A 1,153,433-nucleotide genomic window follows, 5' to 3' on the forward strand; every position below is an offset into this window, starting at 1 on the left:
TAGATAGAACTGGGTTGTAATTGAAAGGATGCCCATAATTTATGGACATTTAAAACAAATATGCGTGCACATAAATGCAGGAGAGTAATTACAATGTAATTTGAATATGGGAGGGAGTTTAAAACACTGGAAAAAGAATTCAGCGCAAACTCTAGTTGTTGTTTTTGCTCCTAATCTTTTCTGTAAAGACAGAAGTTGGGAGAAACTTTTACTCAATTAAAGCCAATTAATGGTTGGGTAAATACTTCATATTTTTAATTTGAGTACACATATTTCATTTCCATAAGTTGTTGAATTCATCATCCAAAAAGTATTTATTGAGGACCTGGGTATTTCCGGCATTGTTCTGGAGATGATGTGGAGATATAGACAAATTCTCTTTCCACAGAGATTTCATTATGGGACAAAACAACAAAGAAGTACCATTATGGAACAGACTCAAAGGGTCATCAACAGAGAATAGAGCACAAAAATTGCCTTGCTGATAGACTGCCAAACTACCAACACTTCTGTGGGTGGCAGGTTGATTGCCTAGGCAGGTATAAATCAAGCATTCTCTTCAGTACATGCTTTGCCTTTTTACTGATAAAAAGTGCTTGGGGGTGGGGGGACACAAGTTGGTACTGGTTGGAACCCCTCAAACACCACGGTCTTTTTGCTGAAAAGCACAGGCAGGTTTGAAAACAGAAGGCGACCATTCTTTAACCTCCCCCCACCCCCACCCCCACCCCCTACTTTTTTTTTTTTTTTTTTTAAAGAACTCATTATGGGTAAAGCATTGTTAGACCCTAAAGTGAATGCAACAAAGACATAAGGTGGGAGGAACCTTCCCTTCCAGTCTAGTACAATTTAACGGGAAAAGATGATAGAACCACAAGAAATAATCACACGTTAGTATGGAGTTTTCTTTAGGGCTTATGACAAAATTTCGTTTATATGATTCACATAAATTTTGTTCTGAAAACTACCCTGTGAGGTAAGGCAGGAAAATGGTATTATTATGGCTAGCTTATGATGGAAGAAACTGAGCTCAGCAAAATTGAATGACTTTTTCAAAAATCAAAGAGCCAGGGGTGGAGCAAGACTTAACTTGTTTGTTCTTTTTTTATGACCATTTATATTTTAAACGACATCTTGCTCTTTCCCATAAGAATGTTAATGATACATAGACCCTCATTCATTCATTTGTTCATATATTTATTGAACATATTCTATTTGCCGGCCACTGTAAAAAGTCTTGGGGATATAAAAATGAACTATTGTCCGCTCTCAAGGTGTTCACCCACATTTGAATAGAACTTTATCTCTTCCAAGACTCTTCATAAAAAGGATACAATCATCACCACATCCTCTGTAATATGTCATTATTTGTTTTATTTTGCACATAGAGGAATTTAGTAACTCACCTAAAGTCAAAAAGTTGGTAAGGGCCCAGGAACTTTCAGTCATTGCTTGAGCACTAAAATAAGTACAGAGCTATAGAACATTGGCTCTAAATTTTGTTGGACCTGTATTTCCATCACTAAAAAATTTTGAGAGTGTACTAGCAATAGACATTAAAAAAAAGCGTTTTAGGTAGTATACATTTGCTGTTACACTAATGTTAATACAAAATTCTTTTTTAAAAGATGAAAATTAAACAAATACAAATAGAAGCTTTAATATATACTTTCTGTACCCTAATGGATGATCTTGTACACCTTTAAGGGTCCACATACCTTTCTTTGGAGTACACTATTATAGATGATTATACACAAGTGGCAAAGGGGGCGGTCAATGTGGGTTCGTGGTCCAGTGAAAGTGGTATTGTATTGAGTTCTGCGTGTCTTTTAAGCTATGAGTGAATAATCCACATTCTAAAAAAATCTGATCTTCACACTCCAGTCATGAAGGTCTCTGTCAAACGGTAGAGAGTTGCAAGTTTTTCACGTTCACTTTTCTTACTTTGTTTCTAGGTTGTGCTTTTCAGTTTTTGACAACGTGACAACAAAACAAGTTTGAGTGCTAATGATTATAAGCAAGGAAATTTTGGGGGCACCTGGGTGGTCAGTCGGTCAAGTGTTGGAGTCTCGATTTCAGCTCAGGTCATGACTCAAGGATCATGGGATCAAGCCCCATACTGAGCATGGAGCCTGCTTAAGATTCTCTCTCTCTCTCCTTCTGCCCCTCACCCCCGATCGCTCACTAAAATAAATAAACAGATAAAGAAATAAATTAAAAAAATTTTTGAACAAAGGGATGTCTTCCCCACAAGCACAAAAAGGAGAAATAGATTTTATTCCATTCATGTGACAATCACATAAAACTTAATTACAAGGGGAAACTTTGAAACAGTAACATTTTATTTCAATCCCCAAACAGCTATTAATATAATTTGTGCTGTTGCAATAACTATACCACTTTGTGAAAACATTTAGCTACTATTCATGAAGAGGAGATCACTTTCTCTCCCACAACAAACTCCTTAGTAGAGCTCCATTTTAATTACTTTTTAATAATTTGAGCAAATTCTTCCTTCACAGAAAGCAATTTTCCACTTCAAACTTATGGTAAGACTAAAATTCAATTTTTTTAGATATTAGCTCAATGAATAGGTTGTACCAGGAAAAAAATAAGCAAATTTTAATTGATCCTTTGAGGGATCTAAAACATGCCAGTTAGGCATATAAAATCATTTTTGTAAAATCCCAAACCTAATATACACACACAAAAACCCTCACAGTCTTCTAAAATTAGTTAACAACAAGCGATGGAATAATAAATGAAAGTTTTTGTCTGTATCATTGCATTACCCAAATTTAGGAGGCAAAGTTTGCAGTATATTTTCTAGGCTTGGTGTCTCCTGGAGTTCAGTAACAGTGGCCTTGTTCCATTGGTATTATGCTGGGGCAAGTGATTAATCTAAGTCAAGCCATATATATATATATATATATATATATATATATATATATATATGTATGTGTATATATATATATATATATACACATACATATATATATATACATACATATATATACATACATATATATATATATATGGGTATTTTTTTGTTTTTGTTTTTTTGTTTTTTTTTGCAAGGGGTAATGATGTCTTTGTGTTTATACCAGGGATCTCTGAAAAAACAAACATGTTTAATTTTTTTTTTACATTTATTTATTGTTGAGAGACAGAGAGAGACAGAGCATGAGCAGTGGAAGGGCAGAGAGAGAGGGAGACAAAGAATCTGAAGCAGGCCCCAGGCTCTTAGCTGTCAGCACAGAGCCCAACATGGGGCTTGAACCCACGAAACGTGAGATCATGACCCGAGCTAAGTCGGACGCTTAACTGACTGTGCCACCGAGGTGCCCCCAAACATGTTAAACACTTTTAAAAAACTTGTTCAAATTTCGACAACAAAGACCATTAAAAATGGAGTCCCGGTGAAATTTGGTGGAATAGTTCATCATATGAGGGAGCTCACTTTCAATTTGTTTATATTACACCTCTGTTCAAGGAGAGTTGTGGTGGCTTAGGTCAGAAAATGTTTGACATGAAAATTAAGAAATAATAGAAAATGTTGGAGTCTGGTATCAAAATGAGGAAGTGGTAATATTTGGGGAAAAAAATGTAATTTGTGCTCTAGAATGACAATGTAAGAGCCATCATTCGTGACGAAAAGAAATCTTGATTTCTAAGGCATATTGTAGTTTTCAATGCCTTCTTTGCTTAGCTCATCTCATTGTATCCAGGAGTGTTTGCTGTGGGAGATACTGCTCACCGTTCACTGAAGTGAATGTTTATCGTAGCCTTTTGTCAAGATTGGCAGTAAGGAACTGAACCGCACTATGAAGAATACTGAACACAAATTGAAAACTTTGGCCTCTCCTTCAGAGGTCAGCAGAGTTTAGACAGACCTGGCCTTATAGCCCACCACTTCTTTTTTTTATTTATTTTTTGTTTTTTTATAGCCTACCACTTCTCTTGTCAAGTCACTAATTTTAGGTTCCGCATCAGTAAAAAGGCAGCACAGCAGTGATAAGCTTTGTTTCATAAAAGCAGCTGTGATGTCTGAAAGCATTATTGATATAAGTGCATAATACTGTGTCTTGCATGTAATCCATATAATTAACTATAATTATTCATCAAGTCTATAGAACCACAGAGGAAAGGTGCACCTATCCCTTGATTCAGTGCTCAATCCATTATGCAAACCAGGCCAGATTTTCGAAAAATTATATACAATTTTCGTTGTATATAGTCGAGTATAGCGACTGCCTACAGAGGGGCTCTTGAGAATAAGAACTTCCAAGCTCTCACCTCAGTATCTGATTCAGCATTTGCACCAGTAAAAACCCTACAGACGATTTTGATGGGTAGCCTGTCTGAGAGCTACTAATCTATATTATGTTCCAAGAAGGCCCTGGACCTGCTTTTAACCTCTCAAGTTTCCAGCTTATCAGCTGCCTTTGCCTTAGTTGCTGTTATTACTATGGGGGTCTCTGCTTCCACTTGCCATGGGATCAGAAGTTCAAATACATAGGCAGAAAAAGTTACCTGCCTCTCCCACACCATCTGATTTCCCTATCTGTTGATACTTCCTTCCACTGTTTTCTGGCTGACACATTTACGTATAAACGTGTCACTTACTCTTTGCAAAATTTGGAACTGGAGAGAATACTCCCAAAACTGCTTAATCATGGCATACATGATTTCAAAAGAGAGGCCTGATTCAGACAAACAGGGTAGTTGAAACAGGACCCCATGTCCATATGAAAGAAATTAGGCAACTGCATTATTTTTCTCCAAGTGTTACCTCCAAGGTGTTATTTATAAAAAAAAAGAAAATGGGAACCAGAATGTTTCATTCTGTTGAAACAAGTTTGTATCTCTGTAATGGATATTGGACGCTTTGGCTCCCTTTCCAAGATCATGTACGTTTAGCATTCAGAAATCCCTGGTTGGCTGAGTCTATAACTTGTAGGTGAAGAAAATAAAAGTCCATATAATTTTTGTAGAAATGGTTCTTTTGTAGAATAAATGACCAGCACAAATTGTAACAGAGCTTACAATTTTCAATTTTGGAGTAAGAAAAGTCACTTTTCAAATCGTTTATAGACTTTCAAAGAATTGTGTTTTTCATTGCTGTTATTGCAATTACGTCCTCATAGTTTTAGTTTTATTGAATTCTGAATTAGGAACATCATTTGAAATAGTTTTAAATGATTAAAGTTGAATTTAACACTTGTGATTGAAATTCAAAAATTGAAAGAAAACATAAACAATGAAGAACTGGGACCACTACCATTTTTCCCTGTAATAAAATGCTAGCGCACACAGTATAGTTCTGAGGAAACCTTCACTTATAAGAGAGACTCAAAGGTTGTCACATCTTGGAAATCAGTTTTTGGACGATCACTTGGTATATGTAACAATAGGACCTTTCGTAGCAGAGACAATTTCTTAGACATATACACACTTTGCTAATATCAGCCCTAGTTTTGGCTTTTATGAGGGCAAAGAACAGGGTTGTGGACAGTTATTGATAGCTTATAGTATAATCTGTAGAAACAAATTCCAGAGAGAAGATAGGGCCATACATATCACTGTGCATTTCTTTGACCACTTTCTCTTTTAGAAATTACTCTTTGAATCCTCTGCCCTGGTGTGGCCAGGAATCTATGGGGTCTGTAAATCTGAGTAGATGTTGCTCTAATCTAAAGACATGTGAATCCCTCAAATGGGTGATTGCTGCCTATAGAAGATTGTCTGCAAAGATGGTCATTACTAATTCCCCCATTCCCTGTGTGTGCTATTCTTTGCCTCAAGGTATAGAGCCATTTCCCCTCTTCTTGAATTTGGGCTGGTTTTGTGACTTCTTCTGACCAATAGAATGAGACAGAAGTAATGCCATGCCAGTTCTGGACATAGAGTCAAGAGGCCTAGTGGAGGGGCGCCTGGGTGGCTCAGTCAGTTAAGTGTTTGACTCTTGATTTTAGGTGGCTTAGTCAGTTAAGTGACTGACACTTTTTTTTTTAACGTTTATTTTAGAGAGAGATAGAGAGTAAGAGAGAGTGACAGAGCATGAGTGAGGAGGGACACAGAGAGAAAGACACAGGATCCGAAGCAGGCTTCAGGCTCCGAGCTGTCAGCATAGAGCTGGATTCAGGGCTTGAACTCATGAATTACAAGATCAAGGCCTGAGCCCTGTGTTGCCTCTGTGCTTACAGCAAGGAGCCTGCTTTGGATACTCTCTCTCCCTTTGTCTTTGCCCCTCCCCTGCTCTCTCTCTCTCTCTCTCTCTCTCACACACACACACACACACACACACACACATACACGCACACGTGCTCTCTCTTTCTCTCAAAATAAATAAATATTAAAAAAAAAAAAGAGGCCCAGTGGAATCTACTTTTGATTTTTTAGAACCCATCTGGTATAGAAAGAAGGCCAGGGTATCTTGTTGGAGAAAGGTCACGCGAAGAGAAATGAGATGCCCAGCCAACAGCCAGCTCCAAGGCCCTAAACATACGAATGAGTCCATCTTGGATCCCTCTCCAGCCTCAGTTGAACTTCCCCAGTCAACCCGAAAGGAAGAGAGGTGAGCTGCTTTCATTCAGCCCAACCCAAATTCCTGGCCCACAGAACTGAGAGAAATAAAATGGTGTTATTTTAAGACACTAAGTTTTGGAACGGTTTGTTGTAAATCAGTAGACACCTAGAAAAAAAAGTTAAGAAAGTTATAAAACATAATTCTTGTTCTTCAGACTTCAATATGATTTAGCAATAACATAGCACACTTATGTTTGACCATCCATTCAAAATAAGGACTAGAAAGTGTACCATTTTTAAGATTAGACTCTCACTGGCTTCATGTGTATGGTTTATTTCTTGACTTGCTATTATTTCCAGGCCTTGGGAATTTCCAGAGATACAATATCATGTTTTTAGATTATGATTCTGATATTTACTGAAATGGAAATATCTCAGCTTTTATTAGTTGCTATTCCCCAGGATAAAAGAGTTGGTTGGATTTTCATCACTTTGAGATACAGGTGTAGTTGGCTAGAAGGGCCTTAGTGTCATAACTCGTATAATCCCAGATGTTAGCAGCAGCCAGTGGAAATGGGAAATAAATTAAGGCCAGGTTACAGAATATTCCAGGGAGATCCAGGCATCAGAATTCACAGGCCTAGCACTGTGATTACATCTGTTTTTATGTGATTAATTTTTTCAGAGAAGTTATCCATCCATTAAATGGAGATCAACCTTCTGGTTACTAAAGCTCTTCCAGTTAAACTGGGGTTCTCTTCCACCTTATGTCAAAGAGATGTGGAATTCTAAGCAGAGGTCACTCCTAGGACCTAGGTCAATGGGTGTGGAGTTCAAGAAGAAGGTTTCCAGAAGGTAGGTACACCCTGTGAACACTAAGGCAGTTCTAGGCACTGAGACAAGTTCAAAAATGGAACCCTCTAACACGATGGAGCTACTTGTTCTGCTCTGGACTAGTAGAGTTAACTCCACAGGTGAAAGCCACAGATGAACTGCTGGTCAGCAGAGCTGACCAATTCAGGAGATGGGAGAAAAAGGGAAAAGAGTCAGGAAGGCAAGATGCCAGGAGGGCCAAAGACAAACAGAAATGTGAACATTTGCCCAGGACCAGTGCTGGTTAGTTTGTGCATATTTTTATTATTGTACCATAGCAGCTAATAATAATCATATATATTTTTGAAGTTAGGATAGAATAATTGCTAAAGAAAGATTTGACAAAAAGGGGAAGGGTTTTTCTTTTTAATCTTTTGTCAAAGTCCTGAGTTCTTTTAAGGAGCAGGATAAGAGAGGTAGAAGAAATATGAAGTTGGGGTGAGGAGGGTTAGTGCAAACTTAAAATTGAAACTTTTTCATTTGGGAGTAGTTTTAAGCATTCAGATGTTTCTGAAGACTAAGTGAAAATTGGTCTTCATGCATTTAAGTTTATAGCCATTGGCACATTTAACCTTTTTTCATTTATCCATTCTTTCACTTACGTCTTAAACCAATTAGTGGTAGCCATGGTCACAAATGGAAATATTTAATTTTTCTGTTTAAGTTATTTCTATTCACATACAGCATAAACAACAGTGACCTAATTTCCACCTCTTTGCGATCTGCCACAGGTTACTTCTACATGAAACATTGTCTTTCTGTTACCACTAAGCACTTCTTGTCCAAGCCTGTCTATTGTTCTCTTAACTAGAATTTCCAGCACTGTCCAAATTCTGTGTTCTTCTTGTCCTCGTCCTCTTTTCCCTCCTCCTCTTCATGTTTCCTTCTCCTCCTTCTTGTCTTTCCTCTTCCTTTTCTTCTTCCTTTTCTCCTTCTTCCCCTTCTCCTTCTCTTCCTCCTCCTCCCTGTCCTCCTTCTTCGCTAGCCCAGTGAATACCCATGCTAGAGAGCAATGAAGCACTTTTTGATTTAATTTTATTTTTTATGAAAATTAGAAACTTTTTTATATCCTCACATCTGTTGGATGTCACTGAAGAGACTGTATTACCTCTCAGTCTTCTCTCTCTCTTCATGCCAGCTATCCCATTGGCCTCTCTGTACCTCTACCCCACCATAGTCCCTTTTGATCCACTAAGGTCAAGATTTGCTATCATCATGGTTAAAGTATTATTAGGCAACGATGTCCCACATTCAGACTCTATTGGACAGCTCACTTCTTATATTGATTCTGTGCTTTGCATGGTGATGGTGGTTGTGGTCATAATGTCACATTCAAATATCCACATTCTTCCTTTCTTACTGTGCAGAAGACAGTAATGACTGCACTTTCTGGAAGCATTTCTTTTCTTCTTTAAATCTTGTTTTAGTACTGAGTTGTAGTGAAAATGTATAGGGATAGCTGCTGCCAATATCTGACCTTGCACAAAAGCAAATCTTCCTTTTCAAACTGTTCTCTTCTTTGATGATTCTGATTATTCTTCCCTTCAACAGATTATGAAAACTAGCCACCACCAATTCTAGACTAGTCATTTGTTTTCTAAACAAACTTTCAAAGACATCACCCCTCCCACATTCCTTCTGCATAGAAGTCATTCCCCTCTTTTAGTTTCTGAAGTTGTGTGGCATCTGACAGTAGAACCGTGCCCTTTAGTTCTATGCACAGAAGCAGAATTCCAGGGAACAATGTCAATTCTGCTTAAGTTGTGGTCCAAGATATGGCTTTTGGGGGCTCTCAGAGGTGATTTGTTTTTAAGTGACAGTTCTGTAGAAATACAAGGGGATGATTCATTTCTCTATTTCTCTAAAACGTCTCTTTTTCCCCGGTACTTAAATATTTTTTCCTTGTGTTTTCCTCCTTTTAAATTAACAAGGAAATAAGACATAACTGTTTTAATGGATTTCTTATGCAATTTTTATGTGGCATGTTTAATATACTACATGCCTTTGGCTTTAGGTCTTGAAATTAAATGCACTGAATATAAAGTGAATTGGGTGTCATTCTTTTTTTAATTCAATGTTTATTTAAGTCTGCTTCACGCTTAACATTGGAATCATCTAAGGAAGCATATTAAAAAAGGCAGATTTCTGGACATGCTGCAGGTCTACTGAATCTAATTTTCTGTCATAAGGTGCCAATAATATGTTTTCTAAGATTATTATATAATATATAATATGCAAATGACATTATATAAAATACATAAGAAACACGATATATGTTCACAATTGTCCCCAACTGATTCTTATGACAAATTAAACTTTAGTAATATTAATGATGTCAACTTTATCATTCAGTCCTAAGGCTATTCATCATTGTTTCCTTTTTTAGCTGTAATAGGAAAAACAAAGTAGACAGTTGTGACAGTTGATAATTAACTTTGTAAGATATATTGAGAAAATGAAAGATGATAATCTTGTTGTCATGTGGTGTTTAGTTTGAATTACCCACAGAAAGACCTCATTGTGGAGCATCATTTTTCTTACATATAAAAATGAGGTAAAGGTCAGGGGTTAATAGACTGTAGCATTTTCATAAGACACAATGGCAAAACAGAATTCATAGGCTGACAGAAATGTTGGGGCTGGCCCTTGGTAGAACAATTATATATTTTGTTTGGCTCCTATTCCAACAGAATTAAAGGGTAAACCATTAAGCTGTTCATTAGCATTTGTGAGCAACATCCCAAGTAACCTCTAGAATAGCTATTAAATAGTAAGTGTGTTTCGGGAGGAGGGGAATGACTGGCAGTGACAATTATACTTGAGTTAACAGTAAAAAAATAAACTTCAGCTTGATCTAAAATTCAGTAATAATAATAATATCCCCAAGATAATCTTCCAGGGTACACTGACATGTAGAAACAAACAACAAAAGGTAGTTTTGGGTCTTTCAGATATACAGATGAGAGCCACTTCCATTTAATGGGCACTTCTATAAGCATTAAAAAAAGACATGTCAAAGTGAGTTTATAAAATTGTGACATACATTTAACAAAGCTATGCTTTGAACAGTCACAGTACAATGAAACACATTTCATTATTCACAGGATAAAGGGTATTTTAAAAATCATAGTGCACTGTGGGTGTAGTTATGGGACATAAGTGAAGTCAAATGAACAGTCTTTTCTTTCGTTAGTCACATGAATATATTTCTAATTATGTGTAACTTCATTTGGAAATTACGGTTAACATGTAAATTTGAAGGTTTTCCTGTGTATGAAATTGTTTTAGTTTCCTATGGTTGTTATAACAAATCACAAATTTAGTGGCCTAAAACAATACAATTTATTTATTTTTTAAAGCTTGTCTATTTATTTTGAGAGAGAGAGAGAGATTGAGAGAGAGAAACATGCAGGGAAGGGGCAGAGAGGAGAGACAGAATCCCAAGCAGGCTTCGTCGAGCTGTCAGCACAGAGTCCTATGTGTCCTTGAACTCACAACTTGTGAGATCAAGACCAGAGTGGAGATCAAAAGTCGGACGCTTAACCGACTAAGCCACCTGGTGCCCAACGATACAAGTTTATTATCTTAGTGTTGTAGATGTGAGAAATTTCAAAATGGATTGGCTGGGCTATATTCTTCTGGAATCTCTAGTTGAAGACTTTGGTTCCTTCCTTTATCCAGTTTCTAGAAATTCCTGGAATCCTTGACTTATAGCTCTGTATTACTCTCACCTACAATTTCATCTTCGTACTTTTTAAATTCTGATCACTCTCTGATAAGGGCACTTGTGATTACGTTGGGCACACCTGCATGATCCCGGCTCCGCTCCCCATCTCAAGATTTTTAAGTTAATCACAGCTGAAATGTTCCTTTTATATAAGGTCAGGTAACATATTCACAGGTTTCAGGGATTAGAACATGGGCAGCTTTGGGAAGCCAGTATTACGTACCACAGAAACCCAGATCAAAAACCACTCCAGAACTTTCCCCTTTGCGTGCCCTGCATTGTAATGCAGTTGAGATTTGTTTTTTCTAAACTTTTCAATTGTTATCACAGACTGGTTATTACCAACGAACGGGTCACAGAGTATCTTACTTTCCAAGGTATGCACTTTTAGCTACTCATTTCAGAGAAAGTATTTTCGTAATGTGGCTGTTACAACTTGGTATAAAATTACATGGAAACTATATCTTTTACCCAAAGTACGCATAATAAGAAACTAATTATACCTATATAAAAAGATACAGAAAAATGTTTCCCATACTGTGATAGACAAATGAACAGTCTGTCCTTTTCTTTCAATACAAGTCTTAAATATTGTTAACATAAAGTATAAAAGATCTAAGGATTCATAGCAAACAGCAAAATTAATATATTTGCTCTAAAACAATCAAATCAATAAAACAAGATTATTGTTAAAATTTATTAAGATTTATGTATAATTATATAGCAATTAAGACTTATTACTACGCTTTTTTTTGCTGAAGATTAACAAAATGAAAACTAGCTTTAACTCCACTGTTAGATTAAAAAGGGAAGTTTAACATCAATATTAATTGGAACAATTATTTGATTTGTTTTCCTGCCTCTGTATAGATTCCTTTATTCATTTATCCATCCAGTCAACAGGTATTAATTGAATTCCTAGTACAGGCCAGACACAGGTGTGGTGGTGATGGTACAAAGTCAGGTGTATTATGGTGCTTATTTTTCAGCTAAGAGTCAATGATCTGACAAACTGAAACTGTAACGGAGTTAAACATTAATTATAATAACAGTAATTTTTTGTTACTTTTGTATTGAAAGTACTTCTGCATTGAAACTTGAGTATTGAAAATACAAGTACATTGAATATATTAAAAACATGCTCAATCACTGATAAAAACAGATGGGAAAATCATATTTTAATTGTGTATGCTTTAATCTCAATTTGGAAAAATTAGTAAAAATACTGAGTTGGATGGGATATTATAAACTGATAATATTTTCAGCGCTTAAAAGATTCAATTTTTATGAATCTTGTATTAACTATTGTTGGTTGAAGATTGATAAATATGAATTAGAAAATATTTATTAGTATATACTTCAATTATCATTAACTTATGTATTGAATTAACTACTGATTGAATATTTTTTAAGCTTCTATTATATTCCAGGTGCTGGACATAGAACCCACACCAAAAAAGTAAAAACCGGACTCTCCTAGAACTTACATTCCAGGGACCTAATAAGATGGGCTCTGACATTCCAAATACTTAGATACATTTTTATGGTAAACATTGCCAGCAAGAATAGTACTAAGGGCAGTATACCTCCAGGCCTGGAATTCTTCAACTCTGGCTGTGCTTCAGTGCAAGGGCCTTACGGCAGTTCTGCCGTTAGAGGTGTAATTTTACACAGGTTACTTAAACATTACAACCTTTTTTCTTTCTCTGTGTCAAAACAAAAAACCAAAACCAACAAAACCCCAGTAATAGCTGGGTTCTCCTGTAGATTAAATGAGCTAATGTGTGTCGCTTGTTCAGCAATTATTAGTGTTACTGCTTTGGCTCTGTGGGTCCAAAACGTGCCTGCTCATTAGAATTACCTGGGGGTCTTTAAAAACATTCCCAAACTCGGGCCACACACCAGACTAATTAAATCCCAGTCTCTGAGCGTGGGACATAGGTGTCAGCAATTTCTGAGCTCCCCAGGTAGTTCCAATTTGCAGACAAATTTGGGATCCGTGGCAGTTTGGGTTAATATTTCATAACACTGCTCGGCCACCTGTCTTTTTCGAGGTGGAACCAGGAAATCTTACGAGCTTAATCAAAGTCAGAAATCGAGGTCTTTCTGTCCCCTCCTGTGACCTGGATCCAAATATCCTTAAGGGGAGAGGGACTGGGGGCGGGGGGGGGGGGGGGGGGGAGTCCTGACCTCTACAGCCTACGCAAAAACTGTTAAGTTTAATGGGACCCGTAGGTTCCTACGGAGGGCTGACACTTCCACCCGAGGCGACCGCTGGGCCCGCCAGAGAAGCGAGGAGGCGCGAAAACGCAGCCCGGCCGGGGGCGCTGGGCTCGTCGCTGAGGCCGCGGACGCCAAAGGAGGAAGCTCGGCAGCTGGAGCGTCCCCTGGGGACACGCAGCGGCCCGGACTCCGCGGCTCCGGTGGGCGCCGTCAGGCCTCTTCTGCCCTACCCCCCGATCTTCCCGGTGACCCCAGCCGAGCGCCCGAGCGCAGCGGGGCGCTGTGGCCCGGGGCGAACCAGGCCGGCCGGCCGGCCGCGCCGCCCGCCGCCATGGAGCCCGGGCCCGCCGCGCCGCGGCCTCGCTTGTGCGACTCTCTCGGCGCGGACCAGACACCCTCGGCCTCTACGCTGAACGCGGACCGGGCCGAGGCTCGGCCAGCTGGGCGCCTTGCTCCCGCAGTGGCTGCGGTGTTGCCGGCGGGGGGTAGTGGGGAGCGCATGGGCGTCCCCACCCCGAAGCAGTTCTGCCCCGTCCTGGAGAGGCCGCTCATCAGCTACACGCTGCAGGCCCTGGAGAGGTAATGCGGCGCAAGGCGCACCCCCGGTCCCCGGCCCGGCCTTCCGCTCCTGGTGCGGCCCGCCTAGGGCGGCCCGCGGCACCTGCCCCTCGTGCTGCTTTCGCGCTGGCGCCTTTTCTCGGGGGACTGCGGGGCCGACTCCGCCCGCTCAATCCCTGGCTTGGGCTGCGTCCTCCCCTGCAATTCAGGGACCGGTGGTTCTGATCCTCTAACAGACCTGCATGCAACAGGGGGCTGCCCCACAGACCCCTTTCGGTGCCCGGGACGTCGACGTGGTGGTGGGGAGCCCGGCTCCTGGAGCTGGACTAAGGAGAGCATGGGTTGGAACTAAAAGGCATTTAGTTTTGACAGTGGCCCCACTGGGGCCTAATGACAAGCTCTTTCAGGAGTCTTCCTGCCCGTCTGCCTCTTTCTCAATCTCTGTTAATGTTTTGTGCTTTCTGTGCATGCGTGGATTGGAGTTTTACTCACACATCTCATTTCACGGGCCTTTGTTCACTTTATCCATTCATGTACATTAACTGAATATCTCTTAAGATCCTATGTTAATTACGAAGTGCTGAAGGTGGACGGAGGGACAAAACTTAATCCGAGGCTTTCACCGGTGGATATAGATTTAAGGGTGCGAAATTGTTAAGGCCAATACGTGTGGAATTGGGGCGAGGACTAGAGGCGCAGTAGTGAGATAGAGAGGGGGTTTGTTAATTGTTTTAGCGCATAGTAGTATGATTGAGCGTGGGGTGAGTCTGGAGGGGTAGGAAGCAGGACAGTTGCACAGGTCCCTAGATGAGTTGCTATGGGTTGAAGCCAGTGTGGTGCTGTGATGGGATGTTAAACCTTGAAGTGAGTCCTTTGTGTCTCAAGAAGGATAACGTTATTTTAGTATATCCTTTGCAGGTGGCTTTCATGAAGACCAAGCTAATGAGTTGCTGCTAATTCAAGGCTGTTAGCCTATTACCCAGCAAAGCTCTTGTTCCTGTCCCATCATGCCTGCACACAGAAGCCAAAGGGCCCACGTTGTGTTGGATATGGTATGGAAGTGTGAAGAGTCATAACCACCCTTGATTAGGGTAATCAGGCCAGTGGTCACATCTGAAACTCAAATAAACATGGAAACAGTTCAGGTGCTTTCCATACTCTTGTAACCCACCTTTTCTCTGTGTATGAATCATGTAACTACAGTACTACAGTATGTTAGACCCCGTGACAACATAACTCCTTTATGTAGGTTATATTAAGGGACATAATGGATTTTTGCCAGCAGAACCTAATTGCTTAATAACTGGGTATAAGGGAATATAGTCTCTTGTACGTTCATTTTCTTTCCTATGAAGCAAATTAACATCATCAGCACGTTTGCATCTTCTGGGGTAGACTGAGATAGGTGGTTACTGGAAAAATCTTTTGAAGTAAAAATGTTCTGGGAATGCCTTTTTTAATAGAAGATGAGGAACATGTGTTTTGTATTGCTAACAGCAGTGATAAAATTCTAATAGTAACTAAAGAAACCTCCATTTTGAAATCCATCGGAGATCATTTTTGTCACTATTAAAATGCCTGAAGAACTTAAGGGATGATTGCATTTGGGGTATGTTTCAGGAAATCCTTGGAAATCTTGCATTACAGGGGTTTGGGTATGGGTGCTTCTTAGCCATTTGCTAAAGGAAGGGCATTCTTTTGACTGCTAATAGACTTCCTAGAGCATGGTGTTAAAAAGCCTAGGTTATTTCATCCTCTTGAATTATGCAAGTTCAATTAAGGAAAGGAGATGGAAGCATAAAATGTATGAAATTCTTACGTTTTGCTCTTTGGTGAAATGATGCATGCTTACCACATATTAAAGGGGAAGCATCACTCTCAATGCGTCAGATCAGAAAAGATGTAATTGGGTGTCACCACTGTCAATCATCTAGATTATTTTAGGATAGTGTCAGCTCTCCTTGCCCTCTAATTTGATTTCAAAGTTCATTTGTCTCGCAGAAGTTAAGACTTTCTTTTCTCAAGCTTTTTCCATCTCACTAATAGAGAGGTTGTTGTGAATAATCTTTATTAGTTGATCTTGACTATGAAATTAAAGATACTCACTGACTGAAAAATGACCCTCATAGTTTGATCTGTCCTTTGGTATTTTGAACTGATAAAAAACTATGGCATACGAGAGACTTCACCTCTGAAGTTTGGTCCACAGCTCTTAAATTGGGATAGGGAAATGTAAAGAAATGTGGCTCGTCTTTGTTTTAGTTAAATACAGGTTTAAATGGCATTATTTTCACTGTTGTATTTATCCACCCAAAGAGACTAAAAACAGTATAGTCACACAAGGGAAAATGAATGTAAGAAGAGCTGGAGTAGATAAAAGATGACAACAAAACATTGGAAGAACAGGATGGTAATCAATCAGACTTAACAGTCCCCAAGAAAATGGGAACAGCTGTGGAGAAGCAAGTTGGTTGAAGTCCCCAGATCTTGGAATGTTTCAGGAATCAGAGGTACAGGATGCTTCGGAAGGTGGGGTAGACAGCTCAAAACAAAATAAAAACAACTGGTTGCAACCTTAAAAAGAAACAGTTAAACTCCTAGCTCACTATCAAAATACTTGAAGCTTATTCTCTGACTCAGCACAGCCAATGGCTGAGTGAAGGTTCCATGGCCGTAGAGGAGTTGAGAGGAAGACTGCACTTTGTGGTGATGAGATCCTTAGCTTCTAAGGTCAACTCACGGGAGTTCCCCCCCCCCCCATTTTTTTTTTAATGTTTTAATTTTTATTTTTGAGAGAGCAAACAGGGGAGGGGCAGAGAGAGAGAGAGAGAGTGGGAGACACAGAATCCAAAGCAAGTTCCAGGCTCTGCGCTGTCAGCATGGAGCCTGACACCAGCTCAAACTCACTGAGTGGTGAGGTTATGAGCTGAGCTGCAGTCAGATGCTTAACTGACTGAGCCACCTAGGCACCCTGAGTTTTTTTTGTTTGTTTGTTTTTGTTTTTGTTTTTTTTTTTGTTTTACTTTTTAAACAACATGGTACATATTAAAGCACCTGTTCTGAAATGACTGAAAAGTTAGAGGGGACCTTCAGAGAGTCTGTATTGTGAGTTGACTGAGACTTAGGATTGTTTTCAATTCAGGTGACATTGGGAAAATATTTTTTTCTAGTTTAGTCAAGTTCTGGTAGGCCATTGAAATATCTTTGTGTGTGTGTGTGTGTGTGTGTGTGTTGGGAGGTGGAGAGTGCCAGCAGTGGAGGGGGAAGAGAGAACCTTAAGCAGGCTCCGTGCTCAGTGCAGAGCCTAGCACAGACCCCGGGATCATGACCTGAGCTAAAAACAGGAGTCAGATGCTCAACTGACTGGGCCACCCAGGCACCCTGACATTTCTTAATTATTAAATGACATTCAAAAGACTCTCTGAACCTTCCCAAATCTGGGAGACGTTGGCTATGGCTCTATCTAGACAAAGTCTATCAGTCAGTTGTATGTGCATATATTTCCATTAAACATTGCATGTGTATGTATAAACGTATGTATATACATGTTTATATGCCACCTCTATTAAGATGATACAGCTGGTCGTTTGGATCTGTGCATTTGGGTTTAAAACAATCAAAACTACTACTTGGTAGGTTGTATTAGGAACAAGAGTCTTTCAGAAGTTGATTAAAAATGTTTCTAGGATTTTGAAACTTTGCTTTTGGCCTTGTAGAGGGAATAGAAGTTTATTAAACCAAAGATTTATAATTTGAAGAGAGCTTTTTTTTTTGCCCCTCAGCATACTAACAAGGAACTGAGATCAAGGGTACTAGCGCCTTATGTAACTATTGATTTATGTATGACCAGAGTTTTTAAAAGAAATATTGCTCTAAGAAAACTTAGGTGGCCATGGTAGTGGTGGAGGCATAAAGCCCTGGCAGTTAAGTTGTAAAATACACTTTACAGATCAACTCTGCTCTTTTGCTGTCTAAAAAAATGTGTTCCCAGGTCTTATGTACGAAGTAAAAACTCCTGCCGTTAAGCTTACTTCGGGTTCCAAATATCTAAGGAAAGAAACTCATTAAGAATGGTTAATCTGGCTTAGCTGAATAACTAAAATGACAAATACAAGAAAAGTAAGACAAACACTGTCAAATACAAGGCAAACACTGGCCATGCTTCTTCAGATTCATGGTGATGGTGGGCTAGGAGTGGGAGTTCCTCTGCTGATACATTTGAACAAAGTCTGGCACAGCCTTCTGCATAGTTGGAGAAGTTTCTCAAGTTTTCTGCGGTAGAGGACACTGCCTAAAATGACTTGTTCCTCGATAGGGTTCACTGCCCATTGAAACTGTATTATAAACTGGCAGCCAGTATAAATCTCCTCTAGGAAGGAAATGTGTTGTCCCACTAATAAAAAGCATTGCAGAGTTTGGATACTAATATATATCCTTATTAATGTGTTGGCGTTCTAATTCAGGTTTCACTCTTAGTTTGGCTAATGTAAGTTAGTCAACATAAATGTGATAATGTCAGATGAATTTCAAAGAAAGCTGTTTTGTGGATTTGTATGTGTTGATCTTAAGGAGAGTAGATTTTTGTGGTTAAGTTGGGTTGCTTTCTTGCCACTTGGAAAATTAATGGAAGTCCAGTTTTAGAAACTGAGACTCCATGGTGTGTGTGTGTGTTGTCTGCTTTTTTTAAATTGAGGTATAATCGACATATTAGTTTCAGGTATACAACGTAGTGATTTGGTATTTGTATATATGTTTTTGTGTTCTATTTACTTTTTAAATCCTCCTTTTTCATCATGATGAATCCCCTTCACCTATTTCAGCCATTCTTCCCTCCCAACTCCTCTCAGGTAATAATCAGTTGGTTTTGTAGAATTAAGAGTTGTTTTTTGGTTTGTCTTTTTTCCCTTGTTTTGTTAAATTCCACATATGACTAAAGTCATGTGGTGTTTGCCCTTCTCTGACTAACTTATTTATACTCTCTTGATTTATCCATGTTTTTGCAAATGGAAAGATTACATTCTTCTTTATAGCTAATATTCCACTGCATGTATGTACCACTTCTTTATCCATTTGTCAGTTGATGGACGCTTGGACTGCTTCCATAGTTTGGCTGCTGTAAATAATGCTGCAATAAACATAGGGGTCCGTGCATACCTTTGAATTAGTGTTTTTGTATTTTTAGGGTAGATACCCAGCTGTGTGATTACTGGATCATAGGGTGGTTCTTTTTTAAATTTGAGGAACTTCCATACTGTTTTCTAGAGTGACTGCATCAGTTTGCTTTTCTACCAACAGTGCATGAGGCTTCTTTTTTTCCTGCGTCCTTGTCAACACTTGATGTTTTTTGTGTTTTTGATTTTAGCCATTCTGACAAGTTTGAGGTGATACCTTATTGTAGTTTTGACTTACATTTCCCTGATGATAAGTGGTGTTGAGCATCTTTACATGTGTCTCTTGGCCATCTGTATGTTTTCCTTGGAGAAATGTGTGTTCATGTCTTGCCATTTTTAAATGCATTATTTATTTTTCGGTTGTTGAGTTTTCTAAGTTCTTTTTATATTTTGGATACTCTTTAACAGATGTCATTTGCAAACACTTTGTCCCATTCTGTAGGTTGACTTGTAGTTTTGTTGTTTGTTTCCTTCACTGTGCAGAAACTTTTTATTTGGATGTTGTCCAAGTAGTTTATTTTTTGCTCTTCCCTTGCCTCAGAAGATATATCTAGAAAACTGTTGTTATGGTCAGTGTCAGAGAGATTACTGCCTGCCCTCTCTTGAAGTGTTTTTTAGGGTTTCGGGACTCACATTTAGGTCTTTAAACATTTGAATTTACTTTTGTATATTGTGAAAGAAAGTGGTCCGTTTTCATTCTTTTGCATATCTCTGTCCAGTTTTCCCAATACCATTTATCGAAGAGACTGTCTTTTCCCCCTTGTATGTATATTCATTCCTCTTTTGTCAAAGATTAATTGGCCATGTAATTGTGCATTTAATTCTGGGTTTTCTGTTTTATTGAGCTATGTGTATTTTTATTCCAGTACTATACTGTGTTATTTTTAAGATTTTATTTTTTAAAGTCATCTCTATACCCAATATGGGGCTTGAATTTAGAACCCTGTTATCAAGAGTCAGATGCTTTACTGACTGAGCCAGCCAGGTGCCCCTGCATTCTTAATTACTACCACTGTGTAATATAATTTGAACTCTGGAATTTTGATAACTCCAGTTTTGTTTTTCATTTTCAAGATTGCTTTGGCTATTGGAGGTTTTGTGTGATTGTGTGTGTGTATGTGGTTCTATACTATTTTTAGGATTGTTTATTCAAGTTCTGTGAAAAATGCTGTTGGTATGTTGATAGCAATTGAATTAAATTTGTAGATGGCATTGGTAATATAGATGTTTTAACGATTTTTTTTTCTTGGAAACTGTGAGCAAGGAATGTCTTTGCCTTTTTCTGTGTTGTCTTGAATTTCTTTCATCAGTGTTTTATAGTTTTCCAAGTACAGGTCTTTCACATTGAAATTTATTCCTAGGTACCTTATTGTTATGGTATGATTGTGAATGGGATTTTTGTCTTAATCTCACCTTCTGCTTCGATATTAGTGTATAGTAATGCAGTAGATTTCTATACATAGATTTTGTGTCCTTGGACTTTACTGAATTCATTGACCAATTTTAGTAGATTTTTGGTGGGATAGTTAGGGTTTTCTATGTGTAGTATGTTGTCATCTGCAAATAGTTTTACTCCTTCCTTCCAATTTGAATGCCTCTTATTTCTTTTTGTCTAAAGGCTGTAGCTAGGACTTCTAGTACTACATTGAATAAAAGTGGTGAGTGTGGACATCCCTGTTGCTGATGTTAGGGGGAAAGCTCTTAGTTTTGCCTCATTGAGTATGATGTTTGCTCATACAAGACCTTTATTATGTTGAGATGTGTTCCCTCTAGGCCTATTTTGCAGAGATTTTGTTTTTGTTTTTAAATCATGAAGGGATGCTATACTTTGTCAAATGCTTTTTCTATATCTATTGAAATGGTCATACAGTTTTTATACTTTGTCCTACAGATGTGCCATATCATTTTGATTATTTTGTGGATATTGAACCACTCTTGCATTCCAGGAATAAATCCCACTTGATCATGGTGTATGATCTTTTAAATATATTGTTGGATATGGTTTGCTAATATTATGAGGATTTTGCATCTATATTCATGAGAGATACTGGCCTATACTCTTTTTTTTGTGGCGTCTGTATCTGGCTTTGGTATCAGAGTGATAATGGCCTCACAGAATGGATTTGGATGTTTTCCTTCCTCTTGTATTTTTTGAAATAGCTTGAGAAGAATAGATATTAACTCCCCTTTAAATGTTTGGTAGAATTCACCTGTGAAGGCATCTGGTCCTGGAGTTTTATTTTTGGGAAGTTTTTTGATTACTGATTGAATTTCATTGCTGGTGATTGGTCTGTTCAAATTTTCTACTTGATATTAATATTTGATATTGATGAATATTTTCATAATATTCTGTTAAAATTGTATTTCTGTGGTGTTATTTCTCCTTTTCCATAAATTTTTGTTACTTGGGTCATCTGTTAATTTTTAAAAATTTTCTTATTTGAGTCTTGCTAGAGGTTTATCTATTTCGTTGAGTTTTTTCAAAGAATCAGCTCCTGGTTTCATTGATCTGTTCTATTGCTTTTTTAGTTTTTATATTATTTATTTAAAACAATTTTTAAACATTTATTTATTTTTGAGACAGAGACCGAGCATGAACGGGGGAGGGTCAGAGGGAGGGAGACACAGAATCCGAAACAGGCTCCAGGCTCTGAGCTGTCAGCACAGAGCTCTACGCGGGGCTCGAACTCACGGACCACGAAATCATGACCTGAGCGGAAGTCGGTCGCTTAACCAACTGAGCCACCCAGGCACCCCTATATTATTTATTTTTATTCAGCATATAGTTGGGTCTTGATTGTTTATTTGTTTGTTTATTTATTTATTGTGCCACCCTGTGTCTTTTCATTGGGGCCCTTAGTCTATTCACATTCAAAGTAAGTACTGATAGATACGTGTTTATTGCCATTTTGTCACTTGTTTAGTGGTTGTTTCTGTATATTTTCTCTGATGCTTCCCTGATTGTATTTCATGATTTTTTGGCTTTCTTTGGTGATCTATTTCAAACCTTTTCTCATTATTCTTTGCATATCTATTACCTGTTTTTGATTGGTAGTTACCATTAGGTTTGTATATAACATCTTCTAGTAAAGCAGTCTATATGACATTGATGGTCACTTTAAGTTCATTCTTCTTCCCATTTTTTAGGTGTATAGCATCATAATTTACATCCTTTTCTTTAATGAATCCCTTGACTGGTTTTTACAGAAAAGGTTATTTTTACTGCTTGTTTATTTTCATGTTCTCACTTATGATCTTCCTTTCCACCCAGAGGATTCCCTTTAATATTTCTTATAGGACTGCTTTAGTAGTCATGAGCTCTGTTTTTGTTTGAGAAACTCTTTTATCTCCTTCTATTCTGAGTGATAGCCTTCCTGGATAGGGTATTCTTGGTTGCAGATTTTTTCCCTTGAGCACCTTGAATATATCCTGCCATTCCCTTTGGCCTGCAAAGTTTTGGTAAAAAAATCCTTTGTTAGTATTATGGAGTTCCTTTGAATGTAACTGTCATCTTTTATTGCTTTACTTTTTTTTTTCCTTTTACTACTTTTTGCCATTTTAATTACTATATGTCTTGGTGTGGACCTCCTTGGGTAGAGATTTTTTTTTTGGGGGGGGAGGGAAGGATATCTGTGTCTCCTCAATCTGGATATGTTTCCTTTCTCATATTAGAGAAGTTTCAACTATTATTTCTCCAAATAAGTTTCCTGCCCCTCATCTGGGACCCTATAGTACAGATATTATGCTTGGAGTCACTGAGTTCTCTAAGAATATTCTCAATTTGCATAATTATCTTTACTTTACTTTGCTAAGATTGGTTATGTTCCATTAGTCTGTGTTCCAGGTCATTAAATAATTTGTCTGCTTTATGTAGCCTGCTATTTGTTCCATCAAGTATATTTTTAATTTCACTTACTGTGTTCTTGATCTCTGGTTGTTTTTTGTTTGTTTGTTTGTTTTTTACTCTCTGTTAAGTGTCTCACTGATGTCCTCCACTCTTAAGTCCAGTGAGTATCTTTATGATACTTATTTTAAATTCTCTATCAGCCATAATACTTACATCTGTTTTGCTTTGGTCAGATGGTGTGATTTCATCCTGTTCTTTCATTTGGTAAATGTATTTCTGTCTTCTCATTTTGTTTGACTTAGTGTATCTATTTCTTTCTGTTAAGAGCAAGAGAAATAGCTGACTTTCCTATGATAATAGCTTTATGAAGAAGAGGTCCTTCAGGGCTCTGTAGTTACCCAGGGCCAGGAGCTTCAGGGAATGTCTTCTATGTGTGTTGTGTCTGCTCTGCTGTTGAGTCTTGCCCTATTGTTCGTTCAGTTCAGCTGTCGGCAGAGTCTCTGCCTGTTGTGGTCAGCAAGGTGTGCAGTGGTCTGCTTGAGAACTGAGAACTGAGACTAGCCCCCACCACTATGTAAACTGAAGACCTACAAAATGCTCAGGTCAGATGTGGCGTTGGCTGTGTTTGTGCTGGTCTTCTGGGGAGGGCCCAGAGCAGGGGGATGGAGGCAAGAGTGATTGGAAAGGGGTGGATCCATTGAAGCATTTGGGAGTGGCATGGCCTAGTGGAGCTTTGTGAAAGCAAGTTAAGCTATGAGTGTCAGTACTGTGCTGCTTCCCACAGGTAACCATTGTTTATGCTATGGGGCTGGGGAGGGAAATAGCATTTGCCAGCTTCTTTGTTCCTGGAGGTGTCTCCTAGTGGCATCTGTTTGTCCAGGTGGTGTTCGGAGATGAGCAAACTGCTTATCTGGGGGGGGGGGGGGGAGGGGGCAGTCTACCCCAGGCATTTTTCAAACTGCTGGTTCTACACTGTATCTGCATGGGCTGTTTATCCTTATCTCTTTAAGGATGGGGATTCTGCTTCCTAAAGCTTTCTGGGCTCTCCTAGAGCCAAGCCTGGGATTTTTAAAATTCCAGGCTTTAAGTCCTGCTTGTTTTAGGAACTCATGAAATTTGGCCTTCACTCAACTCACTCAAAAGAAAATACTAGAGATTCATTCTCCCAGTTCATGGGCTCCTGGTGTGAAAATGTGTTTTCTGCCCTTTACTGTGCTGCCAGCTTGAATGGCATGGTCTGTTTTGCTCTCAGACTACATCTCAGCCCTTTGTACCTTTGATGTGACCTTTTCCCTGCCCTTAGTTGTGGAGTTTGTACTACCAGTGTATTGGTCGTTTCCTGGGTTATTTACACTGATATGGTCGTTTAGTTGTAACCATGGGGTGAGGTGAGCTTAAGGTCCTCTACTCCACCATCTTCCCAGCTGATAGGTGTATGTGTTGAAGTGTGTGTATGCACTGAGGGCTTATTAGATTTTCTGAGTTAATAGATTGTCTCTAATTTTTGCTTTCTTGTGTACTTGTTCTACCTTACTCTTTCTGAAAACCCTGGAAATTGTATTGAAACAAGATAGAAATATATATGTACACATATAAATGTTAATTTAAATGAGCAATGTTGATTGCTTGAATTGAACTAAAAGTTGGAGTAGGGAAGACAGGAGCAATATTTAGACAGGAATTGACTGGTTTTAGTGACTAAATGAATTAAGGATTCAGAAAGAAAAAGATATTTAAGTTACTTTCAGTTGAACATGTTCAAATACAGGAATTGAATTTTAAATAATTAATGCATCATTAAGGGTCAAATCTGAGTTAAGGGAAACAATAAGCCTACATTATGTATTAAAAATACAATAAGACTGTGTTTGTATGACTAGATGTTTGTGTCAAATTGCCAGTGGGAAGGCCCCCATGGGACTCTTTCAAGGAGAGATTAGGACTGGTAGGTTGGACTTCAAGTAGGAAGTCTGGGGTCATGAGACCTGATAAGGAGACCTGACATTGTGGGGGCAATTGGGAGCCATCCCCTTCACACCAGCTCAACAATGGTTTGCTGCTAAAATAGCAGGGTAGGTATGGGGAGATGTAAATCTACCAAATATGGCCACAGTACAATCCACAAGCCTAATCTCTATGAAGACTGTCATGGCAGTCAGCCCTAGCTGCCACTGTCCCTTGGGGCCAAACTGGGGAGGGGCAGAGAGCAAGGGAGAGAAAATCCCAAGGAGACTCTGCGTGGTCAGCACAGAGCCTGACGTGGGGCTCAAACTCACCAACCATGAGATCATGACCTGGGTCGAAATCAAGAGTTGGACACTTAACTGAGTCACCCAGGCACTCCATGTGTCTGTTTGCTTATTATTTATAAAGTTTATTTATTTGGAGAGCCAGCATGAGTGGTGGGGGTGGGGGGCAGAAAGAGGGACCAAGAGAGAATCCCAAGCAGACTCTGCACTGTTAGCACAGAGTCCAATGTGGGGCTGAAACTCACAAACTGAGATCATGATCTGAACCAAAACCAGGAGTCAATGCTTAACCAACTGAGCCTCCCAGGCATCTCCCTCCCTGTCTGTTTATTTAAAAAGCATGTGTTTAAATCTGTCATTTTTAACTGATCATATTAAGCTGCCCAAGCAGAATACTGTAAGTGATTTTTTAGCATTGTGGGAGAAAATATGAGAAATGATAATTTTTCCTCGAAATGTCTATAGGTGATAGCCTTGTAATTTGCCTATGGAATGTGCTAGAAAGGAATTAGTCAAGAGAACTTGATGAAATCTGGGTATAGCAATTCAGTGTGGACATGCTTTCCACTAAGGAGGTCAGCCAGATTCATTTATTCAGCAAATACTTGTTCAGTAGGCACTGTGTGAGGTAGTTAAGGTTTTTCTCAGTCCCATGATTCTGCATTATTTAACTTTAATAATGTAAAAGTCTCTTAATTCTACAAGTAGAAAAGAATGTGAATAAATCCTTTGAAATATAAATAGTATTTAAAAAGGATTGCAAGTGCTTGGTTGCTGAACAAAATACCATAATTCCGTTATCTCTTAAGAGTGGTCTAAGACCATGTCTCCTAAATTTTTTTATTGTAACTTGTTTAAAAAAAATATTTTGCATTATGACTCCATCAAACACATAAATACACAATATGTACGTATTTGAATTTCAAGAAAACCTGTCCTATTTGCTATGGATTCTAACTTTACCCTTCTATTAATTTCTATATCATTTATCCAAAAATGTTAACCTAAACTCCCTAAATTGATACACTAATAGGCCTTAATCTATAGTTTGAGAAAGAATAAAAGACTTAAAAGACTTTGCTGCTTAGAGTCTCTTATGACTTTCGGAAATAATCAAAGGACTTGGGTATATCTAATTATTTACATCTATTTTGACTGACTTTCTTTGAAACAATTATAGCTCTTTGAAGGCATTCTAGTAACTATCTTGGGGAGTTCATTAATTCATTGACTCATTGTGCAGGTATTTGAATGACTATTAAGTCTAGCAATGCCTTGTATTTCTCCCTCTTAATTGTTCAGTATTAACATTTAATTGGAAGTAATTTTTATGAAAAAATAGCAACTTAAGATCTTTAAAAGTTGCTTTTAAGTGACTTTTTTTCTGATAAAATACACTATGAAGAGATAAATAGCTTAGAGTACAAGTTAAATTCTTGATTATAGAGTAGTTTTGCCTACTGATTTAGTTGAGCATGTACTTAAAATGTTTTTAAAAAATAAAACAAAAACCTTAGTGTGATGTTTTATTAATAAACTGAAATATATTGGATCACTGTTAATAATTCTTTCCTATAAACTTGAGCAAATCACAGACCATTATGTGAAAAGTGTTAACTGAATCCATGGACAGAGAAAAGGCTTAAACAATTACAAAAGTAATAATTTATTCCTTTCTAGTTATTTAAATCTTTCCTATTCATGGATTCATTTAACAGATACTGACATATGGTCTATGAGGTCAGGAATTCTGCCAGTCTTGGTTCATTATTATATAACAAGTGTCTAGCATACTGCCTGGCAAATGTTAGGTGTTTATTTTTGCTTGAATTATGAGAAATAAAGGAAACTTGTCATTTTGATCACAAATGTAGCAGTATTACATGGCTCATCACTAAGAATATAAATGATGTGCTGGAGACACAGTGGATACTGACATAATTTTACCACCTCTTTCTCACAGACTGTCAGTGCATTTGTAGAAGTTAACAGTGTGCTCCCAAATCAGACTTGGTTCCACCCAGGTCCCTGCATTTCTTAAGTGTGAGATCATGGGCAGGTCACTGCTTCCATGTCCTCTGTAAAGTGATAATAGTGATTTCCTGTAATCTGATATATTGGATGAGATATTGCAGGCAAGTGCTGTACATAGCACATGTTACTGAGTGAGCCATCAATCTTAGTTGCTGTTAATATTACTAATACTCCTTGGTTTAGAATGTGCCAAGCTCTGAAGTGTAGACTTTGCTTTCTGTGAGTTCGCAGCCTAGTGAAGGAGATAGAAAAGGAAACCGTAGAGTATGATGGTAAATCTCTCTAGCAGTAAGAGTACTCTGGAAGTGGAGAACAGGGATGCTGCTCCCAAAATGCCTGGGAAAGCTTCCTGGGGGAAGCCATATCTGAACTGACAGCTGAACAGGTGGAACTGAGCTTCCCATCTTGCCCCACCCCAAGATGGGGTAGGTGTGCTGGGTAGCAAAGGGAGTAACATAAGCAAAGACATGGTTGTGAGAGAAAATGTCCTCCTAAATAAGAGGGGAATGGGACAGATGAAGTGGCATAGGGACAAGTAGGCTGACCTTGAAGGGTCCTGCTCAAGAAGCAGCAGGGGGTAACTTTAGGTTTACACTTGAGAAAAATCCTCTAGAGGTGGTGAGAATGTGTTATGTTGGGATAAAAAGTAGAAGGAGACCAGCTAAGAGGCTGGTGCAATAAATAATGGAGGAGATGAGTGCTTTGGTCACAGCTTGTGTCAGTGAAGACAGAACCTTGGGAAGCTTCACATTTAGAGACCACGGACTGTCACTTGTCAGTTGCGGGGGGGGGGGGGGGAGGAAGGGGGTGGGACGTGTGGAGTGGGCGCTTTAAGTACAGTATAAATTCTAAACTGTGTGAGTGTGAGTACACTGTAATCAATTAAGTTTGTAATGAAAGGGATGGGGGATGGATGGGCTACAAAGCAGAGCAACCAACACTGGAGACTTACTCCCTAATACTTTCTATTGACTGCACATCATAATACATATCTTACTGTTAGGTGCTTTGTGAATATTTCTGCATTGTTTCAGCTTGCTTGTGATTAGAATTCCCCCCAGTGTCTGACAAAACATAAGTAATTCTGGCTTTCTAGGAGCCTAAAGTTATTGAAATGAAGGTAAGGAGTCAAATGCTTGAAACAAAACCACATCACATGGGGAAGGTTATACTGTTTTTTGTTTTTTTTTTTTTTTTTTGAGTTTTTGTAGCTGATAAGCTTAATGAAGAGCTTCTTTTGTTTTTATAACCTTTGAGATGATGCTGTGTTGAGAGATACTACACCGTTGCTGGTACGTGAGATTGACCAAGGTCATTTATTCAACAAATAAATGAGGGTATACCAGATATGTGAAAAGCAATGGGCAAAACAGATGTTGTCCTTTCTGTCATGGAAGTTACCTTCTAGAAGATGGAATATGGTATTGTATTTTGGTAAAACGATTTCAAGAACTTTTTGGTACAAGATGGTAGTTTGGGAAAGCTAAGTAGAATGTATATGTCACCTCTTAATTGTTTCCCACTTAAGAGAGACCGTAGAGAATGAGGATTACAGGAGTTAGAACATGACTAAGGCTTAAGCCATAGTAAATACTTAATGTTAGTTATTTTATGTCATAATGAAACTTTTTTGCCAATTTTGCAAAGGTTACGCTCTCTAATTTATCTCTTAAACCCCATCTACAAGCTCCATCTGGTAGCAAGGCTACAGTCATCGTCTTTCCCAGAATGAAGCAGCAGTCATCTCCTACTTGGTCTGTCTGCTTTCCCTCTTTCTCTACCAGATGTCTTCTCTACCTTGTAGCAAGAGTAAAACTGAGTGTACTAAATTAGCTGCTGTTAAAACAAAACAAAACAAAAACAAACAATAAAACCATGAAGTGAGTGACTTAAAGCACCATGTTACTACCTTCAACTTCTGGAAGTTAGAAGTTTACAGTAGGTATCACTGGGCTAAAATATAAAGGTGTTGGCAATGCTATGTTTGTTCTGGACACTCAAGGGACAGTCCATTTCCTGGCCACTTTCTAGTTTCTAGAGGTTGCTTATATTCCTAGACTTGTGGTCCTGTATCACACTGGCCACTGTTTCTATTAACTCATCTGCTGCGTTGACTTTTCTGCCTCTTGTTCACGTTTAAGGATTCCTGGGATTATATTAGACATACCTAGATGGTCTAGGAAAATCATTCCATTTCAAGATCCTTAACCACATCTGTAAAGTTCTTTTGGCATGTAGGGTTGTCCCTTCACAGGTTTGGGAAATTAGGAAGTAGTCTTCTCTTAGGGGCTTTTCTGACTACTAGAGTTTTCTAGGCACTGTTTTATGACATGATACACATTTGGGTAAGTGAGCACTCTTTAAATTTTTTTTATTTTTTTATAGAAATGTCCTCTCCTGCATAAAGCTTTGTTTATGGCTTTGTATTATAACATTAAAACTCATCACATGGTCTGTGAGGCTCAGCCTATTCTGGGTCTTGCCTTGACCTCCAGCTTCTTCATAGGCTCTCATCCCATTCCATTGCTGAAACGATTTGACTCCATTTGCTTCCTGGCCCTCAGGACCTTGTAATGGCTTTTACTTACAGCAGACCTTCATATTCCCTTGCCTATTTTTCCCTGCCACTCACCATTTGGATCCTATAGCAAATTCTGGTTCCTTAGGGAATATCACCTTGGCCTTCTCTGTGCTAGTCAGATGATCTGCTTGCATGTGAGCCTGGATTTCTTCATAACACTTGATCACAGATTGCCGTTGTTCCTTTATAGGCAGTGTGCCTATAAAGTAGCTCTTTGTGTTGCTCATCTGTATATTACTGTTGTAGCGACAGGAAGAATGGGATTGGAAAGGGTTGGTTCAATTACAGAAGGTTGGAGGTTAATAATTAAGTAAATCAACCAAATGTTCACATAAATAAAACTCATTTCACTCAGTAATTTTCAGAACTTTCCATCTTTGTAAAAATGTGTATAAGATTTTCACTGTCTAGCATGAATATAGAGTGTCTCAGAGGCTGAGAGTTCTTTGTATGGAATGAGAAAAGACCCTGAATAGCCAAAGCAATCCTGAAAAAGAAAATGAAAGCTGGGGGTATAACAGTCTGGAGTGCAAGATGTATTACAAAGCTGTAATTATCAAGATGGTATGGTAATGCCACAAAAACAGACACTCAGATCAATGGAACAGAATAGAGAACCCAGAAATGGACCCACAAAAGTATGGCAGACTAATCTTTGACAAAGTAGGAAAGAATATCTGGTGGAATAAAGACAGTCTCTTCAGCAAACCGTGCTGGGAAAACTGGACAGTGACATGTAGAAAAATCAACCTGGACCACTTTCTTACACCATACACAAAAATAAACTCAAAATGAATGAAAGACCTAAATGTAAGATGGGAAGCCATCAAAATCCTCGAGGAGAAAGCAGGCAAAAACCTCTTTGAACTTGGCCGCAGCAACTTCTTACTCAATATGTCTCCAGAGGCAAGGGAAACCAAAGCAAAAATAAACTATTGGGACCTCATCAAAATAAAAACTTGTGCACAGTGAAGGAAACAATCAGCAAAACTAAAAGGCAAGTGACAGAATGGGAGAAGATATTTGCAAATGACATATCAGATAAAGGGTTAGTATCCAAAATCTACAAAGAACTTATCCAACTCAACACCCAAAAAACAAATGATCCAGTGAAGAAATGGGCAAAAGACATGAATGGACACTTCTCCAAAGAAGACATCCAGATGGCCAACCTACACATGAAAAAATGCTCAACGTCACTCATCATCAGGGAAATACAAATCAAAACCACAATGAGATACTACCTTACGCCTGTCAGAATGGCTAACATTAACAACTGAGGCAACAACAGATGCTGGCGAGGATGTGGAGAAAGAGGATCTCTTTTGCATTGTTGGTGGCAATGCAAGCTGGTGTAGCCACTCTGGAAAACAGTATGGAGGTTCTTCAAAAAACTAAAAATACAACTACCCTACGGCCCAGCAATTGCACTACTAGGCACTTATTCATGGGATACAGGTGTGCTGTTTCGAAGGGACACATGCACCCCCGTGTTTATAGCAGCACTATCAACTATGGCCAAAGTATGGAAAGAGCCCAAAAGTCCATCAAGGGATGAATGGATAAAGAAGATGTGGTGTATATATACACAATGGAGTATTACTCAGCAATCAAAAAGAATGAAATCTTGACATTTGCAACTACATGGATGGAACTAGAGGGTGTTATGCTAAGCTAAATTAGTGAAAGACAGGTATCATATGACTTCACTCATATGAGGGCTTTAAGACACAGAACAGATGAACACAAGAGAGGGGAAGCGAAAGCAATACAAAAACAGGGAGGGGGACAAAAAATAAGAGACTCTTGAATATGGAGAACAAGCAGGGCATTACTGGAGGGGTGTGGGAGGGGCAATGGGCTAAATGGGTAAGGGGCATTAAGGAAGATGCTTGTTGGGATGAGCACTGGGTGTTATGCATAGGGAATGAATCACTGGAATCTACTCCTGAAATCATTATTGCACTATATACTAACTAACTTGGATGTAAATTAAAAAAAAAAATTAATTTTAAAGTGACCTTTATTCAGAGTTGGTATCGTGGGTCAGAGGCAGTTTGCCTGGTCTGAGCCTGTTGGCTCTATGTGGAACATAGAGTCTATAATGACCTCAAGCTCTGTTAGTGCTGGTGTTCAAGAAGTCTGCCAAAATCTAATGCAGTTGCCACTCAATGCTATGGAGTATGCAGTGCAAAATGTCAGTGTTTAAAACAATATTTTACAACAGAAAAATTGTTTAATACTTTGTGTGACTCAATAGGTCAATTCTTTAATTAAATATTTTATTACAAAGTTTATCATTTTGAACTTGATATAATCTTAGTATCCCATTTAAGACATGATGTTTCACTTGCATGTAGGCAAAGTTATGCAGCTGTGTTAGTGATTTGATGGATTTCTTGAGAGAGACAGAAATTCTGGTATTCAAAACTGCTTTGACTTGTTCCTATTTTATTGAACAAATGATTTGTAAAAAAATCAATTTAAAGGACTATTACTGCATTCTTTTATCTCAATGTACTGATAATAGAATCCAAACTTTGGAATCCATATCTATTGTATAGTATTTATATAGATAAAATTTGACTATGGAGTATAAAACATTAACTACATCTGTTACTATGTATAGTGTGAAATATTCACTGATTAACAATCTTTTTACTAGACACAATAAAATGCATAAAACTGATTTAACTTTCAGTTTTTGATAGCCCTATGAAGTTACAGTAGTGCTTACTAATTCAGTTTTGTTACTAGCTTAACTTGTATAAGGCTCTATTTATATTAAATGTATGTACTCTTTCCTTTTAGAGTATGTTGGATAAAGGACATTGTTGTTGCAGTAACTGGAGAGAACATGGAAGCAATGAAGGGTATCATTCAGAAGTACCAGCATCAACGCATCTCACTGGTTGAAGCTGGAGTGACCCGTCACAGGTCAATTTTCAATGGACTCAAAGCACTGGCAGAGGACCAGCCTGACTCTAAACTGTCTAAGCCAGAAGTTGTGATAATCCATGATGCTGTGAGACCATTTGTTGAAGAAGATGTCCTTCTTAAGGTTGTCACAGCTGCTAAGGAATATGGGGTAAGTGTTTATACTTCTGAAGGTGAATAAAAGATGCAAATACAATAGCAAATGTTGAATTGCTGGATTTTGATGAAATCCTATTTAAATGTCTATATGAAACAGACATGATGACTAAAAAGCATCATGCTAAATTTTTTTTCAGGAAGCTTGAAGTGTTGTAGGTCATGAGACTGTACTGGAATTTATTTTTTCTTACAGTCCAGTGCCTCATCATAACATGAGCTTTTTGGAGAAAAATGTAATAATGTCTTCAGAGTATGGCTATGAATGTACCTTGAATAAATGAGAAGCAATGTACGCTTACCTGAAAATACCTAAGAAAATTCTCAAGTCTAAGACACACATGATTATCAAAAATTTGGCTGATCACATGCACATTGTGTTTTGACTTTCCGGAACTGGTTTACTTTCCAGCATGAATAACTAGGCAAGATTTTCACACCCTTTAAAATGAAACATTTTAAGATGACACAGAATTCTGTGTGATATTTCACCAAAGAAGACAGGATAGCAAAAGACCTTTGGTAATGTCTAGAACATCTTTGTTTTGTTCTTATATTAGTAGATAAAAATCCTAAAAATAAGGTAATAGCTTTCTAGTCTAAATTTGAGACAGTGCAACGTGTTGTACACAGTTGGTATAGCATAATAGCAATAAGCTATGGAGCTGGACATGCTTAGGCCCCTCTTAAACATTTTTTAATTAATGGTGTATGTGCAACTTTCTCAACCTCGTTGAGCCCATTTTCTTTACTTTCCTTACTTGTAAAAATACAGACGATGGAGTGCCTGGGTGGCTCAGTTGGTTGAATGGCTGACTTTTGATTTTGGCTCAGGTTATGCATGACCTCACAGTGATGAGTTTGAGCCCTGAGTCAGGCTCTGTGCTGAGTGTGGAGCCTGTATGGGATGCTCTCTCTCCCTGTCTCTCTGTGCCTCCTCTAGTTGTCTCTTTGTTTCTCTCTCTCTTTAAATAAACATTTAAAACAATGCAGGTGCTAATACCTGTGGGGTTTTTTATTATTGGAAATTAGGTGTTAAGTTTTTAAAAATAAAAAAGGTATTAAGAGGAATTACAACATGTAGGATTGTAGACCAATGGAAGGAGTCCTCTAAGCCTTCTTAGCCACATGGATGGTGAGTTAAAAAATACCAATCTGGAAAAGATAGTATTTGATTTGTCTTCAGTGATCTATATGTAACTGCAATTTTGTCAGGACATTGGTGGTAATTTTATCTCATCTCCCTGCAGCATGAATTCCTTTTAAACCTGTATAAGAATTCCATCAATCAAATAAAACATTTTTCTTCAGTGTAACTTAAAAATGGTAGCTTGATGTAGTGTTAATGGAGTGAAAATGATCATAGAGGTACGTTAGTTGACCTCAAAACTTTGTCAGGGCCCTCCTATTTCTTCTGTGACTCCTTCCTTTTCTCCAGGCTCCTTTACTGTAGTAGATGCAAGATGATCAGTTAGAAGTGAAATGAAGAGGAAGAAAAGGGCACAGGATTTATAACACTGAGGAATTAGAGTGAAACTTGACAAATTTGAGCAAGTTCCTAGGGAGCACTGTATAGGTGGGGCAGATAATGAAAAATTTATACTATAAGGCAAATAAAATTAGAGATCTTTGGCTATGTTACCTTTTGGAAAAATATCATTCAAGCTCACAATACAAATTACACATTTGGAATTTTTTGCTGATTATTTTTTTTTGAGATCTTATTTCTAAGATTGTCCATAAAGTGATACTTGTGGTAATAGGTCTGAAAGTTAAGAGGACTCTCCTGCTGCAGTTAATAATAAGCTAAGATATCCTGGTTTAACTGGTGACTTAATAAAACATAAACATGTATAGCATTTACTGTTTTTTTTTGTTGCAGATGTGTTGGAATTCTTTGACTCTTTATAATGAATGTTAATGGAATAACTTTTATGTATTATGCACATGATTACATCATACATGCTATTTTAATGAAATCTGTGAAACTTTGATTGAATTAAGAAGCTAGTTTTAAGCAAAATCTTCACTATTTATTTTGAAGCTTCAGGAACTTGATGTCTTCTAGGAATAATGTCTTGTGGGGCACTTGAGTGACTCATTAGGTTAAGCGTCTGACTTTGGCTCAATTCACGATATCACGGTTTGTGAGTTTGAGTCCCACATGGGGCTCTCGACTGTAAGCACAGAGCCTGCTTGGGATCTTCTGTCCCCCTCTCTGCTCCTCTCTGGCTCATGCTTGTGTTCTCTCTGTCTCTCTCAAAAATAAACATTTAAAACAATGGAAGTGATGTCTTGTTTGGATGGTGTTAAGGAATAATTTTCAAGAAAGTAGGAAATGAGTTTAATACAGATAGGTGAAATACTTTTTTTTTTTTTTTGATATTTATTTATGTTGATAGAGCAACCACAGGGGAGGGGCAGAGAGAGAAGGAGAGAGAGAGAATCTTAGGCTCTGTGCTCATTGTAGAGTCCAACATGGGGCTGGATCCCAAGACTCTGGGATCATGACCTGAGCCAAAATTAAGAGTTGGGTGTTCAGTTGACTGAGCCATGTAGGCACCCCATGAATGATTATTTCAACATCCTGTAGATTCAGTTTGCATATATTTATTTATATATATATATATATATATGTATATATATATATATAAAATATAATATAATATAATATATTTGAGAATTCTTGCATCCATGTTCATCAGGGATATTGGCCTCTAGTTCTCTTTCTTAGTGGAATCTTTGTCTGGTTTTGGAATCAGGGTAATGCTGCCTCTAAAATGAGTTAGGAAGTTTTCTTTCAATTTCTATTTTTTGGAAAAGTTTGAGTAGAATAGGTATTAACTCTTCTTTAAATGTTAGGTAGAATTCCCCTGGGAAGCCATCTGGCCCTGGATTTGGTTTGTTGGGGATTTTTGATTACTGATTCAGTTTCTTTGCTGGATATCGGTCTATTCGAATTTGGTATTTTTTCCTGCTGCAGTTTTGATATTTTATGTTTTTAGAAATTTATCTATTTGTTCCACGTAGTCTGATTTGTTAGAATATAATTCTTCATACTATAATCTTATAATTGTATGTATTTCTATTGTGTTGGACGTTATTTCTCCTCTTATTATTTGTTTATTGGAGTTCTTTCTCTTTTAGGGGGCATATCGGTATTATTTTTTCAAGTAAACAGCTGGTTTCATTGATCTAAATATTTTTTTCACTTTCTATATCATTTATTTCTGTTCTAATCTTTATTACTTCCCTTCTTCTACTGGCTTCAGACTTCATTTGTTCTTTTTATAGCTCCTCCAGGTGTAAGGTTAGGTTTTTTGAGATTTTTCTTGTTTCTTGAGGTAGGCTTGTATTGCTGTATACTTCCCTCTTATGACTGCCTTTGCTGCATCCCAGAAGTTTTGGACCATTGTGTTTTCATTTTCATTTGTTGCCGTGTTTATTTTTTTAAATTTTTTTTTAATTTCTTCATTCATTTCTTGGTTGACCCATTCATTTTTAGTAGCATTCTTTAGTTGTTTAATCTCCATGTTTTTTTGGTCTTTGCAATTTTTTTCTTGAGATTGACTTCAAGTTTCACAGTGCCATGGCCAGAAAAGATGCATGGTACAATCTTATTTTTTTTTGTATGTGATGAAGCCTGATTTGTGACCTAGTATGTGATCTTTGCTGGAGAATGTCCCATGTGTATTTGGAAAGAAGGTGTATTTTGCTGCTTTAGAATGAAATGTTCTGATATATTTGTTCTGTGCATCTGGTCCAGTGTGTCATTCAAAGCCACTGTTTGCTTGTTGATTTTTTGCTTAGATGATGTGTCCATTGATGTAAATGAGGTGTTAAAGTCCCCTGCTATTACTGTATTATTATCAGTGAGTTTCTTTATGTTTGTCATTAACTGTTTTATATATTTTGGTATTCCATGTTGGAATTCAATTTACAGTTGGCAGTAGTTCTGCTTGTTATGATGTAGTGCCCTTCTTCATCTCTGGTTATAGTCTTTGGTTTAAATGTAGTTTGTTTGGGGGCACCTGGTGGCTCAGTTGGTTAGATATCCAACTTTGGCTCAGATCTTTATCTTGTGAGTTAGAGCCCCAAGTCGCCCTCTGTGCTGACAACTCAGAGCCTGGAGCCTGCTTCAGATTCTGTGTCTCCCTCTTTCTCTGCCCCTCCCCTGGTTGTGCTTTGTCTCTGTCTCTCTGTCTCTCTCAAAAATTAAAAAAAAAATGTTTACTTGTATATATATGGCTAGTCTGGGTTTCTTTTGATGTCCATTTGCATGGTAAATGTTTCTTCAGCCCCTCTCTTGAAATCTTCAGGTGTCTTGAGGTCTAAAATGAGTCTCTCATAGGCAGCATATAGATGGGTTCTGTTTTTTTTTTTTTAATCCATTCTGACACACTGTGTCTTTCGACTGGAGTCCCTTTACATTCAGAGTAATTATTGATAGATATGTATTTAGTATCATTTTATAACTTGTTTTGTCATTTCTGAAGTATCTTTGTTACTTTTGGTCTTTACTTTCGACTCAGTATTTCTTACAGGGCTGGTTTAGTGGTCACAAACACCTTTAGTTTTTGTTTGTCTGGGAAACTCTTTATCTTTCCTTCTATTCTGAATGATAGCCTGCTGTGTTGAGTATTCTTGGCTGCAGATTTTTCTCAGCCAGCGCAATGAATATTTTATGCCACTCCCTCCTGGCTTGCCAAGTTTCTGTGCAGAGATCTGCAGCTAGCGCTATGACTTCTTTTGTCTTGATGCGTCTAGGATGTTTTCTTTTTCTCTATATTTAGCAAATTTAACTACAATATGTCTTGGTATTGACCTGCTTTTGTTGATTTTAATGGGAGTTCTCTATGCCTTCTGGATTAGGATATCTATGTGTTTCCTTCCCCAGAATAGGAAAATTTTTACTTCTTACTCCTGAAATAAACCTGCTGCCCCCTCTTCTCTCTCGTCCTCTGGGACTCCTTTTATACAAATATTACTGTATGTGATGGAGTCACTGAGTTCCCTAAGTCTACTTGCGTGTTGCATAATTCATTCTCCCTTTTGTTCAACTTCATTATTTTTCATAATTTTCTCCTCTGTATGACTTACTCATTCCTCTGCTTCTTTCATCCTTGTCATTCTAACCAGTCTGTTTCAAATCTCCATTGTTGGAGTTTTCATTTTTGCCTGATTGGTTTTGAGCTCTTTTATCTCTGTGGTAAGGGTCTTCCTGATGTCCTCCTGTTCTTCTCAGTCTCAGTGAGTGTCCTTGTGGTTGTTACTTTAAATTCTCCATCAGGCACATTACTTGTATCAGCTAGATCTCTGCCTGGATCTTTCCTTGTTCTTTCTTAGGGGATGAGTTCCCCTCCATCTTGGCATTTTGTCGAAGTCTCTGTCGTCCTCTCTGTGTTGGAAAATCCTATTAGGTTTCCTGTTCCTGAGAATAATGGCTTTATGAAGGAGAGGTCATAAAGTGTTCAGGGCCTGGCGCTTCAGGCCCTGTCTGTGGTGTATGCTGCATGTAGTCTGCTGCTGTGCTTTGGCTGCTCTATTGCTCAGGCCAGTCATTTGCAAAGGGTTTCCTTGTCTGTAGCATGCAATGTTTGGATCTTGGCCAGAGTGTAGTGAGTTTTAACTAGGTTTGGTCTGGTCTGCTTGTTAAATGAGATTCGATGCTCCTTCCTCTTGACTTGAAGCCTTGCAGAACTCTCTGGTTGGAAGACATGGTGTGAGGCGCAGGTTTCTGCTGATCTTCTGGTGAAGGGGTCTGCTGTGCTAGGCCTTAGGCATGCTTGTCTGAGAAAAGGAGGACCAGCAGAGTCCTGGCGTGTCAGGACTTGGTTTAAGCTGGTGAGGCTGCCAGTGGTATACTGTTGAGTGAATCTGGCTGGCCCTGTGCTCTTTAGTGAAGCTGGTTTATGCTGAGGGGTCATGGAGGGAGATGGCACCAGCCAGTTCCTGTGTCCATGGAGAGGAGTCTCTGTGCTTGCTGCTGTCAGGGAACTACTCCCCCCCCCCCCCCCCCCCCAGAATATCAAGTAACTTCCCCATAAGCGTCCCAGGCATCTTTCAGATTGGTGATGTCACACAGTCTGTCTCCAGGTTGCTTGCCCACTGGAACAGTACATTGTCCTTTGGGCTCTATCCCAGTCAAGCCTGATGCCTTTTTTTTTTTTTTTAAATATTTGTTTTTAATGATGACTTTTAAACTGCAAATTTTAAGGATGTGCTGTATTAGGGGGCCTGCACTAGTCTTCTGGGGAGGGTCTGGCCACTCTGGGACAGAGGTAGGTTTGACTGAGAAGGGCAGGTAAGCTGGAGCACAGGGGCATGGGGTTTGTAGCGAGGCAGGCTAAGCAGCCAGTGTCTGGGTTAGCTGCCCTCAGCAGGTGTCTCTGCGCCTATACTGAGGGGCAGGGGAGGGAAGTGCTGCCTGCCTGCTCTTCTGTCCCCAGACAGGCGTTTCTGTGAACACCACCTCTAAGAGACAGTGGAAGAGTGAACCGTCTCTTCCCAAGCACTTTAGGCAACCCTCAGATCATGTAGTCTTTCCCGGATGGTTCGCCTGCCTTCTTTCCAGGAGCAGGGCAGTGTTCTCAGGCCTCTTTCCCAGCCAAGCCCGCCAACCACTAAAACTCCTGGCTTTGAGACCTGCTGGTGAAACTCAAGAAAATCAGCCTCTCTCGTTTTCCCAGCCAATGGCTTTGGAGAAGAGTTCTCCTGAGTGTACCCACGTGCACTCCGAACTCTTTCTTTCTCTTAGCTTTCTTTGTGGCCAGGACTCCTTTCCCTCTGCAGCACCCACGATAGGTTTCTTCCCCAAACCATGTCTCCATACTTCATACCTTCCTCTGTGTGGCCTCTTCTGTCCCTCTAGTTGTACAGTCTGTTCTGTCAGTACTCAAGTCACTTTCTGGGGTATGATTTGACAATAATGTAGCTGTGTTCAAGGGATAAGTCAAGTCTAGGGTCCTCCTGCTAAGTTGGCATCTTAGTTACATAGTGTCTGCCAGGTTGATTTTAAAGTCACTTATTTTTCAAAGGTATTGTGCATTGTCTCTATGGTGTGACTAGATAAGAATATCTTTTTTCCTCCCTTGCTTAGGATTTATTCATGCAGTTTGATTAATATCTTATCAATTCTAGAGCCTTCCATATCATTAACTTTTAAATATTGACTTTGCCCCATTTCTGACCCTACAGCTTTTTCTCCCTTCTACTTATGCATCACTGTATGTGTGGTAAACCTTCCCCTGTCCTCATAATATCATTTTTTTTTTTCTGGCACGCGCGCGTGTGTGTGTATGTGGGGGGGTGGTGTTTTCTGAGTAGCCTTCGTTTTCATTTATATTAGTCCTAATATAATCTCTTGTTGAAGTATTTTCACAATCAAAATTTGACTTCCTAGGAGTTTGATTTGGTCCTTTTCAGCTGTCAGTGCCCTCCCCCTTTTTTTCCCACGATTTTATATTCTTTCAGTACTTAAATATAAATATTTAATTTATTGCAGCTAATGTAATTCTTCGTAGTTCTTAACTTCTTCATTTCTCCACTTTGATTCAAGATTTGTTTCTTCCTCTGTTGAGCAGTTTGTATTGTAGTCCCATGTTTGGCAGGACTTTATCAGTAGGAATCCTTTGGGCATGGGATGAAGATGTGTTTTTGAAGCAGATTTGTGTTCTGCCAGGGATCCTGAGGGCTTTACCATTTTGGATTCACATTATGTTAATTTTTGGCTTGAGGTTTTATCCACCTTATGGTCATGTTAAACCAAACTCTGAACTCGCATTAAGTCTAGAAGACAGGGCCTCTCAGGGAAGGTTCCCCTCCCCATCAGAATACAAGCCAGGATAGACAGACAATTTTGTATAATCTTAACGCAGTGGTTATTGTGCTTTATCTGGCTTACCTTTTAAATGGTTACCTGGATCTTAATGTGAGGACCACATTTCTTGCGGACTAGGTAGCATAGTGTCAGGACAGAATTCCTCATTCTGTCTCATTTGTTTATACTAAATCCTCTTAATAACCCAACGCATCTCCACTGTCTTCCTTGGATTCTGTATGTGATGTTAGTCCTAGGTAGTTATCTCATGAGTCACGGTTCTAAAATAATGATTTTTTAAAGTTTATTTATTTATTTTGAGAGAGAGGGAGAGAGAAGGGGAGGAGCCTAGAGAGAAGAGGAGATGGAATTTCAAGGCAGGCTCCATGCTCAGTATGGAGCCAGATGTGGGGCCCGATCTCATGACTGTGAGTTCATGAACTGAGCTGAAACCAAGAGTTGGCTACTTTGCTGCTTAACCAACTGAACCACCCAGGCACCCCTAAAAAATTACTAAAAACAAATAACCTTAAGAGTCACACTGGGGAAAACTATTAATAACATTTTCTCCTGAACTTTTTTACATTGCAAGAGGTTTTGCAAGACAGTTTGTCAGCCATAGTCCTGAAATTAGAAGTTTTTTACTGGGGCACCTGGGGGGCTCAGTCGGTTGAGCGTCTGACTTCAGCTCAGGTCATGATCTCAGGGTCCGTGAGTTCGAGCCCCGCGTCAGGCTCTGTGCTGACAGCTCGGCGTCTGGAGCCTGCTTTGGATTCTGTGTCTCCTTCTCTCTCTGTCCCTCCCCTGCTTGTGCTCTGTCTCTCAGTAATAAATAAACATTAAACATTAAAAAAAAAAAGGTTTTTTACTAAGTATAAATTATTTTTATATTTCTGCATAATTGAAAGTCCAGAGATGGAAAAGTAGTAACGAGGACATTGTTATAAGGGAGATGTTGGACAGGGTAAAATAAGTTGGAACATAGAAATGTGAGAGAGTCATTTTAGGACTAATAAGCTACCTGTTATATACACAAAACTGCCAGTAATAACATGAATTTGAAAATGATAGTGCATCAGAAAGGCAACCTCCTCAAAATGTGTTCCTGAGAGAAGACATTTCCATAGTTACTTGCACATATTAAAGCCCTGTGTTCTTGGATCTCTAATCATGTTTTATCTTCTCCTCCCTTGTCAAGTTCTGACAGTAACAGGTCACATTTATTGCTCCTTCTTTTGCACCTCCTCAGTGCAAAAGTTGACTCCTCAGTGCACAGCGATCTGGCTTCTTCTCCTCTGACTACTCTGTCCAAAATCACCTGTAATTTTTCAGCTCCCAAACTATATGTACAGTTTTAGTCTGTTATAAAATAAGTAAGATGACTGGCTTTTATACCTGGTTCCTTGAAGGAAGAGTTGAAATATTTAGAATTTCTGAAGTAATAGAGGAGGGTTTTTGTTTTTCATGATCCCCTTCCATCTCCCCTGAGATGATGCTAATGAGATCACTCAGGATCTGGGCTGGTTCTCAGAAATACTAATGGTGTCTCATTACCAATGGCAGTTGGAGGTTTGAGACTTTGAAGCAGCCCAACCTCTGGGGGAGAGTAATTGGGCTGGAGACTGAGTTGAACCACATGGTCAATGATTCAGTGACTCACACTGACAAAATGATATCCCAATGAAGACCCTGGATGCTGAAGCTCAGGGGAGCGACCTGGTTGAGCAGCGATGTGCTGATTGCATGGGGAGAGGGCACCGCAGAGGCTGTGTTCTGAACTCGCAAGCCCTCACCCCATGTTTCTCTACGTTTATCTGGTCTGATACATATCCCTGGTCATACACATGTGATTATAAATAATCATTGTCAAAATGTAGTTCTAATCATTTTCCTGAGTTCTAGGAGTTTTGGGTAAACTTCATTGGAGGTTGTGAGAACCTTCTGGGTTTGCAGCCAGTAGGTCAGCAGAGCTGGTGATGTGGGGATCCCACTTGGGTCTGGTGTCTAAAATAAGGGCATTCTGGTTGTGAGCTGTGGGGGTTGTGCTAAGTCCAGGTGGCTGACATTAGAAAGAATCATATTATACCAAAGCAGCCTATACAGAATGTCTTAGCTAAATTGACAACGTTAACCAGACCTTCCTTCTGCAGCTCTCTCTACTTTGTCTTCTGTGACTGCAATCTTTGCTGTTTTTTTTTTTTTTTGGCCACTCTTTCCAGATACATCTTCTCATACTTGAAATGTTTCCTTTAACTTCTTTTATAACTGAACAAAGTACTTCTGAGCAATCAAAATCATGCTCACATTACTTAATTGAAAACCTGTTACACAGTAAAATTCACTTTTGGGAGGGTATACAGTCTGAGTGTTTATACCTGTATAGATGATTACAATCACAACAGAACTTTGTAACACGCCAAAGAATTCCCTCCTGCTGCTGCCTGGTACTCAGACCCTTGCTCTCTTCCTAATCCAGGTCAATTCTTCATAGGTGCTCTGTCCCTTTGTTTTTGTCTCTTCCAGAGTACTGTATAAAAAGAATCCTACAACATGCAAGTTTGTGAGATGATTATTTGACGTGGTACAAAGCATTTGCATGTACCCGTTTTAACTCCAAATTGACATATTTACTCTGAAATCTCTCATGCTATAGCTTATCTGCTATGTTCTTGTATGTTAAGCTTCCAACTGAACAGAACCATTTAAATTTGCCTTTTTTAGCATCTCTGGAATAATCTGTAGGTTTGAACTCATTAATCTTCCTTGATTTCTTTCCTTGAATTAGCTTTTGGAGACCAGGGGGGAACCATTAAATCTCCCCCTCCCTCCATCTAAGGGAAATAACCTAAGACTTGAAGTTTAGAAAGATGGCTGTCTCCCTGGTTTGATAGATGGAGTACAGGAGATTGAGGGGACTGAAATTAGTTTGGGATCTATGTAATGATCTAGCGAAGTGGTCAAAGTCTATTTAAGCATACTGAAATAGAGAAAGAAGTAGAGGTTGGGGGCCAGGGGAAGACTTTAAGGAACTGGATTGGTTGGACCTGATTGGATGATGTGAGCCAAGGGGTAATATGACACATGTACTTGTGCATGCTTTAATTTTTCTTTGCCATTCCCTGACAGTAGACCTCATTGTCTTTTCTAAAATGCTCCTGCCCTCACAGACCTCAGCATCCTTTTCAGACACTGAATTGCTTTCCAGAATTTGGCAGACCTACCCATGTTAATATTAGTTACCTAAAGAATTTTAACTGCTTGTGATCTTATCAACTCCTGACCCTTAGGTACATCTTACTGCTTACCTAATAAAAAATACCCTACACTTACTATATTGGGTTGTTTCTCCAGTATTTAAGGTAACAGGTATTTTTGTATCAGAGAGTAGACTTCCAGACCTGAGTTTCTTTGTGTATCTGAATACTGAAGTGGCACAGCATTTCTCAAACTTGGCACAATCTTACATGTTTTCGTAAGGTACTTTCTGTTGGTGGGGCTATCCCATGCCCTGTAGGATGGTTAGCATCATTAGTTAGAAAATTTGTTGAGTCCCTTTCTGAAGAGAAATAGTGTAACCTAATAAACAGAAATTCTGACGGGGTCGGGGTAGGGGGGGCCGTGTGTGTGTGTTTGTGGGGGGGCAATCTTTGTATTTTACAGCAGGACTGTACTCAGTAACGATTAAGGAAAACTTGAGAAGTAAAAGCTAATATGTTTGTATCAGGAAAAATAAACTGTTTGACTATCCAGTATTGGATATTTATGCAAAGTATTTTGGGCTTGTTATTAAAGAGCTAAATGACTCGACAGATGTTATTTTCCAAACAAAGAATCTTAGGTAGAATTGACCATGGCTAACAGCAAATTGTACTGGATCTCTATTGGTTAGTTTTGATCATGATCAAGTGCATTGAAGGTCAGAGTTCATTGAGTGTTGGGTGGGGGGTCAGGTAATAAGTGCTCCCGGGCCATTGGATTCTGTATCTTACTGGAGGGAAATATTGGTATTAAGACCTGGGTCTGAAAGAAGCAGTTTGATGTGTGAGAAAGCCTGATTTCTGAGTATTTAGTGGCAAAGTTGAGGCTTATTTTAACAAAGTTGAAGTGCCCAGGGCAGGTAGTGAATTATTCCCTGACTATGGAATGAGGTAAAACTTGATGTGTTACTGATGGTGAACAGGCTACTGTGTGAAAAGCTTTTGTTTTCTTTAGCTAAAACTGTGACTCCTGTATATTTTATGTATTACCTCTAAATCAAGTTGGAGAAGGAGGCAGATCAAGGGGTGGTGGTATACCTAGGGATTAAAATGTAGTAAGGCTTATTAAACACCCAGGACATCCAAGCAGAATACTTTTGATCAAATTAGATGTAAATTAAATGGTACTGCTTTAATTTTCAGGAATTAAAGTTGAGTATATCAAATGGGGGCTTTATTTCTTCATGCTACATATCCTTTTTTTAGGGGTACATGGAGTGATAGAGCAATTTGGATAAGTTTTTCTAAAATACTGGTATTTCTGTATTGAATAAATTATTTTTATGAAAGGATATTGGAGTTATTGTATTATCAAAATATGAAATACTCACAATCTCATAATGCCCAATGATTAGCTTTGAAGATGTGATTGTGTAAACATTCATTAAGTAGTCTCAGAATAGAGACAACTCAGCTAAATGAAATTGTAATTATATAGTCAGGATTTCTATAGTATGTTGTCATAATTAGCCTGAATGAAGATAGGCGAGTAGGAATGCATGTCAGCACCTGCTCTGTGTATGGACAAGTATTGTTGAATTTTGCTTCTAAAAGTAAACAGAAGAGGTGGGGTTCATTTTTCCACATTGTGTGATTTGTATCTGTGATTTCCATGCATTGACTTGTGGAAATACTTGGATAGATTAGCGTGAGAGGCAAGTAATCACTGTGGTGCTGAGCTGTTAAGCTTCCATTCAGGGCTTATTAGGCTAATTCCCAATGAGGCAGTGTATTTGATAACTTGGGAATTATGCTTCATGTAACAAACTACCCAAATAGCTCTATTTTAGAGGCACCTAACTGACTTTGTTCATACTTGTGTCTTAATTTTGATACTTTAAATTTCGGAAAAGATTCACGTAAATGAGGAGTTAGGTTTCTGAACAAACATCCCTTTCTATGGAAACAGCTATGGAGTGCATGCCTGTCAGGATTAGCATCTTTGTTTAAACCAGATAGTTGAGTGAGTGGTAGTTTTTTTCCACATGTTATCCTTTTTATGGGTATTTTTTTCAGTAAACCAGTAGTCACTTTGTGCTTTAAATGGTCTTCCTATTGTGCTACTATACAGCTGATCTCTAGGCTTCCAGTTAAACCTTACTGAGTCTTGGAGTATACCGGTCCTACCATAATTACATCCCAGATATGGATGTTATTTTTTCTTTTCAGAAGTTTTTAGTAGTCAGAATGAGAGTCCACAAATGTACTGTTAGAAATTAAAAAGGGAGAATTTGAAAAGCACTTTGGACACTTAGGTATCTACCACCCTGAACATTACTGGTCACTTTTAAACCATATCCCTGCCCTGATCTTAGTTATTTCCCCCACATGGATAAACATTATCCTGAAATTTGTTTTTATTTTCTTGTTTTGTTTTTTGTTTTCATTTTTGTTGGATGTATTCCTAAAGGGCATTGTAGGTTTGTATGAGTTTTCATATCCCTGTAAAAAAATAATTATTTGTATGATTTAACTTTTGCTTATTTTGACAGCACTTCCCCCCCCCCCCCCAAATACATTTAGGGAATTGTATTTATGTGAATCTGTGCAGCTATCACATGTTCATGATCACTGTTTTATATCACAGTTCATCTATTTGTAGTTGATGAACCTATGTTTTCTTTAATTTTTGCCAATGCAAGCATTGCTAGCATGAACATTACTATTGTCTTAAGCACATGACCCAAGGATTTCATTACAGTCAAGATATATGCATGTCACCAGCTTTACCAGATGATGCTCAATTACTTACCGACCTTGGATAAATTCTACTCACTAGGGTATAAAAAGAGTTTGAGCTAGAGCCATATCCTTACCATTTAATATTGTTGATGGTCTTTTTTTCTAATCCAGTTAGTGGCAAATGCTTTCTCTTCGTAGTTTAATTTGGTATTTTGTTAATAGGTTTGGCATTTTTTCCCCAGTATTTACAGGATTTATGTGTTCTCATTGAATTGCCCATGAAAGTCTTTTGTCCCTACTTTTATTTTTTAAGTAAAAAGCAATTTCTAGAAATTACTTATATATTAGGCACACAAATATTCTGCCAATTATATGCCTTGTAATCATTTTCTCCCAGTTTGTTTAATGTAGTTAAAAATACTAATGTCTTCTGTTATGATCTTTGTTTTCTGTATGAGATCTGAGGGAGGGAGAATGGGTGCTGGGTTCAGATTGTGGTGGTGCAGAAAGTGAAAACTGTGCTGAAATGGTATATTTTGAAGGTGATGGGCTTGCTCATGGATTCAATTCAAATGGAGTATGAGAAGAGATAAATTAATGATGATCAAGGTTTTTGACAATAACTAGAAGAATAAAGTTGACTTTTATGAAGATGGGAAGTGTATGGAAAAGCAGACATGGACTGTGTGGTATATGTGAAACCAAAACTGATCTCAGTATGTTAAAGTTGAGGGGTAGCTCTTGATCTGAGAAGTTAAATAGGGTATTCAGATATTGAAAGTCTGGAATTGAAGAGATTGTTTGAGGATGGAGGTATAGTTTTGGAAGTTCTCAGGTAGATAGTATGTGAAATGTTGTGACTTGATGAAGTCACTTACAGAATGAGGGTAGCTAGAGAACTTTGAGGTCTCTGCTTGTGAGATGATTGAGAAGGTTTTCTGAAAGCCAGGTGAACAGATGCCCTTGAAGACAGAGATACCCATTGGATTTGGCCACGTGGGGGTCATGGGTGATATTTATAAATGTATTTTTGTGGATTGGGGGAGATAAAATCCTCATTGAAGTCGATTGCAGAGAACAGGAGAAGAGACAGACATTGGAGATTCTAAGGAATACAGATAATTACTTTAATGGAGTTTTGTTTGAACCTCACTAGGAGTAATTTGGTTATAGCTGGAAGATAGGTGTGATCAAAGAAAGACTTATTGACGGGAGATGTCAAAGATTGCTTGGATGCTACTGAGGATAGTTGACAGTGAAGGAATAAAAATTGATGAAGCAGGATAGAAGGCACACTGTTGGTGAAAGACTTGAGAAAGGGATGGGTGCCAGTGGATAGGTTCACACACTGGCTTTTACATAGGAGCTTGGGAAATTTTTTTGTAATTCTCAGAAAATAAATTTTAACTTCCTTTGTTAAACATTAAGTATTTGTTTTTGATGGTTTATTGCTAGTATAGATAGAGATAGAAGTGATTATTTAATGTTGATCTTGTCCTCTGCTTTCTTGTCAAATATGTCTATTCCTAGTTTTATAGGGAATTCATCCAGATTTTCTGTAGAATACTGTCTGCAAATAGAGATAGTTTCAGTCTTTCTGGATGCTTTTTATTGGATTTTCTTGTCTAATTTTCCTGACGAGAACTTTTAGTACAACGTTTAACAGAAGTGGTGACAGTGGATATATTTTTGTTCCTGATGCTAAAGAGAAAATCCAGAGTTTTTATCAAATACGATGTTACCTATTGGTTTTTCACAGTTGCTGGTTTTTGGCTAGAGGAAGTTCTGTTCCTAATTTGTTGCATGGTTTTTTCACAAAGGAGTGTTGCATTTTGTCAGATACTATTTCTGCATATGTTGACATGTTGTTGTTTATTATTTTTTTTGCCCTTAATTAATATGATATATGACATTGATATTTTGGTATATTGAATCAATTTTTCATTCTTGGGATAAATCCCATTTGGTTGCCAAATTTGGTTGTTAGTATTTGGTTGAAGATTTAGGCATCTGAATTCATCAGGGGTTTTGGTCTGTCGTTCTTTTTTGTGATGTCTTTTGTTTAGTTTTGGCAATACTCATCTTACAGAGTGAGTTAGGAAGCATTCTCTCCTATGTCACTTTTTGGAATAATGTGAGGAATGGGTATTCAAGATTTTTTGTATAGCCAGTGAAGCCTCCTGGGCTTTTCTTTGTGAGAAATTAAAATTCTAATTCAGCTTTCTTAATTGTACAGGTCTATTTAAATTGTTTGTTATTAACTGAGGGTTGATGGGGGGTGGGAGGGAGGGGAGGGTGGGTGATGGGTATTGAGGGGCACCTTTTGGGATGAGCACTGGGTGTTGTATGGAAACAAGTTTGACAATAAATTTCATATATTGAAAAAAAATTGTTATTGAATCTGTTTTTGTAGTTGATGTCTTTCTAGAAAACTGAAATTTCATCTGTTTTGCTGAAATATACTTGTTCATAGTTTTTTTATTTCTTCTGTGAGGTTGGTAGAATGTCATTGTTTGATTCCTGATTACACTAATTAGAATCTTCCCTCTCCCTTGGTTTGTCTAGCAAAAGATGTGTCAATCCTCTTTATCCTTTCAAAGAACTAACTTTGGATATTGATTTTTTTTTTCTATTTTACTACTTTCTATTTCATTTATTTCTGCCCTAGTCTCTATTTACTACTTATACTTGATTTAGTTTAAGTTTTTTTTCTCGAAAAAACTTTAGAAGTGTTAAGTCTTCAGGTAGAACATTTTTGACTTGAGAATATCTCTTTATGTATAGACATACACTATAAATTTCCCTCTTTGGATTGCTTCTCCTGCATGCTCTGTTTCATACTGTATCTTTTCATCTCATTGTGTCTTCTGTTTTCCTAATTTCTTCTTGCATTCATTCTTAGTATATTCACCTTCCACATTTTTGAAATTCTCACATTTAAAATTTATTGACAGATTTTTTTTTTGAGGTATAATTGATGTACAACATAAGTTTCAGGGGTAAAAGATAATGTTTCAAATTTGTTAACTTTATTTTGGTGATCATTTCGCAATGTAAACATCTGTCAGCACACATGGTTACAGAATCCTTAGGATTTTTAAGATTTCTAAGCAACTTGATGATGTAGTCCATGCTGTACATTACACCTCTAGTTCTTATTTTGTTCACTGGATATACCTTTTGACTGCCTTCACCTGTTTTGCCCTTCTGTACCCCCACTTCTGGCCACCACTAATCTTATGTGTCTTTGAGGCTTTTTTTTTAGGTTATATGTGTAGGTGAGATGGGTCTTTTCGTATGTATTGGTCTTTTTCTGACTTGCTTCGCTTAGCATATTGCTCTTGAGGGTCCATCCATGTTGTTAGAAATAGAAATTTCCTTTCCTTAAGGCTGAAAAATATTTTCTTGTGGATGTGTATACCACATTTCCTTTATCCAGTCATTGGTTGGTGGACCTTGAGATAATTTATCAGTTCTCAGTGGTGATGGTCTCCCTCCCATTTCCTCAGGGCTTATTGTTGCTGTTGTATGTGACTTTGCTGGCCTATTTCAGTGATGTTCCCCTCCCCCTCCCCCCATACCAGGTGAAGTCTCTGAAATCACTTCACAGAGGGTGCAATCTTGGGCATGGATATAGTCACCCTGGAATGACAGTGGTTTTAGTAGGATTCTTTTTGTCTTTGTTTTGTAATCTCTTACTGTCTGTCTCTGATATCACACCCAACTGATAAAGTCTATTCATTGCCTGCAAATTGCTTTCTTTTTTCTTTACTTCCTTATTTCTTCCTCTATTTCTTTGTCTTTCCTTCCCTCGCTTGACAATGCCTGAGTTATAAAATGTTCTACAGTGTGATTCAGTTACTCTTTGCCTCCTCTGCAATGGTAGTTTTTGAGGCCAATGTTGGAAGTTTGCTGTGATTTCATGCCAGCTGCTGTTAGCTGGCTCTTTCCAAGGTGTCCCTGGTAAACTAGCTTGCCAACAGTTTAGCTTTTTGCTCTCTTGTAGCTACCACCCCAGTCTAAATAGCTTAGTGTGATGATAGTCTTTGTTTTTTTTTGTTTTTTTTTTTTGAGACTGCACTAAGGTTTAAATTTGCTCACAGTCAGTTCCATATAAGGTGAGTTCCCTTTTGGGAGAGATTGATAGCTCTGTTCTTAAAGCCTGTCTGTCCCATGAAAAATCCCTGTACTGCTACTTGAGTAGGGGGTGGGGGGCATGATGACTTGTTTCTCTAAGTGAATCTTCTATTTCACAAGTAGGGTGGTGCATGGAGACATTCAAAGACTCTTGTTATTCTTCTGGTGTGAAAACTCTGCCCTAAGTGAGATTGGGGGTTAAGGGTATTCAGGGCCCAATATTTATTGTCTACCTACTGTGCCCGGGGTAGATAATCCATTCACAAGTTGTGGCTATGTGGTTGGAAGGGAGTCGGCAATCTCTTGTCAGCAGTTTCCTTAATTTAGCCTCTATGACCTGGGGCTGAATGGGATGGGAAGTTCTAACACTCTGCCTTCCTTCTGGGAGGTAGTGGGAGAGGGAGCCCCATCTTTTCATCCATACCACGCCGAGTGGAACTTCAGTCACACTAAGCTGGGTGGATTACTAAGGAAGAAATAGATCTTGCCTTGAGTACCAAAAGCTCTCCCTTTTTAGCAAGATTTAGTTGATTTTCTTAAAAAAATGTTTCATTTGCTGCATGCCCTTCAAAGACTTTAAATGGTTGCAGTAAAATACTTTCACTACTTTGGCTGGAGAGAGAATCTGGTGAGGTCCTCTTGCTCACGCTTTGTGTTTCATGTTGTATATTAAATAGAATTTTTGCTTCATGGCCTGGTATAGAAGATTATTTGTCCATAGTTGGAACGTAAATAGAACTTTTCCTGTAAAAAGTTGTGTGTGTGCTCACACACGTGTATGTGTTTCTCTTGCCTTCTAACCTTTACTGACAGGTGTTGGGCTTGAGGACTTGGGTTTGCTCCTTACTGAACTTGCACCTACTTGGACATTACTGCCTTCCTGTCAGCCCTGGCAATGTGCTCATTTTTGCTTTTATTCCAAGGTTCCAAATTTCTACTTAAGTCTCTGGGAATTGTGACAGTTTATAAACTGTCTACTTGGCTCACACATTAGCTTTTATTTTCAGCCAGTCTCTTGGATTTTATAAGCCAGTTTATGGACTATTTATCTTGCACAAATACTAGTCTTCTCAAGTCCAAATTTGTTGGTGTATCAATTTGATGGCCTGCAGTATCTGTGTATTAGTCACGTGGAAGATAGGAACTTGCGGAGGAGGTTTGGTTAATGGCCTACCACAGGAACTATATTTTAAAGCAACTCCTCCAAAGCAGTTGTCTGGGAATGACTTTCACGACTACGATGAAACACTTTTAAAGATAAAGGGGACAAATTGTCAGATATGAAGGTGTCTTTTTGTAATGTTTAAATGCATCTATAAATGAGTTTACAGTTGAATTAGAGCTATTGAAATCAATGGCTACTTTACATGAGGGCGCATTGCACTGGGATAGTTTGAAGGGAATTTTTTTTTTTTTTTTTTACAGGAATTAGAGTATGGCATAAATTCATTGTTACTCAGGTTGAGTCTCATTTTGTCCTTCTTAGGAGATAGGTCTCTTTCCTTAATTATCTGTGTTTAAGGTAAATCTTTTGAAAGCCCGCTGAGAAATAATGATGTGTCATCCTTCTCTAGTTTTTCCCCATTAATTCTTCTCCCTCTCTCGTTCATGGAACAGCCACTTGTATCTTACCATTCTAATCTAGTATGAGACTTACACGGCTAGTGATAAAAAACAAATACGAACTTACAATGGAAAAGAGTATCTGTACCTCTTACTTGGAACTGTAATATTAAGAAATAGATTTTTTGATGTGAAATACTGTTTTATTAACCAATTTAACACTTGTTCAAATATTTTCTTGAGGTTGCTTGTTAAAATTAGAAATAGAACCTCTCAAAAATAAGAGAGAAAAGTTGAGAGTTTGATTGTGAAATATGCTCTAGGTGAAACAAATGTTAATTGGATCTCTGTTTGTTTTTCAGGCAGCAGGAGCAATTCGACCTCTTGTATCTACTGTAATCAGTCCATCTGCTGATGGTTGCTTAGACCATTCACTGGAACGTGCCAGACACAGAGCAAGTGAAATGCCACAGGCTTTTCTATTTGATGTGATCTATGAAGCATATCAGCAGGTAAGAATCAGGGTTTCTGAAAACCGCTGTGTTGGGGGTCTGTAAGAATGCTCGTCTATTTGGAGATTTGCTGGAAGAACTTGGGTGATTCCGTGTATAGCTGGGCTCATGGTTAAAATGGACAACAGTGAAGTACAGACGATTCACAGCTGGGTCATATGAGAAACACATGCAGAGTCTGGAAGTATACATGTGTACTCTGAAGTTCTCACCTTCCCCTGAAGGGTCACACAGAGCACTCCCTTCCTTGCACCAGCAATGAAAATTTAGCAACATGTGTGTGATGGTTCTTCTCAGGGAAGACCATCAGAGACTTAGTGTCCAAGGTATTTATTGGGGTTGGTCATATAGGGATCTTCTGCCTTAGCATGTATAAAAATTCCAGATTCCCAGAAAGAAGGTAGCTGTCCAACCTCAACCATATTGTTTATGCAGATAGTCTGAGCACAGTGAGCCATACTTAGTGGTTAACTGTTCAGTGAGAATACTGCAAGAGCCAATTTCCCATATTGAGGTGGAAAAGTAAGGACAGCCGTTTTAGGCCTGTGTGATAAATTTCCTGCACAGCTATACTGATACCTTGAAAATTTCAATTAACAAAATAACTTGTTTTAGAATCTCACATAATTCATTCATGTTTAGATGATCCAGATTACCTTTTTGTTTTTCATGTTCTAAAAATGTTTTGGGACCCATATAAGTTTTACTGGCTTTTATTGCATATTGATGGATTAAATACTTACTGAATATTAGGTATTATGCTTGTCAGAAAATACCCCATGAAATAAGTTATAACTACAGTAACTCATTGCTTGACTGATGTTAAATAATCTATGAAGAGTAGTTTGAATAGATGGACTTTGAGGAATATGAGGTACTGGTAATAGGGTTATTGACACTTAAAACAGAAGAATGCCTCCTATTTCGGATAGAAGGTGATCACAAACACAATAAATTATGGCTCAATCTCCGTTGGTTAGTTTTAAAATGAGAGGATGTAAATGAGAATCCATTTTAGTGATACCAACAGTACGCCATGGTTTGTATTATTTCCCTAAAATGAATTTGGAGTACAGGAATTTACCTATATTTGGCTGTTAGTTATTCCAAGGGTAAGCTATTATAAATATTTATTCAAATACTCTTTTACATCCTAAATGTTGCAAAGCTAGACCACATCTGCCTTACCACCTGAAATTGTTGGTCCTTAAACACGTAGAGCTATCACATGTCATTCTTCCTAGTATATTTTAGAAGATAAAATGAATATAATTTCATTTCCTTACATTAGAGAAGCATTTTTTTCCCCCAGTTTTTGCTGGAGAATTAAGTGCTAATGCACTGAGGTATTGGTTCTCATAGTGTGGTTCCCAGACAGAATCGGTATGCTTTGGAACTTGTCAGAATGCAAATTCAGGGGCTCCACCTCAGATCCACTTAATTACAAACTGTGGGAATGGGGACCAGCAATTTGTGTCTCAACAAACAACTCTGCCATGTGATCCTAATACACTGAATTTTGGGAACCACCACCCTAAGGCATTCACACCATGTAATGAATCAGACGCTCTTCTGCGTTCTTGAGAGAATTCAGAAAATAGTAACATGACCATAATTACGTGTGTTCTGTGGTTCAGGTGAGGAATTTTGAATTACAGAATCAGTTTGAAGGTTTTGCTATAAGCTTTTGGTTTTTCCTCAATTTTTTTGGTTTAATTATTTAATTAATTTTTTATAAGTACTTTTTATTTTTTATTTTATTATTTATTTTTTTAATATGAAATTTATTGTCCAATTGGTTTCCAGACAACACCCAGTGCTCCTCCCAACAGGTGCCCTCCTCAGTGCCCATCACCAACTTGCCCCTCCCTCCCACCCCCCTTTGTCAAGTTTTGATTAAAATCCAGCTAGTTAACATACAGTGTAATACTTGTTTGAGGAGTAGAATTTAGCGACTCATCATTAGCACAACACCTGGTACTCATCACAAGTGCCCTCCTTTATACCCATCACTTATTTAAGACATCCTGTCCAAGTACCTTCCCTGTAGTAACCCTCAGTTTGTTCTGTTTCTTGGTTGGCCTCTTCCACCCCACCCCCTTGTTCATTTGTTTCATTTCTTAAATTTTGTATATGAGTGAAATTGTGGGATATTTGTCTTCTTCTGGCTGACTAAATTTCCTTAGCCTAATAATCTCTAGCTCCTTTCTTGTCATTGCAAAGGACACTGGCAAGATTTCATTATTTTTCTGTGGCTGGGTAATACTCCATTGCATGTATGTATGTGTACGTATATGTACGTCTATCTACACGTACATACCACATGTTCTTTACCTGTTTGTCAGTCCATGGACATTTGGGCTCTTACCATAACTTGGCTATTGTTGATAATGTTGGGATAAACATCAGGGTAGGTGTATCCTTTCAAATTAGTATTTTGTGTATAATTTGGGTAAACGTGTAGCGGTGCAATTGCTGGATTGTAGGATAGTTGTGTTTTTAACTTTTTTCAGGAACCTTCATACTTTTCTTCAGAATGGCTGCACCAGTTTGCATTCCCACCAGCACTGTAAGAGAATTGCCCTTCCTCCACATCCTTGCCAACATCTGTTGTTTTCTGTGTTGTTAATTGTAGCCATTCTGACTTGTGTGAGGTGATTTCTCATCGTAGTTTTGATTCATGTTTCCTTGACGATGTCTAGCATCTTTTCATGTATCTGTTAGCCATTGGGATTTCTTCTTTGGAGAAGTGTTTGTTCATGTTTTCTGCCCAGTTTTTAATTGGATTATTTGTTTTTTGGGTGTTGAGTTTGATAAGTTCTTAACAGATTTTGGATACTAACCCTTTATCAGATACGTGATTTGAACATACCTTCTCCCATTCATAGGTTACCTTTTAGTTTTGTTGATTCCTTCACTATGGGGAAGCTTTTTATTATGTTGTAGTCCCAACGTCCCTGTTGCATGTTTAGGTCTTTCATCCATTTTGGGTTTATTTTTTTTTTGTGTCTGTGGTGTAAGAAAGTGGTCCAGTTTCATTCTTCTGTGTGTTGCTGTCCAGTTTTCCTAGTACCATTTGTTGAAGAGACTGTTTTTTCCACTGGGTATTCTTACCTGCTTTGCCAAAGATGAGTTGACCATATAGTTAGGGGTCCATTTCTGGGTTTTCTATTCTGTTCCAGTGATCTCTGTGTCTGTTTTTTGACAGTACCATACTGTCTTGATCGCTTCTGCTTTGTAATCCAGTTTGAAGTTAGGAATTGTGATGCCTCCAACTTTGCTTTTCTCTTTCAAGATTACTTTGGCTATTTGGGGTCTTATGTGCTTCCATACGAATTTTAAGGTAGACTGTAGCTCTGTGAATAATGCTGGTGGTATTAAGATAGGAATATGTAGATTGCTTTGAGTAATGAAAACATTTTAACAATATTCTTTGAATGCATGGGCATGAACTGTTTTTCCATTTCTTTGTGTCCTCTTAAATTTATTTAATCAGTGTTTTATAGTTTTCAGAGTACAGATATTTTATCTCATTGGTTAGGTTTGTTCCTACATATCTTATGGTATTAGGTGCATTTGTAAATGGGATCAGTTCCTTAATTTCTCCTTCTGCTTCATTATTGCTGTATGCAGCTGATTTCTGTAAATGGATTTTTGCATTCTGTGAGTCTACTGAATTCGTGTTTCACTTCTAGCATTCTTTTAGTGGTGTCCTTTAGGTTTTCTGTATAGAGTATCCTGTCATCTGCAGAGTGAATAACTTCTTCCTTTCTGATTTGGATGCATTGTCTGATGGCTGTGGCTATCACTTAGAGTACCATGTTAAATCATAATGGTAAGAGTGGACGTCCTTCTCTTGTTCCTGCCAGTAGAGGAAAAGCTCCCAGTTTTCCCCCATTGAGGATAATATTAGTTGTGGATCTTTCATACATGGCCTTTATGATGTTGAGGTATACTTCCTTTAACCCTACTTTGTTGAGGGTTTTTATCATGAATGGACATTGGACTTTGTCAAATGCTTTTTCTGCATCTACTGAGAGGATCATATGGTTGCTATCCTTTCTTTTACTAACGTAGTGTATTATGTTGATTGATTTGTGAATATTGAACCATGCTTGCAGCTGAGGCATAAATCCCACTTGTCTGTGGAGAATGTTTCTTTGAACGTACTATTGGATTCAATTTGCTAGTATTTTATTGAGAATTTTTACATCCATGTTCATCAGGGATATTGGCCTCTAGTTCTCTTTCTTAGTGTATTATTTGTCTGGTTTTGAAATCAGGGTAATGTTAGCCTCATAGAATGAGTTTGGAAGTTTTCCTTCCATTTCTATTTTTTGGAATAGTTTGGGAAGAATAGGTATAAACTCTTACTTAAATGTTGGGTAGAATTCGCCTAGGAAGCCATCGGGCCCTACACTTGTGCGTGTTGGGAGGTTTTTGATTACTGATTCAATTTCTTTGCTGGTTATCAGTCTGCAGAAGTTTTCTACTTCTTCTTGTTTCTGTTTTGGTATGTTATGTTTCTAGGAATATATGTCTTTCTTCTAGATTGTTCAATTTGTTGGCACATGATTTTTCAGACTATTTTCTCATAATGGATTATATTTCTGTTGTATTGGTTATTTCTCATGTCTCATTTGTGGTTTTATTTATTGGGGTCCTTTCTCTTTTTGGTAAGTCTGTCTAGGGGGTTATCAATTTTATTAATGTTTTCAAGTAGCTTCTGGTTTCATTGATATGTTCTTTTTTAAGTTTTTTTTTTTTTAAGTTTCTATATCATTTATTTCTGCTCTAATCTTTATTATTTCCCTTCTTCAGCAGCCTCTATTGCTGTATACTACCCTCTTAGGACTGCTTTTGCTGCATCCCAAAGGTTTTGGATTGTCATGTTTCCATTTTCATTTGTTTCTATATACTTTTTAAATTTCTTCTTTGATATCCTGATTGACCCATTAATTCTTCAGTAGCATGTTGTTTAACCTCCGTGTATTTGAGGTCTTCCCCAATTTTTTCTGGACTTTGATTTCAAGTTTCATAGCGTTATGGTCAGAATATATGCATGGTACAATCTCATTCTTGTACTTGATGAGGCTTGGTTTTTGACCTAGCATGTGATCTGTTCTGGAGAATATTTCATGTGTATTTGACAAGAATGTGTATTCTTCTTTAGGACGAAATAATTCTGAATATATTTGTTAAGTGCATCCAGTCCAGTGTGTCATTCAAAGCCATTGTTTCCTTGTTGATTTTCTGTCCATTGATGTAAATGGGATGTTAAGTCCTCTATTATTATTATAAGTGAGTTCCTTTATGTTTGTTATCAATTGTTATATACATTTTGATGTTCTAAGTTGAGGGTACAGATATTTATAGCTGTTAAATCTTATTGTTGGATAGTCTTCTTTATTGTGTTGTAATGCCCTTTTTCATTGTGGTTACAGTCTTTGGTTTAAAATCTAGTTTGTCTGACATAAGTATTGGTACTCTGGCATTCTTGATGTCCATGTGCATGGTAAATGTCCATCCTAACAGTTTGAATTTGCTCATGTCTTTAGTTCTAAAATGAGTCCCTTGTAGAAAGCATCTAGATGGGTCTTATTTTTTTATCCATTCTGATACCCTATGTCTTTTGATTGGAGATATTAGTCCATTAACATTCAGAGTTATTGATATGTTTTTAGTGCCATTTCATTACCTGTTTTGTCATTGTTTGTAGAGATTTTCTCTGTTACTTTCTAGTCTTTCTCACTTTTGGTGTTTTCCACTCAGAGTCCCTTTTACCATTTCTTACAGGGCTGGTTTAGTGCTCATGAACTCCTTTAGTTTCTGTTTGGGAAAGTCTTTACCTTTGCTTCTATTCTGAATGATAGCCTGCTGGATAGAGTATTTTTGGCTGCAGTTTTTCCCATTCAGCATGTTGGATATATCATGCCACTCCCTTCTGGCTTGCCAAGTTTCCGTGGAGAGATCTGCAGCTAGTCTTACATGTCTCCCTTGTAAGTTAGGGACTTCTTTTGTTTTGATCCCTTTTAGGATTTTTTCTTTACCACTATATTTTGCAAATTTAACTACAATATGTGTTGCTGGTTGGCCTGCTTTTTAAAATTTTAATGGGAGTCCGCTATGCTTCCTGGATTTGGATGTCTGTTTCCTTCCCCAGATTATGGAAATTTTTGGCTCTTATTTCCTCAAAGGTTCTGTCCCCTCTTCTCGCTCTTTTTCTTCTTGGATTTTTGTAATACAAATGTTACCCAATGAGTTACTAAGTCTATTGTGTTCCATAATTTTTTTCTCTATTTGATTCAGCTTCATTATTTATCCTTCTATATCACTTATACATTCTTTTGCTTCTTCCATCCTTGTGGTCATTACATTCAGTCTTTTTTGAATCTTAGTTACTGCATTTCTTTTTTAAAATTTTTAAAAAAATTTTAACTTTTTTAATTAAAAAATTTTTTTTAATGTTTATGTTTATTTTTGAGACAGAGAGAGAGACAGAGCATGAGTAGGGGAGGGGCAGAGAAAGAAGGAGACACAGAATCCAAAGCAGGCTCCAGGCTCTGAGCTGTCAGCACAGAGCCGGTTGTGGGGCTGGAACTCGTCAACAGCGAAACCATGACCTGAGCTGAAGTTGGATGCTAAACTGACCCAGCCAACTCAGTTACTACATTTCTTATTTCTGGGTGGTTGCTTTGTAGTTCTTTGATTTCTCTTGTAAAGGCCTTCCTGAAGTCATCCATTCTTTTTTTTTTTTTTTTTTTTTTTTTAGTGTTTATGTATTTTGAGAATGAGAGAGCACACAGGAGTGGGGAGGGGCAGTGAGGGAGGTGAGAGAATCCCAAGCAGGTTATGCACTCTCAGCACAGTATGTGGGGCTCAATCTCTCAAACTATGAGATCATGACCTGAGCTAAAATCAAGAGCTAGATATGTACCTGACTGAACGACCCAGGCACCCCTAAAGTCTTCATTCTTAAGCCTGGTGAGTATCCCTTTGATTGTTACTTTAAATTCTCCATCAGGCATATTATTTATATCTGTTTTGATTAAATCCGTGGCCGTTACTGTATCTTGTTTTTTTGGGAATGGGTTCTTCTGTCATGGCATTTTGTCTAAGCCTCTGTCTTGTTCTTTGTGTTAGAAAAGGCTGTTAACTTTCCTGCTCCTTAGAGTAATTGCTTTATGATTAAGCAGGAATATAGTGTCCAGAACCTAGCACTTGTGGGAGTATCTCTGGTGTGTGTTGCATGCCCTGTGCTCTTCTGCTTTGGCTATTCTATTCTTCAGGCCAGTCATCTGCAGTGGCTCTCCTCGCCTGCTGTGAGCATTGTTTGGTCCTTGGCCTGAATGTGGTGAGTTTTAACTAGGGGTGCTCTGGACTGCTTGTTAAATGAGACCTGATGCTACTTCCACTAGAGCTGAAGCCTTGCTGAACTCTGGTCAGGAGGCATGGTTTGTGCCAGGGGTTTCTGCTGGTCTTCTCAGGAAGGGGCCTGCCATGCTGAGACTTAGGTACACTTGCCTGAGAGAAGCAGCATTGGCAGAGCAGTTTAGCTATAAGTTTTTAAGAAAATTGATCCTAATGACCCACAAATAAACTTAAATACATGAAATAATTTGCTCTTGACTTGATGTAATTTATTTACATGGTTTGATTTTCAAAAGCCAATAAAACAATACTAAACACTAGGGAAGAAAGTGAAAGTAAAAAAAAAAAAAAAGGCTTGAAGTTATAAAATAAACAAAAGCAACCCCTTATGCCCCCACCAAAAAAGTGACCTTGTCTTTTTGATGAAAATGAATAGGTTTTAACATGAAAAAACTACTTTGAATGCATAAACTCACCCAGTTATGATTTCTATACAAGTTAGCTTACTAAGGATAAACAATTTGAACTGTTTTTCAACTAAGAACGTGTTTCATGGAAAAGTTTTAGTGAATATTGAATATATATTTGGTACTGGGATACAATAGTGACTAAATAGACTATCTTTTGTGAAGGTTTTTATTTCAAACATACCTTATTAAAGCTGAAATAAAAATAAATTGTCCAATCATTGCTCAGGACCACTATTTTGAAGAGATTCATTCCCCATCGCATATTTTTGGCTCTATATATATACCTGGGTTTATTTATAGACTCTCTGTTGATATGTGTCTGCTTTTATGCCAGTAGCATATCATTTTGATGACTATAGCTATGTAATGCAGTGGTAAATCAGGAAATGAATGAACCTGTGGTTTTATTCTTGCTCAAGATTGCTTTGGCTATTTGGGGTCTTTTGTGGTTACATATAAATGTCAGCATTGCTATTTTTCTGTTAAAAATGCCATTGGAATTCTGAAGGATTACCTTGAATCTTTTGATCAGCTTAGGTCATATAGACATTTTTAATAATCATATTAACCGATGACCTCAGAATATCTTAACATTTGTGTTCAGATTCTTTCATCAATGTCTTAAGGTTTTCAGTGTACAAATCTTTTACCTTTGGTTAAATATATTTCAGAGCATTTTATATTTGATGCTATTGTAATTTTTTTTTATCGAGATACTTTCTAACAGTATATAGAAAAAACTGATTAGTGTGTGCTTTTTGTATCTTAAAGCTTCACCAAATTTATTTACTCACATAGGTGTTTTTTGCTTTCTGTATATAATATGTGCAAATGATAACCGTTTGATTTCTCCAGTTTGGATGCCCTATTTCTCTTGCCTGATAACTGGCTAAGACTTCCAAAACTACTATGTTGAGTAAAAGTGCCAAGATTGTGGACACCCTTGTTTTATTCCTCAATTTTGGAGGAAAAACTTTTGAACTGTCACCACTGAGTATGTTGCTAACTGTGCACTGGTCTTACATGGCTTATATTATGTTGAGGTATGTTTCCTCTATACCCACTGTGAGAATTGTTACCATGAAAGGATGTTGAATTTGGTCAAATGCTTTTTCTGTATCTATTTAATCCTTAATTTTATTAATGTGTTATACAACATTGTTCCCCCCCACCCCCCTCCACACACACACACACACACACACACGCACACACACATACTGAACCATTCTTGCTTTTCTGGGATAAATTACACCAGTTGATCATGGTGTATGATCCTTCAATGTATTGTTGAATTGGTTTGCTAATACTTGGAGGAATTTTGCATTTGTGTTCATCATGGATATTGGTGTGTAATTTTATGCTAGTGTCCTGTTTAGTTTTGGTGGAGGGTAATACTGGCCTTAGAAAGTAAGATTGGGGGTGCCTGAGTGGCTCAGTCAGTTGAGCATCAGACTTTGGCTTAGATCATGCATGATCTCACAGTTTGTGAGATCAAACCCTGAGTCAGGCTCTGTGCTGGCAGCTCAGAGCCTGGAACCTACTTCGGATTCTGTGTCTCCCTCTCTCTCTGACCCTCCTGCGCTTGCACTCTGTCTCTGTCTCTCTTAGAAATAAACAAACATTAAAAAAATTAAGATTGTAAGTATTAAATACTGTTTTTTATAGTTAGAGGAGGACCTTGTTGATTACTGACTGATTCTCCTTACTAGGAGTCTGTTAAGATTGTCTTTTTCTGATTCAGTCATGGTAGGTTATATATTTCTAGAAACTTAACCATTTCTTTTAGGTTGCTCCACTTATTGGTATATGATTTTTCAAGGCAGTGATTCTTGGTAGTTGTGTGTTACCATTTATAGTGTTAGATACTTCATTTAAAATTGAGACTTTTTTCTTAATAAGTCTAACAAAAGGTCTGTCTATTGTATTTTTTTTATAAACCATCTCTTTCATTGATCTTAACTATTGTCTCTGTACTCTATTTCCCTTAATTCTACTCTGATCTTTGTTACTTGTTTGTAACTTTAAGCTTATTCTGCTTCTCTATTTCTTTGTGGTATAAAGTTAAATAGTTCTTTATTCTTTATTCCTTTTTTAAATTTTTTAAATTTTGACTTAGGCTCTTGTTTTGTAATATAGGAACTTGTCACTTCCCTCTTAGAACTGTGTTTTGCTACATCCCATAAGTTTTGCTGTGTTTAATAATTACTGGATTTGCTATAGTCCTGTGGGACTCAAGAATGCCCTGTTGGGTATCAGAGCTCTTAGGTGATTTGGGGTCTCGTCTCAAATAGCAGCTACAAAAGTTCGGGCACCCAAATAGGTGTACAGGCTGCCTCCAAGGAGATACTGGTGACTTGATTTTACTGTTAGAACAGTCCAGAGGAGGGACAAAAGGAAATGTGTCTTGGCTTCCCCAGTCCGCAGAGAAGAGCAGCCACTCTGTAGAGGTGTGCTAAATTAGAAGCCAGATCCTTAGTCCTTAGGCATAGCTTATAAAGTTTGCAGTGAATTTTTGTCTTCCATTGTCCTTGAAATGACTTGTTTTCTTCCCTCCTCCACACACTGCCCCCACCCCCCCAACCGCCTCCTGCCCTGCTTTGATTCCTAAAGGGATAGCTGCAGTTCATGTCCACATGTCCACGCCTATGTGAAGAAACTGCTGTTTAGTTTGCTGCAGCCCTCTGGGTCTTGTGACCACAAGCCTAATGGACTTGCAGAGTTAGGTGTCTCAGGATCCTACCTGTAATATGGGAATCTTAAAGTCGGAGTATAGATACGTGGTAAAAACCCTTGCTTATTGGGGAGAAGCTGTTGAGTTGGGAGTTTCCTCCTGATTGTATGAGGCTGTTTTGGGTTGGGGATGTTTAGGATGAGTTTTCACCTTTACTTTTTCGATGTAGGCATTTTTCTTGTTTGCCTAGTGTGTAGAAATCACTCAGCTGGGTTCTAGATAGATTTCAAAGGAAAGTGCTTCTGGTGTGGCAGTACATCTGTGAGAAGAGGGAAATTGAGGAGTCTCCCATGTTGCTTTCCTATTGGACTTCCTCTGTGAAGATTGCATCCTAATAGGGGAGACAGATGTCGACTAAAGGACACTTTTAAAAAGACAAAATTGCAACATTCAAATACAAAATGAGCACATGAAAATTTTTTTCAACACATGGAGGAGCCAGTATGATGTCAGTATTCACTCAGAGGACGTTCGAAAAGTTAAATATGTGTAGGCAGCTTAACAAGGTCTGTTAGCATAAGATTACAGGTTGGATGACAAATCGGTTTATGTCTCATCAGGTCACATACTTTTCGTTTTTTTTTCCATTGTACTTATTTATATCACTAATAGGAGAAAAATATTGATGTTAACACTAACCTAAGACTGTCTTTTAAAAAAGTGAAATAAGTTCTTGAAAAATAGTCCTTGGGTGGCTTTTGCTGTACTTCCACATTCTGGATTTTTTTTTTTTTTCATAATGAGAGAATAATCAACTACATGATAAATCAAATAGTGATAAATGTTTAAAGAGAAAAGTAGGATAGAGCTCCAAGGGTTGGAAGTTGCTGTTTCCTATTAAGTAATCAGACTGGTACTCTGGGAGAATGCGAAATTCAAGGCAAGATCTGACGGGAATGAGTCATGCAGATAAATGAGAGTACAATATTTCAGATACAGGACACAGTGTAAGAAAGTCTGGCTATGCAATAGTGATGCTGGTAGGGAGGATTGGGAAAGGATGTGGTTGGAGAGTATTTGGGTCAAATAGCATGTAGACCCCTAAAGGTTATGGCACAGGCTTCAGATTTTACACTGAAAGAGAATAGGACTTACCCTGTCAGTTGAGGCAGAATAGACTGTATAAGGGAAAGAAGGGAGGAGCTTTTGTGATACTGAAGGCAAAAGGTGGTGATGACTAATTGGACAACTGAGATGGTAGACAATGTGATATGAAGTGCTTATGCTCTGAATGCTTGAAGGTAAAATGAAGAGTATTAGCCAATGGATTGTATGCGGGGTTTCAGAATAAGAGGGGTCTTAGATAAAGGCGTGATCTCAATAACTAGAAGGATACAATTGCCTTTATTGAGATGGAGAATGTTAAAGGAAGAGAAGGTTTTGTGGGAGCTGAGGAAGAGTTTAGTTTTGATACACTAAGTCTGCAATTTCCTTTAAGCACCTTAAAAATGTCAAGGAGATAATTGGATACAAATCTAGAATTCAGTGGAGAGGTCCAGATAAACAGTTGTCATCATCCAAGGTATTGACTACCTTGGAGTTGATTTGAGATTATAGAATGAGGGGGTATAGACTTCAGTCTGAACCTGGGGGCAGTCCAAGATCATCAGGTTGAGGAAGTATGTAAGTTTTCTATTGCTGCTGTAATAAACTACCACCAACTTAGTGAATTACAAAACCATAAATTTATTCTTTTATTTAGGAGACCAGAAGTCTAAAATAAAAGTATTGTCAGAACTGTTAGAGGTTGTAGAGAAGATGGCTTCCTTCACTTGTCCAGTTTCTAGAGTCCACCTGCATTCTCTGTCTCTTAGTCCTTAAATCTTTCCAAATTCCTGTTTTTACTGTTACATTACTCCCAACTCTTATTCTCCTGCTTTCCTCTTAAAAGAATCATAGTTACTACATCAGGCCCATCATGATCATTAATTGGATCATACCTGAAAAGTCTATTTGTCATATAAGTTAATGTACTCAGATTTGGAGAAAGAGAACACAGACATCTTGGAGGGGCCTCAATTAGCTAAGGGGATAGAAGAAGGGTTGGCCACAGGGTAATGTCATGGAAGCCTAGGGAAGAATGTGTTTCAGAATTGGGCAATTGTAGGAAACGCTACATATTGGTTTAAAAAAATAAAACTGATCAGGGGCGCCTGGGTGGCTCAGTCAGGTAAGCATCCAACTTCAGCTCAGGTCATGATCCCTTTGGTCGTGAGTTCAAGCTCCATTTTGGGCTCTGTGCTGGTGCCTCAGAGCCTGGAGCCTGCTTTGGATTCTGTGTCTCCTTCTCTCTCTGCCCCTCCTCTTCTCATGTTCTGTCTCTCTCAAAAATAAATGTTAAAAAAAATTTTAAAAAACCTTAATTATTAGCCTTGGCAGTGAGAGTCTACTGCTGTTAGAAGAGAGTGGTGAATATGAAAACCCGTATAGAATTTATTTACTAGAGAAAAGGAGGGCTTCCCCTTGGGGAAGTTTCCATGAATATTGAGCAGAAAAATGGAGGCGGTGGCTGAAGGACGTTATGGATTAAGAAATTTAGATGGATGGTACAATAGCATATTGGTATCTAATATGATTTAGTAAAGGGAGACAAAAAGTGATGCCATATTGAAAGGAGATTGGGATATAATGTATTCATGGTTTTGGAGTTGACCTTGACAAGGAGGATGGATAGGTCACCCCTGGGGACAGGAAAAAATACAGAGTGTGTGTGTGCACAGGTATAAGTAAATGTGGTAGGAGGATATAAAGTTTGTTTATTCTTGGTTTTTTATTGTCTTACTGTTACAGGAAGCAAATAATCAGCTGACAGGCAGGTGGGTGAGGTGTGAAGTCTTAAAGAAAGTTGGGAATACTAAATACTTAGTTTTATTCTCTTCTATGTAGCCTAAAATACAAAAAATTGTCCTGAAAAAAAAAAGTTATATTTTTCCAGTGCTATTTCTGGGCATTCCTGGAAAAGTGATTAAAAACTTAAAAAAAAAATAGTAATAAAAGAGGAGATCAGGTGCATTCACGGTGGAATGGCCATATGCAATGGAATATTACTCAGCCATAAAAAAGAATGAAATCTTGCTATGTGCAGTGATATGGAGGAGCTAGAGTATATTATGCTAAGTGAAATAAGTTAGAGAAATATAAATACCATATGATTTCACTGATAGGTGGAATTTAAGATGAACATAGAAGAAGGAAAAAAAAGAGAGGAAGCAAACCACAAGGGACTTTCAACTATAGAGAACAAACAGGATTGCTGGTGGGGAGGTTGATGAGGGGATGGGCTAAATGGGTGATGTGTATTAAGGGGAGGGCACTTGTGATGAATACTGGGTGTTATAGGTAAGTGATGAATCACTAAATTCTGAAAAAAAGTAAAAGACCTTGAATGGCTTAATCATTCATGTGGTTTTGAGATAGGGACTTTTACATTATTATTTTTTTTTTTCTCTATCAAGGGTTTAACTTATGTCTTTGGAACTTGTGCAGAAAATAGATACTCTTCCCTATATCTGGAGAGTTGAACAAAAATTGGGATGTTGGTAGTAAGGTCATGTGGGAGAAACACATCTTAATATGACACACACAAAAAAGTAGGAGATGTGAAGGTTGAGGTTATAGATGACATGGCTTATGAAATGGTACTGAGAGATCATAGATGTCAAGATGGCATTATGTATATTGACCTTGCTGGCCTGTTACTTCCCCTATCCTTTCTGCTGTCTGCTCTCCTTCATACTTAACGTTCTTTATATTGTAGCTAATTCTGACCTTATTTCCTCACAAAGATTTCTCCTTTCAGGAACTTGACTTTCTTCCTATCTTGCTATGTACCCTTTAGATAATGCCTAAATTATCACTTAGGGAAGTCTTTCCTATCTCCCTCATTCCCCTACCCTCAACCAGATTAGGCCAACTCCCTACAAGTTTCCTAGTGCCCTGTTTTGTTTTGTTTTTCTTGCCCAGAATTAATATCAAAATGGAATAATTGGTAAGTTGTGCATAACATGTCTAACTCCCCTGTTAGACTGAGTTCTGTGTAGGCAGGATGGTATCTGAGTTCATAGCCACCTGACTGATACATTAGTCCCAAGTAAGTATTTGTTGAATGGAAAGAGTATCTAAGAGTGTATGTGCATGTAAGTACATGAAAAAAGGCCTATGTACTGTTTTTTCCAGGCCACTTTGTCTAGTTATGAACGTTGTTTCCACTGTTGATTACCTCCCTGTATAGATGTCACCTCCTAGGAATCCTTCACTGATAATGCCAGGTATAATAACCTCCTCTATCATATTTCTTGATTCTGTTTTAGTTTTCCTTATTATATTTCACTAGTTTACATAATTGTATTTCTGGTAAGTATTCGTGGCTCCCTGATGATGCCATGTCTGTTCCATGAGTGCATGGACTTTTTCTTTTAGCACCTGGAAGACTTGATGGTTTACCCTTGATTCTTAATACTGTCAAATGAGTGAATTTCATGCACATAGCTATTTATATGTAGATACTATGTTGACACTAATGTAAATTATGAGTTGAGCATGGGGAAAATATATATGTACATATTTGTATATTTAAAAATATTTCTGGAAAACTTTAAGAAATTAATATGAAAATATTAGAAATATTGGCAAATATTTGTGTCTAAAGTTGGTGACTGGCACCATTTTTATAAGTGTGTGATTCTCAGTCTATATATCTAGACATCAGATAGTGACATCTTTTAGTAACTTGAAAAGATCACCGAAAGTTATGTTTTTGAAAACTTCATTGGTGCATGAAAATGCTCATGATTGGATATTAATGGAACAGGATATAAAGGTATATTGGCTACATATGGTACATATTTATGCTTATGTGTAAATGTATGAGTGCATAGAATTAAAAAAAAAAGCTAGTTTTACCTGTGAATACTGAAATGTGTGTATGGGTTAGTATTAATTTAAAACTTAATAAAAACTTACAGGTATGAGATAGTTAAATACTTGGGACGCCTGTGTGGCTCAGTTGGTTCAGCACCTGACTTTGGCTCAGGTCATGATATCATGGTTCATGAGTTCTAGCCCTGTGTCAGCTGTGCTGACAGCTCAGATCCTGGAGCCTATTTCAAATTCTGTGTCTCCCTCTTCTCTGGCTCTCCCCCACTTGCTCTCCCTCTCCCTCTCAAAGATAAATAAACATTAAAAAAAAAAAAAGATAAATACTTAAGTATTTCATTATTACTTTTCCATGTAATTAGGTGTTTTCTCTTTGATTCTTATGGTCTAAAATCTATTTCTTAGGAGTATTTAATGATAAATTACGTTGATAAAGGAAAAAAGAAAACCTGGTAACTTGAACAAAGAAATTCAGTAGTAAGTTATGCTAACTTTAGGTATATGATGAAAATCTCAGATTGGTCCAGAGAATTTTTATTGCACTGACAGCTGTGGAGCCCGCTCTGGATTCTCTGTCTCTCTCTGCCCCTCCCCTGCTCTCTGTCTCTCTCTCAAAATAAATAAACACTTTTTAAAAAGGGCTTATTTATCTTGAAAAGGTGAAAACACCTTTAAGAAGGTTCAATTTTAAAAATAATTCTTTTGTAGTAGAGGCTAAAGTCTGGGATTGTGATGTCAACAATAGCCAAATTATGGAAAGAGCCTAAATGTCCATCAACTGATGAATGGATAAAGAAATTGTGGTTTATATACACAATGGAGTACTACGTGGCAATGAGAAAAAATGAAATATGGCCTTTTGTAGCAACGTGGATGGAACTGGAGAGTGTGATGCGAAGTGAAATAAGCCATACAGAGAAAGACAGATACCATATGGTTTCACTCTTATGTGGATCCTGAGAAACTTAACAGGAACCCATGGGGGAGGGGAAGGAAAAAAAAAAAAAAGAGGTTAGAGTGGGAGACAGCCAAAGCATAAGAGACTGTTAAAAACTGAGGGTTGATGGGGGGTGGGAGGGAGGAGAGGGTGGGTGATGGGTATTGAGGAGGGCACCTTTTGGGATGAGCACTGGGTGTTGTATGGAAACCAATTTGACAATAAATTTCATATAAAAAAATAAAAAATAAAAATAATTCTTTTAAGGCTCTAAGTACAGGAATATAATGACCATAAAATTAGAGAATATAGCAGGAGTTACCTTTTTTTTTTAATACATATCTTGTGCATATACCCCATATGCATTAGAGAAAATAAGACCTGTATCTTGTATTAGTTGCTAATAAGTGTGGGCTTTAAATGCTAAATTGACAAGTAGCTTGTCAAGAAGACTGAATTTTACTAAGATTGTCTTTTCTTCGTGTCTACAAGCATTGCAGTTCTAAGAAGTTTGACTGCTATTTTCAGAGTAGAGTTTCCCATTCATTCTCCCTCACTTCTAGTGTGCTGAAGGAGGGGGACTTTGGTAGTTGTTGACTTAGGCCTGGATTGAATTAAGAGATGGTCAGGAAGAGCCTCAGAATGAAGAGTCTGAGAAGAAACCTCATATTACATGGGGTTTTGAAAAGGAAAAACCTTTTCCAAAAGGAAAGGGATAAGAAAAGGACATAAATTGTTTAACAAATGGAAAACTGAGGAAGGGATAGAAATTAAAAGATCCTCAAGAGGAGGAGTGTGTGAAAGGTGGAAGAAAATGGAAAGAAAAGGGAGTGAGAGGGAAAGGATCTAAAGATGAAGCGTTCGGAATTGGAAGGAACTGACTTCCCTGAAAATTACTGCCATCCATCAGTTTGCCTCATGACTGCTCACTATAAACCACAGTAGCAAGTTGCACATCTCAGTTACTAGTAAAACCACAATCTGTGTGGTATAGTACTCAAGATAATGTAAATCTACAATCCTGGTGTATTTGGACAGTTAGCAAACATTGCCAGAGTTCTTCTCTTTGTCCTGTTTCTCCTGATTTTTATCTTTGATTGTCTCTTTCTCTTGTCTTTTTTTCTTCTACCAATTCTTCTAGATAGGCTCATGTAAGCCTTGTCATTTTACTGGTCCCATTTGGGTAATCTTCGAAAGTGTTGGAAAAATTACTCTGTGACCTTCTCTGGGACCTCCTTTGAGAAGATTAACCTCTTTACCCCCAGAAATTAATTTCTTAGGCATTAGCCTGAAACTAATTTGTCTTCCTTCCTTTATATGTGTGGAGACCAATTTATAAATGCTACATAAACTTGGTCTTTCCTGTATCTTCCTTTTATTTAGAACTGTTGAATGAAATTTTAATTGTTAAATATCTTGACTTAGCTCTTATCATCTTACATGTGGACTTGGGAGGTAGGGGAGAAATTCTTGATGGTTTTCCTCCTGCCTTCTGTGTCCATGTTCATGAACATTTAACATCAGCAAGCACCCCAAGGATCTTTATAATGTGCAACTCTGTCCATGTTGGTCCACAGCCCTCGATGGCCCACAGCATAAAGTACCTGCTTCTTCACATGGCCTGCAATTATCTTTGATGGTTCAGAACTGCCTTCTATGGGTATCATGAGTTGTAGTTTCTCCACTGTATATGTACCTTTTATCTCACCATGTCTATTTTTGGTATATTCTTTCCAGTTTTCATTAAACAGAGAAAAGACTTCTAACTGGGGCTTCTGCTCAAACATCCTCTGCTCCTCCTTATTTATTGAACCTCCTGAATTCCTGATAGTTTCTGCACGTATTAAAACCATTGAAATTTGTCCCCATGCACCCCAACACATTTGAACATTTAAAGTAGTATTTAACAGGTATTTAGAGGCACATTAAAGTGCAAGCTTCTTTGTTCCATTTTTTTGTTTGGTTTTGAACCTTGATACATAGAATTGAATTGATGATCCTTCTTGGTTTATAGTTTGCTGCTGCTGTTTACCTTTGCTAGCCACTGTTTTTTATTGTAAACTACTTTTTCTTTCCGTTTCCAATGTAAAATCTTATTTGAGACTCCAGAAGAAATTCTGTTGAATGATTTTCGTTTTAATAACTATATATATTCTTAAAATGTATCCTGTTATGCTTTTAAAATTGACACAGAAGATGGTGACTTTTTATCAGCATTATTTAGGAAACCATCTATGCTGAAGCATGCAAAACTTTTGTTTGATTATTTGATAACTTTCAGTCATGCACCAACCACATTTTATTTATTGGTGTCTTAGGGTGGACACCTACGTTGCCTTCTACCAAACAACAGAAATGAATGTTGGCATATGTCACTTTGTGGGCTTGGGTGCAAGAGTTTCTTTGAGGTATGTGTCGAGAAGTACAATTAATTACCAGGTCATAAGGTAAATGCATCCTTGGCTTCAGTAACCTATTACCAGATTGATTTCCAGAACAGCTGTGTGTGTTTGAGAACCTCCTAATAGAAGTGTGAGGACGTGTTTCTAGTTTTAGCTGCATCTTCTGCAGTTTTAACCTTTTGTAACTTTCTAATTACTCTTGATTTGATAGGTATTCATCTCTGTTGCAACTTGATTTTATTTGATTTCTAGTGAGGGTAAACTTTTCTGCATAGTACATTTCTGTGCTTGTTATCTGAATGTTTATTACTACTTGTCAATCTTCATTTGGGTTTCTTAATTCTTAGTTTCTTGTATAGCCTAGCTACTATTCCTTTCCTAGTTGTACACATTACAAACATATTTTGCTAGTCTGTAATCTCTCAGTGTTCTTCATTGCGATGCAGCCAAATCTTGTGCATTTAAAGTTTTAAGAAATTTGTCCCTATGTTGTGGTTCTATTTCATTTTAGTTTGCTGTTTCATACTGAAGTCTTTTTTTTTCTTATTTCTCAAAATAGAAGTCTCTGAGTAGGGTTACAGAGAAACCCTACTCAGAAAAAAAAATATATATATATTTATTTTAATTTATTTATTATTTATTTACATCCAAGTTAGCATATAGTGCAACAATGATTTCAGGAGTAGATTCCTTAATGCCCCTTACCCATTTAGCCCATCCCCCCTCCCACAACCCCTCCAGCAACCCTCTGTTCTCCATATTTAAGAATCTCTTATGTTTTCTCCACCTCTCTGTTTTTATATTATTTTTGCTTCCCTTCCCCTATGTTCATCTGTTTTGTGTCTTAAAGTCCTGATATGAGTGAAGTCCTATATTTGTCTTTCTCGGACTAATTTTGCTTAGCATAATATCTTCTAGTTCCATCCATGTAGTTGCAAATGGCCAGATTTCATTCCTTTGGATCACCAACTAATACTTCATTGTGTACACATGCCACATTTTTTTTTATCCATTCATCCATCAAAGGACTTTTGGGCTCTTTCCATACTTTCGCTATTATTGATAGTGCTGCTATAAACATTCAGGTGCATGTGCCCCTTCGTAACAGCATACCTCTGTCCCTTGGATAAATACCTAGTAGTGCAATTGCTGGGTCATAGGGTAGTTCTATTTTAAATTTTTTGAGGATCCTTCACACTCTTTTCAGGAGTGGCTGCCCCAGTTTGCATTCCCACCAGCAGTGCAAAAGAGATCCTCTTTCTCTGCATCCTCACCAACATCTGTTGTTGCCTCAGTTGTTAACGTTAGCCATTCTGACAGGTGTGAGGTGGTATCTCATTGTAGTGTTCATTTGTATTTCCCTGATGATGAGTGATGTGGAGCATTTTTTCATGTGTCGGTTGGCCATCTGGATGTCATCTTTGCAGAAGTGTCTATTCATGTCTTTTGCCCATTTCTTCACTGGATTCTTTGTTTTTTGACTGTTGATTTTGATAAGTTCTTTATAGATTTTGGATTTTAACCCTTTATCTGATACGTTATTTGCAAATATCTTCTCCCATTCCTTCAGTTGCCTTTTAGTTTTGCTGATTGTTTCCTTCACTGTGCAGAAGTTTTTATTTTGATGAGGTCCCAATAGTTCACTTTTGCTTTGGTTTCCCTTGCCTCTGGAGATGTGTTGACTAAGAAGTTGGTGTGGCCAAGATCAAAGAGGTTTTTGCCTGCTTTCTCCTTGAGGATTTTGATGGCTTCCTGTCTTACATTTAGGTCTTTCATCCATTTTGAGTTTATTTTTGTGTATGGTGTAAGAAAGTGGTCCAGGTTCATTTTTATGCATGTCACTGTCCAGTTTCCCCAGCACAGTTTGCACACTCTTTATTCCATTGGATATTCTTTCCTGCTTGGTCAAAGATTAGTTTGCCATACATTTGTGGGTCCATTTCTGGGTTCTCTATTCTGTTCCATTGATCTGAGTGTCTGTTTTTGTGCCACATACTTAAGTCTTTGATCTCTTGTGAGGTCATTTAAAAATACTCTGTGATAATGGACTACAGCTTTTGTCATCCTTATAAAGTGAGCTAGTTTGTCCAACCTCACTTAGTAAATAACTTATTTTTCTTTTTTGAACTTGAGAAACTGCCTCTTTTATATTGGAAATTATCTATCTCTATATAGATATATTTAGATAGATAGGTAGATATACACACACATATATATATATATATATATATACACACACTCATATATATGTGTGTGTGTATTTCTGAGCTCTTTATGTACTAATAAATGCTTTCTTGTGAACTACCATATTGTTTTAAATATTACTTTTAAACTGGTCTTTTCCTGCATAGGATCTCTAACAGAGCCTTAGACAAGGCTTAACTGCTGTGTAAGGGGATGCATTACTAACCTGGCTGCTGCTTCACAAACATAGCTGGCCACGTTATCACATGGGACATGACCTGACATGCTTATACAAAACTGTCGGTGTTCTTCCTGACAGTGAACTATCTAGGAGGCAATTTATCTCTCCAGCTTCTTCTGGGTTACAGTTAATCCTACAGGGATTGAACTCCTGGTTGTACCACCTAGTTCATTCATTCAGTTCCAAGGGAAGGCAGATCCCATGACTCATACCATAATACCATAACTCTGTCCAGAGGTAGCTATAGGGACAAATCAGAGATTCTGGTTTGTGGCCTCTGATAGAGGACCATGTGGCTCCCTATGTAGTTAGTTACTTTGGTGACCTAGGACTGTGAGACTAAGAGAATCTGAGGCAAGGTGTAGGATGGGACTGATGAATTATCTGTTGACGTTTATTACTTTTATATAACTTTGAAACTTAAAGTTTCCACCAGTTATATGTTTTTATTGGAATTCTTGGAAGTTGTGCATCAGTTTACAGACCAAATTGATGGCTTTAAACAATAGCCTGTTGCACTCGTGAACATAATGTAGCTCATTCAGATCTTTTATGTTGTTTGAAGGCTTTTTACTTTGCTATATATCATGTATTCCTTGTAAGTAATTTCATAGTTTATTACAGCTAATGTATATATAATCCATCTTCTTTTTTACTTTCTAATTTTTATTTGCTATTGGTCATTAAGTTTCCCCATACTCCCTTTTGGTAGATTGAGCTTATAATAGACAGTTTTATTGACCTCTGGTTTTAAATTTGTAAAGTCTTCTAATGTGTTTTACATAAATGATATTATTTGCAAGTGATGACAAATAGGTCTTTCTCCTTTGAATCCTTAATTTTGTTGTCCGTTTTGCCAGGATCACTGGTGTTATGTTGTAGGACAGCAAAGAAAATGGAGTTAAGTTTTTCTGGATTTTATCATTAAATGGACTCTTAAATAAAATCTTTGCTCTACGTTTTTTGTTTGAAAGGCCTTAACAAATTAATTCTTTTCCAAGATGGTTTATTTCTTTAAAAATTTCAGAAAAAGGTTATTTTGCTTTTTGAGAAAATTTTTCTCTATGTAGTGAGATCATCTTGTGACTTCTCTCAGTCTTGCTAATATGGTGAATTTACATAATAGACGTACTGATTTTGAGTTGTCTTTATGATTTGGGGATGAACAATACTTAATAGTATTTTTTATACTATTGGACTTAGCTACTTGGTATTTTATGTGGAATTGTTTTTCTTTTTATAAGTGAAATTGTTGTATGCTTCTTGTGCTGTCATTATTTGATTTTTCAAAGTTTATTTATTTATTTTGAGAGGGGTGGGAGAGGGAGAGAATTCCAGCCTCATGAACCATGAGATCATGACCTGAGCTGAAACCAAGATCGGGCCACTTAACCAACTGAGCCACCCAGCCTGCCCTGTCTTTTATTTTTATTTTATTTTATTTTATTTATTAATTTTTAAATATGAAATTTATTGTCACATTGGTTTCCGTATAACACCCAGTGCTCATCCCAACAGGTGCCCTCCTCAATGCCCATCACACACTTTCCCCTCCCTCCCAACTGCATCAACCCTCAGTTTAGTCTCAGTTTTTAAGAGTCTCTTATGGTTTGCCTCCCTCCCTCTCTAACATTTTTTCCCCCTTCCCCTCCCCTTGGGTTTCTCTTAAGTTTCTCAGGATCCACATAAGAGTGAAAACATATGGTATCTGTCTTTCTCTGTATGACTTATTTCACTTAGCATAATACTCTCCAGTTCCATCCACGTTGCTACAAAAGGGCATATTTCATTCTTTCTCATCGCCAAGTAGTATTCCATTGTATATATAAACCACAATTTCTTTATCCATTCATCAGTTGATGGACATTTAGGCTCTTTCCATATTTGGCTATTGTTGAAAATGCTGCTATAAACATTGGGGTACAAGTGCCCCTATGCATCAGCACTCCTTTATCCCTTGGGTAAATTCCTAGCAGTGCTATTGCTGGGTCATAGGGTAGATCTATTTTTAATTTTTTGAGGAACCGCCACACGGTTTTCCAGAGCGGCTGTACCAGTTTGCATTCCCACCAACAATGCAAGAGGGTTCCCATTTCTCCACATCCTCTCTAGCATCTATAGTCTCCTGATTTGTTTATTTAAGCCACTCTGACTGGCATGAGGTGATGTCCCAGTGTGGTTTTGATTTGTATTTCCCTGATGATGAGTGACGTTGAACATCTTTTCATGTGCCTGTTGGCCATCTGGATGTCTTCTTTAGAGAAGTGTCTATTCATGTCTTCTGCCCATTTCTTCATTGGATTATTTGTTTTTCAGGTGTGGAGTTTGGTGAGTTCTTTATAGATATTGGTTTTAACCCTTTATCTGATATGCCCTTTGCAAATGTCTTTTCCCATTCCGTTGGTTGCCTTTTAGTTTTGTTGATTGTTTCCTTTGCTGTGCAGAAGCTTTGTATCTTCATGAGGTCCCAATAGTTCATTTTTGCTTTTAATTCCCTTGCCTTTGGGGATGTGTCAAGTAAGAAATAGCTGCGGCTGAGGTCAGAAATGTCTTTTCCTGCTTTCTCCTCTAGGGTTTTGATGGTTTCCTGTCTCACATTCAGGTCCTTCATCCATTTTGAGTTTATTTTTGTGAGTGGTGTAAGAAAGTGGTCTAGTTTCATTCTTCTGCATGTTCTTGTCCAGTTCTCCCAGCACCATTTGTTAAAGAGACTGTCTTTTTTCCATTGGATATTCTTTCCTGCTTTGTCAAAGATGAGTTGGCCATACTTTTGTGGGTCTAGTTCTGGGGTTTCTATTCTATTCCATTAGTCTATGTGTCTGTTTTTGTGCCAATACCATGCTGTCTTGATGATTACAGCTTTGTAGTAGAGGCTAAAGTCTGGGACTGTGATGCCTCCCTCTTTGATCGTCTTCTTTAATATTACTTTGGCTATTCAGGGTCTTGTGTGGTTCCATACAAATTTTAGGATTGCTTGTTCTAGCTTTGAGAAGAATGTTGGTGCAATTTTGATTGGGATTGCATTGAATGTGTAGATTGCTTTGGGTAGTATTGACATTTTAACAATATTCCTTCCAATCCAGGAGCACGGAATGTTTTTCCATTTCTTTGTATCTTCTTCAATTTCCTTCATAAGCTTTCTATAGTTTTAAGCATATAGATCTTTTACATTTTTGGTTAGGTTTATCCTAGGTATTTTACGCTTCTTGGTGCAATTGTGAATGGGATCAGTTTCTTTATTTGTCTTTCTGTTGCTTCATTATTAGTGTATGAGAATGTAACTATCTCAAGAAACAAGAAAAGTCCCAAATATAAAATCTAACAGCACATCTAAAGGATAAACAAGCAGAACAGCAAGGACACCCCAAACCCAGCAGAAAAAGAGAAATAATAAAGATCAGAGGAGAAATAAACTATATAGAATCTAAAAACAAACAAACAAACAAAAAAACCAGTAGAGCAGATCAATGAAACCAAGAGTTGGTTTTTTGAAAAAATAAACAAAATTGATAAACCTCTAGCCAGGCTTCTCAAAAAAGAAAAGGGAGATGACCCAAATGATCAAATCATGAATGAAAATGGAATTATTACAACCAATCCATCAGAAATACAAACAATTATGAGGAATACTATGAAAAATTATATGCCAACAAACTGGACAACCTGGAAGAAATGGAAAAATTCCTAAGCACCCACACACTTCCAGAACTCAAACAGGAAGAAATAGAAGAAATGAATCAGTGAAGAAATTGAATCAGTTATAAAAAATCTCCCAACAAATAAGAGTCCAGGACCAGATGGCTTCCCTGGGGGAATTCTACCAGACATTTGAAGCAGAGATAATACCTATCCTTCTCAAGCTGTTCCAAAAAAATAGAAAGGGGAGGAAAACTTCCAGACTCATTCTATGAAGCCAGCATTACTTGGATTCCTAAACCAGACAGAGACCCAGCAAAAAAAAAGAGAACTACAGCCAATATCCCTGATGAGTATGGATGCAGAAATTCCCAATAAGATACTAGCAAATCGAATTCAACAGCATATAAAAAGAATTCTTCACTATGATCAAGTGGGATTCATTTCTGGGCTGCAGGGCTGGTTCAGTATTCGAAAATCAATCATTGTGATACATGACGTTAATAAAAGAAAAGATGAGAGTCATATGATCCTGTCAATTGATGCAGAAAAAGCATTTGACAAAATTCAGCATCCTTTCTTAATAAAAACCCTCGAGAAAGTCGGGATAGAAGGAACATACTTAAACATCATAAAAGACATTTATGAAAAGCCCACTGCTAATATCATCCTCAATGATGATAGCATTAGCTATCTATTAGCTAATCAATTAGCAACTGAGAGCTTTCTCCCTGAGATCAGGAACACGACAGGGATGTCCACTTTCACTGCTGTTGTTTAACATAGTGTTGGAAGTTCTGGCATCAGCAATCAGACAACAAAAGGAAATCAAAGGCATCAAAATTGGCAAAGATGAAGTCAAGCTTTCACTTTTTGCAGATTGACATGATATTATACATGGAAAACCTGATAGACTCCACCAAAAGTCTGCTAGAACTGATACATAAATTCAGCAAAGTCACAGGATACAAAATTAATGTCCTTATTTGATTTTAATAGCAGCACTATATTTCATGAGGTAGGTCATTTTTCCTCATTTAATCTCTGGAACAGTGTTTATAAGAAGCATGTTGAATCTTCAAATTCTGTTGGAACTTCCTAGTAAAACTGCCTAAGCCTGGATATTTTCTTAGGGGGCAATAATGGTAGGAAAATAGCTTTTTGGTGGCTGTTGAGTTACCATTATAATTTCTGTAATGATGATTGAATTACCTAAGTTTTTTCCTTTGAGCTATTTTTGACAAATTTTTAGAAATTAACCAACTTCCTTGGTATGATCACTTGTTGGCATATGAATTAAAAATCTATAGGAGGCCATTTGTTTACAAAGTATATATTTTCTTTGAAGATGTGTTGCTATTCAAGTCCTATGCCCATTAACAAAAATAGGTTGGTTTTTCATTATTAAGTTTTCAGAGTTCTTAATATACCCTGGATATGAACCCCTTATCAGATAAATAACTTGCAAATTCTTTCTTTTATCTCAGGGATTGCCTTTTCACTCTGATATTGTCCTCTCATATATGAAAGTTTAATTTTGATATGGCCTCATTTATTTCTAATTTTGTTGCCTGTCCTTTTGGTGTTACATTCAGTAAATCATGGCCAAAGTGAACACCATAAAGCTTTCCTCTACATTTTCTTTTTAAAAAAAATTTTTGTAAAATATTTATTTATTCTTGAGAGAGAGACAGAGACAGAGTGTGAGTGGGGAGGGTCAGAGAGAGAGAGGGAGGGACAGACTCTGAAGCAGGCTCCAGGCTCTGAGCTGCCAGCACAGAGCCCGACACGGGGCTCAAACTCACAAACTTTGAGATCATGACCTGAGCTGAAGTTGGATGCTCAACTGACTGAGCCACCCAGGTGCCCCTCTTCTACATTTTCTTTAGAGTTTTATAATTTTTATTCTTAGAGGTAGGTGTTTGTTTCATTTTGAGGTTTTGTCTATGATGTTAAATAAAACCCAACTTGATTATTTTGCATTTGGATATTGAGTTTTCTCAGTGTCATTTGTTGAAAGATTGTCCTTTGCCACTGAATGTTTTTTGCATCCTTGTAAAAAACGAACTATGTAAGCAGGGGTTTATTTCTGGGCACTCTAGTATATTCCACTGGTCTTTATGCCAGGACTGTATGAGTTGGTCACTGTAGTTTCCCAGTAAGCTTTGAAATCAAGAAGTGTGAGATGTCCAACTTTTTTTAGTTAAAGATTGTTTTGGCTATTCAGAGTGAGAAAGTGCTCTCTAACATTATAGACATTAACAATTTCTCTTTATTCTTCTGTCTTCATTATCTAGCATGGTGCCTCAAACCCAGTAGATGTTTAATACGTATTAATGTGAGAATTGAAAAAAATTGGGAGAGTTTTTTATAGTATAAGATTCGGAATGTTCTTACAGAATAGTGAATTTCTTTTCCTTCAATATTATGGAGTAGAAAATTGGACTTACTGTAGAAACTTGAAAGAATGATACTAACAAATTTTTTCTTACTCTTCATTAGTTCACAGTTGTTCTTTAAGAAGTGTGTCTGCAGATAAGAACATCTGTTTTTACCTGTGTTGTGGAGTTTTTGAAAAAGTAGCATAGATGGAGTCCACTTGCAAGTGTCAGTAAGAATAACAACAACAAAAAAAGAGGCAGAGGACTCAGGTCAGAGGACATCAGAGGATGGCAGAGGACATCCGATAAAAGGATGATTGGTGCATTGTTCCTGTTCAACTAGGTATGGGTTCATCTAGAGTTACATAATGGAAAACATTTCAATCACATTTAGTCCTTCAACCTATTATGTTAACTTGTGTAGTATGAGCATTAACATCCGGATGGTAGCGTAGCAGTTGGTAGCCAAAACAAAACCGACTTCTTAAACAGATCTAAGAACTTTGAGTCCTATTTGAGGCTCTTAAGTAAAAACTTAAGAAAAATTAGGCTTAATAAATTCTTTTTTGTGTATATCTGAATTACATAATATTCATCCATGGCAGGTATCCATATGCTGGTTTTGTTAAGTTGGGAATTCTCCTCCTCCTCTTCCTTTTTAAATTTTTTTTTAATTTTGGTTAAATTTATCAAAGGAGCAAGAGTGAGACTTTGAACGCTGAAGTGAAACAGAAGCCATTTTTCTCCTAAGGTCTTTGTGCTTTCAGACCAGGTGACGGACAGACAGATGGTGCCTTGCGGGTTCCAACCTGTCCTTCCCATCATGTTCCGCCATCTAACTGATCCTAATGATGGCTAGTCATCATTACTGTTTTACCATAACCAGCCTTGGTTCATCACTGGGCTGGGGACCCACTGAGGCAGGAACTATACGAGGGCAACTATTGTTCACAGATCTCAGCATAACTTTGTCCTCAAAGTCCCCCTTAGGTGTCTGGGTAGGTTTGGCTTGTCAGACTGATGAATCAATGATGACTCTTCTGATCCTTCAACGCATCCTTTATTCTGCTCCTTCCCTAGTAATTCTGACAATTGTGTGAGGTCTGATTCCTGTGTGACAAGTGATTAGATCACTTACAGTAGCCCTGCTCCCCAGACCGATAAATCCTGTATAGTCAGCTCTTACTGAGTTGTGAGCACTGCTAAATTTTCTTACTTTGTTTACAAAAGAATACATTTTGGAAGACACACAATTCTTGCATAAAAATATTCTGTGGTGTTTGGTGCCAATGTTACTTGATTTTGTAATACAGCTTTCTTATTGTTTCACAAAGTATTACCACAAGAACTAGAAGGAAAGTTTTGCTTTTAAGTGGTTCCCACAGGATTGTGGTTTATTGGTCTGCTGCCTAGAACTTTAAAGTCCTATATAATGACATAAAAAAAATTGCTAACTATATAATATTAAAGCTGGCATGTTTAGGAACAACCTTTGTTGTAGAGAATACCCCGATCCGAGTTAGTTTTGTGTAATCTATCCCTCCAAACTACATGTCTCTTAACATGTATTTAAATATTATGCATTTTAACACATAAAAATATTGACATGTCATTTCCAAGTTTGCTGCATTTTGTGGACAGGATTTTTTTTGAGCCTTGACATCTTGAAAATGTTTCAAAGTGTGAGCTATAAATGTGATTTTGGCATTTATCTGGTCCATTTGAGGATACCATTTCATATGCTTTAGAGTAAATTCAATTTTGTTGGAAGTCTAGTGGAAATCTGTTTTTTCCCCTGAGAACATCTTGGATAAGGGTTTGTCAGTGACACTTAGGTGTACCGTTGAATGCCAACATGGCCATGTTTGATAAAACCTCACAGTAAGTAGCCTGAAACATTAAATGAGTGGAAGTTCTCTGCTGAAAGTATTCTCTAGATTCTAAATCAAATCATCATCCACAGCTTTTGACTTCTACTGATGACACAATAGCTCGAATGGCCGACTTTGAAGTAGATAAAAAATAATATGCTACCTATATTTATTGAGACAGAAACAAATACAGAGATGATCTATTTATGTTATATATATCTGTATAATAGATCTATGGTGAAGGCAGCAAAGACCAACTAAAAGTAGGCAGAAAATGAAAGAGATTCAATCCCTGATGGGAATCAACAGTGGATAAAACCCACATTTACATGAGATGCCACCTAATTTGTCTCTCATGTCTAAATCTACTTGTCACTGCTGTCTTGCTAGGTCCTGTGGACATCTCTCCGTTGCCAAGAAAATTTTAGTTTGCTCAGTGGAGGGTGCTGAAGGGGTAGTGCGGGAGGAAGGGGTTTTTCCTCCTGGTTGTGGTATGCTTGCATTCCTGCCGGGTCCACAGCTGCTATTATCATGGGTGTGCAGCGCAGAGTGTTGTTTATTCTCTAGCAAGTTTTTGATGGCAGTTCTGGCCCCCCATTCCCTGCCAGGCAGCTTTTGTTTGCTGACACCCTAGTGAAGGTTTTCATGTTGGCCAGCCCCAGCCTGCGGTTCTGTGCCTGCTAGCCTTAGTTCCCTGGCACAGTAGAAGGCTCCAGCTTGTTGGTCCCTGTGTGCAGTACCCTGTTCAGCCGCCTTGAGTTCTTGGCCATGTATCGTAGCCCATGGTTTCTGACATCCCAGCCTTGGCCTGCTGATGGTGCACCATCTCTGGCCCAGGTCAGGTTGCTAAACTTCTTGACCATCCAATGGGCTACAGCCAGGCCTTTGCATTTATTATTATTTTTAAAAATTTTTTTTAAATGTTTATTTTGAGACAGTGAGTGAGTACATGCAGCCACGGGAGGGGCAGAGAGATGGGGAGAGAGAATCCCAAGCAGGTTCAGCACTGTCAGCTCAGAGCATGTTGCAGGACTCCATCTCACCACCAGAGCCCAAATCAGGAGCTCAGATGCTTAGCCAACTGAGCCATCCAGGCACTGAAGCCAGACCTTTTTAAAGGTCTAAGCTCTCAATTTCAGCTGTGGAGAGGGGGGCCTCTTTTTTCTAAGTTTGTTCCTTTCTTGGGTATATTTCCTCAGACTTTTTAGAGTTTTACTCATTGTCAGATAGGCAGTAATGGCATTGTCAGAGCCTGTGGGGCCTGGGTAGTCAGCTGGCCAGAGGAGCTGAGAGAAGATGCTGGGACAGTGGCAGCAGGTGTATTGGATATCAAGAAAATTGGAGATGAGTACTTTACATTCATCACTGAGTGTAAAGACCCCAAGGCCTGTACCATTCTTCTCCATGGGGCCAGCAAAGAGAACCTCTCAGAAGTGAAATGCAACCTCCAGAATGCCATGCAAGTATGTCCCCATGTCCTTCTGGGGATGATTCCCAGATGATTCCAGGAGGTGGGGCCTCTGAAATAGCTGTGGCCCATGTTTTGACAGAAAAGTCCAAGACTGTGACTGGTGTGCAACAATGGCCATACAGGCCATAAGGCTGTTGTCCAGGCCTTAGAGGTCGTTCTTCGTACCCTTATCCAGAACTATGAGGCCAGTGCTATCTGTCTGCTTACTTTCCTTTGGGCCAAGTACACCCAGAAAGCTTTGAAACCAGTACCTTGGTGGACATGAAAGAGGTGGACATCTGGGCGCCCCTGGCTGTCAAGCTGCAAACATAAAGGACAGCAGTTCTGCTACTGGGGACTGAGGACTTCATCTCCAACCACCAAAAAAAAAAAAGGGGGGGCGATGACCATAGCAAGGCGGGCTTCCACTGCTGGCCAGGAGTGAGTGGTAGGCAAGGCGACCTCAGTGTACGGAGCCAGCAGAGGCTCCCTCTTCCTTGAGCTAGACTCTCAGGGACACTGTGGATGTCTTTGTTTGGAAGGGATCAGATTGAGGGGTGGCCCCAGCTCCTTTCTGTCTGAGCTCAGTTTGCAAAAGGCAAACAGGTCTTGAAAGAAAATATATAGTTTGTAAACCAATGGCTTCCTATAGATTTTTAATTAATATGCCAACAAGTGATGATACCAAGGAAATTGGTCAATTTCTAAAAAAAATGTGTCAAAAATAGCTCAAAGGAGAAAACCTAGATAATTCAATAACCATTACAGAAATTATGTTAATTCAACAGCTACCAAAAAGCTATCTTCCTAACCTATTGCCCCCTAAAAAAAATCTCCAGGCTTAGGCAGTTTTAGTAGGAAGTTCTAACAGAATTTGAAGATTCAACATGCTTCTTATACACACTGTTCCAGAGAATAAGTGAGGAAAAATGACCTACCTCATGAAATATAGTGTTGGTATTAAAATCAAATAAGGACAGGGGTGCCTGGGTGGCGTCACATGAGAGTTTTCTCTATTGTAAGCTTGCTACTTAGTTTGCTTCTGATGATTAAATCCAAGTCATTAAAAAAAAAAAAAAAAGACCTTTAAAGAGAGGTTTAAACCTTTCTTGTTCAAATTATGTGTAGTGTACAAGTCCTTACTGAAGAGTGAACAATATCATTTTCCTTGTTTATCTTGAGGCCACCTCTCCATTCCTGTAGTGGCAAGGAAGAAAGCTACGATTTTTGTCCTGAGAAGCCACAGTCTAGAACACGGGACTCCCAGGGCAGTTGGGATGGCTACAGAACAGTTGGGGCATATGTGATTATAACATCTTGAAGGCTTTGCTAACTCCTGAACTGTACAGTATGGGGCAGTACTCCAAGGCAGTGTGAAGACATCAGCTGGAAGGCTGAAAGATGACCAGAGACTGAAGCAGGTACTCACCCCCAAGGAAACAGAGTTGAGGGTTGGAATCCTGTCATGTTAAAAGTAGTGAGTAAACACCTTGGGATTTTCATTAATAATCCAGAAGGACCACATTTTAAGAGTAGAGACCACTTACAGGCAACAGTCACCTCTCTTCAGAGAAAGAAGAAAGACTCGTCTGTAACACGTATCTACAGTGTCCACTCAGTTGAAAGTTATTATATGTTCAAAAAAAAAAAAAAAGTAAAGGTGATTTATATTAAGAAAATGAGTCAATAGAAAAAAAACCCCAGATGTTGGAAACAGTAGTGTTTCAAAATAAGAATATTGAAAAGTTGAATATACAAGAAAACATTGACTTAATAGATGAGACCTGATGAATTTCAAGACAAATACAGAAAATATAAAAAAAAAAAATACAATGAAAACTGAGAACTGAAAAAACATCCAGGATAAAAAAAAAATATTGAAATCTGTTGGCTGTGATCAACAGTGAATTGAAGAATGTGGTGAACTTGAAAATAGACTATGTTCTATGAGTCTAAGGGGGAAGTGGCCAGTCTTGTTAGGTTCCAGGTGTGTGCCTAGGCCCTATCTCTTTTCTTTTACTATGTAGGTCGGAGTAGTTAGAAGACAGCCAGTAGAAAACAGATTGCCTTCCTCAAAGAATTTGAGGGTGCTTATCTCTCACAATCATTCTGTTTTAAGAGTAACACATGGAGAAGATAGCTGAATTTCTGCTAGTTTCAGCAACTTACTCTTAGACTTCTTGGAGTCTTTGTTTTCTTGTCCATGAAAGGGGATAATACAGTGTTGGCTGGATTGAGAAAGAAATGTCTCTAAATAGTATACAATTAAAGTTACGTATTATGAACAATTCTATTGTTCTTCATTTCAATCACTTCAGTCCCTGGTAACATTTATATGTAAATGTGGTTAATTACATGAACTTTTTTCTTTGTTTCATCATTTTGAGATAGATTTGTAAGTAATGTAGAATTGTGTGAAACTTTTTCCTATTTCCAATAATGTTTTATTTTTGAGCATAAATAGTGTATATAAGTTGAACCAGCTACATATTATAACTTAAATCAGGAATTTTGATCTAAGGCTATATGTTATGTAATAAAAAAATAATAGAGGCAGTCGTAGGGTACTATACTTGATACTGTAGTAATAAATGAACTTCCACTTTGAGCAGGTACTGACATAAAGCCACTGTTCTGGTCAGTATTCCCTTTGAGGGGCTTGCCTGTCTTGACAGAAAGGCCTCCTAATATATACTACCTTTCTTAAGCCTGTTCGCCTTCCCAGTGATGGAAGAAGTTAAGAATAGTGATTACATTGGGACCCCAAAATACCCTACTTTTATTTCTAGTTCTGTGAACTTGAACAGTAATGAGCATGATCTTAAATATTTCTGGGCCTATATTCACCCCTGTACCCGGAAGTCTAAAATTTTTTTGCCCTTCATTTTATGGTTCAGAAACAGGTAAAGAGTTAGGTATGGCAATGATTACCTCTGAGTAGCGGTTGACAGGATACTGAGTGGTCATTTGGTTGGTGATATAAGCCTAAGTAAGCATGAGATATTAATGCAGCTGAGACTGAGCTGATGGAATGATGCCCTCAAAGCATATAAGAGGTTGCAGTAGTGAAGACATTGGCCAGGTGAATCACGACAAGGGCATTTCAAGTTGGGTTAGAAAATAAACAGTTGGCTCAAAAGAGATTTCATACTTCATTTCAAACTGTTAACTTCAAAAGATTAATTTCAGTCATAGAAATACTGGCCTCAGTTTGCAGCGTTCCAGTAATGACTGATCTTTTAGCTTACACAATTAAAACCGATTTGGCCACATATTTCTATTCATTGTTAGATTTCTTACTTTAAAATACATGGTACTTAAATAATAAAATGCAGTATTTATTGAACAAAAGTAAATGCCTATCACTTAATATAGAACCACTTGCCCTTTTGATTTCAGTTGTCTTTTTGGTGTCTGTTGTGCCTAAGTGTCTATTTTAAGCAGCAGGTATTTTCAGCTGCTGTTCACTGCTCGGTTGGTTGGGAGTTTATATAGAGGAGGATTGACCAAGGAGGAGTGTACATGTTTTTTTTAAGATTATTATAGATCGTCAGTTGAAACTGATTGAAAATGTCTTCTTCTGCCTCATCTTAGAATACACTTAATTTGTTAAATTAACATGGAACTACCCATTCATGCAAAGGGAAAGGCAGACTACTAGTTCAGATTATCCACTCTATGGAAGACAGAATAAATAGTATGTGATAGATTCCTATTTTATAATTAAGAGGCTAAGGTACTTGGACAGTATCTATCTGTTAAATGACAAAAACAAGATCAAAATTGTGGTATCATTACAATACCTGTTAGGTTTCCTGAAATTGATTGTTACAACAATGGCATGCTTTATTCTAGTACATCTTGATGATACTCACTTGTAAAAAGTATAATTACTTATACAAATATTTTTTTCAATAAGATTTGGCAACACAGAATGAAAAGACTGGAGTATTTCCTTACCTACTTCATTGGAAGTATATTCAGTACAGTTTTTATTAGCATATTGTCTGTCTTTTTATCTCTGGTTTTCATCTTTTTGGTTTAACTTTGTGGGTTAGTCTTGATGTTGAATATGTTTTTTTATATATATGCCCGAGGGGAATAAGTGTATTTGAAATGGAATAAAATAGGATGACTAACTCCATTATTTTCTGATCGAGTTCAGTGAAGGAGGTTCAGGAAACATCCTACTTAATTGTGTTTAATGATTCTAAATTCCTTTCTTGGAAACACACCTTTTTCTTAGCCATAGTAGTCTGTAGGGTAATGAGAAAACTGCCAGGAAAAATGTTTTATCCTGTAATTCTAAAAATAACTAAAACTTGTAAAATGCTTTGGTCAGGCTTTTTTTTTTTTTCTTTTTCTTCTTAAGGTAATCGGAAGTTTCTTTATAAGTTAAATGTCCAAAGCCTTCCTTAATCTGATGAAGATAGGTTGCAACATGGGTGCAGTCTGTGTGTTCCCTACCACAAAATACTAAATGGAATTAAGAGTATCAGGAAGTTACACTTTTCCCCTTTCATTAGAAGTAGGTTAGCATACTTACTGCAAACTTGATTTTGATGTATTTTGGAATGCATAAATGCCCTTTGTTTTCAACCCTATTCTAAATCATGTTAGATCCTGTCCTAGTGGGATATAAAGCAGTGTAATATGTGGGGGGGGAACCCTTAAAATGCAGCACTGAACATACAGTTAAATAAACTTTTTTTTTAATTTTTACCATGGTTTTATTCATTAAGATGAAGGAATTTATTAATTTATTAAATTAAATTTTAATTCTAAAAGGAACATCTTTAATAAGTTCTTTTTGAAGAGGGGTTACCACTGTCAAATTGTGTACTTAATATGTCTTCTTGTTTTCATGAACACATTGTGGTAAAAGTTTAATTTAATTAAAAAAAATTATTCTATGGGAGGGGGGTTGGGCTAAATGGGTAAGGGGCACTAACGAATCTACTCCTGAAATCATTGTTGCACTATATGCTAACTAATTTGGATGTAAATTTTAAAAAAATAAAAAATAAATTATTCTAACCAAATGACAATGATCAATAGTATAATTATATATACTTTCTCCCCCTGGTGTAGCTTGCTTCTTGACTCTATTTTTTGGAAGATAAAATAGTGATATTATTTAAAGTGGTATTAAGATTTGGTAGGACTCTGTTTAGTTTGCACCCAGGTAAAGTGAATCCTGAGATTCACTCAACAACAAAAACAAATCAGGAAACCCCAATTAGAGTTCTTAATTTATGTTTTGTAATTCACATCTGAAAATCCTAGACTAGTCACAGGCCAAGAATCTATGTGTTGATTGATACTGTTGTTAGTAGACTGAAGCTAATGATGAGAAAGGTGTCTATCACAGTAATAAAAAGCCACAGAACTTTGAAATTGCATTTGTTGGGTTTGAACATTGGTTCTTAACCTGTCCGTCTGTTTCATGACCTCATTTTCTTAATGGTTACATAGGTATGTCTTTAAGCCCTATCTCAAAGGGTCAGTGAGAACTTTGGATGAAATATGAAATTTTCTAGTTCAGTGCTTGGTATTAGAAGTGTTCGTCAGCTGTTACAGATATCCCCCAAACTCACAGGATGAAACAGTTGTTTACTCTTGTTTGTGGATTGCCTGGGAGTTGGTTGATCCAGGTTGGGCTTGACTGGCTTGTTGTATGTGGTTCCTTGCTTGAGGGCTATGCTCAGGTTTGCTCTCTGTGTGTTTCTTGAGCCCACACTGAAGGGCCAGCAGCTATCTTGGAGAACTTCTTACCGTAATGGCAGAAATTAGAAGACAAGTGGAAAACTCTGATTCTTCATAAGTAATATGCGTGCGCCTACCACATTGACACATTCGCTCTCATTCCATTGGACAAATCAAGCCATGTGACCGATCCTAACATCACTTTAGTGAGCAGGTACACTTCACATTTGTGATGGTGGCAAGAAAATGCATATATCATTCTACTATAGGGTAATGAAAAAATTATGACCAGTACTCAAATCATCAGTAGTAAACAAATAGTAGATGTTTCTGTTTTGCCTTTAAAAAATATTGACTTTTTTTTCCTTCTTACCATGTACTTTCTGACATGAACAAAGCAGGTATTGAACCTGTAACATTATTGAGGTATTAACAGCTTTACAAACCTGACTGGTCATATATCATTTTCTCTGCTGACACAAGTGCTTTTTCTCATGCTCTGGCTTAATTTCATCCTGTAGATCACAGCTTAAATATCAACTCCCCATGAAGCCTTCCTGTCTATTTTTCTCCTTCTTTCTAATTCCTGTTTTAATTTCCTTTGTAGTACTTAGTTGGATCTGTAATTATTTGGTTTATTTATGTTTATCCCCTGCAAATATGCAGTCCATGAAGGCAGGGATTTCATCTTCATTGTGTTTGCCTCAGAGATGTTAGCTGATTTTGATAACTGACCATTAGGACCACTTTTCACTTCCTGTGCCTTAAATTCTTCCCTGTACATTTTAAATTCACCAATAAAGACTGAGCCTCCCAAACCGTAGGTCCCCATGCTTGACCCCAGGACAGCAGAACCCTTGACCTGTGCATGTGTGTTCTCTACCTGGGAGCTCATTGTGTATCCCTGGTTATGCTGTGTCATTTCCAAGTTTTGTAAGTGATAAACCTTTATTTTGTTTTGATGGTTGTTGTTCAAGGGTATCTGGGAATCACAGTAAGAACAACCAGGGTTAGTTCATTCAAAACATTGTTTTGGAGACAGGAGATGCCTGTTGGGAGGCTGACTGGGGCCCACGTGAGTGCCCCTGGACATTTGCAGCTGATAGCATTCCTATCAGTAGGCTGAGACTGGTACAAAACCGTAAGAATAAAATAAGTGGAAGAAAAGCTAGAACACGTTTATGTTTTTAGGTGAAATCAGCTATCTTTACTGTATCTCATTTTGGTATGACAGTTTACTACAAGCATTTATTAAACAACACATTAGAACACTGATCTGATGGGTTTTGAGTCGGCATTTTTATAGGTACTGAATTTAGCAACACCTAAACAAAATCTTTATATCTTGATGCAGAGTATTCAAGGAAGTTGTTTGGATTCTGGAAGGTAATAACCTAAGTTAATGTAGCTCCAGCAGCAGGTTGCTCATACTGTTATAAAGTACATTTCCAATATATAAAGTGGACTAATTCTATGCATTTTATACTTCTTATAGGGCTGAGAGTGACACTAAAGTTCCCAAACTGGTGATTTGAAAATTGAGTACTGCCTGCAAAGGTGTGGGTCTCTCCTGCATTTTATTTTAATTATATATATTTTTAGCATTAAAAGCAAAACAAAACAAAAACAAACCTTACCTTTGTCAACAGCATAAGATTCAGCAGTGCTGGGTTCTCCATATAGTCTTTTGTGCTAAATTGTCAAACAAATGACATCTTCATACACTGTATACTCTTCAGGACTCATTTATAATTATTCTTTTCAATTGCCTTTTAAATCAGATAATGAGGTACAAGATATTTATACTGCCTTTTGTGTTAACTTATGTATGTAGTTACTTTTATTGGCTGTGTCTATTTATGTAGATTCAGGTTGCTGTCTAATGTTACTTCACTTTAGCTTCAAGGCCTCACTTTGGTGTTTCTAGTAGCGCATGCTGCCTGGCAAAGTATTCTATCACTCTTTGCTTACTTGAGAATGTCATCCTTCATTTATGAAGGATTATTTTGCTGGATATAAAATTCTTTGTTCATGGTCTTTTTCCTATCAGCGCTTAGAATATGTTCTCCCACTGCCTTCAGGAGTTCATCAGATATGGTTTCCTTTGGTTCATTAAATATATTTAAAATAACTTGTCTTTATCTAGTAAGTCCAAAGTCTAGTCTTCCTCAGACAGTTGTATGATTTTCTTGACATATGCTCTTGTTTCTTGGCATATATGCTAATTTTTGTTGAAAACTAACTTTTTTAGTAATAGAGCAACTTTGGAAATAAGAACCCACACCTCTATGGTTTGCTGTTGAAAACATTTGTTTCTAGTTTCTAAATTTTTTTTAAAATGTTTGTTTATTTTTGAGAGAGAGAGACAGAGCATGAACGGAGGAGAGGCAGAGAGAGAGAAGTCACAGAATCCAAAACAGGCCCTAGGCTCTGAACCGTCAGCACAGAGCCCAACGTGGGGCTTGAACTCATGAACCATGAGATCATGACCCGAGTCGAAGTCAGATGCTTAACCAACTGAGCCACCCAGTTGCCCCCACTTGTTGGTACTTTTGATTTGTTAAATGACTTACCTGAATTCTATAGTATGTGTATTCTTGTCTATTATGTCCTATGTAGCCATTGAGGTCTCTATTAGGATAGTTTAGTGGTCAGTTAATGGTAAGAGATTTCCTTAAGTATCTGGAACAAACCATGTTCCCAGTTTTGCCTGTTGTCTCTGTGTGTAGAGACACACTTGGCTATGCTCAGGAAAGCAGTTTACAACTCTGGCTTCCTTCTCACTTCCTGTTTGTGAAGCACAAGATTAGTCAGAAGTAAGAGCATGGGACCTTGTCAGGTCTTTCCTGGACATGTGGACAGCTCTATGTATGTTCATGGTCTTTACTGGATACCCAGGAATAGCATTTGGGCTTTTCAAAGCGTTGTTTGGACATCTTACTCTTCAGCTTTTCCTTTTAATGGTTTAGCTTAGGTTATTGTTTCCCTAACATGTACATTTGTGCCTGCCTCTGCTTTTTAATTACCATAAAGTAGATATGATTTACCTGATTTGAGAGGGTGGGATTGTGAGTATATTCTGCAGAAAGAGAGTGAGTGAAAAAGCTGAACTCAGAAATGTTAAATCATAATTTTCTAAACTGGGTATCATGGAATATTCTTGAAGATAGTAAGTGTTGGGAAAAGGCCTCATGGTAAAATATATTTGGGAAATTCTAGGCATAATATTCCTTATTTGAATATTTAAAGTGGTTATTAGTAACCAAGGCCTGATGCAAAGTTGCTAAACTTTAAGCTAGCATTTCCCAAACTTATTTGCATGAGGAGCATATTCTGTGGATCATAGCTAGTAATATCGTGAGAAACAAGTACATTTTTGCAGAAGAAACCAGTGGACCTCTAGATAATTTTATCGATTTACTTTAACTTTTTATTTCAGCTAGTTACAGACAAGATACGCAGAGGTGAGTAGTGGGGACAAGTAACGACGAAGGCAATCTTGCATGCTTAGCTGGAGAATAGAAATGTACTTAAGTTTTACTAAGCTGTATCATTAGCCATACCTTTTATATATAATGAGGAATTAATAAGTTGACAAAATTAAATGTTTATTTGTGCTATAGAACTTTAAGAATGCAGTCAATTTGTTCTTAATGCTTTGCACAGTTCTACACATACAGCAGCTGTTAATGTGTGTGTGTAACGGATTAATGCATTTTATAAACTTTCATAGAGCTTATCACTGGGAAGAAAGAAAGCTATAGGAAACTGAAATAGAATTTTGAGCTCCTGTGTTTGGTTATGCAACCATTTCTAGGTTGGTAAATTCAGGAAAAGGTATTGAACTCTTTTGAACACTTGAGAAATAAACACGTAGGTATATGGTTACTTTATAACAAATCAAGAACAGATGGGAAAAGGACAGTCTTTCCAATAAGTTGTGTTGGTGAAGCTAGACAGCCATGTGTTTATGGAGGAAACTGGACCAGTATCTTACACCATACACAAAAAATAACTTAAAAATGGAATAAATACTTGAACATAAGAACTGAAACCATAAAACTTCAACCATACATAGGTGGTAGGCTCCTTGACATTGATCGGGGCAATGATGGTTTTTTTGGTTTTGTTTTGTTTTTTTTGCATCTGACACCAAAAATAAGGACAACAGATAAGTGAGACTACATCAAACTGAAATCTGTATCTACATTCTGAAGGAAAGAAATCAAAATACAAGTTACCGAATGGGAGGACATACTTAAAAATCTTCTTTCTGATAAGGGGTTTATGTCAAAAATACACAAAGAACTCCTACAAGTCAATAGAGAAATAGCTAAAAAACAGGCACATAATCTGAACACATTTTTTCAAGAACACCTGCAGCTGACCAACAGGTACATAAAAACCTGCTCACCTTCACTAGTCAGGGAAATGTATATCAGAACCACAATGAGATCTCCTCAACACCTGTCAGAAGGCAGAGTATAAAAAAGCCAAGAAATAACAAGTGTTGGTGAGAATGTGGAATAGAGGGAACCATCCTGCAGTGTTGATGGAGTCTAACTTGGTGCGGCCATCCTGGAAAATCGTGTGGAGGTTTCTCAAAGAACTGCCATGATTCAGCACTTCCACTTCTGGATATCTATTAAAAGAAAAGGAAAACTCTCAAAAAGATATCTGTGCACCTACATTCATTGCAGCATTATTTGCAATAGCCAACATAGGGAAACAACCAAAGTGCCAATAGATGGTGAATAAAGAAAATATCTCTTATGTGGAGTCTTAACAACAAAACTCAAGCTCATGGGTACAGAGAAGAGATTAGTGGTTGCCAGAGGTAGGAAGTGAGGGGTGGGTGGGAGAAATGAGTAAAGGGAGTCAAAAGGTAAAAAGAAAAAAATTAAAAAACCCCAGTCAACCAAAATAGACATCACCAAATCCATGTACAAGAAGTCCTTAATTTGATTCCATATATCTTTCTAATGTTTCATTAGCTGATTTCCTAAGCCATGATAAATTACAATTTTTTAAAAAAAATTACTGCAGAAAAACTGTTGTCAGATAATCCAAAGGGTAAAAATTTTGCATTTCAAAGGCATATGATTTATACTAAATTTTAGTAAGAATATGTTTGATGTTTTTGAAATACACTTTGAAAATAGATTACTTCTTGAAGGTGTTTAGTATGCAAAATTTCTTGCCCCCTTTTTTCAAATTCATAGTAACATAAGGAAGGAAGTAATCTGTAAAAGACTAAAATCATGATCTTACAAGTGTCTAATCACTTCCAGTGCTAAATTCATTATAGCCTGGACCTTGAATAAACCTGACTTGTCTCTTAGATATTAATTGCTGATTAAAATGGTGTGTGTGTATAGATGTATCTATAGATCTATACAGATCTATAGATATATCTATATCTAGATATATATAGGTACCCATATATCTAGATATAGATATATCTATACACACTAGTGTGTGTATATACACACATACACACTAAATTTTTTACGGTTTTTGGACAAATGATCATTTTCTATTCTGCCAAGTCCACCATATATTACCAATGTATTTTAAAAAGAGTAAGTATTGGGCACCTGGGTGGTTCAGTTGGTTAAGCATCTGTCTTTGTCTCAGATGCTTGAACCCTGCTTGTGAACTTCAGCCCTGCTTCAGGTGAACCCTGTTTCTTTCTCTCTCCCTCTGACTCTCGTGGGATGTTCTTTCTCTCTCTGTCTGCCCCTGGCTCACTTGTGCCCCCCTCCCCCCAAAAAAGTAGGTACCATTCCTTTGGATGTTGGTTGAATAGTAGATGTATTGTACACATTTATTTACAGTTAAAAATGGACTCTTTTGAACCTCAGATTATATATATTTATATAAAATATAAATATAAAAATACAAAAATACATAAAAAATATAAAAACCTGTGTTGTAAAGTTGAACCTTAAGTGATTTTGTGAATGATAATGTTTCTGGCTAGAATTCTAGTTTTTTGAAGTTTGCCATAGTGGGGTTATAGTGTGTCTTAATTATTTTAATGATTGAAGTGCAGGTATTTTATACAAGCTGTCTAGAAAGCTAGTAGGAAAGGATCCACTTGGCCTTCTGTGGCCTGCAGTGTGTACTGTGTTATTGGAGGGTTGGCAGGCTATCATGTTAAAAAGGACCCCAGATTACTGTTTTCTCCTTCAAAACACAGTAGTGAGGATTTCATCAACAAAATTATAGGTGGAGAGTTACACATGTGTGATTCTTATAAAGAAAGCAAGAATTTTTTAATTTGTTTCCAAATTATTATGACATAATCTAGGTGCAGTACTCTATAGTACTTCTAACAGGATTTGAAACAAGATTGGTGGTATTTTGAATGTAGTCTATTTAGATATTTCTGCATTTGACCAGAGTATTTGCACAATGAAATGTCCAGGATATATAAACTTTCAGTTAGAAATTAAGGCAGGATTCTAGAATCGTTCAGGAGACTCAGTAAAGTAAAAAAAAAAAAAAACCCAAAACAAAACACCCAAACAACAAAAAACAAAACAAAACAAAAAACCCTCAAGGTATCCTGGACAAATTGGCAGACATTTTCTCCCACTAAGCGTGCAGTGAGTGTGGTTAAAATTACTGTCCTAAGGTACAACATGTATGTAGTTTTTGAAAATAGATGAGAGAAGTTGTATCCTTAATTGATAAATTATACGTAGATAAGGGTATACACACATTGATATAAATATACTGACATAAAAATTTCAAGACGAATACACCGTTTACCTTAGGAAGTGTTTGAATGAAATGAATGTATGAAAGAAAGAGTATTTTACCCTGTGGAGAGCAATGCTGGTCTCCAGAAGCTATTTCCTTTGAGTTACTTTTTTTTTTTTTTCTCTGCACAACATGTGCTCTAAGCCACAGTGTTCAAGGTTACTTGACACCTTTTATGTTAGCCACCTTCCCTTATTTTTCTCCAAGGCTGTGATCCTTTTGAAGATGGCCAATTTCATGTGGAGTGAATTGGAGCCCTCCCTTGGTAGGGTCCCTTCCCTAAGACAAGAAAATACACACACACACACACACACACACACACACACACACACACACACACACAGAAACTTCAAAGTAACCAGGCTATTCGTGTATGTGACAACATCCCTCACGATTTGTAACATGAGATCACTTAATCAGACTGCATGTTTGTGTGTGTTACCATATATGGGAGAGAAAGAACTAGGAAATATATTAAAAACTCTGCCATATGGCGTTCGGGGCTCAGTTTAGGGCTCAGCCCGACTGAGCCGTGCTGGCACGAATAAAATTGCTTCCTGGAAAAAGGAAAACCTCGATGTCACAACTCTGTGTGAGAATCTTGCTACATCCCCACTATTGGAAATGAGGAAGGAAGACTATTTCTCTCAGGGAGGTGATTTAAAGGGTGCATAGACATATTTCTACTTTTTGAGGAAAAAAGGGACAAAGTTAAAAACATGAAAATGAATTGGAATGCCCTACTCCTGGCACTTACTTTGACTTTATTTCAACCTAGAAAGACAAAAAGATTCTAACTCTTATTTTTCTCTTGCATTGTGACAAGGAAATCAGAAATGGCACTGGCTGGGGGAAATATAGGGGCTTTTTCATGATTTGATAGTTTTCAGGCACTAGACAAAATTAGTCCCCAGTTGGTCCAACTTAAAGTTTCATCAGGAAGAAAGTTTTATATCTTTTTGCTGTGCATTTGCATGATCAAGTAAGATAGTTTCTAGTTTTCAGGGAAATCACTCAAATCTTTCACAAGCACACTTTATGGAAAAAGATCACACAACATAAACTGCTCAAGATTGGGGTAAGAACTCTTCTGGTATATTTTGAATTTGTTTCTCTCTCTCTCCTAACCTCAAAACATAACACATAAAACAGTTAATATGTAATGAATGAAATGTATAAAAATATATAAATGACATATATTAAGATTGGTAAGTTTATTCTGAGAATATTTTTTCATCTTTTCTGTGATCCCAATGCCTAAAAATTAAGATAATTTTAGCTCATACAGGACTTGATTGGTCTTAAATCTTCCCATGTGAGAATTCCGTAGAGAAATAGTACCTCTGTGATGAGTGATGAGTAGGGCAGATGATTTTTCTTGATTCCATGACATCTACATTTTAAGAGAGATTTCTTTCTTTAGTATCTACATGTATTTCCTCCTCTTGATATTTTCACAATGAAAACTAATTAGTTGTTTTTTTGTTTGTTTTTTTACTTTTTTGTATTTAATTTAGGCCTGTGTCTGTTAGATGTCTGTTTAATATGAAAATCCTTTTGGGGGAGAGAGTGTGTTTTTGCTCACATTGGATATCAGAGAATAACTGTCAACACTCGGGAAATAATGATTATTAATCAAGGAGGGAATGCATTTCCTTCAGAAGACTGAGACCTGGCAGTGGGTAGGAGTCCTCTGTTTTGTTCTCAGTTTTCTCTCAGCTTTTTTTTTCCCTTTAGTTTTTCTTAGTTAAAATATATTCCACATCTTTTTTATGAAAGACTACTCTTAGACCATGTTTTTTTTTTTTAGCATAAAGACTAAATTTCGAACAGTTTTTGGACAGATGATCATTTTCCATTATGTTTCCTATGCACCATATATTACCAACATAGTGTTCTAAAAAGAGTAAGTACCATTCCTTTTGGTGTTGGTTGTATAGTAGATGTATTGTACACACGTATTTATAGTTACAAATGAAATCCTTGAACCTGAGACTATAAGGCACTCTAAACCACTTAGCGTGGTGGAAGATTCTAGAAGTTCATGCCGAAGTTAAGCTGATATGGCGGATTTCACATGTATTGTGAAAGAGTTGCCAGAGTTCACTCTTGGAGGGTTTCAGTGTGATATTTGAAATATTGTTGTGGGAAAGGTTTTTGGATCGTGACCATATTTACAAACAGCAGTGATGTTGTTACAATTATACAGTCACCAGTTTTGTAGGAGAATTTTGAGGTGAATTGCCTCTATTAACAATTCTTCCTGTTCTTTTAACTTTCCAGTGTTCAGGGTATCTCCTTGACTATCTCTTGGTTTTGCAAAGAAAGGAGACTTCAGGTTTTCAAAGACAGACTCTAAGTTTCTGGAAAAATGGAATTGGTAACTGGCAAGTTGTTGACACATTTGTTAGAACTAGGGTTTTTGTTGCTTTATGATTAATCCATTTTTTTCTATTCCTCTGCTTAATTTATGATTTCTGTTTCCTGTAACTTGAGTTTTACTTGCCATATCTCTTCCGCTGTGAGAACAATGTGTGCCATTGTAGGTTTGGCTTCCTTTCACAGCTTGCAGATTGTTTTGTTATGTCATAGTTCAAATTTCTTGCAGATGGAATGTGATTTACTCCCCTTTATTTATTCATCCAGACCATAAGCCACAGATCATCTGGTAGATTGGCTACTCTTTTGATAGGTCCTGATGCAATAGACCAAATACCAGAATGGGGTTGGAGAGGGAAGAAATGACAGGAAATAAAACATGGTTGATGCCTCTTTACCATGGACTTTAGATTAGGCATTTTCCTTAAAAAAAAAAAAAAAAAAAAGCGGGGAGGGGGGTAGGCAGGGTAAGCATCTAATACATGTACTATAAACTTAAAACAATTTCAAGTAGAGGCACCTGTGTAGCTCATGTGGTTGAATGTCCATCTCTGGGTTTCAGCTGGGGTCATGATCTCAAGGTCATGGGGTAGAGCCCTGCATCAGGCTCTGTGCTGAGTGTGGAGCCTGCTTAAGATACTCTCTTTCTCCACACGGTCACTCTAAGTTAGTACCTGCGCCTGGAATGGGGCCACAACCTTAGCTGCGTCGGCCACCCACCACCGCCTCTGGACCATGGACCCCTGCAAAGTGAACGAGCTTCAGGCCTTCATGAAAATGTGTAAGCAGGATCTGAGTGTTCTGCACACCAAGGAAATGCGCTTCCTGCGGGAGTGGGTAGAGAGCATGGAGGGTAAAATACCACCTGTTACTCATAAAACTAAATCAGAAGACAATATCAAGGGAGAAAAAACAGATAGTAAGAAGGCGGAGGAAAACATAAAGACAGATGAACCATCAAGTGAGGAAAGTGATCTAGAAATTGACAATGAAGGTGTGATTGAACCAGATACTGATTCCCATCAAGAAATGGGAGATGAAAATGTAGAGATAACTGAGGAAATGATGGATCAGGCAAATGATAAAAAAGTGGCTGCCATTGATGCCCTAAATGATGGTGAACTACGGGATGCCATTGACTTGTTCATGGATGCCATCAAACTGAATCCTCTCTTGGCCATTCTCTATGCCAAGAGAGCCAGTGTCTTCATCAAATTACAGAAGCCAAATGCTGCCATCTGAGACTGTGACAGAACTATTGAAATAAATCCTGATTCAGCTCAGCCTTACAAGGGGCGAGGGAAAGCACACTGACTTCTGGGCCATTGGGAAGAAGCAGCGCATGATATTGCCCTTGCTTGTAAACTGGATTATGATGAAGATGCTCGTGCAATGTTGGAAGAAGTTCAACCAAGGGCCCAGAAAATTGCTGAACGTTGGAGAAGGTGTGAGCAAAAACGTGAAGAGCGAGAGATCAAAGAAAGAATAGAAAGGGTTAAGAAGACTCGGAAGAACATGAGAGAGCCCAGAGGGAGGAAAAAGGCAGACAAATCAGGAGCTCAGTATGACTGTTTCCCAGGTGGCTTTCCTGGGGGAATGCCTGGTAATTTTCCTGGAGGCATGCCTGGAATGGGGGTGGGGGAGGGAGGAATGCCTGGAATGGCAGGAATGCCTGGGCTGAATGAAATTCTTAGTGACCCAGAGGTTCTTGCAGCCATGCAGGATCCAGAAGTTATGGTGGCCTTCCAGGATGTGGCCCAGAACCCAGCAAATACGTCAAAATATCAGAGTAGCCCAAAGGTTATGAATCTCATCGTAAATTGTCAGCCAAATTTGGAGGTCAACATAATGCCTTTCTGACAAACAAAGCCCTTGCTGAAGGAAAAGCAACTTCGATCACCTATTGGATGTCACAGTAATACAAACCAGTGTATCTCTGACGTTCTCATGGAGAAAGCTGGGGTGCTGTGAAGATAATCCCTACCCCTCTGCCCCACATGCAACTGAAACATTTTACAGTGATTTACCATTAGGGTTTTCATTCAGATGATGTTTTCCTACTAGGAATTACAAACTTTAAACACTTTTTAATCCTGAAAAATATTTAAAAACATATTAAAAGGGTGTGTTAATTCCTACATTTTTCTTTATTAATCATTGTGGTTTTTTTCTTCCTTTGGATTAATTGGGCAAGGAAGATACGTCAGTATGGAAGATTTATTGCTCAGTTTGAGTGAAATAAAAGCTTATTAGCAAGAGGCAAATATAACATTTAAATAGATGAAGTTTGAGATGGGTATATGGTTACTGAGACATTTTGACTTGTCTTTTTAAATGCTTTATTTTTTAAACATGATTTATTTCAATAAAACCATTGGGACCACCAGTATTGGAGTAGGACCTGGATAGGGGCCGTAAGTTCTTGGCAGGACAGCAGCAACCTTTCTCCTTTAATATAGCATGCATACTTGTGCAGATGCATTTAAATCTTACCCTGTGGTGAAGGGATGATTTTTATAATGCTGCAGTAGAGTTGGATTACTTAGCTGTGTTCTTGTGTGATACCGAAAATAAACGTTTCGTATTATTTCCACACACACACGCACAAAAGATACTCTTTCTCTGTCTCTCTTTTCCCTCCCCCCCCCCCCCCCAGCTGCTGCCCGGCTCCCCTGCTCGTGTGCTCTTTTTCTCCCTAAAATTAAGAATGAAATAAAAATCTTAAAACAATTTCAAGTATACAGTATTTCACTTGATGATGTCCTCAGAAAAATTCAGGCAAAAACTGAAAATCTTCTATTGTTGTAGGTATTTTCACTACTAAGATAAAAATGAGTATGACATTAAAATTGTTGTTTGACAACTCAGTTGTTGTATCATGGACAGTTTACTCAAGGAAAATGAGGTTAGAGATTGTGTATTAGTGTACTTTGAGGCTTTGTTACTAGTGGTACAAATTTTATTTGCTCCATCTATGCTAGAGACAAGGGCTAGTGTAGTATATGAAATGCAAGGGTCTCAGTACATCAAAGCCTGGTGGCCAAAGTTAGGTGTAATGGTCTGGAGCAGTTGTTGTTTGCCAGGGGCATACTCTGCTCATCCAGGATGAAGTTCATACAACATACAGAGGACGTGCAGAAAGTGACCTATCTATTGGGCTGTGTTCTCACTCACTTGCTTTATACTTTTTGATTAAAAAACAAAACAAAACACAGACACAAAAAAAACCCTCCTTGTAGCTAATGGGATTTATTAAGTTCCTCAGAATAGCTTGTTACCTATTACAGAAGAAATACTGAAATCCAGGTGTTCCTAGATAACTTTCCAGTGTATCCAGATCATCTTGCTATAATGGATCCTCACCAGTCTGTAACTGCACTATGAAGTTCATCCTGTCCAGGGACCACAGTTTTAGCTCTCTGTGGATGAGGGACAGGTGTGCAGGTCTTAATTCTTTCTCTACATGGCAAGGCTTTTGTGTACATGTGTGTTAATATGCATGTTTGATAAAATATATTCCTTAGCATGTATTACATATATTTTGATAGACTGTTTTAAAAGAAAATAGGTATTTAATCTTGTCTTTATCATCCAGCTTAAGAAATAAAACATTGCTGGTATTTTACTTGATGTCTTCAGTATTCTCCTTTTTGTTTTCATCCTTGTCCTGTGTTCCCTTTGCTCCTATTTTAATTTTGTGCTAATAATTTTCTTGTCTACCTCTACAGTCTTAACAAATAACTAGAGTTTCCTAAAATTACTTGGTTATGAATATATGTATGAAGAGAGTCTTACTGGTAATATTTCTCCATGACTTTTGGTAGACATTGAGACTCCTTCTGCATATATTTGTAGTTTATTACTTAGAGTTGCTTGCTGTATTATAGAATAGTCATTAAAGTCTTCCTAGTTGTCGGTAAATTTCAGAAAACTTTTCCAACAACTTAGTTTGCCATAGCTATATCCATGGTGTGTAATAAACCATCCAAGAACATGGTAGTTCAACATTAATTTATGCTCATGTGCCTGTGGGTTAGCTGAGATTCTGATATGGATTTGGCTAGATAGCTTTGTTTTGGGGTAGCTCTGCTCACACTGCAGGTGTATATATGCTGGACAGTTTTCCATGCTTTGCCTTTCTTTGATCAGCAGTTTATTCCAGGTATGTTCTTTTATGGAAGTGACACAGGTATAAGAGAGTGGTAAGCTGCAAGGTTTTTTAAAGGTTAGATTTACAACCTTTGCAACTACGACACTGTCACTTCTCCTATTGGATAGTACAAATCACGTGGCCAAATGTGTAGTGAATTCATTTTCCCCATTCTCAGGCTTAGCCATCATGGATCTGTTTTCTGCCTGTATAGTTTTTCACCTTGTAGCAGTCTTATAAATGGAATCCTAGAGGTGTAGTCTTCTGTGTGTGGCTTATTAGTTTAAAACATAATGATTTTGAAATTCATTCACATTGTCGAACAGATCATTTTTTTGTTCCATCTCTGTGGCCTACTGTTGAGGCAGATTTCATTCCTACTCTTAGTTATGACTTGTTTCATGATCGAAGGATGCAGATTAGAAAGAACAGAGTTCATGAAAAATGCCACAGGTAGTTTCCTAGATCATGTGTCAGTTGACAGTTAGTGCTGAGGAAACTAAATTGCAAAGTGAGACTGTAAAGGGGTGAAACTATCATGGGAGATAAGAGCGAACTAGAGAGAAGACTAAAGATAATAAATTACAAGGAGTGTATTTTTTTTTTTTTTTAATGTTTATTCTTGAGAGAGAGGCAGAGTGCGAGTGGGGAAGGAACAGAGAGAGAGGGAGACCCAGAATCCGGAGCAGGGTCCAGGTTCTGAGCTGTCCGTGCAGAGCCTGATGTGGGGCTCAAACTTGTAAACTGTGAGATCATCACCTGAGCTTGTTGGACGCTTAATAGACCGAGACACCCAGGCGCCCCAACGAATGTGTTTTAGAAGGAGGCTACTGGGCAAGTTGTGTAGAAGATGGGTTAATATTAAAACTATACTTCTGGTCAATGAAGGACTTCAGATAATGTCTAATTTAGGTTTAAGGCAGATAGTTAAAGTTTGAATTGCCCTGAACTCAGGTTAAATTTTGTAGAACTTACATAATGTGTCAATTAAAAAAATAATAATAACTAATCTTGTGAAAGGATTGGTGCTTCTCTTATTTCCCTCAGCCTGTGAACATACCTCCGATATACCCGTGATCTCCTTGTGTTAAATTTGCCTATATGATTTTCCCCAGGCTTACTCATCCTTCTGAGTGCCTGTAATTTTTATTTTTTATTTTTTAATGTTTATTTATATTTTAAAGAGACAGAACATGAATGAGGGAGGGGCAGAGAGAGAGGGAGACACAGAATCTGAAGTAGGCTCCATGCTCTGAGCTGTCAGCCTCATGCAGGGATCGAACCCACAAACCGCGAGATCGTGACCTGAGCTGAAGTTGGATGCTTAACCAATGGAGCTACCCAGGTTCCCCATGAGTATCTATAGTTTTTAATGGTTGGTAAATTATCCTTAAATATTTGCTTAGTAAATACATATGTTCCTCAACTTTCCTGATAATTCTTTTCTGTGTTTTCCCTATGAATGTTTGGTATTTATTTACAATTTCCTAAGAGTAATTTTACTAGATGTCCTACAGGTGACTTAAATCTAAATGATGCCTTGAGCTTAACCAATAGACCTACTCACTTTTCTACATCTTTCAGCCTAGATAATAATGTCACCAGTCCTGTAGCTACTGAAATAACTTGTGACTTTTGATCCTCCTTTCTCAATATTTCCTGGACTTATTTCAGATACTTATCATCTCTTGACATTCTGGCAACAGCCTTTTAACAGATCTCTGTAAGTAAATTTGAAGCTGCCTTGTCTCTGGGGTTGGATGGTGATAAAGGGTTTCCATTTCCCCTTAGTTTATATTAGGGCTAGATAATGCATATGTAATATGTCCATTCAATATATTTCTCGGCAATATTTTACTCTTAATTTTATTGTTAACCTTTGATCAGTTTACTTTTCCAATGATGGCCCAGGAGAGTGTGGAGTAAGATATTCCAGTGAAAGTCTTACTTTTTAATAGTGCTTGACAATATTTGATTGTGAAAGTCAACAGAAGGTCTAAAAACACAGTTTTAGAATTACTGGTAAATTCATTTTCCCATGATAACTTTTCTCCCCAATTACCTGGAGACCCAAAAGGACCCTACATTTTCTAGGTAATGGTGAACTGATACACATGGATGGTGTTTTTCTCTAGGTTCATAACAAATTTTGGTTGGGTAAGGTTGGCAAAAATGTGATAAACTGACAGTTTTGTTTTCTGTTGATAGGCACTTGAAAACCTTTTCTGAGTACAACTTTATGTAAACACATTAAAAAAACTTATATACAAAGAAATCCTGTCCTTAGCCAGGTCATTTGCGCTTTGTTTCCTGAAGCATGAGAGATGCTTCTGAATTATCAGCCTCCTATGGACTTAGTCTGAAATTGTTTATTCATAAAATGATCTGATAAATTTTAAGAACCAAGCTTCTTGGATAACTGTCTCCCGTGCAATTCTAGAATATGTTGCATAATTCAGACAATGTAAATGTATGCAAACTGCTTAAAGTTTGATTTTCAGATGATAAATTGAATGCAGGTGTTCATTGTTTACCTAATTGTAAGATAGTCTATTTTGTTTCTACTTGAAACATTCTGAGCACGGATCTGTAACTACAGAGTGAGAAACCTGTGCATGCATGCCTTTGATTTAGTTTTTCTCTAATGTATATATTGTTCTTTGTTGGGCAAACTTCCCAGGCTGCCTTGCAGAAATAATACTGTGAATGATGTTAAAGCTGAAAGGATAGATAGGTAACTGGATTATCTGTAGCCGTGGACCGTGACACAATTACCATAAAACAATGGATCCTAACTTCGATGTGTGTTATAAAAGTTCAAACTGGTAAAATCCTTTCCCAGAAAAAAAACCACATCATACACAAAACGTGTGAGTGGAAGAAGACAACTTGTCCATGTTGAAAAACCTCAGAAGACTCCAAGAATGATTACTTCAGGAATATAAAAGTGGTGAAGTGCCTGTGTGTGAACGTCTTGACAGTAGATCTAAACAAATAGCTAAGTGTTAGCTGTTGAATGAGTCATTAAGTATATAGAAAACTGTACACTTGGAAGATAGGTTTTAATTCCAGGGAAGACAAAGGCTTGTGCAAGAAAGGAATTATAATAAATGACTTAGCTCGGAGGAATGTTTACGTAGTCAGTGATGTAAACACTCAATACTGATTTAACCAAAATTATGACATTGAAGGAGTGGGGAATTGGTAAGTATTAGTGTATATCATGGTGAGGTTAGAAGGAAAGGGACAGAATTCTTCAGTAGATAGACAGTTCAGAAGGTAAAGAGGTAGTATCACAGTATGTTCAGAGATCACAATGTGATAAGTTAGTTGACCCCAGATTTTCAGTCCTCTTACACTGTTTTACTTCTGCACTCCTGCCATGGCCTCTTGGTGAGGGAAGGGTTTTCCCTGGTTATCGATTGTGGATTGGACCTCCTAACTTGCTTTGGGATTTTAGCAGATGTGATAGAGATGGAGGCTTAAGTGTGCTTGTACTGTTGGGCTTGCCCTCTTGTGGTTCTAGTATTGCTGCTAGGAAGGCATATACTGGTTGGTTGTAGCCCCTCCGGTTTGTCTTGCAGAGTGTGACCAATGGGTCCTAGCTGCCACAGCCAACTCAAAGCCCCGCAGCTTGCTGCACAACCATGTAAGCCGTCACACAGCTCTGCAAGTGAAAAATAAGCTTATTACTACTGAGCCTGTGTATTTGTTTTCCAGCAATAGTTGACTGCTAAACATGGAAGTGAATAATAGAAGAGATAGTTGAATGAAGGAAAAATAATTGTGTATGGGGAAGACAAATTAGAGTGAAGGGGGTTAGGTAAAATTTTTTGTGACAAATCTTGTAGGGATATTTGGTTCTTCAAAGTATGTACACTTAAAACTGATAAAACATATGAATAGAAAATTAAGGGAATAAAACAACATGATTGATTTGTAGTTGGAGTTCATAATGGAGATTTAGTGGATAGTCAATAGATCAAGGCAGTAATAAAGCTCGAATGCCTTCAACTATAGTCTTCTGATTTTTTAAGTGTTAATATAGTGTTGGATGCCTCATTGAGCTAAAATGGCAAGATTAATGTAAGGAGAGAGTAAGAGAAATGTTGGATTGGAAGTTTTAGTCAGAGACTTGAGTTGTGGAAATTAAAAATGTCTTACGAGGAACAGATAGAGGTAAAATCAAGTTTGAAGGTGATTGCCAAAGGGGAAAGGTTGAGGGACGGGCAGAATGGGTGAAGGGGTAGTGGGAGACAGAGCCTTCCAGTTATGGAATGTATGTCACCAGGATGAAAGAGCATAGGGAAGATAGTCAAAGATATTATAATAGTACCATATGGTGACAAATAGTAACTACACTTAGGATGAACACAGCCTAACTTATGGACTTGTGGAGTCACTGTTGGGTACCTGAAAATAATGTAACCTAGTGTGGTAGCTATACTTGAATTAAAACAAAACAAAACAAAACAAAACAAAAGCTCAAAAAACAACTGAAATTATGAAAGGATCCAGAAGGAAAAAGAAAAAAAAAAAATCACGTTTCTAGAGTTGGAATGGTGGCAAGAGTGGACAGCAGACCCCAGTCTAGTTACTATCACCCACCCCCCTGGGAGAAGCCACAGCTTTCTGACCATCCCAGTCACCATGACCGCAATCCGGAGCAGTGAGGCCGAGACCCGGCAGCCACTGAAGACACCAAGCGTGGCCCCATGGGCAGTGGCACACAGAGTGGTGGCATCTGCCTGTGGGGACAAGAAGGTCATCCTGATGAAGGTTTTGGGAACAATAAAATGACTGAGTATAGGAAACTGATATGGTTTCATCAACTGGAATGCCCCAGACTGCTGTAAAGAAGAATAATCCCAGGAAGTACCTTCGCAGTATATGAGTTAAAAGAACTGTGGAGTCAGACGTTGAAAGAGAAAAGGGCGTGCAGGCAGCAAATGTGACAGGCTCTGAGTGGAATTTCAGTGACAGGCAGTAGGTAAGCAGCAGATCATAACCATTATCCATGCTATCCCCTTGGCCAGTGTCGTCCCCGCGGCTCCCAGCAAATACCCAGTATAGTGAGAGTGGGAGAAAGAGTGGGAACTGAGCTTGCTCCTAAAGGCCTGGCCTCATGCAGGCTATGATTTCCATCTTATTACAGGTGGTTACCAGTGGCTGTTGGCCACAGTCTTCTGAGGTAGACTTCAGGGTAGACCCGTGAGATAAAATATGCATCGGGCTTATAGATCACCATTGCACAGGGGTCCTCCTCTCCAAAGACAGCCTAGTTTTTGGAGGATAGCACTGAAGAAGATAGGGAAGATCAAGGAGATGAGACCCAAAGTCAGCAGCCATCTCATTGTCAGTACTGCCACAATTTCACTTATGCATGCAGGTTCCCAGAAAACCCTAAATCATAAGATGGGCAAGAGACAAAAGCAGCCGAACCAGAAGCTGAGAATTCGTTAGCTCCAGAGGTTGAGAAGGGTGGGTCTGAGTACATGTGGGCTTACCATCTCCACCATCATCCAGTTGAGTCATCCAACAGGAAGAAATGAAGATGAAATTCCAGCAATAAGAAATGTAAAAAAAAGATCGGAGCTGAAATTTTTAAGTGCTTGGACCAGATAAATAGAATGATCTGCATTATCTATGTAGCATGGGGTTTTAATTTTATTATTATTATTATTATTATTATTATTATTATTATTATATATATTTTTACCTAAAGACATCTCATTTCAGTAGTGACAAACATGTTTTTAAAAACCTGTTTTTTCTCAACACCCCTTTAATTTTTATTGTTGGTTTTCATAATGTTTATTTTGAGACAGAGATAGGCAGAGTGTGAGTGGGGGAGGGGAAGAGAGAGAAGGAGACACACAATCTGAAGCAGGCTCCAGGCCCTGAGCTGTCAGCACAGAGCCAGATGTGGGCTCGAACCACAAACCGTGAGATCATGACCTGAGCTGAAGTCTGACACTCAACCACCTGAGCCACCCAGGCGCCCCCCTCAACACCCTTTTAAAGGTTTTTAAATTGTTTCATACCTGGTCAAGTTGAGATTTTTAAGAACCTCATTTTTAATTTGTAATCAAAGTTTACGGCTTGACTTTTTTCAAAAAAGTCAAATGACAAGCATCTGTTAATAAAGATCTTAAATAATTGTAAAAAAAAAAGTTTCTAGGAGGATTACAGAAAAGTAGTTGCTCAGGGGAAGACAAAAGGTGAAACAAAGTTGTAGAGGATTTGAAAGTTTTGTATATGGGCTTGGAATTCAGCCAAGGTAGTGTCAGTAGTTCGAGTAACAAGGAAGACTGATCATGTGCATAAAACTGCAGAGCCTGTGAAGGAGTGAGACATGACGGTACTATGAAGATGGGAAGATTTTACCAGATGACATGAATTATGGAAGGATAGGATTCCAAAAAAATTCCTTGTTATGGAAGAACAGTGGGGATCTGGAATATAAACTCTGACTTCAAGCCTTTTTAGTAACTGATGGTTGGGAAAGGCAATAGATACCACATGAGAAAGATGTCAAGCAGTTGGTGTACCTTCAGCTGTAGGTGGTGAAGAACCTGTTTATGTAATGAGATTGAGTGTACCACAGCATAACAGAATGGTACAGTAGAAAGGGTAGGGAAGGAGGTTAACTATGGAGTGAAGATCCATGAAGAAGGACCCAAAAGTATGGGAGGGATATTACTTTGATGTTAGTCATATAACTTTACTCCTGCATATGGAAAAAACAGTAAAGCAAGATATACATAACAAAAAGCTTCAACTATGTGTGATTTACAGAGTACTTTAAAATGGGAAGAGAATGGGGCTCCAGTCAGTTAGGCATCCTACTCTTGGTTTTGGCTGGGGTCATGCTCTCATGGCTCATGGGTCTGAGCCCCGCATCAGTCTCTGCACTGACAGAGTGGAGCCTGCTGAGGATTCTTTACCTCTCTCTCTCTTTCTACCCCTCCCTCAATCGTGCTTCTTTTTGTCTCTTAAAAATAGATAAACATTAAAAAAAAAATCTAATTATAGAATGGGAAGAGAAAATCCAATACTCTAATGGTAACAGTTGAGAATTCGTAATAGTTACATACACCTTTCTTTTCATTTTCTATTTTTATTCTTCCAACTGCAACACTAATTTTTCTCATTTTTTTTCCTGAAGGAAACTGGCTGTCAGGGAAAGCAGAAGGAAAAGATTCATAAACATGGTCAGAGCTATTCCAATATGGGTACAGAGGAAACAGAAATTTACACAAACATTAGATGTTATCATACAGTTTCTGGCTACTTACCAAACCCCAATTTGTATAGTTAACTATCTAAATGCATAACCAATATCCAGACTTTATTAAGGAATAGCCATAAACTACTCACTACACCAGACACCTCCAGTGTCTGTTTACTTTTTTTTTTTTTTAAATAACTCTCATTCTCCATTTCTCAAATGGAAGAAACTGAGGAACAGACTACATAAATATTTTCTGTCCAACTTGTCACGTGGAAAAATTATTTGACTTCAGTGTCCATGCTCTTAAACACTTGGTAACAGGGTCTCAAATTCATGAGAGTATATATATACTGCTATCAGGTGAGCAAACCACATTTAAGGACTTGTGATAAATTTTAACAGATAATTTATAAATTTCTGTAAGTTGTTAAAGAACAAGAACAAATTGAAAATCAATACCTTAAATTTATCACAATGACTAGATTTCATATTTTGTAATAGAGTAACTCACATGGACTGTTATTTCAAATTCATTGTTTAGACTTTTAAATGTTCTTGACCTTAATTATCATCAGAATATCAGATTCATTTGTTTAAAGTATTAAATACATGTGTTTTGAAACAAAATCCTTAATCCAGAAGCATCTATTTCTTGGGGATATAATATTGACATTGCTTCTTACATTACACTATATAAATGTTACATGAATTTTTTTCCACTAGGTAATAGAAGGACAATGTACATGTAGCAAGGGTTAACAAGAGCCTTCATGTCAACTCTGTCCCTTGTTCTTCCTTCTTAGAGGCAGTTTCTCTTGAGACTTTGCAAAGAGATTCTATTCATTCTTAACTTAGGTCTGTGGATCTCTTCCCATTTATATGCACCCCGTCCTAAGGAGGCACAACGCCTTCTTTCACTTAGTTTCTCATTCTGTCTGCGCAACGGTCACCTGGAGACTCTACTTCACTACTCTGCTAGCAGTTGCCTTTATTTTTCTACTGTGTGGGGATATCTCGCTTTCCATATCCTTTGTCTGCAGTTTACGCAGTATAGTCCTCCATTGTGTGGAGCACCATGTCCTGAGAAAAGAGGGCATGGGGGATTCTCTGCTTTCCTATGCACGTAAAGAGCATAGAAGGTATCACTCTATTCCAAGAACAGCAAAAATTTGAGCAAAGTGAAAAATTAAGTCTTTTTAGATCCATCAGCGGTGAAGTCACAGGGCAAACTACTGTCCTCAATATTGCAGACACAGGTGAAATTTAAAGTATTTTGAACTAAATACAAATGAAAACATTGACCTTTGAATATAGCAGAAGTAGTGCTTAAAGGGAAATATATAGTGTTCAATATACATACTAGAAAAGAAGAACCTGTGATTGATAATCTAAAATTCTATATTAGGGAATTAGAAAAAGAGCAAATAAATTCCAAAATAGGTAGACGAGAAATAATGAAAACTAGAGCAGAAACAAATGAAATGGGAAACAGTAAGATCAAAAGCAAACCCAAAACTTGCTTCTTTGAAAAGATTAATAAAGTAACTGTGCCACACAAAGAGGAAGGAGGATTCAAATTACTAACCCAGCAAGGAAATAGGGGACATCTTTACAGAACCACCAGAAAGTAAAAGGATAATAAATGAATAGTGTGAACACCTCTACGTCCTCAAAGGGGATGATAACCTGGATGAAACGGACCAATTAGTTGAGAGAGACTATCTGCCAAAACTCACATAAGACAGTCTGAGTAGTCTAATATCTATTAAAGAAATGAAATCAGTAATTTTCCAAAATAGCACCAATTCTGGGTGCATTCACTTGTAAAGTCTAGTACATGTTGAAAGGAGAAATTATACCAATTCTCCTCTAGAAGACAGAAGCTGAGGGGATGATTTGCTAACTCATTCTGATGCCAGCCTAACACTAAAAACAGACAAAGGTATTACAAGAAAACAACAGACCACTAAGTCATGAACATAAGTGAAAAAAAAATAGCAAGTAGAATCCGACAATGTATGTGAGGAATTAAAGACTTGAGCTCAGTGGGAATTATCCTAGGTATCCAAAGCTAGCTCCTCTTAAAAAGAAATCAATAACAATGTATCAACAGGCTGAAGAAAAAATCAAATAATTCATTACTTACAGGAAAAGAATTTGGCAGAATCCAGCACCCATTAATGATAAAAGTTTAACAAACTGGGAATAGAGGTAGCACTTCCTCAATATGGTAAACGATATGTACAAAAAACCTACAGCTAACATCACACTTAATGATAAACTAGAAACTTTCCCACTAAGATCAGCAACAAGGGAAAAATGTACCCTCTCACCATTCCTTTTCAACATTGTACTGGAACTCTTAGTAAGAAAAGGAAGTAAGTACTTTGGGAAAGGTAAAAAAAAACTCTTGGCAGGTGACAAAATTGTCTTGTAGAAAATCTGGAAGAATGAACCAACTCTTGGAGGGAAGTGGTTGTAGAAAAGTTGCATAATTCAAAGTTAATATACAACAGTCCATCGCTCTCTTATATAATAAATCAACAGGTGAAATTTGTAATTAAACACATCATCTGTGATGGATTTTGGGGGTGATGGTGGGGTTTAGAGCCAATGGCCAAGAAAGAATTCTTGAAGATGTCTTTGGTGCAAAAAGATGATGTTATTAAGCACAGGGACAGAGCCCATGGGCAGAAAAAGCTGCAATAGGCTTGTGACGGGTAACTGATTATATACCCTCAGGTTGGGATGGGATTAGGGTTAGAGGAAGTCTCTCAGTTAGTTTGGAAGCAAGGTTCCCAGGACCTTGAGGAGCTAGGTGGTGTTAGGAAAATGCCATTTATAACCGTTTAGTAAAATCTCAGCCATGAGACCCTTCAGATATCTATCAGGGGGCCATAAACCTGGAGTATGGTTGCCAGCATATATCTTGGGGGAATTGAGATAAAGGACATTTCCAAGAGAATTTTTTTTTTAAGTTTATTTATTTTTGAGACAGAGGGAGACAGAGCATGAATGGGGGAGGGGCAGAGAGAGAGGGAGACACAGAATCTGAAACAGGCTCCAGGCTCTGAGCCATCAGCCCAGAGCCCAATGCGGGGCTTGAACTCACGGACCGCGAGATTGTGACCTGAGCTGAAGTCGGACGCTTAACTGACTGAGCCACCCAGGCGCCCCTCCAAGAGAATTTTTATTTGTTAAAGGAGACTTGCAGGATCCTGGGGGGGGGGTGGTGTCAGGATAATGTTAAGCCAAGATTCCCTTTTGCTCCTAGAAAAGTGTCATCGTCAAGGCAGCTGAGCTCCTACAGGGAGGTCACTCTGCTGGTTTCAAGGACTTGTTTAATGGGCTGTACACAGTAAGGGAATTGAATTTTTCATTTGCCTTAGTTTCCTGCATCACCATGGCAAGCACTTAAACCCCTTTGCTTTGTTCTTTGGTAGCCTGGAGTGTCCAAGGAATATTACACATACTTCACTTGCAGGGAAGGGCGCTAGCCTGTACTTTGCCCTCAGCTTGCATTATGCTCCCTCATCAATTTGTAGGTAGTGCCCCCCAAATAAAATACTTGAAAATCTGTCCAAATATGTATTAGATCCATAGGAGGAAAGCTACAAAACTCTAAGCAAAATTAAAGCGCTGAATAAACGAGATCTATCCCATGTTCATGAATAGGAAGACAGTATTACCAAGATGTTAGTTCTTCCTATGTGGTCTGTAGACTCAAAGCAATCCAGTTAAAAAGAAAAACAGCATTTTTTTTTTTGTATGCGTAAACTGATTTTAGAGATTATATACAGAGGCAAAAGATTCAGAACAGCCAGTGCACTATTGAAGAGGGATAAAATTAGAGAACTGACACTACTGAACTTCATGACTTACTCTAAAGCTATAGTAATCAAGACAGTCTGGAACTGGTGGAAGAACAGACAAATCGGTCAGTGGACAGAGTACAGAGCTCTGGAATAGACCATGTAAATGGCTGATTTTCATCAAAAGAGGAGAGGAAATACAATGAAACAAAGGTAATCTTTTCAATAAATGGTGTAACAGCTAAACATACACATGGAAAAATGAATCTAGCTGTAATTTACACTTTTCACAAAAATTCAGAAGGGATCATAGACCTGTGTGTAAAACACAAAACCATAAAACTCCTGGGAGAGAGAAGAAAACTTAGCTGACCTTGGGTTTGGTGGTACCTTTTTAGATACAGCATCAAAGACATAATGTACAAAAGAAAAAATTGGTAAATTGGACTTTATTAAAATTAAGGGAGAATATACCTATAAAAGACACATGTGATAAAGGACTCCTATCCAGAACATTAAAAAAAAAAACTATTAAAACTCAACAAGAAGAAAAAGAACAATTCAAAAAATGGTAAGAGACCTCAATAGTCATCTCACCAAGAAAATATACAAATGGCAAATAAGCATATGAAAAGGTGCTCCACGTTCTAAGTTATTAGGTAAATGCAAACTAAAGCATTGAGATATCACTGTACATCTATGAGAGTGGCTAAAATTTAGAATGCCAACACCTAATGCTGGTGAGGATACAGAGCCACAGGAATTCATTCATTCCTGGCGAGAATGAATGTAGGACAGCACATACACTTGGAAAGACCATTTGACAGTTTTCTTATAAAACTAAACATACTCCTACCATATGGTCCAGGCATTGCACTTCTTGTTTACTCACACGAGTACAAAACTTATGTCCCACACAAAAACCTACACGTGAATGTTTATACCAGCTTTTTTTCATAATTGCCAAAACTTGGAAGCAAGCCAGAAAGGTGAATGCATACATAAACTGGTATATCCAGAAAATGGGATATTACCCAGGGCTAAAAAATGATCGAAGAAGACATGAAAGACATACAAGAAACCTAAATGCATGCTTTTATGTGAAAACAAAACAAAACGATCTGAACAGGCCACGTACTGTGAGTGCAAGTATATGATTTGTGGAAAAGGCAAAACTATGGAGGCAGGAAAAATTCAGTGGTTACCAGGGGTTGGAGGCAAGGAGGAGGATGAATAGAAGGAGTGCAGAGAATTTTTAAGGCAAGGACAATACACTTTATGGTACCAAAATGATGAAATACATTACACATTTGTGCCAACTCATAAAATGTAAAAACGCTGGGTGAATCCTAGTGTTAACTGTGGACTTGAAGTGATAATGATGTGTTGGTGTAGGCTCACCAATGTTAGCAAATGTTTCACTCTGGTGTAGAATTTTGATAATGGGGGAAGCTGTGAGTATGTGGAGGTAGAGGGTATATAGGAAGTACATATACCTTCTATTAACTTTTGCTGCAAACCTAAAATTGCTCTAAAAAGACAAAGCCTATGAAACTCAAAATGAAAGAGAATGCAGAGGAACTAAAATTCTGTTGAGACCCTCAGTGTTTGTAGAAATCCATATCCTTTCCTCACACGTGATTAAAAAGTGTTTTTGAAGTACAGTTTTATGTTGACAATCATTACCTTCAAAATTATGGAGAAACTATCCCTTTGTTTTTCTAATTTTCATTCTTGCTATTATGTCTCAACCAATTTGGGCTCCTGCTTTATAGGAGACCTTTTGCTGCTGCTGTTAATTGAGTTTGGTGTATTTTCATTCATGAGCTTCTACATTCCTTGAAACTTTTTAATTTGGAAACTCATGTTCTTCATTACTGTAATTTTTTTTTGAAACACTTGATCTTTCTCCTACTCTTTTGTGTTCTTCCCTTCTGACTTTTCTTTTCTTTCTTTTTTAACATATTGGACTTTGTGGTCACTGTTTTTTTCTCTGTTTTCTGCTTTTTGAATATTACCCTATTTTATAGTTATAAACACTTTCTCCCTTATCATGCTTTAGTCCTTTTGTTTTTACTGTATAATTTCTGTAAACATTTTAATTTTTGCCTTTTTGACTTTAGATTTCATGTTAGTCTTGGTTTTCAGTTAAATCTGTTTTTTCTGGTCATATTTATCTGTTGGGTGACTGTACTTGTTGGCTTTTGTAGGTGGAGCTTGTTGACTTTGAGTTTCATTATAACCATGACTGAGATGGACCATATTTGGGGATCTCTGACTGTGTCCTCAGGGCTTCTGCCTAGGAAGAATATTGTTTGACATTCTTTTGGGCTGCAGGTTGATGGAGGCAGAGGGTTCTTAGCGTCAGTGTGTGTATGCGTATTTTTTGTGACCAGTGATATCACTATGATTCCCATGCTGAATCATAAAGATCTAAATTTTCAGCAATTACACACTGATTAACTTTCATAATGTAAAAATCTACCACTGTGGTAGTTGTTTTCTGTTCCATCTGTTGTGTTTCTTTTTCTGCCTGCCTTTATATGAATTGTTTTATTTTAAAGATTCTATCTTATCACTGTTGATTTCTTATTTTTAACTTAAAAATACTTAGTGCATGTCTTGACTTCAGAATGTATGTGTAGTCACGGTCGCCTTCAAATAATAATATAGTATTCATGAGCCCAAAGTAGTAGGTTGCACAAGGGGAGCCTGCAGGGGTGTAAAAGTTCCTGTTGAGTATGTGGCTCCCAGAAGTTCTATATCCTCCTACTCACCTCCACTCAGTACTTAGCAATGTGTTGAAATTTTCTACTTATTTCTTCTTAGCTGCTTGTATGACACCTGATGTCTCTTGTTCTTCTGTTGTACTGTCTGTAAGCTGGTGATGGCATTCTCTCTGTCCTTGGGGGAGGCCTGCCTTTTCTTAGATTTAAGGATGCTTGGTCCTCTTGTGACCTTGGCTCTGGTGGATTCAAGAAAAGTTCTGCTTTGGTAACTTACCTGTTTTTTCTTCAGAAAAGAACATGACTTCTTCCAGCTTTCTATATGTTACACAAAAATAGAAATCCTTATCAGTGTTAGCGAGAAATGTAGAAATTCAAAATTTAATTGGTCATTAAGCATGTGTTGTTTTGAATTTACCCCCACAGTAAATTTTATTGCAAAGATTACCAAAAGTCTCATAAATAGTTGTAATATTAGTCTATAACAATGAATGACAAATTCAGGCTGTTCTTTTTGTCAAGATGGCTCAGCCTCTGTTTCTAGTATATATTTCCTATATACCTGACCCAGAATTTTCTGTGTTTCTCATTGGCCCTAGTGGCTGGAATCTTAAAGACTTCATACACTTTGTAGGCTGTTGCCATCTTTCATGGTACAATATGTGGCCAGCAAGAGTCTAGCATCCAGTAATTCCCTTTGTACCACCTAAGACAGGAGGGAACACCTGTTCCTATGGTCTCCTCTCAGTATGCACTTTGTGAGCACTTTGAAGTCTTCCCACAAATGTGGTAAATATCTTGTTTCTGAAAAGAGTCAAGAAAAGGGCTAATACTGGTCATCTTTCAGATTTAACCATGTGTTAAAGAGAACATTCTGTTGACTGTACATACATCTCACGTACTGCTAAATGAGACTAGATGCTGGAATTACAAAGAGGTTTAACAAATTCATTTATTTGCATATAACTAATGTTGGTAATAGTTTTCAAAGATTATAATGTCTAAGAAATCTGTCATGTTAAAGTGTATCAAAAAGGAAGATAGAAGCTGAGACCATCCTAGTCAACTTGGGACTATGTATATTTGATGCTTCTATTTTCTTCGCCGTTACCTTCCCAAACCACTGTAGCTAGGATTTTGGAATCGCCAGTATAACAGTACAGCATTGGCAACAAGTGCTGCATTTCATACTGATATTTGTGGCCTTTGTTTGGTCTTCTTTACATGGGTATGTTCATTCTAAAATCCAAACCTATCAGATGTCTGAAACTTTGGTATGTTTTTATGCCACCTTTTCTCTTAAAGGTATCCCTCTCTCCTCCAATTGTATTCAGTCTTTAGAGTGAGATCAGAGACCATTTCCTTTGAAAGGCCTTCTCTGATGCCTTTACACAGAATTAGGTATTTTATTTCCTGGTCTACTTATAGATATACTTCTAGTGTTGCATTTATCACATTCTGTTGCAAAATATTTGTTATAGATCAGCCTCCTTTTTAAGAGGTGAGTTCCTTGAGGACATAATACATGTCTCATTTATCTTTATGTGCTGGTATGTAATACAGAGCTTGGACATGATCGGCACTCAGTATTATTCACCTGAATTGTTAGTCATTTTAATAGTTTTGCCTGAAATGCTTAAAAATGTTGCTTGTATTTTGCTAAGTTTATGAGAGGCTTTTCCATTCCTGTTTAATAATGGAATACTGAAATGTTTTCAAGTTAAAATAAAAATACACATTTTTAAAAATGATATGTTGACAAGTAAAATATTAAAATGAACAAGAGCTGTGACCTGCAAATATGTTGATATAAATATCAGAGTTGAAGTTTGATGGATACGTGTATTTGTTAAATAAAATTCTGATACAGGGATCTTCAGCCATACTCTGAGACATTTTAGAAACATGCTTGGAAAGGTAGCTTATAATCAAAGGAAGCAAAGCATTATGTTTATTTGACCCCTAAAACTATTGAGGAAGTTTAAAACTTAGGATTACAACTTTCCTACACTGTATATATTTTTTGACTTTTAGGGCACAGGTAAAATTATTGTGTATTGTGTATTGTGATTAATAAGTAGCGAATCAATTAATAAGTAGCTAATCAAAGAGTTAATGAGTTCTCTAGGCCCTATCTTTTCTGTATTGATTATGTAATTTAAAAAAAATGTTGTACTTAAAATATGTTGAAACAACTTCTTCTCCTTTATTTATTTATTTTTCTATCCAGTGTAGTGACTATGACTTGGAATTTGGAACTGAATGTTTACAGTTGGCTCTAAAATATGGTCACATTAAAGCCAAACTTGTGGAAGGATCACCTGACCTCTGGAAGGTAAGGGAGTTGGTGTTTTGCTCTGGGTCTTGGCTATGCTTGTATATCATTCCTAAAACCCATTCTGTAAGTGTAAACACTTTCTGGCTGCTTCAGGAAATGGAGAAGTGGTATAAAAATATGTGGTTTCATACTGAAAGAATATTTTGAGGAAAAAACATATGTATGTATGTGTGTGTGTGTATGTATGTATACATTAAAGGCATTCAGAGTTTCACTGGGTTTTCTGAGCCATCAAAGTATGGTATCATTTCTATTTCCTTGTTTTAAGAACATTCACTTGGAGATAATTTATTCAAATAAATTCCATTTTAGCTGATAAGATGGTTTTACTCATTGTTTTTCCTTCTCTCTCCCTATATCCTTCTATTCTGTTGCCTTATACTGCTTTGGGTTAAGGATGCAACTCTGCTTCCCACAGTGGCAACATTTCCTTCTGGTCCCTGGGGTGGTGGCTCCAACTTAACTGGGTTAAAGACATATCTGCCATAGTCTGACTCTGTGGACTGGATGACTGGATCCACTTGATAGCCCCAGTGAGCAGTTGGACTCTTGAATGTAATAAGGTTTGACTCATAATGACAAATTCTTTGTTTTGGAGGGAATGAAGTGATAACACTCTCATACTAAAGCTTCCTGTGGAGGATGGAGTGTTTCACAGTGTGGCTTTCGTTTGTATAAAGGTGGAAATGTGTCGAACTGAACGATCTATTCTGGAATAGGGTAGGGTTATTTTCTTTTTTCAAGTATTGCTGCTTTTGAAATATGGGATGAAAATTTATAAATGTCATACTGATATTTGTATCTAAATCTGGTTAGGAAAGATTCATTTTAACTCTAAGATTTTATGAATCCAAAGGCATATTTCCCCATTGACTTGAAAACAAACCAGAAAGCAAACCTACTAAGTTCATTAGGTATTATGTACATTAAACTGAAGGGCCTTGCTGCATTCTAAGATTGTCTCATACACACTTGAAATGTTCTGAAATTACAAAATATTGGCATGTCTGGATTATTGGCTGGTGGAGAAAATCCATGCAATATTATTGTTTTTTAAGGGTATCCAAATGTCATCAATCCAGCAGGCAAATATTTTATTCATTCTGTGTATTCTTTTCTATATGTGGCTCTGATGGTGATGAACATATTGTGAGGACTGTGGTGTTTACCAAGTAGATGTTTTGTTCAAGATGCTGACTCCTATCTCTGTAAGGCCCCTTTTGACTGTGTGCTAAATTAATTTGTAGGCAGAGGGAGAAGGGAGTGAAAACTCGCAGACAACATGTTAACATAACACTCCCTGACCTCATTTTTGATGTCTTAGGGGGTGTGGTGATCTATCTCTGTGGGTGTTCAGAGCCTTTTTGAAACTTGTCAAATGCCCTGAGATTTTCAGATGAAAGTAAAGTAACACATTGCTCTTGAAATTTTCCACTTGTTCCTCACCAATTTATTTCAATTAAAAAAAATAATTGTGAAATCTCATATTTCACTGCTTTCTCCAGCAACACAGTTTTAGCGCTCACTTCTTGGTGCTTGGCTTCCCTTTCATGGGCACCAATGTCTGTGCCCAGAGTCAGGGATTGGCCTTGCCAAGTGCTTCTCATCATTCCCCTTGTGAGTCATTTCATGATGCTGTTACTGGTTAAATTGTGTCCCCCACAAACTTATGTCCAAGTTTAACTTAACTCCTGCACTTGAGAAAGAGACCTTATTTGAAAAGTATCTTTACAGGGGACATAGGTGGCTCAGTCACTCGAGCATCCAACTCTTGATTTCAGCTCAGGTCATGATCTCATGGTTGTGAGTTCGATTCCTGCTCTGGGCTCTGCGCTGACCACACAAAGCCTGCTTTTGGGATCCTCTCCCCGCCCCTCCCCCCCCCACTCTGCCCCTCCCCTGATCTTGCTGTCTCTCTTTCTCTCTAAAAATAAACAAACATTAAAACAAAAAAACATCTTTACAGATCTAATGAAGTTAAGATGAGGTCTTACTGTCATCAAGTAGGCCCTGAATTCAACAGAGAAGAATAGCCGAAGGGGGAGAGAGATAAAGGGAGGATGCCAGTGACTAATGATGGAGGCAGAGACTGGAGTGCTGCCTCTACAGGCAAAGGAAAGCCAAGTTGGAAGAGGCCTGGAAGCATTCTTTGACACATCAAGCTTTCAGAGGGGGACATGGCCCTGCTGACACCTTGATTTGGGACTTCCCGCCTCCAGTACTGTGAGAGAATAGTCTCAAAGCCACCCAGTTTGTGGTTGGTTATGGTAACCCTGGGAAACTAATAAACATTCCACAAGCTTAGGCCCAGAGGGATCAGCCTTATAGTATCAGTTTACAAACCTAAAGGGATAGGGGGAAGCCCGTTTCTTTACAATGTTTGAATAATGGGATCTTGGATTCTAAAAGGGTCCTTAACACAATGGATTGGGCAGAAAGTCTTTTAATGGCAGTGAGGATGTCTTTTATAGATACCACATTTCTTCTGTTGAGGTGAAATTATTTTGAGTACAAATACTGTAGTTGTTGCAGCTTCTATGTTTCCTCTTCCTACTGTCTCTCATTGTCTTCCTCCGCAACCCCCACCCGCAGCTTTTTTCTTGTTGCTGATATTTTCCTAGCTGTTGGTATCACCTTGTTGAGCATCTGGATGACATTGTGTGAACTGTCTTCAGTATAAAGGCTTCTCATTTAATTTTGAGGTCCTGGCATTTTGTCTGCGTAAAAGTTTTTCAGTTTCTCTTTAAACCAAAGCAATGGAATCTACACTTAGAACTTAGTGTTCTAATTCTGTACTAGCACTAAAGATGCTACCATTTTTTAAAAATTTAGATCTGAAAGAATATTTAGTACAAGGAGGCTAAAACTGATACTGGAATCAGATGGCTGAGCCAAGTACCAGTCACGTGATTCACAAATCTTGACAGGCTGAAAAATGCATTTCAGGAGGCATTTTATAACCATAAAAAAGTAAGGCAAGGGAGGATTCTGAAACATGGATCCAGGATACATTTCCCTACCCCTCAGAAGTCAGGGAGTTGTCTCCCACCGTGATGTGAGGAGTGACTAGGCATGTCTCATGCCTGCATGTAGAACTCTTTGAACTGCCACCAGAAATCCCAAGAGGGACGTTTTGTATTTTACATACTTTTTTGTAAAAGTAAATGCAAGAAGTAAATGCTCAGAGTTAGGCCACCTCTCTTGGAGTAGCTCCTCTGTGGCCTGGAGGAAGCATTTAAATCACCGTGCAGTGTAGAGGATGTCCCCCACTCCCTGGGACAAAGAAGAGAGCACGACTGATTTCTGGAATAGGAATTGGCTCTCTTCCTTTCCCTTGAGGGGTTGTGCCTTGTGAGGCCTTAGTGAACACATTATTACTTTTACAAAGTTTCATCTAGTAGACATAAGAACTTCTACTCCTTTAGTTTATAATTGTACCATATTTTTGTCCCAATATATTTAAATACATGCTCACTACACTATACAGACTAATTGAATAGGTTTTTTGTTTTTAAATGTTTGAACTATCCTTAAGGCATAAAAGATTTATAACCAGGTATTAAAGAAATTCAACTGTGTTCCATTGTCTGAAAATACTTGTTTAGGAGGAGCTTCTGAATTGTTTGAGTCATCACATATTACTGGAATAACTGACTTTTCAGGAATCCTTTTGATGAGAACTACCCTTTTTTTTTTTTTTTTTTAAGATCCAAGTGTTCTGCCATCTTTGTTTAAAACAGAAGAAACAAAATAGTCTCACTTCTTAATTTCAAAAATGCAATGTGGTGACCTTGTTTATTTTCAGAGGTTTTCATCTAGTCATCCAGTGTAGACGAAAGAATATCTTCAGATAGATCCAATTGATGAAATAAATAAAATCAATATATCTCCAAATCCAAATTTGTGTCTAATAACACACCATACTCTATTTTTAAAATTTATTGTTTTCAGGCTTCTAATCATTGCAGTGACATATTCATTTTCTTACAAGGTAAAAGATGGGAAAGATAGGGATTACGTGTTCTCTAATTTACCGAAGATGGTGGCCAACTGAACTGGGCATTGAGAAATCTAAATTCCTACATCGAGTGCTGACACCGAGCAACACAAGAAGATGTGATGGTGGTGGTCTTGGGGACCCACCCTGAGGCAGCTGAGGGAGCCCTGGCCACGGAGCCAGAAGACCACTGCTCTGGCTCTGAGTTTCAAGCTTCTTTTCCATGGAGTAGTTTTTCTCCTGCAGTTACACGCTTAGCTCAGATGAAATACTGCACAGAAGCACAAAGAAAAGAGACAGAATGGATAGCTGTGGGGCACATGCGGGGCCCTGAGCCTCAGGTGCACAGAGAACCTGCCCTGGTCTTCAGGCGGCTCCTGAGCCTCTACTGAGTGGTGTGAAAATGAGTGATGGAAGAGAGCCTCAATCCTCTGATTCACTTAAGGGTTGATGTTTTAAAGTAACGAATTTTCATAACACATTGTGCAAGGTCAAAGGAAAACTACAGATCATGCTGACAGAAGGAAATCAACTTCAAAACTGATCTAATAAACTTCAGAAAATTAAAAAAATAAGGCAAGGGCAACCCACATTACGGTAAAAGTTTGACAGAAAAAGTATAACTCATCAGTTCAGAATTACAGCATTTTCCAGTACTGTTTGTTCCCTTTGAAGTACGTTAACTTTCAATTAGGAAAAAAAGAAAGCTATTTTTAAATGCAGTATTTTACGAGTTTGTGAGAAACATTTTGTACTTTATTTTCATTAAATCTGTGTTTGGTGAGAAGTGGAGTTCAAGTAGTAGATGTAAGGCATTATGTAGAAGATATTAGTAAAAAATAAAAGCTTTAATCTGTGTATAGTCAGTATCCACAGCCTACAAGAAAGAGTAGACAAAAGGAAATGGAGGAGTCTTTGTTGTTTATACGGTTAATGATTTAATAATAGTGGAGAAAGGACCTTTAGGTGATAAAAATGTGTGTCTTACTAAGATTGATTGCAATGCAAAACTTTTAAGTGTTTCAAGAATGCTAGAAAAGGGATTTTAGGATTTGAGACCAATTTTTCTGTAAGTTAAAAAATGTGTCAAAATCTCCTTGAAAAAAAACCAGTATAAGGTACTTTCATAGTTCCTCTATTTTAATTTTGAATGCAGTTTTATTCCTTATAGCAGGAAAGAATACAAAATGAATAATGATAATTAGGCCGTTTCCTAGTTCAGGTCTAAGTTTGCCCTACACAGCAGAAAATTATTACAGAAAAACACTAGTGTCTCATTTGAATTACAAATATTGAAGCCTGATTTTAGATACCTAGTTGACTTTGGGTTTTCAAGAACACAGAAGAACTTACTTGATGCATTTCTTCTAAGAAAATTTCTCCACCAAAATGTTGTTTTCATAGGTTAAGGCATTTTGCTCATTCTTTTCATTGCTCTATTCCCAAAACAGAATAGGACCTAGAACATAGTAGTTATTTGATAAACATTTGTTGAATGAATGAATGAGATCAATATAGTGTTTAATTTGGTGAATACATCTGTTTTGTATCCAGATAATGGAATTATATTGTGGATCAGGAACTATCATACTAGTTTTGGTTGGTATATGCTTGTTTTGGCAATAATGTAGCAATGCCATATTTGACTTTAATAGTTTAGGTGAAGGCTCAAGCAGCTTTCTATCTTAGGTTAGTTACTACTTTTTTTTTTTTTTTTAAGTGTATTTATTTTGAGAGAGAGCAGGCAAGCCAGTGGGGGAGGGGAAGAGAGAGAGGGGGAGAGAGGGAGAGAGAAGTAGGCTGCTCGCTGTCAGTGCAGAGCCTGATTCCTGGCTGAAACCCACAAACCATGAAATCATGACCTGAGGCAAAGTTTGTCACTCAACTGACTGAGCCACCCAGGCACCCCTGTTAGCTACTACTTTAATTTTGAATTTTAGGGTATAGTTTTGCATCAGGATTTACCTACCAGGATAAAGGCATAGCAGGGCAGTCTATTTTGAGTAGAAGTGCCCTGAGCAACTTGGGCTGAACACAGTTTCTATAGAAGTCTAGTTATGAGGTAATCTGAAGGAAAAAAAGTATGAGTAACAGATACAGAAATGCGCTAATTTGTTAAGGATTTTTCAAAGTGTGTTTTTAGGCCCTTTTCATCAAAATCTTCTGGGTACTTTAATGGTAAACTAACTCCTAAGCTTATAGTACTTATCAATGTAGTACATTATCTTCTAGGTTTTTCAATTCTGATGTGAGAACTAATTCTGCAGACCCATACACCTGACAGGCTCTATTTGAACTCATGGCTGTGTTCTGGGAAGTATGTGCCATTGGACTAAAGCAGGTTACAGTTGGAAGGAGGATGTATATATGTTCTTAAGGAAAGATAATGATTGTTCTTATGTACATGATGGTACCATCTAGTCTCTATCAGATGCATATGTCAATAAAAAGCTTGAAACGTGAACCTTGTCTACATAAAGATCTCCATTCAGAATGAAGTCTCTCTTAATGTGAATTAATCTTTTTTTAAAATTTATTTTTGAGAGAGTGTACAAGTGGGGGAGGGGCAGAGAGATAGAGACATGCAGAAGCAGGCTTCAGGCTCTGAGCTGTCAGCACAGAACCGCATGCAGGTCTCGAGCTTGTGAACCGTGAGATCATGACTCGAGCTGAGTCAGACGTGTAACTGACTGAGCCACCCGGGCACCCCTTAATGTGAATGAATCTTTGAGAATCATCTCATTTGAACTAAAAATGCAATTTTGTGAATTTTTGGTACACATACTTTTCTTCCTTCCTTACACCATAAAACTTTACTATGAAACAGTAATAACCTCCAGTGCTGGTGCTTTTATTTAAACACTACCACGTTGTCTTGGAAATAGTGTTTGAATTATAGTAATAAGATTTTGGTAACCACTGGCACATAATATCTCAATTTAAAGATCTAAAATCCAATATTAAGCAGTTTGCAGAAATAGAAGATATTTTTCTGAACTTGGTAATGTTGTTATAATTTATAAATTGTCCGTAGTATGTGTTCATAGTTTCTCCATAATAATTTCCTTTGGGGCATAATTTTATTGCTCTCACATTCCTTCCTGGTCTGTTAAGTCTAATGACTTTTTTTTTTTTTTTTTGGTCCTTTAGGTGACCTACAAACGAGATCTGTATGCAGCTGAATCGATTATTAAGGGTATGTTTGGCCTTGTGACTGTCAGTTCCTGTGTTTCAAAAATGTAAGCCAGTTTAGAATTTCTCATGACATTTTAAATCCCAGAATTCTCAGAAGTATAAATGCCTGTAGGCCACAGAGGTCCGTGATTTGATGTTTTTGGAAAACAATTACATTTTGTGTTTCCTGCTTGTGAAATATCACTTATTATTTATGTCACATTAGTTTTAATTTTTATAGAGGAAATACTTAGAAAAGGATGGGACCCTGGGGCGCTTGGGTGGCTCAGTAGGTTAAGCGTCCAACTTCGGCTCAGGTCATGATCTTGCGGTTTGGGAGTTTGGGCCCCGCGTCGGGCTCTGTGCTGACACCTCGGAGCCTGCAGCCTGCTTCAGATTCTCTGTCTCCCTCTCTCTCTGCCCCTCCCCTGCTCATATTCTGTCTGTCTCTGTCTCTCAAAAATAAATAAACGTTAAAAAAAATTAAAAAAAAGAAAAGGATGGGATCTTTATACTATTAGAAGTAAAAACTGACTTTAATTAACTTAGGATACTTACTTTTACGAAGAGGCCAGCTTCCACTGCACCCTTATAACACTGCCACACTAGTACACTGTATATCATGTTCGTATGAAGCTATTTTTCCCCCAACTAGAGAAGTAAAGCTAGATGATTTCTTAAATTTCTTTTCAGTTTTGACAATAACTGTGATTTTGTTTTGGAATTTAGATACTACACGTGTAATAACCCCTTTATCATTGTTTTTCATCTCCCATCTACACCAAGGTAGTTTATTTGATTATCAACAAATATTTATTGTTGTGCTGAACACCGTGCTAGGAATGCAATGATGATGCACCAAGGACATTGAGTGTGTATCTTGGCAGCCTCTGTCACTTAAATCAGTGTTTCTTAACCCTAGCACCCTTGGTATTTGAGGTCAGGTAATTCTTTGTGGTGGAGACTGTTTGATCCATGGTAGGTTGTTGAACAGCATGCCTGGCCTGTATTCACTAGGCACCTGAGGTACTCTTCCCCTGGATGCAACATCTAAGATGTATCTTGAGAGAATCACTGTTAGAAAACCGTTGTCCTAAGGGGCGCCTGAGTGGCTGGGTTCGTTAGGTGTCCAACCTCAGCTTAGGTTATGATCTCATAGTTCAAGTCCTCCATTGGGCTCTGTACTCACAGCTCAGAGCCTGGAGCCTGCTTCAGATTCTGTGTCTGCCTCTCTGTCTCTGTCTCTCTCTCTGCCCCTCCCACCCACACGCTCTATCTCTCAAAAGTGAATAAATATTAAAACAAATTAAAAAATCTGTGGTCCTAGCAAAAATTACAGTGCTAATCCTGAAGCAGGTGTGGTGCTTTACAGTCTGTTACTGACTCCTTTGAAATAAAGGATTGACCTGTGTGCTTAGGTTTTGACTGAGAGCTGAACATCTGTATTCAAGCTTGGAAGTTGAAAAAAAAATGCCGAATCTGAATTCTCAATGCATCCGTTTGTTAAGTAGGTTTTCCCCAAATTTTGAATTATCAATTGGCTTCCCATTCAGAAAACTGAAATCTTTTCTCTGATCATGACATTGTATGTTTGTAATTTACCCTTAAGGTTTTTGTTCTTCAAGAATATTGTGTTTCAAACCATTAATGTACCATTATTTATACATCTGTGTATCTGTGTATGCAAACAGATCATCTATAGCTGTAAATCAAAATGTCGACATGTATTTACACAATAGGCAGGCATTATGTAAATATTACTGTGGACAAGTTGGCTAAACCATGATGTGGTTACTTATGCTCTCAGCACACGGAAATAGAAAACTAGTCTGGTTTCCTTACACAATCATACCTTTGTTACCTAGGTAAAATGGACATGACTTACTTTGTGAGTAGTTGGTAAGTGGTCCTACTGAGGATTCTACAAATTATATTTGCCTAGTGTTTATCAGATCAGGATTCTAATAAAAGTCTACATTTGAAGTATAATTGTAGGGATTATATTTTTGGAAATTGTATAGAGATAAATTGCTTTTCTTATTTACACAACATGTTTTAGTGTGCTATTTTTATTTTTATTTTCATTAAAAAATTTAATGTTTATTTTTGAGAGGGACACAGCACGAATGGGGGAGGGGCAGAAAGAGAGGGAGACACAGAATCCAAAGCTGTCAGCACAGAGCTTGATATGGGGCTCGAACCCATGAACTGTGAGATCATGACCTGGGCTGAAGTTGGACACTTAACTGTTGGAGCCACCCAGGTGCCCTTATTTTTATTTGTAAAGTATTTTTTAAAAAAGTAGTCTTTTATTCTCAGAGTAACTAATATGACTGGATGGAAAGAGCTCATCAATGATCTCCAAGGTTTTCCTTATGCTCTAGGGTTTGCATTTCTATCTTCCCAGGAGATTGTGATGTTGTGGCTATACTGGGAGGGCCACTGCTCTGGGGCCTCCTCTACTCTCAGTGTGGGCTTCTAGATCAACAGAGTTGAGGTTACCTGAAAACTTGAATGCAGAATGTGTGACCCCACCACATTAAATCAGAATATGAATTTTAACAAAAACTCTGGATCATTAGTTTGTATGTTAAATTCTGGAAACATTCCTCTAGGCTGCTCTTGAGTCTTTCATAGATCATTTCTTTTCAGATAATATTATTACTGCATTAAGAGCTTGAAGTCTTACTGTACTTTATCAGCTCCAAATGCTTGTTTGCATACCTGAAATGGCTACGTACCTTTGTGACTTGCACTAATTCTAGTTCTGAGGCCTGATAGGAGAAACAAACATGTGTGACATAGGCCAACAGATACCCATGGATTTTTTAAACTAAAATTGCAAAATAAAATATATATAGTAGAGTGAGGTACATACTCATCTATTTGCCTTTTCCTAGTAAATGTTCAAAATATTTTTCTAGACACTACTATAACATGGCATTTATTGGGTACTAACTTTGTGTCAGACAATGTTTAAAGCATTTCATGGGTATCATCTCTTGGTTCTCCAAGAACTTAATGATGTAAGTTGTGTCACTGTGTCCATATTGGAATAAATAATCAAGGGTTCTAAGCAAGTACTGCTTTAAGACAGAAAATAAATTCTTAAACTACAAGTTTCTATCTTCAATAGTTTATCTCCTAATGCAGCTGTTGCCTCTTTTTTTTGCTTATGCAGAGATTGTTCAAACTGTCTTCTCTGAAATTCTTGGACTGCATGTGTTTTGAAATTTGGAATACTGATTTTTTTTCGGAAGTTCATGCAGCACCCAACAAGTCACATTAGTAGTGGAGATTAAGGACCTTGCCACATAATGGAAATTAGAATGCAAGAATGTTTATATCTAGTACAGGAGTGAAGAGTATGAAGCGTCTAGTCCAAATTCAGGTCTTATTTTACCACCAAATTTATATAGGAAAACCGTGATTAAATTTGTTATTTTAAGGCAATCTTGGATTTCACCATTGACCATTACTTGGTGTCATACGCTTTTAGATTGACTCTGTGAAGATGAGAGGATGTCTCTTCTTTTTTCTTATGTAGCCTGTAACACTGAGTTTAAATGAATGGATTTGTATGTTGTAGGCTATGGCAAGGTTTTGTTCCTTCGAGTCAAAAAAATTTAAATGATGGGGACAAGTGGCCTTTTTCTCCAACCATACCACTTTACCTGCTTCTGACAGGTACATATTGAGACCCCCATGTATCAGTCCCTATATAATATATATATTTTCTCAAAGATGATATAAAAGATGATATAAAATCACATGTATGACTTTTATGTCAAAGTTGAAAACCAGGGTTTGGAATAGATGGCACTTATAACATTTAAATACATTACCTCTTTTTTTTTTTTTTTAAACTATAATGCTATAATAGAGATAATATTCCTCCCCTTTTGGAGATGAGTTAAACAGAGGTTTAGATTTAGTACTTTTCTCTTGGTCACACAGTAAGAACAAGATGCACAATTTAAACCCAGTTCTCTTTTTGTCTTTAAGTCTGACTTTGCTCTGGGGCGTGGCCACTTGGCACCTCTGATTCATGAGTTACTCATGCTGAGTACTGTAGTGGATATTAGCTTCATTAGTGCTCTTTTAGCCAGGATAGCCTAGGGTTTATAAAATTCAGCCTACCCGAATCTAATTGTGGCCTGATGAAGAGTGTCCAACCACACAGTCGAAGGTGGACATGTTCTCTTATAGTGCTGCGCTAACCACACAGTGTATTCTTCTAGAGAGTGTGGGAAAAACATAAAACATAATACTAAAATAGTAGATTTCTAGACATGCCCGAAGGATAAGTAAAAATAAAAACTCAAAGCAATAGTTTCAAAATGATTGGTTGGTTACTGTTTAGTTTTGTTCTTTGTTAATTCTGGTAGTTGAATGTTCATCTAGCCATACCAGTTGTCCATTTCCAAGATGAAGGTTGGAAGTTTTCATTCTGTAAATCGTCCTTCCCCAGCTGCTTTTTAACTTGAATTCCAATCATTGCTGCTCAACAAATTACCTTCTGATGAAAGCATTTTCTTGTATAGGTATTTTAAGACTCTATAAAACATTTCTTATTTAATGGCATGTCTCACAAGTGCATTTTGTACTCCCCAATTTATTTCTCACTAGAATAGCATCCATGTTTTGGTCCATCTGAATGTTTTAAAGTCCATTTTTTGTTGCTGTTGTTGTTGTTGTTCAGTGTGGGAATTTTGATGTAACTAACCTTAACCAAGCTTTTGACTAAAATTGTGGCCTGTAGCATCTAGAAATTTGGCTTCTATTTTTGTATTTTTAGATAAGTCGTATTTTGAGGTTTATTTTAGCATCAGTATATTTATATAGATTTGCATCTATAGTGAAGTATTTGATAATAGTAAATGTGTATATAAAGTGTTCTCTTTGTTCACACAGTTGTGTGTGTTGAAAATCATATAGTTAATCACAAATTTACTGTGAGGTAAAACAAAGCATCGTTTTTTGTATTTTGTTTTTTATAGTTAAAACGATTTTTTTTAAATGTGTATTTAAAGAGAGACAGAGAGCGAGAAAGGGAAGAGCAGAGAGAGCGAGGGAGACACAGAATCTGAAGCAGGCTCCAGGCTGTGAGCTGTCAGCACAGAGCCTGATGTGGAACTTAAACTCAGTGACCATGAGATTATGACCTGAGCCGACGTTGGACGCTTCACTGACTGAGCCACTCAGGCGTCCCTTAACGTTTTTATTTAGGTAGGGGGCATCTGGGTGGCTTACTTGCTTAGGTGTCTGACTTGATTTTAGCTCAGGCCATGATCTCATGGTTCCTGAGATCGAGCCCCACGTCATACTTCACACTGACAGCACAGACCCTGCTCGGGATTCTCTATCTCTGCACCTCCCCTGCTCGCACATGCACTGTGTCTCTCAAAACAAATAAACATTTAAAAAAAGGTACTTAAATTCCATTTAAACAGACAGTGACCATTAGTTTCACGTGTACAATATAGTGATTCAACCGTTCCATACAACACCCGGTGCTCATCACAGCAAGTGCCATCCTTAATCCCCATCACCTATTTAACCTATCCCCCACCCAACTACCTCACCTCTCCTCTCATAACCATCAGTTCTTTATAATAATTAAGGGATTGTTTTTGGTTTGTCTCTCTCTTGTTTTTCCTTTGCTCATGTGTTAGGGTTTTTAAATTCTACATAAGTGAAATCACGTGGTATTTGTCCTTCTGTGACTTATTTCACTTAGCATAATGGTCTCTAGCTACAACCATGTTGTTGCAAATGGCAAGGTTACATTCATTTTTATGGTTGAATAATATTCTCTTGTATATATACCACATTTTTATCCATCAATTGATGGGTACTTGGACTATTTCATAGTTTGACACTTGTAAATAATGCTGCTATAAACAGAGAGGTGCATGTATCCCTTTGGATTATTGTTTTTGTATTCTTTGGATGAATACCCAGTGGTGCGATTGCTGGACCGTAGGATAATTTTATTTTTAACTTTTTGAGGAACCTCCATACTGTTTTCCAGAGTGGCTGCACCAGTTTGCATTCCCACAAACAGTGCAAGAGGGTTCCCCTTTCTCCACACCCTCGGCAACACCTGTTGTTTCTTGTATTGTTGATTTTAGCCTTTCTGACAGGTGTGACATAATATCTCATTGTAGTTTTGATTTGCATTTCCCTGAATATAAGTGATATTGAGCATCTTTTCATGTGTCTATTGGCCATGTGAATGTCTTCTTTGGAGAAGTGTGTGTTCATGTCTTCTGCCCATTTTTAAATTGGATTATTTGTTTTTTGGGTGTTGAGTTTTATATGTTCTTTCTGTGTTTTACATACTAGCCCGTCATCTGACATGTCATTTGCAAATACCCTCTCCCATTCCATAGGTTGCCTTTTAGTTCTGTTGATTGTTTCCTTAACTGTGCAGTAACTTTTCATTTTGATGTACTTCCATGTTTATTTTTGCTTTTGTTTCCTTTGTCTCAAGAGACCTATCTAGAAAAAAGTTGCTAGAGCCAGTGTCAAAGAGGTTACTGCCTTTGTTCACTTCTAAGATTTTTATGGTTTCAGGTCTCACATTTAGGTCTTTAATTCATTTTGATTTTACTTTTGTGTGTGGTGTGAGAAAATGGTCCAGTTTCATTCTTTTGCTTGTGTCTTTCCAGTTTTCCCAGCACGATTTGTTGAAGAGACTGTCTTTCCCCCTTGGATATCCTTCTTTTGTCAAACATTAATGACCATATAGTTGTAGGTTTATTTCTGGGTTTTCTTTTCTTTTGTATTGATGTATGTGTCTCTTTTTGTGCCAGGACCATACTGTTTGGATGGCTACAACTTTGTAATATAACTTGAATTTTAGAATTGTTGTACCTCCAGCTTTGCTTTCCTTTTTCAAGACTGATTTGGCTATTAGGGGTCTTTTGTAGTTCCATACATATTTTAGGATTGTTTGTTCCAGTTTTGTGAAAAATACTGTTGGTATTTTGATAGGGATCGCATTAATTGTGTAGATTACTTTGGTAGTAGAGACATTTTAACAACTTTTGCTCTTTGAATCCATAAGCATGGAACATATTTCCATTTGTTTGTGTTTTCTTGAATTTCTTTTATCAGTGATTTATAGCTTTCACACTATGGGTCTTTCACCTCTTTGAGTTTATTCTTAGGTATCTTATTATTTTTTGGTGATGTTATAAATGGGATTTAAAAACAATTCTCTTTCTGCTGCTTCATTGTTAGTGTATAGAAATACAACAAATTTCTGTATACTGATTTTGTATCCTGTACCTTTACTAAATTTATCAGTTGTAGCAGTTTTTTGGTGGAGTCTTAAGGGTTTTCTATATATATTATGATGTCATGTGCAAAGTTTGGTTTCTTCTTTACCAAAATGGATTCATTTTATTTCTTTTTGTTGTCTGATTGCTGAGGCTAGGACTTGAAGTACTATGTTGAATAAAAGTGTTGAGAGTGGATGTCCTTGTCTTGTTCCTGGTGTTAAGGGAAAAGCTGTCAGTTTTTTGCCACTAGGGATGATATTAGCTCAGTTTGTTTCATAGATGTCCTTTATTATATGGAGGTATGGTCCTTCTCAACCTATTCTTTAAATTTTTATTTATTTATTTTTGAGAGAGTGCAAGCGAGGGAGAGGTCGAGAGAGAGACACAGAATCCAAAGCAAGCTCCAGGCTCTGAACTGTCAGCATAGAGCCCAACACAGGGCTGGAACCCATGAACCGTGAGATCATGACCTGAGCCAAAGTTGGACACTTAACCAACTGAGCCACCCAGGTGCTCGTCTCTAAACCTCTTTTTGAGGGTTTTTTGTCATAAAAAGATGTTGTTCTCTGTCAAGTGTGTTTTTCTGCATCAATTACAATGATCTTATGGCTCTTATCCTTTCTACTATTGATGTAATATATCACATTGATTGATTTGTGAATATTAAACCACCCTTGCAACCCGGGAATAAATACCACTTGATCTTGGTGAATGATTTTTTAAAATCATTGCTAGCATTTTGTTGAGGATTTTTGTTTCTATGTCCATTTTTGTTTCTATGTTTCTATGTCCGTCAGAGATATTAGCATTAGTTCTCTTTTCTTTGGTTTCTTTATCTGGCTTGGATATCAGGATAATGCTGACTTTGTAGAATTAATTAGGAAGTTGTCCTTCTTTTTCTATTTATTTGAATAGTTTGAGAAGAGTAAGTATTAATTCTTCTTTAAATGTTTGCTAGGTTTCTCCTGTGAAACCATCTGGTCTTGGAATTTTGTTTTTTGGCAGTATTTTCATTACTGATTGAACTTATTTGCTGGTTATCAGCCTGTTCAATTTTTTTCAGTTTTTGTAGTTTATGTGTTTCTAGAAATTTATCAATTTCTTCTAGGTCAACCTATTTGTTGGCATATAGTTTTTCATAATATTTTCTTAAACTTGTTTGTATTTCTGTAGTGTTGGTTATTTGTCTGCTTTTTTGTGATAGTATTTTAGGATTTTTTTTTTTTATCTTGAAGACTACTATAGATTTTATTTTTTTTTCTTCCACAAACAGCTCCTGGTTCTATTCATCTCTTTTATTATTGTTTTAGTTTCTGTATCATTTATTTCTTCTCTAAACTTTATTATATCCTTCCTTCTGCAGGTTTTAGGTTTTTTGTTTTTTTGTTTTCCTAGCTCCTTTAGATGTAAGGTTAGGTTTTTTGAGACTTTTCTTGCTCCTTGAAGTAGGCCTGTATTGCTAAAAACTTCTCTCATAGAACCACTTTGTCTGCGTCCCTAAGGTTTTGGACCATTGAGTTTTTATTTTCGGTTGTTGCCATGTACTTTTAAATTTATTATTTTATTTCTTCGTTGACCCATTCATTGTTTAGTAGCATGCTGTTTAACCTCCATGTATTTGTAGTCTTTCCATATATATATATATATATATATATATATATATATATATATATATATATATTTATGTGTGTGTGTGTGTGGTTAACTTCTAATGTCCTAACATTGTGGTCAGAAAAGATGCATGGTATAACTTCAATCTTCTTGAATTTGTTGAGGCTTGATTTGTGGACTAATATGTGATGTATTCTGGAAAATGTTCCATGTGTACTTGGAAATATTTTGTATTCTACTGTTTTAGAATGCAGTATTCTGAGTATATCTGTTAAATCCATCTATTCGAGTATGTCATTCAAAGCCATTGTTGTTGATTTTCTGTTCGGATGATATGTCCATTGATATCAGTGAGGTGTGAAAGTCCTCTACTATTATTGTATTATTATTGATTAATTCCTTTATTTTTGTTATTAACTATTTTATTATTTGGGTGCTTCTATGTTGGGTGCATAAATATTTACAGTTGTTATATCCTTGTGTTGGATTTTTCCCTTTATTATAGAAGGTGTCCTTATTTGTCTCTTGTTACAGTTATTGTTTTAAAGTCTATTTTGTCTGATACAGCGTTGTTACCCTGGTTTTCTTTTGACACCTATTTGCATAATAGATGTTTTTCTACCCCCTCACTTTCAATCTGCAAGTGTCTTTAGCTCTAAAATGAGACTCTGCCAGACAGCATATAGATGAATGTTTGTTTTGTTTTGTTTTGTTTTTAAAAACTCCATTCTCTCACCCTGTATCTTTTTGGTTGGAGCATTTAGTCCAGTTACATTCAAAGTAATTATTGATAGACATGTATTTATTTCCATTTTATTATTTGTGTTTGTGGTTGTTTCTGAAGATTTTCTCTGATCCTTTCTTTCATGGTTTGTTGATTTTCTTTAATGATCCATTGGTATTTCTTTGTCTATATTCTTTACATATTTATTAGTGGTTTTTTAAATATGGTTACCATTAGATTTGTGTATGACTTCTCCTGCATTTGGTGGTCTGTGTTAAGTTGGTGGTCGCTTAAGGTTGAACCTATTTTTACTTTTGTCCTCCCCATATTTTGGGTACATGTTGTCATATTTTACTTTATTTTGTGAGTTTCTTGACTGAATTTTTTAAACAAATATACTCATTTTTACTTCTTTTGTTTCCTACCATCATACTGTCACTTTGGTCTCCTTTCTACTCAAAGAGTCCCCTTCAGTATTTCTCGCAGTACTAATTTAATGGTCATGACCTCGTTTAGTTTTTGATTGTCTGGGAAACTTTGTGTCTCCTATTCTGAATGATAGCCCTTCTGGATAGAGTATTCTTGACTGCAGATTTTTCCCATTTAGCACTTTGAATATATCATGCATCTCCCTTCTGGCTTGCAAAGTTTCTGCTCAGAAAGTCCCTGTTAGCCTTATTGGTTTTCCGTTCTATGTTACTGTCTTCTTTTGTTTTGATGTTTTTAATTTTTTGTCTTTATCATTATATTTTGTGAATTTAATGACAGTGTTTCTTGCTGTGGATCTGCTTTTGTTGATTTTGTTGAGGGTTCTCTGTGCATCCTAGATCCAGATAATCTGTTTTCTTCCCCAGAGTATGGAAGTTTTCAACTACTATTTCTTCAAATAATTTTTCTGCCTCCTTTTCTCTCCCTACTTCTTGGACTCTTGTAATATTAATGTCATTACATTTGATTGAATCACTGAGTTCCCTAAGTCTATTCTCATGTGGTATAAGTCTTTTTTGTCTATTTTTTAAAATTTTATTACTTTGCATTACTCTGTTGTCTTTGTCATTCATTTGTTCCTCTGCTTCTTCCATCCTGCTGTTCATTCTATCAATTGTATTTCTCATTTCTTGTATTGAGCCCTTTATATCTCTTTTCTTATTCCTTTGTGTTAAGGGTCTTATTGATATTTTCCACTGTTTTCCTCAAGTCTAGTGAGAATCCTTAGGATCCTTTACACAATCCTTCAGGCATGTTATTTATATCTATTTTGCTTAACTGTAAGTCATGGTCTTGTCCTGTTCTTTCACTGGGGATGCATTTCCCTGTCTTCTCATTTTGTCTAAGTCTCTGTGCCTGTTTCTCTGCGTTAGGAAAGTCAGCTCCATCTCTTGTTCTTGAAGATAATGGCCTTATGAAGAAGAGGTCCAGGAGTGCCCTTTAGTGCAGTCCCCCTGTTCCCTAGGACCTAGTGTTTCCGGGAGTGTCTCCACTGTATGCTCTGTGCACTCTGCTATTTTGTCCTGGCCACTTTATCCTTCAGGCCGGTCATCTGTGGAGGCTTTCTTTGCCTGATGTGGGCAAGATTTGGTCCCTTTCCAGAATGTGGTGCTTTAAGTAGCTGTGTTCTGGTCTGCTTGTGATGAGACCTGTTGCCACCACTGCCAGAAGTGAGGCTCTGCACAACCCTCGAATCAGGAGGTGTGATCTGAGCAGGGATTTGAGCTGGTCTTCTGGGGGATGAGGCCTGCTGTGCTGGGACTCAGGCAAGTGAGACTGGGAAGTATAGTTGGATGGGAGTATGGGGAAGGTAGAGCTTGGTGTAAGCTAGTTCGGTGGAGGTGTTGCGTTAGTTCCTGCAAGTGGCTCTGTGGTTATGCTGAGTGATGCGGTAGGAAGGTGATGCCTCCAAGTTCCTTTGTTCCTGGAGGAGTCTGTCACTGAATGCTGCCTCTCTAGGTAGTGCTCTGAGATGAGCAATTAACCTCCCCACTGTGTGCCCCAGGCACTCTTCTGGTCCCTCTTTTCAAGATGCCTATCCATGTATTGTTTGCTAATCTTCTCTCTAAAAGCAGAGCAAAGCCGTCAGCCACACCCTCTGACCTTTAAAACTCCAGGCTTTAAACTGGTTTAAGCTGGTTTGCAGAGGTCAGGAAATTGGACCCTCTTGCTTTCCAGGCCAAATGCTATAGGGATTCCCATCACCATTTTACTGCTCCTTTTTCTGACGTAAAGAGTGAAATTTAAAACAAACTTTGCTAGAGTAGGGTCATTAAACTCAACAAGACATTGAACTTACGCGATAAGTTTGTAAACATCTTAATGAAGAGGTATTATACTTTACACAAGTTGGTTAAGCCCACCCAAGCCTGCTTCGCTTGCTCAGATGTCCCCAAACTATTAGTGTTAACAGATGCCAGCAGTAACATACTTAATCTAGATTTACATGACATACAGACAATCCCAACCAACACTTAATTTAATAGGCTGAGTGACCTTATCTTGGCAAAAGGAGCAATGTTCTAAGATTTTCGCAGAAAATAACCCATAGAATATTTATTTATTTATTTATTTATTTATTTATTTATTTATTTATTTATTTTTAACTTTTTTTTTTAATGTTTACTTATTTTTGAGAGAGAGAGAGACAGAGCATGAATAGGGGAGGGGTGGATAGAGACAGAGGGAGACACAGAATCTGAAGCAGGCTCCTGGCTCCTCACTGTCAGCACAGAGCCTGACGTGGGACTCCAATCCATGAACTGCAAAATCATGAACTGAGCTGAAGTCGGAGGCTTAACCGATTGAGTGACCCAGGCACCTCTCCTATAGAACTTTTAAATAAGAGATTGCATTTATTTTGTACCATAATCTTTCTGATCTATCATAACCTATCTAATCTTTGAATATATTTAATTTTGTGGTTAACAACTGTTGAAAAATAGTATTTTATTCTTTCTTGGTTATAACTGTACAAACCTAAGTAAGTTTGTGTTATTAAAAAAAGCCTCATGGTGCCTCTTGTCATAAGATGGTTTATGTAAACATGGAAAAACAAAATAATAAAAAAGGAAAATTTAATTTTTACATGGCTTCAGTTAATATGAATTCAAAATAGCTAATGTTTACCTAAATTTTCATGTCTTACCAATCATTATCTAGTGTTTTCCATTTGTTAAAGTAAATTGACTTTGACTGCTCGAAAACATCTATTCAGAAACAGACTTTATTCTGAAAATACATTTTTTCCAACGTCACTGATAAAGGCAATTTTTTACTGTTGTGCTTTTTTAACACGTAAGCTATAAAACCCATAAGACTGCTTTTTTATGTTTCATACAGTGTTTTAGAAAATTATCCCAGTAGGCAAGCAGTTGAATCATCTTGTGCTTACACATTGAAATAGCTTATACATTAAAACTGGATTTGACTGCATGGAACAAGGTAAAATTACATGTGAATAAAATTCAGTGTTACTGAGAATTAGGGAGACTCATTGTGATAATATGTATTTTATGCATATGCAGAAACTCATGTCAATATATTTTTGATTTTTTTAATATTTACCCTAAAGTCATGGCATCTTAAGTGTAATGTATTTTTAGGTTTTTAAATCAAATTGAAAGAATGAGAAACTTTAAATCAGGTTTTCTACATCTGTAAGAGCACAATGCTCTGCATCTGTAGTATGTCTTCAGCAGGTTTTTCTTGTTAAATACCCAGCGATGGCACCATTTATGTCATTAACCGTGCTTTTGTACAATGCAAAGTGACAGCTAAGATTTACATACAAACTGTAATTTTTGATGTATCTGGCTTTTCACTGTGATTATTCATTTTCCACATTTTCACATTAATACTGTAACTCCTTTATACATAATAGTTTTTGTTCTTCACTGTCTTGTAAGTAGTACTGTGACTGTATCTTATGAGAATCTGTAAGAACATTTGCGTCAAACTTTAATTAGTTAGAACAGGAGGGTTGCAAATGATTTAATAGCAGTTTGGTGTCCTTGGAATCTTACTGTAAAAGAATGTAAATTGGAAAGTTAAATATTTGGGTGAAGATTAGAGAAAGTAGAGTTGACTGTAATTTTATAATTTATTTGTCATTAGTGAGATGCTCACTAAAGCATAGGGAAGTAAATCTGTCATATTCAAAACCTTCTAAGGTCACAGTGAGTTATCAAGCAATTAGCTAAATAAGACTTGATAAGACAAAAGACAGTTATACTTGACTCTGATGTAGGTAGGATATAAAACAACAAAAACTCTGAGCGTTTATGCTTAAAGCAATAATACATTTTGTAAATATCTTGGTGAGTCATTAGATTTTAAAAAATGTATTTCTTTCACATTTCTGTTAAGTCAGAATATATATACTTTGAAAAGCAATATATATAAATATATGGCATCATTTACTTGGAAAACAGTAATATCTTACATGTAAAAACATGTCATGGGACAAGATATCACATGTCTGCTCCTTACTTTTAGTTGTAAGTAGGAAAGGCAGGAAACTTCATCCTGTATTCAATGACTAATTCAAAAATGTGGTTAAGATCAGACATAACAAATCTTGGGAAAAAAGTATCTGCCTGTGTACTATTGCCCTTCAGTTGAAACAGGTACAGTCAACAATAGAACTAACTTCTCTGAAGATCAGTTTGACCTATTAAAGTGGGTATGTGTGGTTTTCTTGCAAGACTCTATGTACCATCCCTATTTTCTGCTTGTCCTGGAGACATGACTTGTTGGCTTTTTTTCCTTTATCGATTGTATGCTGCCCTTTTCCTGTTCTAATAGCTTCCTCTATGAAGGTGTTTAGAGAAACCTGAAGCCTCTTCCTGTAGTTTAAATGAAAACAGGGATATCAGGGCTCAGCAGTGATGGTTCTGTTTAATACTATTTTAAAATCCTTGCTGTACTACAGAAAATATGATTTGCTGTTGATTCAAGGAACTCAACAGGAGAATGGAAGAGGACTGCCTTCATTTTGAATGGATTAGGGCTAGATATATCTTTTGGAGGTGAGTAGTATTGGATTTGATAGTTTCTTATATACCTAAGAACACTAACATTTTGGCTGAAGAGGTCAGCAAAGTGAATGATGAGGCTTGATGAAGTCACGGTATTGGATGTTTCTAAGAAAATTGAAGGCTGGCCTGGATTTTTTTGCTCACTTGTGGAACTTACTAATAACTTAGTGTTTAGGTTTGTCTCTACTGAAAGATGTTTTGTAAACATCTTGTAAAAATTAATACAATCCTGAGCACTCTTGAGTTCTTACTGGTTATTAGTTGCAGGCACATGTCTAGATACTCCTTGTTCCTCTTTTTTTCTTTTTAATGTTTATTGTTTACTTTGAGAGAGAGAGCCGGGGTGGGGGAGGGGCAGAGAGAGATAGAGAGGGAGAGAGAGAGAGAGAGAGTGAGTGGGGGGAGAGGGATAGAATTGCAAGCAGGCTCTGTGCTGTCACCAATGCAGGGCTTAACCTTATGAACTGTGAGATCATGACCTGAGCTTAAATCAAGAGCTGGCTGCTTACCTGACTGAGTCAGCCAGGTCCCCCCCCCAAACTTTTTTTCCCGTGCTCCTCTTAATGTGTCATTGGGTTTTCATGTGGTAAAGAGAAGGTTGTGCATGTTAGAAATTTTTCATTTTACTGTTTTCTGAAGTTGAATGCAAAAACCCCAAATTATATGTGTTTTCTAACCCTTGAAGGAAGACCCTATATTTCAGGTCTACCAAGAAGTCCAGTGTTCAAGGATAATAAGATGAACTTTTAAAAGATGAGTATAGTACAAATTAGTGTTTGGCCTCATTCATAAACTTAAGAATGTCTACATAATATTTCCTACGTCCTATGAAGGACTTCAGAATAACATTGGAATAAAACATTTTTTTAAAGTTAATTTACTTATTTTGAGACAGAGAAAGAAAGCATGCCCAAGTTGGAGAGGGGCAGAGAGAGAGAAAGAGAATCACAAGTAGGCTGTACACTGTCAGCACAAAGCCTGATGTGGGGCTCCAAATCAGGAACCATGAGATCATGACCTAAACTGCAATCAAGAGTCAGATGCTTAACTCAATGAACCACCCAGGTGCCCCTGGAATTAAACATTTTGGACAACATGTTGTACAAGAATGTATTTTGCTAAACCACATACCCTAACCAAAGGTGGCTAAGTTTTAGATGGCAAAGCATGTTACACAAGGGGATCAAAAGCCCTGAAGAGTGAGTGGTTCAGTCAGTTAAGTAAGTGCCTGACTCTTGGTTTCAGCTCAGATCATGATAACACGGGTTCGTGAGATGGAGCCCTATCTTGGACTCGTATCACAGAGGATGCCTGTAGTAAGAAACTTCAGAGGGGGTGAGAACAAAGAGATGATATGAGAGATTGACCTGCTTTGTATCCTGATGTTGTGGTTACACAAACTTATAATGTATTAAAATTAGGGAGATGACATAAAGGTAATTTTAGTGCATACCAATGCAGAGAAAGCTAGAGATCAGTATATCTTCATATGGCCCGGAAGATGCTCTTTCTCTTTTAGGAGTGTTACATAGAGGTAGCATTGGAGTTTTAATTTATTAAATAAAGTGTTGGAAGTTTGCTAGTTATGTAATTAAAAACAATGAAAGAAGACTTCCTGTTTTCCCTAGTCATTTTCTATTGCAATTTTCTAATTGTTAATGTCATTTTCTATTACAAAGGTTTGTTGGAAACTGCAGAGAATCTTATTTACTCCATGAATCTGTGAGACTACCATTTGACATGTGTGGCTTCAATTAGAAAAAAAAAAAGTGTGTGTGTGTGGGGGATTCCTGAATTAGGAAATTACCTATCTTCCTTATATGTTTTATCAGCATGTGCAATGGTTGAGGGCTTCAATTCTAGACTAATTTACCTGGTTTGAATCTTGGCTCCTCAGGTCACTAGCCAAATTAAGCCTAGGAAAATCATTTAAATCTTTACCTGTAAGAACGACATAATGGTTTTGCCTGCATCACACGACTTTGGTTAGAATATACATTTATTATATTATACATAATATGATTTGTAAATTACCGAGTGAGAAATCATCCAGTGATTTGGCTGAGTTACTCTGTGCGTCAATTGTTTTTACTGAAAGTGTGTTAATATCTTTTATTTATTAGTAACATTGCTTTCATGAATTAGAATTTAAAGGGCTCTCTGTGGTAACTTGAATTTTTAATGCCTAGTGCCTTGTGAATAAAAATAATGCTCCTGGGTCTGGATGTTTTTAGCTTTTCTCTTAAACGTTTCAAAGTTCACACATTGTTTTAACAGTTGGTTAGATTTCCTTACGTGATACACTCCAGACCTTTATCCTGTCCTCTGATCATATATAAAGATACTTTCTGAATGAAAGAAGGATGGATGAAAACAGTAGTATACTTGCATATGTTTTTTAAAACGTTTTGTTACCAAACCATAGATACAGAAATCCAAACCAAATTTGTACCTTAAAGAATAATGTGCATATCTGTGTAATAGCACCCAGATCAAGAATAGAACTTTCCCACCCACAGCAGAGACTTTTTCTTGTATTCTTAGGCAATTACAACTTGTTCTATCTCTATCCAGATTTTACAGCAATTTCCCCATATTTCTTCTGAGCTTTATCACTCAAATGTACATTTCTAGACACTTTGTTTTAGTTGTGTGTGTGTGTTTTTAATGACCTGTTTAATCTCACTTACCCTACCAGTTCCCCATCCTTTTATTTTGCTTAAACTTTGTTGCCTGATGAACCCAGTTTATGCGATGTGTAGATTTTTTCCTATTTTGAATTTTGATGAGTGTATATTCTTGCATGGTTCAATTATGCATATTTCTGTATGTGTTTCTGTCTTCTACAAAGTGTTAGCTGGCTCTAGAAACTTAATAAGATTTAGTTTCATCTCTTTGGTAAGATGAGAGGTGGTGTGAGTTTTTTATTACACACCAAATGTTGGTTATCTCTTATTTTCTCGTCTTTTTTTTTTTTAATGTTTTATTTATTTTTAAGACAGAGACGGAGCATGAGTGGGGATGGGGCAGAGAGAGAGAGGGAGACACAGAACCCAAAGCAGGCTCCAGGCTCTGACCACAGAGCCTGACGCTGGGCTCAAACTCACGAGCTGTGAGATCACAACCTGAACCGAAGTCGGATGCTCAACCGACTGAGCCACCCAGGCGCCCCTCTTATTTTCTGATGATAGCAGCCATTGATATTCAGTGACTAGATTTCCTAATATGTGGAGGTGGTGTTAAAAATCATGACATTTTAATTTCTTTAATTCGTTTTCATCTGTTAGTTGAGGTACTTTCATAAACACGTCTCATCTATACTTTATTTACCCAGTGTACAGTTTACATAGAAAGGTAAATGGTTATTTTCTTTTATTAGTATTCAACTGAATAAATTCATTCTCTTCATTCTCTAAACTTACCAATTATTTTGTGTGTGTGTTTACATAAAGATGAAATACTTCATAAATTTATATGATACTTCCAGTTCATTATTCTATTTTAATTCCACCCCAATAAGAACCTTGGTTTTCAAAGATACAGGAATTAACAGAATATTGTACAATCATTCAGATACTTTATTCAACAGTGTACCCTCCAGGTCTCAAAGTGTAGGTACTATCAACCAAGACTATTTCTGAAAAAAGTTACATATTTTTTTATATGTTCCATTCATTCTCCTGTTGCATTTTCTTGTTGATAATATATATTTTCAGATTATATTGCCATTATTACTGTATTCAGTTAATTTTAGACATTATTTAGTCACAGTTCTGCAAGTAACTGTTTTATGCTGTTCCTCAGTCATTGTATATATGTGTCTCTAGACTTTGGTTGTCTGAAACTTGAGCTCTAGTACATTCTCTAGGAAATATTCACAGGAAAATCATTTTCTTAATTTAAGTTGAAAATTGTGTGCTTTATACTTGAAAGTCATTTTTGCTGAATATAAAATGTTGGCTCACAATTTTTTCCTTGAATAACTTAAATATGTTCCTTTGTTTTTATTGAATACATTCTGATGATTGTTTCATTACCTTTATTATTTCTATTCTTTTGTCTAGGTGACCAAAGGAATGATGTTGTTGTTTTTTTTTTAAGTCAAGTAATTTTACTAGAAAATGTCTTGGTAATGTTTTTTCTTGGTAAATTTTTGAGGATATTTATATGTGATCTGAGTGTGTGTGTGTAAATAAAAATGTCAGTATTCTTCATGGATTCCTATTACATTTATGTTGGATCATCTTTATCCAACTTCAATATATGTAACTTTGCTGGATCCTTATCTCTTCATTTTTTAATTTAAAACTATTTTTCATTTTTAACTTTTTATCTTAAATTATCTGTTAATTTAGTACCTATGTCATGTTTGTATAGTCTTTGTTTCTGAAATAGTCTTTTACTTTACATTCTTTACTGAGGACTACCACCTAATTTCTGTGTTTGTAAATTCTAAATTATATAGTTCTCTAATGTTTGGTTTCATTACCTGTATGTTTTTTTAGCTTGTTGTAAAATAGTAGATTGCAATTTTGATTGGCTTCATAGGCACATATTTCTGGCACACCTTCATTATTTTTAGAAGTGTTCTCTTATAAAAAAAATTATATGGTGCTTGACTTTGATAATTTTTCCATTAATTTGTATTTGTCTTTTTATAAAGAAAACAGTCATGTTGGATTAGGGCTCACTCTAATTGTCCTCATTTTAACCTGATGACCTTTTACAGTCTCTTGTCTCCAAATATGGTCACATTCTGAGGATGCTTAGGGTTAGAGCTCCCACTGTGGAAGCATCCCCTCCCTAAGGAAAACAAAAAAACAAAAACAAGGCAACCTAATAATACCCGTACATAACAACATCCCTCACAACCTTGTAACATGGGACCACTTAATCAGACTACATGTTTGTATCTTACCATATATGAGGGACAAAGAAGTAAAAAAAAAAATACAAAAAACTATGCCATGTGGAGTTCAGGGCTCAGTTCTTGGGGTACCAACCCAAGTGAGCAGTGCCGGCAGGAATAAAGTTTGTTCCTGGAAGGAAAAGGCTCACTGTCATGGCTCTGTGCAAGAATCCTGCTACACCACAATGAATTTGACAGGGGACAAAATTCATTCAGCCCATCAAAATCTGTCTTAGTCATGATCCTAGCACACAGCCTCAAAACAAATGACTGTCAATACCTTCTTGTTGGTGCCCTGTGCTAAAACTTTGGAGTGTTGGGAAATCAGAATTTTCAAATAAATTAGAGTTTACTGAGTTTAGGAGTCGGTGATTTTATGGTAGAGAAAAACAAAGGATAAAATTCAATGTAAAATTTGTAATAAAAGCAAAATAAAAATGCAGACCAATGTGAAAGAAAAAAATACCCTTTAGGATACTAACTTCACATAGATTTGAGTTAGAGAACAGAAATTTATAATTTCATGGCTCTGTGACTTTAGGCAACTTACTGGCTGTATAGACTCAATCTATAAAATGGGGAGAATAATTTCTGCTTGTTATGATTGAGAGAAATGATGTTTAAAACTGTCTACCTTGGTAAAAAGTAAAGACAATATTAAAGCCACTTAGTATGGCATGCATATGGATTAATTAGAATAAATGCACTGACTACCAGAATGATTGCTGACCATAAGGACTCCCATGACTCTGTTGCTGGGTACTGCCTGAACATCAGCTTTGTGAGTGGCTTATTACAGCCAAAGTGTGTGTAAATTTCTGTTTCTGAAACTTTACACTGCAGGGCCTTGCCTTAGGACCACTCAGATTAGTAACACAGTAATTCATACCTGGGTATAAGGAAAATCCTGGCTGCGTGCTTACACATGTTTGAGAGAGATAGCTTTATGTATCTCAAGTGGGAATTTGGAGATGTGGGTTTATTGTAGTTTCAAAAAAGTCTCTTTGGTGAAGGTTACCTCCCTATTCCTTTTTTTTTTCCTCTCCTCCTGTTCCCACCCCTGACCAAAATGCATCTAAAACACCGAACTGTGGTTATTAAAGCAAATGGTTTGAGGTGGACCTTTCTGGAGAATTAGACAAGGACATGAATGGCATTTGCAGGTAGGGAGAACACATATATTAGTCCAAAGATCAAGATATGTCCAGGGAATTATAGGTGGTATGATTTGGCTGAGGAGTAAGGAGTGTTGCTCAAGGCATGCGTGATTCTATGTTGCCTTTTATAGAATTGCAGGAGGTGGGAATTTTGTGATGAAGACTGGGAAATTACTAGTTATCTGTTGAAGAATTAGGCTTATTTGCTAGCATATTTGTCAGGGTTCGCCAAAGAAATAGAACAAACAGGATACACACATGAATTGGCTCATGTGATTACAGATTATGGAGGTTGGCAGGTCCAAAATCTCCATAGCAAGTGTCACAGTTTAAGTCCTAAGGCCAGCAGGCTGCTGTAGAACCAGGAAAAGCCAGTATTTCATATCCAAGGCCATTAAGCGGCAGGTTCCTCTCTTACTCCTGGGAGGTCAAACTTCTGTTATATTCAGGTCTTCTACTGTTTAGATGGGGGCCCATCCACTTTCGGGAGGGCAATCAGCTTTATTTAGTTTACCAGTTTAAATGTAAACCACATCTAAAAATACCCTCACACAAACACGCAGATTATGTTTGGCTAAGTATCTGGACACCCCATTGCTCAGTCAAGTTGACATAAAATTATCCATCACAGCCAGGAAAGTAAAATCAAATTGTACATTATTTTTAGCATAATACTTTTGGCAATTGTGCACATACTTTGACCATTTAAAAGTTCTAGCACACAAGGATGAGGTATTAATTGAAAAATTGGTTCTTATTTATTAATGCTTACAGCTTGTAACTAGCGTATAGACTACACGTAATGTTCCTTTACAATTTTTTCTGTTTTTAGTCGTGTTGAGCTCTGTGATACCTAGATGCTGTACGTAAATAAAGAGTTTTTCAGTGTAGATCAGAGAATATGTGTTAAAAACGATGTTTGGTGGAGAGCATACCCTACAGGTTTAGATATTAAAATACTTCATGTGTCATAATTGTCCTTTTAGGAAGATTTAAAAAATATTTTATAAAAAAGGTAGCGTGACAACTAAAACTAACAAGTTAATATTAGTTGGGGGTGGGTATGTGTTTCATTCACTTGAACAGCCGACTCTTGATTTCGGCTCAGGTGATGATCTCGCGGTGTGTGGGTTCAAGCCCTACATGGGGCTCTGAGCTAACAGTGCGGACCCTGCTTCAGATTCTCTCTTTCCCTCTCTGTCTGCCCCTTTTCCACTTGCACACATGCGTGCGCACTGTCTTACAGTAAATGAGTAAACTCAAAAAAATAATATTCGTAATAAAGTTGACAGGTCAGGTATGAGCTAAATTTAACTGCATTATTTTTCTAATTTATCTTTAGGCCTGTTTAAGGGAGAGAGCAAAGACTACATTCTTGTGGTATATTTTTCATGATTCTGGGAAACAAAATGATTTTATGGTTTTCCCTCATTCTATTGTTGTGTTTATTTTAATGTCTAAAATTTCTAAGAATCGCTTTATTAATAGTTAGAACAACAGATTAACAACTCTTAAAGGCCCCTGTTTTTGTTGATTTCATTATTAACCTCAGAGAAGTTGTTAAATTGTTTGCTTTGAGAAATAGTAAGTATTAATTATATTATGTTTGGAAAGAATTTTCTCCTTCATGAAAAAATGAATTTTAAATGTACATTTTTTTCTGAGTTGGGGGTACTGGAGTAACTGGCATTGAGGAGGTTCAATCTATTGGAGCCCTGCTTCCATAGCTGCATTCTTCACCATTTTGAGCCTCCAGCTGCATGGTCCGAGTGCAGTCATTGCTATTGTCTTTTGTTGGTAAAGATCTTACATACATTAGTGTTCCCAGTTAGGATTGTCAGTGTGTGTGGGATTATCAGTAGAAACCACATGAGATGCTTCAACCTAGATCTAACGGATAAACCAAGATAAGAATGATCAGAATGTATCCACTTTAGTTATAAAGAAGTTCAGGGAGGGACACCTGTGTGGCTCACTCTGTTAAGTGTTGCACTCTTGATCTCTGCCCAGGTCACTATCTCACAGTTTCATGAGTTTGAGCCCTGTATCAGGCTCTGTTCTGACAGTGTGGAATCTTGTGATTTTTTTCTCTCCCTCTCTGCCCCTGCCCCACTAGCACTGTCTCTGTCTCAAAAAACAAACAGACAAACAAAAAAAAAAACTTACAAAGTGCAGGGTTGAAAACACAGGACTGTTACTTAAGATGTGGTTTTTATTATTATACATAATTACTGCTTTTTTGGGTGTAACTTTGAAATTTGAAAAGGATTAGTGGGACAAAATTGAAATGGATTTTTTTAACCAAACTGAAATAATTAAGACCATAGAGACCAGGGGCCATTTGTAGTTACAGATGGGTCGTATCTTGAGTAGACAAAACTAATTTTAATTTATATTTTTGTTGGATCCATGTAACCTTGGAAGTGACAATTATTATGTGAACAATTATTAGGGATTTACTTGGACCAGACACTCTATGTAACTTTAGGTATATTAAATCCTCATTTAATCCTCATTAAAATGTCATAATGTTAGATCTTTTATCCCATGTTTCCTTCATTTCTCGTATATTTAAAAATTCTGTGTAGAAAGTTTGTCATTTCTACATTGCTCATTAACTTAACAAACATTATTAAATGCCCAAGAAGTGCCTTATATCTATAATTTATTAACATTGTGTGGTTTTTTTTCTTAGATTGCCTTTATAATACTGGCCAAGAAACGGCTAAACTGTAAACTCTAGTGAGCCATGAAGATCAGAGTAGGTGGATGGATTTGGGTTTTTTTAAACAGTTTGACGCTAGCAATCTCAAAGGGAATTGGATAACAATTCTCAGCATGCTCCAATTGCTACAATATGGAGTAGATTAGAGAAAACTGCAGAATTATCCCAAAAGGATTATATTCAAAAAGAGTTATACCATTTGGGGGGAATTAATCAGCTATCATAGACAATTAGCTTTTTGTTTTTTGTTTTTGTCCAAAGTGAAAACTTATATAAACTCCACATTATAGAAAATCAAGGCAATGAACAAGCAGAGGTTTTCAACGTGACTAAACATCTGAATCAGTTTTGGAGCTTCAAAAAAAATACAGGCAAGAATCTTGTTGGGTGGGTTTTAAAAGTATGTATTTGAAAACTGCAAAAGCCAAACAAAACCTACTCAGAATTGATTCTGATGTGCAACCAAAGTTGAGAACCATTGAATTGGGGGAACTGATGAAGATTTAACCTGGTCTAGACTGTGAATGCCACTGGACAGGTAGAGAATTTTATATGACTAGGAAAAGGACATATTGGTATGGACAATTGACAGTATAAAGAAAATGGTCAATCTGGCACAGATTACTCTGGAGTATAAATCCCTGGGAATTACAAGGCGTAAACAGACAGTATAGAAATCGACATGATAGAAGATTCACCTTATTTATTGTTATATTCCCTTGAATCTAGGTTCTCGTATTTTTTTTTTGCTGATCTTCGGTAAATAGGTGATTTTTTTAATTTTTTAATTAAAATTTTATTTTAATTTTAATAGCTTTATTGAGGTATAAAAGACATATAACATCATGCAAGTTTTGGGTGTGCAATGTAATGATTTGATGTATGTATATATTGTGCAGTGATTACCACAATAAGGTTAATATATTTGTTACATCCAATAGTTAAATTATTTTTAAAAGATGAATTTTAACATCTCCTACTATATACATACATATGCAACACACACATATTCATGTATTTTTTTTATTGTATCTTAATGTGTTTTTGGGGGGCAGAATATTTTTTATTTCAAACAAAAGATGAAAGAATAGTACATATAACTTCCATTCTGTCTTTTGCCTAGGTATACCATTTGCCCATTTTTTTTACATTATCTCCCCTTTGTAAAGCCTCAGCAAGAGTGATCATGAAAAAGTTAGTTCACTTCTGTGAATTCAGGTTTCTGGTATCTATTATATAGATTCATAATAATATTGTTTGCAGGGCCATCATGAACATTGGTAATAATAGAACATAGAGCTCTTGCACCATACAATATTCTTGATAGATGTGAGGTAGTTAGTAAAGGGAGTACTATTAATTGGTGCTTTTCTTAATATTTTAAATGTCTGTTGTCCCCAGCTGTGCTTGGAAAAATGATTAACTATTACTAGATTAACGTTTATATATATCATGTTATATAAAGTTGTTCCTTGAAGAAGCAGCTGGGTTAAATGTTAAACTAATTTGATTTAGAATTCTTATTTAAAATTAAGCCTTTGTAAAAGTTTTTGACATAATACCATGCATTGTCTTCTTAATTGGCAGCGATATAGCTATTTCTTAGTATTATAGACCTAGCTAGTGTAGAGTAGGATTATGTATCTTTTGAGAGAGTGCATCCAAGGTTTACAAAGGTGAGCGTGATTATGTCATATGAATTGTGTTTTTAAAATGGATCATGTCGAAGACACTTAACAAATTTGAAGAAAATTAGTGTGGCTATTATAATCACTTGTAACAGTTAAACAGGCAAGAACTTAATTGTATTGAATTGACTGAATTAAGACGAATGCCAAGGACACTTCTGTGCTCATCCAGGACACTAGGTGGCACAGTGAGTTGCACACAGAAGGTACTTTCTAGCCTGAAGTGGGGGATCTGCATGAGATGGGATTTTATCAGATTTTAGGGGACTCTTTATAAATAGAGAAGGAATGAACTGTCAGGCAAATAGCTGTCACCTTCAGTTAGTCCTTTTTAGATATATCCTATGATGTCTTATTTCTGTTGATTATACAGTGTCCTGGTTAGCCACTTACACAGCAATGAATCCCTATCTTTATTGACTTGGGTGGTAAAGAGTGGAGGATTTATCAGTGTGGATTCCAAGTGATTTCACCGGCCTGCAGGTAAAAGCTTTGTAGTTTGACAGTTACAAACAACAGGTTAATCTAGGTTTTAGCATACTAGGGCTTTGTTCCATTTTCTCTTAGAAACTTACTTTTTTTTTTTCTTTTTCTTTTTTTTTTTTTTTATCTCAGAAAGAATTTCACAGCACATATGCCTGGTTATGGACACAAAAGATGAGAATCATGTAGGTCATCGTCTTGAAGAAGTACTAAAAGACGAATTAAATGTAAGTATTCAAAGATTGAGTTTCATGATCTCAAAGAGTTGAGTTCATTTTATACCTCTTTTTTTGAGCTGATGAACTTGCTAGTTAAATTCATATCTAATTGGGCTAAGGAAATGAAAGTAGTAATTAAATGTGAGGTCCATAGAAATTATTTGTAAGTTTTACCACTAATAACTTCAATTATTTATTTCTATGACAACTTTGTGTCTTGAAATGTTTTGACAGAATGATTTTATTTAACTGTAAGTAACTTCCCTGTTTCTGTTAAAACGTATACCACCTATCAAAGTTTATGGTGAACATGTGATAACTTGTTAACAATATACATGATCAAGTTCTATTTAAAAGCTGAAGGAAAAAGTTGATTTTAGGTAGCTAATTTTATTACAATAGCATAGTTAGAGGAATGAGCTCTGTTAGGACTGTCTGTACTCAGATGGCAGCTTTATTGCTTAATTTCCTTATCTTAAATTGAAAATGTCAATAATACCCACTTTGTGAAATTATTAAGAGGGTTGAATAAAATAACTTAAAAGTTTGAATTTAAAGTTTAAATAAATTTAAAGTACTTACAAAAGCATCTGGCTTGTAATAAGTTTTTGGTGAAAATGAGCTATAATAATTAAACTTTCAATGATGAGACAGATACCTATTAAGTAGTAAATACTACTGGTTTCCCAAAATTTAGTCCTGAATTAGGTACACGAACTGTTAAGAACACAGATCCCTGGAATATGTAAAAACTGAGTGAACCGTACACTGGGATTAGTTCTGGAATCCAAATTTTTAATAAGCTCCCCCAGGTGGTATTAATGACAATCAGTGACAAATTCTACCAGTAGTGTTTGCAGCAATGACGCAAAGCTGGAAAAAAAAAAAAAAAAAAAAAAAAGATTACCATTTCCACTGTTTCTTAGGTGGAAAGGTCATACTCTAATCCAGTCTTCTGTATTGCTTCTATCCATTGACTTTCTGGGGATTTTACCCCCATCTTTGAAAATTTTAGCACTTTGCTCTCTGCTTTCTGTCTCAAGTTCACTTGTTAAGAATCTGTTCCTGGAGAGCCTCGGTGGTTCAGTGAGTTGAGTCTGACTCTTGATTTCAGCACAGGTCATGATCTCACTGTCCTTGGATGGAGCTCCAAGTTGGGCTCTCCATTGGTGTGGAGCCTGCTTGAGATTCTCTCTCTCCCTCTTCCTTAGCCCCTCCCCAGCTTGAGTGTGAGCACGTGCTCAACTCTCTCACGCTCTTTCTCTTAAAAAAAAAAAAAAAATCCTAAACTATAGATAACTTTCCACTGTCTAACCCACTGAAGCGCCCTTTTGCCTCAAAAATAGTCTTTTACTCTTGGGTAACCTCATTTATTCTTTTTCCAATCAATGCAGAAGCCACTGAGGTGGGACCTTGAGAGAATTTTTTTTTCAACATAATACTTAATTTTTTTAAATTTATGTCCAAATTAGCACATAGTGCAACAATGATTTCAGGGATAGATTCCTTAATGCCCCTTACCCATTTAGCCCATCCCCCCACAACCCCTCCAGTAACCCTCTGTTTGTTCTCCATATTTATGAGTCTTTTATGCTTTGTCCCCCTCCCTGTTTTTATATTATTTTTGTTTCCCTTCCCTTATGTTCATCTGTTTTGTCTCTTAAAGTCCTCATATGAGTGAAGTCATATGATATTTGTCTTTTTCTGACTAATTTCACTTAGCATGATACCCTCCTGTTCCATCCATGTAGTTGCAAATGGCAAGATTTATTCTTTTTTGATTGCTGAGTAATACTCCATTGTATATATATACCACATCTTCTTTATCCATTCATCTGTCGATGAACATACGGACTCTTTCCATACTTTGGCTATTGTAGATAGCGCTGCTATAAACATTCGGGTGCATGTGTCCCTTCAAAACAGCATACCTGTAAATACCTAGCAGTGCAATTGCTGGGTCATAGGGTAGTTCTATTTTTATTTTTTGAGGAGCCTCCACACTGTTTTCCAGAGTGGCTACACCAGCTTGCATTCCCACCAGCGGTGCAAAAGAGATCCTCTTTCTCTGCATCCTCACCAACATCTGTTGTTGCCTGAGTTGTTCAAGTCAGCCATTCTGATAGGTGTCAGGTGGCATCTCATGGTGGTTTTGATTTGTATTTCCCTGATGATGAGTGATGTTGAGCATTTTGTCATGTGTTGGTTGGCCATCTGGATGTCTTCTTTGCAGAAGTGTCTATTCATGTCTTTTGCCCATTTCTTCACTGGATTATTGTTTTTTTGGTGTTGAGTTTGATAAGTTCCTCATAGATTTTGGATACTAACCCTTTATCTGATATGTCATTTGCAAATATCTTCTCCCATTCCTTCAGTTGCCTTTTAGTTTTGCTGATTGTTTCCTTTGCTGTGCAGAAGCTTTTTATTTTGATGAGGTCCCAGTAGTTCATTTTTGGTTTTGTTTCCCTGGCCTCTCTGTCTCTGCCTTTCTGTCTCTGTTGCTTCATTGTTGGTGTGACCCTGAGAGAATATTGTTGGAACGCTGGCTATTCTTCAAGTCTGAGTTGACAGAGCTGGGTTTTTATACTCTTGTTGAGTACCCAGCTGTTATATTCTGTGTCCCTACAGCTGGGTACTCAACAAGAGTATAAAAACCCAGCTCTCTCATACCAACAATGAAGCAGCAGAGAGAGAAATCAAAGAATTGGTCCCATTTATTTATTTATTACAGTTTATTTATTACAGTTGCACCAAAAACCATAAAACACCTAGGAATATATCTAAGCAAGTCACAGTTAATGCAGTATTCTGTTAATAGAGTATTTTTTTGTTGCTTCTTTTTCTGTTCATGTTTAGTGATAAAACGGCATGAGATGTGGGGATACACACAGTGGTTCATTACTGGTCTTGTGTGATTGATTCATCACTGTGACCTCTCAAGACCTTACCCCTCTCATTTTCAGTGACCTTGATTTACCTATCTGTTGGACCCTGTCTGGATATTGCCGTCATCTTCACTGGGCTGAAAAATAAGTACTAAGGCTATTTCTTAACCTCTGATCACAGATTTTGTCATTCCATAACTTTTACAAAATGCATTCCTGTGCATTTTTGAATTTTATAGGGAGCTCTAGGTCCCCTATATTGTCCCTTTTGGCTACATTTTATCTTATACCCTTCTTTGCCTCGTTCACATACAGTGTTCTATCATTTCAGTGGATCATGGATCTTCTACTGAAGCCTCAATTCCCTGTTCTTTGGAATTCGCCCCCTTGGTTAAAGCTGTATCCATGTATTAGTCTAACTTTCACCTTTCTTAGCCTTGACTCTCACAATACTGCTGGAGGAAATTATACAGTAGTTCAGATTGTTGCCATTAAAAAAAAATACTGGTCTCCATCTGCAGTGGACACAGAATGTTTTAGAGCAAACATACCACGATTGCATAGTGAGCTCCCATCCTCCTCAGTGAATATTTTAGACCTCCAGCACTTCTCTCAAATGCCAAACCCAGGGTTTCTTAACCTCAGCACTGTTGGCATTTTGAGCTGGATAATTCTTCATTAGAGCTGTCTTGTGAATTGTACACTGTTTAGAAGCATCCTTGGTCTGTACCACTGGATGTCCCTAGTTATCTCCAGATATTACTATCATTCCCAGCTCCTGATTGTAGCAACCAAAATATCTGCATTTATATAGTAAATGGTGCCTGGATGGGGACAAAATCCCCCTTTAGTTGAGAAATGTTGGTCTAATTCTACTATATTGACCCCTATTCTTAGTTATAGGCCTTGAAATTGCCTCCAGCTTCAGAGCATAATTTTATACTCTCACATGGGAACTCCTTATCGTCCTGGCACCAAACTTCCGCAGAGTCTTCAATCTGTAGTCATGCTCTTACTAAGACTGTATTCTATTCTGAGCTCTGGTTCCCCTCCCTCCACTCTCCCCACTGCCATCAACATTCCACCATATTCAAGTTCCTTCCATTAATGGAAACAAAGCAAAAAAAAAAAAAATCCTCTCAACTCAGGTTACCTGAAGCTGTCCTTATTTAGAGTAATGTAACTTCTCATTCCTTCATATATTATAGCCTCATTTCCAGTCCCACCTTCTGAAGGAACTACTCTCAGTGAGGTCCTCGATGACCCTTTGAGCAATCCACAATACCTCATCAGTCCTTACCCTGATTTACTGCAGCATTTGACCCTCTTGTCTAATACTTTCTTCTACAAGGAATCTCATCCCATTTTGTAAAATCTTGTTTTTTTGAACATCCTTTTTTTTGTTTTGTTTTGTTTTCTTTGTGGCTTCCTCTTAATTTTGTTTATAGGATACTGTTTATAATTTCTGGTTCCTGTACATAGGTGAGTGGTTTTCTCTGGAAAAACTATGCCAATGCTTCATATATCCTCTAATTGTTAGGGACAAAATCAGTCTCTGACCCTGTGTTTAATTGATCACTATCCTGTGTTTTAGAGATATAAATTCAATTAGAAGTCTCCCAGACTCTCAAGTTTGAATATTAGTAATATTTCACATTTCACAAATTGTTCCAATTTTCCTTCATCTGACCTGTGTATATTTTTCCTAGATCCCTAAACCTGGTATAATTTTTCACCCATTCTCTATCTCATCCCTGAAGCAAATAAAGTTCTGAAACACTTTCATTTTACCTCATTATCTCTCAACTGTGTTGTATTCATCAACCCTGTCGCCATCCTATGTACCCCAGCTCTTGTCTGGATTATCACACAGTCTACTAACTGGTATCCTGCCTCCAGTCTTGATTCTGTCACATCTATTCTTGGTATGGCTGTTAGATGCATTTTTAGAACTCCTACGCCTTACCATGTTACTCTCCACTCAGAACTGTTGCTTGATTTGCCACTGCTCTTAAATTAATGTAAAAATTCCTTGCCAATCTTATAAGATCTCTCATGTTACTGATGATGCTATTAAAGACGACAGACACAGCAACAATAATAATAAATATTTTTCAGCACACCTATTTTATGTTAGGTACCATAGCATATGTTGTTAATAACCTTCTGAAATAGGTAGTATTATTTTTATTTCCCAGATGAGAAAATTGAGGCACAGGGACATGCCTAAATTGTCCTTATTAACATTGCCATGAAGTAGCAAAGCAGGAACATGGAGATAAATATGGATTTATGTGATACCAAAGTCTATCCTCTTAAAGTGGTACCCTTGCTTCTCCATATTGCTCACTATTCAGGCTAGCTCTACTTCTTTGAGTTTCTCAAATTGGATAGCACTTTCCTACCTCTTCACTCTTTGTCCCCAATAGTGTTTCCCCAGGGAGCTTTTCCTGCTCACTATTTTTTTACAGTTTGGTTTACATACTCTTTTGTTGTATTCTCCAGGTTGCTATCTGAACTAATTTGAAGTCTTCCCGGAGCTTAGTGCAGTCTTGATTCTAGGAGGAGATTTATTGAATGTTAAATAAACAAATGGATAAATGATCATGACTTGTTATCACTAAGCTGAACATTGTATTACGTATTGTACTGTGCTTTCTGCATAACTGATTACCCCCAATTTAGTGACTTAAAATAATGAGCATTCATTATCTCACAGTTTCTGTGAGACCTGAGTGTAGGCACAGCACAGCCAGTAGGCTTTGGTTCAGGGTTTCAATTTGGTTGTAGTCAAGCTGTTTTCTGTAGGCTGAGGCCCTGGAAATGGATCTGCTCCCAAGCTTACTCAAGTAGTTGCTGGTGGGCCTTAATCCTTTGCCATGTGGACTTCTCCACAGAGCTGCCTCACAACATGCTATTCAGAATTGAAGGCACAGTCTTTTTGTAAATTGATCTTACAAGAATATCCCCTCACTTCTGTCCTCTTGCCTTCTTTTGAAGGAAGTAAGTATATCCAACCCACACTCCAGAGGAGGTGAATATACAAGATGGTGAATATTGAGAGGTAGGGTGATTGTTAGTGGGCCTCTCTTATTTTTTTAAGATGTTTGTTTTGAGAAAGAGTGAGTATGCAAGTAGATACACGCTTGAGTGGGGGATGGGCACAGAGAGGGCGAGAACGAATCCCAAGCAGGCTTTTTTGCTGTCACTGTGGAGCCTGTCATGAGGCTCAATCTCATGACTGAGATCATGACTTGATCCAAAATCGAGTCAGATGCTCAACCAACTGAGCTACCCAGATGCCCCAGTGGACCTCTCTTAGAAGTTGCTTGCTACAAACATATATTCATCATGAAGTTGAAAAAAAAAATACCCAGTAACGTGTCCCATCTAGCTTCTTGTGGTATGTGAAGCAGTACTGTATATAAGTCTGAGTCTTCTCTATTAGAAATTTGCCTTATGTTACCTAAAATTTCCTCATTGAAATCATTATCCAGCTAAACTATAATTCCTTGGTTAAATAAATGGAGGCACAATCTATTTGACATGAAAACTTGGTATTAGTACTTGAGTTCATCAGATATTCTACATGACTCACACCAGAGTTAATTAGAAACATCTGAATAGTTGTCAAATCAAAGACAGACAAAAGGAGCTAACTAGCCTAAACCAAAAGCCTCAGGATGTACTCTGAGCAGGAATGACTGTAATCTCCTGAATTAAATGCAGTTCTTTCCATATAAACCAGTCTAACAAATTTTCAAACTCCAACAGAGAAAAGAGTCCATGACTAATTTGTTGAGAATTTTATGTTGATTAGTCCATAGTATAACCCTAGGTAACCTATTGTATAATCTGATAAAACATACTAAATATTGAATTAATCTTAGAAGAAATGAGCCTTCAAAAGAGAGACATAATGGTCTTAACATATTGTTCACAGCTTCAGAAATAGTTCCCGAGCTTCCACTCATCTTCTTTTCTATATATTTTTTTCTTTTCCCGTGCTCCTCCCTCTCTCTGTCACTTTTGATGATAGAAATTTTCAATCACATACCTAAAAAGAGACAATACTATTAAGAATTCTCACGTACCTATTACCTAGCTTCACAATGACCAACTCATGGCCAGTATTGTTTTCTCTATACTCATTTATCCCCAGATTATTTTAAAGAAGATCTCAGCTATCCTGTCATTTCATCTGTAAATATCTCAGTATGTACCTGTATAAAAAAAGTTTATTTTTTAAGCTATTATTATAATACAATAACCACACTCCAAAATATCCTTAATTGTGCCATAATATCATCAAATGTCCATCAGTTATTAACTTTCTCCAATTCTCTTATGTATTTTATTCTTTTGTTTTCCATTTATTTGAATCATTGTCTCTTTTAGTGAGCCTTCCATTCTCTTTCAAGAATGTCCACAAACAACCATCAGTTAACATGTTTCTGAAATTTATTTTTATCTACAGTTTTTATCTTCATATTTTTTTAGAGTAAATTGTCCTTTAGAAATGCCCATAGTGTGGCTTTTATTGTTTGTGACTCTGTGGTGTCAGTTAACAAGTCTCTCTGTCCCCTGTATATCCTAGAAATTGTTAATAAGATCTAGAGGTTTGTTCAGATTTTGACTAAAGTTTTTCTTTGGCAAAAATAAATTGCTTTTTTCATGGCGATGTATACTTCTCCCAAGAAGTACATAAGTCTAGTCTTGTGTATTTTTGTGGTATAGACAGACACTACTGTCTAGAACCATTATTATGTGAAGGTTGCAAAATGATACAAAGTCCATTGCAAGAAAGGTGGAAATTGTGGCTCTCCTCTGGAGAGTATCAATGGGTTTTTTTTCCCTTAAAGATTATAGATAGAGTCATGATTTTAAAATATATTTATGGGATTCAATCCATGGCAGTTATTTTTTACTGATGTTCAATTGGTCCAGGTTTGGCCATGAGAAGCATTTTCAAGTTAGCTTGAATCCTTTTTGCATTAGTCTAATAGTCTTTGATAACTCCTGCTTTCTGGTGTGACAAGATGTTCTAGATTCATCTTGTGCATTTCCTGACCAAAACTGGAATCAACTAGTTCTCTAGCTGACTGCTGCTAGACTGGGTCATTGTTTTCACTTTTTATTTTGTTAACAGAGGTAGAAAACACTATTTCCCTTATTTGTTAAACATAAAACACATCTTGAATTCTCAATGATATTTCCAAATGAAATTAGAATTGGAGTTGCAGAATTTTTTTTTAATGTATTTTAGCTCTACTTTCGCCAATAGTGAAACTTACTGTTTTACATTATTCCAACATAACAAACACATTTACTTTCTCTCATGATACACATACCACAAGGTGGTCTTGACCTTTCAATTTCACCGTGTCATCAGTCCATTCCTGTGAACAATGTAAGGTATTTTCTAAAATAGGTAAGGTATTTTCTAAATAGGCTATATCCTATTTAGGATGGACAATCAAATTAATTTTTCTCCAGCCATTTGGAATTGTAATTGATTATGACACTATCTGGATACACAAAATCATTCGGCTTATCTTATTTTTAGACGTTGATTTTTTTTTTTCAACGTTTTATTTATTTTTGGGACAGAGAGAGACAGAGCATGAACGGGGGAGGGGCAGAGAGAGAGGGAGACACAGAATCGGAAACAGGCTCCAGGCTCTGAGCCATCAGCCCAGAGCCCGACGCGGGGCTCGAACTCCCGGACCGCGAGATCGTGACCTGGCTGAAGTCGGACGCTTAACCGACTGCGCCACCCAGGCGCCCCTAGACGTTGATTTTTTAAAAGAAACATGTTTTATAAATTTGTATGAAACTCTACTGTACCAAAATAAAATCTACAAAGCAAATTACACTCAAAGAAGTCCAACTTTTGTCTCTGCTTTCTGTGCCTATTGCCTTCCTCTTCTACGAGTAACCAGTTTTTTGAAGTTTTATGGTTTATTCCTTATCCTCCTTATCAGTTTCTGTATAGTAAGTATTGTTTTGCATTTATAAAGTTTTCCTCTTGTCCCCCTTTGATGACTACCTTTCTATTAAAATTCTTAGGAAATACCTTTGTCTTTTACTAATATTAAATTCTTTTGGCTGTTGTCTAATGGATCTCTTTTCTGAGCAACATTGAAATTAACTAGTGCCTTCTTCCTCCTACCTAATCTGAATTAATGTCTTTAACACCTTTTTTATATTCTCTCCCATTAATATGTGATTACATATTATATTGTCTCCCTCAAAACCATTATTTATACTTAGTTCTATAATAAATGCTGGTCTTATTTTAAGAAGACTTACATTGATATTTTGCAGATATTTTGGTTCTCTGAAAATAATGCTCCCGTAGATTCACTAGGGAGGGTTCCTCGACAGACACAGTATTCCATGTTCTTGCATATGAATAAAATTAGTCTTTGGCTAAAAATCTGCAAGTTGATTTTGGCTCAAAAAAATGTTGGTTCAAAACTTTCTCTTTGGACACCTTAAATGTGGCTTGGTATTTTCTTCTATCATAGAGTTTTTGGATCAAGTGTGGTTAAAATCTGATTGTCTTATAAATGACTTGGCATATTTGCTTGGATGCCCACTGAATTTTTTTTTATTTATTTAAAGTCCATTTGTACTAGAATTTTCTCAGTGTTGGTCCTTTTAGGTTAATATTGCTCTGTACACAATGTGTCTATTATTGTGTAATTTCACATCTTTTTATTTCCTGAAACTTTTATAGCATTGTTGTTTTTAGTATATTTGCATTCCATCACTCTAGTTTTCTCTTGCTATTGGATTACTATTGCATAAAAGCTACATATTGTTTACCCATCTTCGTAGCTATTAATTTCTTTTGGATTTTTTTTTAATTTAAACAATTCATGCTTTCAATTTTATATTTCTCTTCAGGAGTTGTCTGTCATATTTATTTTCTTTGGTGTCCTTCATAATTTACCCTTCATTTCTGAAACAAATTATTTTCTCAAATTAATTTTCCCAATTTCTTGTTCTAGTCACCTTGTTTCTGATTTATTCCAGTTCTCACTTTTGTAGTTTTTCATTTTGTTTTAGCTTATTATTAAATGCTGGATTGCAGCTTTCACCTGCTTTGTGAATATCTTTGTGATGTATGTGTATTGTCTGTAGGGACATTGTTTTGCTCTTTATTCTTTTATTTCTTATATGAGATTTGAGGTCCTTTCTTGTTGCTACTGTTTAAGTAAGAGGGTTTTTTTTTAATCTATTTTTAGGAGGAAAGGGTGGGTCATAATAAGTTTTATAGATAGGTGGCATATGCTACTTATTCACTTGTTCAGGAAAAGATGGAAGAGATCGCCCTGCTCTTTCTCAGCTTCTGTCTCTGTTACCTTTCTCCTTTGCCTGGATGTTCCCTGTCACTCCCAGCACACCTCTGACAATTTAGATTTCTCTGCCTGATGCTTTGACTTTGAAGGTGCTTTCTTAATTTGGGTCCCGACTCCTAATAATCCCCAGCAGAGTGAGACCCTTTATGTAGCTTCTTTGTTTTCAACTCAGAGACTACAAAAACCTCTTTTAGTTTTTGCTGCTCTTTCCAGAATGGCTTGCTAAGCTATCCAGAGAGTACCCGATGATGGTTTTGAGTTACTTTCTTCGGGCTCTTCCCCCCCCACTCTGCTTTCTTCTGCACAGTGTCTTAAATGGTGGGTGTCTTTATAGATCCTGGCAGTTTGTCTCTACCCACTGACAATTGGTTTTGTGGTAGATATTACCTACAGATTTTTGGTTTTGAAGTCTTTCTTGTACTGTCTGTTTTTATGGAGAGATCAACAGACACTTGAAGACTAAAAGAACTATCTTTCCAGAATCCTCTTCCCCTTTATTTATGTGTACTCGCCTAGTATTTGTAATTTTAAGCACTTGAATTTCTCTCTGATTTTCAAGTATCTAATTGATCTATAAATATACGTGGCATTTTTGGAACGTTAAAAAATTAGTCTTGACTTGAAGTTAAGGATTTCATAAGGATTTTATTAAAGCCAAGAAGTACATGGATGTTCAAAAGAAAGAAGAACCACTGTTTATCAAACATCTCTTAACTTTAATATACTCCTTTGAGAACAATATGTTGGATTTTTTAACACTAGGTGTTAATATAGAACTTAGAAAAATGAACTTTGTGTGTGCTGTGAACTTAGAGAATCCTGTTTTATCTTGGAAGGAGATGTCATTCATAGCTGCAAAATCTGTCCTGGTTTCTAAATTTACCTAAAAACTCTTAAACCAAAGAAGGAATTAACAAAATGTTTTCTCTCAAACAGCAACAACACTAACAATTAGCGTGTTTTCTATGTGCCAGAGGGACTATGCTATATACCTTAATCCTCTAAAATAATCCTACAACTTCCCCCTCAGTTTACAAATAGAAATAGGAAAACTATGGTTTAATGATTTGCCTGTGATTACATAAGTAATGAGTGTAGGCACTAATTGATTCATGGTGACTTTACTAAATATTCCTTTAAGAAAAGGTAAAGTAAAAGAAAATTAAAAAACAACAACAACAGATGTTTAATAGGGTTTATACCTAAAGTCAGGATGAAGGTCCCCTTGGGAAAAGAATTACAGTAAAACTTTGGTTTGTGAGCATAATTTGTTCTGGAAACATGCTAGTAACCCACAGTACTTGTATATCAAAGCAAAATTTCCCCCTAAAAATAATGGAAACCCAGATAATTCGTTCCAAAACCCAAAAATATTCATATAAAAATGATTACTGTAATATAGCACAAAATAATAAAATACAAAATATAAAGAAAGCTAAATTAACTTGCACTTTCCTTTGAAAACCCTCGTGGCTGTTGTGAGGGAGACGAGAGAGGAGAGTTAGTGTGGTGTAGGATGACTTTCACTATCACTAACTGAATCACGGCTATTAGCTCAGTGGAATCTTTTAATTTTTTTGCAAGTTTAATAACAAGGAACCTATCTAATAATATAGAATGAAGCAAAGCATTCCTAAGCTTACTGTTAAATGGAAAAGCAGGGGCGCCTGGGTGGCGCAGTCGGTTAAGCGTCCGACTTCAGCCAGGTTACGATCTCGCGGTCCGTGAGTTCGAGCCCCGCGTCGGGCTCTGGGCTGATGGCTCAGAGCCTGGAGCCTGTTTCCGATTCTGTGTCTCCCTCTCTCTCTGCCCCTCCCCCATTCATGCTCTGTCTCTCTCTGTCCCAAAAATAAATAAACGTTGAAAAAAAAATAACAAATGGAAAAGCAAAGGACTGTAGATGCTTTGAAGTGACAAAAAATACACTAGTGCCAGTGGTGGGCACCTTCCAACATTCTGAAAAAAACACTGATTTCTGCCAAACATTGTGGCCTGAGACCCAGCATCCTAGCATGGGAGACAATCACCCACAATTGTGCAGTGAGAGAGAGACATAGAGCTAGAGAGAGAAGAAACATTGGCTCACTTGTAGTCATTTGACATTTGGCATCATGTACTAATATGGCAAGACATTGCTTGTTTATCATGTTAAAATTTATTAGAGGGGCGCCTGGGTGGCTCAGTTGGTTAAGCGCCTGACTTCGGCTCAGGTCATGATCTCACGGTCCATGAGTTCGAGCCCCGCATCGGGCTCTGTGCTGACAGCTCAGAGCCTGGAGCCTGCTTCAGATTCTGTGTCTCCCTCTCTCTGACCCTCCCCTGTTCATGCTCTGTCTCTCTCTGTCTCAAAAATAAATAAACATTAAAACAATTTAAAAAAAATAAAAATAAAATAAAATTTATTAGAAATGTCTCCTTGTGTTGCAGAACACTCATAGCACAAGTTACTCATAATCCAAGGTTTTACTGTACTTAGTTTTGTAATGTCTTTCTCCATCATATGGGCAAATTTACCTTGTGTCATTTTTCAGCTCATAACCTAAGACAAACACAAAATGTTACACTTTCTGACATTTTTACCTCTCAGAGCTTGTTTCTTACTTTGAAAAGAACATCTAAAAACACTGAAGTCACCACGGTTGAAATCCAGGCACCTGCTGGGCAGATAGGTGTGGGTGTGGAGCTGCTCAGTACACAATGGGAGGATTGTCTTGTTGGCATGAAAAGAAAAAGTGTTTCTCATTGAAACTCAAGGAAGAGATTGGGTATTCTTGTTGTCATTATCCGTGCTAGATTTTGAAACATACCTTAGGGTGTGAACTGAATATCTAAACTCCAGTGATGAACACACCATATCCATGAAGGAAGTTGGTTAAAAAAATAAATAAATAAATAAGGGGCGCCTGGGTGGCGCAGTCGGTTAAGCGTCCGACTTCAGCCAGGTCACGATCTCGCGGTGTGGGAGTTCGAGCCCCGCGTAGGGCCTTGGGCTGATGGATCAGAGCCTGGAGCCTGTTTCCGATTCTGTGTTTCCCTCTCTCTCTGCCCCTCCCCCGTTCATGCTCTGTCTCTCTCTGTCCCAAAAATAAATAAACGTTGAAAAAAAAAAATAAGAAACTAAGTAAGGGACACCCTTCCCACTTTTCATACACATGAACATTTCGCTCAGACTTGAATTTCAAGGCTTTATTATTAGGCTTGTTACATTCCTTCCTTGATTTCTTAAGGAGTTTGAGGTATTTCATGCGCCACAATTACTTTGGAGATAGAGCTCTCTCAAGGTACAGGAGACAGTGATGGAAGAGTCTGCTCTCATTTCTTGCTAACTTAATAGCTTATGCTATATGCTGGGCTGAGTAGTTAGGGATTTGTAAGGAGGAAGATGTGATCATTCTTCATTAGTTCCTTAATTTCCTAATTTACTTGCCAAATAATACTTGCCTATCAAGATTTAGTCACTGGATATATGGAGTTGAACTAAACAAGTATGGTTCCTTCAGGGGTTATCTGGAACATACTCCCAGTTGGGGATGACACAGTAAATGAACACAAAAACATGTTGAGTTACAAATGGCGATGACTATTCTAAGCCAAAAGTAAAGTATGCTAATGTAAGAGAGCCCTGGAAAATGATTTAAATTGCAGAAGGAAGGCACATAGGACATTTAATTACACCGAAACGAGTAATCAGGAATTAGCTATTTAAGGAGAAATCCAGGAGAAAAGAGCACATGCAAGGCATTCAAAGAGCTTTGTTGAGTGGACTGAAATAAGACGTGTGGTGGAAGGTGCAGGTGTGGGGACACTGTGTGAAGGTGACTAACACCACCACCGCTGCTGCTGCCACTGTTACTAATAATTTGTCCTAAGAGGAAAACGAACTGATAGAAAAGTTGAGCTGGAAATGGCATAAACCAGTTATATCTATAAAGAGATTATGTTGTCTATTGGTTCTTAAAGTAAAATTCTATGGAAGACGCATAGTATTTAATGTTTTCTTATGTCACGTGTACTTCTAAAAGCACAGGTCTTTTCAATCCATTTTTCACTCATATAATAGAAGAAACAAAGTTCTTAAATAATACTTATTTTGTATTTTGAACAAACAGGGACTCTAGGAGATTTTCACGTATTTGCTTATCAACACCTTCCTGTTTCCTGGAGCCTTTAATTTAATTATCATTTTGTGTAACCACCATTTTGTGATGGGCAGGATATAACTGAAGCATGTTTGTTTTCTTGGGTGTATAGCAAGCTTTGGTTTTGTGGAGGCTGTCTGAGATACCTAGTTCATTTTGCCTGCTGCCCTCAAGTTTGTTTCCAGTGAGTGTATGGATCTGTTCCTTTTCTTACAGACCTAACTAGATCCAGTGTATGACATACTAGTTAAACAAAACATCACAAATAGCAAATGAAATAAGAGCAGATAGGAAAGAGAACAAATTAAGCCATTGCAGCACTGTTAGGCCCATGCAAAGTGGGGTTATTTTATGCTTATTTTGACACATAGCATAATATTTTAGCTTAAAGATAAAAGATTGGTTCATTTTTTGAAGCTGACTGCAGTGAAGTACAGTGAAATAACACTGTAAACACTACAATGGGACCTCTGAACAATACCAGCATAAATGCTTCACTTAGAGTATGTGGTTTTAGTGTGTATATAGGACTACAGAAACTAGCTGAAGACCATCCAATTAGATTATTTTAGTTTGTTTGGGATGTTGGCCAGATTTCCTGATCAGTTTTCCAGAGGTAAAAAGGAAAAAAAAATCAAAATTATTGGACCACCTAGTTGCTTGGGATGGTATTAATTATATTCATGCTGTATTTAAAATTAACAGTTTACAATTATAACTACTTGTCATAGTTTTAGGATGATTATTAATGAGGGGTTAAGTACAATCCTCCTCACATACCACTTTGTTTACTTTATATACATATCTTCATTTTTTGTATCCGTTTATGCTTTTGAGTTGCAGGGACATAATGAAATATTACTCTTTCTCAAGGAACCAGATGGTTAATTTGGAACAATGCTTTCTGCATCCTTGCCCGCTTAGGAATGAGGTCATTCTTCACAAATTCTAGACAACTGTTATGCTGAGTTCAAAACAAACCAAAAGAATACCCAACATTTAGCTTTGGGCATATATTTGTAAAGATCAGGACTTCTAATTCAGGAAATTAATTAATTTTACACACATACCTGGTGAGTATGTTTAGGAGGGGAGTCTTCATAAAAAGCTGAAAAAAATGCTGTATGGAATGTATGTTAGTTTCCATCCTTCATCAGTTGATTTTGATGAATTCACTAGTTATCTTAATGCTATTTAAAGTGTGGTATCATTTTAGAGCTTATTTATTGTGATTTCATTTCATTTTATTGACTTTCTTTGGTTCCAAATAGAGCATACCTGTTCTAAAAATACAATTGTATATTTTTAATTATTGTGTTTCCCCTAATGATTTGAGAGATGCATTCCATTTCAGTTATTTGCATGCATTATAATTCTATTTTGTAACACCATAAAGGCATTTATATATTGTTCTCATGACTTTTGCTACATAATGGCTCTAGGGTTTTTGTTTTTCCAGGGAAACTGAGCAAAATATATCCATTTGAGTTTGTGGTCATAATCAATTATCCATGGCATCTTGTTTCCAAAGCCTAGAAGTACTTGCCTGCTTAAATTAAAGTCTCTTTTTCTCTTGCATTGATATCACATACTTTGAATGACTGTTCATTGTGTGTGAGTCCAAGTCTCTACAGCTTGACCAGTTATTTGATCTCTTTTGCAGTCTTTATTGAACTTTTCACTTACCTCTGTGGTAGTCCAAAATGTTGTCTTGCTCATGCCTTGAAATTATATAGTTTTCTCTCTTTTTTACTCAGCATTGTGTTTAATTATATGCCATCCCTGCTTGTCACTTGCAGATTTCATTTGGGGCTCAGTTTAATATTACTCGTTTCATGAAGTTGTCCTCATTTTTCCAGTTCTTGGACTTCCTAAACTACTTAACAGCAGTGGTGTTATTATGCATGATCTGCTTTATATTGTTATTTGTTCTTACATCTATCTCTTTGACCATATCTTTTATCACTGATCCTTGCACAAGACTTGCACACAGTGAGAGCTAGATATATAGTTGCGATTAATGGTGATAGGATGATGAACAAGCAAGCTTATGGAAAACCTCTCCATCTGGACATCAGCCAAATATATTTTTGGAGATAAAGAGGTGGCCGCCAGGCATCCATCAGTCACAGGAATCACTGAGAGGAGTTTAGAACACAAAGTACGCCCAAAAAGCTCTAATTGATTTCCCAGCCAGAAGACAACTATTTTCACAAAATGAGGGAAAGGAAGGGCAAAGAGCAGATGTTGCAAAGATGAGATGAACTGGAGTCAGCTAGAGTGATGAGGTTGAAGTTGGTGTCCAGCAGCCTCTGTCAGGAAAGGAGAAGGAGGGAGTGATGAAGAAATGAGCTTTGCAGAGGGGGAATTGAAGTGGGGTGAAGAAATAGGTCCATAAGCAACACTTTTAAGGTTTGTTCTTGAGAATGTGTAATATGATTCTGATGCTACATCAAGATATGAATCTATCTTTCTTCATTATCTGGACATATACAGCTTAAAAAATATCCTGAAGTAAACACATGTTCACACACTTTTGAAATAAGTCACATGAGCATGTTTTAGTTAATTTTGCTTAAAATGTAAATTATCTTTAGTATTAAAATTTTCAACGTAGCTCTGCTTTTGCCTTCCGTGTGTGTGTGTGTGTGTGCGTGTGTGTGTGTATTTTTTTTTTTTTTTTAATTCTGGAGGTTGACCTGTGTGTGCATCATAGAATATTTGACAGCATTCCTGTCCTCTGTCCACTAGGTGCCAGTAGTAGTTTCCTATCCCACATTTGACAACTGAAAATGTCTCCTGACATTGCTGACTTTCCTCTGAGGACAAGGTTGCCTAAAGTTAAGAACTGCTAATACAACCTGTTATGTTTCATGGATGCTCAGATTTTACAGTGGGTTGGGAGTAAAGCCATATATGTATTTGTAATTTCCAGGGAATGCATAGCTAAACGTAATAAACTATAGTCTTCAGTATACTATTTAAATCATCTCTAAAACTGATTAGGAACTTTTTGTTCATGTTGATTCTAATTAAATCAATGACATTTTGACTAGAATATAAGTTGTATGTACTTTATTAGTGTATACTTATATAGAAAATGGGCTCTAATTATACTTCTGTAACACTTCTGGCAATGTCTCTGTACTTAGAAAAAGTTAAAATTTTGTAAAAGTAATTAGATGATGCTATAAATCTGGTAAGAAATTGGATAAAACAGTTGAAATAATTCTTCAATTTTACTCATGTATATTTGCTATAGTGTGATAGATTTAATCAAGATACAGGTAATGTTTTTAAGTTTATTTATTTTGAAAGAGAGAACACACACACACACACACACACACACACACACACACACACACACATGGGGGAGGGGCACATAGAGAGGGAGAGACAGAATTCCAAGTAGGCTCTGTGCTGACAGAACCCATGGGGGCTCCAATTCACAAACCATGAGATCTTGATCTGAGTCGAAATCAAGAATCAGACCCTTAACCGACTGAGCCATCAGGTGCCCCAAGATATGGGTAATTTATTTTAGATGACACAGAAAGGCAGTGTCTTCAGTAGAGTCAAAGCTAAGTGATCTTCTGATTGCTAGATGGGGGCACACTCTTAAGTAAAAATGAGAGTAGGCTTTTAGATTAAATGGTATTCAAATTAACCTCTTTTTGCCTCAGAGTATGATCCATGAACCAGTTAAGGCCACATCAGCTGGAAGCTTGTTAGAAATGGAGATTCTTAAACCCCACTATGCATATAATGGAATAAAAATCTGTATTTTTAATAAATTGGAGAAATACAAGTCTAAACTTGATTTCATCTTCCCAATATGATTTAAGCTCCATAAGGACAGAAACTTTGTGTAGTTCATTTCTATGATCTTAATGTACAATCTAGGGTCTGGCTCAGAGCCCTCAATAAATACTCGTTGAGTGAATGAAATGCAAATCCATCAGTGGATAGGCTACTCTATTCTTGTTTGTTAAATATTTTATTAAGCAGAAGATTTGTTGATGTCAGCATTCCAGTTCTCACCTTCCAAATATTTTATGCATTACTAGGAAGAAGAAAGAGGTCAAATGACTGTACATACTTGAAAAATTTTTTTTTAAATGTTTATTTTTGAGAGAGAGACTGCACTCAAGCAGAGGAGGGGCAGAGAGAGAGAGGGAGACACAGAATCCAAAGCAGGCTCCAGGCTCTGAGCTGTCAGCATAGAGACTGACGTGGGGCCCGAACTCACAGCCCCCAAATTCATGACCTGAGCTGAAGTCAGACATTCAACTGACTGAGCTCCCTAGGTGCCCCCACTGTTTTTAGTAGGTGCCCCACATACTTTTTAACATATTTTTTTATCATTTATAAAATGACAAAATGGGTAATATTTACATGATATACCTGCCAAAAAATAGGAGCTAAAGCCAATAATTTCTCATTTACTACAAAGTTGTCTATTAGTTACACATAGTATAAATTTTTTTTAAGTTTGTTTATTTTAAGAGAGACAGAGACAGTGTGAGTGGGTGAGAGGGAGAGGGAGAGAGAGAATCTCAAGCAGGCTCCCAGCTGCCAGTGCAGAGCCGAATGTGGGGCTTGAGCTCATGAAACCCTGAGATCATGACCTGACCTGAAACCAAGAGTCAGACATTTAACCGACTGAGCCACCCAGGCACCCCTAGTTGTATGTAGTATAACATTATGTAGTAAAACTCAATGGGAAGATAAACTTGAGCAGATGTGTATTTGATAGCTTTCTCTTCTTTATAGACACAGTATCCAGCATTGGATATATAATTTGATAAAATGGGGAGCCTTTCTCTTTCACAAATGGTGCTGGGAAAACTGGACAGCAACTTGCAGAAGAATGAAACTAGATTACTTTCTCACACCATTCACAAAAATAAACTCAAAATGGATAAAGGACCTGAATGTGAGACAGGAAACTATCAAAACCCTAGAGGAGAAAGTAGGAAAAGACCTCTCTGACCTCAGCCGCAGCAATTTCGCACTTGACACATCCCCAAAGGCAAGGGAATTAAAAACAAAAATGAACTATTGGGACCTAATGAAGATAAAAAGCTTCTGCACTGCAAAGGAAACAACCAACAAAACTAAAAGGCAACCAACGGAATGGGAAAAGATATTTGCAAATGACATATCGGACAAAGGGCGAGTATCCAAAATCTATAAAGAGCTCACCAAACTCCACACCCAAAAAACAAATAACCCAGTGAGGAAATGGGCAGAAAACATGAATAGACACTTCTCTAAAGAAGATATCCGGATGGCCAACAGGCACATGAAAAGATGCTCAATATTGCTCCTCATCAGGGAAATACAAATCAAAACCACACTGAGATATCACTTCACGCTAGTCAGAGTGGCCAAAATGAACAAATCAGGAGACTATAGATGCTGGTGAGGATGTGGAGAAACGGGAACCCTCTTGCACTGTTGGTGGGAATGCAAACTGGTGCAGCCACTCTGGAAAACAGTGTGGAGATTCCTCAAAAAATTAAAAATAGACCTACCCTATGACCCAGCAGTGGCACTGCTAGGAATTTACCCAAGGGATACAGGAGTACTGATGCATAGGGGCACTTGTACCCCAATGTTTATAGCAACACTCTCAACAGTAGCCAAATTGTGGGAAAAGCCTAAATATACATCAACTGATGAATGGATAAAGAAATTGCAGTTTATATACACAATGGAGTACCACGTGGCAATGAGAAAGAATGAAATGTGGCCCTTTGTAGCAAGGTGGATGGAACTGGAGAATGTGATGCTAAGTGAAATAAGCCATACAAAGAAAGACAGATACCTTATGTTTTCACTCTTACGTGGATCCTGAGAAACTTAACAGAAGACCATGGGGGAGGGGAAGGAAAAAAAAAAAAAGAGGTTAGAGTGGGAGAGAGCCAAAGCATAAGAGACTGTTAAAAAGTGAGAACAAACTGAGGGTTGATGGGGGGTGGGAGGGACGGGAGGGTAGGTGATGGGTATTGAAGAGGGTATCTTTTGGGATGAGCACTGGGTGTTGTATGGAAACCAATTGGACAATAAATTTCATAAAAAAAATGGGAGCCTTGAATTTGTTGTGATAGTGCTCAGGTTTGTTGAGATGAGGGTCTGTATATTCTGTCCTTCAATCTTTGTAGTTTTGAATCAGAACAGTAATGGCCTTTGAAGAGTATTTTAATAGAGGGGATGTATAATGGTAGACTTTTATTAAGGGAGTGTTACCACAATAATTCCTTCTGCTACCATCACCAACTACTCCGCACGTGTTGAATGCAGTGGTCCAGAATTACTTGACTCTTTTCCAGGATAAAATCTAAGAACCTGCATTGGAGGACCTTTCTTAGATACTTAGTTCGCTGTGCAGGACCCAGAAAAATGATCTAAGTTAGGAAATTGTGTGTGGCAACAAATAAACTTCTTAGTACTCAGATTATTTTCTCCAGATGAAGCATTTCTTTTGGTTTGACTTTGGAATCTATAGTATCATTTTCTCTGAAGAAAGGCCTTGTGACTTTCATGATAACGTAATAGTCACTTGGAGTAAACTGATACCCAATGTATTGTGGATGTTAAGTAAATGGGCCTGGAAATCCAGTAAATCTTAGTCTGAGTACTACTGTGTACTGGTTTTATGATCTCAGGTTATTTAAATAGACTTCTGTACCTCAGTTTTCTTAACGTAAGGATCATGATAATATAGGCACAGGTGTACTTGGTGACTTCAATAAGATAGTTTCTCAAAGTATTTAGTGTAGATTCTTAGAAATGGTAACACTTTAAATGTAAAGCATAAAATGTCAAGTGGTAATGGAGGTGTGGTGATGTGTTAAAGTGCTCTTTAAATATGTAAGTTAAATCTGGAGTGGAATCATCATAGCAAACATTTAATAAAGCCCTAGGTGCAGGGATAGTTATTAATGCTTTAAATATATACCAGCGAACAAAGATGAATGACGTGACAACACTCATGCTAGACTTGAGATTTTCTAGAACAGTGATTAGTGGGGAAAGTCCATGGACTCAGGAACAGAGGCACTGTCCATTGTATTATGTAGCATTGCAAATGGATCTTAAGGCTCATGTTAGACTCCAGTCTTCACATAGTGTGGCTTTTAAGCTGCATAATTAAGGGAGTACCAGCCCTTCCCCTGGTGTGATAAAGTACTGGGGTCCAACACCATTGTGGCATTGTAGAACCATGGTTCTAGTGCTATCCTGCCTGCCCAGCACTTAAGGCTAACAGAAGGTCAAGACTCTCTTTGATACATCTAACAGGCTAGAGTTTGAGGCTTATGGTCGCAGCTTGTGAAGTACAAGGAGTCTAGTATGATGTACCAGCTCACTGTTCATGTTGGGAGGTCCATAGCATATGTAACATGGGAGAACGGTAACCTGGATCATTTATCACCTCAAAGGTGCGTTAAGATTTATTGGTTTAAAGCTCTGGCCAATAGCTTTTTTTCTCTGAAGCTTTCCAGGAACCCCAACCATAGGGGAGAAGTTCTGGAAAAGTTAAACCTTAACTCTCATATACTAATTTAATCAACTTTCTTATCAATTCAGTGAACGAAGTGTTTATTTTACTGATGATTCATCTGAGCCATGAAGCTTAAGTAATTTACCCAAAGTCATACGGAAAGCCAGTGACACAGCTAGATTTACAGGCAGGGATCTTGGCTCCAGAGGCCATGCTGTTAACTACAAAAACGGGCTTTAAAGCTGATTCTTAAAAAATTAAAAAATAGTAAATGCTCAGTGGACAAAAGAATAAAATAACCATGAAGTAAAGTTGAATTGGCAATTGAAAATTAGAAAATAATAAATCCTTAATAAAGCAGTTACTGAGGTGAAGATTACTAAATATGAAGGAGAGGCTCTGGGCTGTTAACCTCTGACTGAAGGTCCAGACACAGCACTCACAGACCAGAGGCGACTCCACTGATAAACCCAGTGACGGATGAACTGAGGGACCAGTCACAGCCTTCATTTGGCAGGAGTCATAGTTACAGAAGATGCCTTTCAAAAATGAGGATTTGCAGTATACAAAGATACTTTTTCCTAAGCTTTATTGAGGTATAATTGATGAATAAAAATTATTTTTACATATATAAAATTATATCTATTGATGATAAGATGCACATATACACCATGGTCACCATGTTTAATTAACATATCCATTATTTTACATAATTACCACTTTGTTGTATGTTTTTTTGTTTGTTTTTTTCTAAAGGTCTACCCTCTTAGTAAATTATTTCAAGTATATAATACGATATTGTTAATTACGGTCACTGTGCTGTACGTTAGATCTCTGACTTATTCATCTTGTAGACCTGAAACTTTGTACCCTTACAGCAGTATCTCCCCACTCCCCCCACCCCCGCCATAGCCCTTGGCAAACACAAGACTTTTAATTGTAAGTATTGTCTACAGAGTGAAAAAGTGCATCTTGCTCTGATTTCTTGTTTATGACCACATGAGTACCATGTTTGAACGGGAGGGAGGTGAGAATTTAATGGAATCAGATTCAGACATGATCCAGCCAACATGTTCTGTAAAAAGAAGGTTGGCTTTTCAGAAACACATTTTTGAACCTCTGACTCATGGGACTTGAACCAAAGTCTTTGAGCCTTAGTTAATCCTTAACTCTTTCTGAGATGGAAAACATTTTTTGACAAAGCATCTCCCTTCCTAATAGCCATGCTTTAAATAGTATTTTTAGTATCCAGATGGTTGCATTTAGTTAATGGTAAATCTTTACTAAATTCTTATTTGTCATGATGTAAGGAAAGTACTTCATGGTTTTTTTGTTTTGTTTTTTTGGTATACCTCTTTAATTTTACTGAACATAATGGAAGGTTGTTTTAAATTTTGTTTAAATGTTCTTTGAACCAAAATATTTATAGAACAAGGAGTTCTTCTAGCCAGGAGATTGTTGCGTTTGTTGTGTTTGAGTGTGGAAACATTAGGAATGACAGCATAAGATGATACTGTAGAGCATTTTCATAAACAACTTAATAGCATTGTCTAATGTGGTCTTTGTTTATTAAAGGTGTCCAAGACTCCTTTGCTATATTTAGGTAAATCTAAGGTTTTTTGTTTTTTTGTTTTTTTTTTACTCAAGCATGGAAAATACTTTCTGGTTGGGAAAAGGAGTGTGACAAAAAAAAAAAAAAAAAAAAAAAAGAAAAGAGAAGAAAAGGAAAGGAAAAAAGACACTTAACTAGAAACAGTTCTTAAGAATGTCACTTTCAGGAAGGAATAAGTGGCAGTGTTGTTTTGCTTTGTTTTAAAAGTATTTAAAAAATGCTACTATTTAATACTTTATGTAAGAATATTGTGTGTCCATTTCTTAGTTTGTAGGCCCTAGTTAATGAATGACTATCTTTTAATTGGAATTTTAATTCACTAAGTAATAGTAGAACAAATATATTTTAATAATAACAACAATAATTAACATTGGCGGGGTACTATGCTTCCCATATATCTATATCCTGTATTTGAGCAGCTTTTGTTGTATTTATTAACTGTTAATAATTAAGAAATAAAAGCTTTAATAAGGAAACAAGTATATATTGAAATCATTATCAGCTAAAACCCTCACAGGCAAGAATGAACCCAGTATTTGTGGCAATAGTAGAAAATGGCCTTGGAGTTTAAGAATACCTGTGTTGATGAGAAGAGTTGATAAGTCGAGTTGGATGGTTAATAACATTTGAGTAGTGGGGTGCCTGGGTGACTCGGTTAAGCATCAGACTTAGGTTCAGGTCATGATCTCAGGGCTTCTGAGGTTGAACCCCACGTTGGGTTCTGTGCCGACAGCTCAGAGCCTGGTGCCTGCTTCAGATGCTGTGTCTCCCTCGCTCTCTCTGCCCCACCTCCACTCTCTCTCTCTCTCTCTCACACACACTGTCTGTCTCTCTCAGTCTCTCTCTCTCAAAAATTAACATTACAAAAGACAATAGTTGAATATAATTAGAGTATGGAGTACTTTAAAGACAATTTCACAAGTGGAGATTCAATCTAAACACATACATGTTGGGGCGCCTGGGTGGCTCAGTCGGTTAAGCGGCCAACTTCGGGGCAGGTCATGATCTCGTGGTCCGTGAGTTCGAGCCCCGTGTCGGACTCTGTGCTGACAGCTCAGAGCCTGGAGCCCGTTTCAGATTCTGTGTCTCCCTCTCTTTGACCCTCCCCCGTTCATGCTCTGGCTCTCTCTGTCTCAAAAATAAATAAACGTTAAAAAAAAAAATACATACATGTTCTATATATAACTATATGTTCTTAAATATTCTGAATCGAAAAAATGAAACTCAGTTTTAGGAATATTAATCTTCAAATACTCTTGACACTTAGTGAATACTTTTTTTTTTAAAGAATGTATGATGCATAAGTGCTATAGACTGAATGTGTTCTCTCTCAGAATTTATATTTTGAAATCCTAACCTCAGTGTGGTGGTATTAAGAGGTGAGGCTTGTGGGAGATGATTAGGTCATGAGGATGGGGACTTCATGAAGGGGTCAGTTGTCTTACAAAAGAGACTCCTGAGAGCTCCCTTGCTTTTGCCATCATGTGATGATGCAGTAGAAAGACTGTTGTTTTTGAACCACAAAGGGGACTCTTATCAGTCAGTGAATCTACCTACACCTTCATCTGGTTTGTCATGTCTTCTAAACCCCACCCATGGATCTGTAAGACACTGTGAAAGGGCAAATGGTGATTATCCAGAAAATTCTTAAATTAAAAAAACATTTTTTTTAACGTTTATTTATTTTTGAGACAGAGAGACAGAGCATGAACGGGGGAGGGGCAGAGAGAGAGGGAGACACAGAATCTGAAACAGGCTCCAGGCTCTGAGCTGTCAGCACAGAACCCGATGCGGGTCTCGAACTCACGGACCACGAGATCATGACCTGCGCCAAAGTCGGACATTTAACCGACCAAGCCACCCAGGTGCCCCGAAAATTCTTAAATTTTAATTGAGGGAGAAACCGATGGATGTGCTGAAATGAAGGTCAAGGGAAAGTCAGAGAAAACCTTTTAAATCTTTGTAGTACAGCAGCAGAGGCAGGGAAATTTTTCAGTGCCTCCTGATTCTTAACTCTACAACTTGTGAGAAAAAATAATTAGGGAACTCTGCATTTCATACCAAAAGATCATACTCCATGCAAATCAGATTTTAAAAATATGAAAGAAACCCTACAGCTCACCCCTTAAAATGTTATCATACCTTTTCTTTGGTACAATTCAGTAAAAATTTGTATTCAAGGGGCACTTGGATGGCTCCGTAGGTTACACATCTGACTCTTGATTTCAGCTCAGGTCATGATCTCACAATTCCTGAGTTTGGGCCCCACATTGGTCTCTGCACTAACAGTGTGGAACCTGGTCAGCATTCTCTCTTTCCCCTCTCTCTCTGCCCCTATGCCACTTGAATTCTGTCTCAAAATAAATAAACATAAAAAGATTTAAAAAAATGAATTCACAAAGGTTAAAGACAAACTTCAAAGATGGCATGCCAAAAGATGAATACAGTTATTAACTATGAGAGGAAACAAAATTCAGACTAAAGCAGCACTGTTTTAGAACTGCTTAACAGATCAGAGCGGCACCTGAGTGGCTCAGTTGGTTGGCAGTCCAACTTTGCCTCAGGTCATGATCTTGGGGTCCGTGGGGTTGAGCCCTGTGTGGGGCTCTGTACTAACACGTCAGAGACTAGACCCTGCTTCAGTTTCTGTGTCTCCCTCTCTTTTTGCCTCTTCCCTGCTCATGCTCTGTCTCTGTCTCTCTGTCTCTCTGTCTCTCTCTCTCTCTCTCTCAAAGAATCAATATTAAAACAAAAATAATGGATTAAAAATAGACTACAGCTGATGTCAGGTTATTATAATAGTGGGAAACTTGAGATAATTAGAGTGTGTTCTAAGTAAAAGATAACTAAAAGAGAATAGATGTGAATGATGATAAAGGCATTCAGCATAGGATAATGCTTCTTGGGGAAGCTTGAAGAGAATTTTCTTGAAATGACTAACTGATGCTGTAAGACCTAACAGGCATACTTGGGAAAAACTGAGGTATAAAAATTGACAATTAAACACATGTTGATTCTGATTAGGATTTTGAATTTCCTCATAAAGAATTCTTCACATAGGGACCTAGGTGTAAGAAAATAAAATCAAAAGTTAAAGGAAAAAAGGATACTCTGCCTGACCTCTTGCGTCTCCACAATATTCACTATCCAAATAAAAAGAAACAGTGTCTGTGAACTTCAGAGGGAATGCATATAGAATCCAAGAATGGGACCACCAGCCAAATGTTCAGTCAAAATTGAGGAGGAAAACCAAATATAATGTCTACTGTATTTCGTATTAGAACTGATGTTGAATCTACCCGGTGACCTAATGAATGGAAAGTAGGTGACTGACAGATGGATTATCAGCTTTAGGATAAGTATATAATTCTTGGAGATGGTGGAACAGTGACTACAAATCTGTGAGAGAAGAGCGAACCCAACTTTGATTCCCGGGTAATAGGTTCTTTGAATGTAAAAGCAAAACTCAAGGAACATAAAGATGTTGAGGCTTTTGTAAAAAAAAAAAAAAAAAAAAAAAAAAAAAAAAGGAAAACCAACTAAAGAAACTTCTTGCAGATAAAGTTTATCAAATAAAGAAGGGAATTAAAATGAAGAGCTTAAAAATGGAGAAATTTTGTTTAAAAGGTCAATGATTTTGGGGGCACCTGAGTGGCTCACTCAATTGGGCCTCTGACTTCGGCTCAGGTCATGATCTCACAGTTTGTGGGTTCGAGCCCCACTGTTGGGCTCTGTGGTGCCAGCCCGGAGCCTGCTTCAGATTCTGTGTCTCCCTCTCTGCCCCTCCCCCACTTGCACTCTGTGTCTCAAAAATAAGTAAATATTAAAATTTAAAAAGTCAATGCTTTTGAGTGTAGATAAGTCTAGATTGTGGGTTTTATGGTGTTAGAATAGGATGTGAATTTAATCTTATTAAATGGGTAAAAATCACATGATTACCAGAACTAGGCTCTAGGTGGAAGCTAAAATGTGCTATTTCTTTCATAGAAGGAGGACAGCTAATGCTGACAAATAAAATGCATTGCCATTAAAAATCCAGTATTTTAATCCTATCCATACTACCTCTTCCTAACGTTTAGAAGTTTAGGGCTCTGAAAGTGAAAAATTACCTGAGATTTAGCAGCATTTGCTTCAGTTTCACTCTACTGAATTTTCTTTCCTCACTAGCTAAAAAAGACCTTCGTGTTATCTGATTTGAATGCCATATTGCTTTTGTTTCTTCATCCTTTTGTCCTACAATCTTACTGCATATATTAATAGAATTAATAGAGTATTGTTGGAATGATGTTTAGCTAATGTTCAGGGTAATTGTTACTAGGTAGTGGTATTTTTGGATCTTTTTTTTTTACCTTTTTCAAGTAGTTGGTTTTAAGAACAATACACCATTTTTCTTGAAACAAGACTTTTTTTAAACTATTTTTTTTTTAATTTATATCAGAGTTAGCATATAGTGCCACAATGATTTCAGGGGTAGATTTCCTTAATGCCACTTACCCATTTAGCCCATCCCCCCCTCCCACAACCCTTTCAGTAATCCTCTGTTTGTTCTCCATATTTAAGAGTCTCTTATGTTTTGTCCCCCTCCCTGTCTTGAAACTGTTTTAAATTTAAAATACCTATATATCAAGTATTTGCTAGTGGGAAGAACATTCGTGTTTCTGTGCACAAGGACCCCATATCCTTTCCTTAAGAATTTTATCCCTTTCAGTACTTCAGAAGTTAAATCAGTCTCTCATGTTCTCATCCTAGACCTCATTTATGTATATGCAAAATAAAATTTTAAATGAAATCATTTTGTAAGATTCACATTTCACATTTGTTGAAGTTACTATCTCATGATGTGATTGTTTTATTTCATATCTGTTAAGTCAAACTTGGCAGGATCTAAGGAATTTTATAGTACTTGTATGCAGACATTCACACTAATATCTTTTCTTTAATTTTTTTTAACATTTATTTATTTTTGAGACAGAGGCAGAGCATGAACAGGGGAGGGTCAGAGAGAGAGGGAGACACAGAATCTGAAACAGGCTCCAGGCTCTGAGCTGTCAGCACAGAGCCCAATGCGGGTCTCAAACTCACGGACCGTGACATCATGACTTGAGCCGAAGTCGGATGCTTAACCGACTGAGCCACCCAGGTGCCCCTGTTCACACTAATATCTTAAATACTGGCATAAGACCTTAACTCTGTGGTCAGAGGAAAGAGTATTTGTTAACAGCAGTAGCATTAAGGAGAATATAGTGTTGCACTGATGGTCTACATTGCAATTCCTACAGGGGGATGCTGTTACCACTAGGTGTTGTTCTAGTTGAGGTAAATTAAAGATGTTGATGTTGGGAAGCACTTCTTAATTTGTTTAGGGACCATGGGCAAAAAAAAGAGACGTTGTCTTTATTCCTCTGGAATGTCAAGCGGATCTGCCCAGGGAGAGAGAGGAGGCTACCTTTATTTTTTGGAATATGCACAAATATACTCCAGGAAGAGACATCCCTATCTTTGCAAATCTGCCTATTATGCAGACATCTTTGAAAAGTCCATCTGGAGTGCGTTAGCTATTAATGTCTTTGAAAATGTTTGGGTATATAAGACATCCCTGGAAACTTATCTCCTTGTAATATCTAGAAGATGTGATTCCTTGAACAAACTTAATGTTGCACAGTGAAAGCCAATAATTTCTTCTCTGTTTAACTATTAGTATATGGCTGGTGCAAATGGAACTATTTTGTTAATTTTTTTAATGTTGTCTCGAACTTGGTACTCAATAAGAATTTTGAAATGAAAAAAGTCTTGAAATTTGCAAGCCAATGAATTCGTAGCAGTGCTAAGACTTCAAAACATTTACTTCCCTTTCTCTAATATTCTGTCAAAATTACATAGAACTAAGATGAATCCTACTTACTATGTAATGTTCTTGGAAGTACACAGTTTAATGTTTTACTAAGGGACTGGCCTACTGTTTTAGAATCGTAAATTGTAAAGCATTGTAAATGTAATGCCAGTATTAACCATTGAAATGTGGCTTTCTGGGGAATTAAAATAACATACATAAAAGACCTCTTGTTTAATAATTAAGTTTTTGTTCTTATTGCTATTAGATGGAAACAATGGAAGTTAATTAGCATATTGAGTTTATGGAATAAAAGTCTCATTAGGAGAATTTTTGTATTATATGTGCTATTCTAAATCTAGTCTGGGACCACCTCTAGTAATAATCTCTTCATCTCTTGTTTTATTATCATTGTCCTAGTTCAAGTCTTATTTCTCTCTCAGATTATTATAATAATTTTTTAAATATAATTTATTGTCAAGTTACCTAACATACAGTGTATACAGGGTACTCTTGGCTTCAGGATAGATTGCCATGATTCATTGCTTACATACAACACCCAGTGCTCATCCCAACGAGTGTCCTCCTCAGTGCCTGTCACCCATTTTCCCTCTCCCCCACCCCATCAACCCTCAGTTTGTTCTCTGTATTTAAGAGTCTTTTATGGTTTGTTTTGTTAAAACTATTTTTCCCCCATGGTCTTCTGTTAAGTTTCACAAATTCTTATCAGTGAAAACATACAATATCTGTCTTTCTCTGACTGACTTACTTCATTTAGCGTAATACCATCCAATTCCATCCATGTTGCTGCAAATGGCAAGATTTCATTCTTTCTCATTGCGAAGTAGTATTGCATTGTGTATACGTATATATGTGTTTCAGCTTTTTTATCCATTTATCGATTGATGGACATTTGGGCTCTTTCCATACTTTGGCTGTTGATAGTGCTGTGTCCACCATGTTGACTCCTCCCTCACTAATAATTTCTTAATGCTTTTCCTGCTTTAGTCATTCCAGGTTTGGCAGAATCTATCTAACTGTAGAATTTAACATGTTTGCAGAATCATCCAACATCTCCCATCTAACCAACCATTTGATTATAATCCAGAATTTTCTGAAATACATCCTTTGTATAAGAAAAAAACAGGTACTGCCTGTCCCTACATATATTCTGTACCTTTACTTATTTGAAACTATTTCCTTTATCTGTATCTCTGTTCACCAAAATGATATTCATCAGTCATGGAGTAGTTCAGATGTCTTTTTCTTGGAAGCTTCATAAACTTTAGCCTGAATTATTTTGACTTTTTATGGTCTTTGGCTTTTTGTGTCTGTTGAAGTTTTATGCTCATTTGTAACATTAGTTTAGGTTCTGATTTGGTCTTTCTATCTAGTTTATAAACTGCTCTTTCTTAATAATTTATTCTCCTAGCATGTAAAAGTCATGTCTCGACTTCCATGTCACGCTGGCAGAGGTCTTGATCAAATCATGTCAGAGCAGTGCTACAGTTACGTTTGCGTGAATGTAAGTAGTGACCTTAAATGGTTCAAAGCCTTTGACGATCTGTGTAAATGTAATGTGCAAGATAATTATTTCTTGATTTTTAATTGTTTGAATTTAAGTTTTTGTGATGAGCTGTGTTATTCAGTATGTATTTGGAAGTTGTATTTTTTAATTTTTGAAATAAAAAAAATATTTTCTCACAAGTTAATTCCCATAATGAGAAGAAGGTGGTATTTCTGTAGATGCCATTTTCAGTTATTTGGTATGAAGCAGATAAGATGACGCATGTTTGAATTAATGAAGAATTCAAATTTTAATAGATATGACCATATGGGTATCCTTGAAAGTTCAAAAAATTTTCAAATTTTCAAAAAGTGAAAATTAAGCTTGATAAATATTTTGGATGTGTATGTAAAAGCTCCATATTTTTTCCTTCATTAACTTTTAATTCTTGAATTAACTTTTAAATCATTTAAGAACTTCTTTTCACTTCCTTTTATTTTCTGGTCTTTCAGGTTATGAGCTCTGATTTTGAGGAAATCCGGAAGTTAGTGAATATGCTGGAAGAGAGTAATCTTTCCACTTTATATCCTGTTGTTGTTATTTCAGTAAGTGATTTAATTCAGATTTAACTCCTCATCCTTAGGCTTCCTTCCTTGGGATTCAGTTTTTCTTTTTAACAAAATTTCATCCAACTGAGGAAATCTACCCAAGCCCAGAAGAAACTCCTTTTACAGATTCCTGAGCTTTCTCTCTTGTTATGACTTCTATGACTTTGTTCCCTTATTACTGTAGTTATTTGTTTGAATTGACAAGTTTAGGGAAAAAATTAATCTAGCAACCAGTTTTATTTCTTTTTCTTCATTAAAATTGCAAAGTATACTGCTGAATTCACTAGCTGTTTGGAGGATATGAAAGAGCTTATTAGCATGTTAGCAAAACACCACTGGAGAAAAAATACCGAGGTTAAAAAAAAAAGGGAAAATAGCATGTGGAAGTAAATTGTCTCTTAGGTTGTATCATCTTCTCTGTCACTTGGACAGCAAAGTAGAAGGAGAAACAGATGAAAGAGAATTCCTTGGAGATGGCCCATGAAAATTTTGGGAAGGTCTTTCCTGTGAAAGACTAAAAGTATATGTTTAATACAGCGTTTTTTTGATTGGTCTATTAAACTGTACAAAAGAGGGAGATCTCAGCACAACCAGGAAGGAATAAAATCAGAGACTAGCTGAGTAGAGTGTAGTCTGTGATATTTTACTGTGGGAAGGGGTTCTAAATGTGACATTCTCCAATCATTTGCTTAACAGTTGCCAAGTTTCTAATCTTGGGCCCATCCCAATAGTGTGGGAATTTAGAATTACTTCATGGTAGGTAATATCATTAATACAAAAAGAAAATTTGTAATACAAATGAATTTAACTCTAGCATGGCAAATACATCCAAATTAGCAACTGGGGAAGATTGGTTTTACTGTCCTATTGTATGTGGGCATATATTCTAATGGTAAGTTCCATGGATCCTGCTGATTATGGAAAATCAAGTTCCACAAGTGACTGATTTTAACAGAAGTATCAGTGCCTTTCATTGGGGGGTGTTGTGGGAAACATGAAATTTACTTAATGCTGGAAGGCTCTAAGGCTCTGTAGGGTACAGTTAGGTTAAAAGTCCTATGTATAGCCCTCTATTCCTCCCTTTGTGTTAAGTTACTTAGAAATCTCCTTCTCTCCATGTCCCCAGATAATACTCTAAAGTGTATACAGCATCATGAAGGGAGCAACGGCTTTAAACTTGGAATTTCTCAGTTGCTTGGTCACCTTGGTTAAGTTTCCTGACATTTGCTTTCCTCATTTTAGAAATGAGGCTAATAGCGCTACTTCTTAAATCATTGTAAGGATTAAGAAGAATGAATGAATACATAAATGCAAACTGAAGTTGGTATCTCTTTGGGAGGCGTGTAGTGTTTCATTTAATAAATAAATTTTTAAAAAAAGCTTTAATAGCTTAGCTCCTCTTCTTTCCCATTTAGATTAGATGACTCAAAGTTCACTTCCACTGCTCTCTAATCTGAATGCTGAGTTTGAACCATACATTTTTCAACATTCTTTTAGGTACTTCAGTTTGAGTACTTCGTTATCATCTTATGTGTGCTGTATCAGATCTATCACAAAAACATGTTTCCTACAAGCTGATTTCTTTTAGCAGCAGTAGTTGTGGCTGGGACTCAGGCGGGAATCTGCCTTAGCTCTGAGTTTTCTTTCTACCTTTTTCCTCTGCCTCTCACCATCAAACACACGTGTGTGCATGGACATACACACACAGTTTTTAACTGTTCTCTTTCATTGCACGTCAACCTGGTTTTTTTGTATTTTTCCATAAATATTTGAATTTAGTTTTCTGTTTATTTCTGTTGAGTTCTATTTTATGTAACCCAGTAAGTGCTAGAATTTTATTTATTTATTTATTTTTGATTCCCTGGTGTTCTGTATCAAACCAACGAAAAAGATGGATAGTCCTCTAATTAGAGAGTAAATGCCTCCTAGAACTAGTTTGAGGATAGTATTATTATAAATCTGTATACCATAAACATTGGAAAATGTTTAAATTGGAGAGTTGTTATCACTGCATGATTAATGTTTGTTCACCCATTATTTTCTCAGTGAATAGGTAGACTCAGTGTAGGGATATGAAAGTTATTATTAAACTTAATAGTAAAATGTCAATAGAACATATCTAGAGTCTGTATCCTTAGGATGGACCAAATCACTGGAAAGGTAAAATAAAGAATGCTGTGTTCTTGGATTGAGAGGCTAATGAATTTTTCTGGATTTTTGAATTGTCCTGTAAATGATTCAATAAAGGCTTCCTCCCATTTCTTTCTGATAGTACTTTTCCCCAAATGGCCAAAAGGCCATTTCAGTTTTCCTATGACTTAATCTTTGGCAGATTCATTCAAATATTCCCCAAATGAGTAGTTGTGTAGAAAATATCATTCTAGTTGCAAAATGAATAAGATAAAAACTTAAATTTGAGTCTAAATATCTGGGGACATAAGTTATACATGAGTAAGTAGAAAAAAAAACAATGCATGCAGTGTCTGGAGATAGAAGTATGAGTACACATGAAGATATAGATCCATATGTATGTAACTGGAAAGATGTTACTATAGGCAGGTCATACCAGTCTAGAATGGTATGTGTATTTTACTTTTATCTGAATTACTTTGCTAGAAGATTAAATTATATCTTTTTTTTTTTTAATAAGGCTTTTAAACATCTCTAAAATCTCAGAAGAGTTGCCAAAGAATTTGCTTATTTCCTTCCCTGAACAGGCAGGTTTTATTCACCAGAAAATAAATCTAAAATGACTTCAAGGTCATAGAAAAATAAATCCATTATTGTTTTGGAATTATGTGATTCGGTAGTTATTGAATGCATGTATTGTAAATGTTTAAAACCCTATTTTGTCTAGGCTGAGATGTAGTACAGTGGTCCTTTTTTTCCTATGTGAGGGTTTATCAACTTCCAGTTTCAGTCCATCTGAAGAGAGGAAGACTTGGGAATCACCCAGTGGCAAAGTAAAATTGTGGTTGATGAGGTGTTAGGATTTTTTTCAACTGAGAGACTAGTTAAGGTGGTCATTTGCAATGTTACCATGATTCACTCTACAAGGACAAACTTTCAGAGGAAGTGGGGCTGAAGTTAAGCTGGGGCATTTTGTTTGGCAAAAGTAATACTTGGTCAGTTTTTGTTTTTTGTGTTTTAATTTTTTTTTATTTATTTTTGAGAGAGATCGAGAGGATGGGGAAGGGCGCAGAGGGAGAGAGAGAGAATCCCAGCAGGCTCAGACTGTCAACACAGAGCCCCATGTGGGGCTTCAATTCAGAAACCATGAGATCATGACCTGAGCTGAAAATAAGATGAGATGCTTAATTGTCTGAGCCACCCAGGTGCCCCAACACTTGATCAGGTTTTAAGTGTTGGAAATTGGTGTCTGGTCTGCCATGCTGGTGAAACTCACATTGTCTTAAATTTTCAAGGAGATGTAGAAAAATATTTTGGAATTTGCTATTAAATGTCATTTGGTAGTCATTTAAGTGGTACATCGGACCTTCAACCTCATCTGAAACTTTAATCCCTTGGAGGGAGCTAAGCACTGAAGGAATGACTGGTTAATGGTGTTAGATTCTTGGTACACAGGTGTTGTAGACTCTGGGTCTGGAGTTTTTTCTTGTCCAGCAAGAAAGTGGGACACAGGATTAAAATGCGAGAGATGGCTAATGTTCTGGAGAAGACAAGAGCCCCTATTAGAGGTCGTTGCACCATTTTAATTAGGATCAGAAGGCTTATAAACATGGTGATGGGTGGGCACAAAGAGACAATGAAACTGTGAACATGAACTCATGGATGTGAGGGAAAGGGGTTTTTGAAGATATGCAGTGTTAGGGGTTTGGGTTAAAACAAAATCCTGGCGGTGGGTGGAAGGTTGTTTACAGCAGACATGAGGCACCAACTGTGTTTACCTAAACTGGTCTAGGGGACAAGAAAGACAGAGCAAGACACCTCAGGGTCAACATGGCACCTTTCTTTTGCTAATCAACTCTGCTCTGGGCAACTTCCCCCTGCACTGGGCTACTTTGCCCTGCAGCTGTCTATAGCCCTATTTACCTGTTTACCTAACTTGGTCCTTCCTTCCTTTTTTTGAAAGCAGCTTTCTGTTGTTGTACTAAGTTGGGGGGTGTTTCTGCCCTGAATACCTAATATTGTTTACCTCATATACCTTTATCCTATACTGGGGACTTTCCCTGCCTTATCTATACCTATTTCCCTAATCTTTACCCAAACTTGGGTGTGAGCATCCTATGGCTTTCTAATTCTTTATGCCTTGTTGTTAACCCATCATTGCAAGCTCAGGGAATTCCTGAGCTTATTCACCACACACAGGTATTTAGCTAAAGTAAATTTTATTTCAGGGTGTTGATTGTCTGAAGATCAACCTCTCTCTGCCTTTATGAAGCTGAAATGGGTTAGGAAATACTGACTGTAGGAGGTTTTTGTGATCTCAGGTACACTGACAGGAACGATGCTACTGCCTTAAGATCTGCTTAGAAGAAGAAATAAAATTTCACCATGAAAAGTAGAAAAAATAATTAGGACTTTATCTTAAAATAACTAAGATAATGATCAAAATAATTTTATCTGTTTAAAAAATTAGAGTGTTTGGAAGAGGCATCTTTGCTTAGTCTTGTGAACATTGCATGATAATATGCTATGACATGCTTCATTTCAAGTGGTCATTTTTATAAAAATATTTTTGGACATTTTTTAATTTCGTAAAAATATCTTAATACCTTGTTCAAAATTCTCTTTGGGGTCATAATGCTTATTTTATTTCTTTTTAAGGGTTTAATTTAGCCAAGTTCTCATTTGTCAATGGTGTTGAGTAGGATTTATGGAGTTTACCAATGTTAATTTGTTCAACTTAATAAAATCCCAAATTTTGATAGTTGTAACTTAATTTTGTTGTAATCATATTAAACCATTAGAATTTTTAAAATTGGTTTGACCAGATGGAGACTGATACTATTGACTGTTGGGCCTACATAGATGCAGCATTAAAGTAGGCAGAGGTAGTTGAGTGGGCTCAATTTATAAGCGTTTTGTTTTTCATTGAGTCTGCATCTATGTTAGGATGACATTTATTAGTCTATGTAGCCTTTTAACTGTGAGCCTTTAGAAACAGGTAATCAGATAAGAAGCATGTCTTGTACTAGGAAAATTCTCCTAACTGAAAGAAAAAAATACGTATTTAAAGAAATTTTAATGTTTGTTTATTTTTTGAGACAGAGGGATAAAGTGCAAGTGGGGGAGGTGCAGAGAGAGAGGGAGACACAGAATCTGAAACAGGCTCCAGGCTCTGAGCTGTCAGCACAGAGCCGGATGTGGGGCTAGAACTCAAGAACTGCGAGATCATGACCTGAGCTGAAGTCTGACGCTTAACCAACTGAGCCACCCAGATGCCACCATATATACATATATATATATATATGTATATATACATATATATATACATATATATATATGTATATATATATGTATATATATATATATATATTTTAGAGACTGATTGGCACAAAGGAATTTTTAAAATGTAGGTTTTTTCGTATGTCTTTTATCAAGAAAAACCTTATAAGCATAAAAGCCCATGTTTTCTTTTGTTAAATTGTGTAGGAGTTATGTTTTGAGAGCCCTTTTCAGATGAGATTTCTGATGCTGTTTAATGTATCATAAATTATCCAGGAACCAAGTTTTTATCTTGAGTTGACTAAAATTACTGTTAGCCTTCTCTTCTTTGTAGTTACCAGTGTGGGTGGGGGTGGGGGGTACACAGCTAGCAAATTTTTCAGATTGTAACTCTCAAAAGGATTAACTGAAAACTTTCTTTGGAATCACCTGATATTATAGCTAGCAACATGGGGCATGTTCATTTCTTTACTTTCTACTTTGACTGTGTTTTTTTTCCACTATTTAAATTATGAAAAAATAGAGAAATAAAGTAATATATTAAATATATTCAAATAGTAAAAGGTGAACTCATAAAATTTGTTATGAAAATCATTCCCCCACCCCCCCAAAAATAGGCTTTTACTTAAATAAAATGCAAAAGTGCTAAGAATCTCAATTACAGGCTGAGTTCTTTGCTTGGTAATTAGTGATCAGGGAGCTGTTTTTTTCCAACAATGGAGAATAAGAGTTTTGGGAAGCAAAACTAAGTATAGTTGTTTTCCAGCCAAGATTATGTAAAACTAATTGTAAAACTTTAAACAAATTCCTTCCCAGGTGCAAAAAGTAAAAGAGAGGTTCTCATTTATTTGGATCTGGCAAGTTTTGTGCAAAACATCCGTTCCTACTATTATCAGATGATATAATGAACAGTTTATTCTTGTTTAAAGCTTACTTTTTCAATGAGTAAAGCTGTTTCATATAATAGACACCAATGAAATGTTTAATTTTTTAAAAGCAGAATAAAATTGGCAAAAAACGTAAGTTCAAAACTGAGAAATGAAGCAAACTCTTTTACTTGAGAAAATTTTTATCACTTCCCCACTACAAAATAAATTCACAGTATTCATCTGGATAAGAGCACAAAAACTCTAATTTTTGACTATGTAGACTATAATTTTATTGGTGCTTTATGACTGTTAGGAATCTTTTCCTGAATTTAGCAAAAAACATAAATTACCATATGGAATTTTAATGCTTTGAAAAATAAAAATAAACCTTCAAAAGTACCTAATTTAGTTCTAGTTACCTGGAAGTAGTTTATTGACATAACAGATCAGAATATATGGTCTGTAAAATACTTCAAAATGCTTAATGTTTGAACATGTTAGCAAATAAAAAAAAAATAGAAAACCACCATCCATTGACACTTGATACTGTGACATCTGGGGAAACTCAGCAATGTAAATTGTTTCCAGAAGGTTCCACAGCTCACCAATGGCAGAGCTAGGAACAGAATCAATCCACTGTGTACTGTATCATATAAACTTGTTACTTTTATGCATTCGTGGATGTGTTAAATAATATTGAAAAAGGTTAAAAGTATACATACACACATATATGTATTTAATATTCTTTCCTAATAAAGAACAAATGACAATTGGAAGAACATACTGATGCCTTCTTTTAAGTGCTAATGGTTTCTTTCTTTGCTTCACAAGGTATTGACTTGAGGCCTTATTGAATTTAAGTTATAAAAATCTGTGGTCCTGTTAAGTTTCTTACCAGATTCTAAACATGTATCTTTGTCATCTTTTACTGAACTACTTATTCTATACATTTCCTTCTGTTAACCCTATTACTAATAGACTGACAAAATATGTGTTTAGGTCACAAGTTCTTAAAAAACAAAAGAGAGCTGGCTGTTGTAATTCTCACTGCCATCATACTGGGTTTACTTTTTACAATGTGTATATTTCACGCCCTTTGTCTTTATTTTTGAATGGATATTCTCTATGTGCGCATGTGTGTGTATGTGGTTAATAGTCAAAGAAGGACCAATGGGGTTAGCACAAATCCTTCTTCTATTCCAATCTCAACCACGTTGCTTCTGTAGCCTTTTGTTTTTCCTTCAAAAAATTATGATCTTATTGTATACTGAATGTTTTCATGTTTTACTTTAGGTACACTAACGTGTTCTCTTTCATGGCTGTATATGGCCATTGTAGAAATGTGGCAGAAATGTAATCATTTCTATAAATTCTACAAATGTTTTCATTTGTTTTCTGGTAATAAACTAAGTCTGAAGTATTTCCTGCCTAAAATAATAATAAAATCTCAATCCTGGTTTTAAATTCCTTGAGAACCTTTTGAAATTTTAGTCATGAAGGGATTCATATCTAACACAAAAGTGAGGAATGATGAAGTCACTCTTGTAGGAGGTGGTGAATAGAAAGAATTGTCTGTTATTTTAAGTTTTAGAAGATCTTTGCTTATGGCTAAATAGTTACTGGAAGGTTTTTGTTGTGGGATATTAAAATTCCCTAGGATTAATTGTGATGGGCACATAACTGACGCTGTGGAGAGAAATTATTCTTATAGGACATACCTTTCTAGTTTTAATTCATTCTGGTAATGAATTATGGTTATTTTCAGATAGAGTGATGTTATTATGGAATATGTAAATATAACAAATTCCAGAATACTTTTTATAAGTTTAATGAATGAATTTTTCTTGATTAAGCACAGGGTTTGAAATTGCTATTTATTTTCCTAATTTAAGCAGTTCACTGAATTTGGTCAGATGCACAGATTTGTTTATGATTTTATTTGCTAGTGCTTTCCATGTAAATCAGTTTATAAAATTTAACATGAAATGCACAGGAGGCAAATAATGAAGCTAGCCTTTTTTGTTAGGCAGCTTACATTAATTTTAGGCTTAGAAAAGGCGTTGAGCAATGGATTTGATCATTTACTGTCATATCAGAAAATGTGCCTGAGGATTTCTTTTACTAGTTTTTTTTTTTTTTGAATACAGGACTCTATTTTAAATAATGGCCTTTAGCTCAATTGTGTTGTGCTATTTCTTTACAAAGATGGAACCAAATATATTTTCAGTATCATTTATTTGACAAATACATGCTATATGTGTTATATACATTGATTAAAGTTGATTTCTTATATAGATTAAAGTCAGGCTTGGTATATTTTTATTTTACTATTCAGAAGGTTTTACTCCTTGGAGAAAATAAATTACGTTGTCATAAGGGTGGTGTTAAATAGAAGAATTGACTGTTCTTTTAAGTTTTAGGAACTCTTTGGTATGGTGAGGATGATATCCCAAGACTGAGGTTCAAGGTACAAGGGATAGATAGGTGTACAAATAACAAGTGTTTACTAACTTTTATGTCTCTCAGTTGTATTTCAGAGTCTTTTTTTTTTTAAGTTTATTTATTTATTTTGAGAGAGAAAGAGCAGAGGAGGGGCAGAGAAGGGGGGAGAGAGAGAATGCCACACTGTCAGTTTGGAGCCTGATGTGGGGCTTGAACTCAGAAAACATGAGGTCATGATCTGGGCCCAAGTGAAGAGTTGGATTAACATCAGACTAACATCAGATTAACATCAGACTGAGCCACCCTGGTGCCTCTACTTCAGTCTTTATCTGGCCACAGAGTGGGATGCTCGTGAAGGAATTTAAGTGACGTCTCTTTCTAAAGATATTTTTCATACCAGATACATACTGTCAAGGCATTTTGCTGTTGCATGACCCACTGTGAATGTGCTTTATGTACAGGTATAATAGAGCAATTCAGATTATAACAATCATGTTAATTTTGAATCAGGTGGTATAGTATTCCTGTTAGGAACCATTTTTGAGAATTGTGTATACTTTAATCCTCATTCAAGATTTCTGCGTTATTGTTTGATTCTTCCTCTTGCATGTATCCATTATCTTTCTCTTTTTGTGGTAGAATTTTCATTAGGTTAAGTCTAAATCTTTTTTCAATCATTCCTTTTTTTTTTTTTTGGTCTCTTTAAAACCATTGTAATATTGCATGATGAGTCTCCTTCCTATCCCACCCCTTCAAAGAATCTATCCATTCATGTCTATCCGAGGCCCTACCTTCTGAGAATGATTAAAGTACCAGTGCGTCTTTTTACCTACTCATTTTATTGAAGTTTATTTTCAGAAAGAAAGCAGCATGTCCACGCTCAAACAAGCAGGGGAGGGGCAGAGAGAGAGAGAATTCCAAGCAGGCCCTGAGCTGTCAGAGCAGAGTTGGATAGGGGGCTCGATCCCACGAACCATGAGATCATGACCAGAGCTGAAATAAAGGGCTGAATGCTTAACTAACTGAGCTACCCAGGCACCCCTACCTATTCATTTTAAACTCATTTTAGGCGCCATGTACTTTGCTCTTCACAGTGAACTATCCTATTTTCTTTATTACCTAACTGATGACTTAATGTCAATAAATAGAACATATGTTGAACATCTGCGTGACAAGCATTTTGACATACACATATGCTACTTAATAATTTAGTTTTTTTTTAAACTGCATCTTTAGAAGAGTATTTCAGATGATTTTATCTTGTTAAGTAAGGAAATAATTTTATTTATATATTTTCTTTTGAAGATGAAGATTTTTTAGTAACATATGCTTAAGTGAGTGGCCAGAGTTAGCTTGGGAAGTGATCCAGTGGCTGGGAGTTCATAGCGTTTTGGTTACTCTTCTATTTACCATTCCAAGGTTAAGTCGTAACTAGTTCTCTTTGAAAAAGGGGTAAATAAGCCTGGAATAGAAGATCAGGAGAGATCTTAAGAATATGAGAGGAACCTGAAATTTGGAAGACTGAACAGGTCCACATCTTTGAGGAGCAGGGAGAATAGCATTTCTTCATGGCCACTAGAAAGAGCCAGTGGATCTGAGACTGACTGAACCACACACTGGGGAATGTTGAGGATTAGGCAGGAAAAGGTCAAGGTGGGCCTTTTTTCTTAGTTTGAACTCTATGAAGCAGCACTGCTCAGTAGAAATGGATGGGATGATCAGATTTGCATTTTTACATTATAATTCTGGATACAGTATGGAGAACAGATTAAAATGATCAGAGAGTTTCCTTGATGCATTTCTTGTAGTTAGGAGGCTATCACAGTTGTCTCAGAAATAATGGTGGTGGCTGCTACTAGGGTCATTTTGGAGTGAATGGGCAGAAATTGCTGGAGTCAAGGCATATTTAAGAAGTAGAAGCACTAAGAATTTGTGCTCATTTTAATTTTTTTAAATGTTTGTTTTGTTTTTGAGAGAGAGACTCCAGCAGAGTGCATGTGGGGAAGGTTCAGAGAGAGGGAGACACAGAATCTGAAGCAGGCTCTAGGCTCTGAGCTGTCAGCACAAAGCCCATCGTGGGCCTTGAACCCATGAACTGTGAGATCATGACCTGAGCTGAAGTCAGATGCTTAACTGACCGAACCACCCAGGTGCCCCAGATTTGTGCTTCTTTAATGAGAGAGAAGAGGTAAAATCTCAACTTTTGTATCTTGTGAAACTGAGTGAATAATATTAAGATAGGGGACATTAGAGAACAGTCTTTTTGGTTCATGAAGTTTGAGTCAGCAGATGATTACCACACATTTGTTCTCAGAGATACTTACAGAGATTTCACCCATAGTCGAAAGCCTTCTATTCATTTTTGTGTGTGTGTTTATGTGCAGAATCTCTTATCCTAAAAACAACTTGGAGAGAGAAATTCCATTCCTCCACAGCTTCCTTAGTATTTGAGGTTTGTTTATTATTATTTTTTTAATGTTTATTTTTGAGAGAGTGCACAAGCAGCAGAGGGGCAGACAGAGGGAGACACAGAATCTGAAGCAGGCTCCAGGCTCTGAGCTGTCAGCACAGAGCCTGATGTGGGGCTTGAACCCACGGACTGCGAGATCATGACCCAAGCTGAAATTAGACACTTAACTCACTGAGCCACCCAGGTGTCCCAGACTCTTACATAGAGTTTGTCTGATGAATCGTGTTGTTTCACGAAATATTTTCTGTAGCAACATTTCATATTCAAAGAAAAATGCAACTGAAAACAAAAAAAATCAAAATCTTGTTCATGGGTTGAATCATTAACAGGCAGCAAGATGGTAAGAATATTATCATGCCTAAGTAGTGTTCCTTTAGGATAAAAATTTTTTGCCACCTAAAAATAGATTACTTCTGCAGTTTCCTGGAGAGCCTGAACTGTTGTTTTATTGAAAGTGTAGAAGGGTGATGGAATCAGTGCAAAAAACTTCTTTATCCAAACATGCTTTGGCTTGAACCCTATTTGCAATAGGTTTGTATGTGATACTTTTGTAAAGTGTGATTAAATTTTCAGGCAACAGAGGTTTTGTTTTACGGGATTTTAAACTTTATACTTAGATGCTGGAAAATTGTTATTTGGGAATGACTGGACTAGTTAAAGTTACCTGCATGTTTCTTCTAAGTATTTGGAGTATTGTACCCGAGTATTACATCTTTGGAGAGATAACTGCAGATTTAAGTTTTTTAATTTAATATGTTCAGGGTAATGACTGATGTCTAGTTTTTTGCTAGACCAGTGATAACTATGATCTTGTGTTTTTTGCTTTTCACATTTCTAAGAAATGGAGCTCCCTCTACATATATAATCCTCAGGCCCCCTTCTCCCCCTGCAAATGTGGCCTACTAACACTTATTATTAGTATAATTATGTTACTGGTAGTAATAACAGACACGGTTTTGAAATAATGAATCACCATTCATTTCTTTTAATATAAATGATCCCATTTAATCCTCACAGGGGTCCCAAGAGTTGAAGATCATAGATGCCATTATGCTCATTTCAAGAATAACACTTGTGGTTCAAATGATGTTCTTTTTTTTTTTTTTTTAGGGGTGTCAATACTTGGCCTTCTTTGAGTAAGAGAGAAATAGATTGTTGAAGGAGAAATGGATCTTAAAAACCACTCAATAGGATGCTCTTAATTTATAATAGATAATTCAGGTCATTTTCTGTGCCTGGACTGAGATAGATTTTTTATATTAGGGGTTGACCAATTTTTCTTGTAACGATCGTAAATACTTTAGGCTTTGTGGGCCAATACGGTCTTTGTTACAACTGTTTGGCTGTGCTGTTCTGGTGCAAAAGTACCCATAGACCAGTGTAAAAGAATGGGTGTGGCCATGTTTCAGTAAAATTTCACTTACAGAAACAGGCATGTGTCTGGATTAGACACATAGACTATAGTCTCCTGGATTTTGGCTCAGATTTTAAAACCTGTATAACCTTTCTGCCACCATTACTTGGTACCTTTACCTAAAATACCTCTTAGACATTTCTGTAATAGGCATACACTCTCTGGGTCATCAAGTCTCACTATTCAAAGTGTCATTCATGTGCCAGTTCCTACATTTTTATCTCTAGTCTTTATCATTCTTCTCAGTTTTGGCAGGAATGTTCAAGCTCATGAAGTTAGGGAAAAAAAAAAAAAAAGAATTTATCATCTTGTCTCCAAGAGCTGTTCCAACAGTCTCTTATTTCAGTTTGACCTCACCATTGCTTCTGTGACAGATTTTGCTAATTGCTAATAAGGAGCTAGTCTCTTTATTAAAACCTTCTAGAGGCTCTTCATCCCCTACTGGACAAAGCTTAGTCATATGATAAAGCCTTGGCCTGGTCTGGTTCTTGCTAAATTTTATTGTCCTGACTCTTATTTCCTCACCAAACAATTTGCCCTCTGGTAATACTGAACTTTTTAGCCCGTTGACCCTATTGCTTGGTATATATGTGTCTCCTCTGAGTTTTTTGACCTTGGACACCGTTTTTCTTGCCTGATTCTTACTGTTATTTGTGAGTGATAATATTTCTTCTTGGAGTCGTTCTTCAATCCCTCCATGCTCCGAGTTTTTCCCCCTTTCCCACCAAAGCATGTGTAGGCATTCAGAAATGTTTATTGACTTATTGACTTGAACTTGCCTTGGGATTCCTAGTCATGATGTCTCTTATTCCATCCTGTTTCAGTGTTGCCTAACACAAATGGATGCTTTGTAGTGATTTGCAGAAATTAAGGTGGCTAGGTACGAGGAAATACATAGAAATTGCACCTCTAGTAATAGCTATGTTCGACTGAGAATAATATTACTTCTACCTGAGGGTATTATTTACTATATAAATTTAAACTTAAGAAATTATACTATTTTGACTGATGTTATCCTTCTTAGTACAGTTAAATTTTTTCCATTATTCCTTTTAGAAGAAGAAATTTTGTTTCCCTTCAACTATAATTGTCTAATTAACATATTTATCTTTTCAGATTTTGTGAATCATATCCTTATGCTTCATGTTAGGAAGAATACCTTATTGTGCCTATAAATGACCACTTATGTCTTAAATTACTTTATGTATTTACCCTAAATAATAGCATTAACCTTTGAAGTGTTTCTCATTCCTAAGAGGAAATCTATTTTTCTCTTACAAATTGAATTTAGGGGTAATATTCCAACATTTTTGGAGGAGGCTTACTTTTTTTGTTTCAAAATAAATTCTATTTGTGAACATTCTATTCTATATTTGTGAACATTCATTTTGTCTTTTAATTCACATGTACAGCATTTACTTATATATTTAATAAGAAATATTAGGTTATTTGATGAAGACTAAAGTTTGAAAGCAATGATTATGGATTATATTTGGAGGTTTCATTTCCTAGTCTATTTCTGCATTTTATTTGGATTGTGTAACACACTGATTGATCTACTAGAGAATTATAATATTAACAATTGAAGAAGGATTTTTTTCTTAAAAAAGTCTTCCTAAATTAAATGAATCCAGAAGCCTGAAAGTGAATAGCTTGTGTCCTTTTCACAAATATAAAATTGAACAAAAGTTACCTTCACACCTGTAATACACGTTAAGATGACAACATATGAGCAGAATGTGATATTTCACTCATTAATGTGTGTTGCTCAGTTGGTTCTTACACCACGATGAGAGCATGTGCCACGCAGATGTTTCTTACCTCTGGTCGGCCGTTCTGTTGAACTGAGCACACATATGCTGTGAGAATGTACCTCATTGCACCATTCTATGTATGTAGACTTACAGAGGCCTGAATTTTTAAAAAATACAGTGTGTCTTTCATCTTAGGCCCTGCTGTTTTCATTTCTGCAAATTTGGTGTGTGTCCTTTTTATCTCTTCTACTTTTCTACTTTTGAATATATGAGAAACAGTTATGGTAACTTTTAATATCCTAGTCTGCTACTTGGTACTTTGATATTAGTTTGATTCCATTTCAAGTGATGTATTTATTTCCTTCTTAAGGGTATTTTCCTGCTGCTTTTTATGCCTGGAAAGTTGTGTGTGTGTGTGTGTGTGTGTGTGTGTGTGTATTTAAAGTGTGCTATGTGGATTTTTAATTTTCATCTAACTTGGAAAATTTTCAGCCATAATTTTTTCTGTTCATTACCATACTTCTCTGGGAATACCCAATATCTGTATAGCAGATTATTTGAAATTGATCCATTATCTCACTACTGCTCTGTTTTTCCTTTTTTTTTCCCTTTGAGTCTTTTTTTCTGTTTGATTTTAAGTAGTTGCTATTGCTATAATTTTAAATTCACGAATCTTTTTGCAGTGTCTAATCTGCTGTTAATATTTCCCAGTGTATATTTTTTAAATCTCAGATGATGATATTTTCATCTTTATAATTTAGGTTCAGGTCTCTTTTACATCTTTTTTCTACTTAACCCATGCATTCTCTTCTAGAGCTTTGTGAACAAATGGAACATAATCGTAAAATTGTTTTAATGTCCTTTTTTATTCTAATAAATGTGTCACTTCTGAGTTGGTTTTGATTGATTTTTCACCTTATGGACCACGTTTTTCTGCTTTTTTGGACATTTGATACATTTTGATTGGCTGTTAGATTTTGTGCATTTTACCTTGCTCTGGTTACTGAATTTTTTTTTTTTAATTGCTAGAATATTTTTGAACTTTTTTTTCCTGGGATATAGTTAGAAACAGTTTGATCCTTTTAAGCGTTGCTTTTATGATTTTTAGGTCAAGCTAGTATGTTTAATGTAGGTCTAAACATTGTTTGTAACTGAGGCAAGACTCTTTTTCAGTACTCTACCTAATGCCCTATATTATGAAGTTTTCTACTCTGGCTAATGGTTACCACCATTATTCCTGACCTTGGAGGTTCATCAGGCAATGTTCTTATCTTCTCCAATAGGTTTTTGCCCAGCATCACCTTTTTTTATTTTATTTTATTTTTTTAATTCTCAAATGCGTGCAGGGATCAATACTCTGCTGTATGTGTGAGTTAGTCTGATAGTCACCAGCCTCCTTGTACCTCTTTGCTCTTCAGTACTTTGCCCTGTGAACTCTACCCACATTTGTCTCCCCATGCTGTGAAACCCAAATATCTGCCTCTCCCTTCAGTGTGCCAGATCCTGGAAGCTGTTTTAAGGAAGAGTAGGTTGGTGCAAATCTAAGGCTCATTTCATTTTTTCTCATTTCTAAGAGGTGTCCCTTGTTGTAGGTGCCTCATGTCTTCTATTTCTTTGTTTGGTTTGCATACTTTTGTCTGTTTCAACTGGTAAGGTAAATTTGACCCATATTATTCTTTTGTAGGCAGAAACAGAAGCTGGAATTTTCTCAATTTAAGAATTTTATTCATATTCATCGACATTTTCAGAAATATATTTTATATGTAAATAAGAAAATCTCAGGCTGTTTTATGTCAGACTCTATTGTTTTGCATATTCCAGATGCAATTTGTTCAGAGGAGGATTTTAACTAGTAACATAACATTTAGTCAGGAAAGAAAATTCTTTTTATAACTCAAACACATAAATTAATGACCCCCCAAAATTAATAGGATTTATGATGAACAAATAAAATGTATTTATATCACACAGGCTTCTTTTGTCCTAGGCATATGTACAGCCCATTAGTACATTGTACAAAGGTGAAATGTTTGCTATACTCTAGTATATGTATGTAATGCTTCAGGAAGTTGTGCCATAATGCAACAGTGGCCGAGTCTGTTCTCTAGGAGAATACCGTGTGAAATCTGAAAAGAAAAAAAATATATATTTTCAAGATACATTAGGTTTTCCCATTGATTGTTTAATGTGAAGTTCCTGTGCACCTGGCTGTCTCACTTTCTCATTTGGTTAAGCGTTCAGCTCTTGATTTTGGCTCAAGTCATGGTCTCACGGTTCGTGAGTTCAAACCCTGCATCAGTCTCTGCAGTGGCAATGCAGAGCCTCCTTGGCATTCTCTGTCTCCCTCTTCCTCTGCCCCTCCCCTGATCACACTCTCTCTCACAAATAAATCATTTAAAAAGTGAAGTTCTGTTTTCATTACTTCCTTGATTGTTTACATAAGGATCTAAACAAAATGGGTATACAAGTATAACATTTGTCTTGACATTATAAAACTCCTTTATTTTTTACTTCTTTGAATCAATAGAAAAATTTAAACCTTTTGTATGGCTAATATTTTAACGCAAAATGCTGTTTACTACTTTGGTTACATGGCATAATTTCTCAACCTAATAGTTTAGCTGGTATTTTAAGATTTATAGATGAGTTGTTAAACATTTGCTCTGAATTTTTATGATAGCTTATAACTTTTAATTAGCTTCTATTCATCATAATTATCCATTGAATTTCTTGGTAGCATTGATTTAAACTTGTTCCAGAATGAACTGGTTCAACAGTAAAAGCTTGTTCCTTTTTCTTTTTAGAAGTATAGTTAAAAAAAATAAGGTATAGTTTATTCATTTTCATTAATAGAATCCATGTAGTTCATAAATAGTTGACGTGAGATGAAACTTTCCCTAACTTTTTTTTTAATCCTTAAGATAAACTCTTACTCTGATCTGCTTAGTATTAGTTAGTTTCATCTGTTATTAGATCTCCCCATGATTATTTTGAAAGTAATGTTGTCTAGATACTGGGCCTAATTCCCACAATTTACTTTTCTGTACCTATAGGTAGATAATTGCACAATATCTGTTGTGTGGTTTCAGAGAGCCTCTGGTCCACCTACCAGTTCTTTGTAACTTGATTGATAATTACCAGAATTTTGATTTTGATTGACCTTCCTTCTACTTAGGTGGGCATTAAGAAGTGTATATTTAGATATATACTTGAACTTCAAAAATTGACTTCCTAATCAAATAAACAAAGACCCTATTTCTCTTCGTACCACAATTCCTGACTCCCTTCTCAGGCCTTCCTGTTAACATGGGGTCTGGAATGAGACAGAAGTGTTAAATGTGGGGTTATGGAACATTCCTGATGTTGTAAAGAATATTATACTTGATATTAATTATTGTCCTTTGATTAATGTACCTGTCCTCAGAGACAAATGAAAAATTACACATTAAAATATAAAAAAAAAAAAGATTGGAATTCATCTGGGGCCAGGGATATATTAAATGGTTACCAGACAAATATAAAGCATGTGTAGAACTGAATGTAGAAGACATGAGGCACAGAGGAGCATTTTCCAAACTCTGCCAGAAACCTTGCCCACCCACAAAGCCATGAAGCTACCCATATGTTAAATATTTAAGCAGTTTACTAGTTTATTGGAGTGAATTTGCTGTGTCAAAAGAAAATGAAATGAGATGTTCCTTTGCATGTGGGAGTGGAGGGTAGGAAGATATCCTTATCTTTTTTTTATATATGCATGAAGAACAGTTGTTAGAAATGGCATCCTAAAGGAGAAATACTGTTACTATAATTTATATGTAGCAAATGAGTCAATAGTTCAAAAAGAGATCAAAGAATATCTACCTAATGTAGCTTATAAGCAAATCTGCAGAACTCAACCTAAATGAAATGTTTTGCTACATTTCCATGGATGCAAGACTGTCCACCCTGTAAGTTTGTTTTATTAAGGCAAAAACATTTACATTTCTCTTGAGCTATCATGATCATTTTGTAGCCCTCGCTGTATTTGTATAAACCTGCTCTGTCTTTAAAATTAAACTTGATTGCATTATTGTACCAACTGAATTTTTTCCTGGAACTCAGAGTAACTGGTGGATTTTAGAAGTTCAAAATTAGTAGCACAATGTAAAGTATATGCTTAGGTTTCACGGTATTCATATTAGGAAATCCATATGCTAGAGATTTTCTTCTGTTTCTCATGATGTCATCAGGCCTTCCCATCTGGTCAAGGAGAATTTTGAGATGCATTGTACTTCTTTACATTTCATAAGTCCATATCCATATCTGTTTCTTTAAAAGCTGATTATGTCAACTATTACAAAATTAAGCACATTCACGAAAATGACCTTTATTATGCTCTTAGGTTTTACTACATTTTTGAGTTTACCTATAGTTTAAATAACTGGTTACTTAATGGGTAGTATAATTTGGTGGTTTGATGTGATAACATAGGCAATTTGTAGATGTATCAATAGCTTGCCTGGAATTCATTTCTATGAATGGTTTTGTTAACTCATGGAATGTTTGGTGAATAGCATTGGCTGACTGGTTTCTTGGCGTTCTGTTTCTTTTTTCTTTCCAAGGAACTAGGGTGTCTTGTGTCTAATAGATCTTTAGCTGGAGTGAAAATCCTCCAGTCCTTGACTGACATTTCATGTCTTGGTGAGAACTGAAACTATTGTGCTTTGTTTTTTAGTTCACTATGTAGTTTTGCTATAATACATGTTTCTGTAAAAAAAAAATAGCTTCTGTGTAAGTGGTAGATAAGGGAGTTAGGTCCATATAATTTGGAAGTGGCATCAACTCATATACAACTTTTTCTAGATAAGAACAGCCAGAAAGACGGGAATAAAATAATAAGGAGAGGAAGGAGAGGAAAAACCTCTTAATTTAGCTGCTGCACTGGAAGTAGAAGGTATTACAACTTTGTTTTGCTTTTTGATATGCTTCACTGATACACTAGTTTCTAAGAGAAGTGCAGTAAAACATATACATTTGTGGATTTGGAAACTGTGTTCTCATAATTGGGTCAGGAATTTTTTTTTCCTTTGTGTATTCAAATAATTGTTCTTAGTAATAAGGTTATGATTATAATTTTCTTTCTTTCTTTTTTTTTTTTTTTTTACTATACTCTATTCCTCTGAATTAAGGTTTTTGTCTTAAGCTAAAATGAATCATATTGCTACATCCTTCTTTTTTGGTAGTATTTGCATGGCATATCTTGTTCATACTTTAACATGTGCTTGTCAGGATAGTTTGCCTTAGATATTTGTCTTACAACTAGCATATTGTTAGATTTTCCTTAAAAAATTCAATCTGATACTATGAAAGAGTTAAATGTTTTTAATTTATGTGTATTACCTTTATATTTGAGTTCTTTTGACAAGCTTGTTTTGTTACTGCTGTTGGCCAATTGTTTTATTTTTATTTTTGCTACTTTTAATTTACTCCTATAATCTACTCCTATAATTGGTACACATTATCCTTTTCTCCCTCTTCTTAGTTCTAAAACCTATAAAATGTAGTTGTATATAGCTTTAATTAAATACCATTACTTTTTTTAAATATACGTAATTAAGTGTAAGTTAACTCAGTGTAAGGTCTCTAATTTCTGTCCTTGGTTTAAAACAAAACACACATTCAGCACACTTTACCTATTGAACCTTTTCATTTCAGTATAATTTATTCTTGTCTACAGTTTAGTTCTACAGCTTTTAAGCTCCCAAAGTTATTACCCTTAGGCTCTCTTTTAGGATACTCTTTTAGGAAAATTGAAAAATGAACACCCACTCCCGGCTCTGACTTCACATGGAGGTTCCACGGGCAGGTGCACTTCCTCCTGGGCCAAGTTCAATGACAGCTTTGCAGTGCAGAGCTCCTTTCCCAGTTGTATCTATCATTCCTTCTCCAATTAGTGCATTCCCAGCATTTCCGCTCTTTAATTTCTATGCATTTTAAAATCTCTATGGAGGCTGTAATTATGAAGTAGAATGGTCTTGTCTTTTCTGCTCCTTGTGCTATTTTTTCCAGAAACCCTTTCTGTACTTCCCCCGCCCCCGGCCCCCTTAGTTAATTTAAGATTTTTCAGAACTGAAAATTTGTTAGGAAGACTTATATTAAATGAGAAGTGTCTGTCTGCCTCATTCACTATCTAGGCTAACAGTAAGGTTTCCTGGTTGTGCATTGCATAACTCAAGGACATTTCATTGACATAAAGTTTGTTGGGTAAGGTGGTTGCTAGTATTTCATGGTATCTGAATAGTAAGAATAATTACACAGTTAAAAGAGTTAAATAGTACTATGAGGCTTGTGACCCCAAACAGCAGCATTGTTCGTCATTCCAGATGGTATGGGGCTATGTAATGATCTGGCAGTATGGGCCCAGGAGAGAGTCTTAGCCTTGGCCTTGGCCAGTCTCCTAGCTTTAGATTCATAATATGACTGCAATTTCATAAATGCCTTTTGAGTTTGGGGAATTACCCTGCATTTTTTTTTTTGGCAAGTCCACAACCAGTAATTTTAGCTTCAGATAGATATCATAAACTCAGAAGACTAGAAGATGCCTGTGGCACTAGCTTGTGCAACATTGTAAAAGACTACAGGACAGGAAAAAAGACGGTGATGGTCATGTCTCTTCCGCTTTAGCTCTTGAGCTCACAATGTCATATTAGTTATAAGGACTGCCTTCCCCCCCCCCCCCTTTTTCTCCCCTACCTTGGCTTCTAAAGGGTGAGGGAAGGAGGTCAGAGAAGGTGGTGGGTGAGCTATCCTTCTAAAAGTCTCAAACTATAAATAGGAACTAGTATCTTTAGTAACAACTGATGTTAGCTTCCTAGGTTTCAGCTAGGGCAACACCTAGTTTCAAGTTAAATTTCACTGAAGGAAAGGTCTAGCGTTTATAGTTCATTAACAGTTATTCCAGCCTGGCTGTAGTTCACCAGTCTCAAATTATATTTGCTATAAGCAATGTTGCCTGGTAAAAAAAAAAATCTGAAATTTCATCTTTATAAGTTTTCAGGGAATCACTGCTAGGGGAGGGTAAGCTCAAGATCACAGGGTAACATTGTCTTTTCTTCAGCTATTCAGCGTATAGTAAGGCCTGAGACCCTTTTCTTCCTGCTTTTCATCTTCATTGTTTTTTGTTTTGTTTTGTTTTTGCTTTTTCTTCTTTTTCTCTTATTTTTGTTTCTTTTCTTTTTTTTTTTTTGATTTTTTTTCAACGTTTATTTATTTTTGAGACACAGAGAGACAGAGCATGAACAGGGGAGGGGCCAAGAGAGAGAGAGACACAGAATCTGAAACAGGCTGCAGGCTCTGAGCGGTCAGCACAGAGCCCGACGCGGGGCTCGAACTCACCGGCCGTGAGATCATGATCTGAGCCGAAGTCGGACGCTCAACCGACCAAGCCACCCAGGCGCCCCTCTTTTTGTTTCTTAATAGTAGAGCATTTTTAAGGAAAAAAGCCTTTATTGTCACTTTAGATTTTAGGAAGAAGCAATGACATATGTATGTCTTTTTTTTTTAAATATATGAAATTTATTGTCAAATTGGTTTCCATACAACACTCAGTGCTCATCCCAACAGGTGCCTTCCTCAATACCCATCACCCACCCTCCCCTCCCTCCCACCCCCCATCAGCCCTCAGTTTGTTCTCAGTTTTATTTAAGAATCTCTTATGCTTTGGCTCTCTCCCACTCTAACCTCTTTTTGTTTCTTCCCCTCCCCCATGGGTTCCTGTTAAGTTTCTCAGGATCCACATAAGAGTGGACACATATGGTATCTGTCTTTCTCTGTATGGCTTATTTCACTTACCTTACCTACTGAATTAATATACATAAATGTCCTAACATAATTCTCTTTTAAAATTGATATTTTAAAAGTACTTTTCCCTGGACAAGCAAAATGCAATCTGTTGGGTGAAAACTCACTCCCTTGTGTTACTTAAAGAACATAATAAAATTTTATTGCGTATTTTCTATAGAGTGTATTTCTATATCGAAGAACGAGGAAGGGAAGAGATTAGTATAAGAGTTTTTAAGTGGGGTAGATTTTAAAATGCTTCTAGATAATAAATATGTGTAATTGAACAAATTGTAAATTTTAAGAGTTACAATTCTTGATACTGTGAAAAAAATACAAATATTTCTTAATGTTTATTCTGTGTTTGCATTTGCATTTTATTTTGATATTATTGTGATTTAGATAGTTTATGTCCCACAAAAGACAAACATTACCCTAAAACTTCAAATTTGAAGAAAGGAGGAAATCTTATCCTGAGCTCCTTAAAATTTAAATGAAAAATAATGCTTAAAAAATAGTCATTGGAATAATTTCATGAAAAATATTATTTAACACTGCAAAAAATATAATTCTGGATTTACTCTAAGACATAGATGATTTACTAGAATTTGAATTATCAGTTTGAAAGGGATTCTAAAAAACTATGAATGTAATAGAGCACTTCCTTTAATTTTATTAATATTAGTAATTGCTTAATTTATCATATTTCTACCTAGCCTAGTTGCAATTTATAAATTAAGCTAGGTGAATGGTGGAAATCATGTTTTTTTATACATTTGACTCTGACACAAGTGGAAATAGAATATTGGCATTTTATATTTTTCAACATCGTGTTTTCAGTGACTGTTTATTGTCTTTGTATTTGTAAAGGATACAGTAATCTTACTGAGCATTTATGGCTTGATATGCTTATCTAGAAATTAACACAAACTTTTAAATATTATAATATTATATTTGTATTTTGAGCTTTTTTAATATTATATTTTTCAAAGCAAAGAGAAAGGATTATATTCTAATGTGACCTTTTGTATTATTTTGCAGGTGTATTTTCTTGATTATAAATCAGTACCTTTTGATCAGAAAATGGAAAACCTAATACAGATTAGGGAATATGCAAAGGAAGTGAAAAAAAGAAATATTTTATTATGTGGTCTTCTTATATATTATCCACAGGTAGGTAAAATTTTTGTCTCAGATTTATGTTCTGTACACTACAGTTGTAAGGGTGAGAACGTGAGTTGTTAAAAGCAAAGATACAATAATGATGAGAAGAATTGTGGCTGGAAAGTTACCCATCTATTCATGTTCTGTAGTAGGTGGAACCTCTCTTGACTCTAACGGAAAAATTTATTTATTTATTTATTTATTTATTTATTTAAAAAAAATTTTTTTTAACGTTTATTTATTTTTGAGACAGAGAGAGACAGAGCGTGAACAGGGGAGGGGCAGAGAGAGAGAGGGAGACACAGAATCCGAAACAGGCTCCAGGCTCTGAGCAGTCAGCACAGAGCCCGAAGCGGGGCTCAAACTCACGAACCGTGAGATCGTGACCTGAGCCGAAGTCGGCCGCTTAACCAACCGAGCCACCCAGGCGCCCCAAAATTAAAAAAAAATGTTTTGATTAACAAAAAAAGTGAAATTGGTGAATATCTTATACAAGGTGGACCTCATGGATTGTCCAAATTTAGCAAATAAAAAATACAGAATATCTGAATACATTTGAATTTCAAATAAACAATAAATTATTTTTTTTAATTAAAAAATTGTTTTTCAGTTTATTTACTTTTGACAGAGACAGAGTGCAAGCATGAGCTGGGGAGGGCAGAGAGAGAAAGGCAGACACAGAATCTGAAGCAGGCTCCAGGCTCCAGGCTGTCAGCACAGAGCCTGATGCGGGGCTCAAACTTACGAACTGTGAGATGGTGACCTGGGCCGAAGTGAGACGCTTAACCAACTGAGCCACCCAGGCACCCCTAAACAATAAATTAAGTATGCCCCAAATTTGGAATTCAAAATTTGAAATTCAAATTGAAATAGACTTTTGTATTTAACTGAGTTCACAACTCAGCCCTTTGTATAGTTTGAAATGGCTTGTTTCTTTTATGTTGTGCTAAAAATGTTGGTGATCAGGTTTTTAATTACTTGAAAGCAGCGCCTGGCATTCATATTATAAGAGGGCATGGTGTTTAATCAGGGAAAAATTCTTGCTGTCCCTGTATTCAAAACAGAAAGTTAGGTAAGCTGAAGGCAAAATGAATTAGCATTATAGATTCTGAGTGCAGAGAAATGCTATTTAAATCAGACTATTTGGAGAATCTGTTAGGGAAGATGGATTTGCCCTTTGTGCATAGATTGCTTTCTCTGAAACGGCAGAATGCTTTGTAGTTTGTTACAGGTACCCCACAGGAATCAAGAAAGTGAAATAGTCCATGGAGTTTTTAATGGTGTAGAATAAAAGTGATTTGGTATTGACTATGTAAGGAATTACAGACATTTAAAGTTATATAGTTGATGAATAACAGTTATTGTTTGTGAGATTTTTAATGTACCTTGTTAGCCTGAAGGTAACAATATTTATTTTGAAACAATGGATTTTAATTAAATATAAGGACCATCGTTTAGCCAGTTCCTTGGTTTCCTTTGAGATGGTTTTCTCTGCTTCTAAAATATGTAAGCATTACTTCCAGTTGGTCATCAACTACGAGGCAAAGCTGAATTTACTTAGGATCATGTAATATGTTAGTGTTATAAGGGCTGTTCAAGTCAGAACAGCCAAGGACTAAAGATACACACTTGCGGGACAGCGCATAACTGGCAGAATAAGAATAAAAACTTGGGTCTGTATCTTTGTTCAAGAATATTTCCTCTTCACTAGAGTGTCTTTGGTTGTACTCCAGATTATTGTGGTAGGAATGATCAGTTCTTTCTCTTGGGCCATGCAGAAGAGTCATGGATACACAGTAGTAATGCTATAGTATCCAGATATAAAATATAGTTCTTTGAAAAAAATCTCAAAAGCTGAGAACTGGTAGAGCACACACACTCTCTGGGACTCTGTTTTTCCTATGATTTAGGCTAAGCACAAAGAGTCTGTATGCATTGTAGTTGACATGCCAGTGGACAGTATGGTCTGAATGAAATATAGCCTGCCTAGTGAAATTTGAATTTCAGATAAACACTAATTTTTCGTACGTCAAAATATTGCATGAAGCGTACTTAACACTAAAATTCTTTGTTATCCCTCCTGAAATTCAAATGTAACTAGGCATCTTGTGTTGTTGTTTACGAAACCTGGTAACCCTTGTAGAGTTGATATTCACAATAAAATGCTTCATTTCCTCCCAACTGGCATGCTCTACACATTAGTGGAATGCAGTTGCATATCTATGTGACTCTGTACCTGGGAAGGCTTCCTGGTCGGAAAAGTGGCCTTGTTGAAAAGGAGCCACCTTTCCGGCCTACAACTTTGTATCTGACCAGTATTATTTTGAGCAAATTTGGAACTGTCAATCGAGCTATCTACTTAGCTATCAGGAGTGGGGAAAAGATGACCTTGCAAAGCCTTCAAGATATGTCTCTCATCTTTTTAGGAAGCAAAGATAGCTTAAGTAGATGTTGCTTTTGTTTTCCTAAAAATAGAATAGTAAAGATATTTCAAATATGTGAGGACATTTAAAATACAGTGTTTAATTTTGTCCTTAAAGACACAGGTGCCAGTTGGCTGTTAGCTCAACACATGTCCAGTGCATAATTCTACCTTAAAGAGCATTTACCAAAGGACCCTGGAATGTTCATCAGATACCCCATTAAAAAGGGCTATGGTTAAAAAATTGGGGAGACATCAGTGAATAGAGTTAAACAGATGTCTTCTATGAAAGGCTTTTCACAAATGCTTGATATACTAATGAACATTTTATATCTCCAAATTGGGGACATACTGGATGCTGTTTTCCATTTTCTACTATACCTGATTAAACATAGACAACTCATGAGGCTGTTCTCTAAATGAAACTTCGGGGAATAGTGCTCATAAATAGTCCACGTGTAAAGAAAGCAGTACCTCTGGACAGTCTTTTTACTTTTTTTTTTTTAAACTTTGACTTTTTAATTCAGCACTAATTTTTCCACTTAGTTAAATCAGTATCTTTAATTTTGAGTGCCTACTTGACAAGTATTATATCAACACTATGAATACCAAGTTTCGTAAGGTGGAACTTCTGTCATTGTTTAGTGAGAAGAGTGTTGGTTTATACTTTCCGTGGTGCCGGGAGACATAGCTTTTTGTAGTGTTCATACGTTGAACTTTGTTCCCTAAACAAATCCATCTCTATGATAAGCATTAGGGTGTTTTCATAGATTGTTATTATGTGTCCTTTTCAGTCTCTGATCTGTGAAACCTAGATCAGTGAAATATAGAAAGATTTTTAACCATTTTTCATAAGACATAGCATTAAGAGTTTGTTTGGGTAGGCTTTCAGTTTACTGGTAATTCCTCCTTGGAAGATAAAATGGATTGGCTTCAGTATCTGTGCTTGTACGTGTGGTCTTTCTAGCTTTAAGAAGACCTGCATTGTTATGTATATAGTACCTCTGGTTATGTGCATGGTCTGGACTGCTTGGCTGCTCCTTCACAGTGTTGACATACATGATAATTATAATTAAATAGAATTATGCAAGCTTTTTTTTTTCTTTTTAAACATACGATGCTGTAAAGCCTCTATTTGTGTTTGTATAGAGTTTCCCATAAATATATAGGGCTTTCTGTGTTTGGTGAATTTAAACTTGTTAATTGTATTTCAATCGTTTATCTTTTTGGATCTGTAATATAACCTATGATCAATTAGCCATAGTTTCTTCATAATTAGACATTTGCAGTCTCTGTGCATCTTTAGGGAAGAAACTGATTTGGAAAAGGTTAAGGATTGATTCCTTCTTGAGTATAAATGTTCTACAATGTTATCCATGATCAGTTACTGATAATTCCTTGATAATTCACTCACTCACAAGTGCCATCTAATTATATAATGTTTCAACTCAACTCAATTTATCCATATTTTTATTGATATAAGAAATGTTAACAAATGCTTTGCTTAGCTCTAGATATACTTCGTAACTTTGCATATTTTTCTGATCATAGAGATAACATTTGGTAAATTACTGAATATGTTCCTTAGCTATATCAATGTAGTAAAGAATAAATTAACTTTTTCCAAAATTGACTTTAAAATATTCTGCTAGCTTCGAAAAATTAGTCCTTTAAAATAAATACCTTATGATTTCATTCATATGTGGAATTTAGAAATAAAACAGGTGAACATAGGGGAAGGGAAGGAAAAATAAGATAAACAGAGAGGCAAACCATAAGAGACTCTTTTTTTAATTTATTTAAAGTTTTTTTCAAGTTTTTTTTTTAATGTTTATTTTTGATAGGGAGAGATTGAGACTGAGTCTGAGTGGGGGAGAGGCAGAGAAAGAGGGAGACACAGAATCTGAAGCAGGCTCCAGGCTCGGAGCTGTTAGCACAGAGCCCAACGCTGGGTTTGAACTCAGGAACCACGAGTTTGTGACCTGAGCCAAAGTTGGACACTTAACTGGCTGAGCCATCCAGGTGCCCCAAGAGACTCTTAAATACAGAAAACAAACTAAGGGTTTCTGGAGAGGAGGTTGGTGGGGGAATGAGCTAAATGGGTGATGGTCATTAAAGAGGGTACCTCTTAGGATGAACACTGAGTGTTGTATGTAAGTGATGAAGCCCTAAATTCTACTCCTGAAACCGTGTTTACACCATATGTTAACTAACTTGGATTTAATTAAAATTTTAAAAAAAGGAAAAAAGAAAATAGATTCTTTGTAGGTACCTTCAACTTAGACTTATGGATCAAGTGGCTGGCTTGACCATTTATGTATTAAGTTTTCTGACTTTATCATCGAGTGCTCAGTTCCTCAAGTTGTAAATAAATAAGGAAAGATTTGAAATTTATGTTCTAGGCTAGAAACGTAGCATAAAGTTAGCCCTTAAAATTTGTTGGATGAATTTAAATCAAGTCCTATTCCTCTTTCTAAAATAACCTTACAAGCATAACTGTGAATAATTAAAACCAGGTTTTATAGCTTAATCTACATAAAGGATCTTAATCCCCCTTTTAAGTATTCTTTTAAATTTATATGTAAAATATTACTCTTCATCTTATTATTCTAAGTTTATGATGCAAGTTGTCATGAGATCCATGATATAAATTATGTATTTTGGGAACCTGTGCTAATTATTTCAAATCTGTATGTGATGATAAAATAGTGAAGTTATAGACACTTAGTATTTCTGGCCTGAACTGTTCAAGACCATAGTTCAGAGCTTTCAGTCTTTGTTGAAGTCTAAAATATTTTTTTCATGTCACAACTCTGATTTTCAAGGCAAACATTTGCAAGTATATTTTTAAAAAATGTTTCTTGTAATTAACTGGTGATAATATGTAAACTGTTTTCCTGAGTTCTGTGAGCCAATTCTAGCAAATTATCAAACACAAGGGTTGGGGGGGGTTTGTTATGGGAACCCCTGATCTATATATAGCCTGTTGGTAAGGAGTACAGATGACCCTGACTTGGATTGCCATCTGAACCAGAAGGTAGTCTTGTGGGATTGAACCATTAACCTTTATGGTCTGTGCTCATTCTGGGTAGTTAGTGTCAGAATTGTTTAGTGTGGGAAAAATAAAATAATGAACATTTGGTATCAGAAGTGTTGAGAATAGAAAAACAGTTATCCATTTGTTGAATATAAAACTTGATATATGTTTTATGTACCCAGTACCACTAGAAATGTTCCAAACTGTGGGCATTCTTTCGGTAATGAAAATGCTGTGACTTAGAGCCTCCAGCAAGTTGACAGTAGAGTTGTAGCATGAAAAAGAAACTTTGTTGTTACTGTAATACAACTTAAACCATACTCACCATTTCACAGATGGGGCTTCTAGGTTCAAAAGATATTATTCCAATGATAAGTATCTTTTTTGATGTCATTGTATAGACAGTGCACCATTGAATAATGTGCCCACTGCTTTTTGCATTCAGCTTTATCCCTCTTCTTCACAAAGATAGCATGAAAAATCTTAGTAGGTATTTTTCTCAAGTCCAGACCTAACATTTGTACACTTTTCTCTTGTTTGAGTGTTCTCCTGGTATTCTGGGAGGAAGAAATAAGTTTAAGTTGTTTTGATGAAGTTACATTAGGCCCAGCTGATGAATGATTTTCTGTGCCAGTGGCTTCTAAATACTGGTTCTTGTAAAAGTCCTTAGCTGGCAGTATTATATTCACCTGACGAATTTAATAAATATATATTTCTAGCCTGTACCTTAGGGAATCTATTTCAATCGATCAGGCATATACCTGGGGCTCTATATATTTCACAAGCTCAAGCCCTGATGAAAGTGTAATGTGAACCAGATTTGGATGATTGACTTAGGTGAGTGGTTCTTCAGTATATTGACATACTGGAATGAACTGTTGACCCTCTTTAGGTTATTTATGACTGTCACCTCTGTGGAGGTTCTGGGATACCAGATGACATGTGGAATGTGGAGATGAACTTGAGTAAGGGAATGAAGAATGACCATTTGAAAAAGTTTCTCCGCTAACTCTGAGATCATCTCTTCTTGTTCATTAAGAGCAAACATTCTAAACACTCATAAACTATCTGGTTAAGGTTCTTAGTTGTAAACAAAATGTATCAGTGGTTGTGTAAAAGAAAGTTTTATTTTAGTACATTTTGTATCTTAAAGAATTTCTGAAGAGTCATGAAGCCAAGATTGGATACCACCTAGTCAAGAACAGTGCAGGGGGCAGAAATGCTCAGCTCCTCTGTGACTGTGCTAGTAAAAGTGCCTTCCATCACTGACTCTGGGTACATACGATGCTAGGAAACTACAGGTAGAAACTGTACCACAGATCATACAGAAAATTCAAAGTCTTTGCCTTAGACCTACTTTCCCTGTTTCTGGAACCAAGCCAACCTGCTCACTCAACCTTCTAAGTCTCCTGTATGTGCATAGCAGAATCCATAGAATTTTGATAAAACAGAATCTGAAGAAATGTAGTTTTTTTTTTCCTCTGTAGTCTCTCTAGCATATTAACGAAAACTGGGGTATGGTTGGAGAAGGTATTGGTTGAACCACTTGGCAGTGTTAGCCCCATCAACCTAGGTGAAAGAATTTTGTCCTAGGTTGAAATCACAGTACCTTTAACATGTTATATTGACTGTCAAGGGCTTGTCATTTACCTGAATCCAGGCCTCCATGTGGTATTTTAATGTCACAATTTACACATTTTTTTAAATAAAATTTTACACCTGAATTTTTATGACAATAGAATCTGTAAACTCTGTAAAATTTATAAAGTCCTGTACCAGTTTTTTTATTTAATCTATACATTTTACATGCTCAAGGATTTAGAAATAGAAGCACACAAGCTTATGGCTAAAGATTTTTCCAAAACTATTATTTAACTGATTATTTCTTGGTCTGAATTAGCATCATCCCATCTAATTGAAACAACTAGCTATATGAGCTTGAGCAAGTGATATAATTTGTGTAGGTCTATTCATTTGTAAAATGCAGAATCAGAAATTCTTGAAGCCTCCACTGGATGAGAAGATGGAGACACAGGAGGTGGGCACATGACAGTATGACATGACCCCAATGTCACATGACCCCATCAACCGTTATTCACTCTGACAGGGAAATTCTGAACCTGAGCCTAGATATTCTTCCCTCTTCTTATGTGACCATAAACTTTACCCATAATATTATTTCATTTATTTTCTTGAGAAATTATTTGTTGTAGTTGATATATTTCATTATAATTGAGAGAGGGAACTGGTTTTTTTTTTTTGTTTGTTTTTTGTGGTTTTTTTTTTTTTTTTTTTTTTTTTTTTACATCAATAAAGTAAAAGTCAATGAGGAGAATGTCCGAGTCTATTCTGCTAAAACAATACCGTTGATTGGGTAACTTATAAACAACAGAAATTTATTTCTCATATTTCTGGAGGTTGAAATTCTAAGATCCCAGTGCTTGCTTGGTCAAGTTCTGGTGAAGACCCTGTTCCCTGTTGCAGGCCACCATTTTCTCATAGCGTCCTCACATGTCAGGGAGAGGGGGAGGCCTCTCTGGGGTCTGTTTTAATGATAGCACTAATCTGTTCATGAGGATTTCACTCTCATGACTTAATCACCAACCAAAGCCTTCACTTTTTAATACTAACACATTCTGGGGGTTAGAATTTCAACAGGAATTTTGACAGGAGACACACACATCCAGTCTGTGACAGGAAACAAATTAGCATCCATCAGTGAAATGTTAAAATAGTAAACAAGTTAGCATGGCAGGGACTGTGTACCATTTTAGTCTATGCATTTTCCTCTGTCTCCTTTCTTCTCAGAGCTGTCATTCCACTGGGTTTGATGAAGTGGGAAATAGGTCTTTGGAAACAAAGTTTGGCTTTTTGAGTATTTTTCACAAGGTGAGGCCATTGGGAAGGACTGCACCAATTGGCAGAAATAGAAAATCCAAGTCTTGGAGAGGTCAGAAGGTAACGTGATGAGCTTAGTTACTTTCTCACTGCTCGTCAGTGTCACTCTTTCTTCAACTACAGCTCTGGAAAGCATTTAAAAAATGAAGAAATTTACCAAAGCAGGTTTCTAATTCTGTGGTTTTTTTTAAAAAAAATTATTTGTAAAAGATTAGAGATTTTTCTATAAACCTCCACAATAAGATATGGAATGGTGAAATGAAGTGTTTTAACAACAACATTAACTTAAATAAAGCTGTGTAAATTGATTTTCTGTCACAAAGTGTAAGCCAGATCTCTCTACTCGATGAGTTAAATACTGTTGTCCTTTTGTACTGCCTGGGTTTTCAAAGTCTTGTATGTACGGTAAAGGACATTCAGTAATCATTCTTGTTGATGGATCTCTTTGTCATTTACTCTGGGTAAATTCATAATGAAACACTGAGAACTGTATGAACAGGTCAAACTGCTGTAGCATACTTTTGTGCCAAAAGACCTGAATTTGTAAGCTAGAGTTGATACCAGTCTTTCCCTCTTAACTGCATCCCATTTGCTCTCTGTCCTCTAACATGAGTCATCCTTTAAGTATGATCATTTAGAGAATAGGTATATGCTATCAAATAGCAGAACACTGATTTTTAATGATAATCTTGGAGGAGGTTAGACTTAAAACTCCACTTCCCGCAGAAAGCAATTACTTGTAGTTTAACTGGGAATTATTTACTTAGCACACAATTCTTTCCATGGCACTGAATCATGTGGCATGCACACCAAACATGCTGTACCAAATCTGTTTACAGAAACCCATAATACCCTGTTCAGAGTAATCAGACTGTTTTGATGTGGGAATGTTTATGAGACTAAATATTTTTCACTTCCAATATTGTTTTGGCTTTTAATGTTTAAACTTAGTCATTCTTTGGGAAAATAGGAAGATCATAAAATATAATGTATCTTCCAAATTGTGTGAGATTAAAAAACAAAACACTTTTTAGGGAGTTTGGATAGCTTACTTAGCCTCATTGGAGTGGCAATAAGCTATTACATTTAGATATACGTAAATGAAATGGTGTATTAGGTACAAACTTCTACAGATCTCGACTTAATTTTTTGGAATAAATGAAGCAACATTATGAATGAAAATGGCCTTGGAAAACTAATGCACTTATGTTTTCGAATAATGTATTAGTTAGCTATTACTGCATAACAAATTACTCTCAAACTTAGTGGCTTAAAAAAATGTTTATAATCTCACAGTCTCTGTGGGTTCAGCTGTTCTGGGCCTTTCTCAAGACTCAAGTCATCTCAAGGCTCCACTGGTAGTGATCTGCTTCCTAGCTCACTTATCTGGCTATTGGAAGGATTTGGTTCTTCTGGGCCCTTTTGCACTGAGGCCTCAGATCTTTACAAGCTTGTGGTTGGGGCCTGTTCATAGAGTATCTCACGGTGTTAGACCATGCAAGAGAGAGGACCAAGAAAAAAGTCTTCTAGAACATAATCACCAAGTGACATCCCATCATCTTTCTTGTGTTCTGTCCATCAGAAGTAAATTACTAGGCTCTATGCACCCTCTGGGGAGATGATTACACAAGGGCATATGTAGTTGGAGGTGGTGATGATTAGGAGTCATATCAGACACTGTCTTCCACAATAATACCTGAGTGCAAATATTAAGGTTAAATATTTCTTGATACCTGCCCCATGCAGAGTAAGGGGTTGGTAACCTTAAATAGGGCTAGAAATGTTTTAATGAAAAACCTAGGTTGTATATATATAATAAGTAATATATATGCATGTACATATCATACACATTTTTTTTGATATGTGAATAGAATAATAACAGCTGAAGATGTTGTAGCAGAGAGATGAAGAGCAAAGAAATAGCAACTTACCTTGATGTAATCTATATAATTTTTTTTTTCAAGAGCTTGATTTAGGTCAAATTCATATCAAGTCCGTATCAAATATCCATACATCAAAAAGATAAACATATGTTTGTAGATAGGCTATCTTATTTGAGTTCTAGTGAGTGAACCTTGAATTACAAAATAATAGCTATAAAGTGGTAGTATTCAATAAGTTGGGACCTATTACATTAAGAGTATATAACCCAGAAGTGTTTTGTCGTAGAGGCTTGGAGAAGAGTTTCCGGAAAAGATAGGTATTGTAGGAAGTCTAAATGACTAGGAATAAAAGGAATCCAATGAATCTGACATTGTATTGGTAATTTTCAGGGAAGACAGCTTTGTAGACTTACAGAAAATATTGAGAAACTTTATCGGGAGTCATGATTTTCTATAAACCTTCCCCGCAGCAAAACTGCTATAATACTAATATCAAAGGAAAGTCAAAAATAGGATTTAATTTTAGTTGCCATGAGTCTGATATTTTGACTCATGAAATAGAAAAAAAAAATAGACATGGCAAATAGGGTGAAAGAGTAAACTAAATAATTAGTTCTTGGAAAATTGAGAGTTTTCTAATGTATATGGCATTATGTCAGCCCTTTGAAATAAAGTGTGTTGTATATATACTCTGAGTTTAATGTGGATTTTCCTTAAATAACATTGGAAGGAGATACCTTTCTCTGTTTATTTTCATTCTATGGAAGACTAATCATCCAAACTTCAGAAGCAGCTGTACAAAGAACTCTAAAATTGCAACATTTAACTAAATCAAGTGGAGAACTTCACGTGCATGCTAGAGGACTTGAAGACATTAAGTAGAGTGGGAAATGAAATTAAGAGAAATGTGAAGTCAAGATAATTATTTTAAGATTTGACATTCTAAGCCAATGACGGCATCTCTGAATACTTTGAAATATTTGGGTCCTATTGACTATTAGATATTTCATGTCCTTGAGATTAAGAGTAATATTTGTAAGACCAGAGACTATGTGAGGACTCTTTTCCAGAAATGAGATATCTAACCAGGTATGAATCCCTTACTTTCTATCCCAGTCACTATTTAGGAAGAAGGGTAGTTTGTAAAATTAGAATATGTCTTTATTGTCTCTGAAAATTCTATCAGCATTTCTGATTATGATCGTAATGGAAATACAGAGGTACCGTTTCCACTGAGAATCAGGGAGATATGAGTAATGTTTGGCAAATAGATTTGTGTATAGAAAATGGTAGGTTTATTAGTTTTCCTTCTATCTCATTACTCACCTTTGACAACTGCTAAGGAAATGTATTTTAATTAACCTTCAACTTCCTCTAATTGAATGCATAATGGCATTTATATACTAATGCTATTATGAAATGAGTTGGTAGCAAACATATCTACAGTTAACTTGTAGAATCCGAATTTTAATGGAAAGAAAAACATATTTTACAAACACTATGCATGATGAGTATTACACTTCTGTCATTATTTATGTTTTATGTTTCTCATCACAATATCATGCTGAAAACCTGTATTAGGAAAATATGTAAGGAAATAGTGTTCAAAGAATACCACAGATAATTTACCACCTTTCCAACTAAAGTTACATAGTTTAATTGCATTTTTACCATATTATCTTTTTAAAAATGATTCTCATTGTGTATTTATGGCCTTTAAAAGGTCTAAATCAAAATACATTTTTTAACTAGGCCACGGATCTGCTACATGAGCAATTTTTTTTTTTTTTTTGCAAAGATCATTCAGGAGAAAAGGAAGTTAATTATTATTAGTAGGACACGTTTTACTTTTGTTTACCACAAAAACATTTTCCGTTAAAATTATTCAAAGAAAATGTAGGATTTTTTTGTTTTTGTTTTTGTTTTTACATACCTTGCAAGCTGAAATTGGAGCAATGTGAAGTGTATTACAATAAGGACCATGAAACAAATCTGTGCCACCTACTGGTGTGGTCTTCTTATATCAGGCTTGCAAGTGGGAGCCGACTTTGTGCTCTCTTCTTACTATAAAGATAGAAAACAAAACAAAACAAAAAAACATTTTGATGCTCGAGTGAAGATCTGTGTTTGTGAAAAGATATATACTATTAAATAACAAGCTACATATAATAGGAATGTATGCATTTATGTTTTTTTAATGCTTCTGCATTATAGTATGTGTTTCTAGTTCCTTTGCAGTGAGAAGCCAGGTCATTTCTTGTTTGCCTACTGGACATAGGTCTGATTGTGACGTGTTGTGTTTAGTTTTGAATTTTAAAAAGGATTAATAACACACTGAAACGGGTATCAAATGTGCCATCTTCATCACCATCTTAATCACCATCTTATTCCTCTTATCTCTTGATTACATTTCTGTCCTGATATTTTTAAATGTTTTGTTGCAATTAAAGGATTTATGCTCTTCAGGGAGGGTGGTCGGTTTCTTTTTCTCTTATATTAAGAAAGTCAAGGGGCTCTTGGTTGCCCACCTGGTTAAGGAACTGGACTCATGGTTTTGTCTCAGGTTATGATCTCATAATTCATGAATTCGAGCCCCAAATTGGGCTCCACAGCGTGGATTCTCTCTCTCCCTCTCTCTCAGCCCCTGCCCTGGTTATGTGCGTTTTCTCTCTCTCTCTCAAAATAATGTAAACTCAGCATTGATGTAGACCTAGTATTTTTCTGATCTTTTTGAGAATAGTATAAAAACATACATTAGAAATTATGAAAAATCTAGCTAGTGAATTACCAGTTCTGGTTCATGGAGAATGAGCATGTTCCCTACGTTTAATTTTTTTGGTTTGGATGTTAAATATAATTTTCCCAAAATGTGCTGATCAAGAAGCACAAGCATTCAAGAAAAAACACAACTGGGAAGAGTCTTAATGATATTCAACAAAGATATGGCCAATATAAGTTTTAAGAAGCCTCTACTCGTATTTTATAAAGTTGGGCCTCCTGTTTTGTGTTTTCTTTACTCGTAAAGATTACCAGTCTTTGCCAGCAACCTAACAAGAACGTGGATTTTCTTCATAAATACACTCTCCTAAGTCAAGTAAATCACAACTGAATGCTTCTTACCATTCCTCAAATTTTTGCAGATTTTTAAAAAAAATATTTATTTATTTTTGAGAGAGAGAAACAGAGTGTGAACAGGGGAGGGGCAGAGAGAGAGGGAGACACAGAATCAGAAGCAGGCTCCAGGCTTTAAGTGTCAGCACAGAGCCCAACATGGGGCTCAAACTCACAAACTGTGAGATCCTGACCTGAGCTGAGCTGAAGTTTGATGCTTAACCACCTGAGCCACCCAGGCGCCCCATGCAGATTGTTTTAAGACCTTGAAAAGAAGGACAAGTTGTGTTTTTAAATATGTGTAAGTCCCTTTGTAGGGGACACTGAGAAAGTCAAACCTTGGCTGAGACCCTTGCCCTCAGGGAGTGGTTTCAATGAAGGAACTATAGCAGGTTAACTGGGTGTTAAAAATGCATAACATTTGCTTTTCAGAGCTTAATTATTTCCAAAGGTAGCTACTTCCAAGAGACTAGTTAAGCAAGAGCCTTATGACCCTTGTGATGAATTCATGAAAATCAGTGATGGGGAAATAGCTATTTTGCCTTTTGTCAGCCAGGCTAGCTCTCTGGAAACCTCTACCTTCTAAAACCCTGTATATTGCACTTGGAATTACACATCTTTTCAGCTCTCATATTTTTGGGGCTTTATTTAGTAAGAAAGCATATGTGCTAAGACAAAATAGTAGACCGTGATATCATCTAGGCATTGGAGAATAGTAAATTTCCTGACTAAAATGTACAATAAAGGAAAATAATGAGTAAAAATCCCAAAAGGTTAACAAGTTATGCTTTTTGTAAAGTCTTAGAAAAGTTTAAGAACTAAATTTGCTTATTCTGTAGTTTCCTTACTTTAACAAGGATTATAAAGGAAGGGGAATTTTTCTTACCATGACATTTAAGTGCTAAATTTAAATGAAATTTTAGAATAATTCTATAATTATCTCCTCAAGCATCCAAAGTTGGGCTTAGATATGCTGGCTAAATTACTGCTAACTTAAAGCCTTCTCAATCAGAATTTTAATTGGTGTTTGTATCATTTGGATATTTATTCAGGCTCACCTTTGACTCATTTCAAATGTCATGAATTTTTCAGATGCTTAAGATGTTTTAGATGGGAAACAAGGGTTTTTAGTTAAAATACCAAGTTCCTTAAAATTTTTATTTGAAAACACAAGTGTAGACTGTTAGCAATTTGCAGAATTATCACTTCGGTAAACAGGCTGATAATTTTTAATGAGCTATAAAATAAACGTACACTTGCCACAGTTTGTTATACAATAGAAATGTGAATTTAAATTTCATCTTTAAATGTTCCACCAGTTACCTTGAAATTTTGACAAATGATACATATTTTTTTATATCTGGAACATTATCTTAATAAATGGATGTGAAGCTGCTAGCTTTGTTAATGTACAGATTTCAGTATTATACGTCCTGAACAAAATTTTATGATTATTTCAAAACTTAAAGAAAATGTAGCATGTATGTCAGTTTCAAGGAAATTGACCTGGGGAAAATCACAGCAGAAAGGAGTTTTAAGCCTGTTGAATTAATTGACGAACTACTTGGTTTATCATTTGGAAAATTTTAATTGTGAATATCAGAAACAAAATATATACTGATTTAATGTAACTGGCCAATCCAAGATTCATAACTTTAGGGTTTATTAGACCCAGATACTCAAAGGGAGATGACCGCTTTTTCTCTGTTGTCTCTCTCCACCCCTGCCTACACCCAATAACTTCATTCTTTATTCTCATGTAATTAAAAAAATAATTCTAGCATACTTAACATAGTGTTACATGAATTTCATGTTTATAATAAGTGACTCAACAATTAAATCTATTATCTAGTGCTCATCATGGTAAGTGTACTCTTTAATCTCCATCACGTATTTCACCTATCTCTGCTCCTCTGCTCCCCCAACCTCCCTTCAATTTGTTCTTTACAGTTAAAAGTCTGTAGGGTGCATGGTTGCCTCAGTCAGTTAATTGACCAACTCTTGGTTTCCGCTCAGGTTGTGATCTAATGGTTTTGTGGGTTCAAGCCCTGCATCAGGTTCTGCCCTGGCAGTGCAGAGACTGTTTGGGATTCTTTCTCTCCCTCTGTCTCTGTCCCTCCCCTACTAGCACTGTCTCTGTCTCTCTCAAAATAGATAAACTTAAAAAAAATTTTTTTTAAAGTATCTTTCTTGGTTTCTTTCTCTTTTTCTTTTGGTCATTTGTTTCTTCCACATATTAGTGAAATCTTACAGTATTTGTCTTTATCTGACTGACTTATTTCACTTAACATTATACTCTCTAGCTCTATCCATGTTGTTGCAGATGGCAAGATTTCATTCTTTTTATGGCTCATGTAATATTCCTGTGTGTGAGTGTGTGTGTGTGTGTGTGTGTGTGTCTATGCACGCGCCCACGCTCACCACATCTTCTTTATCCATTCATCTATCAATAGATATTGGGCTGCTTCCATAATTTCGCTATTGTAAATAATGCTGCAATAAACAGGGGTACATACATCCCTCTGAATTAGTGTTTTTTTTTTTTATTTTTTGAGTGAATACTACTTGTGCAATTGCGGGGTTGTGGGATATTTCTATTTTTAACCTTTTGGTGAACCTCCATACTGCTTTCCACAGTGGCTGCACCAGTTTGCATTCCCACCAGCAGTGCAAGAGTGTTCCTTTTTCTCTACATCCTTGACGACATGTCATTTCTTGTGTTTTTGATTTTAGCCTGACAGGTGTCTCATGTAATTTTTAAGTAATATCAACCATAACCATCAACTGTTATAAGTTTATCTATTTTTTTAGTGTAGTAAATTCCATGGAAAAGATTGTCTTTATCCCAATATTTTTGCCACAACTTTTGGTTCTTGCTTTCAGTAAGCTTGTTTATTTTCTGATTGAATTACTGTAGCCCATGTGGATGTTCATTCTCTTAACAGGCTTAGTTAATATGCCCATCTCTGAAGCCAGGTCAGCTTATCCAAAGAACATGGATGACTGTAAGGACTGGATACATTCACAAAAAAATTCTGGAGCCATTGTCAACAGCATGGGGAATAGTTGCTGGACAGACCCAAATTACATAGCTGTTAATGTTATGGACTGAGTGTGTTTCCCCCACATTCCTATGTTGAAATACAACCCCCCATGTGATGGTATTAGGCATTGAGGTCTTTGGGAGACAATTACATTATCAGGGTAGATCCCTCCTAAATTGGGTTAGTGCCCTTCTCCTCTGCCATATGAGGACACAAGAAACCAGCAATGTGCAACATAGGACATGGTGCTCAACAGATACTGGTCTGCATGCATCTCAGTCTTAGACTTGCCAGCCTCCAGAGCTATGATAAATAGGTAGTTGTTTAACCCACCCAGCATATGATAATTTATTATAGCAGCCTGAACTAAGCTGTTTTATTATTTGGGGTGTTTTGTATCTTAGTAATTCTGTAAGAAAAAGACATTGCTAAAAATAGTTTCACAGTTTGGAAAATAGTGACTCAAATTAATAAAAACAATTAGCCACTAGAATAGTAACACCCATTCATCTTATCTTCATTCCAGCTTGTTCCTGGAAGAAGGTGGGAGGAGGGAGGAGAGTCTCCCTCCTAGAAAAGGGAGAGGGCAAGCAGGTCACACTCTGAGCATGATTCTTTATTTTTGTTACAGTAGAAGGAAATGGGTTGGAAATTACTCTTCTATTTATCTATCAATCTTGCCATACTTGGCTTTTTTTCCAGAAAGAAATAGTTTTCATAGATTTGTACTGTTTATTGTAATACTTAATTTTGACTGCCTTTCTCCTAGTGGTTTCTTTCCAGATGGGATTTGTAGTAAAAATGTATTGACCTTGTCCTTCCACCACTCAAGTACTGTGCATCACCCATCATACTTTTTCTTCAGAGCAATGTAACACAATCTGGTGCACAGTGTTCTTTACTTACATATATTTATTATCCTTTTCCCTTACCTGAAATGGGAACCCTTTTCAGGCAGGGTATGTGTGTGTATTTTTTTTCTGGCTTACTGATTTATTTCTGCCATCCGGAATGGAGCCTCTTACAAAGTAGGCCCTCGATGCCCATATGCTGATTTACTAACATGTAGTGTGCAGAATTGTACATATACTTGTAAGTATTATCAGAACATAACAAATTTGAGTAGTATCCTTACCTTTCTTGTTTACTAGATTTCTCTGGTTTTTGTTCATGTCACACTGTGTTCCTGAAAGTATACAAAATATTAACAGAAAGGTGGTTAAACCGTGTATTTATGCTATCAGTTAAATTTATAGAAAGGTGAAAGTGAATAAATGCTGAAATGTAGGTCACTATCATTCATAAATGAGTGCCAGTTGGCTTATCCCAGAAACTTAGAAATAGTTTATTAATAAGCCCACTGCAACAATTTGCCATTTATTCACACTACAGAAGAAAAATATCTCAAGGTGGAGCAAAAAGCTGATAAAATTCATCACCCAGTACAGTCATGATTAGCTGTTAACTAACTAGAAACAGAAATAGTTTCTTGATAAAGTGATTTCCTAAAAAATTAAACATGCAACTGGTGGTGTGTTAGGTCTGCTGCCTCTTAATAAAGAAAAGGAAACAATGACCATAATCACCATTCTGGTCAACTTTGCTCTGGATGTTCTACTGGAGCAGTAAGGCAAAAGAGAGAAAAAAGGTCAACGGATTGGAAAGTGAGAAAGAAATGTATTAATATTTGTAAATAACATGATTATCTTGGTAGAAATGTCAAGAATCTGTACATTTTCAAATTTGAGAACTCAAGAATATATGCTGTATAATCAACATACCAGTACATTTTTACTTCAACACAAAAGCAACAAATTGTTACTAATTTTAAATGCTGTCTTTTATAAAATAGAATTATGCCAAGTGCAGGGTATGTGTGTTCTCTTGATCTTTCTTACAGGATCTGTAATTACTATTTTATTTACAGTGAGTGAATTTGATTTTTTAGTGTATTTATATTTCCGTTCAAATGACTGTCATTCTTAGCTCAAAAATAACAAGAGAAAGATAATTAGAAAAATATAAAAGCAGTAATTAAAAACAGAACATAACTTTTTGATTGGGAAGTGTTCAGTATTACCCTTTTCCTGGTAAACTGTTAAGCAAGAACAATTTTTGATATCTAGGTAGTAGATGTTTCTGTTTCAGGTTTCTGCATGCTTTCTTAACACATTACCATGTGAACATTCATTGTCAGGTAGCTGTTTTGTCTCTTAAGGGAATTGGTCATGTGCCAATTTATTAATCTTTGACAGTATTAGGAATTTGAATGTACACACTACTTACATTTTGGAAAAAGCCTTGTGATACCATTTTTTTCAAAAATTTTTGTAAGAAAAATTTTAATTGACTTATAAAACATCTTAGGATACCATAAGGTAAATCACTGGATTAATTATATGGTGTTTAGAAATCAAGTTCGGTAGTAGCTTCACTTTTTTAGTTGAAACTTTATACCTTGAATCATTCTAGCACTTCATAGGCTATTTCAATTTGTAGGAATGTGAATGCCATACAGAAAATATTTAAGGTAGGTCTTGTTTATAGTATTTCCAGATGCTCATTGTAATGTAGCTAATATTGAGATTAAATATGACTCTTGGTGTAAAAAATGTTTTTAAATAATGCGTAGATTTGAGGTTTGTAGATGAACATTACCAATTTCTACTATGAGACAGTACTTTTCAACATCTATGAGATTGAACAATTTATAGTCACACTGAGGCATGAGTTTAAATTACTGCAAATCACTGTAAGGATGAAGAATGTGTTCTTAGTATTTAAGCATAACCATGATGCATTTTGCACAAGAACTCATGTGAAGTAATAGAAATTCATTTATTTATAGAAAAAATATTCATGTCCATCGAATAAAATCAATTTCTTTTGGACATTTATACATCTTAAGATGATGGTTTTGGAATAAATTACAGTTATAATAGAATGTCTATTTGATTTGGGTCCATGAAAATAACAAAATCTGGAAACTAGAAACACCATTCATTAATGAATCTGTTGTAATGAATTCTCTAGTCAGTACAATAATGCAAGTGAAAGAAAGATCTTTACTGAAACTTTAAAAAAAAATTTATGCTTTGAACATTCACTCAGAAAACATACAAGTTCTACATGGAATTATGATTAAGGAGAACTTTATTTTGATGGTAACATGAAAATAATTTTATTTTGTGTTTAAATAATTTTTCTTTTCCTTTTTCTGGACTCATTCTACAGAATTAGGATCCTACTAAATGGCCTGTGTGTGTTAATAGAATTGTTAGATTTATGGCCATCAATTAAATATGTTAGTTTTTTGATTAGTTCTAATCTATTTTATTAGGAAATTTTGTCTTGGGATGCTGAATTTTAAAAATTAGGGTCTTTGGACATAATCTTTACACATACCAAAGTCATTACTGTCAAAGATAAGCAAAGCCAGATGTTAGTGAAAGTCATGAAGCCAGATTTATTCAGTAACTCATGATAGCAGGGGAAACAGCTGAGCTCCATTCTGATTTGTGAAGAAGTGACAATGAAAGAGTAGGGAGGAGCAGAGTGAGTTTCAAGTAAAAAGTTACAAAGGGATGTCAACATAAACGTGATAAGGCCAGATGTGTCTGCTAGCTGGCTCTTGCTGAAGTTGGGATGCTGTCCTCTCACAGAGTCAGGGAGACCAAGGTTCTATCCTTCCTGATGATTACATAAAGGAAGGAACTTGAGAAATACACTTTTGACTTGTAGGAGATAAACGTACATCCCAAACGTACAGAGAAAGGATTTATTTTTGTAAGCCCTTTTTAGTAAATGTTCTTAAGGAAACTCAAGGGGCCTATCCTCTTGTATTGGTTAAAACAAACAGTAAATTGGACTGGCCATGTTGTTTCCTTAAGCATTTTAATAGGGGACTGGTGTCATTCTAGGGACCTGGTCTTGTTGCTAGAAGGCATGCCAGGGTTTTGTCATCTCAGTACAGAGTTGTGGGCAGAGTCTTTATGTGCAGTTCTTGTTACTTTATATTACATAAAATTGAAGTGAAAAAATATTTCAAATTTTCCAATAGAAAATAGAGAATTTTCAAATTTTCCAATGGAAAATAGAATTAATTTAATTTAGATCTCAAGTTACTTTATAACCTAAAGGAATGAAGGAAATAAGTTTTCCTGAATTGAAACTTCATTTTTTTTCAAATGAGGCAATGCTAAGGGTTACAGATGTTCCCCCCCCCCCTTTTTTTTTGAGAGAAAGTGAATTCACATGTTTTTAAACTTAAACCATGTACAATTTTACCATGCACACAGCGGAAAGTAGACCCTAGTCTCCTCCCCTAACAGGAGCATCTGTCTTTCACAGGTGTGTGATTAGATTTCATAACTAGGTTTTCCTTTCTGTGCCCTCAAGCCTGCTTCGTATTCACAATGGTATATTCATGATGTAGGTGTGTCACATTTATCATGTTTTCCTTACTCTGTTCCACCTGGGTTTGGGTAGGTGTTTGTCTTTTTATTAAAGGGTTTTCCCAGCTATGTTGTCAGACCACTAGACTGGCTTTTGTATTGCAATGAAACATGATTGCCAGCATTTGAGTAATCAACAGGGTTGGCCTACTTTGCATACTAAAATAATTTATATCATTAGGTCACAGGGAGACATTATTATGGAAACAGCAAAATTGTGAGAGTAATTTAGTGTTTGCTGTCTTTGCTGTTCAAGGAAAATGTACCCTAGCGTGATAGCTAATTTTATGTGACCAGTCGGATGTAAAGGGAACAGACCTCACCCTGATCAGAGAAGGTGGCTCTTGACCTTGACTTCTGGAATTCTGGAGTCTCACACCTGAGTGTTTGCAAAGACACTCTACATCTTTGAAGTTTAATGAGCCACATTATTTGGAAAACACCACTGCATTTCTCTTGAATGAACTTGATCATGGTATCTATAGTGTTAGTTCTCTTAACTTAAGATAACTCCATTAATTTTGATTGTTTATTTTATGTTCTACTTGTGCCCATGTCTAGTTGAGTGACCTGCTAAGTGAAGGGCATTCATAGAGGGTAGGAAGAAGACTAACACTTTGTTTTTAAGTGCAGTTTTATTAAAGCAGAGACAGGACCGTGGGCTGAAAGAGCCGCCAGAAGACTAACATTTTGGAGCACTGGGTGCACTAGGTACTTTGTATACACTTCATTGAAATTTCAGAATAGTCCTATGATGGGTTAATACCTCAAATATGTATTGGTGAGGAATCTCTAATTCAGAAACTTTAGTAACTCTTCACACCATAAGCTCGTAAGTAGTTGAATTGGGTTTGGACCTAAAATGTACCACAATGTGTAGCTGCTCAGTGAGGCTTGAGTAGAAGAGCTTCTTTAAAAAATTACTCTAAAATGGAAGCCATGTTATATTATTAACATTTAGCAGACTTCTGATTTATCCTAAAAATAAAACTTAATTTCTCTTTAGATTGTTATATGATCCATTGTTTTCTTCTTGGCTGTTGAGCATGTGATGCTGCTGGGTATGGAGTTTGGCAGGATCTTTCCTTGATGATTGAGTGTGGAACTTAGAGGAACAAAAGGAATCCTGGCCTTGATGGACTTGTAATCCCAGAACCAGTCTTTGTCATCAGTTTTTACAGAGGAGTGAACAGCAAGAAATGGATCTGAAGCAAATTGTCTGTTCCCATGGAGTGGCAAGACTGGGTGTGCAGCGTGGGAGGAGTCTTGGAGAACAGAGCCCAAAGATGGCCCCTGAGAACAAGTCCTTTCAAGGGGAGGAGCCTTTTATGTTGAAGTACCCATAACCAAGCCCCGATATTGAGGAGGAAGATAGTAGAGTTGCCTGACCATCTCAGGTATCCCTGAACTTTGTCAGTCTCTCACTCTTGGCCACAGTGAAGCTGAGGGCTCCATAGGAATTGTTCTGGTTCATTCCAGAGGTGGGAGGCTGAGGCCCTTCTCTGCTCTTGTAGCAAATGCCTATTTCAGTGCATTTGGATCTGACAGTTGTTGTGGTATCATCAAGACCCAGATAGATTGTTTCCTGGTCTATACTACCTTGATGTGTGCAGGTGAGGCTGTATTGGGGGGTGACGGGGAAGTTTTGATTTTTCAAAGAACTAGAGTAAACGTTTAAATTGTAAAAAGCAACCCCGTTAAAGAGACAAAACCTCTGTGACATATTTGGTTCCAGGAAGAATAGTTCTTAGGTAGTTGATTAGTTTCACTGCCAGAATTGGCTTGGTGGGATACATTCCAGAGAGTACTAGGGAGCCATAACACTGTTTTTCTAATATTGCTCACCTTAATTATCTGCTTATCTTAATTATCTTTGCTTCCAGGGATCATTGTGTAGCTTACTTTGTTTTGGGTTGGGCTCCTAATTGTATATTACAAAGAACATTGTAAACAGTGTTTTTCATGCTTTTTTTTTTTTTTTTTTTGCTTCTATGGTTCTTGGTGGGGTAGGGCAATAATTGGTGGTGGTGTTGGAACCTATCAGAATGACCTGGGGAAATTTCAAACTGCAAAAATCTCTACTCTTTAGGTCAGATGCTATATTATTTAGTTAAGACTGCCCCCCACCCCTTAAAAAAAAAAGGAAAACAAAAAGAAAGGAAAACCAAGTGTTTAAACTCACATAATTTTCAAAACTGTACAAGTTTTACAGTGCTAAGATAGATCAGACTACTCTTCAATCTGGTCATGTTTGCCTTTGGTACTCTTTATCTTCACCATTAAGAGAATGTATAAATATACCTTATATTCATAAAACTTGAGTAGAAAAATAAAAGAGAAAAAAATCTCATGAAACAGTTTAGCAAAATAAAACAGGATATAAGAAGTGAATGCAAAATTAGGTTTTTTTGTTACCTAGAATAGGGGAGAGGAATACTTTCAATAGATCTTTGCTTTTTCTGATAGATTTTTTTTAGGTTTGTGTTGACAGAAATTTCAGCTCCATGATGTACTGCCATGTTAAAAGTCTTGTAATCAAATTGAGAAAAAGGTTAAAAGGCAAAGGAATGTGGACAGACATGGTAAGGGACTTGAGACTGAAAAATAAGTACTACAAAAAATGTGTGTGGATATATAACATGTCCTTGAGGGGAAGAGTAGGAATGGTCTGTAAAGGGAAGCCCTCCAAGGAGCCCTCTGTAAGGTCTTCTACTTCAACAGAGTAGGCACCATATTGTAGAAGGAGCGAAGATAAAAGTGCCCTGTCTTACTCACTTGTAGAAGGCTTCGACAGTGTGTATCTCAGGATAGTGGTGGTGTATGTGGGAATAAAGGCCCATGTTCATAGTCCTTTCTGCTTACAACATAGCTTTAAAGGCCTAACTTAGGTTTCCTCAAAGGCCAACAAAAGAATCCTCATGTGATTTCGAGTCCTCTTTGTTCCCTTCTGTCATTCTGGCTCTCTTCTTGCTTGTGAAAATTTTTGTCACAGGTCAACAGGTATTTAATTCTATCATTAAGGCTTAAACTTTCTGCTCCTGGTCAGTTTTTTTGTTTTTTTGTTTTCCATTGAGTATTTTAGTTTTAATGAAATCAACCAATTAGCCACAACATGTAAAAAGTCAAATTCACTCCTATTTGGTTGGAACAGACTGGTCAAGAGAGTTCTAAATTCTTGAAGAGTTGGGGGAGAGAATCTTACACAAGTGAAGACAGTGCAAAGTGAATTGTCCCTGTTCATACATAAGAGGATAAGCACAGAGGACATGTGCCTTGAGATACTTTTGTCCTAGCTCTGCAAAAGCAGTGCTACTTTACTGATTTCTGAAGATTTTTTAAAACAAGATTTATATTTAACCCCTTTTACATTTATGGTATTAATGCTGGAGTGTTGATTCAGTTCCTTCCTAAGGTTATATGAGCAGCAATTTAAATATAGTGGAATTATTATCTTAAAGTTTATATCTTTTAATTAACAGGCAGCTCTGTGGTTGAGAACATTAAGTATATCACAAATTACAAATACAGAGTTGTTTATTGAAGCAAATTTACATTAGAAGTAAAACAAATTATTCTATATTGTGCTGTATAAACTACTCCGCAAGTTTTTAGTAAGTATTTCATGAAAAAGTGCCATAGTTAACTAACTTTAGAGGAATATTAAATTTCCTTAACTATAAGATCAAAACAGAAAACTCTATTTTCATATTCTAGCAACAAACAATTAGAAACTAAAGTTAAAAAAGTAATTAAACAGTAGCATGATAAGATATGAAAAATTTAGAAATAGAAAAATGTTGGGGCGCTTGGGTTGCTTGGTTAAGTGTCCAACTCTTCATCTCAGCTCAGATGTTGATCTCAAGGTCATGAGTTCAAGCCCCACGTTGGACTCCACACTGGGCATGGAGCCTACTTAATAAATAAATAAATAGGAAAATGTTGAAGATTTCTATACTTAAAATTACAAAATATTGAGAGAAATTCATGCCTAAATAAGTGGAGATATATATTATGTTCATGGTTTGTCAAGATAATGATTTTATACCAAATTCAGTGCATTTCCACTCACAATACCAAGAGTATTGAAAATAACAACCTGATTCTCAAATTTATATAGAAATGCAAACAGCTTGGAATAGCTGTAATTAATTTTTTTATGAGAACAAAGTGGGATGACTGACTCTAACTGATGTAAAGACTTGTGAGTCTACAGAAGAAGCAAAACTGTGTGGAATTGGTGTAAGAAATAGGAACTGGACAGAACAGTCTAGAAATAGATTGCCTCATATTTAATAAATTGTGTTTTTACAAAGGCATCAAGGTGATTTGATAGGGAAAGGAAAATCTTTTCAGCAACTGTTTCTAAAATAGTTGTAAAGAGTTATCAGAGAACATTGAACTTCAACCTCTATCTTTAGCTTGGTACAAAAGGAAAATCAAGATGACCAGAAACCTAAATATAAAGTTTAAAACTGAATCTATAGGTATACACACAAAATAATGCATAGTTTAACCTCAAAAACAACATGTGGAGTTTATGAAAGAGTACATTTATGGGGATGGTGGATAGACAGTTGTATTTGTCAGAGCTCATTAAACTTTACACTTAACATTTGTGCATTTTGGATTGCCTGAATTATGTCTCAAAAGTAGACTTCTTAAGCAATAATTTATCAAATTGTGCATGTTGTCTTTGCCTCTCTAAGCAGGCCTGTTACTACCATTGTTCCTAAAATGTGAGTTGCATCAATTCTATTATATTAATGAAGGTTTTCCAGAGAAACAGAAAATATATGGGGAGAGAGAGAGATTGTCACTTGATTGCGGGATTTCAGCAAGTCTGAAATCTGTAGGGGAGGCTGGCAACCTGGAAAATTAGGCAAGATTTCTTTGTCTCAGTTTTGAGGCAGAACTTTGATCCTCTGTGAAATCTCAGTCATGGCTCTTAAAGCTTTGGTTGAGTTGAAGAGTCCCACCCTCATTATGGAGGATAATCTGCTTTGCTTAATGTCAACTGATTATAAATGTTAAGCCTATCTAACAAAATGTCTTCGCAGCTAATCTAGTGTTTGTCCAAACAACTGGGCAGATAAGAGAGTTTTAATTCCTTCTTCATAGATGAAGGGTTAGGATCTATAAGATGCCATCATTTGTCAAAGATTTGATCATTAAAAAAACTGCACTATGCCAGGTTTTTGTAGAAGCTTGGAATGCACCAAGGAATAGATGACAGGAAAATCTCTGAACTTGTGGACCTGTATTGTAGTGGACATGAAATAGTAAAAGTACTAGAAAATTTCATAGTAATTTAGGGAATAGTAGTAATAAGTGCTTGGGGGAAAAAATAGGTAGAATACGTTAGGGGGCACTGAGAATTTCATATGAGGTTTGCCTCATTAAGAAGGTGGCATGTTTCACCAGGGACTTGAAGGATCCCTGTGGATATCTTGGGAGAGCCTATCCACTAGAGGAAGCCAGTAGTGTGAAACCTCAAAGCCTGGGAACTAAGGCTAGAACCTTGGTCTTAAGTTGTTCACTGTTTAAGTCTAGATATTGAGTACATTCTTGCTGTAAGCATAGTGCTAGGCTTTGGAGCTATGATAGTAAAAACACATAACGTGCCAAGAGAATTTCTAATTCTTTGTTTTCGTTATAGGAGTGGTTCCTCACCCATAAGCAGGAAAGTCATTACAAAGGTCTTCAAATATATTTTGCCCTGAAAATTTTCTGTAGATAATAATAATAATTATACATATTACATATATGTGTTTGTGTATGTGTGTATATATATGTATATGTATTCTATTTTTTTTTAAGTTTATTTTGAAAGAGAGTGAGAGCACACAAGCATGGGGAAGGGCAGAGAGAGGGGGGGGAGAAAGAATCCCAAACAGGCTCCACGCCTTCAGCACAAAGCCCTTTGTGGGGTACGGACCCACGAATCATCAGATCATGACATGAGTTGAAATCAAGAGTCATATGCTAAACCAACTGAGTCATCGAGGTGCTCCATATGTGTTCTTGATAAAAGAACTTAGACATTACTCAACTCATAATTATGCATTTTTTATTCAACTGATAAATACCAAAAGTTCCATTATGGTCATGCTGGGTGGTACATTATCTTTGAGCAATTGTGAAGTTGAAAAGAGTCCTCCTTCTTGAAAATGTTTGAAAACCTTTGCTCTATGCTATGAGTTTGCCAGATTGAATTGGCTCTGAAAGCCACACCAAAGATTTGCTATTTCTAAAGACAAGGAAGGCCTTTGAAATTTTCAACTGGAGGAAGAACGTGATTAGACCTGTGTTTTTTGGAAAATATCTTTTCATTTGAGTTATCCAGAGGAAGTCAAATGGAATAAATCTATTGAGGAATGCTTACAGTTTAATTATAGTTTCTTGATGCATAACATAGTGACGCAGACTTCACTGTACTTAAATCTCTGTTCCTCATGCTTAAAAGGACTTCAAATCCTAATTTCTCTGCAGTATCCATTATTTGAGGCAGTATTCCCAAGGCACAGGTATCCTCTATTAAAAGTTAGCAATTAAAAATAGCTTTCTAGCTTAGCCCTGCGTGGGATACTTGAAGGGAAACATTAGCAACAGTTAAAACAGACCCTTTTGAGGGTGTATGTACATGCTAGCAGATACATGTCTAGTTTATGTGTCTGCAGGATAATTTGACATTTTGATGTTTGGATGAACTTTCATTTCGGCCTCCTGTTTGAAAGTCTAGCTTTCAGAGTTTGAACTTTAATTTGATCTTAGTGGTGAGCCAAATAATTATTGTATGAGATATTTGGAAATATATATTGATAATCAGTAAAATTCCCTCCACTGAGACTTAACATTGAAGGTTTTAAAGTAGCAATAAATACTTCTTAAGAGAATTGAGAAAGCTGGAAATCAACATATTCAGATTTGACCAGCTCAAGCAATATCTCTGTAAAGGATTTCCAAAGATTGCAGTTTACCTTGCTTACTTTTTCTTGGGATTTTCCATGTGTTCTGTATTTTATTCCTCTCCAGTATGCCTTCCCACTCAGAAGGGCCATTCCTTTGTGATTACTACTCTGATTCATTTCTTCACACTGACTGCATATCCACTCTTGATGAATTACCCTATATTATTCTATATTTTGGTCTTTGATGTTGCTGTCAGGCAGAATATCGATATGAAATTGTAACACTTGTTTGCATTTGTGTTTAATTCAACCTGTGTGGTACTGGCAACACTATGGATATTCATTCTTTGGCAGGATGTATGCTTCTGGCTTTGCTGCTGATTCAGATTTTCCATGCATGTGGGTATGTGGTGGTTCTTACTTATACATCTAGATGCTCGACTGCTAATGCTTCCCACTTGCCAGATGGTAAATAATGCAGCCACAGTTTTCCAGACAGTTGTTGTCTGGGTACAAATCATTGTACATTCTGAGCTTTCTTGTGTACTTTTTTTTTTTTTAATCACTGTGAATATTCAATGATCCACAACAAAAATGGATCTCCTATGCCTGATGCAGTTCTGTGAGTCCTCAGGTTTCTACATTTACAGCGGTTTTATTCACCATTAGGAAATCTCTTGCATTGTTAATACACCAGTTATTAGTGAGACTAGTGAGATAGGCTCAGCAATGCACTGCTGGGATGGGCTTTTGTACTGATGCCTACGTTAGGCAAAGAGAAGAAATCGCCATAAGTGAAATCTACATGAGATTATTGATGTGTGGCTATCCATCAAGGGCCAGGAGATAGTGAATGATATTACAACTTGCTAAATGTATGCCTGGGAATCAGTCATTTAGTCTGCATTTCAATTGTCTTTTTTTTTTCTTTTTTCATTCTGATTAGAGAAGGTGAAATAATGGTCTTTTGTATATTGGACCTTGTTAAGGGACTTGTAAAGGAGCTAAAAGATGTGCTGTATATTGGTTGCTTATTTATAAATCATTAAGATTGGGAAAATGGTAGAGTTACAATCTTCAGGTTATCTTTTTTTTTAATTTTTTTTAAACATTTATTTATTTTTGAGAGACATAGCGTGAGCAGGGGAGGGTCAGAGAGAGAGAGGGAGACACAGAGTCCAAAGCAGGCTCTAGGCTCTGAGCAGTTAGCACAGTTACCGATACGGGGCTTGAGCTCATGACATCATGACCTGAGCCGAAATCGGGTGCCCCTACAATCTTCAGATTATCTTTGATTTTGGAAGAAATGTGTGTAAAAGTAAAGATTATACTGTTGTTGAGAAACTGGGTAGATGATAATAAAGAATTGTATTGTATTATTTACTGAGGGACTACTATGGTCTGACACTGAATTTAGCTTGTAAATTCATTATCTAATGTTATGCTTACAATGACCCTACTAGGGGAATTATCCCATAGATATGCAAACTCCCTGAAGCTCAGGAAGGTTCTGTATCTTGCCCAAGGTTATGCAACTAATAGTGGCAGATGGAATAGAATTACAACTTAGTCTGGTATCTAAGTCTGTAATATTAATAGCTACAATACTGTATGTTCCATTTGGGCATATATGTGTATACATATGTGTGCCTGTACATATGCAAAATAATGTTTCAGTCTGTGAATATGGCTTTGAAATCTTACTGGTATTTCTATCACTGAATATGCCCTTTAATAGATGAGCATTTATAGTACACCACTCCCTCTTATTGTCCTCTCTTTACGTCACCACATCATCGTTTGTTCTCGTTGTCCTGGTTGTGAAATAGTACAAAACAAAATTACTGAGGGATTGAAATAATGACTTCATCTCATTCCTTCCATCTTGTCCCAGCTTTGAGGTAGATCCTCATTTATCTAAGACCATGAACTAGATAACAGTGCAGCCCGAAATGCTCAACCTGTGCATTTGCATTTGCCAACTTCTAAAAATTGTTTGTTAGTGTCCAATATAACTGTTTCACCTATATGACCCCCAGGCTGTCTCTATCCCTACCTGTGCTTCTACGAAGCTTCTTCTCTCCATCCCCTTACCCAGTTCATGTATGTTAATCATCACCTCCCCACTCTAAAAACAATTTTTTTTAAATATTTATTCATTTTTGAGAGACAGGGAACGACAGAGCATGAGTCGGGGAGGAGCAGAGAGAGAGGGAGACCCAGAATCCAAAGCAGGCTCCAGGCTCTGAGCTGTCAGCACAGAGCCTGACACAGGGCTTGAACCCGTGGACCGCAAGATCATGACCTGAGCTGAAGTCGGATGCTTAATCAACTAAGTCACCCAGGCACCCCTGCCACCTCCCCATTTCTAAAGAATTAATTCCTATTCATCCCATATGTCCCCTCCAGACTGCTGAATTGTGTCTATTAAGTTGTAGTCCTATTTCTCTTTATATGGAGGCTTTAGTGTTTTTCTGATGTTTTAGGTATCTGTTTTTGTTGGTGGTATCTATAATTGTATTGAAAACTGAAGAATCTTGCTTATTGTTGAATGAGTTTCTCTGGATCTTATAAGGTTCACAGAAAAATGAAGCAGAATATTTTTTAAAAATGATAAGCAGAAGCTAGAATTGAAAAGAATTCAGGATAATGCCTCATTTTATATGTGTGGGGCTTTTTTTGTTACATTCCTTGTGCAGGCTTGGACTATTAAAATGCTAATAAAATGTCTTTCTGTCTTAATGAAACAAAAAGTTACATATGGGCTTATTGGGCTATAATCCAGAAATATTAACATGAGGTTCAAGTTTTAGGAACAGAAAATCCCCTAAAAATTTGTGTAGAGGCAGGGTGTGTGTTTTTACTCTATCGTGACTAATTAGACACATGTGAATGGAACACAAAGGAAACTACATGGTACGTACACTTGATGGGCCTAAAGTAATGAGCTAGGCACCAAGAAGGTAATACCTAGGGAAAGAAAATCTTATTTTCATGGTTTAGTCTGTAAATCTGAATATTATTCGATAATATATGCTATGATTATTTGATATTTTGTTTTTAACTTCGGCATTATAAAATTGAAAGGGGAAAGATTCTCTTTCTATTGATTGATTATAGCATCCCCTCTAAATTACATCTCACAAACCTTTTCTGCAAAGTGGAAATTACAAAAAGAGGAGCTTTCTTGCGCTTAAATATTTGCAACTTTTTGGACATGAAAAACAGTTATAAAATTTTAGACTAAGATTAGAATATTAAAAATCTTTCGTCGGTCTTTTCTGATGAGTACTCTCAGCATACTTACCATCTAAGTTAACTAATATTGCTGAATACATTGCATCCCTTGGTAATGGCACCGTATCTTTGGTATTGCCCTTCTTTGAGTCTGTTACTTGAGTGACAGTTCCTCTGTGTCCAAAATTGTCCTCCAAGTGTGTATAGGAACCTCAGGAGCACATTTTGTTCTTGTTTTTATTATTATCAGAAAACCAGGCCTCAAAATGTTTGAGGAAACATCGATTGTATTGAATGATATCCTAAGGCTAAGACTTTTTTGATAGTCATTACCACTTTTATTTGACTTAGTAAGCTATCATTTTTAACATATTTGCCGAAAAATAATAAACACATCATACATCAACCAATAAATTCATTTTAATCCCACCACTCCCATTCCAAAGAAAACGGCAGATAACATTTTAGCGGGTGTGTACCGGGATAAATTCCTTTGCATTATCGAGTCTGTCTATATTTATGTATGTGTACATGTGGAGTTTTACATCCTGCAGGACTTCCCATGCTAATGTATTTGAGTCTATCATTTGTGTTCACTGCTATAAGCTATTTCATGGCCTATTGATTCTGTAGAGAGGATTAAGGCATATGAGCATGTGCTATCATGCTCATGTGTGTTTATTTTTGTGAAAGAGAAATAGTGTATTCTTAGGAGTGGAATTCTTAAAGTAAATAATATGTGCATTCTTTCACAGACACCTTCTTACTGCTTGCACAGCTAGCTCATTCTTGTGACTGCCCTTTCTTGTGCTTGTGCACTTTTCCAATGCCTTGGAGCTGTGCCAGTAGCCATTAATGGTATTTCGTATATAACTTGTCACCTGAGGATTTATTTTTGTCTGAGTTTTCAACCCCCAGTGGAATATAAAATAAGTGTTTTGAATCATTCTCATATCACAATTAGTGTTACTCTCCTAATCGTCAACTGACCTTGAGACCAAACTAAATAAATTATCATTTAGAGTGTAAGCTTTACATATTCCTATCAGGAGGGGCCACACACAAAAGCACTGAGCTTTATATTTCTACTGACACTTCCTTTGTTATGCCACAATTAGGCAACTCTAAGAGAGAATGTGTGAGGTAGTAAAATGAGCTTTGGAATTATGTATCAGTCTCAAACTGACTATGTAATCGATACGCAGTTACTTTCCTTTTGACAGTCTATCCTATTTTAGTTATCACAAGTGTAGGAAATTATATGCACAAAAATGTCCCAAATGTTAGAAATCATGTGAAAGACTCCACAGAAATGGTTCAGTAAAATGATATATAACCTCACTGGTAGATGATGGATTTATTAAACATTGCTAGTTAGAAATATGAGACACATGGGAAGTATTTGTTATGTAAAGTAGTCAACAATCAGAGTTGTATGGAAAGATAAGATTCTAGCTACAAACTCAGCCATCTCGAATAAAGAAATAGGTAATTTTTTTTAAGTTAAAAAAAACAAAACACTTAACCCACCTAAGCATTGAGGAAAAGGTAAATAAAATTACTACTAGTTACTGTAGTATGATCTTTGTGTTTAGTTAATGTTACTTGAAACTATATTTGTTTTACTGAAAATCTATAATAACTAGCATGCATATTTTAATTTTATCTGCCAGAGTATCTCTGCCATTGAGAAGCCATCAAAAAATTATTTTCTAGACAAAATCTTCTGACTTTCTACTAAAACCAATATGGTGGCTGTATTCATATTATGTTTTTAGTTCTTAATTTTTTGTCAAATTTGATACTTATTAAGTAGGTGGGATATCAAGAAAATGTTAAGAGAAAAGAAAAATTGTTCTACAAATTAAATATGAGATGAATATGAGATGAAACTACAAGAGTGTAGATTTGATGTGTTACCTGCTAAGTTGCAATACTGTACATTGCTTTCATGAGCCATATATAATATTTCACTGGAAAAACAGGTAATGTTTGGTACTGGGTGGCAAACCACTATTAAGCATTTAGGAAAACTTGAGTTTATTTTTTTTCTGTTGCTTGAGTTGCTTTAATAATCAAGTGTTGATATTATGTAATGTGGATTTGTGCATTAGTCACTACTAATTTTTGCAAAACTGGGGAACTACATAATAGGGTTTTTATAATATTTTTTACTGACTACATTGATAATTTTAGATTTTTTTTTTGGCTTTCTACCATTTGGCTTACTATACTGATAGAAAAATTGTGCATATTTTTAGCTACATATATATATCTTTATATAATAGTACTTTTTTGATGAAGTACACTTCAGTAAGACAGTAAGATGCTGTAAACAACAATATTAGTAATGAATTTCTAAATAATTCAGTAATGATTGGGACCTACCCTCCTAATGGAATAACCTAGTATCTTATTGAATAACTTAATATATGTGGGTAATTATGCTGGGTGAAAGGGATTGATTTAAAATGAAGGAATTCATGAGAATAAGTCATGTTTAGGAAAGGAAAACAAGTAAAAGTACATTATCTTGTACGTACAAGGTACTGTGCAGATGCTTTATGCACATTATTTTGCTTGAGACTCTAAATAGACCTGTGACATGAGTTAGTGTTAGTATCCTTATTTAACTGGTGAGGAAACTGAGCCTCAGGGAATTGCAGCAGCGTGTCCTAGATCAAGCAGTAAGTAACTGCAAGAATTGAAATTTAGGCTGAAGTCTATTTGTTGTCAAGTCCCATGTGTTCTTGGAGCCTCCCATGGCTTTGTACTACAAGAAGAGGAATATCCAGTACTAAGTAACAGCAGTAAACCATCACTGTAATTGTTTATTATATTACTCCAATTCATACTTCTTAGGGATGCTTGGGAGATTCTATTGAAAAGACTACTGATCGAGGCAAATCATGTTTATTTTGCAGATAAGCCCTGCTATTTAAGGACTTTTGCTTCACAGTTGTTCTCCTAATGTTCATTAGGTCTAAAATTGAATAGTGAGCAAAGTATTTGTTATGGTCATGATGGTTTGCTCTTTACATCAAATATATTCTAAGTTGTTAGTCTAATCTAATCATGGCAATCCTGTTTTCCGTGCTGATAATTAGCCTACCAATGGACATTGAAACTAATCCTAGGCATTGAGACATAAAGAGAATTCTACTACAGACTTATGGGAAAGTTTTCCTTGATCACAAGAAAGAATGACATAGAATGAAGGTCTTCCTTCTTGCTCTATACACCATTGTGTCAAGATGTGGTTTCTAAAACCATTATAGTCATCTTGCAGTCTGTCAATAGAGCCAACATTAAAGGTCTCAAAGCAGAGAGAGAGAACATTGGACCTTGATGACATAGTCACATGAAACAAATGAACCAGCAACCACCCATGGTTGCAATATGAACCAACTCTTCAGAATGTTTTACATTTAATTTCTTTTAGGTGACCTAATAGCTTTCTTGTATAATCTGATTTGGATAAAGAATATTTGTTCTTTGCAGCAAATAATTTTTGTGGCACATGGGGGGGGGTGGTGTTACAGTATTTGGTTTATGGAGCTGGGCACTGCCAGTCAAAAATTCTAAAATGTACTTGAACAAATGGAGGATCGAGGGAGTAGAACGTTGACTGTGTGCCTAAAGATGCTGCAAAATTCGAGGAAATGGTAGGAAAAATTAAAAATACTAGATCACATTGGCTATTTTTGTAATCCAAAATAAAGAAATAAATATAGGGTAAAGGTAGCCTATCTGAAAATAGAAAGAAAAAAACATGACTTGAGTCAGGCAATACTTTTCTGCATGTGACTTTAAAATTAATTTGAAGGAGAAGGGCGCATGGGTGCCTCAGCTGGTTGGGAGTCTGACTTTAGCTCAGGTCATGATCTCGCGGTTTGTGGGTTTGAGCCCCATGTCCGGCTCTGTGCTGACAGCGCAGAGCCTGGAGCCTGCTTCAGATTCTTTGTCTCTCTCTCTGCCTCTCCCCTGCTTGTGTTCTTTCTCTGTCTCTCTCAAAAATAATAAATAAACATTAAAAAATTAAGTTGAAAGAGAATTTTTAAATTTGAATCTTTTGGGATTAGAACATTTGAATTCTGTGCCTTAGGCTAAAGTGCTGGCAGTAGTTATGATGTTGGAGACTTAGCACGAGAGAAGTTTGGAATAAAGGCAAACCTATTTCTCTTGCTTGTTACAAGAGATTTTTCTTGTTCCACCACATTATTTTCTGTTCCACCACAGACAGGATTATACATGACAAACAATATGAGACCATTTTTTTTTTAGTTAAGAATGTCATGGTAGAGACTCTTAAATAGGACTGTCAAATAGAGCCCAGTGCCAGTGGAAGAACAGAGTTTCCAGACTTCTGGATTAGGGCTAAAGAAACTCATTGATTGTAGTTAGAAATCCACAGGTTTAATCAGATGCAGGTACACTAGGAGCTTCATTTTTAAATGAGAAATCTGTAACCAGAGAAATGCCAGGCCTGATAAGAGCTTGGTGCTGTTCAACCATAAAGCAAGTTCATACCTAGGCTCCCCAGTCCTCCGAGGAGATGTGCTAGTAAGTAAGTATACAGCCCCCTGCAAAGACATTCTTCATAAGACTTTGCTCATTGTGGCCATGGAGGAAAATGGATGAGGGTAAGCTTTTCAGAAAGCAGAAACATAGGCTATCCAGGAGCATATTCCCTTCTCAGACCTGGAAATAGGGACTTTCTCTGTCGGAGAATGTAGGCTATGAGGATGCTATAGAGCAATGATTACTCGGAGTTGTTTTTTATTGGCCCCCTTTCTGACATTTTAGGGTTGCCACTGTTTTTTCTTTCTTTTTTTTTTTTTTTAATTCCACTGTTGATTGGTGTGTAAGAGTGAGAGAGTAGATACTTCATCCTAAATGATGAGTTCACTAAGCAGTTTGGACCTACTGAAGATAATGGCTCTTACCTGGAAATCTTGGACTTGGAGCTTGATGCAGTGATTGGTTGAGACTTTGGTTCTAGTCCTTTAGGGAAGGTATAGAAATAGGTAGGGCTGGGAACCTTTGAAAATAAACTAGTGAGGGGTGTGTGGATATTTTATAGCTAAAAGAGTAGTTAACACTGATGGCTGAATACTCCGCAACCATGATTCTCTTCTTTTTCCACAGAACCTAAATTTTGTTCAGTATCTATTCTGGTTGCATTATGTCATGTGTCTGAGAGAAAACCAACTCATTTTTTGTCTCAGAGATATCCTGGTTAGTCTAAAGATAATCTCATATGCTTTGCTGATTATTGCTTCAGGACATAAGTGAACTCTGGCCATTGAGATGCAAACAAATTTTCTGGAGGCTGCTGGGAAATTTTTTTTCACACTCTTAAGAGAAGTCTTTGGGAAACCATTCTCTCCTCCATTAGGTATAAATAGAGAAATCTCCATTTTTTACATTAATAGCAAAAAAGTAAACTCAAGATGAAATGGATACTGTTGACCACAGAACAAAATGGTGGAGATCATTCTTTAGACATACAACTGGTGCTCTGAATGTAAAGTTCTTGAAGCTTGATTTAATAACGTCCTCATTCTGTGAAAGTTGAGCCAGCTCCTGTGGTTTAGGATTTTCTGTTACTTGAAATACAAATGGTAAAGCCTGCCTTTGGACATTTCTGAAGACAGCATAAATGAACCTAAAGGCAGTTTTTTATACCCTGTTGACTGCAATGTCATGAGGGCAGTCACTGAGCATAGACTTAATGAAGGTAAAGGTGGATTTGTTGACTTGAGGTTGAGCAACATGTTGAAAATGGAGGGACAGAGTGTAGGTAGGAGAAACCCAACAGGGTAAGAGCAATAAAAGCTTGGCACAAGTCACAATTAAACTTTGGGTGAGTTCAAAGTGATTATAAACTTTGAGGCTCCGCATGGTCTTGAAGTGGAAATTGGGGAGCAAGGATTGATGCTTCGCTAATAACGACCTAGCTTTGAAAGCAATAATTTTTTGAGCGTCTGCTTTCTCTTAAAATGGGAGGATTGGAGTTGATGCTCTCTAAAGTCCAATCCCCCCAAATTATTTTGGTCAAGTTAACACTGGCGTTTTCCCTGGGATAATTTATGACATACTTAATTTATTTAGCAGTTTGTTACAGAGGGCTTTGTTCTCAATATTGATGTTCTCAATATCTTTATTATGATATAGTTGAAATGATGTTTACAAACCATAATGACAATCTATACTTTTGTAATTCTTAAATCATTTCTGTCTGAACAAGGAATTGTACTGTGGCTCGTTTACCAACAACCCCACTCTACCCTCCCCACCTCAAAAATTTTTAATGAACCTCTCTGTATTTCATAATATTTTTAAAGTTGTAAACTTAAAAAAATGATGCTAATTAAAATGTCAAGTATACAATAGTTGATAAAATTTTACCGAGAAAAAATATTTTTCCTGTTACCCCTTTTATGATTGCCTAACAGCAAGTAGTTGGCCAATTATAGAATTTGAAATAATGTATTTCAGCCAGATGCCAAGAGACATTTTATGAAACAAATTCAGAGTATAAATTATGTATGTTTTTACTCACTGTTAACTGGCAAATGTTTACTATTCTTTATAGCAATTGAACATTAGGTTTATAGATTGAGAAATAAATATTGATAATCAAAATTACACTAGTTCTGTTGTTCATTAGGTATTTATTGCATTGCGTATGTATATGAATTGTATATGGAAGAGTTAAAAAATCTGCATGAATTATTTACTGTAAATATAATTATTTGAGAAACAATTTATATTGTTAAAATATATAGTCAGTGCTTTTTTTTCTTTGCCAATATTTAACATTTGTATTTCTAAGTATTTTGAAGTATAAAAGTGTTTTAAAAGCTGTTGTATATCTGGAGAAATATAATTAACACACAGGTTGTGGAATACCAAGTTGCACATCTTTGCATTCACTTAATAATTTATACTTTAATTCTGAAAAGGGTTCCTTTGTTTTCAAAGGGAATGTCATTTTGAAAAACAAAATACACTCTGACAGTAAAATTTGGATTTTAGCAGTGAAAATTGTCATTAAGTTTGTGTTTTTTATTATTTTGGTGCTTTGGTACCACATGTGTTTTGTTTATATCTTAAATCTAGAGATTTGGTACATAAGCCACATAGAGAGTAATAAAATTCAATAATTCGAATTGTTTAGAATCATATGTATATTCTTCCACTCTAAAAGTGATGGTAACTAATGAATGATAGGACAGATTCTAATATTTTACTAGAGCATCTCAATGGATATTCACACATTTTAAATTCATTTGGAAAGTATGTTGTTAAAGGTCTGTAATTAGGATTTGCTATTTTTTCTCTTCTAAGAAAAAGTTAGTATTAAGTTTAAATGTAGTGTTCTCTTAAAAATAGTTCCCATATACCTCAACCAATAAAACTTGTTCAATAATCTCATTTGTTTTTTTTCAACTTTCCATAGTATTAGAATTAATTAGAATTTCTGTATCTTGACTTTAGTGAAGATCAAAACACTGCAGAAAAATTATCAGAGACTTTAAGTTAATATCATTAATTTTCTACACAATGGAAATAAGACAGTATGGCAGTTTGTAGACATAAGTACAGCCTTCTAAGTCACTTAGAGCTTTTTAAATTTTTAAATGCTCATTTATTTTGAGATAGAGCATGCATATACAGGAGGGGCAAATAGAGAGAGGGAGAGAGAGAATCCCTAGCAGGCTCTAAGCTGTTAGAGCCCAATGCAGGGCTTGATCCCATGAACTGTGAGATCATGATCTGAGCCGAAGTCAACAGTTGGATGTTCAACCGACTGAAACACCCTGGCATTCCTAAGTCACATAGAGTTTTTATATTTTCCAGGAAATTATACTTTAGAAATAATCTGTTTTTTTATTTTTATGAGATATCATGTGTAGGCATAATTCCCATAAGCTACATCACCAGTTTAGGAAGGAGAGCTTTTCTTAAATACTTACTATAGAATTTGCAGCTATCAGTTTTTCTTGAGAAAAAAAAGTTGACTGTAACAATTATAGAATTGCCATTGTGCAGTAAAACTTCAGTCAGTTTAAGAATAAGTTACAGAAAATATTGTTAGAAAAATATATACAAGTATATGGTTTTGAAATAGATGCATATCATAATGGTTGGCACATAAATACCCAATGGGGTTAGAGAAATTAGGCAACCTTGTATGGCTTGATCAATACACCTGCCATTATCATCATCTTTGAAGGAAGGATGGCACCGTCATATGTAGTGTATTTGTTGCCTTCTAATATTGTTAAATGCCTGTGAACATTCTACTTCCCTAATTTGTTACTAATTAAAGGTTATAGAATATAGTATTTTAGGAAGGAAAAAGATATCTGTATTGCTGGTTCCCAGCTCTGGTTGTGTATTAGAATCACCTGAAGGGCTGTTAACAAATATTAATATTTGGGTCCTACTCCAAACATATGAAATCAGAATCAGGTTAGGATCATGCAGTGGAATCCCCCAGTTGATTCTAATGTGTAATGTGTAGTGTGGTTTGAAGACATGTCAATACAGTGTAAGATACTCCTCAAACTATTATCATAACATTTCATTTGACCTATTCAAACATTTCATAGGTTTGATTTGATGTGATTTAAACTATGAGTTATATATTTCTTAAAAAACCAAAAAAAAATAAAAAACTTTTGACTTGTTATGGTTTCATTGCTGATGTTCAGCAAGCGTAGCCTTTGTCATATAAATATATGCTAAAATGAATATAATCTAACAAAATGTAAGGGGTATCACTACTATTGCTGCTCAATCTTTGGAAGTGTTTCTGTTGATATAAATTAATATCAAGAATGGTTTGTGGCTAAAAAAAAAAAAAAAGACATGGACAAATAGCCATAGATGCTATTTACTGCCCAAATGTAAGCTACACTGTATTAGTTTCCTATTGCTGCTATTAACAAATAACCACAAACCTAGTGTAGTGGCTTTAAAACAACAGACTTATTTTCTTACTGTTCTGAATGTCATAAGTCCTAAATCATTGTGTCATCAAGGTTTTATTCTTTTTCAAGGCTCAAGGAGAAGATCCCTTTCCTTTCCTTTCTTCCTTCTAGAGGCTGTTTGCTTTCCTTGACTTGTGGCCCCTTTGTCCATCTTCAGAGAGCATTACTACAATTTTTGCTTCCATGGTCACATCTGTTTCAATTTCTCATCTTCCTACTTCCCTCTTGAATTATGTTTATGATGTTTTTGGCTTCACCCATATAAAGATAACCCAGAATAATCTTCCCATTTTGAGATCCTTAATTTAATGACACTTGAAAAGCTCCTTTGGCCATATAAAGTAACACATTCATGGGTTCTGGAATTTGGACAAAGATATTTTTAGGGAGACATTATTTTGTCTACCACAAACAACTTTGGCCTAGTATATTTTTTTCTAAAATGTGGAATTTTTTGTTTGTTGTTTTTTGCCTTGAATAAAGTGTCTGCAAAGACATTAATAAAAAGAAAGTAGAGTTTCAAAAGCAAGCAGGACAGTGAAAAGAATAACAAATGAAAAGTTGTTTAAGGAACTCTTGAACATGAGTTTTAAGACTTTGAATCAAATAGAAATATTTTAATTAATCCATATCACTTCTCTCATTGATTTATTATGTAACTAGAGTTTGAGTTTCCAAGAATGTATAAATTGAGATAAGATTTGTGTGTACATAAGACATTTTCAAGATACACACTGTGGTTATATTTCCTTATCTCTTCATGTCTTCATATTCATCGATAAATGGATACTGAACAAACTTTATGGAGGTGTTGATGCCTAAGAGGTGCAATTAATGTTCTTCACATAGCAAGAGCAACATAGTAAGTGAACAATAAATTAGTTACTAGTAGTAGTATTGCTTATCAGTAAAAAAAATGGCTATGTATACATTCTGCCAACATTTAATTATTGTTATCTTGGTAGATTTGTGTATCTATTTGGCAAGGAACGTATGTTCGTTGGATGCTTTTATGTGTCATGTGCTCTTATTAATGTCCTGAGGTAGATAGATGATACAAACATAAATCATTGACATTCTGCCCTCAACTGAATATATAATATCCTGTTTAGGAAAGAAATTTAAAAGCACTCTAAGAGAGGTACAGAAAAATGATTTTAGTGTGGAGGATAAAAGGTTTTTGATAAGAGGTATGTATGCTCCATTTGTTTCTTAAAGCTAACATAAAATTATTTACCCTGCTACTTCCCAGTAATTCACGAAAGAATGTGTGTGGATGCATGAAGGTTTTTTTAGTCTTCATATTCCACCAATTACGTCTTTATTTAAAATTCTAAAGCATTACAGACATCAGTATGAATCTTTAGAAGCTCTGCTCGACAACTGTACTTCATATGGTTTGGGAATCATTAGTAAACCATTTTGGGTTCCTCCCTAAATATCCTTGGCTATTCCCAGATGCCAGCAGACAAAAATCATTTACAAGTGTCATACTATTCTTTGTGTATGTCACTTCCGTCTTTTAGTGTCCTGAAATACATCCCACTTTCTTTCCTAGGTGCCAAAATCTTCCAAATAAACATTCTCTCCCTAAAGTTAGCAGCCAGACATCTTTAAGAGCAGCCAAGGGAAAGGCCTTAAAGCTGTCTTCAAAAACATTCAGATGTCTTAAACAAGTTCCAGTCGGGCCTGCCATTTGTCCCTTTTCCCCCCTATCCAAGGCAATAGCCAGAAACCTCACTTAATCTCTTTACGTACTATTTACACTTTAGTGAAATTATCTTCTGGCTCTTGATTTGATGGAAAAAGTTGGTATAGCGGGTTTACAGAAAGATAAAAAAAAAATGTACTTAGTAGTTAAAGTGCTTCGACAGACTGCAATTGCTATGGGTAAGCCTGCAAAAATTCCAAAGGGAAAGTAGCCCTTCAGTTGATGGCCCATCTAAAATGATGCCCAGCTTTAAAAAACTGTCATGTACTACTGCTATTTAAGCTCCTGTATTTCTATTTGAACAGAAAAGATAAGTTATGTGAAGAATACATTTAAAGTGGGAGAATGTGTTTTCAAAATGAAGTGCTCTGGATTTGTTAATTACCTGCCTTGAAACTTGTTAGTGTTGAAGAGTAGTGGGTAGAAATATATACATTTATTATCTTCTCTGAGTTAGCACCTTGATACCTTTCATTCACCTGAAGATGACCTCCAACTGATTATTTCCAGATCTCACTAATCATCTGACCTCTGCAATTTTAGTTCTAACTGCCTCATAGAATTACGATTCTGTATGTTGCACAGAGGCTGTTGAACAGAAAATTCTCCGTGACTGCTTTAAAAAAAAAAGTGAATTATTACCACTTTCTTTAAAAAGTAAGTTAATGAATGAAGTTGACCCCAACAGAACATAATACATACTTCATCTTGTTTTGGATATTTAACTTTGTTTTAAAACTTAAGTTCAATAGCTTCATGTTTGTCTGTAGTATACAGTTCCATTCGTTTTAACAAATGTATCCAGTAACCAGCAGCACAATTAGGATAGCAAAACACTTCCCTTACTTAAAAGAAATTCCTCACCCTGTCCCTTTTTAGTGATGCACCTCTTCACCCCTTGGCAACAACAGATTTGTGTGCCTAAAGTTTCAGCTTTTTAACAATGTCATGTAAATGGGATCAAACAATATGTAACATTTTGAGTCTCTCTTCTTTCACTTCGCATAATGCATTTGAGAATAATTTGTTTTGCTGATTATATTAAGTTTTCATTGCTGAGTAATACTGTTTTGGTGGATGTACGATGTTTGCATGAACCTGTAGGAGTATATTTGGTTTGTTTAAAGATTTTGCTGATAACAAGTAATGCTGTCACAAATGTTCCTATGCAGGTTCCTTTTTTTTTTTTTAGAAGCTTTTTCTTTTTATGTTTATTTATTTATTTTTGACAGAGAAAAGTAGAGAGCAAGCAGGGTGGGGGCAGAGAGAGAGGCAGTCTCCAAGCCATCAGTGCAGAGCCCAATGCGGGGCTTGATCCCATGAACCATGAGATCATGACCTGAACCAAAACCAAGAGTTGGATGCTTAACTGACTAAGCCACCCGGGCACCCGTCCTGTAAAGGTTCTTATGTGGTGAGATGTTTTAATGTTTTTAGAGTAAATACTTGGGAGTGTGATTGCTGGGTCATATGCAAAGATGACATTTAACTTTATAAGACTTTATAAGGGGAGGGGCAGAGAGAGGGAAAGAGACTCCCAAGCAGGCTCTGCACTGTCCCTGCAGAGCCTGATGCAGGGCTTGAACTCATGAACTGTGAGGTCATGACCTGAGTTGAAATCGAGAGTGAGATGCTTAACCAGGCACCCCGACTTTTTTTAAAACTGTTTTTCAGAGTAGGTCTACCACTTTGCGTTACTACCAGAAGTGTGTGATTTCCAGTTGCTTCACTTACATACTAGCACTGGCTATTTGCTTTATTTTTATTCCAAACTTTGCAATAGATGTGTAAAGGCATCTCATGTGGGTTTAGTTGATGTTTCCCCAGTGGCTAATGATACTGAACATCTTTTTATGTCCTTATTTCCTATCCATATATCTTCTTTGCTGAATGGTGTGTTCAAATCTTTTGCCCACCTTTAGTGGTCTTGGTATTTGTGTCTTGAGTGTTCTTTATATGTTCTTCATTAAAGTCCTTTGTCTCATATGTGATTTACAGTTGTTTGTATCCCAGTCTGTATGTGTCTTTTTATTCTTATAGTGACATCTTTTATAGAACAAATATACTGATTTTTATGAAATCTGAATGTATTATTTTTTTTCGTTTATGGAGTGTTTTAAATAAGAAATCCTTGTTTAATCCAAGCTCACAAAGATTTTCTTTTATATTTTCTTCTAAAAATTACATGGTTTGGGGTTTTACATTTAGATATATGAACCATTTTGAATAATTTTTATTTAAGACATGAAGTATCAGTTTGTTTTTAACAGGTAAAAAATTCTACCATTATTCGTTGAAAAGATTATCCTTTTGTGGTGGCGCTGCCTCTGTGCTATTTTCACATATAAACTGACAATAGTCATGTAGGTATTTCTGAACTAATAATATGCTGTCTTGATTACTGTGGTAAGTCTTAAAATCTTGTTCATACAGGATTCCCAGCTTTATCCCTCATTTTCAAAGTTATTCTGAATGCTCTATTTCCTTTCATTTGTTGTATAAATTTAAAATGAGCTTGTCAGTATCTATAAAAATTCATGCTTGAGTTTTGCTTTCTGTAGATCAATTTGAGGAGATTTGATATCTTAACAACATTTATTCCAATCCATGAACATAGTTTATCTATACATATACTTAGGACTTAAAAACCACTTTTTTGTTTTTATTAGTGGCTTGTAGTTTTCAGCATACAGATCATTTGAAGTTATTCCTAAGAATTTCATTTCTCTTGGTGGGAGAGGAGTGGTTAGGAGAGCTATAGCGAGTAGTACTTTTTTTAAAAAATGTTTTCTCCAGTCATTCTCTGTTATTACATAGAAATATCATTGATATTTTATATATTCACTTTGTGTCTTGTGATATTACTAAACTCACTTATTAATTTTATCTCTTTTATACATTCTTTGAGATTTTACACAAAGACAAAGCATGTTTTATGCAAATAAAATGTTATTTTTTTTTCTGTCATCTTTCCATATTTTATTGCTTTTTCTTTCCTTGCTGCATTGACTAGGACTTTCAGTACACTGTTAGAAAAAAAGTTGTCAGTGGGGCGCCTGGGTGGCTCAGTGAGTTAAGCTTCTGACTTGGGTTTAGGTCATGATCTCACAGTTTGTGCTTTGAGCCCCGCATCCAGCTTTGTGCTGACAGCTCAGAGCCTGGAACTTGCTTCAGATGCTGTGTCTCCCTCGATCTCTCTGCCCCTCACCCACTCATGCTCTGTCTGTCTTCAAGAATGAATAAACATTAAGAAAAATTAGAAAAAGAAAAAAGTTGTCAGCAATGATATCCTTTGACTTATGGTCTTAGGTGAAGGGACTCATAAATTGATATTAAGTATGATGTTAGCTGTAGGGTTTTCATAGAAGATTTTATCAAGTTGAGGAAGTTGAGAATTATCAATTTATTCTTTTCAAGGAACCAGTTTTGAGTTTCATTGATTATTTTTCTACTCATTTCTTCCTCTTAATTTTATTGTTTCAGTTTTTTACTATTTACTTTCTCTTTCCTTTCGGTTAGTTCACTTCTTTTTTTTGAAGTGGAAGCTTAGATGGTTAACTTAAGACCATTCTTCTTTTCTAATAAAAGCATTACTGCTATAGATTTAACTCTTGTCAGCCTTAGCTGTGTTTCAAAAATTTTGATGTGTTATATTTTCATTTTTTTTAGTTCAAAATACTTTCTGATCCTTGTAAGACTTCTTTTTTGATTCATTCCATATTTGTAAATATGTTGTTTCATTCCATATTTATAAATATGGGGGATTTTCAGGGTATATGTCAGTAGTTCCTTTCTTACATAATTCTTTTAGGGTCATTGAATATACTTTGTATGATTTCGACTTTTTTAAATAGTTAAGGTTTGTTTGGGGACACAGGATATGGTCCATTTATGTGCACTTAAAAGAATGCCTATTCTGCTCTTGTTAGGCAGAGTGTTCGGGTTGGTTGAATTTGTCTTTTCAGGGCTTCTATGTATTTACAGATTCTGTGTTTTCTTGTTCTGTCAATCTCTTAGTAATTTTAACATTCTCAGGTGTAATTGTGCATTTGTTTAAGTCTGAATTCAATTCTATCAATTTCTGCTTCATGGGTTGTGAAGTGCTCATATGTATAGTTTTGTCTTCTTGGTGAATTGAGTTTTACCACTAGGTAATGCTGTTTTTATCCCTGAAAATTTTCCTTAACCTGAAATCTTCGTTAACTTGAAATTAAAATATTCATTGCAGCTTTCTTTTGATTGGTCTTTTTTGTTTTTTTTCTCTATTACTAGGATATTACTTTTATCCTAGGAATATCATTGTGTTTAAAATTGGTTTCTTGTGTATATTTTAGTTCTTTAATCCAATTTGATTTTTTTTCTTTTATTTTTTTGTTCAGATCATTTGCATTTAATGTTGTAACTGACATGGGCAAATTTAGGTCTCCCACTTATAATAGTTTTATGTTTGTTCCCTGTCTTTTCAATCTTCTAGCTTCCCTTTCCTTATTTCGATTGTTTGAATATTTGTTAGTACCCCTATTTAATTTTTTATTGGTTTTTAGCTGTCTCTTTAAATATTTTTGACTGGTTGGTTTATCATAACACACGTACTCCTAGTCTACTTAGAGTTAATATTTTATCACTTAAAGTGAAATTTAGAAACCTACAACCATGTTGTTTCCGTAAGCCTGTATGTTACAGTTGTCACATGCATTGCATCCACACAAGGAAACCCTTCCAACAATGTTATAATTCTTACTTTATATAGTCTTTCGTACTTGACAAGCTTAAGAAGAGAAAAAATAGTTTGTTATATATACCCAGATATTTACTGATTCTTTTGATCTTCCTTTGGTCCGGAGTTCCAAATTTGCTTCTAGTTTCATTTTTGTTTTGCCTGAAGAACTTACATTAGCATTTCCTTTACAGCAGAAATGCTGGTAATGAATTCTCCTACTTTCACTCATTTGAGAATGTGTTTTCTCTTGCCTTGAATTTTGAATAGTAAAAATACTATTCTGTGTTGTTAGTTATTTTCTTGGAACACTTATAAATAATGTTGCACTGTCATCTGGCTTCTAAGTTTTCTATAGTAATTCTGAAAGCATTAAGTTCATTGTTCTCCTACATATAATGTGCCATTTTTTTCTCTGCATGCTTCCAAGACATGTTCTTTGCTTTTTTAATTGTATTTTTTAATTTACATCCAAGTTAGTTAGCATATAGTGCAACAGTGATTTCAGGAGTAGATTCCTTAATGCCCCTTACCCATTTAGCCCATCCCCCCTCCCACACCCCTCCAGTAACCCTCTGTTTGTTCTCCATATTTAAGAGTCTCTTATGTTTTGTCCCCCTTCCTGTTTTTATATCACTTTTGCTTCCCTTCCCTTATGTTAACCTGTTCTGTGTCTTAAATCCCTCATATGAGTGAAGTCATATAGTATTTGTCTTTCTCTGACTGACTAATTTCGCTTAGCATACTACCCTCCAGTTCCATCCACATAGTTGCAAATGGCAAGATTTCATTCTTTTTGATTGCCAAGTAATACTCCATTGGGTGTATGTATGTATGTATGTATGTATGTATATATACTATGTATATATAGTATATATATATATATATATATATATATATATATATATATATATATATATATAGCAATTGCTGGGTTGTAGGGTAGTTCTATTTTGAATTTTTTTAAGGCACCTTCATACTGTTTTCCAGAGTGGCTACAACAGTTTGTGTTCCCACCAGCAGTGCAAAAGAGATCCTCTTTCTCCGCATCCTTGCTAACATCTCTTGTTACCTGAGTTGTTAATGTTAGCCATTCTGACGGGTGTAAGGTGTGGTATCTCAGGGTGATTTTGATTTGTATTTCCCTGATGATGAGTGATGTTGAGCATTTTGTCATATGTTGGTTGGCTATCTGGATGTCTTCTTTGCAGAAGTGTCTATTCATGTCTTTTGCCCATTTCTTCACTTGGTTATTTGTTTTTTGGATGTTGAGTTTGATAAATTCCTCATAGATTTTGGATACTAACCTTTTATCTGATATGTCGTTTGCAAATATCTTCTCCCATTCAGTCGGTTGCCTTTTAGTTTTGCTGATTGTTTCCTTCACTGTGCAGAAGTTTTTATTTTGATGAGGCCCCAATAGTTCATTTTTGCTTTGGTTTCCCTTGCCTCTGGAGACCTGTTGAGTAAGAAGTTGCTGCGGCCAAGTTCAAAGAGGTTTTTGCCTGCTTTCTCCTTGAGGATTTTGATGGCGCTCTGTGTTATGTTTAGGTCTTTTCATCCATTTTGAGTTTATTTTTGTGTATGGTATAAGAAAGTAGTCCAGGTTCATTCTTTTGCATGTCGCTGTCCAGTTTTCCCAGCACCACTTGCTGAAGAGACTGTCTTTATTCCATTGGATATTCTTTCCTGCTTTGTCAAAGATGAGTTGGCCATATGTTTGTGGGTCCATTTCTGGGTTCCCTGTTAAGTTCCATTGAGCTGAGTGTCTTTTTTTTATGCCACCAAAACATTTTCTTAATCTTTAGTTTTCATCTGTGAGATTGATATGCATCTGCCTCTGGTCTTTTTTTTTTTATCCTTTTTTGGGGTTGGCACTTTTTTTTAATCTGTAAATATATAAATATTTATGTGTATTTTGGGGATATTTATTTATTGAAGTATAATTAACATATAATGTTATATTAGTTTCAGGTGTACAATATTATGATTCATCAAATTTATATATTACTTGCTGCTCATCAAGATAATTGTACTTTTAATGCCTTCATCTATATCACCCATCCTCTACCCACCTTCCCTCTGGCAACAAATAGTTTTCTATATTTAAGAGTCTATTTCTTGCTTGCTTGTTTGTCTATTCTTTTTTCCCTTAGTTCATTTGTTTCTTTAATTCCATGTATAAGTATGGTATTTGTTTTTCTTTGATTTATTTTCCTTAGCATTATACTCTCTAGCTCCATCCCTATCGTTGCATGTGGCAAGATCTCATTCCTTTTAATGGCTAAGTAGTATTCTATTACACACACATACACGCGCACACACACACACACACACACCCCCACACAAATGCCACTTGTTTATCCATTCATTTATGGATGGACACTTGAATTGCTTCCATCAGTTGGCTATTGTAGATAATGTTGCAGTAAATATCAGAGTGAACAGATCTTTTCAAATTAGTGTTTATGTTCTTATTTGATAAATACCCCATAGTGACATTACTAGATCATATGGTAATTCTATTTTTAATATTTTGAGGAACCTCCCTAGTGTTTTTTACAGTGGCTGTGCCAATTTGCATTCCAACTGACAGTGCAGAAGGGTTCCTTTCTCCCCATGCCCTTGGCAACACTTCTTCTCTCTTGTGTTTTTGATTTTAGCTATTCTGACAGATGTGAGGTGATATTTCATTGTGGTTTTGATTTGCATTTCATGATTAGTCGTGTTGAGTGTATTACCATGTATCTGTTGGCTATTTGTATGTCTTTGGTGGAATATGTCTATTTAGGTACTCTGCCGATTTTTAATTGGATCATTTGTGGAGTTTTTTGGTGGTATTTAAGTTTTTTATATATTTTGGATATTAACCCTTTATTTGATAAATTATTTGCAAATATTTTCTCTAATTTGGTAGATTGCCTTGTTGATAGTTTCCTTCACTGTGGAAAACGCTTTTTTTTTTTTTTTTTTTTTTGGTGCAGTCCAATAGTTTAATTTTGCTTTTGTTTCCCTTGGCTGAGGAGTTGTCATATCTAGAAAAGTGTTTATTTGGGTTATATCAAAGAAATGACTGCCTGTGTTTTCTTCTACGAGTTTTATAGTTTCAGGTCTCACATTTGGGTCTCACATTAGTCAATATTTCCTAATTTTTTTTTTCTGCCTTAATCTTTCCTCCTGAAACTTTAAGGATACTCATGTCAGATCTCATACTTATATTGTTTTAGTGATTTCTGAGTTTCTGATGAACTGTTTTAAACAATTTACTCTTTTTCAGATTTGACAGTTTTTAATGGTCTGTTTTGACAGTAACTCTTTCTTCTCTACAATCTGTAATTGAGCTCTTCCAGCCCAAATTTCAGTATTTTGTTTTTAAATTACAAAATTTCATTTTATTTATTTTTTATAATTTTTAAAGTATGTTTTAAAATTGGTAAATATAATACAAAATTTACCATTTAAATCATTTTTTAAAATTTCTTTTAAGTTTATTTATTTTTGAGAGACAGAGAGACAGAGAGACAGAGAGAGCGAGCGAGCATGGGCTAAGGAGGGGCACAGAGAGAGGGAGACACAGAATCTGATGCAGGCTCCAGGCTATGAGCTGTCAACACAGAGCCCGACGTGGGGCTTGAACCCACAAACTGTGAGATCATGACCTAAGCCAAAGTCGGACACTTAACAGACTGAGCCACCCAGGTGCCCCCATTTAAATCCTTTTTAATGTGCAGTTTGGTGACGTAATTACATTCACATTGTTGTCCAACCATACCTGCCATTCATCCAGAGCACATTTTTCATCTTGCAAGACTGAATCTCTGCACCCATTAAACAATAACTCCATGCTCTTCTTGTCCCCAATCCTTGGAAACTACCATTCTGCTTTCCATTTCTATGAATTTGATTATTCTAAATACCTCAGTTTAGTGGGATCATACAGTATCTTTTTTATGACTGACTTATTTCTGTTAGCATAATGTCTCAAGGTTCACCCATGTTGGAATTCTTTATTTTATTTTTTCATTATATGTAATTTATTGTCAAATTGGTTTCCATTCAACACCCAGTGCTCATCCCAAAAGGTGCCCTCCTTAATACCCATCACCCACCCTCCCTCCCCTCCCTCCCACCCCCCATCAACCCTCAGTTTGTTCTCACTTTTTAAGAGTCTCTTATGCTTTGGCTCTCTCCCACTCTAACCTCTTTTTTTTTTTTTTTTCCTTCCCCTCCTCCATGGGTTTCTGTTAAGTTTCTCAAGGATCCACATAAGAGTGGACACATATGGTATCTGTCTTTTCCTGTATGGCTTATTTCACTTAGCATCACACTCTCCAGTTCCATCCACGTTGATACAAAGGGCCATATTTTGTTCTTTCTCATTGCCATGTAGTACTCCATTGTGTATATAAACCACAATTTCTTTATACATTCATCAGTTGATGGACATTTAGGCTCTTTCCATAATTTGGCTATTGTTGAGAGTGCTGCTATGAACATTGGGGTACAAATGCCCCTATGCATCAGTACTCCTGTATCCCTTGGGTAAATTCCTAGCAGTGCTATTGCTGGGTCATAGGGGAGGTCTATTTTTAATTTTCTGAGGAACCTCCACTCTGTTTTCCAGAGTGGCTGCACCAGTTTGCATTCCCACCAACAGTGCAAGAGGGTTCCCGTTTCTCCACATCCTCTCCAGCATCTATACTCTCCTGATTTGTTCATTTTGGCCACTCTGACTGGCGTGAGGTGATACCTGAGTGTGGTTTTGATTTGTATTTCCCTGATAAGGAGCGATGTTGAGCATCTTTTCATGTGCCTGTTGGCCATCCGGATGTCTTCTTTAGAGAAGTATCTATTCATGTTTTCTGCCCATTTCTTCACTGGGTTGTTTGTTTTTTGGGTGTGGAGTTTGGTGAGCTCTTTATAGATTTTGGATACTAGCCCTTTGTCCGATATGTCATTTGCAAATATCTTTTCCCATTCCGTTGGTTGCCTTTTAGTTTTGTTGGTTGTTTCCTTTGCTGTGCAGAAGCTTTTTATCTTCATAAGGTCCCAGTAATTCACTTTTGCTTTTAATTCCCTTCCCTTTGGGGGATGTGTCGAGTAAGAGATTGCTACGGCTGAGGTCAGAGAGGTCTTTTCCTGCTTTCTCCTCTAAGGTTTTGATGGTTTCCTGTCTCACATTCAGGTCCTTTTTCCATTTTGAGTTTATTTTTGTGAATGGTGTGAGAAAGTGGTCTAGTTTCAACCTTCTGCATGTTGCTGTCCAGTTCTCCCAGCACCATTTGTTAAAGAGACTGTCTTTTTTCCATTGGATGTTCTTTCCTGCTTTGTCAAAGCTGAGTTGGCCATACGTTTGTGGGTCTAGTTCTGGGGTTTCTATTCTATTCCATTGGTCTATGTGTCTGTTTTTGTGCCAATACCATGTTGTCTTGATGATGACAGCTTTGTAGTAGAGGCTAAAGTCTGGGATTGTGATGCCTCCTGCTTTGGTCTTCTTCAAAATTACTTTGGCTATTCGGGGCCTTTTGTGGTTCCATATGAATTTTAGGATTGCTTGTTCTAGTTTCGAGAAGAATGCTGGTACAATTTTGATTGGGATTGCATTGAATGTGTAGATAGCTTTGGGTAGTATTGACATTTTGACAATATTTATTCTTCCAATCCATGAGCAGGGAATGTCTTTCCATTTCTTTATATCTTCTTCAATTACCTTCAAAAGCTTTCTATAGTTTTTAGCATATAGATCTTTTACATCTTTGGTTAGATTTATTCCTAGGTATTTTATGCTTCTTGGTGCAATTGTGAATGGGATCAGTTTCTTTATTTGTCTTTCTGTTGCTTCATTGTTAGTGTATAAGAATGCAACTGATTTCTGTATCTTGATTTTGTACCCTGCAACTTTGCTGAATTCATGTATCAGTTCTAGCAGACTTTTGGTGGAGTCTGTTGGATTTTCCATATATAGTATCATGTCATCTGTAAAAAGTGAAAGCTTGACTTCATCTTTGCCAATTTGGATGCCTTTGATTTCCTTTTGTTGTCTGATTGCTGATGCTAGAACTTCCAACACTGTGTTAAACAACAGCGGTGAGAGTGGGCATCCCTGTCGTGTTCCTGATCTCAGGGAAAAAGCTCTCAGTTTTTCCCCATTGAGGGTGATGTTAGATGTGGCTTTTCATAAATGGCTTTTATGATGTTTAAGTATGTTCCTTCTATCCCGACTTTCTCAAGGGTTTTTATTAAGAAAGGGTGCTGGATTTTGTCAAAGGCCTTTTCTGCATCGATTGACAGGATCATATGGTTCTTATCTTTTCTTTTATTAATGTGATGTATCACGTTGATTGATTTGCAAATGTTGAACCAGCCCTGCATCCCAGGAATGAATCCCACTTGATCATGGTGAATAATTCTTTTTATATGCCGTTGAATTCGATTTGCTAGTATCTTATTGAGAATTTTTGCATCCATATTCATCAGGGATATTGGCCTGTAGTTCTCTTTTTTTACTGGGTCTCTGTCTGGTTTAGGAATCAAAGTAATACTGGCTTCATAGAATGAGTCTGGAAGTTTTCCTTCCCTTTCAATTTCTTGGAACAGCTTGAGAAGGATAGGCATTATCTCTGCTTTAAACGTCTGGTAGAACTCCCCTGGGAAGCCATCTGGTCCTGGACTCTTATTTGTTGGGAGATTTTTGATAACCGATTCAATTTTTTCGCTGGTTATGGGTCTGTTCAAGCTTTCTATTTCCTCCTGATTGAGTTTTGGAAGAGTGTGGGTGTTTAGGAATTTGTCCATTTCTTCCAGGTTGTCCAGCTTGTTGGCATATAATTTTTCATAGTATTCCATGCTAATTGTTTGTATCTCTGAGGGATTGCTTGTAATAATTCCATTTTCATTCATGATTTTATCTATTTGGGTCATCTCCCTTTTCTTTTTGAGAAGCCTGGCTAGAGGTTTGTCAATTTTGTTTATTTTTTCAAAAAGCCAACTCTTGGTTTCGTTGATCTGCTCTACAGTTTTTTTAGATTCTATATTGTTTATTTCTGCTCTAATCTTTATTATTTCTCTTCTTCTGCTGGGTTTAGGCTGCCTTTGCTGTTCTGCTTCTATTTCCTTTAGGTGTGCTGTTAGATTTTGTATTTGGGATTTTTCTTGTTTCTTGAGATAGGCCTGGATTGCAATGTATTTTCCTCTCAGGACTGCCTTCGCTGCATCCCAAAGCGTTTGGATTGTTGTATTTTCATTTTCGTTTGTTTCCATATATTTTTTAATTTCTTCTCTAATTGCCTGGTTGACCCACTCATTCTTTAGTAGGGAGTTCTTTAACTTCCATGCTTTTGGAGGTTTTCCAGACTTTTTCCTGTGGTTGATTTCAAGCTTCATAGTATTGTGGTCTGAAAGTATGCATGGTATAATTTCAATTCTTGTATACTTATGAAGGGCTGTTTTGTGACCCAGTATATCATCTATCTTGGAGAATGTTCCATGTGCACTCGAGAAGAAAGTATATTCTGTTGCTTTGGGATGCAGAGTTCTAAATATATCTGTCAAGTCCATCTGATCCAGTGTCTCATTCAGGGCCCTTGTTTCTTTATTGACCATGTGTCTAGATGATTTATCCATTTCTGTAAGTGGAGTGTTAAAGTCCCCTGCAATTACCACATTCTTCTCAATAAGGTTGCTTATGTTTATGAGTAATTGCTTTATATATTTGGGGACTCCGGTATTCGGCGCATAGACATTTACAATTGTTAGCTCTTCCTGATGGCTAGACCCTGTAATTATTATATAATGCCCTTCTTCATCTCTTGTTACAGCCTTTAAAGTCTAGTTTGTCTGATATAAGTATGGCTACTCCAGCTTTCTTTTGACTTCCAGTGACATGATAAATAGTTCTCCATCCCCTCACTCTCAATCTAAAGGTGTCCTCGGGTCTAAAATGAGTCTCTTGTAGACAGCAAATAGGTGGGTCTTGTTTTTTTATCCATTCTGATACCCTATGTCTTTTGGTTGGCGCATTTAATCCATTTACATTCAGTGTTATTATAGAAAGATACGGGTTTAGAGTCATTGTGATGTCTGTATGTTTTATGCTTGTAGCGATGTCTCTGGTACTTTGTCTCACAGGATCCCCCTTAGGATCTCTTGTAGGGTTGGTTTAGTGGTGACGAATTCCTTCAGTTTTTGTTTGTTTGGGAAGACCTTTATCTCTCCTTCTATTCTAAATGACAGACTTGCTGGATAAAGGATTCTCGGCTGCATATTTTTTCTGTTCAACACATTGAAGATCTTGTGCCAATCCTTTCTGGCCTGCCAAGTTTCAAAAGAGAGATCAGTCACGAGTCTTATAGGTCTCCCTTTATATGTGAGGGCACGTTTATCCCTTGCTGCTTTCAGAATTTTCTCTTTATCCTTGTATTTTGCCAGTTTAACTATGATATGTCCTGCAGAAGATCGATTCAAGTTACGTCTGAAGGGAGTTCTCTGTGCCTCTTGGATTTCAGTGCCTTTTTCGTTCCCCAGTTCAGGGAAGTTCTCAGCTATTATTTCTTCAAGTACCCCTTCAGCACCTTTCCCTCTCTCTTCCTCCTCTGGGATACCAATTATGCGTATATTATTTCTTTTTAGTGTATCACTTAGTTCTCTACTTTTCCCCTCATACTCCTGGATTTTTTTATCTGTCTTTTTCTCAGCTTCCTCTTTTTCCATAATTTTATCTTCTAGTTCACCTATTCTCTCCTCTGCCTCTTCAATCTGAGCCGTGTTCATTTCCATTTTTTTTTTGCATCTCGTTTAAAGCGTTTTTCAGCTCCTCCTGACTGTTCCTTAGTCCCTTGATCTCTGTAGCAAGAGATTCTCTGCTGTCCTCTACACTGTTTTCAAGCCCAGCGATTAATTTTATGACTGTTATTCTAAATTCACTTTCTGTTATATTATTTAAATCCTTTTTGATCAGTTCATTAACTGTTGTTATTTCCTGGAGATTCTTTTGAGGGAAATTCTTTTGTTTGGTCATTTTGGATAGTCCCTGGAGTGGTGGGGACCTGTAGGGCACTTCCCCTGTGCTGTGGTGTATAACTGGAGTTGGTGGGCGGGGCCGCAGTCAGACCTGATGTCTGCCCCCAGCCCACCGCTGGGGCCACAGTCAGACTGGTGTGTGCCTTCTCTTCCCCTCTCCTAGGGGCGGGATTCACTGTGGGGTGGCGTAGCCCATCTGGGCTACTTGTGGTGCTGGGGATCTGGCCTATTAGCTGAGGTGGGTAGGCAAGGTGCACGGGGGCAGGAGGGGGAGGCTTAGCTCGCTTCTCCTTCAGTGATCTCCTTCAGGAAGGGCCCTGTGGCAGCGGGAGGGAGTCAGATCCGCTGCCGGAGGGGTGGCTCAGCAGAAGCACAGTGTTGGGTGTTTGGGGGGAGCGAGCAAGTTCCCAGGCAGGAACTGGTTCCCTTTGGGATTTTGGCTGGGGGATGGGCGAGGGAGATGGCGCTGGCAAGGGCCTTTGTTCCCCGCTAAACTGAGCTCTGTCATCCCGGGGCTCAGCAACTCTCCCTCCCTTTGTCCTCAAGCCTTCCCGCTTTCCAAGCAGAGCTGTTAACTTATGACCTCCCAGATGCTAAGTCCTGCTTGCTGTGGGAACACACTCCGTCTGGCCCCTCCGCTTTTGCAAGCCAGAGTCGGGGGCTCTGCTTGGCCGGCAGGCTGCCCCTCCACCCCGGCTCCCTCCCGCCAGTCCGTGCAGCGCGCACCGCCTCTCTGCCTTTCCTACCCTCTTCCGTGGGCCTCTCGTCTGGGCTTGGCTCTGGAGCCTCCGTTCTCCTAGTCTTCTGGCGGTTGTCTGGGTTATTTAGGCAGGTGTAGGTGGAATCTAAGTGATCAGCAGGCGTGAGGTGAGCCCAGCGTCCTACGCCGCCATCTTCCGAGAACTCTGGAATTCTTTATTTTTAAAGGCTGTTTAAAAATCCACTGTGTGAAAAAAATAAAAAATAAATAAATAAATAAAAATCCACTGTGTGTATATGTGATGTTTTATCTATCCATTCATTCATTGATGGACATTGGCTTGCTTCTACCTTTTGGCTGTTGTGAATAATGCTGCTGTGAACATTGTCACATAAGTACCTCTTTAAGACTTTGCTTTCATTTTTTGGGCATATACCCAGAATTAACATTGGTGGATCATATGTTTAATTATATGTTTAATTTTTTGGCAAACTGCCACACCATTTTTCCCTAACGGCTGCAGCACTTTATAGTTCTACCAACAGTGCACAGGTGTTCCAATTTCTCTACATTTTTGCCTACACTTGTTTTTTTTGTTGTTGTTGTTATTTATTTATGTTTTTTTTTAATTAGATTGGTTGCAATTTATATATATTTTTGCCAAGACTACCCTAAGAGCTTTTGTTTTCATTTCATGGGGCATGGTTATTACATCCATTTAAAAGTCTGATAATTTCCCCCCCGGGTGATTTTGAGGATGATGTCTTTTGGTTATCTTTTTACCTTGAGAACTTAGATTTTTCCAGTTCTTTGTGCCCTGAGTAAAATTTTTATTCTGTACATTTTGAATATTGCATTATGAAATTAGATATTCTGTTGAAATCCCATCAATAATGTTGATTTATTTTGTTTTAATATTCAACTCATCTAATTATTTTCAGATTACACATTCTCTTCTGCCTCTTGAGTGCTGTGGTTTCAATTTTCAGTTTAATTTTTCAAACCTAATGTTATCAGGTCATCCCACATGTTCCCAACCATGGCCAAGTCTGGGAGTTGGGTAATGTTCTGTGTGATAAATAGTTCAGTTTTTGAATACTTTGCAATATTGCTCTGATTCAGTCCAAACACATGCAGTTCAGAATTTACTAGGAATTCATGCATTGATTTAGGGGGCCTTGTTTTTGCACCCCATCATATCCTTTCTTCCTCTGTACTCCTTTGGGTAAAAGAAAGTCATTATGAAAAACATGAGATTTGTATATATTATGAAACAAATTCCTGATGATACATCTGTTAAATAAAGCCTACATAAGAATTTTGTCTCAGAATTTTAAGGTAAAAAATATTCTTCCCCACAAATTGGTGAGTTCATGTTTCCAGTAATTAAAGTAATGGAAAAATTTTAAACTGCCTGTATTAAAGAAGAATCTGGTTTTGTACTAAATTTTAGATTTGAGACAGAGTGTTGATTTGGACGGTGTTAGGTTCAGAGGCGTTGTGATTGATAAGAAAAAATCAACAACTTTAAGTCCAGAATGACTTATAGTTACAGGAAAAACAATTTCTTCTAGTAGTTCAACTGGCATTCCATCTTTTCTATCTGATATTTTATTATTTTAATTGTTACTTTTGCATTTTCCCATTGTTTGAGGTTATTGTATAACTCAGTTGCATCAGGATGGTGTTTTCAGGCTACCACTTAAATTTACTAGAAGCATATTTTCAGTGTTCCAGTCAGTGAACCTGCACTTAAGTATTTAAGCCATTGTCAAGGTTGTTGTTGCTATTTCAGAGGTGTATGTTCAGTTCATCTGAGTTTTCATTTTCACCATTAAAAAACTTTCTACCTCAGATGTATGTGGATTAGAATACCTGTGTAACACATAGACTTCCTGAGTCACAGTATCTCCATTCAATGAAACCCCATTAATTTTGTCTTTTCTTATGTACAAAAAGCAAAAAATAAAATAAAAATTATTTTATATAACCTAAACCTCATGAAGCTAAGAATAGAGGTGGGTTAAATATGTAATTGAATAAATGAATATTCAAGCTGGCTGTTAGGACAAAGTCAATGGAGTCAACAAAGATAATAAGACAGTCCTCAGTCTACCCTTTGTTGGGTGTAACTGTTGGGTGTAACTGATGTTTTGCTTCACCTTTTTTTTTTTTAAGTTTATTTATTTATTTTGAGAGAGAGAGCTTGAGCAGAGGAGGGGCAGAGAGGGAAAGAGAGAGAGAATCCCAAGCAGGCTCTGCCCTGACAGAGCAGAGCCTGTTGAGGCACTCGGACCCACGAGCTGTGAAATCATGGTCTGAGCTGAAACCAAGAGTGTGACACTTAACTAACTGAGTCCCTCAGGCACCCCTTTCTTCACTTTTTATATATTTTTCCATGTTCCACTAATGAGCAACTGTTTTCAAATCCTTATTATCATTACAGAGTTCCATTTTATGATTGATCTGATTTTATCCTTGGTCATAATTTTATTGAGGTGTCTGTTGTCTTCTTTATTTGCAGAGATTGCTTATGTATTTGTTCTTTGTTGTTTTTTGGACATTGCAAGTCTCTTTTCTCCAAATGTTTCTATGCTACCCTTCCTTGAATATAAATCTTAATATTTATGTAGTAAGTTAATCAGTTTTCAACTTTGTAATTTATGGTTTAAAGGGAATTTTGTTAGGATTTTTGAGGTATAATTTGCATTCAATATTATACATTTTAAAATTTACAGTTTATTGAGTTTCAACAAATGTATATAATTGTGCAATTGCCATCCAAATTAGGATATCAAATGTTTCTATCACCCCAGAAACTTTTCTTGTATTTCTTTGCATTCCTTATGCCCCCTCACCTCTAATCCATGGCAACTACTGATCTATTACCTTCTGACCCAGTATTTTTGCCTTTTCTAGACTGTTTTGTAAATAGACACATAAAGTATATAGGTTTTTGTTTTTTGGGAGTTTTATTTTTTACTTTTTTAATGGTTTTTAATTTTATTTTTGAGAAAGAGACAGCACATAAGCAGGGGAGAGGCAGAGAGAGAGGGAGAGAGAGGGAGGAAGGCAGGTTCCGAAGCAGGCTCGAAGCTCTGAGCTGTCAACACGGAGCCCAAAGTGGGGCGCGAACCCATGAACTGTGAGATCTTGACCTGAGTGGAAGTCGGATGCTCAACTGACTGAGCCACTCAGGCACCCCTACTTTTTTGGAGTTTTAAAGAAGTCTTTCCTCACCCTTATGTAGTAAATGTTATATATTCTCCTACATTATTTTTATTAACTTACTGATTTACTTTCCATCCTTAGAAGTTTAATCTGTCAGGACTCTTTCATGTTAAGACTTGAATTTTTTTCTCAATATAAAGATCAACTTGTTTCAGTGTCAGCTACCATTGAGTATTCCTAAAGAAATGCAGCTGGAATTTTTATTGAGACTGCACTGAATATATAGTTTAACTTGGAATGCATGGCTATATTAAATCATCTCCTCCAATAACAGGAAATAGCTCTTCATTCAGTCCTTTATGCCTTTTAAAAGGCCTTTAATGTTTGTTTGTTTGTTTCCCTATAGGGATCTTTATTTTATTTTATTTTTATTTGTTTTTCTATAGGAATCTTTAGTTTGTTTACAAATTCCTTCATACTGAGTAGTTTTTCTTAGTATTGTGACTGGCTTCCTGTATTCAATACGTATCAGAGGGAAATTAGAGGAGTGCTCTTGATTCTTATAAATCAGTCTTATATCTGGTCTTAGTGCTAAACTTTCTGATTACTTTTAAGAGTTTATATGTTGATTTTATTAGTTTTTGTAAGCAGATCATGTAGTCTTCAAATATTACCATTCTCATTCTTCCTTTAAGGCTATTACATATGTTATTTCTTCTTTCCAGAAAGTATTAATCACAACTTGCTCAATTACATTAACTGTAGTTATGAGAATAGAAATACCTTATTTTCTATCATTAAAAGAATGCTTCAGACATCCATTAAATATAATGATTATCCTTGGTTACTTCACAAATATTTGACAGTGGGAAAGTTTTTCTTAGAACACCAATTTATGTTTTCCACAGAAGATTTAGATGCAAGGGCAGAACAATGATTTTTCTCCCAGCCTGCCTTGAAATCATCTGAGGAAGCCTAGTTACTTATTTCTGTTTAGGTTATACTCCCTGAGCTTTTCACTGAATTAGTCTGGGATAGGAATTAGGCCTCTGTAAGCTTCCCAGGTGATTCCTTTTTTTTTTTTTTTTTTTTTTTTTTTTGAGACAGAGAGAGAGCACAGGGCAAAGAGAGGAAACACAGAATCCCAAGCAGGCTCCTTACTACCACCTCAGAGCCCAAAGTGGGGCTTGAACCCAAGAATGGCAACATCATGACCTGAGTGGAAGTCAAGTGTCACATACTTAACCAACTGAGCTACCCAGGAGACTTCCATGTGATACTGTCTTTGCAACTTGTTTGAGAATCATTGGAGTGGCCCATTGAACTAACAAATCTCTAAAAAATATTTATCTAAACTAGTTGAAAATTCTAAATATTGACTCCATAATTTAAAACATATTGAGAAAACTCTAGAATATTATGGATTTCTTTGGTTAAGAACAAAAATACATCAGTGTTTTATTCATGGATATCATGAATTTTAGTATGTTAGAAGGTAGTTTTAGTTGTGGAGAAAAGTGTTCCTATTCTGTGTTGTAACTGCTGACTTTCTGATACTTAAATTATTTTTGATCAAAAGGTCTTCTACCCGCCCCAGGATCCCTCATGTCTTACTTAAAAGTTTGCAAAATGAATATGGATTAAGATTAACATGGTAAGTATCTTTTATCCAATACCTGCACACCTATTCTAGACCTGTATGATGGTCATGTAGGATAGATAATATGCTCCACAGTTTTAAATATTTATAATCACATGTATAATTCATAAAAGAAAAGCTATTTAGTAGTCTTCATTTTTCTGCATTATCAGAATGTGAGTTGACTGACCATTTACATACTAGCAACCTCCTCTTTAAAAAACCCTTACCTGGAAATGATTCATATAACCACGTGTCATTTTAAAGCTCAAGTTTTTGGACAGCAGGGCTATCTCTAGAGGAAGAGATATCCTTCCATTTGCCTGTGTTATGGGACAAACCTGTCTTCAACTGTCTTCCCCTTTTTGTTCCTGACTACCCATTTCTCATGTTGTGTGCCACATTTCTTCTGTTTCCACTGTGTGAGGAAGGAGCTCACCTCGGCAGCTGCCCGGTGACCATTCTTTACCTCTAGCTGCAGCTGCATTTCCAGAACAATGAGTGCCAAGCTCTTTAGGGTCTATTCTGCCTCCTTCTCTTTATATGGTTGCAGAGAAGAGGTTCTTCAATGTCTCTGCTGCCTTACTTATGGTGGAAGAGGAATTGGGTAAGAATCCCTTCTAATTAACAAATTAAAAGTTTGTAACAGGTGGAATAGCAGCCATACTCTGCCAGTTTGGGAGGAAGTTGAAGAAAGCATATGAGACTAAAATGGCAATTTCAGTAGGTAAGGAAAAAAATTATAGTAGTATTTGTAACATAGTTTATTTATTTATATTTATATTTATATTTATATTTATATTTATATTTATATTTATATTTATATTTATATTTATATTTATATTTATATTTATAATCTACTTAAATATTGTTATTTATATTTATATTTATAATCTATTTAAATAAACTCCTTGAAAAAATTTTACTGTGATTATCAGCAAGGTTGATGCAAGGAAGAGGCCAATGAGTTAGTATACCTGCTAAGAATAGATAATATATCTTATTTGTTTTGGCAAGAGGGAAATACAGAGAACCAAAGCAATTATCTATAAGGGAAAATTCATCCTTTGTTCAAAACAGCTTGACATCAAGTGTTCTTTTTGATTACACTCAAATAGTTGAGGCTGAAGCTTTGAGTTTAAAAATCAGCCAGATACATTTTAAACAAAAATTATATGAAAGAAACAGGTAATATAAAAATACACACAACATATTTCACTGTTTAAGTTTCAGTGTAAATTAGTGTTTTTAATTATAAAAGGCTGTGCAATCAGTTCTGAGTTACAGAAAAAGTAGAAGGAACATTTTAAATGTTTGCTGATACTGTACAGGTGCCTTTTGATATTCAATAATGAGAGATTTTAAGATAATGTCTTTGAGCTAAAAATCTGTTCTGTAAAAATTTTCTAAAGATCTTGGGTTGCAAGATATGTTTTCTGGTTTTCTGTTTCTTAGCTGTTTGCTAATTAAATATATACAATTTTAATTGCTTTCTGTTACTGCAAAGGAAATAGGAGAATATGGGTGAATAGCTCTCTCAAAGAAATTATATAAAGAATCAGTTCTATAAATTCACAGAAATAATCATATTCTACTTTATGCTTGTGAATTGTACTTCCATATTTTATTTGGTTATGACAGTTGATATAAATTTATTTAGGGCCTAAACATTCTCTTTAATATATGGACTAATTAGAAATGTTGGCCACTGGTCACAGAAATTTAGAACTTCCTAAAACTAGTATATTATCATGTCTACCAAGAAAACCTAAATTATTTTTTTATAATTTAATTATTAGCATTTGTCCTTATTTTATCTTAGTACAGGAGTTTCATTTTTCTGGATCTAAGGAGGGTTTTTTTTTTCCTATTATCTAAATAGTCAAAAGGACTGTTGGAAATTGGCTCATTTTGCCAATCATTCAGAAGAAGCATTTGAATTTTATAACTTCCTTTCCTGATCTAATCCTTCAGACACACACTAGTGAAATGGTGATGCACCATGAGGCGGAAAGATCTCTGGTTCAGGAGTGGTAATTCCTAGGCAACTGTTTCACATTGTGAGTTAGCTGGACGTTAAACATCATTGAATTTGTTTTTCTTTCTTGAATTTTAAAGCCTTACTATTTCTTCCTTAAACTGCCCACATTCTTGTTGTCTAAGTAAGCATGCTCCTCTTTGAATGCTTAGTACACTGTAAAAGGCAGTCATTCTCTCCCTTTATGAGAAATAGTTTACTTAGGTAAATTCACTTTCCTGGCCCTCAATTTTAGATTATGATTAGCAATGTTTAGTTACATAAATATATTAGACAAAAGTAGGATTAGAAGTGTACAGTTAAAGCTTGTTTTCTTTCAAAAAACTTTTATTTCTTGGAGAATAGATTGAAGTATTTCTGCTTTATGAGTTCCTGTCCTTCATTTCTTTATTGTTAATGTAATGCAGGTGCTTTTCAATGTGCCCCAGCAGTATTTTTATCCATTTGAATGATATCTTGCCTTTTATAAGTTAGGGAATATATAAACCAGGTATTAAAGTGGAAATAAGATAACATTTCCATGGTCTTTTTTTATCTGTGTAAGACAGGCATGATGGTACTGTTCTGCCAGCTAAGAAGTAGTACAAAATGTTTCTGGAGTTGGATTTCAATTTTTTAAATCTTAGGTGCCTTAAATTTCCCTAACAAAATTTGGCATTGATTACAAGTCTTCAGCTGTGTGTGGTTGTGATTTTTATTTGAGAAGCCCCCTCAGGGACCATTGGTTTGCCAAGTAATGTCAGCCTAGTCTTACTGTAACTGCTTGGGTAGTCATCATTACCTGTTTGTCAAGAAAGTTGATTTTCATTAACAGTTTTGTAAATAAAGTCACATAGGATATATTCCTTTTTTCCCCTTTAGAATGTACTGATTAACCTTAACCTTCAGTCTTACTAAATTGACCTGGTGAATTTATTTGTATAGACTGAGATTTTTTTTTTTTAGACTTTTAATAAACTATTTCTGAGTCATTGAAGTTTGAACTCTCTTGTGTTAATAATAAGTGTCATCTCTTTTCATTGATAATGTCAGTGTCACTTCTGATTTTGGTGCTGTCAGTCATGTGTGTTTGTGTGTGTTTCATGTCAGTCTTAATAACTTGTAACAGTCTGGATTCCTATTTATGCAGGTTGAATGAGAGTGAAAAAACTGACGTTATGTACGAAAATACTAATGCCTGTCAATTTACAATTTTCATGTTGTTGGTCATGGGAATTTATTCCAGTATAGTACCTGTTAATAATGGTTTGTGTCCAAGGAAGCATCTCTGATTTACATTTCATTTCCCATCATAGAATGTGTTTTCTCTGTTCACTTAATTCTAAATAGCTTCACAGTAAGTCATTAAAACTAAGCCATATTGTCTATCATGATTCAGGTTGTAAGAAGTATTTATGGCTATCAAAATGAGCAGCTAACTTAGCATTGACTGCAAATCCTCTGTTTTTGCAGTTCACTCAAAGAGGATGTGGACTCATGTTTGAACTGTTTGGCCTGATCTTATTTTACCTATATAAATAACATAATTTTATATTTTACCACTTCAAATTATTGCATGGTGCTTGGTGACTATCATCCAATGCCAAGAAACACATCAAGGAATAAGAAAAATAACTATGATATTTTAAGTACAAATCAAAACAAGATAAAAACAAGATCAAAGAAGAAAAAAGCAAATATTCAATAACGAATATTCACATATTTACACAGTGCACTGAATACACAGTGTGGAATAACACTATGCAATCCATGCTTTCTAGCAGGATACAGTTTACCAGGGAGGATGGTCATTGAATAAATAAAGTGATAGGAGGAAGGGGTAAGAAGGAAAGCTTCTGTAAGAATGTTATATTTAAGGATAGAGAGGAAGTAACTAGATAAACAGATGGAAAAGAAATATTGAGGCACAATGAAGAGCCCGAGGCAAGATATGCATAGTATATTCAAAGAAATCAAAGAAGTCAGTGAAAACTGAGTATTCTTATACTTATTTTAAACAAAGGTGTCAATGGCTCAGAGATGAACTTGCTTATCCCAGTAAGGTAGCTAATAAGTAGAAATCTTTCTTACTTCTTGGAAAATCTGGGGCAGAAAATATTTTAATCTCTTAATATATTTGGGATATTGATCACCCTCCATATAGGTAGTATCTGTTAATAGATGTCCAAAATAAATTACAAGATTTATTTCCTGTGCTTACAGAGTGTATCAATTAGATGATGAAATTGAACTGAGTCAATGCGATCACCTAGGAGCAACAAATAGATATCAGTTTGTCTTATGACCTAATGAATTTTCCACGAATTCATAGAAATTGGTGATGACAGTGGTTGGAAAAGACGGAGAAAGCTTTCTTGAAGAGATTATGAACACTATTAGGGTTGTATTGTTATGTTGAAAAGAAAAGCAAATAGAAAGGAATCGACAAAGATGAAGAGATGGGAAGGAGCGGGACTTAACAGCATAGAGTGTTGGGTTCATGCCAGTGGAGAGCAGAGACCGAATTAGGCCATGCTCTGAGTCTTGTGAAATAGTCCAAAGAATTTAAAGTTAGCACTGTAGATAGTAAGGAGATACTGGAGGCACTAGAGGCCAGTGCATTTCTAACTAACTGATAACTAACAAACATTGTGGAAATTCCCTACCTTCTGGTCTATTAAAAATAATTTAGGCAATAACAACAGTATTGGAAACATTCATTAAAAAGAACCATTTAAACAGAGAAATATGTATCACTTACATCTCCTTTCTTTTAAGGGTCTGCAAATGAAAACAGGCAAAACTGATATAATTACCAAAGCCTCTTGAACAGAAACATAGGTTTCATTTTGGATATTTGGATAAATAAGTATAACATTTAAAAAACAGTGAAAGAAGGGGGAGCCATAAAATGTTCTTGTTTAGATAGAATGTGATCAAGGGAGTTTTGCAGTTTCTTTTAACTGGGAAAAATTTAATGTGGGATTTTGGAGATTTTAAATGAAGGAGGAATGATAACCATGTAGATACAACCTCCTGGCCTTGTTCAATCTGAAGATTTTACAATATGAAGATAGACTGGCATCTATATCTCTCAGTCTCCACAAGGCTCTGCCAGTACACCTGGCAGAACCACTACAGAAGTGTTTCTGACCAAGCTCACCCACATGAGCTGTGCATTTTTGTGTTTGGGTTCTGTTGATCTTTATAGCAGTCAGACTGGAGTGGGTGGGGAGGAATGAGAGAGAGAGGTGGAAGAAAGCAATTTTGGCATTTTCAAAACCTCATCCTAAGTATTTTCTAGGGAAAGGGCTATTTTTGATTTTACATTTACATGTGGGTTCCATCTGACGAAACGAACATAGGAAGTTAGTTAATTGTTGACTTCTCATGTGTGGTGCTTATATATGTGGATTGATGCTATAGCACATGCAGTCTGATGTTGCTGTTCGATCACTGGAATATGTTGATGGCATTGATCTGGTTCCTGGAACTGATGATGACTGAACATGTTTTAGAAATATGGCTCTTTTTCCCATATGTCGTAAATAAAGTATCTGGCTTTAATTTATATAACGAATTTAAACACACTGTGCTCCTTGTACTATTGCTAGTTCATTTGTATAACTCAGATCATTTAATCTCTGAGTGTTTCTCTTTTGTCATGTGTAATCATAAATAAAACTTGCAGGCTTCATTAATTAAAAATATACAGATGGTTGCATTTTTCTGGGAGAGAGGGTTGGGGAAGATGGCTAGAGAAGAATCATGAATCTTAGTTTTAGGTAAGAAAAAAAATGGTGAGAAAATAGACTTACGAAATCGTTCTACAGAAAAGTAGCTTTCAGAGTCTTCTCTATGTTTTTGTTCTATTCTGTTTTCTATAAGTAAACTCTGTCACTGTTACAGAAAATCGTTTTTAATACTGACACATTGGAAATGCATTATACATTTCTTAATCACTAAAATATAAGCTCTGTTTAACAGACTGTGCAAAAGTGAGAATGTTTTTTGAGAAAAAGGCTTAAAGTAAAAGTGTTTTTATAAAGCTTTTAGTGCCAAATTAAGGTGAATGTCCCATCAATAGGATATCCGGTCAGGTGAATGCTTGCCTACTAGGAAAATAGATTGGATTTAGATCTTAGATCCCTACTCAGTAATTCACTAAGAGCAGGAATAATTAAGTGGAGATTTTAAGGCTGACGTATTCAAATCCTCAAATGATGGGCTCAATCTCTCCATGTACTTATTTGAGAAAAAAGGACTGAAAGCACATAAATGTTTTAATGATTCAGTAAGATAGTGTGCATGAATATATTAACTAAATGAACCACCAGAAAATAAGCATCATGACTATTCTGTGCCTTTGGGCAGAGCACCTAAACTCTGAACATAATAAATATCATCATTTATAAGATAAAGATAATACACCCTCACAGGACTGCTACAATCAGAATATAGAGATTATAGTACAAAAGCATTTTGGAAATTGTCAAGAGGGAGGAAGCAAAGATGATACCCATGTTTCTGGCTGGACTTCTAGTTTATGATGGGGTCTTTAACTACAAACCTGACATGAGGCAGGAAGCAGATTCGAGGGAACAGGTGATGAGTTCCATTCTGGCCATGATGGTTTGGATGCTGAAACAACTTTAGTGCAGCAATGCTCAACTTAAAGTCACACACAAGGCATAAACTGTCACTGGTTTTGCTGTCAAATGTTCTACCCCTGAGCTATGCCCCCTTGTCACTGGTTTTGTTAAAAATAAAATAAGAATTTTGCCTTTATCACGTGCATACCTGTTATGGGTAAAATGTCATTTTGTCGGCTACTTTGACTAAATCACTTTTTCATATTTTATATATATATATATATATATATATATATACACATACATATACATATATACATATATATGGTACCTAAAATAGACATTTTTTTAAAAAAAGTTTATATATTTTGAGAAAGAGAGAGAGAGAGAGAGTGCAAGGGTGGGAGGGGCAGAGAGAGAGGGGAGAGAGAGAATTCCAAGCAGGCTCTGTACCATCACTGTAGAGCCTGATGCTGGGCTCCATCTAATGAACCGTGAGATCAGGACTTGAGCCAAAACTACAAGTCAGACATCTATCTGAGCCACCCACATGCCCCAAGGACATTTTTATCACTACTCTTTCTTCCTGAGTTAGAGCAAATACATATATTCCTTCGTGGATGATCTTTGGGCATTTCTGTGCTGTGATTGGTTAATTGGTGTGTGGACTTAATGATACAGCTCTGAGTGAATCACATTCTTAAAAGTGAATATATTTAATCTGCATTTTCATGAAATTTATTTCTTCTAAATAAGTGAGCTGATGTCTAGCATCATAAATTTATAAAATTTTCCAAAGCATTATTTTCACCTTGGAAGAGCCAGAATTAAATTTATATTTACATTGTGTATTTAAACCATATTTATGTGGATGAAGTCGGAACATATTTCCTGGTAACTTAATCAGCTTTAATCTTAATTATGTTTAGGCATGAGCTTGTTGAGTTGATTTCACTTGAGGCTCTCTGTTGACCAAAGGCTTTACATAGGCAGATCCAACCATAATGCAGGAAAGAAGAAACCTTGACAAGAGATGTCACTTTGTAATTAAGGGGAAGTCCAATGGCAATCAATTTAAGTCTGATTTTGGGAAATTTGAAGACAATAGTAATACCTATGAAGAGGCAGGGAGGAAAGTATGGGCTTGAGAGAGAGTGGTGGGTTTATGATATTTTCATTTTTCTAAGATGGGAAAACATGCTGGTGTTAAGGCCAACATAAGTAGGTGGCAATATGATGAGAGGAGATATTCCATAGCATAAGGATGTCGAAGTAGCAGGATAAAGAGCACGCTTAAGCAGCGGGGCTTCAAGGGGTAAGGATGACTGTAATGGAATCCAGGGAGAAAGGATGTTTCCTCTGCAGCTACATTGCAACTTGATCTCAGGTTCATGAAACTCCTGTCTGATAGCTAGCAGTTTCTCTTTGAAAAAGAGAGGCAAATTTTAAGAAGAATGACATGAACAGTAATATCCACCTGGGAAACATCGTACCCCTCAGTACTTGAGTAAATTGTGAGAGTAATAGAGCCAGTACTACTCCATTTAATGGGGGCTACTTATTTAAGAAACTACTAGAATTCATAGTTTAGCCCTCAAACAGAATTCTGTGGGTCCCAGGGCACAGCAGGCAAGCCTCAGAGAGGTGGTGTTGATGAGCATCCACAGGAGGCAAGGTCGGCTTTACAATAGGTGGCCAAATTACTTAAAGCCATGAAAACACCGCCAGAAATGAGGTCTGTTTTTAAAAAAATGTTTACTTATTATGGAAACAGAGCACGAGTGGGGGAGGGCAGAGAGAGAGAGAGGAAGACAGAATCCGAAGCAGGCTCCAGGCTCTGAGCTGTCAGCACAGAGCCCGATGCGGAGCTCGAACCCACAAACCGTGAGATCATGAGCTGAGCCAAAGTCGGACACTTAATTGACTGAGCCATGCAGGTGCACCTGTTATGTCTTTCTCACTGAATTTAAAATGCTAGGAAAAAAGCATTCAAAAATTGCTTATCTATCCACCTGTTTATTTGTAATACTAAAAATTCCCTTTTTGAGTACTTATCTACAGAAAATCAATTTATCTTGTAGCCCCCCCCCCCCCACCTTTTTTTAATGAGCAACCTTTGGCCATAAAAATAGAAGAGAAACTTTACCACAGAGTTCATTTCTAAAGTGAATTATAAAATATGTATGATTGGTGCAAAACAGAAGTTTTTATTCTGAATGGAGTCGACTTGAAAACTAGCAGAAACTAGACTGTAAAGCTTCTTTGGAGTTGTGTCTACCACGAAGCTGGGATCCCATTAATAATATTTCATGTATAACAAAAGAAACTGGCAGTCTTCTTAGTTTTGTTAATGATTGAGAAGTCATACTCAAACTACAAAAATTTGAAATGTGACCTAACCATTTTTGGAAAACATATGGTTCTTTTTTTGTATCTTTGCATTTCTCTTTTTATAGGGTTTGACACAGGAAACATTGTCACATCCATTCTACATAAAAGTTTGCTTACCTTTGTCAGCAAATTATTTTTCTATGTAGATACAAAGATAACTTTTTTAATATCAAGTTTTATAAAATTTGCTATCCAAAGGCTTTACACTTCAGAAAATGAGTTTGTCATTATAAGTATTAATATTGCTAGTTTTAAAAGTTCTATTTTGAGGATTATTTAAATTGGATTAAAATATGTATAGGAATAAAGGAATACTGGTAGTTTTTTTTTTTTTAATGTTTATTTATTTTTGACGGAGAGAGAGAGACCGAGCATGAGCAGGGGAGGGGCAGAGAGAGAGAGGGAGACACAGAATCCAAAGCAGGCTCTAGGCTCTGAGCTGTCAGCACAGATCCTGACACGGGGCTTGAACTCACAGACTGAGAGATCCTGACCTGAGCCGAAGTCGGACGCTCAACCAAATGAGTCACCCAGGCACCCCAAGATTGGTAGTGTTCTAATTTCTGATACAGTATCTATCTGAGTAAAGGACTAAGCTGCTCTAACAAAGACATCCCAAAGCAGTGGCTCAAATAAGATAGATATTTATTTATGTTTTGGCTAACAATCCAGATATATCATCTAGGTTTTTCAGCAGCTCTGTCTCATGCACATGGCACCCCTGCTACTTTTAATGCGTGACTTCCGAAGTCATTGTTTGCCATTGCTGTCAATAGAAATGGAAAGAAAAGAACATAAGCTTTGGGCCAAAGATTTCCTCTGAAGCAAGTCAAATAAAAGTTGCTCACATCATTCTTGATTGCCCTCCGTTAGCAATGAGGCATCAATCACATGGTCACATACGTAGCTAAACGAAGCTAGGAAATATACCTATCCAGCAGCCGTGTCTCAGCCACATTTGACTATTCTGGGCAAGGGAGGAGAAAGTCTTTAGTGGACAGCTAACAAGATCTAACACAGGTACAAGTACAGTAAAGGAGAAATGCACAGTTTTAGGAGCATCATTGCACTCCTAGAAATATTTGGAAAGTGAGGTTTGGGGTTGTCTCATTAATATTACTCCAGATGACTGTGCTATTGTAGATTCAGTTGTAATGCATGAAGTTCATGTAACCGATTTTCTGTAAAACCAACAAACCTTCTTAAAGGAGAGGATAACAATATAGAAGGAGATAAAAAGCCATGTTGTAGTTAGATTTTCACGTATACTTGTTTGACCTATACCTGTTTTCCAATTGCTTGAATTATTTTCCTGAATTAACTGTTTATTTCTAAATGTATTAATAAATATGCATTTCCACGTACTATGTTTGGTATTGGGTTTCTTCCTGCCTAGAACTTTAGAGTTCAGAAGGGGGAAGTGTATCTGGTGACAATCGTGTGTAATACATGAAATAGAGAGGTGGCAAAGAGGAGGTGTTTCAGAGAAGGACTCCGGGAATAGATGATCCTAATGTGCGGTATGAAGAATGGAATAGACTGTCAACATTTACAAAAAGGAAAATAACAAAGCAGTGACATCAAAGGAAGAAAAAAAAATGTATGTTCAAGTACATGGGGTCTGGGGAACGTCAAATTAGGCGATAAAAGTAGAGTGAAGGGCCCAGAAATGGGGCAGAGTATTCAAAAGGACCGTGGATGCCACACTGATATGTCAGTGAGACCCATGTGGTGATTCAAAACCCCTGGTGTGTGTGAATGCATTTCTGGGATTCATGTCACTGTGGAGAAGTTCTTTCAAATGGTATTCTAGAATATTTTCTCTTTTTTCTTAGCTTTTAATCATAAAACATATCACCATAAAAAATAAACCAGCTGATTTATTAAGCTCTAAATATGAAATTCAAATTTCAGGGTATAATAGTATTTTTGAAATCTGTTTTTTGTTATGTAACAGAATAAAAGTTCAGTCTACATTTTAATATGCAATAAGGTTTAAATCTTTTTTCTTAAATAGTAAGTATACAATACAATTGTATCCATCATTTTTCAATGAGAAGAGCACTTTCTTTTTTTACATATAAAATGAGTTTAAAGACTGAGACAACTTTTGTTATACAGTCTCTGCTAATATAATGATCTAAAATGAGCATTCTTTTTTGTCTTCAACCTTACTAAATGATGAAGCATTTCTCATAAACATGTTGAGAAGATTTCAAAACTTCATAAAGCTTTCCAAGGAAGGTTATGGGTAACGGGTAGCTACTGAAGGTATTCTAGCCAGAGAGTAATGTATTACATTACTTCATGGTAAGATTCCTTTCAAAGCAGCTTACAGGATGAATTGAAATAAACACAGGTAGAAAGAGAAGTGACTACAGAAAAGTAAGGTCAGGTGAGAGGTGAGCCCAGGAAGGGTGGGGAGGAGCTCAGAAGGTGCAGTCAAGAGACTCATTAGGGGCAGAATGGAGACATCTGAGAGAATGAGAAGGCAAGGTGGGTTGGGGACCCAGAATGGTGCATGGTTCAATGGTTCAGGCTTGCAGCCAGTGCAGATGGAAGCCAAGCAGAGGAAGAGGGAACATTTTAAAGGGGAGCTAACACATGTGTTCAGTTTTAGAAATTTAATTAATGTTATCTTATTAGTATAATGACAAAGATGTTCATATGACTCAGTTTTATGCTAATGCCGACTTGTAAGCAGAACATATTGTTTCCATGTGAGAACCTTCTCCCAACTCTTAGATGTCCTTCCAAGTACTTCCTCCAATTCTAGTTGCTTATCTTCCTCATGTCTGTGTCTCCCAATCAGAATGACAAGAACACGCTTATGAATTTCACTTCTTGGCTCTCTAGGGAAAACACATGCACGTGCGCGCGCGCGCGCGCGCGCACACACACACACACACACACACACACACACACACACACACCACATTTGTGCTCTGAAAGATTTCCCTGTGCCTCACAAAGCACTAGAAGTATTTCTTCTCTTTCTGTTCCTGTGACTTGCTTCCTGTGACTTGCTTTGAAGTCTTTGTTGTCAGGAGAATTAATTTGAGTCTCTCAGAGCATTGGAGCTAGAGTGAAAAAACTTGTCTTTGCTGTTAACTTGTGTTAGGCAGAAGATGTCACTCTTTTGGAGCCTTATTTCGCTATTTATAAAATTAAAGGATTGGATTAGATAAGAGTTTCTTAACTCTTTTGGCTCTTGACCTCATTTAGGGGATCCCTAATATTACATGGAAAATTGTATGTCTATTTATTGAAGCACTTGTCTCCAACAAGATCCACAGCTCTCATCAGATTCTTAGGGTTCTGGGCCCCCCGAAATAAAAACAAAAAACACTAGTATGATCATTGACATAGCCACTGGATTTGTTGCCATAAAGCTGCTATTTTTTGATGGTAGCAAAAATATTCGGCATGGCATAATAGTTTTCTTAGATGTAGCCCTATTCTAGGAATTCATTCTTAAGTTATTCTGTTCCTTTTAGTGCCTCTATGACCATCTAAGATGCCACCTTAATCACAGCATCAGGTCTCTGAGGGGGAGGATGAAGTGGGGAAAATCACAGAGGTCAGTGGGGGGAGGATTCTGTGTGGTCAAAACCTCTGCCACCTGATTCTTGAGACTAGGGGCATGTTTAGATTTTCTTCCCTTCACTTATGCAAGCAGCAAGAAAGGATGTGAAACCCTTGGCACTGTTAAAAGAGTTGCCGATGTCTGTCCTGGACAGAAATTGGCTGCAAAGTACAAGCATGAACAAAACTGGCCAAAAGCTTGTCTAACTCAGAGCAGTGACAGTTACAGAGATAAAGTGAGTGAGATAAAGCGAGAATGAGTGTTGACCTTAGAGCTATTTTTAAGTCTGAATGTTGGCCAGTGCTCTAATAAACCAACCCAAACTGACTTTGTAAGTTCCAGATAGCATAATTATATACTGATGACTTTTTGTTTCTCCATAACTCCATAAGAATATACAGAGTTTAGCTTCATTTCTGTTTGCTTAATTTATAAACAATGGTTTAGTCTTCTAAGAAATTTTCACAGGATCTATATTGACCTTAATCATATTTATCTCTGCTGCCCCTTGTCCTTGATTTCCCTTTTTGTCTCTCCCATATCCTAGAGACTATGGATTCTCAAAGTAACTGAGGTTAAATGATCCAGTTTTGTTCATTTGTTTGTTTATTAAATTGTGATTTTACCCAATCTATGTGTTTTTACCACACATACTTATTTATTAAATTGTAATTTTCCTCAACCTGTCATTTTGTTTTTACTGTATATGCCCACTGAGCAACTTGTCACGATGACTCACTGGATTAAATCCAACAATATTTGAACTGGTCTGTAGCCTGTTGAGTGAGTCCAGTGACAACTTGCTTGGAAATTGCAGGAATGCTATTTGCAGGAATTTCTGCAGCCCTAAAATGACAGGGCACTTGATAAATGTAGAATATGTATGATCATGATAGCTGGCCTCTGGTTTGGTATGAGACATCCATAGGCAAGTAGACACAGTGCAGCAATGCATTAGTATTCAAATGCAATAACAGTTTACACATTTTTAAAGAATCACTGATAAAATATTAATATAGAAAAGCAGTGATCAAAAACAACTACATTAAAAAACTTTTTTTTTTGCTCTAAAGTCTTCAGAACAAGAAAATCTCAAATGTTGTCTCCAGTTGTAATCTGGTTGACAAGTCTAAGAAATTAATTTATCAGTGATTATGTAATTAATACTCAGGCACACTTTTTTACTCTTGTGTGGCAAAAGTTTAATCTTGTTACTGTATTTAGACATGATATACATAAGCATTCCTTCCCATTCAACATGTAATTTTGGAAACATATAATTCCTAATGGGGAATCAAGTCTCTAAAACTTAACCAGAGCTCGGCAAATGTATTTACATTTGATTCCTGGAAATGAAAACCTTGAGTTCTGTTTTTGTTTGATTCTGGCTCACTGTGTTAAAATTAGGAGGAGGCAGGCCATGACCCCAGTTAGCATCAAGTCATAGTATTTAATGTGAGATGGAAAGAGCAATTTCAAAGCAACTTAAAATTTTAAAACTTTCAAGGTGTGACAGGGGTTCAGTCCTAACATTTAGTATCTTCAACATGGTGATTTGTCAGTAGAATCCCTTCTGTGTATTCCCATGAATAGCCATTCTATGAATCTTTATATAGCCTCCTTAAGAAGACAGGTGTTGCTCTTAATAGTTAAAATGAGTTGTAAAGATTCTAAAGTAAAAAGGAAGTTGCTGATTATTTCCAAACGAGGGGAAATTATTAAGTAGATTCCCATTCCCTAAATATTCTGTGGAGATTGTACAGCACAAGGTTTTGATAAACCTGTCATTAAAAAGTCATTTGCTCATTTGAAGTCTTAATTTGAGTGTATGAGTAAAAGGTTTTAAGTAATTATGGCTCAAAAGCACTGTGACTATATGAAATAGCACCAGTTTTTATTGTATGTAGAATGTCCCAATAAGATGAAATGAGCTTCTATTAATACTTGATGTTTCTATTTAAAAAGCTAAATGATTATATGGATGTAGTTAGAACTTTAACTTTTATGAATCCGTTTGGTGGTATCTTCAAGAACTATTTCAGTGAATAGGATACCACATACTACTTTTTAATAAAAATGTTAAGCTTGAATCCTAAATTATGAAGAAACCGAGAATACTAGATAAAGGCCTTAATGTTCTCCACACTAAACGCACTGCCTTTACATGACCAGTCATGTCATATTTATTACCACGTAATTAGAAATCACTGGCACTGGCCTGTAAAAGATACCTGCATGTTTCCTGGACATCCCATATAGAATGCTCTTCTACATAGGGCATTCAATAACACCACCATAAACTTGGTCTGTCTTTCCATGCCGTGGTAAGATAAAATGCCGATGTTCTAACTTCACTACCTAATAGCTTCTCTGGAAAGCATTTAAAAGTAGAGATTTTTTTAAAGTATTTTTTTAACGTTTATTTATTTTTGAGACAGAGAGAGACAGAGCATGAACAGGGGAGGGGCAGAGAGAGAGGGAGAAACAATCTGAAACAGGCTCCAGGCTCTGAGGGGTCAGCACAGAGCCCGACGTGGGGCTTGAACTCACGGACCGTGAGATCATGACCTGAGCCGAAGTCGGACGCTCAACTGACCAAGCCACCCAGGTGCCCCTAAAAGTAGAGATTTTTAGCGGTAGATGACAGAGGCTCAAGTGAATGTTAAAAGGTCTAATTGGCTTTATTAATTGATGCATGAATCAACAGCATCCAGTCTAGGAAAAGGTAGCTCCTAGGAATTGTGGAAATGGAAGGATTTTATGGGCAGAATTGGATGGGACAGTTAGCAAAACAACGATTGTTTCAGGCAAGGTCACCTTCCCTGAGAGGAAGAGAAAAGGGTCTTACTAGGTGGATTGCCTCATCATCCTTTAGGGAACGGAGAGGGCCCCTGTGACAGATTACCTCATCGGTACTGACCAGAAAAATCCTGACTGACCAGGACTAGTTTCTCAGGGAGGCTGAGATTACAAATAGGTTAGGTATTAAGCCCTGGTTTGGGGACTTGACCTAGCACAGGTGATGCCATTTGAGGCCTGTGTGTTTTTTTTTAACCCTGGAATTCATCCCAGGTGAATCTGAGTCAACTCAGTTACTTCCACATCACCAATGGCTTTGTTCGTGGCTACGTGGTGAAACAAACCATATGTAGACCTGACTTTTTTTAAATCCCATGTTTGTTCTAAAATCCAATTTTGTTGTACATAGATGAAATTCTGGTTTGTGTTTGCTATGGATTTCTCTTTACTTAATATCACACTTATAATGATGATTACAAAATACTGTTTATGATAATAGGCTGCTTAGAGGTTACTTTTCTTTCTTTCTGAAGATAAAGTAAAAAACAAAACAGAAGATATTTTCAAACTTGGAAATAGTTAACTTTAAAATTAAACTTGAGGCTTTACTGATCCTTAACACGCAATATTCATTTTTCTGGATATAAATTGTTTCAAGCCCAAATGGTGCATTGAGATGTTTCAGAAACTTTACCGAAACACCTTATTTTTGTTTACCACTTAAAATTGTTTTCTCCTGCATGAACTGAAACCTTGTGGTTATAGTCGTTGCTTATCCACTTGTTTCACTGTAGCATATCAGGTAGGTTTTTATTGTATTTGGCAGACTTGTTTATTTAAGAAAGCCTTAACAAACATTTTTGAAATACTAGTTGGCAAGAAAATTGAGAAAAACAAAACAAAACAAAACAACTTGTTCATACACACAGGTTTGCATGATTGCCCTCTCCTGAGGCAACAGTGTCATTACTTTTTACAAAGGGTTAGAAATGAGAGCTGACAGTCATTTGCAGATCAAATCCTACTTTGTTTGGCAAGTAGCCACATTCTCTGGGACACAGTCTACTTAATCTGGGCCACACGTCTATTGTCTTCTAATTTAAGTTTTTTTAGATTCAAACACTCTCGAAGAAAGGCCACCCCCTACTATCACGTACATACCAAATTTTTATGCTGTTTTTATATTAATACCATAGAATATTCCAGAATACGCCTTCATAAGCTTTACAGAAAGACTTAGAGATTTGCATATGAGATGCATATCTTGCAGTTGATTTTGAATTCTATTTACAACTATTTTCTGCCTTTGCTCTTTTCCCTTATGATGGAAAGTGTGATGAGATTAAATTATTGTTAATACAGTTCACCCTTGAACAGCATGGGTTTGAACTGTGTGGATCCACTTATATGCAGATTTTTTCAATAGATACAGTACCATACTGTAAATGTATTTCTTTCTAAAGTTTTCTTAATATTTTTTCTACCTTACTTTATTGTACGAATATAGTATATAATATGACCTACAAAGTATGTGTTAATCGACTGTTAATGTTATAGGTCAGCCTTCTGGTCAACAGTAGGCTATTGAAGTTTTGGGGGAGTCCAAAGTTATGCACAGATTTTCAAGTACATGAGAGTTAAGCGCTCATAACCCCCATATTGTCCAAGGATCAACTGTATAATGATTGCTGCATTCCTAATATCATTAGGAAAAACATTATAATAATGCCCCTTGTAGGGGAACTTTTTGTTTTATAATTTTTGTTAGTATACAGAGATAATTGAAATGAATATTATTTATTTGCAGAATAATAATTTCTGTATATTTATCCTTTGTGCCCTGGTTTTACTTTGTAATCACACTCTAAATATTTTGTATTAGCCAGGAATTCATAAATATTTCATTGTTGATAAAGAGAAAAGAATTACTTTTAATGAAAATGAGAATTACAGTTTCAGAGTGGAAAACATATCCTTCCCAAGTTTTCTGGAGAATATATTTTGAAGAGAAAAAAGCATGTATGTCCAACTCTGCTGAAAGTGTTGTGTATGTGTAAAGATAACTTCAAAGGAGTTATATAAGAAATTGCACTGGGGGAGATGCAATGTGTGTATAAATAAGTGCCACATGAGATAGTGCAAATAGCAGGTGGAATAAATAGTTTAAGGGCTAGAAGAGACAGATCATTCTGCTCAAGGGGATTGAGAAATGCTTTATGGAATAGATGTCAATATCAAATGCCTAACATTGAAAATCTAAGGGGTGCCTGGATAGCTCAGTCGCTTGAGATTTGGTCTTTGGCTCGGGTCTTGATCTTGTGGTTCACAAGTTCGAGCCCCACGTTGGGCTCTGTGCTGACAGCTCAGAGGCTGGAGCCTACTTCAGATTCTGTGCCTCTATCTCTCTCTGCCCCTTCCCTGCTCATGCTCTCTCTTTCTCTCTCAAATAAAATAAAAACATTAAAAAAAAATCTGAAAGACCACAGTTACAAGAATGAGGGCAGGAGCTAAATAATCATTGTGTTAATTAAGGGTATGACAAGCCTTGCAGATAATTGGCAAGCCTTGCAGATAATTAAGGGTATGGCAAGCCTTGCAGATAATACATAATTGTAGCACAGATTTTACTGTTGGATTTTTAACTAAAGCAAAACTTATACTGAGAGTAATAGATTTTGTTAGACAAGTAATGACAAAAAAAATGGTAGAAAGCTTGAGATACTTGTACTGTGCCTTCATTTATTCTTTGAACAATACTTTTTGGAACTGTACTATGTGCTGGGATAGGTAAAAGGCACTAAAATAAGGCAGATGTGTTCCAACCATCAAAGAGCTTAGAGTATAACTGGGTTTAGGTAGGGAAATTCATGTTTTACTGTTTTTGGGTGGCAAGTTCTGTTGTTTAATTCTTGAACATAGATAAGTAAGCAACTACTACGTAAATAGCATCAGTCATATGAAAGCCATGCTTGGCAGAAGACACGCATGCACAGAAGAATGGAAGCATGTGTGGTTACAAAGTTAGGGCATGTTGTAGTCGCACATACTTACATCATGCTACTGATGGAAGGTTGGATTTAAAAGATAACTCCTTGGAGGTTGATAAGGAGGTGGATGAGAGGCATGTGGCATGCGTCAGGTGAGTGCTTTTCCAAAAGCTAGGGGCTTGCCTCTTGATGTGAGAGGGTGAGGCTGTCACTTGTGACATCATCCCAGTTTTATGATTTCAAAAGTGATGAATGTAAAGTTGATTAGGTTCTATTAAAAATTCAAAAATGATAAGTTATGTAAGAGATACTCTGTTGCTTAAGGCTTTTGTCCTCATTTTTTTAGTATAAAGTATGTGCTATTTTACTTGTTATTTGAGGCGTTTATCTACTAAATATTCTTTAGAGAGGAATGCATTTGATGATAAGCATAGATACTGATCGACAGCATATAAAATATAAGCTTTAGCCAACTTAGTAAGAATAGTGGCACCCCCCCAAAATGCCCATGCCCTAACTCCTGGAACCTGCAAATATGTTACCTTACATGGCAAAAGAAAAGTAAGGTTGCAGATGCAAATAAGGTTGCTAATCAGTTGACTTTAAATAGGCAGATGATCCTGCATCATCTGAGTTGGCCCAATGTATTCATAAGGGTACTTAAAAGTGGAAGACGAAGGCAAAAGGCTCAGTGATGTGAAGCGAGAAAGATGTGACCAGCTATTGCTGGCTTTGAAGATGGAAGGAGGCTACAAGCCAAAGAATATGGGTAATTTCTAGAAGATACCTAAGATAATAAATTTATATTGTTCTAAGGTACTGAATTTGTGGTAATTTATTACGGCAACAAACAGAAAACTAATACATAAATATTTAATAGTGGTAAGGAACATTTACAGGTTACTGTTAGAAAATGCTTGTAACAAAATATATATTAGTGACAACAAGAAGTTGGAGAATAAAATGTCAAAATTAATAGAATTTAAGAGGTTCCTGGGTGGCTCATTTGGTTAAGTGTTCGACTTTTGATTTTGGCTCAGGTCATGATCTCAAGCTCCAAGTTGAACTCTGTGCTGACAGCATGGAGCCTGCTTGGGATTCTTTCTCTTCCTCTCTCTACCCTTTCCCTGCTTGTGTGCTCATGCTCGTTCTCTCTTTCTCTCTCTCTCTCTCTCTAAATAAATAAATAAATAAAAATTAATTAAAATATATTAGAATTTAATATCATAGTTTAAAATCATGATTTGTTGTTTAGAATAAGTGTGAGCCTTAGAGTATTTTTTTTTTTTAATATTTGCTGGTGAAGCAACAATTTGAATCTAACCACATGAAGCTCATTGGCATGATTTAGGGATTTTTACAAGGGGATGTACATATTTTTAAATATAATGCAGAATTATAAAAATATGCTGGCACCCATATTATTTGGATATTGACAGTATAATAAAGTACCTCAAATCTGAGGAATCATGTTTTCTATGTCATGATATTGGTGAAAAGATTTCCTTAATCCTTATTTTCTTAAAGTTTCTAATATTCATAATGAAGTATGTGTATCTTTGTGTACATGTCTGTGTGTGGGGATGTGTGCTTTAACAAAATAAGAATCATTTTCTCTGGGTTACAAATGGTACCATAATGAGCTTTCCCAGGAAAAGTTTTGGTATTGGGGCCAGGTCTCCTGTATAAGGGATTGAATAGAGGACTATATATGTTTCTGCAACTTAAAATGAACCACGTGCAAAATACATTTGGACTCTTAAAGCAAATGTGCAGTTAGTAATTTCTCAAGAATTTTAAAGAGCCCCTCATGAAGGTTGTCAGTGAAGAGCTAGCAGCTGATTGTCCTTTCAGAAATATTACTTATCTTTGAAAAACTTCTTTTTGCCTTGGTTTTCCAGCCATTAGTCTCTCCCAAGAGAACTTTGAACTTAGGTATCACAGAAAGTTCCAGGGATATCAAACACTTCACTTGGTACGTGCTTCCATAACACCGAGGGCCTTCCCATTTAGGTTTAAGTTATAAAGTGTGTTTCCAAAAGCTTAAATCTTTCAAAGTTAGCCAGTAAACTGCACTGTGGCTGTTGTATACAGTGGAATAGAATATCTTATTTGGAAGAGACATTAGTTTCTCCCACTTCCAGGTTGATACTCTTCCTGAGATCAGAAATTTTGTCTCTGTTAATAAAACAATATTGCTGGACTGAGATTTAGTACAGGTAAAGATAAATCTCACTACTTGCTGCTTGCTTTATCTCTTTGAATTTAAATTTCCTTTTCTCTGTCTTTGGAACCTTTTGTGGCCTACTTTCTGGTTGTGAGGCTCAAATGACATAATATATTAGAGACTCATGTGAAATAATCTAAGGCATGGGTTTTCAGTATTTTCTCCTCTGCACCACCCCCCCCCCCCCGCCTGCCAAAGTTAATGTCTGCATGGTGAAATTTATTGGCAAAATTATGTTACTGTATAATACTCATGGAAACTGATGATTTATATTGACTTATAAGATACTCTCAGTAGTCAGGCAGCAAAGAAGCCAGTTTAACCCAGCAGTTCCCACACTTAGCAGACTATGATGCCCTTTTATCACAGAACATACAGTACGTGTTGTTTAACGTTGTTTGGAAACTGCCTTCATGCAGAAACTTACATGTAAGGAAACTAAGGCCTCAGGAGTTTATGGTTGGAACACGGCAGTGGAGGGAGGTACTGCACCTTTACAATCAATTGAAATTCCTTTATTTTCTTCTTTCATTTTGCAGGTAGAGAACCACAGAGGTTTATAAAGGTTTCTATGGGACTAGGGATTTCAGAAATAATTCTTAGTATCTTTAATTGCATAACTTTAAAAAATTTACTTATTGTTAGTACTATCATCGTCGTTATTATATCCCGTTTGATCTTAACTCGCCTCTTTTCAAAGTGTTTGTGGTGACTCTAGTAAAAATTGTGCGTGACATCATTTATTTTATGAATGCATGCTAATAATTATATTTAGGTCTAAAATCATGTCATAGTTTTGTGGAAGACTTAGATAAGAAATTGTAAAGTTTCCTGTGACCATAAATCAGCTGCATGAATCAGCTTCCCCTTGGTTGCAAACTTTATCATAGTTGTGTTTTCCAAGGTCCATCAGTTCTATTTAGACAATAGAGGCCAACGTGTTGAAGGCCTGATATTGTGTGCTCCAGTGGTTAGCAGTCAGGCTTTATCTCTTTAATTGCCAAGGCATGTCCCTGAGGTAGTATTTATTCCAATTTTATAGGTAAGGAATCCGAAATATATTTTCTTGACTCCCCTGTTTGTTAGGAGAGCCATTGTTCTTCTTGTTACTTGAATGCCACCAAGAATCCTAATTATTCCTCCATGTTCTAGAGTCAGTAGCTAAGTGCTCTGAATTCTAGTTCTATATTTCTGGCATTTCCCACTTCCGTTTTTTATTCCTAATGTGACCACTATAATTTAGGTATTCATTGCCTCTTAGGAGTTGCTGGGATAGTTTCATAGGTGGTTCATCCAGTAATGTCTTTTCTGAAAACTGTCCTACATCCCACAGCTAAAATACCTAACTACATCTGTAGATTCCATTGTTCATACCATTGTTACTGTGTTGGGCTGCTATTAAGAGACAATGATGAGGGGTACCTGGGTGGCTCAGTCGGTTAAGCATCCGACTTCAGCTCAGGTCATAATCTCATGGTCCGTGAGTTCGAGCCCCGCGTCAGGCTCTGTGCTGACAGCTCAGAGCCTGGAGCCCGTTTTAGATTCTGTGTCTCCCTCTCTCTCTCTGCCCCTTCCCTGTTCATGCTCTGTTTCTCTCTGTCTCAAAAATAAATAAACATTAAAAAAAATTTTTAAAAAAGAGACAATGATGATAGGTACATTAGTGCTTTGCGCATGACTAAGGAAACCATAGTTTTTCAGTCATTCTTCTGTCAGAGAGAAATAGACTTTATGTAAATATGACTTCAACCAGAATTAAATGTTCATCATTCAAGGATTTCTTTTGGAGGTAAGTTGCACATCCAGTGACCTTATTTGTACTTTTCTCTTCAGTTAGGAACTTGCTTCTGTGAACACTTAACCCCTAGCTTAAATGGATTTCATGCATGTTCATAGCTTTCTGTGCTACACTTTTCTGGGACTTGTGTTTTTATTGACTTGTGTCTCAAAATTGTTACATAAGAGAAGTCTTTAATTCTCTAGATATCTTTGATAAAATCTTTCCTGAATAATGGAAAGTTTTACCCTCTAAATACCCTGAAACATGAATTTCAAATCACTTTGTCCTTCAAGTACTTTACTCCCAGAGAAGATTACATGTGGGTTAATTTTTTTTGTTTGTGTTTTCATTTCTACGATGGAAATGCAATCATGGTTCTGATGGTCGTGGTGTGGAGTTTGTAAACTGCTTGACATAGATGGCACATGCTGTTCTCGGTGCTTTGTATTCAGTAACTCAGCCAATTAGAACATAAAGAATATCTGATATTCTTCCCAACTTAATTTTTTAACCATGAGGTTCAAGTAGATTATAAAACTGCCAAGCCTACCTGATGACAAATACTTACTATAGTTTTTCTTGGTCTATTTCAAGCAATTGTTACTCATTTTTAAATCATCTTGGTGGAACCTTACGACAATTCTTGTCTGAGGAGGAAGAAACTAAGTTATAGGTGAACTAGGGTTGAGATTGATTACTCTTTGCTCTGGTGATTTTATAATGCATTAATGTGCTAAAATCGAAAAGTACTTAAAACCTCATTAGAATTTAACACAGGACAGGGTTTTGAATTATGCATTATTCTCAAGAGATTTATTACAGACCTATACTTATAATGTAGGTGGTAAATTTTGAGTAGGTTAAGAAGATAGCCAAAGAAATTTAAAATATAGTGTATGAATATAAACGTGGAAAACTCTTATCACAGAGTACTTTCCTTAAGATATGGGGACTATTTTCGAACAATTGTTTTTCCATGCCTACCTCAAAATCAATAGTTTTATTATAATTTATATTTAAATTACCAGCATATCAATGAATAAAGTCTTTTTTGTACTATATAATTTCTTTAATGCAATATAGAACTTTATTCTTGAAATTAGAAACCTTTTCATAATAAGCATGGTCCTGTATTTAAATTGAGTATGTGCATATTTTGTACTCAGCGGAAGATCCAGGCTTGTCTAAAATTATGCATACAAATGCTTTGGGGTTTTTCTCATCAAGGAATTTGAAATGTAGTTAAATAAATAATCTTTCTAGCACTCTGATAATTACTAGCCTGGGAAAGATAAGAATTATAGTGAATGGTTGAATATATGATGCCTTTTTGCTATGCCCTTTAAAATGAAATATTTTAATATTCATATTTACATAGCTCACTTAAATCTCTTATGTTTAATATTTTAGATTTGTTAGTCTTTGTAAGAAAATAAATCAAAATTTCTGTACAGCTTTTTGCTCATTTAGGGTCCATTTTTTTTTACTCATTTACATAAATTAGAGAAGAAAAATATATAAAAGCTGGTTCTTGGTGTTTTGAATAAATTCAAGTGTTGAGTATTGGTTAAATATTTAAGAAATTGTATAATTAAAGCCTCGGTGTCAAAATATTTTATTTTATAAATTGTTATACAATATTTTTCTTAAAAAAGAAAAAAGAAGATATGGGGGTTTGTGGATGCTCATCTCCACCATTCTAACCAAAGTAGCCATGTAAATGAATGATTGGCCATGTACCAGTGACACATAGTAAAGACTGAAGGAACCTTGATTTGTTGTGAGGGCCATAGTTTGCTGACCCCTGACATGGAAGGAGGAAAGTGAAGCAAAGTGTTTGTTTGTTTGTTTAAGTTTATTTATTTTGAGGGAGGGAAAGGGGCAGAGAGCAAGAGAGAGAGGGAGAGAGAATCCTAAGCAGGCTCCGTGATGTCAATGCAGAACCCTAGGTGGGTCTCAAACTTACTGATCATTAGATCATGACCTGAGCCTAAGTCTGGTGCTTAACTGACTGAGCCACCCAGGCACACCAACCAAGAGAAGGTTCTTAATATTTGGTCCATTGATCACTTTTAGACATTAGCATGCAGAATGTTGTACACTGGTTTCTTTTTCTTGTGAAATGTTTCATGCCTGTCTTCACTGCCTGAGTGATTATGCCCCCCAAATATTAAAAAGCATTCTATTTATTAAAAATGGCAGGGGCGCCTGGGTGGCACAGTCGGTTAAGCGTCCGACTTCAGCCAGGTCATGATCTCGCGGTCTGGGAGTTTGAGCCCCGCGTCAGGCTCTGGGCTGATGGCTCAGAGCCTGGAGCCTGTTTCCGATTCTGTGTCTCCCTCTCTCTCTGCCCCTCCCCCGTTCATGCTCTGTCTCTCTCTGTCCCAAAAATAAATAAACGTTGGAAAAAAAAAATTAAAAAAAAATAAATAAAAATGGCAAAAGTTTATAAATAAATGTGTCCTGGATTATTCAAACAGATCTCTAGGAGATGCTGAGAAATAGTTAAACCTCATCAAAGTTGCCCATCAATTAGAAAGCCAGTTCCTACAAGACTGAGTAAAAAGGATTGTAAAAGGCGATGGTTTTGAAACTATGCTCTACAGAAAAATCCAACAGATTGCTCACGGGCTTCTGTGGGTGATGAGGGAGTCAGAAAGGAAAGTGTCACTGCTGCTCCTGATTCTTCAATGGAGGCAATTCACCTTTGTATTTTATTTCTTTAAGTCTCTGCATATTAATTAATATAAATATAAGAAATGAGATCATACTTCTTGAAAACTAGTTGTGTAATAGTAAGTTAATGAACAATTTACTGTTGTTGTTTTCTCCCTAGCCTGTGCAGTATTTCTTTGGATATACTTTATCATGGGCAATAGTTCTACTTGACACTTTTTTTTTTAACAGAGAATTTAATAATGGCAAAGTAATATCAGTCTTAAATTTAGTCATGTCTGTGGGAAATATGGCTGACCAGACTATGAGTCTGTTAGCCATAATGGTACTTTTTTGTATTTTGGAGCAGGTTTTCTTTCCCTGGAAAAACACTACACCTATTGAAGGTTAGAATTGTAATTCCAATGTAGAAAATTCTTCCAAGTATCTACTTTGGGAATATTTAAGTAATATTATTAATTCTTAAGCTGTATAGCAGATTTTAGTCTAGGTAACACAAGAGATGCATTTGTACATTCCTTCATTTATTGATTTTTTTTTTTTAAGTGCCTACTATATCCTAAGCACCTGGGGCCTGTAGTAAATATAGTCTAGTTGCAAGAGAAAGAAAAAAAGCATTTGATTTTGGTATCACATTTCTCTTTTGAATTAGTATTAATACTATTTACTTGGGGGAAAAGCTCATGATAAATAAAGCAATTTAATTTCTTAAAATGTTATATTTGATGAGGACATTTTTGGATCTGCCATTTAAACCTTAGAAAATTTCTGGTGTGGATAGGGTGGGTTCAGGGGTGGACACATCAGGTTTTATTATCTCTGTTTTGGTGATGTAAAAGAAAATGAGAATGAAGAAGCTTAATGATACCCAAGGGCACTGTTCTTACATCAGAGATCTGTTAGACTGCCTGTTTCCTTCTCTCTCTCTTCTTTACCATGCTGCACTCTGCCTCTTCCTCACTTACTACCCCTTAGGGCTTTCTCATGTAAAGTGAGCTACTCACACAGAGAATAAATAGATCCTTTAAAATGTTTAGTTAATATTTTAACTCATGATTCTTACCGTCTACCATTCACCAAAGTACAGCATAATTTTAAAACAGAAAATAGATTTTTAAATATTTTCATAATATGTAGACAATTTTATAGAACTAAAAAGTATATTAGGGTCATCAAGTTCCTTTTTTTTCCTTGTGCTTATGTTTTGGTGCTCAAGTTATAATTAGCTCATACCCCTCATTGCTAAAGCCTGAAACACAGGTTAATACCGGTAAATACACACTGAAGGCATAATTTGGATACCCTCTGATCTCTTAAAAGCTCTTAAATGATTCTAAAATATTCTTGGTTAATTGTTTTTGCCAGTACTTCAAATTTAGTTTTTGTATTTCTCAGGGTATACTCAAGAATGGCTTAACTTTTTCCTTTCACCCCAATATACCATACCATTGCCAATTGTACCCTCGCATAGCCAAATCCTTTTCCTGAGAAATTAGAGATATTTAAGCCGACAGTGATTTGTTCTATCTGGAAAATTATTGTAGGTGGTAAGTAAGCAGCAGACGTCTAGAAATGATGATCTTGTTTTCACATAAATATCTTCAGCTGTAAAGAGTTCAGTTAGAGAAATATATCAGATATATATGTGAATAGTTGACATAGTTTATGTTCTGTTAACCTTGTTTATTTTTACAGCATGTTGGTTTTATTGTTGTCTTAATATTTACGTTATATCTATTTTTGGTCACTTCAAAAATGAATAAAGCTTATGTTGTAAAATATTTTTCCTACATGGTATTTTCCTGAAGTTTTAATAAAACATCACTAGTTTAATCAGCACTCAGTGCTCATATTTTGTGCAAGATTATAATTGCAAGCATGTATCTTTGATTCTTCATGGTTGTTTGTATATATCATATCATACAGTATGATAATGAGAAAGCAAAATTCATAACTATCTGTACATCTGGCTCAGAATTTTCATTATTAGGTTTATTCTTATTATTTTTGTGTACAAAATGCTTATGAAAAAAAAAAAGAACCACTACAGCAGTGGATATTCTATTGAAAAACTGAAGAATAGTGTCAGTGGAAGTTGAAGGAAAAAATGAACCTCTTTTTTGAAATAAGATGATTAAAAATTAAATTTTATGTAGTGTTCTTTTTTTTTTTTTCCATATCAGACAGGTAAAGTGCCAAGGTCATAATAAGGTTTGAGGGAGGCACATATCACACAAAGGTGTGAACACGCAGTCATGCTTAGGACTACAAAAGGATCTAATATTCATAATCATATGCTAATAAAAGGAGATTTTCTGTAGCTATCTGTAAACCTCAGTCCTCCTTTGAATAATTTTGAATACCATGTGTCTTCAGTATTGTTACCATTAAAAAGTATAAAGTTAATACCCATACTTTTTATAAAATAATTCTTAAAGTATAAAAGTATAATTAAGAGCAAAAGTCTTTTCCTCTACCTATACCCCTCCCCTCCCATATTTAATCACATCAAAAAGGTTAAAGTACAGATCATTAGAGTTGAGTATTTCAGTTTTCCTTTCTGAAGTAGTATCTCAATCTTGTTTTCTATAATACAGTGCTTCAAGAAATTATCTTAAAGAATTCAAATGGTGCAAATTAGCGATCTCAGAGCTCTCAGATGTAGGGAATACTTTTAGAGAGATTAATCTAGACAGAAGTCTTAAGATGTATACATACATATATTAATATATAGGTGGGGCACCTGGGTAGCTCACTTGGTTAAGCAACCAACTCTTAATTTTGGCTCAGGTCATGATGTCACAGAAGGGAGATTGAGCCCACTGTCAGGCTCATGCTGAGTGTGGAGCCTGTTTGAGATTCTCTCTGTCCCTCTTTCTCTCTCACCCACTCTTGTGCATGCGTGCTCTCTCTCTTTCAAAAAGAAATAGATATAAGTAATGTGCAGATACACACACACACACACACAAACACACACGTGTGTATATGTGTGTCAGAGATACATGGTACATCACTTCACAGAGTAATTTTATGGAAGAAAGTAGATATCCTTTGTTTATTGAGGTGGAATGAGAGGAGGGTAGTGGAAAGACATACCTGATATATATGTATTGGGTATTATATATATGTGTGTGTGTGTATGTATATGTGTGTATATGTGTATATAATGTAAACATGTATAATTAATACTTTACTATATGTTTTTGTCTATATACATTAATACAATCCTATAACTTTATATGATATACAGCATTAATAAAATGTATGTTTAATATCTTCCCATTACCCTCATTCTCATTCCATTACAATAGACAATGGATACCTACTTTCTTGTATGAAATCTCTGTGAGGTGCTGATGTTTTATGCATTTGATGCAGTGAAGACACCCTGGAAATACAATGTTAGTGTCCAATACTAAACTATGAGTTCCTTAGGAATAAAGACCATGTGGGTGTCCGAGAGGGGAGGGAAGAAGATGGCGGCGTAGGAGGACGCTGGGCTCACCTCCCGTCCTGCTGATCACTTAGATTCCACCTACACCTGCCTAAATAACCCAGAAAACCGCCCGAGGATTAGCAGAACGGAGTCGCCGGAGCCAAGCGCAGACGAGAGGCCCACGGAAGAGGGTACGAAGGGCGGCGAGGCGGTGCGTCCTCCACGGACTGGCGGGAGGGAGCCGGGGTGGAGGGGCGGCCCGCCGGCCAAGCAGAAGCCCAAGTCTGGCTGGCAAAAGCGGAGGGGCCGTGCGGAGTGTGTTCCAACACTGAGTGGGGACTTGACATCTGGAAGGTTATAAGCTAACAGCTCTGCCTGGAGAACGGGAGGGCTGGAGGACAACTGGAGGGAGAGTTGTTGAGCCCCGGACGACAGAGTGCAGCTTGGCAGGAAACAAAGGCGCTCGCCAAGCCATCTCCCTCGCCCATCCCCCAGCCAAAATCCCAAATGGAACCGGTTCCTCCCAGGGAACTTGCTTGCTCCGCGCAAACACCCGACGCTGTGCTTCTGCGGAGCCACCCCTCTGGCAGCGGGTCTGACTCCCTCCCGCTGCCACAGGGCCCCTCCTGAAGTGGATCACCTAAGGAGAAGCGAGCTAAGCCTGCCCCTCCTGCCCCTGTGCACCTTGCCGATCCACCCCAGCTAATATGCCAGATCCCCAGCACCACAAGCCTGGCAGTGTGCAAGTAGCCCAGACAGGCCACGCCACCCCACAGTGAATCCCGCCCCTAGGAGAGGGGAAGAGAAGGCACACACCAGTCTGACTGTGGCCCCAGCGGTGGGCTGGGGGCAGACATCAGGTCGGACTGCGGCCCCGCCCACCAACTCCAGTTATACACCACAGCACAGGGGAAGTGCCATGCAGGTCCTCACCACGCCAGGGACTATCCAAAATGACCAAACGGAAGAATTCCCTTCAGAAGAATCTCCAGGATATTACAACAGCTAATGAACTAATCAAAAAGGATTTAAATAATATAACAGAAAGTGAATTTAGAATAATAGTCATAAAATTAATCGCTGGGCTTGAAAACAGTATAGAGGACAGCAGAGAATCTCTTGCTACAGAGATCAAGGGACTAAGGAACAGTCACGAGGAGCTGAAAAGCACTTTAAATGAAATGCAAAACAAAATGGAAACGACGACAGCTCGGATTGAAGAGGCAGAGGAGAGAATAGGTGAACTAGAAGATAAAGTTATGGAAAACGAGGAAGCTGAGAGAAAGAGAGAGAAAAAAATCCAGGAGTATGAGGGGAAAATTAGAGAACTAAGTGATACACTAAAAAGAAATAATATACGCATAATTGGTATCCCAGAGGAGGAAGAGAGAGGGAAAGGTGCTGAAGGGGTACTTGAAGAAATAATAGCTGAGAACTTCCCTGAACTGGGGAAGGAAAAAGGCATTGAAATCCAAGAGGCACAGAGAACTCCCTTCAGACGTAACTTGAATCGATCTTCTGCAGGACATATCATAGTGAAACTGGCAAAATACAAGGATAAAGAGAAAATTCTGAAAGCAGCAAGGGATAAACGTGCCCTCACATATAAAGGGAGACCTATAAGACTCGTAACTGATCTCTCTTTTGAAACTTGGCAGGCCAGAAAGAATTGGCATGATATTTTCAGTGTGCTAAACAGGAAAAATATGCAGCCGAGAATCCTTTATCCAGCAAGTCTGTCATTTAGAATAGAAGGAGAGATAAAGGTCTTCCCAAACAAACAAAAACTGAAGGAATTCGTCACCACTAAACCAACCCTACAAGAGATCCTAAGGGGGATCCTGTGAGACAAAGTACCAGAGACATCGCTACAAGCATAAAACATACAGACATCACAATGACTCTAAACCCGTATCTTTCTATAATAACACTGAATGTAAATGGATTAAATGCGCCAACCAAAAGACATAGGGTATCAGAATGGATAAAAAAACAAGACCCACCTATTTGCTGTCTACAAGAGACTCATTTTAGACCCGAGGACACCTTTAGATTGAGAGTGAGGGGATGGAGAACTATTTATCATGTCACTGGAAGCCAAAAGAAAGCTGGAGTAGCCATACTTATATCAGACAAACTAGACTTTAAATTAAAGGCTGTAACAAGAGATGAAGAAGGGCATTATATAATAATTACAGGGTCTAGCCATCAGGAAGAGCTAACAATTATAAATGTCTATGCGCCGAATACCGGAGCCCCCAAATATATAAAACAATTACTCATAAACATAAGCAACCTTATTGAGAAGAATGTGGTAATTGCAGGGGACTTTAACACTCCACTTACAGAAATGGATAAATCATCTAGACACATGGTCAATAAAGAAACAAGGGCCCTGAATGAGACACTGGATCAGATGGACTTGACAGATATATTTAGAACTCTGCATCCCAAAGCAACAGAATATACTTTCTTCTCGAGTGCACATGGAACATTCTCCAAGATAGATGATATACTGGGTCACAAAACAGCCCTTCATAAGTATACAAGAATTGAAATTATACCATGCATACTTTCAGACCACAATACTATGAAGCTTGAAATCAACCACAGGAAAAAGTCTGGAAAACCTCCAAAAGCATGGAAGTTAAAGAACTCCCTACTAAAGAATGAGTGGGTCAACCAGGCAATTAGAGAAGAAATTAAAAAATATATGGAAACAAACGAAAATGAAAATACAACAATCCAAACGCTTTGGGATGCAGCGAAGGCAGTCCTGAGAGGAAAATACATTGCAATCCAGGCCTATCTCAAGAAACAAGAAAAATCCCAAATACAAAATCTAACAGCACACCTAAAGGAAATAGAAGCAGAACAGCAAAGGCAGCCTAAACCCAGCAGAAGAAGAGAAATAATAAAGATTAGAGCAGAAATAAACAATATAGAATCTAAAAAAACTGTAGAGCAGATCAACGAAACCAAGAGTTGGTTTTTTTGAAAAAATAAACAAAATTGACAAACCTCTAGCCAGACTTCTCAAAAAGAAAAGGGAGATGATCCAAATAGATAAAATCATGAAAGAAAATGGAATTATTACAAGCAATCCCTCAGAGATACAAACAATTAGCACGGAATACTATGAAAAATTATATGCCAACAAACTGGACAACCTGGAAGAAATGGACAAATTCCTAAACACCCACACTCTTCCAAAACTCAATCAGGAGGAAATAGAAAGCTTGAACAGACCCATAACCAGCGAAGAAATTGAATCAGTTATCAAAAATCTCCCAAAAAATAAGAGTCCAGGACCAGATGGCTTCCCAGGGGAGTTCTACCAGACGTTTAAGGCAGAGATAATACCTATCCTTCTCAAGCTATTCCAAGAAATAGAAAGGGAAGGGAAACTTCCAGACTCATTCTATGAAGCCAGTATTACTTTGATTCCTAAACCAGACAGAGACCCAGTAAAAAAAAGAGAACTACAGGCCAATATCCCTGATGAATATGGATGCAAAAATTCTCAATAAGATACTAGCAAATCGAATTCAATGGCATATAAAAAGAATTATTCACCATGATCAAGTGGGATTCATTCCTGGGGTGCAGGGCTGGTTCAACATTCGCAAATCAATCAAAGTGATACATCACATTAATAAAAGAAAAGTTAAGAACCATATGATCCTGTCAATCGATGCAGAAAAGGCCTTTGACAAAATCCAGCACCTTTCTTAATAAAAACCCTTGAGAAAGTCGGGATAGAAGGAACATACTTAAAGATCATAAAAGCCATTTATGAAAAGCCCACAGCTCACATCATCCTCAATGGGGAAAAACTGAGAGCTTTTTCCCTGAGATCAGGAACACGACAGGGATGCCCACTCTCACCGCTGTTGTTTAACATAGTGCTGGAAGTTCTAGCATCAGCAATCAGACAACAAAAGGAAATCAAAGGCATCCAAATTGGCAAACATGAAGTCAAGCTATCACTTTTTGCAGAAGACATGATATTATACATGGAAAACCCGACAGACTCCACCAAAAGTCTGCTAGAACTGATACATGAATTTAGCAAAGTTGCAGGGTACAAAATCAATGTACGGCAATCAGTTGCATTCTTATACACTAACAATGAAGCAACAGAAAGACAAATAAAGAAACTGATCCCATTCATAATTGCACCAAGAAGCATAAAATACCTAGGAATAAATCTAACCAAAGATGTAAAAGATCTGTATGCTGAAAACTATAGAAAGCTTATGAAGGTAATTGAAGAAGATATAAAGAAATGGAAAGACCTTCCCTGCTCATGGATTGGAAGAATAAATATTGTCAAAATGTCAATACTACCCAAAGCTATCTACACATTCAATGCAATCCCGATCAAAATTGCACCAGCATTCTTCTCGAAACTAGAACAAGCAATCCTGAAATTCATATGGAACCATAAAAGGCCCCGAATAGCCATAGTAATTTTGAAGAAGAAGACCAAAGCAGGAGGCATCACAATCCCAGAATTTAGCCTCTACTACAAAGCTGTCATCATCAAGACAACATGGTATTGGCACAAAAACAGACACATAGACCAATGGAATAGAATAGAAACCCCAGAACTAGACCCACAAACGTGTGGCCAACTCAGCTTTGACAAAGCAGGAAAGAACATCCAATGGAAAAAAGACAGTCTCTTTAACAAATGGTGCTGGGAGAACTGGACAGCAACATGAAGAAGGTTGAAACTAGACCACTTTCTCACACCATTCACAAAAATAAACTCAAAATGGATAAAGGACCTGAATGTGAGACAGGAAACCATCAAAACCTTAGAGGAGAAAGCAGGAAAGGACCTCTCTGACCTCAGCTGTAGCAATCTCTTACTCGACACATCCCCAAAGGCAAGGGAATTAAAAGCAAAAGTGAATTACTGGGACCTTATGAAGATAAAAAGCTTCTGCACAGCAAAGGAAACAACCAACAAAACTAAAAGGCAACCAACGGAATGGGAAAAGATATTTGCAAATGACATATCGGACAAAGGGCTAGTATCCAAAATCTATAAAGAGCTCACCAAACTCCACACCCGAAAAACAAATAACCCAGTGAAGACATGGGCAGAAAACATGAATAGACACTTCTCTAAAGAAGACATCCGGATGGCCAACAGGCACATGAAAAGATGTTCAACGTCGCTCCTCATCAGGGAAATACAAATCAAAACCACACTCAGGTATCACCTCACGCCAGTCAGAGTGGCCAAAATGAACAAATCAGGAGACTATAGATGCTGGAGAGGATGTGGAAAAATGGGAACCCTCTTGCACTGTTGGTGGGAATGCAAATTGGTGCAGCCGCTCTGGAAAGCAGTGTGGAGTTTCCTCAGAAAATTAAAAATAGACCTACCCTATGACCCAGCAATAGCACCGCTAGGAATTTATCCAAGGGATCCAGGAGTGCTGATGCATAGGGGCACTTGTACCCCAATGTTTATAGCAGCACTCTCAACAATAGCCAAATTATGGAAAGAACCTAAATTTCCATCAACTGATGAATGGATAAAGAAATTGTGGTTTATATACACAATGGAATACTACGTGGCAATGAGAAAGAATGAAATATGGCCTTTTGTAGCAACGTGGATGGAACTGGAGAGTGTGATGCTAAGTAAAATAAGCCATACAGAGAAAGACAGATACCATATGGTTTCACTCTTATGTTGATCCTAAGAAACTTAACAGAAACCCATGGGGGAAGGGAAGGAAAAAAAAAAAAAGGTTAGAGTGGGAGAGAGCCAAAACATAAGAGACTGTTAAAAACTGAGAACAAACTGAGCGTTGATGGGGGATGGGAGGGAGGGGAGGGTGGGTGATGGGTATTGAGGAGGGCCCCTTTTGGGATGAGCACTGGGTGTTGTATGGAAACCAATTTGACAATAAATTTCATATAAAAAAAAAAAAGAATAAAGACCATGTGTTGGTTACCAATTGTTAGCATTAATTTGTAACCCTGTTTAAGGTTTTACGTATTTGAAGTCAGTCTAGTTGGTAATTGGGTCCTTTTTGAACTTCAGAAAGGATGGAGCATACATAGAATCAAAGAAATAAAGTTATTTTGGAAATTCAGATGTAACTGGACTTAATACTCAGGACCCTCACTTATATTCTGTCTAAACTTGGATGAGATACTTAATTTTTTTTTTAGATTAATTTTCCTCCTCTATAAAGATAAAAGAATATTCATATCATATGGTTATTCAGTGTATTAAATGAGTTTAAAACAGTTGGTAAAAGGCGTGTAAGATATTTTAGTTCAGATCTCTATAGTTAAATATCTTGAAATGATTCCTTTGCTTTTTAAATAAACTTTCCAATTTATAGTCGAATATTTAATACTTAAATTTTATATGTACGTGGTCAAGGTAAATTATGAATTTTATTTGCCATTTAATGGATTTTTCCATATTAATTGGCTTTAGGTATCACACGGTTGCATTTTTTTTTTTTTTATCTAAGAAAATAAAATTGAAAGGTTATTGAGAAGTAGGCCCAAAAATGTGCGAGTTCAGGACACACAAAAGGAGCCAATTGAAAAGAAAGCAGTGTGTTTCTCAGCTTTTGTTCCTGGAAGGAAGATAGGAATACTTCCATCTGCCAAGGACATGGCAGGAATAACGGTCCACAAATGCATTAAAAAGGGTACTGTAAGAGTTTTCATGCTTCAGAGATAAACATATAATTATTACCATATACAGGTTAAAAATAGTATGGAAATAGTTTTTCATGGAAGATTAACAACTGAAGCCAGAAATGTTTCTGTTGCTCGTATGGAAATTGCTTTGTTAGATGATTGTACTCACTGGGTAAGAAGTAGTTAGTAATTTGTGTGACTTGTTACTGTCAAAATCCTGCATGGAGTGACTTTGATTTTAGATAAAGTTGTATATGGGTAGAATTATGATTTCGCTTTTGGCTTTTGAATCACAAGCAGATTTTTAGTAGCAAAGAAAAACCTTCCCTCTGGCCTTGTTGTCAGAGTGTAATGTTCATGCACGCTTGCATAAGTGTTCATAACAAGCTTGTAGATCCCAAAAGGAGCTGAAGAATAATTTCTGGTGGTCTTTGTGTAATTGCTGCCAGCTGAGGAAGCAAAATTCCAAATCAGTTTAAGTAACTTTCACAAATAACACTTACCATAATTATAAGGTAAAGCTCAATATATAGTTTATATAATAGAGTCTTACCTCACCACAAAGTAGTCAAAGAACAGTCAAGCAGAGGTCTTCACAGAGGTATATTTTAACCTTTTGCTTGACACTCTACTTCTTTAGGTTTATTAAAACCTTCTGGCTGTGCATTTGAAATTGTGCCTGTTTAAAACATCCTTGTATGAATTTTCTGTTTTGCTGTGAGCATTTCCAAGAGCACCTCACAATAACGCTAAGAAGGTGATCCTCAAAAGGCAGAAAATGCTACATCTTTGCTTAGGTATATTGGAATAAAGTGGTTTTGAGATCTTGGCCAAGGACAGTTAGTGTTATTTATTTACTTTTCAAATAGTGTGTTCAACTTTGGGGGAAATAAAACTTAAAAACCAGACCCTAAGATGGGATATTAGTAAGTAATCATACCATAAAATTGTTAATTTTCAGAAAAGTTTAGCATAGTATTCACTTAAATATGGAACTTCTCATGATACCTTTGTTTTATGGTTAGATTTAATTTTGGGCAGCTTCTTTTTATTGTTTTCAACATTTATTTATTTTTGAGACAGAAGAAGTGGGAGAGGGGCCGAGAGAGAGGGAGACACAGAATCCAAAGCAGGCTCCAGGCTCTGAGCTGTCAGCACAGAGCCTGACACGGGGTTCAGACTCACAAAATGTGAGCTCATGACGTGAGCCAAAGTCAGACGCTTAACCAACGAGCCACCCAGGCACCCCAATTTTGTGCAACTTCTTAGAAACATTTCTAGTATTTGCAAAGGGTAAATTTGTATGTTTGTGGCTAAAATTCAATCATAATTTTTAAAAGCAAGTTGAGAAACGTCAGTATTATGCATATCCTGCCATATACATTTCTGTATCATTTAATCCTATGTTCATTTTTACTTATCTGTTAAAATTATAGAAAGTGTTCTTTAAGATGTTATGCTATACAGACAGGTTTCATATATAAGAAATTATTTAACTTGATATCCCTATTTCCACACCTTCCTTTCCCTCATTAAAACATGCTTTCTTCTCTACTTTCCCTTTTTTTGAGTGCTACTTTCCCATTAAAATGTCTAGAAACTTAGGGGCTCCTGGGTGACTCAGTTAGTTAAGCAACCCACTTTGTCTCAGGTCATGATCTCATGGTTTGTGAGTCCTAGCCCTGCGTTGGGCTCTTTGCTGACAGCTCAGAACCTGGAGCCTGCTTCAGATTCTGTGTCTGCCTTTCTCTTTGCCCCTCCCCACTCACACTGTCTGTCTGTCTCTCTCTCTCAGAAACAAATATTAAAAAACTTTTTTTAAGAAGTCTACAAAGTTGAATCATTGAGGGAATTCTGAATATGCTTTCTTTGCTATGTATGTAAGACCTGTACAGGTCATGTGCTCATCCTTGTAGTCAAGGTCCCCCTTCATATCTAAAAATAATTACTTTCCTTACCTTTCATCCTGTGGCACATTAGCAATAATATCTGGAGACATTTTGAGTTGTCATAAACGAGGGTGTGGTGCTACGGGCAGATAATGAGCCGAGGTTGTGGATGATGATAAACATCATACAAAGCACAGGACAGTCTCCAGTGATCATTACTCAAGCCTAGAGTGACCATCATGTTCAGGTTGAAAACCCCTGCTCTAATTTCTGTTTGATCATTTGTTCTCCAGATGATTCTTTTTAAAATACTACTTATGCTGTGTAAATCACCTGATGAAGCATCTTCAAGGGTGTTGTTATGAGTACATGATCTAAGTTCTGTACCCTGGTTTCAAACTTAATTAATACATCCCATCCCTGCTGCTGTGAGATCTTCTGTTGCCTTTGTTAGTGAGGGAGTTGACTTAACAGTCCTACTCTGGCATGTATTTGGGCCCCATATCTTCACAACAGCCGCCTGCCCTTACCCTGGTGGTGCTGGGGAATTCTTCTACCTGTACTTCTGAACTAGTCAAGTCCCGGAAGATATAGTTAACCATTGTACAAAATCATTTCAGTGAGTTTATGTCATTATCTGTATACTACTTATTCACCATGTATTTTCTCATTTCTGTGATTATCTTCAGTTTAAAACATTATTTCTATCAATGAAATCCATTGTGCAAAAATAATATGGAGCTGGGAATGCAAGCTGGTGCAGCCACTGGAAACCAGTATGGAGGTTCCTCAAAAAACTAAAAATAGAACTACTCTACGACCCAGTAATTGCACAACTAGGTATTTATCCAAGGGATACAGGTGTGCTGTTTCAAAGGGACACATGCACCCAAATGTTTATAGTAGCATTTTCAACAATAGCCAATGTATGAAAAGAGCCTAAATATCCATTGAGGAATGAATGGATAAAGAAGATGTGGTATACATATACAATGGAGTATTACTCAGCAATCAAAAAGAATGAAATCTTGCCATTTGCAACTATGTGGATAGAACTGGAGGGTATTATGCTAAGTGAAATTATTCAGAGAAAGACAAATACCATATGACTTCACTCACATGAGGACTTTAAGAGACAAAACATATGAACATAAGGGAAGGGAAACAAAAATAATATAAAAACAGGGAGAGGGACAAAACAGAAGAGACTCATAAATATGGAGAACAAACAGGATTACTGGAGGCGTTGTGGGAGGGGGGATGGGCTAAATGGGTAAGGGGCATTAAGGAATCTACTCCTGAAATCATTGTTGTACTTTATGCAAACTTATTTGGATGTAAATTTAAGAAAATAATAATATTGAGCATATTCCCTTTGGAAACCAGAAATCTTATCTATTTGAGCAGAATGAGAAGTTTCAGTCTCCTTGATTTCTTGTTAGATTCTTAAGCAGCCTTTGAGGCATTATCAGATAATATTAAGATACAAACCCTTGTATTACTCTTCAACTTTTTGGTATATGTTTCACTATAAAATTCCTTATAGATTATAAATCTTTTTATGACAGAACCTACCTGATAATACATTGCTATGTAACTCACAGTTGGATATATAGCACTATGTATATACATAATAGATAGTTATTAACTGTGTGAACAGAGTAACATGGTCAAGTCATCAAAAGTCATACTGGAAACAAAGTAAACAGAAAGCAGAATCTTAGCCTGGGCAGATTTATAGATTATAAGGACTAAATAGATACATTCATCTTTTTTGCTGAAATTTTCCTAAAAATGAACTAAAACAACAAAAAACAGGACATATATTCCATTCTGAAAATAGGGAACAACCTCATCCTTAAATCCTAAACTTCTAGGAATATCTTCCAGATGTTATTCAATTTGGACCTAATTTTTAAAACAGGATACAGAGATTCATTACTTATGTCCGATAAATAAAAGTGTTCCTTGGCAGTATACAAAGGAAGAAACTTAGTTCAAGGGAGTTTCCCAATTAATGCAATTTGGCAGAATGAGGCTGGGTCAGTGTTAGGGAGTTGATATCTGCCCTTTGCAAATCCGTTTTCCAATTTAGGAATGGGCAGTAGAGGATAGAAGGACTTGCAGTCATGGTGTTTTTTGTTTTGTTTTTGTTTTTAATTTGTTTATTTAATTCTGTTTTAAGGATTAAATAAAACATGTAAGACAGATTCTGCTAGGTGCCCATCTTCTCACTTCAGAACTCAATTTTTGCTGACACAGCAGCATCATTTCTCAACCATGCAGCTTCAGATGGTCTCTGACATAACCAATGATTTCCTAGAGTCTGTATTTAAAAAGACCCCTTTCTCTCTTGCTTCCTTCTATCTGGAAAATATCTAATATGCATCATTAAAGGAACATAAGTATTTCTTCTGATTTCAAAAAAAGAATATTCTCTCTTTCCAATAATCAAAATATTATAGCACATCTATTATTTTAACCTTCATTATTATAATTTTTTTAGTGCACATAAGTCCTTTCAAGAGTTTTATCAGGGCAACTGATCTGGGGGGAGTATGATTGTCATGCGGTGGGTGCAGTCTCAGATGATCTTGGGTAGAATGTGGACCAGCCTTTTTTTTTTTTTTTTTTTTTTTAAGTTCAATAGTTACTTGTTCGATTACATTCCCATTCTTGTCTCAGGTCTTGTGTGAAAGTAGGGCCTCAATAGGGAAACAATGAGTCCTGTGAGTTGGAATGGCAATCTGTCAGAAATGGTGAAACACTGAAAGAGAAATATACTTTCTGGTCCCTGAGATTACATATCAAAGAGGAATGAGAGACACTGGGAGGGAGATGAAATGGACATGTAGAATAGGAAAAGAGACTAAGTTACATCTGGCTTGCAGAGATTTATCAACAAATAAAGCCAGAAACCTAAATTTCATTTCTTAGACATTTTTTTTTTCATTCAAAATATGTGCTTCCCTGTACAAATATGTACTAGCACTCACTCTGGGGTAGGCATCATAAGGAAACTGGGAGTGCAGTGCTGAGCCTGGACAGACAAGATTACATGTATCTGGTATCAGCCTAGAGCTTCAGGCCAGGAAAGAATCACATTAATAAATACAAAATTGGAACAGAGACAAGAGCTAAAAAGGAGAGGTCCCATGAGAGCCACGATGGATGAATTTGACCTAAGCAGGCATGTCCAGAAGGACTTTTTTGAGGAAGAGGAACAAAAATGAAAAGGAACTTTTTCACCCACTCTGAGATCTGAAGGAAAGTAATGATGGAAGAGAAAGAATTCTGAAGAAAGGATAAGAATGCCTTATGACCGAAGAGAACTTCAACTCAAAAGGCTTAAGAATAGGCTAATGAGGTTAGACTGGAGAGATAAAGGAGGAGCATAATTATAGAGGAGCACCATGTGTGATGTGGTGAGAGGGCTCAAATCATTTTTTCCTAAAAAAAATAATGGGTTTGATTGTACTGATTAAAATTGGATGTATTGCTCAAACTTTGAATCTTTTTCTTTTATGCTTCTATTCTCATGGTTAAGCTACAGTAATTAAAGCAATATATACCAATGTTTATTTATAACCATCCTGTAAGACTGAAAATAATTTGTATATTATGCATTTAGTCATGAAGTAAAACTAATTATTTTCGGATGTCTATGGATTGCTCATTACTATACTTTCTCTTTTTTTTTTTTTATTCATCTTATCCCTAGTCATAGTGACTTTATTTCTATGACTATCATAATGTTTTGTAAATATACCCTGTGTGGCATATTCTTAATTCTGTCCCTTATGGGCTCCTACTAACGTGGTGTGTTATTTGGGTCTAATTTGTCTTTCTGCCTTATGACTTTGAATTGGTGTGGATTCTTCTTGATTTTCACTGACTTTTTTTTTTTTTTAGTTTTCCATTCTATCATTAAGAATTTCCATGTCCTTGATCTTGTGTTCAGGGAATCGAGCCCCATGTTGGGCTCTGCATTGACAGCATGGAGCCTGCTTGGGTATCTCTCTCTCTCTCTTTCTCTCTCTCTCTTTCTCTCTTTCTTTCTCTCTCTCTCTCTCTCCCAAAATAAATAAATAAACTTAAAAAAGTATTTCCATGTCTTATGTTCTAGCCTAAATCTAGCTTTCTTACCAAGTTACTCTCTTGGCTTTGTTATTTGTCATCTGGTTTTTCTTCTTTATGTTAGAAACCCTTTCTCCCTGATTTATAACTCTTGTGAAAAAGTCACAGATTAGCTCTAACCCAAATAAGGGGACTTCTCATTTAAACAATTTAATTTCCCCTAGCCATAGGTTTGCTTCCTTAAAGTTCTCTATATCACTTTGGGAAAAGAACAGAAAATGGCTTTCCTGGTCACTGGTACTGTTTGGGGAGGTTGAGATGAATTTTAGCAAATTTATAAGAATATGTCTGTGTTCTTTTTCCACGTAACACCTGAAAGAAAAACTGATTTCCTTTGTAGCTATGGTTGGAAGAGTTAGGGCAGCCTCAAAAATTGCATAAATTATTTCTGTAACCTAAATCTTGACCAAAATTAACATGGTATTTATTGTTTATCAGTGTAAAAAATGAATCCATTTGCTATAAAATGGCGTAAGTAAAATTTAAATTAGTTTTTTTGTGATTTATTCTTTTTGAACATCCTACAAATGTAGACTGAAGTTACTTGGTGTGAGTTGCAGTTACTAAAAGTTATTGTTGATAATTCTGTTTTAATTTAGAAATGTCGGTACTCCATCTGACACTTTTCAAGACTTAATTATGACCATTTTATGGGTTTTAATTTATTTTGCTTTGTTTTTGCCAATGTGATAATTATCTTTTTTATTACATTTCATAATTGGTTATTGCCAATGTTTTGAGAGCTACCAAATTTTGTGGTTAGGGTCTTTGAAAGTATTAAATTATTTTAAAGTTTTTAAAGGTGGTTATTATTATTATTACTATTATTATTATTAATTTTGAGAGACAGAGAGAGGAATAGAGGATGTAAAGCTGGCTTTGTGCTGACAGCAGTGAGCCCGATGTGGGGCTTGAACTCACAAACTGTGAGATCATGACCTGAGCTGAAGTCGGTTGCTAACCCAAGTGAGCCACCTGGGCACCCTTGAAAATATTAAATTTTATAACTTTTTTTTTTTTTACTATTTTACAAGAAAGTGCATATTATTCTGTGGATTGTTCTTAAACCTAACCACTTACTGAACTCTGTTCACAGTTCTTTTATATTTTCAAATGATTACTTTTTTATGTTTAAAAGAAGGATAGATTGTATTTTACTTTCCAGTATTTAACCCTTATATTTCTTATTTTCCCTGTTACATTAGCTAAGAAATCCAGTGCAATGAGGTATATTAGAAGTGATGTCACTTATCCTTGTGTCTCTTTTAAGGGAAATTCGTATGAAAGAGATTCTTCTCCCCACTTGACTTCTTTTTGTTTTCTTTCTCAGGAATAGATGTTGAACAGTACAAATACTAAATGTAATTAAAAGTTCTTCCTGTGTTATTCCCTTCATTTTATAATGTGTTAACTAACAGATTTTTATATGTTGAAACCAAACTAGAAATCTTAGTGTAAACTCTTCTTTTTCACAGTGTATTGTGGTGAGAGAACATTGTATGCATATTATCACAACTTTTAGTTAACACAATGTATTCACATTATTATTACCGTATAAATGTCATTTACTTCTAATAGCTTGCTTCCCTTATAGAAGATTATTTTTCTTTCGAAATTCCCTGACAACTTAAGACATTGTCACTTTTTTCCAGATTAAGTGCTCGTATGATCTGCTTTAGGCTGTGAGTAAACATCTGTATTGCCGATTCTTTAATGCAGGTATGGAGTGATAGATCTGTCAGCCTAATGACTCCTTAGAATATAGTTAATGAATACTTACCTTTAAGATTGGGCCAGGATCTTTTTCTGCTCCGTGAATTTGTTCAATCCCAAATTGAATCAACACAGAATTGTCTTCTCTAGAGCTCTACCTTGGGTCTGTAGTTTTTGTTTCTGGCCTAGTCCTCTCTCTTTCTCTTTCTCAAGAGTTCTCCAAAATTTCTAGTCACATTATAGCATGACCTGTTATTTTCCAGTATTATCATATGTGTATCTGTGTGTGCATGTATGAGGTTCCAAGTGCATTTAACCCCACCATAACCACCAGTACACATTTGCAGGGATTTAAAATGAGGAAGACATGTGCCCTTAGGCTACCACCTTGATCAAGCTTCTCAATGATTTATTAAAAAGGAACCCTTTCACAAATTAGAGTTTTGTTCTTCTGATACATTATTAAGTTATCCATTAGGCAATCTACTTCATAAAATTAAAAAGTAATTGAATTCTTCTTGAAAGGTACACTTAGAATTTATAACACTTTCTTTGAGGGGGGGGTCCCCAAAGACGTCCACCATTATAATTCTTACTGCTTATAACGAGTAAGCGTAATTACAAGTAATTACTTAAAATGAATAATAAGTAACTCTCATTACTTATAATCCCCTCATTGAAAGGTCATCCTGTCTTGGCTGTTATCTTTCTCATATTATCTTCAAATTTGTGGTGATTACTCTCTAGTTGATTCATTGAATTTATTCTTAATGAACGTAAAAATGATTCTATGGGGCTGCATAAGAGAAAGGAGCTATTTTTAAATGAATTGTATGTTATAGAGATGGCCCCAGAGTAAATGGAAGATAGCCTTGTCTGTTTTGTAACTGGAAGCAAGAAACTGAATAATTACTATGTAACAAAACTGTTTTATGTAACAAAACTGTTAGAAAGTTTATGTAACAAAACTGTTTTATGTTTATTCACAGTTTTAAAAGATCAAGTTTTAGTTATAGTTTGGAAGAAAGAAACCACTCTTTTGTGGCTTCCTTCCTTTCCCTTTAGTGAAATAAATTGTATTTTTCATGCCACGTGATATATTCAATGTTTCAATGGCTCTTGAAAAGAGGTGATTAGCAATTTAATATCATGATAACGGTTAAGTCAAATTAAATTTACAATTTTTATTTTGTTTGTATTAATTAAAATACTTTGTTAATTTTTGGGTGCTGAAGAAAACCTTTACATATTTGTCCTTCATTTACCAGCTATTTTTTTTTTAAGTTTGTTTATTTATTTTAAGTGAGAGAGAGAACATGAAGAGGGAAGGGGCAGAGACAGAAAAGGAGGGAGAGAATCCCAAGCAGGTTCTGCTCTGTGGGGACTGATGCCAGGCTTGATCCCATGAAGCGTGAGATCATGACCTGCGCTGAAGTCAAGTGTTGGACCCTAAACTGACTGAGGCACCCAGGTGCCCCTCAAGCTCTTTTTATAAAATATAGAGAATTGTAGGTAAAGCAGTTAAAAGCCCCACAAATTCAGTATCCCTTTTAAATCCCTGACCCATGGATTTCTGTAGTTTAGTGTGGTATGGTGACTACTTCTTGTCATGCCTCTTAAGCACCATACAGTTTGGCATACAGTGCACATTTTAGAGTTCGTTATCACCATCACATGATATTTATTGGGTGGCCCGGTAAGTTGGATGAGCTTCTGCTATGCGCGTTAAAACAGTTATTTTTTAAAAATATCTTCGGCTCCTGGTGATTGATATGCAGGTGGATGTTGCTGGACAGAGCTCTGAGTTACTAGGGCTTTTGAATCTTGTTTCCTGACAAACGAGATAGATCTGCATGAATCTAACAGAGTTTGCCTTTGGACTTCCCTAAAATTTGACTCCCTTGTGGATTATCTATAGTCACTATTCCTCTTCCGTAACTTAACTTGTTGTTTTGTTGCTTTATACACCCTAGCAATAAGCTATACATCAGGCTGCAGGAAATGGCATCTGATTCTTTTCTTTTGAAGGGAAGAAGAATAAGTACTTAGAATCTTAGGATGTTTAAATCTCAAGCATATTAAAATATAGCACTTATTGGGTCACTTGCATGGCTAAACTTGTTAAGCGTACGACTTTGGCGCAGGTCATGATCTCACTGTATATGAGGTTGAACCCCATGTTGGGCTTTTCTGCACTGACAGCTCAGAGCCTGGAGCCTGCTTCTGATTCTGTGTCTCCCTCTATCTGCTCCTCCCCTGCTCATACTCTGTCTCTCAAAAAAAAAAAAATTAATAATATCTAGCATTTATCAATTATATTTGTATTCTTCTTATAACTTCTTGTTTTGGATTCATAAGCCTACTGTAAATAACCAAACTAATGTTATAAGATACTAAAGACTCTTTGCACTCTGTTGTATTCCATTAGATTCTTATGTGTAAAATGTTCCTGGTTGAAAACAAGGAATGTTTTACTGTTCAATTTAATCTATCTTGTTTCCCTCTTAAAACATTCACTTTATTCCTTCTATTCAGCATATATAATTAGTTTGAAGGCAGAAAGTTAACATGCTATAAAGGGATGTACAAGAAATGGTTACCTCAGACTGAAAATGATTGTTATAAATCAGGCTGTTACTCTAGCCTTTATTATTGAGAATATAAAGAACAATGCCAAAGGCATCTCCAATAATAATGAGACCAACTTCCCCTACCCTTCTTTTCCTAAACTTCACAATACTTATTATTTAAAAAAATCAGTGATATAATATATGGAAGAATGCCATTGAAAGCTACAGTTTTCATAGGGGAGCTGTGCGAGTGTGTGTTTTTGTTTTTGTTCCGCAATGCTGAGAGCTTATTTCCAAGTAAATAAAGTGCTCAGATCTAAAACAAAACAAATCTAAGCAGGCTAGAAATCCTCATGCGAGCTTTTGTTTCATTTTTTAAGTCAGGAGATATTTCATTCTGTGAGAGGATTATATTTTTATAAGAACGTATATAATAAGAACTTCCTATCATTGAACTTGACACTTACTTTTTAAATGCCTTTTAATATATCCCTATAAAGATTATCAATCATTTTTGCTTTCATGATTTAGTGCTCACTGTTCAGTAGTGTCTCTCACTCCTTTAGTCGACGTGTGTATAATCCAGACAGACATTTTCTTTCTTGTAATTATTACTCCTCTTTACTGGTATTTTAATTATTTATAGCCGCAAGCATTTATTTGTCTTTTAAAGGCCTTCCAATCCCAATCAGAATGAATAAACAGTTAAAAGGAAGAAAGGTTTTGTAGCTTTTCTTTTCCTTTTGATTGTGTGTGTTCTATATAACACTTAAATTATTCTTTATGAAATTAGTATATCCAGGAAACTGGAGAATTAGGCTTTAGGCTGAGGGAATGGAAAACATGTTAGCATTTCCTTTGTGAGGTTTCCAGGGCGTCACAGGAGATTTCTAATGTGCTGCTTGTTTCTGCTGTCCCCAGATCTTTTTCAGTTTATTAAAATACTGGAGCAGTAATTAAAATGTTGCTTAGCCTTTCCTATGTTCTACACCTCACTGAAAACATGTCGGCAGAGAAAGCAAATGTTCATCATTTCTCTACACAAAACAGATCCCGCCAGGGATCATGCCAAACCCAACCAACCATGACAGTCAAATCAATGTATGTTTTGTTTTAGATTTTATTTTTGCCTTTGCTTTAGCAACTTGACTCTGTTATTTGTTGTTTCCATTGGCTTATCATTTTATGGCATGACAGGTCCTGAAATTGAAAGGCTTCCTGCGTATCTTTCCAATGTGTATGTGTGACGCTATAAACTATAAGAGAAAATGGCATTTTGACTCAGTAAATATTTGCTTTATGTCCCCTACATCTGTTTTACAGAACTTTTTTTTTTATTCCTCCATCAATATTCTTTGAAAAGTACTTGGTTCTACCTTTTGTCTGGATGTTAAAAATTCTGGAATCAGTGTCCCAATTTACAAGTTAGAGTATTTATTATTATTAACCAAAGAGATGTAATTCTCTCATCAGTTTGTATTCATGACATAAAACATGAATTATCCTGGTGATTTTTTTGCAGTGGTGAAACCAGGATATGCATCCCATGGGGGTGTGAATATGTGTTGGACCACACAGCAAACTTATTGCTGCTGAGTCATTTAAAAATCTCAAGATGGATTGTATTTTTTAATTTGGTATTAAATTAGGCCACCTAAAAATAATGGATCTGAACTTGTAATAGTCATGTAGGAGCAAGTTTTCTTGGATAATAATGTCCCTAAGGTTAAATGCTTTAGACTCTATAGATTCTGATTCGGGTTTCAAATGTGGGTTTTTCAATTATTATCTTTGTGACTCTAGACATGTTATTCAACCTTTGTTGTTATAAGTTTTCTAAATAATGGAATTTGCTTCACGAGGTTTCTTCCATTTTCTTTAATTTTGTCTCTAGTGATTCTGTAAGATATCTGGGTTCATACTACGTTTTGAGTTTTATGTACATCAATGATGATTTAATATATATTGTCTTGACCTTGTGTAAAATGAGGAATTCAATGTAATTTTCAACCTTGTTAATTACCTTTTCACATTCCATTGTTTTATGATGCACTTTAACCTATTTTTTGAACATTATCTTTGCAGAATAATAATTATTAAAGCAGTGCTTTGATTCATAACCTATTAAAAACAATATCCTTATCCTTATCCTTATCTCTGTATAACTGACTCTTTTTTTCCTGTAACAATCTGTAAATACAGATGGATAACTAGGTACCATTTTCTTCTTCATGGCTTCTTTTTTTTTTTTTTAGTGTTTATTTTTGACACAGAGAGAGAGAGAGAGAGAGAGAGAGAGAGACAAAGTACAAATGGGGCATGGGGGTGCAGAGAGAAAGACACACACACAGAATCTGAAGCGGGCTCCAGGCTCTGAGCTGTCAGCACAGAGCCTGATGAGGGGCTTGAACTAATGAACCACGAGATCATGACCTCATCTGAAGTTGGACTCAATCTACTGAGCCACCCAGGCACCCCATCTTTGTGGATTTTTTAAATTTCAAGTTCTATAATCTTACACTCCTCTGATTTCTTTCTATAAAGTATTTCTGCTCCTTCTCAGACTCCTTGCCATCCTCTTTGTTTTTGTTCTGTCCCTAACTGATGGAGATTCTTAGGGCACTGTCTGGTGAGATTCTGAAGAATTCTCATTTACTCTGTGATGTTAAATACCCTTCTTGTGCAGGTGAGTCATTTCCAAGCTCCAGATTCACGTGCACAACTGCATATTTGATGTTTTGTCTTGGATGTCTCCCTAGCATTTCATATTTTTCCAAAATGGACTTCATAACTCACAGTATGGAAAACCTGCCTCCGGTGAATTTAACATTTTATAACTTTTGTAGTGACTCTCTATAATAATTGCTTTTTGTCTTATAGGCAGTGTTTGTTTTTGTTTTGTTTTTTGTTTTTTAGTGCATATACTGAACATCGTGAACAAAACTTCCCTTTGATTAGTGCCCATCTGGTAGACCTTTTTCAGTTACTTGATTTTCAGCTTTTTATGTCCTTGTGTTTTAGGTATGACTGTATAGCTGTGTTTTGTTTGTAATTCAATCTGAGAATTTTTGTGTTTCTATCTATGAGTTTCGTCATTTACATTTGTTGAAATTAGAAAAATACTGGGAACAGTTTCTCCCACCTTATTTTTTGACTTCTGTCTCTTCTGCATTTCTTGTGTTTTTTTTTTCTAACTCTCTAATTGAGATTTTTTTTGTTGCTTTTAATTTTTTCTATTCTTTTTAACTTTCATCCTGAATTAATTTCAGACTTAAAATTTTTTCAAATAGAGTACAAAGCATTCCTATGCACCTTTGACTCCAATATCAACATTTTATATCACTCCATTTTCAAAATCAAGAAGTTAAAATTGATGTAACACTGTAAGCTACAAATTTTACTAAAATTTGTTATTGTTGCCAAGGCTATCCTTTTTCTGGTCCAGCATCCAATTTTTATATATTCTTGTCACCTCTTACTGGTCTCATGTAATCTGGGATACATCATCAGTCGTTGTGTTTCATGACCTTGCCTTTTTGATAAATACTGGCCTGTTAATGTCCTACAGTGTCTCTCAGTAGAAGTTTGTCTGATGGCCTTTCATGATTAAAGTCAGGCTTTGCATTTTTGGCAAGACTACCAAGAGAAGTAGTGTATTCTTTTCAGTACATCGTATCAGGGGTCACCTGATGTCTCAGAGTCTGTTAACTGTTGATGTTAATCGTGATCGTTTGGTTCAGGGAGTGCCTGCTAGATCTCTCCACTGAAAATTATTTTCCTGTTTATAATTGGCAGGTATCTTGTGGAAAAATACCTTAAGACTTGGTAAATATCACAGTTTCTATGATAGCTGTGCAGACTTATTTTAGTATACATGCATGATTTTTTCTGGCAATAAATGATAGTGCTCATCAAATGGAGGTTTTCTATTTCTGTCGTTCTTTCCAAATTAATCAGTTTGTATTCTATCATAAAGAAGAGCTTTCTCTTGTAAACTGTTCATCTATCTTTCCATCTGTCTATCTGTCTATCAGAACTCATGAATATTAGTTTTACATTATGGGTTCTGTTTCATTATATTATTATTCTAGTAGTGCCAGATTTGGTTTTTAGAAACCTCTTCATGTTACCTTCTATTGTGTTTCAAAATATCTTTTTCGGATTTTGAGCATCCTCTTCCGCTTTTGCGCCAAGAGATGTTGTAGGCTCATCTTGTTCTCTTCCTCTTGCAGTTTTGGAATCAACAGTTTCACCAAGTAATTCTTATTTCTTTTAGTAGGTGATGGTATTTAGAAACCAGAATCTGGGCACTAAGGGTGTTCATTGCTCCAGAGTGTCATTATTTGTATTCTCTTACAGTGGACTTTGCTAGGAAATATATATATTTTCACACACCTATTTCTATAACTATGTGTGTGTTTGTATATAATCTATAACCTATCTCAAATCAACTGAGTTCATACTGACATCTGTTTCCAGTCTAACATTAGAGGGTGTTTCTAACCTCTTCCTTTTGTTTTTTAAGTTTTTTTTTTTTAGTGTTTATTCATTTTTGAGAGAGAGAGAGAAAGAGACAGAGAGTGAGCAGGGGAGGGTCAGAGAGCGAGGGAGACACAGAATCCAAAGCAGGCTTCAGGCTCTGAGCTGTCAGAACAGAGCCCAACATGGGGTCAAACCCATGAACCATGAGATCATGACCTGAGCCGAAGTCAGACGCTTAACAGACTGAGCCACCCAGGTGCCCATAGCCTCTCCCTTTTCTTATATGTAAATACTTTCTCCAACAGTGAGGAATCTTTCATTATCAGCAGTATGTTTACTTCTTTGTTGAATCCTGGAATACACCCTAGTATAATTTCAGAAATGCCACTCTGGGAAAATAAGTTTACTAATTAGGATATGATAGTCATATACAGTTCTTTATCTTAAAGTATAGAATCAAAATAATATTGTTCAAAATTACTGAGGTTAGTTCTTTTCCTAGCCATCCTTTTAATGCTCTTTATTTATTTATAATATGTTGGAGTTCATTTGATGTTGTTAACAATCCACTTTGGATAGCTCCCTGCTGACCTTGTTGATTCTAATTGGGTTTTTTTGGGTTGTTTTTTTTTTGTTTGTTTTTTTGTTTTTTGGTTTTTTTGAGTATGTGAAACATTAGTGTGATTCTTAGTTTCCCAATTCTGAAAAAATTCTATTCCGTTTGGAGTGTTACTTTACTGTCTTCTGCTTAACTCTTTCTTGTTATGGAGGGTGGTTCATTAATTAGGGTGGTTAAATCTTTCTGTTGTGTAATAACTCTGTATGGCTGTATTAAGTTCTCTCCTGTGCATCTATTGGGGATTTGACTAGTTTACCTAGTACCTAATTCAGTGCCACCCTCTCTTGTCAATATAGCAAAATACAGTTTAGTTAATTTATCTCATTTAATGGTGGAAAGAGGAATTGTGTGTCCTTTAATTTTTTTTTCTCTTTTGTATTTCAGGACCCTAAAATTTTTCCTTTTTGTTTCTTTTCCCCTTTACCACTCAGTTGACAAAGATCGCTTCTCTCTTCCTTTTGTGGTTTTCACCACCAGAATAAGGCTCCCACTTCAAATCCAGCATAATTTTAAGTCTTTTAAAAATGGTCATGCTGGTCACATGTACACTCTTTTTACTGTTTTATCAAACTTAAGGCAGGCTTACTCTTTGTGGCGATTATTTTAGATCAGCTTTTTACTCATCAGTAGGTCCCTTCTTCCTTCTTTCTAAGTTTTTCCCAGATTGCCTTTCATTGCTATAAGGCTTGTGTTAGGGCAGAAGAATATGAGAAATTGCTTATTTTAATTTGGTGATTTTCTCTTTTTTTTCTTTTGACTTAAAGTTATTTTGGAAGTTCTCTCTCTTCAAATTATACTCAAGTTGTTGTTGTGTGTAAATTTTCTTTGATCTTTTCATTGTTAAGTTTTGTTTATGTTTTTTGTTTTGTTTTTCCTTTTCTTTTTCTTGTTTTTCCTTTTTCTTGTTTTTTTTTTCTTAAAATATTGTGAGAACCATCTTTGGTTTTAGGTACCTGGAAGCCCCAATGGTTTTTCACTCTGTTTTCTCTTAACTAATAAATGGGTTTCACATTCTGTTTTGTTTTTTTAAGTTCATTTATTTATTTTGAGAGAGAGAGAGCGCGCGAGAGCAAGGGAGAGGCAGACAGAGAGAGGGAGAAAGAATCCAAAGCAGACTCCTACTGTTAGGGTGGAGCCCAATGCAGGGCTTGAACTCATGAACCATGAGCTCATGACCTGAGCCAAAATCAAGAGTCTGATGCTTAACTGACTGAGCCACCCAGGCACCCCCACATTCTATTATTAGACATTTAGGAGGCCTTCTGAAATTTACTTTGCGTATTTATGTGAAAGTCTAGTTAGAATTTTAATCACTCTCCCTACAATTTCATTGATCTTAGAACATTTTGTTTGATTGCCCACCTTCTACTTTTTATGCTGCTGTTCTTAGCCAGTATTTTTTTTTTTTTGTTCTTTTAAATACCGTCTGTATTTAAATGTTACTTTTTTGAAAAATGTTTATTTATTTTTGAGAGAGAGCATGAGTGGGGAGGTGCAGAAAGAAATGTGGACAGAGGATCCAAAGCAGGCTCTGCACTGACAGCAGCAATCCCATCGTGGGACTCAAACTCCTGAACTGTGAGATCATGACCTGAGCTGAAGTCATCTGCTCAACCACCAGAGCCACCCATGCACCCCTTAAATGCTATTTTTTAATTAATTTTTAATGTTTTTTTTTTTTTTTTGAAAGAGAGCTGGGAGGAGGGGCAGAGATAGAGGAGACAGAGGATCATACGCAGGTTCTGTGCTGCGAGCAGAGAGTCCCATGTGGGCTTGAACTCATGAACCATGAGCTCATGATCTTAGCCAAAGTTGGACACTTACTCACCTGAGCCACCCAGGCACCCCTTAAACGTTATTTTCATTAATTTTCTGGAGACATTGTTTTCAGATTTATTTACTTATTTTATTGTTAATTTATTTTTAAAAGTTTATTTATTTATTTTGAGAGAGAGAGAGAGCATGAGTGAGGGAGAGGCAGAGAGGGAGAGCCTCCTTGGGATTCTCTCTCTCCCTCTCTGCCTCTCCCCCACTCATGTTCTCTCTCTCTCAAAATAAATAAGTAAACTTTTAAAAATAAATAAATTAACAATAAAATAAGTAAATAAAGAAAAGAAAAAGAAAAAATAAATAAAATGAATAAACTTAGGTTTTGTTTAAGTGAGTGAGCCCATATTCTATCTTCATTGTTGATACATAGTGTTTGTGATAGGAAGTAATAAGTGTTCTAGGTTAACAGTTTTTTGTTTTGTTCTGTTTTGTTTTGGAGGGAGTTAGTGTTTGCTTTTTGTCTTTAGCACTCTTTACAAATACATTATCATGTTCTTGCTTCCTTGTTGCTGTGAGGAAGACTGTTGTAAGTCTATTGTTAATCCTCTCTTGGTCTGTTCTCTCTAGTGGCTTTTTGATTGTCTCTTTATATTTGGTGTTTCACAGTTCCCTTGTTATTGGTCTGTGTTCCTTTTTATCAACCTTGGAATTTAGTGGGTTTCCCTTATGAATGAATTCATGTAGTCCATAACTTCTGGAAGTTTTTTTAGCAATAATTATTTTTTATTTCCCCCCATTGTTCTCCCTTTCTGGGGTTCTGATTAAATATATATTGGACATTTTTGTCCTATTTGCCAAATTCCGTAAACTTCTATTATATTTTCTATTCTTTATCATCTCTGATATGAGTTTTGAGTAATTTCTTCAACTCTGTGTTCAGTTTCAGTAATACTCTTTTCAGTTAGGTCTAATCTCTATTCTGACCCATACTCTGAAATTGTTTTGTTGTTTAAATTCAGCAATTTTTTCATTTGTATGAGTTCTGTTTTTTTTTTTTTATTTTTCAAATCTACATATTTGAGAATGTTGTTTTGCTTGCGCATTTTTGTGTTCCTGTGTTGATTTATTTGGATTTTTTAATATGGTTTTACAAATGTTTTGTGCCTGACAATTCTAATGCTGATTTTATTTTGCTAATAAATGGGTCTGTTGTTTCCTTCATAAATTGTTATTAGAATATGTTTATGTGTTTGTTTGACTTAACTGACCACATATTCCATAGAGGTAAAGAACTATGTGTCTGTTACTTCTTGATATATAGCTTACTGTCTGGTATTAGTTAAATTCCTTAAATAGTTGTTAAAAGGAGTCCCTATTCTTTTTTTCTCATTTAATCATTGAATAAGTTAAGTTTTTAAATAGTTCTTTTTAAAGAAACATTCCACTAACTGGCCTTTTAGAGCCCTTGCATATTGCACAATGCCTCCTTTTTTGTTCTTCTAACACAGTCAGGATTCTATGGTAACAATGTTTTCCTTAAACCCCATTTTCTTTTAATACTTAGCATTTCACAAAAGTTACACATGAACCATTCTTGCTTATTGGAAATAATCTGTATTGTCTGCTGAAGGCTGTTGAATTTTTATATTTAAATTTGAAGGTAACATCTGAATATGGCTTCTTTGACGGTTGTCACTAATTTTTCAAGGCACTAAATGATACCTTTCTGCAATTCCTTATCTTATTTAATTAAGGGATATTTTTTCCTGCATCATGATAACTTCTGCATAATCTGTTGTGTTTTCTCCCCCAATTTTCTTATATAATTTAGTTTTTAATATAATGCCTTGACTTTTTACTATTTTTTGTCCTTTATTCTTCTGAGTTGTAAACATTTTCAAATTTGACTTCCACTTATTGAATTCAGTTTTATATAGAAAAAGTAGGTTATCTGTCACCTCCAATGAGATTTTTAATTCAAAATACATTTATTTAATACCTACATGAAATCCCTTATGACATAAAATTATTCCTTCTTTGTTCCCAATCCTATGATTGAATCATCTTCTTTAATCTTACTGTTGTCTTCACTTAGTAGTGTCATTTCAGAAAGCGATTGAATTCTGATAATTCCAGTAAGTTATTTCCACCTAGAATGCTGCTTTGCATATCTGGTTTTTTGTTTCTCCTCCCTGGGAAGAAGCTTTAGAGGCACAATTCTACTATCTGTGAGCTTCTTCCTGAGAAATAATTCTGCTCTGATTCTTGGAGGGAGCTTGGCCAATCTACTTTTTGCTGGTTAATACTGACAAAAATTAGCACCAGTCTGGTCTGGATGCAACTCTTTTTGTAAGTTGTAATTGAAAGCATGCTTCTTGGAAGAAAATAGAGTTTTTAATGCAATGTTAAACACTTTTCTGTGGAGCCTGGGGATTAAGATTTTGGATACTATTTACCCATTTAACCAATAGTCAAGAATCTAATGATCATTAACTATGCATCCTTTTCTTTTTAACTGCTGAAAACTATTCCAACAATAATTCCCCCCCTTTCCCTCTCTCTCTCTGTCTCTCTCTCTCTTTCTCACACACACACACGCACACACACAGCTACCAACAAAATATGTTTGCATTGATCCATTTAAGTTTTTCCCTTGTATTAAGTTTGTAATTAAAAATTTGAATCTAAAATTTACAGGAAAAACTTAAAGTTTTTCTGCTCTGAGAGAATCATCAACATTTTCCCACTAATTGTGTTTCTACCTAGACCTCCACTCAAGATGAAACTCTTGTGCATAATCTTTCTGTCCGCCTTGTCATTTCTCATGCGTTCTGGAAACAGTACCCATTGCCCTCCAATGTCTAGTATATATTGCTTTTCTGCTTATGTACCTACCCTATCTGAGAATGTTTGCCTCATCATCTGGCTTTATCCCCTTGACTTAGGTATATTAATGTCAATTTATCAATGTCCCTTAGATTTAACTCCCAACTAGGCACTCTTTCATAGTAGGAGGAATCATGTAACACAAAATTCTAGCCTTTGACATCTTTCCAATTTTCAAGTACAGAAAGCAGGGTTTTTTTTTTCTTACTTTATTGTTAATAGGTTATTTCTATAAAGATGTATCCTTTATCTAAATACTTTGATGTTTCAGAGATGTCTTAATAGTCATATATAGGACCAGATCTTTATAGAATTAGCAAATTGATCTAGTAAGTATTTATTGAGTATCTACTATGAATATAGTACTTTATTTGATGTTATAGCTTAATTTAGGAGACTTTTCTTTTACTATCTACAATTTAGCTAAGAAAATAAGACTTATATGTGTGAAACCTAATAAAAATACTAATAAGAGAATGATAATGTAAATTACTGATGTTCACTAAAATAGATAATTTCATTAGAGCATGTCATCACAGCCAGGTTTTTGAAAATTGATGTGAAGTAGAAAAACAATTATGAGGAAACCATTTTACTAAAGAAGGAATAGCTGATTATACCAGTATGGCCACAGAAGTGGATTCTGTATAGTAAAGAAGTGAGAACCACGGTTAGAAGGGTTAATTAGGTTGTTTGTGGAGAGTCTTAGATTGTAATGTCAAGTACGTGCTGAAAGTAAGGTGGGTTTGATAATGAAAATGGTGTCCTAGTGAGATGAGAGCTGTAGCCAAAAGCAAAGAAGAGTAGCTAGCTGGGACGTCCTAGACCACTCCAGTTAAGACATCCTAGGTAGCATCCAGCATCCCTGTAGCATCCAGCCAAAGGATGGTGCGGATGCAGACTTTGAGCAGTTGGAGTGTGACTGGCGAGGGATGTCACAGTAGAAAGCTAGCAGGGCTGCTGGGCAAGTTGTGTAGGATCAAAACATTCTGCTAATTAAAAAGGACATTGTGTATGAGAACACTTTATTTCAACTTTATTAAGTTGTGGAATTGATAGTAAGAATGATGTTAAAAGAAAATAAAGGATGACAGTGTGACAAATCCCAGATCTAGAAATAATTGACATAACAATGAACTGCTTGTTTCTCAGAGTAGACATCTGCTTTTTGGTTGCCCATGTTTTACCCCCCCTGCGCTATGGCGCTAAACACTGCAAAGTTTGGGTCTTTCCTATCTTTATCTGTTAAGCAAAGTAACAGTGGTGGACCCCAGAGTTTTGTTAACTGATTATTTTTCTTAGTTAACTCTTTGTACGGATACTTATTGAATACCTACAGTATGGGTAAGGCATTAAGAAAAAAGGAGACTGAAACTGCTATGTGATGATTATGTTAATAAGTAAATCCAAGTGCATATCATACTGTTTTATTACCGAGGTTTTCAGGAGACAGCTGTTTAACTCAAATTATCAAGAGACAAATGCTTTTCATTTGGATAGGACTGTTTTGTTTTTCTCAAACTCTCATCAATTAGTGACTGCTTTTTCCTGAAGTTTTGGAAAAGTATACACAGCAAACTTTTATCTTCATATCCACTAGGGGGCAGTGTGTTACCGTTAGATTTTTTTTTTTCCTTCCATATCAGGACAATAGATACAATTTTTTTATTTGATATTATCTTATAAATGTAACAAAAGTGTTAAAAGATTTTTAAGTCAACAGTGTAGCATTTTATATATTGTTTATGATATATTTTTGTATATTGTATACGCTCTCTGTAAATGTATGTTATAGTGAGCTTTTAATTGGAGTGCTTGACAGTTTTGACATTTTGATATTATTTTGCATAAATTCACCAAAACAAGGATAGCTGGAAGAAGGATATTAATATCAAAATAAGAGCAACCTGAATTTCAGGATGGTTTTGTAACTCATAGAAATTGAATTAGGGTTTAGGTATGGAATTTGCTGAGGCAACATAATGCTTACGCTTCAAAAAGAGCTGTGTAATCTAGTGACATATCTAAAGCCTAAATTAATATATACATATATTTTAACTTTATAGTCTTCCTTTTAACACAGTACATTGTTTTCTTTAGGAGTGATGTGTAGGGAGGATGAGTATCTCTAAAAGATTTCCTTTCAGGTTGTCTATAAAGATTTGGACAACAATGATGTCATAGTTTTTCCTGCTATTCTTTGACAACATATTCTGCAAAATAGACATAAATTTGGTTCTAACAGCATACTATAAATTTGTTTATGCCTCTTTAATTCAAAGACTCAGAGCAGTGTAGTACAGTGATAGAATTTAATGTTTAAAAAAATCTTTTAAAAAGTTTTTAGAGTTCATGTACACTGGGAATATTTCTGCCATAAGTTGTCCTTGAGAAAATGGAAGGGAACATTCGGAGAGTAAGGAATTTCGAAGACATAGGCTTTATATGAAAATGGCACTACTGGTAGCTGATACGGAGGAGGGAAAAGAGGAGCTGCTATAAATTATGAAACCATTCCTGTCATTCCCAGTCTTCTATGAAAATAACACCTCCTACTTTCCCCGAGTTCCCAAATTTTGCCAACTGCTTCAAAGTCCCGTGAGAATTTTTGCATCAAAACTTTACTCCTTTATGGAAGTTGATAGATACACACAACCATCATATGGACACCTATGTATCAACTGGAAAAGAAACCAACTACATACAGACAGACTAAAGACCAGGATTCCATTGACATTCCATTGATTTAATTGCTGTGGAGTAAATTTAGAATTACCTTCTGTGTTTAAGACAATAATTGCAACTTCTGTGCATCTTTCATCTCAACATAGGGCATTTCATCTTAATCTTGAAATGACAAAGGATAAAGAAATAGCTAAATGTGATGTTTCTAGATGAAGTCCATATGAAATCCATATGAATTTTAATCACAAATAATTCAGTTTGAGAGTATATGAAATTAAAAATAGCTATTATATGTTGATATTTCATCTAATGTTCTTCCTAATATGAAAAAGCATGGTAAACTATCCAGGATCTCAATGAACAATTGTTAATGTATTGAATAAAATTAAGGACAAAATTTTTGTTGTTTCCTTTCGTGTGATGTCCAAGATATTTTTCTTAAGCTCTAAGTCAGTGGAAAGCTAAGGCCTTGTGATTTATTAACATAATTCTTTCTTGGACTGTCTAATGAAGACAAAAATATTCAAACAAAAAGTGTTCATATAGATTTTTAAGATTTTTTATGAAGATAAATATTTCCTGGAAATTTGGACAGTGTTCTATATTATTTACTTTATGTGATAACAAATCAAATTTAGTTACCAGGATTTAAACAGTCTTGAAACTAAATATTAGAACAACTTACTCTACTTACTAGAAGAGTAAGTTGTGTTCTGTTTGGAAATTTTGAAAATAAAACACACTGAAGAAATAAGAATAGCCATAAATCCATCATCCAAAAAGAACTCTTGTTAATTTTTTGCTATTTTCCCCTCTAGTATTTCAAGAAATCAGACCACTGTATTCTTTATTTCCTTTCTTGCTGGCTTCCAATTTTTTGTTTAAATACACTTGTAACCAAAGAAAGTAAATGCTGTATTTTTGAGCTAAAAGTTATGTTTTTATTGTTTTATGACAGGTTAGAATTGGCAATTTTTATGATTTTTCTCAAAAATTTTACATTGCTATGAAATGAGCAAGATAAAAGAAGTAATTACGATTATGACAATAATTTAGATTTAACACAAACTTTAACACATTTTGTATCATTAAATACTCTCCTGTTTTTCTTTAAACTCACGAAATGTATGCTTTTGATTTTTATGTGTGAGAATGTAAAAATTGGTGTGCCATGTTTACAGTTTATGCTCTTTATGACTTGTGAGTAGAAATTAAGGTAAACCTAAAGCCTGGAAATTACTAGAATTACAGATAGTATATGAACTGTTGATAAATGTAATTTTGGTAATTTTATTTATGTGTGTGTGTGTGTAGGGGGGAGTTTGGGTACTCACTTTTCTTGCAATATCTTTGCAAGGTCTAGCCTCTCACAGTGATACGCCACCATGAAAATTAGTCATGATTTCTTGTTCCCTCAGTATTTCTTGTCCATCCTGGGCTCTGCAGTTTTTGCCTTTTTCTCATCCTTTGCTTGTACCTCCTTCAGGCATTTTTCCAGCCTTATGTGGTCTTACCACACTCTGAATTCTCTCATCCCTTTAGGGCCAGCTGTAACAATACTACCTTCAGCCTCATCTTTTGCACATTTAGGTACATGACATTGCACTGCTTGTCTAGAAATGGGGTTGACTGTTTTTTTGCTTGTTAGTTTCATGTAGTGAATATTCCCAGGTGACATGGCTGCTGAGATAACCCGTAGGTGATTTTCTAAATGTCCCAAACAAATTTTCTGGTGGTGCGCTGGGGTGTAAGAGTAGATAAGGAAGCGGTAAGGAAGTGAAATAGTAGTTGGTCACAGGTATTAAGATGATTATAGCAACAATTCACCATTTCTCTCTCTGTGCTTTGGTTTGGATATGTATGTATTTATTTTAATCTGCCCTCAGGATCATCAGCCCTGCCCATCTCATATTAAACCACTACAATTAGTTATTAATTTCAAGTGTCACATCTTATAGTTGTAAAACATTCTTTATTATAGGTCCCATTCTCTGTTGAAAATGTCCATTTTTCATCAATGTTGCCATCTCTTCCCTATCTTTTTTTAACATATTAATTATAGTTATTTTGAAATTCTTTCAGGCCAATTCTAACATATGGACTATGTCTGAAAATGGTGCGATATATGGATCCAATATATGGATCATTTTCTCTCCTTTATGGTTTTTTTTCCTGCTTTTTTTGCTTTCTGCCTCTTTACTCATCTAGTAAGATTTTATTATATGCCATACTTGAGTTATAAAACGTTTTAAACGCTCTAGCTTATTTTATCTTCCTCCAAAGAATATTAAAATTTGGTCTGGAAAGCATTTGTATTATTGGGAGATCAACCTGATCTTCTGGAGACTGTTTAACCTTTGTTAGGGCCGGTCCAATTCAATTTTGTCTTTATTCCCAGGCTTCGCGCATAGCCTTTTAGAGCTCTGAACTGCAAGCCATGGGTATTCACCAAGGTCTCTTCATTCTAGCCGAACTCAGATCTAACCTTCTTGTCCTCAGTATGGTGTAGCCTCTGAAACTTTTGCTCAGCTCCCCAGCTTTCCAGCAGTTATTCTCTGCTAGACCCCATTGAGTTTCTTCCTGTGTAAGCCCAGTTTAAAAGCTGGCCAAGGAATCAAGGAATTTTTAGCAGATTTTTAGAACTTCTCTCAAGTCCCCACTCCCAGGGACTTTGCCTGCAGAAGTCCAATGACCTTAACAACTCTAAATTGCAATCTGTGTCTTTTCTGCCTGAGAAATTATCATTCTTCTCTTCTTGGGCTCTGTATCACTTTATACTTTGGAAAAAATCTCTCAACACGATAGCAGGGGTGAATGTTAGCTAATAGGCTTGTCTTTCAAGGGTTGTAGACATAGAGAGGTGACTGTCCAAGACCTGCAACAGTATTTTTACATATGGTAGATCATCAGATTAAACTGTCACATATGATCAGAGGGTGATATCAGCCCCTCTGTCATGTGTGAAATTAGCGCACACCATAAAATAATTCTAATAGTTATTATGAATGGATATTTACCTAAGTCTGTGGTTTACGGGTGTCTGATGTAGTCCCCACAGACAAGCTGTGATGTAGCTAATATTGTTATTTCTGTTTTAGATGAAAAAAAAAGAACTATGAAACTACATAATTTGCTAAAAATCACTTGAATATTGTCAAAGCCTGTATTTTAGTACCAGCGGACTCATGATAGAGTTGGTGCCCTTATCAGTTGCATAATTTATTAAAAGAATAGTGTATTTTATTTAAGGAACATACAAATGGGCTGGTGTGCACAAGTTACCTTTGTAATTCAAGTTTTGTAATTCTGGCACATAAATCGAGAAATATTTTTAAATTGAACATACATGCCCTGCACCCAGGTTCCCCTATTTTTAACTACTAAAATCCATAGTTGATTCACATATCCTTAGTTTTACTTAGTGTATTTTCTTATTACAGGATATTTTATTACTTTTTGTTGTCATGTCTCTTTAGGCTCCTCTTGGCGATGACAGTTTCTCAGACTTGTTTTTTGATAAACTTCACAATTTTGAGGAGGACTGGTCAGATATATTGTAGGATGCCCTCTTTTGTTTGTATGTAATGTTTTCCTCATGATTAGACTGGGCTTATGGGTTTTGGGGAGGAAGACCACAGCAGTAAATGCCATTTCGTTATATCATACCAAGAATGTGCACTGTCAACAGGAGTTTTCAGTATTTACGTTGAATTTGCTTAGTTTTAACATTAAACATTTTTATTATATAATACCTGGTATACACAAGGGAATGCACATATGTATACATATACGTGTGTGCGTGTGTGTGTGTGTGTGTGTGTGAGAGAGAGAGAGAGAGAGAGAGAGAGAATGATAATAAAATGACCACCTGTAAGGCCCCTGTGTTCCCCCCCCCTCAAGGGTTAAAAACACTGGTTTGCATATCCCCTGGCAGCAAGAAATGCTTTTTTAAAGATCTCAGCCAGGGCACCTGGGTGACTCAGGCATTAATCATCTGACTTCAGCTCGGGTCATGATGTCATAGTTTATGGGTTCAAGGAGCTCGAGCCCCACTTTGGATAAAACACAAACCCCCGGTGAGTGCCACTTTCCTCTCTCCCCCTCTGCCCCTCACTATTTACACCCTCTCTCTCTCTCACTCTCAAAAAAAATATCTATGTGAATTTGCATTTTTTCAAAACTACATTAGCAATACTTTTATAGAGGTAAGAAATTTTGAGATGAGTTTGAAATCCACACATTATTTGAATATCTGCTTTTGTACATACTAGAATTTTCTGATTGTAGGTGTGTCTCAGCATCTTGTTTAATCACTTTTTAAATTTCTCTATTTTTCAGGAATAAAGTAAGCTCAGGAGGGAAAACAGTAGAATAATATAGTTTCTTCTCACTGAATTAAAATCGTTCTAAATGATGCCTGTAAAGATTGCACAAATAAATTAACCTTTAAAAGAGCATTCTTACTTAAATTCATTGTTTAAAAATGTGTAAGTTATGGGACTATAAAATGAGGATAGAAGCCTTATTCTAAGATAAAGAAATGTGATTTTTGTAGCCCTAGGATCTTAAATAGATTTCTTCCCCTTGTTCATTTGTTACTTGGTGGCTTTCATTATCACAAGTATAAACTGGTTTCATAGAAGCTATTCAGATAGTCTTCTTCTGTTTATTTTTAGAGGAGGAAACTTAATTTTCATCATCTTTTGTATGTCTCAATAAATGAGACAGGTGTGGGTGTGTATTATAAACTGTGCAGTATTGTAATTAATTAATCATAAGGAGTGACAAATATGTATTTATAGTTAATTTGTATTTTGTTCAGTTTTAGAGTATTTTGTGTATTTATGAATGAATAACATTTTAAGCATAAACATATATGGCTTTAGAATGATTTCTTAATATGTGATTTTCAGGAAACCTGTACAGCATTTGAAATCCAATATTGAAATGTCATTAAACTCACTTGAGGGGCGCCTGGGTGGCTCAGTCGGTTAAGCATCCGACTTCAGCTCAGGTCAGGATCTCGCGGTCTGTAAGTTCGAGCCCTGTGTCGGGCTCTGGGCTGACAGCTCAGAGCCTGGAGCCTGTTTCAGATTCTGTGTCTTCCTCTCTCTCTGCCCCTCCCCCATTCATGCTCTCTCTCTGTCTCAAAAATAAACGTTAAAAAAAAAAATTAAAAAAAAAACTCACTTGAGGGTCACCTGGGTGACTCACTGGGTTAAACGTCTGACTTCAGCTCAGGTTGTGATCTAACTGTTCACGAGTTCAAGCACCACATCAGGCTCTGTGCTGACAGTGCAGAGCCTGCCTGAGGTTCTCCCTTTCTCACTCTGTCTCTGTCTCTCTGCCCCTACCCCACTTGTGTGCTCCCTCTCTAAGAAATAATAATTAATTTTAAAAATCTTTAAAAAAAAACCTCACTTGCAAGATGCAAAGTACTGACCATTTAGCCCCTTTGTGGGTTTTCCCCAGCTCCCCCCTTTCCAACACAATCAGGCAAACTGATGGAAAAGAGGAGCTTATGCAGAGGTGGTCTCTCACCAACATCCTCATAAGTGAGGAACCTTGGATCTCTGAGCTGGTGAAGGTGTGATAGTAGAAAGGTTTTGATTATATTCTTTGTGTCATTGCCAGGCTTCCTGCTAAATGTGAAAATAGAAGTCAACAAAGTAACCCAAAAGTGGTCACTGTTATTAACAAATGAGTTAAACTGAGAGGGTGATGGTTTCTCTATCATATAGCCTCCTGTGATTTGAATTCATTATAATTTGTGGAGTGCTACCATGTGTTAGGCATTGAACTAAGTGTTCCGTATTCAGAAAGAAAATGAAAAATTCTTTATATCAAGAAACTCATCATCTGGTGGAAGAGATAGATGGTTAACTCAAAAGGCAATTGCAAACTCAGTGTACCAGAGGAATTCATAGCTGTGGAAACAGATTCACCTCACCCAACTGGGCTGGAGGGCAGGAGTTAGGGTAGATTGTAACCATTGAAAACTGGGTCGAACTATAAAGAGTAACCACGGTCAGCCAAACTTGAAAGGGAGTGGGATAGCTTTTCTGGCAAAGAAAGGCATTAACTGGTGCAAAGGGGGGAAAGGCTAGAAAAAGAGCTTGTTTGGGCAATCGTAAGCAGTTCTGTGTGGCTGGGAGAATTTAGTGATCATAAGGGAAAGGCAGGAAGAGGATGGAAGGGTAAAGAGGTAAAGGGTTCTGACTTGATCCTGAAGTTCAAAAGGTGGCCTTGAAAGGATTTTAGGCAGTGTAGTGAGGTGAGCAGATCTGTACTTTACATTAAGTGTTTTGATTCCTGTGTGGGAAACAGGGTAGAAGAGGACAAGACTTGAAAGAGACTGTTGGTGAAATTGCTGCAGTAATTCAGGACAGAGATGTTTTGCTGGCAGCAGGGCTTTGAATGGCTTGTATGGATTGAAAAAAACACCAAGGAGGTAGAAGCAGGAGGTACTTTGCTACACTGAACATTAGGAAAAGGCATTAAAGGGATGCCTGGGTGGCTCAGTTGGTTAAGTGTTGGACTCTTGGTTTCGGCTCAGGTCATGATCTTACGGTTCCTGAGTTTGAGCCCACGTTGGGCTCTGTGCTGACAGCATGGAGTGTGCTTGGGATTCTTTCTCCCTCTCTCTCTTCCCCTCCTCTGCTCACTCCTCTCTCTCAAAAACAAATAAATAAACATGGGGGGGGGAAAAAAAGGAAAAGGCATTAAGGATGATGCCCACATTTAGAGGTTGGTTACCAGGTCCTTCTTTTTGAACCTAGTGCAATTAATAACACAAAAATCTTTTTAAAGATATTATCTCTCTTTTGACTTTCTTTTCCCCTTCATACTATCATCCCTTCATCCCCTCAAGAAGAGTAAATCAATAGAGTAAACATATATTCATAGGCAGTATGATTTCAAAGGCAAAACCACATTTTAGCAACTTGTGAGAAACTCATTTCACTAATTTGCCTGATCCTTAATTCACAAACAACAAGCCGTTTTTATTTTTCCTCCCAACCAGTATTCACAGTTGATAACAAAGTCTGTTGTTGGAGAACACTCAGAAACAAGATGAAGGAAAGGTTTGCATCATTGATGAACTATTCACACTTGAGTGATGAGCCAAAGTTGGTCAGATATTGGATTAAGGGAAAATCTTTTGTTTCATACTGTTAACATTTGAAACTGTGTCAGAGTTTTCTTGGTATCTTCAGCGGATACTTTTTGCATATAATGAAAAGTGCTTGCAAAAGCATTTCTCCTTGGGGGCACCGGATGGCTCAGTCAGTTAACCCTCTGATTTGGGCTCAGAACATGATTTCATGGTTCATGGGTTCAAGCCCTGTGTCAGGCTCTGACACTGACATCTCAGATCCTGGAGCCTGCTTCAGATTCTGGGTCTCCTTCTCTCTCTGCCCCTCCTGGCTTATGCTTTGTCTCTCTCTCTCAAAAATATATATACCTTAAATTTTTTTTTAATTTCTTCTTTATTTGAGGGACCAAGTATATACCAGTGGCTGTGGCCTGAGTTCCATAAATGCCTACTCTAGAGAGCAGCATACCTTGAAGAGTGGCTCATAAAAACAGTAGAATAGTGGTTATCAGCAGCTGAGTGGGGAGGAGATGGGGAGATGTTGATCAAACAGTACAAACTTTACTTATACGTAAATAGGTTCTGGGGATTTAATGTATAACATGGTGCCTATAGGTAACAATATTTTATGCTTGAAAGTTGCTAAGAGAATAGATCTTGAATGTTTCACTACCCTTGTAGTTAGTGGTAGCTGTATGAGGTGATGGATTAAGTTTCTTGTAGTAATCATTTCATAATTTATATGTATATTATATCATTACATTGTACACCTTAAACTTATACAATGTTATCTGTCAGTTATGTCTCTATAAAGCTGATGGAAAAAGTAAAAATGAAGAAATATTAAAAAAAAACTTGAAGTAAGTATTAAATTTAATGTGTGACATCTTTTTAAAAATTATTATTATCTTCTTTTTTATTTTTTTTAATTTTTTTAGGACGAGCAGAAGCTACAGGAAAGTTTAAGGCAAGGTGCTACGATTATTGCCACCTTAATCAAAGAAAGAAATTCTGGACTTGTTGGTCAGCTCCTGGTAGCATGAAGAACACAGAGATAATTACTTATTGGGTTTTAGAAACATTTATCTAGGTATCTCTGCTGTGCTCCCTCCCTATTATATGTAGTGGCATGTTTATATTGTCTTTTATGTCTCATAATTGATGGGATGTGATGTTTGGGTTAAAAAAGTGGATCATTGTTTATATCTGTGAAATAAAAATATACTTTTGTGCATGTCAAATATAAATCGAATCAGAAAATAGATAAATGGAAAGTAATTTCTTTCACATAATCTTTGCACAAAAGCATAAAAGATTGAATAGAAATAATGATGGCTGAGCTAATCATCCTCGAAACGAGAATTCAGAAAACAACCATGATCTTATCTCTGTGTTAATTAGCAAATCACATTGTCTTGATACTAAAAGATATGACTTAGAATTATTCTTAATACTAAAATTGTCCTCTTTCCATGTGATATTTTAACCTGTATTCTAATTTTCCACACCTTAAAAAATAAATAAAAGAGGAGATAACAGGGAACTCTGGTTGAGATATTTTCACCGTTGGGCCCACATTACTCTAGGTCCATAAAGAAGATGTAATCCTCTCCTACTTTCTGTTTTAAAATCATATGTTTTCCTTGGTTTATGAAAAATAATTTTGACTTACTTTGAATGGTCTCTGATTTTTCTGGATACACTTAAAAGAAGACTGGAAATCCCCATGAAAGTGAAATTATTTTGGTCAATCCCAAATTAGTCTTTTTTGAAAAGGAGGGAGTCATTGCATCTTCAAGAATTAAATTATTTTTTGATACAGATACTGCTGTTGTTTAAAATCAAGTTTTCAATCTTTCAAATTTCCCCTGGTATATACACCTTAAATGTGTAAATGATTTTCCCTAAAACTAAATTTTACAATTATGTACATCCAATCATTAGAGATAACTTTTATTCTATATTTACATTTACTTTATAAAACACATTAGATCAGATTCCAAGACTTAGGTTACATGTGGAAACTATAAAAGCTGCAGGAGATGTTATCTTATCAGTTGAAGATCGACTGTGAAATACCTACCTTAAGGAATTTCTTCTTAACAAGTTGGATGATTTTCTCTATTTTTCTCAAGGATCTATTTTGGTGGGAGAGTTGATGTTTTACATTTCAGTAATAGTAGAATATAATGGACCTGGAGTTATTACTATAATTCATTCTCTTAAATGAAATGTATTGTTTCAGTGTAGCTTGGATGTAAATTTCTGGGCTTGCCACTTTTTTCCTCTCTCTCTAGGGATGTTAAGAAATATAAAATAAATGATATAATTCAAATTCTTGAGGATGAAAATATATGGATAATGTGTAGATTTTTGGTTAGAATGCCTATGTCATTGTTAAGGTGGTGGGTTGGCTGTGTTGCGAAAGGTTCACACCTGCACCTTTTTAAGTCTTCAGGTGAAAATGTTTTAAGAATTTGGAAGTGCTTATAAAGGCAAATAGGGAAATGTTATCAGGGTTTTAAAGAGAAAGTGCCTTTGAGTAAAAGGCAAGAATCGGCCTATCTATGACACAGCAAAACTATTCTATCGATTGAGTGCTAGTTAAGTTACCTTAGATTCCAACTTATTTATGGACTGTTATGCAAGATGAAAATTTATCTAGGAGCAATGACTGTGAGTTTACCCTAGGCAATTGGAATAGTGTAATGAAGTTTTAGTTAATATTAAATTGTGCATGAAATAATTACCATCATCATCATCACCTTATCATAGCATTCAATCTTTTTCTTTACAGTTTATAAAGTGATTCACAGCTTTGAAAATAATTTAAAGAAGTCTTCTCACATCCTTGACTGCTTAGATGGAACTGGAGGTTCAGGGATCTTTAACTGCCTTGTCCACAGCCATGGGGCTGCGTAGTGACAAAAAGTAGGGATTAAACTCAGGACCACTCATAGTAAGTTTCAAGCTCATCTCCCTGTTTAATCATATTGCTGGCAAAGGACATCCAGCCGAAAAGCTATGGGAAGTAAGCCAGAGGCTCCAAATGTGCATTGGAGGAATGGATAAGGAGGGACAGATCATCCCAATGACCAGAGGAAAGTCCTGAACTTTTGGCTTTCTAGCCATCTTTCCAACATAGACTAATTGGTAATTATACCTAGAGGTGAAGGGAATGGAGAGAAGTATTAGCCAAGAGAGAAAGATAAACTGATTGTTTTTATTGTTTAAGAGATCCAGAGGCAAACTTTATAGTTACATTTTCATCACTGCTTCTGTAAACTTAATTACTTTCATGGGAACTGTCTTTTTTTCACTTCATTTTCCCAAATATCGTTAAAAATAATAGTAATTTATGCTTCAGGGGTGTGCATTGTCTTCTACCTGTGGAAAGTTCTGTGGAAAGACTCTTTTTTCTAAATGTTTGCTAATTGAGTGCAATTTAATTAGCCTTTTAAAGAATTTAACAGTGTGTTCAATGGTTTGGTTAATGACATACTGGTAAGAGGTATAAATTTTTTAAAACCGCTCAGTTTGAGAGATAACTTGTTGCAAGTATATGAATTTACAGGTAAGAATTAGACTTCTGTATTCCACTCAGAGCCATTCTTTCTGTGGTCACTTTAAGCGATTTGCATTGGCTCAACAGGTAAACTTTCACTTTCATACTGGATCTTTAGCACTATAAAACTTTACTATGTATAAATACAATGATCATTTTATAAAAATTACAATGCAGTAAAACATTTTCTTATATTAAATCTTCACATTTTATTTCCTTTTAATATTGAAACTACTTAGGCCAAGGAAAAATAAGTAATAGTTTAAGTGTTAAAGCCATTTTGATGAAGAAAGATTGAATTTTAAAAGTTTAATTCAAAAATAAACAGAATAAATGAAAAATACTTATCATGTTGGGTTTTATTAGTATGGTTTAAAATAAGTCAGAACTGGCTGTGTGAGGTGCCTGGGGTACTGTACCATTTTATATGTTCTTGTACATTTTTAGTTTCAAAATTGTGAAAAATGTACATATTTTTTTAAATGACAGCAACACTATTCAAGATTTTCAATATATTCTCTTTATAAAGCAAAATATGTGTTTGATAAATAACTAAGTGGTTGGTATTTTAATATCCAATGGCAGTTATCATTGATATTTAGTGTATATATACATATTTTTAAAACTAACTCAATTACAATTGAATAAATATAACATTTACTCCCAGAAAATAACAGTGATGTTTTATTTTATAGAATTTGAGATCCAGATTTATTATTCTGTAAAATATATTAAAAATGTGCAAAATCTGAAGTCTCAGGTTTTTTTTTCTTCTTTCCCTCATATTTAGCAGGTTTCCTAGCAATTAAAATGGCTGCTGAGAATATAAAAGCTATATTCAGTCACAGTGGAATGGAGTACTGTGATTACTTAACAGTGTCTGCATGGGGGTAGTGAATTGAATTTGGTTCAGAAATATTCTTTCTTTCCACTTAGCTTCCATAGGAGGAATATATGTGCACACCTTGACTTTGGGATTCACCGTGTAAGCTGCTCTGACCAGCAGAGTGAGGCACAAGTGGCTTGTGTATGCTTGAGACTAGACTTAAGAGACTTTGCATGTTGCCACTTGCTCAGTTCCGCTCTTGCTCCCACCATGAGATGAACATGTCCTACCTGGCCTGGTGTCTCCAAAGGAAAACAAAAGCCCAGATCAGCTGATGTCCAGATAATCAACAAATGGATGAAGAGGCCCGGCTGAGAGCAGCAGGGTTCCCCAGGCCAGTTCAGGTGACCTCCACCAGACAGGTGAGCTAAAGCAACGCTCAGTGTTGTTTGCTAATACTATGTTTTGAAACTTTTTATTGCACACCAAGTGGTAACCAAGGAAAGAACATCTGTGGCAGTGCATCAGTATGTTTGTCCTCACAAATCTAGGATGTATCTACAGACACACATTTTGCTAAATAGAATGCTTGTGAGGAGAAATGTTGGTCCCAAAGTACTAGAAGGTCCTGAGGGTTTCTTCCTCCCTATTTAATAGTTACTAAAAGAAAAACAGACCTGAAAGTTTTAGAAAAGTTTACAAAGGAAGTTAAACTTTTTTGGGCCTAAAATGATATTGAATTGAAATATAGGCATTTAAAATAATAATAAAAATAACTAACATTTATTGAATGAGTGCTATGTTCTAGAAATTGTTCTTAGTGCTTTGCATGTATCTTTTTTTTTCTTCATAATAACTTTATGTGCCAGGTTGTGTACCAATCTCTGTTTTAAAAAATGAAGAAACCAAGGCATATACATTTCAAATAACTTCTTGAGAGTTAAGAGTCACCCAAGCAGCATGTGGGAGAAATGAGGTTCACAAAGGGCTTTCTCACTTTAAAGCTCATATTCCTAAACACAATGGCATGCAATATTACAAAAACATAATACTTTAAGATCTGTTAAAGAATGACTCTCAAAAGAGTCTTCTTTAATAAGAGGTGAAAAAGCTAAGTCCCATTGTCTTTCGGTATTTCTATACTCTTCCTTTCCTTTGCCCATCATCACCCCCAACACATGAACATGCTTTGGAACATCACTGTGTCTGCCTGTGCCATTAAAATTTACAAAGACTAATACTGATGTACAATTACTATCAATGCCATCTCTGAGGGCTCTAAAGTTGTAGGAATTTCCTAGTGGATGTCAGATACACTTGAATAACGAAAAAGCAGAAGTACTTTCCTGATGACCCAGAGGTGAATATAGCCATTTGTGCCTCAGCAACATGAGAAGACATAAAAAGAGAAGTAGAAATCCATTCATCATGTTTATAGGAGAAAGGAAAGTCTAGAGAAATGCCAAGGCATGACGAAGTATGAAGTCTTCCCTGGCCATTAGACAGTCCTAAGCACATATGTCAGTATTTGCTTGATGGACAGTTTTTGGGGTGAATGGTGCTCCGTATAATGAGGTAGACCTGAGCAGAGCCAGATTGTTTTCTCTTACCATCTGAAATACTGGAATCTTTGATTTTTAAAAATGGCTTCACAGATGAAATGCATTATGTAAATATATTCTCTGCTTAGTTGAAGATACTACCAAATACTCTGAGCAGTTCTTAAAAACATATGGGTCTATTTAGCAGCATGGATAAAGCTTGACTTGTCAAATGCATTATTATTATTATTTTTTTTTTTTGCCAGTTTAACATTAATTAATCTTTGCAGGGTCTCTTTGAGGTAGGTCAGTATCAGCCTTGTGTTGTGACAGTTGCAAAAAGGCATATGCAGAGATTAAGGCCTCCTGATCACTCCACACACTGAAAGCCAAACTGAGTTTGGGAATCCAGAATTTCTGAGTCTACTTCGGACAGTTTTTCGGGGAATTAGATTACAACTAGGAGGGGGCTGTTCTGTACTTAAGGTTTTAACAAAATCTAAACCTGCATCCAGAATTTTACCTGGAGGCATTCCCTCATTTTTCATTTTGCAAAATTGCAGTTGAGCCCAGGGGCAAAAACTTCAACAAGGCACTCTTAGTGATCTTTCTGACCCGAGTGGAGACATGATTTGAGATTCCAGAAGGAAGCCAATTTTGTAAGAATTTCCACTAGTCTGTAGACTATAATAATTGGGTTATTTGGATAAGGTTTGGCAAAGCATCTAGAAGATTAACTGAATGAGGTTTCTGGAGGTTTGCCATTCTGGAGCTATCCATTTTGTTCTTTGTTCTACCTCATTATAAAATGCGCTATTGAAATTGGTTGGTTTGTTGGTATGTGAGGTTTTGCTTTCTCCCCCCCCCTTCTTATTCTTTGCATCTGAGCCCTTAATTTGGTTGAAAGCAAGCTCTTCAGTCTAAGTGGATAACAAAACATCCCTTTGAGGAGAAGGAAATAGATGATAAAATCTGCATGTTACTAACTTTTTCAATAGTTTGAAGGAATTTCTCTTCCATCCTGTGTGTGTTTTTAAGACCCTGTTAAGTTCATAGTTCCTTTTTTCTTTTCTTGTTTGAATGGAAGATCATTCTCTTGAGTTTTAAAAATGTATTATTGAACTGCCCAGTTCAGGAATTTCGTTGCCTGTTTTACTGAATGGAGGTATGTGTGACCTGATAGTAAAAGAATGCTATTCAAAGACATTTCCGCCTGTTTGTTTCTTGGATCAGTGACTGTTCACATAAAATCTGGAAAGAAGCCAAAATGTGTAAACAAATTAAGAATTTTGAGTATCCCAGTGGGAATATCCATAAATTTTACCATGAATCAGGAATTTAAGATAAGTGTAATATGCTTTAATAAGATAGCAGGGCGAAACAACTATAGACCAAATATCCTTGGCTTTAGTTCGAGAATCTTACTGGATATTAAAAGATCTGGTTTAATTGTGCAGTTATACATAACACTATTTTTCCCCAAACTTATATATGTTGCCTAAATTGAATTTCATTTTTATTTAACTAACTGTTAGTTGTTTACTATCAGACAAACTTTCGACTCTGAAGCCATTGCTTTAAATTATTTTGGCCCACCAAATATATAGGATATGTAAATTATTTATCTTTACCCTTGATAATGAATCACCCTCTACCCATCTGCATAAATCTGTGACTGCAGTAAATGACACTTTGGTAGACTGGGGGTTTTTCCACTAGTATTTTTTTGATATATATACTCTTCTTCCAACTGTCTCTGTAGCATATGAATTGAAAATTGTGGTCTCTCTAGTTCCTTTCACTTAGAATTAAAACCTAAATGTGAAACTTCCCCTTAAGAAAGATTACCCTAAGTTTAATTCCTCTTAAACTTTGAAAAGGTTTATCACCATTAGGATATCTCTATTAATTTCATCTTGAAATTTCATCTCTCTCTCTCTCTCTCTCTCTCTCTCTCTCTCTGTGTGTGTGTGTGTGTGTGTGTGTGTATGTGTGTGTGCGCGCGCGCGCGTGCGCATGTGCATGTAGGGAGAGAAGGTAGACAGAAAAAAATGGATATATTTTTTCATGTCAACATTTTTTTGAAAGAATTATTCTCAAACAATTGCAGCATGAGCTTGGCCTCTGCACATATAAGAAGAACTTCTAGAGATTAGCATATTAGCTCTCACTGATTTAGCAAAGTTTATCTTAAATAAATTGGGAAAATAGAGAAAATATATTGTACCTACTCATATATAACAAATACAAATTTGTATATAGTAATTATGCATAATTAACAATACTGATTGGCAAAGCAGCTACACAATTTTTAAGTAATTGTATAGCTTTAGTAATAGAGACCTCACTAGCCCCTGATGTAAAATGATTTTACATTATTGTTTTTTAAACCCATGTTATTAAAACATGAACTCATATGGTTTCTGCCAGTGGCTACACTGACTCAAAGTCATACTCCCTACAATTTCATGAATGCTCTAGAACAAGTCCCTCAGTTTCTCTTACTCTTTTCATTGCGTTGCCATGTTGTAACTTCTCCTAATGATGGTCATGAGAAAACCACTCTGGGTCCTGCTGGTTCTAGTCTTAACTGTTCCTGTGTGTCCTCCTGTAGCCCCAGAGGAGGGACTGTCCTTGTATCCAGGGTATCAGTCTTGATGCTCTTCCAGCTCACTCAGAGAGCTTAACCAAGGAGCAATTCTAGGAGGTAGAGGCTGGATGCTCCCTAACATTGCATCATCTCTCTGTTGCTGCAGGGATATGTGCTGCTACCAGCGAGAAGCCAAGGTAGGTTTTGCCAGTCACATCGGGCCTGTCTCCACTGGCTCACTATCAGAAACACTCGATTCCTGGGTGTCTGGTCCCAGTTATTCCTAGACCAGAGAGCAAGCCGTGCCTACCCTCAGCTACATCTTCATTTGAAGGACTGATTTATGTCTTATCTCCTGATGAGACCCTCTTCAGAGTGGGTGATAGCACTATCATTCCTTCTCTTCAAGAGAAATGCTCAATGTGTCCAACAAGTTCAACATAAAGGAGTGTGAATGTCAGATTTCCTAAAGTCTGGATTTTTTAGTGTTAGCCATGGTTAACTTGCAACACTAAGAAAATGGTCTTTTCTTCCCCCAATCTTCCCGTATCTAACTGGGAGAAATATTTTACGAGACTTGAATAAATTAGACAGTTTTACAAAGTAACACAAATGAAGGGTAAAGTATGTAAAATAAAGACTCTGCTTTTTTTTTCTTTTTAAAATTGCTGTGATCTTTATTATAGTAGAAGAGGATCTTAGAGACAGTTATTCAGTTATAATTACCATTGAGTCGCATTTTAGTCTTCTAATAATTTTTACATATCTGATATAACTTTTATGAGAACTCAGTTATCCATACTTTATAGAAAAGCCTGAGGCTCACAGAGAACACGTGATGTTCCTAAGATCACACAACTCATAAGTGGCACTGCCAGTTCCCAAATCCTGTATTTTTTTTAATTCCCCCTATGCTTCTTGTCATCAATAGGGTCTAAAAGTTATCAGTAAGAAATGTTATAAGTTAGAATAAGAAATGACAAAGGATAAATGTGGTTATCAGTGCAGCTTTTGAGAGTCTACTTGATCAGTCGGGTTTAAGTTTTTGTTTCTATCCTCATTACTTTGTGGGCTTCAGGCCAGCTGTCAGAGGTAGTCGTTAACAACAGAGGTGTATTTCCTGGTCAGTAAAATGAGAACGCCAGAGCAGACCAAATGCTGGTCCCTTAATTATTGAGTGTCTCTTATGTTCAAGACCTCTAGGTGCTGTGGAAATTGTATAAAGAGATGAAAGGCAGGATTCCTATTCTCCTTGAAATGTTTTTTTTTTTTCCTGGAAAAGTGAGAAAAACAAATGAAAATTATGACTATGGAAAGTGATACAGTAAAAGTGAAATAAGTGGTATCATTAGGTATTGACGGGTTCAGAGGAGAGAAATTCGAGCATTTGAGGTAGAGGCTTCTCTGTCTTATTGTGGCCCTAGTCTTGATGATTTCACTTAGGCTCTTACTAAATTCTTTCCCTGGGCTTTCACATAAGGCAGCACATCCTCCTTTGCCAGTATTCATGTAGCACCGGTGGATACCTTCACTTTCTGATTACATATTTTATTGAAATGTTCTTTTTGTACATCTCTGTCCACTTTGAAGATGTAATCTCCTTGAGGCTAAGCATGAAAGTTTTACCTATCTGGCTAATTTCAGTTTTCATTAAATGTAACAGTAACCTGTAAAGTAAGGTCCCTTTCAGGCATGAAATTTAATTTCAGACTCTCAACATTATCAACACCCTTTAATTAAGCCTTTATCTGCTGGGATATAAACCCTTGAGAAATGTACAGTCTTGTTTAGCAAGAGAGATGGAATACGTAGATGAAGTGATATCTAGGAATCCATCGGAGCCTATGTAACGTGTTGGAATCTTCAATTCATAAATTCATGTGTCTACAAAACCTATTTTAAAAAAATCAGTTTCTCTGTGATTTCAAGCCCCAGTCCTCGGGGGTTAGGCTAGAAGTCAACCTCAGGCATCGTTCAGGCTCTTCTCTCATAGATGTTGGAAGACCCTGGGTGTCAAGCATCAGAGCATCATAACTGTCCCTCTCATCCTCAGCGGTTAGTCCTCACTGTTCTCACAGGGTCATCACCCCCTTCTCCATCTCCAGATCTCTCTTTTTCTCTTCTGGCCTCGAAGGTCCTTCCTCTCTTCCCCTTACCCAAGGATCATTAGTAATTCTAATGGAGTTTGACTTTTACACCAGAACCAGCTGCACCAGTAATTTTAGGTTCTTCCTGCTTTCCCCCTTTCCGAAATCCCCGCAGTAAGGAACCATAAAGCCAGGCTACTATCTGTAAGTGTAAGTATGAGGAAAAAGTACACAGAGCAAAAGACACACGAATTACTCAAGTAATCCTGGCTACCGTATATTAAGCATTAAATGAGGGATGCAGATGACGAATGCCACGCTTTGCAGCGCATTTTTCTGATGTCTCGCAAACCCCTCCCACACCCAACGGATATCACGTGAACCGCCAACTGCTTACTGAAAAACACTTTTATCCTTGGACTTATTATTATTTAGTTAAACTTGAAACACAAACAAAAACCTGAAGTTCTCTTGTCCTCCTCAGGAACATTACTCTTTGGGAGGTTTGGGTCCTTTGGTATCACCTTATCCCACAGTTGTTCCTTATGCAACTTGCATATCTTTCTTTGAATTATCCATCAAATCTAGGCTCTCTCTTTTATTTCTGTTGTCCTTTTGGCTTGTGTCCTCATCGCTATAAGCTACTCGTGCCTTATATGCCACACATGGCAGGAAACTACTTACCATTTCCTGATCACACTGTTCTTTTGCCTTGCACCTTTGAGCGCACTCTTACTGCCTGGCATGCTCTATTCTTAGATCTTTTTATACACATTTGAATCACTCTTCTGCATCTATACTTATGTAGTACTGACCCACCATTACAAAACTTACAGTATTTTAACACTAGACAACTTAAAAATAGAGGACACGTTTTATACGTCTCTCTTTTCTTTGAAATTAGACTAGTAAATGTTGGTTGCAGGTATAAAGAAGTTCGGCAGGCAGACATACTTAATACTGAGTAAGCCTCCCAGATTTTCTTTCCCTTCAATAAGCCACATAGATGATGCTGTCCTCATTCTGAATTACTGACCCACCATCCTCAGTAACGCTCTACCTACTTTTTCTAGCAAGTAAATCCATTTGTCTTTCACTAGGACCCATCATCTTAGTCCACCTGTCTATTTCCTGTCTGGTTCTATCCTTTAGGCCAAAATGTACCTGCAGTGGAATTAGACATCTTGCCTTCCTGAGCGCACGCCGGCTGTGCACTTCGACTCTTGCTCTTATCAGAAACATGTCACCTGTCCACTGTTGATTCGATCCCCATTCTTGCTACCAGATTAATTCCTGTTTCTGTTCTGTTAGCATACCTTCCCTGACCTCTCCATTGTTATGGTACTTACAAGTGCAAATTCATGACGATTCACATGCCGAGTCAGGTATGCTTATTTGTATAGCATTTTTTTTTCTCCTCAGTTTGAGGACAAACACCATATCTCAATTTATAATTGGCTGCTCTACAGACCCTAGATATCATTGCTTTGAATATGCAATGAGCATTTCATAGACATGTAGAACACTGACTTGCTAGGGATTAATCATGGAATGGTCATTTCATTTGCAACTGTGGCAGAAGTAACTTTTATTACCAGCTATTTCAGGTACCGCATTAGATACTCTATGTGCTGAAATTTAATTTCACCTAATGGAGAATACATGTTCTGGTGTGTAAAATAAACAGTCCAGCTTTTGCGTAATATAAGCTATTTCTTTTTATAATTTTACTTCTTAGGTCCTATTATGGTGGTGTCTATGATTTTTAAAAGAGAGTGCTTCAATGTTGAGGAATTTAACAACATTCTCATACAAGGAAAAGGAAAAGAGCAGGAAGGAAGTCAGTTGTCAAAATCATTTATGAGTGGCCCCTGAACACCTGATCAGTTGTGCACTGTCATGAAAAATGCTTAAAGTCCTCGATACCTGGCATTTGTAACAGGCTTTTAAAGCCCAGTCTCCTTTGAAGTTTACTTTTTACTTCACTCTTTTCTGAAGGTATACGAATAATTCAAACAAGCTCTTGAAATCCTTTTATATACGTGCTGCTTTAATGGAAGCTAAGCTCCACCTGGTGGTAGAATTTGCTATTGTTTTGAACTCAATGTACACCGATCATTTCATTAGTAATAACAAATTCAATATACATCTTTCTATCTCTATATATGCATGCATGCATACATACAGTAGTGTGTGCATGTGTGTGTGTTTTGCAGTCTTTCCTCTGTCACAAAAGTTGTGAAATGCTCTTGTTACTTATTTTCCTGACACTGACATTTAAAACAGGGCATTTAGCACTGTATGATTTTAAATGTTTTATGATGCTCGGGCTCTCGGAATTGACCATAGTGATTTTATTGTGAAAGTCACAGACCAAATCTTTTCTCCCAACCATGTCTCATATTGTTCTTTCAAAGGACTTGATTTATGCTTTGATATAAAGACTCTTATAGTTCATATGATATCATACAAAGAACATGGAGAAGTGTTTGAAGATATTAAGTCTTATTTTCATGCTGGAATAGCTCAACCCTTTACTCAGTACACAACTGTGTTCTCTCTCACAAGCATGAGAGAGCATTATTATGTATACCTCATATATTGAGTGACATTGGGTAGTATTTAGCTTTATAAGGACTAGAAAATTCTCCAGAGTTTATGAACTGGAAGCCCTCTGGCTGGATTTAACCCATGGGTATGGGTTTTTTTTTTTTCATATTTGTATTAAAATTTAAAAGAGTTACCCATGTTTGAAAGTTGGAAAATGTCATTATAAAAATGTAGCTATCTAACAATAAGGGACTTTTTAATTAATTAATTTATTTATTTTTTGCAAGGCAAGTAAACTCAATGTGAGCAACAGTTACTCCTTTTTAGTTGGGGTACATGTTCTAATTTTCCATAAGCCCACTACTCCTTCATGCTCATACTCTGTATCCTCATCATTATTGGCTGGCTTCTATAGGTATTAGTATTTGTGACCATTGTTGTTCTTCTGTGATGCTTCTCTGAGAAATTTATAGTCTAGTCAAAGGAGAAAATAAAGAAAGAAAGGTGGGTCAGTAAATATCAAAACCATGAAGGACGCAATTCATATGAAAGTAAAGAATTGCTTTCTCTCAGATTTAACACATAGCCTCAGCAGTGGAATAGGTGTGCTTCATATGTACAAGATTTGAAAAAAAGAAGTACTTTGCCTAGTGACTAGCTGACACAAATTTTAAAGGTTTCATTTTCTTTAAAGCACAAACTCCTGGGCTGGGAAGTATCCAAAGCTATATTATTTATTTTCATATTGAGATTATTTTAGTTGTTTTAGGCCCCCTCAGATCCAAATGTTTATTTCACAAAGGGAACTGGACTCCAGACAGAGTGGCTTTGACAAAGGCACACGAGTCCTCTGTTGAAGATTTAAGGCTAAAATCTAAGGTCCCACATAAATATATGTACCTTTTCCACCCAATCAAATCATGTCCTGAACAGTTATTTTTATTACTAAGCCAGTTGCCCAGCCTTCCAAACCTGGTCCCCCTCTGAGGATGTTAAATACTTGATGCCCCACCACTTTTTTGATTTTCATTTTGCATCTCCCTTTAAAGGGAGCACCTCTTCTGTGTTTAATAATTACCATGTTACAACCATCCTCACTAGTTGTGGCCAGAAAACCAATGGTCACCAAAGATGTTTACATTGTAAACCATATAACTCGTGTATGCATTATGTCACATGGCAGAAGAAAATTAGGATTGAAGATGAAATTAAGGTTTTTAAAGGTTTTTATTTAAAGCTGACTTTAAATATGTTACACTACATGAAATGGATGGCCCCAATAATCATGATGCGACACTGCTGGCTACTGAAGTGTTCTTCTTAGGGAAGGAGGAGCCACAGAACAAGGCAGGCAGATGTCCTTTAGAAGCTAGATTAAGGCAAGGAAACAGATTGGCCCCTTGAGCCTCGAGAAACATAGCCCTCTAACACCTTCATTTAAGCTCTTGGAGATTCATGTTGGAATTCAGGCCTACAGGACTGGAGGGTAATAAATTTGTGTCATTTTAATGCACCAAGTTCGTGGTAATTTATGACAGCAACAATGAGAAACTAATATACTAGCAAAGAAATTTTGGCTGAAGTTTGCTCTCTGAAATTTTTGTTATGAAAAGAAAATATTTTCAAAGGTAGTCATGACTTTTATTTTTATTTTATTAGTTTTTTAACTCATAATTTTTAGAACAACGCAAAATTCTAACCATCTCTTGTTCTCCTCTTCCCTACCTTGTCTCGAGAATCACTGTTCTAAGCCATTCCTACCCCTATGTAGCAGAGAGAGAAGGTTTGATTAAAGACTTATGTTACTCCAGTGTGGCAGGGTAATGGGACTTTGCAGGTAGGAGACATATGGTAAAAAAGAACTAGCAATAGGTAGAAGGTATCAAAAGATAAACTTTCTTTTTATTTTCCCCAAGAGTCCCATCGTCTGTTCATAGATTACTTCAATTTAAAAATGACATATGGACAAATTCTCAAAATAATACTGGTGATTTGGCCACGGTTTAGTTTATCTAATGTTGGAAAGGCCACAGCCAAGTAGTGCTATAGACACGAGGGACTCTTTGATTCAAGTTCATGGCACACAGATTTTGGGAAAAGTAAATGGAAAGGGTTGAGAGGGAAGTGTAGTTGCTCTTGCGTGCAGAATTAGGAATTCAATGTGAAAGCTTAGACATCAGAATACTGAGAGTCTGTCAATAGAAATGGATTTAAGCACACATGAAGTATTTCTATGTAAATCAATTGCAGAATGTTCTCTCTCATTTGAAAATGTACTTAGAGCAAAAAGGAAATTTGTATCAATACTCTTTGGGGTTTATGATTGAAATAGTGCTTAGAAAATAAAAACATAAATTCGTGTAGCTCTCTGAATGCTCCTGCAGCTGACTTCCTTGAGAATAGAGAATGTGTTTTTAATTATGATCACTCTGGCCACTCTGTCACTGTTTCTCCTGAGATGCATGATGTTTGTTAGGAACTTTTTTTTATTTTTTCTATTGCCTTTAAACCAGAGAACTGCTGACATTTTGCAGTGCACTAACACAGTGATGGTTTATATTTTTTTCCACGGTAGTATGGCACAGTAAGAACATTTTGTGGCTTATATTATTGATGGATACATTGGCTGCCAAGTATATTTTGGGCAATGATGCATTTACATGTAATCAAGGAACATAGAAGACAGTCAAGCCCCCAGACCCAATATTCATGCAAGTAGTCCTCGTAGTAGAACACTTCTTAGAATCATATGCCAGATTTACAAGAAAGTGGGTGATAACTATAAAACATTTAAATAACTAATAACATCAACTAAATAGGCCAGAAAGCCTATTAGGCTTCTTAGAATCATATGCCAGATTTACAAGAAAGTGGGTGATAACTATAAAACATTTAAATAACTAATAACATCAACTAAATAGGCCAGAAAGCCATGACACCTTAAAATAAATAAATCACTTCTATAGAACAATAGGCTTACTTCCTTCTTTATCACCTGTGAATGATGAAAACTCCTCTCTATCTCCACTTAGTTGTCCCTATGGTTTTCTTTCACGTAATTAGAATTCTTAATACGTATTACAGTATCAATTCACAGATAAAATATTTCTTAAGAGGTTTCTCACCTTAGCTTTATAACTTTTCATAGTGTATTTTCTGGAAGTACAACAAACTTGCATTACTTAGGATCACACTAATTTCACTCACGATCTTGATATTCCTGTCATTAAGCATAACACCGAATATAGAGTTGCTGCCCAATATGAGTAAATGAACTAATCAATAAATCTGTCTTTTCATTTTATTGGCACTTTCTCTGATTTATCCAATATATCCCAGCTAGTCTCTGTTTTGCTCAGGGATTCCGGGTTCAATTTCTGCAAGCCCAAGGTAGTTCTAGATTTTAAAGATAAATGTTTTCAGTATGGTATTCAAATGTTAGACAATTTTGTAATCTAGTGCTTGGTCAAAAAAATAAATTCTCTTGCCACATAGCAGGGAAATCTCATTGAGAGAGCATGTTTGTCTCCAAATGGCAATTTCTAAGGGATTTGTAAAGGTTTATGTATGATTTTCCCCATAGTAGTTGATATTTGAGAGCCTACTTGTCCCCATTCCCATTCCTTGCATATTCATCCTTATGTAAGGACCTGTGTAGAGGTTTTTAAAATCCCTGGTGCTAAGATTCTTACCTTTGAGTATCTGTACAGAAATCAGCAGTGATCTTGTTAAATATATTGTTTATCAGGCAACATTCCTAGAGTTCATACTGAATAGGTCTTGGATTTCATCTTGGAAATTGTGTGGATATCCCAGGCCATACTTGGAGAAACTGTTATGCCCAGAATTCGTGATCCCCAAAGACCGCCAGGGAGCCGAATCCGATGTAAAAGCAAAAGAGCCTTTATTCGAGCTAGCTCGAGCTCAGTCCCCTACCTGTACCGACGCAGCGGTGAGATGCTGGGGAGAGAGAGCAAGTTTCAAAAGGACAAAGGTTTTATTGGGGCCTAGGGGCAGTTGGTGAGGTAATGGCTGTGGCCTCAGCCGATTGGCTGGGGAAGGGTCCGAGTCCTGTTAGGCAGGTGAGGGTGGGGTGGGGGGGTGGTTACTCAAGGGGAGGAGGTGTGGTCAAGGTGAAGGACACAGAACTAGATGGAGTCGGCCTGCGTAGGCCCGCCCTTTCAAAACATTGCCTTAGATTACTCGGTGCCCTTGTGTGGTTGTACAAACATCAGTGTGTGCCCACAATATCCAGTCTACCAAGTCGTTCCCTACCATCTAGTTGTCCATATCCCAGCACCTCTCCTCTGCCTCACCTGCTCCCTCACCCTTGCAATTATGTAAGTCATGTAACAACCTGCCTGCGAAGGTTTTCCCCACCATGACACACCCTAAGACCTGTCCTAATTCTCATTGTTCTCCCTAGTTGTCATAGACTCTGAGTCTGGAGTTCTCTCTTGTCCAGCAAGAGAGAACGCAGGATTAAAATGCAAAAGAGGCTAATGTCCGGGAGGAGACAACAGCCTCAAGTAAGGATCCTTTTTATTATGGAGCAGAAGGCTTGCAGGCCTGAGGGCAGGCACAAAGAGACAATGAAATGGTGAACGTTAACTCCTGTCAGTGGGGAAAAGGGTGTTTTGAAGATATGCGGTGTTAGGGGTTTGGGTCAGTACAAAACAAAATCCTGGCCCTGGGCAGAAGGTTCTTTACAACAGACATGAGCCCCACCTCTGTTAACCTAAACTGGCCTAGGGAATAAGAAAGACAGAGCAGGCTACCTCAGGGTCAACAAGGCACCTTTCTTTTGCTAATTTGCTCTGGGCACCTTCTCCCTGCTTCCTTTACACCTCTGTTTACCTATTTTGGTCCTTGCTTCCTGTAAAAGCAGCTTTCTGCTATTGTACTAAGTTGGCGGGGGAGCGTTTCTGCTCTGAGTACCTAATCCTGTTAACCCCATTTTTGATGCTTTCATCCTGAGGCTTTTGTATTCCCATATCTTTGACCTTTGCACTGATTACCTAATCTTGGATGCATACATTCTGTGGCTTTCTATTTTGTATGCCTTGTTAACCCATAGGTGCAAACTCAGGGAATTCCTGACACCTAGTTTCCTAAACAGTTCCATGAGCAGCAGATTCCCTGAAAAGCAGGTTAATCTATAATGTGGTATAAATGGGAATTAGAACCTATTGGTGACCCCAAGCATTGAACCTGGGGATACATTTTCATCAACAGAAAGCCTGACGTAAGCATTTATTCAGTTGTAGGTTCTGTGTCAGCTCAGAGGGGCAAAGGGGCAGGGGGATTTTCCTGCTCAAGGGGTGTACAACATAATGGTGGCAATTTCCATGTGAAATCTTTGAAACTGGGGAATTGAATTTGAGTAAATGTAGGATAGGTATGGCTTAAATTCCTTTACTGTGTGACTAAGTCCTGTTATTTCCCACAGACATTTTTACTCTCCCTTTGGACTATAAGTCCCTCGAGGTCTTTTAGGTTCTACACACACCCCCTCTACTACTGTGGATTAATAAAAATAATAAGGCACATTAGCTTTTCCATCTAATAGAAATTAATCTTGTAGTTTCATATGAAGTGAAAGGAATATTTTTTAAAAACTTAAAAATTTATTGGACATATTTGTCCTCATAAACTATTTGGTCTTGGGTATAATACTCAGTTTGGAGTATTACGGGCAACAGTATTATATAGTGGCAAGTAAAATAACCCTGTTAAGGTTGTGATTTTACAGATTATTAATAGGGCATTCTTACTTTGTTACTCCTGCCTGAGACGATGTATTTTTTAAATGACTTCTTAACACTACTGTTTTGCACTTGTTTAGTATCTGCTGTGACAGTGAGCCACTTTCTAAATATACTTGAAGATGGGAAAAATGGAAAAGAGGGTATACTTTTCCCAGTTTCTTCAAGAGGTCCAAAAAGACCTCTTGTTAACCCCTTGTTACAAAGACTGGAATTTGGACTCAAACATAAATTTCTGACAGTAGTTCCTCTAAAATAGAAACAGTAGCTTTCTTGAGGGGGTGAAACAGAACCAACACGAAGCAGTTCCTGCTTCCCAGGAGCTGTTGACTAGACAATCTGCAAAGACCCTCCCCATTCAGGATCATGAGAATCCTGGAGCTCACAGTGTATTGCAGTGTGCAGGGAGGGCGCTGAGCTTTCTATTTAAAAAATGCCCACTAGAGGGAGTATAACATCATAAATACTTCCTTTCAGTTGCCTTGTTTCTGGTAAGCAGTAGAAAAGCAAGATTGAAGTTCAAATTCCTAGAATTTACTTCATAGTCTCTTAATATTTTTCTCATTGAAATCTTAAGGAATATTCTGATAAGCAAAGACGTTTTGTCCTAAGAAAATTTAGTGTAGTATACACTAATAGAACATTAGTATTTTCACTATATACATGAAAAGTTCAGAATTTAAAATCATTGTGTGGACAGAGAATCCACACAATTACATTGCCTATCACCATAAAACATCTTGGTTCTATACTGAGTATGTATCACCAAATTTTGCTACGTTTGTTGTTGCCTTTTTTATTTGCCATGGATATGATTCCAGTGTTTACCTGTAAGCCTGCTACCGCTTTCTATGAGCTCTTTCCTAGACATTTAAGATAAACTTTTCCACTGGAGAACTGGTTTGATTATACAGTTAAAAAATCAAATGTTGAATTCTTAAAAAACATCTTCCTGTCTTAGGAAAATTAAAAATGGAAATTGCTCAAGGATAGAAAGTACTACTCATTCCCATATGGATGATTCTACATTTACCTCTTATTTTCTCATATTTCTGTTAAAATTTCTTACATTTTTCCAAGTTCTTGTAAGTAATTTGAAATACAGTTTAAATTTTGACATAAGTTGCCAAGTTCTGTTTTGAACTTTTAATTTTTGAATATTTGGAGAAAAAATCAAAATAATTTATAATCTGTTTTGAAGCACTGAACATTAAAACATGATTTTAAAAGTTAAAGGTAAATTATTTCTCAAAAACTAAGATGATATTAGCTTTTTATTGCTTAAATATATTTTAAACTGGAATTTACATCATTCTTATCAAAGGAAAAAAAGCACATGTATATTATTTCAAATATCTTTTAATGCAAGACGTTAATTTCTTAGGATGTTAACTATTTGAAAAACATGTTCAACTGATTTTCTTTATCAGTTACCTTCCTGTCAGCATCAGTAGTCAAAAAAGAATTTTCCCCTAACCTCTCAGTTCACTGAAAATTATTACTTTATTTAGACCGAATTAAAAAATGTTTCTTTTCCATTGCAATAAAAAAAAATACCACCACTTTGCAAATGATGCGTCAGTGTGGAAATAGCTAAGTTATTTTGACTTTATATTGCCTTTTAATAAGTTATTTGGGGCAAGGGTGACTTCTTAATCTCTTGATCTGCTCTTTTGTTCCTTTCTTAAATTTGCTTCTGCCTGCCTCAGTGATTCTGTCTCTGGGTGGACTTCTTCATTACTTCATTTGTAAATAAAATCAGTCTCCAACCTTCTTCACAAGTCACTTTTATTTACTTTTATTTATGTTTAGAAAAGGCTAGTATGGAATTAATATATGTCGTAAACAATCAAACATACGTAAATGGTACTGAAGGACAAAAGTTAAAAGGTAATTTTTTTCTCTGTCTCTAAGGTTTTGCTATCTTTCTGTAGAGTTTGTATCTTCCCAGATACGTTCTAGCACATGCTCTTCTGCATATGTACACATTATTATACATGTATGTTCCCTTTTCTTACAAAAAAGGAGTCATATTAAAAAAAAAACCTTTTCTGTGACCCTTTTTTTCACTAACAATGTATTTTTAAGATGTTTCTGTGTCAGTGCTTACAGAATTACTTCATTTTTTACAGTTCCATAGAATTCCATATTTTATTTAGACTCCAGTTTCCTGATAGACATTTAAATTGTTTCTAGTATCACATTATAGCAAAGTCCTGCAATGTAGGAATTTGAACGTTTTTGAAATCTTGTGCATTTCCTATCTTTTTATAATTTAAATGCTATAGATGGCTCAAAAATGGCTGCCTTATTAATTACGTTTTATTCATGGCCTTTTCCCACAAAGTTTGTCTATGTTTTATATCGTTCTGTGTCTCTGAACAGTATTTACTTTTATCAACAAAGCATGTTGGGTCCCAATAGTTAGATTTCAAAATAAAAAATGCTTTTTCTTTAAGTGTATCTTTACTAGAAAGTGAAAGAATCATTTGTCTTACTAATTCAGGTGGAAACTCTTATGTAAAAGATTGGAGGAAAAATTCCCTGTGAATTACCAGAATCACTGTGACTTTAGATCAGGTTGATTAAATATGAGATTAACAACATGATATTAATTTTTTTTTAATTAAATGGCAGGCATCAGGTGGTTAGTAAAATTCTTATAACGACACACCCTGGAGTACTCTATAGTAATTAAAAGCAACAAATTATTGTATATAAAACAACACGAATATATTGTAAGAACACTAATGAATGCTTCATGTAATAGAATGAATCAAAATCTTTTTAAATCAATAACCTTTCCTTTAATGATTACGAGGTCCTAAATGAATGCACTTTACATTAAAATATACACAAAACATTGTGTATTAAACCAGAAGCCCTAGGAATTCAAGGATATCCAATATGTTAACATGGTTCTAGAAAGAAGAGAGAAATGGGACTGGAGAATAAACCAAATACAATCAGAAACTAAAACAGAATAAGCATTTTTAACAATGTCTTCATGCTTTTTTGGGATACTGATGTGTCTTATTATAGAAATCAGTGGTTTATTCCCCATGAACTTCTAAGTTGATCTTTGAATTTTGTTTTTCTTTTAAGTGAACAGTTACAGAAATCAACAGGAAAAATGCAATACTCACATTCCTCAGATGCAGTGACGGTAATTCTTACCTAACTCCCCTCTGTGGCTGTGAATGATGGTATATTTTGGAGATGACTACAGTTGAGGGTTATCTGTATTTTCGGTCTATCTGGGATTGTTCAAGGTGGTTAAATTGGTATAAAGATGAGAGATAGATGATCGTTTTAAAGCTTTGTTATAATCCCAAAGTCAAGATACAAAAATAGCCCAGGTAGCTAGCTGTTTGAACTCTTCTTCCAGGCTAAATGATGAGATGTTCCAAGAGCTGGGAACTGGGCCTGAGGCAGATAGAACTGTCCAACAGTTGAGGTTCAGAGCCAAAGGGAACTAAAGACTATATCCTGAGTGAATGCTAAAAACAAACAGCTAAAATTCTCATAGCAGTTCCAATGTGCCACACCTGGTTCTAACCACTCAACACAGAACTGTTCAATCTTCACAACAAAGCCATGAGGTTATAGATGAGAAAACTGAGCAATGGAGAAATAATTTGCTCAAGATTATTCTACTAGTAAATGGTAGAGCTGACAGTGAAATCCGGGACAATTGCTGAAGGGTCTATATTCTTACCAAATATTGCCTCTTTGTAAAGGGTGAAATAATCAACCCGACCTATTTCATATGGAACGTTCCCTTGGACTTGAAGGAGCAGTGGGGGAGATGGAATGCAAAGATCTGTAGGGAAGTCCTGGTAGGAGTGTCAGGAAGAAGTGGGAGGAATCCCAAGGCCATTCCGTGGGGGCAAGAAGGGTTACATTGCGTGCCCTGGTTCTGCTGAACAAGGCGGGAGCTCTGAGGGCTGTTCAGCCCATTTGTGTAATATGAACATTTCATTTCCCTTCATCTCTCTGGAGCCTCAGAGCAGATTTCCAAATAAGTTCGGCGGTGTGGAGGCAGCCAAATCAGGATCCTGGAAACGTGATAGTCTTTGTTTTGGTGAAGTTGGCAGCCCTCTCGGTGTCTTCTTTCTGGATGAATAAAAACTCCAAACATCATGAGCCGGATGTTTGAATGTTTTTAAACCTTGTAATTTTGTGGATTGTTCCTGGCCCCCTTCCCCACACTCCCACCCCAGTGATGTCACGAAGATTTGCACTCAGTTTCTTCATTTCTATTGACTTTCCAATGGAGAAAGTGTGATTTGAATTTGTTTTCTCAGCAAGGTGAAGGCACAAGGGTATTTATAGTGTTGAATAATTTTTATATTCTCTCCGACAGCTAGGATGAGTAGTATATTGTAAATCCTACTCTCCAGGATATCTCCCTTCTGCTGAGATAATAAAATTGATCAGATGTTTTGAGGTTAAATAAACTGTTGTAATAATCTGGCAGCTGCCTGCTGGTTGTGGTTTTCAAAAGCAATTACTCACTCTGGAGTCAACTTTGAACTCTACATTTTAATTGAAAAAAGCTAATTGTAGGCTGTTGCTCCTGACTTACCATTTGACTTGGCAGATTAGGAAGTAAAAGGATGTTGAGAAGGGAGGAGAGTGGAAGAGAAAGTAAGAAGTGTTGTCGGGCTCAAATTCCTGTTTATGTATGATTGTTTTCACATACAACACATCGTGTGCAACTGGAGAAATGGCAGTTGGACTCTAGTCTCTGAGGCATCCATCTGAGAAGGGTCTGCAAAAATCCTTATTTTTCGTTTATTTGCTTATTTCTCAATCTCTCCTCTGTGTGTGTGTATGTGTGTGTGCGTGTGCGCACATGCTTGTGGTGAGAGAGCTGCTGTGTTAATTTCTTAAATTTAATTCAAATGTGAAATTTCAGGGAGAATTTTCAAGATTATTATCGGACCATGCTCATATGCCTAATCAGGAGCCTTTTTCTTATTTTGCAGATGCTAATGGGGAGAGACTGCTATTTGCTTTCACCAAAACATACCTAACAGTTGTACTTAAATTCAGTAAGAGGTGGGGATTAATGACATGAGGGTCCAGCAGGACAAATCAAGCTTCTGTGGAATCTTAAGAATCTACATTAGTACAAGAAAGACACAAAACATCCCAAAAGAAATACAGCGACTCTGAAATTTGCATCCATGACAATTAGTAGCATTATTAAAACGGCTAGAAAATAGCTGTTACAATAAAGCTAAAAAATGTGAGATTTTGTATTTCTGCAGTCTTGTCCCTATCTAAAGGCAAATTTGGTACTTTTAGGTTTATTTAGCACATATGATCTGTGCATTTCATAGATATACACCCTGTAAATTAAAAAGGAAATACATATATACAATAAATAAAAAAGAAATACATATAAAAATCATATACATAAAAGTCATATATATATATATATATATATATATATATATATATATATGTTTGGACTTTATGTTCTAATATCATTTGGCAAACTTGTGCTGGTAATTTCCTGTGAATCTAATAAAATATAGATAGCCTAAATTAAAGCTGAAATGAAAGGCATGACTATAAGAATACTTTATACAATGTTTTAAAATGCTAGTTACATATCACTTAGAAATATAATTTATTTTTAGACTTTTTGTGGAATGCAGATTTGGCTCATCACAGTTCTGTTGATATTTTCATTGACCTCATAAATATAATTTAATCTCTATGCATCAGCTTTCTGATCTGTAAAAATAAGATAAATATTCTTCCCACACACTTTGTGCTCAGAATTCCTCTGTTGAAACAATAAACAGGGTTGTAATATATGAATTTGAGTACCGCCTCAGAATCCAATGTTCTCTTTATCAACAACAAAGAGGAGCTGACATTTATTTGGTGTTTCAGTATCAAATTTGAAGATATTATGGTTAATGAAAAAGAGAAACATCTGTGTTGATATTATGAGGATTATTCTGAATTATGGATATGACTGGAAATGTCAGTTGCTTGCTACATGATTTCCAAGAGCCATTTTTGTGATCTCGATATTCATAGAGATCCTCAAGTAAAAATCACCCAACAAGGCAAGCCCTTACAGAGATGAAGACTTCAATCAAACACACTTAGTTCTCTCAAAATATTTTAAAACAAAATCTATGTATGTATTTGTACTCCTAGACCTCTACTTTTAGCAAAATACTTTCTTGGTTTAGAAATTTGTGGAAAAAAGATAATTCTGATAACAGTAGGGGAAATTGTCTCCTTATGAAGAAAAAATTGAAGAGAAAGTTAAACTTTTTATATAATCATATTAGAGGCAGAATTTAAAGACAGTAGATTATTACTTCCGTGATGGGAAAGATTGATATTTGAAGAAGTAAAAATATTGAGTTACACATGTTTTTTTTTTTTTTTAAACAATTATGAATGTATTGCGGTAAATAGAATTTTCTCCTTTGATGGTCCTAAAATGTAGAGAAGACATGTTTGAAATGACAATTCTAGAGTCTGGATTTCAAAAACCATACAAAACCAAACACTCTTCCAGCATGATGGTGTAATAGACATTTTAGAATTCTGGCTCTGGAAACAGAAAATGGGATTACACTTCAACTCTACCACCTACGTTTGGCCTAGGGCATGTTTCAGAATTCCGCTAAATCTTAATTTCCACATCTGTATAATACAGGGATAATGCCTACGGTACTAGATTATGGTTAAGATTAAATGAGTTACTACAACCTAAGATAAAACTGCTTAAAATGTCCTAGCTACTATTATCCTGTTACACACTGTGCTTTGTAAATAATACCATAGTTTCCTCAAACTAATCACAAAGAAATTGTAGAAATCAAAAACAAAGTTACATTTGATAGGAAAAATAAAACTTAAATTTTCAGAAAAGTCCCAAGGAAGTCTATAAAGCCAGTACTTAAATTTGGGTATATGGATGGACTTTAGTTGTCAAAACTTCTAGAAAAAGAATAGTGAGAATTAAGAAGTTACTTTCACGAATTCTTTTACCCCATTAATAGATATACACCATTATGATCAAATTATTAGAATAGAAAAAGTGTTTAAAAAAGGAATAGGAAAAATTCAAACAGGAATAGCTTCATGTGTTTAGGAAATTTCTTATATTATTTCTATAAGTATATTTGATTATGAACCAAATTAGTGGAATATGTGTTCCTTTTCAAGAAAAATGAAAGAACAGACCAGAATTGAGCTGTTGACATAAATGGAAATTTTTAAGGCACCAATGGCTATTGAAGTTTTATTGTAGCTAAGTCCCATTCTCTTAATTTCTATAAGCAGTACCTTACTGCTCTAGGGGACAAAATATGCTATTCTTTTCTATTTCTTCTCATACAGACTTTACAGCATCTCGCCCCCAATGTTACCTCAGTTTCTCATCACCAGAAAAGACTGTGGTGTGTGTGTGTCCCTCAAGAGACTTCTGAGGATGGTGTGCAGGTCACTAGCTACTACCTGCGGCAGGATCAGGTTCACTGAGAGTGCTAGCCAAAGCAGAGGCACGCTGCAGCGTCTCCGGTTACTTGGTCCATCTGCTCTCAGCTCTGGTGGAGGTTTGATTATGAAGACTGCATTTTGTTTTGCAGACATACACTTGAGTCTTATTGAGATAATTTGCTGCAAAGAAACTCTGGCTACTGCTCAGGTGAAACAGCTTTCTTTCCATACGGTTTCACTTTACTGGAGGTGAGATCCAAGAACGGCTTTTTAATGGGAGAAGAAGGATTTCTCCAAGATGACTGCTAGGATTTCTTTGTTTAATCTACTTTCTTTTCGTTTCGAGTTGATTGGGGAGACATCAGATAGGATTCTTGTTTTACTCGACATGCTTCTTGTCAACTATCTTGCCTTTCACAGTCTGACTACACAGGGACATTTACAGCCTTCCAGTGGAGTCTGCCAGACTTAGGTGTTATGCGCCATACCTCCAGGGATCATTACCATATGGTATTTTAGGAGAGGACACAGTTCATTTCAATGCAATTCAAATGAGCAGATTTCTTTTCTTTATTGCACCACTGCATTTGGAGGCAATCCACCAGAGGCAGAGTCTAACTCTCAAAGGAATGCTCTGCCCACTCTGTCCATTTAACAGGACATTTGGCTCAAAAATCTAGTCGGTTGATCACACATGTGCAACAGATGTGTGAGCATGCGTAGCGAAAATAAAAAATAAAAAATCCCAGCAGTGTACTGTGGGAAATGTAGCAGAACTACTGGAAAACAGGACACAAAGAAGTCTGGTACTAAAACTTTGATTTTTGCTGTTGGAAGGGCAATGTTTCTTATTAATCTTTCCCTCCTTTCCTAGGAGGAAAAGGTGTAGGTTTCCACTATTATTTTGCAGTGATTATTCATGTAACACTGGTGAGGAAACTTTGTTCATTTTCACAGACCTCATCTTATAAAGATATAATTCTAAATATTTTGACCAGACTTTCTTGGGCCTCTGCTTCTCAGGAACTGAGTGTTGGCACACTTCCACCAAAAAAACCACCCATTTACAAGAGAGGATATCAGAAATATACATCCTTTCATCCATGCCCCACAGGCTTACATGGAAAGAGAGAGCACCAGCTGTTTTTCTCATGGTGAATAAGGGTTACTTGGGGAAATCTCTCTTCCTGTTTTTATATGGACAACTAAATTGTTGCATAGCCAGTTAATTTTGGTTAGGTCAACAGCACAAGGTTAATTATTGGAACCTTCCTCTTTTGCCTGTGTGAGAGTAAAAGATTAATAGGAACCAAAAGAAGAAAATGAAATATAGTGATTTATTCTAGAAGAGATGTTTATTTGGGAAATACTTGTTTTGTTTTTATTACATTTGAAAAGACTGTACTTATTCATCTTGGTCTTCTAGGAAATAGTAGAAATTGGAAAACCTGAGAGATAAAAAATTAATCAAGTCCATACAAGATTTAGTAATATGTTAAACTACATCACTTTTATAATAGCAACATAAAAAAAAAACTAGAACAATTGGCTAACTTATGACATAAGTTAACTAACTTTGAAATAGTGTTTTCCTGCTGTCTGTTACACCTCAATTTGACTTAGATAATTCTATACTTTTTTTTAAAGCTCTGTTAGGATTTTACATTCTCTTTTTTATTATTGGATTTAATTAATGCATCAAAGGACACATAGACTGATTTCTTTCACTATAATATATTTTGATCTAGCTGCATGTTATTATATAACCCCAGAATAAAGCATCCATATCACTGTTGATATATTCTTCTTACATCCTTTGGATTTGGTCAGCATTACATATGGAAGCAGAAACCCACCCTGTATTGTTATAAGGATGGTTTTTCATTCATATCCTTGTTACTCTTAATAAACGTCCCAAAGAAAAATATTCTCCAGCAGCTACTCATAAAGAAGCAGAAAATGGCAAAACCACAGCATAGAAGGAAACCTATGTGAAAACACTGGTTGTGTCTTCCTGGATACAGAAAACAAATAGAGCTTTTGAAAGAGCTTGCCAATATATGCCTGCCAAATAAAATATTGTTTTATGAAGTCAGGAAAAAACTAATTTTAAAGGTTATTGTAGGTTATTTGTGGTCACTTCTGGTGTGCATACAACATGATGTCATCCTGAACTCTTCTCTATTTTTATTTCAGTCTTAGAGGTCTTTTGTCTAAGACTCGATCTCAGCTACTAGAGACATCTAAAATACTCTTATTATTCAATACTCATAAAAATCTAGACTGAAAAAAAATTAGAATAGATGGAAAAAAAGTCCCAGCCAAGTCTAGGCAAGAAATCATTCAGGCAGATCTATCTTCTGAAATCATACCTACACTGTAGACATCTTCTCAGGACACGTTTTCTGGAGAGCTTTTCAAATGACTGGAAAGTAGCCATATGTCTAAAGGGTTCTGCTGGAAAATTATTGCCCTTTGAGGGGGTAAATGGGACCCTTGCCAGAGACCTCTCATCTGAGGAAGGGGAGCAAGGGATTCCTTGGATAGTCCAATTTCTTTCTCTTTCTGAGTGGAGCAATGCCTATAATTCCCATGTTTACATGATCTCCCACAACAGATTGTCTTCTTCCCTGCATCAAAGTTGATTTCTTTGTGGGAATTTTTTTGCTTGGAAAACCCCTCTTTGTTGAGGTGGTCCTTGGTGAACTAGGAAATGTCAAATAAACACCGGGTGAAGACAGAGTGGAAGGCCAGAGAGATGTTACCAATTGAAAATGCTAACCTGAGATGTCTCTTGGGGAAAAAAAAATAAAACAACATTTGTGTATTAAAAGGGGATATAATTTTACTAAAATGTAAAGGAAAATGCATGTTTCCAGTAGAAAACTGACACCGTAAAAAAATTATCAGAAAACCAAGCTGACATCATTTGCATTGTCTTTGTAAATTCATTTATTTGTTCAAAAAGTTATTTTAGAACATCTTGATGTTCCAGGCATATTGTGTTAGAGAACAAATGTAATAAAGCACTTATAGTAGGAGATAAATAATACTATGGAGAAAAATGAAAAAGAAAAGAAATATGTGGAGTGCTGGGGTGGAGGAATTATAATTTTAAGTCGGTGATCAGAAGACACCTCCCTAAGACAGTGACATCTGAGCAAAGCATCAAGTTGTGGAAGGGGTAAACCATTTGTCTGTCTTCCTTCAGAAAGCGTGGTAGACAGGAAGAGTATGTAAAAAGCCCCAAGACAAGGGGACAGGATGTATTGGAAGAATGGCACGAAGGCCAATATTTATGGCATGTATGTCTGTGGTTATACTAACTTCATCTGCACCCATGTGCAAGTGCACCCCTGACCTCTGTACATGCAGGCATTTTATTTTATTTATTTTTTAATTTTTTTTAATGTTTATTTATTTTTGAGAGAGAGAGAGAGAGAGAACGTGAGCATGAGCAGGGGAGGGGCAGAGAGAGAAGGGAGACATAGAATTTGAAGCAGGCTCCAGGCTCTGAGCTGTCGGCACAGAGCCTGACACGGGGCTTGAACTCAGAAACCATGAGATCATGACCTGAGCTAAAGTCAGATGCTTAAACTACTGAGCCATCCAGGTGCCCCCTCCCCCCCCCTTTTTTTTTTAAATACATGCAGGCATTTTTAAATGGCTGAGGGGTGCTTGGGTGACTTGGTTAGTTGAACGTCCCACTCTTGACTTTGGCCCAGGTCATTTGGTGGAATTGAGCCCTGCGTTAGACTCTGTGTTGAATGTGGAGCCTGATTAAGATTCTCTCTCTCCCTCTACTCCTTCCCCAATTGCACCCACACACATGTGAGTGCTCTCTCTCTCAATTAAAATAAAATAAAATAAAATAAAATAAAATAAAATAAAATAAAATAATAAAATACCTGAGACAGTTGGAGCAAATACACATTTCATTAACATAATTTTGTCATTGAATGTTAAGGTATACTACTCACAATTCAGGTTTAGGTAAACGGCTCTTTGAAAAATCTGCTTTTTACATGGAAATGGGAAACAGCAAATACAGGGAGGTGAAAGATGATTCTGATGTGTTTGTGATTTTATAATCACAATGATTATATTGTGCTAATATTATACAGTATATTAAGTGCATCAAACCTATAAATAAATTTCATCATAAGATTAACAATGATTTCTTACTGATCCTTTCTTTTTGGGAGACCTAGTCTGTGAAATGATTTTCTCGTCTCTCTGCATAGTTTTAAAGGTGATATGAAACACAAGACTCATTCAGTTGATAAAGTTTTAGAGAACATATAGTAAAGAATATAAAGTAAATATATAGTATAATATAGGGATATGTGATGAGTTAGTAAACAAGATTTTTAGAAGTCAAAATTGGGACATTAATCATTCCTTTAATGTAAGTCCCTACTTTATGCTTGTTCACTAAATGAGGACAGTTTTAGAAAAGTGTGATTTGGGGTTTCCATATTCCTGGTTTGGGATATATTGGGAGTAGTTTCATGGAATGAAAATTGGAGGGAACACTGAATTAAAACTCGCAGTAGTAAGACAAGATTGGAACTTTCTTTTTTTTTTTTCTCTTTCTCTCTCAGTAGTAGAAGAAAGAGAATATATTTGGCCCCTTTATGAGATTATATGCTTTCTTTAACGATGTTTAGAGAGCTGTGTCCTTTTGATGGTATAGTGGCAAACCACCCAGTCAGGCATCAGCTATTTCACTGGGGGACAGGTTTGCAACTTGTCATTCCTGTTTCTACATGGAGATGAGAAAAACAAGGTTCTATCCTGTAATATTTTCTTCAATTATGAAGCCTGAAAAATAAAATAAAAAGACCAAGAGAACTTCGTATCGGGTTAACTAGGGACATAATGGGACTGACTCAGAGGTGAGTCACATTGTCCACTAGCTGGTCCTGGGTCACTTCAGGATTCACTGAGTGAACCTCAGACCTAGAGCATCATTGTCTGTCTTTGGGCGTGTTCCAATTAAGGGGCGGGGCTGTTTAGATGGCTGAGCTGTCAACTCTATATCCTTGAGGATCTCTAAATTCCAATTGTATTCTGGCTATAAATTAGCTGAAATGATTCCAGGAACTCTCACTTGCATCTTTCTCTTCCTCTTCTATGATTGATAAGGCAACTCAACTCCCTTACGATGATGTCTATAAAATATTTTATAAGCTACTGAAAACATGTCCTGCATTTCGCCCTGGGGTTTATTCAGGTTCTCTTCTTGCAAAGAAAAGTAGATATCATTATATCTCATGATATGGGATAGTATATCTTAACAAAGAAGTAAAAGTAGTATCAAGTGGAAAATGTCAGGCTGGGGCAACCATTAGTTATATGAATAAGTATTCTGAACAAGAATCATTGTATTTTGTTTTTTGTGTTATTTATCATTCATTATTTAGATGGAAGTGGTTCGTTTTTTTAATGTTTATTTTTGAGAGAGAGAGAGAGAGAGAGAAAGAGAGGTCGCACATGTGCAGGGGGAGGGGCAGAGAGAGAGAGGGAGACACAGAATTCAAAAGGGGCTTCAGGCTCCAAGCTGTCAGCACAGAGCCTGATGTAGGACTCAAACGCATGAATCGCAAGATCATGACCTGAGCTGAAGTCAGATGCTCAACCGACTGAGCCACCCAGGTGCTCTGGAAGCAGTTCATTTTAATAGGAAAAAGATCACCTAGTACAGGACAGCTTTTAATGAGAAATAGGAATTCTCTATAACCCACAGTCCTGTTCCAAAGAGGTAGCTGCTTGTAATTTTTGATTTTGTGTTCTGCTACGTTTATTTTTTTTAATTGAAAACATTCATTTTCTTCAGCCTTATCATAGTATCTATTTCATAGAATATATTCAGTACCCTAAAAGTCCTTTGTGTTCTATTCACCCTTTCCCCTCCCTCAACCATGGCAACCACTGATCTTTTCTCTGTCTCCAAAATTTTGTCTTTTTCAGAATGCCGTATAATGGAATCATACAGTATGTAACCTTTTCAGATTGGCTTCTTTGAATTAGTAATATGAGTTTAAGGTTTCTCCAAGTCTTTATGTGACTTGATAGCTCATTTCTCTTTAGTGCTGAATAATATGCATTGTTTGGATGTACCACAGTTTAGGTATCCATTGACCTACTGAAGTACATCTTGGTTGCTTCCAAGTTTTGAAAAACAGTTATGACAGGCTCCAGGCTGTCAGCACAGAGCCTGACACGGGGCTTGAACTCACGAACCGAGATCATGACCTGAGCCGAAGTCGGACGCTCAACCGACTGAGCCACCCAGGCGCCCCTGTCTCCACTTTTTTAGACTATTCTCAACTTTACTTAGATGACTTCTTACTCATTCTTTTAACACCAGATTCCAGTGTGTAATAGATTTGATATCTGAGTAAGTTCAGAGACAGGTGGTAGGAAAAGTCTCCAGATGAAAAGGAAATATTATTACATATTTACTCAGGTTGCATGTAATATATTCTCCTGATATTAAATAAAACAGATTGAAGAAAACAAAAAAGAAAAAAAAGAAAGAAAAACAGTTATGAATATGCTGCTGTGCAATGTGTGTGCAGGTTGTTGTGTAGATAAAAGTTTTCAGCTCCTTTTGGGTAAATATCAGGGAGAGTGATGGCTTGATTATATGGTAAAAATATGTTTAGTTTCATAAGAAACTGTCAGATGGTCTTCCAAAGTAGCTGAACCATTTTACATTCCCAACAACAATATGTGAGAGTTCCTGTTGTTCCACATCCCTACATTCATTTGGTGTTGTGGGAATTCTGACCATTCTAATAGGTGTGCAGCAGTATCTCTATATTGTTTTAATTTATATTTCCCTGATGACACATGATATGGAGCATCTCTTCATATGCTTATTGGACATCTGTGCATCTTTTTTGGTGAGGTGTCTCTAAGGTTCTGCCTACTTTTTAATTGGGTTTTTTATTTCTTATTGAGTTTTAGAAGTTCTTTGAATTTTTTTTTTTTCTTTAGAGAGCATGCAAGTCAGGGAGAGGGGCAGAGGGAGACAAAGAGAAAATCTTAAGCAAGCTCCTCCCTCAGGACGGAGCCCAGTGTGAGGCTCAGTCCCATGATGTTGAGATCATGACCTGAGCGGAAATCGCGAGTTGGGCACTCAACCAACTGAGCCACTCAGGTGCCCCAAAAGTTCCTTGTATTTTTTAGATAACATTTGCTTATCATATTTGTCTTTTAGAAATATTTTTTCCAAGTCTTTGGCTTGTCTTTTCATTCTCTTGACATAGCAGATGTGTTTTGTTTTGTTTTTGTTTTTGATTTTTTGTTTTTTTTTTTTAGTTTAGTTTAGTTTTTTAGTTTAGTTTTAGTTTAGTTTTTAGTTAGTTTTTAGTTTTATTTTTAGTTATTTCCTTTTAATGAAGGAATCAATTCTTTCTTTCATGGATTGTGCCTTTGGTGTTGTATCTTTTCTTGCCAACCCAAAGTCATCTAGGTTTTCTTCTGTTACCTTCTGGGAGTCTGATAGTTTTGGGTTTTGCAATTAGATAAGTGATCCATTTTTAGTTACTTTTTGTGAAAGGTGTAAGGTCTGTGTTTAGATTCAATTTTTTTTTCGGTGTGGATATCAAGTAATTCCAGTACCATTTGTTGAAGAGACCATCTTTTTTTCTTATACTGCCTTTACTCTTTTGTCAAAGACAAGTTATGTATATTCGTGTGGGTCTGTTTCTGAGCCCTATAGTCTATTCCATTGATCTATTTGTCTATTCTTTAGGCACAGTGTCTTGAAAACTGTGGCTTTATAATAAGTCTTATATTGAGTAGTGTCAGTCCTTCAACTTTGTTCTCCTTCAGTATTTTGTTGGTTATTATGGGTCTTTTACCTTTTTATATAACCTTTAGAATCAGTTTGTTGATAATTCACAAAATAACTCCCTGAATTTTGGGTGGGATTGCATTGAATCTATGGTTTAAGTTGGGAAGAACTGATATCATAATAATATTGAGTCTTTCTATCCATCATGAGTATAGGATCTCTCTTTATGTGATTTTTTATTTCATTCATCTGAGCTTTTATTTTCTTTCCTTCCTTCCTTCCTTCCTTCCTTCCTTCCTTCCTTCCTTCCTTCCTTCCTTCCTTCCTTCCTTTCTTTTTTGAGTTGGCTCCATGCCCAATGTGGGGCTTGAACTCACAATCCTGAGATTAAGAGTCACATCCTCTACTGACTGAGCCAGCCAGGTGCCCCTCATTCATTAGAGCTTTATAGTTTTCCTCATGTAGGTGTTGTACATTTCTTCTTAGATTTGTACCTAAGGATTTCAATTTTGTGGTGCTAATGTGACTGGTACTGTGTTTTTAAGTTTAGATTCCACTTATTCATTTTTAGTGTATATGAAAGTGATTAACTCTTGTATATTAACCTCATATCCTGCAACCTTGCTGTAATTGCTTATTATTCCCAGTTTTTTGTTGTTTCTTTGAGATTTTATACATACCTGATTATGTTATCCACAAAGTTTTATTTCTTATTTTCTAATCTCTTTACTTTTATTTCTATACCTTTTTTTTTTTTATCTTATACATTAGCTAGAACTCCCAGTGTGATGTTGACAAGGAGTGGTGAGAGGGGATATCATCGCCTTGTATCTGATCTTAATGGGGAAGCTTTGAGTTTCTCATCATTAAGTTTATTAGCTGTAGGTTTTTGTGGGTATTTATCAACTTGAGGATCCTCCTCTTTTATTGTTAGTTTACTAAGAGTTTTCATCATGAATTGGTGTTGGATTTTATGAAGTGCTTTTTATATATCTATTGATGTGATTTATGTATCTATTTATGTGATTTATTGTTGTGGTTTTTCCTCTTTCATTTGTTGATGAGTGATGCATTATATTTTTTTTCATATTGAACAAGACTTGCTACCTGGAATAAATTCTACCTGGTTGTGGTATATAATTCATTCTATACATTCTTGGATTTTATTTGCTGATATTTTGTTCAGGATTTTTGCATGTATATTCATGAGAAAAATTGGTCTGTAGTTTTCTTTTAATGTCTTTGTCTGCTTTTGGTATTAGGGTAATTCTGCCCTCATAAAATGAGTAAGGAAATAGTCTCTCTCCTTTTATCTTCGAAAGAGATAGTGGTGAATTGGTATAGTTTCTTCCTTAAAGTTTTGATAGAATTCACCAGTGAACACATTAGGGCCTTCTGTTTTTGAAGGTTAATTACTGGTTCAATTTTTTTTAAAATATAATTTGGCTTATTCAGGTTGTCTGTTTATTCTTGTGTTAATTTTGGCAAATTGTGTCTTTCAAGGCACTGGTCCATTTTATCCAGGTTTTCAAATTTGTTGGCATAGAATTGACCATAATATTAATTTATCCTTTTAATGTCCGTGGAATCTGTGATGATATGCTTCCTTTTTCATTTCTGACAATAGTAATTTGTGTCTTCTCTCTTTTATTCCTAGTCTGGCTAGAGGCTTAGCAATTTTATTGAGATTTTCAAAGAATCAGCTTTTGCTTTCATTGATTTTTTTCTATTGACTTCTTATTTACAATTTCATTGATTTCTGCTCTAATTCTTACTATTTATTTTCTTCTGCATATTTTGGACTTCGTTTGCTCTTTCTTTTCTAGTTTGTTAAGTTGGAAACTTAGATGATTAATTTTAGATCTTCTTTCTAATGTATGCATTCATTGTTATACATTTTTATCTAAGCATTATTTTTGTTGTATCCCACACATTTTGATAAGTTGAGTCTTCATTTTTATTTTTTCAAAATATTTTTATGATTCCTCTCGAGGTTTCTTCTTTAATCCAAGTATTACAGGTGTATTATTTAAGCTTTTATTTCTAGTTTAATTCCATTGTGGTCTAAGAGAATCATGGTATGATTTCTATCCTTCTAAATTTGCTAACGTGTGCCTCATGGCCCAGAACATGGTCTTTTTTGGTGAATGTCTTTTATGAGCTTGAGAAGAATGTGGATTCAGGTTTTGGATGAAGTAGCCTATAGATGTCAATTATGTCCAGTTGAATGATGGTACTATTGAGTTCAACTATGTCTTTACTGATTTTCTTCCTGCTGGATCTGTCCATTTCTGTTAGAGAAATGTTGCAGTCTCTATTAGTGACTTTATCTGTTTCTCTTTGGATTTCTATTAGTTTTTACCTTACATAGTTTAATGCTCTGTTGTTAGGTACATATATGTTAATGATTGTCATGTCTTCCTGAAGAATCATTATATAGTGTCATTCTTTACTCCTGAGAACTTTCTTTCCTTTGAAGTCTCCTGTCTGAAAAATATCTACTTTTACTTTCTTTTAATTAGTGTTACAGTGGTTTATTTTTGTCTATCCATTTACTTTAATCCATATTCATCGTTATCTTAAAAGTAGTTTTCTTGTACATAGCATATAGTTGGGTCTTGGTGGTGTGTGTTTGTTTGTTTGTTTGTTTTGATCCACTCTGACAGTCCCTGTCTTTTAATTGGTGCATTTAGACCTTTGACATTCAAGGTGATTATTGATGTGGTTGGATTAATATCTACTGTGTCCATTACTGTTTTCTTTTTATTGCCCTTGATATTTGTTTCTATTTTTGTCTGATTCTGCTATTTCTTAATTCTGCTGGTTCTTCTTCATGGTGTTGTATTTCCTACATATTTGGTGACTTTTGACTATGACTTCATATTTCTTAGAAGTTTATCTGTCATTTCCTTAAGTCCTTGGTCTAAGTTTGGTATCCCTCAGGAAATAAATGAAATTGTTTCTGCCAGTGTCTATAATTACTACTAAGTAAGTAAGAACCTATTTATATTTATGAAATCTTAAGAAAGTTAACTTTTTTCCTCTTCCAGTACCAGGTTTCAAGGCACATTTTTTCCCCCTTTTACCATTAGCAGAAAAGGTGTGGTTGGTGGTAAGAAATGGAGAGTTGGGGTGAGGGTAGGAATGTAAGAGATTGTAGGAAACAGAGTACACCTGTATATTAACCAAGAATATGACACTATGTCCTTTCCAGTTCATGTAGGAAAATCATATAAAGGTTTCCATGTTGGCTTGGCTCTAGGGTTTATTCATGTTTCTCATGATCTATGAAACTTTGAAAATGGAAGCTCCAGATTACCTAGGTTTGTCAGATATCTTCCAGGTAAAAGCATTTTTCTTTTGCTTAGTTTCTTTCACTTTATTTTTAGCCTCGAATAGTCCTTACCTTTTTTTATAGCACACCCACAAATTTAACTGATGCTATGTACATTGCATTTTTAGTTACTTTTAGGGCAGGTTATGTTAAGGTATCTAGGCTTCCCAGCTGCCAGAAAAAGAATTTGCCTCATCTACTTTTTGTTATTTTTGGCAAATTCTCTAGTATACTACTCATTCTCCTTCCATTTCTTTAACTGTTATGAATGTATTCTTTATTTTTGTTGTTGTTATTGTTACTGTCATTTTAAGTCATTGCAACAGGAAAGGAAAGCAAATATGTGTAGTCAAATTCCTTAAGTTACAAATTAGAAAAAGCCAAATTTAGTTACTTTGAAAATGTAAATTTTCAAAATAAAAGGCAGCAAGTAATTTTTAAAAATTCCTATGAATATTTATTTTTCATTATTTTTAAAGTGAATTTTTAAAGTGGATTAGTGAAAAAGTGTTGTATATTGGACTGAATATAAGAAAGTTTAGTATATCACAGTTCTTATGGTAATGTGGTTAGAGATTTTTTTTAAATTACGTACTTAATTTGTTCTATAAGTAAATTTAATAATCTTTTTTGAGCATGAACTAATTGCCAAATCCCAGATAAAAATATTCACAAAAAGTACATTACTTAATTCTAGAAAGAGAATGTTTTCTTTTGAAATGTATTTAAAATAATAATAATATTCTTCTATTTTTTAATATTATGCATATTTTGGATATTATTTGAAGCTACTTATATAACTAAATTTTTAAAATGCATTAAATCATAATATCTGGATATAATATGGAACTTTTTATTTTGCTTTTCTTTTAAAAACACTCGCATGGCAGAAATTTCCGGTCTCTGATCAGGACACATATATTAACATTTCATGAAGGAAGGGAAATTTGGATCATATTTAGGATATGCCAAATAGTAAAATAAATATACACTAGATAAGAATATTTCCCTGTGGTTTGGCCCACAAAGACACATTCCCTGGCCAGTTGACAACTACTCTCTTGGGAATTGTAAACATGAAAAAAATTGTATATGTATATATTTGGTATTATCTGCTCTAGAGCAGGCTTGGCTATAGCTGTAGTAATAGCAGCTGTCAGAATTGGTAGTCTTCTAGGAGATAAGACTAGATGGAGAAATTAGGAAGTATTTATTTGGGACTGATATAAACCTGAGTTTGGCAAACATTTGCATGGATTCTATGGTTTTGGGGTACCGTAATCCCTGTCAGTTTCATGGATCTCTATAGTTAAATTTGCAGTATTTGTCAAGTAGATGTGTATTATATTAGAGAGACAAGGAAGAAATAAGTATTCAACAAAGTATTCCTCTATTAAATTAGTACTACAATAACTCTTGTCTGACCCCAGACTAAAATTCAGTAGACATGACTCTAACTATTAAAATGTATAGGCATTTCAAATTCTAAAAAACCTTGAAAATCCAGCTGGCTAATCTTTGAACATCTATTGTCATCTGTTTCAGTTGTTGGCTATCTTAATGATGAGAATGAAGTTCCTGTGGAAAATTTTTCTAAACTAGCTGATAGCAGTAAAGATCCCTGAACAGAAATAAATGTTCCTGTTCGTTCATTTTGATTGTTGTTGTTTTTCAAGATATGAACTCAAAGTTAGGATTTTTGTAGTTGGAGGTTTAAGGATCCTATCACAGGTTTTTTCTCTGGAAGGACATTATAAGATCAGTGTGGAATCATGAGAAGGGTTTCTTAGTTATTTCTCATAGAAACACTCAGTATATTTAGTGAGTTATAGAAAGTAATTTGTAACATACTCTGCTTCATTATTACTTTTTGAGTATTAACATCAGTTGTGGGCCATCACAATTAGCTTCTTAACAATAAATTTAGTTGAGCAATTTGAAAATGTGGTATCTTTTCAGTGCTACAGCACTGACAATATTATAGAATAATAAAATTTATTTATTACACTTAATATAGATGAACATTAGCTGTTGCTGTCTCCTACCATTAAATTTTGGTTGGCTTTATTTGGTTGGTAGGGTATTTGAAATTATACGCTAAGTGCATTCAATTTAACACATGGAACAATGAAGGTAAAGTTGTACTGCTATAAACATTTATTAGCATGAAAGATGATGTCTTTTGATTTTAGTCTAAGCTAATGTTTAAAATCTCTTTATATGTTAGGATGACATCAGAAGCATAGTATTACAACACACAAAACTGTAATTAATAAAATTTTAAAAAGTAATGTATTTAAGAATAGTCTAAATTTTTCTCTACACTTTAACAAGCTCAAGGTTATCCTTATAATATTATCAGTCTTATTTTTTTTCCTACATCCTTTAAGAGCAAAAGAAAGTTAGAGTTGTGTTAAACCTGTTGTACAGTGAGTCATATTTAATCTTAGTCATGCCCACGGGAATGTTTTGGGTCAAATTATCTTAGAGAGTCTCATATGTCTGCTGTTGTAGCAGTTATGTTTAATTTTATTTTTACTTTGTACATTTCCATCAGACTGTAAGCTTCATGATGGCAAGACCATACTCATCTCGTTCACATTATATCACAGGAATTCCATACTTTCTCTCAGAATAAACTTTGAATAGATATTCACTGAACCAGTAATTGATGTAACAAATTACTTCTTTGTTTAAGAAAAGGTTTAATATTTTTTTCTTTAATGTATAAACTCAGAATACTTCTTTCCCATAAAGATGGCTAAGAAAAACAGAAAAGTAATCAAGAGAAATCACTAGTATACCTTATTCTTAAGCTAGTAGCCACTTACACCCTCACATACAAAGTTTGTATTTCTTTGGGCTCTGGGTGTGCTTACTCAACCTTATTTTTGTAGTTATAGTAGGCTGATTCTCATGGCTATAGATGGAGCTAAAATTAAGTAGCAATTGGAAGAACAGAGAGAAGAACTGGATTTTTGCCACCAATCTTCATTCTTCGCTAACCCTGTAGATCATTTTCCAAGACTGTGGCAATATAGGTCTCCTTAGAAATAACTGATGAGACAGAGGAACAAAGAATACAAGCCAAATGTCCTGTAAATCTAGAAGCAAAAGCCCTCTGATCCAAGCAAACGTTATGACATCCTGTACCTGGCTTCATAAAATTCCCTAAGGTAAACACATAATTCAGGCAAAAGATACCTCTGAAAACATTTGCCATTTGGTCAGCTTTTAAGAATGGCCTTTGTGTTCCATTTGCAATGAATGGCATTGAATATTGTAGTTTTGTAAATGACCTAATTGTAGAGGGTAATATAATACAAATTGCTTATTTCAAACAGACATTTTTCTTTACCTTATTTAGGACCTTCACAAACTTTTGCCAACAATAATAATTAAATTTGGAGACATGTCTAACTGGGAGAGAATTCTATCTCTCATGAGTCACTTCAATCACTGTCCTGTTGATGGGGCAAAAATACCCATTTCACAAGTGAGAGTAGAAGTGAAGTACACTACAGTGAATGAAGTAGAAAGCTGAAGAATGGATTCTAGTCTTGGCTCCATCACTTAGTGTATATGTGATCCTAGCTGAGTGATAAATACTTATACTGGCCCTCACTGTCCAACTTTGTATTTATGAGTCCCCCTACCTGCCCTACCTCATCAGAAATAAGATAATGCATACGAAATCTCATTTTGCTCAAAGGTGCCATAAACATTTGAAATATTACACTTATATATCAAGGTTAAGCTTCAAAGAGCTCAAGAATGTTGTCATTTCAGAACAGGTTTTGGAAGGATAACAGTGATGGAAATAAAAAGAAAGGAATGGTTGGAAGTGGGGGAAAGTACTTAGAATAATAGCAGAATCAAAAGTCTTAAAATGAAAATCTTTAGATGGAGGAAGAGATGGAAGAGAATGGTAGAAACACTTAAGACTTTTGTTTCTTTGGCCAAGAATTATAGTTCTTAAATGAAGTCTGGTGTAGTTTAAGATTGTCATTCACTGACTGACAGTCCTGGAATGTTCTATCCCAAAAAGTTTTGGTGGCTAACTTTTCTAGAATGGTAATAAATTGAAAATATTTTTTTTCTTATGCCCCTGACACAGTTTTGCTAAGTTTGGTTGTAGCCAAAAAGAAAAACCAAACCATTTGGAGCATGTCATATACTTGCTCATCATCGGCAACTTGTTTTTTCATGTGGAAAATGATACCCACGAAGAAACAATACCAAGTAATTGAACTAATTGAATTGGACTGACTTCTTAAGTGAAATAATACAATTTGTAGGGAAACTGCTGAAAAAACTACAGGTTTTTAATAAGGCCTTTTAACTAGGAAAGCATGGGGAAATTACTTAAAATATCACCTTGTTTTTTTTTAAGAGACATTTTGACCATGCACTTCTAATTTTATGATATTAAAGATGATATATACTTAATCTTAGGCAATGTTTTAGCCTCAGTTTATAAGAAATTTTGAGGATAGTCTCCTTTTTCCCCGTCTATTTCCTTCCATTTTTCTTTGAATGGAGGAAGGAAACAGAAATTATTAAAAGCAAAGAGTAGCTTGTATTTATTCTCTTGTCTATAAAACTATGGGGGAACAATTTTTCCTGGTAGATCCCCAGTTAAGTGGTTCTGTGGTATATCTTAAAGTGTTTTCCATATGTATATTTTTAAGGAGAGCGTGTGCACACGTGCATGTGAGCCAGGGTGGGGCAGAGAGAGAGGAAGAGAGAGAATTCCAAGCAGGCTTCACACCATCAGCACAGAGTCCAATGTGGGGCTTGAACTCACAAAACCATGAGATTATAACCTGAGCTGAAAGCAAGAGTTGGATGCTTAAAAAACTGAGCCACCTAGGCACCCCAGTTAAAGTGTTTTCCATAGTAAAACTACCTAACCTCTCAGAATTTTGCCCTAGACATTCATTGTATTTCGAAGGAGTAGCTAATATATCCATGGAGTAAAGGGTCTCTCAAGTGCTTCCTTTTTAAGTTTCCACTTTCTCCACTCCTGGACTAGTGAAAATATTTGGAGAAGTCTTAATGAATCAGTGCTTAACCATTGTCAGCCTTCATCTGTTTTAGCAACCTATAAAATTTAAAACTCTCAAGCTCATAATAAACAAAGGAACAAACTCTCAAGCTCGCATCACATAATTAGGTCTTATCCATTTTGTAGCTGTTGAAAAATGATTACTTTCCTGGCTAATGAAAAACTGAAAGTGAGTCAAATGGTTTTGTTTTGGTTTTGTTTTTAATTTCTGAACTAGTTGCCTGATAAAATAAGAATAGACCACAAAATAAAACCATGTTTATTGTGGCTTTCTTAGAACTATATTTCTTAAAATGTACATTAATGCCCTCACAGTCAAATATTTATTTCAATTTCAAAAATGAGGAATGTTAGTGTGTTGATCTGCATTGTAAAATATGACAAAGTTGGATTAAGCTACATAGAGAATTTTAAACCAAAGGTGTGTCTGCTGAATGGATGGGTGTTTACATCAGTTAAGAATTGTATTTGGCTACCAATGAGAGACTGCTAAATAATTTAAATATATATGGTTTTATTTTTGTCAGTCAATAAAAAAGTATGTAGACAGGCAGTTACTGATATCTGTTCAATAGCATGGGAATGTCAGGGAAACTTGGACGAATTTGTAAGCCATCCACTCATGGTCCCCAAATAGCTGCTGGATCTCAATTTACAACTAGGTTTTGGGAAAGAAAAGAAAGAAGGGGGAAATGTAAAGTAAAGTAGCACCTACCTGTCAGCTTAATAAAACTTTTCCAGACATCTCATCCAGTGCTTTATTACAACTATGTAATAATATAAAGGAAGGAATAGAAACATGGAGGTCTTACTGCTACATACGTTGAATTTCAGTACCCACTTAGACTCCTCTTCTGAGTTAATCATGCAAAGCCAAAGTTAGAAAACTTCATCAACTGACTACCTTTGTTATAGAAACCTGAGTTTCCATCTCCCATTATTGATGGACTAATAATTAGACTAAACTCTCCTGGGGGCTGGGGGGCAGTATGGACAGGATTGTACCCAGAAGCTCTACCCCTTGGCATTCAACATATGAAAGAAATTTTCATTGTCGAAGAGCAACCTTGAAGTTTCATCACATATATTCTGTCCTATCTATTTTAGCCTTCTTCACATAGGAGTTGTAAAATTTTCTTATACCAAAAGGTATTTTAGTTTTCTAGGCCTGCCATGGCAAAATACCACAGATGAGGTAGCTTAAACAATAGAAATTTATTGTCTCACATATCTGGAGGCTAGAATTCCAAGATCAGGGCAGGTCTCTCACAACCAAACTGTGAGAGAAAATGTGTTCCATGTCTTTCTTCTAGTTTCTAGTGGTTTTCTGGCAGTCTTTGGTTTTCTTGGATTGTAGAAGCATCATCCTGATCTCAGCCCTTATCTCTACATGGTGTTCTGTCGTCATCTTCATGCAGTATTTGTATCTATCCAAATTTCCTCTTTTTATGAGGACACTCATACAGGATTAGTGCTCTAATGACATCACCTTAACTTGACTACATCTTCAAAGACCCTATTTCCAAATAAGATTGCATTCTGAGGTACTAGGGGTTAGAACATGAACATATCTTTTTGAGAGAACATAACTCATAATACAGATTATATGCAAATTAATTATCAAATGATCCTGTGGCATCCACATTATGACATTTTTTTTTCTCTTCCTCCATTTTATGGGGAAATTTTAGGCTGTAGGGGTATTAAGATTTTTAAAAATTTTATAGTACTTTTTAAAATCTTGAATTTATTATTTGTTTTTTTTAACTTAATTTGATTTTAATTCCAGTATAGTTAACATGCAGTGTTAAATTAGTTTTTAGGTGTGCAATATAGTGATTCAACAATTCTATGTATTACTCAGTGCTGTTCAATATACGTATACTTGTAATAGGGATATTTAAGACTTCTTAAGGGCCTCCTCAATAGCATACATTGGAAATAGTGCTAGTACATTATCGTGAAAATATATAATGTATCTAGGTCACAGGTGGATTGTTCTTGAATCTGAAATATAGATACTTCACATTATGTCTCTGTAACCATTATGTCTGTGTCTTCTCACCACAACAGTTCATCTTTCTCAACACTTTTTTGGGGAATAAAACAACTTTTTTTTTATCTTAAATTTCTGAGAACAATACATTAAATCAGTATAGCTTCAGGAAAAGACACACCACTTACTTAACACAGTAGTTTCTTTATTTTGTCACAGTCTTAAGGAAAAGGAAGTGCATATCCAGGGGGTTGCATTGTGTCCACCAAAAAGATAGGTTCAAGTTCTAAACCCTGGTATCTGTAAATAGGAGCTGATTTGGAATTAGAGTCTTTGCCGGTATAATCAAGTTATGAGGGGAATCATAATGGAGAGTAAATGCTTATCCAATGATTAATATCCTCATAAGAAGAGGGAAATTTGGATACAGAGACACAGAGAGAGACCATGTGAAGACAAATAGAGACTGGAATGAAGCATCTATGAGCCAAAGAATGCCAAACCTTGCCAGTAATCACCAGAAACTATGAGAGAGGCATGGAACAGACTCTCCCTCAGAGACTGCAGACAGCTTGCCAAGCCTTTTGGACTTGATTTTGGACTTTGAGCTTTCAGAGCTATGAGAGAATAAATTTGTGTCAAGCCACCCAGCTTGTGATAATTTGTTATGGCAGCCCTAGGAAATTAATATATCCTGCATATCCCATTTTGATAGCAAATGCCTGTCTAAAGATAAGCACCAACTGCCACCCCTTATCCAATTTTTTCCTTTCTTGGTGAGTAAAATAAACTTCATTACGATTTATATTCAAACCTTACATTCACACTATTGTTTATTATCTCTATAAACTTGTTTTTATTGTTTTATATATATGGACATATACATAGATTTTCATAGATTGGAGTGTATGTTTATACATATATATAAACATACACTCCAATCTATGAAAGTTATTTTGGTTTGAGATAATATACTTCATAATTACCATTTAAAATTAATTTTGTTTTCAGTTGATGGCTTTTTACTTGAGGGCAAAATTTTCAGGAGCAAAATGAAAATTATTAAATGAGACGTAGACTTTGCTTTGATTTTCATGGTCACAACATGAGCAAAGAGTTTCCAGCAAGAATAAAGTAAGTGGATATATTGGTTTCCTGGGAAATAATACAGTATACTCCCCTTATTCATGGTTTTGTTTTCTGCGCTTTCAGTTACCCAAGGTCAACTGCAGTCCAAAACACACGATCCTCCTTCTGAGGATACATAGCCTGACAAACGTCACTTAGCACTATATCACAGTGTGCACATCATTGACCTCATTTGTCTCATCACATAGGCATTTTATTATCTCACATAATCACAAGAAGAAGGGTGAGAACAGCACAAGATATTCTGAGAGGAAGCACATTTGCATAACTTTTATTACAGTATATTATAATTATTTTCATGTATTACTGTTAATCTCTTACTGTGCCTAGTTTATAAATTAAATTTTATCATATGTATGTATGTATAGAAAAAGACAGTATGGGGAGCCTGGGTGGCTCAGTCAGTTGAGCGTATGATTTCAATTCAGGTCATGATCTCACGGTTTGTGGGTTTGAGCCCTGCGTTGAGCTGTGTGCTGACATCTCAGAGCCTTGGTGCCTGCTGCGGATTCTGTGCCTCCTTCTCTCTCTGCCCCTCCCTCACTCATCCTCGCTCGCTCTCTCTCTCTCTCTCTCTCAAAAGTAAATGAAACATTTAAAGATTAAAAAGAAAAATACAGTATATGTGGGGTTCAGTATTATCCATGGTTTCAGGTATCCTTGGGGGTCTTGGAATGTATCCCCCATGGATAAGGGGGGACAAGTATTGTATTATTGGAAAAAATATATAGTTATTCATATAGTTTTTAATAATACATATAAAGAGGGAGAAGAAGTACATGAATTATTGAGGGGAAGAAAAGGGGAGCAAAGCAGGAAATGAGGGAAAAGGGAGTTAGGCAAAACTGGTGGGAAGATCAAAGTGAGAAGTACCTGAGTAGAGTGTTTTTTTTCCATCACTCTTACTTTTTGATACTGTACTACTAGTCTTCAGCTCTATTTATCAGATTTGTGTGCAGTTTTTCAGATTAATTCTTTAGACTTCCATTTTTATTAATTTATCATTAAAATATAATTTCTTTTCCCCAACTATCCTTCAGCTGTTTGTTCACATATTGCTTTGTCAGACAGTATCCTGACTAGCCAAATTCTGTCACCTGATAGTCACTGTATTTTGGAGCTTCCTTATACTGCTCCACCTGTTCATCTTTTTACTGAACTTTTCACCTTTTACCAAAATTTGTAACTTACTTATTTATTAATCTTTGTTTTAGTCTGCTTTTGCCACCCCCCCCCCCCCATCCCCAGTAACAGAAGCTTCTTGAAGTCAGGCACCTTAGTCATTGACAAATCCCATGAATCTAAGGCAGTCCTTGACATACCATAGGTGCTCAATGGTTATTCATTTAAAAAAAAATGAGTATATTTTCTTCAAAATAATGATCTGTTGTGACATTTTCAGGACTTTTTTGGTAATCACTCACCCTTTATTATGTGTACATTTGTGAAAGTTGGATATTGGACAAGGCTCGTGTGTTCTCATTTTATCATTGGACGTGGAATTATATATGTATGAAGGGGAGTTGTTGCTTGACTAATTGTTTGCCTCCTAAAATATGTCTATAACATAGTGTAGTAAGATGTTAACAAATCTCAATGAAACACATCTGCTCTACTGTTGTCTCCAACTCCTGGTCTCTTCAAACTTTTAAAACTGTCATAGATTACTGGAAACAAGACTGCATTTGAAATTAGTTCAATAAAACAGTAGTTGCAGATGCTCCATTAAGAGTTTAAAAACAAAATTGTCAGCCAAAGAAAATGGCTTGTAAATGTCTGGCCATCACTTCAGTGCTGCAGGAGTAAGTTGTCTGGCAAAGAGGGAAGTGGGGCTCCCTGCTTGCTGACACATAAATGACTAAATTGGAGAGGTTTCTTAGTCTGTCTGCTAACCAGTGGTGTGGATATGTAACTGGATGCTGGCATTACAGTGCAGTTGTAGGTAAAAACCCAGAAGGTGATGAAAGACAATCTACGGTAATAGAATTGGAAGAACTCAGGGGATTGGACTAACCAGGTACAGTCTTGCTGCTCCTTCTTTCTCAGTTGTATGAGCATTTTTCTACGATCTAGAAAGTACAGGGAGATGCTTTCCAATTTAATTGATGGCTTAGTCTGGCATAAGTGATTCCACATGGTGGTTGATGAATGGCTCTTGGGTTAACCCCTCCTCTTTTTTAAGAAATAGACAAATCCAGCAGAACTTTTCCTTTTCTCGCTAGAACTATCACCCACATATCAATTTATCTATTTTAGATGAATTTTAAAATATTTCAAAAGCTGATGAAACCTCTTGTTCTTGGCTTTGCGAGAAATTGGAACGTCATAAACAGAATTTTCTTATATTCTCAGCCATTGGGTTGATGAATGGTTGAAGGAAAGGCAGCATCCTGAGTTTTTCAAAGGCATGTCTATGCTTAGGTCAGATTATATGGTGACTTGTAGTGTTACTATACTAGTATCCCTTTACACAAGAAAAATTTCTTTTAAATAACAATATCAATTTGGGCTTGCTCAGGGATTTAACAGAAAGGTTTGGAATATGGCAATGGTAATATATACTCAAAAGGTCAAAAATTCTCAGCTAGAGACTAGTTCAATATGCTCATTCATCACATTCCATTTTTGCTCATGTGAAACAAAGACATAGAACTAATGTAAGTTAAACCATGGAACTGCATAATCAGGCTTTAAAATAAAAGTACCAAATCTCAACCTACTAGTGTCATTTCACAGGATTAACCTTGATATAGTCTTTGTTTAATAGATATTTTGGATTGTGTTGTTTCCAAAATTCACAGCTAGAAATAAACTGAATGACAGACTATGTCAATAGCCTTCATGTATATGACACATTTCATCTAAAAAATGCAAGGTACTACATATTTAACGTGTTAATAATTTTATATAAAATCTTGATTAAAATATTCTGAATTTACCAAGAATAAAACAAAGACAATTGAGCAGTAACAAAGGTTGAGGTTTCTTTAATCTTTTGAGTAAGCTATATTGGAGAGATGGCTTTTACCATAATTTTGGGATAATGCAGTTTAGAATTTACACGTTGTGATCTTCAGATGAAGACAGCTGATGCTTATACACATCACTGAAGCCAAGTGGTGGCTTAATACACTGCATCCAAGCTGCTTCCATGAATAAGTGGGCTCTAGACTTTCTCTCTTGTTTACTCAGTATTGGAGGAGACATTGCAACAAGGGTGGAAGTTGGTTTCAAACCAGAACTGCACAAGATATCCTGTTCTGCCTCTGTGTGGTCCTTTGGTGACCTCGTTTCGCTTGTAGAAACTCTGGGAATTAGATGTGGCTATTAGATACTAATAATAGCCATAGATACTAATAATAGATATGGCTAATAGATACTTCTGGGTGGTCCTTAGCAGTTAATAGAGATGAATTCTGGGGCCATCATAAGAGATTCACAAAAGTCCAAGAAACTAGGCCTGAACAAGACCCAGTCTATTAAGATTGGTGATTACTCCTAAGTATCTCAGTATATAAATTGAAAGGACTAGGGTATAAATTGAAAGGACTAGAGATCCCATCAAACGCACATCACCAACTCTGCTGCCAACCTTGGTTGGCATTTTTTAAGGCCAAACTCAAGGCACCATGTTTTCAGATTGAGCAATAACTGGTTGTACCACAGTAGGTGGTCAGAACTTTCTAGGAATTTCCCTATGGACAGGAATATACAAGGAAATTTGCTTTAATATACTTAAGTCCAATTACTTCTCTAAATAACATCAATATTAATTGTGTATGCATAAATAGGGGAGCTGAGGTATGGTTAATATAAAAATACACTGTAGTACAGTGGAAGGAGCATGTGCTCTGGAGACCGCCAGTTCTGGGTTTTAGTACCCACTCTGCCATTTCAATCTCTGACACTTGAGTGGCTGAGGGACTTGAAACATTATCATCCCAAGAGATAGTATATACAGAAACTATCAAGAAATATTCAAAAAGTATTCAGACATGTTTGCATATATTGATCTTTTCAGAAAAGTTAACAATAGTTCAAAGGTAAAAAGAGTTCAGTAGCAAAATCATGGGGTTTGGGTCAGAAAGTTTTGGATTGACACTGAGTGACTATGAGCAATTTCTTACCTGAACCTGAAATAGAGGTCTTCATATATAAACGTGGTCAATATTATCTACTTTGTAGAATAGTTACAAGTACTAGATGTTAAGTACCTAGCAGGGTGTGTGACACATTTTAGGTACTAAATCAGTGCTAGCTTATATTTCCTCCATTTTCCACTTTATAGCCTCCCATAGCTACTTGGGGCTTCTATTGGCAATAAAATATTGAGCATATAAAGTGTGGGTCTGGACAATTTTGACAATTTTTTTCCATTTTATTTAACTCTAATTTAGTTGACATGCAGCGTAATAATGGTTTCAGGAGTAGAATTTAATGATTTGTCACAAATAACATGCAGTGTTCATCCCAACAAGTTCCCTTAATGCTCTTTACCCATTTAGCCCGTCCTCCACCCAACACCCCCCGGCAACCCTCACTTTTTCTCTGAATTTAAGAGTCTCTTATGGTTTGCCTCTCTCTCTGTTTTTATCTTACTTTTCCTTCCCTTCCCCTTTGTTCATTTGATTTGTTTTTTAAATCCCACATATGAGTGACATAATAGATTTGCCTTTCTCTGACTGACTTATTTCACTTAGCATTATTAATACATTCAAGTTCCACCCACGTTATTGCAAATGGCAAGATTTCATTCTTTTTGATCGCCAAGTAATGTGGTATACACATACCACATCTTCTTTTCCATTCATCAGTCAATGGGCATTTGGGCTCTTTTCATAATTTGGCTATTATCATATGGTCATATGGTATTTCTATTTTTGATTTTTTGAGAAACCTCCATACTGGGTTCTCTATTCTGTTCCATTGATCTATGTGCCTGTTTTTGTGCCAGTCCCTTACTGTCTTCATGATTACAGCTCTGTAATACAAATTGCAGTCTGGAATTGTGATGCCTCCAGCTTTAGTTTTCTTTTTCAACATTACTTTGGTGTTTGTATTTACAAAAGGACATTAGGACGTGTGGTGATGGAATTGTTCTTTTTTAAAAATTTTATTTAAATCCAAGTGATTTCACATATAGTGTAATAATGGTTTCAGGAATAGAATTTAGTGATTCATCACTTACATATAACACCCAGTGCTCATCCCAACAGGTGCCCTCCTTAATGCCATCACCCATTTAGTTCATTCCCCCACCCAACACCCCTCCAGCAACCCTCAGTTTGTTCTCTGTGTTTGTCTCTTATGGTTTGTCTCCCTCTCTGTTTTTATCTTATATTTCCTTCCCTTCCCTTTGTTCATCTGTTTTCTTTCTTAAATTCTGCGTAAGAATAAAATCGTATGATATTTATCTTTCTCTGACTGACTTATTTCACTTAGCATAATAAATTCTAGTACCATCCATGTTGCTGCAAAAGGCAAGATTTTATTCTTTTTGATCACTGAGTAATATTCCATTGTATATGTATACCATGTCTTCTTTATTCATCAGTCGATGGACATTTGGGCTCTTTCTATAGTTTGACTATTGTTGACAGTGCTGCTGTAAACGCTGGGGTGCCTGTGTCCCTTCAAATCAACATTCCTGTATCCTTTTGATAAGTACCTAGTAGTGCAATTGCTGAGCCCTAGGGTAGTTCTATGTTTAATTTCTTGAGAAACCTCCATACTGTTTTCCAGGGTGAGTGCTGCACCAGTTTGCATTCCCACCAGCAGTACAAAAGTATTTCCCTTTCTCAGCATCCTCACCAACATCTGTTGTTTTCTGCGCTGTTAATTTTAGTTTTATAAGTTCTTTATAGATTTTGGATACTAACCCTTTATCCAATATGTCCTTTGCAAATATCTTCTCCCATTCCATCATTGCCTTTTAGTTTTGTTGATTGTTTCCTTCACTCTGCAGAAGCTTTTTCTCTTGATGAGATCCCAATAGTTCATTTTTGCTTTTGTTTCTCTTGCCTCTGGAGACATGCCTAGTAAGAAGTTGCTGCAGCTGAAGTCAAAGAGTTTGCTGTGTGTTTTCTCCTCCAGGATTTTGATGATTTCCTGTCTTACATTTAGGTCTTTCATCCATTTTGAGCTTATTTTTATGTATGGTGTAAGAACGTGGTCCAGGTTCATTCTTCTGCATGTCACTGTCCAGTTTTCCCAGCACCATATGCTAAAGAGACTATCTTCTTTCCATTGGATATTTTTTCTGCTTTGTTGAAGATTAGTTGGTCATACATTGGGTCCATTTCTGAGTTCTCTATTCTGTTCCATTGATCTATGTGCCTGTTTTTATGCCAGTACCATACTGTCTTGATGATTACAGTTTTGTAATACAGCTTGAAGTCTGGAATTGTGATGCCTCCAGCTTTGATTTTCTTTTTCAGGATTGCTTTGGCTATGCAGGATATTTTCTGGTTCCATACAAATTTCAGAATTGTTTTTTCTATCTCTGTAAACAATGCTGGTGTTATTTTGATAGGGGTTGCCTTAAATGCATAGATTGATTTAGGTAGTATAGACATTTAACAACATTTGTTCTTCCAATCCATGAGCATGGAACATTTTTAATTTTCTTTGCGTATTCTTGAGGTTCTTTCATAAGCTCTCTTTAGTTTTCAGCTTACAGATCTTTTACTTCTTTGGTTCTGTTTATTCCTAGGTATCTTATGGTGTTTGGTGCCGTTGTGAATGGAATTAATTCCTTGATTTCTTTTTCTACTGCCTCATTTTTGGTGTATGAAAGTGTAATCAATTTCTGTACATTGATTTTATATCCTGCAACTTTGCTGAATTCATGTATCAGTTCTAGCAGTTTTTTTGTGTGGAGTTTTTTGGGTTTTCCATGTAAAATATCATGTCATCTGCAAGGAGTGAAAGTTTGACTTCTTCCTTGTTGATTTGTATGACTTTTATTTCTTTTGTTATCTGATTGCTAAGGCTAGGACTTCCAACACTGTTAAACAACAGTGGTGAGAGGGGACATCCCTGTCTTGTTCCTGATATTAGGGGGAACGCTCTTAGGTTTTCTCCATTAATGATGATCTTAGTGGTGGGTCTTTCATATATGACCTTTATGGTATTGAGGTATGTTCCTTCTATTCCTACTTTCTTGAAGGTTTTTTTTTTAACAAAAAAAAGATGCTGTATTTTGTCACATGGTTTTTCTGCATCTTTTGAGAGGATCATGTGGGTCTTACTCTCTTATTATGTGATGTATCACATCAATAGATTTTAGGCTGTTGAGCCACCCCTGCAGCCCAGGAATAAATCCCACTTCATTGTGGTGAATAATCCTTTTACTGTATTGCTGGATTCAATTTGCTAGTATCTTGTTGAGAATTTTTGCATCCATGTTCATCATGGAAATTGGTCTGTAATTTTTCTTTTTAGTGGGGTCTTTGTGTGGTTTTGGAATTAAGGTAATGCTCATTCATAGAATGAGTTTGGAAGTTTTCCTTCCATTTCTAGTTTTTGGAACACATTCAAAAGAATAGGTATTAACTCTTACATATAAACTACCAAAACTGAAACATGTTTCAAATAGAAAATTTGGACAAAGCTGTAACTAGTAAAGAAATTGAATCAGTAATGAAAAATCTCCCAACAAACAAGAGTCCAGGGTGGTTTTCCAGGGGAATTCTCCTGACATTTTTTTTTTTACATCAAAAAAGAGCAAATGGAAACTTTATGCTCTTGGTATGGCATCCAGAATATAGAAGTCCAAGACAGGAATCAGGAAACAGAGGATTCCAAGAAGATACTGCATTTCTTGTGACACTGGCAATATAGGCTCCAGTGAAGGTGCTTGGTTTTTACAACCCCCATGGACTGAGTCCTCAGAATAGGTCTGGGAGCAGACACTCTTTTTTCTGGTACCTTTATAATAATGTCTTCCAGAGGCCTCTTTCCTGGTCCCAGAGCCCAAACCACTTGAGCTTTTCCCTATTCAGGAGTATGACACGATAGGAAGTATATCCCAAGGTGGTACTCGAGCTTCAGTTAGTACGAGGAACAATATGACTTCTTTAGAAGGGTAAAGAGTAGAGATCCTGTAGGAGAAGGGACCATTTAAATTAACACAGTAAGAATAATAAGAACATATTGGGCATTCATGATACAGTGTCTGTGTGCATATATATACACCTTTTTCTTGAATTACAGACATGATTTTAAATTAAAGATCAATTGAAACAAGGTCGAGGATAAGCCTTACTAAGATATGAAGATCAAGTGGAAGAAATACCTGAAAGCTTAGAGCAAACATAGGTGAAAATATGAAAGAAAAAAAGACTTCAAGGAAAGTGTAGGAAATGATTGAAGGGACAAAAGGTTTTCGTAGGAAAACTAGGTGGCATCTTGTTTCCACATCTCAGCAGAAAAATCTGTGTTTGGGCTGTCCATAAAATTCCAGACTCATATTTTTGTTTGACACTCAACTTGAATGGGTAGCAATCATTTCAAATTTAACAGGTCCAAAACTGAACTTCTGATCTGCCCCCACCAAATTTTACTTTCATAGCCTTCTACATCTTTGTTAATGGAAACTCCATCCTTGAAGTTGCTCATAAAAAATCTTGGGTTACCTTTGACTCCCCACTTTGTTTCACACCAAGTATCTGATTGATCAACACATTTTGTTATCTGTACCTGTGCTGAATTTGCTCCTGTCTAACACATCCACTGATGGCATCATGATGGGAATCATCATTGTCTCTCACTCAGCTGACTTCAGTAGTCTTCCAACAAGCCTCCCTTTCCCTTTTCTCAACCCAGGGGAATCCTCTTAAAAATAGGTTAGATCATGTCATTCCAACAATAAACCATTCAATAGCTCTCCACCTCACTGAGTAAGAACCAAAATCCTGGTCACGACCCATAGGACCTTATGTACACTGCCCCTTATGCCTATCCCCAACTTCTCATCTTACCTATAACCTTGTGGTCACAACATATTATGATTCAACTCTTTGCTCACTCAGTTTTAACCCCATTTGTCTCCTTGGTCCTTAAAAATGCCAGCTATTCTCCCTCCTGGAACTTTTTTCCATCAGTTACCAACATGCCTTCCTCCCTCCCCTCATTAACCTATTTAAAATTTCAGACCTCCTTTGCTTTGTGTGTCTCCATACCAATTATCAGCATCTAACATAATATCTATTTTACATATTTACCTTGCTTGCTTTCCTATCTTGCCTCTCTCATCCCTACCTTGCCCCCAGAAGGGAGACTTTATTACTGCAGGAATTTATTGTCTGATTTGTTCACTGTTATATCCTCAGGAACTATAGTACAGCCTGTTACATAGTGTTGGTTGAAGTTTACTGGTTGTGATAGGAGGAGTCAGTGCTGACAGATCTTTTCTTCAGTGGTGTTCTGGAAGTCAGTCATGCAGGCCCACTTGAAGGCTGCACTACTGTGTTGCCAAAATTTGGTAAGCACTAACAGTTGTCCTTACCCACTTTGCTATTTTCTTTGCCTTCTTTCCTCTCTTACCCATAGTAGGCCCTAAATAGGGCATTGAGTTTTGATTACTGAATGGGATCTTCTGATTGAGCTCTATTTCGAGACTCAAGCTATTAGAAGAATTTCTTATTCATAAGTGTCAATTGTTTTATAATAACAAACTAGAAATATCATGTAAAAATTTGACCTAAAACTGTACCCATTTGGTCTTTAGAGATTACACTTTTGATAATTATTGAACCATACTGAAAGTCAAGTGAGATTTGAGAAGCTAGACAAATAAGCCTGTTTAAGACAAAAGAAAGGAGCAAAATACACAAGAATGGGCATGAGATATGAGACATTACTGGAGGTGTGATTAAATTAGTAATAAAAAAATAAAGTATCTCTACAGACAATTTTGTGGCAACAAACCTAAAAACCTTAGAGATAACAGACATGCCTCTGCAACATAATTTAAGTTTCTAAAATTATCTCAAGAGAAAGTAAAAAACTTAATTCAATAATAACAAAAGTGATGGAGAAGTTTAAAAATCTTCCATTAATAAAATCCACCGAGACCACAGATTTTCACAACTGAATTCTGTCAAACCTTTGGAAAACAAAACAGATAATCTCCACGTTATTTAAAATAGTAAAATCCACTATAAAAATCCTTAATATAAAACTTCATGAATTTAGCATAAAAAACAAAACTGTAGCCTAATCTCATATACAAATGCAGATGTAAAAATCTTCCCTTACCCCCTAGTCTTCTGTTAAGTTTCTCAAATAGTTACAGAGAGGGAGGCAAACCATAAGAGACTCTTAAATACAGAAAACAAACTGAGTGTTGATGGGGTGGGGGGGTCGGTGGGTGATGGACATTGAGGAGGGCACTTGTTGGGATGAGTACTGGGTGTTGTATGTAAGTGATGAATCATGGGAATCTACTCCCTAAGCCAAGAGTACACTGTATACACTGTTAGCTAACTTGACAATAAATTATATATATATATATATATATATATATATATATATATATATATATATACACACACATATATATGTGTGTATATATATATAACTTTCATATACAACTAAAAAAACTTTATAAAATATTTTTATTTTTAATATCTACAAACCAACTAGTATAATTATTTATGTCAGTCTATAAAAGATCACAATCTTATGGTAATATCAATACATCCTAAAAAATATTTATGTTAAATAGGAATAAAAGTAAACTACACAATATGACAAAATAACTTCCCTCAAACCAAAACTAATTATAGTTCTAAATTATAAAATTCTCATTGTGATTAATATAAAAAATGAGAGGGGTGCCTGGGTGGCTCAGGCCCCCCAGCCTGAGCATCTGACTCTTGATTTCCACTCAGGTCATGATCTCACAGTTTGTGAGTTTGAGCCCTGCATCAGGTTCTGCACTGACAGTGCAGAGCCTGCTTGGGATTCTCTCTCTCCCCTCTCTCTACCCCCACCCTGCTCTCATACACTCTCTTTCTCAAAATAAATAAACTTAAATATTAAAAATGAGATGGAAATTTCTACTGCTATCATTGTTGTGGGGTAGCGAGTTAAAAAAAATTGAAGTCAGTATAAACACTGGAAAATAAGATTTTTTTTCTAATGACAATATTGTATGCCTAGAAATCTCAAGATTCTAATTAAAATCAAAATCCAGGAAAAAATTGAATAAGAATTTGTTAAGGTAGAAATAAGGTAATATGTAAGGTAAATAAGGTAAATATGTAAAGATCAACAGCTTTGTCCATGTTATCTGTAAGCAAATGTCAATAAAAATTGAATATCTATTTACAATAAACAATAATACTACAGATAATTTTAAGATGAAAATATCAGATCTATGTAAAAATATCTATAAATCTTACTGAAGGACATAAACTAATATTTATGGAAAATATGCACTTACATGGAAAGAATTAATACAGTAAAAATGTCAATTCTTTGAAATATTCTATAAATTTGAGCCACTTCTAAATAGAACTTCATCAAGGTTGATTTTAGAATGGATACAGTGACCTAAAAGTCTGCTTGAAAGAATATATGTCTGAGAACAGCCAAGAAAAGTTTCATATAGAAGAATGAAAAGCTGGGAAATTTGCTTTACACATTATTCATCAGACTATAAAGTCACTATAATCACATCAATATGGTATTAGCCATATGGAGCCATAAAAAAATAGAGAATCTATAAAATAGATGTCTGTGTGTGAAAATTTCATATATGGTATATTCAGGGGGAAAATAATTATTTAGCAAATGGGGCTACCAATTAGCTATTTATGCAGAAGGAAGCTGTTGTGCCCATTTTCACTACATTTGCTGATCAATACTGTAGCCACAAGCTACAAGTGCCATTTAAATATAAATTAATTAAAAATAAATATTGAAATTGTGTTCTTCAGCTGCATTAATCATGTTTTAAAGCGTGGCCCATGTTCACTTTATTGGCAAGTGTGGATTATTGGAAGATTTCCATCTTTGTAAAATGTTATATTGGACAGTACTGATCTTCCCTTCCTCCGTTTCCTTATACATATAAGGAAACTTACATATGAAACACTTAGAAGAAAATCATCAAGGCTACGTATGCAATGTAGGATTTCAGGGGAAACGATAACGTTACCAGAAACCCAGAAAAAAATAAAAAGAGATATATTTGACATAAGAAATTATAACTTTTATACATGCCTAGAAACCAATATCCATTGGAGTTCTTGACTGAAAGCAACAGCATCTATTTTAGATATATGTTGCGGAAAACAGTTAGGCAGGCAGCTGTGCTCACTGGTATACCAACAATACTGCATAGCCAGAAAAACAATTTGGAAGAGAAAACAGCTAAGTGTCACTGAGAGACTACTTTGGGAATATACCACTGCTACCTCTGTAGGGCATCAGTACTATAGCTACTGTCCTGCCTTGATCATTTCCTAGCTGAAGTTACGTGCAGGAGAATCTGATAGGAAGAGACTGGGGCATATTCTTGTGTCTTAGCTGCAAGATAGCATGTGAAATCACATTTCTAGTTTAGAGGGACAGGACTCATAAGTGGTAACTTCTCACATATAGAAAAGATGTTCATTATTTCCTCTAGCAACCACAAGTATGACAAATGTCCACTACATTAACATAAAGTCAGCAAATGATAGAATGGCCGGGGGAGTATTGCAACCCAGATGAAGATGAATGTTTAATGTTTCTCTGATAGAGAACATGTCCTTACAAATTGTAAAGAAAAAGACAAACTACCTAATAGAAAAATAGATCAAGGATATGAAGAGGGAGTTCACAGAAGAGTAAATTCAAATTTCTTATACTTAAAATCACAAGGAGATAGCACTGACTGAACAGACTGACAAAATTTAAAAGTTTTAATAAATTTGCCAGCAGGCTGTGAAGGAAATGGTATAGAAACTATCCCCACCTTTTGTTACAGGAACAGAAACTATCCCCACCTTTTTAGAAAGCAATTTAATAATGTCTGTATAATTTAAAATAACCATAGTCTTGGAAGCAACCCCATTCCTTTGAAGTAAAAGAACCACTATATAAAAATATATATACAAGGATGCTTATGTTCTTTTTTATTTTTTGTAGTGGCAAAGACTGAAAGTGTGAATGGACTTCAGTTGAAAAAAAATATACACTCACATTATGAGGTATTAAAAAAGCAATTGTAAGGAATGAGTAAGATCTATGTTGTTTGTCTTGGATTTATTTTGACAATGAGCTTTGAATGAGAAAAGCAAGATGCAGAGAAGCAAATAGAATAGCATACAAAACACACTGTGAGAAAGGAAAGACGCTGAGTTGTTAAAAAGAATCACATTGGGTTGTGAACATGAAAGAGGTAAGGTGATGCAGGTGGAGAAGAACAGAGACGTTGGGAAACAGAAAAACAAAACAAGAGTTGAAAGTTAAAAACATATTCAAAACTCTCATTAATATAAAACTATTCACATGAGTTATATGTATACCTATTTCAAGAGAAATTATAAAAGCATTTAGGGTTCTACACTTTAGACATGTCTAAACCATTAGGTGAAATTTTTTTTAATATTCCAAAATAATATGTAAATAATTCCCTTAAAAAGCAAGTAAACAAGTGTGTGTGTGTGTGTGTGTGTGTGTGTGTGTGTGTGTGTGTGTTTGTACCAGCAAGATGACAGGATACACATCGATTGATATTCTGGTTTCCTCAGGATAGAATTGGAGAGCAAAGGGTAATTTTACTTAATATAGTAATACTAACAAATCTTAAAATTCACAAATATATATTTGAATTAAAAATATATGTTACTACACAAGAATGTATTATAAAGGGAATAAACTATATGAGTCACGGAATAATTGGAGAACATCATGTCAGAGAGAGTGGTTTGAGATAGCCTCTCTGAGGAGAGTAAGCTGAGACTTGAAGGATAACAATAAGTTTTATTGATGGGAGCTGGACAAAGAATCTTTTCAGCTGAGTCCATGGACCTGATATCTCATTTGAAGGGCAGAAAGGAAGCCAGGGCACCTGCTGTGTTGGGAGAAACTGGCTGGATTGTGTGGGTTAAGGTCAGAGAGCCAGAGCCTTGTAGACCACTGCTAATAAACGTGTGGGTTTATAGACTGCTTGTGGTCAGTAAACAAGGTCAGCACTTAAACTTCAAAATCTTTGGAGCAGCTTCACATTGCTGAGACTCCAGCACGCGATCACTGGATCATCTCAGTTCACATATTTTCAGACTTTCATCATGCATCTCATGTTGCAGATTGCTTCTGGTCATGTGCAGTAGGACCATGTGTCAGTCCATACTGGATTAGAAAAAAGCAAAAGCAAAAATGAAAACAAACTCATCCTCTCCACAGGTTGGTAGAGAAGCACTGTTGTAAACCCTGGAGAAATGTTTTGTTGCTATTCTTAGAGTAGTGGGCAACCACTGAAATGTTTTTAAAAGAAATGAGTGTATATGTTTTATGAAAAAGAAGTTCCCTAGTTTAGAAATAGAGTTATCCCAGCTTTCATTGTGCAGAACATATTGGAAAGGATCGAGGATTAAAAGAAGGAGAGTACTTAGGAGAAAATTATGGTGGTGCAGGTGGGGGATGATGCTGCCTGGACCCAGTAGTGGCAGCTGTACATGGGAATGGAAAAGGAAAAGTCATGAGGAATCTTAAATGATTTGATTTCTTCTGCCTTAGGAACTGGTATGTTATGATAACATGTATGGAGATAAGGGATAATTAGAGAAGAAGAATGTGAAGGTAAAACTCTATAGTTCCATTTCATATAGATTTAAGTTTGAAGCGTATTTTACAAGCCAAGTGAAAATACAGCTTATCAGAGAGATCTGGACTTACATGGCTTGAGGCGTTATAACATATACAGAGTGAACAACCATCTTGGTTTGCCCAAGACTGTCCCCATTATATTACTGAAAATCCCAAGAGCTGGGAATCCTCTTAGTCCTTGGCAGACAGGGGCAGTGGCTTACCCTATGCAGATGATATTTACACCATGGGATCAGATAAAAGCAACCAAGGAGATCACATTCAAGGATTGAATCAGGTAAATATTAAGAGAGAAAGTAAATTTAGAAGGTTATAACCAGTGAGATGGATAAGAGGAAGACAGAAAAGTGTCAGATATTTGGTACCAAGGGAAAAGAGGATGTCAACCAAAGAATGCTGGTGAATGTCAAGAATAGGATAGAAGAGTAGACTTGGCAAGATGGTGGTGACAAGTGACCTTAACAAGAAAATATTTTTGAGAATGATGGGGGAAAAAAACTACAGTGTTGTAAGTTGAAGACTGAATGGCAGCAAATATGATTAGCAAGTGCTAGAAAATCACCCCAGCAGCTTTGCATTGAAGGGGAACAGAGAAACAGGTAGTTCTTAGAAGAGGCTGGAGAGACTATAAAGTGTCATTTATGATTCACTTTTAGGAAGTTAAACTGCTACAGGAGTGCAGGAAGTCTGGTAGTCAGTGTTGGGTATCCATAAAAAAATGTTAGCCTTAATTTGAAGTGGTTTTCTTCTTCTTCATTCGTGATCTTTTACAATTATAGTCAGCAAATATGTCAGAAGTTGGCATGAGAAAGTTTTAAAATGGATTCAACTAGTGTATGCATTTTTCCACTGGAGGAGGCTAGAGAACGGGGAAAGCAAGTTAAAATAATTAAAACGGGAATAATTTCAAGTAGAAAACATAGACTCAAGGCCAGGTGAAAGAGGGAACAGGACACAGAAGTAGATAGAAAGAGGGCAAAAAAGTGGAGTCATTGTCATAGATATTTCCCTGAAGTTGAAGAGTGAAAGCTGAAAGAGCAGCAGGTGGCAAGCAGAGGAAAGAGTGATTGATATTAAAATTTCAGGTTTAATGAGTTGCTGCTGGTGCAAGGTCAGTATCACTGGCTGGGAAGGGGTGGGAAAACAGGTGATTAGAGGTGAAGAAGGGAAGGATCTGACAGCTAGGCAAAATGGTTCATCTGCATGAATTCTGAAGCCACCAAATATGATGGAATGAATAGGAATGGAGAAGAAGAGGAAGAGAATGAGTTCAGAGTAAATTTGAAGGAGTAACTGAGTCAGTACATGAGTCTAAGAAGATATAGTAGGTGATTATAGTCTGATAGTGCAAGCTTCAAACAGGAGGGAGTGATACACACTAACTCCTTACCTTCTAGTGCTATTGGGTATATGGTGCATGATAGAAAAAAATCCTTTGCTTCAGACCGTTGCAAGGAAAATGATGTCCTCAGGACTTAAGAAGTTGAAGATAATACTCATAGGAGAGTTTGAAGTGTTAAGGGAATCTCAGGATGACATATTGACTGCATAATTTGCAGGATCCAGTACAATGTAGACATGTAGGAAATCATGTCCCCAAATCAGTAAGAATGTCAACATGGCAACACTACACTTCTAAATGTGGAGCCCTTTATGACTGTACCCGTTGCACGTCTATGAAGCCTCCCCTACCTATTCTGGGTTTTCACAGGGCTAGGAAAAAGATTTGAGAGGGAGGGCAGCATTTGGTTAGATTAGGGGATATACTGTATTTGTTAGTTTGGAACTGCTATGTGCCTAAATGCTCAAACACTATTGTCATTTAATCTTTCTAAAAGATGAGATAAGTAGCATTTCCTCATTTTACAGATAAAGAATATGAAGCACTGGAAATTTAAGTGATTTGCCCAAGGTCCCAGTACATATTGAAATATGAATTGATTAATGTTCTCTGTCTAAACTTTGCTTTTGTTTTAACCGACCAATTATACATACAAGTTTTGGTTAGTTTGATATAATCCAAGGTAGCAAACAAAGAACAACTAAAGAGTAGGCCTCCTGTTGTTTTTAAGGCATTTCCTGAAGTCTACCATTTCCTTTCAAATCTGCATTTGAGACGAATGTACCTTTTTAGTACAGGTATATATGTGACACCTTGTAATGGCACAGCTAGGTTAAAAATGAAGGGATGGCATTCAGCCTTTTCCATTTTCAGCATTAGTGAAAGAAGGAATTTTCAATTAATTATGTTTCTTAGTTAATAAAGTTATGGATAAGTTTAATTTTATTTTAACGTACAAAGTATGTTTTAATGGATGTTTGGACTCATTTGTGCTCCCTTAAAAATTCATATGTTGAAGCCCTAACCCCAGTGTGACCATATTTGTAGATAGGGCCTTTGAAGAGGTAATTAAGGTTAAGAGGTCACAAGGGTGAGGTCCTAATGCAATAGGACTGGTGTGCTTACAAGGTGAGGAAGGGTCACCAGGGCTGTCTGTGCACAGAGGAAAGGCCGTGTGAGAACACAGTGAGAAAACCAAGCAGCTCTACCAGCACCTTGACCATGAACTTTGAGTCTTCAGAACGATGAGAAAATTAATTTGTGTTTTGTCTCCAAGTCTGGTATTTTTTATGGCCACCCTAGCAAACTAATACAGTTGGAAATGGTTTTATTTTTTAGAATTTAGTATAAAAAATAATTCATATTCATCTTTTTTTAGAACTGGAATGCATGATTTTGCATAAATGTCAATTGGAGACTTAAAAAAATTCTGTTAGGATGAAATTAGATATGATTTCCTTACTCTGAACTTAACATATTACTTCACATGAAAGCAGGAAAGATTTTCACCTTTAAAAATAATTTAATTTTATTCTTATCACAAATGTTTATTACAAAATATTTAGAAAACATGGAAGGATAAGAACAAAAGTAAAACATAATTTTTATCCTACTAAGTAAGGATAATTACTAAAAATATTCTGATTGTGGTATAACAATATATCCATTTAAAAAAAGTGTAGGGATTAATGATACACTCTAATTTGTTTCTTGAATTTAAAACTTAATACATCTATGTATAATATAATATCTATATTTCTGTGTTATTAAATATACTTCATATGTACACACACTTTTTTTTAAACCGTGGCATCAAATTTCACTGCATGAATTTAACATAATTTAATCAATCTATTGTTTTTGGATATTCAGATTTTTAAGTGTTTATGATAAATGACAAGTATGATAATTATGACAGATATTTTCAAAAATTAACATAATTCTCAGCTGGCTCTTTTTCTAAAGCGTCTCTTCTACCTTTTAAAGAGGAAGAAAACCTTATTGCTTAGACAGTTTCAGGCATTGGTTTTTGCTGTGTTGGTCCAGGAAATTGATGAATTAGAGCGCTGTATGTATCTAAGAGGCTATATTAACTCATGTGAGGACGCATTTGAGAGAAGGAAAAAGATTGAGCTGAAAAGATGGAGAAAAGAGGTTAGAGAGAAGGAATGGCCAGCGCTCAGTTGTAGAAGAAAGTTTTGGAGGGGCGCCTGGGTGGCTCAGTCGGTTAAGCGTCCGACTTTAGCTCAGGTCACGATCTCGCGGTCCGTGAGTTCGAGCCCCGCGTGGGGCTCTGGGCTGATGGCTCAGAGCCTGGAGCCTGTTTCAGATTCTGTGTCTCCCTCTCTCTGCCCCTCCCCCATTCATGCTCTGTCTCTCTCTGTCTCAAAAATAAATAAACGTTAAAAAAAAAATTAAAAAAAAAAAAGTTTTGGAGAGTTTTAATAGAGAATCAGAGATATTGGGGGACGCCTGGGTGGCGCAGTGGGTTAAGCGTCCGACTTCAGCCAGGTCACGATCTTGCGGTCCGTGAGTTCGAACCCCGCGTCAGGCTCTGGGCTGATGGCTCAGAGCCTGGAGCCTGTTTCCCATTCTCTGTCTCCCTCTCTCTCTGACCCTCCCCCGTTCACGCTCTGTCTCTCCCTGTCCCAAAAATAAATAAACGTTGAAAAAAAAGTTAAAAAAAAAAAGAGAATCAGAGATATTGGGACCAGCTGCCGAATTGTGATGAGTACGATTTTAGGAAAGATAAATGGGAGAAGAGGATTTTTGGAACTTCTGCAATGTAGTATGCCTAGAATTAGTCAGAAGTCCCTTTGAGAAATACTAAAAATTACTATGTACTACATTGTACACCTGAAACTAATATAACTTTGTATGTCAAATGATACTTCAAAAATAAATATTTTTAAAAGTCCTTTTGAGAAATAGTAAAAATTTGATTTTAAATAGTTTTTGATTACTTGTATATTTTGAATATGACTTCTTCTTTAAAATGAAAACCAATGGTAAAAACGACTTAATTTGCAATACATAAATAATAGAGATGAATATATTTGCAGCCCAATTCTTGAATACATCATAAGTTATTATAACATGCTTGATAAAAAGAATGAGAAAAATTTTAAGGTTTTAATCTATATTTTCAAATTCCAACTAAGAAACTATCTTTTTATCTCTACAAGCACTATTTAAAATATTTCTTCAACTTTGCCAATCTGATAGTGATATCAAATTATTTTAATTTGTATTTTTATTAAATGTATATGGATATTTTCTCATTTTATCTCTCACAGTATTGTGAATGGTGGGCCTATAAATATCTTTTTTTATTAAAGATTGGATAATATCTTATAAATTGTATATTTTCCATGATTTACTTCATAAGATCTAGAGAACAATATTTTCACTTTAAAGTGAAATGCAAAGCTTATATGTTAAATAAAAAATGTATTTCAGATAATGGTGCACATCTAACACTTTCTAAAACTACAAAAATTTATAGTTAGACCTCCTATGGAATATTTTTCTTCTTACATTTTTTCTGTGAATATGGATAATTTCTTCAGGAGGACTGACTTTCAGATTCATTCTTAAATTTTTTTCTTAACATTTATTCATTTTTGAGAGTGAGAGAGACAGCATGAGCAGGGGAGGGGCAGAAAGAGAGGGAGACACAGAGTCGGAAGCAGGCTCCAGGCTCTGAGCTGTCTGCACAGAACCCAACGTGGGGCTGGAACTCACAGAGTGTGAGATCATGACGTGAGCTGAAGTCCGACGCTCAACAAACTGAGCCACCCAGATGCCCCTAGATTCATTCTTATTAGGTGCAATCTTTGTAAGAAAAAAATCTTTCTTTTAGATAGATTTTGCCAGCCAGATTCTAAAATTCTATCTAGTTTAAGAGAAAATTGATGAATACAAATTCATTGGTATTTTACTTTTTCTTACCTACTCTGTAATTTCAGATATACAATTTCCTACCTTCAATTTAAGCCTTGATCTAATTACTTTTTCTGTGCTGCTTATTACAGGTAATAAAATCTATCAACCAATAACTCACTCAAGATAGGAACTTCAGCCTCATATCTGACACAAGGTTTTCTCTGTCTTTCCCACATGAAGTCCTATTGACTTTATTTCTGAATATTTTCAGTATATTTATTTTTCCTGTTCATGACAAATAGTACTTAGCATAAGTCCTCATTATCTCATCATGAGATACTTTTTCACAAAATTTTTAAATGTATCTTCATTATCTCATAACTTCCAAACTCTGTAATCTGGTATATAAAGCCCTCCTTCCCAGACTACTCTTCCACCTTTTCTTTCATCTCTCTTTCCCTTGAATTTTGTTTTTGTTCTTTAAATTTCTAAATGTTTATTTATTTTTGAGAGAGGAAGAAGGAGAGCATGAGTTGGAGAGGGGCAGAGAGAGAGCGGGAGACACAGAATACAAGGCAGGCTCCAGTCTCTGAGCTGTCAGCACAGAGCTTGACATGGGACTTGAACCCACAAACGTTAAGATCATGCCCTGAACCGAAGTCGAACACTCAACCAACCGAGCCACCCAGGTGCCCCTATCCATTGAATTTTGCATTTTTCCCTAAAATTTAACATATTTTATATCTCTGTTCCTTTTAGAAGGTGTTTCCTTGGAAGTAAAGTCTGTTTCATTCCTGTTTCTTCGATTTCCTTAACTTTGGTTTTAAGAATTAGTATGCCTTCTGTTTGAGATCTTACCTGTTATGTGTCAGGTATTCAACCTGTATATTTTTTATGATGTTTTTGATTCTTACAATCTAGCTATATCATGATTAAGGTCTTGGCTTGTTTTATACTTTGCCAGTGATGAGAGGTAACTTGACATATAAGGCTGTCTTATTTTGTTTTCATAATATCTCATTTAAAGGACATAGATAGATGATAGAAGATAGATACATATGCTCAGTAACGGATTTTTGAACTGAATTGAATATCAACATCTCTATTTCTCATCTGTTATAAGATATCTAAGACCTGGGCTGCTCTAATTAAAAAACAAAAACAAAAACCAAAAAAAACAAAAAAACAAAAAAAAAACCAAAAACAACTTTAAACTACAATTTCAAGAAATTTTTATTATTTTTTAAAAATTAGAATAAAGAACAGGAAATATTTAATTCTTAGCTCCAGGTATGTATGTATGTATGTATGTATGTGTGTATGTATATATATATATATATATATACACTCCACCTCTGGATTCCACACAGTCCTTTCAATGCTTTATCTTGTGGATAGAGAGGACCCTTCTCAAAAAACCATAAAGTAGAACCATATCATGTGAGATGAGGAGGATCTAAACTAATTAAACGTTCCTTGACAGTTCTAAACTAAGAGCTCTCTTATATCTAAAACTCATCATTCTTATTTTTTATGTCAATTGTGTAAATGTATATACACATACATACTGCAATTCATTGCATTCTGGTTTTTTTAATTGTCATAATATTGTCTCCCTGACTTAGTTGTAAATTCCTGGAAGATAATATGTATAATTTATACTATGTTTTTGTTTTTTTTTTTTTAATTTCACGCATGTAGTACATTGGTAATACTCTGGATATCTACCTGATAACTTGTAATTAATTTTTTTCTCACTGAACATTAGGAAGAAGTTAGTAAGTCACCAGCATACTGGTAATATACATATCTCAGGAGTTTGCACTTATCTCACCCAGTTGGTAAAACAGTTAGAAAGAACTAATGGCACTTTTTCTCTCACTTGTTTGATTCATGACACCACAGGACTGGAGGATGAATGGAAGGAAAAGAAAAAAAAAAGAAGCTTTCCTCTTACATTTGGCAGATTCTGTGCCTTTGAAACCTAACTTCCTTGCATGCAGGGACTGCAACTCGTTAATATCTTATCCCTTGTGCCTTGCACATAGTAGGTGCTTAAGATATATTTGAATGAGTTAATGAAGTAGAAAAATCTAGGTCACTGTAAGGAACATCTGAACAATATAATAAAACAAGCAGAATCTGGGGTAGGTATTCAAATCAGTCAACACAGGCAGCGACAAACCAAATTTTAGATTAGTTAGAAATAGAAACAATTCCCCATGGGTGGGGTCAAGTTTGGTTAGATCTAAGGAGGTTTCAGATCACATCTGCCTCTTGATTTTGGATTTTGACAAAGTGACAAAGAAGTGACATTCACTGATATAATACAGAAAAGGATTTCTTCACTATTTATTTTTGGTATAGTTGTTTATTTCCTCATCTTCTTCCTGTTTATAAATAGTTCCAGGTAGCAAGAAGGAGCATAATCAGCATAATGTCTCATTGTCATAACTGGACATAGGGTTGATCATTATAATACCAACCAAAATACTTTTAGGGCATTTTCAAAGCCCTCTGTGAGATGAACTCGACCTGGCAGCTTTGGCTGTTGCAAACAGTTGTGGTATGATGTATTTGCACATACATAACCACTGAGTTAAGCCTCTTGGCTGGGAGAAATTCAGACAATGGTACGGTGTTTAAGTTCAGGCACATTGTGAATAAATACCTAATGCTGACATTAATGCTATGCCAAAATCAGGAATTTGTTTGAATTATTGAACATGACTCGTATTCTCTTACTGCTGAGTGAAAGAAGTTGTGAAGAAATACTTTCCTGAGCTGGACCTATTATTTTGAAATTTAGCCCCACTCATCCCATGCAGGAAAAGGAGAATGCTGGAATCTTACAAAGACTATTCCCTAAAATAAAGGAAATGTAGTTTATAATGTTCAGAAGCCAGAGAATTCAGTGAGGCCCCTCATTTGTTTTTCAAGTTTTGCTTAAATTGGCTTACAGATTTATCTACAATGCATTGCACATGGATATTTTTGTCACCGCATATTTTACAACAGCTGTGATCCTGATGGGGATTTAGTTAACCAAACGCCCCTCTGCATGCAAGCGGTCACCAGGCAGCTAATGGATTGAGGGCTGAAACGACAATAAAGTGAGCAGAACCATGCAGCTGTGGACCAAATGTAGGATAATAACTAGCAGTTGGCCATTACGGGGTTAACTGCTGGGGTTCTGTTAAGTGTAAAAAAGGGTTGATGCCCTGCTTAAAAACACAGCCCAAATCTGAACATTTCCATTGGGTCAAAGTAAAAAATGCTTCTGCTTCCTTTTAAACTGGTGATTATTTTTAGGACACCAATCTTGTTGGAGTGTCTAACGTATATATTATTATAATTATATATTTTTGATAATTGTGTTGTACTTTTCCAATATGCTTTTAATCTAAATAAGGATCCTTGCAGAATATCAGCTTCTTCGTCTCTGGGGCTTCAGCCACTAGTGCCTGTGACTTTATAATTTCCAGACTTGTTCAATTTACTCTGGGAAGAATTTTTACCTACATTTGTTGAATTAAAGAGCCATCCATTCTGTTGTTTTAAACAAATGAAATTGTATCACTGCAGTGTCAGTCCAAACATGTGTAATTAACATGGAAAATATGTCTAAGCCATATTGGTCAAGATAGATGACTTCCTTACATGACTTATAAACAGTCAGAGGCATAAAGCCAGGATGTCAAAACCAAGTTGTATATCGCAAAGGTTTATCTGGGAGGACTTTGAGATTACAAAGGAAAAAGAAAGAATCAGCCTGCCATACTTTCTTAACAAGGAGAGCAGCTTTCTGTTATCTGTATAAAAATAAGCCTCCTGTCCTTCTTTTCGACATATGTTACTCACACTGCAAAGGTCAAAACAGACATTTCATTCTTCTGCAAATGCTCATCAAACAATCTAATGGTACATGTCAGAGCTTTCAAATTATTCTGGCTGGAAGTGGGTCTCTAATCTCCTTTTAAATTTTAACAGCGACAGTGCATAGAATTCTCTTTGGAATTCTTTGATTAGTGACATAGGCTCTAAAAGAAAGAGTTTCTGCTGTGTCTCCTATGTGTTTTTCTGAGTATGAAGAAAGCCACCAACTCTGACCCTTTTTCCTATTATGTTTTATCAGGTAATGATTCAGTGACACTACCAGCTAGGAGTAGACGTATAGCCCATAGGAACTTATCTGTTTCTTTCCTGTATAATAGTGTACCTGAGCATACCTGAAGATGCTTTGTATCTTCAAGTACATCCCATTCCTGGTTTTATGTCAGCAGAGGCATCAGTTAAAAAGTTAAAATTAGGGGCACCTGGGTGGCTCATTTGGTTAAGCATCTGACTTTGGCTCAGGTCATGATCTCGTGGTTTGGGAGTTCAAGCCCCACATCAGGTTCACTGCTGTCGGTGCAGAGCCTGCTTCAGATCCTCTGTCCTGCATCTTTGCCCCTTCCCCACTTGCACTATCTCTCTCTCAAAAATAAATAAACATTTTTGAAAAAGTTAAAATTAGGTGTGCCAAGAACCTCTGAGAAAATCTATCTGTGACTGAATCATATCCAAGGAGGTTTAGTTACTGAGGCACAGTAAGTAGCTCAGGACAAGGAAAAGCCAGTTAGCTATAGCCCTACAGCAAGACCTCTTATTCCGGAAAGTATAATGAATTGCCAGTGTAGAGGTTAGTGGACTTATTAAAAATAATGTCATTAGAAGTTTTTCCTTTGAGAAAAATCCCCTGGTTCCATTCTGACACTACCCTGAGAAAGCTCTTGACCACTTGGTTCATGAAAGCTTGCAGTTAATGAATTAAACCCATCTCTCTTCTAATTGTGAAGGTCTGAAGATATGTAATTCATTCCTTAGTTATCAAACAGCCTGGGCTCATGTGGTGTTTGCACCCATGAGAGGGAAGGAGAGGGAGATGGAAAGAGATATCTAGGAATGTGTTGCACTGTTATAAAGGAAAACTAACTGTCCAGTCTCCTGAGGGTACTCACAAAACTGCTGTAGAGGTCAATTTCACTGTGGATTGCAGGAGAGTTTGGATGGAATTTTATTTGTCAAGGAATAGGAGTTAAAGTTGTGCCACCTTGATCAACTCATGGATAGGAAAGATAGACATACTGATATGTGCATGGGCTTGACAGGAATTCACCAACACCAGGAAGGCTTCACGTGTCCTTGGGAATGTAGTAAAACAATGAAAGCAGAAACATATCTCCATTGCTCTTTCTTCACTTTAGTCACATGTCAGCCTTCTAGAAAACCTTAACTGTACTTCTTACCTTCCATTCTACACTTCCGATGAGATCTGACAAGATTGGTAGGATAGAGTTGAAAAAAATCATTGAAAAGGGATATATTCTTTTCTGCCATTATCTTTCTGGTTACCTCAGTAGGATTCAAGGAAAGACAGTATTATGCTAAGCCCCATTTCTCAATTACATCCAAGGGAAAGCCTATCTTTAGGATGCTGATTGTTGTGCCTTACATGAAAACTGTCTAGTGTCCCTTGAGTCTTAGAGTCAACTGGCCGAACCCCAGCAGCTGGGTAGTTTCACCCTATTTTTCTAAGCTTAGCTCAACTCTGAATACCATAGCTTACCAATACTTACTTTCATCTGGATTGAAGACCTAACAGAAGAGTGGGAAATGCAACAGGAATCCTTAGGGAAAGTAAAGAAGTTAACAAAGCAAGAAGGATCCTATCTTACAGCCATAAACCCTATTTTGTTTTGTTTTTGTTTTTGTTTTTTCGGCACAGCCTGATGCCATCTTTCATGTAAGCAGTGCCAACAAATCAATAAGTGTCAAGAGGTTTATTATTGACTTTTAAAAGTTGAGGATGTAAGGTAGTAAATTACTGAAAGATATATTCTCAGCCAACACCAACTCCAGGGATGTGGTATATAAACAGGGTGTATACTCAGGGGCATATGGTCTCATATGCATATATCAAGGGATGAATCTGTCATCCCGACTGTATTCAATCTCTTATGAAATACCAGGCATTGGAAGTTGGTAGCTGCAGCAACTGCAGCATATGCTATAAGCATTTCAACTATTAAAGTATTTGCCTCTTGGCAGGTGTATGCAAGAATGACATCCCTTGGCAAGTTCATCTTATCCTTGCACACAAAAAATAAAGAGAAAGGAATACTTTCAATCTGGCAGAAATAAGCAACAGGTGCTGAAGGCCCTGTGATGTAGTTTAACAGGACGGAGTATATTAAACAGTGTGAAATAAGCAAACATAATTATAACATACTTATAATGAAAATGATGGCTCCTAGTTAATTCTGGTCTAGACTGGTTCAAAGACCCCAGGGCCAACACACCTTAGGAGGGATTACACCCTTTAAAAATAACAGAATGCATAAAATATTTAATAGTGTACCCTTCAATAGTAAAAATCCTTTAGGGATTCTAAAGTTTAAGGGCTATTTTTTTCAGACGTGGAGATTTAAGGGTTATCCCATATGTTGAGGACTATAGAGCCTCCAGTCCCTATCTAGAATCTGTTCTTTCTTTAATCTAAAGAACTCAATCCAGTAAGAATTTTAGTCCCATCCTTTATTTATTCTGACTCTTGAAAGTGATTATATTTGGTGTATCTAAACTGCTAGTCACCATTCATTTAAGATTTCTAATGTCAGGAGCAGTTATTCTTGAATAAATCCTGTTCTAGAAGCTAATGATGATACACCCCAAAATTTATACAAAATTGTATCCCTATCCTTTGTAACATTACCAATAATGCAATAGAACAGTCTTGATCATTGCAGTAACATTGGTGAAAATATTTAGGCTCTGGAGTCAGGGCTACCGTATTCAGAATTCTGTTTCTGAATCCTGCTTGTATGGGCTTGACTTGATTAATTAAATTCCCCAAGCCTGTTTCTTTTTAGTGTAAAGTGAAGATAACAAAAGTATTTGCCTCATAGACTCTTTTGAGGGTTAAATTAAATAATTCATTTATTTACCTTAATATAAAAATGTCACATTGTGATTAAAAGCATTAGCCACTTGTATTTCTATTTCCTGGAATGGATTCCATTGAAAATAAGAGTGGTGGCACGAGTTGGTGAGACAGATAAGTTGATATTCAGACTTCTCTAGGTGCAATTTCTAAGATAAGTCCTAAACTTTCTTTGTCATGATCAGGGCTTTGCTACTCAGAGTATGATCCTTAGACTAACAGCCTCAGCATGGCCTGGGGGCTTGCAAGAAATGCAGAATCTTGGGTCCCATCCCAAATCTACTGATTCACAAATCTGTTTTTTATACTCTAAAATTTGACGAGCCTTGGTCTATACCTCAAAGTCCCTTACATATGCTTTCATGTATTCCTGATCTATTAATTTAATAATGTCTGTCATCATATCTGTGTATTTTTGTTAGCCCAAATACTTGCTTTTTTAATTCTGGGGTCACTACATAAGTCCTTCAAAGTAAGTGATACTTCACTAATGCACATTATTTTAATATTTTTGATACACACTAGGACCCAAGTAGCCAATATTAATACCACATCCTCCTTCTCCTACCCTGAAACACCTTACTATTCTCACCATCTGATCCCTAGATTTTGATTTGCATGTTTCTAGAGAAACTACCAAGATAGATTTCTCATCTCCTGTTTCTGATGTTGAGGCTGAAATAATATCGACGTCAGTTTTTATTAGAGACATGTAAAAGAGGTATGGATCGCTGCATGCTTCTATAAATTATTTTCTTTTATCTTTCTTAATCATTGATAAATTTAATTGTACCTTGAATAGAATGTTTAGTTAAAAAAACCTTCAAGACAAAGATTGATCATGCTCAGTAGGAAACAAATACATTCAAATAAGTTGGAATTAATTCAAGTTAATAATTTAAAAGATTCGTTAGGAAAATATTTGTGAAAAACAAGATGATGGCAAGTTTCTCCCAAATTTGCACTTTTTTCTATTAAATATACTTTAGATTTACATATTGTCCTTTTTTTCATACTTAAAGACTATCCTGATTTCAAATGATAGTGGTATTGTCCATACTGATTTTTTTCACTTGTGGTATAAACGCTATCTCAGACAAAGACAGCTTGAGAGTGCGTGTTAACAAATTCAAACGCTACAAATGAGTGTTACAGTACTCTGCACTGTTCATTCTCACCTCATGAATCCGGAAGTGTCTGTGAATTTGAAAGATTGCTGTTGGTGGATGATCTCATCTTCCACACTCACATAGTCTCTGGTTACGTTTTTTTCTCCTGTAAAGAGCTCCCTATACTTGAAGCTACGGTGCCAAACTTCCTAGACAGGCGTAAATTATTGCAACCTCTTGCTTACTTTTCTTTCTTTACTTTTTATACTGGATGACAAACTAAAATGCAGAGTGATAGATAGTGCTAAGGGACAGTGACTATTGTGTTTCTTCATCCTTGGGGTATTTTATATGTCTCAATAACAATTTGGATGATATTAGAAATCAAACATAAGGGCTTTGAAATTTTCATTTGTAGGAGAGAAGTGTTGGTTTTGTAAAAGCAGCTGCAAATTTGACTTTAATTGCTAACCGAAAGGAATGGTTGCAATATGTAGCCAGACAAAATATGAAAAATATAGAAAGGTCAAAGTAGTAAAGTATCCATTTCCTTTTACATAGAGCATAGACTCATTCACTGAGCTGACATTCCTGCAATAAATTCTCACTTTCATGAAAAATAAATTTTCCGTTTTGAAAGAAAGGAAGATGACTGTGTTATGCCAGCCATAGTACCTAACCCATCTTAATCAGGAGGGCAACACAGCAAATACCTCTCTCCTACTTGGTTTATTTTTAATTTATAGACTCTAAAACTGTGTATCAACTAAATTCTTTCCGCCTTTCTTTCTTTCTAGTTTTCCCCTCAATATTCTTGAAACTTCTCTCAAGGGGAGCATTTTTTTTTTCTTCACCGTTTATGTGGTACATGCTCTCTGTAAGTTCTTTATTTTTACCCTAAAGATAGAAGTTGTCTTTTAACTCTGAGATAGACCGGATGCCAATTTAAAAAAAAAATGTTTAAAAATAGCCGATAGTGGTAAAACTCTATAATTACTTTCCTAAACTTTTTTTTTCTAGAATTAAGTCTTAACATTATATTGGAACTGAATTGCTCAAGTAAAAAGCAGGAAGGAAATGAACATTCATTGAGTGTCTACTATATGCCAGAAATTTTCTGTACATGACTTCTTTTTATCTTTGTGGCAACATTGTGTGAGCCCTGTTATTCTAATTTGCTGTTTAACAACTGAAATTCAGACATTCAGTAACTTGCCTAATATCATATAGCTTCTAAGTCTGTATGACTCCAAAGTGTTCTTTCCCACTTTACACCACTGTCCTCTCTCTTAATTTTGCAAATGAGACGCATGAGATGTAAAGACACAGAGGGGATCAACTGGTGTCTCAGTTTAGATTGGGAAATAGGTCCTCTGACTCAGTTCATCCCACTATGTCATTGAGAATACAAAGGTGGGAAAAATACCTGTGAAGAATTGGCCCTAAAATTAAAACTCACGTTAACAAATTTTTAAGGAAATTTACCACGTTCCTCTTTGGGGAATGGAGTATAGTAAGTTTTTCTGTTACTAAAAATAAAGTCTTGTGTGATTCCTTGTGATTCTCTTTTCCTTTATTCAATGCCATGAGTTGTTCTGACCCGAGAAGTGATGACTGTTATCCTTAAAGAATTTTGTATGTGATTATAGGCAAAATAGCTTTCTCGTCTCCATGGAACTGGAGCATAGGTCAGATTATGCTGGGCCAAACTCCAAATCTATGGCATGGATTTTCTATTTTCCAACTGTTAAGGCAGACTATCCTAATAAATTTATACAACTGTTCAGAGAATGAGTCTTATCGTATTCATATTTCTCTACTTTCTCCCTCCTCATTCCACAAGGCCCAATTCCGTGCATTGCAATGAATATTTTTGCATGTTTATGTTAGTCCTTTGTTCCTTCCACCAGAGTTTACATGGAGCAGGCACTCCATAGATGTTAAACAGATAGAGATAGATGTTTTACTTAGCTATTAGTATATTTACAGATAAAAAGACAAAATCTGATAGCTGAGAGATTGGCGGGGGTTGGGGATGGGATGGCAAGTAAAGTAAGTTTCATTATTATGTTCTCAGACCCATTGTTTCTGGAGATTTGATACACACACACACACACACACACACACACACGTGCACATACAGCAAAATCTGAATATCTTTTGGCACAGGAAACCTGCCTCAGACATTTATAAAAAACATCTTGTACTCCCAGCTACCTTGGACTACTCACTATTCCTCAAATATACATTGTGCTCCCTTCTCAGGACTCCTTTTTAAGAGTTTCCCTCTAATATAAATGTCTTCTCTTCCTCTTTCTGTGAGTCAGGTTTCTATCCATCTCTCAACATTGGGTTTAAAATCTTTTGCAGCATTTACCACTTTGTATGCTAAATTTTGAATATTTTTATATCCTTTTATCTTCATTATAAGCTAGAAAATTATTTGTATTTATCACAAGGTAAATGTTATTTGTTTACTTTTTTTTTTCAGTAGGTTTCTAGGACATCATGCTTTCTCAATTTTCTCCCTCCCTCAATGGCCATTTATTTTTACTGTTTTGTTTTGTTTTGTTTTGTTTTGTTTTGAGTCACTGGTCTGGACTCTTAACAGAACACAAGCAGTTAACCTTGTAATGGCTAACTGCTAGTAATTATCCTACATTTGGTTCACAGCTGCATGCCTCTGCTCACTTCATTGTCATTTCAGCCTTGAATCCCTTAGTTGCTGATGGTCCTGTATATATGTATGAATCATCTGATGACTCACAAATATATACACATATATCCATCTACCCTCAACTCCAGATGGTTATCTCCACCTTCATGTGGAATCATCTTCACTTGTATCTTTACCTGGTATCTCAAATGTAATGTGTCACAGACAGAAATCCCCATTTGCTGCCCCTCAAATCTGCTTTACCTCCCATCTTAGCAAATGACAACCACTATCTTAGAATCATCATTGATTCATCTTTCTCACTTCATTCATGCAGCCTTTCTTTTTTTTTTATGTTTATTTATTTTTGAGAGAGACAGAGAGAACGTGAGTGGGGCAGAGAGAGAGGGAGACAGAATCTGAAACAGGTTCCAGGCTCTGAGCTGTCAGCACAGAGCCCAATGCAGGGCTTGAACTCACAGACTGTGAGATCATGACCTGAGCTGAAGTCGAACGCTTGACCGACTGAGCCACCCAGGTGCCCCTCATGCAACCTTTCAATGAATTCTGCTCATTTTATCTGCCAAATATATGGAGAATTTGACCACTTCTCACCATTCCATATCTATGACCTTGATCAAAGCTATAATCATCTCTTGTCTGAGGTACCCAGTGGCTTGCTAACTGGCTTCTCTTCTTCTGCACTTGCATCGTGTAGTGTACACATATTCAATAGAACAGCCATATTGATTAAGGTATTATATAAAATCGGATATTGTGTCCCTTCACTCAACTCTTCTAAAATATCCCATCCCACCATGGTAAAACCCCAAGTCTTACAAGACCCTGAATAATTTGGTGCCCTGTCCTTCCAGGCTCTAATCTCTTACTGCCTCCCACCTCAGGTGTTTACTTGTGATGTCATTGGCCTCCTTTCTTTTTTTAGAGTGTTCGGTATTCTACCTCGAGGCCCTTGGTGCTCCCTCTGTTGGGGAAGGTCCTCCCCCCAAAACCAACATTGCTTAAACCTTTGCTTCCTTCAATCTTCAGATTTCCCCATTATAATATTATTTTCCCCCATAAAGAGGACCCTGGTCATCCTATTTAAAAGTCCTCCTATCCCCAGAACTCTCTACTCACTTTCTTCCTGCTTATTGTTGTTTTTGTTTCTGTTTTTGTTTGTTTTCATAGCCCACCTTTTAGATTGTGCGAGACAGCATGACCCAGATTTGGTGCCCAATAACATTTTCAGATTTGTTGAATTCTATGGCAGCCTCCTTGCACACAGTAGGTGTTTGCTATTTTTTTCTTTTAATCGACAATGTGAAGCTCCAAATTTATATTTTACACCAGCAAGGAGAACACAGATTTTTTCCATTTCATGAATTTTTCACAGCTAACAAGAATTGAAAGTGGTTGTATATCAGAAACAGGTGTGTTTCATCTGTGTATAGTAAAAACACTAGGTTTCAAAGAATGGAAAATTTTGGTCGTCCATAGCAAAAGAAACTATTGAACCAACAACAGGGACATTGAGCCAGTGGCCATGTTTAAAGAATATGGACAGTGCCACATAACTAGGAAAGTGCTCGTTCAAATATTTTAAAGGCACCTTTGATCATGTTTAATTAAAGAAATTATAAAATACACTTTTTACTTAAAGTCTTGCCACACTATTATTAGGCATTTTTTTTCTTTTCAAGAATAGGAGCCAGGAAAAGATAAGGCATGGTGGCTTTCTGCTCTAAGCCCCATAAACAATTTTATACCCCCAAAATGAAACAGTTAACAATAAAACTTTTTTTTTTTTTTTTTTTTAGTGAAAGGAAAAGAGTTTTAAGAGCCATTCATACCATAAAAGGTGTTCTGTCTTGCATTGGCTTTATTCTTTATTTTTTTTTCCTGTAATCTTTCCTCTCATTGAGAACCCTATGGCATGAAATTTCATTTCACAGATTTAAAATAGGACATAGAATCCTAAGCAGACTTAAGAGCAATTGCACAGAACAATCTATCATGGATTCTGTGACTGTTACACACCATGCATAATTTCCCTGGGACCAGGATATTTTTGCTCTCAAGCTGGCCCAATGCTCCTGCACAAGATCATTCTCCTTGCCTGGGGAGTAATGGTATAATTGAAATGGATACCGCTCAAATCAGAAGAGTCCGTCAATTCTAATCCAGTAAAAACCATTAGCAATTCTCAGAGGTTGTTGACTACAGGATCTAGAGGTAGAAATTTTCAACTTCACTTGTCAGAACACTGATCTGCCAAAAGCTCCAGATACAATTTTGAACTATCCAAGCAATTTTCAGCACCACCAGTATAAGCACATGGAGGATTTATTGACAAAAGCATGCTGTGCATGTATTTTTTTAAGTAGATTGGCAAAAATACCCAGGATATTTGAGCATAGACTTCTTTGTCTCTTTCCCTTAACCCTGCCAGACCTCCCTAAGATATGTGCCAAAGAGAAGCTCCCATCCTTCCCTGTCCCTGATGAATGATTTGGGAATAGTCCAAGCAGTAAGGGAGGGATTTAGCCCAGTTTCCTTGACTCTAGCCCCATTTATTTATGAGAAGGTTGTGAGAAGATTTGCAGGGAAAGTAAAATATTCCATAGTGTGGCTTTTCATTCAAATATGTACTTAGGAATAATCATTGCTGTCACCGCTTCAGTGTTCAAAGAGGAAAAAAAAAAACAAAAAACAAAAAAACCCAAAAATCTCCAAACCACACAGTGAAAAAAAAAAAAGCAAGGAAGGAAAAACTAGGAATTGTGTAGTTCAATACTTTCTAGCTCCTTATTTTATCATTAGATCCTTTGTTCAAAAACTTTTCTTTAAATTCCATCAAAGTTAATTTCTTTTCCATTCTCTCTTCTCCATGTGTGAGTGTGTGTGTGATAATAATTGTTAGTACCCATAGTACTTTATTATTCCTTAGAATGACCCTCAATGGTACATGCCCCTGAAATTTTATTTCAGGAGCAATAAAAATGAAGAAAGAAAGGAAAAATGATCTACCTTATTTTTTTCTAGTATTATGATGATTTCTAAACATAAAGGAAGCTGAAGTTTTACATGGGGAATACCATTATCACATTCTATAATTTTGCCATCTTCAGTTTTCACCTATCTATCCATCAATATCTCTGTCCATCCATTCTTCTAATTTTTTTACGCATTTTAAAATTGATTGAAGATAATCAGTATTCTTCACCTCAAAACACTTAATACACATCTCATCAGCTAGAGTTCATTATTCATTAACTATTTTGATGAGGTACATTTTATATGAGGTAAAATGCACAGATCGTGTGTATTGTTTGATGATTTTTTAAAACTGAAATATAGAGTTCATTATTCATTAACTCTTTTGATGAGGCAAATTTTATATGAGGTAAAATGCACAAATCGTGTGTATTGTTTGATGATTTTTTAAAACTGAAATATAGTTGACATGTAATATTAAAGGTATAAAACATAGTGATATAAGAATTAGAAAAATTATGAAATGCTCATCATGATAAGAGTATTACAATATTATTGGCTATATTCTCTATACTGTACTTTTCATCCCTGTGGCTTATTTATTTTATAACTGGAAGGAAGTTTGCACCTCTTAATCTCCTTCACTCATTTTGTGCCCCTGTCTCCTTTGGAGCCCAGTCCTCTATATTTATGAGCCTGTTTCTTTGTTATTGTTTTTTATTTGTTCATTTGTTTTATTTTTTTATATTTCACATATAAGTGAAATCATGTGGTATTTGTCTTTGGCTAAATTTACTTGGCAAAATACCTTATAGGTCCATCCATGTTGTCTTGAATTGAAAGATTTCATTCTTTTCACGGCTGAGTGTTATTCCATTGTGTATATCTAGCATATCTTCTTTATCCATTCATCTATCAATAGACACATAGGTAACTGCCACATCTTGGTTATTATAAATAATACTGTGTTAATATAGAGGTGCATATATCTTTTTGAATTAGTGGTTTTTTCTGATAATATGCAGAAGTGGAATTATTGTATGATACGGTACTTCTTTTTCTCTATTTTTTTCAGATTGTCTATTTATCTATCTATCTATCTATCTATCTATCTTGAGAGAGACAGAGACAGTGTGAGCAGGGCAGCATCAGAGAGAGAGGAAGACAGAGGATTTCAAGCAGGCTCCATGCTGCCAGCACAGAGCCTGACAATGAGATCATGACCTGAACCAAAAACAAGAGTCTGATGTTTAAGTGACTGAGCCACTTGGGAACCCCTATCATATGGTACTTCTATTTTCAGTTTTTTGAGGAACCTCTATCCTGTTTTCAACAGTGGCTGTATCATTTTACATCCCCACCAACAGTGCACAGTCATTATGATACTAGCCATTCTAATTCTTGTAAAGTGATAACTCATTGTTGTCTTGATTTGCATTTCCCTGATGGTAAGTGATGATGAACATGTTTTCATGTGTCTGTCTGTTGGCCATCTGTATGTCTTCTTTAAAAAAACAAAACAAAACAAAACAAAACAAAACCTGTGTAGGTCTTCTCATTTTTTATTTTTTTATGTTTCAAGTTTGTATTTAAATTCTAGTTAATTGGGGCGCCTGGGTGGCTCAGTCGGTTAAGGGTCCGACTTCGGCTCAGGTCATGATCTCCTGGTCCGTGAGTTTGAGCCCCGCGTCGGGCTCTGTGCTGACAGCTCAGAGCCTGGAGCCTGCTTCCGATTCTGTGTCTCCCTCTCTCTCTGACCCTCCCCTGTTCATGCTCTGTCTCTCTCTGTCTCAAAAATAAATAAACATTAAAAAAAATAAAAAAAATAATTCTAGTTAATTAACATATAGGGTAATATTAGTTTCAGGTTAAATTTAGTGATTCATCACTTACATACAACACTCAATGCTCATCACAACAAGTGCCCTCCTTAAACCCATCACCCATTTAGCCCAACCCCCTGCCTACCTCCCCTCCAGTAACCCTCAGTTTGTTCTGTGTAGTTAAGAGTCTTATTTTTAATTGGGTTATTTGCATGTGTGTGTGGGGGGGGGAGTTGTTTGTTTTGCTGTTTAGTTGTATGGGTTCTTTACATGTTTTGGATATTAACTCTTCATCAGATTTATCATTTGCAAATATTTTCTCCTATTCACTAGGTTGCCTTTTCATCTTACTGATGGGTTGTTGCTGTGCAATTATTTTGGTGTAGTCCCAATTGTTTTTTTGTTTTTGTTTCTCTTGCCTGAGGAGACAGATTAAGAAAAAAATATTACTAAGGTTGCTGTATAAGTGATTACCGTCTATCTTTTCTTTTAGTTTTAAGGTTTCAGGTCTTAGATTTAGGTGTTTAATCCCCTTTGAGTTTATTTTTGTATATGATGTAACAAAATGGTCTGGTTTCATTCTTTAGCATGTACCTGCCCAATTTTTTCAGCATCATTTATTGAAGAGTTTCCCATTATATCTTCTTGCCTTCTTTGTCATAGATTAATTGACCATGTATGGGTTTATTTCTGGGCTCTCAATTTTTTCCATGGATCTGTGTATCTGTTTTTGTGTCAGTACTATAGTGGGACTGTGACACTTCCAGCTTTATTATTCTTTTTCAAGATTGCTTTGGCTCTTTGGGGACTTTTGTGCTTACATATGAATTTTAGAATTTTTTGTTGGATCTCTGTGAAACTCAACTCAAAAACTGGGTATTTTTTGAGAGACTGCATTAAATCTGTAGATAGCTTTGGGTAGTATGGACATTTTAACATTAATTTAGTCTGTGAGCATTGTGTATTTTTGCATCTTTCAATTTATTTGTGTCATCTTTGTTTTTTGGGTTTTGTTTTGTTTTTCATTGGTGTTTTTAGAGTCCAGTTTTTTTTACCTCTTTGGTTAAATTTATTCCAGGTACTTTATTCTCTTTCAGACAATTGTAAATGAGATTGTTTATTTTCCTTTCTGCTATTTTATTATTAGTGTATAGAAATGCAACAGATTTCTATATATTCATTTCGTGTCTCCCAACTTTACTGAATTCATTTATTAGATCTATTAGGTTTGATTTTCATGTGGTCTTTAGGGTTTTCTATATATAGTATAAGTCATCTGCAAATATTGACAGTTTTACATCTTCCTTACTAATTTGGATGCCTTTTATTTCTTTCTGTTGTCTAATAGCTAGCTAGGACTTCCAGTACCATGTTAAATAAAAAGATGAGAATGGATATCCTTGCCTTGTTCCTGATGTTAGGGGAAAAGCTTTCAGTTTTTCACTATTAAGTATGATGCTAGCTATGTGTTTGTCATGTATGTTTGTCTTTATTAAGTTGACATGTGTTTCCTCTAAACCTACTTTATTGGGAGTTTCTAATTATGAATGCATATTGAAAATTGTCAGATGTTTTTTCTGTACCAGTTGAGATGATCGTATGGTTTTGATCCTTTATCTTGTTAACGTGATGTACCACACATTTATTGATTTGTATGTACTGAACCATCCTTGAATCCATGGAATAAATCTGATTCGATTGTGGTGAACAATCATTTTAGAGTATTTTTGAATTCAGTTTGATAATATTTTGTTGAGAATTTTTCCATCTGTGTTCAGGAGAAATTTTGGTCTATTAATTTTGTTTTTGTGGTGTCTTTGTCTGGTTTTAGTATCCGAGTAATGCTCACCTCATAGAATATATTTAGAAGCATTCTTTCTGTTTTTTGGAAGCCATCTGATACTTGACTTTTGTTTGTTGGAAGTTTTCTGATAAACAATTCAATTTTGTTACTAGTTATTGATCTATTCAGATTCTCTATTTCTTCCTGATTCAGTCTAGGAAAATTGTATGTTTCTAAGAATGTACCCATTTCTTATAGATTGTCGTTTGTTAGCATATAATTTTTTAATGAATTTTTAAAAATCCTTTGTATTTCTTTTTTAAAGTTTATTTGCATCAGAGAAAGGGATCTTTTTTTTTTTTGATTGATCTGGCTAAAGGTTTACCAATTTTGTTTATCGTTTTAAAGAACCAACTCTTAGTCTCATTGATCTTTTCTATTGTTTTTGTTTGTTTCTGTTTCATTTCATTCTGTGTCTTTTTTATTATTTTGTTCTTTCTACTGACTTTGGGCTTTGCTTGTTCTTTTTCTAGTTTTTTGGGGGGTTTAGGTGAAATTGTTGGATATTTTTCTTATTTCTTCAAGTGGACCTGTGTTGCTATGAAGTTCCCTCTTAGAACTTCTTTTGCTGGATCCCAAAGATTTTGGACCATTGTGTTTTCATTTCCATTTGTCTTCAGGTATTTCTTGATTTTTCTCTTTGATTTTTTTGTTGACCCATGTGTTGTTTAGTAATATATTGTCTCCATATTTTGTGTTTCGGGTTTTTTTTTTGTTTTTAACCCCTTATAATTAAATCCTAATTTCACTCTGTTGCAGTAGAAAAAGATAAATAATATAATTTCATTCTTTTTAAATTTATTGAGACTTGCTTTGTGTCCTATCATGTGATCTACCCTGGAGAATATTTTGTGTGCACTTAAAAAAAATGTGTATTCTGCTGTTTTAGAAGGAAATGTTATATATACATCTGTTAGGTCTATCTAGTCTAATGTGACATTCAGACCACTGTTTCCCTATTAATTTTCTGTCTGGATGATCTGTCCATTAATGTAGTGGGGTGTTAAAGCCTCCTACTCTTATTGTATTGCTGTCAGTTTCTCCTTTTATGTGTGTTGATATAAGCGTTATATATTTAAGTGCCCCTACATTGGGTTCATAGATATTTACAATTATTATACCCTCTTATTTGATTGATCCCTTTATTATATAATGACCTTCCTTTTTTTGTCTCTTGTTCATGTCTTTGTTTTAATGTCTATTTTGTCTGATATGATTATTGCTACCCCTGCTTTTTTATTCTTCCATTTGTATGGATTATTTTTTTTTTCCATACCTTCCCTATTAGTCTATATGTGTCTTTATGTTTGAAGTGAGTCTCTTGTAGACAGCATATAGATAGGTCTTACTTTTTCATCCATTAAGTCATCCTATATCTTTTGACTGGAGCATTTAGTCCTTTTACATTTAAAGTAATTACTGATAAGTATGTACTTATTTCCATTTTGCTAATTATTTTCTGGTTGTTTTATAGTTCTTCTCTGTTCCTTATTTTTCCTCATAGCTCTCTTCCCTGTGGTTAAAAGGTCTTCTTTAGTGCTAAGATTGGATTTCTTTCTCTTCATATTTTGTTTTTCTATTATAGATTTTTGGTTTGTGGTTACCATGGGGTTCATATACAACATCATACGCATATAACACTCTAATTTAAGTTGATGGTCACTTAAGTTCAAGCACACTATAAAAGCCTTAAATTTTTACTCCTTCCTCTCTCCACATTTTATATATATATCATATTTTGCATCTTTTCATTTTTATATCACCTGACTAATTTTTGTAGATATTTTGATTTTACTACTTCTGAGTTTTAACTTCATACGGGCTTTCTTAGTGATCACTCTACTACCTTTACCATATGTTTGTTGTTTCTTGTGAAATTCTTGTATTTCATAATTTTCTTCTAGTTGTGACCTTTTCTTTCTACTTGAAGATGTCCTTGTAACATTTCTTGTAAACCTGGTTTGCTAGTGATGAGTTCTTTTAGCTTTTGATTGTCTGGGAAATTTTTTATTTCTCCTTAAATTCTGAATGACAACCTTGTTGGGTAGAATATTCTTGGTTGTAGGTTTTTCCCTTTCAGCATTTTGAATACATCATGTTAGTTCCTTCTGACTTGAAATGTTTCTGCTGAAAAATCAACCGATAGTCTTCTGGGGTTTCCCTTTTGTGTAACTTTATTTGCTCTTGGTGGTTTTAAGACTCTCTATGTTTAATCTTTGTTATTTAACTTATTATCTTGGTGAGAACCTCCTTGGGTTAATCTTGTTTGGGGCTCTGTGTGATTCCTGGACATGAATGTCTGTTTCCTTCTCCAGATTAGTGAAATTTTCAGCTATTATTTCTTCCAATAAGTTTCCGGCCCCTTTGTTTCTGTCTTCTGTTTCTGGGGTCCCCATAATATAAATGTTATTATGCTTATGTTATAGAGCTCTCTTAACCTGTCCTGATTTTTTAATACATTTTTTTTTCTTTTTGTTGCTTAGATTAGTTGCTTTCCATGACCCTGTCTACCAGGTTGCTGATCTATTCTTCTGCATCCTCTAATCTGCTGTTTATTCCCTGTAGTGTATTTTTCATTTCAGTTATTGTTCTTCAGTTCTGTTTTTTAATACTTTCTCTTTGTTGAAATTCTCACTGAGTTCATTCACTCTTTTATCAAGTCCAGTGAGTGTCTTTATGCAATTACTTTGAACTCTTTATCCATATCCACCCTATTGCTTATCTACATTCCTTTTAGCTCTTTTTCTCTGGCTTTTTCTTGTTCTTTCATTTGAGACATATTCCTCTGCCTCCTCATGTTTTCTAACTCTCTGTTTCTTAGTATTAGGTAGGTCACCTTCATCTGCTGATCTTAAACGAGGTGGCCTTGTGTAGAAGGTGTCGTGTGGTGCCCTGTACCACAATCCTCACTGGTAAGCAGGACCAGGCTTCCAAGAGTGTCCTCTGTGTGGGATGCATGCACTTGATCCCTTTTTTGCCACCTAAGAAGCTCAACTCCAGCACCTGTGGGCACAGTGGTATGTGGAGTTAATTTTCTCCCTCCTCAGGGTAGGGTTGATTTGGAGGATATGGGTCCCAGCTGGGGCTGCCTCCCAGGTATAGAGGGGGTGGGAGTTGCTTTGGAGTAGTGTCTGCCAGTGTGAGCAGGTCAGGTGTGGCACGTCTACAGAAGATGCTGGGATGGATCACACAGTGCTAGCCCCACGGATGGAGAATGTTAGCACAGACTCCCACAAGTGTCTGGCTATTTAGGCTGGGGAAAGGCAAGAAAAATGGTGCTTACCTGCTCCTTCATTGCCAGAGAAAATTTCTGTAGATATCTGTTACACTGGTACATGTCTTAAAATTAGTCAATAAATCTCCTTTATGTATGCCCCAGGTACTTTCAAACTGCTGCTTCTGTGCTGGGTCTTGGGCTCAGTTATTTGGTATTTTGGCTCTTTAAGTGTGGGGACTTAGTTTTACATTGCCCTTCAGTTCTCCTGGAGTAAAGCACACTGGTTTTTAAAGACTCTGGAATGAAGCCCCACTGATTTTCAAAGACTGACACTATGGGTACCCATCTTCCTAGTGTGAGTCCCCAGGGCCAAGGGTGCCTAGTAAGGAGTCAGATGTCCTTGCTCCTCCATGCTTATTATACCTCTTCCATTTGTGGTTAGTCACACTGGAGGCTTGGGTCCTAATCACATCTCCATCCCACCTATTATTTCCAAAGTGGTCTTCTCTCTATGACTAGCTCTGGAAGATTTATTTTGCCAGTCTTTAGACTGTTTTCAGGGAGAGTTGTAATGCATGTACTTGTTGTCTCAGTGTGTCCATGGGAGGAGGTGAGCTCAGGATCTTCCTTCTCCACAATATTCCTTCCTAGCAACCATTCATTTCTGATTTTTAATGAGTATGTACAACTATGGAACTAAAATCTCTTTAAAGGTGTAGACTATTACTATGTCAAATCCAACATACTCCTCACCTTTTAGCCCTTGGCTAAGAGAGTCATTGTTCCAGTTTTTATAGCATAGATTAATCTACTGATATTAGACTTCATGGTCATTCCAATGAATTGTATAATAGCTACTCATTTGTGCAATGGTTCTTTTATTCAGCATAATGATTTTGAGATTTATCCATGTTGTTGTAATGAATGGTTTATTCCTCTCTGTTTCTGGGTAATATCCCAGTGCATGAACATACTATATTTTATTTATTCATTCATTCTTCCCTTGATGGAAGCTTGGAGTAGTTTTCACTTCAAGCTTTTAGTGATATAGCTGCTGTGAATATTCTCGTGCAAGTCTTTTTGGTATACACATGTTTTCATTTTTCTTAGGTAAATACTTAAGAGTAGCATTGCTGGATTATAGGATAGACATTTGTTTTGTTTTATAAAGGAATATTTTCCCAAAGTGGTTGTACCATTTTACATTCTCATTGACAATGTATGAATATTCTGGTGACTCTATAAGCTCGCCAACATCTGGTATTTTAAGTCTTTTAAATTTTAGATTTTCTTTAGAGGTATCTCATTGTGGTTTTAAATTACATTTTCCTGATGATTCATGATATTGAACACTTTTTCATGTGTTTTTCAATCATTTGACTATCTTCCTGTATAAACTATTCATTATTTTTTCCCATTAAAAAAATTGATTGTTTTTCTTTCTCCTTGCCCCATTTTGAAAACTGAGAGTATTGAATCCAAGTGAAATCACTGTGTTATTTAATCAGATTTTTTTAAACCTCAGTTATATAAAACTATCCAAATTGTAAAGCAAATGTAGATAAATCAAGTAAAGGAATATTAGGCACAGTCTCCAATTTTAAAGAAGAAAATAATTTATGTTTTCAATGTAGTTATCCCAGTGCTGATAATGGCTTATCTTATCTGGAGCAGAATATGACAGCACAAACTAGCCTAAGATCTCTCAAGCTATCTTTAATTTTCATTTTAACTCTCAGAAGTTGTAAGATAACCATCTGATTTAGTTAATACTTTTCTGAACTTGTCCCTCAAACTTGGAAATCTCTCTCCACCATTTATTATTTCCTTGTGAAACTCAAGTGGCCATCTCACTCATTACCCTCCATATTATTTAATAATTCTATATTATCGATAGCCAACTGCTAAACTTAACAGTGGGGGATCAACTTGAGAAGGAGCAGAGGGGTGATAAATGCATTCCCCTTATTATCATAAAGTTGGAAAATTATGACCATATGCATGGACTGAGCCAGAAGGGCAGAAAATTCCCTTTGACTCCTTATTATTCACCCATTGTGCTGTTCTAAGTTCCTTTAGTGGTCAAAGGGTGACAGAAGCAATACATCAGGCTTTTGCTGTAAAATGTTATCTAAAGGCAAAAAGTGGACCTGTAGGACAGATAGAATTCTACACTGAGCCATGGGATTTATGACAAAATTCTATAACCATATAAAAAATATCTGTGACTACATTTATGTGAAGCAATGGTGCCATTCTTTGGCTGGTTTAGGTAATCACAGGTGCACATTCTTAGTCATACTAGAGATATATCCCAGTAGACATTTTGGGATCTGTTTTGAATTTAAAGTGGAAGTTCCAAGACAGATTTGGCAATTCTTTTCAAATTCTCTTTTTCAGAGGAAAATACACGTTATAGGAAAACACTGGAAAAATTTAGAATGTGGTTAAAAAATAGTATGCTACATGTATATATGAAAAAACACACTCTTTTGGTTTGATATATTATTTTTTTGTGACACCTCTGGATGTGCTTTTGGTCATGTGAAAGGAAACATGTAAATAAATAAATTTCCATGAATATGAGAGAGGAAGCTTAGCAATGAGCACAAACAGCAAGCAAAGCAAGGACTGAAGGCCAGAGGGATCCAAATTCTAATTCGATATCGGATCAGTTACTCTATGATAAAATGTTTGCAATATTATTTTTAAATATGCAAGGTGATCATCTGGGGAACATCAGCTATTATGTTTCAAATAGAAGTATTAAGGTTTTTTGAGAAAAATTGAGAAATACTAATTTTTCTTTCTGTATCACTTCAGTTAATAAACTTGCTTCTCTGTCATTATAAATTAAATATTATTACCTAAGGCAAACAATGAACCTGTGCTGCCTTATTTTTTCCACGTCTAAAAGGTAGAGAAGAAATAAATAATCTGGAGCATTTTTTTTTTCAGAAAGAGGCCAGCATATGCTATGTTGTAAATATTAGCCAGAAATATATATTAATGAGAAAATGCAACAGTCCTCTTGGAAAACCAGTCATTTATTCTTTGTCCTTCATTCCACTTCTCCCCCCTTTCCCTTTGGCTTATTGGGATGAGTGTATCAAAGAGAAATTTCAGTTTATGCCTCTTTTGGGGCATGACTGGGCCTATTTGTTCTACAGGCTGGTGTGTATGTAGTGAGGTAGCTTCCTGGTCCAGTGACTGTTTTGTAAAGTATAACTTTCCAGCACATAGCCTAAACAATGAATTGCAGATGTATAGCAAGTTATTCTCTCAGGCCTAGAAAGTCCAGATAGGGCCAGAGGTGGCTGACATCCTTGTTTAGTAGCCTCCAACTATGAGCAACATTGAAATGAACCCTGGCTAATAGCTACAAGACAGTATGTTTGAAGGAAAGTCCAATAATATCTGCAGCGATCTGACAATCTGAATAGTCTTCACTCATGCTAATAATTGTTCTATCCATGGGTATCTATCTATTCAGGACTCGGGTTCAGGTTGTACTAGCTGTGGGATCCTACCAGTTTATAGCTGAGTTCAGGTCTCACATACCTAAAGACCATGATATACAGCCTGTAGTGGCAGCACAGTTTTACAAGGATTCTTAATAGGCTTAATTGTGAGTGGCAGTCTCAATCCCTGTATACACATATATGGGATACTTATATAATTTTTTCACATTTGTGTTCTCTTAGTGACATTTGAGCTTGTCCATGCTCTGACAATGCATACACTTTCTGAGTCTTAGTTTGAGATAACTTATGTGAAAAAGTTTAATTGGATTAACAATCACTTTGCCCTCAGAAATGCCAACTTCAATTACATTTGTCAGTGAAAGACCTGATTGAGTTTTCCAAATGCAAGTAGTTTAAAGATGAAAGGGGTAGCTGGCTGGCTCAGTTGGAAAAGCATGTTCCTTTTAATCTGGGGTTTGTGAGTTCGAGCCTCATGTTGGGGATAGGGTTTACTTAAAAAATAAAATAATAAACATGAAAGTTAACCAGTTTTTCAAAGAAAATTTGAAAAGATTTTATTTGTAAGTATGGTGCAAATTCAACATTTAATATTTTCCATAATGCTTTGTGTCTTTGTAATTATTTAATGTCAAGAAAATGTAATGCTTTTTTTCATCTCCAAAAAGATATTTATAGACACTCTTAAATCCCTTCTAGTTTCCTCAAGTGAACTATACAAATATCATCCTTTTTTTCTGTATGCCATGGCAAGAAAGGACTGAGGAATCCCCGCTGCAAGACATACTGATTATTGGTCTTCCTTTTAGTGGTATCAGCTATTGATAACTTATGGACCATTGTTGCTTATACTAATGAATTAAGTCTGGTTATAAAACACACAAGAGTTCATAAACACTGATCTGTACTCTATGGTAAACTATATGTGGTTCACAAAACAATTGTATATCACCAGCAATTATAAATGAAATACAGGCATGACTATCTAGTAGTATCTACCAACTGCTCCTCTCACGACCCTGGCCCTGGGCTTGACTAGGAGAGCAGACTTTTGAATTTCTGTTACAGATAGTCCCTTAAACAGCCTCTGATCTTTTTGGTCTGCTCTTTTCCTTGCTCATACCTTCCGTCTTTGATCTGATACTAATTGCAGAAAGTCTCCAGACACTGTTTCCAAATGTTTTAAACTAAGGGGCGCCTGGGTGGCTTTGTCAGTTAAGTGTCCGACTTCGGCTCAGGTCAGGATCTCATGGTTCATGGGATCGAGCCCCACATTGGGCTCTGTGCTGAATGCTTGCTCAGAGCCTGGTGTCTGCTTCAGATTCTTTGTCTCCTTCTCTCTCTGCCCCTCCTCCCCTTGAGCTCTGTCTCACTCTGTCTCTCAAAAATAAATAAATGTAAAAAAAAGTTTTAAACTAATTTTAAAATAAAGTTTTTTCAAGGTGTCTGGGTGGCTCAGTCGGTTAAGCGACTGACTTCAGCTCAGGTCATGATCTCACAGTTTGTGAGTTTGAGCCCCGAATTGGGCTCTGTGCTGTTAGCCTGTTTCGGATTCTGTGTCTCCCTCTCTCTCTCTGCCCTACCACCCTTGCTCACTCTTTGTTTGTCTCTCTCCAAAAATAAATAAACGTTAAAAATTTTTTTTAAATAAGCTTTTTTCATTTATGCAAAATAGCCATTGATGCATGCTATTTTTTAAAAATAATACACAAAAATGTGTAGAAGAGAACTGAGTCATTTTTTTCTAAACCCCTCCCCAATCTCACACCCATTTCTCTAATAATCAGCCAACTTCCCATTCTTCCTACCTCCCCCACAAAAATAAGAACTTCACCTCAGTGACTCAGATTTAATCAGCTGCAATTTATTGACCAATGGGTATATAACCCTACCTCATGCCACAGAGATTTGAAACCACTTTTAAAACAGACATTGCAGAAGTGATTTGTATGTGTCACTGAGTTCTGTAGTTTGCTCATTAAACAGGTAGAAACACACACACACACACACACAATACTTCACCAATTTATGTACTTTTCCCACCAAGGAAATGTTAGGGGGAGAACCAAAATTTCTGATTGAGGGTAGAGAGTCGTTCATTGAAACACTGGAACCAGAAGGTTTGGCTGCTATATCACATGGACTGGAAGGCTGAGAGCCTTTCAGGATTTCTCTGGGGACTTGATGGGTATGAGTCATGTTTCTTTCATTTCTGTTCACTTCCACTGCCACCATTCTAACCTGAACCACTATCATCCTTCACTTGGGCAACTCTGTGCTGACCTAGTTGGTCTTCTTGATTCAGTTCTTTCTCACAGATCCGGTGTTCTCCCCAGAATAGCCAGTTCCAATGTGTTGCTTCTTACTCTGACTCACAGCCTTACATTATCTGATCTCGTCATTTTCTGTTTTCTTCCCTGCTTACTATGGTTCAGCCACATTGTGTTTCTTGCTCTTTATCAACACTTTTGGCCCTTCACATACTTTGGGTCTTTATGCTTGTTTCTCTTTCCATGTGTCGTATCTTGTCCATCTAGCCAATTCTTCACTAGCCTAGCTTTTTCATATTAATCATATCCCAACTTTTAGATTACTTCATCAGAGAGTCTTTCCTGATCATTCTACCTCAAATAGCAGTCTTATTCAAAAGCCCTCTCAGGCTTATGCCTTTATAGAATATAAAGAATGTTATATAGAATATAGAATATAAAGAATGTTATAATCTGTACTTTCTTTATTCATGTGAATGTCTCTATATATTTCCATTTCCCGTAAAGATAGGCATGGTATCTCTCTTATCTCTATTTTCAACATGAGAGGAAGTAACACTAATTGATGGTTAATTGTTACAAAAGCAAACTAAACTCTTCTTAAAAAGAATCACAGTGGTTTATGTAAGAACCCTCATCTAGCACACACAGTTGAAATGATTTTCAATTTCAAGCATATCGGCCATTATCAAATATAAAGGATCCAAGTTTTTTGCAACTATCTCTCTCTTCCAACTGTCAACCTTGTCTGCCTCTATCCCTTTACCCACCCAGGCACCAGAGGTATTTTTGCATCATTGCAAAATCTAGCTTGGCAATACTTCAGCCAAATCTGTATTATAAAATGTCTCATCATCCAAAGTTCCTCCACCCCCAGGCTATTTACCTAGAATTAAACAGTCCATTTATTTGGTACATACTATCTCCTGCAAGGAGGCAAGCGGAAAGTCTGATTAAAGTGACCAGGAGACTTCACCCTTCCTGAGCATTACATATCTTTTTGAAAGAAACTTATTGATACAGATATTTTCCCTAATAGGAACAATATTTGGCGGTGCAATATTTGGAGGGACTTCCATATGCCTGAGTCTTGAGCTAGAAGAAAAGGATTTAGGAACTTGACCTCTTGCATCTGAAAGATTGCCAAGATCTTGCTTAAAGCATACCAACCTACATTAATCCCTGCTGAAAGTATCATGCAAGATTTCATCTTCCTTTTAAATTAAGCATATCTTACCAGTCATCTCTTTCTGTAAGTATGATATTAGTGGGTTTGGTTTGTAAAATGCATATACTATATTAAATAATGGACTAGATGCAATATTGGATGCATATTAACATTTTATTCATATGCATTATACTTGTACAACCTTGGTGTATTTGTATCAAAATTCCACTGGCAGTGTTTTGCTTTTGATCTGTGAGCTATTAGAAAGCCTGTTACTACAGATGAAAGGAGTTAGAAAGTTCTATATCATAATGCAGTGCGATCAGTAATTCACAGAGCAGGTAATTTGCAATGACTTGCCAAGCCTTTGATTGCACCGGGTTTATGGCTATTAGCAGTTTCCCCTTTCAAATTTGTATGGTTCCATACTTCCTTTTTGACCTCTTTTTCATCATTTATGGTCCAATTTGGTAGTGAAAAAACATAACTGCTTGCTTAGTGCATGGCTGTCATTCAAACCCCAGTGACTTACCGAGCACTTTGACATTTGTGATGATGAAAAAAACATTAAGCAGGTGTACAGAACACTAACCAGGTTCCTGCAACAATGCTTTATGGGATTCACAATGTACCTCTGGGCTGTAAACTGATTCAGACTTGATTTTCTCTATCAATTTAATCTCAGTGTTCAAACTCCCATTCAAAGAAGGAGGCATAGTTTTCACTAAAATTGAAGTTAAATAAAATCTCCAATAATGACGTTAATATAGGACCTCATAGGAACAATTGGAAGGGCAATGACTGCTTGCCACTAAAATAATATGAAAGTAGGGCTCACATGTCTACTTTGAAGTCATACAATTAGGAGTACTACTTGATACTGGACTATATAAAATTTAAGCCCTATAAAATGTCTTTAGCAATGAAAACTTACAGCTAAATGGCATGCTTTAGCCCCTTAGCTGTCTGAATTGTATGTACACCACGTGAAGGAAACATCGTATTATTTTGTGGAGGTTTTTCTTTGCACATTTCAAATTGGTCATCTGTTGTACAGGTGTGCCGCCCATCTTGGTGAGGGTTAGTCTGCCCTCATGTGCAGTGTGTCTGGGGGACATGGAAACCTGCAAGACTCAAAATAGTCCAGGTCTCCAATTAGTGTATTTGGGGAAGCATTCAAAGTCAGGACCACTGAGCACACGGGACAAGTGGTCAGTGATTTCCCAACTGAGGACTGGTTAGGCATCGCAGAATCTCTCATTCAGGCCCAGAATAATTTTCAGTTTAAAGCTGCTAAAATGTCACACACAGACTCGAACACACCTGACAACAAAAGAAAGACTGTTGTCAAGATCATGCATTTCCTGTCATCATTCTGACATGAAAAGAAATTATTTTTTTCAGTAATATGGAACAGACGGGCATTGCACTTTGACTTTCTGGGTGTTTAACTTATTCGGAAAAATCATTTGAAAAAATTTAAATCTAGAATAGGAAGTTTTCAATTGTTTTCTATTTGTGACTGGTGTTTTCTAGTAGAAAACATAAAAGTTGCGTCCATTTATATACAATGCAGAAATACCTTATTGCCGCGGAAGCCCCGGGAACAGTAATTATAAGTAAATTGGGAAGATACGACTGCAGATTCATGCTTACTTGTGGATTCTGAAAATTTTTCACATAGAATATATGCAACTGAAGCTCGAAAGTCTATGCAAGCAGTCAGTGCATGGAAGTGACTCATAATCCTCCAAGAATTTTGTATAGAAAGTTATGTGTTTCTTTTAGCCACAATCAAGCACATGGAAGGCAGCAACATTAGTTGCTTCTTTGAATGTTAAATAGCCATAGCCATGATATTGTAGTAAAATACAACGATATGATATCGACAGCTTCATTTGCCCTTACCATCTTGATATTATATTGCAACATTTTTATCTTGTTTCTGTACCTAACTTCTTCATAGGCCATGCAATGACTATGTACTCCTATTTGAGACCTTCCTCCTGACTGAATGTGTGAGTTAGATAGCAATGATATGAATGGGCCTAAGACGGGAAGTTCAATTAAAACACAAGGTGGTGGTGATGCTTTATGAGTTTTACAGAGATGGCAAGAAATTTTATATCTGCTGTGTCCTTCAAGTTGGCTGTATTTTCAGTGTAGAGTGGAAATGTTCCTGCGAAATTATTGATCTTGACTTTTACCAGGCCTGCAGTAAAGTAAAAGTAACAAATAATGTCATGCTTGAAGTTGGTGAAAAAATATTTGCAGTCATGGTTGTAAGTTGGGGGTCAAACTCAGGAGCACTGAACCCAAATCCAAGAGCACCATGACTTTTTCCAGCCTCACATAATATTTTTATTTGTTTAGTTTTACTGAAGAGATTTTTAGGTTAGTTAACTAGTACTTCCTGCTAACCTGTCTTGATGTTTTACCAGGTCTAATCTAAAAACACATGCTTGTTTTGAGTACATGTGCTGACAACTGCTTAAATGCATCAGCCCTTATTTATTGCAAGCTTTGCCTGTGCTTTCATCTTTTCAAAGATTTTGCATGATCCTTTGGTGTAGTTTACTTAAAAAAAAAATGAATAAATTGATGAGGTATAACCTTCCAGGGAAAAAAAGTATAAGGATCCCATTTAAAAAGTGCAAAATATAAACCAAACCTAGAATAGGCAGCAACAGTTTACTCACGTATAGAAAACTAGTACAGTTTATTTCCTTAAGAGTGCATTCAACTCTGGCTACAGTTATGTATGTGCATTATAATGTTAAATCTTAATGAATTCCTTCCTAAATTGGAAATACCAAGGAAAATTGTCTCAGTTTATGAAATTACACTTAGCAGGTTTATTTGTTCTCTCTCAACTTGAAACCCACAAGTTTTTATTAAGGCTATGGTTCATATTTCAAATAGCAAGAAATCTTCAGGTGTCTCCCTTTTCTTTCCCCTCAAAATAAATCTACAAAGCACCTGGATTTAGAAGAACAACATAGATATATTGCCCATTAACTCTGAAAACTAGCAAGCACTTCCATGATAAAAATAAACAGTGCGTACCATAATCGATGAGGAGGCAACATCCCACATTGTTTATTGATTCATAAGGTTAAGATTAAAGTGGGATTCTTGCCTGTGTTTATCAACAGATTTTTTTTAAGCAGTGAGTGAACCTGGAATCCCACAAACCAATCAATAAAGTTTAAAAGCTTCAGTGAATCTAACCCATAACAGGTCCTTGTTTGGAGAACACGCTCAAGAAACACATGTGTCTTTAAGAGGTCTTGAAAGACTTTACACCCATGGACCATTACCATTTCCAAACACCCTGCAGCATTACCAGCCCAACATATGCTGACTGTATATCACCGTGACCCTCTCACTAAAGCTCTTTTGACTGGAGTGCTTTTAATACCCACTTTCTCAGCTGAGCTCAGGAGTGATTTGTTTTACATGCCACATTAATCCTTTCCACATTTTCTGGATGAGGCAACCACAATTCCACTTGTGAGGTGTTTCTAAAACACAGTTATAGGAATAAAGCAGCAGGGTCCCAGACTTGACAACGTCCCTCTAGGCAGCTGACAAAGTGGGCTATCGTGCCTCGGTTTAACTCTTCAAATGAGCATTTGTGCCCAGCCACTAGGGTGGGCCAGTTTTCTAGGCCAGTAGGAGGCCCCATTTATTGAAGGCAATTTACTCTCAATTAAAACGCTGTAGGAATCTTTGTAGACGTGATGCCTGATTGTTACTAATGCATATTAGTAAAATTAAAATTAAGAATAAATGGAAAAGAGCCGTAGAACTGAAAATATATAAAACACACCTCAGTAAAACCAAAGAAAGTTTATACATCACACCATAATTATAGGAAAAGAGATTTAAAAAAATAAGTAAATGGGCAATTAGTGTTCAAAGCACAGCCTTTTATTATGTGGTAATTTTATAGTTTTAACTTTAAAGGCAAGTTCCCCACCCCCCAAATGTATTCCAAGACCAATGAACTTCTGTTGCATACATCCATGAACTTTTCTACATTTTTAATGTTCATCGAATATAAGTAACGTAGGTTTTCAAAATTTCAAGTTGTCAACAAGGCTAACTGATTGGACCAACCAATTGTTAAAAAAAATTGTTTTTACATGTCAGCACTTGGCTGATTTTATTAACTTGTTAGTATTATGCTCCCAATTTTATGTGCTAAAATCTAACTGTACAAGCAACTTGAGGCCTAAAATTGTGCCTTTATCCAATCCTAATTTATTGTTCTTCCCTCATAAATTTTATTTGTAGCTTCAATGGTCTGAAAAAGCAATAAATCAGAGTGAGGTGAGTTTTACATAGTTTAGATTGAGTTCCTTATTTTCACTTGAAATTAATCCAGTCCGTTCCTTCTGGTCTCATTGTCATGTCGCTCATAGTGTGCCTCCAAGCAGCAGATGACTGGCGTCAAAGGCATCCCTTCTAAGTTGGTGGATATCAGTTACACATGCATAGATGATAAATCATTTACATAAATCATCAGATTGGGGCACTCTCCATAAAACAGAGTTCTGTGAATAAAAAAAAAATACTCTCCTACTTTTTTCTAATCTCAAATTGTTTTCCTTAGATGATCAGGAATGTGCTTCTAAGTTTTCGTAAGAAGCATTCTAGAGGAAGGTTTTACTGAAATTTCATTGCCACTGTTGAAATCTTGGTTGCCACAATGTGGCTGGCATAATATAGGAGCTCATTAAATATTTGAAAAATGGATGATGGATTCAAACACACCTCTTCACATTCTAAACAGCAACCCGGTTATTAACAATAACAATCTTATCCAACATTTACTTTAACACTAGAATGCCTACCAAAAAAAGTTAGATATTCCCCATTGACTTTTAAAACAAAATATGATCAAGTAGAAGAAAAAGACACTGATTATAATCTCACTGTCTTTTTCTCTCTACACATACTCACACAGACATGCACATATACCACACTTACCACAGACTCTATTTAAAAAAAAGTAATGTATATTCAGATGTAAAAAGCAGAATTAATACTTAACAGAGTATTAATGCTCTGTATTAAGTACTCTGCTGCAGACAGTTAAGTACTCTACATTTAGAATATGTGTATTTCTTTAAATTTTAAAATAATATATATTTTTAGAACTTTGAAAAGTTGAGTTTAAATTAATTGACCAACAATTGAAAAAGAACTGTGAATTTCCTCTATCTGTGTTTTAAAATTGATTGTTAAAAATGACATTTAGCTTTTGGGCCTCTTGTCTCAATGTCTAGAATAAAATCAAACTGAGAGACTTTCAAAGGAAAAAAATGCCTGAGTAAAAAATGAACTTGCTTACACTTTATTGCACAGGCTCTGCTTCCAGTATTTTTAAAGGAAACCTTCTAGATTGCGTTCTTTCTCTAAATTTATGTTTAACAGGATCTAGAAATCCTTGGCCAGCTTAGAAACATAAAAACATTGTTTTTTACTCTGCTTGGACATTTGCTCATTTGAATTTGGGTTCATATTTAGTTATATCCACTGGAATTGCCCATTCCTCTTTTGCCATTGGGCATTTTTTCAATCTTAACAAAACCAAGTCCATATTATAGGCCTGCTGGCCAACATTCCAGGTAAATGAATGGTTTTAAAGAAAAATGGTGCTATTTTTCAAAAGCCTGACATTTAAAAAATACAAGTCCAGAATTGAAGCCTTCAATAATTTTTCCATGCCTATATGCTACAAGAAGCAAATGGTTACACAAATGAATACATCTGGGATTATTTTCAAGCTGTTATTCCCCACCAGGGAAAATATTTAGAAATAAGTCTCAGTCTTTGTGCTGGAACTACAAAGAGGCCAGCCATCTTGATGCTTTTCCAGATCGTTTAATGATTTTCCTCATATTGTGTGGTGGCTTTACTGCCCTGTTTCGTATGCCTTCCCATTCACTGTTGGTAACCATTTATGTTGGGTGTGTTCCAATTTCCAAATCTGTTTTGTGGCATTTATAGCTTGCAGCTAATAAGGCCATTCAGTATTTTTTATATGAAATATTAAAAAATATACTTTACCATGGAAAGCTAGAGGAAATGATTCAAAATTAAAAAACAGCCCTATAGTATGGAGTAGCCATGCCTTTAAACTGCTCAGTGAGCATGGGTGTGGTTGAGAGGTGGCATTCTGCTTCTAGAGTCCAGGAGATGCAGTGTTAGGTGTGTGTGTTGTGTATATGTATTATATACGTATGTGTGTGTCTGCATATGTATGTGTAGTTCAGTAAATGTGTGTACATAAGATATGTGCAGAAGGAAGAGTATCTGTTTATCTTACCCTGCAACCTCTGACTTTATAACTTAGAGCCTACAACAGATATCTACATGTATGTGTTTATCTATCTGTCTACCTATCTTTCCACCTATTTGTTTATTTCTTGGTGTTATTTCCATTATCAGCTTGAATTTTAGAGGTTTTTTATTTTTTTGAGTTTTGCCCTCCTGTGACTTTACGTAAAATGAAAATTATTTAGAGTTTCTAAGATGCATAAATACTATATGTGTAGGAAACTAAAATCTACATACTTAACTCCAAATTGAATGGTAAGGAATTATTATTATTAAAATAGTCTTTTGGTCAATATATGTTTAAGAAAATCATGTTACTCATGCTTTTATTGCCTCTTTCAATCCAATCTAAATGAGATATTTAACATAGACTTCCTTACTTGTATATATTAGATTCAGTTCATAAGTTACTTTGAGTTCCTATACCATGCCAAATTTTATACTTAATTTTTTCTTCAACTCACAAAGTAAAAGTGATTAAAGGTTTTAATTATGACCAAAGTCTGAAAGAAGATAAAATCTTCTGAAAACGTAATTAACTCTTTTAATATTATCTCTGTGAATTTCAGCTTCAATGTCATTATATCATATGGGAATAAGTTTTCCATAAGACAATACAAGCTCTCAATGTTTAAGAGTGCACAAATAATGCATAAGGTGGAAGTGGGTTGCTTAGTGATGATGTGGCTCATCTATTTCTATAGTTCTACAAAAGAAAAAAATTCTCAACTGTAACCACAGAGATGAGGATGAAAAATCTTGTCCTTAAGAACTATTTTTAGGTTATTGAATGAGGGAAAACCGCCACTTACAGGATATGGGCCCTGATGAAAGTGTTTGTATTTCTTAGGCCTACAGAGAGATAAGCTAATTTCTGTAAAAATCATGTGGAGTGTTCCTACCCTTTAATATCACCTGTATGAGTGGTGTCATTTGTGCAAAAAGGCAATATTTGAACTCTTGGGTATTTATATTTTTACAAGAATGACATTGAATTAATATATTTACATATAGATTAAGTTTCATTTGCCTTTTGCGAAGAAGACAGTATATTTAATTTCACCAAGACATGCTTCATATTAACAATTCATGTAGACATCTAAAAACTTAGGTAGTTTTGAATTATCAATAATATATTCTTATTTTGTAATTTTAAGAGTACTAAGTGATTGTTTGAAAGCATTTATCAATAGGAGAGCAGAAATTTAGAGAACTTCCTTAATCTTACCCTTAAAATATATCCAAGTTTATATCAATATTTTTATATGCAGCATATATGTGTTAACAGATTCATGTTATTTCTGATTTTTTACATGTGTACACCAATAGGCTATACACTAATAGTTCGTATTATTGTTATGTAAATGGTATTATTAATTTACAAAAACTGATGGAATTTTAGGTCCTGTCCTACAACCTCTTCGTTTTGCTTAATAATTCATGGATCACTTTCTCTGCCAGTACACAGAGATATGCACCAATATTTTTAATATTGCACTGTACTCTCTTAAATTATAAATCATAATTCATTTAACTAATTCATTACTGATAAAATATTTAGATTGTTTCCAGATTTTAACTGTTAGGGACAGTTCTTCAATAGGCATCCCCTCATAAACAGTTAAGCGTAATTGGGCTTATATATAATATAATACTGTGTGCATGTATATGTATACACACACACACATACAGAAAGAGATTGTATGTATGTAATTAAACTTATGATGGTTCCAAAAAATTCTCATAATTTACATTGCCAAAAAATTGTCCAGAGGATGCACGTTTTAACCCTTCTATACGAACATGAATATTAGCACGATTTCTTTCTTCTTTCTTTTCCCTAAAAAAAATAATAAAAATAGTATGTGCTAATGTACAAATCTCTTAGCCATACGGGACTATATATAATATTAAAAAGCAATTTTTACTGTCTTCTTCACTGGTCTTTACGTACTCTCTCCTCCTGGTCACACACCAATCTCACTCCCCTATCTATTGCTATAGTCTCTCCGTATTTCTAAAAAATCTCAGTGTGGGCATGTGTTCTTAACATAAATACTACTTGTTGGTCACAAGTAGGATCTTACTTTATATTTGACTCTACAATACCCTTTTCTGCACCTGCAAATATATCATGCGTGTCTATTTTTTTAATGACTTCATATTATGTAGTTTGTATGCTAATTTATTCTTCCCCTTTTGAAAATATTTATGCTGTTTTCAGGTTTTCCCTACTACAAAAAGTACTCATATCAACCTCACACAGAAATCTTTGCCACTTGTGTATTTGTGAAGAATTGATATGTAGAATTGAAATTATGGAATCAAAAATAGGCAAAACTAAAATTTTGATAAATACTGCCAATTGCCTTATTCATCATTTAAAAATATTTGTCAGCCATATGGTAATAATATTTCACTGTTTCTAGTCATAATTTTCTTGTATTATTGAGGTGAAGAAACTGATTGTATGTTTTTAGGGCATTGGATACCTTTGACTCTAAAATGTCAGTTGGGGAAATTTGCTAAATTTTCTTTTGTGTTGATCTTTGCTTACTTTATGATTCATAGGACTTTATTTTATATATTGGAATTATCACTCATTTGACTCTCATATTTTTGTCTTTCTGTTCTGTTAAGGGTTTTTCTTTTTTTCCTTACAGTTTTTGATTTTATGTTTTAAAACTTACTAAATTTTTCCTTTTGTGACTTTTGAATTTTGCAACATACTTAGAAAAGCTTCCCTACCTCAAAATGAAAGATATTTATAAATGATTTCTTACAATATGTTGGTTGTTTTTTACATGCATAACACTTTGAAGTCCATTTGGAATTTATTTTAGTGCAAGTAAAGTAGCTGTCCAGGTTTATTTTCCACGTGTTTTTTTTTTCCAAATTATAAGCTATTTGGCCCAATACTACTTGATGAATGATCTAGACTATGTAGATATGCCAACTTTTACATATATTATTTTCCCATGCACATTCGCATCTATTTTTAGATTCTCTCTTTTGTGCCATTGATATGTTTGTTTCCACATCAATATCAAATGTTTCTAATCACTTTAACTTTGTAATAAAATTTAATGCTGTGTAGGACTAGGTCACTCGCATTATTTGTATTTCAAAGAATTTTCTTAGCTTTATTCATGTTTGATTTGAGACCAAAGAAAAAGAAATTTTGCTTTCATTGGTAATGTGCTGAATTTTCACATTAATTTAGGAAGTGTTACTATTTTAAAATAGTTTGAAAATTACTATCCAGTAATATGATATATACTCCATTAATTTTTTTTAAGTTTTTTTTCTTTTAAGTTTAGAGAGAGCAAAAGTGTTAGTAATGAAGGGACAGAGACAGAGAGAATCCCAAGGAGGCCCTGAGCTGTCAGCACAGAGCTCCATGCGGGGCTTGATCCCATAAGCCCCAAGATCAGGACGTGAGCTGAAATCAAGAGTTGGAGGCTTAACCGACTGAGCCACTTAGGCACCCTAATGCCCCTTAGTAAGTTTTATAATCATATTCATCTTGATATTAACCATTACTTTTAAAGTTTTCTTACAGACATGTTATGTTCCTATTGATTTGTAAGTGGGATATACATTTTATATGTGATACTTTTGGTAAAGAAAAATAATTTATCTGCAAAGAAATATGTTAAAATTTCTAATAATTTATGCAGTAGTTATTTTGCTTTTCTGAAGAAATGTCATATAATCTACAAAAAAATAAAATTTTGTTTCTTATATATGTATATGTATGTGTGTGTGTGTATATATATATATATATATATATATATATATTTACTAATGTGTTGACTACTTATGGAATAATTAAATAATAGTGGTGATAACTGATACCCTTATCTTAATTCTAACTATGATGTTTACTTTTGTGTGTCAGTTTAACTATGATAATGGATACCCAGATAGCTGGCAAAACATTATTTCTTGGAGGGTCTCTGACAGTATTTCTGGAAAAAAAGTAGCATTTGAATTGTAGACTTAGTAAAGAAGATCTGCCCTCAACAATATAGGCAGCAGCATCCAATGCATTGAAGGCTTGAATAGAACAAAAAGTCAGAGGAAAGGTGAATTCTCTTTCTCTTATTGACCTGGGATGTTCATCTTCTTGTGCTGTTGGGCATTTTAGTTCCTGGTTCTTAGGCTTTTGGACTCTGGGACTTATACTGTTTGTTTATACCCGATTTTCAGACCTTCAGCCTTGGCCTGAATTATATCTCTGGCTTTCCTGGTTCTCCAGTTTGCAGACAGCAGATTGTGAGACTTGACCTCCACAACCTCGTGAGTTAATTCTTATAATAAATCTTCTCTTATATACCTATATATATTCTATTGGTTCTGTTTATCTAGAGAACCCTATGAAAACACTAATTTTAATACAAATTAAATAATGTTTTATTCTAAAGTATATTCTTCTTATCGGTTTATCATAGAAAAAAATTTAATATTATTACAGAACTATCCATATATTGCTGACATATTCATGAATATTGAATTTTATTAGGTGATTACCCATTTATATTGAGATAGATGTGCCATTTTCATCATTTAATCTATTAATTGGTGAGTTTAATTTCCTAATACTAGATATAATTGTTCAGATTAGATTTCCTAATACTAAATATAATTGTTTTTCATTAAAGAAAAGTAAGTATAAATTAAAAGTTTTAAGTTGTTGGATTTTTATATGCATTACTTTATTGTCCTCATATTGCAAATTAGATTGGAATGTGATATTTTTGTCATACACTGTTAGCTTGAATAGCCTAAGTTAGATTAGAATGAAATTTTCTTTTTTTATGCTATTTTTTAAAATGACAATATATACTTATTTTGTGTTTTGATATGTTTTCTTGGCAAAGTATTTTGTTTTATTGTTTTTCCTGAGAATTTCTACAAATTTACCAATGATATAGTACCTGGCCTCCTTGTGAAATAATTCTTGACATGGGATCAAGAGCAAGAAGATTCAACTCAAAGAGGTATTACTGAGAAGTGAAAGAAAGAAAGAAAGAAAGAAAGAAAGAAAGAAAGAAAGAAAGAAAAAATGATGTTGGATTATACACAGTATTGCTTGAATAGCAGATAGAGAGCAAATTATGGAAATTTATGCCACACTAATAGTTTTGAACATCTTACAGATAGCGTAGAGTCATTTAAAAGTTTTAACATTAGCAGGGTGCTTGGGTGGCTCAGTTGATTGAGAAACCAACTTCAGCTCAGGTCATGATCTTGCAGTTTGTGAGTTCAAGCCCAACGTCGGGCTCTCTGCTGACAGCTCAGAGCCTGGAGCCTACTTCAGATTCTGTGTCTTCCCCTCTCTCTACCCCTCCCCTGCTCACTCTCTGTGTTTCTCTGTCTCTCAATAATAAATGTTATAAAAAATAAAAAAAAAAATTAACATTAGCATTTAACAATTAAAGCATTCATTGAGATTGATAATGGACTATATAGAAAGTGACTTGACAGAGAAACAGTGGACAGTATCTCAGGACATTGGGTGGCTTCATGAGGGCACATAGTAGTGGCATGAAGGATAGAGGTGAGAAGATGGATTCAAAAGGCATGATTGATAGGTACAGAGGTTAAAGAGAAAGATGAGAGGGAGAATAAAGGAACTCAGCTTAAGTGACAGACACAATAGAGAACACAAAGCCAGGCACTGTGTTGGGTTATAGGAAAATGACATGCCTCCCTCACTTATGGAGCTCCTCATCTAGTAGTGAGAGAAACACTAGAAGGTACATTTCTGTAATTTAATATGGTTAGGATTTCAGCAATAATTTTCAGCCATAAGTGTCCCAGATGGTATTTATGAATCCTGCTTTGTTACTGTCCAGGGCCAGAGGTGTGGAACAGTAAGATGCATGCAGGAACCTGGTCAGACATGGTCAAACACTGGATGTCCTTAGGGAGATGAGTGGCAATGTGACTGGCATATAGGAGAGGAAGGAAATTGTGTTGAGTTTGGGGGATGTTCAGAAGACAGTTGAATCCTTCTCTAAATATGGGCTAGCAATATGAATATCATCTCTTGATCTCTTTTCATTTTCACAGTTTTTCAGACTTTAAAAGTAAAAGACAGGTTACAGAATGGGAGAAGATATTTATAACAACATATTTGATAAAGGGTTGGTATCCAAAATCTCTTAAGAACTTATTAAATGCAACACCCAAAAAACAAATAACCCAGTGAAGAAATGGGCAAAAGACATGAATAGACACTTTTACAAAGAAGATATCCAGATGGCTAACAGATGCATGAAAAGATGCTCAACTTCACTTATCATCAGGGAAATACAAATCAAAACCACAGTGAGATACACCTGTCAGAATGGCTAAAATTAACAACTCAGGAAACAACAGGTATTAGCAAGGATGTGGAGAAAGGCAAATCCTCTTGTACTATTGGTGAGAATGTAAACTAGTGTAGCCCCTCTGGAGAACAGTATGGAAGTTCCTCAAAAACTAAAAATAGAACTGCCCTACCTTACAGCAATTGCATTATTAGATATTTACCCAAAGATTACAAAAATACAGATTTGAAGGGGTACATGCACCCCAGTGTTTATAGAAGCATTATCAACAATAGCCAAACTGTGGGGAGAGCCCAAATTGTCCATCAACTGGTAAATGGATAAATAAAGTTTGGTGTATACACACACACACACACACACACACATGCACACATATATATACACATACATACATACATGCATACAAACAATGAATATTACTCAGCCATCCAAAAGAATGAAATCTTGCTGTTTGCAATGACATGGATACAGTTAGAATGTATTATGCTAAGCAAAATAAGTCAATCAGAGAAAGACAAATACCATGTGATCTCACTCATTTGTGGAATTTAAGAAACAAAACAGATGAATATATGGAAAGTTGGGTGGGGGGAAGAGAAAAAAGGAAACATACCACCAGAGACCCTTATTTTTTTTTTTAATTTTTGTAATGTTTATTTATTTTTGAGAGAGACAGACAGAGCGTGAGTGGGAAAGGGACAGAGAGAGGGGGAGACACAGAATCCGAAACAGACTCCAGACTCTGAGCTGTCAGCACAGAGCCCTATGTGGGGCCCAAACTCACGGACAGAGAGATCATGACCTGAGCCAAAGTCAGACGCTCAACCGACTGAGGCACCCAGGTGCCCCGAGAGACTCTTAATGATAGAGAACAAACTCTGATTTGACATAGGGAGGTAGGTGAGAGATGGACGAGGTGAACGATGGGTCCTAAGGAGGGCACTTGTGGTTGAATATATGGAAAGTTGGGTGGGGGGAAGAGAAAAAAGGAAACATACCACCAGAGACCCTTATTTTTTTTTTTAATGTTTGTAATGTTTATTTATTTTTGAGAGAGACAGACAGAGCGTGAGTGGGAAAGGGACAGAGAGAGGGGGAGACACAGAATCCGAAACACACTCCAGACTCTGAGCTGTCAGCACAGAGCCCTACGTGGGGCCCAAACTCACGGACAGAGAGATCATGACCTGAGCCAAAGTCAGACGCTCAACCGACTGAGGCACCCAGGTGCCCCGAGAGACTCTTAATGATAGAGAACAAACTCTGATTTGACATAGGGAGGTAGGTGAGAGATGGACGAGGTGAACGATGGGTCCTAAGGAGGGCACTTGTGGTTGAGCACTGGGTGTTGTATGTGAGTGATGAATCACTGAATTTTACTCTTAAAACCAAAATTGCCCTGTATGTTAACTCAATTTTTTTTCAATTTTTTAAAGTTTATTTCTTTTTGAGAGAGAGAGAGAGAGAGAGTATGTGTGTGAATGAGTGGGAGAAGGGCAGAGAAAGAGAGAGAGAGAATCTCAAGCAGGCTCCATGCTGTTAGCACAGAACCCATTCAAGGCTTGATCTCAGGGACTGTGAGATCACGATCTGATCAGAAACCAAGAGTTGGACGTTTAAATGACTGAGACACCCAAGCACCCCAACTAACTATAATTTAAATGAAAAAAGGTAATAGTTTACTCCCATCCTTTGAAAGGTAGTATTCTTAGCAGGATCCTGGCTGCACCATGTAATAAACCATAGTACAAATTCTATTGGTGAAATGTATGAATATTCATACGACATGAGGTAAGTATAGGCTATTTTGTAATTTCAGGTAATGTTTTGCTACCAGTGACTTTTGTAGAGAAAAAGGAGGTTTAGGGATTTCAGGATGACACATAAGGGATTATGGATTTGTATATCCCCTTGGGAATAATACATTTTAATGATGTTTGGACTAGTGTCAATGGATGAAGTTATCCACATAGGAAAATGAATTAGAGAATAAAGAAGTGTTAGTGGACAAAAACTAAGGAAAATTATCTTTCAAAGGAAGTTTATCCATTGAAGAAAGTCTAGAGGGATAAGCCTGACATGTTAAAGTGGGACATTTTAAGAAGGAAATGTCAACCAGATCAAGTGTGAGCCAACAACTGCCAGCCATATGAACGAGGAAATATAGGCATTTATAAACATGGTGATGAAAAGAAATCTAAAAAACAGGATGTTGTAAAAAGCACCCAGGAGGCTGCTTTAGGGTGGATGACCTGAATGTCATAGAGGCGTACTCACCAGAGAGAGAGGCTTGTTCTAGGTAGGGGTTCTAGATGTTTTTATGTTATAAACTGGACTTCTGTGGCATTCTGTAGAAGTTTACAGAGTAAAAATATTTGTAAATAAATGAAAAAATTTATAGAATTGTAAGTTAAATCTATTATATTGAAATATTATGTCAAATATGTTGAACATGCATTTTTAATGTAATATATACATTAATTAAATTATTAAATATTAAGAGATAGAGGCAGGTCTAATACCTCAAAATATTAAAATCATGTATAAAAATACTAGTTCAAGATATATATAATAACTATAACATAACATGAAAATATCTATGATTTCTATTCATGACACAGTAATAGGTATTGCCTAATACAACTGTGGAACATAATTGATGGAAATGGTAAATAGAGAGGTAAAAATGTTCCTATCCAAGTTCATATACTACCAGTCCAAAGAAAAATTTGGTGATTGTGGAGATTTAAATAAGTTTTCTAGAAAGAAGCACAAAACTCGCTATTCTGTAACAAAACTCTGAATTCTCTAGCTAGCATCTTCAGCACTTAAGACTGATGTTCTAATACATCTTCTAGGTGACATGGAAGGCTATCATGATTTTTAGTGGGGCTCAAAGCAGGAAAGGGAATAATATGGTGTAATCACAGTGTCTCTTGAGCCATATTCTACTGTGATACCAGGATTATGTGCATTGGGAGAATGAAAACATAGCCCCTGTGGTAATATGAGACCAGAGGCATCACTGGTGGAAATATTAAAACATAGACCCCCAGGTTTCTGGAACAAGGCCACATTATTTATTGTAATGAACTGCATACCTACTGAAAGCCAGCTCCTGGTATGCAGCTGGGCCCTGGCAGGAATTGAGCTTCTGACCTGGTGACATTCAGTGATTAAATAGCCAGAGATGGCCACCATGTACTGAGTCCTCTAAGATTATTTAAGTAATATGGTCAGATGGAACCCAACAGTTGTAAGATGGAAATGATACATCCAGGGTCAGGAGTAAGCAGAGATAATAAATTGCATAAGCTAGTAGCCCAGACAATCCCTTCCACCACACCATGTTATCTACCACTCCTGTAGCAGCACATCTCCCCCAAGTCACACCTACTGCAGTGTTGAAGTTTGCTTATAAACAGGTGTTGGAAGAGAATGCCCCTCAGTCATGAGTTCACTAAAGGGTTGGTATGTTATCATGATGTTAGGTGAAAACATGGATGAATCACAACTCCAAGCAGAGGTTTCCCTGGAAGGCAGTGGTGTAGGAAAACTCTTCAATAAGTAAAGCTGGAAGTATTGTATTTGGCATTCACTTTGTGTGGAAAGAGAAATACCTCATGGTCACATGAACTCATCAATAGTGGCAATAGCTGGTTAGTCAGGGACATAGAAAAGGAAGAATGTAAAATTGGGGACCAAGAGGTCTGGAGAAGTGACCTGTATTTGGACCTATGAAACAAACACAAAATGTGAAGATCTTTGATTGGTATGTCAATATCTCTGAGAGAAAACACACATTGTCCACAGAAGGGAGCAACCAAATTGATACAGTGACTTGGCCAGTAGACATCACCCAACCTCCATGATAATCCACCCTAGTGCTGGCACTATGGACAATGAAGAATGTAGTCATGGGGGCTCTGCATGGGCACTGACTTACCAGTGCTAATCTAGTGACTTTCCCTGTTGAATATGCAAATTGTCAGCAAAGAAATCAATCCTGGACCCTAGTACATGGCTGTTCCTTGAAGAGAACAGTCAGCTTCTTGGTGGACTACATTGGACCCTTTCACTCTGAAAGAATCGCAATTCATATTCTCTGTAATTGACACTTATTCTTGCTATGGGATTGACTTTCATGCCAACAGAGCTTTCTCTAGACCCACTATCTGAGGGCTTGCAGAGTGTTTTTATTCACAAATAAAACTAATACTGGTAAGTATATCAAAGGAAATGTGGCAGTGGAAAAATGACCAAGAGATCCCACGGTTCTTTTCCAGTCACTAGCCTCAGAACACAGTATCTTGACCTCTTAAAGATGTGGCTGAGGCACAAGTTTGAAATTATGTCCTGCAAGTATCCTCCTCCAGGACTACATTATTCTCAGGGTTGAGTGTATACTGTAAATGAAACACGATTATCTGAGGTTTTGTCTTCAAAGAGAATACATGAACCTGGGAACCAAGTAGTTGAAGTACAAATATTCCCACTTACCATCACTCCCAGTGACAGACTTGGGGTCCTTGTACTTCTCATTGCCACAAATTTAGGGTCTGTGAATTGAGAGGTTATGGTTCTCAAAGGAGAATTCTTCCATCAGTGTACACAGTAATAGTCCCTCGGAATTCTATGATATAACTATCAGTCACTTACTTCAGGCTCCTTATGCCAAAGACCATGAAGAAAGCAAATGAGTCACAGTACTGGTAGGAATAATTGACATCAATCTTTAAGAAAAGATAGAACATCTGCTACATGAAGATTCAGAAAATGTTTGCTTTATTCTGGGTTTATTTAGTGAGTCATCTTTTGGAGAGTAATTAATACTCTTGTCCCCTCCTCTACCACCTGTTTTAGACACCCTCATGATCAACTAGTAGTTGTCACACTCTAGGTTACTTTCCTCATGGAATGATCCAGAACTTTATCCCTGTGGGATTTGAGGGGAGGAAATTTTGCCCTGTGATTTCCAAAGATAGATCTTTTGCAGAACGTAAATCATATAGGTATGAGAAGAACATAACAATCTCTGGGTAAAATAAGAATCACTATGAGAATAGCTCCAGCCAGTATCATGTTTGTAATGGCATTTATTAATAGAATTAAGCCATTTTATTTTTTTCTGGTAATCGCTGGTAGCCAGGAAAAATAACAAAGTAACTAGTTAGAATGAATCAGAGATAGAAATTGACATTCTAAAGAGTACAACACAAAGATAGTCAAGGGGCAAGGAATTTGAGGGTAGTATTAGGACAAATCATGGAACCCATTTTAAGTAGGGAAGAAATTAAGTATGGATTGGAAAAGAAAGTTAAGAGAAAGAGATCAAGGAACTGAAAATCTAAGAAATGGGTTGAGTTATGTAAGAGACTGGGACTGAGAAGCGAATTAAAAGTTGTCACTGGAAAATATAAAGAGAGGCAAAATAGAATACTTGCACAGCAAATAATGGACAAAATTGATGACAGAAAAACATTCTTAGGCATCTTAATAAATATGTAATGTGACTTATCTATGTTCGTCTTCAGTGGTAAGATAAAGAAGGTAAATTGCCTTGTGTTATTGATATTAGAAGTAATTTTGGTTTAAACTACTTTTACATATGTAAGTCTAAGTTAGATAAATGCATTGTGGAAAAATAATGTATTTTTGGTCTTTAACTTTTTTTTTTAAATTCAAGACAAGATGGGAAGCTCTTAAAAATAAATCATGTCTTAGAGTTTTACTGAAAACACCAAAATTCGTTTATGACATCAGGTTCCCTCATACTAGAGTAGGTCAGGTTTGGTTTCCTTAATTTAAAATAGATTCTCAGCATTAATCAAAGGAGATCAGGTACTTTCCCTAGAGTTTGTTTCTACATATAATGGATACACTTACTGAAATTACATCATGTAATATTCTCCAAAACTGTCAAATGACAGCTTAAAAAACTAGTTGTTCGTGGGGTGCCTGGGTTGTTCAGTTGGTTAAGTGTCTGACTTTGGCTCAGATCATGATCTCACAGTTCGTAAGTTTGAGTCCTGAGTCCAGTCTGAGTTCACAGCTTGGATCTTAGAACCTGCTTTAGATTCTGTCTCCCTCTCTCTCTTCCTTCCCTGCTTTCCTGCTCTCTCTCTCCCAAAAATAGATAAGTAAACATTAAAAGAAATAGTTGTTTATTATGTTCCCAACTAAACATGAGATAAATTGATACAATCTTTATTTCATGTCATCAATTAAATGGAGGTTATTATGGGGAGTATCCTAAAGAAGTGTTTTTTTTTTCCAGGTCATAAGTAAACATCATAGTTTTATATGCTGATTTATGTTTTTTTTATAGCAAAGTCTCGATCTTTTTAAAATTCAAATATAATTGATGTACATTATATTAGTTTCAGGTGTATATAATGATTTCATATTTGTATATCTTTTTAAATGATGACAATAAGTTTAGTTCACATCCATCACCACGTATATTTACAAAAAGCACTTTTTCTTGTGATGAGAACTTTTAAGGTTTACTCTCTTACAAGCTTTCAAACATGCACTACAGTGTTATTAACTTTAGTTCCAATGCTGTACATCACATCGCCATGATTTACTTATTTTATAATTGGAATTTTGTACCTTTTGACTCCCTTCATCCATTTTATCCACCCCCAGCCCACCTCTGGCAACCACCAGTCTGTTTTCAGTATCTAGGGCAAAGTCTCTACTTTCATAGATTTTTAACTAGCAGTACCTATCCATTTGTGATGACTTTTATTTTAAATATTTTATTTATTTTTAAATGTTTACTTATTTTTGAAAGAGAGAGAGAGAGAGAGAGAGAGAGAGAGAGAGAGAGAGACAGACAGAACATGAGCCGGGGAGGGGCAGAGAGAGAGAGGGAGACAGAATCTGAATCGGGCTCCAGGCTCTGAGCTGTAGGCACAGAGACTGAGGGGGGCTCTAACTCACCAAGCACTAGATCATGACCTGAACTGACACTTAAGTGACTGAGCTACCCAGGAGCCCCAAATATTTTATTTTTAAGTAATCTAAACACCTAAGGTGGGGCTTGAATTTACAATCCTGAGATCAAGAGTGTCATGTTCTACTTAACTAAGCCAGACTTTTTATCTGATGACCTTATCTCTTAACTGTGTCAATCTAAGCACATCCTTACCACCAGGGAAATTTAATAGGCCAGTCTACACATCCCCTTGGTATATAATCCCAAGAATCTATTATAGGCTTTGAGGTTTGTGCTTCCTATCCTTAAATATGTTGGCACTCAAAGCTGCTTAAACAAGCATCAACAAAGGTGCCTGTCTTCTTTGAAGTTATTTTCTGCGGAAATCACAGTCACTGACCAAATGATTTGGGAAGATTAAATTGTGCTTATTTTATGGCATTCTAAAACAGCAGGGTTAAATACTGGGCCAGCTGCCAGCCACTCAACACCCACACTTTCATGTTTGGCTGCCAGATATAGCCACACGAATTATTCTGGAGCAGAAATGTGCAATGGCGCCATTCTGGAGAGCAGAAATTCGTTTTTAAGTTTAGTGCTTTGATGAATGGATAATTCAAATAGTATTCATTTTTACATTCATAAAAAGGACCTTTTAAAATTAGATTGGGTCTTGGTTGCTGGAGGAAGTTTTCCACTTTCTTTTGGAGGAAAGATACCTCCTGCACTAGTTGAATTTCCTCTTTCTCTATTCCAGAAAATGTGGGGTTCCTTTCTCCAACTCTCTCAAAAATCAGGATGTATACTAAGCCATTTTATTGATAAGAAAAGTGTATATATAAATAGATAAGTACACATATATGTATATGGAACACATTTAAAATATTAATGTAATGTGTGAGAAATATAAAGGCATCAAATGCCTTTGCTTACCTAATTTATTCTATGTTAATTTACACTGGAAACATGTTTTTCTCTAAATTCTGCCAGAATCACCAGGCTGAGGTATGGCTGTACATTCCTCTCAGACATCTTGCAGGCAGGATACAACAGTTTCACAGGGGGCCTCTCACTGGGGGCCTATGGAGATCTCTGTATGGAGAACTTATGGAGAAGAATCATAGCCTCACACTCAAAGCTCATGGTCTAGAGACACATAGGCAAAGTCTTATAAATAATATAAATGATTTAAAAATATCATAAGTGCAAAAAAGTAAATAAAAATCTAAGTACAACCATAAGATGCCTAAGACAAGTATATACTCCAGGAAATAGTGAAATGTTGCAGAGAAGCAAATCTGAGAGTTTTCAGACAAAAGGAACGACTGTTTCCAAGAAGAAAAAAAAAAAAGAGGTTGAGGAGCACTTTTTTTGGAGAACGTAGGTCTTGACCTGGACTTAGAGAATCCTTAGAGCAACTTAGGTTGCTCCAGATGTAGAAGAGACATACCTTATCATAGAGAAGTACTTTCTGTAAAAACAGAGAGATGGGTGTCCATAGCTTGTGTAGGAGCTACCATAACGGATTGCCTAAATGGGTTGAGTTATTTTGGTTTCTTACTTCTTTTCTTTAAGAGATATCACAGGACTTACCTTGGCAGTGCAATCACCAACACAGACAAGAGAAAAGAAATCAGTGGATTGGGGAGAGTTTGGAGAGGAGAGTCAAATGAGTGATGAAGTCAATTTTAGTTTGAATTCAAAGAAACCGAACAAAAATGAATGGGAAAAAAAATTACATCATGTGCTTCGTGACCTCTTAAAATGGGTTGCATTGAAAAGGTAAGATACAATACCTTGCACATTTTGGTTCAGTTAGTATTAAAGTTAAAACGTTCTGACAAACTTTTTATCATTTTTAAGTCATTCTGGTGGCAATATTTGGTTTCAAGATTAAATAGCATTTGTGCTCCGTACAATTTTTCTCTTCCCTTCATTCTAGGCAGACAGCTGATCTTTGTTATTCTTCTCCTTGGAGGTCTTTGCAGGGCAGCAAATAGAAACTTCATGATGTAGACTTCTCCTAGGATCAGTGAAAGTACATTGTTGGGGTCTTGTGGAGGCAGAAGAGAGGGGTGTGCTTTTGAGAAGCAGAAAAATATGGGGGTATTAGTATGACTCAAGAGAGAGGTTAAAGATCCATTGGTCACACAAGTCCCTGGAGCTTCCCTGAGAAGAATATTTTCAGCTTTTTCAAACATGCCTAAAAAGGGGCATCACGGCTCCTGAAGGCAGAGGACATCAGTCCTCTGGAGGGCAGCAATGTCAACAATGTCAACTGTGACATGTGACTCAGAACGATTTCCCATTTTGTTAACATTGGGACTTTTGTACTACTCTGGGTAGGGAGACCCCCAGGAAAACTGAAATGGAGTCTTCCTCAACGTCCTTATAGGATGGGAACTCAGTTGTGAGATTAGTTTGATTACATAAAAAACAGAAACCTAATATTGTTGCATTAGGATTTTTTTAAGGTTTGTCAATGAAAATTGGTAAGTTGGAGAATGAAAGATCCAAGGTTCTAGATTTATTTCCAGTTCTTTCTTCCACCTATCCACAGACATAGTATAACCTCTCCAAATTTCTTTGGGTTTTGGAATTTGTGTTCTAATACTCTGCTATATCAAGAATTGAGTGGTGGCATAGTTCAAAGTCTTACCTATTGGCCTATAGTTTTTAAATCCTGATTTGCTTTGAGAGAGAAAGAGAGTGTGGTTGACTGGGGTAGGGTCAGAGGGAGAGGGAAAGAGAGAATCCCAAGCAGGCTTTCCGCTGTCAGTGCAGAGCCTGTTGCCTGGGCTTGATCTTATAAACTGTGAGATCATGACCCGAGCCGAAATCAAGAGTTAGATACTCAACCTACTGATTCACCCAGGTGCTACAGGTGGGCAATTTCTGATGTTATGTTAGTTCCCAGCATTTTTCCACATTGTCAATGAGGTAGATGCACAACAATTTACCAGAGGAGGGGCACCTGGCTGGCTCAGTTGGAGGAGCGTGTGGCTCTTGATCTAGGGGTCTTGGGTTAGAGCCCCACATGAGGTGTAGAGATTAGTTAAAATAAATTTTAAAAAACTTAAAAAAAAAAAAGAACACCTTCCCAGAGGAAATTCAATTCTTGCTCAAGTTCTGAGTAGCATCATCTTGCAGAATGGTTGAACATTTCTCATATTGGATCTGATGTCACATGAGATGCTGGCAACAACAAATTCTCTTTCTGAGCAGAAAACACTTGGTGAGATACCACTTTTACCCTTTGGCCAAAGTACTCAGATTCTCCTTTCCCAAATGACTCCTATCATTCACATTTAAAAATATTTTTAATTGGGGTGCCTTGGTGGCTCAGGCAGCTAAGCCTCAGATTTCACTCAGGTCATGATCACACGACTCACGACTATGAGCCCCACTTCAGGCTCTGTGCTGACAGCTCACAGCCTGGAGCCTGCTTCGTATTCTGTGTCTCCCTCTCTCTCTGCCCCTCCCCTGCTCATGTTCTGTCTCTCTCTTTCTCAAAAGTAAATAAATATTTAAAATATATATATTTTTAAAGTAACATGGGTTGCATTATGTTTATGCTAGGCCATCTCAAATCATTTTTAAAGACAACTGAAATATGAGCTATAATTTCAACAATAATAAAGCCATGGAAGATGGTGTTTTCCTTCTATAAAAAAAGTTGTATTATTTTCTTGCTTAAATTGAAGAAAGTCTCTTGGAATCACTGTTCTCATTTTATAAATCATTCACTGCGTTTTTCAATTATTCTACAGTATTACTAAATGACTAATAAAATATGTATTACATTAATAATTGAAATCTTAACTGCATTGGGAAAATGTAAATGTGTCATATTATGTGAAGAAATGTTGAAATCTTGCCATAAATAGTTCCAGTCAAGCCTGAAGAACTGTTATTAGTATTTCATTTATTAATGTCTAAGTAATCTGCATTTTTGATAATTTGAGTAAGCCTTAAGCCTGTCAAAATTTGCCATTTACTTTTCATTTCCCCTCAATTACTTTTGACATTTTGTTTTCCATTTAGCAAGTAAGCAAGCTTCCATTCTTGGGGATGTTACTTAATAGATACCACATGTACAAGGCCATAAGTAAACACCATTTACTGCAAAACAGGTTAATAACAGTGCAAATATTGTTGCTATAGTTCTATATAATGCAAATAAGAACAAACTGTTGTAGCAATTATTTCAATTCACCAAAAAAAGATGAGACATCTTGCCTCAGGTGGGGAGTAACACAAACTTAAATTTGTACTTCTCTCCCTTTGAGGAAGGAAGCATTAACAATTGTGGGAGCTGCTCATTTTACTATACAGCCAAATGCCACCAACAGGAGGGAATACTTAGGAGACCAGTTTGAATTAACACGTTTGCAAAGTTAGGGAAAGTATAAACACATATGATGTTAGAGAAGAAAAAAGAAAAGAGAAGAGAGAAAAAGAGAAAGGAAGAAAGGAAGGAAAGGAAAGGAGACAAAAGAAGACAAAAGAAAGGAGAAAGAAAAACCTGTATATACAGTGCTCGCTTGCAACCACTCTTTTAAAAATTTCCTCGATAGCTCCATTTGTAGAAATAGCATCCAGGTCCACACTCTAGATGTGGTTCTCTACAATGATAGCTTATTTATATATCAATAAAAAAAATCTGAGCGTTGTCTGATGCAGGTTAATAAACAAAATGTGATCATTTTTCCTGAAAAAGTTGCAGTATGTGTCTTGGGGCTGACAGAAAATAAAAATGATAATAGTTTCTTAGGTACTATTAGTTCAAAAGAAGACAAATAAGGAAGCTATCACATGCCCCTATTTAGTATGAAAGGATCCAACTTTGGACCAGAAAAGGAAGGCTAGGGAAGGGAAATTGAAAAGAGTTATAAAGACAGCAGGGAAAGTCAGAGTTGCTAATTTGTATAAAGAAGATATTAGAAGATTGTTTTTATCAGACCAAGAGGTCCATGTTACTTATAGTAACTTTAAAAGTTAAGAAACATGTTACATAATAATAAGCCGCTCAAAGAAATATTTAGTTGTTATTGATGTAGCTTTATGTCTTTATGGAATTTCAGAAAACATTGGTTGTAAAGTTTGTTTCTTTTGGTAGTTTTAGAAGTTGTTTAACTTATGTACTCTTTATATACAACAGACATTAAACACTGGTATATGGCAAGTATTGCACTAGGCACTGGGGATATTCATATAATTCCTGCCTTCAAGGATTTTACAATACCTGCTATTTGTGTAGTAATTTAAATTTGAAGAATGCCTTCACTTGCTTTTAATTGAAGAATGCCTTCACTTATTTTTAATTGTTGCTGCATTCCGTGTTTCCATGCATTCTTTGGGCAACATGACCTTGCTATTTATGGTGATGAAATTTTTTTTAAAGGGGGGTCATTTTTTAAATGTGAGGAGTTATAATACAAATAGCATAATGATGACTCTCTCAGCTTGTGGGCCCATAGCAAAATACCATGAATTGGGTGGATTCAACAACAGAAGTTTATTTTCTCACAGTATGGGAGGCTCAAAGTCTGAGATGAGGGTGCCAGTGGGTAGGGTTCTGGTGAGAGCTCTCTTCCTGGTCTCCAGATGGCTGCCTCCTGGGTGTATTCACACATAGTGGAGAGACAGGGAGCAAGTTTTCTGAAGCCTCTTCTTATGAGGGCACTAAGCCCACTATGAGGGTCCCACCCTCAAGACCTCATCTGGACCTAATTGCCACCTAACAGCCCATCTCCAAATATCATCGTAATGAGTTTAGGACTTCAAAATATGAATTTTAGGAGGACACAGTTCAGTCCATACCATTGACTCACATGCCCCATTTGAAAAATTCAGTGTTTTTTTTTTTTTTGGCCATATTTGCTTCAGAAAAAAAAATTTTTAATAACAAGTTCATAATTGAAGTTCTCTTTATACGTCTCTCCAATCATGCCACTTTGCTTATACAAATGTTACCCTGTCCTTATATTTTGTGTGTTTTTTCTGTCTAAGTTTTAATACTTTATATATCTGTCGATAATATTTAATACTGTGATGTATGCTTTCATACATTATATAAAAAGTATGACTTATAACTCATCCTCTATATATTAGAATATATAGTATGTATATACAGATATAAATAATATAATATGATATAATATATAATTAATATATAAGGGAATCTTGAGAATCAGTGCTCAACATATGCTATTTATTTCATACCCAGGACTCATGGGTCCAAGAAGCTAGGGATGAGAATGGAAGTGGCTCCACTCACTATTACCCTTAGTGGTCCACCAGCAAAAATTTTCCTTCCTGTCCTCACCATTTTCTGTCTTGCTGGTCTAGAGATCTTAGTTTCAAAGGAAGAAAGGCTTCCACCAGGGGACACTGAATGATTCCATTGAACTGGAAGTTAAGACTGACTCTAAATCAATAGTCAAAGTAGGGAGTTATACTGGTGGGGGAATGGTTCCAATTTCCAGGAGGAAATTGAGCTGGTACTATAAAATGAACGTAAGGAAGAGAATGTCTGAAATACAGAAGCTCTGTTAGGCATCTCCTACTACTACCATGCTCTGTGGTTAGAGTCAGTGGAAAATTACAACAACCCAATTCAGGCAGGACTACTAATAGCCTAGACTCTTCGTGAATGACTATTTGGGTCTCTGTAGCAGGTAAAGAGCCATGTTCTGCTGACATGCTTCCTGAGGGCTAAGACAATATGGAATGGATAGAGGTGGTTATTAATACCGTCCACAACCAGGTGATCAGTTTCAGAAACTAGAACTATAATCGTTATGACTATTTCTTCCTGATTCTACTATGAATATATTTGTGTGTGTCTCTGTACATGTAGACATACTGTTTTTCTTCTTATATAAGATGTATTAACTTTGCATCATGGTATTTAAGTTTTGTTAACTTTACATCATAGTATTTAAGTTACAGGATATGAGGGAAAAGGGATTATCACCCAAGGAGTTTGCATCATCTTCTGGTAAAAGAATTAGTGGATTTTGGGTTGCACACGGGATAGTTGTATCATATTAGGCAGAAGTATATTTGGATTGTGTCATTAGAGATTAAATATGGTTTAAGGAGACGTGTAGGGGTGCCAAGTTCACAACAAGTGCTAGACTGTGATGGGTAATTTTATGTGTGAACTTGACTAGGCTATGTTGCCCATTTATTTATTTAATACCAATCAAGATGTTATGAAGCTATTTTTAAAATGTGATTAATATTTAACTCATTAGACTTTGAGTAAAGCAGAGTATTTCCCATAACGTGGGAGAATCACATTCAATAAGTTGAATGCCTTTGGACCAAAGACTGAAGTTTCCTCAAAAAGAAACAATTGTCTCAGAATTGCAGTATAAAAACTCTGCCTGCTGGGGGCGCCTGAGTGGTTCAGTCAGTTAAGCATCAGCCTCCGGGTTTCAGCTCAGGTCGGTATCTCAAGATACTTGGGATCAAGACTTGCATCAGGCTCTGTGGTGACAGCTCAGGACCTGCTTGAGATTCTTTCTTTCTCTGCCCCTCCCTTTCTTGTGCATGCTAACTGTCTCTGTCAAAATAAAGAAGGAAGAAAGAAGAAGGAGGAAGGAAGAAAAAGGAATAAGGGGGAAGGGGAAAAGGGGGAGGGGAAGTAGGGAGAAGAGGGAGAAGAAGGAGGAGGAGGAGGAGGAGGAGGGGAAGAAGGAGGAGGGAAAGAAGGAGGAGGGGAAAGGGGTGGAGGAGGAGGGGAAGGAGAGGAGGAGGAGGAGGAGGAGGAGGAGGAGGAGGAGGAGGAGGAGGAGAAACAACTCTGCCTGTTGGCTTGCCCTGAAGATTTCAACCTCAAGAATGCAATATCAATTCCAGCCTGAATTTCCAGCCTGTCACTCTACAGATTTCATACTTGCCTGTCCTTACAATTGCATAAGCCATTTTCTGAAAATACATCTGTCTATCCTATTCATTCTTTTTTTTCCTCAGGAGCACTCTTACAACCTTATATTCAGTAGCCCTGATGTACTTACTTGTTTTAATAATTTACATGTAGAATTTTTTGGATTTTCTCACTGTGAAGAGCAAAACAGTTTTGTTTCTTTCAATGCCGTAGACATTTTATTTTCTTTTCTGTCTTGCTGTGATTGCTTGGGAATCCAATAAAATGTTGGACATATTGTTGATAATAGAATATTTATTAGTGAGAAAGATTTTAAAATTTATAATTTTATATTTTGCTATGCATTTTTGTAGATATGTTTAGTATAGAAGAAAGTTTTTTGGGTTTTTTTGCTTTAAAATGTTTTTAAATTCAGTTTTATGAAAACTTTGCTAAAAAAATAAAAGTTTTTCTAAGTAATGAATATTAAAGTTTGGCTAATTCTTTTTCTGAATAATAGCATTTCTAATTTATTTGTTGATGTGATTAAATACACTGATTGGTTTTCAAAGGTTGACTCATTCTAGAATTACTGGGATAACACCTTCCTCATTGGAATATTATTTTTATTTTTTTCTAGATTTGGTTTTGGCATCTTTAACCACATTGTGGTTAATATTATTTTTAGTCATTGCTTTATAGCTCAGTGTTTAATCATAATTTTTAGAATATTCTGTATTTATTTTGTATTTTTCCTTGAATTTCTGTTAATTTTTGTCTCATAAAATTGAAGCTATAAAACTAGGTATTTAGAATTGTTATATCTTTCTGGCCAATTGAACCTCTTATTACCCATGAATATTTTCTTTTCATCTCTTTAGTAATGCTTTATGCCTTGTAATATACTTTGTGATAAATCACTATAGTTGCTTTGTTTGCTGTTTCTGCTTTTCATATTTTTCTATTTGTTACTTTCAATTATTTTCTTAACTTTGTTTTTAGATATATTTCTTCCAACACACATAGAGTTGTTGCTGTTGATAAATACAGTATGAAAATCTTTGACTTTAATAAGGAATTTAATTTAACATATTAACATTTACTGTAATTACTGACATATTTGCGTTTAAATCTACATTTTACTATTTTCTTATATTTTCCATATTTTATATAAACATATTTCCTCAACTTTATACCTTCTTCTGGTGTGACTTTTTATTATTTAATCTCAGTCCATGAGCTTAAAATTATGACTGATCACATGGAAGTCAGAATTAACCCTATGCATAACTTTTTACCACTACTCAAGACTTGAGCATCAAACTCTCCTTGACTCGAAACTCAATAAATAGCTGTCTTTTCAGAAAGACCCAAATGACAAATGCCAGTGAATAAAGAATGCCAGTACATGAGGGTATAATTGAAATAATCAACCATAAAAATAATATTTTCTGGGGCAGCTGGATGGCTCAGTCAGTAAAGCATCTAACTCTTGATTGCGGCTCAGGTCATGATCTCATGGTTCATGAGTTCAAGCCCCGCTCCAGACTCTGCACTGACAGCATGGAGCTTGCTTGGAATTCTCTCTCTTCCTCTCTTTCCTCCTCCCCTGCTCATGCTCTCTCTCTCTCTCAAATCAAATAAATAAAATTTTCAAATAATTAAAAAAAATATTTTCCAGAAACTTGAAATTTTACCTTAAAAATACATATGAATGTCCTCACAGTATACCTGTTTGCTTTAACATTTAAAAGTATGTTAGATAACCGTTAAGAAAAAAATAATTTAAAAAATAAATGCAAACAACTCCTCTTTGTTATTTAGAGTAATCCTGTATCATCCACTCCTTTGAGTCCCCCAAATTAAGATGGATGGAAAGATTGATCTGACATTTTGAGATCATCACTTTCAATGTTCTACTTTTCATACTCAATATCACAGTACTTAAAAAAGCTAAGTTTGTAGAAGTGGAAGTTTACCAATGTGTACTTTTTGTTCACTGTTTTTTAGGCTCTCAGACTAATCATGAAACACTAACAGAAATATGCTGGCTTTGGCAGAGATAAAAGTTGTATAATTCTGGAGTTGGACAGGCTTCTATCTCAGTCACTTCCTATCTAAGTGGCCAACCACATTGTTTGGCACAGCCTTGGCACTCAGGAAATGGACATTGTTGTGATGGTGTTTTTTATATGATTTTCTTTAGTTTTGAATTTTGCGTATCTTAATGATACCTAATATCTTAGTCCCAGAAAGAATGTGATGCAATTTTGAGGACAGCTCCTTCCTTTAGAAAAACTAATATCTAACTTTCAGTGTCATTTGCCTAATATTTTTCATTTCTTTCATTTACTCTTCCAAAAATACAGTTAAGAAAATGCAAAGCAAATGACAGCCTGGTAGAAACTATCCAAAACACATCTGTCAGACAAAAGATTTGAATCAAGAACATGTAGAGTTCCTACAAATCAATTCCAAAAAAAAAAAAAAAGAAAGAAAGAAAGAAAAAGAGAAAAAAAGCAGACAATCCAATCAAAGAAGAAACAAAAGACATCAACAGATACCTCAAAAAATAGTTTAAATGGTGAATAAAAACGTACTCATTGTTAGAAAAATTCAAATTAAATCCACAACGAGATATTACTGCACACCTGTTAGAATGCCTAAAATTAAAAAGGCTGGCTATACCAAGTGTTTGAGAAAATGGAACATTTGGAACTCTCATACAATGCTCAAGGGAAAGGAAAATTGAATAATCACTTTGGAACAGAGTTTGGCAATTTCTTAAAAAGTTAAAATCACACTTTTCTATGGCTAGTCATTCTATTCCTAGGTACATGCTCTATAGAAATGCATGCTTATGTCTATACAAAGACTTGCACCTAAATGTCCAAAGCACCTTTATTTGTAATACCAAAGACTGGAAATGACTCAAATGTTCCTCAACAGATGAATTGATACACAATTGCAGTGTGTCATACAATAAAAAGTACTTAACTGTTAAGGGACTGTTGAGTGATCTAGCACCGATGGGTAGCTTCATGGTTAGAGAGAGTGGCTATAAAAAATGTAATTAGTTATGAAAATATTGTCATCTAAGTATGAAGCAGACAAATTGAAATGTGGCTGCCACTTGTAGTTCTCAAAAGAAAACTGATTTCCTGGCAAGTAGTTATTCATTTTAGTGAATCCTGAGGAGACTTACAATAAACTCTCTCTCTCTCTCTCTCTCTCTCAAAGTAAATAAATAAAAGACATTTAAAAAACCTTAGCATATGTCCATATCATGTTTTGGTTATTTTCTTTCAATGCTAATTTGAAGCAAATAATGAATGACCTGGCTTTGTTATTTGTAGTATTACACAAATATAAGTGTGTTTAACATTTTTGTGATAATCTTGTCAAATAGTATATATATTTTTAATTTTTTTAACGTTTATTCATTTTGAGAGACAGATCGTGAGTGGGGAGGGGCAGAGAGAGAGGATGACACAGAATTGGAAGCAGGCTCCGGGCTTTGAGCTGTCAGCACAGAGCCCAATGCGGGACTTGAACTCAGCGGACTGCGAGATCATGACCTGAGCCAAAGTCAGACGCTTAACTGACTGAGCCACCCAGGTGCTCCTCACATATAATATTACTTTGTGTGATTTTTAAAGTATAAATGCTATACTTACATTTTTAAAAATTTGACACTAATTACAATGTAGTTTTAAGCACAACCGATATGAACAAAGTTGCATAATAAATTGATCTGCCTCTTATTTTTGTTTAACATCTGTTTTGTTTGTTTGTTTGTTTGTTTGTTTCCAAACAAACAGGTTCCTCTCCCTTGGGCTTATGTCCCGAGAAGCCTCTGAACCCAATTAGCCTTGCTTTCCTTCATCTCTGCTTCTTCAGGACTTTTCAGAATTTCTCAAGCATTAAGGTAAAGGCTGTTTCCAAATTCAGAATTCCTTAAAGAAGGAGTCATTTAGTGCTCCTACTAAATGCTTTCCCACTGCTTCAGGTGCATATTGGATGTACTTGCTGACCCGTTTGTGGTTGTAGAGACCATGTTACAAGTGCTGGCTGGTGAGTTGTGAGTAGAACTGATCAGTAGCAGGGTGGGGATCTGGGCACCTCCTTGTGACTTTCAGACCCATTTAGGATTTTTTTTTTTCTTTAGGAATGATGATAAGAGAAGTCTCTGAATGACTGATGAACAGAAGCCCTCTGCCCCACTGATAGACCTGTCACATAAGTAAGAAAATAATGAAAACTTTTATGATTTTAAATCACTATGACTTGGAGGTCATTTGCTACCACAGCATGAAGAGCCTGTCTTGAATTGATGATATGGCATCATAATATTACATTGTTACAGTGGCATTGCTTTAATATTCTTAGGAATGACTCTAATGACTCTAATGGTAGAATTTTTGCCATCGGAAAGGGAGCAAGAGATCCCATGCTGGGGAGTAATACACCTGAAAGCATGTTATATAAACAGCTACATTTTCAGCCTATCTGCAGGGTTGGTGGCTGATGATGGATATTCTGTGTTTTCATTTTTTGCCTGAGACCAAAAATGCAGGGTGTCAACTGAAGACTATATCTGCTTCAAATATTTTTCTTTTCACGGCAATTTCTTAACATTCTGATTCTCAGACATTAAAAACAAAGGCAGCTGGTGGAAGCCATTGGACTGCAGGACCTGCTACTTGAAGCACAACACCACAGGAGGCTTTTTTTCTGTCTCTGACAATTGGGATTCGTGCAAAAAGAGGTAAGTGGAAGCTACTTCACAATTATCACAAGGCTTAGAAATAAAATGCCCAAGTATACATTGATAACATTGCCCAAGCTTCTCTGAAAAGAATTTCTGAAGGTTAAGTAGGAAGACTAAATCGTTAGAGTGATGACAGCACCTCACCAATAATTTTGTAAAATATGACTAAAAGTATTGGAACAAGAATAAAGATTTTAGATTTTTTGGTGGGAAGGGAACACACACAAACACAATGACTAGTCTTCGGTTATAGGCAAATCAGATCTAAGTGCTTAATATGAAAATCAGTTACCTGCCAGAGACTCAAAAACTTTTTACGAATAATTTTTCAAAGGCACTGTCAAATCTTTCCGTAAATAAAGCGAGATGTCAAATCAGCAAAGAATTAAAATGTATTTATTAAAAAAAAAAAGCTCAAGCAGAAGGGCATCTGATGTTTTACAGACATTCCAACACCTTCAGGAAATTTGAACTCACACCAAAGGGTCTGATAGTCATTTGAGTCTCCATCTGTAACTGGAACATGTGTGCACACAATGTACATTGAATCACTCCAGTGGAAAAAAAAAACACCCTGGTTTTAAATTATAGAAGGCTTCAACCATTCTTCTTAACCACAAAGTCTTTGGCAGCTTGACACAGAGTGACTTAGAGTGATCTGGTCAGAAAGCTTCCTTTGGTGCTAGAAGCCACAGTGCTGAGCTACAAGCAACTGCTCCTCCAGGGACAGTGACTGCAAAGTAACCCAGAAGAAGTCTGAGACTGAGGGACAGTTTTGGAAGCAAACGAAGAGAGGCATTACTTGTTCTGATGTGTGGCACATAGTCACTTCTCAGTCTAATAATTTGCTTCATGTTGTCAGCTAGATGCCCGGATTTGGATGTGCTGAAGTTAATTTTCACATTTGTTTTTTTGTAGCCAAAAGTATCCGTGCCATATCCAAGTTCTTGAAATACATAAAACAGTCCTCTAATTTATATTGTGGGCGTAAAATAATTGGAAAGCTTAGATTTCACTGGAGTAAATTCACTATCAGATTGTTTATGAGAAATCTATGTTAAAGGCATTAAGTTTTTGGCTACAGTTTATTATAATTTTCTTGTACCGGATAGGTGCTACCTAACATGCATTATCTCATTTACCCTTTATGGCAAACCTGCTATTATTATCCCCATCCTATGGGTGAGAAACTGAGTTTTAACAACATTGCCCTTTGCTCAGTGTCACGTAGCTTGGAAACAGGCAAAAGGCAGCCTCCAAACTCAGTCCTAATTCTTAACTCCTGTTCTTTGTTGCTGTCTTAGATACTTCCTCCTTTTGTACTTTTATAAAGTACTAGTTTCTCTTAAAAGGAGCACCTGGGCATCTTTGAACATGATAATTAGTACTCATATCAGGGTTTTCCTTGAATGGAAATGCAAATGGTTGAGTGCTCCAAAGCACAGACTCTGAAGCAAGGACCACCATTTCCTCACTGTGAGATGGTGAGTCGATGGCGTACATCCCTGTAATTCCATTTCTGTGCCATATGGCCTTCTTGGGGAGATTCATTTACTTTATATTTATAAAGCCCTAACGCTGTTCAGCAGATAGTATGCAAATGTAGGTGTTACTACTAGCATTAATGTGTCTGTGAATATCATAGTCACATATCTGAATAAATCATAACTCACAGACGAGTTATCCCAGCTCAGCCACCCAAATGACACCAAAAGCCTTTTTCAGGTTAAGTAGAAAGCCTCACTGCAGCTGTGACTCCAAGAAGTCCCAGCCCTGAGCAGGACACAATGAAAAAGTGATAGTGTCCCACACACTGACTCCTAAGCTTTTAACTCAAACTCTGCTCCCTGCCCCCCTCAAAAAGAAACATGACATAGTAATCCCTTTCTGAACTTTATCTTACATTTCAACAACTCTTTGGGCCATCTCAGTTGCTACAGTTCAAATTTCCTGCTGGTCAGGTAGCACCAATATCTGCATTTCCCTTTTATTCCCGGCACATCATCTCAGGGCTTTCTTCACTGAGGACGCACTTCCAGATTTGGGGTGAAAATTGAAACTGTAGAGCAGCAGAGGGACAGCAGAGCGGGGAACATGGAAGGGCTCATTAATCAGGATCCAGAACTGCCACTGATTACAACTCTGGGAAGTGGGGCACATTCTTCCCTGAGGGTGAATGTGCTAGTGCTGGCCTTCTTTCTTCTTTTCTCTTTTCCTGTGGTGCCTCAAAAAATGTGCACGCTCTGGCTCCTAGCCAGTGGGGTGATTTCTTTGTTTAAGAGAAAGTGTAAAGTATTTTCACATTAAATGAAGAACTTCAGACATCTCCAGGAATCTTTCCTTCAAGGGCTTGTTAAAATCCAACAAAGACCCATTTGTACTTTAAGAGAAGCTCTTCTCCCTTCTCTGGGTTGCCTTGGGGATTTTCATTTCTTTCTGCAACATTACTCCATTTTGTTCCTCTTCTCAGAAGAATTATGGTCAAATGCATTTAAAAAAATTTTTCTTCAACCCTTGTATCTCTGTTTATTCTTATTTAATCTGTGTTATTAGTATTCATGTTAAAAAACAAAACCCAAAGACATCTGAGTTGATTTTAACTGCCTCCACCCTCACTGGGGGTGACAGAAATGTTTATTCTTGATTTTTAAAGTCACAAAAATCATGAGAGATTTACTAAGAATACTAGTTTTTTCTGAGTTTGTGGTTCCTCATTCCAAATTTTGTAAGACTCCTAGGTATCTCGAGTCTTCACAAGAGGTATCAGGAAATAAATTTAGGAGTAAATATCTAAATGAAAGGTAATTGCTGTAATTATAATTATCAGGGCATACACATATACCTTGCCTTTTTGAGTGGTGAGTAAAAAATATTCTTCACAAGCATGAAGAAGATTGTAAATTGTGCAAATATCTTCTCCCATTCTGTGGGCTGCCCTTTACTTTTGTTGATTATTTCCTTCACTGTGCAGAAGCCACATTATAAACTTTGGGAAGTTAAGAGTTCGTTTGTTGCTGTGTCCTCTTTAGCCAGCAGAGTGCCTCCCATATATTAGACCCTCAAAACATGCTGTCTGGAGGAATAAATGAATAAACTTAAAAATGATAAAATATCCAGTCTTAAAAATCGATTTGACTTGGTTATTTTCTCTCTTATTATTAAGCACTTGAACTTGTTCCCACCACCATTTGTATGTTAATTCACCATAGACTGTACACCATGACACCTTTAGTAAGGAAATGAATGCGGCATTTCCCCCTAATGTGGTGGACTCACATTGTATTTCCCAGTCTTCTTGAGTATCATGTCCGAAGGATCGATGCTGCATAGACATTTAGGTCTACATGGCTGCATGGCCTATCTGTAGTTGTTGTCAGTAGCCTTCTCAGAATTGTACCCCGTGACAAATTCAATCCTATCCCTTTAGTGTAACATGAAGAAGTAGACTTTATTATTGTTGGAAAATTCCCTCTTGACACTAAAAAAAAAAAAATGTTCAAATGAGGTCATTTCCTGCTTAAATACATTTCAGTAATTCCTCTGAGGTAATATCAGCTAATTAAGGTGCAAGACGGTGGTTTGTTTTCTCACTGCATAAAGAAGATGAAAATAATGCCATTCATATGATTTAAGTAACTGAAAAATTACTTGTTTTGAACATGTTGTAGACCGTCTGTTCGAACTTGGGGGGCACATTTAAACAGGGAAACTGGAAACTATTTATCTTAAATAAATCTATCATCTGTCAGTCAATTGATCCTCTGTCTAAACTATTTATGAGATGAGCAGCCAAGGTTGAGAACCACTCCCATTACAAACTGGTTCTTCCTTAAGGAGGCTCTTTTTCAAAAGTCCTCTCAATGAGTGGCTTTTTCTCTTGCACATTCTAATACCACAGGGCCTGGAGATGGGGAAAATGCACTTTGCCACTTCCAGGCAATCTTTCCTCCTTCTTTCATCAATCCTTCCAGTTTTAAAGTTCATGCTGTGAGCTCATATTACCCTTCCTTATTGCACTCCTTTATGTATCTCCAGGTCATTCTCTCTTTTCCTTTCAAGAGATAAAAATCACTGTGTTCTGGGGCGCCTGGGTGGCGCAGTCGGTTAAGCTAAGGGTCCGACTTCAGCCAGGTCACGATCTCGTGGTCCGTGAGTTCGAGCCCCGAGTCAGGCTCTGGGCTGATGGCTCGGAGCCTGGAGCCTGTTTCCGATTCTGTGTCTCCCTCTCTCTCTGCCCCTCCCCCGTTCATGCTCTGTCTCTCTCTGTCCCAAAAATAAATAAACGTTAAAAAAAAAAATCACTGTGTCCTAAACTACTCCCGTTTTATCCTTGGTCATATAATGCTTCCGTCTAGCTTCTCAGTGCCTTGACCTTACGTCCCCTAAAAGGGTCATCTTCTATCAACACAGGACAATCAATACTCAGGTTTTAGCATATAATTTCTTTGTACTAACAACTCTTAATTTCCAAAGCTTTCCATTTCAGGAATCTGTCTCCGTGACCATTACCTTTTGTCTTTCTAATTCACACATATTTGTATTCTACTGGGACCAAAGTCAATTGCTCACACCACTTTTTCACTGTCACCCAGTTGTCATTGTCCCTTTCTTATTCACCCAATTTACATCTTGTGACCCATCCTTATAATTACTCCCTCTTCCCTTGCATTGTATCTGTCTTACAGAATTTCATCCATGGCTAATCCATGGTTAAATCCATCTCTCTGCCTACTCCACATCTGCTCCCATACAGCTGAATACGGCTGCAGAAAATCACAACCATAATGACTGTCTTCCTTTAAATTTATGATCTCTAATCTCAAGTGGGCTCTTAATGCTGCCTGGCAATCATATTATATTTCCCTAGTACATTCATTCTCCCACTCTCCCTGAAAAATACTTCCTACTTTTTCTTCTCTCCTCAAACTTCTAATACTTCCTTTTAAATCCTAAGTCCCAGCTGATGACTGCTTCCCGAGAAAATAGAAACAAGCAGAAAAGAGCTTCCACAGCCCCTCCTTTCATCTGTTGCTTTGACAGTGTTTGACTTAAGCGTGTTCCTATCTAAAGACAATTCCTCCACTTGGCTTTCTCTTCTATTTATAGACGTTGTTCTCCTTCCTGTGTCATTTCCCTCCACTTTCTACTACTTCATTTATATCAGTGTACAAACATGCTCTTATTTCTCCCATCTTAAAAAATGACTTTATTGACCCTGTCCCCAATTAGCTTCCACTGAATTTCTTATTTATTTTTGTACAAAAACTTTCAAAATGTTGTCTGAATTAACAGTCCCCAATTCTTCTCCTACCTTTGTCTTTTAAACCCTTTCCAGTCAAGTTTTGAAGTCACCACTCTAATGAAATAGCTTTTATTAAATCACCAGGGCCCTCCATAGTGCTAAATCCTAATCAGGTTTTGTGTACTATCTCACTTGACCCAACATCAAAATTTGATATAGTGGATCACTCCCTTTTCCTTGAAAGTTTCCCTGTGTGGATTCCAGGATATTACACTCTTCAGGTTTTCCTTTTTTACTCTCTCTCTCTCTCTTTATCCTCCCTCTACGGCTCTTTGTAGATTGCTCTTAATTTTCCTGACCACGAATTATTGGAGTACACCAGAGCTAAGACTTCAAATTCTTCCCTTCTATCCTTATACTGACTATCTTTACAGTTTTATCTTTTTCATGATTTCAGAAATAATTTTTCTACTGACAACTCTTCAGTGGATATCTCCATCCTGGACTTCTCTCAGCTTAAGTTCTCTCCACTTAGATACCTAATAGGCTCCTGAAACTTAGCAATTCCTAAATCACACTCTTACCCTTCCCACCGACCTGCTCCTCACAGAACCTTCTCCGTATCAGGAGTTGTAACTCCACACTTCCATTTGCTCAAGGCCCAAATCTCTGGAGTCAATTTCTCTCTCTTTCTTTTATAAGCTGCTTTCAGTCCATCACAAACTACTGCTCACTCTATCTCTAAAATACATCTACAGTGCAAACATTTTGCATTCCCTTTACTTCTAACAATTTAGTCTAAGTCATTGTTTCTTGAATGAATAATTACAATATCCTTCTAGCTCGTATTCTCTGTGTTACCCTAATAGTTTATTATCAATATAGCTGACTTACACAGCATATATTCAAACATGTCACTCTTCCACATAAATAGTCCAATGGCTTCTCATCTCACCTGGAGTAAAATCCACAGTGTTTACATTGATCTGCATAATCTGGTCCTGTCTCTATCTCTTTGGTCATCTTTGCTGGTTGCTCCATTCTGGTGATACTGGCTACTCTGCTCTTCTTCTCACACTCTGATGCATAATCTGCCTTCAAAACTCTTGCGCTCATTTCCTCTCCAGAATCCTCTCCAGTTTCTAGCGTAAATATACAGGACTAGCTTCCTTTCTTGATTGTAGTGCAAATAGCCTCAGTGAAGCATTTCCTGGCCACTATAATTAAAATTCCATTCTCTTTTTATTTTTGTCTGTAATACCTTTCAATATCTAGCTTACTATATATTTTACTTTTTTATTTCATCTATTACCTATTTCCTTTTTATAGAGGATAGACTTCATTCTCTTGTGTTATCTACTATAGTTCTGGGCATTCAGTAAATATTTGTTGAATGCATATGAACGAATAAATGCATATAATGATGTTTCTGATTACCAACCATGCCAAAGGCAGTATTGAGATATTTGTGTGTGGGGCGAGGTGGGGTAGTGGGGGGTGGGGGAAGGGAAGAATGACAACAAGATACAAAAAGAAAAAAACTGATTTTATTTTATTTTATTTTTTTTTATTTTATGAAATTTATTGTCAAATTAGTTTCCATACAACACCCAGTGCTCATCCCAAAAGATGCCCTCTTCAATACCCATCACCTCCCCTCCCCTCCCTCCCACCCCCCATCAACCCTAAGGTTGTTCTCAGTTTTTAAGAGTCTCTTATGCTTTGGCTCTCTCTCCCACTCTAACCTCTTTTTTGGAAAAAAATGATTTTAAATGTTTCAAAAAGATTGCAGTGAAATAGAAGACTCTACCTGAGAATTCTGTTAGTATATTCAAGGAGCTAAAACACGAGTACTAATTGTGAAGGAGTCTTTCCTATATTTAAGCTATACAGCTTACATGATACTAATTTTTAAGAATATTCATTCTTTATAAATGTTTAATGAAATGTTAAGGTGAAATTCAATGCATTCTCAAATACTCAATAGCTAAACACCCAGTTTAAATAAAATAGAAAACTAACAGGGCTCTACTAGCAAAGACAGAAATAGAATAATGATTTGGAACTTCTTGCTTAGTGATATTTATTAATTTTATGGTGTTATTCCTTTATGGACTAAAATGGATAATGTAACATTTAGGGCCACAATTAAGTACTACTGTATGAAGTGAAGAAACCTGTCATACATGATGTAAATTCTGCACTTGGAATTTATGTAGAATACTGTACAATTCCATTAGCCCTTACAAGTTCCTTTTTACTCTAATCAGTTATTGGTACTTTATATGCTTGCAGGATTTTTGTACCACATTGTTAATCAGTCTCTGCTGTCTCTCCTGCCAGTAAGTATAGAGTTACTTCTGAAGACTAGATCTTCTTTCTTCAGTGAGTGAAAAGCAACCAGAGACAGCTTGAAGAATTCCAAATGCTGTCAGCACAAAAAAAAAAAAAAAAAAAACAACAAAAAAAAACCCAGATGGAATTAACCCAGGGAGGAGAAAGGAAGTGGAAAAGAGCAGTCACATGAGTTCGTGGGCCTGGCTTTTTATCATGCCTACTCTTGGGGCCACATCAGTGGCCTTGTTTTTGTGCCAGAAGCAGTGCAAGTCATAATTAGAATATGGAATATTGCAAAGAGAGGGGAAAAGGCCCCATCTGTGCAGCCACTTTAACTACAAGCCCAGAACCTGTTTTACAGCTGAGGCACAAAGACTGTATTAATACGTGTGGTTAGTTCTTCTCCATACATACTGTAGATTCATTGTGTCTGCTTTTCCTTGGTGGAGCCAACACAGACGTAAAACATTGTGTTCTCTTTTTGCTGTTACACTTCCTTTCTCACCAGATGCAGCAAACTCCTTCCTAAGCCTTTCTGTCTGTACTGCTCAGCATGTTGACACCAATCAGCTTGCAAGTGAGTGGGCTGTCAGCGCTGGATATTTTCTCCTCCATTGTCACTGGTCTAATGACATCCTCTGGTTTATGCACTTTTCTCTCCAACACCACCATAAGCTAGAATAACTCACTCAGTCTGGGTGTTAGGCACCTCTCCTATAATTCATGCCAAGGAAAGGAAATCCCTAGACTTAAGGACAAATAGTGTAGCATATGTACAGGGTACTGTGCAGTCTCCATGTGTAAACTTTCCATTTTAATATAATGAAATAAAGCATTTCAATGTGTACGGTGATTTTTTTTTTTTTTTGCAGATAAGTAATTAGAGATGAGAGATCCAAGTACAATAGGACCATTATTTCTGAAATCACCATGAGAGTGAGAGTCTTATATATTTAGGTGGATTTTGGAGTCTAGAATGCTATGAGAGTTGAACAAATGATTGTTAATTATTAGTTAAACACAAATGTTTATTGAGTCATAAATCTAACGGATATCTGTGGGAATATTCTTAAGATAACAATAATTTATTGGTACCAGATTTATGAAGATAATTGAGATCCCAGAAGTAAGTCCATGAATATACTCTAAACTATTCTTTGGTAAAGGCAGCTAGAACAGACAATAAGAAAAGGATAGTCTCTTCAAGAAATGGTGTTTGAAAAATTCAATATGCATATGCACAAGGAGGATATTGGACCTTTATCTTACGTAATACACAAAACTATAAACTCACAATGTGTTACAAAAGGTAAATGTAAGAACTGAAATTGTAGAACACCTGCAAGAAAATATAGAGGACAAGCTCTTGACATTGGTACTGGCAATGATTTTTTTGGATATTTTACCAAAACACAGGGAACAAATGCAAAAATAAATGAGACTACATCAATAAAAAACTCTGTTCAGCCTAGGAAATGATAAACAAAATGAAAAGACAACCTATGGAGTGGGAGAAAATATCTTCATTCCACATATCTAACAAGGGGTTAGTATCTAAAATATATAAGAAGCTCATAAAACTCAATAGCAAAAACACAAATAACAGGATTAAAAATTGGGCGAAGGACCTGAATAGATATTTTTCCCAAAGAAGTCATACATATATATGAAAAAGTGCTCAATACCACTACTCATTCAGGAATTGCAAACCAAAACTACAATGAGATATCACTTCACACCTGTTAGGATGTCTTTTATCAAAAAGTGAGAAGATATTAAGTTTTGGTGAGAGTGTGGAGAAAAGAGAACTCTTTTACCTTGTTGGTGGAATGTAAATCTGCATAGCTATTGTGAAGGTTCTTCAACAGTATGAAGGTTCTGAAAAAGCAATCCCACTTCTGAGTATATATCTAAAAGGAATGAAATGAGTATGTTGAAAATATGTCTGCCCACTAATGTTTATTGGATCATTATTTGCAGTAGCCAAGGTATGGCATTAATCTGTGTATCCATTAAGAGATGAAAGTGTGGTGTATATATACAGTGGAATATTATTCACCCATAAAAGAGAAACATATTCTGCCATTTGTGACAACATGGATGAAGCTGGAAAACATTATGCTAAGTGAAATAAGGCAGACACAGGAATATAAATACTACATAATCTCACTTACATGTGGAGCCTAAAAAGTTGAACTCATAAAGCCAGAAAGTGGAAAGGTCGTTGCCAGGAGTTAAGAGTAGGGGAAATGGAGAGGGTTGGTGAAAGGGTACAAATGTTCAGTTGTAAATTGAGTAAGTTTTGGGAACCTAATATTTAGTGTGATGACTGGAGTTAATAATACTCTATACTTGAAATTTGTTAGGAGAGTAGATATTCACATACATGAAGGTGAGTATGTGAGGTTATAGATGTACTAATGTACTTGATAGTGGTAATCATTTCACAATGTATGTGTAATTAAATCATCACATTGTACACCTTAAGTATCCGTTTATTCTTGGGTCGATAATCATCAATCTCAGTGGCTAGAAAGATAATAAGAGCCAACCGTCCATTGTCAGGCTCATTGCAACCAAGTTATCATAGGATTCCTCTCTGTTTATATGACACATCTTAAATATTATGACAAAATCCATGCATGTGTTTACCATGAAATTTCCTCTTCATTGGTACACAGGAATACAATATTTTCTGGCTTTCCTTGAGTTTTGTTGCAACCTGAAGTAGACACTGTTTTTGCCCTGCTCATTCCCTCGGCTCTCTTTAACTAGTCTGTGTGTGCATGCTGCAGCTTTGACATACCTTGCTGCTAACGGCTGACACTTTGAACTTCAGACATTTGCTTTGGGCACTAGTGCTGCCTCACCTGCAAGATGTGGAATGCCCATGACTTTCACATCTCTTTTTACGTTACCACATCCAGTGGCACAGCCCGTCATAAGTGACTCAAGTGCACTCATACTTGGCTTTCTTCTTCCTCTCATCCATTACTGATTTGGGGCGAGATCGAATCCTAAATAAATAACTTGGATTTAAATTGTTGGCTTAAGATCTGCTTCTCAGAGAAACCAACCTAAAAATAGTTACTGAGTTTTGATGAATGAAACTGTAAAAGGCAATACATCACTTCTAATCTGAGATACCTAAAAGTGAATGTGCCTCTTCTATTTTTCTCCTTTGACAAGTTTGGAGGCCATGTTTTGAAAGCATCCTGTATTCTTGAGTCATGGTTTGGTGGAGCTTTGTTTCTGAGAACTTCTTTCTCTCTTAGACTTTTATGACTAATAAATAAACCTTGATTATGCAGCTACTGAACCATCAAGGTGGTTCTTTTAAGTTAATGCAACATAGCCTATCCTATCCTGACTAATAAAGCCCTTTTATTGCTTTTATATATTAATATCTTCCTCCTTCCACTAGATTTGGAGAAGAATGCGTGACTTATATATCTTTATATAGTATTTAATGCCTAGGCATAATAAATATATATAGAATGTATACATTTATATATTTAGATATTATTTATATATATATATTATATATATATATATAATATATATATATAAAATCTGTATATATAGAACAGTGGCTGAATAGTTGGATGGGTTAATGCTCAAATGAATTAATGAAAAGTAAGTAGCAGGAATATTCCCACAATCCAGGTAGATTGACTCCGGTGTCAGAAGTAATAGCTCATATACCTTAGCAAAGTCTGTTACCATGTAAAAATAACCTCATAAAGTCTCATAGTTTTAGGATAAAATCAATACTTAGATCTTTAGAAATATACTGCCAATTCAAAATAGTTGAGTTAGAAAGTCTTATGAGAAGCTGACCAGATTTGTTTTTCAGATATTATACTATTTTCTTGGCCTCTGATCTTGGGGAAGTGTTGGCACATGGCTCCAGTTCCTGCTTCTTAGATTTGCTTCCTGAATGGAGAAACCCTGGGCACTGTTTTCCTTTGTTCGGGTGGTTAATTATGTTTCAGGGTGGTACTCACAGGGCAGAACACTTTTATAGCTACTTGCTTCAATCTGGCCTCTCTGCCAATCCTTGTTCCACTTGTGGTCAGTGAACCCAAACTCTGGAGAGGTTACTTTCCCACCCAAACTGCCCACCCAGGCTGGGAGCTTGCATTTAGCATTCACTTTCCCTGTCAATTTCATCTTTTTCCATTTGCTTTTACTCTCCTCTGGTTCTCATCGAGTTGAACCCAGCATGGTTTTCCCTTAGTTAACTGCTGTGTTGTTCTAGGCATTAATATCATTGTCAGCACAGTTGTGTGAACAAGTTTTATTGGTTATTTTGGGCTTTTTCTGCCAGTAGGAAGACTAAGTCTATAATAGTAATCAAATGCCTCAGAGAACTATTTATTCCATATTTGTCACTTGCCAATTCCATGGAAGAGGATTTCAACTTCCTATTTGGAATAGTACTATTTCTGATTTTACAAATTAGTAGAATATGAATGAAAAGTATAGAAGAGAAAATAAATTCCACCTATAATCCCATAACTCAAAAATAAACACAACTCAAATTTTGATATAATTTTCAGTCTGTTTTATTCCTTAGCATTTATGAATTATTAATATATATATAAACAGATGTACACATACCCATACTTTTTTCTTCAAAATTGAGATTGTAGCACATAGGCAATTTTAATTTAACATCATTGCATAAATTTCCAAAGTCTTTAATTTATTGTTACATGATATGATTTCTAATGACTACAGGAATTTCTTATATGAATGATTTACCTTATATGTAAACCGTTCACTTTCTCATGCACATACAGAATGTTTCTCATTTTTTGCTCTTATGGATATTTTCAGATTAACTGTTTATATATATATGTCAACATGTGCATGTAAAATTATTTACTTAAGATCATTTTCTAGAATTGTGTTCTCTGGGCAAACATGTACAAAAGCTTTTAGGTCTCTTTACTAAAGCAGATTTCTTTCCTACAATGTTTTGACAATATATTTCATACCTTAAATAGCAGGAATCGTTATTGTTCATAACCTTCATAAAACATATTAAAATTAGATGTCTTTGTGGATGTAATTTGCATTTCTTTGAATAATATATGATTTGTATACTCAGGTCTCAGATTCAGTATCTCCTGTAGATTACTCATATGTTCTTTTTCTTTCTCTTTTCTTCCAAATTTTTGTTGTTTTCTCTTTGTTTGATCTCTGATTTTTCAGATTAGAGGCTTTCCTAAAATGCTTGAGAATTATGGTTTCTTTACTGTTTTTAAGAGTGAAGAGCCTGCAAATCTTGTTATAAGCTCTGTGTGCGTATGATGCCTATTGATCCCAAGATTCATAGAAAAATTGCTAGACCAGGCCATTTGCTGGGACTCCCTTTGTGTCAGTCTCTTTACTCTTCTCTTGGTGTGATTAGATTTCCCATGAAAGTTCTCACTGGGCAGGTTGCAGGTGTTCCTCTGGTCTCCCTGGGTTGTTGTTGCTGTTGTTGTTGTTGTTGTTGTTGTTATAGCACACCTGCCCTAAATTTTCTTGATGTCCCTCAGTCCAGAGATCCTCTCTTTCAAGTTTCCAGAGAGTGGGCCCTTAGACATCCCATAGGGCAAGGGACAGGCGGACACAGGGCAGAGTGGGAGAGGGAATCTAGACAGACGTCTGTTCTCATCCAACCTTCAATTTCCCAACCACCTCCCTCTCTCCAAAAGCTACCTGTGGACATTAATTCCTGAGTCTTTTGAGGATTCTATACTGAACTCTAGGACAAAGCACTCACTTATATGCTTTCCAGGCCGTAAAGTCCTGTTTCTATTATTTCTATTCCTATTTTCTCCATCCTTTGCACTTACGTCTACTAAAATTGTGTCTTTTTTTAAATGTTTTTTATTTATTTTTGAAGGAGAGAGAGAGCAAGCAAGCAAGTGAGGGGCAGAGAGAGAGGGAGACACTGAGTCCAAAGCAGGCCCTAGGCTCTAAGTTGTCAGCACTGAGCCCCATGCAGGGTTCGAACTCATGAACCACAGGCATGACCTGAGCTGAAATTGGATGCTCAACCAACTGAGCCACCCAGGTGCCCCTAAAATACTGTCTTTATGATGCAACAGCAGGGTTTCAGGAGACAGAAGTATTGGATGTTCAAAGCCATCTTTGTAGTTAGGCATCTGTCTTATCTATAACACATATGATAAATTATTTTTTAAAATGCAAATGGGAAATTTCATAATTTAAGTGGTTGAACTTATTAACATTAATCATCATAAGCAATATGACTAGACCTACTTTAGTAATTGTTTTATACATTCTCTTTATACTACCTTCCTATGTCTCTTATTTTGTCCTTTGCTTTCTTTTTCTTTCATTTAAAAAATCTATGACAATCTCTAGACACTTTATTCTACATATTATTATAAAATCAAACACATTAACAACTCAATTTAACCTTTTTTAGGTAAATTTAACAGAGGAGAATGTTTTAATCTTTATTCCCTATCTTTGAATATGCAATTTGTAAGTACATTAAAAACTGGGATTGTGAGTAACTTATTCTGTGAGTTTTCTGCAAGACAAGCAAATGTTTCTAATAAATTTTAATTTGATAAATGAGTGATGTCTTGCAGTACAAGTAGTACATGATGCCGAATGTCACATGATCACAACTCAGTCAATAGTTCTTAAAATCCTCTTTGATCTACAAGTGCTTTGGATTGCAAATGTGATTCCAGAAAGAATTACGCTTGCAAACCAAGGTTTTACTGTATAGACATAAATGATGAAGATTGTTTGAAGTATAAATATTACTGAAGCATAGTTGACTTACAGTGTTACATTAGTTTCAAGTGTACTATATGGTGATTGGACAATTCTCTATATTATGCTCTGCTCATCACAAATGTAGCTACTATTTGTCACCAACAACACTATTACAATACCATTGACTTCATTCTGTGTGCTGTACCTTTTATCCCCATGAATTATTCATTCCATAATTGGGATCCCATATTTCCCACTCGTCTTCACCCATTTTTCCCATTCTCCTACCACCCCCGCCCCTCTCCTCAGCAACCATTAGTTGTCTGTATTTAGGAGTCTGTGTTTTTGTTAGTTGGTTGCTTTTTGTTTTGTTTTTAAGATTACACATATAAGTAAAATCATATGGCATTTGTCTCTCCCTGTCTGATTTATTTCACTTAGCATAATACTTGCTAGGTCCATCCATATTGTCACATATAGCAAGATCCTGTTCTTTTTATGACTAATATTACTGTGTGTGTGTGTGTGTGTGTGTGTGTGTGTGTGTGTGAGACTTTTAACAATTAACTGTACTAATATTTTTACAAACATTGTTTAGATTTAATTTTAATTGTTTTTTTGGGCTTACATGTGATTTCTTATTATACAGTTTTCTACTTCTTGAGTTCTCCCTTTGATTCACCTCTAGATCAACTAATAATCCTCTAAGCACCTCTTTCAAGAATGCTGTTGTGTTTTCTGAATTTTGCAAAAGTGAAACTGTTTGGTGGTTGTGCCCAGTGATTTAGCTCAGTGTAGGATTTGAGGCTACTAATTTTTACCTGGAAAATTCTGTTGATGTTCTTTAGTTTTATGATGGTATTCAAATATTATAGATGTCCCTTTATTTCATAAGCTTTGATGTAAAAATAAAACTTTATTTTCTATATCTCTTTTTGAATTCTCTCAATTCCCATTCCTTAGAACAAGTGGAAAGTTTAGTTCTTCTTGAAATACCCATTTTATACTTGTTCCATATACTTACACATTGTGTGTAGCAGGGAGGGAGGCTTAGGGAATTACACATGTCTTGGTTTGCCAAGAACTGAGAGTTTTCCTAGACAGAACTTTATGTGCTAAAACTGCAGAAGTCCTAGGTAACCTGGGACATGTTGGTCATTCTAGACATAGACCATGGTCTTTGATTCCTGTGGTTTACTTTTCTGATGACTATTGTAGAAAGTTGATAGGCTCTTCAAGTTCACTTGTTCTCTTTTGCTTACCATATATGATTGGCAGACTCTTCTGCAAACCTCCCAGGTGTGTGTGCTTAAATGAATAACACAGCTCTTCATTCATTCATTCATCCATTCATCCATGTATTTTTTTTAAGATTTGGTCAGCTCCACAGAGGAACTGCTCAAGAACAAATTGTGGTTCCCTCTATCTCTTATTCATACTCTTGGGGCATATCTTCCCAGTGTAGGGATAATCCTTTTCCCTTTGTGGTTAGAAATTTATGTCCATGAAACTCAGGAAATTTTGGTTTTATCAAGAAATCCTCTAGGTTCTCCTAAGAGCTTAAAAATTGGGGGAAAATGCCCACAAAGACTTCTGGTTCCTTCCTCTTTTCCACCCTTTCTCATGTCTTTCCTGTAAGGACTCCATGTAGAGCTGTTTACCTGTTTGACAGGGAAAGAAGAAAAGAAATTAGAATCTTGAAATGGCATCCAGCCCTGTAGCTTCGGAAACACCAGTTCTCTACCAAATTTTATCCTCCACGAGAAACCTGTTCTATTTATCTTCAAAACATTGGGATTTTTTTTCTTTAGATTTTAAAAATATTTTTAATCAGAATATTAGAAGCCCTTTTGAGTTGCAATTTTAGACTTTTTTGTCAACCCAGCAAAAAAATTACCAATTAATCAGCTGACCAAGCTATGATTTAGCATATGTTCCAAAGCACAAGGGGCCCATGTAAGTGTCATCCCTGATCTTTACGATCCTTTGGTCATAATAGATTATTTTTTTGGAACTTATTGGAACACCATGTGATTGATTTTGGTATTTTCAAACACTGTATACAATGAATAGAGAAATAACATGGAATTTATTTTTCTGTAATCACTAGTTGGATACCCTTCTCTGCCTTATGGTATGCCCTTACTGTACACAGAACTTCAGACTACTCTGTATCTCTAGAAAAAGTCAAGCAGCTTGACTTTCTCAGGAATAGTTAAACTGAAGTTAATGATAGAGACTTTTCTTTCTTTCTTTTTTTCAAATTTTCTTTAACAATAGAAAATCAGCCCCCTCTAAGTAGTCCTAGAAAGTTTCCCTCAACTGCTCTTCCTCACCAATCTGCCTGTATGCCTGTTCTAGTGCCCACCAGGGGAAACAGTCCTGTTAAGGAAGAATAACAAATGTTCCTTGGCAGAGTTGAAGATGCTGGTCACATAATGTTGCCTTTCCTCCTTTATACTTCATCTGGGAAGATTGATGGGTACTGTTTAGGTGAGGAATAAATGCTAAAAGTTTGTGTAGAAGACCTATCTATCTAAGTTGCTTCTGAGTCTAATTGAATAACCCACAGTCTTCACCATTCTCACAGAATTTATTGATCTCTACTCCAAAGCACCAGGCATATTGTGACCAATAAGAGTGTTAATGTTTTGGTGATAGATTTTGACTGCATCTGTCAGCCCATCCAGTTTCCTGAGTGACAATATCTAATATAACCATGCCAATATTGTGACTTTAGCTCTATTATTTTCAGTTTTGCAACTACATTCAATGTACATTTGTATCTAAGTTTATATTCATCAATACCTGCTAAGTGGGGTTTTTTTTGTTGTTGTTTCTCATCATCCCTGTGGTTTCATGTTGAGTATTAAAGTATTTTGCTAATCACAATGTGAGATATGTATCTAGGAATTAATTTGTATGCCTTCCCTTTTGCAAATGATGTGTTATTTGCTTTTCATTCACTTTTTTTTTTTTTGGCTTTGACTGGTTCCATTAGATTTTATTTACATTTATCTTAACAGACTTCTGCAGTTAATCAAATAAATTCGCCAATAAACCCTGGATGACTGTTAAAACGATTAAATAAGCTTTTTCAGCCACGTTGCAGCTCTCCAGTCATTATACTCTTTGCCTGAATGTATTTATAAATAAATGCCTGCATCACAGCTAGCCAATTGTCAGTGGGTATTCAGGGAGAAAATGATTAAAGGAGAAATGTTTCATGTCATGTGTTTTTACTGGAAATTGTTTAGCATGGCTTCTGTTTGGTAGCTCCTTTTTGAATCCAGAATTATAGTATTAAGACTAAAGGAATCATTAAAAATTCACATAGATACAACTCCTATCACCAACCTTCTACAGTATACAATTCTTCATTTTTCTCTTTGTTTATAACGGATTGATAATAGGGACATTATCACCCTTTTTACTTTTGGGAAAATAGATCCAATGGGGCTACTTAAATTGTCTAAAGTACTTTAAGAGTAAATTATTGTGACTCAAGTTTCAGTGTTCTTTCACTTTACTATAAGCTCCCAAACTATTTTGATGATAATACATTCAGGTGTTCAAAGTCCTCTTAAGCCTCCCGTTTACACTTTCCATATTGGTGGGGGAAAGAGGAACATTTGTGATAAAAACAAAATTTCAGTGTCTAAACAAAATTTTTTCAGGGTAGTTTAAAAACAGAATTTATTGAAAAGCAAGAAAAGCAACTGTAAAATATATCCAACCCAAGATTAACACAGATAAGATGCTCTGCTTTCTTAAAAACTGCAAAATTTCCAATGATGTATGTGAGTACTGCTCAATAGCAGCTCAGTGATACTGCTAAATATTGTCTGGGATCCAGACTTCAGAGCAGAAAAAAAAAAAAACAACACTGTAAGTACCCGGGATGCATCAATTTTTGTTTATAAATATTACATTTAGTTAAGTGCAATAACTTACTTAAAAAGTGATCCTCAGTTATACATAGATATATACTTGTTTGGAATTGACTACCACTGAGTCATAATAACAGAAGAAGAAACTTGCATTTTGGACCATTTCCATCCATCGAGGTTAGTTCTTTCTGCCCAACAGGAAGTCACAGCTGATACCATGAAAGATCACTACAAGATAGTTTTCACACAATTTTAAAACTATGAATTTCCTTTGAAGGAAGGTATCTAACCAAACTTATGCCACTTGGCCTAATTCCAATTTATATATTGGGATTTAATGAAGGATTTAAAAAAAATAAAATGATTTAAAAAGAGCATTGAATCTAGTACCTCTAATATATTTTAACATCATGAAACATGTAGAAAATCATTATCTTTAATCAGCACACATTATCTGGAAGTGATGTTGGGGTCTTCGTGAAGCTTGATGACAAACACTATGATATTTTCTGTATTTTATTGAATAGTAATAAAAACATGGAGGCGCAATGTCTAAATTAATGTTTTCAAAAGTTGTAATGAGTAACTTAAACTTAACAAGTGAATGTAACTTTTTTGTATCAGTTTTAATGCTTGAAATGGCCACATGCAATAATTTCAACTGATCGGCTTTCTAAGTGTCTGTGAAACTGATTTAAACTGACAAATGCAGTCATAGCCCATGAATACGCCATGGCACGTTGGTTGTACCATGGTACACTACTTCATGTTTCTTGGCTTCTGATTGGTATACTTTTAGAGCATTGTCTACCCTGTAATACTTTGCCCTTGAATAAAGATAATAGGGAGAGCAGACCATAGAGAGTCTTAAAGGGAACTTGCAGGTCTGTTACAACCCTCAGTGCAGTTTTTCGGTCCTGTGTATGTTTGGGGTTTTTTTTTTGTTTTGTTCTTTTCCCCATTTGCACCATATTTTTCCTCGGTTCTGGCATTTCAAAAGTATTTACAAACATTTGTTGAACATTTAGTTTGTGCTACAAATTCATCTCAGTGTTTCGTGTATAAAGTAATTATCATAAACCTATGTAAGATACATGGTATTATTATTCCATTGACACTGAAAGGAAACTAAAGAACAGTGGGTCCAAGATTGCAAACTCAGGCACAGTGGCTCAGCATGTACTCTCAACCACAGTCTCTCAGACTGCTGCTCTCCTGCTTGAAGCTTTCCAAGGGACGAGAAACTAGTTCACTTGGAGTGCTACCCCATCTTTTTTTTTTTTACCCACTTCTTATGTTTAAACCTAATTTTCCTCATGTTGAGCTGCTACCTGATTCCTAATAATCACCAAAATGTGGTTCTCCCTATTACACAATGCAAAGTGATGCCTCACTAAGATTGCTGAATGTAGTGCTGCACTTGAGATATTTGGAGATAACTCTTCAAATGCCAGTGTTCTCTTATCCAGCGTTAGTATGCCCCCTTGTTATTTCTCTTGGAATGTCATGGAGACCCTTCACCTCTCCAGCAGTTCTCAAGGCAGAAATAGTCCTCTTAAGGTATGATACCAAGACTTTAGGCTAGAGTTTCTGGGATGCTTTTACTATTGTAGAACAAAGACATACATGAGTTCTATTCATAAACCTAAACTTCCACTGGTGAAAAATCAGATTCGTGTTTTGGCAGCCTTGTTACAGGGTGACACAAATTTTATATGGATAGGAAGGAAGGACCACAATACTTACTTAGGGTCTTGTGATGTGCAGGGGTTTTATGTTATCACTCCACATTAAGGGAGTCAGTAATGGAATGTCAGGGTTGCGGAGTTACTCCTTGTGAGTTCTGTCCTTTAGCCCTGCTCCCTTACAAATGAACCTACCCTTTCAAGTATTCCCTTGCAAACAGCAGTGACATATGGCATCAACTGTGCAAGTGAGAGAAATTGTGTGGTCACAGCGGGAGGCGATCAGCCAAAACAAATTGGAGGAGAGATGAGAGATTGTGAGACTGAAGGCTCTTGTTTGAACTTGGAGTTGAATGAGACCTGCCTGGGACAAAACTAGCACATGAGACAAATTAAGGAAATAAAATATTTGGAAATGTACTCTTGGAATAATAGGAGACTTCGAGGTCTGGATTTTACCCAGGGCCTGGAATTGGTGGTTCTTTGGTCTAAATGAAACATTCAGTCATTAAAAACTGAACAAATATAGTTAAGTCATGTTTAGAAGGAGAGTTTGACTCACTCTTCAACTCCTAATTCTCTGAAAACAGTATACAATTTTCTAACAATGTGATTTTAATGGTATTGAAGTGAGATTTTATTTTCCAAGTTTTAAGCCATTCTTGACAATTAAACTGAGGGTAGCCATAAACAATCTATGAAGAAAATGCCCATGTTGGGTCAGAAAATCTTAAATTGTGCCCTTGCACTGACATTAGATATTTTATCTCTCTGTTTTAATTTCTTACTGTGTAAATTGGAATTAATCTACTTATTTCACAGAATTAAATGTGATGTTTAACGGGAAAATCTTTTGTGAAGCACAACCTACTATTTAAATGTCATTTATTATCATCAATATTTATAACACTATCCATATTTCTTAAATATTCTTTCTGATGTATGAAGTTCTTCAATTTTGTAAAGCAGCCGTTAAATTGGGAATCTCTTAAAAACACTCATTATTCTTATGCTAAAGATTGGTGGCCAACCACCAAGTCCTTGCTTCTCTTCTTCCACAGCAATAGAATCCGTAGTTGGTAAAGCTCCCAGACTTCCTTAGGGTTAGATGTGGCCAGATGTCTTAGTTTATGTGAGTGAAAGTGACATGTGCCACCTCAGGACAATTTCTTAATACTAGGCAGTGCTTCCTGAGTTTTTCTTTTTTACTGCTAACAAGTTCTAACCTGGACATACTGACATATCACACATGAAATAGACACCTTAGAGGATGGTGGGAAAAATATACATATGAAACCTGGCTTTCTGGGTCACCCTTTGGACCATACCTGCCTGATACCCTGGAAGTCCCACCTTTAACTATTTTGGTTAGAGAAATAAACTATAGTTTTTAAGCTACTGAATTTTTGATGTCTGTTTGATACAAGAGTTTACTGCCAGTGAAAGAACTATTAAAAATTATATCCATGGTGTTTAGAGATATTTTCATGTTTTCTTTATGATCCCAAGGCTGCCAAATGCTAGGGGGGAAATGAGGAAATGTTCTAAATAATAAAGACTCTCAAATGGGCAGCATGGAATGAATAGCATTGATAACCTACCACTGAATAAATGATAAGTTTGATTTTTTTAATATTGAGATAATTTTATACTTGTAAAATAATTGCAGACGCAGTGCATAGGGTTCCATTTACTTTCACCCAGCTTCCTCTTATATTAACATTTTATGTGACTACAAAACATTTATCAAAAACTAAGACATGAACGTTGGTAAAATATTATTAACCAAAGTGCAAGTCTGATTCACATTTTACCAGTTCTTTCATCACTGTTCTTTCTCTGTTCCACATCTAATCCAGAATTCCATGTTGCACTGACATGCCAATGTAGTCTCCTCTCATCTCTGAGTCCTCTGTCTTTTCTTGTCTTTTATGACCTTGACACATTTGAGGTGTGCTGTTCAACTATTTTGTACAAGGTCCTTCAACTTGGGTTTGTCCACTGTTTTCTCATGATTAGATTGAAGTCATAAATTAATGAAAAGAATATCACAGAAGTGATGTGTTCTTCTCAGTACATAGTATCAGGGGGTCCATGGAGTCAATATATATGACTGGTAATGTTAACCATAATTCCTTGACTGTGGTAGTGTCTGCTAAAGTTTTTCATTCTAAATTTACTTTTTTTTCCCTATTGTAATTACTAAATTCTGTGGAGGCATAATATCCAAATATCCTCTTTCAGCTAAAACCTTCACCCACCCATTTTAGTATCCATCTGTGGATTTTGTCTGTGGCAAGTTTTACTATAGCATTCTAATGGTAGTTTTCTATTTTCTCTTAGTACTTTCAAATTGGTTCATTAACATTCTCTATTTATTTTAGGCAGATATCTAGGACTGGGATTGCTTGGCCGTAGCGGTATATGCTGAATTTCAAAGAAACTGTCAAACTCTTTTCCTGTTTGGAAATGGCTGAGGCATTTTGTGATCTTGACAGCAGTGTCTGAGAGTTTAGCAGCATGCTGACCAATTTTTGGTATTGCTAATTGTTTGAATGTTAGACATTCTCATAGATGTGTAATGGTGTCTTTCTGTGGCTTTAATTTGTGTGTCCCTGATGACTAATGATCTTGAACATTTTTTTTTCCTTTTATTAGAGAGAGAGGTGGGGGTGCTGGGGTGCGGCAGAGAGAGGGAGAGCACTCTGTAAGGGGCTGGAACTTGTGAATCCTGGGATCATGACCTGAGCTAAAGTAAGAGTCTGAGGCTTAACTGACTGAGCCATCCAGGTGCTCTGAACATCTTTTCATGTGCTTATTCCTACTCTAGCTTCAAAATCTGTTCCTTAAAAATAAGTTAGTAAAGGGGCGCCTGGGTAGCTCAGTCAGCTAAGCAACTGACTCTTGATTTTAGCTCAGGTTCATGAGTTTGAGCCCTGCTTTGGGCTCTGAGCTGATATTGTGGAGCCTGCTTGGAATTCTCTCTCTCTCCTCTTTTTCTGTCTCTCCCCCCACTCACACACTTTCTCTCTCTCTTAAAATAAATAAATAAAATTTTAAAAATTAAACTTAAAAAAATGAGTTAGAGACTTAAAAAAAAATCATACCCTGCAGAAACTGAACTAATGGAGAATTCACAAAGACATTGTTAAACTAAACTTGAAATAAGTATTACTTACTCAAGAGAAAGAAATGTCAAAATCAGAACTAAGGAAGATGGTAGGACCCTTCAGTTTTTACATTCCTCAGTGACCTGAGAGAGTTCCTAACAAATCCCATCTAGGCTTGCTTACTATTAGTACAAGAACAATGTATGAATATAAGTATATAAGTAAACTTAGTGTGTGTTGTGGACACAATGGTCATATAATGATAGAATATGGAATCTGAAAGAGATCTAGATACTTGGACCATCTTTTTCTGTTTAACCAGATGCTAGTGATAATCTGGACCATAATAAAACGTCTCTTGCCTAGTTCTTAGTGTTGTGTGTTTTTTGTTTCCCTCCTAATTTTTACATAGCTTTTATCTCCATATTTGGTGTTTCCCCCATACCTATCTAGGCAATTCTTTTTTTTTTTTTAGTGTTTATTTAGTTTTGAGAGACAGAGACAGAGAGCGAGGGGCAGAAAGAATGGGAGACAGAGAATCCCAAGCAGGTTCCACACCACCAGCTCTGAGCCGATGTGAGGTTCAAACTAAAGAACTGTGAGATCATGACCTGAGCCAAAACCAAGAGTTAAGATGCTAAGCCAACTGGCTGTCCCTTTCTAGGCAATTCTTAAGCCTTATCACCTGGAAGAGTAACTGATCCTGAAATGTCCTTGGGGCCTTTATTAACTATGGGGAGGATGCAATAATCCAGGAGAGAGCACAGGGTCCTTTGACTTACTCAGAGAGTGCCAGTCAGCATCTGAGATCATAAACAGCTTTCATTCATTCATCTAGTAAATATCTACCAAGCATCTGTGTCAGGCCCTAAACTAGGCACTCAGATGACCATAGTAAATAAAATAAAGGTCTTTTCCTGCTCCTAGTGACCTTTACATTTAATTTATTAATGTGTGTGTGTGTGTGTGTGTGTGTGTGTGTGTGTGTATGGAGGTGTATATATATATGTATATGTATATGTATATGTATATGTATATGTATACATATATATGTATATATATATGTATATATATATATATATATATATATATATATACATACATACATACAGAGAGAGAGAGAGGGAAAAAGATATTTCTTTTTTTAAGAATGTGTTAGTGTTTCTCAGCCCCGGTACATACCCGTGGCAAAGGTGCATGTTGGATGACACAACTATGACAGGTTTCTTTAAGGAAAAAGAGGTAATAATCATTTTAGATGCTTACTTCCTGAGTGAACAGATGCGCATATTTTCAGCAAATTGTTGAGATACTTCCTGTTGTAAAGCAGTTCTTAAAGACTTGGAAGAGTTATTTGCTTACATCAGATTTTAGGAAGTAATTCATAGAAGAACAATTCAAATACAAGGCTTAATATTGTTCCTCAAGCTACACCCTCTCTCCCTTCTTGCAGAAAAACACTGCCCAGACTTCCTATTAAATACAATCTTTTCCTAAAAGAAGGTGAGTGATATCAATTTTGAAACAATGGAATGCCATCTGGGATGGTCGTTTATAGAAGAGAAGCTAAAAATGAAAATTATCATTAGGGAAACTGAACATACAGAAAATGAAGAGTATTTCATTAGATTTTAACAAACTACTTATAATCTTATTCAAAACATAAAATCTTATTCAAAACTTTTGAAATGAAAATCCAAGCAGAACAGAGTAATACACAGATAAATATTCTCTAAAGTATATATGCATATATACCTATACATGTATATATGTATATTATACATATTTATCACACATATCATTATATAACATATAAATGAAGTATATGTATTTTTATATATACATACCATATATATATTTATATCATATATATAAACAGGATATATTTATGGAATGTTTCTGAATCTTCAAACATGATTTTGTATAAGGGACATAGAAATCTACAAATAAAGAAGAAAATAATTTTAAACACTTTAAAATAATTCAACATTAATTTTGAAAAGGTTATTCAACTGCTATCTTTTTGTGAACTTTTAATAAAATATAGTTTTCAACTTGCTGAAATTTCTGGTCACTATTGTGAATGCTTATGACTTACATTTTTTTGTATTTCCTTCAAAGTTCTATGCTTAAATCATAAAAATATTTTTAAATTACTCATGGAAAATAATTTACTGGAAATATGTTAGCTGAAAGACATGGAAGTCTGGATGAATCTCACATACACTACAAACAACTGTGTGGCCATGTGTATTCAAACTCTGGCAGTCATCTTTGTATGCACTGAAATATGAATATTCATCCTTTGTGTTTCACTGTGATGTGTGTGACAGTATTATATGCCACCTTGACCTCTGACCATCACCAGAGATTAGAAGGATGTTATGTTGAGTGGCAATAGATTGAATTTCATAGCACACCTTCTTGTGACAAGAAACCATGACCCCCCCTGAGATGTAATGAGTGAGAGAGTTTTGTGTTTGGTAGTGTCAGGAAATAGGGAGAACTACCTCAGGACATGCAGGTCAAAGTTTGAGGGAAAAAATGTCTAAAAAATAAGAAGAGTAGAAGTATGGGTAAAATAAATATGAAAAAAGAAATCATGTGAATAACACCCATTTTAGAAGTTGCTTCACACATACACTCTGATGTAGCCACTTTTTAATCTCTATGGAAACTTCAAATAAAATGATTCAGTGAAAAGTTGGAGATTTTAGGCGAAGTTAAAAGTATAGGTACAACTGAGATTCCATGAAAACATGTTGCTAAGAAATTTACTGCTATTAACCACTTTCTGCTGTATTCTGGAGGAATGCTTTCCATTCTATATTAGTTATTTACATACCTTTTCTAAAATATTCTTTTTTTCTAGTTTTATAATCGCTCTAATTACTGGCTTGTACTTTTAATAGTCTTACAAAAATCCAATAAGTAATCATTGAGTTCCAAGAATATTTCTTCAAGAAAAGTAAATATAATGCTGAGCTCTCTAAGGTATAAGAATTTTTTTTACATCATCATAAAAATTATCACTTAGAAATGATTTTATGGATCTTCTATGTATTAATTTATCAGATTTTGGTATATCCCCCAAATAATTCATGTTGCATCTGCTACAGGATCATTGTATTTGGTTGCTGGGAGGACATACTTTCCATTATCAAAGTGGACTAAATGCAGTCTCTAAAAAAGTACAGAAAGCTTTCTCTTGCCTAATTATTTTCTTCTGTATTACTTCAGTGACTTGTTCTCATGGATAATTCACATTTTTTGTTCAAATTTTACTTGTTTAGCAGGATAGAGATTAACCTTTATATTTGGTTAATATTCATTCCATATTTTATTTCATAATGTTTATTAATAATGCTTAATTTTTGCTTAGACATTTGCTACAGAGAAGAGTGGATGTGCCACATTTGTCAATTTTTGTAAGCTTATAAATGTTTAAATTTTACTTTAAGCAGAAATTACAGAAAGATCAAGGTAATCTGAATTATGTTGTCCTCACTTCTCTGCTTCCTTGACTATGGGGGAGAAAAATTCTCCATTCGATGGACATGGGTATGACCAGGCAACATCAGCCATGGAAACATCAACTGCCATGGGAACAGATGTGGAGAAAATCTGTAATTTAAGATATTAAGTAAACTTGGAGAGGATAATTCAAGTCATACATGTTTTCCCTAAAATATCAGTTTTTTAAACTATTCTTTATCAGCTGTGATTCTTTGAGCTATCACTAAGTCACCTTGATTTATTTCCTGTACATAATACCTTTGAAGGTAGTAAGAGTCATGCCTTGTTTCTTCTCCCTTTCCATCAATCTCCTTATTAATTGTTTTCTCTTTTCTGGCACCAATTTTTGCAACTGCTAATCTCATTTAAACTTTTCTTCTTTAAGTGCTTCTAAGGCTCTAAAAAGAAGCTCTCAGATGCTAGAATGAAGTTCAGGAAAGGACTAGAATTCAGCAACTAGATTTGCCTGTTCAAGGTAGGCCAAAGACATCTAGGCCAAGTCCCAGTTTGATTGCAGGGGATACAAAATGAAAAGGGCTCTCTGGCTTTGAGAATTTTACACACACTCAGAAAAAAATAATAAATTATATTTCCATATTACCTTAATAATTCCAAAAATTAGTAATTTTCAACTTTTTTGGAAGTGGGATGTAGAATAGATGATGTTAAAATGCATCACACTGCTATGGGAATATACAGAGTCACAAGTATTTCTATTCCACTAGTTACTAGTTGTAATTCCAAGGCGTTGGTTGTTACCAAAGAGGCTCTAACAGATTGGTGACTAGATACTGTGGAAGTCAACAATTCTTGCTGATACATTTCAAGTATTAGGACTAGACTCTGGTCTGTGAAGAAACACGGTTAATGTAGATAGGACCAAACATTCTTGGCGGAACTGAAGTATCAGGCCAGTATTGAGAAAGGAGGAGGACTGAAACACAGCCAAATAAACCATGCACCCACCTACCAAAAAGTGCTATAGAGGTCAAGGACTTGGTCTTAAACCTAAGACAGGAATTTTGAATTTAGAACTATAATTTATGGTCAGAAAGGATCTAGTAAACCCCAGTGATATGAAAACAAGTCATGGTTTAGACTTCCTCTTAACTAAAGGCTGGACTTGCTGAGGACTTCAGGGACAATCGACACTGTGTATGTGTGTGTGTGTGTGTGTGTGTGTGTGTGTATACACACACACACTGTATTCTTAAATGCCATCCAGGAAATGCTCAGATCATCCAAAAAAAATTCCAGGATAGCCCTGTAAAGGAGTGATTAATATTATTCTGTCCTAAATCATGGGTAATTTAACGTAGAGAAGAAAAAATGCATTATTTGTCATGCTTTATCCTGTGTTTGAGCAACACTGAGCAACTACATCAACCCCCTCTCAAATTAATTGATTTCTTGTTTACTGACATATTGATGGAGAAATTAAAAGAAGTATTATTTACATGTTATTAAGCTAACAAATATGGCCAAATTAATTGTGGGTAACACTTGAGAAATTCTCTCCATCCCATTCCTGCTATAGAAATATAAGCTATAGGGGCACCTGGTGGTTTAGTGAGTTAAACATCCTACTGTTGATTTCAGCTCAAGTTATGATGTTACAGTTCATGAGTTCAAGCCCCACATTGGACTCCAAGCTGGGAGTGGGGAGCCTGCTTGTAATTCAATCTCTCTCTCTCTCTCCCTCTCTCCCTCTCCCTCTCTCCCTCTCTCCCTCTCTCCCTCTACCCCTCCCCTGCCCCTCTCTCTCTCAAATAAATAAATAAACTTCACAAAAAGAACTATAAGCTATGAGGAATAAGGAAAGGAAGGATATTTTCAACTTGACGCCTACAGGGAAGCCAGCATATCATGAAACTGAATCATGGCGCAAGGAGACAATCTGCACATCGCTTTTCTCTACTTAATTTCAAATGTTTGTCAGAAAACAACGCCCAGCCAGCACCATATAACTCCCTGTTAACTGTCAGTAAGATAAGGCTAAAAGGTTTCTACCTCTGATTTCTCCCCCAGAAAGAGTACCATTCTAATTTCATGACTCCTGGTTTACATTCAGTATATAAGCATTTGAATATCATTCTTGTTTTATGTGTATATTTGAATAACTCTTTATATTGACATACTTTCAAGAAAAATCTTCTTTAGAAATCTGAACAAGATGTTCAAAAATGCAAAACTGGTTTTTAGTAAACCAAGTTTAACTTAAAAGTGATGCTGTGTGGAAAAGAGCAACAAAATGTTTCCTAGCGGTTATGTACGATTGTTTTATTAGGTTTGATAAGACTAAACAGTCCAAAGATTTGACAGTCCTGACACCTGGCATATGAAAGATGGAATTCCTGAATGGAAATTATTCTTATTGAACTTCTCTGAAGAGTTTGGCTGGAAAGAAGTATCTTTTCCAACGCCAGTACATTCTCGGCGCTCCTTCAACTGGCTGAAAAATGAGGTACTGAATTCTTTGCTTAATAGGAAATCTACTGTTGTTTTAATACATTTTTTTGGAAACCTTTTTTTTTTTAAATTTCTGTCATCACATTTCCTTTGTGGAAATAAATATGACACCATATGGGAAAAAATGTTATAGCTCCATATGTATAGAATAATATTCTGAATTTAAAGATGAACTAGCTCTAACCTCCATTTAATGATCAGAAAAATGTTGAAAATAAATACCCATACAGTTTATATGCTTCATGATTGCTATGCAAAACACCAAGCTAATATGGCTACTCTGTACTTGGCTGTGTTTAGGTAAAATCGGAAGTGTTTATAACATGAATAATAAGGTATTTTTATGCGGCTACATTATTTATCTTACTGGTTCTACTGTGTGATGCACAACAGACTCGTACAGACTTGTACTGTAGTTCAGATAGTCATATACAATATAGCTCAAAGAAGTGATTCCTATTCTTTCACCTATGACTTAAAAAAATGTAAGACAGAAAACCAAATAAAAAGAGGTTCATAAATCACAACAGTATAGATGTTGAAAAGGAAAAGTGGGTGTTTTTTGTTTTTGGCCTGTCAGTTTATCACATAAATTTTTAAGTTATGAAACATATAAAGAATAGCTTCATAATTGAAAACAAAAAAAGGAGAATATGGATTAATTGGACAAAAAAAATAAAGGATTCTGCAGAATTTAGAGCTCATTAGAGGAAACTATCCATTTTGGAAGGTCTAAGATACAAAAGTATTTTGTCATTCTGGAATACTTTCTCTTTTCGGCCCAAGGCTCAATCATAGGAGGCACTATAGAACCAATACTTGGGGTAGAGAGCTAACAGGTATATTGAAACAGTTGCCTCTTTAACCCATGAAGTATGTTCCATGAGTCCAATATGGTAGTAGGTGATGGACCAGAATTCATGAGTCCCCAAAACAATGAGCTGAGGGAAATTCTAACCTAGAGGTGACTAACATGTCATATCAAAACAACTCTACTGGCAGAGAATGCTCTTCCTCCTGAAATACCCATTTTATCTTTTATCCAAACATGATCTTCCTTTATGTTTTGCTCATTTTTCTCTGATCATAGAGAAGCATTTATCTCCTATTTGTCTCATGTCTCCTGTTTCATATGGTAGTTTCAAATAGGTGAAGATAGTCAAGTTCCTCAGCCTATGAGTCCAATGGAACCCTGTATTCTCCAGAGAAAACATTCTCAGCTCTTGACTTCATTTTTTAAATGTGAATTCTTGTCATGTTTGTTCCCCATCTTATTCCACATCTTTAAATGAGTTCATAAGTTGTCCGCACCAATACATTTTAAAATGTGTCAATCAAGATACTCCAAATGCACTCCAATTTCTATAGAGGATCAGAACACTATCACTATCTCACTTATATTAGCTGTTATTGGAAACTAACATTTGTCCTCCAAATTTACAGTGAAACACTTTCCTCCCATATTGCCAGTCTCATCAACAGAATTACCTTCTTGCCATTAATGAACTCTCTCTGTATATATATATAGGGGCAAATTCTATGACAACCTAAACCAATAAAACATGAGAAAAATAATTTTGAATTGGACTAGATGAATGTTCCTCATGTTTGAGGGAGGTTAGTGCCATGATTAGTTATCCATTTGGCAGTTGAAATATTTCTTTCCTTTTCCTTGCCATGATTTATGTATAAGATAGCAAAAATAATACTGTCATCTATGATAGAGTTCTTTCTCCACATGAGCTTTTCTGCTTGCCAGCTTTCAACTTTACATTTTATCTGAAGTCTCAAGTAACTGACAGCATAGTCATTTTTTATATGCTTTTCCATGCCAATACTTGTTTCAATTCCACACTTCTGTTAAGAGGCAGGTATCACGCTTCAGTTCTGAGCCCCCAGGCAAGTGTTTCAGAATTGTCCTTACCTTCCTCTTTTGTGAATTGAGAAATAAATGGCTCACCAGTGGTAAAGAAGTTCTTCTTTTGTGATTCTTCATTGCATTATTTATACTTTGGCGCATAAATAAGGCTCAGATATAATCACTTGATATCAGATATTAGAGAAAGAAGAGGAAAAGAAAGGCGAAAAAACCCCAAAACCTTAAGGATGATGATGTCAGAGTATCTCTGGGAATAGCCACAGATTGGTAATTGTGATTATTGGTTTTGTTATATTCATCCTCAATAAGTTTTTAAATTTCCTTTTGAATGAACACAGTATGTCCAAGGAATGTCACTGTAGTGCCAAAGATTTACCATTCTTTGAAGATGCTGTCAGAGCTTTCAGATACGTTAAATATTAGGATAAGGATGTTTTTAAACTCTCAGTCTCCTGGCTCCTTTTGTAGGCTCCAGACTACAGCTGATCTAGGCTAGAGATTCATGTTTAAGCAAGTGAAGAGTTCTAATTAAAATCTTGTTCTGGACGTGTTAATAACTGAAATAAGACAGTGTTTGTGATAAAATGATCAATTACATACAGATGAGCAGAAAATCAAGGGGCCTGTTGAAGTTTTGTCCAAAAATGGGGAAGAGGTGTTCTATTGAATAACATTTGAAGGGGCTGTAGGAAACAAAAGTAAAGTTGCATTTTGCTGAGTTACTAATTCATGATTCTTGCTACTTTGGAGGGTTGGCAAGACCTCAAAAGGTAATAGTTTTAAGGCACTCCTAAGAAGACTAGATTGTGGGCAAATTTGGGCAAAATGCCCTCTAGCAAGCCTGGTGAGGTCTTACCCTCAGGAGACCGTTCCCACATGATCAATGTGTATTGACCAATGGAAAACAAAATCCAAAAACTCAGGAGGCCCTCTTCAAATGTTCTTGATTATAAACAGTCCTTGGGACTTGGGGAGCTATAATATGAGAGATCAAATTACTCACCAGAGGCTCCAAGTCAGATGTATTTTGATTTAGAAATATGTTTTGATACCTAAAGTTTATGATTTTATTAAAAAGAAATTATACTTGCTTCATTCTAAAAGGTTTGTGGAGGGATTCCGGGGTGTCTCAGTCTGTTAAATCTCCAACTCTTGATTTCAGCCCAGGTCATGATCTCACAGTTCGTGAGTTCGAGCCCTGCATCAGGTTCTGTGCTGACCATGTAGAGCCGTGCAGAGCCTCCTCTGTACCTCTGGCTCTGTTCCTCCCCCACTTATGTGCGTTCTCTCTCTCTCTCTCTCTCTCTGTCTCTCTCTCTCTCTCTCTCCAAATAAATAAACTCTAAAAAAAAAACTTGTGGAATAGAAGGAAATGCATGGCAGTAGTTGAGTCAGGACACACTGGGTCAAAAGGTCTTTGGATGGGCATGTGTCAGCTGTGGGGAAGTTCTGTCGGTGATGTCTAAAGACAAGTCATAAACAAGCCCAGGCTGTGCATTGCTCTATCTCCATGGCTGCTAGGATGCATGGCCCTGTCTGCTGTGTAGTTATACAGAGCACAAATGCTGCACGGGCATTTTAGATTTCTGATCTTGATTCACTTTCCTCTCTGGCCAATTCTCTGTGAGTGGTTATTTTTTTATCCTTAATAGTCAGAGTTTTGTGCCTCTAGAAATATACTACAATTTTATGGCTCTTTCCGATGAGTGAATTTTTCAGCAACCATATGGTGTGGCTGGCTCTGACTCTGTCCAACTCTAATGACCTTCAGAATCTGTGCAGCAGCTTGTTCATTCTGATCTTTCTTAAGCCTTGCTGTATGGATTGCAGTCTTTGATAAGTCAAGTTGTTGAGTTATCATTCTCTTCCAGAAGGTTTAAATAAGAGAGTTTGAAAGTCATCCTTGGGTTGAGCTTTATTTTTGCACAGTTTGCTCTCTCCTTTGCCATAGGCATAATAAATCTAAGGCATGCCTTGTCATTTTCTTTTTGAATATTTTAGAAAATACTTATTTCTCAAGCCCTTTCATGAGAAGTGCCTAAGATAGTATTACTGTCCTTCTTACTTGTATGTATTAGAATATTTTCTACCATGATCTCGGTTTATACTTATTGAACCTCATTGAAATGCACTTTTTTCCTTTTTTTCTTTATTTTTAACATAATTTATTGTCAAATTGGCTTACCTACAACACCCAGTGTTCATCCGGGCATGTGCCTCCTCAATGTCCATCACCCACTTTCCTCTCTTCCTCATGCCCCCATCACTTCTTGCTTACTCTTGCAATTATTTCAGAGTTTAAAACAGTAAAATATTAGGTAGTGTCATCAGTTTCTTTTCTAAAGTAAAACTCTTTTTTATCCATGTAATAATCACTTTAATTAATATTTACTGTATGATTAACATAGCATATAGTATGAAGAAATTTAATGTGTAGAATGAAACACTACTGTTAGTAATAATAATATTAAATATATTTAAAAAAGGTAAAATTTGTTGAGTGGGTCCTACTTGCAAGGCACCATGGAAGAATTTTACATGTCAGATATCAATTAATTCTCATGCATATATGAATGGATTATAGAAAAATGAGATGTGGGAAAATTTGTTCTCTTCACACGGGGCAATAATAAATGTCATGTGGACAATACACAACAAATTCAAAGTTAGGCAGCTTGATTTCTTGAAATTACCCTGACTTTCTGGACAAGATAGAGAAAGATGATTAAAATAAAATATTTCTGGGATACTTGGCTGGCTCAATTGGTACAGCATGTGACTCTTGATCTTGGGGTTGTAAGTTCAAGCCTCATGTTGGGTTTAGAGATTACTTAAAAACAAAATCTTTAAAAAAAAGAATAAAATAAATATTTTTGATGAGAATAGAGTTTAGCTCATGAAAGGCCTAGTGAGTCTGTCAAATAAAACGGGACTTTATCTTAGGGTAATGTAGATCAGGAAGGGCAGTTAAGTAAGGGGTGACATAATTGGCTGCAGTTTGAGAAAGCTCTATCTGGTAATTGGTGAACTGGAGGCAGGAAAGGTGAGAAATAGTTAAACCTCATTCCCAAGTTTCTGACTTGTGTTGCTTGAGTGAATGGGATATTTATATGACAGTGCAGGAGGAGTGAGGAAGATAATGTACTCAGGTTTGAAAACGTGGAGTGGCACTGAGGGGAATAGGGGATAGAGTAGAGTTTGACCCTCAGATAGAGATTTGTGCTAGTTCTGGATGGAGTAGAACTGAATGGGGTTCTCCTTTGAGCATTATAAAGCACTGAAATGAGAGAGGCAGGGACTCAGGAGAATTCCAACACAGGCATCCCAGAAGACAGGGAGTTGATAGAGTTGCCTGACAACCATTTTGAACAGTGATGGGAGGAATACCAAAACAAGCAGGTGTTGTGAAAGCCAAGAAAGGCATTTCAGGAGATAGGACGACTGTCGTACATTTTTGAAAAAAGCTTTGTAATCTGATGATTGAAAAGATTCTGTTGGTTTTATTACCAATGAGATTGTTGGCAGTGTTGGCATGAGTAACTTCAGTGGAATGATGGATTCCACAAAGCAAGCTGAGTTTGACTGGGGAAACAACTGGGGGGTGAAGAAGCAGAAATAGTAATGTAACAAGTCTTTAAGAAGGTTGTCTGTGAAGCGCAGGAGCAAGGATACGTGCTGGCCTAAAGAGACATGTAAAAACAGTCCCAATAAACTTAGACAACAAGTACTCATAGTTGATTTGGCACCAAGAGAGAAGGCATAGAAAGAGGCATGCAAATGCATGTAGTGCAAAGAAGCTTAAGTCCTCTGTAATCATACAGCAGATTAGAGAGGGGGGAGGTGCTTAAGGAGTTTAGAGAATTCTCAATTAGCTGTTTGGGGAAAAAGGAAAGCAGTGGATTAGGGTGATGTGAAAGGTAAGCTATGTTGAGGAACAAGTTGGGGCTACAGATCGTGGCAGGGATCTACAAGTTGCTGCCGTTTTCTTCAGAAGAATTTCGCATCCTGGAGAAGGCAAATAACTGCATTTCTTCATGCTTGAGGTTTTTCTATATGGCTGACTGCAGAACTCATATGAGTGGAGAGTGTATTACTAAGAAAGGAGTTGAAAAAACAGATCTTGTTATCTGGTTTGAGTAGCAATAAAAAGCAAGAACTATTTAATAAGCATGAGTTATGTGCCACATGTAAAGGGATAAAGCAATCAGCAAAACAGCTATGGGTCCTGTTCTCCGTCATGTTAGTAGTCATACAAATGTATAATTACTAGTGATATTAATTGCTCTGAAAGAAAATTAAAATATGTGGTGAGAGGCTGAAGGACACATGGTCAAATATTTTAGATCAGATATACTGGAAACAACATCTGAGAATGGGAGCATCACAAAGAAGTCTTACTGCTGAATGTTCTCAGGAGATTTGAGAAGACCTAGGGAAGCAGTAAGGGGTTCTGAGAATAGCATGGGAAGCGAGGATCCTTCTCAGTAATACTGAGAAGGTGGGCTGCCATGTGGTTGCACCTGACGTCTTCGCTGATCCTGTGGGAAGTCTCGCTGCTGTCATTGCCACTCAAATCTGTCCCAAATTGAGGCCAGGGGACAACGATTTGCATCTTCACATTACACACTCATTGGCTGAAGGTTGTCCCACCGAAAAAGTTTGTAATCATGAACAAATCACTCGCTGCTACAGCTGAGGGAAATTCATAGTGAGGGTCATAGCAGAGAGCTTCTTAGCAGCCCATATTTCCAACAGTTGAGGGTGTTGTGTTAGCCCTAAATATGGTATTGAAGTGGAGTGCCATTTAATTCTTTATAGTCTACTGCTAAGTGATACAGATCCAGTAGCATCTTCTAGGAAGTGTTCTGTATCTGGGAACAGCTCCTCCAGGATCCCTGTTGACTTAGTTTCCTGGGAAACTTCTAAGGAAAGGGTTATCGGATCAGTTGTAATCCCTGTTGCTGCATGTGATCTCTTAGCAGTAGCTGATATTCATCACCCTCCTGCATGACATCTCCCAGATTTTGTTTTCTTATTTTTAACTGTTTTGCTTGCTAGGTAGATTTCCTGGTGGAGTGACTGAGATTGTTATCCCCGGAGGATCCCTGGTTACCATGCTATTCTCAGACATTGGCTGCTGTACTTGTTCATTATTTTAAAAACCAGTTATGGAAGCAAGGGAATACCCCATTGCAGATTCTGAGCACAAAATGTATTCATCCTCATTTTGCAGCTTTAAGGTCAGGGTGGGTCTCTTGGAAAGATGCCTGCTGAAATGGTGATTACTTATTTTTCCTGATGTTTTCTTGGCACACGGAACAACTTTGAAAACCAACTGATGAATATAATTAGGTGTATATTGAAGAGACCCATTCTGCCATTCAGCAGGTAAGTAATTTCTGGGTGGTTTTATACATGTCCTATGGTCATGAGCCCATTGCCACGGTTCATTCGCTATAAAGTTGGGCCTTTTGAGTCATAGTCATGTGGAATTCTGTGTCAATAGATAATACATTTTACTATATGTTTTTAGATATACAGGAAAGCCAAGCGTAGGAAAGACATTTATAATCAGTATATGGATCTTACATGCTGATCTTTCCATGTGGGAGGAGTCCAATGCATAATCAGCTTTCTACCAAGTGGTTGAGTGGTCTTCAGGAGGCTGGAATCACATCAGAAGCTCATCATTTGTATCTGTTGTTGGCTAGTTAGACATTCAGCAGGAATAGTGTCCAGAACAGTCTTGGTAATAACCTCCATCCCTGCCATCATGGAAGCTACAGTTATTATCCCTTTGACCCAGCACTGGTTGACCAGTGACAGTGACTGACTGACTTTATATCTTAGTCATTCTCTCTACTTTGTTACTTAAGTTTCTCTCTGGGGTTTATGCTCACTAGTGGCATTAGCATGCAATACAAAATCTTCACGCTCTATGCCCTCTCCCAGAAGTCCATCCACATGTTTCTTCCCTCAGTTTTCATTGTATTGTTAAGAAATATACCTCTTGACTGCCTATCTCTTTTATCTACAATAATAATGTGTTTTATTAATCCTCTCCACAACTTCGTTCGTGGAGTTGTCCTCTTCTACAACGTCATTGTGTTGCTCATTGTGAAAACTGCACCTGTTTTGTTTCTAACAGTTAAGAGTTGCTACCTGGATTCCTATTCTATCATCCCATCATCCCCATCACTTTCATGAGTCCTAGCTTTCCCCCCACCTCCATCAGCCACCGTCTACAGAGGACATGTTGTACTGAACTTAATGATGACGGTGCTCCTCCCACTAGGCATTCCTTATTCATTTAGTAAATGAAATTTTCCCCAGGCCATCCCATGGAACATATTAAACTGGTAGGTTTTCCAGCCTTAGCTAGTACATACATTCTAGAATGTTTACATCTCTGAGTCTTTGGAACCCTTCCTCCCTTACCTGTTGCAGCAATTCTGGCATTTGTACTTCATTAAGGCAGACTATCAATTTTCATAAGTTTCCAAGAGTCATCTTAGCCATGTATTAGTAATGCCTCCTGGGGTCCTTGCCAGAATTTGAAATATAGTACAGATAAGTATTTCATATAAGTAAACTTTTCTTTATCAGATTTATGTCTGCTTCCCTCAGTGCATCTGAGAATATAGTTCCATGCATTTTTTCCTTGCTCCTGCTGGTATATATCAGCCAGCAGGAACTTCTTCAGTCAAGAGTCCCTCTTTTTCCTTGGCAGACTACTCTCATTCCCCTTCAGGCTATGATAGGATTTGACATATTTTTAGTGGTAGGGTTTTAAAATGGTTGCCAGGATGGTAGAAGGGAGTAGATCGTTGAAGAGGTAAGCATTGTCTTGTAAGGCACCTGCCTTACTTGAGGCCTCTGCATAAACTTCTTGCAAGGAGAGCTATTAAGTTCTAATAAAGAGGGTATAGGGTCAATTTTACAGGCCCAACAGGTTCAGGGAGTTTGAGAATTCAAAGTTCTCAACCTAGAAATCCTTGTTCCATATCTTAGGGTCTTTCTCTTTTCCACTTTGGGCTGTGACCTTGGCACAGAAGACCTCAACTACCAATGCAGCCTTGTCAGAAGCTCTGTTATTCTTAAGATAAAATCATGTATCTGATCCTCTGTTCTGACTTCCCCCTACTGCATGAGATTAGGATTTCTTTAAATGCAGCCAATGAAGACCTGTAGTTTTGTGTTTTGCATTAAATTGGGAATCAGTGACTGAGCCTGACATTGTCTTTCTTCAGTGAATCAATGGAACTAATCAAGAGCCACCTATTTCCATAGGCATTATAGCTACCAATTTGCTCATTCTGCCCATGTGCTGGAAATATTGTTGTCAATATTGTTCCCTCCTACTGGTATCCCATTTTAGTGCATCAACAGTGAATGTTTAAATTAGAGCATGCCAGAGGCTCTCCACACCCCTCCTAACCTCAGTGATGGTGTCATTATTGTCACTCAGACACTGGGAAATCCAGCTCTAATGTTTCACTTTACACTTGCTTCCTAGTACCATCCTTGATACTATCATAGGCTGGATTCCCTGGAAGTAGACTCTGAGAAAAAAATGTATTCTAAAAGTTCATTGGAAAGATGTTAAGGAGATATTCCTGTAAATAAGTAGGGAAGACAGGAATGGAAAGAAAGAGATGTTCATCCATCATAACTGGTAATCAATAACTGTAATCAATAACTGGTAATCAACTGTAATCAACTGTAATCAATAACTGGTGAACATTTGTAATTCAGTTGAAGCAAAGGGACAGACATTTAGACATGGTATAGCCTTCATTGGATGGTCATTTCCAGTGTAATCTGCAATGGTGAGCAGTTGATAGCTGATATCAATTGATAGTCAATAGCAGTTTATCTCACTGCTGAAAAACAGATCTGGATAAAGCATGCAGTATTTACTATGGGAGGATTCAAGGTAGGCTTTGTGCTTTGTGAAGAAATATATAGATTAAGATCATTAACAGGCAATGTAAAGGCAAATGGTGGGAGAAGAACATTGCAGACAAAAGGAAGACCATGTGTGAAAATTCCAGAGTTAGGAAAGAAGCTGTCCTTCCAAAGGTCTTGAAGACATCAATTGTGAAGAGGAGTAAGCAAGAGAGATTGGCTCAAGACATGTATAGAGAGATAAACAACAGATCATGTAGGATCCTTTAGAGCATATTAAAGATTTTGAATTTTAATATGATGGGAGCCATTGAAGAATCAAAAGTCAGAAAGTTTAAGAAATCGAAGTAACATTATCAGCTCTGACTGAAAAAAAGATCTCTTTGGATGGCAGTATGGAGAATTGTTTGGAAAGTCATCAGAATCCAACCAGAAAACCCACATAGTGATTGTGGACATGAAGAACAATGGGAAAATATACAAAAATTTCAAGAGAATCAATATCCATAGGACTAATCCAGTGGATTAGATGTGAATATTGAAGGACAGCGAAGTGTTGAGAAACAGAAACAAAAACAGCATTCTGCCTTGAACACCAGATGTATAGGTAAATAGCATTGTGATCTAGAGACACTGGAGGTTGAAACTGAAAATCTGAATGGACCTCAGTTGAGTCAGCACTTATAAGATGGTTGATGGTGACATCAAGGCAGTTGGATATATGTATGAAACACCAGTGAGAATACTAGGCCAGGAAAATAAATTTAGGAGCTATAGACTATACTTAAACCCAAGGAAAAGAATGAGCTTAAATATGAATGCGGTGTAAAGTGGGAACATAAAAGCTAAGACATGAAAAATATTGTCAAGTTGGATAGAGATCCCAGTTTTTAGATATTCAAAGGTTCACTCCCTTTCTATTTTTTAATTTCCCTCATTCTCTTTCCACCCCAACTCCCTGCACCTCTACTTGGTGAGCTCCAGACATTATCAGTATACAGAATGTGGCTGCAGACTATTGCAAGGATTTCACCGGAAACCCTTGTCATTCAACTTGAGTGGATTCTAGAAGGCCCTGTGCTTAAATCCAAATATTTGCTCTCAATCTGAAGTATTTCAGAAGGTTCCTTTTCTTTCCAAAGTTGTATATATTACAGTTTTATTTTTTCAGTCATGTTTATGTCAGAGAAAGATGTCATTACTACCATTTTTCTGGTCTTTAACATCACTGTCTTCTTTTTGAACAAGGATGTGCCTCAGGATATATGTGAGCTACTTGAATGTGGTGACTATGTCTTATTCATATTATGGCTCCGATGTTTTTCCTAGAATATGACAAATAAGCAGTGATCAACAAATGCTGATTGAACAAATAAGTGAAAGAAACCTGAATAAATGACTAGGAAGGTACTAAGGGAGAGGGAGAAAATTATTAGAGCGGAAAGGAAAGGGAAGGAAAGGAAAGGAAAGGAAAGGAAAGGAAAGGAAAGGAAAGGAAAGGAAAGGAAAGGAAAGGAAAGGAAAAGAAAAGGAAAGAAAAGAGAATAAAAGAAAGAAAAAGAAGTGGGGGAAACAGTGACTACTTACAATCCAAGTCATTAGAAAATCATTGTAGCAAGACACATCTTTCATGTAGCCTGGTCTAATTTCTGGGACAGGCAATAGATTCAGAGATGTTTTTATGTATTCTACATACCTTAAAGTATTAATTAAATGTTTTTAAATAGATATGTTTCATCACACTGTAAAAAGTGCACGTGCTAAGTTTCTGGTGGGGACTTTTTTTTTTTTTCTTAACAGCTGCGTGATATATTTAGAGGCACCATGAAGAATGCCTGAGGTTACAAAAAAAGGGGGGGGCAGAGAAGAAATGAATCACTTGACATAATATGACTAAGAAAAGAAGCAAAAAATTTTTCTATTAGTCAAATGTCAAAATATGTAGCAAAAATCAAAGAAGCTTAAAAACAAGCAAATCCAAAACAACATTGCTGCAGGCAGAAAAGAAATATTAACCAAATGATAAAAGGCCATTCCTAAACACAGACTTCAGCTTTTTTCTATGTTTACCAGCAAGCTGGTGGCAACTCAGATTTCAACAATTTACTTAACCACAGAAGATAAAGTTGCTAGAAATTTTTATCATAAGCAGTGGTGGAAGAAAAGAATGGAAAGACAGAGGACCACTGTTAGAGGGTGTCAGGAGGGGGCTGGCTGGCACTGAATGAGCAGCAAAGAGTCTATGTTTCAGCAGTCTGTGTTTTCTGAAAAGCAAAGGCTGGGATTTTTCCTTTTGCACTTTTCCTAATTAAGTTTTCTTATGTAACAAAAATGGATTTATTAATAAATGAATTTAAGTAATATTAGCTTGATCACAGCTAGCTTATGTTGTAAGATTTCATATACTGCCATCTGAAATTATAAACAAAATATTAGGGTGTTTTCCTGTCCAATATTTTTGGGGCATTTTGAAGTGGACTTTTTCGTTATTCAAAAAGGAAATGATTATTCTGCTTCTGTTTATTGCCAGATGGTAATATAAATTTGTAGTTTATTTAAGAATAGGCTTAAATGTGGGCCTTTGTATTTGGAATGTATCTATAATTTGATTGAATCCTTCTTATTTGTGATGTATCAATAATTTGATTGAATATGAGTTATGTACTATGAAGTTGCATGTTAGATTAATTTCCTTTTTCTTCCCTGAAGACACCACAAATAAACTGCACCCAAAATCATGTGCTGACAATTTTGTGAGGCTATTCAAATATGTTTCCTTGAAACTTTTTTTTAATAATAAAGGAATTTTTTATATTTGGCTTTTTAGACCTTAAATGGCATCCAAAATACTTTTATTTGACTATGTACTATCTGTTGCTAATACATAAGTAATTCATTTTATGGAAAATATTTCTTCTAGCATTATTTGCTAGCATTTTAATAAATATAATTTAAACATTTATTTGGAAAAGAGTCAGAATTTTGGAATATATGATTCTCTAAAAATACATTCAATTATAGATGATTCAGCACACACTCCCTCCATATATATCTGGATTCAGATCCTTTAGTTGTTTAAATAATAAAAAATTATAAGTCTCTTAAAATTTTTAGGCACATAAAAATTCTTCTTTGAAATGAATAAGAAAGTACCTTTAATTCACATTTCTAATATAGTTATCTTAAAATATGTTGAAATTCTTTTTATCATTAACTATTTTAACTATAGGAAAATCCAAATGCATACAGATTTTGAGACAACAATAAAACAAAGCCCCATATCTTCATTAAATTTTAGTAACTATTATCTCAGGACCAATCTTCCTTCACATGTGCCTCTCCTCACAAGACTTCTCAAAGCTACTGAAAGGTACTCTTTTCTAAAATAAAAAAGGATGGGGCGCCTGGGTGGCTCAGTCTGTTGGGTGTCTGACTTCAGCTCAGGTCATGATCTTGTGGTTCACGGGTTCGAGCCCTGCGTGACAGCTCAGAGCCTGGAGTCTGCTTTGTGGATTCTTTCTCCCTCTCTCTCTGCCCCTGCCCAGCTCTTACTCTGTCTCTCTCTCTCTCTCTCTTAAAAATAAATAAAACATTAAAAAAAATTAAAATAAAAGAGGAGCAAACTAAAGGATAATTGTTTCAAATATCTCTGATCCCAGCCATTCAGCTGTGGGGCTCAGCGAGGGCAATATTCAACCTGAAATCTGGCCCTGGCGGAGATTCTTAAATGTTACTTAATTACCTGTTAACCATTTTTAAAATCAGTGACCAAAGTTACCAGTAATGCAAGTCAAAGTGTATTCCACCTATGCATATAAATCATATGCCTTTTGGTGGTTTAGGCTGCTTTTTGAAAAACGTTTATTTATTTATTTTGAGAGAGAGAACACACATGTGAGCGGGGAAGGAGCAGAGAGAAAATGCCAAGCAGGTTCTGCTCTGTCAGCGCAAAACCTGAAGCAGGGCTCAAACTCATGAACTGTGAAATCGTGACATGAGCCCAACCTGACTGAGCCACCCAGGTGCCTGCAGGCTAATTTTTCTCCTGTAACAAGGAGCTGTTTAGGTGTCCTATCATCATCAATTTGTGTTTAGTCCTTTGGTTTGGGATATAACACAAATTACTTCAGTGCAAGGCAAAACCCAGAACCCATGAATAACAGCCGTTGGGTGCTTTCACTGGCGTCAAGAAAATAACACAACCACTTCGTTCATTGTGTAGAGTTTAAAGCTTTCATTTTATAAAATCGGTAAATCATCAAAACTCAATTAGTATTCATTCAACAGTTCCATCTATTATGTACCTACTCATTGTAGCTACTCATTCAATGAACATATGTTGTGTGTCATACACTGGACTAGGCACTAAGGCTACAAAGGTCAAGTAAAATTCTATGATCTCTTACCTCCAGATAATGAAGTATTAGCAATAAGAAGAAATGATCTGTCACGCCACATAAGGACATGAAGACGTACTGCTGAGTGACAGGAGCCAATCTGACAAGGCTAGACACTGTATGATTCCAAGTATACGGCAATTGGGAAAAGGCAGATGGAGGCAGCAAAAAACATTAGTGGTTACCAGAATTTGGGAGGAGTGAAGGATGGGTAGGTGGAGCATCAGAGCCTTTTGGAGCAGTGAAACCATTCTGCATGACACGGTAGTGGCAGACACAGGTTATTATACATTTATCAAAACTTATAGATCGTAAGTTACAAAGAGTCAACCCTCAGGTAAACTCTGAACTTTAGTCAATAAGTACATGTCTTTGCTGGCTCATTCATTGTAACAAACGTGTCACTGATGCATCACCTTAATACCTAATAGGCGTAACTAGAGGAGAGGGGTATGTGAGAACACTCTGTCCTTGCTGCTCAACTTCTCTGTAAACCTAAAACTCCTCAAAATATAAAGTCTATTCATTAAAATCAAATTTGTGATCTTTTTCCTCTTAGATTTCAAGATCTAGTTTGTGGCAGATGTATAAATAACTATCCTTCTTAGTTTCCTAGGTTTACATTAACAAATTATCACACGCTTAGTGGCTATCAACAACAAAAATTTATTCTCTCACAGTTGTGAAGGCCAGAAGTTCAAAATTAAGGTGTGGATGGTGTCATGCTCCCTCCGAAGGCTCTAGGGGAAAGTCTTCCAGCCGCTGGTGGCTCCACAAATTCTTTGGCTTGTGGTCAATCCAATCTCCCCACCTTCACATAGTCTCCTTTTTTTTCCCTGTGTGTCTTCCCTCTGAGTCTTAAGAGGACACTTACATTGGATTTAAAGCCCACCCATACAATCCAGGATGATCTCATCTCCAGAACCTTAATTTAATTTATATCTGCAATGAGCCTTTTTCCAAACAAAGGCATAGTCAATGGTTTAGGGTCTTAGCGTGTGGATGTACCTTTCGGGAGGCCACCATGCAACTCATTGCACTACCCATAACAATATTTGCACTATCGAATATAGAATATAGTACAAATACAGTGCTCTGAGAGGGAGGTCTGAGAGAATCATAGGAAATGAGACGTGAGATGGATATTGAAGGTCGAACTGGATTGGCACATCGGGGCAGTGGTATAGTGATATGAGAGGTAGGAGACTGCTGTCCCCAGGGACATATTGCAGGACACAAGACATATTTAGAGAGTGGTAATAAGGTCTGTGTCTCTAGAAAGGAGGGTGGATGAGGGCTAAAGGAAACAATAGCATATGAGTCTGAGATGTCAGACTATGCCAGGTTATAAAGGAACTGACAATCCTAAGAGAAAAGTACTTATTCTACTTCCTATTCACAAAGTTTCTAAAGATCAGATTTGTACTTTAGAAATAAGTAACTGCTTGGAACAGTGAGAACTTTAGGAAGCAGAGGTTAGTGGCAGGGAGATTAAGAGGCTATGCTCAAATGAGATACTACTCTGAGGTCTCGCAGTGGGGAGAGAGCCAAGAGATGAGAAATAGATATTTCGGAGGTAGATTAGACAGCATGTGGTGAATAACTGGATTTGATGAGCAGGGAAGGATGTGAGGATGAATCCTCAGTTTATGGCTTCAAGACTCTGTTTGATGCCATTTTCCAAAGTAAGGACTTTGGAGGAAGGGAGTGGTTTTATGTGGGGTGTAGAAAGTTATGAGCTAACTTTTGGATATATTTAATTTTCTTTCATCTTGTACCCAAGTTCTAAAATTGGTGTATCGAAATGTTTTGTTTTGGAGCAGTAAAGGGCTCTGAAAAAAGAAGCTTAAGCTTTTGGGGAAATCTTCAAAATTATCTTTAGAATTGCCCACATAGGCCCTTCCAGTCAGTTTCTGTCACACATGACAAGCTCAAACAAACCACATGGCCCTGAAAACAAAAAGAATGAATCACCAAATATTGAGAGGCTTTACTAGTTCATGAAGGTAAGAGAATGTTTTCCCTTTTTGAGGGGCTAAAAGAGGTCTGAAATGACCACGACAAATAGCAGCCCAGTCTTATTATAAAGAGATTGTAAAAAGAATTAGAGCCTAAGCTCTCGCCAGGGAGGAGATCTTAAAATTTGATGAATGCTGCTTTATTACCTTTTATTTTTATCTTTTCAGAGCTGGTGCAATGAAAGAAGAAATCTCTGTTCCAACATAAAAAATAAACATACTATCACTATGACAGGGACTGATTCAGTATGGAAACATTGACTGTAGAGGCATTCTGGCTTACTTCAAAAGACTTTCAATAACTGCCAAAAGAGTTTATTTGGATAGTTTCAGTTTCATGTGTTTAATCAACTAAAAACTCAATCCAGAGTTGAGAGCGTGACACAGCATGTGTGCAGAAGAGGGTGTGCATGTGTTCATATTTGTGGGGCCATGAGCGTGTTTGCATGTGTGGATGTTGGAGCATGAGCAAAGGTGTGTGTGTGCATGCATGTGTGTTATAACATCTTATGCTCTTTTATATCATTCATTTTTTTTTTTATAAATAGGGCCTGTGCTCATCTTCACAGCTGTGATTGTATTGGACCTAAATTTCTCGGATTTCTCTAACACTTCATCATGCTCTAGATCTTACAATAGTATGTCACAAAGGGATTCCATAACTATAGATAAGACAGGAAAGTAGAAGAGCAAAACTGCTTTCCCTCTGGTTAAGAGAGGTCCTGCAGCTTGAGGTGATAAGCCTTTCTTTTAAGGACTCCTGTGTTCTTTCTGTTGGGATCCACGGACTAGTATGTACTAGTGCATGTATATTGTGCCATTCAGTTTTGTGGTAAAAACAATGTGTCCTAAAGGAATTGATCTCTTAGATTTTTCTGTTATTATAATAGGTAAATTCATTTTAGCCATTCACACCTGAGCTTGTTAATAACAACATGATGACTACCATCTCCTCTACCACTGACTTTTTGAGGTTAGCGGTGGGGAGGTCAGCACCTCGTCGGGTGTTTCTCCAGTTCTTCTTGTCCTATGTTGTTTGGAGAGTTTGATAAAATCATGGATTCACAGGCTCTATCCCTGCTGAGTAGCAGTGTTCATGAATGAAGAACTGTGATTTTAGCTAGCTCATTGTGAGCTCATTAAGATTCCGTAAGTTGAAGAAACAACAACTAGTCCAATCCTTTGTTTTTTCAGATTTTCAGAAGATTGAGACCAGGGAAAATTATTAGCCCATTTAGACCATGTCTCTTTTTCCTAAACCATTGTGCTGGCCCACCAACCTCTAAGGTGCACGATACACATAGAAATTCTGACTTGGGTTTTTCAAGATAAATGAGTTGAAAATGATTTTAGTGTGCCACAGTGAATTTGGTCCCAGGTCAAATGCATGTGTCAGCATGCAGCTTAATGGTTGTATACAATACACTGTTAATGAGGCTGGAGTTGTGATATTTATCTCTTTAGTATCATATATAAAATAAAAACAGTAATTTTCTGCCCATCCAGCATCTCACTGTGATTCCATTCAGTTGTCTTGCAAGTATTCCCTGCTGGTCAAAAAAGGGATCAGATGATGGAGTGTGGGTGACTTGTGACTGCTACCCATGCTGGAGGGATATAACTCTGAGGGTATGTGTTGATGACAATGCCTCAGCAGTAACTGTTCTGCAGATGAAGAACAATTTCTTTTTAAAACCAGTGTCATTTGTCATTAACTTTTTTTGGCAGAAGGATGAGACGTGGCTCCTGTACCTAATGAACTTACAATGCGGGTGGAAAAACAAAGATTGGCACAGAAACAGGAGATTACAGGTCAGGTGGTGAGTGTAGACCTGCCGTTTCAAACCAAGGACATAACGCATTGTTTCCTCTCACTCTTCATTCCACATACATATATAATAAGGTATTATGTCAATTGTTTGAGAAAGTATTGGGATAATTTTTTGACATTGACAGTCACTTACTTTACACTGGGCTCACCCATCTGAATTCTATATATTATTTCCTGAAGAAAACAATTCAGTAAATATAAATGTAGTTAATTATCCTTCTTTTGCAGTTCCTCTACAATCATGAGCAAAAGATTATAGATACTGTGTTTTATTTTTATAGAAAACATAGGCAAGCCTTGCACCTTCTTAGAAATTTTGTGACTTCCCATAAACTACTACATTCTCCACATTCCAATTTTTTCAGTCGTTAATTGTGACCAAGAGTGAATGGCTTGACAGGATTTCGCTTGGGGCACTCTAAGCCACATGTTCATCTGCCCATTCATTAAACTTCTTAGTATTAAGAGTGAAGGAAGACACTGGGCTAGCACTTGTCACCATTCCCTAGCTTGCCACGGTCTTTGGTCAGCTCATATTGCCTCTTCACTTCTGAGTTTGTTAGAGTTGCCAACTGAGGCAACTGACTTGCTAAGAGAGATGGGGAGATCAGGATGAATGCATATTAAATTTCATCAAACTCTTCTGGTGTCATAAAGTTAGCAAATGGCATTATTTATGGCATTAATCAGTGCATTTGTCCCTGCTCCCTCCTTTCATACTCATCTCCTGGAAAATGATTGAACAAATCTTACCATGTATAAGGGTCAAAGATGAATAGTTTATTTGCATCCACCTCATTGGTCCTCCCAATTATCCCATGATGTAGGGTGAAGTTCATTCAAGTTTTCCAGGCTCAGAGACAAATAATTCCCCCAAATGCATGTGACCATCAAGTGTCAAACCTGGGTATTTGAGCACTTCGAGTATGATTCTGGAGCCATAGCTTTTGCCACTTGACTATTCTTTCTTCCAAGGAAGAGCTATGGGATTAGAGACAGTTGGGAACACTGACCCAAATGAGGCAATATGGCCTGTCTCAGAGACGTGTAGCACATACTCACACTCAGCATTTGGTAGCCCCTCTTTTTTTCCTCCTCATTCTCTAGGTCTGGACTTTTCCTAAGTTGTTATTTGGAAGACCAACACAGGCAAATTATAAAGGAAGGTGTAACTTTAAGTAATTTATGGAAAATGGCCACTACTCAGGGAAGGAAAGGTAAATGGCATCCATTGAATGCTGGCATCCGTTGTTACCACATGTACCTACTGCTACAGGCATTGGCCCACTTTACAGATGAGGCATTAGAGTTCTTTAGGTTTACCCCCTTGCATTGTTTCTGATGCTTAAATACAGATATTGTCCCTCCTTTCCAGATGCCCTCTGCCTAGTGAGAATTCAGAAATGAACATATGAATTACCATAGACGGAATGAAAGTGATGAAAGAAATATATACTGAAAAATCTATTTACTGAAACTTTTGGTTCATTCATTCAAAAGCTTCCAGTAAAAATAATAGAAATAGTTTCATGAGATTCTTCTGAGTTCTAGAATTTTCCTTTGGAGAATAGGCCAGTTATGTTTTTGTTTGGAATTTAATTTATGGTAAGGTATTCAAAAGTCATTATTAATTTGAAGCTTATTCAAACAGTCGAAGAATGCCATAAAAATGATACTTTCTGTGGTCCTGGATAACTTCCTCCATAAAACCTCCATGGATGGCGCTGAACGCCTGACCATTTGCAGGATTAAGCAGGTATATCTTGAACAATTGTCTGTAGTCAGAGGCAGTAAAATCAAAGCTATGACGTTTTTATCCCATCAGGCTGTTCCAGATACTAGTTCCACCTTTTGACAGGATGCCAAGCAGTTGACCATTAAAACAACGTATCTGGCACCACGATATCTGGTTTTTGAAAAACTCATTCCAATAAAACAAAATAACATTGCACTTCAGTTTTCAATTGCTTTTCTTTTTTGATTGTCTTTGAACAGACACGTATTTGATTCACAGGATGCACTTAAGTTTAATGTTCCCATAACCACAGACAAAATTTTGTGCTATTTTAAATAAGTTTTAATAGAAAGCATGGATGATAGTAAGAAACATAGTAAAACCTAGTGACTTCCTGATACATCTATAAACTGTGAGCTATTTTGGGAAAATGTAAAAACAATGCACAAAGAGACCCCACCCCCAAATCAAGTCCCAAATAATCTTGAATCAAATATAATTAGAAGGAGGAGTTGAAACAAACAAACAAACAACAAAAAAAGCAAATTCTGTGACCAAAGAAATATTGATACTATTCTCAAATGTTAATGAAATGCAAATCTGTGAAGATGAACAATGTCACCTTGAAATGACACTATCAATTTTAGCAGACAGTGCAAGTAGTAATCTAATTGATGACCATAAGGAAGATTTCACAGTATTATGAAACTAAATGTATGCATTTTACAAGGAAGAAAATGAGTACAAGAGAAGCTAATTCTACTCATAAATAATATTACAAAGTTCCTTTTTAAATAAAGAAATGTTTTGTTATATCTGCTATGTCTTAGAAAGACATGTTATAATGCTTTTTTCCTCAGTTTCCACAGAGTAGAAACTCATGCTTTCCCTTGCTCCCAAAGCAAGAAAACAAGCCCATTCTTTCCATTGGCATTCCAATTCACTATTCCCCCCCACAACATATCACCTCTTTTACTATATCCAGATTGAGGGTTTTGAAAATGTAAACCAGTCCTCCTGTCTTAGAAACATACATAAGAAGTCTTTCTTCAAAAAAAAATAATAAAAAAAAATAAGTAAACTTTTTTCATATTGGGATCTAGGGCACTATAAGAAAGGTATTCCAATTGATGGCAGAAAGCCATTATGAGGAAACAAACTGTATATAAGCATGGGGACACAGCCTTTGTAGCTCTGAAATAACTTACACAAAGAACTCATATATAAATTTGGCTCACCTCAGCAGTGCTTTTTCTTTAAATTACACAGAAATCTGAAATGCATTGGGTGTATGTAAGGGCAAACTGTGGCCCTGAGTAAAAATGTGTATTTAAAAGGGGAAATGTGGAAGTAATTATTACCTTGATGTATTTACCAGAATGCACAGAATGTATTCAACATGTCTCGCTTGGGCATTGAGGGTTTCGCAGAACACCTATGACTCTAAAACTCCAGCATTTGGCATCATGTGATCCGGGAGTTAGTGATAAACTACCTTTACCCAGGCACTGTTGTCTTGGAAAGCCTCAAGGAGCCAGGCTGCTGAGAAGAACTGAAATCATTATTTGAAATGAATGAGTCAGTCTTCTCTGGTTCAAAATGAACAGTGTTGCAGGCAGGCACTTTCGAGAAATAAACAGGAACTTTTGTTTCCTTCCACATGGAGACTAAAAAAGCCAGGCGAAGCAAAGTGTGCTAAGTAATGGCAAAAAAATTCTAGTTGGATTTCATGATTACTGTTGGGTCTTTAAATTGTACCTCTAAACCAAACATTCATATTTCCTGCAAACCAGACTTAAAAGGAGGCTCTGGCCAGTATTAAGAAGTGTCCATATGCCCAAGAGTGGGGAGTATGTGTATGTACCCATGGGTTCCAATGCGCTGGCTACGGTAGATATGCTGTGCAGAGTAACCTGAAGTGGGGAAAGTGTACAGTGGGAATCCAAGCCAAAGACCTTAAGGAAATGTCCAAAGTAGAAAGCTGATGAAAACATAGGAAAGTCCCTAATTTAGAGATGCAGAGGCAGAGCTACAAGTGGGGCCCTGGGAAAGAAGCCACACTGAAGTAGACAGACCATAAACAACATGGAGTGCCCCCTCTGATTTCAGCACAAACCAGTGAGCATTTAGGGTTTGTTTTAATGGGACTACAAGTGCCTGATCCATGAATATATAGAGCCAGCCAAATAGAACATGATCATGAGATCTAAATGTTTGCATTTGTCTTGGCTTCTGGAATGGTAGATAATAACAATTGCCTTTTTACAGCAAAGTTCCAGGACACATTGCTACTCCTCCTGTTCCTCTGTGATCACACCTCACAGACTCTGTAAGTGAATTTGAGATTAACGGATACAAATAAAATGCTGAGCTTCTGAAGTGAGGGAGTTTTCAGGTTATATAGAACCTTCAAATACCATACCTAGTAGAAGGGAGCAAGACTTAGTTCAGTCTAGGAAAGTACATAGCCGTTTTCTGCTGAGGACAAATGTTGGAAAGGCCATCCTAGGTAAAGAAGAAACACCATGTGTAAACAAACCAGTGTACCTAAGGAACTAGAGTGATTTATTATGGATGGACCACAGATTATTGGCAGGGAGTGGCAAAAGGCATGGTTAGAAATGTTCAGGCTAAGGCCAGATTCTAAAGGAACTAGCTAACCCATGTTATGGAATTTTAGCTTTATCTTGTAGGCCATGATGAGTGATTAATACTACTAATGGGATGATGGGGACGGGGTCAGGGATCACATGTTTCAGTGTATACTCCAGAAATCTACCTCTGGCAACAAGATGAATAGTTTGGAATGAGTAAACCTAGTGGTAGGGGAAATCAGTTAGAAAGTGTTGCAATCGTTCAGTGAACAAAATAATGGATATTATGGAGTAAGCAGCAACAGAACAACTGAGATAGTGGACTCAAGAATATTCAGGAGAAAATGTGGCAGTACTTATAGAAATGGACCATCAGGGCCAGTGGGGTTGTTTGGTAGTATGGAATACAGGAGAAAAAGCAGATGTGTCATGGAGGAGGGAACAAAAGAGACAAGTTTCATTTTGAAAATGACGTGTCTGTGTGGCACATCTGGGTGCATTTGCTTGGGATCAGACAGAATTACTGCTTTTAGAATTAAATTCTATTATTCAGTTCACTTTTTGTTGCAAGTGACACAAGCCCAACTCTAACTAGTTTAAACCAAATGAACGGATTTATTAGCTTTTTCAAGGGGACACAGCTGGATTCAGAGATCTAAACATTATTCTTAGGACTTTGTCTCTTATTTCTCCTTGCTTCTGTTTGGCTTCAATTTCGGTGGCTCCTTTCAGGAGGCAGTAAGATGAATACGGACAGCTCTACCCTTACGCACTCTCGATTCCTGAGGAAAAGAACATGCTCTTCCTATTGTCTATGTCAGAATTTCTGGATTCTGATTAGCCTGATTTGTCTTGCACCAATCCCGTTCCCAGGGCATGAAATACTTGGATTGTCCAAGCCAGGGTCATGTTCCCAACCTGGAGGCCAGGTTCCAGGTAAGGCACCCTGTCTGACCATCCCCAAAGAACCGCATGCAATTGAGAGAGGTGCATCTGAGTGGCAAATAATACACCTCTAGTAGAATGGCAATGAGACAACTAGACGTTTCTCCTGCAGTTGACTGTCAAGACTCTGGCAAGCAGTGAAGGTGACTTTAAAACATGTGAACAAGATAAATCTCTTCCGAGTTAGCCCTGCCTTCAAAGGCTCCAGAGCTTGGCCCGCACTATAAGGAGAACCAAAACAGATCTCTAACACTAAAATTCAAGGACTTTTTAAGTTTCTTTTTGACCTTCCTAAGAAGGTTTTTAAAAGTTTGGTAACCAATTGGACAAACAAACAGAATTCCTTGGGAAGAATGTTTGGAACCAAACCACACCCCACACCCACTAAAACCCCCTCCCTCTGTCACCACACACACACACGCACACACACACACGATGCAAGGCTGAGAGAAACCAGTGTAAGTGTTTGGGGAGTGGGGGTGGACACAGGAGAGAAGAAGATCACAGTTCCTGGCCTGGAAGCCTGGGAAAGGAGCTGCTTTTGTTTAAGGCAGCTGCCTCCAATCACCCCAAAAGGTGTTTAGTCAGATTGGATTCTCCAAATAACTGAATTCCATCCCTCCCCCTGCTGGGGCTGTGTAGCTTTTGGAAGTGATTAGAACTGCCTGGAAACCCTGAGTTGGAAAGGTAAGCAGAATGGGGAGCTTGACTCAGTTAGTCCCATTCTGGGCTTGGGCAGATCCAGTGACTGCCCTGGCATCCTGGGTGCCAGACAGTCCTCTGCCTTGCTCTGTGCCAGCAGATCCAGGTGGTTGCTTGGGTTCACAGGGAGCTTTGCAGCCTGGGGAGAGCAATACCCCTTGAATCTCAGCTGCAGCGTGAGTGCAGGACTAGGCTTCAAACACTATAGTGCATGGCCATGACTATAGCCTGAAGGACAATTTTAAAATATTCAGACCTGTAGGATGTGGGCCTTGGACCCTGCAAATTTTAGGGGCAAACGTGTCTCTAGCACTATCAATTCAAGGCCTTTTATAGTGTAAGAAACACATACTTAAAATAAATCTAATTTCGATCATGGTGCAAAGAGAAATGTCTCTTTCCCAAAAGATGGTTTACTATTACTGAAGAAACATACTTTCAATTTCACTGGATTTGCCTTTTAATTAAGTAGGTTTGCCATTAAGAGTCATATAGGATAGGGGCACCTGGATGGCTCATTCAGTTAAGTGTCTGACTCTTGGTTTCAGCTCAGGTAATGAGATTGAGCCCTGCATCAGGCTCCACACTGGGCATCAGGTCTGCTTAAGATTCTCTCTCTCTCTCTCTCTCTCTCTCTCTCTCTCTCTCTCAGAAAGAAAGAAAGAGAAAAGACAAAAGAAAAGAAAAGAAAAGAAAAGAAAAGAAAAGAAAAAAGAAAAGAAAAGAAAGAATCACATAGGATAATCCACCATGAGGAATACTTACAAATTGACTTATATTCTATTTGGTTTGACTTAAAAAGTATTTTATTAATTAATTATTTAATTTTACTCACTAGATTACTGGGTTATTAAAAAAGGATAAAAAAAACCCAGTGAAGAATTATACAGGGCCAGGTCCCCAACAAAGGAGCTTCTGTCCACACGGAGTTTGGGGCCTGGCCAGTGGCACATGGCAGCGTTCTGGTTCGCCAACCTGGAAACTCCCAAATCCCATACTACTGGGATTTTTACGGAGGCCTTCTCAGGTAGGAATGATCAAGTTTTAACTCTGTTTTCAACTCCCGTCTCCTCTCTGGAGAATGGAAGGTGGAGGGCTGAGAATTCCAAGCTTCAAATTATGGCTTGTCTTTCTGGTGACCGGCTCCCATCCAGGAGGCATCCAGAAGCCCACACGGGGTCACCTCAAGAGAACAACAGATACTCCTTGTGCTCTTATTGCTGAGGACCTTAATGAGTATGTTAAAGGTATATATTTGTGTTTTATTTTTATAATTTCTTTTGATATTTTTATGGGTTGAAATGGAGTTTTCAAGAATTTGTGTGAGATTTGGAATATTTCATTTATAGGGAAATTTGTCAGATTTCACCTATAGGTCAATCCTATGAACGATGATCGAGTAGGAACAAATTACATTCTTGCTGGGGTCACCTTCCAGTCACTTTTGAGAGTCACCTGTCAGAGTGCTTTTTGTAAGTGGTCACCTGCCTGCTCTGCCCATTAGCCAATTTGTGGCCCAGCGCAGAGCAGCCAGGAACTTTGCTACCGCACGAAGCTGATTTCCTGACGCATTCCCCTCTGTTGCAGGATTCTGGACCATCTTCAAAGGCCTTTGCCTGGTTTTTGTCAAAGCTTGAAAATGTGAAGGGACAATAAATATGCAATCTGCTTTAACTTATAATGTTATTTTAATTCTAAAAAGTGTCCCCAGATACAGTAAATACAGTTGGTGCTAGACTGATGGATAATAGAATAATTCTGCAAATAAAATACAGAAGAATAGGTTCCTTTAAGATAATGTATTTTGACTGGTGTTAGCTTCTAATATGGCAGATTGTGTTGGAGTTTTCAAAGCTGTTTGAAGTCTGTAGATGTTTTCAGTTTTAGTAACCTCAAAAACAGATGTTTAAAAAGTCTTATTGTGCATTTGTACAAATGGTGTATAGGAAGAGTGTTTGCAGAACACAGATTACCTCAGCCCTGTCCTGTGAGTCTCTGTCTTCGGTTGTGTTTTTTATGGTCTGTGCTACATAAACTTTTTAGACAGTGGGAGGAGACAGTAGCTGAAATAAAATTAAATTTCTTACCATGGGAGAACTTTTATTACAACTTCCTCTGTGACTGAGCAGAACCCAGAAAGAATAGACAGTCTTTAGCCACAGAATGCTCTTGAGGCATTTCTGAGAAATATATTTAATTTGTATAATCACTGGGTAAAAAAAAACTATTTCTGGTAAGTAGTCCACACATCTAAGTGCTGTCAAAACCACATAAAATTTGGGTTCAGATCAAACTATATTCTTACTAACTATGTATGCTCAAAGGAATTAGAACACCATCTATGAATTAGGGAATAATTACTGACCCAATAAGGATATTCTGAGGAAGAAGTAAAGTAAACGAGTCACGAAATCCACATATAATAGGTGATCAGCACTAATATGAACGTATGTCTGGCCATGACTTTTCACACTATTCCAGCTAATAGTACTTGACATCTGACACATGTACCCACTTCAAAAAAGCAACAGTTCATCTGAAGCTTTGCAGAGATGAAACATAATAAATACAGTACAAATTTAATGCCATATAAATGTATTTTAACTCGTGTAAGCACTGGAAGAAATGACTATAAATACAGTATTTTCCCATTTTATTAAAATTTTTGTCTTTACCTCATGTTAATAAAATGTACATATTCATATATTAAAATCTGAATAGCTTTATTTCACTTGTTTGGAATTAAGATGCGGTTTTTCATTACTTTACCCCAATTACTTTATGATGTATTATTAATCTTTCACAACTTGTTTTTTGAATGTTTGTTTATTTTTGAGAGAGAGAGAGAGAGAGAGAGAGAGAGAGAAAGAGTGTCCATCTGGGGGGAAGGGGCAGAGAGAGGGAGACAGAGAATCCCAAGCAGGTGCCGCATTGTCAGTGCAGAGCCTGACAAAGGGCTCAATCCCACGAAACATGAGATCATGACCTGAGATGAAATCAAGAGTCAGAGGCTTAACTTGACTGAGCGCCCAGGCACACGGCACTTCTGACCACCTAAACATTTTCTTCCTTGGCTCTCCTTTAGCATCAAATCTAAAATGTTCCAAGATGAACCTCAAGTTTATTATCCTTCTTCAACTTCTACCCCCAAACAGCCATTCCTTTTGCTATTTCTGTTAATGGTGCATTTTGTCCACGTCACCTAAACTTGAAATTTCCTCCCTTTCTTTTAACTTCTTATCCAAACTGCTAAATTATTAAAATATTAACTTGAAATCATTTTGCCATGTAATTTATATATATTATATATATGTACATATATATAATAGCACATATATGTGTCTACATGTTAGAGCTTACGTATATGTGTGTATACACACACACTAGCTCTCTGTGTCCTATCATTTATATGTATGTACATATATACCTAACTAAATATATATATATATACACATATATACCTGTATATGTAAAGAGCAAGTATTTTGTTGTTACTATATGAGATACAGAGAACCTTACATTACAGAAGTAATGTTTCATTTATTCTACTCTTCCAGTCATGAAGTTGATATTATGATTAGTTCCATTTTTCAGATAAGGAAAGAGTTTCTGGAACTTACTTAAGCTCAAACAAATAAGAAAGAAAAGAGTTGGGGTTTCAAATCCAGATCAGTATGACCCCAAAGCTTACATGATCTTCTATATATTCCATCCCTCTGAATCACAATGTCACTTCTGTTCTTGAACCCGTATTAACCTCTATTACATTCTCTCCTTTCTGTACCGTGTGTTTTGCCCTCAATGCAATTTACAATTCATCACACGATTCATTCTCTTAAAACACAGTTCTATCTTGTCTTTCTTCTACTAAAAAATTGTGAATGGCTTCTTACTGCAAATTGCCTCTGTTACCTTTATGCCATCCCTCTATTAAGGTTCTCCAGAGAAACTGAACTAATAGGTGTGTATATCTAGAAACAAACTTATTTTAGGAAAGTGGCTCACGTAATTGTAGAGTTTGACAGATTCAATATCTGCCAAGTAGGCTGGCAGACTAGACACCCAGGGCTTAGCCAGTTTTACAGTTTAAGTGCAAAGGCTGTCAAGGTTGAAGACACATGAAAGAAGAATTGTTGCAGATGAAGTCCAAAGGCAGTCTGTTGCAGAATTCCCTTTTGCTGAGGGAGGTCAGCCTTTTGTTTAATTCATACCTTCAACTGACTGGATGAGGCCCACCCACATTATGGAGGACAGTCTACTTTACTCAAAATCAATCAATTTAAATGTAAATCTCTTTCAGAGTAATGTTTGACCAAATATCCAGGCACCTTGGCCCAGTCAAGTTGATACATAAGAGTAACCAATATGGAAACTATTCAACAGGTTCCTTATAATTTAGCAAAACTGGGCACTTATGGGTATCTCAAACCACCCTATTATATCCTATCTTCTCCCTTTAATGGCACTATTACCTTCGCTTGAACAGCTCACTCCTCTTGCAACTTACCATTCAATAAAAAAACAGGCTTAATGAATGAAGAGATAAATATAAGAAGAAAATGAAAAATGGCACTCGATATATTAAAGCTAGTATTTCCTGAAGTCATAAAAATAAGGCTTTCCACAAATGCTAACCCAGCCACCAGAGTTATTTGTTATACAAACAGTAACTCTGGAATTTTACCTTTTCATCTGAAATGTAAAGTGATGAGGAACACAGCATCACTGGTCAGTAAAACTTTCTGTGATGATAAAGATACTGTGGCCTGTACTATCCAACATGGTAGCCACTAGCCACATGTGGCTATTAAGCACTTGAAATGTAGTTAATTAAAATAGTTAATTAAATAGTTAATTAGTTTTACTAATGAATGCAATTTTCTCATTTCATTTAATTTTTGTTAATTCAAATTAATGTGGCTATATGTGGCCAGTGACTACTGTGAGCAGTGCATGACTCAACAATCTAGAGAGTCTCCTAATTTAATTCTTTTTAAAAATTCTGTCATAGTATTTAATTCTAACTGTGTAATCAGATAGGTTGGAAACTTAAATCTCCATAGAAATACTGTTAAATAGAGATTATGAAACTGACAATGGAATTTTCTGGAAAATAGCTCAATCTGTATTTGGTGTAAGATATTCCTATGTGACAAAACTATTTAATAATAATGAGGAAAAATGCACACAATTCACTTTACAGTGTAAAGTGCTTCATACCTTAATTTCTATATTAGCAAAACAGAGCTAAAAATAAATATTTTATTGGTGTAATCATGAGCACCAAATGGAATAATACATGTTTTAATAGTTTTTAAGCATGTAGCAGATCCTCAATGTAGTGTTTTTCTCCCCGATAAATTTTTTAAGTTAATTTCAAAAATGTTTCCTATATAACCGTATGATAGTCTGAAGGGTAATCTTTGTTTTTATTTCTTGTTGACTTTGGTTTTGTTTCTTAAAAAAAAAAAATTAAGCCACAAAGAACAACAATAAAAAAACCACAGTGCCATATAAATCACAAGTCAAAGCAGGGCAGAGTTCAAACACTAAACAAAAGAAAAACATTCTTCACCTTGAAGGCCCTTTTTTTCCCAAGCCAGCAAGCTAAAGGATTTCTCCATCCCTGTTGGTGCTGGCAAGGACGTCACAGCCTATTTGTTTTCCTTCTCATCTCCCTTTGCTTCATTTCTAAGTGCTCATTTCTAAGCCTTGCCACCGGAGATCCTGGCCCCCATCCTTTGAAAGAGACCCTATCATTTAGGAAAGGACTTGGGGCGGCCAGGTTGCCTAGCGGCTCCATGCCCCCTCAGGACTGCCAAATATGTGGGAGTAACTTCCTGCTCCTTAGGGGCTGTGCCCTGGCACCCTCATTGCCAACAGCTGTGTGGGGTCTATTCTCGCCAGGGGCCTCCCATGCATTGCTGAAACATTCTTGGAAAGCCGAGTTCCAAAGCTAAACAAACAGCACAGATAAAGTGTGCAACAATATGCGTTGGCATTTTACAGCATGGTTATGAGGACCATTTAGGGAAAGTATAACACACCTACTAACATTCACGCTCTACAACAATATCGTCCCCAAGGATAGGAAACCTACATGTGTACTGGTACAGAATTCTCATTTGAAGTGGTCCTCCACAGAGATCCTTCTTTTAAAGGAGTCATCGAGTTTCCTGTTATTGTCTTTGCTTTTCTTTTTCGAATCTCCAGACTCAGAATATTACTGATGCCCCCCATTGGTGGAAGGACTCTCTCTTCACACCTCCTAGTATTCACAAGGCTTGTGAAAAATGAATTTTAGTGTAAAACTTGAAAAACATAATTTAACCAGAATAATTAGTCAATAAATATTGCTTCAAGTAAGACTCATTGTCATAAAAGTGGTGCATTGAGGAGCAAGGTCATAAGCTGTTGGATAGGTCTCAGTTTACGCTTACATGTGCAAATAGCTCTCTGTCAAGGGATAGAAAGTACGCCGCTTCCTTTAAGAATCTTTTCTAGTTTTCTAAGCCCTCTTACATTCAAGAAGCACATGCTCAATTCAGTGGCAACTTGAAAACGTGTGACAGATGTATAATAAAATACCGCACCTATGCTCACACTAAGGGCTCAGAAGGAAAATTAAATCTTTCTAAGTAGGAGAGTTCAGGCAGTCATTTTTTCCACACTTTCCTGTATGTGCTCCAAGCTCTGGAATGTACCGAGGAATGCATATTGAATGATTTGGTACAGATATTTTTCTTCAGTTTTTCTTCAGATTTTATTGCGTTCACAGGGAAATATGAAATCACTAGGTTATCTTATCCATAGGTTTATATAGAAATGAAATAATGTGTTTAATACTTAATGGATGTGTAAGAAGGAAAATGTTTTTCTCCCTGAAAAAAAATCAAATACAGTTAATACCAGTTATAATACACCTTCCAAAACCTTACGTTTGGTTTAGGCTGCAGAGCTGAAAATCAAATCAAATCACATCTTCCTTCCCTATGGCAAGATACAGCAAGGTTCATTTATCAGGCATTGTTAAAAGATGAAGTGCTCCATGTAAAAGAAGTGCCCAGACATGAATTTTATTCCTTTATGTGTAAATTGAAAAGGAAACACACAAAAAAACACACTAAATATATATATTATATGTTGCCCTCCTATGCCATATGCCCAGAAAATAATTTAATCAATTTTGAAACTAAGCTCAGGCACTTATTAAATAACTTTGGTAAATTAGTAAAACCCAGTTCAGCCATTTACTAGTTTTATAATTTTGGCAAATTAGTTAGCCTCTATTTTCTCATCTGTCAAGCAGAGATCATTATACCTATGTCACAGTTTGAATTAGCTAATCTATATAAAACACCTCATAAAATGTCCAACACATAGACCTACCCAGCGTAACCTCTTGGCCAACCCTGTGGATTCTACACAGACTATCTGGATTTGAATCTGTGTTTGTTACTGCCTAGCGAGCAAACTGGAGCCATGCTTTTAACTTACCCTCACTGTACCTCAGTTTCCACATCTATAAAATGGAGATGATAATAATACATAAGGATATATAAGTGATACACATAAAGCCTTTAGAGCAGTGACTTACATATATAAGCAGGGTTCAATCACATTAACTATGATTAATGTTTTCTGAAGCATTTCTAAATGATCCAACTGTATATAATTTTGGCAGATGTGTGTGCGTGTGCATGTGTGCGGTGGGTGGTGTATTATTTTTCTCTGTTTACTTACTTTGATTCTCTCACTAATCTCTCCCTAAATATCAGCCATAAAATGTCCTCGGAAGTAGATCCATATCCATTTCCAAGCTTTGGCATTTTCTGTGTTTGTCAATTTGTTTTGTTTTTCCTTCCTGTTTTCATTGGAAAACATCATACTCAGTCAAATACTGGGGGAAGACTAGGGTGGCTGAGGAAATGATAGGTCCCTTCAGAATCTGCCAACAGAATCTGTAGCAAAAGTGGTGACTTAGTAAGAAGTTGTTGTCACTCAAGCAAATAGTAAAAAGAAACTGTAGTAGCAAATAAAATGGGTGTTGTCAGTATATTAAATTCAGATTTTTACAAGAAGGGTCTCTGCCTCTGTGTACTCTTCTCCAAAAGCAAGGCTTTGAGGGGGAGAAGGGTCAGAGGATATGCCCACCTAATGTCCACATTCTCCCTTTCTGACTCATTCTCCTGGTGCCTGCCCATCGTTCCTCAGCCTACTTGCAGATTACTGTACTGAGATATACTTCTCTAGACCCAAGGGGTGGCGGTGGGGAAGCTCTGTGTTGAAATAAGAATAAAACTAGGATGCCTGTCCTGTCCACATTTATGTGCTTGGGGAAACCTCATGGTGGGTGGGAGACAACCAGGCCTGAGATACATTGGAGGCCAGAGGGCAGCAGACTGGCTTCCCTACATTTCCACCTTTAAGTGTGAACTTTGAATCTCCATCCCTGCGTCATTGTAGAGTAGGTATATCAAGGTAGGAAGATATAACATGTTTAAATAATAGCTTACGTGTTTGATTTAGAAGTTTAAAATATTAGACTATGGTATGTTGATCTCCATTTATACTCCTGTTTCAGTCTTCATAAATAAGAGGAGGCCTGTCTAAATTTTCCAACTGGGATGCTTCTTAATATTTGAAGATTTGAAACTTGGAGACACAGGGCATAGTTTCACTATGGCTTATAGTTGAAATTAAAAATATGGAAAGACACAGATGTGTGAGACAAGATAGACCTCAAACCATAATGAAATCCTACTAAATACTTAACAGAATGGTTAATACTAAAAGGACTGACGACATCAAATGTTGATGGAGATGTGGATAAACTCATTTTTAGTGAGAATGCGAAACAGTATGAGCCCTTTCTATAAAGGTCTAATGGTTTCTTGTAACACTAAACATGTATCTACCTATGACCTAGCAATTCTACTCCAATATATTTAGCCAAGAAAAAATTTTTAAATATGTTCACAACACGCTTTTTGTAGTAGTTAAGAACTGGAGATGATCCAAATGTTCGTAAATAGAAGACTGAATGAAACTCTGATATATCCATATAATGAAATATTACTACACCAGAATAGAATACAAAATAATGAATTTCTGATTAAAAAATATGGAAGAATTATAAAAAAAAACATGCTGCTAAGTGAAAGAAGCTTTAGACACACCCAAAAAAGAATATATATTGTATAATTCAATTTATACAAATTTGAGAGCAGATAAAACTAATCTGTGTTTAAAAGGATCTGAAAATTAACTGCCTCTGGGGGGATGGTGGTGGAGAACAAGAGGGAAGGAAATGATAAAACGTTGTCGATGAAGGTAAAGGGTATGCACAGGCTTGTGTAGAAGGATAGACTTCTTGGAGAACAGGGAGCAGAAATTCCTGGAGCTAGGGATGTTTCTCATAGTGAGAAGCTGGCCAAGATTTGGAATTCTATCAGTAGCAAGAATTTCCAAGATACTTTTTTTCCAGGGAAGTGGCAGAATATCAAGAGTAGAATTGTTTGGTGCAACTAGAAAGGTCCTACCTTAAGCACCAGGTCTGGGGACCATGGCAAGTATCCTAGGGTCCCCACCTTGCACAGGAGCAGCCTTCTTCAAGCAATCAGTTGGCCTTAAATAATGAGTAAATCAGAAGGGACACATATGGATTAAAGACCAGAAAGGACTCCCCGAATGGGCTAACTTTTGTGAGGTCCTGGGGTTTTCACGTGATTCGGAAAGGGTAAACAAATTGGCTGTGACTGAATTTTATACGGTACTGGAAAGTGAGGTCTCAGTCAGAATAGAAAAATTAAGTCATGTTCTGGGTCTTCTACTTCAAGTTTATGTTTAAAAGTTTAGCTCTCTTTCAGAGGGATTAGGCTTATGTGTGTGGCCCGGAAGGCGAAAACCATGATAAATGCATGGAAGTTTTACAGAAGTCAGTGTCAGCTCAATATAAAGAATATTTCCTTTGGGAGCTATAAAACCAGAAGGGGTAATGTGTTCATCAGCTAATAATACATGTTCTGGTTCACTTAAAATTTGATATTCTCTTTGCAAATTAATAAATGCTATTCTAAGACATTAACACAAAAATAAAAAACAGAGTAGGCTGCTGTTGTAAACTTATCTAAACTGATTTAGTCTTTCAGAATTATTGGGTTCCTCTATTGTGAAAATAATTTAGCAATATATACACGTGTCAAATCATCACATTGTGTACCTTAAACTTACACAATTTTATATGTCAATTATATCCCAATAAAGCTGGAAAAAAATAATTATTGGATTCCTTTTGTGTCTGTAGCCTCCAGTACCTTGCCACTATTTGCTGTTTTATGACACAAGCAAGTCTCAGGCTAAATGCCACCAACATATATTTATTAGCAAGTATATACAGGTCAGGAATTCCACTTGCAAACTGGATAGAGTTTCTTTGTTCTTTTGGGCACTCCTACAATTAAACAAAAGAGTCCTGTGAGGCAAATGTGACAATATTCCAGTAGCAAAATTGTGTTTGTCTGCTAATCAAAATGAGGGGTGTAACCCTAGGCACAGGACACAATTTTGAGAAGTTGAACTAACCAAGATTTTTATACCTCAGTCAACCCAAAGCAGAAGTGATCAGTCCATATTATCTTTTTTTAATTTATTTTTTTAATATGAAATTTATTGTCAAATTGGTTTCCATACAACACCCAGTGCTCATCCCAACAGGTGCCCTCCTCAATACCCATCACCCACCCTCCTCTCCCTCCCACCCTCCATCAACCCTCAGTTTGTTCTCAGTTTTTAAGGATCTCTGATGGTTTGGCTCCCTCCCTCTCTAACTTTTTTTTTTTTCTCCTTCCCCTCCCTCATGGTCTTCAGTTAAGTTTCTCAGGATCCACATAGGAGTGAAAACATATGGTATCTGTCTTTCTTTCTATGACTTATTTCACTTAGCATAACACTCTCCAGTTCCATCCACGTTGCTGCAAAAGGCCATATTTCATTCTTTCTCATTGCCAAGTAGTATTCCATTGTGTATATAAACACAATTTCTTTATCCATTCATCAGTTGATGGACATTTAGGCTCTTGCCATAATTTGGCTATTGTTGAGGGTGCTGCTATAAACATTGGGGTACAAGTGTCCCTATGCATCAGTATTCCTGTATCCCTTGGGTAAATTCCTAGCAGTGCTATTGCTGGGTCATAGGATAGGTCTATTTTTAATTTTCTGAGGAACCTCCACACTGTTTTCCAGAGATGCTGCACCCATTTGCATTCCCACCAACAGTGCAAGAGGGTTCCTGTTTCTCCACATCCTCTCCAGCATCTATAGTCTCCTGATTTGTTCATTTTAGCCACTCTGACTGGCGTGAGGTGGTTGGTATCTGAGTGTGGTTTTGATTTGTATTTCCCTGATGAGGAGCGACGGAGATCATATTATCTTATACAGTGCTCATTTTGTCCCAGAAAAATATTCTAATTTTCTTAATGATAATTACAATACTATCCGATACTAAGCAGGGATCAAGACTCAGGATGATTGAATTGATTATGATCATCATTCTGCAATGGAGAATTCTGATGAGGACTTTCCAAGCAGTAGTTAACCATCCTTGGGGTGTGTAATTTTCAGTAAAATTCTTTACCTTAACTCATCATCCCTTGGGCACAGATTAAAACTAATATGCACATTTATATCACTGTATTTAAACTGAAGTATTCTCAGATAATTTATAGAAAATGTAACATCTCTTTCATAAAGCCATGAGTTCTCATTAATATAAGTGATCAGATGGAGGCTGTAAGATCAATTGTTAGGGTCTTTACTGTCGGAGAAAATTCCTTCAGTGATCCTTTGGATCCTCCTCTCATTCTAAAATTATCATTATTATTTTTTTTTTACCTCAGATATCTAATTAGTGATGAAACTTGGAATGGAAACTGTTTCTCCTTTTGATCACCATCTCCTTTAGTCTGGCTGCTAGATTTAACAGGTTATTCAATATATTCGTATTTCTAATCATTTCGATTAAGTCTTGTAATTCCCACACCCACTGATTTTCTTACTGAATATTATTTAAATCTTTCTTTATTATCATTTTCATTTTTGTTATTTTTATGATAAAATTTAGAGTTTAAGTGTTTTACTCTGCAGACTAATTGCAAACCACATTTTAGATGAAAAATGAATAATAAATATGGTATTAACCTCCTCTAACATGTTAAATAAAAATTACTCTCGACATTCATTAAACTTACAAGTGAAGCTTTCAGTTACTCCACAGCTCACTATTTATACAGTAATTTGGTATATTTGTAATCTGTCAGAAAGGCCATATAAAATATCAACATTTTCTTTTTCTACAGATTAAAAGCTATGAATTTTAATATGTTGAAATAAGTTAAAAGGTTACAGTAGGTATATTCTCTTCTGTGAAGTTCAAAATGCAAACTTAAGCATAATTCTAAATATTAGGACATAATATAAAATAAACGTTAGGACTGAATGATATCTTTGGTGAAGTCACTATTTAAAAGCAATTAAGATTGCTCTAATTTTCACAGTGAAATTGAACCTATTTTATTAGATAAAAATATTATGCAGGAGAATCAGGCTTCTGATTATTCTAAGATAACTTTCCTGTTTCTTTACTGATAAACCTTTCTTCTTCCTGTCATCACTTCCAAGTTTCAAGGAATGTGAAAACCAACAAAAGGAACATACTGTTCTGTCGTGTCAGGCTTGGTGGTTTTATGGAAACTTGACAGGATCCCTCCTTCTCCTAGCTGTCCGTATACTCTCAACAAGGACAGCTTAAAAAAAGGCCAAAACAAATGTTTCCTTTCTGGGGTTTTGAGGCCATTACTTCCAGTTGAGAAATAAAGGCACAATTTAGTGGCTTGGTCTGTTGCAATAAATACTATTCAATATTGGAAAATTTGAACAAGTGATGAATTACAAGTCTAAAAGTGTGGTGTTTTTTTTTTAATGAACATGCTGGTAGATTATTGATCAAGATGTCACCTTTAATTTTAGCATACCAAGTACTATGGACAATGCATCCACATCACAATGTCATAAAGGGTTTCCAAAACAGTTGGCCTCCTACATTGTACTGCAGCAGTGAGTATAAACTAAAATTTCCTGGAGGACAGAGGCCTTGTGTTATTGATCATTATAACCTAGCCTCCCAGTGGCTGATTACTGAATGGGGAAAACCAACAGTGCCTTAAGATGGCAACTGTTTTGTATAGATATAATGAAATAAGAACGGGAATGATTAGTGGTCAGAAACCTGAGACTCTCCTTCTAATCCTATGTCCGTGAGCAAGCCTCATTCTCCTCATTTTTTCATAATTTAATTTTTTTAAATTTATTTTGAGAAAGAGAGAGAGAGAGCGAGAGAGAGAGAGCACAAGCAGAGGAGGGTCAGAGAGAAGTAGAGGCAGAATCCCAAGCAGGTTCTGCAACATCAGTACAGAGCCCCATGTGGGGCTTAAACTTATGAACTGTGATCTCATGACCTGAGCTGAGATCAAGAGTCAGATGCTTAACTGACCGTGCCACCCAGGTGCCCCCTCATTCTCCTCATTTATGATATGAATAATAACATCTGTCTACCTACCTCAAAGCTATATTTTAAGGCAAAAAAAGGAGGTTGTTTGTTTTAAAATCCTATATACTGCATTGCTATAAAGGGTTGTTGTCTCTACATCCTATGGGTAGAGTTATCTTTAAAATACCTCAGTCACAGGAGATACTGTGTTGCTTAATATCTCTGAATCTAGTAGGTGAACCTCTGCAGCTAGAGCTCCATAATATCACATTTTAAATGTTCATTTATTTGTTTTGAGACACAGGGAAAGAGAGAGAGAGAGAGAGAGAGAGAGAGCAGGGGAGTGGCAGAGAGAGAGGAAGAGAGAGAATCCCAAGCAGACTCCACGCCGTTGTGCAGAGCTTGGCACAGGGCTCCATGTCAGTAACTGTGAGATCATGACCTGAGCCTAAAGCAGGAGGTGGATGCTTAACTGACTGGGCCACCCAGGCACCCCAATAATATTACATTTTAAAAACTGAAGTATAACTTAAATACAGTTAAGATTGCACATATTTCATGTTTACAATTTGATGATTCTTACAAATGTATACACCCGTATAACCAGTAGATTAATCAAGACACAAAACATTTCCACTGATCTCAAAAGTTCCCTCCTGTTCCTTTACCAGGCTATTTCTACCCCTGCACCACCAGGCAGCTGCTATTCTTATCTCCATTCTTATAGTTTAGTTTTGATATTCCGTAATTTTATATAAATGGAAAATGCAGTATGCACACTTTTGTGGTTACTTTGCGCAATGTAAAATCTTGGAGATTCATCTTGTATCAGTTTTCTTTTTTCACTGATGAATAAATATATCATTACTTATTTACCCATTCACCTGTTGATAGACATTGATTGTTTCTAGTTTTAGGCTATTATAAATAAAGTTTCTGTAGATATTCTTGTACAAATCCTTTTGTAGAAACATGCTTTAATTTCTCTTGGGTATATATGCAGAAGAGAAATCACTGGGCCATTAGGTTGGCTTCTTTTGATAAGAAAATGACAATTTCTTAGCAGTTGTAGTATTTTAAATACTCACCAGCAATGAATGTATGAGAATTCCAATTAGTCTGTATCTTGTCCAACATTTGGAATTAGTGTGTGTGTGTGTGTGTGTGTGTGTTTGCGTGTGTGTGTGTGTGTGTATGTAGCTTAGCAATTTCAGTGGTGTTTGTAATGTAGCACCTCATTGTGGTATTAATTTGCATCTCCTGATGCTAAAAGTATATACGGGGTTTTTGAAGTTTCTTACCCACTTTTAATTGTTCTTTTGTCTTTATATTATTATTTTTAGGAGTTCTTTCTATATTGTTGATACAAATTCTTTGTGAGATACTGTGAATATTTTTTTCATTCTATGGCTTGACTTTCATGTTGTGATACCTTTTTGTAACAGAATTTTAAGAATTTTGATTTAGTCTAGCTTATCAATTATTTGTTTTAAAGTTAATTTATTTTATTTCTAAAAATTCTTTGTCTACCTACATTTGCAAATATATTTCTCTTATTTCTGTTACTTCTGGGCACTTGGTCATTTCAATTTTTACATTATACTAGTAGTTTCACTTCATGTGTATATGCTTTGAGGTTTGGGTCACATTTTATTTTTATTTTTTATACGTTTATCCAGTTTTCCTTTTACACATTTTGAAAAGATTTTCTTTTCTTCCAGTAAGTAGCTTCAGCATATTTTCAAAAATATGCTGACTGTATACATTTAGTCCACTTATGGGTCCATTTCTGGGTCTATTTCTGGACTCTGTTCTGATCCATTGCACTTAAGCCAATACCAAATCAGATAGCCTCTTATAAACTGTATCTTTATAACATGCCTTAAAGTCAGATAGTTAAGTACTCTAACTTTGTTATACTTTATCAACATGAGCAGTGTATAGTTTGATATTTTTGAAAATTTTCTCTAAAAATCTCTGCCTTCAAATAGGGGGGTTTAGTCCATTTACACTTAATATAATTGTTGCCACTGTTAAATTTAAGTCTATCATCTTTCTACTTTATTTGTTCTATTTTTTTTCTTCTTTGTTCTTTCCTTCCTGCGCTCCTTTTGAACAATGAAATTTATTCACATATTTCATATTATCCCTTTTAATGATTTTTTATCTATTAATCCAATGCTTTATATTTGTAGACACTATTTTATAGACTAGAATGTACATTTCATATGATTGCTTTTCAAATTTGAACTTTTCCTCTACAGAAGAAAGGTAAAAATGATATATAGTTATTTGCCACTAATATTTTTCTGTGCTCAGATAATGGGAATATCAGAGCACAGGTTATTTTCAGAGTGACTACAAGAGAAGAGGAAAAGGTAGTTGTTACGAGAGGAAACAAGAAGTACAAGAGTAAGACTGAAGCTCCATTTGTATTATTTGGACTGAAGAGTAAACATAAAAATATTTTCTTTGAATTTGTCCTATATTAGTTTTTATACAGGTGATACAGCACAGTGATACTTGATCTAAATGTAGTAGCACATGTCTGTAGCTTTGAAAAGAAGTGATCTTGCATGAAAGACAAATATGTTTGACTGCAAGCCTTTACATTTACAAGAAAGCCTTTATATTGTGTTAAGATAAATAACTGTCTTCCTTTGATTTCATCTCTTCATTCATTCATTCATTCATTCATTCACAAAGTAACTCTGTTGGCTATGAACATCACTGTGACCACTGAGGAAATCTTGAGTCAATTCCTAAGGCCAGGAACAGTTAATGTTTCTTTTTTGTTCCTTCAAAGCAAAAGGAGGCCTGGCCTAAATTAAGCTGGGAGTGCTTTTTGCAAAGCATACCAGGCTTTATGGGACTTCAAGCTCAGCATTTTAGGCACAGTATTTCAAACTAAATCACAAGAAAAAAATTCACCACTATATTACTTCTTTTAAACAATTCAGCATGATGTATTTTTTTTTCCTCCTTTGGAAATGGGATACAGCTGCTTCCTGGGTTGTGATTATGTTTGAGAATTTTTTGGTAAACTGAGGCATTCCTGAAGTATCACTATGAAAATGTATAAAATATAAGTCTTATATCTTAAACACTTACTGAGCTATGGGAAAAATAAAGAAGAATGAATTTGTAAGGAAAAAGAATAAAATTACAACTTTCTAATGCATATTCTTATGAGTTTTTTAAATGCGGCATCTTTTTAGACCATTAAGAGCAATTGAAATCAGATTTTTATTTTTAAGTAAAAGAACACTCTTTACTAAATAATAATTAACTGTGTAAGAATAAAGAGTTCTATGAACTTACTTTAAGTGTTTAAATACAAATGTATTTTACAACCAAACATTTTCCAAAAAATTTCCTTGTTTAAAAGGAAGCAAAAATCATTTTAGCTCATTCTTTATCTTATAGATATTTTTAACATAATGCAGATTATCTTATTATTTCAGAGTGCATTTTATTTTTAGGAAATTGCTTAGGCTTTTTCCACCCCCTTGACTGCAAGAGTAATAGATACTTACTAGAAAAAAAAAGCTACAGAGAAAACAGAATAAAGAATTTAATATATCACTTGATGAAGAATAGTCCTTTTAAATCTTTGTGGATTTTATTTTATACTTTTCCTGTATATGCATTTTAATACCACACATACAACATATGTTTACACACACACACACACACACACACATATAAATATGTGTGTGTGTGTGTATATATATATATACATATATATATATATATATATATGTTTAAGGAGTTTATACTATACTTTTCACATATGTACTGTTTTAAACCCCAGTTTTCCCTTAAATGGGCTTTAAAAATGTTACATATCAATAAATATAGATTCAGTTAGATTTTTATATCCATTCTATTATAACTGTTCTATGACAAGATCACTACTAACTTCTAATTCAGTGTGCAGTCCTTATTCCTCATTTTACTTGACCTTTACTTGACATTGTAGATCCTTATTTCTCTCGAGCCTCTGTCTTCATTTGGCTTCCAGAGCTACTTCTGGTTTTATTTTTCTCCCTGCTCCTTCTTGCTCTCCTTTATTAATTTCTCTTCAATCCCACAGTCTCTAAACCTCAGAGTTTTATTGGGCTCAGTCCTTATACCTCTTCTCCTGTCTCTCTATAACCATTCCCTTGGTGCTCATATATAGTCCAATGACTTTAAATACCATTTACAAGATAGCATCTCCCAAATGTAACTCTCCAGGCTGGCCTCTACCTCTGATTTCCTGAGTAATACATACAACTGACTACTTGACATCTCTATTTGGAGATTTTATAGGCATCTCAAACCTAAGATTCAAAACTTCAAAGTGGACGTTCGAATCTGATTGATATTATCTGGCAGACCTACTCATCTTCCCTTTCTCAGTAAGTGGTAACTCTATCTTTCCTCTTATTCCAGAAATAAATTTTCAAGTCATCTTTGAATTCTTTTACTGATATCCTACATCTGATTTGATAAAAATGCTATTGCTTTTTCAAATAAGCCCTGAATCTTACCACTTACCACCTCCCAGGCTATATCCAGGCCCAAGCATCTTTATCTCTTGCTTAGATTATCACATAATATTTATAATTGTTCTCCTTCCTTCTAACTTTAGCTCATTCTAATTTATTTTTAACACAGCAGAGTAATCTTATAACATTTAGAGAGAGCCCATTACTTCTCTGTTTTATCTTCTCCAATGGCTAAACTTCTTCACTAGCACCTCTTTTCCTGTCTGAGCTCATCTCCTAAGGAGTCACCTTTTGCTAACACCTCTGTGCCCATACTGACCCCTTGTTGTTCTTTAGGGACATCAGTTTTAGCTGTTCCCTCTGTGTAATAGCATATTCTTTCAGATATCCTTGTAATTTTTTCTCTGACCTACATCTTGATGCAAATTGCACTCTCTTTATGGGTCCTTCAGCCACCCTATAATGAATCCCACCATCCCATTTCCCTGCTTTATTTTTCTTTTTAGTACTAATATACTATGTATATTATGTATGTGTGTGTGTGTGTGTGTGTGTATACATACATATATATATATATATAATATACTATGTATATGCTATGTATATTTACTTAACTGTTGTGTTTTTCTTCTGTCTCTTCAGCTGGAATGTAAGCTCCAGAAAGGCAGGGTTTTTTTTTTCTGTTTTATTATTTATGTATGCCCAGTTTATAGAACAGTGTCTAGAATATTATAAGCACTTAAATGTTTGTTTGGTGAATGGAGAAATAAATGAAATTTCATCATTATTTGTACCTACTAACAGTATTTCATTACATGGATGATCTATTACTTTTTTCAACCATTTCTGAATTAATGCATGCTTAGTTTGTTTAACTTAATTTGTTTAATTAACACACTATATTAACACCCTTTGACAACATCTGAATGTTTCTGTAAGATACGTTTCTGGAAATGGACTTACTGTATTAAAGGTCCAGCACAGGGGCGCTTGGGTGGCTCAGTCACTTAAGTGTCTGACTCTTGATTTTGGCTCAGTTAATGGTCTCATGGTTGGTCAAGAGATTGAGCCCAACTATCAGCATGGAGCCTGCTTGGGATTCTCTCTCTCTCTCTCTCTCTCTCTCTCTCTCTCTGCCTCTCCCCCACTAGCTCTAAACAAACAAACAAACATTTAAAAACAAAAGGTCTAGCACAGCTTTAAGGCTTTAATTATGTGGCTGGGAAGTCCTCCACAAAAGAGGTGAGGTCACACTCCTGAACAAGGTGTGTGATTTTCTCTAGTATGGTGCATTGGCTATAGTGAATATAACCATTCTCTCTAATACTTCTTAATATGATATTGAAAATTTGGTATCTCAGTGTTTTACATTCATGTAACTTAAATAAATAACTATCAATACTAAAAAAACTATACTTGCAGTTTCTCATAAACCTAGACAGTAGAATCTCTCTCAGCCAATCAGCACATGAACAGCTTTTGTTAGTAGTAGTGTGGCACCTCCTCAGACTGAACAGGACAGTTCCTATAAAATCCTCAAGTGGAAATGACTTTTCACATCCATATGTACTCTCTTCCCCTTCACCAGGCTGATTATATTCTGCTGTTTTGCCACTGTTTCCTACTAAGATCCAATAACAGCGCTGATATTAGTGTTTTTGCAGAGAAAGCCAAAAACAAAACGCATCCTAGCTGAATTAATCTTCTTTACAAAGAAAATCACTTGGAGCTCCTCTCTGTCATTAGATCTTCTGTGAACTTCTAGGTAGGTGCGAGTTTCCCCCATCCCTTTAGGGAGGTGTAAGATGGTGGGGAGTGTGTAGTTATTCAGTCAGTCTACCACCAGCCTAACTAAAGCTTATTTGTTTTGGCTGTTATTCTGACAGGCCTCCTTCCTGTGCTCTTGTTAGATTTTTCTGGCTATATTCATAAAATAGGGAGCCTGTTTCTTGGTGAATATTGAATTCCTGTATGTGATAACTAGCAATTTTAATGAAATTTTGTTAATCTCTGAAGCATGGACTCCTTTGTGTCCAGTCCCCCTAATCTTCCTGAGCTATTTTTTGTTGTTGTTACCTAGATGTTAGTATTTTGTCTGTGAGTATAGTTCAGACTTCTGTTCATCCTATTAAAAATTGCCTATATTAAAATTGCATTTTAAGAAATGCATTTCTTTGCATGACTTTAGAAGTAGAAGTTGGTTACTCTGGTTAAAAGTTGTAATTAATATGGTGGTTAAGACTATACAGCGAAAAATAGTGACAGAGAAATAACAACTCTGCATGTGCTTTTGCTTTTTAAGGAAAAGGAGTCAATTTTTCCTAAATCAGCTTTTCCCAAACCTTTTGGTTCGGCATACCTTTAAACTATTAGAAATTGTTTTTGAGGCCAAAGACCATTATTTTGTGGGCTATAATATCAATATTTGTCACATTAAAACTTAAAACTGTGACATTTTAAAACACTGGTTGATTGGTTTTTTTTAAGATAGAAGTGGTAAACCAATTTCATGTTAGTAGAAATAGTTATTTAAGAAAATAACTTTTTGTAAAGTTGTAGTTAGGAGGGTAACATTGTTTTACATTTCTGTAAATGTCTTTCATATATGAATTAATGGATGGCAGCTGGATTCTCAGCCTGCTTCTGCATCCAATCTGTTGCAGTATCACACATCATGCAGCTTCTGGAAAATTCCAGTGCACACTTGTGAGAGAATGAAAATGAAAAAGACAACATCTTAATATTATGATGAAAATAGTTTTGACCTTATTGACCTCCTAAGTGTTCCCCAGGGGTCCTCAGATCAGATGTTGTCTTACAGTTAAGGGTCAGTGTGATCCAGAATATGAAAGGGCCTAGTACAGGACAAAACTTGGAGTTGGAATGTATTAGTTTTGGTTGATATTACTTACATATGAAAAGAAGCTATGAAGTATGTTAAATTTTTGTGAATATTTGGTCACTTTTGATGGGCTTACTCCTTTGGTTCACTGATCCATGCCTTCATCTACATGATGAAAGAATTTTCTTCACTTCCTCGGTAACCTGCTTAGATAGCGCAAACTGTGTCTCACCAGAACAATTTTCTGTGCTTTCTGTTGACTTTATGATGTCCTTGATTATTTAATAAAAAATTAAAACAACAAAGAAAGAACATAGCCTCCTCATTATGAAAGAGCTAAAGTTCTTACAATGATAATATCTTGTAGATTTTTTTTAAACCTTTTATTGCCAATTTGATTAAATAGATAACTAGGAATTGTTTCTCAGATACCCATTATTCGATTTCATTAAAGTGCCCAAATTGTCTCTAACAACTTAGTTTTGCCTTCCTGAAATTTGTCCCTCAATTTAGAAAAGAATGAGAACATCTTCAGGATATATATGTTATACCTAAAACTATTTTTTGAGAGGTCCCAGAGGTCGCCTGAGAAATCACAAAGATTTGTTCTATCACCTTATAAATAAAGAGAAGTGAGACAACTTTATGTTCATTTGATCTGTTATTATTGCAGGAGCTTCATGGGGAAAGTTGTCCATTCAGAAAAGACAGCCTTTCCTAGATAATGCATGTTTAGGTAAAATGTTGTCAATTTTATGAAATATGGCCAGTCCCCAGAAATTTGCCAATGCCTTCTCTGTCTGTAATATATTTTTACTCCCAGGAGGAAAATTAATCAAAATTTCTATAAAATAGTTACCTGCTATACTCCAATAGAGAATTTTACTTTCCTTTGTTTTGATATTATGATGGCACTATTATTGATTATGGTAATAAGTTGACAACAACCATTAAGTCTGTAGATAGTTTTGTTTTACTCTGATGCTCACCTGAAGTCTCTGCCATAAGCCAAAGGCCTGAGCTATATCATTGACAAAGGTCTCTGACAGTTTGAATGACAGACATTTCAAAGAATAGACCCTTGAGTGCAGGCTTCAGAGCTGACATCACACAGACAGCTTTGAAAACCATCCTTTGTGAACTTAGACCACTAACCCAAGAAATAAAAATTCATTTCCTAGAACTGAATAAGAAAACATAGGAAGAAAATTTATTGTGACTCTTTGCTTGGTATAGTTTTAAGTTTCTACTTTCTAGAGATATGAGGAAGTCCTTGCTTTTTCTTCTTAAACTATCTATAATGCATCAGTTTAGTAAAATCTGGTGTTTTAAGCTGAAATACAGCATTTTAAAATCATATTTTGTTCTTACCAACCACCTGTATTAGTTTCCTAAGTTTTCCATAACAAATTATCACAAACTTGGTGGGTTAAAATGACTGAAGTTTGTTCTCTCACAGTTCTTGGGTCCAGAAGTCCAAAAGGCAAACTGCCTGCAAGATTGATTCTTTCTGAATGCTCTGAGGGGAGAATCTGTCCCATATCTGTCCTAGTTTATGATGGTGGCTGGCAATCTTTGGCATTTCTTGGCTTGTAGACATATCACTTCAGTTTCTGTCTCTGTCTTCACGTGGCCAATGTGTCCCTAAATCCAGGATGATTCTCATCCAAATTCTTACCTTAATTACATCTACAGAGAACTTATTTCCAAGGAAGGGCGCATTCACAGATGTTAAGACTTGGAGCTATCTCTTGGGAGGGTACAATTCAATGCACTCTACCACCTGTCCAGAATTCAGAAACTTAGTATGTTTTCTTACTTGTCATGGAACTATTTGCAAAAGCATAATAAGAATCTATGCTACAAAGTCTTGCCTGAGGTGTTATATTTGAAACTGAAACTTCTAAATCAGGTGTGACAAGCTGCCTTTAAGGAAAAACAAAACCAAACAAAACCTTTACTTATGTAGCTAATGCTTCCACACTTCTCCCAAGAAAATTGGCCTGATACCTGGCTTACAGGGTCCTGATCTTACCCTTGAAGGTAGTAAAGAAAATTCTTGGAAGACTAGGAATCCTTAAAAATTTGGGGAACTTCCAAGAGATAGGAATTCACTTGGATATATAGTACTGCCAGTAACAAATGCCTGGCCTTGTGATACAAAAAATAGAGGCTTTAAAAAGTAAAATCTGAGATTCCTTATGAAAATATCCAGGCAGAGGTTAATTTATGGACTTTTTAGCTATTCAGTATGGTATGTATGACTTGGGAATTGCAAAGCAAACTCAAGGAGCCTATGTGATAAATTAACACTGTTGCTGTGTTCGGGTAAATAATCAGATCAACCTTAATGGCCCATTTTTAGGGTCAAGAATAATCTCTGAGATAATTATGATCACAGGAGGGATAGACTGTCAGGAAAAAATATGAGAGACCTTGAACAGGCCAAAGATTACTTGGTTTCCTTTTTAGCACTCCCTTTCAGGTTATCTGTGCATTTTGTTATCTTTGGGTTATTTTATAACTCCGTAATTTGTAGAAACCAGTAGCAACAAAAATGATTGTTGTCCATAAAAAGTGAATTTGTGTACAGCACCTCCAAGAAGTCAGTTTTGTATCTATTAACCAGCCACTTTATCACCTCCAACTTCCCACATCTGTGTTCTCTGGATTCTCTTTTGAGCATGTTCTAATATCTTACAGGTTTCCTCATTTATTAATAAGTTAAATAATATGTGTCTTTATTTAAAAAGTGAGCAATATATAAAATTGTGTTTGTTATATCTGTTCGCAATTCTGGAAAAATACACTTTCCAGAAACTTTAGGCTGTCCATGTGGGAAATTGCATATGTTGATTGGCTCATTTCTCTCCTTCTCTAGAATGGAAGCTCCTTAAAGGCAATGGCTTGGTCTTATTCAATATTATTATCTCCAGAAATGAGAATAATTCCTGGTATCTCTGAGGTGCTCAATAAATGCTTTCTGAATGAAGAAATGATTAAATGAACACATTTAGAAAAAGGGATTATAATTTTCCTTACCTGATTATATTGAGCAAACATTTCAAGTGATATTTGTAGAAGGAATTAAGAAATTAATCAGTACTGTAGGTTTAGCAATTACTTAATGAAATTAATAATTTGAATAAGTATATAATAAAATTTGAACCTGGATTATTATAATTTACACATATGTGTTATAAAATTAAATATAAGCTAAAAAATATATACTATTTTTATGCCCAAAATACTAATCAAATTAAAACAAAATAGTGTGTAAAAACCAATCACCTCGTTATCAGCATTGTACAACCTAAAATAGTAAAATAGTACATGGTAAATTTAAATTGTTTATTTTATTCCATTTGCCTCATTTCTCTTTTCAATATCCTTTTTGTCTGTCTTTTGTCTCTGTCTCTCTGTCTCTCTTTTTCCCTACCACATAGCGTCATCAGGCTCGTTGACATCCAGGGTCAACTTCTCAAGCATCCCTGCCTCTTCCCTAGGGGAGTACCAGAGGTACCAAAGAGTTTACAAGGGGTTCTCATCACAGGTGGTATTCAGGGTACAGCTAGTTCTACGGAAATTCACTGCAATATCCTTGTATTCTATATGTACTCTTTCCTAAAGCTGATCTGCCTGGGAATATGTCTGTGGTCAAGAGACAAGTTAAATCTTCTTTTCCACCTTCTTTATGCCAATCATCATACTTTCACTTTTGAAATAAGAGGTATGGCTCTTTCCCATTCCAAATCTTACTATATTATCTCAAAGTAAAACCTTAGACCATGAAATGAATAAACTTTAATATCCACTTCATTAAGAGATGTATTTAGAGAATAATTTTTATGTTTTTATGACTAATTATCAAAATTTTAAATATAATAATTTTGTCATTTATATATTAATAATTATAATAATAAAGTTAAATCCAGAATAAAATTTTTAACTTTTAAGAACATATATCAAAAATTTTTTTAATTTCAATTTCAATGTACAGATATAAATGTATAAATATGTATACAATGTACAAATATATGCATTATTGTCACAGTTAAGGATACAAAGAAAAGATGGTTAACTAAAGACTTTTAAGGGATGCCTTGGTGTCTCAGTCAGTTAAGTGTCTGACTTCAGCTCAGGTCATGATCTCACGGCTTGTGCGTTCAAACCCTGCATTGGGCTCTGTGCTGACAGTTCAGAGACTAGAGCCTGCTTCTGATTCTGTGTCTCCTTTTCTCTCTCTGTCCCTCCCCTGCTCCTGGTCTGTGTGTCTCACACTCCACAGACAATCTTTCAGTAATTTCCAGAATGTATTCAGAATCTGGCGACTTTTCACTACTTCATGTTGCCTTCCAAAATAAGCCATTATTTTCTTTCACTGGGACTATTGGATTTGTCTCCTAACACATTCCCTGTCTAACCGTGCCTCCCTGTAGTCTATGTTCTCACCTCAGCAAGAATGTCATAACTCTGCCCAAAGCTTGTGAAAAGAGGAAAGTGCAAAGTTGTTATTATGGCCTGTGAAGCCTTAGATAGACTGTGTCTCTGAGTCTGCCTGCAAGGCATGCATCCCCTCTCTCTATTTTCATCATCTGCCACTTCTCTTACTCCGTCTGTTGCAGCATGCTGGTCTGGTGGTTTTCTTCTCACACGCCAGACATGGTCCCACTTCTGAGGCCTTTGCACTTGCTGTTCCAGATGCTGAAGACTTTTCCTCCAGATAACTTCAGGACTGCTTCTCTCCGTTCTTTTGGACTTCTGTTTATATGTTCTTTCTTTGAAAGACATTCTCTTATCACTTTCAATAAAATCGCACCCCCACTGCCATTGTCTATGCCTTGATTCCTTTTTACTCCTGTTCTTCCTCACCACTTTTTAATATTTACTTAAAATACTCTTCTGCCCTTGCATGAAAACATTCATGCCACCTGACATTATGTACTTATGTGTTTACCTGTTAATTGCTCTTCTCCTCCTTTTTAAACAGTTGACCACTTGTTATTGGAGATTTCATTTTGCTTTCCTGTTGTACCTTCGTGACCCAGAGAGTGACTGGCATGGTGTAGATGCTCAACTAACTTCCTGTTGTGTGATTCCACTCCTGGGACAGGTTCACAGAAAGTGCCTTCCTTTGTGCTCTTTCACTTCAATATACCACCTTCTGGAAGGCAAAAGTAGAATAGTGGGGCTTCTACCCAGTGTTCCTGGATAAATGCCAGAGCCACCATAGGGGCAAGGGTCCTCTAGAGCCTTTTCTTCTCTAAAGCTTCTGTAGCAGGTAGCAAACTTTTGGAGCTGTGTGTGCAATAGAAATTCAACTCAACCTGTTTTAAACAGTGAGAGGACACCCCGAGGGACAATCGTTGAACCCCCAGCCCCACAATGCCTTTAGTTTCTAAGTTCTATCTGCTCTTTCCTGTGGTCTGCTAGCTTCATCCTGAGAATGATTCCCCTTAGGCTTATGGATGGGTGCCCAAGGCCTTAAGGTCACATGTGTTTTAGTTCACATCCAATATGAGAGAGAGAAGCCCCATGAATCCTTCTCAGCAAAACTATGAAGAGCTTCTCTGGATCTCTACAGAAGTTTTTACATCATTTTGGCCAAAATAGAGTCACATGTTCATACTTGACTCAGTTACTAATAAAGGACAGTCAGTTACCACTACCCAATTCAGGCTCACTCATGAACAGAGGATAATGTGATCACCTTTCTCTTGAGTTGTTTGGGCTATACCAAGGAAGTCAGAACAAACCAGAACAAACTCTGACACTCTGAGAGATAGTAGGGAAAATGTGTACTAATCAGGTAGTCCAGAATATTGATATATTTTCAAACCAAATTCCTGAAGGTATAATGACTTGAAGACTAAGAGACAGCAATAACCATGGCATGTGAGACAGGCAGTCCAGTGTGTTGTAATATGCTTTTCATTTTCTATGTACTGTGTTTGACATCTTAGAAAACCTTTCTACCTGGAGAGAGTTTGCCCCTTTAGGGGCCAGCCAATTCTTAGACATAGCAAAGGGTCCAGCCTGAGGCATGCCTTTGAAATGCAAACTAACCAAACCAAAGTCATGCCTCCCCTATCTGACATACACTCCAGGAGAAAATATTCCTCTCCTTTAACCATCCCAGGACCAGACTCCAGGCTACCAGGGACCACCCCTACAGGTATTTAAAGCCCACCAAAATTGTCAAACCAGCCAGTTCTAAACTGTGCCCTCTGCCCTACTTGTCTTTCCCATGAAAACCCCAGAAAAGGCTCTGCCCTAATGCTTTCGCCTCCTGTCTTATACCTCTTGACCACACTGGTGTCTTTCCCATGGGACCCTGCCTGGCCTGCCCTGCCTCCTGTCTTGGACCTGTGAGTATAATAATCTTTGTTCTCATGAGTTCCTCCCATGTCTCCTTTTGTGGTTGCACCTGACTGGCCATCACTTTAAAAAAATATAAAACACTGGGCTTTTCCAGAGAGTGAGAAGACATGGAGAAGGCTACAGGTACTTTTATTGTTTATTTTCTTGGGCCTTGGTTAGTTCACTGCTCCAAACTAGTCTTAATGAATGAATGAAGTGTGAATGAAGCAGACTTTTTTTTTATTCCTGTGGTGCTAAGGCTAAAAGTACAGATTTTTATTTTATCTTTATTTTTTAAAAGCTTATTTATTTATTTTGAGAGAGAGAGAGCGTGAGTAGGGGAGGCGCAAGAAAGAAGGAGACACAGAATCCCAAGCAAGCTCCGTACATGTCAGCATGGAGCCTGTTGCAGGGCTCGAACTCACAAAACCTTTGAAACCTTGAGATCACGACTTGAGCAAAAACCAGAGTTGGATGTTTAACTGACTGAGCCACCCAAGTGTCCCAAAGTACAGGTTTTTAAAAATCTGATTTGGGGTGCCTGGGTGGCTCAGTTGGTTAAGTGTCCAACTCTTGATCTTTGCTGAGGTGACATTGAGCCCCACCTTGGCTCTGCACTGGCAGTACAGAGCCTGCTTGGGATTCTCTCTCTCCTTTTCTCTCTGTCTGCCTCTCCCCCACCATTCTCTCTCTCTCTCTCTCTCTCTCTCTCTTCTCCCTCCCACCCCCCCAAAATAAATAAATAAACTTAAAAAATATGTTTATTTGTTTTCTACTTCTAGCTTATTGGTGAAGTAAATCAAATACGGATTTGTGCTTCAGAATTATTTAGTTTAAAATCCAGACTTCACTTCTTATTAACAATATGCCATTGGTGGCGTTATTTTTTCCCTTTGAGGTTCATGTTTTTATCCACTAAAAAAGATTGCCATAAGGCTTTCCTCACTGACATTTAATCTAGATTGTGTGAGATAGTTTGTGTAAAACACCTGACCTAAAGTAGACAATGTGTAAACGCTGCTGTCTCCTCCCTGTACAGCAAGGCACACAGCTGCAAGGACATGTCCAGTGTTTTTAAAAGTCTACAGATTTCCACAGAGAATGGTAAAGGCATAGATAGATAACCTTTCTTTGTTATTAGATTATAAACCATAGGACTTGTTTAACTCCTAAATTTCTATCAATAAAGTATTACTCAGTAAATAATTGTTTTCAGTTGACTGGTTTTATTCCTCTCCTTGACTCTATTGAAAATAAGATAACCCACTCAGTATATGGTAACAATTCAGCCTTTAATTATAAGTTCCTAATATACTAATAGCCTTCTTGTTAGTATAAAGATATTTGAATACTTGAAATAATATGATAAATATGTTAATTTTCATAGTTTACTTTCATATTCTCATTCTTTGTTTAAGGGCCGGACTACCTTGTAACTATATTGATTGGAAAAAGTTAGGGCGTGGGGTGCCTTGTGACATTTAAAATCGCCCTTTAACAGAATATCTTTTCTTTTTAACATATTATCTGCATCTATTGCCTCTTCCCAGATTCTTGCTGCTCATTCAGTGTGGACCCAGTCTCCTGATGACGATGATGGCCCACGGATGTAAACTCACCTGTCAGCAGTATTCTCATGACCATGTTGTAAAATTAGAGCACTGTCCAGAATAATAAATGAAATTCAGGGAAATGGGAAAACCAAAACTTGACATGATCCATCCAGGTAAGAGCTAAGTTTCCTATGCCTTTCCACATCATTCATTTTCCTTCCTGTTAGGAAAGCAAAAGCCAATAATGCCAGGAATCCCACACTCCCCTGTGGTAGTGCCTAATTGCTTTCGTTGTCAAGACGAGAAGGGATATGTTCCCACTTGTTTTTAGGCACTCAAACTCTGGTACTAGCTTTGACCTTCTGCCAGTATAAATGATTTGCTTTAAGATAGTAGCTATTTCACAAAAATAATTAATTGGAATTCCCAGGCCAGATGACATTAGTGCCAGAGATTCCAAATAACTTGAACCTAATTGTAGGTCAACCACTGACCATGACAGGGAGGAGGAAAAGGAAAAGGAACACAAACAAAAAAGCAGGTCCAAAGACTAAAGACAACACTTTTTATTAGTTCCTCATCTTTCAGAATCCCGTATAATGTCGGATGATTTCACTTTCCGTGTCTTCATCTGTCTTAGCAGCACCAATGATGCTTTTCTTGGCATCCTTTTCAAACTATTCTAATCTCAGCAAAAATTTCCTAGTGGAATTCTGTCTAGCACCCAGTTGTACTTAGTGGAGCCAAAGTTCTCAATCACTTGCACCAGCCAGGGACTCCTCTGACGGGCACACATGTTTTTCCCACCAGAACCACGATTCTCTACTGATTTGTGCTGATTCTACACACGCTGCTGGTTGCAAATTTATATTTGGATCCCACCAGTGAGATCTGTTCAGACTCCAGGGCCCATTAAACTTCATCATCTTGAAGTTCACTGGCATGGCTATTATTTTTAAGAACACTTAAAGTATGAAGCACACATTCCACATTTACTAAGTATAACTTTCATCACCAAGAGAATTTCCATATTCAAAATATGAGCTTAGATTTGATCTATGCTTTCTGAAAGGAATTCTTCTAAAGAAAGTCTCCAATTCAGTGAGCAAATGCTTTTCAATTTTTATTTTCTCAAAAGATTAATTATTTCCAAAAAGGAGAAACATTAAAAAATGGGAAATTGGAAGGTACATTTACAGAAGTAAGTTTAGAAAGAAATGCCATCTTTTGTTATCCTGGCCTCATACCAATTCCTGCTCATGCTCTGGAGAAGTGAGGTCACCGTAAAAATGCTTTTCATAAGGGCTCTTGTTATCATTTTTGTTTTTTAACACATCAAGAGGAATCAAGTGAATAAAGGCAACTAGCAGTGTTTACATTTGAGGCATTACCTCCTTGGGGATTTGTGATTTTGAGAACTCTAATATTGCTTTCATTACAGATATGAATCTTATGTTTACACCTTCAGAGTTGACCAATTCAAAGAAAAAGAAAACTTTCTATCTATCCTTTTTTTATATGCAATTCACTGAAGAATGCTGAAGTGATCAAACAACAAGTAGGATGACCAATTTTGCAAAGTAATTTCTTAAATATGATTTATTTCAATTATAACGAGTTTTTTTTTTCTTTTGGAGATTGGTCCATGACACAGCTCCACTGTCAAATCTATATTCAGAGTTCTGACAAATGTCCTAAGTAGAGTGTAATGGGAGAAAGGGAAAGAATGGTTGTAACAACTGCAACAGCAGCAACAAGGTATGGTAATAAATAAGGGTCGAAATATGTCTTGGGTGGTAGCAACACAAAGGCCTTTGGTTAGAATAGTTAGATGGATAGACAGATGATAGGTAGATAGATAGGCATAGAAACATTTACCATTAGACCACACTAGTCTATTTTTAAATTTCTCAGCTAGTTCATATTATTATTATTTATTTGAGTCCTCTAGAAGTATATATAAGAAAGACCCAAGAAACAATGGCTTAATTCAGGCCAAGCACATATCACGGCTCTGAGGTGCTGATCTATGTTTGTCAAAAAGCCTTTCTTAATATCCTAATGCATTCTTTATTCTTAAAAGGATATTTGGTGTATTTCAGGTAAACTTCAGATAAATCTGATATTATGAAGATAGGTATATAGGTAGGTATATTGATACATAGATATAGTATGAGAGAATCTCCTTATCTTCTCCCTGTATTCTTGGCAGTATTTCCAAAGGATTGTAAATAAAAGCATGTACACAAGTCATGGCCATTTTATCATAATCCACAAAGTCAAAGGACTCTGCTGCATGCTCTCCTCACCCTCTTTTTCTCCCTCCCCCCCACCCCGAAACCACTAGAGATGACATCTACACTATTTCAATGTATTTTATAGGCAGTTACAAAGGACAAAGGGTCCTGATGTTTTGCTGAATTTCTCTGGGGTCTTTTATATAGTCTTCCAATAGATTCCAAAGGAAGAAATATCTGGGGCATATGGTTTAAGGTCCTTTTTCACACCAATTTTGAGAAGTGACTGTTTTGCACGACTACTGAAATCAAAAACTATCTAGGGAACGCCAGGTGAATGTTAGTTTTAAATGTACTGAGAAAAAAGGAAAAAGAAAGAAAACCTTGCCATGACTGTCAGACCATGCCACAAAGCTGTTTCTACATAGGCAAAGAGATTCTTATTCTTATTCTCCACCAAGATGAATAATTTTATGCCAGAGCTACTGCTGTTTTTTCAATCTGAAAATCTTTAGTATCAACTCAGATATTCTATTTTGAGCTAAAAATCACTTTACCAGCTAGTATGGTTCTGTGTCATCCAATAATATATTCACAGTGAGGAGATATTTTAGATATAGACATTACAAATGCATTTGTAATTGTTATACTACCTTTATATGATCTAGTGGTTTTTTTTTTTGTAGATCCTAATCTGATTAAAACAAAATAAATTATATGTTAGTATTATAAGGGTCAACATGTTAAATATTAACTCCCTTTAATGTCTTAAGATATGTTTGCAAGTGTTAAGCCAATTTGGAACACTTATATTTTACTCAAAATTATTAGAATTTTTGATGAGTAGTAATCTAACTGAAAAAATAAATTTTTAGTGAGTTCCTTGTTTTGTTGGTTTCAAAATTAATCCTGGGTATAATCAGAGAAAAGTCACACATCCCAAACTGTAGTACACCCTGTCTGGGACAGTGGGGAGCAACAAACACTCTGGCTACGGACAGTAACAAAATAGGGGCACCTGGGAGGCTCAGTCAGTTGAGCATCTGACTCTTGGTTTTGGTTCAGGTCATGATCCCGGGGTCGTGGGACCAAGCCCTGCTTCGGTTTCTGTGCTGATAGTGCGGAGCCTGCTTGTGAGTCTCTCTCTGTTCCTCCCTCACATGCATGCTCTTTCTCCCTCTTTCTCTCTCAAAATAAATAAACTTACAAAAAAAACAGTAACGGAATAAATGCACATTCTGATTGGTAAATCATATAAATAGTCCAAAGGAATCCTTTTATCCTAGGAAAAGAGAGGGGTTGGCTCTGAATGGAAACACCTGCATTGTTAAAGATAAAATTTAGAAACGTATGTCCAAGAATTCATTGCATAAAGTGTGGCTGGAGACTATCCCTTTTATTAAAACTAGGAGGCCAGTGACTTTTGTGACTTCCAGTTCTTTTATCATCTTACATCTTCCTACCGATCGCCCGTTTAAATGCTTCTCCCCTGCCCCTTATTTTTGGTTTTCCCCCCAGAGAAGGCAACTTCATTTCTCTTGGAAAAAGTTCCATTTCCTGTTCTGTGGTAGGGGTCCTGAAGCACAGACCTTCTTAGGCTTCCATCATTCCATCAAAAGATGTCATTAATTCTAGGGTACTTGACAACCGTGTTCTCTTTCAAAGACACTGAGAAAGCAGAGGGAGATTACTGGTCTCCTCCCTGGTGGTGCAAGATTTTTCTATGTCATCTCTGGATAAAAGCTTCTGCAGCATAAATTTATTATGCACCTTTTCAGTCTAGAGTTTATGACAACTTTTCCTTTAAAAAAGTGGCACAGTTAGGTGCAAACAAGCGTGGGTATCAGAAACAGACATAGCTGAATCAAATTCCAGCTCTATCTCAATGAGCTGTGTGACTTTGTGCAGTCTCCTTAACTTCTCTAGGCCTTACTTCCTTTTTTTAAACTTTTTGTAAAATTTTTTTAATTTATTCTTGAGACAGAAAGAGCACGAGTGGGGGAGGGGCAGAAAGAGAGGGAGACACAGAATTCGAAACGGGCTCTAGGCTCTGAGCTGTCAGCACAGAGCCCAACTCGGGGCTCAAGCCCACGAACCATGAGATCATGACCTGAGCCGAAGTCCAAGGTTTAACCACCTGAGCCACCCAGTGCCTCTCTAGGCCTTATTTTCAATAAAATGTGGAAAACAATTTGTTTCCTTTGAGATTATTGGAATAATTATAGGAGGTAATGTTTTAAGTACCTAGCTTATTGAACAGCACTTATTAGGAACTTAGTATAAATATTGCATCCCTTCCCCCTTTCTGTTCGCATGGTCTAAGTGCTAATATTATTTCTCCTAGAAAGTAAATCCTAATTTTAAGGAGATCAATAGTTAGGAGAATAGAATGGCTTCTGCTTCCATAAAGACCTGGACATTCTTACCACTTAGGTGACTTTGGGCACATTGATTTAATTCTCTGAAACTATTTCTTCATTTGCTAATGCAAGTAGCATCTACTAAGCCTGGTAGTTATTAAATTAAATGCTATGGTGCACAGTGTTTCCTGCAGTGTCTGTAGTAATGCCAGAAAGTATGCATTTAAGAAATGGGTTTTTTTTCCTACTGTATCCTGCTCTTCATATAACTACTTACATAGCAGTAAATTGCCAATCAGAATGATTACACAATTTAGTGTTATGGCCAGTGTGACAATATGTTTTAAAAGTTCTTCTTCCATCTTTCATTCCTTTTGCATGCTAGAAAGTAGAATAAAAGCAATAGCATAAGTAATGGAAGACACAATGTAGTAGGAAAGTTCAAGGGGTGAAAAAGATGCCAAAGAGGGGTGTCGGGCTGGCTCAGTTAGTAGAACATGTGACTCTTGATCTTGAGGTAGTGAGTTTGAGCCCATGTTGGGTGTAAAGATTTCTTAATAAAAAAAATGTTAAAAAGAATACCCTAAAAATTATTGTGGATGAGACCAGAAAGCCTGAAATAGGGGTTGTAGACCAGTGGAAAGTGTAGGATCAGACAGATGGAGATGGACGGAAAATGTGGTGTAAATCAGATCATACTCTTCTTCTCCATAGAGCATCCCAACGGCTTCCTTACATTGGACATAAAGTCAAAGTTTATTTCATGCAAGATCAGATCTCACCTGCTTGTCTAACCTTTTTTCATGTCATTCTTACCTGCTTTTTCAACTAAGCCAGCTATACAGACTGGTTTTCAGTCCCCCATACCTGCCAGCCTCCATCCCACCTCAGAAATGGTGCAGTATATGCACTCGGGGTTGGGGGAGTGAACTATTATTCTGTATCTTGATTGAATGGATCACTACATGGATATGTATACTTGGAAAAACCGATCACACTTAATTTAAGTGCATTCTGTTGTATATAGAATATGCCTCAACAAAGTTGATTAAAGAAAAAACAACCTGTATTCAGGTACAGAAGCCAACAATAAAGTAGAATTGATCTCAAAATATTTGTTTTAAGAAGAATTTTGCAGGCATTTGAGAGTTCTTTAAGGTAAATTGGTAAAATTCAAATTTTTTTGTATTTAGAAGCTGATTTTCCCAGACTTCAAACATAAATAAATGAATGTGGGTTATAGTCTAAAGGAAGTGGAATTTGGCGAAGAGCAGATAGCATGAACTAAAACTGGGTGGTGGCCTGAAAATTCAATAGGGAGCTATCACAGACCTCATCTACGATTTCCATCCAGGAACAGATCCAGACAGCTGGAGACTGTGTAGGGGGCCTTTAAAATACAGTTACCAAACTCTATTTTTTTTTTAAACCTGATTTGAGTTAAATTTCTTAGGTTAGATCCAGTTCATCACAGGAAAACAAAACAAAAGAAAAAACCCTGGCTTTGCTTGTCTGATTTGGGGAGGTACACTTTAGACTGTTTCCAGGATACTAGCGAAGGAAATCTCTGACAACCCACCTTGTGTACAACTAAAAGATATCCTCAAGGAAATAAGCTAAGATGTGACAAGAAAAATCTATACTTCTGAGAAGATACCAAAGTGTAAGAAAATCAAAATTACCAGTGATGTTTTTTTTTTCTTTTGTTGTGGCCTTGATGAAAAGGAAAGGGAAGAATTTGTGCAGTTTGTTCACTCCCCCTCAGATTTTTAGAATTATGTAAGGATAAGAGTATTTCCCCACCCGTCCCCTGAGGAGCTTTTAAGACTAGCATCTGTGAGGTGCATTTCCTAGATAAATGCAAACTGCCCTTTGACTCTTTTCAAGATAAGAAAACAGTGACCCTTTCAACCAAGTTATTTATGACATTCACATAATGTGAAACAGTGTTTAGACCTGATGGGAACGCCCAGAAGTACATGTACTGGAGGCAGTTAAGATTCCCCTCTGCTACTAGCCAGGAGAGACTGCCACACAAGTCGAACAATGCCCAAGGCTCATTAAGAAGTTTGATGAATTTAATACAATTCAAATTAAAGAAAATCTCAGGGGAACATGTTTCGAAAAGAAAACCAGATGGGGCTCCAGTGTAGAGCATCCAGGGAGCAAGTGTGGGATGCCCTATAATCCTGGGGATTCTGGAAACATGAGAAAATGTGATTTATCTTCTTGGCGAATTAACATGCAAAATGTGTTGGTGGCATAATATTGAGTTTCAGGTTTCATGATGAAATTTTCCAGATTGTGGAAGAAAAAATCCACTGGATACTGGAAGAAGTCATCTCCCCTTCCTACAAGACTTGCCACAGTAAAGGGGAATCAAATAAAAGGAAAGAAAAATGAACATAATATATCATCACTAGTTATCAAGTACAAAATGTCAGGATGTGTACCACCAAGAAAATAAGAACAGATCTGAATGTCATCTTGCCCAGTCACTGTCCTTTCCTTTTCTAAGTATGGAGTAATAATATTAAATGGTGCTCTTGTACACTGGACTGGAAAGTGGGGAGCTGGGATTCTTTTAACAAAGAATGTAGTGACAGAAAACAATAACAACCCAGTTTATGATTTTAAAAAAAGACTTATATTTTTTTTAAATATGAAATTTATTGTCAAATTGTTTTCCATACAACACCCAGTGCTCATCCCAAAAGGTGCCCTCCTCAATACCCATCACCCACCCATCCCTCCCTCCCACCCCCATCAACCCTCAGTTTGTTCTCAGTTTTTAAGAGAAAAAGACATAAGGTTTAACTGCAAACTCAGAAATAGTAAATCTGGAGTTGTCAGTTGATTTAGTCATTTTGGTGTAACCATTTGCACAATGAACCCCAACTGGACTTCAGTACAGGTGAGGACCAGTGTTTCTCTCTCGTCAGACAATGGCTGCTAACTCAGAGAAAATGATTGAAGGTTTTTGGTTTATTTTGTTTGGTTTTTCAACACCATATGAAAATATTTTTTTTAAATATAGCGTTGATCATTCACCTTACTAATAGCTGATTCTGAAAATTTTAGCAAAATTCAAAACCAGGAGAGCTATTACCAAATAAAAAGAGAAGTGTTCTGAATGTTCAATGTGCTCCCTTTGCCAGAAAATAAAAAATAGTGGAAAATTAAAGTCATCTGAAATTCTGTCACTCAAACTCATATAAAGAGAAAGCTATCACAAAGTGAGGTCATACTCCACATCTAATTGTGCATTGTTTTTTCCCTATTATGTATAATGAATAGGTTTTCATGTCAAAATATGCAGACTAAAATAATAATTTTCAACAGCTGCTTAGTACTTTATCTAAATACACTATAACGGAATCACTATAAATGCCATCTTAGTACATTTATGTTTCCAATTTTTTTTCTGTGCTTAAAAACAATACTAGGATGAATATATGGAATGACTGGAACAATTAGTATGCACTTGAATTATAATTCTAGAATTCAAGGAAAATAAAACAAAATTAATGAATTAAGGGTAGATCCAACAGTTTTAATTTCACAGTATGTAATATGTAATGTATCAGAATTCCATTCTGTCTCATATTTCTTTGTCCTCCCTTATTGGTGTGAGCCAGTAACAGAAATAGGAATCGTTTAGAGAGAAATTAGAACACAGGGAGCCTGGAGTCACCTGTAACAACCTTATTAAAAACCTAAGGAAAAATGTGCATCACATAAAAAAAGAGTAACTCAACTATAGCTCAAGGGTGAGCTAAATAGAAGTTAGGGAAGAGCAGAGATTGTTGAGGAGAAGATAAATTTTAAAGGAAAGCAAAGGATAGACAAACTACAGCAGGTTAATATCTAAAAACAAAGTTGTACCAAGTAAGTAAAGATTATGTTCTATATTTAATTGAAAGACTAGATATAAATAAGTCCTCAGGGACCCTGGTGAAACTTTTGACTACGATGTGCAAACTGTCATGCTAAGCTGACTTGTGGTAGCAAAGACTAATGGTTTCCAGGACATAGTGTCCATTGGGAGGAAATTGGAAGCAAACCTGGGAACCTCGGAGTGGTGATTCGTATCCCCATTCTTGTCAGGATGGCAGCACCTGGAAAGAATGATAGAATCTCAGATTCCTAGAAAAATGTAACTTTGGGAGAGATATGAAACATGGCTTCTATAAGGGGAAAATAATGTTCTACTAATTAACTCAACCACAAGTCTATATTCCTATTGATTAAACTCCCAAAGCAGTATATCCCGTCCTGTCCTTTCCTTATTGTTGCTGCTTTAACAGCTTAGAGCATCGAACTAGATTTTTCAAATAACCTGCACACCTTACCTTCCATAGGGTATTGTTTATTCCGTCATCAGAGTAATGTCTTTAGGATATGTCATATTAGTCCTTTTGTCTGCTTCCAAATGTTTAATTGCTTAGACTATCATATAAAATAGTTTGAAGGCCTCTGCACTAGGGCCTCTTCTGTTCGTATCTTACTCCATGGCTCCTTTCCAAAAATGCCACACAGCCTGCACGTAGTTCACCACCCTGGGGAAGCTGGTGCATGCCTCCATGCCTTCTCACTTGCTATTCCTTCATTTTTTTTTTCCAGAATGTACTTCCTGCCTTTTGAACACCAAGTAAATTTTCTTTGGAGACTCTTCTTAAGTGTCCATCTCAATTAAACCTTCATGGCCCTCCTTCAAGACAGAGTTAGAGATGCGTCCCTCTGTACTCTCATTTGAGCACTGAGCCAATTACAAAGGTAAAGGTTCTTGAGCGCCAAATGGGCTCTTCTTCTCCGACCCTTATAGTTTCTTACAGTGCCTAGCTCTTAGTAGCTTTCCCATAAAGATTTGTTGACTAAATGAATCTCTTAGATTTCTCCAAGGTGATATTGACAAAATAGAATGTAATTTTATTTCTCCTTTCAGAAAGACTTTAAAAGTGCTGCATCCTATAGGTGGTCAAATAATTTAAAAAAATGGTTTCCTTGTTATTATGGAAAATGTTTTGTCTTAAGTACGGAAATGGTTTAATGACAGGAAGCAATGTGTAGGAATAAATGATCATTTCTCTACTTAGAAAAGTGTTAGTGTCAAGATTCCCTAGAGACCTGATGCTGGAACACAATCTCAACCACCATGTTAAATATATTACCTAGAAAAAAATACAGAGAGAATCCTTGAAGTTTTCTTTTTCATAATTGCCAGGGTCTCTGTCTAGTGAAATACTGAGCTGACAGGTATAACATACAAGAATATCATGAAAACAGTAAAAATAACAGAATAATAATACTTGACTTTGATGTAGGAAAATAAAGATAATAGAATTAAGGAAAAATCCATTCATCCAATTTATTTCGAGTACCTATTATATACAAAGTTCAACAGAGTTGCAGAGGCTGCAAAACTGAACAATACTGAGTCATGGTATCTACTTTGATACATGAATACAAATAGTAATCAAAGTGAAATGTATTGAGCTTTAAATTAATAAGGTTATATAGGTATTTAGAAGAGTAAGAGATAGTTTTTAGTTGGAAGAATTGGGAACTTCATGAGAAACATGTTATTTGAGCAGCTCATGATGTCTAGATGTGATTTTTAAAAGTAGAGATTAACAAAGAAGGTGATTTAAAATGAATAATTGAAGGATCAAATATGACTTCATAAATGCAGTTGGAGGTGACTGAAAGGAGGTACTTGACAACAAAAAGAAGATGTGCAGAAAGTTGATTTGAAGACAGAAAAAGGCTAAGATGAGTTAGGTGGCAGGGAAAATAAATGTATAAGGTACTATAATGTAAATTATAAATTACAACCTAAGGAAAAATCAGAGTCTGGAGAACATTTCAGAATATTGCTGCAGTATCAGCAGCAACATACAATTATGTGTTCTAAATTTTATTGGAAATAAAAAAAAATTATTGGCAGTAAAGCATTTTATTAGAAATAAAGCATTCGGTGGGATTTAACTGTCATATAAAGTGATGGTGTTACTATACTCAGGTAAGTCGTACATTTTCAGCACTTTATAGTTTACAGATTCTTTCATGTGCATGGCCTCACATCAGGTGAAAAGAATCAGGTGCTGTCATTCTCATTTTAAGGGTGGAAGAGATCTAAGTAGTTGAGATCACTCCATTCAAGTTTGCATAGCCAGTAAGAGGTAGACAAATCCAGAGATAGAAACTAGATTTCCTATGTGCAAATCCAATATTCTCTCACCTGTTCTACTTAGCACTCAAGGGAGATGGAGATAGAAAAGGTCCTAATGGGCATTACTAAAATAATCAAGGGAATAAAGGGGATTGTTGAGAAGGAAAAACTTTAAAACTATGTTTTCTACAAATATAGTTTGGAAAGCACCAAGTTTTGTTAGTAATTTTGTAAGCGTTATAAATAAAGTGAAGATGGCTTAGATCATAAAATTTAGATAACTAGAATGGTAAGATTCTCTAGTCCAGAAGTTACAAACACCTGGCCTGTTGGCCACCTCCGTCCTCTACAGATGTTTTGCACTACCTTCACAGTCTATTTTAATGCAATATTTTTAATTTCACAATTTTGAAATTAGAAAATTGTATAGAAAGATACCTATTTATAGCTTCTTTTGAAAATCAGAAGCTTTAAGAAAAGTGGGCATTGGCCCAATAGAACATCAGCAAGACTGAATAAGGGGTTCATTCACCCTTTACAAATGGAATTTGTTCATTGCTTCAGCACGCTAATCCCTACTATACACTACTAGGGTAGACTACGCCACAGTGAATCATACCCAGTCTGCTTCACACCTTTGTATCACTTGGTAAGTGTTTGAGTGTTGGCCACTGTTCCCACATCTAAGCAGAAATGTTTGAGGTGCCATTTGGTGCTAATGGCAGGCAAGTCAGTTACACCCTCTTTCAAACAAATACTTTTGAGTATGTTGACAAAGAATGAACTTTGAGACTTCAGAAAACAAATTCTACCCATAAAAATGGACTTCCATGTCAATGGAAGAGCTCCAGGGGAAAACTCTAAATAATCCTAAGGAACCTGACCTTGGCTCTTTCTGAAGCCAAGTTTTTTTTTCTTCCTCAGATTCCATGAGATTCAGATTCATTCATTTATTCACTAAACAGTTACTGAGTTCCAACTGTATGCCAGATTCTATGTTAGTTGCTAAGGCAAAAATCAATGAATAAAATGGTCTAGAATCCTTGCCCTAATGAACCTTACATATTGTAAGAGTAAGTAGAAAAATCAATAATATAAATAATATAAATATAAATATAAATATAATATAAATATAAATATGTGTGTGTATAAATATATATATATGGGTGTGTGTATATATATATATATATATATATATATATATATATATATATATAGTTCAGAGAGGGAATTGGGAATAGGGGATTGTAAGTGTCCTAAGGGAGATCATAGAAGGCCTCACTGAGAAAGTGACATTTAAATTGCAATTTGTGGGAAAAAAGGGATAAACTTCAAGTATTAGAGGGAAGAGTATTTAAAGAAAAGATGCTTCCCAAATCGTTCCTATAAAGTGCCCTTTGTGCTTATTAGTTCAAATTGTTTCCTGCTACTGGCAACCACGAGACTTAACCATATCAACTCATAAGTAAGGCATGTCTGACCATTCCAATGTTATTAAACATTTTAAAATATATTTTAATGTGTCAGGGCAAGGGCCTCATGGAGTACTATAGGATTTAATAGGCTTAATATCTAAAGTCCTTTTAATTGTTTTTGTTAACTCTACACTGGATGCAAGATTTTCTTAAAAAAAAAAGACAAGAATCTCTGCAAGCAGGAACAAACTGTTATTACCAAAATAATGTAAAATTAATTTGGGCTTTTTCTTAAATTGAGGCAAGAGGAGAATATTTTTACATTTATTTTTTTATTTTTGGGATTCTTCCAAAGCTCCTAGACTAATTACAATTAATAAGGGGGACAGTGAAGAAACTATTATTTATTTTGTTTTGAACCTGGGCCAGACATTTTAATATTTATTTTGCCTTATGAAAAATCACAAATGAGTAGATTGGAAGGCTAACTCATGTATGCAAATTTATACAGCTAGGGAAGAAAGCAAGCCAGGATTCCACCACACCTGATTTTATTAATAATAATAATAATTATTATTATTATTATTATTTAAAGTTTATTTATTTATTTTGAGAGAGAGACAGCACACAGGAAGGGCAGAGATGGCAAGAGAGAGAGAGAGAATGCCAAACAGGCTCTGCACTGTGAGTGAAGAGCCCAATGCAGGGCTCGAACTCACAAACCGTGAGATCATGACCTGATCTGAAACCAAGAGTCAGACGCTCAACCGAGTGCGCTACCCAGGCATTCTGCCACACCTGATTTAAAAAAAAAATCAGAAGATTGTTCTAAAAGAATAAAAATAGGGTTGTTCTAGACCACAATGTGATCATAATAATCTAACCACAGTGACACCTACCTAAAGTAGCTCTCTAATATAATTACTAAGAATGAAATTCAAGCTATTTGTTGGCAGCATTGTGTGATGCTGATATAAATATAAGAAGGGGAGATTCATAAATGAATTGCTAGTGGAAGAGGTGTCTGTTACTGAACTGACATCCTCCTGCAGACTTACCTATGTACCATTGGACATCACTCCTCTCTTCCAGGAGAGTTCTGGAAGAATCCCCCAAATAGCAGTTTCTCTATGTAGAAAACTAGAGCAACAAGAAAGAAATTCGGGGGGGGGGGGAGAAAAAAACCTGAGTTCCCAATGGGTTCTATTGTGCTCAGGACACAGCAACCAAACACTACTCTCTGCAAAAGAAATGTCAGCCCATGGTGCTTAGAGGACCATACAACACTCTCACATAGCCGTGCTGATGAGGTGTCACCTACTTCCATCCAAAAGTTGTTGTAATATGATAACACCTTTGGGATAAGGCACTTTTCTGTCTATGAAATTATTGAATACAGGCCTTATTCACCTCTCCACATTAGGCTTGGATGCTCAAAATCTGACTTTAGGCCCTGCAGAAATGAGAGGAGGCATCCAGCATATGAAAATCTTCCATCTGGAAAACTCCTTAATGGGAAATAGATGAACTAGATGATCCAATGAGGTCCTCCACATCTTTAATTTCCATGATTCTGCCTAGGAAGTATTTTGGAAATTTTCTAACCCAAGGCAGATTCCACTGATTTCTGAAAATGAGGGTTGGGGAGGCGATTGGCATTGAAACAGGGAAAGGAACTGTCCTTGACTGCTAGAAAAAGATGGAAAGCCCAGGGTACAGACAGACAGTGGGGATAATTGATCCCCCACCACCTTATCTTGCTGAAATACCAGAAAAGGGGAATGGAAGGGCCAGACTGCCAATTTGTGGACTCTTCTGGCAATGGAATGGTCACTGAAACCATCCTCCCAGTAATTATCTGTTAGGAAACAGACTCACTTTCCTCTTTAGGGCCCAAGGCTCTTTTCACATAAAATAAGAGATTAAGTAAATCCTTTTTGGTTCTCAGTCACTTCTGTAACTTCAGCTTCTACTCTGCTGCTTGTTAATTTTCCATGCCCTTAAGAGATAGAAATAACAACTAGCTCTGGAAGATCTCAACGTGGGGAAACCAGAAAAGCATTTGTAGTATTTGGTGAATAATGTATCTTACTGGAATGAAGGAAATATAGGAAGTGATCTGTATCATTTCTGAAATGCTGCTTAAAATATTAAATGAAAATTTTGCCTTTTCAACTGTGTTCGAATTTAGGAATATAAAGCATAAGCTTTCACTACTTCATCTTCATAGTTGCCAGCGTTATTGAATCTTATTGGAATGACTCTGAAAAAACCAGTATTTCAAACCAGATCTGTCTTCCCCAGGGTCAACCACCACGCTGTGCCATTTAGAATTAGAAATTAGAGCCTCTTCATTTTCTTTGCTTAGTGAAATGGTTGTAGAATGAGTGAAGCAGTTTTCTATTTGAAAGTAATCATATTTTCTATTAGCTTTTATCTCTAGGATTGTTGAATACTTCCTGAGATTTGTTAAAATCTCTGAGTGCTTTACTACATTTTAGTGAGTGTTTATAACCTGAATGTACAATGACTTTCTAGGCACTGTCCCTGCCTTCTAGGAATTTATTTTTGATTTTTACTTTTTATGTAATCGTTACAGACGTGTATTCATTCATACATGTTTCTATTTCTTTAAAAAAACCATTTAGTGATATAAAAATATGATGTATTTCCTGAGATAGAATTTTTAGCTGAAAGTAACACTGACTTTTATCTAGCCTAGCATTCTTTTTTTGTAAAGTTTATGTATTTATTTTGAGAGAGGGAGAGAAAGAGACAGTACATGAGCAGAAGAGGGGCAGAGAGAGAAAATCCCAAGCTCCACAGTGAACATGGAGCCCAACTTGGGGCTCGATCCCACCACCATGAGATATGACTTGAGCTGAAATTAAGAGTCATCATCCAACTGAGCCACCCAGGTGTCCATAGCCTGGCATTCTTAAAGAAGTGTCAGTTAATACTTTGTTCTCATTCTCTTTTTTCTTTTCTTCTTCTTCTTCTTCTTTTTTTTTTTTTAGCTCTTTGAGAATATCTACCTAAAAGAACCCTCCAATCTATTGACCTGTGACCCAGAGCTTAAAAGAATTAAAAACAAAAACAAAAACAACCTACCAGGAATAGTTTTAGACAGTAGGAAACCTGAGAAAGACTGCATTCAAGAATCAGTGAAGTATGTGAATCAGGGTCCTGGCTCTATTTTTGCTACTCAAGTGTTGTCTTTCATGACAACAGAAAGTGGCAACTGTGACTGATTTTGAAAATATTAATGGGGCATCTGGGTGGCTCGGTCGGTTAAGCATCCGACTTCGGCTCAGGTCATGATCTCACGGTTTGTGAGTTCGAGCCCCGCATCGGGCTCTGTGCTGACAGCTCAGAGCCTGGAGCCTGCTTTGGATTCTGTGTCTCCCTCTCTCTCTGCCCCTCCCCCACTCATGCTCTGTCTCCGTCTGTCTCAAAAATAAACATTACGAAATATTTAAAAAAAAGAAAATATTAATGTACAATTCTTTGAATGTTCTTACTCCATGTAGCAGGAGCTGTTATCTCGATCCACTCACTACTCATGTCCTATGAAGAGTTCTCATTGGCCTTTGCTTGTTAAGAACCAACTCATTCTGATAGGTGCCTATGGAAACAGGGAGCTGCTGTTGCCTGTTGGGACCTCGTTTGATAATGTTCAGCTGTGAACGCTCAACATTTAACCTGCTGGAAGTCTCAATAAATGTATATTAACTGTTGACTGACTATACTAAATGAATAAATGAAGTTTGTTCGTGTATCAACAGTGCTGTGTTTTCTTCCGTGTCACAGCCACCAGCAGTTTGGAGAACGGGGAAGGCTGAACTGTATTAATATCAACAAACGTGGTTTGCCCCTGATTATACTTGTGACCTTGTGCAGGGGACTTCCCTCTCTAGACCCTGCTTTTCTCCTCTGTAGAGTGAGGGAATTAAACCAGGTAATCTCCAGAGTCTCTTGCTACTATTCCATCCAGTGATTTGTGTGTGATGTAGCACGTGTTCTGATATTCCTTACAATATTCGGGGCCAGCCGACTAACCACTCACTCCTCAAAGACTACACGAGCTGAGAGTTTAATAGGTAAGTGGAAAAGAATGCAAAAGTAAGGGTTTTCTCCTATTCGCAGCCTGAGCAGCTTTTTAGTTTATATTTCCCGTGGCTAAGAGAGTAAAGAGTGGAACTAAGAGCATCAGAAAATATTTTTTGTGAGCACAGGACAATATTTTATTTAGATCGGTTAATGGGATAATGGTTGGTTTTATTCACAGGAAGGAATATGCTTTTCATATTCATAAGGTATTAGTGACTCCAGACCCATTTAATTTCTACACATCTGTTAAGTACAGAAAAAGGAAACCTAATGATCTAACAGAAAAACACACTTAAGGCTAACATTTGGTTCCCAGACCTATCATTCTCTTTGCCAAAATGAAGTTACTGAAGCTTTCATAGTAATTGTTGTGACTGAGCAGAGCAAAGGGACTCATGTACATGCATGCTGGTATGTATACACATGTATTTGCACCTCACAAGCCCATATTAGAACTTGCTATTTATTTCCTGAATGAAGCCTAAATTAGATAGTGATACTCGGCATTGTTGCTGAGAAATGGATTCACAATGTGTTCTTGTTTAAAACAGAGACAATGAGTAGACAGCGACACAAGCGCATTAAATTACTCTGCCCCAATTTATTTTTTAGAGCAGTTCTTGCTGAAAGGTCTTTCAGGAAGACAAGGACATTCAGGAAGTAACCCTTAGTCTCTGTGGACGAATGTGTTTATTGAGAGCATGCTTGGTGAGAGGTGTACAGACTCTGGTCTTAAAGCCTCTGTTCCAGCTTTATTTCCTTCTTGGTGAAGCTTCCTCAGTTTCCTCATCTGGAACATAGGGTTTATATAGTATGGCTGTGAGGATCAGATGGGAAAACAATGTGGCTGCAGAAAGAAACAGTGGAAAAGAGCACAGAGAGGTCACTGTTAAGTCGAAACCAAAAACAGTTACTCCCTTACTGTTTTTATTTTTCACAAATTGCATAATCGCCTTGGCTGTCAGTAGCAAATGTGAAAATTACCTTGTCATAGAGGCTGACAGTGTTCCTTTCTCCACACTATAACATAATTGTCATTATAATTTTACCACCACCAACAGCCAGGGTAGCTGTCCCTATCCTCACCTCTGTGACACCTCCGTGTGACAGCATACACCTGTGTGGCTTATGCATGAAATTAGCTACACAAATTGTGGAATACATGTACAGCTTAACTTGTTTTGCAATAATCTAAACATTGCAAATGTTAAGTGAAAATCAAACCAAAGATGAAACATGGGTGCCATTTTTTGGTGACATGTAACACATTTCTGATTAGTCTTCCAATTTTAACATCTCTACTTCTGACTTAGTAAAAACTTGGTAACGTGTGCATTGTAGGAGAAAGTGGTCATTCACTCCCATCCACCTTTGTACTACTGCTCCACGATGATGCTACCTAGCCAGGATAAACCCACTGTGGGATGACAAAAGCAATATGGACCACCAAGAAAGGAAATCACCATATTCCAGGTAAGTCCCTTTCTTCTCTATGTTCCCCATCAATACACGATTTGTTTTTCTGCAAAGCTCTTTCCAGAACTGGCAGTTAGGAAATAAAAATTGCTTATCTGTTCTTGAAAGCTTTTTTTTTTTTTTAACGTTTATTTATTTTTGAGACAGAGAGAGACAGAGCATGAACGGGGGTGGGGCAGAGAGAGAGGGAGACACAGAATTGGAAACAGGCTCCAGGCTCTGAGCCATCAGCCCAGAGCCTGACGCGGGGCTCGAACTCCCGGACCGCGAGATCGTGACCTGGCTGAAGTCGGACGCTTAACCGACTGCGCCACCCAGGCGCCCCTGTTCTTGAAAGCTTTTAATGACTGCTTTCATTAATAACTCGTCACAGCTGAGAAACTACCCATGTATACTTCCCAGTGCCGATCCATCTCTTTTTTCTCCACAGACTCTTTGCTGGTACCCTTTACCAGACATACACCATCAGCAGCCAGTTCTGTGAATCTCGCGGTTGGTGAATCCTGCTGGTGAGGCTCCCCGCCTCCTCTGCCTATGCTTCCTTGGTATCAAAAGTGCCTTCTGCGGCTTTACCTGTTGAACTTCTCTGAAGAAAAAAGTTCTTCCTCATGCCATTAACACGTTTGTGGTTCCAGAGAAACGAAATCTAAGCATACAGCAATGTAAGAATGCAAATTGGTAGAAGATAAATACCAGGTAAAATGTACAGATGGAAGTTGTCTTCGGTGAATGTCCCCAGCCTGGCTAGTTTGGGGACGGAGGGAGAGGAAAAAAGGGCTCACTCTGGCTGAAACTCACATTTGGAAGGTTTCACCTTCACATGAATGTGGACAAAAACTTACCTCATCCTTCAAAAAAAAACTACCTGGTTGTTTCTAGGAGTTTCTGGAGGCTACCTGATTTGTGTGTGAAATTATAGCTGTTCAGGTTCTGTCAGCTCATTTTTCTCTTTGAAAGTCAAATGTCCTCGTGACACCTAAGGAAGGCTGCTGACTTTGCCACCAGGACTCACCTGAACAATCAAGGCAATGTACCACACAGCCTTCTTTTGAATAACTGCCTTAATAACATGTAAAAATGTATCCCATGGCTAAGAGCATGTGTAATCCCTACAATGCGTAATATCGAGAGTCCCTTCTGTGTATCTCTACCTCCTTACTGGCCCCTTTTATTAAAATCTTAAATATGGAAGCTTATATAATTAGAATAGATACAATTTGAAGTAAGAAAAATTTACTTGACCTCACGAAATGGTTTAAAACAAAAATCATGAAAGATCTTTTGAGCCATAAATGTGTGATTTTGACCGCTGCCACTGCTAAACTCTGATAGAAGAATACAACATTTAACATTTTGGCAGTCAGTTTTAAAAGAAAAATCACGTACATGCGTACGCAATAACTTTAGATTTAAGAAGTGTTACTTTATAAAAATATGTATTGTTTGTCATACTTGTGTGCTTCCTACTTACTCGGTGATATGATAGTCTATGATCAATAATATTTACTAATTAAATTTTAAAAAATAGATATTTTAATCATCTCCTGGCTAAATAAGCTATCATATGGCCCCTGGAAACTTCATTGCTTAGAGGCTAGTATTCCAAAATCAGTTTCTAGAATCCATATAATGTGAGACAAGAGACAAAGCTCATTAACTGCTGTTGTCTCTTTATGCCCAGGCCTTAGTCAATAATTTAAATCTTGGTGCTAATAAATAATTGATACTACAGTGGTATTTCTTTAAAGACCTGAATTTTCTTATAGCTTAGTTTTCTTAACACGCCTCAGTGATATTTTCCTGTGAATATCTAAGCATTGGCTTCTTAGGAGTCCCAGGGAACAAAAGAGATTATTTTAGTGTGAAAGATGCCAGATTTGCTTAAATAATTAACCAAGGTCCACATATGTTCACCTCCTCCCTCTTAGTAAAAATACAATTAAATAATGAGACTCAGCTGCATTAAAGTAATAAGCCAAATAATGGGGAAGGGCTAATGCTCAATAAAGCCCAAACTGACTTGTGTATTTGGACCAATGTCTTTCTCTGATTATAGGTTTTTCCAGAATTTTTATTTTGGTAATATCCACATAGCATAAAATTTACTATCTTAATCAACTGTATGTATAAGTTCAGCAGTACAACACAGTCATCATCGCCAACCATCTTCGAAACTCTTTCCATCTTGCAAAACTGAAACTCTATACCATTAAATAATAGCTCCACATTCCTCCTTACTCTAGCCCCTGGAAACTACCATTCCACTTTCTGTCATTAGAACTTTGATTATCCTGCGTGTGTTTCATGTAAGTGGAATCAGATAGTGTTCGTCTTTTGGTGACTGGCTTATTTCATTTAGCAGAATGCCCTTAAGGTTCATGTCTGTTGTTGCATGTGTCGGAATTTCCTTCCTGTTTAAGGCTAAATAATACTCCATTGTATGTATCTACCCACCTTTTGCTTACCCATTTATCTATCAGTAGACACTAGGGTTGCTAACATGTTTGATCTATTATGAATAACGTTGCAATGAACATTGGTGTACACATATCTTCTCAAGGCCCTGCTTTCAATCCTTAAGTATATACCCAGATTTAGGATTGCTGCCTCATATGGTAACTTTATTTTTAACTTTTGACAAACCATCATATGTTTTCCATAGCTGCTATGCCATTTTATATTCCCTACAATAGTGTATAAGGGCTCCAGTTTCTCCACACACTTGCCAACACTTGTTATTTTCCTCTTTCTTTTTTTTTAAAGTAACCATCCTAATGCACGTGAGGTGGTATCTCACTGTAGTTTTGATTTGCATTTTCTTAATTATTTGTGATGTTGAGCTATGACTATACTTTTAAATTGTGTGGATATGAAACTCTTTTTCCTTCCATTTGATAATTCTAAGAAACACAGCTAGATAAAAAGGAAATTCCAAAACTGTGGGAATAATTTTAGCACTATTCTTATCCTTAAAGGATTATTATATATTTGAAGGAAACAGCTTACTAAAATACAAATCGCTTTATCTTATATTCAGTCTACAGCTTTCCACACTGGCAATTCAACCCTACTGAGTTCACCCTATTCATTCATTCATTGATTCATTGATTCATTCAGCAAATGATTCATTCATTGATTGATTCAGCAAATACTAAGAAAGGCTCTCAGTTGCTTTTACTGTACTGGTTTCTGGGAATGTATAAATCAAACCTTACTTTTCCTGTCCTCTAGTAACCTATCTCTAGTTGATGGGGCATTGTCTCCCTTTAGCTAAGTATAGGTCAAAATAGAGGAGGTCTATGTCATCCTACTAAGATGTCAGAGAGATCTAATTCAAAAACTTTTGCTGCCTTTACCAGAGGAGTGACTAGAAAATGTTATTTAAAGTGAATTTCCTCATTTGAAAGGGAGGAGTAATTATTCTTACTTAGGGGTTTTGTTGGTAACCCCATGGGCATCGTAAAGTGGTTAACCGGGTGTAGACATCCCCATAATGACTTTCAGTCTTTTATTGGCACATACATAGCTAAGAGTTCACGAGTATCTTACTCTAGCCCAGAAACATCGAGGCTTCCATGAGTTTAGGGATCTGTCACAATAACCATTTCTCTTGAGTGGTCCTTGAAAAAAAAATCAGTAAATGTAAGTGATCTCTGCTGTCAGTGCTTAGAAGTTATATAAAACAAAAACTGTCTGGAAAAATATAGGCATGAGGGAGATAAAATCATTTGCTGAGACTTGTACTTTAGAATTGCACCTCATCCAGCATTTACTTTTCCTTAAAGAGACAAAATGGATCCCAGGACCTCCTATCTGGACTGTAGCATTATTTTGTGTATTCATTTATTTGAAGAAGGGAAATCTGCCTTCATGAAGAAAATGTACTGGTCGCAAGGAGTTGGACTGTTTTGATCTTGCACGGCAAAGTTCTCACTACAAATTAATTAACTGAGTGGATTCCTAAGTGGCTTGAGTACAGGTAAGTAGCACTAATCGTGTGGATCAAAGCAGTATCCTTTTTACAATAATTATTTCTCATTGTGAAATTTTAAACTAATAGTCTGTTTTTCTGGTATTATATGGCAGTCTCATGATCCCGGTGATAGTATTGGCCCTTTGCTTTGCAATATTAAATAGAAATTAAGTTTGCCTTGTTAAAACTCAGAGCTCCATCCTGGACATTGACAGCAAGATGATTGGACACAGGGAGGGAATTAATGCAACCTGAGGAAGTGCCTCCCCTGCTCCCCATCAAGGGTACTCTAACTCTATAACCACTAGCCCCACGCACCTGGAAGCAATCCACTTATTTTCAAAAGCTTTAAAATTTTCTACAAACCCCATCTTGCAGTTTTGTTATTCTGTTGATACATTTTTTGCCCCAAATACAGATTTTGAATTTTTTTTCTCATCTGGACACTGGGTAATTCTGGGAAAAAAGAAACTATTATATTTGATTCATTGTGTTTTCCAATTTTGATGCAGTGCCTTTATAAATTAGCCTATACTGATATAAAATTATGATTCAGGGTCAAAACTAAAAACTTAGACCAGATGGGAATATTTACCAATGCTTACTTTAAGATATAAAAATGTGAAAAAATTGAAGTAGAAAACCGTGCTGAAATGTAGCCACTGTTCTTTTGTTAATACAGTAGTATATATTCATTATAATTTATTTTCCCTTGAACCGTATTTTGTCTTTAAGTAATTTTGGTGTGTAAGAACAGAGTACTTTCACATTTGTACATTTTTTCCTCAATAAAACCACGACTGCATTATTTGTCTTAGTATTTATCTCTGCCCTGGAATGTTTCTTGAAGTTTTCTTTCTGATTTTTAGGTTTCATTTCTACAGTATAATTTGCTTGTTTCTTTAGTCTGCTGCCAGGAAGTTAAATATAATAGTAAAGCTTTACCAAAAAGTGGAAAGTAAGAAAATGTGAAAATTGGAATCCCTACGCCTTTCTTCTTTGCTGAGAAAATTTTTTGTACCTATGTGCTTTGGGGATTTGATATTAGTCATTTGATTGACTCTACAAAAAGATGTGAACTGAGTCTTCTTAAATAAGATCATTCTCATTGTTCAATTTTTATTGTATAAAAAGTGATTTTAAAAATTCTGTCTAGGTTGTTTTTACCTCTATAAGGAAGGATATATATAGATATATTTTTAACTTTATCAATCCCTGTACCTATTTGTTAACATTTCCTTAAATGTGTTTTCTCCAGATGTTAAAAGTAAAAAGCCCTTGTTATTTTTTCCATTGTCACTCTTTACTACTTTCCATAGGCGGTATATTATGCACGCCAAGGACTGGAGGAAATAACAGACGTGTGAGCCCCAAATTATAGGCACAAAAATAACTTTCATAAAATAAGTTTTAAATGACACCACTTTCCAAAAAAGCTGACTCTAATTGACTCAAGCCTAGAAAGCAGTAACGTTAGGGAACATCAGACACACGTCCACTGATCCCAGAAAGTGTTCCACAGTGTGACATTAGCTGAAATGATGACATTCCCAGCTTGCTGCCAGCACATTCCAGGAGGCAGGCTGGGTATTTTGGTACTGGTCAAGCCGGTGTCCCCAACAGTATTGCTCTGACATCGTTGAGATACTATTTTATTTAATCAAGCAACTCCTGAGAACCCAGCTCCATTGCTCACCTGCAACAGATAAAAGAAAATATTCCAGGCAGAGAGATTGCAAGAAATAAGAGGGGAAACTCCTTTTTGAATGCAGACAGAATCCTCACCCGGGCTTACTGACTGGAGCAGTCCAGGTTCCTGCTGTTTGCAGAATGTTACAGATGGCTGCCTGGGCAGGAAGCCCTCCCCCTTCCCTAACGGTGCTCTGGGGAGTGCTGGGGGCCTGGAACCAGCCCTCTCCTTCCCTTCCAAACCTCTTCTCCAAACCCCTACTGAGAAAAAAAAAAAAGAGAGAGAGAGAGAGAGAAAGAGAGAGAGAGAGAGGATGAAGAAAAAAAAGTACGCCCTGGAAACATTTCTGCCAGTCTGTTTTTTAGTGGAATCTTGAATTAACCTCTTCACTCCCGATTAGAATAGCAATTTATAACTTCGCCGGCATCTCTTTAATGTCCAGAATCAATTCCACCAGCTCATTGAAGTACCCTACCATTTGGGTTGAATTATAATGGCACTTTTGAGTTATGCAACAATTTCAAGTAAGCGAAAGCAGGTTTGAATTCAGAAATAATTAAAAGTATTTTAGCACATCAAATATTGTATTAATAGTGTCCTCTGGTTAGATTCGTTCTTAAATCCCGTTGGAAAGTTTTGTTTTTCCCAGCTTTTTCCTTTGGTGCAGTTACTTATTTTAAAGTACAAATTTGTTTTGGACCTCTTAAAGAGAGGTTAATTTCATAATCAGTCTTTTGTTTATAATTTGAAGGCAATTTCATTATCATAACCCTATTTGTGTCCTATTTAGTCTGTATTTTAAGGCTTACTGTATTTGTGTTTCTTAAAGATGGCTTTTATTTTGTACTTTTTAAAGTTAGGAAATTTAGCTAATATATGTCTGTATCCAAAGAGCAAGCAGAAACTTTATGCTAAACTGTAAAATTCAATTTTATTTCTAACTTCATCATTGCCATCATAGTAGAAACAAAATATGCCTGGGAAGAATATACTTATTTTGAAACATATTACATTTATTTGAGTCAAAAATAAAGTGTAGGGAAGGAAAAAATAATTTTTCCCTCTACCCTTCTAGGTTCTTGGCTGAGACACCCACTGTAATAAAAGATTAACAGGAGAAAAACAACTAAGTTTATTAACTGTATGCCTCCTGTATACATGGGAAATACCCAGGAAAACTGAGTCACTTCCTGAGATGGCCTTAGCTATCATCTCCAGCTAAGGACAAAAGATGTTGGGGGTGGGGGGTGAGAGGGAGAGTGAGCCACTTAAGGGAGGCTATCAGGAAAAGCACAGAAAACAAGGGTGTGATTGTTATGCAGATTTTGGTTGTGACCTTCTCTATTGATAAAAGCTTTGAGAGCCATCCTTCTCTTCCTAATGCTGAGAGAAAGGTACTTTTACAAATGGAGATTTCCCTTATAAATTTGTCTCTTACAAAAAGGAGACTTCTACTCAGTTTGCAGAGCAATTCCTATATATGTTGTTTCTTAAAAATACTTCGCCTAGGTGCGCTGGGTGGCTCAGTTGGTTACGCATGCAACTCTGGCTCAGGTCATGATCTCATGATTCCTGAATGTGAGCCCTGCGTCATGCTCTGCACTGGCAGAGCCACTCTCTCTCTCTCTCCCAAAAATAAAAAAATAAAAAAAAAGAACTTAAAAAAACTCAGACTAAAATAATTCTTATGCCAAAGAAAAATATTTTACAGTATCAAATTCTGCTTCCTGAAAGTTACAAACTAAACTTGATATTCCTGATGATAAGCTGGTTAGATATATCATCATCTCTATGATAAAATATTGTAACCATCTATAGTTTTACTCCATGAAAAGACAAGTAAAAGCTTAAAAATGGGAAACTGTTGAAAATGTAGTTAAAGAATGTAACAGATGTAAGTTAAAAAGGAAAAGAACTTCTTTATTTCATATGGAGCAAATCCAGATATTCTGTGATTGACTACATTTATCTATTGATTAATTCACCAAATATTGAGTACCCTCTGAGTTTCAGGCCCCATGCTGGATATTAGGGATGCAATCATCAGTGAAACACACTATTTGCCCCAAATAAACTATAGCCTGGTGGAGTGATGATGTTTTTGGGTCCAGAAAGAATTCTTGACATGTCTTTGGTGCAAAAAGGTGATTTTATTACAGCATGGGGACAGGACCTATTGGCAGAAAGAACTGCACTGGGGTTGTGATGGGTGACAGATTACATACCTTCAGGTTGAGAGGGAGTTAGGGATAGTGTAAATCTCCAAGGAATTTTGAAAGCGACGAATTTTGGGACCTTGAAGAGGCTAGTTATTTTTAGGAAAAGCTTATTTACTACTATTTAGTAAAAACTCAGTCATGAGGCCCTTCAGTTGTATATAAGTGGGCCATAAGCTTGGAATATGATTGCCAACATGTATCTTAGGGGGTTAGAGATAAAGGAAGTCTCCAAAGGAATTTTTGTATGTTAAAGTAGACTTACAGGATCCTGGGGAGTCAGGCTAAGAGTGCCTTTTGCCCTTAGCAAAGTGTTATCAGTGAGACATCTGAGTTCCTAGAGGAAGGTTACTCTGCCTGTTTTAAGGATTTGTCAATGGGATGTAGACAGTAAGGAAATTTAATTTTTCATTTACTTTTTTAAAAAAATTTTTTAATGTCTATTTTTAAGAGAGAGAGAGACGAGCACCAACAGGTGAGGGGCAGAGAGAGAAGGAGACAGAATATGAAGCAGGCTCAGGCTGAGTTGTCATCACCGAGCCCAAAGCAGGGCTTGAACCCATGAACCGTGGGGTCATGACCTGAACCAAAGTCCAACACTTAACTGACTGAGTCACCCAGGAGCCCCTCATTTTTCATTTACTTTTGTTTCCTACATCAGAGGACAAGACAATCTGGGGTTCCATCACCTGCTATCTTAAGCCCTTGTTTATGAGGGGATTTATTTAATGTTTATTTATTTTTGAGAGAGATAGAATGTGTGCGTGGGGGAGGAGCAGAGAGAGAGGGAGAGAGAGGATCCGAAGCAGGCTCTGTGCTGACAGCAGCTAGCCCCATGCAGGACTTGAACTCACAAACTGTGAGATCATGACCTGAGTTGAAGTTGGAGTCTCAACTGAATGAGCCACCCAGGCACCTCATGAGCCTATCTTAAGACCTTTTATCTAAACACTTAGAAAGGCTAACTAAAGACAAGTCAGTTTGGCCGGCTCTCAACTGAACAAGCTCCAGTCATGATACCTGGCATCTATTCTGATTGGTCACTGCACCTGTTCCCATTAACCCCATGCTGTACGCTATTTTTAATAGCATGCTTGTTTGGACACATTAGACATTCATCATTCAAGATTCTTTCCAACAATTTTTTAAAATTGTATTTACCTATCTGTGTTTCATTTCTAGCTAAAAACAGATACATAAATTTAAAAAAGGGTGAAATTAATGAGTTTTTGAGCAATGTTTTTTCTCTGAGAAAAAGAACGATAAATGTAAACAGAAAGTCTCAACTCTTTTTGCCCTTGCCTTGCTTGTTGTGTGAGGGAGTGATGTTTGGAGCTGCCACAGTCCCATACCTATGAGGGAAAGCTGATGGCATAGGTGCTGGCCTTGGCCCAGCAAACTTGAGCTACTCAGTGTCCCACTTGGGATGGGCTACCTCTGGATTTCTTATGTGAGTTATGTTGATAGCTTTCCTTCTTTAATCCACTTTGGTTTTGGAAATGTTACTGGCAGTCAAAAACACCTGAGCTGAAATAATATGTTTAGAGGAAGTAGAACTATTTTTGTTTCCTAGGAATGAAAACTGAATGGGTATACTTACATTCCAAATAAAGGATTTTGTAATATGTCTTTAATGAGTGCAGTTTTCCAAATCATAAAACTTCTTGGGAGGCATATTAAACTCTATAAACTCCATAAAATCTAGGTTCTAGAATTAAATATTATTTGCTGGATAAATAGTCTTCTCCCATGCATTCTTGGATTCCAAAAGTTTATCTGACTTTGATAGCTAACTTCAGGTGACTCTCAGCTTGCTGGTTTCAGAGTCAGTAGTGTGGTTTACGGTCATACCTTACAATTTGATCAACCACATCATAAAACACTCGATAGAGATATAGGCCAACACTTTCGAGTGAGAACCCAAGCCAAAAGCCAAATTTTCCTTCTCTGTGTGTAATTGTCATTGACTCTAAAGATCTATTTGAGAGAAATGAAAGATTATTGGGCAAATTAGAGTCTGTCAGCATCAGCCTACTAGCTGCATCATATCTTTTGTACGTTACATATTTCAAACTCTGTCAAATGGAAGTGCCCACGCAAAGGACACATTCTATTTTCATGGCACCTTTTGTCATCTAGCCTCCAGGCTTCCTTTCTTATAGTACAGTTGTCACTCATTCACATTAACACAATGATATACAAGAATATATATATATATATATACACACATACACGTGTGTGTGTATATATACACTATGTGTGTGTGTGTGTGTGTGTGTGTGTGTGTGTGTGTGTATGCACACATATGTATTTGGACATTCTAAACTACTGATGTCATGTAGTTTATTGCAAAATTACTGGGGCTTAGGGTTTTTTAAAAGATGCATTGATTCCCTAAGCATAGAAGAAAATCCTGCAGATAGATATCCTCAATAAAAAATACAAAGCAAACAAAACTGTGTGTGTGTGTGCATGTGTGCAGGAATGATCTCATTTATTATAGTTTTACTGGATAGTCAAGTAGAAAGAATCATAATAAAGATACATGAAAGTGGGAGGAAAAATCTATGTTGCTTTAGCATAAGATAAAACATGAAGTGTGCTTCAAGGAAAACATCAAGTCACACTGGAAATGCCTTAAATGTCTACATGTGTAATGATTCAGCAAGGCCCAACGCGCTAATGACAAGCCCTTGCTGCATGCCGCAGTGCTGCAAAGCAAAGCCATTCTTTTACGTTGCCCTTATCCAAGTCCATTAAGAAATAATGGTTCTAAGATGAAAGTCTTGTTAGGGTTTCAATGAAAATGTTTGGCACACCATGATGAAAAGTCAACAATCTGCTTTTAACAAGAGACACTGGAAAAACGTTGGTTAACATACCACTGAAAATATTAATTCTCCCTAATGGCAGGATGCAACATAGCTTTTTATAGTTTTTGATCCATGTCATAAATTTGGCTATGACAAAGGGGATACTCCAGCTTTAACTCACTGGCAAGAACATTAGTTATTTTCCAGCCCTAAACGGTTTGGCCCTTAGTATTCTCTGTAATGTACCAAAGGACCAGATTATTCTCAGAAGGATAGATAGCCTGTTTCTCTGTGTGTGTGTGTGTGTGTGTGTGCACATGAGTGTGCAAGCACACACATATTTGCACGTGGATACATAAGTGTAGTCAATGTATGTGTGTCACTAGCACGAGTAGTTTTCTTTAAGCTTTTGGAGAGAGAGAATAAGGAAAAATGCTACAAGTCTCAAGTACTGGCCATAATTGCACAATTTGCAAAGTTGAATCAATGAGGAAGATAACAGCCTTGTGGACCATAATAACTTGATCACTATATGCCTGGATATGCTGCCCACTTCAACTGAATGTGGTTAGAAAAAGTATTATTTTTTCCTATCCTTTTTCCCTCAGCATAAATATAAATTTTCAGGTTTTAAAGATGTAGGAATAACAGGGGGGAAAGGACTCCTCTCATTTGCTCAAGACAATGAGTCTTGGCTTCAGAACTTACATTTCAGAACAGAGTTATTCTTGTCCAAATCCTAGTATTCTGTCTTAGTAAAATAGATATACATATGTGATAAATATAACTTCAGTGCCAGACCTTAACATTTTATCCCCACTGGCTTCTTTCTGCTTTGTCAGTGAGTGGACTGTTCGTTCCTTTTTTTTTTTTTTTTTTTTTTTTTCAGAAGCATTGACAGAGGATTTTTTTTTCATTGTATAAGTAAAGGAATATTTGCTAATGCAATAATTCTTTTTGCTATGATTGAGGGACATAATTGTAATAACGTTTTAAATTTATTCCTGATGGTTGGATTTGTTTTTCAAACAACAAAAACCCATACATTTAAAATATGCTAATAGGTTTTTTCCTCTATTTTAAATTTAATTGTGAATCCAATGTCTTAGAACAATAAATGAGAAAAAGATGAAGTGTGAACTTCATCTGTAGGAAAAATATAAAATAGCTTACCAACAGAACATCTTAAATGTTTTTTTAATGAATAGGAACATGCATAGAATGAATTATACTTTAATGTTGTTTCCTTATACAAGTAGTTCTTAAACTTTCATAAGGATAGGAATCACTAAGCCGATATGGGGGTGAAGACTTGTTAAAAATCAAAAGTTCTAGACTCAGAGCTTCGAATTCACTAGATCTGGAGTAGAGTCCAGGAATCTGCATTTTATTTTATTATTATTTTTTTTTTGAGAGAGAGAAAGAGAGAGAGACTGCATGCGTGCATGCATAGTGAGGGAGGGGAAGAGAGAAAAGGAGTCACAGAATGCAAAGCAGGCTCCAGGTTCTGAGCTGTCAGCACAGAGCCTGACCTGCAGGGCTGGAACTCAGGAATTGCAAGATCATGACCTGAGTCAAAGTGGGCCACTTAACTGACTGAGCCACTCAGGCACCCCCAGGAATCTGCATTTTAAACACTTTCCCTCTACCATTTGGTATTAATGGTACTAATCTTCCTATGAAGAATTAAATCTGGGACAAAGGATTTGTTCTCATTCATATTCCTACAGGTTTTGCTCTTAAAGGATTAACTTTGTACACTCCAAAAAAAGTGTGCTCCTTCAAAAGGCACAGAGCCTTACCCAGTGCAAGTTTTCTGTTTCTTTTCTTTGTATTCCTTTTTTTTTTAAGTTTATTTATTTATTTTGAGAGACAGAGATGGTGGGAGGGACAGCAGGGGAGGGTCAGAGAGGGGGGAGAGAGAAAGAATCCCGCAGTCTCCATACTGTCAGTGCAGAGCCGATGTAGTGAGGTGGGGCTCCAACTCAGGGACTATGAGATCATGACCTGAGCCAAGATAAAAATCACAGTCTTAACCCACTGAGCCACATAGGCGCCCTCTTTGTATTTCTTAAACAACATATGGTAGAGAGCTAACATCATACTTTTATATGTATGTATGTATGTATGTATGTATGTATTTAGTGGCCTGTGATTGCACAGGATTGAAATAATCTTACTTTTCAGTCAATGTATTTTTATTGGTTTATATATACTTACCCTTGCAAAATATGTATTATTTTTTTAAGGTGCACATATGCTTAGTTTACATACATAGTACTGTGTTATAGATCACATTCTTTTCTATACTTTTCATTGACCTCTCTGTCTTTAAAGTCAATTTATGTTGTGTAATCTAACCCATATCTCAAACTGCCCCACTGTTCTCTAGCTTATGTACCATCCATGTTTTACCCTTCCATTCTGCCAGGATGGAGTCCCACATTGCCTCCAAATCCCTACCCTTAAAAAATGCTATAATAGATATCCTCTTACATATACATTGATGAGCCTGCACATATCAATTTCAAGGTGAGTATAATCAATTTATGTTTTAAAACAAACTTTAGCCAAGGGGAATAGGGGCTTCAAAATTTCTGTCATTTGTTTGGTGACCTTAGGAACACAGAAGAAATCTATTTATGATACCCTTATGAAATACATAGTTTATTCTATGGAATATTTGTTATAATTCATCTGTTCCTCACTTAGTGCTTTCTAGAGTGATGAGCTTATTTAAGAAGAAGAAAAAAATGCAGAGAAATAAAAATTATTCTCTCATGATTGCTTTTAATGGAAGAGAAATAAATCATATTTTTCCCCAAAACTACTTAGATTAACTTGACTAAAAACATATTCTTTTTTACCTGTGATTATCAATCCAAATATAAAATCAGTCCAAATATGTATACTGGTCTGAATCAAATTTACTGAATAATTGAATTATTTTGAAAAATCTTTTGTGGCATTAGCAGTTTTTGAATTTTATATGTAAGTAGTGGTATTTGAGATTCATATCTTTAATAAGGCACATGCTTAATAAATCAGTCTGTTGATTTCATATTTATTGGATGACCTTTCACATCCTTGCATTTAATGAAGTGTTACTGTAATTTGATTTGTTTATGTGGTGCCTCTCTCTTTATACTTGGAATTATCTTGCCAGAGAATATACAAAAGCTGCTATGCAAAGATCAGCAAATATCTTTAAAACCTTAACAGCAGTTTAAAGGCAACTTCAGAGCACATATTAGAGACCCTTTGCACAGCCCCTGAAAACATAGCCATGTGGCCATTTCTGTTCTTGATTTGATTTCTGTACACTTTTAACTGTTGAACGTCCAGAATGATGGCTTGAGTAGCATGTTCCAATTCAATGAGATTTCATATAATATATTTTAACCAAATTAGCAAGGGCAGTTGTATTGGTTAAGCATTTCAATGAGATAAGAGGGGGGAAAAACACTTTTTGGTGGAATAAAGATCTGAAAGCACATTAAGTCAGTGTGGAAATGAAATTTAACACACAAGTTGCTACTTAACAACACACCATTTCAAAGAAATATTAATGGAGTTGATAGGAAAATAGGAGGTCATGTCTTCATTTATTACTTTGTTGATTGGGGAACGAGATAGGTTCAAGTTGTAGGCAGTGCTCCGTCTCCTGAAATTCCCCTGTAGCGTGAGGTGATCACATTTATTTCAGCTGAAATAAGCTTTCCCTCCTAGAAGTCTTATTGGACAGAAGGCATTATAAGCAAGTAGAAGTAAAGATGGGAAGAGGAAGCACCTGTCTGAGACCATGCTCGTTCCTCCTCCATCCAGGTCCAGTACTTCTGCAGAAGTGTTCAGGCTCCGTAAGAACAAGTTTAGGAAGCACCAACTGTAAAAAGCAAAGGCCAAAAAGGAGCTGTAAATGCCACCACCGTTTGGGCCTGTTTATAATGATTAAAAGCAAAATGAATCACAGTGGGTTTGAGAGTACAGGAAGCTGAAAGGGTATCCCTGCCTGTGAATTTGACTGCAGAAGTGCCCTGGGTTAACCCTAAATGCACGGACACATACTTTTTTCACTCTACTATAATCTCCACCGCTGGGTCATGCATAAACTCCATGTAGGACAGCACAGACCTAATTTGAGTTTTTGTGCTCCAGGCAGCTAACCATTAACAGAAGAAAGCTTTACAACTTATTGAATACAGTGCATATTTTCTCACTTAACCCTCATTATCCTCTAAAGTAGGAATAATTTAGTAGTAGGAAGAGGGGGGAAATGCTTCATGGTAATATCATGATACCCCTTAATATTCATTGATACTGAGTATGCCTTTTCGTGTTTGCACTCTCATTCATGGGCAAAGCACTAAATGTTTTTCAAATCTTGGGAACCTTCAAAAGTAGGTTTTAATGGTGGACTGTGTATAAAAACCATGTCAGGAATCACAAAGAAAAACAATATTTTATTGGCTTATTCAAAAAACACAATAGTTATTTTCAAAGGGAAATAACAGATAAACATTGTTTATATAAGGGTAATTCAGAATTACTTGGCCGCACTCATGTTTGTTGATAAAACTGAAATGAACTTTCACTTAGATATACTTTGAAGCCCAGCTTCTGGCTTGGTTCCAAGGGTGGAGTGAAGGAGAAATGTGTCAGCAGTCTGTCCTGATTGTATTCAGAGTCCTATGCTGAGTACGGGACACCACTTCTCTTCCCTTGCACAGACCCAAGGAAAAGCAAGGTCTGGCCCTACTATTTGTAACACTTTTAAAATTTTCTCTTCCTTTCTGATAGGCAGGTGGGAGGCTGAGAGCTGCGATAGTACCATTTAAACACTGTATCATTAATGTGTTATACGTCAGTACTAGCTTGATACCCATATCCTTTAATTAGACCAGAGAGATTCTGTCACCCATGTTATTCTCAGTGTTGTTTCGAGACCGGTTGGTTATTGATAGGACGAGTTTTAAACACACCAGATAGATATGCCAAGCCTACACAAATGTCTGCCCAAAGTCCATTTTCCATCAGCCACATAGTTCAAGTATTCCGTGCATATTCAACAAAAATTCTGATGATCTACATAGCTTTCATATATGCATAGTGAATCTGTAACAAAGGGATAAGAGATACACAGCATTTTTAAACATTTTATTTCAGAATCCTAGAGGCTAGTGGCTACTTACTTTGTTTTGCTTCAGAATTTAGCACCACTTGGGTGATGTGAGAAAGCTAACCAACAAATAAGTTTGAGTGGAAAGACATTAATTAAGGTGATGTCACTTCCATAGTGGTTCTCAATCTCGATTGCATGATGGAGCCATCTGACAAGCTTTCAAAAAATACTAATTCTCAGGCCTGCACCAGACCAACCAAATAAAAATTTCTGCAGATTATACAGGGGCAATTTGTGAATGTTCCTCTGATACTGCCGTGGTTCAGAATTATTGAGCTCAGCAATAATTTCTATCAAAAAAGAAGCGATGGCACGTACGTTCTTTTGAGTTTCGCTAGTTTATTTTCTTGGTGATAGACACACTGCTGGTCCCTAATTGAGTTCAAACTTCATGTGCAGACATCTAAGTTTAACCATTCATAACTTTACTCGCCAAAATCCAGTTCAAAGGTCTAAAAGCTTATTAGAAATGCAGATCTCAGATTCTAAGATTCATCTGAGAATCACTGAATTATAATGTCTTTTGACAAGGCCTCCTGGGAGGTTTGCATACACATCCAAGATTGGGAAACACTGATACAATTTCAGTGATAGGAAAATCTTTTCAAGTTAAGTGTTCCCTGTTTTTGAGATTTAATTTTGCATGAGAAAATAAAACGAGCACTATGTTAAAAAGGGAACAGGGGGATTTTGTGCCTCAAGTTTTTAATGTGCCGGAAGTCAACCAAGTGGTGAGTTTTCTCAAGATGATTCACAGATACTCACTCTGGTCATGAATTCCTTTCATCTGACACCTACTTTCATTTACTAATGGAAGTGCTATCTTTTCACATATGCTTTCTTTCTTTGGCTCTACAGTGAATTTTTCATCCTATGTACAAAAAAAAAAGAAAAAAAAATTGCAACAGAAGGCAATACAGCCAAGTATTGAGGAATGAGGGAATTTGGTGATTGGCCACTAGTGACTGGCAAACTGGGACAGCAGGATCTTGAGTTTCTAACAGTGAGTCTCATAGTTCAGACATTCAGAGCCACACTAAACCTTCAGGTAAATAACCTTAACTTGAATGTGGAATTAACTGCTTCTCTTCAGTGCTTCATTGAATTCCTCTTCTTGTGCTTTCTCTTAGTCTCACCCTGAACTTGTAACAGGGAACAAGTTGGAGAAAAGCAGGCAAGTAAACTCATCTCAGAAAATCTAGGGATACTTGCCGATTTTAGAAATCATATCCCTGATAAGACCTTTGTGAAACAAATTCTTGGTGCACAGGAAGGCAGGAACCCTGCCTTGAATGTGATTACTGGTTCTTTGCATACTTTGAGTAGATTTCCAATAGTAAAAGTTTCCTTCTCTGCCCAAACCTCTCCCTTTCCTAAGAATGCCCACAATAGCTGACATTTATTTACATATTGATATTTACCAGGAGCTAAGTACTGTATATGTATTAATTCATCAAATTTTCCTAAGAAAATCATGAGGACGGTAAAGCACAGTATTTTTTTTTTAATGTTTATTTATTTTTGAGAGAGAGCGAGTGTGAGTGGGGGAGGGCAGACAGAGAGGGACAGAGGATCTGAAGTGGGCTATATGCTCACAGGAAGCCCGGTGAAGCACAGTATTTTTTAAGTAATCTCTGTACCCAACATGGGGCTCAGACTTACAACCCTAAGATCCACAGCCACTTGCTCTACCAACTGAACTAGGCAGGTGACGCAAGCACAGTATTTTTTTTTAATGTTTTATTTATTTTTGAGACAGAGAGGGACAGAGCATGAGCAGGGGAGGGGCAGAGAGAGAAGGAGACACAGAATCAGAAGTAGGCTCCGGGCTCTGAGCTGTCAGCACAGAGCCCGACGTGGGGCTTGAACCCACAAACTGTGAGATCATGACCTGAGCCAAAGTCGGATGCTTAACCAACTGAGCCACCCAGGTGCCCCACAAGCACAGTATTTTTTAACAAAACTTAATTTTTAGAAGAGTTTTAACTTTACATAAAAATTGGAAAGATAGTACAGAGAGTTCCTATATATCCCACACCCAGAGGTATTAACATTATAATTAACATCTTACATTAATATAATTAAGGAACCAATCTCAGTACATTATGTTTAACTGAAGTCCACACTTTATTCAGGTCTTCTTAGTTCTGAGTGTCCTTTTACTGTTCTGAGCACAAGATTGTTAAAGAAACTTCCAAGATTACACAATAGTAGTTGACAGCTTGTCTTTAAATCCAGATTTACTCCAGGAGTCCAAACTTTCAAACACTCATTATAATGCATCGTGAGAGTAAGGTATGTCTATTAAATCATACATCTTGAGAAGAAACTACACCAAATATACAGGAAAAAAGCATCTTTTCTATAGTTGCGGCAAAGCCAGTACAATCTGAGGAATATCTGATTCCATGGAAAGCTTACATGTGACATTTGTGGTCAAACAACCAAGTCCCTCTCCATCAGTTATAAGTAAGTAGTTAGGCTTCAGTTTCCTTTGTGGAAAATGGTCATAATACCATATGCAAGGGCTATTGAGAGGATTTTTGTAAAGACTAAGGGATATCTGCCTGATTCCAACCTACTTAAGCAATACATATTTTTTCACTTCTTTCCTCTTTTTTATGTCCCATACCCATATGTGTCTATGCTCAGTATTTGTAAAGAAAAATGTCATTACTGAAAGGTGATAAAATGTAGGAATGACCTCACAGGTGAAAATTCTGATATTTCTCTTTGTGTTGAAGAAGTTGACTGGCCACCATCCTGCATGATTTTCTTATCATTGGCTCTATGACAAAATCACAAAGCTTGATCCAAATGACGAGTTAAGGCCACTGCAGTTGTATTTTTACAATGTCCTATCTCCTTACCTCAGTTTCTTTATATTTAAATAACTGGTATACAAATCTCATAAGAATGATTTTCCGCACAAGTATCAACTCAATGTTTTGAGGCTTCTTTTCAACAATTGGTCTGGTTTTCCAAAAGAAAGTTGGATTCCAGCGTGTTCCTACTGCTTCCTGGTGCCTGTAACAGCACCAGGAACAGGGAGTTCATCTTTCATACACACAACATGGCTTTGGCAACAGGGCGAAAGTGTCTGTCCAGCCAGGAAAAAACATTCACACACCCCCACATGTTCACACCACCCACATCCAAAAGGCTGAGTCTGGGAGCTGCCTTTAGAATTGTCATCATGTTCCGATACGGATTCTGAGGCTGAGCTATATCCATATTCTGCAGTGTCTCAAACCTACTCAGCGACTCTTCCATTGCTATCCTCTCACTTCCCTCTTGTTTCCTTCCCTGCTCCTGCTTCTGTGTCTCTCAATACATCTATGCTATTAATGTTGTAAGAATGTCATTTAATTACTTTAACTAAAATGTGCAGAATGTGTTAAAGCCACAAAAAAGGCTTTGAAAATTAGATGTTTTAAACTTTGTGGACTATATTTCCCTCATTAACTATAAAAAAAAGTATGGTCTCATTTAAATTTACATGTAATAAAAATTTTTTAATTTTTGAAAAAATATAAGTACAAACAGAAACCTAGTTTAGAAATGCCAACTCTTACCAACTTAGGATGCTAGTTAATTTGTTTCTACATGAAGGGAAACATCTTTATCATACATCAATAGATCTAGGAAATCGAATTATATGAATAATGGGCTCAAAGGAGACTGTGAAATGTTGTAAGTTTCCTCCAGAAATTCCTTAACCGTTCCAAATAATATTATTGAAAATCTCCAGAAGAGATATTTGATGACTTTCTGTAGTAATATGATATTTTTAAAATCTCTCCTCTCCTATATTCATATTTCATGAGAAATGGAGGATTATCATTTCCCATTAATATCCCAACAAGCTTATACTAGATCTGCAAAGAGGGCATGTATCTTACATGAGATCTGACTGGCATTGTGAATCAATGAATAAGGATAGAGATGAACACTCTCTGTGCATCTGGGTGGCAGCGTAGCCTAGTAGTCAAGAGTGTGGGCTCTGGACATACACAACATAAATTGTCTGGTGCCGCCACATTTTCTGTTTTTTGTTTTGTTCTGTTGTTTGTTTTGTTTTGTTTTGTTTTGTTTTTAGCTAAATGATCTTGGAAAATTAATTATCTATTTCCTTATCTGTAATTGAGGTAATAATACTACTCAACTCATCAAGTTATGGTTAATGAATTAATGTATTTTGAGGAGATACAAACACATTCGATAAATAGGATTTTTTATTTCCTGTGTAATAGACACTGTACCTCTAGAGATATTTTAAATATTTAGTCTCCATTTAATATCCTCATATTAATGATATAATTGGACATTATTATTTCCATTTTGTGAATGAAGAAAGGGTAAAGGGGAATTAGAAACCTATTCAAGAGGAGTCCATTAGACAGTGGCAGAATAGAGAGTTGAATTCAGAATTATTTTACTTCAAAGCCCATCATGAGGAGGCAATTATCTCTCCCTAAAAATGATACCATAGAATGTGCTCTAATTTTATTTTACAATAATTTTAACTTTATTAAAAACTATTGATTAAAATCACTTTAGTTCACTTTAACTTTCCAATGAGACTTTAGACTTTTCTCCAAGAATGTGTAATGTACCTTACAGTGAAAGCAAATTGCTAGGTCTTTTTGTTTTGTTTTATCCCTTTGCTCATATATTTAAACAGCAACCATTTGTTGGCTACTTCAGTATAAATAATGTTGAAGCAAAATGAAGATCAAAAGTATTAATGCCAAGTGCCGCTTATCTAGGTATTATCAAAGTGGAAGAAATGAGACAACTCTTCACTCAACGTACGATAAAATATTCAACATCATCTAATTACTAACATGAGTCACACAGGAAAGGAAATGCTATATAAGCTGTGAAGGGTTTTAGATAGCTCAATAAAAGAAGTAATTCTTGAGCTAGGAATAAAATAGTGGGGAGAATTTACCTACAACATGCAAGGCATTCCAGACCAATGATATAGTGTGAGGGAAAGTGTGCAGGTAGAATTGAGTATGGCTTATTTGGAAAAAATGAGGAAATAATCTCATTGGAGCAAAAACTGAGTTGAGGAGATATATGAGCTGAGACTGGAAAAACTATTTAAAAAGCATACTATGACCAACCTTGGATGAGAATTTGCAATGTTTCCATTTTATCCCATAGGCATTTGGGGTCCACTGACAGTTTTTGAGCCAGGATAGTTATGTGATGAAATCAATATTTAGAGAGATTTCAAAATAATTTTGCATTTAATACTGAATTATTTTAATTCCTTTTCTTCCATCTAAACTTGGTGGAGGAGGGAAAATGGGGATAGGATTATGCAACTACCACCAGTCTCAGTGAAATAAGACCATCTCCATGTCCAGTCTGAAATTTCTGTACATTATGGTTTAGAGGAAGAGGTAATGGAGACCACTAAAATATTCCTGGTGACAAGTGATGGAAGACTAATGCATTGTGGGGGGATGGATAAAGATATCCTGAAGGAATAGCAAGAACTTTGGAAGAAAATGTCAAAAACAGTCATACAAATGTCACGAAAAGTTTACCTTCCCTATGGATGAGATTATTAGAATACTACAGCTAGCTCATAGAAGGAGGATTGAAAAGAAGCATGAAAACAGAGAAACACCTTTGCCTGTGCTAAAAACTGGAGAATGGCAAGGCCCTCCTAAAAGAAACTGAAGAAATCCTTCTAAATTGTTCAAACTATGACAAGCCGGTTTCAGGAGCACCTGAGTGGCTGAGTCAGTTAAGCATCTGACTTCGTCTCAGGTCATGATCTCAGGTTTGGTGGATTCAAGTCCTACATCGGGCTCTCTGCTGTCAGTGCAGACACTGCTTTGGATCCTCTGTCCCCCTGCTCTCTGCCCATCCCCTGCTTCTACACAGTCACTCTCCCCAAAAAAATATATGAAAGAAAATCTAATGTCAGAGAAAGATGTGTGGAAGTGAAAAACATGTTTGCTGAATTTGACACTGTAAACATGATGGCAGAAAACATCTGACCTTAGAATATAGAATATATGAAACAGAAACCAAGCTCCAAAAAGACTCTTACACAAAGAAGAAAATGAGTAAAATGAGGAAAATTAAGATAGATGTATGACAGACTAAAGGATTTGGTCTGTTTTATATATTTCCATATATAAAATAGAAATTAAGAAAAGGTAACAGAATGGATAAATCAGAAGCAAGTGTTAAAGAGACAATTAAAAAGAACGTTTTTTGAGTTGTAAAAAAATATACTCAGAGTATAAGAGATTGTCAAGTTTCAGGGAAAGTAGAACAAGTAAGTTGTTATCTATACTTAACCTCATGCGTTTTGAATTATAAGATAAACTTTAAAAAATACTATAAGCATCCAGATGCAAAAATAGTTTAACTTCCAGAAAGTGATGAAGTCATGTTTTCAATGTTTGGCAAAATTCTATGGTCAGCCAAATTCATTTATGTGAAAGACAAGCTGGTGGACATTATCAGACATGCAAAAGCTTAGGAAGGATGCTACCCTCATACTTTTCTGGTAAAGAAGACTCAAATACATGCTGTGATAGATTGGAGAATAATACAAAAGAGAATGGAGAATAATAGAATGAAAGAAAATTGTGGGAAAAAAAACCCAGAAAACATAGAATAAGTCTAAATCATTGCTTTTGCAGATTAACAATAATGTATGTGTCCAAATATTCTTACTTTTTTGTATGTAAATATAAAAATTAGTCATTTAACATTGATATGTGCGTATCAACAAAAACTTGGAAAAATAAGAGGGAGATTAGAAAGTGAAAATTATGATTTTTACAGATGATATTACATGGGTTAGTTTTCATTATTGACACTTAGAAAAACATTGGTTTAAATATTTTTAAGTGAAAAAGGATAGATTCAAGTAGTCTTACTTGAATCTGGATGATGTGTATATGGAGCTTCACTGAGTTCTTTTAATTTTGGTTCTGTTTCAATATTGTCATTCTAACCTAATATAAAAATGATCACCAAAAACCCACCCAAAGAGTTTTTTCCTTATGGAATGCAACAACTGAATTGGTAATGCAACAGAGAAAGAATTCAAATGTTATTACTGTAAGAAACAGATGCAAAGTAGATTATTTTTGCTGTGATTAAAACGTATTTTACTAACTAAAGAATAACCACTGCTTCCATAAGTAGATCTAAAGTATCCAATTTATAAAACCACAAAAGACCTCAAATAATCAAAACAATCTCCAGAAAGAAGAACCAAGCTGGAAGAATTACAGCTTCCTGATTTCAAACTGTATTACAAAATTATAGTAATAAAAACAGTATGGTATTAGCATAAAAACAGACACCTACAGCAATGGAACAGAATAATGGGTCCAGAAGTAAGTCCATATATGTATGTTCAATTATTTTTGACAAAGGAATCAAGAATATACAATGAAAAAAGGATAATCTTTTCATTAAATGGTAATGGGAAAGCTTGACAGCCACAATCAAAAGAATGAAACCAGACCCCTATCTTCCACCATACACAAAAATCAACTCAAAATACATTAAAGACTTTAAGTCCTGAAACCATAAAACTTCTGGAGGAAAAAAGGAGTAAAATCCTTGACATTGGTCTTGGCATAGGTTTTTTTTTTTTTTTGATTTGTCACCAAAAGCAAAATCAACAAAAGCAAAAACAAACAATTAGGAACACAGCAAATCAAAAGTTTTCTGCAACAGCAAAGGGAACCATCAATAAAATGAAAAAGCAACCTATGAAATGGGAGAAAATATTTGGAAACCATATATCTGATAAGGAGTTAATACCCAAAATATACAAATGACACGTACAACCCAATAGCACAAAAAATCCAAATAACCCAATTAAAAATTGGGCAAACGATAAGGAGGACCCTCATTCTAATGAGCACCTGGTGTTGTATGTAAGTGATGAATCACCAACTTCTACACCTGGAACTAATATTACACTGTATGTTAACTAACTGTAATTTACATAAAAACTTGAGAAAAATATTGGGCAAAGGACCTGAATAGACATTTTTCCAATGATGACATGCAGATGGCCAACAGGTACATGAAAAAAATGTTCAATATCACTAATCGTCAGGGAAATTCAAATCAAAACTACCATGATATGTTACCTCATGCTCATTAAGGTAGCTATTTTCAAAAAGACAAGAGATAACAAACACTGGAGAGGATGTTGCGAAAAAGAAACCCCTGTACACTTTTGGTGTGAATGTAAATTGGTAGAATCACTGTGGAAAACGGTATGGAGGTTCCTCAAGAAATTAAAAATAAAGCTGCCACATGATCCAGCAATCCCATGATATAGCAATCCCAAAGGAAACAAAATCATGAGCTCAAAAAGATATCTGTAGCACCATGTTCATTGCAGCATTGTTCACAATAGCCAATTTATGGAATTCATCTAAGTATACAACAGTGGATGAATGGATCAAGAAAACGAGGTGAATATATACAATGGAATATTATTCAGTCTTTAAAAAGAAGGAAATTCTGTCATTTGAGACAACAAAGATGAACCCCAGAGGGCTTTTATGTGAAGTGAAATAAGCCAAAGAAAGATAATACTGTATTAAATCACTTGTATTTGGAATCGTACCAAAAAAATAAAATAAAATAAAATAAAATAAAATAAAAATAAAAAGATAAAAGCCTAACTTATAGACACAGAATAGAAAAGTGGGTGCCCAGAGCTGGGGGCTGGAGGAGATAGGGAGATGCCTACTGAAAGGGCACAAGTTTCAGTTATGAAATGAATAAGTTCTAACAATCTAATGTAGAACGTAGCGACTACAGTTGATACCCACTGTATTGTATAATTGAAATTCGTTAAGAGTAGAATGTAACTCAGAAAAAGAAAAGGTAAATAAGTGAGGTGATGGATTCGTTAGTTAACTCAATGGGAGAAATCCTTTCACAGTGTGTGTACATAGATCAGGTCATTAGATGGTACACTTTAATAGCTTTCAATTCTATTTGTCAATTAAACCTCAATACCGCGGAGAAAAATAAAGTATCCATAATACTAAAGAAAAGTGCAAAGAAAACATGGTCTAAACAGCAAAAGACAGGAAGGGGGATAGCTTATTAAGATAAATTAAAAGCAGAAAGCAAAGAGGATACTTGTGAAGAAAAAAAAAGCAACAACTAGATACTAGTTGTAAAAATATGTGAATAAGTTAAATTTCTCTATTGAAATTTGACAAAATATAAAAATCTGGCATCTGCTGTTTTAAAAAGACAGTCATAAAAGAATCATAAAGTTTAAAAATATAATGATGGACAATTAAATGCAACCAAAAGAAAGAACAGGTAGGCATTATTAACATCACCAAGTTATAGTACAAATAATTAAAACAATAACAAAAAGCCTAAGATGCAAATAATAAAATGGGCAGTAAATGTATATAGGATATTTACAAAACATATCTAAATGACCATTTCACACATGAAATAATATTCACTCCTACAGTTCTTGGCAGAATGTAAATTTGCACAATAGCCTAGGGAATAATTTTGGGGAAAAAATCCCAAGACTTCAAAAATATAGTCTTTAAGTCAAGAATTCCCTTATAAGTAATTTGTCCTAAGGAAATAATCATGAATGAATACAAATATTTGGGTGAACAGGTGAAAAGATGTTCACTTATTGTTTATAACAACAATAAATTGGACACTTAAGTGTTTAACAACAGACTTCTTAAATCAATTATAATATGTCCTCAGGATGAAATGTGATAAAATGTATTCAAAGTTTAAATATTATAATTTAGAGGAATATTTTGATGACATGAGAACATGTCTCTAGTATATTAAGTTTATAAAACAGATGTAAGGAAACAAGTAGATGGGAAGTATATACATAAAACAATGTGGTGATGATAATATTTCAAAATTCTAATGCATATGCTTTTCATCTCTCTTTTCCTGTCGTATTATGGTTTCCCAGCAACCACCATGCACCTTTAAGGGAAGCTCAAGTCCCAGCTATGCAGAACATCAGATGACACAGTACTGCATATGTGGTACAGGAAGTGGCCTAGGCCTGAGGTCAAGGTTGAGAAGTTAATAAGAAGTGGCCTAGGCCCCTGAGAATTGCATTAGTTGCACAGCCCAGCTCCACTCTCTTTTTGCCAAATTTAGATGCGAAGAAAGGGATTGAAATAATGTATATTGGAGCTATAATCATAAAGAAATCCTTGAATTTAAATGAGATTATCAAGAATATAATTTTTTTTTCATCAGGCAAATACTTTACTTGGATTCAGAAAATGAGTTTAGTTAAAATTTGTAAAGTGACACTCACATTTTTCATGGAGGAATTTATACTTGCTACATCAAAACATACTTACTGGCAGTTATTCTGAAAACTAACCATATATTCAAAAATTTGGTGACAAGGGTGTCACTGTTTTACTCTTGGAAATCTTTTTGATGTCTTAATTGAAGACACTTGAATTCTTACATTTTTCTTCTGGCAATCTGTAGCATTATTTTGTTGTTGTTGTTGAAGTGCATAAAGAAAATCTGTTTTCCAACAGATACGTAATTGGAAAGAGAAGGAGAATTTTCAGATAATTGTAAATATTTTTTGATCCTACACCAAAACGTGTGAAAAAGTAGTTACAGTTAGTTGAAATGTAAGATCTGAAATCATATTAATCAACTTTCTTTATCCTGTTTTGTTAAAATCTGCTAGTTTTTCTTACACTTTAAATGGGTGTTTTACTCATATGTAATTTTGTAACTTCATACAGTCATCGTTTGGAAAACAGATCACTGATTTATGTAACTCTTCCAAACATTGACATATTTCATTATACATTATCAAAGTCACAATCATTAATGTCCTCACCAATTTCATCAGAAAAGTGTTTAAAGTATCATGAAACTACAAAACCCATGGTAGATAAAAATTTTTCCAAAATTCTCATTTTCTTTTGACAGCTCAGATTTTGTCACAATTACTGTCAGTTGCTTTTCCCAAAGTGCCAAGCTCATTTTATTCCTTTTTGAAGAAATGTCTGCCCAATACCCAAGTCCGAAGAATCATGGTTCATCTGTTGATTTTTATTTCAAGTTAAAGTAATATTCCATGGTGGCATATGAGGTCATTCTAAAAGGAATAATAGGATGCTAATCAGTCTTAAAGAATGAAAAGAGCATTCTAAGTAGCAGGCTGAGAAAAAACACAAATGCATTGAAGTGTATGTCATCCTGGAGACCTTGTAATTATATTTTAATCAGAGCATAAAACAGATAATAAGAGCAAATCTAGTAGGAACAGAAGCCAGAGGAGATTTTGTGAACTATTGTAGAATCTTGAAATGTTAAAAATTTGATCTGCAAATTAATTTAGTTATTGCATCACATATACTCTACTAAGATCTCAGTAGTGTATTTCACTAGATCTTTATTTAGGATTACAACTTATTTTCTTGAAAAAGTTTGCACAGAAACATAAAACAAAGCACTATAACAGTATGTGTGATCTGTAAGCCTAAAAGTCTTTTCAGTAATTAGAAACATTTTTTTTTCATTTTTGACTAAGTTGTTAGATTCTCTAGAGATAAGTAAATCAGCACACATTTCGCCCAAAGTCTGAAAAGGCAGTTCTTGGAAATAGCTAGAATCAACTTCTTTTAGTTACTTAAATGGAGCCCTGAGTTTGAGACTTTTCTACCGATGCGTTGTTCTGGAAATCAATGCCTATGTTTTCACTTAGATTCTATGGAGCTTATTCAACATTAATGCTCAGCCCTGACATTGTCTTAACAAGATGAGTTAAAGATAAAGAAAATATCAAAGTTTGCAAAAAATTCTTTGCTGTTTAAAGTATTTCTAACTCAATTTAACCTTCACCAATAGCTTAAATGTTTTCTTTTTGTGATTGTTGGATCAGATAGAAGTTTTATCCAAACTATTTATCCTAATCAGCAGTTGGAGGAGAAGAATGTTAAATAAACGATCTTATTTTGATTCTTTCTTTGGATGTTTACCAGGCTGTTGACAAAACCCAGAGAATGTTTAATGACTTGGTGGGGAAACTTGAAACAGAAGTGGGAACTGCTCTCAAGGAGACTCATTTGCTATCTTTTTTTTCAGCTCAACAAAAGGAAAATGATGACAGGCCACCTCTTGGTACCCAGTTTGAATTAGAAAATTCATCATGCTCCTTGTCCAGAGTTCAATTCTCTCACATTGAATTAAATAAACATTCTCAATGAAAGCCAGAAAGACACAGATAAAGTTCAGATGTCTTTAAAAAGAGATTTTACACAGGGGATTGAAGGGGATAGGCTCTCCAAAGTCTCACACATAGACTTATGCAAGGTTGCTTGTGTTGTGCCAAGAAATAAGGCGTGTGGCCTCAGCGCCTCATGATGACTGAAAGCTTGTGGTTACAAACTTAAGAGAGTTATCTCTTAGGAATGTGGTGATAAATAAGCCATTATAATATTAACCAAGGAAACAGTTTGTATGCACATCCATTAACGGAATTACTGGAGTTATTCAATTTTAAATCCTTATTAGTCTTTTTATATCTTGGGTAATACCAATTCCCTAAAGTATGCTATTTAAAGCTAAGGGAAAAATGCATCCTCAAGGACCTATTGCCAGCAAAGAAGCTGTTTTCAACATCTGGGAATAAAAATCACCACCAAATATAGATCATTGGGTCAACTCGCTTTGGGAAATGGTGAAATTCAAAAACGTGAGTTACAACATTTGCATGAACTTGCTAGCTTCATGGTAACTAATTTAGAGTCTATTCCCAGATCTGTATGCTGACTGAGAAAGTACAGATGTGATTGGAGCATCGTTATCCTAACTGCCAGCAGAATTCTGGTAAGGTATTGCTAGGCCAATCATTCGCCTCCCTGTCTTCTTGATTTAATTCATTATTCTTTGATCGATAGCAAAATACAGCGAAAGAAACTTATTTATTATTTCCTATCTAATAACCTCACCCATTTCTACAAAGAACTGGAAATTTGTATTAAATTACTGCTCTCTGTTTAGAACAATTAAAGCCAACATAAAATTTCTCAGGACCTAGAATGGGGTGTCATCATTTTGATGCAGGTGTTTCTCCAAAATTCTTAGTCAATCATTTGATAATGACACTTCAGTCTTATTTTTTTTATCAGCTGTCATTTAATAATTTTCTAATCTATATTTTGTTCTCACTATTACTGAATGTTTCCTTTTACTTTCCATCCAAACTTCTCTGAAGAATGGTCAACTATCCTCATTTACCATTCACTCTTAACTTTCTGTAGATTTTTCTTCACCTAGCAGATCAGCTGACATTGTTCCCATTTACAGTAACATCTTCCTCATTGTCTGTCCCAGTGGTAATCTGTTGCACTGAGCATATTATAGTATTCACTCCTTCTTCAAATGACATTTCTTGGAATGACTCTTGGATATCTATATTCCTCACTCCCTTTTTCTTACCTTTCTCCTTTGGATACCTGTTTTCTTCCACCAACCTTAAATTTTGAAGTTCCCCAGGATTTTACTATCTTTTCACTAATTTCTCTACTATGTCCTTTCTCTGGTTGATAATTTTCATTCACACACACACACACACACACACACACAGACACATCAGCCAGAATTCCTCTGGTAAGGAACAGCAACAATCTTTTTATCCAGCTGCATCCTGCACATATCCATTTGGCTTTCACATAAATAACTCAAGCTCAACATGTGCAAAGTTGAACTTTCCCACTGACATTTCTACTCTCAGTGTTCACTAACTCTTATGGTTGTACCACCAGTTTTAGAAACAAGAGTTTCTAGTACTTGCACATTCTCTCCCCATCATCCTACTTCCAATCAATCTTATAGTCTTGACATTTTTATATCTGAAGTATTTATTCAATGTCTTCATTTCTCCCCCATCCCAACCACAACTTTCCTAGATTGACTTAAATCATATTTTTCTTAGATGGCTAAAACTACCTCCAATATGGTTTTCTGCCTCCAATATATTTTTTTTAATTCATCCCCTCTATTGTAGTCAGCATAATCTAAAACTAAAAAAACCTGATCCTAATATACCCTATTTAATAGCCATTAATGTATCTGTGGAGCTTATGGTCAAACAAGGTACAAGCACCTACATATACAGCATATTTAAGTACTTAAAATTTGGAGCCTGGTTTAATTTCTGTGTAAGAGAAAAACTAAAAATGATATTAAAGTGGCTTCTATAAGGGAGAGTTGTATTTCTATCTCACATAAAAGAAGTCTTAAGGTAGGACAGATCCAGGCTGATACAGAAGTTTCACAATGTCCTCAAGGACCAAGGATCCTTTTTTTCTTGCCCTGCCATGTTTAACACAAAATTGCCATTCTCAAGATCACTTTATGATTCACGATGATTGCTGGAACCATACTACCTGTTCTAGGCAGCAGAAAGAGAAGATAGAAAGTGGAGAACAAAAAGCATCTCAAACAACTTCTAAGGATTTTTTTCTTCAAAGTGACACACAATAGTAATAGGGGAAAAAATGAGTATTTTATAAGATGGGCTCCAAATAGAGAGTTATTCTTATTTTCTTATTTATTATTTTATATTATTTATATTCTATTATCTTATTATGTTTTATATTCTAGTCTCATATTCTAATCCCTAAATTCTTATTTATATTCTAGTCATGGAGTTTTGAATAGCAATCTTTTATTGATTATTGATTACATTGCTCCTTAGAGGATGATTTTAAAGATTAAATTACATTTTGTATAAAATAACAGAGCAGTGCATGGTACATAGAAGGTACTAAATTAACCTTTTTTTTTTTTTTTTTTTTTTTTTTTTTTTTTACTGTTAATGATACTTAGAGAGGAGAAAAGAACTGGAAGAACTTAGCATGAAAGTTATTCTAAAAATGGTTTACCCTGGGCTATTTCAAAGATCTAATAATTTTGTAGCTGTTTGACCCTCTGTTGTTCTTTCTTCTCCTATGGATTCTAGACCCAAAGTCCTCCACAGGCCTTCCCGACTAGGAAAAGAAAAAGGACAGAAGAGAGGAGTGAAAAGGAACAGTGGGCCATCAGGAGAGAAGTGAACAAGTAGTCAACTCTAAGGTTCATGAATAATGAACTACTATGCTACCCCCTGAAGAAGTATAGGATAAAGTAAAGGTAATATAAAATCAAAGCAACCCAAATTCCCTGCTCACAGTTTACATTTTCAACAAGAGCTTTAAGGTCTCTTTTGTATAGTCTTCTAGAATTGGTGCATATTCTTAGCACTTGATATTTTGTCTTAATAGGATATAACATTCATCCTTTCTGCTATAAAGGGATATACTTTAATAATTAATTAAATATTAACTAATAAAATGTCTGGATATCCTTAGTGAGCTAATATTTTGTGGCCATTTTGAACAAATAGAGCCTCCATTATAAATTTACTGTGAAGAATAGCATTGTGTAAAAGTTATGATGAAAAAAATGAACTATATATAAAATGACTAATACTTTGCTAAGTGTATTTTGAAATCCTAGTAAGTAGTTGTCATTATATAATGATGATGAATCTGTGTCCTATTAGTATTTATCAGTTTGCTTTCTAGGAAAATATGTTTCAAAGAATATTTTTATAATAGGATATTGAGTGGAACTTTTTTAGTTGCTCTGGATTTTGTCACTAGCATGGAAAATTAGGGACAAATTGCTTGTCCTGGCATACTCTAAAATGAACCAGATGTCTCAGAAAAAGCCTACTGCAGTATTTATGGGTAAAGGAATTCACTGTCTCCAGCTTTCAGATGACAGGGTAGAGATAGATAGATAGATAGATAGATAGATAACATAGAATGATAAAATAAAATGTAAAGTTTAATAGTGAATATAAACAGATGGGAGTTTTCTTTTGATAGTCTTTAAAATTTTCAGGACGTTTGAAATTAAATCTAAATCAAAAGTCACCAAAAAAACTTAAAAAAAGAAAAGCATTACAATTTTAGGGGATCATATCTCTTTACACTCTCCTTAGGGGGATAATCAAATTAGCTCCACTACCAAATTAGCTCTGCTACCCCCAAACATTTTTCATCGCTGCCTCCCCCACAAGTCTTTATAAACAGAAAGAGGAAAGAACCAATGAAATAATGATTCGTTGGGTCAGTGGGGAATTTTCAACAGTTCCTTCCTCTAGCTAGGGTGTAGGAGGTGAATAACATAGCCCCTGCCTCCACTTTTGTGAGGAGACTACTATCCCATTTACCAGTTAGATATCTGTTTTTGGAGGAGTTCAGCCAATATGAAGGCTGTGCTTTTTAGTTGGGGGAAAAGGAACTTGAGAATGAAAATAAATGAGAGAGACAGAGAGAGACAGAAGGAGAGGGAGAGGGAGAGGGAGAGAGAGAATGAGGGACAGAAGGGGGCAGAGAAAGGGGGAGAGAAGGAAAAGGAAAGCAGCTCACACACTTAGCATGACTTTTCTAAATTAAATGGACATCAAAGAAGACAGCCAGTCTTACGCAGTCTTGCCAGGACCTCCATTCCTTCAAATTCTGATTCCCTCATGAGACTTACAGATAAATTCTTTCCAAATCCTGCTGAACTCTTGTACTTTCCATGACCTCAGAGATATACTTCAAATTATCTTCCAATACTCCTTTTTTTTTACATATTGTATGATTTTATTAATATAAAGCTAAAAAATGGACTACTTATTTATGGTTGAAGGTTTTTTAAAATGATTTATTGTCAAATTGGTTTTCATGCAACACCCAGTGCTCATCCCAACAGGTGCCCTCCTCAGTGCCCATCACCCACTTTCCCTTCTCCCCCCAACCCCTATCAACCCTCAGTTTTTCTCAATATTTAAGAGTGTCTTATGGTTTGCCTCCTTCCCTCTCTGTAACTCTTTTTTCCCCCCTTCTCCAGGGGGGACCCTGGTCTTCTGTTAAGTTTCTCAGGATCCACATAGGAGTGAAAACATATGGTATCTGTCTTTCTCTGCGTGACTTATTTCACTTAGCATAACACTCTCCAGTTCCATCCACATCGCTACAAATGGCCAGATTTCATTCTTTCTTATTGCCAAATAGTAATCCATTGTATGTATAAACCACATCTTCTTTATCCATTTGTCAGTTGATGGACATTTAGGGTCTTTCCATAATTTGGCTATTGTTGAAACTGCTGCTATAAACATTGGGGTATAAGTGCCCCTATGCATCAGCATTCCTGTATCCCTTGGGTAAAATCCTAGCAGTGCTACTGCTGGGTCATAGGGTAGATCTACTTTTAATTTTTGAGGAACCTCCACACAATTTTCCAGAGCGCCTGCACCAGTTTGCATTCCCACCAACAGTGCAAGAGAGTTCCCGTTTCTCCACATCCTCTCCAGCATCTATAGTCTCCTGATTTGTTCATTTCAGTCACTCTGACTGACATAAGGTGGAATCTCAGTGTGGTTTTGATCTGTATTTCCCTGATGAGGAGTGACGTTGAGCATCTCCTATCAGCCTCTGCTACTGGTAGTATGGACTATCACCAGCAGCCAGTCCTCCTAGGCATAGTGTGTGGTGATAGCTGGGAATAGCAGCTCTTCCTTAAACAAGGCTTTTACTTAAACACCTTCCTTAAACATCTTCCTGTGTTTCCTTAAACTTTTCCTTAAACACCTTCCTGTCTGGAGGAGGTGTCTCTGCCCATATTGTGTACATACTCTTTGTCTCCTGATAGAAATCATTTCCAGAGCAATCCAAAAGTCTCACTTAATTTCTGTTAAGTTTTCTTTTAAACATTATAAAGTGGGAACAAGCCAGTCTGACTGTAATCTAATATGACAAAGAAGTAACTTCACATTACCCTTTGAGGAACTGAATTCATAATTTATGGAATTGAGACTTTAGGTCCTTAGGTTTTTATAATTATATCCTAATGTTTTTGCTTTAGAATGAGATAAAATATTCATTTCACTATTAATATTCTCTAAACATTTTTATTCTCATGCTCAAAAACATGTTTTGCCTTCCACTTGACTATAATATCCAGGGCCCTGAGCTTGCATTAAAGGCTCTTTGTAATCCAAGCCAATCGTTCTTGCCTAATATTTCACTATTCCTCACATGAATTATCTATCCTAACCCCTAGCCTGTGATTTCCTTCTTCATACTGTCTCTGGTATTTGTCTTCTCCTTTACATTCCCACAGCTAACACTCTAGTCTATTTCATTATAAACTTACATCTGGATTATTACAGCAGCCTACTTAGGTAGTCTTGTCAACGCCATTTTCAAACTATGCTGCAGGCTGCTACTGGGTAACTCTTCCTAAAACATGACTTTTACCATGTGCCCTGTTCAAAACTCACCAATGACTCCTAATTTTCAAGAATAGAATCATCATTTTAAGATTTTTCCATGCCTGACTCCGTAGCAAGTTGTAACTTTATCTGCTTTCCAAGTAGACTCCCTATCTAGTTGTTTTTGTTTCCTCTTTCCTTTGCAATGTACCTGACACCTTCCCCCACTGCTTTGTACCCTTCCCCAGCTTACCTAGGCCTTCGTTTTTACCTATAAAATACTCCTCATTTTTCCAGCCCATTTTTTCACCTCTTTCTCTAAGTAGATTTCAATAGAATACATATTCAACCAGTAGCTTCCATCTATGACGTTTGTTAAGTTTTATTGTTTTTCTGGTCATTTGGAAGGCAGTACTTGTAAAAGGAACATGGACTTTGGAATAACAAGATTGCAGATTTGGGTTCCATGTCCACCACCTTACTACTACCTGTGAAACTTGGCATATTGCCTCACCTTTCTGAGGTTCATTTACCTCATATGTAAAAATAGATTAGCACATTTATATACAGGTTAAGTGTGTGATTTTGCATTTCCAATAAAGTGTAGTCTTATAGAAAGCAGAATTGTACATCTTATAGTCTATATCACACAATGTAGAACTAGTCATGGCAGATGCCCACAACCAGTCATCTAGGACTGTTATCTTCCAACTTGGATCTGTGACCCCAGCAGGTACACAAGGATTTTCCCAGAAATACATGGACATGAATAGCTTAAAAACCTGGGGCAAACTTCTAGATCTTTAACTTCCATCTGTGTTCTTTCTTGAAGAGTCAGCTACCTAAGAAAGTGCCTATAACCAAGGAATTAATAGCTATTTTTCTGCTTTATAAAGAAAGTTTGAGTCTTCCTTTCATTCATAACCCATGGTATTCACACATTTAGAGAGCTGGAAAAAGGTACAATTCAAAATATTCTAAATACGGGTATTATGACACTAATGAAAAGGAATGACACTACTGTTTGACAGACTTTTTTTTTTAACACATCAGATAGCTTCAGATTCTTTGCAAGAACTAAAATGGAGTAGACTGTAATCAACTATGGATCATCAAAAATAACTTTTAATGATAAATCACCATGTTATTTTTGGCATGTAACCCAGAGAGTTTACAAGGAATTGTATGACATGATGAAAATAAAACTCCCTCCATTCCATTTTTCTTATTTATGAGTACATGGTTCCTCAGGGCCTAGATCTATAAAAATGAAAAGTGGGTAGCTAATAGGTGTTGAAACGTATCTTATTCTAGCAATAAAATATATTCATCTTAGGATATAAGGACACACTAGCTAAAAGAAAAGAAAAGAAAAGAAAAAGTCCTTATCCATAAGAAATTCATTTCATAAAAACCTTCACTTTAAAATTTAATAATTACCTAACAATATGTGTAATATATGCTTGTAGGGTTGATATTTAAATTAATAGCAATAATCACAATAATATGTAGAATAAAACACTTTTTGAAATATTGGACATCATATCCCAGGAAATAAAGAAAAGCAACCTGTGATTTCAATGCCTATTATTGTGGCAGAGAGGCATAATACAGAAGCTAATAAAATAATTTAAGGCTAAAAATATAGAACATTATGACAAAGTAGTCCTTGGTGGAAATTAAGTTTAAAAAAGGAACTAGTACGTACATTTTAAAAACAGATTATAGAGGACATTAAATTGCTGTGACATTTATTAAGGTATTAAACGTTTAAAATAGTGCAAGATTGTCTTACTGTCAATTTTTGTAATATACTAGATATCTTATCTTGATGTTTTACAGAAAGTATTTCACCATCTGATAACATATTTAAATGTTAACTTAAAAGTGTGCAAATATATATGTGGGTGTATACATATATGTATATATACATACATAATACATATATATATGTGTATATATATATATACTTTCACAAAATTACTTTAGAAGGTATTAAAGCGAAGATGGTTAAGCAGCACCATTTAATCAAACATTTTTTCCACATATTAATCCTTGCAATTAAATGAGAATCTAGTAATACTAAAAGAATACACAAAATAAGACAACAACCTGTTGTTTTTTTTTTTGGTGAGCCATACAATTAATCTTTCAAAATAGAAATTATCGCTAAAAACTAAAGAAAACAATTATGCTTCCCAGGGAAATCAAGATGAGACTTATTTTCCTACCATAAATAATCAGGACAATGCCAAAATATTTGAAACTTTTTTTTTTCAGATATTGGACAACCATCATCATTCCAGGACTATTATCCTGATATTCAGAGAAGGTAAACAAAAGTGGTGAGCTAGGTTATGTTTGTGGCTTTCTCTTTAGAGGCTTTCTAACCCATGGTGCAGGGAGGGAAACCCCAACTATAGAATGGCATTCTATATAAAGAGGCAGAGATCACGGGGCACCTGGGTGGCTCAGTTGGTTGAGCATCTGGATAGGCTCAGGTCATGATCTTTCAGTTCAGCTCGTGAGTTTGAATACCACATGGGGCTCTGTGCTGACAGCTCAGAGTCTGCAGCCTGCTTTGGATTCTGTGTCTTCCTCTCTCTCTGGCCCTCTCCTGCTTGCTCTCTCTCTCTCTCTTTCTCTTTCTGTCTCTCTCAAAAATAAACATTAAAAACATTAAAAAAATAAAGAGGCAAAGATCAAATTTCAGGGAGGTAAAGGCAGCTGGAGGCTGAGGAGCAGAGTATAAGAAAAGAAGAAGGTATACAGGGAAAGAGTTCCAAAAGTCTATATAGAATACCCTGGGATCTGTTGCTGAATTCTAAGTTCCACATGCATAGAAAAATATCCACTTGTCCAAGAAAAGAAATACCAGAGATATATAACTAAAAATATGTAGAGTTTGCACAGTTCTGGAATACTTTTGTGTTTTAGCCAGCCAGAATAGAGAGATTACGTTGAACACTCAGGACAATCAGGAGAGATGGCCAGACATAATAGGAAAAAAAAAATTTTTTTCTAGAGTAAAACTACCATGGACTTGCTAATAAAACTTAAAAGGCAAGCCTCAAGATAAATAACTTAACTATATGGCAGACCAAAGTCCAACAGTCTTTGAAAGAATTTTTAAAGAACTATGCTACTCAACAATATAAAATTAACAAATGTCCAACACCCAATAAAAACGAGTAGACATATGAAGAAACAGGAAAATGTTACCTATAACCAGTAATATAATAATAATTATTATTGATTTTACCATTAATAACCATCAATTTAATTCAGCACATTCACAAATTAAGAGAATACCACATGACCACCTTCATAGACCATACAATTGAACACCAATTTATAGCAAAACTTATAGAATTTCCCTCATTACTTCTATATTTATTATTGAGAAATTTTCTGAATAGAAAAGGTACTCTTTTGCCCCCATATATTTACTTTTTTAATTTTTTATTTATGTTAGTATAAATATATAAATATTCTATTTTGTGGATTAAAATTCAATACTATAATTATTTAATTTTTTCTTAAATTTTTTCTTCTTGGTCATTGAACACAACGTCAGGTTTGCTCCTGTGTATTTTTTATCTTTTTAAAAAGCCAAAATAATTTTGAAAAAGAGCAAAGGTGAGGACTTATATTATATGACTTCAAATATAAATATATGTATAAATCAAGGGAGAAAAAAATAGAGTGCCCCAAATGAACACACACGCATATATGGTTAATCATCATTAACAAATATGCCAAGATAGGTGGGAAAATATTTTCTTTCCAACAAATGGTGCTGGTACAACTAGATATCCAGTTGAAAAAATATATGCCTCAACCCTTACTTGACACTATTCATGCAAAATTAATTTCAGATGGATCCTAGACATATTGTAGAACTTAAAACTACAAAAGTTTTAGAAAAATGAGATAGGAAAAAATCTCTGTACATCGGGTAGGAAAAGGTCAAAAAGTATGAATCATAAAAGGAAAAAAATCAATAACTGGACTTCATTGAAATTAAAAATTTATGCCTTACAAAAGACACGTTTAAGAAACACAAAGACCTGGAGAAAATATTCCCAATGCACATTTCTGATAGAAGACTGGTTTCTAGAATTTATAATAATTCCTACAACTTAGGGGTGCATAAGTGGCTCAGTTGGTTAAGCATCTGGCTTGGGCTCAGGTCATATCTCACAGTTCGTGGGTTTGAACCCCGCATTGGGCTCTGTGCTGACAGCTCAGAGCCTAGAACCTGCTTCAGATTCTGTGTCTCCCTCTCTCTGCCCCTCCCCCAGCTTGTGCTCTGTTTATTTCTCTCTCTCAAAAATAAATAAGCATTAAAAAATGGTTTTAATAATTCCTACAAGAAAACAACTTCATTTAAATGAATAAAATAAGATAAACAACTTCATTTAAATGAATAAAATATTTGATAAGCTTTTCATAAGAGAAGCTATATGGAAGACCAAGAAGCCCATGACAACTTGCTCAAAATCAGGAGTCCTATAAGGCCACCGTAAGATATTACTACACATCAACTAGAAAGGCTACAATTAAAATGACTGTCAGGAATTCTGCTTCTGTCCAGGAAGGATTAACTGCTACAACCATTGCCTTCTGAATGTAAACATCTAACTGGACAAAATATTTGCAACAACTCTTTCCAGACATTGAACAACAAAGGCAGAGTCCTGGGATCACAGAGAGAAGGGAAACAAACAAGGTCAGCCCTATAAATGCTCCAGTGTGCTTCCTGGAAGCAGTTTCCAGGCCGCAGGGTAGGAGGATGAGCCCAAAGGAAGCCTGGTAGCCTCATGGATTTGTGGATTTAAAAAGATAGAAATTAGAGTTTGAGGAGGCCAAGGTCTCTGGACAAGAAAGAAAAGGGAACTGTGAAAAGGGAGAGCCTTTTCTTTAGAAAGATTGCACAAGCCGCTCTAAAACTTATATGACGATTCAAAGGACATAGAGTACGCTAGTCAATTTTGAACTAGGTGTAAAGCTCAAGTTAACATATTACCAGAATTCAAGAATTTAATAAAGCTATAATAATCAAGACATTGTAATATTGGTGTTAAGGATATCCAAATAGGCCAGTGAAACAGAATAGGGAGTCTAGACATGCATGTATGACCAATAAATGTTTGTCAGACTGTGAAAATAAGACAATGGGTGAAGGACAGACTTTTCAACAATGGATGGTGGAACAATTGAATATCCATGCAGAAAAAAACAGACAAACCTGAACCCTCAAGTCAACCTTCAGAACGATTAGAGACCTAAATTTAAGACCTAAAAGTATACATCTGCTAAAAGAAAACATAGTAGAAAATCATAACCTTGGGTTAAACAAAGATGTCTTAGGGTATATAAAGCTAATACATAAAAAAGATCACCCCATGAACATCAAATTAAAAACTTTTATTTTTAGAAGAAAACTATTTTTAAAAAAGGAAGAAGAAAGCCACAAGCTGGGAAAAATATTTACAAAACAATGATCTGATAATTTTTTTAGTTATTATTAATTTGCTATTAAGAGAGAGAGAGAGAACTTGCGCAGGGGAGAGGCAGAGAGAGAGGGAGACGGAGAATCCCCACCAGGCTCTGTACTGTCAGCCCAGAGCCTGATGTGGGGCTCAAAGTCACTAACCATGAGATCATGACGAGCCAAAATCAAGAGTCTGATGCTTAGCCGACTGAGCCACCCAGGCTCCCCTGACAAATGTCTTGAAGTTAGAATAGATAAATAACATAATAATTCAATGAGACAAAACATTAATAATGGGCTGAGGATTTGAACAGTTTACTGAAGAAGACATAAAAACAACAAGCCCAAGAAATGATACTGAACATCACGTCATTAGGGAAATGAAAATTAAAATCACAATGAAATACTATCAGCCATCCACTCTATTAGTGTCATATCTACAAAATCTTTGGTTAACCCTTTTCTTCTATGTATTCTTCTCATAGTTCTATATTTTGGGGTCCACATTCAGGTCTATGATCCATTTAGTGTTAATTCATATATATGAGGCAAGGTATGGAACAACATCTCCATTTTGCATAATGATAGCCCATTGTTCCAGCACCATTTGTGTTTGCTTTTTACATTGAATTCTCATTGCACGTTTGCCAAAATCAATTGTTCTTATATGTGTGGTTCTATTTCTGGAGTCTTTATTGTATTTAATTAATCGATTTGTTTATTTGATGCCAGTGCCATACTGTCTTGATCAGTATAACTTTAATAAGTCTTGAAATCAAGTGTTAATCTTCCAACTATTTCATTCTTTTTAAAAGTTGTGTTGACTATTCTGTGTCATTTCTGTATAAAGTTTGTAATCAGTTTGACACTTTCTACAAAAAAAGCCTCCTGAGATTTTGGTTGTAATTCTTTTGAATATATAAATTAATGTGAAAAGAATTTACATATTTAAAATATGAGTTCTCCAACCCCTGTTCAATGTATATCTCTTCTTTTATTTAGGTGTATTCTTTGATTTATTCCAGTAATGTTTTATAGTTTTTGTATAGGTATAGTACAACTGATTTATCCTTTATTTTTTATTTCCTCTTGGTGTGTATGACGCATCATCAATCTAAACATCCTTACTAAATTTTGTTGAGGTTAATCCTGTTTTGGTGGGGGGCAACAACTATAAGGAATGTGATCACTTTTTCAGATAAAACATTAAAAAGAATATCACTCTTCTTGCTCAAATAAAAAAGAAAAAAAACTTGAGAAAAGGTTTTAATTGACTTGGCTGGTTTACCTACGTGAATCTGACTTTGTCTGTCACAAGTGCTTTGTCAGTAAAACAGAAGATAACTTCATAATACTGGCTCAAACAAGTGGAAAATTATTTTTCCTCCATTATCAAAACTAGGGGAAACAGCCTATAGCCAGAAAAGTGGCTCAAAACCCAAGCTCTTTCCATTTTTCTGGTCCAGTATCTTTGATGTTGGCTTAGGTGTTCATGCTTATTGCATTGTGGTTACAGAAAGGGCACTGCATCTCAGGTACTACATCTGAATTTAGGCTGGTAAGAGAACAAACTGGCAAAAGGACAAGCCACCTGTTTCTGCTTATTCTTATGGGGGAAGCAAAATCTATCCCCAAGTACTATTCAGCAAACTTGTACCTCATTGGCCGGAAAGCACCACATGGCCACTCTTAGCCACATGGGATTCTGGGAAATTGATTATTTTATCTTTCCAACCTCTTTGATAAAATTGGGAAGAGGAGAAATGGATTATATTCAAGTATTTGGGAAATCAAGCTCTAATGTCTGCCACACTGACAAATACTATGTGTGGCAGATAGAAATGTGTTTTTAATCCAGCCTCAGTTATGAGCCTGTCTCTGAAAGTAGGAGAGGACACACTCGATTTTTACAAGAGAAATTCAGGGCATGACTAGGTTGACAGAGATGATGTTTATCAATCACACACAGAGTGAAGGCAAATCTCTGCAATTTCTCTCTTGGGATAATGCAATTGGTTTGAATTCTCAGCAGCATTCTCCTTTATTTAAATTGGATTAGCAACAGAGTTTATATTAACACATATTATCCACTCCTAAGACCTACAAAGATTTCTCTAGAGAGGAAATATTGTACATGAAAAAAAAAATAAGAGCATGGGTCTGAAGCCAGAGTCCTGTGTTTAAATCCTAGAATATTATCTAGATTTGTCATAGTCCATAAATAACCCAACTCTTGGAAGCTCAATTTCCACATCTATAAAATGGAGATAACTACAGTGAATGGCCATAGTACTGGGGGAAGATTAAAGGAGATAACTTACATCCAGCGTCTAGTTTCTACCTGGCACTTAAAAATGTCCGATTCTTTGCTATGACTTCTTTCTTCTACTTTTCCCTTTTATTTCTTCTGACTAGATTTAAAACATCTCTGAAGCTCCTATTTGTTGTATTCCCCAAAGGACTCCTTAAATGCCACAAGACATCCAAATTTTCAGAAGTTTGCATAACATTTTTGAAAGAGCCATGGAAACATATATGTCTGGCCAAATGACCCTAACCTTCCCAGGTCTAACCAAACGATAGTGTTGCGAAGCCTTGTCATCCTGGCTGTGTTCAGGATACAAACTTCCCTCATGATGCTGAGACTGATTTGCACACAGTAGAGGTCAACTCTGTCATATTTCTTTAGGAAAGCCTCCCCTGTTTTTCTAGTCAATTCATACATTTTTAGTATGACCCCACATTAACATGTATGTCTCTGTTCCAGTGCTCACAGAAATTCTAATCTTGTGTCTGCCTCTGTGTGGCCGTTTTTAAATTTAGATTTGTATTTCTGAAGAAAGGGATAGTATTTTCTTCTGTTCACAACTGTATCCTAAGTGCCTATGCTCGAGATAAGAGATGGAGAACATTCCAGAATCAAGTACCTTTTCTGAGTTGTCCCTAAAACACATCTTCACCCCTCCCCTTCCCACAATTTATCAACACTTACTTAGATTGTAAAACTTAGGATGCTGCTTTGTGCCAAAGATAGCAGAAGTTATGTTTCTCTGTCAAGAGCAACTTAAGGTCTTCTTTTTAATGATTTGTTTCTTAATTTATTCATTCACTTGCTGAAGTAGTTTTATTTTGGAAGAAAATATTCCATGCAGCTCTCATTTTTTAGTTTCATAAATGAAAGGATCCATTTACAAAAAGTGGGGACTGAGATAAAAGGCTCTAAAAATGCATTTCCCCTCAAGCAGATGGACTAGTACAATGTGCCGTGGAATGGACGTTTCCTGTCCTACATCCACAGAAGCATGGGAATGCAAGTTCATGATTGCGTGTTGGGGCCTCAGATTCAGAGTTCAGCCCTTGTAAGAGCTGTGCTAAGAGGTTTCTGCACTGTCTACCACCTCCAATTTGGAAACCCATTTGACTTTTTCCATTAGTGTTTTTCTTCTTTTTGAAGTGTTGTAATTCAGCCTCAGTGTGTGGTCTGGCTTCATTCTCACAAGAGCAGAGACTGGAAGACTTGAGCCAAACTGTGGTGGGCCAATGATACAAATTGCCTCTATTTTCCGTTTTAACAACAATTGTTTTTACTTTAACAACTCTGAGGCTGGAACTTTCTTGGGCGGCAGAGAGGAGGAGAGTGGAATTTTGAATATCCATGAATAAAAAAATAAATAAAAATAAAGGATAAATCTATGTGAAGTGGCCCACAAGAAGAAAAATGATTATATGTCACTAATAGTATTTATATTTTATATAAGTGTATACAATACATATATTTTGAATTAAAAAAATGCTTCTATGTGATTCATCAGGAGTCACGAAATTGGTACATGCTATGACTTTGCCACCACAAACCAACTTACTCTGTTTCATAGTGTATTATACTTCCTTTAGGATTCTAATTTGGGCTTGAATCCATGTGTTTCCATAAGTCAGCCACTCTTGAACCTGAACCAGCTCCTAACCTCACTTTTTAAATAAGTTAATGGGGGATATGTCCACATTTAATATCCAGTGCTGTATTCATTGCCTTTCTGGTTACCCATAATTGGATGATTACAGAAGGGAAATCTATTGTAGAGTGCGGAGTGCGATGCACCTCTCACTATGTTGAAATTTATGTTCATAATGTAAATTATGTAATAAATTGTATGGTAAATGCAGGAACAAACATGTGGCTCTGAACTGAAATTCAACATGACACTCTCAAATAAATGTTGAAATGTTAGACAAACCATTTGTTTTTACTACCTCAACTTTTAAAGTCTGCTAAATGGGATAATGGTTCCTGTCTCCACCTATATTGAAGAATTAAAGAGTTATTGTCTATAATGTGATTCTAAAGTCATCTGGCTCCCAGATGCACTGCTTTTTATAATAAAATCAGACATAGATAATCAACTTTATTCATTACTTACTATATAGCTCAATATTCAACTCAGGCTGAATTGAGAAGTTTTAAAATACTATCACTTCTCCGATCATTTTGTAAGAACGATTTGCCCACAACTCACATTCACCCCATTTTTATTTATTATAACACAAATTCTGTGGTTGTATCTTCTTCTCATATAGTTGATATATTTCTTTGTCCCTCAGGATCTGAACCTATGTTTTCAATTCAGTCTGAACCTATTACTTTGGATTAGACTCTTTTTCAATCAGTGTTGTCAGTGTTTACTCCACTTGTTCATTTCTGTATATATTTACTCAGTTCATATTTATTGACCACATTATATTTGCAAGGTATAGAGATAATACAAAAAATAAGAAACTCAAAGTTCCTGCCTTCAAGTAGTTTACATTTGGGGTTGGACTAGGTTAAGTTACAGAGAAAAACAAAAGAAAATATTGCATAGGGCATGTTAGGATGAATAATGATTTCTCGAAGAAGGTAACATTTGAAGAAAGATTTAAAATATGTAAAAAGTTAGGCATTCTGTTATGGGCAGAGGGAAGAGGAAGGATGAAGGCTGAGAAGGTGCAGAGGAGGTGGGGAATGCCAGAAAATTAGGCAAGGGCAAGGTTCCGCAGGGGTCGTGGTCCATAATAAGTTCTTCCAATTTTATGTAGAGAGTGTGATACCATGAAAGCATTTGAGTACAGGAAACATTCATGGTATTAGTTTCTAATACTATAATGGCCTGTTTCTTTGAAAGAACCAGGAAAAAAATCAGTAAGTATATACTCAAGGTTTTCTTTGTGCAAGACATTAGGCTCAAATTGTGAGTAAATAAATAACACAATTAGAAGACTAGCCTTCAGAATCTGACAGTGTATTAGAGCAGATGGATCAAAAACAGATAAGAAGATAGGGATAGTGGAATTGGATGAAGGTGATTAAAAGGCACAAACTTCCAGAGTGCCTGGGTGGATCAGTCCGTTAAGTGTCCGACTTCAGCTCAGGTCATGAACTCAGGGTTCACAATTTTGAGCATTGCTCTTGGCTCTGTGCTGACAGCTCACAGCCTGGAGCCTGCTTCAGATTCTCTCTCTGTCTCTCTGTCTCTGTCTCTGTCTCTCTCTCTGCCCATCCCCCACTTGTGCTCTGTCTCTCTCTCTCAAAAATAAATAAAAATATTTTTTTAAAGGCACAAATTTCCAGTTATAAGTACTAGGGATGTAATATATATATATATATATATATATATATATATATATATATAATGTCATATATATATACATATATATATGTGTGTGTGTGTGTGTGTGTGTGTATAGTTTTGTTTCTTGGAATTTTTTTGCACTTGTATGAAGTGGTAGGTATAAACTAAACTTATTGTGATAGTCATTTCACATTATATGTAAGTCAAATCATTATGCTGTACACTCTAAACTTATACAGTGCTGTATGTCAAGTATATCTTAATAAAACTGGCAAACATACTTGTACATCAGGAGACTGCACATGACAAATTAGTGGGATGGCCTTCTTCTCCTTAAAGAGCTGATTCTTCCTTGGGAAAACAGAGCAGTCACAGGTAAGGCAAATGGATGACAACAGAAGATTACTCCACACTATGTGCAAAGTATTTGAAAATAGGCATATCAAGGAGGGCTAGAATAGTAAGATGATGTTGGTTGGAGAAAGAAGGCTTGAATGGGGACTTGAACAACTAGCAGACATCTAAGAGAGAGGAAGAAAAAGAAGATACAACAGAATATAATATATAGGACTCATGGGGCATTAAGGATTTTGAACAAGTGAGATAGGAGAGAGGAATGGACAGGCCAAAATTTTGCCTTCCAAGCCAAGCAGAAATTTTTAAATTTATTGATGAAGATACTGTCAGAAATTGTTCAGGGGAGTAATGAAAACTATATGTGAGGAAGACTAGAGTGAAAGGGATATAAAGGGAGGTCCAATAAAATGAAAGAAAGTTTGAAGTAATGTAACCCAATCTTTATATTTTACATATGTAAAAACAGGAGCCCAAGAAGTGAACTTATTTTTTTCAGGTTTTTATGGCCTGTGAGGATCAAGGAAGGGGAGAGAGAGAGATGTGAGTAGGTGGCTGAAACCCAAGACAGGACACCCTTATACAGCTTAGTTTGGAGTGATAGCAGTACAATCACCAAAAGGTTTTAATGGATGTATAATAAAATATATAAAGGACATTTATAATTTGCATAAAGGTATTTTTACTTTTTATTGAAATATAATGTGTGTAAAGTATACACATTTGAAATGCAGAGTTTAATACATTTTTGCACAGGGAACATAGTTTTATGTAACTAAAAAACAGATGAAAAAATAGAACATATAGAAGATATAGAACATTCAAAAGCCTCTCTACTAACAGTCGACCAGTTAAAATGCCCTCAGATATTAACCAATATCCTCTTTTATCAACTAGATTCATTTTGCCAGTTTTAAACTTTAAACAAATGAAGTTATAAAATATAGGTATTCTTTTTTTATTGCTTTTGTTTATTCAATTTTAAATTCCGGTGTGGTTAACATACAATGTTACATTTGTTTCAGGTGTACAACATAGTGACTCAACACTTCCACACAACAGCCGTTGCTCATCACAAGTGTACTTCCTCACCCCCATCACCAAATACAGGTATTCTTTCATGTCTGGTTTCTCTGAATCATCCAACAGGGAGGTTCACCTAGTTGTTAAATACAGCAGTAGAGTTCTTCTTTATTATTTCTGTATATCATCACATCGTACAGATGTACAAATATTATTGATGGAGTTTTGTTTCCTGTTTTCTATTGTGACTAATACTGCTGTGAATATTCTCACACCTGCTTTTAGTGTACAATGATATGTGTTTCCCTTGATTACATAGCTAGAAGTGGAATTGCTGGGTTATAAGGTATGCATGCACAAAGCTTTATAGATACTGTCAGTTTACCAAAATAGTTATAAAAATGTATATTCCCACTAAGTGGTTTATAAGGGTTCTGCATCCCTCAAGATCATTTAAAAAAAAAGTTGAGAGTTTAACTGAAATTGTATTGAAGCTATAGATAAATTTAGAGAGAATTGGCATTTTAAGAATACAGAATACTCCAATCTCTGGCCATAGTGGTTTTTTTTTTCCATTTATTAAGGTTTTCTTTGATTTCTTTTGTAACAATTTATAGATTACTGTGTTGAGGTATTACAGTTTTCATTATATTTATTCCTAGGTATTTCGTGACTTTCAAGCTATATTATTATTGATTTTTCTTTCAACTTTTATTTTCTGAATGTCTATAGCTAGTATATAAATGTAATTCATCCATATAGAGCATAAATTCAACAATATTGCACAAATTTAATTATAATTGTTTATCGGTATACTTCTTAGATTTGTGTGTTTTCCATCCTTATATTTATGCTTCATTATGAATTATTTTCTACTAATCTATAATCTAATCACTGATACTGTCTTCTGCAATTCTTAAGTTGCCATTTAACCCATCTTTTAATACTCAATTTCAATTATCTAAGCTTTATATTTGATTTCTCTTTTAAATACTGTTGCTGTTTGGTGAGGTTTTTCAAATTGTAATCTATTTTACTAAATATATTAATCTCCATTACTTAAGAATCTATATGTCTTTTCTTTGTTCTGGTTACTTGATTGCTGTTTTGGACATATTTTGTAAGTTTTGGAAAATATGTAGAAAAAAAGTATAAAGGCTTTAGACATCTTCCTCCAGAGAAGATTTAGTGTGTTTGTTTTTCCAATCCAATTTGAGTATAGGCAGATCACTTCCATCTAGGCAAAACTGGTCTGTTTTTAGTTGGTTCTTACTCCTTGTATGCAACCCTTGCAGGAATCTCAATGTAAAAAAGTCTTAAGTGTTTAAATGGGATCGTTCTTATTTGGGGGAGCTGAACACTGCTTTTTGTCTCTCCAGCATCAGGAGATTTTCACAATCTCAGCTAAACTAGTTAGCTTCTGAGCAGCATCTCAGAGTTTCTCTGTAACAGAATCGCTGAGTCCTTGGGGTAGAAATTATATGTAGACTGTCAGAGTCACTTTCCTAAAGTCCCTTGTTATGGGTTTTTTCAAATTACACCTCTTCTAATAATGCTAAGTCCAATTGTTTTGTCTTCCAAGAGTTTCTAGGCTGCTGTTTTGTGATCATTTTCTATGTTCAGGGCTAGGAATTGGCAGTCAAGGTGAAAATGTAGAGACAAATGGAGGCTTCATTTTAATGCATTAGCTTTCTTTTCAGGAATTTGGTTCCTTGATTTCTGGTTGCCTTAGTTATTGGAAAATAATTTTAAACAGTTCTTTTTTTAGTTTGTTTCATTTCACTCAGCTTTAATAGTTGATCTCTGAGAGATGTTTTGTCTAATACACTTACTGAGTCACAGCAAGAATCTCTGAGTTATAAATACAGTTTCAAATATGTAAAATGATATTTAAGAAAAAAATTAAAACAGGAGAATCCTTTTTTCCATTATTGTACTATTTTAGGTTTGGGACTTTTGGGGTTCTGTTTGTTTTGCATATTTATTATAACTTTGCAATCCCAGTACATGACATTTAAGAAACTTTATAACCTGACTCTTGAACAACTTCTCCAATACCATCTTCTGTCTTATCTCCTAAACCAGGCTGAACTTCTCAAGGCTTCAAAAATATTTCATGAATTTTCTCATATCTACATTTTTGCATGCAATTTTTATATTCCCAGAACTAAGCTTCTCAACTGATAAATCTGGAATATTTGCATGCAGCCAGTGGATTAAAGGTGTGGTAAGATATAGATCCTTTCAACTCACAGGGTGGCTGGTCAGAGTCAGGACTGGCCAGAGCACTCAGGGAAGTTGCCTCCAACTGAGAATTACTTCCTCGTTTCCCATAGTGTGCTGTAAAAATAGTATATGTGCTATGAAATGAACAAATTTGGAAGCAGTGGCCAAGAATATTTCCCTCCACTCTCTTCCACATTCCTATACACAATTAATTTTCATTCCATGAAAGGTTTTGCTCACTTTTTAAGACCTTGCACAATTGTAATCTCCTTTCCACTCACTTTATTCATTTCTATAACAACATAATGTTGTAATTTTGTGGCTTTTGATATTGTACCAAATATATGGGTTTTGAAGTTAGAAAAACTAAATTTGAATCCTACATGAGGTCTTGCGGCCATTGGTAAGTTTTCTTGGAGTGTCAGTTGTCACATCTGTAAAATGAGGGAAATACTACCTACCTCGTTATTTTAAAAATACTTTTTGAATGCATATTTTATGCTAATCACTGAGTTAGTCATTAGATTAAGAGAATTTTTATGAATGTGTATAGCAATAGCATAGGAAACATCTTTTAATCCCTTAATTTGAAATTTTACTTTACATAATTTTAAGATCAGTAAATTAGATGGACAGCAGTTGGCAAAGGACTAGCACCAATTCATTGAGGTTCCAAATTTTAGAGCCTGAGTAAATATGAAAATTGTACCTTGTGTCAGTTGGTCCCTTAAATTCTTATCGTTCTATAGATGAATTCTAAACAGTCTTCTTTGGAAGTCTGCTTGAAAGACTTCTCTTACTTGTGAGATTCTTTAATCTGAGTAGAGAATCATACAAATTATATGGATATTGGGTTTGCTTCCTAACTCATGGCATCTTCCTTACAGCGGCTCATTTTTTGAACGCAATTGGTTATCAAGAATGCAGACCCTAAGCCAGTCAAACCTGGGTTTAATTCCTGTCTCTCCCATTTACTAGGTGTTCATCTCATGTAAATAGTGCATTCATTGATTAAATAGCCAGTCTAGGCTCCAGCTTCCTCATCTGTAGAGACTGAAGTAATAATTGCATATGACTTGTAGGAATTTTGTGAGGATAGGAGGGGATTCTACATGTAAAACTATTATGGCATAGTGGTGCCTGGGTGGCTCAGTCAGTTAAGCAGCCAACTCTTGATTTCGGCTCAGGTCATGATTTCAGGGTTCATGGGATCAAGCCCTGCACCAGGCTCTGCACTGTCAGTGCAGCTTGGGACTCTCTCTCTCTCTCTCTCTCTCTGCCTCTCTTTTTCTCAAAACAAACAAACAAACAAACAAACATTTAAAACAAACAAAAAAACAAACAAAAAACTATTCTGGCATGGCACACAATAAGTGCTTAATAGCCACTGGCTATTGTTATTTTCCCAGCCTTAGGCTCTCTTCCAAGAGTCTCAGTGCATTGGCCAAAGAGCAATTTAATCTATTTCCTTCTTCCACCACCATTTTCCAGAGCCCTCAATCCCAGGTGAGAGTGTTGGAAAAAGTTTTAATTCTGAAATGTATTTGGGCAGGCCAGTTATTCCACATAAATCAAGCACCCCCTTGAGGTTCCCCATTTTTTAAAAGCATGGGAATGTGGGCTGTCTTGGCTTCACTGCTTTTGTCCGGTGTGTAGGATGTCCTGGCAATCCATCCACTTGAGCCTGAAATTTGGCCTTGGGGCTGGGTTCTGTTCACTTCCTCCTAAGTGGGCTTTCAGGCCAGGAAAATGTTGTAATAGAGTTTCTTCTCTCCAAAAAATCCCTAGAGATTCCTCCTCTTGGACTTGAGGGTAGACATTCAAATACTGCCTTCCTTGGATGTTTTTTAGTTTAGCCAAGGATTAAGTTTTTCAAATTGTCTGCCTTAATAAATATGTCCAACCATTCTATTCATTCTATATTTGAACCCAAGGTCAAGGGCTGTTTATTTTTAAGCCCTTTCCAGAAACTCATATTCTTTTCCTTTGTGACCTTTTAACCCACCTGCTGTGTGTGTATGTGTGTGTATACGTGTGTCTGTGTGTGTCTGTGTGTGTGTATGTGTGTTAGGCTCTTGATTGCTGACTTTTCCTTTTATACATTTAATCTTCTCTTATTTTCTATTTTAATATATGTACTAGAGCACAATGAGGTATTTTTAAAATATATGTATATACTAACATGAGAGGCAGAAAAAAATACTTTGGAACAACAAAAAAAAATATGCAGGAAATGGACATGGAAAATACCCATTTTAAGTTTGGTGGGTAAAAGCACAAGCACATTAGGGATGGAAAAAGTGCTTCCAGAGGACAGCCCTAGTTAAAAAGAGAGAGAGAGAGGGAGACCCCATGGCCCTGATTCTGATTCACAGTCTTTTATTTTAGGCTGTGATCCTGAGCCAACGTATTGAAACCCATTCGTCAAGGAGTACAAATCTTTATGCCGACAGATGTAGGCAATGACACAAATGATCTCACTGTCTTCCAAAAGGTAATCTATACAAAGCACCATGGCTTCTCAGCCCTTCACTTATCTGTACACAGGATTTGTTATTTTCTCATTGAAAACACAGAGAAAAGTGAGGGCTATACAAACAATTACCCCAGGTACACAGAGATGATCTTGGAAGTTATAGCTACTTTATCTAGAAGAGTTCAAAAAAGCCTTAAACCTAATGACTACAAAGGAGAATGTTTCTGTCTTTAGCTAAGTGAGGTATGCATTTCTTATGGGAAAAGAAAAATTCCATCTATATAATCCAGGGTTGTTTTTCCTTCTCCTGTTTATAGGGAATATTCTAATATACTATTTCAATCACCTTTAAAGATGCTGATTCTAAAGTATAATGCGGTGAGAACTGAATTCTCTAAAGAATAGTCAGCACCTTCTAGAATAAGGCCTTTGAAGAGTCATGGATACACATCCACATCATCTTAGACGATGAAGTTGGCAAGTTTCACTCTTCCTTCCTCTGTGCCTCCATACACCTTTCCAGTCACATCTTACAAGAGATATACCATATATTACATGCTTAAAGAACATGTGAGAATGATTAGTTCATTAAATGATCCATGTCTAGGGGCAGTGGAAGATCAAAATACATCTGCCAAAATCTTTCGATCCAGCTTTGCCTACTGTCCCTATCTTAAACTTCTTCTTTTTCTTCTTCCTCTAATGTGTATAAAGAAAGGCCTGGTTTGTCCCTTTGCAAGGTTACTGGATCCTTTTAAAATGTTCTTATGTGAGATTTTATATTCCCCAAAGTTTGACATTTCCTGAATTTTCATTAATTCTGATGGCTGGGAAATTATCACCTAGTGAAATTTACAAAATCAAAGTAGCCATGGGCCTCTCTTAAATACCAGCTTTAAAATGCTTATGGAGACTGGCAAGCTAATTGCCTTTTCTAGATGTTCTTGCTTACAGAGCAGTTGCAAGGTAATTCTGGGAAGATTTCCAGGAGAACTTGATCCAGTAATCAGATTATTCAGAGATCCATAATGATATCATCAGCCTCGAGTACAGAGACACTTTCTTGGAATGATTGCAGTGGAAAAGAGATTCAAAACTGACAATAAATATTTTCATAATTTTCAATAACAGTATCATGAACATTATGTTGACTAGTGAATGGTGTTTCATTGTTTTCAATATTTTGACTAATAAAATTTATGAATGCCTCATTTAAACATTGTATAAGCTCTATTACTATTGGAATATTTTTGTTAACCACAACTTTGACAGATAACATTGTTTTGATTTTTCCTTCAAGCTAAGCCAACTTGGTGCTGAGTGAAATCTATTGTGTATCGTGACTTTGTCAATGCAAATCGAAGGCTATTCCTGGAACAACAGTATACAATGTTTAATCACTACTTATGGTGCCCTATATTTTTCTCTTGAATAGGCTTGTGTTCATTTCTTTCAATGAAAGTTTGGTTTCTAGACTATGTTGTTGCCAAGGTATTCCATAGGAACCAGAAAGAGCTTCTCCAGAGAGTTCTAAGTAATTATTATACCACATTGACAAAAGATTCATATTGTCAGTTATTAGAATCATAGAGGAAACTTAAGCAGAAAAGTCAAACTTAAGTCCTCTGAGGAAAGAATCTGAAAGCAAAGAAGATCTAAATAAAATTCAGGCATAGAAAGTATACAGAAAGATGTTCCTGTGGTTATATGGAGCTTGTAAAAAACTAGGGTGAGACAAAGAACTGAGAGCTAGACAAAGTCCTGTTACAGGTATGTCTCCTGGTTCAACAAGCCTGGCTTTGTCTTTAAAAAGATCTCATTGACCAGGTCAGACAAGAGGCCCTTAAAGACAGGTTTTCCTAGTTTATGCCTTCTCTGAGATATCTCTCTTACCAAAGAGCCTGGAAGCTGTAATCATAAAACCAAACTATGACATCAGTTGTTTTCAAGTAACTAAAGACGTTAATGCAATTTTTATAGTGCAAAGGCTCTCAAAAGTTAGCACAGGCTAATGTTTCCTATTAAAAGCCATAATTGATCTCTGAAATTAATAAATATGTAATCTGGAAGTATTTTGTATCTTTTGAAATATATACAACAAATTATTTTACTAGACTTCCTATTTTACATATTCTGGTGATCAAATAGAACAGAAAGAAAATATTTCCTTGAAATTAGTATTTTAAGAACCATGAACCCCTATGTATCTTCTCACCTTTTTAAAACTAGAGTGGGAGTCTTAGTTTTTCTAATTCCTTTTTGTCAATTCATGCCCAGTGAAATTTAACAAATAATTATTGAATGCATTAATGCCCTCAGCATTCTGATCATAGGAATATTATCAAAAATAACAACAGTCATGGTTTCCATTAGGGACACAAGGTTTTGTTAGAAAATACAAACATAAGTTCAGTATATAGCAGTACAAAACCATACACAAAACAGATCAAAGAAGCATATATGGTACAAAATTACTACAGGTAATATTAGGAAAATTTTGCAGAACACTTGAGTTACCAGAGGATAGCAGAGAGAAAAAAGCCAGATTTTAAAAGGAATAATTAAAAAATTCAGTTTAGTAAACTTGACAACAATCACTGAACTCATTCTTGTACAGATTGTTAAATAATTTTTTGGTTACTAAAAAACAAGTTTTAATTGCAAAAGCATTGGCAAGAGTTTATTTAAAAAGTAATGTGGGGCACCTGGGTGGCTCATTCGGTTCAGCCTCCGACTTCAGCTCAGGTCATGATCTTGCGGTTTGTGGGTTTGAGCCCCACATCAGACACTGTGCTGACAGCTCCAAGCCTGAGTCCTGCTTCCGATTCTGTGTGTGTGTGTGTGTGTCTCTCTCTCTGCCCCTCATCCTCTCTCTCTCTCTCTCCCTCTGTCTCTCTCTCAAAAATAAATAAACTTAACAAAATTTAAAAAAAAAGTAATGGAACATCTCTACTCTCTGCTCAATGAGGAGTAGCTTTGAGCAGAAGCAGACAAAAATTGATAGTTGTAACTTGTATTTGTGCTTCACAAGTACCAGGTTCTATGCTTAACACATTGCCTACAACACTCTTAGACTTTCTCATCACAAGTCTATGAAGTAGGAAATCTGTAATATCCATTTTGCATATGAAGAAACTGAGGCCAAGAGTGAGTAATAACTTGCTTGTAGTCAAGTGTCAGAGAAGTAGTAAAGTTGGCCTTAACATGATAATATGACTCATATACCTGTAATCTAACTTCTAAATTATAACATATAAAAATAATGTTTGATAAATGTCTCCTTCTAACTATAACAAAGTAGATTGCATGACAGTAATACTGCTGCTTAGGTTAACTACAGAAAAAAAAAACTAAACTGCAAAACACAAAAACCAAAACAGCCAATTGGAGGGATGGGAGAACAGTCAAGGAGACCTGGGAGAGAAGAAAAATGAATTAAAATATGTCATACATTTGCCACTGATATTTTTTCCTTGGGACATTTGGTAACTCAAAGAAATTAGCATAAAGGCTTAGCAAAAAATATCAGGTTAAAGGTTTTAGCAAGCAAACTGGGTTCAAGAGATAAAAAGTTGGAATTCAAGACCACCAAGACAGCAAAAATTTGAGATTCCAATATCCCAGTGAATAAAGGCAATCACAGAGAAATGAGACCAACATTCTCTGTACAATTTCCCCTTAAGGGATTTCCTAATTCCTAAGCTACTCTTGTGTGGGCCAGATTTAATAGAAAAAAAAATTGGAAAACATCTGATAAGGAGTTAAAAAGTGAAACACATTTTATCAGTATTATGTTACAGCAAAGGAAAAAAAAATGGAATTTAGTCTTCACCAAGGATAAAGGGCCCTCATAAAGACCTAGGTTTATTTATTTTTTAAAGATTATTTATTTATTTTGAGGGAGAGAAACTGTAAGAGAAGGGCAGAGAGCAGGGGAGAGAGAAAGAATCCCAAGCAGGCTCTCCACTCTGAACGCACAGCCTGATGCGGGGTTCAGACTCATGAACCATGAGATCATGACCTGAACCAAAACCAAGAGTCAGATGCTTAACCAACTAAGCCACCCAGGGACCCCGAACTTTACTAGGTTTAAAAGCACGCCAGAAATAAGCCAGCCTTCAAAAACATATATAAACAAAATGAATATAAACAAACATGATTTCAGTTTTTAACTGAAACAACTTAACCCACCCATATTTTAATTTATTTTTAGATAAAAATTAAATCCCTGGTAAAAAAGAAAGACGCTATAAATTTTTATATAAAGGGTTTAGCATACAATAAAAAAAATTACTAGGCATGCCAGAAGATATAACCAAATGATTGAAAATCAGGAGAAAAAGCTCCCAGATTATAGAAACAGACACATAGGTGACTCAGCTATAGGACTTTCCAGATAAGAATATTAAAAGAATTATCACTATATTCAAGAAATTCAATGGGGATTTCACTATAGAAGGGAGTCTATAAAATAGAAACTAATGGAAATTCTATAACTAAATAAATGCAATGATTGAAATTAGTAATTAAATATTTTTAACTCTGAGCAAGATATATGCAATAAAAACCACATCTCATGATGGGATTAGAAAATGCAAAGATTATTTTAAAAGCATCCAGGAAAAATGACTCCATTACTTGTATAGGTGCAATTGTAGACTGAGAATCAACTTTTCAGCAAAGGATAATGGAATGACATCTTTAGAGTTCTAACAGCAGCAGTAGCAAGTTACAACTCTATAATCAGCAAAAGTAAGCTTCACAAATTAAGAAAATGTACATATACTTTTCATCCCAAGAAAAATGCTTTCGGAAGAAATTATCATTAAAATTAATATTAAGTGGGATTTTTCTGGCTGACAGAAAATGACTTATGATTGAACATAGTAATGCAAGCAGGAATGAAAAACAGTAGAAAGATTACTTCTTCCAAGTGGTGCCTTGGAGGCAGTAGGCTGCTGTAGGATGAAGCTGAATATCTCTTCTGAGCTACTGGCTGACAGAAATTCATTGAAGTGGATTATGAACATAAACTTCATACCTTCCTTGAGAAGTGTGTGGCCACAGAAATTGCTGCTGCTGATCTGGGTGAAAAATGGAAGGGTTATATGGTGTGAATCAGTGGTGATGGTGACAAACAAGGCTTCCCAAGAAGCAAGTTGTCTTACCCATGGCCGTGTCCACCTGTTGTTGAGTACGAGGATGCATGATGTAGACGAAGGAGGACTGGAGAAAGAAAGCATCTCTCTTTTCGGGGTTGCATTGTGTATGTCAATCTCAGGGTTCTCAACTTGGCCATTTTAAAATAAAGGGGAGAAGGATATTCTTTGACTCATTGATACTACTGTGCATCATCACCGGGGACCCAAAAGGGCTAGCAGAATCCACAAACTTTTCGGTCTTTCTAAAGAAGATGATGTCTGACACTATTTTGTAAAAAGCACCTGAACAAAGAAGGTAAGAAACCGGGAACGAAAACGCTCAAGGTTCACTTTCTTGTTATTCCACATATCTCCCAACGTATACATCAAGAAGTTTGCTCTGGAGAAACAGCATATTAAGAAAAATAAAGAAGAGGCTGAAGAATATGCTGAGCTTTTGGCCAGGAGAATGAAGGAGGCCAAAGAAAAACTCCAGGAACAGATTGCCAAAAGATGGGGGCTGTTCTCTCTGAGAGTTTCTACCTCTATGTCTGAGTCCAGTCAAAAATGAAATTTTCTAAGAGTAACAAATAAATAATATCATACATGAAAAATAAAAACAATAGAAACATGAAACATAAGAGTAAATATAAGTAAATGTTGATCCTTTTAAAAACAATAGTAACAATACTTTATAAGGTATAAACTATATGTAGACTTAAAATAAGTTACCAAAACAAACAAACTGAAAGATGGAGATAGTTAAATGGAGTTAAAATAAATAAGATCTTTGGATTTCTGGAAAGTGGTAAATTTACTAATTTGAAATACAGTCTAGTAAATCAAAGATGAATCTTGTAATCTCTAGGGTAAGAACAAAAAATAATTAAGGGATACATAACAAACTAAGAGAAGGAAAATAAAATAATAAAACATATAGGTTAAAAAATAAGAGGGAAGAATGAAATTATTAGGAAAACACAAAACATATAATAAAATGCTGAATTAATATACAAATAGAGCAGTAAAACTTGAAATGTAACAAATTAACGAATTCATCTAGTTAGAATACAAAATTGTTGGACCAGATAAAAAACTAAATGGGGCACCTGGGTGACTCAGTTAGTTGAGTGTTGGACTTTGGCTCAGGTCATGATCTCACAGTTTGTGAGTTGAGCCCCACGTTGGGCCCTGTGCTGACAGCGTGAGCCTACTTTGTATTCTGTGTCTCCCTCTCTCTGTATCCCTCCCCCACTAGTGCTCTGTCTCTCTCTCTCTCTCAAAAACAAATAAAAATTTAAAAAATTGTAATATCAATCAATCAATAAAAGTCAACTATAAACTATAAAAGTCACAGCCCTTGAATGTTTAAAAGTAAAAATGTTGGACACGTGCCCTGAACACTCTAAACACAAAGAAGGCGATATTGTTATATTGATATCTGAGAAAACAGATTTTATTTTTTTTTATTAAAAAAATTTTAATGTTTATTTCTGAGACAGAGAAAGACAGAGCATGAGTGGAGAGGGGCAAAGAGAGAGGCAGACCCAGAATCCAAAGCAGGCTCCAGATTCTGAGCTGTCAGCACAGAGTCCAACACAGGGCTCCAACTCACAAACCGTGAGATCATGACCTGAGCTGAAGTTGGTCGCTCAACTGACTGAGCCACCCAGGTACCCCTGAGAAAACAGATTTTAAAGCAGGAGGTATTTCTAGACACAGGGAGAGGCATTTCATAATGATGAAGTTATCAATCCAATAGGAAAATATGACAATTCTAAATTCTTCTGCACTATCAATTTTAGTACTGGCCTCCAGAAACTGATAGGAAAAAAAATAGTCAAATTATCTTAAAGATGAAGGTGACTAAGAATATGACTATTAATTCACATTAGCAAGAATTTAAATTTTAGAGCATACACAAGCTTTCATGATAGAAACTTTTCAAGTGTGACATGAATGAGCTTCTCTCTGAGTATGGCTTTCTCTCCGTTCCTCAACTTCCATATCAGATCCATCAGAATCCTATTGCTGTTACCTTCAAAATATAACTAGCAACCATTTCCTCACCATAGTGCCTGTTACCACCCTGTTCTGAGCCACCACCGACAGAGCTCTGAACAAACCTTCCTGCTTCTATTCTTTCTCTTTTACAGTTTAGTTGTGGAATGGTAGTGATTCCCTATCTCACTGAAATTATAACATGGAATCCTTACAGTGGTTTACATAAGGCCTTTCTCTATTTGCCCAGAGGAATTAGGTCCCTTCTGCTTTGCTCCGTTTTCAATGGCCTCATTGATATTCTTCCAACACCCCAGGCACACTGTCAACTTGAAGTCATTTTTCCAGTCTTTCTGCCTAGATTTCCCTATACCATACACCCACGTTAGATTTCTCAATAAAATTAGTAGTCTCGATAAAGACTACTGTAGTAAATTTTGTCATCAGCATCCATTTCCTCTCCCTAGTGTAAGGTTAGACTTGGCCATCTGACTTGTTCTGGCCAATGAGAAAGGCCAAGGGAGAAGGAAGCTTTGGTAGGTCATGCTTTGCTATGTTCTCTCTTTCAATCAAAATTATTACTAAGAAAGTACTGTCCTTGCTCCATTAATCTTTGTACAGGAAAAAGATGATGGTCATAAACAAGGGCTGCTGCCACCCGTTATTGGTTGTTGACATGTATAGTGAGTGAAACAAAAATATCCGTCACTGTAAATCACTGAGATTTGGAATTATTACCACAGCATAATCTATATTATCTACATTCACCAACCTCTTCAACTCTGCAAATGACCCACTCCTTTTCTTGTCTCCTCTGTTGTTATGGCTTGATCTACTTGATTCTCTATTCCATAATAGTTATCACTTCTCATCTTTTTGGAAATCATCTCCAAGGGTCACTTGTGCTTCTATACACCTTGGTGGGTATACCAAGAATGAAAAGTCCTGATAGCTCCTTAACTGGGACATTCATCAGTTGTGTTGATAGAGGAGAGAAGTCTCTCTCTTGAGAGAGAAGTTAATGTCTCTCTCAGACAAAGACAAGACTTGCTTACTGCTTGTTATGAAATATCCCATTTTGATGTGAGGTTGTGATGCAACTCTACTGTGTGCACAGCATCCATCTGGTCCCATCGGCATAATTCCCATGCCAAATATGCTAATGTTCTTGCTGTGCCTGCTATGCTGTGCATAAAAGAGTACCTTGTCTCTGACCCAGGAATCTCAGGTCTTCAGCCAGCAACCATGAACCAGTAACAGGGTATCTATCTAATTAACTTGCAAATAGGTAAAATCCTAGATTATACATTCACATTATATTATTGACTTAATTATTATGTTTATCACTTATTTATCTCTTCCCATTAAAATGTAATTTCCTTGAAAGTGCAGATAATTATCTTTTGTCCAGCCAATAGATTAGTCTTGGGACACAGTAAAACAATAAGTATTTCTTGATTAAATGAATGAACAATGAACAAACTTTATCACAAAATAGTAACCACCTAAAATTACATGTATTTTAGCTTTCATACTGGGAGTTGGAAGCTATATTAGATAATTTATATGTTCCCTTATATAGTTAAGATTATATAATTCTATGAATGTTGAAAGCAACCAATACTATAAGAAATTATAAAAAGGAGAGTTAAAATATAAGGTATGTATGAGAAAATCTGAGAGATTCTGCTTCCAAATAATTTAGAGACATGATAGTATGATTTTCCCCCATAAGTTAATATATAGAAAAGGGCAAGTTGGATACAATTTATCAGGATATGCTGTGTGTTTGCTCATGTCTGTGTGTGCCCTGAAGGAATTGTAAGAATGGTTGAGACTAAAACAAAATAATCTCTGCATCCAAATTGATATATTTGGTAGGTGGTGATAAATTTGAAAAAGGCATATAATTTTTTCCAGTTGAAAATGGGTTCTTTTGATACTTGAAATGGAGATATGAAAATTCATTTTTTACCTTGGTGAATGGTTGGCCGTGAAGCAAGATTGTTGCACATATTTTATCTCAGGGGAGTAGGTGGGCTTGACATCTGGAAGTAAGAGGTTAGAGCTCATCACTTGGGTAGAGTGGGAGGAAATGAAAACTCAGAGGTGGGTCAGAACATCTTTAAGAAGGAGGAGGATTTTGGCAAGTGACTAGATAAAGTTCCAGATGGATTGGCTAGTAGGTAAAGTACTGCAGAATAATGGACTGTGTAAGGGAGGAAGTTCAGTTCAGTAACTCATTGTGTGGAGTCACATTATGTAAAATGAAAAAAAAATTCTAAAAGCTTTTCTTTTTCTATGTCAAAGGAAGTGTACGGGATAGGAAGGAACACATCTTACTTCCTGAAGTTCTTTCTAATTACCTAGAAAGCCATGTTTATGTTTCCTAAAACACTGTAGTAAGGATCAAACTTTCTTTAGTACATAAGCCAGGTAAAACCTTTGATGTCAAACCAACCGTTTCAGACATTAAAGTTTGACAAGCTCCAGCTCTCTGAAAAGAGTAAGAAAGTATAAATTAGTTTCCTTTATTGCTTCTCATGAATAATTAACTCTGTTAATATTCTTCTAATCCTAAATTTTTAGAAGGAGCAAAAAGAACGCAATCATTTACTTGGAATCAACATATTCTAAATTTCCCCAGGAACTGTGGCCTGGAAAATACAGAAAGGAAAAAAAAAAAAAGACAGTAGAGGGAAAATGATATGTCCTGATTTCTTGCAATAATAATCTTATAGTCATGACAGGTCATGATCTTCCTATAATACTCAAAAAAAGAAAAAGAAAAGAATTTTAGGTTACGGTGCACAGATGACAGCAACAGATAATTGGTAATGTCAATAAAGAGATGTTAGATGTCTGACTAATAAAATACTTCTGGCTTGCTTCCTGAGTAAATCCTTTTAAAGAGAAGAAAAACTATTTTAAATGGATAATTAATCTCAACAGCACTGGAAAATGAAAACAATGCTTGTCTGGCCCAACACACAAAAGCAGGCTGTGCAGGCTATGACTCGCAAGGTACTATGCATATATACAGCAATCCTCCACTGGAAGGTTAGAAATAAGGAGGGATTTCTGTAAAACAGAAAGCAGGTAGAAGCAGACTGACAGGAAGGCTGCAGGGGAACATTGGTACAGAACACTTACAGAAAAACTATCATGAAATATAGATCAAAGTAATTAAATGTGAGGAAGAGAATGATATCCAGGGGATCTGTGTGGGTGCCTATAAACTTCACAAGAACTGGACCTTCCTCTGTCTCTTGGTTTGACTAATCAAGAGGATTAGCAAAGGTATTTGAACAGTATCCCAGGCAACTAGCCACTCTTTGAGAGGAGAGGGAGCCTAGTATCCGGAAGACAAACTACAATTACACCTCCCGCAGGGATATTCTATCCATTTCTCACAACTAATCATGCAAACAGTTCTATCAAAATTTGAACAGCTGTTATTACCTGAGACCGTGAGCAGGCAGTAATGAACCACCAGATACATGAAGAAAATCCAATAATCAGAGTAGCATAGAAGACAATTTTCCTCATAAAAATTTGCATCTTCAAAGTAAATATACATACAACAAAATCCTAACATGAATGAAGAAAGAACTATATGTGGAGATACATGGTAAAAATGTAGAACTCTGAGGATAAAAAGAAAAGGTGAAAGCTTTTTAAGAGCTGAAAAAAAAACTTTCTTACAAAAGAGTAAGAATCAAATTAGAATCAGACTTCTTCCTCAACAGCAGATGCTATAGCACAAGGAGTTTTTCAAGTTCAGAGAACATGATGGTGAATTTAAGCCTTAATCTTATATCCAGCGAAACCATTGATTGATAGAGCAAAATAAAGACATTATAAAATATCAGCACTCATAAATTTCCCTAATCACAGTCCTTCCAAAAGAGAACTATTGGAAGATTGTTTCCACCAAAATTAACAATAAATCCAATAAATACGACTAAATATGGTGACAGATAAACGGTAAGAAAATTCTTAAGTAGGTGTAATAGCTGGTTCCTAATATAAAATACATTAGCAAAACATGGACCTAAAATACACATGCACTGAAACTTGGAGTAAAGGAAGATTTAGAAATGGAGGAATAAAAATATGCAGTTTCTATAAAGAGGAAATTGGCTTGATGTTGTTTAATCCTGGATTTTGATAGAATAAGTTATTAAATTAATTTCACTAACATCACTAGCCAAAATTAACATGAGCAGAGTCAAATCATTATAAATATCAAGACTTACAGATTACCTTAACATTATTCCAATAATGTCCAATAATATCTATTGTTACACTCAGAGCTAATTTTGAAATGAGAAGTAATTTAACTACTAAAAACAAAAGAAAATAGGCAAAACAATAAAAATAAATAAATAGATTTCAGTGTGAAAACAAAGAAATGGAACAAACAGAAGTAATTGTTTTGCCAAAAGATGCACTCCATCAATATGTCCTAGGCATTAATGTATCTAATAGATTTAAAAATTGCAAGAGGCATTAACAAAAAAATTGTCTAAAGAAATTTTAAGATAAATGAAATTTTTGAGATAAAATGAAAAAATTTTAAGATAAATTTAAGATAAATGAAATTTTAAGATAAATGATTATATGAATGTATATATCTATATATCTATCTAACTTTGTACTCATATATATAAACTCTACAAATGAAACAATATAACACTTCTTTTTCAAAAAGTGGGGGAATTCACAAGTTAGCTAGGCACCAAGCTATAGAGGAGAGTAAATCTCTACAGATGCCAAAAAGCAGAGGCCATACAGCCCACATTATTCTTTTTTTAAACATCACAATAAAGATATCTACTTAATAATTTTAAAATAAATTATTTTATCTCATGGAATAATATAGAAATCAAGAAGAAAATGAGAATTTCCTCAAAAATAAGCCAAGATAGAAAAAGTGTTACTAAAACCTCTGGGAGGTGACCAAAGTCAGGCTCAAAATAAAATGTTCACCCATAAATTAATTTAATAAAATACAAGAAAATTTAAAATTGAATTATGTATGCTTCATATCAAGAAAATATGTAAAAATAATATAAAGCAGAAGAAAGGAATAAATAGATAAGAACACAATTTTTAAGAAAAAGTAGTAATGATAAGAATACCAAAAGCTATCATTTATTTTTTATTATTTTTAAAATAATAGTTTCAGGAATAGAATTTAGTGATTCATCAGTTATGTATGACACACAGTGTTCATCCCAACAAAGGTCCTTCTGAATGCCACTGTCCCATGTAGCCCAACCCCCACCCAACACCCCTCCAGGAACCGTCTGTTCTCTGTACCTAAGTCTCTTATGGTTTGTCCCACTCTCTGTTTTTATATTATTTTTGCTTCCATCCCTTATGTTCATTTGTTTTGTATCTTAAATTCCACATGTGAGTGAAATAATATGATAATTGTCTATCTCTGAATGACTTATTTTGCTTAGCATGATATGCTCTAGTTTCATCCACATTGTTGCACATGCCAAGATTGCATTCTTTTTGATCTCCGAGTAATAGTCTACCATGTGTGTGTGTGTGTGTGTGTGTGTGTGGCTGTGGGTATATATTCATATATACCATATATATATATATATATATCCATATATATATATATATACACACATATATATCCATATATATGGATATATACCACATCTTTATTCATCAGTCAATGGACATTTGGGCTCTTTCCATACTTTGGCTATTCGATAGCACTGCTATAAACATTGGGGTGCATGAGCCCCTTTGAATCAGAACTCCTGTATCCTTTGGATAAATACCTAGTAGTACAATTGCTGAGTCATATGGTAGTTCTATTTTTAATTTTTTGAAGAACCTCCATACTGTTTTCCAAAGTGGCTGCACGAGTTTGCATTTCCACCAGCAGTGCAAAAGAGATCCTCTTTCCTCACATCCTCATCAACATCTGTTGTTGCCTAAGTTGTTAATTTTAGTCATTCTGATAGTTTTGAGGTGGTATCTCATTGTGGTTTTGATTTGTATTTCCTGATGATGAGTGATGTTGAGCATTTTTTCAGGTGTCAGGTGGCCATCTGGATGTCTTCTTTGGAGAAGTGTCTATTCATGTCTTTTGCCCATTTCTTCACTGAATTATTTGGTTTTTGGGTGTTGAGCTTGGCTAAATTCTTTGTAGATTTTGGACACTAACCCTTTATCAGATATGTCATTTGCAAATATTTTCTCCCATTCCGTCAGTTGCCTTTTAGTTTACCTGATTGTTTCCTTCATTGTGCAGAACCTTTTTATTTTGATGAGGTCCCAATAGTTCATTTTTGCTTTTGTTTCCCTTGCCTCTGGAGACATGTGGAGTAAGAAGCTGCTGCAGCCAAGGTCAAAAAGGTGTTGCCTGTTTTCTCCTCAGGATTTTGATGGCTTCCTGTCTCACACTTAGGTCTTTCATCCATTTTGAGTTTATTTTTGTGTATGGTGAAAGAAAGTGGTTCAGGTTTATTCTTCTGCATGTCATTGTCCAGTTTTCCCAAAACCATTTGCTAAAGAGACTATCTTTTTTCCACTGTATATTCTTTCCTGCTTTGTCAAAGATTAGTTGGCCATACATTTGTGGGTCCATTTCTGGATTATCTATTCTGTTCCATTGATCTGAATGTCTGTTTTGTGCCAGTACCATACCACCTTGATGATTACAGCTTTGTAATCCATGATTGTGATACCTTCAGCTTTGGTTTTCTGTTTCAGGATTACTTTGGCTATCCGGGGTCTTTTCTGCTCCCATAAAAATTTTAGGATTGTTTGTTGTAACTCCATGAAGAATGCTGATATTATTTTCGTAGGGATTGCATTGAATATGTAAATTGCTTTCAGTATTATTGACATTTTAACAATATTTTTTCTTACAATCCATGAGCTTGGAATGTTTTTCATTTTTTTTGTCTTCTTCAATTTCTCTCATAAACTTTCTGTAGTTTTCAGTGTATAGATTTTTCACCTCTTTGGTTAGGTTTATTCCTAGTTATTTTATGGTATCGGTGCAATTATAAGTGGGATAGATTCCTTGATTTCTCTTATTGCTGCTTCATTATTGGTGTATAGAAATGGAACTGATTTTGTACATTGATTTTATATCCCATGACTTTGCTGAATTCGAGGATCAGTTCTACCAGTTATTTGGTGGAGTCTTGGATTTTCCACAGAGTATCATATTATCTGTGAAGAGTGAAAATTTGACTTCCTCCTTGATGATTTGGATACCTTTTATTCCTTTGTGTTGTCTGATTGCTGAGGCTAGGACTTCTAACCCTATCTTAAATAACAGTGGTGAGAGTGGACATCCTTGTTATGTTCCTGATCTTAGGTGGAAAGCTCTCAGTTTTTTCCCCATTGAGGATGATATTAACAGTGGTTCTTTTGTATATGGCCTTTATGATCCTGAGTTGTGATCCTTCTATCCCTACTTTCTGAGGGTTTTATTAAGAAAGGATATAGTATTTTGTCGAACATTTTCACTGCATCTATTGAGAGGATCATGTGGTTCTTATTCTTTCTTTTATTAATATGATGTATCATACTGATTTATTTGTGGATATTGAACCAAACCTGCAGCCCAGGAATAAATCCCACTTCATTGTGGTAAATAATTCTTATAATGAATTGTTGGATCTGGTTGACTAGTATCGTATTGAGGATTTTTGTCTTCATGTTCATCAGAGCAATTGGTCTGTAGTTCTCCTCTAGAGTGGGGTCTTTGTCTGGTTTTGGAATCATGGTAATGCTGGGCTCATAGAATGATTTTGGAAGTTTTCCTTCCATTTCTATTTTTTGGAACAGCTTCAAAAGAATAAGTGTTAAGTCTTCTTTAAATGTTTGGTCGAATTCCCCTGGAAAGCCATCCATCCCTGGACTCTTGTTTGTGTTGGGAGTTTTTTGATTACTGATTCAATTTCTTTATTGGTTATGGGTCTGTTCAAATTTTCTATTTCTTCTTGTTTCAGTTTTGGTAGTTTATATGTTTCTAGGAATTTGTCCATTTCTTCCAGACTTCCCAATGTATTAGCATATAATTGCTCATAATATTCTCTTATTATTGTTTGTATTTCTGCAGTGATGGTTCTGATCTCTCCTCTTTTGATTTTATTTATTTGGGTCCTTTCCTTTTTCTTTTTTGATCAGTCTGGCCAGGGGGTTATCAGTTTTGTTAATTCTTTCAAAGAACCAGCTCCTGGTTTCATTAATCTGTTGTACTTTTTTTTTTCAATATCATTGCTTTCTGGTCTAATCTTTTTATTTCCCTTCTTCTGCTGGTTTTGGGCTTTATTTGCTATTCTTTTCCCAGCTCTTTTAGGTGTAAAGTTAGGTTGTATATCTGAGAACTTTCTTTGATCTTTAGGAAGGCATGGATTGCTATTTACTTCCCTCTTATGACCGCCTTTGCTGCATCCCAGAGGTTTTGGGCTGTCATGTTTTCATTTTCATTGGCTTCCGTGTACTTTTTAATTTCCTCTTTAATTTCTTGGTTAACCCATTCATTCTTTAGTAGGATGTTCTTTAATTTCCACATACTTATGGTCTTTCCAAATTTTTTTGTGTGGTTGATTTCAAGTTTTATAGCACTGTGGTGTGAAAATATGCAAGGTATGATCTGGATCTTTTGTACTTGTTGAGGGCTGATTTGTGACCCAGTATGTGATCTATTCCAGATAATGTTCCATGTGCACTTGAGAAGAATGTGTATTCTGCTGCTTTAGGATGAAATGTTCTGAATGTACCCGTTAAGTCCACCTAGTCCAGTGTGTCATTGAGAGCCATTGTTTCCTTGTTGATTTTCTGCTTAGATGATCTGTCCATTGTTGTAAGTGGGGTGCTGAAGTCCCCTACTAATATGGTATTGTTATCAATGAGTTTCTTTATTTTTGCAATTAATTGATTTATATATTTGGTTTCTTCCACATTGGGGCATAAACATTTACAATTGTTAGATCTTCTTGGTGGATAGACCCCTTATTTATGATATAATGCCCTTCTTCATCTCTTGTTACAATCTTTAATTTAAAATCCTGTTTGTCTGATATGAGTATGGCTACACCAGCTTTCTTTTGACAACCATTAGCATGATAGATAGTTCTCTATCCCCTTACTTTAGGTCTAAAATGAGTCTCTTGTAAGAAGTATATAAATTGGTCTTGTTTTCTTATCCATTCTGATACCCAATGTCTTTTCATGGAGCATTTAGCCCATTGACATTTAGAATGAATAATGAATGATAGGAGTTTAGCACCATTGTGTTGCCTGTTGAGGTGGTGTTTCTGGTGATGTTCTCTGGTCCTTTCTAGTCTTTGTTGCTTTGTCTTTTTTGTTGTGTTTTTTCTTTTCTCCAGTTAAAAGGTCCCCCTTAACATTTCTTGCAGGGCTGGTTTAGTGATCACAAATTCCTTTAGTTTTTGTTTGTCTGGGAAACTCTATCTCTCCTTCTGTTTTGAATGACAGTCTTGCTGGATAAAGAGTTCTTGACTGATATTTTTCCAGTTCAGCATGTTAAATATAACCTGCCACTCCTTTCTGGTCTGCAAAGTTTCTGTGAATAGATATGCTGTAAACTTGATCTGTCTTCCCTTATAGGTTAAGGACTTATTTTCCTTTGCTGTTTTCCTAATTCCTTCTTTGTGTATGTATTTTGTGAATTTGACTATGATATGCTTTGTTGATGATTGGGTTTTGTTGAATATAATGAAAGTTCTCTGTCCTTCTTGGATTTTGGTGTTTGTGTCCCTCCCTAGATTTGGAAAGATTTCTAGTATAATTTGCTCACATAAACCTTCTGCCCCTTTTCCTGTCTCTTCGTCCGGGACTCCTATGATTCAGATGTTATTCCTTTTTTAATAAGTCACTGAGTTTTCCAAGCCTTGTATCACGATTTTTTGTCTTTGTTTCTTTTTTTTTTTTGCTTCATTTTTCTCCATAATTTTATCTTCTAAATCGCTGATTCACTGTTCTGCTTTGTCCATCCTTGTCATTGTGACATCAATTTGAGATTGCATCCAAGTTATAACATTTTTAATTTCATTTGACTAGATTTTATTTCTTTTATGTCTGCAGAAAGGGATTTTATGCTTTTTGAACCCCAGCTAGTATTCTTATTATCGTGATTGTAAATTCTAGTTCAGACATCTTGCTTATACTCCTTCCTTTATCATTTTGGAGGAAGAAAAAATTAATAAAATAAAAATTAAAGTTAAAAAATTAAAAACAAAACAAAAATCAAATAAAGGAAACTATATCCTAGGTGTGTTTTGATCTGCTTGTTGAGAGAAGCTTGATAGAATAGAGAAGAAAGGGAAAGAAAGGAAAAGAAAAATAAAGGTAAGAAAAAATTAAGAAATTAAAAACATTTATATAAATAAAATAGAATAAAATGAAATAAAGAAAATGAAATACAATAAAAAATTTTTAAATAAAGATAAAGTAAAATAAATAATAATAATAAAATTTTCTCCTATATCCAAGAATGAAGAAGAAAATAAAGAATATAAAAAGAAAGAAAAAACAATTTAAGCAAAAGCAGAAGCAAAGAAAACAAACAACTGAACTAGCAAACAGAATGAAACCTGAATGCAGTTACTTCCAGTTTCCCCTAGAACCAAAACTATGAAGACTTCCATAGTTCCTACACTAAGTAGGTGGAGTGACTTGTTTTGTTCTTCTAGGAGATGTGCTTGGAGGGTGCAGTTGGCAGGGCTTGGTGTAATGGCCCCATTCTCCACTAGGTGGTGCTTCTTGGCTTACTGGGGTAGATCAATGTAGAACACATGTGCATCTGCACAAACGCATGCACAGGAGAGGTGGAAATGGCTTCTCCCAACTCCCTAGTCTCTGGCACAGGAACTTCACAATCTCACCTACCTGTAAACACCCCTCCTTTGCCTCAGGACTCCATCCACTCCTGCCTCTACCCTGTCCGTCTTCAAGCTGTCCACCTGCCAGGCAGCCCCTCCTTCCAGAGTTTTATCTCAGATGGGGTTGTATTTCAAAACCCCACACTTCAGAAACCCTCTGTGGCTTGGACCCATGCTGACTCTCTGGGGGAGGGTTTCACTGAGCAATGGCTCAGTGCTGGCTTGCCCCAGAAAAGGTTCGTGTGATATCACAGTGACAGAGGTTCAGAGATTAAGGCAAGCCATAACACACAGCTGGCACCAGATTTCACTGCATTCTGGCATTTTTGTCCCAATACCCGCAAATGTGACTGCTCTCTGGGGTCTGCTGGGACCTTTGCCTGCAGGGAGGCTGTATGGCCTCTACCAAATGGATTCCAAGCACGGGAACTCCTTCTCCCTGTGTGGCACTTGGACTCCTCAGATCCCACTGCCTGCTCCTGGGGATTTGTCCAATTTCCTCACCAGAGCACCACCAGGAACTGAGTTCTGCAACTTCAGACTCTGTGCTCCACTGTTCACAGAATCCTGGTGATAGTGAAACCCTCTCTTTTCTCCCCATCAATGGTTTTGGGAAACAGATTTCTTGTTTAGTCCCCTGCAAGTGTTTTCACTGTTTTTCTCTCTTTCTCTCCAGCTACTTTTGGGGGAGTACTTTTCCTTCACAATTCCAGTGCACCATACTTTCCCTGTTTCCCATTCTCTGGCCTCTTCCCACAAAAACATCTCCCTCCTCCCATGACTTTTCTCTCCCCCAATTCACCTCTCTGCACTGTGTACCTGTCAAGTTCTTTGGTTCAAATTATGCAGATTGTTGTGTTAATCCCCAGATCAAAGTCCTAGGTATGCAAAATGGTTTGCTGCTGATCTGGTGCATTTCAGGGGTGAGACAAGTGCAGGGTCTCCATGCTGCTCTGCCATTTTCAAAAGCTATCATTTAAAGAGAATGTTAAATAGAGTTTGGCATGCCAATGATTTTTTTAGAAGAGCAAAAACACCACTGGTATAAGAAATAAAGCATAATTACAGATACAGACTGTTATTAAATATATAAGAGAAAATGTATGAAGAACTGGTTGTGGGTTGAAGTATGGTCCCCTTAAAAACCACATGTTGAAGCGTTTAACTCCCAGTACTTCAGAATGTAACGTTATTTGGAGATAAGGTCTTAGGTAATCAGGTTAAAATAAGGTCATTTAGATGAGTCCTAATCCAGGGACAGCTGGGTGGCTCAGTGGGTTAAGCACCCCATTCTTGATTTTGGCTCAGGTCGTGATCTCACAGTTGTGGGATTGAGTCTGCATCAGGGTGCTGGCCCTGATGCCTGCTTAAGATGCTCTCTCTCCCTCTTCCTCTGCCCCTCTCCTTCTCATGCATGTTCTCTCTCTTTCAAAGAAGAAAGAAAGAAAGAAAGAAAGAAAGAAAGAAAGAGGAAAGGAAAGGAAAGGAAAGGAAAGGAAAGGAAAGGAAAGGAAAGGAAAGGAAAGGAAAGGAAAAATCCATTATGACTGGTGTCCAAGGGAAATCAGAAAATGGAGACAGACACAGAGGAAAGATGGTATAGAAGACATGAGGAGAAGACAGCCGTCTATAATCAGACAGACAGGCCTGAGCCACATCCTTCCCTCACAGCCCTCACAAAAATTCAATCCTGTCAACATCTTGATTTTGGACTTCCAGACTCTAGAACTCTGAGATAATAAATATCTGTTGTTTTAGCCACCAAGTATGTGATACTTTTTACTGCAACTATACAAACTAATGTGAGCTGTAAACCAGTATATTTGAAAAGGTAGACAAAATAGATGCTTTTCTATGAGGACTTAAATTATCATCTAAATAAGAAAAAAGAATTAAAGTATAAATATTGAAAGGAAAGGATAATACTCTCATCATTTACAGGTCAGACGTCTTCAGAATAAGTGGATTTGTTTTCTAGAACTGTCATAAAAAGTACCATAAGCCAGATAGTATAACACAAGAATTTACTTTCTCACAGGACTGTATACTAGAAATGTAAAATCAAGGTATTGTCAGGGATAGCCTCCTTCTTAGGGGCTTTAGGGAGGATACCTTTCTTCTGTCTTCCTAGCTTCTCCTGGTGACTTTTGATCTTTGATTTCCTTCTCTGCATAATTTCCAATATTCTCCAAACTCCAATATTTTCCCTTGTAGTTACATAGCTTTATCCCTGTGTGTCTCTGTCTTCACATAATGTTTTGCTATTCTTTTAAGGATACAGTCATATTGGATTAGAGCCCACATGAATACCTTCATCTCAATTTGATTACATCTGCAAAGACCCTATTTCTAAATAAGGGCACATTATGAAGTATTGGGGTTAAGACTTCAAAATCTTTGGAGATAGATATTATATCTATCTCTAAAATATCAATACACAGAATCAGCTGAAAAACTAGAAGTAATAAGCAAGTTGAAAAGGTGACCTTGCATAATACCAGCACCAATTATTTCTTTTCCCTTAGACCAAAAATAGAAAATTGAAAACTGTAATGAGATAGAGAAAGAGAATGTTTGGGACTCCCATGTTGGGGTTATTACTGAGGATGACGAGATTATACACAATGCTTGGCTAGCTAAAATGTAACATGAGATTTCTGGTGGGCTGCTGTTAAGCTTGGGAGGGGCATGGGCCTCTTGGAATTCCCGAGGCCTGTGGTAACAGCTCTATACTGCAGAATGCCTAGGTCTACCCTCCCAGGTGTTCTGCAGTCCTTGGGGAACTCCATTATCTATATATTGTATGCAAAGTTTGGCAAATCAATAGGACACATAGACCCTTGCTGTATATCTTTGATTTGATTAGTTTCTTGTGATTGTTGACCTTTATGTCATGCACCTTTGTTTTGCTTGCCTGAAATGTTATACTCCCTCTGAACACAACAAGCCAATGAGATTTGTGATTGGCCTGACACTGCAATAAATGAGAGTGAAGCAAACAGGGTCTTCATCTGTTAGCATTGGCCCCCATGCCTTCTCCTCTCTTTCTTAGCGAAGTGTGGAGTTATTTTTCATCTGTAGGTACAGGGTTTCCTGGCCATTCCCAGCTCTCCCATAAGTAAGAGAAACAACAACACAAAAATACTAAACTAAGCGTAAGAAAAGTCATCACTATGTAAAGAAAAAGTCACCAATGGGCATAAAAATCTGAATAATAGGGAAGACATTCGATATTCCAGGGTGGAAAGACACAATATAGTAACAACACTCATTCAATATTAATTTAAAATAATTCCTTCAATACAATTTATTATATACATTTAGTAGCAACAGAAATCAAGGCAGCAAATTTTCTTTTTTGAAAAAAATGTTTATTTGTGAGAGGGTGCAAGCATGTGTGAGGGGGAGGGGCAGAGAGAGAGGGAGAGACAGAATCCCAAGCAGGATCCACACTCAGCATGGAGCTCAATGCAGGGCTTGATCCTATGACCTTGAGATCATCACCTGAGCCAAAATCAAGAGTTGGATATTTAACTGACTAGCCACCCAGGCTCCCCAGTTCTAATGGTTTTCAGTTGATCCCGTGTGTTGATATTTTAGAGGTGGAATTACGTACCCACTCAAAAGATATTTTGAAGTCTCAACCCTAATACCTCATAATGTGCCTTTATTTAGAAATAGGGTCTTTGCAGGTATAATCAAATTGAGATGAAGGTATTCATGTGGGCCCTAATCAATATGACCGTGTTCTTAAAAGAAGAGCAAAACACCACGTGAAGATAGAGACACACAGGGAGAATGCCATGTAACTACAAGGGAGAATATTGGAGTTTGGAAAATATTGGAAGATATGCAGAGAAGGAAATCAAAGATCAAAAGTCACCAGCATAAACTAGGTTTATGATTTGCAACTTTATTTTCAAGATCATATGAAAGACAAAACTACAAAATGAAATGAAAGATCAAGAGTTTATTGAAAAATAAAAACACTGAAGCGGTGTATTTGGTGACCGTGTTATAGTAACAATCATAGAATTAGTAAACACGGTAATAGATATGATTTGATGCATGAGGCATTTTTCTAAAAGCCTTACATGTCATAGACTCTGGGTCTAGAGTTATTTCTTGTCTAGCAAGAAAGCGGGATGCAGGAGTAAAATGCAAGGGATAGCTAATGTCCGGGAGAAGACAAGAGCCCCAATTAAGGGTCCTCGCTCCGTTTTTATTAGGATCAGAAGGCTTACAAATATGGTGATGGACGTGCTCAAAGTTATAACGAAAGCATCAACTTTAACTCATGGACGTAAGGTAAAGGGGGTTTTGAAGATATGTGGAGCTAGGGTCAATACAAAACAAAATTCTTTCGCTGAGTGGAAGTTTGTTTAGAGCAGACGTGAGGCACCACCTCTATTTATCTAAACTGGTCTAGAAGATAAGAAAGACAGAGCATGCTACCTCAGGGTCAACAAGGCACCTTTCTTTTGTTAATTACCTCCTCTCAGGGCAACTTTGGCCCTGCAGAGGTCTATAGCCCTATTTACCTGTTTACCTAAATTTAGTCCGTCCTTCCTGTGAAAGCAGCTTTCTGCTATACTACTAACTTGGGTGGCACTTCTTCCCTGAATACCTAATCTTGTTTATTTCATATACCTTTGTTGTTTATTGGGGACTTTGTCCCACCCTCTCTATACCTATTCACCTAATCTTGTTTGCCCATACTTGGGTGTGAGCATCCTATGGGTTTGTAATTCCTTATGCCTTGATAACCCATCAGTGCAGGCTCCGGGAATTCCTAAACTTATTCCCTACAGTTTACATATATTATTTTACTTAACATAGCTAAAAACTCTTCTTAATTTGACAGGTGAGGCACTAGATGACGATATTGTCTAAGGTCAAACCATTAGTAACTATGTGGTCTCATTCTAGAGCCTCCATCCTTGAACAGGACTATATGCAGCCTGATAATGAATTATAAAGTCAAAGTGATTAGAATTATTTGGTATTGTCATAAATATAGACATATAAGTAATGGAATAGTACAGAATCCAGATGCCAACCCACTGATGTGGGAGTTTAAAGGTTTTTGAGGTCATTATGAAAATCAACATACAGAAATTCTTTATCAATGTAGCAAAATTTGTTAGCTCTTGCCTCATACTATTCAGTGCATAAAGAATGCAAACCTATAAATGAGAAGAAATATGAGAATTTATTTTATAATTTACTTTTTATAAAATATGCTTTATTTTTTAGATCAGTTTTTGGTTCACAGCAAAATTGAGCTGAAGGAGTTCCCATATACCACCTATCCCCACACTGGCACAGCCTCCTCCACAATCAATATCGCACCCGTGGGTGGTGGCACATTTGTTACAATGGATAAACCTAGCTGTTGACACATCAGTCAAAGTCTAGACTGGACGTTAATGTTTGCTTTTTCTGTTGTACATTCTATGGGTTTTGACAAATGTATAATGACATGTATCCACTACTATAGTGTAATGTAGAATAGTTTCACTGCCCTAGAAATACTCTTTGTTCTTCCCAGTTATTCCTCCTCTTCTCAACCGCTCTCACCATAGTTTTGCCTTTTCCAGTATGTCATATAGTTGGAATCATACAGTATGTAGACTTTTCAGATTGACTTCTTTTATTTAATGATGAACATTTATTAGACACCTGGGTGGCTCAGTTGGTTAAGCATCTGACTTCAGCTCAGGTCATGATCTCACAGCTTGTGAATTCAAGCCCAGCATCAGGCTCTGTGCTGACAGCTCAGCGCCTGGAGCCTGCTTTGGATTTTGTGTCTCCCTCTGCCCCTCCCCAACTCACACTGTCCCTCTCTCTCTCAAAAATAAATAAACAACTAAAACAAAATTTTTAAAATAATGACCATTTAATTTTTCTCCATGTCTTTTCATGGGTTGATAACTTATTTCTGTTTAGCACTGAATAATATTCCTCTGTTTGGGTATGCTAGAGTTTATATATCTATTCACCAATGAAAGACATCTTGGTTGCCTCCAAGTTTTGGTAATTATGAATAGAGCTGCTATAAACATCTATGTGCAGGTTTACACCTCATTTCTGTGTAAATAACCATGATTACCGAATAATATGTTTAGTTTTGCATGTTTAGTTTTATTAAAAAAACAAAACAGCTGCCAGACTGTCCTGTACCATTTTTGTATTCCCAGCAGCAATGAAAGAGAGTTCCTGTTGTAATTTTCCTTTATAATCTACTTTCTTCACAGTAGTAGTAATTATCTTATATATTCTTTGTTTATTCATTCTTAGTCTGTCTTTCCTTACTGGAATATCTTGTTTATTATAGTTTTCTTTGTAAATAAAATAATGATTAAGTTTCAATAAGTTTCCTTAGTAAATATACATTGAATAAATAAATCATTCAGTTTAACTATCCCAAGTTGCGACTATATAGAGAACTCTGATAAAACCAAATAGAAAAATAAAAACAACAAAAAAGATACAAAGAAAACATATAAAAAAGAAGTTAAAATAGTATGTAGTCAATAAGGGTGTTTTAAAATGCTCAAATTCACTTTTAATAAGAGAAAGAAAAATAAAAAAATATTACCTATAATATTCAAAACAATTTAATAAATGATATTGCTTCCTGGTATAGTTATGGAAAAACACTGTCACATATTCTTGGTGACATTGTGGATTTGTGGTCTGTAGTATATTATAAAATAAATCTTTGTACAACAAATAAGGGGATAAAAAATATAGCTGTTTTTCCAAAAACTCTACTACTGGTAATATATGTTACAAAACTGGTTGTCCAGTTATGTTATATTGAGTGTGAATCTTTTATAAGGTATATATCTTTGTGACTCATTTCTGTAATTTTAAAAAAGATCAAAAATCTAAATGAATAGTTAATTTTCTTATCTTGTATCCAATTATGCATATTTTACCAATTGGCCCAATAACTGTCTTAATTCCAGGGGCTTGCTGAAAAAACGTTAAGTATAAGACACTATTTTTCCATTGGAGATTTTATATATGTATACACACACACACATATATATATGTATGTATACATATATGCATATATATGTATTATGTATATATACATATATGTATACATATGTATTGTGTATATATGTATATATATGTGCGTGTATATATATACCTATATATATGTAAAAAAGTTTTATAGACATACCTATAGTGTGTGTATGAGAATTGGAAAGTTCTTCATATTGAATTAATATAAAATGAATATGTTAAATGAAAAAGTTATTCCTGGACCAAATTATTTTCTTGAAGAGTATGTTCCCTTGTGAAGATCAATTACAGATTTTAGGTGCCTAAATCTTGTTCTTTTCAGGAATTATCTAATGTTATTTGACAAAAGGCTTAATTAACCATTAGAGCCCCCTCCCCCTTCTCTCTCTTCACTTATGTAAGGAAATAGGCAATGACAAAGAACACAGAGGATTTCCCTATCATTCTTCCAAACCAAGCTTCCTTAACTTACCATGCCAGTGTACATTTTGAAAGTTCCTAGAAAGTCTGTATTCCTTACAGTCTCCAGAATGTAAAGCATTATTTCAAACAGTGTGGGAAGATGTTCCCTAGTGATAACAATATATATTTGTTAGTCTTTTTTATTAATGAAGACAATATTTAAATTACATTGTTGCAAAAGGGTGCAACGGGTTTTTTTATTCACAATTGAATTATGCAATTTAGAGGAAAGTGCAAAAGGTCTAGCAAAAGTCTACAATTCATTCAGACATTTCTGTTTCTTTTTCCAATGGGTCCAATAAAAGAAAATAACCCAGTGGATTAACAAAAATGCACATACTTAAATAATGAAATGGCATTTTTCTGAACATATGGTATCTTTACTATATAGAAGGTAAGGTTATGTCTTTTCAGCTACCCAAACAATTCACAACTGCTCAGCTTTGTTATCCTGAGCTAGCTTCATAGTTAAAATAATTTCTGAAATCTGCTTTCTGAGATTAGAAGTGCCCTCTCCCCTAATTTGCACAAAAATAATTGGAAAGGCACATGTACCAGCTTCCAGTTTATACAAGTTCATTTATTTGAAATCCCTTGAGCTCCTCCAATTAAAAAACAAGTTTTTGAGTTAATATCCTTCAATTGTTAAAAACTTGCGTCACTGTGAGAGCACAGTGAAACGTAAAGGTCCCAGCACACTGGCAGTTGATTGTGAGGGGATGTGATTGTTCCACATTTAGACTGGAAAGGGTTAGGAACTCTACTTCCCAATGTGGTTAATGAATGAAAGGAAAATTGGACCCCTGAGCCAGAGTAAATGACCTAAGGGAGTGAAAAATGTTCACAGGTTAACAAGGGCAACTGTTCTTTGCCATAATTCCCAGAGGAGCCAAATGACAAAGGGGCCAATGAACTTCTGTCCTTGTATTATTTATTAATCCATTTTCTTCCTAGAAAAAATAACTTGGCATAACTCTGGAAGACACTAATGTTGAACATCTTAAACTCCCTACTTGTTTCTACTTGCTCTGATTCATTCATTAACATACTTTGTGTTAATAATTCATTTGGACATATTCAGTTCAGATGTACTAAGAGATTAATCCATCGTCCTATACTATTTTAAATATTAAGAATATAATATGCCTTAACATAATAGGCAGAGTTGGAATCCAAGCTACTAACTTTAAAGTGACATAGTAATAAATTCTTGGTTATCTAATTGGTGCAAGTGATTATGGAGATTTTTTTTCCCCTTAGAGTGGGAATTATTTCAAACATTTGTTTAAAAATATTGTTTTCTCTGAACTGAAGGGAGTTTTCATAACCATAGCCAAGCCACCACCCTTGGTCATGTTCACAGATACAAAACCCCTGATTGGCTGTTGATGAGTCATTCCTCTTGAGGAATCTTATCTTAACACCTGCCTTATCTTTAACATCCTTTTCAACTTCTTCTAGAAAAACAATAACCAAAAAGGAAAAAAAAAATATTTGGGATCAGTCCAGTTTTGAAACACCTGCCTTAGAGATAAAGACTGCAATTCTAGGCATTTGTAATGTCTTTACTTTGGGTCTGGAATTTGTTCACCCCTGTTGTGAGCGTCTGCTGACTTTCTCATACATGTGCTTTGCCTGGGAATTACTTCAGTCTAGTAAATTATAAAATGACAAGATCATCTCTGCTACCATGGAAAAATCTGTATATCAGAAAATGTCTGAAGCTCTGGCTTCATAGTAAATGCAGTTTATGAGTTGAAGAAACATTACAACACCAACTCTAATGAATCAGCCAGTAATATTTTATGACATAATTCCAGTCTGATATTGATAATCTTTAACTTGTGGTTCAAGAGGATATCCCAGGTTTATGTGACCATGGTGAACCAAAATAGAACCATTTAAAAAAAATTACAGACAGGAACTACACAGCTGGAAACCAGAAGCACCAGTTTTACTTGGGCTATTAAGAAAATTCACAGTTAACTAAATAAAAAATATTTATTCTACCTCATTTATTTTCCCCTTGGTATTCAGATGTGCCCCATATTAGTGCCTATGAAGAGGTTATTATAAGGGCATAAATTTGTTTTAAAACCATGAGTTAATTTGCTATGTAAACAGCAAAAATTACTGAGCAATTACATAATTTATACTGTTATATTAATTAGTTATACTGATTTTTAAAGAATGTAATTTTCTCCTTATGAATAAATGCTCTGACATTAGGAAGTCTTTGCCTAAGGCTCACTTAGCTAAATTCTACGCAATCAGAAACTATCTGGAAGGAAACAGTAGGGAGAATGTCTCAGCAAAATTAACCAGCATCAAAGAGCTTGCCTTGCAAAACCAAGTTAACCACGTGATGGCAAATGCCATAAAGGGTTTTTTTAATAAATAAAAACTCTAGATAACTTCACAAGGTCCCTTTTATATTTTGCTTTCAGGGAATCAGCTGGCCCTACTTGATGAGAAGAAATGATAGAGAAAAGCACACAAGTCAGTAAATGGCTGAGGAAGGAATGTGAGAGATTGTGGTTAAAATTATGATGGCAGTGAGTATGCTCAAGAGTTCCTTTAAAGTGACAAGCCTTAGGGTGCCTGGGTGGCTCAGTTTGTTGAGCGTTTGACTCTTGATTCTGCTCAGGTCATGATCCCGGTGTTGTGCGATCAAGCTCCTAGTCGGACTCTATGCTGAATGTGGAGTCTGCTTAAGATTCTCTCCCCACCCCATCTCCCATCTCCTCCCATCTCTCCCCTTCCTCTACTTGCTCCTCTCCCCACCCCCCCACTCCTCTCCTCCTTGCACCTCTCCCCTGTGGTGTGCTCTCTCTCTCTGAAAAATGAAATAAATCTTTTAAAAAAATGACAAGCCTCAACAGTAACAAGTATTGCTGAAGATGGAAAGAAACTAAATCCCTTATTCATAGCTAATCTTAGTTCACCATTTTAATTTTATTCATTATTATTATTTATTTTTGTTGTTGCAAAACGTTTCGTTGTTTTCTCTTGGTCCACAGCTTGGGAGAGGGTTCCAGAATGGTTAAGAAGCTGTCTTGTGGCTGAAGGCAGAGGCTCGAGCAGAAGCCCCAACACCAAGAGGAGGTGGTGGCGGCGGGGGGGGCGGGGGCGGCTCATGGGGAAGGGTAGATGTGCCTCAAATGCTATGCTTCTTCAGAGCCTCCTAGTCATACTTGAAGGTGAGCCTTTCAAAGAGATACTTATCCAGCCCGGGTGCCACTGGCCTGAGGAGATAGTAAGGTAGTTGCTTTCTTCCTAAAGAGTTCCACCTGCTCATGTAGTTAGTAGTTCTCTGGGAAGTCCCAGAACTGCATGGGCAGATCCAGAATGCCCAGATCTCAAAGGTCCCTGGTCAGTTTCTCCAGAATCATAGTGACTCCCATGGCATTCAGGTTTTACCCCCACTCATCTTGGAATGGCTTCTGCATGTTCTGGAAGAAGGCACAGCTCTGGCACTGGTTTTGCATCTTTGAGAGATACTTGGCTCTTTCTTGCTTTCTCTTAGCTAACTTTGGAAGAAGTGACTCTCCAGGGCCACATCTCATGGTCAAAATAGAAGCGCAGATAAAGGTAGGTGTAGGAGGCCCACAGATCCATTTTGATGATGCAGTTGACAGGAACCTTCACCTCAGTGGAATAATTCTGTTGAATCTGGGAAGTCATGGGTAATAGGCAGTAAGGAGTTAAACTCAAAATATGGTGTTCACTGGTCCCAGAGACAGAGGATGGCAGAGAAGACGGTTCTGAAAAGACGGTGGTTGGAGGCTGGAAGAAAGGACAAATCCAGGTCTCTTCTACACAAACACTGTTGAAACAAGAGATCTCCAGGACCTCCTGAATGGTAGTTCAGCCATTTTCGAAAAGACTCTGGCAGTTCTTCAAAAGTTTAAACATAGAATTACCATAAGACCCAGTAATTTCCCTCCTACCTACATACCTGTTATGAACTTAGCTGCAATGAATTCACTGCCACCACAGGCCTAGAAGAGATAGGCCTGAGGAGCAAGGCCTTCTACTCCTCAGTTACAGAAAGTGGAGCCACCTTCTTGGTTTCAGTAGGCCAGGCTGTTCCTGACCAGGGTTTCCAGGGCAAGGCCTAGCCCATGGCTGAGAGGGTATGGCCACCACCCAGAGCCAAAGGGATGGCTATGCTTTCCAGAAAAGCCTCACTAGTGGGCCTGGAAGGAGTGGCCACCATCCTGGTGGAACCCACAGGACAGAACATCTAGTCAGAGAAGATTTTGGAGCCATAACTTCTAATGGAATTTTCCATGGTAGGTTTTAGATTTTCTCATGACCTGTCACTTCTTTCTTTGTTACAAGGTCTCCCTTTTGGAAAAGAATCTCTAGCCTCTGCCTGTCCTACCATCTTATTTTGGAAGAACTTATCTGGTTTCATAGGTTCACAGGTGGAGAGGAATTTTTCCTCAAGGTCATAACTTAAGTTTCATTTATGCTTGATCTAGATAATATTTAGATGAGACTTTGTACTTGGTGTTGATGCTGAAGTAGGTTAAGGCTTTTGGGGCTGAAAAGATGAGGTGAATGTATTTTGCATGTAACATGGGTGTGAGTTTAATGAGAGGATGACATAATGTGGAATGTTGTGGATTGAATTGTCCCCCTTTCTAATACATAGATTGAAGCCCTAACCCCCATTGTGACTAAAATTGGAGAATAGGACTTTATTAATAAGGTAATTGAGATTAGATGAGGTAATAAAAATAAGATCCTAATCTAGTTCAACTGGGATCCTTATAAGAAGAGTAAGAGAGGGGTCCCTTGGCTGCTTAGCTGTTTAGGCGTCTAACTCCTGGTTTCAGCTGACGTCATGATCTCACTATTTGTGAGATTGAGCCTAGAGTCGGGCTCCATCCTGACAGCACAAGATTTTCTTGCAATTCTCTCTCTCCCTCTCTCTCTGTGCCTTTCCCCTACTCATGTTCTCTTTCTCTCTCTCTCTCTGTCTCTCCTCTCTGTCTCTCCCTCTCTCTCTCTCTCCCTCTCTCTCTCTCTCAAAATAAATAAATAAACTTAAAAAAAGAAGGTGAAGAGGCACCAGAAGTGTGCCCAGAAAGAAGGCCAGGTGAGGAAGAGGAAAAAGGCAGCTTTCTACAAGCCAGGAGAGAATTCACCAGAAACCAACCCTGCCAGCACCTTGATCTTGTAATTCTGGCATCCCAAACTGAGAAAATATATTGCTTTTGTTTAAGTGACCCAGTCTGTGGTGTTGTGATGTTGCAGCTTGAGCAGACTAACACAGTCCTCAGAGTGTGAAAAAGAGATGTGCACACACAATCAGTTGCACATGAATTTTCAAGAAGCATTATTCCTAGTAGTCAGAATGTGAAAACAACCAAAATGTCCACTAACTGATGAATAGATAAACCAAATGTGACATACTCCTACAATGGAATATTGCTTGTCAATAAAAAGGCATAAGGTACTGATGCCCACTATGGCATGGATGAGCCTTGTTAACATTGAGCTAAATAAAATAAATTAGTTTTCAAAACACCATATTTAGTGTGGTCCCAATTATACGACCTCTCCAGACAAGGCAAATCCTTAGAGAAAGAAATTAAATTAGTTTCCTACATCTGGGTGATGGGTAAATCGAGTACCTGTTTAATGGACACAGATTTTCTTTGTGGGATGATGAAATTATTCTAAACTTAGATTGTTGTGATGGTTGCATAAGTCTGTGAATATACTGCAAATTATTGACTTGTTCATTTTAAATTGGTGAATTTTATGTTATATGAATTTTATCCAATACAGGGTGGTTGTTGTTGTTGTTTTTAATTGGCATCCTCCAAGATCACATTTATTAATGCTGATAGGTCTGGTTCACAGTATATCCATTAATGGTTTATTCAAGAGTGAATCTATCTGAATGGAAAGAGCATCTCTGACTTCTCCTTCTACTCCTAAAGTGTTATGGCAAATGCTTCATTTTGCTCTTTATTTACCAATTCCACTCTTCCTTCCTTTACCTTCTCTTCCTTTTACTTCTTGTATTGAATAATTTAGTCCTGAAAGCATTGGGTGAGGCAGAGCAAGGTAAGTGTCTATGTCATGGGAGACATGAGGCTCACAGAGAAGTGTCAGAGCCGAAGTAAGCTAAGAATTGTGCCTACATAACAGGGATGCCTTGGAAAGATTGTCCAATTTCTGCTTGGTTAAGAAGAGTTTTTCCTTGATGGTCAGCCTTGCATGAAGTGCCAGAGTCTAAGCAAGCTAGGAAGGCATCCCTGTAGATGGGCTACCCTACACAGAATGTCAGGGCCTGAGTAGGATGAGGAGGAATGCCCACAGGGCAAGTTTGGACGTGAAGATTCAGGGAAAGAGCAAAGTGAGAAGTGTGTTCCTGAAGAAGACAGCCTGGTTTGAGATCTCAGAGGCTGAGAAAGTCAAGAAGAATATCCAAGTAAGTGGGACAGTCCACCGTGGGCAATTAGAATCCAAGCAAGATGGGGCATCTGGGTGGCTCAGTCAGTTCAGTGTCCACCTTCAGCTCAGGTCATGATGTGGCAGTTCATGAGTTTGAGCCCTGCGTCGGGCTCTGTGCTCACAGCTCACAGCCTGGAGCCTGCTTCAGATTCTGTATCTTCCTCTCTTTCTGCTTCTCTCCCACTCATGCTCTGTCTCTCTCTGTCTCTCAAAAATAAATTTAAAAAGTGTTAAAAAAAAAAGATCCAAGCAAGGTAAGAAGGGCATTCATCTAAAAGGACAGCCAAGCATGAGTTGATGGTGACCAAGTGAAGTAAACAGGGTTTCTATGTGAGAAGGTGGATGTCCCTGAGTAGAGAGTCAGAGCATGACTAAGGTAAGGTAGGTGTCTAAATGGAAGAGCTGTGAAGTCTTAAAGTCCAAGAAAGTTGAGAAGAACATCTGTGTGGAGGAGGATGGTACAGGCATTAGGAGTCAAAGCTCAAGGGTAAGGGAGTGTCCAGAAGGATGACGTGTTGGCAGCAAGGCTGAAAAATTATTTATATCCAGGGAAATTAACAAATAAAGAAATATATATATTAAAGGTCATAGGATCCATGTTCGTCAGTGTAAGAGAAAGGATTTACAGATACCGGAAGGGAAGAAGATATCATAAACTATTTGTTGTTACATAGGAATTGGAGGCTTGGGTGTGAATTTTCAGTTTTATCTATATATGGTATGACTATAATAAAGGTTATGCAATGTGTAAATATGGATTATATTGGTTCTCAAATTTTAAGGTCCTTAAGAATCACCTGTCATGATTTTTTAAATGAGATTCTCAAGCATCATTTCAGGAAATTCAGAAAGTAGATCATAATCAAATAGATTTACCTCAGAAATGTAAGATTTGTTTAACATTTGAAAATCAATGCATTTCACTACAATAACAGAACTAAAGACAAAAAAACTATGTGATTATCTTAGTAGACACATGACAACATACAACTAATACAATTTAATTTCCCTCATAAATTAAAAAAAAGCAAACAATAAAAAAGAAACACCACTAATTTGATTAATGACATTTATAATTACCCTGTGTTAGCTTGGCCAGAACTTTCTTAGAATTGCAAGTAGCTTGCTATCTTTCTATTTTTCCTTAGAAATCTTTCTTCCTCTTTTTCTTTGAAGTGTCAGATTTGCCTTGTGATCTGAAAACTATTATTCCATCTTCTCTGATTCTTCCCTTCTTTTCATTCACTTTCAGCAATGAAACTTCAGCACCTCATTTCTTCTTAATGTTTGATTTCCAGATGACTTGGATTATGAACATTTAATTTCACAAAACCCTGTACAAATGTTCATGGCAGCTGTATTCATAATAACTTCTTAATTAAAACAACACTGATTTCTATTAATAGGAGAACTGATAAAGAAATTATGATATATGTGATGGTAGGCAGGATTATTAATATCCCTTATCCTGAGTTTCTTTATCTGTAAAATGGAGGTATGATAATAATATTTCCTATGTCGTGGGCTTTAAAGAAAGATCACATGTGTTCATGAGTGTGAGGTGCTTAGTGTAACTTACATTTGATCATTCCTATATGGTCATATAAATTACCAATTATCATTATGAGTATAATTTCACAGTGTTTTTTTTCTGGCTCTTAAACTTTTTGAATTAGTTTTCCTTAAAAAGACATGTTCATAATTTCTCTCTATGCTTAAAAACTTATGTTGATTTCGGATTTTGATCACGTCAGGTTTGAGTTCATCATTCTGTTACTGAAAAGTTATGTGTGGTTAAAGAAAATATTTGCATGCTTTTGATCCTTTTAAATTTATTGAAAAAATTTAAGGGCCTAACTAACATCTTATCTGTCCTGGAGAATGTTCCACATGCACTAGAGGGCAATGTGTATTCTGCCGTTGTTGGACTGTGATCAGTAGATGTTTTTTAAGGCCAGTTTATTTATGCTGTTATTCATCTTTATAATATTCTTTGTAGTATACCCAGTATTGAAAGCAGGGTATTGAAATCCCCAAATATTATTGCTGAATTATCTGTCTCTCCCTTTATTTCTGTTAGTTTCGTTTCATTTATTTAGGATATATGTTCATAATTGTTTTATCATCTAGGTGAATTGAGTCTTTTCTCAATGCAAAATGTTCTTTGTCTTTAGTGACAATTTTTGTCTTAAAGTATGTTTTGTCTAATTGTAGTATACCATTCAAGCTGTCTTCTGGTTACTATTTGAATATTATGTACTTTTCCTTCATTTTCCTTCCAACCCATTTTTGTTTTTGAATTTAATGTGTGCATCTGTAGAAAACAGAGAGTCAGCTTGTTTTAAATCCATTCTGCCAGTCACTGCTTTTGATTGGAGAGTTTAGACTATTTACATTTGAGATAGGTACCAATAAATTTGCAAGTGCCATCTTCCTGGGGTATTTTTCTATATATCTCATATATCTATATATCTCATTTTCTATGTATCTCATTTTTCTATATATCTATATATATTGTTATTTACTTTTTTGTTGCTGTTATTTCTCTATTCTTCCATATGTGCTTTCTTTTATGTTACATATTTTCTAATATACTATTTTAAAACTTTTATTATTATTTTACCATTTTTTAATTTGTTCTCAGAATGATTACCTTAAGGATTATCATTAACAACTCAAACAGCCTAGTTCAGATACATATGTACTTAATTTTAACATTACAAAAGTTTTACTCCAATACAGCTTCATACTTTTCCCCCACTTTGTGCTATTATGATCCTATAAATGACATATTTATACATTATAATTCATCAACATAGTTTTATAATTATTTATTTATGCATTTGTCATTTATATTAAATATAAGAAAAGATTTACAAAGAAAATGATGTATATACTTTAATTTTTATCAGTTTATGTTGTCACTTATACCAGTGCATTTATTTCTTCATGTTGAAGTAAGTTATCTAATGCCCTTCCATTTCAATCCAAAGGACTCCCTTTATATTTCTTGTAGGGCATGTCTGATAATAATAAAGTCTTAGTTTTAATATCTGAGAATGAATCAATTCATCTTTTATTTTGGGGAATGTTTTTTGTGAGATATAGAATTCTTGGTTGTTTTTCTTCAGCCCTTAGAAAATTGTCATCCATTGCTTTCTAATCTCCATGGTTTCTGGTAAAAAGTCAGTCATTTATCTTACTGAGGTTTGCCAAGAGTTGTGCTAAAGTTCAAGTTTATGTTTGTTTGTTTGTTTTTTCCTAGCCCACAGATTCAGACCAGTTTTCTGCACATGTTCACTAGTCCCCTACCAAAATTTACTCTCACCATCATAAGGAGCATGTAAAAGGAGGTGGCAACAGGGTGTGTGGTTGAGCTGCCCAGAACCCTGGAGGTGCCCATCAGCCAGTTGGGGTGATCTGCAGGTGAGGCATCCTCTCTGGTTTACGGGAAGCTTCTTCAGGAAGTCCACATACCTTTAATACACTCCAAGAGTCCTATATGCCACTCTCTCGGCCTTTTTGCATCCCCAACTAGTGCACCTCAAAACTCAATACTGTGGATGGGGAAAGAAAGAACTGGGCTTTGATGGCAGCATCTCACCCAGCTGGGCATGCAAAAAATACTGACTTACATGCTCTTACTTTCTCCCTTGTTAGAAATCTTGGGCCAAAAAGATTTCTCTTGGAACTAGCTATGGCACCTTGGGTGAGCAGTGATGTGGATAAAGTAAAATTATTCCTCTAATCTCTCCAGTGCATCCAAATTTGTATTTTTGTGTTTCAAATATACACTGAAAGTTCTCCACTGGACTTCTGGACTTCCACAAAGTCACTTGACCATGAGTGATTATCTTGAGAAAAGGAACTGAGAATAGCTAGAGCCAAGTCATTAGCCACTGCCGGGTCCACAAACAAGAATGAGGCCTGTATGCATATTACCTTCTCAGATGCAAAACTCTTCTCAGATTTTTTGAAATATAGCTCCCACAAAGGTACTTCTGTCTGTGGATAGATACCAAATTGTTGTTGTTAAAGTGGGAATATATTGAGTAACATCTTAATCAGACATCTTGCTGACATGAGTCCCACATCATCCTTTTTTTTCCCCCTTGAATAAATGCTCCTACTATTGTTGTTGGCCTTTGGTCAATTTCCAGAGTTCTGAAAAAGTTTCTTTTATGGAAGCAAGGATTTTCAGAAGTCCTTACCTCACTATACCAAAAGTACTTTTTCTGTCTTTGTCTTAATATAGTTTATGATCATCCATCATCTAGACTTAAACATTTTAAACTTAAAATATTTTTGCAGATGACCTACACCAATAAGATGAATAAACTTAAAAAAGTTTTGTTTAGTGTTTATTTATTTTTGGGAGAGACAGAGACAGCATGTGAGTGGGTTGGGACAGAGAGAAAGGGAGGCACAGAATCTGAAGCAGGCTCCAGGCTCCGAGATGTCAGCACAGAGCCTGACGTGGGGCTCGAACTCACAAACCGTGAGATCATGACCTGAGCCAAAGTCAGACATTCAAACGACTGAGCCACCCAGGCGCCCCAAGATGAATAAACTTTTAGAAATGTTAACTTGATATAGGTATCCCTTGTTATTTAAACTCTTTCAATTCTCAGACCAGATCTTTCTGAATAACGATAAAGATCTTACAATATCTAGTTCCAAATTCACTCGTTACTTCCACGTATTCCATGACTCAGAACTGTTTGCCAAGCATGCTATACTCACTCACAGCTTCTAGTTTTTACATACTCTGTTCCCTTTGCTTGGCCAGCTCACTTGATGAGTTCATTCTAGTCATTCTTAAAGTCAGAACCTAAGCACTCCTTCTCTGAGACCTTTCTGTACCCTTAGAGATAATGTCTTTTTATACCTCCATTGTACTGTGTGCATTCCTCTTTAAACCACTTTTTACATAGTATGTGCTTGTTGTTTGCCATCTTTTCCCCCACCACCTTGAAGGCTGTGATTACAGAATTTCATTTTTTTAAACCCTATTGTTAGAAAAATGCCTGCCCCATAGTATGAACTACTTGAATACAGACTTAGTAAATAATTGAGTGAGACACTTGAGAATCATAGACCACGAAGTTTGGAGGAGGAAGATATTAATAAGAGGATCATGGTCCTAGCTGTTTTTAATCAGAAAAAAATATATTTGGATGATTTTCCTTTCTTTCTTCTCCAGAAAATGATAAATAGCTCTTTTTTCCTTTTTCTTCCCTGGTAAAGAAAATCCCCTTAGCTTAGTAATGCCTCCAAGTGCACTAAGAGTTAATGGTTCAGAGCTCAAAGGAAAAGACTTGGCATGGGCAGGGATGGGAGGAGAATTATGCAGCCAAAATATTTCTCTTCATTTTTTCCTCCAACTCCGGGGAAGGAGAAAACATAAAACTGAATATTATATTAAGCATTAAACAAGCATAATATTCTCACTCTATGATTAAAGGATAATGGTGGTATTATGATGATGTCAAGTATGATAAAATAAAATAAATAAATTATAAGAAGTCATCCTGTTTGTAGGAAGTTATATTGGTTGACATGTCATATCTTTTGCATTTGTAGTTTCCCTAAGGTTCTGATTTGTTTCCAACAAAAATCGGTGTTGGTAAGATGAATAAAAACCTAAGCATGGGAAGAAGCTGATGGATAGTTTTGTGTGGTGTGCATGGAAAATCCTTTTCAGGAAAGAATCCAAATTATTAACTGGAAAAGGGTGGGAAGAATAACTCATGTCAGTAAAAAAAAGTTTATGAAAAATCAAAAGGTCAGAACTTTGGATATTTGAAAGTTAAGGTGTATTTTGACTTATCCTGGGGAGATTCAAAAACTACAACTGAACTGAATTACCTCCAGTGAAATTACTTGGCTCAAATAATTTCCTATTTCATTACCTTGCTTGCCATGAGGACAAGTGAAATAGACCAGTGCAACTAGTGAGCCAAATTACACAATATTTTTGGGAGACCTTGAATCATTACAGTGTAAACTATATTGCATGCATATTTCTCTCATGTACAATAATTATTATCAACAATTAGCTATTCAAAGTTACCAAAACTTATCTTAAGCTTTTTTATACTCTTTCTTGCATATTTAGAAATTAATCATTTTCTTGTACAAGAAAAGGAATTTATGTGTGGCAGACAGAAATTCTATTGATTAGTTTAAAATCTAGAATTAAAAAAATAAAGATAATAAAAGCTGGCTTTTCTATCATTTTATTTAAAATATTATTAATTGATTGAAGTAACCTTAATACTACCACATAACTTTGGGCAAGTTATTATCAATCCGTTATCTTTTATTTAGGAAAACAAATGTGCTAAAAACATTAATCTGAAACATGAAATTCCTCTTTCCTTTCATCTCCTAGTTATTATCTATGATATATAATTATATATGATCTGATATAAATCTTTTTAATTGTTTATCTACTTCAGATGTTATATATATATATATATACACACACATGTATTCATACATACATTTTCAATTTTCAAATGTAATATTCATTGTTAAATATAAATGCTTAATGAAGAAAGTATGATAATGCTACAACATAGAGGTAATTATGGATTGCTCTTTTTTTGATGTTTATTTATTTTGAGAGAGAGAGCATATGCACGTGTGCACAAGCAGGGAAGGGACAGAGAAAGAAGGAGAGAGAATTCCAAGCAGGATCCATGCTGTCAGAGCAGAGCCCAATGCAGGGTTCGAACTCAAAAACTGAGATCATGATCTGAGCTGACATGAAGAGTCGGTTGCTTAACTAACTCAGCCACTCAGGCACCCCTGGTAGCTCTTTAACAAAAATAGACTTTTATACTTGTTCCTTTGTGTGGATTATCATACCAAAATAATGTTATATGAACTTTTTATAACCTTTAAGTAACTTTAAGTATTAATAGCATTTTTCTAAGTCACTACATTTTTATGTTACTTTTTTATGCTATTATAATAATTATATTATTTTTATGTTATTTTTGGTACAATAATTTTTAAAATTTTTTAATGTTTTATTTATTATTGAGAGACAGAGAGAGACAGAGGGAGAATGAGTGGGGGAGGGGCAGAGAGAGAGGGAGGCACAGAATCTGAAACAGGCTCCAGCCTCTGAGCTGTCTGCATAGAGCCTGATGCAGTCATCGAACTCATGAACCACAAGATCATGACCTGAGCCAAAGTTGGATGCTTAACCAACTGAGCCACCCAGGTGTCCCTGTTATAATATTTAAAATATTATACCTTGTCCCCAGAGGCAAAATTGCTAACCCTTCCCAATCTATATGAAAAGTACTACTAGTCCCCGTTTATAGTGAGGAAAGTGAGTTATGCAGACCTTAATTTACTTTCCAAGTTCACACAGCTAGCAAGAAGTTAAGCTGAAGTTGAAATGCAAGAATGTTTGACTTCGTGTTCAGTCCACCTCTTTTCTCCCTTTCCTATGTATATTTTTGAGTCTCTACAGTGTGCCAGGTAATGTACTGTTCATGAGGGATTTAACAATGAGAAGATCATATCCTAAAGAAAAAGAAATGAGTGTCTCTGACCCCTTGGAAGTTAATGGTTATTCGTCTTTAAATTAGGCATCAAACAGTATGCCATGGTTGACTAAAAATAGAGTTGTATTTCTCATAGTGCTATAGAGAAACGTAAAGATAAGGACTCTCAGAAAAGAAAGTAGCTGTCCTAAGGTGGACTCTTGGCCTGGGGACAGGACAGATAACAAACCAAGTTATGGGTCAGAAGAACTCCCATAGAGAAAGATTATGGATTAAAAATAAATACATAAATCATAATAGAAGCAAGTAGCAATTGAAATAACAGTCAGCATCAGGGTATTCTGTAAGAATGGGGAATAAGCTCAAAAGTAGGTTTAGAAAGTTTTTCTAGGAGGGGCGTCTGGGTGGCTCAGTCGGTTAAGCGTCGGACTTCAGCTCAGGTCACAATCTCGCGGTCCGTGAGTTCGAGCCCCGCATTGGGCTCTGGGCTGATGGCTCAGAGCCTGGAGCCTGCTTCTGATTCTGTATCTCCCTCTCTTTCTGCCCCTCCCCCGTTCATGCTCTGTCTCTCTCTGACTCAAAAATAAATAAAACGTTAAAAAAAAGAAAATTTTTCTAGGACAGATTAGTGTTTGTAATAGGCAGGAGTTTAAATCCTTACATTATAAGAACTAGAGTAAAAAGATAGAACTTGAGTTGGTTTTAGTTTTAGGAAGGGAGCAATCAAAGAAAAGCCATATTATTGCACTGCATGATGGCTACAGTAGTGGCTAAGCTTATAAAAACAACATTAAGACTTAGGGGCATGTATCTAGGGTATTGTTAGAATGCAAGGAGAGAGAAGCCCCATGTTATAGCAGGACTGAGTTAATTTCTCTGGTTTATGTCTCCTTATATCATTACTGACCAACCTCAGGATTGGTTCTATACCCAGGAAATGCCAGAACATACAGATGTCCCCTGAGTCACCTTAGCTATATGAAGGGAGGATGATGTATCCAAAAATTAGTTCCTACAATAAACAGGAACAACAGAAAAAAAGAAGAAAATTAAGATTTTTGAGAAACACTCATGGGGCTTTTCTTCCTTTCTTAAATTTCTGAATGACTAATTTGTCCCTGGATACCATGAACATCAATTACTCATTCCAAAGCTGCTCAGAACATTTTTGACTTTTTTTTAAACAGTTTTCAATCATTAGTCTCAGTTTATATAAGCAGATTTTAGATATAGCTCCTCTGAGCTTTCTTATTTTATGATATACGGGTGCTGGATTTTTGAATTAGGTAAATTTCCACACACTTTATGTTTAGGCCTCCCAGGATCTTGTTCTATAACTGAGGAAAAGCAACTTGATTCCATAGAGGTTTCATGCAAGTTATGGGAAGCTATGGTATTCTCATGAATGTTGGCTTGGGCTACCCCCAAGAAGAAGCAAAAAGAGATACTCCCCAAAATAGTTAGCAATAGTGGATAAGAAATCTCCAGTTAGATCCAAGAATAGTGCAGCATGTATTACAGCAAAGTGGTTTCAATGTAGCAGTCATAGTCTATATAGTATGTTGTTGTGGTTAAGCGCATAGACTCTCACAGGTAGGATAACTGAGTTTCATTCTTTGCTCTACTACTTACCAGCTGTGTGGGATCTAGTGAAGCAACTTAACCTCTCTGCATCTCTGCTTATGTATTAGCAAAATGAATACATAACTAAAGGCCCTATTTCAAGGGCTGTTATAACACTTATAGGAATGAATATATGTAAAGTGCTTTGAGCAGAACATTGCAATAATAATAATTATTATAATTATAAATTACACTGTACATTATAAATATCATATTTTTATTATTATTGTTATTTGTGGTCAGTGACTCACAACACAGGTTTTGGCAGTAAGTAATCCTAGCATGGACAAACTAGAAGTGTGCCCATTTTCTGTTCAAGTAACTAGAATTTTATAGAACCTAAACTGAGACTCATAAAACTTATTGACTACTCTGTACTAGAAGTTAGTTATAGATGAGCACAGGTAGAAGTTATATAACTGACATTTTGGTGAACCTAATAATGGTCTAATTACTAACAGCCTTGAATAAGAAGGGCTGTAGCTATGCCTTCTGTAATGTAAATATTCTCCTGAGGTATCCTGTTTTGCCACGATATACAAAGTATAGATCACAGATCCTAAAATATCAGGACTTAGGTTTTGGCTCTTCTTTTCTCGACATCACATTTGATACTATTTTTCTCATAGTTGTATCATACTTCCACTCCTACTGTTTGAATTTAGGGAGAAGTAAACCCTTGGCTGTTCCAATACTTTGCAAGTTTTTAAGTTGGTAGGCGAGATGAGTACTTCTCTTGCTGAGTAAACTACCTATTTTAGTTCTCTTGCTTCCAGTTAAAAAATGACCTCATGCTTGCTGACACATGCTCAGTGATTATACAAGAAATGTTGATATTTTGTCTTTCGTGCATTGTCAGTTTCCTTTTCTCACTCCCTCACACTTCCACCCTCTAATTTCTTTGAAGCCACTGTCCATTTGACATGAAAAATGTACTTATAGTCTTGTGGCTAATTATTTCAAGGAGAGGTGAAAAAAAAATCTTGACTATGGCATGATGAACTCCATCTGCTTCAGCTAAAGCAGTTGCACACTCCAGAATTTCTTTGCAATGGCAGCTTTTCAACAATTTACTTTTGTTAAGCATTGCATTCTGTTCCTCAAAAGCTGGACTGATTTTTGTCTATACCTTCAAAGAATTAACCCTACCCCAAAGCACCTTTTTAAAAATCATAAACTTTTTCTGTGAAATCTTATGGAACTGAATTGTCTTTGTCAGTTTTACCAAATTATTATCACCTCTCATGTCATTACTCAGGTCTTTCACTTCTGGCTTTCTCACTTTCCATCGCAAAAGTGAATAATCCCACCGTGGTTGACTGTCTCATTCAAGATTTGAGGTCAAGAGCTGTAGTTGGGGCTTGAGGCCAGTCTGAGGAGAACTACTCATATCATTGATATTTGATTATAAGCTCTGCTACTCTGTTTCATATCAGAAATATTTCTCCTTTTGCCATCAGACAAGATTATTTGCAGTAAACCTCTTAAGAGTTTTGCAGCTAACTCCAAGGCTGAGACTGGATCCTATATATGCTACTTGGTACTTATATAATCTCAGATAGGTTATGTAGACTCCTTAACCCTCAGATTTCTCATACATGAGTAAAGATGATTAATATTGGAATATTCCTGGTAGGGTTGATATAAGAATTGATTGAGAAAATTTAAACAGTTCCATATAATGTCTGACACATAGAAATAAGTCAATAAATAATAGATATTGTTATTTCTGAAAATATGCACTCTTCAAAAATCTTTGTGAAACTAGTGATTTAGATTAAATTGTCTTTATTAGGATATGATTAAACATTAAAGAACTGGAATTAGATAATGTCTTCAAGTAAACAGAACTTTAAGAATACATATATGACTTTATGATATTTTTGCTGAACCCCTAAAGATAAAGCACTTGAGAAAAAGAAAAGACAAAAAGCAATAATACTATTTAATTTTTTGCTAGGTCTAAGAAATAAAAATATGGCAACTGCCCATGTCAGAATACTTTCATTTCTTGGTGATTTGTTCTACTACATTATTGTTGCATTTTCTAAATTTTGAAGCATATTCCATACCTAATAATTTAACAGTAAAGTATTATACACATAGATTTTTAAATAATTGTTCCATATATGTTATTTTTACCTATGTTAGGTAATATAGCCGTAACAACTTGGTTAAGGTCCTTCAGAAGATAAGTGTGTGTCTTAAGCTTTAAAACAAGACACCCTCACTTTCTCATCTGGTTTGACTATAGTAGGACCTAAATACCTATATGTGGAGATTATGTAAACCACTACTGAATAACTCATTCTGGTCATTCCATAGTTTGAGAATATTGATTGACTACATGGTGGACTTTGATCTCTTTTCAGGGAAGGACTTGTTGCCAAGTCCTGGGCTGGGAGTGCTGTTGGTGAACAGTATTGAGCTCTCAACCACTGTAGGGATTGCCTCAGATACAAAGAATTGCCTTATCCAAAGTCATGACCCTTCCTGGAGTGGCCTACATTCCCTTTAAGGAATGAATTGCAACGTTTTCTCCATAGCACTACCCAGCCCTTCCATGTTTATTTCTCTCTACAGCACTGCTAATATGACATCCTTGATATTTTAATTTATGTATGTTATTGTCTCTCTTTCCCCTTTGAAATATAAGCTCAATGAAGGCAACATTTGTGGGCTCTTTTGTATTCCAAGTACTTAGAAAAGTACTTGTAACACAATACTTGCTCCATAATTGTTTATTAAATAGTAATGAACTCTAGATTAAATGTACCGCCCTGTGTTGAAAAGGATGAAATAGGCAATATTCAATAAAATAAACAAAAGCTGTGTTTGTAATTTGAATTTTCTCCAAGTGCAGCTTCAGTAATAAAAGATGCTTGTGAAGCTCTACTTTGTTTTCCGCTTGGTTATTGATCCATGAATGTTTACTTAGTCAAAATCTAGGAGGAAACAAAATATGTGTGGTAGTCAATATAGCTCCTTTTTTTATATGGAGCTGTCCAAGGCCACTTTCCTATCTTTTTGTCATTTAAAAAATGGATCCAGTTTATGCTTCCAAAATAGTCTTCACATCTTCTTCTTTTTTTTTTTTTTTGCACATGTCTTTATTTTTGCCCAGAGTGAGTACTTCGTTTCTCATTTACTATGTTTGTTGTGTTTTTATCACAAATTCACCCCCTTCCTCTGCCTACTGTGATCTCTTGATATTCAGCCAGAGCAGGTATTAACAACTTCTCCTTCCAGGACAGGGCTGGGAAGGAGACCTCAGAGTGCCTGCCTGGCCACCAGAGATCTCCTTCTGCCTGAGAAAGTCTCAAAATGTTTGGATTCCTTATCTTTCATCTGTGATATGTAGCCTCCCCCTGCCTCCAGCCCGCAAGTGTGTGAGATCTTGTTGCTCCTCCTATTCCTTCTGACTTGTTTTTATCTGTTGTGCCATCATTGGGCTCTCATTTTCAAATTCACATCTTTCAGTACTGGAGAATTTTTTTTTTTTAATTATTTCATTTTCCCTCTTCTCTCTTTTGGCCCTTCTACTATTCAAGTGGCCAATCACCTACCTGCATGTCCTCTAATTTTCTTATCCTTTTTCTCTTGTTTTTCAACCGTTTGTCTTCTTGCTCTACTTACTGAAAGTTTCCTGTGTTTTAACCTTTCTGGCTTGCTTTATTTATTTATTTATTTATTTATTTATTTATTTATTTATTTTTTATTTACATCCAAGTTAGTTAGCATAAGTGCAACTATCATTTCAGGAGTAGATTCCTTAATGCCCCTTATCCATTTAGCCCTATCCCCCTCCTACAACCCCTCCAGCAACCCTTTGTTTTCTATATTTAAGAGTCTCTTACGCTGTGTCCCCCTCCCTGTTTTTATATTATTTTTGCTTCCCTTCCTTATGTGCATTTGTTTTGTATCTTAAATTGCTCATATAAGTGAAGTCATATGATATTTGTCTTTCTCTGACTAATTTCACTTAGCATAATACCCTCCAGTTCCACCCACATAGTTGCAAATGGCAAGATTTCATTCTTTTTGATTGCTGAGTAATACTCCATTGTGTGTGTGTGTGTGTGTGTGTGTGTGTTTGTGCATGTGTATACCGCATCTTCTTTATTCATCCATTGATGGACATGTGGGCTCTTTCCATACTTTGGCTATACTACTATAAACATTGAGGTTGCATGTGCCCGTTTGAAACAGTACACCTGTATCCCTTGGATAAATACTTAGTAGTGCAACTGCTGGGTCGTAGGATAGTTCTATTTTTTAGTTTTTTGAGGAAACTCCATACTGTTTTCCGGAGTGGTTGTACCAGTTTGCATTCCCACTAGCAGTGCAAAAGAGATCCTCTTTCTCTGCATCCTTGCCAACATCTGCTGTTGCCTGAGTTGTTAATGTTTAGCCATTCTGATAGGTGTAAGGTGGTATCTCATGGTGGTTTTGATTTGTATTTCACTGATGACAAGTGGTGTTGAAAATTTTCTCTGTGTCGGTTGGCCATCTGGATGTCTTCTTTGGAGAAGTGTCTATTCATGTCTTTTGGCCATTTCTTCACTGGATTATTAGTTTTTTTGGGTGTTGAGTTTGATAAGTTCCTTATAGATTTTAGATACTCTTTATCTGCAAATATCTTCTCCCATTCTGTCAGTTGCCTTTAAATTTTGCTGATTGTTTCCTTCACTGTGCAGAAGCTTTTTATTTTGATGAGGTCCCAATAGTTCATTTTTGCTTTGGTTTCCCTCACCTCCAGAGATGTGTTGAGTAAAAGGTTGCTAAAGGTTTTTTCCTGCTTTCTCCTCGAGGATTTTGATGGCTTCCTGTCTTACATTTAAGTCTTTCATCCATTTTGAGTTTATTTTTGTGTCTGGTGTAAGAAAGTGGTCCAGGTTCACTCTTCTGCATGTCGCTGTCCAGTTTTCCAAAAACCATTCGCTGAAGAGACTGTCTTTATTCCATTGGATATTCTTTCCTGCTTTGTCAAAGATTAGTTGGCCATATGTCTGTGGGTCCATTTCTGGGTTCTCTATTCTGTTCTATTGATCTATGAGTCTGTTTTTGTGCCAGTACCATACTGTCTTGATGATTACAGCTTAGTAATTCATCTTGAAATCCAGGATTATGATGCCTCCAGCTTTGGTTTTCCTTTTAAGGATTGCTTTGGCTATCCGGGGTCTTTTTTTGGTTCCATACAAATTTTAATATTGTTTGTTCTAGCCTTGTGAAGAATACTGATGTTATTTTGATAGGGATTGCATTGAATATGTAGATTGCTGTGGGTAGCATTGACATTTTAACAACATTTGTTCTTCCAATCCAAGAGCATGGAATATTTTTCCATTTGTGTGTGTCTATCTTCTTCCATTATTTCATAAGCTTTCAATAGTTTTCAGTGTATAGATTTTTCACCTCTTTGGTTAGGTTTATTCCCAGATATTTTATGGGTTTGGGTGCAATTGCAAATGGGTTTGATTCCTTGATTTCTCTTTCTAATTTTTTTTTATTTTTAAGAGAGGGAGGTAGACAGAATGTGAGCGGGGGTGGGGGGCAGAGAGAGAGGGAGATATAATCTTAAGCAGACTCCAGGCTCTGAGCTGTCAGCATAAAGCCCAACGTGGGGCTTAAGCTCACTGAGCTGAAGTCAGATGCTCAAATGACTGAGCCACCCAGATGCTTGATTTTCTGTTGCTTCATTATTGGTGTATAGGAATATGACTGATTTCTGTGCATTGATTTTATATCCTGTGACTTTGCTGAATTCATGGATCAGTTCTAGCAGTTTTTTGGTGGAGTCTTTTAGGTTTTCCACATAGAGTATCATGTCGTCTGTGAAGAGTGAAAGTTTGAATTCCTTCTTGGCGATTTGGATGCCTTTTATTTCTTTGTGTTGTCTGATTACTGAGGCTAAGACTTCCAATGTTATGCTGAATAACAGTGGCAAGAGTGGACATCCCTGTCATGTTTCTGACCTTAGGAGGAAAGCTCTCAGTTTTTTCCCATTGAAGATGATGTTAGCAGTGGGTATTTCATATATGGCCTTAAGGTATGATCCTTCTATCCCTACTTTATTGAGGGTTTTTATCAATAAAGGATGTTGTATTTTATCAAATGCTTTCTGTGAATCTATTGAGAGAATTGTGTGGTTCTTGTCCTTTCTTTTATTGATGTGATGTATCACATTGATTGTTTTGCAGATATTGAACCAGCCCTACATCCCAGGTATAAATCCCTTGGTCGTGGTGAATAATTCTTTTAATGTGTTGTTGGATCCATTTGACTAGTATCTTATTGAGGATTTTTGCCTCCATGTTCATCAGGGAAATTGGTCTGTAGTTCTTTTTAGTGGGGTCTTTGGTTTTGGAATCAAGGTGATGCTGGCTTCATAGAATGAGTTTGGAAGTTTTCCTTCCATTCTATTTTTTGAAACAACTTCAAAAGAATAGGTGTTTAGTCTTCTTTAATGTTTGGTACAATTCCCCTGGAAAGCCATCCAGCTCTGGAATCTTGGTTTTGTTGTTGTTGTTGTTGTTGTTGTTGTTGTTGTTGTTGTTTTATTTTTGGTTACTAATTCAGTTTCTTTACTGGTTATGGGTCTGTTCAAATTTTCTATTTTTTCTTGTTTCAGTTTTGATAGTTTATGTGTTTCTAGGAATTTGTCCATATCTTCCAGATTGCCCATTTCATTGGCATATAATTGCTCATAATATTCTCTTATTATCGTTTGTATTTCTGCTATGTTGTTTGTGATATCTCCTCTTTCAGTCTTGATTTTATTTATTTGGGTCCTTCTCTTTTTCTTTTTGATCACACTGGCTAGGGCTTTATCAATTTTGTTAATTCTTTCAAAGGACTAGCCCCTGGTTTCATTGATCTGTTCTACTGGGGTTTTTTTTTTGTTTTTTTTTTTTTTTTTTGGTTTCAATAGCATTGATTTCTGCTCTAATCTTTATTATTTCCTATTTTATGCTGGTTTGGGGTTTTATTTCCTGTTCTTTTTCTATCTTTTTGAGGTGTAAGTTTAAATTGTGTATCTGAGACCTCTCTTCACTCTTTAGGAAGGCTTGGGTTGCTATGTACTTCATTCGTATAACCACATTTGCTGCATCCCAGAGGTTTGGGGCTGTGGTGTTATCATTTTCATTAGCTTCCATTTACTTTTTAATTTCCTCTTTAACTTCTTGGTTAGCCCATTCATTCTTTAGTAGGATGTTCTTCAGTCTCCAAGTATTTGTTATCTTTCCAAATTTTTTCTTGTGGTTGATTTTGAGTTTCATAGTGTTATGGTCTGAAAAGATGCACAATATGATCTTGATGGTTTTGTACTTGCTGAGGGCTGATTTGTGTCCCAGTATGTGATCTATTCTGGAGAATGTTCCATGTGTACTCAACAAGAATGTGTATTCTGCTCCTCTGGGATGAAATGTTCTGAATATATGTTAAGTCCATCCAGTCCAGTGTGTCATTCAAAGCCATTGTTCCCTTGTTGTTTGTCTGTTTAGATGATCTATCCATTGTTGTAAGTGGGGTGTTCAAATCCCTTACTATTATGGTATTATTATCAATGAGTTTCTTTATGTTTGTGATTAATTGATTTATATATTTGGGTTCTCCTACATTTGAACATAATTGTTTACAATTGTTAGATCTTTTTGGTGGATATACCACTTAATTATGATATAATGCCCTTTTTCATCTCTTTTTATAGTCTTTATTTTAAAATCTAGATTGTCTGATATAAGTATGGCTACTCTGGCTTTCTTTTTGTGACCATTAGCATGATAAATTGTTCTCCATCCCCTTATTTTCAGTCTGAAGGTGACTTTAGGTCTGAAATGGGTCTCCTGTAAATAGCATATAGATGGATCTTGTTTTCTTATCCATTCTGTTAACCTTTGTCTTTTGATTGGAGCATTTAGTCCATTGACGTTTAAAGTGAGTACTGAAAGATATTATTGCCATTATGTTGCATGTGGAGTTGGAGTTTCTCGTGGCCTTCTCTAGTCCTTTCTAGTCTTTGTTGCTTTTGGTCTTTTTTTTTTTTTTTGTCTTTTCTCCCCTCAAAGAGTCCCCCTTAAAATTTCTTATAGGGCTGGTTTAATGGTCATGAACTCCTTTAATTTTTGTTTGTATGGAAAACTTTTTATCTCTCCTTCCATTTTGAATGACAGACTTGCTGGATAAAGAATTCTTGGCTGCATATTTTTGCAATTCACCACACTGAATATATCCTGCCTGCCAAGTTTCTGTGGACAGGTTTGTTTCAAACCTGATCTGCCTTCCCTTATAGGTTAAGAACCATTTTTCCCTTGTGGCTTTCATGATTCTTTCCTAGCCTGAGTATTCTGTGAATTTGACTATCATATGCCTTACTGATGGTTGGTTTTTGTTGAATCTAATGAGAATCCTCTGTGCTTCCTGGATTTTTACGTCTGTGTCTACCCCCATGTTAGGAAAGTTTTCTGCCATGATTTGCTCACATAAACCTTCTACCTCTTTTTCTCTCTCTTCCTCTTCTGGGACCCCTATGATTCTGATGTTATTCCTTTTTAATGAGTCACTAAGTTCTCTAATTCTTATGCTCTTTTGTCTTAGTTTCCTTTTTATTTTCTGTTTCCTTATTCTCCATATGTTTGTCCTCTATATTGCTGATTCGCTGCTCTGCTTCATACATACTTACCTCCATGGCAACTATTCGAGATTCCAGCTCAGTTATAGCATTTTTTATTTCATCCTGACTAGCTTTTACTTCTTTTATCTCCACAGAAAGGGATTCTAATCTATTTTCAACCCCAGTCAGTATTCATATTATTGCGATTCTAAATTCTGGTTCAGACATCCTACTGTGTCTGTGTTAAGTCCCTGGCTGTTCGTCGTTTCTTCTTGTTCTTTCTTTTGAGGTCAACTCCTTCATTTCATCTCTTTTAAGGAAGAACAGAAATTAATAAAGTAAAAAAAAAATTAAAAACAAAAAAAATCAAATAAAGGATGCTATATCCTAGGTGTGTTTTCATCTGCTTATTGAAAAAAAAATTGATAGATTAGAGAAAAAAGGGAAAGATAAGAAAAGAAAAAAAAGAAAAAAGAAAAGAAAAAAAGGAAAACCTTTGAAATTTTGTAAAATGGATACAACAAAATATAATAAAAGGAAATGATGTAAGTAAAAATAGAATTTAAAAAATTATAAAAAAGTAAAAAAATATAGTAGAAAAAATTGAAGAAAAATATTTCTAATAAAAATGGAAAATAAAAACAAATTTTTTCTCTTTCTATATTCAAGAATAAGAAAAGAAAAAAAGAAAAATTTAATAGATGAACCAGCAGAGTGAAATACGATTGAAATTACACCCATTTTCTACTAGAAGTTAAACTATGAAGCACTTTATAGTCTGTTAGCTAAGCAGTTAGAGAGATTTGTGTTCTTCAAGAGTGTGGTTGGCCCAGTTGGGTGGGGCTTAGTGTAATGGCTCCATTCTCCACTAGGTGGCGCTGCTTAGTTTACTGGAGTGGATTGCTTTGGTGCATATAGGCATGTATGCACATGCACGGGAGGGGTGAAAATGGAGTCACCCAGCTACCCAGTCTCTAATATCAGTACTCTATGCTCTCCCAGACTGGCAATCAAGCACCCTTCCTTTGTCTCCACCTTCAGTCCACTCCTCACTTCTCCACTGTCCATGACCAAACCATCAGGCTGCCAGGCGGCACCTCCCTCCTGATTTTTATCTTATATGGGGATGTGTTTCCCAACCCCTCACTTCTGAGGGACTTTGTCTTTGACCCATTCTGACCCTCTAGGGGAGTGGCTCACTGAGCAATGGCCGGATGCTGGCCCACCCCCAGGGAACATTGGTAAGACCATGCTGCTGCAAATGCCCAGAGACTGTGGCCAGACACCAACCTGACCCAGAAAAAGTTTGCACGATTGTGTAGCATTTCAGGAATTAGGGCAAATCATGTATCTGGCACCAGGCTTCCCCCTTAACGTCCTTGCTCCAACATCAGTGAGTGTGGCTGTTCTCCAGGGTCCACTGGGGCCTTTGTCTGTGGGGAGGCTGTACCACCTCTACCAAATGTCCTCCCAGCAGGGGCACTGCTTCTCTCCTTATAGCCCTCAGACCCCTTGGACCTCATTCTCTGCTCCTGGGGATTCGCCCTTCCCACCAGAACACCACCAGTTATTGCTGTGGAATTTCAGACTCTGAATTCCCACTGTTTATAGATTCTTTATGAAATTTAAACCCTCTACTTTTTCCCTTTTTTTTCAGTCCCTCATGGATGTTTCCACTCAGACTTTTTTCTCCAGCTGCTTTTGGTGGGGGTGCTTTTCCCGTACTCTCACCCCTCTCTATCTTCTCTCCTCAAACAAAAACAGCTCTCTGCCCTCCGCAGTGCAGTTCCCTGACCTCCTCTCTCTCCCCCAGTTCACCTCTCTGTGCAGCATACCTGCCAAGTTCTGTGGCTCAGTTTGTGCAGATTTTTGTATTAATCCTCAAATTAGTTTTTTAGGTATGCAAGTTGGTTTACTGTTGATCTGGCTGCATTTCAGGGACAAGAGATGCAAAACAAACTTCCATGCTCTTCCGCCATCTTGGCCCCTGACTAGCTTCAAATTTTCTTATACATATTTGACTCACTGTCATCCCACAATTCGACTTCACACCAAGAATTTCCTGTTTAATAAAGGTCGTTTTTTTTCGAAAGGTTTTCATTCAAATGCTCCCCATGATACAACTTTATAAATTCTCCTCTCTGTTCTTGCTCTCACTACTGGATATGGCAAATTATTAGCAAATGAAACTCTGCCCCTCTGTCCAATCAGGCTTCCAAGCCAGTGATCCCAGAATGTGCCCAGGAAAGTGTTCCCTGATTGCTGGGGGTGGGGATTATTTTAAAATATTCTTGTATAAATTTTTATTGGGTATATATTTTAACATATAAAATACACCCATTTAAAGTGTATTACAATTTAATGATTACTAATGTTATTGAATGGTGTATCCATCACCATAAATCAGTTTTAGAACATTTTTATTCCTCCAGTAAGATTGCTTTTCCCCATTTATAATTAATCCCTGTTCTTAGTTGCAGCTTCAGGCAATTGTTAATCTGTTTTCTGTAAATATTTGCCTTTTTCTGGAAATCTCATAAACATACAACCATACAATATGTGGTGTCTTGTTCCTGGCTTCTTTTACTTAGCATAATGTTTTGAAATTCATCCATGACAAGGCCTACGTCAACAGTTTTTACTGCTGAATGGTATTTCATTGTGTGAATATGAAGCATTTTGTCTATCTATTTTATCTTTACAGTTGATGGGCAGTTTTTCAGTTTTCAGATATGATGAATAAGAGAACTGTGAATGTGTCCTTGTGAGGATATGTCCTCTCTGTTCTCTTGTGCAGATATTTAGGAGTGAAATTGCTCATTCATATGGTAGGTTAATGTTAAACTTCTTGAGAAACTTCCAAACATTGTCCAAAATGGCTGCACCAGTTTCATCCTGACCAGTGTGTTTCCTCGTATTCCCATCAGCATTTGTTATTATCTGTCTTATAGACATCCTTGTAGATGTGAAATGGTATCTTACTGTGGTTTTAAATTACACTGTTGTGGACAGGGAACTGGGAGTAGGCCAAGTTCAGCATCAAATACCCTGCTGTTTTTACTAAGGTTCAGTAGTTTTTTTCTTGAATAATCACTCTTTAGATTTCTGTAAGCCTTTGATTAATTTCTAGAGTTTTGGTTTTTTGTTGTTTTTTTTTTTTTTTGGGCAGGTGCAAAGGGGAGAGAGAATCCTTTCTTATTTTTTAAATGTTTATTTATTTATTTTGAGAGAGAGAGAGAGAGAAGAGAAAATCCTGAAAAGGTTCCATGCTGTCATCACAGAGCCCACTGTGGGGCTCAATCTCACTAACTGGAAGATCATGACTTGAGCTGAAATCAAGAGTTGGACACTTAACTGACTGAGCCACCCAGGTGCCCCAATTTCTAGAGTCCTGAAAGAATTGATTTTGCTGATACCATGTTGCTTTTGTGGAAATATACCAAGGTGTTCACTCCACTGTACCAAAAATCCTGTCTCATCTCTATTGTTGTGATGTGTTTTAACCTTATGAAATCTACTCTTATTTAGAGATTTCTTAATTCTCCCATGTATTTTCTCTTTTTATCATTGAACTTCTCAAAATTTAAATTTCTCTTCATTAGAAATTTATTTTGATAGAAGCATTTCATAGCCAATTTTCTAGCCACCATATGTTAAATAATAGTTCTCTTCTCCACATGCTCGTCATGGCTCTTTATCAGGTATAATTATTTCTGTAGTTTAAATTTTTGTTGAAAATGATATATTTATCTATACATTTTTTTTAAAACACGGAAAAGTTAGAGTGGAAAACCACAGCCCCCTGAAATGTTGAAATGCTACTGAAATACTGCTATCTATATAGTATATTACTTAACTATTTCTCTACTTACATTTCTAAAGTTGCATGTAGGTGTAATTTTTATGTGATTTCACTGGCTATTGAATGCAGAAACATTCAATTATCACATGCAAACCTTTCCAACTTTCTATTATTGAAAAAATGCCATGATGATAATAGTATAAAGATAGTATCAAAAACTTATATTGTATCTGTTATGTACCAGATTCTCTTCTAAGTACTTATATATATATTAACTCATTTGTTTTTTTATATCTACTCTCTGAAGTAAGAACTACCATGATTTCCATTTTGCAGGTGAAGAAATTGAGGTAAAGAATGGTTAAAAAACTCATCCACAGTCACTCAGCTAGAAAATATTGGAGCTGGGTTTTAGCTCCAGAATCTTTATTGTCAAATTCTATTGCTTCCTTGATTACAGGAGTTAACTAGGGCCCAGAGGGATTAAAAGTTTTTCAACCAGTTACTGGTAAAAATGAGACATTGGTTCACTCAGATTCTGAAGGTGACAGAGGGCAACTGTTGGGCAACCCACATACCCCTGGGTTTTTACTGGGAACAGAGTTTGGGGAAGAAGAGATTCCTACTGTCCTGATTATCTGGACTTAAGCTATGTTCCAGAGATCATTTTTCTTCCTGCTTGCCTGTAGGGGAGAATAATAGACATTTCAGACATGCTCAGCCAGAATATTGCTGTAGCAACAGAAATTTGAATTCCAAGATGAGGTCTTAAAACATCTCACCTCAGTGGCAATCTGCCTATGGCAACACCCTACCTATAGAGGCAGGACCACTCCCAGCCTACAAAGAGATGTTAGAAAAAGGGAATCTCTGCCTTTCTGGATAAACTGGAAGCCCAGTCAGATTGATATGATACTCTAGAGTCTAGATACATTGATCACTTTTACATCCTGACAAGTCCATGCATGATGGCAGCACATTAATTATGTCACACATATTGCCTACTTCAGATACACAAACTTTTCTAGATTATCCTAAGATGACTACACCAGGTAGAACACCCCTTCTCCCTCCTCAGAAGTCAAAAAGTTTCCTGGCCATCTATTCCAGGCAACATGCAGAGTGGGAAGAGGCCCAGCTGCGATCTCTCCAAATGTTCTCTTTTATCGTCTTTGATCTGCAAGAAACTTTTATGTTCATTTCCCTAAACTTTGTCTGGGCATAGTTCTTAGGTGATCACTCCAGCCAGTGAATACATCCCTATTAGTTTTAAAATGTTAACATTGACAGGTGACAGGTAGTGACAGTTTATAAGAATTTTCTGTGTTTCTAAGCATTTGCTTACTTTAACTAGTGAATGTAAACTTGGCATTTCCTCACCAGGTAATGTTAAACATATGTCACTGATTTTTGAACTCAATATAATGAATAAAAATAGGAAAATTCTATGCTCCTCAGAGTGTCATAGGGAAATACTTTGGAAGAATCTGCTTATGCCTACTGTAAAATGTGTTTAACTGGAGAACATTATGTATTACTATTTTAAGAGCTTTATTATTGTGCTTATTTAGTGGTAACTATGGGATAAATGTTCCATTATATTTACCATAATATGTATGACTAAGTAAATTAGGCATGATTAACATCGTGTTACATCATATCACTATTAGAATGATATGTATTATTTATAAGCTACCTTTGTTATAGGACACTTAAGTGATGTTATTTCTTTTTTTTTAATTTTTTGAATGTTTATTTATTTTTGAGAGAGAGAGAGAGAGAGAGAGAGAGAGAGAGATAGCATGAGCGGGGGAGGGGCAGAGAGACAGGGAGACACAGAATCTGAAGCAGGCTCCAGGCTCTGAGCTGTCAGCACAGAGCCCGATATGGGGCTCGAACTCAGGGACTAGGACTTACTGCACGTGAGATCATGACCTGAGTGGAAGTGGCAAGAGTGAATGGAGAAGGAAATCTAAACACCAATGTTCCAAATATTTTTCAAGGGTCAAATAGTAATGCTTTAAAGTCATTCAAAAATAATCCTGTAAACTAAATTAAGGTTTCCTATTCTCCTCAATACAGTTATGAGCTACTGTTTCCACATGAGACCCAAAACAAAATCCCCACTCTTAATTTAGGGTATCTTACAGATCAATAAATTGCAAGAGTTCTTTTAAAAAAGTTTTTAATGTTTATTTATTTTTGAGAGAGAGAGAGAGAAAGAAAGAGAGAGAAAGAGAGAGAGTGTGTGAGGAGGAGCGGGGCAGACAGAGAGGGAGACACAGAATCTGAAGCAGGCTCCAGGCTCCGAGCTATCAGCACAGAGCCTGACGTGGGGCTCGAACTCACGAACTGTGAGATCATGACTTGAGCCAAAGTCGAACACTCAACCGACTGAGCCACCCAGGCGCCCCAGTGATGTTATTTCTTACCCAGTTATAATGTCACTGGACTTTAGAATTTGGTAGCAAACTTTAGTAAAAGACTTAGAAACAACAAGTTAAGGAAATTGTTTCCCTTGGTTCATCAGCCAAATTACACTGTAAAAGTATAATATACCTTGCACATACATGTAGATTCAATAATGTGGCCATTCCTTCCATGAGGCTTGTTTCCAGTGACAATTCTTGACAGAGACTTTAGGATGAATTGCATTTTGCCCTATTGTTTATATTGGAAGGTCCAACAGAACATAGTTTGAGTATTCAGTTGTGATTCCTATCCAGTAACATAATCAAGTCAGTTTGTTTTTTTTTTTAAAGTCAGTTTTTTAGAAAGGATTCAGGTAATGTTTTTCTTTATCTTTTGAAAGAACATTAAATAGCTCATCCCACATATGTCCTCTGTTTTCTATAGATTATTATAATAAATCATTTTCAGCTATTTGTTTTCCTAAATCTTCAAAAAAGAACATTCTTTCTCTTGTGTTATGGAGTTGTCGATAAGCCTTGTGCTGAGTTTTGGCATATACATGGATTTCCTCATGCATGATGGGGCAGATTCATATCCCAGAGTGAAGATTTACCAACAAATAACTGAGAGAGAAAAAAAAAAAGGATGCATAAGCGGCTATCTAGTTATAGGTGTTTGCTTTTGTTGTTGTTTTAAGATGGAAGAGAAGTGGCAAATGGCAGTTCAATGTTAAAAAAAAAAGACGTTATAAAAAATGACAGAAACATTTAAAAATCATGGTGGTCTAAGTTCACTTAAAACAATGGTTTTTAAAATGTGGTCCCAATGACAGCAGGACGTTTCAAGGAATTGTTCCACTTCACCTAAGTTATCAAATCTGTGGATATAGAGTTAGTCATCATATCCTTTATTACTCCTTTAACATCCATAGAATCAGTAGTAATGGACCCTCTTTCATTTCTTACACTAGTAATTTGTATCTTTTGTCTTTTTTTGTTGGTTTGCCTGGGTAGAGGTTTATATATTTTATTGATCTTTTAAAAGAACCAGTTATTTATTTCATTGGTTTTATATAATAGCCTGCTTTTAATTTGTTTCTGTTATTTTTATCACTTCTTATTTTCTGCTTACTTTGGATTTAATTTGTCCTTCGTCCTCTAGTTTCCTAACTTGGAAGTTTAGGTTTTTGACCTCGGAGACTTCTTTTCTTCTAATACATGCATTCTATGTCATAAATTTCTTTCTGGGCATTGTTATTACTGTGTCCTATAAATATTGATGTGTTGTATTTTTATTTTCATTTAGTTCAAAATATATTTTAATTTCTTTTGAGATTTCTTATTTGAATAATGTGTTATTTATAAGCATGTTATCTAATCTCCAAATATTTGGGGGAATTTCCAGCTTTCATTCTGTTATTTATATTTATTTTTAGTTCATTCCATTGGGAACTGAAAGCATACTTTATTTGATTTCTCTTCTTTTAAATTTGTTAAGGTGTGTTACATGGTCCAGAATATGGTCCACATGGGTGAATGTTCCATATGAGCTTCAGAAGAATGTGTGTTCTGCCGTTGGATGAAATATTTTATAAATGTCAATTAGACCCTATTGATCGATGGTGCTGTTCAGTTCAACTATGTGCCTACTGATTTTTCTGCCCACTGGAGCAATCAGTTATCGATAGAGTGATGTTGAAGTTTGTAGCAAAAGTAGTGGATGTGTCTACTTGATGTTCAATCAGGTTTTGTCTTGAGTATTTTGACATCCTGTTGCTGGGTGTATAAACATTAAAGATTGTTACCTCTTCTTGGAGATTGTGTGCTTCTTGGAGAACTTTATGCTTGTGTAATGTCCTCTTTATCCTTGATGATCTTCCTTGCTCTCAAGTATGCTTTATCTGGAATGAATATCATTACTCTGACTTTATTTTGATTGGTGCTAGCATGTTATGTTTTTTTCAATATGCCCTTATTTTTTTAATGTATTTAAGTCTTAAATTCTATGATATTTGTTAGTTTTCTTTCATTGGTCTCATTCTGGTTTTGTTTTGTCCTTTACTGTCCCCACCCTCCTTTTCTGGTTTAGTTCAGCATTTAATATGACTCCCATTTTTTCATTTCTCTTAGCAAAACAATTATATTCCTTTGAAAACATTTTTAGAGGATGCCCTAGAGTTTTAGCACACATTCATAAGTAACTGAAGTACATTTACACACAACACTGGAATGGTTTCACTGAAGGTACAGATTTCTTATAACAGCAGCCCCAAGTCACCTGTATCATCCCTAGTAACATGACTGTTACTCATTTCACTTATCCACAAGCTGTGATCAACAAATATACTGTTGCTATTATTAAGTAAACTGGTGTCTGTTAGATTAATTAGGAATAATACAAATAAATGTTTATTTTACCCTCATTTATTTCCTTTTCTCATGCTCTTCCTTTCTTTTCACAAATCTGGGTTTCTGACCTATATAATTTCTCTTCTTTCTGAAGAATGTTTAACATTTTTTTGCAAAGCAGGTCTACTGGCAACACATTTCCTCAATTTTTGTTTGTCTAAGAGACTCTTTATTTCTTCCTCACTTGTGAGTGACATTATTTCTGGTAAAGTAGTTTTCTTTGAGGCCAGACCGTTGTTATAAAGGACAGAATACTATAAGCATATCTCCAGTTGGTTAATGCCCGTCTCATGTCTCCCTGCCAGAAGCATGACAAAATTTTCCTCTGATTTTCATCTTGAGGAATTTGACTCCTGGAGGTGAAACTCAGAATGTACAGCAGCCCCTTTCAGGCTGAGCCCAGGAGTTTTTAATCTCACAAGGTAGTCCAAGATCAGTCGCTAGCAATTAGTCACTTACACTTGTGGTTTTTTTTTTTTTTTTGGTAATATTTTATTGTGGAAAGAGCATTGACTATGAGATTTACCTCTTTAAGAAATTAAGTGTATAATATATCATTGTTAACTTGTAGGTAAGATGTTGTACACTTAAATATTTCAACCTGTTGCTGTTGCCTGTGCCTGCTTCTATTCTTGGTAAACTGTGCACTGTGTATCCCCTTGTCTCTAATTTTCAGGGCAGTGGTTTGCCCTGTGACTTCAATTCTCTTATGATTCTGAGTTGTGGTGGTTGTTTTCCCTGAAGTATAGTTGACACACAATGTGACATTAGTTTCAGGTGTGCAACGTACTGATTCAACAGGTCTGTACATTATGCTGTGCTCAGCAAGCACAGCTACCTTCTGCCACCCCAGGACACTGTTACACTATTGCTACTGACTGTATTCCCTATGTTGTGCCTTGTGTCCTTGTAACTTACTCATTCCATAACTGGAAGCCTTCACCTGCTGCTCCCCTTTACCTACCCTCTTCTGTCTGGCCTAAGTATAGAGGTGTTTTTTTTTGTTTTGTTTTGTTTTTTCAGTTAGTTCAGCTTTTTTCTTGTTGTGAGAATGGGATTGATGAATTCCAATCTCTCTATGTGTTAGGCAGGAAGTTGAGACTATTTGTTTATTTGTAACACACCAATGCCATCATTTAAAAAAATTACAGAAAGAAATATTTGCTAATTTAACCTTGTAGTAGCTTCCCAGAAGTAACTGTGACATTGTTGACCTTAACGTGAACTTTTTGCCCCCAGAAAAAAGTGGTGGTTAGGAAATCTTCAACACGACTTTATTTCCTAGAATCTTCCAAACTTTTGTGTCCTAGGAAATGGCTTACAGCAAAGAGCCGCTCTTCCCCACATGACTTGGATAAAATACACAGTTCACTCTTTTTTTATGACTCCCCTAAGACTTGCAGATAACCCCTTCCTTTATTATAAGGTCAGATATGGACCTCTGAAATTCCCATTTTTTTGTCTCACAAATGCTTAGCAGAAATGTTTATTTCCTCACACCAGCTAGACACAAAGATAAATATGTCTTATTTAGCTGACTGACTGAGACTCCCTGATTTTAAAAACAATCTTTATTATGTAAGTATCCTACCAATAAATCATTTATTCTTGCTTATATATGTCCAAAGCAAAACCATCCAGCTAATAAACTCTGATATTGAGATCTTGGGTGCTCTCCTTATTGGAATGCCTGAATAGCATCATTTTCCTTACTTGTCTGGATTTTTGTCTTTGACAGACCTCCTAGCAAGTTTATAGCTATTTCCCCCTGCTTTATGAACTAGTTTTAAAGACTTTATCATTTTAATTTGTTATGAAATTTTCAACCTCAAACTCTAACTGATAACTTCAGGACATAATAAAACTATTTGGCATTTGCTCATATTATCCCATGCCCCAAACAATCAATCATGCATTATTAGTTGCAAGAACCAAGTCATGATTTTAATGTCAATTTAGATAAATCTGTGATATTATAAGGAACAACTATTTTTCAAAATGTAATTTTTATTTTGATAGCTTCCATGGAAAATTGTTATATTAATAAGGTTGTTTTCCAACATTTTGACATTTTTAGAGTTCTACATAATCTTGTTTTGTTATCCAAATCAAATCCTAATTCCATATTGACACAGAGTCTGAAATAAATGCAAATAAATTATATATATGTGTATATATATATCCTAACTCTAATCACACATATTTTCAAGATGCTATTAAATGATGTCTCTTGAAATCTTATGTCCTGAGAACCACAGATTTTGATAGTCAAATTCAATTACATCCTATCCTTGGCAATATACATTCTTCTAACAGGATGTTAAAAATGAAAACCTTTCTGTTTTAGTTCTGGCTAAGACTTCAAATTCCAAGAAGAAAACAATAGCAAACAAGTGCTTCAACATTCCACACTGATGCATACACTGCGTATGTTGGACTAGCAAAGAAAACAGCAAGGAAAGAAAAATGAAAACTTTTTTCAAGCGCTAGTTAAATATTCATCAGAGTATAAAAGTTTTGAGGTTGAAGAAGCTAAGAGATATTTTTTTTTTTTTTGTCTTTGCATAAAGTTGTTGAACTGCTAGGTCATTCCACCCCTCCCTCTGCCCATCTGCCTCCCTCTACTCAAAAAGTGAGAAAAGCAAGGATGGTACTTTATTCTTAACTGAAGTCACTCTGAAAAGTATTAATCTAACCATTTGGAGACCTCAATATATATGCTCTGGAATGAGGGAAGAGCATGCAAGTGCCTGAGGCATCTCTGAGACACAGAGAGATGAGGTAGCCATCACACATGTCCTACAATGATAAGTGAATGTTTTCTGGAATCTACACTGTGCCAAATGAGAAAGAGCTGGCTAGGAATTGATTTAAAGAGGACCATTTGCAGGTTTGATATTACCCCAACCAAATGGGTACACCTTCAGAAATCCAAGGATGAGGGAGGAATCTTGAGTTGGGGAGCAAAGGACAAACAAAAAGATGTTATCATTCAAGTAACTGGAAGTACAATAGAATCTTCCATGAGAGAAGAGTCAAATTTAAACATCTGCTAAAGCAAAATCATAATTGTACTAGATAAGTAAAACCATCCCTTCCCCTACCTCTTTTTTCTTCCAACTTTTCTCACCCTGAAAAGGAAAGAAATGTGAGTTAGCAAGCTAAGGATAAGGAATAGAGAGAAAAAGGTAAGGTGAAGGCACATTCTCTTTTTTACTGCAGACTCCATACCTGAACAGGTACAACAAAGGAGAGGTAGAGAGATCACTGATTCTAAATGAAATTAGGTTTTGACAATTACATGGGTCTGGATATTTTAACTACTAAATAAGACCAAGTAAAGACATGAGAGATCCCTCAGATGTCACCAAAGAAGTAGACATAACTAGACACATGGAAGAGTTTTGGACAGGCAAAGGGGAAAGAGAAGACAGTTGTCTTTGCCTGTACCATATGGAAACGTCCTTTTAGTGTAAAGTTAGAGGAAGTTGCTGGTGTTTAGCACTATCCAAAATCAGGGGTCATTTTAACCATAAACTCCCTTCATCAACATATCTGTATACACCAAAACACAGTTTTTTGGTTTTTTAAAAATTTTTTAAGTTTTTTTTTTTTTTTTAATTTATTTTGAGAGAGAGAACACAAGCAGGGGAGGGGCAGAGAGAAGAAGAGACAGAATCCCAAGCAGGCTCTGCAACATCAGCACAGAGTCCAATGTGGGACTCGAACTCATGAACCAGGAGATCATGACCTGAGTGGAGATCAAGACTCAGGCACTTGCTTAACTAATTGTGTCACCCAGGCACCATATAAAGATACAGTTTAAATTTCATATTTCCTATAGCTGCCCCAGTACTCGGTGATCATCAAATTCTTGGAATTCTTATAACAGAGATTTCCTCTACTTTCTACTTGAATTTAGTGTAAAATATCTTACATTGGTTTTTTTTTTTTTTTACTGCTTTAATGAGATGTAGTTGACCTACAATATTTAGTGTTTAATATTTATTTATTTATTGTTTAATAACTATATCTATATATTTCTGGGTCCATTATCATCAGTAAGATAATGAACATATTCATTAATCCTAAATGTTTTCCCGTTAGCCTTTGTAATTCTTTCTTCTCATTTCCTTGCACCATCCCCCATCCCCAGGCAAACAGTGATCTACTTCTGTCACTATAGATTAGTTTGCATTTTTTTAGAATGTTATAAAAATGGAAAGAGAGAGAGAGAGATTGAGATTGAGAGCCAGAGACCTACTGGTGTAGATTCCAGTCCAGGTCTAAAGACCTGAGTAACAGGAACACTTAGGGCAGATCAATGTCCTAGCTCAAATAGGCATATTTTTGGTTGTATTCAAGCCTTCAGGGGATTGGATGATATCTACATTGTGCAAGGACTTCTGCTTTACTCAGTCCACCAATTTAAATGCTAATTTCTTCTAGGAACACCCTTACAAACACACCCATAAATAATGTTTAGTTAGCTTACTGGGCATCCCATGGTCTAATCAAGTTGACACATAAAATTAACCATCACAGGAATCGTTCAGTATGAGTCCCTTTTTATCTGGCATCTTATACTCCACATAATTATTTTGGTATTCATCCATGTTGCAGAGTAGAATTCCACTGCATAGATATTCTACAATTTATTCACTCATCTTTTGATGGACATTTGAGTTGTTTTCAAGTTACTACTATGAATAAAGATGCTGTGAACATTTGTGTGCAGTCTTTATGTGGACATATGCTTTTTTTCTCTTGGATCAATATCTAATTATTACCTAGCTAGATTATAACGTAAGTATGGATTTAACTTTCTAAGAAGCTTCCACACAGTTTTATAAAGTGGCTGTACATCTTTTATATTCCCTCCTGCAGTACATGAGAATTCTAGTTATTTCACTTCCTTACCAATATTTGTTGTTATCTGACTTTTTAATTTTACCCATTCTGTGGGTATATGGTGCTATCTCATTGTAATGTTAATTTGAATTTCCTTAATGACTCAAGATGTGCATCTTTTCATATGCTTATTTGTCACCATTTAGAATTATAACTAATAACCCAAAAAGGTTATAAAATGGAATCATAAAAATACTCAACCTGAAAGAAACAAAAAAAAAAAAAAAGGAAAGAGAAAAAAATGGACAGATGGAAAACAAATAACAAGGAGGTCGTTTAATATCAATAATCACATGCAATATAAATGGTCTAAACATTCAAAAGAGATTGTTAGACTGGATAAAATAAGATCCAACTATCATTGCCTAAAAGAAACCCACTTCAAATATAAATACAGCAATGGTAAAAAATTAATGGGATGGGAGTTGATACCATACTAACTTTAGTGAAAACAATGCTGAAATAGTTGTAGTAATTTCCGACATAATAGATTTCAAAACTAAGAATATTACAGGGGGTAAAAGAGGGTCATTTCATAATGATAAAGGGGATCATTTCATCAGCCCTAGTATATAACAGTCCTACATGTGTGTGCATCAAATAACAGAGTTTCAAAATACATGAAATACAAATTGATGATACAAGGAAAAATATAGAGAAATCCACATCCATAGGGCCAGATTACATCCTTTTCTCAATAACTGATAAAATAAATATGTTGTCATCAAGGTTAATAAAAACAGGAACAGAAGTACTAGCCAACATGAACAAATTGATAATTATAGAATACTCCATTTAATGACAGAATACACATTCATTTCAAGTACACACACACAGCATTACCAAGAAAGGCTATATTCTGAGCCAGAAAAGAAGTCTCAAGTTGAAAGTTCTCAAATTAAACAAAGGATGTTCTCTGACCAAAATGGAATTAAATTAGTAACCACTAACAATGAAATACTGGGAAAATCCCCACATATTTGGAAACTTTCGGACAAATTTTTAAATAATCCATGGATGAAACAACACAGGAAAAATAAATTAGCAAATGTTCTAAACTGAATAAAAATGAAACAACATATCAAAATTTTTGAGATGCAGTTAAAACTATACTTAAAAACAAAATTATAGCACTAAAAAAGAAGAAAATTATCAAATGAGTAATCTTCTATGTTATGAAATGCAAAATCTGAAAAAAAAAATCCCAAAGGAAACAGAAGAACTGACATAATAAATGTGGAAAGTAGAAATAAATGGGAATAGAAAAATTAAAAGTGAAAGCTGCTTCTTTGAGAGTACCAATAAAATTGATAAATCTCTAACCAGACTGATAAAGAAAATAAGGGAGAAGAAGACACAAATGACCAAATTAGGAATGAGAACAGTGATATCACTACAAACTGTATTCCCATTCAAAGGACAATGAAGAAATATAATGAGTTTTATGCCAATAAATTTGACAATTTAGATGAATTAGAAAACGTCCTTGAAAGACACAAACCAACAAACTTTACGCAAAAAATAGGATATTTGGACAGCCTAGATCTATTTAAAAAGTTGAATTATTAGTTAAAGCCCTCCCTTGCAGAAAAATCTAAGATGAGGTACCTTCATTGGAAAATTCTACAAAACATTTAAGGAGAAAATAATACCAAGTTCTACCAGAAGTCGTCCAGAAAGTTGAGGAGAAAGGAACACCTCCCAACTCTAAAAGCTCATTATGATCCTGATGCCAAACCAGATAAAAATATTACAAGAAAAAAAAATGAAGATAAATATCCTTTATCAACATTGATGTAAAAATTCCTAACAGAATTTTAGCAAATCAAATTTAACAATAAACCAAAGAGGGTTTATCCCAGGATGCCTGTTTATTTTAAGATTTAAAAATTGACCAATATGATTCTCCTTAATCACAGCTCACAAAGGTAAAACCATGCGATCATCTGAACTGATGCAGAAAAAATGTTTAGCAAAATACATCATCCATTTCTGCTAAACACTTTTAGCAAAGTAAGCACAGAAGTGAACTTCAAACTGTAAGGAGATAAAAAGTTGGTTTACTACTAGAGTAGAAAAGCTCTTTATCTCTAGGAATGCCTGGATGTCTGGTTTGTGACTTTTAGACCACATGACATTTGAGTTTATTGCATATTGTTTTAAGGTCTGAAACTCTCCGATGAGCCTAATGATCACTTTCTTTACTGATGCTTGCATTATAGCCTAACTATTTTGACAAGCCTGCTTGACCAATTAGATGGCCAATGGAAGCTTGAAGCCAACATTCCTTGCACAGATCAGCTTGTTCAAGATGGAGACATAGGATGATACATGTGTGATACATACATATGAAAAATGGCCCTGGGAAATCTGTTATGGAATGTCTGGCGCCTGTTGCTTGCTTGCAATCTCTTTTTGCTTTTGTACCTTATTCTTTGCCTCTAAGTAATAGTCTCACATTTGTGTTCTCTGTAGAGTCTGATTAAATGCTTTCAAATATCCACATTGTGAAAAAATCTTTGCAACATGACAAAGGGCATATATGAAAAACTAACAGTTTATACTTAATGGTGAAAGACTGAATGCTTTACCTCTAAGATTAGGAGCAAAGCAAGGTGGTACATTTTCATTATTTCTATTCAATATTATACTGGAGATTCTAGCGTGTGTATTCAGGTAGAAAAAGAAATAAAAGGCAGTGATCTTTGTAAAAAACCCTAGAAAATCTATGAAGAAAGCTATCAGAACTAGTAAATGAATTTAATGAAATTGCAAGGATATAAGATCAATTTACAAAATTAATTATATTTCTATTGCATTAGTAGTGAACAACTGAAAATTGATATTATGAAAATAATGCCAATTTTAATGATATCAAATATATGAAATATTTAGGTAGAAATTTGACAAAAGACATGTGAGTTCTATACACTGAAAATTGGGAAACCTACCTGGGATAAAATAAAGATCTGAAAAATGGAGAAATTTCTTATATTCATAATTTGAATGACTCTGTATTGTTAAGACATCATTTCTCTCCAAATTCTTATTTAGATTCAATGCAATCTCAATCAAAATCTCAGTAGACTTTATTTTGGAAATTAAAAATTTGTTTCTAAAATTTATATGAAATTACATGTAATTTTCAAAAGACACTGTTACCAAAAAAAGAAGAAAAAAAAAAAAAAAGCAACCAAAGGCCTGGGGAAAATACTTGCATGACCTATATCTGAGAACGAAATTTTGTCTTGAATATATAAATAATTAACCTAATTCAATAATCAGATAATTAGACTATAACACAATTTAAAATGGGTGAAAGATTTTAACACTTTTGTTTTGATTTTTACCTTTTTATGTGGATAAGTCCTGCATAGCCTACATTTCTTTGAGCTACCAGCACCCATCACAGTTAGTAAAGATGTTTTACATGTGTCTAAACCTATTGAGGAAAATGTAAATGAAATCTGCTGCCATAAAATTTGAATTTTTTTCTATAGTCTTTATGAAAGTTATTAATGGAACAAACTAATGTGAATATTCAGACTACTGACTACAGTAGTTAAGCAATAGTATAACACTCTTCCTGTTCAATTTTGGTGTCTTTTGTGTTTGGTAGTCTAGACATAGCCTGTGTTTCTTAGACATGTTTATAAATGGATTGGAAAGGTGGTCTAAATAAAGGCATTACTGAAATACAAAGCATCTTTTTGTTATACATTGTTGTTATTAAGAAAGGATTCCAAAAGAGGGCTTCTGGCAGTGAGTCATATATTCTGACAGATGTTTTCTACAGATGAGAGTTCAGCTCCACCTTTTCCAAAAATGTAAGTTTTAGGAGAGGTCTTTCTTACAGAGCCCTTGGGAAATAAGTTGTAGTGTGTAGACTGTGTTTCTTAAAACAACTCCTATCGTGTTTGAAATCTAATGGCAAAGGTTTTTTGTTTCCAGTAAATAAGTGATTTTGAAACTTTAAAACATTCAACATATTTTGCTCCTTAATTCCAATATATAGCCTTGCAAGAGAACTTAAGAATAAAGGAATGAGCGAGCACTAAGAAACCTAATTTTACCTTGTGAATGGGAAACTGAGTGTGAAGACAAAGATTCTTTGTGTCCTAAAATATGGAAGAGGCTTAAGAAATTTCCTGATCAAATCTCCTTTTTTCATAGATAAGGAAACTGAAGCTTCACTGAAGTGAGTAGGTATAAGAAGCAAGGAGTTGAAACCAAGCCACAGTGCTACTTCTAGTTTGGTGTTCTTATTATACTTTCTGGAAAGATGGAAGGAAATAATCCCTGACAACATAATTAAGAGGTCAAATAAATCACCCAAGGTCATATAGCTACTAAGTGCAATGATGGGACAAGAATTTGGATATCTGAGAACCCAAAGCCCATTATTTATACAATCATATTCTTTATTGTTATAAACTGAATTGTGTTTTTGCTAAAATATATTTGGGTTTCATGAAAGAAACTTTCATGGTTTGGCTCATCATATTTCGTATATCATTAATATGCAATAAATGTTGGATATTCATCAATTCAACATATTGATTGATTCTAATATACATAATGTTTAACCTGATTGCATACCAACTATTCACCTAGAAGACAAGGGACATTTGTGTTGGTTGTAATTCTCTGACAGTAAGAACTATCTCCTCTGAAACTCTTTTAGAGATGTCTTTTTCATTACCCAAGATGCTCTGGAGTCATGAAAGAAATATCTAGCTGATTTAATTTACTCATAGGAAAAAAATAATAATAAAAGAATGGTATAGATTTCTATTAAAATATGGGGATAGACCTATTCAACTCTACTCATTGATTTTATTTCTGTAGAGGAATGAAGAGAGATTGGGCTGAAAGAAAGGTGAGAAAATGAGTCAAGGAAATTTTCCCTTGTAGAAATACATTTATCCTGATTCCTTTTGTGATTTGGGCTTTGCTTCCTGGGCATCTCTCTCCAATTATAATTTCTCATTTCCTATTTATTTTTTAACTCCTCAGTTCTCATTTTTAAAAATATATTCACTGCAGTCTAATTATTACCATAAATCTAGTTCCTAAACTCCAATTATCACTATATTTATAATCAGTATAAAGTTTGGAAACTATTTTGTAGTAAGACAACATAGTAGGTATACTTGTTTATACGTGCCTCCCATATATTGCTAAAAATCAGCCATGCCTTAAAAATATAGCACATGAAGAACTGTATAAAACAGTACTTCTGGCAAGCACAATCTCAAGTTTTAAATTATTTGTAAGTACTTCAATTATGTCTGCTAAGCACTTTCAAAATTTCCCTTAACATACTGCAGTGATTAAGAGCAGACACTATAAGGCTGACATATTTTACATGTTTTTAAAGTCTAGTATGTGTGTGTTGTGAGTTTGTTGCAATTGTGTGTGCATTTGGATAAATGAAGTCTATGTCTTCATGTAGTCTTCGCTTAATTGTAGTCCAAAAAAGAAAACTGTGGCTGTTTTAATACATTTTTAATCATTCGAATAACAATTGTTTAAATCATAAAGTTTAAAATATATTCAAACAGAAGAATAAATTTAATTAATCTTAACAAATTACACCAAAGCAAAGATGTCAGTAACATATTAATAAATAATAACACATGAAATATTTAGTAAAATCTGTGAAATAAAACTTAGTAAATAATTTTGAAAAGAATTCAGCAAAATTCCTTTACTAAAAATGAATAAAGGAAATGAAGTTGCAAATTAATGTTAAAAGAAATGTAAATAGTAAACACAAAAAGAACCTCACCTTCATTAATTTAACATAAGCTTTTTTTTTTTTTTTTTTTTTTTTTTTTTGATACAGAGAAACCACAAGCATGGTTTGTAGGCAGAGGAGGGGCAAAGCGAGAGGGAGAGAGGTTGAATCTTAAGCAGGTTCCACACCCAGGGAGGAGCCTGATAAGGGGCTCAATCTCAGAACTATGAATTCATGACCTGAGCCAAAATCAAGAGTCAGACACTTAACAGACTGAGCCAGTCAGATGCCCTCAGAATTAAACTTTTAAAACATAGCTACTTAATTACATTAAAAAATGGATAACATTCAGTGGTGGGAAAGATGTATTAAAGAGGTCACTCATAAATATTTGAGTAGATATGGGTTTTGAAGAGAAATCTGGGAATATGTATATAATTTTAAAATTTGCCTATTCCTTGCCCCAATAATTCAACTTCTCAGAGTCTATTATTCACTTATACTAGCCTGAGAGCACACATATACAAAAACACACACCCCTATACCCTCATGCAGAGCAATACTTGTTGCAAACATTACTTACAGTTTCAGTGTCAGTAAACAATAAAATGAGAAAAAAGATCATAGTACCTCCATTCAAAGTTTAATAAAACTACTAAATAGTATGATGTATTGACCTTTAAAGCTACACGTTATAGTTTATTAAGTGGTTAAAAAAAACCCCAAACCAATGTCTGCAGCATGATTCCAATTTGTAAACAAAGAGACTAATAAATGAATATAATAAATGTATCAAAGTGCATATGTGCACATGTATAAACATATGGAAGTCAGAAAAGCATATTTAGCAAATTCAGTAGTGATTACTTATGGGGGATGAATTTGACCAAGTCAAACATAAGAATGACTTTCATGAGTAAATTAGAAAGAAAAATGTTGAAGTTATTGGTGACTTTCCCTTTTTTCTGAACCCATGTTTAAAAAGTAAGAGAAAGAAGAGGTGCCTGGGTGGCTCAGTTGGTTAAGCATCCGACTTCAGCTCAGGTCATGATCTCACAGTTTGTGAGTTCAAGCCCCTCAAGAGGCATCATGGTCTAGCTCTGTGCTGACAGCTCAGAGCCTGAAATCTGCTTCAGATTTTGTATCTACCTCTCTCTGCTCTTCTCCCGCTTGTACTGTCTCTCTCTCAAAAATAAATAAACATTAAAAAAAAAAAGTAACAGAAAGGAAACATGATGGTATACTGGTTATTCGTGTATAGATTTATAGTAATACATTTCATCCACTATATTAAATAAAATTAAGGAATTCTGCATATCCGGGGGAACCAAAGAAAATATGTATTTGGACTATAGCCCAGTAGAATGAGCCCTACTGGAAATTGTTAGTCTCTGGAAACTAGTTAGATACTTATGATGATATTTCTTTGGAATCAAGTTTAGCTAGGAAATGTTATCAAGGTGATATATTGGGTGATAGGCAAAATATGGCCCCATGAGAATTAGGCATATCTGTTAATAAGCAAAGATCCAAGTATATATAAAGCATCAAAGAACTACTGCTAGTTAGAAACTGTAATCACTGGGTTAAGTTACAGGTTTCCATGACCTTGGATACATGTGGGAAACAAGACAGAATATCAGGGCATAACAGTGTAGTATCCAGCTATTGAAATAAGCATAAGAAATGAGAAGACACAATCCCCAAAGAACAAGACAAAGACCATAAAATATAAATTTGATGTTGACATTCTCAGCTACATACCCAGAAGATCTGTCTAGAACAGGCAGACAATGCAGTTGAATAAGAAAAGATCTATCTTACATCTTTGCTTACAATTTGATTTTATCACCAGTAAAATGTGAATTATTTTTTTTTCTGTCATCAAATAATGGACACTTCTGAATTTTCCTATTGCTCCCAATGGCACCATAATTCTTTAGTCCACTAGTCCGAAAATTTAGAGTTGTCTGTAACTTCTTCTCCTTTACCAACTTCCACAAATCTTGACAACCATAAATGAAGTCCACACGTCTTTATTTCATTTTAATTATTAAAATAGTCTTCTGACTTATCTTTCTTTTTCTAATCAACCCTCCACAGAAGTATCAACAAAATCTTTTTCATGTTAAATCTTTTTCACAGAGTCTCTACTAGGGTTCCCAAGAATACCAGCTGTGATGAAATGCTTTCTCTCAGAAAGCCACACTCCCTGTCCCTGACTCTCCCTTCTCAGATGGTTTGCATTGCCACTAGTCTGGATAATTTTCCACTTCTTTAACTCCAGAAATTGGGAAAAGTTTTCCTCTAAGTATCACAAAACAGAGTGGTTAAGATCACAGACTCTAAAACAAGACTAATTTGGTTTTGCATTTTGCATGTATCACATTTCAGCTACAGGACTTTAGACATATGATTTAATCATTTAAGCCTAGGTTTACTTGTCCATATGAAAAGCACAATAATATTTCATAGAATTTTTACAATTCAATGTTATCTTCCATATAACATTTGTTGTTATTGCTTTGGCACATAAATATTAACAATCATCATCATAATTCCTCAAAACGACAGCATTTTTTTCTCTTTTGTTTTTTTACCAGTGTATGCATGAAGCCTTTTAAAAGTACACAAAATATTTTTGTTACTGTAAAGAATATTCTGATCTACACTATATAAAAATAACTTATTGCTATGAAGTATCAGTAACGTTTAAAATGCTTTCCTTCTCTTTTCTTCTTGCTCTTCCTGCCTCACACAAGTCTGTGGTTCTTTCCACAGTCTGATCTTTTTGGTGAAAAGCCTTCCTTGGAAACTTTCCCATCCAAGGGTACATTTCTTTTTTACCAAAAGAATATCAAAGTGCATAGATATCTACATTCTGGAACTCTTTATTATTCTTATTACTTAAGGAAAGTGTTATTTTAATGAACCCATTGCAGCTCAGGTTATGATCTCTGGGCTCTGGGCTAAGCATGGAGCCTGCTTAAGATTCCATCTCGCTTTCCCTCTGCCAGACTCACACACTCTCTCTCCAAAAATAAAAAATAAATAAATACGATGAATGTTTCAGATAAACAGAGGAGACTCTCCGAAGTAATTCTAATGGAATTTAGGTGCTCCTTCAACTCCAGGCTATTGAGGCTGTGCTCATCAAACTGAACTTTAAGTGCCAAGGGTCCAGGCGGGGGTGGCAATGGAGAGCACGGCAGGTGGGAAAGCTGGCCTTTGTTCCTGGATAGAGAAGTTGGGGGGGGGGGTGCATGGAAAGTGGCCCCCAGTCCATTCTGTGTTGGGTGACACACTTCACATATTCACTGGCCTTCGAGGAACAGCAACACTTCTTGGGGACGATGAAGGTGAACACACAGAAGTACCTGTGAACTTGACGAACTCGATGTTGCACAGATGGCAGTACCTGTGGTTCCCTTGGCCGGGGGGGTGGGGTGGGGTGGGGGCTCTACATGCCTTTGTCCGAGTGGAAAGAGGACGTCAGCGAGGACAGCAACAGCTTGGGGCTCTGGGAAGATGCTGTGGGCCGAGGAGTGGCGGGAGACGGGTTGGCAGGACTGGGGCTGCTACCGGCCAGGCCCAGGTGTTGCAACTTCAGCAATTGGCTGAAGGTGTCGGAGGGGGCAAGAGGACCTGCAGGCGAGTGTGGGCCTCTTAGTCAGACTTCCGGCCTGGGGCTTCCCCCAGAAGGCAGTGCGCCAGGCAGAAGTGATCCCTGAGGTGTCTGGGGACCACGCCTATGGCCGGGGAAGGGGCTGTAGGAGCATTCAACAGCCGCCAAGATGTGGGCGAAGGTGCGCAGATCCCGTGGCACGACGGAGCATGAGAACTTTTGTGCGCCAGGTACGTCTCTGGGCCGTGTCGATTCGTGCAGTTGTGGTAGTTGGCCGGGACAAGTAGTCCGCACGCGGTCGCGGAGGAGAGTCCGGCGCGCCGCTGTTTCCTGCTAGATGGGTCCGCGTCCGTCTTGGGCTGCGGCGACCGGGATTCTCTCTATTCTTAGTCGCTCATTCTAGGGTATGGTCATTAAGCCAAATATGCAATGCATTTTATTTGCAATCAGATCTCTCTGTTTATCAGTTTACACGTTGGTGAGATTGGCCACCAGCCCTCGGTATATATAAACTTGAGGTTTCAGTGTCCAGAACCCTCAGAATATCACTGGCACTTTAGCTGCAACCTCCTTTCCCTTAACCTCCACTGACACCAAAATTAATGTCTCAGGAGAAGCACCACTAATTAGGCAGGCCTAAAGCACTAAAGTGTTATTATCTCTTCTGTCGTGAAGTGAAATGCTATTATCTCTTCTATTGCTGTTCTTTTATTTTGTTTAAAATACTAACATTATCTTTTTAACTTTTAACATGGATGTAGGACCTATTTCACATCACCTATTCCATGGAAGGGAGAGTTAATATAGGAGAAGGGGAGTTCAGTAAGAAAATAACAGAAATTAAAGATAAATTAGGGGACTTGGTTCCCTGTTCCTTACTCATATTCTTTGACCACATGCCTAAGGCTCCAGAGGAGGGGGGGGGGAGGGGCAGGGGTTTCCAAAATCAAGTCTGAATCAGATTCCAGGATATTCATTTCAAGACACAGTCACATATTGATGGTAAAGAATAAATGATTTCTTCTCTTCCAGTTGGTCCTCACAGGCATTATTGACTAGTCACATTCCCAACCTAAAACAGAAGAAAGGAATAATCTTTTCAAATGCATCATTCTTTCCACATTTGACTAGTCAGTATATATTGAGTATGCAACATCCCCTGACCTGGAAGTAGTGTGCAGAAATGATGTGCAGACTGAATAAAAGGTCATGCCATTCTGGTATTTCTCCTGAAAAATTGAAAAGTAGAGATGGTCAGGTCTAGTCACACATCAGAGTCAGATGGAAGGTTTTATAACCTACTGTTGCCCAGGATCCACCCCTGATCAATTTAATCAGAATCTTTGGTTATGGGTTCACACGTTGGTATTTTTTTTTTTTCTTTTAAGTTACCCTGGTGATTCTCATGTGTAGCCAGGTTTGAGAAGCATAGGCTAGCCCTTAGGGAAATAAAAGTTATTAAGAACACATGGGAAGCAGATTCTAGCCAGCTGGCTGTACTTCTCCAACCTTAGAAAAAGAAAAAAAGAAAAAAAAGTCAGGAAAACCCAACTATTTAAGAAACCGTGGAAAAGAGGGCTAAGTGGGCAGCCTGGTTACTTACTTCATAGGTACGGCTGTCACTCAATCATAGTTCCCAAAGCTGTGCTGTCTCCCTCAGGCATGGGGCAGAGGCTACTGTGTTCAAATTGCACTGTTCTAGATTTCATAGTTTGTTTAAATAAAAAGAAAAAAAAAACATAGCATCTTATTCTTACCAGGACGTTGTATGTAATTAAGATTTAGTCATAAATTAATGCTATTGACACTAAGAAGTTTTTGGAAAGGCTATCAAGATGTAAGAAGGGGAGGAACACTGAATGAAATTGGCATCTGAGTTATAGTGCTATTTTTTTTCAATCAAAGAGTGGACTTAGACAAGTCTCTTAAACTACCTCTCAGTTTCCTTGTTTCTAAAGCTACTGAGTTGATTTGTTTATTCTGTCATCCATTCATTTATTCAGTGAACTTAAACTGATCAACAGTCTCTAGTCAGGCATTATCCAGTGCTAGGGTTACTAAATGAATCAGGCATGCATTCTGATAGAGGGGTTCAAGAGGTCAATAAAGATTCTCATAAACTCATTTTAGTAGGTACTAAAATATGAGTGAGGATGCTCTAAACATACGAGATTTTGGATAGGACTGCGTGGGGGAAAGAGTTTGTGTATGCAAACTCAAGATCTTTAAAACAACTGTTGGGGTGCTTGGGTGGCTCAGTTGGTTGAGCGTCTGGCTCTTGATTTCAGCTCAGCTCATGATCCCAGATTTGTGGGATTGGGATTCAAGTCGGGCTCCATGCTGAGCATGGAGCCTGCTTGAGATTCTCTCTCTCCCTCCCTCTCCCTCCCTCTCCCTCTCTCTCCCTCCCTTCCCCCATCTCTCTCCCCCACCTGCTCTCTCCCGCTCACACTCTCTCTTTAAAATAAAATAAAATAAAATAAAATAAAATAAAATAAAATAAAATAAAATAAAATAAAATAAAATAAAAAAATAAAATAATATAACAGTCATTGATCAGTGTAGCTGAGTTCGGGTTTGAGATAGAGAAGTAAGGATATGAAATGTCATCATGAGAGACCATTGTTGAAGACCAGCTTGTATTTTTATGCAGTGATGGTGTAGTAAACACCTTAGAAAGATCAATCTAATAACTGTGGAAAGGATAAATGGAAGAATGGTGAGACTGAGGTTAGCAACATAGATAAGAAGGGGAACCATACTCCAGAGGATAAATTACGATGGCCTGAACTGAGATCCTTTCTGGTAATGAAAATCTAATTCTATGTTAGAGAATGAAAAAATGATCTGAGAACCTCTAGAAAAATAATACCTACGAAATGTTTTTTAATGGTGTATTCAAGTACAATTAATATATACATATATAAATATTTAGAACTTTGAAGCCAAATTTTCATTATCTCTTTTAATTACCAATTAAAAGATGATATTTATGTGAGAATGAATAAATCTTTAGGAAAGTTGACTAATAGTACTGGGTTTGAAGATACCCACAAATTTTTAAACCACTCTATACATCTTTACTTATCTCATCTCTAACATAGCCCTGGGGATTTTCAGAAAATAGCTTGCAATGTCAACTCTGTACTTAAACTGTAAGAATCAAACCCTTGGGAACTATCAAGTTATCAGTCTTTACTACTGAAAACATAACACGGTTTAAGTAGAGCTACTCTAAATGGTTCAGATTACATTTAGGTAATATTTTGAGTGAGATGAAGACAGAGAGATTTTCACCCATATGACTAGTTTAAATTGCCTACATTTGCGTCCCAGATTGTTTTTTGTGAAGTCAACCAAGGGTATAAAAAGCTTCCTTTTCAAAAAGGAAAAGGCCTTTATATGGCTGAGGTCTGGACAAGTGCAAACTGAATACTCCTTTTTTTCTAAAAGGAAAACAATTGGAACATTATTTGTGGGCCTTTAAACTTCTTTATAAAGTTTTTAAAGAAGAAGTCAACCAAATACAGCTTTATGATCCAACATGTATTCTTTTCATTCATTTCATTTGTAATACATAATGGACATTATATATGAAAGAAGAAATACCTTGAGGCAAGTAACTCATGTGTACAACTTCTTATTGTTTATGCTTATAAGAAAATTATCTTTTTCAATCTTTCAAGTATATTGAAGTGCCAAAGCCAATTCGATTACCCATGGGGAAGCATTTGTGATTCATCTTGGAAACTTGCTTACCCTTCGACCTCACAGTTTGGAGTGGTTCTCGAGTTTGTATAGCCTCTTCTGCTTTTCTAATTGTGTAGTGAAAAGAGAGACATGTTGGGCCCCAAAAGGACATTTATTTCAAAATGTTCCAATAATTTCTCTGCTTCTGTCAGAAGAGGAGGAGAAAGAGGAAGAAGAAGACAAGGAGAGAAGGAAATGAGAAAGGAGCCAATTGACTGTTAGTTTTGGAAAGAAAATCCTATGTATACCACATGCCCATGACCGAGTTTAATGTGTTTTAACTAAAGCAAGGGCTTCAAGGCACAATTTACCATATTGTGCTTCCCATTCCACAGGCTCAAAACCAAGTAACTGTATGAAAACATCTTGTAATAATGCTTTAATGATTTAGTAATAAGTTTCATTTCACTTATTTTCAAGTACCACAAGAGAAAAATAAAGACTAACCTTTTGTGCCTTTAAATGTCGGGCTCATATCTGTACTAGCATAGCAGATAGGATTTATTTGGACCCTAGAGAAAGCCAATGATACATAGAATATTCACTGCATGACAAACCAACACGGTTAGAAAGATGTGATCAAACTGTGATTGTCCTGGAGAAAATGTTGGTTGTGATGAAAATAATTGAATTTTTGAATAGTAATTAGTCTAGGAAACTATTTTTGTGTGACATGTGACTCTATATATTCATGGATTATATGACTACATACTTTTGACTAACTGGAAACTACCTACATCATTTATTATGAAGCCATAGAAAAAATATAAAATGATGAGTTCAAAAGAAAATGTTTCATATTACACACAACTACATATTACATGGTTTAAGAAATTATTTTGGTAGTTTTCAGTCAGAGGCATTTAGTCTTTTTCCATTGTAGTTTAAATTGCAACTGATAGATGGCGCTGACAGGGTGTGTTTTAGTGTCACAGATGAATACATCATTGCAGCCCTCTCAGAATTTCAAAAGCCAATTTCATATTAAGCTGAATCCGTTGGAGGAATGTTCTTAGGTATTAAACATACCAAGAATTGATTTTTCCAGGTAATTATCAGAAATGTCATTGTATTTTGTCAAGTACTTTGGTTGGAATGTTACTCCTGGTAATTAAGATATCTAAGTCTGGTCAGTTCCTGACAGACTCTAACTTCTCCAACACTTAAGCACATTTTCCAGTTTTTCTTTTTTAAGTTGTTTTTTGTTTTTGTATTTTTCCCTACTTCTGGGTTTCAGTGGTAGATCATACAAGTGTGGGAAGTAGAGTCTTTTTAGGAAACATGGCCTTTCTTGTCTGTACATCTAAGTATATTTTGTTCCCAGTGCAACTTTTCCTTTCTAGAACATCTAAACTTTTAAAATCATGCAGGGCTAAGTAATAATAATAATAATAATAATAATAATAATAATAAATAATGGCGCAGCATTCTTTTTTTATCACTTTTCAGCCACATAACTGATTAGACTATCTTGTTCACATACTTGAGAGGTTAATACATAATTTTGTAGTATAAGAGAAAGGATTCTGAAGTTTGTAGCAAAAGCAAGTAATTCAGAGGAAAAAAACAAGAGGAACAAAACAAGGAAATATATCTTTCAGGTTTAATTTCCTTAGTGGTAGAGTCAGCCATTTTTATGGTTCAGTCAACACAGGTTCAAAACATCTGGCCACTGGAAAAATAGGGGTTTTCCACATCTCCATATTATGGATCATTTCATAACAACAACAACAATAATAAAACACTTCTTAGAAGTTTTTTTTCCTAGATATACTGTTATTATATTTTAACATGTAATTATCTTGAAAAATTACAGCCTATTGGTTTGTATTCTGTGTTTAAAATATAAATTTTAAAATAATGTGCACATACAATAATTAGCAAAATGTCTTTGTTCAAAGGATTACACAGTTAGTAGGGCTCATCTGTCACCTAAGAGTGTCCATTTATGGGTCTTTTAAAGCTAATTTGTTTTTCTAGAAACACTATTTAAAACAATAAATATTCTACTTATGGAAAAGAAAATTGGAAATAAGTATCTGAATAAATTAAATTATATGGGAAAATGCAATTGTTTAGAAACTGGTTCTCAAAGTAAATATCATTTTCAAGAAAAGAGCCTTTTTTTACTAAATGAAAGTAGTTAAGATTATATGATAGCCAGGTTATTACTTTGTAAACGATAGGCTAGGCTCGTATCACACTGTTAAATACCTCCAATTTTGATGATAATTTTGTGGATAGAAGTTGTCAAAATAAAAGCCTTTTATGCTCACCTTAATGAGTTCAAGAAAATATTTTTCTGCAGTTTAGTGTATCAAGTACATATTACAGATATAAATGTTATATTTTAAGGTGTTATGAGAAATGCAAAACATTTTTAAACTAAACTCTTTCATTGTTAAAATATTGTGTATTCAGATATCTAAAGTCAAAACAATTGATTAGAAATTGATGAGAAGTCAGAAATTCAGCTTATTGCTTCCAACGCCCACTGTAGTTCTTCAACTATCTCAATATTATTTTTCCTTAATTCATTCCTTTCTTCTTAAAAGTGTTTTCAATTAAAAAATGCGTTGACAAAAAATAAATCTTAATGCTAAATAACATTAAATATTATAACGTTCTATTTCTTTGGTAGTGTAGAGATTTTTAAATATCATGTGGTACTTATTATAGACGTGAAAGTTAATTTTGTGTGATTAGCAGTAAAATTTTTCTTAATATTTCCCTGTATCTGAAGCTGGACTCAGAAATAAATTTTTTGGTGTTGTGTCTTTCTCAAAAATGGTATTACTTTCTTCAGATTAGGAAGGTATTTTATGAATTTAAAATCTTATGAAAATTGTATAGGGAGAAAGTACCTTTCAGATCATGTCATTTTCTACTTATTATTTTTTTTGGCAGAAATCTTTAGTACTCTCCCTGTTTGTATTCCTTTTTGAGGTGATAGATGTGTACACACACACACACACACACACACACACACCTATACCCCTATTGCTAAGGGTGTGTGTGTGTATGTGTGTGTGTGTGTGTGTGTGTCCTAATTCTTAAGAAAAATGAAAGGTTCTCTATCTCTAGAAAGATAGATATCTTTAGATATAAGGTATAAGACATATATTAGATATAAGATATGTATTAGTTACAAGATAGAGATATCTCTGTTTCTGCCTATTCTCTATGTGTAAGCTTAGATCTATAGAGAGATCTGGTCTGTGTATATCTATCTATCTATCTACATAGATAGAGACAAAGAGGGAATCTGTTGTCTTAGTAATTAGGGTATAGGGGCACCTGAGTGGCTCATTTTGTTAAGTGTCTGACTCTTAGGTCAGATCTTGATCTCCAGGTTGTGAGTTCAAGCCCTGCACTGGGCTCCATGCTGGGAATGAAGCCTACTTAAAAAAATAATAATAATTAGGATATAAATTATATATGCTTTACAAGTAAGAAGACTTCAACCAACACATCTAATTGGAGAAGTCATAGTAAATAAATTATGGTGATTAAAATAATTGAAATTCATTCTTTTGTCATTTTGTGGAAGTGAACATTAAGCCTTTATCTAAGTTGAAAAGTTAATAAATTTGAAATACACATTTTAATCCCACCCATATTCAGATAATCACCAATTTAAGAAACGTGTGGTCCTTTAAGAAACCTTTTATTCTCTTTTGCTGGCAAGTTGGAATACATCCTTACAATGCTTTAATGAATATTTATTGAGCAAATGAATAAAACAGTGTTGTCAGTGATGGTTGTATTTCCATTAAGACCCACAGTGTTCTGTTTAGCCTAGGTATCGTGCATAAAGAACACTGTAAAAAATCAAACAAACAAACAAACAAAACAAATATTCAGTCAAAATTCTGTTCTCAGTGACCACACTCACACCACAGCCCTGACACTGGAATATGAACACATTGCCTGGTTGCAGTGTTTGGCATATCATGAGTTCTAAGCTATTGCTGGTAGCACTACATCTGGGATAAGGGGTCTTCACGGGCTGGGGAAGAAGTGGAAATGTGGACTGGGAAAAAGGCTCTACTAGGAGCACAGTTCGTTGTCCAGGAATCTTACTTTTATCCTTTTTGTGTTCCTTTGAGGCATGAATTTGGCCTCATGATTACCCTCTCTCCTGGCTTTGCCTGCTCCCACCAGACTCTAATTCTGTTTCCTTCCGTGAACAGAATGAAGTCAACTACATCTTTTTGCTCTCCTGTCTTTGAAGGAGAATGCAGAAGCCCACAGAAGACCACTGATATTTAAAAAAATCTTCATACTTATTAACAAATGGAGAGAAAGGGATGTATGTGGGGGGGTTCCATTTTTATCTTCTTCTGATCTTCTTTTTTTTAATTTGTCTTACCCATTAAGAATATAGAGACATACAGGAGTGCCAGGCGTGGGTATGTTCTCTTCACCTTCATTCTGCCCTTTTTCACACTCAGTCCGGACATGATAAATCCTGCCTCTTGCCCAGAATTAGGAGAAAAAAAAAATCTAACCATCTGTAAATTAGATGAAGTAAGAAATGTGACTGGGACAAAAGAGAATACAATGTAGATATAGTAGTTAGTGTGTTTGTGTTTAAGTGTGTAGATATGCTAGGAAACATCAGAATTTGAGGTGATAAGATAGAAAGCTATCAAGTGTAATAGGGAATAAAGGTCTGGAAATTCCCTCCAATATCATTTTGGAAGGGGAAAAGATTTTCCAAATCCCTGCACTAGAATACTGTTACTTCTTAATGACATTTTCTTTTAAGGGACATACTTAAATTGGATTGATGCAAATGGAGAATGTGTCCCCATTTTTAATTGTGTACTGATTTCCTTCATAAAAATCACCTTTCTTTGTTTTCAGGGACATTAGATCCAAGTCTTTTCATAGAAAGTTTCAAAAGCACGTGAATGCCTAAAAATAACACAAAAATTAGAACACAACATGTCAGCATAAAACCATGAATCTTCACGTTGGCAGAACCATGATATAACAATAGTCAAACATTCTTACTTGAAAAGTTAATGATTTTTCCCATGTGACAAATAGAGTTTTATTTCTAAAAATTTCATTTTCATCTTCATTTTTCATACCTTTAGTGTTAACCCTGCCACCAAATTCCAAAGTGACTTTAGTAAAAGAAATTTGTCAGATTAATGTTTATAGTTAATATCAGAAATACAGAATCCTGTATGCACTGAAAGTGTGAGATTTTTCTTCCCCTGAAATAAATTCTGGGATGAAGTTTAAGAGACACACATCCATTATTACCAATTTTCCATTTTATTCCATGTTATCCATATAACAACTTTCCAATGCATGTCAATTTATGTGTAAGAGTTCATTCTCCTTGTAGAATACTGTAATCCAGTTCATTGTTATTGTTACAACTGCAGTAAACGGATGTCAGATGTCACCACCATGATACAGTGTAGATGAAAAGAATATTAAGATAACATTATGTGACTTCATATGAAAACTTTTCACAGATCAATAGTCTGACTTATTCTTACCAGAGTTTATACCAAACACAGTACTGTGTGTGTGTGCGCGCAAAATGAAGGCTGGTTGTCTACTAGATTTTTCTAATAGTACAATGGCTCCCCTAAGAGGGTTATACTATTCCATTGACTGCTTTGTGGATTCATTTTCTGTGAGTTATTTCTGGCCCATGGAAAGCACACAGTTAACTTTTGGGTATTATTCAAGCAGACCCTCTACGATTTTACCAGAGATTGTTTCTGTAGGAATAAATCTGTGTACTATTTGTCTAGTTAAAAACAGCATGCTGACATGGAATCACTGGGGGACTGGAAAATGGATCAGGGGTTGAAAGGAAAGAGAAAAGGGAAATCTGCTTATTTTAATAATATACCTAGGATAGAAAAGAGAAAATATGGGCAAATTATTGAAATAATGTGTGCATGGAGCACGAAAACTTTAATCAGTTTAACTTCTCCGGGGCGCCTGGATGGCTCAGTCAGTTGAGCGTCTGACTTTGGCTCAGGTCATGATCTCATGGTTGGTGAGTTTGAGCCCCACATCAGGCTCTGTGCTGACAGCTCAGAGCCTGGAGCCTGCTTCGGATGCTGTCTCTCTCTCTCTCTCTCTCTCTCTCTCTTTCTCCCACTCACTCACTCACTCACTCTCTGACCCTTCCTTGCTCACACTCTGTCTCTGACTCTCAAAAATAAACATTAAAAAAATCCTTTAATCAATGTAACTTTTCCACACATATACTTAACTCTCTTCTATATCATGTTTTTTTTTTTTTTTTTTTTTTTTTTTTTGCCAGTGATTTTTGGGTGTATTTCTGGGTGTATTTCTTATTTTTTAAAAAAATTAATGTTTATTTATTTTTGAGAGACAGAGAGAGAGTGAGCATGAGTGGGAGAGGGTCAGAGAGAGAGAAGGAGACATAGAATCTGAAACAGGCTTTAGGCTCTGAGCTGTCAGCACAGAGCCCAATGAAGGGCTGTAACTCACAAACTGTGATATCCTCACCTGGGCTGAAGTCAGATGCTTAACTGAGCCCTCCAGGTGCCCCATGGATTTCATCATGTGCTTGATTTGGGAAGATGTATAAATAGGCATTTCTCAAAGTCTTGGAAAAAAATTCTGTATTTGCCTCATCACATACATGGAAAAAGAGCATGTGTATGCACATGGGAGCATGTGAGTGCACACACACACACTCACCACAGCTTTTGACTTTTCATCCTAAGAATGGTGAAAAGGATATTACTTGCTTATTGAGGAAAAGACATTTAATGTATCACAATATCAGACAATAACTCTTAACCCTTCACACTGAAAGGGCGGGCCTACGCCGGCCGACTCCATCTTGTTCTGTGTCCTTCACCTTGACCACACCTCCTCCCCTTGAGTAACCCCCCCCCCCACCTGCCTAACAGGACTCGGACCCTTCCCCAGCCAATCGGCTGAGGCCACAGCCATTACCTCACCAACTGCCCCTAGGCCCCAATAAAACCTTTGTCCTTTTGAAACTCGCTCTCTCTCCCCGGTATCTCACTGCTGCGTTGGTGCAGGTAGGGGATTGAGCTCGAGCTAGCTCGAATAAAGGCTCTTTTGCTTTTGCATTGGACTCGGCTCCCTAGTGGTCTTTGGGGATCACGAATTCTGGGCATAACACACACCACATATCTTTTTATGATAAAGGTGCATTTTTCACATTTAAAGGATAGATGTTTACCTTCTAAGATATATAAATTATTAAATTAGAGGCTGAATGAACATGCTGGATATTTCATTTCCTTACTTTCCTTTCTCTCAGTATTTCTGTAAAGCAGTGGCTTGGGTTTTACTGTAGGAACCTTGCCATCCTATTTACAGACAGCATTTTGTTGGTTTAGGTGTAGGTGTAAATTTGTCTGATTAATAATTACTAATACTACCCAAGTTAATAGTGAAATCACTATTCACTATTTTTCTAGTAATATGTAATTTAAAATGTAATAGGGAAATGTTTCTTCTGGTTCCTATAAAAGTGTTCTGTCGTATATTTGATGCTTTTATAAAGCATGTTCTTTTTTTTTAAGTTTATTTTCAGAGAGAGAGGGTGCACATGTATGCATGCATATGTGCTAGTGAACAGGGGAGGGGCAAAGAGAGAGGGAGAGAGAATCCCAACCATACACCACGCTGTCAGCATAGAGCCCCATGTCGGGCTCGATCTCACAAAACCATGAGATCATGGCCTGAGCCAAAATCAAGAGTCAGACACTTAACTAATTTAGCAACCCTGGAAACCTGAAAGGGTATTCTTTTCATAAATGTTGAAGTTATGATTTTTGATGATTTGGCCTTGATGGCTGTTGCTATTGTTAACTTTGCAATGCATTTTAAAAATAAATGTGGGACTCCTGGGTGGTTCAGTCTGTTAAGCATCCAAGTTTTGATTTTGGCTCGGGTGGTGATCTCATGGTTCGTGACTTCAAGCCCCATGCTAACAGCATGGGGAGCCTGCTTGGTATTCTGTTTCCCCCTTTCTTTGCCCCTCCCCACTTGCTCTCTATATATCTCTCAAAATAAATTTTAAAAACTTAAAAAAATAAAAAATGCAATGAAACTTTAACAAGTTTTTATTTTATTTTATTTTATTTATTTTTTGGAGGAGAGGAGTAGAGATAGAGAATCCCAAAAAAGCTCCACACTGTCAGTGCAGAGCCCAATGCGGGGCTTGAACTCACAAATCATGGGATCATGACCTCAGCCAAATCAAGAGTTGGTTGCCATCCAGACACTCACAAACATTCACAGTTTTTATCACAAAAGGCATAGGTCACAATAAATAAATAAATAAATAAATAAATAAATAAATAAATAAATAAGTAAAATCTTAATATAACTGAATATCCACATACACAAAATTGATTCTAGACACAGACCTTACATTCTTCAAAATTAACTCAAAATGAATCACATGCCTAAATATAAAATGCAAAATTGTAAAGCTCCTGGAAGATAATGTAAGAGAATATCTAGATGACCTTGGATATGGTGATGGCTTTTGAGGTATAACACCAAAGACCTAGTCCAGGAAAGGAAGATTTGATAAGCTGGACCTCACTGAAATAAAACAGAACCTCCTGCTCTGTGAACAACAATGTCAAGAGAATGAGAACAAGCCACAGCCTGGGAGAAAGTATTTGTACAAGGCATATCTGGTAAAGCACTATTGTCCAAAGTATACAAAGAATTTTTAAAACTCAGCAATAAGAAAATAAATTAGTTAAAAGATGAGCCAAAGACCTAAACAGACACCTCACCAGGGAAGATATAAAGATGGCAAATAGACATATAACAAGACACTCCATATCATAAATCATTAAGGAATTGGAAAAACAACAGCAAGATACTACTACACACTTAATAGAGTGGCCAAATTACAAAACACTGCCAACGCCCATTGCTGGCGAGAATGGGAAGCAGCAGATACTGTCATTGATCACAAAATGGATCTTTGGAAGGCAGTTTGGCAGCTTCTTGCAAAACTAAACATATTCTTACTATATGATCCAGCAATCACACTCCTTGGTATTTACAAGAGAGAAGTTGAAAATTTATGTCCACACAGAAACCTGCATGCAGAAGGTTATATCATTTTTATTCGTAAGTTCCAAAACTTGGAAGCAACCAAGATGTCCTTCAGTAAATGAATGGTCAAACTGTGGTACATCCAGACAATGGGGTATTATTTTATTCAGTGGCAAAAATAAATGAGCTATCAAGCCATGAAAAGATCTGGAGGAACTTTAAATACATATTATTAAGTCAAAGAGACTCAATCTGGAAAGGTTATGTACTGTATAATTCCACCTGCATGACATTCTAGAAAGGGAAGAAGTGTGGAGACTGTAAAACCATCAGTGGTTACCAGGGGTTGTGGAGAAGGAGGAGTGAACAGGCAAAGCACAAATGATTTTTAGGGCAGTGAAACTGTTCTGTATGATATCATAATGGCAGATGCATGTCATTGTACAATTGTCAAAACCTATGGAATATACAAACCAAGACAGAGCACTAAGTAAGGTAAACTGTGGACTTTGGGTGATGGTGTGTCAGTGTAGGTTCTTCATTGTATCACTCCGGTCAGGGGTGTTGATAGTGGGGGACGCTGTGTGTATGGAGGCAGGGATTAAATGGGAACTCTATCATTGCTGCTCAGTCTTTCTCTGAACCTAAAAAATAAAGTCTGTTTAAAAAACAGGACAAAACAGGGGTGCCTGCGTGGCTCATTAGGTTAAGCATCCAACTCTCAGTTTTAATTCAGGTCATGATCTCAAGGTTTCATGAGTTCAAGCCTTGTGTCTGGCTCTTTGCTCACAATGGCGAGCCTGCTTGGGATTCCCTCCCTCTCTCCCTCTCTCCCTCTCTCCCTCTCTCCCTCTCTCCCTCTCTCCCTCTCTCCCTCTCTCTCTCCCTCTCTCCCTCTCTCCCTCTCTCTCTCTCTCTCTCTCTCTCTCTCTCTCTCTGCCTCTCCCCTGCTCACACTGTCTCTGTCTCTCTCAAAATAAATAAATAAACTGAAAGAAAAAAAAACAACAAAACAAAACCTTAGTATTGCGTTTTATTTAAGAAACCAAGCAAAACTATTAAATCGTGTTTCAAAGCCAATAACCAAGATAGGGCCAATTGTGTTTGATTTGTAATGCTTTCTTTCCCTGTCCCTGCCCTTTTCATTTTGGAAACTGCTAATCAACAAGGAAAAAACCCCAAGGTAGACAGGAAAATAAGCATAAAAGAAAATTGCTGGTGGAGGAGGGCACCTGGGTGGCTCAGTATTTAGGAGTCCCACTGTTGATTTTGGCTCAGGTCATGATCTCATGGTTCTTGAGTTCAAGCCCCGTGGTGGGCTGAGCAGTGGCAGTGCTGAGCCTGCTTGGGATTCTCCCTCTCTGTCCATCTCCGTCTCTCTCTGTCTCTCTCTGTCTCTCTCTGTCTCTCTCTGTCTCTCTCTCTCTCTCTCTCTCTCTCTGTGCCTGTCCCTTGCTTGTGCTGTCTCTGTCTCTCTCAAAATAAATAAACTTAAAAACAAAAAAAGAGAATCAATGGGTTTGGATTTTTCAAAATTATTTAATTGACATCTATTTGAAATTAACACAAATTTAAAAGTTAAAAGTTTACAGGCCTCAAAACTGTCTAATATTTAAATATGGGAGATATTTCTGATTTCTAAATATGGTTGAAGTCCATTTATCTTTTCATAATAATTTTCTGTAACAGGTTTTGAATTTTAAAAATTGACCAGTTGATTTATTTTTATTAATTTTTATGTATGTATTTATTTATTTATTTCTGCATGGTAGAGACAGCTATTCAACATATAAAGCCTTCTATCTCGGGTAATCTGTAATTCTGCAACACATAATCAGTAATATCCACTCATAGGCTTCCTAAAAAGACTTTAAATCTATGAGTAATATAGGTGAAAGTTGAACAGATGACTATGCAGACCTCTTTCACTCTGAGAAACAAGAATAGCAAGTATTCAATACATTTTAGTTAAATTAATGTGGGAATGTTCTGGAGGAATTATGAATGGATATTCCCAAAAGTTTCCCATAAATTAATATGAGACTCTTCATTTAACATATAAAGTTTTTTTAACCTATAGAACGAAAACATAATAACATATTTTCTTATTAATGGTTAATTTTATGATGGTAAAATTCATATTAATAATACTCAACATGCAATATTCTAGGAACGATTCCACTTGTAATTCTTTAAGAATCCTGTTGCTGAATGAAGTCGGAACTCTTATAACCACAATTTTCCTGCAGCACTGCAGTATGAATGGTCTTTTTCTAAGTGGCATTTCCATCACATGGATTGAATTTTAAGCTATTTTTTTTCAGTTGACCAATCAGACATTATAAAATAGTTATGCTACTGACTTGGTATGTGTTCAATGTCAAGCCACTTTTTCCATTGACAGCTTGAGAAGATTGTAAAACCATTAAAAAATTTAAGCTTGTGGCTCAAAGGGACTTTCTACAGTTAGACTGCTTTTAATTTTCTCATTCTATTTGGTGAACACCTGCCTTTCCTTGGATATTGAACTAAAGTAAAACTTGCTGGATTCTTTCAGCATTTTTATTTTGAAGCTCAGATAAAATAGAAACTCTTTTATATTTTACATATTTGTATAAAGACAAAAAAGGGGGAGAACTATTTATAGTTAGACTTTATGTATTAATAAATATATATTCACAAGACCCTATTTTAAAAAGTTATGCATTCAATTACATATGGTAAAGGAGCATTATTTAAGGAACAAAATGACTTGCTGTATTCAATTGAAAATATTGGAATAATAATTTAAGATGTAAGAGTAAATTAAGATGTGGTACTCTGATGCTACTATCAGTAGGTTCTTTTTTGAGCCCTGCATTGAATAAACTTCCTTTAAAGGCTGACACTATTTTATTTATCTTTGTATAACAACACATCCTATAAAGTTCAGCACACAGTAGGCAATTAATGGCTATTGAATTGAAATACCCATTCAGTTTCTTTTGAAACTCATTCATCGACTAATTTTGAGTACTGACTTTGTATCAGACATGCTTTTCAGGTGCTTAGCATTCAAAGGTTGAAAATGTAGTCCCATCTTCAAAAACTCACAACTTAGTAGGAGAGAACAATAAATATTGTAATAGATGTGGCAAGTAATATGCTAGAGGATTCTCAGCCTTGACTTCACATTGGAATCACCTGAGAAGTTAAAGAAAGAAAAATTGCCTTGTCCTGACTCCAACCCAAACCAAGTGAATCAGAATATTTGGGAGTGGTTTCAGGCCCTTAGTATTTTGAAATGCTGTAGCAAGTAATCTAATGTTCAGGAAGTTGAGAAATATTTGTGCTTGAAGTAAGCAAGGTCATAAGAAAGGGGTTCCTAACTCAGTCTGATGGAATCAGGAACATTTATTCAGAAAAGCTGGTACTTAGTTTAACCTTTAAAGAATGCTTAAGATGAGTCAATGGAGACATGGTGACGGGCATTATTGGCAAAGGGGGAAAATGGCTAATGGGGAAAAAGAGCATGACACATTTAGGAAACAAGAGGTAGTTTGTCATGATTAGCATTTAGAGTATGTGTAGGCAAATCTAGGGCTATAACATGCAAAAAATTAGACATGTTACATGAAGGGACTATGTGATTGACTTTTCAGTATTCATTATGTTCCAGATGATTTTTCCCCATATATCAATAAACCTATTATAGTAATTTCTTTCCTTCTTTAATAATTGGCTAAGGAGTAAGTGGATATAAACAGGTTGAGATCAGTGAGAAACTTAACACTAGCTCCATGGAAGAGAAAACCAGTTTTTCTCCAACTAGATGTATGATGGGAATTATGTTCCACAGTTCGTGTTAGAAGCCTCTTGTAACCATGAAAGGAGCCAGAATGAGAGTAATTAGCTGATACAAGGCAGTCAAAAACCTGAAAAGCAGAGCTGGAACCCTAGCAAGAGCCCACCATATCTCTAAATTGGCATGTGAAATTTAAAATTTTCTTCTTGGGGCACCTGGGTGGCTCACTCAGTGAAGTGTCCAACTCCTAATTTCAGCTCAGGTCATGATCTTGTGGTTTGTGAGACTGAGTCCCACTTTGGGCTCTGTGCTGACAGCCAGAGCCTGCTTGAGATTCTCTTTCTTCCTCTCTCTCTCTGCCCCTGCCCAGCTCATGTTCATGTTCTCTCTCTCTCAAAATAAATAAACATTAAAAAAAAAATAAAATGTTCTTCTTCATTGGGTGTCATATGTAAGAGATAAATCACTGTGTTCTCCTGAAGCCAAGATTATAACTGTACATTAACTAACTTGAATTTAAATTTTACAAAAGTAAAAAGTAAAAAAAATAAAATAAATAAAATATTACCAGCTTTAAATTGGGGGAAAAATAAATAAATTAGTAAGTAAATAAATAAATAAGACATTCATTTTGTTAAGCTACTTTGAGTCTGGATTTCTTGTGCCAAGTTTATCCAACTAATTTATAAAGGCAAAAGATTTTCATTTTCAAAACAAAGAGATGCCAATTTAGGAAGGGGATTTTTATTTTTTTATTTATTTTTTAAATATTCATTTATTTATTTTGAGAGAGAGAGAGAGAGAGCATGCCCACATGCCCACAAGTGGGGGATGGGCAGAGAAAGGAGAGAGAGAGAATCCCAAGCAGGCTCCACAGTGTCAGTGCAGAGCCCGATGCAGGACTTGAACTGTGAGTTCATGACCTAATCTGAAATCAAGAATTGGCCACTTAATTGACTGAGCCACCCAGGTGCCCCAGGAATGGAATTTTTAAAGGGGAGGAAGACAACATTGTTCTACTTTAAAATGTTACCTCTCTATATATGTCAGGCATTGTATGTGTGCCTTATACATGTATAAAAAAAGAGTTGGGTTTTATTCTGCTGACAACAGTAGGTAGGTTGGATTTTTTCTTTTTCTTAATGTTTATTTTTGAGAGGGAGAGAGAGGCTGGGCGTGTGAGCAGGGGAGGGGCAGAGATAAAGGGGGACAGAGGATCTCAAGTGGGCTTTGTGCTGACAGTGGAGAGTCTGATGTGGGGCTTGAACTCCCAACCTGTGAGATCATGACCTGAGCCAAAGTCAGACACTTAACAGACTGAGCCACCTGGTACCTCTGTAGGTTGGATCTGATAAGTCTCACACTGGAAACAAAAGAACTTAGAAGTTATTTTACAAATTATGCAATATAGGTGATTTTGAAGGGAAAGGGACAGAGTTCAAACATATTTAGGAGATAGTAAGATTTGACAACTGCTATAGTTTTATGGCTAAGAAAAATGGACAATTCTAGAATAAACTATTTCCTAGAAATATTTGACTATGTCTAAGTAAGAATGGATTGAACTGCGTATGAAACACTGATTTGCCCTGATTTTTGTGATGAAATTAAGTTAGACAAAGCAAATGCTATAGGAATAAAATTACTCAAATTTTCTCCTTATTCTGTTATATTAAGTGAGGGTTAACAATTATATATTGTAATTCAGAAGATTTCATTTAACAAAGAAAATGCATTTTACACAGATTTCATTGGAATTCCAGGGAAAGTAGATCCAGAAATTTTCCTGTTGAGTAGGTGTAGTAAACTAAAATGAAATGCCTTGTATCTATTTTACTTACTTTACATATATGAACTCTGATAGCCTTGTTATATCATGTAGTATAGTTAGAATTTTATTGTTTATATTTTTCAGTAACCTCAGTCCTCCAGCTTTCATTTTTCATGCAGTTTTTGTTTAAATGGGAATTCTCCTTCCATAGGAATTTTTATTACCTTAAGTTAGTGAAGTACAAATAATATTCTTCATTGGTATATATTTCTTCTCATGTTAGTTTCCATGGCTATAATTCTATACTTTCATATTATACATATTACACATGGCCAAATAGTGAATTATTTAGCATTAACAACACAGTGCCATTAGTATTTTTACCATTATTTTCTATTCGGAAATCTGTTGATATTACAGAATGGCATTTTTGAAATCCAGTTCAGGATCGTGTATCTATCACATTACTACAACTTTAAATTTTTTTTTTCAACTTTTTAAAATTTATTTTTGGGACAGAGAGAGACAGAGCGTGAACGGGGGAGGGGCAGAGAGGGAGACACAGAATCGGAAACAGGCTCCAGGCTCCCAGCCATCAACCCAGAGCCTGATGCGGGGCTCGAACTCACGGACCGCGAGATGGTGACCTGGCTGAAGTCGGACGCTCAACCGACTGCGCCACCCAGGCGCCCCTCATTACTACAACTTTAAAGTTAAAACAATTTAAGTAGCAGAGCTAAAGCTGAGAGATGGTGCCTAAGAGCCAAATTATTATTTTTTTTAATATTTTAAATTGTATGTATTTTCATCTCTTCCGAAGCTAGAAATCAGGGAGTCCTTAAATTCACTAAAGTAACATTTGGAATATACATTTTTCAATTAATTTTCAAGTTAAATTATACTATGACTCAACACTAAGCAGCTTTTAAATCAAATCAGATATTTTAAAGAATTGTTAAAGTGAGAAAGTATGCAAATGATGCTTATTGTTTGCTTAATGCTTATGGGACTACAGGAGGTACAGAACAATGGCTAACAATTATTGAGCACTTACTCTGTGCCCAGAACTGTTCCATTTACCTGATATGGAATGATATATTGAATCCTCACTCCAATAATACTTCAGGTATTATTATTTTCACTATGGAGATGAGGATGTTCAAGTACAAAGAGATGGAATAGTTGGCCCAAGGTCATTGAGCTAGAATGCAGCAAGACCATGCTACAAATCTAGACTCTTAAGTCCTTCACCCCCCAATGTATTAATCTGTTGCTTCCCATAGGAATCTAGGGAGATAAGACATGCTTAACCTAAACAACTAGGGTGAAATACTTTCCAATTCCATAATATCAATCATAAAGGCTGTAAATGCATAGAAAAGTGAAAATCACTGAAGGCTTTATGTAAGGCATGGATTGCAATTTGAAAGTATCTGACATTAATATGTGGCCCTCACCTCCAAGAGATATGCAAACTTGGATGCACTATTAAAATCTCATAGGCATGATGATTGAGAAATAACTATACTCTGTGCTATAAGTTTTGTTTTTATTTGTTTTTCTTGAGAAGCAGTGAATGATACATGTAGAAGACTAAGTAAATAACATATGATTTAAGTTTCCTGGCAAAAGTGTGTATTGGACTGGGCCTTTAAAGATTTAGAGAAGAAAAAAAAAAGAAGGAGATGATAGAGTGAAAAGAAATGGATACATGACTGTATCTCCAAGCTGTATCCATCTGGGATGAGAGATGCACTCTTGTCTTTAAATGAGGTAGACACAAAAGCTTTGCTGAAATTCCATTTATGGAGATTAAAGTGTATGAAATTAGATTTGAACTCTCATTTTGAAATTGCAAACCATGCCTGATATAATTATCTACTTAAAGATTAAGAACATCCTGGTTGCAACGATGTAAAAAAGGGGGGGGAGGAGTGTTTACTAGGTCAAGTAAACCTTTCTGAGGGGACAAATAATCAGTAAGAAACCATTTGACTCATCAGACTACCATTTGTGCCTGAATATAAGATCATTTCTCCTATAGAAAGATGCAAAATAAAGATTTTGGCCATTTTAGATATATATAAACTTTGTGGGATGTAAGCAACTACTTAGTCATATGTCTACTTATATTATTTAAAGTATCAATTTTCCAAAACATTAAATTATGCACTATATACAATAATATATGGTTTAGAAATGTTGCTGTTTTTTACTTTTCTGGAATACTTTTCATTCACTGTTATTGGATTGGCTATTGTCCCTCTAGAATTCATGTCTACCCAGAACCTCAGAATATGACATTATTTGAAAATTGGGTTTTTACAGATATTATTGGTTAAAAGGAGGTCATATTAGAGTAGAGTGGGCTCTAAATCCTGTATAACTGGTATCCTTATAAGAAAAAAAAAAGACACAGCGAACAGGGTCAGGTAATGATGCAGGCAAGGATAATGCACCTGCAGTGAAAGAACGCCAAGGATCGCTGGCAAGCACCAGTGGGTAGGAAGAAGCAATAGAGGATCCTTCCCTAGTACTTGCAGAAGGAGCATGGCCCTGCCGTACCTTGATTTTGGACTCTTAGTCTCCAGAACTGGAAGAAAAGAAATTCCTATTGTTTTAAACTACTCCATTTTTGGGAATTTGTTATGGCAGCCTGCCTACGAATGCATTTACACTGGTACATTTATGCTCTTAATATACACTTCACCATCATGCCTTGGTAAATGCGGAGTCATGTTTTGAGTTTTCCAAGACAGTTTCAAGAGTACATAATCCCCCTTACCTTCAACACTGTTTGAGATGCAGAGTATTTTAAACCTGTGTGTTAATACGTGAAATTGTCTTACTTCTTATATAAGTGTTCACATAATACAAGACAGAAAGACAAATTAGTTTATTTTTCCCAAACGTGTATATGCTTGATCTCACTGTTTAATTACTGACTATTTTAAAATAATCTTTAAAAGATTTATGGTACACTAAATTAATTAGACATAAAACACATAATTCTGAGGCCATTTCCTAGGAAAAAAATTTTAAATCTGTGTTTAATTAGTTTCCTCTTTTTTCCTTTTTTTAAATACTCAGTTTTGGAGTAAATTGTATAAGCATCAACATTTATTACATATTAAAGTCCTTTCAGATTAATATATTTTTGCAAATAGTGATTTGTAGTTCAAAATAATTGAAGGAGTGACCCACATGAGACCATGCAGGGATTCAAGATTTCAAAATGTGACTTCCTATTTCCTGTGAGATAATATTGGAAAAATGTGCTTTCTTATATTTAAGCAAACAGGAAAGTTGCTTGATGGAACTGGTCAATTCCTAATCAATTTATTCCCAATTTATCCTAGTCCCAAAGGTGAAGTATGATTTAAGGTTGATAAAACATGTTGTGTATTTGTATGAAAGAGAGAATCTTTTAAAAATTCATTACCTGAAGTGCAAAACACTTTCTTCTGATAGGTGTCTAAAAGTTGCATACTTAATAACTTCTGGAGGTATTAACGAGTTATTCAGTTGATTTTCTTTACCAAGCTCTTATGGGTCGAATCTTTATGTCCATATTTTGATTACACTATTACATATTATAAAATTTAGTAATTGTATTATTTATTACTTGTTATAGTGTTTATTATAGAATTTATTGTAGATACTTAGGGGAATGTTGTATATCAAGTAAAAGCGTCTTACAGTAGTAAGTTTGAGAAAGAAATATACCTGGAAAAGAGAAACTAAGTCCTTCAAGTAATATTCCTTATTTGCATTAATAAATTATTATTAATTTTAATACCAAAGTGATACTTTATTAAAACTCTATAATCCCATCTTGTTGCATAGAAAAGATATGGTGACTTTTAAAATTTGTTTTATAAGTGGCACACTTCTCTCTTTCCTCATTTAAAGTAAACTCACCAGCTATTGTCACCTTCTCTAACTTCCAAAAATACTCTTGTTTCCATAACTTTTGCCTTTTCCAACTAGTTCTCAATTATCCACCCAATAAATATTGGATGTGCAAAGTGATGGCGACATAACCACTTTTATTTAACTTCTTGAAAGTTGCTTCTTTCCAAAAATTTACTCATCAAGATAAAAACCTTCTGCACAGTGAAGGAAACAATCAGCTAAATTAAAAGGCAGCTGACAGAATGGGAGAAGATATTTGCAAATGACATATCGGATAAAGGGTTAGTATCCAAAATCTATAAAGAACTTACCAAACTCAACACCCAAAAAACAAATAATCCAGTGAAGAAATGGTCTAAAGACATGAATAGACACTTCTCCAAAGAAGACATCCAGATGGCCAACTGACACATGAGAAAATGCTCAACATCACTCATCATCAGGGAGGTACAGATCAAAACCACAATGAGATACCACATCACACCTGTCAGAATGGCTAACATTAACAACTCAGGCAACAGCAGGAGTTGGTGAGGATGCAGAGAAAGACGATCTCTTGTGCCCTGCTGGTGGGAATGCAAGCTGGTGTAGCCACTCTGGAAAACAGTATGGAGGTTCCTCAAAAAATTAAAAATAGAACTACCCTATGACCCAGCAATTGTACTACTAGGTATTTATCCAAGGGATACATAAATGCTGTTTCAAAGGGTCACATGTACCCCAATGTTTATAGCAGCACTACTGTCGATAGCCAAAGTATGGATAGAGCCTAAATATCCATCAATGGATGAATGGATAAAGAAGATGTGGTCTATATATACAATGGAGTATTACTTGGCAATCAAAAAGAATGAAATCTTGTCATTTGCAACTATGTGGATGGAACTAGAGGGTATTATGATAAGCAAAATTAGAGAAAGACAAACATCCTATGACTTCACTCATATGAGGAATTTAAGATACAAAACAGATGAACATAAGGGAAGAGAAGCAAAAATAATATAAAAAACAGGAGAACAAAACATAAGAGACAAAACAAGGAGTTGCTGGAGGGTTGTGAGAAGGGTGGGGGATGAGCTAAATGGGTAAGGGGCATTAAGGAATCTACTCCTGAAATCACTGTTGCACTATATGCTAACTAACTTGGATGTAAATTAAAAAATAAATAATTTTTAAAAAGTTGCTTCTTAGGGAAAAGCAAGCAAACAAACACAAACACTTCTATCTTTGCTTGTCCTTTAGATAACTGCACTTTTTTTTTTCTGCCTCATGTACAGATTTTTGAAAAGTAGTGCATCCATTTCCTTCTTTTCTATTGCATTCTGGATCCCCTGCTACTCTAATTAAGCATTCTCTATGCAGTTAACCCTATCTTTCTCTGAGTCTTTTTTTCAAATAGTATCTTGCACAATAGCTCTGCTTTACTTGAAACTATTCGTCATCCACTTGTAGAATTTTTCTCTCCTCTTGGCTCTCAGGATGATGTGCTTATTTGCCACTTGCTCTCTAATAATTCCTCTGACAAGCCGCCATTATGGTTTTTAATCCTTTTCTAAGTACGTGGCTACCACAAGGCTGAGCTGTTATTTTTATATTGTTACCTTTTAAACTATCTTAGGGCATCCATAATCATTGTTTCATTGATCACTTGGCAGCCAAGCATTACTTTTATCCTTACTTCTTTTTTTTCAATATATGAAATTTATTGTCAAATTGGTTTCCATACAACACCCATCCCATGAGGAACACCCATGAGGAAGGTGATGAGCACCCTCCTCAATACCCATCACCCACCCTCCCCTCCCTCCCACCCCCCATCAACCCTCAGTTTGTTCTCAGTTTTTAAGAGTCTCTTATGCTTTGGCTCTCTCCCACTCTAACCTCTTTTTTTTTTCCTTCCCCTTCCCCATGGGTTTCTGTTAAGTTTCTCAGGATCCACATAAGAGACAGATACCATATGTTTTATCCTTACTTCTGATGCAAGTTCTAATACATCTAATAAAGGAATCTTTTCAGTAATTAGCCATTAGTTCAAGTTCCATGTATTTAATGCAAAACTCCCCACCTTCCTGTCTAGATAAAATCTTTTTTTGATGTTTCTGATTCTGTCAACTGCGATAGTCTCTTGGTCCCCAAAGGATGGACACCATGGCCATCAATAACAACTCCTTTGGTACTAAAATGTAATCAATTGAAAATTCCTGCCTGTCTAACTTGCTGCCCCAAACAATGTACAAACATTCCCTCTAAAGGAAATTCCAAACTCCCTTCAAATTTATGCTACTTTATCTTCCTACAAGGAGGTCTTTGCATAATGTAATACATAAAGTCTTGTTTCTTTACATTCACAAATTACACAAGAATATATGTTTTTATATATCTTCATATTATTACCTAACTGCTTCACATGTATAAATCTTTTCCTATTAAAAATATAACACAATTTCTCAGGACAGAAATCTTTCTATAGTTTTTAAATATTACCTTTATGACTGAGCACTTCTTTGGAGCCATTTGGTATTTTATTATGTCTCACACACTTGTATTTACTGTTAACAATTTTCTGGCAAAGCTAGATAGGTATTTAGTAATTAAAACTGAAATGTTTTAGTATAGAATGAACAATTATTTATATATATTTATTTAAAATAGAAGAGTGAATTCCACTGAAAAAAATGTGAAGCACAGAATATATCTGTAACAGTTTTTTTTTTTTTAACCTAACTGGTTTTCATTTATTGCAAACAAGAGTTAATAACCAAATGCTGGCAAATCTAAGAATGTGTGTGTCCTTTAGTGGCTACTGAAGCAAGTATTGAATACTATTTTTAAATGTATGGAAATATATTTTTATTTCAAGATATGTTTATTTTTAAGACAAAGAGACCGTGAGTGGGGGGCGGACAGAAAAAGAGGGGGATAGAGGATTGGAAGTGGGCTTCTCTCTGTCACCAGAGAGCCTCTTGAACCATGAGATCACGACCTGAGCCAAAGTTGGATGCGCAACCGAGTCACCCAGGAGCCCCTTTTTCTTTTCTTTTTTTAAAGTGTTTATTTAAATTCCAGTTAGCTAACATATAATGTAATATTAGTTTCAGGTATACAGTACAGAGATTCAACACTTTGACATTTTTAATCTGTAGGGTTTTTTTTTTTTTACTGTAGAAGCAAATTATTATAATTCACTTGATAATTTTCATTTGCACTAAACATAATAATAGAATATATGTGCTTTATATGTACATTATCTCTCAGATGAACCAGTAATACTTGTGCTTATAAATTTAGAAAAATGGTTTTTATTTTAATTTAGTTAACGATTTCAGCTCAATATTGACATTTTGATTAAAAGTATAATTTGCTTTAATGACCCATAGTATTATTTTGCAGATTATATAATCTCCAAAATGCTTGATGTTAAGCAAACTACAATTGTGGACATTTATAATAAACATATGCTCTTAAAAATGCAAGCATCACTTCAGTCTAATCTGAATTTTGTAAATTGTTCATATTTAACATACCTGAAACAGGAAAATTATTCTTAATAAGAAATGCTTTTGAAATATTCTAACAAATGCTGTGCAACTCTTTTGCATGCTCAATCTCATTTAATGCTAACAAAATTCTTCTAATTACCAAAAAGAAACTGAGGCTCAAAGAAGTTGTTACTTTTCCAAGGTCATTTGATACTAAATAGTGGAGCAGAAATTCAGTCCTTGGTTTATTTTATTCTACAGCCCGTGTAGAGCATGTACTTAAAAGGCACACTTATTCAAGTTTTCCATGAAGACTTTTTATCAACATAGTGTTCATGTTTAAAAATAAATAAATGGTGTATATTCATATTCTTGACATCACCTTTAGAAATGCTGAACTGATGGCAAATTTTTTCGTGTAAATGTTTCACAGTCACCTTTTGGGCCTAAGCCATATCTGACCTGTTTTAATTTTTTTTTTAACGTTTATTTATTTTTGAGAGAGAGAGACAGACCATGAGTTGGGGGAAGGGCAGAGAAAGAGGGAGATACAGAATCTGAAGTAGGCTCCAGACTCTGAGCTGTCAGTGCAGAGCCTGACGTGGGGCTCGAACCCACAAACCATGAGAGCAAGCTCATGACTTGAGCTGAAGTCTGTCACTTAACTGACTTAGATGCTCCTTATCTGACCTATTAAAATTGAAATATATGGCCTATTTTAGTACCAAATATCTCCATCATTGTGTCAGGTGTATTAAAAACAAACCGGGGCGCCTGGATGGCTCAGGCGGTTAAGCGTCCGACTTCAGCTCAGGTCAGGAGCTCACGCTCCGTGAGTTCGAGCCCCGCGTCGGGCTCTGTGCTGACTGCTCAGAGCCTGGAGCCTGCTTCCGATTCTGTGTCTCCCTCTCTCTCTGCCCCTCCCCCGTTCATGCTCTGTCTCTCTCTGTCTCAAAAATAAATAAACGATGAAAAAAAAAAATAAATAAATGTTAAAAAAAAAAAAAAACTGTTGCCACAGCTGCAATTTGCCTATTATAGTAATTTTCTTTGAATGGGAACAAAATAAGTCAAGATAAAAAGAGGTACACTCTGATGTATATCACATAAATAAAATGATGTTTTTCTCCATCTAACGCACATTTTGTAGCTCTGGAGTCTTGAAACTCTTCATCTTTTAACCACAGTTTTTCCCATAAACCTTTCAGTTTTATCATTTGTATAATAAAAAGAACATATATTCACTAGATATCATGGACCAAACTCTTCCTAATATACACGTTAATTGTGTGTATAAGAAAATGCTTGCTTATCTATGACTTATTTTGGCATGAATTAAAATGTTCTTTTAAAGTATAAGAATGTTGATGCTCTAATAGATGGTAGAAGTTTGAGGTAATATTACAACTTATAGCCAATGGAAAATATTTGCTATTAGCCTTCCTGAAGTGTAATCATAAGAGTGCCTCACTAACATATATTTGCAAGGAGACTTTTGCGGACAGTTCATTTTAGTTAGCCTTGGTTATACAAAATAAAAGAACAATTTTTTAAAAATTTAAGGGCAGAATAAAATATTAACATCTGGCATGTACTTTTTTTAACTTTATTTTTTATTGTTTAAAATTTATATCCAAATTAGTTAGTATATAGTGAAGCAATGAATTCAGTAGATTCCTTAGTGCCCCTTACCCATTTAGCCCATCCTAAATGGGCAACCCCTCCAGCAACCCTCAGTTTGTTCTCCATATTTATGAATCTCTTTTGTTTTGACATGTACATTTTGATATGAATTAGGGCAGGCCACTCTTCTCAATCTTCAGATTAGTTCTTTCAAGATTTAACATGTATTAACTAAGACTACTTAGAAATTCTGCATAAAATTATTAATAGCAGAATTAGGTTTGTAATTGAATTAAAAATAAAATAAATTTTGCTTTAAAATTTTTCTTCAACTGAAAAACATGCGTATTAAAAATGAGCATTTTAAAAGTAAAATGTGTATGGAGTAATAGCAGTGGGGTAGAAGACAATTTGGGGTGTTTGTATCAATGATAATTGATATGTTACAAGTGCTTCAATAAATTACACTTTTCTTATTCCCAGATACAATTCCTGTGTACACACATCTTATGGCTCATGTTGTACACATGTGCCCTTGTATGTGAATGAGCTTGACTATGGTGTCCATATTAAGTGACATCACAGTTTTGGGGGGACCATAGCTATGTTAAAGTCCTCAGCAAAAGCAAGCACCAGACAGGGAGTTAATGTTGCTTTGACTGCCAGTTGTGGCCCAGGTGGACACAGATCTGTTGGGATTTGGAGGAAAAAGTCATGATGGATAATGAACAATTCAGTTGGTAAATTTTTTTGTTTTCCATCTGTACAGTAGAGGCTGGAGGACTATATTGGGTCTGCTATCTTAAAGAAATTCTTAGAATAGTTTTCTCATTAAAATATAACCATGCTCACTTATTAAAATACAGTAAGGAATTTGGGAACATTTCCTTAAAAGTAAGGAATTTGGGAAAATAAAGAACTGTGTTAACTTTTTTGAGGGACATTCATCTAGATTTTGTGAATTCCTATATTTGTGAATATCATTTATATTCATAGTTTCTCCCTGAAGCTAGGCATTATTTGTAACTAATATTAAGAGAGACTGTTTAGGTCCTTAATGAGAGTCTGAGATAGATGCTAATGAAACAGTAGCAAACATCAATGTTGCTTTGAAATATAATATCAGATTTGTTGGCTGAGATTTAAATTTTGTAACAGTCCTTTAACAAATTACCAATATAATTTAGAACTTTATGAGTCATTCATACATTGTTAATAGCCTTTGTATCCTTTTTTTTTTAAGAGGATTGAACTACATGAGCTCTAAAGTCTCTTCCAGCTCTAAGATTTGTTTTTAATTTTACATTTCAATGAATTTCCACCATGGCTTAAACTCTGATGTTGCCAAGGGTATTTTGATATTAAAGATTCCAATAATAGTATCTAAAGTCATGTGCTACAGAGAGAAGAAAATAAGGAACAGGGTGAGGGAGAGAGAGGATGTTCCTTTATTACCAATGGATATTTAACTGTGTTTTCTTGTTCAACATACTCAGTAATCAAGTAAGGAAAGAAAACTTTGGTTATGTTTTGGATATTTGAATATGGTTTTTTTGCATTGTTAACATATTTCCCAAAATCATATCAATTGGGAGAAAAAGTAACAGTTTGAACTCTAGTTTGTGTGAAAATCTCAAAACACTGAAACTCTGTAAGACTCTGCTTTAACCCTGTAGCAACTCATGCTTCTTAAGACAATAGAAAGTGTCATGTGATACTCTGAACTTTTTCTTGTCATACCTTAATATGAGAATACCTTCTACTGTTCTGACCCTCACTAAAGATTAAATCTTGCCATTGCCAAAAAGGAAGAAAAAAATTCCCTCACCCAATCTCTGTTTTCACACATGGGAGAAAAATAGGTTTCAAATTTACTATAACTCAAGCTATTAAGGACTTTATTTGTCCAAGACAACACCTTTCACATTTGAATTGGTTCAGAATAGTTGCAAATTGCAATAGGACAGTATTATAGTTTTAGAGGAACAGGTATTACTTAGAGAAGAACAGTAGTTTCTAAGGCAAAGATATAGCAAAGATAGTCAATACATTTGACACAAGCTAATCAATAATTATATGATGATTATATCATAATTCATAATGGAATTATTTAACATATATAAAGTTTATTCAAACCACAAAGGCTTTTTCTCCTTTGTAGGATACCTTTTAATTGTATAGAAATAAAAATGTCTTTTTATTGATTATAAAATTGATATCCAGTTTTTAAGACAGCCTTAAGACCAGCCAGAGATAACATGAAACAGTTATCATTCTGAGTATATTTTTTGATATCAAATATGTACATATCTATAATATACATCATAAATATATAAAACATGCATAACAAAAGATGTATGATGTGTTTGTATTTGGATCATCTTTTACATATATTTGTAACCTGTTTTTTTCTTGGCATTATATCATAACTCATTTTCTATATTGTTATTATTTTAGAACATAATTTTTAATACTTATGTTATATTTATCATAATGATTTGTCATAAAGCATTTAATCAATGTTTATTATTTGATATGTATTTTCAGTACAATAAATATTACTTCAGAGACTTCATTATACACAAAGATTTTGATATATCTGGTTATATATATATTAATTTTGAATTAACTTTGAATGTACTAATTCATCTAAAATTGGGGAGTCAACACTTAGCCTTTTATTTATTGCTAGTTTTGTCTTAGTGATCTGTTTTATAGTCTTACCAGTAGTGTATGAGATCTATTATTTTCTAAATTCTTGTCACTATAACCAATTTGTTTTTTAAACTTTGTCATTTTGGCAGTTGGACAATGCTATCTTCTTTAGCTTGTATTTTCATTACAAATAAACATACAGTATTTTATTTTTCTTGATCATCTCATCTGGATTTCTTCCTTGATAATTGAGGAATATGTGTCCTTTTTGTCCTTTTCCTATCTGGTAATCTGTTTTTCTAGCACTGAATTCTATAGGGATTAGATCCTTTTTATTTTATTTATTTTTAAAGTTTATTTATTCTTTTGTTTTTATTTAAGTTATAGTTAGTTAACACATAGTGTAATGTTGGTTTCAGGAATAGAATTTATTGATTCATCACTCACATCTAACTCCCAGTGCTCATCACAACAAGATCCTTTTTCAATTCTATTAAATAGCATTGTGCCTTTCAGACCTTATGGAGATGTTTCTCGGCTAATTTTTTCTAATTTGGATTCGTGATAAATGCAGGATTATTATAGTAAAATATTATCTACTAAAAATATTTCTACACTCATAGTTTTTGGCAATATAACTTATACATTTTTTTTAAAAATTAGAAAATCTGAAAGAATTGATAGCTAGACACTTGAAGGTCAAAATAAAAGAAAATAATGTGGCTCAAATATATGCCCCTGAAGTGTGCCTATCAAGTAAATCAATGGGCCAAGAAAACACAGGTTTGGCATTTCAGGGGCCATTTTATTGGACTGATTGTATCTTTTAATGATTAGTGGATTTCAGGTTGTGTCTCTAGAACCATTTGTTTCTTTGTAGGTGCCACACACAAACCTGTGATAGGTGAGGAGAAGAGAACACACTCAACAGACGGTGTACCAGGTCCCCTTTACCTGTATTTGTCAAAACTGTGGTACTTCTCACTGTTCGTTTTACATAGTTGCATTTCTGTAATGAATTTCCTTTGTTTGCTTGTTAATTTTTTTAACATTTATTTATTTTTGAGAGACAGAGACAGAGCATGAGCCGGGGAGGGGCAGAGAGAGAGGGAGCCAGAATCTGAAGCAGGCTCCGGGCTCTGAGCTGTCAGCACAGGGCCTGATGTGGGGCTTAAACTCATGAACTGTAAGATCATGACCTGAGCTGAAGTCAGGCACTTAACCACTTAACCAACTGAGCCACCCAGGCGCCCCTCCTTTTTTTTTTTTATAGATAATTCATCAGATAATTAAGATTTATTGCTGTAGAAAATTTTCATATTTTATGTGAAATTATCGTGTTATATCAGATTTCACTATAAATCAACACAAAACCTTTCTGGAACTAGGAAGAGATTCAGTACTAAAATAATATAGATTTTAAGCAGCATAATAAGAGAGCATCCATATTTATCTAACATAGCTGTCTCAGATTATTGAGGTATTGATGATATAGCTGTGTCTGGACATTACCTATATAACAATTAGTGTTAAGCATAATTTACATATACCAACTATTTGAATCAAGTATAAATTATGTACATAGATATTAAATGTTAAGTTTTAGGATGTTAATTGTTTCAGGGATATTTTGTTTCATTGCTATTATGTGTTACTGTTTGGAGTTGAGGAAATTACGTATTCTCATCACATATGGACACAAATGTTCTAATTCCAATGAAAATTAGGGATGAATCTATGTTGTAGAGCAAAAATCAAAGCACAAAATACAGAAAACAAAACTGAATCTGGGCTGATCATCTTAAATTTTCTTTGCAGTTATATTGTAGATACACTTTAGCTATAGCTGCTCTGTGGGTACCAAAGCCTAATGATAAAGTGAAACTTGCAGATCCGAGCGCTCTGTTGAATATAATTATTGAGTGTTTACTCTGTGCCTGGCACTTGCTAGAAAACACTCACATAAGATGCCAAGAAGTCTCCAGGAATATATTGCTCAGTGGTGTGAATTAAGTCTATTAGGAGCAAATTTGAAGTTTGCTAAAGCCTGATGTGGCAGAAACATTTACTGCTCACCAAATAGTCATGTGCTTTAGAATATTTTCCAGACCCCTTAGAGGTATATCAGGTTTTATTCTGGCCTGCAAGTTATTGACATGTATCATTTCTGCATCGAAGTATGTAAAACCAGGTATGTAACCCTCCACCTCTGTTTTTCCCTGCTGTGATATTTTGGAGAAACATGTTGAGATGACGAATTCATGAGATCAGTTGCTGTGTGGAGAGCCAGCCATCTTGTATCAGAATTTGTAGGAATAAGAACTAAACTTTTGTGAAGGCTTAGGATATAGAGGTCAACCCATTGTGACAGTATTGTCTAGTCCATCATGGATAATACACGACTCTTCTTTCTTTGCAAAGACTGTTGCTAAATGAACTTTTCCAAGTATATCAACAATTAGTTAATAATGATGCTCCTGATGTACAAAGGAGTAACTGAATGTCTTCAAATAGGATGTTTTGCCGCTCCAGGAATTTCCTGTGTTTCCTTGAGATTTTGTGCTGGAGGTTTCCTTGTGTGGTACCACATTGTGAAGCTCCTATTCATGAGGTCAAGAGGATCAACTTACAGAGATATTTCGGGTCCTACATCATTTTGACAGATATATATGTCATTTGGTACCTTTTTGCAAGGTGGTGGGGCATGAGAGAGAGAAAAAGTTAAATGGCATCTTCTATTCTTTTGGATCAGTGCTATCGAAGAGAAATACAATGCAAGCCACCTTTGTGATTTTAAATATTTGAGTAGCTACTTTAAAAAGTAGAAAGGAAGAAAATTAACCTCAATAACATACTTTATTCAGTACAGTGTATCCAACAATTACCATTTTAAATTGCAATCCATATAAAAGCCTATTAATTTCACATGAAGTCTTTGAAATCATGTGAATTTCTCATGAAGTCTTTTAAAGCACATGTTAATTTGGATAAGTTACATTTCAAATGCTCAACAGTCACATGTTGCTGTTTCCAACCGTGCAGCTCTAGATACACCTTAAATTTATTACACATTATGTTCAGCATCTTGTTAGGTTCACTCAAAACCTTATCATATTTAATTCCTCATAGTATTCTTTTTCATTAGCAAATGAATGCACTCAGAATTAGAAAGTGATAGAGTTAAGGGTCAAACCAGTGCTCCCTCTTGCCTCTGGAAATGGAGCAACGCTCTAGGCAAGTAGAGTACCATTGGGAATCCTCTGTAATGGAAACAAGAGGGATAAGAGCCCCAATTAAAGTAATGGCATTAGTGATTAACTAAGGGGCGCCTGGGTGGCTCAGTTGGTTAAGCTTTGGACTTCTGGTTTTCGCTCAGGTCATGATCTCAAGGTTCATGAGTTTAAGCCTTGTATCAGGCTCTTCACTAGCAATGTGAAGTCTGCTTGGGATCCTCTCTCCCATCTCTCTCTGCCCCTCCCCCACTTGCTTGCTCGTGCTCACTCTATCTCTCTCTCTCAAAAATAAACATTAAAAAAATAAAGTAATGGCATTGGTAATTAACTTATTTTAGTTAATATTAAAGTAGAATTGTTACTATTCTACTTGAGGATAGATTGCATAATTGGGAGGCGTAAGAAGGGAAGGGCTTGTTGTGGGTGGGGTCTTACTTCTGATTTGAGCAACTGAGTTTGCAGTGATGCTGTTTACAAAGAGACTGACATGGGCCTTGTTAATCTGAAGTCGGATTTAGTAATTTTTGAACACTGGAATTGCCAGTACAGTGCAAGGAATCTTACGCACTTTTTTGTTTTAATCATATCTGTGTTACATTTGGTCACAAATACCAGATGGTAATGGCATCTGCTATTAAAAAAAAAAAATGAGTCTACAGGAAGAAATACACATGGATTGGCAAGTCTTTAATATTATTACAGAAAGAAGAACACCAACAGCTAATTCAGATTTATAGAGTGTAACATTTACTAGCTTCTGTGTGCTTCTTCTTGTCTTTTTTAAAGGTACTTTCAACTTTGTCACCACACATACAAGAGTGGAGATTTTTACAGCATTTTCTAATTATGTGTTTATTTTTGGACCTGAAAAAACAATTCTAAGTGTTGCCACCTGGGCATCTGCCTTGGCAAAGTCTGTCAGATGAGGATATGCCATATACTTTGGAAAATCTGATCTTAAAAATCCAAAGGGCTTCTGATTTTTACCCTGATCAAATCATATTTTTAACTGAACAAAATAGGATATAAGATTTGACTAAGAACAAAACTTGGAATAATCCAGGCATTTCATTAGCTATTGATTGACAGGTAATACTGGTCCACAAATGAGAGCTGTCATGAAACAAAATGTAGGAATTATCCTGGAAAGTCATAATTGTGCCATTTTTATCTCTCTGTATTTAACATATCAGGGAAATATTAAAGTTGTTTGTGGTAAGTAGAGGTTTTACTGTATTTGATTATGGGTGAAATTTATTTAAATTGACTTTGATTATGTCTCCATAGGAACATTAACTTCACTGTCGCCAGCACACATAATCATCCTTAATAAGTTATTTGCAGAAATGCTGTTGCATTTGTGCAACATATCACTACAGTTGCTCTAGATTAGAGGAAGAAACTCTCAGGTTTCCCATTACCATGTAGTCTACTTTCAAGATCAGTAGTTTTACTGTATTTTATCATAAAGTATTCTAACATTGTTTTGACCATTTTAGTCACATCCCTCTTTCCCTGTTCATTATTTATGCCTCAAGAATTAGTCATTAGAAACATGGAGTTGGAACAAGGTAGTTCCTGCCACTCAAGTCATTAGGCAAGGGTCATGCAAAATGAATAAGCCAAATAGGGGGAAGGACTTTTCTGTGTTATTCTGTGTTGAAGAAGTTTCATCTCATATTTATGTGTTCTCACCTAATGTAGAGAAAACTTCACTTTGATCGCAGGTCTCCGTACTTGGTGGAAATGAGTGTTAGCTGATGGTATGAGTAATTGCCTTATGCTGGGCCCTGGGCTCAGAACTGATACTCCTTCAGGGTTCTGGTTAGTGTTTGATTCTGTTGGAATCCCTTGTACTTTGAAGTGCTCTAAGATGCAGTTGGCCCAGTAGGTTTCTTGTTTTTCTTTTTTCTCAGCCACTGAAAGCTTTTGAAAACCAGTTTATTCCCTTCCCATATACTGTTACCCCAACTTAGCAGAAATCATTCTCTAAAAATAAATAAAATTTAGAAAAACAATTGACTACAATGAGTTTCAGGTTACAGATTTGTAAGTCAAGAAAGCACCAATTACTCAGAATTTCAGATACTCAGTAGCTTGCACATGTCTGGGCATTGGCCCCCTCTGTACCTAAGTTTTACATTATATGTACCTGATTACTTGAAACTGTTTCTCAGCACAGTATTTTGTTAGTATCTCTTCTTTCAAAAATATAAATGCCATGCATATGTTTAAACATAAACCTTTCTGATTACTTTTTTAAAATTCCAATTAAACTAAAACATGCACCTGGGACCTTTTTACCTTTATTGTAAATGTATGTGGCTTATGAATTACATATTTGTATTATCAAATATATAATTATTTTTCATATATTTAAGATTATCTTATTTTTCTGTCTTTTCACCTGCTAAACACCTTCTTCTGGTTTTCCCTTGGCCTATTTTGTGCTCCTGTCATCTTTCTAATTCCTTACATCAAGTGAGACAGAAGCAAATAGTTGTCATTTAATCATTTGCATTCTTGTTTTGATCCATTTTCATATGGCTATTACCTTGTGTAAAAATACTCTGTATTCTTAAAATCTTTTACACATCTGAGCTTATCAAGGTACTAATACTAACTCTTCAAAATATTTTATAATACCTCATGTGTTTTGCTTTAACTAAACTATTTTGTATAGTACACAGATACACATTTTTTTGTTCCTACACACAAAAGTGTTGATATCAAAGGCAGCTGGTGTTTCTTTGCTGAGTTGGAATCATATAAAACTAGAGTGTGCAATTAAATATTTTGGGAGAGCCATACCAACACAGCTAAAACACAGAGTTTTAGTGATTCAAGCTCAAAATGAAAGAACCACTTTAAGAATAAAACATGCTACAAATTGATGAAGCATGAAAAATAAAAACACAGAAGAATAACTTACCATTGTGCCAGAATTACATTAGTCATGTTAAACTCTTCAAGTTGGAAAATTTAAAACAGAAGACTAAGGTTTTACCTATAATTCCCGTGTTTAGTTTCGAATGATTTTTTCTCCGAGATTTATGAACTTGTTCTAAATTCAGTCCACTTAAAACTATAATGTTGCTTTTTATGACATGGGAGAAATAAATGGTTTATTTCCCTTAAATTGTGGATAGAAACTTAATGCTTATGAGTTTGATGGTATAGAATATATAATGCAATATATAGCATTTCATTACGGAACTGTCTTGCATTAGTATGCCTATACTTCTTACAGCTAGGTATATAAGGGAGCCAACGTGAGATACATTTATCAACAAAAATAACATACAAGGTGAATGCAAATGAAAATGTAGGAACTGAATGTAATTATTTCCCATGTGCATTATAAGAAAACTGTTGAATAATTCTGGATTTAAAACAGGTGGACAAAAGGAAGTTCATTTAGACGTTTTTGAAATTTGAGAGGTGGTCGGTGTCTCTTCATTTTGACACTCCTTACATACACACCAAAGGATGATTAAAATGTCATAAAATGTATGTGGAAGGGAATTGGAATAATGAAAGATTGCAAATATTTTTAATTTTTAATTAAATCTTATAAATTTAAAATTATCACTCATAATCTGTATTTCATGATAGTGTTCTGAACATTATTTACTAGATGATACTTGAAATGAAGAAAACCACCAATTTATGAAAGAAAGAAAACTAAATGTAGGAAGAAGACAGAAATTAGGAAAACAAAGTATATTGGGTATTATTTCACACTTTTTTGAAATAAGGGTTAAGTATTCATTTAGTAATATAGAAACATAACAAATTTATCGTGAAAGCACCAACCAGTGTTATGTAAAAATAGCAACTTATTTTAAAAATCAGTAAAGGTATATTGAATCACCTAATAATATGCATTAGCCATAGCAAAATTGTTCCTGAAATACTACATTGCATAATTCCTGGAGAAGGGCAGTTCCTTAGTTCTTAAATATGGAGTGCATCATAAATCACATAAATTACCATTGAGTATTTAGCATATTTTAATATATTTAAAATTTTTTTTACTTCCGAAGAATGAACTGAAGGACAGAACTGTTCATTTCTTGGAGAAATATAGTAGAAAAAATATTTTTATGTACAGCACAAGTTTCATAGACAAATTCCATTGTGATTTAATTTTCCATACATAAATTTGTATATCATGGCTATATGCTACCGAAGTAAATTTGTCTGGCAGATCAAATGCAAGACAAAGTTTATAATATCTTTAGCTAAAGATTATGCTTAATTTTAAATATTTTTCCCATCATACCTCATGACACAAATGTGCAGAAGAATGGCAACTCTTAAAAGAAGCATCATGATTCTTAAAATTTAAACAAACTTTTCAGGTTGCTTAATTTAAGTTCTAGTCTCTTTGAAATAAAATATCTTAATTAAAAAAAATCTGCCTTTACTATTGAATATTGTTTTGTTAAGCAAAAGGAATAATACATGTACATATTTGTCAAATTTAAAGAGCCTAGCACATGCTTAAATAGTTTTGATTACTTTTTCTGGAAAAGACTAGCAGCTTACATTATTCATATATTCAAGCTCTTGTTATAATGCACTGATTGATATTAAAACTTTGCATGAAATACTGGTATTAATAGAATATTTTTCAGGAAAATTCAAATGTATTATAAATACAGGATAAACACCAGACTATTTATAGTTTAAAATGAAAGCTACAAAAATTCTATAATACATTTTGTAATTTTTACCATTCTTCATAATATAATTAGCCATTAAATGTAAAAAGTCATCTTTCAGTATTGGGATATAGATGTGGACACTGAAGTAGTTGTTATAGGGAATGTTAGGAATCTTTCCTGTTGTTAGGACATTTAAATTTTTTTCCTGTGGCTTAGAAAATAAAAATCAATATTCTTTCTTATTCCAAATGTTCTAGGAAGTGAAAATTTTGAAAAAAAAAACACTTTATGGAATAATTAATATATATTTGGAAATTCCAAGAAAATAAAAAATGTAATATTTAATACTGGACTGCATCAAGACCTTCTTTCTTTCTTCTTTGAACCACACTTTTTCAAGTAACATGTTTCTTATATTATGTTTTCTGTTAGAAATCTAGACTTCATCATTTTTACTGATACTGTGTTTTGGGTCTCCAATTAAAAAGACCTTTCCTGCTAGCTTTGTTTTAATTGTGTGCTTTTCAAAGAGACTCCTTTTTCTAATCTTTTCTAACTTTTCTTTCCCAGTCTTCTAGCCCCATAGTTCCAGAGGCTGACTGACTGAGGCAGGTTGTAGAGAAATTTCTGGGCATGTTGTTAACATCTGACACAATAAGTGAGAAAAAACCAGCACAATCACTGGACAGGTTCAAGGAGAATTGGCAGCTCCTGGAGATGAAAAGTTCGTGTTTGCTACTTACTAGTTACCTGAAGCACACTGGTTAAATTCAAACCCATTCATTTCTCAATTGCTTTGCTCCCTCTAAACCACTGTAATGGAAACCAAAAGGGGACCTTTATGGATGTTTTTTTGTTGATCTGTGTAGATCCAGTGTATCTTTATTTAGTCCGCCTTGTCTGACATTTTCCATAATGCTTTTAGTAGACACCATTATATTACGTAAATATTTCTGGTTACTGTTTATGGAGATGGTTGCCTAAATTTCTCCTTGGATAAAGCCTTTAATGCATTCACCCATAATCCCTATAGAGGAGCTACTCAAGTTTGGGAACTTTAGTGTTGCTCTTTGTACTTCAACTTTTAATATCAGAGCACATATTGAAACCATAAACACAATGAAAATTCAAAAAATATTCAGACCATATTAGAAGAATATACCCCCTCCTTTTTTTTATCCTTAAAGAGCCAAGGGCGTGGGGAGTGGCAGGAAGAAACATTCTTAAGATCTAAGCCCTGGACGCCATCCTGGGAGTGCTTAAACCCCCTAGAAACGTGCAACCTGAAGAACACCCCCTTTCGAAGTCTAAAACAATATTAGATTCCCAAAATGTATCGGCAAAGAAAGTCTTACCGTCAAACGCTTGCAGCAGGTTCCAGCTCAAACCCAGACTGAAAAGCTGAGCAGCTGGTGAACAAAAGTTTTAGCTTTTTTTTTTTTTTTAACGAAGTCTGCAAAACTAATTTCCCTCAAAATAGGGCTCAATTTCCGTTAAAGAAAGCAGCGCTTACAAATCTCAGAATTCCTGATCACTCCCACCACATCCCACCTCTAAGCAATGGAAAACAATTCGAACTTTCACACGGATGTAAAGGTTTATTGAGAGGCCACTATTCTGCAGTAGGGCTTAAAAGACAAGAGAGGTAGGCTGAAACCTGAGGGACCGGTGGAGGGAAAGGTTCTGCCTTGGGGACACTTCTCAAAGATTCATCAATACTTTTTCCTAATCCAAACCAGATGGCTGGCTTGGTTTGCTGTCCTCATTAATCCCATTAACAACTTCAAAGACCTAGTAGCCATCCTCAGGACACCTGAGACAATGAAAATAACGGGGTTACACTGCTGGTGGCATCTTGAGGGTCCTGGGCAGTATAGGTGCGCGCGGATCTTCTGATGCCACACGTCCCAGGCGGGACTTGACTGTTCCTGTAGCTCATTAAGTGCGGCTTGCTTGCTTGCTTTGTGTAAACGACTGTGCCCCCAGCAGACAGTGTCACCCCTCAAGCAAGTGGCAGTATTAAAGACCAGCCGTCGCTCATACTAATTAACTGGCGGCAAGTTTTCTAACTCATTTTGTATGATGCAAGATTGTAACCTGGGAGACCTGAAGCAGCACCCAGGTTTAGTGAGCTTTGGTGGATATCAAAGCATAAAATTTCCCAGTAAGTGGAACCATGGCGGTTTGCGGGGGTAGAAGCTGTACCATTAGCTGATTTAGTTTTGAGCGGAAGAGGGTGAATTTCTGGAGGGAGGTGAGGAGACCTGGGCTGGCTCCTGAGGGGAGCGACTGAAAATGTGCGTGCCCTATACACATCACATGTTACCAGGACGGTATCACTTCGGATTTTCCTGGCCGAAGTTTTGGGTGGACAAATGGCTAGGAGTTTGACTCGGACCAGGAAAGCAGGGCGAAGGACATTGTGCAAAGCAAGGAGGACATATTCGGAAAGCCCAGGAAGAAAGACTCCACCTGGCACCGCAGGTGAGGATGCCCGCGTCTCTAGATAACTGCAACTCTCGCCGCTCCTCGGTTTTCACCTACCCCCCCAGGTTTCTCTCTTTTCGCGCTGTGAATAGCGCTTTTCTGCCAAGAAGAATTTCCCAGAAACCTCGGGCGCCAGATACGAGCCCATTAACAACCCACCCAGGGACGACAGCTGCGAAAAGCTAGGCGCGCCGCTGCGCCCAGGGCACGCGTTGATGTAGAGTTTGAGCCCCTTCTGAGCGCGCGCCAGGTTAGCTCTGATCTTTTTCCTTAACCCTACTTCCCCTTTCGTGCTCCTCAAGAGCTAGCCGTACCCCTAGCAATCCTGCAGGTGCCAGTGCCCAAGTGGCACTGACAAGACATCTTTCTCAAGAGAAGGGAGAGGGCCGGACACTGAGTGCAGAGTTGGGGTGACGTGCGCCGCGGAGCACCTTGGCCGCCGGGCCCGGGAGGGGAGAACCGCTGTACGCCCGGGCTCGGGTTTAGGCGCCAGGCGCGCCGCTTGCAGCCTTGGCGGCTGGCAAGGGCGGGCGGGCGTGGACGCACTGCGTGCGTCCAGCGGGAGATAGGAAGTGGAACAGGGAGCGCGTGGCGCAGACTGAGCGGGAGTTTTGGAGGGAGTTTGCATGTGGTCAGCGCCGGGCTCCTAAGCCAGCCCCCAGCTCACATTACACTCTATTTATAACCTCTCAGAGCCGTTTCCCCCTGAAAGCAGTTCTCTGGGACCACCTTCTTTTGGCTTCAACCTCTCCTACTCTTGACATCTGAGTAGCTCGAAGGGAAGCTTCTCCAGGTCCGAGTGTTTATATGTAAAGGAGTCTGGCCGCTAGGGCTCAGGACCGGGATTATCCGAGCTCTGCAGAAACGGCTATTTATTTGGGAGGGGGAAAACACGATTTTCTAGTGAAAAGTGACAGGGTGGTAGCGTTTGGAACCATCGTGAAGTCTTCTGCCTGGAACCTGAGACTTGCATGCTATGGAACACCCGCTCTTTGGCTGCCTGCGCAGCCCTCACGCCACGGCGCAAGGCTTGCACCCGTTTTCCCAGTCCTCTCTCGCCCTCCATGGAAGATCTGACCATATGTCCTACCCCGAGCTCTCCACTTCTTCCTCGTCTTGCATAATCGCGGGATACCCCAACGAGGAGGGCATGTTTGCCAGCCAGCATCACAGGGGGCACCACCATCACCACCATCATCACCACCACCACCACCAGCAGCAGCAGCACCAAGCTCTGCAAACCAACTGGCACCTCCCGCAGATGTCCTCCCCCCCGAGCGCGGCTCGTCACAGCCTCTGCCTCCAGCCGGATTCGGGAGGGCCCCCGGAGCTGGGGAGCAGCCCGCCGGTCCTGTGTTCCAATTCTTCCAGCTTGGGTTCCAGCACCCCGACCGGGGCTGCGTGCGCGCCAGGGGACTACGGCCGCCAGGCGCTGTCACCCGCGGAGGCGGAGAAGAGAAGTGGCGGCAAAAGGAAAAGCGATAGTTCAGGTAAGGGCGCGCCGGGCACTGTCGGCGAAAGGGGGCGGGGAGATGACTGGGAAGATTCTCACACTACTGTGAGGAAGCAGGGAATATGGTATACGTCTTGCCCTCTCTGGCTCCCCGCCGCCAGATTCGGTGGGGCTGCTTTCGTCCTGTTACTTGGGGGCACGTGTTTCTCCAAGCGCAACCCTGCAGCCAACGGCGTTAAGCTCTCCAAGGTTCCAACTAGTTTACCAGAGGGCTAAGAAAAAAAGGACAAGTGACAGTATGTGAAATCGATTGCGAAGCGTGACCTTCCATCTGAGAGGTGGGGAGGGGAGTGCACCCTGGGATGCAGCGTCCGCTGGGCGTGCGTGCGGCTGCCGCTCCTTGACTTTTCCCTTGCAAGTTCCCGACTCCGAGTGGCTCGATTTTTCCCATCGTTAACTGGATTTCCAAATTATTGCACAATATTTGGAACTTGCAGTGGAACTTGGCAGCACGTATGAGAAAAAAAAGTTTTAGTTTTTTTTTTTATTATTCTGATTTCAGAGTTCTTTAAATAGCACCCTATTCCAAATGGTAAAAATTTCCCTTTCTTGGGGAAGAAGACAATCTAGGAATTCAGATGATTTTAAGGAATGTGTCAGAGATTGGTAAATAAATACATGATCAAACTCTTGAGGAAAAAAACGACTTTTTAATCGTAGTTGTGTTCGTGTGGTGCTAATCTAAATAGAATCTCTGAGTTGCCAATGTGGAAAGTAAGCTCTCCTCCAGCTGAGTATTAGGGGAGGCAAGTTTTTGGAAACACACAGCAACCGGGGTAATGTTGGTTCTCTACGTGCTTGAGGCTGGTGTGCGAGGGTGCGCGCCGGAGGCGCTGATCTACGTGGGCATAACTTGAGTAGCCACGCAAAAGGGAACTTTACTAAACGCAGATGCTTGAAAGCATAGACTGCCAAGTAAACTGTAGCAGTCCCGACGAACTGAAGTTTTTCGGGCAAATCCTTAAGGCCCTTAACAATCTGTACGTTGTGAAATTGTTAAAAGATACTTTACAATTAAGGGAGTTGTGAATTTTCTTCTGTAGCTATCGCAACCTGCGTTCCAGCTTTCTGGAAAGTGTCATTGGGTCAGTATAATATTTACGTAGTGTTCTTCCTTTGCGGGATTGGTTTAACAAGTCCTAGAAGGTAACTGCAGATATTAATGTGAAGGATTGGAACGTGTTTGGTTTTTGTTTTTGTTTTTGTTTTTTATAACGCTTTAGGTAAGATCCCACGTAAATGGCAATTTGAGGCGCATACTTCATGTGCCTTTGCAGCTGAGCTATCACTGGTTCTTCAGCGTTAGCCTGAGATACATTCTTCTATCACAAACTTAAAATCCAGCTTCTACTTTTCAAGGTCAGGGGTGAACTTTTAATGCTCCATCACAAATTAGTTTGTATGTTAGAAACTTACCAGCAGTATCATTCATTTCTAATGGTTTTTACTAACTGTAAGTGAAACTCTCTTAAGACAGAGTTGAGAGGTTAACCATGAAGGTTTCCATCTTCATTTTTTTTTTTAAGTCAGTTTTAAAATAGTGTTCATGTCTTACGCTCAGCATTTGATATCAATGTAACTTTTTTGGAAGCAGATCCCAGTTCAGGTTAGTCAGTCCATTTTTGCAGTTCACAGAATCTCTTACTGTTCATTTAACTTCATGCAGTGAAAAACCTATGATGGGCTGTTCCTTATGTTTCCTGAACTGAATCAATGCACCTACGCTTCTTCGGGTAAACCGAATTTTCATATAGGCACATATTATTTTGGTCAGAGGGAAATAGAGAAAGTGGGATTCAAGAACAGGTTCCCTTGAATTATTGTCATAAGTTTCTTAAGAAAACTAATAGTGCTATCCTCTTTTGGTGGGAAATAACCATATAACAAACTAAGTTTATATTTATATGTTGAAACTAATTAGCGTGCTGGAAAAACAAGCACAAAATTCTGCATCAGCTACATAAAGTATTAATAGATGAGATCTTGAGTGGGAAATACAGTTAGTCATCACCCAGGGTAGAATCACTGGGGAGTTAGGATGAGCGTTTTCCATTCATGCTGGGACATTTTGAAAGAACTTTTTGACTAACTAAAAGGAAAGATGGTGATGGTTTTCAGTTAAATATATGCATACTCATTAAAAATAAAATTTGATTTGGCAGTTTCATTATTTGTGTTAATATTTGTTAGATCTTTAGATAGATTTAGATTCAAGATATCTTTCTCCTGTGATAATTTCAGTTGGTCTTCCATATTAATGTTTACAGTCACTTCATATCATAGTATTATAAGGGCATCCTGATCCAGTGGAAACTAAAGCAATGTAGAAAAACACTATAATTTTGACATGTTATTAACATGTATATCTCATATTGCTTGTAGCACAGTTTTAATATTTCAATATTTTAAAAAATTAGATTAATTTCTGAACCCTTGAAATTTTAAAATTGTATCATGAATAGTAGAGACCACTTATATTTTGTTAGAAAGTTTATAATTACTATATGTTTATAATTGAAAGTAAATGTAGTACACAAATCCAAGGCAAAGTCAGAACCAAAATTCTGTATCCTTACTTGTAATATCCAGATTGTATGTGTATGTATATGTGTGCATGACCCTGTGAAATTCGAATAGAATTTTAAGCAGCATAAAATATTGAAAAATGACCTAAATTTTTATTCATGGTAACGATGCAAAAACTATAATATGTAACATTTTCCAGTGTGCATTTACTTGCATCCCCCCCTCCCAAACACACACATATGCAAACTCAAGAAGCTTAAGTGTCTAGAAACAACTATTTATGGACTTTGGGCTTTCATTATAGTTTATTGACAATTGAAAATAGCCAAGTTTAATGGAGAAGCACGTTGTTGTTTTTTATATGTGTTAAACATTTTTGCAACTTTGAACCTCCTATGCTTTCCAGCATTATTAGCAAAGCCAACATCTGTGATGTCTTCAAAGGAACTCTTAAAAATCAAAACTTTACAACTGCACTTAAAACAATCTATACAAAGCAGGTGATTCTGAAAAAATGTCTATAAATAGTGTGAATTACTTGGCTTCAATTACATTTGATTGTTCTCCAAGCAATGTAGTAATAGGTATAAACTGTCCACTTTTAGTTAAAATAATGAAAACAGGTTAGTCAATTTAACTTTACTTTTTATGCAGGCAATATACAGTGTAAATATGTAAATATTTCTTATTCAAATTAGTTGAATAACTACATATTTTATTAAAAAATCAAAATTATATTTAAAAAGAAGGGAGGTTTGGGGATGTGGATTTTATAAGGTTTGGAATAATATTAGATTCTTGTAAAATTAGAAATATTTATAGTTACAATCATCATAAAATATTTGTTATCAAATTATATCTGCCTATATGCTTGGCTATGCAGAATGACAAGCAAGTATTACTTTAATAAGCTGGAACTTAAATACAGAGCAATGTCTTACCCACTCTAACTCTGGTACCGTATTGTGATTTTTTCCAGATAATTCAATCATGTTTTATGAAAGGAAGAATAATTACTTTAATATTATTATCTCTATGTTACTGGACTATGGCTTTTCAGCATTTGTTTTAGAATTAAAAAAAAGTTTATTGGATCTTGATAATTATAGAAGAATATTGAACAAATTAAGTGTCTCAAATCTATGGAATAAAAAAAAATGTCATTTAAGTCTTTTTTCTTAGAGTGGTAGATTAATTTTAGGTGTGAACATTTTAAAATGGTGACCTGACATAAAAAATTCTAAGTACCATTGACCTCCATGAGTGTCTCAAATGATTACACTCAAAAGTCAAGACTAGCATTCCCTTTAGAATTAAGGTGCCTTATTGTTGAAAGTTAGCAATGAGTGGAAGGAATAATGCAAATAAAAATGGAAATGGTTTTGAAATCTTTGTAACTATCTTTATTTATAGTTCATTTGAAAAAGAAAAACGTTAAATACTTGCCATGGTACTGCTAAAACTTTCATTTGGGTTAAAAACCCAGTGCTGAATATTTAAAATTTTAATATTTACTTATAGTAACTTTCAATGGAAACCATTAAGTTGGCACCCTGTAAGGTGATCTCTACTAATAAACTGAAAAAAGAAAAAAAAAACGTTTTAAGTATATTACCCTGTTTTCCCTCTGTGTGATTTGGAAACATGGACCCTTCATCAAAGCATTGGCATTTATAATAACATAATGTTTACTATAGGTTCTAAATGCTCTAAGAAAGTAATTTTATACAAGAAGTGAAATCGCGAAAGCAGATAAAGTTTTCCCCTTAGATCCAGGGAAATTTGAGAGACTAATTCCATATTTAATATAAAAATTAACTTTTTTTTTAATTTGAGAAATAACTTGTATATGAATTAATAGCTGAATAATGTAAAAAGTCCCACATATAAATCTATTACATGTACCTGGCCCGGTAATGGTGCCATTTTTATTCATTTACTATATTAAGACATATATATGCTGTGCAATTTTATTAACTGTATTAAAAATGGCAGCCAGAAACAAAGATGTGAGGACTTTTTAGGTTTTCATTTCAAATGAGAACTTAAATATAGTAGAATAGTGTATTTTAGTTTTTACACTGTGTTCACTTAGGTAGTTATTTCTAAAATTTCAGAGCGTGTCTCTCTTCTAAGCATTGCTATAATGATTATAAACATCTATGAATGATGCATGCTAAGAATGGGAAAATATTAGAGAATAAAATACATTTAGGAATTCTTAATATTTGTTGAGTTAATAGTTGTGGATGATTTATCTCTCTCAAATTTTCTATATTTTTACCATAATGTTTTTTTATAATAGTAAAATATTTTCTGGGAAAATATATTAGCACATGAAGTGAGCCTATCAAGAGTAGCATTTTCCCCCCTTGATTGAAATCATAAAATAAGAAGGATTAATTCTTGAGTGGCCAGTTAAATTATATTTCCTGCATTATGGTACTTGTGACTGATTCTAGTGGTTAAAATAAAAATAAAATTAAATTAAATATTAAAAAAAAGGTGAAATACTAACCAAGACCAAAGTCCGCAAATTAGAAATTGAGGTAGATATGATGTATTTCCTACTTAATGTATTTAACCAATAAAACACATTTTATTGTCACAACTTATTTCTCCGTATTCTGTGCTTTAGTCATTAGTATGGCTTAGTTATCAATACTAAGCTTTCTGTAAAGGTTGTAAAGAAAAGGAAGCACTAACAATTTTCCTGTTTTTGTTATGATGCTCTTATGACTATCTGGAATAGTTGTATTAAACTAAAACCCGCACGCAGGGATGGAGGAACACCGTAAAGAAAAGTCAGTGGCAACATTCCGCGCTACTCCTAAATCTTAGTCATCGGTGAGGTTCAAAATCCAACTGGAGAAAACCTTGCAGAATATTTTATTGCTCTCATGGAGCAAAACTTACAATGGTAAAGGTCATTTAGGTCTCAGCCTTCAATTTGCGTTACCTATGTGGAAGCAGAATTAATTTAAATCTAATGCCCCTTTCTCTAATGGTTTCCACTTATGTTATAAAAGCGTAGGGAATTTATTTTCCCTTTCGGTAAGTTGTGTTTGATAGTATTTTAAGATACAAAATAACCAAAAATATGTCTGTTGATCCATCTGTATAAATTTGAGACATAGCTTTTAAATTTAGAGTAAGTATTTCTATTTGAAACCTTTTGATATATTTGTTACTAAATTAACAGAAAGTTACTTGGTAAGAGTATGCATTCATATGTGGTCGAATGGGTCAATTATTAATTTCTCTGTTTAGAATTTTAAATATGTAAAAAAAGTTTCTGATTATTCACAAAACTTTCATTTATGATGTTACATTTTCCACAGCAATATAATATTTCTGAATTTACACATTACTCTGTAAATTTGGTATCGTGTATTAGAGTACTGGTTTTCATAGGGTTTGAAAATAATTTATGATACACTTTTTTTATTTCTTACGTGTGCATATGAACGAGAATCATCAAGTAAAATCTGTATTATATGAATACATTCTTGGGAAGACTTTGTATGAAAGAGAGGAAAAATACTTTCAGAAATAATCAGCTCTCTTAGGTCTAAAAATTAATAAATCTGATCTTAACCTACATGATATTATTGCTGTGCTTCTTTAAAAAGTTAGCATTTCCTAAAAGTTTAATCATTCTAAGCTATTTGTGTATTTTGGTGACTTAATTCTTATATCCTTAGAATTTTACTTTTTCTGTAAAAGTTTACAAGGGAATAAGTGATAGTGGTAAAACCGTTAGGGTTTTGATTACAGATTTAAATTAAAAAATCATTGCTCTTCAACATTTCATAGAATCAACTCAATTTGAATGTTTCAAATGTATTTAAATGTCCTCTTTGTTTTCATAAGCTTTCTTTCTAATATGTTTTAGGTATGTTTCTTGAAGCTTGGGTGAATTAGATTGGCTGGAATTATGAATATAAGGAGTTATTTTTTCATAGTTATTAGTTTCTACTGTGTTGTAGTAGAAAGGCTAGTGGTGAAGAGAAAACAGGGAGGGTGCTAAATTAACTAGGACATGGCAGCTATTCTTCAAGCACGCTTTTAAAAAATCTGTTTATGTGAAGATATATATGTATAAACACACAATAATAAATTGGTAGAATTCCAAACTTAATTTCTTGATAAGAGATCATCTGAAGTGGAGCATCCACATTAGAGACCTCAACATGATGTTAAATGTTCCAGTTAGAAAGTAAAATATTAGGTTTGAAACGTATACAGCTGTGTGGAGAGTCCAACGGGCCGAAGCTGGTAATCAATGATAGTCATTAAAGTCAAATCTGCCAACTCCCCTGCAGTTTTTGTTTTCTTTTGTTTTTCTCTTCCTCTAGCTCATTATTCTCCACACACTTCAAGAGATCCCATAATGCTCTAAGAAAAGAAAACCCCTCAGTTATCTTACATGACTGTGGGCAAGAAAATGATTAAGATGAAGTCATCTCTCTCTCAGGCTCTGCGGAAACGTAGAGGAGGGTCCAGCTTAGGCGGGTGGATGCCAGTAGAATTTTAAAGGCCTGGAATTTTGCTCTTTGAAAATGTAGCCTTAAAGCTTTGCCAGAAACGACACCCAAATAAAAACTTAGTTTTTTGCAAAGTGATAGCTATTTGCAAACGTAGTGGTGAAGTGTAGTCAAATGTCTATAGAGGTGGCTTCTTATATTGTCTGGACTGTTCAGTAAACTTTTAGATTATCATTCTTAGCCTCCTGAAAAACTATCAAATTAAACTGATGTATATTCTTATTAGTTAAAAGAAAAAGTACAATGGGTAGTGACTCTTACCAAATGAACAGTGAATACCAAGTAAATTTCAGAAATGACTGATTTTATTTTGATAGCTAAAATGTGAAGTTTAGGAAAATAGAATTGTGTGATCAGAAACTTAGTCGGAACTAAGTAGATAAAATGTAGCCTTGATTTTTTAGGACACCGATAATTTAGCAAATGGCTTCCACATTTTAAGAACCATGTAAAGAGAGCTTTACTAGTAACTGGATAGATTAAAATTAAGTGATGTCTCTCTTTTTTTAATATTTTTCAAAAGTAAAATGAGTTCTCAGTATGTTTACTGTCTTCAGCAATTAATATCTCTCCAACTACAGGGCATGTTTACTTTGGGAATTTTTTAATATGAAATACAAATGGGTCTGGATGCATTAAACTAGACAGCATCTAGATGTAAGTCGTTGCGATAGATTGAAATGACAGGAAAGCCAGAGGTTAGGCATCCAAATGTGGGGTCCTGCTGCTGTGCACATTTCCAGGATTATCACCTTTTGGACGTCCGCTTTCAAAATTCAGGGAATTACAGATATCTTTTCTCTTAAACTATACTTTGTTCTTGGAAGATGACCGTTACCAAACTTATTCTTGCATTCTCAGATGTTTGGGAGAATAAAAAGTAACAGAGACATTGTGTGTGTGTGTGTGTGTGTGTGTGTGATTGTTTTTGCTTAATTAGCCAATAGTTGATAAATCTTGAAGGATTTATCTTATTTCTTAGTTATCCTGTCAGACAAGAAAATGGATGGTACACTCAAAGGGATAACTGAAGATGAAGAGAGTTTGATGATGACTCTTTGATGGTGAGCAGTATGTTGGAAAGCAACAGGAAATGGTCAATCATCCAGGGTCTGACCACATTTGGAAACCATTAGCTTCTCTAAACCTGAGGTGGCAAATAGAGGGAGCTATTGAAAGAATCCAGAATCTGGGGAGAGCAGCAGGACAGAAGGCTTCTGGCAAAGTGGGGACCTCAGGTGGAAGATTGCAGCCAGGATCAAATATCATCCAGTAAACGATCTTTATGCCTTCCAGTCTCCTTTTGTTGTCTTCCATTGGCCAAATATAATCAGAAGACAATGAAGCAGACCACACTAGTCTTGGTAATGAAATCCATAGGAGTCATAGAGGAATGCAGGCTGCCGAGGAGAAATGTCAGTGTAAATCTGGGAGAACCCCAATGTCTTGCTGATTCTCTTGTTAGCTGTGATTTAACTTCTCTGTTCTGTAGTTTCCTAAAAATTAAAGTGAGTTAATGAATATAAAGCACTTAGAACAAGGTGTGGGTCAGTAAGTGTTGTTATTTTTATATCAGGGTAGATGAACTTATGTCATGGGTGTGCCCCACCTGAAAACAAGCTCTATCTTATGTTGCCTGTTTATTTGTGTTTTACTACTACTATTGCTATAGGGAATGTTGCTTGCCTAAAAGATAGCTACAGATTTAAAATAATCTGCCACTGTCGCTAGAACTGTAAGTCCCATGCCATTTTCCGGAAATGGAGAGTAAGTTGTAGACCAAGTTGTGTAAGAGATGCAACCTTCCTTCACTTAATCACCCTTAAGATTCCCATTCCACAGCCTTTTTTGCTTGGGCATTGCCTAACCTTCTTTCTCCGGTGTCTCCTGCCACTTTTCCATCAAACACTTGTTTTCAAGAGGAACATTACAGAGGGGTATTTATTTAGTCAAAAGGGAGCAGAACTTAAATCAAAGGGATTTGAATATGACAATGAAATTTCAGGTCTCTGTTTTCAGTAACTAGGAGGATAGGCATGACATTCTTTCTGCCATATTATAAAGTTTCCTGCAGAGATAATTTACATATTGTAGTTCCTTTTAATTTTGGTGGTCTCATTTGGAGACCCTCATGAAAGGTAAATATGCAGATAGCACGACAAGCTAAAAATATATCCCTCATAAAATGACTAGAAGCAGTTTTATTTGATAATTTTGTTTTTCTTGGAAAAAAAGCAACAATATTTTACTCATTTGTGTATTTACTTATATTTAATAAATTTTTGAGATTTTGTTTATATTACTCACCTGAGTTGCAAGTCCTAGGTGATTGGTTGATTTCACTCTGGTAAGCTTAGTCACCTCTCCTACACCCACAGTTCAATGTGAGGAATTCAGAAAAGTACTTTAGGGAAATTTTATTATATCTGATGGTCTGAGGCAGTTACTTTCAAATAAATAAAAATCAAATACTGTACTAAAATTCTAAATGCCAGAGTTAACACTTCAAAGTTTCTGGATTCATAGCAATATAATCGTTAAAGTTAGAGAATTCAAATGACTAGTGATTGCTTCTCTGTTGGATAATGGAAGGGCTGAGAGGATGTAGGGAGAGGGGTCCAGGAAGACAAACAGAACATTAAATGTTCCATAATACACAGCAGTGATAAGAAAGGGCCGATGACATTATCTAGTTCATTATTCTTAGATTTCAAGGTAGGGTTGGTTGGTCTGTTCTCTTAATGAGTTGTAATCTTTAATGTTTAAATAGGTTATTAAAATCTGAATTATCACGATACCAGAAGACTCCCAAGGCATCACCCAGTTCAATGAATGTATTTCCTAGATGAGAGAATGTGCCCAGAGAAATTAAGTAATGTCTGTCCACTCAGCCAAGTAGTGGAAGCTGAACTTCCATATCCTGACTTCAGCCTAGTGCCCTTAAAAGGAAAATCTCATAAAATATTGTGAAACCTTAAGTTTTTAGTCTTCCCAATAAAAATAAATTTCAGCATCATTTAAAATGTTGGCTACTGCTTTTGAGTGAATAAAATGGAATTTGACAAAGTGCTTTACTTGGGTGTAAACTACCTCTCTCTAAATCTGATTTTATGGTCAGTTTTCATTCTGTTTTTATGAATATAAACACTGTTATACTTTCCGAGCTTTAGTTTTGTAATGACATACTTCTTGTTATCAATTACCAATTAGCCTGTATATTAAAAAAATTTTTTTTTTTACTTTTATTTATTTTTTGAGAGACATAGAGAGACAGAGCACAAGTTGGGGAGGGTCAGAGAGAGAAGGAGACACAGAATCCAAAGCAGGCTCCAGGCTCTGAACTGTCAGCACAAGCCTGACGTGGGGCTCGAACTCACAAACCGTGACATTATGACCTGAGCCAAAGTCGGACGCTTAACCGACTGAGCCACCCAGGCGCCCCAACCTGTATATTTTTAACACCTCATGCAATAAATCATAGCATTTTTAAAGTTGAATATCTGGTAATGTGCAGCTGGACTTTGTTGTATTATATCTATAATAGATATTTATGTAAACAGAATAGTATTTTGGGTAACCATTTGTGAATTGAAGAATCTGTTTTCTGTTTTAAAATTTTTAACTCAAGTGAATTTTGCTAAATTGGGCTTTACCTATAAAGTATTACTAGTTTTTTTTGTGTTCAAAATAATGAATAGCTCTAAGTAGACACTTAGAAACTCTCCCTTGTCACAAGTCATCAACTTTATCTCTGTTCTTGGATAAGCATTGATCTTAGTTTTTATTTGAATGCAGTCTTCTTGCATAGAAAATACTCAGAAATATTAGTGGTTGGCCATTTTGCCTTTGCTAGCCAGCCCTACCTTCCTTATTTCTCCTCCTTTCCTGCCCACACCCATCTTCTTCACAATCTGTAAACACCAAACCCATCTGCTCCTCTCCAATACATTGAACCATACAACTTCTGAAACACTGTAACAATGACCTTTCATAATGATTTCCAGATCCTTGGTTTTTACTAGAACCTCAAAACACAAAAGTAAATATCAAAAATACAGTTGGGGGTGCCTGGGTGGCTCAGTACTTAAGCATCCTACTTAGGCTCAGGGCATGATCTCCTGGTTCCTGAGCCACTCTTAGGTTCACTCTTGGACCTAAGTCTCCTTCTCTCTCTGCCCCTTCCCACCCCCCCCCCCCCAGGAACATGCTGGTGCTCTCTCTTTCTCAAAAATAAAACATTAAAAAAAAAAAAAACTGCAGTTGGTTCATTCAAGAAATTTTCTTTTCCTTTTTTTCTCTAAACACAACACCATTTCCAAAATAATAAAACATAATTCCTCTTTTGTGTAGTTAATTTTAATTTACATTCAGACTGCTTTCACATTAATGGTCTCAAATGATAATTTCTCCTTTTCTGCTAGACTTATATTTAGGATTCAGCCATGTAGCCTCTTCCTACACAGCTTGGCCCAAATCCATTCTATTCCACATTCTCCTTTATTTTTTTTCTTATTTGTACTTTGATGTCTCTTACACTTAATTTAGTTTTCTCTCCAGGATTTCTGATGTAGTTATCTTCTTAGTATCTTTATCTCTTTTCATTCTTCCCTAATGGAATCCTATATTCAATATATCGTAATATTTTGACTCTCATTCCTCTTGTTGGAATTCTACATTAAATTGAAATTATTTCACACAGTATGAATGTTTAATTATGGGCTTTGATGCAAATGCTACTTGGAGTGGCTAATGCCCATCAATGATTTACTACTAGATTTTCTACTTATGTGCAACCAGGTTTTGTTTGTGTACTATCATATGTACACAACATGTAATTAGATATAATGTAACATATAATAATGTGTCTTATAATCTCATATTTATATAACTGATAGAAAATTAAAGAAGTGTTTTCCTAGCAAAGTGATCTTTTCTTTTCTTTTTTAAATAAGCATTTTATTTATTTATTTATTTATTTATTTATTTAATGTTTATTTTATTTTTGAGACAAAGGGAGTAAGAGTGGGGGAGGAGCAGTGAGAGAGGGAGAGAGAATCTCTGTGCTGTCAGCACAGAGCCTGATGTAGGAACCATGAGATCATGATCTGAGCGGAAACTAAGAATCTGACACTTAACTCACTGAGCCACCCAGGCACTCCAAAAGTGATCTTTTCATGTAGTCTTCGGAACACAATGTTTAGCATTTGTGTTACTTTAAAACAGTGTTCTAATATTTCTTATGTGGGTACCTAAATACAGGTTGTCATAGCTGCAGTCAAGAAGTTTTCTGCAAGATTTTTTGCATCTCCCATTTAGTCAAGAACTTGCGATATTACTTACTTACTATTTAGCTTCCTTTGGTGGGAATTTAGGGCTGTATATTAATGGGCTTCCAGCTAAAGTCCCCCAACTCAATCATTAAAGGCTTTATTGATCAGCTTGGTCAGTTTTGCTGACAGTGGGTTTTCTTTTATTTTAACCAATATTTCTTCAATAAACTTCTTTATGCCTACCCCTTTAATTTTGTTTTGTTTTGTTTTGTTTTGAGAAAACTATAAATTAACATGCAGTTGTAAGAAATAGTACAGAGATCCTATATGCCCTTTACCTGGTTCCCCCCAGGGGTAATATTTTGCATAATTATAATACAATAGCATAACCAGAAAACTGATATTGATACATCCATTAATTTTATTCACATTTCACTAGTTTTACATGTACTTATGTGTGTGTGTGTGTGTGTATTTATCTCTATGCTGCCTGCCAGATTTATCTTTTATTTTGATCCCATAGCCTATAATACCTTTATTTAATATATATTCATTATTGTCATTAAAAGCTTGTTTATGACACTTCTCAGGAGAGTTTAATGAATATCCACCCTAAATAATGATCTTTGTTTGTTTCTGATTGATTTTTATGGATGCTTTCTAAGGTCACATACCTGTGATTATGTGGTTTATAGTTACCACTTATGAGTAAATCAGGACAAAAGTAAATATGCATTTATTAAAAACTACCATAAGTCAGCAAAAAAAAAATCCTACATTTTAGAAGTTAAAGTGTCTATATTTTCAACAGTTCAGTGATCGTTAAGCCTAACTTCCTGTTAATTAATGTATAGGAATGCCTCATTCCATTATTTTTGGGTGAAACGTGAGATTCTATAAATATTCTGTGAAGTTATGCCATGCATTGTTGAGCACATTGCATACAGCCAAGTAATTATAGTATTTAAAATGTCTGTCCAACAAAGCCAAAAAAGTAAATTAAACTAGAAGTCATGGGGCAATTGGGGAAAATATAGAATATTAATTGATCTGCAGTGTTGTGTTGGATAGTGGCACAAATATTTGGTGATGTGGAAAAGAAAAAAAAGGGTTATTTTCAAACAGGCTGAATTATTAAAAAGAAAGGAAAAAATCCCTTTTATGAGAAAAGTAATGCAATGATGCTAGTTCAATCCACAATGCTTTGGGTTCTGCTTTGAGTATGACTGGTTAACCATATTTAAAGAATGCTACATGATGAGAAAATGTGGATCTAAGACACTGACAAGTGGCCACATGTGAGGGAGCCTGGCCTGTAAGGAAAGAGCACTGATAGTGAGGGTTGAGCAAGCTAAAGAAATCATCTCACTTGTGGGTCTGAGGTTAGTCACAAATCATAGAAACTAATGAAAGGAAAGTTTGCAGTAAGCCTACCTGTGCATGTGAGTTGGTTGGGTTATTATTTCTGTAAGAGTTAAAATTTATCTGTATTGCAATACATTTTGACAAGTTTCAGAAGTTATGTTATCCATGACTGATACTGATTCTACTTCAACAATTCCTTCATTTCATAAAGAAAAATAACTTGGAGATTCTTCATACTTCTGGCCTTTTTTGTTAACATGGTATCATAAGATTACATTATTCAGACCAGTAATTCAACACTGACATTACATTGGAGTGAGTAGGGCACTCTTAAAAAACACTGATGCTTCAGATTATGATTAAATTAATCTGGAATTGTTTTGAATTTTATAATATGAAATTATAGCATTTAAAGAATAGAGAACATCATATAACACTCATGTGCCCATTGTGTTCAATATTTATCAACACATGGCATATGTTATTTATACCATCCTACTCCTCCTTCACCTTGTCTTAATTATTTTGAAACAAATCTCAGATATCTAATTTCATCTGGACATTGGTATTTTTCAAAACTCTCAAGTGATTCTAGATTGAGATTGAGAATTACTGGTTTAGAATATTGTTTCTAGGTTGAAAAGGTCTGAGAAGCAGGGACTTTATATTCTGAATTTTATCCTTTTCTGCACGTGGAGGGCAATGTCAGACCTGGTTGGTTGCTCATTTCCTAAAAATGGCCGTTTGTGTAACTGTAACTGTGTGTATCACCAATAATCATAATACTCTTCTATGCTGTAGTATGGTAATCACTAGCCACATATGGCTATTTAAATTTTAATTAATTAAAATTAAATAAAATTTAAAAATCAGTTCTCAACATCATTAACCACATTCCACATACTTACCAGCCATATGTGCCTGCTGGCTAATGTATTAACCAGTAAAATATACAACATTTCCATTTGTCAGAAAGTACCACTGAACAGTGCCTCTAGACAAAGACAAACTTCCTTACTTTTCAGCTACTGAAAGAATCCCCAAAGATGGGAATCTCCTCAAGTGGAGAAAGAGATTATGCAAATTTAAATACCACACTAAGCTAAATACAGTTAAATGTGTAACTGTAAAAGTTGAAGCTTATCTGAAAAGTGAAATGTAAAGAGCATTATTTGGATAAATAAGACTTTTTGGATAAATGCTTGCTTGCTTGGTCAACCAAATGTTCACTAAAATAAAATACATTCTTCATTTTAAAGAAGCCAAAATGTATCCTAAATGATTATTAATTAAATATATATAATCCTGGGATTGGGACAGTTAACAACATAAAAGCAAAGTCAGAGGTATTAAATGGTTGAATTATAAATACAGAATTAAAATAAAGTAAAACACAACATAATAATGGATGTAAATGTAAAAAAACAAAAAACCCAGAATATTGGAAGTAGAGAGGGCAAACAAAGCATATTTAAAAATGTAAGGTCAACTAGGGAGATTCTTCCAGGCCTCTTGAGGAATAGGGAGGAGAACATTTTTCTGGGAAAGGGTGGGGAACATGCCAGGAATTAGACTAGATTTTCCAGGGGGAAAGTATGAAAACTTAATAGAATCAGACAGTGGCAATTAATGACAAAAAATTATTAACTTTTACAGCCTCTCAAAAGATTTGGTCTTTCACAGTCCCTGGTGTGATTTCCAGAATTGCAAGTCAGGTAGCTGACAGAGAGGACTATTAAAGGAGATTTTTAACATTTGGGGGAAAAATGAGGATAAAGCATTCACTTTGGCATGAGAAAAGAGCGAATGCAATGAAGAGTGGAGTATAGGGAGTATCACATTTGTACTGTGAAACATCTGTGCATGTTTGGCTGGGGCCATACATTACACAATTAGGTTGCCACAACTGAGGGTTTTGAATATGTGGGAAGCAGGAAGACTGTTCATCAGTGGACTCATTGTTAATAAAGATTAATTGATAATTAATTGGTTGAAGTGCTAGCAATTTGTGGGAGAAAAGACAATACTAGCACTACATGTGAAGCAAAGATATCACTGGATACATTCATGTTAGAATTTTATGAGTGGAGAGTGTACATTCGAGTATGGCCTGCTATGTGCCAGGGTCTTGATTCTGTGTGGTGGGTACACTAAGATGAATAGAACACCTTGAGATTTCTGGAAGGGTCCAGAGCATAGTAGTGAAGACAAAGATGGAAATGACTGAACGTAATACAATGATAGAACATATAATAATGTAGCAAAGGTGATGAAAATACCCAGAGAAGTCCAGGAAGGTTTTAGAAAATGCCTCAGTTCCTCTCACTCCATACTTTCTACTTTTGAAGTAGAAAAAGATAAAGAAGATATGAAATGGTGAGTAGGTTTTTGGGTTCTTGGACTCAGGCATAAATGCGTTTCTAGGGCATTCTCATTCATATCCTCAGTGTTAAGATTTAAGCTTTCCATTGTCTTAAGCACCAAGTTTTGTGGGATAGTAATTGATCATAGGTAGCTAAATTTTTCAGTTCAAAACTATTATTTCCAGGATGTCATTTGATAAAATCAGAGTGAAAGGTAAGAGATCTTGCTAGGTGATTAAATATATAGGTTGCATTATTTTTGGCATGAAATTCTCCCTTTATAAGGCAAGGGAGAATTAGGCCCACAGAAGACAGTGTGGAGTCAATTTACTGATGTGACTGTGATGTCATTAGCTCTCCCATATTTCAAGGGCTGAGTAGAGATGAATATCATGAAATAAGCGAAATGACTTTTAATCCTTCCTAGCTTTCCTTTCTTCAGTCTTGTTGGCATTTCTCTCCATCTTTATCTTGAGAGTTGTTAGGACTTTCCCACAGGCCGTGTTAGGACTGGAAGGGGTTCCAGAATTCATCAAAACGATCCCTTTAATCTTGAAGATGAGAAAATTGAGGCTTAGAGAGTGGCATCCCTAAAATAATGTATGCAGTGCTGGGACTGATAACTTCCAATTTGGTATCTTTCTCTTAGTTATAAAATCTGAAAATTTCATCCCATTTATTTATTAAGATGTCAGATAGCTGAAAGTTTCCTTTTGAAGATTGCTCAACTGGTTACTTTCTACAATAGGAGTAATGATAGCATGAAAATCTACTTTTTTTTAGACTACCAATATTATAATTGAATTACCATTGTCCATTTAATTTTGAATAGTGAACATTAGCTGGCTGATTTTTATTTAGTTATTTATTAATGTTTATTTATTTTTGAGAGACAGAGAGTCAGTGCATGAGCAGGGGAGATGCAGAGAGAGAGGGAGGCACAGATTCCGAAGCAGGCTTCAGGCTCTGAGCTGTCAGAACAGAGCCCGACGCGGGGCTCGAACTCACGGACCACAAAATCATGACCTGAGCCAAAGTTGGACGATTAATCAGTTGAGCAACCCAGGTGCCCCATACTTAGCTTATTTTTAAAAAATGAATCTGGAAGGGATCAAATTTCCATTGGTGATATCCCAGTGTATTCCTTGCATGACATTTATTTCCTGGTGAAAGTGGTCATTCATTAAGCAGCAATAATTTGGGCCATTCTGGAGTTGGTGTCTGTTCTTTAAATTTACTCTGAAAATTTAAACATTAAGAAATATTTTATCAGTGATTAATATAACAAATCTGTAATGTTGTTATACTTGAAATTACTTCATGATAAGAGTTTGAGGGTTTTGCTTTGTTGTAAGTGCTCTTTCTGAATCCCAAGCATCTTACTTGAATCCTTGCAATTCATGAGTTTTTGTTTCAGTATTCCTTCAGTGATTTCACAAAACATATTCAGTGTCACCAATTCATCAGGATGTCTTTTTTTTCTTTTAATTTAGGATAATATTTGTTTTCTTTGCTCATTTTCTCTTCTCTGAGTTATCATGGAAGTGTATGTGAAGGAGGAGGTCATATCAATTCACAAATTTGACTATATTGAATCACATGGGTTTGATTTGGCAAATACATGACATCGTCTTGAACATTTAGAGTGTGGTTAGAAGGAATCCTGAATTGTAAGAAAAGGTTTTTGTGTGTGTGATGTCCACTTAACTAATAAATCTGTCATCACTGACTGGTCTCCATTTCCTCTGAAATAAACAAATCACTGTTAAGTCCTTTGAAGCAAGAGACTGCCAGGAAACATGAAAGTCACTTTTGCTTCATCCTCCAAGATAAAGTATTTAATAAGTGGAAATGAGATGCAACAGAAGGAGCCGTGGGGTCTTCACACCTGCTAGAAAGTCCAGCAGATATCCACAGAGCAGGAATTCAAACAAACCTCAAACCTTGACATTCAGCACAAGTGCAGAGACGAAGCCAAGAATGAACTTTTGTAGGGCCCTTGGAAACGTCTTAAGTAGAAAGCCTGAATTGTGGGAACATAGGAAACTTGAAGAGGAAAGGCTAGAAATCTGGAAGTCTGTGGCCCTCAAATGAATTAGCCCTCTAGTTTTTTTTTTTTTTATCTTTAGTTTATTTCACATTCAACTTTAAATCAAATGGTAATTGATCCTTTTATAAGAAATTTTATTAGTAAGGCAGGAATTTGATTAAGGAGTAAATATCAAGCATCAGATGTTAAGGGCGTTTTTTGTTCGCTTGCTTATTTAATCTCAGAATTACAGACTTATCTTTTATTTTTATTTATGTCAACTGAAATAAATTAATTCCTTTAAAATAAATGCACATTCATGCTAGCCATCAATCCACTAGGGAAATACAAGTTCACATAAGAAGCAGGACAAAAAGAGAAGACAAATGCTAAAACTCCTAGAAAGACCAAAACACAAGTAAGATTCTAAAGAAATAAACAGCCATTAAAAAGGAAACTGAAAATGTATGTCAAAATTAAATTTAAAAAGGGGTACATTGCTATTTTTTTCAATATTTTGTCTGCATCCTTAATTTTTGATTAAAGAATTTGTCTCAATAAAAGAATTAGTCTCTCAACCTGTGTCTTTTCTATGTAGTTATTAGCTTTTTGAGCACATGTAACTCTAATTGATACTCATTTCAATAATCATAATACTAAAAACAAAAATCAATTGACACAAAGTAGAATTTTCATTAGAACTAAAACATTTTTTCATCTCAAGTTTTGATAAACTTCTTAATTCAGGTATTCAGGGGTGTGTGTGTGTGTGTGTGTGTGTGTGTGTGTGTGTGTGTTTATTTATTTGATTTTTTCCCAAATACATGACATTGAAAGGTCTAGGAGTGTAACTGGGGAGATCAAAACTGCAAGTTGTTTTGAGTCTGCCAGTAGCTCAGTGACTGGAATGATGCTACTATTACACCTATGCTTCTCACCGTCTGACTCAACACTAATCTGTCCTTACTTTAAGGATGCCTGCACTGTGCAATTATTTATAATAGTTCTGCCCTCAAAACGTTTGCACCTTCCTTTGTTGTTTTAAAAATGAATTCAGTTCAGGGAGCCTTGCTGGCTTAGTCAGTGGAGCATGAGACTCTTGGTCTTTGGGTGGTAAGTTTGAGGCATACACTGCGTGTTGAGATTCCTTAAAAAAGCATAAAATCTTTTAAAAAATACATGGAGTGCTATGTCATTCAAACATGTTAGGTATTATTTTCTTAGTAGCTCTTAAATTTGCAATACAGTATTATTTACGGTAGTCACCTTGCTGTGTATCACATCCTCATGATTTACTTATTTTGTAATTGGAACCTATACCTCTTGATCTCTATCACCCATTTTGCCCACCCTGCACTTCCCTCCCCTTTGTATCTATGAGTTGTATTTTGTTTTGTTTGTTCATTTGTTTTGTTTTTTAGATTCCACATACAAGTGAAATCATATGGTATTTATTTCACTTAGCACAATACACTCAAGGTCCATCCATGTTGTCACAAACGTCAGTATTTCATTCCTTTTTATGGCTGAGTAATATTCCATTGTATATGTTTGTACCACATCTTCTTTATCCATTCATCCATTTGTGGACACTTAAGTTGTTTCCATGTTTTGGTTATTGTAAATAATAATGCAGTGAACATGGGGGTGCAGATGTCTTTCCAAGTTAGCGTTTTTCTTCCCCAATAAATACCCTGTAGAGGAATTGCTAGGTTATATGGTAGTTTTATTTTTAAGTTTTTGAGAAACTTCCATACGGTTTTCCTTAATGACTGTATCAGTTTACATTTCCACCAACCGTGCACAAGTGTTTTCTTTCTCTGCAAATCTGCCATGCCAGCTTTTGTCATATTTTCTTTGTTATAATAGCCATCCTAATAGATATGAGATAGTATCTTATTGTGATTTTGATTTGCATTTCCCTGATAGTGATCATCATTATATGGGGTTGTAACGTACAGTATGGTGACTATACTCAATAACATTGTATTACAAATATGAAAGTTGCTAAGGAAATAAATTTTAAAAGTTCCCATCACAAGAAAAAAAGTTTTGTAGTTTTGTATAGTGACATATGGTAAATAGACTTACTGTGGTGATCATTTCACAGTGTATACAAATGTCGAGTCATTATGTGGGACACCTGAAGCTAATACAATGTATGTCAATTATGTTTCAATAAAAATATTTTAAAAATAGGATTTTTGTAGATATTTCTCTTGCTGGACAGTAACAGATTTGGCCACAGTATGAGAGTTCTTATTTCATTATGTCTTTTTGATAATTGAATCATTCCTCTCATCACCTATTCATCAACAGATTTATAATTATATTGGTTTTTAGAGTTCTCGATACTTTAAAGCAAAATGCAGTTTGTGGCTATGAAAGAATGTTATACCAGGATGCTCTGTGCGGCCATAGTCATTGGGAGCTACAATGAGAAGTTGATTTTCTATCCACAGATAGAGCTTTGGTTATTTGCAGATGTCGGAATGACCATGATGTTAGTATATTTGTGGATGGAGTAATGTACATCTGTGTGTTATTTAATAAAAAGGTATAGAGAGCTTTTAATTCTAGGGCCTCCATTCCCACACCATTGATAATCTAGAACATGAAAAATACATTGTATTTTAGGTTATTGATTTCTAATTATGGGAGATATTTAGTGAGTTAATATAACTGTACTTTTAAATTTTCATATGCACTGCATGCAGTCATAAATCCTTTGGAGTGGCTTCATTCTTTATAAATATCAAGATGAAATACAAATAAATTACCCAAAATATCAGTCACTGCTCTGTGTGGATATTAAAGAGGAGGTGGAAAATTTTTAAGGAATGGGGGGTTGCTCCATTGTTCTAAGCCAAAAATATCAAAATTTGGCTTATAAGACTATGGAAACTAAAAGTCTGCATATTCCTATACAGGATTAATGCATTACTCAGGCTTGAAAATATTATTGCCTGGCAACTACAAGGTATGTTTAATTTTCTCAGTTTTATCTTTATTTCTTTATTTTGAATCCAGTATCATTCAAAATTTCTGATATACTGACACTTAAAACCTCATTAGAGGGTACTTGGGTGCCTCCGTTAGTTTAGGATTTGACTTTGGCTCAGGTCATGATCTCACAGTTCGTGAATTTGAGTCTTGCGTTGGGTAAGCTCAAGCCCCGCTTTGGGTGAACTCCACTTGTCTCCCTCTCTCTCCTTCTTTCTATCCCTCTCTCTCTCTCTCTCTCTCTCACTCTCTCTTTCTTCCTCTCTTTCCCTCTCCTTCCTCTTTTTCTATGCCTCTCATGGGATTCTCTCTCTCTCTTCTTTCTCTATCTCTTGCTCATTGAACCCTCTCTCTCAAAAAAAAAAAAAACCCACCTCATTAGAATATTGTACAGCTAATATTCTCCTCATGCTATAAGCGCCATTTGATATATAGACTGTTTTGTTGATTATAAGTAGAGTTGATTCAAGATTTTTTCCACATATACTTAATTGTCTTTAGTTTAGGAATATGGAAACTAAAAAACACTCAAACTCAAACACTTCCCTAAAGAAAAAGTATATGTTACATAAAGATAGTACCCTTCTTTGAAGACCTCAAAGTTGCTGAATATAGAGTTCTCTAATAGTCTGGCTGATTTTATTTTTTCCTCCAAAACTAATCCAGAAGGAAAATAGCAGTAGTGGTGTTGACTTTCTGTTCTAGAATTCCTTAGTCAACCCCAGAAGAGAGAATAAACAGTAATGTGAGGGAGCAGTGATCTTGTCCTTGTTAGTTCCAGGGCATAATGATGATCTTTCCTAAAATAAAGATAATTAAGTTTGCTAAGGCCTAAGTATAAATTATTTCTATCTTAGCTTATTTAACTCAACTCTTTCCATTTCATAACGCTATCTAATGTGATTAAATATAACTGTGATGGTAGTAGAACCTGTATTTGGTAGCTTAGTCAGTCATTACCTGTGACTGGAAAATTTGTCAATTAGCTTAAGCAGGCAGAGTGGTGCTAATAATGCCAAAATCACAGGCTTAGGTTTTGTGACATTAGCGTCTTTCAGAGAATGTCTTTCTTTCGTGGCTATACAGAGAACTGCCCTAATCATTGCCAGCCGTATAATAAATGCATTCTGTGTTACACAGGGAACAGTGTGTGTTTGCCCAGCCATAAATGGAAAACCCATTTAAGAATGCCAGTTTGAAATGGTTGATCATATTTTTAGAATGATTGATTCATCTCCATACTCCTTCAGTCATTCAGTCATTTATAATGTGCATATTGAATGCCTCTTATTGGCAAAGTGCTCTACTTAAATAAGAAATCTGTGGTGGATTTAAAAAGCAAAAAGTGTCTAAAAGCTCAGGCCCCATATATTATGAAGGTGCCCACCAAATCAATTTAATGGATGTTAATATATTCATCAATTAAGAGAAAATTGAAATAATTTGAATTTTACTCCTCAAACCATGCTGAATGAGCTTAGCTCTAAGTACTCAGCTACAGATCATGACACTTTTGATAAGGAAAGAAGAAAGCCACTTACCAGTAGCAGAGCTATTCATCTATTTAGTTACCAAAGACTATTGATTTTACATTCTGAATCACTTTTTAATATTTTCCTTACTGTAATTTTTTAGCTTAGAATAAAGTTTTTCACCTGTATAATGACAAGAGTTTTTCTCCAGTTTATCCTAATGCTTCTTCCTTTCTCATTTTTTTTAAATGCAAGTGTAACCACTGGTATAAATATCTTTCATTGACCACTGACTATGTGTCAAGCTCAGTGCTGGAACTTTAAGGTGACATCACTTGTTCTCGAACCAGGGTGATTTTGTTCCCCAGGAGACATTTGGCAGTATTGAAGGACATATCATCTTCATGTGTGGAATGCTGTTAGCCACTAGTGGTTAGGGGCTGAGGATGCTGCTAAGTATCTTCCAGTGCACAGGACAGTCCTCATGAGAAATGATTATTGCATCTAAAATGTCAATAATACATGAATTCAGAAATTTCCGTGGGGAGGTGTGGAGAGGATCTAAAGAATAAGGTCAGGTTTCTGCTATTCAGGCGCACCCATCTAATCCTGCCCTGATTAAAATCCTCCAATTAATACATTCCATGTTGCTCATAGCCCACACTCTCTTGCCAATTTTTTTTTCTCCCAACTCTCCAGCATTTTTCAACCCCAGAAGAGTGTTGCTTTCCAAAGGGTAGGGCACTCTAGGCTCTTGTGTTTGTAAGATTTTGTACTTGCTTTTCTTTGTCTGGAATACTTTTCTTTCTGCATCTACAGAAATTCCGTTCATTCTTTAAATCTCACTTCAGATGTCACTTCCTCCTTGAAGCCATCTTTAACTCACCCTCGAAAAGGTATTCACTGAAACAAAACAAAAAGAAAAGATATTCCCTGCCTCCTTCACATTAGTCTTGTAGCTTAATGTATATCCTTTTACTTTTGAATGAGCCATTTTGCATTAAAATTATTTATTAACCCATATCTCCTAAACTTGACTGCAGGGATTGAGTCTTTAGTTACAAGAACATACGAAAATGTCTGGGGAAAAGTTTCTGTTCAAATATTTGATAAAAGAATAAAATAAGTACCTGAATAATTGTAGAAGGGGAATGACGGCTCTAAATTGCATGCAACTTTAAAAAATAAGTGTTCAGTGTACTTTATTCCCAGGTGTTTAAAATTCTGGGTATATGCATTAGGCATCATTTGACATTAAACAGACATAGATATGAAATCTGCATTCTGTATACACACATGAGAGTGTAAGATTATTTCCTTTTCTCCTAATAATCCCCATACTTGCAAATAAACACACAGAGATTGCTTATTAAAAAAAAGATGCAACATTATGGCTTTTATACTCGTATTTTAAAATACCACTGCATAGTTTATAAGTAGGTTTATATATTAAAAGTAGTTTTGGGGGCTTCTGCTTCCAGAAAGATAGAATAAATATTCTTTTCTTGATTCTTTTCACTGAGTACAAATGAAAACACTGGACGTTATATATAAAACAAACCTAAAAAGATTCTCAAAGGTAGACATTATATATATATTTATATATACATATATATATAATTATATATAAATTTGACATTATATATAAAACAAAGCTAAAAAGATTTTGAAAGGTAGAGACAGGAAGGCAAAATGGGTAATGACTTTGAGACCCAAGAAATGACATGGTGGTGAGTTCCCGGGGTTTACTTTTGCCTTATATGTCCCATACTTGGAGCTGAAGAAGCCAGCAACCTCAAAACACCAACAATCACAAACGTAAAAAGCTCCAGCAGAAGTTTGCTGTCTTTAGGCAAAGGTCCAAGAAAGGGGTAAGCTTCACAAAACAAGATACTTTAAGACAATAACTGTTCTACTCAAGCAAAACAACTTCTCCTCTGTGAAAGACCCTGTGAAGGGGGGCAGAATTTAAAGAGGAGGGAAGTGTCAATGAATCTCAACAACTTAAATGAATCTCCAGAGAATTATAGTGAGTGACAAGAGTTAATCCCAAAGGTTATACACTATATCGTTCCATTTATAAAGCATTCTTGAAAGGACAAGACTGATAAAAATAGAGATCAGAGTAGTGGTTGCTAGGAGTTAAAGAAGTGATGGAGCCCAGAGGGAATTGGGACTGGCTATAAAAGAGTAGCATGAGGCATCTTTATGGTGATGGAAATGTTCTGTATCCTGACTGTTTCAATGCCAGTATGCTGAGAGTGATATTGTGCTCTCATTTAGCAAGATTACGACTGGCAAAACTGAGTAAAGGGTACATGGAATCTCCTTGCGTTATTTGTGGATTGCAAATGAACCAACAATTATCTCAAAAAAGGTTAATTTAATTCAAAATATGGCTTAGTAGCTCTTTAGAATATCTTTATATATACTATACTATAATAAAGTTTATTTAATGTTTTGTATGGGCCATGATACTATTCATGCTCAAGGTAAATATTTTCTCTTCCCATGTGGAGACATTAGTGCTGCTTTATTTGAAAGCACTAATATCTAATAATAAGAAGGAACAATTTCTTTTGGCTGAGAGTAGAAGATCTGCTTACATGACCATTGTTTACAAATGTCATAAGATATGGTCCATGCGTTATGTCATATATGTTTTGTTGAAAATGTTATAAATTAATTAAGTGTGCGTATTCAGGAAACATGGGTAATTACATAGTTTTATACTCTGTGACAGTATTCTAAAAAGACATCCATTGAATATCCTACTCACAGCTAGTTCACCTAACATAGTTTCTTCTAAGCAGAATGATAATAAAATAATTGCACTTGAAAACAAATTTTCAGAAAAGTCAAAAGAAAATTAATTTATTGCTGAGATGCCCATAGGTTCAAAGCAGTTGACATCTGATGTCCTATCATTATATACAATAGTAATATCACACTATTATAGATGGTACTTTGCAAGCTGTTTAGATTCCTTGTTGGTAGAATCTAGGGCTGAGAAGAAGATGTGTTAATCACTGGGTGGGTTTTAGATTATTCCTTCTTCCCAAGATATATTTGCTAATGTCCAGCGATCTTACGTTGGGGGAGCAAAATTACCAAGTAATCATGTAGGTCTATTAATGATGTAGTTACCTGTGTAATTGAAGACCTTGAGAATTTTGAAATCATGTATGGCTTTAAAGTTTTTAGATTGGGAAGGTACAAGCCATTAAATGTTACTCACCGTGGTCTTTTCTCCTTATTTTGCATTTCTTTAGTAGGGTGTCTTTTGATATGGGTTAAAAATAGAATACTTGGGCAATATTGTCTTGTGCAATGATTAAGAGCACAGCTTTTGAAGACTTCTAAGGATTAAAGCTAGCTCTGTTCCTTGCTGACCTTATGACTTTGCATGTGTTAGTGAATATCTCTCTGCCTTAGTTTCCTTACTATTGAAATGAGATATTACTTGAGTCATTAAATGCAGGTGCTTAGAATAAAGCCTGGCATATAATAAGCACTTACTTAGGAATTAGCTATTATTATTATTATGCCAACATTAAGAACACTGTAGAATTATTATATTCTTTAAAAAGTTCCCTGTTTTTAGAGATTAGAAATGATACTGAATTGGAACTTTACCAGAAACAGTAGCTTATCATCTTTGACTATCAAGATTATGCTAGAATTAATTGGTTGGTTTTTGTTCAGTGCCTATTGTACACTGTTACTGGTGATGATGTATTGAATGATCCCTGCCTTTAACTACCCTGGATAGTAACATGAAGATTTTTATAACAAAAAATTAGACATTAAATAATCAATCCTTTACTCCCTGTTTTGAAACCATCAGTGGCTTCCTATTATCAAGAGAAAACACTCAACATAAAAATCAAACGTTCTCATAGGCTTGTCCTGGCCTCCTCTCCCCTCTTTCCCCACATCCTTGTTTCTAGCACTTTGAGATACGCAATTTTCCCAGTACATCCCAGGTGCTCTATCAAGTCCTCTGTTCACTCTGATCTTAATGCAATTCCCAGTTTCTCTTATGGGAGAACTCTTCTCCATTTCCATATTCTGGCTTACATTTGCCTTATGTGGTATTTCTTCTTAGCTAAAATCAGGCAGTGAGAGCTTCTGTTCTCTTCTCAAACCACAGTGGAAATCCCTCTGTTGTATTAGCATTTTCTTCATTGTATTGTCTTATTTTTTTTTTAAGTCAATTTGATTTTATATTTCAAATTTCTAAGCACAGGAAAGTACAAAGAAAAGAATAATTGGAATCCATGTTTTTTTGTGTGTCTCTATCTCTTCCTTCTCCTCCTCTTCCCCTTTTTCTCCTCCTCCTCCTTCTCTTTCTTCTTCTCCTTTTTCTCCCCCTCCCTTTCTTTGTCTGTCTCCTGCTTCCTCTCCCTCCCCAACACTGTGAATCCTTATGGGCAAGGATGATTTCTTACTCCACTTTGTGTCCCCTCAGTACCCTGCACAATTATGGCACATGGGAAGCACTCAGTGTACATTTTATAAATAATTGTGTTTGCAGGAGATGGAATTGGTTTGAGATATTCTTGAGATACAGTAATGAGACCAGCATCATTTTGGTATATGACACCTTCCTTGATACAATAGGAACTTACTTTTAAAAGGCAGCATAAAAGCAAATTCTGACATACCTAGAAAGCAGGAAACAAGTGTGCACTGGGCTAGGCGGTTATTGTAGCAATCTTAGTACAAGATGCCAAATCTGATTCAGGTGTTGTTTCCCATCTCAAAGGAAAATTACACAGAACATTGTGACTAATAGGTTGTGGGGGATGGAGAAAAGTGGAAAAAATCAAAACCCATCAAGGATTACAGGTTGGAAAAAGAAGCTAGTTTAGTTTGGGGGAAGAATTTAACACAAAATTGGTTACCTTAACAGGGGCGGCAGGACAACTATGTGAGAATGTCCAGTGGGCAGTTACAAGGGTGGGGCTGGTGAGAGCTCTCCACTCCTTCTTCCGTGTAGATTTTTGAAACCTTTGATCTGTAGCTTTAGGCTTACCTGCTTAACAACTTTGAGAGTTTAGGATGAATGGTTTTGAAAAATATACATGTCCATTCCACCCTTTAATCTCTATAGTGCTGTCTAAATTTGAAGGTCTTCTGTTTGACTTTTCCATGGAATTTCAAGCTCTCTCCTGAACTAAGGCCCTGCCCTGTGTTCCAGATAAATTGTCTGCAGCAGTGTTCTGATCTATCTTGATCTATCTCTTCCTTACCACTGTGACACAGCATTTTTTTCTTCTTAAAAACATAATTCCCTCAGTCTGTCATTTAAGGCACCACATGGCTTCAGCCTATCTTCCCCATCATATCTCCCATCTGTACTTTGTGCAACAGGTACCTACTGTTTTCTGTACCCATTACTCAGTCTCTGACCTTAGATTTTGTTCTTATTTTCCCAGTCACCTGGGAAGCCATCTTTTGCTATCTCCCATTGTAGAAGTTGTACCTTTTCTTTCAGAACTACTGTAAGTGTAATCTGCTCATGAAACTTTTCATGATTCTTCAATTGTATGTGATTTTTCTCCCCTTGTTTGATTATCCATAGGTGTTTGTATCTCTCTTCTGACATGAAGTTTTAAAGTTTTGAGCTATTTTTGAATTAAAAAAAATCTCTGACATTTTCACCAAACACACACACACACACACACACACTCACACACACACACACACACAATTTTTATAAGCTTCTTAATGAAGTTACATGTTATATTACTTACCAATTTGTTTATACGTATTCAATAAGTATTTGTTGAGTGGAATTCATATGGTAATTGACAACTTGAAAATTGTGAACTTTTAGATATGGAAATTCTTTATGGAAGCAATCTTTGGAGAATTCCCCATTTTGAGAGGGAAGAGTAAGGGGAGCAGAGATGGGGCAGCCCAGAGATGATTTGCTTTGGTTATTCAGGGAGTTGTGGGAGGGCCTCCCTGGAACCCAGGTCAACTGTGGCTTAGCTAGTGAACAACTTAATTTCATGTAAATCAGCTATATTAATCATTTACAGAGTGAGACATTTCTGCTCCTATTTTATAGTTGTCCTGGCAAGTGGGTGCCAGAGGAAAAGGGAATTCCCTGGGTAACTAGACTCCAACCTCAAAGCTCTTTACTTCCTCTGGATGATTAATTATGTTGCATGGTTCTTAACAAAGGACCCTTGATTCAGATCTTGAAGCACCAGGGTATTAATGCTGCAGCACTTTCGCTGCATCCTGGGTCAGTTAAATTTTTCTCAAAGCTGGTTCCTATTTCTTGGCAGTAACTCTTCAGTTCTGGAACTTTAGTTCAAGCCAAAATAAACTATTGTCTCAGGTCTATATTTTTCCTGAAGCACTATGGCATTTTTATGGAATGTGGAGACAGTTTTATGTAAGATTTTAATGGTAACAATAAAGGATCCAGATCCCCATCTCTGGCCTGCTATCCTTTCCTCTATATCCCAGCAATGATTATACAGCTTCCAAAAAGAGAGCCATCTTGAAATTTCCAAGTGAAATCTGTCATTTATTTACTGTGTGATGTGATCCCCACTTTCCTGGGGTTTTTTCCTCATCCACAACAGCATAAAATTATTTTTTTTATGTGTCACTACATTTTTCCAGAAGAAGAAAGCGTTCTCCTATATCATGATTATATGGTTTAAATTTTGTCTTGTTATTCAATGAAGTAATGCTAATGAAGTCTTATCTTTTAAAGTAGCCATACTTTTTTTATCTGTAAACATTTATTATTCATATGGCTAATAATAATAATTCAAAGAAGGCAATACTATACTAAATCTTAAAGACATTTTAAATACAAAAAAAGACAAAGCTTGCTTATTCTTGATATTTGTTTTCCAATATGTATTAATTTAATTTCGAAAATACGTGCCATAGGATGAATTTGAATGCTGTGGGAATATCACTGGCATGATAGGGTCAACATGTTAATATCTAGCGTTTTGAAGGCTAGATTTTCCCACTTCAATGAGTGAATAAAGGAAACTCTTTAGAGATTATTATGTTTCCATTATTTGAGTTTGTTGTATGAGCTCTCCAAAACAGGGTTTGCAAATGGAAGAGTTTGAAAGTAAACTGGAATTCTGAAGTTATATCTCTGTAAGAAGATGAGCTAATGCATACATGGTAATCCTAGAGAAAGTGAAGTTCATTAACTTTTAAAAATTTTATTGTTTTACTAAATGCTTATCTTTTAAAATGAGAAATTATGTTCCAGCAATTTTATGTGAAGTACCATAATACACTTTTTGTGATTTGTTGTTGTTGGCTATTATAAACAATTATAAAGTTTCCGTTTTGTAGAGTTGCCACTAGGATATAATAACTGTTCACAGCAGCTTTAGTTTCATGTTCCATAAAATTGAGCTTCCTGTCTTTACATTTTAGAACCTAGATCATGATCCTTGAGATTTTGCTATGCTAATGCATACAATTACTAAGGGAAGGAAATGGTGTAATATGAGAAGACAAAGAAATCAAACCATCAAAGTAGACTTTTGCATAACAAGCAGAATCTTGGTGCTTGTTGAATTTAGTTATAGCATTTACTAAAACATATCTTTGAGCCATATGTCTGGAAATGTCTTACCATTTTAATGTGGAAAGCACAGAGACCTCACTGAGTTAATGTTATGGTGACTTCATGAAGCAAACCTGGATTATTGGTGAAAATGAGCATTGACAGTGTTCTTCCAACACTCATTTTATGCATGTTTAAGTATTATAGGATTGTGGGAATTGTGTGTTGATTTCTTCGTCTCAACAAAAACCTCATTTGATGCTTTTAGAGTATAATAACAGTCAGAAAAGACCTCAGGTTATGTTATTAAAAACTTCCTTCTCATAGAACTATTGAAATACATAAATTAAGGAATTTTTCTAATATTTGAGTCTTATTTATAAACCTTAGGTAAAGTATAAGGTTTAATAATGGTTTAACATATAGCAAATATATTTGTTATATTTGTTTCTTGGTGCGTACCCACGTGTATATAAACATAAAATATGCAGCCAAATTTCATTTTGTATGGCAAATACTTTTTGACATATGAACAGCATTCTATACAGTACCTTGAGGATAATGAGCTACCAGTAAAGAGAAACACTTATTTAAATCAGTTATTATCTTAGAGCAGAAAGTTTAATACAGATTGACTAAATCATAATTCTTTCATACTTCAGATTTTAATTTTAGATCAATGTGATTTATTTAAGTGCAAAATACTAGAGCTCTTCTCAAATTGGTGATTAAATACAAATATGAATTATAGAGCTTTCTCTTTTCATTATGTAAACCTCCTCATGTTCCATGGAATACTTTTAATTAGACATTGCTTTATAGCCAACTAAGTACGTGATAGAGACCTGTTTGTAATATAACAAGCATTTAAAACATAATCATTTAAATACAGTATTCCTACTAGCCCAGATTTTTAATAGCATGGATTTTACTGAGTTTGATATACTTTATCAAACTCACGTTTAAGACTTTTCTGTGTTACAAAGACAACCTCTTCTTCAGTTGCGAAATAGTGTATTCCAGAGTGGAAAGAGGTAAATGTATAGGTTGCGAGATAGTTAATAGAAAGCCAGTATCACTTTAGTGGAGGTCTGGGAAGAAAAAAAAATACAATTATGTTGTAAAAATAGATCTCAAAATGCTTTAGAAACCTTGTCTATGGTAAAACTATTTCTTTATGGGGAAGTTTATGAAGTACCTTTATGTGTATTATCTCACTTCTCCACGTAAGAAATCTACGAGGCTGGAAACAAACTGAGAATAAAGAATTACAATTGTTGGGTAAATGAATAGGGATGAGCACTGAGGTTTTATGCCAAGACTGTTGTTGGCATTTTCATTTCCATAGCTATCGCCAGAAAACTTAGGGTTTTAGTGTAGATTAATTAACATTTATTGTGGGGCAACGAATATGGAACTTAATTATAACCACAATATTTTTAATTTCCAATATTTCATAGTAAGTGCCCATTATAGAAGATTCCCTGGTGTTGTAATGAAATGTAAGCTTAAAAATAGGAAAACTCCCCCCCCCACCTTAGTACTGCCGCATATACATATCCATATGCATACACTTAAACGCATGTGAAACAAAAAGACTCATACACACTCCTCAGAATGTTATATATGTTTCTGTGCAATTTTCCTTTTGTTTACTATTTGTAAGCCAACTTCTTGCTAGAGACCAGGTGCTTTTTATATTTTAATTACATTGTATAGTACTTTAAATAGCATGATAGTCCAGAGACCATCTGAGAAATGTTTTCTTTCTTTGTTGAAGGTCCCAGTAGTTCAGGTACTCTATTGTCTTTTTCCAGACAATTTTTTACATTTTCCTTTGTTTTAAGTTATAAGTTCCTGAAGTAATTTCAATGTAGAAATATTTTCGAGAGAAAATAATTCCAATTTCCATCTTAAAAGAAAAATATTATTGCAGTTGTGGGAAGTTTGGAGTTTCTTTTCACTGGTATGAGACTATGTCTATGCTTTTAGTTTCCAGTATTTGGATAAGTGAAGGGTGGTCCTTTTCTTCATGATGTATTTTTTACTATGCTTTAGGTTTGGCACAGTTATTATTTCATTTAAACAACAAAACACTTACATGTGGTGATTATTGCTGGATACCCCAATAATCTATGATTAGTGGTGGTTTACTGTGTGTTGCGTAAGGTTAAAAAGAAATCTTTTTCACTTATTTAGGTAACTCCTAGCCTTTCTTTGCCCACAATAACATGAGCATAACCTCTGTGATTTACCCATTTTGTTGAATTGATTATCAGGTCAACACAGCATTAAGGGTTATTAATGAATCATAGAAAATTGTTGTCAGTTTTATAGATGAACTTTAGAATACTGCTTTAAATACTATTGTCTAGTCATTGAGGTCCATTCCAAATTAGCTAGGCATATACTCTTAACCTGATCAATCTTTCTTTTCTAAGACTTTATTACTGTAGACATTGCTCTTCATGATTTTATGATAGTTTCTGAATACCATAATTGAGTTTGTGAAATAGTAAGGTGTTATGTTGTGCTGGGGCCTTTTTAGTAGGAGTTACTTTAGTAGGGACTTTCAGGAGTCAGTTGTTAAATTTTCAGGAAGTTTGAGATGACAATTGACATCACCTTAAAATTCATTAAGGTGAGAATATTTGCATCATGGAAAGTGGCAACTTGTATAAACCTGACATTTTTCACTACCTACCAGTACACAATTGAGACTGAAATATTGCACAAGTGGTAAAAAATTTCAAAATCTACAAATGTTTTATATATGTACCAGAAATGTGTATGAATTTGACTACATGCATATGTGACCAATAGTGATTACATAAAATCAAAGATTTTAAATGTTTAGAATATAAATATATATACATATACCCTTACACACATACAAACATACATTTTTTTATTTGGCTTACTTTGAAAATAAAAGATAGTGCCATTTAATTATGCTTAGAACAAAAAAACGTACTTTAATTTTGACTTCACTTTTTAGTAACAAAGCTGTAAAAAGAAAATATGAAAGGAATAAAATCATACAGACTTGCAAAACCCATTTATTTTTTTATAGGAAACATAATTAAACCTTGCTGATTGGCCAAAGAAATTATGAGCACAGCTGGGTCTTTTAAAATATGTATTGGTAGAAAGAGCTAAAAAAATAAAACCACCTCCTTTTTAAAATCAATTTCATTTTTAAAAAACACATCAAGATGTATTTCAGTAAAGGCTAGGTGTGAAATGACAGTTAAGTGATTCAAATAAAATTAAAAGACTAATAAATGTGATTTAGTAAAAATTTCAGTTAATTAAGTCTGATTCATGATACATCTTTAGTTTAATAATATTATTAAAAATAGGTGTATATTATTGAATTGGTACTACATCTTAGATATACACACTTTAAATTCCCTAATTTTTCTCTTTATAACAACTCCATGTGGGTTCTGTAAATGGGGAATCTGAATTTCAGAAGACAGGCTCAGAAGACCACACAGTTAGTAAGTAGCAACAGTGGATTTCCAACTCCAGTTGGCTGGCTTAAAGCTCCTGCTACTTTTCCCGTGGTCATGCTTCCCTTCCGAATATGTAGAAGTTTTAAGCAGTATGTAAAGCTGTAAACTGATACAGCTTTAATTGTAATAATAATTCTGTTTAATCAATGCAAAACTTTAAAATATATATACTAAGATTTTTTTCCACTCATTGGAAATTATTACGAGATAAGCAGAGGATATGCTGTGTGTGTGTGTGTGTGTGTGTGTGTGTGTGTGTGTGTGTGTGTTGGAAAATTACATTTTAGGATAAATTGTACATGCCTTCTGTAGAACACAGGTGTTGACTCTCAGGTGTTAAGTACAACAAAAGTGTTGATACTTCTAGCCCCTTTCCCTCCACAGTGTAGTGGAATACTAAATGCCATTTAATATCTAATTCTCATAAGCTTTTGAAACATTTCAAAAGCTATAGGCTGTGATCTATGACATGTGAAAAAATTATTAAATCATGAGTTTTGATGGAATGCCTCAATTTGATGTAAAATATTATGGATGTATAGATAATTGCATTTAAATTCTTGGGTTTCTATGTCAAATGTATAATTGCATGTAAGACTTTTCAAAAATTTCTCTTAGAATTTTCCTGTGTAGCAATTCTTAAGGATTTACAGAATGTTTTTGTACCATATGTAGGATTGAAGGAAGGCTTCATGGGTAGACGATTAGAATCTGTAATATATACAAATATATATGTGTATCTTTTTATAATTGTCCCTCCCATGAAATTTAGTAATAATGATATTATTCAGGTATTTCCCACAAAATGATCTGACAAAAACACAGGTTATACACCACCAAACATTAAATTGTAATAAACAGCTGCTGTGATGTTATATCCCAAATATCTACTTATAATTATTTGTGGATTTATATTTAGAATTGATCTCTAGCTTTTATTCTCACCTTGATTGTAAGCTACTTTAGGATTGGTATGATGTTGGACTGATTAATTTGATAGCACATGACACATGAAATTACATATATATAATTATATTTATATAATTTATATAATTATAAATATAATTTATATAAATATATATTTAAATGTAAATATAATTTATATTTATATTTATATAATTATATATAATTTATACAGAGTATATATAATTATATATTTATAATAATTATATTACATAATTATAAATAATTATATTTATATAATTTATATAATTACAAATATAATTTATATAAACATAAACATATATTGAAATATAAATATAATTTATATTTATATGATTATATATTATTTATATATATACTATATATATATATATAGTGGTGTGCCATATATATGGCACACCACTCTCAACATAGAGTATAGGCTGTGGATACCTGCTTCAAAGGTGGATTATAGCATAAATTGTTATGTAAATCATACTTTATTATTGAGCCTCACGGTTCAACAATATTGTCAATTGCTAATACCCCTGTCTCCATAGACAGGCAGATTTCAGACTCAATTATCATTCACACTTTTCTTTGCCCAAGAAATAAACTCTAGAATCAGTCTCTCTGACATCAACCTCTTCCTTCATCTCTCAGAATAATATTTATTAACTAAATGGAGACCTCATCTTTTACTCTCTCTATTTTTTTAAATGTTTATTTATTTTTAGAGAGACAAAGAGAGATGGCAAGTGGGGTAGGGCAGAGGGAGAAAGAGAAAACTCCCAAGCAGGCTCTGTGCCATCAGTGCAGAGCCCAATGTAGGGCTCGAACCCGGGAACCATGAGATCATGACCTGAGCACAAATCAAGAGTTGGTGGCTTAACTGAGCCACCCAGGTGCCCCTCATCTTTTCCTCTGTTATTCGTAATGTTTTAGATTCTTGCCACCATTCAGGCTTCACTGGTCTCTGCCACCAACCACCTTTGCTTACATATTCTTTATAGCATAGGCCGACAGTTTCTTTTTTTTTTAATTTTAATTTTTTTAATGTTTATTTTTTGAGAGAGACAGAGACAGAGTGTGAGTGGGGGAGGGGCAGCGAGAGAGAGGGAGACACAGAATCAGAAGCAGGCTCCAGGCTCTGAGCTGTCAGCACAAAGCCCTACGCGGGGCTCAAACCCACAAGCTGTGGTGAGATCGTGACCTGAGCTGAAGTCAGACGCTTAACTGACTGAGCCACCCAGGCGCCCCTAGGCTGACTGTTTCTAAACATTTTCTCCTCAAAAATCCTTTTCAATTATCATTTTATCCCCATACTCAGATATCATGCTTTAGACTTTTTTCAAGTAAATTTAATTGCAGTTTTTCCCAACTCAAAATATATATGTGGTAAGTGGTAGTAACAATGATGAAAAGAAAAAGGGTAATATGACTTGTACATTTTGAGATCCATCAGCACGTGTTTGTCATTTTCATACTATGCCCAAATATACTCACATTAGATTGATTCTTTATTATTTGAGCAAACTATCAAATCACAAGGCGTTGATTTAATAACAGAGCTCTGATTGTTTATTTGTTTATTTATTTATTTGTTTGTTTAATAGAAAGCACATATTCCTTAGTCACTGTGAACAGAATTCTATTTGTGGAGGATATTTAAAGAGTGTTCCATAAATGTAAGTTCTAAAGTCTTACACTTCTTCCTGTTGGGAAAATCCCTTTACAAAAATAATCACAAATTGACTTCAGTGCACATGAGTCACCCAAGACTGTTTTCCTTATTTCTGGTACAGCTGCGCTAGAGAAACAGATCACAAAGCTTTTAACTCTAACAGCAGCATTCAAAAGGAAACTAACTGCTGCTTAGTGTATGGGCCAGAATCCCTAGTTGGTTGGGATTTTATGATTGTTTTTATTTTATTACTTTTATATATTATTTATCTATTTGAGAGAAAGAGAGAGAGAGAGAGAGAACACACATGAGTAGGGGTGGGGGAGAAAGAGAGAGAGAGAGAGAGAGAGAGAGAGAGAATATCTTAAGCAGGCTCCATGCCCAGCATGGAGTCCCATATGGGGCTCGATCTCACTACCGTGATATCATGACCTGAGCCACAATCGAGAGTCAAATGCTTAACTGACTCAGCCACCCCGGAGCCCTTTATTTATTATCTTTGTTTCCTTTTTACTGTGAAATAAAAGCAAAATCAATTTGTAAATTATTTGCATTTAATCTTCTAATATGATTATTTCTGAGGTTAAATAATAACTAAGTGATTTACTTCTCAAACCCTCTATATGAAGAAAATTATTAGGAGAAAATATTTCCAAATAAATAAATATGTGCACAGTGTTTAAGAGAGTGGGTTTATTTGTTTATTAAATCCCCCTGAGCAGAAATTTAGACATTGATCCCTCTGAGCCTTATAAACTGTTACTTCACCAGTTTCATTGGAAAATCATAATTAAACCTTGCTTATTTCATTTGTAGACAATCAAAAGTGACAGAGATATGTTAAGGTCTTCATTAATTTTCAATGTAAAATAGAAGTTTGCTGGCTACTATGTAAATTCTAAACTTAGTAGGTTTTAGGTTGAGTTCTGTTTTCAGAACAAAATTTTCCTACAGTTAAAAAAAACCGAACTTTCCAAATCCTCATTCTATCAACCTATCACTGTCAATTACTGAAGTCCTGGAGTACAATGTTAGGGTCCTTCCTTGAGAATGGCTAGAACTTGCAACTGAGTATTGAGTGCCTGCAATGTGTGGGCACTGTGCTAACTGATTTACTTAATTTAATCCCCTACACTTTAATTATTTGTTAAAGATGAGAGAAAAGGAAGTTTAGTGACTGAATAAGCAGATTAGTTGCAAAGACAATGCTATGCTCTTAACATCTGTTCATTTGGCATCTTGGGTAATAAAGACTCTGTGTAGATTTAGCTTTCATAGCCTTATTTAGTATCACAATTAAAGGGTGGTATTTCTCAAATCTTTGTTTTTTGAAAAGGCCATGTAGTATGCAAAGGGTATTTAGGGAGTTCTGAAAATGTACTTATGTCTATTTTTACAGTTGACACGTGAGGCCTAGAAACATTGTGTGACACTATGAGACCTTCAATGATCCTTTAGTCACCCTGAGTCTCATTTTTCTCACCTATAAATAGAGTAGGTTTACAAATAGATGATTTGTAAGAATCTATTCAAATTCTAAAATTCATGCATATTAAATCAAGATGTATTAATTAAATCCAAATTTATTAATTAACTAAACATACTTAATAGAATAATTAAACTAGTATTAACTATGCTTTGATATATTATAAAAACATAATACTCTTCTGAAATCTGTTGACACATTTCTAGAAGTATAGCTTAGGAAAATGGCAAAAAAAGATTTTTTTTTTAAAGTGTTTTGAGAGAGAGAGAAAAAACATGAGCAGGGTAGGGGTGGAAAGAGAGGGAGCGAGAGAATCCCAAGCTGATCCCAAAGAGCCTGACACAGGGCTCAATCTCACTGGATGCAGAGCTTGATCTCAGGACCCTGAGATCATGACCTGAACTGAAATCAAAAGTTGAACACGTAAGCAACCAAGCCACCTACATGCCCCTGTTTATCTGGATTTTTAGTTGAACTGAAGTCCTATATAGTATTGAACAATGCTAAAATGGGCTTGAGGGTTGCTATAGACATATCCTGAGTACAAACCTGAATGCTGCTAAACATCCCACAGTGCCCAGGCTAGCTATCACCACCCATTCATCTTGAATATGCGCATATTTCACTGGACATAAATGTAATAAGAATTATCCAGTCCAACATATCAATCAATAGTGCTGGGGGTTGTAGCTATAATCTGTGTGAAGTCTGTTCCTTCACTTGTGTAATATTCAGTCTCCTTGGTTTTAAATTTTACAATAGTGACACTGATTTGGTACTTTTCTACCTGAACATGTTTAGAGATATTATAGATACAAAATGAAAGTGATATTTCTCATGTTTATCTACTATTAATTGAGGTAGTAAGTGCTTTAAGAAGTTAATATAAGTAGTATTGCTGTGATGCTTTCTCTTTTTTTAAGCTAAAGGTGATTTAAATTCTAATAACAGAACAAAACCCTCTAGGGTTATGACTGGAATCATAATCCACAACCAAAGTGTGAAAATCAAAGATCCAGCAGAGATTCAGAATTAGGTGCTTAGTACTGGGAATATGAAGATTAATAAAGCACACTTCTTAATCTTAGATTAGCTGGAGTCTAGAGTTCAGAGAAGCAAAGGAGATTTAAAGATAAAAACAAGCTCAATCACTTATAAGACTTACTTCTCTAAAAATGTATTAGAGTCACTGTGGTGACTGGACAAAAAAGGCTCAGAATCATAGCAAAAAACAAACCCTCATACTCTTAGAAGATGTAGGCTTGTCTTCCACAATAAAAACAAAACAAAATGAAACACACACACAAATAAACCTTTTTTGGAAGCTCTCCTGCTACATGTCCCAAGGAACTTACCAAGCTGCTAGCAGAATTGGTACTGAATTGTTGGTACCTCACTGCAAAAGCTATATGGTGTTTTCTGAAGTCATAAGAGATCTCAGGACTTTTTGCCCTGTTGACAGTTGTCAATTAGATGTGTCACGATTCCTCTGGCACTGCCAAGTTACTTCTTGCCTCTAATTTCTGAAAAGAGTTTCTCCCTTTGTATTCTTCAACACCATGTAACTCCATGCCATTTCCTGACATTTTTACTGAATGGAAGGTGAATGGAGGGGGGCGTATATGGAGGTATACATCCTCTTCATGACCTTGTCTAGTGTGTCTGCATGTATTACGATGTAAATGTGAATGCCAATATTATCTTTATATACTTGTTTCTAATTTAAGTTTATTTAAGAGAGAGCATGAGCAGGGTAGTGGAAGAGAGAGAGAGAGAGAGAGAGAGAGAGAGAGAGAGAGAATTCCAAGCAGTCTGTGCACTGCCAACACAGAGTCCAATGTGGGGCTCAAACTAAAGAACCACGAGATCATGACCCAAGCTGAAATCAAGTGTCAGATGCTTAACCAACTGAACCACCCAGGCACCCCAGATTGTCTTTATATTTGCCTTCAATTACTGAATAAATGAGAACAGTAGTATGCATCATAGATTTATATTCTAGTTGAGGAGATAAAGGATCCGTGTAGTGACAGCATGTGGTAATAAGCCTTGAAGGAAAAGAATAAAGATCGTTTGATGAGACCTCAGAGGAAGGGTGCATTCTTTAAATTAATATAATCAGGAAAATATAATAGAATGCTGTATGTCATCAGCTTTTCACTAGGGATTCCACTGGAGGTGCGAATGGTGATTGTTGTGAACTCCTTTGCTAGCAGGCACAATTCAAACATGTACGTGTGTGCCTTGTTTTGTTGGACAGATGGCCATGATATTTTGGTAGTTTATGTTTTCTCTCTGGGATACCACAAGAAGCATAAAGTCAATTCTGGGCATCTGTAACCAGTTTCTAATACTAGAAGCATCTAGCAAGATTGAAGAAGTTTACAGTTACCCGGAAGACATATGCTGGTGTTGTCTTTGTATTAAATACTTTGAACTTGGTAGTGAGAGCTAAGACTTTGCTAAATTTGACTGAAGGAAATTGCATTGTATTCCTATTTTGTGTGTCTTTGGCTTCTTTTTACATTTCAATCAAAATTACTATTTTATTAAATATATGTGGAATTGTACAATATTAATTATGTTAATTTCATAAAAACTTGTTAGTTTGTGTATTTTAATTTGTATTTATGTCACAGAGGAAGAACCATAAGGCTGACATCTTCTTACTATAAGAAAAAACTACATAGTAAATAAAAAATAAGACGGGCAAGGTAATGAAATTAAAATCAATTGTTAACATGTCACTGTTTAAAAACAAAGGAACTCTGCTAAGAAGAGGCTGTAAGGTAAAAATGGGCTCATATATTGATGGGCACAAAAAGTAAGAAATTGAAATGAGTTATTAAATAGATAACTTTTAGGGCACCTGTGTGGCTTAGTCAGTTAAACGTCCAACTTCGACTTAGGTCATGATCTCATGGTTCATGGGTTTGAGCCCCGTGTTGGGCTCTGTGCTGACAGCTCGGAGGCTGGAGCCTGCTTCACTTTCTGTGTCTCCCTCTCTCGCTGCCCCTCTCCCCCTTGTGCTCTGTCTCTCTCTCTTTCTCAAAAATAAATAAACATTAGAAATTTTTACATAGGTAACTTTTATTTTTTTAATGATTTTTTTTTATTCAAGTACTATCAACACACAACACATACAAATACATAAGTGTTTCAGGTGTACAATATAATGATTCAACAATTCTATACATTCCTCAGTGCTCATCAAGATAAGTGTACCCTTAATCCCCTTTACCCACTTTCCTCTTACCCCCACCCAACTCCCCTCTGGTAACCTCCAATTTGTTCTCTATATTTAACAGTCTGGTTTTTGTTTGTTTGTTTGACTTTTTTTCTTTGTAATTTGTTTTGTTTTTATATTCCATATATGAGTGAAATCATATGGTATTTTTCTTTCTCTGATTTATTTCACTTAGCCTTATACCCTCTAGGTCCATCCACATTGTTGCAAAACAGTATGGAGGTTCTTCCAAAAAATTAAAAACAAAATGACCATATGATCCAATAATTTCACTACTGGGTACTTACCCAAAGAAAATAAGAACACCAGTTCAAAAAGGTCTATACACCCCTATGTTTATTGCAGTACTGTTTACAATAGGCAATATATGGAAGCAACCCAAATGTCCATCCATAGATGAATAAAGGTATGGGATAATTATATATATCCCATAAAGATATGGGATATATATAAAATAGATAATAAAATTATATATATCCCATAAAGATATGGGATATATATAAAATAGAATATTACTCAGCCATAAAAAAGAATGAAAACTAGAGAGCTCTTTTAAATTGGCTAAAATTCCTGTAACTGCCATTATCTCAAAATTATAAAGGAGAGAGGAAGCAAAGAGAAGGACTTTGTTACATTTGTAAGTTTATTCTAGGAATGGAACACAATGCCAAGGAAGATCATTACCTACTTTGGGGAACCATCTACATATATGTTGTGGATGACTTTAGTAACCTGAATATTTTCTTCATGCAAATTATGAGATCTATGTTTTCAAATTACTCACATCCATACTTGCACTAAATTATTAAATTGGGACCAATTTAGGAACAACCCTGTGCTATTATTAGGTCTCTATGTCTCTATCTCTCTCATTTTAAAATGTGACCTAAAAATATATATTTTTAAAGTATCTTACATCTTTCTTTTTTCCTTTATGTCATTACATAATATAGCATGATTGTGTAATAAGTTACTATTGTAATATTTGCTGATATAAGCAGCTATTGATAAATACTGACACAATCATGTATGCTAATTTTTATTAATCTCATTTTAAGAATTAGTTGTATAAAAATAAGCTGAAGTGTAATGGGAGACAGTCAAATCTGTAAACTAAGATTTACTATTACATAATAGTAACTATTCTATTACATAAAATTTTTAGCTGTACACAGTGAATCTTTCAATATAGCCCACCAAGTAAGAATCTAAATGCCTTTAACAGAAATAAGCAAGGTATGCTCTAAATTATTTATTCAAAACATATAGTTGGATATACAGATATAATAAAAAATGAATATATCTTCAATTTCACTAAACTGGGATTTATCTGACTTTCTTCATTCCTGAGAGCATATTAGACAATCCCATCAATAATCAAAGAGGCAGTGAGCAGGAAGGCTGGATGATGAAAAAGTACATCAACCAGTTGACAATCAATGGTCCAACCCATAGAATTATTTTTGCATGTTGAATACAACTATTACATTACTATTGCTCTTACTAAACTAAAAAATGGAAATTCCTTTTTTTTAATCTTTGAAATTTGGGTTTGCTTTGTAAGTAAAAAGAAGCTGTTATTATAGCTGTATGTTTTTCACATCAAAGGCACGAGAAATAGTGGATGTTTTCAGTGCATATTTCTATTGTGGATTTAGTATAATGGTTTTCAATCCTGTTTTTCCTGTAACATCTCAGTGTATAACAGACACATTCGTTAGTAATAGTAACTCACTAAGGCTATGGTTCTCAAATCTGGAGAGTGGATCGTAGATAGGCAAGTGGATTTAAGAACCCCTGAGGAAGGTTGTTTACTCTGGAAAAAGAAGTATGGAAAGGTTGAAATTCTTACCCATTTAGAAGCTGGAGTGGCAAGTTGGATAATTTACCATAAGGAAGTCTATTTCCCATTTAAATGTGAAAATTACTAGCATCAATAGGATTATTCTATAAATTTCCCCATCTCCATCCACAATCCTTATGCCCATGTAAAGATAATTATAGCTTCCTGTGCCAACTATTTGTGCAGCTTTGTTAATAATAAATGAATATCTGTCATTTTGAATAGAAAACAAAACATTGATATGAGAAGTTGCAAAGGACTAAAATAGGCTGTGGCTTAGAATTCATTCTTCCTTCAGAATATGAAACAAATATTCATTGTAGTCTAAGCTATAGAGACATTCCTTTACATTTTGATATTTTACAGACATAGGTAAATTATGTTCTTCATTTAAACAAGTTAATAAGCTTACCCAGGGTAGCCAAAAAAATATACTCAATCATACTTTAATATTTCTCTTTTGCTAAAAAGCATTCTGTGCCACTACTGAACAGACCAAGCCCTTACATTACTTGTCTTCAATAAAACATTATTATCTTTTGGCATCCCCTTGTACTAGGGGAAATAAAAAGTCACATGTGGAGAAGTTCTAAATGCTAGACAGAAATGATCCTTGGAGGGCAATTTTTATCCTCCACGGAAGTATTGCAGACTTCTTCCATTAGCATAGTCCCAGGGAGCAAAAGGTTAGGGAACTGGGACCGCCAGCTCTACCTGAACACATAAGTCAACATTTCCTCCAAGCAGCGAGGGAGTGTGAGAGTGCACCCACATGTGCATTAAAGTATCTGAGACGAGAAACAACAATTGTAATATTTTACATTGGAATATACTGTACAGATGGTGACATTTTGTTTGTGGTTGTAGGGAAGAAAGTAAGGCAGTTTCCAGATCCCACCGCCCCACCCCCAACACCTACCATTTGGCATTGGATATAGGAGGTTGAAGAAAAAGGAGAGATTTTTGCCTCAGTTGAAACAGCTGGGAAACAGATGGAAGCTGGTGTGCAATTTGCCAAAAGCCTTGTCCAAGTCTCCCACCCATTTTCCACCAAAGAAAAGCCAGTCAGGTGACAGTAGTAGAAGCCTTAGGGTCAGCAAATGATGGGCTTCAGGAAGTGCAAGAAAAAAAAATTAATCAAAGATATAGTAAATACAAGTCCAGAATTATAGTCCCAAGGAGCATGTTTTCAATAGCACAGAAAAAGTGGGAGCAAACCTGGTGAAAACCACAACAGAAACACAGATACACAGATGAAAGTGTCCACCGAATTAATTGATGTTGGTGCTGCCTCAATTACATTGGCATTCTCTCTCTTAGGTGATGAATTAAGGAAGCACACACCCACTCTTTATCATGTTAGTTACAGTATAATTATTCCATGTGTGATTATGGTAAATTTAAGTATGCACAGTTCACATTGTTTTAGTCACTGGATTTTACTATGAGCTACTTTGGTTTGGAATTCAAGCATTCAATAAATTGCTTTTGGATTTAAATGTTGAATTATAGCCAGACTTTTGTTTAAATTCAGTCACTGGATGTATAAACCTCCTGTTGTATATTTCTAGTTAGAATGGGCATGTATATAGATCTACTCAAGTGACCATTCGTAACAAGCATTGGCCCAAATTTTGTGTGCTTTTAAATTGTGTGTGTGTGTGTGTGTGTGTGTGTGTGTGTGTGTGTTGGTGTTTAAGCACTTTTGAATACTACAAAAGTTAAAGTATTTCAAAAATAAATATAAATTAATAGGCTTTCCTCATTGTGCATTTGTTCATTCATGCTTATGTAAGGGACTGTGTTAACCATGAATCATTCAAATTGAAATGCTCATGAGAAAAAATGTTCTGACTTTGCTGTCAGTTTCCAGAGTTGCTTTACTGAAAGGATAAGAGTATTATCCCCATATAAAGAATAATCAGCTTCAGATTTTAGACTGAGTATGGTTCCAAATTGGCAATAAAACTTTTGATTCACGTGAGAACATAGATCCTGTGTGAGGGACTTCTGAATATTCTAGGCTGTGACTGGGTTTCCAGTCTGTCAGGACAGCCAATGGAAAAATTAAATTAAAAGAATTCAGTCATCTAGAAGATTTACTCCCACAGAATAGCTAAATGCTCCAAAGATGAAGAGATTGGTAAATCTATAGCAAAAAAAAAAAAAAAGAGTGGGGGGGATGATGGACTTCAGGTTCCACTTTGATTCAGGTAAGTTGGCACTGTGTGCACACGCCCTACCTGAGAGCTGACACATCATCTATTACATAAGTTATATATGATCCTAGTGGCTTACTCTAAAGTACAACATGTATGTGACATGTCACAAACCATTTTTGCCTTGGATAAAGCCCTACCTTCTCTGCCAAGGTAAGGAACCAGTCAACACAGGAGTAAGTGTCCACTCAGGGGTAAGCCCAGAAATGTGGTCACTGAAATCCGAGGAATTTCTGACTGCACCACTGCATCGGTGAATCATACTCTGTGATCCCTCAGAAGCAAAGTAATGGCCAGTGTCCCAATATTTTGATGCAGGCTTTCTGTAGCTGCTGCTATTATTGGATCTACACAGCTTTACATCTGGCCAAACAAGATTCTAGAAAGAATCAGAACTAAACTGTTCACATTAGAGCACCTTGTTTAGCGGATTCCCGCTATGCAGGGAATTCTTGACTTCGGTTGGACTTTCCAGACAGACAGAAAAGAACACTGACATATGTATATTATATTAAATTAGTATTAAATACTAATAATATATATATAGTACTTAACATATTTAACTACGTACATATAAATGCACATAGTACTTAGCATATTTAAGCATCATTGAATGAAGAAACAAATGTTTCTTGCCCTTGAATGTTAACCAAAAAGATCTTTCCTAAAGTATACCATATTACATTTGTCAATTTAAAAAATAAAATGTCACTCTTTGTAATCTTTGATTAACCATCATTTTCCTATATTGTCTCATTTGTGCTCAAGAAGAGTTCGTTGTACTTCCACCTGATAAAGACATCACAATTTGTGCGTACATGCTCAAAAATAGAGAACTGAAGTGATTTTTAAGGGAGCACAAACACACCACTTTACCTTGTTATGTTGCTATTTCCTGAAGATAGATTCAACATGAATCACTAGAGCTGGTTCAATTACCTGTTATTTGTTTAAACACGTGGAATTTTTTTGCATTATAGGCACACAGTGTGTTCTTCGGTATATTAAGAGTGTCTTCTAACATACATCTCAGGGATATGATGAGGATAAGTGAAATACTATATGTTAATTATGTCTTAAACTCCTAGGAAGAAACATGGAATAATACACCCTAAATTATTATTTCTACATGGCATTATAAGATTTGGTGTTTGGATAGCTTTTGTTAGGTGTTGTGCATCTTATGTTTATCTCATATATGATGAAAAAACATTAACAAACTTTGCATATTTTGAGTTATATGAACACAATTTTATTTATAGACTCCACATTGGAATATTTATTGTACAATATTAAAGAATAGCAATGCTATTGTACTTGAAGAGGCTGAACTTAAATGGAAATTAAAAGATCAGTAGAACACATTCATATGTATGCTTTGAGCTTGAACTGACTTTTATGGTCCAGTTGCTAAACATTTAAATTGCTTAAATGTTCATAAACTAAGTCAACACTTTTTTTAGGAATTACAAAATTTAATCGTACTTAGATCCCAACTGTATATATGTTAAACAACTTATTAGACATAAATTTATATCTAAAATTATTTCCTAGAAATGGTTTATTTTATATATTGATCTTTTCATTGTAATAGCATATTAAGAGCAATTAAATTTTTTGTTCGTATTTTGGAATTTAGGCTGTGAGTCACATGAGCGTAGATTGAAAAATAAGAAGTGTGTCTTATCCTGTTGTGAGATCAGTCTTAACTATCTTTGCTGTATTTTTCCCATTTCTAACAGTACCTGAAAAAAGGAGTTACTCAATAAATGCTTCTGGTATGAATGTTGTGATTGAATGCATTTGAATGAATGAAGCAAATCTACTTCTTTCTTACTTTTTTTCTTTTTTTCAGATTCCCAGGAAGGAAATTATAAGTCAGAAGTCAATAGCAAACCCAGGAAGGAACGGACAGCTTTTACCAAAGAGCAAATCAGAGAACTTGAAGCAGAGTTTGCCCATCATAATTACCTGACCAGACTGAGGCGATATGAGATAGCAGTGAATTTGGATCTCACTGAAAGACAGGTAAAGTTGGATATTGTTGTGATTATGGTATTTTTAATTGCATTGAATCAACAATCTTCTCTTGCCATTTTTGAAATATCTAGATTTGTGGTTCTTAAATACCGTATGGAAGACAGGTGTTCTATTCCATGATATTTGGGCCCAGCAAAATGACAAAATTAAGGATAAAATGGCAGTGTTTTTAGGAAAACTATATCTATTCAGCTTAAGGAATTATTCTTTATTCTGTAATTGTTTTTAAAATACTATTTCTTGTATATAATGATGGCATATAGTGAGCAATTTTGTTTGCTTAAATTTTAAAATCTCCTTATTTGGTATAGTAGAAAGCTTGCAACCCCATGTTAGTTTCCTCTATTGCTCAGGACAGGGTTTGCTACGTTTGTTACCATAACACATTAACCCCCAAACCTCAGTGACATAACAAAAATGTTCACTATTTGCTCGCTGTCCATACTTACAAGTCCAACATTACAAACTATCACTCACAGACCCAGTCTGACTCTCTGGCATCTCGACATGTGGTGTCCTTACTAACCACAGGAGGTAAGAAAGAGTTGGAAGTTCATGCATTGACCTTTAAATGTTTTCACCTGGAAATGACCCATGTCACTTCCATTTATACTCTAAGGCCCGGAAATCATCAGTGGTTCCACTTAAGTTCAAGGGGGCTGGGACATGATGGGGGCAAGGGCATGCAGATTATTTGTAAATATTTCCCAACTACTTTTAAAATTATATTGGTTGACCTCAAAAATCCAGAAATTCTGACATCAACTCAGAAAACGCTGAAATTATTAATGATCTGTCAACCTCAGTTGATAAAACCTAAAAAATACTGTTTAATTAGTTAAATTTTAGGTTCTCTCTTGAATTTTATTTGCTCCAGTAGTGCTTCCAGTGCATTCTTTTTATGGATTCTGATTTGCCCTGGGAGAATCTAGCCTACTGATGGTCAACAGTTGCTAATCTTTAGAAAAACATTCCTGAAAGGCAAATCCAAACAACTTTATGGACAGTGCAGTTATGATTGGCACTCCAAGGACTAGAGTCTCATTTCCTCTTTCACTGTGTGCACCTCCTCTAGGGATCCCATTGGAACCAAAGAAATACCAACAGGGTGTGGACAAATGAATACTATCTTAGGAGAGCACGTTATTTTATCCAATTTCTTAAATCATCTGCTTTCTTTCTGCTAATTTCTGTGCTCCATCTTTGGTGGGATATTTCTGGGTAGTGGAAATATAGAGAGAAACACTTTTATGTGGTTTTATTTATTGGCAGTTTATATTTTATTAAATATTATGACTAGTGCCTACGTTGTGAAGCACAAAATTCTCCTTCTCTTGAACTTCACATACAAGGTTCCCTCCATAAGTGTATAACATTTGGCACGCAGGAGAGGAGAATCCAAAATCTGCATTATCAGACATCTTTTTTTCCCCCCATTTTTTTTTAAACTGGGAACAGATAAAGGAGGGAAGGAATTACAGGTTAATGTATTTATACAGAGAGTGAATTCAATAAAAAGAAACCATGTTTTATATGATACATAGAGGAAACGAATGAGGATTTGCTTCCAAGCTACCGAAATAATGGGATTCAGTACTACTCTCTTAGTCAAGAGAAAAGTCAAGGTTCTGTTCTTGGTATTCCAGAGATAGCTGTGGTTATCTGTGGTTATTTGATTATAAAGCAGAGGTTTCACCTTTGGTTTAGAATAATTTCATTTTAGAAGCAATTCTATAAATTTGGCCTGAGAATTTTGAAGGTATTTTGGATATTTCGTTTTCTTCATGAGTTGCCATTCCTGACAAAGAGTTATGTGCAATTATATGCAAAATTATATACACACTTTTTAAAAAATCTTTTTTAATCTTTATGTTTGAGAGACAGACAGAGTGCAAGCAGGGGAGGGTCAGAGAGAGAGACACACACAATCCAAAGCAGGCTCCAGGTTCCAAGCTGTCAGCACAGAGCCCAATGCGTAGCTCAAACTCATGAACTGTGAGATCATGACCTGAGCCGAAGTCGGATGCTTAACGGACTTAGCCACCTAGGAGTCCCCCCCTCCCCCCCAACACACAATTTTAATCTTTGCCTTTTTTTTTAAAGTTCCCTATCAATTTTGTATCAGTTAGCTTTTTGTATGTAATAATGCACTTAAAAATCTTAGTGGCTTCAACCAATAACCAGTATTTAATTTGCTCACAATTTTGTGGGTCAGGGATTTTGACTGGGCTCAATTGGGTTGTTATACTGCTGGGCTTACCTAGATCCATCATAGAGCTGTAGTCACCTGGTGGGTTTGAAGAGCTGGTTGGTCTAGACAGCCTCAGCTGGGACAGCTTGTCTCTTTTGTGTGTGGTTCCATCTTCTTCTAATAGGCTCCCTGGGACTTTTCAAATGGTGGTGGAAGCATTCCCAGGAGTAAAAGAAAAACTCCAATGTACAAGCTTGGTTTCAGTGTAGAAGGAGACAATATAAGGGAATGGATACATGGAAGGAAGGCAACATTTGTTGGAGGCCATTACTAAAACAAGCTAACTATACCTTTATGGGGTAAAAATAGCAAAAAAATAAGTTGAGATATAATTGGGTTTGCGAAGAACTTAAATTTGGTTTTGTACAGAATTTTATCCTATAAAAATCTTTATTCACAATTTTGCAAGTTAATGTGAGAGGGAGATGTATCCGTGTGGAATCCAAATTCCCAAAGTTAAGTCTTTAGGTGTGTCTGTATGACTCAGTTGGTTGTGTCTGACTTGTAATTTCAACTCAAGTCATGATCCTAGGGTTGTGGGATCAAGCCCTGCCTCGGACTCTACACTGAGCTTGGAGCCTGCTTAAGATTCTCTCTCTCATTCCCTCTGTTCCCCTTCCTGGCTTGCACACTTTCTTACTCACAACAATAACAAAAATTTAAGTCTTTAGTGGGCCACTATTTGTTAGTAAGAAAAAATTGAATTATTATGATAAAAATTTGAACAAATTTCTCTAATTGCAATTGTTTATTCTTAGGCAAGTAACAATCTCCCTAAGGCACAAAATGGAAATTAATACTACCTTCTCAGGGCACCTGGGTGGCTCAGTTGATTAAGCTGAGGTTGATCTCAGCTCAAGTCTTGATCTCAGGGTTCTGAGTTCAACCCCTATGTTGGGCTCTACACTGAGTGTGAAGCCCGCTTAAGGAAAAAGAAAACAAAAACAAAAACTACCTTCTCTTGCTTCTACTCAGGTTTGTATGTCATAATAAATATGAAAGTATTTCTAGCATAAACTATAAAACACAAGTGTCAACCAGAGGGGCGAAAAATCTTTGCCATTCAAGACATAGTGAATTGTTTGGTAATACAAATATTTGTTGAGCTAGATGCTAAAAATTAAATCTTGCTAAAATAAGCTAGACAAGTCTCTGCTAGAAGTCATGGAAGGACAAAAATCAAACAACTATTAACAATTGTGATGAGTGTTGAATGTCACAAAAGAGGAATGACAGAGTTGTATGGGAGAATGTTCCTGGTTGTGCCAGCTGTTCATTTTATTCCTAGACTTATATGCACATGCAGTATCTTAAATTGAGAATCTGAAGGCTTTATTTATGTTTTGTGGGATGAATTTTACTATGCTAAGTTTATCAGAAAAATGTTGTATGCTGTCAGGCATCAATTTTGATATTCTTAAAGGTCTGAAAACATATTCCTTCAATATGCCAGCACTCTTGTCCCAGTGAGATATTTTCAGTTTATTTTCTCAAGGTTGGGCTTTTAAAGTTATAAACATAGAGTTATAAACTGAACCCATTTCATTCATCTTCTTTTAATTGTCTTACAGTAATTGTAGTACTTTGATTTTGTATTAATGCTATACATGTTTATCTATGTAATCTATATCCTAACACTATATATTCTTAACTAACACTCCTTTTATAGGATTTCCAGATGTAAAATTATTCTAATTATAGACATGCACTTTTTTCATTTCCATTCTGCAAGATTTATCTTTTCATACTTTAAAATAACCTGAGACTTATATCTAACTCCATATTGTGCAGTGTTTTCCTTAACTTTAATAGAACCTTTAGTCTCTTAAAATATTTTTCTTGACTTTAAAAAAGCTTTTCAAGACTTAAATGCAAAGGTAGAATTCATAAGTATATAATGTAAAGGGAAAAATAAATATTAAATAAGCTGCAACAATTTAGGGCAGAATTGTTTTAAGGAAATAACTTTCTCCTAAATGGAAACTTACTTTATAATCAGAAGTAATCTTCAGATGTACTTTCATCTAAGAATTTTATATAATTGCCTATGAAATATACATATGTATAACTGTTAAGTTATTTGTATATACTCCTACTTTGCTTAGTGATATAAATCACTAATCAATATATTTGCTACATTTTATTACAGGTCACATACATGTAATTATAAAGATTTACTCTGATGCTTAGGTTTCCCTTAAGGAAAAAAGTAAGATATGTTAAATCCTGAAATATCACTCAGGACTTGAATTTTCAAACCCCTATCTGAAGAATAGTTCTGAAATCTCACAAAGAAGTCAGATTCTTATGTTTGTGTCTTCCATAATGCAGTGCCTCTGTAGATCAGGGGAGTCTATAATCCCCTTTGAACTCCATCTGACCAAAAAAGAAGAAAAAAAAGTCTCATTCTGCAAAGTGATTCCACATTAGCATATAGGCCTTAAATAAAATTATTTTATGTCAAATAAAAATGGAGATACTAGAACAAAATTGAACTTCAAATATTTTTAATTATATAATTTTTTTGTATAAGTTATCAGTCCAGTATCTCCCAGCTTCTAACTTACAGTTTCTAATTTACAACATATTCTCATATACCCTTCTGAATCAACAGCTAATAATCCTCAATTGGCAGAGCCACTTGGAATATTTTGAAGAGCCAGTTAGTCTAAAGACCCTCCTGTCCCAAGGTATTTTTACATTTGACATGCTTATTCTGGCCTTTTCATCCATCCAGGCACACTTGGAGAAAGCTCCTGCCAATTTTTTAATATCTCACAGTGGGAAGAGGAGGGAAGGCAGCTGCATGAAACTATAACAGGAGTGACAAATGGACATTTTTATACAGCTAAGGCTGCCAAATATAGAAGAAAAGGGGGATCCATTTATTTCACAAAGCTAATCAAAGGTGCAATGTTGCAGAATTGTAAACTAGCAAAGATTACTGGAATAAACAGACCGAATTCATGATACCTCTGCCAAGATAAATGGAAAATCCCACCTAGTTGGGTCATATTCCATTAGTGGAAATGAGAAGGATTATGCTTTGTTTGTTACTCATAAATCTTTAAATGGCTCAGTGCCAAATATTTTCAAAACAGGCATTGACTTTTTGGATCACTATGAAGGAGAATTTTCCATGTACCAAATAAACAGTGGTTTTGCCTTTTGCTCAGCAATTTACACAATCCCTGTCCTTTGCAAGTTTATTTCTGTAAATTCATATGGACACTTTTTAGCTAATAAATTATTCTCCATGACCAGACATATTGTCTGTTCAAGGTAATTCAAGACTACCTGTGTAGCCAATGATGTTAGAACATTTTCTCATTTCTTAAGGTAGTATTTAACAGTCACCTGCATTAACAGTAAGATGTTTCTTTGTTTAAATCATGGTGTGTCTGCCATTTTAAAAGATTAAATATGAGTTGACTCCTACTGAAAAAATGGCGGGAAGCATAAGGTAGAGGAGTTGATGGTGGAACATGACAGAATCTTAGTTTCTAATGTAGAGAGGTATTGCCTGAGCACTGCTGGTTTTTTTTTTTTTTCTAAGAAATGCATATTGACAATGTACAATCTAAAAGCCAGAATCAGAACTATCTTACATACTACAAAACATTACTTCTATGATATAAGAAGAGCAATGAATGAGAGTCAATTAGAGAGCAAGATCTATAAATAAAAAATCAATTATTTAACCCTCTCCCAAATCAATTTTTAGAAATACTACCTATATAAAGTAGAAGACTGAGAAAAAAGCAATTGATTTCTAACAGTTTACAAATATAAATATATAAATGTGAAATAATAGAAAAAATATTAGAAAAATAAAGCCCCGCCCTTATTGAAATAGCCTTGAAAATATATAAAAAATCAAGTTTTAAATGCTGTTAGATCAATAGAGATAGAAATATACATATAGGTATATAAATGGATATATACACATATATTCGTATGTATGTCTGCGTATATGTATCTATATATTCACCTATAAAGTGAGCCTTTATGATTCTTGCTGTGAGCATTCATCCAACTGATATAATGAAAGCATAAGGATAATTCTCTGTTTAATCTCAGAATTTCTATATTTTATTTCCCAATTTATTCCATACAGAAACAAATATATTAATTTATACTTGATCAGTAAATCAGTAGTAACATTCTGAAACATAACATACACCGCTTCACAGGATCACCATTTAAAGTGTAATGCTAGGGCACATGGGTGGCTCAGTCGGTTAAGTGTCTGATTTCGGCTCAGGTCATGATCTTGCAGTTGGTGAGTCTGAGCCCCGAGTTGGCCTCCGAGCCTGGAGCTTGGAACCTGGAGCCTGCTTCAGATTCTGTGTCTCTCTCTCTCTCTGCCCCTCCCTCTGTCTGTCTGTCTGTCTCTCTTTCTGTCTCTCTCAAAAATAAACATTAAAAAAAAGAATAGATTTTTAACTTCACATCTCTTTATCATTTTTCTTTCTCATTTTTTATGCTGGACAGTTTTTTTTTTCAAGTGTTGAACTATTTCCAGTTAAGGTTATTGACTTTTTTGTGGTCAGTGCATATGAATGTAATAGTAATAATTACTATTATTCTTAAAATAATATTGGCTCTAAGGAGGTGGTTCCTAAATCTAAAAAATTAAATGACAAGTATAGTGAAGGCTTATATATATTATAATAATGAACTTAAGGATGTCTAGAAATAGTCAGAATATTAATTTCATTAAATTGAACCATAGGAAGTTGCCCATTGTTCTTGTATCCTGTTAAAAATAGTGTGCTCCTATGTTTAAACCACATATTTATATTTGATAGATTTCACTTAATTAGATAAAGGTTAGAAGAGGCGGTTAGTCAAAATTGTATATACTGACCGCGATATGTTGCTAGCTATTGTTAACACATCATCCCAGAGATCAGGCAAAATATTGAGAACAAATACTGTCATTCTAGTTGATCTCATTGGTGTGAACAAAATAAGTACCAGTTGTGGCTCAGAATACACAAAGTCCATACAGAAAAGATTTGCTAGTCAGGAGTTTTTTAACACAATAAAAGATAAAGGTGCCTGATTTGGTTTTGATTGCAAATGTCAAATATCAAGTATCCACACAAATTTGCAGAAGTCATATGTCATACTATACTTAGGTAAACAGTTAAGATAACCAAAGGTACACCTGTTTTTTAACTGTATGAAAAATAGGGTTAGGAATAATGAATTTTGATTATAAATTAATATTATTGAAATAGACCATTAAGTTGAATTTTATTAGGTATGGCAGAAAAGGTATTGTGGTTATCATCTATTACTATAGTGACATTTCTCAAAAAAATCAATTAAAAGGAATCACTCCTCTAAGAATTTTACTCATCATGTGAATGGCTGCTTTGGTTTGCATTTTTAGAAAGGAGAATGTTCTGTTGGCTTGTAATAATACCCATAACATTACAATTTATTATGGAGAATTTCATTTGTTGCCTCAAAAAAGTTTTTTTGTTGTTGTTGAATATATAATTTGCTTTTGACTCACAACAGCTGATGTGTATTCAGTTTGTTTAAAAATACGCCAAATAGTAAATGTTTTATGACTACATTAGTGAGCCTAATTCTCAAGCATTCTAAAGAGGGAAGAAAAAGGAGCTTCAAAAGTGAAAATCATAAAGGCGAGGAAATGATTCATTGCTGAAATAGAGGATAAACATCAAAACCAGCCCTCCAAACAAGAATTCAGTCTTTAGTCATGGAATATGTCCTAATACCCTTCAGCCTCCTACACACACAAACAACCACTTCCCAACCCCATGTTTCATGGCTGTAGAAACAGGACAGTCAACTGGTTGCTCCCATGAATTTCTTGGAAATGGCTGAGGGATTCCTTTTCTGTATAAGATATAAATCTATTCAGGCAGGAAGAGTAAAGAAGCTTTCTTTTCCTCATTTTTCATGCTTACCTTATGGAGCATTCTTGGTTGTAATTCTTCAGTTCAACTGCTGACTTTGCCACTGAATTACGTGGGTAAGTCTTTCTAGGGCCTATTTACCTTGGCTTACTAGATCAGCTGCCATGACCAAATATAATCACAGGGAATGTGATTAAATCTGAAAATTGTACTTATAAAATTATGCTTTGCATGTTTTCACATGGTAAAGATGTGAACAAATGTTTGTTAGACCGTGTATTTCAAGTGCCCAGATACTAATGAAAACATTTGAAATATTAAAGCTACAAATTCCAGATGTTTAGAGACCTCTAGATATGTCACTGAAATAGTCCGTTTTCGTCCAGATGTTTGGTATTACAATAGTTTCTTCAAAGGGCAGATATTTATGGTGTTATATAAATATGGGTTATAGCATTGGGTAGTTCAACATTCTCTCAGTCTCCTTGCCTCTGGCCACCTTAGGAAATTGTGTGGCAGTTGCAGACACATTTCATTTGCATTCTGCCGTGATATATTGTGAACCCTAAAAAGACAGGTATTTTAAACTTTTATATAGAAGGATATAATGTGAATGACTAAATAAATAAAAAGGTAAAATGAATGTTTACCAAGTGGCAACAGTGATCCTCACAGTATTATTAAATACAAAAATATGATTACTAGATTCTGAAATACATCATTTGAATAAATTAATCACAGCAAAAATCTCTTGGCTGCTTTATTCAGTAAAAGGAATCAAGATGGGAATAAATGCTTTCCTGTTTAGTTAAATAGTATTTTGATCATCCAGACAATATGAATACTAAATACTTTGTTGACTAAGGAATAAAAAGTGAGAATTCTTCCTAATAAGTAAATGTTCTGAAAAGTAAGGTATATAACTGACCACTTTAATTATTCACTACTATAATACAGCAGGCTATTATATATTTGCTACTTTTTAACATGAATATTTTTTGAAAAATACCTGCATGCCTAGATATTAAGAGTCTATAAGGTTTGGTTCATATGGTTTGATTTCATGAATAATAGTATTTTTTCATAATTCAGATTCTTGGGATAAAGAATTTATTTTATTATTTTTTAAAGTTTATTTATTTATTTTGAGAGAGAGTGAGAGAGAGAGCATGTATGAGCAAAGAAGGGGCAGAGATAGGGAGAGAGAGAGAGTCTCACTGCAGAGCCTGACATGGGGCTCAGTCTCATCATCATGAGACCATGACGTGAGCCGAAATGAAGAGTCAGACGCTTAACCAACTGTGCCACCCAGATGGCCCAATAATTTATTTTTATCAGAGTTGTTAATCATACTACGTAACATGACAATACACACTTTATATGGAATCTTGCCTTAGATCTGAGCTTAAAAATGGAAATATTTGAAAAGCAAAAAAAAAAAAACAAAAAACAAAACACTTCATTTATCTAGTACTTTTCAGAAAAATGGTAGACTAGAATATAATATTGGCTTAGGACCCCCAAAATAATAAAAGCTCACAGAATTTGTATATCATGCTCCAATGAACAGATTTAATTGTATGCAAAATGTTTGTTGATCCAATATCCTAGAACCTATAGCATTACTCTATGTTACTGGGACAAAAATTTCAGATACCAATAACATCAAAAGCACGAGATTCTCAGAGGAAAGAATTTGCTATAATAATTGTGTGGCAGCATAAACTGAGAGGCACATTGAGCCTACGGGTGGAGTTCTATACCATATCATGGAATATTAGGGGAATCTCTTAATAGTGAATTAGCAATGATACCAACCAGAACAACAGTTTACATATATTCCTTATTTTATTTTATTTTATTTTATTTTATTTTATTTTATTTTATTTTATTTTATTTTATGTTTCATTTTGTTTCGTTTCGTTTTGAGTGAGAGTGTCGCAAGTAAGCTCCACACTCAGCATGGAGCCTGACACGGACCTTGAGATCCCACTACCTTGGGATCATGACTTAAGTCAAAATCCAGAGTCTGATGCTCAACTGACTGAGCCACCCTGGCACCCCAATTTAAGGATATTCTATAAAGCATGAAGCTAATCCTTATACCAAAGGTTTCGTATATAGCCAGTAAACTGTTACCATGCCTCTTTTCTTGACTCTGAATACCTAGGGACTTTATCTTATTTATTTGTACATTCCTCACTCTAACCCCACCCAGTTTTTATCTAAAACATTAGCTGTTGCTAACATTCAGTACTATCAAGTATATGAATGAATAGATAAATGGAGCTTGAAAGTCACCAAGGAAATGGGAGATTAGCTTTACTTTGTCTAGTTTATAAATGCAGATTATTATATGAAACACACGTGTAAGCTTTAATTAAAATAAATAGTATGTTTGTCTCTAAAAATGAAATGTCAGGGGGGTACCTGGGTTGCCCAGTTGGTTAAGCGTCTCACTCTTGATTTCAGCTCAGGTCATGATCTCACAGTTCATGAGTTTGAGCCCCATATAGGGCTCTGGACTGACAGTGTGTAGCCTACTTGGGATTCTCTGTCTCTCTTTCTCTCTGCCCCTCTCCCATGCTCATGTTCTTTTCTTCAAAATAAGTAAATGAACATTTAAAAAAATTTAATGAAGTGTCAAGCATTTGAATGATTATGCTTTAGCTAACTTACAAAAAAAACAAAACAAAAGCTATTTTTTTTTCAATTCAACCAATGAAGCTGGATTATAAAGTGATACTAAATTAAACTATTGTTTACTTATTTTTGAAACTGTGGTTTTTAAAATTTTTTTCCACATTTATTTTATTTTTGGAGAGGCAGAGAGAGAGAGAGAGAGAGAGCGAGCACAAGTGGGGAGGGGCAGAGAGAGAAGGAGACACAGAATCCGAAACAGGCTCCAGGCCCTGAGCTGTCAGCACAGAGCCTGATGCGGGGCTTGAACCCACAAACCCTGAGATCATGACCTGAGCCAAAGTTGGAGGCTTAACCGACTGAGCCACCCAGGTGTCCAAAACTGTGGTATTAATATTCTAATGGAAATATTGATTTATAATCTAGGATTGCTTTTTTAGATTTGCTCTTAATACTGTGATGCTAGTAGAAAAACATATGCTTTTCCCCAAAATCTTTCTCTCATTTCATTTCACCTCAATATCTTATAGTATATTAGAAAATAAATCTGGACACACTGACTTTTGATATTTTGCATTCTTCCTTTCTATTTTTATAGGATGTACCTATGATATATTTGTTGCTGGTTTTTGTCTTGTTATTAATTTCATATAGTTTTGGTATCAAATATGTTATCTGACCTCTAGAGAAAATAGTAAATAATTACTGTATAATTATCAAATTCTTTCACACACACACACACACACACACACACACACACATATATATATATATATATATATACATGTATGTGTCTTTATGTATGGATATATAGCTACCATTGAATACTATGAAAGTCTCTTATCAGTCTGTTTAAAAAAAAGAAATGGCAAAATTTCGTATGGTAACATAGAAAAGAACACAAAATAGCCTATACGGTCTCTAAAATCAATACCATATTCTTACATTTTTCTCATTTAGAATTGCACATAACAGGTTTTATACTGTTATTATAGAATTACTGTACCCCTTCTCACAGAAAAGGAAATAAGTGTAGATTTTAAAAGAAACGTATTCCTCCCATTTTCTGCCAAGATTATTTTGACTGAATGTTTCAGCTCTTGGTGACAATGATGATGATGTGTTTCTTCCATCTGGAATTGTCCATGGAGAAAATGTCCCTATGGAGAATCTTGAAAGGCTCATTATTCCAATATTACAAATATGAAAATTGGGGCAGAGAGAAGTATAATTTTCTCAAATTCACACAGAAACTCAGAAGTGAAGCCAGGAATAGAACCCAACTCATGTGGAAAAGATCTAATGCAACATGCAATGTCAAGCTTGCAAAGGTAATTAAATTGAGTAGTATAATTACCTAAATTATAGTACAGGAAATAGTGTCATATTTACAAACCTAATTATATCGAGTAGGAGAATTACATGAATGATAGTAATCATATGGATGGAGTTCACATACTTTATAAGCTTTACTTTTGTATTCTAACTACTTAAAAAGTAGGGGTTTGAAATATAACAGGAACAACAACAACAAAAGTCCAATCTGAAGCCAAACTACCCCCAGATTTAAATTCTGGCACCACATTTTCCCCTCTGTGTAATCTTAAACAAGTTACTTAACCTCGGCGTCTCAACTTCCTCATCTATAAAATAGGAATAATGTTAAGATATCTGGAAAAATTGTGACTATTAGAAATATTACATAAACCATACCTATAGTAGAGTTGTCTAGCCTTAAATAGGTATATAATAAAAGGTAACCGCTCATCGTTTTGATATTAAGTAATAACACCTGAACATCCATCAGCTAGTTTTTGTTGTTGTTTTTAAAGTTTACTCATTTTTTTTTTTTTAGTGATCTCTATACCCAATATGGGACTCGAACTCACAACCCCAAGATCAGAGTTGCATGCTCTACCAACTGAGCTAGCCAAGTGCCCCCATCAGCTAGTTTTTAGTCATTCTTCTTTCATTTTTTCTGAGTTCTTAATCAATCTTTTTCAACATTTTCTTATTTTTTTTTAATTCCCTAATGGATTAAAGTAAGAATGAGCAATGTATGATATAAAATTTCAGTTATGGCCTCATAGGCCAATGAAAATGCAGTTGAGAAATGTCTTAGGTAATTTTTTTTTTTTTTTGGTGGAAACATCTGAGGAAATTGTACCAATTTTTATGGAGTATTGTGATTTGAAGTCCACTAAAATAAATACACTTTTTTGGAAATTTAATATATTACTCTTCACCTTTTTAGCACTGTGCATTTACAGAAATTAATATTGTTTCTAAAATGAAAATGGAGACTGGGGTGCCTGGGTGGCTCAGTCGTTAAGCATCTGATTTCAGCTTAAGTAATGAATTCACAGTTTGTGGGTTTGAGCCCCGCATCAGGCTCTGTGCTGACAGCTCAGAGCCTAGAGCCTGCTTTGGATTCTGTGTCTCCCTCTCTCTCTGCCCCTCCCCCACTTGCAGTCTATCTCTGTCTCTCTCAAAAAGAAATAAACATTAAAAAAATTTTAAATGAAAATGGATAATATTGAAAACATTCATGAAGTAGACTAAAACAGAACTATCTCTACCAGATATAAAGACTTATTATGAAATTTAATAATTAAGGCTATAGCATACATGGAAACTTGGTTTATGACATAGTTGAAATAGCGATCACAGGAGAAAAAGCGTGGACTATTTAATTAATGGTTTTGCGGCAATTTGTTATCCATACAGAATAAAGTAAAATTTGATCTTTGCACTGTATACTAAAATCAATACTTCATGGATTAAACACTTCAATGTGAAATGCAAACCTTAAATGTCATAGAAGACGACTTAGAAAAATATCTTAATGGCCTCAGCAGAAAGAGGGTTCTTAATGAAGACATAAAAATAATAGCAATTGATAAATTTGAGTATTTATTTCTTTTTTTAATTTTCTTTTTTATTTTTTTAATTTACATCCAAATTAGTTAGCATATAGTGAAACAATGATTTCAGGAGTAGATTCCTTAGTGCCCCTTACCCATTTAGCTCATCCCCCTCTCCCACAACCCCTCCAGTAACCCTCAGTTTGTTCTCCATATTTATGAGTCTCTTCTGTTTTGTCCCCCTCCCTGTTTTTATATTATTTTTGTTTCCCTTCCCTTATGTCCACCTGTTTTCTCTTAAAGTACTCATATGAGTGAAGTCATATGATATTTGTCTTTCTCTGACTGACTAGTTCCACTTAGCATAATACCCTCCAGTTCCATCCACTAAATTTGAGTATTTTAAATGTTAGGATTTCTGAGCATCAAAAGACACTCTAAGGAAACGAAAAAGACTATAAATTGAGAGAAAATAGTAGCAGCCATATAAGCACAAAGCATTAAATTAGCATTCAAAATATATTTTAAAAGTCTACAAAGAATAAAACTAATTTAAGAAGACTTCAATGCCAACGGCATATAGAGGGATTTCACAAAAGAAGATTTAAGCATCATTTTAAATATACTTTACTCGTTAGTAATCAGCAAATGCAAAATAGGAACATGGTAAGATAACATTTATAGTCATTATATTGGATAAAAATTGATAACTCCAAATGTTGATATAGATGTGGATCAATAACAACTTTTACACTCTGGACTCTATGTGTATATGTGGCAGCAGTGGATAAATTGATGCAATTTTGAAAACAGTTTTTCTGTATTATCACGTTAAGTTGAATGATCATATATCCTGTGACCCATTGATACAAACCCTGGATATATACTCAGAGAAGTTTGATCATATGTTTCTCAGAACACAAATGCAAAAATGTTTATAGTATCATCATGTATAAAAGGTGGCGGGGAAGAATTCAAGTGCCCATGGACAGAAGAGTGGATAAACTGGTATATTCATACAGTGGAATAGTATACAATCATAAAGAATGAATGACTGCAGTCTCTTGAATCAACATGGATAGATCAAGAAGCATGTAGTTAGAAACATTCCATTTGGATAAACCTAAAAGACAAGCAAAATTACACAGTACTTTTTCAGGTCACATATTGTGAAAAATACTTTGTGTTGTTTGGTTGTTTTATTTGAAGGATTGGAGATGATAAGCATAAAATTTAGGCTTTGAATGGAGTAGACAGATCAATGAAATGTAAAAGGGACAGTTTACAAGAATACATAATGATGAGAAATGCAATGTGAAAGGAACATAAAGTTCCTCTATAACAAGAAGATAAAATGTGCCAATATTATTCTGGTTCTGAAAATAAATGGTCATTTAATGTATATTTATTTAATTTTTTGTTTTATGATATATATGTACATATACCATATATATATATATATATATATATATATATATATATATATATAACTTTAATGTATCAGGCAAATTCAATTAAATTTTAGAAGGAAAACTTATGTCTACAAAGCTGATGTGAAATATACACATGTATTTAGTTGTATGTATATATATATATATAGAGAGAGAGAGAGAGAGAGAGAGAGTTCAAAATATGATATATAGTTTATAAGATGAACTCACACCGGTGGTACGGTCACATACAGCTTTGTGAATGCAGTAGCGGGCTGCAGTGGCCCAGAATGGCCCTTTAAGATGTAGCTTCACCAGTAGCTCTCTGAGTATGTTTCAGATTGGTTCAGGAATTGACAGCTGGATGTCAAATCAAAGGACTTGGGAAGAAAAAATGTTTGACCAAGAAAACTATTAAAATGTTGGCTGAGATTCATAGATACTCTTTATAAAGCCAAGTACCCTTGAGCAACCCAAAATGACAGCATTCTTTCCCATCTATTTTTTAATACTGTATGTCATAAAATACAAAATAGAGTACTTTGTGTGCATCTTCTGGAAGTTTAAATCACTATCATCAGTATGGGATCTGATTAAATTCAGTGCTGGTTTATTTTCATATTCAGTCCTTCACAGTGTCCTTGTCTAAGTCTTTGAGGAGTTATTTTTTCATTGACGACAGAAAAGGAGTGGAAAAATCCCATTTCATTTTCTTTCTTGTTTTTCTTTCTTCTGTTTGTTCCTTTTCTTTGTTAAGGTGAAAGTCTGGTTCCAGAACAGGCGCATGAAATGGAAGAGAGTAAAAGGAGGGCAGCAAGGAGCTGCAGCTCGAGAAAAGGAACTGGTGAATGTCAAAAAGGGAACACTTCTCCCTTCCGAGCTCTCGGGGATTGGTGCAGCCACCCTCCAGCAAACAGGGGACTCTCTAGCAAATGAAGACAGCCACGACAGTGACCACAGCTCAGAGCATGCACACTTATGATACACATAGAGGATCAGCTCCATTCTCAGGAAAGAAATGTCGTGATGGCAAGCCTTACTCAAACATCGTTTACACAGAGAGATGACTATGACAGTGATTTTTAATTATTATTAAATTCAGGCATCTCCAGTCTGTTTTCATGATTTATAGAGGGTTTACACTAAGTGCCACTTATTAAAGATGCTTCCACAGTGAAGATGGAGGTGAACTTGCTTTGACTGTTCCAGATGTGTTGGTCGTGTGTGTGACAGTAAGTAGGTATGTTTGCTTTTGCTTGCACTGAAAATTAAATTGCTATCAAGAGCAAACTATGAGACCTTTTAATTCAAGATGCCTCCAGAGTGAAGATGCAGAAGACAAACTTGCTTTGAACATTCCAGATGTACAAGGTCATGTGTATGACAGTGGGCAGGTATTTGCTTTTGCTTGCACTGACACTTAAATTGCTATCGAGAACAAACCATGAAACATTTTATACTGAATAGCCACAGTGCCTGAAATCATTCTTAAGTGGATAAAAAATGTATTTTAACTCTGTATATATTACCCTTAAGTCATTTTCCTGTCTTCACTAAGTTTAGCAACGCATTCATATTAGCTGATGAAAATAGGCACTTACGATGACAACCAGAACCAGCTTCCTGTCTGTTTATGCATTTTGTCATCCCAGAAACAATCAGCACGTGCTTACTTGTGTTCAAGTAGAGAAAAATACATTAGAGTCTGATAGGACATATTCTTGTACCACAGACAAAACAAATCTTATGTTGCATTTTCTATCAACTGCTGCTAATACATTATTATAAAACTTACCTAGCTCCTCAATTCTTCCTATCTTATAGCTTGACAAAAAAAATTAGGATCATAGGCAAATCAGTTAACTTGCAGAAAGAGCTTTGTATGACAGACTTTGTCTGATTTTATTTCTTGAAAATGCTAGCTGTTGTATGATTTAATTAACAAGAAAAATATTTCCCTTGATTGGTGATGGTATTGGACAAGTTGCAAAGCAAAATTGACTCCTCAAGCTGGTAGAAGATAAAATTCTGAATGTCTTCAAATTAGATTCAGTAAAAACATTATTTTTTCATATATGATGTATTCATGCAGAACAACAATCTTTGTATTTTGTAAAAAAAAAAAGGTGTTTAATAAATGACCCTTTGTAAATAATTTTGGTCTCCCTACTGTGATTTTCTAAATTGTTACAGGTTTTGATGTAAACACTTAAGAAAGTTCCAAATTCATCTGCATTGTATATATCCAGATGATCATAATAAATGAATCATCTACAGTTTCCTTTTGGCTTCTGAAATTGTTTATTATGAAAAAAAACAATCAATCCTGGAGTAATCAAAAAGCATATAAGAACACGTATTTATTAAGTCACTTTTCTGATTTGAAGAATATGCGAAACGGATTTTGTGTGTATTTTATGAAATTGAAGATAAAGGAAGGAGAAAAAGTAGTATTATTCACTGTTATGAGGTAAAGGGAACAGTCATACATTTTGAAACTTACATATAATAGATATGAATCCAATGATTGTTTCTATGTCAAAATATCCAGAGTTTTTGATATGAAAATAAGCTAAATATGCTAATCCAAATTCTTATGGACATTACCAATGTAAGAATATTTAGGATTATATTAATGTATTTTGTTTCCAGCATGATAAACATACATTGGATACCTAATTTTTACTGATAACTTTATAATACTGTTTTTCATTTGTTCTATATTGTAACATAAAATATTTGGAAATCTCCAGTAACTCCCTCTCCCCACTAATTAATTGAAAATAGAAATAGAGAAACGTCATCAGTAAAAATTTCCAAAACTTTATTTAATTTTATTTTCTTTAGAATGGTGAGACTGACAAAATAGATTTGATTAATCTCAATTTACTTAGTCTAGCATGGTATGTATAAAGTACTGAAGAAATTTAAAAACAAACTGTTGGCATCAAATTTTTCCCTTTGTGTAATAAATGTAATCACCGCAGTTAGCAGTATTTCTGAATTAACTTTGGGGGGAAAAGACCATTCAGATTGACATCTTCCAGGCATGAAGCAAACACTCTTCTATCAATCACTTGGGTCAATACAAAGTGTGTTTGTACTGATGACATCTACTTGGGTGGACTGACTTTCTTATTTTAAGATTTAAATTCAAAACATCTTGACAAATTGGAGAAGTGGGAAGATATAAATCGAATTGAGTTCAATAGGGACAAAGTGGAGATTAATTCATTTTGGCAGAAAAATAATTTCCAGAAATAAGAGGAAAAGACTGCTTAGGAGTAGCTAGAGAACTAAAGGTTGTGGCCAAATAGAAAGATATAAGAATTATACTTTCGTGTGACAAATGAAGTAGGAAAAAGTGACTCTGAATATCTATGGCAATTAGGAAATGTGAGGCATTTGTATTGTGGACTCTTGGAGAGTTGAAAGCTATTCTAAAATGTATGAAATTTGACTCCAGAAACCATGAAGAATCACCAGGCGGGACAGACCACTGGCTGACCGAAAGGGGGCATCATTTTGTTCATAATAATTTAAATGATCACCAGATAAGATGCTGGAACATGTTAGCACAATGACAACATATGGACAAATAAGCAAGCAGTCTAGATTAATTTTAATTAAAACTTGCTATCTTTTCGGAGTATTTTTGTATGCTTCTATCTTAAAAGTTGTACATAGGTTTGCTAGATAATACCTCAACATCATTCTAGAATTAAAATCTTCTGAGGAAATTTAAGATATTCTTATGTATTATCAAGTTTAAATACCCCAGAAATAGCAAAATCTGAAAGAACTCTACTTGTTTTTATTCTACACTGGGATCCTGGCTTGCCAGGGTATGTTTTCCCATAATGCCCATTACATGTAATTCTGTCTCAGAACTTGTAGCTCTGTGGAAATTTATAATAGCATGAAAATACCTTTCTCTGAAAATAGTATAGAATCATGGTTAGAGCAATTTTTCCAGCAGGATTCAGAGAGATGAACACTACAAAATTCTTCCAAAAGCTGATCCACAAATTTTTAACTCATTATTGAATGACCCCAATTACCCCTTACTTCCCATATTTATCTAGGGTTGTCAGTCTATATTTTCCTTTTCAGAGACCTAAGACCTGAGTTTCCTTTCCTTTTTTTTTTTTTAAGAACTAAATGCTCTTAAAATAACCCCAACCACAGTTTTAATACACTCTTGAGTGATTACATAAAATAAATGTTGTAATTACTTGTAAAATTCAATAAAGGCTCTTCTTAGGATAATATGATGAGATTAAAGGGCAGACACAAAAATTAAATTATAAAAATAAAAATTTTATGTTTTTTTAAATTTTAAAATTTTTTTAAATTTACATCCAAGTTAGCATATAGTGCAACAATGATTTCAGGAATATATTCCAGTTATTCATCCCCTATGTATAATACCCAGTACTCATCCCAACAAGTGTCTACTTTAATGCCCCTTACCCATTTAACCCATCCCCCTCACACAACCCCTCTAGCAACCCTCTGTTTGCTCTCATATTTAAGAGTCTCTTCTGTTTTGTCCCCCTCCGTGTTTTTCTATTATTTTTGCTTCCCTTTTCTTAGGTTTATCTGTATTGTATCTTAAAGTCCTCATGTGAGTGAAGTCATATGTTATTTGTCTTTCTGTGACTAATTTCACTTAGCATAATACCCTCCAGTTCCATCCACATAGTTGCAAATGACAAGATTTCATTCTTTTTGATTGCAAAGTAATACTCCATTGTATATATTTACCTCTTCTTATCCATTCATCCGTTGATGGACATTTGAGCTCTTTTCATACTTTGACTATTGTCAATAGCACTACTATAAACACTGGGGTACATGTGTCCCTTCGAAACAGCACACCTGTATCCCTTGGATAAATACCTATACTGAAGTTGCTGGATCATAGGGTAGTTCTATTTTTAATTTTTTGAGGAAACTCCATACTGTTTTCCAGAGTGGCTACACTAGTTAGCATGCCCACCAGCAGTGCACAAGAGATCCTCTTTCTCCTCATCCTCGTGAACATCTGTTGTTGCCTGAGTTGTTAATGTTAGCCATTCTGATAGGTGTGAGGTGGTAGCTCATTGTGGTTTGATTTGTATTTCCCTGATGATGAGTGATGTTGAGCATTTTCTCATGTGTCTGTTAGCCATTTGGATGTATGGTTTGGAGAAGTGTCTATTCATGTCTTTTGCCCATTTCTTCACTGGGTTATTTGCTTTTGGGGTGTTGAGTTTGATAAGTTCTTTCTAGGTTTTCAATACTAAACCTTTATCTGATAGGTCTTTGGAAATATCTTTTCCCATTCCATTGGTTGACTTTTAGGTTAGCTGATTATTTCCTTGGTTGTGCAGAAGCTTTTTATTTTGATGAGGTCCCAATAGTTAATTTTTGCTTTGGGTTCCCTTGCCTCTGGAGACTTGTTGAGTAAGAAGTTGCTACAGCCGAAGTCAAAGAGGTTTTTGCCTGCTTTCTCCTCTAGGATTTTCATGCCTTCCTATCTTACATTTAGGTCTTATATCCATTTTGAGTTTATTTTTGTGTGTGGTGTAAGAAAGTGGTCCAGGTTAATTCTTTTGCATGTTGCTGTCCAGTTTTCCCAGCACCACTTGCTGAAGAGATTGTCTTTATTCCATTTGGATATTCTTTCCTGCTTTGTCAAAGATTAGTTGGCCATATGTTTGTGGGTCCATTTCTGGGTTCTCCATTCTGTTCTATCGATCTGGGTGTCTGTTTTTGTGCCAGTACCATACTGTCTTGATGATTACAGCTTAGTAATTCATCTTGAAATCCATGATTGTGATGCCTCCAGCATTGGTTTTCTTTTTCAGGATTGCTTTGGCTATTTGGGGTATTTTCTGGTTCCATACAAATTTTAGGATTGTTTGTTGTAGCTCTGTGAAGAATTCTGGTGTTATTTTGATAGGGAATGGATTAAATATGTAGATTTATTTGGGTAGTGTTGACATTTTAAAAATATTTTTTTCTTCCAATCCAGGAGCATGGAATATTTTTTTCCATTTTTTAATGTCTTCTTCCATTTATTTCATAACCTTTCTATAATTTTCAGTGTATAGATTTTTCTCCTCTTTGGTTAGGTGTATTCCTAGGTTTATTTTATGGTTTTTGGTGCAATTGTAAATGGGATCGATTCCTTGATTTCTCTTTCTGTTGCTTCATTATTGGTGTCTAGGAATGAAACCGATCTCTGTGTATTGATTTTATATACTGCGACTTTGCTGTATTCATGAATCAGTTCTAGCAGCTCTTTGGTGGAATCTTTTGGGTTTTCCATATAAAGTATCATGTCATCTGCGAAGAGTGAAAGTTTGACTTCCTTCTGGCTCATTTGGATGCTTTTTAGTCCTTTGTGTTGTCTGATTGATGAGGCTAAGACTTCCAAAACTAGTGAATAACAGTGGTGAGAGTGTACATCACTGTCATGTTTCTGACCTCAGGGGAAAGCTCTCAGTTTTTCACCATTGAGGATGATATTAGCGGTGGGTCTTTATATATGGCTTTTATGATCTTGAGGTATTATCCTTCTATCCCTCCTGTCTTGAGGGTGTTTATAAAGAAAGGATGCTGTATTTTTTTCAAATGCTTTCTCTGCATCTATTGAGAGGATCATGCGTTTTTTTGTCCTTTTCTTTTATTGATGTAATGTATCACATTGATTGTTTTTGTGGATATTGAACCAGCCCTGCATCCCAGGTATAAATTCCACTTGGTCATGGTAAATAACTCTTTTTAAGTGTTACTGGATCTGGTTGGCTAGTATCTTGTTGAGGATTTTTGCATCCACGTTCATCAGGGAAATCGGCCTGTAGTTCTCCTTTTTAGTTGGGTCTTTGGTTTTGGAATTGAGGTAATTCTGGCTTCATAGAATGGTTTGGAAGTTTTCCTTTCATTTCTACTTTTAAAAACAGCTTCAAAAGAATACATGTTAACTCTTCTTTAAATGTTTGGTAGAATTCCCTTGGAAAGACATCTGGCTCTGGACTCTTGATTTTTGGGAGATTATTGATTACTAATTATATTTATTTACCAATTATGGGTCTGTTCAAATTTTCTATTTCTTCTTGTTTTGGTTTTAGTAGTTTATGTGTTTCTAGGAGTTTGTCCATTTCTTCCAGATTGCCCATTTCATTGGCGTATAATTGCTCATAATATTATTCTCTTATTACTGTGTATTTCTGCTGTGTTGGTTGTGATCGCTCCTCTTTCATTCTTGATTTTATTTACTTGGGTCCTTCCCTTTTTCTTTTTGATCAAACTGGCTAGGGGTTTATCAATTTTGTTAATTCTTTCAAAGAACCAGCTCCTGGTTTTATTGATCTGTTGTACTGTTTTTTGTTTGTTTGTTTGCTTTGATTCAATTTCATTGATCTCTAATCTTTATTATTTCCTATCCTCTGCTAGTTTTGGGTTTTATTTGCTTTACTTTTTACAGCTCTTTAAGGTGTAAGGTTAGGGTGTGTATCTGAGACCTTTCTTCCTTCTTTAGGAAGGCCTGGATTGCTATATACTTCTCTCTTATGACTGCCTTTGCTGCATCCCAGAGCAGCAATGTGGTGTTATCATTTTCATTGGCTTCCATGTACTTTTTAACTTCCTCTTTAACTTCTTGATTAGCCCATTCATTCTTTAGTAGGATGTTCTTTAGTCTCCAAATATTTGTTATGTATCCAATTTTTTTCTTGTGGTTGATCTTGAGTTTCATAGCATTGTGGTCTGAAAATATGCACCATATGATCTCAATTTTTTTGTACTTGTTGGGGGCTGATTTGTATCCTAGTATGTGATCTATTCTGGAGAACGTTCCATGTACACTATAGAAGAATGTGTATCCTGCTGCTTTAGGATGAAATGTTCTGGATATATCTGTTAAGTCCATCCTGTTCAGTGTGTCATCCAAAGCCATTGTTTCCTTGTTGATTTTCTGTTTAGATGATATTTCTGTTGCTGTAAGTGGGGTGTTGAAATCCCCTACTGTTATGCTAGTATTATCAATGAGTTTCTTTATGATTAACTGACTTATATATTTGGGTGTTCTACATTTGGAGCATAAATGTTCACAATTGTTAGATTGTTTTGGTGAATAGACCCCTTAATTATGATATAATGTCCTTCTTCATCTCTTGCTACAGTCTTTATTTTAAAATCTAGATTATCCGATATAAGTATGGCTACTCTGGCTTTCTTTTGGCATCCATTAGCATAATAGATGGATCTTCATCCCCTTATTTACAATCTGAAGGTGTCTTTAGGTCTCAAATGGGTCTGTTGTAAACAGCATATAGATGGATTTTGTTTTCTTACCCATCTGTTACCCTATGTCTTGATTGGAGCATTTAGTCTATTGACATTTAGAGTGAGCATTTCCAGTGAGTGCTGAAGGATATGAACTCATTGGCATTATATTGCCTATAGACTTTCTAGTGGTATTCTCTGGTCCTTTCTAGTCTTTGTTGCTTTTAGTCTTTCTGGTTTTGCTTGTTTGTTTGTTTTTGTTTTTGTTTCTGTTTTTGTTTTCTGCCTTCAGAGAGTCCCCCTTAAAATTTCTTTCAGGGATCATTTAGTGGTCATGAACTCCTTTAGTTTTTGTTTGTATGGGAAACTTTTCATCTCTCCTTTTATTTTGAATGACAGCCTTGCTGGATACAGAATTCTTGGCTGAATATTTTTCTGATTCAGCACATTGAATGTATCCTGCTGCTCCTTTCTGGCCTGCCAAATTTCTGTGGATAGGTTTGCTGTGAACCTGATCTGTCTTCTCTTGTAGGTTAGGGACTTTTTTCTCTTGCTGCTTTCATGATTCTTTCCTTGCCTGAGTATTTTGTGAATATGACTATGATATGCCCTGTTGATGGTCAGTTTTTGTTGAATCTGATGGGAGTCCTCTGTGCTTCCTGGATTTTGATGTCTGTGTCTTTCCCCGGGTTAGGAAAGTTTTCCACCATGATTTGCTCACAAAATCCTTCTATCCCTCTTTCTCTCTCTTCATCTTCATCTCTTCATCTCTCTTCATCTTCCCATATGTTGATGTTATTCCTTTGTAATGGTTCACTGAGTTCTCTAATTCTTACGTCATGCTCTTTTGACTTAGTCTACCTCTTTTAATTCTGCTTTATTATTCTTCATAAGTTTGTCCTCTATATCATTGTTTTGCTGTTCTGCTTCATCCTTCTTTGCTGCCATGGCATATATTTGAGATTGCAGCTCAGTTATAGCATTGTTAATTTCATTCTGACAAGATTTTACTTCTTTTATCTCTGCAGAAAGGGATTCTATGCTATTTTCAACTCAAGCTAGTATTCTTAATATCATGATTCTAAATTCTGGTTCAGACATCTTGCTTCTATCTGTGTTGATTGAGTCCCTGCCTGTCACTTCTTCCTGTTCTTTCCTTTTGGGGTTAATTCCTTCATTTCATCATTTTGAAGGAAGAAAAGGAACTAATAAAGTAAAAAAATAAATAAAATAAAAATTTAAAACAACACAAAAAAATAAAATAAATGATGCTGGAACCTTGGTGTGTTTTGGTCTGGTTGTTGAAAGGAGCTTGACAGAATAGAGAAAAAAGGAAAGAAAAGAAAAGGGAAAAAAGGACAAAAAAAGGGAAACGTTTAAAAATTTGAAAAAATGATTATGGTAAGATAGAATAAAATGAAATGATGAAAGTAAAATAGAATTTTAAAATTAACAAAATAGTTAAAAATATATTCAAAGATGAATAAAAATCTTTTTTATAAAAACGGAAAATAAAAATAAATTTTTTCTCTTTCTGTATTCAAGAATAAGAAAAGAAAGAAAATTGAATAGATGGAGCAGCAAACAGTGAAATATGATTGAATTTATATCTGATTTCCCTTAGAAGTCAAACTATGAAGCACTTTATAGTCCATAAATTAATCAGGCAGAGAGACTTGTGTTCCTCAAGAGCAGGGCCCAGTTGGGCGGGTCTTAGTGTAATGTCTCTGTTCTCCACTAGATGGCGCTGCTTAGCTTACTGGGGTGGATTGTGGCGCGTGTAGGCGTGTGCGTGTATGCGTGGGACGGGAGAAAATGGCGTCACCCAGTCTCTAGTATCAGAAGTTTGTGCTTTCACCCCGACCAGCAATCAAGCACCCCTCCTTTGTCTCCGGCTTCCATCCACTCTCCGCTTCTACACTGTCAGTGACCAAGCTGTCAGGCTGCCCGGCAGCATCTCCTCCTGAGTTTTATCTCAGATGGGGCTGTGTTTCCCAATCCCTCACTTTTGAGGGACTGTGGCTTTGACCCGCTCAGACCCTCTGGGGGAGGGTCTCCCCAAGAAAAGGCCAGGTGCCCGCCTGCCCGCAGGTACATTTGTGAGACTGTGCTGCTGCGGATGCCCAGAGACTGCGCGCTGGTGTCAGCTCGCCCCAGAAAAAGTTTGCACAATCTTGTAGCAGCAGTTTTTCGGGGATTCTGGTAAATTGCAACACTTCTGGCACCAGGCTTCACCCTTAACATCCTTGTTCCAGCGCCAGCGAATGTAGCCATTCTCCGGGGTCCACTGGGACCTTTGCTGTGAGGAGGCCACATAGCCTCCCAGCAGGGTATCCACCTCTCTCCATGTGGCCCAAGAACCCCTCGGACGCGCTATCTGCTGGGGATTCGTCCTTCCCACCAGAGCACCACCAGGTATAGAGCTGTGAAGTTTCAGACTCTGTGCTCCCCTGCTTATAGTATCTTAACGGAATTTACCCCTCTCCTTTCTCCCTTTTTTGTCCATTCCCTTGTGGCTGTTTCCACTCCTCTTTCTCTCCAGCTGCTTTCAGTGGGGGGTGCTTTTCCCATACTCTTCCCTCCTCCCCCGCCCCCGCTTCCACATCTCTGTCCTCTCTCCTCAGGTTAAAAATAAAATAGCTCCCTGCCCCACAGGGCTTCTCTCTCCTCCAGTTCACTTCTCTGCGCCGTGTACCTGCCAAGTTCTGTGGTTCATGTGCAGATCATTGTGTTAATCCTCAGATCAGTTTTCTAGGTGTGCAAAATGGTTTGGTATTGATCTGGCTGCATTTCAGGGAGGAGAACAGCATTTCCATGCTGTTCAGCCATCTTGGCCCCTCCCTTTATGTTTTTAATGCTACTGGTTTCCTAACCTTTAAAAAATTACTAGCATAATTGTAATGACAAATGCTAATTTTCTTGTTAGGGAAGTTTAGAGGAAACTATGAAACTAAAATAAAATCAGTAACAAGACAGTAGAGTATCAAGTTAGTGATTAGAAATATTTACTGTAATATGTTTTCACCTTGATTTCTAAATATACTTAGGCTGGTGATTTTTAAGAATATGTCATTTATTCCGTAACCTATTTTCTAATAAAATGTCATTAAGATAAATAAGTTAAATATTGGAGTGAGTGATATTTAGATTACAATGCAGTGTTTAAACTATCAAACACAAATACTCAATTGGTATAGTTCTTTGAACCATTTGGGTGATACTGTAATTATATTTTCTTGGAACCTCCTTTTGTTTTCAGCAAAATGCAATCTATTTATAAAAGTTTATGACTAGTTAGAACTTAACATTTAGTTTGATATTCTAAACTTTTCTAATCTTAAGCACATTAGGAATCTGCAACATTGATCTACAAAAAACTAAGAAAGGGTTTTAAGAGTGCGCTTTTTTGTTATGTTTTATATTCCCTACCTAAAGTTGAGCAGAATATTGAAGAACAGTCCTTCTCCATGGGTACTTCGTTTCTGCTTTCAGTTCTTGCAAAATAATGCTAGAGGTAGTAGACAAAGGAATAAAACAGCTCCAGAAAAAAAATATTGAAACAGCAAACCCTGAAAACCTATAAAAAATGTGTTTTGGGACTTAAACATGGCTTTTCTTTAAGTGATTCTCTATTATCATATATTTTTTTACAATATTCTTGACATTTAAAATGGTTAAATATTTTAAGGGTACATTTCAGAGGGCAAAGGTGTTTTCTTTTGTATCTCATTTTTCTCCTTAATAGCTAGGTTTTATTCAAATCCAGCTTGAAACCGGAGTCAAGAAACAATAAAGAAAAAATTGTTTTTTAAAGCTTATTTATTAATTTTGAGGGACAGAGAGACATGTATGCACGTGCTTGAGCAGGGGAGGGCCAGAGAACTAATCCTAAGCAGATTCCAGGTTTAGCACAGAGCCCCACATAGGGCCCCATATCACTACCATGAGATCATGACCTGAGCCAAAAGCAAGAATCAGACACTAAACTGACTGAGACACCCAGACCCCCCACCAGCCACCCAAAATTTTTCATTGCATCATATTGTATTCAACCAACTCAGTAAATCCCCATTTAATGTTTACTTTTATTAAGGATGGTTTCCAGAAAAAATTTCCAAAACCCAGTGTATTTGCAAATAGAAATTATTATCACATCCACTTCATACAAGGTGTGATACAGTGATTTGAGTATATAGTAATATCAAGCTTGGGCTGTACTGTATATTTCTGCCATTTATGAACAAAATTAACTACTATAAAAATGTTTTTGATTCAAATGGTTTAGGAATAATTTGGTTATCCTAAAGTTATTTAAACATATATTGTGTTTCTTCATATGTGTAAGTGATATTGATAGTTGAAAACATTAAATATTATTTTATTTTTTATATTTACTACAAATGTTATTTTTTTTAATTTATTACAAATGTTAATTTTGAAAATCTATCACTACTTGTCCAGTTTTTTTGATGCAACGTCACACTTACATTATACATTTAAAATCAAACTACTAATCCCTGTAAATTATTTGCATGGCTTTCTCTTTTTTTTTTTTTTTTTTAATTTATTTTTGAGAGACAGAGAGAGACAGACAGACCATGAGCAGGGGAGGGGCAGAGCGAGAATGAGGCATAGAATCCAAGCAGGCTCCAGACTCTGAGCTGTCAGCACAGAGCAAGATGTGGGGCTTGAACTCGCAAGCCAAGAGATCATGACTGAGCTGAAGTCGGATGCTTAACTTGACTGAGCTACCCAGGTGTCCCCATAAAAGCATTTTAAAAATGAGTCTGGTAAAGCTGCTCTTGGAGAATCTTTAAGAGAGGAAGCACTTAACAGGGACTGGCTGACATTTATGAGCCACACTTTCTGTATTTTCAACTATCATTTTATTTCTGCCAGCAGAGTTTCAAGGTACTGTGGCAAAACCAGTAATGACTCTAATCATTTACACTCCATATTTGGATATTTATTTTGATCACCAGTTACGATTTTATTGCTGTTTCCTTAAAATTATATATATTTTAGAAGTTTGTTAGAGTATTACATGGAATTTTATTAGATTATATAGAAACTTTCCAGTAAGTCATTCTTTTAGAAATTTGAGTACACCTATCATTTTCTCTGTCATTCTTGCTAATCAATAATCCAATTATAAAATATATTTTAAAGTGACTTTTAAAGAAGTTCAAATAATTTTGATTAACATGTTCAAAGTTAAAGAAAGTTCATCTGCAATTAAAAAAATAATAATTTCATGAACAAAGCTATATGAAACAGTGACTCTTTGTCAAACAGCATTTGACATTCTAGGTGGTTCCCTAGGCAGGGGCACAGAAGAATTGGTCTTGTATTGAAGCTACTTAAACCATGTAGGGAAACCTGACTCATGAAAACAGCTGTCCTTGTTTCCATTCTTCTGCTGTAATTCATTAATTAATTGATTAATCTGCTGGAATTGATTAATTAATTGATTAATTCTCCACACTGCAGCCAAAGTCATTCTTTTAAAATGCAAATCAGATTAATAAGTGGTTCATGGTGACTTTGCAAATGTAAAATTTCAACTGAAAGCTGTAGTCCATAATGAAACACTTGTAGACATTTTTAAAAAGCAAATCAGATCATGTCCCTCCTTTACACAAAACACTCCAGAGGCTGAGAATAAACACTAAAACCTTTACCTGGGCCTCAAGGTAGTCAGCTCTGACCACAAATTTGTGACTCACTTGTCTGCCAGCACTTCCTCTGCATGGCCTCAGCTCCAATCAGTCTTACTTCCTGCCTACCCTTGTCTACCCTGAGTACTCTTTCATTTCAGTCTTGCATTCCCTAGTTCCTTGCCTGGAATACTTTTCCATCACATATATCTTGAACTTATTCCCTCATCCCTTTTAGGTCTCTACTTCCTCCTTGACAATCCTTGATCTTCTTAAATAAAATGGCACCACTTGTCACATTCTACCCCTTTAAGTCATATTGTTTTTCCTGTTAGTTTTAGGTAAATATCTGTTTAGTTCCTCCCATTATTGATTTCAGCCTTCATGAGAGCAAGAACTTCGCTGTGTTCATTGCCATGTCTCTAGCATCTTAAACAGTCCCTAGAAGCTCCACCACCAGCCTATATCTTGGATTTTTATGAATTAGAAAACGTCACTTCTGCCTCAAATTATTAGAATGCCAACACCTGGTGATGATAATGATCATTGTAAAACAACATAGTAATTATGATGTGAATGTCATCCCCTGGAGTTGTGCAATGCATGATTTGCACAATTATAAACACCGATTCTGCTCTTGACATGTTGTAATCAATAAATATTTGTTGAATTAATGCATGAATGAAATGACATGATCTTTTCAAAGAAATACCTGTAAATCTAAATTAGTTGTAAAATGTAGCTCTGGAACATTTTTTTAATGGCCATTATATGGGTGTCACAAGATAAAAAAAATTTGGTTACAGCCTTTGAAATTGCACTAAAAATATATCAAGTCGGATGAGACTAAATAGAAAAGTTAAGGAGAATAGCCTTTAACAGATGTTCACTTATGGTTTGAGAGAAAAGGGAAATTTTTCCTTTTGCTCAGATGTCAGTCTTGAAATTCTCACAATTTTTGCAGACAGTTTGGCTGGTTTCCAAACATTCATCGTTGCTTGTCTGGTATGAGGAATGCCATCTGTGCAGTATGGAAGTCCTTTTTCAAGAGTGGATTGCTAATTATGCTCTGGGCAGGTGCTGTTAAAGTAAAATCAGGTGTCAAGCTTACCATGGTCTAAAATGACTACATTTTGTTGAAAAAAAAAAGGCATAATTATGTAAAATGGAATTTAAGCATGGCAGGTAAGCGTTCCATTTTTGGGGTGTTGCAAAGTTCAGATTGCACAGCAAAACTTTAAGATTTTCAAACTACTTCTATCAACAATGGAATAAAGCTTTACCTTAAGTCAGGGACATAGGCTACATCAAAGTTCTATATTTCCTACTAAAATATCTTCCCAATTGTATTTTCTTTTCTGAAACGTCCATGAAGGAAGAACAGTGAGATGAAAAATGTAACCACCAATTCCAAAGTACATAAATTAATTTTTGCAAAATTAGGTTTAACTACTACTAAATGGAACCCATTCTATTGTCAGAGTAAATAGACCTCATTGGAGTTGTTTAGCTCCCTCCAGAGTCAAACGACCAATTTATTTCCTTTATATCTTTACATATATATATCAATTCAAAGGAAGTATTGCAGGCCCTCATAGTTTTACCACTGATTTTTGATAACACTCATTTGATATGGTCCTAACTCATATAAAGCAAGATAGAAAAACTTCTCAATTTTTAAAGAGTATAGACATGTCTACTACAATAAAAAGTCTTCATTATCATTATAAGAATCTAGATTTGTTTTTGCTTATTGTGTGTGACTTACTGATATTTGCAATATAATTAATACATTATATTGTTTAAGCCTTACAGCAGCTCTTTTAGAGTCCAGTATTGCCCTAGGCTACAGGTGAGATAATTGTGTTCAGTAAATGTAAGTGTCTTGTCTAAACTCACATGCCACTAACTGACAGAACCGGGGCTCATAAGCAAGTCTTTTGCACCCTAAAGCCTGTGTTTTAACTATTTCAAAAACAGCCTCTTCCCAAAACAAGTATATTAGGTAGAAGGATTTCCTTTAGTAGCACATCTAATCTCAAAAGAAATGAAATTAGCATAGTAAAATATCATAATTTACATACTGCTTGGTCTCAGTACTTCAGCCACAATAGTCAAGGCAAACGGAGCCACAAACAGGAAGTTTAAAACCTTCTTCTTCATCATGAATTTCATGGATCTGTTAAAGCCAAGGAACTACATGCAAGAAGCTTATTCTTATACATTATTCAGTTGCTCAGTTAACTTGTTTCTCATCCCACAGTGGATTAGAATTATCAAATCAGACGTGCCAAGCACAGGGCTATGCATAGAACTGGAAGCTTAAATATCAAAGGACAATATGAAAAAATAATAAAAAGTAATTTGGAGCTGTTAAAAGATACACTGAGGCATATTAAGAATTATAGGGATTTGTTTGAGCAAGAAGTGATTCAAATGGGGCATTGCCCAACTGGAAGTAGTTAGGAGCACTCCACTTACAGGAGCTAGGGGGAGACATTTTTGTAATGAGAAGAAGGAAACAAAGGAAGGAAATTATTGAGTAGTTACAGATTAAAGCCTAGTTGGCTCTTTGTGAATGGATGGACTTAGCATTTTGATTTTGCAAACCCGGAGGCATTTATAGGCCTAGGTTTTTGTGTGCTTACTTATGCAGGCCACCATAGCATTAGAGCCCCATCAGTCTAATGGCCTCTAGATGTTTAATTAATTTAACATAGCTAATTGCCTTTGCATTAAAAAATCTGTATTATAGTATGATTTGGTTAAGAAGTGTTAAAAACAAGACTTAGGCCCCAAATGAAGTCACTTATGCTAAGCCTTCTGTCACCAAACTGAGACTTAATTACAGTTTCAGTTCTCCCAGAAATGAAATCTAAAACCAGTCAAGAAGGAATTGCCAGATGGGCCCAAGTTAGGTCATCTGCCTGATAGATCCCTGCCATCCCCTGAAGGAAAGTAATGTTGCAATAACCAACCTACTTTTCGTCCCCCTATCACTTTCTTGCTCCCTTCTGTCTATAAAAGTCTTTCTTTTTATATGGCTCCTCAGAGTTCTTTCCTATCTGCTTGATTGAATGTTGCCAAATTTGAGTTGAATTTTGATCAAGTAAACTCTTAAGTTTTTTAATGTGCTCAGCTTATTTTTTAATAGCTCCACAGTCAGAGGAGGGAACCTAAGGAGATCCCCTTGGGCTTCTAGGAACGGTGAGCGGCTAGACACAGGTAGCTGTTGGGCCCCTTGAGCTTGATGCTTTTCTCTCAGCCTCAAGGTTGTGGGTAGGTCTCTCTCAGAATCTGCCTCTCCACATTTTGCATTATGTGCTTTCAGACTTCAAGTATTTCTTTTTTCTGGACTGGGTCCAGAAACTGGCCATAGTCAATCTGGGTTCCACTTAGAAACTGCCCCAGGTGTAGTGTCAAACTAAGTCCAACTTAAGCTGGAATTGAAGCCTTAGGTAAGTAAAATTTTGTTTTAAATTTTTGTTTTAACAAAGGTAATCTTGAATTAAGGTGTCCACAGCAGAGAACTTTTCACCTAGATATACTTATCCATTTATAAGGTACCCTTAGAGAAAAAGGGGTCTTAGCAAGCACCCAGTATATAGAGTAGAGGGGAAATTGCTTTTCCTTCTCTACAGTTTTTAGTGACCAGGATGAGATCCACTGAGACACCCAACTTGCTCCAGAGCCTGCAGAGGGCATCCTGGGAAAACTGTAGAAGTCAGCAAACGATAAGAATTCTTGTCAAAGTCACTTCTCCCAAATCTCTGTCTGTGGTGCCAGGTCAAGAGAGAAAGAAAATTTTACATTGCTCCTTTCAGACTGGCAGCTAAAAAAACCATTTGTAAGAATTAGATCTTTGAATTGTGGCTTATGCATTTTGCTTTCGGGAAACCCTTGGTTGTCAGTCCTTTCTCTGCCTTCTTGTTTGTCTCATTTGGTGTCCTAAGAACTTGACTTACCTTGCTGCCTGATTAGCACATGTGGACTTGTGTGTGTGTAGGCAGATCACCCAACAGGGTAGTGGCACTCAAAATATAGCCAGAGAGGATTTTGGGTTGTACTCCATTTGTGGCTAGGGTCCTACTAGCTGCTGTCACCTGGGGAGCAATTGTCTAAGTCCTTTCTTTCTTTCTTTCTTTCTTTCTTTCTTTCTTTCTTTCTTTCTTTCTTTCTTTCTCTCTCTCTCTCTCTCTCTCTCTCTCTCTTTCTTTCTTTCTTTCTTTCTTTCTTTCTTTCTTTCTTTCTTTCTTTCTTGTGGTTATCTTTGGGAATGGCTCTGGATATTGGAAGCATCATTTGCACCTCTTTGGGGATGCCTCTTGTGTCTGTCAAATTTTTCAATACTGACAGGAATATTAGTGTTTGTCTCAGCCGAAACCTGACAAAATATTTGGAAGAATTTTTTAATGTGGCTCTATGGTCCGAAGTTGGCCAAATTGGAGCTGATATTCAGAAAATGATAGAAACTTTTTTTTTCAGTTCTCCCCTAAACATCAATGAAACTATGCACACAGTGAAAAAAACAAAATATTTTGAAGCCTTTGTGGTAGGATTTACTAAAACAAAGACACAGAGTTCTAAATCCAGAATATAGGAGTCTTTTAATATCCATCTTAGTTGAAGGTCTTTTCCCTGAGATAAAAGCTTGCAGGTATTATGAAAGATCTGATTTTAGATGATAACAAAAGCCCTTCTTGGAGAAACCTGCATCCTTTCTCTATGCCTTTGAGGTGCCGTCTCCTCTAGGAAGCCAGAGCCATAAGATCTCTCTTTGTGTCCATCTGTGTGTTTATGTGCATATGTCTATGTATGTATCTAATAAACATGTGTTTTTTTTCCTACCTCCGGATGGTATTGCCAAAAGTAATTTGTAAAAATCTTTATTTCATTGGAATAAAGAAAGTAATTGAGAATACTCTTGGGGCGCCTTGGGTGGCTCAGTTGGTTAAGCATCCAACTTCAGCTCAGGTTTGTGATCCATGATCTCGCAGTTTGTGAGTTCGAGTCTGCATTGGGCTCTGTGCTGATAGCTCAGAACCTGAAGCCTGCTTCAGATTCTGTGTCTCCCTCTCTCTGTTCTTCCCTCACTCATCTTTCTCTCTCTCTTTCTCTCTCTCTCTCTCTCTCTCTCTCCCTCTCCCTCTTTCTCAAAAAATAAACATTACAAAATTAAAAAAAATACTCTCAGAAATGTAGAAACACTAAGCCAAATAGTTTTCAAGTTCACATGATCCAGGATTATCTTCAGTAAACAAATACTAGTTTAAGTTTGTTATTTTAATTAAAACAAGCATATTTTAGAACCATCATTATTAAGGGACACTTGCATGGCTCAGTCAGTTGAGGGTCTCACTCTTGATTTTGGCTCAGGTCATGGTCTCACAGTTGTGAGATTGAGCCCTTAGTCAGGCTCTATATTGGGCATGGAGTCTGCCTAAGATTCTCTCTCTCTCTCTCTCTCTCTCTCTCTGTGCCTACTCCGCTGGTCTCTCTCTCTGTCTGTCTCTCTCAAAAAAATGAACTATCAATATTAAATCTAATGCAGGCATAGACATTTATTCTCTTTAAGTTTTTTTTTTTTAACGTTTATTTATTTTTGAGACAGAGAGAGACAGAGCTTGAATGGGGGAGGGGCAGAGAGAGAGGGAGACACAGAATCGGAAGCAGGCTCCAGGCTCTGAGCCATCAGCCCAGAGCCTGACGCGGGGCTCGAACTCACAGACCGCGAGATCGTGACCCGGGCTGAAGTCGGACGCTTAACCGACTGAGCCACCCAGGCGCCCCAATTCTCTTTAAGTTTATTGCAAGTCAAGTAAGCTCACCTTACCTCCCTTGCAGAATTTCTCAGCAAGAAAGAGAACTTAAGATAATGGTTAGTATTTAATATCTTCATAAAATTTTCATGTGTAATCTAAACATAGTGTTAAGAACAAGTAAATTAAGTGGATATAATTAAGATAAAAGTTTATTAATGAGCCTTTTGATAATAATTATGTTTTACGGTATGTATACTTAAAAATAGTTTCCAGAACCTTCTTGCTAACTTGAAACCTTGCAGTTGTACTGAGATAAGTTAAATGATGAATATTCATTGAATATCTAGATCATTTCCAAAAAAGATAAAATGTTGAAACATTAATTACTGAATGCAGGTTTATACACTTTGGACTTCCTTTTACTAAGGAACTAAAGACACATGGGTCTCCTAATAAACCCATGTTTTGTGCCACATTGAAAAATTTACTATGAAGAAGGATATACTTCTAGAAATTATTTAATGTATTTATAAAATCCCCAGAATGTTAGCATACCAGACAATCCACAGTTGCTTACTTCTTAGTTTTCATTAGGAATTATGTTTCTAAGGGTTAAATTCTAATCAGTATATATAAGTAAAGCTATTTAGAAATAATAAGTGTGAAAGGAAACAACTGTGAATAAAAAGTAGATAAGGAGAGGGGCACCTGGGTGGCTCAGTTGGTTAAGCGGCCAACTTTGGCTCAGGTCATGATCTCGCGGTCCGTGAGTTGGAGCCCCGCGTCGGGCTCTGTGCTGACAGCTCAGAGCCTGGAGCCTGTTTCAGATTCTGTGTCTCCCTCTCTCTGACCCTCCCCCGTTCATGCTCTGTCTCTCTCTGTCTCAAAAATAAATAAACGTTAAAAAAAAATTTAAAAAAAAGTAGATAAGGAGAATAAAATGACTGGTTCTTCCAGAAAGAGAAAAAGGAAAAAAAAAATTAGGACAAAAACTGAATGGATATATAAAAAGTTATAGAAGGTTTGTGGAAAAGGAATCTTAGGAAAGAAAATTTATGTTTGGTCAAGCTGGCTAAGATTGGAATGGACTTATTTAAGTTTTTAAAAAATGAGTTTTAATATCAAAAGTATGCCAGTGTAATACTAGAATTTGGTTTTCTCTGAGTTAAAAGAACAACATTTTCTTAGATTATTGGCTGGCCCTTGATAAGAAATTGTAAACAAAGATTTTTCTTTATTTTTTAAATAATCTGTCTGGGCAGTAAAGGTTTTGTGTTTTATCAAAACAATTTACTATGTTTCCCATTGTTTTTTATCATGCTTTCAATTACTTAAAAAAAGAAAAAAAGCCCAGTCTTTTCCATATTTAAAGAGCTAAGTTTCATTCACAACCATGTAATCTTCTGTATTTGTCTTTCACATCTCCTATTGTCATTTTGGTTAAATAGAAAGTTAAGTATTATTTCATAATGTTTTCAAATACCTTTATATGTAATTTAAAAATTTAATAGCAAAATGAAACTGTTGTATAGATGTATATTTATAGTGAGTGATTCAGTAGCAAACAAACCATAATACATTTTAACTAACATCACCATTAAAATATGTAACTCAACAAATGTATGTAGGATAAAAAACATTGGATTTTACCAACATTCATTCATGAATGATTTCTTTTATGATAGCACAGGGCTATTTTCTTGTCTAGACTCTGTCATGTGATTGTCAAGAGACTCTAGTTCAATGACTTATTTTGTGTGTTCCTTGCCTTATAACTGAATATTTAAATCAATTTATTTTATTATCTACTTTTGCTCACTGATAAATAATAGGTTTTTAAAATTTTTTTAGTTTCTTCTAGAAGTTTGGGTCAAATACAGTACCCCAGGTTCCTGCTTTTACAGGTTCAACTGATTCCGATTGCCAATAGATTTACCAAGGCGTCTATCTGAGTGTATGATTTAGGAGCATTGCTGCTTGTGACATTAGAGCAAGTTGTTGCAGGGACTACTTACAGTTATCCAGGCCTTTTAATGCTTTGGATAAGCCTTTAAAAAGGCTAATTCGATTTATAATTTAATTTATCATTCTTCTGTATCCAAGGAGGTAATACAGTGCCTGAAACCTGCGTCAAAGTTCTAAGCTTTTGTCTAGACCTACGTAGTTATAAAACAGTTTCCCCTAGGGGAGTGTTAATAGTTATTTTCCACGTTTTTAGATGCCCTCCTCCTCCCCACATTTTTATCATCCACATCACATGACAGGAGACTGGAAAGAACATTTTCAAGAGAGACAGATTCAATCAGTCTCTACTGAAATCCTCACCCTTTGTCTGGGAACCCTGCCCAATCTCCTTATAAACATTTGGCAATTTGTGATATTTTACATATATGAAGAGAAGATTTCATGTCCCAGTAAATTTCAACACCATATATAATCTCTATCCTTATGTATCCAATAGAGGAAAAGAAAAAAAAAATCTAAGAAAATAAGACCAAATCTGAAAGAAGGAAACGGAGCACTGTAGTATTGTAAGTGCAGAATGGCAGATGCTAAAGTATTGGCTAATCCCAGCACGGTTAGTATTACAGATTCCCCACGGTAATGAGGGACTCCGGGAGGCCTACAACGTAGAATGTAGCAAACCTTATGAATATATAGAATATAAGGAATATAATCATGCACTCATTTGCTGTCAATAGCAAAAAATGTTATTTCTTCCTTTGCCTTTTATTAGACTTTTTTTTTAATCTTTGTGTTTTGAATTCTCTTAAAGACCCTTAGGAATAAAGGACCTACATTATTATTCGATTTTATTTTTCATTTTGGTGACTCTTCCATTCAGAATTCATTTTGGCTAAAAATCTTTCTGCAGCAAGGCAGTGTATAAAAATCTAAATACAAATATGCCAATTGAGTAGCATTTTCTCATTTTCAGGCTCAATAGTAAATTATGACATTTTATGCACTTTCATCCTGGTATTCTATTCTGAAACAGTTCCCTGAACTTGATGTTGTGACTGCATCTAAACTTCACTCTGCCTCATCCTTGTGAAATCTAGATGGATGAAAAGGTGTGAGGTATGTTTTCCAAATGTCAATATTGGTGTATATATTCTCTGACCCAGAGAGTCTGGTGAGACTGAAGGAACCGGAATCTGCTGAAAATCATAAGACAGTTGTTAACAAATCCTTGATGTTGGAGCATTGAATGAAATTGGAGGGAAACAGGGAGATTGGCCCTGTTTACTTATCTTCCTAAGTATTTAAATTGCTCTATTTCAAAACTATCACTTTGAGGTCTAACCTTTGGGAGCACCTTTTTTTTCTAGGATATTACCATATTATATATTACTCAAATTTTTTCTTCCTGAAACAGGAAATAAGAGATGGAAATACAATTTTTTTTCATATGTATGGGAAACATGGCAAGAGAGGGAGAGGATTAGAATAAAGACAGATGATGAAAATTATTAAGATATACCTTGTAATTTTGCCTTAGTGGCTGAATAAGACCAAAAAAAGTGTTTTACAAACACATAATTCCACCTGACATATTTTTAGTTTAGTTAGCATAATTTCTTATTTTTCAATAGTGGCTTTCCACTAAAAATTCATAATATGCCTTACTCTGCCTTTAATGCTAGGTTTCCTTTTCCTGGGGAAGTATTTGCTTTCCATTTCTCCTTCTATCTGGTGTTTATATGTCAGTTGCTACTACCTTACTATCAATGGGTTGCCTTTTGTTGTTGGTAGTAGCTCTTTTTCTAAAATGTCTATAAATCCAGTTCCTGAAAATTGTGTATGATGTTAAGTATTTTTAGTCTTATCCGGAAAATACTCGTGCAGAAATTGCCAACTAAAATTGTATCTCTTTCACAAAGTGACATTTCACAACGTAGTCATATATAATTATGCTGGCCCTATATTATGATTCTTTTATGTAATTCAAAATACAATCCAATGTACATTTCCCATTAATTGGTTTTATATAAGACACTTAAAAGATTAATTTTACCAATCTAGGATACACCAGCATGGTTGTTTATGCTACCCGTCTTAAATGTCTCAATGAATTTTTGTAGGAAAATGATTTCCTCTTCTAATTAAATTGCCATATATAAGATATTAACGTATCAGGGTGGCTTTTCTGCAGTGGCACCAGACATTGGAGCATGCTCTACTTTTTCCGTGTGGTACATCCATATCTTTAAACCTTGGGTTATGCTTTTGCTCCCTTGCTAACATTTTACTCCTATATCACAGTGGGGTTTGTTTGTTTGTTTTTGTACCTTTCAGGAACACCTTCCTGGCAGAATTCATTCCTTCTTTTGCTTGACCTCCCTTTCCTGTCAGTGTTTTGCTAGACTACATCTGGTCTTGGTTGCGATTCTCACTCAGGGTCTGGTGATCTTCACCGGTTTTGCTCCTCATTAAGGAGCTAGCTTTCTGAAAGGAGGCCATGTGTATGGGCTAAAATCTAAGTAGGTAGGCTGAGATTCGGGAACAGTTGTTTTTGCTTGACTTCTACTCTTTTCACCACTTTTCTGAAAATGGATATATTTCAATTAGAAAAAAAAATTGGCTTTTCTACCAAAACCAAAGTGTAAACTTTTCCCCTTATGAAATGCCTTATAAACGCTGTTCTTACTCATTCTTCAGTGTATTCAACATAAACACTATTTTTAGATCTTTGCCATACTTTGTTTATTGCATTGAATGAAATAATATATTTATAAGGTATATGTTTGTATTGAATCTGAAAAATGAATGTTTTACTTTCGATAATCTGTTTCTAAGCAAATTAATTATTTTAGCCAATTGTTTGCTTCCTTATATGGTTCAGAACTGATTCATAAACCAGTTTTTCTCAGTGGAAAGAGCTAAAAGTACTTGGAAAGGGATTTTTATGTAAATATGCTGAGACAGAAAAAAGAGAAAATAACAGAACTTAGTGTGTTCAGATAAATATAAATTAGATAAAATCATGCAAACAATTGAAAATATAAATTTTGGGTTATATTCAGTTTTCAAATATTGTTAAAACTTTGTGTAAGTGAGATAGAAATTTTAAAAAAGAATTGACTGTGAGTTTTTATTAATACTACTTCAAATGTGTAAAGTTATGCTTCCATTTCACTCTTAAAAATTTGTTTTTCCTTTAAGTACTTAGAAGAATTCATTACCAAACTGACTATTTGTGCATTTTAGACTTTCATGGGATAGCTGTTTCAGATGAACTTTAACAGGTGGCATTCACATCATGCATATTCAGGCTTCCCAGTGATGGCAAATGCAAACAGTCAGGTCCAGACATATAAAAAATATTGTTTTCCTAGACACTTTTCCTGTAATAGGACACATCTCCACCTGGAACAAATCCACACATACTTCAAAGTGTAATAAATCCCATCCAAACTTATTAGCTCTTTCATTTCCTAGACTTACTTCTCCTGTGTTATGTCCTCCTCAAATTATACCACTGCATGTTATAATTCTTAGTCAAAATTGCCTCTTCCTTCTGACTCCTTCCCTACCTTCACACTCAGATTGTTGGTAGATGATTCGGTTAACCCCACTGTAATCTTTGCTCTGCCATTCCACTTCTGCTACCCTATCTTTCTTCTTATTACCTTGACAGAGACATTCATTATTGTTAGACATCTGGGTGATTTTTGCTTTCTCCAGAAAGAATTCAAGTTTGTTTCTGGCCTTCTTTTAGGGTAGGAGCACATAACCTTAATCCAGTTAGGAATGAGATATTTGTAGCTGAGTTTATCCATTTGAGGCTGATCTATTTCTAATTCATCCCTATTGCAGGGTGTGAATCTCTGAGCCTCTCTTCGTTATTGGAAACAGAACTCTGATTTCTTCCCCCATATTCCACACCTACTTTTAGCCTTTCAGTTTATAGAGAGTTTGCTGAGCTTCTGATCCTGTCAGTTACTCATTCAGCTCATCTAGCCTTTGAGCTAATGCTTAGACTCAGCAAATGGTTTAATATTGAAGAACCAGTAAATACCGGAATTATTCATGTTCACTTTCCTCCTCCTAAGGACTGAGGCTGATCAAGTCCTACCTTTCTCACTCTCTAATGTCTTCAAACTTAAAAGAAAAATTTTAATGTAAGTGCACATAGCATAGAATTTACCCTTTTTAAAGTGAACAATACAGGGTCATTTAGTACATTCATAAAATTGTGCAGCTACTCCTTCTACCTTGTTCCCAAATATTTTATAATCCCCACAGAAAATCCTATAACCATAAAGCAATGACTATCCATTACTGCTCTCACCCTCCAGCTCCTGAAAACCATCACTTTTCTGTCTCTATCAATTTACCTATTCTGGGTATTTCATATGAATGGAATCGTATAATATGCAACCTTTTGGTCTGGCTTCTTTCACTTAATATGTTTCCAAGAGTCATTTATGTTGTAGTATGTATTCATACTTCATTTTTTTGGCTGGATACTATTCCATTGTATGTATAGATCCATTTTGTTGATCTAGTCATCTATTGATAGACATTTGGGCTGTTTTGACCTTTTGGTTATTGCAAATAGTGTTGCTTTGAACATACATGTCCAAGTATTTGTTAAGTATCTGTTTTCAGTTCTTTGGGGTGTATACATAGAAGTGGAATTGCTGGGCCACGTGGTAATTCTATGTTTAACTTTTTGAAGAATTATCAAGGTGTTTTTTACAGTAGCTTAACAATTTTACATCCTTACAGCAATACATGAGGATTCTGATTTCTCTACATCCTTGCTAATAGTTATATGCTGTTTTGTTTTTATTGTTTTTTTTTTCAAATAGTAGCCATTCTAATGGGTGTGAAGTAATATCTCCCTCTGGTTTTGATTTGCATTTCTCTGATGACTAATTTTGTGCTACTTTTCATGTGATTCTTAGTCATTTGTGTATCTTATTTGGAGAAACAGCTCTTCAAGTCTTTGACCTCTTTAAATTGGGCAGTTTGACTTCTTGTTGTTGTTGAGTTGTAAGAGTTCTTTGTGTATTCTGGATATTCTACACTTCTAATATAATATGATTTGCAAGTATTTTATTATATTCTGTAAGTCACCTTTTCATTTCTTTGCAGTGTCCTTTGATGAATGAAAGTTTTTAATTTTGATAAAGTCCAATTTACCTCTTGTTTTTCTCCTTTGGTCATGCTTTTCGTGTCATATCTAAGAATCCACTGCCAAATTCAAGGTCATGAAGAAACAATCTTATGTTTTCCTCTAAGAGTCTTAAGGTTTTAGTTCATATGTTTAGGTTGTTAGTTCATTTTGAGTTATTTTTTAAATATGCTGTAAGGTAGGGATTCAACTATTCTTTTATATGTAGATATCTGGTTATTTCAACACAGTTTTTTTTTAATAGTTTAAAGGTTTGTTAAATTTCAGTTAGTTAACATATAATGTAATATCAGTTTCAGGAGTAGAATTTAGTGATTCATCACTTACATCAGCACAGTTTTTGAAAAGACAGTTCTTTTCCTATTGAAAGATCTTGGCAGTCATGTCAAAAATCATTTAGATACAGATGCATGGGTTTATTTCTGGACTCTCAATTATCTTCCATTGGTCTAGATTTCTAGCCTATGTCAGTACTACACTGTTTTGATTACTATAGCTTTGTAGTAAGTGTTACTAATTGGAATATGGGTTCTCCAACTTTTCACCTTGTTTTTCTCTATTGTTTTAGCTCTTCAGGGTCTTTGTAATTCCATATGAATTTAATATGAATAATGATATATTTGTAGACCACTTTGAGTAGTTTTGCAATCTTAATAATATTGTCTTCTAATTCATGAACATGGGATGTGTTACTGTGTATTTCGGTCTTTTTTATTATTTTTTCAGAAATATCTTTTCAGAAATACAGTTTTCTCAAATAGAGTTGTTTTGAATAAACTTTATTACTTTAGAGCAGGTTTAAGGTCACCATAAAACTGAGAAGAAAGTACAAAGAGTTCCCATATAGGGCATGCCTCTCCCCCCTCACCCCACCTTAAAATCCCCACTATTAACATTGGCCACCATAGTGGTACATTTGTTACAATGGATGAGTTTAAATTGTCATATTATTACCATTTAAAGTCCATAACTTACATTAAGGCCCACTTTTAGTGGTGTACATTCTGTGGGTTTTGACAAATATATAATGATCTATATCCATTTTTATAGTATCATACAGAGTATTCTCACTGCCTCTGTGTTCTGCCCATTCGTCCCTTTTTCTCCCCAAATCCCTGGCAACTACTGATCTTTTTATTACCTCCATAGTTTTCTCCATTTTGCCTTTACCAGAATGTCACATAGTTGAAATCATACAGTTTGTAGCCTTTTAATACTGCCTTCTTTCACTTGGTAATATGTGTTTAAGTTTCTTCCATGTCTTTTCATGAATCACAATTGATTTACTTGTTCTCCTTTTAAAGGACATTTTGATTGCCTTTAGGTTTTAGCACTTACAATAAAGCTATGATAGATGCTTGTGTGCAGGTTTTGGTGTGGACATAAGTTGTTAACTCCTTTGGGCAAATATCAAAGAGCACAATTGCTTCATTATATGATAAGATAATGTTTAGTTTTGTAAGAAACGGTCAAACTGTCTTCCAAGGTGACTCTACCACTTTGCGTTCCCATCAGCAATGAATGAGATTTCCTGTTACTCCATATTCTCACCAGTATTTGGTATTGTCAGTATTTTGGCTATTGGCCATTCTAACAGGTATATAGTAGTATCTTGTTGTAACTTTCAAATGTATTGATTCTGCTTATAGTACTTGTTCACTCTTCCCATTAGATAATAAGGTACTCAATAGTAAGTTTATATTACTATGGTAATATAATACATAGTAAGCTTTATACTGTTAAAAGTAAATATTATTTATCTTTGTATCATGTATATACTGTGTGTGTGTGGTGTTTGGCTTCAAAAAAACAACAAAATTTTTAAAAGAAAATGATACTAACTTATTTTGCCTTTCTTAATCAATATATTCTTAGTGTTAATTATGAGTTTACCAAAGCAGAGCTAGGTATATGGCAATATGAAGTATATGTTGTAATAACAGCCTGAATGACATTGTAATATGTTTGAAAAATATAAGAAATAAACAGATGATCCTTGGAGATTTTACTGTCAGGCATCTATTATAACAATCTATATTAGGGAATGGACTACATTAAACCACCCCTAAAATCTGGTGGGAGCTTTCTAAAACTAAGGTGATTTCTAGACACATAGAAACTGTTGAGGGTGATGGATATATTTATTATCTTGATTGTAGTGATGGTCTCATGGGAAGTCCATAAGTCAAAACTTATGAAGTTGTGTGGTTTTTAAAAAGTTCATCTCATTATACCTTACTTTCGCCTCAAAAAGCTGTGAATAAAAAGAACCATATTTTATTTAAATAATTAATTTATTTTTATTTTAGAGAGAGAGAGGGAGAGTGTTAGTGGGGGAGGGGGCAGAGGAAGAGAGAGAATTTTAAGCAGGTTCCACATTCAGTGCAGAGTCTCACATGGAGTTCAGTCCCACAACCATGAGATCATGACCTGAGCTGAAATCAAGAGTTGGACACTTAACTGACAGAGCCACTGTGGCATTCCTAAAAAAATAATTTTTAAAAGCAACTTGGATTTATTCCACTCTAGCCATTTCTTTATTTTTCTCCTGAGATACCCTAATTGTCAAAAAATGTACTTTTTTTCAAAATTATAGACCAGAGGTAAATTAAGTAGCTATTTTTTTCATATTAAATCAATTATATCAGATGCCTTCTAATTTTTAACTTTAGCTTAACTTGATAATTTCTCTAGTCAAGTTGAACTAGCTAGCCTACAAGGAGCCATGTTGAAATTAAAGTATTAAATACTAGAAATATGAATATGTAGGCAATCATATTGGCTCAAAACTGTATCATTGTGGTCTCCTATGGAAACCAGTTCATCTGCAGATGGACAAGTGCACCTGCACATAGTCATTCAGACCAGTCCTGAATTTAGAGAATTATTTGTGAATAATTTAATAAATTCCTTAAATCTATAAAAAACTTACAGTCAAATTAATATTTAATGTTGGGAGACTAGATGCTTTGTCCATTCCTATTTAATACTGTGTTGAAAGTCTTAGCTAATACAATAACACAAGGAAAAATGCATATGAAACGGGAAGGATGACATAAACCTGTCTTTTCACAAATGACGTCATTGTCTATATAGAAAATTTCAAAGAATCAGCAAAAGGCTTGTAGGGTTAATAAGCTATTATAGCAAGTTTTTAGGTTAACAGGCTAATTCATAAGGACATTTACTTTATATACCAGCAATGAAAAATTGGAGTTTAAAATTCAAAGCATAATACCATTTACATTAACACTAGAAAAATAAAATAACATTAGTAAGTACAGATCCTTATTAGGAAAACTATAAAATTCTGATGAAAGAAGTACAAGAAAATCAAAATAATATGAGAGGTATTCCATGTCCTTGGATGGAAAGACTCCATACTGCTAAAATTTCAAATCTTGCCAAAACAACCTGTTTAATATAATCACAGTCAAAATTCCAGTGAGGTATTGTTTTTAAGTTTATTTATTTATTTTGAAAGAGAGTGTGCATGTGTAAGCGAGGGAGGAGCAGAGAAGGGGAGACAGAATGTCAAGCAGCTTCCATGGTCAGCACAGTGCCCATTGCAGGGCTTGATCCCACGAACCAGGAGATCATGACCTGAGCCTAAATCAAGAGTGAGCAGCTTAACTGACTGAGCCACCCAGGTGCCTCTCCAATATGTTCTTTTGATTCTGCAGTTTATATGGAAAGTCAAAAGACTTAAAATAGCCAACATGATACAGAAGAAGAAAAACAAAGTCAGAGGACAGACACTATCAAACTTCAGGACTTAATATAAAGGTAGCATAATCAAGACAGTATGGTGTTGATAAAAGAATATAAAACTGCGTCAGTTGTTATCAACTTTGATACAGGAGCAATGGCAATTAAAGGATAAAGGATAGTCTTTTTAACACATGGTTCTGGAGAACTGGACATCCATATGCAATAAAAAAAAAAAGAATCTAGTTGTAGTGCCTTTTACAAAGATTAACTCAAAATGAATCATAGACCTACATATAAAGTACATAACTATAAAATTTCTAGAAGATAAGCTAGAAGAATATCTGTTTGACATTGGTTTTGGCAATGATTTTTTAAATGGAACCAAAAGTGTATTCCATGAAAGACAAATGCGATAGGTTGTTCTTTTTTAAAAATTAAAACCTTCTACTCTGCAAAATACACTGTTAACAGAATGAAAATGCAAGCCAAAGTTGGAGAGAAAATATTTGCAAAACACGTATCTGATAAAGGACTTGTATCCAAAATATACAAATAAATCATACAATTCAATAATAGGAAAACAAACAACTGAATTAAATATGGATAGAAGACCTGAACAGATACCTAACCAACAAGATATACAGATGACAAATAAGCATATGAAAAGATGCTCAACATAATTTGTCATTAGGAAATTGAAAATTGTGACAGTGGAATACTACTATCAGATATTGTATACACTTATTAGAATGACTAAAATCCAAAAACACTCACAATAAATGTTGACAAAAATACGGAGAAACAGGAATTGTCACTTATTGCTTGTAAAATGCAAAATTATCAATAAACATTTTGAAAGGTTGTTTGTCAATTTCTTAAAAATCTTAACATAGCCTTACTGTATGACCCTGCAGTCATGCTCCTACATATTTATCCAATCGAGTTGAAAATTTATGTCTACACAAAAAGCTGCATATAAATGTTTATAGCAGCTTTATTCATAGTTGCTAAAACTTAGAAGTAACTAAGGTGTTCTTCAATAGCTAATGAATAAATAGTGGCTCATCCATATAATATGTTATTCAGCGACAAAAAAAATTAGCTATCAAGACACACGCAAAAAGAAATGGAGGAAACTTAAATTCATATTAGTAAGTGAAAGAAGCCTATCTAAAAAGACTATATACTGTAAGATTCCAACCATACTATATCCTCCAAAAGGCAAAACCATAGATGCAGCAAAATGATCAGGGGTTGCCATAAGAAGGGGAGAGGAAGGAGGGGTGCATCAGTATAATAAAAGAATGGGGTTTGTAGGGCTATGAAGCTATTTTCTATGATGCTGTAATTAATGGTGGATTTATAACGTTACATGTTTTTAAAACTAGAGCTATAGAACACAAAGTGAATTTTAATATAAACTATGGATATGTTAACTAAACATAAATGAATACTAAATAAAATAAAGCCAGATATAATTTTGCATTAGTACTAATCAATATTCATAGAATTTTGTTTTCAATTATTTTGTGCATTTAATTAAGCCCTACTTTCTAATCTAATATTTGTACCTTTCTCCTGTGTTTGTTTACCAATGTCCCACTAATCACCAATCTCATGCTCTATCTCAATTTTTATTTTCCTCTGACACTCTGTAACTGTAAATATAGTGCAGCAATTTGGGCACCATTATTTGCTTTACATTATATGAAAGTGCTCTAGTTTTCCACTTATTTCTCCAATATATTCCCCATGGTCTCTGCTTGGTCCCTGCCCACATAAATGGAGCCCTGCCCTTATCTCATGCTCATTTTCTCTATCACAAAAGTCACTTTTGTGGCTTTATTTGCCAATTCTATTTCTATGTAGGTGAATGTTGATCATTGTCTTATATTTAAATTACTGACTTGGATATTTGAAAACTTGCTATAAAATTCTTCCTATGTGATCTTTCACCTCAAAATTCAGCATATTTAAAATTAACATTTAAAAATGATGAATTTGTCATCATTTTCCAAAATGGTTACCTTCTAATTCCACTGAAATTTGCTCTCATTGTTGTAAGAACTTGGGTTTGAATTGTTAGGGAAATTATTTCAAATTCCCTCTTTCCCCATAGCTAAACTCCCATTGTTTTAGTTCTTTTATCCATTTCTTTCATCTGATTCCCATCATCACTACCAGGTTCTGACCACCTCATAACTGAGGTCATTGCTGAAGCCTGCTAATTGTCACTCTGCTTCGACCACTTATTCCTTCCAACCCATCTGTCAAATTCCGGTGAATTGATTATCTGTTAATACCATTTTCACACATCAGTTTTGCTTCAAAAACACAAAATTCATTTGTCATAGGCTGGCATTCATAGTCTTTTATAACTCAACACTTAGATACCTCTTCAGATTTAGCTCTCAGTACACAAATGCACCAGCCCCACCCAGCAAAACACAACTATTGATTTGTTCACAGAACTTGCCTATAGGAGTTTAAGGTACACATTCCCGTTTAATGTATTTTGTTCCCATTCTTACTTTCACCCAAATGTCAGCATCCCACTCATATCTTACCTTTTATCTGCTCACTTTTCTCAATTTCTATAGCTTTTATGATTTTACTCTTACATTTTACTGTGGATCATCTTTTTATGTCCTTTCCCCACAACACGATTGCAAGTTCTTGTCTGGGATGGTGGGGGTTTATTGTTCCCAGCCCCGATAATGGCTATAATTTATATCCTGGGGTTCAGTGTTTTCTACCTTGAATAGTAAACTTGAAGCCAGAAAAAGTCGATAAGGGAAAATACCACGAAAGAGTTTTCTCTTCTGAAGGAAATGTGGAATGTTTTGACATTTGTTTATTCAAAAATGCTTATTGATATCTTACTCTTTGTAAGAACCAGGACTAAGTCTCAAGATACCAACAATGAAGAAAACACTTTGAAGCTTTTATTAATTAATATTCTAGGCATACTGCATTATGCCTTTTCAATTTCCTGGGACCTATGCCTTAAAAAAAACATCAGGCATATGCTTTGTAAATATTTGCATGGTTGGGGGGCGGATCCTAGTACCTTAAAACAGAAAGAACATTCATTAGGGAAAAAAAAATACTTAAACCAGAGCCATATGTGTTCTTCCCCTTGTGGCCATAATATGCCAAGGAGATAGGTCTTTAACTCTGTTTTATACATCAACACAAAGAAGTTTTTTCCAGGCAGACCCCAAGCTATGCCAAATTGACCACAGTGAAATCTAGAGAACAGGTCTTCCTATGTTACAAATTTATAAGCCATGAGGATAGAAGTCATCCAATTATCTCCATTTTCGGAGGTCATAATGTCAATATTTCTTTCTGCTTTCTCTAACTTACTTTGAAATAAGTTTGCACTTTTTGGTGATTAATGAATTATAATTATGATTAATGAATGATACTAAAAATAATGAATTATGTATAAATCATACTCCATTGTTTCAGTTCATCTGAAATTTCTTGGGATTTTTACATTTGAATCAACCAGAAACTGGTTATGCAACAGAGTACAGTACTTCTTTTCAGCAAGACTTAGAAAAAACATACCCTTTAGGTTTTTGTTGAAAATTAGAAATTTGTTAATTTTGGATTTTTTTTATATCACTACCTGCACCCTGCTAATTTAATAAAGATTGCAAAAGTTCAGAATGAATTCCTTCTAAATCCTCTAAATTCATTCTAAATTAAGGTTGACTGGCAACCTTAATAATTACATGGGATCATTAAATCCAAAGATGGTAATATCAGCCTCTGCTAATAATCACTAGAACCACAGTTATATCAAACATAACTACAGAAGTAGGGAGAAAAAGAAGAAAAAAAACACATCAAAGAATAGACAGAACATACAGAAAATATATATCAATATGACAGACTTAAATCTATATGAGTAATTACAGTAATGTTCTCTGTACCACACTTATCAGGAAGCATTTGTCAGCTCTAATGTAACAGCAAAGCCAAATAGCAGTGTATGCCTATAGTAAATACACTTAAAATATAAAGATGCAAATACATTAAAAGTAAATGGGTAGAAAAAGATATCCAATGCTAGCATTAACCAAAAGAAATCTGGAATGGTTATATTAATATTAGGCAAAGTAGATTTCAGAGCCATAGTATCACTAACCACTTCTGAAGAAAGCGATCTCTTAATGGTAAAGAGTCTACGTTAAGATGGCATAGAAATTCTAAATATTTATCACCTAATAATAGAGTGCCAACATACATGAAAGAAAAACTTAATCGAATTATAAGAAAGTAAGGAAATCCACAATTATAGTCATAAATTGCAATACCAGCCCTCTCAAAAATGAACATGTAGCAATCAGTAAGGATATAAAACTTAAATACTGTCAACTAATTTAGTTTAGCATTTATACAACATTTCATGAAAAACAGCAGAATACACTTCTTTTAAATTTTTTCTAGTGCATAGGGAAACTTTAGATTGAAGATCTTTGGAGCTATAAAACAAGTCTCAATAAATGTAAAAGGTTTCAAGTCTTACAAAATGCATCCTTTGAATACAATGGAACTAAATTAGAAATCAGTAATAGATCTCTAGAAAACACTCAAGTATTTGGAAAATAAATAACACACAACAATAACCATATATCAAAGAATAAATCATAAAAGTAATAAATATTTTAAACTAAATAAAAACAGAAACATGACATCAAAATTTATCTTTATTCTTAGATGATCTTTTCATACATATATATGGAATATCTGTGTCTACAAAATGCCTACTAGAACTAATCAGTGAGTTTAGTAAGGTTATGGGGTGCAAAACTAAGACTAATTGGAATTTTATATGCTAGCAACAGCATTTAGAAACAAAGTAAAAAAGGAATGCCATTTATAATAGCATGAAAAATTATAACAAAATTTATGCAACAACTATATGCAAAAGGCTCTAATACACAGTGTGAAAAAAAGTCCTGAATAAGTAGAACAATGTATCAAATTCATAGATCAGAAGGCAGAAGATTTTTATGATGGCAATCCTATCCAAATTGATAGGATCCATATAATACCAATTCAAATCTTATTAGTTTTTTTATAGGAATTGACATACAAATTCTAAAATTCATAATGAAATTCAAATAATCTAGCATAGTAAAGTACATTTGAATAAGAAGAACAAAGTTTGAGAATTAATGCTACCTGATTTCAATGCTTACTATAAGTCTACAGTAATCAAGAAAATACGTTGTAAAATTAGAAAAGTACATTAGTGGAACAGAATACAGGATCAGAAATAGTTTCACACGTCTATGGACAACTGGTGTTTAACAAAGAAGACTATGTTTTCACCACTGACAAGACTGTATTTTCTCTACTGCATTGTTTTTGCTTTAAGACAAGTATAGTCTTCACAGTATATTATGCTGCAACAATTGCTTATCCAAATACAAAAGAAAAATGAACTTTGATCCATACCTTGTATGATAAACAGAAATAACTTAAAACATTTCATAAACCTAATGTAAAACCTAAAACTATAAAACTTGTAGAACATAGGAGAAAATATTTGTCTCCATGGGTTAGACAAAGATTTTAAGTAAGATTTTTCTAAATATAATACCAAAAGCACAACACATAAAAATGTTGATAAGCTGGACTTCTATTTTTCAAGAGACACTATTAAGAGAATATAAAGACAAGACAAAGACTGGGATAAAATAAATTCAAATCACATTTTGATAAAGTACTCATGTCAAAATATGTACTCAACTCTCAAAACTCAATAAAAAACAAAACAGGAACAGCTATACTAAAATAAAACAACTCAGTAGCAAGATGGGCTAAAGATTTGAACAGACAACTCACCAAAGAAATTACACAGGTGGGAAATAAGCACATGAAACCATATTCAACAATATTCATCAAGAAAATGTGAAATAAGACCACAATGTGCTATCACTACACACCTATTTTAAAGGGCTAAAGTTAAGAAGACTGACTATATTAAATATTGCAAAAGATAGGGACTCATACTCTTGTAAACTGTTGGTAGAGTTTTAACTTAGTACACTTTGGAAAACGTTTTGGCTGTGCTTAAAAAGTGAAATACACACTTACCATATGATCCATACGTTCTACTCCTAGGTATTTTCTCAGGAGAAATTGAAGATGTGTACGTGAATGTTCACGGGAATGTTCACAGCAGCTTTATTAGTTATAGTAAAAAACTGCAAAATACTCAAGGTCCATCAACAGATGAATATATTAACAAATTGTAGAATATCCACATAATGGATTTTTTCAACAATAAAAGTGGGTAAACTTGGTGCATGCAACAAGTTGGATGACTCACAAATGCAGAGTGAAAAAAGCCAAAAGGAAAAAATATAGTTCCTAATTTATTATTCCATTCAAAGAACATTTTAGATAATGCTTAAAATTATGTTGATCCACATTGCACTTTGAATGAGTCACTTGTATATGCATGGTTTTGTAATGACATGCATTAGTTAGTTATTGGAAAATATCTGTCACAGAATTACATTGTCAAGCTGATGGCCTATAAAAAATTTCTAAGATGATAATTTCCATTTGGAAGCTAGAATTACTGTTGAAGTAGCTGGATTAGTTAGTTCAGTTTCTTGAAAATGTTTCTAGGTACTAAAACTTGAATAACTATAATTTGACCACTATTCTTTTATGTCAAAAGATTTCCAGGAAAAAAATGGTAGTTAGGCTTACAAATCAATCATAAAAGTGATTTTCCGTGAGACATCCACTATATTTCGTTATGCTACAGAGGTGTATTGTGAGCATTCCCATCTTGTCACATGGAATATTATAAAGATATGCACTTCAAGATTCAGATGAATAAAATTAACATTTTTAACTGCTTCATAAAGAACGTTTTCAGTGTAACTGTTTTTTTTTTCTTGTTGTTTTGCATTGCCGGTTTATGGTGCTGAAGAATACAGTGACTCCTACCCTAGTACAATTTATTTTATTTTATTTTATTTTATTTTATTTTATTTTATTTTATTTTATTTTATTTTATTTTATTTTACACCCAAATTAGTTAGCATATAGTGCAACAATGATTTCAGGAGTAGATTCCTTAGTGCCCCTTATCCATTTAGCCCATCCCCCTTCCCACACCCCCTTCAGTAACCCTCTGTTTGTTCTCCATATTTATGAGTCTCTTCTGTCTCGTCCCCCTCCCTGTTTTTCTATTATTTTTGTTCCCTTCCATTATGTTCATCTGTTTGTCTCTAAAAGTCCTCATATGAGTGAAGTTATATAGTATTTGTCTTTCTCTGACTAATTACACTTAGCATAATACCCTCCAGTTCCCTCCACATAGTTTCAAAAGTCAAGATTTCATTCTTTTAGATTGCTGAGTAATACTACAATGTGTGTTTGTGTGTGTGTGTGTGTGTGTGTGTGTGTGTGTGTGTGTGTGTATTACATCTTCTTTATCCATTCACCCACTGATGGACATTGGGCTCTTTCCATACTTTGGCTAATGTTGATAGCACTGGTATAAACATTGGGGTGCATGTGTCCCTTCAAAACAGCACACCTGTATCCCTTGGATAAATACCTAGTAGTGCAATTGCTGGGTTGTAGGGTAGTTCCCTTTTTAGTTTTTTGAGGAACCTCCATACTGTTTTCCAGAGTGGCTGTGCCAGCTTGCATTCCCACCAACAATGCAAAAGAGATCCTCTTTCTCCACATCCTCGCCAACACCTGTTGTTGCCTGAATTGTTAATGTTAGCCATTCTGACAAGTGTGAGGTGGTATCTCATTGTAGTTTTGATTTGTATTTCCCGGATGATGAGTGATGTTGAGCGTTTTTTTCATGTGTCTGTTGGCTATCTGGATGTCTTCTTTGGAGAAGTGTCTATTCATGTATTTTGCCCATTTCTTCACTGGGTTATTTGTTTCATGGGTGTTGAGTTTGATAAGTTCTTTTTAGATTTTGGATACTAATCCTTTATCTGATATTTTGTTTGCCAATATCTTCTCCCATTCTGTCGGTTGCCTTTTAGTTTTGCTGCTTGTTTCCTTTGCTGTGCAGAAGAGTTTTATTTTGATGAGGTCGCAGTAGTTCACTTTTGCTTTTGTTTCCCTTGCCTCCTGAGACGTGTTGAGTAAGAAGTTGCTGTGGCCAAGATCAAAGAGGTTTTTGCCTGCTTTCTCCTCGAGGATTTTGATGGCTTCCTATCTTACATTGAGGTCTTTCATTCATTTTGAGTTTAATTTTGTGCATGGTGTAATAAAGTGGCCCAGGTTCATTCCTCTGCATGTCACTGTCCAGTTTTCCCAGCACCACTTGCTGAAGAGACTGTCCATATTCCATTGGATATTTTTTCCTGCTTTGTCAAAGATTAGTTGGCCATACCTTCGTGGGTCCATTTCTGGGCTCTGTATTCTGTTTCATTGATCTGAGTGTCTGTTCTTGTGCCAGTACCATACTGTCTTGATTGCAGCTCTGTAGTGTAGCTTGAAGTTCAGAATTGTGATGCCTCCTGCTTTGTTTTTTTTTTTCAACATTGCTTTGGCTATTTGGGGTCTTTTCTGGTTCCATACAAATTTTAGGAATGTTTGTTGTAGCTCTGTGAAGAATACTGGTGTTATTTTGTTAAGGGCTGCATTGAATATGTAGATTGCTTTGGGTATTATTGACATTTTAACAATATTTGTTCTTCCTATCCAGGAGCATGGAATCTTTTTCCATTTTTTTGTGTGTGTCTTTTTCAATTTCTTTCATAAGTTTTCTAAAGTTTTCAGTGTAAAGACTTTTCACCTCTTTGGTTAGATTTATTTATAGGTATTTTATGATTTTTGTTGAAATTGTAAATTGGATCGATTCCTTGATTTCTCTTTCTGTTGCTTCATTGTTGGTGTATAGGAATGCAACAGATTTCTGTGTGTTTATATTATATGCTGCAAATTTCCTGAATTCATGAATCAGTTCTAGCAGTTTTTTGGTGGAATCTTTAGGGTTTTCCATATAGAGTATCATGTCATCTGCAAAGAGTGAAAGTTTGACCTCCTCCTGGCTGATTTGGATGCCTTTTATTTCTTTGTGTTGTGTGATTGCAGAAGCTAAGACTTCCAATACTATGTTGAATAACAGTGGTGAGAGTAGACATCCCTGTCTTGTTCCTGACCTTAGGGGGAAAGCTCTCAGTTTTTCCCCATTGAGGATGATATTAGTGTTGGGTCATTCACAAATGGCTTTTATGATCTTGAGGTATGATCCTTCTATCCCTACTTTCTTGAGGGTTTTTTATCAAGAAAGGATGCTGTATTTTGTCAAATGCTTTCTCTGCATCTGTTGAGAGGATCATATGGTTCTTGTCCTTTCTTTTATTGATGTGATGGATCACAGGATTTGTTTTGTGGATATTGAACCAGCCCTGCATCCCAGGTATAAATCCCACTTGGTTGTGGTGAATAATTTTTTAATGTATTGTTGGATCCGGTTGGCTAATATCTTGTTGAGGATTTTTTGCATCCATGTTCATCATAGAAATTGGTCTATAGTTCTCCTTTTTAGTGTGGTGGTCTCTGTCTGGTTTTGGAATCAAGGTAATGCTGGCTTCATAGAATGAGTTTGGACGTTTTCCTTCCATTTCTATTTTTTGGAACAGCTTCAAGAGAATAGGTGTTAATTCTTCCTTAAACGTTTGGTAGAATTCCCCTGAAATGCCATCTGGCCCTTGACTCTTGGTTTTTGGGAGATTTTTGATTACTAATTTGATTTCCTTACTGGTTATAGGTCTGTTAAAATTTTCTATTTCTTCCTGTTTCAGTTTAGGTAGTATATATGTTTCTAGGACTTTGTCCATTTCTTCCAGACTGCCCATGTAATTGGCATATAATTGCTCATAATATTCTCTTATTATTGTTTTTATTTCTGCTGTGTTGGTTGTGATGTCTCCTCTTTCATTCTTGATTTATTTATTTGGGTCCTTTCCTTTTTCTTTTTGATCAACCTGGCTAGGGGTTTATCAATTTTGTTAATTCTTTCAAAGAACCAGCTTCTGGTTTCATTGATCTGTTCTGTTTTTTTTTTTTTTAATTTCAATAGCATTAATTTCTTCTCTAGTCTTTATTATTCCCTGTCTTCTGCTGGTTTTGGATTTTATTTTCTGTTCTTTTTCCATATCTTTAAGGGATAAGGTTAGGTTGTGTATCTGAGATATTTCTTTCTTTTTTAGGAAGGTCTGGATTGCTATATACATACTTTCCTCTCATGACTGCCTTTGCTGCAGTCTGCAGATTTTGGGTTGTGGTGTTATCATTTTCATTGGCTTCCATGTACTTTTTAATTTCCTCTTTAACTTCTTGATTAGCCCATTCATTCTTTAGTAGGATGTTCTTTAGTCTCCAAGTATTTGTTATCTTTCTAAATTTTTTCTTGTGGTTGATTTCAAGTTTCATAGTGTTGTGGTCTGAAAATATGCATGATATGATCTCAGTCTTTTTGTACTTATTGAGGGATGATTTGTGTCCCAGTATGTGGTCTATTCTGAAGAACGTTCTATGTGTACTGGAGAAGGATGTATATTCTGCTGTTTTAGGATGAAATGTTCTGAATGTATCTGTTAAGTCCATCTGGCCCAGGGTGTCATTCAAAGCCATTGTTCCCTTGTTGATTTTTTGATTAGATGATCTGTCCATTGCTATGAGTGGGGGGTTGAAGTCCCCCACTATTATGGTATTACTATCAATGGGTTTCTTTATGTTTGTGATTAATTGATTTATATATTTGGGTGCTTTCACATTTGGCGCATAAATGTTTACAATTTTTGGGTCTTCTTGGCGGATAGACCCCTTGATTATGATATAATGCCCTTCTGCATCTCTGGATACAGTCTTTATTTTAAAGTCTAGATTGTCTGATATAAGCATGGTTACTCTGGCTTTCTTTTATTGACCATTAGCATGATAGGTGGTTCTCCATCCCCTTACTTTTAATCTGAAGATGTCTTTAGGTCTAAAGTGGGTGTCTTGTAAACAGTATATATATGGATCTTGTTTTCTTATCCATTCTGTTACCCTATGTCTTTTGATTTGAGCATTGAGTCCATTGATGTTTAGAGTGAGTACTGAAAGATATGAATTTATTGCCATTATGTTGCTTGTAGAGTTGGAGTTTCTGGTGGTGTTCTCTGATCCTTTCTAATCTTTGTTGCTTTTGGTATGTACGTATGTATGTATGTATACATGTATGTGTGTATGTATTTATTTTCATTTTTTCTCCCCTCAGATAATCCCCCTTAAAATTTCTTATAGGTCTAGTTTAGTGGTCACAAACTCCTTTAAATTTTGTTTGTTTGGGAAGATTTGTATCTCTCCTTTTATTTTGAATGACAACCTTGCTGGATAAAAAATCGTTGGCTGAATATTTTTCTGATTCAGCACATTGAATATATCTTGCCACTCATTTCTGGTCTGCCAAATTTCTGTGGACAGGTCTGCTGCAAACCTGATCTGTCTTCCCTAGTAGGTTAAGGACTTTTTTTCCCTTGCTGCTTTCATGATTCTCTCCTTGCCTGAGTATTTTGTGAATTTGACTATGATATGCCTTGTTGATGGTCAGTTTTTGTGAATCTAATGGGAGTTCTCTGTGCTTCCTGGATTTTGATGTCTGTGTGTTTCCCCAGGTTAGGAAAGTTTTCCGCTATGATTTGGTCACATAACCCTTCTGCCCCTGTTTCTCTCTCTTCCTCTTCTGGGACCCCCTATGATTCTGTTGTTGTTTCTTTTTAATGAGTCACTGATTTCTCTAATTCTTAAATCGTGCTCTTTTGCCTTAATTTCCCTCTTTTTTTCTGCTTCATTATTCTCCATAAATTTTTCCTTTATATCGTCGATTCTCTGTTCTGCCTCATCCATCTTTGCTGCCGCAGCATCCATTCGTGATTGCAGCTCAGTTACAACATTTTTAATTTCATTCTGGCTATTTTTTACTTCTTTTATCTCCACAGAAAGGGATTCTAATCTATGTTCAACTTCAGCTAGTATTCTTATTATCGTGATTCTAAATTCTGATTCAGATATCTTCCTTGTATCTGTGTTGGTTAAGTTCCTGGCTGTTGTTTATTCCTGCTCTTTCTTTTGGGGTGAATTCCTTCATTTCATCATTTTTAAGGGAGCAAAGGAATTAATGAGGTAGAAAAAAATTAAAATTAAAAAAATTAAAATATAAAAAATTAATATCAAAAACTACCCACACACACACACACACACACACACACACACACACACAATCAAGTAAATGATGCTAGATTCTAGGTGTGTTTTGGTCTGGATGCTGAAAGTGGCTTGATAGATTAGAGAAAAAAGGGGAAAAAAAGAAAAAAAGGAAATTGTTTGAAAATTTGAAAAAATGAATACACTAAAGCAAACTAAAATGAAATGATGGAAATAAAATAGAATTTGAAAAAATTTACACAAAAGTAAGGTATATAGTAGAAAAAATTAAAGAAAAAATATGTTTTATAAAAATTAAAAATAAAATGAATTTTTTCTCTTTCTGTATTCAAGAAAAAGAAACAAAAAAGAGAAAAAAGAAAAAAAAGGAAATAATCTGAAAATTTGAAAAAGGGAATACACTGAAGTAGACTAAAATAAAATGATGGAAGTAAAATAGAATTTGAAAAAAAATTACACAAAAGTAAAAAATATAGTAAAAAAATTAAAAATATTTTTAATAAATATTGAAACTAAAAATGATTTTTTTCTCTTTCTGAATTCTGTGGTTCAGGTTGTGCAAATTGTTGTGTTAATACTCAGAACAGTTTTCTAGGTGTGCAGGATGGTTTAGTGTTGGCCTGGCTGTATTTCATGGATGGGAGACACACAAAAAACTTCCATGCTGTTCTGCCATCTTGGCTCCCTCTCAAGAAAGATATTTCTTACGTGAAGACAAGGCAAAGGGAGTACTTTTTTATCCACAGGCGAGTCACCACAAGGAGGAAACTGGCTGCTCAACCGAACTCCCGAGTGGGCACGTCCCTACCTAGTACAATTTTTGCCAGCAGTTTTACCCACCGTTGTTTTGCACACAGTGAAAAAGACAAATCATGCCTCAGAGCTACTGTGATATAGTTCTGACTTTTCAGCCCCTGAAAAGGTCTTTAAGAATCATGAGGTTTTGCAGACCACATTTTGAAAAATGTTGAAAATGATTTCATAACTAAAGATAGAAAAAAAATTGACGTCCTATAAAGACTTTGTTTTTTGTATAAGAAACAAACAAACAAAAAGAACAATTAAAAACACCTGGGAGGAAAAAAAAGGAAAGGAGTAAATTATGTTCTAATATGAAGCAAACTAAAATGTGGAAAGATTTTAAACAGTTGAGAGAGTGTCGCAACTGTTTGATATGTGTATGATAGATACTGTATGCCAGTAACATTTTTCTTTCGGAGTCCAAAGTTTCTGACATTGGAACATATGCAAAGGAAATATAATTCTTATGTATTTTTTAGCCAGGAGTGAATAATATTTATATAGTTGTACAATTCAGATCTTGTTTATTTATTTCCAACCTTTAGAATAGACAGATCATGTGGTACTTGGTTGGGATTACAAACTCGATTCATGTTTTAACATTGTGTGAGAGAAGAGCTCACCAAAGACGGGATGTGTCGACAGAAGTCCATTGGCAGGAAAGGTGGAGGCAAGAACAAGGCTGCTAAAAATTAAGAGGCAAGAGATACCATTGAACAAGGAACACAGATTTAAATAAATTACTTAAAGTTACAGTTGCAATGCAGTATAAGCCTACAAATGGTGGCATTTAAAGGAGAAGACTCTGAAGGAGTTTGATGGCATGAATAAACTAAATCTTCAGCTTTCAGGGGAGTTGATCAATAATTAACTGTTGAAACTGATAAATCAATATTAGAGTAGAATAGTCATGAAAGTAGCCTCTAACAGATTTAAAATTATACAGAGTAGAATTCTGTTTCTAGGAAAATTGGACTGAACTAAGGAGGAAGGATAATGCTTTTCTTTTTTTTAATGTTTATTTTCTTTATTTTGAGAGAAGGAAAGAGAGAGAGGGAGGGGCAGAGAGAGAAAGGACAGCGAGAACCCCAAGCAGGCTCCGCATTATCTCTGCAGAGCAGACATGGGGCTTGATTCCACAAACGGTGAGATCATGACTTGAGCTGAAATCAAGAGTTGGACACTTAACCTACTAAGCCACCCAGGCACCCCAGAATAATGCTTTTCAATATCATGTCGTCTGTAGTGTTTTCTTCAAATAAAAGCACTGATTAAATAAATAATTATATAAATAATGTCTATGTTATACATTAATGTGTGCTTGGTATGTAGTCATGTAAATTCTTTACATTTAAAATATATTTATATGGTATAGAAATATAATTACAAAGTTATATGATTATTAAATTAGTTAAAGTAAATAAGTAAATAAATATTTTACTTGTGGTTTAATTCCTATGTGTTGCTCATCCCTCATAATGAAACATGAAAGTTTGATCTCCTTGAATTTATAGGCTTTGTTTATTCTCTATATTTTAATGCATAATACAGTATCTAGCATATGGTAGGTGCTCAGTAAGTACTGAGTAAGTGTATAGATGCCATGATATTGTGGTAGTCCCAAAGAATACTGTGTTTTGTACTTTAAATAATTTCATCTGATACAACTTAACTTTTCCTCACCTACCATTCTAGGTAATTCTAGTGTAAAATAAGACTCTAGTCTGGTGGTAAGTCTGTAGAAGAATTAGAATTAGAGAAGAATTAGAAGGGAGTAAAACAATGTTTTTTGAGTGCCAATTCTTAGCCTCATTTTTTATTTTATTTAATCTTTACCACATCCATACATATGAATTATGATAGCAAGACAAATTGTAGTTATCTTGCCTCCCCTGCTTGACCAGTGCTGGACAGATGGAAGAATCTCAATAAATAGTCATTGAAGAAATTCATTGGAAGTTAAAATTATGTTAGTGAGAAATAGAGGAGGCAAAGCATCAGAAAGGTTAAGCAACTTTTTTAGAGTTAACACTGGAACTAGTATATTGTTCGAAATGTTCATGTGGCCAAGCACAAAACCTGCGGATCCATGTTATGTCCTAGTCTGGCACTAGAAACAGACTGCCAACTCTGTGTGATAGCTCAATATTGTGGGTTTTGCTTTTTAAATTATCTAGTTTTATTTACTTTCAAGGAAAAGACTTTGTGTCTGATCCTTAAATGATCGTTTAGCATGAGAATGACGATGTCAGTTCCACCAGTGATTAACAGGCTAATTCCTAGTAGCTACTTTCCTAGACTCCACTACAGTTTTATGGGTGGAAAGCTATTGGCATTGAGTACCTGATTTTCCCATAAAGAAACTTCCAGGAAATTGAGGTACAAGTGATAGTAGCTATTATATTTAACATTCTTACAATGTCTATGAATCTGACTGCCTAAATTTTATCATGTAGCATGTTAAGGAATGAGATTAAATTAAGCCTTGATTTATTATTGACTTAGAAGCTTTACCAAGCAACTGAGTTCAGTCATGATGTCCTAATCCAGACATATTCCATTTTCTGTTAAATATGTCCATGCCATTTTTTAAAAAAGTAAAACACAAAAACCAAGAGAAAAACCACACCTAACCTATGGATGCTGGCCAAAATGCAGCTTTTGATTTGGCATTCTCTCTACCAAGAGTCTGTGTTGTACTCAGTAACCAGACTAATAATAAATGTCACATAAATCCCTAAAAATAGACCACTGCCAGTTTTGATATAGTCTCCAAATGGTTGGAAAAACAATATTAGTCAGTCTTTCAAGGATGTTCTCTTTTTTGTTAGCTTGTTTTAATATTCCAAGATAATGTTAGATGATAGAAATAAATTGCATTGGCTCAGTTCTGAAAAGCATTTCAAACCCAATAAGTGGCTGCTGATTTCACATTGTTCTGTCTAGCTTCTTTCTGACTTATACTGTATGAGTTGTGTTTAGTTCAGGTCCAGTATTTAGAAAGTCAAACCAAAAGCATGTGGGTATTTTCTGGTTTGAAGTGTGTGTGGATCAGGAATAACCTAGAGAAGAAAGAAAAAGTCCGCTTCTGAAGTAGGTTAAGTTGCTGATGCCACTCAAGTCTAATGGATCATTAAGTCTTATAGATATTTCAATAATTACCACCAAATAGAATGTAAAAGGTATTTAACTTTTTTAATGTTTATTTATTTTTGAGAGAGAGACAGACAGACAGACAGACAGACGGACAGACTCTGAGAGGGGGAGGAGCAGAGAGAAGACCCAGAATCTGAAATAGGCTCCAGTCTCGAGCTGTCAGCACAGAGCCTGATGTCGGGCTGGAACTCATGAACTGCGAGATCATGAACTGAGCTGAGGTCAGATGCTAAACTGACTGAGCCACCCAGGCACCCCAAAAGTAAAAGGTATTTAATGTAAAGCATTCTGAAGTTAGTATGTAGGAAGTTTTTGATTTTTTTTTTTACTTTGCAACTTACATTTTAAAATATTCCTACTGTTTGAATCATACTTCACTATTTCATTGTTCACACCCTCCTCAGCTGTTCAGTAAACTATATTCTTCCTCCTCCTTGTTGCCCTTTTTTACATTTTTGCTAAGGCACAGAACATATCATAGCCCAAGGATGGGCTCGCATGATTGTCATTAACACAAGTGCAGTCTTCTCAGAGTTAGATCCTTTATCTTTGTCATCTTTAATGCAGAGTGATAGTCAAAAAAACCCAAGTTGTGTTTACCTTCAGCATAATTATCTTTGACTTTGGTTACTTTTCAAATTATAAATATGACCTTGAATAATTTAGGTATTTTTTCTGATAACCAATTCTCTCATTTGTAAAGTGGGATAATATATGTCTCATAAGATGAAGATTAAATAAAATAATACAGTGTTAGTCAAACTTTAGTCATGTGAGTATCATTTTTGAAAATTTTTTGTTAGACCAATTATTTATTAAATGTCATTAATGTCACTTAAAAATTAATATGATTTTTAAAGAAGAAACCTTATATTATAAATATAAATGAATACTCAGTAATATTTTCTATAATGAGTAATTTAAAAACTAATAAAAATAACTATCATTAAATATTTAACATTTAACAAAAATAAGGTGGTTATTCATGACAAAAGACGCTTAAATACAAATAGTAAAAATTTATTTATAAAATGCATGACTGAGAAAATTTCCTTAATGAATAAAGGAAAACTATTAAAAATCAGTTGGCAATGAGCTTAGTGAACTCAGCCTTGGACTCAATATTACTTTCTGTAGGATGAATATGAGGTTCTCCATCTGTAAGAGATTTCACTGTTTTTTCACTCTTCAATATCATTTAGCATAGGAATACCAAATGACGGGCACCTGGGTAGTTCACTCTGTTTAGTATCTGACTCTTAGTTTCTGCTCAGGTCATGATCTCACAATTAATGAGATCCCGAGTCAGGCTCTGTACTGACAGCCAGAACCTGCTTAGGATTCTCTCTCTCCCTCTCTCTCTGCCCGTCTGCCACTTATGCGCCTGCTCTGTCTCTTTCTCACTTGAAATAAATAAACAAACTTCAAAAGGAATACCAAACAATATGTATATGCAGCAGGCACAAATATTGTATCATGACTCAGATTGTCATTTAAAATATTAATAGAGGTGGATAGCCTTACTGTCGATGTAGGTGAGGCACAATGTTTATTCTTTTACCTCAAGATATGTTTATTTATAAGAAAGACACCACCTATCTATTTGAAGACTTTCAGAAAGATTCAGTGTTTTAGAGGTAAAGTATTAAGTACCTAAATTGATAAATATGTTTTCTGAGAAGCAGGACATCTAAGAAAATTCAAAAATTTTTTCCAGGGAATATTACAAATAAATTTAAGAAAACGATACTTGACTGATAGTTTAAGCAAAAATGTCAAATATTTCTTATCTTAAAAGAATATCAAAAAAGGCCAATTGAGGACAGAAAAAGACTAGTACAAATCATGTATTAATGAATTTTATCATTCTTTGTTGCTGTGTAATTATATAGAGTGCCATATTACTTTCAGGTGTAAAATGATTTAACAATTCTTTACAATACTCAGAGCTAATCAAGGTAAGTGTACTAATCACCTTTATGTATTTCACCCATCCTGCCCCCCACCTCCCCTTTAGCAACCACTAGCTTTGTCTCTTTTTTTATTTGTTCATTTTTGTTTTTTGAATTTTCCATATGAGTGAAATCATTTGGTATTTGTCTTTCTCTGCCTGACTTTTTTTTAATGTTTATTTATTTTTGAGAGAGAGAGAGAAAGGGAGTGAGAGAGCGAGCACGTGTGAACAGAGGAGGGGCAGAGAGAGAGGGGGACAGAGGATCCTAAGCAGGCTTTGTGCTGACAGCAGAAAGCCTGATGTGGGGCTTGAACCATGAACTGTGAGATCGTGACCTAGGCCAAAGTCAGACTCTCAACTGACTGGGCCAGCAGGCACCCCTGTCTGACTTATTTCACTTAGCTTTATACCCTATAGGTCCAACCATGTTGCTGCACATTGCAAGATCTCATACTTTTTTAATGGCTGAGTAACATTCCATTGTGTATATACGCCACATCATCCTTATCCTTTCTTCTGTTGATGGACCCTTGGGTTGCTTCCATATGTTGGATATTGTAAATAATGCTGCAATAAACATAGAAGTGCATGTATCTTTTCAAATTAGTGCTTTCCTTTCTTTAGGTTAATACCCAGTAGTGGAAAGACTTAATCATATAGTAATTTTTAATTTTTAATGAATTTTTTGGAGGAACTCCATACTGTTGCCATAGTAGCTGTACCATTCAGCATTGGGTTGCATTCCCATCAGCGGTGGGTTCCCTTTTCTCCATATCCTTGCCAACACTTGTTATTTATTGTCTTTTATATTCTAGCTATTCTGACCAGTGTGAGGTGAAATCTCATTGTGGTTTTGATTTGCATTTCCCTGATGATGAGTAATGTTGAACATCTTTTCATGTGTCTGCTGGCCATTTGTATGTCTTCTTTGGAAAAATGTCTATTTAGGTCCTCTGCCCATTTTAAATAGATTATTATTTGGGGGGGGGTATGGAGTTGTTTATGTTTTTTACACATTTTGGATATTAACCACTTTTTGTATATATCATTTGCAATTATCTTCTTCCATTCAGTAGGATGCCTTATTTTGTTGATGATTTTCTTTCCTGTGCAAAAGCAGTGTAGTTTTGCTTTTGTTTCCCTTGCCTGAGGAGGGATATCTAGAAAAATGTTTCCACAGCTGATGTCAAAGAAAGTAGTGCCTATGTTTTCTTTTAGGAATTTTATGATTTCAGGTGTCATGTTTAGGTCTTTAATCACTTTTGAGTGTGTCTTTGATTATGGTGTAAGAAAGTGGTTCAGTTTCATTCTTTGTCAGGTAGTTATCCAAATTTCCCAACACCGTGTGTTGAAGAGACTGTCTTTTACCCATTGTATAGTCTTGCCTCTTTTGTCATAGATTAACAATGTAATTGTAGGTTTATTTCTGGACTCTATTCTGTTTCATTGATCTATGTGTCTATTTATGTGCCCGTACCATACTGTTTTGATTACTACAGCTTTGTAGTATATCTTGGAATCTGGGCTTGAGATGCCTCCAGCTTTGTTCTTTTTTCTCAAGATTGCTTTGACTATTTGGAGACTTTGTAGTTCCATACAAATTTTAGGATTAGTTTTTCCAGTTCTGTGAAAAATGCTGTTGGTATTTTGGCAGAGACTGCATTAAATCTATAGATTGCTTTGGGTAATCTAAACTTTTTAACAATATTTGTTTTTCCAACCCATGAGCATGGAATATCTTTGTATTTATTTGTGTTATCTTCAGTTTCTTTCTTCAGTGTTTTATAGTATTTGGGGTATAACTCCTTAGTTAAATTTATTCCTAGGTATTTTATTGTTTTTGTTGTGTTATAAATAGGAAGACTTTCTTAATTTCTCTTTCTGCTACTTCATTATTAGTATATACAAATGCATCTGATTTCTATGTATTAATTTTTTATCCTGCAAATTTACTGAATTCATTTATCAGTTCTAGTAGTTTTTAGTAAGTCTTTAGGATTATTAATGTATTAATTAATTAAAAAAAATAAAAAGTCCAGCACTGCTGTGTACCTTTAGGAGATTCTGCTGCATTTGGAACTAATTTGGAACCAGAACTTACCAGCTATGCTCCCTTTGCTGTTGGGCTGAGAGGCCTTTACCCTAATGCAGGAATCATCTAGGTTCCTAATCCACTCCCTGCTATGAATGCACAAAGTAGGACATTGCATAGTCCTAGAGATAAGAATGGATGCCAAAAATTATGTCATAGTATGATAATAAAATCTGTGAGGTTAGATAATCCCATGAAATGGTGTATTTCAAACATTCTCTCTCTCTCTCTCTCTCTCTCTCTCTCTCTCTCAATCTGTCATGAATGAAAAGCTGATATGCTAAACCCTTTAGTTGAAAATAGACATCTACCTGGCCAGTGTCAGGAGAAGAATCCACAAGACTTGAAGATTGAAGTGATGGGAGAGTGGGAGGGGTCATGATATATCTAAACTCTATAGAAACATCTATATTCTAAAAGGTAGCAAGTTTCACAGAGGTAAGGACATAGGAAAGAGTCACAGCTTTAATGATGGTGATAAGAGTAATGGGGCAGTATAAACAACAATGAGCTCATTATTGACATGTCACATTCTAAATATGTATACAGTATTCAAGTGAAATATCCAAGAGTCACTTTGTATTCAAAGAAGACAAGTCTAAGGAGGGAATATTAGAATATCCATGAAGAGTGAGAGGGATCCAAGGATACTAAGAGGCCATGGAAAGTATTTCAGGAAGAAGCAAAAATAAGCTTAAAAGTGCTGAGGTGCATTTGATATACTAATAGAAAAACCACAAGGAATACAATGAAAGAGATGGAGGCATGCAGCAAGGTTGTTGCTGAGATAACCTCAAGCTAGTTCATGTTGTATACTCAAATCCAGGTAAGCTGCATGTGGGAATTTGTTCTGACTTTGTTCCCAAAGCAAAGAAAGGGAATGTAAAATTTCAAAGTGAAAAATGATTGATATCATTAACATACTAAAAAGATTCTTCTAATTGTTGTGGAGGTGGTGTATTCAAAGTGTGTTGGAGACAAAGCATCCAGGGTATAGAAGGTAATTATCGTGGTGCGGGAGAGTCATAAAGGAGGCTTGATGGATGATAATAGTAGCAAAGGAAAGGAGTCAGATTTGGAGGTATGGTTTTCAATTTTTTTTAAACTGCAATTTAAATTTAAACAAAAATAAAATTTCAGCCGGTACTAAATGTGTGTCATTGAGTGGTATTTTTGTAACTGTAACAAAATTTCATGAAATTATACTTAATTATATAACTGGTAAGAAATGTTGACATTTGGAAATATTTTAATTATCTTTGAAATTATCTTTCAAAAATTCTATTTGTGACCCACTGTCTGATTTCACACCTCACAAGTAGGTTGTGATACCACAGTGGTTTACTAGTAGAACCTACAGGAATTGATGTTAAACTGAATGTGCGAAGAAAGAAGTTGAAGCATCAAGGCAAACTCCCAGCTATAGGCTGTGGAGTGAAATTTGACAGAAACTACTGAATATTCCCTGGAAACCCAATGTGCCATTTGTGACATTTACCATGTTATATAATGAACCTCTGGATTAGTGTATCTGTTTTAAATACAAACACATGTGCTGAGAACATGTATGTGCAAGTATGTGCAAGGGTAGGTAGTTTCCTTCCTCTGCAGGTACATTTCTAGGAGTTAAAGGCATAGACCATAAGGTAAGTGGATTTTTAAATGTTTAAAGAACCTGTCTGACAGCTTTCCGTCATGATTTGTATCATTTTCCATTCCCATCAGTAGTTAATGAGGGTCTCATTCCTTCCACACCCTCATACTCAATATCACCAGTTTTTTTTTAAGGTTGTCCATTCTAATAGATGTGTAGTGGTTTTAATTTGCATTTCCCTAGTGACTAATGACATTGATTATTTAGGTGCTGATTTGCCATCTGAATCATCTTTTGTGAAGTGTCTGTTCAAATCTCTTTTTAAAGTAGGTTGCTTTTGAGTTTTCAGTTAATTGTTGATCCTGGATCCAAGTCTTTTGTTAAATATAAGATTTGTAAAAAAAAATGTTCTCGGTCTGTGGTCATCTTTTCCTTTTCTTAACAGTGGCTTTTGAAGAATAGAAATTTTATTTTATTTATTTTAAGTGTTTATTTATTTTTGAGAGAGAGAGACAGAGAGAGAAAGAGAGACAGAGTGAGAGCAGGGGACAGGCAGAGAGAGAGGGAAACACAGAATCAGAAGCAGGCTCCAGGCTCTCAACTGTCAGCTCAGAGCCCAATGCAGGCTCCAACTTACAAACATCGAGATCATGACCTGAACTGAAGTCGGATGCTCGACTCACAGAGCCACCCAGGTGCCCCGAGGAGTAGAAATCTTAAATTTCAGTGTAGTTCTGAGGGAGTGGAGAAGGTATAGAAAGTATGTGGCTTTGGATATATTTGTGTGATGTGTCTTGTCCTTTATTTTGAAAAATCTCTATCACTTAGGAGGTTCGTTGTTGTTTTTTTCCCCATGAATGAAAAAAAGCAGCAATCAGATCATGAGGCAAATAATTCATTCCTCTGAAGAGATCAGTTAATGTTCCAGTAGCGGCAGTAAAATTGAACAGGTATCTTTTGAATAATTCTGATTTCAACTGGGACACAAGGATTCTTTACTAGTTAAAGCAACATCACAGTGACTCATTATAGTTCAAACAAATTCTGGTAGTGTGGTGGAGTCATCTAGCTTTAAGGGCAAAGTTGTACATTCGAGTTACATCAGCAAGTTGGGACTGTCCTTTTCTAACAAGAATCTCCTCCCCAAAGGAAGAATCTTGAGCATCCTGGAGAAGGAGGGCATGGGAGACTATATGGAAGCATGTGTAATCAACTGTTTTTTCTAATGCCATAATAGACCTTTATTTGCTATACCTCAAACTGAGGATTCAGATATCCCCATTAGATATTTAAGATACACAACAGCAATGTCCTTATATAAAACACAGAATACGTTTAATCCCCTTCCACTAAGAAAAAGTCTGAAGTAAAAGTCAACTGTGATTCAAAAGTATTGATATCTGTTTATTTGGGGAGGTAAAGATTGAGATAAAAATTAAATACAATGAAAATGTATCTAATTTCGATTTGGATCTTGAATTGGCTCCTAAATATCTTTAGTTTTTTCCATTGGCATCACCAGTAGCCTGGTCCCAGTGGATACTAGCTCTTCTTAATTACACTATGTGCTTTTGTGAGGATAATAAAAATTTACAGGTGCCTCCTGAGATACGCCTGTCAAAATGAGGCATTATCTAACTAGAGAATTGCTCTTTTTACTCATTAAATAATCTATTAACTTTTAAATAATCTATTAACTTTTCTTTACCTCATGACAAGAAGAAATTAAAACATCTTACACCAATACACTCAATAAAGCTTAAGCGAACAGAGTAAAATAGGTGATAAAAATTAAACAAAGAAAATACAGACAGGAATCAAGATGGAACCAGTGGTGAGTTTCGTATGCTGCCACTTGAGTCCTATACACTTGCTAGATTTATGCCATAAATTTGGCACTAAGCTGCATATTAAACCATCTGAAGTGGGAAACATGATTAGTTAGGTGATTCATGGCATCCATAAAATTAAATAGCACCAGTGCTGTTCAGGAGAAACACATTATTCTTGGTACTGAAACTAGGGAGAAATTCCTAACCACACGTCCTAGAGAATGATAAGACCTGGATTTATGTCCACGATGAATTGCTTCAACTCTGCTTCATAAAAGAAGGTTCACTGGCCCTTTCATCAGCAGGCAGCAGTGCCTATGATGGATATTTAAGTAAAGGACTTTGTCTGATCTGCTGGTGTTATTAGAAACACACTTTTGTCGATAGTGGAGAACATGAACTAATCTTGCCTTTTTATTTATTTTCAAGCACATACAAGTCTTTCATAGTGACTTTTCTCTCAGATTATGTGCAGTAATCACCATTATCAAAGATAGGTGTCCCTTCTTTCCCTAAAAAAGAAACAGTCATACAGAGACCCTAATTTAGATAGCGATCCCCAAACCATGTACCATGTGATATAGGTTCTATAAGATATTCACAAGTGTGAGAATAACAGGAATTCTGCAGTAAATGATAATTGAGAAACTGCAAGTCAAGCAAATTAAAATAAATTTATTTGCTGCTGGACTTGTCAGAACCTTTAAAATATTTTATTACATACAAGATTAATCTCTAAGTGGCGTATGCATTATTTTGTACTTTCCAAAAGAAATTCTTCTCTTCGCAGAGAACCTCATGAGCTATTTCAAGAAATACTCTTGAGATCTTCCACATTCTTTTATTCTGCACTGTGCATTTGGGTTAATTCCAACACTGACTCAAAATCAATCCTGTAAAGAACAAGTTACATCCATTCTGACACTGATATGTGTACAGCACTTTGAGTTGCTCTTTTGGCACTGACTACTGTTAAAATAACAATGAGATGTATTAGCTTGATGGGATTTTTAAGAAATAACTTCTGAAATACTATTTGTTTTCTATGCTCTGAACTCAAGTGTATGCCATAAATTTCTTTAAAGATCATGGTCTACCTGATCTTTGCCTTCTAAGTCGTGGAAAGGACTTTGGCCAAAAGTAATAAAATCTGATCTAAGAAAATAGAGAGATTGATTTAAGTTTCATATGGTGCCATTTTATAATGAAAAGTATTAATACAAAGGATTTAAAGACTCTTAAAGACAATATTAAATTTTTGGCAACAAATAGCTATATTCTTTAAAACAATTGTCTTTGAAATATATAAGAATAAAAATAATGTTCTTTGTGTTATGACAGTAATATTCTCCACAAACTATGCCACCATTTAGATCTGATGAAGAATATGCCACCATTTAGATTATGAAGAATAAAAATAAGCCTACATATACCAAGGGCTAGAAAGCCTGCAGAGCAACTAGAACTCTCATACTGGTTGGGATGCTAAATTAGTACATACACTTTGGAAAACAGTTTGGCAGTTTCTTAAAATAGATGTTTTCTGTATATTGTATCTTAAAATTGGAATAGGCTAGACCATTTCAGTTACTTCTATAATGAGATTATGCATAGTGACGTGAAAAGTATGTTTTATGTTTTATGTATTTGAACTACAAAAAATTTTGTCATGCAAAGAAAATCAAAATAACAAAAATGGTTTTCGAATTAAAATGAGTATTGTTTATGCATACAGACATGATTGAAGAGTCTATATATGGAAATCATTTTCATGTTTGGCCTGTAGCTATGCTATTCTTGTCAGCACTTCTTTCTATTCACAGATAATTCTCCTTACTTTGAGCCTTCAACTCCAGATTTGTATATCCAACTGCTGGACCCATCTCCACTTAGGTGACTACAGACATCTCATATCACGTTTAAAGTCAAATTCCTCTTTTTGTTTGTTGTAATAAGTAACAACTCTTCTTCCGTTGGCTTCAACCACACTTTTGAAACTGTGCATGTTTCCTCATCCAGTCTGTTAGTAAGCCTTGTTTGATTTACCATCAAATTGTATGCAGAATGTTTTCACTTCTCACTACATCCACTGAAACCATCCTGGTCAAAGTCACCGACATGCAGCACCTGGACTGTGTCAGTCACTTCTCTACTGGCCTCTACTTGTCCCCTCCCCCTCTAAAATCTATTCTTCACAAGGAAATCAGGCTGATGGCTTTAATCCCTCTATCAGTTTATGGATGCTTCTGTTTAAAACTCTCCAGTGCTTTTTTGTGTACAGTAGGACACCATTAGCCTCAAATAATAATAACTGAAACACCAAACACATTCTGAGTTTAAATTTTGCTTATATCATGTTCTAACTGATGGATACCTCTCCAAGTAGCGATTCAGAGACCACACCATCTTCAATTTTTAGGCTTTGTCATTCATCATGAGGCTTCCAAATTGTAAAAAAGTGGACCTAAAATTACACATAGAGTATGGACTCGTTTATGTAAAATAATGTCTCTGAAGAAACCTTAAACATCGATGTACATTAAAATATTAATGAGGCATGGGGCACCTGGGTGACTCAGTGGCTAAACGTCATCTCTTGGTTTCATCTCAGGTCATGATTTCATGGTTCATGAGATTAAGTGCCTTGTCGAGCTCCATGCTGAGCATGGATCCTGCTTGGGATTCTCTCTCTCCTCTCTCTCTCTGCTCCTGCCCCCACTCACTCATGTGCTCTCTCTCTATCAAAATAAATAAATAAATAAATATTTTAGAAATATATATTAATTAGGCACTAATCTGATAGGTGGGATTTTGATGACTTTTTTCCTTAAGTATGTTCAGCATTTTTTCTTCATTTCTATAGTGAACATACATTGTTTTCATAATCTCAGAAAAATAAACTTTTAAAGATGGTAATGTAAAAGAAGTTTTCCAGTCTAATTCCCAGAAATTGTCTCAAGAGCTTAAAGAGAATGGTATATGGAGAAGTGTTATGGACTGAATTATGAGTCCCCCAAATTCATATATTAAAGCCCTGATATGACTGTTTGGTGATGTCCCTTTATAGAGATAACTAAGGTTAAATGCAGTCATAAGGGTAGGGTCCTAATCTGATATGACTGGTGTCCTTATAGGAAAAAGAGAAACAACAGGAATGCCTGCAAGGGTCGCTTTCTTGCATCCACCTTGAGATTCACCTTGATGTGTTATTCTTAACACTTAGTAGAAAGATGACTACAGTGAACAACTTCTCCAACACACTTTTTCAGAAGCAGAGTTTTATCCCTCTGCTGTATTGGATAAACCCTGTAATCTGCAGGTTGTCAGGACTGCTGGTGAGAAATGTGACAGGTTGTCAGTACTGGCCCACTCTAATTGGAGTCATTTTGGCCTTTAGGATCCATGACAGCTGAGGAGGATGGGATCATCTGGGGTGGAAGGGAGTATAGACTTTCTCACAAAAGAGAAAACCCAGAGGCTGAGAAGTCTTTTTGTAAACAAATTCTCATTTTCCCCAATTGTCAAATAGTCTAAAATCACAAGGCAAATTTTCTGACTGGAAGCTCTCCATAATAGACCATCAACCCTCCCCAGCCTCAATAAATAGAAATTACAGAAAGAATATCTTAAATGGCCTTTTTGTATGACTAGAGTAGAGAAGGCCAAAGAGTGAGACCCAAGGTAAGCAAAGCTGGCCAAAAATACATCAGTTCCAAGCCACGAAAAAGTTTGCAGAGATGGGTGGAGACCACATTCACAGCCCCTCCTCCATGTCCTTAGGTTGAACTGATAAGATAAACCTAAACTCAGAAGTGCTACAAATACCTAAGGGTGTATTACAAAGGTTATCTACATCTTCTGAGGATGAGAGGAAGCATTAGAAGACCTGTATCCATTCAAGGTTAAATAGGGATGAGAGCAGGGAAAGAGATTGCCAAAAGTAGATGAAAGACTTCCTTTTGAGTATGATTCCCTAGGAAATTAAGGATAATTTTAGGCAGAACTGTTTTATGCACATAAAGAAGTTAAATAGGAAGTAAATTTGAAGAGAAGTGAGATTATATAAGAAATAGACACAACAGGGGAACTAAGAGAGTTAAGGAAAGAGTTTAAGAAAACAAATAATGTCATTGTAGATTTTAAAGTAGAAGCAGAAGGAAGAAAGAGGCAGTGAAAAAAAAATGTCACAAGTATGGTTTGAGCAAATCAGAGAGCATTAGAAAACCAAAGATGAGGATGCCCAGAGATAATATATACATATGGAGGACAAATGGGATGTGATAAAGAGATAAATCACATTTTTGGAAAAGTATAAAAAATAAATGGAACAGAAATAACAGTCAAATTAGCAAAAAATTTCCTTGAAGTAAAGGAAGACTTGAAATTTCAGGTGTAAGAGGTTTACTTCTTCAAGATATTCTTATACAAGAAGAAATAACACACCAGAATTATTTAACTTCAAGGGTACAAAAATATTCTACAAGCATCCAAGAGGCAGAAATGGGTAAGTTAAGGGGGAAAAAAAGTCACATTGAACTCAGACTTAACATTAGTCTGAAATGTTAAATGCTAAAAGAAAATGTAGAAATATATATATTCTCTCACACCCCTTCTTACAATGAGCATCCCATCAATTTTTTTAACTGATTTATAATTTCATAAACATTGAAACTAAGTACAATTTGCAGAAGAGACAACAACAAAGACTTTCTATAATTACTAAAGACGGTCATGTCTTGTGTTAGTTAGAAGTTTATTGCTTCTCATCTCCAAATTCACACTTCGTTGTCTGATTGTGAGAATGGATCTGAGTCTTTTAAATATTTTTTCATGCTAGCTGAGATGATGTTAAGGTCTGTCAGAAGCAGGCCCTGGACAGTCATTGTTGAAGGCGTAATGCTGTGGGCACATTAGGCAGAGTGTGCAGGGTCTTAGCCCGAGGGTCAACTACTGAACATGGTCCTCTCAAGGACCTCCTCCAGCATGATTTCCCATGAGCTTCTCAGTCCAGCCCTGAGGGTGGTGGCTGCTCCTTACTTCTGCTACTCCTCTATTTTTTAGAGTTCCCCAATTTTTATTAGGCACTGCTCATTACTCCAGTTCCCTTTTATAGCTTATAATTCTTTTTTATTTTATCTGTTTATGTGAAGTATAATTAATATACAGTGTTATGTTACTCAAAGGTGTATAATAAGTGATTCAGTAATTTTATACGTTACTTAGGGCTCATCAAGAAAAATGTACTCTCAAGCCCCTTTATTTGTTTTATCTCACCAACCATCTCCCCTCTTACAACCACCAGCTTGTTCTCTGTATTAGAGTCTGTTTGTTTTGTCTTTTTCTTCTGTTTCTTTGGTTTTGTTTCTTAAGTTCCACATATTAGTGAAATAATATGGTATTTGTCTTTGTCTGACTTACTTCACTTATCTTTATGCCCTCTTGGCACATCCATGCTGTTGCAAATGGCAAGATCTCATTCTTTTTTATGTCTGAGTAGTGTTCCATTCTTTATCCATTCATTTATGGATGGACATTTGGGTTGCTTCAATATTTTGGCTGTTGTAAATAGGGCTGCAATAAACCTAGGGGTGAATATATCTTTTCAAATTACTTTTTTCATTTTCTTTGGGCAAATATCTAGTAGTAGAATTACCAGGTTATATGGTAACTCTATTTTTAATTTTTTGAGGACACTCCACACTGTTTTCCATAGTGACTGTGCCAATTTTCATTCCACCAAGAGTGTACAAGATTCCCTTTTTCACCACATCCTTAGCAACTCTTGTTATTTCTTATCTTTTTGATTTCAGCCATTCTGACAGGTGTGAGGTGGTATCTCATTAGGTTTTGACTTCCATTTTCCTGATGATTGGTGATATTGAGCATCTTTTCATGTGTCTGTTGGCGATCTAGATGTCTTCCTTGGAAAAAATGTTCAAGTTCTCTGACCATTTTCAATTGAATTATTTGTATTTCTTGGTGTTGAATTGTACAAATATATAATATTAACCCTTTATCGTATATATAATTTCCTAGTATCATCTCCCATTTAGTAGGTCACCTTGTCATTTTGTTGATTTCCTTCACTCTGAAAAAGCTTTTTATTCTGAAGTAGTCCCAATAGTTTATTTTTGCTTCTGTTTCCCTTGCTTGAGGAGACATATCTAGAAAAGCATTTCTATTGTTAAAACTGACAATTATTAATATTAAATTTTCCCTGTTCACATTACTGTGATTTCTCTTTCCTGACTGGACAGTTATCAGTATCACTTAGAAGTTCCAAATCAGTTTTGTTTTTTTTTAAATGTCTGTTCAATACAAAAAACTTCTGATGTCTTTTTGTTCAGATTTATTTGCAAATGAGAACACTAGTGGGGCCGGTTTTCATGTCTTGTATTCTCAGGGGATGTTTATCCCTGGTACCAGGCTCTTCCTAAGCATTTTCCCTTTAATTAGGTAAAAGAAGGGACTGCCAGCAGGGCCCCATTGACTAAGAGGCTTTGGATAGAAACCTGACAGAAAAGCACCTAGAACTATTTCAGGTTTCCTTTTTCTGGTTCTAGTATAGAGTTCAACTATCTATTCTATACATCTTGCTTCAGACGATTTTGTATTTAGCCAAGGTGTTCTTCACATATATAGGTGAGAAAAAAATTACGTTAAGGTATTCAATTATATAACCTTCTGGAAAAAAGGAGAAGAAAAACTTTGCTACCTGTGTCAGTACAAAAAAAAAAAAAAATCAAGAATGAAGAGGATAGGGGTGCCTGGCTGGCTCAGTCGGTAGAGCATATTACTCTTGAACTTGGTTGGGGCTGTGGATTTGAGTCTCACATTGAAGGGACAGATAATGTAAAAATAAATCTTAAAAAAAATGGAGAGGATAAGAAATACAAGGATTGGTAGTTAGCACTGGCATCACTTAAATACAAAACTAGGTTTAAATGATTGTCGTGTGTATTGAGTATGATGTCAGTTCTTCCAAATCAATCCATGAATTTAATGAAGTTCCACATAAAATGCCAATAGAATTTTTTCAAGTTTAGTTTAAATAGATCCATTTGAATACATAGTGAAAAATAGTTTAAAATTTTTGAAAAATAAAATTCACAAGTGAAAAGTTGTTCCACAAGTTACCAAAATTTATTACAATATGACAGTAATCAAGGCAACATGATACCAGTACAGAATAGGCACATACATTGGGTGGAGAGCATGGAAACATTGCAGATATGTAGAATAGTGTGGAAGAACTGAAAAATCCTGTGAAAATTCTAGAAGAAGACATAGAAGGTTATTTTTGTAGAGTTCTGGCGAGAAAAACATAAACAAGACTCAAAAGCAGAAGTAATAAAATAAAAATAAATAAATAACATAAAATTACAATTACTGTATGACAACGGGTATAACAAAGTTAAAATAAAAATAAAAACTGAGAGAACATTTGCCACATACATGAGCAAAACACAAATATATAGAGAATACAAATAGCCTATAAATAAATACAGAAAGATAATATAAAATCATGGGCAATATATATTTACAAATAAATCACACATGAAGAAAAATAAATGACTAATAAATGTATTGCAAAGATTTTCAAAATCACCAGGGAAATGCAAATTAAAACAAGATGTCATTTTCCCCAATTGGCTTAAAACTATAAAAGATTGATAGTATCCAGTCTTAGCAAGAGTCAAACACAGTTTTGGAGGTGAATTTGGCAGCAACTATCAAAGCATAAATTTTACATACCCTTCAACAGCATAATTCCACTGCTAGGAATCTATTTGACACAAAAATGTACACAAGTAGACAAGATATTTATACCATGATATCCATTGATGCATTAAATTTATTAGCTAAAACTGGAACCCTGCATTTCACTGCACAGCAGTGGAGAAACAGTTAAGTAAGTTATGATGGTGTGCTCATCCTTGGTTGGCTTTTCCCTCAGATGCATTCCCTCCCCTTCTGCTTCCCTACTGTGTATCTCCAGGGACTAGGCCCTGCAGACTTCTTTTCCTAGGCTTTTCTTTTAACTGGTTCCCACTCACTGAGGCCAATGAAAAGTAGTGCTTGGAGTTTGGTTGGCTGGAAGAAGCCAGTAGCCAGCATACATTTTTCTAATTCCTCTTTGCTTTGGGTATTGTTTTTTGGGTTTGCTCCATGGTGGACCATCATATTAGGCCCATCGTGGTTCAAACCTCCCAAGGGTGACTGAGTGAGCAGTATCAACACACCCACCTTTTTTTTGTCCCTGTAGATTAGAGATGCTAGTGACTTCCTATTGATCTTAATCTCTAGATTGGTTCTGTGCTCCTATTTGACTTTTCACTTCTTCCATCATTTCTGTAACTAATTCTTTGTATTCATGTTCTGCTATTTTAAATACTTAAAATAATATTGTATTTTTGTATTCCCGCTTGGAATATAGGCAAATACACACACATATATCTCTGCAGTCAGTAAAACAAAACAAAACAAAACAAAACAAAACAAAACAAAACAATCCTGTCTAACCAGGTACTTAGTGGAACAATGTTCCAGATAAGTTGTTGACTCCAGGAAGGAAAGCTGCTATCTCTTATGTTTAATATGGTCCATTACATAAAGCCAAACAATATGCATATGTTTGAACGCACTTACATCATGAAAATAATAATGGTAGCTACAACTAAATTTTTGTAGGAAACCACAAATATGGCAAAATATCCACTGAAAGAAATTGTATTTATGAAGTTGAAGAGAAGTTATGTGTGTGTGTGTTGAGGGGAAGGAATGGTGCTAATTTTTACTTGTTAAACAGTTGTGTTTGGATTTTTTGCCCCATACTGAATTACATTTGTAATTTCAGCAATGTTCAAAGCAGGTAATAAAGTACTGCTTCGGATGATCAGTTTTATTAAACATGTATGTGTATTCATTTGTAATGGGATATATACATGTATTCATTTGTAATGGGAACTGTCTGAAAGCACAGTCACTTATGCAGTATTTTTGAAGTACTGATTTGTTCCAACAGGATATTGATACTATTAGGGAATAATTGGAACTGTTCATCCAAACCTATGCGTGATTTTGTCTGTGAGAAACGCCAGGCAAATGTTAAATGTTGCACCCAACTGAACTGAAAGGCTTCAAAATACACAATATGCACACATATTCACACATCTTAAGCAACTACCGTCATCTTCACTTCACCTCTACGTTATGAGCCACAGTACCTGTATCTGGTTTTATAACCTTCTGTCTCATTTCAGATAAGCCTCCTTCAATTCTCCACAATAACTCAAGTTCTGCCCCTTTCCAATGCCCACTTCCACAAACAAATGTCAAGTCTTTTTCAAGATGAAGTGCCATCAGGTCTTGGTCGTCGTTTATCTTCTTTCTTTCTTTCTTTCTTCTTCTTCTTCTTCTTCTTCTTCTTCTTCTTCTTCTTCTTCTTCTTCTTCTTCTTCCTCCTCCTCCTCCTCCTCCTCCTCCTCCTCTTCCTCCTCCTCCTCCTTCTCCCCCTCCTTCTTCTTCTTCTTCTTCTTCTTCTCTCTTTTCCTTCTTCTTCTTCTTCTTCTTCTTCTTCTTCTTCTTCTTCTTCTTCTTCTTTTTCCTCTTCTTCTTCTTCTTCTTCTTCTTCTTCTTCTTCTTCTTCTTCTTCTTCTTCTTCTTCTTCTTCCCCTCCTCCTCCTCCTCCTCCTGCTCCTCCTCCTCCTTATGGATCATTACAGAGTTTTTGAGTATTGCACCCTAATCCTATTTCTCTCCTAAGCGTCATAGTTTTTATTGGACAACTTTGCATATTATACTGATATTTAGCAGCATGTATATCACAAAACAGCAGAATTGACTATTCATACACCAAAAAGTTAATAGTGTTTCTGGGTATTAATTTATTTATTGTCTATCTGTAGTTCCTATTTTTTTTCCTAAAACAATCATGCATTGATAATTTAATAAAATGTACATAATCATGTTTAAAAGATGAGTTGGTAGCTAATGAGTGATCACTGCCATTCTAGGTAAAGAGCTGAAGTTATTCAGGAAACATGCACTCATTCACTGGTGACCAATTGACAAGGTGCCCTCTCATCTCCCTGGAAGGCAAAATCAACGTATGCTCCTCCTGCAAAACACAGATAAGGTCTTGCAGCAACATCTTGTCAGCTTCCTCAGAGAGGCCCCATAAGAAGAATACAGATGTGATTAGCCAAGGTTCCATTAAATGTGGGAGATCATGTAATAAGCCAAATGTCCCTAAATAGGTTTGCAAACATTCAGAAGTTAACACCATACAAATCCAGAAGCGTATAGGCAATAGCCAGTGTGATATATTCAGTACTTATAGACTTTGAAACTTGGTCTTACTGAGATTAAAACACACTGCCCTTTCAGGAAATAGGAATCTGTGGAGAGACAACAAACTAAATACAATGTGAATTAATACACAAAACAAAACAAAACAAAAAATTTTTTCTTTTGTGATTTGAATCTTGAATCACCACCCACTTTTTCAGCATGAGCCTGTTACCACTTTTTTTCTTCGCCTTTCTAAGCACTTGTCTTTGTTTTGTTTGTTTGTCTCCTTTTCATTTTTAAATGTTTAGTTACTCCACCTACAGTCAAACTCCTCTGTTTATCTTTGATTTGGGTCTGATTACTCCCCTTTTCCCTCCCTCACATGTCCTGCACCCAGTGAACTCTGAACTCCTTCTTGATCTCTGTGTTTTCCTGTCTCCCTACACAGAATCTGCTGTTGGCTATGTTCTCCACGGAGCTTTGTTTCTAGCTGTTCTCTGACAAAGGGCTTGTTCTGTGCAGCACAGCTCGTCCTCTTTGTACAGCCTCTGGCTTCAACCACTGAATCACAAATATTCTCCAGCTGGGAATCAAGCAAGGGCAGACATGAACCCAGAAGCCCAACAGGATGTTTCAGTTTCCCAGGGAATTCGCATGATGTTTTACATGATGAAGCCCAATGAAACGTCATTCCAAACACTGGAAGAGGTACCCGATTATGTAAAACAGGTGAGACTATCTGGTAAGAGGCTACAGTGACTTTTTTCTTAATGAGAAGTAAGTTCAACACATCCTGGGGTTTTGTTCACTTTCATTCTTCAAATTGTTAAATTCTAAAAAAATAATTCAGTTTCATAAAGGCACGGAGCAAAATTAGAATTTCTACTTGAATGTAATACCTATAGCCAGTTTCTCCTATTAACCTCCTCTCCTCGGATATGTCACTGCAGAATATGATAAAACTTTATGAAGTTTTCCTGGACACAGTGGTGTTACAAATTTAGCTGTCAGAAGCTCAGAGCTCAATGGTTATATGACATCAGTAAACTTTGTAACAATTTTGGTTTTAAAGGGCAAACCACCTCCCAGGAAACTATTTCCTCTTTAATTTGGTAGAGTAGTTCTGCAGAATGGATATAGAGCTGACTGAGTCCAACTCTGACTTCCTAAGTTTGAACTTGAACCAAGTTTTCTTTGAAATTCTGAAGTGTTCAGAGGCACTTTTTACTTCTGGTTCCTGGCTATGATTGGAAATGGAAATATCCAGAATTAGAACTTGAATACCTAAGTTCCCCACCCTGTCAAAGTTGTTCCTATAACACTTACTAGTTCAGACCAGAAATAAGGGGAAAAAAATGACATCAGAGAATATGTTCTTGGGAGTTCAGTTTAGAAACTTCGGAATTCATGATCAGCTTCCAAGTGAGTGAAACCCATAACTTTTTCAGGATTTGATATTACTCCTTCTTTCTGAGTTTTTTAAGACGAAAAATGTGGTACTCACATCTTCATAAATCATTTTTTTGTATTATAATACCAAGCTTAGTTTAATATTTGTTATCCATGGTAGAGCCTAAAAATACCTATTACAACACAAAAATACATTTGAATGAATAAAACTTGAATTGTATTTTAAATACACATTTTAGGGGCGCCTCGGTGGCTCAGTTGGTTGAACGTCCGAGTTCAGCTCAAATCCTGACCCCACTATCCATGAATTCGAGCCCCACATCAGGTTCTGTGGTGACAGCTCAGAGCCTGGAACCTGCTTTGGATTCTCTGTCTCCTTCTCTCTCTGCACCTCCCCTCCTCACATTGTGTCTGTCTCTCTCTCAAAAATAAATAAACGTTAAAAAATTTAAAAAATTAAAAATAAATACACATTTTAAATGATCAAATCCTCTCAAAAACTCAGAAGAAAATTCTTTGTTCCTACAGTCTCAATTTTGTCATTCCTATAATTCTGATATAAAAAAAAACTAGCAATATGTGCATCCTAAGTAAAGCCTTTAAAAGAAGGTCCATCTTATAGATAATAGACTTCTGATTATTGTACTTATTTTAAAATGTATTCTTTTTAGATCTAACTTGAAACCCATCCCTCCTAATCTTACTATTTTCTTGGCAGAATTATCATGGCTACGTCGATGGTTATATTTCATTTACAAACTGGATGATAGATTTTGAGCACCTGTTTAGTATATGTCCGAAATAATCAGATTTCTTTGCCTATTGGGAGGAAATGATCCTCTAGCATAGGTATATGCCTTCTCCTACGAGATGTCACTCTGGGCCTCCTACTTCTGGAATGACTAATCAGGAAATGTGGAAAAATTTCATACCGAGCACAATAGCATCTTTTTTTGTGCCATTTCCTTTCCAGGCAACTCCATTTTTCATTTCCTTAATGCTTCTTGAACTGGTTGTCAGCTGGATTCTCAAAGGGAAGGCACCAGGTCGTTTGGATGATGCATTAACATCAATGTCAGCCGGCATTCTTTCTCGGCTTCCAAGGTGAGTTAGTTGGTTGGTCATATAGAGTGAATAAACTGAAATTCTCTAAATAAGATGGAAAAGGAACCCATTGTATGGGAGTTTGTCTGTTTTCACATATATCCCCAAAGAATTCAGTTACTGTCATTATCTAAATGTTTTATATTTTGTTCACCGTAGATCTGTTTTTGTATTCATTTTAAAAGATATTGTTCTAAATATTATTTATCTTGATTACTGAGTTTATTGCCCCCCCCCTTAAATTTTGTGCACAGAGTGTTTCACCTAGTCCCAGTCCTGAGTTATAGTCTAGTTCTCTACTGGAAAATTAATTTACCCCTGGCAAATTCACATGCTCTAGCAATCTGGGATATAGACACCCCCTACTAAAGGTTGCACAAAGCTTTGTATTACTACATGATCTCCTAAGTGGTCTCTGGTCCTGTTTCTAGTGCTACCTCATTTTCAGCCAAACATTTCCATGATGTGGATCTGGTGAAAATTCTTCATAGTTTCCATATTGCCTAAGGATAATGTCTGAATTTTTTTCCTGATCTATTGAAGCCATTGTCCATCTATCCTTGCTTTTGCTTTCTTCATTCTCCTTCCCTCTTTCCAATATTTGTTCCTTCCATCCTTCATCATTTGCCATTGCCCAGATGTCACACATGCTTCTCTCTGCTTGGAAAGCCATTCATATGGCTTACTCTAATTCATTTCTTATGTCTAAACATAGACTTTTCTTAAAGAGTCACACTGTTCAGCAAATCTTCCCTTTCTTCCTAAGCCTACTTTAGACACCACTTCACTATGGCCTCATGTGTTCTTGTGCTTACCCCAGATTAGAATTGTCACATGGTATTATGCTCACCTGTTTTCTTCCCAGCCCTTCCTGATAACTTGCATGCATCTTGAGAGCAAGAAGGATCTTTATTCATAATTTTAACTCCTCTGCCTGGAATGTTATCAGGTACATGCTAGATTTTTTTTTAGTTTAATATATTTTTTAAAGTTTATTAATTTATTTTGAGAGACAGAGAGAGGGTGATGTGTGCATGTAAGCAGGGAGGGGTAGATAGAGGGCGGGAGGTTGAATCCCAAGCAGACTCTGCACTGTCAGTACAGAGCTAAACGTAGGACCTGCACTCACGAAACCCTGAGATCCTGACCAAGAGTTAGATGCTTAACAACTGAGCCACCGAGGTATCCCCCAAGGTGGATTTTTAAAAATGAAAATGCAAAGATATTCAAGAAAAGGTAGAATAATTTCATGTAATTGTAAAAATTGTTTAGATAACAATGAACCTAAAAGTAAAATTTCTTTCATAAGTGTTACTATGGAAAAGTAGGCTAATGGGTATAAAATAATCATCATTATCGCAATCATCATAATAATGTCTGAAAAACTACTCTTATGTGTGCACGTTATTGTCAGAGGAAAATATCTCAAGTTCTTTGTAGTTAATTCCCAGAATACGCTAAATAAGAGTTTACCATTATACATAATTTCCTCTATCTTCTGTCTCCCTTGAACAAAACTGAACAAGAAATACATTCAACATACTCAAAGGACATGTAGATTTGATTATTGCAAACAACCCAGTTGTTTCATTCTGAAGAAGTTAAGTGTATGAGTTCATGGAAATGCAACAACTGATGAACTTTAAGAATAACTTGATAACTGAGAGGAACCCTGAAGGTACAATTGGGGATCACATATTTTGTTGGGTTGGAACGAATTTATTAAGAGCTCAGGGAGACATCAGGAGCTGTATGAACGCTTCAACATTACTTTTACTTTTCCACATTTGGCTGTGGCCACAAGTGGAATTAGATTATTCTCTTATCATAACATGATAACCACTAGAAATATATACTGCATAAATCTGCTCAGCAACACTGAGGATTAGGGTATGGAATTTTAACAGGATACACAAGTATCATATATATATGATATAGATTTTTATATCTATAAAGGATGAGGGAGATGGGGAGGAGAGAGAGGCAGACAGGGAGAGAAAGAAAGAGAGAAGATGAGAGAGGGAGAGAACGGGAGAGAGAGAGTGAGAAAGACCAAAACAATGCAGTCCTTCCAGCATGGAACACACAGTTCTTTTCCTTCACATCCCACTCCCCACAGTACTCCTTAAGCTAACACTAGTTCTTTACCCTGGTGCCCTTTGAAAGAAAGGTGAAATGCTGTGAACTAGAATGTGGAGCATAGTTTTCCATAATTGTATTTTGAAAGGGAATGTCAAATTGGTTGTTGTTGTTGTTGTTGTTCCTGTAGGTTTGAACAGCAATTCTAAATTATGAAATTGTGGATAATTTTGTAAGTTTTTCAAGGACTTTATTTTTCATAACTTTCTACTTACAACATTTCAGCAAAGCAGATTATTTGAAAAAGAAATGTAAAAATATTTTCATGTATTTTGTTCCTATTAAACACACACACACACACACACACACACACACACACAAGCTGAGAAGAAAAGTTGATCCACAGGATCCACTCCACTCAATCCCCTTTCGGCAAAAGACAAGAAGGGGGATTTAACAGAAACTCTTAAAACAATATTTCAGCATCAAGGGGAATCCTCGGGCAAATCATTAACAGCTGAAGGTTAGATTAACACGGCATTGATTACATCCTCTCCAAGGGACTAATTTCATTTTCTACACCAGCAACAGGGGCTTGCCACATCCTTAAAATACCTTATTGTGAAAAAAATGGTAGTATACCATTCGTTAATCTGCTTGTGAGTAATTACATGTTGGATAATAATTCCAAGTAGGCATGTGGCCTCTGACAAAAGGTTGTGGAAATCAAAGTGAAACCATGAACATGTTTTTCCACTTTGCCATTCATGTAATGGAAATGCTGTTTGCAGACTTTGAGGAAAAACAACGTTTGTTTAAGGATGTCAATTTCATTGTTACATAAAATTCAAAGTATCTTGAAGGTAGTAGCATACTTAACATATTGATAGAAAAGATACATGCTGTGTCTTTCAAATATTTATGTAAGAGAAAATATTAATCATAGGCAAGATTATATCTTGTTTATAAGCCTGTCAGACAGACCATGACGTGCAATAAAAGTCCATCTGTCCCAAGAACCAGATTCTGGGCAGACCTGCATCTGTTTTGTTCTTCTGGAATCTAGTAGGCAGACTCTTCCTCATTAGAATCTAGTTCTGAAGTTATAGACAGATAATTTGTATTTATCATAATTAAATGCAGGGTAGCATATGTAGATAATCTGCCTTTCTATCAATAACTTGCATATGTGACTATAAAAATTAAACTTAACAAAATAATTACTAAATCTATTTTTAAAAAAAGCTATCTAAAACTTGTGAAATATCTTGCTACTGACCTAAATGCTAATGAGTGAAAAATAATCACATCTCTTTTTTTTTTCCTGCTTATTTGAGCAGAACTCAATTTCCAATTCTTCATTAGAAAACCAGGACCTCAATTTGTTACTTCCTTCCAATGTTTCTGCTTCCATAAATTGCATCCTCCCCGGAGAAATTTTATTCCCGATATAAATATCTACAGTATGTTTGTTTTTAATGGGTTCATTTAGTTTGTTGAAACAGCAGATTATAAATCAAATTGCAATAGGTTGGAGGATAATTTAAGTAGGTAAATTTTCAAATAAGTTGGGGACACTCCACTTTTAATACATATGGGTCATTGCCAGTTTTTACTATGGAGCTAGCTCCACAATATTCAACCATACATATGCACAGTTTTACTGGCCATGACTGCCATGGAATTTTCCATTCCTGACAAGAAAGTTTCAATTCATTAAAAAAAAATTCATGAGGAGGAAATTAAACTTCTTTAAAATACTTTGACTCCTTGGGGTGGGATTGGAGAATAAAGGAAAATTGTGTACTGGGTTTTTATATTAGACTATAGTATCAGAAGCAATATTGCCTTTGGCGACATCAGACTTCTAACAAATAAATGCCTGTCATTTTGGATAAGGACTTTAATAAGCAGTTATTCATTACCCAGAATAAGAAATAAATGCATATATGTAATGTTAATAGTGCTATTTTGTTATTAATATTAATATATTTTATTAACCTTGAAAATTATTAAAAAACACTTTAGGTGAAGAAAATACATTTTTAAAATGTGTTGGTTTGTTAATTATATTTGCTAAAGAAAATGCCTCGTTTCCTCTTAACTTTTACCTCAAACTTTATGAACAGAATTTGCCTTTGTTATTAATTGTGGAACTTCAGAGACTGCTATTAGACTAACCTTCCCTAATGATGCAAGCAAGCTTCCTTTTACTTATTCAGTAGAGAAATTGAATTACTTCAAGTAGTTTACTTCTTGCAAAGTAAAGAATGTAGCAAATTTGCTTCTTCCAAATTTACCATACTGTGCTTATAAAAGTCTATGGTTTTGTTGTTGTAGACAGAGATGAAATGACTGCTTCATAAATGTAATTTCACTTCAGAGTAAGAACTAGCAGTACAAATTTTATTTGTCTTTAGGAGGCAGAGGTTGTATTATGTATTCTGTTAATACTGAGCAAAAATCAATGTTCCACTAGATGGAGCAAAAGGGGCAGTAGCTTTACAGATAGGGAAAGGTCCTGGCTTAGGTTTAAGAGATTTTGAAATAAATAAACAATAATTTTTTTTTGGAAAAAAAATATATAGTCTAAATATATTTGTTTCTAACTCCCTGAAGCTTGTAAAAATATGTAGAATGATCTCACTCAAATATTAGTTTATTTTCTGATTTACAAGACAAAATTACTAGAAACAAAAAATACCTTATTGATTTCTTTCAATTTTGCATTACCTGGCCAAATCAGACCTTACACACAGCTCTGATGGCAATAATGAACTAGTATAAATTGGCAGGTGTCTGTAAGGCCTGAGTACACAATTTTACTTACTCTGAAACCCGTTTATGAAATTTTAAGTTTATAATAAGAGCATTACATCAAATTTCACTTGCTTGAGTGATGATTAGAGCATGGGAGTATTTGAAAGTTAGATAATTTTAGGGTCCATTGATCCAAATTTTCGCATATCTTAAATTAGCTCTGAGATATTGACGGGTGGACAACATGCTCAACATTACCTTTCTGCTTTTGATGATGGGTACTCTCGAATTGAGATCACTTTGAGAACTGCACAGCTTTGTAATTTGCAATCCTTAGTTAATATTAATTCTAATGTGTTGACTTTTTTTAATCTCAATATTTTAAATTAATTTCATCCTTTTAAAAATTCAGGATCAGTCCTGGGATAGCAATTTCATAACTTGCTGGATTTTACAGCAACTAAACATTGACAGGGCAAATTTCTAGTTTTAAGAGAAATGTTGTATAAACATTAACTTTCTTTTACTAAAGGCATACCTCAGATGCAAGAGAAAATAACTATTTGGGGAGAAATTGTGAAGAAAAAGGACTGAGAGGAAAGCCCCTGTAAATGAAGGTTGTTGATTAGAGGATTCTAATGCCTTCTTGTATTTAGACCATTTACTTCATCTTGCATTCAAACTTACTGAGTACAAGGAATCTCCTATTTGGTTATGCAAAGCCACTGTGGTACCCCAGATTTCATCTCCACTTGATAAAGTAAGTTCACTACATTCATACATGTTACATATGTCTCTTCCCACAGGATGGAGTTTAGAGAGTTGCTTTGAATTCCACAGTGCAGAGTCATACGCTGGGGGTCAGGCCTGGGAGAGGACTGAGGAGTTGGGAAGAAAAAGAGGAAGGAGCTTTGGTTTATGATTCAAGGTCTGGTGGGAACATTTTTGAAAATGTAGGTGCTATTTCCTGCAATCAAGGGCTTTCCAGAGCTTGGTAATCATTTCCCAGCTGTATCCCTTTGCTGAATTGTTTTTAGTTGTGGGCACTCCATTGCTGTTTTTCCCCATCTATGATGGAAGAGGATCATATTCATCTTGCTGATAGAAAGCAGGGAATTTAACTCCCATAGCTTCTCCCCACTTTGCCTTTGCTTTGGGAAAGGTTTGGCTTCTTGCTAAAGTGTGAAAAAAAAAAGTATTGACTGTAGAATGTCAGGCATATTTCAGCTCGATTTGTGTCAACCCTAATAAGTAAGTTGACAGAGTAATAAACTGGGTGTCTGCTCAAGACCTGGCACCTGTACAGGAAATCAAGAAGTATTTCAATTATAGGCAGGTTCTCTTTGTTTTGCAAGTGGAAGTTTTCCAGGGACCCTCTTTCTTGTATTGAAATTTTAGTATCTTCAAAGCCTATTTCAATTGTCTGTGGAACTGACTAGGGAGATAGCACCTTTAAAAAAAAAAAGAAGATTCTGGATAGATGGGACATTGATGAGGCAGGTGATTTTGATTGCCCTGTTCACCAGTGTGTCCTCCCAATCTCCTGTTGTACCTGGCACCTAGTAGATTCTCAACTTAAATTTATTGAATGATTCGTTGAATCCTATCCTCCACCTTGATAAATGTTGTGTATTAGTTTGTTATGATTTCAACATGGCTCAAGCAAAGTTGCTTTGATCTAAGGAATGAATTTCTTTACACTGAGGAAGCCTTGTCAGGACAATGCCATCATAATGTGCTACTAAATGCTTTTGATAGGAACATATGATGTAATGGACGTTTAAAGTTTAAAAAGTAAGACTTTGTGAGGACTTAAAGAAAATTGTTCAAGCTACTTGCAAATTGGCAAAGCTGCTCTTTGCTGACCTACATAGCTCACTTAAGACCCTGGGACAATACCTCCTGCCATGACAAGGCTGCTTCTCGGTGGCAGTGGTGAAAACAGTGTGGCAGCCCCATGAAAGAAATCATCTTGCCCACCAACACTCGTGCCTTTTCTCTGCCAGCATTGTGCTCTAGCAACAAGGGCCTTTCAACTTGTGCTGACAGCTACACATCAGCTCTTGGTGACTAAGCTAACTCTTCTGATAACCAACCCATAGAAATGCATACCTTCACTAAATCTGGACTTCATTTCTTCCATCTCCCCTTTGCCTAAAACAAGAGTGTAATTAATCTATCATTGGTTTGGAGTTTTTATTTCTTTATCGGCTTATTAAGAGGCATGATCCTGTATGCCACTGGCTTGTGAAATATTGTTATTATAAATTATAAATCCCACAGTAAACCTGCCTTAAATAAATGATTAGTCTCTGAGCATAATTTGCCATGAACAACATAATAAATAACCTGGGTAACAAATTGGAAGACAAGTTTTATATATTGAGATTTTGGATTCCTCAGAGTTTCAGAACAGTGTGGGAACCCCTGGCCCATGGCCTCTTCTCTCATGATGGATGACAAACACTTGTATGTGAACATCCCAGAATGCTTGTCCCAGCTCTGTCTGCATATCTAGAAAAAGTCACTCTGGATTACCTTGTCATGTCTAGTAGTCTAGTAGCCCTGCATAGGTTGGCCTTCTGGAGGACCCGACCAGGAAAGAGGCCCATGAAGGTCTTGCAAGTAGTCTCAGAGCTTTTCTGATTGGGATTCTGAAATATGCAAGACATGGCTGGGTGTGACAGGAGTTCTGCATAGGCAGTTCCCTTGGATCAAGAGCTCACCCTCAGGGACAAAACTGCTCTTTCTAGCCCTATAATTAATTGTTAGAGGAGGTTATTGGGAGGATGTTTCACTGGATGACTCTTGAGCTAGACTAAGGCAATCAGAGTCTCCTTACCTTCTCCCTGTCCTTGGAATATATAATCTGCTACTATTCTCATACTAGCAGCTGTTTTAAGGATGAAACCTTTGAAGAATAAGGTGTTAAGACCATTTGGACTGAATACGTGACTGAACCCTGTTAAGACCTCTAAAAATTCTTAAATACTGAGAACAAACTGAGGGTTCATGGGGCGTCGGGGAGAGGGGGAAGTGGGTGATGGGCATTGGGGAGGGCACTTGTTGGGATGAGCACTGGGAGTTGTATGGAAACCAATTTGACAATAAATTATATTAAAAAAGAAAGAGATGCAGGGGTGCCTGGGTGGCTCAATCAAGTAAGCGTCCGACTTTGGCTCAGGTCATGATCTCATGGTTAGTGAGTTCGAGCCCCACATTGGGGTTTCTGCTGTCAGCACAGAGCCCGCTTCGGATCCTCCACCCCCCTGTGTCTGCCCACCCCCCTGCTCACACTCCCTTTCTTTCTCTCTCTCAAAAATAAACAAACATTAAAAAAAGAAAGAGCTCTATATAAACTTTTAAGATTTTAGCAGGCAGGAATAGAGATCTGCTGATATGGAGGCTGGCCAAAGCCTTCTATGTAAGTTTCTTGGCTTTTGAAAACTACCACCCACTGGGACATCTGGGTGGTTCAGTCTATTGCATGTCATGATCTCATGGTTCATGAGTTCAAGCCCCACATCTGGCTCACGGTTATCAGCGCAAAGCCTTCTTGGAATCCTCTGTCCCCCTCTATGTGCCCCTCCCCGGGTTCTTTGCTCTTTGAAAAAATAATTTTTTTTAACCTTAAAAAATAAAAAAAGAAAAAGAAACCTACCACCCACCAATATAGGGTGATTTGCCACTTTTTTGATTTCTCCTAAGTCTTCACATACAGGGGACAATTAAAAGACTAACAATAATCTCAAATTGAAAAAAATGGGTTTTAAGATCTGATAACGTATAGTCATTTCAAAAATGTAGGCTTTTGGGGCATGTGGGTGGCTGAGTCCCTTAAGCGGCCAAATATTGATTTTGGCTCAGGTCATGATCTCTTGGTTGTGGGATCGAGCCCTATGTCAGGCTCTGAGCTGATAGCATGGATCCTGCTTGGGATTCTCTGTTTCCCATTCTCTGTCCCCCTCCCTCCTCTCTTTAAAAAAAAAAAAAAAGTTTGTAAAAACTGTAGGCATTTGACATTTCTTTTCATTATTTATATTAATGCTGTTGTGAAGTGACCTAATGTTCTATGTTACAGATTAACTAATAATTTGAAGTATTCCAAATAGGAGACAATTTTAAAGTTATTAAATCATAGTTATAATCCTATCATAATTAGTCAAAAGTAGATTAAAATTAAAGGCCCATATCTTCAAAAGACTCAGTTACATGGTAATTCATAGATGCTCACTGTGTAGAGGGAAATACTATTAAAATGGTGAATTCAATAATATACTAATTTGAGCTGCTTCTTCAGCTTTTATTTAAAATTAGAATGTTTAACAATTTCTTCATCTGTTCATAGTTTATAAGTGAATTTTTATTAGAGTGATCAATTCATTTTACATATTAATAATAAATATAAAAGAAAAAGTCACTTCAACCAAATTTATAGAAGTGATACAGGAAAGATTATCTTTAGTTTAAACTTAAATTTGATTACAGACAATTTCAAGAGAAAACGCTACACTTAATCAAATTGAAGTATATTATATATTTTTTGGAACGTTCTTGGTAAGAATTTATAGAAGCTTGGTAGCATAGGTGGCAAACCATATTCCAGTGTCTGGGTTTTTAAAAAAAAGTTGTTTCTTTTAACTAGATTTTTTAAAAAAAATTTAGTAGCTTTCCAGTTGACCTACAGTGTTATGTTAGTTTTAGTTGTGTAATATAGTGATTCTATAGTTCTATACATTATGCAGTACTCACCATGATGAATGTAGTTACTATCTGTTGTAAGGCAAAGTTTTACAATATTATTGACTATATTCCCTATGCTGTAGCTTCATCCCTGCAATTTATTTATTTTATAACTAGAAGTTTCACCCTTCGCCCTCCCACCGCCCCCCCCCCAACCCCTGCTGCTGGCAACCACTAGTTTGTTTTCTGTATTTATGAATCCTTTTTTGTTTTTGTTTCTTTTTTTATTTTGTTTTTTGGATTCCACATATAAATGGAATCATGTAGCAATCCTCTTTCTCTGTATAACTTATTTCATTAAGCATCATACCCTCTAGGTCCATCTGTGTTGGCACAAATGGCAAGATCTCAGATGGCACTGTAATATCCTATTGTATGTATTTACCACGTCTCCTTTATCCTTTCATCTATTGATGGACACTTGGATTGTTTCCTTATCTCAGCTATTGAAAATAATGCTGTAATAAACAAAGGGGTACTTATATCTTTTCAGATTAGTGTTTTCATTTTCTTTGGTAAGTACCTAGCAGTAGGTGTACTAGATCGTATGGCATTTCTATTTTCAATTTTTTGAGGAAATTCCATACTGTTTTTTTACAGTGGCTGCACCAATTTATATTCTCACCAACAGTGCATGAGGGTTCACTTTCTCTGTATCCTCACCAATACCTGTTATCTCTTGTCTTTTTGATACTAGCTTTCTGACTGGTGTAATGTGACATCTCATTGTGTTATCTAAGTTTTTACACATTATTTCTAGGGAAAGATTATTCCCTTACATCTTTAGAGTTATAGTTTATATTACTACAAGAATTATTGAAATTCTTTGAGAATCCAATTCGTGATCCTAAGTATAACATCTAAAAACATAAGAGTATAAGTCTGTGTGCAAAAGAGAGAAGAAGGGAATAAAGAGAAATAAAGACAGTAGTTAGCCAGAAGCAACTTTGATCTAAGGCAGTAGGCATTTCTGCAGTCCCCTTTAAACTTTATACCTTTTAAACTTCCTTTAAAAAGCACCCTTCTTGTGTTCTTCATTAAGATTTGGAAATGACAGTCACAGAAAATAAGTTGTAGTTTTGTCATATTTATGTTGTATGGTTTCTATGAAAGTATTTTAAGAGACAAAAAAAAAAAAAGAAGAAAAAAGGAATGGCATCCTAAATTCCATGAAATCAAGAGTGCAAATAGCTGGCATCCATGATAACTGTGAAACGAAAGGAAATATAGAACATTTTGATACCAAGGAAATTGAGCCTTTTAAAAGGTCTGATAGAACTGTGAGAAAAAAAGGAGAAAGACTTTTATTTTTATATATGAATACATTAATTTTTAAATGTTACCTAAAATGTTTTATAATTTTACATCTAAAAGTGGTATAATCATTGTAAATTTTATTTTTCCAGTTTGTTTTCCAGAAGCATCGAACTGACCACATACATTTATATCTGGGAGAACTACAGGCTCATCAATTTGCCTTGGGATTCTCCATGGACTTGGTATTTAACTTTCTTAGGAGTTGATTTTGGCTACTACTGGTTCCATCGCATGGCCCATGGTAAGTTGCAAATCACGGTTTTATTGATAATTTAGGGATAATTTATGCTGAACTGTGTTGGGCTCATAGCAGGTATTCAATAAATATTGAATGAATGAATAAGTGAAAAACATGGTTTGTCTTAAAGTATATAAAGATTAATGATGAAAGTTTAGTTTGAAATTTAAATGGAAAAAATCTGAATTTTTTTAAAAAGGTGAAATTATTAGAGATACATTTTTCACACCTCTTGTACCTAACTTGCAAAAAAACTGTTGAGAATGTGATGGCTGTAGCATTACTTTTTAATATACCACCTTACATTTTTCTTATTATGACATGCTTGGTACAGTCTAGAGACTCTCACACACAGTATCAGACTTCATGTCACAATTATCAATGGTCATTCAGAAAAGCTCTGAAACAGCATGGAATCCTGGGTAATGTGTGCTGTCATACATAAGAGTGATTCAAGTTCTTGGCAGTAATTCCTCACTGCAAATGAAAATGCAATCATCTAGGCACTAACCATAATGCATTTCAGTATTACCACAGTTTTGTAAAATTTCTTATCTAATACAAAGCCCTCTTACCACACTGGCCCACTGAATTTGGTTTTTGGGATTACTGGCTGAACTTTCCAAACAATGTTTTGTTATGGAAAGGGAAATGGAAGGTCAGGAAACAGTCTTAAACTATGTAGGACTAAGTAGAGGTTGGAGAATGATTGTAGAGCTAAGGTGAGCAAATAGTCTTTAAGGAGGAAGAAGGCATGCAAACGTATTTCTGAAGGGAAATGGGGGAATGTGCTAATTTTGAAAACCTACTGAAGAGTAGAACTGAGGATTTCAGTGGATGGTTGGGTTGAGTGTGTAGGGAGGAAGGAAGGAAGGGGAAGAAACCTGGGATAATAATAAAAATTAATTGGGGGATGGCAAGAAGAGGCCTGAGATCAGGGTGAATAACCAAGCAATGTGTGTAGGAGGATGGTGACCAAATATCCTTCCCAAGCAAGGATGAGGAAATAGGAGTGACATAGATTAGCATTATGTTTAAGGCACGAAATTTTAAATGCAGCATTATTTTTGTTAGGTACATTAACCATGCGCAAACAGTGAAACTATAAAGAATGTTAATTCATTAAAACAATTTGAAAGGAACAAATAAACTAGAAAAAATTATTTATTTTGTGTGTGATAACCTTTGTCTTTGAAAATAATATGTCAGTGCCTGACATCATTTCCTTATGTATAAAGCAAGAGGATACTCCCAAATTGAACATGACTAGGAATAAAATATGGTCATGTAGTAATCTTTGTATTTTATTTCAAAATAGTAGTTTTCTCCCTAAAATAAACCCATTGGCAATCTTCCTCATTTTCTATGCAGCAAATGGGTAATGCAGAAAGCATTTATATTGTATTATTTAATTTCAGGAGCCTTCTAATATCACACTGTCCTGTACAGATGTGTTTGTTTGGGAAATCTGCAAATTCGCTTAATCTTTAAAAGCCCATTATAACAGGAAACAAAGAACCAACAAAATATTACCAAATATAAAACTTCTAAAAATATGTTGATGTTAAGTGCTCCAGTTAAGGAAGAGCAATAAAGTAAAATAATATATTAAATACACAGAATTGAGGCTGTGTAAAGTATGCTTCCCATTAGAAAATTTTGAACCAAATCCAGTGGAAGCAGGCATTAAAAAAAAATCTAAAAACCTTCTGGAAAAACACTCACCACCTTCAGGCTATGAAGTCTAATCATAAGTTCAAAGATCTTTGACTTGTGATGGAAAGCTCATAGGAAAAAAAATAAATTAGTCGTTGAAAGTGTCAACCTTCAGTATGGTAGTCAAATTTAAAATTTTTGTGATAATAATGTAAAATATTAAATGGATTTTTAGAAATCTAGAAGTACACGGGAGTAAGAAAAACTTTTAATGTCAAATTTCTTGAGCCTCTTGGGTTACTGAACCAATGTTAGTTAATTAGTCAAGTTTATTTAACTGAGAAGTTTGAACAGTTCTAAAATCCTAATGTTGTCCTAAAATATAATAAGGAAAATACCCTCTTTTCCTACTTAATGTGTTACTTTCCTTTCACTACTTGCAGTTAAATAATAAAATAAAAACACATTCCACATTTGTTGATATGTTAAATGCTATGAGTTTTGAAGAAACAATTTATACTTTTTGTTTTTACATATACTTACATTATTTCTTTAGTAACCCAAATTGCCACTAGGTTTTTTGCTGTTGTTTTCTTGTTGTTATTTGTTTGGTTTGCATCCATGTAGAATTTTCTCACATTAAAGTTATAGAACGAGTTTATTCTCAAAAACTTGATTTTGATCTCTATTCCTGTACAAAAGAACAGGAGGATATTTGAGTCTATTGTGTTATTTATATTTCATTCCCTTTTCCTCTGGGATCATTAGAAATTCATTGCTAATTATTGTCAACTTACAGAAAAACAAGAGTAACACAGTAATTTCTATAGAATGCCTTGACATCTTAAGAAGGAAATGTAAAAAGACAAAATGAAATTCATCTCAAATTTAAAGTAGCTTCTGGCATGCTTAGTCTCCAATACAAAAGGATGCATTATTTTTTCCTTGAATTTCCTTTGAGTTATACTAAACATGTAAGAAATCGGGTGAAGATTTTTAAGGGAACATTAAAATCATTACAGTGTAAATGATTACTATTTAGTAAAAGTAAGAATGAGTCTTCCAGAGTGCTAGTAGTAGATTTTATCTCATCTTGGGTGATAGTTGCAAGAGTGTATGTGTTTGTAAGAAATATGTTGAGTTGTGTACTTAAAGTTTGCATACATTTTTCTTCAAAAAAAGTTAATGAGTAATGCCACCTATATGATTTCTTAGTGAGTAGCTTGAAGTCAGAATGATACAAAAGGTAACCCAATTTAGAAAATAAGAACCAAGAAATTATCATTTGTAACTATAAGCATAAACATGTGACATTACACAGATTTTATCTGTATCAGTTTCCACAACCAAGGATGGCGGAAAAACAAGAAACCAGTTATTAATTTTATTGCCCCTCTTCTCCAAACCCTTCTTTGGTATCTCCTGTGTTACCAGAGGTCGACCCTACAGATATTTGCAAGCTTACTTGGTATTAGACTTTGTCAGTTTAAAAGATTGGAGGGATACTCCAGGGCCAGAATAGCAGGGGCTTTGCTTCCATTTTTCAGAGTGCTCTTTTCCATGAGGTACTTAGCAGATGGGTGCCCAGGGAACCTGGTAGTAACCATGGTTTAGCTGTAGCCTATACCTTTTGGTAAGATCCTCTGTCTTCCAAAGGACCACATCAGAGGATTGCCTGTAACACACACCCTCTGGGGGCTGTGTGCTCTAGGAAGTTCCTCTGTTCCCACCAGAGCTCCTGAAGTAGCCATAGCTTCTCCAAAGATGTCTGACTCAGACTTGGTGGAGGATGGGAGGGGGTTTTCTAAATTCATACATGCCTGCATTTTTTACTCTCCCTCAGGTGCTTAGGCAATAGTTTTGTTCCCTAGTTGCTACTTCTGTACCACTGAACTACTCCTCGTTTACCTTTTAGTAGCTAACTGCTTTTTTATTAGTTAATAGTTCTTTACATTAGCTTTTTCTTACTCAAATTACTGGTGTGGTTTTTTTCCTCCTGATTAGACTCTGACTGATAAAGCCAGCTTCCCTACATAGTATATAAGGTTGTAAATCGAAGTTTATCCTGACTCTACCTTTAATATTCTATTCTGTGGCACTGATTACACATTTAGGCTATAATACAATTTAGTTCATTTCTGAAATAAAGAAGTTCACCTGTAAAATTGTTATAATAAGACTTTATACAATCCCCTCAAACTCCAATTCTTTTACTCAACAAGTAAATTAGTTCATTTTCTATTTATCTCTTTCTGTAGCTAAAAAGGGTGGGTGATCATGATTTTTGTGTAATTAGTCATTCCTACAATTTTATTATGATTAAGTGGGCCTCTCTATATGACTTATTAAATTTCACTTGTTTTCATTCTTTTCTGACTTCTAACAGGGGTTGAATTTAGACCATTTTAACTTCCATCACTGTTTAAATAAAAATAAGCAAGTGTTCATTGCTTAGAAATTATTTTATTTTGTGGTAGTACCAAGTTTGTGCTCTCTATTGAAGAATAAGTGACCTCCATTCGGCTACATTTGTGTTTCTTTTTTTAAAAAGACCAGAATAGAGGTGGCAGGGTAGCTCAGTCAGTTAAGCATCCGACTTTGACTCAGATCATGATCTCACGGTTCGTGAGTTCAAGCCCTGTGTTAGGCTCTTTGCTGACAGGCTGGAGCCTGGAGCCTGCTTCGGATTCTGTGTCTCCCTCTATCTCTGCCCATTCCCCGCTTACACTCTGTCTCTCAAAAATGAATAAACATTAAAATTTTGTTTTAAATAATAAAAATAAAAATACCAGGATATACCTACTTTTTGTAGCTCTTTGCTGTATGTTTCACTATATTTTTAAAAATTTTTTTATTTTTTAAAATTTCCATCCAAATTAGTTAGCATATAGTGCAACAATGATTTCAGGACTAGATTCCTTAGTGCCCCTTACCCATTTATCCCTTCCCCCCCTCCCACAACCCCTCTAGTAACCTTCAGTTGGTTCTCCATATTTATGAGTCTTTTCTGTTTTGTCCCCCTCCCTGTTTTTCTATTAGTTTTGTTTCCCTTCCCTTATGTTCATCTATTTTGTCTCTTAAAGTCCTCATATGAGTGAAGTCATATGATATTTGTCTTTCTGTGACTGACTAATTTCACTTAGCATAATACCCTCCAGTTTCATCCACGTAGTTGCAAATGGCAAGATATCGTTCTTTTTGATTGCCAATTAATACTCCATTGTATATATATACCATGTCTTCTTTATCCATTCAGCCCTCGATGGACATTTGGGCTCTTTCCATTACTTTGGCTATTGTGGATAGTGCTGCTATAAACATGGGGGTGCATGTGTCCCTTCAAAACAGCACACCTGTATCCCGTGGATAAATGCCTAGTAGTGCAATTGCTGGGTTGTAGGGTAGTTCCCTTTTTAGTTTTTTGAGGAACCTCCATACTGTTTTCCAGAGTGGCTGTGCCAGCTTGCATTCCCACCAACAATGCAAAAGAGATCCTCTTTCTCTGCATCCTATTGTTGCCTGAGTTGTTCATGTTAGCCATTCTGACAGGTGTGAGGTGGTATCTCATTGTAGTTTTGATTTGTATTTCCCGGATGATGAGTGATGTTGAGCGTTTTTTCATGTGTCGGTTGGCTATCTGGATGTCTTCTTTGGAGAAGTGTCTATTCATGTATTTTGCCCATGTCTTCACTGGGTTATTTGTTTCATGGGTGTTGAGTTTGATAAGTTCTTTTTAGATTTTGGATACTAATCCTTTATCTGATATTTTGTTTGCCAATATCTTCTCCCATTCTGTCGGTTGCCTTTTAGTTTTGCTGCTTGTTTCCTTTGCTGTGCAGAAGAGTTTTATTTTGATGAGGTCCCAGTAGTTCACTTTTGCTTTTGGTTCCCTTGCCTCCTGAGACGTGTTGAGTAAGAAGTTGCTGCGGCCAAGGTCAAAGAAGTTTTTGCCTGCTTTCTCCTCAAGGATTTTGACACCTTCCTGTCTTACATTTAGGTCTTTCATCCATTTTGAGTTTATTTTTGTGTATGGTGTAAGAAAGTGGTCCAGGTTCATTCTTCTGCATGTCGCTCTCCTGTTTTCCCAGCACCACTTGCTGAAGAGACTGTCTTTATTCCATTGGATATTCTTTGCTGCTTTTTCAAAGATTAGTTGGCCATACCTTTGTGGGTCCATTTCTGGGTTCTCTATTCTGTTCCATTGATCCATTCTTGAGCCATATGTTTCACTATATTTTTATAATATACTGTGATTTTATTCTCATTGGATCAGTGAGGGTGAAGTCCAGCCTGTTTTTGCCTAAGTTGCAGCCCTTCCTCTCACCTCTTTCTGTCATTTCTTCCTTTCTCTCAATCCTTGGAGTAGTGATCATTCAGAACATCAGTGAAGGGAGTTTTGCCAGTTTCTCAGTATTACTTTCTACTAAAAAACATGTCATCTGTATCAACCGTTTTCCTCTGAGTTCATTTTAATGACAGAAGCAACCTATGTCTGATGGTAAACACTTGTCCATAGGAGTACTTAAAATGAACTGAAAGATTACCATTATTGTCCCTCAGAAAAACCCATCTGAGGGAACTTTCCTCTTAGAAAGAGCTTATTTTTATCACGGGTAGTTGTGGTCATGCTTAAGGCTACAAGTTGAATTTCCTTTAGTGTACTTAGATTCAAGATGTAGGTATTATATGAAAAGCACATCTGAAAAAAATATTTGAGCCATCATCCAGGTGTTGAAAGTATGGATGCACTGAGATATCAAACAGGCAAATCGTACGCTTGATGATAAAGGGTAAGAGTTTCAGGAATCTCCATCAGCCTATTTTTGAATGTTGATACTAAAGTGTGGAAATATTTCCAGGAAATATTTCCAGGAATAGTTGGGAGCATTTGAGGATGGCTCTGGTAATATTTTCCAGGGATTAAGGAAGCTGTGAAATGAGCAATCAAAATGAAACTGGAAGGCAAAGAAGGATTAAAGATTAATTTATGAGCCTTAGTCAGCTTGTGACTGCTTAAGACATGTGCCTTATTTTTCCTTTAGTGCTAGGACTTAGTACACTTGCCTGTCACATAGCAGACAGAGCACTGGAATTTGTTTCAAGAAATCTAGTTGTATAACTATTTGTGCAACTATTTACCACACACATAACCTTAGGATTAACCTCTCTGAAATAGATTTTATTGGCATTATTAATCTCTCAGTTTTGTGGAGTTTGAATTAAAAATGCTTTAAGAGTGCATGAACCAAGTGAAAATGAAGGAGTGAATCAATTAATTAATCAATATGCCAACACTAAGAACGCATGATGGAGTCTTATGTGAGGATTTAGGGGTGATTAAAATGGGCAGAAAAGAGACAAACTTAAGTTAGGGTAACCTTTAGGATTGAACTTAAATGATACTCCATTTAATATGATGTGGGAAAAGCATATTTTTTCCCAAGTAATTTTGTTCAAAAGGAGAATTTGGGGAAGTCTTTTACCAAATGCATATGATACATTAGCAAAGAAAACATTTGATCCCAGCCATTCTAGACCATAAGAAGCCAAATCAACTGCAATTCTATTCTCTTTCATTTATTAAACAATTGTAATTGTGACTGAATTTATTGTTACCATATGAAAATAGCACTATGAAAAAAATTATGAAGAGAAAAAACTAAGTGAAGATGTCTGGAAATATTATCAACTAACTTAGAGACTTTTTTTTACCATTATAAACTATTTGTACATTAATTTTTTCAATAAATATTTAATTATCACCTATTCTGTATTAACCCTATACCAGGTACCAGAGATAGTGTTGTTAATAACAGATCTGGTCACTGATTGTTCATTCTACTATGGATGATAGGTATTAATAATTACTTAATAATTATAATAGGTAAAGTACAATGATGATTATAGCACAAACACAGAAAATGACAAAAGAAATCCTGTCCTCGTTGTTACTTACTCTTAAATTTGCACATTTCTGAATGCACTGATCAATTTTTCTCAAAGCAGCATGCATTAAAAAAATGAGATTCTGTTTAAAATGCATAATCCTCATGATGATGATAGTAATAGTATTAATAGCAATACCAGTCGTTAAAAGTCAACTATTATTGAAAGCCATTAGAGAATGTTTAAAAAGCATAGATTGTGGAATCAGGTTGCCTGAGTTCAATTCCTAGTATTTCCACTTATTAACTGAGATTTGGAGCAGGTTAATCTGTTCTAATTTCTTCATCTCTTAAATGTGAATAATACTATACACATGATAGGTTTTTTTTTATGTTTATTTAGTTTTGAGAGAAAGAGACAGAGCATAGGAGTGGAAGAGGGCAGAGAGAGGGAGACACAGAAACTGAAGCAGGCTCCAGGCTCTGAGCTGTCAGCAAAGAGCCTGATGCAGGCTCAGACTCATGAGCTGCAAGATCATGAACTGAGCCAAAGTGGGAAGCTTAATCAACTGAACCACCTAGGTGCTCCCATGATAGGATTTTATAAAGTTTTAATGGGCAAAACCTCAGGAAAATGACTTGTACATTCTTAATGTTAAGTGTTACTATTATTATTGATTAATCTTTATTACATTTCTAGGTACTTGACTAGGTGCTTTATATTATAAAGCAGCATATTATATTATTCAATTCCCAGAACAGCCCTATGAAGTAGGCATTCAGTTGTTCATCAGATATTAGATGAGAACCTATATTCTAGTAATTTCTAATTTCTGGGAATATAGTAGTGAACAAATAAATGCCACTGTCTTTATGAAGTTTACATTTTAATAGGGAAGGAAATCCAGATGTAAAACATATGTAATATAATGCCAGGTAGTGAGGAGTGCTGTGGGATAGAGAGTGATGAATACAGGAATCAAGTAAGACCACTCTTGGGATTCATAGAGGTGATAGGTGGCATTTTAGTAGAAATTTAAATGAGCCGAAGAAGGCATCCTTGGGATATCTGAGAAAAGAGCTTTCTACACAAAAAACCTGTTAATGCAAAGTACCTAAGGAGGGAATAAGCTAGGCATACTTGAGGAATATTAAGAAACCATCTGTGGAGAATACCGTTAGGGAACTGGAAGAAAGAGAATGAGGATGACAGGATTCTGGTCATACAGGATCCTCTAGACTGGCAATAATAAAACTGATAAATTAATCCTCAGCAACACTCCCCAGTTTACCCTGCAGCCTATTTATTACGGGTGTAACATGAAGCCAGGAAGATTTTTAGGAGAGGAGTGACATTTATTTATTATTTAACAAATACTCATTGAATACCTACTGTATGCTTTAACTTTTATTGGCATATATGGTACTCAAAATCCAAGACATTTTTATGAAAGTTACTAATATAATGTCAGGATGTGATATGTGCAGTAAAATTAATAAAGCAGTTTTGGAAAAGTAGAAAAGTACCAGATAGGTTTGGGCATCACAATTTTATATAGAATGCCCCAGAATATTTGTCTGGTAATGTGACTTTTAAGCCCAGACCTAAAGCTTTTTAAAAGAATGAGTCATATGCTTCTGGGGAAAAGGAATACCAGGCAGAGAGGTATATAGTAAGTTCAAAGGCTCTGAGACAGAGAATACATGGCACATTTGAGGAAATGCAAGGAGGATCATTCTGGCTGGAGCTACAAGAGGAAAGGATTAAAGTTGCACTAGATGAGGGGTATCATAAATGTGAGGCAGTTTGGGCATACCATGCAAGAACTCAAACTATCATGAGCGTTGACTTTAAAATAAAGACTGTAACAAGAGACAAAGGACACTGTACAAGCATAAAGTAAAGAATCCAGCAATTTAACAATTGTAAATATTTATGCACCCAACATGTGAAAGCACCCCAAAACATAAAGCATCTAATAACAAACGTAAAGGAAATAATCGATAGTAATATGATAATAGTAGGGGACTTTAACACACCACTTACATAAGTGGACAGATTATCCAAACAGAAAATCCACAAGGAAACAGTGGCTTTGAATGACACATTAGACCAGATGGGTCTAACAGATATAGTCAGGCCATTCCATCCTAAAACAGCAGAATACACGTTCTTTTTAAGCATGCTTGGAACATTCTTCAGAATAGGTCACATGTTAGTCTACAAAACAAATCTCAACAAGTTCAAAAAAATTGAAGTCATACCATAAATCTTTTCCAACCACAATGTTATGAAACTAGAAATCAACCACAAGAAAAAGTCTGGAAAAAACACAAATAACATGAGGTTCAATAACATGCTGCTAAACAATGAATGGATCAACCAAGAAATCAAAGAGGAAATAAAAAACTACATGGAGACAATTGAAAATGAAAACGCAATGGTGCAAAATCTTTTGCATGTAGCATAGACTATTCTAAGAAGTTTATAGCAATACGGGCCTCCCTCAAGAAGTAAAAAATTCTCAGATAAACAACCTAACCTTACACCTAAAGGAGCCAGAAAAAGAACAAACAAAACTCAAATACAGTAGAAGGAAGGAAATAAATAATAAATGTTAGAACAGAAATAAACAAAATAGAAAACAAAACAAAAATACCCAGAACAATGGAACAGATCACTGGAACCAGGAACTCATTCTTTGAAAAGATCAACAAAATTGATAAACATTTAGCCAGACTCATAGAGAGAGAGAGAGAGAGAGAGAGAGAGAGAGAGAGAGAGAGAGGCTCAAATAAACAAGACCAGAGATGAAGGAGAAGAAATAAAAACCAACCCCACAGAAAGACAAAGGATTATAAGAGAATATTATGAAAAATTATATGCCAACAAGTTGGACAACCTAAAAGAAATAGATAAATTCCTAGAAACATATAAACTCCCAAAACTGAATAAGGAAGAAATTGAAAATTTGATCAAACCCATTAGCAGCAATAACATGGAATCAATAATCAAAAAACTCCCAAAAAACAAATATCCAGGACCAGATGGCTTCACAGGTGAATTAGACCAAACATATAAAGAAGAGTTAATACCTATTCTCCTCAAACTATTTCAAAAAATAGAAGAGGAAGGGAAGCTTCCAAATTCATACTGGGACACCAGTATTGCCTTGATACAAAACTCAGATAAAGACAATACAAAAAAAGAGTACTACAGGCCAATATCTCTACTGAACATATGTGCAAAAATCCTCAACAAAATATTAGCAAACAAATCCACTAATAGGTTAAAATATCATTCACCATGACCAAGTGGGATTTATTCCTGGGATTGCAAGGTGGTTCTACATTCACAAATCAATGAACATGATATATCACATCAACAAGAGAAAGGATAAAAAACATGATCATTTCAATAGACTGAGAAAAAACATTTGATAAAGTACAACACCTATTCATGATAAAAGTCCTCAAAGTAGGTTTAGTCCATCCAAACTAGGTTTAGAGGGAATGTATCTCAGCAGAATAAAGGCCATATATGAAAAATCTACAGCTAATAGCCTACCTAGTGGTGAAAAACTGATAGCTTTTCCTCTAAGGTTAGGAAAAAGACAAGGACATCCACTGTCACCACTTTTATTCAACATAGTACTAGAAGTCCTAGCCACAGCCATCAGACAAGAAAAAGAAATAAAAGGCATCCAAATTATATGGAAGAGGTAAACCTTTCACTAGTTTCAGATGACTTGATACTATATATAGAAAACCATAAAGACCCCACTAAAAAAAAATAGAACTGATAAATGAATTTAGGGAAGTTGCAGGATACCAAATAAATATATGGAAATCCTTTTCATTTCTATACACTAATAATAAAGTGGCAGAAAGAAAAATTAAGAAAACAATCACATTAATAATTGTACCAAAAATAATTTAAAAACTAGGAGTAAATATAACCAAGGAGGTGAAAGACCTAGACTCTGATTTTTCTGCTTCAAGTAGTAAGAAAAAACAACAGAAAATTTCCTCACAACTCTAAAGGCTAGAAGTCTGAGTTCAAGAGGTAAGCAGGGTTGGTTTATTCTGAGGCCTCTCTTTTTGGTTTATAGGTGGCTATCTTGTGGACCCTGTGTTTTTGTATCATCTGCCCTTGGTAGGTGTTTGTGTACTAATCTCCCTTATAAAGATATCAGTCATACTGGGTGAGGACCCACCCTAATAATCTCCTTTGAACTTAATTACCTCTTTAAAAACTCTATCTTTGGGGCACCTGGATGGCTTAGTAGGTTAAGCTTTGGGACTCTGGATTTCAGCTCAGGTCATGGTCTCATGGTTGTGAGATCTAGCCTCGAGTTGGGCTCCATGTTGGGCGTGGGACCTGCTTAAGATTCTCTTTCTCCCTATTCCTCTGCCTTCCCCCTGCTCCCTCCTCCTTTGCCCCCCCCCCTCTCAAAATAACAAAAAACCCTAAGCTTCAAAAGTAGTCACATTCTGACATACTGGGGTTAGGAGTTCAACATGTAAATTTTGGGAGGACACAATTCAGTCCACTAATAATAAACTAGCTGAGTGAGAAAGCAAAAATGCTCTCATTTCATGAATATACAGAGAGCAGCTTCATTGGCTTGAGGAAGAGGCAGTGTTTACTCAGGGGAAAAAAGGACACATTTAGAGTTAAAGACACCTGATTCTAATCCACTTAATTTTCCTCGTTTGTGAAATGGGAATAATAATCTCTTCATTTTGATGTGGTGATCAAGCTTGAATAAACAATTAATTGTGATACATCATAGAGCCACACTACATACTAAAAGTCTTACACTAATTTTGAAGATCGTATCTAAAGTACTCTAGATATTTTTACTGTTTTGCTAAAACTTTCTAAAATATTACAATATATTTTCCATGTTTTTAGAAATTATAAATTATGTACAGAAGTCAAAATAGTTTAAAATGTATGATTTTTGGAGTTTGATTAATTTCCTAAGTTATTTTTCTACTATTTGTTCAAAACCAAATGGGTTTCTCATTTTAACCTCATTTTGTAACAAAAGTTTTTGTTATGCAGTTTTTGGAATTTTTAATTCTTTTATTCTGAAGGTACAAAGAGAGAGACTGCTATAAGAATTGATGAAACATTCATATAAAAATTAATAACTTATCTTTCTTATTCCAAAACATTTGTAAGAAAAAAATATTGTAGAAAAAAGCACAGAGGAGCAAAAGATGGAAAGTGAAATGTGCACCTAAACCCATCCCCCAGAGATAGCTTCTATAAGTACAGTGTAATGGAAGGGAACCTAGAATCGAATTGCCAGGGTTAAGACCCTAGTTTACCATTTTCTGCATAATATTGAACAAGTTATGCCTCCTCTTTGTTTTTCCTTATTTGAAGTATTCAAATAGCAAACGCATAATCCACGTTAGATCATTATGAAGTATAAATGAATTACGATTGAGAAAACAGTACAGAGCCTGACACATAATAAGTAAAAAAGAGAAAGAAAAACATTAACTGTTATATTGTCTGGTCTCTTTGTTTATATAATGTATTATATGTAATCTAACAATATGAAAATTATTATGTTTTCCTTAAATGATAATTTATATACATTAGTTGTTAGAATAATTACCTTTGTCAAAATGCAGTATTAAGTTTTCTTATACAAACATTTTTTTCTCATTGTTACTTGGAGATAGCAATAGAACTTCATAAAGGATCTTGTAAAGATTTACTATACAGCTATATCATTGGGCATATGTACAAGTGTATTATATAATATAAACTACAGCTAGAGAGCTCTGATTATATGAAACATACCTTGTGGATTTCTATTTATTACATTTTAATGAAATTGTCTTTATGCTTAATAAGATACATACATAGGAAAAAGAACATCTTAGTCTCAACACAGATATATAGACAAGGGAAAACACTGAAAGACTGTGTTTTAGGCATGCACTCATTTAAACAAGATATTAATGATCTTTTTAAAGATGAATATTTGTCAACTATAATAAATAAAATTAAAATGAGCTTTTCTTTTAAAATTGTTTCCTTTTTTTTAACGTTTATTTTTGACAGAGAGAGACAGAGCATGAGTGGAGGAGGGGCAGAGAGAGAGGGAGATAGAGAAACTGAAGCAGGCTCCAGGTTCTGATCGGTCAGCACAGAGCCTGACCCAGTGCTTGAACCCACAGACCACAAGTTCATGACCTGAGCCAAAGTTGGACACTTAACCGACTGAGCCACCCAGGTGCCCCTAAAATTGTTTCTTTATCTGTCACCTTGGATGGCTCAGTCGGTTAAGTGTCCAACTTCAGCTCAAGTCATGATCTCGCAGTTCACGAGTTCGAGCCCTGTGTCGGGCTCTGTGCTGACAGCTCAGAGCCTGGAGCCTGCTTCAGATTCTGTGTCTCCCTCTTTCTCTGCCACTCCCTGTTCATGCTCTGTCTTCCTCTTTCTCTCAAAAGATGAATAAACATTAAAAAATGTTTCTTTATCAATTAAAACTTGAATAGCATATAATTTGAATTTGTTTTTGGTAGGTCAGGCTTATCCACATTCCTTTTTCCTCAAACTTCAGTTTTCTTATCTTACACTTTTTGAAAAGAGTGAAATTTTTGGAAGAAACAAAATCCATTAGGACTTGTACATTTTGTCTACATTTTAAAGTTTCTTTTGTTGCTCTCTGAGCTTAAATATTGATTTGTCAATATGTTTTCCAACTTAGAGATTGCAATCTCTTTTCCAGCAACTAGAAAGTAAAATGTGAAAAAAAATCACTAAAACAGATTTGTTCTGTATTCTTTCACACTAGTAGGTAATTTGACCATCCTTTTTCTTAAAATTTGAGGGCTCATACTTCATAGAATGCTTTGCAAAATTTAATTTTGTGTCAGAGGTATTTTTAAATCATGTGTATTTTTTTGTCTCTCCAAATTCACAAATCTTGATAATACAACAAGACCCACAACTGTATATTTTCACAATAGGTTGTGCAGTATTATTTTTTAAAACATATTCATTGCTGGCTCTGTGCTTTGGAAGTATTTGAAGCATCAAAGAGGACACGTGCTCTAATGTGAAGTGCTTATACTGTGAGTGAAACAAATAGATGAGCCCCAGAAAAACACACCAGCTATACAAGTGTCAGTTCAATCAGTACTTATTTCATAAGTACTAGATTTCATTAGCGGTGATTTCTGTGTTTTTAGAAATATAGGAAGATATGTAATTATGCACAATTTTGTTGGGCTGTACCACAGTGATAATATTGCTTAGGGGAAAAAAACAGATTCTAAGTAAGGACATAGTGACCTGCACATAAAACATAAAGCTAAATGAATAGAAAGTAGAAAACAAAGAATGTAAATGAGTTTGAATAGAAAATATTTCAGTGGAGGCAGTGATATATAAATCATATCTATAGCCAAGATCTGTACTTAAAATTTTGCTAAAATGGAATATGGCACACAGCCTCACTGCCCCCCTGCCTGCCACAACCTTGTGTCGGATTCAGTATACTTCTCTCTTTAAAAACAAAGGAATAGTGCCAATAATCATCTAAATAACACTAGATAATAATTAACTAGGCATATTAAGTTACCATAATAGCTTGGGTTTTTGACAGATATTAGTGGAAAACTGGGATATGAAAAGGCGATACATAATTTCCAATGTCAAGAAAAGAGATTGATTAATATTTTGAGAATGGAGATAAATAAGAATATTTCAATATAATGAAATACATAACCACAACATAACAGGAACTCAGTGGAGTAGCAGTAGATATTACTTGGATATTAACATTAATCACCATCTTTTCAGTGATCCTGAACACATACTTCACTGTATAACACATCAAAAATTTCAACAGGAAGAACTAGCAAATATCATTCTGAAGGGTTTTGTTAAAAGTTTGTGGGTAAAGGATGAGTACTAAATGTTACTAAAATTTAAATGAAATGTAATTTGACTAAAATTTAAATGTAAGGAGGTTGTTTTATAGGTGACAACAAGTCTTCTTGCCACTTTTTTTTTTTAAGTCTACTTTATTTTGAGAGAGAGAGAGAGTGAGAGAGAGCACAAGCTGGGGAGGGGCAGAGAGAGAGGGAGAGAGAGAATCCCAGCAAGCTCCAGGCTGTCAGTGCAGAGCCGAAAGCCAGGCTGGATCTCACGAACCGTGACATCACGACCAGAGCCGAAATCAAGAGCTGGTCGTTTAACCAACCGAGCGACCCAGGAGCCCCTGCCATTTTCAAATCCTACAGGACTCCAGATTCTTCACTGGAATTAGATCTAGTAAAATATTTATGAACATACTGAGGCCAAAGAAGTACCACAACTTTTTGTCTTAGGAGGCAATGAAAACCTCTCATTTTATGAAATAATGTTAACAGTGAATAACATTTACTGAGTTCTCTCAGTGTTCCTCTTACGTATTTTTATTTAATTAAAAAAATAGGAGATGATTTCGATCACAATGCTTTCACTAAAGGGGAAACTAAAACAAAGAGTGTCCAGTTATCAGAGTTAATGTGTCAGAACATGAATATTTTGACATGAGGCCATTGATCTCAGAGTCTGTGGGCTTTGCCATTTCTTTAGCCACTTAATAAAATTAAAATTTTTCATTAAATACAACATATACTAATATCAAAATATATCAAATCTACCTCTTTTAGATTGTGTTGACATATATAAGTCCTCAAATATATTGATAGGAAGGCAAATTTAAATTTTGTGACTTGGTTGTTGAGGTGTCAAAATTTTTACTGAAAATAAGGATTAAGCTGTATTAGGATAAGATAGAGCGGGGCTCACCTTTTCTCTCCCCATGCAGTGTTATACCCATATTGCAGTCCTTCAGCCTAGACAGTGTTTGTGAGCTGATTGACTTATGCTATGATGCTTTTTTGTCACTGTATATCAGAATCACCTTGGAAGCTTTAAAAAAATTAATACCTAGATTATAAACAGAACCTCTTACATCAGAATGTCTAGGAGTGGGGCCTGGGCTTAGGTGTACTTTTTGTTGTTGATGTTGTTTTAAGCCATCCAGTCATTTTATTTTTATTTTTATTTTTATTTATTTATTTTTGTTTTAGAGAGGGGGAGAGGGAGAGAGGGAGAGAGAGAGTATGCTCTTCTCTCAGCACGGAGAGTATGCTCCATGCTCAGCATGGAGCCTGGCATGGGGCTAGATCCCATGACCCTGGGATTACGACCTGAGCCAAAATCAAGAGTCAGAGGCCCAACTGAATGAGCCACCCAGGTACCCCAACTCAGTCATTTTAATGGGTAGCCCCAGTTCTCATTGAAGATATGAGAGGGAACAGGAAACATGCTAACTCTTGTGAAGATGAATTGACAATAATATGTATTTAAATATTACTAAATTGAATTGTATACATGTATAGTTGAATAATTACCATGTATGTTGAAATTTAATTCTACCCCCAGATACTTCATCATGAATCATCCATTATAAGAAAATTTTAAAAAATAACATTATTATCACTAAGAAATTAAACAATAAATCCATCACATTGTCTAATATTCAATCAGTTCATTTTTAATCCCCCAATTATGCCAGAATATTTTTAATGAAATTTTTATGAAATCAAATCAATATTTGCCAAATAGTTTTAGTGTCTTTTTATGTGCCTTTTAAGTTGCAACTGCCACCCTATTTTTTAATGCCATTTATATCTGAATTGTCTAGGCCAGTTGTATTGTAAATTGATCTACATTCTAGATTTATCTATTTTCTCCCAGAATTGCTTACCTATACCATCTGACCTCTCAGCTATCTGCAAATTGAATGTTAGATTTAGACTCCAGATCAATTAGACTCAGGATAAATATTTTTGGCAAGAATAGATTAGGATCTCCATAAGGCAGGTGGCTACACCATTAAGTATGATAATGAAAGATTGTGTGTGCTTTTGCCAAAACCCTTAAAGGAACATTTTCCCCTTAATAAGAAATCCATATATAAATAAATTTATATATGTATATATTTATATGTAAATATTGATATAGAAATCTATAAATAAATCATGTCTACATAAATAATAAAGAGATTTCTATATATATCACATATGTGTGCATTCCTGTGAAATAAACACACAACAAATTTCTAGAAAAAAAATTGCATATCCAAACTGATTCAGTAACATAAGGAAAATACAAATTTTCCTGTTGACCATTAAGAATTCATTCAGTTGTCAAAAATTAGCAGTTTTTGTATGTAATTTACAGTTTATCTATACTTTGACACAAGTCTGTTCTATCCTCACCAAATCTTTCATATTATGATTATAGCTTCCAGTTTTGAAAATTACCAGAATTACTATTACTATTATGGGGGTTGCAAAATGATGATTTAAAAAATTGTCCTCTTTTTTTTGCAACCATTAGCTGGCAATTTTCTTGTCTTATATGTGGACAGACCTAGCATATATAGTACATGTGATTTCATATTGATATCTCAAATTCAATTTTAATATTTTAGCATTTTGCTTTTAACTTTCATATTTGTATCAATATTCTTCTATACTGAAAATCTTGACTTGTAATAATACTAATGCGTTTACTTATTTGCTTTGCTGTATAGTAGACAGTAAATGTTTTATAATAAAAATATCAAACTAAAAATCCACTGGTAGAAGTTTAAGATTTGTTTTCAGTTTTGTTTTTTCTTTGAAGTATATTCTATTATGAATGTAATCAGAGACCTATTTCAAAATTTACTTAAAATAATCATTTTCTTTTTTTTTAATTTTTTTTATTTAAAAAAATTTTTTTTTCAACGTTTATTTATTTTTGGGACAGAGAGAGACAGAGCATGAACGGGGGAGGGGCAGAGAGAGAGGGAGACACAGAATCAGAAACAGGCTCCAGGCTCTGAGCCATCAGCCCAGAGCCTGACGCGGGGCTCGAACTCCCGGACCTCGAGATCGTGACCTGGCTGAAGTCAGACGCTTAACCGACTGCGCCACCCAGGCGCCCCAAAATAATCATTTTCAATGGTTATGGTAACAATTTGGTATATAGTTAATTTTTTCCTTTTATGTTCAGTTGTTTATATTTACTTTTATTTTCATGGTTAGATACATAAAACAATTCAAAAGCATAAGACTGTACACTCAGAAATATTCCCATCCCTCTTACTTATTGAGATCACACTATATAGTTAACCATTTTTATAACTTGTCTTTATTCTTCCTGTGCGTTTTAGTAAAACGCCCATTCCCCACCCATTCCCCCCATGCACATAAACATACACAAACATATATAAACATTTAAAACATTTATAAGTACTTTAAAATATAAAATAATCAGGTACATGCATACAGTTATACAGTTATAGACATAATTAAGTATAACTCATACATAACAGTACACATACACACCATTAAATTTCTTAATCACAAATGTCACACGTATTTTATTGCTCTTTTGTTAATAGATGTATTAAATTCTTTTTTTTTAATTTTTTTAACGTTTATTTATTTTTGAGACAGAGAGAGACAGAGCATGAACGGGGGAGGATCAGAGAGAGAGGGAGACACAGAATCTAAAACAGGCTCCAGGCTCTGAGCCATCAGCACAGAGCCTGACGCGGGGCTTGAACTCACGAACCGCGAGATCATGACCTGAGCCGAAGTCGGATGCTTAACCGACTGAGCCACCCAGGCGCCCCTAGATGTATTAAATTCTTGCACTGTGATTATAACATTTTAAATTATTCTTGTGATTCTGTCGATTGAGGCTGAGCGATTTGGTGTACACACATTCCGAATCATTATTTATCCTGGATGACTTGAAAATTTTAACATTATGAAGTATGAGATCCTTATCTTTTTGAAAGTACAGATATTCCTCTTTGGTGCTCAAGCTCCTTTTCTATATTCAATTTGTATTTACTTTGTAAAAAAAAAGACATTTGATTAATAATTGTGTGGTGGCTATTTTTTCATATGAAGACTTTGTTCTTTATTCTATGGAAGCAAATGTTAATGGAGCAAATGCCCGTTACCCTCCCATGCTCCTTTCTCCAGAGCCAGAAGGAATTCAGACTGCTTATTTTTATACTTACTGGTATCTTGGGGAAAAAGGTAAAGAAGAGTTTATAAAACCTGGACAAAAGAAGGATGTAACTTTTTCAGTTCTCCCAAGGGCTGAATCTTGGCTGAAATAACTGACAGTTTTTGGACATACAGAAGGAAATGATGAGTTGGGCTAAATGTCCAGATGTGTGCTCAACAGATGTATAAAGTTACATTTGAAAAGGCAAGGAATGCAATACCTATATCTTTAGAGAGGAAGTTGTAAATAGTAAACATATAACTCAGCTATCAACTGTAGTCTGATTTTTAAAGATTTTCAGAGTAACAAATGCTTTTTCATCTCTTTAAAGATTTATTTAGCAGTGCTTAAAAAAGTCCTTATATATATAAACTCAGTTTTAAAAAGATCATAAATTGAATTAAAGCAAATGGAGACTTAGAATATAATTCTTGCTTTATCATCTTTAATATATCGTTGAAAATTTTTGATGAATTTATTTTTACCATAAAATGTAAATAAGCTTTTTAAAAAAATCTTTACTCATCTCTGCCTGGGAATTTCTTGTTACTTCTTAGTATTAAACATCTTTATAAACACCTTGCAAATATTCTATTGCTGCAGGCTAAGGAAGACTGAGGAAGAAAAATAGCACAATTACTCCATGTTATTTAAATCCCAAAACAGTGCCATTTTTTGTGGTTTATTTCTCAATTCTCTTAAGAACCAAGATGAATAATGTCTTAAAATATCAAGCAAGAAAAGTGGAGTATTTTCTACATGAGAGAGCTATTGTAGCACTACACTGGAATGTTCCAGTATAGGGCAGATACTGCCCCCACTCAAATATTCATTCATATACATCAAAATATTCTTTTATGTTCTACATGGCTACCATGCCTTGCATGCTTTTTAGAAGCCAAAACATACATCCATGGGAATGACAAGAAAGCACATTCTAATTTGGGAATTTGAAAGGCCTCTGGGACTTAAAGTTGACACTTCTTTGGCTGAGCTCCAACACGCAACTCAACTGGGGAGAAGAAATAAACCATTTGGGTTCTGTGTTTCCCTAGATCTCATGTAATTCTGGAGGAAAAAAAATGATGTCCAAGGTAAAAGTATGATAACTTGCTCAGATAAAAAGATATTAATTCAAAATGAATTAAGTAGGCAATCTTTAATAATGAGAAAGTTGTCGGTGGAAATTCACTGAAGAGTTAGACTAGTTGGACCATTAGTTGGCTACCTTGTTGTAGTCTCAGGAGCCTCAGCCTACAGAAGGTGACTCTTCATACTGGAAGAGAAACTCAACAGAATTTCCTCTTCATCCTTTGAAAATGCAGCCAAGGGAGGAGCTGCTTCTCTAGGGTTTAACCTCCTCCTGTTACAGGCAGGTGGTGGGACGACACAGTGAGGGGGAAACTGCGGAAAGAGTCCAACCCTGGATAAGATGTTCAGGCATCAGGGGGTTCACTGACATCTCCTGTCTCACAGAACAGCCCCCCAATCTAACAAAGATATTGCTTCTCTTAGTTGTATTTTAGTACAGAGATGGCAGTGACAGAGTGAGCAAGCTGCTAAAAAGTTGATCTACTTCTGAAAAAAGTGTCTACATTTCAATCAATACCTCCAAAGGCCATAAGGTAGAGGTGGTTAATTTAGTTATCCTTGTAAATTATACCACTACAGCTGTTTTTCTTCCATCACTGACATCAAGTAGCTATGCATGTGGCAGGTTTTATTGGTCAAGATACAAAAGCATTTTCATGTATTCATAAGCTTTTTTAAGACATTCACTTAGTTTCTTTCCTAATCTTTAGATACCTTTAATTTTCAGATAGGCAGTTTCATCAAGAGGATAAGAAGAGAGATTTTAAAGTCAGATGGACCTGATTTCAAATTCTGACTCAATCATCTATTAATTATTGTGACCTTGCACAAATTACTTAATTTCTGTGAGTCTCAATTTCTTATTTTTAAAAAAAAATTTAAAATAAATAAAAAAAAATAATGTTTATTTTTGATAGAGAGAGACAGAGTGCGAGTGAGGAGGGGCAGATAGAGAGGGAGACAGAAACCGAAGCAGACTCCGGGCTCTGAGCTGTCAGAGCCAGACGCAGGGCTCAAACCCACGGACTGTGAAATCGTGACCTGAGCTGAAATCGATGCTTAATCGAATGAGCCACCCAGGTGCCCCTCAATGTATTAATTTTTAAAATAAACATTAATAGTACGTACCTCTCAAAGTGTTGTGAGGTTAAATGAAATAATTACGTGTTTAATAGCTGACACATAGTACATACCATAGCTGTGATCATTGCTTTAATTATTATTACTTATATAGAGAAGCAGAATGCGGTGACCATTTCAGGAATTCCAGAATTCCACACTATAAAAATTAGTGCTCATTGATTAAGATTCTTTGTCTCACTGACACCATACAGGTTCAGAATTTTTTTTTCAACAGAGTACTCTAAATGACCACTTCTAAGGCTAGAACTTATATTCTATCACTTTATAACAATTCAAGAAGATGAAAGAAGGGATCTGGTCTTACTCATCTTTGAAATGGCAACATCAAGTACTAATTGGTATATTCTATATGTTTGCAAGTACTTTGTGAATTGGTATTCTATACGAGTACTAATAATTATACTACTTTGCATTTCTGTTTTGTCTTTGTTTAAAGATTAAAATAATACTTTTCCCTTACATCTATTAGTCTTGAATTGTTGGCTTTAAGATATCATGTAAATCAAATAATACATAAGTATTTTAAAAATAATTTAAGAAATGGTATTTTCATTACAATAAAAATAATTAAATATATTTTTACTTCTGAATAATTAGTCCAGAGAAGCAGGGCATGTAGATTTAATGAGTCACAAGTTTATGAGTTCCATTTCGGGCATGTTAAAGTTAAGATACCTATTACACCCTCAAGTGGAAATGTCAGGGAGGAGATTTTATAGAAGATTGACATTCAGGGAAGAGGCCAGGCTGGAGATACAGATGAGCACATCTTTAGCATATTGACGGTATTTAAAACTATGAGAGACATTGAGATGCAAAGGAATGAGTCTAGAGAAAGAACAATCTCTAAAAGCTGAGTCTTGTGGTGGTCTTTTTTTTTTTTTTAATTTGAAGATTCTAGAAGGAAGTAGCAAGTTATACTAGAAAAGCAACAGACAATTCATGTTGTGTGGGGGTCCTAAAAGAAAGTGAAGAAAGTTTCTCAAGGAAAAACTCATGATGAACTCTGCCAAATACTACTCAGAGATTCCTGCATTAGAAAGAGTAGGCCAGGTGACTGGGATAAACGTTCCTTCTGAGGGCAGCTAAAACTTCTGGATGAATATAGAAGCTGTCTTAATGTTTTCAGAGAGATGTCCAAATAGTGAAGGATCACTACACCAAATCTTGAAGACAGTGAGGACACAAAATTAAGGTAGCATTACAATCCACTTTTATTGTGTGGGCATCTGGTAATCCTGAAGAAAGTGAGAAAATGAGTGATGATTTTGGTTATCTTTGGGACCAAGAGGGTAGAAGTTAAGCTAAGACCTCAAAAAGTCATGGTCAAACCGATACAAACCAACCTTGTCGTTCACACACCACCAGAATGTGGGGAAATTGTCTTGATGCAGGGAAATAGAAGAAATAAAGAAATGTGAAAATGAAATTAATCCCTAAGAGTTTATAAATCACACACTAGCTCAAAGAGACAATTATAGCCAAAATGTACATGGCCAAGTTTGTCCAAGACATTTTAAGTAAATATAGTTTAAAGTAGTAATCTAGTCACCTGACAATTAATGCCTCTGGAAAAATAGTGATGCTTGTCTATGCCTCAATTATGTTTTCAACAGCAATGACCAGCACACATCCAAGAAAATCAGACACACAAGGAAATAGTAATTATATTTAACAACTAGCAAAAACAATAGACAAATGAGACTTCATTACAGAGATTTTGGACATCTGTAGTATCATACAAAGATTTTAGCAATTATGCTTAATATACTTAAAGAAATAAAAGAAAATCTTGCAAATAAATACACATATTAGGAATATAATTTTAAGTTACATTGAAAATTTGCAAAATAATAATTTGCAGAAATGAAAAATAGAAAAGGTGAAATTAAAAACTGAGTACTTAGATTTAATAGCAGATTGCATAAAGCAGCAGAGAAAATTACTCAATAGTAGATCAAAAGAAACTACACACAATGAAGGCTAGGGGGAAGAAAGGATGAAAATTAATGAAGAAAGGATAGATAACCCAGAACAGAACAAAGGAGTGAAGTTTCATGTATGTTGAAGAATACTATTTCTTCAAGACTCTTTAGTGCCTGGAGTGAATCTTAGCATTACTCCCAAATTTTCTGAACAAATGAAAGCATTATTGAAGTAGAAAAAGCCTTAGAAAATATTGTCTGAGGACATTGGCCTATAAACCATTGACCCAGTATAATCTTATTAAATGTATAGACAAACTTCTAGTTTACATATTTCTCAGGTGAAAAATAGCAAACATTATCATAAGTAATTTATAATGAGAGAGACTGATGCCTCTTTTATTTTATTTTTTTCTTTTTTTTAAATTTAATTTTTAACATACAGTGCAAGACTGGTTTCAGTAGTAGAATTCAGTGATTCATCACTTACATACAATACCCAGTGATCATCACAGCAAGTGCGCTCTTCATTACGCAACACCCATCTAGCCCATCTCCCATCCATCTCCCTCCATCAGCCTTCAGTTTGTTCTTTATTGTTAAGAGTCTCTTATGGTTTGTTTCCCACTCTTCTCTTCCCCCTCTTCCCATTTGCTCATTTGATTTTTTTTTTAATGTTTGTTTATTTTTGAGAGAGAGACAGAGCATGAGAGGGGGAGGGTCAGAAAGAGAGGGAGACACAGAATCCAAAGGAGGCTCCACGATCTGAGCTGTCAGAACACAGCCCAATGTGGGACTCAAATTCATGGGCCACAATATCATGACCTGAGCAGAAGTCGGAAGCTTAACCAACTGAGCCACCCAGGCGCGCCTCTGGTTTTCTTTCTTAAATTCCACATGTGAATGAAATAATATGGTATTTGTCTTTCTCTGATTCATTTCATTTATCATAATATATTCTAGCTCCATCCACATTGTTGCAAATGGCAAGATTTCATTCTTTTTGATGGCTGAGAAATATTCCATTGGATGGATGGATGGATGGATGGATAGATGATACATACATACATATATACATACATACATACCACCTCTTCTTTATCCATTCATCAGTCAGGGGACATTTGGGCTCTTTCCATAATTTATTATAATATTATATAAATATAAATATAAATATTCCATATTTATTATAATATCTATTGTTGATAATGCTGCTATACACATTACAGTGCATGTACCTCTTCAAATCTGTATTTTTGTATTCTTTGGGTAAATACCTAATAGTGCAATTGCTGGATCATAGGATAGTTCTTAGTTTTTTGAGGATACTCCATACTGTTCTTCAGAGTGGCTGCACCAGTTTGTATTCTCATCCACAGTGGAAGAGGGTTCCCCTTTCTTCACATCCTTGCCAATACCTGTTGTTTCTTGTGTTGTTGATTTTAGCCATTCTGACAGGTGTGAGGCACCTGTGGTTTTGATTTGGATTCCCTAATGATGAGTGATGTTGAGCATCTTTTCATATGTCTGTTAGCCATTTGGATGTCTTCTTTGGAAAGGTGTCTGTTAATGTCTTCTGCCCATTTCTTCACTGGATTATTTGGTTTTTGGGTGTTGAGTTTGATAAGTTCTTTGTAGATTTTGGATACTAACCCTTTATCTGATGTCATTTGCAAATATTTTCCCCCATTCTGTATGCTGCCTTTTAGTTTTGTTGACTATTTTCTTTGGCTAATTTTATTTTAGAAGATAGCATAAGAGTATTTCAAAGAGCATTAACTGCTGTGTTTTTTCGTGTGCAACATTCTGATAGATGACACAAACTACAACAGAATAAGTTCCATTTAACTTATTTAACCTATTTTATATGTTCAATTCCTTTTCTTAATCAGCAGTATCTATTTGCCCTTAAGTAAATTACTTATTCTTTCAAATCCCCCTTTTCCTTATCCAAAAATCAGAAATGATAAAACTGTCTCCTTTTACCTTATTAGATAATCCTGAGGCTCAACAAATGAGGTGATTAATGTCAGACTGTTAAGGACTGTGCGATTATAAGTACTGGTTCCATGCAGAACTGACACTCTTTCATAAGAAAGGTTGTTATGTCAATTTTTAGCATTATAGATTAAGTTTCCTTTTGTTATTCCTCTCTGCTCTTGAAAGAAGCTGATGTATCTGGGAAGTATATATTGAGACATATATTTATGTTAAACTTTCAAGCATTATTTACATGACATAAGGAAACAGAAATATGCCAAAATGTGATCAATTTTTGTTTGTTATTCCATTACAAAAACAAACATTACTGTACTAAGTCAAGTCTAGTATGGGAGGGGGGCTGAGAAGTGTAAAGAATCTACTCTTGCATGAGATGTTCACAGGCTGTCTTGTGTTGGCCTTCTTGGTGGTGGGCTTTCCTTGGCATTTGTATCTCTTCCCTTGGGGACAGGGTTGCATTCAGTCTTGTTTCCCTATTCTTTATCTCTTCATCCAGTTTTAGTTACCTATGTATGTTAACACTCACTTCCTAATGGGATGTGTTAGCAGGACAAAAGAGGATTTTTACTGCAAGAAGCAGCTGCCTTAAATTCATTTCAATAGTTACACCATTTTTTAAAAATAAAAATAGATAAATAAATAACTACTATAATATCTTCCAAAGAGGAGGTTACTCTACCTCATCTACAGATGACAGCTTGCATTCTTGATTCATTATAGCTGAATGTAAATTAGTGCTTTTACTGCTTCCCAGATAATGCAAGAAACACAGAATACTTCCATTAAGCCTTCTCCTATCTTTTTTCACTTTTGTCAGGTGTTTTAATTCTACATGTATCAATCCCATAAGACAATTAGTATTATTTTAAATAGTTTTCATATAGATTTACTCACTTCTTACCTTCCCCAAGGATTTTCTTTCCTTCCTGCATTATTGTGTGCTCATCTGGGTTAAGTTTCCTTCTTGAAAGTCTCTTTCAGTGAAACTTTTCACACAGACCTGTAGGTAATGAATTCTTCTAACTTTTATTTGTTTGAAAATATCTTTATCTTATTTCCATTTAATTTTGTTATGAATTTTTAAGAATGATAAAAATAAGCATCTAGGACCCACCCTCCACCCCAACAGCCATCACCTACGACTGACTGACCCTGTCCCTTTCACACCCACAAAATTAGTGTGAAGCAAGACCCAGGCATTGTATCATTGCATTCATTTGATCTGCTAATAATTTAGTATAATATCTAAAGAACATGCTTTTCTCACCCCCCCTTTTTTTTGTATATTTCCCGGGCCAATGCCACATATAAAAAATGGTTTAAAAGAATTGGTTAATATCACAGGCTATCTCTTCAATGTTCAAACTTCTCATCTTCTTATAAATGTGATAACATTTTTGTAGCTTAGTTTTTCATAAAGACGCAATGAAGTTCTTACCTTGCAGAAGTTACTTTGTTAAATCTCATTTAACTATAAGCTCCACTTCTTATCTCTCTTTTTCTTTTCTTTTTTTTTTAATTTTTTAACATTTATTTATTTTTGAGACAGAGAGAGACAGAGCACGAATGGGGGAGGGGCAGAGAGAGGGAGACACAGAATCTGAAACAGGCTCCAGGCTCTGAGCTGTCAGCACAGAGCCCGACACGGGGCTCTAACTCACGGACCGCGAGATCGTGACCTGAGCCGAAGTCGGATGCTTAACCGACTGAGCCACCCAGGTGCCCCCTCTTTTTCTTTTCTTTCTTTCATTCTTTTTTTTTTTTTTTTTGTGCCTTGCAATTTATTTGTTGAAGGCATTGGGCTTCTCTTTCCCACATATATGCCTGTCTGCGTTAGCTGATTTCATCCCAGTGGTATAGATTACCATATTCCTTTGTCTTTGTAATTCCTGTGAATTATTGGTAGAATCTAAAGGCTGGATAAGATTCAAGTTTGGTTTTAGGAACAAGATCGTTTTATAAGTGGTATTGTTTTCCATTGTCAGGAGGAGCATACTGTTGTGTTTTTTTCTCTTTTCTTGTGTGAGGTTAGCACTGATAATCATGCAATCAGTCCTTATATCAATGTTTCCCCATTCATTAAGGTTTTCTGAAGTTCTTCAGTAGATTCCTCTGGGAACAATATTTCTTGACTTTTTGCATGCTGATAACAGTGTGTCCTTGGCTTTCATACTTGGAAATCACATAATATCCTGGGCTCACATTTTCTTTCCTTGAGTGTCTTAAATATGTTTTTCCTTTCCTTTTTCTTTGTTTTTTTTCTTTAAATAAGACATCATTTTAATAAACTGAACAGAAACTTGATTTCCTTTCCTTTCCTTTGACCTGGTCAAATCTCTGGTATGTGAGACCATGGTCCTTTTACTCATTTTATGGGAAATTAGTTTTCCTTAAATTTACGTGGAAGGGGTTGCTACAATAGCTGTCTCAACTTCACAGCACTCTCTCTTTCTTTTTATTAAATGTTAGTATATGCTTATTATATGTTATGTTTTTATATAATATATTAACATTACATATTACATATAATTATATATGGTATGTGTATATATTATATAATTTTGTACTTTCTGAGATGTCCTGGCTTTATTTTCTTCTCCCACTTTTATCTGAATTTTTCATTTCCTATGCTCTTACAGCAGTTTCTTATATCTACAAGGGTATTGGAGATAATATGCAGAGGAAGGAAGGGCACCTGGGTGGCTCAGTTGGTTAAGCGTCCAACTTCAGCTCAGGTCATGAACTTGCGGTTTGTGAGCTTGACACCTGTGTCGGGCTTTGTGCTGACAGCTCAGAGCCTAGAGCCTGCTTCAGATTCTGTACCTCCCTCTTTCTCTGTTCCTCCCCTACTCCTGTTCTGTCTTTTTCTCTCTCAAAAATAAATAAAGATTTTCAAAAAATTAAAAAATATGCAGATGAAGGAAACTATTTCAGGTATGATATTCGTACTAAATATCACTTGAGAAACTTCTCTGTAGTTTTTTATTTGTTCCACAAACAAAGACTCAGGAGCAGATAGTTAATTAAGTTTCAGAACAAACACAGGAGGAAACACACCACCTGGTATTATCTGTGGTCCCCTAGCAACTCTCGGGGGATAACGCATATGTTTTCCAGTCGTGTGGCCACTGGGGACAGTAGTGTCATAAACACACTATCACAGGACGCCAGTGCAAGACTGGTTACCAGCACAGACTCTAGAAAATGACTTCTGGCATTAGAATCCCAGCTCTGTCACTTAGAATCTACACTTGGGCAAGTTTCTGAACCTCTTTATGACTCAGTTCCCTCATTTGTACAAAGAAAGTAACAGTAATTACCTGTTTCACTTATATGAAGCTCCTGGCACCTAGTAAATGTTCAAGTACTAAAACTTCACTCAGTTCTTCTTTAGAGGTTTTGAGGTAAATTCAAGTCATTGAACTCAAAACGGTTTTACAAGTAAATTTATTAATTTGACTTCTTAATTTAAGAAAAATCAGATAAATCTCAGTTAAAAATGAAAATGAATATTCCTTCTAGGCAGTTTAGATCTCTACAAGGTTAAAATTGTGTTTTCCTGTTCTTTTCTAAATTTGCCATAGTGGTAGTCTAGACTTTGGCAACTTGCCAAGTATGTAGGTGGATACTTCATTTTAAAATGCTGAATTTTGTATCATGCTGAAGTTATTAAGCTTTAAAAAGTCATCAGACAGCTCATCTGATAGTCATTTTTATTTTACTTTTCTACTTTAAAAACAGAAGTAAAGAGTCTATTTGGAGTTCTTAGACTCTCTTTGTTATTATCTAACCAAGAAATATATTTCCAAAAATTATGAAGAGATGGGAATGATGCAAAATATTTTAAAGTTACAACTTCATGGGGATTTAACATTAGTTAATTTTTACAGAAGTAGCTATATTCTATTTATACGAACTCCTCCTCATCCCCAGGAACAAAAATTCAAGACCTCTTACAACTGTGTAGCACAAGCAGCTGCCTGATTCCTGTTTTTGTTTATTTTAGTACCGTAAGAAGCTAATTGGAAGGAAGAATTACATGGTCCTGGGGTTGATTCAGGCAATATAGAAATAGCATCTGCCCACTTGGGTGAAATGGCAGAGAGTAGTTTTAGCTATAGCCTTGGGTAAGCAACGATACCTACAAATTCTAAATTGTTGATTGCATTTCAATCAGACAAAACACATGTTAGCTTTATATTATCTTATATGAACGCCAGGTCTGTATCTTCCTCTAGCTTGATTGTGTGGCCTATCCTCTCCACTGCTCATAAATCCTAATGACCTTGAGAAGAACAAAAAGAAAAGTAAACAGCCTTTTCTCCAGTTACTTTAAATAGACACTTTCTCTCTGAGTATAATGAAGGATTCTAGTCACTGCTATCTTCATTATGACATGACACACTGTAGCAGTTTAGCAGCAGGGGGTTTGATGTGAAGCATGGATAACCAACAGATACAGCTCTGTGCCCATTGGGGATCATACTTGGGGAACCGAATTAGTGTCTTATCTAATAATCTTGAAATTAGAATTGGCATTATAAAATTGAGGACTTGGAACACACAATAATCCTAGAAAAGCCACTTGAGAGAAGAAGGAATGCTTACTAATGCTAAACACTCAGTAATTTTTTTTAATAGATGAATATTGAACTGAGTACTTTGCATTTTTTAAGGTAATTTTGAAAATACTTGTATCTCCAGTTCCAGGTTGGGGACTTTTTTCTGGGACCTATGATAGGATGTTTTCTCTTAGCCTTTTTTTTTTTCCATTTTAACTAAAAAAGGAAAATCTTTCTTGCCAGATTTTTTTCACCCTAAGTAATAAAATTGTATCTAAGAACGTAGTTGTTAGAAAGTACTGTTATCTATTTAAAACTCACGGAAACACTTAATTTTTAAGACAACATTAACTAGGGTTGAATTATGGAGCGATTCTTCCGGAAGTTCATGTCAGAGGAATGTTATTGCCAAATAAATCCACTATGATCAGTTGAGCGACAGTGAATAGGAAAAGCACTTAAAATAATTGGACACTCAGGGGTACCTTTCCAAAGTCTGTTGTGACATGTTAGCTGTGTCACTCCCATTAAAATCAGTGGGGGTTTTGAGGTTGAAATTCATCTTTACAGATTAAAGCCTTCCTTCTTAACACGTGGCACTGCAGAAACCATCAGAAAAGCCCAGGGTAGAACATATCATATGTTCCTTGGAAAGTAGTAATACTAATTTTTCCCTCTCACATTTATCATTATAAACTTTCTAAATTTTAATGCATTCAACTGATTATGGAAGGAGAAGATATGATATTTACATTAGAATTTAAGCATTAAAAGCATCATTTTTACAGTTTATGTGCTGGGTCAGAAAATAACTATTGCCTTTTAAAATGTTTTCTTATATTCCTCCCAGAAACGTATCCGTTTTAGATCCCCACTCCCTCTGCTGGTATTCAGATAGATGCCTAAATTTCTTCTAGAAAGAAAAGATGGCTTTTACACAAACTGTGTAAATTGCCTCTATGATTGCTTTGGGGGAGGAAAACAGAAGGAAAGCATGATTTTTCAGACTACAAAGAGCCAATCTCCCTTTGTAATGTGGGAAATAAAAGTATGCTTATTTTATTTATTAACAAGGAAAATGTAATATAGTTTTTAAAAAGTTTTTTGACATGGGGACAAGAAATGTGATTCATCTGCTATCGCTGATTTTAGAGAAATTTTTGTGATGTTGTCAGACTGCTAATCACTGTTTACATTTCTTGCTTGCCCTGATTCATGTATAAATCAAAAACGTTTTCTTCTAATTGCAAGTCTATTTCACTGATATTCAGATACAACATTTGAGTGACATAATTCTTGAAAAATATATTAACTATTAAATCTGTAAATATTAGATAGAATAAGTGAGTCTGGCTTCAAATCCCTGCTCTGTCACTTAACAATTATGTGCTAAGGGTAATTTAACTTCTTTTATCTTACTTTCTTCATCTGTAAAGTCATGATGATAAAACTTCCTTTCAAGGTCGTATGAGCAGTAAATGACCCAGTGGATGTCAAGCACCAGCAATTTGGTTGTCAATGGTCTCCTTCCCAGATTAACAAATACACCTTCCAACCTGCCTCAGAGAACTGAATGAAAAAGTAATTGAGAAAATAAATGAGTGACTCAGAAGTAGGAGGTCATTGTGGCTGTGATTTGTCTGGGTTTCTGAATCAGTGCCTCAATTCAATGGTGGGTATAAGACACTCACTGGTGTGGATAGGAAAAGGAAGGCCTGTGAGGCAAGTTACTCTTGTTATCATCATTTTATGTCCCTACGTTTAAACCTCTATTACCAGCACAGAGTCAGAAATCTAACACATGGTAGAATTTCAATTTGAACACGTATCTTCAGGCATCAAATTTGGTGTTCTTTTTTTCTATCGTGCTTACCTTGTCCTGCCCAGTAGTGACTAAATGAAAAAAGAAAATGATGTCCTGTTTCTCCCAGTATATTAGCTTGATTTGCTCTCCACATTTTTGTTTCTACCTGCCTAACATCGACTTATCTGGACCATTGTTTTTCATCTTACTTGCCAAACCGAAGTCTTCCTTTCTGCAGTTCATCATTTATTCGTTAGAATAATTTGCCATGGCATTTCCTAGAGTGGCCCTTACAGAATCCAGGAGAAGAGATGAGAGGGACCTTTATGAGGAGGCAACACAGGATGCAAATGTTAGCCAGACCCTTGAAACCATCAGTGACTCTCTGGAGAACTGACCCTGTGAGCTGAGGACCACTGCTTTGATAATTTTAAGAGGTCCATTGTTTATTATAAATTGTCTTTCTCTCCAGGGTGACAGCAGAAGTATATATAATTATAAATTGCTTCCCAGCGTCCTGCTTCTGGCATTCACCCATGCTGCCAGAATGTGAGTCAGGGTTGAGGGTAGGTAGTGGTGAAAGAATGTTTAGAGATGAAGGAGGAGGGGCAAGGGCTGGAAACAGACTCTTCTAGTCTGAAACTGTGCAAAAGATCAGGGAATGTTGGCGAGGTGAGAAAAAATAAACTTGGTCATCTAACACAGAATGTCAATTCTAAAACACTTAAGAGATCATTTGGTTTAAAAATCCTCATTTGGCAGTTGAGAAAATGCATGCCCAGAGAAGATAAGTAGATTAATCTGTCACCCAAATTCTGATAAATGCTTAGATTTGCGAACTTCACAAACTTGAAATATCCTACTGCCTCTGACTTGTTCTTTCTTCCCATTTTATACTTGCTGGGTAGTGTTCACAAAATTTATTTTAAATGCAAAGTTTAATTACAATAGTAACCAAATATAGATTTAATTAACCCTCCTCCACCCCCCAACCCCCTTACAGGGGAAGAAAGCTTTCTGAAACCAGTTAGGTTCTTCTGTAGTTCATTTTGATGTATTCCCTTGGGATTATTTACTCTTGGATTATTGCATTTTAACAGACTCCTCTTTTCACAGAGTTTTCCTGTCTTCTTCTCTTATGCTTTCTACTTTGTCCAGTTACACTCACCCTCCTACTAAACACAGAATTACTGCCTTAAGTCTATTCTTGATTTTAAAAACTCAGATGTTACCAATACCTTCTCCCCATGCCAGTAAGTCTGCTACTAAATGCTCACAGCACTGAGTGTCACTGTGTGTGTCGTGATTTCATCGCACATCTTGCTCTGTGGGATACAGTAATGGAGTTCTTGTTTATTAATTTAATTAGACCTAAAATCCATCATTAACGTAACTGAGTTATTAGACACAGAATTTCATTATTATTATTAATTTTATTTTATGGAAAATTTGAAATATATTCAAAAACGGAAGGATACTATAATAAATACCATTACCATTAAACTCATTCCCAAGTTTCAAAATTACCAACATTCTGCCATTGTTACCTCACCCATCATAAGCACATACTTTTTGCCTGAAATATTGTAAAACCAATCTGAAACATTGTATTTCAACTGTGAATATTTATTTGCAATTGCAACACTTTTATTTTAACATAATAACAATGCCGTCATCACATGACAATTTATAATTCCTTCATAGCATCTAGTGAACACTTTTGTTTTTAACAGTTGATTGTTTGAATTAGAATCTAAACAAGGTCGAATAGTAGATTTGCATCAGATGTCTTATAATCTTTTAAAATCCATCTAACAATCCCCTCTTTTTCTTTTCACTTATCTGTTGAAAAGACTGTTATCTTTTAATCTGAAGACTTGCCCATATTTAATTCTCTTAATGACATTTAACTTTTATTTTCCATCACTGTAATATTTCATAAAGCCACGATTAGATCTAGAGAATTGATTAGGTTCAGGTTCGGGAGAGTGAGAAGGACAAAGATATTTCCAAGGTAGTGCTATATACGCTTACATTAGCATATCATGTCTGATATCAGGTAGACACATCTATTATGAAGGTCCATACCAACTGTCTATCTAGTGATTATAGCACCTAGTGACAGATCTTTCTTAATTCATGATCTTATCCACAGTGAAAAATGTCAATTTTCCAAGTATATTCTTTCTCCTGCATTTAATATTTATAAAGAAAAAATTCCCCTCACTGTATATTCAATTAGTTAATCAGCTACTTAGTTCAGGAAAGGCAGGGTAAAGGCTTGTTTCATTTCTGTTAATTTTCAAATTAATGCATTGATATCTTAGCAAAGATGATCTATGAGTATATTGTGCTTTTGGAATATCATAATAAGATCTTGGCTTTATGAGTTTTCAAAAATGTATTTGCTGTGTTAAATCCTCTAGCTTCATCATTTGTTTTCATATTTGAATATCCCTATGACCTTTTGATGTGACCTTGTTAGTCTGGTAACCTTTTTGTTTTTAGACAAGATAAGCTGTCCTAGTTTCATCATGTACATTTTCTAACCCAAACCTGGAATTAGGTATTAGCTATTTCTTTAAAAAGTTCTGATTAATTTTAGGAAATGGTATATAGGTATCATACACAGTCCAGGTGCTAGGATATTCATTGCTAGAAGAGTGTCATTGCTTAGGGACCATTTTAGTGGACAGAACTATGAAGTACTTTTTTCTTTAAAAAAAGAAATATGGGGAATGGTAAAAAGTTTATGGGATTTCCTTGTCCTATACTTTCCATTTTCTATGAGTTTGGTATATTATTAAAATAAAAAGTAACACACATATACAAATATATAAACTTATACTTGAAAATAAAAATAAATGTAGCATTTTTACTTCTTGGATTATGTTTTTTTAAATATGTTTTATTTATAATGAAAATTTTGGTTCTTAATGACATTAAAGTAATTACTTACCTACTATATTCTCTGTAGAAACAAAGTAATATAATCTTTAGCAGTTTTAAACTACTTTGTGGCTCTTTTTTGTCCTTTGGATATGTCCTACTAGGGATAGACTCTAAAAATATTTTGTTTAGAATAACTAGGAATAAGGCTTTTTTGATATTCCATTAACAGGAAGTTCAGTTCATTATTGTTAATTATTTTCAATTTCTAAGCTTTGTTTTTTTAAATTTTCAACATGTTTCTTACTTAGATAAAACATCTGCATCTAAAATCAAAACTATAAGGCATATATTCTGAGGGAATTTGCGTTCATACACCCCATGTTTACCTTCTCCATGTACCTAAGCATTTTTATTGATTCTTATTTCAAAAGTCAGTTGCTCCTTTTGGGGAAAAATTGTGCATGTGTGTATACACACAATATATATATGTGCACATGTAATCATAATCTCTTCCCTTTTTCTTCGTAAAAATTGTGTACAATAGATATAATTTTGTAAAATTTTTCATTTAATAGTATATCACGGAGATCAGTTTGAAGAAGCTTACGGAGATTTGATTTGTTCAATCCTAGTTGCATAATACATTGTGTTGTGTATCATGGTTTATTCAGGCAGTTCACTATCGTTGGACATTTGGATTATCTCAGTTTTGGCAACAATATATATGTCCATATATTCTTTGTTATTTTTTGGCAGTATATATCTAAGATAGTTTTTTTAAAGGGACCACAAAGGGAAAAAGAATATGTGTGTTTGATGGTTATTGCAAAATTCCATTACAGTGTCGTTGATCCATTTTGTATACTCATCTGCCTCGTCTGAGAACACCAGTTCTCCGTAGCTTCTCCAAAAAGAGTGCATTGTCAAACTTCTAAATATTAGTCCATCTGGTAGGTGGAAATAGTATTTCAGTGTAATTTTAATGGCATAGAAACCTATTTGGAGCAGCTCTTGTTGATAGAATAAGCAATTCTGTATACTGTGACTTTTTTTTTTTTTTAAGCACATGTACTTGCCAGCATTCACTTTATGTTTGCAACACAGAGGACACAGGACACACATAAAGGGAGATCCTGGAGTAAGCTCTGTTATAGAAAAGAGCTGCAGTGGAATAGAAGCCTCGTTTGCATTGTTCTCAAACTTACCACTAGATTAGAAAAAAGGGTCCAACTGTGTTACACTGAAGTTTTTATTGATCACTTCCTAGGTGATCACTGAATAATAATCCTTTTTGAGAAGATCTAAGAACCATGACTTAAAGCTTTTGTGTTACTCATATTTATGCACAAGAATAGGACAATGGTTGTGACTCTGTGTACTGTCATGTTTTGTACTCTAAACACTTCATGAGTCATATAACTTCATATCTTCTTTGAGGATGATGTGACTTTTTTATCAACCAGATTTTTTTATTTAGTTATCAAATAAAACTTTACCATTTAGATAACTATGGCAAAAGAGTTTGAAATTTATAAACAGTGCTGGGAAAATATACAGTAGATGTCTTCAAAAAGTACATTTCTCACTGTTTCTCATTTATATTCCAAAAACACAATGAAATAAGAACCAGACACCCTTTACATGTTTGTACCCCTGATTAAATTAGACACTTGTGGTAAATCAAAATGTATTTTCTAAGTGAAGGAATAGGAAGCCAAATTGTTATTTGGGCTGGAAGTCTTCTAGAGGAAAAAATATAAGCACATTGTTTTGATTTGGCCAATGCATCAGTAAGTTTAATTTTCCAATTGACTGGAGAGATGCTGTAATACCTTATACAAACATGATTTGTAACCTTCTAACCTCTTTTATTCTGAGCACACAAAATTAAACTATTTTTCATCTGTAACAAACTGCAGAAACATAAGCATGGAAAAGTCATTCTTTGCTTCCTCTATGTATACAAGTGACTTAAACAATATAAATAAGCAGAATAATGTCTCCAAAAACAGGCATTCATCAGTTTTCTGATGCAAAAATTAGTTACACTCAAAACCATTGAATACCCTTTTTTCTTAATATACAAAGTAAATTATCACTATTACATTTTTCCACCAGAGAAAAACTTGTGCAAGGAAGAAGTTATAACAACTTATTTTTTGACTGCTAAGAAATCTTAACTATTTTTTTTAAATGATCTTTTCTGGACACTATATATATATATATATATATGTGTGTGTGTATATATATATATACACATATATACACACACACACACACACACACACACATATATTTGTAACAGTAGGAAAAATTAACATTTAGATGGCCAAATTAATAGTCTCTATAAGCTTTTAATATATTATGTTTAATTAGCGTGATCTAATTCACTGAGGGTAACCAAGTACATTTTCTACCTAGACTAAGTGTGTGGAGGGGAAAACAGCATACATAGTATAACTCGAAGCATCTTCTTACCACCAAGTATTTCTCCTACCAAATATGATATGGTATCCAGAAAAAAAAATTGTTTTGAAACATGTTCCCTTTGATTAAGGCACTGGTCTTTAAATATACTATTTATCAAAATCTCTTTGTAAAGTTTCTAAAGATGGCTGCTCACGTGCCACCAGTTCCCTCTGTAAGAATCTCCTAGAGATGGATCCAAAACCTGAGAATATTTTTTTGTTTGTGTTAAATGCTGACTCTGATAGACTTTAAATTTGGGGTAGCACTGAGTTAAGTAACTATAATCTTTATATTCCTCTGTTAAATTGAATTTGCCCCACGGTTGGAAGCAGAATATATTGGGATTCACAAGTAAGATGAGTCACAAGACAGTGTTATTATGACTGGGGCAAAGATGTTTTTATTGGAATTCTTCTGGCTTCTCTGTATTATTATAAGTGTTCTGTGTCTTCATGATTTCTCTCCATTATCAAGACATGGTTTTAAAAAGAATCTAATAGTTGTGAGCTTTAGAGTTATTATAACTCAATGTGTGTGTGTGCTCCCAGTATTTGGAATTGCCAAAGGAATGGATGTCTAATGGTTAAATAAGGATACATTTTCTGAGGCTTTCCTTTCATGAGATATGAGGCCTTATTTCACTTGTCAAAACCAGTTCAGAGATTCTTTACATCTTGGTAATATTTATACCTGCATTTATAGAGTCCTTTAATATTTTAAATGTACTTACTTAACTCTGTTTTTATTTCATGTTAAAAACAAATCCATGTAAAATCGAATAGTTGTACAAACAAAGACTCAAAGATGTAAGGACGGTTGGAAGACAATACAAACAAGCAGTTACAGTTTGAGGCTTTGAAGTCTGCCAGGTCATGGTTCAAATCTTGCTATGTCATGCAACCATGAGCAAGATACTTAACTTTTCTGATTCACCTTTTCTCATCCCTAAAATAGGAATAGTAGTGTTGTTGTGAGGAATAAATGTGTTAAAATTATTTTACTAAACAACTCTGTGCTCAATAAACAGGGGCTATTTGCCAAATAAGCAGGATTACTAAGGTTCTCTGACATAGAGTTTGTTATCCTTTCCTCTTGAGTACAGGTTAGATGCTTTCTCTCAGGTTCATTCCAGATATTACAGCTAGCAAAGAGCTGGGCAAAAATGGAATATAACATAGATAAGGTTTGAGAGTAGAGAAATAAATAGGTTTATGGCTAGGGACATTATGCAGGACAGAAGGCCTTAAAGAAATCCTAGTGAGGTTTGGGGTAACTGGGAACATGATAAAAGAGAGTGACTGTAAATAATGAGTATTACACAAAGGCCAAGGTAACTGAAATGTGTCTTGCTAAGTTCATTGAAGTCTCAAGCTACTACTAATTTTGAAGTGGGATTAAAAAAATATTTAACAAATATTTTATTAAGCATATTTTCAGTCAACTGAAAAAATTGAAAGAATTTCAGTGAACATCCACATAACCTTTCAGCCACCACCTAGTTCCTACAATTGACTTCTTGTTACAATTTGCTTGATCACATATCCACCCATTTGTTCATCCTTCTCACAGCAATTGCATTAGGCATAATACCAGCTTTTTCACTGGTTTCTTGAGCCTCTATTCCTGCAAGGCAACAGGAAGATTGAGTAGGGTGACATCAGACCTAACAGTGGGTTCCATTATAGGACAAACTCCTTGATCTTAGGACACTCATGTCTTTTTTTTTTTCTAATTAATTAATTAATTTTTATATTTATCTTGAGAGAGAGAGCATGAGCAGGATAGGGACAGAGAGACAAGGGAGTGAGAAAATCCCAAGCAGGCTCCACATGGATAGCTAGCGCAGAGTCTGATGTGGGGCTCGAACTCATGAACCATGAGATCATGGCCTGAGCCAAAACCAAAAGTCAGAGGCTCTACCAACTGAGCCACCCAGGTGCCCCACACCCATGTCTTTTATGACAGACAGTAAGCATTCCTTTCCTTTGCTCTTAAGAGAATCTCTATCTGAAACATGTTAATTTGTCATTTTGTTGACTTTGACTCTCAATATGTCCTATAAGGCTGATGTGGAAAGCCAATCATTTCTCCAGTGGTAGCACTGAGGGAATGCTGATCAGGCATATCTCAGTTTTTCTTTGTCAAATGTTTTTCTCACTGCCCATGTTATTACCCTCTTGAGATAGCAGTATGATCACATGGGAGCTGAAGTCCTTCCACTCACCCTTAGGATGAGTGTAATGATATTTGCATTGTTGCCCGGGCTGTGCAAGACAATATCTAATAGTATTGATTCTTTAGTGCGTTTTTAGTGCATTGTGGATATCATGGACTGAATGTTGTTGCTCCACCCCAAATTTATATGCTGAAACTCTAATACCTAATGTGATAGTATTTTGAGGTGGAGCCTTTGGGAGGTAATTAGATTTATGTTAGGTCTCAAGGGTAGGGAACTTATCATGGGATTAAAGTCTGTAAGAGGTAGAGAGGGACCCTTCTCTTTCTCCTCCTCCATGTACATGCACCCAGGAAAAACCATGTAAGCACAAAGTGAGAAGAAAGCTGTCTACAAGCAAGGAAGAAGGTCTTCACGAATCTCTGAATCTGCCAGGACCTTGATCTTGGACATCCCAGCCTCTGGGATTATGAGAAATAAATGTCTCTTGTTTAAGATGCCCAGTCTATGGTACTTTCTTATAGCATCCCAAGCCGACTAGATGCATTTAAAAGTAGAAGTATGGGAAGCTATGAGCTATAGGAAGTTCAAATCAAAACCATTTTCCCCCTCAGTGGCTGTTGTGAGGCCTACAAAAATCCACTCTTCCATTTAAAGAGAAATGATGTAAGATCTTGTTTGCTAAGACATCTTGGGCTTCAAATAATTCTAAGCAAACAAAATTTTGATGACATAAGGCCAAAGTTATCAGAAACATATGGGCTACGTTATCTCTAAAATACGTTAGAGCGTAAACATGAAGGAGAAGGGGTAGTACTTGGAAGAGTGCCAAATCCTATTGGTACTGCCAAACCTAAGTAAGTCTGAGAAGAAGAGGGGGATTTGCAAATCTAGGTGGGTAACCAGAACCTTCTGAGTCCTGGAATTTAAGGTGATAGTCTTAAAAGTCTCAAGCACAGGCCCCCTGTTCATCCAACTTGCCAATATTGGTTAATAGACTTGTAAGAATGACTGTATCAATAGGACAGTGTTTTCAGGACACTATTTGATTTGGCTAGTTGTGGCTGCAAGTCTACGCCTGTATAAAATGCAGCTCTTAAGATCTTTTACATAATACTTAAGAGGATATTCCTGGATTAGGCTTTTTCTATAAACAAGCTACTCATTTATCTTAATTATCAAGAGTAATGAAGAAAAAGGCAGCATTTTCTCTGCTCACAAGCCCTGAACCACAGCGAGTGGTTTCTTGGTCATGGCCCTTGGTCCAGGAGCACATCTGCTAGGTGGACTGTGAACAGCTTCCCTGGGCACTGGTGCAAACGTTCACTACAGCTGTCTCAGCTGACACAAGATAATTAGTATAAACACACTACAACATCATTTCATGTATTTATACTATAATTGCACATTTTAATTTCAGTCATTAAACATATTAGAGTGCATTAATTTTAAAATGAAGTAATTACTTTAATTGTACGGCATGAATGTAATCAACCATTAATGCACTAGATCTAGTACTAAATTCAGTTTTAGTACATGCTTCAGACTGTGAATAGCTGTGCTCAAATATCTTGAACTTATGTTTTAATTTTGATAAACTTCTATTTTCAAATAAAACCTAGTTGAGGAGTGCCTCCTGAAAACCCTATCCTCCTTGCCTTAAGTTATCAGGAAATATCTACTTAGTCTCCATTATGCATGATATACTGGGCCAGATTCTGAAGGTATATAGTGCTGTGGGACTTATTCATTGAACTTAAGAGCTTTAGTGCAGTGTTGAAGAGGAAATAAGAAATATACATTACAAATTAATATCTAAAAAATCACGTCCTGATCTTGATCATTGTACTGGGATTACGTAAGTAAATATTTCCTTAGGAAATACACAGGAAAGGATTTAGGAATAAAGGCACCTGAGGCCTCCAAGTTACTAACAAATGGTCAAAAAATATTCTCTAATGTGTGTGTGTGTGTGTGTGTGTGTAGAAGAGAGAGAGAAAGGGAATAATAAAACAAATGGGACAAAATGCAAAAAATATGGTGAATTTGGATAAGATTTATATGGGAGTTCCATGTACCTTGTCTGCATTTTTAAGGAAACTTGAAGTTACATAGAACCAAAAGTAAATAAAACTCTGATACAAACCTGTATTAGAATAATTCAGCAATATCTTAAGCTAGATCCTTCAGATGTTTATACATGAAATCTAAAACAAAATTTTCACTGTTAAGCATCTATCTTAGGAAGGGGTGCCTGGGTGTCTCGTGGGTTAAGCATCTGACTCTTGATATCAGGTCAGGTCATGATCTCACAGTTCGTGAGATAGAGCCCCACGTCGTGGTCTGCATTGACAGTGCTGAGCCTCCTTGAGATTCTCTCTTTACCATCCCCTGCTTGTGCGTGCACACTCTCTCGCTCTAAGTAAATAAATAAATAAATAAATAAATAAATAAATAATATATATTTTTAAAAAGAATCTATCCTAGAAAAATAATTGGAAAATTATTTATTGCAGCATTGCCTATAATAGCAAACACTTCTAAAACATCCCAAATAACTCATAATAAGTGATGGGGCACCTGGGTGGCTAAATCGGTTAAATGACCAACTTCAGCTCAGGTCATAATCTTACAGATTGTGGGTTTGAGGCCCACATCAGGCTCTGTGCTGACAGCTCAGAGCCTGGAGCCTGCTGCAGATTCTGTGTCTCCTTCTCTCTCTTCCCCTCCTCTGCTCGTGCTCTCCCTCTCTCTCTCAAAAATAAATAAACGTTAACAAAAATTTTTTTAAAAGAAAAGAAAGTGATGAGGTCAAAAATTTCAAACTTAAAAAGACATAGCAAACTAAAATTTAAGATATAGAAAGTAAAGGTGCTGGCAAAACAAAACCAAAACAAAACCAAAGCAAGAACAGAAGGAAAACTTACAAAAGGACTAGGACAAAGGCAAGTTGTGGCAGCAATCTCTTCTTCTTACCTCCTTTCCTCCCTCCCTTTTTTTCTCCCTCCCTCCCTCCCTTCCTTCCTTCACCTATGAATTCAACATGAATTTATTGCATGCCTACTAAGTCCCAAGCACTTTATAAGTATTGGGCAAATAATGGTGAAGTAAGTATAGAAAGTCCCTGCCTTTAGTGAACTTACGGTTTAGTTAAAAACAATGAGGACAACAACAAAAGGAGAAGGTTATGAAGATTGTTTAATTTTATAAGACTTTGAATGTGAAAGAACATAAAGAATCCTAGAAGTATTCATGTTCAAACAAATTCAGGCAGCATGGGGGACTAAAAATGAAGGACTGTTCTTCAATGCAACTACATTTGTATTGAAGTTTTACCATGTGAATATATTCTGTTTTTGTAAAAAGAAAAAAAAATAATTTTGCTTTTCATAAGTCCAACATCTACTACTTTATGGAAGAATAGGAAATAATGTAATCAAGTTAAGATAACCTCTGTTCTTCATTTTGTGAAGGTATTTCCCTTCCTTAATAAAGGAATCTGAAGAAGTCATTTACTGAGACATTTAGATATTTATTCTAGAACAGAAATTCTCAAACTTTCTTGGCTTATGATGCTTAGTGTCTCAGTGCTTTCTCATAACATCCCTAGGCTAGGAGAAATATCCATCAGTTCTGTTTATTAGGTAGTTCGGTCAAGTCAACTTAAAAGTATTTATGTCCTAACAACTTAGTATCTATTTGAAAAAATAAGACATATAAATTGAAAACATTTATTTCATTCTTAAACAACCACAATTACTTCCTAATGGGCTATTGTGCGTGTTGCGCACTGCACGGTTGCTCAAATTTGGAAATCAGATTGTATACCAGTACTCTCATTTCTTCTCCTGCGTTGAATTAACCATGGTGTTTTATGAAACCCCCACTTCACAAGGACAGGATGTCAGAGAAATAAACGTAGAGCTTTGTAATGTTGGAATTATGAACGCTGAGCTGGTAATTGTGTAGTATTAGACATCAGGTATAGCTGCGAGGGACACTGGGGATACCTAAAGACAATTTGGGAACCGAAAATTCTAGATTTTGTTTCTGGCTTCCACCGAACTTCTGTGGAAAATCCAATCACTTCCATCACTAGCAAGTGAATTCAGTCATAGTAATAGTGGTGACAGGTAGGCAGTAGAGTAATGGTAGTCGTAGTATTGAGCCTCGGAAGGACCTGCTATATGATTTGCAGTAAGTTGCATTTATCTGCATTTAGTAGCCCAGCAGAAGGACCTGGCAGGGACTAGAGTGTAAAACAAGGACTAGACTTCTTTGACAGTCGGGTTCTAGCTGTGTATTAAGCAAGTCACTTCAGTTCACAGTTTCAGTTTCCTTGAAACGAAAAACACATCTTGCTGCATTTACAATCTTAGAATGAAAACAAATAAGATGTCATATTTGAAATCACTTAAGAACACAGGAAATGCTCCATAAGTATATTTTAATACTGCCATCACTGCTGCTATTGCCACTTTGTAAAGTCTTGGTGGGATGAAGCCTTTAGTCCAGAATTGTGCTGCCAGTATTTCTAGCTTTGATCTAACCAGAGTAAATAGTGTGAAGCCAGGACAGTGTTTCTCCTTCTCCCAAGTAGTTGAAAGGTAATGGACTTCAGTCTCTCCTATTTTAGGATTTAGAAAATGGCTAGTTAGTCCTGTGTGAAGGTCTATATATTGTCTATTTACTACAAATATATAAAAAATAATTACCCTGAGAAAAGTCTTTTGTGTGCATCTTATAGATTTCCTTTGGTATGTCTTGTGAGCCTCAAAAATACAGAAGTGTAAATATTGTATGAACTAATCAATGCCACATCTTTAAAATGTGTTATATGATAATCTATTTTGCTTTTGGGATATCATCCTGGGCATTGCCGTATGTAGCCTTAGGACATGGTACTTTAGTTTTTGTTACCAGTATGATGAGGTGACTTAAATGAGTTCATATTGTTAAAGTTTTTGGAACATTCTATGTAGTGTTTACTTTGTAGTATGGCACACAATAAGTACTATATTTAAGTGTTTAATAAATATAAAGATAGAATAAATACCAGTATGAGATTAAGTCAGCAATTTGTGTTAAGATCATCATGGGGTCAACACTGTTCCTAAGCACTGCTTATCTCCTACTTCCCTCTATAGTTTTATATATATATATATATACACATATATATATATACATACACATATATATATACAAAAAATATATATACATATATGTATACACACAAATATATATATACATATGTATGTATATACAAATATATATATACATATGTATGTGTATATGTATATATATATATATATGTACAAATGACTTTGAATAATTATTGCTTGCTCACATGTTTGTTCCCCACTAAACCACAAGGTACTGGTTGGTAGGGATGTTTTATCCATCATCCCTGTATTTTCATACAGGCATCAAACATACAGGCATTGTTTGACATGTCTTTGTTGATTAATGGACTGAGAAATTAATAAAGCGGCAAATAAATGCAATACCCCCTAATTATAAAGTTGAGCAGATTAGAATCCTCAGAATTATAGATGATAAACCATTAGGACTCTCTTCTACGCCTTCACCTAACAAAATCCTAATGGTAAATTATATTCTTACCAAAATATTGATTCTTGAGCTAGGCTATATTGATGACCAATTTCACCTGTATCGCTGGTTACTTAATGACCTCAAGCATTTTATAATATTCAATTTTTAAATTATAAGACTTTTTTAAAACACGGGTTTCTGATGAGCTCAAGGTTTATGCAGACAATAGGTATTCTGTATTTCCCCCTGTAACTTATTTTGTATGTGAAATGGTGAGTTATTTTTTTTTATTTTCTTGTATTGATTTCCTTCTTCACTTGATTTAAATTCCTTATGGCCTCTGCATTTAGAATTGTCTATTACTAAAATGTTCCTTGCAGATTGTTCAGTTTATGGTGCACAATATTACTTTTTCATTGGTAATTGCACTGCAGATTATTATATGAAAAAAGATCCATTCTTTTCTTGAGGCATAAAACCAAGTTCCTGTCTGTATTGCGGATGTTAAAAATCCCAAGACACCTAAGGAAGAAGAGTGGGAGTATTAACTCTAGAAAAAAACCTTTGGCCAAATACCCATGAAAAGCCTCTCTCATCACAGCACAGGGGACTAAGATTGTTAAGAATGATCTTTATGAGAGAACTACTTTATGCAATTACAATAAAATATTGAGCATTTCTTTGGATTTTATGCACATTCCTTTCCAAAAGGAAATCCCAAAACATTTTGTAAAACCTTACAAATTTATAAGACCAGAAAATAAAATTAATGATTTAAATAAATTATCAAAATTTCAGGAACAATACTTTAGTTCATTCATAAAATATCCTAAAGTCTAAATTGGTAAAAGGAGAATAAAATTATGTAATGTTTACAACTCAGGGGTCTGTTTTTATATCAATCTGATATTTTTAAATAGCTTTGGGAAGACTCCTAAAAGCAGAACAAATATTACATTTTAATAACTTATTGATAGGTGTTCTCAAATTAGACGTTTTTTCAATTCAGAGTTTTGTAGTATTTTAATTGATCTCCATTGTGTTTTGGAGTTATTTACTCATGATTCTGTTGGAATATGTTTACCTTTGTTGCAAATTATTCTTCTTAAAATTCACTATCTTAATCTCAAAATGCAAACCCTATCAACCTTTTAAAGTGTACAGACACATTGACCGATTTGTTACCTTAGATGACATCAGGTTGACAGACCACAGGAGTCTGGGCTACTGTGCCCAGTAGAATTGATGACGGTGCTCATTGCAACTAGGGGCTTTGAGTGTGCACTCGTTGTTAAGATAAACACAAAATGTTAGTGCCAAGAGAATTGGCCCAACAGAGCTGTAGATGGATGTTATTATTTTTATGAAGAAGGCCTCTGGTGATAAAACAGGGTTGACCTTGTTAGTGGGAGCTCCATAAATCTTTCCTGGCTGAAGGTTTCTGGCCGTGCAGGTTGGAGGGTGGACAAAAGAATCAAAAGATCCAGGATGTACTGAACATGTGAGGCTTGCCTATGGGACTTTGCAATAATACAACAATAGCCAAGACTGCAAGGCACAGCCTCAGTTCCTGCTTGCTTTCAACTGCTTCTAATAACAGTTTTAATTTGAGAGTCGTCTTTTTCTACAGCATTAAAGAAAATTCTCAAAGTTATACCAATTTTTATCATTATTTAGGGTTTTCTTTAACCAATAAAAGTTTCCTCATGATTTTACAAATCTTGTAATAAATATTGATTACTTTATTGTTATGGCCATTATGAAAGTAATGTTTTTCAGTTATTTATGTTGAATATGTTCAAGGGCCTCTCCTACTCAAAAACAATCATTAAAAATTAGAGACCACACTTTTTATAGCAGAGTTCACAATTTCACAATGTGAGGACATAGTACATAGTATGTACTTTGTTGGAATCTTTTTATTAGTTATTACAAATGAAAAGAAGGATAAATTGTTTATGTTTCATTTTCCAAACTGTTCTATTTGAATAGAAATCTTTATCTTTAATAAAACCACTCAACACGTAATCAGTTTATCAAATATTGTTATTTTTTCTATTGATTTTTTTAAATAACAAGTTATTAGTGCAAATTATATTTCTATTGTTTACATATAGTATAAAGGTGACAATAGAATGTTTCTGTTTATCTATTGTTGGGCACAATTAGGTCAAAGATATAGTCTTTCTGGTAGTTCTAAACTGTCTTGAGAGAATTTATGATTCTTTAAATATGTACTAAGTACCTACTAATTGTTCAACACTATTAGGTGCTTTGTGACTTAAATGAAATGTGTGATATGAACCTTAATGATTTTCTAGGGTTAGATCAAAGCTCAATATTTTCCCATGATTTGCCACATAGATGATAAAACAAGGTCTATGTTATATGACCAATGCTAATGTCAAGAATTGGCCTATTTAAAATTTATTGAGTCTGATTGCTTAAAGTCATTTTTAAATATTACCATGAAGATAAAGAGTATGACACAGGTCAACTGTCCCCTAGTATGTTTCCCTGGAAAAGCAAAACAAAACAAAGCAAAATTCTTCTTTTGCAATATGGTTTCTGGCTCTCCAGTACATATTGTAATGATCAAAGAGTCAAAACTATTTTTTTTAAATAATTTCCCTGGGAAACTACAATTCCAAAGCACATTTTTAATAACCAACGCTGAAGAGATTCACTAGGAATATAATATTCAAAAACTACATTCTGTTTTTTGTTAAGCTAAAGATCAGGTTGAATAGCTTTTGAAAAGTTTGGGAAAATACGTTGCACATTTCAATAAACTTAACGGCTTTTATACCTTGCTCTCTCTGCTTCTGGGCCAGTAATAAAAGATGCCATTTCCTTTCCTTTTTAGAAACAGAGCTTCATTCTAAATAGATGTAGGGAAAAATTATACACGTATCATTGAAGACAGAAACTATGGAAGACTTAATTCTGAATTCTTGTTTACTTTTTTTAAGATTTTTAATTTGTTAGGTCATTCCCAGAAGCTGAAGTACCATTTCCTGTGTCTGTTCTAATCATATTGTAGGTGAAAATATAATTTAGTTGTTACTGACATTCCAAGAATTTCTAAATGTTTTCAAATATTTTTAAGGGCTCTAAATATTGCTTTCGAAAGCCATGCCCATTTTACCTACCTTTTTTCTCAAAATGTCTGACATCATTTGTCAAAAGAGCATGAATGTAAAATAAAAAATGTGATTATGAAACATGTTTAAATAAAATAGTGAATTTTCTAATTGGTTTTCATAGTTTTCAGGGCAAGAATGGACTCATGTATTTAGGAAGTTAGCAATTTAAATATATTTTAATTTTTAATTTTAAAATTTTTTTAATGTTTATTTATATTTGAGAGAGAGAGAGAGATAATGTGCGAGCAGGGGAGGGGCAGAGAGAGAGAGACAGAGACAGAATCTGAAGCAGCCTCCAGGCTCTGAGCTGTCAACACAGAGCCTGATGTGGAGCTTCAGCTCAGGAGCAGTGAGATCATGACCTTGGCCGAAGTCAGGATCCTTAACCGACTGAGCCACCCAAGGGCCCCCATATTTTTGAAAATAATCATCTAAGTAAATTGAGAGCATGCTGTATAAACAGAATCGCAGTCCAGTTGATCAGATACCAAAATTATTATGAAAGCAAAATTATAACCTTCATCTTTATCAATCGAAGTATGTTATTTAATTTTATCTAATATATTCACTTATCCCCTAAATTAAATTTGCTAGCACAAAAGAATATAACATGCTTCAGTCACTAAGCTTATGACCCTATCTGGCTTTTAGCCTGCTTATCTGTGTATCCATTCCATGACTAGTCTCTAACTCCTATTATAATTTACATTTTCAGTCTCTAACTCCTATTATATTTTACATTTTCAGTCATTCTGTTTTGTTCCACACTTCTATTTTTCCATTTTAATTATTTCTTACATTTTATTTTGAACTTTTCTTAAAACCAGGTTGAAGCCTAAAGTACAGCTTTTACTTAAAATCTTTGTAAAAAAATTTTCATCCACCATTATTTTTTTTAATTTTTTTAACGTTTATTTATTTTTGAGACAGAGAGAGACAGAGCATGAATGAGGGAGGGTCAGAGAGAGAGGGAGACACAGAATCTGAAACAGGCTCCAGGCTATGAGCAGTCAGCACAGAGCCCGACGCGGGGCTCAAACTAACGGACCACGAGATCGTGACCTGAGCCGAAGTCGGTCGCTTAACCGACTGAGCCACCCAGGCGCCCCATCCACCATTATTTTAAATATAATAGATTAGAGTCAATTTTGGAATAAGTAATTCCATGTCTGTGTCATTAATTATTTTTCTTCATCTATTTAAAGTTTGAATGGGATTTGATAGGTCTTTTGTAGAGGATGGGAGGGATAGGGGAGGTGCCAGCTTTTGTTGGTGGTTCTTGTTTTTGTCTCATTTGCATATTTTTGGTGAAACATAAACAAGTTACTTACAGCAAAATAATTTTGCCCACTTTCCCCCAGTGAGTAAGAAGCTTCCCTGTAAAGAACATATTTAGTCAAAATAATCATAATTTTTTGAAATAAAATACAAAGAAATATTATTACATTTTTTCAGAAATCCTAAGTGAACATTGTTAGTTTTATTTGCCATGATAATAAAATCACTATTGCAGTGCAGGGTGTATTGTGACTGGGGTCCTATAATTTAACTTAAGTTTCCTTAAATTATTTGCAGTACTATTTCTTTTCAACTACCACAGTTTGTCAGTCTGTCTATATTTGGCTTTTCCTTTTTACAAAACTTGTTTTTTCTCTTTATGTATTAGGATGGTTTACAAAAGATCAGGAATCATTTTAATATTTTGTTCTGTCCAGCAAAATCTCCATTTGTTCATGTTTACTAGGTGTTGTCACTTTCTCAGGCTTGTTTATTTCAATTCATTAGAAAGTATTTTTCACAAGACCAAGGTCATAGGGTTGAGCTTCACAGAGGCCACATCACTTCCTAGAAACAATATTCTGCCTCCTGAATCCAAATTATACCCCAGGCTTTATGGAGATTTTGTGTTGACGTGGTCCTAGAGACCACTGAGCTCAGGTACCATAAGCTAGATACCAAACAGCACTCTTGCACCCCGTGTCTGCTTGCAAACATCTAATAGTAATCCCTCTGTACACATGAAGGGCACTTTTTGCTTTCTACAAATGACTTAGCAAGAATCCAGTACGTGGTTTGTATTGTATAGTAGAAAAAGCAGTTGATTGCAATCGTCTCTTCTGAATGTAAATCCAGAACTGCCCCTGACAAACATTCCTTAGCCCCCAAAACACAGAAATTGTGCAAATGCAGTCAAATAGAATAGAACTTCACTTAATAAGACTACCAAAAAAATGTCTCTGTAACTAAATTACTAGCCTTAGCATATTTCAGACCCAAGAGCCCCCAGATAAGTCTATGTATAAAAAAGAAACTGATACAGAGGAATAAAGTACATTTCCCTGAGAAGATAACCTTGTTTGTAAGCAAAGAATTACTCCTCCTTGATTATAATAGTGAGAAGAGGTAATGCAGTCCTGGTAATGATCACAAGGGCACCGTGTGAAGAGGGTGAAGCCTGTAATCCGTCATCTACGTTTTCTTCCAAGGCTGCCATCAATCTCCATCAGGCCCCAACTTCTTGCATACCCCCCACAAAATTGGGAGAAATGTCTCTGTTATGCTTTAAGAAATGAGTTACAATGTGCATTTGTTAATACTGAGCAGAGTTCCCTGACCGCCAAAGTCCACACCACCCCGGAGACCTCAGCTGAACATGGGAAAATTGATGAAGCCTGCTCATGGGCTCATGACCACAGATACAAGTAATCTGGGGTTCTTGGTTTTGTTTCTATATTCTGAGCCAACATTTTGACTATTACTCTTATCTCTCTTTTTTTAAAACAACTTTTCTCTCATTTTCTCATACTTAAATACAAAACATCTTTTATATCGCTATTTTTCATGCTTCTCAGGCTTATGTTACTTTATCTTATATCCGCAGCTCACTGGATTTGACTTGCCAATTTTTACAACTTCTTATTCACCCTGTGTATATTTCATTCAGGTGCAAATCTAGCTGAGCTGAAATCATAAGACCTTTTAAATAGGTCAGTCTTCAATAACATTTTTAAGTGTGTGATATTATTTCTTTTCTCCAGCTCTGAGAAATCTCATTTTTTTACAATGGACACTGCCCTATCATTTTCCTTGTTTATAATTTCATTTTCATGATTTGGTAGAACAGAAATGCTAACCCCAACATAGAGATGAGAAATGTCTCTGCTTTTTCTAGTATATGAAAGTGTTTAAATTTGGCACTCTTTCTTTCTCACTGGTTGGAAGTATTCATCCATGAAAACATCCGGGAGTAGACATTTAGTTTAGGACAGTTTCTCATTTAATTTATTTAGGAAATAAACCCTATACAAATTTTCTAATTATTGCTTACTTTTTTGTGAGTTTTTTTTATAGGTACTTACCTGATTTACCTAAATTTTCAAATATTTTGGCATGAAATTATTTATAATGTCATTCTATTAAGTTTTTAAAGTCTGTTGGATTTATAATGATATCTATATTTTATTTCCTATATAGACAATGTATGCCTTCCTTATATTTTTCTTGATCAGTCTTACTGGTGGTATATCAGTGTTTTTGGTTCTTTCAAAGAAACATCTTTTACTTTAGTTGAGTGTCTCTCTTGTACATCTGTTTTCTGTTTCTTTTATTTTTGCTCTTTTATTATTTCCTTCATTATCTTTCCTTTGGATTTAGTTTTATTTTCTAACTTTTTAATATTCATATTTATATAATTTATTTTCCAAGCTTCTTTTTTAGTATGTGTACTAAGACTATACACTACCCTCAAAGCACAGCTTTATATGCATCCCACAATTTGTGATATATCATGTTTTCATTATCATTTAATTTGTTGTGATTTCTTCTTGGGTCACTGTGTTATTTACAAATGTATCACTTCATTTCCAAACATGTAGGAATTTTCTAGTTATATTTTTCTTACTGATTGCTAGCTTAATTGCATTATGTTCACAGAACATATTCTGAAGTATTTCAATATATTGAAATTTATTAAACTTGATTATGGTCCAGCACTTAGCCCAAAAATTATGACAGAAACATTTGCCAAAAATTGTATTCTGTAAACCACACAATGAACAAATTTGACCTAATTTCTACATCCTTATTAGCTTTTTTTGTCTACTTACCAGCTATTGAGAAGTATCTTAGGCTTCCTCAGAATGTGGATTCATCTATTTATCCTTTAGTTCTATCATATTCTTTTTGCTTAAAACTTTTGAAGGTATGTTATTAGGTATATATAACTAATACTCTTATAGTTTTCTTTCAGATTAATATGTTTTTCATTAAGAAATATTCCTTTTCATTGTTAGAGATGCTTTGTGCCTTTCTAGAATGAAACTGGCTAGCTCTTCTTCACGTTAAACTATGATGTTTTTGGCAGAGATTCAAGGACTGGGTGGTAACTCCCAACACTTATGTCACTCTCCAAGTGTTCCCAAAGTCCTTTCCTACTGACAAGATTCCACTGCACTTTTCCAGAGCCCATTATTAGGAACTGGGGATAGGATTCATGCAATAAAATGTTTTTTATTAAGAATCATTATCTCTTACATTTTTCTATTTTGTTGTCTTTTATATGTCACCATTTCCCTTTAAAGCAGTGAGGAGAGACTGCTGTAATTTAGAAATAATATTTTTGACCCCACAGTCTTATAATGATGTGGTAACAAATATTAGCTCTATAGCTCTTTCATTTCATTTTCACACCTAAAAACCTATAGCTGTGAGTGTTTCTTACTCATTACTCAGTCCTCATGGCCAACACACACTTAATTCTCACTTGTTTTAACCTTAGGTGGTGCTTCAACCAATCATCATCACTTTCCTGTGGCAATAACAGGCGACTTTCCAGAAATTTTCTGTATATAATAGCAAAGACAGACAACTGTGAACCATAAATCCAAACTATAAAATTTTCTTATGAGATGGGAGGAATGGGAGGGCAGATAAAGAAAAATCCATCTCAGAATGTCTTACACTTTGATGCTAAAGATGTCAGCTAATTTTGATAAGTGTTTGAATTAGTATGGAACCAGAAGGAGAATTCCAGCCAAAATTAGGGCAATTTAGAAACTAATCTAATCTTGCCCTGCTTGTGATATCCTGTTACTGATTTTCCTCTTAGTGGTAGGAAATGCTACAAGTCCTTTTTCCATGAAGTTATATGGTTTTATCCTTATCTATCTTGCTTTTAGTACTCTCCCTTCCTCTGCCCTGCCATGGCATCAACTACATGCTGGGGGCTGCTCAACCCCCATTTCTACTCCATCCTCTATTTTAAACTTTAGGAAATTAGAGTCAAACTGACACAAAACATCGTTACCTTTCTCATAGAACTTCAAACTGAAGTTGAGAGGTATGCTAGGTTTCCTATAAAATGGGGATTTATCTATTTATCCCACATGACTGAAGCCCCCATACTTTCATGTGGAAAACTGAGTAATCCTTTAATACATGCACCCACAATTTATAATCACTTTCTAATTACTATTTGAGACTAATATTTCTATCTCAGAAATAACTAGTGACTCAAATCCTTCTGTGTCTGTGTTATTTCGGACTCACCATCTTCCCAAATTATGGCAACTGTTTGATTTGGTCACCCTGCTATCTCCCCTTGTCTTACTCATTTACTTACCTCAACACACTAGAGTAATTTTCCAAAATAAATTCGTTCATGTCGCCTTTTTGCTAAAAATCATCTACAGACTCTTGGTTGCCATTATATAGTTTAAAATCCTTACCAAGGACATATTCCTTATAATCTGACTGCACTTTACAGTACCAGCCCTATTTCTAAACCTCTCATTGCCAATTCTACCATATATATATATATATATATTTTTTTTTTTCCCAACCATCTATTTATATGCTTGACTCCCTTACAGGGGGGAAACACCCTGGGTAGGCCTTCAGTATAGATGGAATGCAGGATTGCATGATGCATGAGAAGGAAATTCAATGTTTATTTACAGGACTCTTACTAAATTATGTTTGCAAGTGTTAACCCAAACTACCACAGCTTCTTATTTTCATCCTATGGAAGATGCTGGAAAAAAAAGATCATACTCTCTTTCAAATTTAAAGCATCTAAATTAGGGCAATATTTAAATCACCTGAAACTGTAGTTATGGGATACAGTGGGAAAACGTTGGATCAGGAGTCTGGAGATCTTAGTTCCACTATGAAATTCAGGAAGGTCACCTCATTTCTCAGTGACTAATTCCTTTCAGGTCTTATTTCTTGGGTCTTGTCAACTGTAGAATTCTTTGGACATAGACTGATCTTCACATCACCTATGTTTGTGTTAGATTCATTCTATCTTTCTGCACTCTCATTGGCTTCTTCCCTTTTTGGGCTTTGCCTCATCTTACTTTTGTTACTGTAAACTCTGCTATCACAAACATAAAAGGGCTTCTTATTTTGAGATGGCCCCTCTTTTTCATACTAATGACATATTGTTTTAATGTCTATCATTTCTGCACAGCAAATAATTAAGTGAAATCTTGCATCTTTTCTTTGTGCAGATTTTTATATTGATTCTAATGAAAATGATGCATGAACAATTATGTGTCTAGCTTCATCAGCCTCAAAGCTGTATCACTCGCAGGTGCAATGTTTATTAGCTCATTTGTCTGACATAACACGATATAAAGTTACTGTGCAAGATTATGTTTCCAGTACCTATCCCAGATGATGAATGGCATGATAGATTAGGGTTCTAGGGCACCAAATTTAGGATAAAGCTGGTTATCTGGAGTGTATTTTTTTCATAAACCAAATCATTAACTTGAAGATAAAAGACACAGTCTTGATGAAGTCAAAATAATTGCTTAAGATCTGATCTGAGGTGATCTGAACAGCCTTTACTTTAATGTAAATAACAGACTCTCTGGCTGGCCCTGGAGTGAGAACAGGAACACGATCAGTGATGACAATACATGACATGGCTGGTGTCTGAGGTTCCCATCATTATGTGTGGTGTCCTGTTCAGTTCAGCAAATTCCACAGGATTTTGCACCCCATTGACTGTACTAGTGACAAGATCTGATATCTGTCAGCAGACAGGAAAGTCACAACCGTGTTGTGTGCATGTGCTGCACTCACTCTCCTGGTTTTTGTAAAGTGTATTGGCTGGTTTGCTTCAGTGATCGCTTTACAGTCTGACCCACAGTGAGAATGGGAAGGAAAAGCAGTTAAACATGTCTCCTATATTTCCAGTATATTTTCAGTGATACTTGAGAGATATGGTCCTTCTTTTCCAAGAATCACCCTTGGAGATTACCAAATCATATCTTCTCATTTTATGGACAAGGGAATTAAAGGCTGGTGGAATTAAATGACATGCTCAAGGTTATTTGTCAAATTAGGGAATGTGTTAGGTACACAAATTCAACTTTTCCTTATTCCTGGTCGAGGAATTTCCCACTCTTCCATGCTTATTTTCCAATTCAGACTGGAGCTATATTATATCATTAAGTATGACTAAACTATTGGTGCAAACAGGCTTTATTTTTCTGTACCCAAGAATGGATGGTAGCTGGTCAAATATAGAGCATTTCTCTGGAGACTATATGTCTCTTTAATATGCACTGGGGAAAGGCACAAAGGTTCACCTTCTCATATTTTGGATTTCCTGCAAATAAGAAAAGTGTTTGGTTGCAGGGTGACCGAAAATAAAACAAATGTCCAGCATAGAAGTCTTTCTGAAATTTGGCTATAAGAACCACCAAACATTATATGATTATTTATTTTTCTCTTATGTCTTAATTTACATTCTCATAATGATTCTCAAGTATTATAATGGAACAACAACATCAAAACTCCTATTGGTGATACTGGGGAATCAGATTTAGTGTTCTGAGCTGAGTCTGACTTGTATTCAGGTTTTACACTACAGCTGTCAGGGAAGGAGGTCTCAGCAGTCTGTGGTTTTATGCTCTAGCATAAGCCTCTCTAACTCTGCACACAATTGAAAATGTTTAGGTCATGAAGCACCTTTCAATAAAGTTTGGAACATTTGCTCTACATGGACAAGTCCATACACTCACACAGTAATGTTTTCCTGGCTTATTCATAAAGTATTATTATCTCTATAATATGCAGCTAAACAGCAACAAGAAATAGACAAGTGTATTTTAGGACTGAATCATGCCTTAGAAGTGTAGAGAATCTCCTTTTCTCTGCTGGCCTTCTTGCCCTAACCTGAAGGCAGCAACATCAATTAGAACTGTTTTAACAGTTTAAAGGTATGTAGACGAATAATTTCAAACTTTGAAGTGTTACACAGAAAGTTTAGAGAAACAAAGCTTTAGGTCGTCATCTATAAAAACATGTCTTTACATTCCATTCATGATAATTCCTACCTTTCACCACAGTTACGAGCATGGGCTTCAGGTTAAAATTCTGATTAAATAAATGTATGTTATTTTTAAAAAGATAGTGACAGTGGAAGAATGGGGTAAACAACGTAAAACAATTACTTTAAATCTGTAACCTGTAGGCATAGTTGCCTTTTCACTCTTTAGACTTTTGACTTAAAAATAGAAAATTGACTGAATCATTCTATTGCTTTCCTGTATGAGAAAGCTATCTCATAGCAATGATTCTGCAGAGGCACAACATTAGAAACAAATGGAAGCATTACTTTTGAGTGTGTGGAGTATCAGGACGATACTTTTCGCTTGTGATAATTAATCAATTTGGAGTGCCAAATTTGTTACCAAATTTGGAATCCAAAAAGTTAAAGAACTTATTTTTTACTGGCTCACTGAGCATTGGGGAATGGTTTGTACTTGGTGTTTTAGATATAAGCTACATAAAAATATTAGGTAGCCCACAAGAATTGCCTTATTTTTTTCTTTCAAGGTTTGTAAACTAAACTAAACAAACAAACAAAAAACCTTTTTTTTAATTCTTCTGGAAAATATATAATATTTTCATGTTTCCCTGCCCCATGCTCTCATTCTTTTACATTAATTGTATGCTGCTTTCCTAAACATAGGTGCACCTGGAAACATGGTAGGTTTATACAAGACCCAGTGAATGTATATGTGACAGTTATTTGATGAAGACATATGCATTGTCTATGGGACAAATTCTATAATCCAATTCAGTTACCTGTTTCACTGGTATCCAGTTACTGAAATTAAGATAAACTTTCTTATTTATATACTGCTAGATGTTGTCTTTTTTCTTTAGCGCTTTATTTCAAAGTTTCATTCTTTCCTTTAATCTGAGGGTATCAATTTTGTTTAGCACATTTAGCAGTTTTGAGAACTTTTTTTTTTTTTAATAAAAAGGCATTTTCTGGAATGAATGTTTATTGACAGAATAATGATTTTCCTGCTCAGTGAAAAATAAAATCACTCCCAGATTATTAGGGTGGGAGGCTGTCCTCTGTGTAGGTATCCCTTCAGGTAAGAAGTAGATCATAGGCGTTAAGTGGTAGTCTCTAGACTCTGAATGTAGGAGTTCAAATTCCAGCTCAACTGGCAAGGTACTTTAACTGTCCCTAGTTCCATTCCCTCATCCATAATATTGAGTCGGTGACTATAAAGTTAGCTTTGAAAAGCTATTTTAAGAATTAAATTCCATGACATGTAAAGTACTTCAAAGGGTACAAATTCCACCCATTTTGTTTTATACGTGTTTCACAATATTTGGAGATGTGTTTCAAATGTTTTAAAGTCCAACAGACACAACTTTATCAGCAACTTTCAAAGCTTGATAAAAGGAAAAAGGGTTCTTTGGCTATTTCACACTTTACCTAGTCTTGGAGACAGAAAGACCTCTTCCCAAAAGAGAAAAGAAGGGGGCATCTGGGTGGCTCAGTCAGTTAAGCGTCCGACTTCAGCTCAGGTCATGAGCTTGTGGTTCATGGGTTCTAGCCCTGCATCGGGGTCTGTGCTGACAGCTTGGAGCCTGGAACCTGCGTCAGATTCCAGGTCTCCTTCTCTCTCTGCCCCTTCCCCACTTGTGCTCTCTCTCTCAAAAATAAATAAACTTCAAAAAATAAAAATAAAAAAAAGAGAAGAGAAGGATAAAACCACCACTGCTACAAATCCAGGTTTGTATGTTTCCCAATTGTGAAGAGACTATAATTTGAAGTAGAGAGCTATAGAGATAATAACTGACTTTATACCCAGGGGAAGAGAAGGCAAGACAGCAGTCTCCCTTATCCATGTCTTGATCCCCTTAGAACTTCTTGTCAAGTAAACACACGTTGGTGTATAAAGAGCATTCCATGGAAAGAATATCTTCAGGGACCGAATTTTTCACGGATGTTGTAGTTTACTACTTTCAGTAAAATGTCAAGAATGATATAATCCATATGTGGATTAATGTAACCTCACAGAAATCTTTGAAATCCGAGATGCTGTTTTGGAAAACTGTTACCTTGGTTTCCACAATTCTTTCTTCCTATCATCTGCTTATTCAAACAGCAATTATTTTTGATAGTTGAGGTCATCCTTCATTCCGTAAGGATAAAGGCAAACCCAAAGTGAAATTAGACTTCTACTTCAAAATGTATTACCACTTTGTACGTACTTGTATCAATAAACTTCTACTTCAAGTGACACTGTTTTGTTTATTCGCCCAAAAGTTTTGCATGAGTCCAATTTGAATCACATTCAATTTTTCACTTACCTTGGTTATTAAACACTAGTTCATTGCTAATGCTGTATTATGTGATGATGATTTGGAAGCATTTCTTCCACAGTGTTTGAAAATTTAGGCACCCATGAAAAAATGCAACCATTTTAATTACTACTCATTGAAGTCCTCTTTAAATTCTGCCCCTTGAATCATTTTACTTTTTATTTTTTACCCCTCACCCCTGTGTCTAGCTGAGTTACATTAGAAATTCTAAATGAGGTGGAAAGGCATTATTAGATTTACATTTAATAAATCTAAATTCTTTCTTGGTAAGTATAGTATAATTGTAGATTTACAGATTCTTGATATTTTACATTGAAGGAAACTGGGATTGGCTACGTTAATGAAATACCTAACAAACGTAAAGAGTTCACTGTGAAGCTGTAAAGATAGGATGCTAGATTTCCTGTTGCTTAGTCTCCTATTCATGTTTATTCTAAATGTACGGTCACATGTGACTTTTAGGTCTACCCTTAATCATATTGAATGTGCCTAATTATTTTATGAAAGAATTGATTCATAAAAAGATGAAATATTTTGATTTGATAATATATTTTTACAGCGTGAAAACATTCACGTTTTTTGACATATGCGAAGGCAAGGCCGATATCACCATGACAAAGTCCCTTTAAATGTGTCAAGAAATACAGTCACATTTGAATTATTAAAGCATCAAACAAATACATTTTTCAGAATAAAAATATTTTTAATACAATCACGACATCGGGTTCTCACTGTGATTTTACAATAGGACTGTGTGACCTTTCTCAAGTCAACACTATATTTTACTTTGTTGTGTATAAAATTGAGTGATTGGGGCACCTGCATGGCTCACTTGGTTGAGCATCCAACTCTTGATTTCAGCTCATATCTCATAGTTCAGGTCATATCTCATAGTTCATCAGATCAAGCCCTGCGTCGGGGATGACAGCACAGAACCTGTTTGGGATTCTCTCTCTCCCTCTCTTTCTGCACCTCCCCTGCTTGCTCTCTCTCTCTCCCCCCCCCAAAATAAATAAATAAACATTTTTAAAAATAAAATAAGGGGTGCTAGGATGGTTCAGTCAGTTAAGCATCCAACTTCGGCTAAGGTCATGATCTTGTGGTTCATGTGTTTGAGCCCTATCAGAGCCTGCTGGTATCTGTCTTCCTCTCTCTGTCCCTCCCCCCACCCCCGACCTGTCTCACTCTCTCTAAAAAATAAATAAACGTTAAAAAATAATAAAATAAATAAAATAAGGTTGAGGGTTTAGACTGGGTGACATCTAACGTTTCTTTCATTTCTAAAATATTATGATTTTAGAGTGTTTCAGTGTGTTAGAAAGGACCACCCATATTTAGTTCTGTATTTTCATTTCACAGAGGGAAAATGGGTTACAATAATTTGCTAATTGCATACATCTGAATTTAGGCACAGATCCTTCCTGTTAGGAAACACATTTCCATTCAGCTTTTTGAAAATGTTTTTGGGTTTTGGGACATATACTAAATTATTCTTCATAATGAATTAATGAGAAAGTTGACCATAGTATGAGATTTTTTGACACTATGATCATTGTTGACATTAATGTGTTTTCTCTGAGCCAGAACTTCACCCCAAAAGGCTGACGATGGCTTACAGCACTGACTAGTAGTGTTAGGGTATTTGAGATTTACTTAAGTTTAGAGATTTGAGTGGTCATAATCCTTAACCTCAAAGAGCTGAAAATCTTGTGCAAGCTGCTAAAATTCAATCCATCTTTCAAAAACTTTTCATCAAAACTTGTAGACTCCAGCATTTTGAATAACTAGATCACTCAGAATTAGGCTCTTATTTATTGTTAGGATTCTTCGTACTACAAAATTACTTGTTTTTATATTCTAGCCTCTGGGCAGCCAAGTCACCCTGCTAATCAGTCTATACTTCCAGAACTTCCAAAAGTGCAAACTGAACTGCTTCTTTTCCTCCTCAGAGATTTGCTGTCCCATTTGTTTTTAGGCTTTTTGAAAGAAAAAAAAAGTCTTGGCTTTACATAAGAGCTGCGCCTTGTGAAAGTTTTGGAAATTTTAAATTGCAGTCAAGATCCCCACTTGCAGGTGAAACATTATCTGGTCATCTTGTCATTAGTGCTGACAGTTTTGGCTGAGGTTGAAGTTAAGAAAAATGCTGGAATGAACCTGGAAATAGTCATATGTTCCTCATCCATCACCTCATTAATCACAAAGTTAACATTGTCTCTGAAACAATGCTGCTTTATTGTGGGGTAATCCTCATTTATACTTAGAGCTACTAAACAATATTCAAAAGTCCAGATTCTTCTCCATGCCCTGCCAAGTATGGCAGAGAAATGACAATCATGACATTATTCATTGATAATTAAAGCAGAAAGACGGATCCTGGACAATGATCTCATTCTTATAGTTATACAGAATGGAATATGCTTGTAAGAGGTTCCATGTAGACCTATAAATATTATTTTGCCTTTTATTTTTTTTTTTACTATTTGCATCACGGTTTATTGCTAGCTATACAGTGAAGTCAGAAAATATTAAATTTAAAGCTCTGTACTTTCAGTGTATTATCTCTGTTTACTAATGGCCATGACATTTAATATCTCTTGTCTAGCTTGCAAAGTTGTGAGATCATACCAGAGTGTGATATCAATACAAAGAATTATGAAGGAAATGGAGAAATGATAATGATGACAATTGGGTACAATTCTGATTTATGTGCACACTATTCTAGAGGTATAAATAAACCACTTAGGGAAATGTGTTCATCATAATGTGTTGGTGTTGCAATATATCATTAAATCCAGAGAGAAAATTTATCTCCATGAGTACTTAATTTTTACTCACAGGCAGCCAATTGTCCCAGAGGGCCCTAGTTATTTTTTTAAATATATAATTTAGGTCTAAGATTATGGATATATTTAATTATTCGTAAAAACTATACATGACATACTATAGAGAAAAAAGAAATGTGTTGCTATACATTCACTCCCCACAAAGACATATTTGTATCTATGGACATTTTAAAAAAGGGTGTGAAATTTGGCTCATTTTTTTCAAGCTCTTTAAGCATATGAGAGTAAATGTTTATATTCCTGTAGTTTGCTGTCCTTGAGAATTAAAAAAATAAAAAAACAATTATGAAAAAAATAGCAAAGTCTTTAAGTGACCTAAGATCATACACAGTTTAATTTTGGAATTACTTGGGTTTGAGAAGAAAAGCTCCACTTAGATCACATGAGACTATACTGGACTTTTTCCATCTTTAATTTACTATGACTTTACATTGAGATTCAATTTGTGAAAGTCAATCTATTAAGATTCTAATTATTGATACCCATATTTGTAAAATTTTAGAAATAGGTTGAATCTATTATTTCCTTTTGTTTAAAAAAATAATAAACACATGTAATAAGTAAAATGAAAAAAATGTTGAAAAAACTGAACTTGTAATACTGTAATATGACTATGTTGACTATACAATACAAAGAATTGTAGACTTTTAATGTTGTCTTCAACATTAAAATTGAAGAAAATTGTCTGCAATTTTCTTTCTATTTACTGTTCAGAGATGTTCCATATAGGTTCTGTTTCCAAAGCTCTACAAGAACTCTTCTTATGAACGTTAAATGTAATCCCCAAACAATTAAATAAATTAGCATATTTCCAAACCTTATTTTATTTTACCTTTTTACATGCTATTCCACCTTTCTTGAATGTCTGCCTTCTATTTCATGATACCTCTTCTGATTCTCTACCTCTTGACCATCCTTTCTCAGTCATTCACCCATTCCTCTTTTTTAGCTTAGACTTTAACTATGGTTTCCACTAGGTGTTTGTGGAAAACCTATAAATCAGTTATTCCCAAATGAGATCATCTGTTCTTTTGGTTTTCTCTAGATACCCTTTAAAGTATGGTGGACATGGCAGTCGTCCAGATTCTCACCTGACCTTTCTCTTCTGAAATCCAGGTTTCTATTTCCAACTGTATCTACTAGGTATTTCTTCCTGGATACCCCCTGGTTTGTTCAAAATTAACCTGTGTTAAGATGAAATTCTACCCCATCCTGGCTCTCCTCATGTGTTCTGTAATTCCTTTAATGATACCACTCTCTCAAAGCTATCTCGTAAGCATCTAATAATGAGCATTGACTCTTTTCACTAATTCCCTTTCACATTCATCCAGTCACAAAATCCTGTCAATTTACTACTATGATGATCTTGAGTTTCCCCATTCCTTTTCATTCCTACTGCCCTATTCAGAGTCCATTTCTTGCCTTAAAACATGAGGAGCTCAGTTCAAGGGTACATAATCAGTAAGTGTCTCAGAAGGTGATCAAACTCCTGTGAGTATCTGACTCTTAATTATTTAGTCAGATAATGAATAGTGTAATCCATTCATTTATTTTGTTAAAATTAGTTTTGTGTTGCTGTTGTCTTTACATATGCCTTTACTTGATTAATAATTGAGTTAGACATTATAGATAAAATTTTAACTGATTGTCCTCAGCTATCATAAATGAAGATAATGTGATATCAATTTATTATTTTACCATAAGTTCAATCTCCCTAGTTTTTTACAAGAAAATTTAACTACGCGTTCATATATGAGATTTTCAAACCAGTTTTCATATAGATACAGCCAAAATCATAAGATATTAAAGTAGCTAATTAAAGGGGACTCGTAAAAGTTCTCATTGAGATGCAATGGAGAATAAAGTTGAAAGAAACGTAATTTTGCACAACAACTATAGTCCTGTTACTGCCAAGAGTACTTTCCAGAAACAGAGAAGTTCCAGAGCTTTTGTGAGACTTGATTTTATGTTGTGGTAATTTTATGTTGTGGTAATTTATGATTTTATGTTGTGGTAATTTATCAAAACAATCGAGTTATTATTCCTCATATTGTTACATGCAAAGAAAACCTGTAAGTTCCTACTTGAAAAGTTTAAGTATGTTCTGTGTTTACATTTACATAAATTGAGAAGAAAAAGAAAGCAGAAAGCAGCCTGTAATGCAAATGGAATTCTTAGTTTATTCAGGTATTCTGATATTTTATTGATTTAAAATTTGATATTGGATATATCAACAAAGCAGCATTTTAGTGATTTTTTTCCTCAATTCACAGTAATAGTACTGAGATATTAGAAAAAAAATTGAATATTAAAACCACTCACCTCTATCCATTTAACACAATCCACAAACCTGTATAAGCTTCAGGTAATATTTGACAAATAAATCAAATATAACCTCCTGTCGATAAGAATTCACATAAATAATTACACATATACATATATTATTTATATAAGATGTATATAATTATATCTACATATGTAGTATGTAAATATATATATGCTCAAAGATAATATGAGTTTACCCTTCTGAGAAACTTTCTTATCAAGTGTAGAATAAAATAACACACACACATATATAAATTATACATATATATAATTTGTATACATAAACACAAATCAAATATTGAATGCATATGTATAATTGTTATGTGTGTTTAATATGTATGTCATGCATGTACAGATTATTATACAATTGACAACACTACACATTTTCCCTACAGTGAAATTGTTAGGCTATATAGGAAATTTCAAAAATGAATAAGTTTGCCTTTGAATATTCATAAAAATAATTCTTACATGGAAAATACATCCTTGGAGTGATCATTTTGATACCGATGTCTGTCATCATTCAGGGCAACAATAAAAATAAAAATAGAAGTATCCTTGTATAGCATCACCACTTACAAGAATATTTACAAAGGGTTTAACAGTTAACAGTATTTTTACCATCACCATTTTGGATTAATGACTCTAGCCAGCACTTAAGTTCAGATTCTTCTTGATGAGTTAACCCAAAAGTATATGAGAATTTAATGAATTGTCCACTTTGTTCAGTCAGGAAGCGGGAGGAGAGCTGTTGTGAGCAGATCTGTTAGAACATCTTGTTAAGTGAGGCAGAGAAAGAATTACAAGTGAGAAACAGTCTAGTAGATCTGCTGAGGTCAAAGGAGAAGCTGAGTTTGTGTGGGAGGTGATGGGGCTCTGCAGGGGTCAGAGGTGGGACACATCCTTTACCTAGCATCTCAGGGTCATGCTGTAGTGAACAATGAACATTTTCCTAGAACAGGGACACATAAAATCTCTCTTGTAAAAAATTAAATATCTTTATCTTCAATTATGTTTTCTTAAAATTATAAAATTATGAATAAGACTTAGTGAATTCAAATATAGATTTATTTAACAAATCCCACACTGTCTCAGAAATAATATCCAAAACTACAGATACCTGTCATTTAATATGGTGCAAATACCTTGTGTAAAATTCTGGATTCTCTATTTGCCTGGAAGAGCCATTACAGACACAGTGTTGGGGTGTAAATATTTTCAGGAATCCTGCTATTATTAAATTTCCATGCACTGTTGTGAAGTTTTATTCCTTTTGTATATATGTAAAATGTTTTTTTTAATTCTTTTTTTTGTTGTTGTTTTGTCTGCTTGGAAAGGGAAGAGCACTTACAGTGCCTTCAATTAAATCAAGTTTATTTAAGAAACACCTATGGTCAAACAAGTAAAAATACTGTAACTATTTATATCATCAGGACAGATGCTGTAGCTGCCATGAATTAAGCCTAATGTGTCTGGCCAAGTTTGTCTCCAACACAATTCCCATGCTTTTAGGCCTTTAACATTCCCTAAATGTACCTTTTGCTGCTCACTGCGTTCCACATGTCCACATGAAATTGTGGAGCCATAGTAAATCCAATCCATCTATTAGGCAAGTAGGAACACAACATTTCATTGTTGTCTGGATCATGCTTTCCATGTAAAATCCCCCGAGAGACTATTACATTGAATAGGATTTATATTCATCCACCTTTTATATATATATATATTTTTATTTTAGTAGGACTATAAACTGTATTGTCCATATTTGAAAATATAACAGTATTTAAGAATCAACAGATCCAGAGCGCCTGGGTGGCTCAGTGAGTTGAGCATCCGACTTCAGCTCAGGTCATGATCTCACAGTTTGTGGGTTCCAGCCCCACATTGGACTCTGTGCTGACAGCTCAAAGCCTGGAGCCTCCTTCAGATTCTGTGTCTCCCTCTCTCTCTGCTCCTCCCCCACTCTCGCTCTGTCTCTCTCTCTCTCAAAAATAAATAGACTTTAAAAATATTTTAAATTAGAAAAAAAAAGAATCAACAGATTCATGCCATTAAATACAATTGTATACCTCTACTTTGTACATATCTTGCCAGATCATTAATGATCATTGTCCTCCTTTCCATTTCCTAGTTAATTTTATCTACCACTATTTACATATTAAAGACAGATTAGTCCATTTCGCAGATTAAAAATTGCATCACAGAGAGTTCAGTAGCAGAGCAGGAATTTAAAGTCAAGCAGTTTAGTTGTAAAGTCTGCATTCTTAAATTATTCTATATAGCCTCTCTATTTTTACTACTTTTACTACTTTGGGTAATTTCCTTAAACTCTCTCAGTCTTTCTTCATCTATAAAATGGGACTACGTGGGGACACCTGGCTGGTTCAATCAGTTAAGTGTTCGACTTCGGCTCTGGGCATGATCTCGTGGTTCATGAGTTTGAGCCCCGTGTCAGGCTCTATGCTTACAACTCAGAGCCTGGAGCCTGCTTCACATACTGTGTGTCCCTCTCTCTTTGCCCCTCCCCTACTCATGCTCCCTCTCTCTGTCTCTGTCTCTCTCACTCAAAAATAATAAAAGAAAATCAAAAATAAGAAAAGAAGAGAAAGGAAAGGAAAAGAAAAGAAAAGAGAGAAAGAAAATGGGACTATTCCTGATACCTAGTTCAGAGACTTGTGATGATTGGATGTTATAATAGCTGTAATATGCTTAGAGCAGTACTTGCCTTGGGTGTTAACTATTGTTTTTTCCATATGATTTTCCCTTCTGACCTTTTATTTCTTCAGAAGCACTATGCCTTTGCCCTAATCAGAACTTTGCATGTAAGGTGGAGCTCTCCCCAACCCCCCACCCCCAGCCCCGCCATCTCCAATCAGTCTGTGTACTGATAATGTCAGTTCAAAGGTAGCTTTCTCAGGGGACCTTTCCTGACCCTCACACTAGGTGAGCACTCCTATCCCTCTGCCTTGGCTCCATAGGAAATAGAGCCTGAGGCAAAAACATATGCTTTTTCACTTTGGCTGGACATTTTCCCGGGAAGTACAATCCTAGGGAAGTGGGAGTGAGGAAAATGAAAGCCAGGCATTAAAGAAAGAGATAGTAAATGCTAAGGAGTACATTGCTCAGCTGGCCCCAGTTTCTTGACAAGCTAATTGCTTCTTCTCCCACTGCAACTTCCAAGAGCTCTGATAAGCTCCCTGAGCTGTCCATCAGGGTTAGGAAGGGAAAAGAATTTATTCTGCTGGCTCTTGTTTCCCATTAGTCAAAGGTGCTCCACGAGGCTTTAACTCCTCCACACTTTTGTGCGCATGTCTGGATGCCAAGTGGCTCTGCCACGGCTCTTGCTTTAAAGGCAACATCAAATTCACATGGTGGAAGATCAGAGGTATTTTGCAAAACCTGGAGGTAAGACACAGTTCATCCATGCCCTTGAGTCACATGACAACTGAAACAGCCACCAGCGCTGTCCCTGATTGTGTTAGGGCCCTATACGTGTTTGGCAGTAGCCGCAGTTTGGCCTCAGGAATTCGGGAAGAGCACAGATAGGATATCACAGAATATAAAGAAAGCCCTGGGTGGAAACTGAGTGAGAAGGTCCAAAATTCAAGCCACTATGCCCTATTTGCCCACTTTTATAAATCCATGTCTCTGAATTTACAGTGTTTATCATAGTTTAAAATTGCATATTTATTTAGGAGATTATTTACATTAATTATTGTCTCCTCCAATAAACTGAAAGAGTCCTTAAGAGTAAGAACGTTGCAAAAGTTTCAGATTACCTAGATTTGAATCCTGGCCCCACCAATTACTAAATCTGTGTTTTTGGGCAAATTACTTCACTTGTTTGTGCCCCATTTCTGCACTTGTACATCAGGATAAAGATGGAAGTGCTACAAATATTAAAAGAGACAAGATCAATAACTATTGGCTCTTGTCATAACCATCATCATTATCATTGCACCTGCAGTAATTAGCACAGTGCCTACAGAATAGGGCCTGGAATAATAGAGCATGAGATCAGAGAGGACTGACATGCAGTCTTTTCCACTCCCTGTTGTACCTCCAACTCATAAAGGAAAATTATAGCCAGACTGGGTGTTTCCGTATGTTCAGTTTCATTTGGTAAATGAGAGAATGAATGCCAATGAGTCTGTTCCATTTGTGTTCTTGCAAGTGTATCTTATACTGACTTAGAGGTTTTACGGTAGTCCAGAGTAATTTTTACAACAAACCATTAATTTTTCATTATAGTTGTTTTGCTTGCACTCTAGGATACATCCTTAAGTAAAAAAGATAAAGCAATATTGGCAGCATAGATTAGCTCCCAAATATGTGAGACTGAGTAGTTCCTGTGCTAAAAATGAATGCTTTGGAGCAAATTATAAAGCTTAGTGTTACTAAGTCCCCTCTTTGAATTAAAAAGATGGAAAACTTTAGTCTGTCTTGAATAGATACTTAGACAAATTGAAGTGTGGTATTTTCCAACATTAATTTATGCCTCAATAACATCAAATTACTGCAATTTAATCTAGTACTAAGCCATGTAGTTAAGTTTTTTAGATAAACCATTGTGCCCTTTATTGATTATGACTTTTCCACGAGTATTTAAATCATGGTGACGCTTACATTTCACACATAGATTCTTTTCTGTCATGCTGTTGAGCACTTCATCACCAAATGACGGGTACTCACAAAAAAAGGCCCCTTGACTGAATCAAGTTGAATATTGCCAAGAACCTGACAAAGGATCCAGTCCAAAAGGATAGTGTAACTACAGGTCTTGGAAATGGTTTTTGATAGTGCCATTTTTTAGTTGGGAAATCTTTGCACGTTTATTTTATTCTTTGAAACGCAGCTTACTCTTGTGTAAAATAAGGTCACCGCCATTAATCCCATGGTGATATTTTGACTTTTAAATGAAATAAAATATTTTACCTACGTGGCATCAGATCCAACATACCAACCTCTAATTGATATGAGAAGATTTATGTCCTTATTCTGATTTAATATCCAAAGCAGTGTTTTTTTGTTTGTTTGTTTCTGTAAAGCAGTGATGAAAACAGAAGGGAAAGACACCTCAAGAACAGGGAGCAGTATAGGTTAGGTTAGTCCTAGTGGGCCCATGCCTAGTAGATTTGGCTCACAAAGGCATGTATTCAAACCATCAAAATGAGAGATGTGAAGTGAATGGATTAAAAAAGATATCGTACAAATACACAATGGAATACTATTCAGCCATGAGAATGGAAGATATCCTCGTTTATGACAACATGGTTGGACCTTGAGAAAATTAAGGTAAGCAAAATAAAAGAGAGACAAGTACTGTCTGATATCACTGATAGGTAGAATCTAAAAAAGTTCAACCTGTAAAATAGAGAATGAAATGATGGTTACCAGGGGATGGAGATTGGTGAGGGGACTAAGAGTGATAATACACTTGTAATAAGGGTAGAAACTTGTAATGAGAAGTAAATAAGCCACAGAGATCTAATGCACAGTATAATGAATAAGGAAATTAATATTGTATTATAATTATTTAATGGATAAATATTGCTACGTTAACAATGGTATTACAATATGTAAACATCAAAGAAGCATGCTGTACACTTTAACTTATACAAAGTTACCTGTTAAATTTATTCCCCAAGAAACTCAAAAGTTAAGACAGTTTTTCACAATACAACAAAAGGCAGTGTTTCCTGAGCTACTTTATCTAATTATATATAAAAAAATAAACATGACGTGGGGTGCCTGGGTGGCTCAATCATTTAGGCATCTGACTTTGGCCCAGGTCAGGATCTCAAGGTTAGTGAGTTTGAGCCCTGTGTTGGGCTCTGTGCTGACAGCCCAGAGCCTGGAGCCTGCTTTGGATTCTGTGTCTCCCTCTCTCTCTGCCCCTCCCTAGCTTATGCTTGCTCTCTCTCTCTCTCTCTCTCTCTGTCAGAAATAAATAAACTTAAAAAAAATAAAATAAAAAGACATGACGATGTGGACTCAGTGATGTGGAAAACAGTCCTTTGACTTCTGGTCTGTGCTTGAGATTTGCAACAAACATAGAGCACTACGTCTTGCTAAAGTTGCCTCATTTCATGATAGTGATTACAAAATGTTGAGTTGTTTTTGTTGTTGTTGTTTTTGTTTTGTTTTGTTTTTGTTTTTCCTATTTAGGTGCTTTTGTCCTAGGGATCAACAAGTTCTATAGTTGATTCTTTTAGGTTAGTCTTTAGTATTTGTTCTTTTGTAGTCATACGTGATGACTCTCTTTTTTATTATTATTCTTTTCAAATTTATTTATTTTAAGAGAGAGAGAGGGAAAGAGAGAGGGAGGGACAGAGAGAGAATCCCAAACAGGCTCTGTACTGTCAATGCAGAGCCTGACTTCGGGCATGAGATCATGACCTGAGCCAAAATAAAGAATTGGATGCTTAATTGACAGAGCCACCTAGGCATCCCATTTGGTGATTCTTTTTCAAGAAAAAAGTCTGTGATTATAAATACGACTCAATGCACAATACTTATAATTAGTCTCTTGTCTACAATCAGTACCACCGTCTGATAATGATACAATCAATACCACCATCTGAGACCACCATGAATCCCACTTTCATTTTCTAGGTCCATTTCTCTGAGTGATTTTATATTTGAAGACATTCACCTTACATTAATCAACTCTTCTTGAGACTGTTGGCCAGTATATTTCATGGGTTGTTGAGGAAGTACAGTAATAGAGAAACTACCAGAGGAATTAAGTAATTCACAAACATTGGTATGACTTACCTGCTTAAAAAAATTTTATAAGGATTTTTTTTTAATTTCCTGAAGTACCATGTCACATGCAGCACATTAGATATTAATTTGGCCTAAAAGGATTAGCCGAAGTCTATATTTTAAGCTGTAGAATTATTTTAATATTTAAAAGACCATCAGTGGCCAAGTTCATAATTTATTTATGGCAAGTGACCAAGTAGGTCTGGCTAAGATTACATGTTTTTATGGAGGGAGGAGCAGAAAGCCTCTGGTAAACTCCAGTTTCCATTCCAGTTCAGTCACAACAATGTACAAATATGAACTCTAATGGGTCTACGTTTATCTCAGTTTTGCTTGAAGAACCTATGAAAAAGGCCTTCAGTAAGTGACTACGATTGTATCTTTTCTTCTTCAAGCAACAAGCAGAAAGGTTAAGGAATCCCCTTCGCTATTATTGGAGCATATTTTTGAAAGAAATTGGTCAACAGTTTTCTCATGGCTCATTATGCCAAATTGTGCTCTAAAATTCAGTCAGCTCTGCTGAAATACTCTGTGGATGATTTTTTAATCTTGCATCAAAGAGTTCATCCAGACTTAGAACTAAAAACATTCAAATGCAACTTCAAGGCATTTCTTCCATTGTTACAGCCACAATTATTTGAAATGGTCATAATGTTCCTATACCTGAACATTCAAAGTATAGTTTCTCCATTACTTTAACATTTCTGTAGTCTTTAGACAAATGCAATTATTCTTGTTTTCCCAAATGTTTCTTTAGTTTGTGTCTTACCTGCTCAGTTTTTTTCCTCTCATCTAGAATATCTTCCTTCCCTCTCTTCTTGAACCTATTATGTATTCAAGAAATGCTTATTAATGCTTGTTTTCAAAATAAATAGAGTTAAAATAAAATTATAGAATCCTAAGGACAACCTAATTTATTATTATTATCATTGTGTGTGTGTGTGTGTGTGTGTGTGTGTGTGTGTGTGTATTGCCAGTAGGAGTAGTGTAGAAGGTAGGTAGTGGAGAGACAGCTCTGTTCTTTGCCTTCAAGCAAGTATAAGTGAGGTGAATACAGTTCAATTTACTGGACTACATTAGGAAAAAGAGATAATAAATATAAATAGGAGTATGTCATTTGCTAGTAGTGAACAAATTTCTTCTATGTTCTCATTGCTTCTAAGATGCCTCCTATTTGGGTCATGTCCATTCCTTCTACTTAGAAAAAAAAAAAGAGTGCCTCTACTTGCAATCTAGTCTTTTGTATTTATTCTCTTTGTATATTTTAAACAGTCCCTGAAGTTAAATAATTTCATCCCTAACAGTCACACCAAAATTGTATCCGGCAATTCAGAAGTAAAGGACAATGGAATGTTCTTCCTTTTTATATCTTATTCCAATTATCTAACTCATAGTAGTCTGACACTCCAGATGTTTACATCCAGTTAATTTCATTCACATCCTGTAGTAAAACTCTGTGAAAGTGGACCTTTTCAGGGAATCTGACAGCCTATCATCCTGCAATTTATGCCTGCTGCATTCTACCCTCTAGGAAATTTGGCTCAGTGAGTGTTAGAAGATGCCTTTGGAGGAGATAGAATTAAGTACAGTTTGTAAAGTAATTCATTTTTTTTTCTTTTCTCCCTATTTTGCATGGACTCCTTTATAAATCACTATCATTCTGTTACATTGATTGGATATGTAAAATGTTCATATAGATCGCTTTGGCCAATCACATGATACAGCTTAATTTCTCCTTGTACCTGTGATAGAGTTCTAGAATGAGAAATGTATAGTATTTAGCAGTTAGGGAACAACAAAGTAAGATAAGGTTGGTAAAAATCTATAGTTCCTGCATCGTCATGCAATTCACGTAACTGTGATTTAGCTATGCCTGTTAATTTTTATGTTTAGTGTCCAGTAGTCAAGAGATACCATTCTGCTAAAAGAAGTAGGGTTTTGTTTAAGTTATCACTTTGTATATTTTAGCACTTAATCGGATATTTTAATCTGTAGAACTTTCCCAATGATAGTGTACCATAGAAAGAAAAATATCTATGACATTGTAGGATTGATTTTCCAGCAGACTAATAATCTTGAAGGTTTACCTTTGATGGAACAATTGTATAAAACATTTGTTTCATTTTTACAGTCTTGAAACCTCCCATCTTTTTCAGAACATCAAATAAATTAGAAAAGAATAATTTCATTTGACAAAAATTTTATAATACATCAATGTCGACTAATATTTATTGAGTTTACGTAGCTCAATAAATAGCGAAAAGAATAATTTAGGGTACTGGGGAATACATGCAATGAATTAGCTTTCTGATATTCTCTAAAACTTACCTTACTTAGAAATTCTATGTTGATGTCGGTGATAAAATTGATCTACGGTATCATACATATTTTGTGTCTTGTTTTTGCATTAGAAAACTTTTTACCTTTTCCAAGTAGGATTCTTTTGAGTCCAACTTAATATCACTCAGCCTTAAGTTTGTGGACCTGTGGTCATTTGCAGAACTATTGTGAATTATTTGAAACATTTGTGGTGCATAAATAAGGGAAAGGTCTTATTTCATTTTTTTCAGTGTTTGTAATATTTGTCTATCATGACATTGAATCTCTAGCCCTTTTGCCAAATATAACCGCAAAACAATATTCTTATTTTCCTGGGAGTACTGGGAATTTGTACCACACTTCTTCAAGTAAATACATGTGTAAATATCTGAGTTTCTCAGTCCCCCAAAGACTCTGGTTTTCCTTTCTTGGCAAAGGAAGTGAATTCTAAGACCCTGAATCATTTACTGAGTATGCTTTCCTTCTGATATCCCAGAGGTCTGATCAACAAAGTGCCAAAAGACATGCTCATTCTAGAGAGACCAGCAGCCCAGGTCTCCCTGCAGGAGGATTTGATGAATGTTAATGAAAACCCCTACCGCTCAGATATAGACAAGTTAGAGCTCCAGTAAAATAGGCCCTCCGTGGCTATCCTAATATTGAAGTAAATCACCACGTCCTATAGCTTTTTACTGAAGCTCATTGTGCTTGACCTTGAGTATAACCCATTATGGTTGTTATTACTATCTAGAGGTGGTAAAGATGAAGTTGTAACACTGAGAGGAAATATGAGTAATGCTGTTCCTCTACAACCTTTATTTAACACGTATTCCAAGAACACAGGAAGTGGCAATCAAGATATTTTTACAAAAATGGGGTTAAAGTGGGATATTTATTATCTTCAGATAAAAATTTTGAAGAAACACTATGATGATCTCAAAAGTATATACCACTGTAATAATGAGACTGTAAATGGGGTAGCAGAAAATTCCAATTACTTTGAAGCAATGACTTTTTCTTTGATGGTCTATGCTTTAGCTGGACATGTCCCCTGATCTCTGGGTACTTAAACAACCTTCATTTCCATTGTTCAATAATAGGCCTTGTAGAGCAGGGACCACCTCTATCTTCTTCAACACTGGTTGTATAACACAATAGGCCTACAATATTACACACCAATATATCACAATCTATATTTAATTGTAATGTCAATTACCTTAACTTTCTCACTCAGTTTAATTTCCAGTTCAGAAATTATAGTTTCTTTTTATTCCATATTTTATCTAAAATATTTTCTTATAGAACTTGTTTTTGTTCCAAATTTCTCCAGTTTCCTATAAAAGTTCCTAGTTATGTATGTTTGTTACTTTTTCACTAATACCTTATTTTTAAATCGTGTCAATGTGAGTTGAAACTCTTATGTTTAAATTGGCATAAAGCCTAGGTCAATATTTAATTTCTCAGATCTTACTAAATAATTCATTAAAATTTAAAGTCTTTTTTTAAAGCTATTTACATCATAAACATTAATTAATATAGTAAGTATAATTGAACACAATCTAATTTAAATAAGATAACATATTTTCTACAATCATTGTGACTGTACTTTTCAGAGGCTCTTCTTAAAGAAAACTGGAGAAAGTGTGGTTGTAGCTATTGTCTATAAAAAAAATTAAAAACAGGGACTGGCATCTAAGGCTGACAAAGTTTTATTAAAAGAAATGGTGAAATTGGATAAATAGTTACTTTAAAACCTTATGTAATCCTTTTGCTCACTGTTGTATCCCCAGGGCTACAAAGTACCTGAAAATCTTGCTATGCTCACAGTGAGCACTTAGTAGGTATTTATTTGTAAACAAATAAACTTAAGTCAATAAATGAGTTAAATAATGAGTGAAAATTCTTAGCAAATGCTAATCACTAATCACAGTTTCAAATTCAATATTGGCCATGCCTTAGAGATCACCCTATCCATCTGATAGACTCTGGAATGACAGAAGAGACCACCTTGCTTTTTAACAGTAATTGTTACAGGCTGCCATGTCAAGGAGATTGACATATAGGCATCTTTACTCTTCTTACTGATATTTTTCTGATCTAAGCTGAGGAAAATTATACATTTTTTAAAAATATAACTTTGTTTAGAACCATTATAAAATCTATGAACACAAGTTATTAATTTCATGCCTTGGGGAGTATGATTTTTTTTTTTTTTTAATGATTGACAGTCACTTTTTTTTTAAAAAAAAGCAAGATGAAACCTAAATTTTACCCATCCCTTAAAAGTTGAAAAAGAATTATTTTAGGATTCAGAAGAGTTCATTCCGGGACCTTTTATGATATCTATGCCTCCCTGGGGAGAGGGCAGGAAATGAGAGCATTCCTTACATGACCACTCTTCCCTTCCTCTCAGTATCCTGAGGCCACGCACAGGGCCTCTGACATCTGAGAACTCCCTCGAACCCCTCCCCACAAGCACCTTTTCTCAGTGCATCACGTATACTGTTTTTACACAAATGAACCCATTCAACTAAATTTATGGATTTATTCATTGAAATATGAAAACAAATAGTTCTCAGTCAGAACAACCAATTGGATAATTTTATTTGTATTGGCTTAACTAAGTCAATCGAATTGGCAAAATCAGTGTGTGTGTAAGATATGGCGTAGATTGCTAGAACTGATATTATATGTTTTTGTTTTTGTTTTAAGAAACATTAAATTTTAATGGTGTAGATTTAAAACAGGACATTTATACTTGAGCATATTGCAAATTATCATATATCATTACAGGAATTCTTTATGTATTAGATTGAACTATGTGAAATTGCTGATATTCACCTGCTTATGACCTGAAAAAAAAAGTAATTTTGTCTGCTTCAATCTGGCATATGATACAAAATAACTCCCTAATGTGGGCTGATGTTTCATAAAATCTGGAGTTATGTTAAGTGAATTAAAAAAAGGAAGAGCATGTCACAAAGGTGGTAGAGGGGAGTGTCCTCTTTGGATTTCAAAGCAGAAGTTCACGGTTCCACATTTGGCTCTATTATTTAGTGGTCGTGTAGTCTCAGGCAATTCACTAATCCCTTTTGGTCTTCAGTTTTCTTTTAGATAAAGCAGAGATATTAATAACACCCTCAACAGTTGTTGCAAGGATTAAAGGAGGTGACGTATGTGAAAGTACTTTGCAAACCATAGAGAACCATAAAATCCAAGATAATATTCAGACTTCTGTTTAATACTGTCTAGCAAAAGTAAGATGAATAATGAGAAAAGCAAGAAAACTCTTCGCTTGTATAATAACTGATTCCTTTTATAAAATGAAAAAAAGTAAAATATTATGCTTATTGCTTTGTAAGACAGACATCCCATGTGCATTTTTAAGCTATGATGTCTGCCAATAAAATTCCCAGGCTAGGCCATTCCTTTCCTATGAAGGCAAGTCACACCAATCCCAAGCTTCATGCAAACTGTCAGTACCATCTAAAAATACTTCTGCGTTTTATGAATTAATGCTTCCCACTTTGACATTACAGTATCATTTTTATATACCCTCTCAGTGCTTTTCTTCAAGCATGATTTTATTAATGCTCATTTTTGGTACAAGACAAAAAAATCCTTACAAATATTTGCTCTTGTTTTTCTTTGGAACTGAGAGAGGAGACTGCTGGCTGTTAAAGGAGGGACAGGATGTCTTTTTTGGGCTGTAGTTGTATTTGGCTTGATCCACTGAAGGAGAGACGGTGCTCTTAGGTGCCAATATTTGGTTAAGAGCTAACAGCAGAAAAATAGCTACTTTGGTAATTCAAGTGACGCTTCCTTGTAGGCAAGTGAGAGAGTTAGCAGTCCTGTGAACTAAATAACTGTTCTTTCTTTCTTTTCCTACTTCTGAATAGTTTTTACGTTAATTTAACCCAATTATATACTACATAATTAAATAACAACTTTGAGTGTCACAGGGGGGTTGGATTTTCAGCATTTGTACGTCCGTGCTAAAAAGTAAAACAGCAAAATTATGTTTTCTATTTCAGCTCTAGAGCTAGGTTCAAGTGCATAGGTGGCAGTAATAATTTATTCTTCATATTTGTGTATTCTGCATTAAATGTAACTGTCATGCTTGCCACTTGGAGTCCAAATATTAAGGATACTTGCCAAATCATATATCCATGGTAAACTTGTCCACTATAGTTCTTTTTCTGACACATTCAAAAGAATTGATAGTAATCCCAATAAACATTAATTACACAGTATGTGCAAACTGTGCCATGGTAAATATTAAACTTATAACAGAATTTCTTAGAATGTGTTTCACAGAATAAATATTCTACTTTTTACAATTCTGCTTCTTGGAATTTTGTAGCAACGTTGTCAAATCGTGAAGTCAGTTTAGGGAACTCGAGTTTAAACTAAGTTAAATATGTTTATTTACTCTGAACCTTTGTTATCTTAATAAGCATCATGTATCTCTATGGGGAATATACATTTCTTAAAATTATCTGACCACTGAATGGCTGGTAGATTTCAGAAAACACTGCTTTTGAAACATAATATGCAAAAGGAATCAATATTTCAAATTCTTTGTTGGAAAAATTGATAGTGAAATAAAAATCCCAAAACTTTCATTGTAACATTCAAATTCATTTTTTTTAATTTTTAAAAAATGTTTATTTATTTTTGAGAGAGAGAGTCAGAGCATGAGCGGCAAAGAGGCAGAGAGAGAGGGAGACGTAGAATCTGAAGCAGGCTCCAGGCTCCGAGCCATCAGCATAGAGCCCAACATGGGCCAAACCCACGAACCGCGAGATCATGACCTGAGCTGAGGTGGGACGCTCAACCAACTGCGCCACCCAGGTGCCCCCAAGTTCATTTTTAAAATGACTGAATATTGTTTTATAGCATTAAGTATTATTAAAAGATCATAGATTACCAGTGCCAGTTTATAGTACAAAAACATAGATACTTACTTCTACTTCAATAGGACTGCTTGACCAATTGCATTCATCTCTGCTTCTTCAAGGAGCCTCATAAAAATTATAGTAACACGACAAAGAAAGCTATAAGCCCTAAGAATATTGAGCAATAAGTGGGATGTACTGCAACAAACTTTGAAAGCTGAAATTTGATGGGCAAGAATTAAAATAGCTGAACCAAGATGGATGAAAGTCAAGTTACAAAGTATGGAGCCAAGAACAAAGATACTCTGTACTGGAGAACCCTAGAAAGTGTCAAGAATTAGAGACAGTAAGAGCATCAGAAGAGGGTGTATAGTTGGAGTTGAAAGCTACAGGATCAATTGAAATTCTGTATAAGCATTGTGTGATCCCCAGAACTCCAGAAGACCTGGGAAAATTCCATTCCCTTATTCAGGAAAAGACAGCTTACTTTCTGAATGCAATGAACTGGAAGGTTCTTAGACGTGGGAATAGCGGGTGGAGCTGAAGGCAAGAAAGTAACTAAACTGAACACAGGAAAACAGAGGTTATCTTTCCCCACTGGATTCAATAATTTCTGGAGTATTCTTCTAACCTCCAGGCCAACAATAAAAGGATTTCTTCCTGGCCTATAGATGTTTAAAGTGTGAGAGAAGGATAGAGGTCAAATTAAAAAGCAAAACAGCAATAACAACAAAAGAAAATTAGGGAAACAGAGGCATGCAAGGAGCAGAAAAAAAAGGTTTTAAATCCTATCATGATTAATGCCTTTAGAGAAGGAAGAGTAGATATTGCATTTATTAAACAAAAATAGAAATACACAAGAACAAAGTGTATAAAAGAAATACACAAGAACAAAGTGAATTCTTACAAATTAAATATATGAAAACAAATAAGATACTCAAATATGGGTTGAAACATAAACGAGAAAATTTTCTTTTTTTAAAATTTTTTTAATGTTTATTTATTTTTGAGACAGGGAGAGACAGAGCATGCACGGGGGAGGGTCAGAGACAGAGGGAGACACAGAATCTGAAACACGCTCCAGGCTCTGAGCTGTCAGCACAGAGCCTGATGCGGGGCTCCAACTCACGGACGACGAGATCATGACCTGAGTCAGATGCTTAACCGACAGAGCCACCTAGGCACGCCAAGGAAATTTTCCAAAGCATAGAATAAAAAGCAAACAAACAAACTAGAAATAAGGTTAAAAAAATAGAGGATTAGTCCAGAAGGTCTGAAGTGTAATCAACTTTCTTTCAAGGCTTTATTTTTATAGAGAAGTTTTAGGTTCACAAAATTAAGACAAAGGGACAGAGACTTCCCTTATTCTGTGGTTTTGGAGGAATGTATAATGACACTTATCCATCATTATAATATCATGCAAAGTATTTTTCATTGCCCTAGAAATCCTCTGAGCTTCACCTATGTATTCCTCTCCCTACTCCAACCCATGGCCACCACTGATCCTTTTACTTTAAATAATTTTTCCTTTTCCCAAAAGTCATATAACTGAAATTATAACTAATGTAGGCTTTTCAGTTTGGCTTATTCACTTATTAATATGCATTTGAGGTTCCTTCATATATTTTCATGGCTTCACCACTCATTTCTTGTATTGCTCAATAATAATATTCCATCCTCTGGCTATACTACAGTGTACCCATTTACCTATCGAATGACATTTTGGTTGCTTTCAAAGTTTTATAATTATGAATCCATCTGCTGTGAGTATCCATGTGCAAAATTTTGTGTGGATATGTTTTCAGTTGTTTTGGGTAAACCAACGAATGCAATTACTGGATCATATGGTAAGAGTATGTTTAGCTTTGTAAGAAACTACTCAACTGTCTTGTAAGTGGCTGTACAATTTTGTATTCCCATCAGCAATAATGAAAGTTCCTGGTTTTCCACATCCTCACCAGCATTTGGAGTTGGCAGTGTTCTGAATTTTGGCCATTCTACTGGGTGTGTGGTGGTATCTCACTGTTGTTTGAATTTGCATTTCCCTGATGACATGTAATGTGGAGTATCTTCTCATGTGCTTATTTGCCATTTGAATATGTTCTCGGATGAGGTGTCCTTTAAGATCTTGGGCCCATTGTTTTCTTATTGCTGAGTGTTAAGAGGTTTTTTTTTTTGCTTTTGTTTTTGTTTTTTTGTATATTTTGGACAACTGTCATTTATCACATGTGTGTTTTGTAAACATTTTCTCCCAGTGTGATTCGTCTTGTCATCCTCTTAACATTGAGCCAAGTTTTTTTAATTTTAATAAGTGCAGCCTATCCATTCTTTCGTGGATCATGCCTTTGGTGTTGTATCTAAAAAGTCATTGCAATACCCAAAGTTCTCTAGATTTTCTCCTATTTTATTTTTTTAGGAGTTTTATATTTTGTATGTTACATTTAGGTCTGTGATGCATTTTGAATTAATTTTTGTGAAGAGTTGTAAGGTTTGAGTCTAGATTCTTTTTTTTTTTCATGTAGATGTCCTGTTTCCCAGCGCTATTGCTTGAAGAAAACGATATTTGCTCCACTGTATTACCTTTGCTCCTTTGTCATAGGACAAAGTTCTCTATATTTATGTGAGCCCATTTCTTGGATATTTCATTGCATTCATCTAATTGTCTCTTTCACCAATACCACACTGTTTCAAGTACTATAGTTTGTAGTAAGTCTTGAAGTCGGGTAGGGTCAGTTTTCAAATAGTGACTTTTAATATTGTGTTGGCTGCTCTGAGTCCTTTGCTTCTGCATAAAAATTTTAGAATTTGTCAAAATCCATAAAATAACTTGCTGGGATTTTGGTTGTTATTGCATTGATTCTGTAGATTCAGTTGAGGAAAAACTGACATCTTGACAATACCGAGTCTTCCTATCCATGAACATGTACAAATAATAACTAACATTAGTTAGTTATTATTTGATTTTGTTAGATAGAGTTATTAAGCATTCTTCACAGAAGTTTTGTACATAATTTATTGGATTTATACCTAAGTATTTCATTTGGGGGGATACTAATGTAAATGGTATTGTGTTTTTAATTTCAAATTTTACTTGTTAATTGCTGGTATATCTGAAAATGATTTACTTTTGTATGTTGACGTTGTATCCTACAACCTTGCTATAATCTTTTATTAGTTCCAGGACCTTTTTTTGTCATTTCAGTGGAATTTTCATATAGACAATTTTGTCATCTGTGAACAAAGACAGTTATATACCTTCCTTCTCTATCTGTACAAATTTTATATCCTTTTCTTGTCTTAATGTTTCAGGTAGAACTTCCATTACAATATTGAAAAGTAGTTATAAGAGGAGACATTCTTGCCTTATTCTTGGTCTTAGTGGGAAAGCTTCAGGTTTTTCACCATTAAGTATGATCTTTGAAGATAGTCTTCACTAAGCTAAGGAAGATTTCCTCTATTCCTAGGTTACTGAGAATTTTTACCATGAAGGAGTACTGGATTTTGATAAATGCTTTGTCTGCATCTATAGATCTGATTTTTCTTTTTAGCCTATTAATATGAAGAGTTATATTATTTTTTGAATGTTGAATCTTGTATACCTGGGGTAAATCGTACTTGGTTGTGGTGTATAGTTCCTTTTATACTTTGTTGGATTCAATTTGTTGGTATTTTGTTAAGAATTTTGCATGGGTGTTCATGAAAAATATTAGTCTGTAGTTTTCTTATAATATCTGTGGGTGTTTTGGTTAGCCAACTTTTTTTTTCTCTAAAAAAAAAGAACAAAGAAAGTGGAAATAAGGTTCTTATCAAATGTATAAATAAAATGTTTGAGACTGAAAGGATGGAACTTTCTAAATTTAGCATGCTCTAACCAAGTAAATGAAAATAATTCCCATGTTCAAACATGTTATCATGAGATTTTGGAATATTTGGGAAAAAATAGACTAACATCTTCTAGAAAGGTGAAAATAATAAGGTCAGATATCCAAAAGTGATGGAATAATGAAGGCATGAGATTTTTCACTAGCAACTAGATTCTAGTTGCCCTTGTTTCAATGCAATCAAAATTCTGAAGGGAATTTATTCCAGTCTGAAATCATATACCTAAGAAAACCAGAAATCAAGCATGTAAATAAAATAAAAATATATTCATATGTGCCTAATATCAAACCTTACCTTCTGTAGACTAGGTATGTCTACATACCTAGAGGATGTATTTATTAAGAAAAAAAGTTAAGGAAGTAGGAAGAAATGGTATTTAGGAAACAGGAAATCCAATGATAGAGACATTAAAGAAAATCCTCAATTGATGGTAAAAGGCCAACTCTAGGACAACAACTATGGGGCCAACCTGAGAACAGAGAAGCCAAAGTCCCCACAAACTTTTTCCAAAAATAAAAAGAAAAGAAAACTTTCTTAGAATACTTGTTATATTTGAAAGTATTACTAAAGAACCTTTCATCAGCAGACTTTGGAAATAAATCATTGATATGTAAGAAAAAAACCATGTAAACAAAATGGAAGAAGAAAATTTCATAATATGCTGCATCACTCAGCAGCATATAACATTTTCAAAGTCACAAAATGAACACATTTAAATTTAACAAAAAAAAAAGATGATAGCTCTTTTGGGAAGAAGTGAAAACAAGTTTGTGAGGTGTGTGTGTGTGTGTGTGTGTGTGTGTGTGTGTTTATAAGTGCCAGCGTAAAGAGCTAAATTTATGTCTATTGTAGCAGGCAGTCAGTCAGTAGTTAATGTCTCAAATTTAAAAAAAAAAATATTAATGTAAGAATGTTATTTAAGGGACGCCTGGGTGTTTCAGTTGGTTAAGCATCTGACTTCAGTTCAGGTCATGATCTCATAGTTTGTGGGTTCAAGCCCCGCATCAGGCTCTGTGCTGACAGTTCAGAGACTGGAGCCTGCTTCGGATTCTGTATCTTCCTCTCTCTCTGCCCCACCCCTGCACACACACTGTCTCTCTCTCTCAAAAATAAGTAAACGGTAAAAAAATTAAAAGGATGTTATTTAAAAACGTAGAGGTAAATACCAAAGGAAACAGTTCAAGCAGTTGAAAATGGTTACCTATGGGAATTAAGATCAGAAAAGGGAAAGATGGCTCAAGCATTGATGTTCTTTGTTATATGCATATTGGAATGGATAACTTTTAAAACTATAGAACACGTAGTACTTTGGTGAATATTTAAAAATATATAAGCCATGAATATTCATAGCAATAGAGGAATCAAAGCTCTCAAACTGATGGTAATTATTTATATAATTAGGGTAAATATATACAAAAAGCAAAGCATTATAGGACTGTTGAAAATGTTTGAGGATAATGGAAATGTTTATCATCTCATATTTTGTATAATTATAAACTAATCAGACACTAAAAAAGACTGGAAGGATCCACACTAAGACGTTAACAATGACCATCTCCGAGTAGAGGGAGTACAGAGGCCAGTATTTTTTTTCCATTTACTCTTCTATTTTTCCAGTTTACTGAAATAAACATATATATACTTTTGTGATGAGAAAAGTATGATTTTGCTGTGTACCTAATACAACAGTCTACTTGTGTCATCGCCTTTAAGTTCTCTCAATATACTGTTGTGTATAATCCCTGTGACTCAGATTGGTGGCTATTTTGAGGAAGGTCTCTCTGCAATATAGGTAGTGGAAGTGAGATGAGAAGCCAGGTCTGTGTGATCCAAACCATTTGGCAGACTCTTCAGTGGTCACTGCTGCCAGAAACTTCCTGTAGTGACCTGCCTGCAGCTCTTCCTTCCACAAGCTTGAGCTCTAGCCTACAGGAGTGCTTTTTGTTTTCCAGATACTCTATCCACATTTAAGTCTTTCCACCTTTGCTTGTTTTCAGTTGCCTGAAATGCCCTTTTTACTGGGAGACATCCTTCAAGACTTAGTTTGATTTTTCCCTACCCTACAAAAGAATCTCTAATTGCTTCCTCTTCTCTCTTCATATTCCAACCATTTGTGGAAGCAGCCCTTAGTTCCAGCCTGCCTCACATTGTATTCTGTTAGGCTGTGTCTGCTTTCTCCACACTATGAATGTTTCAAACACAGGAGTCATTCATCTTTTGATCCACACTATTTAGCACATAGTTTTGTTCTGTTTCACTTTTAAGTGGAATGGTGTATAACTGGCCCATTCATAAAATTTTTTTCTCTCACCTTCCACCATCCTCTCTCCCAGTGTACTTTTTGTTTTAAGTTATTACGATGTAATTTCTATACCCTTTAATATAAAATTTACCCTTTCAGGGGTGCCTGGGCAGTTCAGTCAGTTGAGGGTCTGACTTTTTGTTTTTTTAATTTATTTTTGAGACAGAGAGAGAGAGCATGAGCAGGGGAGGGGCAGAGAGAGAGGGAGATACAGAATCCAAAGCAGGCTCCAAGCTCTGTCAGCACAGATCCCGATGGGTTGGAACCCATGAACCGCAAGATCGTGACCTGCACTGAAGCTGGTCAATTAACCAACTGAGACAGCCAAACGCCCTTAGTGTCCGACTTTAATTTTGGGTTGGGTCATGGTTCTCATCAGGGTCGTGGGATCAAACTCCATTGAGGTCCGTGCTGTGCGTGGAGCCTGCTTTAGATTCTCTCTCTCTCTCTCTCTCTCTCTCTCTCTCTCTCTCTCCCTCCCTCCCTCCCTCCCTCCATCCATCCATCCCTCTGCCCCTCTCCCCTTCTCATGCTCTCTCTTTCAAAAAATTAAAAAATTTTATTTCAAAGTGTATAATTTAATGGTTTTTGGCATATTCTCAAGATTATGTAACTATCACCACTAATTCCAGAACATTTTCATCACCCTAAAAGAAATCTCATATACATTAGCAATGACTCCCTATTCCCCTTCCCTTCAGACCCTGGCAACCACTAATCTACCTTGTTTCTATGGGGTTGTATATTTTGGGCATTTCATGTAAACAGTATCTTTTGTGTCTTTCACTTAGCAGGATGTTTTTAGGTTCCTCTACAGTGTAGCATGTGTCAATAATTGATTTCTTTCATGGCTCAGTAATATTTCATTGTATGGATACACAAAATTTTACTTACCTGATTATTAGCTGGTAGATATTTGGGTTATTTCCACATTTTAGATATATGTAAACACATATTATCCATTCTCTTGAGTACATACCTAGGAGTGGCATTGCAGAGGCATGAGGTACTCTTTATTTAACTTTTTGAGGAATTGTAAACTGTTTTCCAAAACAGCTGCACCATTTTATATTTCTGCCAGTACAGTATATGTGCTAATCTCTACACATCCTCATTCACATTTGTTATTGTCCATTTTTTTATTATAAAAATCTTAGTAGATGAAAAATGGCATCTTATTAATGTTTTGATTGGCATTTCACTGATGACTGATGATGTTGAGCATCTTTCCATATGCTTATTGGTCATCTGTGTATCTTCTTTAAAGAAGTGTTTCTTTAGGGACACCTGGGTGGCTCAGTTGGTTAAGCATACAACTCTTGGTTTCAGCTCAGGTCATGATTTCACAGTTTTGTGGGTTCGAGCCCCACACTGGGCTCTGCACTGACAGAGTGGAGCCTGCTTGAGATTCTTTCTCACTCCCTTTCTCTCTGCCCCTCCCCCACTTGCACTGTTTCTGTCTCTCTCAAAATAAATAAATAAAAAGAATGTCTATTTAAACATTTTGCCTATATTTAAATCAGATAATTTATCTTTTTATTGTTATGAGTTCTTTGTACATTCTAGATGCAAGGGCTTTGTCAGATAAAATTTGAAAAGATTTCCCTTCATTCTATCTTCATTCTAGACAATGAAACATTGTCTTTATTTTGTTAATAGTACCCTTTACTGCACAAAAATTTTTAATTTTAATTATGGGCAATATATCTATTATTTCTCTGTTTGCTTAGACTATGGTATCATATCTAAGAGACTAATCCAAGGTCACAGACAAATAACAGCTATGTTTTCTTTCAAGAGTCTTATAGTTTTAGCTTTTACATTTAAGTGTTTGATCCGTTTAGATTTATTTTTAGTGTAGAATGAACACAGTGCTTTGTAAATAGAAGGTGCACAGAAAATGTTTATTGAAACAAATTGAATTGAGAATAAGATGATTAGAATGTTGCCTTTTAAAAGAATTTTATTCTACTGGGTAAATATTGAGCTAGTATTGTCTGGGCAGAGAGGTAAAAGATAAATATTAAAAAATGTCATGCACATCATGTATGACATGTGGGAAAGACACAGACATGTAATTCTGGAGACTTGAGATTATAGTTGATTTATTGAGAGTGTAATTATAATACACAAACAATGGTGAAACATGTGGTTCACTGTGAATGGTTACACCTTAATAAGAGAAGATTGTTTGTACCAGTCATCTAATTTTATTTGTACTATTAGTCAAGTTGCTTTGTGCCCTGGGGCAAGTTACTCCTTCTTTCTCAATCTCACTTTGCTTCTCCCTGTGAAAATTTGATAAAGCCCAGGGATTACATATATTGTAGTGAGAAGAACAAAGAAACAAGTGTGAATCCTAGATGACATAGAAATATGTCATATTGGTACTCCAAAGAAAGCACATAAGGAGAAGGTACACAAGAAATAAGAATACCCTAGAACTATCATCCAGGTGAGATAAGGGGCTGGAGGACCAGAATATGTAGTAACTGGGAGAAGAAAAGAAGATGATATTAAGAACAAGTTTTATGCAAATTATGTAATACATATCAAATGCAAAGGGTTATAATTTGATTTTTGTTTTTGATACATTAAAAATAAGCAATGAGGACCATGTACACAATTAAGTAGGATATTAACCTTTAACTGATAGTGAAAATTAGGAGTCAAGGTATGAATTCTTAGATAATAACATTATAATAACCCTGTAACATTTAATACATGGTTACTATCCAGTTACATTTCTCTCTCTCTCTTTCCTTTCTTTCCTTCCTTCTTCTTCTCTCATCTTTCTCTCTCTTTCTTTCTTTCTGTCTGTCTTTTTTTCTCCTTTTTCCTTTGTTCAGATTTTCAATTTCTTAAAGCAATATCCATTTTACTGGGTAATGCTATAGGAGCCAATGTTTGTCCCATACCAAATAGGAGCCAGCCTATTCCTAGACTTGAGAGTATTTGTGCAACTGAATGGGAAGTCCTCCTGATACAATGCCCTTCTACAAACATTTGCCAGAATGCCCTTGTCCCTCTAATGAAGAAAATGAATCCAAAAGAAATGAACTAATATATAAATACATATTCATATATATTTCATATTTCATATATATATGAAATGCAATTACTTATGTTTATACTACAACTCAAGGCACTTAACATCTTGTGCCTTTTGCATTATTAGAAACATCCTCATTTCCTCATTCTGATTAGTGTTACTATGTCCACAAATCCTCTTTGAAAGTGAAAATAGTACTTTATAATCATCTCTAAGAACATAGCACCAAAAGGTCAGTGGTTACTGTAGGAGAAAAAGTCCCCAGGAAGTCCTTGGGAGAAAAGGAAGGAAGAAAGGAAGGAAAGAATAAAGGAAGGAAGGAAAGAAGGAAGGAAGGAAAGAAAGAAAGAAGGAATTTTTTGAAACAGAGGAATATTTAAATTATCTGTGTTGTTTCATGTAGCCAATGTTAGTTTAATTCTTTGAAATTTGATACTTCATATGACTTGCATTTCTCTATTAACCAGAATATGTAAGTATCCAGAACTCCTCATCACCTATTTAGAAAGATTATTTTAATTACTCTTACCTTTTTAAAATACAGGAAATAAATTATAAACATTGTCTTCTTTGAAATTTATAGTTTCTATTACAGTGAAAATAATTTTATGTCATATAAGGCTTCTTTTCCATTAAAGATTATGTATAACTCTCTACAGAATTTCTTGGTTTCTTTCCCCATTGAAGAGACTACAGAAACCCCACTAAATTTATAGATAAAAAGAGATGAGGGGTTTGACTGAAACATCTTCTGCTGAAAATTTTATTTCGTTTTAGTAAAATATGGTGCTAGACAATTTTCCTAATATATTTAGCTTCATTTCTCACTGAAAGGAAACATTGTAATTGAACAACATAACAATTAACGTTATTCAAGTTTTTTTTTCCTTTATTTCACTTCTAATTTTGTTTATGCCCCTTCCAAAGTATTGCATAAAAGTGTTTATTTAATTTTTCTTGTCAGTATTCCATGTTTTGATTCCTAAGTATATATTTCAAATAAAAGTAAGAAATTTGCCAAATGGGTTGGTTCTATTAAAGGAGAGGCTATCAGCAACAGGCCTTTTAGTAAAACCAAAGGAAGTAATATACATTCATGTGCATTTTATTGCTAAGAGCACATTTTATTGCTAAAAAGGTACAGAGGCCAAGGGCTTAATGCATTGATAATAATATCAGACACTGTATTTGCTTGTGTGTGTGTGTGTGTGTGTGTGTGTGTGTGTGTGATTGTGAATAGAATAGCCAAGATTAATAATCTCGTTTATGTAAATATTCTCTCTGAAATCCAAGAAAGACTTGTTTCTTTCTTTTTTAAAAAAAACGCATTTAAATAAATATTTTTGGTGAAATTTTTAAGATAGTAACACAAGTACTTTGAGGAAAAATTAATATTTTCAGTAAATTTAATTAGTTGAAGTAGAAATTTAGTGTTCAGTTGACACACTAGAGAATATTTGTGATATTTTACTAAAACTTCCAGAAGGCTTTTGAGAAAAATTAAGCTTCCTGATTATGTAAATTAACTTGAAAAAAGAGTTGAGCTGAAATTTATTTACATGCCTGTGTCTTAGAACCATTTATTGTAAAATTTGGGGAAAGGAACTTTTAATTTGTGATGAAGTGTTAAGTGGTCCTTTTTTATTCAAAACAAGTGATATTTGAATTCCATTTTCCTTCCTTAAATGGAACATTATTAAATTGTTTATATTTTGTAAGCTTCACTTTGATCAATAATAATAGTTCCTAAAAATGCACATAAAATGAATTTTTAAACCAATAGAACATAACTTTTAAACGAAGTACTATTTTAAACTATGTCCTGCATCACCTTTTTTTAAAACCAACTAGTACTTTGTAAAAGTAAAAAATATATATTAATAAGGCTAATCTCAATGTCCCTGTTTTGAGTTTTTTAAAATAAAGGCATCCTGTAACAATTATTTTGTATTGTTTATATGTTTTGTTTTGTTTAGAAAAAGTTACTCTCTTAATATACTAGATACCATATTTCTAGGAAATTAATATCTTCACATTGAGAGTGTCAAACCTAGTCTCTTCTGAGGATTTAACCTGACTAACCTGGCCCCAGCTACATTCTTTCCCTGATCTCCATTACAAGCAGTATTTACACAACTAACCTGGCACTTGCGGTTTCTTATTTTCCATTTACTTTTCTTTCTTTTTTTTTTAACGTTTATTTATTTTTGAGACAGAGAGAGACAAAGCATGAACGGGGAAGGGTCAGAGAGAGGGAGACACAGAATCTGAAACAGGCTCCAGGCTCTAGCGGTCAGCACAGAGCCCGATGCGGGGCTCGAACTCACGGACCGCGAGATCATGACCTGAGCCGAAGTCGGACGCTTAACCGACTGAGCCACCCAGGTGCCCCCAAGAACTCGCTCTTTAAAGCAGGCACTATGCATTAGTCACCTGGCTGTTCCATCTCATGCAGAGCTGTGAGCACTTACCAATTTCAGACTTCAGGGAAGAGTGTGGGCTTTGGGACCAGATAGGTTTGGATTTCGATTCTGGCTCTGCCACTTTATAATTATGATCCGGAAAAAGTTTTTCCTCAATTTCCTCTTCTTTAAGATAGCAAGAAAATAAGAGTTACCTCACTATTAAGATTAGCAAAGACAATCTCAAAATCATGCCTAGCCTTCTAAACAGTTTTGTTCTTCAATGTATGTTATTTTTTATTCTCCTATTTTCACCTCTCTTCACAACTGCTGGCAAGAGTCTCTCTCTTTTTTTTTTTTTTTTTTTTTTGTCTTTACTTCTCTTGACTCCCCCACTCCTTTTTTTTAATGGTTGCTTTTTTGGTGTCCCTAATTCAAAAGCTATATGAGAGACGTGGTAGAATTTTACTTACATTTGAAAAAGTCTTGGCATTGAAGTAGGCAAAAACAAAAGCAAAAAACAAAAACACAACTTCAACTTACTTTAGAAATCACTCATGGTTGTTAGGATCAGTTTGAGATCTTATGCTTCATGGATTTACTTGCAAAATACTGAATGTTTATTTCATGGAATAGTTTGAAGAATTAGGTGATTTTTTGAAAGCATGGATATAAGAAGACCAAGGTAGTGGGTCAAATCAACATGTGGTTACTTGATTTCACTGGATTTGGTGGCTTTGACTGTATTTGTAACCTAAAGTAGTCAAATGAGTAACTTATTTATCCCAATCAGAATCCAACTCCATCTATAAAAAAAGAAAAACTCACATTCTATTCCTGCTTGATATTGTGAATGTAGCCACATTGTTTTTCATGAAAAGCAATACCATAACTCGCTCATATTGATGGGAACATTGGAAACTCTAAATGACTTTGCCATGATCATATAGCTTTTGAATGTCTTGCTTCCACAATATCATGTGTTCCCCCACTAAGGAGCTCACTGTTTCTTTAACACCTGTTTTATGTCATTTTATATAAATTCCTTTCATTTTACTTACATTGCGAAGGGTTCCCTCCTATTGCTCCACTCTCCAGGGGTGGAGGTATAGCTGGAACATGTTATACTGTGGAAATTACTTCTAGAAAAGCACAATGACAATTGTTATTATTAACACAATTGATCACTAAGTTCTTATGTCTCAAAAGAGAGGGTCAAGACGTTGCTAACCAGACCCAGATTCTACTAGGCTATCATAAGGGTGATATTTTGGTGAAAATTTTAATGATAGCAGAAATTTTGAAACTCAGCATTGGTTTGGTACACAGCATTAGAACCTGTCAGCTAATTGATCCATTTATCTTCCTTAGTCCCACCATTTGGTGCCTCAGCCTCCAACCACTAAGTTTTGAGCATTGTGGGAAAGGTTTCATTGGCATCACTTATTGCCATTAAAGCACTTCCCTTCTGAATGTTGGCTGCCAAAGTATGTGGTATCCTGTGGAGCAAGAGGATGAGGACATAGATTGCAGTGAGGCTGAACAGTTTGCACTTCCTAGCAGTGACACCAGACATCAATCTTTCCTAAAGACAGCCGAGAACACATGAATATAAGAACTCTTTAAAAAGAACAAGTGAGGCATTATCCAACCAAAAAAAAAAAAAAAAAAAAAAAACGCCAGCAAAGCATTTTCTTAGTAAGTTTCTCAAGGACGAAAATGTATTAAAATTACTTAAATTGTCATGTTGATTGTTTCAAGAAACAAATAAAAATCTATCTCTATAAGGTAGATATTTATGAGGCTGGAATTACTGATGGTATAGTGTTTGAGAATCATTTAATTGCATCTCAGAGTATGTGCTGTATGTTTTACATGTGTACATCAGCTGGCCTTGCAAAAGAATACTAATTTGGTCACAGCTAATCTGTTTCACATGGTCTACAGCATCAAACGTGACATCATTATAAGAAATCACATTATGCAACTCTGCAATGCTAGCAGAATGTGGTGGGTTTTTTTGTTGTTGTTTTGTTTTGTTTGTTTTTGGTCATTTGACAAGATTTTAGACAAGTTGACCACAAGAAAAAGAAAATTATTACAAGAGATGTGTTAAAATCACTGTTTTGACCTACACTAATTTGTTGTGTTATCTACTAATAAATGTGTGGTTGCTCAAATTCACATTGTACTGCAAAGCTCAGGGATCAAGGCAAGTTATTGTGGACTCCTAAGTGTTAGACTGTACTGAGAAATGGCTAATAGGAGCCTTGGACTTTGATAATATGTTGCTTCATGTCTTTTAAACTTTAACCAACTTAAGGGATCTTCATTGCATGCGTAGTAACATTACAAATAATAGTTTCTGATACCAATGACATTATAAAATATTTCTAACAACTTGCTTTTGAAATTATATTTAAGTATAATGCTACTGCAAGAGGAAAGCATTTTTTTTTCAATAAAAAATATGGTTATTTGTATTTGACCATTAGGATTAAGACCGGTTCACAGTACAACCTCAAATATTTGGAACAACAGAAAAGAGTGAGAAAGAGGATGCATGAAAGCCTTATGTATTTTGACAATTTTTTTGTTTTTGTTTTCTATATGGGAATTTGAAAATGATCAGGGAGTTTTGTGTAGATATATTAGTTATTTGTCTTTGTTTTTATTGTTTGAGATTCTTAAAAGAAAATATGACAAAGTGATATGTCATGTTCGTATTCTCCCAACCTCAAAAGTGTATCAAAAATATATATCTCCAGGTAAAGATTAATTTTGTGATGAGGTAGGTTTAATTAAGAGCAAGTGGGATAGCTCTAGTTAGGGACATTCTGCAAATGGTTACGAAAACTAAACACAGCACTCCAGGATAGGCTCCAAGTTTGATATTCTAACTTCAGGACCAGAGGGGCTGCAGTAGGTCATATAATATTTAATATATTTTGAAGAATTAGAGGAGAATGTTCTTCAGTATGAAAGCTATCTTATTACTCTAGAATTTGACTATGTCAAGTACAGTTTTTGAGTTTCTTCATGCCCTCTTCCCTATAATTTTTCTAAAACGTCAAATCTTTGAAGAAAGAATATCTTCAATTCTATTATTTGACTTCACAAATAATCATGTTCCTCTATGTTATTTTTGTCATTCAACATTTTTCTTCATATTTTCTCATTTTTTTAATGTTCCCATTACTAATAAAACCAACTCTTGGGCCTGTTTGCTGCAGTGTATTAGAAGAAAATATCACAAGCTTCAGTGAGGTCATTTTTAAAAATTTACTTTTATAGGGGCAGATGGGTGGCTCAGTTTGTTAAGTGTCCGACTTGGCTCAGGTCATGATCTCAGGGTTTGAGTTCGAGCCCCACATCGGGCTCTGTGCTGACAGCTCAGAACCTGAAGCCTGCTTTGGATTCTGTGTCTCCCTCTCTCTCTGCCTCTCCTCCACTTGTGCCCTCTCTCTCTCTCTCAAAAATAAATAAAATGTACAAAAAATTAATTTTACAGAAATACTGGTTTTTGTCCTGATTATATGCTAAGCCCTGCATAACTATCTAAAGAGAGGTCAGAGGATACAAAAAAAAGCACTGAGGTTGCTTCTGTTTTGAGGTCTTCCCAGTCTATTCTCTCCCTTGCCTGGGGACTGAGAAGACATGATGCAATTTAGAAGGAAAGGACAACAGGAGACAGAAAGCAAGACAATTAAATAGATTCAAGGCATAATATGTATGGAATTTCCCCTAAGGAATTCAGACCTAGAAGTCAACAGACACCTATAGACTGAAGTATTTGGGAAACTTCATCTTTTGGATAAGCATTTATTGAAGTCATTTCAGGTCACGGCACACCATGAAAAACAAGAAGCAAGGAGCAAAGAAAAATAAATTAGTCCCTTTAAATAGGTGAGAAAAGGGGAAGAGGTTAGGAAAATGCACCTGGCCTGAAAAATGGAAGAGGAGAACTGGGAGCAAGGGAAAAGGAAAGCCAGAGGGAGAGGTTTTCAAGATAGATTCAGTGGACAAATGTTTTAGAAAGTTCAAATAGAATGCCACCTAAAAGAAGTCTTTAGCTTTGACAAGAAAGATGCCAATAATGATTTTGGAGAGAATTAAGTGCCATTAAGAATGAGCTTAAGAATGAATGGGAGTTAAGAAAGTAAATAAATTTCTCTTTTAAGATGTTTAAGGTGAAAAAAATTAAAGGAACGGAAGGTCAATGGATCATGTTTTACAAAGTGGAGTGTTTGGTTATGATTGAAATTAAAGAGAAGGAATAGTGTAAAGGGAAATTAAAAAAAACATTGCTTTTACTAATGAGAAAGTTGAACAAATAAAATAGTGTGACATGGTTATTGATTATTCAAATGAGCCAGTTTTTAATAAACACAGGTTTAATCAAGAAAAATATATTGATGTCTACCATGCAAAGACACGATGAGGCACTATAGAAAATACAAAGACAAATTAATCTCCTTAATTAAGAAGCCTATAAAACAGAGGAAGATGCAAAATAGTAGAGTATTCGTGATGCTAGAGGCCTAGGAAAAATAAACAGTATTTAATAATTGTGACTGGGAGGGTTAGAAAATGACATATGCAGTGATCCTTGAAAGATGAAGAATATTTTGACGGGTCACACGAAGACAGGGGACCATGAAAGTGCTGAGGGTGTTCAATCCCAGAGAATAGAGGGTATGCAACAAAGAGAAAGAGGAAGGTGCATAATTTTTTAGTGTAATATTCCTGTATCATAAACTGTTACTCTTCAGATTTTACCTCAATCATTTAAAATATGTTAAAGCCACTCTTAGCTTGTTGGCTGTACAAAGCAGGTTGTGGGCTGGATTTGGTCCATGAGCAAATAAATTCTAATGTATTTTTTTTTTTACTTCATACTAAAAAGTTGTATCTTCTCTTTTGCTCTGTTTAAATTTTAAAAGCATATAAACATATAATTGGAGAACTCTCATTCTAAAATTCTACAAGATAGAATTAAAAGCTTCCATTTGAATATCATGTTTTAAAAATCTATTAAAATTGTGATTCCAAGAGAGGTTAGAATTGGAAAAGGTCAGTGTTTTATAGTGTTAGATTTCTTGTCAAAGGCAAGAGGGTTATTCTCTCCATCCATAGGTGAGAAGACACTTCAGTAGACTTACTTAGATATATTTTAGATGTGTAAAATAGACTCTTTTGCTTATAGACACAAATGTCTCATCATTCTGAAAACTTTCTCCGAAGTAACCCCATTCTTTGTTATATATGCTAAAAATATATTTTAATAAAACTCTCAGGTATCTAAAATGGGTTTCATCAAAATTGAAATTTATGTTCTTAAGACACTTAGAAATGAAAAGTCAAGCCATAGCAGAGGAGAAAATGTTTGCAAATCACATATCTAAAAAGGACTTGTATAATGAATATATAAGATTTCTGAAAACTCAATAATAAGACTACAACTCCATTAAAATGGGGGCACGAATTTTGATTAGATAGTTCCAAGAACATGTATAGATGGCAAATAACCACATGGAGAGATAATCATAGTCATTAGCTATTATGGCAATGGAAAGTAAAACTTCAATGTGATACAATTATATAGGTCTTGGAATGCTATGAAACACAATGGAGTACTACGTGGCAATGAGAAAAAATGAAATACGAACTTTTGTAGCAACGTGGATGGAACTGGAGAGTGTGATGCTAAGTGAAATAAGCCATACAGAGAAAGACAGATACCGTATGTTTTCACTCTTATGTGGATCCTGAGAAGCTTAACAGATACCCATAGGGGAGGGGAAGGAAAACAAAAAAAAAAAGAGGTTAGAGTGGGAGAGAGCCAAAGCATAAGAGACTCTCAAAAACTGAGAACAAACTGAAGGTTGATGGGGGGTGGGAGGGAGGGGAGGGTGGGTGATGGGTATTGAGGAGGGCCCCTTTTGGGATGAGCACTGGGTGTTGTATGGAAACCAATTTGACAATAAACTTCATATATTGAAAAAAAAAGAAACAAATAAATTAAAAACAAAATTAATAATGCCAAGGGTTGCTAGACATATAGAGAAAATGTAACTCTCATACACTGCTGGTGGTAGTACAAGAAAATGCACAGCCACTGGAAAATGGTTTGATTGTTTCTTCACAACCTAAATGTAAATATACTATACAGCTCAGTAATCTCACGCCTGAGTATTTGCCCAAGTGAAATGAAACTTAGGTTCAGAGAAAAAAGCTATATTAGAATGTTTATAGATGCTTTATTTGTAATTACCCCAAACTGGAAGCAACTAAAATGTTCTTCAACTAGTGAATGAATAAAAACAAAACAAAAATTTTGATTCAACCATTAAAATGGAATACTACTCAGCAAAAAAAAGGAAAAACAAAGTACAGATAAAATGGAGAAGTCTGTAATGCATTATGCTTAGTAAAAGAAACCAGACTCAAAAGGCTAAATACTATGTAATTTATTTATATGACATTCTCAAAAAGCAAAACTATAGTAAAGAATTCAAATCAATGGGTATGAAAGACTGGGAGAATGAGGCCTAGGGGATTGACCACTATATTATCCACTTCTTTGTAACACATTAGTGGCTTAGCTCACAGTCTCTGTGGGTCTGGAATCTGGGCACAGTTTATTAGTTGAGTGCTTCTGGCTCAAGGTCTTTCACGAGGTTGTAGTTAAGCAGTTAAACTGTCTGCTAGCTGCAATGTTACATGAAGGATCAGCTGGGGGAAGATCTGCTTCCAAATTTACTTACATGGTCGTTGGCAGGATTCAATTCCTTGTGGAGTTTGAGCTGAGGTGCTTAGTTCCTCAATGGTTAGCTTGGGGCCTCTCCTGATTCCCTACCATATGTGCTTTTCAAAAAGGCAATTCACAACATGGTGACTGACTTTCCTTAGAGAATTTGAGAATATAAGAGCACTCGAGACGTAAGCCTCTGTCTTTTTACAACCTAATATCACAATTGACATCCCATCACCTTTGCCAAAATTATATTCATTAGAAGGGAATTATTAAATCCAGCCCACACTCAATGGGAGGGATTATACAAGGGATGGACATCCACAAGGGCAAGGATCACTGGGGGCTCTCTGAGAGGCTACCTCCCATAGACAGCCTTCTAGATCCCAGTGATTCATTTTTTTCCTGAATTCAAAACACCCTCACCTTCCCCAAGGTCCCAAGAGTTTCATCCCATTACGTTATCAGTTCACAGTTCAGAATATCATCATCTGATCAGGGAGCCATGTTCGAGTTTACTTACCACAAGCACAAAGTGCAATGAGGAATTTTTTGGGTTGGTCAGAACTGTCCTGTATCTTGATTGCGATTACACAGCTGTATTTGCTTGGTAAAAACTCATATTACCGAGTACTAAAAGGGATGGATATCACCATATGTAAGCTATACTTCAATTAAAAAAAATGTTAACAAATTCAAGAATATAACATACACATAAACACACATATTGCATTAGCTTTTGGCCAAATCAAATGATTGGTCAATGTATTAATAAAATATATTTATACAAGTCTATATTTTAATACTGGAAAGTAACATAATGTTTCTAGTTATATTATTGAAAAGCCATAACAACATCCTGTATGCTTGTATAATCAGTAATTCGCTAATAGGAAAAGAAAATTGTTATGGACTATAACTTATAATTACGTTAGTTCATTGATAGAAAGAAGTTTATTCTTAAAATATCATCTTTCCTCTTTAATATTTGTTTTTATTCCTTAGAACAGATAATTCATCAATTCACATATTAGTGAAAATTAACATATTTGAAAGTGTACTATTAATCTGTTATTTTGCTTATAAAAGAACTACTGAAATAATTTTCTATAAAACGCATTTTTATAACCACTTTCTAAATGATTTACTTCAAGTAAGGTGCATATAAACTGTGGGAAAAAATCTTATATTTTTTTCTTGTTTTTCCTAGTTCTGAAAAGTGACAGAGGTAAGGCAGTAGGATCCAGTTACTGTACCCTGTTTATACAGCTGTACTTCATTGAACGAAGTCTTGTGTTACACACAGTTTGTGATAGGAAGTAAATGCTTTTAAAACAACCAAAGAGATAGGTCTTTAACCTCCACCTTTGTGGATTCTTTGTTCCACCATTTAGCTTCTGTGGAAGTTATAGGAAATAGTTTAAATATATCCTATTACTCTCTAATTGGGCCTCATCTGATTAGCTTATCCCCTTCTGAATTCATAACATGCATGCATTATGATGAGTTTTTAAAGTAAATCCCAACAAGTCCAACAAAATGGACAATGATTTTTTTGTAACAAAGTTTTTAAGTAATAGGTTCCAAAATGTTTAATAATGGTTATGTTCTAAAGAGAAAATGGTGTTTGGATTATTTTAGAGCCTAACTCTACAAGGAGTTTTAAAAGGCTTAGTAGATTCATCAAGTTTATTACCTCTCAATAATCTTTTACACAACATTTGAAGATACCAAGTGCCACAGGATTCTTTGTAAATTTCTTATTTGAAGTGTATAACTAGTCAATAAGCAAGAGATTAAGATTCTAGGTTATTTCAAGGATTATGCTTGGGAAGTTTGGGGTCATTATGATGAAATAGTTTTCATTTGCATAAGAGCAATTTCCTTAATTGGTTGGATAGACATACAGGGTAATTACTAGGAATGATTAAAATGTCAACCAATCAGGGGTGCCTGGGTGGCTCAGTCACTTAAACATCAGGGTCTTGACTTAGGCTCAGGTCAAAATTTTAGGATTCATGGATTTGAGGCCTGCATTGGGCTCTGCACTAACATCACGGAGTTTGTTTGGGATTCTCTCTCTCTCTCTCTCTCCCTCTCCCTCTGCCCCCACTCATGTGCTCTGTTGCTCTCTCTCAAAATAAATACACTTAAAAAATGTCAACCAATCAGGACCTAAGTTACACATAAACTTACGGTTTATGAAAATACTTGCCCCCCCTGAAAGTATATAACTTTAATAGTAATGACTTCTGATGGAGAATTTTATTCATAATCTTTCCATTTTCAGAGAGTTAAGTCCTTCTTAAATCTGAGCTGTCATTTATTTACCAAAAATTCTTTTGCAATTTTGTTTGGTAACTCTATATAGATTGTGCAGAGATTTTTCATTTCCTAAATGAGAAGCAGAGAAGTCCACCCAGATTGTTGAGGGAGGGATATATATATATACACACACACACACATATATATATACACACACATATATATATATATATACACACATATATACACACACACATACACACACACACACACACACACACACACACACATATATATATATATATATATAAAATCTTCTAACAAATTATTTCGCCACATGCCAGGTATTTTAACTTCTAGTATAGGTAACTTCTAGTATCCATACCCAATATTTCCATTCCCATTCGTAGTCTGTTTGGTCCCCATGTGTGCAAGACTAAAGGATTTAATTTCTAATATATACTGGCATGGATACAGTGATCATATCACATGGTTAATTTTGTCTCCTATACCTCCTATCTCCTATATTTGTAGCAAAGAACTTAATTATAGTTAGTTTAGCTAAGAACATACTTTCTTTTAACTGAATAGACTATAATGTGGTATCTGTAATTATGATAGGAAATAAAAAATATGCACAGAGTGAAAAATGTGTGATTGTTCTATTCTGTCTACTAAGGAGGTCACTAGAGTGACATATTGTTGTAGAAAAAAAACAAGGAACTATCCGTTTGGGATGTAAATGAATTGCAAGGCTGTATGTGAATAGTCTGCGTAATACTTGATGAAAATATACAACTTACATTTAATTTTTTATTATAAGGATGAAACAGCAATTATGTGTGGAAATTTTAAAAATGATAGTGTAAGATACCGGATATTTGTAAAGTATTGGAAAAGATATATGTTAACTAATATATTTCTATAAATAAAAATGAATTGTTAGATCTTAGGACCAAATATTACTCTGCTCTGCCTTTTATTCCAATAGACAGATTTTGAGACATTTAAAAAGCCATCAGGAAGAAATTTTATTTACTATTTCATTCCAAAATTTATACCAGTTTCTCCCATTACATTATTCTTCTTTAATTATAAGTATATTATCACATACTGAAAAATCATCACTATCCATTGACTGCATTGTTACAACACTGACGGTTAGCTTTTATGATTTGTCATATTATAATAATACATTGGCAAGTATAAATTTTGGAAGTCATTTCAGCTTGCTGGAGGCATTGCATTATTTCACATACACTATCCATACTTATTGGCTATGTTTTAGTTTTCTTATTTGTTTGTAATTTGTACCCTCACTGTTTCCAAGAGTCATTTGAAGCAGCTTATTTTAATTATAATTATATTGGCTAGGTTTTTCAGAGATGTTCCAGATTTTTCTTCCTCACTTAACAAGAGCAGCATACATAACTGAAAATGTAAGTTGCTTTGTTCTTATTCTCATGGCTCATTTCAAATTATGTGTTTTGCAGAGGTTAATATTATGTGGGCTGGACACCAAACCCACCACAGTTCTGAAGACTACAACTTATCCACAGCACTGAGGCAATCTGTTTTCCAAATATATACTTCCTGGGTAAGTTGTATAAAATTGAATACATATAATAATATAATACATTTTTAATTTTTTAATTTAAAAAAAAATTAGTGTTTATTTTTGAGACAGAGCGAGAGACAGAGTGCAAGTGTGGGGGGGGGGCAAACAGAGAGAGACAGACACAGAATCTTATGCAGGCTCCAGGCTCTGAGCTGTCAGCACAAAGCCTGACATAGGGCTCGAACTCACGAACTATGAGATCATGACCTGAGCTGAAGTCAGATGCTCAACCGACTGAGCCACTCAGCCACCCCATAATACATTTTTTAAAGTCTCAATTGTTTCCATTTCTTCCAAGTAATCTAAAATAAAGTGTTTTGTTAATGCTTTTGTCTCCTTTCATAAGGCAAGACACATATGAAGCAAGTGGTATTTTGCAATGGTAGTCTTTTATTTGATAAAACAAAACAAAGCAAAACAATAACAACAACAACAAAAACACAATTTCACCTTGAGGTATACAGCAAGGTGGGAGATTGGCTGTCTACTTTTTTTATTTACTATAACTAATGACAGTGATGTATAGCCAATGTATCTTCATTCACATATATGCAAAGATTTCACAAGAAACTTTTTTTTAAGTTTATTTATTTAGTTTGAGAGAGAGAGAGAGAATGAGAGTGAGTAGGAGAGGGGCAGAGAGAGAGGAAAAGAGAGAATCCCAATCAGGCTTCACACTGTCAGCATGGAGCCTGACCTAGGGCTCAATCCCATGAACCATGAATCATGATCTGAGCTGAAATCAAGAGTCAGCTGCCTAACTAACTGAGCCACTGAGGCGCCCCAAGATTTCATTAGAAACTTTTAAAAGCAGTTTTAAAAAATTCGGTTCCCGTTTCTCCATGCCCAAGTGAAATCTATGTAAATTCTTTGCTTTTTATATACATATTAGAGCAGTTAATATGATGCTCAATAAAAATTTTGGCTCTAAAATATTTTTACACAAGGAAATGAGCAGACTAATGAAAACCAGAAATAGCCTCTATTTTGAAGTTTCTTCTGATTCCCTGGCATACTTGACCCACTTGGTAATAGCCCTCATCTGTGATTGTCACTCTTTATGTCTCCATAGCTATCCAAATGACTGCTGCTAAGAGGCATACTGACATAAATAAAAGGTCAGAGTTAGCAACACACCTGTCTGGCTCAGTCGGTAGAGCGTCTGACTCTTGATTTCAAGGTCTTGAGTTCGAGCACTCATTGGGTATAGATACTACTTTAAAAAAAGGAGAGGAGTGCCTGGGTGGCCCAGTCCATTAAGTGTCGGACTTCAGCTCAGGTCATGATCTCAGGGTTCGTGGGTTGGAGCCCCACATTGGGCTCTGTGCTGACAGCTAGTAACCTAGAGCCTGGTTCAGATTCTGTGCCTCCCTCTCTCTGCTCCTTGCCCGCTCACACTCTGACACTGTCTCTCTCAAAAATAAATAAACACTAAAAAATTTTTTAAAAAGTAGAAAGTGTTATCACTGTGTAAGTGCATTCATCAATAAGCTATTTATTAACTATAACTTATAATGTTACAGCACTTATATGGTTCTTTATAGTTTGCAAGGCACTTTTACATACCATTTATTGAATACTTTCTGTGTTCCAGACAATCTTCTAAGATTTCTTTATGCATTAACTTTTTGATCTTCATGGCAACTTTATGAGACAGGTACTAATATAATGCTCATTTTAAAATGATGAAACGGAGTCCATAGTTCAGTTATAAAACTAGTAAAAGGGAGAGTTGAATTTGAACTCATTCAACTGAGTTCAGTTCAACTGGCTGCAGGGTCCCTGATCTTATCCTCCACACCAAATACTCTTTTATTTGCCTCTATATTGTTTTTCACTTATATTACTATGCTAGATCAAATGTTACTATTATCAGGGAACCAAAGATCAGTGAGGTTAATTACACAGCTAGTACGTGACAAAGTCCCATATTTGAAACCAGATGCTTCATAAAAATATATATACTGGCCTGTGTTTTAATCCAAACAGCAGCATAGGCAAAACAAATCTATAAGTCACTGATGGTACAAATACATTTGCTGAAAGAGATATTAAAAGAAATCCAGGTCCCACCCCCTACATCACACATCTGTGTTACTGTGTGTATTAATTTCCTAGGGCTGTCATGATAAAGTCTCACAAGCTTAGTAGCTTAGAACATCAGAAACCTGTTGTGTCATAGTTTTAGAAGCCAGAAGTCTGAAATCAAGGTGTTGGCAGGGCCATGGTCCCTCCCCTGAAGACTCTAAGGAAGGATATGTTCTACTACTGTCTCTGAATTTTTTAGATTCTGATAGTTCCTTGACATTTGGGAGCATAAGGCTAGTCTTCATATGGGGGTCTCCCTGCCTATATCGAGATTTCTCCTTTTCTCTTTATATAAGGACACAAGTCATATTGGATTTAAGCCCCACCTACTCCATTATGAGCACATCTTAACTAACTATATCTGTAAGGGCTGTATTTACAAATAAGATCACATTCTGAGGTAGGAGATAGGATTTCAACCCATGAATTTTGTGGGGGACACAATTCAATCTATAACATGCTTTAACCAACATAGGTGGAAAAGAAAGAGCATATATCTTTTCCATATCCTTACAGTTTGTGCTGGAACTCTGAATGATTCATTGTGAAAGAGATTATGACCTATGTCACAGTTGGATAGCTCAAGACTGGCCTAGGGCTCCAGTGAATAAAAGGATCAGGCCTCTGATAGAGGGGAGGGATACTGACTATCCTCCCTTCTTAAGAAATAGCTTCATAATGCAAACATTTATTATCCTGTACATAGGCTAAACATAGCCTATACATAAACATATTAGCCTATACATAGGCTAAACATGTGCCTGATTAAAACAATGATCTCAAAAATCTTTATTCTCTCTTGAGTTATATATTTCCCTTTGCATAAAGATAAGTCAAGCCTCCAGTGTTTACATTTGGGGGGATAAAGCCTCCAAGAACAGATGTAGCTGTATTTGAAGTTGGTCCAGGAAATTAATGCAGTGTGTAAATTGATTATCTGAGGAATTATCAAAGGAGACTTTTTATCAGAGCATCATAGATTTCAGAACTGGAAGAGATCTGGGAGACAGTATATTTAAATCATCTATTTTAAAAGCTACAAAATGAATCTCAGAGGAGCCCACTACCTCATACAGTATTGAACATTGCTGGTTGGAATCTGAATCCGACATTTGGCTCCAAGTTTATGGTAATCTTTACCCTAGTTTCATTTGCGACATTCCCCTTATTAAGTCAATGCATTCAAAGCTACAGATTAGTGAAAGCCTAAGTAAAATACAGGTTCACACCTATTTATTGCCAGTATAAATCCCTTTTACAACCTCATATCATCTTGCCAAGGACACAAAATATGCTGAGGGGGGAAATGAGCATTGGGAATGCATCAGAAGCTGCTAACTTGGGGGAGGGGAGCAAGCTGGAGGATTTGCCACGTGGGAAATGAAAGGCAGAGATTGTGAATCAGATTGGAGTTTTGTCTAGCGTTTGTAGGTCTGTTAGAAGATAGCATAGATGGTTTAAGTGTCTGTGATGGTCAACGATGTGTAGGAGGTCTTTCTAGACATTAAAATCAAAGAATACCACTAGTTGGGTTTTTTTTTTCATTTTCTTTGAGTCTTTTGTAACATTCTTCTCATTAGTGCTGCTGCATACAGCAGGTAACTTGGTAGTTACTAAGGTAACAACATATTTTAGAACAAGTAATAAATGTCTTTGAAGAGAAAATTAATTTGTGAAATGTAAAGCATAGTTATTCTTAGAGTGCTTTTCGTTTACATTACTACAAAAGTTAGGGTGGCACTCCTGTCATTTAAAATAGTTAAAGATGAGAATTCAACTTTCAAGAATTTCTAGCTGTACTTTTTGCACTTTTTTAAAAGCCATTTTTAACCTCAGATTTACCATTGCTCATCCAAAAAGAACTGCGATGGATGGAGGCCATTTTAAGGGAACCTTATTTACTACACACCGAAATACGTGATTTTGCCTGCTACTTCCATCTCTTACTACGTATCCTAATTGATACAATGGCTTAAACATGATAGTCTCTTCAAATAATAAAATGTGTCTAGATCCATGGATATTATTTTACATACAACAATGTCAAGAAAAGCACTTCATTTTCTTCCATCTTTATTTGGATAAAATACCTGAATGCTACAGTTTATATTCAAAACATAGCTAGAAAAGTGCTAGAAAAATTAAATGGGTTATGCCAAAGGGTTATAGGAACCAACTTGATGGAACACCTCATGGCCAAAATCTGGAGCAACTCGAACAGTAAAATATATAATGGAGTATAGAGTTAGAATCCAAAGTATAAAATAAATATCTTTGAAATCAGCCCATACTGATATAGATAAATGATGGAATAACTAGATAAATGGGGACAAATATATGGGAGACACGTTCCTTTAAAGAATTCCAAAAGAATCACAGATGATATACATAGATATATCTACCCCCCCAACCTCTGCCTCTAGGAAATGGTGCTTAATGTCTCCCTTACCCAGACCTTTTGAGTTCAGACTGTACTGAGGACTTCCTGTACAATGAATAGAGAAATAATAAATGACATGGAATGTAATGGGACAGATGGTAGCTACACTTGTGATAAGCATAGCATAATGTATAAACTTGTTGAATGACTCAGTTGTATACTTGAAACTAAGGTGACATTGTGTGTCAGGTATATTCAAACAAACAACAAACAAACAAAAAGTAAAAACACCAAAACAAAAACAAAAAATAAAAGAGAGAGAGAGAAAGAGACAAAGGGTGAAGTACGGGTGGGAGGTAACTTTAAAATGGAGACACCTGGCAAACAAAATCTCAGATAAAGTTAATTTTGTCGGTGATATCTTGTTGATAGCATGTACCCTTTGATAAGATGTGATAATAATGGCCTATTGAATGGCCCTTCATCCCTTTGGTGTTTGTCACCAAAACCCATAGCCGAAGAGTAATCATGAGAAAAGACCGTTGTTGAACCCAAACTGAAGGACATTCTACAACATACCTAACCAGTACTCCTCAAAAGTGTAAAATGAGACACTGGGGACATTTGAGAAACTGTCACAGGTCAGAAGAGACTATAAGATATTAAGACTTTGTAATATTGCCTCCTGGACGAGATATTAAGTCAGAAAAAAAAAGTAGAAAAAGCCTAGTAAAATCTAAGCAAGATGTACAGTTTAGTGGAGTTTAATTAATATTGTACCAATTTGTTTCTTAGTTGTGGCCACGCAGCTCAGTAATGTGTTAATGAGGGAGGCTTGGTGGAGAGTATGTAACAACTCTCTGTGCTATTTTTGCAACTCTTTTACAATATAAAACTATTATGGAATAGTTTATTAAAAATATAATTATACGTACATACCTATGTTCTCATAGAGCCACTGTGGATCATATAACAACTCTTAACCAAAAACCAACCAACCAAACAAACAAAACCCCTTAGAACTAGCAGCAATAGCCATTGATTCCTGGGACCCCTAGAGCATCATAAAGAGCAATGATTCAGCCAATACTACCTTAAATTGATTCTACGGTAATTCTTTATTTTTTCATTCTTAATCCCTCAACGCATCACCCATTCTTAGCTTTCCAGAATGCCAGCTCTGAACAAGCTAAATTGCTCTCTAGGTTTGAGAAAGGAATTTCACAGACTCCTACCACATACAGATGGAGTCAAAACCTAGTCCCACTTCTGTCTCCAATCTCATCTTCCACAATCGCTTATTGTCACCTCATCTTCAATGAACAATTAATTTTTAGTTCTCTAAATATACCATGTCGTAGTGTCTTGATATGTCATTGCACATGCAGTTATGTCTGTCTGGAAAATTTTTGCCCCTTTACCCCTGATTCCTTCATCCTTCAGGACTCAGTTCACTCCTTTCTTAGATCCTTTCTAACTTTGCCTAGGTTGCTGTTTTTTGTTTTGTTTTGTTTTGTCCATAAAACCCTTGCATATCTCTATTATAGCACTTATTATTTGCATTACTGCCTTTCATGCCAGTCTGTAAACTTTAAAAGGTATTTTTTACTGCTATATACCTAGTATCTCTAAAGTGCCTGTTGCAGTCAGTGCATAATAAATGTATACTATGTGAATGAACAAAATTTAAAAAAAAGTTTTATGGATGTCAAAATACATGTGTCAGAGGAACTATTTTGCTACATTAACTAGAGTAAGTCAAATGAGTGAAATAATTTAAGTATTTAAAAGATCACCAAAAATTATAGATAGGGAGATTAACTTATTTACTTTTTTGAATAAAATATATTTTGACATATTTGTTTCATATATGAAAGCTATAGCATGGGAAAGGCTAACATCTGCGTTTAATGAGTTTAATATTTCTCTTAAAAGCATAGTCAATAAAGGATAAATGCACTTAGTTTAAATGACTAGGTTGAGTAATTTATTTTTAACTCTGTAGTATCTCTCAATCATTTAAATTGTTTTAATTTTTAGGTTAGTGTTATAATCAATATAATAAGAATTTATAAAACATAGCTTATTAGAAATCTAAAAAGAGGTAAATTTTATCCACCATCAGAGGAAATAAATATAGTTATAATATCCATTTATGAAAACTTTTCTTCCACAAGTTAGGGAATCTGTAAATATATGGTGATATTATTTTTGAGCACAATAATTTAAAAATACATATTGTTTACATCTAAGAAACACTAGGGGACAATTTACCAGAAATAAGGAATTCTGAGTCCCAGTCTTAGCTCAGTTATTAACTAGCTTTGCCACTCTGAACCAACTGATTAATGTTTGCATTTCAGTGATCTTGTACATGAAGTAGGGTAATTAAGCGGTGCCTGGGTGGCTCAGTGGTTGAGCTTCCAACTTCAACTCAGGTCATGATCTCACAGTTCGTGAGTTTGAGCCCCACAGTGGGTTCATTGCTGACAGCTTAGAGCCTGGAGACTGCTTCAGATTCTGTGTCTGTTTCTCTCTCTGCCCCTCCCCACCCTCATACTTTCTCTCTCTCTCTCAAAAATAAATAAACATTTAAAAATATTTAGACATGGGGTAGTTAACATTTGCTCTGCTTCCTATATTGTTATTTTGAAGATTACCTTAAATGATGAGTGTGGAAATTCTCTGAACTATAGCAGTCTGATTCACATATATAATATTGTTTTTATATTACATATAAGACTATAGAGGAACTGTTAGTGAAATCTCAAATCTTTTATTACATCGTACTTTCTGCCAAACTTCATAAACAAAGGCTATTTTTCAATATGTGAGAGCTGGAATTATATAAAGACAAATGTGAAGAAATAAAGACACAAGAAACTAACAACTTTGATGTAATGCAGTCAAATACACAGGGGATAAAATTCTCATAACTCATATGTCACAGATGGAAAGCATACCTTGAACCCCCCATGCAGTAAAGAAACAAAACATGTCTCAGGACTTTGCCTCAGAACTCCAAGGCATTTCTCCCCACACTCAACCACCATTCAAAGACAGCATATAAGACAAAGTTCATGTCCACATATTCAAGAAATTACGCCCTTTGCTCTCTGTGTCTTGACCAGTTTCAGAGTCTTGATTCTAGCATGCATCAGGAAAAGGGAATTATTCTGTAGTTTACCAAAGTCATTTTAAAATTTGGTAAAGATAAAATTATTATCTGATACTTGATGTTTCATTTTACATAAATTTGATAGTCATTTTAGGGTTTATCATGGATAAATAAGAAGACTCATAGTGAAGAGCTCTACAAAAGACAGCATTGTTACTTTAAAAAATATAAAATTGGCCAAACTATCCAACTTCCTCTACATGGTATAATTGTTCTTATTTTGAGATGTGCATCCACTCTTTTTTTGTTTCTTTTGTTTTGTTTTTGTTTTCCATATACACTCTTGATTGGCAGAGCTGGTCATGGTGGCAAAGTTTGAGCATATGAAGAGACATAAGTAAGACATGAGCTCTGTCCTTAAGGTGCTTGCTTTCCGTGGTGGGATTTCAGTAAGGCAATAGCCATTATAAATACAAATTGTTAAGGTTTTAAAGAGAAGTGTCTGCTTTAAGAACCATGGTGGGTCAAGGGGAGCATCACTGAAGAAATGCCTGAGCTCAGTCTGGAAGGAGAATAAAATTTTTCCAAGAATGAGGTTGTAAATGGAATATAATGTAGAAGGAGCACATCACTGAAAACACAAAATTATGAAAAAAGTATAATAAACCTAGGGAATTGCAAGTAAAATGCATGGTATATGTATTAGTTTCCCAGAGCTGACTTAACAAAGTAGCAAAGACTGGGTGGCTTAGAAATCTATTGGGTCATACTTGTGAAGGCTTGAAACCTGAGGTCAAGGTACTATAGGGTTGATTACTTGTGAAGGCTGTGAGGAAGAATCTGTACCATGCTTGTCTTCTCACTTTAGGGTGGTTTCCTGGTGATTTTCGGTGTTCCTTGGCAGGGAGATGAATCACATTGATCTCTGCCTTCATATTCACCTTGCGTTCTTCCTGTGTGCATGCCTGTCTCTGTGTCCATATTTCCTCCTGAGAAGGAAACCTGCCATGGTAGATTAGAACCCACCCTAGTTACCTCATTTTACCTTGATTACCTCCGTAAAGAAACTATTTCCAAGTAAGGTCACATTCTGATATACTGGGGGATAAAGTCTCACATATCTTTTGGGGGAACACAATTCAACCCATAAAGTTTGAGTATGGCTGAAATATAGGATGTATAAGAAGGTGGAATGGGGAAAGGGCAAAAGGGGTAAAGCATAGTGATGGAAACAGAAAGATGGGCCTAGATTATTTAAAATAGGACTTCCTATGTAGAAACACAAGTGCTTATTCCATACATACAATTTAAGTGGATGTGTTTTAGGAAAGAGATCAGTGTTCTCTATCTGCAATCAGAAGATTTGGTTCTATATCATGACTAATTCTGGATTTTAGGAATGGGGACAAGTGTACTTGATTATTCAATCTTTAGTTCATCAACTATGAAGGAAAATTTTTTCTCTAGAGTAGCATTATAAAAATCAATGACAATTATAGAAGTGCAGATACTAATAAAGTTAAACTACTTTATTTTTTTATGTTAATTCATTTTTGAGAGACAGAGACAGAGTGCAAGCAGGGGAGGGCAGAGGGCAGATTCTGAAGTAGGCTCCAGGCTCTGAGCTGTCAGCAGAGCCTGACACGGGGCTCAAACCCACGAACCATGAGATCATTACCTGAGCCGAAGTCAGATGCTCAACTGACTGAGCCACGCAGGCGATCCAAACTACTTTATTAAAATAAGATAGACATGAATCCTGGAGTTCAATTTCTTTTTTTCCATTTCTTTTAAAGTAATCATACACTTAACTTTAACCGTTTGATTTAGCAGCTTACTTGTGGACAGCTCTCCTCTCTTGACCCTTGCTTTTTCTTGCAGTTTTTCATGCCTCACGACTTTATTTCCAACTTCATCCAACCTGAAATGCGTAATTTCTTTGACTCTGGAAAACAGTCTGCCTCCTTCTGTTGCATCTGTCCTGAAATCCCCAAGCTGTGTTTGAATCCGGTTGCCCACGTACTTCATTCCCACACCCAGCTTGCTGAGCTCCTGTGGGCGCCCTGTAGCACCAGCTGGCAGCTCATTGCCCTCCACGTATGGCTTCCAGACAGAGCTGAGCTATCAGTTGAGTGCTGCTCACCAAGCGCCAAACATGAGCCTCCTCCTTACCTGGAAGAAGACCTTCCAGAACTCTTCAGTCTCCTCAAGGTCTCTTTTCCACTGATGCCCCTTGCTTTCAGCCAGTGACTATATTTAAAACTTCACAGAGAATGTGAGTTTTCCTGTTTTTCCCTCACTCTACTTTCTTTTAGATATACTCGTTAAGATTTGTGAATTCACAAGTGCACACACTTTCTTGTCTCTAGGTTTATAGAAAATGTTCACCTGTTTTGAACAGGTCTTATTCTCAGATTGGTGACATTGCTCCTGTCTGAGTTCCTGTCCTGGACTTTGTCTGATCAGCTACTTTTGGCATGTGTCCCTCTTCCTCTTAACTGGCTCCTTCTGAGTATACCAAAAAATATGTTCATATCTCTCACACTAAAAAAATAAATAAAATCTTCTCCCTCATCCATGTTCTACTGAAAGAATATCCCCACCTCTCTCCTTCTTTGTTTTCTGAAAAAGAGAAGTAAATAATCCCTACCTCTATTTCATCTACTCCTTTGAATCATTTTTAAACTTATTGAGGTCTGGATTTCAAGCCTACTTCTCCACTGTCCAATCCAGTGTCATTTTTCAATTCAGTTGATACTTGCAGAACATATTTGCTTACTCAGTAGCTTCCGTGGGATATATCTCAAAGACTCCAACACAGCATTTCCTAAGTTGAACTTTATAAACCTCTTTTTCCTCCTGTCTGCTGTCTTGGTGAGCAGTTATCACACACAAGCCACACACAAGCCACAAATCTGGAGGTCTTCTGATACTCCTTTGTCCCTCTCATCTATGTTTAAATAGTTACCAAAGCCTTAGATTTCTTTCATGCCCTTTAATCCCCATGGCTACTGCTGTGGTTAAATGTGGGTGACTTTCCATTGGGCCAGTGAACTAGATTTCAAAATTATTTTTATATTTCTCACAAGCTTAAAAAAATGTAACTGCTCTCTCACAATCTAGGATAAATCTAGTCTCCTTAGAATGGGATTAAATGCCTCGCCTCCTGGTTTTGACTAACGTCTAATTATCATTTGTTTTTACTTTCATTTGGCTGTGATGGTGAGAGAGATTGACCAGAGACTCTCTGAAGAAAGCCATAGATTGTTTCTTCAGAAAATTACATATGCCCCCATGCACACAAACTCATGTTTTGTTGTAGTGATATTAAAGGGGTTCACAGACCCCTTAGATCTGTCAGTGAACCCCATTGTCCAATCCAGTCTCTGGACACACTCTCCAACACTTTCAGCAAGGCAGAGATACTTACAGTTCCCCTTAGTGTCCTACTTCATGGTACCCTTCACACAATCCCAGGCTGCTCTGTTCACGTGATGAGCAGAATAAAACCCACTCATTTTCCATCCATAACCAAAGGTCAACTGTAGGACTATCCTCATTCTTTCCACACACACATAAGTGTGGGTTATTTTTCTCCTTTAAGAACCTGTTGTATGTGACTTCCACTAAAATGTAATAAAATAACCCAGGGTAGACAATCAAATTTAAAGCTAAAGAGACTTGGAATCAGAATGACATGGTGAGCGCATGGCAGAAATGGAGTTCTTTGGTAAATGGTATAATGTTCCCTGACCCAGGTACTGAGAGTTTAACTTTGAGGAAGGAGAAATTTCTTCTCCTAAATTAGTATCATTTCAGGCTTTACTATGGAACTGACACTTAAGTTGGTTTTAAAAACTACAGAGGATTTGGGAATGTGAAGATGTGAGGTACAGAAGATGAGGGAGGGATTTCAGACCTGGACATTTGCTAGGCTGCTTTCATTTTAGAAATTAGAACGAAATTAACTTTCATGTGGTTCATGAGACTTACTCCCTGTCCTGTATTTTTCTTCCTTCCTTTCTTTCTTTCTTTCTTTCTTTCTTTCATTCTTTCTTTCTTTCTTTCTTTTGGTTGTTAATGTTTGTTTATATTTGAGAGAGAGAGAGAGAGAGAGAGAGAGAGAGAGAGAGAGAGCGAGCAGGGGAGGGGCAGAATCCAAAACAAGCTTCAGGCTCTGAGCTGTCAGCACAGAGCCTGCCTGAAGTGAGGCTTGAACCCATACACTGTGAGATCATGACCTGAGCCAAAGTCACGCATGGTCAACCAACTTAGCCACCCAGGTGCCCTAATGTATTTATATTTCTTATTAGAAGTTTCCTTTTTGGAATTCATGCTGAACTCATTTTTCCAGTTTTCTGATAATTATATATACTGATTGGTAAGATTTGAGACCTTGGTTCATCAAATGTATTTTTAGGAAATCTAATCCTGTGGGAAATTCCTTGAGAAAGTATTCAATGGGGCAACCTGGGTGGCTCAGTCGGTGGTTAAGCGTCCCACTCTTGATTTCAGCTTAGGTCGTGATCTCATATGTCTTGACATGGAGCCTCCATTGTGCTCTGTGCTGACAGTGTGAAGCCTGCTTGGGATTTTCTGTCTCTCTCCACCTTTCTCTGCCCCTCCCCTGCTCACATTCTCTCTGTCTCTTTGTCTCTCTGTCTCTCTCCACCCTCTCTCCTCTTTCCTCTCTCTCTCTCCTCTTTCCTCTCTCTCTCTCTCCTCTTTCCTCTCTCTCTCTCCTTTTTCCTCTCCCTCTCTCTCTCTCTCCTCTCTCTCTCAATAAATAAACAAGAGAAGTATTTAATGGGCTAACACACTTGTGATTCACATTAGCATGGTAAAGGCTCCGAGAAGTTCTGTGGTAAACAAATTTAACTTGTTTAACTCAGCACTTCACAACTTATTTGATCCTAGAATCCCTTTTTCCACAGCAGCTGTTATCTCAAAGGACTATTTATTCACACTTTGGGGAATTATAATGATGATAAATATTCACCTGGTATGCACTCTCTTTCTGAATAAAACTATTAAACATCCAACCTAAGTTGTTTTACATTTTTATCACAACTCCAAGATTCCAAAATAGTCCTTAACCTAAAATACTTAAATCATAGGGGCGCTTGAATGGCTCAGTTGGTTAAGCATCTGACTTCAGCTCAGGTCATGATCTCCCAGTCTGTGAGTTTGGCACCTGGGGCGGGCGGGCTCTGTGCTGACAGCTGAGTCTGGAGCCTGCTTGGGATTCTGTGTCTCCCTCTCTCTGCCCCTGCCCCACTCACACCCCTCTCTCTCTCTCTCTCTTTCTCTCAAAAGTAAATAAACATTATTTTTTTTCAACGTTTATTTATTTTTGGGACAGAGAGAGACAGAGCATGAACGGGCGAGGGGCAGAGAGAGAGGGAGACACAGAATCGGAAACAGGCTCCAGGCTCTGAGCCATCAGCTCAGAGCCCAACGCGGGGCTTGAACTCACGGACGGCAAGATCGTGACCTGGCTGAAGTCGGACACTTAACCGACTGCGCCACCCAGGCGCCCCAAACATTATTTTTTTTTAAAAAAATACTTAAATCATATATTATATATGTGTTTCAAAATTTTTTTATTAACCTACTGTAAGAGATCTATTTGAATATATTTTAATAATCAAAAAAGACTGTCATAAATCTTTTGAAACCAAAAGGATGGCTAAGTTTCAAATGGTTTTCTCCTTCACCATTTGAATGAGAAAATTAAAGTATAAAGAGGTTTAAGAACTTTGTGAACATCACGGAGAGATTCTGCAGTAGATCCAAGACTTAAAATGGATGTCTTAAAAAACAGCCCAATATTCTTTTGTTACTCACCAATCCAATCCATCTTTAATAATACATTTATAAATAATAAAAATGATCCTGGTTGTGATGACAGTTGAGATTTTTCATGACTTAAGGTTCAAAACAAAACTGGGAATGGTTTTTGTAAATGTCCAATTTTAAATTCACAATCAAACTAAACACAGTTGAAATGATATTGGCCTAATTGAGAACAAAAGCTTTAACAGAAATAAAATTGTAATAATCAGAAGAAATCTCTTTAATATAGCTAGTTGTCTGGAAATATTAACTGGAGAAAATCCGGAATGTAAAGTGAAAGTACGATTCTTTTTATTCTTATTTGTTTGTTTAGCATGTCATTTAATTAAATGTTTTTTTTTACAACATGAAATCACTCTTGGAGATCAAAGTCATTAGCAGAACACAGCAGACTGTGCCTATTAGTTGATTCTAACCAGTTCTGCGGTTTAAGCATAAGTTGTTTTTCTAAGGCAAAGGCATTTCCGTCTGTTAGGAAATATGGACCTTTAAAATTTATTTCCACTATGGCATCATATCATAGCTTCTTCCTTAGTCACTTAAAAAAAATTAGGACATATCGTGCTCTCAATCAACTACATAAAACCATATTTGAAAGAGAAAACTTCTTATATGAAGTTACCTTTTCAAAATAGAATTCCATTTCATTACTCAGCATGCTGGGCCATAATACAGTTTGGGAGCCATCAATGCATAAAGGCACAGGATACTTTTTTTTTTTTCCAACTAAAGTGAGTATCTCTGTGTATAAGAAAAACCTCTTTACTCCCAGGAAACACATCCAACCTTTTCAAGATTAAGGAAATAACACACCATGTATGCTATTTTAATTAGTATTAAATACGGACTAAAAGTCTGGTGAACTTAGCTCCTACCTGTCTGTAACTTTATCACCTTGTGGAAAATTAATGTTGCAAGGTCAAATGTGGCAATAAAATATATAGAATAAGGCATATTTGCTAAAGAATAAGATGTATTCGTGAAGTTTATACTCATAACATTCAGTCATTAGTAAAAGTATATTTCATGTTGAGAAATAAGATGTGCAAATTTTTAAATTTTTAATTTTTCAGATATTCTACTCTCCCTTGGCCCTCTTCATACCGCCTTCAGTATATGCTGTTCATCTTCAATTCAATCTTCTCTACCAATTTTGGATCCACACAGAGGTGACTTTTTTTTCTTTTTTGTTTTTAAAGTTCTATACCTAAATAGTTAGCCTGAAGCAATGTCCTGGAAATCCACTAGCAGCTGATTTATTGTGTAAGAAAAATCTTTGTCTGCCTTCTTTAAGGAGAAACATCTGTTCACTTTTATTCCTTTTATATTGAATATATATTGCAAAGTTTATAAGAAGCAATGAGGCCAGTTGGTCTCAATTAAATAAAACAATTTTTGAACTATTAAGTACCAAAACATTCTAATACTATATTCAATACAGTATCTTCCTGCATTACAGTTTATTAAACATTGTTTACCCAAAGATGTTGAAATTCATTTCAACTTAAATATATAAATTTATATATATATATAACTTTTATATATTTATAAATATATACATATATGTAATTTATCTATTGAATGTAACTGTTATTTAAAATATTTATTTTATAATATGATTTATTATATAATAATAAAAATATTTAACTATTTAAAATATATAATATTGATACATTTTTATTTACATATTTATACTTACACACATACATATCAGTTAGTAGGGACTCTGAAAAAAGTTTAACTCTTAAAGAAATTATGAAAACTCTTTTGATTGGAAATCCTGCTTTATTTTAGAGTTTAGGATTTATTTAGAGAATGTTCAGTACGTTTAGCTTTTTCTCCCCCTAGAAAAGTAGCATGTATAATTTTTTGGATTGTCTGTGGTATCTCAAATTGTCAGATTTGAATTTTTGCAGATAGATCATTAAGCAACTGATTGTTTTATTAACTATTGTACTCTGCTGGTTGTCAAATACCAAAAATCAGAGACCTAGAAAAATTTTTGCTTATGTACATGAGAACCTTTTCAAGCATTTGGTATTTGTTGGGAGTGTTTTGAAGTTCCATAGGAAACACATTGACAGGTGTTGCAGATGGTTGAACAATACAGCAAATAACAGCTGCATTAGATACCAAAGCTTGATACACAAAGTACATTATTTCATTAATCTGCAGTATTCATGCTACTGATTTACTTGGAGTAAAGAGACTGTTATTATGGCTTTGGACATATGTGACATTATTTGAAGATCTGTGGTGAAATAGCATTGCATTTTATGGCAGTTGACATACATCAAATAGTCAAATACTACAACTGTCTGAAAGAGTTGTTGAGGCCAATTCTGACTGTAGAGGTCAAAGACCAAATTTGTTTAAATCAGTAAAGGAAAGCTTTCTGATGATTTACATGGAGGGGTTAAAGGAGAATTACATTTTTATAGCAGCTCTGCTCCAGGTCAAGCCATGTATTGGGTCAGGTATTAGTTCGTGAATACAGAACACTGGTGCCTAAGTAACTTCCGCCTTTTCCTGTGTTCCTCTGAGAGGTCTATGAGCTTGAGTTCCATCTCAGTATGTAAAGAGGCAGTGGTGGAAAGCCACTGATGAAACATTTCTTTTACACTCAGCCTCCAGGTGGCTTCATTTCTAAACTCAAAAGCAATGCATTACAACTTTTCACTTGTGTTATACTTCAAAGTTTTGAAAGTAGTATACAATGCATAATTTCTACAGTTGAGCTGCACAGACAGCAAGAACACACTTTCTGAAATTAAGGTTTTTGGGTCTTGAAATTTTAAATTATATTATTAGGTGTGAAAACATTTATAAGATTTCTTACAGCTGTGCATTTAATTCCATTTATTATTATAGACAGCATACTATCATTTATTTAAATAACAGAATCACACAGGAAGTAGAGCCAAGAGATTTGTAACAGTGGCTGTTTCTGGACAGAGGGGCAAGTGAAATGGAGAACTGGAGTGGGGAGAAGACTTAACTTAGAAAAATTAAATGCTTGCCCTAGTTTTTGGAAGTTCAATACACAGAAACAATAGTCCATTCACATAAGCAATACAGAAACCATAGTACACGTGACACTGGTGGCCAAAAAGCCCTGAACATTCCTGAATGGAGGTTTGATTCATTTAGTTGTTTTACTGCTACGGACATCCATAAAATCAGTTTTCACTCGGAGGGAGATTTGGTCTTAAAAAGGTACTGATTTTTTAAAAGTGAGGACAGGTTCATTCACTTCAAGCAATTAGGTTGGGATAAGAGAAAGTAAAAAACAACAACAACAAAAAACAAAATAAAAGACTGACAACATGCTTTTGAAATATTGTATATGAGAGAATAAAAAGATCATAAAACAAAATGAAGAGTTTATGATGAAATTTTCTGTTTAATTTTGGATTACTCTATTGGAGAGGTAATATTGTTTATCCCCTTCCTCTTTTCTGAGAGTTATAAAACCTTCTGCTACAAACTGTACTCTCTTGTTTAATTTTTGCCTACATTTTTGTTTATTGTTCCTTCATCCAAAGTGTCCGAAGTACATAGTCAGTTATATTCTTTTCCTCTGAGTTTACTCAAGGCAAGTAGAAAAACTTATTATTTAACGTATGTTTTAAAGTGAATAACTGTGGAATGTTATAATTTTTTTGAGGTTTTAGATGATATTTGAATATTAGATGATCTACACAGTATAATAGCAGTAGTAACATTATCCATTACCTTATCATTATTTATTATGTTTACTTATTATCATTGTTCATGTACACATCAGTTGGTCCTTGGGCAAAGAAATATAAAAGAGAAATCATTATTTGGCATTAAATATTTGAACCCATACGACTCAAGGATTTTTATCGTGCTTAACTGAAGCCTTTAAATGGAATATGATGCAGTTACAAATAAAATGAGCAATCTTTTTATGGACTAATATGGACAGATGTCCAAAAAACAGAGGTACATACCAAAGGATATTATTTTTATTAAAAAAGGGAAAACAACTATGTGTTTTATATGTTCACATCTGCATAAAATGTCTGTTGAAATATACATGAGTAATCAACTCTTTTCCTAGAGGAGAGATATTTGGGACGGCTAGGAGATAAGGATTAGAATGAAATATAAGCATTAATTTTACTCATTCTAATGTGGGCAGAGAACTTTCTTTTTGTGATACTATTTCCCTAATAACAACGATGTTGTGTGGCATTCCATGTATTTGATGGACTTTGATGAATTTGCTTTAATGAAATGCCTGTTCAAGCCTTTATTTTTATTATTACTTTTAAGTTTATTTATTTGAGAGAGGAAGAGCTGGGGCGGGGCAGAGAGAGGGAGAGAGAGAATCCTAAGCAGGCTCCTCACTGCCAGCATGGAACCCTATGAGGGGCTCAAACTCATGAACCATGTGATCATGACCTTAGCTGACATCTAGAGTCAGATGCTTAACTGACTCAGCCACCCAGCCACCTCTCAGGTCTTTATTTTTTCTTGAGTTGTTTGCCTAAGTGACTTGGGATTCTTTATAGATTCTGGGTATAAAGCAATATCAGATACATGTATTTCAATTGTATTTCCTCAGTTTGTAGCATGCTTTTTCATTTTCTTTACGAATTATTTTGAAAAATATTGAAGTTTTAATTTGAAAAGATTAATTTATCTTTTTTTAATGGTGAGTTCAGGTGTTTTTTTGTCTACTTTTTGTATTTTCTCTAAGAAGTCTTTGATTATCATAAACTTTCAAAGAAATTATCCTAAGGTTTCTTTTGGAATCTTTTGAGTTTTAATTTTATTTTTGGACCTTTCATATACTTGAATAAACTTTAAAATGTGATATTTTGGGGGGGTGCCTAGGTGACTCAGTCAGTTAAGTGTCTGACTTTAGCTTAGGTCATGATCTCCTGGTCTGTGAGTTAAAGCCCTTTGTCAGGCTTTGTGCTGACAGCTTAGGATTCTGTGTGTCCCTCTCTCTCTGCCCTTCCCCTACTCATGCTCGCTCGCTCTCTCTCTCTCTCTCTCTCAAAATTAAATAAACATTAAAAATTTTTTTCTAAAAGAATATGGTATTTGGTAGGGGTATGTTATTTTATGAATACCCACTTAATATACCACCCTTTAGATACTTTCATTTAGCCATTGGACTACCTAAGTCCTTTGTAGAAAAGAAAATTGACCGTATATAGTTAGCTCTAATTTTAGACTTCTATTCTCTTCTATGGATTTGTTTCCTCTTATACCAATCCTTCACATTATTGGGTACTATAGCTTTATAGGAAGTATTGTTTGCACAATTGTCAAACAATTTGTTGAAAAATTCTCCAGGATTTTTTAATGGACAATTATGTAGTTTTTGAGTAGATAGCTTTATGTCTTTATTTCCTTTATTTACGTCATATAGAGTCTGTCTCTTTTTTTTTTTTTTGCCTCTTTTAGAGTTCACAGGTAGTATATTTTATGTCAAATTTTGAAAAAAATAAATGCTATTATTTCCTTAAACATTATATCTATACCTTTATCTCTCTCCTCTCTTGGGACTCAAACTACCTACATGTTTATTACATTACTTGATATTGATTCATATCAGCACTACTTTGTAATTTTTAAAATTTCGCTTTCTTATTAAGATTGGTTCATTTCTATTAATTTGTCTTCAGGTTTAATTACCTTTTTACCTGCTCCCTCTAATGTACTTTTAAGCCCATTCAGTAGATTTCTCACATCAGATATTATGCTTTAGGTTTTAGAATTTCCATTTATATTTATAAATAGTTTTTCTTTCTCTGCTGAAATTATGTTATTCATTATGACTGTATTTTCCTTTAAGTATTAATTATAATTATTATTTTAAAATTCTTATCTGCTAATTACAACATCCAAGTCATGTGCAAGTCTACTTCAATTGACTGTTATTTTTCTTGTTATGGATCACATCTGCCTTCTTTGTATGTCTAGTATATTATTATTGTTGTTACATGCCAATCTCCATGGCACATTTGTTGTAGCGATGTTAGATTCTGATATATTCCTCTGACCTTTTCTTATTTTTATTGTAGGAGGCAGGGAAATAAAATTAACTAATTATCCTGTGTTTTTGGAGGTTTTGATTTCCACTTGATAGGACATGGGTCTTTTAGTATGGTCTTTAGTTATGAGGCATATTCTTTATCCTTGGTGGCCTTTAATCTTAGGGCAAGAACTATCTTGTGTGTGTGTGTGTGTGTGTGTGTGTGTGTAATTAATGAAATGCCAAAGGTGTTTTCTTTTTTTTTTTTATTTTTTTTTAACGTTTATTTATTTTTGAGACAGAGAGAGACAGAGCATGAACAGGGGAGGGGCAGAGAGAGAGGGAGACACAGATTCTGAAACAGGCTCCAGGCTCTGAGCAGTCAGCACAGAGCCCGATGCGGGGCCTGAACTCACAGACCGCGAGATCATGACCTGAGCCGAAGTCAGATGCTTAACCGACTGAGCCACCCAGGCGTCCCCCAAGGTGTTTTCAAAGCCACATTAACTTAGTAGGATTTGCTTTCTACATTTTCTCTTACCAGCATGAGGCAGCAGTCTAAATCATTGTCAGCAATTTTCTAGCTTTTTACCTTCCTGGCTTTTCAGCAAGTTCCTCAGAGCCTCTTCCTATGCATGAATATTTGCATGAATATTATAAGAATCAGCCAAGAGTCTTAATTCAAGAGTCAGGAGACTTGTGTGCCAGTATTGTGGCTTCTCCCTCTCTGGGTCCTTTCTTTATTGGAGAGAAACCTTTTGGTTTTCAGTCACTCTTGTGGTCTCAAATTTTGATTTCTGATCCTAGCTGGGTGAGACTGGTACTTTCTCTTTCAGCATCTCCCATTCCCACCCCCTTCTCCTTGCAGTCAGAACATGCCTTAGGGCAGTTATGTATTAGAATCCTACTAAGCCAACTATATTCACTGAGCACAAATGCTGCCATCAGAGATTTGGTTGGTAAGGTATGAGGAAAACAAGTTCTTCTCATTGGCAACACTATACTCATATAACTGTCCCAATCAGACTTTTTTTCCTCACACATATATATATGAATGACACACTTATGAGAATAAGCATCAATAGAAATTAGAATATAGGAGAACTCCAAGAATGCAATGTGAAAAATTAGAAAGCTTAAGAGATATGTAGTAGAATTATGAAGCAACATAACTGAAGAGACAATAGAAATCAGAAGTTTGCAGAAGCCTGGAGATACAGAGAAGAATAGGAAAATGGAACTTTATAGCAGCAAAAAACCGGTAGCAGCATGAGGAGAGAGATTTAGAAGGTCTGACTTCTTTATACAACTAATAGAGTGGTTTATTTATTGCCCTTTTGTATCCCACATTATGATTTTTCATGGAAGTCCAGCAGTATTTATCTGTTCTTCAAAATCTTACGGAGTCTACCCAGAGCCAGTGTTGTGTAAAATGTAGTTTTATTTTAAGTCGGTATATCTGTTTTATCCTATCATTTTAGTAAATCACTGAGGAAGAATAAAATGTATACTATTTATAACATGAATTTTAAGTCCTGGTTATAGAGAAACATGCTTAGTTTGTCTCACGTTTCTGTAGCTGTTATTTTGCCTGCTGAGTAGGCAGGAAACGTGTTGGAATTATTTAACTAGACAACAAAGCTTTTTCATTAACAAATTACTATTTATTTTGCATAAAGATGACACTTGGGAAGATATTATTGAATATTTTACACACTATAATTATTAAAACTTAAACGTGAAAATTATAACACAAAGTTATTCATCCTAAGTGCTTTTCTTAAAACATAATAAATGTAGGGGTACCTGGCTGGCTCAGTCCATAGAACATGCGATTCTTGATCTCAGGTTCATGCTCCATGTTGAGCATAGAGCTTACCTAAAAAAATATAAAAAAATTAAAAGTAAGTATTTTGATAATGTAAACTGTGCTTTCCTTTTGAGGCCTCAGGGGTTAGAGTCCCTTAGTTCAAGTCCTAACTTCATTTATTACTATTACTGTGACCTTGGACAGTTTACTTTACCTTCCTGTGCCTCAGTTCCCTCATATGTAAAATAAAGATAACAATGCACAGTATTGTGAGTGTTAAAAAAAAAGATAATTCATGTTCTAATAAATCAATTAGATGTTTGTAGTACTATTATCGTTGTTATCTTTTGTGCATTCTAGGTACCTATTTTATTGTATGTCACTCACTAATCATTCCTAGCCATCATCATGATTATTCATGCACATTTTATAACATAATTTTGATGCATCCCATATTTTGGTTAGTATGAATTATTAATATAAACTAATGCAGTTGGATTTTAGATTTAAGGAAATAATGCCAAAAAATTAGTGTAGAAAAATATGTATCTTTATGATTTTGAGTTTCTGCTGATGAAATGTATTATTCAGGTTTTTTGTTATCTTCTTGTTTTTTTCTAATTCAGAAACTAATCAATGTGCAAAATCATGAAATTAGCCAAATTTAATGTATCTTTGTAAATTTTTCAATTATTATATCCCACAGACATTCATTGAGTACCATTTGTATTCCTCATCTTCCATGTAATAACAAGGACAAAAAAGAATTAAAGACTGGGACAATGAGATACAATATTCTGGATGAAGGAAAAGTAGCTTTAAAAATATTTTTTAAATGAATGAATTTTAGAAGAATAAACAGGTATAGTCATCCCAAGCCAAGAATTCTCAGTTACTGATATTTGTCATTGGTCTGATGTGTCCCAAGGAAAAGCTTGATGATATGAAATTTTGGTTTGACTTTTTTATTTATTTCATTTGGTATATCATATGCTTATCCAGCACTCACTTTTTCAAAAAGTATTTCAAGCATTTTAACAAATATTATTTCATTAAATGTTTATAACAAGTCTATGGAATAAGTAATACTATTTCCTCAAACTAAGCATGCTAAGTAACTTGTCCTGAGTCACAGGATTAGTAAGTGTCAAAGCTGGGCTTTGTACCAAGTAGTCAGGCTCCAGATTCCTTGTTCTCATCTATTTCTGATCTTAACGTCATAATATAATAGCCACCATGTATTAAACATCCAATATAGGCCACGCAAAAAGTTTCATTTAATTTTCATAAAATAGTTTGAATCACTAAAGGTCAATTCAATTTTTATAGCTTGTAAAGAATGAATATAAGTTCAAATAAATTCAGTTAATGGGGCTTTATATTAAGGGGGCATGTGGAAGTACATGCAGCAGGAAACTATCCCAAATTTAATGGACAATTTTAGAAAACTGAAATTTTTATACTTGCCAACTTTGTGAGCAAACATTATCCTTTTAAAAGCTAAGAATGTTGGTATTCTACAGTTTATATAAGGCAACACAGCTGGCTTCAGAGCTTACTTATGTTTTGGCCATTACTTCCTCCTCAAACGATATATTTATTTGGTTCTTTGTCAGTGTACCATGATGGATGGCAACAGGTTTTACAAATAATTCTTATGGCACAGTGAAATAAGATGAAGTTGTTGGTTAGTCAAGACAGAACTCAGTTGTAATCTTTCCTGGACCAAATTAATCTATCCTCAGAGGCTAGTACTACTGAAAATCCTTTGGTGATGTTCAGTTGCTTGATGAGCCAAGTCTAAATTGCTTTCATTTTATGTTTCTCATGCACTGCCTTCCAAATAGATTTCCTGGTGTACATCCCATTACTTTCCATTCTGTGCAATTCATTCAAACTAGACTATTTTCCATTTTCTAAATGAATCTGATATAGTACCATTGCTGTTTCTCTCCTTTCATATTTTCTAGATGTTGCTATTCTATACATTCTTTAAGGCCCAAATCAAATTCCTTCTTCATAAACTGTCCCCTTTTTTAAGATCAAGCACCTATGTGGCTCAGACCATGTGTCAGTCACTATGCTAAGTATTTCATAAGATTTAATCATCATGTAATTCTACTGTCCCCATTCAAAGAGAGGGAATTGAAGTTTTGGATGTTAAATAACTTGCCTAGTGTTGTAGCTAGTTAGTAGTAGATATGTGATTCAAAGCCTGGTAATCAATTTTCTCCCTTCCTCCTCGGAAATCTGGTATCACTGATTTTACATTTCTTAGAGATAACCCAGATTACCTGAAACAATCCTAATATGTGATCCTTTTTCTGGTACAGTTGTTAATAGTTCTTTCTTTTACTCTCTTAAAATATGTATTATACACTTGTTTTCCTCCTAAGCAGCTCTTTGGTCTCTCTTAACCTTTCCATTCTGTTATCTCACATTAGCTTATGTCCCTCCCATCAATTACATAGATGGTTATGATAGACTTTTATGGTGATGATTTTAGAACCCTATTAACAAATGAATTGATATTATTAACTAGATATTTTGCAATATATACGGTATTGGAGAAGAGAGGAGAAAAAAGTACTCATAGTAAAGATCAGAGAGGACTGATTTTGTTCCTTCACATTCATGTGTTGTAACTGTAATCCCCAATGTAATGATATTTGGATAGGGGCTTTTAGGAGGTAATCAATCAGGTCATGAGAGTGGAATCCTCATGATGAGATTAGTACCCTTGTAAGAAGAGACATGAGAGAGAGGATACAGTAAAAAGATAGCTCTTACCAAACACTGAATCTTCTGGCACCTTGATCTTGGACTTCCTAACCTTCATCACTGTGAGAAGTAAATGTTTGTTTTTGAAGCCACCCAGTCTATTGTATTTAGTTATAGTATCCTGAACTAAGACAGGATGTACTAATTAAAAAATAATAATAATAATCCTGAAGGGACAAGAAGAGCTTATTCTTAGAAGGAAAGTATGCACATGAAAACAGGGCAAATGAACTTAAGACAGATACTTATAGCTTCTATCTACTGACTGAAAATCCATTCTACCTTTAACTTTAAAAGATTAATACTTGCAAATATTTTTTAACAGACCAAAATGGGTGAAGGGTAATAATTAGGAAATCTGTCATATGAGATTGTAAACTCTGCAGTGCAGATTTATAAGTTTTATTGATGGAAGTATCTAGTACTTAGATAATTCCAGGTACATGGTCAGTAACATTTTTTTTTAACATAATGTTACTACTACTGATAATGTGGTTCTTTTTCCCTGAGGATCCAAACTGGCAAATATAAAATTGTGTTACACTAGATTGAAGTTTCATATGGTTATGCTTATGAATGTTTCCATTTCCCCTCTGTCAATTTAATTGGTCTTGTTAAAAAAAGAAAGTCACTTGCAATCCACCTCTTTTTGAAGGAACACTTTCAGTAGCTAGTTGCATTTATTTTTTTCCAAGGAAAAGTCAAATGTGTTATTTAACATGTAAGCTGAGATGAATTCAAATAAAATGCTGACTTGTCTAGCTCCTGTCCTCTTGTCTGAGGAATAATACAATCATAAATGACAAGAATCAGCCTTCAAGATAATTTATTATAAATGCAGTCCTTTAAAACTGCTGTTTATTGTATAAACATAGCCTACTCTCATTCTTCTTAACACTAAGCTTTTAACTCTTTAACCCTATGGTATAGATTCATCAGAAATTTACTCCCTATGAAGCTTTTTATGATCCCAACAGTCCTGATTCCTCCAGATTGTTTTATTTCGAAACTATAAATATTGTTTTTTCACTCCTTAGTGTGGAAATTCAGCTACCTCCATATTACATGCTTACTGAAGTAGAAAGCTGCCTAATCAGATAGGAAAACATTTGGCTGTGAATAAATCAGCATTTGTCAAGGATTTCAAAGTGTGAAACTAGGCAGACAAGCACACATCCTAAGAGCTCTGCTTTCTCTTGCTTCCCTGTAGAGAAATCAGAGGTTAATATGGCCGCTACCACCATCTGTCTAAATACTTGAGTGTGTTGTCTTGAATTAACATAGCAGAACTAGTGGGGGAGGTAATTAAGATTTTATTTTTACATTTCATCACCAGATGCTCTACAATATAAATTTATCCATAAATGTTCAGATTGATTAAGTTTTTAACAAGGAGAATAATGAGTGTTTAAAAACCAACTAAGAGCAAAAAGTAAAATTATTTTGACATGGTAACTTGTAGTTCATGTAGTTCATGGATTTTATTCTTTCCTAAAACTTTCAGTGAGGAATTATTATAAAATTTCTTGATAGCAAAAATCATATTCCTATATATATTCCAACACTAAAATGACATTGTTACTCATTGTACCTTTAAGTTAAAAAATAGTTAAATTACTGGCACTCAGTTGTAATTTCCATTCTTCTACCCTATGATCTCTCAAAGGATCTTAACACAAAACTTTGCATAAAATAAGTACTGAATAAATACCTATTAAATAAATGTACCTCACATAGGTTATTTTGATTTTTGTATAGTCACTTGAAGAAGCTTATGAACAAGTGAAAACTCTCTACAGCATTTTCCAGAAGCAAACAATCAATGGGATTTTTGGCAACGCTTCACAGTAGGAACTATATAAAAGCATATGTTTTTACTAAAGGTAATTTTTAGCTTCCAACCTAGAAAAGGAACTCAATTTGCTTCTTATTAGGTAATCTTGTGCCCATTATAAATTCAAATTGATTAGAAGTTCAAATATTTTTACTGTGCAATGGTAATTGGGAAGGAAAAAAATGAATGATTTTTCTCATCCTTCTCAAAATTATACAGAATTTTTGAAAAAGAAAACTTTCTATAAAACCTTTTCCTCCCGGGGAGCCTGGGTGGCTTAGTTGGTTAACCGTCCAACTTTGGCTCAGGTCATGATCTCACAGTTCTTGAGTTTGAGCCCCACATAGGGCTCTGTGCTGACAGCTCAGAGCCTGGAGCCTGCTTTGGATTCTCTCTCTCTCTCTCTCTCTCTCTCTCTCTTTCTCTGCTGTCTCCCCACTCATACTCTGTCTCTCTCTCAAAAATAAATAAACATTTAAAAAAATTTTTTAAAGGAAAAAATAAACAAAACCTTTTCTTCTGAAATAGTTCTACCTTTCCATTGAAGAGTCCCCTGGACTATAAATAAGCTTCCTGGAAGAAGTGCCTGTGCATCAGTTCATTTATTTTTACTTCTAAAACCTAGTAAGGTCCATAGAAATTCAATAAATCTTTGCAGAATGAATGGACTGGCTGACAAGGTTGTACTTGGTTGGCTTATTATGTGACTATCTTGTAATAAGAAACTTTGAAAAAGGTTTATACATACAGATTTTAATAATCTGAAACATTATTTCTAATGCTAATAGAAAATCTTTATTGGTAATTTGGTACTTAAGATACTTGTTGATTGGCATTCAAATATATATTTAATATATATGATAAACATTTAATAAAGATAAATTTATGTGTATGCATTAATATATTTGTCCTTCAGGTTTTCTTTCTATAAATAGGGCTATAGTACTAGAATATATAATTGAAAGGTCATAGAAATATTTATAACCACTTACTTTTCACAAAGATATGCAAGAGCCTATAGTTATTGTGAAGATCTTTCCAAATAAAAGATTTTTCAAATTTTTTATTCCTAAATGTACATGCAGACATGCTTAGTTGATACATAGATAAAAGAAGGAAGAAAAAAATAAAGGAAGGAAGGAGGGATAGAGGGAGGAAGAGAGGGAGCAAGGAAGGAAAATTGCCATGAAATAAACAACTAATCATGGTATAATTATTAGTCTATTTAATTTTAGTGTGTGTTTGCATTGAACGTTGTGACTAATTTACCTGAAATTTTGCCATTTTCAGATTGCATGTCAAGTATATCATTCTTAGTTAAATATAATATGACAATGATTTGTACATCAGATAATAAATGTATTTGGAACTGGCTTAGTATTTCCCTTAAATACTGACTTCAGTGAAATACAGAATGCCACAGTGGAATAGGTCTATGAAGCATTAGTCGTGTATGATGGTCTAAAGAAGACTAGTTAGAGTCAATGGTGTCACTCTAAACTCTGCTCATCTGAATACAGGCATTTTCCTACTATGGATATTTCATTTCACTTCACCCACAACCCAGTCGCTCCTCAGCATCTATCATATTGTTAGCACATTCACTGTTAATGAGGATTCTGTAAAACATATGCTTCCTAGGACATATTTTCCCTATTATGGTTTTTCCCTCTCAGACAGGAAGCCTGAATATTTGTAAGCATGTCTTATTTGGAAATAAATTTATAGTTAACTATAGGCTCATGGTTTCTTTCTGAAAAGTAAGTGGTTATAAATATTCCATTAGCCTTTCAATAATATATTCCAGTATTTTTAGTATCCATTAGCATATAGAAAAACTGTAAGTTGGAAATATAATGTGACATTTCCAGTAGTATGCTAAAATTTGACAAAAGAATAGAATTGAGAGGTTTCTTTTTAAAATGGATTTAGAAAGTCTCTTCTCCAACATTAATAGAGTGAGGTGAGAAGAGGCAATTTTCCGCGCAATACATAAAGTGAAAATTATTTTGTTTTGAATTAACTGAATTTTTGTTTAAAGCAAGTGTTGCCTTCCAACTTGTGCAATAGTTCATCATTTCTGCACTATTAATTGAACTACAAAAACCTAACCAGTCAATGTTCCCCTATCAGAAGAATCAGTGAAAACAACTAAGAAATGTATAGATTAGAATACGTTAATTTTATAAGAAATAATTTCAGACAGGACATTAATTTAGAACATTTACTTTGATGCTTTACAGAGTTCAACTCTAAGTGATTTATCAATTTCATTCGGAAAGACCTACAGATGTATGTTTTTCAGGGGATGTAAGGTAATCAAAAAACTCCTGAGAGCTATAATGTGGAAGGAATTAATTGCAACCAGTTCATAGCAGGCATTTAATTATTTGATTTACCACATGTAGTCACTTTATCAATTTCTAAAGCAATATTATTCTCACTGGTAACTTAGATACAATGGGAAGTTTCATTAACCTTTAGGCCTCTGAGTTATTCAACTCACTCAAAATGTGACTGCAGGGCAAGTGGGGAGGAAGGTCGTAAGAACTCTAAAAAGACATTTCAGAATCATTTGGTGATATGGGAATTAAATTTTCTATCTCTGGGTCCTTTCAACTGAAACTGAAGCCCTCACAAACCTGTACTGAGAGAACATAAAAATAATTCAAGAAATTCACCTGCCAGTGATCACCAGAATTCAACTCTCCCATTATCCGTTCTCTGATTGTATATGTTTTTGGTTTTTGTTTGTTTGTTGTTGTTACTAGTTTTTGGCCCTTTCATTTTAGCTATTTATCTTAATTTTCCAATTCACTAGATCAAAGATCTGTTTGGACTCACTCTCCGGGCTTTAATCGCCAAGGGCACTCCAGACTCATGTTTGGTCTCTAGAGATTGGGAATTCGCTAATGCACCCTTCCCTCCAGTTTCCAAACTGGAAGACAGAAATTTTACAATGCTTCCCTTCTGAATAACAAAAAGACTGAGGAGCAGCAAGACATGTATACCTATGAAGCAGAAGGGATTATCAACCTTTGGGGCAGATCATTCTTATTTTGGAGTACTGTCCTGTGCATTGTAGGATGTTTAGCAGCACTAAAATCCACTAATCACTAAATTACAGTAGCACTTCCTCCATTTGTGACAGCCCAAAGTATCTCCAAACATTGCCAAATGTTCCCTGGAAGCACAATCATCCCCATTTGAGAACCACTGATATAAAGGTGAAAGGGCATGGAGGGCAGTGAGGGGGATTTATCAATATAATCTTGTTTGGCAGTCACTATATGCAAGGCAGTGTTGCATGTGCTGTGAGAAACAAAGAGGCTTGAGTTAGAGTTTCTGTCCTCAATGAACTTTCAATATTGTATAAGAAGTGAACATGAATAACTAGATATCAGAACAGCATGACATAAAAATTAGTGATGCCTCAATATGTATTCAGAGAAAGGCAAAGAAAATTCTCATTGGAAAAATCAAGAAGAATGTTTCAAAATCTAGGTGTGTCTTAAAGGAAGAGCAGGATTCCAGCAGGTTGAGATAGGAGGTTAAGGTCTTTTAGGCGGAAGAAAGAGAACATTGGAAATGGGTCTTGATGAAGAGTTTGAACAACTTTGAATTCCACATCTTTTGGGCTTCATTTGGTTCATTGTAAGAGGACTTTCATTTGAATTCATTTTATTTTTGATGAGGGGAAATGACTTAATGAAAAGATGACAGTGTCTTGTGGCCTCTATTCTCCTGATTTTATATTTAACTCTGTTTCCCCACCCCTGCCATAAACTGTGGGGAGAAAAATGAATATGTGACCAGTCTAGCCAATGATATAGAGCACTTCTGCTGGATAAAATTTCACTGATAGAATTGAAGTACCTTATTATTATAAAATTGTTTTATTTATTATTGGTTCATTTATAATAACTTATTATTGTACAAGTAAAAACAGCCCAAGAAATGAGTTTTTTGGGAAATAATTATTTCAAGAAATAGGCAGAAAAAATGTTTAAGTCACTGTTTCTGAAGTTTGGATGAGAAATTAGTATCCAAGTTTTATTAATATGGAAACTAAAAACAATATAAATAAGGGTGAAGGAAATAATCTAAAGCCCTTGTTGGGAACATGGGCTCATAACCTCCTAGGACTCATCTATCCCTCTGAGTATATGATGAAAATAGCAATTTCCTCCTAGAAAAAAATACCCACTGGCACATATTCATAAAATTTGGTATAATACTTAGGGTGTTCCTGACCTTCTGAAGCCCATTAATGGCCTTTCTAGGTATCCATGCTTCTCAGGTTATAAAATTCTGAAAGAAAATGACAAGTATACAAGACTTAGATCATTGTTTTGCAAATCTAAGAAACACCAGAAATGCCTAAAATCCCATGAGAGGGCAGTTTAGAATCTGAAGTGTCTAGGTTCTTTATAAATACCTGGATTTCTTTTGGCTGAAATGAGGAAAAAAAGCATTTAGTTATTTTCCATGAAACTTCTGAAAGTTTAAATTGCTTTTATTTGATGGAACTATTTCTGTATCTCTTAAAAGCAATGTGATAGAAAAACAGAAAATCCCTGAGTTGAAATGAAGAAGACTTTAGCGCTTCTTCCAAGCTGTTTGACTTGGACTGATAATTAAAATTTTCCGAATGTCAGTTTTTTTTTAAATAAGAGAGTATTGGACTATATTGTTTTTAAGTCTTCTGTATGTTAGAAAATTCCATAATTTAAATTAACTCATCTAAATCTTAAAAAGCAAGACAAAAAATAACTACCTAAAAATGAGAATAGTTGCAATTATTTCCACAGTAACATATTTTCAGGAAGTGGTTCAAAGCTAGATGTCGTTGAATTGCTAAATGACTGAATTTGCAAAAGTGGGCGATAATTAAGTCGTTATGCTCAAACCTTATTAATTATTGATGACTTCTCCATGACTGAGTCAGAAGCGTTTTCTACAAGAGAGGTTCTGACTGGGCTGTCTGAATGATGAATCATCTCCCACCCAAGGTGGTCTTCCTCAGCTCCAAGGTACTCATAGGCACTACCAGGAAATTTGACTGTGGTTGCCTGTGTTGTACTTGGCTTTTAACTTAAAAAAAAAGTGGGCGGGGGGGACTTTCAATATTGATATCACCATGCTTTAGCTTGCAGGAGCAAAAGATTTTCTTTGAGGAAAAGTGCTTGACATTAAAAAAATAATGCACTCAGCCAAGGCTCCAGCCATCTGAATGCACTCACCATTTGTGTGGCTTTAAATCTGGCTGCACACACGCCAAGACCAAGGATCAGAAATGCATCTGGGTAGCAGAAGCTGGTCACCATAGTCTCCTCCACCCCCTTTTGTTGTCTCTTTTTGTAACATATGTTAGGCACCAAAGAGACAAACAAGGATGAAATGGTTTTCTCCTTTCCCATCTGGTATTCTGCCAGAGATACAAAGCTTGAACTGAGCATCAGATTTCAATGTTCTGACTGCTGAGAAACCCCACTTTCTTGTTCTCTATCCATCACCATCCTTCTTCTTAACAAATATTTTTCCACCAAGTACAAAGCAATGGAGTCCAATAAAATCCCTGGCTGTTAGTACTGTATTTGTGGGATGATATCTTTTGTGACTGATTTGATAGGAATGTAGTCTGATATCCTTATACATATTATACATATTCACAGTATTTTGAATTTCTGGAATTAAAAAAAATACGGGTAGTTCTTTGCGTATAAATGAATTCTGTTCTGAGTTATCCAAAAATTCTGTTGTTTCGGGTTCATAATATATTTTTCAGGGAAATAACTTTAAAAATGGTGATAAAACACCACGCTAGAAGAGAAAGAAAGAAAGAAAGAAAGAAAGAAAGAAAGAAAGAAAGAAAGAAAGAAAGAAAGAAGAGAAAGAAAAGGAAAGGAGAAGGAAAAGGAAAGGAAAAGAGAAAGAGAGAGAAAGAAAAGGAACTAGGAGGGAGGGTGGTTAAATCAATATAGGACATGAAATATTACACATCCTTTGCATGTAAACATTTCTGTCTGTTGCATAATGAAAACTGACAATCCCTTAGAAGCCTGGCAGCAGGATGGAAACCAAGGGCTGCTGCTTTCAGATGTGTATACAATGGGTTTAGTAAGGAGATGATGGTGGCACCTGCCCTATGGAGACATGCAGCACTGTCATGTGGCAACATTGATGCAGCTTTTATCTCAAGAGTATAGGACTCCACAAGCTGTGCACAGTGTGGCTACTGCAGCTGTTCACATTTGCACAGCAACTTTAAACTGGGTGTTTTAGTGTCAGAGATTGCCCAAAAGTCATTAAACCCTGCTATATAAAGAGTTGCAATCTAGAAATCTGTTTGGGACTTTAGAGATCTATTAATACTTCCAACTGGGTAACTGAACATTACTTTGTATTACTAGAGTAGTATTTCTTTTATTTAGAATTTTATCTTAATTTTTCCAAACATTTAGATGAGTAGAATAATAGAGTACATTATGTATATCCATCACTTCAATCAAAAAATCATTATGATTTTGATTCATTTTCATTAATTATCCTTCTTTTTCTTTTTTCATTGCCAAATATCTTTCAGCAAAACATAGATCTCATGTCATGTATACTTCAGTTATACAACTCTAAAAAAACAGTTACTTCCCCCTACACAAAACTCCATTATAATTTTCAATAAAAGCAGTATTATTTACTATGTAATACCCTCTATATAATCATTTTCTTATCCCGCATTGCCTATAAAATGTCTTTTATGTTTGGTTTGTTCAAATTGGTATTCTCACAAGACCATCATACTACATCTAGTTGTTACGTATCTTAAATATCTTTTTATCTTAAGCAGTTGCATCTCTCTATTTTTTCCTCGTACCACTGACTCGTTGCCAATTCAAGTATCATCGTTGTCAGTGAATGTTTTTCCCCTAAGCATCATCTAACTTACCTCTTTTTCCTCATATATCCTATAAATGGAAAGTAACTCTAGTGGTGAGTAATTTCTTAAAATATAACAATGTATTGATTTTGTCATTAGTAGGCTCTAAACAAATTGACCTAGGTCATAATTCAAGTAAACATTCTAGTATCTGCCATAATTGATGGAAGAATAATGTAATCAAAATTAAAAGAGTTCCCAATATTGCTTCCAGTTAATGTAGCATATCAAATGTCTTATATGACCTGCTCTTTTTTATGACACCTACTTCGTTCCTACACTCCTTGGAATCTGCAGACCCTGGAATGGGGATTCTCACTGGGAAATTTTGAGAGATAACATTAAAGAGTTATAGACCACATTCTGAAGGGTCTTTAATTGAAAAAAAATACCCCTTTATATATTTGACTTAAAATTTTTTTTAATCTTTATTTATTTTTGAGAGAGAGACAGAGAGACAGAATGTGAGCGGAGAGGGACAGAGAGAGAGGGAGACACAGAATCTGAAGCAGGCTCCAGGCTGAGCTGTGAGCACAGAGCTCTACACAGGGCTTCAACTCACAAACTGTAAGATCATGACCCAGGCTGAAGTCAGACACTTAACTGACTGAAAAGCTCCCCTACATTTGATTTTTAATTGTGCCTGTAAATTGGACTTAAAGATGGTACAACTGTAGGTAAAAGGCCATTAAGGATTCTATTTGAATAAGCAGAATCGCCCTAATGCAGTAGGTAACATGGCTGATTATTAGGTGAACCAACTCTCAACTAACCACAAAGCAAATGTAATATGATGTCTTCCCTTCTTTAGTGATGCGCTGTTACCATTAATCAACAAAGACATAGTTGAAGGGTGAAGAGCGTGAAATGACAGATGTGAGAGCAGTGTGCCTTGACACGGTATATAAATATCGTACTGTTTGTAACCCTCAGAATGTTATTATGTGGATATGTTTAATATTTCCATTTGAAAGATGAGGAAACTGAATATAAAAAGCTTAAGTTGTTTTCCCAGGATCACACAGCAATAAATGGAGGCTCCTGGAGCTGAATTTAGGCAGCATCACTCTTAACCTTTTACTGTACTGCCTCCCAGAATAGAGTTAGGAGATTATTGTTATTTTCATAGGAACCCCAGGAATCAGAGAAACTTCTTCTGACTCTGAAGTCAACCTTGAAACTTGAAATGTCTCTTGACCCACATGGAAAGTTAATGTGAGTATACGTACACATTTATCGGTAACTGTGTATAAATATTGCTTTTGTTTTGAACAGATCATTAATAACCTTGGTCCTTTGGAACTGATTCTTAATACTCCTAGCCATCATCGGGTTCATCATGGTAAGGAAATTTGACCTTTTTTCTCCTTATTCATTTCTTTAAAAATACTATTATTTTGTACCTTTTCATCACAATTATTCAACATAGTCACCATTCGGTGTATAAATAGGTATCATGTCTTCCATCGTACCTGGACAAGCCTCTTTTCCAAAGCAATTATTGGAGGGGAAAAAAATCTTGTTTGGATTTTCCTTTTTGTCTAGATCTCCTTAGTTGTAGTGGAAAACAACTTAACCAGCTGAGGGGATACACACTTTCTATGTTGAAGGTACCACCTGACCCAATGTTGAGGGTCATTCCTAAATACAACCAGAAAGTCTCTGGTCTTGAAAATTGTTGCGATTTCAGGAAAGCCTAATAGGCAGAAATTCACTTTTTGCCTAAATTCTGTGAACTGCATTAGCATGACAGAGAAAAAAATCCCATGTGACTAGTACTTAAGATTTAAAGATACCAGCATAAGACATAACAGAATTGTTTACATGTGTGCACCAAAAGACCTGTATAAGAATGTGCATAGCAGCATTTTATGTAATGGAAAAAATAGAGATAAAATTCAAATGCTTATTGCAGGAGAACAGATAAATTTGTAGACTTTTCATATAATGGGGAATTACATACCAAAAAAAAACATGTCCAAACTGTTGCAACTTGTGATGGCCTGAATACATCTTACATACATAGTGCTGAGAAAAGGAAGACAGTAATAAAATAATAAATACTATTGTTCTGTTTTCATAAGTTTGCAGGCATCGCAGGCAGCGCTCGAACACTGCAGGCCTGCCTTCCCAAGGGGTGGGTCCCTTTCTGCCTGGCAGGGAGAAGAGCAGAAACACAAGTCCCATCATCTCCCTTCAAAAGGAAGAGAAGTGGGTGTGGTCAGGCTGCACATGCTCTGTTTCCTCTTCCAAACTTCACATACATTCCTGGTCCCAAGGAGAATTGTTAGCGAGAAGCTGGAGAGACTAAGAGTGTTATACTCTTGGGGCTCCCTTCACAGTAAAGGAAACATAAGGAGTGGAGAAGAATAAATCCATACTGAAGAAGAAATAGTTACTAGTGTTCTCTGTTTAGCTTCAGAGCACATTCCCACTCCTGTTGTTTTATGTTCGCATCTCTTGCCCTCAGTGTTATTATTATTTTTTTTAACGTTTCTTTATTTTTGAGAAAGCTTGAGTAGGGGAGGAGGAGAGAGAGGGGGAGACACAGAATCCAAACCAGGCTTCAGGCTTTGTCAGCAAGAGCCCTATGTGGGGCTCCAACCCAGGAACTGCAAGATCATGACCTGAGCCAAAGTTGGTCACTTAACCAGCTGAGCCACCGAGGCACCTCTTACCCTCAGCATTATTAATGTTTTGGGCCAGATAGTTCTTCACTTGGAGGTGGGAGGTTAGGAATGGGGCTACCCTTTGTATTGTAGGATTTTGGTTTCTGCATACTAAGTGCAGATAATATCCCCTCCCAGTTGTGACTCTCAACAAATTCTCCAGACATTTCCACATGTCCCCTGAGAAGCAAGATGCTCTCTCCTCCAACTAAGAACCACTGTTTAGCCCATATATAGCAATGGGTTGTGCATTTGTGTAGCCAGACCCACACTACTTTTGGACTGGAGAGGTTGTCCTGTGTGTCTTCACTTTCAAACATATATTAACATGTATAGAAGGCATGCAAAGAAATGACACATGAAGACAGTTGAATTTGTTGGAGCAGTGGCTTGATAGGTTAATATTTTTCCTTTGATTTATACTTATGTGAATATGGGGGTACATATTTAAGCATTTTTTTATTATTAAAGAAACAATGCCCAACTATTTCATTTTAAATTATAATTTGAATACTTTGGAAGAAAAATATATATGTTTTGAGTAATAGTTAATAAAAATAATTAAGAGTAACTTAATTTTCACTTATGTCTTTCATGATTAAAATAAATAGTAAAGTCTCAGTCTAAGTAGAAATTTTTTTTTCCTGGAAAAGATTCAGAGAGAAGAGCTAGAGATAGCAACTCATTTCAAAATTAAAAAAATCAACCAAATGCGAATACACATATATTAGTTATCTTATTCCCTATGGCCTTTTTCTGGGCCATTTAATTTTTAATTATTACTCTTTGATAGTCTTTTTTAAAAAAATTTTAATGATTATTTTTAAGAGAGAGAGAGACTATGCATGCGGGAGTGGGGAGGGGGCAGAGAGAGAGGGAGACACAGAATCTGAAGCAGGTTCCAGGCTCTGAGCTGTCAGCACAGAGCCTGATGCAGGGCTTGAACTCATGAACAGTTTAATGATGACCTTAGCTGAAGTTGGGAGCTTAACTGACTGAGCCACCAGACACACTACTCTTTGATAGTAAAAAGTAAAATTTTAAAAAGTAAAATTACTCAGAATATGCCAGATTTCTAAACAACTGGAAAATTAAGAGCAAAAACATTTTTTAAAAAATTATGAGATCGAGGACCACATCCTACTTGGCACTGGGTATGGAGCCTGCTCGAGATTCTCTCTCTCCCTCTCCCCTGCCCCTCCCCTGTATGCACACACACATTGTTTCTCTCTCTCTTTCTCTCTCTCTCTCTCACTCTCTGAAAAAGAAATCTGGGGAAATTCCAAATATATGTAGTTTTAAGGAATTCTCTGGTCATCTTGGTAAAATTAACTCAATAGGAAAAAAATAAAATAAAAGCAATTTACTTAGCAAATAATCTAATGTTGTCAGTGAAAAGAGATTCTTAGGAAAATCATTTTGTTGCATGTCTTAATTTTGTGAATGGGTTCTAAAATACAATAAGATGTTTCAAAAGTATAACTTCATTTTTCAAAACCTTTTTTTTCTTTTAATATTGTGTGTCATAGGCAGAAACCGTTATTGCATTGACAAAAATTATGCTGGCGTTCTTATTATATGGGATAGAATTTTTGGTAAGTAAAATATATGTGAACACAAAAATATTAACTTACCTCCTAAGCTCATAGAAAGTCAAAGATCATATGCTTAATGTTTATCTTCCAGGGACATTCGAGGCAGAAAATGAAAAAGTTGCATATGGTCTAACGCATCCCATTAATACATTTGAACCATTCATGGTGCAGGTAATGTAATTGATTTTATTATTTCTGAATTGGTTATATCCTTTCACAAATTTTATAGCTAAAATAAAGATCAGTTGTTGAAAGGTGAAAGTACCTCACACTATCCTGAAAATAAATTTTTTTAACCATAAAAGAAGCTAGAAGTAACTCTGACACTCAAGCAAAATCTTGAATTAATTTGGGCAAAATGTGTTTGAAAACAACTCATTTTAAGAACTTTTAAATATACCTACTACAGAGAATTTTTTTCAAAAATAGCCCTTCAAGCAAACATATTCTTTCTCAGAATAGACCTGAAATATATTCATGGATTCAGAAGGAACAGTAGTAAATGCATTATAAAGGCTGATACCACAGTAAGAAAAATATTTGCTTCAAGGCCGCATGACTCTGGTTAGAAATTCAACATGAGGCCTTTGCCCTATTCTACTTGGACCTAAATGTCAGGAGCTATTACGAGTTGGTTAGGTCTGCACATTACCTCACCTGCTAAGACTTGTAGCCCCAGACCAGTTTTCTGTTAGACATGTGGTATTGGTTGTTCACTGATCTCAATGGCTGGCACTAGAGAAATGAGGAATGTCTGTGAAGCTCTGATCCGTCAGCAACAGAGCACCACAAACACTCCTGGGGTTAGGGACTAGCAAATGAGAAAAAGATAAGAATGCTTGAGAAGCTGAAGAGGTCAGGCAGTGACAGCTCTGTACATAGAACCGGGATTATAGCATTCGGGAAGGGCGGTAATTACAGGTTCCCGTCAGGTCTGCTCTCTGATCCTATTTCTTAAAAGTTTTTAAGGAAGTTAAAATAACAAAATAAATGGACATTTCTTGAGCTTTTACTATGTACAGGGTATTGCTAGCAGCTCAGCATGCGTATTTAATGGAACTCTTACTCAAACCTTATGACATAGAGATACTTTTTAATCCTCGTTTTTTAGTGGGTGAGGCTGAATTTCCCAGGATTTAAATAATTCAACCAGCCATACACAGCTTGTCAGATTCAGACATAACCAAGGAGTGTTGCAGGCCAAGCCCAAGACTTGCTTAACTCAATTTAACTTTTACACTGTACTGCCTCTTCATAGAAAAGGCCATCACAAATTGCCTCCACTTTTCAAATGAATGGTGTTTTTATCAAGTGAGAAAAGGTGATTATTCATTTTCTTCCTTCTCAACTGTAGGCCAGCTCTGTCTCTCTGTCTTTCCCTCTCTCTGTGTTGGGCATTCCTAAAGTTATATCCCTCAGGAGAATATTAGCAAATATTTCAGAGTACTTTCTTAATAAACTGTATAGAATTGAAATTAATTTAAAAGTAATACATTGAGAACTACTTTTCACTTGGTATAGTCTTATCTCTGTAATAAGAACATTAAAAGCTTGGTCTTTGTCCTCTGGAAAGGAGCCTTTGAAACTTCATGTGCATATGAATCATGCAAGAATCTTACTAAATTTAGCCCAGATTCTGTTCACTGGCTCTGAGGTGTGTCCAAGATTCTGTATACCTAACAAGCTCCCAGGAGCTGCAGAACCTGTCGTTTCCTTCTGATCCTTAAGTAGCAAGGATATGGGAGCGTACACTCCTGATGAGGGCAAGGGGATCATCGCTGAGACAGATGAGAGGCTGAAAACTGCACAACACTAGCAGCGCAAGGAGTTAGATGACAGGATTTGGGGGAAACAAAAATCGGATGATTAGACTTATGAGCTGATGTTGAATCTGTGTCAGGTTCAGTTCCCCAGGCCTCTGTCCTCATGTAAAAATTTCCTTATCACAACTGTGTACAAGACATAGGCTTCTAGACTCTCACTTACATTGTCAAAAATGTCATATTGGCAACGTTGAGTGAATTAGGAGTTCTTGAACCTACAAAAACGTATACTTACTTTCACTGGTATTCCTTTATATTCAGCTAAATTTCTCACCTTTCCCTCAGACGTATCAAAAGCAACAGAGGATGACCTCCACTAGGTGGAGAGGGATTTGTCCCCCTGTATATTGGGTATAGGACATTCACTTTGCTCTCATTTGGAGTCCAGGACTTTAAGGGCATTGGAAGGCAAATAAGTGGGAAAGTACTCCTTATTTTAAAAAGTCACCATGTATTTCTCGTGGCTATGTCTACAATGAGACCAATGAAATGTTGTCAGTTTTCAAAATAACAGACAGATAAGTATATTAATATGTGTTATAATTCCTAAGCACAATAATTTTTGTATTATTATTATTATTATTATTATTATTATTATTATTAAGCCCCAGTGTAAATTTCCATCTGGAATTTCTATTCACTTTAAAATCTGCCCCACTAAACCCTACATTGTTCATTAATTGCTTCAGATTACTTATTGTAATGTTTCAAGCAATTTTAAAACCAGTTTTATAATCCTAGCAGTTTAAATTTTTTAACAGACAGTGAAAATACCAATGAGACCACAAATTCCCATAGAGCCAAAACTTCTTTGTACATTAATTTTTTACTTCACTTCTAATAGAACTCATTTCTAGCGTCTGTAGCTGATGTACAACCTCTAGGACTATTTTTAATCTATGATGCATTATTATCACATGTATGGAATATATGTCTAATTACCCTAATTGCTAATATTTACTGAGTACTTCTCATGCGTGAGCATACTTTTAAGTACTGTACATGTCAAATGTGTTATTTAAAGAATGTGGATTCCTGCTAAAAGATGCAGAAATGGCTTTGAATATGTTTCCTTAAGTATGATATGATTGTCTATAACTCAATACAGGAAATAAAGGGCTATTTTTAATATTTGTGTGTTTCTGTGTTCAACTTTAATATCCATTTAGCAAGACTCTAGAAAGAATATCATTAGATGCGGATGTAGAGTTCACAAGGTGCTGGTTAATTCCATTGGAAGCAAAGCTGTTAACTCATTTTTTTTCTATTGTGCTGTTTTCTAAATAATTGTCCTCTTCTTTAACTTCAAAATTATAATTTTGTGGCACTTCAGAAATATTGACAAGAACACACTTAAAGGACACAGAATGAATAGAATGAATTACAGTTTGGAATGCAACTGCACATTAATCTACATTAACCACATTACACATAACCTGTATATTACAGAAAAAAATATACAAATGTCATTGAACAGTAAATAAAGAAAATAAAATGTATGATTAGTTGTACTTAATATTTTTGTTATGAGTTTTTCTTTTTTTAAATAAGCTCTATTTTTGTTCTTCTAGTGCCACCATTTAGTTTACATATGGACTACATTCTGGGCCACACCTGGATTCTTCAATAAGTTTTCTGTCCTATTTAAAGGACCAGGATGGAGTCCAGGTAAACCAAGACTTGGACTAAGTGAAGAAATCCCAGAGGTAAATAGAGTTCATGTTGGTGATGGTAAAGATTAGTATCATATCGTCAGGTCAACAGCCAGCCTGTATGTATGTCGACTTCATGAAGATCTGAAAAAAAAGATGTTCCCTTTGGCAGATACAGCCCTGTGGTGCATAACTTACTGAGTAGGTACCACCTAGGTGCGGATAAGAGGAGGGCCTTCTCCCAGGATGACACTGCCTCTTACTGGGGAGCCTGGTTCGGAGGCAGAGCAGCAGAGGCTAGGTTTCAGATCCACTCAAACCTACAGCAAAGAAGCTTTATGTAGTGCAAAAACTACGCAAACGTATGTTACTGGGTCACAGAATCCTAAAACATTAGAGATGGAGCCTTAAAGATGCTTCTTTCATTTTGTTCATGAAAGAATGAAAAGATGGTCAACACCACTAATCATCAGGGAAATGCAAATCAAAACCACAATGAGATATCACCTTACTCTTGTTAGAGTGGCTAAAATAAAAAAGACAAGAAATAACAAGTCCTGGTGAAGATGTGGAGAAAAAGAATCCCCATATCCTGTTGGTGGGAATTTAAATTGGCACAGCCAATGAATGAAGGGGAGTAGGAGGTACAGACTTACAGTTATGGGATGAATAAGTCACAGGAATAAAAGTCACAGCATAAAGAATATAGTCAATGATATTGTAATAACAGTATACCAGGATAGATGGTAGCTATACTTGTAGCAAACATAGCATAATGTATGAATTTGTCACAACACTAAGTTGTATACCTGAAACTAATGTCACATTGTGTGTCAACTATACTGAAATTAAAAAAAAATAAATAAATAAAGTCTCTAGAATGGAAGGTCAAAAGCCACACCAAGATGATTTGGTTATTAGATTAGATCATAACCTTATTCATTCTGAGGTACAGCAGTAGCATTAAATTCAGAAATCACATTAAAACCCAAAAATAAGTGAGGTGGAGATTTCAAACCCTGGAAACCAAATGAAAAATTCAATTTCAATCTGGAATTCTTATAGAGATGAAAAAAAGGATTTTCTTTTCAACCTTTCAGGATATATATTGTGGTTCCTTATTAAAATAACTGTCATTAATAGTAACCTGAAAGCAACAGAAAGGGTAAGCTATTGTTGGTTTCAAAGATAATTGCAAGTATAAAATTAGCCAATATTATAAGGAAATAATATCTTTTTTATTTTAATATTGTTATTTTTTAAAACTCTTGATCCAAATGAGGATGTTTTTTCATCCAGTTTGGAAGCTGCTTTGCTGAAATTTCCCAGATATTTTTAGTTATGTTCAAAATCAGTTATGTAACAATGAGCTAATCTGATATAGATGAAAATAATTTGCTTTATTTCAGCTCTAAAAAGTTTAGTTTGCTGTGATCCATTTATTATTTTTTCTATTTTTCAATAGATAATCCAGAGTGAATACTCTGAAGTCATATTTATGCCTAAATTTGCATTATGAAAGTAGAGTTGTGGTATTTTTTGGAAACTCCATAATTTAGGAAAGTTGTTTCCAATAATGTAATATTTCCCTTTCAGGCATGATTATCTCCACTACTAAAAATCACCTTCCATTTTTTTCTTTTTCTTTACTTTCATGTATAATCCTGGACATATTTCTGTATTCATATTTTTATGTTCATGTTAGTTGTATTTGTCATCAGTACATGTTGCTGAATCAATTCTTATACCAGTTTGTTATAAAGTAGACTAAATCATAATCATGATGCTTCTGAAATGAAAAACAAGTTTCTGAACTTTTATGTTTTTCTATCAAAATGAAAAAGAATGTGAGTAATTTTGGGAAAAAAAAAGTAGCAAAGCTTTTCCTTTCTTTTACACATCTCCTCTTTACTTGGTGTGAATGTCAATGAGTAGAATAAGCCAGGGAGCAAAATAAAGCTTCTTTCTTGTCTTCCTAGGTCACCGGGAAAGAAGTTCCCTTTTCATCATCGGTGTCTCATCTATTGAGGATATATGTAGTTGTACAGTTTGCTTTGATGCTAGCATTTTATGAAGAGACCTTTGCAGATAAAGCTGTAAGTAAAATTTTGTGAGAAAATTATGTCACTTTATCTGAAAATGAAAATTAACTCCCCATTTTATAGTTGTGCTTTATTCTTTTCTGTAATTTCTACTTTAATGTTGGCACTATCTCCTGTTTAAACAGGTAAATTATTTTTTTCTAGACTATTAAGTATAAATTAGTTATACCCAAAATGTTCTTGTGTAGACTGTCTATCAAATTATATGCTATTGATATTGACTTGGCTTTGGGGAGGCAGAATAAAAAGTCTTCCTTGAGAATTTTTAACCACAAACCAACTCTCATTCAGATATGGGTCTGGGATTTATACTAACCATCAATTTATAAACCTAAACTAAGAATTTAATTTAAAGTGTCCTCAGATTAGGTCTCATGTGTCTAAAAGACCCATGTTCAAAGCATGCTTGGGGCAATCCCCTTAAACCCAAGTGTCAGAGTATTCCCACAGATAAAGTTCCAATGATTATGAACTCAGTTAAAAAGCACAGGAACATTCTGGGAGAAAGCAAGCCATCATGACAAAGCATTAGCAGAAACAACAAACAACAGACCCAAACTCTCAAAAACAACAGATGTTAGAAATTGAAGGAGAATATAAATTTAGTAAATTTAGTATGTTTGAAGATACAGAAGATGAAATTAAAAAGAAATTAAAATTATGAAAATCTAAAAAGCAAGACTATCAAAATGATAAGGCACATTTAATAATCACATTAAATTTCTAGAACACAAAGATGTGATAACAGATATGAGAAAGTCAATGATCTATTTAAGAATTTAAAGCCAGATCAAGAGAAAATTAGTGTATTAATAGAGTCATCCATTATTTAAAAAAAAACCCATTATATAGTGATAAAAGACAATGAGATAAAAATAAAACATGACAAGTTATCTTCATACATAAAGAATAGTGTGGAAAAGTCCAAAAAAGATGCAAAAATCCAGAAAGAAATTTAAATGAATACAAATTGGATCAGTAGACCATGAATTCAAGAAAAATAAATTACTTTTTTTCAAAGAACAAATTTGTGCTTTTTACAAATATCAGTTTTTAAAATGCTATATGTAATAGAAATTATCAAATAATATATGTGGAAAAAATGGGTACACTAGAGGGTTATTTTTAATATTTAATATAAAACCCTACGGAATCATTCTTAATAATTACATACCATTTTATTATTCCTAGTCTAGTAATGCCACTGGAACAATTACAAATACTCCATACATCTTCTACCAGTGAATTACAAGAAAGAAGTCTACTTGAAGTAGGTTATTGAGTGTGTTAGGTGGGACTCACTGCTTGTATGTGACAGATGCTCAACCCAGGGTAAATTTACTAACTCCTGTAACTGAAGAGTTCGGACTATTTCTTCTTCAGGCAGTGCTGATGCAATGAGTCAAATAATGTTACCAGGAGCTTTCTCATTTTTCTTTGTAGCTGTGCTTTTCTCAGTGCAGACTCTCCTATAGACTCAGCCTTCATGGTGACAAGATGGCTACCAGCAGCTCTAGCTTTAAATGCCACCAAACAAAGAACTGCAGAAATTAAGGACACAAGTTGGAGTCTGATGTTATGGTTTGGTTCATCTGGTTGTCCCTGAACCAGTCAGTGTTATCATTCCATTAATGGGAGAACAGGGTCTACTCCACAGGATCCTCATGGTCAGTGAAGAAGAAAGAATGGCTTGAAAGAAAATTTACTAGATGATAGTATATAGGAAAAAGGAAATAAAATTGAGTAGACAAAAGTAACAACTGTTAGATATCTATAAATCCTTCTCACTGATAAATATAAATATATGATTTAATTTTTTTTTTCAAAAAATGTGCTTTAAACACTTATAAAATACATGATAATATATAAACTTTCTTGCAGGATACCTTCACTTAAATTGTCTATGGCATGAGTGTCTTTTAGATATCTGCTGCTCTGAGAAACAGAATATCCAATTAAATATGTCTTAAATATAACTGGAAATTTAGAGGCAAGTGTTCCTGGGATTTGTTAGTTCACCAGTTCAGACATGCAGAGCTTCCAAAAAGTCTTCTCTATAATTCTCTTGACTTTCATCATCATAAGATAATTACAGAAACTTCAGGCATCCTGTATTCACAGGCAGCAAGTTCACTTCTTCTAGAACATCTTGTAAATTTCATTTTATTGAGGAAGGAGGAAAAAAAGCCCCAGAATATTTCCCAGCAAATATTCTTTCATGTCTCATTATTCAAGACTAATTCACATGTCCACACTGAACCAATAACTAATACCAGCACATGAATTAACCATGAATGAATTATACCAAGCATAATTTATTCCCTGGGGATAAAGAGCTCACTTTCCCCTTGAGCACATTACTTCCTTATACCTGCACAAAATCAGCATAGTATTAGAACAGAAGAAATGGCAGATATTTTCTGGCTGAGCAACCAATAGTGTGTGTCTGGGTATTCTGCTAATAAAATAGATTTACCAAAAGTAATTACAGCCATTACTAGATTATATATTAAGGAAGGCCAATTTTACCTTTTATCATTATTGAAAGAATTTACTAATTGGTATTATTCATACATGTTTGTGTTTTTTTGCATTTAAAATTAATAACCAAACACTGTTACAAGTAGTGACAATAGGTAAGTTCATATGTACTCTTTGTCCAAAAACAATGACTTTTAAAAACCTACAGGAAAATATTTAATAGACTTTACTGATTATAACAAAAAACAATGAATTCTAGTTTCCATTTTGTTATCTTAGTTTTTTTTACCTAAACAATTACTGAAATATGTATGTATTCATAGAGTTTTCCATGGTTAAATGAAACCAGAAGAAAAGCTACATCATCCACATCTAAATATCTAACTCTTGATGTATGTATCACTGTCGAGCATAGTTTGTGTTAATCGAACTTTTTTTAGTTGCACTAAACAAAATCCCAAAATAAATTATACCAATTCATAGAAACACAATTAGGAATTTACCCATTTTTTTTTTTATAAAAAATTTTTTTTCAATGTTTATTTATTTTTGGGACAGAGAGAGACAGAGCATGAACAGGGGAGGGGCAGAGAGAGAGGGAGACACAGAACAGGCTTCAGGCTCTGAGCCATCAGCCCAGAGCCTGACGCGGGGCTCAAACTCCCGGACCGCGAGATCGTGACCTGGCTGAAGTCGGATGCTTAACTGACTGCGCCACCCAGGCACCCCAAGGGATTTACCCATTTTGAGGGCACATGAGTGGCTCAGTCGGTTAAGGTCTGACTTCGCCTCAGGTCATGATCTTGAGGTTCTTGGGTTCAGGCTCTGTGCTGTCAGCTCGGAGCCTGGAGCCTGCTTCAGAATTTGTGTCTCCCTCTCTCTCTCTGTCCCCCCCTCACTTGCACTCTATCTCTCTCTCTGTCTCTCAAAAATAAGTAAACATTGAAAACAATTAAAAAATAAATTTATCCATTTTTATTTTTAAATAGAAACTCTTAAATTCACCAAGAGATTTCAGGGTATATGCATGAGTGAGTACTTCCTGGGCAGAAATGAGGCTAGCCCCGGTGTATATTAAAAGATTCAACTTATAGCAAGGCATCACAAGATTTTTCTGCTGCCATAAAAAACAGAAACTCGTATAGATATATTGACAAAGAGAAATGCCAAGTGTTGAAATCCTTTTCAGACTGAAATTAGAGTTGGAAATAGCTTCATTCCTGACACAAATTAATTTTGAAAGGTGTATTTGCTTGTTTCCCACACATGTTTTTCTTTGCTAAAAACATGCTGTGCAACTAGGAAAAAAAGGTTGCTTATTTGCAAGATTCTGAAGTGCCATTCTCGTCTCAGGGATGTTTAAAAGCATATGAAGACATTAACATCCAACAGCAATATTTTTTTTCCAGATTCACTGTAGCCAATAATCACATAGAAAAGTTGTGGCTGACTTGTAATTGGGGGCCCTGCTGTGGTCCCACAGCCTTTTCTGTTTATGCATATACCAGAGTAGATAAATACTTACTTGTTTTATGTGTTCAAGTTCTGTATAAATAACTTTGGGAGTCAAAAAAGCAATTTGATGGCCACCACAAAGGTGTAAAAGGCACATTCCTTTCTTGCTGAAACTTGAAATGCATACATTTAAATATATAGTGTTTAGTTTAGTGATATGACCCACAGACTTCTCTGTTGATTTTGGTTTAGTAATGCTTGGGAAATCAATTCCTTAGCTGCCAGGGTCCAGTTCATGGGGTGATATCATGAATACACGTTTGAAATGAAAATATGGACACACTAGCATGTTTCCAAAGTAAAACTGTAAAAGCAATGCTATCCTTTCAAATAATAGACACACTCAAAAGAATTTGAATATTTAACAGTCTTATAATAGAATGTGTAATAAAGTTACTGCATATAGGTTTTAACAGATTATTTGATGATATATTTCAAGTTAATGAGGCATCTGAGAATATCCAATATAAATTTGGAAACAGATTTTTATAGTTTTGAATTCCCCTGTATGCTGTATTCTGTAAAATATTATGGGGACTACAGTTTTGTAACTAAAGTTTTCATGTTGACATATTTTAAAAGACTCTTTGAATAAAGTCGATATATTTAATTGTACTCTTGTATTACAGTGTCACTTGCACAAATTAGATCTAGCTTAGGTCTTACATGAAATCTCTCAGGTCAGTATCCAGTGTCTAATTTCTTCTTCCAGTGCAGTCCACTGAGATTTAATTTAATTTCCTAAAGTTTTTAGGTGGTAACTGAAGTAATGTGAAAAAAAGAAATGTGAGCCAAAATGAGCATCAGTTATAACTGAAAGCTATGAAATAATGTAATATGTGTGTATTAAAGGAAGGGATATTTTAAAAAACTACCTGTCTGATGAACATAAGCTTCAGGAACTTAGAAAAGTGCTCATTGTGAGTTCCAATGAAAAATATAATTTTTGTACACTAAATTGTATTATAATTAAGTGAGAAATCACCCATTAAAAACATAATTTACATTAAATAGTGAAATATTAACTATGAAATTGAACATATCTTCATATTATTAGTATTGTCCCAAAATTTGATCCTTTAATACTAATAATAAATCCAATCATAAGCTTCTTATAATTTGAATTAAGATCCTAGTTTTATTTATGAAAAATGTGTAAAAATTAGACATGTTAACTCAACTTTGGAAACTCAAAGTCTAAATACACAGTTCTGAGGAGTCATATTTTCTTAATAAAAGAAATCCTCATGAAAAGAAAATTTCTTTCTGAGACTGTCCTTTAACATTTCCTGTTTTTTTGTGTTTTGGGGAATAACTGAAAGAAATATAGCTTATATTTCCATTTATTTCTTAGTGAAAAAAATAATAAGAGTTTTCTATCACAAGTATAGCGAAAGTTGGTGTACAGATTTCAGTGAGATCTTGAAGCAAACACTGATAATTTAGAGTAGTTTCAATGATCCCCCAAATAGTTTTACTGAACAACTAAGAAAGATATCGTGTCAAAATAGATCTCTTCCAGCAACTGTCGTGTGACCTTTCATTCTGAGGTTGCTCACCCTGGGATTAATGATTAACCGATACTCAGTCAAGACCCTTCTGTCTTCTCTACCCAGTGCCCAGTGAGGTTATCCAGCCTGGCCATGAACTATTGCCAGTCCTCAGTAAGCTCTAATATTACAAGCCCTACTAATCCTTCTCTCACCTCCATGATTTTCTCCCATGCATGGTCTGGTATACTGGACTTGACTGGCACTTTGTATGGATTTCTACAGCTTCTGGAAGGTGGAGCCCACAATCACAGATTGGGTGAGGCAGACTAGCAGCTCTGCCAGCAAACCCAGTCTGCTGCCTTCACATCACAAGTCACAAAGGTTTAAGTATTAGGCGATTCTGACCTCATTATAACAACGTTTGGGAAGAGAAGCATTTTGAATCAAAATAATTACTTTAGTGGTTCTTCTCAGACACCTTTTAGACAAACTCCTAAAAGCGTACTACCTTGTTAGAATCCCAAAATCCAGACATCTTCATTTTGAAGTCCTTTGAAAAAAAACATAGAAAATATTATCAAAGCATTTTTGACGAAACAACAAAGTTTTAAAAAAGAATTTGTTTACATAGAGGCATAGGAGTATTTTATGACACAGCGTATGGAGCTGATACCTCCCTCTGTGAGATTTTTCAGGTGGGGAAGTATGAAAGGTAGTTATGTTGATCAACAGTGTTTTTCCATGTAATGTTAACAGGGTGATATCCCCAGTCAAGAAGCAAAAAGCTTTCTTCTTTATATTTGTGAGCAGAGGAAGGATTCCCACAGCTCATTGATTATGCAGTTTGCATCAAACATGTAATTCTACTAGAATTCCTATGTAATTAGCTGCTTCTGAGGTATTTTTTTGTTTTTGTTTTGTTTTGTTTTGTTTTTTCCTTAAAAGTAAGTTGCACAGAAGTAGAGTTTTTCAGGCATACAAATTTGTACAGTGATTGCTGCACTAGGAAACTTCAATGGAAATAAGGGCAACTGAACTGCTGACTTGTAAGATAACTTTTAAAAAGGAAAAATAATTCCTTGCTTGATAAAACTTTCATAGTTATGGTCTTCTTCGTATGTTTTTGTGTTTGTGTGTGTGATAAAAACTTATAATGCATTCAAAGGTTAATTTAGAATAATTCCATCTTAGCATTTTAGGACAGCAATATTTTACATAAAAGATTTACCAGTAGTGGAATGTATGAAATGAGATTTAACCCAATGAAAAATAAAGTTTTATTTGTTATAAAAAACTAACAGTCTTTAAGTCATTTCACATACTGTTTAAAACACAGGAGTCTAACTGTTTATGGTCAAAGCCTATCCATCCTATTTTATGTGTTTGTTTGTTTTTTTCCCTTTTTGCTCTAGTATAGCTGGCCTATGATCATATAATCAGGGATTAAAGCAGTATGTTTTCTAGGGTAGAGATTTTGTCCATCTTGATCACTTTCTTAAATTCATACCTACTATGATGGCTAGCACACGCTCAATAAACATTTATGAAATGAATATGTAGAAATTAGATATAACTAATTGATTATATGCCTTAATTACATACCTACTATGATGGCTAGCACACGCTCAATAAACATTTATGAAATGAATATGTAGAAATTAGATATAACTAATTGATTATATGCCTTAATTAGCTTATCAAATGATGCTCTATGGAAAACCTTAGAGGTTAAATAAAGAAGTGGACTCTTGTCTTTAGGACAATTCCGTTCTTTAAGGAATGAAATAAATATTAAAGGAGTTAATATTTAACATATTTAACACTTTGAAACACTTAATATATGATATTAAATTATTAATATTAATTTATGAAATACCAAATTTTAACTCATTTAATATAATTTAATTTTAATAAACTGAAACACTGATAGGAAATTATATATTTAATGTTATAAAGTGTTAAAGTATTGACTAAACCAATTGATAATTTAAGAAATTATTAAATTTCTTAAAACAAAACAAAACATTAAAACAAAAATTAAAACAAAATGTAATAAAACATTAAAACAAAATGTAATAAAACAAAAATGTAATAAAACATTAAACAAAATTGTAATTAAAACAAAAATGTAATAAGATGTAATAAAATGTAAAAAAAATGTAATAAAATATTCATTCATTTGGTCAGTCATTCAAGAAAAATATTTGAGTACTGACTATGTGCCAGGAAATGTTCTAGATGCTTGAGATATAACAGTGAATAACAAAACATAACCTCTAATGGAGCTTACATTCTAGTGGGGTGGGACAGACAACAAAAACAAAAGAATGGACAAACCTACAATTGTATAGAAATGATAAGTGTATAAATGTATAATTGTACAAAAGTGTTGTATGGAGAACAATATAATGAATAAGGTTATAGATGATTATGAAAAAGTGCTATTTTATATATGACAGACAAGGATGTCCATTTGAATAGTACCTCAGTGAAATGAAGGAATGAATCCTAAGGATCCCTGGGGGAAGTTGTTCCAATAGAAGCAACAGTAAATAAAACAGACTTGAGTGGGAAGGATGCTTGCCATGTTGAAAGAAGAACATAATTTGTGATATGAAAGCCAGAGAGATTACTAGGGGACAATATGGTAAGGGGATATGTTATATATGGGGCAGAGTAAGGACTTTTGAGTTTTATTCTAAGTAGAAATTGAAGCTCTTGGAGCATTTAGAACATCTCCCTTAAACAGCCATTAATCTACTTAAACACCTAGTTACTTCTACCACCCTGAAAATAATTTTCTGGCACTTTTGCTGCATTGTCCCAAAGCAGTCATTGCTGAATTCCACATATCCAAATAGCACTCTCTAGCTCTCCACTAAAACATTCTGGTGTCCACTGAGCTTTCCCTCTTATATCTGATACCTACCTAGTCCCCATACTCCAAAACAAATCGATATTTTTTATTCATATTTTTGATTACTCATCAATACTCGTCTAGGAAACTATTGCTTTGGAAACTTTTAAATCCCTTTCAATTCCGGGTACCATCCAAGCATACGATACTGAATAGAGAGGTGTTATAAGTTGGCTGTGAGGTCAGGCTTGATTTATAAGGCAGTGTGAAGAGGGGGTATTGGATGTGAACAGTGTTTGTGATTGATGGCTTTTGCTTACTGTTTAAAACTGTGGACAGATGCAGTTTTTGTAGGTATATATATTAGTTAATAAATGAGTTGAAATTACCTCTAGGTATTTCATGAAAAAGCAGAGAAAGAGTGTTTGCATGTTTTGATAACTCTATTAGCCACTTTGCTGTGTCACACTTCTGGTGTTCTCATTAAGATGCAACATAAACACCATCAGTGAGTAGGGGAATCATTCAAGGGGTGTGCATCCAACTTCTTGCTTTTACAGATCCACTCTCACATGAAAACAGTATTCATCTGACCCTAAATATTAGCTCTGCAACCTCTCTGCCCCTGACTGTTTAGGTTTGTTGCTCATATTTATTCCACCATTGTCATACTTTGAGGTCAGGGAAATGTATTTTGAATTTCAGAGGTGTCATTTATTTCTATGTGATGATGGAAAAGTTACCTTATTCATATATGAAGCAGATATAATGATACCTTATCTGTAAGGTTGTTGGGACTAAAGAAAAGAATTGAAATATATGAAACATATAACATAGAAGCTATAAAATAGTAGATGCTCAATGAACATTATTATTAAATTTTGTCATGTAAACAAAATGCATAATTCATGTATAATTATGATTAAAATGTTTTATTACAATAATTGAAAAGATAACCCTTGGTATGTACATAGGAAATCTGTAGATTTCATCAAATATGAATATATATTTGTGCAATATGTTTTATTTATGTGTTGGCACGCATAAACACGTTCTGCTTTAAATATTTTCTGTATTAAAAACAGTGTTGGGTTTGAAACCACAAAGAATTTGTGATAATAAAAATAACTATTGGACTGTGCTATTTATTCATAAAAATGTAAGTGATTTCTCCATATGAGGGGCACAGGTGTTTCAAAGAATTATGACAGTCATAACTTTAAAGGAGAATTTTTAGAAAGAATATTTTAAACAAAATAGTTCTGTGGAAGTGTCCACTTGATTCTCCCAAGCGTTCAGCAAGATAATTAAATGACATTAAGGAAACCAAAATGTCTGCTGCATAATTAGCCTTTTTGAAAAATGCCAGTGACAAATGGTATAATATAAAATAAAATTTGAGGCTGGTTTTCTTGACAGCTTTAAGTTCTAATGTTCTTTTTGATAACTCTCCTAAAGAATCTTTGGTCTCTGTATTTGCTTGACAGGCACTATCACAAGTTACCCTCCTTCTGAGGGTTTGCTTCATTATTCTGACATTGACCTCCATTGGATTTCTTCTGGATCAAAGGTAAGAAGTGAGATTCTTTCCTTTTGTGTAGTTTATAATGTTGTCTTAAAAATATATGTGAAACTTCAATAGTCATCAAACATTTGTTATTAAAAAATAAAGTTGAAACTATAATTTCACAGTATGTTGTTAAACAGTGTAGTTTATCCAATTTTTAAAATCAAGAATGCATTTACAATCTAAGCCTTTTAAATGAGATTTAGGTTTTTTAATGTTATTAAAGAAAACTTATAAGTGTAATGAGTAATTTGGCAAAACATAGACCATAACTCTGAGTAATTAATAAAATATGAAACATATTGGGTACTTTTCCTTTGCCATTGAACAGTTCACATATATGCCAGAATGTGTGTGCTATGTACTTAAAGTGTATGTCCTTTCCCTCACACAGCATATTTAAAGAATCTTGCTTTAAATACTACCCTAGTGAGAAAATTCATTCACTTGCACAATTTTAAAATGCATTTATGGTAGGAAGTATGTAGAAAAATACCTATTCATTATTACTTAGTATTTATCAAATATTAATATTAATACTAATACCAATATTTATGCACTTAATATGTGCCATGGAATATGTTATTAATTCTTACAACAATGCCCTGAGATAAGAATTACTATAAAGCCCATTTTACAGGTTAAGAGAGTCAGACAGACAGATAGTAAGAGATAGAACACAGTAGAAACCCAAGCAATGTGACTCCCAAATTCACGTATTCTACAGTTTACATATACTGTAACTTGGTGAAAAACTGCAAAACAAAACAAAACAAAACAAAAAAACTCAGTCATTCTTGACATCTTATCTTTGTTGTGGTGTAATTGTTTAAGTAGGTAACCAATACCATTACTTTCAGGAAATTGTAAAAATAAAAGTCCAGGAAACACATGCTTAATTTATATTAAATATTATGTTACTTTCCCAAGGAATGCTTAATTGGTGTTCTGGAATAACAGCAGATTCTGGAGTTTTATCAATCACCAAATCATCAAGATCAAAATGAACATACTGGTTAATGGGATGGTTTAGAACATGCACCTATAAACACTTGTGTTTGTAATTTATTTTTGGGGGGCTCTCTATCCGACAGAGCCATGAACTAATAAAATGGAAAAATAGGTCACAGTTCCCTCTGAAATAATTAACCCAGATCCGAAGAATCAGGATCTCACATTTTAAAGATTATAATTCTATTGGTTGCATATACTTATGAGAGGTAGCAATAAGCTAATACCAATAGTATAGTTTTTTGTTTTGTTTTGTTTTAGAGAGAGTATGCGTTGGGGAGAGGAACACAGGGAGAGAGAGAGAATCATAAGCAGGATCCACACTCAGTCTGGAGCCTGAGATGGGGCTTGATCCCATGACCCTGGGATCATGACCTGTGCTGAAACCAAGAGTCAAACACGTAACCAGCTGAGCCACACAGGCACTCCAAGAAAAGAGACTTTAAATCAAGACTGTAACAGGAAACAAAGAAGGGCAGCATATAATAATAAAGGAGACAATAAAGAGGACAATTGAACAATAAGATGTAACAAATGTAAATATTTATGGATCCAACAGGAGAACATTCAAATACATAAAACAAGGGTGCCTGGGTGGTTCAGTTGTTTAAGCATCTGACTTTGACTTTGGCTCAGTCATGATCTCACAGTTCAAGGGGTTGAGCCCCGCATTGGATCCTGTGCAGACAATGCAGAGCCTGCTTGGGATTCTTTCTCTTTCCCTCTCTCTCTCCCCTCCTCCACTCATGCTCGCTCTCTCTCTCTCTCCCTCTCTCTCAAAATAAATAAGTTTTTTTAAAAAGTACAAAAAATAGTTAATAAAGGAACTAGTTGCTAATAATACAATAATACTAGGGGATGTTAATACCCCATTTACATCAATAGATCATATAAATGGAAAATCAACAAGGAAACAATGGCTTTGAATGACACACTGGAACAGATAGATTTTACAGATGTATTCAGAACATTCCATCTTAAAAGAACAGAATATACATTCTTTTCAAGTGCACATGGAGCACTTTCCAGAATAGATCATATATTAGGCTACAAAACAAGCAACAATAAATTGAAAAAAATTGAAGTCATACTATGTACCCATTCTGACCACAATGGTATGGAACTAGAAGTCAACCACAAGAAAAAATCTGCAAAAAGCACAAATACATGGAGGTGAAATAATATGCTATAAACAATGAATAGGTAAAGAAATAAAAGAAGAAATCAAAAAGTGCATAGATGGAACAAAAACAGACACTCAGATCATTGGAACAGAATAGAGAACCCAGAAATGGACCCACAAATGTATGGCCAACTAATCTTTGGCAAAGAAGGAATGAATATCCAATGGAATAAAGACAGTCTCTTCAGCAAGTTGTGCTGGGAAAACTGGACAGCGACATGCAGAAGAATGAATCTGGACCACTTTCTTACATCATACACAAAAATAAACTCAAAATGGATGAAAGACCTCAATGTAAGACAGGAAGCCATCAAAATTCTCGAGGAGAAAGCAGGCAAAAACCTCTTTGATCTTGGCCACAGCAACTTCTTACTCAACACGTCTCTAGAGGAAAGGGAAACAAAAGCAAAAATGAACTAGTGGGACCTCATTAAAATAAAAAGCTTCTGCACAGTGAAGGAAACAATCAGCAAAACTAAAAGGCAATCGACAGAATGGGAGAAGATATTGGCAAACGACATATCAGATAAAGGGTTAGTATCCAAAATCTATAAGGAACATATCAAACTCCACACCCAAAAAACAATCCAGTTGAAGACATGGGCAAAAGACATGAATAGACACTTCTCCAAAGAAGACATCCAGATGGCCAACTGACACATGAAAAAATGCTCAACATCACTCATCATCAGGGAAATACAAATCAAAACCACAATGAGATACCACCTCACACATGTCAGAATGGCTAACATTAACAACTCAGGCAAAAGCAGGTGTTGGCGAGGATGCTGAGAAAGAGAATCTCTATTGCATTGCTGGTGGGAATGTAAGCTGGTGCAGCCACTGTGGAAAAGACTGGAGGTTCCTCCAAAAATTAAAAGTAGAATTACCCTACGACCCAGCAATTGCACTGCTAGGTATTTATCCAAGGGATACAGGTATTCTGTTTCAAAGAGACACATGCATCCCAATGTTTATAGCAGCACTATCAACAATAGCCAAAGTATGGAAAGAGCCCAAGTGTCCATCGATGGATGAATGGATAAAGAAGATGTCAAAAAGAATGAAATCTTGCCATTTGCAACTACGTGGATAGAACAAGAGGGTATTGTGCTAAGCGAAATTAGTCAGAGAAAGACAAATATTATATGACTTCACTCATATGAGGACTTTAAGACACAGAACAGATTAACATAAGGGAAGGGAAGCAAAAATAACATAAAAACAGGGAGGGGGACAAAACATAAGAGACTTTTAAATAGGGAGAACAAACAGAGGGTTACTGGAGGGGTTGGGAGAGGGGGGATGGGCTAAATGGGTAAGGGGCATTAAGGAATCTACTCCTGAAATCATTGTTGCACTATATGCTAACTAACTTGGATGTAAATTTAAGAAATAAAATTTAAAAAATTTAAAAAAATAAATAACAAAGGAATGAAAAAAAGTGAATGGAAAGAAATAAATATCAAAACACAAGGTTCAAACCTTTGGGATGCAGCAAAAGTAGTTCTTAGAGGGAAATGACAGCAATACAGGTTTACCTAAGGAAGCAAGAAAAATCTTAACTAAACAACTTAACCTTGTACCTGAAGGAGTTAGGAAAACAACTATAAACAAACCTAAAACCAGCAGAAGGAAGAAAATAATAAAGATTAGGGCTAAAATAAATGATACAGAAACTTAAAATCAATAGAACAGATCATTGAAGCCAGGTGCTGGTTCTTTGAAAAACCAATAAAATTGATAAACCTCTAGCCAGATTTATCAAGAAAAAAAAGAGAAAGGACTCAAATAAAATCACAAATGGGAGAGGAGAAATAACAACCAATACCACAGAAATACAAACAATTATGAAAGAATATTATGAAAAAGTATATGCCAACAAATTGACCAACCAAAAGGAAGTAAATAAATTCCTAGAAACATATAACTTCCTGAAACTAAATGAGGAAGAAATAGAAAATTTGAACAAACTAATAACCAGCAAAGAAATAAAATCAATAATAAAAAAAATTCCAACAAACAAAAGTTCAGGTCTAAGCTTCCCAGGGAATTCTACCAATCATTTAAAGAACTAATCCCTATTCTTTTCAAACTATTCCAAAAAAAAAAAAAAAAGAAAGAAAGAAAAAAAAAAAAAAGGAAGAGGAAGGAAAGCTTCCAATTCATTCTATGAGGCCAGTAGTATTTTGATACCAAAACCAGATAAAGACTCCACCAAAAAAGAGAACTACAGGCCAATATCTCTGGTGAATAAAGATTCAAAACTATTCAAGAAAATACTGGAAACAGAATCCAACAATACATTAAAAAAATGTTCACCACGATGAACTGAGATTTATTCCTGGATTGCAAGGGTGGTTTAGTATTCACAAATCAATCAACATGACATATCATCTCAGTAAGAGAAAGGATAAGAACCATATGATCATTTCAATAAATTCAGAAAAAGCATTTGACAAAGTACAACATCCATTCATGATAAAAACCCTCACAGGTGCCTGGGTGGCTCAGTTGGTTAAGTGTCTGACTCTTGGTTTCAGCTCAGAGCATGATCTCATGGTTCATGCTGACAGTGCAGAGCTTGCTTGGGATTCTCTCTCTCTCCCTCTCTCTTTGTCCCTCCTGCATACGTTTTCTCTCTCTCTCAAAATAAAGAAATGGACTTTAAAAAAAGTGTCGTAAAGTGATAAAAATAGAGGGAACATACCTTAACATCATTAAGGCAACTTACAAAAGACCTGTAGCTCATATAATCTTCAATGGGGAAAAACTAGGAGCTTTCCTTCTAAGGTCGGGAACAAGACAAGGATGTTCACTCTCACCACTTGTATTCAATATAGTACTGGAAGTCCACAGCAATCAGACACAAAAAGGTATAAAATGCACCCACATTAGTAACGAAGAAGTAAAACTTTCAGTATTTGCAGATGACCTAACACTCCATATAGAAAATCTGAAAGACTCCAACAAAAAACTGCTAGAACTGATAAATTCAGTAAAGTCACAGAATACAAAATCTATGTATAGAAATCTGTTGCATTTTTATACACCAATAATGAAGCAGCAGAGAGAGAAATTAAGAAAACATTCCCGTTTATAATTATAGCAACAATAATAAGGTACCTAGTAATAAACCTAATCGAAGAGGTGACACAGACCTGTATTCTGAAAACTGTATGCTGATGAAATAAATTGAAGATGACACAAAGAAATGGAAAGATATTTTAGGTTCATGCTTTGGAATAACAAATATTATTAAAATCTCTATATTACCTAAAGCAATCTACACATTCATTGCAATCCCTATAAAAATACCAGTAACTTTTTTTTTTTTTATAGAACTAGAATAAACAATTCTAAAATGTATATGGAACCACAAAAGGCCTTGAGTAACCAAAGCAATTTTGCAAAACAAAGCTAGAGGCATCACAGTTCTGGACTTCAAGTTATATTACAAAGCTGTAGTGATCAAAGCAGTATAGTTCTGGAACAAAAATAGACACATAGATCAATAGAACAGAATAGGAAACCCAAAAATAAACCTATAATTATATGGTCAATTGATCTTCAACAAAGCAGGAAAGAATATTCATTGGGAAAAACTCATCTCTTCTATAGATGGTGTTGGAAAAACTGGTCAGCCACATGCAAAAGAATGAAACATACACCATACACCAAATAAATTCAAAATGGATCAAAGCAATCTATCAACTGATGAATGGGTAAAGAAGATATGATATATATTACATATATGTAATGACATATATGTAATAATACATATTCCATATGATTATATATATAATGATATATTTTATATGCATATAATGGAATATTATTTAGCCACAAAAAAAGAGTGAAGTCTTACTATTTGCAGTGACATGGATGGAGCTAGAGAATATAATGCCAAGAGAAATAAGTCAGTCAGAGAAAGACAAATACCATATGATTTCACTCATATGTGGAATTTAAGAAACAAAACAAATGAGCAAAGGGATAAAAAGGAAGAGGGAGAGAGACAAACCAAGAAACAGACTCTTAACTATAGAGAACAAACTGATGGTTTCCTGAGAGGAGTGGAAAGTGGGGATGGGTGAAATAGGTGATGCGGGTTAAAGAGTGCACTTGTGATGAGCACTGGGTGATATATGGAAGTGTTGAATCACTCTATGGTACCCATGAAACTAATATAACACTGCACGTTAACTAACTGAAATTAAAATAAAAACTTAAAAAATGAGTAAAATATCTCTATAGAACATTGTCAAACTATTGAAATATTATGAAAAATAATTAAACTAAATAAATGGAGAGATAACTATATTCAAAGATTGTAATACTCAGTATTATAAACAGTACAATTCTCACCAAATTGACTTACATATTTAATATAGTTGGAATTAAAATTGTAAAAAGGCTTTTTCTGGAATTGGGTAGGCATTTCTAAGACATATGTATATGGGAATGAAAAGGACCTGTAATAGTCAACACAGTCTTGAGATTTAACAAAATGACAATAGTTGCACTACTGGCTATCAAGATTTATTATAAAGCTACAGTAATTAGACATGCTTTATTGGCACAAAGATTAAAACAGAGAACCTAGGAAATATCTATATATATATATACATACATACTTGATTTGTGACAAAGGTGTCCCTGCAGAGCTATGGGAAAAGGCTGTCTTTTCAATAAATGGTCTTGGAAACATTGGATTTCCACATAGGAATAAGAAAAATAAACTTGACAAATATTTCACACCATAAAAAGTTAATCCTGGGGCCAGGGGATTGTAGATTTACAAGTGAATGGAAAACCAATATTCCAGAAAATAGCATAGTAATGTATCTCTATAACCTTAAAGTAGGTAAAATGTTAAATGGTACACACAAATCCCTATTCCTAAAGATAAAATTGATTACTTAGACTATAATAACATTAAGAAAGTCAGTTCTTCAATAATTAACCCTCATTAAGATAGTAAAAAATAAAATCTTCAAATCAGAGATGCTGTTTGCAAATTTTATGAGTAGAAAACACCTTTTATCCCACATGACTATCATTAAAAGTATTGACAATCCCTACTGATGAAGGGCTCACACACTGAGGGGAGAGTTTATATTGTGATAACTAACTTGAAATACTGAAGATTTTACTAAATTTCAACATATAAACAATTTTACCTGGAAGTCTAAAGGCACGGAAAAGAATGTTCAGACAGCATTTTTCATAATAAACAAGTGTAGCCGACAGTCCTGATGCCCTTTACAAGGCAGATCGATGCGTGAATATCAGTATATTCACACAATGAGCAGTATACAAGAGTGAAAAGCATGACCTGCTGCTACATGCAACGTCAAAGACGCATCTCATTAACACTAAGTGAAAGATGCTAGATACACACAGTGCATACAATACAATCCCATTTATTAAAAGTAAAAAGAAACACCTATACAGGAATTTTTAAAAATTTATGCTAATGTGGTAAAAATATAAATTTAAAACAGAGCAAAGAGAATATGATTATCATAAAAGGGTACTGATTCTTTCTGAGATAGAGGGAAGGTAGAAGTATTGAGGAGGTAAGAGTTCTCTTTGTGGGTGCTGATATTGAGTGGTGGTTACAAGGTTCTTGATTTGTTAAAAATTATCAAATTGCACATTTCTGTTTTATATATTTCTTTATATGTAGATTTCTTCTCACAATATAAAAGATTAAAAAGCAAAGAATAGAATATAATTAATAGAAATTAATTGTGTTTTACGATAGAAATTTTATGGACTACCTTGGTGGCTCAGTCGGTTGAACATCCAACTCTTGATTTCAGTCAGGTCATGATCTCATGGTTGTGGGACCAGCCCGAGTCAGGATCTGCACTGGCAGTGCAGAGCCTGCTTGGGATTCTCTCTCTCTTTCTCTCTATTCCTCCCCTGCTTGTGCCTTCTCTCTTTCTTTCTCGAAGTAAATAAATGAAGTTTAAAAAAGTAAATAAGATAAAATAGAAATTTCCTTTTCTTTCCCTTGGAACCTACCCAGATACCAATTTTAAAAAATAGCTTATACCAATTATATAGCATCATTTTACAAGGAGAAAATTTTTAATTTGATTTTATATCTTATTCACAAAAAGATAAGTCACATTACTTGAATACAAACAAATCAAAAATTGTTACCCTGTTTTAGCTGATTTTAAAATACTTGAAAAAAATGTTCTCTTCTTTTGTATAAAAATTTGTATTCAGTTTTACAGAAACAGTCATAATTAATAGATGCAGAACAGAGGTGCCTGGGTGGTTCAGTAAGTTAAGTGTCCAACTTCGGCTCATGTCATGATCTCATGGTTCATGAGTTTGAGACCCACATTGAGCTCTGTGCTGACACCTCATAGCCTGGAGCCTGCTTTGGATTCTGTGTCTCCCTCTCTCTCTGCCCCTCCCCTGCTTACACTCTCTCTCCCTCTCTCTCTCTCTTTCTCAAAAATAAATAAACATTAAAAAAATTAAAAATAGATGCAGAAGAAATATTTAAGTTAAATAAATATACCACTTTATATTTTCTTCACTTTTTTTCTTTATACCATTATAATCTAAATTAACTAAACAATATGTCTGTATTATGAGATTAATTCAAGAATATTTCAGTCAAAAAATTCACTTGTCATAACAATACTATTTACCTGTTACAAAAAATATTTATCCAACAAATGAATATCATAAGAAGCTTATTTTATGCTAATAAAAAAAGCTGTTCATTCTAATCATTACAAGATAATTTGTAAACACTTACCTGTGCTTGATATCTGATGCTGTTTCAAATACATAAACATGCTTAGTTCACTTATTTTAGAGTTTGAATTTTAAGAATACCATGCATACAAAAAAATGAACATCACAAAATAGATAACAAAGGACTATAATTGTGCTACCTATCATATTAGGCATAATCATACATTATCTGTTTTCCCAATATTTCAGAAATTGACAGTTCATTATTTTAGAAGAGTTAAAATCTTCCTTACAAGTCATTTTTTTCTCTTTTTTAAAATATTTTTTATTTTGAGAGAGAGAGGGGGGTGGGCTGAGGAACAGAGAGAGAGGGAAAGAATCCCAAGCAGGCTCCATGCTGTCAGGTCAGAGGCCGACATGCGGCTCCCATCTCACAAATCGTGAGATCATGACATGAACCAAAACCAAGAGTTGGAAGCCTAACCCACTGAGCCACCTAAGCACCCCTGCAAGTCATTTTTAAAATGAATGAAGTAATAAATAAATACATAAATACATAAATAAAATGAATGAAGTATGGGGCGCCTAGGTGGCTCAGTCAGTTAAGCATCGGCTCAGGTCATGATCTTGCGGTTCGTGATTTCAAGCCCCACGTCGGGCTCTGTGCTGACAGCTCAGAGCCTGGCGCCTGCTTCAGATTCTGTGTCTCCCTCTCTCTCTAACCCTCTCCTGCTTGTGCAGTCTCTCCCTCTCTCAATAATAAATAATCCACATTATTTAAAAAAAAAATGAAATGAAATGAATGAAGTATAAAAGTATTTAGCGAGTGGCAGGAGTCTCATTTACTTTGGATCCTAGAAATTTAGTTCTTTGATATTTTATTTATTAATTGAGCGTATGCTTCATCCTAACTTATCAGTGCTCAAACTAAGCAATAGATTGATTAGGAACTGATTTTCTTTAAAAAGAAAATGCATTTTATTTCTTAGTGTGATGGCTGTTTTCAAACAACTTCAGAGGCACATGCTCCTTAAATACATTAACATACCGTGTATTTCTTGAAAATTAGAAAAAAAATGTGTTTCATCGTATGAATTATAACATGTAAACATGCAAAGAACATATTAAAGCTAATACATGTCAATGATATTTATTTCAGACCTAAGGCAGCTGTACTGGAAACTTTCCGTTGCTTGGTGTTCTTAATGTTGTGTAGATTTGGTCATCTGAAGCCTTTCACTCCTTCTTTGTCATTTGCTTTAGAGGTAAGACATATTTTTTTAGGTGGCTTAGCGCAATTATACAGCTATCATATGTTTCATCTTTTCATTCAACAATGGTTTGTCTGTTTATCTTGTGACTAGTACTTATGGGAAACATTTACCTATTCATTTACTTACCATACCATATTAATTGTGTCACCTGGAGCTAGTTAATATTGTGGAGTTTCATTTTTCTGGTGTTTAAATATGTATTGATATCATTAACCTCATAGACTTGTTGGACAAATTATATTGCGTGGTGTTTATGAGGAAAAATTCAGTCACATAGTTAGCTTTCAACAAGGAAACAAATAATTTTTTAAAAAGTTTTCAGCAGAGATCCTGCCATTTGAGATTTTTTCTTCTTAGGTTTTTAAGGTGATTAAAACATCTTATCAATTGCCCACAAAAGATAATGATTCTATAGAAATAAAATCACTGATGTCACTGAGATTTTTCTACAACTGAAAAATTTAAGTTATAATTTAGCCTTCTGTGATGATTAAAACTTCTCTTCCAAGAACTTCCAAAAGCTTTTGGGTGTATATTTATTGTTTCAGATCTTAGATGCGTGTTAACAAAATCTTTATTCTTATCACTAAAGAGTTAATGCACATAACTTTATTCTTTTAAATTAAGGTTTATATTGTTTAACTTTGGTGCTGATCAGCCTGCCAACATGCCCAGCATATGTAACCTTGTTTAAGCATGAAACATAAATGCAAATATTCTCCCAGTATTGATGGAAAAACTACAACAGGCAGTTTTATAAATTAGTAATGACCGTAAATTGGAACAAGCTCTTTGGAAAACAATTTGGCACCACCACAGAAGGCATATGAATATAAAAATGGGGAAGGGGAAATTTATATATACATATACATATATATCTGTATGTATATGTATATGTATATACGTGCGTATATATAAGTTTATATATACACTTTATAAAAGTTTATATATATAAGTTTATATATACAGTTGATATAAGTTTATATATATATAAGTTTATATATATATACATACATATACATATATACATATATGTACATACATACATATGTATATACATATACATAACATATACATAACACATACATATACATAACATATGTATATGTATATATATGTATATATGTATATATGTAAGTTTATATATATAATGTAAATATATGTAAATATATCTGGAAAGGTAATAAGAACTTACTGTATGGTTGCCTGTGGGAAGGTGAATTATATGACTAGGATTAAGAAATATGAGGAAGATTTTCCATTAAGTTAATATTCTTTACTACCTTTAAAATTTCTGCACCACCTGAATATATTTTCTACTTTAAAAGTCATGCAAATTTAAAAAATGAAGCATAAAATCTTAGTATCAGGATACTAGATATCATCTAATTGAATAAATAGTGCATCTAAATAGGCACTAAATAAAGTTTATGTATTATGTACTTTTATCTTTTCTTGAGAATACAACTTCAAGCAAAATGATGAAGCTTAAATTACACTTATTCAATGAAATTTGGAAATATACATGCCAAAAATATGTATATATTTTCACACTCTGCATGAGGACAGATATTATAATTATAGGTATGAAAGAAACCAGTACCATTTAGTGAATCTACTCTTGGGTATATATTGTAGTAGTTTATCTTAAATGCTCCAGAAACAAATGGAAAATGTGGGTTCTTTAAGGCAGCCATGGTATAAACAAGTGGAATATATGCTTGGAGAACTACACTGCATTTGAGGTTCTTTGATGATGGGATAGTGGAGGACAGTGTGGTGTGTCCAACTTTTGAATATGATGAATTTTAGTGGTGAGATGCTGTCCATTTATTTATTTATGTTAAGTCAGTAGGTAAAAGTTAGTGGTTAAGATTTGAGCTTTTAAGCCACATTGACTGAATTTGATTTCTAACCCAGGAAATTACTACTGTGTCCTTGGACAGTTATTTATCAACTTAAATATTCTTAGACTTACTTCCCTTATTTATAAATGGATAAGTAATAATATCTATCTGATAGGATTTTGATTAAATTAAAATCTGTATAAGAGATTTGGCATAGTGGTTAACATACAGTACAAGCTTAATATATATTATATCCTGTTATTATTATCACTTTTATGAAATTGAAGATCCCTTGGAATAAGTCTTTGGTTTACCTCAGGATCCAAAAGTCAAGTTTGGAAACAATTGGCATGGTGGATATAGAGGAGCAGTAATGTGGAATCTAAAAGTCATGATTATGAATTTTTAGCTCTGACTCTATGACATTGGACTCTGTTCTTCAGGTTGTTTACTTGCCAAATGAGAGTTAACATACACCTAGATTTTACTATGTTCTAAATGCCCTACTCCTATTACTTCATTTAATCTATATATCAGTGTGACTCATGATCTGGTTACTATTATTATTTGTATAATGAAAAGATTTTGAGCTACAGAGAGGTTGAAAACTAGTTTGAATTAATATAATTAAGAACTGAACAAGTCAGGATACAAACTCAGACAGTCTGACACCGTAGCTCTTAATTATCTAGCAACATTTTCTTCCATGTAATGATAGCAATACTTATTCACCTCAAGGAATTTAGATAAAAGATATTTTTACAATGAAGCGAAAGTACTTTGAGAAATGTGAAGACCAAAATAAAAGGTCTTACTAATTTGACTACAAAAATGTTTTGAAAAGACTAATGGTTTCAATACTTTACCTCTGAATTATCTGTGATTTAAAAGTAAAATGAAGGGGAGGGAAGACATAATGGCAAAATGTTTCAGTCTATTCACCTACTCTTTACAGAACCCATTCCTGCCCATCTAGGTACACATGTAGCCTATTCTTCAAGAGTAAACATTGACTGTGATATGCCTATTAAACATTTCTTTAAAATGGTGTACTAATACTATCTATTTCTTATGGTTTGTGGATAAATTCAATGACACAAAGGGTACCACATAGCAAGTCCTTGATACAATTTAGTTATTATCATTGTTCTTATTAATATGATAATTCTATAATTATCATTTAAAATATTAATACTGCTATTATTATTAAGGTATTATCATCATTTTTATTATTAATGATTGAATTTCCATGGTTAACACTGAATAAGTCTTCTCTGACTGGAAGTCAATAACTATATGGTAAAGACTGGGCAAGTATTTTATGATCAGCATTTCACTTGTGAAGCAGCCTTTTCTTCCACGTTTTCTAAAGTTAAAAAAAAAAGACTAGTTATCAATTCTTTTACTTTTTAATTTAAATTCAAAATTTAAAAAACTAGTTATCAGCTCTTACATTCTTAATAAATTTTTTAAGTTTATTTCACTTATTTTGAGAGAGAGAAAGAGAGCACAGCAGGGGCAGAGAGAGAGAGAGGGGAGAGAGATAATCCCAAGCAGTCTCTGCGTGGTCAGTGAGGAGCCTGATGTGGGACTTGAATTCCTGAACTGTAAAATCATGATCTGAGCCGAAATCAAGAGTTGGTCGCTTAATCAGCCGAGCCACCCAGGCACCCCAGTTTTTATATTCTTAATTATGAATTTCAAATTTGTGTTTTCCTCACATTTCTTAGAACTTTACATGAATTTTTACCATTTATCATAGTATTAGTAAAACTATTCTTTGCCCACATAAGGAGTTTAGAAGCCTAATAAATGGCCTGAGTGACTCCATTCAATAGGAATCAGAGGTTACTGACTTGCAGTGATTATACTATGGGGACACAACGTTCTCATGATTTTTCTTTGAAGCTATCTTTAGAATCAGTGTCATTGAAGCAATTAATCCCTTCTTTTATAAATTAATGTTGTATTTATTGGCAACATCAACTCTTAGCCCTGTGACTCTTCTCTATTTATCTAGAAGGCTGGTTGGAGGCTTTCTGTTATACTGCTTCATTATGTAAGTCAAATGCCATAGATTTGCATGATAACAATCCTTCTACACTAAGCAAACACGCTGCTGTCTATACTTACAACTTTAATCGCATACACACAAGCACACACAGAATGGAAAATTGACCTTATGTTATTTTGTACTTAGGTTATAAGTTTTGTTTCTGTTTTGTTTCTTAAATTCCACATATGAGTGAAATCAAATGATATTTGTCTTTCTCTGACTTACTTATCTCACTTAGAATAATACAGTCTCACTCCACCTGCATTGTTGCAAATGGCAAGATTTCATTCTTTTTGATGGCTGACCAATATTCCATTTTATGTGTATACCACATCTTCTTTATCCATTCATCAGTCGATGGACATTTGAGCTCTCTCCATAGTTTGGCTATTGTTGATAATGCTGCTATACACGTTGGAGTGCATGCACCTTTGAATCTGTAGAATCTGTAGTTTTGTATCTTTTGGATAAATACCTAATAGTGCAATTGCTGGATAACAGGGTAGAAGACATGAATAGACACTTTTCCAAAGAAGACATCCAGGTGGCCAACAGATACATGAATAATGTTCAACCTCACCCATCATCAGGGAAACACAAATGAAAACTATGATGAAATAACACCACACACTTGTCAGAATGGCTAAAATTAACAATACAAGAAAAAACAGGTGTTGGCAATGATGAAGAGAAAAGGGGAACCCTCTTGCACTGTTGGTGGGAATGGAAACTGGTGCCACCACTCTGAAGAACAGTATGGGGGTTCATCGAAAAACTAAAATGAGAATGATCCTACTATTCTCTTTAGCTTCTATCTGCAAGAATATGAAGTAAGGGAGGGGTGCTGTGGCTATTTATAAATATAACTAACTGCTATACAAATGCATAGTGGTTTATTTAGTGTGTGCAGTGGTTAGTCCATATCCTTGTACATTTCTTTAGCTAGGTTGGTTAATATTTTGAGCACCAACTCATGCTTTTGTTTTTTTAAATTTGTCATTCACAGGAAATCTGACAGAAAACATTCTTTTATTCATGCATTTCTCACTAACGTACAGCACACACATTTTTTTTCTAGTAGCCAAGTGTAATTTGTTCTAATATATGCCTGTGAATTTGTGGTTGTTTAATTGTCTTCCATCAGTAGCTTTAAAAATGTATAAACTTGATGAGCCTTTAAAAGGAAGATTGCAAAGTCAAAGATGAGTAGCTATTTTTAGTAAGTGTATAGGTCTATAAGATAATAGCAAATGCTGTTTACAGATATTTTGATCCTATGTGTATTTTGTTTCATATAACTTCTTACTTAATTGAGGAGATAGTTAAAGTACTAGAAGAAGCCTTGGCTTTGAAGTCAAATAACCTAAGTGTCATTCCCAGCTCTGCCAAATGGTTATGCGGCCTTCAGGAACTTTTCTAGAACAACCACATCTTAGCTCTCTTAGCTTAGCTCCCTCAGCAAAAAGGAGAATAAACATCCTATGGGGATTGTTTTGGTATTCAAGGAGTAAAGGCAATAGAGTCAATAGAATCTAGCATAATACTTGGTATTTAAGTAATGAATCTTATCAATAATAATTGTATACATGTGTATTATACACATGCATTCATACACAAACTACACACACAAATTTAAAATAATGTTTTTAAAACAAGATCATTACAAAAAATGAAAAAAATAAACCTGAGAATATCTGGTTATTATTGGCCAAATAATTTGAGTTGATTCCAAAAGAACGTGCAATGACTTTGTTAAATTTTTTTTTTAATCTTTATTTTTGAGAGAAAGAGAGAGACAGAGTGAGAGCAGGGCAGGAGCAGAGAGAGAGGGAGACACAGAATCTGAAGCAGGCTCCAGACTCTGAGCTGTCATCACAGAGCTCGATGCAGGGCTCGAACGCACGAACTGTGAGACCATCACCTGAGCCAAAGTCTGACACTTAACTAACTGAGCCACCAAGGTGCCCCAAACTTTGAATTAAGACTTTGGAAAAAACGTAAAATCTAATTTCCAGTTTTTAGTTTAAATCATTAAAATAGAAACACATCACTGCTGCATGGTAAACCAATTTGTATCTGCTGAAGATGTGTGCAAGAGCTGGGTAGAATTTGGACAAGTAGGGAGGAAGATGGAGGGAATGTACCTTGACTAAAGGGAGAGTACAGTGAAAAGTCTGGAAGCAGGGGAGACCATGGACTGTTTAAGTGATGAGAGGAGCCTAGTAACAACATCCCAACGTGTGGATCCTGATAGGAGGTAAAAAAATGCCCACAGAAGATAGAACCAGCTTGCCTAATGCTTTAAATGGCAGGCAGAAACGTTTATTCAACACTTACTGAACACCTGCCCCAGTAAAAACAGAGCAAAAGCCCTGTCTTTGTGGAGATTAGATTTTAATCAGTGTATTAATTTTTGATTGCTGTGTAACAAATTACCACGAATTTAGTGGCTTAAAACAACACACATTTATTATCTAATAGTTCCCATGGGTCAAGAGGTCAGGAGTAGTTTTGCTCAGAACTCTGCTCAGCGTCTCAAGAGACTGCATTTAAGGTAAGTATTGGCCAGATTGTGTTCTCATCTGGAGGCTCAACTACGGAAAAATCCACTTTCAAACTCATTCATGTTGTTGACAGAACTCATTTCCTTGCAGCTGTATGACTTAGGGCGCCAGCTTTTTGCTGGCTTTTGACTGGAGACTGCCCTCAGGTCCCAGAGGCTGCCTGTACGTCCATGCCACATGGGCTTCCTCAACATGGCTGTGTACTTCATAAGCCAGCAAGGAGGAACTTGTTTCAGGAAGAGCTCAACCCCTCTTTTAAGAGCTTTCAGCTGATCAATCTAGGCTCCTCCAGGATAATCTTATGTTTTATCAAATGAAAAACAACTGATTTAAGACCTTAATTACATCTGCTATATCTTCATCTATGCCATATTCTGTTGACTAGAAGCAAGTCACAGGCTTCTCCTACACTCCAGGGGAGGGGATTGTACAGGCTGACAGGTCATATACATCCAGGGTAGGGACTATGGGCCTCCCTAGTTTCTGTCTGCGATAGTTGAGGAGGGTGCAGACAGTAACTCAGACAAACATTTATATACATATACACATATATTTATATTCATGTATATGGTTTATTAGATAATGCTAAGTACTATGGTGAAAAATCAGAGATGGAGAAGGCAAAATTTTTCTCAAACATGGTACCTAGCAAAGGCTGGTGGCATTTCAGTTAAGACCTGATATGAGGGCAAAAGCCATGTGGATTCCTGGGGAAGAGCAGATAAAGGCAACGTCAAGTGCAAAGATGCTGAGGCGGGATGTACCTAGCATGTTCTTAGAATACTGCACATGTTTGGAATTGAATAAGCAAGAAGGAAAGTGGTAGAAAATGTGGTCAGAGCAGTAGCAGAGGTCAGACCACATAGCTCCTTTTGGTCTTGTTATTATCCATTTTACTCCAGCTGAAATGATTCCACACAGAGAGTTTGAGCACAGGAAGTGTATAAGCTGACTTACATTTTAAGATCACTTTGATGGCTCAGTTGAAGATAAATGAAAGGGGGTAGCAAGAGGACTAAGGATAGCAGTTAGGATGCTATTGTAAACATGCAAGTGAGAGAAGCTGGCATCCCAAAGAAGGTGAGAAGTGGTCAGATTCAGGAAGGAATTTTAAAGTAGAAAAGGTAAGTTTTGCTGACAGGTCAAATGAGAAGAATGGGAAAACAACAACAACAAAAAAACGAAAGACTCCAGTGGTTTTGGTGTGAGGAAATAAAAGAATGGAGTTACCCATGAACTGACATGGGAAGAATCTGGTAGGAAAAGCCGGAAATGGGGATAGATCACCGGGTTCAGTTTTATTTGATAGGATTATGTTTATTGATTTCATAGTTATCTTCTTGCTGGTAGGGTTATTAATCTGTTCTGCACAAACACACAATTCAAAGCAGAGACAGTAGATGGTAAGAAAATACACCCACCGTTTATTACTGGTTATGTTTATGTGTTGTGAGTTGATTTTTTTTCTTTGTGATTACTGCATTCCTTCGTGAACGTATATTATTTTTAACCCTATATCGTGAAGTCTTTTCGTTCTTTAAGCCAAGATTACCTGTTCAGAGCTTTGTAATAGAAACTGAGAAAAAAAATATGTAAGAGATAGGTCTGGACAACCAGAGAGAGGTCAAAGCTTCAGTTAAAGACACTTGAATGCTGTTGGCAGTGACAGGGAGCAGCACACCTTGGATGGGAGAGATGCTTCCCCCAGATGTGCTGTCAGAGTCCAGGGGCTTCTATTTATTTGAGGTGTCACTGTAAAGTAACGGAACTGATGTCATGAAACCATGAGTTTTTAAAAATTAAAACTATTTTTTTAGAGCAATTGAAGTTTTCCAGCAAAACTGAGGGGAAGAAAGAGATTTCCCATATTCCTCCTGCCCCTGCACATGGATAGCCTCTTCCATTACCAACATCCTCTACCAGAGTGGTGCATTTGTTATAATCAATGAACATAGGTTGACACATCATAGTCACCCAAAGTCCATAATTTACCTTATGGTTTTCTACTGGTGTTGAAAATTTGTGGTGTGGACACATGTATAGTAACAGATATCTATTATTATGGTATCATACCGGGAATTTCCACTGTCCTAAAACTCCTCTGTGCTCTGCTTGTTATCTGTGTGCTCCTTAGTCCCTAACATCCACTCATCTTTTTACTGTGCTCATAGTTCTGCCTTTTCAGAAAATCATATAGTTGGAATCAGATAGTATGAAATATTTTCAGATTGTCTTCTTTTACTTAGTAGTATGCATTTAAGCTTTCTCCATGTCTTTTTATAGATGCACAGCCCTTTTGTTTTTTTTCTGTGCTGAACAATTTTCCATTTTTTTGTGTATACCACAGTTTATTCATTAACCTATGTAAGGAAATTTTGGTTGCTTTTGGCAATTATGAATAGCAATGCTATAAACACTCCTGTACAGGTTTTTATGTAGTCATAAATTTTCAGTTCATCTGGGAAAATATGAAGGAGCACAATTGCAGGATCACATGATAAGAGTATGTTTAGTTTTGTAAGAAATCCTCAAACCGTCTTCCAAAATGGCCATACCCTTTTGCATCCCTGAATGAGATTTCCTTTTGCTTCCTATCCTCACCAGCATTTGGTGTTGGCAGTGTTCCAGATTTGCCCATTCTAATAGGTGTGTAGTGATACATCATTGTTTTCATTTGTATTTCCCTGTTGACAGATGATGTGGAGAATCTTTTCCTAGGATTATTTTCCATTTGCATATGCTCTTTGGTGAGGTGTCTGTTAAGATCTTTGGCCCATTTTAAAAAATTGGGTAGGTTTCTTATTGTTGAGTTTTAAGAGTTCTTTGTATATTATGGATAATAGTCCCTCATATGTGTTTTTAGGAAATCTCTTCTGTTAGTCCGTGGCTTGTCTTGTCATTCTTTTGACACCGTCTTTTGCATAGTGGAAGTTTTTAATTTAAAAAAATCAACTTATAAATTATTTCTTTGGATTGTGTCTTCAGTGTTGTGTACAAAAACGCTCCACTCTTCCCAAGATCATCTATGTTTTCTCCTATATTATCTTCTAGGAATTTTATACTTCTGCATTTTTTAATTTAAATCTGTGATTTTTTAGTAAATTTTGAGTATTTTTTAATGGTGTAATGTCTGTCTAGATTCATTTGTGTGTATGTGTGTGTGTGTGTGTGTGTGTGTGTGTGTGTGTCCATTTCTTTCAGCACCATTTGTTGAAAAGACTCTGCTCCACTGCATTGTACTTGCTCCCTTGTCAAAGATCAGTTGACTGTATGTATGTGCGTCAATTTTCTGGCTGTTTATTCTGTTCCATTGATATAACTGCCTCTTCCTTCACCAATACCACACTGCCTTGATCAACGTTGCTTTACAGTAAGGCTTGAAGTCAGGTAGTATCAGTCCACCAGCATTTTCCTTCTCCTTCAAAATTGTGTTGGCTATTCTGGGTCTTCTGCCTCTTCATGTAAACTAGAATCAGTATGTTGATATCACAAAATAATTTGCTGGGATTTTGATGTTGATTGCGTTGAATCTAGTTGGAAGAACTGACATCTTGACAATATTGATATCTTAACATGTTGACAGTATGGATTCATATCCATGAATAGGGAGTATCTATCCATTTATTTAGTTTTTTATTTCATTCTTGCAGTTTTATAATTTTCCTCATATAGATCTTGTACATACAGTATTTTATGTTAGATTTATTACCTGAGTTATTATTATTATTATTATTATTATTATTTAGTTGTAATATGAATGACATTGCACTTTTAAATTTCAAGTTCCATTCATTCCTGGTATGTAGGAGAATGATAGACTTTTTATATTAATGCTGTATACTGTAAACTTGCCCTAATCACTTATTAGTTCTAAGAGTGTTTTGTTGATCCTTTCCAATTTTCTGCATAGATAATCATGTCGTCTGCCTAGCTTAGCAAGAAAGGAACAGAACTAGGAGTTTAGTTGCTGATTTTTTGTTTATAGATTTATTACTAAAATAATCAGAAAGCTTCAGTTAAACTACATCCATACATAAGCTTTTTGGTTATGTCATCATTTATTTAAATTTTTACCAATAAATATCATAGGTAATTTTAGTTTTAAAATGCTGCAGTTAGTATTCTAAGTGGTTTGTAAATATTATTTCCTTAAATACAACAACTTTATACTGAAAATGCTACTTTAAGTCACATTTAACAGATGAGGAAATTGAGACATTAAGAAGACAAGTAAGTTGCCCAAGGCCACGATCCTGTATATAAGAGAGACAGGATTCAAACCCATCTGGAACTCGAACCTGCAAACTGCAAGACAATGACCTGAGCAGAAATCAAGAGTCAGATGCTTAACTGACTGAACCACCCAGGCACACCTCACTGTTAGCATTCTTTAGGGCCTGGATCCTGCTTTCTTCTCTATCCACCCTTACTCATTTCTACTTCTTTGGACACTATGGATGTTGTGTTGACTCCCACATTTTTATGCCTGGAGCAGACCTCTAACCTCATCTGTAGACTCACACGTTGTATTACCTATTTAAGATCTTCTCTTGAATGGCATAGGCACATCATACAATTGCATGTGCAAAAGTGAGCTCTTCATGCCTTTTCCTACATATCTTTTTCCATCTCAGTAGATTTACATCTGAATAAATAGGTGCCATAGACACTTTTACTCATTTCATAAATCCAGGAGTCATTCTTGTTTTAACCCTCTCTTTTGCTACCCACATACACTCAGCAATTTCTGTTGCTTCTACACTAAGATACTAATTCAACTTCATCCCCCTTGTCACAATCCTAATTGAAAGTGCTAGCTTATCTTGTTAGGTCTACTACAGTGCACTCCTAAATATTCATCACTTTATTCTTGATACTTTCAAGTATGTTTTATATGTATAACACCATGATCAAATTTAAGTTAAACTGCTAAATAGGTTTAAATGCACGTAGAATAAAATCTAAACCGTTTCCCATAACCTCCAAGGCCCTAAGTGAAGCATTCATAGACATACTCACTTCCCATAGCTGGCTCATTCCTCAATCTGGGAAGTCAAGCTAATAAAAAGAATATATGGATAAATAAAATTATGGCTGTAATATACAGCAGCTTACTTTATTTCTGATACAGTCATGAGAAAGATTGTGTAACCTTTTTCATTAGGATTAGGAACTTCTTGGAAAGAACCTACTTCTGTAGAAAAGAAAAAAAAACAACTAATGATATATCTGCAAGTCACTTTGATTCATCTCAATACTTTTCTTTAATTATCTCATCGTTTAAAATTTAAATACATTCCTTGTAAATGGAAAAATTTTCACAATAGTAATAGAAAACTATAAAATTAAAAATACCCAGAAAGAGAAATACCCAATTTATTATTTATTCTTTATTTTGTTTAATGTTTATTTTTGAGAGAGAGAGAGAGACAGAGCATGAGTGGGGGAGGGTCAGAGAGAGGAGACACAGAATCTGAAGCAGGCTCCAGGCTCTGGGCTATGGGCATAGAGCCCAACATGGGGCTGGAACTCACAAACTGCGAGATCATGACCTGAGCCAAAGTCAGATGCTAAACTGATCAAGCCACCCGGGCATTGACACACCCAATTTAAAAGGTCATAAATTCTTGAAATAAAAATACTAGTAAAAATAATAAGCCTAATCCACAAAAGTCATATCTGAAAACTAAATCCTGATAAAAATGCCATTAAATGTGATTATTCAACAATATGGGAATATTTGGCTTAATGCTCTTGTCAAAATCACTTCTGATATTCACGTTTCCATCCCAACTCCTGTTTTATTTTAAGTGGCATATTAAGTGTCATATTGAAGTGTAAGTTCAAAACAAACAAGTGAAATTAAGGTAAATAAATAACCTGAAAACTCACAGAGAGGTACTCTTTTGTCTCATAGTCACTGATTGTGGGTCCTAGAGATCAACCTTAGGGACACATTCAGTGTCAGAGGACACATAGACTTGAGCCATTCAGGAGCTGGGAATAGTGTGCATTCTTTTCAAAGCACCAAAAGGCCCTGCTAAGTGATGGGAGCAATGCTTTAGATCGTAGGGACCCTGGGTGGGGACTCAGTTTGGAGTGCAGAAAATCCCACTTGCATCCAAAGAGGATATCTTTGGACGGATCCTTAGCAACTTTCTCCAGGGTTCGAACTGAAATCATATCAAGTACCACCATTAGAATGTATCTTGACCTTTAGGAAACATCCTCCTTGTTGTTGAACTCTGGAATCTAATTTGTCATGCCTTGTTTTTAGTTACCTTTTCAACATTATTATCTTGCCTGGGCAGATCTTTTGAAAAAAAAAAAAAAAAGGAAGAACATTAACCAAGTTTGACTGTTTGCCACCTGAGGCATTTTCTGTATAGAATTGGAAGCCAATATTCAGCCAGCAACAAGAGTAAGACTTTTCAACATTTATTATTTATTCAGTAAATGTTAAAGAAACACTGGTAGCACCTGCTACGTAGCTGTTACTCACCAAAATGGAGGAGAGCAAATTGCTGGAATTTTAACCTTACATAGAATGCTGAATTAAATATGTTTTGACTTCAGATGACAAAGCATGTATAATCAGATGCCCCTTGCTACCTAAATATTTGGTCAGAATACTTGAATCAGAAAGTGAAGGAAGGTTTAGAATCCAAGTCATGGATTCTTCTTTCTGTTTTTGGTAAAATTCAGCTTTCCTTGGTGTTTATTTTTGGTGCATAACCAACCAACACAAAATTAATGGCTTATTTATTATTTCTCACCAATATATGTCAACTCCACTGTTTCTTTATCCTGGGCTCACTTATTGGGCTATATGTTTAGGGGAAGAGGCAGCTGGATTGGACAGTCACATGGGTCACCTGAAGACACTCAGTTTGGGCTGGCAATAGCACCTTTTTTTTCCTTCCACACAAGCTTGCAGTCTCCAGTGGGCCAGACCAGGTCCTTACATGGCAATTTCAGGAACATGAAATTGCAAGACCTTTTGAAGCCAAGGCTCTGGAACTCAAAATAAGTCACTCTGCCACATTCCATTGGTCACAGCATTGGACCCGTCTATTCAATGTTCAAAGGTGGAGAAATAGACTCCATCTCTTGATTGAAGAACAGTCAAGTCAATTGTAAAAGGGCACATGTGAACTTATGGCCATTATTCAACCTACCACATATGGGTTTTATATGACTTAAATTCATGGTGACTAGTATATCACAGAGTGTAAACATATTCGTCTGAGGTCATCTCAGATGATTCATTTCAGTTTTATTTTGGGTCACATTATGAATGCAAAGAAGAGACTGCACCCATTTTTTTCATGAAATATGTGGTAACTGTCATAAACATATTCATGGATTTAAGGGGAAAATCACACACACACACATACACACACACACGCGCACACACCACACACACACACACTGACCTATGAATATTCATGATATACAGAATTTTTGACTTACCTATTTTAAAATTATTCAGACGTCAAATATTTTTATCAACTGTACATAGTTTGTGTTTATGGGCAGTAGTTACATCAGTTTTAAATAATACTTCATATCAACTCATAATTATTTTTCTAGCATTTCTTATAATTATAGAAAATAGTTTTAAAAGATTATGAAATGAAAACCACTCAATTAAAACTCAATATTACAATGTCAGTGAAGTATTATTAATACTGTATGATTCTCCCCCTATTTCACACTCCACAGGCAAAATTATTATCTTATAATTAGTTCTTATCATTTCCATGTGTTTTCTAAACAAACCCTATTTTTTTCATGTATTCCTAAATTTATCACCAAGCAGTATTTGATTTAGTCTTATAAAATGAGTGCAGTAAAATGGTATCATCCTGTATATCATTTCCTGCTACTTCCTTTAATTTACTGAATGTTTTGTTTCTAAAATGTATCCTTTTTTTGCATATAGTTGTAATTCATTCACTTTTATTGCTATAAAGTATTTCATTGTACAACTATATTAAAATACCCATTCTCTAGTGTTTGTTCCTAGCTTTTATTTTTACAATGCTATACTGAAAACTCATGCAGGCATCTTGAGTGCACATGGCATTTACGGTGTTTCTCTGGGTTACAGTAGGTGTAGATGGCTGGATTACAGGAAATGGGCATGATTACATTAAGAGAATGTCAAGTTGTTTTCCAATGTGGTTATAAAATTCACCACTACCAACATACACACTCCTTTACCAAAGCCAGAATTATCTTAACTCTTGTTCTTCTGTGGATTAAGTATCTCATTGTATTTCTAATTATCATTTTCCTGTTTTCCACTAAAGTGAATCATTACTTCATCTTTGTTGGCCATTTGTATTTCTTTTCCTGTAATATGTCTTGTCATGTCATTTACCCATTTTTCTATTTTGTTATTTTCTTCTCCCACTCTTTAGAAATTCTATACGTGAAGATACTAATCCTTTTTCATTTATATTTGTAAAATGGATATTCTCCCAGTTTGTAGTTTGTCTCATTGTCCCAAATTGAACACAGATGGATTTCATTTCATAGAGTAATGGCAAATAATAGTATATGACTTCCACATATGAAGATGGTACTACCAAATAATTTGTTATTAGCAATTCAGAAAAGCATAAACTTTTTTCTATATCTATATCTATATCTATATCTATATCTATATATCTATATCTATATCTATATCTATCTTCTATACATATATCGAGCTCTAATTCCTCCTAGAACCATCATTCTGAACAGGGCTATGAATCAAGGCTATAATTATGTAGAAATATAAAGCTAACATAAAATTTGAAGATTCATTCCACAATCATGGCTTCTTTAGCAAGGTTATGGACTATATGAATTTTAAATACATAGAGCAGGATTTCCCCTATCCTTTTGTAGGGAAAAATATTCAAATTTAAGAGTTATCCAAAATCTGTACAGCATAGCAAAACTGCTAAAATGCATTGAAATTCTCCTATATACATGATGCCATCTTACTGAGAATATATTTTTATATGACATAAGAGATTTTTATTTTGAACAAAACCAATGCAAAATTCATGGTATAGCATAAAAGACACAAATACTAGAAATTTTTAGCAAATTCCTGTTGAGGTTTTGTCATGTGTTCATGTAATAAAGCTTTGTCACTTTTTTCCTTCACCTTAAACTCAACAAGTCTCATTGCCGCTTTTAACATATTTTCATTCTTTCACTCTCCCTGGCATCCTTGTAAGTATTCTTAGTATCTAAAGATATTTTTTCAGGGGTTATCATCACGTAAAATTAACAAATGTTGACTCTGTTCCAAGTTCTGTGCAGAGAGCTTTATGTGTGTAATCTGATTCATAATCGCACATATCTTCTATTTCATACCATGTACTATCCTGTAAGACAGGAAAATAACTAATGTATTAGGTGAGGAGCACTCTAAGTAACAGGTGAAAATAACCTCTTTGAGGTGATTTATGCATGGCCCTTTAAAAAAAATACTGTCCACTTCCCATTACTCTTCTAAAAATAACTACTTTCTCTTGTTATGAGCAACACAATATGTGGTAGCCAAAATGAAGCAATATGAGAATACAGTACTGCTTTTTTGTTTTAATACAGTATCTGTATTAAATACTATTTTAATACAGCATATATATACATACATATACATATATGTATATATAATACATTATATTGTATTGTGTATTATATGTATGTGTATATATATGTATATGTATTATGTATTATATATAATACATTATATTATATATTATATAATTCCTGAAATGTATTGTCTCTTCTTTAGGATTTTAAAATATTGAATCTACATAGAAGAAATTGTTAATCTATGATAGTTTCTTATGTATCATCTTTTCCTATTAAAATGGTTAAAATTATGAGACATAGCTATATCTTATATTTGTACCCATCCATCTCTTTTCCTGTGTCCTTATTTGAAAAGCCCTTGCATGGACATCCACTAAGTGAAATTGCTTTAGCAAATACTTTAGATTGAAGGACATATTCACCATCAGGAGCTTTTTTCTGGATTTTAATATTATATGTATTTTATATTTTTTATATAAATAAATAAAATTTATTATATAAATACACAAAATTTTATTTTATAAAAAATTATTTATTTTATTAAAATTATGTATACAATAAAATTTATTATATATTTTATATAAACATATAAAATTTTATATATTTCTGATTAGTCTATCCTGAAATCATCAAAACAGGTGTTTCAAGGAGAATTTTACATTGAAAATACTAAGTTTTTAAAAAAAAATATTTTAAATAAATACATTTCTGGCAGTTTAGTTTTTGCTTTTTGTTCTTTGTCTTTTTTTGTTTGTTTGGCTCTTCTTGTTTGAAAACCGGAAGTGATTCCTTGCCAAGAGTAGTTTAGCTAGAAGACCAAGCAGGTTGAACATGTTAGTTTAACATTGCAAATTTTGTAATTTTCAGTGAGATCTAAAATGGATACAATCTTTATTGATTATATTGTTTGTATAAAAATAGAAATTTAGGAATATTAGAAATCCAGCTCTTTGCATGGCCCATTTCTGACCACTGAACCAGTTTCCATCCTGTCCACTCATATCGCTCTGCATTTTTCACGGATGTCCTCTCAGACTTTATTTGTGGGTGTAATCTACCAGGGCCAGCATGGTGAATTACGAGCAGCAGCTTAAGGTAAACATCATTTACTCCTAAGAAATTGTTTCCACATCACTCGGTATTCTGCTTGGCATTAAAAAAAAAAGAAACTCTGCCCCTTTTTATAATCACCTGTCCTACATTTGAAATAACAAAGAGCCTCGCATTTTGCCTGCTGTAGTCTGAGTGTGCCACGCGTTGTGCTATGATTTATGACCTGAGCATCCGACACTCTCCATGCACTAACAAGATGGCCCGCTGCGTTTGAAATATATCCCCCAAATGAAAGCAAACACAGCCTTGTGATATAAAGCCTTGTCAGCACGCAAGGAATTAAACACGTGCAATTTATAATTTTTAGACTTTGTTTTTGCGTTGCCTTTAGGAATGGCTAAAATAGGTTAAGATCCATGGGTGGACAGGATTTCACATACTAGACGAGAGCTCTAAGGGGAATCCTGACCTTGAGAAAAAGGCGCAGGGATATTTGGCAGAACGTCAAGGTGGTTTCCACTAGGACATGACAGGGACTCATTATGGGCTTGCTGTTGCCTGTAAGCTGGTTTCACTACCATCAACTACGAGGCCAGAATGCCTGGTTCCAGATGCTCTTGCCAATTGACCGTAAAATTGCTATGCATTTCTGGCCAAGCCTGAGATTTTAAAAGCTCCCCTCCTCCTCCCCTCAACACCCTAACCCCCAATTCCCTCTAAAAAGCTGCTCATTATTCTTCCTTTGCCCCCTGATCTCAGCAAAAGAAATACTTCTGGAATCAATTAGAAATGTCTGCCCTTGATGAGGTTTGCACGTGAGTTTGGAGTTGTGAGGCTTTGATAGTGTCAGCCCACAGCTGCAGTTTCAGGTGGTAAACTCTAAGAAGGAATTTTCCAGGGTTTATTTACCATCATAAAAAGTTTTAAAAATAGGAAAGACATGTTGGGAGACCCTCTTAGATGCCTTTGAACATGGGGTTAAATTTGGATTATATATTTATTTTATCCACAGTGATAGATATTTTATCCACACTGGAGAGCTCTGATTGGGAGAATTGCACCATTGCCTTAATAGATTGTGTCAAATGGTTATAAATACTGGAAATAGGGTCTCCATATCAGAGGTTAATGGTAAAAAAGCATCTGTTATTTTTTCTGTCATATTCACTGCCTGACAAGTAATGATGGTGAAGATTAATAGGAATCAGACCCATCTTCTGAAAATAATGTGAATTAATACTGTGTAATATGTTTGCCTACTCTTTCTCTGTAGCTTTATATGTGTCTAAGATTTTAATCACAAATTACAATAAGAATATATTTTTTTCTTTTTAAATATAGCTGTCTGGTAAGCTGTTATTAATGTTTATTTGATAATATGCCATAAATTTCTTTTTATGTTTAGGTGTCCTATTAAAATACAGTTGTATTGTAGCATAGAAATGACATGATTTTCCTGAAGCCAACTTGAAAAGTATAGTAACAACCCAGGTATTCAAATTATCACCTGGCACTTTCAAGCACATGGCCTTTTCTTTCCTTGAATATGTCATATGCTTCCTGGAAGTCTGCTTTTGTTTCTCCTGCTGATTCGGAAGCAGAGACAATTTCAAGGAATATTTTTATTGTTAAAATTTGCACTCCAGCTCTCAAGAAATATTATCAAATTTGTTTTTCCCCAGAGGGTCACCATTAAATATAGAATTTTATTTCCCAGAAATACCTCTTACTTATGTAATCATTGTTCCTTCCCCTTAAAGTGTTGTCATTTCTACTTATATGGTGGTGGTGGAAAGGTATGAAGAGAGAATTTTGTGTCTCTCTGGTAGTATCTGCATATTTAAAGGAAACATAGATAAGTTCAAATTTCCATTTTTATGAGAGCTCTTTCTACATGTGCAGACATTTACCCATTAATCAGTATGGGTTCTAGATTGAAGTTTATTAGGTAGCAAAACTAAGTGAATAGATTACTGTATTATCAATGTGCCTAAAATATACTACAATTTATTTTATGCATGGAATAACTCTAAGTAGGCTGACAATTTTCATTACTTTGAATATCTGATGTCTCATGCATGCTTCATGTGATAAAGGTTAAAAAGACATATTTTGCCTGCTAGTTTCCTTAGTAAAGTAGCATACCAGCAACTAGGCCAAAAACAATGCTGAACAATTTTTAATTGCCATCTTTAAAATATAATGCCTCGTGTATGTTTCTCCATGCCCTTCATATGCTCTGCATGTCTTTGGTGAGCCAAACGTCCTTTTGTTGAGTAAAACCAAAAAAAAAAAAAAAGTATGTGCAGTCTTTAACAAAATTCTGGAAGTTACTTCCCTGTGATCAAATTTTTATAGAAAGGACAAGTTGATTAATTTTAATTTGTTCATTCCTTTTCACTGACATGAACCATCCTGTGTGCCAGCTTTTCCTAAATATGTTCAGATCTAAGAGAAAAATCCAACTGCTTGGTATTAAATGCATTGACAGTTGAAACATTCTCTCCAGGGAAGCACAGAAATGTACACTTTCTGACTCTCAAATATGAGGCTTCCTTGTAGGTATCAAGTGAGACTACAAATTCAAGGATTTGCACATACAATCTCAGAGAAGCAACTAGCTGGTAGAGAATTACTGCCTGACACCCTCAGTTGTCACTCCTAAGTCTATGTTTAAGTCATATCATCTTCTCTACATGCTGTCATAATGGATCCAGAGAAATTGGCTGATGCAGATTAAAAGTGAATATGGATTTTTCCATACAGTTTTTGTTGTCTTTTGTATTATTTTTACCAAAATTCAGTACTTACAAGGATTTTGATCTATTATGTAGCACAAGAACGTAGCATCTCTTAAATTGTGTTTGTGGTACAAAGACAGTGACTTGGCCTAACTTTGTACAAGTACTTAAATTATTGTGATGAGTTGGAGAAAAAAATGTACACAGATTCCAGACACATGGCTGTTACGAATTAACATGAGGGAAGTCACTTGGTTCTCAGTTTCACCATCTGTTATGTCAAGGGAATTAAGTAGATTTCTAAAGTTATTTCACTGCGTAAGATTTCATACTAGTTGTGTGATTAAAAAACAACATTAGATAGTTGGTATTGTTTTATAGTCATAATTAATTTACTAAGAAGAGCGGATGCCAAAGGATCTTTGAGAAATGAAGAGTTAAATCTATAAGATGTTTTAGTGCACAGTATATGAGAGCATAAAAGATGGGAATGGGACAGTAGACATCCTAATTGTGTTTTGTGGGACTTCAACTGAACCCCCATGTAATCACCACCATGCCCTCTTCAACCTACAAAATCACTCCAAACAAACTCCAGAGTAGATTAAAAAACAAACAAACAAACAAAAAACAGTTTACTTGCTGTGAATCCATGTTCCATACAAGCTTCCTTACTGGTAAAGATGAAGATCACAGGGCTTCCAGGCCAGTGACAGAGTCAGATCATCAGAGTGGAGCCTGGAACAAATCTGTGACTGGGAGAGCATTAGACATTGAAATACTAATGCCAGTACCCTTGATGTGAGTGATAGAAAGCTTGAAGAATGCTAAAAATCCTTGTGCCAAAAACTGAGAGTAGCTCTGAATAGGAGGTGTTAGCAACCTTCAGCAAGATTAAGTTATTGTCAATGTGTCTAGAGGAAAAGCAACCACAGACATATATATCTTTCAGTTTGTTCTCATAAAGTGTTAATTATAAACCCACTGTGGAAGGGTATCACAGAAATAAGTCTTAGTGTGAGACACATTAGTGATTTACAGTAAGCATGTGGAAGCATTTCATCAAAATGCATTAGGCAGATAATTTAGAGAAACTTTAAGGTTTGCTCTTCCATTTTGTTACTGACACTAAAAATTATTTTGCTGCTTGCTAAATAATCTTCAGATGATTGCTGAAGGCCTGGGTAAATTTGCCTGCACTTTCCATTTACTTTCTTCTTTTTTTTAATGTTTATTTATTTTTGAGAGAGAGAAAGAGAACAGAGCATGAGCAGGGGATGGGCAGAGAGAGAGGGAGACACAGAATCCAAAGCAGGCTCCAGGCTCCAAGCTGTCAGCACAGAGCCTGATGTGGGGCTTCAGCTCAGGAACTGTGAGATCATGACCTGAGCCGAAGTGGGACGCTCAACCAACTAAGCCACCCAGGCGCCCCTCCATTTACTTTCAATTCAACCCTACCCCAACTAAAATGGTGGACTTATTTCCAACTGTAGTGTTACTGTTAGCTCTGGCTTATTCCGTAATTCCGGAGGAAAATTTTCAAGTGAAAAGCAGGGAGATACTGACTCATATTTAACTCAAGTAATAATGGCCCTAAAATAGTAGATTCTCTGTACAAGTGCACAAGTGTTACAAAGCAGCAATTGGAAGGAAATCTAGTCAGGCCTGTAGTGGAATAACATATGTGAGAATACTTGTTCCCAAATAACCATAGAATGTATTCCAGTGCAATTAATTTTATGTAGAATTTTGAAATTCTTGTTACTCTCTTCATAAAACCTTCTGTCATCTGATCCTCAATTTTTTTTTTTTTTTATTCTGACAGTGGCAGTTTTATCTATCATTCACTGGAATTTCACTTGCTTTTTTCCTGGCCAAAATCATTCCAAGTAGCATGTATTTAACCTTAATAGTATATAAGTGTGTGTTGATGATGGGAATTCCATCAAAAGACAAAGCGTAGGGGTGCCTGGGTGGCTCAGTCGGTTGAGCGTCCGACTTCGGCTCAGGTCACGATCTCACGGTTCATGAGTTCAAGCCCCGCGTCAGGCTCTGGGCTGATGGCTCAGAGCCTGGAGCCTGCTTCCGATTCTGTGTCTCCCTCTCTCTCTGCCCCTCCCCCATTCATGCTCTGTCTCTCTCTGTCTCAAAAATAAACATAAAAAAAAAAAAAAAGACAAAGCGTAGATGAATGAGCTCAGAAATGGGGTTGGGTCATTGGACGTTTGCTGAAAAATTAGATTTTGAAATGGTTACTTATTCTCTTTGGATTACAGGTGAAGGGGAATTCTATTTACTCCCACTTGTGATCAAACATTAGCACAGAATATTCTATTGTTATATAATAGCATATATCATATAATGTGGTTAATATTATATAATAGAATATGTAAACATATATATAATAAATATTATTATGAAAACATCATGATGAAGATCAAAGGTATCCTGGAATAACAAAAGTCACAAAGAGCAATAGTTAACCTTGGGAAATATTATCGAGAGCAAGAACTATGAGTGAATGAACTTTACTTTTTAAGACTAAAGACAGGAGAAGTTATAAGGAGTCACTGTTTATATAGAGATAGACCTAATATCCCACCAATATTCTCCCTCGTGTATCACAGTGGTATCAATAAAGGACTTTAATTATTTTAGGTGCCTACCAGGCAGGAAACTCAGGGTTCATAAGCTAAATCCAACCCTTGGATTAGATTTAGTTTGTCCTGCACAGAGGTATTTGTTTTTAATTTAAGATTTGATAGGTTACAAAGATTTTTAAATCAGGAGACTTTAAGGACCTGGATTGATGGTGTCTCTTGAAAAATTCAAAGATTTGGCCATCCTGAGCCTGCATTCCCTTAGGACATCAATGAATTGGAGACGAGGAAAAGATTGAGTCCGAGAAGGGTCATCTAGGCGAGATTTAGATTCTTTCTGTTCATAGATATTGAGCGGGATAGGCAAATAGAAGTTACAGATAGCATGCAAGTCCCTATAACTTTGTATCATAGAAGAAAATGACTAGAATTCCTATTATTAAAGAAGGATGTTTAAGCTTTGAATGAAAATAACTAACGGGAAAAACTGCTGTCGTTGGCTTCCATCATTTGAGCCATTTTAGAATTGGAATCTCATCATCATTTGCACTGCATCTAAAAGATTAAATGACTTGTCCAGAGTTACATGGTTACAGAAGAATCAGGGCCTGGATCTAGGTCTTTTAATATTCATATATATGTGGTTGTATGTGCATAAAATTTGTCAGGAAGTATGCACATACACATGCACACACGCAAGAACAGTAACATTGGAATCTTCTGGGGAGAAGATTTGCATGGCAGGAGCACAGATGTGAAAAGGAGCTTTTCATAGAATCTTTTAAAGTGATTTAAAGTTTTAAAGTGTTATTCATGTGAATGTACTAGCTATGTTTTTAGAAGTACCTGTATTGACACTCCAAAGAGTATTTTTTTCTGTAAATGTATAAGAAAAAAGTATAATGCATAAAAGTGTGTAAATTTAGATAAAGTTACTTGAAAATGCACTTTTAATTTAAACAAGTGGATCTAATTAAAAAAATAATAAGGTGCAGTTCAGTTCAGACAACTTTGTTTTTTTGCTTACGATCAACACTAAAATAGCTATTTTCCAAAGCCATATGCTGCATATGGTCAACTCATTTTTCTGAGTTTAACCCTTGAATAACTTTACAAATTAGCATCTTGGCTAAAATCAAATTGTTGACTTTTTCTGAATATAACTTTGTAAAATTATTTTTTGTTTTATTTTTATAACTGTGATTAAAAGAAATGAGGAGGCTTGAAATATAAGGAAAGTTAACAATAAATATTTCTCGTTAAGCAAGATTGAGTAATTAAATTTTCCCCATAACTGTCAAATAAAAATTGCCTGATGAAGGAAGATTAACAAATGTCATGTTTTAGCATTGAATACTCAGCCCGGAATGCTTGAAACACTTTGTAAGGTTTAAATGTTGGAAATAGGTGTTATAAAAAAATGAATATACAAAACCCAAGTTATTTACTAAATAAAGTACTTGAGACCTAGACCAAATAATGCTGTTACCTCTTTCCCTATGGAATTTGAGTGATTACATCTGTCATGGCAAAAGTGGTTTGGTTTATCTTAATGTAGAGTCTATGTAATGCTTATATTACATTGTTTACATTGCTGATTGAAAGCTAATATACAGTATATGCAGTTTGAGATGTCTGTTTCCAGTTTGAAATGTATAGTTTTTATATGGCAAAGAATACTATTGATGGCTTTTGAAATTTACTTGAATTTAACATATTTTTTACTACATCTACCAAAAAATAATCATTGTTTTTCTTCCTATGGACAACAAAATCTATTTGAATGATACTGTCTTTGATTTATAAGAATAACATTTAGCTATATTCAACAAGAATTATATTAGCACTTTTAAGAGAATTATTATTTTATTATTAAAACTTTTATGTTTCATTCACCTCACTTTGATTTAATAAATCCATCAGTTACTCACATACTCAACAAATATATTAAATATCCAACTTTGTGATGGAATTATGAACAATGGTTAGGAACAGAAAGTTTGGACTCATACAAATCTTGGTTGGGGTCTTGGCTTTGATATTTACCAGCTGTATGTATATTGGTAAGCAAGTTTTCAAGTTTTCTGGAGATAATAATAGCATTGTTGCAAGAATTAAATGAAATATTGTATGTAAAGTGCTTAGGGTGATTTCTGCTATATGACAAATAACATATGCTACCTGTTGTTGGGGATGAAAACAGTAACAGCATTATCACTACCAAGTACTGAGGCAGATACTAGGGGAAATGACAAATGAGACATTATTCTAGTCTTTAAAATGTCTTTGGAAGAAGTGATCAAGTAAACTAGTAATTCTAGTAGAGTTTAATAAATTCTATGTTATTTTGCTTTTAATGCTTTTAACTTATTTTTGAGAGACGAAGAGAGGCAGGGTGTGAGTGGAGGAGAGGCAGAGAGAGAGGGAGACACAGAATCTGAAGCAGGATCCAGGCAGACGTGGGGCTCGAATTCATGAACCCTGAGATCATGATCTGAGCCAAAGTTGGATGCTTAACCCACGGAGCCACCCAGGAGCCCCAATAAATACTATGTTAAAGTTATACACCTTGTGCTCTGAGAGAACATAGAAGAATAACATACATAATACAGGTATGGTGTGTGATAAGATTATCCAAGGTGGTGATGTGTATCTTGAGCATGAGTGGAAGTTTACCAACTGAAGGACTGTGAGTGAACACCTTTCAAGTGGACCAAGCAGTTTGGGCCAAGGCCAGTGGATAAAACAAATGCCTGTTGTGTTGCGTAATCAGCAATGGTTCTTAATGGCTGTAGTGTTACCTGAGTGTGAAGGAAGGCAAGGGAGAGTATTAGAAAAATGCAGAAGGGCAGCAGCAGAATAAGATGTGTAGAGAATGCGCATTAAAGAGTTTGTGATTTTGTCCTCAGGGCATTACGAGCATACCATAGAAGAGTTTTAGGCATAGGAGCCTTTTCCTTAGATTCATGTTTTAATATGGTCACAGAAATGATTTTGAAAAGAAGAAATTGGTGGGGAATGGGTGAGTGACAGGAAACACATTAGGGATTACTTAATAATCTTGGTAAGATATGACAGTGACTTCAACTAGGATAGTCAGTCTAAGGACAGAGGCATAGAATCAGGAAACTGAGAATTTTAGAATAATTTATCTCTGTGCATCTCAAGAAAATGACAGTCTCACCAGAGAAACTAAAGATTTAAAAGAGTAAGAACTATTCATTTCAGATACAAAGATGAGAAAGTTCTTATTTTATTTTATTTATTTTATTTTATTTTATTTATTTTATTTTATTTTATTTTATTTTATTTTATTAAAAAGAGAGAGAGTATAAGTTGGGGAGAGAGAGGGAGAGAGAATCCCAAGCAGGTTCCACACAGCACAGAGCCCAAAGCAGGGTTTCATCCCATGACCCTGGTATCATGACCTGGGCCAAAATCAAGAGTTGGATGCTCAACTGACTGAGCCACCCAGGCGCCCCAAGAGAGATGGTTTAAGTTTAGAGATTTATTCAACCCATGAAAAAGCATCATATCATTTAGGAAACCCTACAGTATTGCTAATACAAAGGTTTTTTTTTTTTCAAAAGCAAAGAAAATATTTATTCATGTTCCTAATTTCAGATTGTAAGATATTTTTACTATGCACATTAATTCTAGATCTGAAACTTTAATCCACTGCAAAATAAGCCATTCTTGCAACTTAGTGTTGGAGAAAGCCCAAGCTCTTTAAGGAAAGTAGGGCATAAATATTTGTGTGTGTGTGTGTGTGTGTGTGTGTGTGTGTGCATATACACACATACATACATACACGATATTGTAATAAAACTATTTGTAAATATTTATAATAAATATTTTTAATTATATAATTATAAATTATTATATATGTGCATTTGTTTATTTAATAAACATTGAGCTACTACTCTGTGTCACATACTGCTATATGTGCTTTAGATATTTCAATGACCAGAAATATGTATTATTTTTTAAATGAGTTATCAAGAAATTCTTGATTTATCCTTAAGCCTGGAATTGTATCTTTATTTGTATCAACCCCAGTGACTGCCAAATTGTTTCTTTTTTTAATCCCCAAATCCGTAAGAAGAAAATGATAGCCAGTATCTTTCAGTGAATTTTAAGAATAGCTGAAGGAAAGATTATTTTCTAAATTACATTTCCCATGTGTGCATGAATGAGTATGAATTTCAACTTTTAAACTATCTTTAGGACTTGTTACCAGAACAAATTTTTCTGCTATTTTGGTACTAAATAATAAATGGATTTCTCTTTTCCCTTTTTGTGATTTGAAAGGCAAGCACTAACATGAAATACAAGTTTTGCAGAGGTTTTGTGGTTAATATTACGGCCAAATGCAAGCAGAAACCGAAACTCATGTCATTTGCAAACATATACAAACAAAAATCTAACAGCAGTGAGGTGAAGCAAGGAGGTTCGTAAGAAAGTGTGTATATGACTCAAAATTTTTGTGATACTTTTGTAATCTGATCCTTTGAATTTATTTCTTTCCTTGATAGTAATAAGCCCTGAAGTACTAAGATATCATAAATGCCAAAAAGTAAACCTGACTCTACTGAAGATTCTTTTAGCTCACTCCCTGCCCTTTTTCACTTAAAAATTTTCTAAACCAAAAATTTGGGGCTGTCTGCCTTACATTTCCTATCAGATGTATACTGGTTTTAGGATGTGGAAGGAGTTAAATATTGATAAAATATATATATATATATATAGTTATTATAATTTGATATTTAAACCCCAATTTGGATGAAATAATAGTGAAGGAAAGAGTCTTTAAGTTCTCATTGACTGAATATCATATATAACTTAGGTTCTAGTAATTGCTGTAGGAAAATATGAAATTTCTTGTAAATTTCTATTTCTGTAATTATTATTAGGTGTCCTGTGAGATTCCACAAAAGCAAAACATCCATGAAAGAGAAGGCCACTTATATTTATCAAATGTCTACACCATTCTAAGTGTGCATTTTTACTTACTCTTCACAATGCCTTTTAGGCCATATATCCACACTGTTCAGATGAGGAAATAGATGTCTAGAAAGTTAATTAACTTGTCCAGGGTCTTATTATTTAAGGTGTAAGGGTAGAATTCAAACCTCTTTTCTGTCTGCACTGTTGCCTCTATACTACACTCCCAAATAAAGAAAAAAAAATGACAACTATGTTGAGAATATTAGCACATATCACAATTCCTTTCTAAACACATACATTCATGAAATAAGCTTTTTTTTTTTTTTTACGTCTGATCAGGACTGCAAGACCAGATCTCTTGCCTGCCTTAAAACACACCCATTTTCAGCACTTTTATAGATGAAACTGCATAAAACCTTGAAGGAAATATGATAAGGTTGACGTAAAGCCTGGTCTGATTAAATGACAAGGGTGGGGGATGATACGGGATGAGGAGAGTTTGCCAGTAAAGTCATTAATATTGGATTTTAAGGTGAATAAACATTCCTTAGGTGGACAGTGTAGGCATTTATGAATTCAGTTCAGTTTAATTTCAAGGCAACAACCTTGACCTTTCCCTTCTCCCTCATTTTTTTCTATTTTCCACAGCAATGCATTCTTACAAGTTTTATTCCTGCCTTACTAGCCACTCCTTTGCAGCTGCTAGAAACAACTGTTTTTCCAAACCTCAACTCCTGTAGTTAGTTCCCTGGGGCTCAGTCTTCTTTCCTGCTTTCATTGTGTTACATAATCTCAACTCAGTTTCACAGGTTTAAATGCCTCCTGAATACTATTTATATAACAGTTTTGTAACCTTCCCTTGTTTCTCTGTTGAACTTCAGACTTCTACATCTAATTGTCGGCTTTATATCTATGTGTGGAAAGCAAGTTTGGAAGTAATAGGACTTGTCTAAACTGAAGACATAAATTTGGGAGATATCATTTAAAGATCCATGGGAGTTGATGAGTTTGGAGAAATAGGATTGGTTTCCTTTCTCACCACAAATACGCAAACTTGAAATAATTTCAGCACTAATCCATATTACTTTATTTGAATTTATTTGAATATAATTAATCTCTATAATGATTATTTCTTTTTTTAATTTATTTATTTAATTTGAGAGAGGGGAAAAGAGAGAGACAGCACACGAGCAGGGGAGGGGCAGAAAGAGAGGAAGAGAGAGGATTCCAAGCAGGCTCTGTATCGCTGGCTCAGAGCCCGACGCAAGGCTCAAACGCAGGAACTGTGAGATTATGACCTGAGCTGAAATCAAAAGTCAGACACTGAACCCACTGAGCCACTCATGTACTCCTATAATGATTATTTCTGATTGAAACAGTTTCTATTTGAGAACCACCAGTTACCATCGACTTCTTAAAAACTGCACTCTAACCAATTTACGTGTAAGAGAACAGATTAGATAATAACTTGGCATCATTATAAGTCCTTCAATGCTTTATCTGGCAGTTGGTTTTCAACTTCCTATCTCAAACATTGATCTGTATTAAAGATCTAATGGATGTGAATACTTAAAGGCAGTGCAAGTAGGTGAAAATGATTCATTTTGTACACTACATTTTCAATGAAAGATTTGGTGTAGGTGCTCATGAAATCTACTCTTTTTTGAAATTAACCTTCATTCATCTCTTCATTTTTTTCTTTCATCTACACAATGATAAATTTATTTTAAAGTTGGTTTAATTAAAAAAAATCAAGTTGGTTTAATTTTGAGGATGCGTGGAAGTTCTAGGTCTTCTGGTTCCTGAGTAGGGACCACGGTGGGGGAAGAGGTATATATATATATATATATATATGTGGAATAGTTTTGAAAGTACATATCCATTAGTGTTGACCTTCAAATTAGATAATCTAAGAAGGTCAGAGCTTCACAGCTACCAAATCTGAAAAGCAGAGATGTAACAATAAAATATTTTGTGTAACTATTTATTTGAATGTTTAAAATGTAATTATGTTATTCTTATCTACAATTAAAAATAATTTGATATAATTTAAATATTTGCCTATCTTATGAATGTACAAAAATTGACCTTTTTTTATAATGATCAAAATGTTTTCAAACTTGCTAGAGGTGTTGGTTGTATGATAGTCCACTAAACACCTCTGAATTGTATACTTTAAAATGATTAATTTCGTGTTATGTGAATTTCACTCAGTTAAAAAAAATGCTGCATAGAGAAGGAAAGATGAAATCGGATTAAAATTTCTGTGAATGATTTAAAAAAAAAGTTCACATATATCAAAGTATTTCTAAAGTACGTAGAAAACAGTCCTCTCCACTGGAGATAAAATTTTCATGATATATTCCCTGTAGCCATCCCAAGTCACTTGGTTGTTTAATTACAACCCCAGATCCTCTATTATGTCTGCTTTGGAGCCTTTAATCGGTTTCGTCAGTTAATTGCTGGAGCAAAGTATCCACTGGAGAGTAGCTTCCTTTTGCTATTCAAAGCAGGGAAGGTGGAGCCCAGGTGCCTTATTTTATCTGCCCGAGGTCAAAAGGGCCAGCAATCTGGTAAATGTAAGAAACAGCTGGTAGGACTCAGCCAGTCGCTGCACTCAGAGACAGGTGGACAGAGACTGCTAAAGAGATTTCACAGTGCTTGCTAGCAAAATTTCAGATTGTGCAGGGTAAGCAGGTGGGTTGCAATTGGCCCTCCCCTTTCCCCTGGCAGAACTATAAAGAGCTCTCCTCCAAGGAGATGATGCTTATTTTGCAGGTAAGGGTGGATTTAATCAGGCTTCTCATCTGCCCCTTTTCCAAAGTGATTTGCTCAGCTTGGAACATCTCTGATAAGACAGCGATGAGCAGCTGGGGCAGATGTCATCAAATGTCCCTTTCGGCTTTTTAAGCTATGGGACACACCCCTGTTTCATGGATCATCATTCCTCTCATTGTCTATCTCCCTTTTTACTCTGGCTTTTTTTCTCCCCTGCCCCTGGAGTGGTTGAGAATATAAATTATATAATTATAAAATATGTGTAGTTATTGAAATGGGATTTTTGGCTTATAATCTTCCCTCTTGCGCATTTCCGGCATTATTGTTTGCTATTATATATGGGTTTTGAATAGAAGGAAACTTAGAATGAATTTTGAAATTTGATTTAGAAAGCCTTTGTTTACAGTCAAGCTTCTTTCTCCCTCAGAGTCTTTGCTCCTTATCTCACAGATTCAGAGCTGGGACAATTTGCTGCCCTGATAAAAGAACCCAGTTACTTTCTTTTAAGAAAACGTGATGGCATATGACATTGTGATATACACAGTTACATATGTTTGGCTGCCCCCAGGGAGGGCACTGGAATGTTTGACAATCCTGCACATGTTTTTAGATGTTGAAGTTCATGAACTTTAAAGGATCAGGTGTCAAAATGGTTTTGTTTATGTGGTTTGGGAAAATTACTCTACAGTCTAAATGTAAATACAATGTAAGCCATCTTGATTTGCTGAAATATGTGTAGGGCCTGATAAGCAATTACTTAATAGATGCCTTGTAATCTATGTACCTTGTAAATGGTACATCTTAGGACTTAGTAGTTATGTCTAAATTGAAATAGCATGTAGATTGGTTTCTCTATGACTTTCTCACTGTGTGTATCAAAATACACACAGTAGTCAAATGACCAATACTTGAAGATGGGCATAATAGCCCAGATCCTAGAATCTAAAGAATGTGATTAATATATTCAGTGGCACACATTGAAGTGACAATTAAATTTCCCCAAATGCATTAACTTGGAGCACATAATTCACAAAATATTTTTTATTCAACAGCAATCCTTAAACATGAATCAGTAAGATTAATTTTGGGATTCAAGATGAAGAATAACAAGTGGGCATGCTGAAAGTTAATGGTGGATATTTTTTTCCGTATTGAGTCAACCAATTTTATAGGAAAGAACAGTGTCCGCCAAATTTAAAGAAAACAAATAAACCCTAAAATAGTATGGTTGCTTTGATTCACTTGGCACTGAGATTTTCTAAATAAAGGAAAGAACTGGGTGGACATATATTTGTGGTGAGAGCATAGTTTTTTTGGTTTTTCCCCCCCTTTTGGTGGGTGTGATGGATTTCTTTTGCTGTCATAATTTGTGATGTGAATTGAATGTGGTAGAAGTGATGACCCATAACATTTTTTGCTGTGTATGTATGCATGTGTTTGTGTGTGCAGAGTTTATTTACTTTTTTACATGAATGCAAGCATTTAAATAGTAGAGCGTACAGGAGTGGTTGGTTTAGCCTGGCACAGCACTTAGCTTTAAGATTATTGTATATTTTTATAGAGCCCTGGTTCTCTCATATATTTCGGAGTAGGTCTTCGGTTTATTATGATGTATTTTCTCATGATAGGGGTGTGTTTAAAAAGCTAAGCTAATTTCTCTAGGGATTAGTAAAATATATGAAATTCCTGCGTTTGGTTTCATGTGATCTATTTAAAGTAACGTGAAGACTACTGTTAGGTTTGGGTGAGAAATATGAATATTGTGAGTGACTACTAAAACCACAACTGAAGACAGGTCATATGTAGAGTGTCCACTGCTACTGTATTATCTTAAGTTATGGATATGAAAGCTAAAATATATTTACCTACACTTTCTACAATAAATCTTAATAGTGACTGGTATGCAGAAAACATTTGAAAGGTAGTGCTGGCCAGACACAAGTCATTTGGCAGTGGCCTTACCCAGTATATATTTTCAGGGCCTGTCTGCACAAAGATGCTGGCACGTTAACCATGATTTCTATTCCAGGTGATGGATTTCTATCCAAGTAAGCGAGTGACTAAATATTTTCCGGTGGAATCTAGGCACCATAAAATCACTGAAGCTGAATAAAAAAAGTCGTCGACCTTTTTAAAAAGTAATTATAATAGTTTTGCGTACCACTACAACAGAAGAAATATTTCCACTTGGATCACTGAATAATAGAATGGATTGAAGCTAATTAGACAAAAAAGTTATAAAAGTATGATAGTAATTTTTTTATCAGCACTAATGAGTGTCTAGAAAATTTTCATGAATTTCCAGAAAACTTCATAGTCATTAACAATAATAGAATGCATGGATTCTACATCCAACTCTATCAAAGTCAAGAAATCCAGTCTGAACCCACTGAAAACTCATGCCTTCATCACTTCATCTGATTTATTCTACACAAAACCAGTTAAGAAACCGAACACTTTACATTAGTTTATTTGTGTTACCCAAAGCAATTAGAGATGAATATGCCTTCCCAAGTGATACAAATGTGAGTCTCCCTTTGTGGCAGGTTGTTTAAATTTACAACATAAAGCTAGCATTTCCATCTCCAATAAAATCCAAACAGACATTTAATTTTGGTACATGACATTTCTGACTAAAATAGAGCCAGAAAAGGCACTCAGACAGCTCTTATTGTTCATGAATTTGAACAAATTGGGGATCTGTGAATTTATAGCCAGGTTTTGCTCTACTATTGTTTAAAATAGCACACATGGAAAACACGCCATGGGTGTGTTGTAATTCAGCTTTAATGATGTAACACTTGGTTTCAGTCAATTGTTGGAGGGCTGCAAGTGACATTGGTTTTGTGCTTCAGACATTGCATGTAACTTAGCAATTATAGTAGGGCTTTCAATAATGGCTGTTGGCGGGATATCCGCAAGTGAAGTCATAGCAATTTTGAAAGAGAAAGCTAATAAAAATACACCTGCTTGTAGTGGAAAGTGAGCCTTTAATATCTCTGCTTTGAAGTTGGACAGAGCCTTTGGTATTAACTAACAGATACTCTGATGTAGAAATAATCCACCGCCCCGGGGGAAAGCAAGGTTGAAGTCAGAGCAGATTGTTATTTTCTAATCACCTACTTTCAATCACTCTGATATCACAAAAGGAAAATAGAATGAAGTGACAGTTTTTTCTAAAATGCCTCAAAGATGCTATTATGTGAAAGCAAATCATTTTAGTTATAAGTATACAAACTAGCACATACATATTTCTTAAACTCATCGACAAGGTTATAAATAGCATGTTTTGGTAAGTGTTTCTGGTTGTTGTCTGAAACTTCAGGATGATTTGAAATTTTACCTTCTAGTAAATCATTCAAGATGATGTGCAGAGTTTCAAATTTGCTTCTTGAGTCCTTCTTTCCTCTTTGTCTCTTTTCCTTATCCACTTTTCAAGTCATTCATTAATAGTTCTTTACACGTAAAAAAAAACATGAGAAGGTAAAGGCACTTGTGACAATTTCTTTTACACAATTTGGTGCATTTCTGCTCTCAGGAATCCTCCTGGTGCTGTGGGAAATTAATTCCTTCACTTGGTGATTTGCTTCTAGGTTTCTTACTTGGGGTTACTTATAGTGTATAGTAACTTTTATGAGACGTTTAATACAGTGAGTCTGTAATAAATGCTCATTTATTGAGATCACTGGAGGAAGAGGTAGTTTAGGAATAAATACAGTTGAAAGTTGGAAATTCTTCAAAGAGAAATGACTATTAAGTACCAAACTACAATTATTTTTCCCAAATACTTATTATAATTATGCTAACTATTGGTTATGACATCTAAATTGGTATTAAATAATTTATATATCAATATGTTTTCTAAGCACTTTAAATATTGATGGTTTTCTGAGGCAGTTTTCTTTATAAATGAATGTTTGAACCCATGTCAGTAACATCCTTTTTTTTCCTTCTTCTTCTCCTCCTCCTCCTCCTCCTCCTCCTCCTCCTCCTCCTCCTTCTTCTTCTTCTTCTTCTCTCTGTCTCTCTCTCTCTCTTTTTGTTTTTGTTCTTAATTCAGCAGTGCATCTCTATAGAGAGTATCAAGTAACCCAAAGGATCTACATTAGCACTTGTCAGGGCCACATTTAACATCAGCATGCTAAGTACATTGAAACTTACTACCAAGTTCAAAGGGAATATATGGGCTCTAAATCCCATCTTAATTTGTAAAGACTCAGCATCAAGGTGTTTGTTTTGTTGAAAAGAAGTCACATTTTATTTGTCATTTATGAAATGGACTTTGATGTTTCTTTAAGCCAGGAGAGATTTTTTTTCTTCATTCAGTTACTGTATCAGTTAAGTACATTCTCATTAGAGAGTATTGCATAAGAAGTCTATTTGGGAGGGTGGAAAGGAATAGAGTGTTTTCTTTATAGAATTTCAGTGTGTAATTTGCATGTAAGTTGAAAGTGGATTGTTGTTGAGACTTGGCACCTGCTGGAATGAGTATCCATTTCAGGCTACAAAGTAGTGTTCTGAAATAAATATCAGGAAGCTTGTTAAAGTTTTTAGCTGTATCATCCCATTAGTATAAGATATTATGGTAAAACAGAATTGAGTTCAATTTTCTGGTTATATGTTTGGGCTATAAGTTTTTCTTTCTAGTGTTCATTAAGAGTTTGTATTGACAGAGAGATTTCAAGGTTAAAAGAAGAGGGGCTGATCCATTTAACATTTGTACACCCAAAGAGCATCATGTAATTTATGGCATAATGTGAAATATTGATATTACTCTATAACATCTGCCAGATATTCAGGATATGAAAATATAGAGGTTTAAATATCATTCTGTATCCAAAAAAGGTAAAATGTATTTTCATTTTGGTAATGAATATAAACGTGAGCAATTTTAGTAGATAATTGTGATCTTGAATACTAATTGTTATTATTTATTGAATCTCTAATAAGTACCACGCACTCTCATAGACCTCTCACTTCATTTACTTTATATCATTTCATGTTAGTTATCCATGGAATTATACAAGAAAGGTCTTGTTTCATGTTTTGACTTGCCCAAAGTCACACAGCTAGCAGTGAGAAAATCCAAATACCAGACTAGCTTGGACCAGAAGCTGTAGCTGAAGTGGGCAAGTGAAGGAGGAAAATTTGGTAAAATATCAGAGGATAAAAATGAGGAAATACATTAAAGAGAGAAACATTTACGTGAAGTGCATTGAATCCAGTGCCTAAAGATAGGGTCTCTTTTACTTTGAGTTAGTGAAAATCTCTGATGAGACAGATCTTAGTCTCAGTGGTATTTTTAACAGCTGAGATCTGTTTTCTTCATAAATTGTTAAGTTGCTATGTTATACCAGAACCAGGCACAGAGTACAGTACCAATAACAGGACAGTCCTGATTGAGAGAAAGATATCAGTGTCCAGTGAAGATGTCTATTAGTTAACGTCATACTGTCTCTTCTAATGGATAAACTCCACAGAGTATCAGTGGCCTACCACAATAAAACTTTATTTTTTGCTCCCTAAAAGATCACTGTTAGTGTTCTCATTTGGTGTGTAGCCTTCTATGTGGTCTTTTAGGAACCTGGGCTCCTTTCCAATCTTATGGCTTCACTTCCTCTCCATTATAAATAAAGAGTGAAAGCAGAGCTGAATATTGTTCATTAGAGCGCTTGGGGGCCATATTGGAAGCAGTATATATAAAGTCTGCTCCCATTTCATTGGTAAGACTAGTCACATGACCATTCTTAATTAAAAAGGTGGCTAGGAAATATAATCTAATACGTCAAGGAGACACACATACACACACACGCACACATTTGCAGAGGTGTTTGAATTAGAAAGTTCTCGCTTCCTATATCATGGACACTCTATTTCCCATTCTGCAAAATTGGGGAAGGTGAATCTCACTGGTTTGGGAAGATAAAAAATGATAATGAGGAAAACATATCTTATGTAGGTATTAGTGACGACTGTAGTGTCAATTAGTGTTAACTATATAAAAATGGCACCTGCTAGTTGCTAGGTTATGGCTCTCTGACACTACAGAACAAATCAAGTTGTTCTCTCATTTTTATTTCTGAAGCAAATGTTTTCCCATCAAACAGGTATCCATTGTTTACCTGGCCCCAGGTGACGCGAGAATAAACAATGTCTTGTAAAAAGAGTAAGCCACACTGTTATTTTAGGGAATAGGAATCCAGACAGGGGAAAAGGTTGGTTTCATGCCCTATTATGGGTGGATGATTGGTGTGTTAAAGGAAGAGCTAGAAGATCAATGGAAAGGGTTGATGGAAGGGAGAGGAGAAGGAGATGTATCAAACATGGGAACAGGATCTATGGAGACCTGTTGGTTAGTGTAACATATACATGGGTAACTATTGGGAATTTTTAAGCAGAGAAGTAATGTGATTTGACTTAGCCTTCAAAAGATCACTCTGGGGTGCCTGGATCTCTCAGTTGTTTAAGCGTCTGACTCTTAATTTCAGCTCACGTCAATATCTTATAGGTTTGTGGGATCAAGTCCCATGTCAGGCTCTGCTCTGACAGTACTGAGCCTGCTTGGGATTCTCTCTCTCCCTCTCTCTCTGCCTCTCCCCCCACTTGAGCTCTCTCTCTTTTTCTCTCTTTCTCTCTCAACATAAACTTTTTTAAAAAAAGGAAAGATCATTCTAAAATTTACTTTTAAAGGAATACTGATTGACTATTTTGAAATAAAAATATAAAGAGTTTTATTCACCTGTCTAGAACACTCAATGACCGCTTCTGGGCATCAGGTGTAGTATAATAAGATCCTTTATGATTAGCTTCTACAGAACCAGATTTTTCTTTTTTTTTTTTTAATGTTTGTTTTTTATTTTTGAAAGAGAGAGAGTGTGCACAAATGGGGTAGGGTTGGAGAGAGAGGGAGACACAGAATCTGAAGCACGTTCCAGGCTCCAGGTTTTCAGCACAGAGCCCAATGTGGGGCCTGAGCTCGCAAACCGTGAGATCATGACGTGAATCGAAATTGAATGCTTAACCGACTGAGGCACCCAGGCGCCCCACAACCAGATTTTTCTTTCACTCATCCTGGTATCTTCCTCTCTGAAGAAGTGAATTTTTCACGGTTTACTCTAGCCTGGGAAGAATATATATGGGAAGAATCTCCTTTTTTTGCTCTCAGTCATAATTCTCCTTCCTTAATGTGCCAGAATTTTTAATAAGCTATTAAATGATATCTCCATATCATTTTTTTCATGGAAGCCTCTTCTCCTCTCTCCTTCTCACTTCCAAACTATATACACCCCAAAGGTAGATAACCTTACTATAGTATCCTATTGTAATTTATACTTCCTAGATCAGTGTGCAATAGTTGTCTCTTTTCTAATCTTTTTCTCTCATTAAACTCCTGTTTCATAACAAGCTTGCATTTATAGATGTGCATCTTCCCTAACTCAGTAGTTGATAAATTGTCAGTGCTGAACCAATGACCTTTGCATGTGAGGAAGGAATGAAGCTTCAGGAAGATACCTCAGGCTCAGTGCAGTTATTTCCACACTTGTTCCTTTTCTTTCTGGAATCAAAGTCCAAGCATTCTTTTTGGTATCTAATATATTCTCCCCATCCCATGGTGTTTTGCCTCCTCCAACACTGGTTTCTCCTTCTATTAGCCCTAGCCTCAAGCTTTTTCAATTTTTAGCTATCTTTTTACTAATTGCAAATATGAAACAGAAAATATAAAAATGAATATTTAGAAAAACTTTGTCAAAACAGTCAAAAAACATTTCTTCCATAAATAATAAGTTGAGAACTTCAGAGCTGAGTTATAACAGCTATATTCTACGCAGTTAATTAGACCAGCTCTTAAGCTCTTAGGCAGTTATGTTAGGTTCATAACACTACATGGGATTCAAATCTATGCCTTGGCAAAATCACAAATACTATATGTTGTGAATTTTCAGGATTGATCTAAAAGAATTAAAATAATTTACACTAGGACTACAAATGTCAAAATTCCATTTTTTTGGAAAGTTGTGAACTGTTCAGCAGTTCACAAAATTTTTCCTGTGTTGGTCCTGGAACTCTATTTTGTTTTTGTTTTTGTTTTTTACATTTCCAAGATAATAAATACTTGAAAGTATGACTACTTCAATTACTGAAGGCAAAATGCACCAAGTCTCTCTTCCCCTTTCTCCCCATGCCTTTTGCATATAAGAGCCCTTCTTCTATGATTGCCCTACTTCCCAGAGGTCTAAAGGTGAAACTCACAACAAAATGGATGGTATCTGTTTGTCCAAAGTAGACCATTTGTATATTTGAATTTGATATCCACCCCATACAGATGATTATAGAGTTTTGTCTTTTTTTCACAAGAAAGAAAGCCACTTCTTTAAATGCAATCATTGTTGCCACATATAAGAGGTACATATAAGATCAGGGATGAATGTTTCATATTATCAGTAGGTTCAGAAAAAGATAAGAAAAATGAAAGTAGAGTAATTTTAAGAGCATTGTTAATAACTCTAGGGAAGCCTCTTCAAAACAGAATGTTGAGATGTGGGCATGAAACCAAAGACGTAGATCTTTATGTTTTGCATGTTAGAGAACCTGTATTTTTTAAAAAAAGACCAAAAAAAAATATTCCTAATAGAAGTAATGTCTATTGTTAATTTTTATTTCATCAAGATGCTAGAGTCTAAAACACACCTATTTTGTCTCCATTCCCTTTCAGATTACACTAATATATGAGTTTCTAAATCAAATATAGCCAAATGTAAACATAGTCCTCACTATTTTGCCATATAGATGCCTGGGCTCCATCTAGTGGCAGAAGGTAACTGTAGGTTTTTACCATTTTCCCAAAGGTTTTTTTTTCCCTTTATTTTTTCTTTTCAAATACATCTAATAGAGTTTGCATCTTAAGGACATCATGAATTAAGTTCCATAGGCTTCCAAAGAAACAGTAATATGCAAGGTTAACAATTTGTGTCCATTCTTTTAGTTTGTACTATTCCTATTGAGAATATTTTATTGTCTCTACTTTCTAAAATTTGGCCTAAGTGGTCATTGCACGTTTTTACTCTTTTGGTTTCTTTCTTTGTCATTAAAGAGGACAGACAAAAATTGCATATCAGCCAACCTATCATAAATGTCTTACCATTCAAATGTTGTATGAAATAGGGCCCCTGGGTAGCTCAGTTTGACTCTTGATTTTGGCTCAGGTCATCATCTCACAATTCATGGGATGGAGACCTGCTTCAGGCTCTGTTTGGGATTCTCTCTCTCTGACCCTCCCCTGATCATGTACATATTTCACATTCTGTCTCTCTCAAAATAAATGTTTTTTAAAAATGTATGAAACAATAATAAAACTTAAGAATAAAAATAATAAAGGCAAGTTAATGAAACACAGATAGGGCTAAAGAAAGTTAGCTGAAGTGAGATGTCAGATAATATTTTCAAGTTTAGCATTTTACTTTTTGCATGGTACTTCTTTTAATGTTTTGAATTATTTTTTTTCCAGTTGTCACAGTTATTTTTTCCTTAAACATATTTTACAGGCCTGATGTATTATTAAAGTATTTCCATTTGCCTGTATGTGCACTCATGACTGTGTGTGTGTCTGCACACACATGTGTATATGTATAGAATGTTTTGTTCTTTTTCTAAACTCATGAACTATGAGATCATGACCTGAGTCAAAGTCAAGAATCGGATGCTTAACCGGCTGAGCCACCCAGGCGCCCCTAGAGTGTTTTATTCTTAATTGGATCAGTTCAGACGTGAATTTTATGAGGAAAATTAGTTTTAAAAAATAATTATAAGCCAAAAAATGCCACAATTTCAAACCTTTTACAGTAAAATTTAATCTGAAATGCCTTTGGAGTGTTGTTTATTAAATTATTACAGATAAAAAATTATGTAGTAAATTTACATATAAAATTATTAAATATAAAACTGTTAATGTATGTATTTGTGAATACATACAAGGTTAATGGATGTAATTATCTAGCTTCTCTTATCTTCCCAATAGTAGTAACACTTAAAATTTAATTTTTTTTAATGTATTATTTATTTTTGAGACAGAGAGAGAACATGAGCAGGGGAGGGGCAGAGAGAGAGAGGGAGACACAGAATCCGAAGTAGGCTCCAGGCTGTCAGCACAGAGCCCGACGTGGGGCTCAAACTCACAAGCCGTGAGATCATGACCTGAGCCAAAGTCAGACGCTTAACTGACTGAGCCACCCAGGAACCCCTTAACACTTACAAATTAAAAAGCTGTTTAGTGGAGCACCTGGGTGGCTCAGTCGATTAAGCGTCCAACTTCAGCTCAGGTCATGACCTCGCAATTCCTGAGTTCAAGCCCCGGATTGGGCTCTGTGCTGACAGCTCGGAGCCTGGAGCCTGCTTCGGATGCTATGTCTCCCTCTCTCTCTCGGCCCCTCCCCTGATCATGCTCTCTCTCTCTTTCTCTCTCTCTCTCTCTCTCTCTCTCTCTCTCTCTCTCTCAAAAATAAACATAAAAAAATTGAAATAAATAAATAAAATGCTGTCTAGTTGGATATACAATTTGAATATCACTATGGAAGGCCACTTGTATATATCCAGTATATGTTTCTCAAAAAGTAAATTTTTTGTATTAAAGGTTTTATCTTTTAATAGCAGTTTTATGTTCACAGCAAAATTGAGAAGGACAGAGATTTCCCATATACATTTTGCCTTCACTCATGCATAACCCCATTATCAACATTTCCTACCAGAGTGAAGCATTTGTTACAGTTGATGAACCCACACTGACACATGATAGTCACCCAAAGTTCATAGTTTAAATTAAAGTTCGCTCTTGATGTACATACTGTAAGTGTAGACAAATGTATAATAACATCCACCTATCATTATAGTGTCGTAACAGAGTATTCTCACTGCCCTAAAAATCCTGTTTTCCATTTACTTATCTCTTCCCCCTGTTCCCTGGCAGCCGTGGATCTCTTTTTACTATCTCCATCATTAATCCGTTTCCTTCTGTGTCTTTTTGTAAATACTTTCTCCTAGTGTGTGGATAATCTCTCATTCCCTTGGCATTGTCTTTCATGGAACAGACCTGTTGGTCGAAGGTGAGAGGAGTTACTGCTTCAGGGTCATAAACAAAATAATTTGATAGAAGCATTGGCCGAAAGTTGTCTGTTTTTACTACATTTGTATTATAACTATGTTTATATTATATAATTTATATTATTGTTTTGGCAATATATGTTAAGACATAAAGTAGTTCTATATACTAAATACAAAATATTTAATACAAAAACAGAACTTAAAGCAACTCTTTGGAAAATAAAAATGTCTACAGCAACTTTGAGCTTCACAGTTGCCTCTGAGGTAGTAACGAGAAATACTTACAGGCATTTGTCTGCAGTTAAATGAACTTAAAGCAAAGAAACACATATTTGGTAGCATCACATGTCTGTTTTGATAATATCACCATTTTAGCACAGGTATAAAATCGTAGTATTTGTTCAATATCATAGGGCTGCTTCTTTGTTGCATACTGCGAGGCTACTTTAAAGCCAAGATTGTGGAGGCACGCTTTTCTATTACACACCTTTTGTTCTGGCAAAATTCCTCGATTCCAAGCACAAAAGAACCCTGAGGCCTCTTAATCTCCAAGTTATTTTGTATCTAATATTATATGAGATTGAGAGTGTTTCATTGTTCTACTTGGGTATTTTGGGAGTTTTCTGTAGCATAGAATCAGTGATATGGGTTGTCTAAAGAAACAAGCCATGGAGAGTAACAAATGCATTTTATAAAACAAAACTCAAAAGGTCAGTATAATTTTGAAAACATCTTTCCTACCATCTTCATGTTAAATATTTATATTGCACATACTGTATTACTCTTCTCAGTTTTTTCTATCCCTCTTGAAAGAGAGGTAATAAGATTTCTGCTATGCTGGTTATTTTTTTCCTCCCCTGCATCTTTAATTCACATCAAAGAATTAAAAGACAAGAAAAATTACAAATGCACAAACAGAAACTTGAATAATCTGAATTAATTTCTCTCTGATTATTGGAACATTTTCTTTTTTTTTTAAATTTTTTTTTAATGTTTATTTATTTTTGAGACAGAGAGAGACAGAGCATGAACAGGGGAGGGTCAGAGAGAGAGGGAGGCACAGAATCTGAAATATGCTCCAGGCTCTGAGCCGTCAGCACAGAGCCCGACGCGGGGCTCGAACTCACGGACCATGAGATCATGACCTGAGCTGAAGTCGGACGCTTAACCGACTGAACCACCCAGGCGCCCCTGGAACATTTTCTTAAGGTAAATTGCCTGTTATCTGTAGAGATTACGTAATAAAGACGTTTATCTTGCTCTTAATATATACTATGAATAATAAGATTATTCTATAAGCAAATTTGCTTATAATATTTTTACATTACAAATTGAAGGGGCACCTGGGTGGCTCTCTCAGTTGAGCGACTTTTGATTTCGGCTCAGGTCATGATCTCACAGTTCCTGGGATTGAGCTCCACATCAGACTCCAAGCTGACAACATGGAGCCTGCTTGCAATTTTCTCTTTCCCTCTCTCTCTGCCCCTCTCCTGCTTGCAATCTCTGTCTCCTCTCAAAATAAACATAAAAAAAAAATTTTAGAAAAAAAGAAATTGAAAAGCATTTTTATTACTCTAAAGAACCGCACTATTATTTAAGTATGTTTATTTAAACATTAGGTATACCTAATATCTATCCTTTCATAGCTCAAGATGATCTTCAAAGTTGTGTCTGTATGATCTAGTATCTTTTATGCAGAAGAAAATTAAATGTATTTTTAAATCAGAACTCATCAGTCTTGTAACTTGTGCTTCTATTCTCTTCGCTCCTTATCATCATTCCCTTCATAAGTTATAGCATATATCTGCCAGTTTTCCATCAAGATACATGAAGTATATTTGAGTTTCCAAGTTATGTCTGATAATGATGTGTAATTTGGTATCTCATTTTTCTTATTAGTCATATACTTCTACTTAACAAGAAAGTACAGATTCTTGGGTTAATTCGAATCTTCTTTTTAGGAATGTCTGACTGGCGGTGGAACATACAATTCTTGGTCTCACGGTTGTGAGTTTGAGCCCCACACAATAGAGATTGATTAAAAATAAAATGTTCAAAAAATATTTTTTACAAAGTCTAATCTGTTTTGTTTACTTTTTATTTGCTCATTTCCTTCCTTTTTCAATGATTTTTTAATTCTAGAAAACATAGTAGGAAAAAATATATATTAAATAGACCCCTGATTGTGTACTGTTATAGCACAAAGTTTTGAAGATTAGAGAAAAGTAGCCTGCTTACTAGCCTATGGAGAATGAAAACAGATCTATACATATTTTTGGAATCTCCTTGAGTTTAAATTACAGAAAAAAAAACTGTTGAAAGAAGATCTTGATACTGTTTGTCTTCTTTTTTTCTATTAAAGCTTATTTTTATCGGGCAGATGTTGTCTTCTAAATTTAATAGTGATATATGACTTTTAGAAATGTTTAGATCTTTGTTATTAAATACAAACCTGTAAGCAAATTATCCACATATGTAAACTGTAGGGATGGGAATCCCTTCTTTTTCTCTCCGCACTGCTTTCTGACTACGCTGCCCCCCAAGAAAACTCCCAAGAGCTCCAGTCTTATACTTAGTTAATTTTGGACATATCTGGTCTTATTTGGAGGTGATGATGTATTTATAAACTTATGCCACCAACAGATCCTCACTATTGCTTTGTATAAGAATATATGCTACTTGGAAAACTTTAGTGCCAGATGTTTTTGGAATTTGGTATATTTTAGAATTTTGAAAAGGTGCATGTACCATGTATTATGGAACACTCCTAAGGGGGTCTGTCATAGCTCCCTGAGTCCAACCTTTTATATTTTTTGTAGCAGATTTGCTAGCAAAATCAATTGTAGTAAATTCACCCTTAATTATTTAAATGAAGAACAGATTTTTTCTGTCAATTCTTTGGTTCTATGGTCAAACAAATTTTTTAAAATACATACATACAACAGTTGGATTTTAGAGCTTTTAAATTTCAGAGTGATATATATAAAACAGAGTTGTAAAAAAATTGTACGAAAAACTCTGTTGAAGGTATCTCCATCTCTCTTCTGTCTCTGTCTGTCTCTTTCTGTCTTTTGCCAGGACAGGAGTTCAAATGAAATGAGTGGATTTAAAGTAAGAGAGTTTCCTAACAGAACTATTTCAGAAAATTTGCCATAACATTTAACTTCACATAAGCCATACGTCATTTGAACCTTAATTGATTTTAAAGACTAAAAATTGTAGCTATGTAACCTACATGCAGCATATATTTGACAATTGACCTGTAGCATGTTTTCCCTGACTACAAAAAGAGGAAAGTTTGTTGTTTTGCTTTGTTTTTCTCATTTGGAGATTGTTTTTTCAAGCTCATTTATATCCAAGCATTTACTAGGAATATATAACACTCTGCGACATCTATCATGTCATTTATTAATAGTAGTTAATTTTCTGGCAAAGACAGGGAAAACAAGAATATGAGCTAATTTGAAAAAATCTCACCTTTTATGAAATAAATTACCTCTAAGTTTATATTTAAAGCTCACTTTAAGTATTTTCCAATTATAAAAATGCAATGTGAACTTTTCAAGGCCTAGGCAGAGAGTTGATAGATTTAAAGGGTTTTTTTTTTCTCTAAATAAACTTAACCATAATTCACTTTGAACATTTCAGAGCAAAATCTCTAATCAGTTATGAAACTAGTATGAAGCACCCTGGGAAAGAAACAAATATTATAATTAATATGTAAATAAGGGACTATATTATGGCTTCTCTCTGGCTACGTGGATGATTGCGTCTTTGGCTTTTTGCAGCTTCACTAGTCTAATATATCTGGTTTTAGATTTCTCTTTTACTTATTTTGTTTAGGATTATTTGGATTTCTTGAAATTGTGAATTAAAGTCTTTTATCAGTTTGGGAAATTCTTAAGTTTTCATCTCTTCAAATGCTGCCTCTACCTCATTCTCCCCCTTTCCTGTTCTGAAACTCTAAACATCCATAAACACTTTCCTTTTATATTCTTTTGCACTGCTTTCTGTTCCATCCCCGAGCTTCCTCTCCTGTCCTCTACCTCCTGGGTTTCCTTATAGAATTTTTTTATTCTGAATTATTATTGTTATTTTTTGGGTCTTTATTCTATTTCATATGCTGTTGTTTCGTGTATATCTAATTTGCTCCAAAGCAAGACCACTGAATTTTTTATTTTACTTGTATTTTTCACTTCATTGTATCTATTTAGTTATTTGTCACTTCTTTTTTTAAATTTTTTTTAACATTTGTTGTATATTTTGAGAGACACAGAGACAGAGTGCAAGCAGGGGAGGGGCAGAGAGACGGAGACACAGAACCTGAAGCAGGCTCCAGGCTCTGAGCTGTCAGCACAGAGCCCAACATGCGCTCAAACCCACGAACCTGTGAGATCATGATCTGAGCCGAAAGTCAGACACTCAACCAACTGAGCCACCCAGGCACCCAGTTGTCAATTCTTTTATGTAACTTTACTATTTTCTGTCCCCAAACTAACACTTGGCATGTATCTCGTTTCAAATATTAAAGATCTATATTTAGGTACCCTGGGTGGCTCAGTCAGTTAAGTTCCAACTTGAATTCTGTTCAGGTCATGATTTCCCATGATTTCCTGGTTTTGTGGGTTTCAGCCTCGTGTTGGGCTCTGGCTGGCAGCCCAGAGTCTGCTTGGGATTCTCTCTCTCTCTCTCTCTGCCCCTCCCCTACTCACACTGTCTCTCTCTCTCAAAATAAATAAACTTAATTTTTTTTTAAATAAAGGGTGCCTAGGTGGTGCAATCGGTTAAGTGTCTGACTTTGGCCCAAGTCACAATCTCAAAGTTCGTGAGGTCGAGCCCCGGGTAGGGCTCTGTGCTGACAGCTCAGAGCCTGGAGCCTGCTTCAGATTCTCTGTCTCCATCTCTCTCTGTTCCTTCCCCACCCCCACCCCCCGCCTCAAAAATAAAGATTAAAAAAATTATTTAAAAATTTTTTAAAGATCTATATTTATGATCTATGTCAAATAATTGATACTTTTAAGCACCTGTCTCTTGCTTCTCACTAATGGAATCTTCTCTCCTTAAGTTTCTGGTGATCTTTTTGTGATGTATATGAAGTTTAAAGTTTGATTTACAGAAGTTTGCTTGACTCCTAGGAAAATGTCACTGTCCACCAAACAGGATTTGAAATTACCATTGCCACATCTCTAACCATCAAGATAAACTTAATTCTACCTTGAAGCATGAGATTTTCTGCATTAATGACTCAAAATCAAACTTCAGGGGATACAAAGTATGTTTACTTTGTTTCCACCCTCAGTCCTAGAATGTATCCCTTTGGGCTCCATTCTAAACTCAAGATTGACTCAACAGGGTTACTCTTTTGGCCGACTACAGACTTTGTTTTTTCTTTTTGTTTTTTTTTCCCCCTTGACTCTTCTAGTTGTTACATTCTGTGAGACAGGAAGGGTTTTGAATGTTGGATTCACTCCTCTAGATTTCTTTTCTTTCCCATTTCTTGCTTTCTCCTGTTTCTTGGTAAATCCACACTAGCATTCACTGATTCCCCCCCCCCCCCCCCCGCGCCCACCAAATATCTTTAAATTCTTTTGGCTCACTTTTTAGTAGCTTTTTTCAGGGGGTTGGTTACCAAGATTGCTCCCCAAGGAGGAAATCCCTTGGTGAGACCTCAGTAATCAACTTCTTGAAGAATGGAAATCAGTAAGGGGATGTTAGAGCAGAACCAGGCTAGCAGAGGAAGGAGGGTGGGAGAAAAGACTGCTGGAAAGAATTTGGTAATAATCAGTCATAGAATACAGTGAAAGACATCGTGGAGACCAAAAGGAGATAGAATTTTCAGAAGAGATAACGAATAACACTATAAGAATCACCAAATAGGTTGAGTGCTGAGAAAAAGGTAATCGGATTTGGTACTTAGAAAGGCATTAGAGAATCAACATGGGCCGCTTCAAGAACTGTGGCTTTAGAGTTTTCAAAGTACTAGTTAGGTAAAAAGCATATTTATCAGCTTCTATAAGAAGTCAGGTAAAGGCAAGAAAAGAAAAAAAATGGTTTCAGACAATGTAATTTTAGTCTGTGTATTTAAAATATTTTAATTGGGACTTGGAGGGAAGATGGCGGCGTAGGAGGACGCTGGGCTCACCGCGCGTCCTGCTGATCACTTAGATTCCACCTACACCTGCCGAAATAACCCAGAAAACCGCCCGAGGATTAGCAGAACGGAGTCGCCGGAGCCAAGCCAAGCGCAGACGAGAGGCCCACAGAAGAGGGTAGGAAGGGCGGCGAGGCGGTGCGCGCTCCACGGACTGGCGGGAGGGAGCCGGGGCGGAGGGGCGGCTCGCAGGCCAAGCAGAGCCCCCGAGTCTGGCTGGCAAAAGCGGAGGGGCCTGACGGACTGTGTTCCAACAGCAAGCGCGACTTAGCGTCTGGGAGGTCATAAGTGAACAGCTCTGCTCAGAAAGCGGGAAGGCTGGAGGACAAAGGGAGGGAGAGCTGCTAAGCCCCCGGACGACAGAGCTCAGTTTGGTGGGGATCAAAGGCGCTCGCCAGCGCCATCTCCCCCGCCCATCCCCCAGCCAAAATCCCAAAGGGATCCAGTTCCTGCCAGGGAACTTGCTCGCTCTGCGCAAACACCCAACTCTGTGCTTCTGCGGAGCCAAACCTCCGGCAGCGGATCTGACTCCCTCCCGCTGCCACAGGGCCCCTCCTGAAGTGAATCACCTAAGGAGAAGCGAGCTAAGCCTGCCCCTGCTGCCCCTGTGCACCTTGCCTACCCACCCCAGCTAATACGCCAGATCCCCAGCACCACAAGCCTGGCAGTGTGCAAGTAGCCCAGACGGGCCACGCCACCCCACAGTGAATCCCACCCCTAGGAGAGGGGAAGAGAAGGCACACACCAGTCTGACTGTGGCCCCAGCGGTGGACTGGGGGCAGACATCAGGTCGGACTGCGGCCCCGCCCACCAACTCCAGTTATACTCCACAGCACAGGGGAAGTGCCCTGCAGGTCCTCACCATGCCAGGGACTATCCAAAATGACCAAGCGGAAGAATTCCCCTCAGAAGAATCTCCAGGAAATAACAACAGCTAATGAGCTGATCAAAAAGGATTTAAATAATATAACAGAAAGTGAATTTAGAATAATAGTCATAAAATTAATCACCGGGCTTGAAAACAGTATAGAGGACAGCAGAGAATCTCTTGCTACAGAGATCAAGGGATGAAGGAACAGTCACGAGGAGCTGAAAAACGCTTTAAACGAAATCATAACAAAATGGAAACCACCACGGCTTGGATTGAAGAGGCAGAGGAGAGAATAGGTGAACTAGAAGATAAAGTTATGGAAAAAGAGGAAGCTGAGAGAAAGAGAGAGAAAAAAATCCAGGAGTATGAGGGGAAAATTAGAGAACTAAGTGATACACTAAAAAGAAATAATATACGCATAATTGGTATCCCAGAGGAGGAAGAGAGAGGGAAAGGTGCTGAAGGGGTACTTGAAGAAATAATAGCTGAGAACTTCCCTGAACTGGGGAAGGAAAAAGGCATTGAAATCCAAGAGGCACAGAGAACTCCCTTCAGACGTAACTTGAATCGATCTTCTGCGCGACATATCATAGTGAAACTGGCAAAATACAAGGATAAAGAGAAAATTCTGAAAGCAGCAAGGGGTAAACGTGCCCTCACATATAAAGGGAGACCTATAAGGCTCGTGACTGATCTCTCTTTTGAAACTTGGCAGGCCAGAAAGAATTGGCACGAGAATTTCAGTGTGCTAGACAGAAAAAATATGCAACCGAGAATCCTTTATCCAGCAAGTCTGTCATTTAGAATAGAAGGAGAGATGAAGGTCTTCCCAAACAAACAAAAACTGAAGGAATTTGTCACCACTAAACCAGCCCTACAAGAGATCCTAAGGGGGAGCCTGTGACAAAGTACCAGAGACATCACTACAAGCATAAAACATACAGACATCAAATGACTCTAAACCCATATCTTTCTATAATAACACTGAATGTAAATGGATTAAATGCGCCAACCAAAAGACATAGGGTATCAGAATGGATAAAAAAACAAGACCCATCTATTTGCTGTCTACAAGAGACTCATTTTAGACCTGAGGACACCTTTAGATTGAGAGTGAGGGGATGGAGAACTATTTATCATGCTACTGGAAGCCAAAAGAAAGCTGGAGTAGCCATACTTATATCAGACAAACTAGACTTTAAATTAAAGGCTGTAACAAGAGATGAAGAAGGGCATTATATAATACTTACAGGGTCTATCCATCAGGAAGAGCTAACAATTATAAATGTCTATGCATCGAATACCGGAGCCCCCAAATATATAAAACAATTACTCATAAACATAAGCAACCTTATTGATAAGAATGTGGTAATTGCAGGGGACTTTAACACCCCACTTACAGAAATGGATAGATCATCTAGACACACGGTCAATAAAGAAACAAGGGCCCTGAATGAGACATTGGATCAGATGGACTAGACAGATATATTTAGAACTCTGCATCCCAAAGCAACAGAATATACTTTCTTCTCGAGTGCACATGGAACATTCTCCAAGATAGATCATATACTGGGTCACAAAACAGCCCTTCATAAGTTTACAAGAATTGAAATTATACCATGCATACTTTCAGACCACAATGCTATGAAGCTTGAAATCAACCACAGGAAAAAGTCTGGAAAACCTCCAAAAGCATGGAGGTTAAAGAACACCCTACTAACGAATGAGTGGGTCAACCAGGCAATTAGAGAAGAAATTAAAAAATATATGGAAACAAACGAAAATGAAAATACAACAATCCAAACGCTTTGGGACGCAGCGAAGGCAGTCCTGAGAGGAAAATACATTGCAATCCAGGCCCATCTCAAGAAACAAGAAAAATCCCAAATACAAAATCTAACAGCACACCTAAAGGAAATAGAAGCAGAACAGCAAAGGCAGCCTAAACCCAGCAGAAGAAGAGAAATAATAAAGATCAGAGCAGAAATAAACAATATAGAATCTAAAAAAACTGTAGAGCAGATCAACGAAACCAAGAGTTGGTTTTTTGAAAAAATAAACAAAATTGACAAACCTCTAGCCAGGCTTCTCAAAAAGAAAAGGGAGATGACCCAAATAGATAAAATCATGAATGAAAATGGAATTATTACAACCAATCCCTCAGAGATACAAACAATTATCAGGGAATACTATGAAAAATTATATGCCAACAAATTGGACAACCTGGAAGAAATGGACAAATTCCTGAACACCCACACTCTTCCAAAATCAATCAGGAGGAAATAGAAAGCTTGAACAGACCCATAACCAGCGAAGAAATTGAATCAGTTATCAAAAATCTCCCAACAAATAAGAGTCCAGGACCAGATGGCTTCCCAGGGGAGTTCTACCAGACGTTTAAAGCAGAGGTAATACCTATCCTTCTCAAGCTATTCCAAGAAATAGAAAGGGAAGGAAAACTTCCAGACTCATTCTATGAAGCCAGTATTACTTTGATTCCTAAACCGGACAGAGACCCAGTAAAAAAAGAGAACTACAGGCCAATATCCCTGATGAATATGGATGCAAACATTCTCAATAAGATACTAGCAAATCGAATTCAACGGCATATAAAAAGAATTATACACCGTGATCAAGTGGGATTCATTCCTGGGATGCAGGGCTGGTTCAACATTCGCAAAACAATCAACGTGATACATCACATTAACAAAAAAAGAGAGAAGAACCATATGATCCTGTCAATCGATGCAGAAAAGGCCTTTGACAAAATCCAGCACCCTTTCTTAATAACCCTTGAGAAAGTCGGGATAGAAGGAACATACTTAAAGATCATAAAAGCCATTTATGAAAAGCCCACAGCTCACATCATCCTCAATGGGAAAAAACTGAGAGCTTTTTCCCTGAGATCAGGAACACGACAGGGATGCCCATTCTCACCGCTGTTGTTTAACATAGTATTGGAAGTGCTAGCATCAGCAATCAGACAACAAAAGGAAATCAAAGGCATCCAAATTGGCAAAGATGAAGTCAAGCTTTCGCTTTTTGCAGATGACATGATATTATACATGGAAAATCCGATAGACTCCACCAAAAGTCTGCTAGAACTGATACATGAATTCAGCAAAGTTGCAGGATACAAAATCAATGTACAGAAATCAGTTACATTCTTATACACTAACAATGAAGCAACAGAAAGACAAATAAAGAAACTGATCCCATTCACAATTGCACCAAGAAGTATAAAATACCTAGGAATAAATCTAACCAAAGATGTAAAGGATCTGTATGCTGAAAACTATAGAAAGCTTATGAAGGTAATTGAAGAAGATTTAAAGAAATGGAAAGACATTCCCTGCTCATGGATTGGAAGAATAAATATTGTCAAAATGTCAATACTACCCAAAGCTATCTACACATTCAATGCAATCCCAATCAAAATTGCACCAGCATTCTTCTCGAAAGTAGAACAAGCAATCCTAAAATTCATATGGAACCACAAAAGGCCCCGAATAGCCAAAGTAATTTTGAAGAAGAAGACCAAAGCAGGAGGCATCACAATCCCAGACTTTAGCCTCTACTACAAAGCTGTCATCATCAAGACAGCATGGTATTGGCACAAAAACAGACACATAGACCAATGGAATAGAATAGAAACCCCAGAACTAGACCCACAAACATATGGCCAACTCATCTTTGACAAAGCAGGAAAGAACATCCAATGGAAAAAAGACAGCCTCTTTAACAAATGGTGCTGGGAGAATTGGACAGCAACACGCAGAAGGTTGAAACTAGACCACTTTCTCACACCATTCACAAAAATAAACTCAAAATGGATAAAGGACCTGAATGTGAGACAGGAAACCATCAAAACCTTAGAGGAGAAAGCAGGAAAAGACCTCTCTGACCTCAGCCGTAGCAATCTCTTACTCGACATATCCCCAAAGGCAAGGGAATTAAAAGCAAAAATGAATTACTGGGACCTTATGAAGATAAAAAGCTTCTGCACAGCAAAGGAAACAACCAACAAAACTAAAAGGCAACCAACGGAATGGGAAAAGATATTTGCAAATGACATATCAGACAAAGGGCTAGTATCCAAAATCTATAAAGAGCTCACCAAACTCCACACCCGAAAAACAAATAACCCAGTGAAGAAATGGGCAGAAAACATGAATAGACACTTCTCTAAAGAAGACATCCAGATGGCCAACAGGCACATGAAAAGATGTTCAGCGTCGCTCCTTATCAGGGAAATACAAATCAAAACCACACTCAGGTATCACCTCACGCCAATCAGAGTGGCCAAAATGAACAAATCAGGAGACTATAGATGCTGGCGAGGATGTGGAGAAACGGGAACCCTCTTGCACTGTTGGTGGGAATGCAAATTGGTGCAGCCGCTCTGGAAAGCAGTGTGGAGGTTCCTCAGAAAATTAAAAATAGACCTACCCTATGACCCAGCAATAGCACTGCTAGGAATTTATCCAAGGGATACAGGAGTACTGATGCATAGGGGCACTTGTACCCCAATGTTCATAGCAGCACTCTCAACAATAGCCAAATTATGGAAAGAGCCTAAATGTTCATCAACTGATGAATGGATAAAGAAATTGTGGTTTATATACACAATGGAGTACTACGTGGCAATGAGAAAAAATGAAATATGGCCTTTTGTAGCAACGTGGATGGAACTGGAGAGTGTGATGCTAAGTGAAATAAGCCATACAGAGAAAGACAGATACTATATGGTTTCACTTTTATGTGGATCCTGAGAAACTTAACAGGAACCCATGGGGGAGGGGAAGGAAAAAAAAAAAGAGGTTAGAGTGGGAGACAGCCAAAGCATAAGAGACTGTTAAAAACTGAGAACAAACTGAGGGTTGATGGGGGATGGGAGGGAGGAGAGGGTGGGTGATGGGTATTGAGGAGGGCACCTTTTGGGATGAGCACTGGGTGTTGTATGGAAACCAATTTGACAATAGATTTCATATCTAAAAAAATAATAAAAAAATAAAATAAAATATTTTAATTAAATCATGATATAGTTAAATTGTAATTAAATTTCTTTATGAACAGATGATAAGCATTGAAAGACAATGCATACCAGATCAATCCTAAAATTAATCTGGCAGGACCTATATAAGAGAAATTTCTGTTAATGCTAGAAGAATGATAGTACTTGACATTTCATAGTTTCCTTAATTTTGTAATATTTAATTTCCATGAACTCAAAGATTGTCTTTTGATACTGGTTTGTGAATTAACCTGAGGTAATCATATCAGCTTATTTGATTGAACATGTGGATTAGGATTTCAAGACCAGCAAGGTGTTTTTATCTTTAATCCATTTTAAAATAATACCATTTTGAGAGAGATACTAAGTTCAAGTCTCTGTCTTTTATCAAAAGAAACCTGAACTTGATTACGATGTATAAGAATAAAACTCTCATGAGGAACAATTTTAAGACTTTATAATCTTCTTGATTTATATATAACAAAGAATAGAAGCCTTTCTGAAACACTTCCAGTGGAAATTATTCAATGGTGCTATCCATTGACTATAATTATTGTCTTTCTGGGTGGCAAATTCTCCTCTACTCTTGCTATAGCAGAAACTTGTATCAAATCACTTCTGACCTCATGTTTGGAAATGAATGAATGAATTAAAGTCTTCTGGGATATTTTATTTTACTGTTAGTAGCTTAAAAATAATGTGTTCATGTTCACTCCAATCAAGTGCCTAAGAGGATTTAACAGGTGTTTAAAATGGTAAGAAAGTTTAAGCCAACCAATAGGTTAGGAAAGTTCTCTTATTACAAGATGATATTGTACCCAGTAATTTGAGTGGAATTTGAACCTCTTCGCCTATCCCCACTCCTAATTTAATAAAGAAAACTGGATTACTCTATAATGATTTATTCTAGCCTACATTTATTTTTATGTCCCAACACTAAATATAAGTATCTGGTTTCATCTAGACATCTGTCAATGGTCAGGTTATGGATGGTTAAATAAGCTTTTACAGTGTCTTGGGATTATGGAATTGACTGCTTTTCAGGGTCATAAATACATACCTTATATATGTTGGATATAGTGCAAATCTACAATTCAGATTAAAAATAATCTTAAAGGACAAAGATTAAGTTAGTATTGATCTTACTATATTGGAATATTTCTCTGATTTGTGTGAAACATTGGCACAGAATTTACTAAAATGAAAGTCAGAGTTACTATTTTGAGTCAACATCACAAGGAAAATTTACTTGACCATTTGGGGGAAAACAGAGTTGTGAACTGGAAGTCCTTTCTAAGTACTTATAGTTTAATAACAATGCCACATGTGGATATACTTGATGCATTTCATTTTCCCTATGTCCATTCTGCCAGTTATAGAGAACAAAAGCTAAATATTCTCTTTATATGAAGACAATTTGGTTTTACTACCATGAAATTGGAGTACCATTGGCAGACAGTGAAGGATGCTATATACATGCTGCCTAAAACAATCAAATAATTTAAGTGAAATATAGTCAATAAACCTGTAAAGTAAGCTGATTTATTTAGTTACAGAAATCTACTCTGAAAATGTTTCTTCTTGAAATTTCTTTTGCTAATAATTATATTGGTAACAATGTTGAATAGTATATATGCATCTTGGTCTATTAAAGGCTTCAACATGTCTTATAGCAGAAAAAAATTTGATTTATCTTATTTTATTTTATTTTTTAATTTTTTTTTTTTTGAAAGACAGAGAGTGAGTTGGAGAGGGGCAGAGAGAGAGGGAGATACAGAATCCAAGGCAGGCTCCAGGCTCTGAGTTGTCACCACAGAGCCTGACAAGGGGCTGGAACTCACAAACTGTGAGATTATGACTTGAGCTGAAGTCAGCCATTTAACCACTGAGCCACCCAGACACCCCAAAAGTTGACTTTATTGAGATCCCTTTTGCTTAAATACCTGGCAAATAAAATGTCTTTTTCTTTTCTTTCTTTTTTTGTATTTATTATTTTTTAATTACTTAATTAACTAATTAATTAATTTTTGGTTAGGAAAAGCAGCGGTCTTGTGTGTGCAGTTTTTAGACCTCCATTCAGCCACATAAGAATAGGTCTTAGGCCTGGAATACTTCTTTCCAAGAGATAAAGAGTACACACAGACAGTACAGGGCTTATCCTTCAGTGGGTATGTCTTTCTCTGTTTCAAACTCAATGAGTACTCATTTATTTTGCTTAAGTATGTTAGTGTCTCGCAGGCACATCCTCAGCTGTCAGTATTTCAGACGCAGTGAAGGTGGAGGAGAGGTCCTTGAACCAAAGCTTAACGGGGGGCGTGCGAAGCCAATTGCCCTGCTTTAGTTGTCAAGGGAACCCACCAGCCATGCAGAACTGGTACACACTGAACCTGATCTTGCTGTCTCTCCTCTTTGTGAGTAAAAGTGTTGTTCCACCCAGTGCTTGACGGTGTTGTTTTTCTCGGCAACTCCTATACCAAGGTGCAAGGAGCAGAAGTGTTTGGATCCAAATTCCTGGTGGCTAGTGTTGTGATGATCGTTGTGATCCTCCGTGGATTTGGAGTCCTCTCCTGGCACAGGCAGCCAGTGCATGGTGTTCTACTCAGTGATATTTCTCTTAATGGTGTGTCTCAAAATCAATTCTTCTTGGAACATCATTCAGAAATTATTTCCATAGATAATTGAAATTTGACACTGGACAGGTGTTGTGACATTTGACATTTGCTAAACTGTTTAGGTATTGTGAAGTTGACCTATAATTGAGAAAATTATGAAAGGTGATGTGATGGTCTCTTTTTTACTCTATTTACTCTAAGGTTAAGGACCTTGTATATAATGGTCCTCTTTATGAAGAGCACTTTTCCTCTGATCTCAGTAACAGGTATAGTTATGTAAATTTGATGGAACCATTTCTCTCTCTCTCTAAGTTTTTATTTAAATTCCAGTTAGTTAACATATAGTGTAATGTTAGTTTCACGTTTACAATAGAGTGATTCAACACTTCCATACAACACTCAGTGTTCATCGCAAGTGCACTCCTTAATTCCCATAACCTGTTTAACCCATCCCACACTGACTTCCCCTCTGATAGCCATCAGTTTGTTCTCTATAGTTATGAGTCTGTTTCTTGGTTTGCCTCTCCTTCCTTTTTTCCCCTTTGTTTTGTTTCTTAAGTTCCACATATGAATGAAATCATATGGTATTTGTCTCTGAGTTACGTCGCTTAGCATAATGCTCTCTAGCTCCGTCCTATCACTGCAAAATGGCAAGATTTAATTCTTTTTTATGGCCAAGTAATATTCCATTGTGTGTGTGTATACACACACATACCACATTTTCTTTATCCATTCATCAGTCAGTGGACACTTGGACTGTTTCCATAATTTGGCTAATGTAAATAATGCTCCCATAAACATTGGGGTACCTCTATCTCTTTGAATTAGTATTTTTGTATTTTATGGGTAAATAACTAATAATTAGATCTCTTTTATGTAAATAGCTATTAATTTGGTAGCTAGATCTTATTTTTCTATGTGTTGGTTGCTAAATAGCTCAGAGTCAAATATGTAACAAATATCTGTAGATGATTTACTTTTCTCTTCATTTTTACTTCAGTTTTTAAATATATATATATATATATATTTTAAAAGTTTTGCTGTGTGTATAAGTTTTCTCCTGCTGCCATAACAAATTAAGACAACTTAATGACTTAAAATAACACAAATTTATTATCTCCTAGCTCTGAATGTCGGAAATCTTGGTTGGCTCAGCTGATTTCTCTGCTCCAAGTTTGACCAGGGCAAAACCAAGAGGTTGGTCTGCTAGGTTCTTATCAAGATGCTCTAGAAAATGTTCACTCAAAGCTCATTCAGGATGCTAGCATAATCCATAGCCTTGTGGTTGCAGGACTGATGTTTCCATTTCTTTGCTGGCTGTCTACTAGGGGATGTTGTTATTGCCAAGAAGCCTCACTCACTGCATTGTGACACCCACATCTCAGAACTAGCAATGACCTAGCAAATTCTTCTGATGCCTGGAATCTGATTTCCTCTTCTGCCACATTTTTTTTCTCCTCTTTTGCCTCTCATCAGAGAAATTTCATTGCTTTTAAGGGCTCAGGAGATTAGATTGGGTCCACCAGAATAATTCAGAATTGATCTTCCCCTCTTAAGTTTCATAAGATTAATTATATCTGCAGAGTCTCTTTGGCCATGTAAGATAATGTGCACACAGGTCCCAGGGATTATGTCATTGACATCTTTAGGGGGTCATTACTTGACCTACTATATTATACTTTATAAATGTTTGTTCATTATTTTTTGATATATCATAAATGAAATTTTAATAACAAACCAAAAAAAAATAGATAATTTTCCAGTGAACTGAAAAAAAGTAAGAACCTCAGATTACTTTGTATATGAGGAGAATCTCATAAAATTTTTTCTAGCTAAAATTTGATTTAAAATATAATGCAGTTATTTTCATTTTTAAATTTTAGAGTTAAAGTGACAATGAACCTTTATAAACATTAAGCATATATATTTGCCAGGTTTTTTGGCTATTTTCCCAAGTTAGTGAACAAAATAAAATCTAACTATGAATTGTATCATTATATTATCACATTGTTATTTCATTTCTCCTTACCTCTGTCCTTTGTGTTTAAGTTCCTGAAGCATTTGCTTTATTTCATCTAATTTTTAATATTTTTATGTATATATTTTTTTAATGTTTATTTATTTCTGAGACGGAGAGAGACAGAGCATGAGTGGGGATGGGGCGGAGAGAGAGGGAGACACAGAATCAGAAGCAGGCTCCAAGCTCTGAGCTGTCAACACAAAGCCCAACGCGGGGCTCCAACCCACAAACCATGAGATCATGACCTGAGCCAAAGTCAGTCCCCCAACCGCCTGAGTCACCCAGGTGCCCCTAATTTTTAATATTTTTTAAACACTTACTCGTTTTTGACAGACAGAGCACAAGCAGAAGAGGGGGAGAGAGAGAAGGATACACAGAATCTGAAGCAGGCTCCAGGCTCCGAGCTGTCAGCACAGAACCTGATGCGGGGCTTGAACTCAAGAACTGTGAGGTCATGACCTGAGCTGAATTCAGATGCTTACTAGACTGAGCCACCCAGGTGCCCCTGTTACATTTAATTTTGTAATTACCGGAACCATAAGTCCTTTTACTCTCTACAATATAGGTACATCTGCTAGCAAAAAGTGTCTGTCCTTTTCAGGAAGCCTAGCTGTTAAGATGTCGGTTTTTAAGGTGTTGTTTTTTTTTTTTTTTTTTTCTGACAAAAGTAAGATAAATCTGAGCCCAGCTGCTTACTACTTTTAGCATATTTGAGTACTATGTAAACTTACTGTTCTGTTTCCTCACTTGTAAATGAGTTTAGTAGCTGTTACCTCACAGGACTCTGAGTAGTAACTGTAAATTGTTTACCAGTATGTCTGCAATATAGCTAAGAGAAAGTTGATGAAGGAGGGTTTTTTTTTAAGACTATCATTACAGGGGATCAGTGAGAAACATGACTTCATTGCTGTGGAAGAAGGCAGATTATAGAAGGGTTTTCTCTGTCCACCAAAAACTTGTTTTTATTTTAGCCATATAAGACATCATTCTTGTTCTGTTACCCAGCAAATATTCATATAGACATTTCGTGTACCTACTCTCTCCTTTGTCATCTTTCTGCATCTCTTACCTTCTATTTCAGGTCACTTATCTTCCGGTGAGTTCATTCTTTAGAATTTCCTTCACTGAATATTGGCTAGCAGTGGAATCTTCAAGTTTCTGTTTGTCTGAAACTATATTTATTTCACAACTTCATTTTTGAAAGATTGCCCACTACCCATCCCTTGTATAAAATTCTATGCTGGCAACTATTTTCTTTTAGCACACTGAAGATGTATCTGATTGTCCAGTGACTTCCATGACCATTCTTAAGAGGTCACTTCTCATCCCAACTGTCAATTCTTTGAAGGAAACCTGACTTTTATTCTTCCCCTGCTTTAGCAACTTTAAACATTTTCTTTTGTATGTAGTGTTTTATAGTTTAATATGCTGCATGTAGGCTTGGAATTTTTTTTTTATCGTTCTTAGGATTCATGTAGCTTTTTGAAGCTATGAAATATTGGTTTATATCAGTTCTAGAAAATCCTCAACATTTAACTTGTCAAATATTGCCTCAACGCAACACTCTTCCTTTCTTTTTGCAACTCGATCTTCCATGTCTTTTAAGTTCGCTCTGTTTTTAAATTTTTTCATCTTTTTTTTCTCCTTGTGCTGCACTTGGATAACATTTCCTTGACAGTTGGTAAATCCTTTCTCTACGATAATATAATCTGATATTAAAGCCATCCATTTAGTTAAAAGATTTGGTTATTGGGGCACCTGAGTGGCTCAGTCGATTAAGTGTCTGACTTTAGCTCATGTCATGATCTCATGGTTCATGGGTTCAAGCCCCACGTCAGGCTCTATGCTGACAGCTTAGAGCCTGGAGCCTGCTTCCAATTCTTGTCTCCCTCTCTGCCTCTCCCCTGCTTACTCTCTTACTCTTTTTCTTTCTCGAAAATAAATAAGCATTAAAAAATAATTTTAAATAAGATTTTGATTGTTGTATTTTTTTATTACCATAAGCTCTCTTTTCTTAATATATTGCTTTTTAGTTTCTTATTTCCTGTGAATATTTTAAATTTCTTTAAATATGGCAAAAGGAGTTATTTTAGAATATATGTCAGATAATTCCAACAGCTGTCTTTTGACATTCTACTGTTTGTGTATATTCTTACTCAGATGCTTTGTTTTCTTGTGAAGTTGATTACTTTTTGTTATATGTTGGTCACTGCCTTTAAAAAATTATATTTAATGATTCATTAAGGCCTAAAATGAGAGTGATTTTCTCCAGAGAGAATTTGTGTTTGCTTTAGCCAGGCAGCTGGATGTTCTACAAGACAAGCTATTTGGTCCACCTAAGATCTGTAAACTTGGCTGTACATCTGAGCAAGGGTTGGCTTGTGATTGCAACTTCTTGGGGACATTTTTCTCCCATCTCTGCTCAGGGCCTATGTAACTTTTTCTCTAGTAGCCTGATATTAGAAAGGTAGGTGGGATCATTAGGGGTTCCAGATTTGTGTGGGGAAGCTTTTCTGTTGACTGTCCACTTTGCATGGTTCCTGGGTTTTTATTAATCTTCCCCTTCAGGTGATGATGCCAAAAATTAAATTATGTTTGATGGAGCACAGATGTCCTCAGCCCAAAACTGGTTCTCACACTCCATGCATTCTTATTTTTGTTTGGATTTTTGGCTGTATGGTCCTCTTGTTAGCTCTTCAGTGCTTTCAAAAAAAAAATATATATATATATATATTATATATATAATACATATAAATTTATGCATTTATATATTAAAATACATTTATATAATTATATGTATATTATAAAAATATATATATATTTTTTTTGTTTTTAGTAGCAGGGTCTTTTAACCCTGTGTAGTAGGCAGAATAATAGCCCACTAAATATGTACATGTTCTAATTCCCAGAACTGTGAATGTGTTGTTACATGGCAAGGAGAAATTAAGGATGCAGATGGAGTTAAGGTTGCTAATTCACCTGCCTTCAGAAGGGGGAGATTACCCTGACTTGTCTGGGTGGGCCCACTGGAGTCACAGTATCGTTAGAAATGAGAGAGAGGGGCAGGAGAGTCAGAGTGAGGTGATGTGAGAAGCATGCAACTAGTTATTACTGGCTTTGAAGTTGGAAGAGGGCCTTGCGCCAAAGAATGTGGGCAGCCTCTAGAAGCTGGAAAAAGCACGGAAACGGATTCTCCCTCAGAGCCTCCAGAAAGGAAGGAAGCTCTGCCAACATATTTAATTTTGGAACGGCAAGGCTCATTTTAGACCTCTGACCTCCAGAGCTGTAAAATAAGTAATTTGTGTTATTTTAAGCCACTAGATTTGTGGTAATTTATAATGACAGCAATAGGATAATAATATACTGTATCCTATTAGAAATAGAAGCTCCCCATTGTTTTATAAAGAGCATAGTTAAATATTAAAGATCTGAAAAGAACAATGGTACGGTCCCCATTTTTGTGGTTACTTTACACTTAATATCATTTAAAACATAATGGTGAAATAATGTGCTACTAAGGAAAGTAAGGATATTTTTGTCTGATCCAATTGGTTTTAATATTAGTGATTGATGTACATTACCTTAAATCCTGATCAATTTGAAACTAAAAGATACAGTATTCCAAATGGTTACCAAATATGCTTATTTCTGGCAAAGTGATGAAAACTAAAATTTTAACTAGCTCGCTTCCTCCAAACTCACTGCTCAGAGTGAATGGAAATTTTTGCTACAAATATTTTCTTAACATGTTTAACAAATAAAAACCTAAATAACCACAACTTTGTTCATTTACTACATGTGAGTTTTTGTAAGAGTTTTACATTTATTTCAATAACATTACTGAATCAAATTATTCTTTAAATTAAAGCCAAACTTGATCTATTTCAAGTGTGCCAAGTTACTTAGCCTTGTTGCTATGCGTTTGCTCATGAAAGCCGCTAATCCTGTGAGGACTGGCACAGACCATGTGAGAAGCTAGGGAATCAGATCCCATAACAAACCATGATGAGCAAAGATTTCCTTCCAGACAGCATATGATGCATATTTTCCATCATAAAATGTATGTGAATGAATATAGATGTATAGAGTGTTAATTCGGAACCCTAAAAAGATGATATTAGAAGAATTTGACCAGATCCTGCAGCCAGTATACTTTCCATTGGATGACAATATTTATTAAATAGAATGATGATCATTGATTGATTGACTCTTAGGTGAGTCAGTTAGTCCTTCTTGGCTTTGTTCATATCATCTCTAAAATAATAAGGAATAAATATAATAATAACTAAGTTTTGTCATTCTCCAACATTTTAACTATTATAGAAAGAGTGTACACACACATACCTATACAAAAATAATATATTTATTATTTTATGTAAAATATATTAATAAATAAATACCTTCATCTAACATTCTGAAAATGTCTTTTAAAATAAAATTTAATAAAACGAAACCTGAGTTACATTGGCTAGATGAGATCTTATGTTGGAAGGAGAAGAGAAAAGGTATATCTCACTGTGGCTAGGGCAATGAACTTCAAAGTGGCTTTAGTTCCCTCTGACCCATAACATTTGTTTCATAACTCTTTTGATATAGTTGAAGATCATCACTGTTACAGAGAGATGTTAACAAAGTATAAAGTATTTCCCTTCTGCTGATCATCTTTTACTGGTACCTACTCAAAAATTTGGAGATGTCCTCCTATGGAAAAAATGTTGGCCCTATTCGTCTTGCCTGTCTGTAAAACAGCTCAGTGAGGATAATGATGATTCTTCATAACATGTGCCTGTAGTTGCAATTAATGTGTTCCCCCAAAGGATTTCTAGCAAGACTTGTCTTTCCATAATATACCATGTCTCTTTTATACTGAGCATTTGATAAATAACTGCTCAAAGGGGCTATTACTGATGGACTGTTATTGCTTGATATGGCTGTTGCAGCTAGTGATTTTAGCCCAATCTCTGAGCTAACGGAATGCATGCTAAAGCTGTTTAACATTAAGAAGTTGTAAACTTTTAAGTTGTGAATCTTAGCTGGATGACTCTGTTTGACCAACCTCAAATCAGTGCTTTTGAAATCAAGCTTAAACTGGATTGAATATCAATTTTACTATACACAGACTAAAGAACATTGGAACAATTACTTGAATATTGTGAAACTTTGTTTCTTTATCCACAGAATGAAGAAAACATTGCCTGCTTCCATGAGTTATGTGAAATCCTTTGTAAATGCTAAAGCTTATCGTATTAGTTGTTATAGTCTCATTATATGTGATATATTAGTATGAATATCAGTCAATACAGGAATGTCAAAGAACTTTGCTTAGCAGAGAAGTATTGTCTGTTTTTATTATTGAGCGTTTTGACTTGTAATTCAGAAAGCTCTAATAGAAATTAAAGACATAAGCTTTGTCCCTAAGAAGCTCTCAGTAAATTGATACATGCCAGTGAGGAAACAGTTGCTGTGCATAGTGAAAGACTCTGTGAACTGGGTAAGTATTAAGTGGCTGCTGTAGGAATATAGAAGGGATATCGAACCCTCTCTGGTAGTTCAAATGAGGTAAACGTGATCACAGACTTAAAGAAAAATGAGAGTAAATTAAGCAGAAGAGGGGGAAGAATACATTTTTAAGGGGGGTTGGGACATGTGCAAGGTTAAGGCAAATTTTCTGTGCTTGAGGAGTAACAAATGGCTTGGAGTGATGGGTGCATGCATGAAGAATGGGAGAGATATGATTAGTAAGGCACATATAGGCAGAAGAAGCAGAATTTACCCTGCTCTCTAGATAGGAGAAGAAGTGAAATTCTTTAGAGAAGTAAGATGAATAGAGTTCTTTGCGAAGATTTTTCTCACAGCTTGTGGGTGATGGATGGAGAGCTGCAGGGAGGCACTGAGAAAGGGGGCCAGAAAAACTGGAAGCACAGAACATAGTGGGGAAATTTTTACGTATTTAGAAAGTAAGGCTCGAATTAAGTTAGACTGAAGCATTAGGCATGTGTGGGATTGACTAGAGAGAGATTTTAGAGATAATCTCTATTAGCTTGTTTACTGATTGGTCAGAGGTAGGGGTGAAGGAAAGACGAATATTGCATAGTCTCCTAAATTTCTGGGTTGATGACCTCCTACTCTCGTTGAACGTGGCAGCTGGGAAAGGACAGAGATTTGAAGGGCCAGATACTGAGTTTATTTGTTGGTATGTTTATGTGACATGCCTGAATCTCAGCTGCAAATCTGAAATTCAGGAAAACTGGTCAGGCCTGGAAGTATAGATTTGAGTGTCAGTTTGAAGGTGGTCAGAAAACCCATCTGCATAGAAGCAATTGCCTTGTAAAATTTTTCATTGTTCTTCATTTTGATGCAATTACATGATTAGGTAATTTTAATGTCTACTTTCTGTAGGCTTCATAAGAAATAGAGTCTAGTATACATTAGTGATATATTTCAAAACATCCACATTAGTTTTAAAACAAGTAAATTAAAGAGTCATGTTGTGTTATATTGTACATTGATCTGTCCATCTAAGAAAAAAGTTCTATATCAGCCACTGCCATTATCATTTTTAAGGTAATTATTTTTAATTATACTTACAAGTAAATGTGTATGCCTGTTTTAACTTTTGCCCATGTGATCAAATGGATGATTCAAAGTTTTTCCAAATAAATGGCTTTGGCTTGAAGACAAGGTATGTCAAACAAGAATTCAAACATTTTAGGGTCCCAAAGCAATCCATCATAATTAAATATAAATTATAGCTTTATCTTTCACAAGATAATTAGAGCTAGGTGACTAGACTGGACATTAAGGTAGTATAATATATGAATTTCATTATCATCGCTAGATTTGTCTTATTAGTGAGGGAAGGATTGTACAGTTACACATCAAAAATAATTTTTTCCTTTTGGAATCACTTCATCATTGTTTCTTGTTTGAATATTTTTTTTAAAAATTTTAATGTTTATTTCTTTGAGAGAGAGGGTGTGAGCAGGGGGAGGGCAGAGAAGTGGGGGCAGGGGAGGGAAGAGAGGAAGTATCCCAAGCAGGCTTCACACAGAGCAGAGCCTGTTGCAAGGCTTGAACTTAAGAAGTATGAGATCATGACCTGAGCTGAAATCAAGAGTCAGACAGTTAACCGACTGAGCATTGGTTGAAATAGTCCAAATGGTGGACTGTTTTATATAAAAAAGGATTTCATTACCTTTGTTATGATGATTATAACTTATTTTAATAATAATTATACACCAAAGTGATTTGTCTTATTAGTGACGGAAGAATTGTACACTTAAACATCAAAAATTATTTTTTCCTGGGGTGCCTGGGTGACTCAGTCAGTTAAACATTCTACTCTTGATTTCTGCTCAGGTCATGATCTCATGGTTTGTGAGTTAGAGCCTCGCATGGGGCTCTGCAAAGACAGGTCATGATCTCGGGGTTGTTGTCTCAAGCTCTGCATAGGGCTCTGTGCTGACAGTGTACAGCCTGCTTGGGGTTCTCTTTCTCCCTCCCTCTCTGCCCCTCCCCACTTCTGTGCATGTGACTCTTTCTCTCTCAAAATAAATAAACTTTAAAATAATAATAGTAATAATAATAATAATAATATTTATACACCAGATGTGTAAGTTAAGTTTCTCCACTAGACCTTTCCATTGTGACACTCTTAGCATAATAAAGTAGAATTTCAGTTTTGAAGACATATTGTTCAGCCTAGAAGAATTAATAGAATCTAAAATAATAGGTGAAAGTTTAAATTGTACTAATTCTAAATATTAAAATCTAACCATGTGAAACATTAACAATCCTTAACAGTGTCATAAATTATTTTAACTTTTTAGCAAGGTGACAAAGATTGCTATATTTTGTAAAGCTTTTTTTTACACAGTCATATTCTGTTAAAAGTAAATTCGGGCTCCAGGCCAAGGAGAACTTTGGAGAACTTTTAAGTTTGAGAGACCGTCTCACAGCTGGAAAGCACCCCAAAGTGGATTGATCACAGAAGAATATGTTTTCCATTATCCAGACCTCTACCAAACTGTTTCTTGTAGCTTGAAAATAATAAAGATTTTGTAGGCCCCAAGAGGTCTTTTTTGATCCATGAATGAAGTTACCCTGGATTCATATAACTAAAATCTGACTTCCTTTCAACCATTGAAATTCAAAACCCTTCCATTTATTAGAATGGAATAAGAAAAGTCTTCCAAAATGTCAAAACTTAGTATTCTAATGAAGTCAATGTCAGTGCCTATCAAAAGTTTTTATTCCATTTAAGGTGAGTACAATATGATGTGAAAGGAAATGTAAAATGAGTCATGGAAGTAGGTTAATTAAAACAGAATATTAGAGGATGAATTCAGGTAGCCTTTAAATTATTTTTAACATTTTTAAAAATCAAAGTTATACTTTTTTTTCCTCTTAGTTATCACAAAATTATTTTATTCATATTTCAATGTTTGGAATTTATGAATTTCCAGAAAAATAAGATATTTGGGTTTTTGTTACTTTAAATTTCTTGTTACCCAGAATTTTGAGACAAGAAAAAATCTTTCAAAAGTGGTTCTTCTGACCCATCCGTGAACTTATAATGCCATTTTATCCATGATATATTGTACATTTGTAGTACCTTTTTATAGACGAAACGAAGCATGATTCATAGAATGTTCTATGTGACTTATCTAGACCCAGTCTCCATTTTACAGTAAGCAGTGGAAGAGGTCATTTGTTGTGTATAAATGTGGTACCCTAGTAACTTAGCAGTATATCTAAAATAAAATCCAAGTCATCATTTCAATTCTAGATCACATATATCCAGATCATATACACAGGAATGAAATTTTGAGGCAGTTTTTCTCAGAATAAAATTGGGAATTGCTCTTAAGAATCAGTTACCATCAGAGTCAACGGAAATAACTACAAAATCACAAGGTTTGAGAAGTGGCGCAATCACCCATCTTGCCAGGTGAAAGAAATTGATGCAACATGTTGAACTTTGATCATTCATGTTTCACTAGCGAACCTAAACGCACAGAGAATACTTTACTTAAATTGCTTACAAGAAATGCCAACCCTCATCTCTCCTTATCAAAGAGATGAAGATATGGGAGAATAAAAAAAACCCTGCAGATTATCCTTAAATCTTATTTTAGACAATATATATTTTTTTACTTCCTGTCCTATCAAACTATTGTTTTTACCCAGATTTCTTAACAGAATTGCCTTCTCCCTGCCCCTGTCTGCCCTCTTGTGGAGAGCAGCAGCAGGATACAAAGTAAGGAGAAAGACACATGGCAGAATATTCATGGTGAGATGATAAGTACTTAAGATAGGTGTTACCACATGTCACTAGATGATAATGTCTGGTGAGATTCTACATATTTCAAAATAATGCCCTATTTTTAATATTGCATTTATTTTTAACTACTGAATCTCAGTTGGCTCACTCTGCTCTAAGATTGCAAGAGGGAATCCCAGAGGAAAGGAAAAGCAAGAGGAAATTGTTATCCAATGTACTTTCCAGGGTTTAACAAAACCATTGGCCAGAGTTGATTTTCTTATTAAATGTTGGTGCTTTGTGTAAGTGAAAGAGTAACAATACCTCATGTTTTCATCAGAATATTTGTGAGGGGAGGAGGAGAGGGAGAGGGGAATTGGAGAAGACCTATCATTTCCCAGATCTGTTTAAATAACTTGATTAATAGCTTCATCTCAGTTTATGCAGGCTGCATCCTAAACCATAAAAGTTTCTGTTTCTTTGGGTTTATTGGACTATTAAAAAATCACAGCCCAGTAAAGGTTCAGTCAGGGACTTTTGAAAAAGATAAACAGAACCTTTGACTCATAACTAATAACTGAATAAATAAGATTTTTATTATAAAATCACTGGGAAAAAACCCAAATCCTTCCATTGTAAAATCTCCCCTATATTTCCATAATAAAACTGATGTGACAAACCATTCAATGATAATGTAATTAAGAACTCAAAATTGTTCAGTTTTCCTTATACCCAAAGATGTGAGACTGTACCCAGTATTTCTGTCCTGGTTTGGCCTTGTGCCTCAGTTCCACTCTTCCCTCCACAGCTGTTTGCTGGGTGTATTCCTCCTTAAGTAACAGGGCTCCATGGAGAAGACCCCAAGGGGACTGAGGGAATGAATTACTGGAGAAAAGAAAGGGATGAAAGAGACTTTAAAAGATGAAACAAATGTTAGGAGTTTATGTAGGTCAAGACATTTAAATTTCCTTTTATTTATATTGTAATGTGGGGATTTTCAGCTGCTTTGAGCAGAGAGCCCACTTATTTTATAGAACAAAAAAATTCTGAGGATACTGCCAAGCACTGGATAAGGGTGTTGACTTGGTCTGATTATCTGTAAAAGGACTGATGGTTGAACTGACATAAATTTATGTATTGGACTTGAGACCCCAGGAGTTCATGGAAAATGATGTTAGATATTTTGAGCTATTAGAGACATGCGTACAGGACTGTTCTCCTGCAGGTAAATAGCATCATTTTAATGATAAGTAGAAGAGATGAAAAGAAACATATTTGATCCCCATATTTAAATGACAGCAAAAAGCCATATGTGTGTGTGTGTGTGTTTGTGTGTATATGTGCATCTATACGTTTATAGAAGTATAGATCCACATGTATTTTTATCTTTCTCTTCTACCTAACATTCTTAAAAGACAGGGCCAACTTAATATTCCGTTTTTTCCATAGCCTGCATCAAGTTCCTCACGCTCCACGTCTTTCTCCTGCCTTTCAGCACCTTCATATCCCTCACATTCTTTTATGGCAGAGCACAACTCTCTCACTTTTTCTAACAAGAAACACACATTGCAGTTAAACAGCCGAGGTCATCCCCATGCTCGCGTCACAGGTCAAGCAAGATCACTTACATTTTTTAGGGGGTCACTTCTTCTCACTGGGTGGGATGTGACCTTTTTTCTTTTCATAGAAAAGAAACCACCCCAGATGTTCACCACCCCTTCTCCTTTTTTTCCATTCTCTTCTTCGTTTGTTGCCAAACACACATACTTAGATGTCAGTCCTTTTGCTAGTTATCTTCCACTATGTTAGCAAAAGGTTGATCTTTACTTTAGTCTGGTGTATTGCAAATAAAAAGGGAACAAACAAAGGAAAGATTCAACTGGTATTTAGAATCAACTTTAGGCCACAGGTGCTCATTTTTCAACTTGAATATATAATTCTGAAAACTCCTTGGTATTTTCAGTGTATTCTAAAGTCATTATTAAGATTATTCTGTCTGCATCTGTGTAAGCATCTCAATGTCATGTGGGCTGCATTTTTCTTGCGACCATCTGCATTTTTGTTGTCTTTTAAGGAGAAGCTCTAAGAAAGTGTTCACTTTCGTTCTTCTTGTGCGTATTGATCCTCCTGTTTCTTCATTGACTATCCCAGATTACTTCTATCTTTTGAGGTCCTTCACATTTTCTCACCTAATAAAACCAAGTTTGCAGGGGTTTTGAACTGATTAAAAATATATAGATAATTCTCCTCTTTTCATCTTTTCTACGAGTAGTCAAGGACTGGCGTCTACAGAAATGATTATTACTATCGGTAATAATTTTATGGCTTGAACCCTGCCTTCTTTATAAAGCTCAACCCTTGTTGATTGATTTGTTTGGCCTGTATTAATTGAAAACATAATACATGCCTGGTACTGCTCCAGATATTGTAGGTACAGCAGTGAACCAAAAAAACAAAAAAACAAAAAAAAACAAAAAAAAAAACCCAAAAAACAAAAAACCAAAAAACAAAAACAAAAAAGACTCTCTTCATGGAGCTTACAGTCTAGTGAAAATAGACCTTATAATTGAAAACAGCCAATATATTGCAAAATAAATACTTGCTCTGAAACCACTACTGAACTGAAAGCCCTATGCCAGTCAGACTGGTTTATATATTCTTTACTCTTATTTCCAGTGATTTTAATTTTTAAATAACTTTTACATTTTCCATCTCTTTTACATTCCTGAGTTTATTTTTATTAAGTTCTGGAGTTGGAACAAAATAATACATTTTAAAATAAGGAAATCTGGCAAAAATACCCCACACCTTTTGTCGCCATACCAATTTTACTAGGGAACATTAATACTCTATAAAAAAATCCATAACCAACATGATTTTTTTTTAAAAGTCCACTGTCTAATTTTTTGGCCAGAAGAATAATTCTGTAAATTAAAATCACATTTCTCTTGAGATGAAACATTTCTTTCCAAGGGAAGTTTGTTCATTTCAAAGGTGAAAAATATTTATGAAGACCAAACTAACAGCTTATCTTAAGGAAGAATTCTAAAATTTTACCCTTAAAAAATCTAATTATAAATACCAATTAATTAAATTGAAAGGATCAGTTATTAACACTATAATTATGATTTTTTAAACTTAAATGATAGAAAAAAAATCATAGCAAACATGTTTGTGCCCAAAAGAATTTTATCACATCTCATTATGAGACATCTGCATAATATTTTTAAATAAATAAAATATTACCAAAATACTTGAGGATCTCTCTCTCTACACTCTTCCCTAATACCATTTTCCTTCTTTCAGCCCCAGAAGAAACTTCCACTGCAAATTCAGTAAGAACTATATCTGGCTTTCCCAAGCCCTAGGCACTTTTGTCTTCTTGATCCCCTCTCTCCATATTAAATATCTTAAAAACTTACATTTTACAGCTGTATTAGTTGAAGAATGAATATCACCCAAGGATTCATTGTTATACATTAAGTGTTATTATATTCACTCTTTTTCTGTTTTTAAAAGAAATAAAAATGAAAATGTTTCTATGGGCCCTTAAAATTATTGTGGGTTCTCAGCATTGTGGCCTTTATACCTGATGCACAAATCAGCCCTGATTTCAACATGTATCATCCTTTGGTTTTGCTTATGTATTCATCTATTAAGATTAATTCTTAAATTGCCACTTGTATGGTTTTTAGATCATGTTGTGAGAACTAGCAGCATGTCCTCAGTTGTCACGCTCTGGCATTTAATAAAACTGTATCTGCCTTTATTTTGGAGATATTTTCCATATCTGCATTTAGATTACTATCAATGGCACTTTTAATTTCACCCACTAACACATACAGTTATAAGACAATATACATATGGGAAAGGTTTTTTATTAAATGTACAGTTGTTTCTTAGAATATAAGAAGTTGTTTTCCTTTGTTCTTCAGCTGCAAATTCCTGTGTGTGTGTGTGTGTGTGTGTGTGTGTGTGTGTGTGTGTTTAAAACAGAGAAGAGACATAGAGAAGAGATTCCACCGACTCTGTAATATAACTTGTAATATACAGCAAACTTACACTTAAACATTGGTGTGTTTAGAGATTAAACCCTGGAAAAAAATGTGCATTTTGCCATGGAGAGCTGCTGTTTGGCTTCAGAGTTTAGTGCCATAATTTGTGTCATTTTTTTTGGACAAGCAGTACTACAGAATGTCATCCACACCTTCATGATTTGCTAATTTCCTCCAGGAGTTTTGCTCTTTCTCATGCCAGTTGGTGGTAGAAAAATAGCTTCTTCCATTCATCAGATGAGGTAATGTTCTGTTACTGGTCACATTTGAATGTACTATGAGTGTTGTATTTAAATGATATCAGTGAGAAGAAAATAGATTTTCTTTCAAAGGTTATTTCTGTACTTTCACTCATTAAGAATTTTAGAATAATTATACTGACCTATTTTCTTGAAGATTTTTAAGTTTTCTTCAGCTTAATTAATTAATGGATGAACAATGGCTATACTGAAAAAAAAAGCTACTGTTTTGAGTCACTCAAGATGGCAATACCACTATGATAAATTAATCCTGACATGTAGCTGCTATGCCTGAGAATATAATGTTCAACATGTTCAAATCTGGTTAAGCTATTGAACGATGGTTCCAGGCTCTGCTCCGTGTTACCCAGTAAAAGACACTCACCACTTTTGCTATGATGGACTCTATTCTAGTGGACCTATTTGCTAGCATCTGAACATACCTAGCATTTCATCACTTTGATTTTCTTTTTTCCTCTCTAACATTTCTACCTTTACCTCTATGATCTATGTTTACATGTTAACTACCTTTCTAAGTGTCAACTCAAATGCTACAAAGTCCTTCAAATCTTCCTCATTTCCAACTGTATTATCTCCATCTGTATTAACCTCCATTTCTCCCACAATCAAAGTATGTGTTGTCTTCTGAAGTCCCCTGTCTTTGTGAGTGTGTACTAGACGGTAGTCACAGCATTCTTCACCATGTTATGCTTTGTCCATATCTCTTTTACATGCTTTTATCTGCTGAGTATGGGCAAAGGATATGTTGAATATATTCTTGTAATCTATAAAACTCTGAATATGGCTTTAGCTCTTTGCAAATGCTTAAATTAAAAACAGATATCAGCCTGTACTAGTCCTAGATTCGGTGTTGAGATACACAGTTGAATAATACACTGTTTCCTCCCTCATGAAGTTCACAGTCTACTTAAGGACACCAAGAAAAAATAAATTATGGCAAAGCACTTTTGTCAGTGTCCTTGTAGAGGTATGAACAGGGAGCACAGAATAGAGAGAAAGGAAATTATATACTTCGGACAATAGACTTTACTTTTATCAAAACAATACTGTTTATATCATATTATTATGATAACTAAGATCAGTACAGTTAAGTTGCTCAATTATAAATAAGTTTTAAATGGTAGGGACAGGCTTTAAATTTTCAGACATAACTAATTAATTTTTTTTAAAGAACAAAAAAAAAAAACACGAGAAGAACCTAACAGTTTGGGGTGATGGTGAGAAAGTGGCTAGAGATCAAGTCCAAAAGGAGGTAACATTTGAACTGAGCCTTGAAAGATGAGTAGAAATAGCAAAGTAGGGAGGCCTGGAGGACAGTGACAAGAGCAGACAAGAGGTGTGAAATATCATGGGGAGTGAGGGGAAATGAAAATAGTCCAGTGTGAGTGAAATAGTGATGAAGTAAGAAGTGGAGAAGACTAAAATCGGGGGACCTTTAGTACCAAGGTATTTGTATTTCAACCCAGTAATGATGAATAATTTTAAGCAGAAGAATAAAATGGTTGGTGTTGCTCTAGTAGATCGCAGTACAACAATTAAGAGGCTATAGCTTAAAATGAATGAGCGGCAATGATGACAGAAAAACATAAAAGATATGAAGTTACTAGAAGGTAGAATTGATCAGACACATTGACTGACTGTTATGGAGACAAATCATTGGAGGAGGAACAATCCTATTTAGTGGTCTGGATGGTAAAATTTAAAAAGTATGTGTTGAGCTAATAAATATTCTTAATCCATTTTATATCACATTAACAAACCTATAAAGATAATTTATTATATTATTGTCTGCCAGCAAAATGCTTAGCATACCTACCTAGTTAATGTGTTTCTTAACTGTAAATATATATTCCTGAAAATCTCAGAGAATATGAATCTTCGTGGCTCCCTTTAGGAATTTGCTCAAATATTTCATCCCAAAAAGTACTCGGATCTTTTGTGAACTTATCTTGAGTTAAAGTACTGCCTTTAGAAACAAGACATGTTAAAAAACAAACACATTACCTTTTGACATTGAATTCAGCATCCTCCCCAAGAATAAATATTTACCAATTTATAAGAGCTTTCCTGGTTATTTGGATCCGATGTTAGTTCACTATCTTTATACAAAGCTCATTCACTCATGTTTGCCTACTTTCCTGTCAATTTGTTAAATGCATGTAATTCTCTCTTCATACTTGATGATGATTTCATGGAAATATTCTTGGAACTCAATACTTCCATAATTGTCTGGAGATATTTTACATCCTCACATGATAATGATCAATGTTGCCTGGGGAGGGGAATATACTAGTTAGATATTTTTCTTTTGCTCATTTGTATGTCTTATTCTCAACTCCTCAGCCAAATGCAGCACTAACTTGTCTATAATTTACTCTGTAGTAAATCAAGAGACAGGTGAACCTTTTCTTTCAAAATCTGCATGTTTTGGCAAGCTTTCATGAGTCATTAGATACTGAAAATTTACCACATTATATGATTACAACTCCATTTCTCTTAAGATATTTGACTTGAAAAAAGTCCATCTAAAACTGTATTCCATAATGCCAATAACTACAATAGTAAAATGTAGCACCACCTGGGATTTATATACTCTCATCTTTTGCAAGTATTTTCCATTTTCACTGCTCTACATTCTTTACAGTACTACGTCAGTGAGCTTGGTCTTTGATGGTATATTCCAGGGATTTCATGCCTATTTTATCTTTAACACTGGAACTGGAAATGTTCATAAAGGCTCATTGGTGATAGCTTAAACTGGGATTAAATTGTGTATTTATTGAGCAAGTACTTTCCTCTGTTGACTGATATTGTGTGTGTGTGTGTGTGTGTGTGTGTGTGTGTGCGCGCGCGTGCGCGCGCACGCGCCCGACGTCATGGCTGAGTGATGTGAAAAATAAAGACACGGATACCTATGATACAAGGTAGTCTGTAAACCCAGTGCTGTACTCAAGTTCAAAATGCAGTTAAGATACAGGAAAGCAAGAGGTTTATTGTGTCAAGGGGATCTTAGAAAGACTAAGGTAATGTGGAAAAATGGAAGACAAAACCACAAAACACGATTTTTGGCTTCTTTTAAGCCCAAGGACAAATGGCATCTTTAGCTAACTTTGTAGTTGTGCTGCTGTGGCAAGTTATTTGGTTTTTCTTAACTCCAGTTTCCTAATTTGGAAAAGAGAAATAAAAATGCCCACTCTGTGCTTTGGGGTGTAGATGACTATTAGAGAATTAATATTTGTAAAAAAGCTTCACCAGTCATCTCCCAATTATGTTCTTTTATAATATGTTTTTACTGTTGTTATTACTATACTTATTATCACTATTTATTTTGTTTTGTTTTATTTTATTTTATTTTATTTTATTTTATTTTATTTTGTTTATTCCAGTATAGTTAACATACAGTGTTATATTAGTTTCAAGTGTACAATATAATGATTCAGCACTTCTATATAACACTCAATGCCCATCACAAGTATACTCTTTAATCCCCATCACCTATTTCACCCATTCTGCCCCCCCACCTCCCCTCTGGTAATCATCAGTTTGTTCTCTATAGTTAAGAGACTTTTTCTTTTTTATCCCCCTTTGCTCATTTGTTTTATTTCTTAAATTCCACATATGAGTGAAATCATATGGTATTTGTCTTTCTCTGACTACATTTCACTTAGCATCATGCTTTCTAGCTCCATCCATTTCACCATGTCATTGCAAATAGCAAGGTTTCATTCTTTATATATATATGATATGTATATATATCATATATATATAACGTATATGTAATATCACACAGACACACACACATATGATATTTATGTCTTATTTATCGATGAACATGGGCTGCTTCCACAATTTGGCTATTTTAAATAATGTTGCAATAAACACAGGGGTGCACGTATGCCTTTGAATTAGTGTTTTTGTACTTTGGGGGTATATACCTACTAGTGTGATTACTGGATCATAGGGTAGTTCTATTTTTAACTTTGGAGACACCTCCAAACTGTTTTCCACAGTAGCTGAACCAGTTTAATTCCCACCAAGTAGTGCACTAGGGTTCCTTTTTCTCCACATCCTCACCAACACTTGTTTCTTGTGTTTTTTATTTTAGCCATTTTGACATGTGTGAAGTGATATGTCATTCCTTTTTTTAAATTTATTTTTTAATTAATTAATTTTTAAATTTACATCCAAGTTAGTTAGCATATAGTAACAATCATTTCGGGAGTAGATTCCTTATTCCCCTTACCCATTTAGCCCATTCCCCCTCGTACAACCCCTCAAGCAATCCTTTGTTTGTTCTCCATATTTAAGAGTCTCTTATGTTTTGTTCCCCTTCCTGTTTTTATCTTATTTTTGCTTCCCTTCCCTTATGTTCATCTGTTTTGTATCTTAAATTCAAGTGAACTTGAGTGAAGTCACATTATACTTGTCATTCTCTGACTGACTAATTTCGCTTAGCATAATACCCTCTCATTCCATCCACGTAGTTGCAAACGGTAAGATTTCATTCTTTTTGTTTGCCAAGTAATACTCCATTGTGTGTGTGTGTGTGTGTGTGTGTGTGTGTGTGTGTGTGTGTGTGTGTACATTTTCTTTATCCATTCATCTTCTTTATCCATTCATCCATTGATGGACATTTGGGCCCTTTCCATATTTTCTCTATTGTTGATAGTGCTGCTATAAACATTGGGGTGCATGTGCCCCTTTGAAACAGCACACCTGTATCCCCTGGATAAATACCTAGTAGTGCAATTGCTGGGTCGTAGGGTAGTTCTATTTTTAGTTTTTTGAGGAACCTCCATACTGTTTTCCAGAGTGGCTGCACCAGCTTGCATTCCCACCAGCAATGCAAAAGAGATCCTCTTTCTCCACATCCTCGCCACCATCTGTTGTTGCCTGAGTTGTTCATGTTAGCCATTCTGACAGATGTGAGGTGATATCTCATTGTGGTTTTGATTTGTATTTCCCTGATGATGAGTGATGTTGAGCATTTTTTCATGTGTCTGTCAGGCATCTGGATGTCTTCTTTGGAGAAGTGTCTATTCATGTCTTTTGCCCATTTCTTCACTGAATTATTTGTTTTTTGGGTGTTGAGTTTGATAAGTTCTGTATTGATTTTAAATACTAACCCTTTATCTGGCATGCCATTTGCAAATGTCTTCTCCCATTCCATCAGTTGCCTTTAAGTTTTGCTGATTGTTTCCTTCACTGTGAAGAAGCTTTTTATTTTGATGAGGTCTCAATAGTTCATTTTTGCTTTGCTTTCCCTTGCCTCCAGAGACTTGTTGAGTAAAAACTTGCTGTGGCCAAGGTCAAAGAGGTTTTTGCCTGCTTTCTCCTTAAGGATTTTGATGACTTCCTGTCTTACATTTAGGCCTTTCATCCATTTTGAGTTTATTTTTGTGTATGGTGTAAGAAAATGGTCCAGGTTCATTTTTCTGCATGTCGCTGTCCAGTTTTCCCAGCACCATTTGCTGAAGAGGCTGTCTTTATTCCATTGTCATTGTATTTTTGATTTGTATTTTCCTGATGATGAGTGATGCTGAGAACCTTTTCATGTGTCTGTTGGCTGTGTGAACGCCTATTTTGGAGAAATGTCTGTTCATTTTTTCTGCCCATTTTTATTTCGATTATTTTTTTCTTGGGTGTTGAGTTGTATCAGCTCTTTATATATTTTGGATACTAACCCTTTATCAGATGTGTCATTTCCAAAAATCTCCCATTCTGTAGGTTGTTCTTTAGTTTTGTTATTTCCTTCACATGAAGAAGCTTTTATTTTGAGGTAGTTCCAATAGTTTGTTTTCGTTTTTATTTCCCTCATCCCAGGAGACATCTCTAGAAAAATGTTGCTATGGCCGATGTCAGAGACATTACTACCTGATCTCTTTTCTCAGATTTTTATGACTTCAGGTATCGTGTTTAGGTCTTTAATCCATTTTGAGTCTAGTTCTGTGTATGGTGTAAGACAGTGGTCCAGTTTCATTTTTTGCATGTAACTGTCCAGTTTTCCCAATGTCATTTGTTTAAAAGACTGTCTTTCCCTTTGGATATTCTTTCCTGCTTTGTCAATAATCAATTGACCATATAATTTTGGGTTTATTTCTGGGTTTTCTGTTCTGTTTCATTGATCTATTTGTCTGTTTTTGTGCCAGTACCATTCTGTTTTGATTACTACAGCTTTGCACTGTAAACTGTGGAATTGTGATACCTCCAGCTTTGCTTTTCTTTTTCAAAATTGCTTCAGCTATTTTGACTCTTCTGTGGTTCCATATAAATTTTTGGGTTATTTTTTTGGTTCTGTGAAAATGCTGTTGATATTTTGATAAAGGTCGCATTAAATCTGTAGATTGCTGTGGCTAATACAGATATTTTAACAGTATTTGTTCTTCTAATCCATGAGCATGGACTGTCTTTCCATTTCTTTACGTTGTCTTCAATTTCTTCATCAGTATTTTTTATAGTTTTAAGTATATAGGTCTTTTACTTCTTAAGTTTGTTCCTAGGTATGTCATTACCTTTGGTGCAATTGAAAATGAGATTGTTTTCTTAATTTCTTCTTATTACCCATTTTAGTAGTAAATAAAGAGGACTTAAGCCATGACCTCAATAAAACATGAAGAAGATTTTAGCATGGAGATGAAAAAGGGAAAGCTGTTTCAGTCAGTGGTGATAGACACTGCAAAGCAAGGGGCATTGTGAGGCACACGTACCTCACCTGTAGTATGCCATGAAGGAGTATTCTAGGCTAAAAATATCTAGTTGGAAAACTCCTCTTTTGTTAGACGAGATGATGTAAAGCACCTTGTGTGATATGGAACCCATAAATTAGCCAGATAAGCTCTTGGCCTTGTAGAAGATGAAAGCTCTATAAAAGTGTACATTTGTGGGGAACATTCCTTTGACATTGCCTCAATTGTTCAGGCATAATACAGTGTTTCTCTCGGTTAAATTTGGTAACTACATGGTTTCATTCACTATAAAAATTTTGTAATACTGGATAAAAATGTTATCATCTCAAATCCAATTATTCCTGCATATTTTATTTCATGAAATCCTTTTGTCCATAAATATTTGTGTATGACAAATTAAAAAATATATAAAATATAATACACTGATTTTTCTTCAATTAACATTGTATTCTTTATTGCTTCGATGTATTTATAGGAATGACACCACTGTTTTTAATGATGACAAAAATATGTGTATAATAATGGTATTAAGCTCTGTGTTAACTGTCCCTATATAATGCACATTGAGATTTCCAAATTTTATTCCAAATGTTCACTGTTATAAATTAAACTCTGTTGACCACTGTCGTTCCTAAGAGCTGTTTCTATATTTTTTTACTATTTCCTCCTAATAATTTTCCAGAATTGGAATTCCTTAATGATATGTTATAGACATTGTTAAGAATTCTGATAAATATACCACTCTTCTTTATGAAGGCATTACAGTATTTCATGAATGATGGGTACTCACAAACTTTCTGTGTTTTCACAACATCTACCTATTATTTTAACTACAAATTAATGTGTTAATAATAACGTTTAAATTTTAGGTGACATTGTCATTTCTAACCATTTATTTGTTAATAGGAAGCTATAAAACATAGTTCATAAAATCATATATAAGCTGCCTTCTTTCCATTTGTTAGGTAGTTTTTTGATCTGAATGCAACTTTCAATACATTTAGAATAATTTGATGAAGTTCAAACAACTCCCATTGATGTTTGCATGGGCATGGTTTCAGCCTCTAAATAAATATGAAAATATTCAACACCTTTACAGTAATCAGTGCACCAATTATATTTGTCTTAAATTATTCAACATTTTTTAAGAAAATGATTCTTAGGAGTGCCTGGCTGGCTCAGTAGAGCTTACAGCTCAATCTCAGGGTCGTGAGTTCAAGGCCCATGTTGCACATAGAAATTTCTTAAAAATAAAAAAAAAGGAAAATATCTTTTAGTGTTTTTTAAGATTATCTTCATATACACTGAAGCTTGGGGTTATCCTCATGTAGTTTATATTTTTATTGCTATTAAAATGAGATTGTGTTGTATTTTAAAGTTTATTTTATTTTGAGAGAGAGAGAGAGAGAGTATGAACAGCAGAGGGGCAGAGAGAAAGGGAGAGAGAGAATCCCAAACAGGTTACATGCTGTCAGCATAGAGCCTGACATGGGGCTTAATCCCACAAACCATGAGATCATGACCTGAGCCAAAATCAAGCCAGACACAACTAACTGAGCCACACAACACTGCGAGATTTTGTTATATTTTATAGTTTGATGTTAATGATATTTTAAAATATGAGCACATGTTTATATTGCCACTGGTAATTTATTAAACACTCCTATTAATTCTAATTGTTCTTAGTTCTTTACTTTGGGTTATATGAATTAATAATTTACTCTTCTGCTTCTGTGTTTTCATTTGTTTTATTGTACTCCTAAGGACATCCAGAAATATTAACAGAAATATCCATATTGCATTCAATTTTAATTATATCTCCCTAACATGTTATGTTCAAGCTGGTGTGGGTTTAGAACTATATGCCCTAATAGTCTAATAAAAGTAATCACTTAAGGTTATGTTTATTCCTGTATGATTAAATGCCAGCTTTGTTATACCATTAACCTAAGTAGAATTTACTGGTCATTTGTTACATAGTTTGAAAGGTATCCGATCTCGCGGTCCGTGAGTTCGAGCCCCGCATCAGGCTCTGGGCTGATGGCTCAGAGCCTGGAGCCTGTTTCCGATTCTGTGTCTCCCTCTCTCTCTGCTCCTCCCCCGTTCATGCTCTGTCTCTCTCTGTCCCAAAAATAAATAAACGTTGAAAAAAAAAATTGAAAGGTATCTCTTATTTTCTTGAATATATTCAAGAATTTAAACTTCAACCATTTAATTATTTAACTATTACTTATCATTAAATATAAATACTGTGAACCAAGACAACCATTCATTAATATTTTTTAACATTATTAAGCTCCTACCTCTTGTTTCTTTTTTTTAATTTTTTTAAGATTTATTTATTTTTGAGCAGAGAGAGACAGAGCATGAATGGGGAAGGGTCAGAGAGAGAGGGAGACACAGAATCTGAAACAGGCTCCAGGCTCTGAGCTGTCATCACAGAGCCCCACACGGGGCTCGAACTCATGGACCATGAGATCATGACCTGAGATGAAGTCAGATGCCTAACTGACTGAGCCACCCAGGTGCCCCTCTTTTTTTTAAATGTTTGTTTCATTTATTTTGAGAGAGATAGAACCTGAACAGGAGGGTTGCAAAGGGAAAGAAAGAGAGAGAATACCAAGCAGAATTCATGCTGTCAGCACAGAGCCCGATGCAGGGCTCAGGCTCACAAACTGTGAGATCATGACCTGAGCTAAAACTAAGAGTCAGATGCTTAACTGACTGAGCCATGCAGGCTCCCCATCCTACCTCTTCTTTCTTAAAAATCTCTACCTAGACTTTCTGCTAAAATTTCTTTCTGATGAATACCCCATTTTCATTGCTTCTCCCTTCTACTAATCACTGCTTGTCTCCGTAATCCTTGAAAGTTTAAATGTGACTTTGGTTCATACCATTTCTTTTATTATTTACTTATTTATCTATTTATTTTTATTTTTTGAAGTTTATTTATTTATTTCAAGAGAGAGAGACAGCGAGCAGAGGAGAGGCAGAGTGAGAGGGAGAGAAAGATCCCAAGCAGGCTCCACACTGTCAGAGCAGAGCCCGATGTAGGGCTCGAGCCCATGAACAGCAAGATCATTACCTAAGCCAAAACCAAGAGTCAGATGCTTAATGGACTGAGCCACCCCGGCACCCCTATACCACTATTTCTTAAGATATATTGCACCTTTGTGAATTCTGAACTCTTTAATAATTACACAGTAGTTTAATATATGTTCAAGTTCAAGGAATCTAGAAATGCTTGAAATTGGAGTTGATGAGGGAGGCATGTCATTTTTAAATATGGAAAATGCATAGGATATTAGTTTAATTCACACTGGAAAAAGGCTGAGCATGGCTTAAATGTACACGAAATGAAAAGGCTCAGGTGTAGTTTATATTATCATTCACTAGTCAACGCTGGTCTTTGTGTGAACAATTGACTGTGGATTTTAACCATTGTCTTGGGAAGCTAGACTGCTGGCTGAGATGTTATACTCCTTTGTAACTAGTACCTTGGGGTTATTTGGTTTGTTTTTTAATTTTACATAGTTTAGAGAAATCATAGATTGTTGCACTGGGATAATCTAAACTTTATTAGGATGATTATCTGCACATGCAGAGATCATTTGGGGACAAATAACTTCTTCTCTTACTCTAATCCCTCTATAACATTTTTACTTCCCTTAGTGTGCCCCACTTAACTAAGTGTACTCTGAAATCTTTCAGCATCCTCAAAGAAATGACACAGTTTAATTAGAGGTCTCTCCTTTGCTTTCATTAGCTTTTTATTTAAAAAATCATCTACTTTTGGGGTGGCTAAAATTTTCCCAGCCTTAGTGACATTTAATAAGTTAGGGCAGGGAATACTAGTGCTAGAGTCTGGAAAGGAGAGGAGCCTTAAACGGAATTTAGAGTAGGTCTCACTCTGCAGAACCTCTAGCACCAAACCCGGCTCACAGAAGGATTAAATGATTATTTGTTGAAATAGAGACTAAATCATGAAAACTCAGACTAATACAGGAAAAAACAGCATATATTTCCACAGGCTGGAGAACTAGAGACCAAATATTTAAATTCTTCTGTACCTTTCCTTTCCTTCTCTCTTTATAGGCTTTTATTATTCTCCCAAACCAACAAAAGTTCATGAGCAAGTGTAGGAAGAGTCTTTACAATATTGTAAAATGCATTTCTCTAGATTCGAAATATCAAAAATTAGACTCAAAATCATGTTCACAATATCCAGCTTCCTTTCACAATTCCATCAGTGTTAATGCTTAACTGTTTACCCCATTCCTCTAGGAAGAAACCTCAGGAGTCAAACCTGATCTCTCCTTCCCTCTCATCACTGACATGGATGAACCATTTAGGCCAATAGAACCAACAGTCTAATTGGGTTACAATTTTGGCTGCAAGTTAGAATCACCTAGGGAACTTTATTTTTTTTTTCTTAAGTTTATTTATTTTTTTTTGAGACAGAGAGAGACAGAGCATGAATGGGCGAGGGTCAGAGAGAGAGGGAGACACAGAATCGGAAGCAGGCTCCAGGCTCTGAGCCATCAGCCCAGAGCCCGACGAACTCACGGACCGTGAGATCGTGACCTGAGCTGAAGTCGGACGCTTAACCGACTGAGCCACCCAGGCGCCCCTCACCTAGGGAACTTTAAACAATACTGATGCCTCGGTTCCACCCCTCAGTTCCCCATAGGGGGATTCTGCTGTTATTAATCAAGTGTGCAATTGGACATCATGTTTTTACAACTCCCCACTTGATTCAGATAATCAGCCAAGATGGGACCCACTGACCTCAGTGCTCTGTGCACAGCATGTTACAGTATCCCTTTCCTAACTCCCACCTACAGACATTATTGTCACTGTTGTTAAATGTCTTTCATTTCTCAATGGCTATGAGTCCAAATACACCTGAAAGAAGTTTGATGTGTTTCATCCACTACCCTACTTGAGTGTGCCTTCCTGTATCAGCAAGTGGTTATGCCCCTGCTTCTCATATTGTCACCAATATCTGTCTAAACATGCCAAGTTGTTCATGCCTATTCACAGTTCTCATGCCTCTACCATTGCCTCTGTAACTGTTACTCTCTTTTTTCTAATGAACTCCTGTTTTTTCTTTATTACTCTTCTTTAGGCTAATGTCTTTTACGATCCCTTGCTAGGTGCTCATAGATCTCCAGCTTCCTTGACAAATTTCATATGATGCATTTACTGTGTATTTATATATCTGTTTTCTGCTAGTCTATGAGTCCTTTGAGAGCAGAAATGCTGTATAATTTTTTGTATCTACTTCACCATTCAGTGCTAACATGGTTCTTATTACTTAAGGGCTCTTCAATGGATCTTTTCAAAGTAAATAATTTTTTTAAAAAGGCTATAATATTATTTCATGGCTTGTAAAGAGTTTCTTTCTCTCTCTCTATATATATATAAAACAATGAGAATATTTTCCATATTTTTGATAAAAATATAAAGATTGAGTCATATTTAAGAGGACTCTATAATTGTAAAGTTTAAAAAATAATTGTCTGAAGAAAATGTCTGCATTGCACAAATATTCATATTTTAGGAATATATAACTGCGAACATAGGATTATAAAGTTTCCTTTTGTGTGTAATAGATAAAAATGATCAATTAAAGCATTTGTTTTTTGTATATTTTTCTATATATTTCTATCTGTAAGCTTACATTTATGTAGCTTTATGCACTTAATTAGATTTAACCGCAAATATTTTCATTTTTTAAAAAGTACATTAAAAATTGACATGCCATAAGAAATACAGTGTGCACTATCTGAAACCTTAAACAAATGTATAAATATCATCTTACCTGCACATATTATGATATTCTAAGTACTAGCACAATTGCTAAAGTCCAGAAAATTCATAAAGCTTAGGTTTTGTTGTAGGTGAGAATGAATGAAATTCACTGTCAATAAAACAGAGCTAAATTGAGTTAAACAGATTCTATTATCTGTCTTAACAGATGATTTTCTAGCTCTTTTTTCTTAATAAGAAGTTGTGGGGGGGAAAAATAAGTTAAATGTTCCTGGGTGACCTATTCAAAGCTTATGAATCAGGGGCCTCAAAATCTCTGTTTCAACAATCATTTAAATTATTTTTTTTATTAATCACAGAAGTTTAGGAATTATTGACATAAGTGAATTTAGAATTTTATTTTTTTTTCCTTAGATGATCTAGTAAAAATAGAATGTGGATGTATTAACTTACCCTAGTTGAAAGAAAGTCACCCTGTGTACATGCAAAATCATGTGAACCAACTTTTCAGTGGCTTCGTTCCTTTGTATCACCACATCCAAGCCCACTCTCTTTTTCTTGGTTCAAGATAGACATCACTCAAAACAATAGAAATCAAGAGTGCCATTGAATTGAGTCTTGTCAGAAGATAAGAATGCGTGCATTTGAATATCCTCTCTTAGACTTGAAGCAGTTCTACAGAAAGAACATTTCATGGATTCTATGAAACCCAACAGTTTCTTAATATATTTCAGAATTTTTTCTGTGCTCCTTCACACTCAACAACTATTAATACTCTATGGGAACAATGCTTTAAGAAACAAAGTTTGGAAAATGCTGCAATAAATAATAGTCTTGCATGTGATGCTGTTAACAGCCACTTAAAAGTGAAAAATTCAGAGAAAAGTATAGTCATGTATATCTTTAACAAAGTGGTATCCATTTATCTACTTTTTATTAAAAAATTTTAGCATGGATCGTTTCTGTTTTAACAGATCAATAAATTGAGACTCTGAAAAATTTAGTTTTAAGTACAAGGATCCAGTACTTCTCTTTCTTTCTTTGAATTCCTTCTTATGCACATTACCTTTCCCGAGGAAGTTAGTAGAAAGTAGTAACAAATTTTCCATAAATACACTCGTGAAATAACATATATTCCTGAAGACATATTATATATTTAATGGAGTCTATATATCAAGTGCCTTTGCAAATTTCTTTTTCAGAGATTATGTACTCTTGGTGAGCCATAAAGCATATATTACCAAAGTAATGACTAAACCAAAGTTTCTGGAGTAAAACTATATACTTATTAGTAGTATTTGGATTTTTTTGTCTAAAAATATATGTGCTTAGATATTGTTCTTTAAAGTGTGCCTGTTATTTAAAAAATTCAGAATATTAACTATTAAGACAGCTATACATTTTAAAATTTGATAACAAGTATTTCATCATAGAACTATAAAGGAATATCATTAACACTCTTTAAAAATCTACTTTATGCAACTGGCTTAAAGATGAAAAAACTGTAATTTATTTTTTGATATAATTACAAAATAGACAATCAGTAGTTTTGTGATTTGAATTATGAATTCAAGTAAATTACTTTGCATATGAAGATACAGTATTAAAGACTGAATTTTTTTGTAATTAAAAAGGAAGAAGCAACTCTTTCATAACTCTTAAAATTCAACAATAGGAAAAGAAAATATAAAGAATGAATAAAAAAAATGTTTCAAATTGAGCCAAAAGTGTCAGGTAATAGAGCAACAACACACTTAGCAGATCTCTGACTACCAGAGTTTTGGATCAACTCCCAGCTTTAGAATTTGGATGAAACTGGTGTCCTGTTTGCCAAAACTGATGGAGGCTCTAAAAAGTTTCCAAAGAAAGAAAGAAAGAAAGAAAGAAAGAAAGAAAGAAAGAAAGAAAGAAAGAAAGAAAGAAAAGAAACACTTGTGTTTATGAAGATGGAAATGTTCTTTTTTCTCCATATATAGTTTTTTTTTCCCAGTAGTATTTAATTCCTGAAATCTATTACTATGGCACATACAACAACTCATTTTAAAGGCATGTAAAATGGTGATTAACTTAAACTATGACACAAAATTGTGCATCAGAATCTTCACGAAAATATAAGAAAGTTTGAGATACAGAAGAATGAAAATAGAATTCCTGTCTCCCTTTCATGTCTAAACTCTTTAGTAGGTAAATATGTATATAGATTTGGGTGCAAATAACTCTACCTTTATGAATCTATGGAATTATTCATTTATCTTTTCCCACTTAAGGGGAACAAAAAAGAAAATAAGATATAATCCATAGTTTTCATACAAATTCATCATAGTCTGATTGGAAGAAATGTCTCCTCATAGGAAATGAGTCCACCAACACAAACACAGTTCCTGCTCATTGTATAAACTTGACTGAGAAGATTTTTATCTTATATTTATGTATTTTAAGTTTTTAAATTAAGGAAACGTAATGCACAGTTTAGTAAGAACTATGTTTAAAGACTGGTACTGTATTTTTATTTCTTAAAACATAAGAATTTAACCAAAATTGATTTTTCTCAAAATTTTTCTCATTTTTGGAAAGTGAGAAGCATCCTAGCTGAATTAAATGAGATTCAAGGTTCCCTCAGCACCTAGAAAATATATATTATGGTACATAACTGTTGATTGACAGAAAAATGCCAGTAATTAAAAGGACACGAATTCTAGGAAAGATATTTTTTACATTGAAAGCACATTTGGTAAATTATTCCAAAGAATGAGATTTAGCATATGTATTTTGTTAACTGTGCTAAAATGTACTTAAAATATTCATTGATGCCATTGTAGATACCTGCTAAGTCATTGGAATATTTTGAAAAGTTCTGGTGACTACATGTAAGTATTCGTAGATACGGATATATCGATAACAAGTTCTCAGCATGTAGTGAATCAAATTGGTATAATCTACTTTTAAAGCAGAGTTTATGTAATCTCAACATTGCATTTATAAATGTTCTTACCTATTCAAAAATTGTACATGATAAAATCTACCGTGACACCAGATAGGAAAAATATTTTATCTTGTGTCAAGTATAAGACCAAATTATGCATTGTCTTCAGATCCAAGGAGAGAACTTGAAAATTAATGTTTTATATTATTGAACAGGACAAGTGACTTGATGAAAATAGTGCTGTGTCTGGTGAGGAGGAAATTTCTAGTAGTAAAGAAAATATGAGTAGGAATATCAGACAAGGGACCTTTATATGTAATCGAAGTCCTGGGATATAGTTGGTTGAGTTATCTTGTTCCCTGTGTTTTGATACTTACTATCAATTTTGCTATGGTTTCCTGTTTTTAAAAGCTTATTTTAAAAAACATTATTTATTATGTCATACACTTACTTTTTTTTATTTGATAGCTAGGTATTGAATTATAATTATAGGACCAAACATATGAATAAACAAAGCAGACATCTGATGACTGTATGATTACATATGGAATACATGGATAAAATTTCCATTAAACTTTTTGAAATATTGATAATTACCAGCAGGTACCCATTTAAATACTTAAACACTATAAACAGAATTTGGGCTCCATGTTGATAACCGTATAGATTGAGGTGAGGGCACAGATAACAGTGAGAGATGGAGGAAAATTTGACTTTGACATAAATGAATAGGCAACTAATAAAGGAAACTTCGATGGTCAATTAGAGACCCAGAAATAAATATTATTCTGGGTATGACTAAATCAAATTTTCCTTATTGTCTTACTGCCCATGTATAAGACCAATAAATAATCATGCAGCAAATGTTTGGTTATGGTTTTGTGATGGACAGGATAGAATTTTATTTTAGAGTAAATTTTAACAGGTTTGACAAAATAGTGTTGGAACATCCCAGTTTAATACTCCTGATGTCTTTTTACCTTTAATTTTTTATCTTTTTATTTGACCTTTATTATGACTTGAGAAGAAATTTGCTCATGAAACATTTGAAAATACTTTATCTTCTAATTCTTTTTCATTGAATGAGTCCAGCTTTCTTCTGATTAATGTATAGAACACATTTCAATGTAGTCAATGTATTTCACTATAATTACCTGAAGTATGTTTTTCCAAGAACAAAAGAGAAATAAATTTGGAAGTGATAGTTTTTTATAAGTAAGAAAATAATGAGGATTAGCTACACGTGAAACATTTGCCAATTTTTTGCAAATGTTTTTAAGTAAAACTCAAGGGTTTTCTCCTTAATGAGAAGAAATCTCCCACCTACAAAAATTTGTGAAACGGTGTGAGCACTTCTAATGGGACAATTTTTATGCAAGAGGTCATAGAAATAACATTTTCCATCTTCTGTAAATTCTCTCTTCCATTAAGTGATGATTTTAGAAAATAAAGAATATTATTGTTGATGTTCTGTTTACCAGATTGCCCCTTCCTTGGTATTTCCAAAATCAGCTAGTCAAGCTTGAAATTATTGTTTGCAATAAACTATTTTGTTTCCCTAGGTATTTTAATACTATCTGTATAAATTTTGTTACACTAGTCAAATAACATGGAATAATATAGAAAGTATATTTATGTTACCGAGGAGAATGATTTTATAAAAACTCATGTAGGAAAGCTCCCCATATTCAAAAAGTTTGTATCTGTCTCTTGGACTTTTCTAGGACATTTTTATGAAGCTGTGAGCTCCTGGGAAGAAATCTGAAAATGATAAACACTGAGCAGAGGACAAATAGAAATAGAAGTAGCATTAAGCCCTATGGTAGAGAAGTGAATCATAGTCCAGAGGGAAAAGCTTTATTTAGTAAAAATTTAATAGGAGAGAGTTACAAGGAAAAAACCTTTCACAATAATTGCTTTTTGAAGTTACTTAAAATTACTTTTTAAATAGGGAACAAAATAGGAATCAGTGTATCAATGTGAAACTATCTATTTGAAAATCTGTCTTCCTACATTCAATACTAATTAATAATACCACAGGATAGGATTGAAGATGAATTAATCCAAGATGTTTTTGGGTTTTTTTTCCCTCCAAGTGAAATTTAAAGTATTTTTTGGCAGAGGTTATCCATCTCTTTGGTTTTATTGCAAATTATTTAAGATAGCATGTATGCCAATTATTTCACTATGAAGAAATCCTTTTTGTGCCATTTTTGACTGAGTTATGATGTGTGATTAAGAGTTAAAGATATCTTTTTAACTTTCCAAAAATGACCACTTGAAATGTATAATTATCAATCTTTAAAAGGTTATTTAAAGTTATTTTAGATGGATAGACATATTTAATTAGTGCAACCCTGAAATCTTTTTGGCTCTCTTTTCTGAGACTTCAAACCTCCATTTAATTTATTTATTTTTAATTTATTTTTTAATTTATTTAATTTATTTTTTAAAAATTTTTTAACCTTTGATTCCATTTAATACCTCATTCTTTTCTGTGTAGCAATAACCTTCATGGCAATGTGACATGTCATTATTTCATTCACAAATACTGTGTTTTTGTGATGTTATGCTTATCGCTGAAAACTACAGGAATTTCTAAAAAATATTCGTTATATCTGTTATAATCTAATTTTTGTTAAAAGGAAATAAGTAAATAAATATTGCAGATGTACTAGGTGGACATAGAAATTTTATCACACACTAAAAAATAAAATGTCAATAAAATCAATATTTTTGATTACAGATAATGAATTAGCAGGTAGTGCCATGTAGGTAATTTATTCATCTAAAACTTAAAAGAAAAAAAAAGGAAATTAATAATAATAATAATAATAATAATATCCAAACATTATCCTTGGTTGCACATAATCTATACTCACTTCAAAAATTCATTTCGGGTCGTGTGCTTCAAAATTAGAATCCATGACAAAATAGAAGCGTACCAATTTATAACAAAGATGTTACATTAACTTTTATAAAATTAAAGCCCCAAATAGCATCTTGAAATTAGGAATTTAATTCATGTTATAAGACGACAATATCCTCAAGAATGTTATAAAATTAATGAAGAATGGAGAATCATGTGCTTTTAGTTTGTTATTCTGAGTTTCTCCCATTATGCTAAACAGATTATTTAAAATACAGTTTTCGTTAACTACAAAGAAAAGCTCCATAAAATAAATCTGTTTGGGATATGTAATTGGGTGTGGTGCTAAACAGCAGCTTTATGTCTTAGCATAAATTGTGAAATGGGTGGTAATGTCCACTGCCCACACCAGTTGGACACAGAAGTTTTGAAAACTAGGATGAAAACATACGATTTCACTTTAGGTGGAGTACTGTTCTTGACCCCGCAGGCAGGCTTTACCTTGGCTTTCATATTAATATAACTTCCTGAACAGATAGTGTTTCAGGTAAATTATTTTTATAAATAAAATGTCATATTCTTTAGATGAATCATTCTTGTTATGCTGGACTTTCTTGAGAAGTTACAAAAAATTATATTTATAATTATTAGAAGGAAATTTTTCTTAAAATTCTGTGACTTAGTGGAAAGTAACACTCTTCATAATTTACAATCAAAATGAAAATTTAGCTAAATTTATTTCCTCTGTGTAGTCTAAATGTCAACCCAGGAGGATCAGTAACAAGTACTGGATTGCTATAAGAAGATCACTGAGGAATTGGTATTTCAATAAAGTAATTCCAAATTTTGTTTTATAATAATAGCATGAATAATTATTATATATCCATAACACGTACCAAATTCATATGTTAATACTTGGATTATATAAAAGCCTACCTGAGATTGTTGTCCTGTATTGTATATTGTGATCCTTCTTAGTCATTTATTTTATATTTGTTTATATAGTTTATGTAAATAATGTATTTGAAATATTTTTCATTTCTTTTGAGTTTATGGATTGTTACTTGTGTCAGGGTTGGAAGATTTCCTTTAAAGGTAAAATTATACTAAAACAAAAACAACGAAAAGACTATGTTAAAAAGTTAAGTCAATTGGCTTTTATCATTCTCACCTTTAAAAAGAATAGAATCTTGGAAACACAAATTTAAGATTCTCATAGAACAAAAGTCCCTCTTTATTTAGAGACTTACTAGAAGAACATTATGCAGTATCTATATTTTTTTTTCCTGATATTTTCATGGAAATCTCTTGGGTAAAGTTTTTAACTTTTCCAATACCATCTTAGAATTAAGCCATTTTTGGAATAACCTTTTCTGTGAATACAGAAATACTTTAGTAACAAGTTAAGATCTCTAATTCTCTGTATTTCTCTATGGCACGCACTTGTATGTATATAGATTGGAAGTTTGGGGGATTGCATTTCTTTTTCTGATATTTCTCTCTTAATATACTTATATGTGCTTTATCACCCATTCATACATTTAACCTTTGCTTATTGGACATCTGTTGCTTATTAGGCATGGTGCTCAATACTGGGTTTATAAGAGTAAACGTGATAGACATGGTACCTGCTCATGAAATTTAGAGTTTGCTATGAGAAGTAATGTGAATGATGATGTATATGTTGTTCTGGAAGGACATAGGAGGGACACTGGCCTGAACTGGGAGGGTCATGGGAAAACTTTCTAGAGGAAAATATGTTAAAACCTAATGAACAGGATGATAAGGATTGGGGAACCAGGGAGGTTCAAAGAATGCTTTAGGAAAAAGAAAGATCCTATGTATTTGTGAAGACTAGAAGGCAAAATACCTAGACTTTTTAGGGAACTCAAAGTATTTCAATGTGCTCAGTATACGGTTTGGAAGTGGCAATGTGGTAGGAGTTGAGGTTGGAAATGTAAGCAAGTGCCAGACTATACTGGATTGTTTAAATTGTGGGGTTTGGACTTTATCCTGAAAAGAATTAAAAACCATTAAAATAATTGAAGGGAAGGATTCCTACAATCATAGTTGTTTTACAAAATATATTGCTTGGTTGTGCTATGGAGGATGGATTGGTGGGTCCAAGGGACATTGTGAAATGTAATATCTGAGTAAGGCAATCTGAGCATTTCTTTTTACTTTCTATGCGAAGTAAAAACAGGTACTGCCATGGGAACACTGTATCTCCCAGAGCCCTATCAGGTGGTGGCTTTTTTCTTCCACGTCAACTGAAACAGTGGGTCTAGGGGTGAAGTAAATGGTTTCTTTGCTCTTCACTGATGCCTGAAGTCCATTATCTCTGGTTCCTCCACTAACACACTCAACTTTGGATCTCATGCCATAAGACTATTTCAAACACTACTCCTCACAGTTGTCCTTCTATTGGCTACCAGGATATGCCCCCTCATTTCTTAATGATCTGTAGCTCCTGGCTATGTTCATTCTACCTACTACCACTCTTAATTAAATTCTGGACAATTTTGATACGCATGGATGTGTTCTTTCCATATCTCTGGATTACTCTCCTCCAATGATCCAGCCCTGTAAACTATCTTGACACTTACTCCCAGAGATATATCAAAGACCTTTGTCATTACCATCTAACTGGCACCTTCAAGTTCTCAGTTTTATACATCCCATTTGGTGATCACCACCTGTTATTTTATGGGTTTACTACCTTCAGTATCTTAACTATAACAATATTTCCACTATACCATGGCAAAGAATTGGTGGACTATTTGGCCTGTTCATTATCTTTATATCCTTGGTGTCCCCTTTTCCCTCCTTATATAGCTTAAATCTCATGGCCAACTGTTGTAATAACCATTTTATATGGTTTGTATTTTCAACTCTTTTACCTCCTTTACTTTGTCCTGGTTCCTTGCAAACCCCCAACCCTGGTTAATTCTGAGTCCTCACCTATTCCATGTCTGCACCAGATAGGAATATGTATAGAAAAAAAAAGCAAAACGAAAACAAAACAAAACAAAACAAAACAAAAAACCCATACCATCCTGGACTCATTTCACTTCATATTCATGATAAGGAAATGCAGGTCAGTTCTTCACCTTCCTCAGAAACCATTCTCCCTTTCCTATCCATTCTCTCTCCCATTCTTCCAGATGATTCTTTTATTACATCTAGCTTCTACTCAAACTGTAAATAGCACCTCTACATCTTCATTCCTAGATGATAGTCTTACTTTTGGTTTAATTGTCAAAATTGAAGCCATTAGGAAAAGTGTTGGCAAACTCCTACATACCAGCATCGGTATATCCATTCGCTGCCACCCCTTTATTCTGAGAAATGTACGTTCTTTGCTCCTAACCAGGCCTTTGCTTTTAAGAAGACCTCTCCCTTACTAATTTACCCACATCTATCACTCCATCACTTCTTTTTCTATTCCACGCTGTCTGTTTTCCTGTGTTACAGCTGTCATCTCAAAACTAATGACAACCTAATTTTTGTTCTTGGTCCCACAAATGACTGCACTTTTGTCACATTAAATCTCACTGCTTTTCTAATCTGTTCTTACGAAATTGATCAATGACTTCTACTGAATCCAGTGACTCTCTATTTTGTCTTTCTGTAGCATTTGACATAGTGGATCACATCCTTTTCCTGGAAACATTCTCTCTACATGGCTCTCTGTATGCCACTGTCTCTTGGCTTGTCTTCTAAGTTAGCGGTTCCCTCGTCTCATTCTCTGTTGCTGATTTTTTCTTTTCTTTAAACAACTTAAACTTAGAGTGTTCCAGCACTCATCCCAAGGCCCCCTCCTATCTCTACATTTGCATCTTTGATTGTCTTGTCCACCCTCACAGTTTTAAACACCTAAGTGCCTGCTCTCTGAACTAATGATACCACAGGACTGATACAACACTTCCAGCTGGATATCACGACATTTCAGGTGTCATGTGTCCTTGACTGAGTGTCTGATATTCACCCCGTTCTCACTAAAAAACAAAACAAAGCGAAACAAAACAAACTACCCACCCCCACACAGGTTTCTCTACCTTGGTTGTTCCTGCCCAAACCCTTGTAGTTCTCCTGAGCCTTCTTTTTCTTATACCCCATATATAATTAATCTGAAATTCCTGTTGGCTGAAGCTTCAAAACATAACCAGAATCCAACCACTACTCACCACTTACCCTATCACTCACTCTGATTCAAGTCACCGTCATCTCTCACCTAGATTATTGTAATAGCCTCCTAACTGGTCTCTTTTATTACTTATTTTGATCTCCCACCACTTATTCTCAACACACAAGCCAGTACAAAACTATTTAAATGTTAACCCTTAGCCTGTCACCTTTTGCAAACCCTCTAATTAATGTCTCACCATTTCATTCAAAATCTCATAGTCCTTACAATAGCTTATAAGTTCTTAGGTAACATTTTTCCCCCTCACTCTCTTCCTTGCGTGTTCAATTTGAGCTGTGCTGTCTCCTTGCTAGTCCTGGAACATTTTGGTTACTTTCCCACTTTAGGAATTTTTTTTACTCTTTGCTTCTTGTGCCCCAAAGCCTCTTCACCCTGAGAACCACATGATCATGACTTTTGAACATCTTGTTAATCAGAGCTACATTGATGTTTTAGTTACCTGTTGCTGCACAACATTGTCACAAATTTAGCACCTTACAACAACACCCATTTATTGTCTCAGTTTCTATGAGTCAAGAGTCTACCTATAGGATAGCTTTTGTGCCCTGCAAGATTGCAATAAAGCTGCCAGGGATGCAGTCACATCTGAAGCTTGACTGGGAAAGGATCTGTGTCCTTGTTCACATGGTTGATGACAGCAGTCAATTCTTGATGAACTGTTGTTCATGAGAACGAACAGTGAACTGTTGTTCATGAGAGAGACTCCATTTCTTGACTGAAGTCTGCCTTCAGCTCCTTTCCACTTGGGCCTTCCAGACATGGCAGTTGTCTTCCACAAAACCAGAAGTAGAAAGCCATTATAATCATTTGTAATGTGATCACATAAATGACATCCTGCCATCTTTAGAATACTCCATTTATTACAAAGTCACAGACTCCACCCATACACAAAGAGAGGAGACACATCACAAGGTTTAGAGTATCAGAAAGTAGAGATCATGGGGTCTCTCTTAGAGTATGTATATCACACTTGAACACCATATTTAATGTTATAACCACCTTGACACATCTTCCCTTTATTCCTCCAACCTAGGGATGTGGTAGCTTCCTTTAGTATTGATTCACTTTCTCCCATTTGGCTTCATAGCTCTTTAATCACAAATGTGATGAGCTTCCTGCATTAAATTCCCTTTGTTTTAACTACCCAGGATAGTTTTTATTTTCCTGGTTGATACCTGATTGCTACGTACCCCCAGTCTCTGATTGAGTTCAAATTTCCAACTTCCTTTAAGAGACTCGAATTGGCTCATATTTGTTTAAGTGTCCATCCCTGAATTTGTCAGCTATAAACAAAGAAACAGGGCCATACAGTATGAGAATGACTGAGGAGAGCAATGAAGGGCCATCTCAAAGAATTCATTATTCAATTATGAGTTGGGCAGGGGTATTTAATATTCTAACTGAGCTATCAAGTATCATATCAATATGGTCAAGTAAAACAAACTTGGATCAAAGACACGTAGGTATACATATGAAAAAAACTCTCCTGGTTCAGAAACAATTTTTCTGGCTAAAGCATTCACACATAAATTTTTCATTTCCTCATCTGACTGTGCTTTGTCTGTTTGACCCTATAATAAAACTCAGAGGTGAAACTTCAAATGTTTTCAAATGGTCATCTTGAGAGTTTCTTCAACTTCAGATTTATATCTGCAAATCAATTCAGTGACATAAATCAGTGTGTATGTCGTTCAATTTCCTTTTAGGCTCATTTCCGTCTGAGCCTTCTACTTACTGGAATATATTGTCAAAGCGTCAGACATTATGAATAATGCTTGAATGCTACCAGACTGTAGTTCTACCTATTACAAAATAAACAGATCGTTATTTTTTTTACATCTAGTGCATAGTTCACACATGCAGAATGACTCTTCTTTAACACTGTGTGCTTTAACTTTTCAAGTGTATGAGTCTGATTCCTTAACAAGAGAATCCTATTCCACTCCTTGAATGTCTTAGTGTTCTTTCTCTAATACTGGGAATATCCTAATAAATACTTTTTGGCAACCAACTTGATCGTTTAGCAAAATTAGTATATCATGATGGTTTAAAACATAATTTCATAGACATTGTTCCCCAGAGATCATCTGAAGGAGCCTGGGTCAGCCAAAGAATATGAATGTTGAACTTTAGTTAATAATCATTTTACAAAATGTGATAACTCAGCACAATGATATTAAACTGTTGAAAGCTTCAACTACAGTTACTAAAAGACTGAGCACAAACCTATGAGTGGAATACAATAACTTGTTTCCTAATCTGGAATAAATAGTGACAGATGCAAACTTGTAAAAAAGCTGTTTATCAAAATATATGTTCTAACTCAGAATTTAAAACCTTTCCTTTGGACGTTTCCACAAGAGAAACTGTTATATAAGTCTAAAGTTTCTCAAGATAAAATTTAGAAACCATTAAACCTATGATAATAGATCATAATTCTTGCCTAATTTAACATCTGGAGAAAAAGTATTTAGAGAGGGACTTTCCCACCCCTTCCTCAGGCCCAAGTGTGGCTTTGGGAAATTTTGCAAAGTAGATGGAGCTTATCTCTTGCTTCCTAACACTTCCTTTCTGTTCTCCTCTTCACATTTCCAAATTCTAAATATCCATGGGCTTCATACTAACCTAAGGTTTGTTCTAGCACATTGTACTCAGGTCTACTTTCAGCTGAGGATGGCTTTTCATGCAAAAATGTGTCCTGCTCTAGAATTACTTTTTGAAACATACTTTCATCCTGATTAAAACTATCATCTCTTCTACACAAGAGGTACAGGCTGGCAGAAAAGCGATTACAAATTAGCATACTGTACATTTGACAGAACTAAATATTTTTGCATCTTTCCATGGGTATCCTAATCTTAAGGAGATCCTTATTAGGTCACATATTCTTACCCAACTATTTTTGTGTTCCTTTAGCTGCCATTATTCCTCTTACCATACCTTCATACAAGAATAAGAAGTCACCTACTCCTTCACTCCTAAACCCACCGCAGTTTGAATTTCACTAATACGTCTTTATTGACGTTCTGCCATTAAGGCCAGCAAGAACTTTCCAAATGATGAATTCTGTGGCCATTACTCAGCTGTCTGCATGACTATTCTGAAGTTTTTGGCACAAGTACTAACTTTCCTAGAAACAGAATCTCTCTTCTCTTGATTTCTGTAACACCTAATGCTCATCTTATTTCTCTGAACAGTTCTTCATAGCATGTCCTAGTCTTCAGTGTTAGAGGTTCCATGATGTCTTAATTTTTTTTTCTTAAATTCTGGGAAAAAAACCCTCATCAAAACTCACTTACTAAGTTGAACTTTTCAGTGAGGATACAGAATGTATTTCTTTGTTATCAAAGAGCTTAGTCTAGTGACGAAATCAGACAATAACATAAGACCTTTTAATACAGTGTGGTGATTATTGTTAAAGAAATGGGATTATCAGCCTGTGCCCTTAAAGTTTTTTTAATGCCTCTGCGTTGTACTCAAGACTTCTGAGGGTAGCAGAAAGCACTTGCAGTAACACTTACCTATTCATTGAACATCATATCCTGCCACTCCCCCAAATTCAGCCTACGTTGTGGCCCAGAAACAGCTATAAGACAAGTCTTACTTGTCACCACTCTAAAATTCAACATCAGTAACAAGTATCACCAGTTGCTTACAGCCCTCAGTCCTACTGAAACTGTATCAGAAGCAGCTACAAAACTTCTCCATTTCGAGGTTGGAATTAAAAGCTCCCAAGCCACCCTTTGGCCCTCCTATGTCTTTATGACATATTTAAGCTCTCTTTGTCCCCATATAAGCTAATGATTCCTGTCCAGTCTTGCACGGGCTACATTCATACATAGGATGTTTTATGTTTGGCACATTTATATATTCTTTTGATTGGATAATTCCTTCCTTCTTTTTAAGAGTTCAGTCCTTTAGTTCCTCTAAGAAGTTTCCCTCAACCCATTCTCTGGCTAAGAAGGTAATCTATCCTCTGCCCACTTTATCCGCTCTTCTATTTAAGCACCTTTTGACTTGTCATTTATACCTGTGCCTCTACCACTAACCTCAATTTAACATATTTTGTCACTAGTGTCTAGTATAGTTTGGCTTAGGTAGAGATTTTTATTGAATGAAATAATGAGTAATTGAACTTTTAACTGACAATGTAAAAAGTAATAAAGTGACAATATTTGGTCAGGTTGGGAAAAATATTTTGCTATTTCTTTTCAGGATACACCCCTTTCTTTTTTTGTGTATACCTGATATATTCCACTTGCAATAGAAGTGTGTAAGTGTGGTTGTGTCAGTGTATTTTGAAGATAATTAGAATATGGCTTTGGTGGTGAATGGTAATGAGAGTGGCTATTCCCATGTGTGAAAGGGTAAATTAACAAAATGTAACTATAATTATAATTTGAGGACTGTCATTGTTTTATCATATTTCATATTTTCAACATTTGAAATTTTAATGAATTTTAAAGAAAAATATTTTCCATTTCAACAAAAGCATATATAAAGGGATAATATTCTATCTAAATACTCTAATTGCCACTTACACTTTTCTGCTTTCTAAAATTGGGTCATATATCGGAATATATGGTAGTGGTATTTTCTCTCTAGATGTGATAGATATTAGGACAGATCATATAGTAATTAGGCACACAGACTCTGGAGTCAGATTAGGTTCAAGACCCAGTCAATTATCTGTATGACCTTGAATAAGTTAATTGATCTTTCCTTAGCTCCCTTTCATCATTATTAAAATAGGGATAATGGTACTGACCTCAAAATTTGTTATGAAGAACATATAACTCATACTAAGGCTTTAGAACAGTATTTTCACATATTGCTCAATTAATTTTAGCTAAATGTAACCCAAAGAATGTATACTTCTGACCTTGACTGATAGCTCTCATAACCATGCTGTATTGATTTCTTTCCTCTACCATGTCTTGAAGACTGTGGTTCACAGTGTAAAATTTTCCAAGCCTTTCATTCCAAAACTTTTATATTCAATTCTGTTCAATATATAAATTAAGAATAAGAGAACATTATGAAACAACAACCTTCCCATATTTCATTAACTTTTGAATATCTGTCTGAAGTGAGACAACAATCAATGTATTCAAGTTAATAAGCTCAAAGTTCCAAATCAAACACTCACTACTGTGTTTAATTTATTCACATATGAACACTTTTGCAATTATTTTAATTATTTTTCTCATCTGGAAAAAATAATGCTTTCTTGTAGAATTTTTTTTAATGGAAACAGTCTTTGAAAATCATCTGTAGTTCCACCAACCAGATAAAACAGCAGTCAACACTTGTATGCACAACCTTCTAAGATTTTATGTGTTTGTACTTACATGTTAATAGACACTCATTTTATAAATAGTAAGATTATACTTGACATACGGTTTTATAATCTGGCTTTAAAACTTGAAAATATGTTAAAAATATAGGTACATATAATTGCACCGTTTTAAACAGTTGCCTATCATTTATTTAAGCTATATTTTGGGGCACTTGGGTGACTCAGTCGGTTAAATGCCCGACTTTGGCTCAGGTCATGATTTCACAGTTCGTGAGTTCAAGCCCCGTGTCTGGCTTTGTGCTGACAGCTCAGAGCCTGGAGCCTGCTTTGGATTCTGTGTTTCCCTCTCTCTCTCTGCTCCTCCCCACTCGCATTCTGTCTCTCTCTCTCAAAAATAAATAAACATTAAAAATTTAAAAAAGAAGAAAAGAAATTTTAGAAAAATAAAATATAAGCTATATATATTTCTCTACTATTGGGCATTTAAATTGTTTACCAATTTCCTTAATATAACTAGTGCTAGGATATGAATATCCTGAAAATAAACTATTTTTTTTCTTAGCCTTTTCTTTCCCTTTTCTTTAGGCTTTTGAAACACTTTGCTAAATTTCCTTCTGGAAAGATTTTTTTCCCCACTAGCAATGTATGAATTCTTTTCCTTTTAAATTTTATAAGAAATACAATATAAATCATATTTTAATATGCATCTCTTTACCAGTGAATTTGCTTTTTTTTTCTGAGAAAGAGAGAGCACAAGTGGGGGTGGAACTGAGGGAAAGAGAGAGAGAGGCAGAGAGAGAGAGAAAAAGAGACAGAATCACAAGCAGGCTCCACACCTAGTATGTAGCCAGACGCAAAAGCTTGGTCCCATGATCCTGGGATCATGACCTGAGCTGAAATCTAGTGTTGGATGCTTACGTGGCTGAGCCACCCAGGTGCCCTTAATTAGCCGTTTGTTTTTAAGTGTATATTTGCCCAAGAAGATTGTATCACAGAAACCAAGGGAATAAAGTTTCAAGGAGGATATTTTTAGAAGTCACATAGATAAGAATTGCAAGGTGACCAGGGGGCACTGGTGACACATCCAGGAGAAGTTTAGAGGAGTGATGGGAAAATATTCCTGTTTGGGGTTGAAGCAGGAATGAGAAGCCAGAAAGCAGGTCAATGAAAATGGAATAAATGTTTTAGAAGCTTGGCTTTCAAGGGTAGGGAAAGATGTTAGCTAGGAGGTGGACAAAAGGACTCTAAGGAGTCTTAACCTATTTAAAGGTAGAATCAAAAATGACAAGCTCTAGACTAAAAAGAAAATAGAGACATTTGATATTCAAGTAGGTATGTAAAAGAGGAGTTGGATATTGGGTTCAAAATACAGGAGAGAACCCACCAACTAGAGATCCCCATACCATGGAAAGTGGAAATGCGACAGTAAAAATATAGAAATATAAAAAACATTAATATTATCGGTAGAGATGGGAGGCTGGAAGAATTTGAGAAAGGTCTGCTTTGTAGTTTTTATCTTCTGTTGGAGGAGAATGTAGCAAAATTTCTGCAGAGTGAACAAACTTCAAGTTATCATCTATTAACTGATGTTTTAAAAAACCTATTAAGGAATGTAAGAAATAAGATTCCATTACTAGTTTTATATATAAAACTCAATATATAAAACATACTTTAGGGGCTGTTTTAATTAATGGCAGGTGGCATTCACTGCCACAGAAACAAATTTATTCGTTAGTTAAGCTTCTACTGAGTACCAAATGAAGCATACTTAGTTTTGAAATGCTTATCTATTTTAACCACTGGAAGCGGTTTTGTAAAACCAACATCCTTAGAGAGCTATTGCTAGAGTATGTAATCATTTTGGCATCAAACTTAATCCCCCAAAATGCAGTTTGAATTATGGCATGATTTCTTTATCTTTAGTAAGGATTTGTGATGAAACAGATGAGCCATTTAATCAGCTTTTAAAAAATACTTTGTGATGTGTTCTAGGGAAATGGCTCTATTTTCTATGGTAAGACATCTCTTAATCATACTGGACAGTTTCATTGTATCTGCAATAAAGGAAATGAACAATGGAAACATTTATGTAGTGTCTGATTGTCTGGGGATGATGATCTATAAGATGCAGACCTATTATTTAATGCTTTGGGGATTCCCTTCTCTTCCTTCATCATTCCTTTGAGCTCTGGTTTCTGTACTAACCTAGGGAGAAGACATAAGCATTTATGTTATTTCTGGATGGGAAAATTAGACTTGTAGTAAATGGTTAAATAATATTCTTAATTAACTAAAAATAGATTTGGTTAAATTGCCATGAGTAATCCTTGTGGCATTTTCCTCCTTTTTTAGTAGAGAAAATGATCCGTAACTCTGGGCACTCAGGACATGTATATGAAACCCTTCCAACTTGTAGGTTTGTGATTCTAGGTTTTGAATATTTATGGTGCACTGTACCTCTATGATGGTGATTTATTTTTACTGAGCCTCATGGGTTGCACATTGTCTTGCCAAGTTGGGGGAGGATCAGAGGAGGAAAGGACGGCTGCAATGCTATTTTGTTCCCTGTTGAGCTAATTAGGAATCTAGGGCTTATTTAGAAGGCTGCAAATCTCAGACTCCCTCTCAGTCAATTTGTTTAGCCCGGGCTCTAATTTAGACTATATTTAGTGTCTCCCCAGGTCAAAGGGGAAGTAGGGGCATATTCTAAAGTCTGAAACCTCAGATAAAAAATTTTTTTTAAAGATTAGGTAGTGGTGACACCGGGAATCTGGTGGAGTGGAAGACTAGTTGTGAGGGAGGACATCTTGCATTGTTGTAAAGTAAAAGGAAATGAAGGATTTGAAACAGAATGTGTCGTACGGTAATACAATATCCTGGTCTACTAGACAGCTAGAGCTTCCGTGTGATCAAAAATACTCAGATCACTTATTATTGACATTGCTGTTCTTGTAATCCACAGATTAACCTTTGTTTTCCATTTCCTAGACTCCAAGATGCCTTGTAAAATAGTCTAACAGTGGTATATACGATTAGCTTCAAGATGTAAATAAATTCGAATTCGTTCTATTTTCATCTCTTTAAAATCAGTGAATAATTTGTTGTCTTTGACTCAAATAGGAAAGAAGTTCTGGTCCCATCATCAACACATTATTGGTGTAAACTATTACGTCCACAAAATGGGCAGATTTGCTTTCTTTGTGTCAAATTTTTACCAGCTTTTGTTTCATGATAGCTTTTGCTCCTAATGGAGCAAGTTGAGAGGCAGGAGTCTAAGCAGTGCCCTCATGAATACATGATACAAGATCAGGTAAGAGATAAAACAGATGAACAATGTATAGCCTCTGTTCTAGGAGAACTTACCAGAAATAAGGAAGAGAATGTTCATAAACAGTGACAAAAGGTGATCTTTTTTATATTTGAGTACCTCTTTGAACATATAATCACCTGGTGCAAAAAATCAAGTTTATCGACAAAAGTACACATTGAAAATGTTTATTCCTTCTCACTTTTTGTGTTTCTTGTATATTCTTTTCACTATTTCCTTATGCAAACATAAATATGTGTGTTTCCTCCTTTCTTATATACATAATTTACTATTTACACCCCTTTGTTCCTTGTGCAAGATTTGCTAGGAGCTGTGAGCAAAATAGTTTAAGAGGGGAAAAGAGGAAAATTTCTTTTGGCGAAGAAGAGTGGAAGGGGGTTTCAAAGATGAGTTTTTGTTTAATTTATGACCTAAAATACAGTGATGTTGGGTGAAAGCAATTTATAGATACATAGAATATCAAAATCCCAGATGCCAGAAAGTGGGCGTTTAGGGAATGAGTAGGAAGTATCAAGCAGTTGACTGCTGTGTAAGTTGTGAGAGTCGTGGAAGACAAAACCAGATGAACAGTTTGGGGGAACTGGCATGTTTGCCTGTTGTAGCCTTGAAATTATCCATGCTTTGGAAAATATAAACAGATCATGCATTCACGGAGTTGGTGTTTCTCTGGATTTTGGTGATTGCTAAAATCTCCACGTTTGAGTAAACAATTCAATGGTTTTTATATTTAACTACTTAAAATATTTAAAAATCCAATATAAAGTTTAATTGGCATATGTTTTGATAACTATGCAACTTCTCTCTTTGAAATTCTGCAGCCCCAGTCACTGCAGACTCCTCTCAGCCTAGTGTCAAATGCCGTTTATGCTCTTCATAGCTGTCTGTCATGGGCCAACACTGGAGAAGGAAACATTCTTTCAAGTCCCAAACAGAGAATAAAATAGATAGATCTGGATTGATTTAACTTTTTGCTTTATCTTCTTGGGAAAAATATAGCTCAAAGCGTTTCTGTGTAGCCAGGGTCCATCTATTTTAACCAGATGCACTTCTGGGTCTCCAGATGATATCATAATGATAGGGTAGCTTAGAGAATAATAATGCTGTAGTTGCTTAGGAGAACAGAGAAACATTGATGCATGTTTACCACCCAACTCTAAAAAGAGACTTTGCTTAAAGATAGTTTGAAGATTACTCTCCTGATGATTTAGATCTAGCGAGTAGGATTGTAAAGGCAATCCCTTGAGATCTGACCATTCTATGCATATTAAGACTGAAGAGGTTTTTTTCATGTAAATTTCTATTTAAGTATATAAAAATATAAATGCTATATGTTAGAGTGGGCTTTTAAAGTGATAATAAGAAATTTTTTTCAGGTGCGCCTACATTCTCTCCCCACTCCCCATCTTTCCAAACGATGCTTGTTTTGGGGTTTAAAGTTTTTCTTCCATCTTAGATTAGTGAATGGTAAAAGATTGTAGTAGTATATATCATCTTCATCTACTGTCATTTACTTTATCTCTATAATTGTCGGATGAAATAATTTTTTTTAAAATATAGCTAAGATAATATAATTGTCAGGTGATATAGTTTCTGTTCATTATTTGACATATTTATCTTATACTGTACTTACTTGGCTTATCACGTATTTTTCCTTAAAGTTTTCTTATTCTACACTGGGGAAGGTAGTAATTATGTAAATATTTAGGTCCCTGTCTAATCCAAACTTAGTTTTATTTGTTAGTCACATAAATTCCTAACTCCCTTTATATGATGTAGGTTCTAACTCAGTTGGTCGATTAAGTTCTCTTTTCTGGTCTCTGGAACTAATATGCACCCAGGATAGAGATTAGATCTTTAGAACCATCAGTTAGCGATTCAGTCTTTTTTTTTTTTAATTTTTTTTAACATTTATTTATTTTTGAGACAGAGAGAGACAGAACGTGAACGGCGGAGGGTCAGAGAGAGAGAGGGAGACACAGAATCTGAAACAGGCTCCAGGTTCTGAGCTGTCAGCACAGAACCTGACGTGGGGCTTGAACTCACGAATCGCAAGATCATGACCTGAGCGGAAGTTGGATGCTTAACCGACTGAGCCACCCAGGCGCCCCAGCAATTCAGTCTTATCAGTGTTTTGTATGCTTTCCTCCAGCATTTAATTTTAAGACAATTGGTATTACCAATTACTACATGATAATTTATTCTAAACACTGTGATCAAGAAATATATTAGTGCTAATATCTGATTTTATCCTTACATAAGCTTATGATGTAAATATTTGTCTATAGACAGGGAATTTGAATCCTATTCTTCCTGTTTAAAAAAAATGCTTTCAAAATCACATGTGGTGATGAGACTGTAAATCAGCTAAGAGTTTTCATACCAAGACTAACACTTGTTCATCAAGTCTCACTTACAATCCAAACGCTGCACCCAACAATCTAAAACAATTATTTCACATGAATTTTTCCCAATTCTAAATGTCCTCTGCCTTGACAGACTCATTTTAAAATCACCTGGCCTGGGCCAAAAGACCCTGTAAATATTCTTCTCTGATATTCCTTTTCTTGACACTGCTAAGATTCTTAGGTTTCTTTTGGTAGTGATACCCCTCCCTGAAGTACATCTGCTAAACTTAGTTTTGCTTGATCAACAAGTTTTTCTGATGATTTTCTGAGGGAACTGACAGTGAACAGATAAAGAAAAGAAAATTCTGAGAGTCCAGTTAACGCCTCCATCTTGGACCTATCATATGAGTTGTCTTGTTGTTGTTGTTGTTGTTCTTTTAGGGCGAAGGGAAGGGCACAGCAAAGTCGACAAATGGGAGTCTTGCTTTTCCCATGGATGTCATCCTTACCTAAACACTGTTCTCTTGACATCCATAAGGTTTACTTGCCTACTACATGTTATCCTGGTGGCTTGACACCAGGACCAGTCCTACCAGAGTGAGCACATTATGTCTTTGGGGGTTGTATATCCTGATGGGAACTCATTGACCTTCTCTGGTATAGATGATTACTTTTTGGGGGACACCATTTATGGCAGTTAATTCAAGCTGATTGCAACCTAGATCCAGCTGGTATGCTGGACAAAATACGGTTAATAGATAAAGATATAGTTACGGGCACCTGGGTGACTCAGTTGGTTAGGCATCCAACTCTTGATTTTGGCTTAGGTTATGATCTCACAGGTCATTGAGTTCGAGCCCTGCATTGTGCCCCATGCTGACAGTGTTGAGCGTGCTAGGCATCCTCTCTTTCCCTCTCTCTCTGCCCCTCCCCTGCTCGCTCTCTCTCTCTCTCTCTCTCTCTCTCTCAAAGTAAATAAATAAACTTAAAAAGTAGTTGTTTATTTAATTAAATTGTCTCTTCAAGGTAGTTTAATCCTCTGTTTGGGGAAAACATGTTTTTTCTTTAAAAGGTTCTCTTGGAAGCAGCAGTTACTCCTTCATAGTTGGTTGAAACAATAAAAACAAAAGAAAAAAGGGAAAAAACCAACATACTTACAAGTGAAAATGTTAGTTTCAAAATGGATGCTTGAGAAATTACACATACGAAAACCACCCTGTTCTTCAGTGTCCTAGACAAAAGTCTAAGGTTTGTTTTTAAGGCTCAAAACCAGTGGGGTTCATTAAACAGTTTTATTCAATTCAACAAGGTGTTCAAAATATGTTAATTTGTAGAAACATCTGCATAGAATTAAATGATAGCTAATTACATGATTTGTAAAACACTCTGATTAATTTACAGATCATCCTGATTGCTTTATTAACATAAATGGTGCCTTAAAATCATATTGATATGTTAATCTAAGAAAGTTAATTTATTTGACAGTATACTTCTTTCACAGAAAAACATAAAATGCTTTGGTGTTCTTTTAAATGATGTAGAGAACCTAAAGTATATCCCCCCACCTCCAGCGTGGACAGTAAGGACCTATTACCCTAACTCTGGGGCTTACTGTGTACATTCACATGACTTTACTATTGCATTGCCGCCACCTTCCTCCTCCTCCTCCTCCTCCTCCTTCTCCTCCTCCTCCCCCTCTTCCTCCTCCTCCTCCTCCTCCTCCTCCTCCTCCTCCTTCTCCTCCTCGTCCTCCTCCTCCTCCTTCTTCTCCTCCTCCTCCTCCTTCTTCTTTTTTGTATAAACCTATACATTAACAATTGCTTTCTATAGTCCAAGGGATGACATGTTGTTGTTTGTTTTTATTCCTTCTCCTGTTGGATTAGTTGTTACACAATAAATTTGAATTACAGGTGCATTTTTTTAATCAAAAGGAGGATACGGTACTTTGAAATGAATTGCAGAATCTCCTCCAACCCAGTGTTTAATTTTAATATGCAAATATATTTGCCAGAACAAAAATATAATGTCTCTGTCATCTTTCTAACAACTTAGCTTGAAATGTTCTTTGAGATTCCCAAAAGCAAAAAGAATTATTATTCTGAAGTAGATCAAGTCTCCTTGATTTAAGTTTCCCTTTATATATAGAAAATAAGAAGAAAAAGAAATTATGCATACTATTTCATGGGAAGATCCACTCTACCTTATCAGTTTAGGTTTTACCAGTTACACTGCATCTGCTTGCTACTTGTGGAAAAATGAATTATTACACAGGGATGTGATATATATACATTTTAATTTATACCCCCTTCACCCATTTCTCCCACCCTCTGACTCTGGCAACCACAAATCTACAAGCTTGGTGTTTTACTTGTTTGTGTTGGATTCCACATATAAGACAGATCATAGATCATCTAGCATTTTTATTTCTCTGCTCTATTTTACTTAGCCTAATGCCTTCGAGTTTCATTCATGTAGTTGTAAATGAAAAAATTTCATTCTTTTTAATAGTTAACTAATACTCCATTGTGTGTGTGCGTGTGAGTGTGTTTCTTAATCCATTCATCCATCAATAGTCATGTAGGTTCTCCTAATTCTTTTTTTTTAATTTTATTTAAATTTCTCTTTTAAATTTTATTCATTTTTGAGACAGGGAGATACAGAGCATGAACAGGGGAGGGTCATAGAGAGGGAGACACAGAATCTGAAGCAGGGTCCAGGCTCTGAGCTGTCAGCACAGAGCCCTACGTGGGGCTGAAACTCACGGACTGTGAGATCATGACCTGAGCTGAAGTCGGCCGCTTAACCGACTGAGCCACCCAGGCACCCCTCCTAATTCTTTATCCATTCATCCATGTATGGCAATTTAGGTTGTTGTCATATCATGGCTATTGTACATAATTCTGCAATAAATGTGGGGGTGCATGTATCTTTTCAAATTAGTGTTTTTATTTCCTTTAAGTAAATTTCCAAAACTGGAATTTCTAGATCATATGGTATATCTATTTTTAATTTTTGGAGAAACCTCCATACAGTTTTCTATAGTGGCTGGACCAATTTACATTCCCACCAACAGTATGTAAGAGTTCCCTTTGCTCCACATCCTTGCCAGCACTTATTATTTCTTACCTTTTTTTTCTTACTTAAAGGTGCTTTTATTTCCAAAGGATAGTGTCCAAAGAATGAAATCAATCAAGTGATATGTGCACCTTCATTTTCAAATGCTTTTTTCCTATTCAGTAGGTTGTATTTTCATTTTGTTGATTGTTTCCTCGGCTCCTTTGCTGTACAGAGCTTTTTTATTTTGAGAGAGAGAGAGAGACAGAGACAGAGACAGAGAGAGACAGAGAGAGAGAACAAGTGGGGAAGAGGGACAGAGAGAGAGAGAGAATCTTAAGCAAGCTCCACACTCTCAGGCTCAGCATGGAGCCCAACACAGAGCCCGAACTGAAATCAAGAGTTGGACACTCAACCAACTGAACCACCCAGGCACCCCAAGTGCAGAGCTTTTTAGTATGATGTAGTCCTACTTATTTAGTTTTGCTCTTGTTGCCTTTTCTTTGGTGTCAGATTCAAAAAATCATCACCAAGACCCATGTCAAGGATCTGTTTTCTTCTGGGAATTTTATGGTTTTAGGCATTTTATTCAAGTTTTTAATCCATTTGGAATTACTTTTTATGTAGGGTGGAAGATAGTGGTCCAGTTTCATTCTTTTGTTAAAGGCTGCATAGTTTTCCCAAATAGCACTTACTGAAGAGACTGCCCTTTTCTCTCTGTATATTCTTTGCTCCATTGTCACAAATTAAGTGACCATGTATGTGTATGTATGTTTATTTCTGGGCTCTCTTTCTGTTCCATTGATCTTTGTGTCTGTTTTAATGCCAATAGCATACTGCTTTAAATTACAATACCATACTTTTTAAAAGAAGACTACTGTTTTCTTTAGCATGACTTTAACCTTGGCAAATCACTTAACATTTCATACACATCTAGATTGATCCATCTTCAACAGAAAGCAGTGACAGTTTGTGCCCTAAATTCATTAAGCCTTTTGTCTCAAATATCTTCAGCTTACATCCACCAGTCTTACACTGTTGTATCTGGATCTTTATCCAATCCCAATTTAGTGGTAACCCCTTTGTAAGACCTGCCTTAAACTGGACTTGGAATTTTTAATAAATTCTGGCCCTTGATTCTCTCAGGGACACCACTGAAATTCTGGAAGTGATGGTCTCCCTTAAGGCAGTAAGCAACAAACTCACCTTTGTCACATCCACAAATTATATTGGTGAGGTGCCTGGGTGGCTCAGTCACTTAAACCTCTGACTCTTGATTTTGATGAGGGTCATGATCTCAGAGTTGGTGGGATCAAGCCCCACGTAGGGCTCCACACTGACAGAGCAGAATCTGCTTGAGATTCTCTCTCTCTCCCTCTCTGCCCCTCCTGCATACACATTCACATACACTTTTTCTCTCTCTCAAAATAAATAAATAATAAACAAACAAATTATGTTGATGACATTGGGGGAGTTGGCCTACAACGTTAATGGCACAGATCTAGAACCAGACTTCCTGAGTTCAAATCTCAGTTTTGCTATTTATTACTTGTGTGAGCTTGGGCCAATTATTTAACCTCTCTTCATCTCAATTTCCTCATCTATGAAACAGGGGATAATAATACCTATTTCATAAAGTCATCATGTAGATTAGTACATTTATATATGCAGATAACTTTAAACAGTATCTGGCATATAATAATGCAGTTATATATTATGAAATTATTAATGTAATTGTTAGCATTTTATGTGATTTAAATTAGCATAATACTAATTATTAATATTATCCAAGTAGTAGATATTTAAAAGATTTAAAAATGTGTATGTCTGTGCACGTGTGTGTGTGTGTGTGTGTGTGTGTGTGTGTGTGTATTATAAAAGAAAAAAGTTCTAGATACTTCAAAATGGCAGAGGAGACTTTATTTAAGAATATTGCAGTCGAGGTCCATGCTACCTCAGTGAGGAAGAGAAAGTGAACCTAACTACATTGAAACAAAAGGTGGGAGGATATTTCAGGGCTGGAGTGAGCTAATGGAAGAGTATGTGAGGATGTTAGTAGGGAGGTTGGCTGGTGTGATTAGGATATCTGTGTTTGACAGTTGACTTTTATCAAAGTTGGGCTTCTGTGCTCCCACAGAGGTTGAGAGATAGAGTCCTATCTGTCTTGATAATCATATTTATAAAGAGATGAATCCCAGTTCCTCAAGAAAGACATTTCTGGGTTTTAAAACTGATAAAAGGCGGGACGCCTGGGTGGCTCAGTTGGTTAAGCGTCCAACTTCGGCTCAGGTCATGATCTCACAGTTCCTGAGATCGAGCCCCACGTCGGGCTCTGGGCTCACAGCTCAGAGCCTGGAGCCTGCTTCAGATTCTGTGTCCCCCTCTCTCTCTGCCCCATCCCCACTCATGCTCTATCTCTCTCTGTCTTAAAGTAAATAAAACATTTAAAAAATTTCAAACAATAAATAAAACTGATAAAAGCCCAAAAATTTACATCTCAAAAGTGCAGAGAAATAGTTTACAATTGCAAGCTTTCTAAAGTAAATATTCTGGGGCACGTGGGTGGCTTAGTAGGTTAAGTATCCAACTTCAGCTCAGGTCATGATCTTGCAGTTTGTGGGTTCAAGCCCTATGTCAGGCTCTGTGCTGATAGCTTTGAGCCTGGAGTCTGCTTTGGATTCTGTGTCTCCCTGTCTCTCTGCCCCTCCCCCATCCATGCCATCTCTCTCTCAAAAAATGAATAAACATTAAAAAATAAGAAAAATAAATAAATAAATAAATAAATAAATATTCTATGAAAAAGGAAGTCAGAGGCCTGTGGTCACAAAGAAGTCTCTAAAGTTTAGTCAGATGAGGAAAGTCATCTGACTAAATGGCCATCCTGGTCAGTAAATACATATATAACTATTATTTAAAGGACAACTATGGATATTCTATACCTGCAAGAAGAATTTTCATCCTAGGTTTTTCTTTTTATAATAGCATTTCTTTTAGTTTCCTCGCCTTCTCATATCCCATGTCCTGAAAGAGACTTTAAGTTGTGTAGAGTTGTATGGTCAGATTTCAAATGTAAATTATTCTTTTTTTTCAATGTTTATTTACTTCTTTTGAGACAGAGTACATGCAAGCAGGCAGGTAAGGGGCAGAGAGAGAGCAGGAAAGAGGGAATCCCAAGCAGGCTTCATGCTGCCAGTGCAGAGCCCGATGTGGGACTCAAACTCATGAACTGTGAGATCGTGACCTGAACCGAAATCGAGAGCTGGATGCTTAACCAACTGAACCACCCTTTGCCCCTGCAAATTATTCTTTATGCAAGGAAAAACATTTTCTCTAGAGCTAACCCAAATATGCTATACAGACATTGTCACAGAACTGTAGACAAGATGTTAAATACCAAGGAGATCTATTCCTTCATTTCACAAATGAAGAAAACACGGGAACAGTATAGGGGAAAGGAAGCTTCATGAGCGTCTTCTCTCCCTTGATGTTACTTTCATCTTTTGTGTTGAAAATGTCTTTGAAAACTCTGACATAAGCCTGACCTTCTAAATTAGAAAGAACATGCAGCGTTGGTAGACACAATTTCTCCACCCACATGTTCTGTATCTCAGCTGCTGCTTCTGGAAGCTACTTCCCCTTGTTCTTTCTCCATTGTCTGGTATGAATATGTGCAGAAACAGAGCTTCATAGCAAAATAATCTTTCAGGAAGTCCCAAAACTTACCAGGCAAATTTGAGGTTGATTACACAATGTTTATGGAAGAAAAGCATTCAAAGACTCTTTCTTTGCCTTAACCATAAAGATCACTTCACTTTTTATACTGAGGGTTGTATATTTTCTGTTTCTTAAATGGCTATTTCTTAGTTGCTTAGGTTTCAGGTAATGGTTATGCTTATCATGCCCTTCAGTTTAGTTTGCTTGTAATTTTTTCATGTGGGGATTTTTTACATTAATTTTGGTGATAAAATAGGTTCGAAAATCTGAGGTATATAAAAAGGCTCAAGTCAACTCGTTGCTACTAATCAGTCATTAGACTCCAATTTCTTTTTTAATTAGAGCAACTTTCAGGAGATAACAGGAGAGCAACACGCTGAATCTTTTAGTATTTAAATTACATATTCCTAACTCACATCTGGGCTGATTGTATCACTTCATTGCACCTGCCAATTATGTCTTCTATAGCTGCCCCTTTACACTTTCGAATTACACACTTCACTACTGGGACTGATTATTGTTTTCATACATATTTCTTACATCCAAATCAAAGTAGAGATCTCAGACCAGCATTTCCATATTTAAGATCTGATATAAATAATTCAAGAATCTTTATCTCCTTTTGCCATACTTACCTATCAGAAGCTGTTTCCTTTTGTTCACTAATTTGTTAATAAACATATTCTCTATTCTCTAACTTTATGAAAAATACAGTAACAGGTTATTTATAAACAGCATACGAGCATAGATTTTAACAAGATCTATAAAATCATATCTTAGGACATACACAACATCCTGCTAATTATATCCAGAGAGAATATTATCCTTAAAATCTTCATAATAATTGTTTTCAATTAAGGAATCACTTCAGTGTCTGTCTTTAAATATTTATACACTGCTAATGTTTTACAATGTGTAGTAACTTAAATTCCTTAAACTTGCTCCTCTTGCTAATAACATAGAGAGAGTTATCTTATTGTCCCTTATTTAATATTTTCAATGTTTGGCAGCTGTTATGAAGTTGTTCTTTCAGGTTCCCATCCATTAATAATGCTTTCAGGAATTTTCTCCTAAAGAATACCATAAGGCAGAAAAGAATAAGTGACCTTTTTGGGGAATTTCTTTACTATCTCTTGACTTAGCCTTAAGAAAATCACACAGATTTTTCATTCCAAAATTCAAAATTGCCTTGTTTACCAGTTTGTTAGTTTGTTTTTAAAAACAAATGTTTGAAGTTACTTTCCTAAGTGAATTATTTCCGCTTTTTATTCAAAGAGAGTGAAACTGACAAAAAGCCACCAGTGTCATTTCTCAGCATTTCATCTACAGGTCCCTAAGGGTCCATGGCTATTGGTGGTGGCAGTGATCTCAACCTCTATTTTTCTTCGTTAGGATCTGTTTTCCAAAACAATAATTAATTCGTCTCTAGGAAAAACAAAACAAAGGAAAACAAAAGGGAACTTATTTCTGATTGTAGCTCTACTAAAAGGAACCACCCCTCTCTAGTAATTGCAATAGTGGTCGGTGAGAGTCTCAAGAAGGGTCTCTTGGAGCAGGCATTTGCAGAATTCACAGAAGAAAGAGAAGTCATCCCAGGCCAAGGAAAATTGTAGCAAATAGCATGACACACTCTGAGAACAGTAAGTAGCTCAGCCAACTAAACCATAGGTAAGAGTGGAGGATGCTGAGACATAAGATCAAAAATGAAAATGGGGGCCAGATCTTAGGCAACAGGTTTGTAACCCAGGGGTCTGCACTCTGCCTTTTTTTTTAATGCCTGAAAGCCAATAAATGGTTTTTATATGCTTAAATAGTAGAATAATTGCCAAAGGAAGAATATTTTGTGACACCTGAAATTATATGAAATTTAAGTTTCAATGTACATAAATAAAGTTTTATTGGAACCTTGCCACTCCCATTTGATTACACACTGTCTATGGCTGCTTTTACATAGGGTGGCAAATTGAGTGGCTGTAACAGAGACCATATGGCCTGCAAAACCTAAAATATTTACTGTGTGTTCCCTTCCAGAAAAATTTTGCTGACCCTTGCTGTTGACCAAAGACTTTAAGAGTTTATGCTGTAAGAGAAAAAAAAAGCCATGGATGGGTTTTTAAAGGATAAAGTGTCTCATTATGAGCTGTTTTGTAAACTGTTTTCTTGGGTGGCATATTTTAAAAATGGGTTGAGTGCATACAAGACCAGTGTCCAACTAAGGCGTCAGCAGATTAGCAAATCAGGACATTTTTTGGTTCCTTACTGTGCTATGAAAATGAAGATATGAAGTATGATACTGACCTTGGGAGAGATAGACAGTCATAAAGAGTAAAATACTCCAAGATGGCAAGAAAGCAACGCCATCCTCTGTGAGGTAGGAAGTAAGGAGACTCACATTGGAAGATTCAAGTCCTAATTGATTTGATAAATATAAATTCACCAGTGGTCTAAAAAAATAAATGGATGGAAGGACTGTGTTTAATCATTTTCCAGAGGTGGTTGTTAGTGGCTGAGTTTTAGGTAAAGATATATTTTGACTTTTTTTTCTCTAATATGTTTTATAATTTGGTCAGCTCCTTGTAATATTTTTGATCAGATTCCTTTGAGATGTGTGTGCCCAGCTACACTGTTGGTGGTGCATGTTGTGTGTGGGTTGCTGGCCTGTTTCTCTCACATCCATTTCCTGCCTTTTCTTTGTTCTGCTCTGGATTGATTACAAGGGACTGAACCCTGAAAAATTTTCCGGGCTCCTTAACCTCTGTCTTCCTCCTCCTTCTGGCCACTTAGGGCAGCAACAGGAAATTGACAGGAGGAAGGCAGAAACCAGAGTATTTCCTCCTCTGATGGTTTTGGGCAGCAACTTCAGCAGTGGTTGTGTCTCCCTTGTGATTCCAGTCCTGCTGGAACGCTGGCTGTCAGACTCTGGTGATCCGATTTTCCCTCCCCTGGGCTCTCCAGCCGAGGCAGCAGGGGCTTTTTGGTTCATCTGTTGCTCTTGTTAATCTCGAAATTGCTGCCCTGTCTCCCTTTGGTTTTTATGCTCTACCATCAATTTTGGTTTTTGTGTTTTTGTTCTGGACTTCGTTTGGTTTAGTGTTGGGTCAGCTGCTTCGTCACTTCTTTTATTTCTAATCATGGTAAAATATGCACAACTCAAAGTTTATCAATTTGACCATTTCTCAGTGTACAATTCAGGGTATATTAAGTCAGCATTTCAAGTGTAGATGGATTTCAGTGGCATCAGGTTACATCACAATGTTATGTAACCATCACCACTATCTATTTCCAAAACTTTTCCATCACCCCACAACAGAAAATCTGTAATTATTAAGCAATGATTCCTTCTCCAGCCTCTGGAAACCTGCATTCTTTGTATCACTTTTGTAACAGGTTCTCCATACTCAAATCTTTCCTTCAAGCTCTTTTCTTGCCTGCACCTTCCCGAACACATGTTGTGATTCCAAGAAGAGTGTTTCCTGACATCCAGCCAGATAAGGGTGTACAATACCAAGGGTGGTACATGGATTTATTTTACCTGATACATTTTACCATGCTTTCCATCAAACTTCTTCATAGTAGTCTAAAACTTAAAAGTCATATGTTTGTGTAAAAATCTGTAGATGTGGAGACCATCCTTGCCCTTTCTTTTTTCTTGATGTCCTCAGTTTTTCTCTTTGAGTTCTTCTTCTTTGAGAGAGTTGATATGAATAAAAAAAAATGTTACAGGGGACAAAACATAAGAGACTCATAAATATGGAAAACAAACTGAGGGTTGCTGGAGGGGTTGTGGAAGGGTGGATGGGCTAAATGGGTAAGGGGCATTAAGAAATCTACTCCTGAAATCATTGTTTCACTATATGCTAAATAATTTGGATGTAAATTTTTAAAAATAAACAAAATTTAAAAAAGAAAAAAATAATGTTACTATTTCTTTAGAACAATAGTCTGACATTATAAGGATAGGAATTGTGACGCACAACTACATCCCTGCTACAATTTGCTTTTTCATGAACTCTATTTACTTTTAAAATGCTTTGTTCAGTTTTATCTATTTATTTATTTATTTATTTATTTATTTATTTCTACTTTTAATGTTTATTTATTTTTGAGAGAGAGAAAGAGAACAGAGCATGACCAGGGGAGAGGCAGAGAGAGAGGGAGACACAGAATCCAAAGCAGGCTCCAGGCTCTGAGCTGTCAGCACAGAGCCCCACGTGGGGCTCAAACTCACAAGTTATGAGATCGTGACCTGAGCCAAAGTCGGAAGCTCAACTTACTGAGCCACCCAGGTGTCCCTGTTCAATTTTCTTTTAGCACTTCTCTGTTCTTCCTTCTCCTCCTTCCATCCTGCCTTTAGTTGCTGTTGCAAGCACTGCCTACTTACTGAATCAGATGGAATTTTGGTAGATTGTGTGTGTGTGTGTATGTGTGTGTGCGCGCGCATGTGCGTGAGTGTGTGTATGTGTGGTTTGTACATTTAGAGCTAAATATTGGTGTAATTACTGTGTTTTTAAAGAGCACTGGAGTGTGGAGCTGTTTGGGCATTTTTTTTATATAAAACTTCCTTTGATCTGGTTTCTACTCATTAGTAGATTTGTTTTTTCATTGCTCTGTAGCGCACGTTCTTCAAATCATAGCAGCGACGTTCCAAGGTATAAAGGCAGAACTCTTCTCTCCACAAAAATACTTTGATATTCATTAACTGATCACTCCTAGCTCTTCCACAATCCTCTTGTCCATCAAGTGAGCAGTGGTGCAAGAATTGCTTTTATGCCTTGTGTATTGACATGTTGATGTGTGATTAAGGCTGTTTGGCTTATTAAAAGAGAGCACTGGGACAGGGATGGTGGGGAGGACAGAGGGAGAGAAGGAGGAGAAAAAAGTGAATGTTAAAAGTTTCATTTACAAAATCTGTGACCTTGTGCAAGTCATTTAGCTTTACAAATCTCATTCCCCAAAAGTATGCGGACCCTCAACGTCTCCACCTCCCATGCTAATGGGGAGCAGTTGGTTATTACCAGCTAGAAGCTTAGGCAGTTGCTGCACTGAGTGAGCAAATGAGTACTGGAGAGGGTAGAATGCTTTTTGTTAAAGAGATCAGTCTGAAAGCTGAGGAAAGGAGAAGAAAACATTCAGCAGGTGGGAGGATGAAAAATAAAAAAAGAAAAATCACTTTGGAGATTTTTGTGAGGGAGATTGAGAGCAGATACACTTAACATGACAAATACGACTTGGGAGGGAAATGGTGAAAAGGATTTTAAAGACCTTTTTATTTTATGTGCATAACCCTCCCCCCTTTGGCATTTTTGTAAGAGTCTGCAATGCATATATGTATTACCTTCATTTTTGATTGCCATGGTGTTACTTTGGCCATGATGCCATGCTGTGTCTGGACCACAGCTTTTAAACCAATTACATGTGAAAAGAGGTGCAGAAGAAAGAGACAAAAACAGGCGTTGAAGACAACATTATTTCGTTTTATCCTCACAGAACCCTGCAAGAGCAGTGACATTATCCCCACAGATAATTCAGTAATGCCTGGAAGATCTAAGTTCCTAACCCAGATCTGACTGACTCCATTTGCTTTTGCTTTACAAAATGGAATATGCATATCCGTTAAGTTGGGTCATTTATTACGCAAAGCTATTGAATAAACATGGATATAGACTTTCTTCAATGACGTGATGTTTAACACATTTTTACCTTTGAACAAACCAGCATCAGTAAATGTAACGCAAATTTTGCAGTATGTTAAATTCAAAATGGGAAAAAGAGAAAGCTCATGATGACAATTTGAAATATGTTTTCAGATAGGGTGGGAAAGGTTGAGGACCAATACACTCGCTTGCATTGCTGGGGTCGTGACAGATTAACACAGAAGCAGCGTCCATCAGAGTGGCTTATTTAGAGATTTTGATTGTAAAACAAAAAGGACAAAAAAGGTGTTAAAAGTTGAGCAAGCATCCCAGCGTGACAGTGTAGCGGTAATCATACTCCCGTCCTTCTGTAAACTCTGCTTGCCCTGTTATGACCATCAAACTGATATATTCACGAATTAATGAGAACTTAAGGGGCTCACACTTTATATTTTGTGATGCTCTGAAAAGCCCCTTCTTATGATGTTTTAAGTTGTAAATGAATGAATTTTGATCATTATTGTTGTCTGCGACTGACTAGAGCTGGGAGCGAGCGAGCTGACCTGCCAGGTGCCAGAGTCACTGATTAAAGCTGCGAGCCAGATATGATGAGGCCTCTACTACTGCTTGGTATAAGCAGGGGTCTAAAACCAGAGGAAGCACCAACTCCTCCCATTCCATTTTCCCCACACAGGTGAAGGGTGAGGTACATTAGCACAGATGTGAGAGTCGCTTCTCACTGCCAAGGGAGCCCCAAAGAAAATGCTTCAGCAGTTTTATGGGCCCTGGGTTGGGGAAGGAGCAAGATGGAAGGGCTAGGAGTAGAAAAGTACTTTGTACTAAATCAGAGTAGAGTCTTCAAAGTTTCCCCTACTTTCCCCCTTGGTGGGAGGGAGTCTCAGTAGAGGCATCTGAAGAAGCCCTCTGCCCAAGGCTCAGATACAGAGGCAGCAATGAAGTTGCCCGGGCTAAGAATGTCAGTATGTGAAAGAGCGTCTCGGTATGTGGAAATACTGATCTCCCGACCGCACATCCCTCCAGACTGCACCAAGACTGGGGTGACGCCCGCCAGATCCGGCCTGGAAAATAGCATGTCAGATTTTAAGCAGGCACTGGACCCTCCCCCCGTTACCTTTATTGTGAACTTTATTGACCTTTAATTTTGCAGACTACCAATAAGCTTATAATTGTAAGGGGGAACACGTGAGAACATTTGTACTCTTGCAAGAAAAAGGAAAACACTGCTCTAGCTATTAATTTTTTTTTTTTTGCTCCTTTCTTGACACTGGCTTCTCAAAACTTGTGCAGCCACGGCACCCCTAAACTGCTGCTATGCCACTGTTCCTTCTCTTCTCTCCTCCTCCTCCTGCTGCTTTTTGTCAACTTTTAATGAGAGGAATCATCATTTTGAAAAATTTGGTTTAAAATGGGCCTATGTGTAGACACTTTTTTCTAATGAGAAATAAGAAATGTACGTAAATTGTATAGCATTTTAAAATGTGAAGTTAATGTAAATTGTATAAATTAGAACATTAACTTGGGTTTCATGAATTAACAGTGGGAAATGTGGTTTGTATTTAACCACATATAGTGTCACTGGAGGCACAATACTCTTGTCAAGTATCAAGAGAATGTTTCTAATTCCCTTTTCAGGGTAGCATCTAGAATATTTTGGACTCGGCAGTAGTATCTTATTAGAAGACACGAGCACTATGTTTGGTTTGCAAGACACACATAATGATTTGGTTCAAATCATGAGCAATTTATATATTAAATTTTTTAGAGCTCCTGGCTGGCTCAATCAGTAGAGCATTCTACTGTTGATCTTGGGGTCATGAGTTTGAGCCCCACATTGGGGGTAGAGTTTATGTAATAAATCTTTCATTTTTCCATAAGCATTGTCACAGTAGAATGCATTCTTTTCGATTTGACCTTGAAATGAGTGAAGGTATTGTAAAATCGGCGAAATTCTCACCATTTTGCCCCGTGCTAGAACTACTGTTTCGAGGGTTGTCTTTTTTTTCTTCCTTTATTTTTATTTTTGGAAGCACAGGGAGAATGTGTCAATGAAGAGAAGGAGTGAGGCAGTAGCAAGACAAAAATTCCACTCTGCTGGGGCTAACCTTTCTTTTTTTTCCCTAAAATTCACCTTTAATTTTAAATATGTTATCTATACTGGAATGAACACTGTGTGAAGGAATTCTGCAAATTGAATGTGTGCCACGTTCACATACAGTGTCTCTCCTTGTAAACATGATGAGATTATCAATGAAACTCCCTGATTTGATCCTGAAGTGAAGGGATGTTATCCAATGAATCATTTGTGTTTGTAGCTAACAGTGCAGGAATGGGACCCAGATGTTTTCTAAAAAGTGGGTTGCACCAGAGGCAAGGAGCGTTACCTAAAGTGGAGGCGGCCATATGGAAGTGAAGGTTGGAAACATCCCATTACAAGTCATATATCACTGAGCTGACAGCAAGGGTTTCAGCTTGTTTTTATTTAAATCATGAAAGCAGCTGCTCAGCTGTCTAGCTGTATTAAATTTAACCCCTTTTCCTGGCAATTGAATTCAGTAATTTATGCAATTTTGATTGGACCACTGCATAAATATCATTTGGAGAGCGTTCAGTTATTCTTGTCCCTTAAATTCACATCCAGACCCATGATTGGCTAGTTTTTCTCCTGAATGAGCATGCTTACAGATAATACACCTGGCTGAGTCTATTAAGGTGAATCGCAGAGGAATACTGTAATTTCGGCTTTGGCAGATAATGGCTATGGTAAAACATGAATAAATGCCAGATAGTTTTTTTAAGTGATCTTTTCTAGCTCTTGGTGTCTTTTACTTATTTTCCTTTAGTTATTTTGCTTCCTTCCTCTTTTCCTCTTAGTGTCTTGCTCCTTCATTTCTCTGGCTAGCGTGCATTTTCAGTATGTGATTCTGCCTAACTCCTTAAGATTTTATTTTCTAGTTGTGCCTCTTGGCTGTTGGAGTTAACCCCTTCACAACTTCACCACCTTTTTTTTCTTTAGTCTTTCTTTGCTTCTTCTTGCGTGTGTCCCTCGTTCCTCAAACTCTGCCTTTCATAAGCCCTTTCCCAGCTTTATAGCTTGCAGGGTTGGTTTTAATTACCTTTTTGTGAGCTCTATGGATCTTTTGGGATGTTCCATGCCTTCCATGAAGTATGTTTTGTCAACATTTGGAAAGCCTTTAACTCAGATTTTGGCCACATGTGCCTCAAACTACCTGTTAATTTAAGATATATTTTATCACTTGCCCACCAAAGTAGAGACTTGTACTATTACCTGTTGGAAAAGTATAGACTTTAATTTCCTGTGGAAAGAAACACTATGGAAAGAAATACAAGTTTTACCCAAAACAATGGGAGAAACTAGCACAATAGGGATAAGCTGATTCTAGGAAAACAGATGCGATTAAGGCAAGAGTTTTGCATTTGTCTGGATTTTTAAGGTAATTACTCAGGTAATAATTCAACATTCTTCCCTAAATGTAATTAAAGCAACTTGCCTTTCCTCTGCTAGATGATATTTTGTTTGAGACACTTAATCTAAGGAATGCATTTCTTAGTCTTCCGTTTTGTTGATTTTATAATGATGTTTTCTGTTTATTTTTCATGGATATGAAACTCTTTAGAAAGTGACTGCAATAGTGAGTTATATCCGCAATGATTATGATCCAATGTTTTTCCCCTAAAAATAAGTTGGAAATTAAGGTTTGAGAGTAACTTAGTGGGCTATTAGGTGCCAAAATGATTTGCTGTAGGTCAGTGAGCAAGCTGACATTCTCCTGGGTTGTTTTCTCAAGGGCTGATAATAAAGTAAAGGTCCTTAGTCCTATGCAGAGAGGATTTTTTTTTCTCTCAAAAGCCAACTCTGCCTTAACAGAAATTCTGACCCCATATTTCCACTCTTTAAAAATGTAGCTTGGCTCAATAAGTTAAACAATGAACCGGCACATCAAGGATCCTTTGTTAAAGTGGGGCCTGTAGAAAATTATGTTGTGATTAATATATTTCCCCTTTTTCTTTTTGAACATCAACTCAAAATGTCCTTCTCAGAATTGATGTCAGAAGCTAACTGCCATCTCACAGCTTAACTGAATATTCTAAGGTTACGTCTGATATGGCCAAACAATGTAGTGTCCCTGTAATCGAAGAGTGAACTGGTTTCTTCCAAGGCAGATCATCTCTTTGGCATGTCAGCCTGAGTTAGACATGAACATAGTCCACTGATATTTAAAGAGTGCATTATCAGATATTATAAAGAGGTAACATAGAGCTCAAAGTTATGCTTTTTGGATATCCTCCAGACCCAGGTTTGATAAGTTGTTAGCCAATAAAATCTGATGTGAGAAAGGCTGGTTTTTATTAGGGTAGAGGATAAACAGGACTAGAGCAAGTAAAGCCAGGACAAACTTTGGTCATATTCACATATGTGAAACGCATACACAGAAGAGGCTGACTTGTTTCTTTCATTCATTTGATAAATATTTGTTGAGAATTTACCAAGATTTGAATAGTGAGAGGTGCCTAGATGCCCAGGTGAGAAGAGATCTGTGGAAAAAAACTGTCAAGGAAAAGCCAAGTTTCACATAATGAATATAAGAATTTGGATAAATCCATTTAAACAGTACTCAAATAATTAAGAAGATGTCTTAAGATATTTGCTAGGTTTGTGCTTGTCCTCCCTGAATTTTTCATAAACCAAGACATACTTATTTACTCATTTGAACAAGAAATAGTCTTAGGGATTAGCATTGAGTTTTTATTCTGACCTAGTATGAGTAACAACTTTAATAGGAACTGAGTCACCTTAGCAATGGCTAAAAAAACAAAAATCATTAAGCTGACTTTTCATCTCCCAGATTTACATATGTTTGTTTAATGTTTTATTTTTGAGAGAGATAGAGCATGAGCAGGAGAGGGGCAGAGAGAGAGGGAGACACAAAATCCAAAGAGCCTCCAGGCTCTGAACTGTCAGCCCAGAGCCCAACACAGGGCTCGAACTCAAAAGCCGTGAGATCGTGACCTGAGTCAAAGTCCACGCTTAACTGACTGTGCCACCCAGGTGCTCCTAATGCATATTTTTAAAAACATATAATACTAAGATTGATATGAGTATAATGAGATGCATATACTCAAACTTTGGGTAAGATTACATATTTTCAGACAGTTTTACAAAGGGCTTTGACAATATACATTGAAAAATTTAGAGTATTTGTAGTCTTTGACACAATAATTCCAACCACAACAACATGCCATAAGAAAATATAAAGATTAAGAGGCGAGGAAGGTATGAAGATCAGGAAGAAGAAAGGAAAGAGGAAGGAAGAGAGGGACAAAGACAGGGAGGGGAAAAAAAAAGAAAATACAAAGATTAGCTGAAGGATTATTGTAGAGAGATTACCATCACCTTATTATTTCTTAAGGCAAATAATCAAGAGCAAATGGAATGCTCAGTTTCAGGGGAATGGATAACAATTGTCAATAATAAAATGACACGACTTTGAAAATCTTCTTTTTGAAAAAATATGTAATCACATAGAAAATGTTTACATTGTGTTAAATAAAATGCATATCAAAGTATTTAGTATGATTCTAGCATGCATTGAACAAAAACAGAAAAAGAGAGAAACAAAGAAAAAAGTTGAAGGAGTTAGGCCAAATGTTGATAGTGTCTCCCCAACTATTGCCCCTTACTCGTCAATTAAGATTATTTTTATTTTCTTTATGATATCCCTACTTTCCAATATTTCTATGACTAATATATATTTTTATTACAAAAATTAAAGTTTAGATTCTTCCCAGTATTTCTAGATGCATAATATGAAACAAAAGTAACTTTTTAAAAATGTTGTAGATATAATTGGACCCTGATACTAATACTGCCAAAACTGGTTTGATCCTATTCATGGCCCAAACCATTATGTCAGATTTCCTATGGGCAGTCCTACCTAATTACCTAGTGTTGGGAAAGGAAAGTGGTACTCAGACAAATAATCACGTACAGAGTTCCAGGGGCATGGGATGATATTCTCGTGTGCAAGATAGTTAGAGGTCAAATATTTGGCCACAGTACATACACATAGTTCCAAAGAATAGTGAGGCTCTATGAAATCTTTTTCTTTTTTTCCCTTTTAGATTGTTCCTTTTGTAGAACTTTTTGGAAGACTTGATAGGGAGGTATACTATATACCTCCTTAGCAAGACCAGATCTCTGACTTCTGCAGTGAATTTAAATCTGTTTTATTCTCATTACCCACATGTAATAATCCTGACACACATCAACAGGAATAAATATTATATATCAAAGTGTCATCAAAATGTTACTTCAAATAATAGAGTTTCTATTTGACAGCCTGAAGGTGTGATTTTTCTACCATGTTTGCTTAGAGCATGTACTTGCAGTACGTTTCCCAAAAAACTGCTAATGAAAATACTTTGCACACTTGCATGTTTATAGTTTCTTTTATCCTTTATCAGGAATCAAGTAATTGTACAGATCTCAATAATACAAATGCCATAGCATTGCTGTTCCTTTGAAGTTAAAGGTAGTGATCATCATAATAAATTCTAAATGGGAAGGGATAGGCATTAATCAAGGATATAGAAAAAATGTGTGCTTCAGTGAAAAACTATACATTGTCTAGAATCTTAGAAAAGACCTTTTCAGGTATCAGATTCTTATTCTAGGGAAGCTATTTTACAACCCTACAAATTATAGATAACTGATAGCAATGTAAAATAATTCTTATCTGTAGACATGTAAATTGTGTTCTGTCCAGTCTCTCTAACCCACATGACAAAAATAAATTTTGTCTCCTATTGCAATTCATTTTAATGCTTTGTAAATGTGCCTGTTTTTAACATTCTTCTTGAACCAGTTATAAGACCTGCATGGTTTCCTCACCAAATACGATCTCTTAAAAATGTCCAATTCTTCTATTTGAGATTCACTTTTTTTTCCTGAAATTTTCTTTTTTATAAGGATAATAGAATAGTCACTTTCCACTTGAAAATTTTGTGATGAATTTCAGTATGACATAAAGGTATTACTGAAACTATAGTTTTTATCAAAATTCTTATCTTCTAATTGTATCATGGGTATCAAATAATAACATTTCTAGTAAACCTTAGTATCAATACTAATTTGATCAGGAATAATGATCCAGTTAGAGATCCCAATTACTCTGACATTTTCGATTTTCTTCACATCTTCTAGATTTTGAAAGAAACTGGATTTCAATATTTTCTTTAAACTTCCTTTTGGTCATTCATTTAAAATTTACAAGGTTATTGGATTCTAACAATTATGCTTCCTCTGCACCCTTAAGATCTTAAAGTGGAACTTGCATTAAATGTAAAATGTAATCAGATGCAATGCTTGATCCCTGAGTATTTATGGGTTCCATACAGACCCATGTGTGTGCATATGAAATTAATGAAATGGCACAATATACATTTAGCGATCACCTGCTAATTCATAGATCCTGCAGAAGAGGTAAAACTGTGTTCCTTGTGTGGAATTTCTCTCCCGAGGGAGGGCAAGTGGCTATTCCTTGAAGGAAGCAGATGCTGAAATTTAATTTTATGGATAGCATGTTTAACATTCAATTGCACAACAGTTTTATAAAAAAAGAGCTCCCATATGTTCGTTCTCCCTTTAAAAGGAGCTGTACAATTCCACTATGCCTGCAAACAAAGGCAAGGTAGCATATCCAACTCCTCAGCAAGGCAAAAAAAAATATCAAAGTTGACTGCTATGAAATCAAGACTCTGTGCTTGATTTTTTTTGGGGGGAAAGAGAATTATGTGTATGGCTGCCACTATTGCCCTTTGTCTCATCAAGGGAAATAAAGAATTCAAGAAGAAAAGCAAGGAGGAATCTTTTTTTTTTTTTTTTTTTTTTGATCATGACATTTCCCCCCTCTCTTTCTGTGATTATGATGCAGGTAAAGCTGTTATTTCATGAAAGTCACCTCTGCCGCAGTCAGCATTATCAGCCAGATCCAGAGATTTGATAGATGACATAAGAACTGAGCTCTGGCTCAAGGAATTGACAGATGAACGTTACTTCCAGAAGGGTTGGAATAGATTCATGGAAATCACCCTGTAACTCTGATCCGACACACATGTCCTCAATATCCAGAAGCCAAATAGAGGCCAAATGATTCTTTTACATTTTCTATTGGCCCAGTACCAACGAGGCACACTGATTCAGAAAAATAAAAAATAAGTTTATTCAATTTGCCTCTCTTTCCTTCTAATCTTGGGGGGGATAAATCAAAAATTTTAATGACATTATTTTGTTTTTCCAAATGCTCTTATGGTTTTTATTATTTTATAAGATTTATGACTATCATCAGAGAGAATAGCATCATTATAAGCCCCCATATCACTTTGGGCACCTACTTTTAAAAAAAAAGTAGACTGATTTTATTTCTTTCAAGGAACAGATATTAAAAACCACATATGATAATAATAACTATTATCACATATTGACATCAGTCAATAGCCAGTTTTAGACTTGGTTTTATAACCAGCTCTAAAATTTAAACACTTCTAAAATGAAATTAATTTTCTATTGAAATAAGTTATAAATCCATATTTAATGAATTATTTCTGGGTTAAGGTGACATGTTATTAATGTATTAATACATTGTAATGTATTACATCTAAAGACTAACTTTGATATGTGCAAAATACTATGTCAAGTACTTTAGAGAAAAATAAATTGACTTTGGTATTTTCCCTTCCCTGAAAACACAGCTAGGTAGGTACCTAAGATATACAGTAGCCATAGTGAACACAATTAAGAGAAATAAGAAAACGAAATTGGTGGTTTAGAGGAAGTGGAGATTCTGTATTTTGGAGAACTGTGATCACAGAAGATTCCATGAAGGATGTAACACTGAGGCCCACCTTGACCGTGGGATGTAAAAATCCAGGACTGGAGGAGAAGAGAGTCGGAGGGAGGGAGTGTTAAGAGCTGTACAACAGGAAAGATCTGGGCTGTATTCAGGA

At 35.7% G+C, this 1,153,433-nt stretch overlaps 3 protein-coding genes, 3 long non-coding RNA genes, 1 other non-coding gene and 1 pseudogene across 36 annotated transcripts in view; 6 read left to right on the forward strand and 2 right to left on the reverse strand.

Annotated features, from left to right (window-relative positions):
• The first annotated feature begins 13,443 nt into the window (after positions 1–13,443).
• Positions 13,444–494,540, forward strand: CRPPA (CDP-L-ribitol pyrophosphorylase A). 18 transcript variants are annotated; one of them, XM_053218382.1, is made up of 22 exons: positions 13,444–13,930; positions 32,603–32,879; positions 52,705–52,854; positions 118,409–118,513; positions 125,664–125,709; positions 151,433–151,527; positions 182,291–182,383; positions 182,878–182,970; positions 206,191–206,322; positions 333,226–333,377; positions 335,085–337,100; positions 406,983–407,062; positions 425,513–425,725; positions 436,202–436,291; positions 436,873–436,992; positions 446,846–447,052; positions 456,968–457,074; positions 457,156–457,220; positions 457,315–457,389; positions 457,797–457,914; positions 486,735–486,911; positions 494,029–494,540. In XM_053218382.1, the coding sequence occupies exons 1-10, from the start codon at positions 13,683–13,685 to the stop codon at positions 333,328–333,330; spliced, it is 1,344 nt and encodes a 447-aa protein (XP_053074357.1). In that variant the 5' UTR covers positions 13,444–13,682; the 3' UTR covers positions 333,331–333,377; positions 335,085–337,100; positions 406,983–407,062; positions 425,513–425,725; positions 436,202–436,291; positions 436,873–436,992; positions 446,846–447,052; positions 456,968–457,074; positions 457,156–457,220; positions 457,315–457,389; positions 457,797–457,914; positions 486,735–486,911; positions 494,029–494,540. The 18 variants fall into 18 exon arrangements, with proteins under 18 accessions (XP_053074357.1, XP_053074361.1, XP_053074349.1 ...); XM_053218386.1 differs by having other exon boundaries at positions 336,789–337,100; XM_053218374.1 differs by adding an exon at positions 434,214–434,394 and having other exon boundaries at positions 13,445–13,930; positions 333,226–337,100.
• Positions 96,198–100,175, forward strand: LOC128314660 (hsc70-interacting protein-like; annotated as a pseudogene).
• On the reverse strand, positions 294,498–294,597 carry LOC113603116 (small nucleolar RNA U13). The gene has a single exon (XR_003424667.1). It is a non-coding gene; the product is annotated as a small nucleolar RNA U13 (small nucleolar RNA).
• A 3,638-nt stretch (positions 494,541–498,178) lies between the features above and the next one.
• LOC106971344 (uncharacterized) lies at positions 498,179–588,215 on the forward strand. Of its 3 annotated transcripts, XR_001429647.3 has the most exons (10): positions 498,179–510,214; positions 511,764–511,952; positions 539,720–539,895; positions 548,943–549,095; positions 555,437–556,006; positions 557,358–557,489; positions 557,923–558,188; positions 561,278–561,471; positions 574,222–574,411; positions 586,176–588,215. It is a non-coding gene; the product is annotated as an uncharacterized LOC106971344 (long non-coding RNA). The 3 variants fall into 3 exon arrangements; XR_008296819.1 differs by lacking the exon at positions 574,222–574,411; XR_008296818.1 differs by lacking the exon at positions 586,176–588,215 and having other exon boundaries at positions 574,222–580,926.
• Positions 588,216–588,222: 7 nt separating this feature from the next.
• Positions 588,223–639,376, forward strand: LOC128314780 (uncharacterized). 2 transcript variants are annotated; one of them, XR_008296821.1, is made up of 5 exons: positions 588,223–588,552; positions 593,951–594,002; positions 604,153–604,237; positions 631,119–631,197; positions 636,837–639,376. It is a non-coding gene; the product is annotated as an uncharacterized LOC128314780 (long non-coding RNA). The 2 variants fall into 2 exon arrangements; XR_008296820.1 differs by lacking the exon at positions 631,119–631,197.
• Positions 639,377–677,647: 38,271 nt separating this feature from the next.
• On the reverse strand, positions 677,648–720,875 carry LOC106971348 (uncharacterized). 2 transcript variants are annotated; one of them, XR_001429651.3, is made up of 4 exons: positions 720,820–720,870; positions 690,125–690,191; positions 683,125–683,219; positions 677,648–682,593 (listed from the first exon to the last, which is right to left on the reverse strand). It is a non-coding gene; the product is annotated as an uncharacterized LOC106971348 (long non-coding RNA). The 2 variants fall into 2 exon arrangements; XR_008296822.1 differs by lacking the exon at positions 683,125–683,219 and having other exon boundaries at positions 720,820–720,875.
• A 1,638-nt stretch (positions 720,876–722,513) lies between these two features.
• Positions 722,514–787,798, forward strand: MEOX2 (mesenchyme homeobox 2). The gene is made up of 3 exons (XM_027071999.2): positions 722,514–723,441; positions 770,377–770,549; positions 786,401–787,798. The coding sequence occupies exons 1-3, from the start codon at positions 722,928–722,930 to the stop codon at positions 786,623–786,625; spliced, it is 912 nt and encodes a 303-aa protein (XP_026927800.1). The 5' UTR covers positions 722,514–722,927; the 3' UTR covers positions 786,626–787,798.
• Positions 787,799–795,138: 7,340 nt separating this feature from the next.
• Positions 795,139–1,153,433, forward strand: part of AGMO (alkylglycerol monooxygenase) — a 383,176-nt gene continuing 24,881 nt past the window's right edge. The window contains exons 1-14 of one of the 9 annotated variants that reach the window (XM_053218388.1): positions 795,144–796,332; positions 850,661–850,867; positions 852,522–852,652; positions 863,641–863,792; positions 964,141–964,244; positions 978,781–978,876; positions 998,361–998,427; positions 1,001,284–1,001,349; positions 1,001,441–1,001,520; positions 1,004,744–1,004,878; positions 1,006,804–1,006,920; positions 1,016,760–1,016,842; positions 1,026,919–1,027,024; positions 1,152,362–1,153,163. In XM_053218388.1, the coding sequence (XP_053074363.1) occupies positions 796,264–796,332; positions 850,661–850,867; positions 852,522–852,652; positions 863,641–863,792; positions 964,141–964,244; positions 978,781–978,876; positions 998,361–998,427; positions 1,001,284–1,001,349; positions 1,001,441–1,001,520; positions 1,004,744–1,004,878; positions 1,006,804–1,006,920; positions 1,016,760–1,016,842; positions 1,026,919–1,027,024; positions 1,152,362–1,152,430 (1,482 nt within the window). In that variant the 5' untranslated portion in view covers positions 795,144–796,263 and the 3' untranslated portion in view covers positions 1,152,431–1,153,163. Of the gene's footprint in view, positions 796,333–808,334; positions 808,418–850,586; positions 850,868–852,521; positions 852,653–863,640; positions 863,793–964,140; positions 964,245–978,780; positions 978,877–998,360; positions 998,428–1,001,283; positions 1,001,350–1,001,440; positions 1,001,521–1,004,743; positions 1,004,879–1,006,803; positions 1,006,921–1,016,759; positions 1,016,843–1,026,918; positions 1,027,025–1,084,085; positions 1,084,107–1,090,159; positions 1,099,438–1,152,361; positions 1,153,164–1,153,433 lie in introns of those variants that run through there. The other 8 variants (XM_053218389.1, XM_027071998.2, XM_015068158.3 and 5 more) reach the window with 8 other exon arrangements.

Source organism: Acinonyx jubatus, chromosome A2 (genome assembly GCF_027475565.1).
Source record: "Acinonyx jubatus isolate Ajub_Pintada_27869175 chromosome A2, VMU_Ajub_asm_v1.0, whole genome shotgun sequence".
Lineage (NCBI taxonomy): Eukaryota > Metazoa > Chordata > Mammalia > Carnivora > Felidae > Acinonyx > Acinonyx jubatus.

Bases quoted from the DNA above. Each gene is read 5' to 3' on its own strand.
- CRPPA (XM_053218382.1), top strand. From the start codon at position 13,683: ATGGAGCCCGGGCCCGCCGCGCCGCGGCCTCGCTTGTGCGACTCTCTC. The intron at 118,514-125,663 runs GTAAGGGAGTTG...TTGGTCCTTTAG, and splicing joins GATCACCTGACCTCTGGAAG to GTGACCTACAAACGAGATCT. The intron at 182,971-206,190 runs GTAAGTGATTTA...ATTATTTTGCAG, and splicing joins ATCCTGTTGTTGTTATTTCA to GTGTATTTTCTTGATTATAA.
- MEOX2 (XM_027071999.2), top strand. From the start codon at position 722,928: ATGGAACACCCGCTCTTTGGCTGCCTGCGCAGCCCTCACGCCACGGCG. The intron at 723,442-770,376 runs GTAAGGGCGCGC...TCTTTTTTTCAG, and splicing joins AAGGAAAAGCGATAGTTCAG to ATTCCCAGGAAGGAAATTAT. The intron at 770,550-786,400 runs GTAAAGTTGGAT...TTCTTTGTTAAG, and splicing joins TGGATCTCACTGAAAGACAG to GTGAAAGTCTGGTTCCAGAA.